The following is a 1153433-nucleotide window of genomic DNA, read 5'->3' as shown; positions in this document are numbered from 1 at the left end:
ATCCAAATTATAATACAAATGAGTCATCGGCCTCATGTCTCAATGTGTGTGTGTCATCAATAACGTTTTGTTATCCGGCTTTTTTTATGATTGAAAGATTACTGGTGGCCCGGAGATCTTTCCAGTTTCACCAGGACATGTGGGCGAGCAAATGCTCAGCTGCGTTATCCGGCTCCGGTAATCAATTAACGCCAACGACTGTAGGCGTTTTTTCCTATACCATAAAAAATGTGCTGTCTTTATTTATAATAGTGCAATAGTTTTTTGCTCTCTTAGTCTAGGGAAGACGATTTGTAGACTTCAGTAATTTTTTTTTATTAAAATAGATTTATGGTATTGTTAAACCGAATTTATTATAATACGTAATAAACACAAATACTTTGAAGCTCGAATTAAAGGAGTGAATTCAGCTCTGAGTACAGCCGTTTGTTTTATTCAGTGTAAAGTTAAATACGTGCTGGCAACGGAGCGCCTGTAGCAATAACGTTTACTGCTTGTATAGCAGAGCTACAATTGTAGAATATCACAGAACCATATTATTATTATCTTGTCTGTAGCTCACGTGTAACGAGTAAAAGTTGTAACATCTAAAGAATTCTACGTACCTACGTAGTACTTCATTTGTTTATGGAAACGTAACATAAGGTCTTTTGAAGTTTGTTCTGGAAATAAATAATAGTTAAATAAAAAAAATAAAAAAAATATGATTTTGTAGAAAGTCCAACTAAAAATAATTTTAATAAATTTTAATTAAAAATAGTGTAAGAAAAAATGATTTGATTGTAAAAAACGTGTGGGGTGCTTTTCAGGATATTATTAAAATAACTCTTTTACTCATATCTGTTCATAAAATATTTATAACTAGTGATACCATGCACCCCACGCTTTTTTTTACAATAAAATCATTTTTCCTTACATTATTTTTAAATCAAATTTATTAAAATTTATTTTATATTTTTTAGTTTCATTTTTTATAAAAGCATATTTTTTTTGTTTTTTAGACTATTATTTATTTTTCATTTTTTAGTAGAATTTAATTTTTTTCAATTTTTCTTTTTTTTAAGTATCGAATTGTCATCGGTCCTTATTAAGTATGCCAAATTTCGAGTTCAATGGGTTGGCTTTTGAAAAAATATGTATATTAAAGTCAGTCCAGTTATTTTAGAATGAAACTCAAACAGACGACAGGAAATCTGAGTACATTAAACGATATAACCTCAATTTTTTTTTTAAGAACAGTTTCTATTACAAATAAACTTAGTATTAATGAAGGAGGACTATTCTTGTTTAAAACTACTTTTAAGGTCTAATTTCGCGTTTACTATTTTCATTATATTTCCGATTTTTATATAGTTTTCGTGGTTCGACTAAGAAGCTGCTCCTCGACATTTGAATATTGCGTTAATAACCGTCTGCTATGCTCTAAAAAGTAAACACGACAAACCGTAAAATTTGTTTTAAATATAATAACTCACGAAAAGTGAGGAAAATGTTGTTCTTAAATTTACTTGTTTAATTTGATATTTTTGAAATTTGCTCGTCACTGTCTTGCTTGTCTGTTCTTGCAAAATAACTAGTATTTTTTAAAAGAATATACAAATTTCCAATACGCATGCAATGCATGTCGACGTTTCCTTTAAAGCATAAAGCAATGTTTGATTTAAAACACGCTTCTGTCAAACAAAGCAATCAATTGCTCTGCGCTCTGTGTTTGTGCCGTTGTCTTACTCGCAGGCAGCAAATTGTTTTTCGTATGTAAGCAGGACGATCTTCGAGTTGAGTCTCACTGATGCGACGTGATCGCAATTCAATATTCACTGCGGGATGAAACAAATAGGAATCTACAATCAAACGAGCCGGAAAAAATATGAAAGAATCAGCGGGAAATTTTATTTCAATATTGCATAATTTCTATGGAATTCATCTTCAAAATAAATCATATTAAAACACTAAATATGTAGTGTTATTTGTTCCCTAAGTCGTGGAAAAAAAATTTGAATTCTTCTAATATTTTCACGTGTGTCTGTGGACAGACATATTCTTTGACAAAGCACAACGTGATCAAATCGTAAAATTAGCGTTGAACGTCAAAGAGACTTGTGATATTGGTGAACGTAATGCGTTCGAACAATGTTAATTAAGTCCTGTCGTCCAGTATCGACGGGCCGGCCATCCGGTAATTGGGTTGAGCAACAGGCTCCCGGAGGAACAGTTTTGTTCGATTCGAACGTTTATTAAGACGGGAATTTTAAACCGAATCCTTCTGACTAGGTGTTATTCATATTGAGAGATCAGATAGCTGTCGTTCGCTATAATATTTAAAGAATAATTTCTATTAAAATATTAATCCACTTTAACGAAAAGAATTCAATTATCATATCCTCGAAGCCAAGACGGGGCTCTCATTATTTGTTGACTTATGTAAATTGTGGGTGAAATACTCAATAAGCCGTATTTAATACGTTGTAAGCCTTTATCAACATGAGGCAGGCAAAGGTATCGGCGTTCTCAACCGAAGGGCTAAGGAAAACCCCCGTCTTTCTGATGACACTCATTCACGAACTCGGGGTAAATCGCGAACGAGATGCCTTCAGGGAATATTATTTTGGGAACGATTTCTCTTAGTAATTTTCCTCCGACTATTTGGATAAATTTTCTGTACGTTACATAAAATGTTACCAAAATATGAATTTGGCTCAATTCGGCTCTTGGGTCAATTTGGCTCGTGTTTTTGATGTTAAACGTCAAAAAAATCGCCTAATTTTGTCAATCACTTTTAGGACATTTCATACATAATTGTTAATACCATCAAATTTGCATTTGATTAAGAAAATTAGAGGGAGCCAAGAATAACAGCACACTACTACCGAAATTAAATCTTGTTTAAATACAGTAAATTGTCGTGACAATTAACTGATAATTTTATACGGGCTTTAGAAGTATCGTCACTTTGAAAGTCATTTACGAAATAATCGAATTCAAGCATTCAGAACAATTTTCTGTTTTGATTAAAATTGACTTAAACACTCTCTAAATTATTAACGAACTTATTCGTCCATCGTAAAATTGAATTTCAAAGATTTTGTTGAACGAAAATTTAATTAAGAGAGGCGGTTTATGTTTTATGATAATTTTTTCGAACCTGATTGTAAAGTTTGCACCAATAACTTTTTGTATATGAAACTATTTCGAACGATTAATGAATTAAATGATTGTATCGCAAAACAAAAACAAAAAAACTACGAATTTATTTCAGTTGAGAATTACTTCATATAATGTCGCCACAGAGAAAAATATTTCACGAGTCGTCACCTGGATGTAGATCCACGCAACTTTAATTAAGTCTGTATGTAGTACGAACGAGTTGCCAAAACTAGTTATCAGGCTTAGTAACTATAATTAAAGTTATAACAAGTTATGAGGTATGAGATACGTAATACATCTATGAGGTTGAGACGAAGGTTAGGTACGTTAGATACTTTTATTTGGAGATTCATTTTATATCATTTTATTTCGAGGTAGTTGGCGACATTAGCGTTGTTGATATCTGTGGGCTCTAGTCTCTACTTATCACCAGATGGACTGTAAGCTCATTCATCTGTACAAGCAATAAAATAGAAACAATATCCTGATCAGCACCAACAGGATCTTTTTTTGTTAGTTGTTATTGTTATTGAAATTAAGTGTCGTTTTTTTTTTAAGTTCTTAAATTTGTTATTTAGATTTATTCTTTAAATGGAAGAATCAACGAATTTGCAAAAAACAGTTAGGATTCAGATGGCCAAGTACGTGCGGCTGCAGTTGCAAAGTAAAGGTTTAGAGTCTGTAGACGCGAATTTATGAAAGTTCGCGAAAATCGAACCGTTACGATATGTTACTAATTTGTAAAAGATATGCCCCTTTACAAGTATATCCTTGATCTATACATTACAACTGAGCGCATATTTATAAAACAAAAAAAATGGTTTATGTCTTTTAAAAACGAAACGTTACATTGTGTAAATTATAAAAAAATTATTTGCAAATTCAATGAAATTGAGATAAATGAATGATGTTTGAATAAATATAGCTTGTCACTCAGGAATATCCTATTCATTAAAATTTTCATAGCAATTGTACAGTAAAAAGTTCGAATGATTACGGTTATTTCAAACAGACAAACAAACAAACTTTAGCTTTACCGAACATTATAAGATAAAAAATAAATTCCTAATTAAATTATTCCCAATTGATAAAAACAAAGACCCTGACTTTGATAATGTTTACTGGCGTGGCGGCGCTAATCTCTTACAATTAAGCGTAGTGAGAGAGTGCTCTCTTCGTCTATCTTTGTTTGCAATAAAAATATAGACATTTTTCAAACACAATGCGACAGGAAACTACCAGCCACTCAGTAATATGACATAACTGTTTCTAATTCCTATCAAATCAACGTCACTTTTGTAATAATTAGTGAAAAGGATACGTCAAGTATGTTAAAAAGAAAAACAATTTTTTTTTATACGCTTAAAATGTGAATAGTGTTATTTTTTGCTATTCACTATAAACATTAATTTTGATTAAAGTCTAAAGTCAGTTTTAAAAAATTTGAACGATTAAAGATTTTTGTCCCTCTTTTCGCCTAATCTCACTAACCACCTTCTGTAAAATTTATTATAATCCCCCATGAGAGTAGGAGAATCTCAAATTATAAATTACTGAAGTGAATTAATGTACTCCGAAGCTTATTTCCCACTTAAGCTCCTCGACTTAAGAAAATGTCATAACGTAGTACGTGACTTGTGCGGATCAAAGCGAACTGTCGGTAATTCAAGCCGGTTGGACGATCGCATGATTTGAATAAAATTACAATTATCAAACTGAAGATGAAACCTTATGTACACGAACAAGCTTACTTCAAGAATGTTGTGCTAGGTGATACGGAAAATTGTGTTACAGTATAGAAATTTGTAATTTATCCGATAATAATACCGCGGTGAATCTTGTCATTGTTGGGTCAAGTGTCACTATTTCACCCTCCAAACGATCATTGTCGATTGATGAAAAATAATTTAGATTCTTGCAATTATGTAAACCAAATGCGAACCCGTCGCTTGCGACGAAGGGCTCGATCAGTAAATTAACCCATAGACAGTCTACTGAGTTTCTCGCCGGACCTTATCAGTGAGTCGCGTTTCCGATCCTGTGGTAGATTCTGCGAAGTACTGCTCTTGCTAGGGCCAGTGTTAGCAACACCCCTGGTTTGAGCCCTATGAGCTCACCTACTAGCTCGGTAAATCTAGAATAACCCCTCGACGTTACTAGAATAGGTAGGATTTTTTTTTTATTAAGTCTACATTGATCTTTATTTCAGGGAGCGCAAATAATAAATAGCCTTTTGAAAACGTTCTCGATTTTATATTACTTTCACGTCGTTAGCAGAACGAATATACAAAACGATATGTACACATGTCGTAAACATATATCCTCCGTAATAATATGTTAATTTAATTATAATTGTCGTCAAGCAAGTACGGAATACCTTGAATATTTTACGGCTCACATCAAATCACACTGAAAGGGCACTTGACATTTTAACTCGAGAGCTTACAAAACCTTTGATCTTAGCTCGTCACGAATTATAAACAGACATCCCAATGTGTGCGTTGAATGTAAGGTTATATAACAAATGCTTCGAGTAATTTTAAATAAAAACAATGAAATAATTTCCTCGCCGTAAACGGAGTTCCTTTGTGCAAGGAAGGAAATCGAGGCATAGGGCCCGCGAATGTTTGTTTGCGGCAAACAATGAGTCTGCAATTTGCGGGCAACGACATTCTCTTTGTTGACGTGAATCAAAACCTCAACAAAAACAACATTTAGCTTTGATTTGAACAAATTTAATTATAGTCGCGTACTAAGAGTTCATTGATAATTAACGTTTGCAAATATCTTTGTTCGACTATCGTACGTATTTGTAGATCGCATTTTCAGCTGAGAATGTTCTGGAGTTCAAACCAAAATATTGTTTTTGTAATACATATACACAAAAACAATATTTTGGTTTGTCTGAATGCTTGAATTTCTTACATATAAATTAACTCTCATTTCAATTTATTCTCGAAACGGCTTCTATAGCCATAACGTATCGGTCCCATGATAAGTTGATCTCGTGATGAGCAGCAGTCTCCTGATAGTATTAAGCTTAGGCGCACAGAAAATTCAAAGCTCACATTGAAATGCAATGGAATTTCACGGAAACTGCCTATCACAGAGATATTTTAGTAATTGATGGTCATAGAGACGGTGCCTTTGTTTTGCTAACACCCGCCACCGAAGCCGCTTTCAACATTTCTACCTGGTACTAACTACTTACCCGGTTCAGTAACATATCGTTCCACGTTCGTTGAATTACTGAAATACAGTACTACATAGGTCTAATGTAGTGAGCATTAACTTGTCTGTATGACCTGAAACAAATGGAGCACAGAAACAATTTATTTTCAGTACGACCTAGTCTTACACGTTTGGCCTATAAATAGCACTAGAAAGCCAAGCCAGTATACGAAATAATAAGTTTTATTGCAATATCATGTCTTCGAGTAAAAGCAAAGTTGACTTACCACTAAAATGTCTTACATGGTATTTTCATCCCTTTTGTCAGTCGTAAATACCTCTTTATAACTAATAAACTAAGAGAAATCTTTTGGTTTGACTTAAGGAGTCCATTTTAAATGTCGGAAATAACCGGTACAAATACTTTACGATTATAAGATTTGACATAAATAAAATATTCGTTAAAGACAATAAATTAATCCCATATAAAATGATATTTGCGATAAAAAATAACAGCTTAAAACAAAAAAGTTGTTAGCGGTTTTTTAACATTCTTTTATCGTAAAAATAAAACCCCAAGTCAAAGATCCTGCTACTTAAGATACTGTTAGTTCTTTCTATGTGCAAAGAAACATAAATTTCAATAAGTATTATTTGTGTACCACAAATAGAGACAAATTTTATACCACAAATAGAGAATACTAGCGGCATCCGACCGCTTTTGCTGGGCATTTAAAATTAACATTATTATTTCTCACCCCCACAAACATTCTCATCATTAACGCCCCCGCAACTGGTGTAGGGAGTCCAACACTCATATAAACATTAACCTATCCATTAAGTACATGTATTTTCTACATGGATACCAAGTTTCAAGTTAATCGGATGCATGGTTCAGTAGTTATAACGGAACATCCGTAAAAACCACTGTAGATTTATATTTTAGTATAGATTTAGCAACAAAGTTTGGAAATAGTTCGGTTTCCTGAACAGAAATGTTCTGAGATATAAAAACTTAAAGACCCTTGTCCAATTCTCTCGTAGGCAATACTCTCGAAAGTGCCATTAGTGCATGGTCTCCATTTTACTTACACTGTTGATTCTCAACATATTAAAAGCATTCAAGCGTTCACCAGGCATTTGATCTTGCCTATTTTGGATTTTAGGAGATAGGTAAACACTTACCCGACACTTCTAGGGATTACATTAGACATCTTGCAGTGTCTTATGGTACCTTATTCCCTTTAAATCTATCTTGCTTATGATCAACGTCAATCGGAGGCAAACATTATTTAATTCAGAAGAAATATCGCTCTTCTGTTATTTCTTACAATTTAATTAATAGTACATTACGTGCCTATTTGTATTCCTCACCCTTATCTCGGTTATAAATCACAATAACATTTCAATCTATCATCTCCAGAATCAATTTAGGAAATAAAATTTCGACCAAATCTAGGACCAACATTCTGACTTCTTCCTTTCCTTTGAAATTGATTTCAGTCAACATATTAATTATGAGTCAAAATGTTATACATCCGGACTCATTTATTTAATCCCAATAATACCTTTAACAATTAAACTATAATATAACTAAACAATATCGAAATGTGCGTTCGTAAGACATTTCTCAGTTGAATTTGCCTCTTGAGAAACAAGTATCGGCTGTGTTCAGGAGTACCAGATAACACAAGAGTATCACATCTCAGACAATAGTACTCAAGCTCAACGGAGATATTTAATTTAGGTGTGTATTGTTGGCGTTGGCAGTGTATGTTGCATTAGTTTAACTTTATACGATTTCCGGCAGCTAGGAAACCCAATTAGCAATATCATCCGGTCTGAGAGTATAACGAGAGCGGAGTGGCAATAAGCGCCGCTTGTACAGTTTGCAATTGCTGTTAAATTTACTTAAAGTCCTCTTGTTATGTCTCGAATGGAAGATAAGCGCTGATTCCGCAAATTGTCCAAGAGCGCGGTATTTTGTTAGACAAAACCTTATTTTGTTGTGAGCGTTCGTATATATGTATGAATCAAATTTCTGAGACCGCGAGCAACAAGCCTTTACCGCTTATTCTTGATTTAATTTAGACCGTTGTTCAGAATGATAGCGAAATAAAATTGGATATTTTCAGACTCGATTATCTCACATACCACTATTGTCTTTTACTCGGAAGATACCGTTATGCTATCGTCATGACATAGTGCAACCAGAATATGAATAGATTTTTTTTTTGGTCCTGAGGAAATCGCCGGGCTTCCGCCCTCCACTGGGGATGGAGGGCGGAGCATGCCGGAGTCGAACTGACTAAAACCTCCTGTCGCTCAACAACCAGCGTCCAAACCTCGCATGAGACAGAACTCATGAAGAGGCAAAGGGGGGAAAGTGAAGTTTTAGTGCGGAGCACATCTCTCCCATCACCCTCCCTCTCGGGACGCCGCCGGACTGGCGGTCGTTGGCGCCACGACCACCAGCCCTCTCGGTCGGCAAGCTATCCGAAGCCCGCCTAGATGGCGCCGGTTAGAATGGTCTATCCTACGGAATACCCCGCTGGGTCAGAAGCAGCGTGGGTCGAGGATAGCCGGCCTTTCATCACCAGTATGCTTTTGCGTAAAACGCATGCAGAGCAGCTTGCACGTCGTCTTCTTAGGCCCCCTCGTCGGTCCCCAGACTGACATGTGAGGGGGACCCGAAACACTTAGAGGGCCAGGGCTTGGGCGAGATCCGCCTCCCTGGCCCCCGCTCGACGGCGGCAGGATTGTGCGTCTCTCACGCGCCCCGCCGCCTCCTTCTGCGAGATGGTGCACTCACAGAAGTCGAGCATCGTCTTCCACAATATGAATAGATAACATTAAGTGAACTTCAAAATACCTAGTTCGTTTTCAACTTTTTTAATAGTTTTTTTAATACAATACAAATAAAATTTCATGATTCACCAAGCCAAACTGCTTAAAAGCTTAAATATTACACATTATTTCGATCTTAATAAACATAATTTTCAGAACATAATTAATGGTCGTTCAATGGTCTTATTGGTTTACACAAAAAAGGCACGCAGCAAATCCAATTGGATTCCGATAATTATCGGCTGTCGTAAATCAAACGCAAATGGTTCTATTTTCGTTTCGGTTTGTACCGCTTCCGTACAGCAAGTTTGAAAGGCCCCCGGTTGCCTCCCTAAATGAAGATTTGTGATCAGTAATAAAATATTGGCATTTTCAGCATTTACGTATTGTGATTACATACTCGTATAGTGTGGGAGAAATAAGATTGTTTTATTTCATGTTGTTCGAGTTATGTTTCATTTCATCATTTTACACCGCCCGGTATAAAAAAATTGTTGTAATCTATATAAATAATATAAATATGAATTTGTATACCGGCTTTTTGTGTGGTTCTTAAAGAAGGAACCATGGATGGTAAAACAAGTTATCTTTAAAATATATGTTTGTTTGTTCATTTGTATATTTATTTGAATACTCATCACGCAATAAGATGATGATGATGATCTAATTTAGCACCAGATTTTTATAATTGTAAAGTATTCATTACAGTAAAAATATTGTGTTGCTTTCATTAAAATCGGGACATGAACATATTCGTTAACAATCAATTCATATTATACTTAATATTCATACTCAACACTCATAGTTCTTTTGAAAAATAGAAACCTTGCCAAATTTGTATAGCCGCATTGTATTGAAAGTCAAGAATCTACAGCAAAAAAGTTTTTGAAGATTTCAATAGATTGTGACGTCTGAGATTGTGCTTGCTTTTAAACGCGATCAGTTTCCATTAAGCCTATTTACGCCGTGACTATCAACAAAACACAAGGTCAAATTTTTCGATAGCAGGCGTGAACTTAAATGACAGCGTGGAGCAAGTACTGAATACAGCACCTAGACTATACAATTACTTGTCCCGACTGACTGATTCAGTAACGCAGAGCTTCACTTACTACCAATACATACTTGAAATTTTGGCCTTCTGTGTTCTAGATTCTTTTGTGTTGTAAAGAAATATATTTCTTTGTATTTTTGTCCTCTATCCGTTTCTAAAGCATTCATCCGATTGTGATGAATCTTGGACCAGTTTTGGCTATGGCTAAAGAAAATATTTTTCGAATATCATTAACGTATGTGTATGTTTCATTCATATAGTGGAGCGTCCGACTAGTACTCAAAATATGTAATTTTTAACAGACAGCTAATACTATTTAAATTTTTTGTGCAGTTAAGCAATAAACCGATTTTTTATGTTTTCAGATGCATTAGGCGTACATTATTTAATGAATAATTATCCGGAAAGGACCATTCCAAATAATTGCGGCCCCAGAATGATTGTCATTGGGAAAGCAACAAAAGTGGCGTGGCTTAAGACCACAATACTGGCCTCGCTCTATTGTGGTGTAGCACTATTGTTGTATTCGCACAAAACAGGATATCGCGGATAAAATCATTCGGGCCTTTCGCAATATCGTATTCAGATAATTTCAATAGTATTTTCCGCTAAGCTGAATCACAGTGCAGGTATTTTAGTTTCACTGCCGATTTTCACATTACCGCAGATTTAAGATTACAAATTTTGTTGCTGATCAGTGGGCTTAGACGAATAATAATTGTCTTATCATGGAAGTTTCTACAATGCAGTTTTAAGAATGAAAGCAAATACAAAGAATAATCTGGAACTTCTAACAATGCAGATTCAACATTAGGTGCTCCGACCCACTTATTAAGTAAAAGCGACAACTTAACTTAGGCTCCTCACTTTAATACCGGCGTTTTGAATACTTGCAATGAAATTTATTCAAGACAAACCGTACATTGATTTACTAAATTAACGGAACGTTTGACGTTTCTTTCCCTAAAAGCAGTTTGTTTTGCCGTTTCATGAAAGTCTTTGTAGAATTTTTTTATTTATATATTTCATTATTAGCGATTTAAACGACTATTCAATAAAACCAATTAGATCATATTTTTTCCGATAATGCTATCTACATATTATATTCCTACAACAAATATTGAAAATAATAAATAATGATAAATTAACATAAACAGTTTGTTAAAAGGCCACAGCTTAAAATAAACAAAAACGATAAATTAAAACCAAATTCTGTCTAAAATAATAGTGTACATTTATTTTGTTGCTGGCGCGTGTTCATTAGTTGAATTGTCATAAGCACATATTGCGAACAGTGGCCACGATTGCTTTTTAAGTTGCAACATCAGAGAGCGGACAAACGAGCCGTCGACAATCAAAAAGCTGATGTCACCCTTGTTTCAGCTAGCAAGAAGCGGCAGGCGGGCTGCCAGAACGGTATTCATTTTGCATCTAGTAGGAAACGAACAGAATAGTCACATCATAATCCGGTTTAAAAGGCGTAGATGGATTTTTTTTTGGTCAGGAAGAAATCGCCGGCCTTCCGTCCTCCACTGGGGATGGTGAACGGAGTATGTCGGAGTCGAACCGATTAAAACCTCCTGTCGCTCAACAACCAACGTCCAAACCTCGCATGAAACAGAACTCATGAAAAGGCAAAGGGGGGAAAGTGAAATTTTAGTGCGGAGCACATCTCTCCCATCAGCCTCCCCCTCGGGACGCCTGACCGGCGGTCGTCGGCTCCACGACCACCAGCCCTCTCGGTCAGCAGGCTATCCGAAGCCCGCCTCGATGGCGCCGGTTAGAGTGAGTGAGTAGATGGGTAACTGAGTTCAGTTCCTAGCTACAATACATGAGGTTCTTAGCTCAATTGAATAAAGACTTTTAAATGGAAACGCATGATCGTCGCAACGAGGTACAAATGGGACGGAAGGTATTTCGATCGCGTAAAACTTAACTTTTTTTATTGCTTAGATGGGTGGACGAGCTCACGGCCCACCTGATGTTAAGTGGTTACCGGAGCCCATAGCCATCTACAACGTAAATGCCGCCACCTTGAGTTCTATAGGTCCCACTTTTAACTACGGCTGCCCCGCCCTTCATACCGAAACGTATTATTGCTTCACGGCAGAAATAGGCAGGGTAATGGTACCTCTACCCGTGCGGACTCGCGACGTCCTACCACCTGTAATTACGCAAGTTATAATTTTTGCGGGTTTCATTTTTATTACACGATGTTATTCTTTCACCGTGCGCGATCACAGTTTGATGTGATAGCTACCGACAAGAGTAACCTCCGAGTAGTAACAATAAATTTGTTCTGCATGGTACATAAACTAGTATCAAATGTTCAATTATGTCTGTCTCTTCTCTGGAAGTCTATATTATATTAACTATATAAGGGGATTTATTTCCAGACATCGCTTTGGTTGTAAGACTTCAATAAACAAATTAATCTCGATTATAAAGGACTGAGATATTTAAGTATCTGAAAGGTGACAAAGGTTACCGCGCCATGAAGTTTCTAGCTCTTGCTACAAAGTTACTTGGATCTTTATTAATCTTAAACTTTACACAATTTGAAAATTTAATAATAGCTACTTCTACGTAACTTCCGTTATGAAGTTTGGTATTAAATTATTGTGAAGGTTCTTTCCTCTGCGCTCTCTGGTTTCCGTTTGTTTTGTGTAAAACTCTCATAGATTTATTGAGGCAGGTGAACTGTATTGTACATCGTGGTGTTTGGAATGCAATCCAAACGCTGTTTACTGCATTGGAAATTGTGTATCGTGTTTCAAGTTTCATAAATGGAATATCTCAATTCCGTTTTCCGTTTTTTTGAAAATGTCAATTTTCATTTAGAGATAATTAAATTTTACCTTTTTAAATACGATATAGAACTTAGTGTCTGTGATCCGTACAAATTTTATTGTAGATATGATAAAGGAATAGATTTTTTATTGTTCATCTTTAGTCTGTTCATTATCTGAATCAGATTTATTGAAAACAAACTTATGTATGAGCGGTTCTCAAGCTGTAACATTAAAACCTGGAGAAGTATTTTGTCTCATTCTTCCACAAAATAAGTTTTATAGTTATGTAAGTTTCCTCTTGAGTATAACTTTTAGATTTTCATTTTATCGAGTTGTGTCCATTTGTTGTTAAAAATTTCCCTTCAAATATCCGTGACAATTTTCCAAAAAAAAATAATCATTGCCATTACTCGTTTATTATTTCGTTTATACTTTTACAATATCTATATATATAAAAGAAAGTCGTGTTAGTTACACTATTTATAACTCAAGAACGACTGAACTGATTTGGCTGAAAATTGGTGAGGAGGTAGCTTAGAACCAAGAGAAGGACATAGGATACTTTTTATCACATTCCCGTGGGACTTGACATAAAACGTGGTAACTATAACAAAACGCAACTGACAGCTATACGTAATATATTCTATGGTTAATTGTGTTAATTATAGTAGAATTTTGAAGTTGACTGGTTGATGTGTTTGAAACAAACCGTGTGGCGGAACAAAGTTCGCCGGGTCCGCTAGTTTAGTACAAATACAACGAATACTTAAAAAAAACATTTAAACTAAATTAGTACATGTCAGAAATTCATTAAGTTTGGAAAAATTCGATAAAAAAAAATCATAGCTCGACTAAGCAATGTATTATATTCATCGGTTTTCGCTAGTCAAAGACATGATCTGTGACCACGAAACCTATAATATTATAGAAAGTATTCGAAAAGACGGTAATAATAAAATGAAAATAATAAACACGAGATTACAGCCGCAAAGTAGTTTTAAAATAAATGCAGTTCTATTCGTGCCATCTTCGGGTCTCACAAAAGAGAGACTAATCCCAGTATCGGAAACAGCTAAATCCGCCTTTGCGCCGACACTCGTAAGCGCGTGGACGACAGAAAACCTCTCCAAACAAAGGCTTCAGTACAAACTTTTAATTGCTATTCCCATCGTTGATGCGAGCTAATACTCGTGAATAAAGGAAAGTCAAATTTACTGTTCATCAATCTTCGATGTTCCCATCATGTACGGTTGCGTGTGGTCGGGATGACTGCTAATAATTTCGGCATCGAACGGCGTGAACACGACAAAATTTTACGCTAAGCTTTCTCGAATTTTATAAATTTTATGTATAAAACTTTCGCCAATTTTGTTTTAGTCTCTGAGTGATAAAACAACGACCCGCTCCGGCCCCGCACGGGTGAATCACGGTGTTATGCTGGAAGTACGTCATTAGACTAATTACATAGGTATTACTTATTATAATATAACTTCTTTACTCATCTTTATGTAAGAGACTTTGATATCGAATTTCATGGTTCTTCATTCGAAACTGACGACGACTTCGCATAATATTTAAAGCCTTCATTCAAAGAGTAATTCGTACTAGTAAAATTTAGAAAAATGCCGATGTATATGTAATATGAAGTTTCGTATTTCTTGCTTGGCGGGCTTAACAAGCCTTTCATTCAACATCTCTAATTTTACCACCCTAGTGAAATTTCCAAGATTATTTCCTAAAAAAACGCTTGTATAATATGAATTATTTATTGCTTAAACAGGTGACTAGTAACCTAGTTCAAGGCCAAACTGGTATTAAATGAGGACCGGAGTTCATCGACATTGACGTCGCCTGGAATGGGAGAAATGTAGATCTTCACGACGACCTGAATTTAGTACCGATACGTAAGTATATTAAGGAAGCGTCAGAACGTTACTTCGACAAAGCGGCGCGACACGAAAACCCTGTTATCGTGGCCGCCGCTAGTTACTTATCCGACCGCGATGGTGCAACGCAAAGGTGCCGTCGCCCGAAACGTATCTTATCGGTTCCTATGGATTCACTCTCGGTGCTTTTAGGCCTCTCAAGCACCGGTCACTATCCTCGTCGAACTCGTCGATTACGACGAAGAGTTCGACGAGCGAACTAACCTACAGATATAACCCACTGAGTTTCTCGCCGGATCTTCACAGTGGGTCGCGATTTCGATCCAGTGGTAGATACTGAGAAGCACTGCTCTTGCTAGGGCTAATGTTAGCAAAAATTCTCTCAGGTTGTGCCTGTGAGCTCATCTACTCGTCCAGGCGTAGCTAGAATGGCCTCTTAGGCTACCAGCGAATAGGTAGGGAAAAAAATAGAAGTTTTTGTACACAAAAAATGTTGGAAAAGACATAATTACTGTATAATTACTGTTTTAATTTACGACTCGTAATGACACGAGGAAGTAGACTGCAGGGAACCAATCTGCAAAGCAATGTTTTACATTAATTTAGTTTGTTTTACTTGAGTTTTTTATATTTTATTGAAGAGAGCTCTCAGCCCACCTGGTGTTAAGTGGTTACTGGAGTCCATAAACATATATAACGTAAATGCGTCACCCACTTAGAGATATAAGTTCTAAGGTCTCAAGTATAGTTACAATGGCTACTCCACCCTTCAAACCGACACGCATTACTGCTTCACGGCAGAAATAGGCAAGGTGGTGTACCTATCCGTGCGGACTCACAAAAGGTCCTGCCACTTGTAATTACGCAAATTATAATTTTGCGGGTTTGATTTTTATTACACGATGTTATTCCTTCACCGTGGAAGTCCATCGTGGCATTTGTTCAGTGCGTATTTCATTAGAAAAATTGTGGACAAAGATTACTATTTTTATTGTTTAAGATTTCAACATTATAAGCCTTCGAGATATATTATGCCATAATAAAATCAGTATGGTATACGAATAGCATAAAATTAGTAACATTCAAATGTGAATTATGAGATATGCTACAAAACAATCTGTTGTACCATGTTATTAACTACACACAAGAGACCAATTTACGAATCGATCATTCAATATGTTAATTATTGTATGTCTCTGATGATTTAATGAATCTGTTTTGCCTACTACTGTTTGTGTTGTTTCTACTCAATAATTTTCATTTTATCAGAATTAATCATGTACTTGTAAAATAAATTGGTTCGAAACCTAATGAGTATTAGCGCTCACTCCGGGTTAATATGTAACGCGAAAGTATCTCTTATGAATTACTTGTTTTCGTAGAGGGTAGAAGGGAGTTTAAGGCGCGTTTACCGCAGTTAAAATATGCTTTGCAAGTCATCGTGGCCTAAGAGATAAGACACCCCGGGTACCCGTATCGAGTGATGCGTCTATGCCGGTATTCAAATCCCGTTCGCAAGTTCCAACGAACGACGAAATACGTAGGTACTTGACACCTGTTTACGAATAATTTTCATGATTAAGGAGTTACATCGTAACAATCAGGCCTGAAAAATATTATTTTGCATATTTACTGGTGGCAGGCATTTTGTGAGCCCTCATGGGTAGGTACCATCGCCTTGCCTATTTCTGCCGCAAAGCAATGCGTTGCGATGAAACAGCGCTGATACTACACTGTCGACATGTTTCAAAGTGGTTGGCGGCATTCACGTAGTGATGTGTATGATCTCCAGTAACCTCTTCAAGCCAAGTTTTTATTTTTATTTTTTATAGCCCTTGTATGCAGACGAGCATACGGCCCACCTGATGGTGAGTGGTTACCGTCGCCCATGGACTTCAGCAATGCCAGGGGCAGAGCCAAGCCGCTGCCTACCAAGTGCGCTAGGAGCTCGTGCACCACCATTGTAGGCAGCTGCCCACTTCCAGAGATATGTCTCATTTCTGTTGGACTAACGGCTATCATACTTTCATATTGGCGCGCATGATCGTCCCAGAAACTGGCACGATTATGGCCGCATAATGTCTTGCCACTGATAGTACCTTCAGAAGAACTTTACAAATTGTAAATTTCGGATACTGTTTTTCTTACTCTATGTTACTATTTAATCACGGAAGTCGTTTGTTAACGTGTTGAGCACTAAGAACATAAATATGTCAGTGAAAAAAGAAACTATTTTTCCGTGAATTAAATCAGAATGTAACCGTACGAATTTCAATTAAGGTCGAGATTCATTTTCTGACAATCAGTGGTCTCTAAGATGAAACGAAGATTCTCTTCACGGTGGTAATTTTTCTGGTAAATAGAAACTTTGGTAGGTTTGGTGGTAGCTTTACACAATACCATTTTAGAGGAGGTATCTTTTCAAGGCCACGTCGGGAATACCAACCGCTATTTCCACGGCCCGTGTTACTGGGTCCAGAAATAGTGCTCTTGGATCGAGACCTGCAGATTCTTCAAGGCAGCTTGGATTATAAAGTAGTCCGGATTTAGGTCGGGCAACTATTAGAATATCTTAAATATAAAGCTTCAAACGGTCAAAGAAACTTAAAAAAAAACATAACAAAAACATGCTTTAAATAGAACGAAAGGAAATTTTTATATCAAATAAGTAACACGCTGAAGTTAGGTGAAATAAATCTCATTTCTATTTGTTGAAAAATGTGGAACAATAACGATATGTCGCGACCATGGAAGTAATAGTATGTACTTGCAGAAGTCGTATTATTTATATTTAATGAATTATTATTGGTGAGTTAAAAAAAGGCGAACTAATGTTAATAAAAAAAAAACTGTCGATGTTTTAGTTTTATTTATTGCTTATATGGGTGGACGAGCTCACAGCCCACCTGGTGTTAAGTGGTTACTGGAGCCCATAGACATCTTCAAAGTAAATGCGCCACCCACCTTGAGATATAATTTCTAAGGTCTCAAGTATAGTTACAACGGCTGCCCCACCCTACAAACCGAAACGCATTACTGATTCACGGCAGAAATATGCAGTGTGGTTACCTACAGGGTTACCTACCCGCGCGGACTCACAAGAGATCCTACCACCAATAATTACGCAAATTATAATTATGTGGATTTGACTTTTATTACACGATGTTATTCCTTCACCGTGAAAGTCAATTGTGAACATTTGTTGAGTACGTATTTCATTAGAAAAATTGGGACCCGTCTGGGATACGAACACCGGTGCAACGCACTACACGAATGCACCGGACGTCTGATCCTTTAGGCTACGACGACTTAAATTTTTATTCTAGATCGATTTTTTTTAAGAAAAAATTCTTTCTTAAGAAATTTTTTTTGAAAATAATCCCTTAAAAATACAGTAGTAGTAGTACTACGAATACAAAATTTGTGATACACAAGTTATCTGCGGAAAGGCTGCGATTCCTTCTGTATTTTATACCGTATGTTCCATGGGGAGTGATCTGAGGAATGGTTCGAGATGATGGTATCATTCCTCAGACTCAAACGATGAGGGTATCGTTTTTACCATCGCATCGCCCGCCACCGGAGTAGAGTTCATCCATACTACCTGGAGCCACTGCGGTCATCCACAGTACGTTTCCAGAGGTCTTTTTTGCCACGTACCATCCGGCTATGGAATGAGCTCCCCTCCACGGTGTTTCCCGAGCGCTATGACATGTCCTTCTTCAAACGAGGCTTGTGGAGAGTATTAAGCGGTAGGCAGCGGCTTGGCTCTGCCCCTGGCATTGCTGAAGTCCATGGGCGACGGTTGCCACTCACCATCAGGTGGGCCGTATGATCTGCCTACACGGGTAATAAAAAAAAATCTAAAGAAGTTGAGAAATTTTACACCTGAACATTATATTGAATCCATGGCTGCGGCTGCGTGCCCTGCATGCTAACCGCAATATACAGACACAGATTATAATCTCGACATTGTTTCAAAACAATCTGAAATCTACGTGTTCAATTTGGTCGTATTTTGTTACTTTCATCTCGAAACGTGATTTGATAAAAACGAATGACGTAGATTGACAGTCGAGCTCACAGCTCTCGTGTTGTTCAGACACTTATTGACTTCTATGGATGTCGTATCATAAGATTTCAACGTCATTTCTCATCTTGAGACAAAAGGTTCTAATATCGATTGTTGTTAGATGAGCCATGCTTTTTTTTTTTTTTTTTTCCACAGGAGAAAATCGCCGGATCCCCACCCGCGCGGCAGGTGGGGTATGTGGGAGTTGAACCTCACTAAAAACTCCTGCCGCTCACAACCGGCGCCCTACCTCGGACCGGGCCGGAGCCCAGTCGGGGCTATTGAAACGGCGGGACAGGGTTGACGCAGAGCACATTACATCCATCCCACCGTCCCACGGACGCCGGACCGGTGGCCGCCAGCGACACGACCACCGGTTCCCTCGTTCAGCGGGCCGAGAGCCCGCTTTGATGGCGCCGCGTTACACCTTCCCCCAGATTCCTTCAGCGGTCGGGGGAACGCGGTCTACCATCACCCGGCTTCCTATTGCGGGTGAGCGTGCAGAGCACGCCACCCCACGTCTGGGTCCCTCCCCGCATAAAACGGGTGGGACCCCTAGCTCTTAGGGGGCCAGGTCACGGATACGACCCCGGTCCCGACCCCCTGCTCGGCGGCGAGATGAGCCATGCTAATACTTCTTCGTCGCTTCCTCATTACTGAGGGTCATGACCAACTCGATCTAGTTTCTGCACCAACCTTCTCCAACGTTGCCTGCATTCGGGCTGCTAATGGCACCCGGGACGCTAGTGCTTGTGGCCTCTCTTACAATGTCCGTCTACCTGGTTGGCGATCTTCCTCGACTTCTCTTTCTTTCCGCGTGACCTACGACTATTAGTTTTTCCAAGTTGTCAAGATTTCGTCGGGCCACGTGTCCGAAGTACTTCAGGAGACGCTGCATACAGATTGTAGATAGACGGATCTTGACGTTTAGCTCGGAGAGAATTGACACATTTGTTCTTACATTTACGCTCCGTCCAGGATATGCCCAACATTTTGCGCTAACACCACATTTCAAATGCGTCAATTCTCGATCGGGTACGGGCCTTGAGGGTCCACGTCACAGAAGCGTAGAACAATATGAAGAAGATAAGGGTTCGCCTGAGCTTTACCTTAGTTTTTTTGTTTATGCTACGATTTCCCCAAATCTTTACAATCGCTTCATGGCTGTTTTTTTTTCTTGCCATGCTAATTGTGAACATATAATTTTCTTATCATTTGAATGTATTCAGGAATGTTCAAGCAATACGGCTATTACTCAAATTATCACTTAAAAACTGTGCGACATAATCAAAAAGCAATATTAAAACATATTTTTATTGCTTTCGAAGATAGACGATTATTCGGCGCCAATAGTGAGTATTCACTGTCGTTTATGCATGCATATCAGCAATGTTGGGAATAAATCATAGCCGCTGCTTACCGCAATCTTTTCATTTATTCTCTTCATCGATTTTTTTTTTGGTCATGTGAAAATCGCCGGACTTCCGCCCTTCTCTGGGGATGGCGGGCGGGGTATGTCAGAGTCGAACTGACTAAAACCTCCTGTCGCTCAACAACCAACGTCCAAACCTCGCATGAGACAGAACTCATGAAAAGGCAAAGGGGGGAAAGTGAAGCGTTTAGTGCGGAGCACATCTCTCCCATCACCCTCCCCCTCGGGACGCCGGACTGGCGGTCGTCGGCGCCACGACCACCAGCCCTCTCAGTCGGCAGACTGTCCGAAGCCCGCCTAGATGGCGCCGGTTAGATAGCCACGTTTTTTTTTAGGTAAGGTACTAACATTCGGGTTTTTTTTTTGTATTTACTCTCTATTGTGTTGAAATATTTTGTTAGCAATGTATTAATTAACGCTACGTTAATTCAAGTGAATATCTACCATCAACGACTAAAAGTTTCATTTCGTTCTCAATTAAGCGGAGGTCCGACATAACTCAGTTGTTTGGGCCCGAAGCTAGTCGGGGTCTTTTAATTGAGTTACAGATTCGTTTAATCGGAATGGTTACAGAATAATTTTGCCGAGAGACAATAAACAACGTAACGATGGCCAATAAAACTTCTTTTGTTCATCTAATGCGAGTTAACCGAGATATAATTGAATAGGAGCCACTCAGAAGCCTTGGTGTTACCAAAGGTGAATCTTTAGAGTTTATTTGGTTAAAGGAATTTCATCCTTTTCACACATTCTGACTTACCATGTGCAAAAGCAGGGCATCGCTTGATGAATATTTCAAGTCCGAACTATAGATCTGGTTCTAAGCCAATTATTGCAGCATTTGGTAATGTTGTGACGTGCTTTGACAGTTCGCTGACGTCGGTACCTGCATAGAGCGCACGTTCCCCAACTAATTTAGTTGAAAGCATCGATATTAAAATTTCTCTTCGGTGAAGTTCATAAGGGTACAGCAGCTTCACGGACAACATTTGATCGGATTTTTTATTCTAATTTGCCAACAAATTGTGCATGTGCACTATACCATATATAATGTGCACCGCATATTTGAGGTTTTCGTTCAAAATATTTCGCTTACAATATTGTAAAACTTAATGGATTTTTTTTTTTAGGGATAAAGACTACGATTGTGATGAATAGCATTAACAATACAACTAAAACACAAATTATATCTTCATTCTGGATGATAAAAATACGATCGTATCGGTAAATATTGTAATTTCTTTGTTGCTAAACTGAAATGAGTCAGTAATATCTTAACAACTGAGTAATAAATCAATATTAACTAGCTTTGTTATTAATTAATGAATTAGTCGAATAAACTACTTCTAACCTCGCAGTAAAACTTATATACTGATATTACATAGTATTGGAATCGACTAAGCGCTGAGTAGAAGTTCTAACTTTCGCATTGAATTGTTTCTTTTGATTTCTTGTAACTATGGAGTAAATAAAAATTGTGCTAATCAAATTTATTGAACTTAAGGAATTTCCTTAAAAAAAAAAACCATTTGTAGGCGTACATAAATGGTTTAAATATCTATTTTCAGCTTTATAAACAAATATTAATCGAAATAATTTGTTTTCTTTTAAAAAAATACTTGACTGTTATAGTTGTTAAGAGCAACACTATAAACATAATACTTAAACATAATTTTACTGACACTATTTGATAACTTATAAATTAAAGAAAAGAAGTCAAATATAAATATCAGAAAATATACTGCCTTATATTGTGGGTTCAAGAGCTGAGTATCAAAGCGTAAGAACTGCTGTGTTATTCCAAATTTACTTTGCGCTTATTAAGCAGATTGCTAAAATGAAATTACTACTTCGAAAATCTGGGATTACGCACTTCTAACGTTGTCGCTAAGTAAGCGAGAAATATATTGTTTTCATTAATACGTCTGAGAGCGAGGTTAATCTGTTCAGTAGTAGTACCGACGCACGGTTTGACCGAAACTATATTAATGAAGACTCAGGGAGAGTGGTCGAATGAAATTGAGCGCGAAAAGAGCAAGCGCCCGAGGTCTGCGTCGGATACAAATTCGATATCGCACACACGTGTGGATATAACACGGGTGCCCCTAAATTTATACGCGAATGAAATTTGATTTCGATGCGTCGAACACACGATACTGGTGACGCGAAGGGGAGGGGGGGGGGGCAAAAATAACGATATTTACGAGAAAGACAAAGAAAAATGTATTATATCATGTCATCGCTCATCATTCATACGTTACTTAGTCCTGTCACTCCGAGGCACGTGTGGCCGTAATGTTAGATAATGGGAAAGTGCTTTTTAAATTAGGGATTGTAAAAATCTTCTTATTTCAATTCGTGTAGATTTCTCACGGTACAATCATTTAATAAAATTGTTAGTCCTAATTCATAGTTACCTTATTATTAGTGAAACTCTACGATTTGTTTGAAATTCTTTAAACTACTCGCGTTTCAATTGTGTGACTGTATAATTTTTACCTTAGAAGGTAGATGGAGGACACGGTACACCAAGTTATGATTGGTCTCTTGGACATTGTCAATGCAGAAGGCTTCATACCGCACTGTACTGTGCTAGAAACCTCCTCCGAAATGCGGTTAGCAACTACATCTTGTTTCAACTGAAGTAAACGTTCTAATGCGTAGAAATCGAACAAATAAATAAAATTATATTTTTGTAATTATTTTGTAATTGTTTTATTACTTAGATGTTTTATTGTTGCACAATACTCAATTTGTACATGAAATGCCATATCAATATTATAAAAATAAACGTTTACTTAATTAATATTTTTGAGTGATAGCAATTGTGTTTTAAATTAATAATTTACGCTTAATAAATTTGAGATTAATATGTTTATTGTAGAATAGTTTGTGAGTCAATTTTCAACCAATGATACGAGTATGAGCGGTTCGTTGATAAGTACCCAATATAACTTTAAAGTACTTCCATTCATAGCCTCCAAGTTCGATAGATATTATCAAATGATATTGCGAGTGTGTGTGAGTGTAAAGTTATAATATATGATATGATTTTGTTGAAAGCATTCGATAAGATATTTTATTGCGCATCTGTGTGTACGATAGTTATATGACAGACATAAGTCAAGACGTTACATCGAAATGAGTAATAAACTTGTGATGGGAATGCTTTGATGGCTTTTTCTTATAGAAGCCACCTGTTATGTTACTCAAATATCTCTGCAGTGATCCTTAATTACTCATCCTCGGTATTTTCTTAGTGTCTTAATGTTAAAGTGAGATATATTTTGTAACAATTGACGAAAAAGTTTGTATTTTTTTTATTGTGTAGATGAACGGGCACAAGGGCCATCTGATGTTAAGTGATTAGTGAAGTCATACTAATGTAGATATGACAATGTTAATGCCACTAAACACCTTGAGATATGGAACAAAGTTGGAACGGTTTGCTACTTAGCGACTGAAATAGATAGGACGGTGGTACCTATCCGTGGGAGTTTACAATAAGGCCTTCCATCACTGAATGCCTGACAGCGATTGCAGTGCTGTGGTATAATATTCGGATAATGATGCTGTTGCCCATTACCCGGGTGACACTCACGGAAGAGATTGGACGGGACTATCATTTAAAGAAGTTGTCGCTATCACAGAATCGAAAGTATCCGAGAAAAACCTGAAATACACTTACGACAATTTCAAGAGAATATTCTATATGAATATTATATTTGTTCTGAACAACAATTTTTTTCACACCTTTGACCTACAAAGCAAGCAAGCAAAAACTTACTTCCACCCATTTATTGGAAGACTTTATCAATATCCCCAAATAATGATTGGTAGATAGCGTTGACAGCGGCCCGTCTAACTTGGATAGTACGCAAGAAGCAGATATGTAACAAAATTTGAACGTCAAACCAAAAACGTTTCTTCACGTTATAGAGTCAAAGTTAAACTCAAATTATACATCGTGTTTTGTTTCTTAATCGTGTTTCAAAAGACATTACCTTTTTTTTTATAGCTTAGAGGGATGGACGAGCTCACAGCCCACCTGATGTTAAGTGGTTACTGGAACCCATAGACAACGTAAATGCGCCACCCACCTCGAGATATAAATTCTAAGGTCTCAGTATAGTTACAACGGCTACCCCACTCTTCGAACCGAAACGCATTACTGCTTCAGGGCGGAAATAGGCGGGGTGGTGGTACCTACCCCTGTGGACTCCCAAGAGGTCCTACCACCAGTAAATACCTGGTGTAATATTCTTCAGGGAGACACCGTATTTATTAACAGGACAATACAATTTTACCCTCAGTGCTCCGTGTTAAAAACGAATTAAAATGTTTTTATTGTTCTAGTCGGGCATACCAATTCATATTCCGCGTTAAATTTCTGGAGCCCGTACATATCTAAAACCTATCTTGAATTTTAGGGACAGTTTTGGTACGAAGTTCCTTATGGGACAATGCGGAAGGGTACTCTAACCGGAAAAAAACGTCCGTAACGTAAGATTTTTATTATTTATGTATAGTCTTAGTATGATGGCTATACAGTGTCTAATGTATAGTCTGCGTGATGACGGTTATTATTATTATTCATATAAATAGCTGTTTCTTTGTATAATATTATTATATATTTTATATAAATCATTGTGAATAAAATAAAGTTGATAACTTTGTAAAGTAGTTTTTTTATATTTTTATCAATAAAAAAATCATAATATAAAATGTATACACGAATAATTATTTTCTTTATACCAATAGAACTTAAAATTAATATTTTTATAATAAGGAACTTCGTTCCTATCCGGTGTCCCACGACACCACACATATTTTTTTTCAATTGCATCGAAGAACGGTTGTCTAACAGTAGAACCCATGACTGCTTCGCTGCAAAAATAGAGAAGATAGTATAGAAAACGAACTACTTACTAACTAACGCCACGATAGGTACACTTTTAAGTATTATATTAAGTTTATTTTCATTTCATTAATATTATAAAAATTAATAAAATACTATGTAATGTACAGATAGTCACACGAAGGTCTCTAACTACAGCGGAACGATGTATGTGAATGTAGCTGAAAGTTAGAAGCCTTCAAATTAACTTCTCCTCTAAAACACAATGTTGTGCTATAATTATGTTCATTTTACGAGTATGTGCGTTCCGAGTTGTTTTATTAGGGTAACAATGAAGGATTACGTGACGCTTGTACAAATGTTTTGAGGTCAAATAACTTTGAAAACAAACGGGTTTCCGTTCTGAAAAAGTTTAAATGCACGCTTAGGATATTGCTTTAGTTTTGAGATCTATATTAATACTGAGAAGAATGAATCTTGTCCGTTATCTAGATTGGCACTTGACTTGACTTATTATGATTGCTCTATACGAGCTTCTATACCTTAGGGTATTCCACTATCAGTACTTAAGGCGCTCTCTGTTGTGATTTGAGGCTCGCTGACTTTCTCGCCGGGCCCTCTCAGCGCAATACCTATCCCGTAGTAGATGCACTCGCGAAGAAGTTGCCCTCCAGACTGAGCCTCCTCCAGGAGCCATCGGGCGGCTGTTAGCGAACTTTGTCCTCCAGACTGAGCCTTTGAGTTCGCCTATGCGGGCCAATACGGAGAGGAAAAAAAACTGGTCATCGATCTAATAATTTTAGTAACATTACTGAATTAATAAAAAAAAATCAAAATAAAGTCTTAAAAATTTAGTCTGATTATTCGATATATAAAAAAAAAACTTGGACTTTAGTGCAGTAGTTCTTTTTAATACGTTCCTGTTTCATTAATTTATCGAGAACAGATCAGTTCTCAATTTATATTATCATTATCTCGTCTGTGTTCATAGTTGTTTTTGTAGTTAATTATGGAAGTTCATCACGTCGATCTAGCCGAAAACAAGTATTAAGTTACGTATACTACGTTCATTTCGTGAATTGATCGCTATAGTAAGTTATGTAACTAGTTGGAGAGAGAGCATTCGAAGAACTCAAGGTCGTGTATCCCTATCAATTTATAAATAGGCAAAGATAAAGCAGCTAAAAACGATTTTCTCCTGTGTTTGTCGTCCAATTATTTTTTTGTTTAGTACTAGTTATTAGTAAAAAAATTTAAAACAAGTCAGTTCTTTTTTTCTTTCTTTCAAAAATTGCAATAACAAAATCAGAGAGATAAATTAATAGTTAAATTGAACATTAAATTAACTAAACCTCGAGCTGTCCGTTGTCGATCATTGGACAAACACTACTTTTAATTAATAATTATCGCGCAGATATTAACATTAAGATACTCTGACTAAAAGTTTACTGGTAGGTAAGCCAAGTGGTTAAACGAGCTAAGGGTCCTACTATTACGTAGCAGTAGCGGTAGGTTGAAGTGGCCGAGGATATATAATTTGAAGTCGTTGTGGCCTAAAGGTTAAGGCGTCCGGTGCGTTCGTATGTCGCGATGCACTGGTGTTCGAATCCCGTCGGCAGGTACCAATTCTTCTAATAAAATACGTACTTAAATGTTGACGATTACTTCCAAGGTGAAGGAATAGCATCGTGTAATAAAAATCAAACCCGCAAAATTATAATTTGCGTAATTACTGGTGGTAGGACGTTTTGCGAGTCCGTTCGGGTAGGTACCACCACCCTGCCCATTTCTGCCGTGAAGCAGTAAGGCGCTTCGGTTCGAAGGTCGGGGCAGCCGTAGTTAAAAATGAGACCTTAGAACTCACATCTCAAGGTGGGTGGGGGCAATTACGTTGTAGTTGTCTATGGGATTCGGTAACCACTTTTCAGCATTGGGTGGGCCGCGAGCTCGCATGAAATCTGAGACACTTGCGATTGTGTTTATTTTATTTCCTAGTCTACAAACATGCTTTCCGTCATCCACCTACAATTTCATATAGTATAAACTTAATCAAGAAATCTCGTGTTGAATACGTTTGATGTCGAATACATAAACCGAGTAAGAAGAAATAATACTAGTAATTATCGTTAGTCCCTCAATAATTAACACATACGTAATTAATTCATGAGACTTTGGCTCGCTCGCTCGACGCCAAGCCAAGTAGGACAGATTTATGTAGGTTCTTCGTTAGCTACTGAGCACTCTCCTACACTAGTCAAGAGCCGAGCCCTTTGATGTTTGCCGTTGAGAGTCAACCAGCCGTTGCACCCTTGGCCTCATTATGAGGAGTTCACATCTTAACCCGAATCAATGTAAAGTGTCACAATAGGTTAATGTCGTTTATGATTAATCATTGATATGGTTTGTTTTTACCAAATTATTGTTGTTCTCGTACTTTTTCTCCTTTCGTTCTAATTGATGACTGGATCTAGCCCGTTTTGAAGCCTGGTCTAAAAATAGTATCTAGCTTGTAGGTAACGGCTTATTGATCTCTAGCGTGACATCCTTCGGCGACGATAATTGGCTATACATGATCGGCTGAGCTGTTCATTCGATGTCGATGGCAATAATTTTTTTTTGTATATGTGGACGAACTCATTGCGTAGATGGGTGGACGAGCTCATTGCATAGATGGCTGGACGAGCTCATTGCATAGATAGGTGGACGAGCTCATTGCACCACCTTACGTATTTATGCAGTAAAGCAGTAATGTCTTCCGGCTTGAAGGGTGTGGCAGCCGTTCTACATAGGCGGCACTGAAAATTTCGGGAATTAACGAAGTGACACAACATTACTGTTTAAAAATGTATTTATTGCTTTTCGAAGTATTCTCCGCGAAATTTTAAACATTTTTCCATACGATGGAACCAATCATTGAAGCAACCATTCCATTCGGAAGTTGGGATCTCCAAAATGGCCGTTTTGTAGGCGTCCACAGCTTCTTCAGGTGATGAAAATCTCTGTCCACGCAATTTATTCTTTATTTTAGGGAAAGTATAGAAATCATTAGGGCTTAGGTCGGGGCTGTACGGCGGATGGTCTAATAATTCTATGTTTTCTTGCTCTAAAAACTCTTTTGTTCTGTGCGCAGTGTGAGAACTCGCATTATCGTGATAGATGGATGATGCGGCGGTTGCGGTTCTCTTTACGGAGTTCAGAAACGACCTGTGGCAAACATATGCTAGCATACCATTCTGCATTAACCGTTCTTTGTCCCTCAAGAGGAATAGTCGTAACATGGCCGGTTTTGGAGACAAACGTGGCCACCATTTTTTTTTCAACACTCCGTGAACGAACAATTTTTGTTGGCTTTAAATCATTTTCGAACACCCAAACTCGTGACTGGTTTTTTGTTTCGGGTTCGTACGCGTATATCCAGGATTCGTCACCTGATACAATGTTGTATACAGCATTTGAGGATCCTGCGTGGAATCTTTCGAGAGTTCTGACGCACCATGTAACGGGAGCCGCTTTTTGCTCTTCACAGAGCGACTGCGGTATCCATCGGGAAAACAACTTTTTTACACCTAATTTTTCATGCAAGATTAATTGTATTTGACTCATGCCAATGTCTAAAGTTGCCTGAATTTCGCGGTATGTCACATGTCGATCTTCCTCAATCAGCTTACGCACAGCATCAACGTTTTCTTGGGTAACTGCAGTTTTTGGACGACCTTGACGGGGATCATCACTGAGCTTGACACGTCCACGTTGAAACTCAGTAAACCAGCGATAAATTGTGGTTTTGGATGGGGCTTCATCACCAAATGCAGAAATTCTCCGGTCAACACATTGTTTTTTTGTTAAATAATAATAATAATAATAATAATGTTTTTATTTCAAGTATCCATGACTCATATAAATTGTTAATAAAACTTAGACCTATGTTAGTAGTTATATTTACATCACAATGAATTACTGTGGTAACATCCCATGGGAGATGGCACCACAGCGACCCATGTATATACAGTCCAGCCTGCTTGCGATCATGCTCAGGATACTGTTGGAGCTGGCCCTCACTCTGTTTACCAGAGATGCACACCTCTTACGCATGGTAGCGTAAAAACAATCTATGTGCGCGTCTGCAAACATCCCTGATGCGCTACAAAAGCGGGGCAGCACCACTAGCACCCTAAACGCGTTATTGTATTGAACACGGAGAGCATTGTACGATCTTTGAGTATATCCAGCCCACAAGCTGCACGTGTAAAAGTTAGTACAGTAGGCCCTAAAGAGGGTGACCTTGACTTTAAGTGAACACTGTGCAAACCTGCGAGCTATCATGTTTGCTCTAACCGACAACGCTCTTGAATTTTCTCGAGTCAATTCCATTTTCTCAACGACTAAACAAGTTATAAAAAACCTCGTGACAAGACCGAGAATCTTTTTTAAAATAAATAAATGGTATCCGATTTTTAAAACCAAGGAGTTTTCAATTAAAAAGATTTTAATATGACAGGAACAGTGGAAATATTCCGTTCCCGATACTTTTAGTGCAGCCCTCGTATTATAGAATGGAGACTTAGAACTCATGTCTCAAGGTGGTCGGTATTTACCTTGTGGATAACATTGAGCCGGTTTTTTATATTTTAATGCTTTTTTTTATTGGAGTTTACTCCTTTAGAATCGATTTACATATATAGGCCCGGGGTATGAAAATTATGGGGACCAAAATCGTACTAGCGTGTCACACGAAATGCGTTATGCGCATTTCGTGTGACATGCTAGTACATGCGCCGGCAGTCCGCCACAAAGCCTCGTACTGATCGCGCGTTTCTCTCATTATTGTATTTTCATATATTTGTTAGTCGTTTGTTTTGTGTCTCGTTAATTTGTTAATAATCTGTAGTGTATCGTGTTGTCGTAATATAGAACTATTTCTCGTATTGTTTCGTTTAATTTTTTATATCCAGTAAACTCCAGTCGTGCGTCGGAGCGGACACACACACTTTTTTGCTCTTGTAGGCAGACGAGCACACGGCCCACCTGATGGTGAGTGGTTACCGTCGCCCATGGACTTCAGCAATGCCAGGGGCAGAGCCAAGCCGCTGCCTTTAGCCCAAGCCGCTGCCTACCGCGCTTTTATAGGTGAACGAGCTAATAGAGCGCTAAGTGATAAATTGTTACCAGTTTACTGACATCAAAAGGTGAATGCCGCCACCCACTTCGAGACATAACGTCGAAGACTAAATTTAAATGTACAATGCCTGCTCAGACTGGCAGGCATCTTTCGTGATAGAAAAAACTTTCTTCTTCCCTTTCGGAGTAGAGCGTTCCTCCATCTCCTCCATATCCTCAAATATCTCGCGCACCCCCTAGGCGCAGGCAACTCGTATGAGCTACGGCCCCCTGCCTGAAAAAAAAAGGATTGTGGTAGCTTTCTGTACGCGCTTAAGGTATCATCAGGTTACTAATTAAAACTACTTTTCGCGACGATCGAAGAATTATTTTTTTTATTGCTTAGTCCACCTGGTGTTAAGTGGTTACTCGAGCCCATAGACATCTACAACGTAAATGCGTCACCCACCTTGAGATATAAGTTCTAAGGTCTCAAGTATAGTTACAACAACTGCCCCACCCTTCAAACCGAAACGCATTACTGTTTCACAGCAGAAATAGGCAGGGTGGTACCTACCCGCGCGGACTCACAAGAGTACCACCAGTAAATACCATTAGGCTACTAATAAACTGAAGTCCAAGTGCATGGGCGATAGTAACCACTCACCATCAGGTGGACCGTATGCTCGTCTGCCAAGAAGGGCAATAAAAAAATAAAAAAAACTACAAAGTGCATACCAATACATCGATCTTTTTCGTCTGCATAAAAAGTAACGCCTCCAGTCTTGGTACAAACGAGCCGTCAGAATCGCCATGTTGTTTCCATAGCACCTATTCTAATCACAACTTCAGCAATCACAACAAAAGTTAAATTGGATTCGAAGTAAGCCAAGTTTTTTATTGTTATAAATAAACGGAGCAAGGAACAAGAGCCAGGGGACTACTGCCTGATCAATATTTGAACGTCTAAATTAACCAGAGATTTGAGCTCGCTGTGACAGTTCGGGAATAACTTTTGTAGACAAACAGTATAATTCACTTTCGCCGGATTTATTGGTTCAAGTGTTTCTAGAGTAACCGTAAGTGTGCGATTCATGGGTCTTTCTCGCCGTTTATCGTTTGAAATACTGTTTGTTAATTCCGCGTTTCTCGCATTAATAAATCAAGGCAATGATGCGAGGATCTGTTTGTTTTCCATCGAAGATTTATGCGGACGATATGAGATAAAGAATTTTAGTTCAATGTGTTTGTTTATAAAAGTGTTAAGGCTTACATTACCATACTAGGTGCAGCACAGACTTTTTATTATGTGCCTTCACATTATTTACAACTTAATTTTATGAATGTATTTGCAATCATTTCAACTACACTCTTACTATTTCATTTAATAATAAACTGACTATATAAGAAAACAAATTCGTCCTGATTGTTTTCTTATTTCATTCCAAAAAGTTAGAAAAAGCTAGACTAGAAAAGGAGAAACGATAAGAGTTTGTTAACAAAAGACGATTTTTCGAAAATTTATAGTTCGTTAAAATGAAGATCAAAACTTGCGGATTTGATAAGCTTAAGTCGCAAATGTGAAAAATTTATAATGTTTTTTTTTATTTGCGTCTGGTTATTGGCATTCAAAAAATAAAACATTTTCATTGAGTTCGAAACAGATTAAACCAGCGTAGAGCGTTAAAACTGAAGCTTAAAAGGAATTAAAAAATTCGTTTCATTTAATTATCTTTTCGTAAAATTATCAAACTGTAATTCGTTATTTTTACAGTACATTGAACTCAGATTAGAAGTAAACCAATATGTTAATCTCCCAGCATTCATTTTGTTCCAAAAGCTAACAATCGTATTTTTTTATTATATAGGTGAACGACCCAGGATATTGCAGACGCTTCTAATTTCCGCTGCTTTGCCTCTCTGATACTTCAGTGAAGTTATTACCTGGCTGTTTTACGGTATACATTTCCCAACACTCTCATATTATGTTTAACTGACTATGAACATTTTAAATGAAAATACCTATTATAAAAATGAAACAGTTGATATTCGAATTTACTTGAATATGGCACTGCAGACATATCACAACCCCCGATCACCCTCTTCGGTCAACCTATACCCTGGGCCAGGAAGGTCGAGTACCTGGGTGTCACCCTGGATGAATCCATGACATTCCGCCCGCTTATAAAAACAGTCCGCGACCGTGCTGCATTTATTCTCGGCAGACTCTATCCCGTGATCTGTAAGCGGAGTAAAATGTCCCTTCGGAACAAGGTGACACTTTACAAAACTTGCATAGGGCCCGTCATGACTTACGCGACTGTGGTGTTCGCTCACGTGGCCCGCACACACATAGACACCCTCCAATCCCTACAATCCCGCTTTTGCAGGTTAGCCGTTGGGGCTCCGTGGTTCGTGAGAAACGTTGACCTACACGACGACCTGGGCCTCGAATCAGTCCAGAAATACATGAAGTCAGCGTCGGAACGGTACTTCGATAAGGCTATATCATGATAATCGCCTTATCGTTGCCGCCGCTGACTACTCCCCGAATCCTGTTCATGCAGGAGCCAGTCACTGTCGACGCCCTAGACACGTCCTTACGGATCCATCAGATCCAATAACCTTTGCATTAAACGTCTTCAGCGCTAACACTAGTAGTAGGCTTAGGAACCCCGCTAACCGTACTCGTCGAGCTCGACAAAGAGGTCGATGTGCAACCTAGCCCATGCATCAGCCCGCTGAGTTTCTCGCCGGATCTTCTCAGTGGGTCGCGATTCCTATCCGGTAGTAGATTCATTCGCGAAGCAATTGCTCTTGAGTTGTTAGGTCTCCTTTGGAGGCGCTCGGGCAGTTGTTAGCAAATCCCACCCCTCCTGGCTGAGCCTTTGCTTGCCCACATGTCTTGGTGAAACTGGAAAGGCCTCCGGGCCACCAGTAACCTTTCAATCATAAAAAAAAACATATCACAAATTGTTTTTGTACTAAGAATTAAAACACACAAGGATAACGACCAAGCGATGGCTAATCCCAAACGATCGTAGAAGTCAGATAGATACTGCAATATATTATATTTAAATATTACGAGTCCAGTCAAATTTTGGACATTCTCTTGAGTATTTTCAAAAAGTCTTAAATAGGAACGAAACTGGAGAACCCATTTCAAGTATAATAAATCATCGTAGCTGCCGTGTTTGGCGCGACGAGCTCAGATTTTAGTTGCTGTTGAGTGGTCTCCGGAGTCCACAGAAAGACACACCGCGACTTTAAGATGAAAATGACAACGTAGTCACGTTTGTGTTAGATAACGGCGGCTTAATAGTACATTCTGGCACCAAAAATTTCCATTTTTTACTGGTTATAATTGTATTAACCCAATGCTATTACTACTCGTATATAGTGTAATAAATTCGATAAAAAAATTGCAACCAACACGCGAGTTTTGAATATTGGCATACTGGCAATTTTAGTGCGTAAATGTAGGACAATTTCATATGCCTTGAGCTTTTACTTATTTTATGGATCTGGATGGATGATCTGAAGTGGATAGACGTCTCGAGATGAACTCCATCGCCCACCTTGACATGAGACATGTATGACTACTTATTATATTATCGTAACGTGTAATATTTTATTAACGAACGTGATAAATATTAAACAAAAACAGCGCCAGTCTTTGTTATTGTGTTCATGTTTTAATAATGTAAGTGTATAATAGTTAACATAGAACTTCAGATTAATCCACCTTTAAAGTAGGTTTCGATAGTAATTTAACTGCGGAGGAGATTCAACTCCTCTTAGTCGACAAACTTTAGCCTCGAATCAAAGGATCTACGAAATTTTCAGTGAAGTCTAACACACTACAAGATGTTCTGTAAATTCTAGTTCGTTCGCAAATATTGAATTTCAGAATTCAATTTACCATTTCATGTAAGTTACGTATTATTATGTTATTGTATGTTGATGGAGTAAAATAGTTTACGTAACCTATGGGTAGTTGGTTCGAACTGAATAATTTTGTTAATTTCTATTCAATTATTCAACAACAACAAATATCTGAAATGACTGTCTAGCTAGTATAGAACATAAGATTTCTGACAAGTGCCGCGTGTTAATAATGTTTTCAAGATATATAGAAGTTTCGTACAATAATATTAATAGCATCGGTATACCGTTCAATGTCATCCGCTAATTAGAAGATTTTCCCTTTGAGGCTTATCTCCAGAATCGTTTGTTGGTTATCTCATCGTTATCGTAACAGTAGGTGAATCAATATCAACATGATGTCAATGTTTCTTAGGAACATCAAAATATAGGGTATAGATACTTAAAACCACTAATTATTTTTCAGCTTTCTTGTCTGTACATTAGACCAGGAAAGTCAAAAATACCTTTCCTTTCCTGGATAAATCCATGGCATCGCCAATATTTCACCTCCTCACTTCGACACCCCTGGGGACAGCCAGCTGACACACCGGACACATTCTGAAGGATCTACCTAAACTAAGCTCGACACTGAAGAAATTACTTGTTCCAAACCTCCTTTCCACAGACCCATCGAGCTTGCCCACGCGATCTGAAAATGGTGGAAAAGCTCAAAGAACACCTGAAATTATAAAAAAAAGGCTTCAATTGTCCAATCAAGATGTACGTTTTTTTAGCGTTTTTCATTAGCTCTAACATCAGTGATAAACGTGGACGTGCCGTGGCGCAGAATATAATTCAATCCTTTTATATCGGCGATCTTAATTACAAAGCGATTTAGAGCGGTAATTACCAGTTAACGGATTTCTTAGATTTTAATTTTAACTTGGAATTTTGATTAAAATTTAGCTATTTTTTCTTTATGACAAGAGACTTTCATATAGGTACTCGTCTATATCTATACTAATATTATAAAGAGGAAAGATTTGTTTGTTTGTTTGTTTCGAATAGGCTCCGAGACTACTGGACCGATTTGAAAAATTCTTTTTCCATTAGAAGCCGACATTGTCCCTGATGAACATAGGCTACTTTTTTTTTTTTTTTTTTATTTTTTTTTTTTGTTTCATGTGTGTTTTAATGTTTCCGAAGCGAAGCGAGGGCGGGTCGCTAGTACTTTAATATTTTCTAACTTTTAGAGCTAACTAGTAAATACTTGTTTCTCTGGTTTGCATCATAATCAAATATTACAACAATTACTTACTATAATCTTTTAATCACGGAACGGTTTTAAAAAAATCGGCACTGTGCTTTTTATGAGATGTTATTATAATACAACTAGCGACCCGCCCTCGTTTCGCTTCGGAAACTGTGATTTATTATTGATTTCTCCACTATAATGGATGTTATTATACATATAAACCTTCCTTTTTTCTTTTTTTTTTATTGCTTAGATGGATGGACGAGCTCACAGCCCACCTGGTGTTAAGTGGTTACTGGAGCCCATATACATCTACAACGTAAATGCGCCACCCATCTTGTAATCACCCATCTTTTCAAGCACTATCTATTAAAAAAAGCCCCATCAAAATCCGTTGCGTAGTTTTAAAGATTTAAGCATACATAGATAGGGACAGACAGATATAGGGACAGAGAAAGCGACTTTGTTTTATATTATGTAGTGATATAAAATTTATAATTTGAAAACCAACTCATTCTATGTATTTTTGTGAGTATTTTTGATGTCTAGAAAGATAGTTATAGGTAAATGGAAGGTTTTCCACCGAGAGGACTTATGCTCGGTAAAGCGACGCTCCAAATAATTTTTTTATGCAAGCTTATCTTGAATACGACGTTAGTAGGTACTTTTCAGGTTTAGGCTAGATTTCTCCTATTCTGTCTATTTATTTTATACAATGAATAGTAAAACTGTACCTATTTACAATATATATATAGAATATAAAATATATAAATTTGATTGTATAATTCAATATGATTAATAAAATGAATTAAAATTTATATATATCACTACGAGCGAGACTCGTTATGAAACACATTGATAATTTATTTTATTTACAATAATACTTTATTTGTTGTTTTAAAGACTAAACGATTTTGAAGATTTTGTCAGAAAAGGTACGCCGACGAGTAGTTTTAATATTGAATTTGTTTCTTCTATGTTACAAAGGCAATGCTATGTTTCGATCATAATATATTAGCCATTATTAGCCGTTATAACCCATTCTAAAAAGCAAATTACTACATAATATCCAAGAATACAATATAGATCTCATCGTTTCGTGATTTGAAACGGCGAACGTAATTGCTATAACGAAAATGCTTGATTTTCATTACATCCTATAATTGCTCTTTCGCTGAAATTAGGAACGAGTATATCCGACGCTCAACGCGGAAAAAGGGAAATGACAGATTTCATTATACTTAAAGTAATTTTGTAAAGAGACTTTATAACGAAAGCAGTTGAATTATGTCTAATTAGGGATGAAGGACTGCGGACGCCTGTGCGACATGCCTCACAATGTTAACTGTCTGCAGCCTATGTTGACACACTTGTAATTTAATTACAAATTTGCTAATTCGTTTTAGTTTTACAGGTTTAAAATTTACGAGTCAAGGAACATTTATTAACATGTTATTATTTTTAATGAACACGAGTGTGTTAATTAATGTCTTACTAGAGGTCCCGCAGTAGTCGAAATTCGACTATAATTAATTGGAATTGTAAGTTTGTACACTATTATGATTGTATTTTATACTTCTATAATCATAAATTTCGCCAACGCTACTCTATAAAAATATATTAATAAAGACAATATTTAACCTATTCTCAATTTGACCAGACGTCAAGAACAAAAGTTTGACAATAAATAGTAGGTATGCATGCGTGTGCGTCAAATACATGGTATGTAGTGTGTGTAGTGTTTTCTTTATTGATTTAAGGTATCTTTTATGCATTATTTAAAAAAAATATTAGCATTGTGCACTTCTTCTCTATATTCTCTATAAGTGTGGAAAATTTCATACTCCTCCGTCCGCGCAATTTTCGTAAAAAGGGATACAAAGTTTTTGCTTCACGTATTAATATATAGATTAGTGTGTTTAAACGACAAAAACTTGTCCTAATAATCAGTAGCTATTACCTATATGTCAACTGTCAGAAATACTCCAGTATCGATTTTGTTATAGTTACCATACGGGCCTTTTACGCGCCTTTTCAAAATGTGTGAGTTACATTTTAGTACAAAAATCGATACTTATCGCTATGAGGTACAACCAAAGGTTTTTTTAAACCAAAAAGATTAAATGAAAAAGTGATTTCTAACGTATTATCTGTTTTATCCGTTCCCGTTGGAAGGATGGGACATATTTTATTCGATACAATTAAAATTTCGACCTCATATCTCAAGGTGGGTATCAATATTCATTTTGAGATATCTATGGAGCTAACCACTGAGCATCAGGCGGACTATTCATCGTCATAACAGTGAAACAAAAATATAAAAGACACGCTCACCCAAAAGGAAGTCTTATAATCCTTTAAATTAACGTAATTAGTCGCTTCATTTTTTCAAGCCGTGGAAATAAAATAAAAAAAAAGTTAAACTCTACAAATATCTGGCCAGCAGTGGATTAGTGAATAATAAATATAAGCGAATGTACCGGGACTTAACTACTTTTAGAGGCTTAATGCGACTTGTTGGTTGGAATTTAAATTTGTACCCTTGTTTGCTGTACAAGTTAATTTGTTGAGACATTTCTGGAAATTCGTATGTAATTCTTGTGTTTCCATGTGTTGGATTGTGCTCGGATTGTTGAATAAATAATTTGTACTATAAGTATGTACATAAATATATGTACGTATCAGCTCTCTAATATGTAATATAATAGAGAGCTGGTTGTTATGAACATAGTTGGCCGGACGCGATGATATGCCATTCGAAGTTTATTAATTTTGGATACACATAGTTAAACATTCTGTGAGAAATGTTTGAATTTCTGGCCTGTGTATTTATTGAACATTACTTTAAATGAAGAGGAAATCAAAATCTTTGTCGAAACAAAAAGTTGCTAAACGATAAAAGGACAAAGCAACTATTATCAGTTTCAGTCTTCGTATTTACAGTGAAAAAATACTGTATTTATTCTCCAAAGTAATCATATGTTTGTTCTCATACTATTACGTGCTGGGGTTCGGGATAAATAAAAATTCGACCGAAGTATAAATTAACACTGTATTAACACGTATAACACTTAACGAACACTTTTAAATTCTCAATTCACTTCTTCCTCTTCGCTTCAGTGTGCTTAGTGCGAGTTTTGTAACGCTCTCGATAGCGAGCCAGTTTGCTCAAATTTGTATGCAATTGGAACAGCGCCCCTAGCGGCAAACGTACCCGGTGTTATTTTGTGAGTGCGAGTTCATATTAACGTTGTGATCTCGTAACCGAGTAATTTTATCGAAATGAGTACCACGAATGACATTTGTGCGAGTGCGTGTTACAAATTAGTGGGTTTTAACGTTTCGATCGAGTATTTCTTTAGTAGTTCTATTTTTCCAACTAGAGAGGCAAAAGTATCATGCCATAGAGCCTAATCTTTTTTTATGAAAAATGATAATATGGAGTGAAATGGATTTGATTAATTTGAAGCATTAATCAATTGGCATGGAATGAAATGAAATGAGATCAGATAATATGGGATAAAATATAATCTCTGCAAAATGCTGATTATATACTGAGATTTTTTTCAGTGGACCTTTTCGAAGACTTCGAGAAGCTACGTCCAGCGGTTTTGTTATTTTTTTTTAAATTTTTGCACTTTCACAGATACTATACAGTTAATAAACCCACGTTACTTTGTTATTGCATAGATGGGTGGACGAGCTCCCGGCCCACCTAATCTTAAGTGGTTACCGGAGCCCATAGACATCTACAACGCAAATGCCGACTCCCACCTTGAGATATTAGTTCTAAGGTCTCAGTATAGTTACAACGGTTGTCCCACCCTTCAAACCGAAACGCATTACTGCTTCACGGCAAAAATAGGCAGGGTGGTGATACCTACCCGTGCGGACTCACAAGACGTCCTACCACCAGTAATTACGCAAATTAATTTTGCGGGTTTGATTTTTATTACATGATGCTATTCCTTTACAGTGAAAGTCAATCGTAAACATTTGATAAGTACGTATTTCATTAGAAAAATTGATACCCGCCGGCGGGATTAGAACACCGGTGCATTGCAAGATACGAATACACCGGACGCCTTAACCTTTAGGCCAGGACGGTCTCAAAATTACACTTATACACGAAGAAATATTAAATACGCATAAACTAAGAAACATTAAATAGACAAAATAAAACAATTCACACAATTTAGCTCCTCGCGGTCCCTCCAAAATGTCTTTTCATCTTTTTTTCCTAGTTGTTCAATTGTAAATGAATAAATCAAAATCAAATCGAGTTTACGTTCTATACGGTGAAAAATGAAGAATTGTGAGTGTGAGTTGAGATATGCTACTCGCTTCGCAGGGCGTTTATTCACCGAGAGCAGCAATAATGTTATTTCTCGTATATTGGTAGCACGTGATGTTTTGGCATTAGACCGTCTAAATGAAATACAACGCATTTTAACAGCATTTTAATGGGAACCAACCACTTTCAAAATTATTCGGGTAATGTCACGTGTTCAAAACTATTTTGTACCTTTAGAATTAAAGTGGCTCAACCCAAAATTCTTAGTTTCTGGTAAACTTCAATATTGTAATACAATAATTGTATTTTTTTAGTTTTTCGGTTTAAACACTTTAAGGCATGCCATTTTATTTGAAAAAAGACAGAAAGAGTACTTTGTCCTTTTCTAGACTAAAAGAGACTGTTTAATTTTATAAGCTGATAGAATAATATAGAAAAGAATAATAGGATACCCTCTAATCGTCACATTGGAAAAAAGTATGGCTTTATCATTTTATCATTTAAATTATTTTTTATTGCACTTATAAAACTAATTTAATTTACAATATGTAACTACATATATCTATAACTAATCCGTACTTGTCAAATTCCTCATAAATTGTCAATATTCTTAATAAAATTCCTATTAATAATATACAAGTGCAAATGTTGAGCTGCTTGCTAGAAATGATATAATAGTGTTTTGTTTTTTTGTTGTTTCCTTGTAGGCTGCCTGTAATAATCTAAATCTGTGTGAAAGGCAATAAATGATTTTATTATTATCTACTAATGGTAGTCCAGTGGTCGAAATTTGACCATAATTTATTTAAATTTTAAGTTTGAACATTATTATAGTTCTATTGTCACCTTTCTATTATCATCATTTCTATAATAATCATTGCTCTATGTCGCCAAGGCTAATTTGACCACAGATTGATAAATCAATAAACAAAAAAAGTATAAATGCATGTGTGTGTGTGTGTGTCAAGTACATGGTAATGTGTGTAAGGTTTTTTTATTCATTTAGTTTATTTCTTTATTGTTTATGCACAATTAAAAAAAATATATTAGCAATCTGCACTACTTCTCTATATTTTCTATAAGTGTGGGAAATTTCATACTTCTCCGTCCGCGCAATTTTCGTAAAAAGGAGTCCAACATTTTTGCTTCACGTATTACCTACTTAAAATGTAGGTTCTTAATAATAATACATAAGTGTTTTGAAATATAAAACTAATCTTAAATTTTTTAGTTATACCACTTCCATTCTAAGGGTGCAATTTCGTAAACAAACTTTGCCGTAATGGCGTAACCTTTAAAATACACGAAAACTGCCCAGCATAAACATATTTTTTTAGTAACTTTAATAGAAGTATTAGAATTAGAAGTTTATTATAGAATTTATTTAATTGTAATTACATATTTAGACAACCTTAACATAATTAATCTTGGAATAGGTAATTATTTCAGCTTTTTTAATTAAGAAATTATGTTTTACATAGGTTTAATCATTTACCCGTTGAACGTTTATAAAATGATTGTATTTACGGTAATAGTGTTGATGATCTTCATTAGGTGGCCCAAATATACTAAAATTATTACGAGCATCCATCCTTATTTATAAATGTGTAAAGAAGCAAAATTATTATTACATTGTTCAAATTTCTATATAATTTATAAATATAAATCTGTACGTATGTACCTGTAAATATGTATATTGCGCGCGTGTGTGTGTGTGTGTGCGCGTGTGTATGTGCGTGTGTTTATATATTTCTATAATAGATAGGTACACAGTGTGCAATTCATTTCGAAATTATTCTTGCCCATCTAATGGTTGTCTGGAAGAGATCACTCTTAGCGATAAGACCAAGAAAGAATGTTTCACAATATTTATTCATTTTGTGTACAATAAAGAATACCTACTCTTTCACTGGTGGTAGGACCTCTTGGGAGTCCACACGGGTAGGTACCACCACCCCGCCTATTTCTGCCGTGAAGCAGTAATGCGTTTCGGTTCGAAGGGTGGGGTAGCCGTTGTAACTATACTGAGACCTTAGAACTTATATCTCGAGGTGGGTGGCGCATTTACGTTGTAGATGTCTATGGGCTCCAGTAACCACTTAACATCAGGTGGGCTGTGAGCTCGTCCATCCATCTAAGCAATAAAAAAAAAACAACTCTATCTCACACTCTCTCTCTCATCAAACAACTCTTTAAAAAAAAGCAATGATTTAATAAGAATTAAATGAAAAAGCAAAGAATTAATATGTACATATTTACAACTAGCTAGACGTCTATAAATTTTCTAACCGAAAAAAGATATGTGTATAAACCATTAGAATAGATAAAACCTTCAAAAACAACATTATTATTAAAAACGAAAGAAAAAATCTTGATATTGTATTGGTTTCACGGCAAAATTTTTAGTGACTACTTAACTTCCTTGAAAGTGAAGAAATACTCTCAAAATCCATTAATTTGCAACTCGCACTCGCACATACAATAATCGAGAGGCTCACTTCGGTAAAGCTATTCGATACATGAGACAGCAACATTAACAAACCTTCTCTCTCCCACAAAATGAGATTCATAAGCTTACCACTAGGTGGCACTGATACAACCTCACACAAATTAAACATATCATTAACATCGACTGAGTAATTAAAAAAACTCGCACTAAGCACAGGTACATTACCCATTACCCGAATAATTATAAATATCGTTAGAAAGCTTGGCATTTCAATTAAACGCCTTAAAAAACCCTTGCGTGCTACCAATATAAAAGAAAAAATTATCGCTTCTCAAGATGAATAAACGTCCTGCAAATCAAGTAACTCGCACTCAGAGCTCCGCACGTTTCACCGTGAAGAGCGTACACTCGATGCGAGTCATTCGATTCGATTTTTGAAACTCGCACTAAGCCTACAGGTAATCCGTTCGGTGTTTCGCTTCGAGTAGTTCCGATTACTTACTAAATGTGTGCCATACCGCAACGCTTTTATAGTCGATACGACATCCCTAGATTTATTGAGTACATTCTGGGCAAGTCGAGTAGCTTCGATGTGTATTTCTGCTATCTGATAATAGATGGCGCTGTACTACTCGATTTTACTAGTACTTTCGATATTCGTTCGGCTATTCGGCGATAGATGGCGTTGCTCTCACCGACGTAACAATACTATACATAAAGAGCTGTTCATATCTCCTTGAATTATAATTGAAAAATGTTTGTTTACGCTGTGTGTAATAACAGTAGCCTTAAAAATCTGCGAAGGGATCCTTGACGAAAGCTATTTACAGAAACTTGCTCTCGATAAACATAAGTAGAGGAAAATTAAAGGGATAATTGAAAAGCAATGAACGACATGTGCGTCCTTTCTCATCAGTCATGTTATTTCAACAAACAAGATTTATCTGATTCTCCACTAACTACGATTGTTGCATGGGAAACATCACATTGTGATGCTCTAATGAGAAAAAAGAACAATTCAATTTCCAGACATAATTAACATATTATTATTCCGGGTCGTCATTGTAATCTAAGGACCGATCTCCATCCATTTAAAATATATTAGAGGAACGAGAAAAAAAAATTCATTTCGGCCAGTATCATCGGAACGTTTAGTAAAAAACTTTCCCGTACGAATCCTCGTAAAATATTGCTTTCGTCATCCTATAAGATTATGGAACGGAAACTCGACTTACATAATGTATGCGGAATAATTCATTCGGTCCAATTCGTTCGGTTTCACTGAAGTGGTCCAGGATTTATGTCTCCGCAACTTTGCCTAAGTAACGTACGGTCATGGCGGCGTTCCGCGCGAATAAATCAAATAACTCAAGGCCGCCGCTGGTGTTGTCACGAGGAAAAAAAAAACTTTAAAGAAACTCCCCCTACTACAATGACTGAAGGACTGCGTAGTAAACTAGGTCATAAAGACACGCCCGCGTGACAAAGTCATTATCTAAACTAAATCAATAAACTTGTTTTTGTAAAACATTTTATTTATTGACGGCCTTCATTTGTGTTAAATAATAGGTACCGTTATACATCACACAGTGCTGTTAGTACCTCCCTTTGTAACAATCTAGACTAATGATCATGTTAAGCTTTGTTAATTCACTCGCATGTCTGAGTACAAATTAGAGGATGAGCTATTTATAAATTTCATTGCTATTAAAGTTTAAAGCTTGTCAACCCATCTGATATTCAGTGAGTTGCAACAAATTGATTGATAAGCCACTTCAATTATTCTTTTATACTTTGAATTCGGTAAATTTGAAAACGGTTCTAGTAATTTATTTGATTGAGTTATTGAACGATATGTATTCAATTAGGTCACAATTAACTGTTGAGGTAATTTTTGTAAGACTTTTCACTTTATGTTAGAAATTCATAGAATGAATTTAAATAATTGCTCCAATTGAATCCCACGCGTTTTCCTGTTTACACAGAGTGATTACTGAGTGGGTAGGTACTTTTCCTTGGATTCCATTTATAATAGCTTATTTTGACCTATTTTTTTGTTACAAACCTGCACTGATTGGAATTTTTTTTTTAATTAGCCAAGATGTACAGCTGACGGACAAATTACTCGTACAATAAAGCTACCCAAAAGTATCAAATACTTCGAGGTAACCAAATTAGAGGTTTCTTTGACATGAAAGATTAGATTAGCCGATAGGTTTCCTTGTGTCAAGCGATTACTAGACTTCAAAACAGTGCGTCGGACACGTGTCCGAGTACTTTTGTATTATATTTGCAATTATAATTCAATTTTACTGAAATGACGGCTACCATACAGAAATGTGACAAAAATCGGTTGTCTGTAAAGTCAGTTTACTGATGATAGTTGAACGTGACAACGTCATAAGAAAATACTGATGGAATGGTTTCATTTTTCAATTATCGCAATTATCGTTGCTATAAACAATTGACACCATATTCACTTTTCACTGAACTTCATACTTGACGAAAACATGTAAATGTATTATTGTATAGCAGCTGTCCACGCGGATGCATCGCTCACTCAAGTAGGAGAGATACAGATATCGAACGCTGCCGAACGCGGAGGCCGATTGTGCCTCTTTGTCGCTCGTTGCGCGCTCTCGCTTGCACTTCAAGCCTTAAATGGAACGCCTCAGAGCGAGGTAACGTCGCATAAGTCATGGTTTTTCGTTCGTGCAGCCGGCTCCATCGAATTATAAGACGTTGTCACGTCAAAACCCGTATCGGTCTGAAATGCGCATATTAGAAAAACCATTACGGGTTTGACTTTACGGCAAGATTTTGTGCCTACATAATGAAAATCCGAAACACAAAAAACGCACAGGTTGCACAAATAACGTTGTAAAAATTGTGTCATTTCCAGGAACGATACGTTCGGGGACAATTGCTTGATTACCTGTAAGATATTTCGCATATTATCACAATAAAAAAAAACAAAAGAGCAAAAAAAGTCTACAGAAATAAAAATAGTACATATTATATGTATGTATGTATTTAATATTACCTACAGGTAGGCTCTCACAAACCGGACACACGGCTTAAATTTAACATGAAAATAATGAACCTAATGAAGATTGGTAGCTAGGCGAAGGCCGTACTTTCCCAAGTCGTTATTTCTCGTGGAAAACTTAATTAAAATGAATCTTTCTTGGACAAAGCTTTTTTTGGTACAAAAAAAGTTAAAAGAAAACCTTTTAAGAGAGCGTTTCGTCTACGCACCTAATCAGTTCGTTTGTGTTGAAACATTAATGGGCAAGCTAAAATTGGAATTCACATTTATACCAATATACCTATTGTGTGTAATTTTATTGTGTTGAACTTTTGATAACTAAATGAATTAAAAAAACGAATCGTAAAGTGGCGAACACCAATTTCCTCAGTAAAGATAATTCCAAAATGTATTAAAAAATGTATTTAATTATAGCCTACAAAATTTAGACATTCTCGTAGCTTCCAATATTCGAATGTGAGGCGGGTAATGGGCAGCTACCTGAGTGATAGGGTGGTCAGGGTGAGATACGGAGGGGAGGAGTGCAGAAGAGCCACCAACAAGGGATGCGTCCAGGGATCGATAGGGGGTCCACTACTATGGAACTTGTTGCTGGACCCGCTCCTTAAAGAGCAGGAAAGTCGTGGTGAATACATCCAGGCGTTCGCCGACGATGTGGTGATGGTTTTCGATGGCGAAACAGTCTAGAAATCGAGGGACGGATCAATGCCGCACTCGGACATGTTCTGGCGTGGGGAGTCAGAAATCGCTTAAAATTTGCGCCGCACAAAACATGTGCGATGGTGCTGACGCGAAAATTAAAATATGATAATCCGCGCCTGAGCATGGGTGGGATCGAGATTGGACTGTCCCAAGAAATTAAAATCCTCGGGCTCACGGTGGATGCCAAACTCACCTTCAACACACACGTGATTGAGGTATGCAATAAGGCAATTGCGATATATAAACATCTAGCCAGGGCAGCGCGTGTGAGTTGGGGGTTGCACCCGGAGGTGATTAGAGTTATATACACCGCAGCCGTCGAACCCATCATAATGTACGCGGCGAGCGCATGGGCACCAGCCACGACTAAACTTGGAGTCTGGAAGCAGTTGAACGTGGTCCAGAGGGGCTTTGCCCAAAAATTGTGTAGGGCTTACCGCACAGTTTCCCTAAACTCTGCACTGGTGCTGGCTGGGATCTTACCGCTCGACCTCCGCATCCGGGAAGTGGCCACGCTCTATGAAGCCAAGCGAGGTGTGCCACAGCCAGTATTGGGAGACAGGGAAGTGGAACGCATGGCCCCGGTGATAAAAGCGCCACACCCCGCAGAGCAAGTAAACCTGGAATTCAAAAGCCTGATAGACGAGGAACAATATCAACACCACAACAACTTTGAGGTTCGTATTTTCACGGACGGAAGCAAGCTCGAGGGTAAGGTGGGGGCAGCGCTATCCTTATGGGATAGGGTATCCGAAACCAAAGCCCTTAAGCTCACGCTTCCGCCTTTCTGCACCGTCTATCAGGCAGAACTCCTTGCTCTACAAAGAGCAGTGAGGGAGGCTCTGAATCACTCTGGGACTGCGTTCGGCATCTTTAGTGACTCGATGTCGGCTCTTCAGACTATCACCAACGTCAGTTCCCCCCATCCCCTAGCAGTGGAAACAAGAGACACCATCAGACGCTGCATGCTCCAGAACAAGAGTGTCTCCTTGTTCTGGATAAAGGCCCACGTAGGATTGGAGGGGAACGAAAGAGCCGACCAACTGGCTAAGGAAGCTGCTCTGCGGTCAAAACGAAAACCGGACTACGACCTGTGTCCGATATCATTAGTCAGGCGACAAATTCGATTGGAGACGCTTGACGAGTGGGATCGGAGATACAGGTCGGGGGAGACCGCATCAGGAACAAAATTGTTTTTCCCAAGTGCGTTGGGGGCATATGCGGTCGTGAGGGGGATGGAGCACTCCAGCATTACTACCCAGATACTAACAGGGCACGGTGGGTTCTCTGCATACCTGAAAAGATTCGGGTGTAAGGAGAGTTCATCGTGCACCTGCGATCCAGACGCGGAGGAAACGGTTCCGCACGTACTGCTGGAGTGCCCCATTTTTGCCCGGGAGCGCTATGACCTGGAACAGGAGCTGGGCGTCGAACTCAACAGGGCAGTTTTACCCGAACTAATGACAGACAAAGAGTCAAAAAAGAAATTTATAGAATTCACTATTAAAGTAGCTCAAAAAGTAATAAATAAAAATAAGACCTAAGAAAACTGGGATGTCAATATTTAATCAGTATATATTTGTAACACCCCAGAACCCCCCTAAGGATAGTAAAATTTTTTTTTGGAAATAGAAACACTTATAACATTTCATAATTCATGATAATTCATATTAAATTCACAATAATTTGATCATTTGGAAACATTTAGTAAAATAAAACAAAAAATATAAGAAAAGCAAAAATAAATATAAATGAAAAGTAAGGGCTCTGACTACGTTAGAGGACAGGTATGTAAAAAAAAAAAAAAATTTCGAATGTATTGTGAAATGACATGGACAAATAACACAATCCTACCTACCTATTTCGTGCGTAGTCAGTTTAATTTGAATGCTTATTTTTAACAATTATAAATTATGTACTACATGTAACCATTGTTTCCCATTTTACGTATTTCAATTATTCGAAGCACTAATTCAAAGTAATGTGTATTTTTTTACGTATTTCACGTAAAGCTTGGAAAATAACATTATATACATAATTGCGCAAAGATTCTGATAAAAAGCTTTTTACACAATTTCACAAAAAGACCAATACAGACCTGTTGTTGAATTGACGAAGTTTCAATTTTGTCTAACTGTAGTACATTAAAGTTCATTTATTTTGCTTTTATGTTCTTGATTGGTGACATCACATTAATTTGATTCATAAAAGCATTCTTGTCCTAATAGGCAAGGGCGACTAGTCCGTGGTTCGATCATGGGACAAGTACCAATATTGCTACCTTCCAACATGTGTTTACGAAGGATTTTAATGTAATACAAACAGCATTGGATAACACTCAGTTAATAATTTTATTTATTCAATGGTAGGCAGCGGCTTGACTCTGCCCCTGGCATTGCTGACGTCCATAAGCGATGGTGACCACTTACCATCAGGTGGGCCGTATGCTCGTCTGCCTACTAAGGCAATAAAAAAAATTATTTTTTGTTTTGTTGGAGATTGCAACGAAAATTATAAAATCGTCAGAATACTCTTGAATATTAACACGGACATCGTGCGTGTAGTAATGACCACCTCTTTCTATGGATTTATTGGGCAGGAGAATCGTAAATCCGTCATACTTATTCATGTTCATGTTTATGTTCATTGATATGGGTTCGTATAAAATGAATATTGCTCGGGAGACATAAAAAACGCGTCTGTAGCTAACCGGACGACACATTTGCATTTCCTATGAATTTCTCGTTTCACCCTGAGCCAGATGAGATTACTATGATAACATTTTGTTAACACTTTTTAAAGCTTGCTAGAGATTACGTCATACTAAGTCTTTGAAGTACAAGTGTAAAGAGAAATTATAGAGTAAAATACTTTCATTAGTATACGCGAGTCGCAGACATAAATAAGACAACTAAAGAGAAAATGATTGTTGTTTATTTAACACCTGCGATTCTCATTGAAAATTTGATTGCGGGTAGCACAACATTTAAATGTCGATTAATAACATTCTGATCGTCTGTGTATCATGAAAACTGCAAGTTATTTGAAATATCGGACATAATATAATAAAATGGAAATAATAAGCGCAAAATTAAACCATAATTAATTATTGTTTTGGTTTTAATTGTTCCTCAATAATAAATAATATTTTTTTTTTTTTTTTTATGATTGAAGGATTACTGGTGGACCGGAGGCCTTTCCAGTTTCACCAGGACAGGTGGGCGAGCAAAGGCTCAGCCAGAAGGGGTGGGATTTGCTAACAACTGCCCGAGCGCCTCCAAAGGAGACCTAACAACTCAAGAGCAATTGCTTCGCGAATGAATCTACTACCGGATAGGAATCGCGACCCACTGAGAAGATCCGGCGAGAAACTCAGCGGGCTGATGCATGGGTTAGGTAGCACGGCGAACTCTTTGTCGAGTTCGACGAGTACGGTTACCGAGGTCCCTAAGCCTGCTCTTAGTGTTAGAGCTGAAGGCGTCTAATGCAAAGATCTGATGGATCCGTAAGGACGTGTCTAGGGCGTCGACGGTGACTGGCTCCTGCGTGATCAGGATTCGGGGAGTAGTCAGCGGCGGCTACGATAAGGCGATTATCATGACGCATAGCCTTATCGAAGTACCGTTCCGACGCTGACTTCATGTATTTCTGGATAGATTCGAGGCCCAGGTCGTCGTGTAGGTCAACGTTCCTCACGAACCACGGAGCTCCGACGGCTAACCTGCAAAAGCGGGATTGTAGAGATTGAAGGGTGTCTATGTGTGTGCGGGCCGCGTGAGCGAACACCACACTCGCGTAAGTCATGACGGGCCTTATGCAAGTTTTGTAAAGTGTCACCTTGTTCCGAAGGGACATTTTACTCCGCTTACAGATCATGGGGTAGAGTCTACCGAGAATAAACGCGGCACGGTCACGGACTGATTTTATATGCGGGCGGAATGTCATCGGGCGGAATGGCGGAAATAGCACCGCAGTACTTTTCGCTGGGTTGATGTCTATGCGCCATTTTCGGAACCACTGTCCTAGGGCTAGGGCTGCGCTCTGAAGCTTCTTCGCGATTAGGGACTTGTTTCTACTGGAATAGTAAACAGTCGTATCGTCGGCGAATAAAGCTAAATGGGTCGGCGGCGACCGGGGAATATCGTTAACGAATAAGCTAAATAGGGGTGAAAGGACAGAGCCTTGCGGGACTCCAGCTGTGAGAGGTCGTGGGGAGGAGCGGGTTCCCTCGACTCGATATCGAAAAGAGCGGTTCGACAAGAAGTCCCGTATGATGAGCACGAGACTATCCGGCACACCCATGTTGAATAGTTTGAAAATCAAACCGTTGTGCCAGACTTTGTCGAACGCTTTTGCGACGTCGAAGAAGAGAGCTCCCGTGTATAACGGTTTTGGTCGATTAAGCCCCACAAGAATGTGCTCCGTGAGGCGGTGCACCTGTTGAACGCATGAGTGATTTGTACGGAATCCGAATTGTTCATCGATGAGAATGCCCTTGGATGAGACGAAGTCTCTGAGGCGTTTGTAGAGCAGACGCTCATACAGTTTGCCTAGAGACATGAGGAGGCTAATCGGGCGGTAGCTCGTCGGATGATTTTTTGGTTTACCGGGTTTATGTATGCCGATAACGTCCGCTTCTTTCCACACCGCGGAAAAGATACAGTTCGCCATAGCGGCATTGAAAATAGATGCCAACATCACGATGAGTTGGACGGGTAGAAGTTTAATAACGCGGTTGGATATACCGTCGGAACCGGGAGCCTTGCGAGGACGTAGGTCTTTGATCAAGTCTTTAACTTCCATCGGGGTGATAATATTTTGTATTACGGCTGCCTCACTATTGAAACCGGAACGAATGAACGCTTCGTGACAGAAATATGGCCGTAAACGTTTACAATACTAGCCCTAGCAATTATGTTGTATATACAAAATAAATTGTATCTTATGAAAAGAAAAAAATACGTTCTGAGAAAATATTATATTAAAATTGCCTTTTAACCTGGAATGTTATTATTTACTTCTCTCGGATCGTTTGGAACCTCTGCGTCTGCGGAGGGACTTCGGTTCCCTCTGTATTTTGTACCGTATGTTCCATGGGGAGTGCTCTGAGGAATTGTTCGAGATGATACCGGCATGTCGTTTTTACCATCGCACCGCCCGCCACCGGAGCAGAGTTCATCCATACTACCTGGAGCCACTGCGGTCATCCACAGTGCGTTTCCAGAGATCTTTTTTGCCACGTACCCTCCGGCTATGGAATGAGCTGCCCTCCACGGTGTTTCCCGAGCGCTATGACATGTCCTTCGGCAAACGAGGCTTGTGGAGAGTATTAAGCGGTAGGCAGCGACTTGGCTCTGCCCCTGGCATTGCTGAAGTCCATGGGCGACGGTAACCACTCACCATCAGGTGGGCCGTATGCCCGTTTGCCTACAAAGGCAATAAAAAAAAATAAAAAAAAGATAACACTCGAAGATCTAGAAGACAAATATTACATTATATTTAAGCGTTTTTCATTAAATATTTAAAATTATTTTCCGTTCGTTCAACTGGTGGTAGGACCTCTTGTGAGTCCGCGCGGGTAGGTACCACCGCCCTGCCTATTTCTGCCGTGAAGTCTGAAGGGTAGGACAGCCCTTGTAACTATACTGAGATCTTAGAACTTATATCTCAAGACGGGTGGCGCATTTGCGTTGTAGATGTCTATGGGCTTCAGTAACCACTTAACACCAGGTGCGTTGTGAGCTCGTCTACCCATCTAAGTAATAAAAAAAAACATAATGGAACCAAATTACGGAATGACGAAAATATATATATATGTATATTAATGAAGTAAAGTTTAATTAAGAAAGCGTATGTACTTTTTTTTTATTGCTTAGGTGAGTGGACGAGCTCACAGCCCACCTGGTGTTAAGTGGTTACTGGAGCCCATAGACATTCACAACGTAAATGCGCCACTCACCTTGAGATACAAGTTCTAAGGTCTCAAGTATAGTTACAACGGCTGCTCCACCCTTCAAACCGAAATGCATTACTGCTTCACGGCAGAAATAGACAGGGTGGTGATACCCACCCGTGCGGACTCACAAAAGGTCCTACCACCAGTAATTACGCAAATTATAATTTTGCGGGTTTGATTTTTATTACACGATGTTATTCCTTCATCGTGGAAGTCAATCGTGAACATTTGTTGAGTATGTTTTACCATGCCATTAGAAAAATTGGTACCCGTCTGAGATTCGAACATCGGTGCATCGCTCAACACGAATGCATCGGACGTCTTATCCGTTAGGTCACGACGACTTATATCTCTAGGAAAGCAATCCTCGAAAACATTGGGAAGTGAACGAATGTTTCTATGTGTACATCGTCAGTGCAACCACGACCACTCTGACATGAGTGTCCAACTAAGAAGAAGTATACTCTCTTTTTTTAATTCATAAAATCAATGCACAAAGGAGATGAAAGGTTTTATAGCTCTAGCTTTAGAGTTAATGCCGGTCATCTTTGTCGTCGAACCCGTCGCTTGCGACGAAGGGCTCGGCGAGCAAATTAACCCACAGACACAGCACTGAGTTTCTCGCCGGATCTTCTCAGTGGGTCGCGTTTCCGATCCGGTGGTAGATTCTGCGAAGCACGGCTCTTGGTAGGTTTCGTGTTAGCAACATCATCAGGTTTGAGTCCCGCGAACTCACCTACTAATTAAGGTTACGCTGATATAGTCTCTCTAAACCATCAGCTTAGGTAGGAAAAAAAAGAGTTAATGCAGAAAGGAAGTGTAGTGTTGAAAGGTACGACGCATCTTTTGTGAGACTAATCCAGTAATCAAGGAATTGTGATTCTTATTAGTGCAAGCTTTATTTATTAAATTCAAAGTGTAATTGAATTTTAGTTAATTAGTTGTGTTCGTTTTGAATAACACTACGTTTTTGATATTAACGCAAGCATGCCGGTACCTTATAGCGCATCGATTATAAATCGCGCTCCCACCATTTAAATCTATTATAGTAAACTATTTTGTAAAAATACATCAGGGTCCAATTGTTAACACTAAAAAGATGTGGTGTCGTGGGACACTAGGTAGGAACGAAGTTCCTTCGGCTAATGTAGAATCGACACAATTTGCAAAAAAAAAGAAGGAGAAAGAGAAAGGTATTATACACTACTCGCTTGTGTATACGACTGTCGCGCCTGCGCACGTCTCATTTAACGGTTTTATTCCACGAACTTTTTCTTACGGTTTTACTATCACATTTTTTTCAGTTCGGTCGCGCAGCAAAATCCCTATCTCCTCCAAGCCTGCCGTAAGGAACTTCGTTTCAAAAATCAATTAAGTGTAATTTACAGCATAGAAGAACAGTGACTGAATAAATAATAATAATTTCCATCGAATTCGTTTAACAAAATTGCCGCGTGAAATTACCAAGAAAGACTATAACAAATTCTTCCAATAACGAAAATAAATAGAACACGAAGGAAACGTGTCCAAGAATTAAATAAATATTCAGAGAGCCGTTAGTGGTTGAGTAAACATCGCAGCACCCATGTGTATCACATAATAATATCGGGATGTGCACAATATTTATTTATCTATGATAACTTTGTTGCGGGGCATATACTGAGATCGAATAACATCGCAGTTTGCGGGATTCGAAACAACAAACATCGGATAACAACGTTTAGAGCCCTGTACAAGCATCCCCGGTATTTAGTTTATTTCGTTAGATCTTTCACTTAAGCGAAGAAGTTATGGCGTTCTTGGGCTGTAAACGAAAATAGTCGTGTTTATTACATCAGCGTGAAAACATTGATTAAGTTTCTGGAGAAAATATACGATAAGAGTGTTTCGCTCGTGCACCGCTAAGCTTATTCTGTGTGGTTAGTGCGAGTTTTTTAACGTTCTCGATAGCGTAAAAGTTAGCTCATATTTGTATGGAATGGGATCGTTTACCTACGTTTGCCGCTAGGGGCGCTGGTCTAACTGCATACAAAATTGGGTTAACTTTTACGCTATCGAGAACGTTAAAAAACTCGCACTAAGCACACTGATGGTTAATCGTTTACTTTTAATTCGATACAATTTGGGTATAGGAATGCCGTGAGATAGAAACTGGTCAAAAGCCGCGAAGCAGTCATGCGTTCGGTGCGCAATTCGAAGACTGGCAGACCGCATAAATTTACATTTCGACCTCATGTTTGGGGGACGATTTTCACGTGCATTGTCTATTATTAACACAAGGTGGGCCGTGAGCTCATGCTCATATTTGTGCATTAAAAATTGAAATGTGCGTATTAAGGCCATACGTTGCTGAGTGGATGTTTTTACTCGCTAGACATACTGATTGATTGATGGAATGCTGTTATTTGGCTCTTCAATATACATACGGATTCATTCGAGATTCAAATTTTCTTATATCCCCCAATTTATATTTATACAAATGTTCGCGTTAAAAAGTAATAACAGATACTGTTTACCGAAAAAATTAAATAACAGATATATACCGTGTATCGAAAATCTCGATATCGGGATATCGGGTTTAATAAAATAAAGTATTGTCGAAAGTGTTTATCGGTCTTCATCTAACAAATCTGATTAGATATACACGAAAAATCTAATGTAGAATACAAACTGCTTAACATTTTAAAGGCAGCATTATATTACTAACTACTGACTGATATGCAATGATGTTATGATGGTAGCTACATTTCTTTGTGTAAATTTGTAAACTCTGAGCAAATTGGTCGTGAAATTACAATGTTGATGTACAAACCTGACAGTCATGATCTTGTACTTTGCATAGGTACTTCCTAATAATTCTAGTTAAATAGTGCCATTAGGGTCAGGCAGTTGAAGCTCAAAGGCTCTTGAGTTGCGACCGGGCATTGGAACACGTAGCATGAAGAGATATTCGATGCGTTGAGCCAACGTCCTGTTTGAAGGTCGCGTGATTTCACTGTATGCAAGCAGCACAGGACTGCTTTTTGTGGTGAGCCTTGGGGGAGTCCTATGTGCAGTAGTCGATGTCTATGGGCAGATGATGAAGTATCCACAATCTTCAAATAATGCTTGATGAACATAATTAATTTTTGCCATTTAATCAAAGAAGCTTAAAAATAATACATTACTCTTTATCTCACCAGGTCTAAAATTTTAATAAAAATTTGATCGGTACATTCATTTCTCTCAGTCGGGAAAATGTCGCGAAACGTTACAGAAATATTCTTTGCGATGTAAGAGTTATTGCTTTACGCATGTTATTTTTTAGTGCAGAAAATAAAGTCCTCGATAAATATTTGTGTTTATTCTGTACAGACTTCAAATACAAAGACATGGCAGAAAAAATCGTAAGAATAAAAGCGCTGTAAATACGACAGTAAACTTTATGGTCTATAAGTCTGCCTTTATGATTTTGAATTGTTGCCTTCCGTCAAAATCGGAGGCGTTGATTGTTTATTCCGAGAGTGAATAATCAAAAGTCAGGGGTTGTCCGGAAATGATTACACAGTAACTTTCTCCAATTTCTATTTTTCATCACAAAATGAGCTAAATGTAAAAAACAAAAACTGTTATGAAAACAAAATCGAAATTTTCCATTACTTTGTTCTCTCATTCTATTAATTAATTAAGCTTTACTATTTGAGAAGGTATGGACCAAAACGATTTAATTTATATTACTTAACGTGCTCGTAGCGATTTAATTGTGATTTTGCGGTCGAGGCAAATGCACTGGCTAAAAATATCACGTACGTTAAATAGTGGCAAGTGTAAAATCCGAATCTGCAGAACGGAAGAATGCAGCTTAATCGCCACCAAAGAACATCGAAATGTATGCCTGGATGCTTCGGAAAATCCCCCGGGGACAATCGATCTACACGGCAAATAACACGGTTCGCGACGTCCGGGAAAACCGCTTTCAATCTTTGCACTCCTCACTGAAAATTCGGTGGTTTTCCGTTAAGAACATTCGTGTAAACATACATAGCTTCTGTTCAGGCAAACGGTAGTTTTTGAGAGTGCATTCTTTCGGTAAGTACTTGATACATTCTTTTTTTTTATAGCTTAGATAGGTTGACGAGTTCACAGCCCAGCTAGTGTTAAGTGGTTACTGGAACCCATAGACATCTACAATGTAAATGCTGCCGCCCACTTTGAGATATGAGTTCTAAGCTCTCAGTTTTGTTACAACGGCTACCTTGCCTTTCAAGCCGAAACGCATTACTGCTTCACGGCACAAGAGGTCCTACCACCAGTTCGTTGATTTATAGTATTACGGTGATGCAGTTATTTACTGGAGTCTCGTAGGGAGTCTCGTATCAATGGAATGATTTCCATATATGTAGAAGTAAACAGATCGTTGTGGCCTAAGAGACAAGAAGTCATTGTAACTGAAAAAGATGAGATTGTACAGACGGGTACAAATTTTTAAACGAAATACTTACCTGACGAATGTTCATGATTGACTTCCACGGTAAATGAATAACATTATGTGATAAAAATCAAGCCCGAAAAATTATAATTAGCGTAATTAATGGTCGCCCTAGCACCTTGTGAGCCCGCACGAGTATATTCCACCAATCTCCTTATTACTGCCGTAAAGCAGTAATGCGTTTCGGTTTGAAGGGCGGGGCAATGTAGTGTAGTTTTGTAGTGTAAAAACTAAGACTTAGAACTTATGCCTCAAGATGGGCAGTAACATTGACGTAGTTCATGTCTATAAAGCTCCGATAACTACTTAACATCAAGAACCGTCAGCTCCTCCACCCATATCTATATATATAAAAATGAATGGCTGTTCGTTAGTGTCGCTAAAACTCCAGAACGGCTGTACTGATTTGGCTAATTTTGGTCTTGAATTATTTGTGGAAGTCCAGAGAAGGTTTAAAAAGTAGATAAATATGAAAATGCTCGGAATTCAATTAAAATAACAATTTTGTTTTTCCTTTGATGTGTCCCCCGTCGGACAGATTCCTTTTGTTTGTTTTAAGTTTATTTTATACGAAAGTGTAGGTCTTTTATTTATCGATTGAGGCACTACGCAGTCTGCCGGGTCAGCTAGTAAGTAATAAAAAACTATTATAAGCATAGAATATTATTAAGACCCGTCATTATTTATATCCGAGTTTCGTGCTTTCAACTATGAACGGATGTTTGTGAGCAGTTATAGTCGTGTGAGTTCATTCAGTGACGTAAATGTGAATACCGCCACTGTTTCTCAGTCGTTTCCTGTTTTTGCGTAAGGAAACTTGCTTAGAAAGGACACGGTAAATAATAGAACCCGCTGTCGGTGGTAAATGATGGAATAAACGTTTTATTTCTTTTCGTTTCTCGCTTTGTGTGTATATGTGTTATAATAGCAAGTATATATATAATTCGTATAATTCAAACACGACTTTGTATAGAATTATGAGGTACTTGAATGAATCCCAGACGAATGAAAGCAGCAGACCGAATGCGCATCGATGCTTTCGAAATGTGGTGTTGGAGACGCATGCTAAGAATTCCGTGGACAGCCTTCCGGACTAACGTGTCGATATTGAAGCAACTGGGCATCAAAATAAGACTGTCTACTGTATGTCTGAAGCGGATCCTCAAATATTTTGGTCACATTGCGAGGAAAGACGGCGATAGCCTGGAAAAACTTATGATCACAGGGAAAGTTGAAGGCAACAGATCTAGAGGCCGCGGCCCGACTCGTTGGTCCGATCAGGTTCGCACCGCTTTGGACAGTACAGTGTACAGCGCGCTGCATGACGCCGTGGACAGGAGAAAGTGGAATAACATCTTAAGATTGAAGCTCATGGGTGATGGTGGTCACGACCCTCAGACATGAGGAACACGATTCGAGGAGGAGGAATGAATCCCAGACTGTTTAAATTAATGTATTATTGAAAAAGGCAAAATGATTTCAGACGATGATATTCTAGTGGGAGATCAAGTTGCTACTATTAGTTCTGCATCATGAATGTATCGTTGTGTCTATGTAAATTTTATCTGCCTAACTTTTTTTTTTATTGCTTAAATGGGTGGATGAGCTCACAGCCCACCTGGTGCTAAGTGGTTACTGGACCCCATAAACATTTACAACGTAAATGCGTCACCCACCTTGAGATATAAGTTCTAAGATCTCAGTATAGTTACAACGGCTGCCCTACCCTTCAGATCGAAACGCATTACTGCTTCACGGCAGAAATAGGCAGGGCGGTGGTACCTACCCGCGCGGACTCACAAGAGGTCCTACCACCACTACTTGTACAAGTTCGGCTATCGATCTTAAAAAAAATGTACAATTATCAAGTTGCTCATTGTCAATAATAAGCTTTTTTTCCATTCCCTGAAAAAGTTGGTCGAATGTCGCTTAAGTCGCTTAAGTCGCTTAATCGCAGGTAAGCATGCTGGTAATGCATGCTAAGTCGCGATGCGTGTTTCAACATCAACTGTTGAATTAGAAGTTGATTCGACAGAATTCCCCAGGAAAATTCCCAAACGAGATCAGAATATCAATTGGTTTCCTGCCCAATTTCCCTGTAAATTGCCACCGAATATTGTACTATGAAATATCAGATATTTGCATAACGTCACGTGCCTGTTGATAAAAAGTAAAGTGAAACTGAGCCCTGTAACAGGTGTTATTTATTTTTATTTGGTTAGTTTTGTAAATAACATAACGAAATACAAATATTGTTCGTTTTTACTTATTGGTTATTGGGCCCAAATATTGAACCGGAATCAGGCATATGTATTCAGACTTCGGGTTCAAGCGTTAGGGTAGCCGGTATCGTTTTTATCCAGGATAATTGTGGAATATTAAGTAGAGTTCCTTTAGATTGTTTACGTTCAATCTGAATTTATAGTTTCCATGAAGAGCCCTTCCTCTGAAAATATATATTTGTATTACAATCAAATTTCGAACTAGCATTCTAACATTAATATATAAAATAATATAGTCAGATAATAAATACTTTGCTGCTATTTTATAGGAAATTTGTTAGTTATTTAATTAATTCCTAATTTTCTTATGTTATAAAGAACAATCATAAAATTGATATAGCATGCTCGATTTCCAGTCCGTATTGTTTTGAACATATCATGTAATATAATGAAATTACATTGAAATTATTAATTAAAACCAATGTGAAATTCACTTCATTGGTCCTCAACAGATTGGAATGGAAATTTTATATTGAATTCAAAAAGTATTAAAGATCATAAACATAGATATTGAGATACTAATGATGTGGATTAGTGAGACATGAAGCCACTGAAATGAGGCGAAACATAAAAGTCACGGGAGTCGGTCGCTGAAAGTGCTCGAGTGTTAATTATGGCTCCGGCAGCGAGCCTAGTGACCTGGTATTCTTTTACCATTTGACTAAATGAAGTTTTTATTTAATTAAGCTGCTCAATTTAATCGGTGCTAAAATTTAAGATCTTTTCAGCACCATTTATATAATAACTGTAACACTTTTTAAAAGCAATCATAATGCATGATTTAGTTCATAAATCTGTATATAATCTATATCTATAAAAATGAATTGCTGTTTGTTAGTCTCGCTAAAACTCGAGAACGGCTGGACCGATTTGGCTAATTTTAGTTTTGAATTATTTGTGGAAGTCCAGAGAAGGTTTAAAAGGTAGACAAATATGAAAATGCTCGGAATTAAATAAAAATAACAATTTTGCTTTCCCTTTGATGTGTCCCCCGGCGGACCGATTCCTTTTGTTTGTTTTAAGTTTATTTTATACAAAAGTTTAGGTTTTTATTTATCGATTGAGGCACTACGAAGTCTGCCGGGTCAGCTAGTTGAAAATAAAAATCAGTTTATAACCGTTAAAAACCCAGTGTATATTAGTGGGATTGTTAATTTTTTCGTTCTGTGCTTGCCTATGTACAATAATATTACATACAACTATAAATTTATTTAATCTAATAACTGTAACACTTTTTAAAAGCAATCACAATGCATTATTTAGTTCATAAATTATATATAATAATATCATCATTCATCATTATCCTGCCCTTCTCCCAGTCACCTGGGGTCGGCGCAACATGTTTTCTCCTTCCATACTCTTCTATCATATACCATTTCTTCGCTAACTCCCCTCTTACCCATATCGTCTTTCACACAATCCATCCATTTCTTCTTAGGTCTACCTCTTCCTCTAAATCCTTCCACATTCATAGTTAACAGTCTCTTAACAACCTCATTTTCATTTCGTATAATAATATATTGTATATAATTTATCGGTAAGCAGCTACTTGGCTGTGCTTCTGGTATTGTTTATGCTATTTATTTTGGCCTCGAATATCACACGTAATGAAGTATAATTACTCTAATAAATACCATGTCATACGCAGCATGAAGCATCCTTCACGATTGAAACAGCATACTTTACGAAAAATAATTAGTCTTACTATCTAGTACGAGTAAAAACTTAAGCGCAGTTTTAACAAGTTTGTTATATTTCTTTATTTTACAGAAATATACGAAAAAAACAATTAAATGCGAGCACAAACAGGTGAGACAAGTTTTCTTCGAGCACACGCCAAATATTAACATCGAAATAAATAAAAGGGTCAAATGTTTAGACAAAAAAAAAACCTTAAATGCTGTTTAATAATTATACGATGGAAAATATGTCCAGAATGGAAAAAAATATTTGCATTTTAGAAATTTGATGAATAAGCTGAATCAACAACACAAAATACACCACTATAAATTTCTTTATTTCTATCATGTTCGTGTTTGTTTTACCAAAAATATTTGTTGTAATTGTATCACACATAAGATCGGCAGCTTACTTCAAATGTTTCGCATTACTCTTGTGAGGGCACCTTGTAGCGAGGTGTTTAGCCTCATTCCAAAACTCATTGCCATCAGCGTCGCTTTAATGAGTACATGCTATTTGTCGGTATTGTTTGGTTTGGTAAAGGAATTAGAGAAAGTGTTCAACACAACAACTTAAATTAAACTTTGTTAAGGTAAATAAATAGGGAAAGAAATTACGAATTTCTTTTGTGTATTAACTACATCTATTAATAATTAATTGGAATTGTAAGTTTGTACACTATTATGATTGTATTTTATACTTCTATAATCACAAATTTCGCCAAGGCTACACCATAAAAAATATTAATAAAGACAAACAATATTTAATTTATTCTCAATTTGACCACAGACGTCAAGAACAAAAGTTTGACAATAAATAGTATGCATGCGTGTGTGCGTAGGTACATGTGGACGAGCTCACAGTCCACCTGGTACTAAGTGGTTACTGGAGCCCACAGACATCTATAACGTAAATTCGCCACCCGCGTTGAGATATAAGTTCTAAGGTCTCAAGTATAGTTACAACGGCTCCCCCACCCTTTAAGCCGAAACGCTTTACAGCAGAAATAGGCAAGGTGGTGGTACCTACCCGTGCGGATTCACAAGAGGTTCTACCACCAGTAATTATGCAAATTATAATTTTACGGGTTTTGATTTTTATTACACGATGTTATTCCTTCACCGTGAAAGTCAATCGTGAACATTTCTTAAGTACGTATTTCATTAGAAAAAATGGTACCCGCCTGGGATTCGAACACCGGTGCATCGTTCAACAAAAATGCTCCGGACGTCTTATCCTTTAGGCCACGACGACTTTGAAGATTAATAATCTATTTAAACTGTAAGTTTTTAAAAATGACCGCGCAAGACTGCGTGTTTTGCGATGAACATGTATTGTGAAAGTACGTGTCTGACGCGATACAGATATTCGTTCCACACTAAAGGATGGAGCAGCACTTGTAGAGTACAATTTAGACTTGAAAATATTATTTAATGGATAGTATTTCTGAGTTACAACTTCACAAATATAAGACAGTTACAATTAATTCTCAGAATATCCTGATTGCAGTAAATTCTTTAGACACTGTAGTCATATAAACAATAAAGATTCCGAATTTTGCTTGATTTAAAACTGTGCGCCTTGCGCCTTTCCATGAAGCGGATGAAGAGGTGCAAGGCGCCGGGCGAGAACGGTATTCCATCCCTTGCATTTTACTACTTCCTTTTTTTTTTTTTTATGTTTGAAAGATTACTGGGAGGCCTTTCCAGTTTCACCAGGACACGTGGGCGAGCAAAGGCTCAGCCAGGAGAGGTGGGATTTGCTATTAGGTACCCGAGCGCCTCCGAAGGAGACCTAACAGCTCAAGAGTAGCTGCTTCGCGAATGAATCTACTACCGGATTGGAATCGCGACCCGCTGAGAAGATCCGGCGAGAAACTCAGCGAGCTGATTCATGGGTTAGGTTGCACGGCGAACTCTTTGTCGAGTTCGACGAGTACGGTTTTACTACTTCCCTGAAATGGTCGTGTCATACATGACAGTAAGTAAATATTTTCAAAACGAACTCAAAATAACCTAAGTAAAGGGTTCACTAAATCATTGTTATTATTTAAAAAAAATTTGATTTGATTTGATTTGATTTGCTTCTCATGAGGCAGCCTATAATTTTGTCCCCTAATCAACGAAATTTAAGAACCTTATCACCAAATTTTATTATTCTTCTTTTCATAAAAGTATACTTATACTATAGTATAGTATAGTTAATTGGCCGTAAAATTAAAATTAAAAACTAAACTCCTTTAAAAGTAGTGACATTTTAAAGATTCACGAAATACATTCAAAGCACGAATTTTAAAATACACAAACAAATGTTTAGACATTTCTGCGCGGTGCTACCACGACGCTGCGGTAAAATATCGAAAATTCACCAACTGATTTCTATTCCACTTTCGTTGATATTTCGCGTTCAAGAATATCTGAGAGCTCGGTGCAAATATTACAGTGTTGTGGAAGCGTCTCTCTCTGTGTGATTTAATACTGTTGGTTAAACAAGTAACTGTTGGGCGTGCTAGTCGAAAGTTCTACGTTATTTAACACTTCAGCTCGCTGCGGAATAAGGAAGTAATGATGCTTACAGAATTTATATAAGTCTAAACAATACGTTACCAAATGGTAATCGACATAAAATGTTTCAGCAATATAAGCCTTTGATGTTTCACTGGTAGAGAGTTAGTCGTTTTGCAAATTAGTTAGAGGTTTATGACAAAATAAAAAAAAAGAATGTTAGAGAACATTTTTGGCATGTTTCATCCGGTTTTAGAATGAATCGAATACCGACGGGAGCCTCGGTCACTCACCTTTTCTATAACGTAAAAATATCCTTTTTGGCGGGCAAATATGATTGAAAATATTAATTTGCAAAAGGTACTGTGTTGATTTTGCACATAGCCCTGCCAATGTCTATGAGTGATGATGGAGAACGTTTACGACGAAGTTTGCAAAAAAATTAAAAAAAAATTCAAAGTCAATAAAAAATCCATCTTTTCTTATTCTTTAGGAGCATATGTATGTTGCTATAATCTAGAGCTATCTATATCTATATCTAATAATAATCGGTATAGTAGTACTAAGAGAATAACACGTTATACTCAAGTCTTGCTATTTGGTTTCCGTAACAAGGCAAGCTTGTCATTCTAATGGAAACTTTTTATGCACATATTACAAGACACACATAATTAGATTCGTGCATTTAAATTTTCATCATTATAGTAAAATGAGAAATGCGCAACAAACAACAAACCTTAACCCACAGACACAGCCCACTGAGTTTCTCGCCGGATCTTCTCAGTGGGTCGCGTTTCCGAACCGGTGGTAGATTCTGCGAAACACTGTTCTTGCGTGTTAGCGAAATCGTCAGGTTTGAGCCCCGTGAGCTCAGCTACTAGCCCGGTGACGCTGATATGATGTCTCTAGACCATCAGCTTGGTAGAAAAAAAAAAGCAACAAACTCCCTTTCTCATCTACAAAGAAATTAAGGATATTATAATATATTTGCCTACGGTCCCTGAACCGTCAAAATTTGTTTTTAAGGATCATTATAAATAATAAGCGATATGCCCATCGTGATTCGACGGAAACTTCCAGTATTATGAAATGTGGTTGACGCAGCATTTTTTACGTCGCCGCGTGTCCAACCGCCAATAGTAATATATCACTTCGGGACCGCTCGCTGACATTTATTAAAAGTTCACGTTGAAACTCCTTGTAAGTTCCATTAGCGATTTCAATTGCATTTGTATTTAGCGTTTTATTTCGTCTACTTCTGAAGACCGATAAATTTTCAATGCCAAGGAAATAAATCGTCGTTTATATCAGAAAAATATTGGACATTACATTGATTTAAGAATATTTCGTGTAATAAAAATCAAACCTGAAAAATGGTTATAATACGCAATTACTGGTATTAGTGTATAATTTGAGCCCACACTGTCCGCATAGATTTCTACTTATCTTTACCATGCCTTACCATCTTGCGTTCCGATTTGAACGGGGCGAAAACTCAGATGGTTTTCGAAAGCAATAAAAGGATGTGCTCGCCCATCTGTCCTGGTGAAACTCGAAATAATCTATACTAATATTCTGTACTATAATATTATAAAGAAGAAAGATTTGTTTGTTTGTTTGTATTGAATAGGCTCCGAAACTATATATATAATATAAAAAAATATAAATATAAAAAGTGTCGCGACAGTATACGTCTAACTATTAGGTATAGTTATGCCGCAATAAGTGTTCTTTATTTAAAAAAATAAAACACGTCAAATATCGTTCAAATTTTTGTTATAGACCCGAGCGGAGCTGGAGCGGGCTGCTAGTCTCTAATATAAAGAAAAAATATATTTCTATACTTTGCCAATTCCATATAAACTTCTTTTCAACACAGTTATCAATACTCTGTAATACTTATATAATTATTGCCTATTAATTCTTCCACAGACAACTACCAAAAGTATTTAACAGTTATTATTAATTGCTGTCAATAAAGAATTGTAATACCGATGTCTTCAGTCATAACAAACTTGTACAATTGTTACTGTGCAATTATTTTCAAAGTTTTAAATAATTTAAGTGAATCATAACATTTCCTGCTTTTAAAACATCCTATAAAGCCCCTGAATAATGTAAATTCACATGCCCCTTCTATTAAACTGTTTTGTTTAGTGTACTTCATTTGTAATGTAAATAAGCAGACCCCACGGTGTCGAGGGAAGTAATAAAAACGCATGTGTGTGGATCATTAGGCAAGTATGCCGAGACGAGATGGAAAACTCTTCTCATGGGTTTACCACAAATCCAAAAGTATGCGGCTTGCTTGTGTTTGAAAATGTCAACGTTTAAATTTCCGTTTTCTTAAATAAAGTGATACGTTGGAGGATTCTGAAAGATTCTGTTGAAGGATTCTGAAAGAAAATATTGTAATTGAAAAAAAAAGACTTATGTTTGTTATTTGTTACAAATACTTATACCTACGTACACTTCACACATTTTTAATTATTAACATTTTTTTGGCTTTTTTGCTGTTTTCCTGCCGTATATAGATAGATATTTTCGCGGCTCATTCCCGAATCATAGCAAAGTAGCAACACTGAATACGAGTTTTGAAGTCGTCGTGGCCTAAAGGATAGGCCGCCCGGTGCATTCGTGTTGAGCGATGCACCGGTGTTCGAATCCCAGGCGGGTACCAATTTTTCTAATGAAATAGGTACTCAACAAATGTTCACGATTGACTTCCACGGTGAAGGAATGACATTGTGTAATAAAAATTAAACCCGTAAAATTATAATTTGCATAATTACTGGTGGTAGAACCTCTTGTGAGTCCGCACGGGTAGGTGCCACCACCTTGTCTATTTCTGCTGTGAAGCGTTTCGGCTTAAAGGGTGGGGCAGCCACTGTGACTATACTTGAGACCCTAAAACTTACATCTCAACGCGGGTGGCGAATTTACGTTATAGATGTCTATGGGCTCCAGTAACCACTTAATACCAGGTGGACTGTGAGCTCGTCCACACATCTAAGCAATAAAAAAAAGAGTACACCGGCAGTCTCAGCTATTTACAAAGCGGTTATAGTGTAACTAATAAATATGACATTTATTAAAAATGTCAATTTTTCAATATGTTACAAAAACTTTCACGAAATTATTTTATTTGCGCAAAAACAATGGAACTTAATTTTAATGAAAAAAAACACGTATTATAAAGGCGCGAACAAAGGTAGACTGTAACACAAAGTCGATTTCCTAAAATTAATTCAGAATCCGTTGGAGTTTGTAAATATTTAATAAGGCATGGAAATGCCTCGGGATTTAATCAACTACCCTCGTTGTGTTCAAATATAATTTCTTATCTGACGTAATTGTGCCTTTACAGAAGCTTCGAAATGTATGTTTAGGTGCATGCGTTTTAGTATATTTTATAAAAATCATGACCTGATAAATATCGAAGCTTTAGAAAAATTGTTAATGGTATTCAATTTTTTTTTTAAATATCAATATTTAGCTTCACAACCTTACAACAAGAATAACTATTACATAAATTTGATGAAAAATTTCTAAATCTTCGAAGTTTAATTTATAAGTCACAATCGTTGTGTAGAAATAGTAATAGATAGCCAAGAGGCACACAAACGAGCGTGAAGATACCCTATAGAAAGTGATATACAGCCGACCATCAATACCAACTGTACCTGCTTGAAATTTGCTTAAAGAAATGTCGGTTCAATTATTGAACTCAGGGAAAAAAAAATATTTTTATATATTTAAAACTCACTATAAGTAGCAAAACTGAGTGGTTAAATTGACGAAAGAAAATCGAAGAGAACTGACTAGAAAAATATTTCCACAAAAAATATCGATATCTCAGAGTGAGACGAATTCCTATTGGTTATCAACTTCGCTGATAAAATTATACAAAGCTTAATTTTATCTGATCCTTGACTCATTTTACAACTTACTTCCAAGATGTTTGTGTAAATGTAATCAATTTAATTACATAGGTGGTAAATTTTACGACAACCATAAAATGGAACGGTAGAAAATTATACGTTCAAAGGACAATTTATGGTGTTGCAATTAAACAGGGCTTGATCTTCTTAAATTGCTGGGACTGCTTAATTGTATTTGCTCCTTAATAAGAAGTGCCGTCTTACCTTGTGAATTTAAAGCCCTTATCCCAGTTTAATTTGCTGCTTATTTAATTTCTTCAATTGATTTTAGAACTCTCTTATTTAAATGAAGCCTTTCAAGAAGCCTTTTAGGCTAAGTGAAAGAATGTGTTTCTGGAATTCTGAATACTTCAAATAAACATCCTACTAAAGATGATAAACTGTTCAATTTATTAAACATTATCTATCGCATTACTGCTTCATGGCAGAAATAGGGCAATATATCTACCCGCGCGGACTCACAAGAGGTCCTACCACCAAAAGTTCACAAACAATAGCAATTATTAAATTACCATAAAAGACGATAATTATTTTCGAAAGCTAATAAAATCTCATTACAAAAGGAAATAATTTCCAATAATGAAATTAAAATATACTGGGATATCAGAATTAAAATAATGTAAAAGCCTTTCTTAATTTAAATTTGAAAAGAGGATTGAATTGAAACCTCTTTAGTTTTGCGTCCAAAAGTAAATTGAATTTAGCCAAATGCGGTCCAAATAATGAACGAAATTAGGAAACCATTGAGAGGGACTAATCTTTTGGTGTACGAATTGTAATTTGGGAACATTCATAGTATAAAATGTGAACGTTTGTTGATGATGTTTAAAGTATTTTTTAACAATTATTATTTTATTATTATTTAATAAATTTAGACAAAGATATATTATAGTTCTAACACGAATATATTGTATTAAAAGTTACAAAACGGTTTCTTTTATTCGAACTTGTTTTCTATATAATAATATATTATTTATTTACTTTGTTAGTTTTTCGAAAAATACATATACATATATTACGTATACACTTAAAGCCAAAACATATTATTATTTTAAGTCATAACACCCTTTTTTTTAGTATAATTCGTTACTCTTCAGTAATTCAGTTATCTGTATTTATTTGTTTTGTACGGTTTGCTTGTTATTTATATGATGGAGTTGAAACTTTATATAGTAGTTGTTAATTAAGGAAAAGTTTTAGAATGGATTAAGTAGAAGTTCGTAAGTTCTAATCAAGTAACGATCCACCAGACTGTATCTACCTCATGTTTGCTCTTAATAGGCCCAACAAAAAAGGCTGTGTTTATCTGATATACAGCTGGGCTGTATAAATTAAGATCAGAAGTAGCTCAACCAGCAAAACTAATGGTCCAGAATCCAACCATTCATATAACCAACCATACACTAAAAATTAAACAAACATTGTTGATTAGTTAACTGTTAAAAGCAAAATATGAACAACTCACTTAACTGCACAAAAGTGTGAACAGTCTATATGACAAAAACTGGATTAGTGACAAAAACATTGTGTCACGTGTCCATAAGTCATGGTAAATGGGAAGGTGTCAGTCGACCACTTTAGCTGGAGCTGCTAAGGCCTCCGGATTTATTGCTGATACGTGTAGATCTCGTTCATAAATCTGGCTCATGCTTCACTCGCTATTTGATTTTGAAAATGTTCTAAAAGTGACTACATGACTTAAATTACTGCTATACTTATACTTAAATTTCATCACGTATAAAAACGACTACCATTATAACTTGTTCTCTTTTTGTTAGTGCATATTTTTGTAGCTCATTTGAATTACTAAAGCGTTGTTATATACTTAAAAGTACATTTAAATTATTACATTAGGGTTGCGTGCTTCACTTATTAGTATATTTTTTGCACAAGCATGAGTGTAGGAGCTCACAGCTCACCTGATTTTAAGTACCTAACGGAGCCTATAAATATCACAATGCGAATACCGCCAGCTTTCTTGAGACATATTTTGTAAGTCTCAACTGTGCTGTTCTACCCTCTAAACTGAAAAGCATTAATGGTGATATCTACCCGCGCAGCCTCTCCAATTTTCTAAGAAATATATAATCCCAAACGGAAACCTTCACACGCAGGGATACCTATTACGCAGTTACAAATCCACAAACAAAATGGGAATGTTCTTAATTGCCCGTATTCCTTGGAGGCTTAATGCTTCGTTTTGTTCATATCCGACAGATGCGGCACGTTCCGCATTCTAGAGATCGTGTGATCGTTTTTTATTCATTCAAGATTCAACACAAAAGACTAGAAGGATCAGGTCTCTTTGTCGCTTAACGAGCTGATGAAACTAGAGCTCTTTGATAATTCATAGTCTTATTTCCTTCTTGCAAACGCGATTTGGATTAGGTCCTATCAAGTTTACTCAAGGCTTGATGGGTTTACTTATGTTTCTTAACTTTTTTTTTTTGTAAAAATAATGACAATTTTTTTGTGTTTTGGTAGTATATTAATTAGTGTTCTTCTTTACTATAAATATTATTTTAGTATGTATGTATTTATATTGTTATAAATATAACAAATTTTATAATAATAAAACGCATATCGCAGTATAGGTTTTATCATATTATTATAGTTAACGTCATTTCGTATCGAAGATTCGATAATGTTCTGTATTTATAGTGATTTACTACAGTCTCGACACTTAAAAGGCTACATGTATGTAAAAGCTGTAACTATGTAAAAGCTGAAATTTTCACTGTCTCGTTTGGAATTTTACTGTGTTCTGAAGACCTATCAATTTAAAGGCGATGAACATTCCCAATACGTCTTGTCTAATATCGAGAACATTTTCAGGGCCATTAGAGCTCTCGACACAACTGTGATACTGAGGAAATGTTCTAGAACATTCAAGGAATGTGCCCAGAATATTCGAGAGGGTTTCCATTTGTTAAGGCATTACATTATGTTAAGGTCTATACCATAGTATAATATGTACCTAGACGGCCTTCGTTCCGCATTTACCGCACATACTGTATTCGCCACGGTCACTGCACAAATCCAGTCTTTCGGAAACATTAAAACAAATAAAGACACGATTACGTCCCACGCTGGACCATTTGTGTCTCCAATTGTCAAACACATACTAATGCAAATAATTTTGCTATCTCCACAATCGTTTGGATTATAAGCTTGGATAATCGACCTTAAAATTCAATTATTGTGTTTGTTAATTCCAAATAATAAGTAGATAAATACGATTGTGACGAAAGTTTAGTTAAATCTTTATTATAAGTATGGACAGCTTTTCGGACCAACGTGTTAATACTAAAGGAACTTAATATTAAAACTAGACTTTCCACAATATGCATTCTTAGAGTATTGGAGTTCCTTAGACACATTGCTCGAAAAGAGGGTCACAATCTTGCGCAGCTGATAGTGATGGGTAAGATAGAGGACAAACGTCCCAGAGGATGCATTTCCACGAGATGGTTAGACCAAATTCGATCTTGGCTGGACATCAAGCTCCACGATGGCCTCCACGAGGCTAAGGATCGCAGCAGATGGAGAACAATTATAATATAGAGGAGGAGGATTATAAGTATAGATGATGAAGCGGACAATACTTTCTTAGATAAATCGTAAATAAATGTATCTTTTACCCAAGTCGTGCGACTTCTTATAAAATAATAATATAAGACAAGCTTGATGCGGCTTGAACTTTGAGTGTAATTACGGCTACATTTATTGAAACTATATTTGTAGTTAATGTCTTCTGTATTGATGTTGGGGTGGATTCGGCTGACAGAATGAGTTGATGCCCCTTTCCTGGCCTCGTTTTGGTCACACAGTGTCTTTTAATTAATTATCAATTTACCATCGTGTTTTTTACGTTGTGGTGACTGTTACTGAAAGGCCACACGAGTAGGTAAGTGGCCTTTCTCTACTTGAATTTACTGCCTATCTGTATTGCAAAATAGGCATTGGCTCTAGTATTTTTTTTTATTGCTTAGATGGTTGGACTCGTCCAACTTATTAATATATTAAGTGGTTACTGGATCTACAACGTAAATGCGCCACCCATCTCGAGATATAAGTTCGAAGTTATCAGTATAGTTACAACGACTGCCCCACCCTTCAAACCAAAACACATTACTGCTTCACGGCAGAAATAGGCGGGGTGATGGTACCTACCCATGCGGACTCACAAGAGGTCCTACCACCAGTAATTACGCAAATTATAATTTAGCGGGTTTGATTTTTATTACACGATGTTATTCCTTCACCATGGAAGTCAATCGTGAACATTAGTCAAGATCGTATTTCATTAGAAAAATTTGTACGTCTTATCCTTTAGGCCACGACGATCTTCAGCACGATACCCATAATACGAGCAATAACTGTTATACAAAACAATTGAAACTCGATATACACATGTTGGAACCTGGTCGAGTTTCAGTAGTATAAAAATAATAATAATTAGAATATATTATGTCTAGTAGCCATCATCAGGTCTTAGATCGGCTAAAATCTAGAAGGGATTTTAAACTCGGCTGATATCAATGCTATTACAGCATTCGTATTTAATGCAAATGCTCTAAGTAATATTTATTACCGGTAATTAAATCACTTTTCACAGTTCAATAGGGATTATATTAAAGTTTTTGACGCAACTAACGGTAATTCTTCTTTTTAAGGGTGGATGGATTGCATTTGGCCCGGAGGTCTTGCCGCTTGAGCGGATGAGCGAAATGTAGGGCTCAGTCGTAACAATAATTCTCTCGTATTATCAAGGTGTTTCAAGCAATGAAGAATTTGATAGATATTGAATAGTAAATTAAGTTTCAAGTCTAGTGTAGACTAAGCGGTGATATAGATTTTGACAGGCATGCCCCATAGCTTAAATACAAGACAAGCAAACCATTCAACTAATCGATTTGAATGAACAAAAAAGGCTTGGAAGTTTTAACCGGTCAGGATTATCGGCGGGCTTCGCTGGATCGCGGTTTAGGCCGCACTACTCTGCCATTAGATGGGCAATTTGTTTGGCTACAGTGCCGTAAGCCTTTAATCCCGGACACTTCGCTTCAAGTGACTGGTTCGCCAAAAACCGTTGTGTTTTAGTTTCCAGCAATTTTTGAGCATTTTAAATATTCGTTTCCCGATTGGAATTCGACGAAGCGTGTGATTGCTTGCAGTACCTAAAGCTAAAACGATTATTTGATCAAATATGTAACTACTCTTTGTTGATTTCAATTTTCAATAAGTGAGATTAATCTTAAATTCAAACAAACGGGACAGTTTGAATATGTTACTATATATACAACTTGTCATCAAATAATAAACATTTAATTAAGCATGAATAATGTCCATCACACCATGTATGTCGGTTATGTTCGAACACAAAACAACATGACAATGAATAAATTTACGATAGGACTTTTTTTCTTTACTTTCTTTACTTTACTTTAATGTAAATTAGAAGCTTGGTTTAAAAACTTATTTTCATTTTATTATTTCTCTGTCATCAACAGGCGTTTCACTAACACAATATTCCGAGAATTCTCATTAAACACACACAATATTCACTTTGTGAGTATTTACATTTAGTGATGTTACTAAAATTTCGAGCAGTTGTGGAGCTAATAGTGCCGTTTTAGGAATTTACACATATGTAGATCATTTCTCGTCATTTGTTACTAAATTGAAATGAAATGTAATGATTATGGCATTAGGTTAAACGTATTAAGTTTTATAAAATAGGAAGCCTTCATAATAATGCATGATAAAGAGATTCATTCCTTTTTTTTGTACCTAAGCTGAGCCTTGAGAAGCGATGTCAGCCTAACGTGTAGGTGAGCTCTCGGGGCTCAACCCAGGAGGCGTTGCCAACACCATCCCCAGCAAGAGCAATGGTTCTCAGAATCTACCACCAGATCGGAAACGCGACCCACTGAGAAGATCCGGCGTGAAAATCAGTAGGATTCATTCCGAAGCCACCATGGGGTTCAACCATTATTTTACTATGAACCAATACCCATTATTTACATAAAACTAATTTGCACCCATCTTTCACATTCCCTTAAAATATTGCACGCCAGCTAACTTTTAATATTAAAATGTAAAAAAATTACATTAAAAGGTTGTTTTAAATGTTATCCATCTAGGGATCATCAAATATTTATTTATCAATCTGTCTTTGATTGATTGCATATAATTTGTGTAAATTAGACAAATGTTAATCTAACCAATACTACAACTAACAACTAAGAAATCCTTTGAAAATGTTTTTCTGGTAACTTTATGTTAACGAAATGTAATGTTTACTAAGAATTTAGTAAGCAAGGTGTGTGAAAAATAAAATATGTAAAATCTTTTAACATTTATAAGACTCCGTATCGGAATGCAGCACAGGAAAAAGTTTGCGAAGATTTCAGACTAGACGCTAAAGCTGAGTTTCCCTTCGAGAAGCTTGTAAGGAAACCAGAAGAGGAAAAAAGTGATTAATGTTGCCAACAAATTCATAAAAAACTAGTTGCGGAAATCCAACATCGAAAAGAGTTTAGTTTGGAGATTTGGAACATTTACAAAACAGTGTTTTTTTCTTTTTAATATCATTTGAGACAATAACATTTCTACGAAATTTATCAATTCGTAAACAAATTCGTATTTGCTTCAAACAATTTTTACTGTCGACAACGCGCTACAATTTAGTTGAAACAATAGTAAAATTATAACTTTGGAAAGTTGGCTGGAACTATGTGAAAATTTCTCATGCATAAAAATATCATCCAACATCTATACTTCTATACTAATATTATAAAGAGGAAATAATATTATAAAGAGGAAATAATATTATAAAGAGGAAATAATATTATAAAGAGGAAATATTTGTTTGTTTGTTTGTATTGAGTAGGCTCAATTACCGAACCAATTTGAAAAATTCTTTCACTGTTTGGAAGCTACACTATTCCCGAGTGACATAGACTAAAAGCTTTTTTGAAAATAATTAGGTATCCTTACTAAAGCTCCAATAATGTAACCCAAGATGTAAAAAAATTACCTGAAATATTCTTTACATCGCGTGCCCTGCAAAAACTATTCATTATAGAATAAAATAATGTACTACGACTTTCTATAACACATTATTATTTACAAAAAGTGTCGCGACGGCATATATTATTATAGTTATGCCACAATAAGTGTTATTTAAAAAATAAAACAACGTCAAATATCATTGAAATTTTTGTTGACCCGAGCGGAGCCGGAGCGGGCCGCTAGTTTCAAAATAAGGAGAACATTAGTAACGAATTTTACGTTACGAGAGGGCGTATTTTTACTGTCAGTCACTGAACAACTTTACTAATTTTATACTTTAATTTTCTCCGTATTTTCTATAAGGAAAATCTACTACACGTGACTACGGCGCTTGACACGCCCCGAGATATTAGGAACTTCCCAAAACTAAAAATCTCGCGAAGAACCCATGAAATAGTAACTATTACAATGTTTCAAAGGATTGTTCTATATAATTCTTTACCATGATTATCGTACTAGGTTTATCATACATACTACACTACGCATCCGTAGAGCATACTTCATCCCTATTATTTGAAACCACTGCGTTCTGTGTAAGACAACTCCAAATATCGACCGATTATCTGCTTCTCATGTTTTAATAAAAACATACTAAATTAAATTAATTGTTAACGTATATATTTTTGTAAAAAAAACACGTTTGGCACTCGAGGACTGCCGCAATAAAGCTATTGCATAGCATTTTTTATCAACTTGTGCAATTATAATTAGACAATAATAATTTAATATTAAAACAATAATAAAATAAGACCACGCTATATTTATAAACATTAACAAAAGCAATAATTTACACCCTTCACACTCATTAGCTAGACCGCGCGAGAGAGAGATGCAGTGCGACGTCACGCCGCGCGCTTATTCACAAACACTACACAAGCGCAACGTGTGAATGTGTTGAACGCGAGCTACATGGTAGGCGGAGTGGAGGGTGTTAAGTTTTATTTTCGTTACGGAATTTCTTGAATCTGTTGCCGCGCTTAAAGCCCGGGATAAAAGCTATACCTAAGCTTAAAAATTGAAACTTTTCGTATACAATCTTTGATAAAGAAACCAACTCGGAATCGAACTCGAGACCTGTGAACCATCAATCGGTGTCACTAAACACTAAACCAATGAAGCGATCAATAGTAGTAATGTTAAAAGTTTATTTGTGGTTCGAAGTTGACAAATCAGGAATTGATGCACCACGTTATTAATTATATACGTGCTACCGTTACTACCATTAAATATTTTTAATACACCGCTAAAAGGCTGTCAACCATGATTACCTACACGCGAAAACCGTTTTAATAATGTTTTTTTTTGTCACGATTCGCGAACGCACTTCATTCGACCAAGGACGTGTAGTGCCTGTGTTCGAAACCAATCTGTGGGTATTTGAATTTTTACCACGGCAACACGGGTCGCGATTTGACGGTGCCTTGGTGACTTCACATCTGTCACTTTTGCTTGCTCTCGAACGAGACGGTACCCTCATGACGGTCTTGCTACGGTACGCTACGGTTTTCCATTATCACTCTTCCTTATCCATTCCCGCATTAAAGCCTTCTCCCTAAATGATACGGCGTGAGTCGACGAGGTCATCGGTTCCGGTGAGTGATTAGACAATATTTTGTTAAAAATGTACATACAGCGCTGCGGATCGCGGCAAGTGTTTGACGGGCACCTCGTGCTGGTTTCCGGAGCCCTAGGCTGCCACGAGAGCGCTGGGTTCGGATCGAACAGCCTGCCTACTTACGTATCTTTTAAAGCGAAGGATTTTTATGCTCCAGTTTAAGAGTAGAACAAGTGGATTGAGGTAGATATTGACGCTCATGTTGTCGATACAATGGGTGGTACCAGTGACAACTACATATATAAATTGGTAAACGACAATTTTAAAGTTTACTTCGAGCGAGAATACGATTTCTTTAAGCGTGTATTTTAATATGTTATTTAGTTAAAACCGAAAGTACGACGTCGTCGTGGGCTAAAAATTATGACGATCAGTATCCAGCGATGCGAATATGCCTATCTTCAAATCCCTAGGGCAGGTAGAATCTTCTCTAATGAGATACTATGAGGTACTTTACTCACGCTTACAAATATCTTTCACGATGAAGGAATAGCAATATGAATCAAATATGCAAAATGCAATATAATTTGTCACCATCCTCTTATTCCAGTGTATCAGCAGACACACCCTTATTTTATATGAGTAATGAAAAATTATTTTCAAAAGATTAATAATTCGTACTGAGGCAGAGCTTATAAATAACGAAAACTTTTCAAATTAAATATAGCCAGTCAGGTGCTTTAAATGCCAACTGCCTAAAGGCTGTCTCTCTCGATTCATTGCACCCCTAAATTGCTATAATACAAACACAAACTACTCGTATTTTGAAACGAAGGGCCGCTGTTCCCAACCTTTCAATCCAGATTTTTCGAATATCGTATATCCAAGCAATCTATACAAACAATACGCACGATGGTCGATATCCATTGCCATACAATACTGTTTACAAAACCAAATTGATGCGTAAGGGTTAGAGTGTATCGAAAATTAACTATGTTTATTTAGGCGAGTAACATAATAATATATCGAATTATACACATGTTAAATTCTCAGAAATTGTTTGAGGCTTTTTGATAGATTATTGTTGTTCTTCAAGTTTAAATTTACTAATGGAAAGAAATTAAAAAGTAAGTACCTTCCTGAATTCTTGACTTCATTAATGCGAGTCAAGCCGTGAAAGCAGACAAAGCGTAATTAGAAACTCCAATTAACAAATGTGAACTTTTAGCAGCGCAAGGTCAATTAAGAAATGTCTTACTTACAATGGAAAGTACTGTAATTTGACTTATTCACATTCTCTGGCGTTCAACAAATTTTCTCTGCGCAGCCATCACAGTGAAAAGATACACCGTGTAAAGCTTAAAATGTTTAGCCTCTGTCTAAGTCAATTCGAGGTTATATCGCTGGATAATTTAAACAGTAAAAATGAGTATACTGTACTGTACTTAAGTATTTGGATAATAATCTAATAGTGGATTGTATTCTTATTATTTACTAATGCTAATATAGTAAACATTAACAATCTGAATTTTTAAATGGCGATCGAAGGACTTTTAATGAAATAAAACATCATCTATATAATATTAATACGTGAAGCAAAAACTTTGTATCCCTTTTTACGAAAATTGCGCGGACGGTGGAGTATGAAATTTTCCACACTTATAGAGAATATAGAAAAGAAGTGCACAATGCTAATATCTTTTTAAAATAATGCGTAAAAGATACATTAAATCAATAAAGAAAACATTACACACACTACATACCATGTATTTGACGCACACACGCATGCATACTATTTATTGTCAAACTTTTGTTCTTGACGTCTGCTGTCAAATTGAGAATAGATTAAATATTGTTTGACTTTGTTAATATTGTTTATAGTGTAGTCTTGGCGAAATTTGTGATTATGGATGTATAAAATACAATCATAATAGTGTACAAACTTACAATTCCAATTAATTATAGTCGAATATCGACTACTGCGGGACCTCTAGTAAACCCAAATCTCTGATATTAACGCTGTTTTGTATTCTGATAGAGAAGAGATAAAACGCTTTTGTAAGATTTTCTTTGTAGTTGAGCGAGGTTTTTCATTATTTAAATACTATATCTCGGTTAATTTGTCTTAGTTAAAAACATAATTACGACAGCGATGAACAACTCGAAACGCGGCCGGAGCGAAAACACAATGGGCAACTTAATCGTTGCTTTCAAAATTGGGGTTTTATACTGTTGTGTTTTATTATTCGTCAGAATAAAACGTAAATTATTCAGATGATACATCCAAGAAAAGAGTTTAATGCTGAAGAAAATCGTCGGATGCTTGGCTATATCCATTTACTTACCACCAATTTTGTCACAGACAGTATACAGGCTTATTGCTATGAAATTATGAGGATTATATGTATTTTTGGATTCAAAACTGTACAGAGGTTTTTACGGTCAAACTAGCTCACCCGGCAGACTTCGTAGTGCCTCAATCGATAAATAAAAGACCTAAACTTTTGTACAAAATAAACTTAAATAAAACAAAAGGAATCCGTCCGACGGGGGACACAGCAAAGGAAAAACAAAATTGTTATTTTTATTTAATTTCGAACATTTTCATATTTATCTACCATTTAAACCTTCTCTGGACTTCCACGAATAATTCAAGACCAAAATTAGCCAAATCGGTACAGCCGTTCTCGAATTTTAGCGAGACTAACGAACAGCAATTCATTTTTATATATATTAATAGATAGATAACAAAATTATAACGAATAATACCGTAATACTCTATTTGATGCTTGGTGGAAAATTTCTTGAAGATGGTATTTATAAAATGCGCATAGAACTTGAATATTCTCACGAAATGTGAGCTATGGATAAAACTTGCAAAGAGTAGAAACTCGAAAGAGTTGGAATAAGGGAATGAATATTTGCTGTACCCGCATGTAGTTTAAATTGCGTTTCCTTTGAGTTGAGATACAAAGACGTTGGCGGCTGGATTCGGAGAACTTCATCTAAAGGCTTACTTCACCAACCGCCTTTCCAAGGCAACAACTTTTGGGAGCAGTACGAATCAAAAACTGCAAACTTAGTGAACAACTAGTGAGAACTTTTTGTATTAAAGCCTTGGTTGAGTCATGTTGTTTTTTTTTATGATTGAGGGTTTACTGGTGACCCGGAGGCATTTCCGGTTTCACAGGGACAGTTGGGCGAGCGAGTCATGTTGTGTTAATAAACTTTTAAAGATAGGTACGTTTATACTTTTTTCTGTACCTTAACCCGCAAAATTATAATTTGCGTAATTACTGGCGGTAGGACCTTTTTTGAGTCCGCGCGGGTACCGCCCTGCCTATTTCTGCCGTGAAGCAGTAATGCGTTTCGGTCTGAAGGGTGGGGCAGCCGTTGTAACTGTACTGAGATCTTAGAACTTATGTCTCAGGGTGGGTGGCGCTTTAAGTTGTGGATGTCTATGGGCTCCAGTAACCACTTAAGACCAGGTGGGCTGTGAGCTCGTCCACCCATGAAAGCAAAAAAAAAGCTCAGTAAACATCTAATTTGCACAATGCTTTTACTGTATTATGATGAGTGTGTGTTAATTAGCACAGTTGAATGCTTTTACTGTATGATGAGTGTAGGTTTTTTTTGTCTTTTTACTTACGATCTCGAATACGATTATGATTTTTACTTTAATAAAGCGTATCTCAAAATAGTAATTAATTAATGTAAAGTAATTATTATGCAGTTCCAAAAGTTTTGAATACGTTAACTCTCCTCTTAATACAAACCTTACTACAGGTAGTGCGACTGTGTCACTGCCATTGAGAAATCACTTTGTAAGGTATTTTAATAACTGAAAAGTAAAACTGAAATCTAATCTCTTATGGTGGACGACGAATTCAGGTATTAACAACATTTGCTCGGGTAACATATAAACTGCTCTGATATGCTAAAAGGTCCATTTTAATTTAAAACTCACCCTAGATTGTCTTCTGAAAATAAATGAAAAATTTACAGACAAAAGTTTCAAATAAATTTAAAATTAGGATTCTTTCACGTACAAAACACTTTTATTAGAAATGGCCGCGAGCCAGAGTGAAGAATAAAAATGCTACCACAGAACTTGCGTTAAAGAGAAGTTTCCGCCTTAGAAATCTCAAAGGCAAAAGTGGAAGTTTTAAGAAAGACGCAGGGGAACATTTCAAATGTAAAGTTTAAACGGAGCCCCCGATCGAACTGATAAAGCTTCGCCGCCGCTTGCTTCCATGATTTTGTTAACTCTGCTGACACGTTAAATCAAATGTTTGAACTTAAGACTGCTGGGTAATTGCTCTTTAGCATATTTTCGTAAATATTTGTAGCTTAATCAAATACGTGATTGGAATAATAAATACAATCCGATTTTCGTTGTGATTGTGACTTGAATTTTAAAATGTTTTAGCTACTTTATTTTCCCTTCTTTAGGAAAACCAACGACACAGGTAATAGCTCCACCGGGCAGTTCTTATTCCTTGGTACACCAAACACGAGTGTGCAAGCAAACTTATTTTGTAAATTTTATTAGCGCGATTAAGATTTTGTCAGATCTATTCTGTCTTAAGATACTTACCAATACATTTACAGGTTGCAATGTTTGTTACGACCGATGACTTTAGATGCTGAAGAGCTTTATCTTGCGACACAATCTATTTATTATAAACACTCCACATTCCACGACCGCAATACGAGTACCTATATGATTATCGCCTATGACACATACGAGAACAGGAAGTATAAGTAGTCTTCTCGAATCAAAATCCCGAATACCCAACAAATGCCTACAGTACAGTACCGTCCGATCCAATATGTTCGAGTTCGACTGTACTGATCATAATAATTATGTGCACTAATATAGAACAACGAAGCGATCGAGGAAATTATCTTTAGCTTCGATGTTTAGAAGTTTCAGCATCCATCTATAAAAACAAAATGATTCTTTGCTTGTTTGTCATGTGTGCGACAGTAAGCCATTCATCCGATGCTGACGATAGATTTAATACATAGTCGCTAACGGTGTGTTTTGTTTACACTGGTTTTAAGTCGTCGTGGCCTAACGGATAAGACGTCCGGTGCATTCGTATTGAGCGATGCACTGGTGTTCGAATCTCAGGCGGGTACCAATTTTTCTAATGAAATACGTACTCAAGAAATGTTCACGATTGATTTTCACGGTGAAGGAATAACATCGTGTAATAAAAATGAAACCCGCAAAATTATAATTTGCGTAATTACTGGTGGTAGGACCTCTTGTGAGTCCGCGCGGGTGGGTACCACCACGCTGCCTATTTCTGCCGTGAAGCAGTAATGCGTTTCGGTTTGAAAGGTGGGGCAGCCGTTGTAACCTACATACTTGAGACCTTAGAACTTATATCTCAAGGTGGGTGGCGCATTTACGTTGTGGATGTTTATGGGCTCCAGTAACTACTTAACACCAGGTGGGCTGTGAGCTCGTCCACCCATCTAAACAGCAAAAAAAAAGTTTAGATTTCCGGCCGCAAACATCAGGTTTCCTGTGATTAGGTTTTCGCATCAGAGATTCCGTCTTCAGACAAGAATGCACGCATTTAATACACTATGGCCTATATAAACGTATTTTTTTTCACGCGAAAACGTAAATAGAATGCTGTCATGACAATTTCTAAATTGCTAATAATAATATCACTCATTATAGGCTGTCGTTCATGAGTACGCACTCATGACACTTAACCATACATTTTTATTTTTTATTGCTTAGATAGTTGGACGAGCTCACAGGCCAGTTGGTGTTATGTGGTTACTGAAGCCCATAGACGTCTATAACGTAAATGCGCCACCCACCTTGAGATATAAGTTCTAAGGTCTCAAGTATAGTTACAACGGCTGCCCCACCTTTCAAACCGAAAGGCATTACTGCTTCACGGCAGAAATAGGTAGGGTGGTGGTACCTACCCGTGCGGACTCACAAGAGGTCCTGCGACCAGTAAAACATGTGACTAAAAAAGCTGAAAAAAACAATTTTCAACAAAAAGCAAAAACACAATTGTCCTACGTAGGTATTCCTATTCAGAATTTGAAATACATTTTGAAGAAATCTTGCGGATTACCATAATCGATATTGAATTGCAATTGATATATTCACTACATACATTATTTATTAATTTTTGCTCCACACTTTCGAATCAGCTTAAGGCCGGCCCAGTGTAACCGGGGCATAAACTCCGATATCTATAGGAATATCACATGTTGTATGTATAACGGTCGTCCCATTCTTGAAAACTGGAAAGCATCACTGCTTCACGGCAGCAATAGGCAAGACGGTTGCACTTACCCGCACCGCTTCCCTACCACCAACAATTACTTTGTATGTAAATTCAACGAGAATGTTTGATTCTAATATTTCACCGAAGAACCCGCATTTTATAAATTTTGATTTACAAGCTGATTAATTCACATTTTACGCGCCCACTTTAGGATATATCAGGATTGGATAAACAGAATTGAAAAACATTAAATTTGCCTTTGATTTATCTATTTCGGTGTAACAAACATTATTTTATAATATTCTACTTAAGTAAAGTTAATTAGCCATTCTTATGTAATAAATCTAAAATTACGAACTGACAGATTCCAAACAAAATGATTGAAAGAAAACAAAATTATTATAAAATCTGTCAATTCAGACTATTTACATCTAACTAATTTTACTGATATTAGTAAACGTTGTATGCATTTTTATGTCAAAGCACTATTTAGATTCACTATTGCAGGCAACTAAGTCAGCAATGTATAAAAAACACCGTAAAACCTATCTATCATATTCAAGCAGCGTAACTAATTCTTAATTACTTATCGCCTCATTCCTGAAACGTTGTTCAAATTCGACGACTTTTTATGTGTACCACGATCCTAATATTTTAAATCTTTGAGAATACTAGTACCTAGTATTACTATTACTCGGTCACTGATATAGTGTTAGTATTCTAGTAACCGAGATTCCGCGTCCAGTTTGAGGGCTCGGAGCTTGAACAAGCAATGTAACGAAGACTACGACTTCATGCATAAATGAATGGCGAATACTTTAATCTTTTAAATCCTGGGCGAATAACTTAATTTAATAGAAAATTGGACATAAAGTTTTCAACAAAGTTTCGATTTAAGAGATCACGATAAATGACTCTAACAATTAAAACCTAGCCAAGTATTCGTGCTGTTTGTTAATATTCAACATATCAATATTTTTAAAAACTTTACGTGAATAAAGTTATAATGAAAACGATCTGCGATTTTTGTTGTGTATACTTTTGAAAGTCCATCAAAAAATCATAATAAACTACCAGCATAAACCCAAACCAACTCAAACAGATTGTAACTTCGTAGTAAATTACCAAGAAAATCGACAACAAAAATAACATCTTAAATAAAAAGCCTTTGGCGAGAAAAAGCGTATACGACCGCCAAAATAGCTTTTTCTTATCCCTTCCCTATATAGTTGTTCCGCACATTATTACGTTTTAAAACAATAAATGTTAGTTACGTAATTGACAATACATAATCCATTTAATGCTAAATTCATTACTAACTACAATGCAAATCATTACACAACATAAATGACCTATTAGTTATCTAGATATAAAGAAAATAATTTCATTAAGCATTTTAACTTGTTTTCTTGCTTATAATAACAGCACGATTTATCGTAGAATCGTTTTAATGATTTTAAATAAGCCATAAAAAACATATCAGAAAGTTGAAATGAACGCAAGTGTTTCTCAATTATTTGCATACTTCTTAAAGAGATTTAATTGCAAAAAAATAAAGTGACATAAATCAAAGTGTTCAAATATTAAAAATGCTGTGGTCAATACAATATATCTCAATTAATTGCCTATGTATAAAATGTATTACAAAATGTTTGTTGACGTTTAAATCTAATCACGGAACACTCCATTACGTTTTTTAGTTCGTTTACAATTCCTAGTTCGATAATAACCAAAATTATAAAGCGTACTGTAGTATGCAATATAAGACGCAATACAAGATGTACGAGATAGTGAGCCCATTGCCCGCGGCCGAGGCTGCGGGAACGGGTGTCGGGGGTCCCAAGCGATTGTTCGCTCTTACGACTTGTGAACGCCACCTTATCGTGTACAATGGTTGTTGCCGCGACAGTGCTACCAACCTAAAACAGAAAAACTAAAATTTTATATATACCTACAATATTTTTTTTCAGTGTAGTAAGTTTATTTGTATAAAATGTATTAAATTCATAAAATACACGATTTGTGACAAAAATTTGTAGATATTTGCAAAATAAATAATTTATGCCGCATACTAGAGACCAACTAAAAGTGGAGTTAATAAACTTAAAATAAGCGTTGTCGACGACAAAATAATGTTTTCAATTATTTCGTTCAATTCGGTCGATACTAATGCGTCTTTGCACGTTTTTATTACTCGTAGCTAGCCATAACCTACTTCGATTGCTGCCAATATGCTCGAAAATGAAGCTAAATTGCAGAGCTGGTTGAATTAGATGCTTATTTGCCAATGTGAAGGCGTGGACGGAAACCTTTTACGAACACGAATCTGTCGTGAGACCTTTTTGATTCTTCGTGAAGATGTGTTTTCACACGTCGTTATTTGGGATTTACGAGTGAAAATGTCATTTAGGATCCACGCCACGTACCCTCTTAAGGCTTCTCTAATATGCACAAAGGAAAGAAATCTTTGTATCAAATAGTACATATAAAAGCATGCGCATATACTCGTTTGGCACGTTTCGTCGGTTGCCGTATTAAGAACGAGGGACATTTATAAATAATTTATCAAATGGAACATCTGAAAAGCGCTCCTTTTGAAAATTGTTTAGGCCGCGCTAAAAGCTCACGTATAAAACTTTCCTTCGACTTCCTTGTGTGTTCTTCTTTGTTTATTTAGCGCTCTGTTAAATCAAGCGGGGGCGCGAGTTAGTTGAAACGTTGATGTAACGATAAAACGCACTCTATCTACACTTCTCTGAATTATTTTTATCTTTTTCAAAAAGGTTCATTTATTACTTAGAACATTCTTTCTCGAAATTAATCATTTAGATTCCCCTAAATGAGTGGTGTCAACCTCTAGGGGTCCAACTGGACTCAAGGATCTTGTATAGAGGATATAGTGTCGAGAAAAATTGAATATGCAATTTCGAAAAGGGCACATGTCGCATATTTTGTCAAATACGTTTTTTCACATATATGTAGTTTTGAGGCTTACCTACACCCATTTTATAATAATTCCGGTAATTTTCAATTGCTAATTAACACTAAAATATATCTCAAAAGTTAATATTTTAAATTTTACACTGCTTTAGAAAATAATCAGTTTTTTTTATTTCCTGAACATTTTACATTTTCAGTGATGTGCCCTTTTCGAAATTGCATATTCAATTAAACTCACTACTACTATAGCACTATATAGACACTATAGCAGTTACTGGAGCCTATAGATGCCAGAATGTCCATTACCTACATTAATACATGACCTCGAAGCCTCAAACGTTATGTAACCTGTTCTCCCTTGAAACTAGAATATTTAACTGCTTCGCATCAAAATTAGGGTCGGGTGGTGGTTGGTAAATTTCATTTTCTAGTGCAGACTTACAATACATCGGATTGATCGTGACATCACGTACCTTATAACAAGGGTATTCAGTCTCCAAGGCAACGTATATGTGTGGTTCTTGTGTCTCGCACAGAACGTATAGAGGAGGTCTCCCGCCGCTCCCGAGAGACCTGCGTCGCTGTGCGCTCCTGCTCCAGACCACTCGTGAAGGGTGATGTTCCATGAACCACACGACTTATCCTGTTAAGTAATTTGAATAAACAAAACCGACAGCAGTGGCAGGAGGTCGGTTTTAGTTACCTATTTATTTGCCTGTGATTCTTTTTTGTTTCCCTACCTAAGCTGATAGCCTTGAGAGGCTATTTCAGCGTAACCTTAACTAGTAGGTGAGCTCACGGGGCTCAAGCCGGAGTGATGCTAACACTGACCCCAGCAAGAGCAGTGCTTCGCAGAATCTACCACCGGATCGGAAACGCGACCCACTGAGAAGATCCGGCGAGAAACTCAGTGCGCTGTGTCTATGGGTTAATTCGCTCGTCGAGCCCTTCGTCGCAAGCGACGGGTTCGACGAGGGCAGTGACCGGTGCCTGTGATTCTACCTAACAGCCAATACTATGAAATTCCCAAAAACTAAAACACAGTAAATACAGTGGTTAGTTTTAACATGAAAGCGATTTCTGCCAAATCATGAAAAAAAAACATTTAATACAATCCAAATCGGTACCGTACAAGGACTTCAAATTTTCAAATTAAATATTTCAATTAATGTGATAATTTTTTTATAATATTTTTCAAGGCATAATTGAATTAAAATATTAGCAAGTTCTTATTTGTGAGTACGCGAACACGGAGTTTTTTGATATCTCTATGAGCAATGAAACGTTACAGACAATGGTTATGGGTCGTAATGAAAGTGACCCTTAATAATAAATTTGGAACAAATTGTATAAAACAGCTTGCATAAATAAAGTGAAAAGTAAATGAATCAATCAGGCTATCCAACAACAAACAATTAGCATATGAACAATTCCTTAACACGTATATATTGTGTCTTTAAAAAAATAAACTCAGGTTATACTCTCGTATAAGAAGACCGCAAAATGTAGCATTGTCATGACCGAATTAAAATGTGTATATTTATCATATTTTTTAAAAGTAAAAGACGAAAACCACGTCCCAACCTCCTTTGAAAATCGACTTTATTTACATATACATTTCAAACAAATCTTCGAAAACTAAACACAGCTCACCTGTTCCGACGTTATATCTATGAAAAGCTGTCTCTCGACGTTCGAGTCAAGCACCCAAGTGCACTGCTGATAGAAAAACTCGTTTAAGCTTCCCGTGACGGACACGTTCTTCGATGAAATCTCACCTAGAAAGGAAGTTACCGGATAAAACGTCGGGGAAAATACGACTTCTAGGTGGCGACGAGGAGCCATCTCTTGGGTCAATAATGCGAGCAAAAGGCAGACGAGGCGGCTCACCGCGGGACAGCGACATTGTAATTGGAAGTTTACGATCTTGTTCGAGGCTTTTTCGATTCAGTGCTGCTACCGTAGGCGGTTCCGAACTAGGTCGTGGCAATTTTCTCGGACGCCCGCCGCGCCACCGGGAACAATATCCGACGGGTTTTTCCAAACGTCTGAGACGCGCTTCGAATGTCAAATAGGACTGTTTGTTTTCGCTTCGCGCGATTGAGGCCCTGTGGAGTTCATCCGAGATAAAACTCAAATTACCTGGTCCCCAGCGAGACAACTCCGTCGAATTAAAGGGAATTTCACAATTCACATCTTTGTCTTGTTACTGAAATATAAATCTGTAAATAAATTGCCCGAGCGCAAATGTAGGCTTTTGTTGGTAGTGTGATAAATCGTTGAGTTGACGAATCAATTCGTTTTACGTGGTTACTAAAACTAAAGCAAAAAACACTAAAACATACACAATCCATGTACATCTTTACAGCAGTCCACTTAAACACATACATTTATAATCCAAATCTCAAGCCAGAATTTAATATTGAGTTGTGGGAAAATATGTAAGAAATAAACATGTGAAAGAATAAAATGTTTCAACTACAACACGAGTTTGCTTCTGTAGCGCGGATAATCTCAGTGAACATTTTATAACTTTTTTTTGTTCAATGACTTGGACATAATGTCTCACTTGTATTTTAAAACCGCAGTGCCATCCTTAAACCCGCAACGCATGACTTCTTCGCGGCAAAAATAGATAAGTTCCAAATCTCAAGCCAGAATTTAATATTGAGTTGTGGGAAAATATGTAAGAAATAAACATGTGAAGGAATAAAAGGTTTCAACTACAACACGAGTTTGCTTCTGTAGCGCGGATAATCTCAGTGAACATTTTATAACTTTTTTTTGTTCAATGACTTGGACATAATGTCTCACTTGTATTTTAAAACCGTAGTCCCATCCTTAAGCCCGCAACGCATGACTTCTTCGCGGTCAAAAAAAGATAAGTTGGTAACACTTACCAGCGCGGGCTTAAAGTGCGCACAATAATACCAAATATTATTATTTAATATTAATATATTCTTGATTTGACTTTAATTTTTATTACAAACTATTTATTCCAACAACGCGGAAGTTATTCGAGAGCACGTGTCAGCTACTTGTTTCCTTACAACAAATTGGTACCTCCTAGCGAGATTTGAACACCGCTAAAGTCACATCGTAAAGGATAAGACACGTCCTATAAGCTACTACGACTTTAAATCGTGGATCAACTTAACGACTACACGTCTACATGAGTATACTATCCATGTTAGATGATATTATTGGAACGAAGTTCCTTATGGGACGATGCGGATTGGTACCCTAACCTGGAAAAAACGTCCGTAACGTAAGATTTTTATTAGTAATGCACACAGTGTACGACTTAAATTTGTAATAACGTACAAAAAATAACATATTTTTATTATATATGTTTTATAAATCATCTTCATCTATATATATAAAAATGAATTGCTGTTCTTGTTAGTCTTGTAGAATTGTTAGTCTCGCTAAAACTCGAGAACGGCTGGACCGATTTGGCTAATTTTGGTCTTGAATTATTTGTGGAAGTCCAGAGAAGGTTTAAAAGGTAAATAAATATGAAAATGCTTGGAATTAAATAAAAATAACAATCTGGTTTTTCCTTTGATGTCTTCCCCGTCGGACGGATTCCTTTTGTTTTATTTTTATGTTTATTTTATACAAAAATTGAGGTCTTTTATTTATTGATTGAGGCACTACGAAGTCTGCCGGGTCAGCTAGTTGTGAATAAAATAAAGTTGATAACTTTGTAAAGTAGTTTTTTTTTTATCAATTAAAACATCATAATAAAAAACGTATACCCTGAATAATTATTTTCTTTATACCTCGAATAGAACTTAAAATTAATACTTTTATAATAAGGAACTTCGTTCCAATCCGGTGTCTCACGCCACCACACATCTTTTTTTCTAAATTTGAAATTAGAATTACCTGAATGTGTTGTAAATGTTCTCTGCCCGCACATGGCATCATCGTTGAAACTATATGCAGCAGCATAATCGAATCCCCTACTCGCATACGTGTAGTGGGCCACGGAGTACTCCAGGCGGACGCTGGTCCAACTACGGACGACGACAGGCAACCAAGCAGCCTGATGAATACAAATTACTATTTGATTGTACAATTTCTAAACACTGATTGATTCGAGGATCTTTCTAGAGTTTGTTTTTGTGTTTGGAACGTTGATTTCGGTAATCATTGAATTTAGTCGTATAAGCTTGCAGTATACCTTGCCACCCTAGTACTTATAATAGGAATTAGGGCCTTTAGTATTCGACCGTTAAACAACAAAATAAAACATCTCTTAATCGTAATACACAAAAACAAATTTTTATTTTATTGTATAGATGGTTTGACGAGCGCACAGCCCACCTGGTGTTAAGTGGTTAACGGAACCCATAGACATCCACATCGTAAATGCCGCCACCCACCATGAGATATAAGTTCTAAGGTTTCAGTATAGTTACAACGGCTGCCTCACTCTTCAAACCGAAACGCATTGCTGCTTCACGGCAGAAATAGGCAGGGTGGTGGTACCTAAGCGTGCGGACTCAGAAGAGCTTCTACCCCTTTTTTTATGTCATTCAGTTGAAAAAAGAATAATGTTCCGTTCAGGAATTTCAACTAATTAAAACACTAGAAACAACAAACTTGATATACCTTCGCGTGTGTGACTAAACTCATGTGGTTCAAGGTATTTCGACAAATACGCTATTGGATCGTGTACCGGTAAAACGATGTACCTACTACATACGTTTACTACGCTGGAAACTATTTAATTGAATTTCCAGAGTCGCGAAAGTGGACGTCAGAGCAGCGTAGCTCGCTCACTAACAACAGGAGCGTACGGATTACCGGTTAACCCATCTCGTGTTTATAGGTATAGGATGGTTGACATCGCGACCGTCGCCTATATCGTCGAAGATACATGTATTTTGTGTCTACGTGCCCTCGTAATACGAGTAGGTAATTACGCACGGACGCCGTCACCTCTTCATAAATGTTAAAGTACTATCTATATATTAATACGTGAAGCAAAAACTTTGTATCCCTTTTTACGAAAATTGCGCGTACGGAGGAGTATGAAATTTCCCACACTTATAGAGACTATAGAGAAGAAGTGCACAATGCTAATATTTTTTTTAAATAATGCGTAAAAGATACATTAAATCAATAAAGAAAACATTTCACACACTACATGCCATGTATTTGACGCACACACGCAAAATTTGTTCTTGACGTCTGTTGTCAAATTGAGAATAGATTAAATTTAATATTGTTTGTCTTTGTTAATATTTTTTATAGTGTAGTCTTGGCGAAATTTGTGATTATAGAAGTATAAAATACAATGGTAATGGTGTACAAACTTACAATTCCAATTAATTATAGTCGAATTTCGACTACTGCGGGACCTCTAGTTAATAATTAAATTACGTATCCGTTCTACAAGCCAATATAATAGGGCCGAGTCAACGTACACTATAATGATATATATAGTACATACATAACTAAATTTATATTTTTGGTAAATTTAAATTACGAGACATCGGTGGGATGCGTTAATCGTTATTTGATTACGCGTCAAAACCTTTAAATTACGAGCGGGGGAATATCACTTCAATGAATCTAAAACGAAATTCAATTACAATATAAATTATTACGAAAATTATTCAATGATCTTACAAATATTTCATAACGTCGCGTCGTAATGAAAAAGCAATAAAGGTTTATATGAAAGCAACGTAATTCCTTTTATGTAGAAGTCCCTGTTCGCTGGGATGGACGTCCCACACTTTATTGCTGTTACATACTTAATAGTAACCCTCTTACTTAATTATGCGGATCGAGCCGCGAGCGAGGGCGCCGCCTCTGTCAGGGTAGGCTCATCCCGTAGCCGCGTTAGCATAAGGCCCAAGTAACACGATTAATTTATTTGCTGTCGTCTTTGAAAGAGCTCGCAATAATTACATAACACATTTTGGAAGCGCTTTCGTAAGGTCAACGGTTTGTTTCAGCGGAGCGAATTAAATATTTATATGAAGCGTCCGTGACCGTTAATAGGCAAGCAGCTTGGTTGGTGTATTTGTAGTCGTGCAATTAAGCCGTGTTTCGAGCAGGTAATATTTTTCATTCCAATGGCGTAGATAAAACGACAGATATCAGATTCCGTTGGCTCAGTGATGACTGGTGGGTGAAGATCTTAGCGTAAAAATAAATATTAGTTTAAAAAAACTAAAAAACACGCTTTATATAAAATTCAACTAAAAAATAGAAAATAAACTTTAATAAATTTAAATTAGTGTAAAATATATTTTACTGTAAAAAAAGCGTGGGGTGCATGGTGTTATTAATTATAAATATTTTTCTGACAGATATGAGTAGAAGAATTATTATTTCAATAATACCTTAAAATAATAATACCCCACGCCTTTTTTAAATAAAATATATTTTACACTATTTTCAATTTAAATTTATTAAAATTTATTTTCTATTTTTTAGTTGAATTTTATATATAAAGCGTGTTTTTTAGTTTTTTTTTTTAACTATTATTTATTACTTTTTTAGTTAAATTTTCTATAAAAGTGTATTTTTAAAATTATTAAGTACTATAACATCAATTCTTGCCTTATCGACTATAGATAAAAATTATATAAATTGGCAAAAATCTTATTTTGCAAATTGAGTAATGGAATAATCTTATCAAATTAGTGTATTGTCCTATTGTCATCGGTCCTCAATAAATCTACAAAGTGTGAATGAAATCTGGCCGTTTAAAGTGGGTTAAAATCGCGTCTAAAGGAGTCAGTTACAAACATACAAACATACATACAAGTGAAGCTAATATAAAGCGTGTAAAAACCTATCGCTGTCAAATGACAGCTTGATGTCCAATCCGCCGCCTCGGGCCCCACACAATGACGTGACATGGTTCTTGTGGCCCTGAGGTTACAGAGAGAAGTCTAATCTTTGCATAATATTGTTTAAATATCAAATTATGTATAATCTGAATTGACTTAGTTCTACATAATAATAGTTTCAGAAAAAAATATATCCATTATTTAGCGAACTTAAAATGAATCAAGCTTACGTGTTACTGTGAGTGTTGTTTATTCAATCTCTCAATCTCAATTTCAAAATTAAATCATTTATGTAGAACTGAGATTCCATAATGACCTGAAAATCGCCGCACAGACAGGAGAGGTGGGTTCCGTCTCCAGCTACTAGCGCCACGTGATCGTGATAATGTAGCGGAGTTTGTGCTCTGCATTCACACCCAGCGTCGCCACAAGCCGTCCTGCATCCAGACGCGCCAGTGGTCCCCGTCGGTTCTGCACTCCACATGCGGTCTAACCGCTGGATCTAAAGCCAATGAATTCGTTTTCAATCACATACCGAAAATGAGAAAAAGAAATTTCAAATTTCGATTGTGATTTTTTTTTATTGCTTATATGGGTGGACGAGCTCGCAGCCCACCTAGTGTTAAGTGGCCCATAGACATCTACAACGTAAATGCGCCATTCACCTTGAGATATAAGATCTAATGTCTCAACTATAGTTACAACGGCTGCCACAGCCTTCAAAACGAAACGCGTTACTGCTTCACGGCAGAAATGGGCAGGGTGGTGGTACCTACCCGTGCGAACTCACAAGAGGTCCTACCACCAGTGAAATCAATGAAAAATTATATTTCGAATGCGGGTAACGTGTTAATTCAATGTCTAAGTCCATTCTGCGTCATTTTTAGTCTAAGTACTTGCACGTGCGTCAGAGCGTAATTTGAGACGCCCCATTATCACAAAGAATATTATATATAATATATACTGTTTGAGATTTCTAACTCACGTTTCAAGGTGCCGGATTTATTTACCTTGTAGATTGTAGGCGGGTCTATACATAATAGAAATAATAAAAAATACAACCATAGTGAAATAATATCAGGAAATAAAAAAATGGGAACAAGGAACAATTCACTCGGCAGATAACTTTATTTAGATTGTGATTTGAATGTGTGTGTATATTATGTACATAAGTGTATAATATATTTGGTATATGTTACAATATGTAACAATGTAAAAATATTTGTTTTTAATTAAATACTGCTTAAATAAAATTTAATTAAATATTTTCTCTAATATGTTGTACGCTTTTCCACATTTATAAAGTTCTTCTGATTTGGATTTCTTGGAAGAAATCTCATGTCCAAGTTCATCTCGCCTTTTGTTTATACTATTCAAATTGTCCCTTTTCGTTTTCTATCCAATAAATAATATGATAAATGAGTCGAATAATTTATTCCAAGCGTAGCATATACATATATACAGTCACTTGATATTTTACAAAAAAAACCGTATGCTCTAAGTCTAGACTCTATTCATTAGGTTTGACTTTATTTACCTCCACAGTAACACTTTGATTTGAGGCCGGTATAAACCGATGTGTACACAGCAGTCTCTCTTCTATATTCCAGAATATATGATGATGGGAGGGTGCGGAGACTCCTCCGTGGGCCGGTGCAGCGAGACCGTAATGCGTGGACGCGCACGTTGCGTCCGGCGAGGCAGTCCCTTCGTGTTGTTCTGATACAAAATAAGTTCACTAAATACCTTTATTTTTATTTTTATTTTATTACTTAGATGGGTAGACGAGCTCACAGCTCACCTGGTGTTAAGTGGTTACTGGAGCCCATAGACATCTACAACGTAAATGGCCACTTACCTTGAGATATAAGTTTTAAAGTCTCAATATATTTACAACGGCTACCTCACCCTTCAAACCGAAACGCATTATTGCTTCACGACAGAAATAGGCGGGGTGGTGGTACCTATCCGTGCGGACTCACAAGAGGTCAGCCTGTCCACTGTCCACTGCTGAACATAGACATTTCCAACTGATCTTCAGTACGGCCGGTCCGTTGCCATCTGCATCCAACGTGACACAGCGACTCTCACTAAGTCTTAGGTCCATCTGGTAGGTGGTCGTCCCACACTGCGCTTGCCAGTACGTGGTCTCCAATACCCCTAACTATTGAAATGATTTATATGCCATTTACATAGCATGGATGATACCAAAATCCTTCTCCGAATATCCCACCCCAACAATGACAAATGAATCATACAAATAGCGTGCAAAAACATGTAACAAGAAAAAGCAAACATTCATTGATACAACAATGTTGATAACAGTCAGAGTCTGGAAAAACTTCTCATTCTTGGTCAAGTTACTGGTGGTAGGACCTCTTGTCAGTCCGCGCGGGTAGGTACCACCACCCTGCCTATTTCTGCCGTGAAGCAGTAATGCGTTTCAGTTTGAAGGGTGGGGCAGCCGTTGTAACTATACTGAGACCTTAGAACTTATATCTCAAGGTGGGTGGCGCATTTAAGTCGTAGATGTCTATGGACTCCAGTAACCACTTAACACCAGGTGGGCTGTGAGTTCGTCCACCCATCTAGATAATAGAAAATAAAAAAATTAAAGAAAGTGGAGGGGAAACGAGACAAAGGTAGGGCACCATCACGATGTTCGGACACTATAAGGAGGACAGTTGGGGGCAGCATCCAAGAGGCGATCCACCTCGCAACAGACCGATCTTCATAGAAATACATAGTGTGGTCGCGATCCTCAGTAACGAGGGTACGACTAAGAAGAAGAAGAATGTTGATAACAGCAGCTTACCGTCATGAAACGCGAATGCACCATCAACAAACTCCTCCTCCTCTGCGTTCTGTGACAATGCTCTTCGCACCATTATCGTCAAATTAGCACCTTTCGAAGTCACAGCTTGACGTATTAAGAACCTTCCAGACGGATCCCTGGCTTCTCGAGCGGCGGGCCCGCACACCTTGAGCAGAGCACGATCTCCTTTCTCAGACCTGTCTCTTTCTCTCGAACTAAATTCGTGGAGACCTTCTAAAATTTCTATATGAGACCTACAGCCTTGTAACCTGAATTGAGAAAATAAAATTTGAAAAGTGCGATGGAAATGAATTAAATATAATTAAACGAAATAACTATTTTCGTTACACAAATCTCAAATTTAAAAGTTAATAAGAATCTCTAGAGTCTCTGTTGGAAATAAATAAAATTGTAATTTTTGTTTTTTTATTGCTTAGACGTGTGGACGAGCTCACAGCCCACCCGGTGTTAAGTGGTTACTGAAGCCCATAGACATCTATAACGTAAATGCGCCACACACCTTGAGATATAAGTTCTAAGGTCTCAGTATAGTTACAACGGCTAATTAAATAATACGTAACTTTTTTGTATAAGCACAAGTCTTTATTGAGATATGAAGTCCCGCTTCGCTCTCTTTATTTATGTCCATATGTATTTATTTATACATTAAGATATTCTTAATATTTAACACTCTCTTTAATACTAGCTTTACTGTACTGTAGCTTTGCAACACTTTAATATTATTATTACCCATACCCATTAAACAAATATGATTTTACGCCTACCTTAAGTTATAATTAAACAACGAGACTTGTACAACATCGGTGGCAACTCCGATGAGATGTACTGTACACTGCGTACGCCAGGTTGTGGCTCGCGTGTCGAAATGACCCGAGCGAAGGCCGCCCGGGCCGTACCCTCGGACAATAGCGCCGCAACCTATACGACCTCCGCTGTTTGCGAACACTTCATTCGAACCCAATGCGTCCAAAGCTGCATCACCTAAGAAATTTAATAAAACCAACATGCAATGCAAAAATTGTTATGCGAAACAAATTTATAATAGGCCAATTAAAAAAACATTTTTAAACTGGTTAACAGTAACATTTTTACTAGTGGTAGGACCTCTTGTGAGTCCGCACGGGTAGGTACCACTACCCTGCCCATTTCTGCGGTGAAACAGTAATGAGTTTCGGTTTAAAGAATGGGTATTTTGATTTGATTTGGTTAGATATGGGCTCCGGTAAACACTTAACACCACGTGGGCTGTGAGCTCGTCCACCCAACTAAACAATAAAAAAAACCTAAACAAACGATTGCAACAGTCAGCAATCTTAAGTTATTAAGCGAGGAAGGCTTAAAAGCTTTCGATATTGATTTTACCACATATACTTAATCAAGTATCACCAATTTAAATATTACAATCGTAAAATACAGTCGGTTGGGAGAATTACCATTATCTAACAGATGTGTAAGGGCGGCTAGTGGGGGTGAAGCTGGTAACACAGTAGGCGGCGCACCGCTGCTGTCCAGTCGCTCAATAAACTCTAATTTAGCTATGAACCCGTTATAATCGTAAGGAGGCACCAAAGGACCAGACCTGCACAATAAACATATTATTTTCATTTTAATACACTTACTTTTAGATCAGCAATCATGTTGACAAGACAACACACTCAAATTTTAAGTTCTTGTACCTTGGAAAGTTTTTAGCTGTTGAGATGTTTAGTACATGTAGCACTCACTTCAAAACTACGTAATAAAGAGACAGTCAGTCGTAACACAGTAAAGTTCTGTATCTTTGCCAACTTACTTGAACTCTAATAGTAAATTGGGTCCGGGATGTTCCAATGTCGCCATTCTTTCTGAACAAAGCGAGGCAAGTAGCGGTGCTGACGGCGAGCTCCCAGCCCTTAACGTCAGATAATCCCATGTACAGTGACTGTAAAGGAGACATCGTTTTCAACAAAAATGTTTTCTAAGCTAATACGAGTCTGAACCCGCCCATTTCTGTCCCGCCTGGACCCATTTCGGAAAAGAAACATTGTAAATTTAGAAATAAACCTACACAAGTCAGAAAATTATTTAAGTCTCGGCCTAAGATTTCAAAATAAAGGATTGTTAAGAATTTTTTTGTTCCCGCTATATTTACTGCTTAAAAGGTAAATCTTGGAACATGTGAAAATTGTAATTAAGAGTGTAAATATAATTTTCATTGCCTCGGAAATGTGCACCTTTCTTTTAATATTTTTTAATCATTTGTTTTTTTTTGTTGTAACGGCGTTTTTACAACCGCGTGCGTTTTTACAGTAAAAATTTAATGTTGTAAAAAAATATTACAGTAATCCTTTATATTACGACGTAACTCTGGCCTTTATTTAGAATAGGTATCAACTTTGTGTTTACCGAAATACATTCCAATTACCTTATATTTTTTTCTATGCCAGTTGTTATCAATAGATCCTCTATTATAACGTCTGATGCGTGTCATTTGCATGAGCTATTTCAGTGATATCTGATAGAGAGGTAAAGGTAACTTGAATTTTTTCATGGTAAATGTAGTAACTAGAAATATAATATTTGAAAAAGAATGTATGCTATTAATTTAATATAAATTGCTGGAAAAAGATTGATTTGAAACTTCATACAGTCGTTGTGGGCATTTGAGAAGTTTTTCCAAATGGCCATCAACATAGGGGCGTACGAGTAGCTTTGAAAATTGATGTTTGTCTTACATTTTCCGAGTTTACTACTTAATGATCGATTTCATTTTAAAAGTTCGGTACAATAATTAGATAGGCACTAAGAGTTATGTTTTTTCAGTTAGTTTAATAAAATGTCTATTTAACATTTTTATTTTACTAAATATTTAATGTACTAAAATTTTACAAAGACAGCCGCGATTTAATACTTGAACAATTACTATAGTGTTTAAAATATTAATTCATAGCCATTTATCTTAACTAGGTTCTAAAATCTAACAGAATACTTCAAAAGTAAGTAACTTTTCATACCATAATAATATATGTACGTACACCTGACTACAAATATCAGCACACGTATATAATAATATGATATACTCGTATAAACTTGATTTTTGTTTAACATTTTATTAAATCGATAATTATGTAACAAATAAATATAAATTTGCATCAGTATTTTAAAACATTCGTTTTTAAGCCATTGCATAACTTTTATCGTGGCTTAGAGCGTGGCGACCGAATCAAGAAATTCCGTAACGAAAATAAAACCTAACACCCCCACTCAGCCTACCATGTAGCTGGCGTTCAACACATTCACACATTTTGCTTGTGTAGTGTTTATGAATAAGCGCGCGGCGTGACGTCTCACTGCATGCGCATCATGAAAAGTCTGCCCACCTCTCTCTCTCGAGCAGTCTAGCTTATGAGTGTGAAGGGGACACTTAATTGTTAGCTTTTGTTAATGTTGATAAATATAGCGTTGTCTTATTGTATTAATGTTTTAATATTAAATTATTATTATCTAATTCATCAACATATGAATTTATATGTTGATAAAAAATGCTATGCAATTGCTTTACCGCGGCAGTCCCCGAGTGCCAAACGTGATTTTTTCCCCCTTTTTGCCTATTACATGTCCAATGACAATCGCTCTCCAATCGTGCGCCGGAGCTGATCCACATTTTTTTTTCTTAGTCAAAGTGAAGCATGCTTAGTTTTTACTAGATAATAACATTTTACTGTTTTTAATGTAATGTTTTGAGAATACCATTAGGTATATGCATGTATGATATATTCATTGTTCTAACGGAGTTTTTCTGAGTACACCAAGCATATACCAAGCAATGGGTATAAATAATTCTTCAAAACTACACCGCAATGGGATTTTAGACAATTTTATGACTGTAATGTTACGCTTCGGCCAAGTGTGAACAACTTAAGTACTAGATGATATAAATTATTGCTTTAGGATAGCATTTTTATTTCTCCTCGCGCCATTTCTCCTAGCATTATCGGGCAACTGGTAAGTACGATTACAAAAACAAAGTTGAAATTTTAAACCGGAGAATGAAAATGCGTCGCGAACTATGAATAACAGTTCAATAACGTTCAAGCAGAAGCCTCTTAAAATACGTTTTTAATAAAGAAGCCCTCTATAATCTAATATCGGAAATATTACAATGTCGAGAATGTCTCATCTGCTGTGCTTTAAAGTTTGCATGAATAAAATACAGTACCGTACATTAAAACTGCACGAACTGGAGTTTTATTTTCTCATTTAGATCGCCTGAGAATAATTAAATGTGTTGTTTTACAGTTATAATGAATTAATATATGAGAAGGGACGCTCTCGAGTTTCAGTTCTGAGTGGTTAGTAGGTAAAAATATGTTGCATATATTACTATTAAAAATATATAAAATAAATATAATATAATATTTACAAAAATGATATCTAATTATGTTGATATTCAACAATCACTTAACAATAAAAATTAAATCTATGAAAAACTCAACACAGTACCTATCTGATGAGCATAAGAGCATTACACGGTACATAAAAAAGAAAGTTTATATTATGAATTTTCTGTAATTGAATAAATTTATTCCTCAATCTTTGAATTATTGTCTCAGAAGCAACTTTCTGAATGAATCGGCAGAAAATTCTCACACAAAACTGTGTTATAATGTAATTTTTGGTGAATCAGCACGAAAACGATAATGCTTCCTTATTATTTTGTCTCCCGTCACACTCAAGCATTTTTAAGATGGATGTATTCCAAAAACACAGCACTACGAGCGGTGATAATTTACAACATGAACGTGCAAGTTCGTAAAGTCGGTGATCTCGTAAAGTTTGAACCGAACACGACAGAGCGGGCCCACGCGCGTGGAAGAGAGATACGGATGTCGGCCCTTTATTTACTGAAGCGATTGTTCTCTCCGGCCTTTCAAAACTCGAACGAGAGAATTTCATACGGGTGCCTGATAAAAATACTTCCGAAAGAACGGGAACGTAATGCGACGACGATACGATGTGACCGGTTTATTATTTCATGGTTATGAAGTTCAGTTCGAGATAGTTCCTCCCAACGAATCGTGATCGATCTTACTTATTTAGTACCCAAAGTACTGTGTTTCGAAATGTTAACAGTTCACATTCAAATTATAAAGATGTATAATCTCTATTCGACTTTTTTAGGAATCGAGTATTGTATAACATAGAAATAGATTTGACTGCAAATATCTATTGTACAACTAATCAAAGGGGAATGCCCATTTCAGGCCCAAAGCGGACAATAGATTAGAGAAAAAATACTTAGTGCATTAATTTTGTCATAAATAAATATGCATTTACTTTCTTTCAAATAAGCGCCATTACAGTTTACAATAAGTAGTTTAAAAAAAGTAACTCTGTTGAAAAAAACAAGATTTTTATTTTTGCGGGAAAAATATTGCCAGCATCAAAACCTTTTACGTATTAAGTAAACTTTTTAAGTATATAAAAAAACATATAAATAAATCATTTTAAGTATTATCATTAATCAATAGATTTTAATCGATTATAAGCACATAAAATAACATCAAAGACATACCCATTGGACTTTAACTTGTTACTATACTTGAGACCTTAGAACTTATATCTCAAGGTGGGTGGCGCATTTACGTTGTAGATGTTTGTGGGCTCCAGTAACCACTTAATACCAGGGTGGCTGTGAGATCTTCCACCCATTTAAGCAATAAAAAAAAACAACTTGTATTGTTATTTAAATATGTAACTGAATATGTAAAAAAATAATGTGTACTCGTAAAAAAAAGATTAAGAAATAAATCAATTATCGGTTATTTAAAAAAATGATCGATATATGAATTTCATGTAATTATTTTTCTTTATACTGACAACACTGATTTTAATCTGACTGACTGACACTTCGCTTGCTGCTAGTGCTTGCGATCAAACTAAATGTCTTTTGATTTTTCTTCGATTTATTTTGCTTTTATCAATAACGTTTCACACTACGACTAAAAAACATTGTGTGAATTGTGGTTTTAACCTGACCGAGTTTTAAAACCGTGTATATGCTCTCCTGTGCTATTTTTAGATGATTTACTAATTGTGTATGAAGATGAAGAAAATATAGATATTTAAAGAAGTATGTGTGTTTTTTCTACCTTAATAACTACAATTGGATAAAAATACATTAGCAACATCTTAAACATTAAAAAAAAAGTTCTTGAAGTATTTATATAGAAAATTAACCTCAAAACGAGTTTTTATTTTTATTATATTTTTATAATAGTGGCGTCAATTTCAATATATTTTTTAGATATCTAATACATTTAAGAATTTGAATCAGTCCATTTTTATAGTAATATTTGATGTCCACCTTGGGCCTTTTTTTTTTTACCTTGGGCCTAGCACACTATGGAGAGTGGGCATTCCCCTTTGAGGTTACTTTTGTTTCGTCGCCAGGCTAACTAGATGCATTTGATATGCGTAAGGAAATCCTCAGTTAAGCCTTGTTCATGAATATGTTTAATATGTGCTTCCATTTCATGAACATATGCTTATTGCATAATTAGTATTTGAGAGGTATTAGAGAGGTATAGTATTAGACAGAGGCTAAGAAATTTAAATCTGCATTTAAAGGTTAGGGCAGCATTTTTGGTACAAATCCGTTGAAGATGAATAACATTTACTAGTGGACACGGCGAACTTTGTTCCGCCACACGGTTTGTTTCGAACACATCAACCGGTCGACTTCAAAATTCTACTATAATTAACCATAGAATATATTACGTTTAGCTGTCAGTTGCGTTTTGCTATTCCATATCAGTTTCGTTTTGTTATACCACGTTTTATATCACGTCCCATGGGAACGTGATAAAAATCCTTCGTACGTATCCTATGTATCATATGTCCTTCTCCTGGTTCTAAGCTACCTCCTCACCAATTTTCAGCCAAATCAGTTCAGCCGTTCCTGGGTTATAAATAGTGTAACTAACACGACTTTCTTTTATATATATAGATAATATAATATTAATAAGTACAGTCTGAAAATAAAATGTTACTATTTGTGATACAAACATACATAGTTCGTTTATTTAAATTAAATCGTTGAATACTAAAACTTTTTCAAAGTAAACTTAAGGTAACATTTAAAATGTATAACAATAAACTTACTTTCTAGGTAGTAATATGGAAGTGAAGATGATTTTGACCCTGGTGTGCACGGAGTTGGTTGCGAAGAGATAACGACATTTGCGATGTGGTGGATACAAGCCTGGGTAACCGGGGCTCGCGAGGATGCAGGCGTTCGGACCACGACACGAAACATCCTGGTATAACCAGTCGCAGTCTGTGGAAAGTCCTAATGCTTAGGAAGACGACAATTATGATAATAATATACATTCGAACATTTTATCGGTTTCAAACTCCTTATCCAAGTTATTTATAAATATTTCAGATAAAAATTATCATGCTATTTTCTAGTTTATAAGTCTAAGTATAGAGGGTAGAAGTAGTAGCACCATGTCGCATAGAGGACAAGTTGAAAAAGCGTCTAACTGTTAACAGCAAGTTATTGTTGGAAGTCTCACCGAAATAGCGCCAGCGTGGGAAATGGAAATGATGTGTATATAGCTATTTTAAACAAAGTGAGGTGTGCTAGGTTGATAAATTTAATATTTTTCGTAGTTAAAAAATATACGGTACTTAAAATCTCAATTAATTATTTTCATTACTATCGAAACAGGAAATGTGTCTTTCCTTCTTAAATTAGGGTCCAACTCTAGTCATTTATGGCGCTGTTTTCAAAATCTTTCCACTTGCCATTATGGCGCCACCTTAATTGCTTCCTTTTCAGCGGACGCTTTTTAATACACTAAGATGGTGCTCCTTGCTTCTACCCAATATATTTGATAGGTAAAAACCAATCCACATTCTGGAGAATTAATCGTTTTTCATTCATGGTAAAAAAAAATGTCTCACATGGAAACATCGAAGATAAACTTGTCTAATGTGTAAGTCGTTGAAGGCAGGGGACGAAACGTTTAGGTAATAATTATAAGCTAACTTGTGACGAGGGTCGCACTGTCCGCCGCACTTGTGTTACTGTACTTCTAAAGAGATCCTGTCGGGCTTTTCGAGACAGTTGTCGACCGAAATAAGGTTAGGTATACTTGTTTATTTGTAGTCCGATAAATAGTCAACTCGAGAATTGAAATGCGGACAAAAAATAAAGTTGGTGTCCCTCCGGTTGCTCCAGTTTTAAATTGAGATTTAGATTTTAACTAATATTCCTTTTGATATTTATCCGGTAATGATTCGTGTGTAATTTGTACGCCTCTAATATAAATGTACTTCTTGTGATCCAGCCCGGCATCCCTGAGACTGAGAAGAGAATCCTAGCTTGAGACCGTTAATTTTAGAACAATTTGTAGCTAATTGATTTTTTTTAAATATTATATCGTATGACATATATCTAAAGGCAATTTTAGTTTACACTGCAGCTTAAAACAATCTCCCAGAAAATCGATACAAACATTTCCATAGATATTTCATACTAAGTTTTAAACAAATTTTCAAGTAAGACTAACAGCGTGAACTAATTGTAGGCAAACTGAAAACCCTTTATAGGTATTCTTGCAAATTGTTACAAAATTACGGTAAAACTAATCGGAACTAGACTGTTGCTCCTTGTAATTCCAACTATTTCGATCATAGTTTTAGCAGTGCGACATACCTGTGTGCGGTATCCGGGAGCCTCCACTGGGGTGAAAACCCACCCCTTGAGTATTGCTCAGCGAGGTGAAGCTGAAGAATGCCAGGAATTGAGACCTCACAGTTTTTTCTATTATTCTACAGAGAAACATATTTCCTTGTCAATAATGGTCATTTATATAATAGTTTAGCAGCAGCTAAGCTTGTTGTGTTACATTCACAAAAGATCAACAAGATAAATCGTTAAATAAGTGTCTTTAGAGTACAATTTTTCAGTCAATGTACAATATAACTGTTTCAAAGGCTTAAAGCCTTTAAATCTAATACATCTCAAGAGAAGTCTACACCGGGAGTAAATTTGAGCATTAGCAGCACTTGTCGCTGTAGTATCCTGGCCACAACTCCGAACTGAGCATTACCGGTTCCGCTGTGACGATCTTTTGTTGCGATTCCGAGTGCTCGTATATACTAACAAGCAGAATTCAAGTTCTCGAAATGAAATTCAAATGGAGATAAACGCTGAAAAGTCTGTATTTTCGTCCGTAGCGCTTACCGAAAATTACGTGAATTTGCGTGCAGGTCTTCATTACGTACATTTTAATTTTAAAGAAAATAATATATTATTACTCAATTTCTATTCGATTCATAGCAACTATGTAGCAACTTTATCGAATTACTTTTCGTGTAATTGCAGCATTCATTAATATAGACATTACAAAAAAGTCGCAAAGTAGAATTTTAAAAATCAAACAAACATTTCATATCTTTTTTTAGTTTCTTTCTTTTTCTTATCAGCCCCCAGGTGTCCACTGCTGGACATAGGCCTCCCCCCTCGTCGGTCCATCTTGTGGGAGGCCTACCCACGCTACGTCTTCCGGTACGCGGTCGCCACTCAAGAACTTTCTGGCCCCTACGGCCATCCGTTCTACGAGCAATGTGTCCTGCCCACTGCCATTTCAACGTCCCTTAGTTTAGAAAACTAAAATTCTAAACTAAGGGAGTTCGGTAATTTTTTTACTAACTTGCCCGGTCATCGTTCTCGTCGAAGCCGTCGCTTGCGACGAAGGGCTCGACGAGTAAATTAACCCTCAGACACAGGCCCACTGAGTTTCTCGCCGGATCTTCTCAGTGGGTCGCGTTTCCGATCCGGTGGTAGATTCTGCGAAGCACGGCTCTTGCTAGGGTTCGTGTTAGCAACGTCGTCAGGTTTGAGCCCCGTGAGCTTACCTACTAGTTAAGGTTACGCTGAAATAGCCTCTCAAGGCTCTCGGTTAGATAGGAAAAAAAAACTCACTTGTGCAATTCTGATACCTGAACTCAAGCAGAGCTGCGCCATGGTCTGCGAAGAGTACAACAGGCGGAGTGTAACGCTCGTTCGCCCCACAAAGCCGAGTTTCAGCCACACTATCAGTCCGAACTGCACTTGCACTACTCAATTGGATCCATCCGCCTACACAACTGCGCAAATAAAAATAATAATCTTATTAAATGTATCTATTAGTTTTATTAAAGTAACTGTACTGAGACTTTAAAACTCATATCTCGGGTAGGTGGCGTCATTTACGTTAAAGATGTCTATGGGCTCCGGTAACCTCTTAACACCAGGTGGGCCGGGAGCTCGTCCACCGATCTATGCAATAAAAAAATGAAATAATTAAATTCATATGTATTAAACTTAATAATATGCTTCATGTTCTAATTTTTTTTTTATTGCTTAGATAGGGGGATGAGCTCACAGCCCACCTGGTGTTAAGTGGTTACAGGAGCCCATAGACATCTACAACGTAAATGCGCCATCCACCTTGAGATATAAGTTCTAAGGTCTCAAGTATGGTTAAAAACGGCTGCCCCACCTTTCAAATCGAAACGCATTACTGCTTCACGGCAGAAATAGGTAGTGGTACCTACCCGCGCGGACTCACAAGAGGTCCACCACCTGGTACCACCAGTAATTACGCAAATTGAATAATACGGTTTCTTTCAAATTATTGTAGTCTATACTAATATTATAAAGAGGAAAGATTTGTTTGTTTGTTTGTTTCGAATAGGCTCCGAAACTACTGGACCGATTTGAAAAATTCTTTTTCCATTAGAAGCCGACATTGTCCCTGATGAACATAGGCTACTTTTTTTTAATTTTTTTTAATTTTTATTTTTTGGTTTCATGTGTGTTTTAATGTTTCCGAAGCGAAGCGAGGGCGGGTCGCTAGTAATTAATAAATTGATTGATGGAATTCTCATTAGACACTTAGATAAAATGCTATATAATTTAAATTTAATTCCGTGGTAACCTCATCAAAGTTCATTCGTATTCAGTTTGAAATATGGCAGACTGAATGAGAGATATTTCTATATTTACAAAAAAGTATGTCTTCATACTCGGCTGGAATAAAGTTTTGGATCTTGATAGACATAAGTATTTAAAAAATGCTTGGAGAGCTTGTCTTCTCCACAGTGCGTATGCGAATGCATTTCCTTCAGTTTCTATTTCTACACCGGTAAGAGTAACGCTATCTATCGCCAAATAGCCGAACGAATGTCGAAGGTACTAGTAATATCGAGAATTACAACGCCATCTATTCTCAAATAGCAGAAACACACATCGAAGCTACTCGATTTGCCCAGAATGTACTCAATAAATCTAGGGATCGACTATAAAAGTGTTGCAGAAATGGCACGCAGTCAGTTAGTGATCAGAACTACTCGAAGCGAAACAGCGAACGGATCACCTGAAGCTGAAGGCTCGGAGGCTGAAGAAGTGAATTAAGAATTTTAAAGTGTTCTAAGCACTAATATAGTTTTAAGTTATACTTTGGTGGAACACTTATTTATCCCGAACCCCAGCGCGTAGCACTATTAAGTTGAAAATTGATGTGTTCGTTGTTGAAACTTACATGAAAATCGTTAACGTAACACAATCAACTTGCAATAGATTTTGAAGGCGAGATGTATAAGATGTGTAGCGTAACAGCTTTAACTAGTTATGAAGAAAACCTCTAAAGATACGCAGAGGTGTATGAAAACAAAAACAGAACAACAATTCATTTAAATCTTCCGAAATTTGTTGTCTGTGTTGATGTCCCACAATGCGAATTCTGGTTGTAGCTTATTATGGTCGCAACCAAGTAAATTAAACGAATAACGAATGCAAACAGTGGTTACGGCTAATGCCGTACCAAAGCCTGTAGTTCCTGTCACGGACCACAAAGTGATTACAGTCTAAACATTGTTACACCAAACTGTTCCGAGTATTGTGTATGTAATGTATGCTAGGTCACGTCATCTAAACGCAAACTTTTTGTTGGTTCACAAAGTTTGTTTGAGTCACGGGAAATGTTATTATCATGAATAATGTTACCGGTAGCTTCAATTTATCTGTAAATGTGATTATTTTACAAATGCATATCAGGAATATCCTGGAAAAGGAGACATTGGAAAAGAGAGGCAAGCTTTTCGTCTCTGCAGTTTTGCTCCTGACGAACTGCGATCAATCGGAGACTAGAAACGGCTTAATACCGGACGAGTTCAATACTTGACGCTGCACCATACTGTTGGAAAATTTTTGTTGTCTTTCCCACCAGCGCCATTGTCGAGCCTTCATACATATGGTATGAGTGTTTGATTCAATAAATAACTGGACTCTTTATCTTAAATTTGACAGATGCCAACAATTACTCCCTTTTCACAGCGCACGGCCCATCTGATGTTGATGGTTACCATTGCTAATGGACCATTTCCAATCCGCTGCCTACCATTGAGTAAACCTCGTTTGAAGAAAGATATGTATGTCATAGAGCTCAGAAAACATCGAGGAGAGAAGCTCTCCGGAAACGCACTGGACTTGACGCAATGATTCTTAGTAGCATGGATGAACTCTGCTCCAGTAATGGGCTGCGCGATGATAAAAAGGAGATCATGGGATCACTTCAAACAATGCTCAAAACATTCCCCATGGAACATACGGTCAAAAATATAGAGAGAACCAAAGGCTCTCCATCTATGGAGGTTCCAAGCGATCCGTAAAAAACGGGATTAACGACCACTCCAAATGGTCTTCTTTTGTATGGAATCAAATAGAAGTAGCCAGTATTTGGGAGTCCCATAGGTGGGAGCAATACCCCAAGCGACACCGAACTGGTGTATTCCGAAGCAAAAGCTTTTGTCCAGATGTGAAGTGTCGTTTTCCCCTATTGAGGACTTCCAGCCTTGTTGACGCCAAATGACTCGGGGTAGGTTGCACAGATACTCAATAATAAGGACAGGAAAGACGAAATGGTCCTTCTCTTTTCGCCCTTCTTTCTTCATTGAAAATATGGGACATGATGCTGAACGACTTTTTAGGGGTTAAGCATGGCTTTTTAAGCACTAAAGACCACAGAAGTAAAAGTGAATTATTTTAGTATTGAATTTAGTAATACACAATGATTCGATCGATAGTTAAAATATACCGCAAAAATGTTATAACAAAAGTGAAAATTTTGACAGAATGAACAATGAGCGTATCATTTGGAACACATGCTCGGCGGTATTACAAAGACGACTCGTTTCCCATATTAGATTTGACGGGACATTGATCATAGCTGACTGCGTATGACAACGTCGGACCCGTCACATCCAATAATTTTCAACCTTCCTTTCATGTCGATTTCGCTGTATTACCTTTATTCGTGTAACAGATGTATGCTCTACATGGTAACGGTTTGAGTGAAATTAAAATAATATTAATTACGATGCATATCTATTCAGTATATTTAGTGCTTATTACTGAAAATATTATTACCGAAAAGTAAAATACGATTTCAGACAGGCCATATTAATCAAAAGTAGCTGGTATACGACCCCAGCCTCCAGGACTTACTATTATCAGATTTTTCCAGACTATTGTCTATAGTAGTATCTAAACTATCATTCTCTCAAAAAATATTTTTAATTGTCTCGGGTATTTGAAGTCACGCATGTTTCAAGCGTATATGGATAGATGATCACATGACTGCCCTGCCGATTTGTTTTTGTTTATATCCTTTCTTGGCAGACGAGCCTTTGGCTGATTATAGGTATTCACCGTCAGCAATGCCAAAGCCACTTCTGCTGCCTACTGAAAACGGGAAGCTATTATTCGCGCACCCTTAAAAGTTATCCACTTATCATGTAGGCCGTAAGCTCACTGGCTCGTTTGAGATTATAATAAAACTTGCGGCCCACTCCGGCTCCGCTCGGGTCTTTAACAAAAATTTCAACGATATTTGACGTTGTTTTATTTTTTTTAATAAAAGAAGCTTTTTATTTTTTTAAATAAAAGAAGCTTATTGCGGCATAACTACAATATGGACATTTGCTGTCGCGACATTTTGTAAATAATAATGTGTTATAATAATCATCAATAGTTTTCGCAGGGTACGCGATGTAAAGAATATTTTAGGTAATTTTTTTACACCTTTGGTTACATTATTGGAGTTTTAGTAAGGATCCTTAATTTTATTCAAAAAAGATTATAGCCTATTTTACTAATATATAAGAATTTTTCAAATCGGTTCAGTAGTTTCGGAGACTATTCATTACAAACAAGCAAAAAATCTTTCCTCTTTATAATATTAGTTTAGATTAGTATAGATATATATGTATGTTTATTCGAATGGAATGATTTCATTGTCGCATGTATGAAAAATCTGCATCTTTTCTTACCTGGTACCATTAAATTTTCCAACAGAAACCAGTCGATAGAGCTGTAGCTCTACCCGCTGTCCAGCGTCGGGCTGTAGGAAGTAAGAGCAGGAACCTGGTCCTTCCATGGATGGCGATTTAATTTGTCCAAAGCTCTTCCCCGACTTTGCCTTCAGGATCCGAGAATCTATCGTTATGTTGCACACTACCAAAAAATTAATTATTTTAGAATTCGACTAAAGAAAACATATTTAAAACATTGCAACCTTTACACGATTTTAGGCAACAAAAGCTTGCAGGAATTCCTTCAAAATAAATAATTGTTGAGATAGTTGATATTGATTAATATATTCTGAGTCTGTAAGTTTAACTCATCATAAGAGTTAACAGAATCCTATAAAGCATAATATTGTTAAAACGTGCATTATTTTAAATGAACTTATTTATATTAAATATACTTATATAATAATGATATCAAATACTCCAGACAATGAAATTTTCTGTAATATAAATACAAAAACAACGCTTACTTATTATCTATATTTAAATGATATTTTAAACAATATTATTATAATTTTATTTGGATTGAATTATTTCACTTCATTGAATGACAAGTGAGTGAACTTCTCTAAGAAAAATATTTATAAAATTAAAGAGTTTTTTCTTTACACATATTTATTTTAGGCTAGCTGACCCGGTAGACTTCGTAGAGCCTCAATCGATAAATAAAAGATCTCAACTTTTGTATAAAATAAACTTAAAACAAACAAAACGAATCCGTCCAACGGGGGACACATCAAACGGAAAACAACATTATTATTTTTATTTAATTCCGAGCATTTTCATATTTATCTACCTTTTAAACCTTCTCTGTACTTCCATAAATATAATAATTCAAGACCAAAATTAGTCAAATCGGTCCAGCTGTTCTCGAGTTTTAGTGAGACTTACGAACAGCAATTCATTTTTATATACTTATATATAGATAGATAGAAAATTTTGTATTTTTTTAAATTTTATTGCTTAGATGGTTGGACGAGCTCACAGCCCCCCTGGTGTTAAGTGGTTACTGGAGCCCATAGACATCTACAACGTAAATGCGCCACCCACCTTGAGATATAAGTTCTAAGGTCTCAAGTATAGTTACAACGACTGTCCCACCCTTCAAACCGAAACGCATTACTGCTTCACGGCAGAAATAGATAGGGTGGTGGTACCTACCCGCGCGGACTCTCAAGAGGTCCCACCACCAGTAATTACGTAATTATTACCAATAATTATCTTACTATTAGCACAGTATTGTTCGAGTCCGCACTGCGAGCAGCGGGCGGGCGCGATGTCGCCGCACGGACACGCGCCGTCACGCACGCAACACGCGCACTCTTCGCCGCCCTCGCCTGGGCACGCGCATCCGCTTGACGACTGCGTCCAGAGATCCACTTGACCTACGAGCAAAGGACATTTTGCATCCACAACTATGACATTCGAAATGCTTTCTTTATTGCCTTTGTAGGCAGACAAAGGCAGGCCAAGGGCAGAGCCAAGCCGCTGTCTACCGTTAAGTAGTGCACACTGGATCAACGCAGTGGTTCTAGATAGTATGGATGCTCTGCTCCACATCAAGTTTTCGAAACGTCAGAAATAATATGTAGACACAAAACACGCGAGATTATACAGTAAAAAGTTTTAATTTTTGCAATTCGTTAATATTCTTTTTTTTATATTTAAATAATTGGGCTCCAACGCCTTTGGCATTGATTTTGCCAATGTCAAAGTATTTACAAAAATGACAGGTCGTTAATATTCTTGTTTCTCCACTACTTCTCCCTGTAGATCTTCGGCCTTATCGCGTAGCAAAAAAGAGACAGTTTACACATAAACTAAAGGAACACATGTAGACGCTTCACGTTTTCTCTCTACACACTTGAAATAAGAGTCTGTTATCATCAATTTAATTGTGTACGAAGCGCAACCTTTTCCCGTTGTTGAAAACAAACATCCGAAACGGTAGTCCACTGAAACTGTTTTGAAGTTTAAGCTGATCGGGCTCGCAATTCGCTCTGTCCGTTTGTATGGGTAGTGGACTGGTTAGCTTACAGCGGTATACTTTATAAATCGTCATTTTCACTCAATAATTTTCTTGATTGTTAACCTATTAAGTGATACCAAAATAGCTATTTCTGCTATAAAGCTTAGATTCTAGTTTAACGATAATCCATTATTACGATAAATTAAATACATCAAACTTAATATCCAAGATCGGTGGCCACCATTAACGCTGTAAAATCCATAAAAATTACAAGAAGTCACTATTATAAAACTCTCATTACAATAAAATGCGCATAAACGCAAAACCTCTTATAATTTTGCACGGTATGTTAATCTGTTTATTTTTGCCGCGAGTTATTACTTTCCAATTTGAAATACAATTGATATTTCGACCTAATAGTCTCAAGGAGTACAATGGTATGTCTATGGACTCCGGTAATCACTAAAGTGAGCCATAATCTATATATACAATATTTATAAATAAATAAAAGAATCGTAACCAGTTTTAGGATCGAATCGATTGGCGATCTTGATGCCTCCGATCTTTTAGATCCGCGTTCGACAAATGTCGCAACGGAAATCCGAAGGAGATATATTTCGCGAGTCATGCATCGCCTGTATCACCGTCTGATCGTCTCGTTGCTCTAGGTTTATTGACTACTGCGGTGGATCCGATTTCGAATCCCAGCAGAGTCAGTATATTAATTAAATATTTTCCAGGTCCCGATTATTTGTTGGTTTACGATTTCGATTAATCGTAATCAAGGATTATTGATATGTAATGATTAATTGGAATCGTCGGCTATCGAGATTATCTAGAAAATATTTATGACAAAAAAGCATATTGAGTTCTGAAAAATTAAAAATGCTATTAAAAAATCAAATTAAAACCTACAGGTTAAAAAAATTTAAAAAATTTAACTTATTAAGTTCTAAGCAATTGTTGCCCGCTTTATTTTATCGTAATAAATATTATGTTCTTATCGATAATAGCACTTTTTATTATTAAACAGACATAATCGAAATCGTAGCTGTCGATTATCAAACGATATAATCGTAATAGTAAATTATAATAATTTTATCACTAGTCTTTTCACATAATGTTTGAGTGCCGAGAAAAAAATTAATTCATTGATGTTTAATGTTAATATCATCGTTTAATTAAACACAATTTTCCAAAATGGATAAATAATAACATAACAAAAGGAGGTATGTATGTTCTCAGAGAGCTAGCTACATTTAATTAATTCGTTCGAAAGGATTAGCATGCTACTCTGCCTATTACTCGTCGAACTATCGATTAGAATTTGAAATGTAAAATAGTTTGAGTACACCAAAAAACGTTGTAATACTCCTTGGTATAGATAGATGCTTATTTCTATATGAAATATGTTCTGGTAATACCTGATAAAATAATGTACACGTGTTTTTCTTTTATTAGCCTTGTAGGCAGACGATCATACGATCCAACTGATCATGAGTGGTTACCGTCGCTCTTTTTTTCCCTACCTAAGCTGATAGCCTTGAGAGGCTATTCCAGCCTAACCTTAACTAGTAGATGAGCTCAGGGGGCTCATACCGGAGTGATGCTAACACTGACCCTAGCAAGAGCAGTGCTTCGCAGAATCTACCACCGGATCGGAAACGCGACCCATTGAGAAGATAAGGCGAGAAACTCAGTGGGCTACCGTCGCCCGTGGACTTCAGCAATGCCAGGGGCAGAGCCAAGCCGCTGCCTACCGTGTTTATGGAAATATGTCAAACTTACTGCTGCCGTCAAGAAAGATTGGCGTCCAGGCGATTTGCGCGGAAACAGCGACGCTCGCAGCGGCGACTAGCAGCAGCGCCAGCGGGCGGCGCATGGTGCGCGCGGACACTCACCGTGGGGCTCGCGCCGCCGCCCAGCCACGCCGTCTTCGCATTTGCCACTATACCTCACTAACACTCGCACGGAAACACAGAACTACACATCGGGAACAAACAGAACATGTTCACTAACTTTTATCACTGAGAAACTATACTGTCGAAATTTTTGATTCGCAAAATTTTTCTTTTTCCATTGGGTGACTGTGTTGCCTGTAACAAAAAAAAATCATGTGTGGATATTTTGTAATTTTACTGAACGAAACAATGAGAGTAGTTTCTGCAACCACATGATTGGAATTGGGGGATTGTAAGTCGTTAATTTAAAAAAGTATCCTCTAATGACTTTTATTTATGGAAGGAAGTTTCAGGACAAACGGTAATGCAAATCGAAACATCGAAATTTTAGATTTCCTATTTAATTTTATTGCTTAAATGGGTAGACGGGCCAAAACCACGGCTTACCTTGTGTTAAGTAGTTACCGGAGCCCATAGACATCTACAACGTAAATGCGACCATCCACCTCAAGACACGAGCCTCCAAGGTCTCCGTTTTTACACAGTAGAACAGCTGCCCCACCCATCAAACCAAAACGCATTACTGCTTCACGGTAGTAATAGGCAGGGTGGTAGTACCTAGTCGTGCGGACTTACAAGACGTCCTGCCACCAGCAATTAGGCAAATTATTATTTTTCGGGTTTGACTTATATTAGGTACACGATGTTCTTCCTTCACCGTGGAAGTCAATCATGAACATTTAATACGTATTTCATTAGAAAAGAATGGTACCCGCCTGAAGGATTTGGACATCGTTCTATCGTTTGATGCGAATGCACCGGGCATCCTTTAGGTCACGACGACTTCCAAGCTTTACTTTTAGTTTACATTTTCTTCGCCTAAATAACGTAGTTTTTTCATTATATAACTTATTATTCATACATTTATTGCTACACGAGGGCGGCCGAGTTTTGCTACTTACGAAGAGAGTTCGTTAGAAATTGTTTCGTTAGAATACGATTGTTTCGTTAGAAATATGATATACATACTAGCGAAAAATAATTATTCACCTCAGTTTGGCAATTTTTATTGCATCGCAGTTGATTTAAGGACTAACATCACCAGATTTCTTCTCGATTTTAAGGTGGAATTTATGTATAATTAAAGAGTAACACACACAATAGGTAACCGAGATTTTGACCTTTTGTCTTGAAGCGGACGGTGCCGTTTAGTTAAAAGCTTGTAAAATATTTTAAGAAACGGAATGCGAGCCCGTTCACGTACGTAAAAAAATAACTAAAACAACATTACTCACTAAATTCCTCTAAAAGAAAAAAGAAAAGCGGTACAATAAATAAAATTTTATTCAAAATTTAAAATAGTTCAAATCGATCATAGCTAGCAATACATTCAAAACCAATTAACAATAGTAACAACACGAAGACGACCGAGCGGACTGAGCACAAGAATGCAGTGGCTGTGCGTGAATATAGTTGACGTATTGACATTCTGGACTTGAGGCGCAGAGCTGGCACGAAGAGTGAGGAGGTGCGCAAGCATTGTGAGTCGACAGAGGTTTCTTTCTTTCGTAATGATAACAAAGGTTACCCTGTATAAAAGAAAAGAAAAAGCCTTAAGCTTAACGTTAAGATTTTCTTTGTTTTCGATGGGCAAACGAGTTCTTTGTCCATCCGATGCCGTCTCTCACCTTTTTATTTTTTTATTTTTATTGCTTAGATGGGTTGAGCTCACAGCCCACCTGGTGTTAAGTGGTTACTGGATCCCATGGAAATGTGCAACGTAAATGCGCCACCCACCTTGAGATATAAGTTCTAAGGTCTCAAGTATAGTCACCTTGCCATAGAAAAACGAAATCTCAATAACAAAAAAAAGATGGATGTCATTCTTCTTCGACTTTATAAGCAACTTCTTTGCGGCAAATTTAATATAGATATATATGTATGTCAGTGTACACATTACACGCCTTACGACCAATGTTTAAAAAACTCTGTAATAAATACTGCCTACCATGTTTTCGATAAGCGACAGCTGTGTAAGTTGCGTAGTTACTCAAAAACAAATAAAAGTACCTACGAAATTTGCTTAACCGTCAACTTAATATGCATGGAGCGTGCACTGGTATATCCGGCATTCCTGTCAATTCCTGAGCGAAAAAATATTGCGTATCGACTTGAAATTAATATTTATTTATCTCAACTTAAATGTTATCTCAACCACCGTTTTAAGAATTAGCCACAGCTCCAAAAATAACCGGCGATAGGTACGAACTCAAGAGAGCAAAAGTACTATTATGTATGTAACTAAATGTGTTTTCCCTTGCCTCACTTGCGAGAACTAACACTTTCCACATTGAGTGCTGAGCTTCAAATATAATGAAAGTCGTACGTACCGGGAAATGTGATCACGAGTGCTCACGATTGTTAACCTGTCCGGAAGAATCAAATGTGTTATCAAATAATGATACGATTTTTCAATAAGAGTAAGTAAACTATATCTATATTAATTTGAATGTTATTTTTTCAAGACCCCCCAAAGATACGGTCCACATTGCAGTATTTTAGTTCACAACCCATCAACTGAGCGCCATGCCGAACGACCGTATCTTAGCGGGTAGCTATCATAGAACAGAAGATACATATTTGACAGATGCCTAAATCTCACAAACGCTACTTTCAAGATAAGTTTGAATATATACAAGTTCAGGACAAGAGCATTTGGACCGTCGGTCTACTGAGTAATTTCTCACACTCGGTGGAAGATCTTCCCTTTGTCATTACTCCCAAAATACCGGAGTATGAGCAGGATGAAGATATTTGTCATAGTTACATAAGCCGAAAGATGCTAGTCGTGAAGACTGCACTCGAAAAACTAATTTGTAATTGCGGTTTTATTAGTGTATGGTATTAAAGTTTCTGGCATAGTACCATCAAAATACGACATATTTTGCCCATTGTTTTATCAAATGTTCTCTCGAGTTCTACTATTTCGCAATAGTGCCACTGGCATGACGGCTATGACTATTTGGTTAATAAAACACGCGATTTTGCTGATCAGTTCAATTTACACATTTCATAAAATTTGCAAATCGATGATTTAGTTTCATTTGAAATTATTTGTGTAATCAGTTTGCGCGTCCACGATAAATTTGGTATTTCACTGTCGACTGGGGCAGAACTAGTATAATATATAAGACAGTTCGAAGCCAATCTCATAATGCTACAAATACAAAAGGCGATTTCCTTATTTGCATAAGCAGGTAACTTTCGGCAACGAGATCCCATAAATTAATTAACTTTTCGGGTAAAATTTTGTGCCGAGATTATCCATCCAAAAGTTTTCATTTCACATAACAATAACTAGCTTTTTCGGTTAATCCGGCTTATAATATTAACATTGATTTGTACACAAATTATTTATAGACCACCTTTTTTTCTACTTTTTTTAAATAGACATTGTGCATTAAGTAGAGATTCTGTTGAATTTTTTAGAAGCTAAAATGTAAAATTCGGTTTGCTAAAAAATCATTCGGTAATTAAAGTTTTCTGTGAAAAAATAAACGTAAATAATCGTGCGAAGTTTTTTCTAAATTGTGCATGATTTATTTAAATTTTTCATTTTTACGTGACCAATATTGTAATAATATGTACTCTTCAAAAATTAATAATTCTTTTGGCATACTTTTTTATTATCGCTCAGTTGGTTGGACGAGCTCACGGTCTACCTAATATTAAAGGTAAAAGCCGTCAGCAACCTTGAGACACGTGCTTCTAAGGTCTCAGTTTTTACAGCACAACGGCTGTCCCCCTTTCAAACCGAAACGCATTACTGCTTCACGACAGAAATAGGCAGGGTGGTGTTACCTACCCGTGCGGACTAACAAGACGTCCTATCACCATTAATTACGCAATATATACGCAATATATTATATATAATATAATTACGCAATTATAATTTTTCAGGTTTGATTTATATGTATTACTCAATGTTATAGATTCAACGTGAAAGTGAATATTAGTCAAATCCGTATTTCATAAAAAAAATTGGTACCCGCCTACGGGACTAGGACAGCTGCAAAAATGATTCTACATAATTGATTCTACAACACCTTAAAAGTGAAGGAAGAGAAGAGAAGGAAATAGGTAATGCTAATTAATTGTGATTACGTGATCCTAAAGTAGTCATTTTAAGTAAAATGAGAATATAAAACGCGTAGTAGGTATATACCTATACATACGAGCCGATCGCAAACCATAGGATTACAGAGCCCAATCACGGGGATTCGTATCTTGAGCCCCGGTCGCAAATAAATCCCTATCTGAACCCTCGCCACGTTCAACGAATAAACATCGCGGTCCCTGGGCGACACCGATCTATCTCAAAAACATAGCAAACAACAACAACACCAAATCGAGATTTCGTCTAACTTCATTAATATAGACTATAAGACACTTTTCTGGACACCATTTTCAGTCTGTTTGATAGCTATGGTTAGCTCATGTCAGCACCACATAAAAGATTGTACAATGTCGAGCACATCGATTTTGATCATCAATTTTGTTTTTCAAAGTTGAGTCATGACCGGCTTATGTTTAGCTTCTTTAGTTTTCTTCATAAAAATATATAGTATAAAGTACCTACTCAAACCGAAATCGAGGAAATTCATATTTTCTTAAACATACTTCACATATATGTGGGATGGTATGGCGAAATCTAGTGGATATTTACTTTAACAACAAAATCTTTTATTCTTTCAAAAAAATACTACATACACCTTCGTAACATCGTTATGTCAATCTTATATCTGTCAGTTATATTTTCTTCTTTTAAAAATAAAACTCGTGTGCCAGTGTGAATCAACCAAAAAGTATCGATCTTCCCACTCGGCCATTCCTACCTATTCGTCTGCCTCAGACGAATCAATCCATAGTTTGATAAAATTAGCAAGACTAGTCGTATGTATCGGACCTCCTCCATTCCCAATCTTCAACTTTTAGTCGACCTCTCCTATAATTCTGTCTTCTAATTTCTTTATCCATCTTCTTTGGTACAGCGATAAAACTACTTCCATTCTTCTCTTTGTACAGTATTCTATTTTGTGTCAAATGATTCTGGTAAAGTACTTTAACCAACTTCTTGCAGTCTTCTTTCTCTAACTTCTTGTAATCTTCTTTCTCTAACTTCTTGTAATCTTCTTTTCTTAATTTCTTGTAGTCTTGTTTGACCTCGTCCTTCTCAACAACAATAGCACAAAGTGGTATCTTCTCCATTATAATTCCATTTCTTGTAAACTTAACTTCGAATTCACGCAGTATGGAGTTGCCAATGATCAGCTTTACAGGTATTATATCATCTTCCACAATGTAAAATTTGATATCCGTAACAGCATCATCAATCTGTAGCTGAGTAGTAAAAACACCTTTGATAAGTACTTCTTTGTTAGCAATACCCGTAAGACGAGCTTCTGAATTCTTGTCATAATGTTGGATATTATTTTCAATTTTTTCAAATTCTGATTGTGTAATAAGATTGGCGTCACTTCCTGTATCGATCAAAGCCACCATCTCTGTTCCATTCAATAACACTTTCTTGTAAGGGATTTTTTCTTCTTCGTTTTTCTTCTGAATAATTAAAGACTTATTAACTTCATTCTTACATTCGTTTCCCTTGTGACCGAATTAATTACACTTAAAGCATTTAATGCCCTTTGTACAACAGGAGAATTGATGGTCTAAATCACCACAGTTGTAGTATCTTTTAAAGTGCGGTTTTCTTGATGACGATGTGCCTGGCTCAACATTTACTTGCGGAACTGCCTGGTGATATGATAGTGTACTCTTTTTCTTCTGAAAATCGCTATAAACGTCCAGCTTCTTTCGAAAATCACTGTAGATGTCTAGCTTCTTTCGAAAATCTTTCAAATCTGTAGCTCCATATAAAATTGCTTTGTTAGATTCAGGATCATTGATACCATCTATGACGTATTCCATTAAAGCAGCATCATCTACTCTTCCATGCAGTGCTATTTCTTTCATAACTAAAAAATATTCTTGTAACGTTTCATCATTTTTTATCTTTCGTGAAATAAGGTTCTTGTGAATCTTAGCACTATTAAACTTAGGGCCAAATTCTTCAATAAGGGCTTCCTTCAAAGTAGGATAGTCTTTAACTCTACCAATAGATCTTAAAAATAGCTTTGCTGTTCCACCCAAAAGTTTCTTTGCATAGATCAATCTTTCCACTTTAGTCCACTTCATCAAATCAGCAACATCTTCAAATTCATCAAAAAACTCCGAAATCGGGTAAGTATCATCTCCGGTGAAAGGTGTCATGGACTGCTCCAAATCACGAAATGAGATATGCACCTCAACCTCTTCTCTTTCGTCATTATCATTATTCTTCTTAGGAGGCATTTTTTACTTTAGAAATAGATTTTTATAAAATAATAATAATAACAATCGTCTCGTTGAACTTGTAAATGGTCGTAGTAGTCGTTAATTATAATTTTCGGAATAAGTCTTCTTCTTCAGTAATCTTCTATAAATAATATTATGTAATCTTCATATAATAAGTCTGCATAAAATAACGTTACACAAAACTTCATCAATAATACTTCATCATAAAATCGTTATTTTTAAACATCTCGAAGTCTTCGATGCACAACGAAAATGCGCTGGTAGCAACTTATCTTTGTAGAAATTCCTCAATCCACTGTGGTTTATCACCGAACGACATCCTGAACGGTATCCATCCCGGACGGTATCTTGAACGGTATCCCGGACGAGCCCCCAAAAAAATGTGGGATGGTATGGCGAAATCTAGTGGATATTTACTTTAACAACAAAATATTTTATTCTTTCAAAAAAATACTACATACACCTTCGTAACATCGTTATGTCAATCTTATATCTGTCAGTTATATTTTCTTCTTTTAAAAATAAAACTCGTGTGCCAGTGTGAATCAACCAAAAAGTATCGATCTTCCCACTTATAATACATATCATGTAATGACTAAAACCAAATTAAAGAAAACCGATATAGCAGAATATATGTGGCAAGCGTAAGTACCAATGATTCGTTTATAATAACAATTCACGTAAATTTGTTATTGACTAATTCAATTTTAATTTTAAATTCAATAGAGCCCTTAGTGGGATTCATTTTTCTAGTACGAAGCCGGTTCGTAATGAAATTGAATTTCTCATTGCCGTCACCGTCGGCGTTTATTCGGCTTTTTGCTTTGGCTCGAAAAAGGATATTGCCTGGGAATCATTTCAGGTGACGGTTTCCGACTTTCGGCAGAATATTAATCTTTGAAAACATACTATTCATTTAATGAAAATTATCTATCTTCTATCTATATATATAAAAATGAATTGCTGTCTCGCTAAAACTCGAGAATGGCTGGACCGATTTGGCTAATTTTGGTCTTAAATTATTTGTGGAAGTTCAGTAAAAGGTAGATAAATATGAAAATGCTCGGAATTAAATAAAAATAACAATTTTGTTTTTCCTTTGATGTTTCCTCCGTCGGACGGATTCCTTTTGTTTGTTTTAAGTTTATTTAATACAAAAGTTTAGGTCTTTTATTTTTCGATTGAGGCACTACGAAGTCTGCCGGGTCAGCTAGTAAGTACTAGATAAATTTTGTTTTTTGTTTCCTGAATCAAACAAATTCTGTTTAATCTACCACAAGCTTGAACCTGTTCATCCTCAGAATGGTAACGATGAACCTCGTCGTAGGGATCAGCTCGATAAGAAGTTTCTACGAAGGGCTTACGACGCCCACGGACTCCCGCTGCCACCTCGCAGGCGCGCCTCATTAGAACCGTTGGCTGATCCTGTAACCAAACACAAGTACCTACAGAAATAACGCGTCAATATGTTTTAATAACAAAATTATTTTAACATTACGTTTTATTGGGCTAAATGAAATAAATTACATTGAAATATATAGTATAGAATTATATATTGTTCAAAACTTTCACTGGTATAGTATTCCGATGAATGAACAAAACGAAAGCCGCTTACGTGATTTCAAAACATTCAATCCATAACGGTCGTCATTTAAGATCCACAATTTTTCAAACAAGGCTCGACGTAAAACTTAATTCATTTTCTCGTGTCACACATTCAACGCTGGCGTAAAGAACGTTTCATTCGTCTAATATATCTCCGAGTGACACTTCAATAGGTTTCTTTCGGAGCAAACAACAGCCAAGGCCGGGCTTAGAAGTACAAGGTGGTACTTTCGCCGGGTCGCCCACTTTGACGGGCCTCGCGCACACGTCGCATTCAATGGAAACGTCCCGGGGACAACGTACAAGGAAATTAGTGGCTCCCAACAGCTTCGAATGCTCTTGATCTTGCATTCCGTTCCGCTTGAACGCTGTTACTGGAAACTTTTGCACCTGGAACGGACCAGAGGGCCCTCTATTAGCCACCGATTATGAATTTTAGCATATTTTTTTTTTGGCTTTCAGTAGTGGGCTTGTTAGATTATTATACCCACCCATTACCGAGTTCGTTTCTTTGCTGGAAGTTTCTTCATTGGTCTAACCGGTATAGCGAGTGGGCGGTCACTCCAAATCGCATTGTGCCAGCATTTGCGGATATACGCTATTCCGCCGCTTTCCAGAAAGTTCTGGTCTTGAATTCCATTCCGTTTTATTGCAGACGACGGTAGCGGATTTACCTGTCAGGCGTGTAAAACGTGCGGCACTGATTGATAATTTAATTCTTAGCATTTAGCCGAATAAATGGACGCAATTATTTCATTTAATAATTTTTTATCTTTTTTTCTTTTTAACAGGATTAATTTCCTGAGTGACTTTTGGATATAATCGCCGCATAGGTTCAATAGTAGTGTAGACACAGCAACCCTGTGAATTCCCTCCAGCACAGAGATACCGCACGGCTCCTCTGTAGCCGTGTATTTGATCCTGCATTCCATTTCGTCTGTACGCGGACCCAGGGAGCCTACCGTGACGAGTAGGAACGTATCGTTCCTGAAACCAACAATTAAGCAATGGAACAATCATAGTCTTACGAGCACGTAGACACGTCTACCCAATATGTAAAAGGGAATACGCCCTGAACCGAGAATATCTCTTTATTTGAAGTTATAAAATGTTAAAAACGTTACGGACATTAACTTTAAAACGAGTTGACTCAGTTGTTGGTTTCAGTGCACAAAATATTTAGAAAATATCTCAATAACACGTCACGTATGTTAATTTTTTACAGAATAAAATCAAAGAATAAAAATCAGTAAAAAATATATTTTAAACTTACAATACGGCCGTCTTCGTATCGATAACACGGTATGACATATTTTGTCTTGACTGGTTGGCAAGTAGGCTGACAACAAGTTGGACAGCAGTTTGAAGAGGGCTTGTGGGTTGAATCCGAACGACAAGGGGGCGGTGGGGAGTTTCTCTTTTGGCGAGGGGGGCTATTATTTCGGTTACGATTACGGCTATCAAATTCCTTGCTATCACAACAACTTGACCTCCTCAATGGTGTCTTCGGCCTAGTGTCACAACAGTAAACCATAGATTGTGGGCAGTGCGGCAAGCACGGGTAGCACGTGGGTGATTCCTCACATCTGGTTGGATACGAAGATGTAACAAGAACCGGGGCTACAGCGAACGGACCGCAATCTTCAGGATAGCAATATTGCATTTTTATTAATTTTTATCCCGTTTTAAAATTTGTAATTATATTTTACATAATTTGCTGTTCACGACGAATTTTGATCTAATCAGACTTTTGAATTACGAAATGTCGAAAGTAAAAGTTTTGTTTTATTTTTAAATTTTTCTGAATAGTTGCATATTTCGCAGAAAAAAGTATTTAATAAAACCTAATAAAAACTTATTTGAACAAAAATTTAACTAGATTAATGTTTTTGTAGATAGCTCAGTTGAATATAATTAGTCGAAGATTTTGAGTAAAAAAGACGGTGTTATTTTATGTAATACAATTGAAATTACAGTAATAGCTGTTAATAAATTATAAAACCCATTGAAACATACAATTACGTAGGTATGCCCCGCCCCTCAAACGATTTTTGTTACAATATTTATACTACAAGATAATTTTTTAAATTGATTTCCAGTACTTAAAATGTAATTTTTTCCAAGGTGAATTTTCATCAACAAATATGCAAACACTCAGAAGAGCGGCATCGCTTCCTTGCCGCTATCAACTCGAAAACGCAATTTTCCCAATGCAAATCGAACGTTCCAGACAGATTTAATGCCTTTCACTTGCCAATTTTGCCCATCATTTCTGGGAAAGAATCGAGAGAATCAAAGAATTGCGGCTTGTAGAATAGACAAAATAGAACAGATTAAAAGGACTAAAAAGGATTCAGCAAATATATTTTGTTTATTTTTAAAGACTTTTAATAACTAAGCAATTCACTTTTACATATCCATGTTTATTGTTTATTTTTAATTCAAACCACTTTGTGTACTCTGTTAAGTACTAAAATAGACTTTTCCCGGTTCTCGGAAAATGTATTTCGACAGGCACTTTTGATGTTTGGTTCCACGTTTTCTATCTAGTACACAAAAGTAAGCTTTTAAAATTGCTTCGCCGTCAGATGTTTACACGGTGCATCCATGGAAATGCACTCTCAATGAGTTTTGTTTGTATTGGTAGTCTCAGAAGCAAACAATTCACTCAGCGTTTTCCGAAATGGCAAACCCTGATTTTGTATTTTGCATGTTTTTTTCTCGTGAAATCTATATGGAGGGCTCATTTTTCTGTGCGTACATAACTGAATACTGTATAAAAATTGTTGGAAAACTGATCATATGAAATAAATGTTTATTTGAACTCCTATTTTTTGTCATAAATATCATGATACCTTTGTTATTTAAATTATTATATTATCTATTAATTGGGAAAATACTAACAATGCTGTTTGGTTAGATACCATAAAATTGAGACTGCGACTTAATGTCGAGTGTCATATTCAAAATGGGCGGCGATATTCACGGTCTATGGGTTCTGATAGCCACTTACCATCGCACCGCACCGCCCGCCATCGGAGTAGAGTTCATCCTGGAGCCACGGATGTGCGTTTCTAGAGATCTTTCTCCACGTACCATCCGGCTTTGGAATAAGCTCCCCTTCACAGTGTTTCCCGAGCGCTATGACATGTCCTTCTTCAAACGAGGCTTGTGGAGAGTATTAAACGGTAGGCAGCGGCTTGGCTCTGCCCCTGGCATTTCTGACGTCCATGAGCGACGGTAACCACTCACCACCAGGTGGGCCGTATGCTCGTCTGCCTATACGGCAATAAAAAGAATAAAAAAAACTTAGTACGAGGTGAGCTGTAAGGTAAGGTAACTAATCGAAATATAAAATAATTATCATAAAAATATACTGGATATAGATTTTTTCTAAATTCCAAAATTAAATGTTTTCATTTCAAAATTTATACAACAGTACAAATAGGTAAATGAGATCTAGTCTGAGTTTCGAACGATCATATCTCCGAAAATGCACATTATTTCCAATCGACTAAATCCCTTTGCTACATCCTTTGAAGTGAATACGACGTTGATATTGTCGATTACCTTCCTACTACATTTCCGTTATAGACATAGATAATAATACACGTAAAATTGCTCTTGAATAGTCAATTAGAAATTATGTATAATTATTGCAAAAATATGTGTAGTAGTGTTCGTTCGGTCAATGATCCAATACAATATCCAAAAATAATAACTAGAAGGAGTTAAGCTCTATCTATACTAAAAAAAATAATTTTATGATAGACAAAAGGACACTTACTTGTATATCATTTAAAAAGCTGACTATTTTGTAAAAAAAAAGTTTGTTGATAACACAATTCGTCAATTGTCGTCTACTAAAAAAAATGGTTATAAACAGACTTCTGTAGAGGTACTTAACGGTTTGTCTTTGTCTATTTAATAATACTTAGGTCATTTAAGGAACTTCAAAAATGCACTACGCATTTTTTTATTGCCTCTTGATTTTTATTTTACTGTGTGTATTTCATTGAACTATAATGTATTCAGGACGTTATTTTATTATAAAACAGATTTGTTACAATTCTTTAAGCAGATTGGCACATTTTGATGCCGTTTTTTTGGAAGGAATTTCCGCGCAAAATACACCGTCATGACAGAATCATGATAAAGTACACCTTTGACAAATAGGAAATAGGTTTACTAAAATGCTTATTTATCGTAATCCTACACAAAAGGAGCATCACTTGGAGGACTTCCGTTGAAGTGTAGGGAAGTATCTAAGAATGTATTTATTTACGTTGATACTTTTGTCAATGGGCGTTAGGGTTTATTTCGGTGAGTTATGACCCTTTGCACAAAGACGGTTTTTATATTCTATTTATCGGAACGTAATAAATTCTGCATTCTGTATAGAAAATAAGAACATTACATTCGTGATTTATGTTTTCACATTCAATAACATGATTATTTTTATGGGAAATCGTGTAATACTCAATAAAGTCTGAATTATAGTTCCCAATTATTTACTCAAAAGTAAATATGTCATCTAGATGAAGTATATAATATAAACATTTAAAGCTTAGTTTCTTAATAGTATTAGGTTGTATAAATACTACATTTGAACTATACTGTGTTCTATATATAAACTGATAATATATTATATTATTATATACGATTATGTTACTTAATAGTATTTAAGTGTTTCTAAAGATAAATTTATTTATTCAGCAAATTAGAAAAAAGTAGGTACTTCAAATAACAGTAGTTTTAAGTAAATTGTAAAACCGAAAAAAAATATTTTTACGGTTATCTAGTGAATATAGGTCACACACCACTATGACATTGCTGATTGTATGATAGACCTTGATTTCTTAAAATTACTCGCGTTGCTACCGTCTTTTAACATTACCATTGTAGAAAACATCCATGGAGTGCCAACAATAATTTTGGTAAGTTTCATCACGATTGGATGAAAAGTTTAGGAAGCTAATTAGGAAGTTAATTATTTATATCAAAAGAGGAAAATGAGAGAAAAACGATTTTTTATTTATTAATTGCATCGATGGTTGGACGAGCTCATGGCCCACCTGGTGTTAAGTGGTTACCGGAGTCCATAGACATCCACACCGTAAATGCCGCCACCCATCTTGAGATATGAGTCCTAAAGCTCAGTATAGTTACAACGGCTGCCCCACCCTTCAAACCGAAACGCATTACGGTTTCACCGCAGAAATAGGCAGGGTGACGGTACCTACCCGTGCGGCTCACAAGAGGTCCTACCACCAGTAATTAATAATAATAGTGTACTAAATAATAATAATAGTGGCTTCGCTCTACATGTAAAATGCCTTCAGTATCAAGGTATTTATACTTTTTACAATTGATTTTAATTGTTAATTTCTTAGGTTCAAAGATTTATTTAATTTTAGATTATGCTATTGCTATTCGTGAAAACTGTTTTATTGGCTATTACTTGACTATTAACCATTTTATATCCCGTTAGTTCTTATATTAAATAAGCAAATATAGTAAAACATACTATAAAGTAAACACTAGTATAACATATTATATGAACCAAACTTTATTCAAAACTATATATTATTTATGAACCAAAACAAAAAGTAAAAATAACAAGTAGCTACAAAACGCTGCTAAAAGGAAAATACTATTAAACGAATGCTATCGTAACGATCCTATTTTTTCGGAGGCGCTTTCAAAAGGGTATCTGAATCTTTCCTTACGGTTCGCAGGAAGGAAGCAATACAGTCCCACGATCGGAACACATCAAAAATGTTTAAGGAAATATAATATAAAATGCAACTAGCTACGCGGACGAAGCGATGGTGTATTATAACGAGCCACGTCATTTGTCAATAGGAGTGAGATTTAGTGTCCGCTTTATAACACGGTCGGTCCCCTGACACGGAAGGATCGCGGGAACTATTCGTAATAGCCTGAATAACCTGAGACTTTTATACGCGGCTTCGTCCCCGTCGCAGATATAACGAACTATTCAAAGGGAAATGACACCTCGGGTTTTATGAAAGCGTTCTACGTGTCTCCAGCGAATTGACGCCCACTAGTCTACGCTAACATTTGTTAACATTAGGAGTAACGGCAGAATGAGATTTGAAACATCATATAAGATTTGCAGTGAAATTACGCTTCGATAAATATCAATGAGAGTGATCATGGAACCAGCAATATAATCAGGAGATGGGATCAAATAAAAAACCAATATGAAAAGAAATAAAGGATATTTTCATTACGAGCCTGCGGTCCGAAACAGCGAAATGGACCGCATTTAAATTTTGATAGGGCTCTCCCTGTCTGTGCATCAATGAAAGGGGACTGTCAGAGAGAGGACCCTCGGTAACATTAAGAGCCTTTTCCCATTGTTTTACGACATTTAATCGAGTGGACCCTTTGTAGGGTACTCTGTTAATTCTATTATTATTAATTTATGGTATTCTATGACATTTTGTTCGTATAAATCATTATTATAAAAATTCGAAGTATAAAAAGCCTGATTAACTTATAATTTTATGGAGAAAGTGCATTATAATATTCTGCCACTTACTTAGTAATAAATATCTTGAAGTGAATAATAGTGTTAATCAGATATGAGACAACATAGACATCATCAAAAAATATCTATGCAGCATTAGGAAAATCAGATTGATACAAATTGATTTTATCAACGTAAAATTTATTAGGGCAAGCCCATTTGAGTTGTCGTGTAGATCACGAACTACCAATCACTACCAATTTCTGATGTGAAGCAATCACGGACTCCAGTGCAAAGGGCGGAGCAACCGTTATTCCAACGCGGCTGAAGCTTTGATCTCTTCTCACAAAGTAAGTGGGAGTATTTACCTAACGGTATTTATAGTTTCCAATAACCCAAATGGCAGTGAGCGCGTCCGTCTAGACCAATTATGAAAACCAAGTGTTTGTCATTTATCACAGCTCTTATCGATCTGATTTGAAACACCATTTCAGCAGTCACTTTTAAGATTGCAGTCGAGTCTTCTACTTCGTGTCTTAAGGTGAACAGTAAAATTCATCTATCTATACGATTCGGTGACTGGTCAATACCTAATTGGCCGTCTCTACCCAACTATAAATATACTGATCTGTAGCTCCATAATGACGAAAGCCATAAAGTATTCGATATATTTAATGAAAATTCTCTTTGAATGAAAAATATAATAAATTGCTCACTTAAGGGGTCACAGGAGGCATGGCAATGTAAATATCGCAGTCCACCTTGATGCGGAGGTTGAAATTGCATGACTGTCCCACCATATAAAGGGAAAAATATAATAGTTTGGCATCAAAAATAATCTGAATAGTTGTATCAGCCCGTACAGGCTTCCAAAATTATACGAATACTTAGGACAGTAATTGATAAATAAAATTAGAGATTTGGGTTAGAAAATAGGTAGAACATTTTTGTTAATGATTATAAATAAAGAGTAGCGGTAAAGAAAGAAGGTTGTACTGTAAAAACGGAGACCTTAGAACTCATGCTTCAAGGTGGGTATCGGCATTTACGTTATACATATATGTGTATGGGCTCCGGTAAACACTTAACACCAGGTGGGCTATGAGCTCGCTTACCCATCTAAATCAATAAAAAAATAAAATACCATTACCCTTTCATTTAGACTATAGTATCAGTATCTCAGCGAATTTCTAGTTCAACCTTGATAATAATTCCAACCGAATACAAAATTTTAACAATTGCACTTTCGTAGGCATCAGACAAGCAGCATGTTAAAAGCATGTAAAACTTCGATCAATACTATTATCGATCGAAGATGTAAAACGAACTATTTCAAATATGTCGCACTAGTGATTGGTGAACTTAATTATTGAGGTAAAGACAAAGAAAAGTTGTGCAGACATTTTAACATATGCAGACGTTGTATTTTGGGCCTTCAATTGCCATTCATTCATTACTAAGCACCGTGTCGTCCTTCTGTGGTATGTGCTACGTATGTTGTAAATAATCGTTTAATATAATAATTTCTTTATAAATATTAATAAAACTATGTCATTTCACAGGTCGATATGGAAAAAAAACTGAAAACAGTACATAGTAATGCTAATACTTTATTATATGATCGGTTTCCGCCTATTTATCGATTTGACTTCGAAGAAGAACAAGGTAATGAAGGCTAACGCTCTAGTAAAAGGTGTATCGTGATTTTTTCCGCCAAATTATAGTACACATGTGCAAAAACTTGCCCATTCTCGTCAACCCACGTTTGACTGATAATCGTGATGCGGTTATGCAACGTATGCTTATAAATTGAGTGCTTATAATTTGAGTTTACTTTGTTGCGATATATATATTATTACTGCAAGAAAATTTTACACTATAATGACAAAAACAAAGGGCAGACAATTTGATTTTTTCGAGGGCTGACCCTCTCATGTCGAAAAAGAGAACCGAAGGAACAAGATTTATCCTTTTACAAAAAGGGTTTTTTTTTTGTTGCTGGCTACATAATTGTTTTTCCTTTCTCTGTGGTTATTTATCTGCTAATTGTAATCTATTTATGTGGTACGACGTCAAGCTAGGGTAAGTATTTAAGAAATATAAAACAACAAACAGAATTTGTTAAACGCGTTTGTGTTTTTAAAAACGTACCCTAAATTAATTATTACAATTACAATGTGGCTGAAATAGTATACTACGTACATATTTAGATTACATATACATTTTCTTTTATTATACACATCGTTCATGATTTTTCATTATCTACGAGATGGGAGCTTGAGATAATTCATAATCCCAATTTCATTCCTTCAGCTTTTTTAAATCGAAACGCATGACTTTCATGTCATAGTAGACGTGGGGAGGGCGGTAATTGTTGAAACCTAGGTGCTCACTTCGAAAAGTTGGATCCTCGAATAGGAATAGGAGGAAGACGTTCGCACGCTACTATCACTCTAGCGCGCTGCCACCAAGAGGATGGGACGACGCGCTGCCGACTGCGGTTCGCAATGTGGTCCGCGTTGCCGTCATCACCAAACGTACTGTGGAAAAGCAACCTGGTCAGCAATGTATCGCGATCCGACCTAGCAGGCTGGTCCAGAACCAGCGAGGTATCCCATAATATCGACAGCACCGCCCGGGTGAACTGACGGGCTACCATACCGCATAGAATGGCATCGTTAGTCATCGACATTTGTCTCGACGATCCGTCGGTCGGGTGTACTCAGGGTGGCACCCCGAGTCTCTTATAGTGTTAACCGCGGGTAAACCCTACTCTGCCCGGGCAGAGATCGGACGTTAGGTAAGAGAGTTAAAAGGGGAGTAATTTGATGAATAAGGCCCTAAAAACATTCTTGAACTCGCGATCCGTTCCCGAAATCTGTGGACTGTCATACACCGCGCGCTCCTTAGGCGTGAAGGAAACCTTATGAGGTTCAGTTCCCGGTCCGAGAAAAATGGACCTTAATTGGTACCTACGTTAGGTACGTAGGTACTAAGGCCTTTTTTTTTAAATAACCTCTTACGTTGATTGATGCCGCTTACTTCAATACATAATATAATACACTGGTAAAATACAGTGTGTCAATACATTGAAATAAAGTAATAAAAATCGAAAGAGAGTACAAATAGAAGACTTATTAACATAGCCAATGGTTTTTAGAGTTATTTTTTGTGTGTGTTGTTTGCACGCACACATCCCCGGAAAATCTGAATGAATTTTCGCGTACCTTTTATAGGTAGAATAAAATTCATTTACTGGTGGTAGGACCACTTGTAAGTCCGCGCGGATAGGTACCACCGCCCTGCCTATTTCTGCCGTGAAGCAGTAATGCGTTTCGGTTTGAAGGGTGGGGCAGCCGTTGTAACTATACTGAGACCTTAGAACTTGTATCTCAAGGTGGGTGACGCGTCTCCGTTGTAGATGTCTATGGGCTCCAGTAACCACTTAACACCAGGTGGGCTGTGAGCTCGTCCAACCATCTAAGCAATAAAAAAAATATAAAAAAAGGCTTTATCTCACTAAAATCGGATATTTCAAAAATGGATCTTATGATTTTAACAGTTATGGAATTTGTTTTAATAAAGTTAGATGCTAAAAGTTACATAGTAAATAATATTATTATATGGGCCAGCAACTCTGTCAGATAGACAAGCCATGTTTTGACACTCAGACCACTGACCCGTATTGACCAAATCCTAGATGAAAATATTTAATACCCTTGATTCTAGCTTCGGGAAACAATATAGGCTACCTTTTATCTAACTTCTGAGCCGGGGTCACCGCCTTCGCAATATCAAGCCACGCTTCGAGATGGCGAGGTGAAAAAATATAGCAAAAGATTGAAAGGAATCGAGATTTCAGATGTATTGAATAAAACTTAAGAAGTCTTGACTTATGAAACTTTTGAAGTCTTCAAAACTCACATAATATTGTCAAATTGTGGGAAGAGCTGAATAAAATGTAAAAAAATTACAATTATGTGTTTGGAAAAATAAAATAAGATCCCATCAAAACACTATCGTACCACTAAAATACTTTGTACAATAAGTAAGCACCATAATATAATGTACATTAGGTATCTGAATCGATATTTGCAAAATTTTTAATTTTAAATGATAAGTACTCGGGGTCCTGAAATGCTCTCAACATTTCAGAATTAAGCCGAGTAACCATATTAACGGCTGCCCAGGTGTGGTAAAGCTGTTATTCGTTCACGGATATGATTGGATTTCAAATGAACTCTGCCCTGGTCGGTTCAACTTCGAAACATAATCCGCAGATCAATGAAAATCGCAAGCTAAATTGGATTTCGTTTTTAATTTAAAAAAAAAAAAAACACCTTTTATTATTTACGATTTTAATGTTATTTTCGTGTATGTACTCGTAATAGTATTAGTATAGTTTGAAATTACATCATCTATATATAGGTATATATAAAAATGAATTGTTGTTCGTTAGTCTCGCTAAAACTCGAGAACGGCTGGACAGATTTAGCTAATTTTGGTCTTGAATTATTTGTGGAAGTCCAGAGAAGGTTTAAATGGTAGATAAATATGAAAATGCTCGGAATTAAATAAAAATTACAATTATTTTTTTCCTTTGTTTCCGTCGGACGAATTCCTTTTGTTTGTGTTAAGTTTATTTTATACAAAATCTTATGTATTTTATTTATCGATTGAGGCGCTACGAAGTCTGCTGGGTCAGCTAGTTTAGAATAAATATACAACGGTAGAAGATAAATGCACCCAGAACCGGAATGATATTATTATTTATACGCATGCCCGTGCACTTGTCGAAATTCGACCGTATTAACTGACACTTTGAGTTTTAAATTCTCTAATATTTTTTTATTTCCTTTTTTTGTTAGTGATATTTTTCCATTAAAAAGCGCTAAAAATAGTGTTTCTAGAATGTTTTTTATTGAAAGACAAACCTCGTCAATAGCTACTAAAGAAAAAATAAAAGAATATCGGTTCGGTATCGGTTTCGTTGAAAAACAAAGCAGAAAATGATACTCAACTATTTTTCCATTACCTACCTATCGATTTTTCACTTTGATTTCAATTTATTTACTAGCACATTCATATAAAATACAGTTTCAATCATTGTTGGTTTGTTGGTGAGCAGTGTAACTCATATTTAATGCAGTTGGCTGGCGAATACTACCCGTATGCTTATTATACGTTGTGTTGGATAGTTTGCAGGTAAATTGTTTTTTTTTATTGCTTAGATGAGCTCACAGCCCACCTGCTGTGAAGTGGTTACTGGAGCCCATAGACATCTACGATGTAAATGCACCACCCACCTTGAGATATAAGTTCTAAGGTCTCAAGTAAAGTTACAACGGCTGCCCCACCCTTCAAACCGAAGCCCATTACTGCTTCGCGGCAGAAATAGGCAGGGTGGTGGTACCTACCCACGCGGACTCACAAGAGGTCCTACCACCAGTAATTACGCAAATTAAAATTTTGCGGGTTTGATTTTTATTACACGATGTCCTACACTGTGGAAGTCAATCGTGAACATTTAATTTTGTTGAGTGCGTATTTCATTAGAAAAATTTGTACCCGTCTGGGATTCCAACACCGTTGCATCGCTAGATACGAATGCACCGGACATCTTATCCTTTAGTCTACGACGACTTTGTTACATTTCAGTGGTATTTATAGTGTTATTTTTTGTATTCACCCCACCTTATTCCCTTCATTCCCACCTTATAGATAGCCTCTCCTGACTCTAATCATGGGATTATGCTATGGTTCGGATTCCAACGCCACAATAAAATTTTGTAAATTATTATTATTAATCAATAAAATATCTATAACATATAATATCTATAAAAAATACTTTTACGGATCAATCTGGTATTTTTTAAATTTAATTTATTATTTCCGACGCTTCGAATAGTGTAAAGTCTTCATAGTCACAAGTCGACTGACCAGGACTACGACTGACTACTGACCCGTGAATAATACAATGACAATAAAAAAAACGGGATTTTAAACCGTAAAAGCGGTTTTAACTATGAATACGACTCGCGGATAACGAAGAAAATCTATAATGTATTCACGAATGAATTCTGTGATCAAGAAAAATACAGCGTATAAAGAAATCTAAAGTTTATGAATTTGTAAAAATACTAGAGCACGTTAGCTAAAGATACTATCTATCGTCTTATCTATTACTAGCGACCCGCCCTCGCTTCGCTTCGGAAACATTAAAACACACATGAAACCAAAAAAATAAAAAAATAAAAAATAAAAAAAAAAGTAGCCTATGTTCATCAGGGACAATGTCGGCTTCTAATGGAAAAAGAATTTTTCAAATCGGTCCAGTAGTTTCGGAGCCTATTCGAAACAAACAAACAAACAAATCTTTCCTCTTTATAATATTAGTATAGATTAGTTCAGCTATTCTGATGTTAGTGAAACTTTAATTCCATTAATTATGAACGACGTTGAAAATGTTTTAATTTTTTTATTGCTATTGGTGACCTAGGTCATGGCTCATTTAAAATGCTTAATGGAGCACGTAGATGTCAACAACGTTAATGCCGCTTCAGACCTCGTGTGTCAAGACGAGTTGACACACGAGGTCTGAGTCCCAATTGTACAATATAACGGGTGTCCCGTACCCTTCAAACCGGAATATATAACTGCTTTGCGGTAAAGATAGACGAGACGGTAATACCTACCCGTGCGATCGCATAAAACGCCCTACCAACAGTAGTTGCGCAAATAACTTTTTTTGCGGGTTTGATTCATGTTACACAGTGTTATTCCTTCATCGTGGAATTCATTCTTGATCATGTGCTAAACACCAATTTCAGTAGAATATGTATAGGTGTATACCTGCGAGAAAGTAGAAAGAATCCCGCGGCCGATTACCTAACCGTTCGCGTAGGTGTGATCAAGCAACCGCTCTAACTGGGTTGCCAATCGCAACCGCTATTCGAGCAGCTGAGGACCGGACGAGATGGGAACAGCTCATGAGACAGGCAACGGTCAAGTTTCAGGGACACGACCTTCACCAATGAATAAAGCGACGAAGAAGATACCTGCGAGATTTGAGCACCGGCAAAGTTGTATCGCTTAATATATTCGCTTAAGCGGAAGTCAATCGTGAACGTTTATTAAGTACGTGTTTTATTAGAAAATTTTTGATGTAATTACTTTGTTAATCGCTTAAAACTAAGCGTAGAAGGTAAACTATCAATTGTATTATGTATTGTACGGTCAAAGTGAGTACTTGTGTTTTAAATGTAAACTTATTTTCAGATTTCAACCCCCAAAAGCATAACCGATACTTATTTAACCGTTAATTAAAATACAGTATATTGATGAGATTGTGGCAAACAAACGAAACAATTAACTTCGTTTGCAAATAACAAGCCAATTTGTTGGTTTAATCTATTTTAATATCCGTATGTCGTAATACAACTGGGAACCTGTTACCGCTATGCGAGTGAAATATCGACAGAATAATTTGATGTAAATTGATTCGCTGTCGATACCCACTTGAATTACTGACAGGCTTATATCTAAGCGTTTAGAACAAGAGACAGTTTAATTATCTGATGAATAAATAGTTCCATGATTGGCCAAATGGTTATTGAATGATATAAGCGTCGTCTTCTATATCTTGGACATAGTAGCGCTGGATTGGACCCATTCGGCTAAGCTGCTGGCGAAATTGACTACAGTGTCACGGAGATGTTTAGTGAATTAGCAAGTTTGATTCCTGTTTAGAGTCAGTATTTTTCTGATATTTATTTTTGTTTTTCAGGGTCTATCTTGTACTTTCTTCAGGCACGCAATACACAGATGAGCTTCCTATCTTTTTTATTTATTGTTTAGATAGGTGGACTAGCTCATTTTCCACCTTGTGTTAAGTAGTTACCGGAGCCCAGAGACATGTACAAGGCAAATGCCGCCACCCACCCTGAGACATGAGTTCTAAGGTCTCAGTATAGTTACAACGGCTGCCCCACCCTTCATGCCGAAACGAATTACTGCTTCACGACAGAAATCGGCGGGGTGGTGGTACCTACCCGTGCTGACTCACGCGAGGTCCTACCACCAGTAATTACGCAAATTATAATTTTGCGGGTTTGGTTTTTATTACACGATGTTATTCCTTCACCGTGGAAGTCAATCGTGACATTTCTTAAGTACGTATTTAAAATTTACATTACAAAAATTGGTACCCGCCTGTGGGATTCGAACACCGGTGCATCGCTAGATACGAGTGCACCGGACGTCTCATCCTTTAGGCTGTTAAGTGTGTAACATTTATTGATAATGGATTTCATCATTATTATAAAGTTATTGCCTAATAAATTAATGTCTTCAATCAATTTCAAAAGATTAATTACTTTGTTCCCGAAGAAAATTTTGTAATATAATTTCAAGGTTACATATTTAACACGGTTGTTTGTTTAATACATTTTTATTTTATTTTTTACTGCCCTCGTAGGCAGACGAGCATACGGCTCACCTGGTGGTCAGTGGTTACCGTCGCTCATGGTCGTCAGCAATGCCATGGGGCAGAACCAAGCTGCTGCCTAAAACGAGCTAAAAAAAGAGCTTAAATTAACATGTCAGTAAAAAAATTGTCTACTTATTCATATACATTTTCTATCTGCATTCATAAGGAATATCCCGAAAAGCTCAGGTGCACAATAAATATTGTCAAAGTACGGACAAGGAAAGATTTATTCCAATTGAAATTGCTATTTTCTGTACATTCAATTTCTTGAAATTATAATACAGATAATTCAAAGAGTGACATTCTGTTAGAAGAGCTCTCGCAAAATCGAAGGTTTCAACTTAGATATACGGTTTGTTAGATTTATTAGCTTAAATAAAAAATGCATAAAGGCATTTCAAAAGTTTGGGCCTATTTTAGTTATTTTGTTTATTTCCTTTGTTTTATTAGGCATTTAATTCTTGACAGAATCTTCATTCAGACAGGAATTCACTGCCGGTCGTGATGGTTTGTAAAATTTTGAAGGGAGCAGATTTGATGCGTCTCATATGGTCCAGCCATCGTCCTAACGTTATAGCCTTGATTTAGTCAACTGCGTGGGTTAGCTCCCGCGCAATCTTGTGCTATCTACCGTTCCTCGCACGACGAAGTGTTATATGTATTGGTAATCTCGTCGAGAAACATGTCAGAAAAACCCACCATCGGAGACTATACCCTATCAATGTGTTCGTATAAGACTCTGTCTATGAACCTTTTATATATATTTAGCTTATAAAGTGATTTTTAGAACGAAGTAATGTACGATGAACAAAATTAAAAAATTTCAAAACCACGTTTTCCAGTGCGTAAAAAAACCCATTTCTTAAACAGATTTAGAGAGATTACGGAGCGTCAAAATTTCAATAAGACCTGCAATGTGGCGAATAAAGCAACTGAATTTGAATTGGCAAGTTTGTCCCATACATATTCAGTGGAGGCGACGACGCAGTGCGCAATACTTTTGGCACTCTCGCTTGCATATAAAAATGAAAGTGGTTACTCCGCGATGGTGCATTACCGCCGCGTTTAGTGTCTGACTTTAGCTGACCTATTTGATGCTGGTAAGGTAGACTTATGTGTGTTAAGTGTTATATATATGTAGTTATGTATGGAACCATTACACGAGGTGTGCAATGGACGATCCTAAAAGTAAACTGTAAGCATTTCTGTAACAGAAAACGGAAATTAATTTCAAACACTGTTCGCCCAGAGATCGAAATTTGATGATAATTACCGACACCTTGAATTTCATTTACATTCTATGTATTAATCCCATCCCGTAACTAGACTTGTGACTATTATTTTGTGCTCAGATGGATAAACCAGTTCATAGCCTACCTTTTTTTTAAATGATTATCGGAGCCAATAGACATCACTACTTGAATGCCTAGTTTGAGTCTTGAGGTCTACGTCTGAATTGTACAAGGCCGACCTATTCTTCAAAACGCATGTCATTAAGTATCTTGCGTCAAAAAATAATATTTTATTATTCTGTTTTCATTTTTTATAATCAACAATGGCAATGTATCCTTGGATCGCGAGTACCTTAGGTTAACCCCACTGTACCCTTTAGGGATAGAGTTAAAGGAATCAGTAAATTTGCTCTTTTATTTTCTTATTGCAGAAAATGGTACCTATTTTTAAATACTTATTGTTAACAAAGCCAGAATTCGTAGATAGGAAAAAACGAAGAGGCTGCTGGTGGATGACCCCGCTTCTCCCCGAGACCGTAGATCTCACGCGTCAGTTGATGCTTTGTAATATAATACATTGCGTCTAATACAGATAGAAACATTAATGGGAACTTTCCAACTATTTTTTTATATTATCGCGTTCGAAACCAGCAGCATTTTTTTTATTATCCTTGTAGGCAGACGAGCCTATGGCCCACCTGATGGTGAGCGGTTACCGTCGCCCGTGGACTTCAGCAATGCCAGGGGCAGAGCCAAGCCGCTGCCTACCGAAAATTTCCAGTGCCGCTGCCTACCTAGCATTGCCATATCTTCGTTTTTTGTCAAGTTCCAGTACACCTACACGGGAACGTATCAAAGGAAGATCTTCCCCGACAGATCAACGATCCGAACGTTGTTGTTCTGCACTTGTTCATTTAAGATGACACTCTTTACTTGAATAAACAGGTGATTGAAAGAATTCAATACTATTCTATGTAAAATATCGACGCCAAGTTTCAGGTTTACTTTTTTGATATTCCTCTTAGGTTTTGTTATGGAATTTAATTCAATAGCTCAAGCAAGAGAGTGTTCAAGTTGCTTTTGATAGAAACAGACTTTAGCGGTCGTGGGAATACCGATTTTCTTCTGCGTATGTTTGTTTTAAATCCAAGCATAATGACTATCTCTTTCAAAACTCTTATTTTACCTTTACACATATTTTTTGCTTTATTTTTAAATATTCCTCTTCTTCGTCTTGGTACTTTAAAGATATAATGGACATTATACTCCCAGAAATTTGTAAGAAAATCCCTAAAAATTACGACTTCAAATTTTGAGTTAATTCTAAACGATAATTCGTTTACTGTACATTTTAAATTCTTATACGGGCTGCTAAAAATATGAAATCACTTATTGTTATTAATGTCCCTTGAATAAAGATGTTTGATATCTTTACGCTACAAACCAGAATTTCCATCAGACGTTTCAAATGACCCACATTTTTCACGGAGATTGTCTCATAAATATGTATCACACGCTCCAAAATGAATGTTGCAACGACTCGAAATAATTATATTCACATGTTTTATTTTTTTATGTATTCAAAACATCTTCAAGGAATATTTCATACTGAATGAAATCCCGCAGTATTTAAATATTACCCAAATTTATATACGAAAATAAAGGAAATTTATTCAGGAGGACATAAAAGATTACCATGTATTTCACGCGAAACCTTTTCTGAAGCCTCTCGTGTCAACTTATTAATAAATTCTGCTAAGATTTTCCAGGAATTAAGTGTATTCAATTTTAACTCATTCATTAATTCAAACTAAATTAAACAGTTTTATTTATATGAATGCCTTAATATTCCTGTAATTATAAAAATAAAACGAAATCAAACTAATTTCATAAATTCAGTTTCTTCTGTGTGTTTTCAAATTTCATACGGTATTTTGCGCGGTATTCAAATTTGAATTGGACAAATAACACCCTAGTAGTTATGACCATGAAAATAATATATTTATAACTTTAAAAAAAAAAATGTTAATTTTGAAATTTATTTTTGATCACTTTATCATTTTAAACAAAATTTCGTGGATAATGGAATAACTTAAAGGAAAACTTAGTTTTCTATTCTTAGACTATTCTCTCTTCCTTTTTTTATGTAATTGAGCTACACGTTCCTTACCTTGCAACCCTCCTCGTGGCTCCTAATTAGCAATAACAGTCTCGAAGATCACTAAAACGTCAAACTATCACAACAAACGTTTCACGCACTTGTAAAAGTTCACGGAGACGAGTCGAACTTACGGAACGTAACTGAACATAGCCACTCACATTTTTCAAGATCACGCAATACACGTATAAAGACGCTCGGCAAGTGTTTTCATAAGTTTATGATTATTTTATAGTCGCGTCACTTACGTAAGTAGAGGCGCAAGATAGCGAGGAACGCGGCCAGCGGCTGGCTCCGCGTGACGCCGGATGCCACTGAGCCGAGGCTGCCTATCGCCGCCCAGCGCGCATGCCTCTATCACAATAAAACCTAGCTCACACATACATTCAAGCTAAACTCGCACGCTTCGTCGAACAGATTTTTATTTATACAACAACTCTATCACCGGCGAAACCACCTGACTTGGAATATTAGTTTCGCAACATTCTCAATATAAGCTTTTCAACGTGCGAACCCTACTCGAATATTTCGTGTGTGCATGTATCCTTAAGATCCCACGTTTTAACTATTCATGAAAGGTTTATCCTATGTGCGTCGAACCGATTACCGACTGCCTGATAGTTTCCTTATCGTATTTTGTAGGGGCCACTAGCAACACTATAGCCTTTTATGGGAAATTGATTTTCCGAAACTTTTCTTATATAGAATACAACAAGACCTAACAACATTAGTGACTTTCCGATTGGCATAAAAGTAGTAACAGCGATTGTTATAACCAGATTTCATGATTTAGAAAAAAAACTATATCACTATTATATATACAGTGGTGGTCAATTAGAAACACTTCTTACGAATAAAAATGTTCGTAAAAAATATACACATTCAATAATTAATAATCATGCAATACTATAGCCCCACTCAAATAAAAAACTCATTAAATGCATTAAATATAAAACATATCTAACTTTTAATTACAGAATGAGTCTTGTACACGTGTATGTAGGAGTTTATTTTCTGTTACTGGCCGCTTGGACGCCTAATTAGAAACATTAAAAAAAGCATCCATAGCTCATTCTTTTTTTGAAATTGGAGAATAGCATTTCTTTCTTGGCTTTTTCTATTCTTTTGGCGGCAATTCAAAATTTAATCTGATATCTGAATACTATTAGATACTAGATACTAGATATAGATACAATTAGATACTAGATACTATTTAAAGGATTGTCAGGATGAAATGGCAGTGTGCAGAGCCATTGAAGAATAAATGGCTGCTGTGGCTAAAAAGTTCTCCAGTGGCGACCGCGCACCGGAAAACGCAGTATAGATAGGCCACTCACTAGGTGGACCAACTATCTGCAAGGTCGCGGGTATCCGCTAGATGCTGATTGTGACGCACCTCGGGGAAGACGTATTTTCAGCAGTAGACGTCTGTGTTTTGACGAGGATTATTCAAATACAAAATTTTCTATTTAATTTTATGCAGTTATTCACCATAATTATTCATTAAATTCACCGAGCAGCCATTAAATGAAACTAATTACAAGTGCGCTTCTATATTAACAGAATACTACAGTAAACCCAATATGCCGTAAGAAAATGCTTAGATACAGCATAATGAAATTCCCTTAGTCTCAATATCCTGCCGATGAACGCATACACGCAGTAATGTTTGAGGCTAATATGTTCAGAAATGCTCATAACGTCGTTATTGGCTAATATTCGGCACCAATAAAAATTCTTAACGCAGCAACCGCATTTACCTCACGAAAATCAGGCCTTAATACGTATAAACAGCTCGTAAAATGTATGAAATTTGCTATGCCGTATTGTGATACACTTTAGCGTGATGGGGATGTGTTTACAAGCTCATTGCGAGCGGCCGATACGTGATTGGAATTAAGTTGATGCCGGCATATCCAACGTTTTTGCGTCGAAACCATAGCGACCGAGCCAAATACCATGTAAACATAACAGCGACATACATCTTTAGAATTAGGGTTCCCGAGACATGAGAGAAACGGCGGCACAGAACAACAAGGTGCCCAAAAATACGCATTATTTTCTCGGTTCATTATCTAAACCATTATCGTATACAGTTGTTAGAACATGTGGCTTTGGAGTTTGATTAGTACAATTTTACGCGCACCAGTCTATGTGACGTCAACTGTTCTAAAGAATTATGGGTCTTGTCCTGGCAAATCAGAATAAAAATTAGTAGGTCTAGATTCAAATAATATAGATACTCCTAATTTTTTTGTATTTTTTTGGATATATTTTTGTGTTTTTTTTTTTTTGGAATCGTATAGTAATCTAGTTCGCAGCTTAGGTAGGAATTGAAGCATATAGATTAGATATCGGATGCTCAAATCAGTTCGAAGCCTCAACTACATAATATACTCGTGTCGTATGATATCTGATAGGAAGAAAAAAACAATTTCTATTAATTATAACAACAAAATTAATTTTAGTAGGTGCTTTATAATATGTTTATTATTAGAACTAAATTTTAAAATTAAAAAGATAAGTCCCCTGAAATTAAGAAAAATAATCACCTGAAACAAAACAAAAAAAACTATTATTAAAAATTACTAGATGTTAAGTGAAAATCATAACAAAACGAATACGGTTTTGAAGATAACGGAGAATTTAAACGCATGCATGCAATGATAATTTGATTTATAATAAGTACATAGTTAGGCCCCCGGTTCCGGTAATGAAAAAACTTTCACTCCGTAACGCCGAAATTACCAACTTACAAGAACACGTGCCATAACTTCAGAAACTAACAATGAAGCGGTCGCGAAACTATTCAAGGAGAAAACACTATATCTTCAAAGTTTCAACCCCACATAAAGCGCTCGAATGCTTATGATCATAGCGAATTGATTTACCATTTCCGCAACAGAATAGGTAAAATAATTTTCTGAGGAGAGCGACACGGCGGCGGCAGACGGCGCTCATACTCAAAATAGCCACAATCAATAGGAAGCGCCGCGCATTATTTAGTTCGCAACGCTACCTTAAAGCTTGTTCCGGCAATGTATTTTCATGCCGCGTTCACTCGTGGGTCCGTGTCGGTAAAACATTACCATCGAATTGTAATTTAAATAATATAATCTCTAGATAAATCTATGTATTCTAGATGAATATATATAAAAATGAATTGCTGTTCGTAAGTCGCTAAAACTCGAGAACGGCTGTACCGATTTGGCTAATTTTGGTCTTGAATTATTTGTGGAAGTCCAGAGAAGGTTTAAAAAGTATATATGAAAACGCTCGCTAACGCTGAAAATAACAATTTTGTTTTTCCTTTGATGACCCCCCCCCCCCCTCGTAGGACGGATTCCTTTTGTTTGTTTTAAGTTTATTTTATACAAAAGCTTAGGTATTTTATTTATGGATTGAGGCACTACGAAGTCTGCCGAGTCATCTAGTTTGTAATAAAAATGGTAATGTATGGTAATGGTCGTGAAAGTACACGATATAGTTTTAACAGATCGACGACTGAAGTTATGTGAAATAGCTGATACTACAGGTATCTTAAAAGAACGGGTACATCATATCCTAAGTGAGAAATTCAATATGAAAAGTCATCGGCCCGTTGGGTGCCGCGATTGCTTACGCGCGATCAAAAAAGGATTCGGGTGCAAAACTCAAAAGAATGTCTGAACCGTTTCAGAGTAATAAAGCCAATTTTTTACGTCGATGTGTAACAACAGATGAAACATGGATTCATTATTACACGCCAGAATCAAAAATTCAATCAAAACAGTGGACGCAATCGGGATGCCCGGCTCCAAAAAACCTATGGTTGTAAAGTCGGCTGGAAAAGTGATGGCTTCCGTCTTTTGGGATGCAGATGGGATCTTGATGATAGATTACTTTCCTAAAGGTCAAACAATTAATGGAGAATACTACGCTAATCTTCTAGATAATTTTCATCAATTTATTCAGCAAAAACAACCAGGTTTAGCGAAAAAAAAATCATCTTCCACCAAGACAACGCTAGGGTTCACACGTGTGTTAAAGCTATGGCAAAAATCAACGAATTGAAGTATGATTTGCTGCCCCACCCACCTTATTCACCTGATCTAGCGCCATCAGACTTCCACTTATTCCCTAAGCTCAAAACTTTTCGACGGACAGAAATTTACCACAAACGATGAAGTCATAGCCGCTGTAGAGGAGTATTTTGCAGGCCTCGAAAGAAATCATTTTATGGAAGGCATTGCTGATTTAGAACGAAGATGGAATAAGTGCGTAGAGGTTCACGAAAACTAACTATTGTAACTATACTTGAGACCTTAGAACTTGTATCTCAAGGTGGGTGGCGCATTTATGTTGTGGATGTCTATGGGCTCCAGTAACCACTTAACACCAGGTGGGCTGTGAGCTCGTCCACCCATATAAGCAATAAAAAAAAAGTCGAAAAATAAAATTAATTTTATCACGAAAAGTTAAGTGTTTGATTATTAGGCTAGTAACTTGTCATCCCGCCCTTGTATTATGGCTAATATACATTTTAATTTTAATAAAACTGTCATTTCTTATTATTATTATTATGTATCTTTATTTCAGTAAATAAACCATAACATTTTTTTAATAAGTATTACTTTTAATCTCAGTTACTAACTTAAAAACCTAACACATAAATATTTGACTATTTATTTTAAAAAAAAACCCAAGTCCCTGCTGCAAAGGCTATTAATTAGCAATCCCTCGATCTTGCTCGATATGATGTTCAGAAGACGAAAAAAATTAAGCAGACGCAAAGGCTTTTACGTAATGATCTATTTAGTGCCTTTAACCTCTGATAAATAATAAATGATCTAATAAATAGCTAAACTAAATAATTTATAATTTTGTTTATTGGACGGTTTTATGGACGGACGAGCTCACGGTCCATCAGGTGTAAAGTGGACACTGGAGCATATACTCGTAGACATCAACAACATGAATTACGCAATCCAACTTAAGACATGAGTTCTAAGTCGCAGTTTTTACAGTATAACGACCATCCATCAAACCGAAACCGGAACCTTTTTCGCGGCATAATTAGACAGAGTACAATAATTAGACAGTACCTACACGTGCGTGCTTACAACACGATTAGTAAACAATTTTTTTTTTATATTTTTTTTTCATAATTTTACAACCCTTACTTCGTTTAATTAGCACAGAAACCCAAGTACAAAAAAAAGCACATAAGACAGTTGATTGATTCAAGATGATTAAATCTTTTTGAGGGCCGCCACATTCTGACCGATGGAGAGGACGTGCTCTCATCGGTTAGCTAGATTTCTAAAGGAACACACGTCAATTGCTCTGGACAAAAACGTAGATAAGTATTGGCCGGTTGACCTAATTAGAATTAGTGGTATGTTCCTCCCCGGAGGGCAGATTAACCCACACAATAAACCTTTTCTCTAAACGTGACACACGCTCCAGTGCCGATCAATTGATCCTTTGCTTGGTTGTCGCTGTCGATTGAATGACACTTAGCTTATGAGCCGTTCGATTATAAGTAGAAACATGAAAAATTCATTCACATTGAAGGAAATCTTTAAAAATAATGCCAACTTACAATGTCAAAAAAATATTTTGAAACTAAAGTAGCTATGTAAAATTTAAATATATATATTATGCATCATGCGTTTCAATAATGTACATTAAAAACCTTTTTAACCAAATGTGTAGTCTGAATCTTAATAAAATGGCAATCCTTACATTCATAATATGATGCGAAGAAAATGTAGAACATTTCCATGACAAGGCAGCACTCATTGAAATGCATCAAGTCAGCTGAAAGTCACACAAAATCCGCATTACGTAACAATTCACGAGAATCTTTCACTCAACTCGACCAATAAATTCTAACAACGTCGTGGAATGCTTCGTACATTTCACGTTGAATTCAAAACTTGAGTACGTAATGATTGCATTGTGGCTGTGGTTCCTCAGCTACGTCAAAGGAAGACGGTAATGCAATAAAGTGATGCTCAAAATAATGTTTGTAAAAATGAATTTTAGCGTTTCAGCATTCAACTAAGCCAAATTCCGTGCTCGTGAGAAGATTTCTTGTGGACTATTATTATAGCTTCTTTATTTATTCGGTCAAGTACCAAACCGTGGTAGTCTGTTTTAGACTATTACTATTCATAACCGTGATGAAAAAAGCGGCTTTTCGATTTTTTTTCAATAACAATTTTGGGCTTTACGAATATGTGGTTTCGAAACCACAAATAGCTAAATGAAACCGCGCTTAAAACTTTAATTAATTAAATGCATTTTTTTTATATTTAATGTCTGTAATAACTTACAAATAAATTGTAAAGTCCAAGTTAAAATTTCAGAATAGGGGTAACTTTTTAAAGTAGTCACAAAACGCAAAACAGTCACAAACAGATAAACTTAAATATGGTAAAGATACGAAAAACAGATAAATTTAAATATAACAAGACAACGCTGGTGAGTAGTAATAAATAATTATTTCAAACAACGTTAAAAAAATTAAAAGAAAAAAAACTAGCTACAAGCCCTTAGGTCATGGATAGAGTACGGATGTACAATTACGGCTTAAAATGAACGTTGATTATAGACTTAATGAAATATACTATTTCGTAATCTAGAATATTAAACCAAAACTCAAAAACTAAAGAACATAATACCGTATTGAAAACGTTTGGTTACCATTTTCTAATATAAATATCCTTCTGTTTTTTGATAATTTCATTAAAAACTTGAAATGTCTTCATTATATTAATTTGGAATTTACGAATTCAGCAATAGCTATTAAGAAAATAATTACCTATAAATTCAAATTATTTGTTAGATATAATAGTATGAAAATTACTTTACTATAATGCCAGAGGAACAATTTACCCGTATAATAAATATTCCCAACAGGCCTACCAAGCGAGATGCCAGTGAAACTTTGCAATGCTCCACAAACTCCTTATTATTCATTGCAACTCAAGGTAATACATTGATAATTGAATTGGCAAACGTTTAATTTGAAAGCATTTTCTTAACTCTGAATTTCAAGAAATTTATAGTTTAAAATTTAATTAACGTAATAATGTTGATCAAAATGTTGTCACATGAATAATGGAGCGTATTTTAAAATATACTAGAGGTCCCGCAGTAGTCGAAATTCGACTATAATTAATTGGAATTGTAAGTTTGTACACTGTTATGATTGTATTTTATACTACATTATAAAAAATATTAACAAAGACAAACAATATTTAATCTATTCTCAATTTGACAACAGACGTCAAGAACAAAAGTTTGACAATAAATAGTATGCATGCCTGTGTGCGTCAAATACATGTTATGTAGTGTGTGTAATGTTTTCTTTATTGATTTAATGTACCTATTATGCATTATTTTAAAAAAATATTAGCATTGTGCGCTTCTTCTCTATATTCTCTATAAGTGTGGAAAATTTCATACTCCTCCGTCCGCGCAATTTTCGTAAAAAGAGATACAAAGTTTTTGCTTCACGTATTAATATTTTTATAGATTTAACAATTTAAATCAATACTACGAAATCTATCGACTATTTTACTAATCGAAATCTATCTAAAACTAGTTACTTTGTAGGAGTGTATTTATTATTCATGAAAGTAAATTCCACTGTAGCACTTGAGCTTAATCATGAGCTATTATGTAGATTTTGGAATGAAAGGACGGAAAAAATATGTTATTGCGTGAAGCATTACGTACATTACGTACACACGTTGACATAAATCATGTTCTCGAGTTAATCGTTAAATTATTTTGGGACTAAATCAAGCACCATATTCGCAAATAAAATCTAATGCTAAATAAAATTTAATATTTTTAAGCAGCAATTGTCGAACAATCGAAATAGTTTTGAACCCCATTACTTATTAATTAGAATAACTTTTCAAAGTAATTCGGTACTTGTCTTCATATTTAAATAATGGTTAGATAATGGTAAGACATTCAAAGAGCCGACCATTTCTCTAAAATGTAGTCATATCGGCACACAATCAAAGAAACTTTATCCGGACAAAGCGGTGATAACTCGCTGTTAATAAGACCCGTGGCAGCAGTTCCTACCACATGGCGCCGACCATTTTGTCTAGATAATATGATTTTAATTGAGACAGAGCTTCACCGAATAGAAAGGGTACTTGGGGGCCAATAAATTTTTATTCATAACCATTATCGCCAGGAGGACGTCAAAGGCAAATTTATGAAGAATATTTCCATTATCTTCCGGAATTTTGAACGATAAAACTCGCGCCCATTATCCTTCACTAAAAATGTAGGTAAATATTTTTTTCGTTTGCCTTAAAATGCCGGACGAACTCACGGTCCACCCGGTATAAAGTGATTTCTGGAGCTAATGACTGAAAAAACGCGATCTCAACTCAAAAAATATATTTGTATTTAAAAGCTAAGCCATTGTTACTAACGACTATCTGTTCTACTAAATAAATGCGTTGATAATATATTAAAACTGGATTTATTAGAACCCTGCTGGCAGGGCGTCCTGTGAATCCGCATGGGTTACTGCTACCTCTTAATTTTCTTTGCTGATGTTTATTGGTTCCAATAATAACTTAATCCCATATGGCCAGAGAGGTCATTCATCCGTTCAAGCAATAAAAAAAAGCTTTTGCTATCAAATTATAACAAGTCACCAAATGTAGACAAAGTCAAACAATACAAGTGCGTCATAAGTTTATGGCACCATTGAACGTAGATTAAATCGGAAAGCTATAAAATGAAACCGTGCGTATTTTAACGCGATGCAATTAACATGACACATTAACTGGTTCTATGACCGCCCCTGAAATTAACGGAGGCTGCATCAGACCGTGCCAACTGGCGAGTTAACGGCTATTTGCCTTTCATCCATTAAATATATTCGTGCGAAACCGTTTTGTACCTGTTTTATGCACTGTCGGATTGCGTTGTGCAGTACCAGATTCAAGATACGACGGGCGTATTCACAAGAGATATGTCATGAATTTTACAGCGATAGTTCACATGTCGTATCTGTTGCATTTGCCTTTTTCGTTTATTGAAAATTTCATTGTAGAACATTAATTGTATACCTTAAATTTTTGTATTATCACAAATCATTTTAAGTGGGTAGTCGAGTCAGAGCACGCCCGATGCCTATTTCGACCTTGAAACTTCAAATATCCCATCTTTGTGGTACGACGTGCTTCCTACCCTACAAGTTCGTTTGCATGACTGCTTCTCAACAGAAATTGGCTGGAAGGTAGTGCTTGTGCAAGTTGACACAGCCCAGGCGCCCCCTCCCACCAGTGTATTATTCTTAAAAATTAGAAAATTCATGATACCGAAAGCAGTTAGCTAGTAAATAATAAATAGTGGTAGAATTAGGAAGTTATGTAGGAAAAGGATGGAAGATATGTTACTACGAATGGATGACAGGAAACTACCAACAATAGCTCGATGAAGCATACCAGTCTTCCAGATATACTTGTTTTCATTACAATCATTATCATACGATACGATATTAAATTACCATTAAAGCTTCGATGTTTGAAAATATGTCATAAAAGCAGCATTGAAATAAAATAGCGTAAAAAATGACGTAGGTTACAGTCAATATTTTAGCAATGACGAGGAGTGGGTGCGTAGTGGGTGCATCTTATTATCTCGCACGCAGAATGGCGTTATATTGCTTTATGTGGATTTTTTTATATTTAAAAACGATAATTTAGGATTAGAAAGCAAATATAAGAAAATAATCATACCTACTACATATTCAAAGAATAACGCAGTGTGACGCTTATGAACACTAAACAAAACAAAAGACATTCGTTCATGTAACCTTTGGACGGTTGAAATTAAAGTGTTTTTCAATTTGAAATTTATTAACAGGTACTTCCTACGACACTCAAACCTCAAGTCTGAAGCTGTATGTATGGCTGTGTATTCGCACTATGATATCAATGGGCTCCGGTAACCACTTAGCACCATATTAGCCGTGAGCTCATTATCTACTCCTACACTATATACAAATTAAAAAAAATAAGGAATAATGTGCATGAATGATTTGTGTCAGAGTGTTTTAATATGTGAACTTGAAATCTTTCTAAGCAGTCAATCGATTCAGTCTCCTTATGTGTACGAAAAACTGTCGCTTTGTCTTTTTTTGCTTCTTCTAAATCTTGAGCACAAGCCAGCAAATGGATTTGTAATTTAAAACCGCAGCAGCCAAAACATTTTATATTTATTGGAGTTTCAGATTAAGCACTGAAAATGGATTCAGATTTGGTTTTCGCATTTCATTGTCTGATGCATTATTCATTTTGTTAGTCTCCGTTCGTTTTCCTGAGTCTCTGTAAATAAACAACGTTTCACCTCTAAAATTAATGAACGATTTGAATTAATTGATTCTGTATTTATTAAAATGAAATTAATAAATAATCAGGAACAAATGATTGTCCTAGAGACTGATTAATACACTTATTAGACAGACTTGTGTTCGTTGTGTTTAGCCGCTTAAATTAAGAATTGTCAATAATAATAAGTCTATGTACATAATATGGTCCTACCTCTTGTGAGTCCGTACGGGTAGGTACCACCACCCCGCCTATTTCTGCCGTGAAGCAGTAATGCGTTTCGGTTTGAAGGGTGGGGCAGCCGTTGTAACTATACTGAGACCTTAGAACTTATATCTCAAGGTGTGTGGCGCATTTACGTTGTAGATGTCTGTGGGCTCCAGTAACCACTTAACATCGCCACACTTGGGTTGTGAGCTCGTTCTCACTCCTAAGCAATAAATAAAAAAATGGCGTTCAAATTTTAATGGCTAAAAGTAGAAGTAGACTTGTCGCAGCGATACCACTCCAGCGCTATCGTTAAACTTTTTACCGCGCACGTCGGACCACTAAAAAGTGCCGTACTTATTCTGGCGGTGCCGCAGATAAATTCTAGGGCGATCGTATCTCGGGAGGCAATTAAGATAAGCGAACATTGTGCTGTCAGTGTAACTCACTGTGTGCGTTTAGCGGACATACGGTCGATTTATGCGCTCCGTCCGGGATTACCTAAAGCTACGCAGAGCTTCAGCGCCTACGCCCTACTCGCATTAGGCAGTTCACGTGTTACGACCGCGTAATGGTGACAAATGTGCACTCCGCTCGTGGACATTACACCAACAGGTAAATTCAGTTTAAGTAAATTATGAAAGCGTCTAAGGTTTATATACGCGCTACAAACCACAGAAGTTGCTTAGCACACGTTCACGAATGACTTTCACGATGATGGAATAATATCGTGTAATAAACATCGAACCTTTTTTTTTTTATTGCTTAGATGGATGGACGAGCTCACAGCCCACCTGGTGTTAAGTGGTTACTGGAGCCCATAGACATCTACAACGTAAATGCGCCACCCACCTCGAGATATAGTTCTAAGGTCTCAGTATAGTTACAACGGCTACCCCACCCTTCGAACCGAAACGCATTACTGCTTCACGGCGGAAATAGGCGGGGTGGTGGTACCTACCCGTGCGGACTCACAAGAGGTCCTACCACCAAAAATATCAATTTGTATAAAATACCACCGCCAGGGTAGAGCGTCCTGTGAGCCCGCAAGGGTAGGTACTACCACTACCACTCTGCCTATATCTGCCGCGAAGCACTAATGCACTCTAGTTTGAAAGATGACACAGCCGTTACATTACACCATCGAGATTAAGACCTCAAGGTGGATAGGGATTCACTTAGTGATAATGGTTACGGTCACCGGTAACGACTTAGCACCACGTGGGCCTTGAGCCCGTACTTTTCATTTCATATACTTTTTGCTTATAAATAAGTTCTACTAAAACCTAATCGTAAAGCAAGATGTTATTATTAAATACAATTCAATCTTCATGACCCCATTTTTTATATAATATGGTAGCCATTTGTTTTATTAGTATCGGTGTATGATACGCTCACGGAAAAAGTCGTTTACTCTGATATTAAAAGCATGATTTCGGCCAGAGAAATTGTCAGGAATATTTTTTTACAAAACATTACGTTTCGTATCGCGAGGGTAAGTGAGAAATGCGTTATCTTCAAAGTTATAAAAAGGGGCCTTTCACGAAGGTGGGTGTCCGGAAAGCAATAAATTAAAAAGTACGACTCCCAACCTTTTGTTAACAAATTGTGAGATATACTATGTCTTAGTGTTGAGCTCCTTTGTACCCTGACTGACCTCCTGGCTGCGCATGGAAGAAAAGTCGGAGCGATAATGATGGATGAGGCAGCTATTGCTTCGGGAAAATGTAAGTTTTGATGAATTATAATTTTTTACAAGGGCTTGTAATTTTAGATTTACTTGGAAGCAACATGCATTTATTTGTTAGATTTTACACATGTAAACAAACGGAGTATCTAAAAATAGACAATTCACATTTACCAAAGACAAGTCTTTAGGTAAGTTTCAATAAATTAAATTTAAAAAAAAACTGTCTAATAAAATTACGATGTTATGTAAATTTAATCATACTATGTATAATTACATTTTTACGACGATTTCAATAGTGAAAACCGGAAACATGTGATATGTTATAAAAGTAAGGAAAGTAACGTTAAATAATGGGAAAAGTATCCTATTTAGTTACTCACGAAAACCCGCCTTATCGCTGTAGAAATAAAGTTTATGTTTAATTATAGAATCCGGTGTTAATAATAACAATTATCGTTGAGTACGCAGCACGAGAGGGTGTGTTAATGCATAAGTCTCACGCGAGGCCACGGGCACTCACTCCCCAAGCGACCAGGAAAAATAAATCTAATTAAAAATGTAATCACGTTCGTTACGCAGATTCCAGATTTGAACAAAAAAAAGACTGCGGCTCGCTTCGTGACCGAACAAAATTGCAAATCGAGTATTTTGAATTCACGTCTTGACAAAGACGGTTCAATCTCATTTTAGCATGAAATGAACGAGTTATCTCTCAGGGGTATCGTTTCGATTTCACTCAGACCTAATCTCTAACTCGGAGAATAAGAAAACGAAAAAAAATATCGAAATTACTTATAATATTTATGTTTACTCATATTAAAATTCATCAAATTCTACAATTTTCTTACGAACAAGAAGATAAATAATGAACAAAAGCTCGACGGCTCTTTTAATTATTACTTTTAATTATAATAAAACGGATCTTTTGATTACTGGTGGTAGGACCTCTTGTGAGTCCGCACGGGTAGGTACCACCACCCCGGCTATTTCTGCCGTGAAGCAGTAATTCGTTTCGGTTTGAAGGGCGGGGCAGCCGTTGTAACTATACTTGAGACCTTAGAACTTACATCTCAAGATGGGTGGCGCATTTACGTTGTAGATGTCTATAGGCTCCAGTAACCACTTAACACCAGGTGGGCTGTGAGCTCGTGCACCAATCTAAGCAATAAAAATAATAATTATAATGTAAATACTAAAATCTCTAAATTTCGATTATTAGTGGCTGTGTTTGATTCTTTATTTGTTCGATGCATCCGGTTGCAATAAAGCTTTGTTTAGTTGTTTTTGAAACTTTAGGGTAGATCCCTGGTATACCATCAATGTTTCAATAGAAATCTCACAAGTACTTTCATCAAATGAGTTCATTTCAAGTTGAAATAAACTCATACTTTACTTTTCTCTTTCTATTTTTAGATTTATATTTAGTTTTCGTTGATTTAGATAGTCTAATGACCATTCTAATTGTTAATTATAAATGCGGACGGTCAGCGTTCTAATAAGACTACTCGAAACATCAATGTCGTTAGAATAACGATTATGTTTTACAAATCATAATTCAAAACAACTAACAGAGTAGGAAAAGCCGAGGAAACTGCAACTGATGCTGATAATAGTAAATCCAGAAGGACGAGTCGTCAGCTTGGATCTTCTGATTGATGTTCTCATAGGACAGATTAATTAAAAAAAAAATTGCAGCTCTGTGAACGAAATATTCCTCAAAATAGCTATAGGTTGTAGTTACGTAGCCCGTACGCCTTGGGTTTCAATCATCAAGTCCCAAGTCGATGGAAACAACAGCCGAGAACGAGCTCACTTCATTCGTGCCTTCAGAACTTGTGGAATAACTTAGAAATTCAATTTGCAAACGGTGAGCGCTGCAGTCCCGTTCAGGACCAGAGAACCGCTGCATATGCACAGACTTGGATACGCTGAAATTCGTTGAAATAAAACATAAATCTTTAGCGCACGACTACTGTGAGAAATTAGAAATAATAACAAACTTTCGATGCTGAGGTGGCCGTTGTTATCATTGCGTTTATTATAAAGAAAATAAATGCGTATATTTTATCTATACTATCTATACTCGTACTAATATTATTAAGAGGAAAGATTTGTTTGTTTGTTTGTATCGAATAGCTCCAAAACTACTGAACGGATTTGAAAAATTCTGTCACAGTTTGGAAGCTACACTATTACCGAGTGACATAGGCTATAATAATTTAAAAAAAAAATTTGAGATCCTTACTAAAACTCCAATAATGTAACCCAAATTGTAAAAAAATTCCCGAAAATATTCTGTACATCCCGTGCCCTACGAAAATGATTGATGATAGAATTAAATTAATGTATTACGACTTTGTAGAACACATTATTATTTACAAAAAATATCGTGACAGCATAATAATATGTCTAACTATTATAGTTATGCCGCAATAAGTGTTCTTTTATTTAAAAAAATAAAACAACGTCAAATATCGTTGAATTTTTTGTTGAAGACCCGAGCGGAGCCCGAACGGGCCGCTAGTAATAAATAAAGATGTTGAATTACATTGAAATTATATTTGGAAAAGAAAAATATCTTTTAACACCGTTTTCATTTGAAAATCGACGAAACATAAGAAACATCCAGAGGATTTATCCTGCGAGGGAATGAAATAGGATATTTCTGAAAATTTTACTTCTACCCCGTGTGAACTGAACATATGTTTTTGTTATTTTTGTAGTTCAACTGATGTTCTCGTGGCTCTATTGTTTTTAATGTATAGTTACTGGATCTCGTAGACATCACAAAAGATCGCTACCTTAGTAATGTGACGTGTTGTCAAAAAAACGATTCTGCGAACACTGGCTATCTTACTCATAAAATCAGAACGGAGTATGCTTCACCCCAAAACAGACAGGATGGTAGTTCCTATCCATGTTAATAGAATACGCTTTGACATCTTTTTTTTAACCACATGCCAAGGTACGCATTTAGTTATAAATGTCAGTATGTGCCACGGAATATGAAGCTAGGCATGATCGCATCATTAATTCCAAGTGTTCTGGGCGACTTAGGTAGGTACCAATAAATAATTTGAAGTATCATAAGTGTCATGCTCGATTTAAGCGCAAGGAATCTCGACATAATGCCCGCGTGCTCCAATAATCGCTTAAAAACATATCGGCCGCAAGCTGATTTGCCCGCCGTAGCTAATGTCTTTTTTTAAACGACGGAAACTATCTGCATCACTTATATTGAAGTAAGCAATCGCGTGTTCGGGTCTGTAGGACTGTATAGATGTTATTCCTATACAACAGAGACTTCGATCGCATTACTAGAGGTGAACTCCAGTAATCACTCAACATCGAGTAATCATTTTACTCGTGGTAGGACCTATCGTGAGTCCGCGCGGGTAGGTACCGCCACCCCGCCTATTTCTGTCGTGAAGCAGTAATGCGTTTCGGTTTGAAGGGTGGGACAGCCGTTGTAACTATACATGAGACCTTAGAACTTATGTCTCAAGGTGGGTGGCGCATTTACGTTATAGATGTCTATGGGCTCCAATAACCACTTAACACCAGGTGGGCTGTGAGCTCGTCCACACATCTAAGCATTAAAAAAAGAAAAGAAAAAAAAGAAAAAAATATATCAAACAGCACCAATTCGTTTGCCCATTTAGTTATTTCGAAATTTCTTAACATACAGTTCACCCGAAATTAGATTTATTTATATTACTCATTCAAAACGATTTAATTTTACTGGTTTTTATGTATACATATTTTTACGTTTAGGATTACTATTTATATCTTCGTGTGTGTTTTACCTCAAAATAAATACATCAATACAGTAAATGTTTTCATTTCATATTTATATTGTTACTATAACATCACTTTTTTTTTTTTTTTTTTTTTTTTCCTACCTATGCTGATAGCCTTGAGAGGCTATTTCAGCTTCGCCCTAACGTTAGTAGGTGAGCTCGCGGGGCTCAACCGGAGAGTTGCTAACACTGACCCTAGCAAGAGCAGTGCTTCGCAGAATCTACCACCGGATCGGAAACGCGACCCACTGAGAAGATCCGGCGAGAAACTCAGTGGGCTGTGTCTATGGGTTAGTTCACTCGTCGAACCCTTCGTCGCAAGCGACGGGTTCGACGAGGACGGTGACCGGTGCTTGTGGTGCCTAAAAGCACCGTTAATGGATCAGGAGGATCCGTAATGACGTGCTTTGGGCGACGTCGACGGTTTACCATTCGGTCTACTGGGTCGGGTATGTAATTTCCAGCGGCTACGATGAGAGGGTTCTCATGTCGTGCCGCCTTCTCAAAATGGCGCAGCGATGCCGACTGTAGATACTTACTAAGGGAGTCGAGCTCCAGGTCGTCGTGGAGATCCACATTCCTAAGGAACCAAGGCGCTCCGACGGCTATCCTGCAGAATCGTGATTGAATAACCTGAAGGGATTTCAAGTTGGTGCGGGCTGCGTGAGCGAACACTACGCTTGCATACGTCATGACGGGGCGTATACAAGTTTTGTAGAGAGTTACCTTATTACGGAGGGACAGTTTGCTTCGACTACAAAGCATTGGATAGAGTCGTCCTAGAATAAACGCGGCGCGGTCGCGTACCGTTTTTATATGGGGACGGAATGTCATCCCTCTGTCGAGGGTGACACCTAGATATTTGACCTTCGAGACCCACGGAATGGGCTGGCCAAAGAGAGTGATGGGACTAACGGCGGAGGTGTTTGCGCGCCTACTACGGAGTGGGATGCTCGAAGTGATGTTCGGAGGGCGACCCCTTTTGAAGAGCACCGCTGCGCTTTTCGTGGGGTTGATGTCTATTCGCCACTTCCGGAACCACTGTCCCAGGGTGGCTACTGCGATCTGGAGTCGCCGATGAAGCAGCGACATCTTCCTACACGAGTAGTAGATAGCCGTGTCATCGGCGAAGAGCGCTAGATGGGTCTCCGGAGACCGGGGTATATCATTGATATACAAACTAAATAATAACGGGGAGAGCGCGGAGCCTTGCGGGACTCCGGCGGTCAGTTGACGGGGACGAGAACGAGTTCCCTCTACTCGATATCGAAACGAACGGTTCGACAAGAAGTCTCGTATGATGAGCACGAGTCTGTCTGGCACTCCCATGTTGTACAGTTTATAAATTAAACCGTTGTGCCAGACTTTGTCGAACGCCTTCGCGATGTCGAAGAAGAGGGCGCCGGTCGGGATTTGTTTACGCCTATTTAGTCCTATCAGAATGTGCTCCGTGAGGCGGTGCACTTGTTGTACGCACGAGTGTTTTGAGCGGAATCCGAACTGTTCGTCAATGAGAATTTTGTTCGCGGTAACAAAATCCCAGAGGCGTTTCCTAAGGAGCCGTTCGTAAATTTTTCCTATCGTCGAGAGGAGACTAATCGGACGGTAACTAGAAGTTTCGTTTGTCGGTTTGCCCGGCTTATGTATACCGATAACGTCCGCTTCTTTCCACACCGCGGGAAAGATGCAGTGCGTCATAGCGGCATTTAAAATTGTAGCCAACATTGCTATCAGTTGGACTGGCAAAAATTTTAGCGCGCGGTTGTGGATGCCGTCGGAGCCGGGTGCCTTCCTAGGTTGTAGGTTGTGGATCGCGTCTCTAACTTCGTCAGTGGTAATGGGGGGTAACGCGTCCGAGGGCGGCAGGGAAGCTCTGCGCTCGACCTCCCTGTCGACTAACTCGGTGTGTTCGGGGTCCGCGTGTTGAGTGCTGGTGGTGCACTGCTCTTGCAGTGCATCGGCCAGCAGCTCAGCCTTGTCATCGTCATCGAATGCCGGTGGTTGGCCTGAAGGGCGTACGAGGGGAGGCATAGTAGCGGTAGTTTCGGATTTGAGAGTCCTAGCTAGTCGCCAGTATGCTTGGTGGGAGGGCGCGAGTTGTTCTAAATAACTATGCCAATTATCGTTACGCGCGTCGCTTAAGCGGGAGTGGACTTCGCGTTGTAGACGACGCATCCGAATCCGGTTTGAATGCGTGGGAAGACGATCGTAGGCCCGGATTGCCGCGTTCCTAACTCTTAAGAGATTCCTAAGATCGGGGGACAGTCTGATGCGGTGGAAGCTGTCCTCCACATCGACTTCTTTAGAAGATCTAATAATCGCGGAAGATATGTGATCGGTAATGATGTTTATGGATTCGACGGTGTCCTCGGGGGATAGATTCGAATCCGGGCCGTAAGGGAGGATTGGCGGAGCGGTGTCGGCTAGGCACGTGCCCAGCTTATTCCAATCCACCATGGTCCTCGTAACAGTGACTGGGTTGTGGGGGCGACCGAGCTGCATAACGACAGGTCGGTGGTCTGAGTCGAGCTCTGACATTGCTTCGATGGAACGCAAGCGCAGAGTTACGTTCCTAAGCAATGCCAGGTCTATAGTGCTCGGACGGAGCGCGATGTTATACGGATAACATGTTGGAGTTGGGGGACCGACTATTTCAAAGGTGAGGTCGTCTATAAACGCGTCGAGACGCCTACCGTTGACGTTTGTACGATGGCAGTTCCACCTAGTGTGGTGGCAATTTAGATCGCCTGCCAGGATGACAGAGTCTCCCATGCCGAACAGTGACTCGATGTCACTGCTCAGAAGGGGCTTGTCCGGGGGGAGATAAGCGGATGCGATGACGATCGGCTGGTGTCCCGTCAGCGAGATACGGCACACTGACGCCTCGATATGTAAGAGCGAGGGAGTATCGAGAGGGACAACGTGCAGGGCCCGTCTATAGTAAATGGCAGTCCCGCCTTTGGAGGCGGTGAGTCTGTCATTCCTAACCATGACGTAGTTCGCGACTTTCGGGTCGCGACGCGAGGGCTTCAGACAGGTTTCCTGCACTAGTAGAATATCTACAAGATTATCGCGGAGGAATTCGAAAATTTGATCGCGTTGCCGCGCGAGTCCGTTAGCATTGTAGAATGCTAACGTAAGGGAATACGGTTTTTCTCTACCTTTTTGCGCCATTGATTACCGGTAAAGATTTTTATAAAGTGCGGGACACGGACTCGTATACGTCCATGTGATCGAACGCGGCGGCGAGTCTCTGTTCGGGGGTTACCGACCTACGTATCGCGTCTGCGAACGATCGCAGACGGTCGAAGTTAACAGCGGTGACGAAGTCGCGCACGAGCGCGAAGTCGTTGACGGCAGAGGGTTGCGGGGGGCGGAACGCGGGCGCGGGGCGAGGTGCGAGCAGGGGCTGGGGCGCGGGGCGTGTCGCGAGCGGGGGCGGGGGTGCGGTTTGCGTTCCCGCCTTCGTATACGGCAGCGGCTTTTTCCACGCTGAAACCGTGGGAACTGCAGCCGGCACGAAGGCAGGTTTCGGCACTGAGGGTGCCGAAGTCTTTGGGCCGACGGTTCGCGGAGCTGGGAGGGTTGAACGCTTGCGCGGAGCCCTAGGACATCCACGGTAGTTCGCGGGGTGCCCTTGCTTAAGGCATAGGACACAGCTTGGAGGTTCGGTCGCGGTTTCCCTAACTCGCGAACAATCTAATGTGGCGTGATCGCCGAGGCACTTTACGCAGCGGGGGCGCGCGTGGCAATTACGAGCCGAGTGGCCGTAAAGCTGGCATCTGTAGCACTGCCCGGGAGTGCCACGTTTATGGGGGGCTTCGATGGAGACCCCGGATAGGCCGCAAACTGTCGAGAGGCATGAGATTTTCTTTTTTGCCTCCGGGGTTGGCTCCAACGCGACGAGAATCATATTATAGGGCTGCTTGCCCCGCCCACTGTGCATCCGATGCACACTAACTATAGGGAGTGACTGAGCGGTCAGATCCTCCTTTATGTAGTCAATGTCTAACTCCTTGGGGACTCCGCGTATCACTACGCGGAGCTCGCGGTCCTCCTGAAGAGCATAGGTGTGAAAACCTATGTTCTCCTTTCGGAGGTATGAAGAGAGGGCCCTATGGTCGCCCGGCGTTGCGACCTTTATCTGAATCCCATGCGCGACGTTACGCGCATGGGTGTAATTAATTTTGTTGGCCTGAAGGGCCTGGGACACGCGATTCCACGCTGTCTTCTCTTGGAGTATCAGCGGGGGCGGGGCAGCTACTTTAGGAGCGGGCGCGGGCTTGGGACGCGGCGGTGGAGTTACGCGGCGAGCGGAGTCCGACTCCGGTGTTACGACTACCTGCGGGCGGGAGGCGGTCGCGGATTTAGTCTGCTTCGTCGTGGAGCTCCGGGACTCCACGGCGCGAGAACGCTTTTTACCGCGCGTTACGGTTTGGAACCCATCCGAGGTTCCAGGCTGAGGGCTTGACGCGGATTCGAAATCCATCTCCGATTCGGTATCGGAGCCTGAACTCGAAACGATCGAGGTCGCGACGGACGAAGCGCGCGATGACGTAAACGACGCGGGCGCGGGGGTGGGGGTAGCGTTAGGCGCTATGTGAGCCGCATCGTCGGAACGTGCGCTCGAACTTAACGCGGCGGCGGGGGGCGCGCGGCGTGCCTCCGAGGCACGGTTGAGAAACGCGGCGACGGACGCGGGGGGGAGGGATTGCCACGAGAGGCCCTATACCTAAGATACTCGGCCCTAATTGTCGGGTACCTTTCCCGGAGGAACCCGACAAAATCACTGTCACTAACACTTTCACTATTGTCTTCCATGCTTCGGTCTTCTTGCCCGGGGGGGGCGGCCCCGGGACTTTTGTTGAACTCGCCGAAAGGCGAGGCCCCGGATAGGATTTGTAACCCCCCTGTGCTGCAGGACAGCAAGGAGCAGGGGGGGGGAATGCCTATGCCGTGAAAACGGCAATCGGCGGGGAAAAGGAAAGGAACCCGCTCGGGCTGTATAGTGCTACAGCAGGCAGAATCGCGAGCGGGGGTCTAGTCTTGAAAAAGACTGTTGTTTTTGGGAAGGGTTAGGAAATCGCTAGCCTGTGAGTGCCACAGGAAGCTGAACGTAGCGATTGGTTTTGCCTTGAAAAAGGCAGTTGGTAAGGGTGGGTTCGCGGTTACAAAACTTTAGCGCACAAAAATGGACCTCGATACGCAGATCGCAAGCGACCAACGGATCGGCACGTCCGCACTACTGAATTGTACGCACGATGTATTCACGGTCACTACACTGTCGAGCACAACTGTGAGTTCAGAGACGCAGCTCGCAAGCGGGCCACGGATCGGAAAGCACGTCCGCGCACGACCGAGTCGTGAGCGAGAATGATAACATCACGAGGTCGACGGCCATTAATATATCAAAGTACGAGCTAATTGAATGATGTTATTGTGAAAATCCAGAAATATTTTTTCTCGCTAATAAGGAAAATAAATACACAAACAACGTACTAATGAATGAAAACATCATTATGTAGTAAAAATAACAAAGAAACAGGTGCTTATTAATAAAATACCCAACGTAATAAAAAGATTTGTAATTTCATAATAAAACGATATCGAAGAGTTTAAATCGTTACTATTTTACTACTACTACTACTTTTTACTACTTTTTAATGTGAAATTTTGAATTTAGTTATCATTAAGGTCATGGCAATAAGCCATAGAATATTCTCACCCTAATGAATTGACTTAAAACCAGCCTGAGGCATATTATTCAAATTGATATTGGAGGGTGCTAGAAATAAAAAAAAGAGTGAAAAATGTCGCCTGGAGGAAATTCCGGAATCGTATCCGGTTCACCCATTTCGTTTGATGCACATCTGATGTCCTTACTATATTTTAGATAAATTTCGTGAAAGTTTTAATGTTAGCTTTTAATTAATTTAATGTGAGTTTACTCCAAAGCTGGACTGTACGTGCCAAAAATAATCACTGCAAACGCGGTAAACTAAAGCGGTAGGCAGCGGCTTGGCTCCGCCCCTGACATTGCTGACGTCCATGAGCGACGGTAACCACTTACCATTAGGTAGGCTGTGCGCTTGTCTGCCTGCTCGAGCAATAAAAAAATACGTACTATGAATTACGTGAACGTAAAAAACAAATCAAATATACATCGCTTTTATGTCAATTTCCATCATAGATTTCGACACACAATAATTTGTAGATGAACAGCAATAAACTTGAATCGCGATTCTCACCCTCGCGCTCATAGAATTTTACAACGCAATATTTTTGATCAGTTATAACGATAAAAGTATCACACCTGGATAGGCGTGATCAAAAACTCTTTAATATGCATTAAAACAGATTCACTCTTTATTTTATTACGTGAACATTTTCGATCGAAGTGTTTTGATTCAGTTACTTGCACAAGCCGTGTTATATGTTTTAGTTGAAGTATGTTTTTCAGTTGTTTCTTGTTCACTTTCCAAGCGAAAGCTAATACAAAAAACAATATTATAAAACTGCCTCGACGGCTTTTCTTTATATTTTCCGAAGTTTTTCTTCGCTGCTTGTTCTGCTCTTACTGCTCTTCTAATTATTACGGATTTCATTTTAAAACGCTTCTGTTTTACCGCCTTTTAAAGCATATAAAGTAGAAAAAACAGGCACATAACGTGAAATATTGAATTATTAAAGAATAATAGATTGCTATTATATTTATTTCGCGATACACACGTACCAATTCAGCCGACAGAGACGACATAAAGTACGCTGGTAAACAATAGGCAGGGAACGGGATGCAATCGAGCAATTACGTCACGATTGTGAATTGTTTATATAATTGATGGAGCAGGAAAACTCGTGGACGCAAATAAAGGAATGTAGATCACAAATACAATATTAATTTAATAATGTATTTTGAAGATAAAAAATTTAATTATACTAAAAACGAGTATTAATATTGTTACGCCGGTAAGAGTAACGCCATCTATCGCCGAATAGTCGAACGAGTATCGAAGGATCTATAGCACCTAGAACGCTCGAGAAGTACAACGGCATCTATTGTCAGACACCGGAAACACAATACTAGAAATGTGTGGAATATTCTCGATAAATCTAGGGATGTGATATCGGCTATAAAAGCGTTGCAGAGATGGCACGCAGTCAGTCAGTAATCAGAACTACTCGAAGCGAAACAGCGAACGGATCACCTGAAGCGAAGCGGAAGAAGCGGATTGAGAGTTTTAAAGTGTTTTAAGTGATCAAGTGTTGAACACAGTTTTAATTTATACTTCGGTAGATTTTTTTTTTATCCCGAACCCCAGCTCGTAACATTATTTAAAGATATATTACGATCAAATTATTCAGATGGAATCATGTGAAGGTATTATTAAAGGGTTATAGTCGTAAGAAACCTTACTGTAAGCCCGCACCATACTATCTATTTCGGAACACATAAAACAAACGCATTACATTCAAGTCTGAGGAGTTGGACATTCGTTATATTGTAGTCCATTGAGACGACGACCTCAAGTATCAATATGAGTGGTGGTTTCACAATGTATTTGATCTCGTTCACTTATCTACCCAATCTATATATAAATATATAAAAATGAATTGCTGTTCGTTAGTCTCGCTAAAACTCGAGAACGGCTGTACCGATTTGGCTAATTTTGGTCTTGAATTATTCGTGGAAGTCCAGAGAAGGTTTAAAAGGTGAATAAATACGAAAATGCTCGGAATTAAGTCTGCCGGGTCAGCTAGTAAATAAATAAAACCCTCTTGATTTGCGAATCTTAAACTTTGTCTATATAAGAACCCACATAATTCTAGGTCCGTAAATTCAAGCAGATCCAGTTCAACTCACGGTTATATAACGTAGGCACAAGAGTTCGATAACCTGTAAAAAAATAATACATTTCCCTTTATTCGCGACACGGTAATATTTTTTGCTGTTCTCTGTCTCCAAAACATGTTACTTTTGTTTCAGTTGAAAAAGTGAAACAAACTAGGGAATAATAGAAAAAGTTTGAGTTGCGAATGTCATAAATATTATTTTTCTTGTCGATGAAATCGATGGCGTACGGGAAATGTCGCGCGACAATCCGCGACGTGATGTTTGCTTGTTGATCGTTAGCCGCGTTCAAAACTATTTTGTTTTATCATAATTCTCTTTTACCATAGTCAAACTGAATTTTGTTTATTGGAAAACAATCGTTCCAATAGTTGAAAACAATAGTTCCGTTACTCCGAACAGAATAAGGAAACTTATATTGTAAAAGGTAATGTGAGTTGAATTGAATACGAAAGTAATAGGAAAACATGATATGTTAAAGTCGGAGTTATTTATTCATGAACAACTAAAAATGCGTTTTTATTTTACTCTCTGAATAGACGAACGGATTGCCTACATTGAGTTTGGTAATTGCTAAAGAATCGTGATTAAAGAACACACAAACCTGAATGACGCTAACGTATCTATCTTATCTGTGTTATGACACAGAATAATAGCCTATTATATAAGATATATTTCTTTAATGCATTTATTTTCAAGTTACAAAAAATAACTGGATGAAAATTATTTTTTACTAGCTGACCCGGCAGACTTCGTAGTGCCTCAATCGATAAATAAAAGACCTAAACTTTTGTATAAAATAAACTTAAAACAAACAAAAGGAATCCGTCCGACGGGGGACACATTAAAGGGAAAACAAAATTGTTATTTTTATTTAATTCCGAGCATTTTCATATTTATCTACCTTTTAAACCTTCCCCGGACTTCCACAAATAATTCAAGACCAAAATTAGTCAAATCGGTCCAGCCGTTCTCGAGTTTTAGCGAGACTTTTTTTACAGCAATTTATCTTTATATATAAAGATTACTTAACTTCAAAATTTAATAGAATATTCAGTAATCTAGCTACTATTGTCTGAAATCAAATAAATCCAGTGTATTTAAACTCTAAATTATTTAAATATACTTGCACCATCAATGCATCTAATTTACCCTTAGCATATGTCCTGTTGTCTCTAAATAAACTGCTTTAATTTCCCCGGAGCCAAGCGAGCTGGTTGCACTGAGTCCGCAATTTGCTGGCCTCGGTTTTGTTATAAACTCCTTGTCTTCAGGCAATACACCTAGATTTAGTCGTTCAGACGTTAGTGTTTACATTAAAATTAGTCATTTCTTTTTATTGAACGCTGAAACGGTTTTTAATCGATTTGTACCTATTGGTAGACGAATTCCACTTAATTTTAAGTTGTCAGAGGGTTCAACACAACTTCAATGCTGCAACTTTAAATATGATGTCGATGTGTTTGTTCATTGTATTATGGGTATAAGAGTGGTAAATTTTGACCCCGTGTAGTTGCTGCTTTCATATTGTGATAATGATACCTAGGCGGCACTGAAAATTTCGGGAATTAACGAAGTGACACAACATTACTATTTAAAAATGTATTTATTGCTTTTCGAAGTATTCTCCGTGAAATTTGACACATTTTTCCATACGATGAAACCAATCATTGAGTTGTACGGCGGATGGTCTAATAATTCTATGTTTTCTTGCTCTAAAAACTCTTTTGTTCCGTGCGCGGTGTGAGAACTCGCATTGTCGTGATGGAGGATGATGCGGCGGTTGCAGTTCTCTTTACGGAGTTCAGAAACAACCTGTGGCAAACAAATGCTAGCATACCATTCTGCATTAACCGTTCTTTGTCCCTCAAGAGGAATAGTCGTAACATGGCCGGTTTTGGAGACAAACGTGGCCACCATTTTTTTTGCAACACTCCGTGAACGAACAATTTTTGTTGGCTTTAACTCATTTTCGAACACCCAAACTCGTGACTGGTTTTTTGTTTCGGGTTCGTACGCGTATATCCAGGATTCGTCTCCTGATACAATGTTGTATACAGCATTTGAGGATCCTGCGTGGAATCTTTCGAGAGTTCTGACGCACCAAGTAACGCGAGCCGCTTTTTGCTCTTCACAGAGCGAATGCGGTATCCATCGGGAAAACAACTTTTTTACACCTAATTGTTCATGCAAGATTATTTGTATTTGACTTATGCCAATGTCTAAAGTTGCCTAAATTTCGCGGTATGTCACATGTCGATCTTCCTCAATCAGCTTACGCACAGCATCAACGTTTTCTTGGGTGACTGCAGTTTTTGGACGACCTTGACGGGGATCATCACTGAGCTTGACACGTCCACGTTGAAACTCAGCAAACCAGCGATAAATTGTGGTTTTGGATGGGGCTTCATCACCAAATGCAGAAATCATCCGGTCAACACACTGTTTTTGTGTTAAACCACTTCGAAAGTTATAATAAATCATCGCTCTTGAATTTTCTCGAGTCAATTCCATTTTCTCAACGACTAAACAAGTTTGACAAAACCTCGTGACAAGACCGAGAATCTTTTTTTAAATAAATAAATGGTATTCGATTTTTAAAACCAAGAAGTTGTCAATTAAAAAGATTTTAATATGACAGGAACAGTGGAAATATTCTATTCCCGATACTTTTAGTGCAGCCCTCGTAATTTGCGCTAGACACTGAATACTAAGTGGACCTTTTTTTTTCGGGTTGGGGGCCGTACCTCCTACGAGGTCCCCGCACCTAGGAGACGCGCGGGGTATGAGGGACTTGACGATCTGCAGATGTTGGGAGCAGACTGCGGGCCCAAGGATATTTTAGGGCCCTACCGCACTAAACGACTCACCTGCACTCTTACACCCGACGTCCGATCTCCGTCCAGGGTCAGAACCCGGTCAGAGTAGGGGGGTTTCCGCGGTCAACACTACAACCAAACTCGCGGCTCTACCCCGAGGACGCCCGACTGACGGGTCGTCGAGGCGATAATCGACGACCAACGACGCCGATCTTCGCGGTAATACTAAGTTAACCACGCCCAGCTACATACACATAATATATATAAAATAATAATACCAAATTTAACAAGTTTTTATTGTACTTTTTTTAATGTTTTGTAATAAAAATTCTAATGTTAGACATAATAATATGGTTAATGTGAAAAAAAATCTTACAGCTATTATATAAGCTTTTAGTTATATTTTTAACTAAAACCATTTTCTGTTTTATTATTTCACTACCCCGTCCACTCGACTTGTATATGCGGATAACTGACTTAATTCACACAAGAAATCTTCGCTTGAACTGTTCCCTTGAGTGCTCTCTAAAGACTTTTCACGAAAAACCTAGAAAACGCTTCGCCACTTCTACAATTTATGGCAGTAGTTAGGCTAACGCAGCCTCCGTTGTAACAAACAGGTAACAGCCACAGTCGAACCAGGTTCCTCCCCTCCCTCTCGACTTCAGTAACAGCACCATTAAGGGATTAGGTAAAGAAATCGAAAAAGGTCTTTGAAAGAGCACATTACAGATAGGTGCACGACGTATAAATCAGAGACGAGATGCGAATGATTCATGAAATTTAATTACCCTCATAGATTTGAGTTTACTAGCGGTCCCGCAGTAGTCGAAATTCGACTACAATTAATTCTAATTATAAGTTTGAACATTATTATGGTTCTATTGTCAAAAACTATTATACTTATATAATCACAGATTTCGTCAAGAGTACACTATAGACAAATAAACAATATTAACCTATTCTCAATTTGACCACAGACTATAAGCAACAAAAGTTTGACAATAATGTAGAATATACATATGTGTGTGTCAAATACATGGTAGTGTGTGTAAAGTTTTTTTGTTGATTTAATGTATTATTAATGCATAATAAAAATATATATTAGCATTCTGCACTCCTTCACTATATTCTCTACTAGCGACCCGCCCTCGCTTCGCTTCGGAAACATTAAAACACACATGAAACCAAAAAAAAAAAATTTTAAAAAAATTAAATAAAGTAGCCTATGTTCATCAGGGACAATGTCGGCTTCTAATGGAAAAAGAATTTTTCAAATCGGTCCAGTAGTTTCGGAGCCTATTCGAAACAAACAAACAAACAAATCTTTCCTCTTTATAATATTAGTATAGATATAGACAAGTGTGGGAAATTTCATACTCCTCCGTCCGTGCAATTTTCGTAAAAAACGGTACAAAGTTTTTGCTTCACGTATTAATATATAGATATTCGGCTATCAGCTAATCGCTCTGCCAGTCCGTAGATAAATGTGGTTATTATTGAAATGTATTTGCAATGCCAATCTAGGTTGATTTGAAATTAAAAAAGTGCGTCCGTCAAAGTACACAATGACATGTCAGAAGTGAATGTTCTTTGGCAAACTAATTTTTATATTTATAATCATAGTAAAGTCTTAGATGATGAATATTAAATTAAAATTCCTCGGGATTTTTTGTAAATAGAAAAAAAACAACCTTAATTTAAATTTATACAAAATAATTTTAGATTAATTATTATAAAAATCCAATTTTTTTTTAAATGTAAATTAAAACACCACGTGTTTTTTCAATGTTAGAAATAATTAATTATATTTATAAAATTCAAATTTAGAAAAGAGAATATAAGAAATATTTTTATTTTATATTTTATAAAAAAGAGTATATTAAATTCTCAAATGACGAGTGGAAAATTAAAATGCCGTATGCTATTTGTAAATGTTACAATTTCTTAATATTTATTTATAAATTTAACGCACTGTTTACACACTGTATACATGTACTAGCTAAGTCGTCGTGGCCTAAAGGATAAGACATCCGGTGCATTGGTATTTAGCGACGTCGCGACGTTAGCGATGAAAACTTCGACATCGACGACGCGTCGATGCCATGTTGAATACACCGTTCTGGTCCGATCCTCGAAGTCAAGCAGTCAGTTCCCACCTCTGGGCTGGGGCTCCCAAATACCAGCTACTTCTATTTGACTTCATACAGAAGAGGGCCGTTCGGATTGTCGATAATCCCGTTCTCACGGATCGTTTGGATCCTCTGGGTCTGCGGAGGGACTTCGCTTCTCCCTGCATTTTGTATCGCATGTTCCATGGGGAGTGCTCTGAGGAATTATTTGAGATGATTCCATCAATCTCGTTTTTACTATCGCACCCCCCCACCGGAGTAGAGTTCATCCATACTACCTGGAGCCACTGCGTTCATCCACAGTGCGTTTCCAGAGATCTTTTTTGCCACGTACCATCCGGCTTTGGAATGAGCTCCACGGTGTTGCCCGAGCGCTATGACTTGTTCTTTTTCAAACGAGGCTTGTGGTGAGTACTCAACGGTAGGCAGCGGCTTGGCTCTGCCCCTGGCATTGCTGAAGTCCATGGGCGACAGTAACCACTCACCATCAGGTGGGTATGTTCGTCTGCCTACAAGGGGAATAAAAAAAAAACAACATCGGGCGTGGTCGGTACTTGATCAGACCGCCTGGTTACGTATATCCAGACGAAAAAATAAAAAACTAACATACACATTTATCCTATATTGTTTATTTATTTATACAAATTACATTAAACGCTACACCAATTACTATAATTAAAACAGCTTTTATCAAAAAAAATGCGTACAAATTCAATGCTGACATTTAATACTTAAATAAAAAACCAGTACCGATAAAGTGAAGCATGTATTTTCGTGTCACTAATAGTATTATTATCGCTTTTCATCCGTAAAAAAATTACCCTCATGCGTGCAAAGGAGTTTCACTTCAAAAATCACCAATGCAGTCCCGGAATGAACGACCCACCAATTCTTCAAATTCTTCAACATTAGCTGGAGCAGAAATAGACAGGACGGTATTAACCTGTGCGAGCGCACAATACGCCCTACCATCAAGATTCATTCATGTATTAGTTTACTACATACAACTACCAAATTTTAAAATAATGTGGCGATCGAAATAATCTCGGAGAAAATACTGAGACGTATGATTTTTTTTTCTTTTTTTTTCCTACCTATGCTGATAGCCTTGAGAGGCTATTCTACCTTCTCCTTGACGTGTAGGTGAGCTCACCGGGCTCAAACCGGGAGTGCTACTAACACTGGCCCTAGCAAGAGACGTAGGGAAAGACGAACTGTACTCAATCGCAAGTCTAAAAGTCACGTCAGTGCATCAGTGACGATAAATTACAAAGATAATTTTTTTCCGCCCATAAATCTGTCTGTTGAAGATGCGAGAAAATTATGTTTGAAACCAAAAAGCTAAAGGAATAGATAAAAATGTTAAACGTAAGGTAGTTTTCCGCAGGAACCCTTGCCTTACCGAGATTTATGGCGGATTATTTCCACAGTATATCGCACTCTAAAAATCTGCTCAAATTTGTGACTGAAAATATTTCATATTTTTACTAAATTTAAGAAATTACTTTATAAATCAACAGTCCAATATTTTTGAAGATTGTTCACTTACGCGTATAATATTAAAATTATAATTAAAAGCCATATACAAAGTATAATATTCATAGGCCTCTTTACAAAGAAGACAGGTGCGAGAGTATAATAATTATAAAATAAAAGCGAATGATTCTGAGAGAGATTTTGATAGCTCAATGATGGATAGACTCAAACACAGGGGCGTCGCGGGAGAATGATGGGCATCTCATTGTTCGCAAAAAGTATTTTAAATTCAAATCAGACGATGAGGAGTTTTCGCTTTTATCTTCAAAATATTATTTCAAAAGTTGCTTAAATATTCACAACATTCACTTTTTAAAACTTCAAATCTACTCGTCGTCTAATGGTTTTAAAACTTCGGTTTTTTTTCTGAATAGAAGGGATTTCAATGCTTTATGCTATTGTATTATATCGTAATTTTCTTTTCAATACTGTTGGCTTTGGCATTCAAGAGTTACGTTGAGGCGGAAACTATAAGATGGAACACTTGATGATGATACACACAATATTATTTATGTTTAAAGCTCTCATACATATATTCTTATAGATCTACAAGCTCGTGTTTCATATCTGAAATAGTCTGTGTTCAACAAACTTGTATCACCTGACTCCACTACTCTCCGATATTAATCCAGAATTTATGGTTGTTTCAACTGTGGATATGTACCACTTCACATTATTATCGTCCGTGTGAATATCGTGTGCGTCATATTCGTTTTATAATAAGTAAACACCAAATACTCCGATAGGATTTTATCCGTATTTAAATGTTATTGTTTATTTATTTATTCTGTCATCCAAACGTGGAATATGTTTCGTACTGACTTTTTTATTTTATTAGACACAATTGAAAAACATAATAATTTATATTTCGAATTTATGTATCGAAATATTTTCTATCAAATAAACATTTTCATCAAATTGTAGATATTATTAGCATTCACACTAGAGGTACAATTTTAGTATAAGCTTTTAGCGAAAACATGCTTGAACAGTCTGGCTCGCTTCTACTAAAATAAGTTCGGATCAATACAAGCCCAGTTTAGCTATTAGCACGGTCTGTTCACATCGGGCTTCAAATAAATGCAATATCGACCTTTGTCGTCCTTTACCGTTGTCCATTTATTCGACAAAAGCGGGAAAAGACAGGCACAAAAAAATAGACGCATCAAAGGGGCAATAGCCCTGCGTTCATCGCAATAAGTAAAGCGAAACAACACTTATTTTCATAATTTCACGGTCGTATCTAGATCGTGTCAGATGTATGTAGAAAAGTTAGTTTTAATACTCATTTGTTGTTATTGAATTTGTATTATTATATTGAGTATAAGTTTTTTAAGTTTAAGTTTATTAAACTATGGTGGTGTATAGCTGTCATAACTAATGTTATCAATACTAGTCTCAAGATCACTTATTAGTAATGTTCAGATGAACACCAAATGCCCCTGGCGAATTTAAATATGAATTAAATAAAAAATTAACGGCAGATAAGGGTATTATCGAGAAAACATAGAAATTTCAACGAATCCCTTTGTTTATCTTCTAAAATACATTGTCAATCATTGACAGCAAAATTAAGATTTTCAAAAAAAAATTGATATTTTTCTGTATCTACTAAAACTCAGAGAATGAAAAAAGATGAGAGAAACGGTTTGACCCGCTTCAGAGGAAGCGTGACCCCGGCGTAATAACGACAAAAGGTACTTAATCGTCGCTGTGCGAACTGGAATTTCGGGTGTGCAGGTAAACTCTCCGTTTATATGGAATTGTCGACAGGCAGCCGGAATGAATTATAGTCAGTCGTCACGGTGAGACGTCACACGATGTTACCTCGTTAGATGCGAGGATCTATGTCCGAAGACAAATTATTGAAGATAAAATCCGAAACTTCCACATTTACTACATAATCTATGATGGATCCTTCAAAATTTATGCCCTGGTTATCTTTCAAGATCGCTCACGTAATTAACTGAAACTTATAGAAATTGATAATCTTAAACAAGTAACCATGAACAAAAATACCTGCTTTCCTAATTTAACATATTTACTGACATAATAAAATGTTTAACACTAATGAGTCTTTACAAATTAAACTTTTTTATTGAAAAAGTGTTGATATAGTGTTTGTCGCATTTTTAACCAATTGTAGATAACCAATAATACTTTGTATATTCTTTACTCGACTCTAACGATTTGTGTCAATGGGCGGAGTTCATCAATAAGGAACTTCGTTCCAACAGAAAACAAAGAAGTTGTAGCAACTCAAAAATATACAGTGGAAAGTATTTCTTGATTGTATGTATCTAATCAATTACGATGATGGTGAACATTGCAGACGCGAAATAAGCAAAAACCACGAAATACTGTAAAATTTTTGAAATTTGGTAGTTACAAATTGTAGGACACAGACTGCGGACAGAAACGAGATCAAGCGGCAGTTATGCGGTAAAGGAAGGATGCACAGTACCTTATGTAGTCCTTACTGTAAGCTCGTACCGATAGGCGATGAGAAACACCAACAATTTCACTTATTTAGTTCAGCCATTACATTTTCTTCTTGAGCCGATGTCGCCACGCGATCTCGCTCGCACGCGTCGCTAGGTAATGTGCGGGAGAGGAATGGGACAGGATTTACAAAACCAAATTAAATGTTGCTATCTTCAGAAACTTATTGAGGTTAGCGGGGATCCGCTGGATGCAGGCAGCGCAGGACCGGTCTTTGTGGCGAGGCTTGGGGGAGGCCTATGTCCAGCAGTGGACGTCCATGGGCTGATAGATAGATAGATAGATCTTCAGAAACCAAAAACTAACAGTTCTAAACCAGCGCAACCAAACATGAATATACAGAAACAAAAAAAAATTTTTTTTTTCTCCGAGCCAGTAGTCGAAGGCAAACTAAGCAATTTAAAGCTAAAAATCCGCATTCAACTCGTTTCTCGTCTATTATACATCCGATTTAAATAGAACAGGCAATTGTATGTTTAAGTCAGAGCGTCTAAGAGAACGTAGTATCGCTACGGAGCAGGCTATTTTCCGGTACGTTGGCCCGTCGACGTTGGGCGAACCATCATCTCGAGGCCTTTCATCTAAAATGACACCTCACGCCTTAAGTTTCGCCTCCCTCAGCTTTAAAACAAAAACGTGATCAGAATTTTATTATTTATTCTATTTACATGAAAAACGTCTTTAATGAATTTTAATAACACAACACGGAACGCAAATAATACAAGTATTCTAAAATTCTTAATTCCTTCTCACGTGTACGCGATATAATATTAAATTCATTTAACAAACATACACTTTTCATACAATAGAATGAATAGGTATTTAACAAAAATCAGTGGTACGTGTTCATTAATTTTTGTTGTAGAAAATATATCTATTGTGTGATTCGTATCTCATGTTTCTGAAGGTGACACCTGTACTGATGCTATTGACAGACCGGTCATGCCCTTTGTTAAGCTTTAAGAAGTTCCTTACAAAAAAATAAAACTTGCTAAAAACATGTTTATGAATAAGTATTCAGAATAGTCTAACAAGAATTCTTGAGAACATAACAAGAAATACTTAGTTTTTTGTTAATTTATGCTTTAAAAGTTACTTACTCGATATTGAAAGCGAAAATGGAAATTATTACCATGCGAAAAAGCTCTTTAAACAGAATCAGTGAGCATATATAATCCGACAAACAAAACACATTTTATTGTTTGTTTTCTTTTGTTATTGGCAAAACAAAATGTATTCCGTTTGTTTTGGTGACATATTTTTGTTCTGTTTGTAAGGTCGAATCAAAAGGTAATAATGAGTTGTGTGGTATTCGTGACCGAAGAGGGAGTTATTTAAGTAGAGCAATAAACCCGGGCTATGTCTCAACCGGCGCCAACCCCGACCACGCAATCAAATAAGTCGGAGTAGAACCAGTGAAATAACGACCGGCAAAGAAAATCATTCTTCAACATACATTGAAACAACTGAAGTTCTATAAAGTTCTACTAAGATATTTTCAATTATTACCAATACCTATGATTCGATAATCATATTTAAGTCTATCTCTGTCCGATGAGATCTCTGGCATCTGAGTATACGAGTATCGTGTCGTAATTAAGTGTAAATACACAATTCTCATTAATTTTAGGGTTCCGTTAAAAATCTCCGATATCCGAATGTTAAAACCATTTTACTTTGAGACTATTGATTGACACGAATAATCATCCTATTCTTAATTGACTTTGTTTCTTTTTTCCGTTCGCAATTTTAATTTAATTTTTATGTTTTTTATTCTTTAATTAATTTCTTATTAAATTTATTTACGGTAAAACATTACCCTGAAGCGTGATGTTAAATTGATTTTTTCATTTATAAATATGACTATGTTCTATTTATGCAAAATATGTAATTTAATCACGTCTAGAACACATGTAAATTTAATACAACAGCGTTTTTTAAAAGTCAGTACTAGTTCATTTTAATTCATAAATAAATTCACATAAATTATAGACATTCATTAAATCTTTTCAAATATAATTTTAATCTTTATTTCTTATTGAAAATTGACTATAACAATGTATTGTATCTTATGTTTAACTCATATTTGCTCCAAACTAAATTAGCATCTAAATAATGGATATAATTAATACAACAATGTCACTGATGTCGATAATTAATTTAGGATCAACATGAATTTGGCGCACTCCTGGATTTCATTGTGTTAATTTGATATGATTGTTCAATGTATTTTGTGTCGCGATTGAACTACGAGAATTTCAATCGTCTAACTCCTGACTCAAACAATTCGTACGGTATCGTGTATTATCTATAATATATTAATACGTGAAGCAAAAACTTTGTATCCCTTTTTACGAAAATTGCGCGGACGGAGGAGTATGAAATTTTCCACACTTATAGAGAATATAGAGAGGAAATGCACAATGCTATTTTTTTTTTTAATAATGCATAATAAATACATTAAATCAATAAAGAAAACATTACACACACTACATACCATGTATTTGACGCACACACGCATGCATACTATTTATTGTCAAACTTTTGTTCTTGACGTCTGTTGTCAAATTGAGAATAGATTAAATATTGTTTGTCTTTGTTAGCTGTGTAGTCTTGGCGAAATTTGTGATTTTAGAAGTATGAAATACAATTATAATAGTGTACAAACTTACAATGCCAATTAATTATTGTCGAATTTCGACTACTGCGGGACCTCTAGTTACTATTAATAAAGTTTGAAATGATCTTTTTTTATTACGTAGATGAATAGAGCAGCTTTCGGCTTAACTGGTAGTACACAGCTACATTCGCCATTACTTATTGGATTGGGCCATGACATATTTTACCTATCTATAAGTCGTGGCCCACCATTGTGTTTGATATAAGAATAATCGATTCGACTAATATTCTCAATTAAATAGTTTCGGAATAAAGGGTACATAATAAACACATTATTCTTCTGCCAACCCTTAAATTTTGTTTTAGGCAAGGTACTGACCGTAATATGATCCGTAGTAAAAATAAGATCCGGATCCCATACACATCAACAACTTAAATGCCACCACATACCTTGAAACATGAGTTCTATGTCTCAATTTTTACAGTATAATGTTTGCTCCGCTTTCAAACCGAAATGCATTACTGCTTAAGGGTAGGAATAGGCAGGTTGCCTACCACGAGTGCGGACTCACTAGACGCCCTATCATTAGTCAATACCAGTTAGTAAGCGTATTAATAGTATTCATACAAATTTCTATTAAGTGCGCAAACTATCTCCGCCAAATAATCACTGTCCCTATGATATCTCTTTAGCACATGAACAATCTGTATATTCTAGGTCGAGGTTACATTAAAAATAACTTGAATCACTTTAATATGATAAAATTTATTTTCGTAAATCACATTCAACGTTGTTGTTGTTGTTGTTGTAGTCCTAGGGTACCACGCTGGTACATAGGGCCCTCACAAGTTGTCTCCACTTTAACCTGTCTTGCGCTTGCTCCTTGACATTACTCCAGGTCACGTTGGCAGTTCTAATCTCACTCTCTACGGTGCGTCGCCAAGTGTGTACAGGGCGACCAGGTCTTCTCCTGCCAAGCGGTTGCCGCTCAAACGCGATTGATGCTGCGTTGACTCCGCTGCACCGTAGAGTGTGTCCTATCCAACGCCATTTCCGATGAGCAATGTCTTGCGCGATGGGATTTTGGTCAGTTCAAGTTCAACGTAAGAAAGAATAAAAAATATTGTATAAATCTAATTTATGTGAAAATCCCAACAATGCTCAATGGAAAAAGGGACTCTGAAAAGTAAAAGTATAGGATTAACAATGCACTCTTCTTACGCAAATCAATAATATTTTCTCCAGACATTTTTACCCCAAATGTAATGTTAAATAAATAAAATCCGAACTGGAAGTTTTCAGATTTCACAGCGACCGGATGCGTGCAAAGCGAAACGCTATTCTCAATATTAAATGTAAATGATGAACATTAGAGCTGAAGCTTTAAGAGTAAAAGAGATCTTGTGTTTTTCTAATTACATTTTCTTAGAACCTTTTATTTATTTATTAGTTTAACATTGATAGTATTCGAGATATTTAAAAAAAAAGAGACCTGTTTAATGATATTGTATATCCAAACCTTTTGCAATCGTTTTTGGGGGAAGAGGGGTCGGGGAGCAAATGAACCACAACGAAAAAACGAACTGATAACAAACAATCAAACGTACGAAGACTTTTATGAAATATAATATGCGGTAGGCAGCGGCTTGGCTCTGCCCCTGGCATTGCTGAAGTCCATAGGCGACGGTAACCACTCACCATCAGGTGGGCCGTATGCTCGTCTGCCTACAAAGGCAATAAAAAAAAATTAGAAAGTAAAGTAAAGTAAAAGAACAAATGGAAATTAATATTTGCTGCTGGAACATTTAAATTAAATCGAGCTTAAAAAAACACATTGAAATAAACTTACTACTCGAGAACCATCTCAGTACTACAGTCAGACATACAAAGAAACAGACAATTGCTTTAAACTTATAGCACCACCCTTTTTGCTTCGTTGCTAAAAACAAGACAATTTAATAAACTTTACTGAGCTCTCAACCCCGTACGAAGGCAATACAAAAGGATAATTCATTCTGAGCGAAGAGTTAATTCTTTTATTGCCTCCATACCGTCCGTACATGCTGTGAAAAAGTTAATTAATTAAAACAGGAACTGAAATCCGGTTTTGGAAAAAGAAAACAATTCATTAAATATAGAGCGTCTCAAAGAATATCAATCTTGCAGGGTAATTTTTTTTATAACCGCTTATTATATAATCTTTACCACTTCTAGAGTTTTAAACAGATTTCTTATGCTCAAAAGAAGTGCCCCGTAGTTTCAACCCGATTAAACTTGTATTTTTTTTTAAATATATATAGGGACCTCTAGTTCTTTTTGAACTAGAGGTCCCACAGTAGTCGAAATTCGGCTATAATTAATTGGAATTGTAAGTTTGTTCACTATTATGATTGTATTTTATACTTCTATAATCACAAATTTCGCCAAGACTACACTATAAAAAATATTAACAAAGACAAACAATATTTCATCTCAATTTGACAACAGACGTCAAGAACAAAAGTTTGACAATAAACAGTATGCATGCGTGTGTGCGTCAAATACATGGTATGTAGTGTGTGTAATGTTTTCTTTATTGATTTACTGTATCTTTTATGGATTATTTTAAAATAATATTAGCATTGTGCACTTCTTCTCTATATTCTCTATAAGTGTGGGAAATTTCATAATCCTCCGTCCGCGCAATTTTCGTAAAAAGGGATACAAAGTTTTTGCTTCACGTATTAATATATTTTAAAAAGAATAGTAACATGTTGCATTTTCCTAAGACAATGTTTTCTTGTGTTCATAGATTTGTAAATCCGTTGATACTTAAAATAACCAGTGACACTTTCGTATTTATCGCGACTGACTGACTTCGTCCGACATTTGATCTAATTCCGTTTATCTATTTTTGCATGATTGCTTAACAAACATACAAACTTTCACATTTATTACATTAATAACCAAGAACCGAGATTCTATATAACCAATAACACTATAGGTCACCGTTGATCACAAGCATTTTTCATTTTATTGTATTTTAACAGTAGTTCTAAGCGCTCTTTATACATTACTGGTTTTTTACTGGTACCATTTTTACTGGTGGTAGGACTTCTTGTGAGTCCGCGCGGGTGGGTACCACCACCCTGCCTATTTCTGCCGTGAAGCAGTAATACGTTTCGAAGGGTGGGGCAGCCGTTGTAACTATACGTTAGACCTTAGAACTTATATCTCAAGGAGGGTGGCGCATTTACGTTGTGGATGTCTATGGGCTCCAGTAACCACTTAACACCAGGTGGGCTGTGAGTTCGTCCACCCATCTAAGCAATAGGTTCATGGTAAACTAATAGTTCTTTTACGGGCGTATTAATTTCATAAACACATTAATTCAGATTTAAAATGTAAGGTTTTGATTGTTGAAGAAAACATTATCATTTCACACATACATCCATACAAAATGACTTTTCATAGTATGCTATTTTGTGTGACACATTTGTATTATTGGCAATGAATTTTGCCAAAGCAATTTACAGTAAAAACAAATAATAAGAACTTGAATATATAATGTAAATTATGAATTTAATTATATTATAAATAATAAAACTAATATATTTTCTACGGCCTCAACGTTATGTTCGTAGTGGTGGGAAATCGACTAAGACGCCCGAGACCGGTAATTTGTGTAATGAATATTCAGAGCTTCACATTGATGATCACCGACCGCAAACGCTGGTCTTGATTGGCACCAGCCCGGACTATCATACAACAGAATATTGTTATTCTATGTAGCATATTGTATAAGTAGCAGGATTGCTGAATAAATACCCAAGATCAATTAAGGAGGGCTCGTGCGTATTTACGTGGCGAAGCAGTCATGAATTCGACGTTGAAGGTTGGGACAGCTGTAAAACCTTTGCGGCTCGACCTCACGTTTCAAAATGGTTGGCGGTAAGAATATTCTGATGTGCATGTCCAATTAACACCAGATGGCATGAGCTTCCCTGCCTGTTCATAGCAATCAAAAGAACAAAATCTTTGACACTTTCTGAACTCTTAGTTTGAAACAAAATTTTAAAATAGTGAAAAACTGAACAAGCTACGCGTGCTACTACGCCGGATGCCTGAGAAATCATTTCTCGGAAACGAGATGAAAAATTATTAAGCCAAAAAAAGACGCAGGTAATAACAAATTAATTATTTAACAGAACGGAATGTTCCTCGCGCGGAACCCGCGAAAACAAAATTTGAAGGAGTAAACCATAATACGATCAGAGCGTTGTTTAATTATGTCAATACTCTACACCATTCACCAGAATTTGAAAGACTCACACGGCTGACCGCTTTAACTATAATTTCCGTATACATTTTCTCTTATTGCCTTATTGTAATTGTGGAAACATAATTGTCTTATTGGGTGCATATACGATTTACGTCCACTTAACTATTAATTAAAATTTGACAACAATACTTATATATTGTCAAATTTTAATTCTAATTCTATTTTGTAATTGATGAGATATCCAAATTTTTGGATAGTATTGTCTGTGGTTGTCGCGAATCGCGGACGTAACTAATTAAAACTAATTTAACGGAATAATCTTGGGTATATTGTATTTATTTTATTATTTCCGAATTTTTATTCCTTTATAGACTCTGGAGACATGGACGACTGAGGTGCTATTAGCCTATATAGGAATATTGTGCTCACATTCAAATATACATATTTACTGGTGGTAGGACCTTTTGTGAGTCCGCACCACCACCCCGCTTATTTCAACCGTGAAGCAGTAATGCGTTTCAGTTTGAAGGGTGGGGCCGTTGTAACTATACTGAGACCTTAGAACTTATATCTCAAGGTAGGTGACGCATTTACGTTGTAGATGTCTATGGGCTCCAGTAACCACTTAAACCAGGTGGGCTGTGAGCTCATCCACCCACCTAAGCAATAAACAAAAAATAAGTCATACGTTGACAAATATAAACGCGAGATTACACGGTAAAAGTAATTTTAATTGTATTCCATTCCAGACCGCATGTACATATTCGGATGATCACGCATTCACATTATCAGCAACGCTTCGATAAAGATGTACAAAGCTTTTGTGAGGCTTAATATACGTGAAAGGCGGCAGACCACGAGATTTCACCCAGAACATTCCGTAGTTTGTCTCTAAATAATAGATGATCCAACAACCCTTGCGCTCGCTAGTGCTGTTATTTTCGATCGTATCCGGCCTTCAACTGAAATAACAGGAACATATTGATCATTGATTATTGATTGACGAAATAATTCAATCATCTAATAATGGACATATGTATGTATATTTGTTATACAATCGATGATTATATATAAACAGGTAACGAAAAAACGCGCCATTTTCTTCTCTGTTTCTTCTCAACTAATATTTTTTGTAGCAGCTTAATAGATCAGCTTTACCGTTATCAATAAAATAGTCAGTGTTTTCTTTCCAATTGCGTATTTTATTTATTAGCTATTGACGAGCTAATGTTATATTTAAAAAAAAATAGTAACATATTTTTAGAATATTTCTAACATAAGGAAAGAGAAAGTTTCATACTTGCAATGAATCTATATCTTGAGGTACCAGTACTTACATTCCAATTTCAATCGTTGGGCGATTTATTTTAATTCTAATCTTTCAACTTTACTAACAAAGCGTGCTAGTGTAACGTTTTATTTAAAAATCTTAATCTTAATTTTGATTGATGACTATAAATACGTAATTATAGTGAAACGGAATTAATTGTATAAGAAAACTATTTGGAAGTTGTACTTGTCGGAGATCTACTGATTTGGTATAAAATCGCTAGTACCTGCTTAATTATTTACAGTGCTTGCTAAATAGAAATCTAGGTACCCAACTAACTATCAGGACGAAAGGTCAATCAAGTAACCGCCGTTGCTACGCAAAAGTTAACCAGTATATAAAGAAATAGAGAAAACATACAGGTAGTGAGAAAAGGTACAAAACCAAATTCAAGAGGAAACCACAGGTTATTATAATCGTCACGATTACCGTGAATGTCTATCTACTGATAGAAGAAGGTTTGTTCGATACACGTGGCAAACCCAATTTTAAATAAAATATAACAATTACTAAGTTAATTTTGTTTTTTTTTCGAATCTAATGTGAACATAAATACAAGGTATTATTCGGAAGAGTTTCGTGTCTGTATATACGTGGGTGGATAAACTGTTTACCAAAGAAAAACTAACCAGCTATAATGGGATAGAAAGCACACTTGGAGAGATAGAAGATATTAACAACAGAACCTACACCATTTAATTAATTACGTGCGCAGACTTTTGTTTGCTTCGTAAGAACTGCTTATGTTTTTCGTTTCGAAAACATACCATAATTAATAATTAATTGCGTTACATTTTCGTTCTATATATTTTAGTTTATTGAATAAACTTAGGTGAAATCCTTTTGTGACGGACTATTGATGCTGAATAATGTTTTTAATCAATAGGACCCTCAGACACAGCCCACTGAGTTTCTCGCCGGATCTTCTCAGTGGGTCGCGTTTCCGATCCGGTGGTAGATTTTGCGAAGCACGGCTCTTGCTAGGGTTCGTGTTAGCAACTCGTCAGGTTTGAGCCCCGTGAGCTCACCTACTAGTTAAGGTTCCGCTGATATAGCCTCTCAAGGCTATCAGCTTAGTTAGGAAAAAGAAAATCAATAGGGCATAAAATATAACTATTTATTTATTGCTTAGATGGGTGGACGAGCTCACAGCCCACCTAGTGTTAAGTAGTTACTGGAGCCCATAGACATCTACAACGTAAATGCGCCACCCACCTTGAGATAAGTTCTAAGGTCTCAGTATAGTTACAACGGCTGCCTCACCCTTCAAACCGAAACGCATTATTGCTTCACGGCAGATATAGGCAGGGTGGTGGTACCTACCCGCGCGGACTCACAAGAGGTCCTATCACCAGTAAAGTCATAAAGTATGTATAAAGTATATATAACAGCTTTATAATATGTATTTAACGTATGGATTCCAGTGTTATGAAGACCATACAATTATATTTTTTGGGAATTTTCTGTTTTTTGATAATTAAAGTTCTATTTCTTATCTAACACGATCACTTTTTAAACTGGAAATAACTTAGCAAACTGAAAACTGACGATTGCAAAAATTACTTCTCATATTTGTAACTGTTTATTGTAATACCTATTTGTAACTGCTTTATCAGTCGATTTTGAAATATTCGCATCATTTCGTAAATTGCTCATTTCTAAGTCACATAACAAATGTTTACTTTATATTAGTAACGTAATTGGTTGCTACCGCAGATCTTAAAGGAGCCCTCAAAGGGACGTCGAATGATACGTATATTGTATATATTAGCGAGAGTTGTGCGCATCCACGCAGGAATCTATGAAATCCCTCAACCCGCATGACCCCAAGCTTTATGGCTTGAATAATGAATGCCTCACGACCTCGCTATATTGCCCTGTTTTCGTTTTTAATTTTCCATTACTTACCTGAATAAATTATGACAGAGAAATGAACGAGACAGCGTATTACGTTGTATTGATTATTAACAATGAAATTTCGTTTTGTTATCTTCATATATTTTTTTCGTATGTAATCTCATCAGATGAAGTCTTGACTGAGCTGTAATTCTATATCACTCTCACATCATATTATTTCATTAACTATTAAAAATAATTATATACGAAAATTGAAATTACAATTAACAACATTTTCATGTCAAGAAATAATTCTTGGTAGCTTGCCACTAACGATTTAATATTTCTTATAAATTGCTTTGTTGTCTTAAACAAAGGTTTTCGTTGCGACATCCGAAATATTACTAAGGTGATTTACTGAATCGAAATGTGAGAGAATTAAGGAATAATGAAGACAGCCCCACCTCGACAGGAAGCCATTCCTCCGTCGCACGTCGTTCCGGTGCGACGATATCCGGTGCAGCTCAATTTCCTGAGTTGTGGAATTCTCGCCAAGTTTTTATTTGCTCCCTTGATTTAGCGTCCAGGTTGTTTCATCTCTATGCAAAACCGTTTACAGCATATTAGGTAGTTTTAAAACGATTTACTAAGTTCTACATGATTGTGAAGGATGACTGGAAATTTTAAGGATTATTAGGTATTAATGGCTCGTTAGATACAAGATTAGCTTTAGACGCCTCAAACTGAAATGTATATATTTTGCAAAGTTAATTTTGTTGTACTAAAAAGCTTAATTGAACCTTTATACATAAGTAAAATGAACTTAAATCACAAACATGTTGGTTAGAACGCAATGAATATCCTAGATTTAGTAATTATCTTAGTCGCCATAATCGGTATGTCACGGATCAAACCCATTTTTTTTTTTTTTTTTTTTTTCGGGTAGAGGGCCGAACCTCCTACGAGGTCCCCGCGCAAAAGGGGCGCGCGGGGCATGTGAGACTCAACGATCTGCATGGTGTTGTGAGCAGACCGCGGGCCCAAGGATTTTAGGACCCACCCACTAAACGACTCCCCTGCACTCTTACACCCGACGTCCGATACCCTCGGAGATCAGAACCCGGATGAGGTAGGGGGGCTACCGCGGTCAACACTACAACCAGACGGCGCGGCTCACCCCAAGGACGCCCGGCCGACGGAGCCTTCGAGTCGAATCGAAGGCTCTGAAACGTCGGCCGTCTCGGTACGGCAGCCCGTCGGGCCGCCCAGACGGTGCCGCTGGTGTCCCGGAATACCCCGCTGGACCAGAACCAGCCTGCCGGGTCGGGACGCGATACACCGTCGATCGGTCGCTCTATTCACTCCACGGCAGCGCGCTAGAGTGCTGGTAGCGCGCCGCGCGGCCTCACCCCCTCAGGTCGCCCCTTGACCTTCACCGGGGGGAGGCCGCTACCTACAGGGGCCGGGACGTACGGGCGTATTCCCGCCTCCGGCCCCCGGCTCGACGGCGACGGATCGGTGCGGAAAGGGAAGAGCTCTCCCTCTCTCGCTCCGCCGCCTCCTTCTGCGAGATGGTGGACTCGCAGAAGTCGAGCATCGCCTTCCAGGACGCGTCGCTGCCGAGCATCATAGCCACGACGCGCGGCAGCGAGAGGTCCTCTCCTATGACCGCGACGAGGGCGGCGCGTTGCTCGTCGAATCCAGAGCAACGCGCCAATGTATGTTCCGCTGTGTCTTCCTCGTCGCGGTCCGCGCAGTGGTGGCACTGCGCCGTCGGTTCCCTTCCGGCTATCTTATGCAAGTACCGGCCAAAACAACCGTGGCCGGTAAGCATTTGCGTCAGCCGGAAGGTGAGGCATCCGCGGTCGCGGCCCACCCAGTCCGCGAGGACCGGACGGACCGCCTCGACGGTACGGAGGCCGGCCGACGGGTCCGCCAAGCGGCGAGACCACGCCTCCAGCACGGACCGCCGAGAGTGGAGCCTCCGCGCTCGAACTACACCTTCGCTGGGGCGCCCTTCCCCCCTAGAGCGGAGGTCGCTACGCCACCTGTAATCGGCAGCGAGCGCCTCCGCCTCCAGGTCCCAGGGTGGCGCCCCGGCGAGCAAGCACGCCGCCTCGAAGGAGACGGTGCGGTATCCTCGGATCGCCCTGACCGCAATCGCGCACTGCGGACGTCGCAGCGCCGCGACGTTCTTGCGGGTCAGGGCGTGGCACCATATGGAAGCGCCGTATAGTGCCATCAATCGCACCACCCCCATGTAGAGGCGGCGCGCCACCTGATCGGGACCCCCGACGTTTGGAAGCAGCCGGCTCAGAGAGCCGGCCGTCGCCATCAGTCGAGGGCCCAACTTCTCAAAGTGAGCGCGGAAGTTCCACCGACTATCCAATTCGAGGCCGAGGTACCGAAGACCGGTCACCCCGACCCCGACGCGGACGCCTCCGATCACGAGGTGGGCACCCAGAGGCGGCGCTCGTCCCGGCCCGTGAAAAAGCAGGGCCTGTGTTTTGTCGAGCGCCACCTCGAGCCCCAACCGTCGGATCCTAGTGACGACGTGTGCCACGCCTGCGCACGCCAGACGGGCAGACTCCCGGTAGTCCCTCCCCGGAGCCACGACCAACGTGTCGTCGGCGTAACAAATTACGCTCAACCCGGGGAGGGGACCCCGTACGACGCCCCGCAGGACCCAGTCGTAGCTGATGTTCCACAGCAGGGGGCCCAGGACAGACCCCTGCGGAACACCGCGCTCGACCGGAAAGCGGTACATCGCCCCACCGTATCCGATGCACTGGATCGACCTGCCCTCGAGGTAGGAGCCGATCAGTCGGCGGAGGTATGCGGGGACACCGTGATACTCCAGCGCCCCCGCGATCACCGACCAGGGCAGGGTGTTGAAGGCGTTCCTTACATCTAAGGATAACGCCATCGCCACCCCGCCCCGGGATACGGCTTCATCAGAGAGGGCCCGCACGCGCAGAATTGCGTCGATAGTCGAGCGGCCCTCTCTGAAGCCGTATTGCTCCGCCGAAAGATCGGGACCCGTCTCGGTCAGGTGCCGGACGATGCGGGCCGCGACGATCCTCTCGAGCATCTTGCCCGCTTCGTCCAGCAACACGATGGGGCGATAGCCCGCGGGTGAGTCCGCGGGGCGCCCGTCCTTCCGCAGAAGGACCAGTCTGCCCGTCTTCCATTTCGACGGGAACCGTCCCGACTCGAGGCACGCTTCGAAAAGCCCCCCGAGCCGGTCCCCTAGGGCCTCGAAGGTCAAGCTCCAGACCCGGCCGTGAACGCCGTCAGGGCCGGGGGCCGCGTCCTTCGCTCTCATTCTGGACACGGCCGACGGATCAAACCCTAACTTACACTTTTTTCTGTTCAGCAGTGAGCCGGTTTGATATTTCAGCCAATTTCGGCGATTTAAGAAAATTTAGATACTCTTTCGTAATCTTTCAATTATTTTAATATTATTGTGACATTGAAATTTTTTTGTATGCCAATTGTCAAAGCAAAAATAAACAGTCAACGTTTTTTCGTAAAGTTATATTTTAATCGTAATTTAACTGAGTTCCAATTTTTCTCTCCAAGATAATTATTTACACAAATTAAAATGCCTTGGGGGTGGGAATGCCGAGCAAAACACATTAAACAACTACCATCGAAGCCTACAGAGCGTCGCCGAACAAGTCACTCAACTAAATCTCCCGCACCTAATCACTATGAATTACCTCAGATATTCTGTAAGCAATTTTATATATAAAGACTACGGATTTCCGAACGGTAACATATTAAGCATACTACAAATAATAGTTAACATATTAACTTATTAACCAAAGACGTAACATACTGAATTGCCATGAAATATTTGAAGACCAGGAATGACGCTCGCGGTTCTATTATCTGTGGTCCTTCCGATCACTACTGCTATGCTACGATGGAGTGATAGGTAGGCAATCAAATAGGAATCACCAAAGCCCTTACTTTGATTATTTGATCATATATCCTTTTAGTATCTATTTATAACAATAAATCACAGCATTCATAATCATGCAACTAAGCTAACACTTTGTGAAAAGTATAATTATATATTAACGAAAATTTATCCATTATATCTAATTAAAATTTAATAGTAATAAAAAATGAAAGAGCCAAATATCTGATAAAGAATTAAATTAAAGGACATCGGGCACCTTTGTATGGGACACTTACCTACAGCGAACAAAAATGAAATTAGGTCTGGTGGATAGGCAATTGAATCTAGTTTACAATGGTATAGGTCCCATATCTGTGAGCCGTGGGAATAAGGAGAAACTGGACATTAAAAAAATAAATTTTTTTTTACTTTTTTGTGCAATAATTCAAGAGGAAAAAAGGAATAAAAAAAACATGTTTTTCTCTTTACTTTTATTCTGCCGCATCCAAATCTACAAGAGTTTCGTCTAAAAACGCCGCAGGTGCGTGAAATTCTTCTTGATATATAGCCCAAGATAAAAAGTATACCACACTGGCGATGTGCGCGCAACTCCCTACAGTGCGGCGGCCGTGTATACAGGAACAGTAATACCCTTCGAGGCTTTGTCTTCCTTGCAATGCCGGATTTATTAGTATATATGTATAATAGCGTTTTGCTCTTATGTGACGAGACTGTATTCTGCCTCGTATTAATATTTTATTTTCTACCAACTCTCTGCGATGGTATAATTCCATTATATACACTCCGTTTGGCCGCATGTGTTCATGGCAATAAGATTTGGCCAATTTCAAATGGTATATTCCCAAGGTAAATAAAAATAGCTCCACTTATCGGATATCAGTCAGGTTGACTTTACGAAAATACCACGGAGTGATATTTTAACTTACTGAGCGGTCATATTTAGTAATTAGGACAAATAGTCAACTTAAAATATGAATTTCATTTTACTTTTATTTCCATTTTCCCATTGTTATGAATTAAAATAACCACATAATATTAAATATGATTGGAAGCACTATGATTTAAAAGTGTTTCGGTTTATGTTCGCGACTTTAAAAAAAGCGGGTAAAAAACGCCCAATGATCTTTAAGAAGTGTTTATGGTGGTGTTACTAGAATAAAAACATCATCTACATGCTATTAAATATGTTGTACATATATTATTATTCATAGTTGTGTCAATGCTTTGGACTTCATAAATTACCACTCGGGTGACAATCTAAACCTAAAGAGAATATTGGCTGAAAAGGTAGTGCCAAAATTGTCCATTCAACATTCAAATGTCTGACCATTAATTAGCTCAAATAAATAACACTTGCCACATTGTTATTTTAAAGTTTTGATGTATTTCAGGCCGTAAAGGTTTCTCGAAAGTAAAACGTGCACCAGCCTTTACATTTGGTCACTTAACAAAATCTAATCTCACCAAACCAGTCACCACACCGTACGCCCCGATGTTCGACATTCAAGGACTTGGGAGACAAGGTACTTTTAACTTTTATAATGGATTTAAACTGATCATTTGGTTGCTCAATTTTGGAGACAGTGACATCTTTAAGATGGTTTATTGTGTGGTAAGTTGAGTACACTGCATTCGTGCTTTCATTTTTCTGGCCATACCTTTTGGTACGTGTACGTCGTAAATATAAATTCATTTTGTATATCATATTCAATCAATTTCGTTCGCTTCTGACTTTCAAACTGCCCATCAACATTTGTCTTTCAACCTTGTTATATTATTAAAGAATGAAATTCTCGGGATCACGAACTCTTGATTAATAAATAACCCTCGCTATTGTACCACAGAATACGCATTGGATTTGCGGTCAAACTTAGTTTTTTCATTAAAGAAATTTGGGATTCTGGGTGTTAGCTGTACTGTGGTACTTTGACAAAAACCTATCATGGACCGCCAACAACAACTAGAGCAAGTTTTTTTACCATTGAATGAATTGCTTAAGATAACATAGAAGATTAAAATTCAAAATTTCACTTTTATTTCAGGAGAAAAAAATTGTTATACAAAAAAAATATACAAAAAATTTGTATATAATATAATAGATTAGTTTTAAAACAAGTAATATACTAATAAAGTCTTACAGCGAGAAACAATGACTTAAACCATCCAACTAATAACAAGATATTTTTTTGGATATTTCTTTGTGTATCATTATTTTTATTATTTGATTAGGTCCATACAAAATAACACATAGCGTTGTTTCGCCACAAGTCGCACCCGTAGAGGATCGAGTAAAAATACCAGGACCGGGCAGTTACGCCCCAAAATTTTCGATCCAATACAAACGACCACCTGCGTACAGCTTACGAGCACCGGCGAGACCCCAGTACGAACCCTGGGATCAGTGGACGCCGCCACCGAATATGTACTGTCCTCCTATACCTTACAAGTAAGTCTAAGTACAAGCTTACAGTTGCGTGGCCGTGTACATGGACAAACAGTTATCCACAGTCTGCAGACTTATCGTAAAATGTATGGACAATTTTTCGAACGGACGTATTGTATCCACAGCTTATAAGCCTATACACTACATACACGAGTAATAAATTTCACAAATTGAATATCATCCTTTGATATAATTTAGAGTGTATCCTTTACCTTCGTCAGATATACCTTGGGTCAATAGAGCCTGGCATTCTACATTATTTCAACTACCACCTTTCTACACAAAGGTTGTACGTATATTACGCACGTGCTTTAATTAACTTCGCACTCCGCCCAGGCCAAATCTAATAAATCTTTATAATGTATCTGTTGATACGCCAAAATTCAAGGTATTAATCCCAAGCGGAGTAATCAGATCAATTAAGCACCAGTAAGCTAGAATAGTGTTAAATTTATCAGACAAAATAATTGAATTAAGTTTCTATAACGGTTTATCTTCTCGTGTTTTTTAACAACTTATTGCTGAAAGGAAAAGAAGAAGATCTCGCGCCAATCGGAATTAAGGAGCTACTACTGGCTAAAGATATCACAAATATGTGTTACACGAATGTCTTTGGCCACCTTGTGATACAACTTGTGAATGTTTCAGTTGTATGGTAATAATTCAAATAGCTGTGCTATCTGTATATTGGAACACACGAGTGCTTGCAGAAATAAACAGGATACAAGTTTAGGCGATGTGCTGACTAGGCAAGTTTACGAATATAGTCTTGACAAGCTTATGTTTATTACATAATGATGCTCTGACTTCACCGTGAATGGGGTCCCTGAACGCGTGGTGACTGCATATTTGCCAAAGAACTACATAGTCTATTCCACGTGAATTGAACCCCAACATAGTTGCACAGCTGGATACAATAGCCACACCTTCTTTTTCTGGGCCGGGGGCCGAACCTCCTACGCACTCTCCCTGGGCGTGGGGTATGTGGGACTGGACGGACTGCAGATGCAGGGTGGTCAAAACCCGGATTGGGTAAAGGGGCTACCAGAGTCAACACTACAACCAAAGTCGCTTCTCACCCCAAGAACGTCCAGCCGACGTAGCGAATCGAAGGGTCTGGACGTCGGCCGTCTCGGTACAGCACTATGATAGGCCGCCCAACGATAGCCACGTCTGTCTACGCGGTTTTTTTATTGATAGGAGTGATAGCTAAAATGCCAACACTGGCTATTTCTACCAATAAGTAATAGTGAGGTTCAGTTGAAAGGTTCAATTAGGTAAGATAACTACTATCCCAGTGCACTTAATACTTCAAACTGGGCAATAGCATTCCTATACGATGTTCTGCAATCGCTTAACAGGAGGTGGGCCGTGAAATCCTTTAACAATGATCATTGATTAAAAAAAGTTTGAATTTTATTTATTTAGTTTCCATGACAATAGTTTTATTGTGATTAACCGTACTCGGAACGAATCGCAAACATTTATTTTGGTCGGTTGTACGAATAACAGATATAAATGCCGTATTTGCGTATTTATCAGTAACAGTTGCCATCTGTTCGACCAATTATTTACCATAACTATAATTTCGATAGTAATCTCTTCTCTAAAACTAACAAGCGGAACGGTTATGGAAATGATTTTATATTGAAAGACCAATAAAATTGATTTGTTCGCGGTCAAATGGCTGAATGATTTAATCGTACAAATTGTTTTCTTATCTAACATGAAATCTTTTTTCATTCGGACTAGGAGATATACTATTTACTGGTGGTAGAACTTCTTGTAAGTCCGCACGGGTAGGTACCACCAACCCGCCTATTCCTGCCGTGAAGCGGTAATGCGGTTCGGTTTTGAAGGGTAGGGCAGCCGTTGTAACTATACTGAGATCTTAGAACTTATATCTCAAGGTGGGTGGCGCATTTACGTTGTAGATGTCTATGTGCTCCAGTAACCACTTAACACAAGGTGGGTTGTGAGCTCGTCCATCAAAAAAAAACTAATTAATAGAAGCCTCAGAAAAAAATAGTCTTCAGATAAAGTCTAAATATGTGTATATCTTTCAGGAGAATGATCAGCAGCACTTTCTGTGTATTATACTAACGTACTACAACCGCCAACTGGCATTTACTGATGATGGGGCGTACTATAAGTCAGATGGTACCGTCTTTCTACAGGTTTCGGTCCTAAAGCAGTCATTCGTTTCGATTTGAAGGTTAAGACAGCCTTTATACAATATTGAACCTTCGGCCTCGTGCCTCTATGTTGGTGACGATATTCATGTTGTTATGTCTATGAACTTCAGGAAGCACGATAGCTTCAAGAACTAGGTACGCCGTGAAACGGTTTAGCTATATACGCAAAAAAAAACTATATAAAAAGCATTCTACTTTAATAGAAAATCTCCGGCGTACTCGCTTGGTTACACCCCGAGAGACTGTAAAACGCAAAATTTGCCCGGACCGGGAGAACACGATCCTAAGTTCGACTACGTAAAAAGGAACAAACCCGCATACTCATTTGGAGCGCCGTTCAAGTCTCTCGTACCACCGAAGACTCCAACACCGAACACCTACTGCGAGAAAAAGGTAATTAACTTACAGAATACGGGTAAGCTTTGAACGTAATTAAAGGCGCCGAGACGGTAAATAGAGTCGCGTTTAATATGCACGTGTATGCGTTTGCATAGGAAGTTACTTAATTTGCGTTAAACTGAGTGCATTTCGAAATTAACCTAGTAATGTTTTACGTAGTTTATCGTGCATATAGTTTACGTCCAATTACGTACGCGAAACAAAAGTGAAACTTTTTGTTAGTGCACAGACAGAAATAAAAGACAGATATACATTAATTTCTTTCGTAGAAAAATCTTGCACATAAAAATTGCATCGCACCCTACATCCATTGTAATGACGTTCTGCAATTTTTCATTACTATACAAAATTAATGTCACCTCCATTTAAAGAAAAGAGTCAAAACTATATTCCACATTGCGTATACGATAACATTGTTTTACTCTATTGCACAAAAGGGCCACATCAGTTGAGTTAATTCATTTCAAGTACTCAAAATCCATTAATCAATCACTTGACCGTTTGCATCTATCTATTATATATTCTCCCTAAAATGGAGTATATTTACATTTGTTTTATACTAATGTTTACCAAACAAAATGCGTAGACGACCGCTCCTGATCGGCATGATGCTAAGCGGAGCCTATAGACATTACAACGTGTATACTGCCTCTCGCCCCGTGACATGAAGTCTCAATTTCATTAGAATAACGGCTCCCTCACCCAAGGGCGGATCCAGCTTTAGCGCCAGGAGGGGGTCACATAGTCAAATTTAGATGCGTTCGTTCCCAGACGTTTGCCATTATACAAAGCTATTATATTAAATTAATTAAATATTGAAGGTATGTAGTTACATAAAATCTGTATGGTTACAAAATATATAAATAAAATCATTATATTCAATTAGTGGTCCACCTAAGTCCTGGAACCAGCTCAGGGGGTGGTCATGACCCCCATGACCCCCCCTGGATCCGCCATTGCCCTCACCCTTCATTAATCGTTTCGATAAGCACTTAACAACAAGTATCCTTTGACCTCGTATACATAATCAATGCGCTTATGTCACAAATGTGAGGAAGCGAATGACTATGTTATTTAATTTTATGATAGCTGTAGAAATAATTAAAGCAAATAATACGCTTATCTTACTTTTAAATTAATTATGAAGTCTATGTCCATAATTGGAGGTACGTGGGATAATGATTAAATTAATTAATAAACCTTTGAACCATCAAATTTCAACGTTCCTGGAATTGCTCTGTACCGAAATTTGTTTTGGGTTTTCTTGGAAGAAATTTAGTAATTAAAAATAATTTGAAACTATGCATTTAAACACTTGATCATTCATGTCTAATAGAGAACCTTTTTTGAGAACCTCTTACTAACAATTTGCTTTAATTGATAATAACGCTCATTTTACTTCATATTTTTTCAGTTTATGGTGAATAAGCCAAATATACCTGCCCCGTCATTTGGAATACGTCACAGTCCTTTTCTGGGTCAACAAGAAACTTACTTGAAATCGTCCAAACTAGATCTACAAACTGTAACATTTTAATGCATTAATTAGACATTAGTGAAGTTATTTGTAGACAATATTCCAATATACAATTTACCACCTTATTCAGTTGTTACTTTTTACTTTCTTTTCCTTGACTTTTCTATTCAACTTTTAAGACGGTTTTAATAGAAAAATGTATATAAGACCACACACACACACTAAAAGATCCTGAACGTTGTTAACAAGAAAAGCGTACTAACTTAGAGCAAAAAATATTTTAAACAGATATTGTAATCAATTAGCTATCGTTTTTCAAAAATCCAATACCATTTTTCCGCTAGGTTTTTTCGTTTGACGTAATTGAGATCAATTTCGGACCATCGAACCCTATAATGTTGGTTAGACGAACCTTATTGACATTCTATAGCCGAGACCCTAAATATAATCTTGGGTTTCTTAATACATATATTTGTGTACCAACATATTATTAGTTATACGAATAAAATCCACGGTCACACTAAGTTGAAGGACACACAAAACGGAAAAAGTCGGTCGCGAAACTGATTTGTATTCAGTGCTCTTGTGGCCATCCGACTACGGTGACTTAAACATTCGACCCTCCCATACTTTAGAGTCACTTAAAAGTTTCCCTTTTCCCGTGCACTTCTTTCGCATTGTTGTCAACTCGATCTGAGCTACAATAAAGAAATGCACAATTTAAAAACCCAACGGCCTTTTGTTTTACTTATTCAGTCCGATTCTTAACGAAATTCATAATGAGTCCATTATTTTTTCTTTAACTTGGCATTATTTAAGACAATAAGAGTCCAATTTGTAGATCTCATTTAAAATGAAGACGACAAGAACGGAAGTCCCATTGACAAACAACTGGGATCAGAGAGTACAAACGTTGCTAGTCAAACACATCTGGCTGGAAATGGCCATGGCTCCGAGCTCCGCATACTGTTGGTTTTCGATGATTAGGTTTACGTTGCCCAAGTGATAGCTCCTACCCGTTCCTTATTTGAATAGCAAAGTCAAACAAAGAGAGGACTAGACTTATCCTATTCGAAATCCACGGGTTGGCCATTAACGAAATCCGCTGTTCGAAGGCTCATGTTACTACTATGCAGATGCTTGCGCTCCCGCACTCAAATCGCCGTACCCAAATTTTAGTGTTTAGTTACAATTATGCTTAAGGCCATAAAATGTGAATTATTTTAACATCGTTTATGCATAAAACAAGCTAACTTTCTGAACTGTAATGACAATTTTATTTTGTCTACAAATTAATTATTATAATAGGACATGGGCGCGTTTACAGACATGAAATTTCATTAATGTGTTCTGCTCATTAGTAGTAATAGTAGCATGCATATCGTATAATTATTATTTAAGTAAAGTATTACTGGTAAAATACCATTAGTCTTTACTAAGGCCCTCTATAAGTATATACACACTATAAGTATACACGGAAAAAAAATTAGCTCGTTCAAAATGGTCATTGACTTTAATTTAAGCCTTTAAGCTCTAGATTGAAACAGGTATAATTTGACTAATTTCGACAGTGTGATTCTTTAAAAAAGTTAAGGAGTCCAAATTATCATGGCGTTTAGAGTGCGCCATACTCGTACCTCGTACCCTAGATCGGGATCAAACAAGGGGTAATCTTCTGATGAAGTCTCTAATGCAGTCAGAAACGTTTATTGGTTATACACCAAGGACCTAATGCTGAATCTTACTGAAATGAACCTTTTCGATACTAGAACATGATGCCGTTAGGGTCTTAACTATCTCTTCAAGAAAATCTTCAGTGACTTGATCGCTTCATGGCTTGCACATCGCACCAAACTATCACTAAAGCCGTATAACGCCCGCGTATCCTACTGATCAATTGAATTTATTAAAAAGATGCACTATAGAAAAAAGCCAATAAATAGTATATTACCAAGATCCTCCAATTAATACCTTATTTTGTTTTTATAAATTATTGGTTAAGTAGTGTCCAGCAGCATATCTTAAGTCGCCTTATAAATTACACATTTTTCCTAGAACCATTTTTTTCTCTCGTACAGGATTCCTTCTTTTACTGCTTACACCGTTTTTTCTCAAAAATTTCAAATTGGCTTCACGCCTTCTTTGTGTAATACTATGACTGCAACTGAGTTATCATGATCGCCCCACTCAATTTTAAAATCACAAGAATATTAGCAAAAGATTGGCGCGAATCTCAAAGAAAACACAGACCAAAAGTCTTCTACTTCAGTATAAGCCTCGAGACCAATGCGATATCTATTAAACTTCCATCAGATCTATAAGCATGACAAAACTAGTTACCATTAATTGAACATTAATACGAACGCCCTCGGGTTAGCGTAAATGGCGTGAAATTAAACCGGCGCCGGCGCTTCTGGAGTATATAATCACCACCGCTATCCCAAGCCCCATTCACACTTAGTATTTCCATTATATCTATTTGCTGAAACAATGAACATGCGACAAGAGTTCTTGAATTTCATTATCAAAAGAGCATCTCATTCTATTCAATTGAGATGCGCTGAACAGGTATGTACTAGATTAAAATTTAGGGACCCTGTGTTGTTGAATTAGTGTATGTTAATAACATTACATGTCTTACCTACTTCACTAAGACATCAATAGACTTCATTAAAGTTATTGTCAATGTGCATAGGCATGCCAAATTTTCACCTAATTCCTGTGATTGAATTGGTTATTGTCTCAATTTCAGATAGAAGAATAGAAACAATAAAAAAGCATAAATCAACAATTACTTTATCATTTACACAAATTAGATTTTTTTAGCAATTTTAATCGGAATAAAATTGCCAATTAAGCAGAGTAAATTTTGTAAATAACAATCCTCAGCAAATTATATTTCTTTTTACAAAACATATTTTGTTTTGACGTTTTATGTTTATAAATTGAACTGGAAGTCATTTATCTAAATGGCACATTCCCATTCAACTTCATCGTGTCTCAATAATAAACGTAAAATTATATCAATCATTGTATTATTTATAGGCAATATCCTATTCATTTGTATGGTAATTAATCTTCTTCGACATTTAGCGACAAGGGTTTTCTGATGACAAAGGAGTGGCCGTTCCGACAGTAAAGGGGTCATTTGAGCTTTGTTAGCTAAAAGAACAAGAGGATCCGATGTCTTTGTTTAGTTTTGAAATATTATCCGATTTATCAACAAGAAAGCGAACGGATTTTTTATTTTTAAATAATTTTGTATATAAAAGAAATTTGACAGAATTAATTCTGACGATAGCCCGGATAGATCTACTTCTTTTATGAACTACAGTGACCACATAACATCAGATGGGCCGTGAGCCGTCTAAGCAATAAAAATATCTGATTTTTAGAACAAGAAAACATTTTTAATGTCAGTTAATTCCGAAAGATTATCATCGTTTGCTTTTGAATTCACTGTCATTTCCGCCCGTTATTTTCACAATTTCGATAACGTACCCAAAACCTTTTCATAGGGCAGGAAATTGAATGTTTACAAAATATAGTTCGCAACGGTGAACGTGTCGTGCCATATTTCATTTTGTAAATTCTGTCGTCCACGTAATAAAATGTACGTTGCCGCTTTATTAATCTATTACAGTATTTTCTCGCGGAGAGCGCAATCGTAGCGTAATACTATTTGTCAAGCGTTCATAGGCTTATTCTGCACGAGGGAGAGCTCAACAACCTATTTGCATTTCTCATTTTCGCCCCTCTTCTTACACTCCCTCGAGTACAATTTTCACTCCACGCCACACGACAATGTTTTTAGGGTTCCATCTAAACTGATAGTCTTATTTGAGAACTAATTTTACCTAAGCTCTTTATATGCGAAGTTTGAACGATATGCATTAAATTAAATTGTGTGAACGTTTTTTCTAGAATCTACTCAAAGTATTTTATTTAATCGAACTCACTGTACAATCTTCATTATTTTCATAATGTTTGTCAATCTATTTATATACATATATAAAAATGAATTGCTGTTCGTTAGTCTCGCTAAAACTCGAGAACGGCTGGACCGATTTGGCTAATTTCGGTCTTAAATTATATGTGGAAGTCCAGAGATTTTTTTTTTTTTTTTTTCCTCCTACCTATGCTGATAGCCTTGAGAGGCTATTTCAGCTTCGCCCTAACGTTAGTAGGTGAGCTCGCGGGGCTCAACCGGAGAGTTGCTAACACTGACCCTAGCAAGAGCAGTGCTTCGCAGAATCTACCACCGGATCGGAAACGCGACCCACTGAGAAGATCCGGCGAGAAACTCAGTGGGCTGTGTCTATGGGTTAGTTCGCTCGTCGAACCCTTCGTCGCAAGCGACGGGTTCGACGAGGACGGTGACCGGTGCTTGTGGTGCCTAAAAACACCGTTAATGGATCAGGAGGATCCGTAATGACGTGCTTTGGGCGACGTCGACGGTTTACCATTCGGTCTACTGGGTCGGGTATGTAATTTCCAGCGGCTACGATGAGAGGGTTCTCATGTCGTGCCGCCTTCTCAAAATGGCGCAGCGATGCCGACTGTAGATACTTACTAAGGGAGTCGAGCTCCAGGTCGTCGTGGAGATCCACATTCCTAAGGAACCAAGGCGCTCCGACGGCTATCCTGCAGAATCGTGATTGAATAACCTGAAGGGATTTCAAGTTGGTGCGGGCTGCGTGAGCGAACACTACGCTTGCATACGTCATGACGGGGCGTATACAAGTTTTGTAGAGAGTTACCTTATTTCGGAGGGACAGTTTGCTTCGACTACAAAGCATTGGATAGAGTCGTCCTAGAATAAACGCGGCGCGGTCGCGTACCGTTTTTATATGGGGACGGAATGTCATCCCTCTGTCGAGGGTGACGCCTAGATATTTGACCTTCGAGACCCACGGAATGGGCTGGCCAAAGAGAGTGATGGGACTAACGGCGGAGGTGTTTGCGCGCCTACTACGGAGTGGGATGCTCGAAGTGATGTTCGGAGGGCGACCCCTTTTGAAGAGCACCGCTGCGCTTTTCGTGGGGTTGATGTCTATTCGCCATTTCCGGAACCACTGTCCCAGGGTGGCTACTGCGATCTGGAGTCGCCGATGAAGCAGCGACATCTTCCTACACGAGTAGTAGATAGCCGTGTCGTCGGCGAAGAGCGCTAGATGGGTCTCCGGAGACCGGGGTATATCATTGATATACAAACTAAATAATAACGGGGAGAGCGCGGAGCCTTGCGGGACTCCGGCGGTCAGTTGACGGGGACGAGAACGAGTTCCCTCTACTCGATATCGAAACGAACGGTTCGACAAGAAGTCTCGTATGATGAGCACGAGTCTGTCTGGCACTCCCATGTTGTACAGTTTATAAATTAAACCGTTGTGCCAGACTTTGTCGAACGCCTTCGCGATGTCGAAGAAGAGGGCGCCGGTCGGGATTTGTTTACGCCTATTTAGTCCTATCAGAATGTGCTCCGTGAGGCGGTGCACTTGTTGTACGCACGAGTGTTTAGAGCGGAATCCGAACTGTTCGTCAATGAGAATTTTGTTCGCGGTAACAAAATCCCAGAGGCGTTTCCTAAGGAGCCGTTCGTAAATTTTTCCTATCGTCGAGAGGAGACTAATCGGACGGTAACTAGAAGTTTCGTTTGTCGGTTTGCCCGGCTTATGTATACCGATAACGTCCGCTTCTTTCCACACCGCGGGAAAGATGCAGTGCGTCATAGCGGCATTTAAAATTGTAGCCAACATTGCTATCAGTTGGACTGGCAAAAATTTTAGCGCGCGGTTGTGGATGCCGTCGGAGCCGGGTGCCTTCCTAGGTTGGAGGTTATGGATCGCGTCTCTAACTTCGTCAGTGGTAATGGGGGGTAACGCGTCCGAGGGCGGCAGGGAAGCTCTGCGCTCGACCTCCCTGTCGACTAACTCGGTGTGTTCGGGGTCCGCGAGTTGAGTGCTGGTGGTGCACTGCTCTTGCAGTGCATCGGCCAGCAGCTCAGCCTTGTCATCGTCATCGAATGCCGGTGGTTGGCCTGAAGGGCGTATGAGGGGAGGCATAGTAGCGGTAGTTTCGGATTTGAGAGTCCTAGCTAGTCGCCAGTATGCTTGGTGGGAGGGCGCGAGTTGTTCTAGATAACTATGCCAATTATCGTTACGCGCGTCGCTTAAGCGGGAGTGGACTTCGCGTTGTAGACGACGCATCCGAATCCGGTTTGAATGCGTGGGAAGACGATCGTAGGCCCGGATTGCCGCGTTCCTAACTCTTAAGAGATTCCTAAGATCGGGGGACAGTCTGATGCGGTGGAAGCTGTCCTCCACATCGACTTCTTTAGAAGATCTAATGATCGCGGAAGATATGTGATCGGTAATGATGTTTATGGATTCGACGGTGTCCTCGGGGATAGATTCGAATCCGGGCCGTAAGGGAGGATTGGCGGAGCGGTGTCGGCTAGGCACGTGCCCAGCTTATTCCAATCCACCATGGTCCTCGTAACAGTGACTGGGTTGTGGGGGCGACCGAGCTGCATAACGACAGGTCGGTGGTCTGAGTCGAGCTCTGACATTGCTTCGATGGAACGCAAGCGCAGAGTTACGTTCCTAAGCAATGCCAGGTCTATAGTGCTCGGACGGAGCGCGATGTTATACGGATAACATGTTGGAGTTGGGGGACCGACTATTTCAAAGGTGAGGTCGTCTATAAACGCGTCGAGACGCCTACCGTTAACGTTAGTACGATGGCAGTTCCACCTAGTGTGGTGGCAATTTAAATCGCCTGCCAGGATGACGGAGTCTCCCATGCCGAACAGTGACTCGATGTCACTGCTCAGAAGGGGCTTGTCCGGGGGGAGATAAACGGATGCGATGACGATCGGCTGGTGTCCCGTCAGCGAGATACGGCACACTGACGCCTCGATATGTGAGAGCGAGGGAGTATCGAGAGGGACAACGTGCAGGGCCCGCCTATAGTAAATGGCAGTCCCACCTTTGGAGGCGGTGAGTCTGTCATTCCTAACCATGACGTAATTCGCGACTTTCGGGTCGCGACGCGAGGGCTTCAGACAGGTTTCCTGCACTAATAGAATATCTACAAGATTATCGCGGAGGAATTCGAAAATTTGATCGCGTTGCCGCGCGAGTCCGTTAGCATTATAGAATGCTAACGTAAGGGAATACGGTTTTTCTCTACCTTTTTGCGCCATTGGTTACCGGTAAAGATTTACAAAGTGCGGGACACGGACTCGTATACGTCCATGTGGTCGAACGCGGCCGCGAGCCGCTGTTCGGGGGTTACCGACCTACGGATAGCGTCTGCGAACGATCGCAGACGGTCGAAGTTGACCGCAGTGACGAAGTCGCGCACGAGCGCGAAGTCGTTGGCGGCAGAGGGTTGCGGGGGGCGGAACGCGGGCGCGGGGCGAGGTGCGAGCAGGGGCTGGGGCGCGGGGCGTGTCGCGAGCGGGGGCGGGGGTGCGGTTTGCGTTCCCGCCTTCGTATACGGCAGCGGTTTTTTCCACGCCGAGACCGTGGGAACTGCAGCCGGCACGAAGGCGGGTTTCGGCACTGAAGGCGCCGAAGTCTTTGGGCCGACGGTTCGGGGGGCTGGGTGGGTCGGACGTTTACGCGGAGCCCTAGGACATCCACGGTAGTTCGCGGGGTGCCCTTGCTTAAGGCATAGGACACAGCTTGGAGGTTCGGTCGCGGTTTCCCTAACTCGCGAGCAATCTAATGTGGCGTGATCGCCGAGGCATTTTACGCAGCGGGGGCGCGCGTGGCAATTACGAGCCGAGTGGCCGTAAAGCTGGCATCTGTAGCACTGCCCGGGAGTACCACGTTTATGGGGGGCTTCGATTGAGATCCCGGATAGGCCGCAAATTGTCGTGAGACATGCGATCTTCTTTTTGGCCTCCGGGGTGGGTTCTAGAGCTACCAGGATCATGTTGTAGGGCTGCTTGCCCGCCCACTGTGCATCCGGTGCACGCTAACTAACGGGAGGGACTGAGCGGTCAGATCCTCCTTTATGTAATCGATGTCTAACTCCTTGGGGACTCCGCGTATCACTACGCGGAGCTCGCGGTCCTCCTGAAGAGCATAGGTGTGAAAACCTATGTTCTCCTTTCGGAGGTATGAAGAGAGGGCCCTATGGTCGCCCGGCGTTGCGACCTTTATCTGAATCCCATGCGCGACGTTACGCGCATGGGTGTAATTAATTTTGTTGGCCTGAAGGGCCTGGGACACGCGATTCCACGCTGTCTTCTCTTGAAGTATCAGCGGGGGCGGGGCAGCTACTTTAGGAGCGGGCGCGGGCTTGGGACGCGGCGGCGGGGTTACGCGGCGAGCGGAGTCCGACTCCGGTGTCACGACTACCTGCGGGCGGGAGGCGGTCGCGGATTTAGTTTGCTTCGTCGTGGAGCTCCGGGACTCCACGGCGCGAGTACGCTTTTTGCCGCGCGTTACGGTTTGGAACCCATCCGAAGTTCCAGGCTGAGGGCTTGACGCGGATTCGAAATCCATCTCCGATTCGGTATCGGAGCCTGAACTCGAAACGATCGAGGTCGCGACGGACGAAGCGCGCGATGACGTAATCGACGCGGGCGCGGGGGTGGGGGTAGCGTTAGGCGCTATGTGAGTCGCATCGTTGGAACGTGCGCTCGAACTTGACGCGGCGGCGGGGGGCGCGCGGCGTGCCTCCGAGGCACGTTTGAGATACGCGGCGACGGACGCGGGGGGGGAGGGATTGCCACGAGAGGCCCTAAATTCGAGATACTCGGCCCTAATTGACGGGTACCTATCCCGGAGGAACCCGACAATATCACTAGCACTATCTTCATGCTCCATTCTTCGGTCTTCTTGCCCGGGGGGGGGCGGCCCCGGGACTTTTGTTGAACTCGCCGAAAGGCGAGGCCCCGGATAGGATTTGTAACCCCCCTGTGCTGCAGGACAGCAAGGAGCAGGGGGGGGGAATGCCTATGCCGTGAAAACGGCAATCGGCGGGGAAAAGGAAAGGAACCCGCTCGGGCTGTATAATGCTACAGCAGGCAGAATCGCGAGCGGGGGTCTAGTCTTGAAAAAAGACTGTTGTTTTTGGGAAGGGTTAGGAAATCGCTAGCCTGTGAGTGCCACAGGAAGCTGAACGTAGCGATTGGTTTTGCCTTGAAAAAGGCAGTTGGTAAGGGTGGGTTCGCGGTTACAAAACTTTAGCGCACAAAAATGGACCTCGATACGCAGATCGCAAGCGACCAACGGATCGGCACGTCCGCACTACTGAATTGTACGCACGATGTATTCACGGTCACTACACTGTCGAGCACAACTGTGAGTTCAGAGACGCAGCTCGCAAGCGGGCCACGGATCGGAAAGCACGTCCGCGCACGACCGAGTCGTGAGCGAGAATGAGTCCAGAGAAAGTTTAAAATGTATTTATATATAAAAATGCTCGGAATTAAATAAAAATTACAATTTTGTTTGTCCTTTGATGTGTCCTCCATCGGACGGATTCCTTTTGTCTTTTATTTATCGATTGAGGCACTACGAAGTCTGCCGGGTCAGCTAGTCTAACCTAAAAATACTGTTAAACCTATTTGTTCTATGTGTATCTATTTGTAATAATAACAGAATTCTTAAAGTCGTCTTCGAATTAAAACAAAAATGCAAGTTAATTGTGAATTAATGGTATTCAAAAGCCCCTGAAAACAATACATGTAGCTTAATAACAACCCGATACACAATATCGAACGGACGGCGAGAAAAGAAAAGCAATAAAACGCCTATTTATTTGAAAGCCAACAAGGCTCGCAATAATGAAATTCCTCGCGAAATATTAACGCATTTTTTTTTCAACAAAAAGGTGATGTATTATCGGGATGAAACCGAACCGGCGCGGGCACTCCACTGCATGCAGTGACGTAACACTTTTCACACATCGAAACCCGAGTTTTATGAAGAGAGCTTTGTCTTTATAAATACAAGCAAAATGAAACATTTCCCCCCGAAATTTTACGATTCATTCGAACACGATCTACCTATTGCCACACGTATTACGTTGACAGATTGAAAGACAACATATATGGAACATTTTATAAATGTAAATCCATTTATTCATCGAAATCCCTACAAATTACACAGGCTGTAACTGGCAACGAAACAATCAGAGTGGATGATCTGGCCCATGTTATGCAAATCTCAGCTTTGTTTCGAACATTAGACATCGTACTGGCTGGAGGTTCGGCAAAGGGTTATATTCCCTGTTACTACACATTTGTAACGTTATACTATAAGTCGCATTTATTGATTATAAATTATTTGCGTTAGTTCTTTTTGTGTTCTGAGCTCATTTACTTTAACGTTACAGTGTTTTATATACATATGTATCGAAGCGTCTTTTTTTAATCAAACGTTTATCGTATAAAATTTCCGCATCCGAATTTGACTAAGCTCCGTGTCAGTGACAATAAAATTGAAAATTAAACTATGTTTTTCATAGTAAACACTCATTCCACAAAAACACAGTTTACGGTTCGGTATATATGTAAATACTGCACCTAAAAGTCAACAATGGGGTATGTCGAGTGGCGTCGCGTCGGGGACTTGCAACGAGTGCTTGTCACTCTACGACAAATCACAAGTACGCACAAACACACACAGACATCTCCGACTACCTACTCCCAAGTTTCTTTGTTTGCTAGGGTATTTCAAGGAGGTACCCTTATCGTGCACAAACAGTGTGCTGTCTAATGCAGGAACACAAAACAAAGATTGAAAACGAACTTGCAAAAAAAAAACTGCACTTTTTTAGTTAGTGAAAATCAGTTAATTTTAAGACTTATAATTTATTTCGCTATTTTTAGAATCGTTGATAATTATCTGTTAATTTTATAACGATTCATCATTTTGTTTTATCCTAAATTTTATGGAAATCTAAATTAAGAGCGGGCAACATCGAATGGAGTTGCGTTTGCGAACTTTTTAATAAAAAAATTGAAAAGTCAACACTACAGTCTACATATTTCAATATTTTCTGCAGTTCAACCCCCACCGTGGATTCCTGTGCTGACGTGTTCACGAATGAAATAGTCATAGGCGCAACCCGACCTTCCGACACCCCGTTATATTAATAAATAGATTGATTGACCGGAGTGGTGTTCGGTCATAGCTTATAAGATTGACCAATTGACCCATTGACTTTTCAATTTCATCGCAAAATTGTCGCAAACTATTGGAGTAAAATTCAATTATTCTATTCTAAAGTAAAATTCTTTTCTAAGGTCTATTGGAGTTGAATTATTATTCAATTCAATGTCAATATTACGATTCCTTCTTATCCTCTAAACATTTACTGTAAAGCGTAAGAATTCTTTGTCTCAAATTTGTAAATGAAGTAATAAAATATTAGTCAACGGGACAAATAAAGAGAGAAGAAAAAGAATAAAGAAGCACGGAAAAATATTCAAAAGTGGCCGCCTAGGATCTTGTGAGCCGAAGGTATATTTGCTACACATGGCAGTATTCATAATAATAAAAATTTTATTATACAAACACGGAAAGATCAGTTTTCATAGCAACATTAACTAGTGGAACATAAATCTTTGCCGGATTCTATCAGATCTTGCTGGATTTTATAAGACGACAGAGTAAATTCCCATTGTACTTGAGTATATTCGTAATCCAAGATGATTGATGAGGTGTGACGGCACATCAATCCCTAGAAATGACAACACACTACGTTAATAGAGAAGTCAAGCAACCTTATGCATTTTCTTTCTCATCGGAACAAGCTTTTGATTAATAGAACCCACCAATTAACTGCACAGAAGTATTTTTTTAAAACTAACTTTTATTTTCCAAATATAACCTCATTAAACATCATTAACACATCATGTACAGTACAGCTGCCATAAGGGTTTGTTTCGAATGAAACGTACATACGAACACATCTCGGTTGAAACAGCAAGAGCCAAAGTTATGGCATCGTCAATTTATGGCTACCATAAAGGGTCATTAGGAGTGAACCCTCCTGCGCTTTCCGCGAGTAAACAGCCATTTTACTCGTAAGGACTAAACTAGTGTAAACACGTAAAAATCGTCTTCAGCGCTTAGCCAGCTTGTTTACGTAAACAGGTGTAAAATGGATCGTTATGCGGCCGAATTACCATAATGTTTGTTGTCGAAATATTCGCTCGACGAATCGGAATATGTAATGAGTGGGCCGAGTCAGCTCGCCAGATTTTACATGTTTATAATGCTAAGCGTTCGCTAAAGTATCATTTAGTTACTTTATTTACTTAATACTTACATTATTCGTACACGGTTTTTAGGACTAATTCGCAGAAAAATTAATTACGTTTGAAAAATGAAAATTCGGTCCGTAGTAATTTAGTAATAATTCAAACTGCAATACGACTCAGTATTGTAAAAGTTAATAATCCTAACAACAATAGTTTAAAACATCTGGTTGGCACCAACTTCGAAATATAATAGTGTCAAGTGTATAGATCCATCCAACATACTGGAACGAAAACCTTGTACGGAGCTTAATATATAGGATCGCAACGACTCATAATGAAGACAAAGTGAGCAGTATTCTTGCAACTGAGCATGTATTTTGTCGCTGCTGGCTCTGATCCAGTCGTGCTTCCGGGCCTCGTCCTCGATCGCTAAACATTTATTAAATTCTCCTACACGATATTAACGTAACAAACGACAATCCGCAGATTCACTTCAAATTTTACATTGTTTTCTTAAATCCTTTAACTTTGGCCACACGAATAGCTTTTTAATTGACTTTGATGATCGAATAATTCAATCCAAATAGGCTCAATAGTTTTTTTGTTATTCCTAAGATGTGTGGGACATCTTAAAAGTTCTACGTTTCAGTTTTTGGAACGAAGTTTCTTATGGGAGGATGCGGAGGGGTACCCTAACCGGGAAAAAACGTCCGTAACGTAAGATTTTGATTAGTTATGCACTCAGTGTACGACTTAACTTTGTAATAACGTACAAACTAGTAATGCACACTTAACTTTGTGATTTTAACTTTGTAAATTACCTTTTAACTTTGTAACTTTATTATAGTAAATTTAAACTTTATAACATAGAAGCAGTAATGCGTTTCGGTATGAAGGGTGGGGCAGCCGTTGTAACTATAGTTGAGAGTTGAGACCTTAGAACTTATCTCAACGTACCTCAACGTACAAAAAATAACATACTTGTTTTAACATTCCGGCGTCCCGCGACACCACACATCTTTTTTACAGTATAACGACTGCCCCACCTTAAAAACCGAAGCGCATTACTGCTTCACGGTAAAAATAGGCAGGGTAGTAGGACCTACACGTGCAAGCTCACAATACCCTACCAGTAATTAGGAAAATTATATTTTTTGCGGGTTTGATTTATTACACGATATTATTCCTTCGCCATCGAAGTCAATCGTGAACATTTATCAAGTACGTATTTCATCAGGAAAATTGGTACCTGCCTACGCGATTCAAACACTGGCACAGTCGCACCGCTCGATATGAATGGCCCGGCTGTTCTATAATATGGCGATAGAAGAAGGCCTATGCCGGTCAAAATCTCATTTGCATTGAATTTAGGTCAACGGTTCCGAAACTGAGAAGGGATTGTTATTCATCAAAGAATACTGCCAACTCCAACTACTGCTTTCTTAACTTATCCACGGTAGCAAAATCTTCTTTTCATTTACTTTTTCTACAAATGTTACCTTTGCCACCTTCTCCTGATGCTTTTTTTAATTGCTTTATTGTTAAATGGTTGCTGGAGCCCATAGACATCTACAACGTAAATACTCCACCCACCTTGAGGTATAAGTTCTAAAGTCTCAAATATAGTTGCAGGTAGTGCGTTTTACGGTGCATTTAACACAATAATAAATGTGGCTTTTTTTTTTTTTCGGGCCGGGGGCCGAACCTCCTACGAGGTCCCCGCGCCTAGGGGGCGCGAGGGGTATGTGAGACTCAACGATCTGCAGGTGTCGAGAGCAGATCGCGGGCCCAAGGATTTTAGGGCCCACCCACTAAACGACTGCCCTGCACTCTTACACCCGACGTCCGATCTCCGTCCGGGGTCAGAACCCGTTCAGAGTAGGGGGGTTCCCGCGGTCAACACCAGACACGCGGCGCCACCCCGAGGACGCCCGACTGACGGGTCGTCGAGGCGATAGTCGACGACCAACGACGTCAGTCTCCGCGGTACGGCGGCCCTACCAGGCCGCCCGGGCGGTGCCGCTGGTGTTCCGGGATACCCCGCAGGGCCAGAACCAGCCTGCTGGGTCGGAACGCGATACACCGCCGACCGGGTTGCTCTTCAAGAGTATGTTCGGCGACGACAGCGACGACGAAAATGCGGACCGCATCGCAGTCCGCACCCGCCGACGCGCCGTCCCGTCCTCCTGGTGCCAGCGCGCTAGAGTGACGGTAGCGTGAGGCGCAGCCTCAACCCCCTTAGGTCGCCCCGTGACCATCACCGGGAGGAGACTGCCTCCTCATAGGGGCTGGAGCTGGACAAACGCCCTCCTCCGGCCCCCGGCCCGACGGCGGCGGCACGGCGCCGAAAGGGAAGAAGAGCTCTCCCTCTCCCGTTCCGCCGCCTCCTTCTGCGAGATGGTGGACTCGCAGAAGTCGAGCATCGCCTGCCAGGACTCGTCGCTGCCGAGCATCGTAGCCACGACGGTCGGAAGCGACAAGTCCGGTCCTATTTTTGCAACGAGGACGCGGCGCTGCTCCGCGAAAGTGGGGCAGTACGCGAGCGTGTGCTCCGCCGTGTCCTCGTTGCAGCCACTGCAGTGGTGGCACTTCGGCGTCGGCTCCCTCCGGGCGATGAGGTGCAGGTAACGACCGAAACAGCCGTGTCCCGTGAGCACCTGCGTCGCTCGGAAGGTGAGACGTCCTCGGTCGCGATTCACCCAGTCCGAGAGGACCGGGCGGATCGCCTCGACGGTCCGTCGCCCGTAGGCGGGGTCCGCCAGGCGGCGAGACCACGCCTCGAGCACGGAACGCCGAGATTGAAGCTTCCGCGCTCGAACTTCCGCCGCGCCAGGACGCGGTTCCCCCCTGGAGCGGAGATCGCATCGCCACGCGTAATCCGCAGCGAGCGCCTCCGCTTCCAGGTCCCAGGGAGGCGTCCCAGCTAGCACGCACGCCGCCTCGAACGAGACGGTGCGGTATCCACGAACCGCCCTGACCGCAATCGCGCGCTGCGGACGTCGCAACGCCGCAACGTTGTCGCGGGTCAGGGCGTGGCACCACATGGGAGCCCCGTACAGTGCCATCGACCGCACCACCCCCGTGTAGAGGCGGCGCACCACCACGTCAAGCCCACCGACGTTCGGCAACAGAATAATAAATGTGGCCTAACCTAACCTTACCCGGGCAGATTGATTTTTTTTTTGTATTGCTTAGTCCCACCTGGGGCTAATTAATACCAGAGCATATAAAGATCAATAATTGCTAGCATGCTTACTTCGCACCAAAAATAAGATGGCAAACCTTTCATGGAGGCTCATAATGCGTGGGATCAGTAACCAGTAAAATAATTTTATATAAGTAATATATAGTAAGAATAGAAAAATTCTCTTTCTCGAAGAAATCTCTTCAAAAACAATGAAACCGTATGCACTATAAATAATAATAATTTTCTATACTATGATAGTATATCGAATCAGATTTAACAATTGGAAATATACACAGATAGACATTGTTCGGTAGGAATCAGTATCTGGCCTTAAGCCAGTCTCATTTCGTTCGCTTCTTCAAGCGGAACTAACGTAGTTATCAAGTTCAAACTCAATAAGACTTTGTTTACGTCTAAAATCATATTATTATCTTAGTACCGTCTCTTTAAAACATTTTATTTAATGATCAATTGTTTTTTACGTCAATTGTCACCTTGGATTGAATTGACAAAAATAAAAAATTAATTCAAGTATTCGTTTTATCTTGTTCAAACAAAAAATTAAATATCTAAAGCTAAATTCAATGAACACTGAAAGTTTCTGCAATCCAGTGCTTTGTTTCTGTGATTTTTTTTCAATGATGATGTTCGTACTAAGTCGTTGAAACCGATTCGGACATACATAAGATTAAATCTGCCGCCCGACAGGCCGTGATTTGTTTCGATGCGTAGCGTGACGTAGCAGACAGCACTCGCGCATGAACGATGATGGACGGTGCGATGATAAAAACAAGATGACCTAATCATCCCCAACAACTTCTCAGATCAATCTCCATGAAACGTTCAGTGCTAAACACGAAGAAGAACCGAACCGCAGAACCGAAGTCCCTCCGAAGGACCCGTCATGACTTACACGAGTATGGTGTTAGCTCACGTGGCCCGCACACACAGAGGCACCCTCCAATCCCTAAAATCCCGCTGTTCCAGGTTAGCACCGTGGTTCGTGGTTTGTGAGGAACGTTGACCCACACGACAACCTGAGCCTCGAATCAATCCGGGAATACACGAAGTCAGCGTCGGAACGGTACTTCGATAAGGCTATGCGTCATGATAATCGCCTTATCGTTGCCGCCGCTGACTACTCCCCGAATCCTGACCACCGTCGACGCCCTAGACACGTCCTTACGGATCCATCAGATCCAATAACCTTTGCATTAGACGCCTTCAAGTCTAATACTAGGAGCTGGCTTAGGGACCCCAGTAATCGTACTCGTAGAACTCGACAAAGAGCTCGACGTGCAACATAACCCATGCATCCGCCCGCTGAGTTTCTTGTCGGATTTTCTCAACGGGTCGCGATTCCGACCCGGTAGTAGATTCATTCGCGAAGCAGCTGCTCTGGAGTTGTTAGGGCTCCTTCGGAGGCGCTCGGGCAGCTGTTAGGAAATCCCACCCCTCCTGGCTGAACTTTTGCTCGCCCACCTGTCCGTACATCCGTCCGTCCATCCCCGGTGGAGGGCAGAAGTCCGGTGATTTCCTCCTGTCAAAATAAAAAAAAATGTAAAATGTCAAAATGAATAATTTCATTGTACTGAAGCTATTTATTTGAGAGAGCACGATAAATACGAACTTTTCCGAAAAATTACGAAGGAAAATCTTTTCTCACTATATCTATACACAAATTGTGCAAATAGTTCTGCATTCATAGAAAATGGAATGTCTGAGTCTATGGAAATAAATTTAGTTTCTTTGTGTTTTATATCACGCATCCCAGAACAATCGTTCTAAGGCATTGTTTTCGTTAGCCTGCCTACACGTCGTTATAACAAAGATCCTTCCTACTATCATCAGATAACATAAAAAAGTTAATATCATAGCAATAGGATATGAAAAAACTGACTTATTCTATGCACCTTTTCTAATTTGTGTCAAAAACCATACAAAAGTTACAAAATTACATTATCATATATTTAGAATACCCGATGTCTATACTGTGACAATATGAAATACAAACATATTTATTTCTTCTCCTCTTTGGCATTCGTAGCGCCTTCCTGACATAATATTATTCTGTGTAAGTCTTGCGATTGACAAATCTAATGACATATTATAATAATGTTAAAGTTCATTGATTCACTTAGGGTGCTGAGAGTGCTAAAGAAAAATGTAAATACCACTCATCTATAAACACATTTAAAAACTTAACTCTCTTGCTGGAGGAGCAGTCGAGAAAAAATAACTTATAAAGCAAAAACGTGTTGAGGTATTGGTCAGTTTTCCTCTCGACTGGAGCGGCAGAAATACCTGCGTCACGTTAACTGCCGCCATAAATCTCTACGACTTCCGAGGAGATTTCTCCTCGGGACGCCTTCTCGTGGAAACTTTTAGTACGCGTGCTCGAGACAGCCGTCCAACGTTTACAAGTGCTCCCGAGTATTTTTGCCAAATTATTGCAGTGTTGTATACTATTTTTCTGTAACCATCTCCTTTTTGCAAACGTTTTTATTAATAACCGGTGAATTTATTACCCCAGTAAATATTAAGCATAACACGTAATAGGTAAGTTTTTATGGTATTTAAATTTAATAACATATAGGTCTCCCAAAAATATAACAATGTCTGATTATTGTATGTCAACAAAAACAGTAATAAACCGAAGCGAATGAAAAGCGAACAATTCTTTTATTCTAATTTAATTCTAAAACTTGTAAGCTCTTATTTCGATACAAGTCTTATTCGAAAAAGTTCTTTGACAGAAGCCAAAGAAAAATCACAAACGAAAACAAGTCCGGATATTGTTTACCGGTTCATTTGGTGAACCGTATAAATCATGACCCGGTTTTCTTTATTTTACTCTGTTATTCTGCGTACCTAGGACTTAAAACCAATAAACACCAATTGGCGTTCAGCATTCTCTGAACAATTCAAAAGTTCTAAAGTATTCTGTTGAGATAGCAAATAACGTTTTTTAGCGACCGTAAATTAGCAAAAATAAGCAAGAGCAAACAAGTTGCTCCTTATTCAATGAACTATTCTTAAACTGTAATTAGTTTCGAACTTTTAATGGCTGGTTTATTTTTTTACTGTTTTAAGTGAGCAGACGAGTGGTTATGGCTAGTCTGGTTACCGCGAATCGTAGATTTTATAACAATAGAAATAAAAACATTTCACAACCAACGCATGATGTTTGATTTTCCACTGTTATAGGTAATGGAAATATGTAATACATTTAGGAAATGAGAACCAGTAGACCCAAACACCGAATGCCAAATATCTTCAACAAAGAATACTGACTCCAAAACTTTTTTCTGTTAAATCATATTAACAACTCCTTGAATTTGTTTCATGAACTATATATCTATTTATTTATCCCAAACAAAAAAAAACTCGGCATTGACCTTATTGAGGTATATTATCTTGTAAAAGGAAATCGGTTTATGATACACATCGTTCAATTATACATATTATGCATTACAAGTTTTTTTTTCTTGTCAAACTATATTTAAACTATTAGCTTTCAATAGCAGTTTAATTGTGTTATTTATTACTCTAGTCAATTTGTTGTTTTTTTTTTATAGATGCAGTTTATTCCTATTATTATATATAGTATTTATTAACAAAAAGTCAATTTGTTGTAATTTCAAAGTTTTTAAAACTAAAACGAAATAGTCAACTCTAAAGGAATACCTTCAGTCGACTGTTTCATTTTAAGTTTGTATAAATAATTTAATGTGTTAGCTGACAAGATATGTATGTGTACATGTGGATGTGATAAAAATACGGTAAAATTTTGGACGATGGCAGCCTTTTTCCAGTTCGTAGTGCTCTTTGAATATTTAGACGTCAGATGGACAGCTAAATTATGCATGTCCTTTGAATGTCCCTCTGGTACACCACGTTACATTTTCATATTTTTAAATTACGTTTCCTTGGAAAATAAAGTCTCGAAAAATGCTTTCCAATTGAAACACGGCTCTAAAGCTGTTTTGAAATAAAGTGCTAGACATTTTGATAAACAACGTAATATTTTTGAATTTTTTTCGTATTTGTTTACATATCATATGTTTTCATGTTGAACATATTTGAAATGTTTTCATATTTATCATGAACACAGTCCAAAATTAAAATGACTCCTAAGAATCAATCAATCATTGAATATCAAAATTGCAAAACTTTACTATACCAAAAAAATTGTCGAGAAAACTATCTAAACATTCTAAAAGGATAACGCAACATTTAACTCTATTCCTCTCATAGTTCAATAGCATTTTAGTATTCAGCGAAGAAAATTATTTCGGGATCATTACCCTGGCAGCTGCCACGCAAAACTTTTATGTTTGCATCACGAAACGTGGCCCCTTTTTTAAAAAAATCACACGATAATCGTTATTTTAAACTTTTTAAATAGCTTTACGGAACATTAAATGACTTACAACATTCGATTTATTTTTTGAAAGACCTTATGTTTAGTACTTAGTGGTAGTCAGATCGAGTTGATATGGACTGACGATAGACCCTTGTGTAGGCATATAGCAATCTGTGTTTGATTGTAATTAATGGTTCCAGTACAGGGGTAGCTCATAATTTGGCATATAGAAGAGGGTACCATAGAGTTACTGGTACTTATTAACTCCATGGAGGGTACAGAGTACCTAAGTGGTTACAATAACTGACGTTATCCATTTTGAACACGTGAATTTCCATGAACTCCGGTCACTGATTTACAACAGGTTGGCCGTGAGCTTCTTTGTCCACTGACAATAGCAAATTATTTGCTTTAGTACTTTAGTTAGTTAGTTTTATTTTTATATGCATACTAGTCTTAATATGATTAATATTTATCTAATAGTCGCAGTATTCCAAACGAAATTCTATTTAAAATTGACCTTTAACAGCTTCCTGCTTTTTTGTAGCAAAAAGGTTTTTAATTCTCTAACTAAACGTTTTACGTGTAAAATACAAAGGACAGAATTTTCATGAATCTCTTAAAGGGCTTAAAAACTTTCTTCATCCATTAATTTTTAATAAAAAATCTCAAAGCTTACAAATTTCGAGCAAAATGTTTAACGCGTATAAATAAAAGTTTTCGGAAGAAAAGTCGTCTACATAAATAGTTCACAGAAAAACTTATCCGTTAAGTTGTAACTTTGTGACATTAAAACTTTTGCAATCAAGTGCTTCTTAATTCTTCGTAATTATCAACAAAGTCCTGTTTTTCTTATTACTCACAGTTTAATTTGATTACTTCACGAAGAAAATTTTTGCTTCAGTAATTTATATTTTCGTTTTAGCGAAATGGAGCATTCCCAAAAAGACACAGTGTTATTTATTTAAAATTTTAGAGTCGTATTCATCTGTGATGTTTATGATGATTTGTTTATAATGTAAATCAGCACCGTAGTCTAAAATTAATGCCGCTACCATTCTTGAAACTATTGGGCAGGAACGCATGAATAGTTCGCACTAGAAATGAGTAGAGTAGCGGAGCCCGTTCGGCTCACAAAACTTATAAATATTTGTAAATACTTGTAATTACAATTACTATATAGCAGTTTTCCATTTTTTACACTATCTTTCCTTTCTTGGAGAAGTATTTTTTGTATACACGCAGAAATATATAATATTTATTATAGTAATACGGCACATTCTTACACCAGCTGACTTTATCTCAACTAGATACAAGATACTTTCCAGAAAATAAAAATTAAAATTGATCCCCTTAATTTTATATAAAATACAGTTATCTTTAAAATCAAATTGGAAGCTTGGATACATCAAGCGATCTGGTAGAACATTGGTGAAATTCTAATCTTCAAACCAATCAAATCAAAGGGATGCGATTGGCTTATTACCGATCGAGAGAAGAAAAAGCACCGTAACCCTAATCACGCCCTAATCCTATTGATGGGTCAGGCTAACGAGATGTCTGCAAGATAACGGTCGATGGATACGAGCCGACAATTCATCGTAAGCGTTTCATGTTTCAGTATCCTTCATCAACTTTATTTTATACGTGGCGGCATGTATAGCGTCTTTATTTTTTCAAAAGTCATCGCCTACATGTAATCGACTCTTATGTATTACTGGAAGTGCACAGCTTTGGAAGTAATAATATAACAAAAATGTAAACTTCATATTTATTAACAATACTGAGATAATGTCAGACGTAAGTACATTAGAAGCAGCATGGCTTCTAATCAAGAATCTAATCTAATATCCCTAAAAACGTTGATGTCGTTATTCTATAAGCTTTTGTCGTGCGGACTGTCTATTGATTAATTGAATGGTGACTCGTTAGTTGCAGCGGAGAGTACATAGCCATTCTCACAAATGTAATCTACCCGTGCACCTCGTTTAAGCCAGGTGGATGGAACTCAATTAGCAACAATTATTCCAACGACGAAGCGACGCCAACCCAAAAGTTTCCTCGACTATTTCGTAATTAATTTTGTTCCAAGCGACCCTGGACGAGCTCTTAGTGCCCTCACTCACCCTTATTATTTAATCGCTATAAATAATTTATAAACTTTCTCACGCGCAAGTTTTCGCAGAAGTACACGGACACTGAAATTCTAAAAGAATTGCATGAAATGAAGCGATAAGGGAAACTTTGCGATGGCTTTCACGCCCTCTACTAACATAGTGGTTCGTAACGACCATATAAGGCCGATTGCTTTCTTAAACTTATCCCATTTGTAGCCCGAGCCCCAAGATATTGGAACTTCTTTATTGTGCCAAAGTTACGAATAGAACTGGCTATTTCAATTCATAGTGAGTTAGTGAAGCCAAAAGTAATAAATTACTATAGCAGTTGAACTGGTATGAATGGGCAAAGCACAGGCGAATGGAAACTGACGGTTGAAAAATACTTCCAAAGAAACATCTAAATCAAATTATCGGACCAAACTCTTGCAACATAGTAATATAGCATACAACACAGTTATCCGATCCTACAGATAGCTGATTCGAAAATATTATATTATTTGAATTCGTTGTTCCCGTCATCATCCGTCTTCATTGTAATTAAATGTGCTTTCTCATGTTACTTACCTATGTTATAATGAGCACACATATTTCTGGGGTCTTACTTAAATTATAAATGGTCACGTCAGGGCTACACCCTTGCATATTGCCTAAAACAATGCGCGAACGGTTCGCTCGGTGTAAAGTCCCATATTAACATAGTAAGGAACCCATTTCCATTATCATCCCCAATTTCGTGCTCGGGAGGCACTTAAGCACTTAATGGATCTCGGCTCCCCGTAATTTACCGGGACGTTGGATTGAATAAAATCGTAAATCTTAACACCAACCGAGAGAAGGTGTTATTACCAGAAGGATTCGATATTATTCTTCGTCTAGGAGAGATCATCGCTCATCATCACTTCCCCTTATAATTAAGTAAGGCAGACGCGGACGTGCTAAATTATTAAAAACTCTTGACAAGATAATGTACCTTTACTGCATTAAAAACAGGAGGTTTTAAAACTTGCGACTGCCATTATTTTAAATTTAGCCTTCCGCAGTGTGAGAAAGTAAGGGACACAGTCTGTTTGAATGCAGCAGTCCACAAATAAATCAAATCAATACAACAGTCTGCGCAATCCGCGGCCTCTCTCAGATGACCCAAATCATTGGTATAGTTCGCTATTTTCACATTCGATCAGACATATATTAGTTAATAATTTAAAAGTTTAAAATTATTTCGGTAAGCTAGGCTGTGCTTGAATGTACACTAGAACATGTCGTTGCTTTCAAGTAAAGCTTACAAGGGACGGTCTTAAAAGCGGTTTTAGCACTCAGCCAAACGACAGACAAAAATAGAATAGTTATGAAAACAACAGGATGTAGTTAACGATGTACTTACTCTTTTGAATTTATAAACTATGATGGTTTTAGGTTTAGATTTTGAATTAATATTTAGACGCTACTTGGATAGTTGAAGATCCAAAATCACAATGAAGAGATGATTGATGTAACTTTGAATTTTCCAAAGAAAAATATACATACCGAATTAATGAAAATTAATTCAGACAAAATTAAAAAAGATGCTAACGTGTTTTTTTTAAAATACGTACTTTCTAATTTAAAATAATTAACAAAGAAATAAATGAAAAGTAAATAAATTACTAAAATATACCATGCAATAATGATACTACTTACTTCTGTTCACTTTTAGAAAAAATGTAATAAGATCACAACAATGCAGACAGACTATCGTCGGATTATTCGAAGTAGATTTGATGAAATATAGATTATGCCATATGTTATGAGATATATCACGACGAACATGCAATTTCGAATGTATTCCACGAATCCTTAGGGAAATACAAACTCTAATACAGACTGATACAGGCTCTCTATAAAACATTGTTCTGCGTGTTCTCATGTAAATCCCATAACTACATTTGAGGCGGGATCCCTGGTGACTTGTAGTTTCAGTTGTGAGCTTTAGTCTCTTGTGAGATATGACAAGCGGATCTCAACCATGATGAACGATGTTGGACATAAAATCTAATTTACAATCCTCCTGAATCTACTCAACTAACTAAATTTTGTAATACGTAGTGGATTTTTACATTTTTACATTTACAGCTTAAAATGGAGAACGCTCAACGCCTGTCTACCACCTGTCTGCGACGCATAATGCGCTATTTTGGTCACGTTGCCCGCAGAGGTGTAGATAACTTGGAACGTCTGATGTTCACTGGAAAAGTAGAAGGAAAACGTCCTAGAGGCCGGAGCCCCAAACGTTGGTCCGACCAGAGCAAACCAGCGGACCACTTAGCGCTGCACTACACCAGTCACCTGACCGGAATCGATGGAGGCTGGCAGTCAACAAGCTGAAACGGAGTCACGATCCTCAGTAATGAGGGAGCGATGGAGAAGAAGAAGAAGAAAAGTGGATTTTTGGAACACAAATGTTTCTTACCACATTGTTTTAAAATTCAACATAATACTTGACACACACTTAACATCAGGAACTGGATGCCGCCACTTATCTTGGAAGATAAGATCGAAGTTTTCTTGCATTATTTCTGCCCATTCTCCCGTGATACTATAAGTCGTCTTTACAACATGCACTAGAAGAAATGCAACTGATAGTAGTTTAGCATTACACAATTTTAATAATAAATGTAGTTAATTAAGCAATACAAAATCTACAGACTACTTTCCTCAGTGCAATGCATTTCATTGTTTGAGAATTACCAATTGAACGCGGGTGAGACAGAATGGTATTTAAGCCTAAAAGAAATCACGTATCGGCCATATTTCGTATCATATTGTCTAAAATATTTACACATTAGCTGACCCGGCAGACTTCGTAGTACCTCAATCGATAAATGAGTCGACTATTATCAAAGGCGGCAATCTGACTTTTGGACAATGATTGGTAAATCAGAAAAACGAATTATTGACTTTGTATTCCATTGGCAGTCACAAAACTCTTCGGAACGACATCTTAGATAAATAACAGGTTAACTATTAACCTTTATTTAATGCAGGTTTTGAACCGTATTCTTTGAAGGAGACGATTATATTCAAATAAATCTGTATTGACATATCAATAAAAATGTTTTGTCCAAATGCACAGATTGCCACCTTTGATAATAGACGACTCAAATAAAAGACACATCAAGGGGACAGACACATCAAAGGAAAAACAAAATTGTTTGTTTTTTTTTAATTCCGAGCTTTTTTATATTTTCTCACTGGACTTCCACGAATAATTCAAGACCAAAATTAGCCAAATCGGTCCAGCCGCTCTCGAGTTTTAGCGAGACTAACGAACAGCAATTCATTTTTATATATAGAGATTACAAATCCAAGCCTTTTTCATATAAAGACTGTAACTTATAGTACATGTTTGAATTACGTTTCTATGGATTCTTGTAAGTTATAAAACAAATTTTAAGTAGAACTCGCAAGACAAAGGTTAAAATATTAATTAAATTTTAGATTTCCATTCGGCTTGGTAAGATTTCAAGTGCGAAATGGAAATTTTCAAAATTTTACGTGACGAATATATATACATTTTAAGCACTATGTAGATTTAACAAAATTAACGAGAACAATGAATTCTCGATTTTATTAGAAAATTACAAAATTCAAAGTCGGTTAGACTAAAATCAACATTGATATTCAAATTGCTTTGGGCGGTATATGAATGTATTTCATAAGCATTTTCCAATTTGGTCGAATGTATTTTACTGTTGTCGCATTAGTACCTAGTTTTCTGGCCACTTTTTTATTTATTTATTGCTTAGGTGAGTGGACGAGCTCACAGCCCACCTGGTGTTAAGTGGTTACTGGAGCCCATGGACATCCACAACGTAAATGCGCCACCCACCTTGAGATATGAGTTCTAAAATCTCAGTATAGCTACAACGGCTGCTCCACCCTTCAAACCGAAACGCATTACTGCTTCACGACAGAAATAGGCAGGGCGGTGGTACCTACCCGCGCGGACTCACAAGAGGTCCTACCACCAGTACTTGACTAACTTGGCAGTAGGCCGGACGTCTTACACATTAAATCGAGGACGCCATATAAATATATGATGCCATTTAAGTCAATTCTAAGCGTCTTAGAGCATTTTCAAACTAAATAAACAGCATTTAAATTCTAAGACAGAGAGAGTGACTACGAGACATAATAAAGGCTGCAAATCCAATCGTCTATTGTTCGTGAGTATGTCACTAAACACAGACATGTTGCTTGCTATGTTAGTTTAACAGGCACCCAGCTAATTGGATTTCCTTTGGAGACGAACACCACGGTATCACTTTATGAAACATAGTTTTGGGTACATATTGCTTTGTAGTCGCTGCATTAATGCAATATAGCAACGGTGCTCACGGTGAGTTATTTAATTTACGTTTCGTCATTCCAATTACTATCATTTTATTTATGACGTGGCTCATTATAAAGCGTATCTATGGTAGGCAGCGGCTTGGCTCTGCCCCTGGCATTGCTGACGTCCATGAACGACGGTGACCACTTACCATCAGGTGGGCCGTATGCTCGTTTGTCTACAAAGGCAATAAAAAAAATAAAAGTGTGCTTGGTCTTACACGTATTGATAATTCCTAATAACAAAAGTCCGTCATAGATCTGTTTCCTAATCGTCTTCGATTTGTTTTAACCGTTTTTACACTGCCCGAAATATGTAAATTCAACTAACGATCTAACCATTTTCTCGATTGATTCGAATGACCCGATCGAAACATGTGATCGGATCAACTTTTTAACATAATAAAAACGCACAGTGTCCTATATTGTACTATACTTTCTTCATTGTAATTTAGAAAAGTTTAATTTTCTCAATTTAGAATCTACAGTTTTTTTTTATCAATTATTAAATAAAAATAATTCTAAAATGGTTGCATCGATATCAAAAATACATTCGAATTACAGTTAGATATGAATCCGCACGAGTAGGTACCACCACCCCGCCTATTATAAGCAATAAAAAAAAAAGTTTCAATAAAAGGAGACCAGTAGTGATATTGGACAATTATATTAACAGAAAAGGGAAAAGGAACCATGACAGACATTTTTAATCTAAGTGACCATAGATTAATATAAATCAAGGTTATAAAATTATAGATTACAACAGATATGTTGAATTTAAAATGCTTATTGGTTAACCGATCTTATGCCGTTCATATGTCAGTTATGTGATAAGTGAACTTTCATAATATCCCAGTGTCGAGAATCAATAGGCAACGACAAGCAAATTATAGTGTGAGTTTGAATCAAATGTGTAGTATCTTCTTTTAATTTGGTCAGGAGGAAATCGCCGGACTTCCGCCCTACACTGGGGATGGAGGGCGGGGCATGTCGGAGTCAAACCGACTAAAACCTCCTGTCGCTCAACAACCAGCATCCAAACCTCGCATGAGACAGAGCTCATGAAAAGGCAAAAGGGGGAAAGTGAAGCGTTTAGTGCGGAGCACATCTCTCCCTCGGGACGCCGGACTGGCGGTCGTCGGCGCCACGACCACCAGCCCTCTCGGTCGGCAGGCTGTCCGAAGCCCGCCTAGATGGCGCCGGTTAAAATGTGTAGTAGCTAGCGAATTCAAATTATTGAAGCAATTATTTAAGTTGCTGTAAACCTATATTTAACTTATATTATAAATAAATTCCAAAGAATTAAGGTGGCTGTGATGCACATTATTGGAATAGGATTGTGCGGTACTGACACACGATGGGTTCGAACATAGCTGACTACAGTCAACTAATCGGATTACTTGCAACTCCATACTGTACAGAGTCCCTTAGTGCACATCCATAACAGAGGCTACATTCCTGTTACGCAAATAAACTTACGACTAAATAATATACCTACTCGAGAATTAAGTTCTAAACAAAGAAATAAATAATTCTTAGGAACTATTCAGAGTTTTTGCCGCAAAACAAAAAAACAAAAAAAATCGAACCGTAAAAATCTTTTGTAACCTAGACCAATTTCGTAGCACGGTTACTTTATCGTGTTTCATCTAGTGTATATCTTTAATCGTCAATACAACGGCTGATACGGAAAAGTGGCAATAATTTGATATGAAGAGCATACCCATATTATATGATAAACAGCTAGACAAATTAGCATAATCTGACGAAGCATGTTGCGGATAATAACATGTACTTTTAGGTTAGGAATTGTGTTCTTTTTTTTTATAATAAATAATTTAATTTATATGTATAGATAACACAAAGAGAATATCATCAATATACTAGTCGAAGTTAATTCAATATGCGTGATTAAAAAATATATTAATAATTAGTACAATTAGCATAATCTTAATCATCATATCGTAATCAATATGTATATGTAGCCCTATTGAGCAAGACCGCAAGCATCGGTGACTGTTGAGACAATAAAAGAAAATAGAAAGAGAAGTATTCATTTTCAGTCTCCTCTAATTACAGTTTTTGCTGCGAAGCAACAACGCCTGGCGCCGTTTAAGCTAGGAAAAGTTTATGAAAAACTTCACTTGCATACAAACTAGTTCCGTTTGCGCGTGCCGGGAAACAAACGCCGGTTCAGCCGGAAGGTTTTCGATGTGGTTTCGGCAGGGCATTCCGAACAAATTACAGTTTGCAATCGAAATTTTAGTATCACGTGCGACTTTTAGTTGTGCGTTCGACATCCGTTCGGATCCGATATCTACTGCGCGAAACGATTTTGGTCTCGATTGAGTTTGAAGTCTCACGTCTACGGTACAATGTCAGTTTCGCTGAAACTCGAACGTATTACTGCTACGTAGTAGAATGTTCTAACCTATTGTCCAGACTCATAATACGTCCTAGTATATGATACAAATTTCAAATTCTAATTGCGATTTAAAAAAAAAGGTTCTGTCTGGAAGATTTTAATCCCTGTGGGGAATTACGGTCCGAATGATGTTCTTTAGAATTGGTGGCAAATGCGAGCTTATCTTGTTGTGGGCGCGAATTAGGTCTTTGCCGGATATCTTCATTTAGTACAATAACTAACACAACCTGGCATAGTGACAACGCTCGCTACGAGTTAACCCGGGCGTCTTGTATTTTATTAAGTCACGTACGCTTTAATTTAACGGATAATAATACATTACTAGAGGTCCCGCAGTAGTCGAAATTCAACTATAATTGATTGAATCGTAAGTTTGTACACTATTATGATTGTATTGTATACTTCTATAATCATAAATTTCGCCAAGGCTACACTATAAAAAAGATTAATAAAGACAAACTATATTTATTCTATTCTCAATTTGACAACAGACGTCAAGAACAAAAGTTTGACAATAAATAGTATTCATGCGTGTGTGCGTCAAATACATGGTATGTAGTGTGTGTAACGTTTTCTTTATTGATTTAATGTATCTTTTATGCATTATTTAAAAAAAAAATTTGCATTGTACACTTCTTCTCTATATTCTCTATAAGTGTGAAAAATTTCATACTCCTCCGTCCGCGCAATTTACGTAAAAAGGGATACAAAGTTTTTGCTTCACGTATTAATATATAGAAGATATTAACTAATTTTACGACTCAACGTCAAAATAGTTTTAATTATCCCTGTGACTGGTTGCTACAAAATGTTGTTAGGTACTTCTCAACTTTAAAACTACAACTACTCAGTATTCTCATTAATATTTAACGAAAGACGAATTTTAAAATTAATTCGAATTAATTCAAGTTATTATAAGTTTCTGTGATAAAACGCCAATTATTTGGAACATGAATTTGAATCAACAATACATAAGAATATGTTATAATATACAAAATAGAAATTCGCAATCAACAGTATTAATAATGGTGATAAAATCAAGTAAAATTGTTTGTATTGAATGACAGCTGTTTTTCTAAGAATCTAATAAATTCTAAAAGAATGTGAACACTATAGAGATATTTGATAAAACTCTTGTCATTTCACAGACAGGGCGAGACGGTGGTTACCGACTAACAAGAAGTAATTAGTCAGTAATTTACGCAAGGCTGTTATTACGTACTGTATTACGCAACAACACGACAAGGGATTATTTGCATTGAAAATTTGGCCATTAAAAATAATCCCAAGTTGGAAATTTACCTCGTCATTACATCTTTTATGTAAAACCAGATAGATATCTATGATTTAAGCATGTAATTAATTACTTCTTATATTTAATAGATATGTGTATGATCATTAATGGGGATACAATTTACTTAAAGATTTACTTATATTTATTTTATTAGAGGCCAATAACCCGTGAAAACGAAAAAAAATGCTTTAAAACTATTTTACCTTGACCTAATTTTTGACCGACGTTATGCTTCTTATCTCGATATATAACTTGCTTGCTTATTAATTTTCCGTTTTTAAAGGTCTAAGTTATAGGTATAGCATACGAACAAACAATAAATTGTACCCATATTAAAAGATCCTATTTAATGTCGCGAAATATCTCATTAACTTTGTTAGCAAAGTATGAGAGATTGAGTCAATGTATCGTAATGTCTAAATCGATAACAGGTATATTTTACAACGATAATAGTGATAACACGAGCTCTCCATTAAACGTATATCAATTATTGTATCGCGGATGTGTCGTTGGAATCCGAAACAACCAAAATATTCAATTGGCGTATCCTAGGTTGGCCGGGAGCCAGCCGCCCCTGCATATTGATGTGCCAACTTTTACCGCCGACTCGGCTCATCGACGCTAACTTTAATAGACGACCTGCCAGGCAGGCTATAAGCCTGTACGACGAACGCGTGAGGATAATGACCCTACACACATTGGCCCTGTACGCGACACGTTAGTTCGTAATATATTTCTTTCCAGTATTTTCTCCGGCTTTCGTAAGTCGTAGAAATAATTAAAACTACTTCTACGGTTTCATTTCGACTTTTTATTTACATTTCATTGTTATCGATATCTTGAATGCTTTACAGTTTTCGTGGTCACGAATAAAATTTATAATTCTATACATCTATAACATAATGACAGTATATAATAACGGAAATAATATAATTACAATAAAAAAAAATTTGTTGTTAAATATTCACCTATTTATTCTATCTTTGTATTTCGAGCATGATGTTTTCATAAGAAACGAAATGAAAATAAAGTGTCAGTTGTATAAAATCATGCTCTATCGTTGGACGTAAAAATTGTTACGCGCTCTGTCTCCTGTATTTTCCAGAATCCAACCACACAGTCCATATTCAAGAATTCTGCCACCTCATTCCGATCCTCTACAATAGTCCTCCAAAGAGTAATAATGAATAAAATAGTAGTTTGACACGAATAATTTTGGAAAAACTAACTGTAGCCATCTAGTTATACTGTTGAATTTCGCAAGACACAGAAGATACCAATTTAAGATAACACAATATGATTCCTATCTTTAATGGTTTTATTTTATGATAGATTTAACAATTGAAAGAAAATGACACGCTTAAATAATACAATCTCAAAGGAAGCACGGAACATATTTTAGCTTCTCGAGCTGGATTGACCCAAAAATTTCTGCGACAGAATAAAAATAAACAACAATGTTTGTAAAAGGAAGATTCGTCATAAAGTTCCTGAAGACAAAGGTTATTATAGCGAGGAACGAAAGCAAACTATCCGCTTTCATAAATCGAAGAAAGATCAACTTTGATTTGATGGATGAGCCGTGGATCTGAACGCCCGTTCTCGCTCCGCTGGGTCTAGATGCTGGAAATGAACCATGATCGAGTAATCTTAATAGCGATTCACAAAACATTTGTAATACGCAATATTTCCGTTTTATTAGTATCAAAACTTTCGCGTTTTTAGTGATACTTATCTTAATAAATTTAATTCACACGTTAATCATCAAATGCTACATTTTTAAATAAAACTTACTTTCCACAGAACCCAGTATTCTGAGACACTTTACATCCAACGTTTTGTGAAATAACTAAATATATGAATACTACTTAAGACAAAATAAACAGTAAAACGATAATGGACACTAAACACTTAGGTATTCGCAGTTGGTAAGCACAGCGTACACTCTCCGATAATGGATAAGGGGGATAAATCTCAGTTTATTACCCTGAGGAATTTACTTAGGAGATACTATGGTCTAACGGACCACCCCTCGCTCCATGAAGTTTGTTATATTTCTCGTTACGAGAGAGCGGATACTGCGAAGTTTAGCCGGTTGAACTCGTTTAAGCGGACCCCGCTATCACGCCCTTGGGGCCTAGCCTCATTCTTTCAACCTTTAAGTCCAAACGCCTCTACATACCTACACACTTACAACTCGTTATATCCATTAATAACACAAAGAATAGGCTTTTGTTAACACTCCTTCTTTGTACGGTAATTTGAGGACGTCTCAAACTATGTGTACGTATATGTATAGACTAAGTTACTGTCACCACTGAGACGAATCCAATGTTACCTTATAAGGCTGTTGAAAATGCCATAATATTTATAATACACTAGCTGACCGGGCAGACTTCGTAGTGCCTCAATCGATAAATAAAAGACCTAAACTTTTGTATAAAATAAACTTAAAACAAACAAAAGGAATCCGTCCGACGGGGGACACATCAAAGGAAAAACAAAATTGTTATTTTCATTTAATTCCGAGCATTTTCATATTTATCTACCTTTTAAACCTTTTCTGGACTTCCACAAATAATTGAAGACCAAAATTAGCCAAATCAGTCCAGCCGTTCTCGAGTTTTAGCGAGACTAACGAACAGCGATTAATTTTTACAGGTATATATATAGGTAGATAAACATATACGTTTGAAAAACCTCATTTGGGAGTCATATACATAGTTATAGTTGAGTTAACTTATCAACCGTAAATACTATTTTAATGCGCAATTGACAAAGTTTATATACATTGCTATACAAATAATAACAGTATATTAATTTTATGTGCTATTATCTCACTGGTTCTGGTAAGTACATTTAACGCTGATCAGTAATAAATCCAGAGCTCTCTGCTATAACTTTTTCGTTATTCATCTGTTATTATGATATGAACGAAGGTCTTACTACCGCTGAACGACGTTCTATTGTCTGAATAGTGTCGATCCATTGTTGCAGATGATAATATATCTTTTCACTAATGTATTATAATGATTGATCGTTATCGCGTAATGCTCTGTTTGTTATTTTTTATGCCTTTATGTTAGAGATTACGGAAGTCGATTGGAATTAAGTGCAAAAAACAGAATAGTCCGTGTCTTAAGAATGTCTATGCTGTGTATCAGACAAGATTGTTGAAAATATTTCTACCAGCCCTTTGGGTTTTAGGGCAGCGTTTACAATCAGGGCAATTGAATTTGAAAAAGAAATAATTTTTGACCGTGAACCCATCTGTAGACTAATAATAGGTAAGAGCCCCGACGTAGTCTTAGTATTACAATTATACCGTGATTCGATCTATAAGTGGCAGTGAGAAGAGTTCGTAGCGTTTATACACTAGCTTAATGCCCGTGTCTAAACTAAATTACTGCTTCACGGCAGAAATGGGCAGGATTGCAGGCAAATAGGTAGTACCTACTCATGCGGACTCACAAGAGGTCCTACCACCAGAGCCTTTAGCATTACTAATATCTATGAGCGACGGGGATCACTTATCATTAAAAAAGCTATATTCTTTTTTTTTATTGCCTTTGTAGGCAGACGAGCATACGGCCCACCTGATGGTAAGTGGTCACCGTCGCTCATGGACGTCAGCAATGCCAGGGGCAGAGCCAAGCCGCTACCTACCAAACCTAAGCTAATTTTTAATAAACCTTCGTAACCTAAGCTAATTTTTACGATTGTGCTACTTTTACGTTAACATTTGTTTAAGTTTTTCAGGATTTTCAGGAACGATAGAAGTTGCGAAAACTGCAATTTGAAAAAAACAAAGTCATCGGATATCTTGTTATGTACACATGTACATAGATACATTTATTTGATAAACAGCAATCCCTAAGTTATTAGCTGATTCTTTTCAGTGGTTAAATTATGGTTAACAGTGAGGATATTTCAAATTGGTGATATCATGTGATAGTGATGTATCATGACAATTTGAAAGCGACTGTAAAGGCCTACTTGAATAAAAATTACTTGATTTCGATTTTACCAGGCCGCTTTGGGTTCATACATGTCAATAAACTGAAAACACTTACTGTTGTACATTTTGCCTTTACTAATATGTTAGGAGTGATCTAATGACTTCACTAAAAGTGAATGAATATTCAATGGAGCTTAAGCTGTTAGATGGATCTTCAAAGGTTTATTTGGTCGATAAGTCCTTTCATATGCAAAACAGTTTTGTTATTGATTTAGCTTGTTAAAGCAGAAAATTCTGTTTTGATACGTTTAGAGATTTATAAAACAAAGCAATTGGTATTTTTTTTTATTTACCGTATAACAATCTTTAGAATTTTCCTCGGGATTAGTAAAAAATTTAAGGAAAGGTCACTTTAACGAATAAAAATACTCATTTAGAAATGTCAATGTCATTTTAAAATCTCTCTAAGTATACATCTACTCGTGTTCCATAATTTATTTTCAACCCTTAACGGGAAATGATGATCGACGGCAGGCACAGGTAATTAATTAAATTAATTAGATTGAAATAATTAGAATAAATCCAGTGTCTTTAATATAGCCTTAATAGGTCCACCTGATAATAGGTCCGCCTGAATAGGTCTACCTGATAGTGAGAGGTCAGGATTGGACATCAGCAGTGTCGGGAGCACAGCAAAGCCACTGCCTACAGATGTTACCGTCTGAAATCTAGTTTAGTAATCGGCACGAGTCGTGAGCTCTCGACAGAAGAGTGTGGGGCCGTTTTTACCGCTAATTTGCTTTTCCCGTGTAGTGACGGATATGGAAGAAATACACGAATTTATATTATTAAGCTTTAGATTTTAGATGACTTTTGAATAACATACCTAATCATAACATAACCTAACCTAACATACATAATGCTACATATATAATAATATGTATAATGTATAATACTTGTGGTACTAAATGTACATTTATCCAAAGTGCATTTTCATAAGAAGTCGATGCCTGGAAGAATTAAATGAAGTTGATAAAAAATGTATGGTTAATAAACATAGATACACTAAATATTTAAGTTAATAAAATTGAACTTAAGTGTAGTTTGTTGCAGTGATGCGCACGCATTACTAGTAGTAGGACTTCTTGTGAGTCCGCACGGGAGAGTACCACCACCCCGCCTATTTCTGCCGTGAAACAGTAATGCGTTTCGGTTTGAAGGGTGGGGCAGCCGTTATAACTATACTAAAGCCGGCTCCACATTCGCGGCGCGAATGTCCGCGAAGGGTGCGAACCGCGAGTGTGAATGGTTCGTGCTTCGCGGCGTTCCCCGTCCGGTAGCGGTTTTTTGGCTCGCGACAAAGAGCCTGCGAAGCGCGAACGCGAAGGCATCCACACTCGGGTATGTTCGCAGTTGTGTGCGAAACGCAGTGACAAGCGGATGTCATGAGTATCGAATGGAGTAACGATCGGCAACTAGCGTTCCTTGAATGTTATCATGCTGAGCCCGTGCTTTGGCAAGCTCAATATAGAGATCATAAAAACAAAAATAAAGTACATGATGCATGGCTGAGAATTAGTGCAATCATGGAAATTCCTGTGCCATATTTAAAGAATAAAAAGGATTTCTTAATGTCCAGCTACAGAACATATAGAAAAAAGTTAAGGATTGTTGCGATTGATTTGTGTCATCCACCACCTTCTTCTTCTCCATTTCTTTTTTATTTGTTTTTTTATTTTATAAACGCATAATTGTAACACGCTAAGGCGCACAGTGTCAGAGCAGCAGAAACTTCAACGTCCATTTCAGTCAAATTCACGAACGTAAATGCGAAAGGTTGCAAGTGTAGAGGGCTATGTTTTTCACGTCGTGTTCATGCGCGAACCGCGGCCATGATTCGCGGGCGAATGTAGAGCCCGTATTAGACCATAGAACTTATATCCCAAGGTGTGTGGCGCATTTATGTTGTAGATGTCTATGGGCTCCAGTAACCACTTAACACCAAGTTGTCTGTGAGCTTGTCCACCCATCTAAGCAATAAAAAATAAAAATAGGGAAAAATAACACAGGGAAGCAATCACAACTGATGCCTTGTGACGCGACGCGAGAAGATCAAATCCCGTAATCGATATAGCTGGTGCCAACCCGGTTCTTGCCTAGTTCCCCTGAACAGACCCAAAAATGCACTTTTGCACATGTCAAGGTCAGAGCTCACGACTCGTGCCGATTACTATATCTGTATTTTAAAAAATCACTGGTTTGAAAACATAACTTAAGTAATAGCTCGTCTGCCGAATAACAGTAAAAAACCCAGGAGATAGTCATCTATGAACAATTAAGAGATTTGTGAAATAAATCACGCGATATTTTGCTCATTTAAGTTATCTGATATCACCGGACCACGAAATACACTTTTAAGAAACCAATCACCATCACAAAGCTGAACTAGATTGAAATAAAAATTGCAATATTTTACACCGAATACTTACTTCGAATATTTTACAGTTTTCGTAGTCGCTGCGTGACGCTTTATAGGACAGTTGTTTTAGAAATAGTCAATACGCGTCTATTATTTGGGCTTATCGATTACGAAATCAACTAGTAATTTGTAACCACAGTGTAGCACAAGAGGATAGCACCCGAAAAAATTATACGTGTTTCAGTCTTCTTCAATCAGGATGTGAGCGATGAAAGTGAGTGAAACCGCAGAAGATGTTAAATAATATATTACAATTTTCAAAATCCTCTGATCACACGCTGAATGAAACACAAGCTTTTAAAATGAAAACCGACAAAGGAAAATTATTATTTGTAAAAGCTTCAGCTACTTAAAAAACTGGAAGGTACAAAACGGTTTCTCTTCAAATAGCTACAGAACATTTCAGCAGAATCAACATCGTTCGCGTTTGTTGAAACGCTTAGGTGAATAAAAAAGATACTCTTCTATATTTATTTCTGTGGTATTCTGTTAAAAAATTAAAACAGGTTCAATGCTGTATACTGATTGACCCGTGCAGAACTTACGTACGTTCCTTTGAAAATAGTAGTCTTAGAATTCGGTAAGTTCAAATTGATTTTTCTATTATTTGCAAACGAAACATCAATTTTAATTAACAGCCAATTCTAAATACTAGTAGTCCCCCGGTATTCGAAATTTGACTATAATTAATTGAAATTATAAGTTTGTAGGTACACTATTATGATTCTATTGTCAAAGACTATTATACTTCTATAATCAGATTTCGCTAAGACTATGTACACTTTAGATAAATATTAATAAAGACATACAATATTTAATCTATTCTTAATTTGAACACAAATTATAAGCAATAAGAAAAGTTAGACAATAAGCAAATAGTAGGTATGCATACATGTGTGTCAAATTCATGGTAGTGTGTGTAATGTTTTTTTTAATTGATTTAATGTATTTTTTATGCATAAATTAAAAAAATATTAACATTCTGCACTCCTACTCTATATTCTCTATAAGTCTGGGAAATTTCATACTCCTCCGTCCGCGCAATTTTCGTAAAAAGGGATACAAAGTTTTTGCTTCACGTATTAATATCTGGATACTTGAAATATTTAAAACAGCTAATTGCTAATTGATTGTGCTAAAAACTGATTGTGTTATCAAAAAAGTGATATTTGAACTTATTTTTTCCGCTAAATGAGTGGTTCCTGATTCTTCATGCTGTAGGTCGTTCATGAACATGTGTACATAAGTACACAGTACATGTTTACTTAAGAATATTGTTACCTTCAGAAAGATAATACAATATAGTAAAGAAAGAACATGAGTATTGCGACGAAGGCGAATTGGCTACCATGTGAATTTAGCACGGTATTCAGTGACATGATCACAATCAAGTAAATCAAACATAAATCTTATAGACAACGCCCTCCACACCGCCAGAAACAAGAATGGATGGAGAAAGATCGTGCGTGCGAAGGTGATACAAAAGGGTGGTCACGACCCTCAGCAATGAGGAATACGACGCAAGGAGGAGATACCAGCCTAAAATCTTATCTTATCTTAAAAATCTTATCTTATCTAATCTTATCTTAAAAATAACCTTAAAAAAAATTCTTAGTAATTTTTATTCAACTAACAGCGTCTATGTTAACAGCATGTGGCAATACCCGCACGATCGAATACCACCATCCAGCAATATTTTTTCCCAAGGTAGTCAGTAGAATTCAGACTGCGGTTTCTATAAACATTAGGCTGGATTTAAACTCATAAAATATCCACATAATATATTTACAATAAAAAACCATGTGATAAGTTATAAAGAAACTTTGACTTTCGTTAGCCTCTAAGAAAAGAATAGTTCGTCCGAATGACCGCAAATTACTTGTACGAACACTACGAAGTTTGATTTGAACAAAGAAAAGGCCGGTTGTAGCAACGAAGTGCCTACGTAAACAAGGGGTCCATTGGTTTTATTTGAAAAGTTTAGACAATCGCGGTTTACTATCCTACTTCCAGGAATAAGGTCTTCGTTAGATTAAATCAAAGTTCAAACTTTGCAGGAGCTCTAGCGTGAGCTCGGATTACTTTGTTTTGTAGATCGTGCCCGAATATTTCACAAACCAAGTACTAAACAACGAAATACAATTTTACAGACAAAGATTAATTCAGTAGCCTTCGTATTCCGATGACAGCGCGATGAGAACAAACGTCTCTCATAATCTATTCTATCAATAGCGTCAGATAAGATTGTTCTGTCATTATTGGGCCATAATTAATCTTTGTCGTTACTTCCCCGGCTTGCAGATCTGTTCCAGAGCGATACAGCCGGCTCTTTGTGAATACCCATTATCCAGCTTTATGACCATCGCATAGAAAACACGAAAGATCTTCATTGAATTTCTAAAACGCAATCTGTTTAAAATTACGAGACGCTATTCCGCTGAACCCTTGCGATACGATCAGTAACAAAATTAAACGGCAATGTTTTTCGACGTAAAAGTCCCTGTGGATTACGCGATTGATGGAATTCAACGCGTGATAGTTAATACGGAGTACGTATCGTCGTATATCTCTCTTGTAGACGAGATTAAAGAGGCAATGTCGGTAGCTGGTGTCATCCATCTCTGTTAGTGGCGTTTCGACGCTAGTGTCGTTCCATGCAGTACGCTTAGCAATTTTTAATTTTATTCAGTTAATATTCCTCTTTATTTATTGTTCTAACGTAAAATTCTTTTTTTTTTATTGCTTCGATGGGTAGACGAGGTCACAGCCCACCTGGTGTTAAGTGGTTACTGGAGCCCATAAACATCTACAACGTAAATGGGGTAGCGCATGACCTTGAGATATAAGTTCTTAGGTCTCAGTATAGTTACAACGGCTACCCCACCCTTCAAACTGAAACGCATTACTACTTCACGACAGAAATAGGCGGGGTGGTTGTACCTACCCGTGCGGACTCACAAGAGGTCCTACCACCAGTAAAAATTCGTGTATATTATTTTCTTTCTAAGATATCGAAACTCACTACCTACATTACTTATAGTTGACGTCATTTCTCAGCGGGTCGCGATTCCGATCCGGTAGTAGATTCATTCGCGAAGCAGCTGCTCTTGAGCTGTTAGGTCTCCTTCGGAGGCGCTCGGGTAGCTGTTAGCAAATCCCACCCTCCTGGCTGAGCCTTTGCTCGCCCACCTGTCCTGGTGAAACTGGAAAGGCCCCCGGGCCACCAGTAATACTTCAATCATAAAAAAAAAAAAAAAAGTTGACGTCACGAACAACTGTCGTCTTATACCGTACAAATGTTTCTCCTATAATAATACAAAGGTACAAAAACTATATTTAAGTGTACGCAGCAGCAAATATTAATTTCCATTTGTTCTTTTACTTTACAAGAACAGAATGGCGCATGCTTCAACGCGATATTTAACCACAAGAACCAGACGACACAATAACGCAAATTTCGCCGCATAACTTGACGTGAAAGTTAAAATTCTAATTTTTTTTTTATTGCCCTTGTCGGCAGATAAGCATATGGCCCACCTGATGGTGAGTGGTTACCGTCGCCTATGGACTTCAGCAATGCCAGGGGCAGAGCCAAGCCGCTGCCTACCGCTAAGCAGGCAGCGGGAGGTCTAACACAATAATTTTATTGTATTACAATAATTTTATTGTATTAGAACTGGCTCATTGTTGAAATGGAACCCCTTGCAGCAGAAATAGGATGGACGACTTAACGTCAATAAGCAGTCGCCATGAAATTATAAACAAATTAATGTTTGATGTTTTATTTCTCCTAGCTATCAGGTCTCAACAAAAGAATTTTCAACGGGCAACTGAATACTTAAAATAATTCGTTCTAAAAGAGCCGCGGTCATTGTTTTTGATTCAATTCACCACCATGAGTTGTAGTAGGATCCCGGATAGTACTCGGAGCTGGAACAAACAAAAACACATTAAACTGCAAAGTTAAAAAAATAGAGCTCCTACTTTTGTCAGCATTTAGAAATTCTCGTCGCAAAAGTTTTAGATACACGCATTCAAGGTCAATCAAATTAAATCTTATTAAATGAAAACAAGTGGTGTTCCTTATCCGGAAAAAAAAAGTTACGAAACATCTCAGATAAAAAACAATACAATTAATTAAATTAAAGGAAATGTTACCCGTGGTAAGAGCCATAGCTGCTGTAACCACCATAGTGACGGGGATAGTAACTGCTGTGTCCTCCATATCCACCATATCCACCGTATCCACCATATCCGCCGTACCCGCCATATCCGCCGTATCCTCCGTATCCACGGTATCCTCCATAGCCGCCATATCCATGACCACCCCAGCCGCCGTAGCTTCTGCCGTGGAACGCTTTTCCGGCGAGAGCACCACCAATAAAACCAGCCTTGGCACCAATGACTCCAGCGCCTAGAACGCCACCTCCTAGTACACCAACACCAAGAGCTCCCGCACCAAGAGCACCAGCACCTGATATTGCATAAAGATGTATTTTCCATAATAAATCTAATTCAATAAGCGCAATAAATTTAAATCAATCACCACGCTATTGTACCGAATTTCTCAACCACATACAATAATTTATAGGCGAATTTGTTAAACTGAACTCACAACTGATCCTCAAATAACATGGTTATTTTGTGCGCATTAGGCTGTATAAAGATTTATATCCAGAATAAACAAGGTAATTTTTCATAAAAATAAATTGCCTAACAGATTTGCATTTACGAGTACAGCGCCTCAACGCGCGCCGGTCTTCCGTACAGATTTTTATGGCTAGCTTTAATTTCTTTACTTACTCCGTTTTTCTTATTTATCGCTTTTAGAAATTTAACGATTTTTCATCTTTCTAATTATATTTTCTGCAGTTACGTATTAATAAAACTAATAAAATCTTTTTCTGATTCAGTTTATGATTAAAAATCTAATTAACAGTTTAAGGAATCGATTTTAAATGAAATTCTTTTTAATTGATATGTACGCTCATGCACACACTAACTTTAATAAACGTCGGCTTATAAAAACGAGTTAGTCACACGTGACTTATGTAATTCCAGATCATTAACGCAATGGATATTTTTTATTGCTTAGATGGGTGCACGAGCTCACCTGGTGTTAAGTGGTTACTGGAGCCCATAGACATCTACAACGTAAATGCGCCACACACCTTGAGATATAAGTTCTGAGGTCTTATTATAGTTACAACGGCTGCCCCACCCTTCAAACCGAAACGCATTACTGCTTCACCCCACAAATAGGCAGGGTGGTGGTACATACCCGTACAGACTCGAAAGACGCCTTACCACCATGTCCTAAAAGAATCTCATTATCAAAACGTTTATATCTCTCGTACACATTACTTACAAACCAACGGAAGTCTTACGATTTTCATTTTACTTGCTTGAGTATACAATACGTCAGTAATTAGCACTTAGAACATTCCAGAGCGTCTTCAATACTAATCAAGTACCTCAAATACCTTTGGTTTGTACTAATCCAACTCGATAGAGAATATTTGGCGGATGACAATTAATTACGTAAGATTAAACCTACCTATTCGTCTATTATAGCGATATTTAAAGCTAAAACGATATTGCTACTAATACATACTGCTTTTACTACTAATACTACGCGAAAGTTTGTATGAATGTATGGATGTAGGTTTGTTACTCTTTCAATTGCAAACTACCGAATGAATTTTGATGAAACTTTATATTATTAATAATACAGTTTATACATCAAAATAACACATAGACTATAATTTATAAAGGTATAGTGTGAATTACCCAAAATATAATGGTAATAATAATCTAAATAGTAATCTAGTCTAGTATAAAAATTTGCCATCTGCGAGCTATTCTGGCGTGCGCCGCAAAAACCATTGGAGTTAAACGTATGTATAAAATATATGATGAAAATGTTTATCCTAAATAGTCTACCTACAAAAAAAACCCGCGGCAGCATATATTTATATTTTATGTGTAAGTCATTATCGCCAAAATAGTGAACCATAAATGCAATAAAATTTGATAATTTATTTCTAACGCTCATTTGGTAGTCACAAATTGATCCTTATATCAAAATAAATATGTTTCTTTTATCGCATCTGGTATTTAAAGTAGATAAACTATTTCTTTTAAATTACATCATTTGGACAAATATTTCAACAGTTATGACTATAAGCAACCCTAAAACATATAGTGCGCGATATTATGGTGCGGTCCGGCGGCGGGCGAATGGGAAAAGTGCGCGGGCGATTACGTTGACGGTTATATCCTTAATACGAATTTTCAAGGCACTAGCTCAGGATCAGATTTATATAAAAGAAAATTCAATAAACGAGGGGGAATCGCTATTTAAAATAAAAATAAAATACGTTACTGAACATTCTCAAATATTTGGGTTCAGTAGAGAAATTACATAATACAGAAATATTTAATAATAGACGCAAATCGTAACCGGGCATGAATTGCTCACAACTAAAATAGTCAAGTGGATATACGAGTCATTTCATCCTCTTAAGTACGTACTTAATTTTTTTCTTGGACTTCTGGTCTGTTGCACAGTTCAAGGTTAATTCAAACTAGAAAGGATTGTGAAATTGTTACTTGTAGATTTGAACATACTCTCTCAGTATTATGGGACTCCACGATACGATGAGGACAAGGGCATCAAATCTTACAAATTTCTAAAGGCCAAATTGAATTAATTTTTTCTTTATATATTTAATCTGAGTTCTCGGAAAATAGTTTATGGATATTGGACATTGGTTCTATTGCATCGATGCAGTTGCGCAGTTGTATTTAAATGGTGATCAAGCAATTTTAAAGATTAGAAAAAAATATAAAATGATTGGTTAACGGTTATTGGGGTTGTAAAACAAAAACATTTGCAATCGTTGCTTTTTGGCGTAGGTACGTAAATGAGCTTATGGTCCACTCACACTTCGGGTCGTGTCGAAATCTCAATTATACTGGAAGAGTGACGATGACTCATTTGGCAAAGGAACAGGTAAGATAATCCGATCTCTACGGGTTCGGCTATTCCTGCATCGTAGAAAACGTTCGAGAACATTGCTGACGTATGGAGGTGCTTAGAGAAAATAATAATAATTACGTTAAATGTTAAAAGTGTACTGATGGTAGGATGTCTTGTGAATCTGCACGGGAAGGTACCACCACCCTGACTATTTCTGCCGTGAAGCAGTAATTCGTTTCGGTTTGAAGGGTGGGGCAGCCGTTGTACTGTAAAAACGGAGACCTAAGAACACATGTTTCGAGGCGAGTGGCGGCATTTACGTTGTAGATGTCTATAGTTTCCAGTGACCACTTAACACCAGGTGGGCCGTGAGCTCATCCAAACATCTAAGCAATAAAATAGATATAAAAGGTGTTCAAGTCATGACTAACGACATGCTTGCAGTTGAAAATAAAAAAGTGTTTTGAGGTTATCAATAAACTCATAACAAAATTTAAGTCGGACACAGAATATTTTAAAAATGTGGGCTAGAGGGTGTTGTTTAAATAAAACTGATCATGACACCATTTGAGAACAAAAAACGTAAAAGGAAACATATTTCATTAAATATATCGGTAATAAAATATTGTTTTTCATTGAAAAATCATTTTCGGTAGTCAGCTAGCCTATTATTTCCCGAAATAGTTTTTGTAATAAAGAAAAATTAAAAAATAATGGTCAATGACTATTGCTTATTCTTACCAAGGAGTAAACTACGTTTTTGTCTATCAGCGGGATTGACTTCAGCCAGTTCACTTGTCGACGGAGAGTCAGACCTTGACACAGGCTCCACTGCGAGCCCCATGGCATACGCCACCAGCACACACAGAATAAGCCCATACACCTTCATAGTGCCTAAAATTATGACAAAAACAATAGCAAATTGCAAAATCCTGAATTATATTTTTGTAATATATACGATTTGAGTTTAGTTGAATTTAACTGCAATTAAAGTAATGAGATTGAAACCTCTATTAAAGCTTTAATTTTATGATGCTCACTGCAATGCGAATTTGCAAATATAGGCTCGAGAAACCAAAAAGATTTTTAAATCGTAAATAGCTCGCAAAACTTCAATAAGAACTTAATTCTATAGTTTATTACTACCACAAAATTATATTAAATTTAATTATTTGTAATTAATATTATAATTTATAATTAATATTTCAATATTAATCATATTATATTTCAAGATTATTTTTATACAACATAAAAAAAATTGATGGACTCTTATTCAATTTCAGATTACAGCACATTATTTAAAAAATATTAATATATAAAAAATTCTTTAAGCCTACCTGTATAATTAATGATCCGAATCACACCGTATTACTGGCTCACTCCGTGACTACTATGATATCCGGTCTGCTCCTGCCTTTGACTTTTATAGGTCGTTTAAATCTCCGTGAATATTACAACTTGACTATATAATTTCGTGACTCCTCTCAACGTGTTTTCATTATTGTTAAAATGTTATTATTTTAGAGTAAATTAAAAATATCCAACACAAATGTTTAGGAATAATGAAAAAGATCGCTACCTTACATGTACAGACTCTTAGTAATTGAATTGTTTCCTGCTCGAAAGAACCAAAAATCCATCAAGTGGACAGCATCAATACGGAAGTCCCTAATTTTATCTAAACTGTTAGAAGCTACGCGATGAAATTGTAGAAATATAGATTTTATAGTATGTTCTGTTAGCAAACATTATACGCAATCTATTTAATTCCATTTAATTTCGTCCTAAGAAACTATACGAGTATAAATAAAACTCGTATAGTTTCTTAGGGCAATTAATCCCAAGTTAAAAAATCCTAGGCTAAAAAACTAAGTTTCGTTCAACCATATTCTGTCCAATCAATACTTGAGACCCAACATGGTTGGTTTATTGGTGACTTTTTTTTATTTTTCTTTTTTATTGGTACCCAAAAAAATGTATGTAGATACAAAAAATTTGTTACGTAGGTATACCAACTTCTTATGTCATTAATTTTGCATACCCTTTATTCCAATATACAGACATTCAAACTCATCTGTTAAAATGTAAATGTAGTTAAGAAGATGTCGTCCGTAAAGGGACACAAGGTATGTGATCGCCCCACCTACCTTAACTTATGTACATTATAACTCAGGGATAATACGCCAACTAGGTATAAATGATCAATATTCATTAGACGCTATAACAAACACGAATTTGATCATGAGAATAGTTCGCGGGCTCATAACTTTGAATATGGAATTTCCGTTGGCATTAACCAAAAGCCGTTGTTATTGTAAGTGTCTAACTGTTTTAAAGAATAATTTAAAAGATATTAGTTATTTGGGGTGTAGTTGTTCTTGTCTCATATGTGACATCTCTACAATTTTTTGTTCATAGCTGGCTGAACGAGCTCATGGCCCACCTGGTTAAGAAGCTACCAAAATTCACTATAATGTGAATGTCGGTATCCGCCTAAGTTGTGAGGTCGAAATTTCAATTGTATTAACGAATGTCTCACCTTTGAAACCGTGAAGAATGACTGCTTTGCTACAGTAATAAGCAGAATAAAGCTAGCTACTCATGCTGGCGTACATAGCACCTCAGGGCAATTCTATAATTAAAATTAAAGAGGTTTTCAACATTTGTGTTTTCTCTGACATCGTTGAAAAACTACTTCGCCGCTAAAGCTACACGAGCATGGGCTTAACCTCTGACACTGAAGAATGTAGCTGCCCGTGGTACAGTTTTTTCTCGCCAGTCGATAAATTGCAATTTTCACAGGTCTACCTCTACCGCATCAATCCAACAGTGTCCAAGATATTGTTCAAAGATTCCTAGCTAGAACTAGAACTGGTGTTGGGTTTTTGGAACGAAGTTCTTTTGGGACAATGCGGAGGGGTACCCTAACCGGGAAAAAACGTCCGTAACGTAAGATTTTTATTAGTAATGCACACAGTGTACGACTTAACTTTGTAATAACGTACAAAAAATAACATATTTTTATTATATTATATATTTTTTAAATCATTGTGAATAAACTAAAGTTGATAACTTTGTAAAGTAGTTTTTTATTATCAATAAAAATCATAATAAAAAATTTATACCCGAATCATTATTTTCTTTATACCTCGAATAGAACTTAAAATTAATATTTTTATAATAAGGAACTTCGTTCCTATCCAGTGGCCCACGACACCACACATCTTTTTTATTAACTGTACACTCAAACTGTTGCCATGCATATGTCACATGTTCACAGAACATTGATTAGATGTCTAACCAAAACTCTAGTGAGTAACTTATATGCACGAACTTTTAAAAATGATGTATAAACGACGCTACCTATTATTTATTGCATAGATTTTATTAGACAAATATTTTTAGAAGATACTTTGAAATACCGAAACTGATAAATGTTAAAATGAAATTTATCTTTTAATCAATGGCCATGAACTTTTACGATGTGTCATGTATCATGTTATCGTTGTAGATTCGACTAAATAGCAATTTTTTGTAATTTTCTATACCTTTTTTTATATTTAAAACTGCCTTGAAAAGGTAACGTTCTGTCTTCAATTCAAACTGGTGGTAATTAGTTACCGTCGCCTATGGACATCAACAATACCATAGGCACAATCAAGATGCTACTTACCGCTTGTACCACTTATAACTGTTTTAACTCTAACTGTCGTAATTGTACATAGTTCAGTATTGGGCTTTTAATTTAGAAATTAATTTTTTTTGAGTAGCTTGTGATTCATGAAACATTTTATTTTTTCGAGATTAAAAGCCTTAGTGACTGCGTAGCGCAAAAACTGCTTGCTAAAATGTCATTACAGTCCACTGCTCTTTTAATACAGGCAAGACGAACAAGCTTTTGCATTTAAAATATTATTGTATGAGGGTAATACATAACTGCAGTTGCTAGCCCAATGACTATAATTAAAATCAAATTATCCACAAAAATAACTTAGAACAAGAGAAATAAACGGATAAGTTTAATGAAATTTCCGCTATATTGATTATGGATGAGCGAAATTGAGCTGAAAAATAAACAACTACTTAAATCAGGACCACGCGACGCCTCATAACCTGACGAATCTCTAAAAAGAATATTTGTAAGCAAATCGAAGGACAGACCGACTTGAATGAGCTGCCAAACTAGATTTTTATTCGACCAGTTTTTAACAAAGTTTCCGATATGACATCATAACAAAAAGGCCAAATGTTTGACATTTTTTTATATTATCATCACTTTTTGGTTATACTATCATTAAGCAAGATATTGATTATATACGATACGCGAATTTTTAATTCATAAACAATTAGATGGCTTCAAAAACCTTATAGTTTTTTTTTCTACATAAAAACAGATAATGAAAATATCAAGACAGAATATTTTTTTAATTGACAAAGAATTATTAAAGATTTCAATTTATATGGTCAAAATTTTAATTAATAAGTAGAGGTGCTGTGAGACGGCTCTGGTCAGTACCACCGTAATCATGTGTTCTGATGTGAAAACTATGACACCAATTATTATAATGCAATTGAGAATTTTGAAAGCTGAAGGACTTAGTAGGTACTCATATGAGTTACGAATAAAGGAACAGGCAGAACAAGATGGGGTTCCCGTAAAAGCACGGATGGGTGTTTTTAAATATAAAACTGAAAAAGTAACAATAACATTTCGATCATCAGAGTTAAATAAAAAACAAATACATAGGTAAATACTATTTATTAAAAATAACACAAAGTATAAAGTTGACTGACAACAAAGTGTTATAAATGTTATAACAACTGTTATTTGGTTTATTTGAATGTTTGAAGTGACTCTAATTTCATCTTTGAAATCAATCTGCGACTTAAACGAGGTAATTCTACTTAAAACATGCACATTTGACCTTTCACACCGAGTACTATAACTAATTACTTTCGATAATTAGGAAATTATCACCAGGTACTTTTTTCACAAGAGTAAAAATCAAAATGTATTTGCTGCTGCTGCATTTAGTACTATTTAATTTATTTTTAAACTGGCTGACCCAGCAGACTTTGTAGTGCCTCAATCGATAAATAAAAGTCCTAAACTTTTGTATAAAATAAACTTAAAACAAAAAAAGGAAATTTTAATTTTTTATTTTTATTTAATTCCGAGCATTTTCATATTTATCTACCTTTTAAACCTTCTCTGGACTTCCACGAATAATTCAAGACCAAAATTAGTCAAATCGGTCTAGCCGTTCTCGAGTTTTAGCGAGGCTAACGAACAGCAATTCATTTTTATATACAGAGATTAGTACTCATTGTCTACTGGATCAAAATTCCTAGTCATACTGTTTTGAGGATACATTTCTATAAATGTGCATGTTTCCCATGTTCAAAACTTATTCAGAAGCTAGCATGTGTTGTTTTGGCTGTAATAATAGGATCAAAACTTAATAAAAATAGTCATCATACCATTTTGATCTATCTATTACACAACATTTCTGTCAAACACTAATTCACTTGCGTATAAAGTAAACATGGCTACTTAAAACAATAATAAAACTCATTTATTACAATAATTTGAATTTTCTATAACCAGAACAACAAAAATGATGACTAATTAACTCACCAACAAACTTTATTGAGTTAACTTCAGGGTGTCATCAAAGATACTTTGGTTTCTAATAACCCTACAATAACACAAATGTTGAAATAGTAAACAAAGTGTTTTAATAGAATAACAACCTTGGATGCAGCTTGAATGCTGACTACACTCAAATTGATAAAAACATGAAAGTAAAAATAATTTTTGATTTAAAAATTCAAACAACTAAAAAATGTATTAGTAAATGAGTTTTATATTGTTTTAAATAGTATATGTCAACAAAAGTGTGCTAGTTCAAACCGTTAAGTTGACTAATCACTACATGGCACCCTGGAATACACCTCCACCAGCACGCCCTCAGATTTATTACTCACTTATCAATCTATGTGTACGTATTATTCCTGTAACATATCGATATCATAAATTCCTTGAAACTACAAATCATTTATCAATTTAATTTTAATACTGGACCATAACTGTGAATACACTCAAAGCACATTTATTTGATGCTAAGTTAATATTGAAACAATGCAAACGGCTTCAATTGAGTATTTTGTAAAATTCGAAAGCAGTATGGAGCTTCCAACTAAGTTCAATAAATTTTAGTTATACAGGAATGACAATTTCAAAGCCTCATGAAACAATTATTACAAAAACATTAAATACACAAAGAGAGATGCTGCTTTATGAAAACATCACACTATCACGAGCAGGCATATCAATCTGTTGGGATCTGAGAAACTTAAATTCACCTTCTTCCTTAGTGGTTTAAAAATTACAAGATTTTCTTAACAGTCAATTCAGAACCTTATAAACCTAAAAACTGTAAGCTTAAAACTAAATCAGTGTTCTGCAGTACTCTTGACTTGCCTTCAGAAAACTCTCAATGCCAGCTAAAAGAAAAACAGAAAAGTGACATGAATTAAAAAGCAATGGATTTAAACAAAAATATTTCGAGCTTGTTCACGCAAAAGCAATGTTAAATGTACCTAAATAAATGCGTAACAACGCTTTATTAATGAACTGAGTAACGCTATGACAAATGTATTTAAACACGGTATTGTGGTATTGTGACATTAATTCTGGGATCCAGAAACATACAAGTAAATTAACATAATAATAATTCACATGCGGTTTATCACCGAAAATTGTAATATTTTTTAATAGATTACTGAAGCAGACAAGCCATACTTTATAGGTAGGTGGGTGGCGCATTTACGTTGTAGATGTCCATGGGCTCCAGTAACCACTTAACACCAGGTGGGCTGTGAGCTCGTCCACCCATTTAAGCAATAAAAAAAATTATCCAAGTCTCGATTATATCAAAATATACATAATAATATGTACTAGAACCAATCAAATATACCAATCAAATACCTCTAATATCGATAAATTATTTAGGTTACCTACTTTCGGAACGTTGTCTTAACTATTACAAAACACATATTACTTCGGAGTGTAGATAAAAAAATTAAAATTGCCGGTGTAGGTTTTGTTAATACCCTCTTTATCACTGTCACGTAACAAAAAAGATGAGACAAGTACGTAAATCATATTACTTAGGATAATGGTGATGAGAACGTTTACTCACCTATGTTCTTCTACGTATGATACAGGGTGATGGTAGTGAGGTGGGCTGGAAGTGGGTGAATATTAGTTAATGATACGTGAATATGTTTTTCGAGAATATAACCCAGATACGACGAGCCTATTGAAATCGTCTTCAAAAAATTATTTTAGTACGTTGAATTGTTTTATTTTATTTGAACACGTACTTTTACTATTTTTACTTTAATTTTCTTTTCAGATTTTATGTGAAGGTAAATAGTTCAAACAATATTAATTACTATCCTAATTAGTCTTAAATTCGAATAAGTATGATTATAACGCATTCGAATATGTTTATTGTATTTAAGTATTAAAAATAACATATTTTAATTTTATGCTAAAATTCAGATCATAACCGTCATAAAATGATACCACTGCGTCGTTACTACTACGTTATTTTCTTCGGTTTTCGCGAATCAAGAATTAAAACTACTTTTACGACTTAATCTCGCATTTTTGTTATTTAAAATATAGGCCAAATATATTTTTCATAGACAAATAAACGATTGTTAGCATAATATTTAAATGTGTTTTAATTTAAATATGTATTTATACCACGAAAACAATAAAGTATTTGGACACATCGAAAATAATGTAATGACAATGAAAAACGCGATATTAAATAAAAATAATAATATACCAGTGGCCCAAAATCTGTTGAAGACTATTTTTGTTGCTCTAAGTTTGAATTAAAGACACGAATCTGCTAATGTAGGCGAAAAAAATCTACCGTTATTCATGTATTTTTGAAAACAGATTTCCTGAATACGTTTGTTAATATATATAACTCACCTATGGATTTCTACGTATGTAGGTGGAGGATGGTGATGATGGCTGCAATTATGATGGTAATACATGTTAATAAGTAAATGACATATTTTATTAAAACTTGTGATGTATTTAATTATTATTAGAACCTATTAGCATACGGAAATACTATGCATGCGATTCAAAAAAGTTATTAATAAGTTTACAGTTTTTAAACATTTTGTACATTGCATCTATGACGACACATGTTGCATACGTAGCATTTTTTGTTATTAATGAATTGAAATGAAAGAAGGTTATAATAGTTTAAGTTATTCATTATGAAATATGGTAGCGGGTAGGGCTTAATGAGTTGCGCAAGTGACGTGAAAAGGACTAATTAGTACGAAGTACTGTCACCTTGGGTTAACTTATTTCAATGATATAAACCAATATTTGATAAATTAAGTTATTCACTTACAATATTTTATGCAAACAGAACTTTGCTGTTGGATTTTATAAGGTCGATTGTTAATTTGTTTATTAACTAATATTTAATCTTCGGACTAATTATAAAATTTTAATTGGTAATTAAAAATAGTTCGGATTCCTTTTTTTTGGTAATACTTATTGTATTACTTACCCTGCTTTACTCTTAAGAGCTATGGCGCCGACCACTCCGGCTCCCACCGCACCAACTTTAGCCGCCTTAAGTCCAAGAGCACCTATGCATACATTTATTAGCATAACTAAAGTAATAGGATATAAGGAATAGTCTCCAAAGCCGACATAAGTCTGTATGTGATATCAGACAGCAATCTCTTGCACAATCAAACCTTTGTCGAATCTATTCGGAAATCTCTAAGTCAACGGCGTATTGTTGCTAAAATAGAATACACGTGGTAAGAACATATTATTATGATCGCTTTAGAAGGCGTATGAGCATCGTTTGATCGAAGGTGACTTTCGTTAAAGAATTTCTTCTTCTTTTTTTCTTTCTTTCTTTACTATTACCTTCTGCTGGAGTGTAAGGCTCGAATCAAATTCTTCCATTTGCATTAAGGCTTTTGGGCCAAATTATATATTTACTATACGAATACGAATACTATAGAAAATTATGACGTTGTTATTAATGAACAATATAAATATATCGACGCTTGAAAGGCGAACGTGACTAAGCGACAATGCGTGAACTTTACAGTAGATTAATTTAAAGTTGAAATACCCGAAAAAAATCTATTTTAACGAATCTAGCTGTAGGATTAAAATTATTTTAATAGACCTAGAAATATGTTTTTTTTGCGCATCGAATATGGTTATTGCCTATCATTTATGTACAAAGCAGTTATTGTCGCTTAGTCACGTTTGCCTTACAAGCGTCGATATATATATATGTATGTAAAATGTTGAAGTGATTCCCGCGGCTTTTGCATCGTATTTAATATTCCACACGGACCTGACACTATTAAACTACTTCAACGTACTTTGATCGTGTCCACATACGGTGGACGCAGAATATCAATGATATTATACGATTTCCTCACACAAGTAGAATTTTAGTGCAAGTTTCTTCTACCCGTTTTCCAAATTGGGTACAATTACGATATCGCATTGCAAGACCAAACAAACTCCAAGTTCACCTACATATGTACGCTCATAATATAACGCTAAATAGCAATGACCCTGTACAACAATGTGTACACTGAACGTACATGCATACATTGAAAGCCTCTAATAGTTAACGCTTCGACGACACGCTTAAAGCAAATATTAATAGGTTCGAGTAAAATATTTGGAATTCTTAATTTGGAACTACTAATTATTTGAAGTGTCAACACTTTTGACCTTCTCATTAAATTGTTGGTTTTGTTAGAAGTTTTTTTTTGCGTGGTTGCGTTGAACGAATTTGCTATCGATCTTGTGCTAAGTGGGTACTAACCCACCTTAAACCACGGTCAAAGTTTCAATCGTGCCTACCTGCCTACCTACTGTCATTCAAACCGGAGTGCTAGACTGACTCAGCAGAAATAAGTCACAAAAACGTTAAAAACTCCGAACTATTATAAGAACAGCGTACACTGGCCTAAATGATTAAGCTGGGATCACATTCAAGTATAGGACGATGGAAGTAAAATAAAAATCTCTCGTAAGCTCCAAGATTGTAACGACTGAAGCACCTTTACGCAAGAGGATTTGAAGCGACTTCGGAAGCATTTCATTTAAGATATTTCAAACTGGAAGTAATAATGTTTTTTCCTTAAATTTAATTCTTATTACTATTTAGTTAAATAAACATGTACTTAGTTACAGTTGCAGAAACAGAAATATTCAAGCAAAAATATGTTTAGGTACTCTTTTTCAGTGTCATCTATGCAGATGTATATTATTTTTTTGTTAATAATAAATTCAAGAAAAATTATCATAAAATAATCAGAAAAAATTCTCCAATCTAATGTCTAATTGTGTCTAATGAATAATCAACTTCAGTTAGGCGACCGACCAATCCCAATGCAAAGATGATAAACTTGATGAGTTTCATAATTCAAAACAGTTTTTATCCTCATTGGGAAACCTTCGTCGCACGTTACACAATTACTCATAAGGCTTCGTGCATCCGATATAAACGCTACAGATCATTTTCTTCGAACCTAGTGTAGTAAATGATGAAACTAGACAAAAATCTCAGACGTTTCGTGCAATTAAAATTTAAGTAAACAAGAAAATTTTAAACATTCTTTTCATGTGACCAAACAATGTATCTTTTTTGTATTTTTAAAATTCTAATTGGGTTTCATTCACTTATCTTGCTTAAAATGAAAGGCAGGGAAAAATATGGATCTCATATCAAGAAAATTACGTCAGGAAATCTGGTCAAGAAAAGCCAATAACATGTTAGATTGGAGACATGTTAAAATGGAAGAGATCTACGTGTCACAAGACTACATCAAATGAAAATCTGGCGTCTTATAATGGAAACTAACGTATTTGGTGAAATTAATAGTTTCAGCAACAGCAAAAATTGTGCTTAATAATAATAATTAAAGTAGAAATGGAATCACAATAAATTTAATGCTATGGAGCCCTGATTCGAGATTCTGGAATTGCGCTTGTTTATTTTGATTAGCTTGATGCGAGCAGACGTGTTTCAATCAGACGATAAGCGTATACTAAAGCCACGGACAGACACGGCACTGTTGTCGCCTTCCACGAGACTTCATTTAAATTCTAATCTCAATTCTAAAATCTCAAGTCTGTTTAAATATCGACTATTTTTACTTACATAATAGAACTCATGATTGCTGAAATAGGCAGGATTGTATACCTATCAACTCGTCTATGTTTACAAGATGGTCTACTATTATTCAAGATATGAATTAATCAGAGAATTCAATAACAACATCCTAATCAAGACTAAGGCATCAACAGGTTATAGGAACTAAAAACGAAATATATACTGAATTAAAAGTGACAGTTTTGCTGTCAAAGTTCTTATGTTCAAATTATTAAATAAATTACCAAGTAGTAGCTTCTTCTTCAATAGAAGCAACCCTCTCTTCGTCCTAGGACTTCTGTCGTTCACGGGAGTGTCATATACAGATTCCTGGACGGTGTCCACTACTGGCGACTGGTATTGTTCAATATACAAGTCTGCTACAACTACAGCGATGAGGCATGTTAGCACAACGAATGTTGATGTCTGCATTGTGGCAGTTTTCTGAAAAAAATTCTCTAATTTAAAACATTTCAGCAAAAATTCTACTTTACGATAGACGTTGAAAAAAGGAAAATTCTTGTTCATTGTTCATTAAAATACTTCGAAAACATCTCGATACGAACACTCTAAAAGAAATACAGCAATTTTACTAAGAAACGTTTCAGCGGAAATTGAGATATTTCTATTTCCTTTCGTTTCGTTCAACGTTTCCTAGCCATCTCCGCGGTTGCGGTTCCCGACTGCTGAGAGACGAAAATATTAGCTCTGCTATATAAGAAGCTCTTAATATTTATATAAAGGTACAAGCCCTACCTTTCTGTAAATAGTCTTTGTCTTTTAGAACTACAAACTACTATTTTATAGCTTAATTATCCATTCTTCAACGATGAATTTCATACGAATGCTTCTAAGTAAAAAAAAACTTTGGGCTCAGTGAGTCTACGAAGGGCAGAATGACAATACAGCAGATGTCCTTCATACATAACAGGAAAGTATTTAGGCTAAGTTATTATTTATTTACTTGACTCATAAGGTTAAGGTTGATTACTAAAAATATATTTTCTTTTCATTTTGTTTCATTACTCTATATTATACTACTATTCTAGAATTCGTTGGCGAATTCAAATTCGAATGATGGCTCACGCATGAGGCTTTTCAATATGTAGATAGGAAGTAAGATAGGAATAATTTGGGAGACAGAAGATAACTGAGGAGATAATACTAAAAGTACTTTTATGTGTTATTCACACAATCACAATATTATATATATAAAAGACACATTCCTATCAATATCCTGTCCTCAGACCTTGCCTTTGTAATAGGAAAGGCTATGCTCTCATCTCGTATTTATAAATAAGGAGATACATAAATCAAAAAGTTTTATTCTTACGAGTTCCCTTACAGAGACCCTGTTCACAGAAAATTTCTGGTTAATTGTTAGATATACTACCTATAATCACGATTCGCCAGTTAGAAATTTTATTTATTTATTGATATACACCACTACCGATTTCGGATAATAAAAAAAACGACTCCTACCCTATGACCAAACCGGGACATAGCAAGACTTTTGACCACATCAAACATCTTACGAACAATAAGACCAATTTGAGCGGGTAATTGATTGATTTTAATTCAGAATAAAATCGGTCAAAATTAATTCGATGTTGAAAACGAATTCGATAGTCGACATACAAAAGATCAGCACTCACGTATGAACTCTACAAAAACCTCATCAAGCAAACATTTCCAAACCAAGTGCCAATACAAACATTGCAGATAGACACGTTATAATTGTCGTAATGCAGAGTTTACGCATATTTCGAAATCGAACGTAACCGCTAAATATTAAACGGCTCGTAAAGACAATGGTCGGCATCCGCAAAAACCGAACAAATTCCAATAGCACATAATAAATAGTGTGAATTAAAATATAATGTACCTTGGCAAGTTTGGTACGTGAACACAACACAACACTGCTGCAGTCACTGATACACAATTGAAGATGAGTTACAGTTCAATTCTTTTATAGATTGCAACGTGAAGTCCAGGGAAGGGCGGACCGACGGCGGTCGTTACGATGGCGCGTTTCAAGGGTTCAAGGAAAATCAGATATGCGTGGTCCTCGTGGCTGTAATAGTTTTGTGCCCATTAATTAAGATAATTCAATGGTAATTGGTCACCTTGGAACTATATTGATTGAATTATTTGTACTTGAGTTAAATAAGTAGTTGCACTTATAAATTTATCAATGTTTATCAATAACTTTTTTTTATATTTTAATGTGCGCATCACACTTTTGCAATTGAATCTTTATCAATTTATCAAAAAAACATACCACTGAATCGTACAGCTGTTTATCTAGCTTCTAGCTAATTGATATATTATTCTACATCTCCAAATTACGGTCTAACCTATCATCTACTATCAGCCCCCAAGGGTAGGTTTCACTAACCTGCCAATAGCTACCGCATAGCAAGCATATGTTCCGGTTTGAAGAATGTGTATACAATATATTAGAAACTATTACCGCACACTTCAAGGTATTCAGCATTACCCTTGTGGTCTTTGGTTACCACTTAACAACGAGAGGATCGTGAGCCCATCAAAAGCTCAAAATATTGCCGTAAGGCTGCCAAGTCTGAGCTCTTTTGGGCATGTTACATAAACTCAAAATAAATCTTTGAAGACAGTGTTACCTGTCTAGCTTGGTATTTGTGGCCTCGCACTACACGTCCGTCACGCGTATTAGCACTTGCTGGAAAATTTCAATTACACGCAACCAACTTTTTTATCTGTGTTCAAACTCGTTCAAATCTTTTATTGATAACTTCATAATTTAAGCACATGAGTGATTTTTCTGGAACCATGCTTGTTATTTTTTGTATGATAAATAGACAGAGGTGCGAAGAGTACCGAAGTCCACGGACATCACAACGTGAAGACGTAACCGCTTCAAGCTAAAAATCGACAGGACTGTGACCCCACTATCCGGGCACGATATTATGTTTCTTAACTGTGAAAGTTGAGGCAGATGTTGGATACATCTTAGGCCTGCGGTCTGCTCCCAAAATCTGCAGACCGTCTAGTCACTCATAGCCCACGTGCCCCCTAGGTGCGGGTACCTCATAGGAAGTTCGGCCTACTGACTGAACAAAAAAAACTCGATCACTTTATCACTTGACTATTTTTTCTTGTTCTTCTTGCCCTTATCCCACAATATGTGAGATCGATGCAGCGTGTGCTTTTATCATGCTGTATAGGGATTAGGCATGAGTCAACCCTCCTTCGGTTTGTACCGTATGTTCCATGGGGAGTGTTCTGAGGTATTGTTCAAGATGATACCGTCATCTCGTTTTTACCATCGTACCGCCCGCCACCGAAGTAAAGTTTATCCATACTACCTGGAGCCACTGTGGTCATCCACAGTGCGTTTCCAGAGGTCTTTTTTGCCAAGTATCATCCGGCTCCACGGTGTTTCCCGAGCGCTATGCCATGTCCTTCTTCAAACGAAGCTTGTAAAGAGTATTAAGCGGTAGGCAGCGCCTTGGCACTGCCCCTGGCATTGCTGAAGTCCATGGGCGACGGTAACCACTTACCATCAGGTGGGCCGTGTGCTCGTCTGCCTACAAGGGCAATAAAAAAAAATCTGCAGTAACCTATCCATTGCAACGTATCATTGGGAGGGACTTTTATGTTTCTTCATTTAAATGTTTAATTTTAATTTTTAACTGTTAAACATAAACATGTTTCTTTTACTTCATCAAAACAGTTAGACTAAAGTTTAGATTTTGAAATGCCAATAGATGAAAATAACAAATTTTCCTTTTTTCAGTGAAAAATCGTTTGACTATATCGAGACACTTCCGCATTCACTATAAGTGCATCTCAAAAAATATCATACTAAAATTCGATCATCATACAAATAACCCATTAACGATCTACAGCTTCGAAAATTCTTAAGATGCTCTTCACATCAGATAACACAAAAAATATATTAACATTTTGTGAATTAACTGTTACCCGCGGCTTTGCCAGCGTAGTTCGGGGAGAAGTTTCACGTAATTTTGTAAAGATAATAAACAATTTCCCATGGGAATGAGATGTAGCCTATGTCACGTGAAATAAAACTATCACTTTAAAAACTCTGTTTCTTCGTTTCAACTTGGAAAAAGGGCAACAAACCCAAAAACAAACAAACACACTTTCACATTTTTAATATACATATACGTATGGATAGTTAGTGCGGATAATTACACAGGACATCTGTTTTAACGATACGAAACCCTGTTATGGCTTCGGATGGAAAAAATGTATAGTCTTATTAGTTTCACCTTGCTGCATAAGCTTCTTGATATTGCATTTAAAAGTTCCGGGTAGACATATAGTAAATACTAAAGTGTAATGAACCTCAGACGATATGAAGTAGAAATTTGTGGAAGCGAACGGAGTAAAACTAATTTTTTTTCCTACCTATGCTGATAGCATTGAGAGGCTATATCAGCTTCGCCTTAACGTGTAGGTGAGTTCAAACCGGAGTGGTGCTAACACTGGCCCTAGCAAGAGCAGTGCTTCGCAGAATCTACCACCAGATCGGAAATGCGACCCACTGAGAAGATCCGGCGTGAAACTCAGTGGGCTGTGTCTGTGGGTTTAAAACTTTAAAAGATTGAGTTAGGGACCAAAACCTAATAAGTCAGGTTTTTAGGCCCTAGGCTCTTAAAATATATGTGACCCGGTATTAATAGAAAAATAGGAATCTGTTTTTTTTTTGAGCCAGTATTCCTACTTCTCCAACTTACGTCTATAATTATAATACCTTCAACGTATTTTCACAGCTAGCTCTGTATTTTTAATAAGGCGTGTTCTAACCGCATGAACCGTTCTAACGGCGTTACATTTTATTTTGTCTCAAAGCAAATCTGATTTATTTTGTAGCATAGCTATTATTTCAATTCAATCTTTGTATGTTATATAATTGTTATTGGGTTTGAAAAAGCTGCCGTATTAGCCGTATTATCTGAAGTTTTATTAGTTATGTATCTTAACAAGATTAATATTATTATTTTGTAGCATCCGTTGCATGAGAGAACAGCTTCCAGTCAATTTTTAGAGATAGAAACGAAACACTGCTGTATTTATATCTGTTTATAGCCTTTTATATCTCACCTGAATGAAATTATTACTAAAATAATTATGTTTTCATATATGCGTTAAATAATAACTGGGAGCAAATTACACACGATCATTCAGCCCCGAATTAGGATTCCCTGTGTTACGGGTACCATAGACTGACAGAGATACTTATGTATACACATTTAAATAAGCATAGATAAAAAAAAAAACCCAGACAAAGAGCAACCAAACCTGTTCAACCATCGAACCCACGGCCCTCGGTGCAACAGTCAAGGGCCCTATCTACTGCACCACCGAGTCAGTTAGAGATAAAAGATATTTTCTATTTTATCGATGGACAGACTTGCTCACCACTCTGGGGTAAAACGTTTGACAGATCCCGTTACGTGAAGAAGGCCGTTTACCTTGAAACATGAAATCGAAGTCTCAACTCGTGTCTTGACTGATAAGTTTTATGATCCCACAACAACTGACCGTAAATACAGTTGTTTAACGAAAACATTTAAGAACAAAATTAAAATTCTTTTAACGTTTGGAAAAAAGGATATTTTCATTTCGTACCTAGCAAAAAGCGAAGATATACTTATGTTTTATATATATTCACATACGACAATAAATTTTGCATTATACTGATTTTTAAAACTGAATTAATCTACATAATTTTTATAGTGAAATCAGATGGAAGCATATATCGTACGTAGCTTAATATTTTTAGAAGAATTTACGCAACCAATTTATTTAATCCATAAAACACTCAATAGAATGGCGGTAGGTATTTCCGATTATTGTTTCATAAAAAACATACTGAGTCACGTTCGTATTACAACAAATATTGGAACATTTGACCTTAAAATATTTGTCAAAGATCCACCGATACCGCATATTTAGCAATACCTTCGAGAATATCCAATAAATGGTTGTAGATGGTGGTTTTGAAATTTATAATAACAGTGATCAATACTCAATTACTTATTTTCTTCTGTTAAAATTAAATAAAGTCGACGTGAAGTCTGTTCTTTTTATTTATCTTCAACACACAATTATTTTGACTACATACACCTTAAAAATGTAATTAATTCGCCTAGAAGTCTATGAGTATGTTAACAATATGTTTTTGTAACAATTAAAGACACCGACAATGCTGGTAAATACGCCAGTAGTATTTATTCTGCGGTCGTTAGGAAAAGCTGATGATAAGCTCGTGCCAACCGAACTGTAGTGTGAAAGAGAGTACCACTAATAAACCTCTCATTACCTGCTAACCCTGACAACCCTTAGTTGCAGTAGTAGAATGGTTGGAATGCTGGGAATGGTTGTCACAGTCTTCCGTAATCGTATGAAAGATCAAGTTTTTATTAATATCAACATGAAGTGGCAATGATCGCGTTAATTATTCATCTGACTAACAATTTTAATGCAATTTTATTAAATCATAAGTAAGTCCAAGTAAGTAATTAATTAATAATAATTATGTATATTAAATTAATCAATTATTCAATTATTAATAATGAAACCGATCGAGTCTGAGTACATAAAAAGTTTTCGGCTTACACGAAAATCAAATCTGTGTTCGCTTTAAGCTAAAAGAAGTATGCAATTAAAGACGCAAATACAAAATCGTAGTAAACTTAAGTAGACGTTTTAAAATAAACATTTTGTTTTCGAATGACAAAGGTTGTCTCAAGTAATTAACTGTAGGTATTTAGTTTGTTAAATAATATTTTAAGTAACACTGCTTTTATAGATATTACTTTGGACTGATCGTCCGTGACCGTGAAAAGTATAAAGTAATCATTACTTCATTGGCGAAACTGCTGTCCTTGAGTTGCTAGGTCTCCTCTGGAGGTGCTCGGGCAGATGTTAGCAAATCCCATCCCTCCTGGCTGAGCCTGTGCTCGTCCAACTGTCCTCGTGAAACTAAAAGGCTCTCTGGACCACTAGTGATTTTTTTTTATTGCTTAGATGGTTCCAGTAACCCATAGACATCCACAACGTAAATACGCCACCCATCTTGAGATATTAGTTCTAAGGTCTCAAGTATAGTTACGACGGCTGCCCCACCCTTCAAGACGAAACGCATTACTGCTTCACAGCAGAAATAGGCAGGGTGGTGGTGCCCACACGCGCGGACTTACGAGAGGTCCTACCACCAGTAATTACGCAAATTATAATTTTGCGGGTTTAATTTTTATTACACGATGTTATTCCTTCACCGTGGAAGTCAATCGAGAACATTTGTTGAGTACGTATTTCATTAGAAAAATTGGTAAACGCCTGAGATTCGAACACCGGTGCATCGCTTAACACGAATGCACCGGACGTCTTATCCGTTAGACCAATCCGACGTCAAAGTGATCCTTCATAAACAAAAGAGGAAAACAGTGACAGTAAAAAAGGGGAAATTAAACCACAAAAATACTTTTAAATCTGTAAAACGTCTCGCATATATTATACTTTTTATCTTCTGTGCTAATATGTGCTAATATATCGTTATTCTAGTCATGGTGATCAATACATAAACGTATTCAATAAACGTGAAGTGTAAATTTCGCTATTACCTAATTTCATAGCTCCGAACTACGAACGAAACGCCACGCCGCTGCTACACTAAATAGGTCGCTGAATTAAATAAACAAAAAACACATTACACAATAGATTCGGCTCATTGATCAGCATGTAACGTTCGTTTAGAATGAAGAACCGCTTTCTTGTCGATCCGTGGCATCGTGCGATGCGCTGTCTGCTGCGATTGCTCATGTAACATGTAATTACATTCAATTGCGTGCCCGAAATAACATAATACTGTGCTATAACAGTCAACTTCATCACATGCATAACAAGTTAAAGCTGCAGGTACCTTCGGACTTTATTCCTTTTGAAGGAGCATTATTGAAGATATTAATTGTAATAGATGCTCTGCTATAATCTATAATAAGTGAAAATTTATCACCGAGCGGTAATCTTTGTTTGGTCGAAATGTCGATAAAGATTTATCAAAAATCTTAATTTTCGTTGATTATATAAAGACAAAATCTTTCTTTAGCGCTATTCAGGATTTAGTTGTTGCAGGCACACGCCACTACGCTGATTTGTTGACATTCCGGAAAATACAACAAAATCACGTTTTTACACACAAAAAAATACAATAAAATTGTGATTTTCGAAATACAGAATTACGGACGGATTATACGATTTTCTTAACAAAATATTGATTTCATTCGTTTTTTCTTTTGCTAAGGCAGGATTTTTTTATATCCTTAGACGTAAATAAGCAAACAATAGACCATACAAACGGGACTTAATTATTCAGCTTAATTAAATAAAACAAATGATGTAGTACCTATTTTCTTCAGTTCGTTCCGCTAACTTAATAAAAACTACTTTTAACTTAATCGTCCGTGACCACGAAAACTGTAAGTATTCGAAACGTCGCAAATTAATATAATGCTAATAAAAAAGCGACGCTAAGCCTTAAAAATAGTTTTAATTATAGATCATTTACTAAATGTAGCATTTCGTTCATATTACGTGAACAAAAACTGTGTTACATTGCGAGCTCGCCGCCGTCTCTTGTAGTCCCTCGATCCTATTAAACTTATTAATAGGTATTACAAGCAATTAAAAAATCAAAATTAAAAAAAAAACACGTAGGAAAATAATTCAACTGTCATTGTTCCGATAGTTGTACGTTTTGTTTCGAAGATCGACCAACACCTAAATACGCTTTTGCTATTCAACTGGGTTTAATAAAAAACTATTGTTCCTTTAAAATTCACGTATGCCGAGGAAGTCCCTCACTCTGAAGACCTAGCAGCAATTGTATAAAGTTTTTTATTAATAATTACAAAAACATAGATTTTCTTTGATTCTGTTTTTCTTGATTAGTCGTATTAGCAACAGGAGCAGAATTTCGCGATCCATGTTAAGACAGAAACTGTATTGGAAACTATGGTTACTGCGATGTGCCGGTGCGGTGCACCGTGCCCCAGCACGACGCTGCAGCGTCTCAACGGTAGCGGCGCCGCGCCGTTACACGGTAGCCGGCGCCGCACCGTAGACATGTGTCCATGCCCTGACACTGTGTAACTGGAAAAAAGTACTGCCAACATTAATATACTATGTTTTTGAAAACCATTATAAGTGACTGCACTCTATTATTCACGAACTACTCGAAGCATTCCTTTGAAATTTATGTACTTTATTGAAACAAAAAAGGAAGTTGTACTTGACCGAAGCATGCTGGTTTTTGTTGAAAACTTTGTTTTTTAGCAGGAATTTGTTATTATAAAAGTTTCCTTGAACAGCGAACAGATAGGAAAAACGCAAAAAAGCGAAAGCTGTTGAGAAAGAAGCCTTAATTTTGTTCACTAAAAAAAGAACTTCCATTTAATACCAGCTTCCCTGTTAAACTATATATTTTTATTTCATTGATTCTAAAATCAATCAGTACAAAAGTGTGATGGTTGCCGCAAAGTACTACATACGAAATTGGGTCCATCGAAGATGATAAGACTGCATTCGTTCAATTTTTAATATATATTTGTACACACAGCTGTTAGAAAAGACACGTCAATAAGGATACAGAGTACAAGGGCACTACATATTTCATGCTGAAATCTCTTCCAGTAGGCCCGCAAAAGGAAAGAAGAATTAGGAACACAAACTATTATTATTAACAAATTATTATTCTTTTGCATGCAAAAAAATGCCCTTGACTTGTTTAATTGCTTAGATGATGTTATGTAGTTACCGGAGCCCATAGACATCTACAACGTAAGTGCCACCCCTCAGCTTGAGACATGAGTTCTAAGGTCTCCGTTTATACAGTAGGTATAACGGCAGCCCCACCCTTCAAACCGTAACAAATTACTGCTTCTCCGCAGAAATAGGCGGGGTGGTGGTAGTACCTACCCAGGTGGTCTCACAAGACCTCCTACTACCAGTAAGGACTACTCTTAAGCTCTTGAAAATATGAGAAGGTCGCAGCAATACATTAATTACACTTATAAAATTGAAGTTGAAAATATATTATATACTTTTTTACTATTTGGCCAATATAAAGGAGTGAACCTGATTATATTTCATATTAAAGGATCATATAAAAAAATTCAATACCAATTAAAATACCAGGCTTAAATTATCAGACATCTATTAACATTAAATTATGAACATCCTAGGTTTTTTGTTTTGCAGCGTCATCTACATGATTCTTATGATAACTAAATGCCACACTTAGAGCACACAAAACTGTCATCTACGGAGGAAATTAAAACATCACTCTATTTTTGTTTTTCAGATTATTTCTCAACTACACCAATAGATGTCGCACAACGCAGCAATCAGCTGTTACACCAAGAAATGTTTGCATTTACTGTTGCCAACTTCATATTGGTAAAAGCCAATAGTACCAAAGTTATTTTGTCGTAAAATGTTGCCAAGGCTTAGATTCTCCTAATAATAATTGAAAATTATTTATGAACATAGTAGGTTTTTTGTTTTGCAGAGTCATCCAAGAGTAATTCAAGTAAACAAATCAAATCTATAGGTGATAACAAAGAAGCGGTATTTTGAAGACTCAAGTAAATACTTAAGATATATTATCCAAAAAGTTTTCGCTTTCGATAACATACTCAATAGTAACAAATTAATTTTCATTCCAGCCGTTTTACTCAAACCAAAACATACAGCTATGAGTTTTGGTAATTTTTCTTAGTTTGTCCTAAGGAATGTGTCGGGTGGCAAATAGCAACATTGCTTTCGTGTTCGATTTGGTGAGTGAGTGTATTGTGTTGTGTTGGTAACATAGATTATACACTTAATATATTTGAGATAGATGCGCAACTCTCATTTTTATTTTTGCTTTAGTTAGAGCCCAGGACAGCAGGCGTCGCTGCTGTCGATTATTAATCTCCCTACCCCCCACCAGGTGGCTTTTTTAGTAATTTTAATATTTTTTATAATTAACTCTCTTTATGAAAAAATCTTATCGTTTAGAATCGCTGAAATTCCCGGTAGTACTTATGAAATATTAAAGAACGTTTGATTGTGTTCAGCATTCTAATCGATAAGACCTTTTCATACAGAGAGAAAACAGTTTTTTTAAATAAAAAGCTGTAATTCTCTGTAAGCTATTTAATTTCCCTATATTACAAACAATTTACTGTTAAAAGATAGTATGAACGTACAATTGTATAAAATTTCGAATAACAATAACTCCTCTAGATTAATCCTACTAGAGTACTTATTAACATTAAATCGAAAGTTATCTAAAAGTTAATTAAGTCTAGATAATCAAATCATTCAATGTCACTTAAGTCATTTGTGCGAAATATAAACATGTCAGCTTTCCATTACAAACATAGTAGACAATTTGAATTAAATTTAATAAATTTGTTTCTTAACTATAGCAGTTCTTGCTTAAAGTTGATCGTGACAGATCATGACCTTGTATGAAAATATTACATCTATAAACACTACCTATGCTTCGTCATACAATAATTGTCATTTATACTAGCATTGTAGAGATAATACACACACTAAAGTGAATACTAAATTATTCTTAGCATTCTTATAAACATTTAGAAATTTAAGAAACGATTAACCCACAATCATGTTCATAACATGTGACATTTTGTTCTGCACAAACGTTTTATTACATGATTTGAAAAACAAAAAATGTTTAAAAAATGTAATGATGATTTAAAGTACTCTTAAATATTGATAGTTTGTACTTAATGACGCTTATAGTAATCTTAGACATGATTACATTAGTTATACTTTTATTCCCTATCTAAATTATTTCTATTCTGACGTTTCTGATGCTTTAGCTTTGGTAATACTAGATGAAACAAACAGCAGATTGAAAGAAAATCATCTTAAAGTTAATTACATTCATTACAAACCATTAGTTTACATTTTGTTAAAAAAGAAACTGGTGTTCGTTACATGCAAATGAATTATAAACATACACATGCAAACATAAAATGTAAATTTATCTTTTAATCCAAATTAAATGTACACTAATATTACATCTAAATAATAGAAAGGGTTTCGAAAATTTTTATTGCACTCAACAGCAGACGAGCACGCAACCTGGCCCGTGATAAGTGGTCACCAGTGCTTATAAACTTCAGCAGTGCCATAGGGGTTGCTGTCTATCACTTAAGTTTTAATAAATTATTAATATACTCAGTCACAAGCATATTGATTTCACATAATGAAAATGTAAGAAACATAATCATGTTTGGGCATTTTCATTTATATCTGCTCATACAGAAAACACAACTTAGCAAATATATTCCACAGTAAATCTAAATAATTGCAAATAATGCTTTTAAAGACCGTTGACTTTTGATCATTAATTAAAATCATCTTCTCGTAGAATTTACAAAAGGTTATTTACAAAAATTTATATCAGTATTTTCATATATTACTAACTTACTAATTACAACTATTCAAACGTAATACTATAACTATAAGAACTAAACAACCTATTTTAAAACAAAATTGGCATCAATTTAGTTCTTATGAACTATTTCAATTATTAATTTATCAATTATAAACATATTTAAAAAAAATTAAGATCCCTTGAGAGTTCACATTCCTTGCTGAATCAGTTTCTCTTCTGAAACGGAGAAACAAAGTATCTTAAGTATGTAACAAATATTGAAAAAATACGACCATGAAAAATTTAGTGTTAATGTAATCTTACTTACAAATTAATATATTACATAACACGTTCTGGTTCAAATATAGTGCATCAATATTTTCATGTTTCAGACATTTTAGTGCTCCTTATAATTTTTCCATAAAATTTTGTCATTATCAAACCTTTGTCTACAAAAATAAAAACATTATTTTATATTGGGTAGAAGGATGAACGTGGTCACAGGCCACTTGGTGTAACTTAGTTATCAAACACCAGGAAACAAAACGTGAATGCCATCATCTAACTTTGGATGTGAGATCAATTGTGCTGTATTTTATTTAAACAGGAAAGCATGACTGATTGATCATTCCAAAAAACTAGTTCGGGCCCACTTGACAATAAGCATATAATACGCTGAGTTGCAAAACATAAATACTTCCACCCACTCGAGACAATTTTATTATCTGAGGTGTGTGTGTGATAGTACGAGACTTAATACCGACTGTTTTGATCAAAACTTAACATATATGATAGCTAGGCAGCAGAAATAGGAAGGACCATTAGTTGGTGCTAATTCATTTAATTATATTATGAATAATAATTATGTTAGCAAATAATATACCGGGAAAATAGTGTCAACTCACCGTTATCAAGGCATCCGAAATAGCATTTCATTTTCGATCTTCGAGGCATGCTGATTTTTAATAATAAACATTCTGTAAGAAATGAAAATAGTTACACAGGCTTACGAAACGCTAACGAAGAAAAAAGTATTGGAGCCAAGTTATGTCTAAAGAGAATTCAAAACAGAGTTTCTCAATGTCTAATCGTCTAATATTCTCATAAAGCTAAAAGTTGCTCTAAATTAATACTACAACGTAAAATAACTCACACCAAGACCAAAAAAAAACGATTTAAAAAATTAAATCGTTACGACATTTTGAAAACTTTTTTTTTTTTTTTGAGATTGTTTTACGGCCCTGGAATTTTGAAAACTTCAAAGCAGTGTTTCCACTTACGTTTTTTTTAACACATTTTACCCTAGTTTCTTTTGAATTTACCCTAAAATTTCCTAGACAACTTTCATAAATCCTTTATATGAGTCGACTATTATCAAAGCCGGCAATCTGACTTTTGGACAATGATTGGTAAATCAGAAAAACGAATTATTGACTTTATATTCCATTGGCAGTCACAAAACTCTTCGGAACGACATCTTAGATAAATAACAGGTTAACTATTAACCTTTATTTAATGCAGGTTTTGAACCGTATTCTTTGAAGGAGACGATTATATTCAAATAAATCTGTATTGACATATCAATAAATTTTTTTTGTCCAAATGCACAGATTGCCACCTTTGATAATAGACGACTCATATAGAAAGCGTAAATAAAATACAGAAAATAAACCACAGCATATTATTTAATGTAGGTATATATAATATAAACGCCCCCAGAAGATCATAGATCTATAGGATTAGAATTTTCAAGGAAGTCGACGCATTGCTTTTATATTCTTTTGCTGCACAACCTAACACTGTTCGGTTCTAAAATTGAGCAATTGTTTGCTGGCAAAGTTGGGAACTTTCTATGAAGCAAGCCGTTCAGGGTTTCATTAGAAAGCCTGTTTCTTTTGTCAGTTTTTAAATTTGAGAACACTGAATAATCTTTCCACCTCAGTCTTTGAAGAAGGAACTGCTAGCAAAAGTGAAATGACAATTACAAGGTTTTCGTAAATGAAATTACCATGATAATCTTTCATGGTACATGAAGTACCTGTATATTACAATACAAGTAAGTTCTGGTGACATCAACGAAAATAGGTAAATAAAAATTTGGCGGATTATACTTATTGGGATTCTGGGGAATCCCTAAGAAAAAGCAGTGGCTTAATCTATGATTTACTTTACTAGAGGGTTACTGTTGAATCAAACCTTTATAGTTTTTATACACAACTCTGTTTTATTCTTTTACTTGTCAACTCGACTTAATGTCATTCTCTCTCCATAAAATAAAATGTTCATTGTTTTACTTTAATTATCGTTTATTTTAAAATTCACAACAGTTACTAGTATAGGCTTTGCTTTTTACCCCGAAATATCCTAAATCCTGGTATTTTTTAAATTGTCTTTATCATCCAAAATATCAGCTATTTTTCCCTAAAAAAGGGAGAATTCCCTAAAAGTGGAAGCACTGCTTCAAAGTACGCTACATTTTTTATTGAGTCAGAACTCATATCTGCCATCTAGTGAGTTTATTAGATCATTAATGCCTAAAAGTTACAAAAATGACGTCGCCACAGGAGTAAGATGACGCTAGTTGTATGTTATTTTCCTTTGTATGGGAGTTGCACCCCCCTGGTTGGTAATATTAGGCCATACAATCAAAATTTTAATGAACTGTGGTAATTTTTACGGGATCATTAATTGTCACACGTGTTAAAATATTTTGTTACTGTCAGAAATTACCCGTATTACATATATTTAGTCTGTGTGCAATGTGTGTATTCAGCTGACACCTTTCACAAAGGATAAACGGGGAATCTTGGTACACCGTAACATTTCAACATTTGCGAGCTAAGGTGAGTAACTTAAAAATTACCAATATAATCCTGTTAAATCTCATAATTTACAGAATCATTGTATTTCGTATAAATAAATACAATTGTGGTTTATTGAAAAAATTTTGAACTTCTTTCTGATCATGCAATTTTTGTATTTTCTCAGAATAATCAACGAATTTTTTTTTATTTAAACCGAACTCTTTACCATAGATATGATAAACCAATGATGTTCATGCATAATTATAATCAGCTGTTTAAATATAGGCGCAATTCAAATTACAAATAGATTTGGTGCAGAGAGATTGTTTCGGTATTGAAATTATGATTTTATGTTTCATTGCAATCGTGCAAGGTCACTTATTACTCAAATATGTAATTTCTTCTTGCGTAATTTCTCACTGGAATAAATAGAAATCAGAAAAGTGATTTACATTTTGTGGAATAGAAACAGAATTCAGAAGTGAATTAATTCTCCACCAAAATATTCCTAGTCATTTCAGTAGCTGCTACTATAATATAACTGATTAAATGATACTATTTATATTACAGAAGTGTAATATAAATAGTATCATTTAATCAAACCCTACCGTTAATTTCTATCTTGATTTGATTGACTCCCAGATCTATCATTTTAACCAGCTAACCAGTTTCAAAGAGAATCTAATCAAACTACAACATTGATTAATGTATTGTGCCAAAAATGTGGATTAGAAAAGTAGGTATATTTTTCACTGCCCTTCGTGGCAATCAATTAATAAATAGGTGATATATTCAGTTTAAGTGATTGACCCCCTCCCTAGATCACACATTTTGCAGTTTAAAATTACCTTAATTTTTTTCTTTTGAACAGAATTAAAGTGGTTGGTAGGTAATTCATATACAAAGACTAAGCCATCCACATAATAATATCTTTGTTTGAGAGATATAATTGTTTTAATTAGTGGACAATAACAGATAACATGTATTCTTTATCTGCATATTGGTGTTCAATTATTTTTAGGATAGAAAAAAATATTAGAAGGATATTATATCTTGGAATTTTAAATTAAACTTTGTGGTTTACATAAATAAATAAAGTAATAAATAGGAGATTAAACCGTAAACATCATAATAGACTTTCTTGAGTTTTGAATTTTTTATTTATTTATTGCTTAGATGATTGTCGAACTCATGGCCTACCTGGTGTTAAATGATTACCATAGCCCATAGACATCAACAACCCAAAAGCTACTACCAACTTTGAGATGTGAGTTCTAAGTCTTAGTTTTATAGTACAACGGCTGCCCCACCATTCAAATCGAAATGCATTACTGAGTTGCAGGAGAAGTAGGCAGGATGTTGGTACCTATCTGTGCGGGCTCACAAGACAACCTACCACTATTAAAAGGTAGATAGAAAACTTTGTGATTTATATAAAATTTTAAAATGTTATAAATTTGTTAATGTTATTCTCATGTATGTAAGCACATAATTATGTAAAAAAGGACAATGCCCATTTTCTTAGGGCGTTTGGGCCCCTAAAAAAAGTTGTCGGGTCATGATGGTTTTAACTTAATTTGATAGACAAAGAAATATCGTTTCATATTCAGAAAACGATTTTTATATTCTCACCCAGGTTTAACAGAAATCTGTTTTTTTCTGCAGCTAAAATTAAGTTGTTAATTGTTTTCTTCGAAATCAATAATCGCTCTCATCATTATTTACAGTATTAAATAAGTTAATTGTGGGTAATGTTGCTAGAAATAAGCCTTTACGTACATTTTATTATTATGATATCCTCATAATAATAATAAAATGAAATGAAAATCTGGAAGCCGGCAACGATATTGTTGTTGTTGTTTTTAAATTCGCCAATAAGCAGGCAAAGAGCGTAGCCTATACAGCCTAGTCTGTCGTAGTTAATTTTTTTTTCAATAAAAAGCTGGTGTATCTCTTTTTATTGCTTTTTGGGAGTTTTGGCGTCAACTCGATGAATAGCACATTGAGTGAGCGTGAATTTCCGCAGACCTTTTATCTTGAAAAAAAAAAAAATTTCACTCCTATGAATTTTTTTTTCTTTTTCTTAGCCACAGTTTTATTCCAATGCCTCAATAATCGTGAACAACGTTTATTGACGTTTAATACACAAAACAACATCCAATTTATATATTAAATTATACATCACAATAAACTATTAAAAAAACATTAAAATAAAACTTCAAGTGACACTTCACTCGGGTTGCTGCCAAAACTCTCTGATCATATATAATAAGAATATAGTAATGGTAGGCCATTGAGATTTTTACTAATGGAATCAATAATATCTAAAAATATTTATTATTACAATATATAAATATTGAATTGAACAAAAATAAACTAAAAAGTCTGTGAATTATAAGCATTAAGTAGCTTTTTTTTTTTTTTTTGTTGTTTAAGTCACAGATAACTCTTTCGTTTGGCAGCCTAAAGGTTTACTATAAGGCTTTATGGGCTAAGTTGCCTATTAGCGAATTTAAAAACTATGGCACTCAGTTTTGGGATGTTATCAATTAAGTAATTTTTTTGTAAAACAATGCCAGGTTGAAAGAAATGTTGATACATAAACTAAAAAACGTGAAAAATAAGGCATAGTTTGTCAAGTACAAATAGTTTTGACATAAAGTTGGCCCACTTTTGGGCATTGTCCTTTATTCATTCAAAATATATCATATTATTATAGTAACAGATAACAATTTATGCTATCTTATTCTTTTAATCAGTTAATAAACAATAAAATTTTGGCATTGACAAATCTTTAAATTATGTTGCTGATTTTCAATAGACATTTAAACATAATTAATAAAATATGCTATGTTAACTATCAGCTTTTTAACATAAAAAAAAAAAGTTAAACAAGTGCACTGTCGTAAACGATTTTTTTTATTATTTTCATACTTAATTGTTTTGTATAATGTAGATAACAGCAAAACGCTTGTATCATATTTTTTCGAAGCATACTAGGTCAGTTTGTGTTTCCGTATAGCCACGGCACAGAATGTCTTTTAACTGGCTGCCAATTATTTAGAACAGCATTATAATATTTTGTGTTGCGATTAATCAAATTATTTAAACGAATGAAATATTTAACGTGATGCCAATAGACGACGGTTCTTTAAGCTAGCACCAAACACCCCCGTCTACTATAACGTTTCATACAAAATTCGATTGAACTCTGGCTACGGGTTCTCATGTGGGCAGTGCCTGATAAATTAATGTGCGCGTCCATGATCCAGTTTCATATACTGGAAAAAATCACATTCCCTAATTTAATTATTATCTGTTTATGAATGGATCCTGCTTTGAGGAGTACTGACTGATATTTTACACGCACAAGGTACGTAATCTTGACCTAGATGATTGAATTTAATTCACCTCTTGTTAGTACTGCGTGTGGAACAACAGATTTGTCGTTGTTAGTTTTATACTCGTTATACTTAGTTGGTTTTACGATGACGTCTAGATGTAACTTAAGTTTTTTTTTTAAAGTCTTGTATCAAATTACATTTTCTAGGGATCGTATAAAAACACGAAAAGTCTTCCTTACTATAAATCAGATGGTCCGAGTATGCGACCTTACCTAGACGAATTCCCCTGTTTTAATGCTGATAGTGGAACGTCCTTGTTACCTCAAGAGTCCATTTTTGCCGCAAAACCATAGTGTCTTCCGTTGCTTTTTGCGGGCGTGGATGAAACGTCTCACCATCAGATTGGTGTTAGCGGTCACCACCGTCATCCATCTAGAGACAGAAAATAGAATAGAAGGAGAGGAGAATAGAAAGACAGAAGTTTCAGTAAAATTTAATTCGGCTACGACTACCCTTCAGACCGGAACGTATAAATGTTTTTGAGCGCTTTAAAACATAACATCAATATGCCGCAAACACATCTAAGCATTTACGGTAAAAAGAAAAGTGTGCACACTATAAGATAACATAATAACACAAAGAAGTAGGTTAGTATACCGTTATAATTAATTATCTATGTATCCAAGATATGAACCACTTAATTTCATATGAATTTAACAACATAAAAAATGCTGCTTCAAAATCTAGGTACTGATTTTCATTATTAAAATTATATTAAAAAAAATAGTTTACATTCCATGGTAGGGGCCCACAAACTGATGGAGTTATACCATGACGCAACAACTTTGCGCAAACAACGACCGTCCAGCTTCGCAGTTCGTTCGTTCTTTGCTTTTATACAATACTAGTCGTGCCATACGATTTTACTCGCGATTAGTTTGTCATTCAGAAATAATGAAACACTACATTTTCCCAGGATAAAAGTAGCTTCACTATCTGGTCCATAATTTTTTATTCCAACAGCAACGGTTATCATGCCAACTTTCTCTATGCATATGCGAAGATAAATAAAAAATCAATTCTGGATAAGATTTACTTCAATTCATTCTAAGTAAGCGTATACATCGCAAAAGAAGTATCAAAACCAAATTTAAAGTCATCGGACGGATAGTTTCAGTGTTCTGGATAAATAAATGCTATTTCGCTTTAAATATTAATATCAAACTTTCGCAAGACTTGATAAAACTCATTACAATAACTCAACTAGGTATATGAATTTGAACATGATTAGAATGTTTTATATGATGCAGCTAAATCATATTAAGTATGTCACTTTGTCAGACGAGAAAAGGTAATAAATCAGTTCAATTACATACTGGGATCGTTATGACATTTGAAACAAGGTCTTTTGATGAATACGTGCGTTCACCGTAAGTACATGAAAGTTAGATCTAGCAAGGCCGTTCTAGCCGTGAACTGCATAGCTACTCAACAAAGATAGCGTTTGTCAAACAGGACGTGATCAGAAAGCATAAACGCATGAAACTCGTTTTATTTCTTACTTAAAAGTTAAAACGACCTTACAATGCAAAGGATCACCAGAAGACTTTTTCTTTTAATGTTAATACAGAGATACAAATCTCTTTAACCGGATCGTATTAAAACCGCAATTACTTTTTCGATTCGTTGATAACAAATATTAAAAATACATATTTCTACGATTGCGATTATCATTGAATATACTTTTTTTTCCACATAATTACTAATTTCTAGAGTTCCAGTGCTTAAAAAATAAAAACAGAACCCTTGTGAAATCACTTTGTTGTCTTTCTGTCGATCTATTTCTACGATCTATTATATGACAGTTAATACCGTTTGCTCAGGAGCACCTGGAAGTATCAAGTTGAAACTACTGTCAAATAATCAAGTCGAAGGTGGAAAGTAGCGATAAAAATCTTATATTCTCAACCCAATCAAAAGATAAAACTATATTTTACCCCTCATATAAACCTCTATAGATTGCGCATTCACTTGATCATGAACTTTGCCACGAATTAAGATATTATAGCATAGGTAAAATGAAAATTCTGAAAATTATAAATCTGTATCTACGACACAAAAACGCATTTGTTGTAATTTACAATCTTACATTTCCAGGTAAAGCACCAACCGTTATAATAAATACATTGAAAATGTCTAAGAGATAAATTTATTTGACTGTAAAGTTAAGTTTGTATTTCAAACAATATTGAGAATTACGGATTTTGACTATAAAAACATATTTAAATAAAACATTTTAATTTCTCCGGTTCTATAAATATATTAGTGTTTGGTTCTTACGCCTACATTTCTCTGTAAATTGTTTTAGCTTCTGTTCATCAAATTGGACAGGTAAACAGAACTTAGTCAATACAGCTAAATCTTGGAATAATATACCTAGCCTTGCCATAAATACTGAGACAAAGGAAAAAAAAATCTATTGTAAAATAATATTTATTACTTTTACAGTGTGTTAGTTTAATACATAAATATTATAAAACAATTTAAAGTATAAAAAGCTTTTCGAAGTGGTCTCCATTGGCTGCAATACAGTCCTTCAAACGTTGAGGCCAGTTATCAATAGAAGCACGCACTCTTTCCATGGGAAAAATTTTCACTGCCAATCGTACGGATTGTTTTAGGGACTCCAAATTATCATGGCGTTTAGAGCAAGCCGTACTCTCTAAAACTGACCATAAATCATAATCCAGCGGATTAAGATCGGGACTAGACGACGGCCAGTCTTCAGCTCTGATGAAGTCCGAAACTTTCGTCTCCAACCAAGACTGCGTAGACCGAGCTTTATGACCTGGCACCGAGTCTTGCTGGAAGGACCATTCTTGATTATTGAACATGGTGTTGTTAAGAGGTTTCTCTACCTTCTCAAAAATGGTATCTTGATACACTTGTGCCGATGCTTTGATACCTTTTTCACAAAAGTATGGCTCAGTCACTCCTTCATAGCTAATACCCCACCAAACCATCACTGAAGTCGGATAGTGTCCACGTTGCACTTTGTCGACTTATTGGGAAACTTCCTTAGAGCTTTGAGCATAAATACGGTCATTTTGTTTGTTAAAATGTTGCTCAATTGTAAAAATGTTCTCATCCGTAAACAAAATTTTTCTAGGACCTGCCTTTGCGTACCGCTTCATTAGTAGTATCGATTTTACCACCCTATTCTCTTTTAAATTATCAGTTAAGAAATGACCAGTACGTCTCTTATAGGCTGCAAGTCCTGAGTCATCTTTTAAAATACGCGACATGGTTCTAGGTGCTCAAGGTATTATATAAAAATTACAGATTCCAAATTCAAATTGTAATATTTTGTTTATTTTTAATTGTAACAGTATTTATGGCCAGAATAAGTATGTATAACTTTCCTTTTTGTTTTATTTTGTGTTGTGTTTCTGTAAGACGGTTTTTTTTTTCCTATCTAAGCTGGTGGTCTTGAGAGACCATTTCAGCGTAACCTTAACTAGTAGGTGAGCTCACGGGGCTCAAACCTGATGACGTTGCTAACACTAACCCTAGCAAGAGCCGTGCTTCGCAGAATCTACAACCGGATCGGAAACGGGACCCACTGAGAAGATCCGGCGAGAAACTCAGTGGGCTGTGTCGGTTGGTTAAGTTACTCGTCGAGCCCTTCGTCGCAAGCGACGGGTTCAACGGGAACGATGACCGATGCTTGAGGTACCTAAAAGCACCGTTAATGGATCAAGAAGATTTGAAATGACGTGTTTTGGGCGACGTCGACTGCTTTCCATTCGGTCCGCAGGATCGGCAATGTAGTTACCGACGGCCACGATGAGAGAGTACTCGTGTCGTGCCCTTTTCTCGAAATGGCGCACTGATGCCGACTGTAGATACTTACTGATGAACTCTAGGTCCATATCGCCGTGGAAGTCCACGTCTCGGATGTACCATGGGGCTTTCCTGCATTTTTTATTTTTATTGCTTAGACTTGTCGACGAGCTCACAGCCCACCTGGTGTTAAGTGGTTACTGAAGCCCATAGACATCTACAACGTAAATGCGCCACACACCTTGAGATATAAGTTCTAAGGTCTCACTATAGTCACAACGGCTGCCCCACCCTTCAAACCGAAACGCATTACTGCTTCACGGCAGAAATAAGCGGGGTGGTGGTACCTACCCGTGCGGACTCACAAGAGGTCCTACCACCAGTAAACGCATATACGGGATTGTATTATTTGAAGGGGTTTCAAGTATGTGCGGACCGCGTGAGTGAACACTACACTTGCGTAGGTCATGACGGGGCGTATGAGTGGCGTTTTGTAGTGTCACCTTATTTCTAAGGGACAATTTACTTCGCTTGCTTCATCGGATAGATGTAGGACGGTAATTTTCTGTGAATGAACTAATAATTTAATAACTTGCGTAGTTATATGTACGAAGCTTGCATACAGAGCCCTTAAGGCGCGATTTTATTCGCTGTGTCTGTGTAACTAACTACATTAATTGATCATGTAACGCTCGAGAATAATCCATCGCTGATAAAAAATGTGTAGCAATTTTCAACGATATCGTTAATTGTAATTTTTTAATTACTTACATCGCTACTATTATACCAATTCCATTTTTATTCAATGCATTACAAATGCATGCATCGTCATGGTTTTTAAATTTATAACTTTCCTAGCATGGGTCTATTAAATCGTTACAATATTAAATGATGAACGAACACGCTCTACGTAACAAATAATTGAAATAATGCGTGTCTGAATTCTAAATTCTGAATTCTATCCATCATCATAACTTTTTAAAGATAAAGATATAAGATGATATATTTTTATTATTAAAATACTACCGAGTCTGACGGACGTAATCCTGTTCCGAAAATAAAAAAGATCTAGAATCTGATCGCAGCGCCACCTATGTACCGGGTCTAATTTTAAATCCAAACTCGAATACAAACAAAAAAATTACATCAAATTAATTAAACCATTTACCATTTGGCAGACAAATACACGTACAAAATCATAAGTTACAGATAAATAAAACAGTGGTAGGGAGGGGTGACTGTAGCCTCGCGATGCTAGCTACCAATATCCTGTTTATTCCTTTCGCATATCAGTAATTAAGTTTGAAAAGTGAGAAAAATCCGTTATATTATACACTAGCTTTTGTCCGCGACTTTGTACGCGTGGAATTGTTACTTTGCCATAACTCTAAATTTTACCCGTCTCTTCGTTTACGTAGAAAGTGAAAATAACTTAAAAACCCCGATTTTGAAACATTCTTAATTGGTGCTCCGCTTGTATAGGTCTTAGCGTGATGTGATATAACCTATAGCCTTCCTCGATCAATGCGCTATCTAACACTGAAAGAATATTTCAAATAGGACCAGTAGTTCCTGAGATTAACGCGTTCAAACAAACAAACTCTTCAGCTTTATAATATTAGTATAGATTGAGAAATGGAATTACCTATTTTAGTAACCTCGAGGGGTCATACTAGATTCACTGAAACAGTGGCACTTGTGTTGTCTATTGACTTCGATAGCTCCGTAACATCAGGGTTGCGAGCCCATCTGCCAATGGAATAAAAAATCCTGCACCTTCAAAATTGGTAATAACTGTTTCATCGGTGTTTTGTCAATTAATACAACAGTTGAACAGGGCCCAAGATAAAATCAAAATCACATTCATAATTCTCCTTTGATTGGCGACTACTGCACTATATATGTATATATCGATATCTACTTCGATATCTACTGCCTTTATAGATTTACAAGTTTCAGATTTAGAAAGTACACCCAACAATTATATTAATGTTTCATTGGTGGAAACGCAGCTTAACACTATAGTAATAATGGGCTTGAACTTTTGACCTTGCTAGGCTGACAGCGTAGCCCAGAAAATTTATTCATATTCATGCTTTTATTTACCGCAGTACCAAAATGCGCATTGGTTTTCTTCTGTCTGTTTTCACTAGTTTGTAACAAAATTAATAAAATAGGCATATGAATTGGTCGGAGTCTATTGTTGAGTCCACGGTACCAGGCTACCACCGTTCCACCTAGTTCCAGCGCGATGCAGCCCTGCATTACGATTTGTACGCTGGGGCTTTAACCTCGCGTCTTAACTTTAGTGAATTCACTATATGATCTATGGCCTCCAGTAACCCCTTAACACCAGATGAAACCCGAAAAAATTGGAAATCATAACAATCGAGGTAATTCCTTATAACTACAGAATATTTTATTGAAAAAGTTTTAAAGAATTACTATTTTTATTTTATATCTCAAATTCAACTGAGAAGTGGGCGGTAAATCACTTCGATATAATTAAAAACAGAGCAATCCCTCAACGTTTGTTTACAGTTTTGGGGTTTGGCCTCAATCATTTTAAGTAATAATTTACGACCACGGGCGTGGTCGAATAACTAACTGGAAATTGACCTTGGTGTCTACTGCCTTATCGATTTCCGTATAGAATAAAGACTTGGCGCATTGGACGATTTCGCGTCTATGTAAATCTTATACGACCTCTATACGTCTATTAAAATGCAAACGATAGTTTTGTACACTTGAATGAAATGTATTATACTTTATTCCGATCATGATGATTGAACTTTATTTAAATGTCTAAGTAAAAAATTTCGATGTATGACTGGGTTCACTTGTAATCTATATTAAAATCAAGTTTCATTTCCGTTAAAGAGCTGATAAAATAAATTACAGGTTTTCTATGACAAGCTACGAATTACGAACTCCCGTCATTGCTTAAGTCTAGGTACTGATAAACCACTGCCGGCTTCCTTTTCAAACTTGTGATACCACTTAGCACTATCGAGGGGAATACGCTTCAGAGCCTAATGTTTGATGGCATAAAACTATTTCTACAAACGAACTGGGGATCAATACAGTAATACCAAATACTACGGATGAACTGACAGCTGTTGGCGGAGTAGAAATAGATGAGGCATCATTTCAAACTAATTCTCACCATCTTTGAAGATGGAACGCATGTAATCAATATAAAAAAAACCGAATAATATTAAAAAACGCGAGGTCGTACGCTCTGAATAAGCTGATAAAAATTTAAGAACTTGATTTAATTTTAATTTGTTTTAATTTTTAGATTACTGTGATACTGTTATTGGTTAGTAAGATAAAATATTAACTGTAGAGTACATGTATGTATTTTGTAAGATAACGCGTCACAGACTTTACATTGGCTTGTCACTTTGTATATTTTACTCGTTTTTTGTTAGCTTTTGTTTGTTCAAAGTTGAATCGTACAGTTTTCGTATAAGGTTTATATTTGGAAACTTCAGTTTTCTTTTGTTCGTTGTAGAAAGTGCATGGCAGTATGTAATCATGACATGCATTCTAATGTTTTTGTTGTTGAACCGGAGGACACTACTTTACTAATCGTAAACAAAGGAATTTAAATATGTTTAAATTTTCTTTCAAAATGTAAAGCTTACTGGTAATCCGTGTCCGTATTGTTACGTCTAAATTTGTGGTAACGTCGCTGAACGCTTTATTTTGTAGCAGAAAAGAAAGTTGAAGTGGAAAATCAAAATCGTTTTAAAAAATACGGTCACATTAAATTTTTGTATGAAAATTTCTGCTTGTTACAATAGATACCTAAATATTGATACAAAAGGTTATCAGAGTCAGTACTGACTACTGACCAATATACGCCCAACCCCAGAAACTGTAAGAGGCCCAAATACGATAAAGGTTAAACATAAATATTACCTATTATTTTAAGTTGTTAATTTTAAACTAATTTTCGAATATAATTTTATTGTCCTGGATGAGCAGACGAGCTCATAAGCAAGTGAGTGATGCGGAGTAATAACCAAATTTCATAGAAACTAGCTACGAACTAAATGTCACAACACAATTTGTGACATGAGGTCAACTCTATTATATTATATAAATACTGTCCCGTCTATTAAATGAATGCCAGATCTTATTAAATCAGGCCTCGAACAATATAATATAGATATAGAGAACAAGATATAATACAGAACAGTACAGGCAGTGTTCGAAATGCATAAAATCTTTCAACTGCTTTTGAACTCCCCAATTGCGTAAATTTTTAAGTTTAGTAGTTTATAAGGCGTCAAATCAGGGTATGAAACGTAATAGAGTTAAGATCTAGGGGACAAAAAATCACGTAAACTAAAGTTTGCGCAACATCAACATTATCCACACAAGAATTATAAATAGGAATACAAATATATCTATCGATTACGTTTTCATGCCCGAACTACTGAACTCGATATTGATGAAATACGGTATGGAAATAGTTTGAACCCTGGGACTTAATATAGACTACCTTCATCCCACCTTCGAGTACGGGTATCCACCCACACGGTATAAAATGTATTCGACGCAGAGGAAACTGCGAGCGGAAAGGTGAACCTTGGTATTTTTCGTCATTTTTCTGACTTAATTCGAATCTATATAACTAGTCAGCTCATAAGTGTTGTCACACAGTAAAAACTTTTCTTTTAGAATGCTGGCCACAAAAAAGTTTATTGAATTCGAATTTCGAATTGTTCATGAAAATAAAAATATATATACTTTTAGAATTTTACTCATTTTTAAATATGGAGTGGACGCTTAAAGAAGACCGTGTTGCAGTTATTGCGTTGCATCGTTGCGGTTACGCGCCAATTCAAGTTTTTAACATACTGAAAAATTTGAATATAACCAAAAGATTCGTTTATCGTACCATCAAACGATACAATGAAGACTCTAGTGTAGATTACAGGTCAAGAAGTGGTCGCCCTCGGTCTGTTAGGACTCCAGCAGTGATAAAAGCTGTGAAGGCGCAAATTCAAAGAAATCCCAAACGTAAGCAGAAACTGTTGGCCCTTCAGATGGGGTTAAGCAGAACCACGGTGAAAAGGGTGTTAAATGAAGACTTAGGGCTTCGGGCATATCAAATAAAAACAGGACATCGTTTGAATGCTCGTCTAATGGACCTGAGACTGAAGAGATGCCGCGCTTTGTTGAAGCGGTACGCGGGAAAAAAATATCGGGAAATTCTTTTTTCGGATGAAAAATTTTTTACCGTAGAAGAGAGCTACAACAAACAAAATGATAAGGTGTACGCACACAGTAGTGAAGAAGCGAGCAATCGTATTCCGCGTGTCCAACGAGGTCATTTTCCATCCTCGCTCATGGTATGGTTGGGAGTTTCTTATTGGGGCTTAACAGAGGTACATTTTTGTGAGAAAGGTGTAAAAACGAATGCAGTTGTGTATCAAAATACAGTCCTGACGAACCTTGTGGAACCTGTTTCTCATACCATGTTCAATAACAGGCACTGGGTATTCCAACAAGATTCGGCGCCAGCTCATAGAGCGAAGAGCACACAAGACTGGCTGGCGGCGCGTGAAATCGACTTCATCCGGCACGAAGACTGGCCCTCCTCCAGTCCAGATTTGAATCCGTTAGATTACAAGATATGGCAACACTTGGAGGAAAAGGCGTGCTCAAAGCCTCATCCCAATTTGGAGTCACTCAAGACATCCTTGATTAAGGCAGCCGCCGATATTGACATGGACCTCGTTCGTGCTGCGATAGACAACTGACCGCGCAGATTGAAGGCCTGTATTCAAAATCACGGAGGTCATTTTGAATAAACTTTAGTATCATAAGAATCTATGTTTTGTTAAGTTCATTTTGGTATATGAATGGTTACATAATGAATAAACTTGTTTCAATTATTTTACATTAAACATGTGACAGAATTTATGACCTGACTAGGTATATAAAAATGAATTGCTGTTCGTTAGTCTCGCTAAAACTCGAAAACGGCTGGACAGATTTGGCTAATTTTGGTCTTGAACTATTTGTGGAAGTCTAGAGAAGGTTTAAAAGGTAGATACATATGAAAATGGTCGGAATTAAATAAAAATAACCATTTTGTTTTTCCTTTGATATGTCCCCCGTCGGACGGATTCCTTTTGTTTGATTTAAGTTTATTTTATACAAAAGCTTAGGTCTTTTGTTTATCGATTGGGGCACCACGAAGTCTGCAGTCAGCTAGTAATAAAAATAAATAATCATTTAGCAAATCGCGTAACAGAGATGATTTAGCATCTGATACGAGAGAACGTGTGTGGAACATGACCCACGCGGCTACCGGTCGATCACCTCTGTCAACACGCACATCAATTCTTTCTAAGATGCAGAAGTATTTTCAAATTATCCACATCAACACCAATACATTTAGTACTTCTAGAAACATCCTTATAATATCAAAACGCGCTTGTCTATTTAATACTCGAAGATAAATAAAAGTCAACATACCTATATATAACAGAGTACCGAGCCATAGTCGCAAGTTTTTAAATTCGACTGCTTTGCGTCCTAAAAGCTTCTTCGTTGTAATTATGTAAAACGTTTCGATGAATTAATTGCAAATTTTCACATGAAACTTTTGAAACAAACTCACGGACCGGACGAAACCAACTGGAAAGCTTATAATATACCAACTTAATACCACAGACCATCCTCGTATTATGGTATATTTTGTAGGTCTGGCGATTATTGTTAATAAATAATTGTTCCAAGAGCTTTGGTGATACTAATAAAATAAGGAAGCGAGATAAGCTGACTTCTATTATAATGATACAGGGTTACATTATGAAAATAATGAGAAAAAAATTACGAAGCGTGACGTCGCCGCAAATGTTTACATTAATACGGTTTTGTTTGTCGAGCAACGATAAATTTGAGGCACGCTACGGGTATGTGAGTATGTGACACATTGTATTTTAAATCGGGATTTTTATCTTGATAAAAAAAATAAAGTACTCTGTATTTTCAGTACAAGTAAATTATGTATACTATTATGCAAATCAACTAATTTAAATACTTGTTAAATATGTATAGAAGTACATTTCGAACATCGATTGAATAACGTATTAAAAAAAAAAAACTTCTACAAACTGATTTAAAGACCCTTTTTTATATTCAATCTCGGGCTTATTTCATTTTATTAATTTCATAATCCAACACTTCATAAATAACTTGAAGTTTTTTAGCCCTTGATAATCGTATAAAATAAATAAGGTAATGTTTAAAAAATTGGCAAAAAAAGAAATTTTGAAACACGTGTAGAACAAAAACATATATTACGACCTACGTCCTTTCTTTGCATACTCAAGAATGGAAGATACTCTCTTGAGGCATAGTTTATAGCCTTCATCTTAACAACAAGGAAATTGGAAATATCAGACAAGCTCCAAATCTATATAAATATTTATTTGATAGCTAGAGGTATTATGTGCTGAATAAATTTGTTTTTGTTTATATGTTATTAACCGACAGTAATTCTATAATTGTTCATGGGTGATCTTTCGCCGCATTTATAAAATTTATTTAATTTCAGGTATATTTACAGTACGCACAAAAATACCTATCATTTATAAAGAAAATACGTTTTATTAGATCAATCGTATCAAAGAGTAGGTCAATAAATTTATAGGCTATTTTGGATAACGGGCATTGACTAGACTAGAAAGTTGAATAGCTGACTGATGACGAGATGTGCTTGTGGGCCATTTATAACGTGGTGTGAGATACCGTAGATTCGAAACTGGATACGAACCATTAAATTTTTCTATTTTTTTAATAATCAATGTATCCGTCAACGCTCCAACCAACCAGGGACCCTAATTATCGTTAAGAAAATACAAATATAACGATATTAAGGAATATGTTTTGTAGTATTTGTGTAACATAATTTCGTTTTTTTGTTACAGGCTTGGAATGAGAATTGACGATTTACCGACTCATTGAAGACAAAGCTGTGATAAAGGTAAGCCTTTCGCTTTTGTAGATACACAAAAAGCACTTTATCCCTGTTCTATGTTTACCATCGTAAAGCATTGCATCAACGTCTGGAGTGGTGAGCAAACAAGATGAGCACTCGAAGGCTTGATGGCGGGAGCTCCTCACAGGTTGTTAGACTCTCTACTGTTCGATCTCAATACTCCAACTTGGGAAGGCCCCGCTTAATTTTTTAAGACTACTTTAAAATGATTCTTGTTTTTTTTTTTTTTTGCTTCGATGAGTGGACGAGCTCACAGCGCATCTGGTGTTAAGTGGTTACTGGAGCCCATAGATATCTACAACGTAAATGCGCCACCCACCTTGAGACATAAGTTCGAAGGTCTCAAGTATAGTTACAACGGCTGCCCCACCCTTCAAACCGAAAGAAACGCATTACTGCTTCACGACAGAAATAAGCAGGGTTCTGGTACCTACCCGCGCGGACTCTCAAGAGGTCCTACCACCAGTAAAAAATGTCCGGTGTAAATATGTTTTTTTTTTTGTTGTTGTGAAAATTATAGAAACTACGCTATCACTTGTCACATTGTATCTTTTGTATACATTTGTCGATAAAACATAGTCTAGAAAGTGAGTCATCGTTTAGTATATAGCTTGTCGAAACAAAACCGGTCCTCGGCTCGAACGTTCATTGCCACTGCGCTGCGGGCATTGCAGTTAGTTTCATCTCTCATTAAAGGACCAAGACGTGTCATTTCTGTACATAAAACGAATTTATATTTAGTACATCGTTTCCTTTGAATTATGAACTTTATCCTCGTAAATATTAAATGATGTACATGTAACTGTAATTGAAATTATAGTGTTACGATATTTAAATGTAATTAATTATTGGTTGTTGTACGCGTGAACACGTCATTTATCGGATTGAATTTGTAACTGGTGACTATCGTAGAACAAAAGATATGTGACAAATGCCTGAATCGCGCTGACGACATTTTCAAGATAACAATAACGTTCGGACCCGCGGTCTACTGAGCAAATTCAACCGCTCGGTGATTGATTTGATACTGTTGTCGTTTCCACCATAGTACCAGGCACGCGCGATAATATAATTTCATATAAGTCGTCGTGGCCTAAAGGATAAGACGTCCGGTGCATTCGTATTTAGCGATGCACCGGTGTTCGAATCCCGCAGGCAAGTACCAATTTTTCTAATGAAATACTTAACAAATGGTCACGATTGACTTCCACGATGAAGGAATAACATCGTGTAATAAAAATCAAACCCGCAAAATTAATTTGCGTAATTACTGATGGCAGGACCTCTTGTGAGTCCGCACTGGTAGGTACCACCACCCTGCCTATTTCTGCCGTGAAGCAGTAATGTGTTTCGGTTTGAAGGCTAGGGCAGCCGTTGTAACTATACTGAAACCTTAGAACTTATATCTCAAGGTAGGTGGCGGCATTTACGTTGCAGATGTCTATGAGCTCCGGTAACCGCTTAACACCAGGAGGGCCGAGAGCTCGTCCAACCAGCTAAGCAAAAAAAAATCGCTTCAATAAGCGTGTACACTTTATATATTTGACGACGGTTATAGACAATCCTTCCGTCCCGGATAGCTTCTGGGGAAACTGGTAATGCCAGTGAGCCAAGCGGGGTCCCTAGAAACAGAAAAAAATACCTCAACCAACCGAACACCATAATTAAGTTTGCTAACGAAGTCTGATCAGGAAACCAGTGACATTTAAATAAAATATCGCCCACCCGAATATCTGACCTCGAAGCCTTTCCCTCGGACGCTGTCGGAGGCCGACACGCATCGAATGCGGATCTAACACTAATGGTAGAGTATAATAATGGACAGCGCCTGTAGAATTACTAACAAACGTAGTGTGACTGATGCTTCGATGATATTGATAACATTCACATGATGTTCAATGTTGGAGAGAAACAGTTTTTTTTTTTATTGCTTAGATTGTTGGACGAGCTCACAGACCCCTGGTGTTAAGTGGTTACTGGAGCCCATGGACATCTACAATGTAAATGCGCCACCCACCTTGAGATAAGTTCTAAGGTCTCAGTATAGTTATGTTTGTCTGTGTTACAGTACAAACCCTGAATTCTACATTGTCGGCTAAATAAACAAACCATCAATCAGCTCTACGAAAATAGATATACTAGAAAACGAAATGAAATACTAATAAAAAACCTTACAAATCTAATGGAAGTAGGGTACTGTTGAAGTCAATGAACTACTGATCACGTAAATGGGAATTTTATATAAAATATATATTCTCGTTTTATCACTTTAGTTGGCCTGCCCGAGACATATTGACTTATTTGTCGGTGGTTTTTTTCTCTCATAAATAAAACAATGAAACAGTACTACAATAACAATAAAATTATTATTCAGTACATTGCAAATAACGACTCTACTCAACAAATGAATTGCGATTATAATACTCGTATAATAATATTATGAGTCTCGATACAAACTAGAAATCATTCAACTAATATAATTTTAATTATGTTATTATGAAAATCACAAAACAACTTTTATTGTAACCATACGAAATTATTAAGTATATAACAATATGTTAAATTAGACACAATACTTTTAGGAATAGTACGTTTATTTACATAATTTTGTTTGCTTATAATAATATGTCGGTACATAGATCTTAATGCCCTTAATATGCTATATATTAAAATAATTATGTACTACTATCCATTAATTGTAACTCGCTGCTTAAGAAAATAATAAAATGAAATAATACACGTGAATAAATAAACAGGGCTCTTTCAAATTTCAATCTAAGGCAAAGATAAATCACTAACTAGGTATGTAGATACCTAGATTACCTATATTTTAATAAACATTAGTGTTGGAAGGCGCGTCCAGGTCGAAATGTTATTTAGGAAATAGTTATTACTGTGCACTCAAGGCCTTAACATCGTTGAACTGTGGTGACCGCTTAACACTAAATAGGCTGTGGTATCATTTTCCGGTTTTTAACTAAATAAATAAATAATAAACATAATAAAATAAGATAATCTATAATAGATACATTATATATCGCTTCCGCTATGAAAAACAACCGTTTAAATGTAATTTAAAGTGAGAATTACTCTAGCGTTTATTTTTATTTTTTTCAATGTTTTCAGCGCTTTACTTGTTTGACTACTTGCAACCGCGTTCACCTCATTTTACATTCTTGTAACAATAAACACCAGCTTGGCTGTGCCCCTAGCATTGCTGACGTTCATAGGCGACGGTAACCACTCACCATCAGGTAGGCCGTATGCTCGTCTGCCCATAAAGGCAATAAAAAAACCTGTTCTGAACTGGCTACGATACTCGCGCTTCGTTTAGACTATCAGTAAACAGTTCGCCGAATAATTAGTAAACGTATACAACTTTTTTTGCCTACCTATTCTAGTAACTTCGAGGGGTTATTCTAGATTCGCCGAGCTTGTAGGTGAGCTCACGGGGCTCAAGCCTAGCAAGAGCCGTGCTTCGCAGAATCTACCACCGGATCGGAAAGGCGACTCACTGAGAAGATCCGACGAGAAACTCAGTGGGCTGTGTCGGTTGGTTAATTTACTCGCCGAGCCCTTCGTCGCAAGCGACGGGTTCGACGAGAACGATGACCGGTGCTTGAGGTACCTAAAAGCACCGTTAATGGATCAAGAAGATCTGAAATAACGTGTTTTGGGCGACGTCGACTGCTTTCCATTCGGTCCGCAGGATCGGCAATGTAGTTACCGGCGGCCACAATGAGAGGGTTCTCGTGTCGTGTCACTTTCTCGAAATGGCGCACTGATGCTGACTGGAAATACTTACTAATGGACTCTAGGTCCAGGTCGTCATGCAAATCGATGTTCCTGACGAACCACGGGGCTCCGACGGCTATCCTGCAAAAACAGGATTGAATTATTTGAAGGGGTTTTAAGTTAGTGCGGGCCGCGTGAGCGAACACTACACTTGCATAGGTCCGTATACAACCAAATAAAAACCCATTTATATATGAGGCTATCAACGCAAAAATGGCCTAACCCATAGTTTTTCATATTCGTGCTTTTATATTGCAATATATTTAAAACATAATAAATTTTGATGTAAAACCGGCCTGTTCCTAGTTTCACCCATAGATAACAAATGGCTTTGTAAAAACTTATTTTTGCGCGTATTGTTTTTGTCAACGAAGCAGTGTAAAAGTAAATTCAAACCTCATTATATCCATACTAACTATAATAAACTTAGACCACTTTTCCGCTGACGGCCTCATATATTCATGTATTATTCAGCCAAGTTATCTTACAACATATGAAAGACGTGCGACATGTTGGTACTCATTGTTCATACAATGTATCTCGTCGTACAATAGAAAAGAGAAAATAAGACTACTGTAACGTAATAAACAACTTACGACTAAGGTTCACGAGTGAACAGCGTAAACATGGAACACGAATGCAGACCAATTCGATACGTACCCAAAAAACCAACACAACTTACAAGTATTCGTGACGAGTTTTTACTGGTGGTAGGACCTCTTGTAAGTCCGCTCGGGTAGGTACCACCATCCTGCCGCCTATTTCTGCTGTGAAGCAGTAATGCATTTCGGTTTGGAGGGTGGGGCAGCCGTTGTAACTATACTGAGACCTTAGAACTTATATCTCAAGGTGGGTGGCGCATTTATTTTGTAGATGTCTGTGGGCTCCAGTAACCACTTAACACCAGGTGGTCTGTGACCTCGTCCACCCATCTAAGCAATAAAAATAAAAAAAATAAAAAAGTGTACCGAACACACTCCAAATAAGCCGCTTGCATACTCGTATCTATTTACTTGCCGAGTACAGACTCGACAAGTATCTAAGTGAGGCATTTGAGTTTAATCTGGAAATCTAATCCCACTGAAACGATCAAACATAGGCCAAGCGCTAACATTGATTCTCATAAAACAGCGCGATTTGTTGCGTGTCTGTCATTTTAAGCACGATTTCTTAAAACTGTGGCTGTTAGTACAACTGTTATCGTAAAATTATACAGGCTGTGTAATGTTTTTACGCTGGCTTAGTATCGGTCGCTCTTTCTGAAGCATTCACCGGAGAATATCTTATATGGTTTTCCAATTACTGGTGGCCCCGCAGTAGTCGAGATTCGACTTTAATTAATTGAAATTATAAGTTTAAACATTATTACGGTGCTATTGTCAAACACTATTATATTTCGATAATATTATCACAGTATTCGCCAAAACTGCATTATAGATCAATAATATTAATGACAAACAATATTAATCTATTTTCAATTCGACCACAGACTTTAAACAATAACAAAAGTTTCCCAATTGACAGTAAACAAAGAGTATATTTTTATGTATGTGTTGTGTGAAATACATGGTAGTGTGCGCAATGTTTTCTTTACTGATTTAATGTATCTTTTATGCATTATTTTAAAACCAAATTAGCATTGTGCACTTCTTCTCTATGTTCTCTATAAGTGTGGAAAATTTCATACTCCTCCGTCCGCGCGATTTTCGTAAAAAGGGATACAAAGTTTTTGCTTCACGTATTAATATATAGATCCAATTATTATACCAGCATCCTACGATCGCCAACCCCCTTTTACTAATAGTGATAGCCGCTAGTTTGGCCTAGTGAGTCCGCATCAAACGAAATCTGCAGTGAAGCAGTCAGTATCCTGGTTTGACAGGTGAAGCAATCGTACACAATAAAAACTTCGAATAGGCTCCACTAACCACTTAATGCTAAGTGTGCCATAAGCTAGTCTATATATCTAAATAAAATAAAAACCAAGTGTGCATTCATAACCTGTTAAATCATCTGTCTGTTCATCTAGTGGTGTATACTTAATACAAATATTGAATCGAGAAAATATGAATATTATACAAGCTAAACTTGACACAAGTGCCTTGTGGTTATTCAGAAAAAATTATACGACGACCCACGTCTGGGCGTTTTACCTATAAAGCCATGAACTCTTCGCGAGTATTTTAAATTATTCTGAGGAATACGTAACGTAATTAACAATACATAATAAGGCTTAACCAATTTCCAAAGAAGTAGATTGTTATGCATAGTGTGCATTCGATTCGTGATGCGTCATTTGCTTTCCTAGAGATCTTTTTTCTTCACGTACCATCCGACTTTGAATTGAATTCCACTCGACGGTGTTACACGAGGTGTATGGCATGTCATTCTTAAAACAAACACGGGGTCCATTGCAATACACAACAACTCTGCCGTATCCCTGCTATTCTTGATGTTCATGAGCAAGGGTGACTGCATACCATCAGATGGGCTGTATGCAAGTCTATCTACAAAGACCACGAAAAAGTTTTATTAAATAAAAATTTATATAAATAAATTAAAATGTATCGCCAAGCACTTTGTTTTCTATTTTAGTGCAATACTTGAGTCAATGAAAAGCTTTTAGCCATACATCGGAATAGAAAAAATATAATTATTAAAATTCTTTGAAAATGAAAAATAACATCTGAATACACAAAACAATGGAAAAAAGTGTTTATACATACAGTCGAACGTGCATAACATTATTGAGAATATTCATAGTCAGGGTCTGTCTTAGCAATACACGCTGCAAAAGAAAAAAAATATTTATGCATATTATTATATAGCGTGCAAAAGATCTTTACTGAAACCGAAACAGAAATAAACTATAACCTAAAGTGAAAAGAAAGTTATACTATATAGTATTCTAATTTAAGCTATGTATATAAATGATACTGCGGCTAAATAATGGCAAGTGGTCACTGTCGTTCGTAGACCTCAGCAATGCCAAGGACTAAGCTGCTGTCTACCGTTGAGGTCTCTCAAAGAAACTCCGTGGAGGAAAGCTATATATAAATAGAGCTATAGCTATATATAGAAGACACATGAAAGAAACTCAAAGTAGATAGTTTTTTTTATTGCTTAGATGGGTGGATGATCTCACAGACCACCTGGTGTTAAGTGGTTACTGGAGTCCATAGGCATCTACAACGTAAATACGCCATCCACCTTGTGATATAAGTTCTAAGGTCTCAGTATAGTTATAACGGCTATCCCACCCTTCAAACCGAAACGCATTACTGCTTCACGGCAGAAATAGGCAGGGTGGTGGTTGGTACCTACCCGTGCGGACTCACAAGAGGTCCTACCACCAGTAAAAATTTAAAATTCCAGGTAATGTGAATGAAATCTGCTTCGGCTGTGATTAATTCTTATCGCAAGACGAGATGCAATTCTTCTGAGCTTCCTAGAAATCGTGGACCCCGAGTGTAATCTTATTCAAAGATTTCATGCAAAAAAACTTCATACATATATGTATTTTTTCAGGTATGATTACTTATTGTGGTTGTGTCAGAAATAATCAGTTTTACAAACTCTCTTTGATTTCGGAAACAATTCAAGTACGCACCCTGATCTTGACACCTTGATTTTTTAAATTATTATAAAAGTACAATGAAATAAATAATACTTCGGTATAAGTCGCACATATCAGGTTTCCTAATTAGGTTTCCATATCATGAGTTCCGTCTTCGGACAACTGAGTATACGATTTTGATACAAAATATAGTTTGGTCACACGTTCGACCACGCGACTGATTAGCCGGTAAATGACCCTGACTACAGCTTAGCTCGGAGTCGGTTAAATTCCTGGACAGAGTGAAAGTGAATGATTGGATATACCGTATCTGGATGTGCTTGTACCACGCCACACTAGGAGAGCTTATTACGGCATTATTATTATTCTAGATGGACATCTCTTTCTTATCCGTGTTATACATGTTACAACATAACAGTTTAAAATAAAACTGTTAAATGAGTTTCTGTTTAGATATTCGAAAGCGGAAAATCGTGCTATTACGTAATATTTTAATGATAATGAATAAAGTCGTTGGATTTAATGTTCCATCGAACGATTCGTTATTGTTTTATGGAATTATGTAACCCTGAGACTTTTACCTAAATTGGAATATTGTAAGTCTACAACATATACAATCTAAAACTAAGAACTTCTAAAAGCATTAACGTTATCGCTTCCATACTAAAGTTTCCCTCCCCTCTGCGCCAATATTCGGTAGGAAGAAGTTTTGGCACCGATCCTATTCTGCAAAACGTTATATAACATTGCAGGTAGGTATTCGTCAACGCTAACACACAAAAAGATGTTAGACGAACGACTTAAAATTACGTTACAAAATCATTATGATCTAATAATTTAGGAATTTAATTATGAAAAGTCATAACCGAGAGAGAACTCCTCGATTAACATACCGCTTACACTGTTCCAGTTACATTAGTTTAATAGCTTCAACACGTAAGCAGTTTCGATAGTCTGAGTAATGTTTGCTTCGCTTTGTGTCAGCCATAAGGTGTGTGACGTCATAAAGCATCTGGTCAGCAGGTATATCGATCGGAAAGCTGTTGAGATAGATGCGCGTCACTGAATTTTATGATAAACAATAATTGTTTTCGTTGTTATTCAATCGTTTACCCAGTTTCCGTAAGAATATTATTATTTATAAAACAACTGCTTTTGTATTCATGAATAAGATGTTTTGATTCATAATTATACAATAAAATCTCGGTTATTCGGTATAAAACGTGCTTGCGAAAGTTTACAGTTACGGTTGTAACAGTGACCGTGGGAGATTCGGATTCATGTTAATCGGCTCATTGTCTTTTAGTTTATTGTACAGTTCATAGAACTAAAGTGTGATTAACTTACAAGTACTATGCGTATCGACAAAACATAAAACAAATCATTGATTAATTCTCATATATTTCAATAATTTATCATTAAGTGCGCAAAATAAATATATAGTTGTAGATAAATTACATTACCAATTAAAAACGCTGCCCTTGTTGTTTTTGTCCATTCAAAAATAAAAAAGACGTGTCGTGTCGTGGGAGTGGGACACCGGATAGGAACGAAGTTCCTTATTATATTTTTTATTTATTTTAAGTTCTATTCGAGGTGTAAAACAAATTATTATTCGGGTATACATTTTTTTATTATGATTTTTTTATTGATAAAAAAAAGAACTACTTTACAAAGTTATCAACTTTATTTTATTCACAATGATTTATAAAAAATATATAATAATAATATACAAAGAAACAGCTATTTATATGAATAATAATAACAACCGGCATCACGTAGACTATACATTACACAGTATAACATCATACTAAGACTATACATACATTAAATAATAAAAATCTTACGTTACGGACGTTTTTTCCCGGTTAGGGTACCCCTCCGCATCGTCCCATAAGGGACTTCGTTCCAACAATTGGGGCAGTGTGCATTTATTAAATTAAATTAATTAATAACGAATAAGAGATATTCCGATTTCATTTTTAATAAAATAGAAATTTCCCCGCTGGATCATGACAAAGGACTAAAAATAGTATCGTTTTTTTGTGATAGGTATCAAACCGTTCATGGACCTTCCGTAACTCATCCAATCAACCGGCTCCATTGACCTCGTTCTGTTCAATTCAAAAAAAAGTTTACCAAATAAAATTTTACGATTGCCACAAATAAACATAACATTTGCATAAATATTTACCAGTGCCTGTTTTCACCAGATTTTTCAATGACGTCATCATATCATTTATTTTGCGTTTCTACCAATAACTAGATAGAGTGGTTTTACTAGTGCTAGAAGTTGATACATTTACACAGGGCAGGGATTTTCCAATAGAAATATTATATTTTTAGATGCCTTAAAGTAGACGGGTTAGAAAATTTAATATTTTAAAACATTAAAATTCGATATTATTTCAGACACGTCAAACCAATAACAATTAGTTGATACGGGTAATAAAATAAGAGAGAATAGAAAACGAAGAAGGTATCCCCCTCGTTTACCATTAAACTGTAACGCCGAAGCCACAATAATGGCGGCGGCAGTCAACCTGACCTTGCCGTGTCACCTTCATAGCTTAATGTTTAATGTTTCTTTGCCAAAAATTACCGAACTTTGATGAAAACACGCATTTCTGAACGAAGTTCTCAATCCTTTCTTCGACGGTTTCAATGTCTTATGATGAGCGTCCCCAAAATTTCTGCTTATGGCAGATTAAATTACTTTCAAGATTAATGCAAACGCAAAAAGTATGATCACGTTTCGGAATTTAGTATTTAAGTGACTGATGTCAAGTCAGACAATTGTCTTATGCCGAGTGCTGCTAACCTCTCGTGGTTTTAGAGTAATTGTAGACTAAATCTCATTTAATTATTTTTTAATTCTTCCTCGATTTGTGTTTTGAGAATCTTAATGTTAAAGAATAATCTGTACCTTAGAGATACGGATATGCGAATCCTTAAGGTATAAAATGCTATACAGCGATAAAGTTCAAAAGCAACTAAATACTATAAAGGACCAAAGGATCACTGCCGTTATCTGTTGAACCTTCAAATTTTACGAATTACAGAGTTTTTTTTTTTCGTTAGGTGGACGAAGGCTGTGCAGATTGGTATGGGCGTGCGGTGAGATTCGGAGCACTCCGCCAGCATGTTGGAGGGAGAGAAACAGCAGAATGCAGGCGGCACCAATGCCGCCCCACAGCACAGAAAAGGACACAGGTTCGTTCAACTCTTTAAATACAAAAAGTTCAATAGAGATGTTCCTTTTAAATTTAGAATGTTTGATGTTTCTAATATTATTTGCTTAGCATAATAATCTAAATTTATTGTGAAAATTATAATACAATTTAATATTTAATGTAATCTAGTATTTAAAATAAAAGACAATTCTAAATTTATCATATCAAATACAATTTTAGGTGGATTTGGTTTGGTGGAGGAAAATTTGTAAATATGTATGTACATTATATTTCGAGGATATTTAACTCTTATTTTTGTTTTTATCGTTAAATTTTCAACAAAACTAAAATTGAGATACACCATGGATTCAATAAATAAGAAAAAAAAATTAGATAGTTGGAAAGTTAGTAAAATACGCACTTAGCTCGAATTGAAAAGAAGAATTTATTTTGAAAAATAAATAAATATTATTTCTGATCACTTAATTCATTCATAGCCTACCGAAAAGCTTTTAATCATATTTTTTATGAGGCAAAATATTCGTGAACATACGTATTGAAATTTAGAACAATAGCATTATGATTAGCGTCGCGGCCTCAAACTGCATTGAAATAATGTTATTGTTTTCCTTTGTTATGCATTTTTAAACTCGATTGAGGTGTCAGGAACTATTTTTACTGGTGGTAGAGCGTCTCGTCAGCGGGTAGGTTTCACCACTCGGCCTATTTCTGTCGTGAAGCAGTAATGTATTTCGGTTTAAAAACTGGGGAAGCCATTATACTCTAAAAACTGAGACTTAGAACTCATGTCTCGAGATAGGTGGCGACATTGATTGTTAATGTCTACGGGCTCTGGTGACAAATTAACACCAGAGCCGCGAGCTCATCCACCCAGCTCAGAAATAGAAATTAAAAAAAAATGAGAGATTTCAAGATTTATGAAATATCTAGTAAATATCATCAGACAAATGGATTGTTTAATTCTTATCAACGAAATTATAACGTGCAGTAGGACGCGTTGTGAAACAGACCGCATTGCGTTGATCACCTGACTCTGAAACCTTAGGAGTTTTAATTTTATTCACTCGCTCCATCATTATACATAGCAATAAACGGATTGCCATAAATATGTATGTAATTCACGCGTATGAACTTTGACAAGTCCTGTCCACACGCTATATAACGTGTATTTAAGGCAAATAAGTATAACGCGGCACATTCGATGATCCAGAGCTATAAACTTACTTATCAACAGATAAAATATACATTTTAGACTTATTTTTATTACCTATTATCTATGTTTTTATGATGCTAAACAAAGTCAACCATCGAGGATTTCAAAGATGCAATTAAATAGAAAGTTTTACAATGAATCAATCGATTCGCTATTGCTGCAACGAAACTGTAAAAGTAGTTCGGGACTAATCGAAATCTGAAAAAAGATTGTTTATTTATAGCGCGGCATCTCCTGCAAGAAAACACACATGCTCTCATCGTATACCTACCGTGCATAAAAATGTTTAATTTTATATTTAACAACGATCTTTGCTGGTGATCGCCTGAGCAGGACAAAATACACACGATTCGGAACATTGTTGATAAGCGTGCGTTCTATCGCAGATAACAACAGACACAGCTGTGGCCCATATTCATACCTAATCGTGCGTTACTCTGATATCATTCACCGTAGACAAAGCTTTAGTCATGTATGTGTGTAATATTTACTTACAACGGTGAATTCATTTTCTCTTAAAATCGAAATCGTTAAGCATTTTAGCGATTAAAATGTGGTGTTGATCGGTTGAGCAATTGACCGTGTTAAGTAAATGGTTGTGTAAACGTGTTGCCTCTAACTAAATTGTTGATCAGTCATACGCCATGCAGGAGAATTCAGCTGAACAACTGAAGCACTTGTTACAGAGGTGATAATTTATCGTCATATGAAACCGTGAATTAAACAATGAAAAATAATGCACCTATTTTAGTATATGCTATAAAAGGAGATAATTTAAATGACAGTAACGTGTATAAAAATATGTGGGATGTTATTACGTCAATAAAAATAAGGAAATAGTATAAATACACGTTCCATTGGACCAATTTCAGCTATACCCTGTACCTACTTACGGGTATACTTAATAAGGGAATTTCTTTAGTTAGTATAAATTATACCTGTCCTGGTGAAACTGGAAAGGCCTCCGGGCCACCAATAATCTTTCAATCATAAAAAAGAAACATCATTTTATAAAAAAATTAACAATTTTATCCAATGTTACGTTAACGGATTGCTAGACGACACACATTATATGAAATATTATTCACCTAAGCGAAGTAAGTATTGAAGGAGTAAACATTAAATAAACGTCAATATTATAATTTCTCACACAGGAGGCAAGAGTCAATGTACGCTATGACAGGACTATACGCCGAATCAGTTGGCATAGATGGCGAAAAGGTTGCTAGGCCGATTACGCCACCTCTACCCTCGCATCCACCACGGGAATCTATCAAATGTCACAGCCGGAACCCCTCCGCTGGTATATGCGACAGGTGATTAATAAATTGATACATTTTCTATTAAAATAACATGAGCGTTAATATGAGATAAAAAGTAATGGGTTTGTTACAGGGATCGCGAAAAAGAAAGAGAAAAACCCCGACAAATATTTCCAGAAATACTGGACATTCCTCATGACGCAAGAGATTGCGGTATCTTGTCTTGGAGGCCGCTACTCATTCAGAGATTTTCTAGTATAAAAGTAAGAAATGTACAATCAATGAACTCTTTGCAAATTTAGTGTTGGTTTTATCTTAACATAATTTCTTTTGCAGGTGTTTGTGTTCTTTCTTTCTTTTCTTGTAACGCTTCAACAGGCGTTGAGTTCCGGCTACATTAACTCTGTGATCACAACTATTGAAAAAAGATTCGAAATCCCTTCGAGTCTTTCTGGATTAATCGCGAGTAGCTACGAGATAGGAAACGTCATAACAGTGATTTTCGTTTCATATCTTGGTAGTAGACGACACATTCCAGTTTGGATAGCAGTTGGTAAGCCTTATACGTTATATCCAACAATGTAACGTTACTATAATACAATTATATTAATGGCCAATATCTTTCATTTTAGGTGCTGTAATAATGGGTATCGGGTCGTTGGTGTTTGTAGTTCCGCACTTTATTGCGGAAGTCAATAGCGAAACTTTGGCAAACAATCAATCGGAAGAAAACATCTGTCGGCTAACACATGCCCTCGACCAAGACATGGTCGGACGTTTATCAGTACAAGGCCTACCGCCAAACAATTTGAGACCAGATAACTGTATTAAGGTAATGTTGTATTTGTACCTCACGGTGATCTGTTTTTTTTTTTAACGATAATTAATGTAGCATGTAGCCCGCCGACAGTCAGATAACTTGGACAAAGTGATTGTGACGGGCAAAGTAGAAGGAAAGAGACCCCGCGGCCGATTACCTAGCCGTTGGTGTGATCAAATAACCGCCCTAACTGGGCTGCCAGTCGCAACCGCCATTCGAGAAGCTGAGGACCGGACGAGGTGGAAACAGCTCACGAGACAGGCCACGGTCAAGTTTCAGGGACACGACCTTCAGCAATGAAGAATTTTTTTATTTATTGCTTAGCTGGGTAGACGAGCTCACAGCTCACCTGGTGTTAAGTGGTTACTGGAACCCATAGACATCTACAACGTAAATGCGCCACACACCTTGAGATAAAAGTTATAAGGTCTCGGTATAGTTACAACGGCTACCCCACCCTTCAAACCGAAACGCATTACTACTTCACGGCAGAAGTAGGCGGGGTGGTGGTCCTACCCGTGCGGACTCACAAGAAGTCCTACCACCAGAAAGCGACGAAGAAGAAAGAATGTAGCATATTTGTTGTTGCAGAGCACTCCGAGCACATTCTTGCCAGTAATGGTGTTCATAGTTGCACAACTATTGCTCGGTTGCGGCGGATCGCCATTGCTCACGCTTGGCACAACTTACGTCGACGATCACGTTCGCCCCGAATCTTCAAGCATGTATATCGGTGAGTCATTTTATTTTCACAGTTCATTAAAACGATAACAACAAATTTTATAACGTAATCTAAAAGTGACCTTCGTGCCAGAGAAGTCTTAAGTTGACGCATTTCGACCTCCCTCGCGTCCGTCGCGTAAGAACGCAAATTTTTTATTGTTTGTCTTTATTGTCACTCCGCCAGAGTTTGACTCGTAATGCTCGCGTCCCTCTCGTTAACAACGCAGACATCACAGGAGTCACTGAACTTAATATAGCTAGACGTTTGCTACATAGACTCAACAGGATTCACTAAAAAAAATATATATATTAAAGCAACACGCAAAGGTTTATTATTGTTCGCTAGGAGCTATTTGCCTACAAATCGTAAAATAGGTCTCGCGATTTCAATATTAATATCAGAGTAACGTTGTTATCTATAATGAATTTCCCGTCTTTAAGATGATTTATCGGTATGATATTGAAGTTTGCTTGCTATCAAATATATTGATTGGCATTCGTTTACAATGTTCCATTTTCTTATTATGCTGGTTAGCTTTTATAGTCTATGTGTTAGTAGTGAACAAAATCTATTTTTTATTGGAACGTTCCTCTCTCAACGGGCTTTTTAGTAGAATATAATGCGATGCATGATATTGTAATAACCGCAGGAGTTCATTAAATGAATAGTTACGGCAGGTTGTTGAACTTGTAGAAATTGTTGAACGCACCGGAGTGTAGCGTCACATGCAATATTCGTTACTTATTCATGCAATGTCAAATATGTAATAAAAACATTTAACATGTAATCAGTCACACTTAAAGTATATAGGTGTACATAAAGATTATTTTTACTATCGAGCCAATGTTAACGAAATAAAAAAAATAGAAATGACATTTTCAATAATTTATTATTATACATTCTTGTGCGTTAAAATGTTTGAAATTTATCATACCATACATTATGGGTACCGTAATTATTTATATTGTTCGAAATTATGTTAAGTGTTCACCAGGTATCTGGACCGATAACTGTTTTTTTTTTTTTATATTCACCCGGTCATTGACTTGAATAAAGTTAAGGATAACATTGATCAAAGTCAATTGAAAACTATAGATATAAAAACAAATTCATTTCTTGTGGTATACTAAATTAAAGTACTAGGAACGTGTCCTGTGTTACTTGACTTGAATATGCAGGAATTTAATGAAAGTTGAACATAATTTTTGTACGAACATTTCAAAACATCAATAAATTTTATTGATAAAAAATGTTTACATTTATTTCACTTCGTGTTCCATATTAGTTGTATCGTTTGTTTGTGGAATAATACAGGGTGTGATTATTTTTATAAAACGCAATAGGATTTTCATAAAATTAAAGCTCCAAACAGAACTTCACTAGCGTTCAAAAATATTATACTATATATATAAAATATATAATAACTATATATATAAAATATATAATAACTATATATATAAAATATATAATAACTATATATATAAAATATATAATAACTATATATAGTTACATTGGCGATTTTTTTTTTTGCTTATAATGATGATATGACTCAGTCATGAATCAAATTCAATACGATTAGATTAGTCTTCAATTTTGAGTATCGTAATTTTAACGGTTCAGATACACTCTGTGAGTAACGTTGATCTGTGACCAATGCCGTTCGTCCAATATTCCTGTTATGACTTTGATCGTTGCTATTATTTTGATGTCCTCATAAAATATTTCTTGATTGTCTTTCTTTGATCAAATGTATTTAGCGGTTCATTTTTATTTGTAATTTCTTTTTTTTATTCAAATTTTTATTTTTATATCACCATTACCGCAATTTCTGGCCTTAACTGTAAACCAATGTTAACCGCTCTGTTCTAATCCTAAGGAAAATGGATGTTTATTACAATTCATTGTTTTGACGTACACAAAATTAAGCATACAATAATTGGCACTAATGATCGCAAGCAGTAAAAAGATTATTTGCCATACTTACTAACCACAAATAACCTATAATATGTTATTGGAAATTAAAAAAAGATACACAAAAGAATTTTGCTTAATTGAGTTTGAGACTTCGAAATATAAAACGAAACTGTAATATAAATATTTAAAATAAAAGAAATAAAGTAAGAAAGCAATAGTGACCGTCGAAGCGAGGTGGATTTAATAAGACTCTTATATGTCAAGACTCGTATAGCCGAGTCCCGAAGTCAAGTACCTCTTGTTCGCCGTCAGTCAGGTTCACTTTGAAAACGTTCTCAAGCGCGTTTTATACACACAAAAAGTATATTTATGTTCGTAAGAACTTAACAAAAATCCGTTCTTCGAGGCCCTTTAAAAAAAAACAATAATCATAATTGAATATGTTCAAATTTTTTAAAACAAAAACAAAAAAGCGAAACGTGCATTTATGAATTGAGATGAAAGAAAAATGTTTCATAATATTTTAAACGTCAAAACCGGAAATCCGAAATATTATGCACATTTCAAAATTTGGCAGACCATCACTCATTTGGCATTAAATGAACTGGGAAATTCACGTTACTCGTAACCGTGCAAAACACGACTGCCCCAGTTTTCGATTCGTAATGTTATTAACGTCGCTGAACACGTTTTTTTTTTCTTTCTATAAAACTATGAAATGCTAAAATAGACAAGCAGGCTATGTTTATTTCCAATTAGATTTATGTGAGTTTAAAATTTCAGGATGCATGTACAGCATGGCTGCTTTCGGCCCTGTCCTCGGCTTTTTGCTTGGTGCCTACTTATTATCTTTTCATATGGATTCGTTTTCCGGCGCTATTATATCGATTGGTAAGATTTTAAATGGTTCGATAAATATTATCCGTTTGCCAGCGAAACGTCCGTTACTGTGAATATATAATTATACATGTTTGATTTTCTTGATTTCAGGTCCCGGTGACCATCGTTGGGTCGGAATGTGGTGGGGCGGTTTCCTACTCTGTGGCTTACTTCTGATTCTCGTCGCGGTTCCGTTCTTCTCTTTCCCAAAAGTCTTGGTTCGAGAAAAAGAGAAAATCAGACTTGTAGAGAAAGCGGCCGCCGCTAGCGGTGCGTCGACTTCTAAACCACCGCCCAAACCACAAACCGATATTAAGGACTCCGGCTATGGGAAAGACATAAAAGGTGCGTTTATGTAACTAGACACTATAATATGAATATATATGCATATTTGAAATATTGTAATGCCTTATTCAGAGAGTGAGTACGGATTGTATATTACAGTCATACCTACCTACTAGCTTGTAAGGCTTCATCAGAATTTTGCAATTAGAATAGAATACATAGAAATTATTCGCAGGTATTGTTTTTGTTGACCTTATCAAATTCTTCAAGAGACCATGTGTTATTTAGGTAATTAGTATTATATGAATAACAGCGATTTAGAGAAAAATTAAACAACGAAAGTTTGAAGAGAATAATTAACCCTGAGGTCGTCTGATAACCTAAACTGACCTAAAGTAATATTTAACGCATTCTACCTACGATTTTAGTTTGATATTTTTGAGCTTTTGCAAACGTTATGTTCACGGGTAGACTGTGTAATTATATGTGAAGATAGATATAGATGTCTAATTATATCTAACTTCTTTCTGGTTCTATTTTGATGTTACCACTTTAACTCGATAGCTCGCGTCGACAATATACACTTACGAAATCGAATGTCTTTTTACGACACTTTGAAAACAATGTTTTTATTAAATCTTATTACTGGATTCCGCTCGCTTGACAACTCGCAGACAACAACCCGATAGAAGTATAAAGATGTTTTTATAAAGTATCTAGATGGTTTTTTTTTTACCAAACTCTGTACTTAGTGGCGTTCAGTTGATAACACCTATTGCCTGGTAAACGGATTCCAATGAAAACGGACTCCAATGTGTATTCAACGATGACAGCTATGAAACTCGATTCGCTTGAACTTGATTCGAGACGATTCGTAAAGCAAAACGATTTAATAATAATAATAAACATCGTACGTTGCCTCAAGTGTCACGTACATAAAGTGCAGAGTCTTCACGGAAATCATTACAAATCGCTGATCATTGTAATATTCAACAATAATGGAAAACCACGTAAAAAAAAAACATGTCTTCTACGTTTTGTCTAAGAATACACTGACATTATTATTATATTTTCAAACTAAAGATATTGTAGTTAGGTACGTGACTTTGAAACTTTGACGCGTGACGTCACGTCTTGCAACGCAATTACGCAAGTTTGTATTATAAAAATTGGATGATTTTATTTCACAACGCAATAATGCTTATCGTGAAACAACAATAACAAAGTTCGTGAACCCACGTTAAGTATATACCTACATACGTTGGAACCACAACACAGCATCACCACGAATGATATAACACACGGCGCCTTCTGAAGTATGGAATACGTTTGTCGGTGGTTTTAAATAACCGGTATTTATTATTCAAAACAACTAGACCACTTCGTAGTGCCGTATCCCTGACTACTGTGGCCTCGAGTCCAAGATCGATGATGGGAGTCAGGCTAAAAATATTGACGCCTTCCGCTCTAACAGTAGAAACAGAGACCCCGGTGACCGTGCTCAGCAAAGAGTTCGATATGCAACCTAACCTAAACATCAGCCCGTTAAGTCTCTCGCCGGATCTTCCGTCCGGTACCTCATCGTTCGTAGTTTTTTTTTTTATTGCTTAGATGTGTGGACGAGCTCACAGCCCACCTGATGTTAAGTGGTTACTGGAGCCCATAGACATCTACAACGTAAATGCGCCACACACCTTGAGATATAGTTCTAAGGTCTCAGTATAGTCACAACGGCTGCCCCACCCTTCAAACCGAAACGCATTACTGCTTCACGGCAGAAATAGGTGGTACCTACCCGTGCGGACTCACAAGAGGTCCTACCACCACCTACCGTCTTTTTGTGAGGTCACCGCAATGGATTCTACATTGATGCGAATAGCGGGCAAATTCTAGAAATATAATCATAGATAGATGTGCTCCAAATAACTAAACAGTGTTGAACATTTTCCAGATATACCGGTGTCGATGTGGAGGCTGTTAAAGAACCCCGTATACGTTGTCACGTGTCTCGGTGCTTGCATGGAACTCATGATCGTGTCTGGTTTCGTCGTCTTCTTGCCCAAATATTTAGAAACGCAGTTCAGCCTCGGCAAAAGTCAAGCCAGTGTTTTTACCGGTAAGTGATAAAAAAAAACTTCTTCAGTTATTTGATTTTGGTAAACTTAATTGACGTTTAATTAAAAACATCGAATTGTTGATACAAATACCAAAATAAAAAAGACCTTTAATTACAAAGATAAATGTTGCGTATTAACCGAAATATCGCTTAAACCAAATAACCTTTCACCTCTCGATATATTATTAAAATTTATTAGGTTATTCCGAAACTGAAGATTTTGTTTCATTCGTAGGCTCCGTCGCCATACCGGGTGCGTGCATAGGAATCTTTATGGGCGGATGTTTACTGAAACGTTTGGAGTTGCGACCCAAGGGCGCCGTACAGTTTGTGCTCATATCAAACATAATTTGTCTCTCTTGTTACGCGCTACTGTTCTTCTTGGGCTGCGATAACATTAAGATGGCGGGAACTACAATTCCTTACACCAACAACAGGTAGGATTGTACTTTTTTTTCCTACCTATGCTAATAGCCTTTAGAGGGGCTATATCAGCGTTACCCTAGCGTGTAGGTGAGCTCTTGGGGCTCAAACCGGAATGTTGCTAACACTGACCCCAGTAAGAGCAGTGTTTCGCAGAATCTACCACCGGATCGGAAACGCGACCCACTGAGAAGATCCAGCGAGAAACTGAGTAGGCTAGACTGTACCGAAAAATTTTTTTTTTTTAACAAAACCATCGATAACGCAAAACGGACTGTAAATTTTAATTTTTGCGAATACGTTTTCTTAATACAAATGTTTGCATATGAATTACTCTATACTATATAGAGTCTATAGTCTCTATAGTGGCTAGGAACATGAAAATTAGAGGCAGCACTTTTTTTTTTGTTTCTTACAGTAATCTGGAACCTTTCAAAGTGAATCTGACGGCCGCGTGCAATTTAAACTGCCTGTGCACGGAGACGGACATGGAACCGGTCTGCGGGAACAACGGCCTCACGTACTTCTCGCCCTGTCACGCCGGATGCGCCAAGTTCTCCTCGCATCGGTCCAATTTCACCAACTGCGCATGTACGAATAATTCTAGAACTTTACAATCACTCACGATTTGGGGCAGGTCGAGCAAAAACGACATCATGGTCTTAGTTCGTCAGTATAGTCTTAGAGCAGCGTTCGGGGAACTTTTTTATTTATTACCCCAAAATTTTTTGTGTAACTTGATATTACCCCATGGCGAAGAACAAGAAAAAAACGAAATCGCTTCTTTTTAGTATCTTTCATATTATAGACCCCATGAAAATTTTGAAAAGAAAATAATAACTAAAAATTTAACGATGCTAAAGAAGTTTCACTTTAATATATACTTTTTACTCACAAAAGCTTCATTTTTACCCCCCAAAATTTCATTTTACCCCATTTGGGGTAATTTACCCCGGTTCCCCGACCGCTCTCTTAGAGGGTTCGCGATAAAATTTATGTTACGACTTACAAGTTGTGCTGTCTCGAAACTATCAACATTGACATTGTTTGAATGGACAACGTAAATCAAAACTTTTTTTTTTAATATTAATAAGTAATGCGGTTAGCGTGGTATGGACGTCTGATGCGTAGAGATGAAATGCATGTGCTTATGAGATGTATGGAAATTGTAGCGCAAGGTAGTGAGCAGAAGTGTGTGAATGACGATATGAGAGTGAGAGAAGTGAGTCTTGAGATGACGGCTGATAGAAAAGGATGGTGTAGCAAAAGTCACTCTGCCGACCCCGCCTAGTGGAATAAGCTGGAGACAAAGAAGAAGAAGTTAATAAATATTGCAGCGTGCAATCATTCGACTGTAATAATTTTTTATACATTTTTCATTCTTCGACGAATGACCCGCGTCGACAGTTGGTAGGGAGGTGATACGCTTAATCGATATTATCTTCAACCTTTCATGTGTACAAGCACCGATTGTTGCTCGGGTCACCTACGACAGTATCCACGTATATTGGGTAATTTTTAAACTAGGTACTTCTCACTTCAACAGATAACTTCGTTATCGTATTTAAGCTTGTTAATAAATGAAATGAGAATTATTATACTTCAACGATTATATTCAAAAAAATATCGATAATATTACAATAGATGTGCATAGCGCGTTTTCAGATAACTTTTCTGTATTCTGGCACCTACCATCCGGTTTTGGAATGAATTTCCCTCCACGCTGTTTTCTGAGCGCTATGACATGTCCTTCTTCAAACGAGGCTTGCGGAGAGTAACGGTAGGCAGTGGCTTAACTCTTCATCTGGCATTGCGGACGTTAATGAGCGACGATAATCATCAACTGAGCTATGTAATGGCCTGTCTACAATTGTCCAATGTATGGTTCCTATAGCATGATAATGTCTTATCAAATCAGTTTCGTTAATGTTAAATAAAGTCGATAGATATGACGTGTGTCTTCTTCCTTAATTTTGGCTCCGGCACGGTTTGTGCATTAGCTAGCGTCAAGTAATAAGATGTTTATAATTCTCCATGTTAATATGTACTGTTTATGAATAATAAAAAACGAAGGAAACTTAATCAATTGGCATGAAATTAAATGAAATGAGATGATATGGGATGAAAGTTTGCAGTCGTTGTGGCCTTAAGGATAAGACGTCTGGTGCATTCGTATGTAGCGATGCACCGGTGTTCGAATCTCGCAGGCGGGTACCAATTTTTCTAATGAAATACGTACTCAACAAATGTTCACGATTGACTTCCACGGTGAAGGAATAACATCGTGTAATAAAAATCAAACCCGCAAAATTATAATTTGCGTAATCACTGGTGGTAGGACCTCTTGAGAGTCCGCACGGGTAGGTACCACCACCACGCCTATTTCCGCCGTGAAGCAGTAATGCGTTTCGGTTCGAAGGGTGGGGTAGCCGTTGTAACTATACTGAGATCTTAGAACTTATATCTCAAGGTGTGTGGCGCATTTACGTTGTAGATGTCTATGGGCTCCAGTAACCACTTAACACCAGGTGGGCTGTGAGCTCGTCCACCCATCTAAGCAATAAAAAAAAAAAAAAAATATAACCTCAGAAAAATGGTGGTTATTTACTGAGACTTTTTAGATGATCCCGACAAACAACGTCCAGCGGCTTTGTTTCATTTTCCCACACTTATGCACTTTTACAGATACTAATTTTATTATATTTTATATACTTATTTTATTACAGTTAATAAACCACCGTTATTACAAATTTAAACCTGAAGAAACACTAAATAGACAAAATAACAAAAATTCACACAACTTCGCTCGTTGCGTTCCCGCTAAATAGCCAGATATTTGTATCTTTTATAATAGAGACCGCTTTTGTTAGTTAACGCGTATTATGGGTGTCGGTTCCAGGCGTGCACGAGAACAGCATGGGCGGCGGCGGCGTGGTGGCGGCGGCGCTGCGCTCGGACTCGCGCGCGCAGTACAGTGACGTCACCATCGTGCCCGTGGCCACGGCCGGCCCCTGCAACCCCCCCTGCACCACCATCTTCCCCTTCCTCGTGCTGCTCTTCTTCATGACGTTCGTTGTGGCCGTTACGCAGATGCCGCTCCTCATGATCGTACTCAGGTAAATAGCAGCTTGATTTTTTTTAAGCTATTGCATAGCCTTTATCGCGGGCCTTGAGCGCGGCGACCAAATCATGAAATTCCGTAACGAAAAAAACCTTGCACCCCTCACTCCGCCTACCATGTATGTCGCGTTCAACACATTCACACGTTGCGCTTGTGTCGTCACACTGCATGCGCATCATGAAAAGTCTACCCATCTCTCTCTCGCGTGGTCTAGTTTATGCGTGTGAAGGGGACAGTTAAGGTTTTGCTTTTATTAATGTTTAATATAGCGTGGTCTTGTTTTATTATTGTTTTAATATTTAATTATCATTATCTAATTATAATTGCATAAGTTGATAAAAAATGCTATGCAATAGCTTTACTGCGGCAGTTCCCGAGTGACACGTTTTTTTTTTTCATACCTAGCTGAATTAATATATTTTTTTCATGCAGCCACTGTTGCATTTCACTTTTTAGCTTTGCCATTGTTGGCAATTTGTTTAGCTGTGTGCAATGGTATGGAACATTGCCCATAATCACAAGTGACTTTTCAGGCAAATTTGGGATTACCTTTTCAGTCATCTACTTTAGAAAAGTACCGGAGTTCATATCGTCATGATAATCTGATGACTTTGACTGGGACTTAAAAATGAATAGAGCATTCTCAACAAAACCATTTTCAGATCCAGCATGAGCAATTATCCTTCTTTCTTTTTCCTACCTATGCTGATAGCCTTGAAAGGCTGTTTCAGCGTCGCCTTAACCAGTAGGTGAGCTCACGGGGCTCAAACCTGACGACAGCAGCTCGACAAAATATGAGATCGCATCTATTCTTAATCGTCCATGGCCTGATGATTAGAAGAATCAGAACCAGACGACAATAAGATCATAATATTTCTGCTGTAAATAATTCTTTCATTCATTACACATAACATTATTATTTGTAATGTGTTACCATAGTCTGTTTAAAGACAATGACTGGCAATCAAATTTTATCGTTTTATATCGAAGGATATTTGGTTTATGCGACATTTTTACAATTTTATAAGAGAGCCATTTAAAGTTTAAATTTTTGTAAATAATATCATGACCTAAAAAAACTTCTTCAGCTATTAGAATGGGGTAAACGTAATTGAAGTTAAAAACATCGAATTGTTGATGTTAATACCAAATAAAACGGACCTTTAATTATAATGATAAATGTATCGTATTAAGCGTAATGTCACTTACGCCAAATAGACTTTCATCCCTCGATATATTTCGCGTTTATTATTTTCATTATTTTTTTACGCTTTCTTAAACTTCGCATTCTTCGTGATTACGTACTTTAGACAATTGTTTTGATTGTTCCAGATCTGTGAGCGAAGAAGAACGTTCGTTTGCTCTCGGTATGCAGTTTGTGATATTCCGTTTGTTTGGATACATACCGGCCCCAATACTTTTCGGTAATCTCATCGACTCCACGTGTATTCTGTGGAAACAATCATGCAGTGGCGAGAAAGGCGGACGTTGCCTGTTGTACGATATCGAGCAATTCCGATACAGGTAGTTTTTTTTTAATTTTTTATATACTTAATGCAAACCTGTACGACTAATTCACCATAAACATGCTAAGATCTAATGGAGTTTTCGAATTTTAAAATTATCTACATACATTCTGTGAATATTTTCTTTAAGACTGATCACCTTTTATAATTAACCTAATCTTAATATTGTAGGTATGTAGGCTTGTGTGGAGGAATAAAAATCGTAGCTCTAGGCATCTTCCTAGCAGACTGGTGGTTGGTTAGAAGAAGGAAAAATCTCGAGACCGCCGCACCGCTCGATCCTCACAAAGACATCGCCGGTTCAATCATCAGCCTCGACAAACGTGAGTCTAGAGAAATCACACTCTTCACAATATCTCAGCGGGGTGTCTCCGTGACCGCAGCATTCAACCTGATTTCGTTACAGTATTCGAGGAGTTGCCGTCGGCGGAGAACGCGAGCGGGTTCCGGTCAGGCGTGACGTCAGGACTGAGCTCGGCGAGCAGCACGCCGCTGGAGCCGGCCGCGGCCGAGAGCCTGCAGCGCGTCGACTCGCAGTACAAGAACTCGCGCGTCCTGGTCGCGTCGCGCCATCTCCGCAACGACTCCAAGACCATCCAGCTGGAGCCGCGCACCCGCCAGCGGTCGCTCGACGAGTCCGAGCGAGCGTTCCCGCGCTCAGCCTCGCGGGACTTCCCCGGACACTCGAGAAACGGATCGCGCGACTTCAAGGTGCACTCGCGATCGGACTCACGCGATCTCAGCCTCGACCAGCTGAGGCAGCTGGCGCTCCGCAGCGTCGAGAGCCTCGATCTGAACGTGCTGCCGCTCGCCAAGTGTGCCGACGAGGAGAGCAAGCGGCTGATAGAGAGCGGGGGCGTATTGCGCCACCGGCGAACGAGTTCGAGGGACATCAAGCCGCCAGAATCGAAACACAAACGGACTTCGTCACATCACATCACAATGGAGCCAAATGAACTCAGCCTTCAGATACAAAAAGGACGTAGCGTCGATCACCTGGCATCCGCGCCTCTAGAACCCCGCGTGTGAGTCAACCGCGAGTGACGATTGCGTCGCGGAAGGAATCTCAAACGGCGTCGAAGCTCCATGAGGAAGCTTTGCTGGTCGCTTTATGGCTTGACCTCGTAATGCAAAATAGTAAAATTCAGCTTCTGTAGACTAATTTTATTTTGACTACTTAGATAAATAAATGAGTGATTTCAAATCATATCCTAATGGGTCGTGTTATATTGTTTTCTTATATTTCAATGAAAAACGTTTTGAAGTTAAATATATATTTAGAAGAAAAAAACTGCACTGATGTGGTCAAACACACTAATTGTGTTTATTATTAGCCATGGCAGCAATTTTTAGCATCAAATTACTGTACTTAATACTTTTTAAAACAGATCTTCTCAATTAAACCCGTGGAAGTTATTAAAAAACTTTTAAAACATTTAGTGATTTTAGAAAATTAAAGTTGAATCGTTTTTATTTTAATATACCATTGTGACTACTTTGTATTTCAGTGCTCTGTAGTTAAACCAATTGAAATATATCTAGAATAATATTTCCTATTTTAATAAATGTTTGCATGATCATATTATTGAAAATAAATCACAACTATGTAGATGTTACTATAGAAAGAAAAATATCACTTAAAGTAGACTGATGTGAATATCACAGTAAAATTTTTAATTGTAAAGGTTGTCTGCAATATGCCACAAATTATTAGTAGACCGCAATATTGTGATATGAAATAATTTTTAATTCTAACAAAAATTTAAGAAATAGGTATGTCTTGAGAGCAGTGGGATCACTGAACCAATGCCATTTATGCCTTATTTTGCTATAAATTTCAAAGTTTAAATGGAATGCATAATATACTTGAACATTTTTTAATTGTATTGTATTTTGACTTACTCTGACATTCCTATTAAGGATCAAGGATATATGTTGCCATAATAATATGTCACATTCAAATTTTGTAACAAATGCTATCTCACAGCAGAATAGGCATTACTCCTACACAACTGAGACTTCAACCGAATGTATCAAACGGTCCATTGCTATTCACTGTATTGTCAAAGGGCTCCAGTAAACTATTTACATCAGACGCTCCACTAACTTGTCCGCCCATTCAAGAAAAAAATATGTGTATAATGGTTTATGGATCTTGAAACGACAAAATTTAAGTGACCGATACACTTACAAAATATGTAAAAGTTCTTAGCTTTTCATATTTTGGATTTCAGAATTTTGTCACTATGTCATGTGTTCATATTTACCATTTTTTATTATTACCTACCATCCACTACAATAAGTTGTCTTGAACAGCAGCATAAACAATATTTTGCATATCATGTCTGTTATACTGGTTGCATATAGAACATAAAAATATAAAATACAAGCATCTTTTTAGTTATTTCTTAAAATTGATGTATTAAAAAAGGTGTCAATTGTCAGGCTGCTCCTTTGGTACTATAAATCAATTAAAATTATATAAATTTATTTTAATAGCAATGTAAACACTAATATGAAGCAATATAGTATTAAGAAATATATATCAGAGATATATTTAATTAAAAAAGACAAGAGAATGTTGTCTGTGTAAATTTTGTCACATATATGTTAAGAGAGGTTATAGTTTCATATGGAAAAAGAGTGTTTTACCTAAAATGCCTTACTACAATAGGTCTTAAGACTTGATAGTGATACTGACTTAGGTGTATGTAAATGAATGTTGTTATGTCAATCACACAGAAAAGTACGATGTTAACAACTTCTAAAATAATTTGTTGCATTTAGTGAATAAATTAAAATTGCATTCTTATTTTATTGAAGTTTACTTTATTGTAGCATATTTTATTTATTCTTTAATAATATGTAAGTTTTTACTCTGTCAATCTGCACTCTTCAAAATTAGTTCTTCATGATAATCACCTATGGCATGTAAGATAAAATTTGAAAGTAATTCTGAATCCGAAAGGTAACAATTTACTAGTCCATACAACTTAACGAAATGTTTGTTTATGAACAATTTGTCTCAAACTTATTCAGCTATCTACAGTACAAGCACTATTATTTAACGGATTCTTATGATTTTCCAACAATTTTTTTACCCATGATCTAATTGAACCTCAGGTGAATTTCTGTATTGGTTTACCACTTGGGCTTGCAACATCGCCAATAAACTGGGAACTTCTTTATTGTCCTTGTAAGCAGACTAACATACAGCCAACCTGATAGTGAGTGGTTACCATCGTTCATAATGTCAGCAATGCCAGAGGCAGATCCAAACCGCTGCCTACTGTTGTATTAAATCATTAAATTCATTTACTCATGAACTTATTAAATCTAAAAATCATGATAAGAACCCATTAAACTTTATTAAGCTAATTACAAATACTTTCAAGATATACTATTCATCAGTTTAGTACATTATTATTATATAAGATCTGAGCTCTAACCCCACACAATTGAAATGCATTAATCAGATCATAGCTGTCACTATAGATAGTAACTATAATATAAGACATATTGTTCCTCAGCATTCAGTAAGAACTCAATCCTATTAGCACTATTGAATTTTCAATTGATAATGCCTGTAACATTTACAATATTGAAATCTTAGAGCTTAAAGGAATGTTTGTAATATAGTGATGCTAAATAAAATGCAAAACTTTCAAATCCACATTGCTTTTCATAATCCCTAGACCATTTATGATGATACCAAATTGACTGAACCTCTTTTTTATTTATTTATTGAATGGATATATGAAATGAAAAGGAAGAACAAATATCAGTTAAATTAAAAAATTTACAAAACATTCAATATTGCAGCATCCTCACTTTCTTTATCTATAGACACTATTAATTGGTGTAATTTTAAAGAAGATATAGTTCTCATCGAGAGAAGCTATAAATTTTGTAGACACACATTCTGAGGTTCACAAGCTATGGATCAAATAAAAATATAAATTTTATCAGTGATATAAATTTTTGTACAGATGTTAAATTAACCTGTGAAATCAACAAACTGAAACACATTTGAAAATATATTTTAGGTATATGGATGATCAATAAAATGGCTAAAAAATAATATGACACATTATTTAACTACATAACTTTATTTAACTACAAACATGATTTTTCTCTACATTTAATAGCAATAACAAACTTTAAGTCTAAATAATTCTTTCTTACATACTTTGATATACCAGAAATAACAACTAGACAACTTTAATCTAACTCACCTGAATCTGAGATGACAACTTTCTTTATTGGTTTACCATTTTTAGAACCAAGTTTTTCCATTTTCTGCACAACATCCATACCTTCAACCACAGACCCAAATACTACATGTTTTCTATCCAACCAAGGAGTCGGAACTGTGGTTATAAAAAATTGAGACCCATTTGTATTCGGTCCAGCATTCGCCATTGATAAAATTCCAGGCCCAGTATGCTTTAATTTGAAATTCTCATCTGAGAAGGTACGCCCGTAAATAGACTTTCCGCCGGTACCGTTGTGATTGGTAAAATCTCCACCTTGACACATGAAGTTTGGTATTATTCTATGAAATGATGAACCCTTGTACCCAAAACCTTTTTCACCAGTACACAGAGCTCTAAAGTTCTCAGCAGTTTTCGGTACTTCATCCGTGTTCAATTTTATGACTATACGTCCCAACGGCTCTCCGTCAGCAGTTACATCGAAATAAACTTGTTTATCAGGTTGAGTCGAAGCAAAACGAAGTGCTGCAGCAGAGTATATTGTCCCATTGACTAAAGTTCGCCGAAGCATTGATACCGGTATCATGATTGGGATTTTCATCACAGACTAGATATATGCTTCCAGTATATTTCACAATGTGTACTTTTAAAATGATTGCTTGAACAGTTATTTGAAGTTATTATACTCCCATTCCCTAAACATTACAAAATTATGTTATTAAAATAAAATAATAAAGAAATTGTTAGAAACTGTTGTGTAGATGATTTTCAAATTATATTACTGTTACGTACATATTCATTTTACATATTTATAAAAAAAACTTACTATGTAGTCATTTGGTAAACAAATGAGGCGTTCATCAGGTTTATAACCTCCCGTCTCGTCTCAGCGTGTTAATATTTTTTCAAAGGGATTTTATGACCTGGTAACTAAGAATTTTAGGTCCAGTCTTATTTTAATTTACATTCTTGTTGGAACGAAGTTCCTTTATGGGACGATGCGGAGGGGTACCCTAACCGGGAAAAAACGTCCGTAACGTAAGATTTTTATTAGTAATGCACACAGTGTACGTCTTAACTTTGTGATAACGTAGAAATTAGTACTGCACGCAGTGTACGACTTAACTTTGTAAAAACATACAAAAATAATATATTTTTGTTATATATTTTTTATAAATCATTGTCTGCCTATTTCTGCCGTGAAGCAGTAATGCGTTTCGGTTTGAAGGGTGGGGCAGCCGTTGTAACTATACTTGAGACCTTAGAACTTGTATCTCAAGGTGGGTGGCGCATTTACGTTGTGGATGTCTATGGGCTCCAATAACCACTTAACACCAGGTGGGCTGTGAGCTCGTCCACCCATCTAAGCAATAAAAAAAAGACACGTGGTAGAAGTGAAACCTTCAAAAATTAAAATACAATTATCCTAAATGTCTAAGTACATATTATATGTAAAATATTGTCATTAGTAAATAACGGAAAATCATCTTTTAATTTTATAGTATGAGGTAGCGCCCTCTGTGAATTGATATTTTAACTTCATGTATAATCCTATATATACTATAATACACAAACCAATATAGCGTGTATTATTTCTCGATATCCCTTATTCTCTCTCTCGTTCAATCTTTCTCACTATAGCTCTCTCCCACCCCTCGCTCCATAGCACTGTGCGTGATACGACGTTCGCTCTGTCTCACTTTTTCTCTCGATCTTTTCACTTGCTTGCTCCCTATTCTCACTCCATGGCTAGTTGCGTTATGCTACGTTTGCCCTGTCTTATTCTCTCTCAATCGGTCTCGATCGCTCTCTCTCTCTTTTTCGATACTTCCGTTGCATAATGCATACCTGCGTGACGTTACATCTGTTAAAATTTTACCCTCATGCGCCTAAAGAAGTTTCACTTCAAAAAAAAGAATAAAATAAAGTTGATAACTTTGTAAAGTAGTTTTATTTTATTTTTTATCAATAAAAATATCATAATAAAGAATGTATACCCGCATAATGATTTTCTTTATACCTCGAATAGAACTTAAAATTAATATTTTTATATTAAGGAACTTCGTTCCTATCCGGTGTCCTACGACACCACGCATCTTTTCTTATAAGAAAAATAATAATATGCAGTGAAATGAAATGAAGATGATTAATTTGAGACATTAATCAACTGAGATGAAATTAAACGAAATGAGATGATATGGGATAAAATATAATCTCAGTAAAATAATGGTCATTTACTGAGACTTTTACAGTGGATTTTTTGTTGGATCCCAAGAAGTTACGTCCAGCGGCTTTGTTTTATTTTCCCACCTTTGTGCACTTTCACAGTTACTAAATAATTAATAAACCACCGCTATTACACATTTAAACCTGTAGAAACACTAAATAGACAAAATAAAACAAATTATACAACTTAACTCCGGCTCTGTAAATTTGGCCCCCTTTTTTTATTTTCAGATTTTTTTTATTTTTAATTATTTGTTCGTCTTTTATTTACATATAATTAATTAAACAAATCATCACCGTTAAGTGGGCCTAGATACTGGGCATAGATACTACTAGATGTCTTTATTTTTATCGCTCAGATTAATTCACTTTGATCAGTTATCATTTGTTCGATGACTATTAGTGATTGTTCGATTATAAAAACAATTAAATTCCCAATTATTAATTATTTTATATTTAGTAAGCAAACCATCACCTCACGCCACCTTTTTTTGATTTTCAGATTTTTTTTATTTTTAACTATTTGTTCGTCGTTTGTTCGTTAATGTTCGAATGCATGCATGCAATGTATGGTAATGATTAGTATCACATTAACACGAAAGTTGTACTCCTAAAATATTCTTAAAAATAATTAAAAATCACTGAAATTTCAATGTGCTTGTTACATGGAGTTAATAAGTACCTACAACTTTATACTTATTAACTCCATGGCTTGTTAATATTCAATATCATTAAAAATAACTGAATTTATTAAAGCCGCGCTAATCGTACCATAGCGACTAATTGGCCGTTTCATTCAATTCACTGACATTTTTTTGTTGAAGTATTGTTGAAGTTTGTTGAAGTTTTCAATATTTTTTTTAACTACATATGAAATAATTAGACAGTATAAACGCACTTGTAAACAAAACGCTAGTAAACATGGCCATTGCCAGCTAACTGACAAAACCAGCGCATGCGCAATATAGGCGTGAGGTGTTTGGTTTGCTAGTTATAAAATAATTAATAATTGGGAATTTAATTGTTTTTATGATCGAACAATCACCAATAGTCGTCGAATAAAACGATAATTGATCAAAATGAATTGGTCTGAGTGATAAAAATAAAGATGTCTAGTAAGGGGGCCCACTTAACGGTGATCATTTGTTTAATTAATTATAAATAAATAAAAGACGGACAAACAATTTTTACATTCGAACATTAACGAACAAATAATTAAAAATAAATAAAAACCGAAAACCGAAAAGGGGGGGCCAAATTTACAGAGCCCTTAACTCCTCGCGTTTCCGCCATAAAATCCCATAGATGCTTAAACAGTATCATGTGTGCTATCTATGCACAGGTTTTAAATGCTTATAAAGATCAAGTTAACATGCCACAAAACCTTAAAAAAAGTCTAATTAAAAAAAATGCGCCTTTATTACAGTAGGATAGTGAATTAAAATATAAACAGAAGTCTTCCGCTTTGTCATAGTGTAATTTTCAAAAGAACATAGACATCGAAAATATGTAATATAATTACTTATTGTTTTATTTTTACGAGAAATAGTTATTTTGGTCACAAATGGTTTCCCCAAAAAAATAAAATAACTTGTTGTAATAGGAATATAAATAATAAAGATACACACTCAGTTGTGACTCAATGTACTACACTCCGTTTACAACTGCAACATTCATGTCATACCACTTGTTGTTTTCCTTTGTCTCGGTGGGTTTTTGTGTTGTAATTTGCTGCTTACGGCTGGACACTTTTCAACTTGCCCCATGTAAGACAATTCACCTTAACTGTACTTACTGTATTACTGAAGAAACTATTACCAACAAAAAATAATAAAAATCAATAGACCCAGCTACACCCCAGCTATGGTAAACATTATCGGTGCTTTTAAAAGCACTAGTCACCGTTCTTGTTGAACCCATCGTTTGCAACGAAGGGTTCGGCGAGTAAATTAGCCCACAGAAAGAGCCCACTGAGTTTCTCAGCGGAACTACTCAGTGGGTCGCGTTTACGATTCAGCGGTAGATTCTGTGAAGCACTGTTCTTGCTAAGGCTAGTGTTAGCAACGTCCTCAGGCTAGAGCCCTGTGAGCTCACCTACTCACCCGGCTACGGTTTTATAATCCTCTAGATTACCAGCTTAGGTAGGATATAAAACAACACCCAACTTCACTTCTCACATTCCAGCTAGCTTAGTTACGGCTTTGTAAAGCATGGTTTATTTTGGCTCAAAAGACTCGAATCCAGGCCGTTAAATTAAAATCACATACCATCATATACCATGGGCCTGAATGGGCCATGGATAATCATGGATTATACTTAATATTTACATAAACAAATACAAGAATTGACACTATTTAAGTTTATTAAAGTACTTTGCAATACCTTAAATAAGCCAAAGGTGTACATAATTTTTTCATGATAAATGTAACAACGACATTAATTTGGTTACACAGTTGTAGTAATAATACACATTAGTAAAATTACAAATAAATAACCTCATAATATTGAGCTATGTATTTCGCGTCGTTTTTAAAGAAAACCTTTACCCATTCAGTAGCAAAATTTTATTGTGCTAAAAGAATGACACAATCTTTTAACCCGCTAATGTTCAATAGCTACCGAAGATTTTACTCAGCAGGCGAAGAGGATGAATTAGGTGATAACCAATTAGTCATTTTATCTGATTCTACATCGAGATAGATAACATACACAAACCTAAGTAACTCAATAATTTTACAGAAACATCAATTAATACTATTTGTAAAGGCAATGCAGAACTCGAAAAAAAGTTGAGGATTTTGATGTTGGAAGTTGAAGTAATGCGGCAGGATGGTAGATGTGCCCCTAATTCAATGAATACTACTCAGTGGAAACATTTGCTAGATTTAAGTAGTAGAAACCAAAGAACAAATTATTTAACCTTTCTTTGGAAAAATGAAAAATCTAGGGAAAATCAAAAGGTAAAACAATATCTGTATGAAATCGTATCAAAAAATAAGACTACTGTGTAACTTGACATATTAATATTTTTTCTCTAAAAATAATACTTATCTCTAAAATGATTGCTAGATAAAAAAGAAACTAGGAGAAAACAATTTGCTGATGGCGTCCCAGACCAAGAAAAAGAGTATCCTGATGATCTCCTGTATGGTATTAGATATCAGTCACTATTTTTACGAATTCGAGATCAATCAATAAACAACTTTGATAATTATAGGTATGTTTCAAATATATGGCACTTATATATTCAGGTTTAAACAAAATATTGAATATTTGGAAAAGACATGTAAATATTTTTCTGTTTTAGGGCTCTTTTAGCAATGATGCACAGTCAGTCACTGGTCATTGACTGTTCTTATGAAGAACACATGGTTTGGAGAGAAACTTTAAATGCTGCAAAGCAAATGACATTAGTATTTGGAGACAACAGACTTCATAAAGAACCATTCAATATTCACCTGTGTAATGTAAACAATGATAGTGAATTCCTGAAACAACTTAAAAAAAATATTCCATGCATGGAAGAACCTTGGTTCCCAATGAATATTCATACTGAAAGCTATTTAGATATTTTTCCAAGAGAAAAGTTAGTTTACCTTACTCCTCATTGTCGCAATGAATTGACCAGATTTGATCCTGATGCTATTTATATTATTGGTTGCATGGTTGATAAGGTAAAATAGTAATTTTATTAACTAAATGATTGATAATTAAAACTAATTTAATGGTTTTAATCATGCATTTATGTCAAACGTCTTACTTAGAATGTTTTACAGTTTTTGTGGTCTCTGATGACCACCATCAGATCAGTCAGAGATTAAAACCATAAATTTGTTTTAATTAAGGTAAAATATATGAAACTTTACTTTAAACGGTACTTATATGAAAAAATGGTTTGTAATGTCTTATAATGGTTTCAGACAAATAATGAACCAATTTCACTAGCTAAAGCAAAGAAAGATAATATTACAATGGCAAAGCTACCTTTGGACAGGTATTTGGAATGGGCTCCTGGATCAAAGAAAAACCTGAACATTAATCACATGATTCCAATATTACTTGATCTGAAGTTGACAGGCAATTGGGAATATGCACTACGACACATTCCTAAAAGAAAATTAATGGAAACCAAAATTTTAGCAATGCAAAACAGGATAAAGAATAACCCTCAATTGAAAAATGATGTATTGAAAAATTTAAGAAAGAATAATTTTAAATTGAGCTCTGTAAATTCTTTACCAAACCTAAAGAAACCAAATCTAAGACGCTCGTTGTATGATGATTTGGAATAAAAAAATATGTATTTAAAAACACATTTTTATTTCATATTATCAAAATTCTTACTATTTAATTCAACAAGAAAATAGTAAATGTATGTACATTAAGGTATGGGATCTAATTTTGTACAACTAAGTAATTCATACATTTTATAGTCACTTAATTATATACAAAAAGTTTGAAAAATTGTTGCTAAAGTGCACGTTTTCTAGTTTAATTTTATTGCACACACAATAATGAAAATGTTTACAGCGCCTGTGAACCGCATTTCGCATTATAATTTTATTATATTTCTTAAACTAAATACCATGTTTTCAAAAATACATTTTAAGTCAAAAAAAATTGCATTCATGCAAAATTTTGATAATTTTTAAATGTCAACAAATACAAAAATTATTACGCAGTAATATGCTCATTTATAGTACCATTCTAGTAAAATGCTATTGTTTTATTGAAGTGTTATTATCGTGTTGTGCTGAATTTCATATGCTACTTCAGGGGTAATGTACGCATATCTACATCTCCAGTTGTAGTTTCTGAACGTTGTTTTATTGTTGCAAGTATTTCATGCAGGTTTGAAGGCAATGCTATGTCTGCTAGTGGAACGACAGATGCGGCAGGTGGAGTCATTGGTCGAGACGGCGAATAAGCTTCATCCTGAAAGAAAATCCATTCTAAGCCATAATTTATAACAATTTTTATGCACAAATAGTGCTTACTGGATTTTATGTTGAATTGTAAAAGTTCATTAATAAATAAATAAGTTTTTGTTATTATGCTAAAAAATTTCACCTCTCCTGGAGAAGAGCTGGCTTGTGCTATTTTACGAATTTGTTGTTTCTGTTCTTCTATCTGTCGATTGAGTTCTTCCATTTTCGAACGTAAAGTACTAGAAGCGATACTCGAAGATGCCGTTGCAGTAGCACTGCTTCCGCTACTTGACGAACCTGGGCTGTATGCTTCATCATCGTCGTCAACTGCTCCTATGAATTACTCAGTAACTAATAAAAATCGAAATTGTAAACGCACAGTGACGGTTTCAGTCTGTGGTAGAATTACTCAATATATTACAATCTTTTTATCGTTTTCAAATCTAACTTATATTACGAACATTGGCTTAAATGCTAGATCCACACCGCAAAGTAATTTTAAACCTATTTAAAACAATAATAACCCACACACTGATATCGAAATTTTTTTACAACCTATAGTTATAATTAGAAGACGGTGCGCCACTAATAAATAAAATACTTTCTATGAAAATCTCAGCATTCACATTTCTTCAGAGTACACCTGTTACTTGAGGAAATTATAAGGGTTTCGTGTTTTGAAATGTGACTGAATTGTTACGTTGATGGATTATATACTGAAAAGCAGACGCAAATACCTAAAGTAGCAGCAATTTTATCTTTAACCGAAGTAGAGAGCGTAGATGTGCTGTATGATGGTAGTGGAAGTGGATTACGACGCCGAGGCGAAGCCGGTGGCGTGTGAGTAATCTTGCTCTGCACTGGTGGCGTATATGAACGTTTGTGAGACTCCCTCGCAACCTAAAGCATATACAAAAAAAAACACGTTCTTCATTACTTAAATAAAGTAGTTTTTGCAATCTTTTAAATATAAATCTTATTTATAAAAGTGAAGTTTCGACGACCAGAATAAATGGGATACATTTGTAATAAACATAAATGTCGTGTTAATGTTACGGTCATACTTCGTAAAACCACTATATACCTAGCATAAACCACCCCTGCGTTCATTCGGTAACGTAGAATCAGTCCGTTACTCGAGCCTAAAGCACAAAGCTTTGTTTTTTAGTGCTATTGTCTTAAGAATCACCGACACTACCGCCTGTGTTCTTCGGGAACATATCCAATACGCCGTGTATTGCGAGGTCCCCTAAAAACGGTTTCGATACAAATTTACGACTGTAAATTAAACACTTTAAAATAACCTATTTTTGCGTATAGTAAATTATTTCATGAAATCAATACTGTATATTAACGTAAGCGACAAAAGTTAAGGGTAGGCTATTGCCTGCACTGATGCAAGTTATCTTCACTGCAAACTGCGTCCAAATTACTTTTCAAACGTAAGACCCTTATGCCAGTATACGCAAAACCCGAGACAGAGCGTATTCAACTTGAACGTCACATGTTATGTTTAGAGAAAACTGTGTAGTTTTCAGTTAAGCTATTTTTAAAGTATGAATAGTAAATGTGTCAATATTAAATTATAATTACTTTTTCAAAAGATATTGTTTTATTAAAAAGCAACAAACAAGCTTTGTATTTATTAAACAGCTCACCGGTATAGTTTTGTATTCGCACTTGCTTAAGATGAACTTGTCTACGCTACTTTGCAATCTCTACTAATCTCACGTACGGTTCGCAACAAGACTTTAAAATTTCAAAACAAAACAATATGACGTTTATTATACGAGCAAACGTTGGCAGAAACAAGGAATTGATATTTTGAGAAAGGTTTCTAAATTATTACTAATATTCTATTAACATATTCGGAATTGCCAAAAAATAAAACCACAAAATAATGAACTATTTATTGATGAAATAATGTTATTTAGACGAAATTATTATATTATTATTTTAAAGGCGTATTGTGAGGGTAGTGTATAATAAATTGAACAACCACATTATTTATTTTATTATATTTCTTTCGTATAACAAACTGACCTTTGCTGGAATTACTTCTTTAGGAATGTGAGATGCTAGACGTTTCTTTCTTTGCCTTATAACGATGGTGAGTAGCTGATGAGTTTTAACCTCTCCGATTCCGGGGCCGTCCAGAGGCATCAACACTGGTGGAAGTGTGGTATTCGCCGGCAGCGGAACCACGTAGAAATCTTTCACTGTTGTCGTATTTGATACTTTTACCACGCCTAACCTAAATTTCGATAGAAGGAAGTATTAAGATATAACAAATTAGTTTTTATTTATTTCTTTCGCAGTTATCTATGTGAAAAATACAAACCTATTTCGACTACTTAAGTAACTAAACAATGCGATGTATGGCATTTTTTCCTCATCATTAGCAGCTTGAAGTCTTAAAATAATTATATCTTTATTACTAGCTTTCTTCATCTTTCCAATATATTCCCAGACTGTATCTGGATTAATTCTTCCTACAATATCAAGTTCTGTGGGCAGATCTTCTTCCAGGTCGACTGCAGTGCCAGAGACCTAAATACAAAATAATAATATTTCAATAACGTCCAAAACAACAACAATCTGTTTTAATTTTATAAAGGTCGAACCTCATGTGCTGAAACATAGAATCTTGCAACATCTACCATGTTTATACATCCATTCCAAACTGTTGCGACGGGTATAGTATCAACAGTACTGCTTGGTTCTTGATCACTGTCACCTTCTGTTTATAAAAAAATAAATTTACAGTAATTTTGGTTTAATTTTTAGACAATAAACAGTATTGATATTTTACTGATATTATACATTATAAAAGTATTTAGCTACCTGACGTCTTTTCCAGACTTTGATATGTATTAGACTTAATTAATTCAACATTAGTTGATATGGGTTCACTGGAATCATATCCCACCCCATTATCAGTTTTGTTTTTGTAACTTTCTTCAAATACGTCTTCTCTGGATTTTATCAGATCTTCGTCAGAGAACGCCGATGTTATCATAGGCTCATGAGGATCATACTCAGGATGAACCTCTTTGAGCATGGCTGATTTTGGCCTTTCCAATGATTCAGAGTCTGTGGAACTAATATGTACCTCATTAGTATAAACGACATTAATCATCAATCATACTTAATATTACAAAGCCTTTTCACTTACTCATGCTTATTCTTCATCATAACGTTGTCTTGAGACCGGGAACGAGGCTGTTGTTTGTCTTCAGTACTAGGTAGTCGCTTAGATCGTGAGCTATGCCTTTTCGAAATACTTCTAGATCGCGACCGGCGCCCAGATCGATCGCGCTCGCGTGACTTATCTATAGATTTAGATCTGGACCGTACGCGTGACTTGGATTTTGATCGCCGTCTTGATTTCTCTTTAGACTTTGATCGATATAGAGATCTTTCTCTTATATCAGATTTCTCCTTACCTGATCTTGATCTATCGTTTGAAATGGATCTCGATTTTCTGTCCGATCTTCGCGAAGGCCTCCTCTGGCTTAATTTAGATTCTTTTTCATAGCATGCAGACTTTCTTCGCCTAGAAGATCTAGATTTCTTTTCAGAATCTCGTCTAACCTTTTTAGTCTGATAATAACTTTCTTCGCGCTCTCTTTTACGGCTATTAGATTTTTTATTTGAACCCTTACGTAACCTACGAAATAAACCAAGTCATTAAAAATATAAGGTGAACTTGTAATGGTAATAAAACTCGACAGAATATGATATTTTTTTATTATTATACTAACATATCTGGTGTTTTCTCTTTTTCTTGGGAGTCTTCATTGATAGCATCATTTAGTACACTGACCACATCTTCAACTGGCACATTAGGATCTAGTTCTGTTGATACAGATTCCTTAGTTTCCATTACCTGTTTTAGAAAAAATAATCATTAAAAGAATATTTAATTACTGTCCATTGTTAAATTAATTTTTAATATCAATATCCATATGCACTCATCACCTTTTTCAGACTTCATTTACTCACCTCTTCGCCTTTGTGTGTTTTGAGAACGTAAGTTTTATTGGCGGCCAAAAGATCTAACTCCGATTTCTTAATCAACTCCAATTGATGTTTCGCTTCTTGATCTCTCCATTCAGCTAATTCTTGACTTGCAAGTTCTTCTGGAGACAGTCGTACCTATAACGTTTTGAACGATTAAAACATTTATGTACTTACTTTAGTTATGCATTTTTAAATACAGAAAAATACAATACATACCAACTGCTTTGGTGTTAATGATTTATCGCAAATCTTTTCCCACAGAGTCAGGTTCTTGCGGTCTTTAATATTAAACATGAGCGATCTGTATTTAGCTTTATATTTCATACCAACGTCTCGGAATAGATCGTGCAATTCTTCTTCCGTTTCGAGCGCAAATTGTTCTATTTCATCTTCTGTAAAGTTAGATTCTTTGTTTTCTGCCATGCGTAGGCTCATCTGTTCTTGCAATGATTTTCTAACGTTTTCACGTATTGATTCCAGTGAATTCATTTTGCTTTTGTTTTCATGCGACTCTTTTTTACGAGACGTCGACGGAGTAACTGAAGCGGCCTGTAATTACCATAAATATGCCATTCTCAACTTATAATCACTATGCAAACACGTACAAGGTTAATGCTATTAATTTTAGGCGAACAAATTTCGACAATGTGTCGATTGTTTTGCCTATGAGTCATATACATTTTATTAAAAAATATACTTATAGACCTTTTTAAATAAGTTTCGTAATTTAAAACGATTTTCCACTTCGTTCCCACAAAAACACACAAATATTAAGAAATACAATGTGTGACCGCAAAATTGTTTATATTGATGATACTTTATTAGTATGTTACATCACCGACACACGCCGTCGTCTTCCGGAAGACTGAGCTCTGCTAGTTTACAGGAGCGTCTATTTGATGAAGTAATTTTCCGTTTGCTTTACGATCTTTATTTATGATCCGAATGTTAAATAGACCCATAGCACGTTTTGATTATATTATGGTATGATTTGATAAGTGATGACACTATTAAGCCATGTATAGACATATGACATAATTTATTATAAACCAAAATCTTACTTTTAAAGAATTTGTTATTTTTTAAATTCGTTCTACATATTTTAGTGTGACTTCCTGTCTAATAACCTGTACTAATTACCTTGACTAATATATTTTGTAAATAGTCCAATGCAATGTGGTACCACCATCTTCGTGGTTTCTAGTTGATATTTTATTAAATAATAAATAATAATTTTATTGTAAACATTATTAAAAAAAATTAGTTTACTTACCTTTTCGGGAATGGATTGAGATTTATTTACAGAGTTTCTAGAGCTCTTCCTTTTATCACTGGAGTTTCGTATGCCTGACCCGCTAGCTTTAGGAGAGTCAAAGTTTTGACTTTGAAGACTTTTTGGTGTCACTGGCGTTTTAGGTTGAGGAACCTGTTTTGGTTCTTCTTTTGGTGATAGTAAAGGCTTCAGTCTGTCCTTCACCTCACTTGTCTGTGATTTAATTTGAACTGTTGGCTCTGTACTTTTTCTTGGTAACCTTTCGAAGTTCAGTGTGGTTTGTATTTTATTTGATTCTATCGAAGTCTTTTTTTTGCTTATATTTGGTCTAATAGTATTTAGAGCACCAGGTCTGACAACTTCAAATGTAGGATTCTTTTGTATCCAAGCTTTTAAATTTTCGGCAGTTGGAGCATTTGGCCCAGCCAATAAGCGTCCCGATTTCCTTTCATATACAATAACCTAGAAGGAAACTAATGTGGTAAGAGTGTGGTGAAAAATAGATTTAAAAAAACCATAAAATCAAAATATGAAAATGAGAAAACTTAGCTATTTAACATGATTTACGCGGAAGCTTTAAATCTACTTGAACATCTTGAAAGTAATTGATAATGAATATTATTTATTTTTACATCAAAATACATCCACAAAAATTAAAAAAGTTCATGCATATTATGCAGCCAGTTAGTTGCTAGTGCCCGTTTTTCTCTCCTCTCCAATCACCATTGTCTACATTGCTACTTGTATATTTAAATAACTCTAAGTTCGTAATCTATTCACTAAGTCGCCAATACTCATATGGAATGATGCGACCATACCGAACACGGCCGTTAAAATTGTCCGTTCAATACGTACGTAACACACATATTCAGGAATAACTATCATGAACGAAAGACATTAAATAACAAAAGAAAAAAAAAAGTTTTGCATATATTATTATAATTTTTTATAATAATATTCTATAATTTATATATTAAATTTATACATATATTTATAAATGTATTGTGTGTGGCATTAGGCTAGTTAACCCTATATTATTGTTTCTCTGCTGCAAGGAGTTCTCTCATTACCATTTCAAGGGTATGACAGCTATGCTCTTATGAAAATACAACTAAAACTTCCACCTTACGGTGGACAAATGTTTTCTACAACTATGAAGCATTCTTTTTTTATTTTACCTTATTTAAAAATTTATAACTTACCCTTGATTCAGGATTCTGTTTCTCTTGTGATTTACCAGTTTCTTCTTCAGTTTTGCTCTGATTGGTCGGGTTAACAAGAGAGTCCTGTGCGTGTTTGAGAATACATGCATCACTACAGTAGATACTGCTGGCGCGCGCATGTTTCTTGCAAACTATACAGGTTGTTTTTCCAGCATTTTCCTTTTTTCTCTCGGGCGGAGGCGTCTCAGATGATAACGATTCCACTTCATGTTTCTTCTGAGCCAGTGATGGCTACAGACAACAAAATTTTAGATAAAATCAAATGCAATACCACTGTCAATTTCTTTGAATTTCATTTCTAATTCAATGACAAAGTGACAATTTCTTCATGAGTACATAATTAATTAAATTAAATGCAAAGGACAATGCCCATTTTCTATGGGCGTTTGGGCCCCTAAAAAAAGTTGTCGGGTGATGATTTTAACTTAATTTGATAGACAAATAAATATCGTTTCATATTCAGAAAACGATTTTTATATTCTCACCCAGGTTTAAGAGAAATCTGTTTTTTTCTGCAGCTAAAATTAAGTTGTTAATTGTTTTCTTCGAAATCAATAATCGCTCTCATCATTATTTACAGTATTAAATAAGTTAATTGTGGGTAATGTTGCTAGAAATAAGCCCTTACGTACATTTTATTATTATTATATCCTCATAATAATAATAAAATGAAATGAAATTCGGAAGCCGGCAACGATATTGTTGTAGTTGTTTTTAAATTCGCCAACAAGCAGGCAAAGAGCGTAGCCTATACAGCATAGTCTGTCATAGTTATATTTTTTATATATTTTTTATGTTAATAAAAATCCGGTGTATTTCTTTTTATTGCTTTTTGGGAGTTTTGACGTCAACTTGATGAATAGCACATTGAGTGAGCGTGAATTTCCGCAACCTTTTATCTTGAAAAAAAAAAAAACAGTCACTGCTATGTTAGCCACAGTTTTATTCCAATGCCTCAATAATCGTGAACAACGCTTATTGACATTTAATACACAAAACAACACCCAATTTGTATATTATACATCACAATAAACTATTAAAATAACATTAAAATAAAACTTCAAGTGACGCTTCACTCGGGTTGCTGCCAAAACTCTCTGATCATATATAATAAGAATAGAGTAATGGTAGGCCATTGAGATTTTTACTAATGGAATCATTAATTTCAAATTCATGGTTTTAAGTAATAATTATTATTGCAATACATAAATATTGAATTGAACAACAATAAACTAAAAAGTCTGTGAATTATAACCATTAGCAATTTTTTTAATTTGTTGTTCAAGTCACAGACAACTCTTTCGTTTGTCAGCATATAAGTTTACTATAAGGCTGTATGGGCTAATTTTCCCTTTGTCTATTGGCGAATTTAAAAACTATGGCACTCAGTTTTGGGATGTTATCAAATAAGTAATTTATTTTTTTGTAAAACAATGCCAGGGTGAAAGAAATGTTGATACATAAACTAAACAACATGAAAAAATAAGGCATAGTTTTTCAAGTACAAATAGTTTTGTCATGAAGTTGGCCCACTTTTGGGCATTGTCCTTTGCAATTCTATTTAAAGGTTTTTGTTTTTAAATATATTACTAAAAACTAACTTTAATTCTATTCAGTTTACTATTAACTCAGTTTGTTTTCCTACCTTGGATGTACTTTTTGGTGTAGTTTTAACTTTTTTGATACAGTTTGGACACCTCCATTCTATACCCTGTTCCTCCATTTGCTGACCCATAGTTTTGGTTATATTTACACACTTCCCATGAAACCAATCCTCACAACTATCACAACAAATCATGAAACGGTTATTGTGAGGCTGTTTGCAAATGCACCATAATCTAAAAAAAATATTTTTTTTTCATTTCTGTGTTTAATGACTATTAACTGCAATATGAATTATATAGGGTGTGGACCATTCTTATGGCTGAAACGATAATAAACTAAAATCTCAATGTGAACAGAAAATAACATTTATTTGCTGTTATAAAATATAAATACAGTAATCTCCCCTATAATACAGTATATTGATTCTGCATTACAGGAAACGTAGGATTATTCACGCATAACGCGCTTGTATGACCCTGTATAACGCGTTATATACTTATATAAAATAAGATAACCAATGTTTATTCACACATTCCGACAGGAGCCCTCTTCTTCGATGTAGCGAAGGCGTTCGACAAAGTCTGGCACAACGGTTTGATATACAAACTGTATAACATGGGAGTGCCAAACAGACTCGTGCTCATCATACGAGACTACTTGTCGAACCGTTCGTTCCGATATCGAGTCGAGGGAACGCGTTCCCGGCCCCGTCACGTCACAGCCGGAGTCCCGCAAGGCTCCGCTCTCTCCCAGTTACTATTTAGTTTGTATATCAATGATATACCCCGGTCTCCGGAGACCCATCTGGCGCTCTTCGCCGATGACACCGCCATCTACTACTCGTGTAGGAAGAAGGCGTTGCTTCATCGACGACTTCAGACCGCAGCTACCACCATGGGACAGTGGTTCCGGAAGTGGCGCATCGACATCAACCCCACGAAAAGCACAGCGGTGCTCTTCAAAAGGGGTCGCCCTTCGAACACCACACTGAGCATCCCCCTCCCGACTAGGCGCGTCAACACCTCCGCCCCCGCCATTCGCCCAATCACGATGTTCGACCAGCCCATACCGTCAAATATTTAGGACCGCCCCGAAGGTCAAATATTTAGGCGTCACCCTCGACAGTAGGATGACATTCCGCCCCCACATCAAGACGGTACGCGACCGTGCCGCCTTCATTCTAGGACGTCTCTACCCGATGATATGTAGGCGAAGTAAAATGTCCCTTAGAAATAAGGTGACACTCTACAAAACTTGCATACGCCCCGTCATGACCTATGCAAGTGTAGTGCTCGCTCACGCGGCCCGCATTCACTTAAAATCCTTCCAAATTATTCAATCCCGTTTTTGCAGGATAGCCGTCGGAGCCCCGTGGTTCGTCAGGAACGTCGACCTCCATGACGACCTGGACTTAGAGTACATCAGTAAGTATCTCCAGTCGGCGTCGATGCGCCACTTCGATAAAGCGGCACAACACGAGAACCCTCGCATCGTGGCCGCCGGTAACTACATTCCCGATCCTGCGGACAGAATGGAAAGCAGTCGACGTCGCCCAAAACATGTCATCTCGGATCCTCCCGATCCACTAACGGTGCTTCTAGGTACTTTAAGCACCGGTCACCGTTCTCGTCGAACCCGTCGCTTGCGGCGAAGGGCTCGACGAGTAAATTAACTCTCAGACACAGCCCACTGAGTTTCTCGCCGGATCTTCTCAGTGGGTCGCGTTTCCGATCCGGTGGTAGATTCTGCGAAGCACGGCTCTTGCTAGGGTTCGTGTTAGCAACGTCATCAGGTTTGAGCCCCGTGAGCTAACCTACAAAAGTTAGGGTTACGCTGATATAGCCTCTCAAGGCTATCAGCTTAGGTAGGAAAAAAAAAAAGAAAAAAAATATTCACATCAAAAACTAGGAACACAAATTTAAAATATTAATTTCGTAACAACAAAATTTAAAAGTACCCAAAATTAATTATGAATTCTACAAATCATAAATTTCACTGTACAGAAATAGTACCTACGTGTGAAATCTCCGCAGTATATGGGGGACTCTCTTCTTATACCAGGGACTGAAGTGGCGTAATATGAAAATGCGTTATAAGAGTATCATGTTCAAGGGGGATTACTGTACTGTACTTGTATTTTGTAAGGTTTAATTTTTGTGAACTAGAATGTAAATTAAGCAAACAAATTTTATTTTTACTGATGCATTGTATAATACTTTAGTATCAGCAGTATTCAAATGTGATTTCTCTATTTCATATTAGTTATCAACGGCACTGCTTTCTTAGTTGCTGTTGTTCCCGAAAGTTTCAAACACACCCAACATAATCCTCCAGCTACATAGTTAATTCTTTTGATTTACGTTGTAGGGTTTATTCCATGTCGTGCGAGTTACGATCTTTTAACCATCAGCTTTATCAATAGAAACATAAATATAATTCAACAATAATAAATAGATACTCTGGTATTAAAGGTAAAGCAATCCAGAATTGATAGTTTCTTCAAATTAAAGTTCAAATCTATTTTTTCAAAATCATAATCAATACATAAATCCATAAAAACATAAATGCATATTTAGATAAGAAACGGTATGAGCCTGGCAATGAAGCACCTGTATAATTGCATTACTCAATAGAAGTACATCAGGTGTCTTATAATTTAAGCCACAACTAGTACAAAATCAAATAAGTGGATAATTACCTATTGGGGTCATCTTCTGAATTCCAACTTTCTTGTGATTCAGCACAAATTTTATCAATTAAATTTGCTTGAGGCAAAGGTTCGATCTTTTTGGGGTTAGGTTTTTTATTTACATACTGTTTGGGCACAGGTAGTACCTGTGGTTCAGGAGTAGGTGATATCAATGGAGTTGTAACAGTTGGTGATTCAACATTTGTAACTTCCAGTTGACTTTTGCGCTTAGATGATCTGGTAGCAGGAGCTTCTATTGGAGGTAAAGTAATTACCCGACCATCACGTCGTACTATTTCTATTGGATCCTTACGTGGTGCAGTGATGTTCTTTTGGACTGTTTTAGAAAGTGTTTGTGTATACAAATTCGGCTCTGCTTGTGTCTGTTGGAATAATGAATGCACTGGAGGTTTTGCTGGGACGGAATCAACTTTACCCAAAACTTGCTTGTCAATAACTTCTTGTAAATTTTCTGAACTCTCAACAAGTTGCGCAACATGCATTAGTAAATCTTCAGTTAAACCTTCTTCTTCAGGCTGTATCGCACTGAGACTGCCAAGCAAATCTAAAGTTGGTGATAAAGGACCAACCAATCCTGGACTGCTCATGGTAGTTGAAGTGGTAATTGCTTGTTGACTTTTTGCTACACTAGGGGCAGTATTGTCTTGCAATATTTGTGCCAAACTAACTTCATCAAGTTGTGGGATAGATTCGTATGTTTTTGTTGTCTTATCTGTAGAGTTTAAAACCTTCTCTTTTTGCTTAATCAGAGGTTTATGAATAGTAAGAATTGTTTTCGATTTTTCATCTGTCTCTTCAACAGACTTTGGATTTTCAGCCACTTTATTGTCCACATCTAATTTACCAATTCCTGTGATTTTTTTATTCTCAGGGCCAACCAAATCTTTAGGTGGTCCTTTGTTGTCTGTAGACACCCTTCGTATGACATCAGGAGTAGAAAATAATGAAGACATATCTGTTAACAGAGCTGTAACATGAGCTGGTGTTTTCTTCTCTTTTTTAGAAGGTTTTGGTGTTTGTTTGACTACTACTCTACTTATATCTTTCATTGGAGGTATTTCGTTCACTTTACTTGTTGGCATTAAAGTCTCCATATTGAATTCGTCCTCTTTCTGTTCTGACATAATTTTTAATGAAATTGCCTTATCTTTAATCTCCTTTTTAAGGGCATTTTTACCATATTTTAATTTGGGTGTACCTTTTATTTCTGTTTTATTTGCCTTAGAAACAGGGCATTTTAAAATTCGAGGTTTTACTTTTCCCTTTTTTACTTTAAAAGACGTACAACTTTTGTCTTTGGTATCCTTATAATCAGAATCTGAGTCTCTATCAGGGATACTCTCACCTGATGAACTTACTGAAGATGTGTCAGGACTTTCGTCTTGTTTTTGAATGGTCTCTATTTTCTCAGACGGTTTTACATGTTTTGATTTAGGAATAACTGGCAGAGTTTTAGTTAGCACATCATTTCCTTTTAATATAATTGGTGATTCAGTTGGTTTAATTAATATTTTTTTACCCTTTGGAATTATCTGTTGTTCCAAAATAGTTATCTTTTTAGAACTAGGAACAGATTTAGGCGATGAGATGGGCACTGGTGATGACTGTGTAATTTCTATTACGCCATCTGTGTATGAGGTTAAAGTATCACTCTTATTTGATTTCTCATGTGTACCTATTTCTTGACTGGGTGAAGTCAATGAAGTATAGCAGTGATCATTTTGAAACCCAATCAAACTATTTTCCCTCGTTTCAATCCTTAACGACTGTAACATTTCAGCACCACTGTCTGAAAAAGAAACATATATTTTAATATTTTATCTATTTCAAAAAATATAAGATGGAACCAAAAACAGAAACAAATTTTTATTATTCAAATTACATTTATAGTTTTACCATATTTGATGATACTGTTAGGTTCACCATAATAACTATCCACAGAAAGTGTGACATGTTGCAGTTTCTCATCTTCATTTTCAGAATCCGTAGCATCATCTGGTTTACCCTCATGCCCAACTCGAACTACACTTATTGCACCCTGAGTGCCATCTGTACCTACAAATTTGAAAGACTTCAGGATAGATTTAATTAGTTCATTACTTAAATGTACAATATACTTTAAAACATCGTACATTTTACATATTTGCAGATTAGCTAGTTTAGTTACAAATAAACATGACAAACAGGACATGTAACCCTGAAATAGCCGAGTGAAAAATGCTATATGTAATGAAAGGATTCATAAAGATGAAGAACAATTTGTATTTAAAAATATAGAATACATTACAGTAATAGAAATATAGAATACACTTAACAAGAATCATACAAAGTGACAGCAGGCAGGACTACCGAGATACTTAGAAACATCAATATTGGGCACTGGGATATATACATGTTTATAAACCAATAATGGATAAGAATTCTAGATCCAGCATCAGCAACAATAAAACTAGGCATAGCCCCTAATAGCAAGACCAAGACAGTGCTATAAGCATTGAACAATATATGTAAACTAACATAAGAGCACTACTCTGGAAATCTACTCACAATTAAGCTTAGAAATTGAGGTAAATCACTGTGAGACTGGTCTTATTGTTAGATCCATATTATTAAGACTGCTAATAATGCTACACCATTCATACTGACTTAACCCAATAAAACGTTTTTATGCAGGAATTTTCTTTTGCCCCAACAGATATTATGGCGGCAAAATTAGGTATGCATTATTTAAGTAGCATTCTATATGACTGGGCTACATCTAAGACCTGCATTTGAGGTCATATTAATGTTTTATTTCACTGTATATGTAATTTATAGAAAAAAAACTGTTTTTGCTTGATATCAACTACAAATTAAATAGAAGCTTTGAATATTTTCCTGTGATCCTCCTGAACTATCCGAGCATCTAAAGTCCTACCTATGCAAATTATGTAATGCCTATTCAAAACGAAAGCGTATTTTCGTGTACTTTTACAATAAATTCAACATGTATACTTGCGAACTTAAAAGCTTTGGATTGATAGGTGAATTTTATTTAATGGCAACCTAAAGATTTTTTCTTTATATTACGATTAAAATTAAACTTCTATAATACCTACATACCGGGTGATATTTATATTTATAATAATTACCCATTAATGTTCCAAGTAGGTTTTGGTCGACCGACAAGGAGCCATCCTTGTTTACAATAACAACAACAGAACTTTCCGCCTTTGTGGACGGCCCATTAAGGTCAGTGTAGTTGGTGATTACTGTATTAGACATTTTTCATTGTAAAAATTAACACCATTCACATGCAATTCGTCTATTTATAGCCATTTGCTTCTGAATGCACAGCGTCCAAAAATGACGCATTCTATGTTACGCTTCTGGCGCCATTTTGAACAACTCCCACACTTCATAAACCAAGCACAAGGCGGGTAAACTAAAGACAGACGGGATCAATGTAATTTCCTGCAAAGCTGAATGCGATAGAAAGTACGTTTTTCCCCAATTTATTAAAAACGAGTGAACACCTTTAAATTAAATTTAAACTTTATATATGCATTGAATATAATTATTAAAATACAGAAAATTCGGAGTCACACAAAAATTAAACATGGAGGCTCGCGATTTGACACTCTCTGTCATTGTGAAATTCGCAATTGGACAGGCAAAGGGAGCCTATCTCATAATAAAAACTGCAGAGAAAATGGCTCGCAGCTTAAAAAGAGTTTTTACTTTTTAAGCGTATTTTATTTAGATAACATTACAATTATCTCAAATAATCGTTACGCTATCACCAAATAAAGTAAATAATTAAATAAATAAAATATATTCAATTTTCATCAAAACTTTACTACTTTTATTTTGTAGAAATTTTTAATTCTAATTTTAACAGTTATAAGAAAAACACTTTAATTTTGTAAAGTATATACAGACGTTCCGTCAAATAATATACTGGTGCTGATTTACCCGACACTTTTTATTACTTAGAAAATGAGTAACGTCCTGTGGATCTGGGATCTTGCTCTACAATATTTAGTAACGCGGTCTCTCTAGACCATCAGCTTAGGTAGGAAAAAAAAATGAAAAATGAAAAACATTGCGGCTCATACAGCTTTTGTTGTATCTAAAACTTGTACGTTGCCGTAAAGGATTTTAGAAAAAAAATCATTTCTCATCACATTAAACTTATAACTAGGAAGAGTAGGACATTTTTTCCTGCCTATGCTGATAGCCTTCAGTGGCTATATCAGTTTCGCCTTGACATGTAGATGAGCTCACGGGGCACAAACCGGAGTGTTGCTAACACTGGCCCTGGCAAGAGCAGTGCTTCGCAGAAACTACCACCGGATCGGAATCGCGACCCACCAAGAAAATCCGGCGAGAAAATCAATGGGCTGTGTCTATTTGTTAATTTATTTGTCGAGCCCTTGGTCGCAAGAGATGGCGAGGACGGTGACCGGTGTTTGAGGTAGGTACCTAAAACGCACCGTTAATGGATCGGGAGGATTCGTAATGACGTGCTTAGGGCGACGTCGCGTCGACTGTTTACAGGATCGGGTATGGTGGCACACTACGGAGCACACTGTGTATGGAAGTGTCCGTCAAAAAGCGATCAATTTGTGTGGCATCACCATAGCGAGTAGTGTAAATCAAATATAGTGCCAACAGTTACTAGAGTAGGAGAGTGAATTAAAAAAAAAAGGAAAACTGCTTTATTCTGGTGCATTTTTCAACACAAAATAAACATAACCATAGCATGGAATTTAATAACTTTTTTTTTCAAACGCCTGATCATTTTATAATAGTAAATCGGCAATTGGAACAATGGCAATATTCAAAACGAATTAATTTTCAAAAAATTAAGATAATCTTGTGTTAAAAAATACTACACACACACACACACACACACTTTTTTATTGCTTTGATGGGTGGACGAGATCACGGCCCACCTGGTGTTAAGTGGTTGGGTACGGAGCCCATAGACAACTACAAAGTAAATGCCATCGCCCACCTCGAGACATCAGTTCTTAGCCCTCAGTTTTTACCACGTTTTTACAGTGCAACGGTTGCCCCACCCTTCAAACCGAAACACATTACTGCTTCACGGCCGAAATAGGCAGGGTGGTGGTATCTACCCATGCGGACTAACAAGACGTCCTACCACCAGTAATTACGCAAATTATAATTTTGCGGGTTTGATTTTTATTAAACGAATTTATTCCTTTACCGTGGAGGTCAATCGTGAACAATTGTCAAGTACATATTTAATTACAAAAAATGTTATCTGCCTGCGGTATTGGTAGACCTGTGCATCGCTTGATACGATTGCACCAGACGTCTTATCCTTTAGGCCACGATGACTTCAAAACTAAATTTCATTTCTTTTGTGTCTATAGTAGACATAAGGCCAGACGGCCATATTAAAATAAGGAAGAAATGTCTTCGCATGTTACACCGGTCACTCACATTCGCACGAATACGCAAACCCGCAAGTGTAGGACGACATTTGCAAAGGATAATGCAAAGTTTTCGCTGCATTCGTGGTTTACCAAGCTGTGTCGGTTTTTTCACAGACATCAAAGCGCGCGAACCGCTATCCTTTGCGTAGTCTCCCACACATTCATGTGACCAGTTGCGCCCAGGATTGCGAAGGCAACGGACGTTTCGCTATTTTCATAGATCGTGACGTCTACTGTTTAGCGTATCTTCATCAAAAGAAATGCCATGAAAACAGCATGGCTATTAATGATGTCTAGGAAAGAATTCAAAACTCTTTTTCTCTTCAATGTTTTATTGACGAATTAAAAAGGAGGAGAAATTCGTGAGACATTCGTAAACAAGTGTAGGAGGAAGCGCAAACGGGTTCGCAAATTGAGTACCGAACCCATTTGCACAGCCGCTAAGTTTGCGAATGATTGTTTGACGGCCCTTCACATGCGCGCAAACATTCGTACAATGTACGAATATTTGCGCGCATGTGAGTGGCCGGCATTACAACCATGTTACAACACTACGTGCCCCGTAGCTTAAGTTATTTTTTTAAGGGATTGTATGACCTCGTAACTAAGACTTTTATGTAATTAAAGATGGGTTAATACCGATATTTGTCAATATTAGCGAATACTAATATATTCATTATGTAATACAGGGTGGCCCATAAGTCCTTTGAAAAGTAAAATTTGAATAAAACGAACAGGGCGCGCGTGAGCGGTGCAGGGGAAGCGGGGGGAGTAACTTCGGTTTCTGGGAATTTAGTCGCGATGGAGCGTTTTATCGGAGCGGACCGTGCGTTTTGTGTGCGCGAGTTTTATAAAAACGACAATTCGGCAACCGTTGCGCGGCGTAAATTTCGAGAACACAAAGGTTTACACAACTTTGACGACACTCCAACTCTTCAAACGATTAAGAACTGGGTTGCGAAGTTCGAGGAGACCGGTTCGACGTTAGATAAACCGCGGTTGGGTCGCCCAAGGACGTCACGTACGGAACAAAACATAGACACAGTGACACAGTCTATTCGCGAAAATCCGACACAGTCAACTCGTAAGCGCGCCAGAGCATTAAACGTATCCAGGACATCGTTACAACGGATTTTGAAGAAAGATTTACATATGCACCCTTACAAAATTCAGTTGGTTCAAGAATTAAAGGAAACTGACGGTATTCAAAGACAAAATTATGCGAATGAAATGTTGAATCGGTTTACTTCCTTCAATAACATAATGTTCTCTGACGAGGCTCATTTCCATCTTAACGGGCATGTTAGTAAACAAAATTGCCGCTATAGGAGCCCCATCAATCCAAAACTTAAGCATCAGAAGCCCTTACATAGTCCGAAAGTGACTGTTTGGGCCGCTATGTCAGCCCATGGTATCCTAGGGCCTTACTTCTTTGAGGATGGCAGAGGGCGCGCAGTTACTGTTACGTCGGAGCGATATGTGGCTATGATCGAAGAGTTTTTCATACCAGAATTGCAAAACTTTTCAGGCTTTAATGCCAGGACGTGGTTTCAACAGGATGGGGCCACTTCTCACACCCCTAACACTGCTATGCCCGTTATCCGTCAACTTTTTCCTGGCAAAGTTATCTCTAAGAGAGGAGACATTTCCTGGCCTCCACGTAGTCCAGATCTGACCCCGATGGATTTTTTTTTGTTGGGCTACCTTAAGGCTAAAGTATACGACACAAACCCGCGGTCAATTGAGGCCCTAAAAGAAAACATCCGCAGAGAAATGACAAGCATTTCAGCAGTGACGTGCCGCGCAGTCATCGACAATTTTAGACGTCGTTTGCAAGAGTGCCGTGATCGCAACGGATTACATTTAGGAGATGTTATTTTCAAAAAATAATTCCCGTTTTTTAAGCTTTTTATGTAAATAAAAATTTAATTCATAATGTAATTAGTTTTATTTTAATAAATTTTTTTTCATATCAAAGGACTTATGGGCCACCCTGTATTATAATACCTTAACTAATACGTGAATATCCTGATATCTTAACATACTTCGATAAAACGGGTAAACGAGTTAAACCTAATACGGAATTCGTGTAAAAGTTGATAATCATAGATAATACACATAAATTAGTTATTAATAATATATATAGTATATTGTATCTAGGTTGAATTTGACTTCATACTAAATATTTTATAAGTAATATTATGTACATTAAAATAAATATTATTGTTAAATCAGAATTTGGTCAACATTGTACATTAATATAAACAACAAGTTAGTAATATTATTTATTTCTTATTGGTGCATAAAAACATCAGCTTTTTTACTTTTTCTACCGAAAGACTGGTATGTCGGTCAGATATGAGTTTACGAGATTTTAAAAAAATCCTCTCATACGGTACTGAGGTGTCTAGTAGGTACACAACAGTTATAATATTATAATCCACGAACCGTTGGTTTAGAATGTTTAGAAAGTCATTTCGATTTAAAAATCAAACTTTTATTTATACTTTGAGAAGTTCTTAGAAGATAATTAAATACCACCGCAAAAATATATGGCAAAAAAATAAAAATATACATAATTTATTACGTAAAAACACTTAATTTAGTTCTGGCCGTATTACGTTTTGTGTAGAAATATTTTAATTTATGAAATTGGTAAACAATGTCAACTACCTACTTCCGTTTTTCAAATCATCGTTTTAAAACCAACTAATTCGAAGGGAACAGAAAATAAAATTAAAATAATGAAAATAAAGCTCCCCGATTTTATTCCAATAAATGTAAAAATGTTGTATTTTGCCTCGAGTAGAATCTTTAGTTGAATCGAGAAATGAAGGTTAAAACATTAAAAAGTAATGCATTTAAAAATTCCCACTAGCATCTTCGACATGTAAAAAGTGCAATACAAAATAGTCCTTAAACTCATAGTGTTATGTACTTATTTTCATTGCTCAGTATATAAACATAATATGTGGATAATATTAAAAGATAAAGTGAATTTTGTTGTTATTAATGTTATATAACATATTTTATAATTTTTTATAACGATTTTATATTTAAAATCGTTATAAAAAATTCATTATTATGAATAGTCCCACAAGGGCAACATGCCGTCATTGTCCGGGTTCCACACGCCTTTTTGTGGTGCCCCGGGGTCTAAATGTGCATATTTCTCATATGCATAAAGACAGCCAGATACAGCCGTCGATACTGCCTCGGGTGCCGTGTGCTGTAACTGCTGATGCTCATCCACAAGCCCAGAGTGTTATCCATACTCTGGATGATTTGGCATCTTACAAAAATAAAATTCCTGTGCTTAAGCACATCCCTAAGGGGGCCAGGAATTTAGTCGCAGGAAAGCTCAGAGTGATTGTGGACGGCTGCATAAACAATAACGGTGTGGAGGACTGGGTTTCCTTGTTGTCATTTTCTTACACGACTCTGAGAATTCCAGATCGAGGTGACCCCCGTTCGCTTACTGCAAAGGTTAAGGAGAATGCAAACAATAATAGCCCGTATTTTTTAGAGGACTTCAAACACAAGCCACGATCCGCAGTCAAAAGAATCGAAGCCAAGGTTCATGAGGGTGATTTGCGTGGAGCTGTCCGTCTTTTAGTGTCGGAGGATTCTTTAGCACCTTTTAACGATGAGACTTTAAGCGCATTACGTGATAAACATCCTACTCCTTTTCGTCCTTTATCATTGCCGCCAGCGCCTGATTCTAGTTGCCCTTTTTTGACTGTCAACTCGGAGGATGTTGCTGACGCAATTAGTTCCTTTTATAGCGGCTCTGCACCTGGCCTTGATGGTCTACGTCCAAACCATTTAAAGGAGCTCATTTCCCCTTCCGCCGGTGAAAATGGTGTTCGTCTATTGCACTCAATTACAGACTTATGCAATTTCATACTAAGAGGTACGGTTAATGTACAGGTGTGTCCTTATTTGTACGGAGGTAGCTTATGCGCTCTAACTAAGAAGGACGGCGGTGTGAGACCAATTGCGGTGGGGTCTGTGCTGCGTCGTCTCGCTGCCAAGCTTGGGTGTCGGTCTGTAAGGAATGAAATGGCCTCGTACTTGCAGCCCCACCAGCTGGGCTTCGGGACTGCTCTTGGGTGTGAGGCCGCCATTCATGCTACCCGTGCATTTGCTATGAGCAGGGAGAACTGTAACAGTGCAATTGTAAAGCTTGATATAAGGAATGCTTTTAATAGCTTAGAGAGAGATATAATTTTAAATGAAATCAAGGAGAAGATTCCGGCTTTATACCCATTCTTGTATCAGTGTTACAGCTCTTCCAGTAAGTTGTTCTTTATGGAATCTTCCATTGACTCGGAGGTAGGTGCACAGCAGGGCGATCCTCTTGGCCCATTAATTTTTAGTCTTGCTATCCACAGCATTATAAAGACCGTCAAGTCACCTTTAAACCTATGGTATTTGGATGACGGCACAATAGGTGGTCCCCCAGATTCCGTGCTAGACGACATCAGACTTTTGTTTCCGAAGTTGCGAGATGTCGGCTTGGAGGTTAATACTGGGAAATGTGAGGTATACTTTTCTACTGAAGTATCAGCAAGCGTAGTTAAAGATTTTCAGGAGTTGGTTCCAGGTATCAAAGTTTTGACTAAAAGTAATTTCATTTTGCTTGGTTCTCCAATATTTCAGGATGGAGTACCAAGTTCTCTGGAAATAAAAAGGCAGTTATTGTCGTCATTGCGCGGCAACCTATTGAGCTTATCATCTCACGTGGCTCTCGTCTTGCTTCGTTGTTGCTTTTCGATGCCTCGTTTGACGTATTTGGTGAGAACTTGTCCAACGTGGCTCTTCACTCAAGATGTAGCCCAGCTTGATGCTTTGTTGAGGGATACACTGGAGACTATTTTAAACGTAAGCTTGGATGACAGACAATGGTGCCAGGCTGTTTTGCCTATATGTCATGGCGGCCTGGGGGTGCGACAAATGGAGCGTACTGGGCTCGCTGCTTTCCTGGCTTCGTGTTATGGGGTTGTAGACTTTGTTGCTAAGTTACTGGGTACGAATGGTGATGGATCTACGATTCCGTTTGCGAGCGAGGCTTTGGCGGCTTGGGGCCTTTTATGTCCGAATGAGGCACTCCCGGTGAACAGGAGCTCGCAGAGGTGTTGGGATGATGTGCTGTGCAAGCTGACTTTGTCAACTTTGCTGGGAGACGCCACTGGAGTTGAATTAGCGCGCCTGAAAGCGGTCTCCTGTCCGGAATCTGGTGCTTGGTTGCAAGCATTGCCTTCACCACAGCTGGGGACACTTCTTGATAATAATTCATTGAGAGTGGCCATAGCTTTGAGACTCGGTTGCAGCATTTGCGAGCCCCATCGATGTGTCTGTGGTAGTATGGTGGATGCCGCCGGACTGCATGGACTGAGTTGTGTTAGATCGGCTGGCCGCTTCCCGAGACACCATGCACTTAATGATATTATTCGACGTGCTTTGGTCACCGCAAATATCCCGTGTGTGTTGGAACCACCAGGCCTCAGCAGGTCGGACGGTAAGAGGCCGGATGGTTTGACTCTGATTCCTTGGGAGAAGGGACGCTGCTTGTTATGGGACGCAACCTGTAGCTGTACATACGCGGCGTGTCATTTATCTGGGACCCGACAATGTGCGGGCTTTGCTGCTGAGGCGTCGGCTAAAACGAAGCATGCCAAGTACGATGCTCTGAAATCTACATACCTGTTTGTTCCAGTGGCAGTGGAAACGACGGGTGTGTGGAGTTCGGAGGCCAAAAAGTTTATTGCCGCAATTGGCCACCGCCTCAGAGGGCAAGGCCACGATCCTCGGTCTGGGTCGTACCTGGTTCAGAGATTATCCATTGCCATACAGCGTGGCAATGCTGCTAGCGTAATGGGTACTTTCGGGCCGGGTGCGATCCAGAGTGGCTTGTTTGACTAGCCGATGCCTACGCGCGCATTGCTGTTATCGTGGACCTTTATATTACTTATGACGACGTTTGCAGCTGAAAGTAAGTATTGTACTTTTTGACGAAGCATGTTGCTGATAACTTTATTTCTGTAATCTGACGAAGCATGTTGCGGATAATAACATGTACTTTTAGGTTAGGAATTGTGTTCTTTTTTTTTATAATAAATATATCAGAGTATTTTAAAAATTATTATATTGTATATAAACATTAAGTTTATCTCATTTACTCTTAGGGCATGCAGTATTGTTAAGAATGTGATAGACAGATATCCGCGAGACACGTACGGCGTATGCCAGTATATTTTCGTGTGATAGATACTTCGCTAGAAGTAACAGTGTTCTGTGGATAGATACAACCCGACCGATGTGAGTTGACTAATATTATGAATAAGTGAATACGGAATATTAGCATATCAGAATTCGACGGATTACCGATACACGAATACAAGCTGTATTACGAATATCATAATGAATACTAATATATCTGTCTCACCCTTATATGTAATGTCTTGTTTTAATTTATATTCATATTTTTATGAAAATTTATGAAATGAAATGATGATTAATTTGAGACATTAATCAACTGGGATGAAATTAAATGAATTGATATGATATGGGATGAAATTTAATCTCAGTAAAATGGTGGTGATTTACTGAGATTTTTTCAGTGGACTTTTTGGAGGATCCCGAGAAGTTACGTTCATTGGCTTTGTTTCATTTTCCCACATTTGTGCACTTTCACAGATACTAAACAGTTAATAAACCACCGATACTACACATTTAAACCTGAAGAAACACGTAGACAAAATAAAACAAATCACACAACTTCACTCCTCGCGTTCCCGCCAAAAAGTCCCTCAATAAACAATTTTTTTTTTTTTTAAGAAATTTTATGACCTGTTAACTGAGACCTTTAAGTCATGTCTTATTTTAATTTATATTATTCATATTTTTATGAAAAATGATATTATGGAGTGAAATGAAATGAAGATGATTAATTTGAGACACTAATCAACTGGGATGAAATTAAATGAAATGAATTGAGATGATATGGGATGAAATATAATCTCAGTAAAATGGTGGTCATTTACTAAGATTTTTTCAGTGTACTTTTTGGAGTCCTAACAAAATATCATACTACTCCATAGATAACATTTTAAATATTTGTCTACTATTGACTTTGGCTTACTCTGTACTCAGTATATTTACTGTGGACGTAGCCTAAAGTGCTTTCCTTTTACTACATACTATTTGTAGATTACAGGTTGTTGGTTTCTACCTACTACATGTGTTTCCATTTTCATAAGAATTCATGAAAATAAACTATCAACATGAGTTACTCAAAATTTGATTTAACGTTTAAAATAGGACAGTATCTTGATCGGCATCTCGTGTTTCCTTTACTAGAATTCTTAGCAGCAAAGGAGGTAGGTTATGAAGTCAAGTTTTACAAAGTGTTGTCCGTTTCCTTCTAAAAAGCAACTGAAAGGCTTAAAACCAAATACTTTCAGACATATGACCAGTCAGAGCTCCTGCAGGCAAAGTTGGAGATTTTGAGCAAAACTAACATGATAGATTATGTTATTGACATCAGAAGAATGCTCTATCCTGAAGAAGACACTCCTGAAGTAAGAATTAATCTTTAATAAATATATTATTTGTCCTAAATTAACTTTATTTACGGAATGATGTTTAACACAAATTATTAGAGATGCTGACATCTGACTGTGTATGTATATGTATATGTGTTTAAATACATAATTATGACAAGAATAATTGAATATGGAATGTCGAAAAGGGCACATTCTGAAAATGTAAAATGTTCAGGAGATGAAAAAAACTGATTATTTTCTAAAGCAGTGTAAAATTTAAAATATTAACTTTTGAGATATGTTTTAGTGTTAATTAGCATTTGAAAATTACTGGAATTATAAAATGGGTGTAGGTAAGCCTCAAAACTACATGTATATGAAAAAACGTATTTGACGAAATATGCGACATGTGCCCTTTCCGAAATTGCATATACAAATACTATAATGACTTAATTAAACCTAAAAGTGATTCTAGGAAATTATACAGCGGAGAGGTGTAGTTCTTTCGGAACTGCAGGAACTTCAAGATGCAGTAGAGCCAGTATTGAGACTCATGCAAAGAGATGATGTAATGAAAACAATTGAAACCATGAGGGATCCTAAAACTCTTATAAACCATCTTTCGACAAACAAGGAGTATGAGGTGAGTCTTTCATACAACAGAAACTAAATGAAAAGATAATTACTAAACTGCCATGCAGTACAGCAAAACAGTATTATTTATTCTATATGAAAAAAGAACAATAACTTAAAATGCTCATTAAATTAAATTTGTTAACAATTTTACATACTCTAATAGAGACAGTTCTGAGAAGGGTATTCCCAAATATAATTATCAAAACAAAAGAAAACATACAAAAACCGAATAATATAACCGAAAGGCATAGAACACCTCATTCAATTGTTGTACGATTGTAACTTAAAAGTAAAAAGCTTTTCTGTATAAACATTTATCAAGATAATAGCAAGTGTGGGGCATTTATTTTTCCAACCGCTCAATAAGATCAAATTCATTAATCAGTGGAATCTTATTTAAAAGTAAATACTAAGCACTATTTTGAGTACATAGCAATGTATGTCATAAAATAGTTGTAAATTAGAAGAGTAATATGACATGGATTTGAAAAAAATATTGTTATGCCAATACTGGATTTTTCTTGGAATAACTCAAGAATTATGTCATAGAATACTGCAATAATATTGAATTTTGCAGTAGGGCAGTGTATCAAAATTAGATATTTCATTCTTCAGAAGAAGACTATTTTGTGCTGATACAACAAGCAGCTGAAACAATTCAGCATAAATAGTTATAATTTTAATTATTAATATATATATTAGATATATGTACACTTTAAAGGAAACAGATATACATCCTCTACCTGCCTTAGCTTATGATGTCAGCTTACAGAATTTTATCTTCAGATCAGAAGTTTTAAGTGGTATATTACCTTGGTTAACTTAATAAAATTTAATGATAGATTTTTTAAATACAGCAGTAGAATGTATGTAAATATATTTTTTTTATTTTTTATTGCTTAGATGTGTGGACGAGCTGCTAGCCCACCTGGTGTTAAGTGGTTACTGGAGCCCATAGACATCTACAACGTAAATGCGCCACACACCTTGAGATATAGTTCTAAGGTCTCGGTATGGTCACAACGGCTGTCCCACCCTTCAAACCGAAACGCATTACTGCTTCACAGAAATAGGCGGGGCGGTGGTACCTACCCGTGCGGACTCACAAGAGGTCCTACCACCAGTAATTACGCAAATTATAATTTTGCGGGTTTCATTTTTATTGCACGATGTTATTCCTTCACCGTGGAAGCCAATCGTGAACATTTGCTGAGTACGTATTTCATTAGAAAAATTGGTACCCGCCAGCGGGATTCGAACACCGGTACATCGCTCGATACGAATACACCGGACGACCTTTAGGCCACGACGACTTATCACTTGTCTATACTTGAGACCTTAGAACTTATATCTCAAGGTGGGTGGTGCATTTACGTTGTGGATGTCTATGGGCTCCAGTAACCACTTAACACCAGGTGGGCTGTGAGCTCGTCCACCAATCTACGAAAAGAAAAAAAAACCTAAAATTGTTTGGTCTTAGTAAACATATTTAGTATATAGTAGATATATGAAATATGTCTATCAGCAAGATATTCAATTTATAAATATAAATCCTTAAATAAAACTAAAAATAAAAGAATGTGGTTTGACTAATATCAATTTCTATTCCAGTTTAAAATTGAAATGATCGATAGCATGTATCGTTTGGCCAAATATCGCTATGAATGTGGAAATTATGTGGAGTCAGCATCATATCTTTACTTTTGTCAACTGGTGATGTCGCCAACTGACAAGGTAAGGAACAATAAAAACGTAATATGTCATATTATATTTAATTATCAAATACCTATGTATTATGAAATGAAGCCATTGTTATGACATTTAAATAGACTTGTAAAATAAAATTGTCAAAATATGTATAGACAGCAATGCTGCCGTGCTTACGATAAATACAGTAAGTCACATTTTTGTCGATATTGAGTTAAGTATATATTTGGAATGTAGAGATTGAGATCTACATTTCTGTATATTTAAAATTTTAAAATGTGGTATAGAAACGTAAATAAGCTTAAGCACAACCACAGTAAGAAACATTTTGCGCCAAAACATACTTATTATAATTGCAGTATGGGCACATACGGTTGATTTTTTCATAAAGTTTAAACCATTTCCTATGTATTGATACAGTAAGTAATTTTGCTGTTATTATTTTTAAGATATGAGTATTTTTCATCAAGTATCACTGAAACATATTAGCGGTAAGTACCACATACTGTTATTATATTAATTGTTGAAAATAAAGCATTAGTTACTAAACCTTAACATATCTACAGTAAGTTGAACTTACTGTGTATATGATAAGTCAGCAAAGTAAAATATTTATTTTTATGCATAGTCGTAACAACAGCAAGATTCACTACTGTAATTATATTAAAGAATACTTCATATTATGCGTAGACTTGCCTGGAACGTGTTAGGTAAACACGTTACTTACTGCAAATATTATAAGGTGTTTAGTTAAAGTTGAGAGGGCTCAACTCATACTAATGTATAAAACAGATCATAATGAGATGTTTCAATCATTGGACTTTTTACAAGCCAAAATTATGAAGACCCAAAAGTTTCCTTAGGTGAAGTTTAAAAATAGTCCCAGAGGAATCACTGCAGATCGTAAAGTAAATATTATACAGAAGCTTGTACCTCTGATGCATGAGAATAGAAGATATTTTTGGTTAAACATTTCGAATTCTGCATCAAATCTATTAACCGAAGAGTTTTGAGTTCAGAATATTTTCTTTAAATAACAGGGATTATTTAAATTGCCGTTTTGTTGTAATAGGTACCTACTTCGAATTGACATAGAACCTTCATGGTTTGAGATTTTTTAGTGAACATGTGTAACATTCGATTATCGACTTTCAGTTTTTTTTTATTATTCAGCTTAGACAAGAAAGATGGATACTTGAAAATTCGATTGATTTTTTAATAAGAGTTCCGACGCGGAACTAACGCTGCAAAAGCAGCACGCAACATTAATGTTGCGTTTGGAGAAGGGACTACTAATGAACGCAGCGTGTGTTTTAGTTTAAACGCTTTCGTGATGGAAATTTTGATTTGAAGAACGAACCACGTGGAAGACTGCCCACACATGTGAATAACAATGAATTGAAAGAGATGGTGAGAGTTGATCCGAGCCAAACTACTCAGGAATTAGCGATATGGTTTAATGTTACCTTATCAACAATATTGTGTCATTTGCACCAAATCAATGAAATTTAAAAAAAATGGGAAAAATGGGTTCATTATGATTTGACTGATCTGCAGAAAGAAACGCGTGTTGAACCTTGTGTTGCCTTGTTGAATCGATACAGAAATGAAGTAATATCATGTGATGAAAAGCGATTCTTTACGATAACCGTAAGCGAAAAATGCAATGGCTGACCCCAGGTCAAACGCCGCAACAGTATCCTGAAGCAAAGCTTACCAATATATTTATAGTAATGGTAACTGTTTGGGGATCTCAACATGGTGTTATTCACTATAGGTTTCTCCGATCTGGTCAAGAAATAACGGTAAATGTCTACTATGCCGTACTCCGAACAATGATAGTAAAACTTGTAGTGAAACAGCCCTGAATCCTGAATCGGTCTTCATCATTACTGCTCTATGATGACGCGAGACCAACACAGCACGAGAAACCGTTTTAACTCTACAGGAACTGCAATTAGAAACCATTGGTCACCCCCCCGTATTTGCTAGACCTTGCTCCAACGGAATAAATACCATTTTTTTCGGATTTGGACAAGTTTCTAGGTGATAAAAACTTTTCGTCCCAGGAGGCAGTACAAAATGCTTTCACACAGTTTGTAGAATCTAGATCACCAGAGTTCTATCGCAAAGAGATAAATGACCTTTCTTTTAGATGGTAGCAATGTATAGATAATAACTGTAGATATTTTGATTCAATAAATATGTTAAATGAAAAAAAAAAACGAATTTCAATTTTTCAGGTCAAATCGGCAATTTCATACTTTAACCCCTAATATGCCTATATTATGTAAGCCGACATATTACTAGTCAATTAAAGGACATTTACTATTTAACCATAAACTGTTACACAGGTGCTAATATTATTGATTTGTAAGATTGACTGATTTGATAATTTCTTGTATCGAGGATTTGATAATCTACATGATAGTTTAGTAGTACATAATAACCGTCTTAAGAGGTTAAATTACTTATTAAAGATTATAAAGTACCTTATTAGATCAGGGTTGTGCAGCTGCGTTCTGTCAATCTACGTATTATTATTTTTATTATAAAGATTCCAAAAAGAACTGTATTAGTTTTTTTAGTAACAAAGTGTTTATTTTTGGTGGCTTTTTTATTCTCAATGCATAAAAAATTCAATAAATGGAACTGATTTTAAAATTTTATAGTCTTAACAAAGTTGTGTAATTATTCTATTAAGCTGTGATTTCATAAGATCTCTTTTGTTTCTTTTATCTACAAATAAAATCGAGGAAGAGTAATTAATTATGGTTCCAGTGCTTTATGGTAGATGCCATAAGTTTACATATTGCTCATAGCTATAATTACAGTAAGTGATTAAGTTTCATTAGGCAAATTGTGCAATTTTTGTTATTCTATTTAAACATTCACCTCATTCCGTAATCATAATTGCAGTATGTAGTTCAAACTAAATATTGTTACAGTAAGTCACACACTTACTGTACCAATGCTAAAAAAATAGTTTTTTTTTAATTATTAATTCCTTAATATAAATAATTTTTGAAGCTTTATAATTTAAATATTATTTCTGAATAAAAATAATAATAGGCAAATTGTTACAAAAGCCTATATTTATCTTAAAAAATTATAAAAACTTAGTTATGCTTTATACTTCGTGAGAAACGTCAAAAGTAAAATTGAAATCTTTAAACGCGTTTTTCTCAAAAGTGTCTCCAAGGCACTTACTGTATATATCACAAGCACGGCAGAATGTATAAAAGCGACTTACTCTCTGTGTGGTATAGCACCAGCTTTTCCCCTGGAGTCACGCGAGATTCGCCAGAGAATGGGCAGCAGTACTCAGCATGTTATTATAGTGTACTGATATAGCCTACGAGCATATACTGATAATAGGGGGTATTGGGTATCCTCATGCGTAGTTATCACCGTTTTGGCTACTTCTATCATGAACCTGTTATTAAGTTTTGAAGGTTGGGACAGCTATTCTACAATACAGTTGGGACTTCAACTTCATGTATTAGATAGGTTAGAAATATATTATTATGTAGACATTATAAAATGAACATTGTGATATCTATAGTATCCAATATCAATAGAGCAGGTGGGCAGTGAGATTGTGCACCCATCTATGAAAAAAAGATAAAATGTAACACTATTAATTTTAAGGCTTTATGAAGTTGTAAATTAATATATTTCAGTTCTTATTTCTTGTATTAATTAATAAGAATCTTAAATACTACATCTATTTGTAAGTAAAAAAAATACAATTTATTGCAAGTAACAACTAGCATTTAGGAAAATTGCATACTAATAAACTATAGCATCAAACTGTTGGTGAACTTGTGTTCTGTGGGCTTTTACTTCTGAAAGGGCGTTATACCAAAGACCACATAGCTCACATTGATGAGCTAAAATACTGATAGACGCTTTTATCATTGGCTCATCGGTTTTAATATCTTGAATGATTTTCAGCATGAAATGTTCAGCTTTATATCTGCAAATATTTTATTAATTTAATTACGGAGTTCCATCTTATTTCATGCACATAATCTTAGTGTGTGATGCTTACAAGCTTTAAGTAGTAAGTCTTCTGGTGATAGGACCTCTTGTGAATCCGCACGAGTAGGTACCACCGCGCTACCTATTTCTGCCGTGAAGCAGTAATGCGTTTCGGTTTGAAGGGTGGGGCAGCCGTTGTAACTATACTGAGACCTTAGAACTTATATCTCAAAGTGTATGTAAGGTAGATGTCTATGAGCTCCAGTAACCACTTAACACCAGGTGGGCTGTGAGCTCGTCCACCCATCTAAGCAATAAAAAAAAGAAAAAAAAGTAAATCTCCGTAAATCAAACCCAAACTAACGACAGAGTGTCCATTCTTGTTTATGATTCCTTACTAGAATAAAGCTGTAATTCATTCCTTAATAAAAACTTAAGCGCCTAAATAAAGCACAGGTTCGACCTCGCGTAGCCTACCACAACCCAACTTTGATCCGTATGTACTATTTTTCTTTGTCTTCATAAGAGAAGAGAGAAGCGTTCAGAGTGTTTGTTGACTTCTCTTCTTCGAATAGACGTTGGTTCCCCCTGTGATCTATACATACTTTATATGCAGGAGATGTCAGTCATCAGTGCCATTTCTGAAGTAGAGTACACTCCTACTACCACTACCACTATGTAACTGCCACTACCACTGCGTTTCAAGAGCTTGCCTTGTAAATCCATTTCTAGAAAGAATTCGCTTCCGTGGTGTTTTTTGAAATTTTATATGCATATATCCTCATCGTCAGATGAGTTTTGAAAAGAGCCCTTAGCAGTAGGCAAAGGTGTATGAGCGACAGTAAGCACTTACCATTGGACCATTACCATTGTATGATATCTGCCTTGAATGGAAATCGAATTGAAGGCACCTATAAGATAAGAAAAATGTGAAGAGAATTTCACCTGTGATTGTAGAGTTGATCGTAATTCTTGAATTTACGGTCGCAAATGTTGCACAACAAAAATTTTGGCAATTCAAAACTGTATATTTTCAACCACGGGCACACCAGCCAATGTTGCTCGTTAGTTTTATATGATTTAAATGTCAAACTACAAGTAGTGCATTCGTAATTGTTTACGACAGAGTGCAATTTGCTATGAGTCAAAAGTCTTGGAATACTTGTAAATACTTTTTCGCAAAACTCGCATTGTAATAGTGACGAGGTTTTAATTTCTCGAATGGCCTCAATATCTTTTGGATTACAACTATCACCAGGATGTTCAATTGCTTGATCTCGACGAGGCCATACTTGAAAACATTGAATGCAAGTCCAAACGATTTGCCAGCGCTGTTGTGTCTTGCATTCTGTTGTTAAATGTTGGCAGTTAAAATGTTTTTTTATTCCTGCTTCATGGATATAATTTGACCCACGGTAGTAAGGATGTCTCAAAGATCTCGTGTATATTGTATCTAAAATCTCTTGACTTTTAGTCAAATCCAATGTTCTATTTAATATTTTAATATTTTCCATAATTCGGGCATTATTCTCATTCACTCTATCAAGACTGTACTGTAAGGGGTTGATGTAATCTTTGGGAACGTTATTGATATGTTTTTCAGTAAATTCATTACTATCATTTTGATGTATGATTCGATTGTTATTATTCAAGCGGCAATCAGTGTTAGTGTCTAAATATTCGTTCACTTTATCGGGTTCTAGCAGTTTAGCACTAGATTCTAAATTAAGTAGATCTGATTCAAAGGTGGAAACTATCTTCACAATAAGACATGGTGATTTGGTACTCTTGTTAGTATCAATTGTCCCATCCGCCCATTTTCCAAAATGCACATTTGCTGAATGTTCGTCATCGTCTATTAAAATTTGCAAACTTTTACAGTTTTTCGATTCTTCGTGTTTTCGTATTATTAACTTTGTAGATGGCATTTCGATATAAACTTGCATTCAATTTCAAATGTCACCTTTAAGTACATTATGTCATTGAGAAAGAAAAAAACATTGTAGACACCAAAGAGAATCTATCATAAATAATAATTAGCAAGGTAAACAACGAATATATTGTTTTCAGAATTATTTGTCGGTTCTTTGGGGTAAATTGGCTAGCGAAATTTTGGTACAAAATTGGGATGGCGCGCTCGATGATCTAACCAAACTGCGAGAGTTCATCGATAACGGTGGAGCCGGTTCCACTGCCAGCAACATGCAAGCCCTACAGCAACGGACCTGGCTGGTTCACTGGTCGCTATTCGTGTTCTTCAATCATGTCAAAGGACGTGATTTGATCATCGAAATGTTCCTGTATAAGCCTTTGTAAGTTTTACATTTTTGAATGTTTATCTTCAGTATTTATGAAAATTTTCGAATCTCTATATGTACATAATAGGCAATGAAAAGAATAATTATCAATTAAAAATATTTTGTTACATTAACTTAGTTATAAAATATGTATATTCTACATTCCAAAGCCCGAGTGGTAATGAAAGCAAAGGCGATCCAATTGCATAAGAGACATTAACTCAGACGGAAAATCTAACCGGGACCCGAGGTACTGAAATGATGGTCACTAACCGCGACACCAACCGAATCAGTTATATTATTTTAAAAGTTATCACAATATGTATTATCGTGTAACAGGTACTTGAACGCCATCCAGACGATGTGTCCCCACATCCTCCGCTACTTGGCTACTGCAGTAATCATAAACAGGTCTCGCAGAAACGCCTTGAAGGACCTTGTGAAAGTTATTCAACAAGAAGCTTACACCTATAGGTGCTTTTTTCATTTTTTCAAGATATATGATGACGTTTGCTTACGTTTGTGTTTATCGCAAATACGAAATAAAAATATATATTATATTTCAGAGATCCTATCACAGAGTTCATTGAACATCTGTATGTTAATTTTGATTTCGAAGCGGCCCGTCGAAAATTGAATCAATGCCAAGCTGTACTTTTGACTGACTTTTTCTTAATCGCCTGTTTGGAAGAGTTTGTCGAAAATGCTCGACTGATGATCTTTGAAACTTTCTGCCGTATTCATCAAGTCATTAGTATTGGGTAAGTATGAACGCTTACTCTGTTGATTTTTTTATGTACACTAACTAGTGTTCGCACACTGGTTAAGATATGACCATAATCACTGACACATTCATATTTAAATGCAGTTGGTCTCATGTGCACGTGGAAATAAAAGTGGTTCTATTTTTATATTACAAGCACTGAAGCTCAATATTAATAAGTTAGGTGTATATTTGCAATTTCATTGAGGTATAATAGCCGGCAAACTTCTTGAGCATTTGTTGACGTAGTGGGGGTAAGTTCGCGCATGGTACACTCACGTGCACAAACATTATTTACTCTGCGTCATAATGCAATTAAATTATTAAAATCAACATATGTATTTATTTATATATTTATGAGAACATCAACAAAAAATATAGGTTAATAATTGTAATAATTTAATCTTGGGGTAAAATAGATATTCCTTCTATTAAGTCAAAACTAGAGCTGTTGCCAGGTCTTGGTTCAGTTGAAGCGAAGCTGGTATTTGTAATTATTTTTTTCGTTATCATAATCTTGACCATCATCATCACTGTTTTTATCACCCGAGTTGCTATCATCGTGATGAGTCGACATAGGGATCATCGGTGTAGTTTACAACTCGGTCGGTTCGGTCTACTTTTTTGTCTATAATTAATTATTTTTTTGAAGATATTGGATTCGTAGTAATCGAATGTAACTTTTTTCAATTATCAGCTTCCGATTATTTTCTGTTTTTTTCCATCTGAAGCCTAGCTCTTTCATAATTCGTCGTAAACTTCATACCGAGCCATTAAAGTTTATATCTTCTTTAAATTTTTCGAAGCCTTTCTACGGTACGGAGTTTCGCTGCTTGTTATGTAGTTATTATGATTACATCTTTTTATTACAGATTGAACGAAACTATCCATTCCGGTAACTTTCTTCTTCCCTGATCTTTTCTTACCCTAAGTCCGAAACACGGCGAGCAAGCCAGAGCCTTTAGCTTCGTTAATAATGCACCTAACAGTACTCACGGATGTTTTTGTTGCTTCCGAAGTCTGTTTTACTTTTTCCCATATAATTCTTACCCTGTTTTATAATGAAGCAATATACGTCGTACACAATTTTTCTACCCTTTCTTTTGAATACTACACCAGTTTGTCGCGGCATAGTGTATTTTTTATACAAAATCAACAAACACTCAACAAATAGCAATGGCAACAAAGTCAACAAGCAATTATAACAAATAACTTTAATAAAAATAAAAGTAGAATTTACGTATTAGGAGCCCATATGATCATCCAGGTACTAACTAACAATCCATCTATTTCCACCGCATTACGGTCATATAATATGTTCCGATTTTAAAGGTCGTATGGCCATTATGTGTACAAACGATTAATAACGATAGACTTTTCACTGTACGCAAGCGTACTTTTGGAAGCAAGCGGAACGAGGGCGCGGTGCGGGACGCAAGGTTCGACTGATCTACCAATAACGCGCTCGCTACGATTTCCCCTGCCGTCGCGCCTCACCCTCACCACCAAAGTGATCTAAAATTCGGTTCTGCGCAGTCAAGGTCATTTGCTCAAGAAGTTTGCCGGTTTCTATAAATAAATTAGAATTGTAATTACGTAAATTGGAAAAGGCCTACATTCAGTCAAAAAAGTATCGGGAATTGTATTTGGTTCCAAACTGAACGCTACTTCTACAAGCGGCGCGCCACGAAAACCCTTTTATCGTGGCCGCCCCTAATTCTTTATCGGACCGCCACAGAGCAACGCAAAACCGCCATCGCCCGAAACATGTCTTGTCGGATCCCCCGGATTCATTCTCGGTGCTTTATGAATCCTCAAGCACCGGTCACCGTCCTCGTCGGACTTGTCTATTACGACGAAGAGTTCGAGCGAACTAACCCATAGACACCATCCACTGAGTTTCTCGCCGGATCTTCTCACTGGGTAGCGATTTCCGATTCGGTGGTAGATTCTGCGAAGCACTGCTTTTGAGCGGGCTAGTGTTATCAAATTCTCTTAGGTTGATCCCGCGAGCTAACCTATCCGTCCGGGCATAGTTGGAATAGCCTCTTAGGCTGTCAGCGAAAAGGTAGGGGGAAAAAAACACCAAACTTTTTTTTCTGTTAGATTGACACAACTGTTTTCCATTTTGGCGCGGAGTTTGAGTAGCATATGTTACTTAGTTTAAATTACTATACTTAGTTTAAACTACTATACTTAGTTTAAACTACTATACTTAGTTTAAACTACTATACTTAGTTTGTATACTATACAGTGCCTTGTTAGTTATATCCAGTGTGTATTGCGAATTTCATAATAGACAAAAGCATCGAACAAAGGGTTTGTCTTAAATTTTGCTTTGCCAATCGAATTTCGTTTTCGGAGTCACTGAAAATGTTACCTCCCGAAAGCTTATGGTAAATCAACTTTGTCCAAAACGCGTGCATAAGAATGATAAAAATTGTTCAAAATCGGTGGAGATGTGATGGAAGATTTGACTCACTTGGGTAGACCAGCAACGTCTGCAATTGAAGTTAACATCGCAAAAGTGAAGGAAATAATGACCCGAGAATCCTCATTTAAGTATAAGAGAGATAGCCGCCAAACTTTCTGTCTCACAAGTCGATCCGTACCCAGATGTAAGATTTGGGGAAAGAAAATTCTTGGATTTTGCACCACAATACTGCGCCTTCGGATAAGGCCATCATTGTGAACGAAATTTTGACCAAAAACTCAACAAATGCTTGAAGCAACCACCTTATCCACCAGATATGGCCTAGCACTTTCTTTTTCCTAAACTCAAATATTTTTATGATTAGATTATTCGTTAGCGTAAGTGTATCGTTTCTAAAAGAGCATACTTTGAAGATGATACAATAAATTTGGACGAATAATTAACATTTTGTGTATTTTAGATCTTTTCCTGGTACTTTCTTGACAGGGTAGTATGTCCGGCGGTGGACGGCTGTGGGCTGAAAATTATTTTGATATAATGTATCAATGTGATGAGAGAAAGGTTAAATTTTTTTACAGAATGTTAGCCGAGAACTTAAACATGCAGCCTGATGAAGCGGAATGTTGGATCGTGAACTTAATCCGTAATGCCCGCCTGGACGCGAAGATCGATTCCAAGTTAGGTCACGTGGTGATGGGTGCACAACCTCTTTCGCCATATCAACAATTAGTTGAGAGAATCGATTCACTGGCAGTGAGATCCGAAGCTCTGACTTCATTAGTGGAAAGGAAACATAAAGCACGCAATCAAGATGTGAGTAAAAAAAAAATTTTATAATTAAAATATTCCTGATGTATTGGAACCTTATGCCCTAAGGTGGTATTTATCCGTGCAAGCATAAAATACGCCTCTCCAATGCGGTGTCTATTTTTACCGTGAAGCAGTCATGCTCTTCAGCTTAAATGGTGGGACAGCAGTAGTACTATACAATTCAGATTAAAATCTCTGTTTTATGATGGGTGGAGGTCTTCACATGTTGATACCTATGGGTCGCCAGTAACCACTCAACGCTAGGTGAGCCGTGACCTCATTCTCATATTTGAATATGTTAAAAGCACTAATTAAAATTTAAAAATGCCATTCGCAAAAAATAATGTCAATAGGTAGTACATAGTATATAAGGTTTCAATTAATCACGCAATAAATAAATATTGTATTAATTGATGTGGGATGAGAAAACATGTGGGCACTTACAATTTCGCCTTACATTGTGGCTTCACTATATTTGTACTTATTTATGAATATGATAAAATATATTATAATCTTACTAAGTGTGTGTATGCTTAGTAATTAATTTAAGGTTTATCATTTATTCCACGTTCAGCTTCGGGAACAGTTATAATACAACTACATATTGCTGTTCCTATTAAAGTGTTGAAAAATATAATTTTTGATCTTTATTTTTCAGATACGTTGGGGTACTCAAGAGTTTTAATTGAAAAAACGCTACTTGAAGCTTTTTTACTTCAAGATAATGACATAATTAAAACAAATTAAACAGATTTGTAAAGTTTTAGTGTATTATTTGAAATAAACCATTATGTTTCATTCACTTTATAAGTCTCTTGATCAGTTAAAGATTCTTCAACAATAGGCAGTATCTTGTCTGTGTCTTTGACATTGATGGTATCTCTATATCATAATGGATATCCATAAGTAGTGGTGACCATTCATCATATTTCATCAGTCATATATTCACCATATTGGTTCACCTTTCAGTGGGCCAAATTATTATCACCTTTAGCCTTCAAAGGCAATACAATACAAATAGGTAATACATACATTGATATAATATTAAAATTCCCTTTTCATTATATAGGGACAGGGTTAACAGAGTGAAAAATTTTAATAAATCATTATACTTTAATTTAAAGGTTACAATCTATTCTACAGGTTTTATGGTAATGAACCTGGACAAAACAAAGGCAACTAAAATTGTAGACAACACAAAAAACGTAACAAAAACATAAAATGTGTCTTCTGAGAATACATCAGTAAATGCTGGTATTTGACGATATATTTCTTCAATGACATCTAGGTTTCCTTTAGGTTTTGCCATCTCTGCTTTTATTTTGTTTTTGTCTTCTTTTTATCTGACTTAGTTTGTAGTGTAGTTGGTGGTAGTTCTACAGGTGCTAAAGAAGAAATGTGCTTATTCAATAATTGGAGAATTTCAAGGCAAGTAAGATTCTCACTTCTTAAAGTCACTTTCTGTATTTTTGCAGTTGCTGAAACAAAATAAATATAAAATAAATTAATATGACAATTTTAGTGTGCAGATACATTTATAGTGTTGATTGCTGGCTTGTGCTATGATATTTTGGAATGTTTCATTGTCATACACATTATTTAACAGATGCACTTAAATTAGAACGATTGTCTCTTGAGAATATCGGAAAATTAAAAGATGCAGTATGGTTCCGACACAATTCACTTTTGCAGTTATAATTTGCAATTGTATGTGACATGGGTAAATTCAATCAAATTATATACTTTGAAGTCTACTTCCCATTCTAGTTTCTTGAGAATATGTTTCTTCAATAATAATTTATATACTGTATGATTGTTAGACTGCAAATAGATGTAAATACCTAGATTTGAACCTGTACATTTATAGTAAAATGGATTGAATTTTGGTAAGCTGGAAGAGAAGAACTGATAAATAAAATAAGAAATACCTGCAATTGCAGGCAAAAGTGTTATTTCTACTGTTGGCTCACTCCTGTCACACAACACTTCGGTCTTCACAGAGCAATTTGGATTTGTGATTGCTATTTTAGGTGCACTGATGTAATGAGCAAAATTCCTGAAAATTACAGCTGGAATGAGACTTAAATAAATAGCACACATGCATAAGTTCCGCTCCAACAATTTCTCATTTATTATAGTAGTTTTTAATCAGTCCTAAAAACAAAACAAAGCAGGCGTGACTTCAGCAGTTGTTAATTCATCAGTTACCGCATAATCATAATATTTACTGTATTTTGGTAAAGTTATTTGCTATTTGCTTTGTTTTATGCACTTAAAACATTCAATTCAGTTCCAATTTTTTACTATAAATCCAATCTTTAGCTTGTAGGTTACCGATCTCCTTAGATTTGAGTAGACTAGGTTGTAGGCATATAAATTTATAATTAGAAAAGATAGGATTTCAATAGAAGTGCGGTAAACATAGATTTATCGGAATAAAGAAATTGCCTTGTGTGAGTTGCGTTTTCTCCAAATGGATCAAATTTTATGGTAATTTTTTTAGCAGCCTTTAAATTAACTGCTTTTAGTTGTTTTCCAATGGCTGAAACAACACCTTTGGATCTTCTAACTGTACCGCTATACGGAATAGACATTATTTATTTCCCACAGGAATCACGGAAATCGATACTACCTACCACAATATAGTATTTAGTCTATGACCAAATCCAATTGACCACTTTTTTGTTAAATTGTATCAGCAAAGAGGGCTTAGCCCATTCGGCCTTGTATATAAAGTGCAAAAAATATCTGTTACATAAAAGTGCAATAATACAATATGAAATTAATTTGAAATTGAAAACGAATCTCGAGCTCAACATTGACAATTTGGTAAAAAAGTGTTGGAGTTTGTATATTAAATGTAATGGCAGGCAACACTTGACACTTGATTAGATTTCGAATATTAGAAATATTTTAAATGTTTAAAAAAACAGATCATTGTATTCTCGTAAGAAAATGTCATTACTTCTCATCTAGACACGGCAAGACAAACATGTAATAGTTTTATTAAAAAATATAAAGATAATAATTGTATAATGGTGTAAAGGTGTTCAAGCAATCTGCAATATAATTATAATGAAGCATTTGTTTTTAAATAGCCCCTCATCACCTACAGAACCCAATCCCTCAAATTTAACCGTCCAACAAAAAGCCCTGATGGAATTCCATGTGTTAACCTTGTACTTACTGTGATCTGGAATGCCAATATCTCCATAGATTTTGATATTAAAATCTTTTGATTAGCCTGTTTCTAATTACAATTTTAATACAAAATAAGTTTTTAGTTCTAAATAAATAATAGTATTGGTTCAAGTGGCATGTTCATCGGACTTTTAAGTTATTAATGTCCAAATATTTTGTTCTGATAATTTAGAGAAGCTGCTGGTAACAGACATGTGGATGAAGGCTCAGAGGCAGAAGTCTAATGCACTGGTCGGATCAGATAGGTTCCGCTCTCAACACTTCAGTCCATGCTGCTATTCACAAAGACGAGGATAGGCAGGAGTAGCGCAAGATAATCCTTTTTTTTTCTTTTCCTACCTAAGCTGGTAGCCTTGAGAGGCTATTCCAGCGTAACCTTAACTAGTAGGTGAGCTCACGGGGCTCAAACCTGACGACATTGCTGACACGAACCCTAGCAAGAGCCGTGCTTCGCAGAATCTACCACCGGATCGGAAACGCGACCCACTGAGAAGATCCGGCGAGAAACTCAGTGGGCTGTGTCTGAGAGTTAATTTACTCGTCGAGCCCTTCGTCGCAAGCGCCGGGTTCGACGAGAACGGTGACCGGTGCTTGAAGTACCTAGAAGCACCGTCAATGGATCGGGAGGACCCGAGATGACGTGTTTTGGGCGACGTCGACTGCTTTCCATTCTTTCCGCAGGATCGGGAATGTAGTTACCGGCGGCCACGATGAGAGGGTTCTCATGTCGTGCCGTTTTATCGAAGTGGCGCATTGACGCCGACTGTAGATACTTACTGATGGACTCTAAGTCCAGGTCGTCATGGAGGTCGACGTTCCTGACGAACCACGGGGCTCCGACGGCTATCCTGCAAAAACGGGATTGAATGATTTTGAATGATTTTAAGTGAGTGCGGGCCGCGTGAGCGGACACTACACTTGCATAGGTCATGACGGGAGGATAATCCAGGAGGAAGTTATTAGAGAAGTTATTAGTTTGTTTGTATTGAATAGGCTCCGAAACTACTGCGCCGATTTGAAAAATTCTTTCACTGTTTGGAAGCTACACTATTCCCGAGTGACATAGGCTATATTAATCTATTTTTTTTAAATTAGGGATCCTTACTTAAACTCCAATAATGTAACCCAAGGTGTAAAAAAAATTCCTAAAATATTATTTACATAGCGTGCCCTGCGAAAACTATTGATGATAGAATAAAATAATAAACTACGACTTTGCAAAACACATTATTATTTACAAAAAGTGTCGCGACAGCCTATGTCTAACTATTATAGTTATGCCGCAATAAGTGTTGTATTATTTAAAAAAATAAAACAACGACAATTATCGTTGAACTTTTTGTTAAAGACCCGAGTGGAGCCGGAGTGGGCCGCTAGTTTACAATATTCGTTGAGTCAGGTCAGTCTCTTTTCGTCCTTGGGCTTTTGCCTTTTGTAGAACATCGAAAACAATGTATAGTTTACTTTTCCTGTGCCTGACGAAAAAAAATATCAAAATTGATCTATGTCTCTCACTGAAATGTCATGTAGTCTGTTCATGTCAAACGAAATCATCAAATTGTAAAAGATCCAATCTGAACTAAATTAAATCAAAACGTTTGCACTTAACAGCTTTTCAGCACGAGGAACCTTTTTATGACTTTGATTTTTAAGATCCTGTTCATCCGCGTAATATAACAGGATGTACCCCGTTGGTCAACGTAAGTATAAGAACACACGAGGATGCATCACTCTTTGTTTGAGTGCCCCAAATAATAATACTAGAAGATTAAATACAATATTAAAACGAAAATATCTTGAATCTTGGAAAATGTTAATGCAAGGGTTTATTTCGATGTAGCTCCAGCGGGGGAGACGAGTGGTGGGGCAGTAGGTGTTGCAGGAGCCGTGGGTGCACCTGCTGGCACGCCTGGAGCAGCGCCCGTAGCTCCGAGCGCTGCACCAGTTGGAGCACCGGCCCCAGGCGTAGCAGGTGGTGCAGCAGGTCTGCCACTAGTATCTCCATCAGCAGCGGCGCCTCCAGATCTGCCAGTGCTAACATGTCCTCGACGACCAAACCTTGGCCACGAGGGCAGACCAATAATGCTGAGAGCAAATCATTTTCAAATATCAATGCCAAGAGGGTTTGTTCATCACTATGATGTGAATATTCAACCTGATAAATGCCCTAGGAAGGTAAAAAAAGAATTACTTATATGACTAAACTTTGACTGTGAAAATTTGTGTTTCCTTGTAATTTACCTGATATATATCCTAAAGTAACCTGCAAATTGCATTTTAGGTGAATAGAGAAATAGTTGAGACAATGGTGCACTGTTATAATAAAATATTTGGAGCCCTCAAACCAGTGTTTGATGGAAGAAATAATTTGTACACAAGAGACCCTCTTCCCATAGGAAATGATAGAATGGAATTAGAAGTAATTTTACCTGGTGAAGGAAAAGACAGAGTGTTCCGTGTTACTATTAAATGGGTAGCTCAGGTAAATCATGATTTTTATGAAAGTTTATTAAAAGGTGTGATTGCTTAATCAAGTTTAACCAGAGAAAACTTACCCCTGGATGGTTGTTCATGGTACACATATGAAGATGAATTTAATATAATCTCTTGATGTTTCAATTAGATTGTAAAGTACAAAATTCTTAAAATTATTAATAAAAAAATTAGACTCTCAGAACTTTTAGGACCTAAGAAATACTATAAACAGACTTATTTATAAGGAATTTTGTGAAAAGTACATACATCCCAATGTCCTTGATGTTCAGATGTTTTAAGTAAGAAATGCTAAAGAAATTGTCACACTGACCTTTGATAAATACCATATGTGCTCTTTGTTAATGAAATTATCATGTCTGTCTGTAAAAACATAAAAAGTTGCCTTCTGTCTGTAAAGACATAAAAATATATTAATTTACTTGTTTGCATACCATGAAAAATGCCCAAAATATGATTTTAGGTTTCATTGTTTGCACTGGAAGAGGCATTGGAAGGTCGCACAAGACAAATCCCTTATGATGCAATCTTAGCTCTGGATGTAGTGATGAGACATTTACCATCAATGATGTATACTCCTGTTGGACGCTCATTTTTCTCTTCACCAGAGGGATATTATCATCCCCTTGGTGGTGGACGAGAAGTGTGGTTTGGTTTTCATCAATCGGTGAGACCAAGCCAATGGAAAATGATGCTTAATATTGATGGTATGTGTACATTCTATTATTGAAATAGACATTTCACCTAATGATTTTCACAAATAATATAACACTGTTTTTTTTCACTATTACAGTGTCAGCAACTGCTTTTTATAAAGCTCAGCCCGTTATAGAGTTCATGTGTGAAGTTCTTGATATACGAGATATTAATGACCAAAGAAAACCATTAACAGACTCACAGAGAGTTAAGTTTACTAAAGAAATTAAAGGTTTGAAAATAGAAATCACGCATTGTGGTACTATGAAACGTAAATACAGAGTGTGCAACGTGACACGTAGGCCTGCTCAAATGCAGTCGTAAGTGATAATATATACCATTACCATATACATATACCTTAAACAATATAATATATCATGCCATTATTTCAGAGGTTAAGGAAAAACAATTTTTATCTATTCCTGAATATATGAAATCTAAATCAAAATACTCAGTTTTAAGCATGTTAAATATTTAAATTTGAATACAATTTCCATTATTCATTTCAGTTTTCCTCTTCAACTAGAGAATGGACAAACAGTAGAATGCACAGTAGCTAAATATTTTTTGGACAAATATAAGATGAAACTTAGATACCCTCATCTGCCATGTTTACAAGTAGGCCAGGAACACAAACACACATACCTACCTCTTGAAGTTTGTAATATTGTTCCGGGACAGAGATGTATAAAAAAATTAACAGATATGCAAACATCAACCATGATCAAAGCAACAGCACGTTCCGCTCCAGACAGGTGTGTACCATAAATTATTATTATTATTATCATCATCATCAATAATATTATACTGTCTACTGATTAAAAACAAAGTCTAATGAATTAGAAAGTAATTACTAATATTTATTTGTTTTCCAATTCATCCAAGTAAGTTTTATAGTATATTTTTTTACTAGGATGATGAAAGAACTTACAGCCCACTTGTTGTTAAGTAGCCAATCAAGCCTTATAGGCATCATTCTGATACAGTAGGTCGAAGCCTCTACTTTAATGGTGGTAGAACCTCTGTATCTCAAGGTAGGTGGCGCATTCACGTTGTAGATGTCTATGGGCTCCTGTAATCACTTAACAACCATGTGGGCTGTGGGCTCGTCCACCCACATAAGCAATAAAAAAAAAGCATTATATCTTGGTCTTATGGTATGCAATCAGAATGACTAACTCAGTAGAGTTAGGTACTGAGACTTATATAATGCTATGTCTATCCAATGCTATAATGCTACCATACGTGAAAATTCATAAAACAAGCAGGTTTGATTTTTAATGAATCAACGTCATTTCTTTGTCGTAGAATTAATTTGAATTTGTTGTAGAAGATTCTTGTTTTTGTTTTTAATTTGCAAAATGATTTTAAAGGGAGAGGGAAATCAATAATTTGGTCCGTCGAGCAAACTTCAATACTGATTCATATGTGAAAGAATTCGGTTTGACCATATCCAATAACATGATGGAGGTTCGCGGCCGAGTGCTACCGCCGCCGAAGCTGCAATATGGTGGTCGTGTGTCCTCACTGGGTGGGCAGGTAACTAATCCTCATTATTAATAAGAGAATATCTATTGTAAATTAATTTATGTACTAGTGCTATAATACCTCTTTACAAAAGATTTCAACGTTTGCAGATTTGTTCCCATTCTATGTGTTTACCAATTGTTTATCTCATTAAGTCGTGATTTTGATTTGAGCTCCTTTAGAAAGATTTCCATTAGAAACTGTTAACATGCGATTGGAGTGTGTGGGAGTAGTTGTCATACAAGAGATGTATTTCACATGTTTAATGATAATGACAGCAAAGTTTGTCTGGATTCATTAGTTCATAGATGTACCCATTAAGTTAGTTAAAATTAAGCTAGTACGTTCATGATTTTTTGAACTCAAAAGAAGAACAATTGCAACTGTTTCATTGAATGTAATATTTAAAATGTAAACAGGGTAATATAAATTGGTTACATTATCATGTCATGACAAAAGCTTACTAGTGGTTCCAAACAGTTTGGAAAGAACAGAGAAAACTTTGCAGACTCTTATTTTTAACAAAAAAAAATATTTCCTGCGTCATATTTATAAAATAAAGTAATCTGCATCAAATATAAAATCCACTGGCTATTCTATCTCTAAATCAGGATCAAGGATATTGCTATGATAATTATTATCCTAATTCTAAGTTACCCACCTACCAGGTGAAATTTTAAATTATATTTTTTTTTTTTTAAAAGTGTTTAATAATTTGCTAGACCCATATCGTTTATTCCCAATTTTATTCAACAAAAATGTTAATAAACAAATCTGACCATAAATGAAAAATTCGGGAACCGGGAATTAAGAAATCATGACTCTGAAATTTCATTTAAAAATGTTTACTTATTAGTAACTACTGTCTTAATATTAAAAAAAAACGCAACCGCGTATGTAATTCTCGTGAACTATCTAATAAACTCTTTTTGTAAAAAAACTTATGGTTTATACATTATACTACTTTCCGACAGCAAGCATTACCAAATCAGGGAGTTTGGGACATGCGAGGAAAACAGTTTTTTATGGGAGTCGAGATAAGAGTATGGGCGATAGCATGTTTTGCGCCACAAAGAACAGTACGAGAGGATGCTCTCAAGTAAGACAATTTATAAGTTTTTTTCTTCTTTTTTTAATGCACTTGCCGTCGCTCATTGACTTCAGGAATGCCAGGGACAGAGCCAAGCCTTTGCCTACGAAATGACCTATTTACCAATAAACAGTTGAAGCCACCGGTTATGTTAAAATTTTAGTGGCATTGTAATTTATATATGTACTCTTATAAATCCATATTTAAAAGTAATGTTTATTTCACTAGGAATTTTACTCAACAACTTCAAAAGATATCCAACGACGCTGGCATGCCAATAATAGGGCAACCCTGTTTCTGCAAGTACGCTACAGGGCCAGACCAAGTGGAGCCTATGTTTAAATACTTAAAGTCTACATTTGTGCAGCTACAGCTCGTTGTCGTCGTGTTACCAGGAAAAACTCCTGTCTATGGTAAGAAAAATATAATTTCATATTGTAAAATATTCGAAATTTCAGTTTTTTAAATAATGTGAATATGAATATTGTTTTACAATTTAATAATTATTAATAATGTATCTACTAAGAAAATATGTGGCACACGTAGAGTGTTCCAGGTAACTATCAAAATTGTTAATGCCTTAAAAAAATGCTATTTTGTTAGAAAAAAAGTCATGTAATGACAGCAAAAACCGAATGATACAACAACTTACTGTTTAGCATTTTTTCCTAGGTGTTTTGAGTTAAATATCGCCTTACCGTCATGAAATTACTTTTGGGAGAAATTATTTATTTGAAGGAAAATTAAGCTAAAAAGCTAATAGTTTCGAAATTACTAGTACTTAAACGTAATAAACAAAATGTGCTTTTGCCAACCCTGACTATTGCTTTACCTGCGCCGTAATCAATAATAATTGAACGAAGTGCTGCTACACAAATGCGTATGGAAATTAAAAACTTATGACAATAAAATAAAATGTCTTTCATAAACACAGGGTTTCCGTCTCCACTATGCTATGTTTAACTCTTTAATAACAATTTGACTTGAACAGTTAAAAAAAAAACTGCAACGTGCAACTTGGTGCACGTGAATGAAGTGAAACTTCTTATTCGATGTGTAGTATTGTGGTTTTCTTTATTTTTCATCCTTAGATCAGATTGCTCTTGTTATAGGAAAAGCTGTGTATAAAAGATGCGACATCTTCAACATTTATATTATATATATTTCCAAATATCGATAGAAAAATAAATATAGTATATATTTTTAAATACTTCATTAAAATATTGGACGCTACTCGTTGCTAACGCTCGCGCTGGCCTGTATCAGGTATACATGCGATCAAGTGCCTCGCATTTACTCTCGCTCTGCCTCTTTCTATTCCATGGTAGCGTTAAAAGGTTAACGCAACCTTGTTGGAAGTCGCATTAGAAGTTTCACTTCAAAAACAAATTGCATATTGTAAAGCGCCGTCGTTGCCCGTACAATGGTTAACAGAACTAACTGAATACCATGATAGCGACTGTTACTGACAGACGTAAATGTTATCAAACCTTGTTATACCCTTTGGGCACACCTGATATAAGTACATTATCAAAAAATGAGAAAAACTAAAAAAGTATAATTTTGTTACAGCCGAAGTAAAAAGAGTTGGTGACACAGTATTGGGAATGGCAACTCAATGTGTACAAGCGAAGAACGTAAACAAAACTTCACCGCAGACCCTCAGTAATTTATGTTTAAAAATTAATGTTAAACTGGGAGGCATTAATTCTATTCTCGTTCCATCTCTTCGTCCGAAGGTAAGGTTACATCGCGCGTTGACTGACGTGCCGGAATCGGTATGCGATTCCATGGTACCAGACTCCAACGGCGATTAATCTCGATTTCTCTAGTACTTATTCTTTTTGTAAGTACTTTTAAAGCATAAGATTTACAATGTAGAACTGGGATTCTACAGATATTGTAGAAAGAGCATTGTTTATCAAATCATTGTTTTATTAATGTCTTGAATTTTATGAAATTATTCCATTACGCGTCAGTTACGGTGATGGGAACATTGTCATAAAACCAATTAGTACAAAGTGACGTCACACTTTTGCCCGTTCATGGCTTAGAGTGATAGGTAGGTTGAAGAGTGTATCAGTTACACATTTAAAGGTCTCATTGTTGGTCATCACTTTCATTAACTAAGGCTGAATTGTGGTAATGAGGGCCGATAATTTTCATGTCGAAGGTTTGTTAAAACAGTGTAATACAATTATCCATGAAAATTAAGAAACTTGTATAATTACTGGCTACAGAGTACGTTGTAACCAAATTGCTATGTGTTCCATTTTAATTGGCGGCTTTACGATACAGTTAAGACTTCGGCTGTAAATATATTAGTAGTGTAACAGTCGATAAAAATATTCGTTGGTGTAACATTCGATAAAAATCTGCGTTGGTGTAATATTCGATAAATATCTACGTTGGTGTAACAGTCGATAAATATCTACGTTGGTGTAACAGTCGATAAAAAACTACGTTGGTGTAACAGTTGAGAAAAACTGTTAGTGTAACAGTCGATAAATATCTACGTTGGTGTAACAGTCGATAAAAAACTACGTTGTTGTAACAGTCGATAAAAATCTGCGTTGGTGTAACATTCGATAAATATCTACGTTGGTGTAACAGTCGATAAATATCTACGTTGGTGTAACAGTCGATAAATATCTATGTTGATGTAACAGTCGATAAATATTTACGTTGATGTAACAGTCGATAAATATCTACGTTGGTGTAACAGTCGATAAAAATCTACGTTGGTGTAACAGTCGATAAATATCTATGTTGATGTAACAGTCGATAAATATTTACGTTGATGTAACAGTCGATAAATATCTACGTTGGTGTAACAGTCGATAAAAATCTACGTTGGTGTAACAGTCGATAAAAATCTACGTTGGTGTAACAGTCGATAAATATCTACGTTGGTGTAACAGTCGATAAAAATCTACGTTGGTGTAACAGTCGATAAAAATCGGCGTTGGTGTAACAGTCGATAAAAATCTACGTTGATGTAACAGTCGATAAAAATCTGCGTTGGTGTAACAGTCGATAAATATCTACGTTGGTGTAACAGTCGATAAAAATCTGCGTTGGTGTAACAGTCGATAAATATATACGTTGATGTAACAGTCGATAAAAACCTACGCTGGTGTAACAGTCGATAAATATCTACGTTGGTGTAACATTGGATAAAAACCTACGTTGGTGTAACAGTCGATAAATATCTACGTTGGTGTAACAGTCGATAAAAATCTACGTTGGTGTAACAGTCGATAAAAATCTGCGTTGGTGTAACAGTCGATAAATATCTACGTTGGTGTAACAGTCGATAAATATCTACGTTGGTGTAACATTGGATAAAAACCTACGTTGGTGTAACAGTCGATAAATATCTACGTTGGTGTAATATTCGATAAAAATCTACATTGGTGTAACAGTCGACCATCTAGGCTGGTCGAATGAAACATTGATCGTGCCGTTTAGATCGCGCCATCAATTTTTATTTTACATCGATTCAACTCCTAAGACTTATCTGTCTTAAAGATTATAATAAAAATAAAATATTAATGTTCTAGCCCTTTCAATGGGCGGTCGCATCATTCAATACATCAGTTCAGTTAGTTACTGCATACTATGTTGTTACCTGATGTACGGCAGCCGTCGTTCATGGACATCAGCTTCGACCTACCGCTACCTCTAAATCGTTTGAAGGACATTTCATAATGTCATTCATCACGTGCCGAAGAACATTATTAGAGCGAGATAGATAGAGGTGGTCTATAATAATTTATATTTATATATATATTAATACGTGAAGCAAAAACTTTAAATCCCTTTTTACGAAAATTGCGCGGACGGAGGAGTATGAAATTTCCCACACCTATAGAGAGTATAGATAAGGAGTGCACAATGTTATTTTTAATTATGCATAAAAAATCTATTAAATCGATAAAAAAACATTATACGCACTACCATGTATTTGACACACACACACGCATGCATACTATTTATTTATTGTCAAACTTATTGCTTATAGTCTGTGGTCGAATTGAGAATAGATTAAATATTGTTTGTCATTATTAAGATTTGTCTAACATGTAGTCTAGCGAAATCTGTGACTATAGAAGTTTAATATAGTCTTTGACAATAGAATCATAATAGTGTTCAAACTTATAATTTCTATTAATTATAGTCGAATTTCGACTATGGGGGGGGGGACTAGTTCTTTTTAACAGTCTAATTCTGTCGTATGTGTCGCGCAGGTGTTCAACGAGCCCGTGATCTTCCTGGGCGTGGACGTGACGCACCCGCCCGCCGGTGACAACAAGAAGCCTTCCATCGCGGCCGTCGTCGGCTCCATGGACGCGCATCCGTCGCGGTACGCCGCCACCGTCAGGGTACAGCAGCACCGGTAACCAGCCCTTCCATATTACGTAGTCGTATATTATTATTTCCCTACCTATTCGCCGGTAGACTGAGAGGTTATTCCAGCTACAGTAGATTGGGGGAATAGAGACTAGAGTTAGAATAGGGACAAATCTGGGATGTGACTTTTGTTTGAGATTTGAATTTGTTGAACTGAAAAAAACTTTTATTTAGTGTTTAAGAATGTTAAATAGCTTAATTAGTAAATTTTTGCTTAATTCGCAAGAGCAAGTTTCCTTAAAGATATATATGGTCTATTAACGACCGCCTGGTGTAGTGGTAAGTGACATGGTCACTACACAAGGAGGTCGCGGGTTCGAATCCCGCCAAGGAAAGATATTTGTATGATAAATATAAATGTATTTTCCAGGGTTATGAATGTATATTAAATATATGTATGTGTATAATAAAAATCTTACATTTATTTCCGTTATCTGGTACCTGTAACACAAGTTCTTTACGAACTTAGCACGGGACCAGTTAACGTGGCGTGATTGTTAGTAAATATTTATTTATTTATTCGGAAATTAATAAAACGTAAAATAAATTTAGTACTTTAGAAGTGGAGCGTGTTTTCCAGTTCGAATCGGGAGGTACCACCGTCCTACCAATTATTGGTGCAAAACAAGCCATACAGATTTTCTTCATTACTAGTTTTACACTACAATAAAACCTAAATGAAGGTTTGTAAATTGAGCCCTGGGAATCGCTTACGAACAAAGCGAGCTGTGAGGTCATACGTGAGGTCTTTGATCATCTACGCGAAAAATTATATTCAATAAAATCCTTTTACAGGCAAGAGATAGTTCACGAAATGAGCAGCATGGTCCAGGAGCTGCTCATCATGTTTTACAAGAGCACCGGCGGATTCAAACCCCACCGGATCATCATGTATCGCGACGGCATCTCCGAAGGCCAGTTCCTGCACGTCTTACAGCATGAGCTGACTGCTGTGAGGGAGGCTTGTATCAAGGTCATTATTATTTTATTAATCATTTTATTGACTTTACGTTTATTCATTATTTTAACCCAATCATTATCACTTATATGTTATTTTATTTATGTCGTGAAAAGTGCAGTATTACCAAACAAGTTTTGAAGGCTGGGTGCTACCTCAGAACAAGACATTAATTGATGTACTTTAATGCAGAGGTTACATAAAACAAACCGTTTAGTAAATATAATTTCATACGTAATACTCTGTTCGTTCTGCCATTTTTAAATAGTCATCTGGATAGTGCCTAAGTTACTTTTGTACCTTGTGTTTCAGACAAATTTTAATTATTGCTTAACTATAAAGATGTTTCTTTATTATGAATCGTTTATTTAAAGTAATCGCCTATAATTATATCTTCCAGACTAGGCTAAAGCTAAGGGTTTTATCTTGTTATTCTTGTCATACACGCGGGAAACTATATAAGATACGACCAATTCAATCAAAGTCGGATCTCGTGACTCTGTGGCTAATTAAGGTCAATGACCTAAATAATAACATTCGGGATAATTGTAACCTGTACAAAAGAATGTAACAACGTACTTTATGCTACTGAATAGTTTCAATAGTAGTCACGTATAGTATCGTATCGGTTACAGCTGGAAGCGGAGTACAAGCCGGGCATCACTTTCATCGTGGTACAGAAGCGGCATCACACGCGGCTGTTCTGCGCCGACAAGAAGGAGCAGTCCGGCAAGTCCGGGAACATCCCGGCCGGGACCACGGTCGACCTCGGCATCACGCATCCCACCGAATTCGATTTCTACCTGTGCAGTCACCAGGGCATCCAGGTACGTGCCAATACGATTCAATCGGCCGTTCTCTACTTATCTGGTATACTGGTGGTAAGACCTCTTCTGAGTCTGCGCGGGTGGTTACCACCACCCTGCCTATTTCTACCGTGACACAGTAATGCGTTTCGATTTGAAGGGTGGGACAGCCGTTGTAACTATACTTATAGTTACAATTACGCAATTGATTTAATATGTATTGAAGACACAAAATATTATTTTAATAACCTAAAAGTACATGTTATTATCCGCAACACGCTTCATCAGATTACAGAAATAGAGTTATCAGCAACATGCTTCGTCAAAAAGTACAATACTTACTTTTAGCTACAAGCGTCGTCATAAGTAACATATAGGTCCACGCTAACACAGCTTTTTTTCCCTACCTAAGCTGATAGCCTTGAGAGGCTATATCAGCGTCGCCTTAACTAGTAGGTGAGCTCACGGGGCTCAAACCTGATGACGTTGCTAACAAGAACCATAGCAAGAGCCGTGCTTCGCAGAATCTACCAACGGATCGGAAACGCGACCCACTGAGAAGATCCGGCGAGAAACTCAGTGGACTGTGTCTGAGGGTTAAACACAGCAATGCGCGCGTATTGAATTGACTGATACTAAGTAGCTAGATGGCATAGTGATGTTGTTGTGTCGCCGACAGGGTACGTCGCGGCCGTCGCACTACCACGTGCTGTGGGACGACAACCACTTCGGTTCTGACGAGCTGCAGTGCCTCACGTACCAGCTGTGCCACACGTACGTGCGCTGCACGCGCTCCGTGTCCATCCCGGCGCCGGCCTACTACGCGCACCTGGTCGCCTTCCGCGCGCGCTACCACCTCGTCGAGAAGGAGCACGACTCGGGCGAGGGCAGCCACCAGTCCGCCTGCAGCGAGGACCGCACGCCCGGCGCCATGGCGCGCGCCATCACCGTGCACGCCGTCACCAAGAAGGTCATGTACTTCGCCTAACGCAGACAAGTCATAGAGACATATCTAACGAAACACAAACGTTCACTTCCAACGTTCCGCCGTCGATTGTATCGCGGAGAAACAGTTCTTGAACTTTCTCGAACGTCAAGGAGGTCATGTACTTCGCCTAAAGCCGACGAGTCCGCGCGCGCCCCGCCAACTCAAACATAATACGACGCTTGAAAGGCAAACGTGACTAAGCGACAATAACTGCTTTGTACATAAACGATAGGCAATAACCACTATCGATGCGCAAAAAAACAATATATTTCTAGGTCTATTAAAATCATATCAAACCCACAGCTAGATTCGTTAAAATAGTATAATAGTAGTAATAATAAAAAAAAATTCAGGTATTTCAACTTTAAATTAGTCTACTGTAAAGTTCACGCATTGTCGCTTAGTCACGTTTGCCTTTCAAACGTCGAATTATCTAACTCATAGATACATATCTAACGAAACACAAACTTTCACTCCCAACGTTTCCGCCGTCGATTGTATCGCGGAGAAACAGTCCTCGAACATTCAGCGCTTATCTTTCACACACTCACCCTCTCGACTGTAATATTTAAATATTTAACAGTTGATCGTTCAACCTTTTTATTTTACTTATCACACATTACTTTACGTATTGCGTATTAGATTATAAGATTAATCTCAGGGTGTAACTATCGAGCTACATTATACAAAAAAAAAAAAACGAAAGTGAATATATCACCAAATACAAAACTCTCGTATAAATCAGTTCGCAGCGAAGGTTGACTTTATTGTTTTGTATTCTTTTTAATATAAACAAAACAAAAATGACATTTTCACTAAGCTATAGAGCAACGTAACAATAGTTGTACCAGATTCATGAAAACATAAGCGTTTTTTTTAATCCATGACTATTGAATCGAAGCTCAATAAATAGGAAATATTTTACAAAAGGAAAATTTAAATCAAATGAAATATAAATAAAATCATTAATTTCTATACTTACTTTAAGCGATATGCAAGTCCAAATAAAATAAAGCAACGTAATGCCTTTATCAAGTGAAAACATAATGTTAGTAAAATGAACTATAAGTAACATATTAGTGAAATGAATGCACATTAATCGTGTTTATCGTCGTATCTATATTGTTATGACAGATATTAAATATAACAGATAGTTGTTAGACACTACTTACCTAACATTTACTTAAGACAGACTCTACTAGTTTTTTATTACTAAAATATAAAATTAACAGGCACATCTAGAAGACGTGGAAACTTCTAAATGTAAAAATTCGAAGTTAATTCATTCAGTTTGCCGCGTGATTTGTAGGTGGACGACGGTATCATGTCAAAATGAATCATTTTTTGAATACAATCCGAGCATTCTATAACCAACTTTAAAATAAAAAAAAGAGACGTTCACAATTGTATTTTTTTGTGGTCTAGTTTTTTGTTTTCAAATTTATTTTGATTAAAGACCGTGTCCGGGACCGGCGGCAAATAAAAGCGTTTCTATGGTAACCGACAAATCGTGAGGTACTACCATAGATAATACACTTAATATTGGTAGGTTATAGGTATATTGGTACAGCTGTTGTTGAAGGACACATCTACAACGCGGACGTCTGAGTGCAGACTAGACACCATCGCGGACATCAACTTGAGTCAGTTTGTTTACGTTACATTATTTTTCGTTTTTACTGATATAACAAACCTTCGGGGTGCTGCGCACGTGCCCTGACCATAGATACGTTTCCTAAGTTAATTTGTTACACATCCATAAGAATTATTTTTTAACTTTCACCAAAATCTCAGACTTGTGTTCAATTATTGTTTATTGGTTATTTATAACGAGTAAAATGCAACTACCGTAGGTTCTTTAAATGAGTTAACTTAATTAGAACATACTAGATACTAATAATTTAAACAACAAATTAATGTAGAGTGTGTATTAATGATCTTGGGCCATATTTTATATTCCAGGGTAAAACATATAGCTTGCTGTAATGAAATAAAATATTAGGGTGATGCTGAGTGTTAAAAAAAATCGGACAAAAACATTACACAGTTTTCATATTAGGATAGAAAAATAGTGTATAAGTTATAAATAAAATTTTACGAACCATAGAGTAATTAGTCATAAAATGATCGCAATCAAAGTACTTCACGGTACTCGGGGGAAAAAAAGTAACAAAACAAACATAGTTATATATTTTGGTGTCAACTAGTTCTATAAACGGAGTAAACCTATTTGTATTTATTAAATATAAGTAATTGAATATGAACAATTAAAAACCCATTTACTTTTTAATCTTTAAATTTTAGATTAATTAATTAAATGATAGCTTAAACTTTTTCTATTTTATCTTTTTCTATGATAAAATGTCTGCAGCTTTTCCTGGCAGAGAGTAGTGTAGTAGTGTATAGTTCATTCATGCATACATCCACATGTAAATCGCTTCATTAGAATGCAATTACCATTCAATTATTTTTAGCGAATAATAAGTTCAAACTCTCACATCCGTTTGTATATTTATTCTTAAAAAAAGATTCCAGTCAGATTACAGATTATTTGCGTTAGTAAATGAAGACCAGCTATGTAATAAAATTGTGTGTAACTCCATAGATAATGGCGTCACTGAAAAAATTTAGGATTTTATTTTTGACTTTTACAAGACTATGTCTTTTTTTATTTAATTTTCTATCGTTGTTAATTTAACAGAAGTTCTATTCGTTCTTATCCATCATTGACAGATCAGTTATACTAAAATATAAATGGTTTTTGCTCTTATTCGTAATAAGTTATTGGAGCTTTATAAGACTGTAATTTTTTTTTATATATTTAAACTGAAATGAAATATGCTATTGAACTATTTGAGAACGTCTGGTTCGATTTTGTTATTTTTTTGGCCTTAAAATGTTGTTAATAATATTCCAAATGACGTTATTTCGACAAGATTAGTCAAGAGAAAAATTAGACAAGAAAATCCCAGTCGGGTCAGCAGGTACAATAAAAAAAGATCCATGACTAACACTATTACGCACTTTTCTTATAACGGTATTATAAAGCTCCGTTAACTAATTATTGAATATTATCAAAGTTGAAATATTTTTAAAAAAAATTGTTTTTTTTTTTCTGAGAAATTGATTCGTTTCTCTAGTCATAGGCTGACACTGACACTCGACTCTTCCGTCAGTTTTTCGATTTTATTTTCGTGCAGCTTTACAATTCAATTGGCAACCCGGATTCAGATTAAAAGACATCATGACGCGACGGTACGATTTAGCAGTTCGTCAATTATATATTCGGATTGTTTTTTTTTTTAATATTTCTGTATTTTTTTCTTTTTTCTTCATATAAAATAATAAAGATAAAGAAGCCTTTATTAACAATTATTTCATATTTAGGTACATACGATTCATTTAATTTTTCTTTGCATTTGACATCGGCTAAGATTGTTTTGCTTTCGCATAGGCCTCCCCCAAATCCTGCCTTAAGTCCCGGTCGTGGCATTTCCTCTTAAATAAAATTAAAAGATATCCGTATGAAAACAAAAATAACGGATGTATCATAAAATAATATATTAATTCATCTTTGCTTTACTATCTTATCGGTTTACCCGATGTTCGAGTTTCGTCTCGCTGCTCTGTATTAATACGATACCCGCAAGTAATATACACGGCATTGGCAGTTTCTATTTAAGCTATTGTATTTCCAGGGAACGGGAATGCCATCTTTATTGTTTTCATTTTTAACACCCTTGAAACCGTCGCTGGCAATACTCAGTGCATAGTAGAACGGGTACACACGAAGTCGACGTAAACAATCGCTTATACGTTCATTTAGAGTTGCACGCCACGCTTTGTGTTTAATGAAATTTAATTTTTTTTTATTGCTTAGATGTATGGACGAGCTCGCAGCCCACCTGGTCTTAAGTGGTTACTCGAGCCCATAGACATCTACAACGTAAATGCGCCACCCACCTTGAGATATAACTTCTAAGGTCTCAGTATAGTTACAACGGCTGCCCCACCTTTCAAACCGAAACGCATAACTGCTTCACGGCGGAAATTGGCAGGGTGGTGGTGTACCTACCCGCGCGGACTCACAAGAGGTCCCACCACCAGAAATTACGCAAATTATAATTTAGCGGGTTTTGATTTTTATTACACGATGTTTTATTCCTTGACCGTGGAAGTCAATCGTGAGCATTTGTCAAGTACGTATTTCTTTAGAAGATTGGTACCCCGCCTATTAATTCAACAATTGTATTGTCGAGACCTTAAAACGGACAGCTTTACTTCAAGAAGCAATATTGATATTTTTTGCCTTGATGCGTGCCGTACTTTATTTACCGCCGGTGCCTTTTGTCGCGCATCGTATAAAAAATATTAAACCAAAAATATTTTTCTTTTAACATAGTAGTAATATTATCGGTATAAATAATACTACGGGTATTTTCTGTCCTCGTTTCTCTCTTATTTGTGTCGATGGGTGTACAAAACAAATATAGATAATTCTAGATTACTCTTATGAAATACTTCACATCCCTGTCCCTCTAGTACAAAGTAAAACATTTTAAATGTCAACCACTTTTTTAGCTAGATAAAAATTTCTCGCCAGGAAGTTCGTGTTCAATTCACACTATGCCCTTATTATAAAATATCCGACTTAAAGTATAAACATTTTTGTGCAATAATTAAAAATTCTTTAGCGAAATAAATATGTATATATAATTTTACATACACAAACATCATTATGTTGAGACGTAAGATTTTTTTTTTTTTACCTTTTTTTTTTTTTTCACTTTAAAATATACTGCCAGGACTTACCCTCGTTAAATTCACTTAAGTATGTAAAGGATGTCCTCATTAGGTAAAGGTTAATTGAAATAATGTAACCGATTAGTTAGTACATTGTTGATTCGTAGCAAACGACGGCTGCTTAATTGACATTACGTTGCCTGCCTTAAGTTCTAGCAATAATAAATATTATCACTAGTTTAAATGCTGTTATAATAGTGAAAGCATTATAATGTATTTTTATCATTATATTGTTATTATTTTCATTGATGATTTCTAATATAAATATTTGTGATGATTGGAGCTCTCGAATTTTTTGGGGCGTCGTCAGTGGCTTAGTAACTGTACGCTTTGTACAGATTCTAAAGGTTTTTTAACGTTTAAGAAGCGAAGAACAACAAAGCGTATAATTAAATGTCGGACGCGAGCACGCCGGACGCGGACATGTCCGTTCGAACCGCCTCAGCTGTAGCAAAAAACGCCGGAAACGTACTGTGCTTTAAAACTAATTGATAACGTTTCGCATTAACAGTATGCGACTTAATTAATAATTACTTATGTAAGTAGACATTATTTTGTTGTAGAGTTAATGGCATCTTTAAATACATAAACAAATTTACAAATGTCTTTTTTTTTTTTTTTCGTGTCGATTATAATATCGTGAAATGTTCAACATCAAATCATTTGACAGAGAAACAAACGCGAACGGTATTGTTTATGTATTTGAAAATAATAATTATTATTATTAGCTTTTTTTTTAATTCGTTTGCTGTTATCGCTTTTGTCGTAATGTATTGCTAATTAATATTATTGAGCGATAAGTGTATTTTCATATTGTGTTGTGTTTGATTGCGAGAATCGGGAAGTGCACATTATGTACCTACTGTAGTTTTTTTTTTTTTTTAATAATTATTGTTTATCATTTGAATTTTTATAACAATTAAACAGCTGATGAAATTAAAAAAATACAGTGATCTATAGTTCGATGGGTCCTCCGTATGAACCGCCTTCACATTCAAACTAATCATTGAACCCGCTGTAAATCGATATCGGCTATATCACGTTTTTATTAAGCAAAAAGCTGTGTTATCAAATGTTACAATTCATGGAGGTCAGTATCCAAGGACCCCGATACGATCGTTTGAAAATATGAACTTAAGCACTCTAATAATAACTAATATATGGTATATTTATATGCATTACATAAATAAATAATATTGTTGTATCGGTAAGGACAAAGATGATAGGAAATATATTTTTTAGATAAGTGCAATTATTGTTGGTTCTTGGGTATCTCACAAAAGACAAGAATTTGTTAACACTTTTGTATGTTTGTAAATACATACATACATATTATATGTTTTAGTTTACAGTAGAGCGTACTTTAAAATGAAGGTCATATTGTAATTTTAGAATTGATTAATATAAGTAAATAATCTAGATGAGGACGATCCATCCAAATAATTTAAACGATAGTATTTTTTTGATGAAAACATCTCATTTAATAATAGTAAAATTTTCTTTGTTTTGAATGTGAAACTGAATATTATTTAAAATATATATGTGAATTCTAAATTTTGAAACCTCGAACAATATACACTGACATTGTCATAAAATTCTTAATAACGAATTATGATCACACAGTAACTTAGGGATTAGTGATTCCTGTGTAGTTCGTTTTTTTATCTCGAGATATCTAATTATCCAAAAATTGGTCGCATAGATCTTGTAATAAGTTCGTACTAATTACAAATTGAAATGTTTAATTTGAAAGGTTGAGAAAATTAATATAAGACCTTTTATGCCTGTGATTTCGAGAAATATTTGTTCTCTTGTAAATCAGAAAAAAAACCACTTTGAACAAACTAGAAGCCGCCATCGTGCACAGAACTGGAAATCCAATAGTAATACTAGGATGTGTAGTTTTACAATACGCTGATTTACGTCACTCCTACCTATGACATACGCCGCTGCACATAAAAAAACATGACGGCGTCACATCTCATGCGAAACTAACGCGCTAAAAAGTGGAACGGTAAATACTGAATTTATCTTAGTTTTGATCAAAAAATCGCGTTAAGATTACGTTTGCATATTATTGATTGTACACATACGAAGTAAATCAGACAAGGTAATTTGCGATTTCCAGTGGCTGCGGCTTCAAGTTTATTAAAGATTTTGAGTAATATACCCCGTCTCTAGAAAGGGATGCTTTTTCGAATCTATCGATGATGTTCATGTAACTGTTACTTTGAACTTTAGAGACTTTTAATTAACTAACAGTTATTCAGCAGCATTAGGTGAAATTGAGAAAGAAAAAAAATATTCGGGATAAAAATACATTTACGTTGAATACTCCATATTATAGAAATATTTATCCAAGAGGGATGTTGAATAAAATTTTGAATTTTTAAAAAAAATGCAACTAAAGACGTTACACGCTAAAAGTTCTACGTCGAAATGTCGTTAAAATCAAGTATGTAATTTGCGTACAAATTAACGAGTAAATTTTTGTGCATACGATGAAATCAATGAATAAATGGACCGTTTATTTTGAAAGTGGTGTAAGTCCATTTGCTTTTGTTTCGAGAAAATTATTTGTTGATTTAAAAATACAGGCAAATCATATGAGGTCTGGCTATGCCACCTACCTCTGTCAATTGGACTTACACCACTTTCATAATCGATGATTATGCAATTTCATTTACCGACCGATTTTATGCAATTTCATTTACCGACCGATTTTAAGTTGTACAAAACATGGGATTTTTTTGAGAAATTAAACACGGACTATTTATATATAAAAAATTTACATTAAGTTAAGTATGAATTACGTGATAGCTCATTTTTCTCAAAAATGGACTTACACCACTTTCAAAATAAACGGTTCAAATGTAAACGTAACGCGGCGGCAAATTGATTTTTATCGAAACGACGCCTTTTTTACTAACGAAATTTTAGTCTCTATTCTTTTTTCCTTCAACATCCCTATATGTCATAAAGCCATTCATTAGGTAGTTTTTTGTATTTAAATACAATGCAATCTTATTTTAAGATCAGTTTTATGATAAAAATGTGTATTCTGTCATTCGTCAATTTAAATCGTGCTTAGGTATATTCCCTATGGCCAAAAAAGTAAGGTTGTTTTGCCGCCTTTTAGTTTTAAGAATATTTTTATTTGTTTATTATTTTATCGCAAATCATTTTCTATTCTGATATTTAATATCAGCTTACTCTGGAAATTTGAATAAGTGCGAATTAAATATTTTATTTTATGACGATTATGTACTGTAATTTTAGAAAACGAAACTTTTCAAGTCATTTCTTTGTCTACCAAGTTTGATGTATTAACTAGCAAGGTTATAATATCATTGAACGTAGACCTTGTTATGTTTTAATGAGAAAGTTAAATTAATTTTGGTTTGATTCTGACAATAATAAGACAGTTTGATATCACTGTAAATATAAACAAACTATAAATTAACTAACACTAATTTGGTATACATGTCTACTTTGGTATACATGTCTACATGGTATATTATGTCTACCTAATAAGAACTTTAAATTATAACTTAGCCGGGTGGTATCATAAAACTCTTTCAAATAAATTTATTTAAATTTTTATCTATGCATTTTTTATTGTAATCAAAAATTTGTAACAGTTTCTTAATTTTAGTGTTGTATTCTTGCACGTCACATGAAATGCTTTAATTAAAGAAAGGAATGGCATTTTATGTCCACAAACAAACAAATGGCTAATGAAATGACAGATTCCAAATTCTTTCGTGCAGGGTAAACCACATAAATTACGCGTACTTTTTTTTAATAAAGCGAATGCCCGCGATGTCTGTTATTGTATAGAAGCGTATTGATATGTAATAAATCGTTCTGATCTTAAATTATTGTTATTTCAATACATATTCACCTGGAATGGTTTGAATATGTTGAATATACCTTTATGTTTTATTTGTATGAAACTCCATATTGACAAATAAGTTTTATATTCTAGTTAGTTTGTAGAAAAGCATACAAATTATGGGAAATACCACGTGATTGCGTTAACCTAGAATATAATCATGTCTAAGCCGCCTGGTCTTTAATGATAATCAAAGAATAGATCCTATTTCATCCGGATTAGTGATCTCAAATCTATACTGGGGTTTGAAGCAACCGCTTCCATTTTACTGCATACAGAAAGAGAGTGTCGATATGTCGATAATCTTAATGTTACGGATTGTTTGGAACCTTCGAGTCTTCAGAGACAGTATTCGGAGTTTGGTGCTGAGATCCTGTCCTGTCTTCCCTTTTATCATCGAGTAATTTCATCCTTACTGTTTAGAGCCACAGCGTTATCCATAGTGCTTTCAAACAATTTTAAAGCAACCTTTTTGTAACACGCCTTACATGGAATGGAACAGTGTTGCTAATCAAATGCTATGAACGTCATAGAAAGGAACGCAGGAGTTCTGGCTACTTCTTAATTTGTATAATAATATTATTAAGTATTAAGAAAACTACTATATCGTGTTTTAATAGGGTGTCGTCATATAAGACATTATTACTATCACTGTGAGATAACGACCTTATAAGGTATGTACTATAATTTCTTTTTGGAGGCTAACTGCGAAATAACTATCGATACTTAAATCGACTTATTACTCTTATAGTTGAATAATGTACTCTAGAAAAAATAGTTGATTAAACTTAAAAGTGGCGAAGGAAAAAATAATAGACCACTTTTAGTACATAAACTTTATTTACTTTGTAAATAGTGAAAATGTTCATAAGGAAAGCTAAGCATCTTATAAAAATATCATTTTATACTTCACACCGGCTTCACTTCGGCAAGTCATGATAGCGTCTTACAGGTAAACAACAAGCTTATGTTTTATATTTGTTATACATTCAATTTTAACATAATATTTTTAACAATCATATTCAAAGCGCATATACTTAATTGTGAATACATGTTTTATAAATAAATAAATAAATAAAACATTCGGAATGCATTTCGATAACAAATTTATCAGACATAAAATGACACACAAAGCATTTTTTTTTGCACTCTGGACATAATCACGCACGCTACTAAATTTCTTTAATATAAGCGAATATTGAGTAAGAAATCGTAACGCGAATTTAATCTGAAAAAATTTTATCTAAGATCTTGGCTGCCGAAACACACATTAATACAATGTCAAAATCTCTATGATACCGTTCCGAAGAAGGACGTAAAGTGGCAACCCTGTTCATATAAATTTTCAAACTATAGCCTAATTTGTAAGCCGTCTTACGATAAGCAAACATTTACTCCAAATCTGCTGTAAAACGTTACATAAGTACAAAATCGGATTAATAAACGTAATCACCTCATTTATCGCAAAATGGGGTTTTACAGTTTTCTTAAAACAACGGGTAAACAAGAACTTACGCCAAGATCACACATTCGAGGGATATAGTTTTACGATGGAACGTGGACTCAAGATTATGGATTTAAAGTTGCGATAGGACAACTTCATCGCGGTGCAATAGTAATGACTCCCATACTCGCGTCCATACCATACCATATACCGTTGCCACGCCTCGTATGCCGTCTCAGTACGTGTGGGAGAAATATAATGGTCACACATTAGACTGCGGGCTCCGTGACGACCGGCGCAACACGACCTCTGGACTTACTGTTTTTGACAGACATCAAAAGAATTTAGAAGAAACTTCGTCGCAGCAATAGGTCTTATTCGATCAAAATGACACTAAGAAAGCCAATGCTCTATACTTGCCAGATATTAGTCGCCCCTTTCCTACCGTTTGTAAGTAAAACACATTTTGCGAACCCGCTAATTAATTACAGCTCTCATTGTAGAATAATTTCATTGAATAATTTTTGTATATTTAATAACAAATATATGGTGATAGGTGTTTTGATTACACATAGACAATTAATATTGAATCAAAAAGGAATGGACACCCTCTTTTCCGGCCTATATATTCATATCGTCCACGACGGTAAGCTGTGGGTTTATAAAAGTTTAAAAAAACGTGTTTCGTTTCGTATGAGTTAGTTGCCAGCCTCGCGGGGCCGGGCGCGGTATGGGAGAGGCGGTATAGCGAATGACATGTGACGTGTGAGGTGTGACGTGTGGAGTGACAGTTCAGTGTCCCGCTCAGGGCAGCGGCTTGTGCTCGGGGATGGGGGGCGAGGTGGCGCCACTGGCGTCACGCAGCGCCTCGTCGAAGCTTTGAGTCGAGTTCGATCTAGAAGCCACTTTACCCTGAAAATTTAAATACATTCTCGGCATTAGATTTACGCAACATGATTTTTTTTGTTTATTGCTTAGACGGGTGGACGAGCTCACAGCCCACCTGGTTTTACTAGAACCAATAGACATCTACAAAGTAAATGCGCCACCCACCTTGAGATATAACTTCTAAGGTCTCAGTATAGTTACAACGGCTGCCCCACCTTTCAAACCGAAACGCATAACTGCTTCACGGCGGAAATTGGCAGGGTGGTGGTGTACCTACCCGTGCGGACTCAAGACATCGTACCTCCAGTAATTACACAAATTATAATTTTGCGGGTTTTGATTTTTATTACACGATGTTATTTCTTCACCGTGGAAGTCAATCGTGCATTGTTTAAGTACGTATTTGATTGGAAAAATTGGTATCCGCCTGCGGGATTCGAACACTGGTGCATCGCTCGATACGAATGCACCGGACGTCTTATCCTTTAGGCCACGACGACTTCATTATTTCGTATTGTTTGAGATCGTCTTCTCGTTGAAGCAAAGTATAGTAAAATGTTTCTTTATGGAAACTATCACTTTTCCAAATATTAACAAGGGAATATCCAGAATCTAGATAATCATAATACGCCCATACGAAGTACAAGTAAAATTTCCATTTCTATATAATTTAGATTTAAGAATACTACTGTTTTAGAATACTACTGTATAAGAATGGCATCTAAGTTAAAAAGGTCAGCGAATAAAGGCTTTTATAAATAAATAGATAGGCCATGAGATGTTGACCCATTTGTGCAATAAAAAAACAAACGCTGCACGGAACGAGATATGGGGAACTAATTAATATACATTAACTCAATCACTATAGATAAATGTGTTATATTTTTATGTTGTGTATAAATATGCGTGTGAATATATATGATATTATTTATATATAGATATATTAAATTTTATATTATTATTATTATTATCATGATAATAATATAATATTGTGTACGTTATTGTATTTTTTTATTGCATAGTTGGGTGGACGAGCTCACAGCCCACCTGGTGTTAAGTGATTACTGGAGCTCATAGACTATCTGTATCAACAACGTAAATGCGCCACCTACATGTAATGATATATATATGTGTGTGTGTGTGTATACCGTGTATGTGTTTGTATGTGTTTGTATATGTAAGTATGTAATATTATTATCAATTTTGTTATTTTCGCATTTTCGCAATAAGTAAAGCACCTACCACAGGACTCTACACCACCCTTGGTTGACTGGTTGACTGGTTGACTGGACAGGCATTCTCGCTTCAGGCATTAAGTCCGCCATTGTACCGTTGTGCACGAAGTTGAATATATAAATAAATAAATTACCTTGACGTTTTCATAAGCCGAACCGACGCGTTCCTCGATGGAGCGGAAAGACTCCGAGTTGCGCATCTGACCGAGCTTGCTGGAGACGCCGGCCGTGATGCCGCCGATGATCGAAGACGTCTTCTCGGCGGTCGTTTTTATCACAGATTCAGTTTTTTGGTATCTGAAAATAGTGATGTTATAAATACTAGTGGTCGCGCAGTAGTCGAAATTCAACTATAATTAAATGAAATTATAAGTTTAAACATTATTATAGCTCTATTGTCAAACACTATTATAAATCGATATTATAATCACAGTATTCGCCAAAACTGCACTATAGCTCAATAATATTAAAGACAAACAATATTAATCTATTTTCAATTCGACCACAGACTTTAAACAATAACTTCCCAATTGACAGTAAACAAAGAGTATACTTTTATATATTATTATGTGTTGTGTCAAATACATGGTAGTGTGTGTAATATTTTCTTTATTAATTTAAAGTATCTTTTATGCATTATTTTAAAAAAATATTAGCATTGTGCACTCCTTCTCTATATTCTCTATAAGTGTGAGAAATTTCATACTCCTCCGTCCGCGCAATTTTCGTAAAAAGGGGTACAAGGTTTTTGCTTCACGTATTAATATATAGATTTTGCTTAAGAGCTAACCGCTTACGTCGCATCACACGACACCCTCAATTCCGCGAGGCTACGGATTGTGTAATTACCTCACATCCCGTACACTACATTGATATACTGATAGATTGTTTTTTAATCGTGTTTTTTAACCTTAATCTTAACGATTTTCTTATCGTTTTTCCAAAATAAACAACACTATCAGCTATAAAATTATGAACACTTAATTGATCCCACATGTCATATAGCTCTAGTAGTATTTTATTCGTCATACAAACTTGCCTAGTTTTATCCTTTACTATATACATTTGGGTCGACTTGTGCACGACGTGTCTATGGGTTCTGTTGAATACCAAGACAAGACTTAAGTCTCCCACATTTAAAAACAAACACATTACTGTACAATGAAAATTCAAAATAAGTAAATAATCGCATGCGTTTCAGTGTTAGTAATGTATGTAAAAACAAAATGTGTAAAGTTAGAAAACAAATATTCAGAAACTGGCAATAGCATTGTATAATTAAGCACTACTATTTATCTAGTAAAAGAAAGATAAAGAAACACCCGCCGATAGAGGGAGATGCAAAAATTCACAGCAAGTTTCATGTTGAAAGAATTAATGTCTCTAAGGATTACATTAACCTTATTGGTCGCTTCTTTTAATACGCAGTTTTTAGGTCTCTATATTAAATCAAGAAGCCGGGCCGTCATTCATCTTGTAGCTACTACTCTGTTGATTATATACTAGATGAGAAGCATGATCGAGAAACTGAAAAAAAAAACCAGGGGAGCAAGGTATGCGGTGGAAATTTCGTTTAAAATAATTCATAAACATAAAAGTATATTTTAAAGATCGTTTTAAATAAGAGAAGGGAATTTATTGGTATAATCTCAGCGTCTCTCACAAATGCCTTCATCAGAACAGAGGTGACGTCAGAAATTATTATGTGCATTTCTTTTTGCCATTTGACTGTTAGGTACGCCCGTCACCAAATCTAAAAGAATACTTTCTAAATGTATTTACAAAAATCCTGCCTTTTAGACTTTTGATAACATAACACTAATACTTTCGTTTCAGGGTATTATAGAATAATGACATTTTTAAACAGAAATAGCTTTTTGATAAATACGTGTTAGATAAATTTAATAGATGACTGATCCTCCCGATCCATTAACGGTGCTTTTAGGTACCTCAAGCACCGTTAGTCACCGATCACCGTCCTTGTCGAACCCGTCGCTTGTGACGAAGGGCTCGGCGAGTAAATTAACCCATAGACACAGCCCACTGAGTTTCTCGCTGGATCTTCTCAGTGGGTCGCGGTTCCGATCCGGTGCTAGATTCTGCGAAGCACTACTCTTGCTAGGGCCAGTGTTAGCAACACCTCCGGTTTGAGCACAGAGAGCTCACCTACACGCTAGGGTAACGCTGACATAGCCTCTCAAGGCTATCAGCATGGGCAGGGGAAAAAAAAGATGACTCGGTAGTGCAGTATTAGCAGTATAGCGCCCCTGACTGTTGTGCCGAGACTCGTGGGTTCGTTTCCCACATCAAGCAAGCTTCGTATATATATTTAAACGTATGTACGTATGTCAGTCACTGGTAACCATAACACGGCGAATTCTAATTTGGGGCCCGATGACCGTGGGTGATTTGTTTCCAGTTATTTAAAATTTAATAAATCCAATTTCGATTACATTACTAGTATAGTAGTTATAGAAAAAATCCATTATGGACTATCCATATTTTCCATCGAACGATTTCAACGCTACTGTGTGTTATTTTTATTAGATATACACTTGTTATCGTTTACAACGAAGCAATACTCTAGAAATGGGTGAGCATTTAATTGGGAGACTTATAAATATATACATATTGCAAGTGTGAAGATATCACACAGGGAAATATTGTTATACACAAGTATTGTTACTCTAAGGTTTAAAGTCTATACGTTTAAAAAATTAAGTAACGACACTCAAACAACACAAATCTGTGGTTTGTTAGTTATGATGAACATCCATGGTTAAAAATTAAAATAAATAAATTGAGTATTTATTTTAGTGGTTCACTCCAAGCAGCATTTCCCTTGTCTCATACATACATATAAATATGACACTTGAAAAAAACTGTTCAAATATTTTTTGCTTATATCAACGTTTTCAAAATTTTCCAACTAATAGTTGAAAAGTTAGAGGGGGAACAGACCTATACGATATTGGGAAATGCATTTATATTACCAGTTGTGCTTTTTTTTTAAATGTCATCAACATTATGCAAGTCTTCTAGTAAAATGATTATGGCTTACAAATAGACAGCCAGACAGATGATGCAACTTTATGCCATTCTAATTTTTTTTATTAAATTTATAATCTACGAACTATTATGAGCTTGACGGATTTTCGCCTAAAAACTTTTCTAACATCTTAGTACTCTGGTTAATCACTCTTTAGTATGTATTATTAATTAATGTATACAAGAGATAAAGATAGAATCCTGAACTGTACTTACATGGGTGTTTCGGTCACGGCATTTGTAAGAGCAGCCACGCGATTCTCTATCGATTGATAGCTGTCGCATAACAAATCATAAGTGAAATAAAACTAGATGCAAAACGCAACCATACGCATGGAAAATGTATAAAAAACAAACGACATACTTTTAAACATACTTTTTCTTTGTAATTTGTGTCGAAGCTTGTATTAGAAGCGTAGTAACGAAAAATTGTTTTAACATATAGATTTTTATATATCCAAAGGTTTTCTTGCATAGTTTAACACAAATCTTACGACAAGATAAAAAAAAAAACATCCGTACCGAGCGTGCAACAAAAACATAATTTTATACATACACACTTATATATATTTACATAATTCGATAAACGTACTAATGAAAGCCATTCCCGTAAAGCAAGCGCCAATATCGACCAACAGTATTTGCTGTAATTTGTACAAGTGAATTTAGTTTAATACTCACACTTGGCTTTCTTTGACGTTTTTCAAACCCTGATTGACGTCCTCGGTGATCTCTTTCCACACCGTGATGCCAAGTTTACGTTTTAAGTCCGAGCTTTGACGGATCTGGAAAAGCATACAGTCTTATGAAGGGCAATTATTATTAGCATAACATATTTCTGGGAATCGTTTAATATATAAAATTATAATTTATAAAATTAAAATTATAATTAAAAATAAAATTTTGTAATCGTATGTAAAATTATAATTTGCGTAATTACTGGTGGTAGGACCTCTTCCGAGTCCGCGCGGGTAGGTACCACCACCCTGCCCATTTCTGCCCTGAAGCAGTAATGCGTTTCGGTTTGAAGGGTAGGGCAGCCGTTGTAACTATACTTGACACCTTTGAACTTATATCTCAAGGTGGGTGGCGCATTTACGTTGTGGATGTCTATGGGCTCCAGTAACCACTTAACACCAGGTGGGCTGTGAGCTCGTCCACCCACTTAAGCAATAAATAAATAATAATAATAATGCACGTTTAATTTGATTTTTGACTGACTTCAAAAAGGGTAGAGAAAATGTTATCAATTCGCCTGTATTTGTTTCTGTGTGATACTTTAGACTTTTCCTTTTCGTAGATGAAAACAGATTTTGATGATTCTTTTTTAATTTGAAAACTGGTGCTTCTGGTACGGTTCGATATAAATTTTATCAAGATCTGACCAGTAATTTTTGAGCTATCCTTATCAATGCGTGTTTCATTGATTTCGACTATATTAGATCATGTTTCTAAGCGTATTTTGTTAAAGTCAGTGTACGTTTTTGTAAAAAAAAAAAAAAAATGTTTTCTATTTATTACGTTAAAAAAACACACACACACAATAAACACGCGTTTGGGATAGTATGGACACGACGATGATACGAAATGAAAATGAGGTTGGTAAGAGAGTGTTAGCTATGAATGTGGAAGGATATAGAGGAAAAGGTAGACCTAAGAAAAAATGAATGAATTGCGTGAAAGACAATATGTGTAAGAAGGGAGTTAGCGAAGAAATGGTACATCATAGACGGGTATGGAAGGAGACAAACATGTTGCGCCGACCCCAAGTGACTGGGAGAAGGGTAAGAGAATGAGGATGATGAAGAAAAAAAAAAACAAAATTACGTTTTATTATTATAAGTTACAACACGCAAAGCTTTAGACATCTTTAGGAACGCACTAGACACCACATAAACGATTTGTCTTACCTTGCTTTGCAGTACAGTTCTCAAAGTCGCGATTTCATCTTCGACGCGGGCTAGCTCACGACTCCATTCAGCCCGTAACTGGTCTGCCTGCTCGGGTGTGAGGCCGGCCAACTCGTCAGGAGTATGTATGTCCCCTGCCACTCCGGTGCCTGACATTGCTTCTTCAGCTGAAACAAAGACCTTTATAATAGTTTAATATTCACAAGTTAATATCTATTGCCTCTGAAAGTAGACGAAACGCCGATCCATATCTGATGATGAATGGACAGCATCGCTTATGGACATTAGCGATGCCACGGGCTGTAAAACCGCTTAAGATTTTTCTAGACGTTGTTAGAATACACATGGACATTATTAAGGGTTGTTAAACACCACAAACCACTTTATTATTCCAATGTTATTGAAGGGCAGGACTAATAGTGTTATAGTGCCTTTAATCTCACGTCTTCGAAATTAGCGTATTACATTTCATGCATATTAACTTCGATAAGTCACGTTATTCATATATAAATTATTTCTCATTTGTGTATCCCAATAGCAAATTAAATATATAAAGAACTCTCGTTTTACTCTAGATAAATTAGGCAAAATATTTAAATGTTATTACCGAAAATTGTAACGGGTAAGATTTGAAGCGTGGGTAGTGAATGTAATAAATTTACAGTTTCATTTTTTATTTGTACATAGTAGCGTTTTAAAGTTTTTCGTTGTTTTTTTTTTTATTAAATTGAAATAAAATGCAAAGATATGTCAAGCAGACTATAATGTGGACACGACCTGGACACGGCGGAGCATACGCTCGCTGTCTGCCCCGCTTGGGAGGTGCAGCGCCGTGTCCTGGTCGCAAAGATAGGACCTGACTTGTCGCTGCCTGGCGTCGTGGCGTCGATGCTTGGCAGCGATGAGTCATGGAAGGCTATGCTCGACTTCTGCGAGTGCACCATCTCGCAGAAGGAGGCGGCGGGGCGAGTGAGGGAAAGCTCTCCTCACTACGCAGAAACCCGCCGCCGCCGAGCAGGGGGTCGGGACCGGGGTCGTATCCGTGACCTGGCCCCCTAAGAGCTAGGGGTCCCACCCGTTTTGTGCGGGGAGGGACCCAGACGAGGGGTGGCGTGCTCTGCACGCTCACCCGCAATAGGAAGCCGGGTGATGGTAGACCGCGTTCCCCCGACCGCTCTGGGGGAAGGTGTAACGCGGCGCCATCAAAGCGGGCTCTCGGCCCGCTGAACGAGGGAACCGGTGGTCGTGTCGCTGGCGGCCACCGGTCCGGCGTCCGTGGGACGGTGGGATGGATGTAATGTGCTCTGCGTCAACCCTGTCCCGCCGTTTCAATAGCCCCGACTGGGCTCCAGCCCGGTCCGAGGTAGGGCGCCGGTTGTGAGCGGCAGGAGTTTTTAGTGAGGTTCAACTCCCACATACCCCACCTGCCGCGCGGGTGGGGATCCGGCGATTTTCTCCTGTGGAAAAAAAAAAAAAAAAAAAGCAGACTATAATAAAAATTGTTTGATGCCATTGTATAATTTACAATGTCGATATTTATTCACGTTTATACTTTTCTTTTAATATAAATTATACCAATCTTCTATAAAGTTTAATGTTAATTATTTATTATATGATAAGAGGGATTATTATTCAATTATATTTAGCGTTTCGGCATGCTTCATGTCTCGCTATTAATTCTAAAACGAACGTCAACCGAAACCATCTCTCCTTGCTTGTAAATTAAAATATATTAAATAAAAGCTTATGAGATAATCGATAAATTATTCCGAATAGAAATTTCGGATTTCAATGTTGTAATTGATATTTTATCCATACGGCTGGTAATAATATATTAAATAGCGGTATTGTTCAGTTCAATTAATAAAACCTCCATTATAATGTGAACATAATATTTACATTGCACTACAAAAATGTTTTTTCATCGAGCTTTTATACATTTCATTTTCGTTTAGTTTCCGACAATGATGTCTTGAAGGTTATACTAACTTTTAAATTACAACATTGAAAACTAACCTCCAACTGTTATACCTAAGAATTTTTTGTAGTTAGTGTGGCTTGACATTTTGGCAAGATAAGGCTTTGATAAATCCTGAAACGTGACTCTTACTTCACGCATTTTCTTCCTGAATATACGTAGGCGACGCCGCCGATTGTCCATATAAAATTCTGTCTCGATGCACAAGGCGGATTCAGCTATATCAGGGAGCGCACGCCAATCCGCATCGAGATCATTATGGGCCCAAGTGTGCAACTCTTCTAATTCGTCTAACTCGTCTACGGCCACGTCAAAACTTGGCGTTGAATCGTCATCTGGAGGCACAAAATACGGATCCTCCATGTACTCCAAGCTAGCAGGGCCAGCGCTTCGTACCGAACTTCCATGATTCGCCATCACCATTAACTGTCTCCTTTAACTTTAGTCACAATCTAGGATTTCCTAGTTTCATATTGCTTCATTTGTTTTGGTTCCGTAATATAATTACAACTCCGCGAGTTCACATTGAAAACTTATAATCGCAATAATATGCTACATGATAAACGATCTGAATGTTATTGTCACTTTGTACATTGTTTTATTTTCGTAAAACACTGCCGTGCGAGAAACGTATTTGTTATACGTGCGCAGCCGACGCTCAATGGTGTCAGTCTTGCGCCACGTCAAGCCCCGCCAGCAAGCAAGCCAGCCCGCGCCCGTCTCGCACCGCTGATCGATCTAGTGTTCACCACTTTCACCAAATCAGTGCTATGAATGGCAATTTAGCTTGGAATTATTAAATGACCTCCAAAACCACGAATATCTAACTTTAGAATGTTTCCAGATTCGCTAACGTTCGACATGCAAATAATACTGGGAAACAAGTTTCGTCTGATAAATCCTAAATAAAAACGGATCTCACCTTGCCCCGCTAAAGTTTATTGACAGTGCCCGAGGCAACAAGACTGGTGGCGCGAGCACTGGATAATACATGTGTTGCGTCATTTAACTTCTTGCTGGCGATGGAACAAAAAATGTTCAAATTTCTCAACTTAAGATTGCCAGTGTGACTCATCGCGACTTTAATAGAATTCGTGTTTTAGGTTGTTTGTGATTATCTCAGAAATACAGATTTCAGATCTTATTTAAGTAATTTTATTATTTTTTTAATCAAACAGGGCTTTTGAATATGAAATGATAGTTTGCCAGTGGCCAAAAACATTTAAATTAAATTTGCATTTTTAATTGACATAACACTGTATGAAAGGATATTCAATTGCTTCAAAATTCAAATTGATCTATGTGAAATAGTGAAACATCAAACATTAAAAGTAAAGTTCGAAAACTATTATACAAGTTCCAACATGTATCTAACGCCATAGGCATTTCAAAATTTCAATGCTGCTTTTGAGAAGAATAATAAATAGGCTGTTAATAGGCGAATAATAAACATTTCAGATGCAACAGCTAAAGCCAGGTCACCTTTGTAATGGGTACTGGAACTCAGATCCGAGACAAGAAGAAGTGATACAGAATCCGAATACCAAATATCTATAACAAAGATTCTGACTGCTGCTGACCTGAAATCGAATCCCATTCCATTTTAATCCCAAAATTTTAAATAATCACACTTTGATTGATTTTGTAGACGACCCATCATACGTCCAATCCGATGGGGAGTGGTCATTATCGTTTTATGCAATTTAGATTACAACATCAACAACACACAGATCACAACATCATAGCCAGGCATTCAAACCAGATTGACACTATTGCGACAAATAGTCATTTTAAGTCTATTATAAGTTCATCAGCATCAAAAATCTCTCTATATTATAATTCAGTGACTACAAGTGACAAATTGGAATCGCAATATTCTTCGACCTCCTTCTTCAATATAACGGCCTTGTAATTAAACATATTTTTTTCGCTTCCGAGTCCGAGTCCATCTTAAAGATTTAAAGAATCTCACCCTATAGAACATAAGCTGAAATGAAATGGTAAAAATGTAAATCACGAACTTACGATTCCAACTACTGGCATCAATGAACTGGATCTCGAAGCAATTCGTTTTGTTAAAAAAATTGTATATTATGATTATAATAAAGACGGAAATTTTACAACGGCATATCTTTTTCTAAAATATTTATTTATGTATACCGGAAACTTTGTTCGTCAAGGGATGACTTTCTAAAGCCCAAAACAAGCCAAAATACAAGAATCGCTAATAAAAACATAAAACATTAACATGAGTATAATTCTGAATCCTTTGCATTTGTTTAATCGCGGCGATGTGTTATTTAAGGCATTTTAATCGACACTAATGAATCTTAATCATAAAAGGTACATAATAATAAATAATGTAAAATAATCTTTTGTAACATTAGATTAATATCTGTTAGTCGTTAGAGTGTGCAGAACATGCACCTAAATTTCAAAAAGTGTAATTGTATTAAATTTATAAGAAAGAAAATTCTGTTTTAAGCCATGTACTTCATTAATAACACCCCCTTTCAAGAAGTCATTACTGCTCGGGACTTGGGCATCATTAGACCTGATAAATGACCTCCCGGCTTTCCGGTTTCATGAGCAGATAAATAAAAATATATAAGCAACCTAGTTTAACCATTCTTATTTACAATATGATCGTACTAAACATTTTGGAATATTGTTGTACAGTCCCGGCTATCAAGTACGTGCGAACAGGATAGAAAGAATCCAAAAACGGTTCCTTTACCATCTCGCTTATAATAATAATATCTGTCAGCAACTATAAAGAACGATTTTTATTCTATGAGATGCAGTCATTAAGCACACTACGTAAAGTAGCTATTTATTTTTATTGCTTATGTGGGTGGACGAGCTCACAGCCCACCTGGTATTAAGTGGTTACTGGAGACCATAGATATCTACAACGTAAATGCGCCACCCACCTTGAGATATAAGTTCTAAGGTCTCAAGTATACTTACAACGGCTGCCCCACCCTTCAAACCGAAATGCACTACTGCTTATAAATGTTATTTGCAATAGAATATTTTTTTTCCTTTGTCTCAGTATTTATGGCAAGACTAGGTATATAAAAATGAATTGCTGTTCGTTAGTCTCGGTAAAACTCGAGAACGGCTGGACCGATTTGGCTAATTTTGGTCTCAAATTATTTGTGGAAGTCCAGAGAAGGTTTAAAAGGTAGATAAATATGAAAATGCTCGGAATTAAATAAAAATAACAATTTTCCGGACGGATTCCTTTTGTTTGTTTTAAGTTTATTTTATACAAAAGTTTAGGTCTTTTATTTATTGATTGAGGCACTACGAAGTCTGCCGGGTCAGCTAGTTATTTAATAAATAAAAGTCAGCCTCTTGACGACTTCACAACCGATCTTATGCAAGTTGTGTTCACACCCAAAAAGGTGAATTCAACAATGTTTTTATTTTATTTATTTACTTTAAATATTAATGTGGGTAAATTTTATCCAGTTGTGTGAAAATACTAAAAAAAATCACCATAATATTTCAAGAACACTACTCAATAATTAAATTCTATTCTAAATTACTTTTAAAATATAAATGCGGATGTTAGATTTTTTTTTGTAAATTGATTACATCATAATAGCTCACAGCCCACCTGGTGTTGAATTGTTACCAGAGCCCATAAACATCAACAACGTAAATGCCGTCACAGTACACAGTACTTTCACCAGGACATCGGTCCACCAAGTTGGCTGTCTGCCCACCTTACAACGTCCAGTGCGAGGTCTATAAAACTATGCCAGTGTTCAAATCTTACAGAGTAAATAACGATTTTTCTAATAAAAAAACCTACTTAATATTCAGATTAACACAAATGACTTCTGTGATGAAGGAATAACATCATATAATAGAATCAACCCACAAAAATTATAATTTCTGTTTTTTTTCTTAAAATTCATGTTAAAAGCAAAATATGTTTTTGTTGTTCTCTTAACATCCTAGAATAGTGCACACAATGCCTGTTTGTAGTTTAAATGAGAAAGTTCTTGAAACTCTGTTCCAATATGTATTAGGTAGAGCCATGGACTTTGTAACTCTTGATATGTTGGTGTGCTCCAAACAAATTTTCCTTTAATGTACACTTACTGAATGTTTTCAACATTATCAACTCTTACCATTTTCCTAAAATTTACATCAACTAGGTCACAGGTGCACCTAATATAAAGCTAATAATACACCTTATACAAAGTGAAAAATAACTGCCACACAACAGCATCAAAATCACAACTTAGAAACAAATATATATATTACATAATATATTACATTTATGGGAGCCGAGGGATCAGAGTTTAAAATATTAGATTCCACATAACATGCATGGGGATCCCAAAACTCTAGCTACTTTAACTAAAAAACTAACTTTTAAAACTAAATAGATAAAGGTTCTAAAATAAAAATGTATTAAATAGCAAAGTTATCTCGTAAGTGGAAAGTAATGCCTATACCTCAGGTATCATCCATAATTATCACCAGAAACTAATAAATGTATGAAATTTTAGCAACATAACTCTCAAGAACATAGTTAATCAAAACCTAGATTTTGGGAACAGTTCAGCTATAAAGGCCTAGAAGAACTTAGGACTTGGATAAAGTTCATAGGATTCCACCTATAATGCAATATTATGCAAATTGGATGATATTAATTATTGACCTTGTTTTGTTATAGACAAGCAAAAGTAATATTCAATGTTTTTATTGAATATGAAATATAGATTTACAAACAAACAGGAAATGATACTTAACTGTATTTTTTTCAAAACAGGAAAGTGCATAATTTCAATAAAACGAAGCCCATCAAGAGTTAATATGCAAAAAAAAATTGTTTCCAAACCTAGTAGCTAATTACATTTAACTTTACTGACCAAATAAAAACTATATAATAAAAAGATAAAATATTACACCATATGCAAAGTACCTATATAAAAGTTGGCGAATATTGATTAGAAACAACAGGTAGAGTGCTTAAACAAGAACTTATACACTCTACCTGTTGGGCGAGCAAATATTAGGCTAGATAAAAGACCTATGCACATTTTGGTCATCGCCTTCACTCAATGACGATTTCCGGTCATTTGTAAGCTTAAAATGATACAACATTGAAAAATATAATTACAGTTAACCATTTAATTGTTACTTATATATTGAAATTAAATAGTAAGTAATAAAATGTATGTACTACTTTTTATTTATTTTAAAACTGTTATCTTCAGTAGAGTCCGAAGTACGTGCGCAGGACAACAAAGTTAATTAGTCACCTACAATTCTAGGTTATTTATGTATTTTCTTTTACGTAGATATATATATTATATATATGAACTAACACACAGCAATTAAGGTATTTAATCATTGAACTGACCTGTTTGAACACCGCTCATATTTTACAATGAAAAACTCTTACGGTGTGAAATGAATGAAAAATAATAAGCTTATATTTCTTTAGAAAAGTAATAGAACACAAAACTTTTATGTATGTACCACACTAATAAGCCAAGCACTTTTAGTGAAAATTGTGACCAATATCGAGTTATGGTAGGTAGGTATGAAATTTTGATACAAAACGATTTTCAAACGTCAATGAACAATGATTGCACACGTAAATGACATCTGACAGGTTTTAGCTTAATTAAAGGCCTGGGATCTAGCTTTTTTAAGCCAAAACTGTCTTTGTTCATTTCATTTCGTTGTTTCACATTCGTTTCACATTCAGATTGACTTTTTTATATTCAGCTAGTTTTGTGTTACCTACTCTTTCTGTGCTACTTCTCTTACCTACTCTACTCGAATTCTCTGAATACTTACTGACGTATGCTATCTCAAATTACATTTAGGTAGGTATAAAATGAAAAATAATAAAACAATCGGTGACCTTATAATTATCTCAAAGGAGGCGAATAGTTAACAAGGGCGGATCCAGGGAGGGGGGCGTCATGGGGGTCATGATACCCCCCCCCCCCCCCGACTGAATTCAGGACTTAGGTGGTATTTCTATATTTTGTCACCATACAGATTTTATTTAACTACATACCTTCAATATTTAATTAATTTTATTTATTTATTTCGGGCCGGTTTCCGATTCGCATAAGGGGCGCGCGTGGTATGTGACACTCAACGATCTGCACGGTGTTGTGAGCAGACCGCGGGCCCAAGGATTTTAGGGCCCACCCACTAAACGACTCTCCTGCACTCTTACACCCGACGTCCGATCCCCTCCGAGGCCAGAACCCGGATGAGGTAGGGGGGTTACCGCGGTCAACACTACAACCAGACGGCGCGGCTCACCCCAAGGACGCCCAGCCGACGGAGCCTTCGAGGCGAATCGAAGGAGTTGTGCGTCATACCCCTTGGCATACCTCTAGCTGTTATGACAAATAATTCACCACGGTTATGGAATATATATAGGCTGCCTCATTCCGCGCGTGATAATGCTTCTCTGGATATCTTCAAGAGAAGATGGCAATATGTACGTGTATATGTACAAGTTATTATGTGTTAAGTTTTTCAAGTGTATAATAAAGAATAAATATTTTTAAGTACAGTACTTACGTACATTAATAAAATACCTACTTTTTACTTGTATCTATTATTATCAAAATTAAATTATATGTTCTTGACTTGATCACAACTATGTGACCCCCTCCAGCCAAAGCTGGATCCGCCCTTGATAGTTAGTCTGCAGTACCGTTGAAGATACAGTTTTTGTGTTTATTCTAACATAATAACAATAATGGTAGTACATTGCCTTAACAATATAACACCTATAATTATAATTTGAGATTTTGAGAGATGTTAGAGGTATGAAAGCCACGAGAAGTACTAAAATGACACGCCTAGAATGCAGTGTACATTTCTTAACTACGGAGTGATGCACACAAATAGGTGGAATTGACTAAAGCTAGACCACGTGACTTTTCGTTCGTGAAATCACCAATGTTGTAGTATGAAGCTTCAAAATTGTAAATCTTTTGTTTTTTATTACGCTTTAATTAAAAATAAAGGAGATTTTACACTTTCGCCCCATTATTTTGGATGTACTCTGTACGAGAAAGGCTTAAGGTTGCAACCCACTGAAGTATGAAACTTATGGAAATGCAACGTCAACAAAAAATGCGACGTCATCTGGCCACTAAATATGGCGGTTTTAATGCTGCCCAGAAGATTATAATGTTATTAGGTTTTATCAATAAACGTTCTTGGTTCATTTTATTTTAAATATTGTTGAGTATTAATTATTTGTAGAATTTATACTTCTTTAATAGGAAGTAAGTATATTGCTATTTGCAAAGATGATGTGTTTTAGATGTGTAAAATCTAAAACAAGTAAACGATATGACGATTTTGAAAAGTTGCTACCTACACTGATTTTATAAAGTTGTCGTTTGACAACTCAGTGACCGCAAAACATAAACATGTGGCGCAGTACAGTGCCATCTGCGCATTTCTAACATGCTAAATGTTATCGTCGTTTCGTATGTTGCCGTCTCGCTCGCACTTGCGTTTATGCTGGAAAGGGATTAAAGCTTTATGTCGGCGATAAAACGTTAGCATGCTAGCTATGCTGTTTTGGATATGAAAATAAGAGTACGTGTTTTTCTTAGACTACTTACCTCCCTATTACAATCTATTTTAATTGTATTGCTGACTCTAAAATCCGTAACACACTACCGCAGCGAACCTCAAGGTAGGTGCGCCGCAACATTTGAATCACTGTCGAGGGTGATTCAAATTTTAAACTTATCAAGGGACCGCGTGATAAATAGCACCTACAGAACATTTATTTAATTACAAACGTCATTCCTTGTGACTTCCCCTCTAAATACACTTAATTATTAAAAAAATAACGAATTTACAATAGTGTTTTACTCGCTACAGAATAAAACTATTTTATTTAAATAGTTCCGAAGAGAAATTTTGTCGGTAGCCTTTTGCCCGAAATATCTAAACAGAGTGTCTAAATATGTTTTGATGACACATTTTATTAAGAGGTATTTATGATTAGTGTCATGATCAATAGATTCCGACCTAAAAATGGTGTCCGATTTTTGGGATGAGTGCTCCATAATGAATTTAAATATATGTAGATAATAGTTTTGGGGCATCGACTTTCTTGAGATCCTATAAAATATGTTTTAATTATTATTTTTGTATGTTTTAAGCGGGGTAGCATGATAAAATAAGAAATTTTATATAAGCAATCATATTATATCGATATCAAAGTCAATAAATAATGTACAACTCAAAACAGATAGCTGAACTGACGTGACAATGACATTTTGTGCGCTAAACATGGCGGATTTTCGGCCTCATTAGACGGAGACGGAGACATTTACGTATATTCATGTTTCATTTTATGTACGCACTGAAATACTGTTATATTGTTTTCCTGCGAGTTACAGTACTGAGTAAGAACGAGATAGATATATGTTTATGTGTGTGCCTTCAAAATAGGTGCTATTTATATAAACAATTGTACGTATAGAACAATATGTCGTGTCCCGATATTGGTCTATGTAGCAACCCTACTTTACCAATATTAAGTGTATAACCTATGTTTATATACCTAAAGGTGCTTGAGAGGATTTTTTGGCGGGAACGCGAGGAGTGAAGTTGTGTGATTTGTTTTATTTTGTCTATTTAGTGTTTCTTCGGGTTTAAATGTATAAGAATGGTGGTTTATTAACTGTTTAATATCTGTGAAAGTGCACAAATGTGGGAAAATGAAACAAAGCCGCTGGACGTAACTTCTCGAGATCCTCCAAAAAGTCCCCTAAAAAAATCTTAGTAAATGACCACCATTTTACTGAGATTATATTTCATCCCATTTCATTTCATTTAATTTCATCCCAGTTGATTAATGTCTCAAATTAGTCGTCTTCATTTCATTTCACTCCATAATATCATTTTTCATAAAAATATGAATATAAATTAAAATAAGACATGACTTAAAGGTCTCAGTTACCAGGTCATAAAATCCCTTAAAAAAAAAGTAAAGGTGCTAGTCATCGGCGTCATTTTACATTTACTTCAATATATTTGTCGTCTACTCTATTCAAACTATTTCAAACAGTTTACTATAAAGGGTTAAAGTACTTTAAGGGTTCACAGTGACACTGCATATCTTAATGTAAGTTAACAATAATTTCTCTACAACACTGCTTTTTTTAATTGAGTACATAACCTACATCCATTATATACTAGTAAATTTTAAATCAGTACTTAGTACATACTTGTTATCATTTATCAACTTATAAAATTTCGATTTTGGGCATTTAAGTTCATCTTATGTTTTTTAATCTCTATTAATTTTAAAATGTAAGTTATTAAGATCTGGATTTAAATTCCTTTGATAAGTGATTAATTATTTAATTGCATTTTTGTCAAATGTATTTATTTTCGTTCCTGCCGTCTCCGCCATTTGTGGTTTGATCAAATTTGTTTTTTTTTTTAGAAAATGTCTACTGCACTGTTTGGCAATACGTCTGGTCTTGGGGGAAGTTCAGGAGGAAACAAACACATAGTAGAATTTCGTGCTGGTCGTATGACGTTGAAAGGTCGTATGGTACATCCAGACAAAAGGAAGGGGCTCTTGTATGTTTACCAAGGAGAAGATTCTCTCATGCACTTTTGTTGGAAAGACCGAACTACGGGGGAGGTTGAGGATGACTTGCTTATATTTCCTGATGATTGTGAATTTACGCGTGTGAATGAATGCACCACAGGCCGAGTTTATGTACTCAAGTTCAAGTTGTTTTCGAAGAAGTGCTTCTTCTGGATGCAGGTCTGAAAGTACACATATTATAACCTTAAAACTGTTTGTCATGAGATGACCGTAAATTTCTTAGTGAAAAATATAAATAAATTTGTTAAAAATTTTTGCTAATTTATTGTGTAAATTATTTAAAAACAGTAATCATGATGCAACATTTAAATTTGTTTACTAATTAATCATTGTAATCTACAATTATGCCAATGGTTTCTAAAAAAAAATATTGCCAGTTTGATTTCAGCTGTACTTTAGAATGGTAGATTTTTGGATTGCCAAGTCAAAATTGTATAGATTAAGAGACTAGATTTCTATATTGATTTCTCTTGATTAAAAGTCTGACATCTTGACTATTCAGTAGTATTGTAGCAATTTTACTATCATATAAAATATTCTCACTTAAAGAAGAATTGTTATTTTATAGAAAAAATATTTAATGATATGTATTTCTATTTTATTGAGATTTATAGCTTATTTAGTTTTCTAATCACACTTTTAAACTTTTTATCTTTACAAGAACCAAGAAATTTCTAGTTTTTTAACAAACATATTTTATATTTATATAAACGTTTTTTTATTACTTAAAAGAGGTTATTGCTTAGAGTGCACCACCCACTTGGTGCGCAGTAGTTACCAGAACATCTACAACATATATGCCTACACCCACCATGAGATATATTTTTACAGTAAAACAGTTGCCTCACCCTTCCAGACTGCTTAACTGCTTCATGGTAAAAATAGGCAAGATTGTGGCACCTAACAATGTAGACTGACAAGACGAACTATCAGGACCTCCAAATTACTTCCTACATGATAGTCTATTCGTAAAACTTATTGAACAATACTATGAAACTCTATGATAAAGAAATTAATGAAAGCCCTTTCAGGAGCCAAAGGCTGACAAGGATGAAGAATACTGTCGGCGCATTAATGAAGCATTAAACAATCCTCCTGCATCTGGTGGGCGTGGAGGAAGCAGTAGTGGTGGGCAAGATCGTGAAATACGTAATTTACTCAACAATATGTCTCAACAACAGCTAATGCAATTATTTGGAGGTGTTGGTCCAGTAGGAGGAATTACTTCTCTCTTAGGAACAATGGGGTAAATATTATGCTAATAATATTATAATAGTATAAGTAGCACAATAAGTATATCAATTTTAGCTCATACTCGCCACTAATGCAAATATAAAAAAAATTTTGCATATTTAACCTTACATTTGGCTGTGATGATCAATTTCAACCAGTTTTAAGAGTATGATCTCTAAAAGCATTTTCAACTGCTTCTTGAAAATTCAAAATGTATTAGAATTCATTTTTGTTCCTCAAATACATTCTATATTGATTTGCAAATGCATCATGAATCAGTTAAGTGTTTCTTGCACAAACTTTGTTTTCTCTTAAGTCTGCCTTAGTTAAGCTTTATGACAATAATTATGTCATAAAAATTTTAGATCAGCAGGTTAAGTATTGATGGAACCAATAACCTTAACCAATAAATCATCTTAAAAAAAACAAACAATGCATTTGTAATAAAACAGGCATACATTGATAATTTTTTATCAAAATGTAATCATAAAAATACATAAAAGTAAAACAATTACAAAAAAAAGATCTTTCTTTGACACTATTATCTTTCTCCTACTTTATAAATAAATGACAATAGTGAATAGGTAACATAAATAATTTGGGATATGGAATAATTTAATATAATATATGTGCAGTCTTGTTTTCTGAAGTGCTAGATATTAAATATCTCTTGCTTCGCTGTGTGGAGAAGATGATTTTCGGTAGGCAGCAGCTTGGCTTTGCTTCTGACATTGCTTGAGTCCGTGGGCGACGGTAACCACTTACTATCAGGTGGGCCGTATGCTTGTCTGCCTACAAGGGCAACAAAAAATAAATAAAAAACTGTATGTCATGAATGTTCAGTTTGGCTTATTAAAATTTGTTTGCTTACATATTTTTGTGTATTATAATAATTTACAATTAATTTTATCAGCAGTAGATAAACAGCTTATAATTGCCTAATTTTGATTAAAAAATTTATTATGAGTTTATAGAAGTATTGAATTGATTGCATTCAATTTAAAAAATCCTTTTACACCCCTGGTAATATCGAAATGAATATTAATTTAAGTCATCAGTAAATAATGCAACGGAGTTTAGTCTTTATGGAATTGTAATTAAAAGTCACATTTATGCATAAGCCAAAAATGAGGAATTACACTTACTTTTACTTAGCAGTTTCTATAAAGGGTGCTTTTTAATTGAATGGAAATTTTAATTGAGCTGTGGGAGGAGCCCATAGATGTCACAATGAGAATGCTACCAACTACCTTAAGACATGTGATTTAATTAGGAATTGACTAATTGACATGTGATTTAAGTTGGTATACTGACTGTCCCACTTTTGAAACTGGAGTCCAGAATATTTGCGAAAGAAAAAAAGAGAGTGGTGCGAGCTACCCATGTAGTCCCATAATAGCACCGATAATGAACCAAAGTAATTTTTTTGGTTTTGCTTCAGAAAATTTTATTCCTTGATTACGGAAGCCATTTATGAACTTTATTAAGTATAACTTTCATTACCAAAATTAGTATCTGCCTGCGAGATTAGAGCACCAACATAGGCTTATCATTCAATAGGGGTAAACAGGGCGTATTTTTTTTATTTTTTTTTATTGCCCTTGGTCATACGAGCATACGGCCCACCTGATGGTGAGTGGTTACCGTCGCCCATGGACTTCAGTAATGCTAGGGGCAGAGCCAAGCCGCTGCCTACAGAAGGTTGCTGCGTTGTTGCTGCGTTTTATAGTCTTAGGCCATGACGACGTTCATTACGATATTCAAGAACAATCTGGCCCAATGAAATTAAAGTACAGCTCAAAGATGGCTGCTGTCGTAGCTGTGTCCCGAAAGAAATGTGTCAGTCTGTGGACAGTTAAATAGAAAATGTAGAAATGTTATATGATTGGTAGTCTCAATAATAGTCAGATGTTAAGAAACATATTTCTGCCGTGAAGCAGTAATGCGTTTCGGTTTGAAGGGTGGGGCAGCCGTTGTGACTATACTGAGACCTTAGAACTATATCTCAAGGTGTGTGGCGCATTTACGTTGTAGATGTCTATGGGCTCCAGTAACCACTTAACACCAGGTGGGCTAGGAGCTCGTCCACACATCTAAGCAATAAAAAATAAAAAATAAAAAAAAAACATAGATCTTTAGTGTGGACCTGAATTAATGTGTTGAGAATGTGTGGGGTGAATCATATCATACAATGCAATATAATGTAAATGAAAAAATTTGCACATTGCATGCACACTTCAAACGAGACTTGCGGAGGAGGGTGGTACTCAGCGGTAGACAGCGACTTAACTCTATCTCTAGTATTGCTGACGTCCATGAGCGGCATTAAACGACACATCATCAGTGTATGCTCGTCTGCCTATAACAGCGAAGAAATTGGTACACATGTGAGACAATAAGTCCCCTATAAACAATCTCCTAATTACTAATCCATAAAAATACGATTTTTTATGGACGACAAAGCTGCTGGCCTCCCTCAACTTTTGCACAACGTCTGCCTACGTTTGCCGCTAGGGGCGCCAACTGCATACAAATTTGGGTTAACTTTACGCTATCGAGAACGTTAAAAAACTCGCACTAAGCACACTGGTGTCCTACATTTAAATCATAATCATTTTTTAAGATTTTATTATTTAATAATATGTTCTACTTATGTAAACAGGAATAACAGCAGTAGCAGAACATCTGGCAGCAGCGCGTCTCGCAGTGGCAGCACGCCACGCAGCAGCACAGAGACACGTACACCTGCTCGCGCTCGTGACCTGCCAGCTGCGACACCCGCTCCCACCGTTACCGCGCCCACACCTACTGCTGCAACCGCCACAACCACCGCCACAACGACTGCTACACCACCGAATACTGCCAACGCTCCTGCCCAGAATAGAAGTAAGAAAATTGACAAGTTCCAAAAACTGTACTTGTTAATTAATTTAGAATTTGAAAAACTTACAAGACTAATTATACTAATATTTTACTGGTGGTAGGACCTCTTGTGAGTCCGCACGAGTAGGTACCACCACCCCGCCTATTTCTGCCGTGAAGCAGCAATGCGTTTCGGTTTGAAGGGTGGGGTAGCCGTTGTAACTATACTGAGACTTTAGAACTTATATCTCAAGGTGTGTGGTGCATTTACGTTGTAGATGTCTATGGGCTCCAGTGACCACTTAACACCAGGTGGGCTGTGAGTTCGTCCACCCATCTAAGCTATAAATAAAAAATTGTTTCCAGGCGGACAAATATTCCTGTCGGATCTGCAGCGTTACTTTTCCGAGCTAGGCACAGCTCCGCCGGAAGGGAACGGTGCGTCAAGGACGGCCCCCGTAGCTGGTGCAGTCAATGTCGATCTGGGCAGCGTTCTGTCAGCTTCCGACGTAGTGTCTACTGCTTCGGCCCCGGAGAATGCCGTGCGACTGGCGCCACACCTGCCCGCCCAGGACGATGTAAGGACCACCCTGCTCTCCCCGCAGTTCGCTCAGGTGATCCCCTAATCTAGCGCGCTCCCTGCTGCTCTGAGTTCACGTGTGCGGCTTCAACTTTACTTTCTCCATTTTTTTTTCGCTTCGGCGTCCAACACGAGCATTACTTATGTTTCATTACATTTATGCATCCATATTGAATGTTACAATATTTAAAGCGCAAAGTATTGATTACGTCGCTAGACGTCATTAATTTTTTTTGACATTATGATCTTAATTACTTTTTAGGTGAATATATATTTTTGGCATATAAATATTATGACACAAATAACTAAATCGATCATTTAGATTTAAATATTTCTAATTACCCTAATAAAGTTGTCAGGGAAATAAAAACTGTAAAAGTTACTTGGAGCACTCCCAAGAGGAAACAAACAAATTAATTGAAAATGTGTTAGTTTGTATTTTCATTGTAATTGAAATTGAAAAACATAATCCTAAAAAAAACGCCAAATTTAAACTGAACAGATTATCTGAACATGTTGCTGAGGGCGGAACAAAATCGTAAAAAATTTACAAATATACTCCAAAATTTTCAACCTATGTGCAATGTGAAAGTGTACAAGTGAAATTAAGTTAAAACAAAAGTTTGTGTCAAATTGTCTAGTTTAAGCGCATATCAAGATGATTAAGATTTTTGTATATACATGAAAAGATAAAATTAATTTAGTGCATTAATAAACTTATAGGCCGCAAATCAGTTTTCTTCAGCGGTGGGTTCCGGACAGATGGGGCCAGTGATGTCACAATTCGGCTTACCGTCGGAAGTCTCATCTGCTGCAAATACGGGAAACATTGAAGCCGTCTTCAAGGCACTGGAAGACACGTCTTCTTCGTCAGGTACCACGACAAAAGAAGACGACAAAAAAAAGGATAAATCTAAAGACGATCAAAATAGTAAAAAAGATGATGATGCCGGAATGTCCCTTGATTAATTTAATGTATTAACCCTCTTCCCGATAACAATTTTTATATATTTTGTAAGCGTGAATGTTATGCTGGTTTTACACTATTGCTAAACAGCGGCAAGCACCTACAAGTATCAAAGTGAGAATTGGGCATTAAGTTTGTACGAAATTGTAAGACGAATTTTTTTATTAAATTGGTAGTCTCATTTCCGTTGTTTTGTTTTTTTTTTTTTCAATATAAAACGTTAAATCGATTTAATAATAGAAACGAGCGAAGAATGTTGCTAATTTAGTGCATTATGTTGTGATGAAAATTGTAAAATATAATGAGAATCTTAATTCTCTTGATCTGAGTTCCTTATGACACAAGTACTATAGTAGTCATCAATGTTCGGCTCAAATATTTTTTCTAAGCTTTGTACATACTTTTGGGACTTTCTGTGTATTATATGCGTGTAAATTCAGCACTAACAATTAGTCCCATCACGCGAATATCTTTTAACTTTGCTAAAATAAACGATATGTATGTACTTTCATAATAGTATTATTTGTTTGTTCCTGTTCACCAAGAATAACCGTTTTGGATAATATTAGTTTGGTATAAGTTTAGGGACCATTCATAAATTACTTATGACTCCTGGGTTGTTAAAACGATTCTTGCGTAAAGCTAGGGCAAACTTGCCCTACTACTACTTGTAACTACAATGAATTTTTTTTTCATATCTAATTAAAGTTATAATCATATTAATAATAATTACCTTTACAAAAACCATTTATGTCAAACTATAAATATTAGTGTACGTAATTATTTAATAATGCACATAGGTAACAATTTATTTAAAAAAATCTTGCGTAAGAACGTAGATTGGGAGTCTGAAATCGTATAGGTATGTGTTGTTACAGTGCACAGAAAATTAGTTCTTGTATTATTAATGAATGGCCCTTTAGTTATTATACAAAATAGTGTATTATGACAAACAAATTTCACTTTAATTATTTTAGAGATTTACTTTTATTGACAAAAATAATTAAATTTCGTTTAATATTCAAGCATTTTATTTCTTTTCAACTGTGAATAAATAATATATATTTTCTCACGTACAAAATTCGTTTTACTTTAATTGCAACAATGTTCTACTAACTTACGGAAATTTTCAATAACTCGTATTTATATCACAAGCGCCAAAAAGTAAAATACTTTTTGCAAATATTGATATTTTCAGTATAAAGAGAATATTGACGCCCTAAAAATCAAGTATTTTTAAGCCTAATCTATCTCAATCGTCTCACATTACTAAATAAATACCAACAAAATATTATTTCTGACAAATCAATATCAACCATAACAACAGCGCCCTCTAGCGGCAAACGTTTCAACTCCATACCAATTTTAGTTAACTTTTACGTTATCGAGAACATTAAAAAACACGCACTAAGCACACAGGTCTTCTGCCTTGCCACTCAAACGCGATTGATGCCCGCGTCATTACGGATCCTCCCGATCCATTAAGGGTGCTTTTAGGTACCTCAAGCACTGTCACCGTCCTCGCCGAACCCGTTGCTTGCAACGAAAGGCTCGACGAGTAAACAAACACTCAGTTTCTCGCCGGATCTTCTCAGTGGGTCGCGTTTCCGATCCGGTAGTAGATTCTGCGAAGCACTGCTCTTTGTCGAGTTCGACGTGTACGGTTACCGGGGTCCCTAAGCCTGCTCCTAGTGTTAGAGCTGAAGGCGTCTAATATAAGAGTTATTGGATCTGATGGATCCGTAAGGACGTGTATAGGGCGACGATGGTGACTGGCTCCTGCGTGATCAGGATTCGGGGAGTAGTCAGCGGCGGCAACGATAAGGCGATTATCATGACGCATAGTCTTATCGAAGTACCGTTCCAACCCTGACTTCATGTATTTCCGGATTGATTCAATACCCAGGTCGTCGTGTAGGTCGACGTTCCTCACGAACCACGAAGCCCCGACGGCTAACCTGCAAAAGCGGGATTGGAGGGTGTCTATATGTGTGCGGGCCGCATGAGCGAACACCACACTCGCGTAAGTCATGACGGGCCTTTTTTTTTTTCGACATGAGAAAATCGCCGGATCCCCATCCGCGCAGCGGGTGGGGTATGTGGGAGTTGAACCTCACTAAAAACTCCTGCCGCTCACAGCCGGCGCCCTACCCCGGACCGGGCCGGAGCCCTTATGCATGTTTTGTAAAGTGTCACCTTGTTCCGAAGGGACATTTTACTCCGCTTACAGATCATGAGCAATGTTTCGGGCGATGAGGGTTTCACCCCTACTAAATGTTTAATTAGAAAAAATTAAGTGGCCCTTTTCAAACATAAATAGTTACTTTGTCACTTTTGTCTACAAGCTACTTTTCTTATTTGTAGATCCCTTGGTAAGTAAAATCATGAAACAGCGAATGCAATGTCGCAATTACAAAAAGTATATTCGGCCTTGCCTGGATCATGTCATTTATCACGATAAAAAGTATTAACCCAAGTTATAAACTTATTTGGATGAAATTTCATCCAAATATGTTGTAACGTTTGTGTAGGTATGTATTTTAAGAACTATTCATATATTTTCGACCTGCCTACAATAACTTGAGTTTACAGATGATTTATCGTTCTACCCATTCTTACGTAGTGTGGATGGTTCCTGAACTGATTTTAGAACCGTCAGTATACAATATATACCAGATTAGATTATTTTCCTTAAGCTCTAAAAATCCTTGTCCGAGTCCCATTTTTGAAATATTTAATATTACAATTTTTCACAAACTATTCACATTGCGAAGACCCGCTTAAAGTCGCGGGAATCCGCTGAAGGTAAGTTGCGGCTATTATGACCGGCTATTAAGGCGAACTTTGGGGGCGGCTTATGTCAAGCAGATCAGTACGTGGGTTGAAACAAAAAAATACCCGTTTAAAAATTTTTTAGGATCCAATTTAACCCTAATTTTTTGTGACTAGTTTTAGCGTCTAGCTGTATTGATAAAAGTTGCAGTGTAGGGTTCAATAGTGCAATGGTTAACATTTTTCCCTAGGCTCTCGCTACAGCTATGAAACCCACTTTTAAATTTTTTTTGTACTGCTTTGCACGTATCTATGATATTGGTCATCATACAGTACTTGACTCTGAACAGGATCGCACGATTTTTTGAGGCCGAAACCAACGGTACAGCGCTAACCATCCGGGTGTATAGCTAACTTGTTGTGGAATTGACAATAGATTGATGTCTAATTAGTACGTGCAGTGGGATATATGGTTTAATATAGTAGTTATAAGAATAATGATGTAAATTAATGTTCTTTAAACGAGATTTGTTAATTAGGGGCTTGGCTAATGATCATCAGTGACAGTATTTCTTTTTTTTTTCAGTATGGCGATCGGCTTCCTGCTATGCTATGGTTGCCAGTGTCTAGTTCATATTAATTTTAATTTAATTAATTACTATGGAGGGTAGAGGTAGTTCTATCCTTCATGTCAATTACAGAAGTCTGATAGATATACGTATATACTTAGTCTGGCCATAAATACTGTTACAATTAAAAATAAACAAAATATTACATTTGAATTTGGAATCTGTCATTTTTATATGATTGCTCAGTGAATTGCTCATTGAGTTTTCTCATTTTGACGCCAATATTTTGCGATATTAAAATGGAGTGGGGTGATAAAGAGAACCGAATCGCTGTGATTGCATTACACAAAGTAGGTATGGAGCCAAATGCAATTTTTAAAACTCTCCATACGCTTGGTATTAATAAAAGATTTGTGTACCGGGCTATTAATAGGTGCAATGAGACCTCTTCTGTTTGTGACAGAAAAAGATCGGGCCGTCCACGTAGTGATCGTACGAAAAAGGTGGTCAAAGCAGTAAGGGAAAGAATTCGAAGAAATCCTGTCCGAAAGCAAAAGATTTTATCTCAGGAGATGAAGATAGCACCTAGAACCATGTCGCGTATTTTAAAAGATGACTTAGGACTTGCAGCCTTTAAGAGACGTACTGGTCATTTCTTAACTGATAATTTAAAAGAGCATAGGGTGGTAAAATCGAAACAACTACTGAAGCGGTACGCAAAGGGAGGTCATAGAAAAATTTTGTTTACGGATGAGAAAATTTTTACAATTGAGCAACATTTTAACGAACAAAATGACCGTATTTATGCTCAAAGCTCTAAGGAAGATTCCCAATTAGTCGACAGAGTGCAATGTGGGCACTATCCGACTTCAGTGATGGTTTGGTGGGGTATTAGCTATGAAGGAGTGACTGAGCCATGTTTTTGTGAAAGAGGTATCAAAACATCGGCACAAGTGTATCAAGATACCATTCTTGAGAAGGTAGTGAAGCCCCTTAACAACACCATGTTCAATAATCAAGAATGGTCCTTCCAGCAAGACTCGGCGCCAGATCATAAAGCTCGGTCTACGCAGTCTTGGTTGGAAACGAACGAACTTACCACTACACCAGACGGCCGTTAAATTTAGGTGTTAATGATCCCAAAAAGCGCGTTAATGCACTGTGCGCCCCGATCTACTGCAAAAGTAACTGGTGTACGACAGAAGGTACCTTATGGACCCTGTTCTGATCTCTGCCCAGCAGAATTAAAAGTGCCGAGGAGAAGAAGAATCACGACGGCTAATTGTTACCGTTAGCTGTTAAAAGCACGGAAATTGTTGTTGTTGAAATATTACAAAATGCTAGTTTCTGCATGTGCAAATACGAATGTATGTTTCCGTTTGATATTAGCGTGCCTGCTAGCTCTTTCATCCTGCTAGTAGTACGGCTCTATGTGCCTAATACCTTACTACAAAGATAGAGTTATCTTGTGAACTAGCATTTTAATTTATGACAATTCAATTTTTTTTTTTACTCCCCTGGAAGGCAGACGGCCCACCTGATGGGAAGTGGTTACCGTCTGCTATGGACTTCAGAAATGCCAGGGGCAGATACAAACTGCTGCCTACCGTTAAATACTCGAATTAGATGATCATATTCAAAGTCATTCATAAACATACATGTTAATAATATCTCCCGGCAGAGCCTTTAAGTTCGCCCATTCGTGTAGCTTAGGCGGGGAGGCATCCAGCAACACTTCCATCTTAAAAAATTAAAAAGTAGGTACTAACGTAGTCTCTATGGCTGTTTTGAGCAAATTTTAAAACTACGTTTTATCTTGGCTAAACTTGGCTATCTTAAATACTCGTGAATTCGTAACATTTCTAAAAACATTACGAGAAATAGATAAAAAAAAAATTGCAAGACTAAAGATGGTAACATCGATAATGACGATAATACCTACATCTTTCTTACAAGTGAAACGTTCTATTCAATGACTGTTTTTACGAAGTATGTGGCGTACTACAAATAGAAAAAGTGTTTAATTATATTCAAAACAACTTAAAATAGCTCTAACTACGTATAGTTTTAGGGTACACTTTAACGTAACAATTATTATTGTACACACAAACATCTGTCCAACTAGGTTGTTGTATATGTAATGCCCACTTTCAATTTGGTTCGTACGGGACGGAAGTCATATTCATTCTCGGTCCGCGTTCGGCACGGTGTACTCGTGTCTGTGTTCAATATTGTTTTTAAAAACATTTATGGGCAGATTTTTTGCTCGAAAGTCCACAAAAATCGCAAATGTAAAAAGTTGTAGAAGTGCTGTGTGCTGTTTAATCGTGCAAACAAACTATGAATTTGAGTTACGGAATGAGTACAGGTTTTGCAAGATGTATGAGTAACCAATGACCGCAGGGCATCCCTGCGCGGTGGCGGGGCGGGGAGAAGGGGGGTGATCGGATCGGTTCGCCGAATTCGCCGACAGCCGACAGCGTTGCACTGAGTTTTTGCCTCATCTTGCACCGTATTAAAAATGACTAGTGAGTAAATTCGTTAGTCCAGTGACTTATTTTCTTTACTTTCATTTAGGTCAAAATCTCTAACACATCGTTGTCGCAAAATTTGAGTTTACTCTGTATTTTCTCATTACACTATTAAATTTTCTTCCCGACCGCGAAAATTCAAGTCTGTTTTAACAGCTGTTTTAATTGGTATGCGAGTATAATGCGATTGCTTACTACAATATGTCAAATATTAAATCCTCTACTAGGTAATACGTATAATTTAAATATGTACCTAATGAAAGTATACAAAATATGACTTTATAATAACATTGATTGCACTTTGCTGCAAATTAAGTGGTATTTTTTTGGTGAGTTACGAGAAAATAATTAAGGTTTCTAGGTATAATGTTTTGCCCAGATTAATCTAAACAGTTTAATTCATCATTGATTGTTTACGTTTACACATTATGTTTTGATCGGGCGACTACCGGAAATTTCATGGATAGTTCATCCTTTTCTAACATTGGCTTTAGAGAGAGCTAAAAAAACTTGTCTGACAGGCACGGGTGGACATTAGATGCCCGGGCAAAATATTGTAACTTGTAAGTATGTAGTGCTATCAGAATGACCAAATGGGGGTATCTGATGTAGTAAAATTATTATGTAATATTATCGACATGTATTCAAATTTGTTGCGTTATGATTCACGTCAAAGACAGTATTCTGACGTTCTGGCTCCGCCAAAGACTGCTCAATACTTACACATTTTAATGTTAATTTACCATAAATATATAAATTACCATGGTACCATGCCATCCTTACCAAGTCCTCGAGTTCGACCACTCTTCTAAAATACCTAAACCTTTACTTACATTGAAAATAATTGAATTCAGAAATTATGTTAACAACATAAATCCATAAATGTATATTCTGCAAGGCTATTGAATTAGTCAGCTCTAAATTTAAAGTTGTCATGAATGATGATTTTAGTGAATAGTATTAGGTATTCACTGCCGCAACTCGCTAAGCAAAGATTGTATACGGGTGCGTGACGACCTCGAGTGTTGCGCCGTGCGCGGAGTCGATGTTGCGGTGTGCGGAGAGTGGGGCGCTGGGGAATCCTTCTGGCGCCAGACCGGCATCGTCGTCTGCCCACTCCCCGCCGCGCCGCGTCGCCCGGTACCTAAACCCGCACCGCCCGACTCGAAATAGAGGCACGCTGATTTACGTCTCAAACTTATGAGTAAATATGTTGCTTGCCTGCCTGCCTTGGCACGTCCGCCCGCCCCCGCTTCGTGCCTTCAATTATCTCCCATCAATATATCATTTTTGAAATTTTCGTTAATTCGTCATGATGAATATTGTTTTTGTAATCAAATCAAATCAAAAAAGTTTTATTCAACATAAATGAAAGTACATACTTGTTGAACGTCAAAAGAACTACCGCCAATTCACAAGAATTAGCCTCCGTCCTGAGAAGAATTGGCAAGAAACTCAGCGGGCATGAATAGAACGTTAGAAGTTAACTGCTTAGGCAGGTGATCCATGTAAACTCATGGTTCAGGTTGCTCGCTGTCTGACTTTGATATACCCAGGGGTACTAGTAAAAATAATTTCTTACAATTTAACCCGAAATGATTAATGCAACCTGGTAAAATGCTAGGTAGTGGCTAGGGTGGTAAACGAAGGCATATTTTCACGCCCCACGCCCACTAATTACATAAGTATTAATATCCTTATTTTGTTTTAGTTCAGTCGACAATGTTGAATGATCGTAAAAACATATTAGAATAACGATTGCCTACCCTAGCTTTAAAAGCGAAACCACGGCACTTCATGACGACGCTTAATCCGGCGATTCAATTCCTCAGTTCATGTTCTATTTATTAAGCAATAGGGATTTATTACGGTGGTGGCAGTGCGCTTTAAGCTATACACACAATACCTCGTGTAAATTAGGTAATCTGCGATGTACGCTGGTATTCTTGATATGAATATTTAACACAGACATAAAATTGAATTCGACCACCCGAAAAGCTAACGAATTTTAAAATTCGTCGAATATTATTAAAAAGTAATGTAATCAGTACCCACCGAGTTTCAGTGGGTCGCAATTTCGGACTAATGGTAGATTCTACGAAACACTGCTCTTCCTAGGGCTAGTGTTAACAAATTCTCTCAGGTTGAGCCCATGAGTTCACCTATCCGTACAGACGAAGCTGAAATAGCCCCTTAGTTAGGCTATCAGCGAATAGGTAGGGAAAAAATGTGTAATGAGCCCTTTGCTTAAATTGTGCTATGTAGACGACGGTAGAATAAGCCGTTGCTAAAAGCCACCGTATATGAAGGACACAAACCAGTCATTAGATGTCTACCTCACCTCTCCTCTGTAAGGATCTTATTGCACTCTGTTCATACATTTCTTGAGCATGCATCTTTGACGGATTTTCTCATTAATCATGATGCTTTTTTATATTATACATACATAATAAATAAGCATGTTCACGATTGACTTCCACGGTGAAGGAATAACACCGTGTAATAAAAATCAAACCCGCAAAATTATAATTTGCGTAATCACTGGTGGTAGGACCTCTTGGGAGTCCGCACGGGTAGGTACCACCACCCCGCCTATTTCCGCCGTGAAGCAGTAATGCGTTTCGGTTCGAAGGGTGGGGTAGCCGTTGTAACTATACTGAGATCTTAGAACTTATATCTCGAGGTGGGTGGCGCATTTACGTTGTAGATGTCTATGGGCTCCAGTAACCACTTAACACCAGGTGGCCTGTGAGCTCGTCCATCCATCAAAGCAATAAAAAAAAACGCAGGCTTATACAAAACCACGTTTCATACATTACTAATTTTTAATTAAAAAAGTTATTGTCTTGATTAATGAGACGCAACAATAGTTTTCCAGATTTTACGTAAAATAATGATAATATATTCTGTAGACTTGATTTTAATTACGCGACGATTTCAATAAATTTACTATGTACCTATGTACTTTTAATTATTTCAACAGTGAATCGTTTATTCCAAACCCATTTGCCCGATTTTTTATGATTAAATAATTCTTGTATGACCGAGTCTTGTAATCCGACCATGTAACAACACCATAGTTAAATTCTGCCTTCCTTACATCCTACGAATTCAACAAAATATTTTAAAATTGGATATTAATTATGTTACCGATTCTTTACCCATATCTGAAAGCCGCTCGTAATCAGATGACCTGTGTGTGTACTTGTCCGACTTGATGACAGTATAATTAAAAATTGAAAACTTCGGATGATGAATATTTCGTTGAAAACATTTTAATTATGCAACTGGGTTTCGTAAAGGTCAAAAGAAACACAATGCCGGGCTACTGAATTAGTATACCAATTTAATGTGAAGTGGCAAATACAAAAATATAATTTCCATTTAATGAACTTTTTGTTCAAAGAACGTTGTAAATTGATTATATATGATAAGTACCAACATTTCTTAGTAAATAATATGTAACTATTTATAAGTCTAAAGTTCAGGGCTTGATTAGTTCAGTAGAAACCGCTTAAAAACTGTACGTTGGGGATTACATTAGTGCTCATAGCCATGAAAATAACTCGAGTTTGAAATGGACGGAATCGACGGTGTTCTAGGAAGAATTGGAATCGTAAATGTGAAAATACACTGAATACTTATGTTGGACTTCCATTTGTCGATGCGGTCGACGGACGATGGCGCGTGCTGTTGGATATTCGCAGAATCGTACGCTTGCTAAACGCATAGCAAACTTGAAACAACTTCGGTTCAACGGTCAAACACGAAGGAAAATTCCAAGAAAATTTGTGCGTTTATTCTATTATTTTCTAATTACCTCTTTTTAGTACAGATAATGGGATCTCAACTAGAATAAATTGCCTGCTTGATTCCAGGATTGTGTTGCATCAGTGGTTTCTACTAGGAAAAACAATTATTCTTTTCTGTATTTCAATACGGTAAATATGTCCATAAGTAACATATCAAAGTATCAAGAAATATTATTAATTTTTTCTCTACTTTTGGATCAATCTGAAATTTTGCAGGCTAACTGGATGAATGATTAAGCAATGGTAATCAGTAAGTAATGTGTGATACACTCAGTCATCCTCCAAATCATCTCCAAATCCTAGCCAATCAGATTATTTATAAATACCCGCACTGTTCGATTAATTAAAAGTAATTTATTAATTAATCAATTAATTATTTATTAATAGCATACAAACAATATAATAATAATAATAATAATAATAAGCCCTTTATTTCTTGCTTTACAAAGTTTAAAAAAAAAAAAGATATAATAAATATAAATGTATGTAGTATTTAGAATGTAAAAGAGTTTTGTAATAAATCAGTAAAATTTAGTTAGCAAGAACCCCGGATCGGGTAAAGGCCTCCTCCAAAGATGCCCAAGCGTCTCTATCCTGTGCTACGTCTATCCAGTTTGGGCCAGCTGTTCGTCTAAGATCGTCTTCCCATCTGGTTAGTGGTCTCCCTCGACTTCTCTTGCCCGTTGGGCCGCTCCAAGATGTAACTTTCGCAGTCCATCTCTGGTCTGTATATCTCGCGACATGGCCAGCCCATTTCCATTTTAGTTTTAGCGCATAAGTCAGGGCGTCGGTCGCGTTAGTGGTTCTTCTTATCTTAGTATGCCTTACCTTATCCATCTTCCTTATTTTGAGCATACTCCTCTCCATCCCCCTTTGACAGGTCCTGATTTTATTTGTGGCTTTAGAGGAGAACTTCCACGTCTGGCACCCATACGTCAGGCATGGTAATAGACTTGAGTTCATAACTTTTGTTTTGATATCTGTGGGCATATTACTTTTGAAAATTTCCTTTAGGTTCCAAAATTTATTCCATGTCGATTGAACCCTTCTTTCCATTTCTAGTATGTCGCTGTTTTTGGCAAAACTTAGCAGTTTTCCCAAGTATATGTATTTCTCTACATATTCTAGTGGCTCTCCATTGATTTTTATAGGATTTTTCCATCTGTTGTTGGTCATTATCTTGGTTTTAGTAAGGTTCATCTCGAGCCCCACCTTGATACTGGCTTGGTGTAGAGTCTCTATCATGTATTGCATCTGGCCGGCCGTCTCTGACAGAAGTGCTAGGTCGTCTGCGAACCTAAGATGACTTAAATATTCTCCTTTTATACAAAGTCCTATTTTGTGAAAGTCCAGCTTGCCAATGATGTTTTCCAGGATTGATATAAATAGTATTGGGGAAAGGGGGTCCCCCTGTCTTACTCCTCTTTGAATGGGAAACCGTGGGCCAATGGACTCGAGTTTGATCCTTCCTTTATTGTTATTGTATATATTTTGGATAGTCTTTATATATACTTCTTCAACTCCTTGCTCTGCCAAACTTTCCCATATGCTGTTGTGCGAAACGGTGTCGAAAGCTTTTTGGTAGTCAATAAAAGTTATATATAGAGTTCTCTGGTGTTCTTGATATTTTTCTATTATTAACTCTATTGTATGGATGTGGTCAATTGTTGAAAAGCCTTTTCTAAAACCCGCTTGTTCTACTGGTTGTTTTGTTTCTAGTGTTTTACTTATTCGAGTTTTAATAACTGTAGAGAACAATTTGTATAGGCTAGGAAGTAGGCTGATTGGTCTATAGTTGCCAATATTTTTAGGGTCTCCTTTTTTATATAACAATATGATGTTTGCTTCCGACCACTGAGTGGGAGTTACAGAGTGTTGTAGTATCGAGTTAAAGAGTTTCGCTAACGGTGCAGCCAGAATTAATTGAGCAGCTTTCAGTGCTTCGTTTGTAATTTTGTCGGAGCCTGGGCTTTTTTCAAGTTTCAGTTTTTTTATTGTTTCTATGATTTCGTTTTCATTTATCTCTGTATATTTTTTAGATTGGTCTACTTTGCTGTTATTTGGCGTTGTTATATTGTTATTGTTGCTACTGTATAGATTTCTATAAAACTCTGTAGCAGTATTGACAATATCTTTTCGTTTGTATATTTCTTTGTCCACATTTTTCAATCCTTTTATCCAGCACTTATTTGTTCGAAGCTCCTTAAATGGTTTCTTCGTGCTACCGCAAAGCTGTAGGTGTCTCAGTATAGTGTCTTGTTTGTATTTTAAATAATCTTTTTTTATATATTTGTTGACTATTTTGTATAAGGCAGAGAGTTCGTTTCTCATGGAACGAGTTTTATTTTTGGTTGACTGTAGTACTTTTCTTCTTTGTAGCAATCTTTCAGTTCTTTCTTGTAGTATTTTATATTTATAATTTCTCTTGTTTATTTTTGAAATTTTTAGGCTTTCAGAAATAGCATTGCTAATTTTATCATAACAAGTATTTATCGTTTCGTTTGTTTGGTAGATAGCTGCCTCAGATAGTTTTAGTTTAAGGTTGTCCTTATATTTTTCTATTTCCTTTAGGCTTCTAAGTTGGTATTCTTGTTTATTTGTAAATCGGGCTCTGCTTAGTTTATGTTTAGAGAGCTTTACTGATCCTCTTATTGCACGATGATCAGATGGGTAGTTCAGGTTCAGAACTTCGAGGTTCTCAAATAATTTTGGTTGGTTTGTGAGAATGTAGTCAATCTCGTTTTTGTGAAGCCCATTCGGCGAAATCCAAGTCCATTTTCGGTTTGGGTGTTTCTTAAAACAGGTATTTATTATTGTCAACTTGTGTTCGAGCGCAAAGTTCACAAGTTTCTGGCCTCTGCTATTTCTTGTGCCGTGTCCATGTTTTTTCACGACTAAATCTTCGTTTTCTTTAGGGGCTCCTACCTTAGCGTTGAAATCGCCCATAAGTATGATATGTGTGTGTGTAGTTGTTAGTGCTTTCTCAATTGACTCATATAATTCTTCAATTTCAGTTTCTTTTGCTTCTATATACAACAATATATTATGTTTTTATTTTATTATTTTATTGCCAAGTAGGCAGACGAGCGTACGGCCCGGCGCAAAACACTCATGCATTCAGCAAGTGCACAGCCTCACGGAGCACATCTTAGTAGGGCTAAACAAACGCAGACCCATCCCCACCGGAGCCCTCTTCTTCGATATGGCGAAGGCATTCGACAAAGCTTGTCACAACGATTTAATTATAAACTGGGATACACCATGGGATTGCCAGATAGTCTCGTGCTCAACATACGACTTCAACTTCAATATACAACTTCTTGACAAACCGTTCGCTTCGTAATTAAATCTGTATAATACACAAAAAAACGAGTCATTCGAGCGATTACACGGTTCGGCTATAAATATAAAGCAGCAAAATAAGCTATATCGCCAGTAACGTTTTTATTATTTACTGACATTGATGTTAGACAACCCACCGGTAGTTGATCATAACGACCTCATGTCTTAAGGTGGGATACGGAATTCATGTTGTGGAGTCCATCTCAGGTCCATCCAGGCTCAGGTAATCGCTTTACATCAGATCAGCCGTGAATTCATCCACCCATTAACAGGAATCTATAATAAATATAACTGTAAAACGCGCATCTTTTGTTTATATCTTTGTTACTGTCAATAAATATCGGTGGTATCACTACGGCTTCAAGAGCGGCACGGACGTACTATATTGAAACTACTGAGACGTGTGGGTGGGGAATGCACCTCGGAAGTGGGAACACCTCTGAATATCTGGCTTAAATCCAAAAACGTTCCCAACATAATAATCTAACTACACTTCAGCCCACCGCTTTTGACGATTTCGCGATTATAGGGATTTGCCAAAGTTATTTTTGTCGTTAAATGAATACATATTTATATTTTAAGATTACAAAGTTACATTGGTAATGTTTTTAAAACAAAATCATGAATCTTAAATTTTCATACCAACCATTAAATTGTTTTTTTTTGAAATGAAGAAAAAAGACACTATTTATGTAAATGTTAAGCTAAACTTAATTTACAGGCGTCATGGAGGAAAGACTGGCAAACGTTGAATAGTTGTTTATTTGGTCAAGTGTTACTCCGGCCTCGTCTGTCTGACTCATGAATATTATTGTCACAATCATACTTACATATAGCGTATTTTGACCGTTGATACGTTAACGCCGGAATTCGCAGAGAATGACGCCATATTAACAGAGCCCGAGTTGATGTGGCAATCACATTAAATCTAAATTATTTATCACAGAATGTCATCCAGAACAAATAAAACGTATTATATTATAGAAATATCTTTATTAGAACTGGAACAAAAATAAACACATATGAATACTTTGAATAAAATGAATGAAATGATGGTATTTTCTACGCGTCATCGTTTTCGTTTCATCAATTCAATGTCAGATGAATATTTTTGGCATAAATCGTTGCACGTTCGCCGGTTAGCTGTTTCGCGTGCCATATGATATTATGTTTTTGGCAAATGTGAGTTTATTATACTTCTTACACTTCTGAAATATTCAAAGGTCATATTGTGTGCTAAAAAATACTAGTTGATTATTTGGTCCTCAGAGAAAATTATAATTCAGGCATCTAATATCTAATTTGATATCGTTTATTATTGAATAGTTTACATCAACAAATAAATCTAATCTTTTAATTAATGAGAATATTTTGATAATAGTACTTCAAAATTAACTTCACAACTTTCAAAGTCGTATTACAGTGAAGTTTCCCTTCGCAAAAAAGGCAATTATATCTCTCGCATTTCTGTCATCGATATATTTATTTGGAAATAGGATCATACCCAAAAAAAAGCACACTACTGCATCACGTGTTGCTTACGTAAGCTAAATTATTACATCTGATCCTTCTCAATATTACCAATAGAAGCATATACTTTTGATTTCACATTGGAACTGTCTGTATTGTAATAAAAAATATTGGGAACTTTATCGTGGTAAGAACCCATTAAATAATACTGTTCACAATGTAGGTCTTTGGTTGTTAAAACGGTTTGCGAAGTGTGTCTTGCGTTGTTTTCATAAATAATCTCGAATAATCCCTTAACAAGCTGGAATTTTTTCTCCAGTGTTTTGATATCTTTATTCGAAGTTGACAAGAGACATATTGTTATTGATTCACTGAATATCAAAAGCTTGTGGTAAACTATACCATGAAACGACCACTAAACAGTTATTATAACTTTTATGGTCATTTGGTATATGGATGGGCTTGCTTTTTCGATTTTGTTCCGGTATTTGAATTGGGTTTAATCGTTGCCTGCACTAGTGTAGAGAATCCACTCTTCACACATTACAATTTTCTTCGAAAAGCACTCATTACTAAATTGGGACCCATCTATAACAACACCAGGGGTATTTTCGTTTCTATTTTTTGCCTATTAGGTACCAAACATTGTCTTCGCACTATGTCAGGTGTAGCTGAAACCTTTGGTGAATACACTTAATATTACGAGCAAGTCTTCTAAAACAACTGAAGATATGTGATAGGTACTTGATTAGCTATTTACGGCTATGATTTAAGAATGCTTTTGCCGTTTTGGCTCATGCTCATTTCATTGCTTTTATAAATATTTTCCAGTATCAAGATTGAAATTGATTTTTAATTTTTAAAATTGAATTAATATGAACAGAACATTTACACAATCACAATTTATTGAATCATATCAACTGTGTTATGTATTGATTTCACGTTGAATTGTCCCTTGAATACAAAAATTGCTAGAACCATATTCGGGCCTAGTTGTTTGTTTGTTAGAAATTGAGCTTATGGAATCGCAGAACACCATCCCTTCGTGGGGATAGTGGGATACCGCAGAATTTAGTTTAATCTAAGCATTAAGTACATTTCGCTATTTCATAGTTCCCCACAATGCTAGACTGACGGTCGTCTGTGAAGCGAACAGAATATTACGCCGCCAGCGTAGGCCTAGTCCGACGGCGCGGCGGGATTTGCAAACTCCGCCCGAATGGCGCCGCATACATCTCCGAGTCAGAACTCGAATAACCCCGCTATGCAAAAACCAGCGTAAAACGGGTACTAAAGGTAATGGAAATGTGAAACCTATAAGAACGGATTAGTATTTAAATAAACGCAATAAAATTATAAATAGCAACTTTTAAAGTTATTTTCTGTCTGTCTCTTTCTACGCGTATGTGTCCAAGACTGTTGAACAAGGCTTTGTTCGGCTTATTAAAGTCTGATGTTGCAAGAAAAAGCTATCGTCGTTTAAATAATTTTGTAATTCACTTTTATACTTTACATACATAATAGAATTTACATAGCGAATAATAATATGAATATACGAAAGTATCAAGGTCTGTCAATTATATTTTAACGCTCTTAAGCACTGAACCGATTTTGACGAAATTCGGTATTGGAACATTAAGAAAGAAAATAAGGCATTTTCATCCCACTGCTGAGCACAGTTATCGGACCTCGCGATATAAAGTAGACCACGCAGACGAACTTGCAAGTGGAAAGTTATCTTTACCAGAAATATTTACATATTATGGAAGTTAAATACCACATCGAATGCATAGTCTTTCATAAAGCACAGCTAGTAAGTTCATAAGTTGTTGCCAGCAGGACAGGTTTCACGTTTTCCCGCCTACGCGACTTTGTGGCGCCGCGCCTGTTTGGTCTCAAAACACTGTTTAACAGCTTTAGGTACATTATGCCAAAAGAATCCCGAACGATGAGTAAATTAATTATTAATTCTATCTTGACTTGTTAAAATCACATAGATACCGAAAATAGTGACGAATTTATATTATTAATTTACTTGTTTCATTATAGTGTATTTTTTAGTTGGTTACAGGTTACGGTAGGCAGCGGCTTGGCTCTGCCCCTGGCATTGCTGAAGTCCATGGGCGACGGCACTCACCATCGGGTGGGCTGTATGCTCGTCTGCCTACAAGGGCAATAAAAAAAAAGAAAAGGGAAACTTGTAAAATATTTGTTCAGTGTCATTGTTATATTAACTTTATTATGTATGATTCATGCAGCATTATGTTATTTATGAGTTATATGTAATTTGGTTTTAATACGTCGAATTCCGATCGTGTTGTAGACCACAAAGAAACGGACAATCCCCATACCGCGTTACTCAAGGTCGCGAAGTGACGTCGACACTCACCAGCGGCAACAGGCGGCACCTTCTCAGAGTATAGAACGCAACAAGTGCCCCGCGCGTGCCACCCGCGCTCTTCGACGTTCACGAAACAGAAGTTCTGACAATATCGCACCTCTAGAATTGAAGTGACCTATCTAAAAATAAAATAAAAATGATTTTTATACTTTGACCGACTTATAAACGTGTATTCTATCAGTTTATGAAATGAAATACTGTCTTTTAGACTAGAAAAGGACAAAGCACTCTTCTTTCCGTCTCTTTTAAATAAAGCGCGTACCTTAAAGCATTAAAAACAAAATAATACAATTCATCAATTAAGTACATTTTTGGCGTTTACTAAAAAAACCAATTTTGGATTAAGCCACTTCAATCCTAAAGGTGCGTTATGGCTGAACATACTTATAATAATAAGCCTTTATTGCTGTTTTACTTACTAATTACTAACTTAATAAATTACTTAATAATAAATTAAATTTAAATTCAACTTGTAATCAAGTATTCCGTTCGGCGTTCGGTGTGATTTTCCAAACAGCCTGTCACTCGACAAAGGCCTCCTCTAAAGATTGCCAATATTCTCTATTTTTGGCCATTCGACTCCAACGCAGACCGGTTACACTCTTTATTTCATCTTCCCAACGTTTTGGCTGTCTTTTCCTTTTTTTCGACAGCCATTAATTATTTTAGTCCATTTATCGTATTTCTCTCTTAAGATATGTCATGTCCATCTCCTCTTCAACGTTCTACTTATTTTGATCGCATTTTTAAATTTAATTAATCTTTTTATCCGACAAACTTACTTTGTCTCTTCCCTTGACACCAGTGATACTTCTTTCTATGCTGTTCTGACATACCTGTATTTTATTTATTATTTTTTCGGTTAACGCCCATGTTTGGCAACCGTACGTCAAACAGGATAGGATGCACAAGTTAAAGACTTTTCTTTTATCTTTAACATACTCAATCATACCTAAATGGAAATACAAAGTTAAGGGCCTAGGTTTTTATCCAAAAAAAAAACCACTAAAATAAGACTTTGATACCAAAACATTTAAGATGTAATAATAAATGTAAAGATTTTGTATGCCATTTACATGGGTACAGAATATATCTGATCTAGATAACATTTTGACCTCAGCTTGACGTGTGAGTTGCTGAGAGAGAAGCTGAGTTATATTTTTTTTACAAAACAACATTCAGTTCTATTATACTTTTAAGATATATATTGCTATTCCGCGTTTTGTATAAATAATAACTATAGTTTACAAATTTTATAATATTAATTTCTGGATAAAAATTGCAATTAGGATTGGAAACCGTTTAAGGTATTTATTACAGTTTTACGAAATTACAGCAGTGTTATTATTTTCACAAACAATTTTCCTTCGCATCTTGACAACGCCTTGAAAACTATTATAAAATTAACGGGAAACAATACAACCAAAAAATTGTTTTGGTAAACTCAATTTTCAACTCAACTCATATTTCAAGAACCCGCAATTTAAAGTGAGGGTTGCTCACTTAAAACACGACTATAACGAACAGTCAGTCAAATTTAGTAGATTATTTAGAACTTTGGCATCGTGACAATGGAATTATAGTGATAATTATCATAATGATAAATTACATAAAAGAATAAATACACTTGGTCTTAGAAAAACCTTTACATTTTTTGTCAATACTCAGTGGCGGTGTACCAGTATATTGTAACTTAAAAATAAAAATTATATGATTAAAAACTTTACACGTTGACACATCTTCCTTAAAGATTGCAGTAGAAGGGCCGCCTGTCACCAATTTCACAATGGAATGAAACATGGCTATGATAAAATTGCGAACCAATATGCCTTACGGTGCTTAAATGAGGCCCTTCCCTCACAAGAATATACTGAAGACGAGCTATACTATTTATTTCTTTATTTAAATACGAATCAGTTAAAAAAATGTAAAATAAATCATAAAACAATCACCGCTCTGAAATCTTTTTGCGTTAATTTCGTTTTTGCTACTTATGACCAACTTAAAACTATTAGCATGCGATTTACTACATAAAGTCGCTTTAATCAATAATAAATTCTTATCTATTAAATGATAATAAAAATGTTTTTATTCAAGTAAGATTATGTTGTCTACATGTCTTATGTTTCATATTATCATAACTTTACTACCGATTCGGAATGCAGTTTCAACACTGAAAAGTATTGGCAAGAAACTCAGGGTTTCCCATTTTCTATTATTGGTATATACTACAAGTAACTATGTATATATTCACTGAGCTTAGGATCCTTGTTCCTTAGTGCACTAAGGACTAAGGATCCGTTGACTACTTGTACTGTAATTTGTCTCCTGGAGATCTTGTTAAAATTAATTATGCCCTGACCAAAAAACGAGTAATTAGTTTTCTGTTGGTGCTACCGATTAGTTTTCTATCTTAATTTTTAGTATTCATCTAATGATCATCGAAAGATCGTAACTATATAACTTTTTAATTTGTATACACGTAAATGATGGTAGTTAAAATGTATTGTGGCCCAAATCAGAGGATTCCAATATCTTAAAAAATATCTCGAATAATCTTATTTTCCAAGTTAAACGCTTTCAGCATTCGCACGTTTGCCCCAAAGCAAATTCCCGTAACACATCATGCTGTGGAAATAAGTGAAATGGGAAAATGAGGATGCTTCATATCCACAAGCCTGCTACCTAATACAGAAATAAGCCTTCCGACTAGTCCTTGTAAACGTAAAATTGAGGCCTATAAAATCAAAGGCAGCTAAACGCCCTAATGTAAAATGGATTAAAAATGGCGCCATCTTCTTTAGTTAGTAGGATACGCTTTAATGTTTTCATGTTATAACAAATGCAGCTAAATCTCTAACAAATTCAGTTCAAAAATGTTATTTTTACTCTGTACTAAGTACTAATAAACGAAGTTTTACCATTTAAAATTAGGATTATTAGTAATATTCTCATTATTTATAAATCTGCTTTAAAATAAAGAATACCGTACCTACCCGAACAAAGTTATTTCAGCTTCTCAAACCGGGAGTGTTGCTAACACTAGCCCTAGCAAGAGCAGTACTTCGATGGATCGGGAAGATCCGTAATGAAGTGTTTAGGGCCGATTTTTGTAGTTTACCTGAATATTTGACAGACATGGATTTAGCTGCCTTTGATTTTATAGGCCTCAATTAAAATATTCGAAATTAAAATATTTATGAGTTTATTTCTCATATACTTAGTGAAAGATGTAGTAGCTTCAAAAATAATAATTTGTAAAACTATAGTAGATATTGTCAAATCTGTAATGTATTTCAATAACCCGTTCTTATTGCAATACATAAGTATGTGCCGGACGGTAGCTAAATTTTTGTTACATTTCTGTGTAGATGATAAACGGCGTGAACATAACGCTTGTAAAAATATCGAATTGTATGAAATTGAAATTTGACAAGTTTGGACCACGTGATTTTGCGTTCGCTATGTCAATCGTTAACGCTATTACAACGTGCCATAGACATGATGCTATGGAAACAATAGAGAGTAACAATGCGAAACCCAAGGAATTTTTAGCCATTGATTGAATTTAATTAAAATTACAACTAAATTTTATATTAAATTATAAGTTTATTCCTCGTAAGGCCATGAAATATTTTAAAACGAATACAAAACAAATCTAATAATGATATCGTGTTTTGGTATATCACTTGTTTCCTGGCTAAGTTACTTACAAATTACAATCAAGAGATTGCGTGCTATGCTCGAACCGCGTGCGTCATCACCTCCGCGCTACTGATAAGCGCCTACTAATTATCATTGCAAATAATATGTTTATATTATACATTCGAGTATCTAGCATGAGTGTTGTAGTTTCACCAACAAAAATATCATGAATTTTAGCTTCAAAATAGATATGATTCTGAACGAGGCTCATTTATCGGCAAGTTGTGAATTATGAAAATATAAACTTGTGATAGTGAGGTCTTTGCGATAATAGGTTCAAGAGATAAGCTGAATGTAGGAAAATACCAGCCATTTAAGAATATTTGGATTTTAAAAATACTTTACTGTCATACGATAGATAAATGTTCTGACATCTTTAAACGTTTAGTGTTTTAGTATGAAATTAATAGTATTGGTTGATAGTGTTGAGAATGCTGTTGTACGGTGGCACATAGCTGACACTAGCTGATTACTCGTTCTAGTCGAGCGCAACCGTTACGAAATCGACGCCGCATGAAAATTACATTGCGTTGCCAGCGATACCGATAGTATACTGATAAATAAGATACAATATTCAAATTTGAATTAAATGACGTATAAGCTTATCATAACGTTTTATGCTCGGTTGTGCCTACCATTACGGTAATATTATGTTGCATTCGGTACGAATTAATATTTTAAATCCTAAAACCGACGACGATGTGCCTTATTTCTGCGACTAATTTAAGCTAATGACTTCAAAGCTAAGGCATATAAGCTCGGTACAGGTTAAAGTCCGCAGAAATAAATACATATATACCTACCTAGTAGATACGTAAATAGATTACCAAGAACAACCGATCCGGTTGCGGTGAAGGAGGGAGATAGATACACGCGACATGAATCACTACTCACAGCGGGCGCAGTCAGTGCGGCATGCGCGGGTGAGGGTCGGGCGGCGAGGGGAGACGAACGAAACGAAACGACTCAACGACATTACACAAACAGTTGAACTGTGAACAGTCATTCTTGATACGCGCCCTAACGGCTGCGTGTTTACCAATTTACATTTCTCGAAACATCAATATATTTAAAACCTAGTGTTCGTATAGACAATCCAATTTGTAATACGTGGAAAATGGGACTCGTGGTATTTAGATGATATAGATTGATTCATAAATTGATGGTTACACAGGTGTATCTCTGTGTATGTGTTATGTTAATGTTCGTGGGTGTGTGTGTGTTGAGTTGTGTGACGTGTGGCGTGTAACGTCGCGCAATTATTAACGATGATTCACTTGAGCGCGGGTGAAATGCAACCCATCGGACTTGTTGACACTTGGTTTGAAGGCGTCAACAAATAATACCTACGCAGTATCTATCTAGTATAATGGTGGACTGAAATATTCTACCGCGGTAAGAATCTACGTGATTGAAATTCAATATCGATACCTATTATAAAACACAAAATCCCACGTATGATTTACATAGTCAAGTAAATCAATTAAATGAACATGTCAATAAAATATCCGTCATAATCGTTTTCTTAAATTTTACTAATTCCGATAAGTCATATTAGTATAGTTTTTTTTAAACCTATCTAATGATGAGTAATACCTATCTGCGCACTTAAAATAGGTACTAATTAATCGTATAAAAATTTAAGCACATTAAGTCATATAAATGGATTTTGATAATGTTCTAATATCAACTTGATAACTAATAGGTAACTACACTTCATGAAAAAAATATATTTAGTACTTTGTAGATACTGTAATACCTATATCTAAAAAAGAAAAAATAAAACAAATAATTACGTATTACACATAAGTATTGAAATGTCGATATTAAAAAAAAAAATAGGTTACAGTAAAGATCTCCGTTAAGTATTTAGTAAGACTACTCATGACATTGGTAGTTGTTAAAATGCAAGCGTTTTAATTTATCGAGATTGGGTGAATCTTTATCTATCGCATAGAGGCGACGTGCTGGCGGCCGACACGAGCGTCAACAGGGCCGCCTGGCTTGGCGCCAGGCCGGCGGGCGGCAGCTGGACGCCGGGATTCCTTTGTCTCATTACTAAACCACCAATTTACGACACCCTTTCATACCGAAATCATTTCATCCACAAGTGGCAAAAACAGGAAAACACTTCGTTGATTAAAAAAAAGCACTTATTTTTACGGTAACAATTTTCTTCTTGTACAATTATTATTTTATTTTAGATCTGTTTTATATTTTTATTTCGAAAACAGAATCAATAAACGGGTTGTTATAATGGCGACAAAATCAAAAAAACCGCGAAAATTAATATGGTTATTTTTAAGGGAAACTCATAAAAGTGAACAACTTACTAACATATATTTATTCAGCTCATATTTATTAAGCGAAACGGGTTGCTTGTCTCCCCGCTTCTCAGAAATTGTAACGCCTTCTCAGAATGCCTAACGCTGCCGTCTACAAACGAAAACGATTCAAGTGAGCACAAAGCGAGGTCGCCTGCCTCGGCCGCCACCTTAATACCCGATCGTATTTGGTTTATAATCAAGTAATAATACAAGCGCTAGCTATAAGACAAAACAGCCGTAGCAAAGAGTCAAATGAAATAAACAGAGTTGAAGAAAATATACATCAGAATCCTTTAAGTTGATAATTTTGACTCGGTATTTAACTAAATATATGCTAATACAAATTTAGTTATCAATATACCTACTTTAAAACACAGTAGACCATTCAATTGGAATATATTATTATATTAGTATACCTATCAACTACTACTACGAGTATATTTTTTGCTGTCACGCCCTATCAAATTTTAATTTTTTACGAAGATTTTTAAATACTGAGACTGAACTTATGAACTGAAAATAAATTAATTTGATTCGTATTATGTATGTATATCTTTATGTTCCACGAAGATGTACAGTATAGTACAGTTCTTCGAAGATAATATATGGCATGGTGAGCTGAGGCAGTCGCCCGACAGGTGTAATCGGAATAATAGGTACAACTTTAGGTAACATAAGAAGAAATAGGTACCGCAAAATAACAGAGTAAGGGTATATCTCTGTCTCTTTCCTTCTCTCGCACTCATTCACATAATCACACGTTAGTTTGATCTTTAAGATGCAGTTTTATGCGGATTATGACTTGACTACTTTTACGTTAAATATATAAAAAATAAGATGCGTGGTTGTTAGTGTGGTAGACATGTGTTTACAAAGGTTATGAGTTTTCACTGATTTACCTAGAAACATACACTTATTTGGTTGTAACTACACTCGCGAGCAAAAGTTTGGAATCACTTATTTTTTTTTTTAATGATTAAGTGAAGGAATAACGAAAAAGACGTGTTTCAATTGCTTGATACGTCGCGAGTTGCGGCCTATTGACCCCTATAAAAGCACCTGTTATCGGATTTTCTTTATCAGTCGACTTTCACACGTTGACTGGTACATATCTCCGCTACTTTTTACCCTTTACCTTGTACGACAATTGAGAAAACCTACAGAAGTAGCACAAATCGTAGCCCTATTGCAAGAAGAGCTCAGCCACCGGGTTGTCGCTCGTCGGCTCCAAATAAGCCAGTCCTGTGTTTCAGACTGCTAGCTTTATCCCGAGACCAAGATCTGGACGGCGCCGGTCTACATCGGAGAGGAATGGCCGTTTTATCGTGTCAACCTCTCCGAAATCGGCATTAACCTGGTGTCGACGTCCAACAGGAGCTCCGAGATGTTCTTAGGGTAGCAGCTAGCAAGTGGACAGTTCGTCGACGACTCAAGCAAGCGAATCTGACTCCAAAATGGCCTGTGACAGGCTCGAAACTCACGGTAGCTCACCGACAAGCACGCCTTCAATTTGCTCGTACGCATCTTAATTGAGAGGTTGAGCAATGGAGGCAAATCCTGTTCTCCGACGAGAGCAGGATGTGTTTGCACGGTAGCGACCGAAGAGGTTGGGTCTACAGGCGGCCTGGGGAGCAATTTGCGCAGTGCTGTTTCGCTGAAACAGTGGCTTATGGGGGCGGCTCTTGTATGATGTGGGCCGGCATTTCCTTCGACGGTAAAACCAAGCTTGTTTTCGTGCCTGGCGGGGGACGAGGAGCCGATCTAACTTCGGACCGGTACATTTCCAATATTCTGCTGGAACATTTCGTTCCCTATGCGGGATACACCGGTGATGACTTCCTCCTTATCCACGATAACGCTCGTTGTCACACTGCCCGTGTAACAACTGAATACCTCGAAGAAGTCGATATCGCCACATTGGACTGGCCTGCGCTCAGCCCTGACTTGAATCCTATTGAGCACGTGTGGGATGAACTGAAGAGAAGGGTACGTTCCAGAACTTCTGCTCCTTCATGCCTGAATGAGCTGAAATCGGCGTTGATTGAGAAGTGGGAAGGTATCCTACAAGAATCAATTCAAAAGCTGATCAGGTCTATGAAGAATCGTTTTCGAGGAGTTATTAGGACAAGGGAAGGGAACACAAACTACTGACATTTAATTTTAAGGCTAAATAAAATTTTTATTTATTAATTTTTGTTGTTTTATTCATTCATTATTTTTCCATATTTCCTTGTTTTCCTACTTCCTTCACTTAATCCGGAATAGCTCCTTAACTACTGACTCGATTTGAATGAATTTGGTATCAATTTATAGTTGACAGTTGAACCTTTAAAATTATGTGATTTTTATAATAATTAAAAATTTATTCAGTAAGCATGATCGCGCGGAACCAATTTCAAGTAAGTGATTCCAAACTTTTGCTCGCGTGTATAGTTAATTTAACACAGTCACTTTAATTTTATGTTACGTTGGGATATCCTTGTTTACGCGACGTCATGATGATGTCACGTTCGCGCTAAGAAATGGCACGGCACATGCGCGTTGCGTCAATCCGCTCACCGCAACGACGCCGTCTCGTTATGAAGGACTAAACATTCATTCGGTTCATAACTCCACGCACATTGTTAATCTATTCAAGTTTCTGTTTTTTAATACCTTTAATATCAATGTAAACTGTTTATTTAAATCGATAAACAAAGCAACGCAGATAATATACAAGGTCGCCCGTGAAGAATGTTTAATTGTTTTAGAAGCATCCTGCCACATGCTCTCCGAAAGGCTATATTCAGCGATTATTTATACTTGTATCCTAGGAATATCCTATACATATTTATCCTGATCCTATATATATTTGAAATAGAGCAAGCCCTCATTTTCTTGCCCATTATACTCAATGTTGAAACTGCATTCCAAATCAGTGGTTTAGTCATGATGATTTAAGAGTCTATAAAAGACGTATTTGAATAAAACTTTTGAGCATCATTTTTAGGTTTAGAATATATTTAGTAAATTAATCAAGTTTGTATGTGTACCTAAATATGCTCAGGTAATAATCGGGTGGGTCGATTCGAGGCATCTTCGTTACAATTAATTCAGCATTAATAAGTACGCGTGAAAAATATATTTTTCATAATTTGACAACTTTGAACTGAATACTTATTTTATGTTTGTTTGAAAAGTCGAAGGTTAGTGTTAGTTTTAAACATCTTTGGAACGACTGCAGTCCATCTCCCTGTTGCAATTTAAAGCCCGTTACGAATTTTTGTATTTATATTTTTGGTATTTATACTTTATGTTTATTTCAAGACTGACAATATTTCTATATGAGCCTAAAATACAAAAAATATGATACAGACAGAAAAAGATATTTGGCAACTATTATAATATTGCAAACCATGTCATAGAGGAAGTTTAAACAATATACGATCTAGGAGTTTGATTTGACTCATAGATTATATTTAATATAAAATATTGATGATATGATATTGATCAAAAGCGTGAAGAAATCTTGGCATGATTCTTCGTATTGAGAAACCTTTGAAACTTTATTTTACTCATAAAATAATGCAGTGATATTGGGGTTTTAAAATTATCTAGATGCTAGTAAAATAAGAAATAGGTGCTTAAATTTTTGTATTTATTTAAACTGAACAAAAAAAAAACTGTTTAAAAATAGATTTATTACATTTGGTAGTATTATTATGTGTGGTGTTTCCCACAATGGCTATTAAGGCGAAACGTGGTTATATGTAGAATCAACAATGTAGATCACGTTAAAAAAAAGAAGTAATTAATTGTTTCATACAAAATACATATAACTTTTTAATGGTTTCAACTTTTTTGATAACAGCCATGAATTACCCTTAAGCCGTTAAACGCGTCAGAAAGAGATATATTGTAAGAAATTGGTTTAACTCATTTCAAACAAAGAATACGACAAAAATGCAATCAAGCCAGGTGTTAAGGTTTGAAAACTCAAAACAAATTTCAAACTTATTATGGTTTATTATTAAATTACATTAACTAGAAGTCCCGTAGTAGTCGAAATTCGACTATAATTAATTGGAATTGTAAGTTTGTACACTATTATTATTGTATTTTATACTTCTATAATCACAAATTTCACCAAGACTACACTATAAAAAATATTAAAAAAGACAAACAATATTTAATGTATTCTCAATTTGACAATAGACGTCAAGAACAAAAGTTTGACAATAAATAGTATGCATGCGTGTGTGCGTCAAATACATGGTATGTAGTGTGTGTAATGTTTTCTTTATTGATTTAATGTATCTTTTATGCATTATTTTAAAAAAATATTAGCATTGTGCACTTCTTCTCTATGTTCTCTATAAGTGTGGAAAATTTCATACTCCTCCGTCCGCGCAATTTTCGTAAAAAGGGATACAAAGTTTTTGCTTCACGTATTTAATATTACATTAATATTGCTTAATTTTACTTTATTGCAAAAACAAAAGAAGCTGTTTGATGTGCCCGCGTCGGCGGAGTGTTTATGTCGATCAGCTGACATCATTCAACCGTTTTTAGTTTTTTGAATTCGATTAAGCCGCACGACCGCGTTTGCACCGATTCTTCAAATTACCCAAAAAAAAAAAATCGTAGTTATTGGGATTTTTATAATTATTTTGACTCCTTAGTGCGTTAAAATTGGTCTACGCACACAAATCTTTGTGAGATAAAAGTAATTCAAGTTATCATTTACGTAATCTCCATCTAAATGATACAGAGACAGAAAAACGTATTCAGTGTGCGCACTCAATTCCTACGACCAATATTGATAGGTTTACTTCTCAGTGGTACTGAATTGGGCTAGAGCGTCTTGTGAGTCTTTACAGGGAGATATCGCCACCCTGCCTATTTCTGTCGTGAAGCAGTAATGCGTTTTAAAGGCGGTGTATCCGTTTTACTGTAAAAACTAAGACTTAAAACTCATGTCTCGAGGTGGTAAGTGGCGGCATTCGTGTTGTTAGCATCTATAGGCCTAACGTCTTAAGAAGTTACCAGAGGTGGTGCTAACACCAGATTGGCAATAAAAAATAAAGACAACCCCATTTTTTAATGTGGCCAGCCTTATTTTTTACTTATTCTTATATATATGTATTACGAAAAACACAATTCAAAGGCTGGTCGAAGAATAGTTCGTTCTTGATGTTCAAGTAAGAGTACTTCGAAACCATTTTCTTGGGAACATTATTTGTTCCTTCGAATCGATTTTCTTATAGAACATTAGTTTTTGGTTTAATACACCCTTTGTGAGACATGCTATGTATTAATATTATATCTTTGTGGTTTAATTTCGCGTTAATAATTTATAATTTAAAAACTGTAAAATATTCGAATCTTCGGAAGCAATAAATATAAAATAATAAACCGTAAAAGTATGTAGTTGTAATTGTCTACCACTCGCGAAAATCGAAGACGATACTATCTCTATGTATAAAAATGAATTGCTGTTCGTTAGTCTCGCTAAAACTCGAGAACGGCTGGACCGATTTGGCTAATTTTGGTCTTAAATTATTTGTGGAAGTCCAGAGAAGGTTTAAAAGGTAGATAAATATGAAAATGCTCGGAATTAAATAAAAATAACAATTTTCCGGACGGATTCCTTTTGTTTGTTTTAAGTTTATTTTATACAAAAGGTTAGGTCTTTTATTTATCGATTGAGGCACTACGAAGTCTGCCGGGTCAGCTAGTAATATAATTAATAATATTAGATATAATAGTAAATTTTAAAAAGTCGAACCTACATAGTTCCCCTTATGTAACATAAAAACATTATGTTTTGACTTTTAAATCATTATAAAATAATCAAATTACGGAACAAGCTGTGATTATTATTGAAACTTAAACTGAATCTATTTATTTTAGGTACAGACATCGCGGAGAAGATGCCGCTCAATCAAGAAAAACGTTCGAACATAACTGTTTCTAATAACAATGACCACAACTACCTTCACAAGAAATTTAAAAAAATGGCATCTACTATACCCGTTCTACCATCAAATCAGTCAAGAGGTCAGGAAATTAGACAAAAAGAAATAAACGTGATACAGAATGCCTCTAACGCTCCGATAACAAATGGAAGCATTTCTGCAGCACATCCTGAAATTGAAAAAATTAAAGAAAAACAACACAGGCAGCACGTAGATGCGGGTGAAAATAATGTACAAATTAATTATAATGATGAAAATAGTAAGTTAAATAATGTAAATACTGTTCAAGTATCTGGTCAAACCAGTTTGACAGATGAATTTTTAAACAAGACTGAGAACCTTGAAAATGATTTTATCAGGGATGCCTATAATGGCACAGTAGGCGGGCGATATATATGCCCATATTGTAAATTATCATGTGCCAAGCCTTCAGTTCTTCAAAAACATATCAGAGCGCATACTAACGAGAGACCCTATCCATGTATACCTTGTGGATTTGCCTTTAAGACAAAATCAAATTTATACAAACATTGCCGATCACGTATGCATGCGTTAAGGTTACAAGGAACAGATATACCTATGACGCTAAATGACGACGAAATGTCAGGGGGGTCCGAGAGTGACACTCCTACCTCTATCTCTGAAGCAGGGTCAGACGTTTCGAATTGTCGAATAGAAACGTTGGACTATAAGCCTGAACCCGAACGGCTTACGGATATAACACAACTCCGCTACACAAATACATCTCCAAGTGAGACCAGTAAATCGAAGACAATTTATAAACCTAAATTTAGAGCCGGAGTTGCGTTTTACCGTGAAAGCGATGAGAAAGAAAAATTAAAGAAATCAATATCACCAAATGCAGATTTTCTCAACGAACATATCTCGAAAATTATATCAGACAACGAAGCTATAATTGATGTTATAGAAACACCATTACAAAAAAAATATGGTAAAATCAAACAAATAGCAGAAAGTAAACAACTTATGAATGACATTAACGAAATAAAGTCGGATTCGTCTCCCTTGAATCTGACAAAAAACAATAATGAAACAGAAGTTTCGTTCAGGAAAAGATCCCATTCTGAAAGTTTTTCACAGGGTGATTTTCAAAAACACCCTTTGAATCCTGAGGGATCTATAATAAAAGATCTCCTCTTAAAAACGAAAATGAGCGGAATGGTGCCAATTACCGGAGAACTGCTCGAAGGTCCCCTATTTCTTTGCCCTGTTTGTCAAATAATGTACAGAAGTGCAGATAATTTAGAAATTCATAGGCTCTATTATTGCAAAGGTAACGTTAACAGTAATGTAGTCAGTGACAGTAAAGATCTAAAAGTTATAAGAACTGACAATATTTTTGTAAGAAGTAACTCTGTTAATGTGCGATTACCTGAAACTAGCTCAAGTGCTATTCAAAAATCAGGCATAAATTCAAAATCAGCACCAGCTCGATTAAAACCAGAGAACCTCGTTATCACGAAGGCAGAATGCAATGATGTGGTAGCTCCTTTGCCATCACCAGGTCCTTTACTCGGCAACACCCGACTTGTAGATTCAAGAATACCATCTGAATTTGCTAGAAAAAACGACGTTATAAAATCAAAACCTATAGCAAGTCCAAAAAGGAAAATTGATAGTCATTCTGATGCATACAGTCCAAGATTAGTAGAAAACGTATCACCAAGATCTACTGACTTGTATTCTCACCCAAAATTGAGATGCGTAGAAACAAATTCGAATAATTTACGTTCGATCGAAGAAATTTCACCTAATTTAAGAATTAATTCAACATCCCTTCAAATGTTTGGTGGTGAAGTGAAGATAGTAGACCATTCTGGGAGCACTACAACATTGCGTATTGAACCAAATAAAAACCAATTGTCACCTATAATGATTCAGACAAACTTGTCGCCATCGAAGCTTGTTAGTGACATTGAAGCAAGTAGTGTTGTAGTTAGATCTGGTTTGCATTCAGGCGGGACAATCGTTCATAATCCTCCAACACCGAAGGAAAACTTGAGTACTCCACAGCCACAGACGCCTAGAATGACAATATCAACGACTGGTGTTCCAAATTCAAACTTGCCGAATATTCATGATATAACTCATTTTCAATTTCCGCCACTCAGTGCAATTACGGCTTTTAATCCGTTAACACTGCCTCCATTGAGTCCTTCAGCATCTGTATCACCCAACGGAGCTACGAAAATTATGCATGGAGGGAAATTGATCCCACACGTTCCAGGTATACCAGGACCAAATACTCCAAGTAGGTTTATAGGAAATACAAATACAGTTCCAAAAAATCTAGGGAATAACGATAAAAAAAATTCTATACATGATGATAAACACTCAAACTTAGGAGCCATACACCCTATAAAAAGTCCTCACGTAATGGCAAAGTATGATACTCAGCAATTGCGCAATACACGAAGTCCTAATTTGAGGATACCTCACATGGAAACCGAAAAACATGTTCAGACACATGAACATAGTGAAGTACATTATATTTCTTCCATTCCTATTATCAATGTAAATAATGCTGAAGACTCAAAAATATACTCCTCCAACACCATAAAACAACTCCATAGACAAGATGTCGGGCTGAAAAGAAACGCTGAGGGAGTTTTAAGAACACCTGTCTTGAAAGAAAACGTTAACTTCCCAAACAATAAAAATAAAAATAAAGCACCTGGATTGTTGATCAAAACATTAGATATTAAAAATGAAAAAGAAATTCGTAATTTTAATTTTGAGAATTTGATAACGAAAACTGAAATTTTCAATAACCAAGTTCCAACTTCATGCGATATTCAGAAGAATAACACACAAGTTACAACATCGTGTGCAACTCCGCAAAATGAAAGGTCGGAGCCTTTATATTTTCAAAAGAACATAATGGTAAAGTCTGCTAACGGTGAAAGAAAACCAAAATTTTTGAGGCCGTCTACGTTGCCTTTAAAGCCTGGGACGTTTACACCAAAAAGACATCACGGTATTACACCAAATGCAAATACTATGCCCTTGGTATCACCCGAAACTCCCAGACCAGCCAAGGCCTATGGGCAGTTGTACCTTAACGGAAATGCGTATACGTACTTGGGCCTGAAATGTTCAACTAAGGTTTTTTATTGCACCATCAACAGACCTCAACCAACTTACGTTCCAAATCAACATTTTCTTTCCATGTACAGTAACTGGCAGGTAAATATAAGCTTTCTAAGAAAATGTCATTACATTTTGAGGAACGTGTGTTTAATAGCGTTTATTTATTTATTTACAGTTATTATCAGAATTGACACCAGATCCATTAGGGTTGTCGGCGTCTTCAGCTATGTCTTTATACGATTCTCGACATCGACCACAGAATATGTCAGTAGCAGTAATTAAGCACGATCTTATTTTAACACACTCATCACAATGGAATACATTTATAAAAGAAAAGAAACAGGTATGTATATTTTATAAAATAAGTATAAAATGAAATCGGGAACATCCCAGCTTAGTAAACTCCGTTATTAATCTCGTTTGGATTTTATGTATTTCTGTAAAGCAAGATTTTTTTTAGTCTTTAATTGCAATTCAATAATATTTTGTAATCTAATAAATATTTCGATTATAGGTGCTCCAGTCACTAGATGTAAAAAAGATAGAGGAAAATAAGTCTCAAATTATGTCAGAGTCTGAAAATTTGATGACTCCCAAAAAAGAGTTGACTGGTGGCTTTGAAAGTAATGAAGAGTACACATATGTTCGGGGGCGTGGGAGAGGACGTTACGTCTGCTCCGAATGCGGTATTAGATGCAAGAAACCATCCATGTTGAAGAAGCATATTCGCACTCACACCGACGTGAGGCCTTACACATGCGTGCATTGCGCTTTCAGGTATTACTATTGACTGTAATATGAAATGTTATGAGCTTTTAATCACTCTCGTCAAGCTACACTGATTAAGGATTACTAGTGTGCCGTTAATAAGTAAAAAATAGGTTAAGTCATATTATATTTACAACCCTACCGTTTCCTATTCATTGGTACCTACTGTAACTTCGAAATCCCGAAAATAAAAGTGTTTGTTTCATTTGTTTATTTTGCTATTATATTTTATAACAATGTGCATAACAATGTAAAAATCATATTTCTGAAACATTTTAGAAGTAGCGTAGGCAAGTTTTTACCCATTTTTTACCTAAATATTACGTTAATTTAGAGCGGGTAGGGCAGCTGTTATGAAAAATAACTTCGTTCGAGTTCGAGATGGTTATATTGATGTCTATGGGTTTCGGTAATTACTTAGTATCTACTTAATCAATATACGTAAATCAACTTCAATGAAGTTATGCCGCTCGATATGTTGACGCTAGATAGTAGTTCTGTGCCAGAATAAAGGAAAGGGATTTAGTAACCATTGAATCGTACGAATTATATCAAATGACGGTTACATCTTTTTAGAATGACACATATTTTTAATTGGTTTGTAATGAAAAAACTATATTTCGATTAAATGAATGATACATGTCTTCTGATTTTCTATCTTCAATATTCAGTAAAAAAATGAGAATCCTTCAAATATTTACATTCTTTTCAATTATCTTATTCTATTTTCATTAAATAGTGACTTCATGAATCAAATCAAAATAACTGCTACTGCTTTTCTGCGGAAATTTCAATGCCCTCTTAGGACCCTTAGTGATTCTGGATAGTCTAGAAGTCGGAATAGTTATAATAAATAAAAACTCTTAGCATATCAATTGATCAAATCAAACGAAATTAAAAAATGTGTAAATCTGCTCCACTATCAAAATGTTGAATGCCAATCATTTTATAGTTTACTTTGTCAAGAATTTTAAGCATGTTTTTTTGTTGACTATTGAATTTATTCTGTAATTGTAATTAATAAAATGTTATTTACAGCTTTAAAACTAAGGGCAATTTAACTAAACATATGAAAAGCAAAGCTCATTACAAAAAGTGTTGTGAGTTGGGTATAAATCCAAATGAAGGTGATTGTGACACTAATGAAATGGCCCAATGCTCTGGTGAAACAGATGACGACACTGATTCAGATGGAGATGAAGGAAATGAGGGTGAAACTGAATCCAGTGGTAAGGTTTATGAGAAAACAATCATATAACACATATCCTTTCCGTTAGAAGATAGTTTCATTAAGAATTTCAGTGAAATGATCTAACATAACAAGTAAACAGTAAAAAAAATTACATACAAATTTTTACAAACACAGTTGCAACTAAGCAGTTGATCTAGGTAGCTCTGATCAGGAAGTTTATGTCAATCACAGAAAATCTTCTCAACAAACACAAGAAAGCGAATCCATAAAAGATGATAAACAAACTCTGAATCTACTCTGCATTGTTATCGGGGTCTCGATATCGCGAAGACCTTCGGTAGGGTCTGGCATAGGGAAGTTCTGTTGAAGTTACCGCCTTACGAAATCGCCGAAGGAATCACTAAATGGATTGTTAGCTTTTTGGATATAGGCAGCGTATTGGTTTGTAGGCAGCGGCTTGGTTCTGCCCCTGGCATTGCTAAAGTCTATGGGCGACGGTAACTACTCACCATCAGGTCGGCTGTATGCTCGTCTGTCTACAAGGGCAATAAAAAAAAATACGGAGTAACAAAATCGTTCTTAACATTTACTGCTCCAATGCCATGAACGCTGGCGTTCCACTAAGTCTTCCTTTTTCATAGTTTATATCGATGACACGCTGATCCATTGATAACATGCATTGCTATATTTAGGCGACGACAACACGTTTCATGGAAAATAGCTCAGGAGAGAACGTCAAAACGTCTTTCTGAAATCGAGAACTCATCTATCTAAATTCACTTCGTTTCCGCATAGGGTATATTGAATTTAGTTCAATTTAATCCTACGAAGACCGGTTCACTACGAAGAAGGACCTCTGTCAAATTTCAAGAAGTATATCTGTAAGGTTTCCTCTGTAGGGCTTCCAAATACCAACTACTTCTATTTCACTCCATACAGAAGAGGACCCTTTAGTTTATCCATGTCTATGTCATGTCACGGATCTATGGGTGTTTATTCCATATTTTTTTATTTCTATATACATATCACATAACATAGACTTACATTTATATTTGTTTCAGATACGGAAGCATATAAATCTCGTTTACCGGAACATGAAGCTGCACATTGCTTGTTGTCTTTAGGTGGTAACAGACCTTCTACGTCAGCTACTCCGGGTTTATTAACAAGTGCTAGACCAACAACGTATCCTTACGCACCCGTGGGATTGGAATGTGTCGAAATATACACAGAACAGGTTAGGGCTTCATCTGTTGATGTGAGAGTTGATGCAGAAAATGAACCTATTGATCTCAGTAAAAATGATGTGAAAACACCTAACATTCCTGAAATTCCAACTGCAAGAGAATCCAGTGTTTTAGCTTCTTTGGCTTCAAATACCGCTAAGCTCCCTCAAGCTCCGAATCAATGGACAAATGGGGAACCTTTGCTACACACATATTTGACCGAAAGAGCTTTATTAGATACAAAAATAAAGCAAAGTCAAGTTACGAGTTGCCTAAGCAAACATAAAAATATCGATTTAGAAAAATCTGCGTTCACGGATGATGCAGTAGAAAATCAAAATAACACAGAAAAAGTAAAATCTTTACATTATATTAAAAATGATGATAGAGTAAGAAATACAAATGAATATGACGAAATTGAAAATAACATATCCTCCGTGGCACTTAACGATATGGTAATTGATACAAAAGATTCTACCATAATGAACAGCAATGTACCAATTGATATGAAAAAGTCGTTTGTGCAGAATAGTACAAATTCTAACGCAGAAAATGCAAAACACGTAGTGTCCGAATATTTAAAACAAGCAAAGATTAATCTCATCAAAGCGCAAGAGGATATGTCAATTAATCAATCAGAAAACTTCGGTGAAGAAAAAAATGGCGATGATATCTTAAAATCTGATGAATTTTCAGATTCAGAAACCATGAAGTCATCATCGATATTGGAACATGATTCTGTTGCGACAAAAGTCGTAATTGGTGTGGGTGGCGTGGCTTTTAAGGTTACTAAAGGCAAAGAACTTGAAAGTTCTTCATATCCCCCTGGCAGAATCATGGAAGACGGATGCAGAGATTGCAATTTTTGTAATAAGACATTTACGAAACCTTCACAGCTACGGTTGCATCTAAATATTCATTACATGGAAAGGCCCTTTAGATGTAGTATATGTGCCGTGAGCTTTCGCACACGGGGTCATTTACAAAAACACGAACGGTCTGCTTCACATCACAACAAAATATCAATGACTTCAACATTCGGGGCAGCAACGTCGTTTAATCCCAGACCGTTTAGATGCTCCGACTGTAATATAGCGTTCCGAATTCATGGACATCTTGCTAAACACTTAAGAAGTAAAATGCATGTTATGCGTTTAGAGTGTTTGTTTAAATTACCTTTTGGTACATTCACCGAGATTGAACGCGCCGGTGTTAGTTTGACAGATATAGACACAACAGATTGTGATAGTTCGCTGGCTAGCTTGCAATTGCTCGCAAGGAAGCTTCACGAAAAAGATCCAACAAAATTGGAATATCGAGATCCTAACGGTCTAACAATAGTAGAACTACCTGCAGGCAGGGAACTGTCGGAAGACGAAGATAACACACCCGCCGATAACGCATGTGTTAGTGAAAAAAACAGTAATGGAAAAACAAGTGAAGGTAATGAAGATCAAGAAATGGAAACACGTGTTAACTGTAGTGCCACAGATATTTAGTGCCAAAATTATATTACGTACATAGTGTATTTTAATGTGCAGTTTTATTTTGTTTTTAATTTAAGTGTAATTATTAAAGCTGGGGTTACTCAGATTCGTGTGAAAACAATTGTACGCTTTAAGATTGTAACATACTCTAACATTAAAAATTCGAAAAATATTAAATATGTATCTTGTAAATATCTCCACGTAATATTAAATTTGTTAAATTTGCTTTTAATGTAAGTCTTATTATGTATTAATAATGTTATTTGTAATTTCTACAGAGATAATATTTGTTGAATTGTATTTGAAAATGAAGACCTAGATGGGATATATTATTGCGACAGAAAAAAAAAGAGGTCCACATTTTTGAAACTACGCTTAAATATCAGTCAAACATATTAACATTGTCATAGGAGTAGTCGGATGATATATAGAATAGAACAGCACTTTTGTATGAATTTTTGTATGACATATTTACCACTTCATATTTATACTATTACTTCCATAAATTTAAAACAATTGGCATATCAACTTCCATACACTAAACGTAGATATGAATAGAAAACAAAAATGTCTTCCATAAAAATGTACGGAAATAAATTGAATTTAGTTTCTTTAAAGTTATAATCAATTTGTATACATGTATAAACTGGGCTCTCCGATTTAAAAAAATAATATTAATAGTAGTATAGTTTTGATTCCTACTATTATGCATTACTATTATTCATTTAATTTTTATAGTCCAATGTAAAAATAATATTAGTGTGAATGATCAATGATCTGCATGTTTTGTCTTTTTTGTAAGGTTACAGAGCCTAGTTTTTTATATATAATGTACTGTTATTTGAAAAGTATATATTCATTGTTAAACTATTTTTCTAGAAATTAAGCTTTATGGCGCTAATATGAAATTAAGCTTCATTGAAGCTGCAGACCACAAGCTGTTCGAAAATATCACTATTAATAATGATACCAATCAAACCAAATTCAAATTTTTAAAATACATGATATCATCATCATCATGTTTCTTTATTGTAGTATATGTCGTAATATATTGTATAAACTATTTTAATAATGATGTAGATTTACAATAACATTTTTACAATATTTTCGAACTGGGTTGCTGCACTGCGCCTTACTATTGTTATACTATACCATATTGGAATATCAATTTTCGAAAACAAACTCTACTTAGTTATTTTTGTAAATATCTTGTGTCTGATCATATCACGGGACTGTCATAATTTTTAAGGTACAAAATGTATTTAAGTACCACCATAATAAATAACTATCTATTAAAATATATATGTACATAATCGATAAAAACCTAAATCTACCATTATGATCAAGAAGCTTATAGCAACAGAAAGGCATCGACACTAATCAATAATTTATAATTATAGGCTCCTAATTCTAAAACTTATACAAAAAAATCTGCTATACGTTTTAATTGAAAAACTTTTGAAATAGACATTCAAGCGGAAACGATAAACCGTATCAGTCTCGAGAGGCGACATAAAGTGTGGTAAATAAAAAAGTAAATATTTTAAACAAAATAACAAGCATACTTAAATAATTCATATCTACAAATAATGTTTCTAATATTAATCGAATTCTAGATTGGCATGAAAGAAAAATGATAATATTAAATGTAATTTCAATTGAATGCCTATTTACTGGTATTGTCATTATTCACATTATTTTAAATCATACATGATCCATCCTTTCATCTCTCATTACAGACGGGACTCTATCAATTTTACTTGCCCTTGTTTACCATTACTTATAAGATCAAACCGTTTACAATTTAAATAACAAAATCAAAATTCGATATGTTACTCAAAAATTTGATCCGACGTTATAATTCTCGCACTATCCAAGAAAATTGTTTCCAATTCTTTGCTATTCCATTGTTGTGCGAGCGGCTCTTTTTCCATTTAAGCCAGTGTGCTTGTGCGAGTTTTTTTAACGTTCTCGATAGCGTAAAAGTTAGGTCGTATTTGTATGGAATGGGATCGCTTGCGTACGTTTGCCGCTAGGGGCGCTGTTCCAATTGCATACAAAATTGGCTTAACTTTTACGTTATCGAGAACGTTAAGAAGCTCGCACTAAGCACACAGGTGGCCTGTAAGCGGTCTTATCTACAATAATAAGTTGTTCTAACTGATTCAATCCATCTAATAAAATTTCAATGGTTCAGTACTAAACGTTTCACATTAAACGTCCCCAAGCTAGGGTTTTCCCCTTTGTTATAATGGGTGCTTGAAAGTTAAACATGACAAATGTATATACATTTAGTCCTCGAATGCCAAATGTTTTTAATGAAGAAGCTGACTTCGAATTTAAAAAGTACTCCGTGATACAATAGGTAGCTAAATTCAACTCTACTAATTCAGCAAAGCCATCAATATTATAAATATTATAAAAAAATAATATCTGCATATTATCCATTAAAAGATATTGGCTTTAAGTGTAAAATAATTGCGATGGTGAACTCATGCTTTTTATTCGAAAACAAACAGGTGGATTCCTGATTTTGAAAACAATTAGAGCTATTTCTCATTATTTCAGATTAAACCTTTTCCTTCCATTGCTGGTAGTGCTGTGTTTCTACTATTACCGTAATTTATTATATCGCGTTATTACATTATTAATCACTTTTAGGCAATTTGTTTCCAATCGTTTCTTACTTCAAAGGCAAGATCACAAAGCAGGTGTCTCTGCTGTGTAGATTGAGATACAGCTTGGTTTCATGACATTTGTTGTAGAGCGATCCAGAATTTTTGCTATCTTTCTTCATTATCAGAGGTCGATAAACGTCAAATTTTGTTATTAAAGCAGATGAAATGTCATATCGAATAATTAGAATTTTTTTGTTGTTTTTGTTTTGCTGTAGTTATGCATATATAGAACTTGTTTTTACGAAACTACTGTAAATATGGTTACGAAAAATCCATTAATAGCTGAATAACTATAATCTGATCATTATGTATTTTACTACGTAACAAATTGAGAAAGATAATTTCATTGACTATCAGACCGTTTGATTTGTAAGAAAACTACTGCAGTTAATAATTTTGTGAGTTAATAAAACATTACGCATGTTTGAACCATAAAGGGAAAAAAAATGATAAACTTTCAAATTAATGAAAAAGAAAAATTGACGCCGAAAGATACGATTGGTTATGATTGATCTTAATGACATCAAGCACAGCTACCGATAAATTGAAATTTATTACGTCATCTGTATAGTTCTCTAATTGGGAAATAATATAAATTCGAGACAGAACATGTAAAGTTACTTGATCATAAACTGTCATGATTTTGTATTTTATTTCCAAGAATGTTATTTGTATGTGCTATAAACTTTTTGATTATGATTAGTGAGTTGGTAACTATAGAATGGAATTAAATCTCTTTATTCAAATTTTCTTTATGCATGTGTATACCCATAGCATGTTTATATTCACTATTATATAACGTAAGCAAAAAGTTGACTTAGAGGAATGTGTGAAAAATTAAATTTGATATTAATGTCGTGAGTCCTAACAATTATTTATTGATAGTTTTTATGGATCAAAAAAAAATGTATATTTGTGGCTATTGTAAAATTTTAGACATACATTTTCTGGTGTTTTATTATGAGAGGTAATAATTTTAATAAATTGTTAAAACTTTATAATGATGAAGTTACATAATTAAAATACACTGAGATATTTCCCTTTTGTTTTGTTTATTAGTTGTTATTATTTAACGGAAGTTTTACGAAAGTACTCCATATTGACACTTTGCGTCTGGCGCCACTAGCGGTGTCGTGTGCAAAACCATGGCCAACGGTCACACGTAAATGCCGCCACCCATGTTTACGATTGAAGGAATAACATCGTGTAATGAAAATCAAACCCGCAAAATTATAATTTGCGTAATTACTGGTGGTAGGACCTCTTGTGAGTCCGCGCGGGTAGGTACCACCGCCCTGCTTATTTCTGCCGTGAAGCAGTAATGCGTTTCGGTTTGAAGGGTGGAGCAGCCGTTGTAACTATACTTGAGACCTTAGAACTTTATCTCAAGGTGGGTGGCGCATTTACGTTGTAGATGTCTATGGGCTCCAGTAACCACTTAACACCTGGTGGGCTGTGAGCTCGTCCACCCATCGAAGCAATAAAAAAAAAAAAGATAATGAACTCATTTGATATCTATCTATAAAGTTACATATTTTTCTTGCACTTAAGTCTTTTTTTTTAAGGCAGTAGTTCATTTAGAAACATCAAATAAGTTGATTGATACTTCAAATCATTCAGATTACTTAGATCTATTGGGTACAATTTAGAACACATATCTCATGGCGGTAGGTGGCATTCATGTTTTAATGTCTATGGGCTACCACCAGTATATAATGTAAAATGATGATGTAGATCTATTAATCTACTATAAAAAAACTAGCTTGTATATATTTTTTTTCATTGGTCAGTATTATTAGAGCATAGACAAAGTAACAAAAATACACATTAACCTTATTATAAATTTATTTCACTCTTCTGTGCATGATGTATCCACCGAACTTATCTTCTAGGGTTTTGTTTCCAGAATTTGTTTACCGAGCGTCAAACACAACCACTGAATTCTTACTTAAGGAACATTTTTCAGAATATTAGGAACAAAAATATAATGAATTTAAAATCAACACAATTTACAAAAAGGGTAATTTTTTGAAGATTTTAACAGATATACAAAGAGATTATGTTGATTTTCCAAGTATTAATCATATGGACATTTATTGCATTTATTTTCTTGCAGGCTCAATGTGATCCAAAGGATAAAACAGATGGTGTAGTTGTGTCAAGCTGTGCAACCATGCAAATGTGCAAATTGCATATACCAATATCCAAAGAAATATACTCTTGAAATGTGATCATGAATCACTTCCACAATGAAGGAATTAAATATGGGTGATACCTGTCAATACCTTTCTACTGATTAAAATCACTAGGCTGTATCCTAGTCCTATAATCTTTACTTTAAGAATATATTTATAGAATGAAAAGGATACATCTTTTTGTTCTTTTCTTGTACATTATTCTGTAACCACATTCTCTGCACCTAATAGGATCTCTTGGTTTGATTTCATTCTCCTTGTGACATTCTGAAAATGATAATGAAAGTATCATTTGTTTTGCAGACCCATATTATAGTTTCTGGATTGCATTTATTAAAGAAACCAACATTTAAACAGTTGAAGTAGATGATCAGCAAAAACAATAATGTAGAAAAGAGCAAACAATATTTACTCTCAATTGAATCAATTTCATCTTTCTAATACTTTTAAGTTTAGGTTTTTAAAATTTTAATATTAATATTAACATGTTTTATTAAAAGCACTTAAGCTAGAACTGCTTTTAGCTTTAATAAAGAACATTTATATTTATACAGATGCATTCCCCATTTGAAATAAATACAGTAAAACAATAACACATTAAATAAGACACCTTAATTTATACAATGTTATAAGACAGTATGAATAATTTTATAATCTACTATACCTATAAGACAAATTAACTAATTTATTCATTCATTAGACATTGACAAGCTTAGTGTTATCGGTAAGAACATTTTTAAAGTAGTTTCTTTCTTTCTTCTATAAAAAATGTTATAATCAAGAGAAAAAGAAATACAAAACATTCTTTTTTTTATTTTTCCTACCTAATCTGATAGCCTTGAGAGGCTATTTCAGCGTAACCGTGGCTAGTAGGTGAGCTCACGGGGCTCAAACCTGATGACGTTGCTAACACGAACCCTAGCAAGAGCCGTGCTTCGCAGAATCTACCACCGGATCGGAAACGCGACCCACTGAGAAGATCCGGCGAGAAACTCAGTGGGCTGTGTCTAAGAGTTAATATACTAGTCGAGCCCTTCGTCGCAAGCGACGGGTTCGACGGGAACGGTGACCGGTGCTTGAAGTACCTAGAAGCACCGTTAGTGGATCGGGAGGAATTCAATTAATGGGGTATCCTGATACCTAAGAATTATTAAGTTATTTTGTGTTAGTGTTTTACAAAGTGATAGAATTTTTATGTTATTATTTGGTTATACTGTACCTCCACAAACATATATCATTGGCACTTTAGTAACTGATTGCTCTTTCCCAGTTGTGTCAGCCATTATGTGCTAAAATAGAGAAAAATTAAATAATAAAAAATGTGATAAAATCACCAATTTGATTTATGCTTTGGATTGTTTTGTGTGTATAATCTATGGTTTTTGGATTTGTTTAATTAAGCCGCAAAGGGAACTAAAACCATAAAGGTTTTGTTCAAAAGAGGGCTTGTCTTGTTGAAGAAAAAAATACGTAAAAAAAGGAGTGGAAATTTAAAAGAAAAAATCACCGGGACATTGGAGGGGAACCGAGGATTATTTTTAATTATTTGTCCGTCGTTTGTTCGTCAATGTTCGAATGTAAAATTATTTGTTCGTCTTTTACTTATAATTAATTAAATAAATGATCACCCTTCAATTGGCCCCTCTTAATAGATATCTTTGTTTTTATCGCTCAGATTAATTAATTTTGATCAATTATTGTTTGTTCGACGACTATTGGTGATTGTTCGATCATAAACAATTAAATTCGAAATTATTATTTTATATCTAGTAAGCAAATCATCACCTCACGTCTACATTGCGCATGCGCCGCGGCGCTGGTTTTGTCAGTCAGCTGGCAATGGCTGACGGCCGTATTTACAACCTTTTTTTTACGCGCGAACATTAACGAACCAACGACGGACAAATAATTAAAAATTAAAAAAATTCGAAAATCAAAAAAAGGGGGCCAAATTCAGTAAGCCGTAAAGCAAATAAATGGCATATTTTTTACATTTTATTTATGGATTGACTTAGCTAATCTGTGCATTAAGCTCCCAAACATAGAAAAACGGACTTTTTGGCGGGAACGCGAGGAGTGAAGTTGTGTGATTTGTTTTATTTTGTCTATTTAGTGTTTCTTCGGGTTTAAATGCGTAATATGAAGTCGTCGTGGCCTAAGGATAAGACGTCCGGTGCATTCGTGTTGAACGATATGCAACGGTGTTCGAATCCCGCAGGCGAGTACCAATTTTTCTAATGAAATACGTACTTAACAAATGTTCATCACGATTGACTTTCACGATGAAGGAATAACATCGTGTAATAAAAATCAAACCCGCAAAATTATAATTTGCGTAAATACTGGTGGTAGGACCTCTGGTGAGTCCGCACGGGTAGGTACCACCTCCCTGCCTATTTCAGCCGTGAAGCAGTAATAAAAATAATAAGCGTTTCGGTTTGAAGGGTGGGGCAGCCGTTGTAACTATACTGAGACCTTAGAACTTATATCTCAAGGTGGGTGGCGCATTTACGTTGTAGATGTCTATGGGCTCCAGTAACCACTTAACACCAGGTGGGCTGTGAGCTCGTCCACTCATCTAAGCAATAAAAAAAAATAAAAAAAATAACGATGGTTTATTAACTGTTTAATATCTGTGAAAATGCACTAATGTGGGAAAATGAAACAAAGCTGCTGGACTTAACTTCTCGGGATCCTCCAAAAAGTCCACTGAAAAAATCTCAGCAAATGACCACTATTTTACTGAGATTATATTTCATCCCATATCATCTCATTTCATTTAATTTCATCCCAGTTGATTGTTGTCTCAAATTAATCATCTTCATATCTTTTCACTCCATAATATAATTTTTCATAAAAATATGAATCTAAATTAAAATAAGACATGACTTAAAGATCTCAGTTACCAGGTCATAAAACCCCTTAAAAAAACATAGAAAAACTTTTTGGCGGGAACGCGAGAAGTGAAGTTGTATGAATTGTTTTATTTTGTCTAAATAGTGTTTCTTCGGATTTAAATGTGTAATAACGGTGGTTTATTAACTATTTAGTATCTGTGAAAGTGCACAAATGTGGTAAAATGAAACAAAGTCGTTGAACGTAACTTCTCGGGATCTTCCAAAAAGTTCACTGAAAAAGTCTCAGTAAATGACCACCATTTACTGAGATTATATTTCATCCCATATTATCTCATTTCATTTCCTTTTCATTTCGTTTCATGCCATGTTTCTTAATAATCATTAATTTCATAATATCATTTTTCATATAAAAAAGTTAAGACCTAAAGGTCTTAGTTACCAGGTCATAAAATCCCTTATAAAAAACACACATATAAAACAAAGAAATAAATATTTTTTCACATAGATTAAACACTTATTATATTTGAGATTTTTTCATTTTTTCCCCTACCTACCTATTCGCTGGTAGCTGGTTATTTCAGCTTCTCACCGATGGGTAGGTGAGCTCACTGGCTCAACCTGAGAGAATTTGCTAACCCTAGGCCTAACAAAAATAGTCGCAGGATTCGCAGAATCTTGCACCGGATCGAAATCGCAACCCACTAAGATCGGGCAAGAAGCTCAGTGGGTTAATTATAGTTTAATATCGTTTGTATTCGGGTAATAACGCGCGGAAGAGAATATTTTTTAAATATTATTTTGTGTTTGTAGTATGTATGTATACTTTTTAAAAGATGCGTTTCTTAGATAATTTTGATCCTAAAAATTCAGCTCGTGAACGTAGAAAAGCAAATAGGAAAAAATATTTCACTTCGTAAGTTAAAACAATTTCTATTCTATTGAATCCGTTGAAGTCTGAATATGTATTAATATATTAAAATATATTTTCATCAATTTAATAGTCAAAATTTCTAATGTTGCAGTCGAAAAGTGAAGAGAATTTATGATGACCACGGTCATATTGCTGAAACTGGCAAAGACTTGTGTGATTGCCTCGATGAGAAGTGTCCTGGATGCCATTTTCCATGTGCAAACTGCAATTCCAATAAATGTGGCCATGAGTGCAGGTATCAACAATACATATATTAATTTTAAACAATAATTAATATTTCAAAATAATCATGGATATCAGTTAAAGATAAATGCCGTGGTACAACACTTATTACTGGTTGTAGGACGTCTTAGAAGTCCACACGGGTAGGTACCACCACCCTGCCTATTTCTGCCGTGAAGGGTAAGACAGCTTTTGTACTGTTAAAAGTGAGAACTCATGTCTCAAGGTGGGTGACGGCATTTACATTGTAGATGCAATCAAAACTTTTTTTTTAAAGACTACTCTCCTGTAAAATTTATTAAATTGCATAATTATAAGCAGTGACACATACAGTGGACTTGTTAGGTAAGATTGTTACCATTTTAGCAATTTGTCATGAAACAATTATGAGTATCCCTTTGAAGTATAAGACAACTGTTATTACAACACTTTGATCTTATGAGTTAAGGTGGTATGTAGATATCCCAAGTTTTTAATGACGGCAAATGCACAAATTTCGTGATCTCATCTCATTTACTCCTTTTAGCAATTAAAAAAATTAACTTACTGATCTTTTAATAAATCAAAGGTGTATTTCACTAAACATTTATCTTTATTTAAAATAGTAATTCATAATTATACACATAATTCTAAGATTAAATTCTTTTTCAGAATTAACAGAAAATGGATGTATGACAAAATTGAAATAGAGGGAAATGATTTTGTTGTAAAAAATGATTACAAAAACAAGTAACTGGAAATATAATATTATAATAAAACATATTTAATCATTAGCTACAAGTTTAAAAAAATATTCAACTTCTAGTTCACCATCTTCAGGAAGATCAGTACAATGAACAGCATTATGTACTATAGATTTTCCATAGAGAGCTCTGATGGATTCTGGGTACAGTTGACGACACAAATCCTAGTTTTTAAAAAATTAAAATTTCATGAATTTAAATAGTGTTAAAATTTTTGGTAAAAATAAAGCTCTTAAATAAATTAAATTATGTTTGTTAAATAATATGTAATAAATAATATCTTACAGGATCCCTAGGTCCACACATCTTTCTGAATTCACAAACGCTATTCAATTCAAGGTTGGTGCTTGTTACCTCTAATACAACACACTTCCCTTCAGCCAAATGAATACACATTGCCTGAAAATGGCAATAAAAATTAAGTTGTGAATCTAGTTTTTAACACTACCTGGTTCCAAGATTGGTTCAAAGGCTGTCATATTCATCAACTTATCAACAGTACAGTGTCTGCCTAGAATTCCACCATGAACTACCCATTCTTCAGTGAGTCTCTTAGTCACCTCATATGTGCCCATGCAAAGAAATGGACTGGTGTTTTCTAGTTTGACAAAATTCATGGAGTTTCTTAATTAATCCTTAAACTTCTAGTAGCTATCTCAAAATTACAGATTAAAAAGGATTCATTTGTGCTGTTATTGTCATGAGTACTTTCCATAAATAGTATCCTTTTAAAAAAATTAAAGTTTTGAAATGTTTATATTGTCCAAATTATTTATTTTTAATATTTAAATAGGTTTTTATTTCAATTTTTAATTTGCCTAGATGGCTAGCCTCTCTTATCGTGTGCATTGTTACTGCTAATAAACTTAAAATGCCAGTTCTAAACTTAACTCATGTAGATGCTACTTATATTAGAAGTTCAATTGGTTAGCAGGCCAAAAAAAAAACTAACTTCTAAGATAAAAACGAACCTTCAGGAAGTTCGAGATGATCGTTTATTTTAAGTAAACACAAAAACGGTGTGAGGAAGAATGACATCAGCGGCAATAAGTTCACACTGCGAACTTCACAGTTTTGAAGTCGTGGCTCCAAGGATAAGACGCCAAATGCATTTGTATTGAGCGATGCAACTCTGTCAATGTTCGAATCCCGCAAGCAGGTACCAATTTTTTTAATGAAAAACATACTTGACAAATGTTCACGATTGACTTCCACGGTGAAGAAATAACATCGTGTAGTAAAACCCCTAAAAATTCTTATTTGCGTAATTACTGGTAGCAGTGCGTCTTGTGAGCCCACACGTGTAGATGCCACCGTGCCTGTTTCTGCCGTGAGGCAGTAATGCGTTTCGGTTTGAACGGGGAGACTGCCGTTGCACTGTAAAAATTGAGATTGAGTGGCGGTAGTAACGTGGTTGATGTTTAAGCGATCATCATCGATGATCATCGGACTCAGGCGGGTCGTGAGCTCGTTCATCCATCTTATCGATAAAAACGCCATCCAGAGCCCCTGTCTTGCAACAAGCTATACACTATACAGCAGTTACAGTTAATTTTTCTGGCAATCACGAAAGTTGGAATAGCGACTTAGTCCTATAAGCAACTAGTTCCGATTATGCTTGAAGTGAGATGATGGAGGAGTAAAGTGTGGGCACGCCCGAGGGAGATGTACTCTCAGTACAACTGTGTATGTTGAAATATTTCTATGAGGGCACGTATGGAACTCTTCGTCGTTGAGAATGGGTTTTGGAACAAATTGTAGTCGCATTTTCGGGGAATAAAGCTTATGTCACATAGTATGAAAGTTTGGGAGAAAGTGATAGAAAAGCGATTGCGAGATGAAAGTGAGATCACTCAAAACCAGTTCGGGTTCATGCCTGGTCGCGGGACAACGGGCGCCATATTTGCACTCCGCCAAGTGTGCGAAAAACATCGCGACGTGCATAGGAATCTGCATATAGTATTCGTTGATCCAGAAAAAGCGTACGACCGAGTACCTAGAGCAGTTTTGTGGTGGGCATTGAATGAGAAAGGTATACCTGGTAAGTATGTGAGGTTAATCTGTGCCATGTACAGTCGAGCCAGGACGTATGTACGAACCGCCGCCGGGAATTCCGACGATTTCAATGTGGCAGTGGGCTTACACCAAGGGTCTGCGCTAAGTCCCTATCTCTTTCTGCTGGTGATGGATGCCTTGACATCAGAGATACAGGAAGAGCCCCCTTGGTGTATGCTGTTTGCCGATGACATAGTGCTCGTCGGAGAAAACGGGCTCGAGGTCCAAAACATACTGGAGAAATGGCGATGTAAGTCGGAGAGTGTTGGCCTAAACATCAGCAGATCGCAAACCGAACATCTGTTCTGTGATTTTGGCGATCTCTCCAATTTTCCACTCATTGCTCTCGACGGAGCACCTTTGCCAGTATGTCAAGACTTCCGATACCTAGGGTCTGTTATTCAAAGCGACGGTGAACTGGATCGTACTGTGAGGCACAGAATTGACGCAGGATGGATGAAATGGCGGCAGGTCACGGGCACCACATGTGACTCACACATTCCTCTTCCCCTAAAAGGGAAGATATATAAGACCTTAATAAGGCCTGCCGTCTTGTATGGATCAGCTTGTTAGACAACAAAAGTGGCGGATGAAAGGCGATTGCATGCAGCAGAGATGCGAATGTTGCGATGGATTTGTGGAGTAACGAGAATAGATAGAATACGGAATGAATATGTTAGAGGAAGTCTGAAAGTGACACCTGTAACAGAGAAGCTGAGAAGTGCGCGTATGGACATGTGATGAGACGAAATGAAAATGATGTTGGTAAGGGAGTGTTAACTATAAATGTGGAAGGATAATGAGGAAGAGGTAGACCTAAGAAGAAATGGATGGATTGCGTGAAAGACGATATGGGTAAGAGGGAAGTGAGCGAAGAAATGGTATATGATAGAAGAGTATGGAAGGAGAAAACATGTTGCGCGGACCCCAGGTGACTGGGTGAAGGGCAGGATAAAGATGATGATGTAGTCGCATTTTCTCCTGTCTTCTGCTTCTCAATCGTTTTACTCTGTACTGTTGTCAGCGTGGTCGTGATCGACATGTAATGTTGAGCGAGTAGACTTGACGCACCACACGATGTTCGTGCTCAAGGCTATCCTACTACACTCATTTAGGGGACGATAGGAGTTAAATTTTGTTTATGCGCATGAAAATGCACGGCCCCAAACTGCGGCCTTAGTTGTCGTATAATTTCGAGACGCTGAAATCAATACTATAGGATGGCTAGGTCGTCCGCACGATTTAAACCCGAACGAGCACGAATGGGATAAGCTTAGAAGCTAGAGGGCCAAAAATAATACCAAAGAAGCATTAATGAAAAATAAGTTAAGCAAACAAATATTCTCATCCTATAATTACCCCCGACTGCCGAAAGAGGAGGGTAATATTATGATCTTTTTTAGAATTTGGTTCGTTTGGTGTTTGCGAAGATTACAATTAAATTGGTGATTATTAAACAAAGTCTAAGTTAAAAACCTTCATTGTGAATCCCTTAAATATGTCCCTGAAGTTGTCTTGAAATCACTTTAATTAGGTACTTACCTCGTATTCAGGGAGGACTTCTTTATAAACTTCAAAAAATTCTGTTGCATTTGCAAGCTTAACTGAGAACATAGCCATAGCTGATATAAAGAATTTTCCAGAGGTTGAGATTTGTTCCAAAATAGAACCGATATTTCCTTCAATTACTGCGTGGGGCTTAATAACACAGCATGTGCAATTTTTGAATGTAGCTCTAAATGGAACCCTGGGTATTCCTTTTTCATAACCAAAAAATAATTCCAACATCTATGGAAAGACAGTAATATAGTATAACGGAAGAAAACTTTATTACTATTGTATATATTGAAGTGCCCGTATTTTATGACGTTCTCCGCTCGTTTCCGCTGTGAAGCTCATTCATTCCGGCTTTTTTTGTAAGTACTAATGAGCGATCTTACGTCCAACCTGGTGTTTGTTAAGTTATCGGCGTCATCGGAATTCACTTGTTAATTTAAATCTTGTTTCTACCTTTGCTGCATCCTCAGGTGTATTACAGCCGTGTGCTACGTTCTTCAGTTTGTTCTCGCCATAAAGGTTTCGCAGAGTTCCAGGGGCAGCTTCAGCAGGGTCTGTAGCTCCTAGGCACTGTCGCCATTTTGTAACTGCATTCGGTGCAACAAGCTCTAGTCCTATAACTTCACCAGTAGTAACATAATCTATGATTATCCTGCGAAATTTAAACGCACCGAAATTGAGACAGTAGTTTTTATTGTTTAAATTTTAAAATTAGTGTTTTATTTACATTACAAAAATCTAAAAAGCAAATAAATATACTATGTAAACATTTTTCCCTATCTACTCGCTGGTAGCCTATGGGGCTACATCAGGTTCTCGCGGACGGGTTAGATTGCTCACGGACTCATCCTGGGAGAAGTTGCTAACACTAGCCCTAGCAAGAGCAGTGCTTCGCAGAATCTCATCACCGGATCGAAATCACGGCCGACTAAGAAGACCCGGCGAAGAAAAGTGCTTGCCGAACTTTTCATCGTAATTGACAAATTCGACGAGGATGGTGACAGATGCTTGAAGAGTCTAAAAGCACCGAGAGTGGATTCGGGGATCCGACAAGACATGTTTGGGCTACACTGGCTTTGCGTTGCTCCGTTGCCTGCGCCGGATATGTAATTAACGGCGGCCACAACACGCTACCCGCTTTGAGATATTAGTTCTAAGTTTAAGATCTGTGTGCTTAGTGCGTGTTTTTTAACGTTCTCAATAGAGTAAAAGTTAGCCCAATTTTGTATGCAGTTGGAAAAGCGCCCCTAGCGGTCCCATTCCATACAAATATGAGCTAACTTTTACGCTATCGAGAACGTTAAAAAACTAGCACTAAGCACACTGGAAGCTATCACCTTTTTTTAATATCCCTTAGCTTCATGAACATTTTCTCTGTTTTCTACACAAACTAAAAGTAATAAAATTCGCCCATTTGAATTTTGTTATTATACGAGGATATTGAGTTCTATTTGGCTGTGTAGTCTTGCCTGTATGTAATTAATATACATAGGTACATATGTAGTGTTAACTGTAGGTAACATTAAAATTTGGATTATTGTGGCAAACTTTATTTTTTAAGAAAACGGATAAAAACTTACGGTAGCATATTATTACTGGCTATGCTTTGGTAAAGTTCCATTGCAAATTCTTTGCAAATTTTGCCGTTTTTCATTCGAACTATGCGAAAACCATTTTTCATGATGAATGTGATTATTTTACCATGTTCACTTGGAGCTATCGGCTTAATCATGGCAAATGTACTAATGAAAGGAATGTATTGATAATACATAATTCTAATTAATAATTACACATTTACTGTTTAAAAAAGTACACCTAGCAAGCAACAAGGGCATACTTGTAATAAAATAGGTAACTTTACATCGGTAATAATTACTCTCCAAGATCAGAGGAACGCCGACACGCATGCCGTCTAAAAAAATGTTGAGGGAACCTCTTGTGAGTCCGCGCGGGTAGGTACCACCCTGCCTATTTCTGCAGTGAAACAATAATGCGTTTCGGTTTGAAGGGTAGGCCAGCCGTTGTAACTATACTTGAGACCTTAGAACTTATATCTCAAGATGGGTGGCGCATTTACGTAGTAGTTGTCTATGGACTCCAGTAACCACCAGGTGGGCTGTGAGCTCGTCCACCCATCTAAGCAATAAAAAAAAACCTCGAAGACCCTTACCGTGATGACATCGTGCGGTCTCTGAAGCACTATCCCTATTTTTCCGGTCAGGGACTGGCCTCATATGAGCAAGCTGAAGTGGCAGTGGGCTGGCCATATATGCCGTAGGACTGACGATCGCTGGAGCAGACGGGTCTTCGAGTGGAGACCGCGCAGCGGAAGACGTAACGTGGGACGCCCCCTGGCTAGATGGTGCGATGACCTCCACACGGTGGCCGGCAAGAAGTGGATGAGGAGAGCCGCAGATCGGGCTCAGTGGTGTAGATTGGGAGAGGCCTATGTCCAGCAGTGGACGACTGTGGGCTGTTGATGATGATGATGATGATGATGAGACCTCCGTTCAGAGCCATAGACCGCACCACCCCCATGTAAAAGCAGCGCATCGCTTGATCAGGCTACTAGAATACCTACTACCTACAGTTGTAGAGAACGTTGCAGAATTTTTCCGTTAGTTATCTAAAGGAATTAACTAACCTTTGCACATTTTTGAAAAGCGTTTTCCGAGTAGCAGGAGCGCAATCCTTGATATATAATAATTTTGAAAATATATTAACTATATTACCGATTTGTAACATATCTAAATTTAATGGTGGTAGTTGTACTCGTTTCAAAACATTTTTGCCTTTCTTCGCGTCTATTATTTGAACCGAATTGTCAAATGGAAAATAATTGAGGGTTAAATCTTTTATTTCGTCAGCATCCTCATCATACATTTCACACAAGAAACTATATTTATCAAAGAAGTCGTATACCTGTGAAATATTAGTTATTAATTTGATATTCATATTACATTCGATAATTAGACCAGCCGGGATGTCAATCCGAACGTTTGAGAATGCAACTCCGGCCATAATAATGATTGTTATTATTTCTTTATAATTTGTTCTTGATGGCTGTATCCTCTATTTTCCGTCCTATTTTCAGACCCGTCTTATTGGGTACTACAATCAATGGTGCCCCCTGTTTACTTTTTTGTTTCATTAAATGGCCTCGAAGGAGGGAAAATAAACGGCGTACATTAAAAATAATTAAACTACATTAAGTACTCACCATTGCTATCGATATCAACCTGTTTTTGTTAGGTAACAAAAGTATGAAAAGTTGAAGTCAATACGATAGCAAGTATAATTATTATTAAAATACTTTTAAAATTCCGTAAAAAAATTGCGTTTATTTTTGTAGTCTGTTTTATTAACACAATCTTTTTATCAAAGAAACGAACTCTCTGTTCTGAATAATGTATATATGTCATTATTATGTGATACGTCTTAGTGTTGACCATAGACCTATGTGGTGTTACCGAATGTTGGATTTTTCGCATTGGCAAATACATACGAATGCAAATATAATCACCGAATATTATCCTTTTTATATTGTTTTCGCCACAGAGGTTGCTCAATTGATTTTATGACAGGTATTACGAGAGGAACAGAAAGTAAAAAGGACATTCTCTTGCATGCGTTTTGTTATTAATACACTATACTTAGTTTTATTTTCGAACTAAATTTTCTATTAAATTAGAATATCAGGAAATGCGTGCAGTATTGACCGACCAACGCGTAGACCATGGCAGGAAACCATACCGATTGAAATTAAGATCTTTTTACCAGATATTTAGGTGAAGGAACTCACAGTCCACCTGGTGTAAAGCGGATATAGGAACCTACAAACATCATAACGTGAATTCTGCCACGCTCTCCGCGACATGAGATGGAAATCTTAATTTTACTGTACAACGGCTCTCGCACTCTCTCAACTGTAACACACGACTGCTGTTCCAGTCCATCCAGCAATTATTTCATAAGCCATTGTTACGTTCACTACTAAAGAAACACTTAATTCACAAAAGACAAATCACCTAGCGCTCCCGCCAGAAAATAACTTTTCATTGCTTAGTCGATAATTAAAAAATGAACAGAGTGATTTTAAAAATGTAGCTTGTCAGGCTGTACGCAAACAAAAATTTGTTTACGGACAAGATTTTCTTTATTAATATTTAAAAAGGCAGTGACCCATTATTTTTTTAAAAACCATTTCTATAAGTTTCATGAGGAAGTTGAAATAAAAAAAAAACAGCTGTGCTTTGTTCAACAATAAAATTACTTTTGATCGAATAATCGAATCGATTGTGCGAATGTGGGAATTTGTATGTTCGTTACATTGCCAGTAGATCTTGTTCAATACTTAAATCATTAAACGTTTGACTGATTTGTGGCAGAATCAATTCTTTTTGTAGAATAGTAAAATTGTTGTGTCAATAACAATAAATTTTTATTGAGCTGGTTTTATTGGAAAGTGGCACGTAGTCTCACAGACACTGCAACACGTATGCCATAAATCGTCATTCACCTTGTGAAATGAAGTAATGTCGAAAATTCAGGTAAATTGGAACAATGCAGTCGCGTTTTCGGCTTGTTTTATGTTGCCAATATCCAGTAGATCGCGATTTTAATCTGTGTGCTTAGTGCGAGTTTTGTAACGTTCTCACTAGCGAGCCAGTTTGCTCAAATTTGTATGCAATTGGAACAGCGCCCCTAGCGGCAAACGTACTCGTTGTTATTTTGTGAGTGCGAGTTCATATTAACGTTGTGATCTCGTAACCGAGTAATTTTACCGAATTGAGTACTACGAATGACATTTGTGCGAGTGCGTGTTACAAATTAGTGGATTTTAACGTTTCGATCGAGTATTTCTTTAGTAGTTTTATTTTTCCAACTAGAGAGGCAAAAGTATCATGCCATAGAGCCTAATCTTTTTTTATGAAAAATGATAATATGGAGTGAAATGGATTTCATTAATTTGAAACATTAATCAATTGGCATGGAATGAAATGAAATGAGATTAGATAATATGGGATAAAATATAATATCAGTAAAATGCTGATTATTTACTGAGATTTTTTTCAGTGGAGTTTTTCGAAGACTTCGGGAAGCTACGTCCAGCGGTTTTGTTAAAATTTTTTACATTTTCGCACTTTCACAGATACTAAACAGTTAATAAACCAACTTTATTTTGTTATTGCATAGATGGGTGGACGAGCTCCCGGCCCACCCAATCTTAAGTGGTTACCGGAGCCCATAGACATCTACAACGCAAATGCCGCCTCCCGCCTTGAGATATTAGTTCTAAGGTCTCAGTATAGTTACAACGGTTGTCCCACCCTTCAAACCGAAACGCATTACTGCTTCACGGCAAAAATAGGCAGGGTGGTGATACCTACCCGTGCGGACTCACAAGACGTCCTACCACCAGTAATTACGCAAATTAATTTTGCGGGTTTGATTTTTATTACATGATGCTATTCCTTTACAGTGAAAGTCAATCGTAAACATTTGATAAGTACGTATTTCATTAGAAAAATTGATACCCGCCGGCGGGATTAGAACACCGGTGCATCGCAAGATACGAATACACCGGACGCCTTAACCTTTAGGCCAGGACGATCTCAAAATTACACTTATACACGAAGAAATATTAAATACGCATTAACTAAGAAACATTAAATAGACAAAATAAAACAATTCACACAATTTAGTTCCTCGCGGTCCCTCCAAGTTGTCTTTTCATCTTTTTTTCCTAGTTGTTCAATTGTAAATAAATAAATCAAAATCAAATCGAGTTTACGTTCTATACGGTGAAAAATGAAGAATTGTGAGTGCGAGTTGAGATATGCTACTCGATGCGCAGGGCGTTTATTCACCGAGAGCAGCAATAATATTATTTCTCGTATATTGGTAGCACGTGGTGTTTTGGCATTAGACCGTCTAAATGAAATACAACGCATTTTAACAGTATTTTAATGGGAACGACTACTTTCAAAATTATTCGGGCAATGTCACGTGTTCAATACTATTTTGTACCTTTAGAATTAAAGTGGCTCAACCCAAAATTCTTATTTTCTGGTAAACTTCAATATTGTAATACAATAATTGTATTTTTTAGTTTTTCGGTTTAAACACTTTAAGACATGCCATTTTATTTGAAAAAGGCAGCAAGAGTACTTTGTCCTTTTCTAGACTAAAAGAGACTGTTTAATTTTATAAGCTGATAGAATAATATAGAAAAGAATAATAGGATACAATCAAATCGTCACATTGGAAAAAGGTATGGCTTTATCATTTTATCATTTAAATTATTTTTTATTGCACTTATAAAACTAATTTAATTTACAATAATAATATTGTAACTATATCTATACTAATTTAATAATATACAAGTGCAAATGTTGAGCTGCTTGCCAGAAATGATATAATAGTGCTTTGTTTTTTTGTTGTTTCCTTGTAGGCTGCCTGTAATTATCTAAATCTGTGTGAAAGGCAATAAATGATTTTATTATTATCTACTAATGGTAGTCCAGTGGTCGAAATTAGACCATAATTTATTTAAATTTTAAGTTTGAACATTATTATAGTTCTATTGTCACCTTTCTATTATCATCATTTCTATAATAATAATTGCTATCTATGTCACTAAAGCTACATTATAGAAAAATAATATTAAAGACAAAAAATATTAATCTATTCTCAATTTGACCACAGATTGATAAATCAATAAACAAAAAAAGTATAAATGCATGTGTGTGTGTGTGTGTGTGTGTGTGTCAAATATATGGTATCGTGTGTAAGGTTTTTTTATTGATTTAGTTAATTTTTTTATTGTTTATGCACTATTAAAAAAAAGATATTAGCAATCTGCGCTACTTGTCTATATTCTCTATAAGTGTGGGAAATTTCATACTTCTCCGTCCGCGCAATTTTCGTAAAAAGGGGTACAACATTTTTGCTTCACGTATTATTTAAAATGTAGGTTCTTAATAATAATACATAAGTGTTTTGAAATATAAAACTAATCTTAAATTTTTTAGTTATACCACTTCCATTCTAAGGGTGCTATTTCGTAAACAAACTTTGCCGTAATGGCGTAACCTTTAAAATACACGAAAACTGCCCAGCATAAACATAATTTTTTAGTAACTTTAATAGAAGTATTAGAATTAGAAGTTTATTATAGAATTTATTTAATTGTAATTACATATTTAGACATACTTAACATAATTAATCCTGGAATAGGTAATTATTTCAGCTTTTTTTAATTAAAGAAATTATGTTTTATATAGGTTTAATCATTTACCCGTTGAACGTTTATAAAATGATTGTATTTACGGTAATAGTGTTAATGATCTTCATTAGGTGGCCCAAATATACTAAAATTATTACGAGCATCCATCCTTACTTATAAATGTGTAAAGAAACAAAATTATTATTACATTATTCAAATTTCTACATAATTTATAAATTTATATCTGTATATATGTATGTGTAAATATGTATATATATGTGTGCGCGCGCGCGCGCGCGCGCGTGTGTGTGTGTGTGTGTGTGTGTGTGTGTGTGTTTGTGTGTATATATATTTCAATAGATAGGTACACAGTGTGCAATTCATTTCGAAATTATTCTTGCCCATCTAATGGTTGTCTGGAAGAGATCACTCTTAGTGATAAGACCAAGAATTGTACTCTTTTTTTTGTTAATGTTGTTTCGCAATATTTATTCATTTTGTGTACAATAAAGAATACTCTATCTCACTCTCTCTTTCTCTCATCAAACAATTCTTTAAAAAAAAGCAATGATTTAATAAGAATTAAATGAAAATGCAAAGAATTCATATGTATTTACAACTAGCTAGACGTCTATAAAAATTTCTAAACGAAAAAATATATGTGTAAAAACCATTAGAATAGATAAAACCTTAAAAGACAATATTATTATTAAAAACGAAAGAAAAAATCTTGAAATTGTATTGGTTTCACGGCAAAATTTTTAGTGACTACGTAACTTGCTTGAAAGTGAAGAAATACTCTCAAAATCCATTAATTTGTAACTCGCACTCGCACATACAATAATCGAGAGGCTCACTTCGGTAAAGCTATTCGATACATGAGACAGCAACATAAACAAACCTTCTCTCTCCCACAAAATGGGATTCATAAGTTTACCACTAGGTGGCACTAATACAACCTCACACAAATTAAACATAACATTAACATCGACTGAGTAATTAAAAAACCTCGCACTAAACACAGGTACATTACCCATTACCCGACTAACTATAAATATCGTTAGAAAGCTTGGCATTTCAATTAAACGCCTTAAAAAACAACCTTGCGTGCTACCAATATAAGAGAAAAAATTATCGCTTCTCAAGATGAATAAACGTCCTGCAAATCGAGTAACTCACACTCAGAGCTCCGCACGTTTCACCGTGAAGAGCGTACACTCGATGCGAGTCATTCGATTCGATTTTTGAAACTCGCACTAAGCCTACTGATAGTATATGCATTCGTGAATTACCTGCCTTTGAGTAGATAGGTCACAGTAAGTCATAGTAGGAGGTTCTCCGGCAGCTAAGTAAATTCCAGCCCACCTGGTTGAGCTCCAGCACGCCTATTTGTCCTGGGGACATTGGAAATGCTTCCAGTAGGCTTAGTGCGAGTTTCAAAAATCGAATCGAATGACTCGCATCGAGTGTACGCTCTTCACGGTGAAACGTGCGGAGCTCTGAGTGCGAGTTACTCGATTTGCAGGACGTTTATTCATCTTGAGAAGCAATAATTTTTTCTTTTATATTGGTAACACGCAAGGTTTTTTTAAGGCGTTTAATTGAAATGCCAAGCTTTCTAACGATATTTATAATTAGTCGGGTAATGGGTAATGTACCTGTGCTTAGTGCGAGTTTTTTTAATTACTCAGTCGATGTTAATGTTATGTTTAATTTGTGTGAGTTTGTATCAGTGCCACCTAGTGGTAAGCTTATGAATCTCATTTTGTGGGAGAGAGAAGGTTTGTTTATGTTGCTGTCTCATGTATCGAATAGCTTTACCGAAGTGAGGCTCTCGATTATTGTATCTGCGAGTGCGAGTTGCAAATTAATGGATTTTGAGAGTATTTCTTCACTTTCAAGCAAGTTAAGTAGTCACTAAAAATTTTGCCGTGAAACCAATACAATATCAAGATTTTTTCTTTCGTTTTTAATAATAATGTTGTTTTTTAAGGTTTTATCTATTCTAATGGTTTATACACATATATTTTTTCGGTTAGAAAATTTTATAGACGTCTAGCTAGTTGTAAATACATATTAATTCTTTGCTTTTTCATTTAATTCTTATTAAATCATTGCTTTTTTTTAAAGAGTTGTTTGATGAGAGAGAGAGAGCGAGATAGAGTTGTTTTTTTTTTATTGCTTAGATGGATGGACGAGCTCACAGTCCATCTGATGTTAAGTGGTTACTGGAGCCCATAGACATCTACAACGTAAATGCGCCACCCACCTCGAGATATAAGTTCTAAGGTCTCAGTATAGTTACAACGGCTACCCCACCCTTCGAACCGAAACGCATTATTGCTTCACGGCGGAAATAGGCGGGGTGGTGGTACCTACCCGTGTGGACTCCCAAGAGGTCCTACCACCAGTGAAAGAGTATTCTTTATTGTACACAAAATGAATAAATATTGTGAAACATTTTTTCTTGGTCTTATCGCTAAGAGTGATCTCTTCCAGACAACCATTAGATGGGCAAGAATAATTTCGAAATGAATTGCACACTGTGTATCTATCTATTATAGAAATATATACACACACGCACATACACACGCGCACACACACACACACACACACACACACACACGCGCGCGCGCAATATACATATTTACAGGTACATACGTACAGATTTATATTTATAAATTATATAGAAATTTGAACAATGTAATAATAATTTTGCTTCTTTACACATTTATAAATAAGGATGGATGCTCGTAATAATTTTAGTATATTTGAGCCACCTAATGAAGATCATCAACACTATTACCGTAAATACAATCATTTTATAAACGTTCAACGGGTAATAGATTAAACCTATGTAAAACATAATTTCTTTAATTAAAAAAAGCTGCAATAATTACCTATTCCACGATTAATTATGTTAAGTATGTCTAAATATGTAATTACAATTAAATAAATTCTATAATAAACTTCTAATTCTAATACTTCTATTAAAATTACTAAAAAAATATGTTTATGCTGGGCAGTTTTCGTGTATTTTAAAGGTTACGCCATTACGGCAAAGTTTGTTTACGAAATTGCACCCTTAGAATGGAAGTGGTATAACTAAAAAATTTAAGATTCGTTTTATATTTCAAAACACTTATGTATTATTATTAAGAACCTACATTTTAAGTAGGTAATACGTGCAGCAAAAATGTTGGACTCCTTTTTACGAAAATTGCGCGGACGGAGAAGTACGAAATTTCCCACACTCATAGAGAATATAGAGAAGTAGTGCAGATTGCTAATTTTTTTTTTTTAATAGTGCATAAACAATAAAAAAATAAACTAAATGAATAAAAAAACCTTACACACATTACCATGTATTTGACACACACACACACACATGCATTTATACTTTTTTTGTTTATTGATTTATCAATCTGTGGTCAAATTGAGAATAGATTAATATTTTTTGTCTTTAATATTATTTTTCTATAATGTAGCCTTGGCGACATAGAGCAATGATTATTATAGAAATGATGATAATAGAAAGGTGACAATAGAACTATAATAATGTTCAAACTTCAAATTTAAATAAATTATGGTCAAATTTCGACCACTGGACTACCATTAGTAGATAATAATAAAATCATTTATTGCCTTTCACACAGATTTAGATTTTTACAGGCAGCCTACAAGGAAACAACAAAAAAACAAAGCACTATTATATCATTTCTGGCAAGCAGCTCAACATTTGCACTTGTATATTATTAATAGGAATTTTATTAAGAATATTGACAATTTATGAGGAATTTGACAAGTACGGATTAGTTATAGATATATGTAGTTACATATTGTAAATTAAATTAGTTTTATAAGTGCAATAAAAAATAATTTAAATGATAAAATGATAAAGCCATACCTTTTTCCAATGTGACGATTAGAGGGTATCCTATTATTCTTTTCTATATTATTCTATCAGCTTATAAAATTAAACAGTCTCTTTTAGTCTAGAAAAGGACAAAGTACTCTTTCTGTCTTTTTCAAATAAAATGGCATGCCTTAAAGTGTTTAAACCGAAAAACTAAAAAAATACAATTATTGTATTACAATATTGAAGTTTACCAGAAACTAAGAATTTTGGGTTGAGCCACTTTAATTCTAAAGGTACAAAATAGTATTGAACACGTGACATTACCCGAATAATTTTGAAAGTGGTTGGTTCTCATTAAAATGCTGTTAAAATGCGTTGTATTTCATTTAGACGGTCTAATGCCAAAACATCACGTGCTACCAATATACGAGAAATAATATTATTGCTGCTCTCGGTGAATAAACGCCCTGCGAAGCGAGTAGCATATCTCAACTCACACTCACAATTCTTCATTTTTCACCGTATAGAACGTAAACTCGATTTGATTTTGATTTATTCATTTACAATTGAACAACTAGGAAAAAAAGGTGAAAAGACATTTTGGAGGGACTGCGAGGAGCTAAATTGTGTGAATTGTTTTATTTTGTCTATTTAATGTTTCTTAGTTAATGCGTATTTAATATTTCTTCGTGTATAAGTGTAATTTTGAGACCGTCCTGGCTTAAAGGTTAAGGCGTCCGGTGTATTCGTATCTTGCAATGCACCGGTGTTCTAATCCCGCCGGCGGGTATAAATTTTTCTAATGAAATACGTACTTATCAAATGTTTACGATTGACTTTCACTGTAAAGGAATAGCATCATGTAATAAAAATCAAACCCGCAAAATTAATTTTTGTAATTACTGGTGGTAGGACGTCTTGTGAGTCCGCACGGGTAGGTATCACCACCCTGCCTATTTTTGCCGTGAAGCAGTAATGCGTTTCGGTTTGAAGGGTGGGACAACCGTTGTAACTATACTGAGACCTTAGAACTAATATCTCAAGGTGGGAGGCGGCATTTGCGTTGTAGATGTCTATGGGCTCCGGTAACCACTTAAGATTAGGTGGGCCGGGAGCTCGTCCACCCATCTGTGCAATAACAAAGTAACGTGGGTTTATTAACTGTTTAGTATCTGTGAAAGTGCGAAAATTTAAAAAAATTAAACAAAACCGCTGGACGTAGCTTCTCGAAGTCTTCGAAAAGGTCCACTGAAAAAAATCTCAGTATATAATCAGCATTTTGCAGAGATTATATTTTATCCCATATTATCTGATCTCATTTCATTTCATTCCATGCCAATTGATTAATGCTTCAAATTAATCAAATCCATTTCACTCCATATTATCATTTTTCATAAAAAAAAATTAGGCTCTATGGCATGATATTTTTGCCTCTCTAGTTGGAAAAATAAAACTACTAAAGAAATACTCGATCGAAACGTTAAAATCCACTAATTTGTAACACGCACTCGCACAAATGTCATTCGTAGTACTCATTTCGGTAAAATTACTCGGTTACGAGATCACAACGTTAATATGAACTCGCACTCACAAAATAACACCGAGTACGTTTGCCGCTAGGGGCGCTGTTCCAATTGCATACAAATTTGAGCAAACTGGCTCGCTAGTGAGAACGTTACAAAACTCGCACTAAGCACACAGGTCACTAGTAATAACTACTTAAAAAAATAAAAACTAGGACCAGCCATGACTATAAGACTGACTCGGTGGTGCAGTAGTTAGTGCCCCTCACTGTTGCGCCGAGGGTCGTGGGTTCGATTCCCATATCGGCCAAACATTCGTGTGATGAACAGGCTTGTTTTCTCTTTGTTTGGGTGTTTATTATCTATATTATCTATATATGTATATGATGGAGAGGATCCATGGTGTATTTGAAGATGATGACGTCAGCGTTGCTGCTGCCATTCTCTTATTCGTTATCATTGCCTTCCATAGTGACAGTAATTAAGACTCACTTTTCCAATGAATTCCTTTTAATGAATTTCAAGTGTACAACATTAACCACAGAGAGCTCCACATCATTCGGCTTCTAAAGTCGGACTGTGTTATGATATTTTTTTTCCTATTATTTTAGTAACTTCGAGGGGTTATTCTAGATTCACCTAACTAGTAGGTGAGCTCACAGGGCTGAAACCTGACGAGTATTGTGTGCCAAAAGTAACTCGTATTTATAGTAGAACAGTAAAGTGGTTTGTTCATGAATACCGTCTTAAACAATTGTTGCCTTGCGTTGGACTTATTACCGTCACCTTTTTATTTATTTATTGCATAGATCGGTGGACGAGCTCACAGCCCACCTGGTGTTAAGTGGTTACTGGAGCCCATAGACATCTAGAACGTAAATGCGCCACCCACATTGAGATATAAGTTCTAAGGTCTCAAGTATAGTTACAAAGGCTGCCCCACCCTTCAAACCGAAACACATTACTGCTTCACGGCAGAAATAAGCAAGGTGGTGGTACCCACCCGCGCGGACTTATCTAACAATTTTAACATTGAGGAAACAGTTATCTTTAGGCAACTAAGATAAACAGTTATCTTAGTTGCGCCGATTTCTATATTTAAACGTATTTATGTTTGTATGTTAGTCTATGGAATCCATAACACAAGGAATCCTAATTTAGAGCCGAATGACGATGTGTGATTTGTTCCCAGCTAGTTATAGTTATTTAATAGTCATTGGATGCGGCACAGTGGTGGGAGATTATACTTGCAGAAGTTACTTTACCAGCTGTCAATTTTTTTTTATCTATCTATTTTGTCGGCAGCGTGCTCCGACTTCTACTTGGCCATAGTCGTCTTGAAAACTTTAGGAACTGGTAGGATATTAAAGTCTCAGTCGATTTTTAAATGAGAGAATTTTGGAAGACATTTCAGAACAATTTTAGCATTTTGACAACATGGGCAAATTCCCTTTGTCTGTCCAATAGATGAATAAAGGGTGTTTGTTTGGAAAGTGCTGTCAAACATTCACGTCACAGTTGTTGATTTTATGACAAGTTACTGTTTACTGTATCTAGTGGAACTGTTTCAAACTTTGAATTACAACTGTAGCAACCTAACTTTGAAATTCTACAATGGTATAGAAATTTAATTTTATGTTACAACAGGACCAATCCATATAAATTAATAAATTTTTGGGTATACATTTGCAGGAAGAATCTTACGCTGATAAATATTCTTTCATTGGCGAATGGTATGACAATCAAGCAAATTTAAAACGCCGGTTTAACATTTTTTACTACCCTTCTGATGATACTATAGAAATGTATGACATAAAAAGTCGAAAAACGTTTGTGAAAAGAGTTAAAGTAAATGGTGTAACTTTAGATAGGTTTTATATTGGTTGTACTTTAAGTATATTAGGTCGTCTTATAAAAATAATTGACTTCGCTTGTGACCATACAAGAAAGAAGTTGCACAATGAAATGCAAGTGTAAGTTGGTTTACTAAATACAATTAATCACATTATTTATTATAAAAATATCAATATCAATCTAATATAACATATCTTCAATTTACAGAACTTTTGCTATGATTAAACCCCTTCCAACTGAAATCGTTGGTAAAATTTTAAGTCACTTTCATGAGCATGGTTTGCGGGTAACAAAAATGAAGAAATCACGACTGACTGCTGAAGATATTAATATTTTGTATAGATCTCAGGTCACAGATCCTACATTTCCGTAAGTAGTATAAATTTAAGTTATAAATGCAACTTTAAAAATCTCTTCACCATAATCTAACTACAATAACATTAAAAAGGATATAAGGAATTGTTTTAATATTTAATACCAGAACCGTGTTAAAGTTTTGTAATGCTCTTAATTATTAGGTCAAATATACAGTAGTAGAAACTGGATTTAGTTATTTCTTAGAAAATAATATTATATATTTTGCAATTTTCAGGTTTCTTTTAGATTACCTCACAGGGGAAATGGTTTATGGTTTAGAGTTAGTTGGAAGAGATGCAGTACTAGTATGTATTGAACTCCTTGGTGATAAAGATCCAAGAAAGGCTGAAATAGGGACAATAAGAGCACTGTATGGTAAGGATCCTGTTAAAAATTGTGTTCATGCATCAAGCTCATCAGAATCGGCAATAGAGGTACTTGAAAATATTTTTTGTGACTAGAAAATATCTAAAATAATATTGATGTTATGTTAATAGTCGTGATATTTTTAGGATATAGAATATTTTTTTCCACCTCCACCTCTAAATTCGACACGACTTTGTCTGACTGCAACTCTCTCTAACTGCACCCTTTGTATAGTAAAGCCTCATGCAATACTAGAGGGAAAACTAGGTGCTGCTTTGGAAGCCATTGATAAGGGTGGTTTTAATGTAACTGCCCTCTACATGCTGATTGTTGAAAATATTAATGCAGCTGAATTTTATGAAGTATATAAAGGCATTGTACCTGAATACAAGGTAAATTTTAGTTATTGTTGATTTTATTTAGTAAAATTATTTTATGTCTAATACATTCACATTACTATGATAATGTATGTATGTCTTATTACAATAGTATGTCTTATTACAATAGTATGTCTTAAGCTAGAGATATTTTAAAGATTGTTAAATTAAATTCACTTAATTATGAAAAGTTGTAAAATTTCACTAAATTATGCCTTAAATATAAATTTGTATCTCTTATATTATATTCAGTAAGTATATATTTAAAAAAAAACAAGTGCTGGTTCAGCATTAAGGTTTAAAATAGCACCACCCAATATCTCTTCCTGAGGTTGTTGTAAAAGTCGACTAACGGGAATGCCTTAGTTGATATTTACAACTGAAGACACTGCTGTTGCTTAAGAATTTCAGAGAATGTGTGGCAGCATCCTAAGAGTATTTCACCAGCGTACTGAGATCATCAACAAGTGCTTATTCCTGCTAAGGCATGTACTAAACCCACACAGATACGCACTAATATCTCCCCTATTTCTGTCACTAAAACGGTCATGTTATCTGGTGTAAAGTTTGGCACAGCCATTATACTATATAATTGTCATGTCTCAAGTTGGGTGGCAGCATCTAGGTTCGGTTGTCTATAGTCACTGATAACCATTGTACACAAGCTTCTTTACCAATTTAGGCAATTCAAAAAAATAAATTGTCTCTAGTTCCTTAAAATACTTGAATTTTCCAGGGTATGGTTGAAGAATTGTCGAGTGGCCCTTGCGTGGCTATGGAAATAGTAGCGAAAAATAAAAATGTTAACACTGCTGTTGAATTTAGAAAATTAGTAGGTCCTTCTGATCCTGTAAGTACTGTTAATAATTTATTATTGTATACATCCAATTGGGTTATAAGTTCTGCCACATCTATGGTTAATGAAATTTTTGAGAACTGGCCAGAAATGCTGAATTCGATTTTGAAAAGGTATTCATGCGCCATCCTAAAATAAAATCAGGTGTATGCACATGCTTGTGTACTCATCTATACAAATTCATAAATATATTTATTTATTGATATGTAATTTTACCAATAAATAATACCTACATTAATATAGTCCTAAATCTTACACTAAACAATCCTTATAAAGAACTAGATTGTTATACATCGGCGCACGCAGGTTCGTCACATTAAAAATACTCACTTTTTTTTTCAAACGTGCCAAAATTAATATCAGTAATTTCAGTCAATCACAATCACATACTAATTCTCACGAACGAGTTTAAAATACAATAGTACAGCTGCCATAATATTAGTAATAATACTACGAGACCTTTTTTACGTCCAAAAGGGAGTTTTAAAACCATTTTCTTTCTAACTTTAACAAAACCGTATTAGAAGTAATTTTTTCCTCATCTATTCGCTGGTAATCTAAGGGGCTTTTCCAGTTACACCCGAACAGGATTAGAACTATTTAAGAAGATGGTCGTAGAGTCGAAATCTCTTCCATTAATTACGAAATAAAGTTAATAGACATTTATACACGTCCGGGCCATACCTGAAACCCGAATTCATGGTCTTCGTAATGAAAAATAGATTTTGTCCCATAGGAAATAGTGATTAAAATAACTACTAGTGGTAGAGCGTATTGTAGGCCCGCACGTATCGAACCGCTATCTGCCTATTTCAATCGGGAAGCATTTAGGTGTTTCGGTTTAAAGGGTGGGAAAGCCGTCAGGCAATGCAATTGAAAATTAAATCTCATGATTTAAAATCACTATTGCTTATGGCCTCTGGAAACCACATAACACCGGGTGGGCTGTGAGCTGGTTCACCTATTAATGTAATAAAATTAAAGTAAGCAATATACGTTATTGAATCTATCCTAATACTACAAAGGTGAATGTGTTTTTGTTGGCTTTTTATGCGTTTTAACTACTCAACCGATTATCATGAAATTTTGTAAACACGTGCAGATAAGCCGTGTAATTAGTCGCTACTGAATACGCAGCTTGTACCCGTAAGCTGTTTCTGTATGTATAGATAGATAAATGAAGAAAAAGAAAGAAAAAAACAAACCATGTCTATGGACTACACGTCTTGCATTATATTATTTTTGTGGTTGTGTATTCGACAAATGAATATTGAAAACACTGAAATACAATATTTTTTTATAATCTCTGTAATCTTAAAAAGCGTACACGCCTATAGTTTTGAATAATTAATTCATGATGTTCATATTCCACTTTAGGAGATTGCAAGATTACTTCGACCGGATACCCTGAGAGCAAAGTTGGGAAAAACGAAAGTACAAAACGCAGTTCATTGTAGCGATTTAGCAGAAGATGGATTATTAGAAGTTGAATACTTTTTCAAGATCTTAGCATTATAATGAATTAATAAACTATCGACTTATTAAACAAACACGTTCATAAAATTTACTCATTCGATAGGTATGATCTTATCCACAAAATAAAGAATTGTAAATCAAATACATAATATTAATTATATCTCAGGAATATCCTGAGATTTGGATGGAAATTAGAAGAAGAGCGGTAGCTTTTCAAACGAATTCATACATATTCATTAAAAAGTAAAAAAAGTTCCAGATTAAATTAATAATAAAAACAAAAAAAAATCCATGTTTTTATGGTCGCCACTGATGTACAGCTCGACCAAGCTAAGTTTGCACTTCGCATCGATTACGTCACACTGACGCTTAGGTATGGTCTGAAAAAAGGATTCGCTATGACTTTAAAAATATAAACAAATGTTTGTTAGATTTTACTTTGCATTTATTGTTTTTAACAAATATATTATACATAGGTACATTAGAATATAGCGATATCGGGTTTTTGTATTAACACCCGGGCATTCTTGCACTTTTTAAATTTGTATCCCAATTGCTCAGTAATAATTTTTCTTTATGTTTCCTTTTCAGGAGTTTGTCCCTTCACTGTGTATGATCTTTCCTTTCATTTTTGTTGCTCACAAAAATCCTTTCGAAGTAAAAAAAAAATGAACGTTAACCGTTCAGCAACAACAATTCAACAAAACCTTGACAAAAATAGTCCGTTAATATAACTAAACTTCAACAAAAAACCTAACAAGAACAATTAAAATATTTAAAATTCAACGGATAGGGAGACGTAAACTCGTATGACGCGTGTCGGCGACAAAGATGCTAACCGTACTGACGCGGCAGGGCGATCTCGGGAAGGTGAGGGGGGAAGCGGTCGGAGCGAGGTACAAACTTAGCTTGGTCGAGTTGTAATAACCATGACAGATACATGCACAAAACTTTGTTTTGCGAATCTAACCTATAAAAAAATCAGATCTTATGAAGAAAACGAATTTAAAAATATAAAATCATTACTAGATTTTTATAAAACTAAATCTACTGGTATTAATTAATTAATTATTCATAGACCACTTGGCAGTTAATTTGACATTCAATCAAATGCCAACGTTTTGCTGATATTTAAGTTGAAAAATATTCACCTTTATAACCTTTTAAAATAGATTTATTTGAGTATTAAAGTTCCTACTAGTACATTCCTAAATAGAGGATTACCATTGATTTTGGTAAAACTATGTCATCTTTTAAAGGAAGCTTAAGATATAATGAGTTGGAACTTAATTTAGCATGAAGTAAAATGGACAAACACGTAATAGAAAATAATATAAAATTAGTAAAAAAACAATAAGTAGTGAACATTATTACTATGCTTTAATTCACTATTTAAAATTATTAATCCAATAGAAGATCTAGATTGTTTTGTTAGCCGTTATTCAAATTGATTTTATTGATTTTAAACTCATACCTTACGATGATCAACGGCATTTATGAAGGAGGGGTTGAAGTCTTTGAAGTTGAAGAATAAAAAAAGTGGTCTTTTTGGTCTTTGGTCTTTTTCTTGACAAAACCTTTAATTTGTGAGATTTTAAATTGAGATTGTAAATTGCGAAAAGAAAGAGAAGGGAAGTTTTCAATCTCAACTCGCAGGTAAAAGTATGTCGGACAGTGTGAGGGCGTGTTGCGTCATCTGCATGTAGACTATGCTATGCAAATAAATACAAATATATTTTTAGCTTAGGACCAGTTTTAACAGGTCCTCGGGGGTTTTGCTGTTCGCTTATGGTATTCACTTAAAATTATTTTCGATTTTATCACATTTACAATGAACGCTACTTACTGTTGAATCGAAAATGGTCCGAGATTGAGCAGTTTCCGAAATCGTTTACATTTCTTCAGATCTTTTTTTTTTATTGCCCTTATAGGCGGACGAGCATACGGCCCACCTGATGGTGAGTGGTTACCGTCGCCCATGGACTTCAGCAATCCGCCGCTTCCTACTACTTAATACTCTCCACAAGCCTCTTTTAAAGAAGGACATGTCATAGCGCTTAGGAAACACCGTGGAGGGGAGCTCATTCCATAGCCGGAGATCCGAGGTAAACCGAAGTTTCTAGAATGGAATGAAATGAAACAGTGAAATTTGAAACGAAATGTACTTGCTGTTAATAGATCGATGCCAAAGCACAAATGACTGGCAAAAGTAATTTTTAACACTGAATTTGAGAAACAAACATTAATTTAATTTAAAATAAAATTTATTAGGTACATATTTTAAAAGAAGTTCGAAGTTCGAAATCGGGTTCAAAGTTCAAATTGAAACTATCATTTCGTAGGTGACTACTATCTTTTTTTAACCGGATAGCCATATAATATCACTCACTGTTTATGTACCTATTGTTGATGCGTCGCCTTGAATAAATATATCGTATATATATATCTCGTATGTTCGAAGTTTTGAATACAAATCGGTCTGCGAAATACGATATCCTTTTGGTTTTTTTTATTGAACTCACAAATATTTATATTTTTTTATTGTATATGTAATAATAGTTCTTGATTTAGAAGCGTTTTCAAATTTAATTAATAAAATTTACTTTGTAATAATTATGTACTTAGTAAGAATTATGTGTGATCAATGTATGCATGTATTTATTCATGTGAGAAACAAATGATGAAATGATATTTTAAAAGTTTAATTGTAAAAACCAAAAATTTTGTGAATACGAATAAAAAAATACTTTTTAATTTTTATTGTTTTATTTTCGAATCAGCATCATTAGTGATATATATTTAATATTGACACAGGTTTCTAGCTTTTCGGAGGATATGAATATGTTATGGCTTGAAGTGTGTTCACAGCTGCCTTGTCGCAATAGTACCTACATAATTATTAGAATCGTATCATATTAGCATCGAAAGTAGTGCTTGAGTGAGGAACTGCTTGTTTTTGACAACGTTTTTAAGACCAACTATTAATATTTTTTGGGATTATAATTTAGATGAAGTATTGGAATATACTATAAAATTTAAAGAACAACCTGAGCTGATTTTCGGGGTTCTGAAGGACGCAATAGGTATTAAGTGCTAAAATTAGTAAAAAAATGAAAAAAAAATCGTCACAGAACCATGTTTTTTTTTAAAGAAATTTTATTAATGTCTACGAGTATATCTATCTATGTATAGAAATATGTTTTATTGCATTCCTGCCAAAATCTTGCCCAATTTCAAGATTCACGTCAATGGAAAGGGCTCTATAAGTTTGTTATGAATGCTTAAAAAAAAAGATTTGAAAAGTTTGAAATTTTGTATGATTTATTTCCGCCGAAGACCTTATTTGGTAACCTATTTTTAATTTATTTATTATGCAGATGAGCAATGTTAAGTGGTATGAACAATGTACTTATGAACACATGTTCATATTACCATGTCTATAGGTCCCGGTATCTGTACTAATCTTAATAAGAAGATGAAAGTCGTATAACTGCTGTCACATCCTTCAAACCATAACGCAGACAGGATGGTGCCAATTACCCATCTAGCCTAAAAATGGTCTTAAGTGTCGAAAAATCAGACGAATGGACAACAAAGTTACCCTATAAGGGTCCCGTTTTTTTCTTTTCAAGGACCGGTAGAAGGGTACCGGCTTTTTGGAAAAAAAATTACATTTTGAAATGCTTAAGTCAAAAAAATGAAAATCCTAACTTATGCTTTTATCGCAGGGAAGTGCAAGAGTGTTTTGAACTGAAAAATGTAAGATACGACAGCACTAAAAATCACATTCGGTAAATTATATTTTACTTAAATACACAATTTATATTATATCTACTGATTTAGTGATGTACATATAATGTATTTGATATCGTGAGGACAAAAGTCACGGATGAAGGTGACGTGACGTGACTCTCTTGGTGTCTTGGTGTGTTCGTCACGACTAATACAAGAGGCACGTACTTTTGAAAAAAAAAGCAAGCCCTAAGTTATTTTAAATTCCGAATCGGTGATAAAGTCAATTATATAAAAGCGCCTTTTATTTAAAATGGCCTACTAGAAAACTAAACTTTGATTTCGTTAACATCATCTCTCATCTTTTTCAAGGCTATTAGCAAAAAAAAAATATATATATATATGTCGTGGATAACGACTTTTAGTAATATTAAGACGGTGGTTTTGATTATTATTTTAAATGATGAGATGTTGTTTTGATAAATATCACAAAATGAAGGGTAGACTACGTAACGCCACAGTATAAAATGGCGGTACGTGGACAGAGTCGTGGCATTCCGTGTCAGAAAGTCATTCCGTCCGTCTCAGTCAGTGAGTCTCTGGCAGTCAGTCAGTCAGTCAGTCGGTCTGTCGGTATGTGCAACGAAACTGTCGGTTTATCCTGTCATTGTGAAAGTTGTGTGTGTTGAGTTTCAATAATTATTATTCAAAAGGTTTTATTGACTTTTTATAAACTGAGTTCAATCGAATACGAGTGATGGCGGAAACTACCGCTCAGCCATCCCTGACGTGAGCTGACATATATTTTTTTTATTGCCCTTGTAGAGAGACGAGCATACGGCACACCTGATGGTGAGTGGTTACCGTCGCCCATGGACTTCAGCAATGCCAGGGGCAGAGTCAAGCTGCTGCCTACCGCTTAATACTCTCCACAAGCCTCGTTTGAAGAAGGAAGCGCTCGGGAAACACCGTTTAGGGGAGCTCGTTCCATAGCCGGATGGTACGTGGCAAAAAAGATCTCTGGAAACGCACTGTGGATGACCGCAGTGGCTCCAGGTAATATGGATGAACTCTACTCCGGTGGCGGGCGGTGCGATGGTAAAAACGAGATGCCGGTATCATCTCGAACAATTCCTCAGAGCACTCCCCATGGAACATACGGTACAAAATACAGAGGGAACCGAAGTTCCTCCGCAGACCCAGAGGTTCCAAACGATCCGTGACAATGGGATTATCGACAATCCGAACGGCCCTCCTCTGTATGGAGTCAAATGGAACAAGCTGGTATTTGAGAGCCCCGGCCCAGAGATGGGAGCAGTACTCCACGCGAGGCCGGACTTGTGCTTTATAAAGCAAAAGCGTTTGTCCAGGCGTGAAGTACCGCTTCGCTCTGTTGAGGACTCCCAGCATTTTGGACGCCAACTTGGCTTTGCCTTCCAAATGACTCCGAAACTGGACATCGCTCGAAATGTCAACCCCAAGTATCCCAATACTCACGGAAGGTTGCAGGGATACTCCTTGGAATTGCGGCGCCATGACAAAGGGGTCCTTCTTCGCAGTGAACGCGCAAACTTGTGTCTTTAACGGGTTGTTGTAACGGTAAATTGTCCAAGTTCAATTCACCCCATTTGGAGACTCGCCCCAGAGAGTTCTCCACTCTCACACACAAGTTTTGATCGTCTCTCTTGTACCACGCTCCGAGAGAGACTCTGATGGCCGATATATCGCGCATCCCCTGTGCTGTCATCCGCATAGCAATGCATGCCATCAATAGACAGCATGTCATTGATATATTATCGAGAAAATCTTTTAAAAAGGTAAAGAAACGACTCGAATAAAGAATCTCTTTGAGTTGGTGTCGGTTAAATTGAATATGAATTGATGACGCAATTCACACAAAAAAAAAAACTAAATAGTGTGATTATTCAGTGTCGAACCACTATTTAATTTTATTATGTGCTTAGTGTTTAGGTTGAAATGTGTAAATCTTTGATGTCCCCTGATAGTATTAGGAAGAATTAAGAATAACACGCATATGCAGGTTTATATACTTTTCATTACCTTTAAAGACAATCTTTTTTGTGATTTTTAAATAAATGGACAATTCATTTAAATTAATAATAATTTTTTTGGAAAAATTTTTACACTTGTGGTAGCCTCTTGTGAGTCCGCGAGGGTAGGTACCACCACCCTGCCTATTTCTGCCGTGAAGCAGTAATTTGTTTCGGTTTGAAGGGTGGGGCAGCCGTTGTGACTATACTGAGACCTTACAGCTTATATCTCAAGGTGGGTGGCGCATTTACGTTGTAAACGTCTATGGGCTCCAGTAACCACTTAACACCGGGTGGGCTGTGAGATCGTCCACCCATATTAGCAATAAACAAAAAAGGATTATGCTATTGGATAATACTAAAAAATTACATAATCTAAATTCATGTTAGTATCATTTATGTTGTTAAATGTACGTGTAACTGATGGCACCGTGAATGTACCTATATTACATCTACATGACCCCACTTACATAGATATCTTCCTTTCACTACCCAGACGCTGGTTCATTGCTGTTTTATAACTGCAAATTGAGTCGCTGAATGAAGCGCGCATAGGAGGGACGAGTAGGGCTGTGCCAGTCTTCGTGAACGATTCAACTACGGTGCGCTTGCACACTATCGTTCACATACGCGCATAATAAAGTATCGATTTATTCCAAATTCATACACGTTTATTATTTAGAAGAAGTAAAAGTGCACACGATCTTTAAAAACAAAATCGAACGTGATCGATAAGGTGTATTTTAAAATTTAAGTTTTGTGATAAAAATTCAATTTCAAATTTACGGTGGGTAAGTTTTTATAGTTAAACAGTTTTGATTAAGCAGATTAACAAAAAAGTAATTTTCATTTAATTATTATTATTAATTTTAATTTCTACATGACAATGAGTAAAATGTTTGTTCTAAAATTCATTACAAATACATATGCACATAGTGTAATGAAGATGTGTCACTATGCTATTGAAAGTAATTAGTTAAACGTTATCTTTTAGTTTTAGTACATAAAATTTAGAAACTTACATTATACAACTTTATATTCAAGAACTCGACGAGAAAAAGCGACTAGTTTATTTAAGTTTTATTGCACATAACAAGGTCTCAAAATGATCCTAGTTTACATGGGTAACAAAACCACATTCATTTTATTTGAGTTGAGTTGGTATTTTTTTTGACGCGTCAATATTTTGCGCCGGAACAAAGGTCAAATGCTCTTCTGATTTGCTTATTTTACGTAAGTTGAAGGATTTCATTTTCCCCTGAGATCCAGATTTTCTTGAGAGATCAATCATTACGCATTTACATCGAACCTACAATTGGTGATTAATTTTGATCCGCAATTTGATATTTTATTTATTTCATTTATAAGTTGCGGTTTCTTTTAAACATAGTGCTTAGTCTCTATGGCACTGTCAAATTTCGTGATTAATAGTCAAGCGAGTTACGCGCGTCGCGCGTTGTGAAAACATTTGAGAAAATTATCACGTCAACGAATTTAACAATCATAGCATTCGAGAGGGACATGACCTTTGTGAATATTTTGAAGCGAATTTAATTTAAAATTGAATTTGATTTAAAATTGAATTTACCTCAATTAGGTGTCTTATTTTACAAATGAATTATATTGTGAAATAAAGCGATTTGTAGAATTTGAGAATCATTTCACTTACCTAACGATGTAACGTAATGTTTGAGATCGTTTAAGTATATACTATTTTTAATGAACAATGAACCCACGTACGCACCCCTGTATGGACATCCTACGTTGACCAGCTACAGAACGTCCCACATACACACTTATAATGTGCTGTGAATGAGCTATTGTATTATTCCATTGTTTTAATACGGCCATTCGCGAGTGCGTCTGTTACCTACCGGTAGCACTGTAATCGAGTTTAGCAGAAAAAATCAAGTAGACCAGCTGCGGTATAAGCATTGTGTTGTATTAGTTATTTTTAGAAATTAAGTACTTTGCATCTAGCAAATGCCTATTTCTGCGAACTTAGAAACTGTTGTATTTTCGGATACTATAAATGTGAGAAGGATTGATGGGTGGCTTTTACAGAATATAAAAGTTAGATTATGAGTTGTTTAGTTGGGCTGCAAATATTAGGTCTTTATTTATGAAGTTGCCGCTAAGTACCTATACAGAAAGTTAGTCATTAAAAAAAAAACTATCAATTAAAATATAGGTAGACCCATGGTTTTGTTACACCTCTGTCAGCGTACTGGTTATTTTTCAATGCTCTTCTTGAAGAAGTCAGCCAACAATTTATGCAACTGTACTGCCTCTCGAGTATTACATTTTGTCCCTACCAAGAATTTATCAAAACTTTGAAGTAAATGAAAAAATTAAAAGTGCGCTACTACAAAGTACACATGTCAGAAGTGAAACTTCCTTAGCAAACAAATTTTTTAATCTCGTTTACATTTATATTAATCTAAAGGCTTAGATTTCCGAGACTTAGAGTAAGGGAAAAAGGAAGATATGTTAGGAATTTAATGTATTTAATTGTAATTAAAATAATTTATTGAAATCTCAAATAGCGAGAGGCAAATTAAAATGCCACATATTAAAATTTCCTAATATTCAAACGATTTAACATAAAAAATGTAAATTAACATATAACAAATATATGAATCACTCTGAACAGCTGCTTAATATAGAACGATTTACAAATTTATCAAAAAATGTTTATTTATAAACTTAGCTCACTGTTTACGCACTGTATACATACTTATGATAGTGTAAATAAACAAAAGATCTGCGTTTACTGTAATTACAAGACGTTATGCGACAGAATTGCCATCTAAAGTTCTAATATTTTACTACTAAACGATACCTTTTCGTTAGGAGCATTACCTAGATGCTGAGCCAGGGTCTATTCAACACGATGACCGCTTACGATTTTAAAAAAGAATCCGCATTCTCAGTTGCAATGAAAAGCAACGCGGTTCAAAATCCCCTTGTTTCTGATAACGCAAGACAATATTGTTCACCTTCAGTTTTTCCTTGTTGACTTTAGTTCTCGGTCGACCACGGAGCTCATTTTTTAGATCAAAATTTCCATGCCGGAATCGTTCAAGCCAATAACAACTCGTGTGCTCGTTTGTAGTATTCACTGCGTACACGTCAAATTATTGTCGTGAGCCGTTTGTTTGTGTGGCATTTCTACCTCGACGGAACTTGTATTCCATAATTGTATTTTTATCAGGTCTATATTAAATATATATTTTTGGTAGTAATCAATAAACTAATGTCGAAAATAATAGGGGTTAAAGTATGAAATTGCCGTTTTATTGTAATAAGTACTTCGAATTGACATAGAACCTTCATGGTTTGAAATTTTTGATTGAAACTTTTTTCAAATGGTACCTACCTATGCGGAGCTTCTTTTAAAAAATGTGTAACATTCGATTATCGACTTTCAGTGGTTTTTTTTATTCAGCTTAGACAAGAAAGATGGTTACTTCGAAAATTCGAGTGATTTTTTAATACGAGTTCCGACGCGGAACTAACGCTGCAGAAACAGCTCGCATTATCAATGAAGGGTTTGGAGAGGGGACTGCTAATGAACGCACCGTGCGATTTTGGTTTAAACGCTTTCGTGATGGAAATTTTGATTTGAAGAATGAACCACGTGGAATACCGCCCACACATGTGAATAACAATGAATTGAAAGAGATGGTGGAAGCCGATCCGAGCCAAACTACCCAGGAATTAGCAGCATGGTTTAACGTTACCTTACCAACAATATTGAATCATTTGCGTCAAAACAATAAAAAAATAAAATAAAAAAATGGATGCCTCATGATTTGACTGATCTGCAAAGAAACCGCTTGTGTTGCCTTGTTGAATCGATACAGAAATGAAGGAATATTGGATCGAATTGTGACATGTGATGAAAAGTGGATTCTTTACGATAACCGAAACGAAAAATGCAATGGCTGACCCCACGTCAAACACCGCAACAGTGTCCTAAAGCAAAGCTTACCAATAAAAAGGTAAAGGTAACTGTTTAGTGGTCTCAGCATGGTGTTATTCACTATAGCTTTCTCCGATATGGTCAAGCAATAACGGCAGATGTCTACTGTGCCGAGCTCCAAACAATGATAGCAAAACATGCAGTGAAACAGCCCCGATTTATGAATCGATCCATTATTGCTCCAACGCGAGACCTCATACAGCACGAGAAACCGTTTTAACTCTATAGGAACTGCAATTAGAAACCACTGGTCACCATCCGTATTCGCCAGATCTTGCTCCAACGGACTACGATTTTTTTCATGATTTGGACAATTTTCTATGTGATAATAAGTTTTCTTCTTAGGAGGCAGTACAAAATGCTTTCACACAGTTTGTAGAATATAAAGCACCAAAGTTCTATCGCAAAGGTATAAATTACCTTCCTATTAGATGGCAGTAATGTATAGATAATAATGAAATTAAATGAAAAAAAAACGAATCTAAATTTTTCAGTATAAATCGGCCATTTCATACTTTAACCCCTACCTAACCCCTAACCCCTAACCCCTTTCTTTTTTTTTTTTTCGGGTAGAGGGCCGAACCTCCTACGAGGTCCCCGCGCAAAAGGGGCGCGCGGGGTATGTGAGACTCAACGATCTGCATGGTGTTGTGAGCAGACCGCGGGCCCAAGGATTTTAGGACCCACCCACTAAACGACTCCCCTGCACTCTTACACCCGACGTCTGATCCCCTCCGAGGTCAGAACCCGGATGAGGTAGGGGGGCTACCGCGGTCAACACTACAACCAGACGGCGCGGCTCACCCCAAGGACGCCCAGCCGACGGAGCCTTCGAGGCGAATCGAAGGCTCTGAAACGTCGGCCGTCTCGGTACGGCAGCCCGTCGGGCCGCCCAGACGGTGCCGCTGGTGTCCCGGAATACCCCGCTGGACCAGAACCAGCCTGCCGGGTCGGGACGCGATACACCGTCGACCGGTCGCTCTATTCACTCCACGGCAGCGCGCTAGAGTGCTGGTAGCGCGCCGCGCGGCCTCACCCCCTCAGGTCGCCCCTTGACCTTCACCGGGGGGAACCCCTAACCCCTAAACCCTTTTTTTTTTTTTTTTTTTCTCGGGCCGGGGGCCGAACCTCCTACGAGGTCCCCGCGCCTAGGGGGCGCGCGGGGTATGTGAGACTCGACGATCTGCAGGTGTTGAGAGCAGATCGCGGGCCCAAGGATTTTAGGGCCCACCCACTAAACGACTCCCCTGCACTCTTACACCCGACGTCCGATCTCCGTCCGGGGTCAGAACCCGTTCAGAGTAGGGAGGTTCCCGCGGTTAACACTACAACTAGACACGCGGCGCCACCCCGAGGACACCCGACCGACGGGTCGTCGAGGCGATAGTCGACGACCAACGACATCAGTCTCCGCGGTACGGCGGCCCTACCAGGCCGCCCGGGCAGTGCCGCTGGTGTTCCGGGATACCCCGCTGGGCCAGAACCAGCCTGCCGGGTCGGAACGCGATACACCGCCGACCGGGTTGCTCTTCAACAGTATGTTCGGCGACGACAGCGACGACGAAAATGCGGACCGCATCGCAGTCCGCAGCCGCCGACGCGCCGTCCCGTCCTCCTGGTGCCAGCGCGCTAGAGTGACGGTAGCGTGCGGCGCAGCCTCAACCCCCTTAGGTCGCCCCGTGACCATCACCGGGAGGAGACTGCCTCCTCATAGGGGCTGGAGCTGGACAAACGCCCTCCTCCGACCCCCGGCCCGACGGCGGCGGCACGGCGCCGAGAGGGAAGAAGAGCTCTCCCTCTCCCGTTCCGCCGCCTCCTTCTGCGAGATGGTGGACTCGCAGAAATCGAGCATCGCCTGCCAGGACTCGTCGCTGCCGAGCATCGTAGCCACGATGGTCGGAAGCGACAAGTCCGGTCCTATTTTTGCAACGAGGACGCGGCGCTGCTCCGCGAAAGCGGGGCAGTACGCGAGCGTGTGCTCCGCCGTGTCCTCGTTGCAGCCACTGCAGTGGTGGCACTTCGGCGTCGGCTCCCTCCGGGCGACGAGGTGCAGGTAGCGACCGAAACAGCCGTGTCCCGTGAGCACCTGCGTCGCTCGGAAGGTGAGACGTCCTCGGTCGCGATTCACCCAGTCCGAGAGGACCGGGCGGATCGCCTCGACGGTCCGTCGCCAGTAGAACCCCTAACCCCTAACCCCTAACCCAGTGATTCTCAACCACTGTTCCGCGGCACTTTTGTGTGCCGCCCAATTTCAAAAGTGTGCCGCCAAATTTTGCGAATATATAATAATGTTAAAATTATTAAATTATATCATTTGAAAATAAAAATATTTTAAACATGAACATATATTTAAATCCACAAAAAAAAAAAAAAATTATAGTATATTATATATTAAAATTATTTGATAAACTATTTATGCAGTGTGTTGTAGTAAGTAAATATATATTTTTTTTTTGTGTGCCGCCAAATTTTGAAATCGTTAAATATGTGCCGCAACAAAAAAAAGGTTGAGAATCACTGCCCTAACCCCTACCTAATATGATTCCATATTTTTTGAATAAATATCATTTGAATTTAAAATTTATTGCCAGCAATAAATAAATTACGATTCAAATGGCGATTATTGTAAAACGGCAGGCAACATCTTAGGTAAAGAGTATTATTTTGGACTTTTTGGCGGGAACGCGAGGAGTGAAGTTGTGTGATTTGTTTTATTTTGTCTATTTCGTGTTTCTTCGAGTTTAAATGTGTAATAATGGTGGTTTATTAACTGTTTAATATCTGTGAAAGTGCACAAATGTGGGAAAATGAAATAAAGCTGCTGGACGTAACTTCTCGGGATCCTCCAAAAAGTCCACTGAAAAAATCTTAGTAAATGACCACCATTTTACTGAGATTGTACTTCATCCCGTATCATCTCATTTAATTTCATCCCAGTTGATTAATGTCTCAAATTAATCATCTTCATTTCATTTCACTCCATAATATCATTTTTCATAAAAATATGAATATAAATTGAAGTAAGATATGACTTAAAGGTCTTAGATACCAGGTCATAAAATCCCTTAAAAAAAAAAAGAAAAAAAAGAGTATTATTTTGGACTTTTTGGCGGGAACGCGAGGAGTGAAGTTGTGTGATTTGTTTTATTTTGTCTATTTAGTGTTTCTTCTGGTTTAAATGTGTAATAATGGTGGTTTATTAACTGTTTAATATCTGTGAAAGTGCACAAATGTGGGAAAATGAAACAAAGCTGCTGGACGTAACTTCTCGGGTTCCTCCAAAAAGTCCACTGAAAAAATCTCAGTAAATGACCACCATTTTACTGCGATTATATTTCATCCCATATCATCTCATTTCATTAAATTTCATCCCAGTTGATTAATGTCTCAAATTAATCATCTTCATTTCATTTCACTCCATATTATCATTTTTCATAAAATTAAGAAAATAAAGTAAAATAAGACATGACTTAAAGGTCTTAGTTACCAGGTCATAAAATCTCTTAAAAAAAAAAAGAGTATTATTTTTTCATTTTATATTGTTAGGTTGTAATAACGGTACATGCGTTATTATTATTATTTATACGTTCATTGATAGGTTGAAAAACTACACAAAAATATTGATATGAATTATTAATATATACACATAAACTCAAAACTACTTTTACACTTTAATTTCGCGTTTATTAATAAAATTGTAAACTATTCGAGGCGTCGGAAATAATAAAAGCGAGGTTTACCCGAAAAAATAGCTTATGTTATGTTTTATTAATTTATTTTTTATTGCCTAGATGTGTGGACGAGCTCACAGCCCATCTGGTGTTAAGTGGTTACTAGAGCCTATAGGCATCTACAACGTAAATGCGCCACACACCTTGAGATACCTATAAGTTCTAAGGTCTCAGTATAGTTACAACGGCTGCCCCACCCTTCAAACAGAAATGCATTACTGCTTCACGGCAGAAATAGGCAGGGTGGTGGTACCTACCCGTGCGGACTCACAAGAGGTCCTACCACCAGTAAATATAGTAATTAGTTATATAAATAAAGTTATGTTGTCATAGGTTAAATTAATGTACGTTAAAACTAAAGAAAATAGTATAAACAGCTTTTTTTATTCCCAGAAATTAAATTGTTTCAGGTAAAACTGACAAATCACTTCCATGTATCAAGGACAAGTACTCACGTTTTTTCGCGAGGAAAGCTGGGTGACTAAAAAATTTCCTACTTAGTGTACAAGTAAAGATTTGATCCTCTTTTGTTATTTGGAATTCATAGCAACCGTGAAGATGCGACTAATTCGGTCATTTTTCAAAAGAATAACAGATGACTTGAAGCAGAAAAAATTGATTCCATTAAAAATACTGTTCTTCGTTCATGCTTCAAGTAAGTCAAATTTTTGTTAAAAGAGTGTGAAATTCATCCAAACTTTAATATTAATTGATTATTTTGGGAATACGAGTAGAAACTCACGAAAACAGGCACTACAATATATTGAATTCTCGGATGTTTTAAGTGTTTCATATTTAATGGTAAGATGCGCAGTGTATAGAATACAAATTTTGCGGATAGTTCAGAACTTGTTCAGTGTTTTACATTTCTTAAATTTCGTTATCCGTGCCACTTCTTACAATAAATACCCTACTGATATATTTTTCTCCCGAAAGGTTTTTTTTTTAAAGTAAAGAGAAGTACAGAAAGCTTCAATGATAAAATATAATGCGAAATATATTTGTTTTTAGCTTTGTACGTGTTGTATCCTTACTTGACGATACATATGCGAGAGCTTGGCATCAATGTTGAGGAAACGGCGATAATGTCTGCCGTAACTCCAGTGGTGTCCATAATAATGCCACCCTTGGCTGGTATGCTTGCAGATAAAATTGGAAATTTTAGAGTGAGTACGAATGATAGTGTCATTTTTAGATGTTATATATTTTCAGAGGTTTTTTTTTTTTTAAACAACCACGCCCCGGTAAATGGGTCCCGTGGTAAGTTCGTAAAGAACTTGTGTTACAGGTACCAGATAACGGATATAAATGTTATATTTTTATTATACACATACATATATTTAATATACATCCATAACCCTGGCAAAGACATTTATATTTATCATACAAATATCTTCCCTTGGCGGGATTCGAACCCGCGACCCCCTTGTGTAGTGACCATGTCGCTTACCACTAAACCAGACGGCCGTTATATATATATATAAATTTTTTTTTTATATATATATAAAGATTATACGTATTTTGATCGATAGAAACCAACGCTAAAGTCCGACTAACTAATTAACGACGTGCGATATAAAAAAAAAATTTCATAAACGCCTACAGCAATAAACTCGCGCGCAGAGAATAGGCACTAAAAAGATGTAATTTTAATAATCTTCGCTGATGAATTACTTAAATTAAAAACAATGTAAGTAATTGTACTTAGTTTACATGTAACTGAGTAATTAGATATGTGTTTGAATTCGACTTATTGTTTTCAAAACTGGAGACGACTCGTCGCCGATATTCTTTGATGGCTTATTCAGTTATTCCGAAATTCGGATATACCAATAAAAATGTTATGGAGCGCCGAGGTAAGAGAAACCATCAAAAAGGAGTATGCGTCAACTAGATCCTTAAGATCTACGCAACGTATTCCCGGCTACCACAAGAAATGCGTTTCGATTTCCGACACTACTTCCTTCTTCTCTAGAGTTCCTAGCATCATAGGGTAGGAGTGAGATCAGGTTCGACTTTGTGTAACCAAAGCAAATAGCGGGCGAAATTATAATTCGACTTTACACAGGACATTTTTTTTCAAACACTAGCTGGCCCGGCAGACTTCGTAATGCCTCAATCGATAAATAAAAGACAAACTTTTGTATAAAATAAACTTAAAAACAAACAAAATAATACGCCCGACGAAAAACAAAATTGTTATGTTTATTTAATTCCGAGCATTTTCATATTTATCTACCCTTTAAACCTCTGGACTTCCACAAATAATTCAAGACCAAAATTAGCTAAATCGGTCCAGCCGTTCTCGAGTTTTATATAGATAGAAGATAGATGATGGACGCAGGTGGGTTTGAAATCGTGCTTAACAAAGCGGCCGTACTGAATTGGTCAATGCCTAGCAATGTAGACCAGTTTCGTCTATATGTTATAGTCATTTTATGTAACGATTTAAATGGTTTGTTACAATTTTTCTTTTATTATTATTTGTGTACGTTATGACGTTATATGTTTACGTTAATATATGTTATATTTTATTTGGAAAAGAGTACGCCCTGAATTCTTGTTGATTCTTCAAAGTTATTCTCGAATCGGTTCAACTCATTTTCATATTTATTTCGATACATGTAAACATACATATAGTTACATACAATACATATATATACATATAATTGTACAAACTTGTTATTTTTAATTCTGGTATTTTTAAGCACACATGTTTAGGTATAACCAGCTTGTCTATTTCTACGGCGAAGCTGCAATGCGTACCTACCTGTTTGAACGGTGGGCCAGCCGTTATACAATACAATTAAGATTTAGACCTCAGGTCTTAAGATGGGTGGCGGAATTCACGTTGAGATCTCTATGGGGTCTGGTAAGCACTTAGTACCAGGTTGGTCGTAAGGTGGTTCTCCAATCTGTGCTCTAAAAAAATTATTTAAGTTCCACATTCCTGTAAAATACGTCAATAAAATAATCTTGAATAAAATTTAAACAAATTCCTTTGTCGCTTGGTGCAACGGACTTCATCACGAATGACTTGATAATTTTCGTACGCTATATGCATACTAACATAAAAAGACAAGAAAGGTTACGTTTTTTACGAAGTTAAAGAAGCCTTGATATTTAAAATAAATAACACATTTAATGCACAAGCTTTACCTGTCTACAATTTTGTTGTTTTGTTAGGGTACGTCAAATTGGTTTCTAATTTAAATATTTCGCATCGAAGTAGATGAATGATCAAATAAAGTCTATCTTATTGTTTCAAATGAAAGGCAGATCTAATTGACCAACCATTCTGACGTCAAGTTGGAAGATCAACAGTCTGACCATGAAATTTTTACCACAATAATAGGGCATTTATTCAAAAAATGTGTTTTTAATTATTATTTTTGCAATATTACTACTACATAGTATAAAACAAAGTTGCTTTCTCTGTCCCTATATCTGTCTGTCCCTATGTATGCTTAAATCTTTAAAACTACGCAACGGATTTTGATGCGGTTTTTTTTAATAGATAGAGTGATTGAAGAGGAAGGCTTATATATATATATATAATAACATTCATTAAATAGTGAAGAAAACAATAATAAATTACAGTTTCCGAAGCGAAGCGAGGGCGGGTCGCTAGTAGACTAATTTATGAAACTAATATAATTTTTTTTAACGTTACATAATTTTTATTTTTTCTACGTACTTAGTACAATATCTCTGAAAACACGTTTGGATTGTGATATAGCGCATTGATAAACAAGATTAAGTCTTAACTGTGTTCAAGTAATGGCTGGCTGACTTCACGCTTTGAGTTTAAATTAAAAAAGTGTTTTGAGTTTATCAATAAAATCAAAACAAAACTGATTTTTTTGAGGATTTTATGGCCTGGTAATGAGACCTTTAAGGAAAAACAAAATTGACATTTGAGTCGTATAAAAATGAATGCCATAGTATCTATTTTAATAAAGCTAATATAATTAGCTTTTTAAGCTATAAAGCTAATATAATTAGCTTAGATACTTGAGGACAAATAAAGTTCAAACATATCTGTTAAAAAAATTTGATTATATATTATTTATCATTAAGTATAGTTAGTTTCTTTTAATCAGCTAGCCTACTCCTCGAAATGATTTTCATCAAATGATGATCAGAGAAACTAAAAAGATCCATTGCTCTTTAATTGCTACCTACCCTAGTAATTAGAATCTAGTGGCTGTAACAGATGAAAATTTATCTTTATTATCTATTCAAAACTTAAAATATTGTCGTGTGGTCTGTTGTAAATCAATATAGGTATAGTTGGCCTACATAAATACACATTTAAATAGTTACTGATTACTTAATAGCAAGATTAAAGTAATGGCCGCACTTATTGCTTTTGTTTTAAGGAGGCACGTTAAGTCGAATGTGCTCAGATAAACAATTAGTACCACTGCCAGATAAGACGCGTGCCGGTCTGGTTACTTGCGCCGTTAAAACTAATCTCATTATAAAAGTTTGTGTGAACTCTGTTTGATGGAAATCTTCGGAAATTCAACGTTAGGCAGCGGCTTGGCTTTGCTCCTGGCATTGCTGAAGTCCATGGGCGACGGTAACCACTCACCATCAGGTGCGCCGTATGCTCGTCTGCCTACAAAAATTGAACTGGTTGAAGATTTATTTATGCTGACGCATGGTGTATTCCCATAAATCTCTATTTTGTATTAGAAGGTACATTCAATTCAATAAGTGTTAATCCAATATATATATAAACGTTCCAGTTCAATGTAATGAATTTAATCTGCGACGTCCGTAACGCAAATTACAGTCAATTCTAGTTACAATAACCTTTACCTTGTATTGTACCCGACATTGTGAATCTGCCGTGCGAGTACATGTCATATCCATGTACATATATGATCAGTTACATACATAGGTTCATAATAGGTAGCGATGTTAAGCTACACTATTTAGTTTGCCGTGCTATCAGCCACCTAAAAACCGTGCGGACTCATGGTACACTATACGATGGTAGGAATTTATTAACTTAGCCTGTATCTGTCTAAGTAAGTTACTAAGTAAATCTTTAAATTCGATTTTCACGAACTTCAAGATGTTCCATTGACTTCGAAAAATTTTACACCTATCAAGGTCCGATATATAGAATAAATTTAATAATTAGTTTCAATAAGATAAAAAAAAATATAATTATTAAAGGATCTTATTTTTTCGTTGAACAGGCGTTGTAACTATATTATACGACTTAGAATCGTTCATAGTGAAACAAATTGTTTTAAAAACCAATATCTATGAGGATTATTTTGTTGATCGTCATTGGATTAAATTGTGTAATTCATAAATATCTGTATATCGTTTGAAAAAGACTCGACAGATTTCACATAGTTCTTGTTTTTTGTATCTTTTTGTTGTGTAAAATATTTTCGTCGTGGGAATTGGCCGTCCAGCCAATTATTCTAATAATTTACATTACACAATCAGATGGAATCTAACCAAAAAAATGTACACGCAGCTCAGTACGTTTTCCGCTTGTGAACATGAGGTTCGCACCCTCTGTTAACAATTTTTCAATGACATTTGACTTGACTCGCAACAATTGTAAAACGATCATTTGCCCACGTTTTACTGATCATTCTTCGTAAATACTGCATCCTGTTTTTCTTTGCTCACGTTAATTGTCATTTTCTGTCCATCATCATTTCACGTTTCGTTGCATTCTCTAAATGTATATCTCAGGTCGGCACGAACACCCGTATACGACATTATATTGTTAGTTAGGTAGTTAGATGTTTTTACCTTCACAATTTGATATTAGCATTCAGCACAACGATTACGTGCCTAAATCTATCTATCTATCTATCTATATATATAAAAATGAATTGCTGTTCGTTAGTCTCGCTAAAACTCGAGAACGGCTGGACCGATTTGGCTAATTTTGGTCTTGAATTATTTGTGAAAGTCCAGAGAAGGCTTAAAAGGTAGATAAATATAAAAATGCTCGGAATTAAATAAAAATAACAATTTTGTTTTCCCTTTGTGCCCCCGTCGGACGGATTCCTATTGTTTGTTTTAAGTTTATTTTATACAAAAGTTTAGGTCTTTTATTTGTCAATTGAGGCACTACGAAGTCTGCTGGGTCAGCTAGTTATTTATAATTTTTCAATGTTTCCATACTTCTACTTCTTCTGATATATACATATTTTTTACTTTTAGCTATTGTTGGCGTTGTCGTCAGTATTGGGAGGTATCTCGGCCTTGTTGTTGTTGGCCGTACCCGTCGGAAGAATAACAATTACATATCCCACAGATGTAGAGCTTTTAACAACCTGTGATGACTCTGCTCTGAGGGTCCGACATATCCAAGAATATCCATGCCTACCCTTGCATCCATATTCATATGACATCAACCTTAGGTAAGTTCAATAAAAAAAAAGATTTTTGGTTTGATTTGGACATTAACTTACAGATATGGTTTTTTTTTTCACGCAGAATTTCATCATGTGGCTTCATTTGTGACGTCCCAGATATAGTTACTCCGAATGAAATTGACAGCATATTGCGGAACGACGCATACGATATACACTTGCATTCAAGTTTGGATGCCCAACAACTGGTGTACCGGCACACATTAACTTCATCGGTGACTCGATCGATGACTCCTATGAAAGACCAAAGCACGTCACGAATCCTGAACAATGATCCTTACTTTAATGTCACTGTGTCTAAAATCTCCGACAGAGAGATATTCTTTCCAGCACCAAGACTTTACAAAATGCATTGCTCTCGAGATTTGAATAATGGATCGTGTGTTTTTGGAAGAAATGATATTTTTAAACAAAACGACGAAGGTGGTGAGGAAATGGAAACATTCCGAATGAGAATTTCGCATGATGCACAGAAAACGCCTAAAACTGTTAGAAATTATTGGGTTAGAGCTTTATCTAGTGGAAACGATTCAATCGACAACGATTATGATGGAGTCGACAGTGTTATATGTAAAAACAGTTATGACGAGGTGAGATATTGACAATTGAGATCTTATTGAGAGAATCATTGAGATCTTAATTCGAGATCAAGTGTGAAAATTTGGTTTACTTTAGTATTTTTACTGGTGGACTTCTTGTGAGTCCGCACAGGTAGGTACCACCAACCCGCCTATTTCTGCCGTGAAGCAGTAATGCGTTTCGGTTTGAAGGGTCGGGCAGCCGTTGTAACTATACTGAAACCTTTAGAGCTCACATCTCAAGGTGGGTGGTGGCATTTAAGTTGTAGATGTCCATGGGCTCCAGTAACCACTTAGCACCAGGTGGGCTGTGAGCTCGTCCACACATCTAAGCAATAAAAAAAAATATTGAATTTTTATTTCTAATTTGACATTAAATTATGCCAATAAGATTGCTTTTCGATTTAACGTAATATCAAACTATAGGTACTTGACGAGAGTGGAGTCAGAGTTCAAGTCGGATCACGGCAGCTCCTTGGATGTTTAGCTGCTTGTACGGCGATCACATCACGTAATTCTCTATGTTCAAATACACAACAACCAATCGAGATTGATCCTGCTTTCACATTTTGGACCTACCTTGCTGTGAGTACAATATTTTTACGTTTTATTACCAGAAAAACTCATTTGCATGTGGTTTTTAAATAAAACGATGTAATGTTAAATCTTAAGTGAGTATGACTAACCTTTGTTGAAAGTATGAGGAAGTTTACACAAAGATCAGCAAATATCATTGAACAGAAAAAGTTATGAAGCGTAAAACGCAAATACCGGTTTTTTTAATTTGAAGTTGAGACTTTAAATGGCACTCAAAAATTAAAAACAAGAGGACGCTTAAATTGTCGTTTTCCGCTACGGAATTCGTCGTGAGCACGTGGACCATTGACGTAAACGCAACCATACGGTCCGACGGATCCTCTGATGAAAAGATTGTCCACTCATCGTGGCTAACTGAGTAATCGCGAACTTGATAAGCAACGGGAGCGGCTTGTACGTCCCAATTCCGTCTCGTTAAGGGATTGCTTAGTCTACAACTCACCGGGATTGTGTCGAGTTCTAATGGTTTATCTGTATATAACCGAAAGATTTATTTCAATTTTTTTTCCTACCTAACCTGATAGCCTTGAGAGGTTATTTCAGCATAACCTTAACTAGTAGGTGAGTTCACGGGGCTCAAACCGGAGTGATGCTAACACTGACCCTAGCGAAAGCAGTGCTTCTCAGAATCTACCACCGGATCGGAAACGCGACCCACTGAGAAGATCCGGCGAGAAACTCAAATCATGTTTTTTGGCGTTAATGTGACGCATTTTGTAGTTACGTATTGATGAAAATTCAACAATTGTTTTCGATCATTGCATAACATAATACTCTTTTGTATTCCCATTATAATCGTAACTCAGTGAGTCTTACATAATGTGTTGTTGTATTATTTCTTTGATAATTGTTTTGGTTTAGCTGTGAGATATTAAACATTTTGGACTCAATTCAAATTACACATTAGTTGTACAACACACACGTAACTAACGATGTTAAGTTTCTTGCTAACCTTCTTTTTGTCGCATTTCGTTTGTAAACATTGCAGTGTCCAAACTGGTTGACGTATTGGATGGAAATCCCAATGTTTTTTACGATATGATTACGCAATGATTTATCTTTTGCTTTTTTGTTACTTTGATTAGTCGAAGATAGTATACACCATTATAAGTAAAGATTTTGTACGTGGGATATACTAAAAATAACCTCATTATACAACAATTTATGTGGAAAGTAATTAATATGTTCTCCATTTTTTTTCAAGTACATATTACAAGTATTACAAACATTTCAAAGAAGAGCTCACAATCTCGCGGAAAGTATGATGACATATATTCAAATATCGTGTATGCATTACGACAAGATATGGAATATGAATATAGAATAATTGTTGATTGTATAATCCAGAGGTGGCACGATGTAAATTTTCCATATTCTCAAAAATCATAAAAAAAAGTCGTTAGCACTTTATTAACGGCCCATAGATCAAAAATATAAATATTCAAAAGATAATTTGAACTAATAAAATTCGATAAATACCGTTTGAAAAAAAAAAAACAGTAAATTTTAAATTACTTCACATATAAATTGTTTCATTTTTCAGCTATGAAAAAGTTTTACTGTAGTCCACAGATACTCGGTCGGAGTTGATTTCATACCATAGTGTATTTGGTGTTCAGATTTTGGATATAAATTTTCTTGTCTCTAACCAGGACAACTTATTTTCCATATGTATCTTAATAAGGCTCTGGAATTGGCAGAACATGCATCCAGTTCCAACTATTAGCTTTACTATTAGTTGTTCGACTTAACTGTTATAGGTACAAGTGTGAACGTACTTTTACTACACATGAAGTGGCCGGCGCTATGTTTAAATAGATATAAATAGGTTATTTTAAATAGACTAAGCTGAATAGGATAAATAATCATGTAAGGTCTTACACACGTATCCACAAATACAACTACCAATTGAAATTGGATCATAAATTAAGATCGCAGGAACTTAGGCTGTTTTGGAAAGTTACATATGGTTTTGATATGCGAGCTTAGTTACGAGTACTTCGGTCACGATAGGATTGGTTTCGTAATGACCTGCCGCCTCGGGTTAGAGCAACAACCTTGTCCTCGATCGTTAAGCTTGACAATTTAAAACTTCGGGTACCCTGTGTACAACTTGATAACTCTACATTTAATTACGACTAAGCGTTCCGCGTTTGTATAATTTATTTGTGTGTAAAAGACATGATTACGCAGAAATTAGGCTGTGCTAATTGCTAATTTTTCCACGAGTAGGTAACTTTCCGTGAAGCGGGCCACGTGCTCATCTCAAAGACCATAAAAAAAGAAAGGATAATTGTTCTAATCGAATAGACATTTTCTAATATTCTAATATAAGAAGATATAAGATCTAATATAAGAATATTCTAATATAAGAAATAATTCAGAAATTAATATTACGAAATTTATAATACGAGGGCTGCACTAAAAGTATCTGGAATGGAATATTTCCACTGTTCCTGTCATATTAAAATCTTTTTAATTGAAAACTCCTTGGTTTGAAAAATCGAATACCATTTATTTATTTAAAAAAAGATTCTCGGTCTTGTCACGAGGTTTTGTCAAACTTATTTAGTCGTTGAGAAAATGGAATTGACTCAAGAAATTCAAGAGCGATGATTTCGAAGTGATTTAACACAAAAACAGTGTGTTGACCGGATGATTTCTGCATTTGGTGATGAAGCCCCATCCAAAACCACAATTTATCGCTGGTTTACTGAGTTTCAACGTGGACGTGTCAAGCTCAGTGATGATCCCCGTCAAGGTCGTCCAAAAACTGCAGTCACCCAAGAAAACGTTGATGCTGTGCGTAAGCTGATTGAGGAAGATCGACATGTGACATACCGCGAAATTCAGGCAACTTTAGATATTGGCATGAGTCAAATACAAATAATCTTGCATGAACAATTAGGTGTAAAAAAGTTGTTTTCCCGATGGATACCGCATTCGCTCTGTGAAGAGCAAAAAGCGGCTCGCGTTACTTGGTGCGTCAGAACTCTCGAAAAATTCCACGCAGGATCCTCAAATGCTGTATACAACATTGTATCAGGTGACGAATCCTGGATATACGCGTACGAACCCGAAACAAGAAACCAGTCACGAGTTTGGGTGTTTGAAAATGAGTTAAAGCCAACAAAAATTGTTCGTTCACGGACTGTTGCAAAAAAAATGGTGGCTACGTTTGTTTCGTGAAACATTCGTAAACAAGTGTAGGAGGAAGCGCAAATGGGTTCGCAAATTGAGTATGCGAACCCATTTGCACAGCTGCTAAGTTTGCGAATGAATGTTTGACCGCATGTGAGTGGCCGGCATAAGCGATGCGACCATGATTCTCAAATCCCACAAGCAGGTGCCAGCTTTCCTAAGGAAATACGTACTGTAAAGGTTTCTACAATGACTTCCACGACTAGGAAATTACATTGTGTAGTAAATATCAAACCCGCAATATTTGTAAATTCGCATATTTTGTGTTGGTAGCGAATTGAAAGGCCCCTCGCGTATCACTATCCTTCCTACATATACCGCGGAGCAGTCATGTGTTACAGTTTGATACACAAGACAGCCGTTCTACAGTAAAATTGAGATATCGATCTCATATGACAAGGTTGGAGGCGATATACTTTGTCATGTCTATAGGCTTCGTTGTTCTAATCAATAGACCAACGCGATGATAAGTATTTTTGTGTTATGTCTTTATTTCGAAGGATTTCCCGTCTTATGATGAGCTGAGTTTCTCTACCTGTTCAACCTCTACAACTTGAAACATCCGTTCGAGGTCTACAAACTAAAATATGGTTTCTATAAGTGAATATGCAAACAAATGCTTCTCTTTCGGTTGTTTTGCTTTTGTCCCTCATACGCGATCCTGGTTAGGTCGATTTTAGTTAAAACTTTAGTATTGCAGTTTATCTTACTGAGTAAAAACATGAAAACCTAAATAGCATTATTTGAACTTTAAACGATGGAGGTTCGGAATTAAAACGACATTTCGTTTTATCAGTTCTTTAGTCTCGCTTTTATCTTTTTCATTGTAATATGTCCCAAGTTTTGATTACACTATTCATGGTTACAGACAACAAATGTGTTATTTGTTAAAATAAGAAATTTAAATAGAACATTAATTTCCGTCCTTTGATTATAAAAACTTAACCATAGATAATACACTTAATTGAACTTAACATGACACAGAATGAACAAACAGTATCTTTTGACATTTTGCCGTCTGTTTGATTTAAGGCGAATTTACATTACGAAATTAGTGGCGTGAAATTAATTTCGTGACATTAGTTTTACTAACAGTTTCACGTGTAATTTAATACTTTCGTAATGCATGCATTAATTTCATGCACGGAAATTAGTTACGTGCCCTGCGCGATTTTTTGGTGAAATTAATGTCATGCAACTAATTTCATAGTGTAAACGCGACGTGAAACTAATGTCGCGAAAGGGCCTGCGCTGTGCGGACGTGTGAATTGTTAGTTCGGACGCGCTTCAAACGTTGAAAATGGCAAACCAACGATGGAGTACAGATAAAAATATAGATCTTATTAATGAATATCAATGACAAGGGTCCCGAAACACCTACAGTAAAAAAATCAAAATTATCTTCACTCATTCGAAAAGTTTTTATAACTCTCAGGATCTTCATCTGCTAATTCACAGACTAAAGTCATTGCACCTATAGTCGGATTTTTAATTAGACGAAGCCAGCTGACAGTAGCTAATGTCACTTTGTGAAATAATGTTGCTATATTTAAAGTAATAGTGATGCGTTCAGTTCTCGTTCAATCACATAAATGAACAATGAGTGTGAAGAGTTACTCATTAATTTCAAACTATAAAAGAATATTATTTATATTTTACAATAAAATTGTATTAAAGTGATCCAATATAATAATATGTTACTAGTAGTATGTAACTACAATCAGTTTTTTTTATTTTCATTACCTATGTACCTATAATTGTTATATTTTATACATCTATAGTTTCAACTATATGATGCATTGGAAATAGGACAGTCTTACAAGCTTCCTCGCAATGTTTTTCTTAATGTTTAAAACACTCGGTATTCAGTACAGGTAGATACCATAGGAACATAATGTTTCGTCGAAAACTCGTTGGTATGTACAAAGCACGGCTAAAATTCGAACCCCGTGCCCGATATCGGCAGTTCGGCACACTAACTATTCACTAGACAATCGAGGCAATTTCATTAATTCAGGAGTTTTTTCAATCGTTCACTTTGTCACAACACTATTTTTATTTCATCAAAAACTGACAACACAGTAAACGTCAGTTTACTTCGTCTAATAAAAAATCCGACTATAAATGCCTTCTTGTTGACTATCCTCGAATCTACCAACGTCTTTTTTTTCTTGATAGTCTTTTTTAAGTTTATATATATAAGCATTTCTTTAGTTACATTGAATATAGCAAATTATAGCTTTGATGCTGAAGGCGCCATGGTTACTGCGATACTGTGGATTTCGCGACACTAATTTTTTAACGAATTACTTTCGCATATATCGAAACTACTTTCGTGAAACTGAGTTCAACATGCATGACACTAATTTCGTAATGTAAACTCCGCATTAGAGTTTTAACTTCCTAGGTGTTAAATAGATGTCATCATTTCTGTTAAAGTTGGTATTTTTCTTAAATTCAATGGCCTTGTATTGGTAGAACATGTTTAGAAAATTGCATACTTGTTTACCAGGTTATTCTTGACACCCGCATTGTGTTCCTTAATTCTAATCGCATATCAGTCATCTTCGTAAGAGTTGAGGATTGAGTGTATTTATTAACGATATTATATCTGAATTGTGACAGATGTATAATTTTACATTTGCTATTCAGATAGTTTAGTAAAGAACAGTTATAATTCATTAGTTCTCCGAAAAGAGACTGTTATCTAAATTTGGCATTTTGCTATGCAAATGACTTTAAAAACAGTTACAAATATCAAAGTTGACATCTCTGAATTTGATTATTTATATGTGAGCACACGTATATGAAATTTAACGTGTGTGTGAGTAATTTACTCGAATATTCATGACTGACTCGATCGATTGAGCTCAAACATATGGATTAAGTTCTATGTATTATTACTGGAAATGTTTAGAAAGTAGTTTGAGTAAGACTGTTCACTATTTGCAAACGATTTGATGTCGTCGTGGCCTAAAGGATAAGACGTCCGGTGCATTCGTATCGAGCGATGCACCGGTGTTCGAATCTCGCTGGCGGGTACCAATTTTTCTAATGAAATACGTACTCAAGAAATGTTCACGATTGACTTCCACGGTGAAGGAATAACATCGTGCAGTAAAAATCAAACCCGCTAAATTATAATTTGCGTAATTACTGGTGGTAGGACCTCTTGTGAGTCCGTACGGGTAGGTACCACCGCCCCGCCTATTTCTGCCGTGAAGCAGTAATGCGTTTCGGTTTGAAGGGTGGGGCAGCCGTTGTGACTATACTGAGACCTTAGAACTATATCTCAAGGTGTGTGGCGCATGTACGTTGTAGATGTCTATGGGCTCCAGTAACCACTTAACACCAGGTGGGCTGTGAGCTCGTCCACACATCTAAGCAACAACAAAAAAAAAAAAAAAAAAAAACGAACGGAAGGAGTGAGAAATTGTTTACCTATAGACAGATTAACTAATATAATATAACTAGTCAGGTCATAAGTATTGACACACAGTAAAAACTTTTCTTTTAGAATGCTGGCCACAAAAAAGTTTATTGAATTCGAATTTCGAATTGTTCATGAAAATAAAAATGTATACTTTTAGAATTTTACTCATTTTTAAATATGGAGTGAACGCTTAAAGAAGACCGTGTTGCAGTTATTGCGTTGCATCGTTGCGGTTACGCGCCAATTCAATTTTTAACATACTGAAAAATTTAAATATAACCAAAAGATTCGTTTTGATGAAAGATTCGTTTTCGTTAGATGACAGGTCAAGAAGTGGTCGCCCTCGGTCTGTTAGGACTCCAGCAGTGATAAAAGCTGTGAAGGCGCGAATTCAAAGAAATCCCAAACGTAAGCAGAAACTGTTGGCCCTTCAGATGGGGTTAAGAAGAACCACGGTGAAAAGGGTGTTAAATGAAGACTTAGAGCTTCGGGCATATCGAAGAAAAACAGGACATCGTTTGAATGCTCGTCTAATGGACCTGAGACTGAAGAGATGCCGCGCTTTGTTGAAGCGGTACGCGGGAAAAAAATATCGGGAAATTCTTTTTTCGGATGAAAAAATTTTTACCGTAGAAGAGAGCTACAACAAACAAAATGATAAGGTGTACGCACACAGTAGTGAAGAAGCGAGCAACCGTATTTCGCGTGTCCAACGAGGTCATTTTCCATCCTCGCTCATGGTATGGTTGGGAGTTTCTTATTGGGGCTTAACAGAGGTACATTTTTGTGAGAAAGGTGTAAAAACGAATGCAGTTGTGTATCAAAATACAGTCCTGATGAACCTTGTGGAACCTGTTTCTCATACCATGTTCAATAACAGGCACTGGGTATTCCAACAAGATTCGGCGCCAGCTCATAGAGCGAAGAGCACACAAGACTGGCTGGCGGCGCGTGAAATCGACTTCATCCGGCACGAAGACTGGCCCTCCTCCAGTCCAGATTTGAATCCGTTAGATTACAAGATATGGCAACACTTGGAGGAAAAGGCGTGCTCAAAGCCTCATCCCAATTTGGAGTCACTCAAGACATCCTTGATTAAGGCAGCCGCCGATATTGACATGGACCTCGTTCGTGCTGCGGTAGACGACTGGCCGCGCAGATTGTAGGCCTGTATTCAAAATCACGGAGGTCATTTCGAATAAACTTTAGTGTCATAAGAATCTATGTTTTGTTAAGTTCATTTTGGTATATGAATGGTTACATAATGAATAAACTTGTTTCAATTATTTTACATTAAACATGTGACAGAATTTAAGACCTGACTAGGTACATATTAAATACTCTGACTCGGTGATGTAATGGTTAATTCCCTTGAATGTTGTGCCGAGGGTCGTGGCTTCCATTCCCACATCGGGCCAACATTGTGTAATGAACAGGTTTGTCTAGCTCAGTGGTGGAGACACTTTTTTAATGGCGGGCCACAAAGTGTAAGAAATTCTGGAGGAGGACTAGAATACAATAGATATATCAATATGTATAAAAAGCTCAGAATTAATTTTTATTTCTATTATTCTACTCAGTAGAATCTACTTTTGTTCTTGACCGTCAAATCGTAATTATAACGGGCCATATTACTGGATGGGTCCTCGGCGGGCCGGATTAAATACTTTGCCAACTTCGGCCCGTGAGTCGTACTTTATTATCCATCACTGGTCTACGTGTTTATTATCTATATGTGTATATATTATTATTACTGGGTGGCAGGACCTTTTGCGAGTTCGCGCGGATAGGTACCATCACGTGCCTATTTCTGCCGTGAAGCAGTAATGCGTTTCAATTTGAAGGGTGGGGCAGCCGTTGTAATATACTGAGACCTTAGAACTTATACTTGTGTATATGGATGGTGCATTTACGTTGTATATGTTTATGGGCTCCAGTAAGCACTTAACACCAGGTGGGCTGTGAGCTCGTCCACCCAACGAAGCAATATAAAAATATATTTAAACGTACACATATAAGTATATGTATGTCAGGTACGTATAACACAGGAAATTCTAATTTAGGGCCAGATGACCGAGTGTGATATGTTGTTATCAATAAAAAACAAAAAGTGTTTGTCTTGAATGACTTAGGTATGACGCGTAGTTTGCTCTAGCCAAATAATTGCTATATCAACGTCTTAATTTGGCCAATGTTCTATTGCTCTCCACTTATTATTATTATTTTCCCGTTTGAAGTAGGGAAATTTGTTATATTTATTTTAAATGATACGCAAGTGGAATCGCATTAAAGTTTTAAATCACTTATAAAAATATTTATTGGAGATTAAACAACTGAAAATTGTATGGCATAGACCGGTGCTTAGACACTTCGACGCAGATTGAAGATGGATTAATAAGTCATTATGTGCAATATGTCAAGGTTTCTATCAGTTCAAATAAACTGGTTTTCGAAATATGAAAAAATACATATCACTTCATTTATCACGACATCCAATTTCAATACCTTTCATTCGTGTCTTCATTTATTGTAATGATTAGAGTGCAGCATATTATTATAACATTTCATTTCAGGTGAGAGTGTTTATAGGTATAATAGGCGGTACAGCATTTGCAATGTTTGAGGGTGCAGTGATTGCCATAGTGAGGGATCAAAAAGCGGACTATGGCTTACAGAGAGTCTATGGCAGTATAGGAGGAATGATTTCATCACCTCTTTCTGGACTATTAATAGACTATGCTAGCAGAGGGAAAGGATACACAGACTTTAGGTAATCAATTTAATTAATAATTTACATAATATGTATTTGGAAAATATTCCGTTTAACTGAAATTGGCCTAAAGTTTACTTTATTTTTAACAAATAATCAAAACTCCCCACGTACATATAACAAACATTAAAATTTAGGTGTGAATCTTGCGCTTTAAATAAAATAATGTAAGCATATTTAGCGCAAATTAACAACAAGCTTAAGCGAGCTTTTAATTCTATACATTAACTGACCGCATAACCGATGTAAGTGGTTTTTAAACTTTATTCTAATTTGAATTCAATGCTTTTTCTACAATTAAAAGTACAGATAAATGATGTTAAATATTTGTATTCATGAGGTTATATATTATTGTTAGCTTCTATTTCTATTGTATTTTTTAGAAAATAATATACATTTATTTTATTTTAAAGCAATTCAACCTATCGTATATCATATCGTATGTAAAGTAATACCACTGCGGTATTTCGTTTTGTGGAATGCGATGCTATTATCAGCTATTTCTTAACTCACATATGACATATATATTACTACATAATATATATTACTATACACAATATATATTACTAGCTGACCCGGCAAACGTTGTGTTGCCTTAAATAAGATTTCTAGGGAAATTCTACTGTAGAAATAAAAACTTCATTTAACCACATAATACCTCATTATAAACAAAAAAATATATCCAAAAAATTAAAATAAAAAATAAATGTTTGGGGTGGACAACCCTTTTCACTTAGGGGTATGAAAAATAGATAGTAGCCGATTCTCAGACCTACTGAACATACTATTGATACACAAATAAAACCAACAAAACATGGCTGAAAAATGTATAGTATTGTATAGCTCTCAAATATATTAAGTGTATAATCTATGATGTATAGTGAGTAAGTAAGACAGGAGAACGGCTTCGTCCCCATCCCTACTACGTGATGTTTGCTGGATCAGTGGTGACACCTGGTGGGGATAGCTGATCGATTGATAGTTGATCAGTAGTCGACAGGCGAGCGCGGGAGATCAAATTCAATTAAAAAAAAATCATAATTAAAGGAACTTGAAATTATAAACTCTGAATAAGAATTTATCGTACTACAATTATAATATTTGATTGCCATCTTGCAACCTTATTGCGGATGGAAAAATAGGGGTTGATCGTATAAGAGTGAAAATTGAGAGTCATATGATTTTTTTTATTTTAAGTCATGATAAAACTAAATAAAAAACTTGCCAAAAAAATTAAAGTTTATAATTAACAAAAAATAGGGGTTGATCCTAGAGGGATGAAAATTTGAGAGTAACATCAGATTTTTTATTTTAATTTATGACAAAATAAAAATGAAAATGAAAATCTTGCCAAAAAAATGAAAGTTTATAATTAACAAATAAAAAATAGGGGTTGATCGTAGAGGGGTGAAAATTTCAGAGTAATATGATTTTTTTTATTCTACGTCATGACAAAATAAAAACAAAATTCTCGCAAAAAAAATTAAAGTTTTTAATTAGCAAATAAAAAATAAGGGTTGATCGTAGAAGGGTGAAAATTGAGGATTGTATGTATTTTTGTATGTTGTATCATAAAAAAATAGAAATTAAAAATTTTGTCTAAAAAATAAATAAAAAATTTAGGGGTGGACTACCCCTAACATTTAGGGGGATGAAAAATAGATGTTGGCCGATTCTCATAGATACCGGATAAGCACAAAAAATTTCATCAAAATCGGTCAAGCCGTTTCGGAGGAGTATGGCAACGAAAACTGTGACACGAGAATTTTATATATTAGATAAATTCAAATTACATCTCAATTAACTTATTAACACTTAAAGTATTAAGAAAGAAAAAAACATACCGGAATTAATTATATTTTAACACGACATACTTGATACTTTGTAAGATTGCCTGAAGCCTTTTAAAATTTTTGAATGATCCTGTCATCTTCCTTTTACCACCACCTGCCGCTTCAGCAGTGTGTTCCTAGAGATCATATTTGCCGTGTAAATGAATGCCCGTAGTCTCCCCTCCACGATGCTTGCTCTTGTAATGACATGTCCTTCGTCAAACGACGTTTGATGAGATCCTTCAGCGGTTTCTGGCTGTTTTTGTGGCCTTGGAATTGCGTCCATAATAATTCCACGATTGACGATGGCCACTAATCATAAGACGGATCATATACTCGTTTGCCTTCAAGCAGATAAAAAAAAATCTGATTTCTAAAACTTTTTGATGTAATATTCATTATTCTTGGACGTAGGTTCTTTGAAAGTCGTTAAATATGAAATACCATGAATGTATATTTTATTGAATTTCCAGGCCAGCGTTTTATCTTTACGCAATACTAAAAGTCGCTTCCGGTGTATTGATGCTGAGCATCGATCTTGAGTTTAAACAGCCTGCGCAGAACCTCCTCGAAGATGTCATCACAGTATTCAAGAACGTAGAAATCGTTGCGCTGTTCATTGCGTGCTTTATAATGGGTAGGAATGGTTATTATATTAAATAGATGTTTTACTTGCCTGGGACGTAGCCCGGTACTTTTAGGTTTCAATCTAGGCGTTGAAAAATGTAGTATCAATAGCAGCTCCATTGAATTGTTCCCGAAGACAAACAGAGGTTGATGCTAAATACGATAATACAAAAAAAATCTGGCATTTTTTTTTTGTTTTTCATTTTATCCATTATGTAATATAAATAGAAGTCAGCTGGTGCAGGTGAGGTTTTAGGAAAACGAAAATAGCGTCTTCTGCCAGCCTTCACTAAATGTTAAGTTGAGCACAAATTCATTAAAATATATTCGTTACGGTGATAATATAAAATTACCGTTGCGGCTCCGAGAACGTTCCCCCATAAAAAATTGTTACTGTTTTATGCTTTGTCAATTTTATTTTTTGTGAATAAAATAAAATATTTCAACTATTTGAGAGAATATTGTATTTCACCAGGCACTGCATGGGGTTACATAGAGAGCTTCTTGTTTTGGCTGCTCCAAGACCTCGGAGCCTCCAGGTCGTTAATGGGGATCACCATAACTGTGGGTGGTGTCGCGGGTCTGCCTCTCCTGGTGCTATCAGGGCCCATCATCAGGAAGTTGGGTCATGCTAATGTATTGTTCATAGGATTTATATTCTACGCCATACGATTGCTTGGTGAGTTTGTATTTTATTCTACATGTTATGGTAATAAATAGTTGCAGGACTAATACATAAGGCAGGCAGGGCGCTTCTAGGAATACTGGTATCTCTAATAACGTACATTGGATGTCTACAATAACGGGTTTGAAATAATTTATTAATGTTTATGTTGTTAGTTATGGCGCAAATTAAATTAAACACAGCTTAATATCGAGAGTGTTACATAATATTATGTATACGATGAAAGTAATATCTATATAATTTTAGTTTTATAGAAATATCTATTATGTAGTAGCATATTATGTAGCTTACATTCATTGGATGTTACATAATAGTTAATCTGACTAAATACCGTTCGGATTGTCGATAATCCCATTCTCACGGATCGTTTGGAACCTCTGGGTCTGCGGAGGGACTTCGGTTCCCTCTGTATTTTGTGCCGTATGTTCGATGGCGAATGCTCTGAGGAATTGTTTGAGATGATCCTTTCATCTCCTTTTTATCATCGCACCTCCCGCCATCGGAGCCGAGTTCATCCATATCACCTGGAACCGCTGCGTTCATCGACAGTGCGTTTCCAGAAGTCTTTTTTGCCACGTACCATCCGGCTATGGAATGAGCTCCCCTCCAGAATGTTTCCCGAGCGCTATGACATGTCCTTCTTCAAAATAGACTTGTGGAGAGTAGGCAGCTTGCGGTAGTAGGCTTGGCTCTGCCCCTGGCATAGCTGAAGTACATGGGCGACGGTAACTACTCACTATCAGGTCGTCTCACTCACTATCACTATCACTATGGTCGTCTGCCTAGAAAGGCAATAAAAAAAAACTATTTTTACGTTTCAATCTCGCTTTTTAATTATCATTATATTACGAGTAGCTTAACATTATCATCAACATCAGAAGATACGCGAATATCCTCGAGTTCCTTTTGCTGCTCATTCAATGTTCATCAATAGCGTGTCATAATATTATTCTCCTACATAAGCCTCTTTAGGATGGTCGTTTTTCGAATCCACATTTGAGTTGCGACTTTGATACCATGCCTCAAGGTGTTCTTTCGTTTGTAAAATGTCAACAGGATACTCGCTGATATACAACCCGTGGTTGTGTTTGGTGTTCGAGGCACTGGAGTCGGTCACGTCATCGCTGTCGTTCACTGCAGCGGTGACGTATGCCGCGCGACTCTCCTCCACCACCACCGATACATCCGTACAGGGACTACTTGGTGGCCTGTACTATGGCGTTGGTGAGCACTTTGTTTATAATTATATATGTGTGTGTATAGGTAAAAACGTAGAGATTTTCACGGCATTACGGATCCTTCCGATCCATTAACGGTGCTTTTAGGTACCTCAAGCATCGATCACCGTCCTTGCCAAACCCGTCGTTTACGACGAAGGACTCGACGAGTGAATTAACCCACAGACACAGCCCACTGAGTTTCTCGCCGGATCTTCTCAGTGGGTCGCGTTTCCGATCTGGTGGTAGATTATGTGAAGCACTGCTCTTGCTAGAGTCAGTGTTAGCAACACTCCCGGTTTGAGCCCCGTGAGCTCACCTACACGTCAACAAGAAGCTGAAATAGCATCTCAAGGCTATCAGCACAGGTTGGAAAAAAAAAGAGATTTTCTTGATTTTTATTGTAAAATTGTAATGGTAACACCTAATTCCTAACTAAGTTAGTTAATTTTAAGATTTGCTCATGGCAACCCTCTCTTCCGTTCGTGCCCATTAGCCCCGTGCATAGCAAATTGTAATTAAATTATAATAAAATTAGAATAAGCGCGAATGTTTTTTTTTTTTTTTATTACTTAGATGGATGGACGTGCTCACAGCCCACCTGGTGTTAAGTGGTTACATATACATCTACAACGTAAATGCGCCACCCACCTCGAGATATAAGTTCTAAGGTCTCAGTATAGTTACAACGGCTACCCCACCCTTCGAACCGAAACGCATTACTGCTTTACGGCGGAAATAGGCGGGGTGGTGATACCTACCCGTGCGGACTCCCAAGAGGTCCTACCACCAGTGATTACGCAAATTATAATTTTGCGGGTTTGGTTTTTATTACACGATGTTATTCCTTCACCGTGGAAGTCAATCCTGAACATTTCATCATTTTACAAGCTTGTATTTTATATACACAATCGTTAATAATAATAATTCCAAACTTCAGGTAAAGGAGCTGGCAGTTTGATAGGCGGATATCTCATGAAGTTCTTCGGCACGAGGCCAACATATCAAATTTTTGCCGGTGCCACTTTAGTCACCGGTTGTATGTACTATCTGTTCAATAAATTCTATATTGGAAAGCGACCTGGCAGCGTGAACAACGACATCTGCAAACCACAGCCAACAGATGTCGAGGGGGTAAAAGGTTCCGACAAAACTTCAACTCCACTAGATGTCGCTACTGACAAATTTGAGAATGACAAAGTACTAGACTTAAATCAAAGAAAGTTAGTAGCAGAATGTACAGATGGCGGTAGTGACTCCGGCGTCGAAAATCCCGCTTACAACGAAACCGAGTGCGCGAACGGATCAAAGAAAGACGAAGCGAAATGACGAGCACCTGACAAAGTACGTATGTGATATAAATCTTCAATAGTACAGAAATTAAATTTAGTGTTAAATGTATATTATTTATTAAATAGTTATTTTGATTGTAAATTTTAGATTGCTTAGAATAAAAGTATATGACTGTTTGTGTTGTTTTTTTGCTCTCCTTAGTTTTTACAGGTTACTTTCCGAAGGTGAATGCACTGATGGTTACCGATATTCATAGACATCAGCAACGCCAGGGGCACAGTCAAGCCTTTGCGTACTTAACGTGGGTATTTTATTTTATCTAGGTCGTGATCAAATCCAACGTTCTTAAAGTGTGTTGTGTTGAGTATAGTTACAGCCTTTGTCAGCTCAATCATATGCTTGGGGCCTTTGGACATTATGGCACTGGAAAGCATTTATCTACGCACAATCACCACAGGTGACGAGTAAGAATGAAGAATACCCGAACAAAGAAATTAAAAACTTATTTCGGAAAAACGTTTTCATAGTCATGTTAGCTGTATTTTGGAGGTCCCACCTTTAAGACATGAGGTTGAAGTCTTAATTGCATTATAGAAGGGGTGTCCCGCCCTTTAAATGGGAACGCATGCCTGCTTCGCGGGAGGAAGGCTTAACGGCAAGTATTGCCTACCAACGTGGACATAAAATACGCCCAAGTATCAGTAACTGTGCACACTATAAACTTTGCGAGTTTGATTTTTATTACAAGATGTAATATATCAACCGCAAACGCCGTTCGTAAAAATTTAGTAAGTGCGTATTTCCTGAGAATAATTGATATTATACTTACTTGCGATATTTGAAAACCGACGGTCCCATCGTTACGAGTAAATCGGGCGTTTTATTCTTTAGTTCACGATGACAACGACAGCGGATGACAAGCGAGGATACCTACAATACTAGTTTACTCAAGCGAGGATACCTACAATACTAGTTTACTAATTTAAGTGATAAGACTACAAAAAACATAATAGGAGTTAAAGTATGAAATTGCCGTTCTATTGTAACAGGTAGTTCAAATTGACATAGAACCTTCATGGTTTGAGATTTTTGAGTGAAACTTTTTTCAAATGGTACCTATGAGGTTCTTCTTTTAAAAAAAGTGCAATATTCGATTATCGACTTTCAGTTGTTTTTCTTTATCCAGCTTAGACGAGAAAGATGGATACTTCGAAAATTCGAGTGATTTTTAAATACGAGTTCCGACCCAGAACAAACGCTGCAGAAGCAGCTCGCAATATCAATGTTGTGTTTGGAAAGGGGACTGCTAATGAACGCACCCTGCGATTTTGGTTTAAACGCTTTCGTGATGGAAATTTTAATTTGAGGAACGAACCACGTGGAAGACATTTGAATAACAATGAATTGAAAGAGATACTGGATTGGAGAGCTGATCCGAACAAAATACCCAAGAATTTGCGGCATTATTTAACCTTACCTTACCAGCAATATTGACTGCGTCAAATCAATAAAATAAAAAAAATATGAAAAATGGTTGCCTCATGATTTGACTGATCTGCCGAAAGAAACGCGTGTTGGAACTTGTGTTGCCTTGTTGAATAGATACAGAAAAAAAGGAACATTGGATCGAATTGTGACAAAGTGGTGTCTTTACGATAACCGTAAGCGAAAAATACAATGGCTGACCCCAGGTCAAACGCCACAACAATGTCCTAAAGCAAAGCTTACCATTAAAAAGGTAATGGTAACTGTTTGGTGGTCTCAGCATGGTTTTAATCACTATAGCTTTCTCCGATCTGGTCAAGCAATAACGGCAGATGTCTACTGTACCGAACTCTGAACAATTACTGCAAAACTTGCAGTGAAACATCCCCGATTTATGAATCGATCTTCACCATTATTGCTCCATGATATCGCGAGACCTCATACAGCACGAGAAACCGTTTTAACTCTACAGGAACTGCAATTAGAAACCATTCGTCACCATCCGTATTCGCCAGACCTTGCTCCAACGGACTACCATTTTTAACGTGATTTGGACAATTTTCTACGTGATAAAAAGTTTTCTTCCCAGGAGGCAGTACAAAATGCTTTCACACAGTTTGTAGAATCTAGATCACCAGAGCTATATCGCAAAGGCATAAATGACTTTCCTATTAGATGGCAGAAATATATAGATAATAATGGTAGATATTTTGATTAAATAAATATGTTAAATAAAAAATAACGAATTTCAATTTTTCAGTACAAATCGGCAATTTCATACTTTAACCCCTAATATGAAAGAAAATAAGTGGTGTCACCCTATTTGGATCTGTCTGGCTACCATTAAATTACTATCAATTTGGATACAAAAAAGTGAAAACGGTTTTCGCCGTTTTTATTTTGGTTTTACTGTCCGCCAAAATTATTGCATCTGACTAAAAAAGTTATATATTTTGAAGTTTTATTACAAATGCAACACAAACCAGGAAATTTATGACATTTATGGGAATAACGTAGTGCCAGTAAGAGCAGCACAAAAATGGTTCAAGCAAGGTTTCAGTTCCGGGAATGTTGATGTCCAAGGACTCGCTCTGGTCAACCCGATACGAATAAATTCGATAAAAACTCAAATAAGATATTAACAGTTGTGACATAGGTGAAGAGCTTGAGTTCGCCCACGAATCAGTTGTGAAAAATTTGAAAACGTTTGAATACCTATACAAAAACAGTTGATATTTTGTTGCCACAAGAGCTCACTGAAAGAAACCTAATGATTGGTATTTGAGATTCTTTACTGAAACGCAATGAAAATGAAACGTTTTTTGAAAAGATCGTTGACTTGTGATATTAAGTGGAGTAATGTGATGATGATGTGTTTATGGTGGGATTGGATGGACACCGTCCATGATTGAACTTTCTCCGCCGGGTCAAATCATCGATTCGGATGCTGACTGCCAACAGTGAATGAGACTCAAAAAGGAATTTAGAAAGAATGGCTGGAATTAATAGCCAGAAGGTTGTGGTTTTTCGTCACGATACCCTAGATCGCAAATATCCCAAAGCCTAATTTGTTTACAGCATTTGGATTGATTCACTTGCTAGAAAAAGGCACGTACCAACGTATTAAGTATAAATTTAAATAAATTGACTGGAATGCGTTATTAAAATATGAAAAACTTATTTTCGAACCGATTATACTGAAATAAGTATGACTTTTGTATAAATTGATTTAATATTGTCTATTAAATATATATTTTCAATTATGGGAATTTAGTGTAATATATAACTTAAACCTAAAAATATATATGTGTAAAATCAATTATTCCACGTGTAATAAACGACTTTCGACTGATGTCGTTCTAAATATTTTACACAAATATGTGACACTTTCTACAAAACCTTACTCGGGAGAGATATTGATGAGCATGATAATAGTGTAAATTGTAAGTCGGGTTCAGGTCATTCAAATCGTGTTACAGCCGTTCTACATATTTGAGTACCGCTAAAAATTATCGCAGTTTCACTTCGTGTACTGTGCGAGTATATGAAAATATCAACTTATAAGTTTCATTCTGTAGTCAGTGCTTGAAGGGAACACTCATTTACAACCCCGATGCAGTAACTTAAACGAAAATGAAAAGAATAACATTTTCTGTGTTGCTGGTTTGCATTTTACAACGCGATCTAAACGCTTTAAAGTTGCCGGGACCTTTAGTGTATGTTGTGACGCCCTCTCCGCGACCACCTAATAGCGATGAAGGTAGATCAGCACCGTTTTATTACCATAACTGGATAAGAAGAATGGATTCGCCTAAGAACGAAAGTTCATCGACCTCAACTACGACCGAAAAAACGAAGACTCCGGATTTAATTTTTGCTGAGTTTGAATCTGGCAGTAACGTGAAATCAATTCGTAAACTTTTAGAGAAGGAAAAAATCGACTCGACGTCTACAGTGAAATCGATATTAAGACCTATTTATGTGCCAGATGAAGAAACCGACGAGGTAACTCGTGTTGTAAACTATGGATTACCTGTTAAGGCAGACGAGAATAAGGACACACAACCAACGTCAAGTGATTCGACCGACTATTTTTCAATGTACAATAATTTGTATAATAATGAACCCGTTCCTGTATACGTTCCTTCTACATCTATTATGACTACTACGAGTACTGCTTCTCCAACAACCACAACAACTACATCAAACCCGATTAATGTAGAAAATATTTGGCACATAATTGATAACCAAAAATACGATGAATACGCTGGAAAGTGGGAGGAAGAAGTTGTTGCAGACGAAAATACTGAAGATGCAAGTCAGGATGGAAATATGGACAATCATACAGAACAATCTGAAAATAGCGGCCAACAAGGACAAGTACCTCTCGATGAAAATTTTGCTTTACCAGGGTAAAATATTTTACATAATCTATGTCACTTGTTATTACATTAATTACATCTACATTAATCAAGTAAACTCTTTGGTAACAGATATTAAAAATCAAACCTTAAATTGTTATTAAATATTGAATTATTTTTAGATAGAACAACATAAAAAGTAGCGAAATGAATAACGTATTTACATTAAAAACTTTTCTTGTAGATTAAGTTTATTTTCAAAGTATAACCACGATTTGTTTTCAGATTTACGTCAAATCCTGGAAACGGCGCAGAAAACGAGTCTCGTGCTATTCGTACAGAACCTAAATTTAGATTTCCTTATGTGAACCTGAAACCATTTCAAGTGAAAGACTTAAAGAAACCTTCCGGTCATAGCAAAACCGGGAACAACATGTTTAATTTAAACGATTTTCGAGATGTTAAGAATCCGGTGAGAGGAGAAGCACAAGACGTGGTCCCTATTCGTCAACCGATAGATCGTTATAATCCAGCACAACCTTACCTTCCACAACCGTATGGTGGAAATTCTAAACAATCTGGCGGATACTCAGCACCTGAGAAGGCAGTTGCAAACCTAGTTCCACCACCACCCCCTCCACCAAAACTGACAGATAACGATTTCCCAGCTCCTTCTAGTTATGAGTCGTTCCCTCCTTATGCTTCTGCCCCAGCTCCGAACCCCAGTCCTGCGCCTCCAGCAGCTTCACCGCTTCCATCTCTACCTGTCTCAAAACCAGTTATTACCATGTATCAACCTCCAATTATTGATTCCTCTGACAGCTCTGACGCGATTTTACCACCGTCTGATGATATGGGACCACCAACTGACCTTGGATATCACTACCAGCAACCCCCGACGCAATTTTTACCAACTGTTCCCCCAATGAAGACAAAACCTTTCAACGGCTATTCATACAATAAACCGTCACTTACTCTTGATGCACCCCCAGCATTGAGTTCGGATGAAAAGCCTGAATTTCAAGGATATGTTTACAGCAAACCTGAACCCCCTTCTATGTCGGATGATCACATGCCACACAATCACCCACTTCATAGTCACGTCCCTTCAAACAATGACCATCACGACTCAGACTATCCTGAACTCATTTATAATAAGCCACATGATGGTATGAGTGATGCAAAGGGTGGAAGCGACATGAAAGGGACCGATATGGCACCTCCTCCACTGCCTTACGGTCATGGTCCATCTATGGATGCTGGCGCTTCGATTGACCAAGGTTTTCCTCACGATTTTCCTGGAGATTTCAAATTTCATCATGATTTTGACGATCACGATTATCATCACCATCATCATCCCCATCCAACAACTACAACTACAACAGAACAACCTCGAGTAAACCGATACAGCTATTATTATCTAGGAAAGAAGTTATACTATCTGCCCTTGTATTTCAGTGTCTATTTTATTATATACGTGGGTGCTCTTATAATCAAGGCAGTCCTTCGTCACAAGATTGTATACCCAAATAGTTGGCGGCCTAATGGTACAACTGCATCTTTTTTCTCTAAGCGCTCTGTGGATTCGTGGGACCTTTCCAATGAAAACATACATGAAATTACTGGAAAGGTCACGCACGCGATCGCTTCAGCTGCAGAAAAATATATTGATAAAAAGAAAGAGTAAGAAGAGCAATTAATTAAAAATAAAAAATACTTTTTTTTATTGTAAATAATAGATGTTAGGCTATTTAGTTGCAAACTGGACACATTTAAAACAAGTGATTTCGTCTGATCTACATGCATTTTTGAATGGTGTTCATTATTACAACTATGATAAGTATTGTTTTCTTTAGAACATGTATTATTGCTCAAAGTGTATCATTAAGACAATCCTATTAGAATTTAATCTGGTTTTATATTATTAAGAAAGATTTTTTCCTTTTTACCTATTACACCATAATAGTAATAACACACTAAAGCGATAATATTTTAAAATCATACTTTATATTATTGTAAATTTCATAAGATAATATATGAATACTTTTTTATCTTCTGAACATAAAATGCTGTAAAAAATATTTGAGTGCTATTATTTCCTTTGTATGTTTATCTCTTTCTTCCTTTTTTTAAATATTTATCTAGAGCTTTATCGTTATCAAATATATTTTTTGGGAATACCTAGTCATTTATCTTTCAAAATGTCAGTAACAAAACAAATGCGATACATAAACTTATTATATAATTTTTGAGATGCTAGTGATTGCGACTTAATTTCGATCACTCAGTGAATAACTACTTAGTTATTCTAATATTTTTAATATACCAAAAAAATCAAGTTATTTTAGGATTTTTCCCGAATATTTTTTACTCACATGATACAGATATCTACATGACTGAATTTTTGCTTTTTTTGGTAAACCATGAAAGTAACTTCGTAGTTAATATCTTACATGATTCTTATTGATTTCTTACTCTGTTTGTTATATTTATATAATCTAATGTCAGATGAACTATTTATTACTTTATACAAAGAGAGGTTGGAGACATTTTACGATTATCAAGTAATCGTTAAGATTTTTGTAAATTACATCATTTTGACCTTCTACAAAATATGTATCGTAGTAGATGTGTAGATGAGGTCACTTACCTTCTGGTATTCACTAGTTACTAGAGCCCATAGACATCAGAACGCCAATATAGTCATTCACCTTGAGACATGGGGTCGAGCTCTCAATTTGATTGTGCAATGGCCGTCCAATGGACACACAATGGAAATTTTACAGCAGAAACCGGCAGTATGGTGGTGGTACCCATCTGTGCCGACTCAGAATCATCCCTATCACTTAACGCCGGTTGGCGAAAACGGTATACTAGTGTAGTACTTAGAGAACGTTGCTACTTGAAAGTTATGGACGAGCTCACAATCCACCTGGCGTTAAGTGGTTACTGGAGTCCATGGACATCTACAACGTAAATGCGCCACCCACCTTGAGATATGAGTTCTAAGGTCTCAGTATATTACAACGGCTGCTCACCCTTCAAACCGAAATGCATTACTACTTTATGGCAGAAATAGGCGGGGTGGCGGTACTTACCCGTGCGGACGTGCACGCGAGGTTCTACCACCAGTAATTACGCAAATAAAATTTTTTGCGGGTTTGTTTTTTTACTACGAATGCACCGGACCTCTTATCCTTTAGGCCACGACGACTATGAATCTCTTAGTCGCCTTTTATGACACTTACGGGAACAGATGGTATAATATTAAACAGGCAATTCTTCACAAGCAATTATTTACATAGTGAGGTAGACAAATGATAAGAAAACGATCTGTAAAAGGTGTAGAGAAGAACTATAACCAAAACAACTGGAGAGTATCAAAGGAGAGATTTTATGGAGAATAAATGAGAGAGATCGGTGCATAGTGCGAGTTTCCTAAAAACATGATTGAGTACAAGCACGTTTATCGAGTTAGCTTTTCTTCAGATAAAGTTTTTAGTTTCATAAAGTTTGATTCGTCCAATGTCTAAGTCCACGAACGACCTGTTTGAACTGTTTACTTACGGCTTTCTCTTTTAAGATAGAAATATAAAACAAACAAAAATCCTTATCTTTGCGTTGTAGTAAATGGTTAAAGAGGTATTGCGATTAAAAGATAAAGGCACTGTCGACCAAAAACTTGTACAGTTTTTCCAAAAAATTAGGTACCTGGATTGAAAACAATAAAAAACCTGTAAATTTTCGAACTAAGCCGTAAAACTGTCCTAAGTGAGCCGCCTTATGTACCTGTATTGTAGGCATACAAGTGTTTCATATTATCGCCAACATGCATAGAAATAGAAATCGCTTCACAAAAAAAATATCTATAATGACACCGTTAGCATCTTTGCGTTAATTTACTTAGACGACTGAAAATTTATATAAAATTACAACGCGAATTGCATACATATATCGAGTTCACTGTCGAAGATTGTGTTAAGAATATCGAAAACGAGGTCAGTGGGTACATAAGAGACATGGCACTGGGATGATTTATATTTAGAAAATTTAGAGTTTTCAACATGAATGAAAACTAGAGGATATCTGTAAAACGGTTTTATGAAACAGAGAAAAAAGATCTTTAGTGAAAGAATAACCATAATATTGTATTGATTTTAATACTCGTAGTGTATTAGAAACAACTATAATTTAGACCGAATTATTTCAAAATATGTTTGCGTGTTTATTGATAGCATTTCAAACCGATCATTAGATTTGATTGTATATAACAAGCTTTAGATTTAAAAGAAACTGGAAGCAATTTGATGCGTACTATTTTTTTCTATTTCTATTGATCATTGTTTCACAGGGTGCAGATTTTTTTCTGTTAGGGTCATTAGCATTTATATGCTGAATATAAAATTCTCAGCGCCTAATACCATTGCCATTTTAACTGGTCTTCCACTTTTACTGTTTGTCATTCCGGAGGCCTTTTTGGAACTCATAATTTAATTTGTAGAACATATCCCAAAAGGCGATTCTTTTATGGAAAGGCCTTCTCTGTAGGTCGAGGTCCGTATTTATATTTAAATAGGGTCTTGTTGTTTTAGTAACTGGTGTCCATTGAACTGGAAGTAAATCCGAAGTATCTGGAGTTGGATTTCTACAATAAAAATAAAATTTATTAAAAAACAATAAAGCTATGATTTTAAATGACACTAGTTTCTAGAATCGCTATCTTACCCGTATTTTACAAAATTCGCCCACAATGTAGTGATTCGATCTATCATAAGCTGATCTTCCGCTGAAGGTATTTGAGTGTCGTAAGATAAGTCAAATAAATATCCAATTTCGTCAGCGTGTACGGCACCACCAACGGTTATGTTAAGTCTATCTTTAACGAAGTTTTTCTCTCCGACATATGAAAATATGTAAAAGAATACCGTTTCGGCGCCGTTGTCAATATACTCTTTTATTGAAATTTCTGTAGGATAGTTGAACATTATGTCTGAGTCAAAATCAACAACATGCCACATGGATTCTTCGTCAATCGCTTCGTCACCAGTGTAAAATTGTCGTACAATTTTTTCCATTTCAGAAAGTTGCTCATTGTCGAAGTTAAAAAAAGACTGAAGGTATTCATGAAATTTATTATTTAATCCCTCGTAAAAAGAAGTATCTTTGTTCAGGTATTGTGCTAACCATTCGTGGTCATTGTAGCCTATAAGGACCGGAATATTTTTCATTTTAGGTGCCACGTTTATTGGATAATCACTAATCAATCTTTCGGAAGTGTCTTGTTCAACACAAGGTCGAAACGATAAGTTTAATTCAGATGCTGATGCAATGATCAATTTCGTATCGACTGTTGATAGGAATGATACGGCGTCGTTTATGTCGTCGGTTGTATAACCTAAATAATTGGCAATCTTCTTAGGAGCCGACAAGTCAGGTTCTTGTATCACCCAAGGGCCTCTGGAGGTCCCACTTTGCATAATAACTTTATCGAACAATCTTTCTTCGTCAAAATGGACATGTAAATCAACTGAAGCGCCACCAGCACTTTCTCCGAAAATAGTTATGCTATTGGCGTCCCCTCCAAAAGCATTTATATTATTTTTTATCCATTTAAGGGCTATGTACTGATCTTTGAGACCTTGATTACCCGAGATCTCGGGTGTGTTAAGACACATAAACCCATAAGGGCCGAGGCGGTAGTTTAAAGTTACTAAAATAATATCGTGTCGAACTAAGTACTTCGGTCCATAAAGGTACCTTCCCGAAAATCCTATAGAAAAACCACCACCGTGTATCCAAACAAGCACGGGTAGACGATTTCGTGATGTAGCTGAATTCGGAACATAGATATTCAGATGAAGGCAATCAAGGGTTCCAACTATCGTGTTATTGAATTCTTCGATTTGTGGACATATGGCGGAGTCGTCAAAAGCTTCGAAGACCTTGTCAAATCCCGGGTGAGGAGTTGCGGGCTGCGAAAAGAGAAAGTGGTTAATTTTACAAACAATTGTTATTTATTTAAAACTAGCTGACCCGGCAGACTTCGTAGTGCCTCAATCGATAAATAAAAGACCTAAGCTTTTGTATAAAATAAACATCAAAGGAAAAACAAAGTTGTTATTTTCATTTAATTCCGAGCATTTTCATATTCTCACCTTTCACCTTTTAAACCTTCCCTGGACTTCCACGAATAATTCAAGACAAAATTAGCCAAATCGGTCCAGCCGTTCTCGAGTTTTAGCGAGACTAACGAACAGCAATTCATTTTTATATATAGAGAAGAAAGAAGATTATTGATAAAAGCAGATATTGATGTGCCTTTGGAAAACATACAGCATTGTATTATGAAGAAGCAGTGTGTACTTAGCTTAGATTCCTTGTCTATGTCCAACCATAGACCGTCAATTTAGTTCCATCTTTAGCCGCTAGGTGCTGCCAGCAAGTATAAAGGGAGCGCAGCCATCTTTGATCTTCATAGCGTTGTGTACTTTCGTACTGTGAAGTCGCAAGTCCACAAATATTTATTCGACTTCTTATTAATTGCAAAAAATATTTATTTTGTGTTTCTATGAGTGTTATTTTGCAATCATTACGAGTATTATTTACCAATCCTATCATCGGACGCCATGAATCACGCGTCATCTGTTGGAGGTGATGTTGAGTCAAGCTCCATAATTTCCGAGAGGGAAGATGTCCAGGCGAGACGCGATGGAGACGCCTCGCGTTCGAACAGCTCGTCAAGCGAAAAAGAACAAAAGGAGTCTCTGCGTAAGAAACGACGAGATTCAAAGGTAACGGTCGATCTTCGAATCGGCTCGTTATCCCACCAGGTCAGTGACGTTGTAAATCTAATAATGCATCAACTGTGTGTAACAATTGAATGTAACGAAAAATGTTGTAAACAAATTGATCTCGTCAATACGGAAATTTTGACAAAAACACAACAGATTTAAACTAATAATCTTTGTAACATAATTACTGAAAACTTTGACAAATCGTCTCCGTCGTACAAGTTACCCGTAAAAAGCGTTTTAAATTGTATGCGGAAAAAAGGGCCGTATGTATAGAAATAACACGTCAAAGTTTAATTTCCGTGATCTCTAACAAAGTATCCTGTTGCCAACGCACCACTCATTGAGGAATTTTTGTTTGATAATAGTAAATTGAAATCTATTCAGTCCCTCGGAGGGCTACAATCCTATTTGTCACGATCTCGTACAAAAGGTAAGCCAAACATTATAAACAATCATAGTCTGTAACATCTGGCACAATCCAGAGGGGGGCAATTGAAGACACCGACAGGAGGCACTGAGTGCCACCAAAATTGTAATAATTTGTAAACCATGTATGGTTACCAAATACCGTAAAAAAAAAACTACCTTTTTTCTGCGGAAGAAAAGCGACGGATCAATGCGTCCAATTTTGGATCTTCGAGAGTTGAACAAGGTCGTAAAGATAAAACACCTAACTGTTTTCGGACACCTAGGTACCAAACTTTCTCCACCCAGGGGACTGGATGATAGAATTGAACATTTCTCAGGAATATTTTTCTAGTATCAGTCGCAAAATTTCGTCGATACTTCTTGAGGATCAGTACCAAGGTACCAGTATCAGTACCTCCAGGAAGGAATCGGTACCTTCTTATGAGTTAGTATGAAATGACATGCCTACCCTTCGGTCTGGCTTCAGAGCCACACCTTTTTGCTTCTATAATATGCGGGTCGCAGAGACCTTGCGTGCAAAGGGAACTCGAGTGCTAGTGTCTACTAGACGACTTCCTTTTTGGTCGACCAAGACAAATCCAAGTTGAAACTTCAGGCTGCAGAAGCTGTGAAGCTTTTGGATTAACCTTTTTTGCTTCCATAACATGCTGGGTCGCAGAGACCTTGCGTGCAAAAGGAACTCGAGTGCTAGTCTACCTAGACGACTTCCTTTTGGTCGACCAAAACAAATCCAAGTTGAAACTTCAGGCTGCAGAAGCTGTGAAGGTTTTGGATTATCTGGGCTGGCATGTCAATTTCCATTATATAGGGTGCTCGGTCGCTCGGTCGCGGAGATATTGCGTGCAAAGTCGAGTGCTAGCTTACCTACACGACTTAATCTCGTTTCACCAAGACAAATAAACGTTTTTGTTCCCATAGCATGCTCGGTCGCGGAGACCTTGCGTACATAGGGAAGTCAAATGTTAACGTACCTACGCGACTTTCTCTTGGTCCTTGAAGACAAATACACCTTTTTGCTTCCACAGCATGCTCGGTCGCGGAGGCATTGCGTGCAAAATCGAAGTGCTAGCTTACTTACACGACATGATCTTGTTTCACCAAGATAAATAAACGTTTTTGCTCCCATAGCATGCTCGGTCGCGAAGACCTTACGTACATAGGGAAGTCAAATGTTAACCTACCTACGCGACTTTTTCTTGGTCCATGAAGACAAATACACCTTTTTTGCTTGCATAGCATGCTCGGTCGCGGAAACATTGCGTGCAAAGGGATGTTGAGTGTTATCCCACCTACGCAAATCCCACCAGGTCCATCAAAAGAAGTCCAAGTTGAGTCTTCAGGCCACATAAGCTGTAAAGCTCTTGGATTATTTGGGCTGCCAAGTCAGCCTTACAAAAAATCAATTAGTACACTGGTTCAAGAGATGACATGTCTAGGGATTCGATGGAAAATTGCGAGAAACGAAGTGGCCACTCAACAACATCCTAGCTCAAACTCTGACGGAATTACATCAATCTATGCTAACTTGCAAATTTTCTTGCGAAGTTTCAAGAAAAGGGGTAAAAAACAGGCCATCCTGCATGTGTTAACAATTAAATGCAGTGCTGACGCGAAGCCACATGTTAGACATTGCCGATACACAAAACCAACCATTTCCTGGCAACGGAAGCTTCGGACATGTGTAGGGGTTACAAATGCAGTGCTGACGCGGAGCCACATGTCAAACATTGCCGAGACCCAAAACCAACCATTTCCTGGCAACGGAAGCTTCGGACATGGGTAGGGGTTACAATTAGACAAAATATTAACGTCCTGTCTATGGTCAGCTCAACAACAGAAACGGCTCACCCACAAAAGAGCTATTTGCAATGGTAGTGACAATCAAAATGAATCTGAAAGTATTTCACTAACGTTGACCTTTCGATTTTTAAACCTAAGCGATAAGTTCAAGATAACTGTCAGCTTATCTCTCGGGGAGATACAACATCATAGCCGACAGGCTATCACGAGGAAATCAACCTGCGAAATGGCACTTTTTACCACAAGTGACCACAAAAGTTTTTCGAAAGTGAAGTCATCCGGATATAAACCCATTCGCCGACCAAGATTGGATACCTTCAGCAGACCGTAGAGGATGCAACTAGCATGGAGAATTCCTCCTCTCAACCTTCTCCCCAAAGTACTGACTCACTTCAACAGTATCTAGGGAACCTACCTGGTAGTGTTCCCAGACTGAGCGAAAGCATTTGGGTTTCCAAGCCCTCAGATCCCGAACGCTAGATAACTCGCACGAAATCCAAAACCTGCCCCCTCCACAGGTTAAACATTAACCCTGAAAGCTTAGAAAGGGGGGGGGGGGAGGTTGTACAAATAATGACTGGTCTAAACAGGAGAAGATTTGTTGAAAATTAGCTGGTGTCAATCCACTTTGTCAGCATACTTACCAGCAACTAGAAGATGGTGCATATGGTGCTACAGTTTTAAAATTGATCCTAAGTCTGCAGATGTTGCCAAATTCTTTCTTCTTTTCCAAAAAGAAAATTTTGCCTATAAAACAATCCTTCTGCATCATAAAGCAGCGCTGTCGACTTTCTGTGGGCGAAATACATGTAGGACAGCAAACATTCTCAAGCTCTCTAATAAAAATTGCTATTTTAAAAAAGCCATCGGAATAGCTAAACAAAATTCAACTACTTATTACAATTTTACTAAGTGTAGTCCCATTCACATGAGATCCGAGAATAGTTCTAAACTGGTTTTCTTCAAACCCAGCCACCACATCACGCCTCAATGTAGCTTGAAGGACACCAACAACCATGTTGCTGGCTACGGGACGCAGAGTTAATGACCTTACTTTGCTCAACATTTCTAAAGACAGTTTCTTTGATAACAGAGAAAAACATCTTTCTGATACCAGTCTTTGGGTCTAAAATTGAAATCCATTTTCGTCAATAATCTGCATAAGTGCTTTCTAAACATGAAACTAAAGACATGCCCGGTAAGATTCGTAAGGACTTTTTTCTAACTATGTGTGTTGTCACAAAAGCGGCATCCCGTACTGTAATTGGAAACTGGTCTTCGTTCAACCTTACGAGGTAATGGCATCAACGCATCTCTAAGAAGTGGTAGATCAGCAGTAGCCTCTGAGATGGATTGATAATGAACCAATGGACGAAATACTTTCTAGAGGCAATTGCAAATCATCCAAACGTTTACAATAATTATTGCCGAATAATAGAGCTTCGTAAAGATCCTCACGATTCTTTTTTTCAACACATTTACTTCTACATGATGTATATACATCATTTATACAATTTATACATTTTCTTGTATATACAAGATAAAATGTTTATTACAAACTTATAAATATTTTTTAATTATTGAATTAACGTGGAAGTTAACAACTGTTTTTTCGATTTAATAATTATATAAATTATGAACATTATCATTGCGCTTCATAATTTTATTATGGCTTTACCTATTTCATCATAGCGTTGTGCTTAATAATTTCACCAGCAGATAACAAACACGTCTTCATAATACAATGCTGTATGTTTTCCAAAGGCACATCAATATTACGGTTTTACATAACAATAAAACCGATATTATGTGCCGAGAAGGAAAACATACAGCATTGCAGGAAGTTCTTCCTGGTGAAGACTATGAAGATCAAAGATGGCTGCGCTCCCTTTATACTTGCTGGCAGCACCTAGCGGCTAAAGATGGAACTAAATTGACGGTCTATGGTTGGACATAGACAAGGAATCTAAGCTAAGTACACACTGCTTCTTCATAATACAATGCTGTATGTTTTCCTTCTCGGCACATAATATCGGTTTTATTGTTATGTAAAACCGTAATATTGCGGAAACTCTTGAGCACTCATGCAAATTATATTAGATCAATAATATTAGATCTTCGCTAGATTAAAATATTTTAATATTTTTAACTTACCCCAAATGGATTATTCACATCGACAATTCCATATGGTATTCCCATGAACATGGAGTATTCGCCGTCGACAGCTCTGATTCCTCGTATTAAGCCGACATTTGTATCAACTAAAGGATCTATTCTTGATAATCCTTCACAATTATTTGCCCCTAAAAACAAAAATAAAAGGTAAAGCAGCATTGTTGTTTTATCGCGATGCCCACATGAAGTAAATTGGTATCATCTTTGGTGAGTTCAGAATTTCAAGTATCTTTTATCAGATAAAGGTGGTTGGTTACACGCATAGAATAATATAAATAATATGCGGTAGTAATTTTTGTACACATTTCTCAACAAATATTATAAATATGTAATGAAATAAATAAATGTGTTTGTATCTCAAACAAAAGGTATAGTCGATTATATGTAGATCGGAGCTTTAATAGTTAATTAGTGCGAATGTGTACAAATAAATTAAATTGACTGTTGCTCAAGCAATTTCGAAAACAATATATGAACATGGTTGGCAGTATAGTTAAACGCAAAGTACAAGGCGATGTCTAATCACAAGTTGAACAAAAGAAAGTATGTATTTTAGACTCAAATTAGTAGAAAAAAAAATGAAAAAAAAAATGAACCGAATAGAAAATCGAAAAGTGTGCAAGAGCAAAACGAGGAATGTTGGGGACAAAAAACCTAATGAAAAATTGCCGGTCAAAGTAATAATGTTTCAGTGATTAAGTTTATTTTAGGGATTAAATTAGATATTTATTTCATCAGTGATTTTTTCGGATTTAAATAATCGATGTCGATTCATTGATTTTTATATTTAGAATTTTTCTGTACGTTTGTCTGTTTTTCACTGTTTCTCTGTAAATTCTATTTGATTTTTGTGTGTTCGAGTGGGTCCCGTGTAGGTTTAAATGTTTCTTGCGCAGGTGTCAGCTCAGGGGCGCACGATTTCAAAACTACGGCCGGGATGCAATGTAGCCAACTCGATTTACCCAGAGCCAACACCAAAGAGCTATCACACCGGGGGATGTTCAGTGACGTGGCACCCTGTTATCCATAGTCCAGTTCGAGGCGAAGAGTTTGACAAGAAGGTCAGTCTTCTCTTTCGCACTATGGGCCAGGCTTGCATAGTGGTGCGAGACTAGACTAACTGACTAGACTGGTGGTCTTATAAGACTTAGAAGCGGCCTTTCCCCTGAGGTGCTAGGATCCCGACGTCGCCTGGCATCATTTCATGCCGCATATGCAGCGTCGCTACTGGCATTGTTATACTAGGGTCCGCTGTGATCCCCAACGGGCACTTCAGAAGAAGGAATGAACGCCCCGGTTTTACACAGGAAGTTGTGGCCCAATACGTAGCTGGGGTATTCAAGGTACGAGGTGTTATCCGGAGCAGATATCTGTGTCTCCGTTAGAAAAAGTAGAGCAGGCTCAAGGTAGTGGTGTACGGCGTCAAGGTTGCTATGTAGGCCCTTAACGTTGCTGAAATCCACGGTAAATGTGGAATAGAGAGTCACCGAAAAAACCCTATTTCTTTTTCGTACCTTCATTAGTTACAATTTGTTGGGAGTGTGGGATCGGGAGAGGTTGAACGTTCGAGGGAACATCAAGGCAATACCTGAATAAAACGCTTAGCACGATGTGTTCTCGACCACCGGTTTCGTGAGAGGATGACGCAGATCATGGAAGCGCCCACAGTCCACCCTGCATGTGATTGCCGGGATCCACTCCGATCTCCGACTCTGGCACGCCGACCGTACGACAGGATTTTACACCGGTTGGTAGAATAACTTCCCGGGGCGGAGTTTAGTAGTGACACCTGGGTTCGGGTCCCTTACTGACTGGTGGGCGGCGGCGAATACCGTTTCACTGGGTCTCACTATACCTCCGTCAAAGAATAACGTCCCGTGAGCTCGTACGCATGTCTGCTCCACATGTTTCAGCCATCATCAAGAATCACCCCCCAACAAGGAAGTGGAAAGGGAAGGAATAGAACTGGTTCTCCAGCCCACACGCCGGTACACAGCTAGACTATTTGGCGGCGGACTCTAGTTGGAGGGAGGTCGCCAGCCAGTCGGACCACCGGCTTTGTTTTCGGCTCCCGTTTAGCACCACCGGAGGGTCACTTGTAGGAAATCACGGGCTAAACCTACAGAAGCGGGAAGCAACAACCCACAAGAAAAAAACAAGTTCACTGTCCACCTGTCGTAAAGTGGTTATCGGAACCCATAGACATCATAGCATGAATATTATTAACTTCCTTGAGTCATGAAGTGGAAGTCTCAATTGTTCTCTATAACGGCTGTCCCACAATTTAAACCTGAACGCGTCACGGCAGAAGTAAGCAAAATACGGTATAGGCTTACAATATGCCCAGTACTATAACTAACAATAATCGAACTGTCGATATTTATAACTGTCGATTACTTTAATCAAATCCCCAAAATTCGAACCACTTCAGGTGCATTTCAATGGTGTTGTAAGCTAAAACTGATCTTTTAATTGAACAATCAAGCCAAGGACAAGTTTATTAATTTTTGTGTCTTTTTTATATTTTTACCAGAAGACTTGTTTTGTAGATTGCGGCAATCATGGTTTTTTGCCGAGATGATAAAATAATTTTATCTAATCTAATGGATTATCGCATGTAAAAAATGTATACACGCGAAACAGTGGTAAAAAATAATTTGTAGTGCAAGCAAACATTTTTGTCCAGAGGGCTCAGGATATACTATTTTTGCTATTCTACTATTTTACTATTCTCGAAATTAGGTATGGCCCCTTTTTAGGCATTACTTTCGTTGGTAGGCTTATCTTCAAAGACCCCTTCGACGAATAGGTTGATCACTTACGTACCTAATATTGGTTTTTGCAACAAATATGACGTCTAATAAAATAAGTAAATACAAATGGATGTTTCTTTTATACTATGTAAATAAATATAAGAACGTTTCATTTTGGATAGAAAAGATGTCAAAGTGAAGATATTAATGCGAGCGATGAGTAAAAGGAATATAGCAGAAGCTACAGGTAGCCGAGGATATTAGTCTACCTAGATGTGCCTTGAAAATGACTGATAATTCAAAATATATAGGTATGTAAATCGCAAATCAAGTTCAATAATAAAGACGTTGAATTGCTATTATCATTTTAATTTACTGCATAATAAAAGAAACAACAATTAGTACTATTAAAACATCTTGTACATTGTAATATCTAATAACTAATATATTTTTTATTTATTTATTTTTTATCGCCCTTGTAGGCAGACGAGCATACGGCCCACCTGATGGTGAGTGGTTATCGTCGCCCATAGACTTCAGCAATCCCAGGGGCAGAGCCAAGCCGCTGCCTACCGCTTCGTCTTCACATCTATAAAATACATCAGGAATAGAAATAATGCGCGCACAATGCGTCGTACGTTGATCTTATTAAGCCATAGAACATCTTATGAAATGCCAACAAATTGTCTAAAGTTTCAACTCAATCGGATAAAGGAAAGGCGAAAAGAGTAGAATCTATCAAACCAAGCCCCTTTTTTTTCTAAGAAGAATTTATAAATTCTTAGAATTTTCTCACAGTTGATTTTTAATGATCGAAGAAAATCTTCTTTGGAATTTTTATTAGTGCGCTCGAATTATGCTAGCTTTCACTATGACAACGCCCACATAACTACTCAAATTAAATTGACACCACTGCCGAGACCAACTTGCACACGACTTGTTTAATTTTCACATTTCAGATGATCTGGTGTACGTTGTTAACTGGGGCGTTAGTTTACAAATCAGTCAGTCGTCTCCCTGCTACTGGACAATGAACATTGATTTGTAAAATTTAAGTGAAATAAGAGAAACGAAAATAAAAATACTGTTGCCGAGAAGACTGAATAGTATATAATTTGAGATGGTATCGAAAGGGGTAATGTTGTTGTCTTGTCACGGTATTGTGTGGGTGGGGGCCCTTGCTTTCGCGCTATGGGCGGGCGCTGTCAAAGCAGCGCTCTACGACACCGCTACACCGTACACACCGCCTTACAATCGCAAATATATTCCTTTGCAGTGAGTATAACATACAATTTTTATGTCAATTGTCATGGCTTTATTTTCAAATACAGTCTACGGTCAGTTCCAGCCGTTTTTTAGAATATTTAACTTCTTTCTTTGAATTTTTTAACGAAAGCAAAGTTAATTTGCCTCTTGTGCTAGGATAGGACTGATTCCATGTTTCTGGTTTAAATAAATTATTTTAATTACTTTTGCAGTCCTAACGATGATCCATATGAGAATAACGAAGCAGTTGCTGCCTCCGACGATTCAGTTTCCGGTGGATCTAGTATAGCACCCTCTCAATATATTATGGCAGCACTGAAAACTATTTTAGAGGTCGTGAACAAAATGAATAGGCAACGTGCAATGACCAAGGCAATTTCACCCGCTGCAAACTCAACTGCTGTTGTTGTAAGTACCTAAACGTATTATAATTTAATTATTTTAAATGATTGATTATTGTATTTGACTGATTGTTGATTTATTGAAGTGAAAGTGAAGTGCTTCTTTTCATTTATTGCATAGGGTGGACGATTTCACGGCCCACCTGATGTTAAGTGGTTACCGGAACTCATAGACATCTACAATGTAAATGTCACCACCTACCCTGAGATAAGAGTTCTAATGTTTCAGTATATTACAACGTCTACCCACCCTTCAAACCGAAATAAATTAATGCCTCACGGCAAAAAACAAGCAGGATGGTGGTAACTACCGGTGCGGACTCACAAGACGTCCTACCGTCAGTAATTACGCAAATTGTAATTTTGCGGGTTTGATTTTTATTACACGATGTTATTCGTTCACCGTGGAAGTCAATCGTGAACATTTGTTAAGTACGTATTTCATTAGAAAAATTAGTACTTGTCAGGGCGATTCGAACACCGGTGCATCGCTAGATACAAATGCACCGGACGTCTTATCCTTTAAGCCACGACGACTTCAGGAATGCTATAGCTTCTCTTCTATTAATTTGCAAAGCAAAGCATCAATTCGATTTCAATTAAAAAAAAATCTCTTATTTAATATATTATAGATTTGTATTAAATTTAGGTGCGTGTGTATACAGAAATGTATGTGATCTAATTTATAAAACTAGAAGTCCCGCAGTAGTCGAAATTCGACTATAATTAATTGGAATTGTAAGTTTGTACACTATTATGATTGTATTTTATAATTCTATAATCACAAATTTCGCCAAGACTACACTATAACAAAATAATATTAAAGACAAACAATATTTAATCTATTCTCAATTTGACAACGGACGCCAAGCACAAAAGTTTGACAATAAATAGTATGCATGCGTGTGTGCGTCAAATACATGGTATGTAGTGTGTGTAATGTTTTCTTTATTGATTTAACGTATCTTTTATGCATTATTTTAAAAAAATATTAGCATTGTGCACTTCTTCTCTATATTCTCTATAAGTGTGGAAAATTGCATACTCCTCCGTCCGCGCAATTTTCGTAAAAAGGGGTAAAACTTTGAATCCCACAAAGTTTTGCTTCACGTATCAGTATATATAGATATTCAAATTAAAGTGTACTACATAAAGTAGGTCAAAATACAGTTTCTTTTTAACTAGGTGACCCAGTGTTATAGCTGATCGGTTAGACACCCTTGTTTGAACGGAATGCACGTTTCGTTGACATGTTCATGTAAATTGAGCCAACAACGACTAGCAAACACACTGTAAAAAAGAATTTCTTTGTATGCTTATTTAAATAGGGTTGTTCGAGTTTTTTTAAAAAAAGCAGTAAGCCTTAAACTGTACGTTGTGTCAGAAAGTCGTTGTGGCCTAAAGGATAAGACGTCCGATGCATTCGTATCGAGCGATGCACCGGGGTTCGAATCCCGCAGGCGGGTACTAATTTTTAATAAGCTTCAGACGTATGTATGTTTGTAACGGAATCTTTGAACATGATTTTGACCCCCCTTCAAAGCGTCGGATTAACTCGGAATTTGGTATACTTATTAAGGACCGATAACAACATAAAAAAAATATTGAAAAAATTGAAATAAAATAAAAAATGAAAAATAAATAATAAAAAAAACTAATAAAATACGCTTTTATAGAAAATCCAACTAAAAAATAGAGAATAAATTTTAATAAATTTGAATTATAAATAGTGTAAGAAAAAATGACTTTATTGTAAAAAAAGCGTGGGGTGCATGGTATCAGTAGTTATAAATATTTTATGAACAGATATGAGTAGAAGGGTTATTTTGATAATATCCTAAAAAGCACCCCACGCTTTTTTACAATAAAATCATATTTTCTTACACTATTTTTCATTCAAATTTATTAAAATTTATTCTCTATTTTTTGTTAGATTTTCTATAAAAGCGTAGTTTGTTAGTTTTTTTTAAACTATTATTTATTCTAATGAAATAAGTACTTAAGAAATATTCACGATTTACTTCCACGGTGAAGGAATAACACCGTGTAATAAAAATCAAATTAGCAAAATTATAATTTGCGTAATTACTGGTTTTGTGAGTCTGCACGGGTAGGTACCACCATACTGCCTATTTCTGTCGTGAAGCAATAATGCGTTTCGGTTAGAAGGGTGGAGAAGGGTGGGGTAGGCTTTGTACTCTATAAACTGAGACTTAGAACTCATGTTTCAAGGTGGGTGGCGGCATTTAAGTTGTAGATGTCTATGGGCTGCAGTAACCATTTCACACCAGGTGGGCCGTGAGCTCGTCCACCGATCGAAGTAATAAAAAAAAATCTAACAAAGAGTCTAAATGTATATTTCAGTTGAAAAGGAGAAAGCCTTCGAATAATACTTTAGTTGAAACTGGACGAGGACTCGAAGACTATTATGATGAGCATCACTATCACGACCACGACCCGACCACAACGACTGCGAAGCCGATGAAGCAAGGCAGGTATACCGACCCCTGGGCTGGCTACTACGATTGGATAATCAACGAAGGCTCCTTCAAGTTCTGGAGCGTGTTTCAAGTAAGTACTTAGTAACTTATGTAGTTGTTATATTGTGATATCAAGTTTTTGAAAGAAAAATAATAACTTTCAATATATATTAACATGCTACCAACCGACCTAGTTGCGTCGATTATTATCTATAATTAACATTGATTAAGTGCATCAAATTTGCTAACAAAAGTTGATTTTTATTGCCATCTAAGACACAAGGCAGGAATGGCGCAAGATAATGCACGAGAAAGTTATTAGAGGAGGCCACCACCCTCAGCACTGAGGATTATCGACGCAAGGAGGAGTCGTCAATGTTAATAATACAGACAAGCTTTTGTGTACCGATCTCTGTAGTTTATAATTAGCGGACACTGTCAGATAAGCAGAATACTCTCAAGCATTTTTAATCAATCATGAAGATCAACCCTTACCCGAGAAACTCTACTCTATTAACTGAATACTTTGCCAAAAAAACTCCCAGATGTGAGCACTCGTGAATTCTTCGATGTACACTCTAATTCTCTTGTAAAGTAACATTGTAACTTGAATTTGCGATCTCTTGAGTGATACAGTAGATTAACAGGCGGATGAGGCGGGATAGTTACGGTACTTACAATATGTGGTGGCATCGCAACATTTTGCTCTTTGCTAAACTTCAGGCGCGAGTTTAAATGCATCAAATAAGTAATTATCGATATAAATGAACTTCAAGAAAATTTGTATTTATGAATGTACGTCCTCTATGCGTTCCTAAGTCATTCACCCGATTATGATGAAGCCTGCAGGAATCAGGCCTGTTGTTGGAACTCTATAGAAGATTTCTGTCATAATGCTATATCAACGTAGGACAAGTGACTCCATAGTAGTTTTATTAAAATAAAATAAAATAAAAACTATCCAAGTACCGATAATCGCAGAGAAACGTGAACGGGTTGCACTAGTTCATTATAAAATATTTTTTTAAAAATTACAACAGTGTGTGTATATGCAAATTTATTAATTGAAAATTAATCAATTTATTATTAATTTATTATTATTAATTTTCAATTATTAATTGAAAATTAATCAATTTAGAGAAAATATTTTAGTTTTTATTGATTTCGAAAAGCCCACCTGAGTCTAAGAGCTACATAGGCCGTACATTGCTTACGCGACATATTTTATATAGTAATGGTAACGGTACTTCCAACTCGGTCTATTGGTAAAACTGCTATTATATTCTAATCTGAAAAGTTTAAAAAAAACAAAAATTATACGGAAAATGTACAAGGGAGGCAATTTCATTTTGAACTTTAAAATAAATTCACACGGTCCTTACTGCGATATCATGAGAATTATCGACTTATTCAAACCATGTACCATGACATTACATCTTTCCAGTGCTTTTATGTAAACAGATTTCATTCTCCGCCAAGTAAACAAATTATCTTGACCTCCTGTGCACCGTGGTGCATCGTAGCGCGAAAACTACTGTTGTCAATTATTTAACATAAAAAAATAAGATAATATAACGCTGTCATTACGAGAAGGAGACATAACATTGACACAATTTTAAATCTGAATTATTATTGTTATGAGTTATAATTTGTCAAGGCAAATTATTTTACTTGAAATTATCTCCGAGTTTTCCTGTTATTTATTTCAATGATTTTTATAAAAAAATTATTTTATCGTTATGGTGAACTAAAATTTGGTGACACAAAGTAGAATAGAAACGAATGGAGGTTAATTTCGTATCGCAGTATCGTATAGAAGGTATACATAAAAAAAAAAAAATTAGGCTGTTTATACGTTTTTAAGGCTTAATCGGACTCAACAAAAGTTTCAGTAATTACTTAATAGAAGTTTCCGCTCAGAATATTAAATTCCATTGAATAAAATTAATTAAAAAGTGATACGTCGCTATACAATTTTAGTGGAATTCGTAGATAATAATATAACAGGTGTCCCCATATAAATTCCCGGGTCCTGTCTAAAATACCATTGGTGAATTGGTAAGAAAATTGCAATAAAATATTAGTTAATAAAACATATTATTTTAATGATAGTTGAACTCAGGGCCCCTTGGTGTTACGTGGATTTCAGAACCCACAGCCAAACAATCTTCAAAGCAGTTAAAGTTTCATCTTATCAATTAATGTATTAAAAAATTAAGCATATACCAGACAAAATCAAGTATAGTATATTCAGATTCTGAATGGTAAACGATAATAAAGTAAAACACATTATTGAAGTATTATTTAAGTACAACTCCACTTAATGAAAAATGGCCGTCTAAATAATAATAATATTATGACAAGCTGTAATTAAAAAACTGCTTATCTAAAAGATACTTTTAATTTCATTTCTGTTTCTGATTAAGTCGATGTTTCTGATAATAATCAGGGGTGACTGAAATGTCATAAAGTTGAACTAGGAGTAATAATAATTCAAAAGCATCTTGATGTTATAATTGGCGAAGCGTGATAACTGTAATCTCCACGGTCATATCTAAGTGGTTTATTTTATGGTTCCGTATTTTTTGTAACCGTAATAGATACATTACGTCTCATAAATTAAACTCACTATATTCAATACATTATACCCAGTGACAAAGGGTTGATTTTTCAATGATCGATTAAAAGTTCTTCATAGTGTATACGTTTAACGTAAATAAATTAATATATTTATTTATCTTTTGTTTTTCAGTTATTTACAGCTGCTCTTCTGCTGTACGCCTGCCTCTCTGCAATCTATTACGCGAAATTCAATCCTATTCTCCCGGACTACAGTATGGAATATGACGACTACTTTTTAGAGCGAACGGTAGGGAGAAAAGCCAGGAGCTTAGAACCCGCCGAATTACCATCTGGTCTATCCTGGATTAACCCACAGACCTTCCAATTCATTATGGATGCTATCTCAAAGCACTACGAATCAGAATAGACTTACTTTAAAAGTTTAAAACTTTGTTTTTTAAGGGACAACGACGATATACGAACGGGTGAGATGGTTACTGCTCATTTACAATTATTGTGGATTTTTTTTACATATTTCCGATGTAATATTAGCGTTATGTTTTACATCGATGGGTCTATCGGTATTTTAAAGTTAAAGTAGATAATCCTTGTTGCCCCTTATTCAAAACTAGAGGTTCAATTATTTTCCAAATTAGTTTTATTCTTATTTTTAGTAACAATTATGAAATACCACCAATATCGTAAGCCGTGATTCGACAGTACTTGAAAACAAGTCCTTATTGAATCGGGTTTTCAATAGTGTATTTTTAAGGTATAAAATGTATCCAAGCTCAATATTAGTTCCTAGAAAAAATATTATACTTTAATTTTAATTAAATTTGCTTTTTATTGAAATGTAGGTGCCCGAATTTTGTTAAATGAAAATTAAACATCTATCGTCTATAAGATACGAACGCAGGCTGCGCATCAACACTTTAAGAAAATAATATAATAATAACAATAAATGTGGTCTAGGTCCACGTACATAAATGTTATACCAATGCAATACAATATCGGAAATATTTAGTATAAAAACTGTCCAAGAAAAATATAATTTAACAGCAGCACTGTGCAATTATATAGCAAAAACGAAATAATTCCTACGAACATGGCTTTTTTATATGAATTAGTTGAATTTCTATCAAGGGAAACATTTCAAATTCGTGAATAATTTCACGTAGAATTCGATAGGTTTTGAAAAAGGTACGTACTATATATAGTTCTGGACTTCGAAAATTTGTGTTCATTGGCATTCGTATTTGTTCCCTTCGTGATACTAAAAAAAACATAATTAAAAACTGTTTTTCATAAAAGTCGTAAGATTAACAATTGAACGAGGCCTTTGCGTTTATTTCCTAAGAATATTAATAAAAAAAAACGGTGATTTCATATTTTCCCGTACATTAAAGTGTACACGTCGCTCGCGTGCTGTTGTATAGTGGTCGGCGGCCGACTTCGGGTTCGATGGCCGGTCGGCTCGCTAGGATACGCACAGGATGTCCACATCACACTGCCTCACCGAGCCTCGATCATACCCTATTACTACTGATTTTGCCTTCTCTATTTATTCTTAAATAGCTTCGATCAGTGTTGTTCATTTTTTACTTGCCAACTAAATCAAAAAATTCTTTTGAATATATATTTTATTCTTTTAAACCGATTGGTAGATTCGACAGTGTTGTTTTCAGTTTTGACAAGCTTTAGTAAGAATTAAAGGACAATTAAAAGTCGTCTCAATCACTTTCAATATTACCAATTCAAATAGTTGTAGACTTATTAAAAATGCTAGTTTATAAAGTCGATACAATTGTTGTCTTAAGAAAAAAAATTGTCGAGTTTTTCTTTGTCACATAAAAAAATTTCGGATTTGTTTGTTTTTTCATTTAACATAATATTTGCTTAGTTTATTTTAAAACATTCTAGATCTTATGTACATTATAGATCTTAGTTTAGTTTCACCAAAATTGTATTTTCAGTCATACGTTTATGTATAATAATATGAAAATTACACAACTACCGAATTCACGAGTGTTATTAATGTGTTGAATAATTGAAGTTAAACATGTTTTTAAATGCTTACGGCTGCTTTATTATGCTTAAGACAATGTATTTTTATTACAGGTGAGTGTCTTATTTTTATGTGTATCTTCTCTAAATCTTTTAATTAATAAATTCAAACGAGGAATCTTAGCTTTAGTTTTTTACAAAATTACATTTCGTATTTTGCGTCTATTTAAATTGTTGCTTTCCTGTTTATAACCCGACGATGATGTTCTATCGATCAATCAAATAATTTCCCGACAATCGGTTGACCACAACATCGTTTCTGAACAGCTCCTGCGGCTTGCACATAAAAGCCCGCATTAACATTTCGCTACAATTGTGATCCGTGTGCTGGTATGAGCCGTTCGCGTTAGATTGTTCGTTGTTCGTGATGGTTCTGGTGCGTGCGGACGGCTTGTTCGTGCGGCCGGGTTGGCGCGCCAGTTCATCGTTTAGGTGCAGCGCGGGCGCACATCCGAAGAGGTCGCATCGGTGCGTGGTTGCGCGGTCACAGTGACCCCATGCCGCCTCGCTGGCACGAAATATAAATTAACTCTGCAGTGTTATTAAACGATTGTTTTAAATACAAATAAGGAACATCGTAGTGTGTGGTGTTTGCATAGACGTTCTGTTTCATAATACGTGTGAGTGCTTCTTTTAGGTCGAACAAGAAGGTAAATATATATATTATATATTTACAGTTATTTTTGATACCGCTAAGTTTTCTGCATGTGTTTAAAAATCAATCAGGATTTTAATTTGAAATTTGATTGATTTATGCAGTAGAGTCCGTGGTAGTTAAATCATGTCTGTCTGTAATTATAGTCCTACGAAAATTAATAGTTTATTTTTTATTTTTTAAATCAATCGAAGCAAGTGAATAAGTTAAGAGATATGTGTATTACAATGAGATTAGATTTAATACGTGATGTTTTATTAAATGCACAGGGGTCTAACAAACGCCTTGCGTATTCTGCCGCGCGGCAGTGTACATTATTATGTACATTCCGGATCGAAGAGACCTGTATTTCCAATGTAATTAGGATTTCAATTTTTTGTCTCAAGTTAGACATTCACGTATCTGTCGACTTCAATATCTCAGATATTTATTTGGTTCTTTCCACACTAATAAAATTAATAGAAACGTCAGGTGATGTATGTATGTGTAGAGCTGAAACTACATTAATGCGTTCATTAAAAAGACTTCAACGACTTCACATACAGTATTCTGCAGTAGAGTTTTTTTCCTCACCTATTCGCTGGTAGCTTAAAAGGCTGTTCCAGCTACGTCCAGACAGGTAGGTGAGCCCACGGGCTCAACCTAAGAGGATTTGCTAGCAATAGGCCTAGCACAAAGTGCTTCGCTGAATCTACTGGACCAGATCGGAAACGCGACCCATTGAGAAGACCCGGCGAGAAACTCAGTGGGCTGTGTCTACAGGTTGGTTCGCTCGTCGAACTCATCGTCGTAATTGACGAGTTCGACCAGGACGGTGACCGGTGCTTGAGGGTCCTAAAAGCACTGAGAGTGAATCCCGGAGATCCGATAAGACATATTTAGGGCGACGTCGGCTTTGCGTTGCCCCACCGCGGTCGGATAAGAAGTAGAGTATGCACATGCAAAACCATAAATTTTCTTAATTTTTCTTAATAAATTAATAATATTTTCTTAGATTTTCGCGGGTCGTTGCTCGCGGCCCAGTCTTGTAAAATTACTTTTGTTCTTTGATATTGCTGTTATTAATTAATTTATTTAATAATCATCCACACGTTTTTGTTGCAAAAATATGTATATGTAAGTACATTTATATTAGTGTATTAGTTAACTATTGTTAACGAAAAAAATTATCTCAAATGGTCAGGAATCTCTTAGTCGTCATTACTGTGACTCACCGTCCGTCCAATCGTATGTTCTTGTCAACTAAAAGAAAGCTTGCTCATTCTCATACAAAAAGTAGTCCTTTGTCATTTCGTCTTAATGTCATTTGAGTAACCGTTTCAGACTGTTGCCTGAGGGAGATAATTTGTCGGGTTTTAATTATGTTAAATACTCGTACATTACCATAGTTCGATAGATGAGTTCATGACCCATATAGTCTTATATGTTACACTCATTTTTTTATAAGAACCCTTTAGTCATTCATAACTATTTTATAATCATTAAAAAAGGCTTTCATCCCCCCCCTCCCACTCCAACCGATAACTACTCCAAAATATGTGGTGGTGCCCAAGTGGTGGTGCCCGATAGAAGCGAGTATTTGACCTGATGACCAAGTTGGATGGATGCCTTCGTTAACTACTTATTATTAGGGGAAGTTGTGAGATTCACAGCGGTTTTTAAAATATACGAATACAGAAAATTCGTCAGAAAAACATAGGAACTTTTAAAAGTCAAAATCACGATGTTTAACTTAAACACGAAATTATTAAACATTCGCGTCTTTGTTGAATACATGTCTGTAATATATCATAAATTGAGTGGAGTGCTCGGAGGAGTTGTTTGAGATGATCCAATCATCTCGTTTTTACCATCGCACCGCCCGCCACCAGAGTAGATTTCATCCATACTACCTGGAGCCACTGCGTTCATCCACAGTGTGTTTCCAGAGATCTTTTTTGCCACGTAACATCCGGCTTTGGAATGAGCTCCCCTCCACGGTGTTTCCCGAGCACTATGGCATGTCTTTCTTCAAACGAAGCTTGTGGAGAGTACTTAAAGGTAGTCAACTTATCTCTGTCCCTGGCATTGCTGAAGACGATGGGCGATGGTAACCATTCACCATCAGGTGTGTCGTACGCCCGGCTTCTAGGCCAATAAAAAATAGTAAATTTTTTTTATGGCGATGAACTGCCGAGAGCGCTTCGTACAAGTTCTTCAATTTATCATTATTCAGTGCTCATCGCATCGGCTTATAAACGTTATTCATAATAAATAAGTGACAGCAACAACACACAGATTGATTGAATGGTGTTTAATGCTGTGAATATTGTTAATGAAGGCTGCACAGTTCTTTGTTAGCTTTAAACGATTTTAATGTTGCTTTACTGTTTCGATTAAAGTTTGTATAATTTTCTTATTAACTGCATAGTATTTAGGTATTATGTTAGAAAAATATATTTCTACGGATGTCTAGGAAGTATTACCGATCCTTGCCAATGCTAAAAACTCATTTCTATACCCTGACTTCGAAGTATAAAATAAATATTTCTAATTAGTATGTATAAAGTGATTGGCATAATCTAGACGATGAATAACCTGAAAAATAACAAGGATTGGGAAAATTATCGGAGCGCCATTTATTAAGTTCAATTATAAACTATACACGAATCCACAGAAAGAAAATATTAAAATCAGTCTTGCGGAACCCGGCATAGGTACGTTCACTAATTGTTTTTATCAGACAAATTTTACTTTAACTTAACATTTAGTTACTTTTAGATAGACTAGAGGTCCCGCAGTAGTCGAAATTCGACTATAATTAATTGGAATTGTAAGTTTGTACACTATTATGATTGTATTTTATACTTCTATAATCACGAATTTCGCCAAGGCTACACTATAGAAAAATATTAATAAAGACAAACAATATTTAATCACTTTAATCTATTCTCAAGTTGACCACAGACGTCAAGAACAAAAGTTTGAAAATAAATAGTATGCATGCGTGTGTGCGTCAAATACATGGTATGTAGTGTGTGTAATGTTTTCTTTATTGATTTAATGTATCTTTTATGCATTATTAAAAAAAAATATTAGCATTGTGCACTTCTTCTCTATATTCTCTATAAGTGTGGAAATTTTCATACTCCTCCGTCCGCGCAATTTTCGTAAAAAGGGATACAAAATTTTTGCTTCACGTATTAATATATAGATAATAATAGATACTTTTTCCGTGTGTCAGTGGAATCATTGCTAGAGTAAAAACTTTAGAACTCAGTGCCTCGTTGGGAACCCCATCATATTTCATCAATCATATTTACATCATAATCGTATTTTAAGAGTAATATTTAAATCAATATAGCCGTGCTAAAGTTTTCGTAGTTTTGAATTTAGTAGAAGAATATTGTATAGTAGTGATGGAAATTTACTTATTGATCTACATAGGTAGTTTTGCTGATTTAAATATAGACAGTCTGTACAGTAATATAATTGATGTCATTTTTACTTTATTTAACATTGAATGAAGTAATAAATGCAAATAAAAAGTGTTTGGTTTGCAATGATTTCATAAAAAGTCTTCTAGTAGATAGCAACTGGCTAGTAAGCTCGAATGATCTATTCGAATTTGTAACTGTAGCGGTCTAAATTCCAAAAGGCACTCCTTGTGATTGTCCTAAAGTTACCCGTTGTAGCCATGTAAGCAAATCTATGCACATTACTTTATCTTCCTTTGTAAGCTACTTAGTTTTGTTACTTAGTCTTATTATTTTATAACTTACTTAGTATCATCTTTATATTAATACGTAAAGCAAAAACTTTGTATCCCTTTTTACGAAAATTGCGCGGACGGAGGAGTATGAAATTTTCCACACTTATAGAGAATATAGAGAATAAGTGCACAATGCTAATATTTTTTTTAAATAATGCATAAAAGATACCTTAAATCAATAAAGAAAACATTACACACACTACATACCATGTATTTGACGCACACATGCATGCATACTATGTATTGTCAAACTTTTTTTCTTGACTCTGTTGTCAAATTGAGAATAGATTAAATATTGTTTGTCTTTGTTAATATATTTTATAGTGTAGTCTTGGCGAAATTTGTTATTATAGAAGTATAAAATACAATCATAATGGTGTACAAACTTACAATTCCAATTAATTATAGTCGAATTTCGACTACTGCGGGACCTCTAGTCTACTTAATTGGACATAGTTTTATTTTCGAGTGTAATATTATCATTTATATTATTTCATGAAATGATGGCAGGGTAATTTTTCAACTCATGTTAACGGTTACTGCCGCTGTGGGATGTCAGGCGTGTGGTTTACGGTGTTTTAGAAAATAACATGACAGTTCTGCAAGTTCCTCGTATACTTTAATATATCATGCTTGCTTACTTCATAATCGTAAAAGTATTACGGTTTTTACAATGACACCGTTAATGCCACTTTTACTAACAGAAAAGTTGTTGTATTTTACAATTCGGATTCGTCAAATTTGTCTTTTATGTTATATTTAGTAATACAGTGATAATGAATTTAAGTTACTAGATGATGACCGAGCTTTGCTCGGTTTGATAACGCCATCTTGTTGTGTCTTTAAAGCGGTTAGTTGCCCTCAATTAAGAAAAATAGTATTATTATTCGCCAATAGATGTCGGGAAGAGTTGATTATTGAAAACACGAATAAAACAACATTTTCTGAAAATAAATCGTAGCTAGATCGATTTATCGCCCCCGAAATCCTCTGTATACAAAATTTTATGAAAATCGTTGGTGTCGTTTCCAAGATTCACATTATATACATATGTATTAATATACAATAATTGCTCGTTTAAAGGTATAAGATAAAGAATAGGAAAATTATAATACAAGAATTTTACAATAACAGACGATGAACATCAATTTTTCGTTATTGTTAGGTGTTTTCTATATAATTAGTCCACAGTCATATTTAGCTTGATAAGTAATTTGAGTTATTTATTTAGAAAAATAATAAGAAGCATTTAGACCGTTCATTCGTGTTTTGCTCGTTTTATTGTTTTCAGTCCAACTCTCCGGTACCGTTACGTCGTCAATCAATCTTGGATTATCCGTTAAATTAATCATTGAACCGGTCCATTAAGGACGACAGAAATTTATTTAAATATTTGATTATATATTAGGAGAACGTTACATATTCGCGAGCTTCGTATAAATTAACAGAAGTCATGTAAGACATATTCAGTTTACATATTTATGATGGATCGTTGTTTTGTTGACTGTCTATTTTTCCAATTTGTTTCTTTCTTGTTTTTTCTTTTTTTTTGAATCGTTTTTATGTTCTATTGTGTATTCGGAATGTAAGTTTCAAGATTTCATGATGTTACACAGTGGTGAGCAACTGACACGGTCGTGATTATAGTGATTAGATAACTGAGCGCATCTCGCGTGTACCTAATGGCGCTGACGTAACCGAGGTCGACAGGTCTCGCTGCTTCTCCCGACCCGACCATCAGAGGACGTCAGGTGTGTCGTGACGCTCATTATCAGCATCAGCAGGAAACATCATTCAAACTTATTATTCTTACGCATCATCACACCGACAATTAATCGCCGATTAAGCCTTCTTCACGCTGGTATAAACTCAATGCTTTGTTATGTTCTGTGCAACCCGTTCTTTGTCTCATTAAACTCCACGTGTTTACTTAAACATTAGTAACTAGCTGACCCGGCAGACTTCGTAGTGCCTCAATCGATAAATAAAAGACCTAAAAGGAATGCGTCTGACGGGGGACACATCAAAGGAAAAACAAAACTGTTATTTTTATTTAATTCCGAGCATTTTCATATTTATCTACCTTTTAAACCTTCTCTGGACTTTTACCAATAATTCATGATCAAAATTAGCCAAATCGGTCTAGCCGTTCTCGAGTTTTAGCGATACTAACGAACAGCAATTAATTTATATATATGTATATATAGATAGATTAAAGAACTGTTACATGTAGATATGAATAACTTTATTACAAACGATGTTATTTAACTTTATTCGGAACGTTCTAGATTCTGTATTTGTGTCAAACAGTTACGGGTCTTTCGAGGTATTCAATGAACTGTACATTGCGTGAGTCGCGATACATAATTTATAATCCCGTAGACGAGTTCGATTATTAGTTATGGTTCACGATATGTGTAAGCTGTTTCATTGACACGTACCTATATACGAGCTCGTAAGCCTCATGATTTTCAAACACTTTAAATAAATTAAATTTTTAGAAACAGTCTTGGCTCTATCCTTTTTAGCATGTCTAGAATAAGTAACAGATGTCATATTTTCTCAAATACACCGCCTTAAGATACCTAATACCTAAAAATTAACTTAATAAAAATGCTAAGTTAAGATTAAGATTAAATTAAGATCTATCCACGATCGTAAATTTAAATAATCATCAGCTATTCTAATTATTAATTTTATTAATTGAATTCTATTAATATTTGCGTGTCATTATCAACTCGCAAGACGGTTAATAATACACGTAATATACAAAATTTTTAATTAAATCTGACGATTAGTTACATCACTGACGAAGTTGACCCATTAGTGGAATCTATTGTCAGTTTTTTCAGCGTTTATACAGGTGTGTGTGAATGTATCCAATTAAATATTTACGTATTATCTTTTAATTACGAATGTACCAGTAGGTATGTAGTTGTGGAGCACATGTTTAGGTCGCGATTAATGTTGTATGCTGCGTATAGCGCTGACCGAATTCCGGAACGATTCGCGTTAGTCCACCTACATTTTATACTTACATGTAAATTTTTTGCGTTTATAAATTAAGAAAGTTGATTGTTTCACTCAGGTCTTGTCCACGAGTCACACCAAAAATGGTGTATTATAATAACGGACATTTCATTTGGACACAAATTATGAAGAACAAACATGCGTTAGACTATTTTTAGACCAATTTTCCTATTCTGCTTTAGGAATTCTATGATGAGGATGAGGGATTCTATGAATGCCTATTATGAACTCTCGGTTTTTTTACGTGGATAGACTACCGGAGCCTATAGACATCAAATCTTGAATGCCGCCACTCAGCTTGAGGAATAAGGTCCAAATCTCATTCGTAAGCTTGTTTGCATTTCGATGGAATGAACTTGAATCTTCTCCATCGAATATACGGTGGCTCTCAAAGAGACGTAACAAAGGTTCAAGGTTATATCTATTAAATAAAATCACGTCAATTTTATAGTATGAAAGGCGATTGCATGCAGCAGAGATGCGAATGTTGCGATGGATGTGTGGAGTAACGAGAATGGATAGAATACGGAATGAGTATGTTAGAGGAAGTCTGAAAGTGGCACTTGTGACAGAGAAGCTGAGGAGTGCGCGTTTGGGATGGTATGGACATGTGATGAGACGAAATGAAAATGAGGTTGTTAAGAGAGTGTTAACTATGAATGTGAAAGGATTTAGAGGAAGAGGTAGACCTAAGAAGAAATGGATGGATTGTGTGAAAGACGATATGGGTAGGAGGGGAGTGAGCTAAGAAATGGTATACGATAGAAGAGTATGGAAGGAGCAAACATGTTGCGCTGACCCCAGGCGACTGGGAGAAGGGCAGGATAATGATGATGAATTTTATAGCAAAAATCTGAATGTAATTTATCCTTAAAAAATCGAAGAATCTGTTTATGTGTGCAATAGTGTCGCTGACGTTGGAACTCAATGGAAAGGTGACATTGACATTCAGTTCACAGCGCGAAACCTCGCCGTATCGTCCGCAATCATTGAACTCTCACAGGTATTTTGTTTACTAACACGAAAATTTTGCATTTAATATGCACAATTATTGTAATTTGAATTTAGAAATAATATAGATGATGAATAATAAAGTTCCATATCTACATATTCATACGGCTTAACCGGAAGCAAGACTTATTGTATTTCTGAAGGTTTGTAATAATCGGGTCGTTTATCAATATACGAGGAAATAGGCAAATGTCGATATTAACACGATTTTGTTAACTTGACCTGTATCTATTCTATAATTATGACGAAATCTTTGTATTTAATTTTAATCAACTTCATTAAGTAGAAATTTTGCACACTCATTAAGGACAACACATTAAAGTAAATATATTATTTAAGTACACCTTAACATATTTACAATTATATACACAATTTAACATATTTTCAGTACTTTAGCTTATTAAGCTGACTAGAATTGCGAGGCTAAAAAAAGATTAATTTAATATTTAGTTAGTTTATGTATTGTTTTAGGTTTTTAAACTGTTTTTATTTACCTGTTTGTACGTTCAGGTTTTAGGAGAACAATTACTCTCTTAATCCGAAATATGTATATTCCATATTGCCATATCCAGTCGTATTTCTTCATAGTTGTTATGAAATAAAGAGATTTTTTAATAATAGAACGTTTAGTCATCGGTCTCCCGGCAAAGATATGAACTAAGGTACATTATATGCAGGCTTCACTATACCTACCGCTTACTCTACTACTACACATAAAATCAAAATCATCTTACTGCTTAACATAATACTTTTATGAATTTGAACATTTGTCAAGTTTGTGATTCTTAAGATTTTTTTTTTTTTTAATAAATAAATATTTATTAACAATCACGCCACGTTAACTGGTCCCGTGGTAAGTTCGTAAAGAACTTGTTTTACAGGTACCAGATAACGGAAACAAATGTAAGATTTTTATTATACATACATAGATTTAAGATACATCCATAACCCTGGAAAAGACATTTATATTTATCATACAAATATCCTCCCTTGGCGGGAATCGAACCCGCGACCCCCTTGTGTAGTGACCATGTCACTTACCACTACACCAGACGGCTGTTAAATGATGAAGCTTCACTAATTCTTAAAGATTCCGATTCAGTATTCGTTAATAATCGAATTTTCAATTTAATAATCGAATCATCTTAAAGAATTTAGAGTTTTAGCGATTTCTGTATATGCGTTTTCTTGTTTTCTATTACAACCGAGTTGTAACAAAAAAGGTTCGTAACAAATTATTCCCTGGCATTACTGATGTCCATAGGGAACGACGACCACTCTGTTAAAATGGACTACAAGCTCGTCTCTCTCCAAAGGCGTTATCCGGACTTGTATTTATTAAAGACTTCTTGAAATAATCGTTAGAGCTATTTAAGATTTTGCCAGATTTACTGAATTCGCTAATACGGTGATCCGGTACTATGATTAGATTTTTAATATTTTTACTTTCTATTTTTTATTTACCGAACATTATAAATTATATTTATTAACCATTTTACAAATGTTACATAAAAATTAGCTTCGTTAAAAGCTATAAATACCAAACGATTGTTTATTACAATGCAGCAACATAATTAATCAACCGATTAATATGTAGATGCCCTCGAGCAGATATTCAATGGTTTATACGGTATATAAGGAAAATACTAGCTATTATCTTAACGTCCGTGATCCACGTAAGTCAACAGGGCCATTGTATACCTTCATATCTAGCGTTATTTTAAGTAGGCGAGCAACATTGATCTAAAATATCAAATTATATCTCAAAGAACAGCAGCGCAATGTTTGAGGTGGTCTGTATTTTTTGTGAAATACGTAGTGTAATTTGGACATAGAGTTTTGCTGAGTAATCTTAAAATGTTATTAGTACAATGAAGTACAAAAAAACGTATTAAATAAGTCTTGAACGCTGACAAGATCATAAACAGCTTAATGAAGTCTTACGTGTGGCAACCCTATCTGATAAGCTATTTCCCACGGTGTCCACGGTCTGTACCGTGAGTCAGCTCTAGAGTACAAGACAAGGTCTACGCTATTCTATACTGCTCCAGTTAAGCAATTTATCTGTGTACTACGTCTACGTGTGAATGACGCGTTATGTGTATGTTACGTGCTAAAAAAAATTTAAGGGCATTGCTATTAGTAATATAATGGTAAGGTAGGATCGAGTAATTTATTTTTGTTGTTGATTTCTTTCTTAATATTTCTGTTGACAGAATTCAAAATCATAGACAAAAACTACTTTTGCGGTTTAATTTTTAATTTTTTATTTTTGTTTTATTACTTCGAACGTTTCGATTTTTTTAGTGAATCACTAAGGCGACTAATATATGTATAGATATACTAAGAACTAATTATTCTAAAAACTACATCTAGATTTTTTTTATTTCAAAGATCTATAAAACTGCTTTAAAAATAATGAGAGCATGAGTTTTCGATGCTTCATTACATGAGGATTAGGTGTTTATGTAAATATTAAATATTATATATAAATAAATAAATAAATAAAATATACTATATAAATATAACCGAACAAATAAAATAATTTTTGGTACATGAAAATCGTGTCGATAGAAGCTCGGTAAGTAATCAGATGCTTCCTGTTAGCAATCAATACGTTAATTTATTACTGTTCAGTTAGTTTTTTCATGATCTCAGTTGTAGCGTGTAATTGTTGTAACACGTAATACAACAAAATATTAACAACAATCATCCGTGTTGTTTATTACTGAGAACATTCGGAATTATATGTTAGATTGACCGTGAGACGGGAGCTATGTCCGATTAGTGGATACATAGAAAAGATGCTTCATTAATAATAATATTATCGTTTAATAACTAAAAAAGAAAAGAAGAAAAAAAACCCGATTACGTATTTCTATAGTAGAGTTTTTGTGACGATTACGAAAATTTGTGGGAACAGAAACGGCTAGAGTTATTATTGAGAATTTTGAGTTCGATACGCCGTATTAGATTTGGCCTAAAACTGGATTGACGCTACGATAAATCTTCATCTAAAATATTTTATGAAGCGTGAAGTAGACGAGAAAAATGTAATTGAACTTTGATTTTTTTAAATTCGTTCTTAGGATGTTGTTAAAGGTGCTTATAACAAATATACATTTGTTATAGTCGCAGTAATACCTACTAATAAGGAGATTAAGGTCTAAGGTATCTGAACTAGATTAATAGATGATAATATTTTAATATAATCGATAATGGGGAATATGTGATGCATAATAATACCTGACACACTCAAAGCTGTGACACAGACCTGTTTGGCCCAAAGTTCCAGCTGAAAATCGCATCAAGAGAAGGCGCATCGCGGCGTCTGCTTTGCCTAATGAAAATACAGCATCATTAACCACGACCGCTCTGCCAAGAGTGAACGACTAAGGGGAAGAATATTACATAGCTCCATACACACAAAGATATTTCCGATTCAAAGGCAATTGCAAGACCACAATTTGAGCATAAAGCACATTCAATTTTAAACGCGTACCGTTATTTGTCGTTTTAAACAAACAAAATTAGAAATATTTGACTTCGTGACAGATTTATACAAACTCTAAACCAAACCCGCTCTGGTTGGGAGCATTGAATACGAAATGTCATTAAGCTTTGTCTGGGTGTGTCTATTGTGCACATTATTTTTACTGTTACGCAGAAGAATGATGACGAAGTGAATAGCAGCGATCGCCTACGGGTTCTTGACCGAACGCGTCAAGTGGTCGCAGAGAATACTCGAGCACAAATTGATATTCATTCATTCAATAAGCCCATTTCCGTGACACTTCACCTGTGCTTGTATCCACATATTACACATAAATTAAATAAACTTAGGGGGATTGAATATCATCCGAACATTAGATGAATACAAAATGACTCGTATTTTGTTTCAATGGCAGGCTTAAACTACACCGACGGTAGATTTGTGGCCCTATTCATAAGGTACACTGCAGTCGGGTTAAATTTCGTACAGCACCTAACATATCGCACATACGGTGCGATAACGTTACTTATGCAATTTATGTAATTTTCAAGAAAAACGTTGGAAAATTCAACATCTTATTATATAATTCTTATATAGTTCTGCTTAGGCATAGAAATAAAATGATAATATTTAAACTACAACTTTAAACTTCATAAGTAAAAGCAAACATTTCTCTCGTCTCACTAATTGACTATTAAAAAATGTATTTTCTCATACTCAGTTCAGTGTTAACAAAAATTTAATAAGTGACTTTTTGGCACCGTATATGCGATATCGTGCCATTGAAATTTTACTGAGCTTCATCAGTACCATCACATTTGGTTGATGCTTAAGTATTAATAATAACCAGCTGACCCGACAGCCTTCGTAGTGCCTCAATCGATGAATAAAAGACCTAAGCTTTTGTATAAAAGAAACATAAAACAAACAAAACGAATCCGTCCGATGGGGCCACATCAAAGGGAAAACAAAATTGTTATTTTTATTTAATTCCGAGCATTTTCTTAATTATCTACCTTATAAACCTTCCCTGGACTTCCACAAATAATTCAAGACCAAAATTAGTCAAATCGGTCCAGCCGTTCTCGAGTTTTAGCGAGACTAACGAACAGCAATTCATTTTTATAAATATAAATTATTATTGTTGCAGGACACAAAAGATGTGACGATCCACGATCGACTTTGTAATAAAGCATTTCGATAGAGCTGTGTGTTGCGTGTGAGTGCGTGCGTGTGAGTTGCGGTGATCACCATGCACACCATGGACACAATGGGCTACGGCCACAAGAAGTATCGGCCCCCAATCTCTCCGAACACCTTCTATCAGCACGACTACTACTCCAGACATACCACGCTCCGTCCTCAGGTATGTGACAGACAAGTTATATCATATCTATTTTTAACTTATTTTCTGTCGGAAGTCACGTCCGGTGGAGGTTTTATGAGCCTGACAGAGATACATAATACAATACATAATTAAGATTCGAATAAAAACTAATTCCAAGAATAATTAAAACAGAATAATTATCTGGTGGTAGGACCTCTTGTGAGTCCACACGGTTAGGTACCACTACCCTGCCTATTTCTGGCGTGAAGTAGTAATACGTTTCGGTTTGAAGGGTGGGGCAGCCGTTGTAACTATACTGAGATCTTAGAACTTATATCTCAAGGTGGGTGGCGCATTTACTTCGTAGATGTCTATGGGCTCCAGTAACCACTTAACACCAGGTGGGCTGTGAGATCATCCACCCATCTAAGCAATAAAAAAAATATCATATAATACAATAAAAATTCATTCCTATGTTGATACACAATCTATCGAGAATCTTGTGTCGGCTTTATTCAAGGCACATCGTAGGGTCGGGTTAGTCCCGTTAACTACTGCGCCGGCGAACGGTACCCGACAATCTCTAAACCAGTGGAATGCCGAAATGTAAATCTGTAATGACATGTTAATTCAATTAAACATCTAATTATCAAAGTTTAAATGACGCGGAGTATGTACGCTATTGCGGAGTTCTGTGATTAGCGTTGGTTAATTATTTTACGATTACAATATTTTATGTTAACCTCACTAATGTACCGTAAGTTATTTAAATACATAAAATAAAATAAAACACGTTTCGAAAACGGCATCTCTACAGGATTCCAAATTATTTAGGGGTGGTGATACTTTTAAAAGTTCCTTAAATCTATTTGTTGTATAATTTATACATAGGGTATCTTACTAGAAGTTTGCAAAAGGTTTGAACACCGGCGTAGTGGCATCGTTCGATACGAGTACACCAGGGGTGTTCTTCAAACCACGACGACTTCATATGACGAGTCAAAATGAAAAAAAAAGAGATTAAAACTAGTCACGCATGCCTAACTAATTAGCGTCGCTCGGTAGCGCACACAGGTCGTGAACGTGTCATGTATGTTTCAACAAATAAACTTAGGGATAAACTTCCGGTGACATTGTCATAATACACGATTTGTCCTTTATATTTTATCAACAGTATCATCAGCATTCGTGGCTTCTAAATTTAAGTTACTTATACATTTTTATGTTTACATTGAGAGCTTCCTGGCAATGACCTTAACATCGTTTTAAATTACCAAACAAAAAATGTCTTTAAGATCATTATTTCGGACACAGTGGGGTTCGATGGCAAAATTATCCTATTAAACTTAAAGTAACGATTGCAGTGACCTTACAAAATATTTTAATATATTATATTATAGCTATATTTAATAGCTATATTTAATATTATATTTAATATATTTATCATAACCTATCTCGTCCGTGCGAAGTTGCAATAACCCTTTAGACTATTAGGGAATAGGAAGGGAAAAAATCAAAGCAAGAACATAAACTATCATATCTATCGAAAGTTGTTAAATGATCTAACTGCTATATAAAAACATGAGTAATCTGCATTTATGTACGCGGGTGTAAGTATTCATATTAAATAAAGTTGACAAATTTCAACATTCCTACTTTTATTGAATCAAAACAGTTTTATTGTCTTTGAAACTTTATAGGTTTTGGAATATGTACGGTGGGGGGACGAATTTTTTCAACAAATAGAATTTAAATCATTTAAATTGGAAGATTTTCATTTACAAAGAAAGCTTTAATACAAAGTCAGACATTTAAACCATGAGTTTTATAGTTAGTCTAAGCATCCTAGTATCTTACATGTAAAGTAGAATCAATCCTAAACTGAGCTAAAAGCCCTATATTTGGGACTCTGAATGCAGCTTTAAAGTGCTATATTTTAACATAAAATGTAAACATGTCCTAAAAATCTATACCTTTACGGGTAAATTGACTGGGTTTTCGATGTCGCTCACCGTTGACACTGGCAAGCGTTGCCTTCACCGTTATTTTAGTTCGATTTGAATCGAATTAGCTACGTTCGATTTTAAAAGATTGGAGATTAGTAACAGTGTGCTTCATTATTAGAACTGTTATAATTGGAATCGATTTGGTCGATATGGTTGTATTATGAAGCCGCTTTCAGACTACGCTATAATATAATAGCATATAGTATATAGTTCATAGCACAACAATGTCACACACTATACATTGTTATGTCCACGTTCACACTGTACTACTATGTATATTATATTAAGTATATTAAGTTATACTAAGTATATTGTCGTCATACTATGCAAATAAGCACAAAATGCTGACAAAAGGATTCCCAAGGGTCGCAGGGTCGGAAATTTGTTTATCTAGCCCTTATAGATTAAGATTAAGCACGCGTTTGAATGTCTTGTCGCCGATACAGTAATATCGGTTCGTTTACTTGTTATGCGCCGTTTGTATATTATCAATAATAAAGAGGTTTGAACATCTATCTGTCAAAAATATTAGCAGTAACAATTCGTAAATATTTCTTTAATGAATGAAAAAAAGGAGTACTTTATAATTATTTATTTCGATTAACTATCATTGCTTCAAAGAGAGAGCATCTAATTCCTTCATGATATTATGTTATATTTTTCTTGGCCTGGATGATTTGCAGGCTATCTGATCACTTTGGCAACTTATTAGTGTCTATCCCACCGCTTTTAGTACGTTTTCGATGTCTTGATTGACATATGACTCTGATCCTTGATTCTGGTTATGTCTTGGCTTTTCATGTACGATTTTCGGCCGGTCGAATGTTCACATAGAGTATAAACTTTCAATTACTTCGAATGGAGGATGTAACGGATAAAATTCCCGACCGTTATCGAAAAAAAGTTTTTTCGGCGTTCGAAAAGTCATCGTCAGAGTATCCACGAGTAAGACAATAAATACCTACCCAGAAGACGAACACTTCATAATATACCTTTTTCAACATACAAAGTATTGATTTGGTGGTACAAAGTCAATGGTGGTAAAAAGTCGAAAAACAAAACAATTATCAGACTTCCTAGAACTTTTACCATTAAGAGATGATAAATTTTATGTTATACTGGAAAACTTTACCGCAGTCGGTATTTTACACATATGAACATATCTTCTTTTTACAATACAAGTTACGAAAGAAAGCTTACCTGTTATCATTTAAGGTATTTCGATTTTGCTTTACGTACACGCATTTTAGCTTATCGCTGGGGATGACAGTATCGCCTTGAACGAAAATACAGGTTTTACCGGTTCTTATAAGTACTGAATATGTTTAAACTTTACAAAAAAAACAAAATATAAAAAAATGAAAATAATGTAAAATGTATCGTTCTAAACAAAATATAATAGTTTAGTTATATTTCCATTACATAAAATTCTGCATCGTCTTATTAAATTGATTTCAGACCGTAAACGTTGCTTTTCAAAACAAAACAATCGCAAAACCGTTAGGCACAATATCAAAGTCACGGTCCGATTCAAGTATTACTTAGAGAAGTATTTTAAAGATGTATTATGATGTAAAATTAATAATATATATACTGTGGTTTGTGGTGTGTGCGCACGAGCGGAGCCGGGCAGCACGCGTGCCCATAATATATCGTCGTTTCAGAGGCATACAAAAACCGAGGAAGCTTGCCCTCAACTTGACTGTTCCAGGTAATTTCCGTATAGACGATTAATTACCAACCACACGTGCCAAACGAACCAGTACGCATCTTGTGAATAACGCTGCTTATGCATCGTCTTAAGCAAAAACATGCGTGTCTAATTATTGAAATTGTTCAACCCGTTATGTGGCTTAATAAGCGCCGCAGAATTTTCCCTTATCATTAATTAATTCAAAAAAAAATCATCGATCAGGAAGCGGTCGTATTTTTAGATATTAACTTGTAGGTATGAACTCTGTTATCATATTCGCTTTCAGAAGTAACTGGCTGGTTACTTGTATTAAAGGAATGTTGTATATTTTAGTGAAAAACAAACAAAAGAGGAATGCTTAAAAAGTTATTTAACTAATAAAATACAGACATTATTTAAATTTAATGTAAAGCTTATAATGAACTACCGTTATCGTTTATAGAAAAAGCTACCAAAATACAGAGGCCTGAGAATGTATTTTTTAGTTATTGTCTGTTGGTTCGTAGCGATCAAGGTCAGGAGTCAGTGTCACACAACGGTAAACCCACAAATATCCACTGGAACCTTAATGTCAATGAACCATCTCTCCTGTTCAAATATGTTCTCGTAAGCACCAGTGGCAATTATGTCTATCCGGGCAGTTTGTGAGTAAGTATACAACCTGTTTCTGTTGTTCAAAGTGTTCGTATACAAAACGATCCTTACGAACGTTGTTCCTGATTGAAGAGCTTCTATTTTCCATTTGGCAAAGTTGAATTAATTAATTATCAATAATAGACTTTCGACAAATACATACAATATTCTTAATTTGACCACAGACCATAAGCAATATGAAAAGTTTGACAATAAATAAATAATATAGTATGCATGTGTGTGTGTGTGTCAAATACATGGTAGTGTGTGTCATGATTTTTTTATTGATTTAATGTATTTTTTATGCAAAATAATATTAACATTCTGCACTCGTTTTCTATATTTTCTATAAGTGTGGGAAATTTTATACTCCTCCGTCCGCGCAATTTTCGTAAAAAGGGTTATAAAGTTTTTGGTTCACGTATTAATAAATAGATAACACTAATACCTGATAGCACAATAAATGTGGTTAATTTAACAAAAGAAAAATCTAATTAAGAAATTGCAGATGACTTCGACAGTAAAAACCAACCGAATAACCAGGATTAGAACAATTTTATCGAAGTTTTTGCAAAGCGCGCGTGCGTGACGAAGCTTTCGCATTAAAACGCTCATCTTTAATCTGCACGTTAGGTACTTTTTATTTATTTCCAAGCAATTTTATTCACTAGTGGTATTGGAAGCCAGCTTAGTGGATTACCGCCATCTAGCCTACTTCTGCAACGAAGTAGATATGTCCTGACATGCAAGGTGGGACAGCCTAGATATATCGCAATTGAGACTTCGACCTCAAGCCTCAAGGTAGATAGCAGCTATCACGTTATGGTATGGGTTTCGATAACTACTGAATAACAAGTGGCAAGTGTAATTAGCTTACAATTTATTACTTTAATGTAATAAATTGTAAGCTAATTATCAGTTCAGTTATGTAGTTGAGACTAGTATTGTTCATATATTTTATGTAGGTATCTCCAATAGATTTTATAATTCTTTAATAACGGGATTTTAATATAGATCAATTTAAATTCAAATAAAATGTTACGTAAATAAAGTGTTGTTATGTAATATGACACATCTCTGTATTATTTGAGATTGCAATACATTACGTAATCAAATAAAAAGAAACTTACAATGGTTTAATTAATTAGTAAACAATTATTTAATTAATCACATAAACAAAACTTACAATTTTAATAGAAATTAAGAAATTCGAACATACCAACAAATTTCTTTGTACAGCACTTATTTGATAGAAAGCATTTTATAATAACGTAGAATTGCTATGATTATTGCATTATACTCGTATATAACTGAAATATTTTTAGAAATACATTTTCACATTGTTATTATACATTTTGACAGGTGTCCGATACAAAATTGATGACCGCGTAATGCAAAATATTTTCCGTTAAAAATAAGGAAAACAGATTGGTTTGCACGGTAGAGCCTAAAAAAATATGCGTACAAGCGAGATAAAAAAATGTTGTTGAAAACTGCCGAAACATTTAATAGACCCAATTTCAATTGCCTATAACCTAAACAGACTCAATAAACAAACAATTTTTTTTATTGTGCTTTGCTAATTACATCGACATGCAAAATGTTTCTGCTGCTATATTTGACGTTGCATTCACATATTTAACCTGATTAGTAGTTTATAGCTTAGGCTAAATAACGACTTCGAGTGATCACCTATCCAACACCGCTAAACTAAAAAAAAATATTGGCATGCTACAGTTAAATTCATTTTTTTACTTTTTAAAAGTATTTCATAATATTTTATTTAGCCTCGGGATTTTTCGCATTGAAAAGCAATTACCCATTGAGCTGTAAAAGCGTCGTGAAATAATTCGAATGGCACATAAAATTTATTTTATATTCAGCGTGCGTTGATCGTCCATGTATAATTAGGAGCGGGTCGAGGCTCCTGTGGGTTCTCGTCGTAGTCTTATTGCGATGCCTGAGGGATATTTGCCGTCTGCATCCTATCTATGCAGAATCCACATTCAGTCGGTAATATCATACACGCTTCAAATTTTTAATGTGGTTATGATCATATACCAAATAAATTAAATTATAAGCTTAAAGTTCAATTTCGTAAATTTATCTACAAAAAAGTATTCATATTATAATAATATTTTACAAATTTCAAATTTGTCATTATTTTTTTGTATCACCTCTTTCTTTTATCACAGCAGTACTGACTCTGTAAGTAATATCGAGAGGTGAAAAGCTCCTCCTTGCGTCGGTTTCCTCATTACTGAGGGTCGTGGTCATGGCCTTGAAACAGTTTAAATGTTTCTCTGTCCATGACTCTCTTGGGATATAATTGTGGTGGGTTCCCACGTCCTTCCACATCAGTATTTCGAAGGGATTTAGTCCTTCACGGCAAACTGGTCCCGCTCCGGGTCTCTGGTTGTATCCGGGGGCTGGGTTATTTCCCGCCGCCCAGTGCTCGGCGTTGACGTTTTACGGTAGGAATGTCTAGCTCTACTCAACCCTCCTCTTTTCTCATCCGGGCTTGGGACCGGCAATGGCAGAGAGTGGTGAAAAGCTATAAAAGGTATAAAGCTTAAGCGGCATTTCGTTTAATACGCGACATTTTATAAATTTATTTACTTTGTAATTAAGGTGCGTTTTATTTGGTGTTAGCATCAACAGTTCGATGTTTTTAATTGAACTTAAGTTAAGTTTACTGCATTCAAACAACTGAAGAAGTTTTTTTTTGATGTGATGTTTTTTTCAAATTTTAAACTTGAAATAACTCTCCTGTGAAGTTGCAAAAATGTCGCTTAAACCAAACAGCCTTTCACCCCTTGATAAGCAAAATTCTTTTGTACAAGCTAAGATGGACTGAAAATCTCACTTTGAGGTTAAGTGGTTACTGTCAGCATACCAAAGGGCTTGTCGGTGCGTACCTTCGGACTAAAACTTGGATTAAATTGTATAGAAAAAGTTAGAATTAAACTTGTTTAAACGGTCATAAGAGTAGTTAGTAAAAGCTATAAAATACTAGACTAATAATAAAAAATATCAGAGCAATTTAGATGAATGACTGTAAAATCTGTGGTAATAAATTACGCTGTAAGTAAAGTAACCTTTTTAGTAACAATAAAGACGCTGTTGCTCTCACATAATTGCTAAAAAACGATTCGCCAAGCTTTACGTCTTTTATCGCGATTGAATCGCGATTGAATCGCGAATAAATCGAGAGACTCCGTGCGAACGTTTCCAGTTTTATTTTTATACATTAAATTATTTACTCTTATCTTATACTAGGATTGCACTATTTGAGCTGTTTTCTTTTAATAATAGTAAATCGCCTTTTCGATGTACAAAGTATTTGACGCTCGCTGCCCTATGTAGTAAGTATCTCTTAATACATAATCATATCGATCAGTCGGTTCGTTGTTGAATGAAATAACGACAAAACCACAAACACATACACATATCTATACTAATATTATAAAGAGGAAAGATTTGTTTGTTTGTTTGTTTCGAATAGGCTCCGAAACTACTGGACCGATTTGAAAAAATCTTTTCCCATTAGAAGCCGACATTGTCCCTGATGAACATAGGCTACTTTTTTTTTTTTTTTTTTTTTTTTATATTTTTGGTTTCATGTGTGTTTTAATGTTTCCGAAGCGAAGCGAGGGCGGGTCGCTAGTATTATATATAATTTGCTCAATTTCTGTTGTTGTTGGTAAAATAAATTCGTATTGGCTTCACTTTGTGTTTTACAATCCAAGATCGACCTGGCTTAAATTCAGCGGTCAGTAACCTCTGCGGAAACTTTACGTTAGTAAACTGTTTAATATTTACCGTATTTTTGACTGCATGAGACGCAGGGTTTAGTTTTTTTTTTTTAATAAAAATAGAGTATGCAAGTCTTGCTCTTACCTATAAAGACCTATACCTATACTCTGTTAATCATTTAGTGCCAAAAGTAGGTTTAAAAACGTATAACGAACACAATCAGTTTTATGATTTAAATATATACTAAATATTATAAAGCTGAAGAGTTTGTTTGAACGCGCTAATCTCAGGAACTACTAGTCTGATTTGAAAAAATCAGTGTTAGATAACCCATTTACTGAGGAAGGCTATAGGCTTTATAACATCACAGTAAGGCCAATACAAGTGGAGCATCAATAAAGAATGTTTCAAAATAGGGGTTTAAATAGCTCCTTAACTTTCTATAATTCAAAAATATTTACACTTTCTACGTAATTGAAGTGGGGGTAAAAGTTAGTGTTATGCCAAAGTAACTATTGCACGCGGACGGGGTCGCGGGCAAAAGCTTTTTTTTTTGCTTTTTTATTTTGTTTATTTATACGTACTCGGTTTTATATATTCAACGTAAAAAGCATAAAACGCCTCACGATAATCTTGAAATTATAATTGACTAGCTTAGCTATATAAAACCGAGTAGGTACGTATTATAAATAAACAAAATAAAAATGCTAATGTTTATGCAACGGAAAGAAAAAAAAAAAAACAAAAACAGGTGTGCATACACGAGTCTGTTGGCATTCATAGTTATGCCGTGTTACGTGAAGAGGTTTGCCTTGCACTTGGTTGCGACTTGCGGGCCGCGTCTTCAGTGCAACAGCCGACCCTGGCGCGAGACCGCAACCGGGTCAACGTATAAAACACAGCGATCCGGTTTTCTGACCGGTTACGTTGTTGTCACTAATATTTTATAAAAAAAAAAAAACTGGATTTCGAAATAGACCTGTGAATTATCGGCAGCATACCGTTATTAATGTTGAATCCCGTTGAGGTTATGCATAACGTAACGGTGTTCACGCGCGGTGCACGATGTTCATAAATAGTTAAAAATTAAATGTTTATTTTTATTGGTTTTTAATTTTTTGTTTACTGTTTCCGCATATTTTAAAATTATACGGCTGCATGCGATAAATGTGATCCGGCTTTTATAAAACCCGAGTAATATTTTTTTTGCTTTTAATACGTAATTACATTATTTACTTACATTTACTTTACATTACATAATTACATTTTAATAAGTAAATAAATCGATAGAAGCAATATTATTAACGAGTACTGTCTGTAAAATATTAAACACCTATTCTATTAATTACAGATTGACATGTAACATTTCTTTCAACCGATTTCAATGATATTTCCTAGCTTCAGAGTTTATTTGAAAGTTTTTGTTTGTAAACCATTTACGGAACTGATTGTATGCATATTCATTGAACAAACCAAATTTAACCAACAGTAAATTGTATTGTGGATGCATGTAAGAATGAAATGATTGAATTGGTTGTATTCATTTAGCTGTTTTTTGTTATTGTGTATTATCTTATGAGTAATTATAATCTGTTAAAAGAAAAAAAACCGACAATCATCATCCCCATACTATGACCAATATTCAAATTGATTTAGCTTTTTAGGAGATTAACAAATGCACAAAAAAACAAACAATGCTTTAATTGGAATTTGAATAATAAACAGAGACAAAATTAATATTTATAATATAATGGTAGCATAAGCTTTAATTACCAAATGTAAATAAAATGTGCAATAATATGAGATTTTTTGTCGTTAAAAACTGAAGTCAGGAGTCAACAAATGGCTCATTCCACTTTTTTTAGCAAGAAATTATAATTTACTACTTACTACTCTTTACTACTTAGTACTTACTAGCTCTGTAAAAACGGTTGTAAAAAATGTTGATTCTTACTAGTTGTTGCCGTGTAACCAGTTATAATTCATCTATCTCAAAAACTTGTAGCAGTCAACCTCACTACGATTCGATGCTAAAATTATCCATTGATATTTGAATAGATCTACTTTATTATATCGAGCAAAGGCTGGCTTAAGCGATATTTTTGCAACTTTACAGGAGAGCCATTTAAAGTTTAACATTTGGAAAAAATATCATAACAAATAACTTCTTAAGCTATTCCCATGGAGTAAACTTAATTGAGGCTCAATTGAAAATATCGAACTGTTGATACTAATTCCAATTAAAACGCATCTTTAATTACGAAGATAAATTTCGCTTAAATCAAATAGACTTTCAACCCTCGATATATTTTACCATTCAATAATTGTTTGATGTACATAAAAAAAAATCTTTAAAAATTACTGTTTTGACTCTGACGATTTTTTTTTAGTGCTTAGTTGCGTGGACGAGCTCACAGCCCACCTGGTGTTAAGTGGTTACTGGAGCCCATAGACACTTACAACGCAAATACGCCACCCACCTTGAGATATAAGTTCTAAGGTCTCAGTATAGTTACAACGGCTGCCCCACCCGTCAAACCGAAACGCATTACTGCTTCATGGCAGACATAGGCGGGGTGGTGGTACCTATCCGTGCGGGCTCACATGAGGTCCTACCATCAGTAAATGTATATATGATGTATACAACCTACGTCTCACGTTTGTAAGGTATATGAGAAAGGTTGACGACAGTGCCTAAACTATGTACCTAATTGCCAAAAATATTTTTCAAAGAACAAATGACGCTAGGAAAGTATTCGTAAGTAGTAGGTCAGTGGGACCAGACTCGCCTTTCTCTTCAATTCTGCGTAACAAGAACATCATTATATTATTTCTAGCTGATGTCGTGATACTGTTTCATTACGAACGAAACATTTTCGAGATAGCTTTTTTGAATCGGGTAATTTAATGAAAACGAAACACTGAATTTAAAATTTAACTAGAAAACTTTCTAACAAATATCGAAGTGCGTTTCACTTTACTATCTGTGCCATTTAAATTTATAAATAAAGGCATGTTTTAGTTTTAAATCAACCTCAGAATGCTGCTAAACAATGAAGACGCTAAGCAACACGGCGGTGGTTGTCGATACACATATATTGAACGTGTCATCTTTAATCAGTGTACTCAAAACCGACGATTCGCATAGACACGCTAACCCGTTTATTTAGAACCTTGTTAGTTAACTATGAGGTACTAGAAAGTTTGATAAAGATTGGGCATCTTATCTATACTTATGCACAGCGAAAAAAAACGATTTAATTTATTAAATATCGCTTTTTTTTTATTGCTTCGATGGGTGGATGAGCTCACAGCCCACCTGGTGTTAAGTGGTTACTGGAGCCCATTGACATCTACAATGTAAATGCGCCACCCACCTTGAGACATAAGTTCTAAGGTTTCAGTACAGTTACAACGGCTGCCCTGCCCTTCAAACCGAAACGCATTACTGCTTCACGGCAGAAATAGGCAGGGTGGTGGCACCTACCCGCGCAGAATCACAAGAGGTCCTACCACCAGTAAAAAATATATATAGATCGATATTAAGTCCAAGAATAAGGCATACAGAGTATACTAAGATAAAACATTTTTAAAATAGCACGTAATTTTTTTGGTAACACATCATATACATATTTTTGTAAATTATCTGATTTTATATGAATGGTGGAATCTAAAATATATTTTTTATTACCGACGCCAAAACCACAATTACATGAAAACTTTGTAAAAGACACAAAAACATTTTATAACACAAACCCTCTGATCAAAAATACGATAATTGGTGTTAATTGTGTGAATTTAGAAAATAAATTACCGTTTTTTATTGTTTTTAATTTGCCAACGATAATTTAATTGCTTAAAATAGTTTTAATTCTGTATCTGCAACAACAATTGTTTCAAGAATCTCCATGTTTACAATTTTAAGGAGATTAGTTTTATTTCTTTTGTTTAAAAATGATTACCAATAAATATCGCGACTTGCTCACGATGCAGGGCTTTTGACCCGTCAGAGTTCGTTGATCTCAGCGAACTTGCTAGAGCCTGGATCTTGCTAATTATTTACTCATGCAAACGTAAAGAAATATTTACGCACCCTTATAATATTTTGTATGTGTGTGAACGTAATCATTTTTTATACAGTTGGCAATTCAATTGGACTTTGGCTCTTAGTGATATATTAATAAGCCTAATAATTTCTCCCCAAAAATTTCTTAATAAGTGTAGAATTATTCAAAGAACTTTAGCTACCGCGGGTACAACGCAGCACGTATTTTTTATTTTCTTTAAAATTAATTAATTTCGTAACTCTGTTTATATTTTTTACTTCAGTTTAGAAATATCCTATTAATTTTGAGAGAGAAAAATTTACTACCTCAATAGTAATTTGTATTGTTCTTCACGTCTTCTTGGTGTATGGGTATTACTTAGAATCTAAGCCTTACATTATGGACATGACAGTTTTATGATTACAAATTAACGTAATCGAATTAATTATTCAAATTATTTATGTAAAGCTACTTAATGATTGATTATTAATTTCTTTTCATAGTGCTGAATTGTTTTTAAGGTTCGACATCTAATTTTAGTAAATTTACGTTTTTTACGCAATCTATTAAAATAAAACTTTTTTTTTTTTATGATTGAAAGTTTACTGGTGGCCCTAAGGCCTTTCCAGTTTCACCAGGACAGGTGGGCGAGCAAAGGCTCAGCCAAGAGGAGCGGGATTTACTAACAACTGCCCGAGCGCCTCCGAAGGAGACCTAACAACTCAAGAGCAATTGTTTCGCGAATGAATCTACTACCGGATCGGAATCGCGACCCGCTGAGAAGATCCGGCGAGAAACTCAGCGGGCTGATGCATGGGTTAGGTTGCACGTCGACCTCTTTGTCGAGTTCGACGAGTACGGTTACCGGGGTCTCTAAGCCTGCCCCTAGTATTAGAGCTGAAGGCATCTAATGCAAAGGTTATTGGATCTGATGGATCCGTAAGGACGTGTCTAGGGCGTCGACGGTGACTGGCTCCTGCATGAAAAATAAAACTATGCGTTCATGCGGTATTTGTAGCATCATAGTTTCGAGTTATAGCACACTCAATAATTGAAGACGATGCTAATTAAAATGAGTTATTCGATTCTGATACTGACGCACCCACACAAAACCCTAGAAAGAATTTGAATTTGTTAAGGTACTTCTTTGGTAGTGAATTTTTTTTTATTACTCAACGATCACAGCGTACCTACTGTTAAGCACTCAGTTAACTGAATCTGAATTCCGCTGACCATTTTGAGGTATAAAATTGAAGTCTTCATTCGATATATCGGCTAGGAGGATGAATTATTTGAATTTTTTTGAATTATGAACTTTGAAATTTTTAAAATTTGATATTTTTTGAATCTAAGAAATAAAAAAATAAAAAAAATATTATTGACAAAGCATTTGAATTGTTTTCTATCAAAAATCGATTCTGCGTCACACAGTACTCATGTTTTAACAAGGTCTTTAAGTTGCATCTTTTTATCGTGGTGAAAGCTTAGGATGAGTCCTACGCTATCAGTATTATTAAATCGTATCTACTTTAATATCTGTAAGCCAATAATCGGTTTGGAGGTTGCTCACCGTGCCGTCTCAAAAGCTCGTACCCTACAATACTCATATAACTCACATAAACTGGTAACTTCCTCAAGTTACCTCCCCCTCCGGGTTGATTTTTTTTATTAGAACAGACAAATAAATTTAAATCCACTGAATATACTGCAATATCGAAATGAGACGACGTGAATCGCATTCATTTTGTATTTCATAAAACTTTTTACTCACTACAGTGTGTCGGGTAAGTACCTAAAAGCATAAAGTTAAAATACTTAAACCTAACGTATGTTGTTTGATATTTATTCTATATTGCATTTATTTTTACGAATGGTTTCGTTTAATCATAGCTATACTTAGAAAAGAGTTTGTTATATTAATAAAGTCGTTATGATACATAATTATTTCTTACATTGTTTGTTAGTGGTCCACACAAATTACCATAGATTATATTTATACGCAACACTTCCAGCAGCTGTTTTTTGTTTCATTACTTAATTTTTTTAATTCATCAAGGTTCTCTTCGAGGAAGTGGTACATCACGTTGCATGTTTGTTAAATCAGTTTCGTGATTTATTTTGAAAAAAATATTGATTTGCGTAATTTTATTCTTTTATCACGACTTTGTATCGTATCGTATGCATCTCATTTTGTATTGAAGTTTTTATTTAATTAATAATTCGACAGTAGTAATGGTAAGATTTTATACATTTTTAGGGAGTAGTACTATATCTAGAATATTTAGGCTTCCATGTTTGTTCCTAGCTAATTACCGATAGCCCTAAAAAGGATATTCCGGCATTACAGATGATCAGGACTCACGTGTCTCAGCTTGAGAGTCTCTGCTAACATCTGCCCTAGCAATGGCAGTGCTTCGCTGAATCTGAAACCGGATCGGAATCGCAACTAACTCAGAAGATCCGGCGAGAAAATCAGTGGGTTTTGTCTATGAGTTAGATTCTAGAATCGACCTAGGTCGAGCTTCATTCAGTATTCGACGAGTTCTATGAGAAGGATAATCGTAAAGGTTTATTAAGGGTTTTCAATGATTACACACATTTTACACACCTTTCCAGCGTCATCAATGTCATCAGACTTCTCAATCATACAGTTTATGAAGCCTCTGATAGCGGTATTTCCCATACTGATCTGTATTAGTAGAACCCTTGTGAACCCTTAAATTATTACAATCCTATTACGTCAATGCATGGCCTTACCTTAGAATGCTGGGAAGATTTCTGTCAAGGGTTATCTCTCAAGCTGCAAATCAAATTAAATCGTATACAGATTTTTTTTAAAACATCACAATGGTTTGTCGAGGCATTTACTGAACCACAATTTTTTTAGATGACTATCAAAACATATTCGTATATAGGTATTATTTTTTTAGGATGTTCTACATTGCATTGAAACATTGAACAATTTATACTGAAATCTTTCCCTAATACAAAAGAGGTGTATGACATATAAGATATTTATGGTTAAAATAATAACTTATGGAATTTAAAATAAAAACCTCGATATATGGTGTTACAACAGTAAGAATAAATAAAAATGTTTTGTGTACTTTTTTTTTTCAAGTTATCACAGCGGTCATGATATCAACGGTCGAGGTAGCTGCGGCCTTGTGGGTTCAATGTTTTTTCATTAGATATTTCTACCTAAAAATGTTCAAAAACTAGTTTTAAAGCTCATTAAGAACTGTTATTAAAATAGACAATTTATTACGAGTTTATCAGTACAAGATCAGATAATTCTAAAATCGATAGTTGTAAGAGGAATGTCGGGCACCAGCGTCCTTGACCCAGAGCAAGTTATAGGCCTGCTCTTCACGACGTGAAGCGTCTTGAAAGGTTTTAAAATAAAGTGAGAGGGCGATTGGGAGAAAGTGTACTGATGAATGGAGCATTATTACCCGGTGTGGTTGTGGTCGGCATACCTTAAAAATAGGCTAATGTGTTTGTGTTTATTTTTTTTAAACCATATTGAGGTCATAATTTTAATCTTCAACCAAGTGTCGTGAATGAGATCGTTGTAATTCATACAAAATCCTACGATATTCTTAGGCTTTTGCAAGTCGGAGTTTTTTTTTTGTAATCTCGAAATGAGCACTATATTAATTATTAAACTGTTTCGTAATTCGGAAATAATGATTTCAAACATCTCATCACCGAAATATCTTAAATATCAATTAATAAATAACTTCAACCGCCACAGTAATCTCAACCATTCATATAAGTATTATCTAATTTAATTAACTTGAAACCGCATCAACTAATTATCAAATTTCAGCATACCGTGACTAATCTGATTTGGTCCACGCATGTATAAATAAATAAATAAGCCGAGTAGTAAGTGCTGGTATCTAGTACAAAAAATTAATCAAAAGTGATGTCGATAATTGGATTTAGCAGTTATTTTTTGCCTGTACGCATTAGTTAAGGGTCCACCTCGTGTTAAGTTACCAGAGCCGATACGATACGATATTACAGCGTGATTGTCGCCACCCATCTTAAGACATGAAATTCGTGGTTAATTTCTTCCGTAATTATAATATTGTAGAGGTAAGCCTTCTAGATGAAGATACTATTTTAAAGCTACGTTTTATTCAGAAGGCACGAATATTTCGCGGCAGAAACAGGTTAGATGATACCACAAAACCTTGCGGACTGAGAAGACGCCTTATTCCCAGTTAAATCAAAAGGTATTGAGAAACGGTAGGAAGAATTTAAAAAGGAGAAAGTAATTGAGAAATATATACAGTTACTCTGGGTGTGTTAAAGGAATGTATTAGTAGCGTACGTACCGATCTCCTGGGGCATAGCCGGACAGAATATTACCAGTATTAGATCCTCTTATTTTAAAGGATAATGTTACACCAACGCAGTATTTTTTTTGAAATTTGTTTTAAAAAAATAATTGTTCTTTTTGAAAACACGTTCTAAGTATTTTTCTGGATTTGTTTAATAGTGAAATGGGAAGCTTAGTTTATTAAACTACATTTGTTTCGCCTATTTATATAATGGGCTATATTGTAGAGATGTTATTGGATTTGTTAAAGAACCAGTCAATAGCTTAGCAGCTCCGTGGTCGTGTCGCTTGTACCGTTATACGACACACTACGCTTGCGCTCACTCACCGGCGGCCCACCTTCGTCGACACTAGAATTATCCTGCTTTCTATTTAACTTTATTAGTCCTTGGTGTGTTGAACTTCAATTTGTTCACGTCATCAAAACTACTTTAATGAAGATATCACAAATTCATGGAACCTGACCCCGACAGAGTTCAAAGCCTTATTTTTAAACGAATATCTACATAATATACCTAACCCTGATTCGTTGTTGTCTTAAGTTAAATTAATAATGTTTTTACCGCGTGATTATGAAGCTATAAATGACTGTTGATGCAACGTTGTCTGATTCCGATTTTATTCATTCGTTCCGGAAATCAGAGAACTGTTATAATCTGGCCATACTATGGTATTAGTTACGTTTTATATCTTGCGGTGGCGTAAAATATGTTTTTGCTAATATATCTCCGTTCATATATGTCTGTTAATATATGTCTGTCTGTCTGTTATCTCCCTTCAAAGGGATGTCGACGGTAAGTGGAGTCTGAGTCACTATAACAATAATATACTATCTATTGCCCGCCCAAAGACAGTTAAACATTCTTCGTCATTACATTAGTATTTTCAGTATAACGCCACTTTGTACACCATCGTATACATTGAATACATTCTATAATTGACGTTAGAAAGTTAAAGTTAGTGACGTTAAAATGTTTGTATTCAAAATTCAATAAATAAGTCGATGGTAACACAGTTATATAAAGGTAAAACGATGTTCTAAAAATAGGTATTGACGAAGAGTGCCCTATAGGCACTATTATAAAATTAGCATTATTTGTTTGGTGTTGGTTTGACCTTCACGTACCTATTCCTTTAGTTTAGGCCTTTTGGATACACCGAAAAAACCTTTCTTCAAATGGTAAATACATTTATCAATTATTATGCAATTCATCTTTAAAATAAAGCAATTTGAACGGCAAGTTTTGTTTACAAATTGGGTTTAATATATCTATCGTTGCTGCCGGCTATAGCGAAGGTGAAGTAGAGTAACTAAGTGCACTTTCAATCCTAACTATAGCCATAAGTTGTATTGTTTAACAATTTCTATTTCATTTTTTTAAAGGCTTAGTTTGAAAAGAAAAAATTGGGCTATCAGCTCCTACTACGAAAACTAAATACATAAAAGTATTTTGGGAAACCGCTGTGGCCCGTGTTTATCGATGAGCATTAGATAGCCCGTCGCACAGGCGGTATTGTGGCACCCGGCGATAGCTATCATAGAACACATGATATTTGACAGATGGCTGAATTTCGCTAACGACATTATGACAAAAGTTTACATATATACAAGTTCCGAACAATAATAATTGGACCAGATAAAGGACTCCGGGCCACTAATAGTTCCTAAAAAAACATTCGGAACATCCATGTACCAAGCAATTTTACCTACTCGGTGAAGATCTTCCCTTTTTCGTATCCCCAAAGTATTGCCTTTCTTATTTCTTTTTAATTTTTTTTATTGCTTAAATGGGTGGACGAGCTCACAGCCCACCTGGTGCTAAGTGGTTACTGGAGCCCATAGACGTCCACAACGTAAATGCGCCACCAAAGGCCACGACGACTTCAAATTTCAGCTGCCAATTGAAATTTCCACATGACGTGTTAATATTGACAGCAGCATTCGAGTAATGGTGTCTTTGGACCTCTTGTGATCGCTTCGCTTACTTAACTATGGAATTTGTAAAAACTTCCTTTGTCTTCCCGAAGTATTGAAATTTTGCAAAAATGATTTTTGGATCTTACAGACCAGTTTGTTCTAATATACTTGACCTTGAATCGCTGAACTTGTTTAAAGCCTTCAGGGTATTGTACCCGCGATTTTTTCTAGTTCACGAGAGCCATGAGTATTCAATTCGCATGTCAAGGATTTTTTATCACATCAGTTAGCACGAAGGAATAGTAATTACCTCCTAGTCAAGAACAACAAACAGTTCTTGATGACTCATGTCATTTAAAATATGCCTTAGTTCCATAAGTTTAAAGTCGGCATGTTTTTGTTGAAAGAAAAAAATATAGATCAGAACACTTTTGTTATGTTCGGGGACCCTGAATACGTTCGATAAATGTTTTTCTAACCGTAATCGATGGCATGTCAAAGATACAACAAGTTCAAAATATTCAAATTGAAAATCTGCTCTAGATTCTTGTTAGTATGACCGTGGTTTTTTTTACAACGATTATCGTTTTTCCTGTTTCGAACAATAATTTAAAATTGCGAGTTTTGATAAAAATGTTTGCGCTGCTATTAGAAGTTATTGTTTGATAGACGATTTAATAAAGGACAGGGTGACCAGACTGCCTCAAGCTATAATAATACTACAATAGTTTCTAATCACTCTTCTGTAACATTCATTTGTTATCTATTGATCTAATCCTCGCTTTGCCAATTACGAGCCAATCTCACCGAGGGTGACTGACTGACATAAAACTGTGAATATACAGAATATACCTACATATTATGAGTAATATTACGTTGTAAACAACTATTTATTTAAACTAGTATTCATCCAATGACCGAAATTCGCCCATAACCACTAACAAACACCTCAAGATCTAGGCTATTATTATATAATCAAATTTTCATTGACAATTTTATGAAAAAAAAGTGACTACATATTTCCAAAAATGAAATTATTTTTAAAACCAAAAGTTTATTAACAGTTTAAAAAAGTCAAGTTGAAGAAACCGAACAGAAAATAGTACTTCAATGTATGTTGTCTTTGTCCGTTATTATAATATATTTTACAAGTTCACTCATTTTTACAGATTACAACTTCTGAGTGCTATAAAACTATAGATCCCACTACCCATCCCATCCCCGTATTTTTGTCGTGAAGTACTTAATAATGGATGGACCATCTATCCTAACGCTTGTTAATAACAATAATAAACATTTATTCCAACCATAAATTACAAAAATTCAGAAAAACATAAATAAAAGTAAGATAACGAGGCTTGGAAAAGGGTTATTGGCTCAGCAATTCTTAACAGTAGCTATCCAATCGGTACAGCGGAGCAGATTTTCCGCCGTCACCTGGGAAGTTACGTGGACACTAGCATCATTATTTGAGTATAGCAAAGTAAAAAAAAAAGAAAAAATATATTTAAAAAAATGATACTGAAAAGGGTTCCATATAATAATATATAGTGTTAAATTATATTGACACGGCATTATTTGATATAGGCTCAACCACGTATCAATCACTATACGCTTTACAAGGATAATATCTGGGCAGCGGTTTCTTAATATCTTGTACTGTGGCTAATCATTTTTAATTATAATGAGATGAACATGAGTTACACATTAGTAAATTAATATATTCATTACGCTGTAAATACATAGAGCCAAGGTTTTACCAAAAAAATCTTCCTGCATCCACTTCAATAGAAATAATAAGGCTCATTATTATATTTTATTCAATTGTAATTTTATTGAGAAGGTTGACAGCACTGTTTGTATGTATTTAGTTTAAAATATGTACCTAGGTATTTTGTGCTCAACGAAGCTTGAAAGAATAAAAGAAAAAAGTTTCAAAGATTCATTAATTCATTCATTCTGTAATTGAAATTATATTTTTATTATACTATTTACGTTCTAAATTAATTCATCTGATATAGTGCACAATGATAGACACTAAGTTTTGCTTTGTGATTTATAGAAGAGTGCTTAGCATGTGTTACCATAAATTGAAGAAATGATAGATGTCATTTTATTTTTTATTTATGTGTTAGGTTCATAAAGAAGCTCCGTAAATCATGAAAATTATTTTGTATTAACGCTACACAATGAAATTAAAGAATCATTGTTTTTTATTGTCAAATAAAATTACAAAGTAACATTAAGTGATATAATTTTAATAATATTATCAATCTTTAGTAAGGACACTGTAATAAAAATAACGAAAAATAATATTCCCTTTCTTAAAGCCTTTGTATGCACACGCTCGTTGGCCTACCTAATGATAAGCAGCCATTCATGGATATCAGCACAGCCAAGCCACCGCCTACTCTCTATTTTTACTTAAACAAGTATAAATATTTATTGTGACGCATTTAGATTTTCGTTACCGAACATCCGTTTGGACATCTTGAGCATCTTACCAGAGTTTTGTCGACAAATGAAAACTGTATTAAGGTTTTAGTACAATGTGTTTTTTATTTATTTAATCGTACATTCATGCCAAATCTCGAAGCCGCAGATGAGAACCTGCCGGGCTGATCCCACATTATGTGGGACAAGGGCCAAAGAAGAAGGTTTTTAATTGCAACTTAATAATAAAATAATATAACTTTTTATTTGACACCACATGTACAGAGTAAGCATATAAGACAAATAATAGACGGTGACATAAATTGGCAGCTTTATCGCTGAAAGCGATCTCTTCCAGACAACCAGGGAGGGAGAGGAAGGGAGGGAGAGGAATAAGCAAACTAGCATGGACGGTGTTATATCTTAATAAGCTTACGTAAAAATATATACTTATATACCTACACATGTGAAAAATAAATACAATATAAGATAGACTTATATACGATTAAATACAAATAAATACTAAGAATATGCAATTAAATACAAAATAAGTAGTAAGTTATACAGTTATATATATATACTTTGAGCATTATAGTTTATTATTTTACTTTTAAATTTACCATTTATTACCTAGAGTTTTGTATTGAGCCGGCTTTTTGTTACAAATTATAAATTGGAATGCCAATCGAGTGGATTAAGTTGAATCTAAGTATGGTTTTTCTCCGCTACATCGGTGGGAAAATTTAGTTTTTTTTTCTCGGCATCTTTAAGCCCATTTTTGCTAAGGATATCACGTTGGCTCACATGATGTTGAGCTTGATGCTTTAAAAATAGCTTTAGAAGAGTTGAATGCAATATTATCATCAAAGTACTTTACTAAGGAGAGTTTTCGTTTAAGCTCCAATGTTTGGTTACAGCATAATTACCGTACGTAATGAATTGTTATTAATCATAGTTTCGCGATTATGTCATTGCTGCATGATGATGCTGCAGCAAGAAACGAATTTGTTCAATGCTACCTACAAATTAGTTCCCGTGTTTATGCCATTATCGTGTTCACCCATGACCCACACATGGCAGCCTTGTTCGTAATGTAAATAAAATAAAAAAGATTTTATTCAATCATGTGTTATTGATCACTGTTAAGCTGAATATCCCAAGTCGCACAAATATAAGAGATAATCCTCTTTATTTCTTTTCTTTCTCTTTCAAGCTGGCACTTTCCCTATAACACTGCATATGTACTCGAATTACAAAGATAAAAGAAACCATATGAATTGTCCAGAAATAAGACTTTCTGTTATTGAAACCCAGGGTTTATAAATTTATTGTATTATAATTGCATAATTATGTTTGATTATATATAATTATCAATTAAACTTATGACAACAATAAGAATTTGGAACGATTGTATTTGTTTATCTTACAGCAATAAATTAATTAATAAATTTCAAAGCAACTTTCGAATAAATTTCAATTAATAAGTTTAATACTTAAATAGTAAGATTTTTGTTTGAATGACGTAGTGCCTCAAGTATATGAGTCGTAACTTTTTTAAAGATAATATATAACTAGTCAGGTCATAAGTATTGTCACACAGTAAAAACCTTTCTTTTAGAATGCTGGCCACAAAAAAAATTATTGAATTCGAATTTCGAATTGTTCATGAAAATAAAACTGTATACTTTTAGAATTTTACTCATTTTCAAATATGGAGTGGACGCTTAAAGAAGACCGTGTTGCAGTTATTGCGTTGCATCGTTGCGGTTACGCGCCAATTCAAATTTTTAACATACTGAAAAATTTGAATATAACCAAAAGATTCGTTTATCGTACCATCAAACGATACAATGAAGACTCTAGTGTAGATTACAGGTCAAGAAGTGGTCGCCCTCGGTCTGTTAGGACTCCAGCAGTGATAAAAGCTGTGAAGGCGCGAATTCAAAGAAATCCCAAACGTAAGCAGAAACTGTTGGCCCTTCAGATGGGGTTAAGCAGAACCACGGTGAAAAGGGTGTTAAATGAAGACTTAGGGCTTCGGGCATATCGAAGAAAAACAGGACATCGTTTGAATGCTCGTCTAAGGACCTGAGACTGAAGAGATGCCGCGCTTTGTTGAAGCGGTACGCGGGAAAAAAATATCGGGAAATTCTTTTTTCGGATGAAAAAATTTTTACCGTAGAAGAGAGCTACAACAAACAAAATGATAAGGTGTACGCACACAGTAGTGAAGAAGCGAGCAACCGTATTCCGCGTGTCCAACGAGGTCATTTTCCATCCTCGCTCATGGTATGGTTGGGAGTTTCTTATTGGGGCTTAACAGAGGTACATTTTTGTGCGAAAGGTGTAAAAACGAATGCAGTTGTGTATCAAAATACAGTCCTGACGAACCTTATGGAACCTGTTTCTCATACCATGTTCAATAACAGGCACTGGGTATTCCAACAAGATTCGGCGCCAGGTCATAGAGCGAAGAGCACACAAGATTGGCTGGCGGCGCGTGAAATCGACTTCATCCGGCACGAAGACTGGCCCTCCTCCAGTCCAGATTTGAATCCGTTAGATTACAAGATATGGCAACACTTGGAGGAAAAGGCGTGCTCAAAGCCTCATCCCAATTTGGAGTCACTCAAGACATCCTTGATTAAGGTAGCCGCCGATATTGACATGGACCTCGTTCGTGCTGCGATAGACGACTGGCCGCGCAGATTGAAGGCCTGTATTCAAAATCACGGAGGTCATTTTGAATAAACTTTAGTGTCATAAGAATCTATGTTTTGTTAAGTTCATTTTGGTATATGAATGGTTACATAATGAATAAACTTGTTTCAATTATTTTACATTAAACATGTGACAGAATTTATGACCTGACTAGGTATGTTACTTATTCTGGGTGTAACTGGATCTATATAGGGTCATGCACAATATACAAGGTATTACAAGGCCAACCAGTAAAATACCTGCAGTGAGGGTTAATAGTGGACATCTTGAAATAGAACCCCATGGTCACAGTCGCAACATTCAGAATAACTTGTGTGGCCGTGTTTAATGGGAATTGTTTTTTTTTTTTTTTGATTAAGAACAATATATTTTTAAAGCGTTTTTTCCGAATCAATGCTTTAAAAGAAAATAATGTAAGATTATACAAAAGCTTTCAAAGTAACTTTTTACTTCATAATTTTTTCATTTAATTTTTAAATTCCCTATCCGAATTTTATAATTTTTGACCATATTCATAAAATAAGAATACTTGACACGTTACATTTGAAGTTTAAAAAAAAAATGAAATTGTTATTACAATAAAACAAACATCGTACTAAACAATTTGGACAATTAACGATGTGGGAACGCTAAAAATAATAGACATGCTGTATTTAATATCCTGCATCAGAATCTGATAACTGAAATGGAGACAACATCAAAGTTTCTGGCTTGTTGTCCACAAGCAAAGTGTATACATACAAGTTCACTTGATTGATAATCATGTAAGCTAAACATAAAAAATACTAAATTTGTACATTTTTTTCTCTTAGCACTTACTTAAATAAATAAGTAAAAAACTTAATGTCGCTCTGTTTCTGTATTAGGTATGTTCGTTACCTAGTCTACGTTAAGGAATTATATTTCTAATGTCGTGTATTTGGGGAAATAAAGATGTTTAGTGCTTACAACAACTAACTGTCGCAATTATTATGCAAGTGGTATTTAACGTGAAATAACAATATATTATACATTTACAATTATGTACAATATGTATGTATTAGAAGTGTTATTTTACATGTTTTAGTTTTGGCGGGTTTTCTGTCTCTCTAACACAGACTATATCAGTGTAGAGAAACCTGCCAGTGTTGTAGGTACACTTACAATCCGCCACATATTCGCATGTAAATTTTAATTGTTTCAATATCGTTTAAATTAGAACTAGAATTTAATATTGAGGTAAAAGTTTTTAAATTCAGCCTATCTACAGACCAACGTTCTACAATTTTTTTTTTTTTTTATTGCTTAAATGGGTGGACGAGCTCACAGCCCACCTGATGTTAAGTGGTTACTGGAGCCCATAGACATCCACAACGTAAATTCGCCACCCACCTTGAGATACAAGTTTTAAGGTCTCAAGTATAGTAACGACGGCTGCCCCACCCTTCAAACCGAAACGCATTACTGCTTCACGGCAGAAATAGGCAGGGCGGTGGTACCTACCCGCGCGGACTCACAAGAGGTCCTACCACCAGTAATTACGCAAAGTATAATTTTGCGGGTTTCATTTTTATTACACGATGTTATTCCTTCACCGTGGAAGTCAATCGTGAACATTTGTTGAGTACGTATTCCATTAGAAAAATTGGTACCCGCCTGCGGGATTCGAACACCGGTGCAGCGCTCAACACGAATGCACCGGACGTCTTATCCGTTAGGCCACGACGACCCAAAATTTGTAAGTTTTACATTTTTCTAACTTATACAAAATTTAATTTGTAACTTATACAAAATAAAAACTATTCATGACTTCTCAAGTTGGCTTCTAACCACAGCTCTAGTTCATGAACAGTCAGTCTTCCATTAAATTTCTATAAAACGTAAATCGTAAAATGCGATAGCTGAAAAACATTGCCAAACGCTAAAATGGAAGTAATAAATAAAATGTAAATAATTGTAAAAGTTTATATCGAATACGGTTGTTTGTCATTGTTATCAAATATATGAAATTATGTATTAATTAATGAGTCCAAACATTTTCGGAATTTGTAACTGAATATGTGAAATAAACGTGAGATTAAACCGTATAAGTGCCACAAGCATAATATATTGGATAGGAATTTAAACAATGGTTGGTAGTTCAGCGAACGATTCGGATATACTACGCGCGCGAAATATTCTCAAATTCAGCTATAGTCACTGCGACGCTCATCCGCGATTCGCCTACACATTTAGAATGTTAAAAAATATTAATAATTTATTCATTGTAAGCCCTGCAAATGTATCAGTTTTTAAATGAAATTAGAAAAAAAGGACATCGCGAAATCAATTTTACATTTATATCTAAGTAGTTACACAGAATATAGCTACTAACTACCATTCTGTTTTAACATGAAGTCGTCGTGGCCTAAAGGATAAGACGTCCGATGCATTCGTGTTGAGCGATGCACCGGTGTTCGAATCCCGCAGGCGGGTACCAATTTTTCTAATGAAATACGTACTCAACAATGTTCACGATTGACTTCCACGGTGAAGGAATAACATCGTGTAATAAAAATCAAACCCGCAAAATTATAATTTGCGTAATTACTGGTACCGTAATTTTGCGTAATTACCTCTTGTGAGTCCGCACGGGTAGGTACCACCGCCCTGCCTATTTCTGCCGTGAAGCAGTAATGCGTTTCGGTTTGAAGGGTGGGGCAGCCGTTGTACACTGAGACCTTAAAACTTATATCTGAGTCGACTATTATCAAAGGCGGCAATCTGACTTTTGGACAATGATTGGTAAATCAGAAAAACGAATTATTGACTTTGTATTCCTTTGGCAGTCACAAAACTCTTCGGAACGACATCTTAGATAAATAACAGGTTAACTATTAACCTTTATTTAATGCAGGTTTTGAACCGTATTCTTTGAAGGAGACGATTATATTCAAATAAATCTGTATTGACATATCAATAAAAATTTTTTGTCCAAATGTACAGATTGCCGCCTTTGATAATAGACGACTCATCTCAAGGTGGGTGGCGCATTTACGTTGTGGATGTCTATGGGCTCTAGTGACCATTTAACACCAGGGGGGCTGTGAGCTCGTCCACCCAACTAAGCAATAAAAAAAATATCTAAATGTTAGCATGAATATAGTTAAATTCCCACATTTGCAAAATAAAATTAAATTTATAATTATAGTATAAAGTTTAAAAAAAAAACACAACTAGAAAAACGAACTAACAATAATAAATTAGATTCGCCTTCTTTATCTTAAATATACTGATTAGGATATTAGAGCGAAATTATTCTATTGTCATGAGTTTTTAATGCGTGTGCAAATTTTCATTTTAATAAGGTGTTTTGAAGTCGGTGAAAAGGGTAGGTATATCGTAGGTATATCATAGATTCGATGACATGCAAATAAACATATTATTAACAAATAAGTAGCCGTTTCCAATTCTGCCTTGACATGTCTGAGATAATAACTTGCCTTGTAATTATAATATAAATTATCATTTAAACAATAACTTATCATTTCTTATCTAATACCTTACCTATTAAAATCAACGTATCACCAGGATAAATTGTGAAGCTAAATGTTTTGGTATAATTCGTACATTATGTCAATGTGACGGTGTGAGTACTTAATAATATAATATTAGTAATCATATCATATTAGTTAGAAGAAATACCGAAATAAAAGATTGTTTTAGAGAAAAGTCTTTCTTTCTTTAACACTGAACTTGAAAACATTATTTAACATTAATTTTGTTGTAAGCTGCTTTAAATCACAGCTTTCAATGCTAAATGTAGTATAATTATCGTAGTCCAGTTGGATTGGGACCAGGGTCACCGTGTCGTCTTATTGTCTATTCTTAATGTATCCTTGTGTCCTTATTATTTATGGTATTGAACAAATCGCTTGCAGGACTTAGAGATTTAAAAAAAGTATAGATTCAATTTTAGAACATATTTTCAAGCATATCGTAATATACATAGAAAAAATAATAAGTAAATGATGGAACGAATATTTAATTTTTTTAACAAATAGCTAATTTTAGTTTGATTATCTTAAATTCAACATCTCGCAGAACGGTTCCATGGTGTAATGGTTAGCACTCTGGACTCTGAATCCAGCGATCCGAGTTCAAATCTCGGTGGAACCTGTATTTTGGCCTTTTACGTTCCAGTCGACCCTAGTTATTTGTCGTCTAAAAATACTATTATAATATTTTTTGGTTTTTGAATATATTTCAGCACCTAAGACTAAAATGGGAAAGACTTTGTTAACAACATTGTAATTTTAAGGTAACTCCGGTTTTATTTCAACTTTAGAGTCGGCTTTATAATACCCGAGCTTTAAGACATAATTTAACATGCGGTGTACTTCCATTCATATTTTTCCAATATCCAAGTACAAATGCAGTCGCACGGGTTCAAAATTCTCACTAAATATTCATTGCTATATTGCATTTAGCAGGAAATGTACGAAATAATACAACGTATCTCGCTCTTGTTGTCAAACATATAAGTAAGTAATTATTTTAATTAAAGACTAAGAAGAGAGAGAGCTTTTTCATTTAATGACGATGATGATGAGGATTTCTTCAAATAAATCTATGTATTCTTCAAACTGTTTCACTGAATTCTTTGAAAAATTAGAATATGCGAAATTCTAATTTCAAGTGAGCTCCAGAGGTCCGAGAATTTGTCCTAAACAAAAATACACAAATATTTACCCTGGAATGCAGTGTACCTTACCTTAGTTTTTTGAAAATTCTCAGAATTATCAACAAAGCGTATATAATACGTGTAAAGATGTATAAATAAATAACCACGGGAATATTTTCAAATGAACAAACATTTTCAAATTAGCCTGGTAGAAATTTAAAACGTTTTATAATGAGCGTCGCGTCGTCTGAATGCAATTATGTTGTCCAAGAAATCCACTGGAGACATTTTTCGTGATCACAATCACTGTTCGTCATCGTTTAAACATAAACTTAAACAGTCAATTTAATTACATATATCGTGTAATATTTTTCTTAAAAAAATTACTTATCAATTAATAGCTTTTGTAAAACAAAACATTCACTTCACAATGTTATCGATCGTTTCGTTCTTTGATATTTAGGGTGTACTGGCTTTTCACAATATAGTATTGGAGGTCCCATGGTGTAATGGTTAGCACTTTGGACTTTGAATCCAACGATCCGAGTTCAAATCTCGGTGGGACCTAAGGCGTGCTTGTTTTTTATTTTTTGTTTTTTAAATTACGATATTTTTATTGCACTGTGAACAATCAGAATACCGAAACGACATTCCCAGACGTTTTGCCGGGCTTGTTTTGTTGAAAGATTGTTGCGCGTTTGAACTGACAAACGCACTTAATCATCAGTAAATGGCGGGTGGTGCCTCGACGTAAGGGCCACCTCAGGCGATTCCCATACTCGGACGTACAGCGTGGTACGTGTTGAGAGGAGGGAAACAACTAAAACAAGATCCTACCACACGGACACGAGTCTCATAAAAGAACGTGTTTCTGCATTTATAATTTACGCTATCAAGTAGTTATAATTTTCTCTAAAATTATGACAAATAAATAATAGTTTAAAAAAACTAACAAAATACGCTTTTATAGAAAATCCAACTAAAAAATAGAAAATAAAGTTTAATAAATTGGAGTTAAAAATAGTGTAAGAAAAAATGATTTTATTGTAAAAAAAAACGTGGGGTGCTTTTCAGGATATTATCAAAATAACCAAATTTCGAGTTAATCCGACGTTTTGAAGGGGGTCAAAATCATGTTCAAAGATTCCGTTACATACTAACATACTATACGTCTGAAGCTAATAAAAGCGTATTAATATCATAATTTGTATTAAAAAATGTACTTATCATACAAATAATATTGATTACATATTAGATTAAATTGAAGTTATTTAATATTTTTAATTTGAACTTTTTACGAAAATTTATGCACAAGAATACTCAGTACGTTATTCTGATTTTGATGTAGTGTTTTATGTCTATAGAGAAAACAAAATGGTTAGAATTACTACCTATATAAATTAAAAAAATAGAGTATTATTAGATTCTGCTAAAATATTACAAACAAATAAATATTAAAATATTAGAAAGGTACCATAAATTTAATAATGTGATTTTTGGCTTTACTTTTTTGTCTATTTATTAGTTTGCCTAAGTATAAAACTATTTTCTTTACCTTTAACCAAAATATTTGAAATTGCACATATTCATTTCTTTTACACTCCTTTGGTCATAATAAGAAATAAATTAAAATTTACTTAAAACAAGACAAAGTGAGTGCAAACTGCGCCCTTATTACTAAAAACAATCTTTAGACATCTACTTACATACTATTTGAGATAAGTTGCTTGGTGAATTGTTTTAAGGAAGCTTTGTTAGTAGGCAATCAGTCTTTTTTTATTTATTGCTTAGATGGGTGGACGAGCTCACAGCCCACCTGGTGTTAAGTGGTTACTGGAGCCCATAGCCATCCACTACGTAAATGCGCCACCCACCTTGAGATACAAGTTCTAAGGTCTCAAGTATAGTTACAGTCTTGACGAATAAGAATTTTTAACTCTTGTCATTGCCTTTTTATGATTGGATTCTGAAAATGTGTGCTTACAGATCAGAGCTCTGTTGCTTTTAAAGCCTGATATAGCTCTTTTTTTTATTGCTTAGACGACCTCACACCTGGTGCTAAGTGGTTACTGGAGCCTATAGACATCTACAACATAAATGCGCCACCCACCTTGAGATATAAGTTCTATGGTCCCAGTACAGTTACAACGGCTGCCTCACCCTTCAAACCGAAACGCATTACTGCTTCACGGCAGAAATAGGCAGTATAGTGGTACCTACACGTGCGGACTCACAAGAGGTCCTACCACCAGTAAATTTTCTTTAATCATTTTTTTTTGCTTCCAGAGCGAGTACAGATTCGCAGGTAGTGGGTACCCGCGTGTCGCGCCTACTACCCGTAGTGGAGGTTTGTGTTCAGCGGCGCTAGTGGGAGGCGCTTTGCTAGCTGCTGTTGCTGTGTTGGCCGTCGCAGCTCTAGCTTTTTACATGGGAGCTCTAAAACCAGATAGCGGAGAGCGTGAGTTTTTAATTTTTATTCAATGTAGGTTTTGTTTAGTTAATAGATAGTCCATTTGTTAGTGGCTACCAGACCACACAACCACAGCTTAATTGCCATCATCTTCAAACTATCAGGTCGAAGTCTCAATTCAAATTAGAACGTAGGGTTTCTTTGAGGCCGAGATACACACGTCTGTGGAATTTACCTGTTTGAGCTTATGGTACTAATAACACGCAGGAGCCGCTTAAGATAAAAATTAATTAAATTATTTAATATTTCTAGCTTTGGGTAGAATAACATAAAAAAACAATTTAATGACAAATGTATGTATAAAGCAATACGGACGAATAGCACATTATTTAACTGTCTGAGCTCACAACAAGGCTAATAAACACGCAGCAGCCACTTAAGAAGGAATTTAATTAAATTAGTTAGTTGATAGTAGTAATATTTTTAGCTTTAGGTAGAATAATGTAACAAAGACAATTTAATGACAAATGTATGTATAAAGCAATACGAGCACATAGCCAATTTTTAAAAATAAAATAGTATAATAATATAACATTTTACACATTGTTTTTTATGTTTTACAGCAATCATAGCTTTTGAGGGCGCTTTACGAGTGACACGTGGAGACGTGTACGGCGGGGCGCCCGGTAGTCCGGCGTGGCGGGAGCGAGCCCGACGGTACAGTGCATCATTGCGACAAGTATTCTCGGGACCTTCACCCCTCCGTCAGGCCTTCACTGGGGCACTAGTGACAGGCTTCGGTGATCGACGACTTGATGTACATTTCAGACTGTATCTCGATAGAAGGAAAATACCAAGGTATTACGATATTCTATAACATGTCTGAAATGCTACCTGGAATTTTGCTAACTAACTGTAACATATGTTTCAGTTCTGTATCGAACGTGGAAGAAACCTTGAAAAATATGATACTCCAGGACATCAACACAAAGAACTCAGCTTTTGGACAAATCAGGGTAGATCCGACAAGTATAGTGATCAAGCGGGATTTAGAGCATACATATCAATCAGAGTCACATGTCAAAGAAGCTTTAAGTGAAAGCATGGAAACAAATCACCAGAAAACATTAACACCACAAAACAACCAAAGTAGCAAAGACAAAACTTTGCAATCTAGAGTGGGTGTCGTTCGTAAAACTACTGTAAAGCCTAATCAGACAACTAAGAAAAGTGATCCGGATGAACCGGACATAGACACAGAGAACATTCCAGTTGTACAAGGAACGTTTCAAATCACGAAAACAGAGGCTGATATAACGGAAAATAAACACAGTTCTAGTCCGAGACATGAAGATAAACATAAGCCGGCAACAACTACAAAAGTGACTACAACAACCAAATCACCAACTACAAAACCGACTACAAGAACTACTACTAAAAGGCCAATTACGAGTACAGCAAAAACTAGGCCGTTCACAATAAAATCGACACTTAACGTTAAACCAAGAACTGAGCCTACACTAAGAAAAGATACGACTACAACTAAAATTAAAACAACGTCAACATCAACAACTTCGACATCAACAATGGGAACACCAACAACAACCACTAATGTATCACAAATTTTACTTGATCTTTTAACAAATGAAAACCACTATAAAGACTTGCCTAAAATTGATACACTATTTACTGTTCCACATGTTATCGATAATGAACCATGGAGACCAATAACCCAGCCCTATTTCGATTCTACCCCTAAGGCATCGCCAAAATTCGAAATTCCAGATGAACTTAACGCTGAGGATAGAATGGGAGTCGCTGAAGTCGTGGATGACGTTTCTATTCTGGAAAGTATGCTTACTCCAATTCCACCAGTTCAAAAAAGACTAACAACTACACGCCGCCCTGGATTATACAACGTTAATCCGGGCTTAGAAGCCGAGGTGTACGCCCCTAGTCCGGTTTATACCAGTTTTACCCTTCCCACTTTTGCTCCACCTTTAAAGAACATGGAAACCTTAGGATCAAAATACCCAAAACCACATCCTATACCTGTTGATAAAATCGGTAGCGTAGTTGAAGCAACAGCTGAACAAGACCCTAGCAAGATGGATGACGGTAAACCAGTTGAAAGACCACCTAAAGATAAAACAGCTTCGGCTGTCTTAAGTGTTTTACAGTTTGCTCAACAAGAAAATACAGAGAGAGTTTCCGTCGATGGTGCGTCTATCATAAAAAGAAATAATACTACTACATATCCTGTAACAACAACAGCCACCTCGACGACCAGGTCCTCTACTGCAAGCACTCCTAAGTCTACTTCAGAATCAACCACGTTTGTTACAAAAGTCGTCAACACTACTGTTACAACGACTGCCACAACTTTTGTAGATAAAAGACATCATGAAACTAAAGAAAATACAACGAAACGTCCTAATGACAAAGTATCAATGATACCCAGTACAACTGTTCCGCATCACACATGGGAATTAGTCAACACTTCTACTAATGATAACGACACGTTTAGTAAAACTTCACCTGAAAAATATTATAATGATACTTTACAAGCTATAATAACGAAAAACGAAGCTGTATTTCCGAACACAACGCCAAAATTTTCCGGCAAGGTTTCACTATTAAAAAATTTAACAGATATTATTAAAAAGTATTCACAAATATCAACAACAGAAAATAGTACAAAATTGGAAGAAAGCGAAACTGAAGAGGAAGAGGAACTAGAATTTACTAAAATGACGGGCTCTGTAGAAGTAGTACCGGATTATGAAATGGAAATTACTACTACTAATGTAATAACATTACTTCCTGCGAAATCTAATCTAGGCGTAAACAGACCATTGAGGCCAAGGCCTAAAATCAAACCCGAATTGAAAACTAACAAGGACAATTCACGTGGTTTTTTTCGTGAAAACATAGAACCACAAAAACTTGTTAGTAGTTTGAATGAAGAATATTACAAAGAAAATGAAAATTTAAATGATGATGGATCTGAATTCATTGATACTAAAAAAACTGAAAATAGTTATCCCACGGAATTAAATCATTTGACAGATTCAAAGAACCTTACAGGAATTATAGAAGCAATAGAAGCAGCTGAAAGTTCAACAAACAGCAACAGACTTCCTAAATCCAACGATGACATACATTTACCAGATGGAAACATAAATACCGATTTACCTGAAGGCACTTATAGGGTCTCTTATCACGTAACAGGCAGTGTCAGTAGTAAACAAGCCAATAAAACACAAAATCTACCTGCGTATGAATTGAAGTTGGAGCCAGACATAGTTCTGGAAATACCCGTAAATCAAACAAATTCTTTATCGGTCGAAAAATTAAAACAACTTGCTAATTTAGCTACAATTTCTGATTCCAACAATAATACTTTATTTCGTTCACCCGGAGGTGTGATCTCGACGAAAGCGATTCCTTCTAGCTACACATTAAACCAAGCTGGATTTCAAATATTGACGAAAACTTTCAACAAAGCTCAATCCACAAAACAAGATGAAAACAAACTTGGAAAACCGGACAAGGCTTTCGGCAAGCCTTCTAAGGATAATAACGTTTACTTTGTCAAGGAAGTAATTGAAGAAGGTTAGCTTTAAAGACAAATTTTTGAAGTAAAGTAAACAGTAAAATAATACTAATAGCAAATTACGACTTTTAATGTGATTCTTATTTGCCTATATTAGTTTTTTTTTGTTTAATTAAAATTTATCCCATTTTTATCTTAACAGTTTGCTGTAGATTGTAGAGTGATTTTCTGATTTCAGAAGAATGTGATAATTTAACATCATTTCAATGCATAAACGGTCCTTGCCTGCCGTTAACTTCACGTTGCAATCGATTGCTAGATTGCCCTCAAGGGGAAGACGAGAAATCATGTTCTTGTGCAGACTATTTGAAAGCCGAGTACTCACAGTCTAAGATATGTGACGGCGTTGTTGATTGTTGGGATTATTCGGACGAAAATAAATGCGGTGAGCAAATAAGTTTATACATATTATAATCTTATCCATTAGTTATAAATCTTTGGACAGTAAATTAAAGATCGATTTGTTTTGTAGATTGGTGCAAAGAAGAACAATATGTTTGTGCTAATTCCCGTCAATGTATTGATATGATCAAAGTTTGTGATGGAACACCTGACTGTCCTCTAGGAGATGATGAGAAGAGTTGCGTTACGTTAGCTGACGAGCTAGAAAATAATGAAGTCATTCCGTACAACGAGGAAGGTTTGTTTCGACCCATAAGCAATTTAGATACAGACATTTACGCTCAATGAAAAATTAAAATATGTTTTATGTTACTGGTGGTAGGACCTTTTGCGAGTCGGTACAGGTAGTTACCATCTCCCCGCCTATTTCTGCCGTGAAATAGTAATGCGTTTTGGTTTTTAAGGTTGGGGCAGCCTTTGAAACTATACTAAGACCTTAGAACTTATATCTCAAGGTGTGTGGTGGCATTAATGTTGAAGATGGTTATGGGCTCCGGTAAATATTTTAACACCAGGTGGGCTGTGAGCTCGTCCCATGTATGCAATAAATAAATAAAAATACTGGTTTTCTACTTCCTCAGGTTATGTCATGGTGCGAAAACGTGGCGTATGGGGTAGACTCTGCGTAGAAAGTTTTACCGATGTGGTTGAGCAGGCGCACAGCTCACTAAAATTGCCAGACCTCGGTCGGGCGGTGTGTCGAGCTATGACGTACAAGTGAGTATACGTTGCTAAATTTATTAAGAAAACTGCGGGTATGTTTTTTTATTTAAATCTATAAGGTATGGAAGTTTATAATAGTTCGGTTGGAAATTTTTTAACACTCAAAAAATGTCAAATCGAACGGCGGTAATTATCATAATAGATCGTCACCACATTAGAGTACTAGCGTGAGATAGGTATTTTATATGGCAAGGCGTGTTTAGAAACCTTCGGTCAACAATAGTAACAGAAACCACACAAGTAGGTAATCCACCATACTTTCCAGTTTGAAGGGTAGGGCTACCGTCATTGCATTACGTGCGAAACTTCGATCTTATCTTAAAACACTTGCTTATTTCGAGGTGGCCGTGTTTCATTTTCATTATCTGTTCCGGTTATCGGTTAATACCAGATGGTCTCGCCAGTTCGCTTGCCCATCTACAGTAGTAGCAGAATTTTATTACAAGCTATGTCTCCTTCAACCCGGTTCGTTATTTTACAATAATTTCGATTATATTCGATTTTTGTTTAGTTTTACAATAGCATAGTAGTATACGAAATGGCATCTGAACAGAACAGCTGAAAACAGGAGCCTATGGAGACCTATGGAAGCAGTTGGAGGAGATCTATGTCTATAAGAGACAAACGGACAAAAATGACAATAAATAATGATAAATTTAAGTAATCCAAAAATTAATTTATGAAGGAAACTATTGTAATTAGATTAATATTAATAACACTACTTAAAACATATTAAATAATTAATAAAGTGAAAAAATAACTGGAATTAAAAAAAGCATTTTGTATGAATAAAGGCGGATAAGAATTATATTATTATGTATTTTATACGAAATGGCTTACGAAACATCCCCATCGGTTGTTCTGGTACATTGCCAATACAAGACCGCATCGTTGTTGTACCCATAGCCAGGCTGCATAGTTTTCGTAAACGACAAACGAACACATATTCTTTTATTTATTATCATGTACATATATAATTCGATGGTTATGTCTTTTTTTATAACTACGCTAATAGCCTTGAGAGGCTATTTCAGCTTCGCATTGACGTGTAGGTAAGTTCACGGGGCTTTTTTTATTGCCCTTGTAGGCATACGGCCCACCTGATGGTGAGTGGTTACCGTCGCCCATGGATTTCAGCAATGCCAGGGGCAGAGCCAAGCCGCTGCCTACTGCTAAAACCGGGAGTGTTACTAACACTGGCCCTAGCGAGAGCAGTGCTTCGCAGAATCTTCCACCGGATCGGAAACGCGACCCACTAGAAGATCCGGCGAGAAACTCAGTGAGCTATAATTCGATACTGTATCATCAGCGATGCGGGTTGGGCCCGCGAGGCTCGCGAGGGTCGCAAGGCGAGTCCGCACGGCTACTGGGAGGTGTGGCACAACGCGGGGGCCCGCGCAGCAGACACGCGGCTCACGTTCCGTCGGTCCACGTGCAAGCGACGGAAGGCATTGCGAGTACGCTGCACAGACTTAGACTGCGGAATACGACCACACGCTGATGCTCAGCAACCAAGGTTTGAATCTTATTTTAATGAACTCGGCTAATCACATGTTGGAAGAAATTTGTGTTTATTGATTTGAAAAGCGTTTTTTTTTTATTGCTTATGGGTGGACGAGCTCACACGAGTTACTGGAGCCCATAGACACCCACCTTGAGATATAAGAAGGTATCTAGTTAGAACGACTGCCCCACCTTTCAAACCGAAACGCATTACCGCTTCACGGCAGAAATAGGCAGAGTGGTGGTACCCACCCGCGCGGACTCACAAGAGGTCCTACCACTAGTAACACAGTGTATTCAGATTGCGTACAGTAATGTTAAATACCAATGGTAGGGCGTGTTTTAAGTCCGCACGCACCACCTGTCTACTGCAATTAAGGAAATATGAATTTAAGTTTCAAAAATTCAATGCAAACTGAGACTTCAACTGCTTCAAGATGAGCAGACTGTGGTATCCGAGGCCTCATAAATATCATTCTTGTTTCTTTGCCATTCAAGGAAAGCCGATGTTTAGCTTAGCAGCTGGGCATGTCCTGGGAATTTTATACTTATTTGTTTTCTGTTCTGTACCGCTGATTTGACATTATGGAAGGAATTTACGTGAGCTCCAAGTGACGGACTGGCAAGGTGTTGCGCAGCGCCGGGATGAAATGCAAAGTTTATTGTCGGAGGCCAAGACCCACTTCGGTGTCATAGCGCCAGCGCAGTAGTAGTAGTAGTAGTTTGTAGTAATTCGCGTTCAAACAACTTCTTTGTGCTGGTCTTACATGCGTACTCGTTCGTCTAAGTCTTTTTATACGAGGACGCAGACTTAATCTGTTCAGAGGACTAAGTAACTGTGACCGGGCACAAACAAGTTGTTTGCGCAGGGATGTAACGGAATGGGTGCGCCGGAGCAGGGTGGTGGGAGGCGACGCAGCAGCGGCCGGCGCCTGGCCGTGGCAGGCGGCTCTCTACAGGGACGGCGACTTCCAATGTGGAGCCACTCTCATACACCCGCAGTGGTTACTCTCAGCCAGCCACTGTTTCTACCAGTTAGTATATATTTGGGAGTTGAAAATCTATAAAGATCGTTTTGAGACACTATTAAATCCAATAAATGATCCATATCATTCATTTTTTTTACTTTCCGATAGTTTGAATTATAATAAACCAAGTCAATAATAATTTTACTTTACCAGTTAATTTGACTACTTAAATCTGTGTGCTTAATGCGAGTTTTTTAAAGTTCTCGATAGCGTGAAAGTTACCTCAAATTTGTATGGAGTTGGAACGTTTGCCGCTAGGGGCGCTGTTCCCACTCCATACAAAGCACACGGACTTGCTGTAGTTAATCACATGCGTGTATTAATTGCATCAAATAGGTACTAGGCAATAATACCAGTCACCATCGTCGCCCTAGACACGTCGTTACGGATCAATCAGATCCTTGCATTAGGCGCCTTCCGCTCTAACACTAGGAGTAGGGGGTCCCTACTCCTAGTGTTAGAGTGTAGTATTAGTATTAGTATTACTAGTGGTAACCGTGCTCGTCGAACTCGGCAAAGACTTCGACGTGCAACCTAACCTAAACATCAGTTCGTTGAGTTTCTCGCCGGAACTTCTCAGCGGGTCGCGATTCCGATCCGCTAGTAGATTCATTCCCGAAGCAGCTACTCTTGAGTTGTTAGGTCTCCCTTGGCAGCGCTTGGGTAGCTTTCTGGCTGAACCCTTGCTCGCCTATCTGTCCTTGTGACTCCGGAAAGGCATCCGGGCCACCTCATAAAAAATAAAACTAGGTAATAATGTTTTATTTAAATGTAACAGAGCCACAGAAGCGCATTGGGTGGCGCGGCTGGGCGCGTTGCGGCGGGGGGCGTGGCCTCGGGGGCCGTGGGAGCGGGTGTCGCGCGTGGTGCAGGTTGTGACGCACCCCAAGTACATGTCGCGCGGGTTCCGGAACGACATCGCGCTGCTGCGGCTGGAGCGCGGGGCCATGCACGCGCGGCTCCGACCCGCCTGCCTGCCGCCGGCGTACCACATGCCGCCCCCCGGACGACACTGCACGGTCGTCGGCTGGGGGCAATTGTACGAGCACGAACGAGTTTTCCGTTAGTATCGTTTTTTTTTATTGCTTAGATGGGTGGACGAGCTCACCACTGGAGCCCGTAGACATCTTCAACGTAAATGCGCCATCCTTTTTGAGATATGTTCTAAGGTCTCAAGTATTGTTACAACGGCTGCCCTACCCTTCAAACCGAAACGCATTACTGCTTCACGGCAGAAATCAGAAATAGGCAGTATAGTGGTACCTACCCGCGCTGACTCACAAGAGGCCCTACCACCAGTAATTACGCAAATTATAATTTTGCGGTTTTGATTTTTATTACACGGTGTTATGCCTTCACCGTGGAAATCGTGAACATTTGTAGAGTACTTACGTATATCATTAGAAAAATTGGTACCCGCCTCGGATTCGAACACCGGTGCATCGCTTCAACACGAATGCACCGGACTTCTTATCCTTCAGGCCACGACGACTTAAAACGGCGACGACTCGTTTAACTGATAACATTTTACGGAATCAAAATGAAAGTAAAGTACAGTAAATGCTCTTTATGCGCGAAGTATACGTTCCGTGAACATGCAAAAGCGCCTTACAGAGGATATTCAATTCGATACCTATATATTGGAATCCTTTTTTAACGGCCGTCTGGTGTAGTGGTAAGTGACATGGTCACTACACAAGGGGGTTGCGGGTTCGAATCCCACCAAGGGAAGATATTTGTATGATAAATATAAATGTCTTTTCCAGGGTTATGGATGTATATTAAATATATGTATGTGTATAATAAAAATCTTACATTTATTTCCGTTATCTGGTACCTGTAACACAAGTTCTTTACGAACTTATCACGGGACCAGTTAACGTGGCGTGATTGTTAGTAAATATTTATTATTTATTTATTATTTAATGTATATGTATCGATTAGGTCCGTAAATAAAGATATATTTAGCCGCGAACATTTTTCTATGAATGAGGTTGCTTTTTTTACAACGCTAATGAAGGAAGCGCATATAAAGAGCTTTTACTGTAATCAAAACTTCCGACGACAACCGACGATAGTAATTATTAGTAAAATTTATGTACATTTTATAATAGATACATTTTTCTTATTAAGCTGTTGCCCAATAGTCCTTTTTTTCGTTCTAAGAAGTCGTTTTTGGAAAACTCAATCGTAATACGATCGTACTCAAATGATTATAATACGCAACATCTGTTTTCAGCGGACACCCTGCAAGAGGTGGAGTTACCGGTGATATCGAGCGCGGAGTGCCGGCGTCGCACGCGCTTGCTCCCCTTGTACAGAGTCACCGACGACATGTTCTGCGCAGGATACGACCGCGGCGGCCGCGACGCTTGTCTCGGGGATTCGGGGGGACCACTCATGTGTCAGGTTAGCATGTCTCAGACACGAATTTAGCACGAGAGAATAATCGTAGCGAAAATGTTTAAGTAATTATGCAGTCTCAGACTAGAATAATTGATTTAGTAAGAAAGAATAATCGTAACGAAAATGTTTAAGTAATTATACAGTCTCATACAGGAATAATTGATTTAGTAAGAAAGAATAATCGTAACGAAAATGTTTAAGTAATTATACAGTCTCATACAGGAATAATTGATGTAGTAAGAAAGAATAATCGTAGCGAAAATGTTTAAGTAATTATGCAGTCTCAGACACGAATAATTGACTTAGCACGAGAGAATAATCATAGTGAAAATGTTTAAGTAATATGAATAGCTGTTAGTTAGATTTAAGTTTACTGAACAATTTGTAACTAGTCAAATATGACACGACGGTAGTTTTTTTGTGTAATGAATCGTACAACCAAAAACGACATTTCATTTAGTGAGATATACTTTGAAATCTGTTTTTATAAAAAAGTCCTCTAACGCTTGTATAAATCACCCGCTTTTACCTTGTCATCATATACATATTCGAATTAAGAACATAATTCTGTCCGTGAGTATTTATGAAAGTTATTGTTTTTTTTTAGGAATCCGGAAGATGGTATATTTACGGTGTGACCAGCAACGGGTATGGTTGCGCTCGGGCGAATCGCCCGGGCGTCTACACTAAAGTCTCGAACTACATCGACTGGATCGACTCCGTGATCGCTACCAACACTCCAGCGCACAACGACACCGAATTCGACGAGAAGGAATCGAACGAGGAGTTCTACGCGGACTTAGAAGTCGCAGAGAACCGGCGACATAGAGTAGACACTTGCAGAGGGCACAGGTGTCCCCTCGGCGAGTGCCTGCCGCCTTCGAGCGTGTGCAACGGGTTTCTAGAATGTTCTGACGGCAGCGACGAGCGGCAATGCAGCAAGCCACCCCTAAACAACGCTAACTTAGATCCCGATTAAAACGAACGACTTAGGATAAGCCAGTACTTACGTAGAGTATATTCTCATTCGACTGATATTTTGTAAGTTTGTGTTTTAGCGTTAATTGGCAAATCATCGCGACAATAGATGTATAACATATTTACACTTACCACTTTTTCTATGCCATATAAACTGTGCGTCTGTTGGGCCGTTTGTATATATAGTTTAGTTTGCGTCCAGTTTTATTGTACTATTCAATTATTATTTATATTAGAGTATCCTTGTCCGTGTGAGTCTCAATGTCGGCAGCACACTCGGTGAGATTCAAATGGACGACCACAATCACGATAATAAACTCGTTCAATTATTGAATATGCATTTTTAATTAAAACTTCCACAGTATTCGTATGGTTTAAAACGATCAAATTTCTTAAAAATAAATTTTAATCTCTCGACAAATAAATTAACAAAATGCAAAAATTTTCAATACAGCATTATAATTAGGTTGAGAATAGCATAAATAAATAGAATATTCATTCAAATTGTCACTAAACGAACACAATGTAAACTAATCGACATTTATGATGCATAATACTTTTACTTGAATACAAACAAATTAAAATACACAAATATAAATTAGGGCATGTCCTAATTTAAAAAAAAATGACTACTACAAAACTCTGTCGGGTCGATACAAAATATAATATAGTATAATTAGACCAAGATCGAAGCAAATCACGGGGTTATACAATAACGTGTATTCACTTTACATCGTTAGCAAAGAACGAGAGAAAGCCTTCAAAAACACGAGATAATCACACACCACGCACTAACTTACTAGTAAACAGACGCTTGTGGTCCGGGGACCGAAGCGGCGACTGTCTATGTCAGTCAGTCCAGACAATTACGAATCCGTGAACCGGTAACAGATTTAGAAAATGTGTGAAGCGACTCCAAGACCAGTACCTGACGGTACTCCAAGCCGACGAGACACGACATACAGCGTACGTAATATCATTACAAAAAAAAAAAAACATCCAAAACGTCAAGCACGAATGCAAGGAACATTATTGTATTATTATTACACAAGAAAAAATAAGACCAATAAATACTGAATACAGTTCACATCTAGATTATAGATTTACAATATTAATTTTAAAGAACTACACGAACGAGCGAAATTATATTATATAGAAACGAGGATGTTATTATTATATTATTGATAATAATAATAATAATGATACAATATGTTATTCGAGAACTCGACCAATCTCTTTATGATTTATCATAGGTAATATTTGTGTGCTAATACTATGACACGAGTCCGTCGTTCACGGTACATTTAAATCAAACAGTTTACCTCGTCTCGATACAAAATATGTTAATAATAGACGCGACCAGCTAATTCGTTTATTTCGAATGCAAATCGAAAATTGTCAATGATAATACTCTAATCACTACCGTTAGTCGAGAAATACACACAAACGGCGAGGAGTTCGGCGTGGCGCAATTTAAAAACTTTTGCATACAAAATGTACTAAGGAGACGACGTATTGTGAATTACACTCGGTCACAACTGAAGCGTCACGCAAGGAGTATATCACAAATCAAGGGCATCTACGTCATCTGAAGAGGAAGGTATGCTAACGTAACGAAATCAGCTTATAAAGTCACTTCTCCTCTTCTATATAATTTAAATCCGTGTCGTATCCGTTCCACGCCTGCGCCGCGCCTTAAGCTATGCGTCCATTGGTCAGTTTTATTTTGCTTTGTATTTTTTGCTCATAAATGCCGGCTTTCGGTGCGGGCGGCGCGGATAGTGGACGCAGCACTGAAATCGTACAAAGCAAAATAAAATCCGTCGCGTGCGGTGCGTCCGACGCGGCCCAATGGACGCGTTCCTTGAAACCTTACGCCGTTTGTGTGTATTTCGCGCCTTAGGTTACAGCAAGTTTACTAAAGACGAGACGAGGTAAAAATGTTAAAAGTATCGAGTTCTCGGAAGCGAGTCAGAGTTAGCCCTTGTTCTCGACGGGCGTCGTGGTGAGGCCGGCCGGCTTGTTCAGTACCGTCTTGAACTGCTCGGGGATCGCGTGTTCGGTCTGCAACAAAACAATGTGTTATTAAATACACAAGACGCGGCCGGAGGGAGTTGCTTGTGCAATAAGACAGTTTTGTACCCCAATACTTCCCCATTTTTTTTCCTACCTATTCTAGTAACCTCGAGGGATTATTCTACATTCACCGAACTAGTAGGTGAGCTAACGGGGTTCAAGCCAGGAGTGTCGCTAACACTGGCCTTAGCAAGAGCAGTGCTTCGCAGAATCTACCATCGGATCGGAAACGCGACCCACTGAGAAGATCCGGCGAGAAACTCAGTGGGCTATGTCTATGGGTTAATTTACTCGTCGTGCCCTTCGTCGCAAGCGACGGGTTTGGCAAGGACGGTGACCGGTGTTTGAGGTACCTAAAAGCACCGTTAATCGATCGGGAGGATCCGTAATGACGTGATTAGGGCGACGTCGACTGTTTACCATTCGGTCCACCGGATCAGGTATTCACTTTTCCAAACTCCATACCAAGAAACGAGTGTATTTTCGTATTTGTATATCGACGGGGGAAAGGCTATTTGGTTTAAGCAATATTTTTGCAAATTTCCAGGAGAGCTGTTTAAAGTTTAAAATTTGGAAAAAATATCATGACCAACTAACTTCTTTGGATATGTGAATTTGTTAAGCATAATTGAAGTTCAATTAAAAATATCGATTTTTTTTTAATACTAATATCAAATAAAACGGACCTTTAATTACAAAGATTAGTATTAACCGAAATATCGCCTAAACCAAATAGCCATTAACCTTTCGATACTTATGTTGCATATTATTATCTTTTTTATTTCTCAAAAGGAATGCACCCACCAAAGGGCTTTAGACCAGCTTTGGTTGACTGATAGAGAATGTCTTAGGCATTAAGTCCGCCACTGTACTTTTGTGCATAAAGTTGAATAAATAAAACATCGTTTCCTAATTCAGAGCAAATCAATAATGTTTAGTTTAGCACATTATAGTATAAAACAATACAAAACCATGATCATATTAACATAAACAGTACTCACGTAATCGCCATTAGCCTTGGGTATCAAAACGTTCATCTCCGATGACTTGGAGCTGACGATTTCGACGTCCAGCGATTCCGGCGACAGATATATCTGACATCCGTCGGTCTTGTCGATGGAAACGGTTGGAACTTTGCCCAATACCTTCGAACGGATTAATGCAAAGAATTAAAGCGGGCTAGGGTGGGTAGAAAAGCGATATTATGTCTTCAATGTCGGAGAAATAGTATTGTGTAATAAAACATAAAAACAAATTCAGTTTGATAACTAGTTAATGGTGGGGCGCTGTGGGCCCGCACGGGTAGCTACGATCATTGTGTTTGATTCTGTCGCAAAGCAATCCTGTGTATGGTGAGGCGATTAAAATACTAAAATTGAGGCTGTGGCCTTGTGCCTTAAAGTAGAATAGAAAAACTATTTTTACCGCAAAATATAACCTAATCTTTTTCTTTATTTATTAGTGAATATGTCAAAAATCACTGCAAGCCCGGTTGCGAGTCAGCATGCTAGTTGCGTGATGGGTGACGACTGTCACGTTGTGATGTCTAATGCCTCTTTGGGAATATACGACGAAAGGAAAGATCTTCCACCGAGCGGGTGATATTGCTCGGTAGACCGACGGTTCGAATGTTGTTGTTCGGAACTTGTATATATGCGCTTTATCTTGAAAATGTCGTAAGCGAGATTCAGGCATCTGTCAATTATCTTGCGTTGTCATAGGCTACCCGCCACACCTCCGGTAACCATTTAACAGGAGGTGGAGCGTGAGTTCATTAAAAATATAGTGGCGAAATGGCAATGAAAAACACAAAGAAATTGCGGAAAACCTACGTTAAGTTAATGCGAATAGAACACCGGCCTCGTGTCTTAAGATGGGATATTGACAGCATATTCACGTAAAAAAATATATATTAAAAAAATTCAGTCAAATAATTATAGATATACTTGTAACACGATCCCACCAAAGCCAACAATTTCTCCGACGAAATAAACAGATCCAATTTACAAACAATAATTTGTATTCGGCACGTTTTCAGAATTAAGCTTGTAATAATAAAAAAAAAGTCTTCTATAATCAAAAAACTTTATCCTTCAGAAACAACTTTGAATAATTTTGTTCAACAAAATTATAAAAAAAACTTTTTTATTAAATATTTCTGACAGACACATAAAGCAATTCCGCTGTCAGCTGTGATTTTTATCGTAACCGTTTATTTCTCATAATATTTTGTAATTCTTTTTTTTTATAAATGCCATGAAGAAAGTGAGATTGATGGTTAATTTAACTTTGTATACAAAGGTTTACAAATAATTAAATGTAAATTGCTTTGTTTCGCAATAATGAAAGACGAATGGGAAAGAAATGATGCTGTCGATGTTAGTAATGGTGTTTCATGGAGTTGGGAGCAATATTGGAGCACGGTTCTACACCAGTACGGTGTGCCGTTTATGCAGTTTTGGATCAGTTTTTTTTATGGACTTTATACGCATTTTACTTTCACAGCCTTAGTATGTTTTTCTTTTATATATTTTTAGTTTTTTATCCTGTACCTAATCGCTGGTAGCCTACGGGGTTATTCCAGCTAATCGCGGGCCGGTAGGTCAGCTCAATGACCCTAGCAAGAGCAGTGCTTCGCTGAATCTACCACCGGATCGGAATCGCGACCCGCTGGGATGATCCGGCGAGAAACTAAGTGGGTTGTGACTTAGGCCAAGATGCGTATCGAACTTTTCACCATATTCGACGAGTTCGAGAATGGTGACCGGTGCTTGGAGTCTTAAAAGCACCGAGAGTGATTCCGAAGGGTCCTACAAAATATTTTTGGGCGACGGCGGCTTTTCTTTGCCGGATGCTTGATCGAATATGTAGTTATTGGGGTGGGGACAAGATCGTGTCGCGTAGCTTTATCAAAGAAGCCTCCTGACGATTTCTATATTTTTTTTAGTATGGCATCTCGTCTAGTTTCTTAATCTACCCAGTGTTAAGTGATTACGTTCCAGAGTTAAATAAATACGACATCAATTCACAAATAATTTCATTTCCATTGTTGAAGGACTTAAAATCAAACAAATTTATTTATGTACAAAATGTATTACTATGCAGGCATTATATTTTGTTAAATATGTCCCGACGGCAATTTACATGTACACGCTGGTGAAGAATATATATTTGACATCGCGGGAAAGAATAAAACGAAAGCAAAACGAACTTGAAGATATTCAGCTACAGGTTATTACTATTTTATTATTCGTGTACATACGGACCGACTTTATAGAGTTTATCGATTATTCAGGCTTAACAAAATATTTGTTTGAAGGGTAGATTCAGATAGTGAATACAAAATTGTGTGTACGTGATGCCGAATTCACGGAACGAACGGAGCAATTGCGTAGAGACGCGGAACGCTTGAGGAGGGTGCGGGCGCGCGTGCGTGACGTCATAGCCACGGACGAGGCGCTCCGACGTACACTCGAAGGCGCCGCTTGGGACAACGACCACGACGCTCTATCTCATTCGACCCCGCAAGAAAGTAAGTTGATTTCAATTTATGAGACACACAAGCAGAAAACGATATCTAAATTTAATGAAAAAATTATTTAACTATACGAATAGTATGTCTCCTGTAGACGAAATTACATTACTAAATCCAATTTGTATTAAAAAAAATTACATATGTTTATTTATTTTGCTTCAATAACCTTGTTTTACTCAAGATACTTCTACTTTATTTAGATATTTTTCGAAATAATAGTTTCATTCACCCTTTCCTCTTAGACTAAAATAACTTGAACTTTGAAACTTTCGTAGTGCAGATGAGAAAATACAAAAAAAAGCACACTGAGTTTCTCGCCGGATCTTCTCAGTGGGTCGCGTTTCCGATCCGGTGGAAGATTCTGCAAAGCACTTCTTTAGGGCCAGTATTAGCAACACTTCGGTTTGAACCCCGTGAGCTCACCTACACATCAAGGCGAAGTTGAAATAGCCTCTCAAGACTATCGGCATGGTAGCAATAAAAAAAAAATACATTTCAATTCCAGATCGGGAGTTCCTTATACGATTATTAAAAGAAATGAAATGTGACCAGGTCAATGTATCTGAACGACAACCTGGTAAAATGGACTGCGGAGAGCAGCTGCCAAATGAGAGTCCATCGCCAGAAAACAGCATTTACTCATCGCTCAGCGACGGAGACCTCCGCCAAGACTGTCGCGTGAAGATTGTCAACGTTACAAATGTGTATAAAGTTGCCTATTTGAAACACTATATAAAACAAAAAAGACTGAGACGTGCAAACCGTCATGCCATGATCAAGAAAAAGGTAATGAGTCTAAAATCAATTTTATTTTATTTCTTAGATGGGTGGACGAACTCACAGCCCATCTGGTGTTAAGTGGTTGGTTACTGGAGCCCATAGAAATCTACAACGTAAATGCGCCAACCACTTTGAGATAAGTTCTGAGGTCTCAGTATAGTTACAACGCCTGCCCCACCCTTCAAACCGAAACGCATTACTGCTACACGGCAGAAATATGCAGGGTGGTGGTACCTATCCGCGCGGACTCACAAGAGGTCCTACCACCAGTAAAAAGTAAAAATTGATACGTTTTAGAATAATGTTTTTTTTATTTATTTCAATTCACACATCTGATCAATATTTTAGATGGAGAGCGTAAAAAAGCTTCTAGAAGACTGGCAAAACACTCTTAGTATGGTGATCAATAGTGAATTGACTATACTGAATATCGACACGCATTCGGCCGATGTGGCATCTCGTAAGGCCCGGGGAGATTACACGAAGCCAAACGATTCCTCAGATTCAGGAGACAGCGATTTGAGGAACAGCAGTAGTGATTTGAACAGTGAATACGCCGCGAACTGGACGCAAGACAATAAGGCCAGCCCGTGCATATACACTGGGGTTAGTATTATCTATTTTTTTTAACCGAAATTTAAAACTTATCCATATACAGGGTGTGGTGTGAAACTACAAGTCAATATTTATTTATTGCCTATATTAGCAGACAAGCCTGCGGCCCGCTTCATGATAAATAGTCGCCGTCACTTATGGACATTAGCAATAGTGCAATATTGCCACCTTATCCCATTAGGTGGGGTTGGCACAGCTAATTTTTCTCCCCATCCGTCATCTCAACACTCACTCATCTCTCTCTCTCTCATATCGTTATTCACACACTCCATCCATGTATTCTTTTGTCGACCTTTTCCACCTCTACCTTACACTACCAATTCCATATATCTCCAAAACTTAGGCCAACCAGACGAGATAATAAACGTAAACAAGCGGACCGTTACTGAGTTACATTGCGATAGCGAGGGATTATTATCTCTGTCCTTATCACTCGTACGCGCAGTTATGTCGTCAGTTGGTCGACAACAGCTGTCGTTGTGTGTTTCGTGGTACAGGAAAGCACTGAGTACCGCAGTTGTCAACATTTGGTCCGCCATTTTGTGAACAAGTTCATTCCTGTTTGGATTGCGTTCGAAGTGATACATATTTTTTCGTTTCCGTATTTACTTGGTTTGTTGTTGTTATTATTCAGTTTTTGTGAGTTTTATTTTTGATTTTTGCTGTTATTGTGAGTACTTAGTTGATTTTAATTATGAAATCACAGCCTGGCGGCTCTAAAATGAATTCCTTACCACTCAAGACGCCAAGAAAAAACACCCACCACAGCATGGAGAAAAGCAAGTATTCAAGAATGGCTGCGTAATAAAGATCTAAGCTATGATGAAAAAGACGTAAAGGCAGAACTTTTAAAGAAAGTGAATGACGTAAAGGCGAACTACCAAAGTTATGCTGTGGATGAGCTTGCAAAAAAATTTAAGGTGGAAGTCCTAAGACTGCCACCTTATCATTACGAGCTCAATCCCATTGAACTTGTATGGGCTGACATAAAGGGACACGTAGCTCGCAATAATACTACATTTAAATTTGAAGATATGAAAAAACTGCTACAAGAGGGGATCCAACGTGTATCTGCTGATAAATGGCGAAATTGTGTGGATCATGTTATAAAAGTTTTTTTTATTTTATTGCTTAGCTGTGTGGACGAGCTCACAGCCCACCTGATGTTAAGTGGTTACTGGAGCCCATAGACATCTACAACGTAAATGCGCCACACACCTTGAGATATAGTTCTAAGGTCTCAGTATAGTCACAACGGCTGCCCCACCCTTCAAACCGAAACGCATTACTGCTTCACGGCAGAAATAGGCGGGGCGGTGGTACCTACCCGTGCGGACTCATAAGAGGTCCTACCACCAGTAATTACGCAAATTATAATTTTGTGGGTTTCATTTTTATTACACGATGTTATTCCTTCACCGTGGAAGTCAATCGTGAACATTTGTTGAGTACGTATTTCATTAGAAAAATTGGTACCCGCCTGCGGGATTCGAATACCGGTGCATCGCTTCAACACGAAAGCACCGGACGTCTTATCCGTTAGGCCACGACGACTACAAAGTCGAGGACAATTTTTATAGCAATATTGACAACATGATTGATAATACAATAGATAGTTTTATCATAAACACAGCTGACTCGGACTCTTCCGACGAATCATCTTTGTCTAGTACAGATGACAGCGATTAAAATTCGAACTTTGTAATAATTTATTTAAATAAAAATGTTTTTTACTCCTGGAACTTTGTTTACATTTTTTATCTCGTCTGGTTGGCCTTACTTTAGTCACATGCATCTTCTCTGTACGCATCATATGTCCATACCACGCTAACGGTCCGCTCTTTAATTTGTTGATTACCGGGGCTACTTTCACACTTCCTCTGATATACTCATTCTTTATCTACACAACAACCTTGGCACAACCAAGCTGCTGCCAACTGCAAATCTCTACGAGTATATAAACGCAAAACAATAACAATATGAACAATATTAACCTACCCCTCAATTTATTTATAGTGTCTCGAAATGCACTTCTGTTTAGTGACCCCGTATCTAAAGCACGGATCCTCCTCACGTCAGTCTATTTTATTGTGTACATTTCTGCACTTAGAACCAATGTGTATTTTTTTTTTTATATTTTTTTTTATTCTGCCGTGAAGCAGTAATGCGTTTCGGTTTGAAGGGTGGGGCAGCCGCTGTGACTATACTGAGACCTTAGAACTATATCTCAAGGTGTGTGGCGCATTTACGTTGTAGATGTCTATGGGCTTCAGTAACCACTTAACATCAGGTGGGCTGTGAGCTCGTCCACACATCTAAGCAATAAAAAAAAAGTGTAATTTCTGATGAAATTGAAATGTTGTTTTAAGCAGGATCTTTTAGACACAGCTGAATGCGACTTCCAACAGTACGGTGACGTCTGCTCCCATTCTTCGCAATGCGAATACAGCAGTCACGTAACGAGACCTGCGTTGATGTCGATGATGCCGGCGGAGCCCGGCCGTCTATTGACCATCGAAGAAGTTATAAAAGAAAATGAATACGACGAAGAATGTTCTGACAATATTGCTATTTAAAGTTCTTCTAAATTAATATATTTTTATTTGCATTGCTTGTTTTTTTTTTCATTTACGTAATATTTTCATATTTCTTCATCTTCTTCATTTTCTTCTTCAAACATTTGTTTATGAAAACGTTGTCACAAATAATGTGGGAAAATGAAATAAAGCCATTGGACGTAACTTCTCGGGATCCCCCAAAAAGTCCCCTGAAAAATCTCAGTAAATGACCACCATTTTACTGAGGTTATATTTCATCCCATATCATGTCACTTAATTTAATTTCGTCCCAGTTGATTAATGTCTCATATTATCATTTTTCATAAAAATAAGAATATAATAAGAAAATAATAAATTAAAATAAGACATGACTTAAAGGTCATAGTTACCAGGTCATAAAATAAAATAAAAATGTATTCGCCACTGACCTGCATCTGTACGGACTGGCAGTTGACGAACTCGATGCTGGAGACGAGGTTGTCGAACACGACCGCGCACTTAGTGCACGAATCCAGCACGACCCCGTTGACTTTCCCGCGGACCGTCAGGGCGGAGTCGCGACAACGGAACATGTACACAACGTTGTTCATGTCCGCATTCTCGACCACCAAATTGGAGTTGCCCTTTTGGTACTCCTGCAAAGAGAATTTATACACACATATATCATATAAATCATAACATTTTTTTCAAGGCATTAACTGCTAAATTAATTTATTCTTGTATATTCATTTTTCTTTGGGTGAAAATGCCCGTGTCAATTGTAGACCGATGGTCAACTTTGGGAATATTCGTTATAAAAAAAGCCGTCGCCTTGATTTTTAGACCAATAGGTCTTCATAATTACAAAATAGGACTAAATGTATTTTATTACATTAGTTTTGCTGTGAGTTACTTAAGATTTAATGGTATTTGAATGAATTTCACTACAATTTCGTTTACTTCCAGTTTTTCATTAAAATCATTAAGATCCTTTAAATTACTAACGTGTCTTACCGATGAAAACATAATAATTTAAGGACTTCAGGATAATATTATGTTCAAAACATTTTAATAGTTTCCAAATGATTATATTACAAACTAGCTGTACCCGTCCGCTTCACTGGGCCTTTAAAATTAAAATTATTATTTCTCCCCCTCACAAAGATTCTCATCATTAACGCCCCCGCAACTGGTATATGTAGTCCAACACTCATATAAATATAGTACTTAATGGATAGTCTATCCATTAAGTACATGTATTTTCTACATGGATACCAAGTTTCAAGTCGATCGGATGCACGGTTCAGTAATTATAACGGAACATCCGTAAAAACTACTGTAGATTTTTATATTAGTATAGATAAAAATGTTATTAGAGCACTGACGATAAGCCACTTCTTGCCGTCCCGAGTGAAGACGGGCGGCTTGTCTAGTTGTCCAGCGCCGGGCTGCGGCAGCGGCTTGTGTCCGGCGGCCGACGTCGCTTTGAACGGCGCCGGGCCTTGACGGAGAGTCGGGTTCTTGTGGGTCTGCATGTCCGGCGTCACTTTGCGCAAGGCTAGTTATGACAAAATAAAAAAAAAGATATAGAGCATGTGGGAATAGTCTTTGTGGGCACTTCGAGCTATGCTAATTTCTTCAGTAGCATTATAAACGCTCTATTGTTCACTAGCGGAACCCGGTCACGTTGCTCTGTAACTATCACTAATTGCCTTTAAATGAAAAACACTTTTTTTTTATGTCACTCGCAAGCTACCTATCGTTCGTAGATGGTACTATTCACTGGTAGTAGAGCGTGTTGTGAGCCCACACGATGCCTATTTCTGCCGTGAAGCAATAATGTGTTTCGGTTTGAAGGGTGAAGCAGCCGTTTTACTATAAAACAGAGTTAGAATTCATGTTTTCAGGCTCTAGCAACCACTTAAAACCAAGTCGGCCGTGATCTCATCACGAATCTAAGCAACAAATAAAAACCCTAAAGTTTCCCTCATAATCCCATGAATGATATATGTACACAGAGGACAGTTTTTTTTATTTATACGTGTAGATTACACCTTAATCTTACCACAAAATTCTATATTAATTTGACAATTTAAGGCAATCTAAGGCATACCGTGCCGCGGGTTATGGTCGGATTGGCGACGGGTCGTAAAAATAATTTAATTACAACGTTGGGTAGGTATATTTTGGGCTGACTCTATTTTATGAGATAAACGACGAAAGAAAAGATTTGTCAACGAATATTCATTAAAGCCTTTGGGATGTAAAAGCTTAATTAAAATTAGCCCACCGCCTCTGATACAGCAGTCACCAAAATATTCGCAGTTGTTTAAAATGTAATTACAAGATTTATTTGTAATTAACCACCAAAAATAAATGTTACGAGATTGTTTGCTCTCAGCATATTACTTATTTTAACGACTAAATATTATTATACGCTGCTACTTTATACACGGAACACTCACTCGATAAACTCGCATGCTCAGATATTAACGCATGATTTTTATGTTATTGTACATATCAGTAAATATGTGATAGCTTTGTCCAAGTTAAAAGTGAAAAATAAAATTTGGTTACACCTTAAAAATCTGTTGCTATAAATTTTTTCCTCTACCTAATAATATTAAATAATAGCCTAAGGGGCTAATCCAGCTACTCACGGACCAGTAAGTGAGCTCACGGGCTCAACTTGAGTTAGTTCGCTAACATTAACTCTAGCAAGAACAGTGCTTCGCCGAATCTACTACCGGATCGGAATCGCATTACTATAATTAAAGCTATCTAATAAAAAAAATTATTGCTTAGATGGGTGGACGAGCTCACAGCCCACCTGGTGTTAAGTGGTTACTGGAGCCCATAGACATCTACAACGTAAATGCGCCACCCACCTTGAGATATAAGTTCTAAGGTCTCAAGTATACTTACAACGGCTGCCCTATCCTCCAAACCGAAACGCATTACTGCTTCACGGCAGAAATAGACAGAAATAGCGCAGAGCAATATCTAAATATTTAATCTTGAGTTAATTATTATCAGTCATCCGCAAAATTATGTGGTATCCAAAACGTCGGAATTAATATAATGATAATAAAAAAATGCGAAATTAAGCCGTAAAACTAGCTTTAAATATTAATACACTGCTACTACTATTAGATAGTATGCTATTCTCTATTAATACGTAATTAAAATTTAATAGTTTTTATAACAGCACTATGTATTAATCAACGTGTTTAAAATATAAAGACACGTCCACACAGAGAGTAAAAAAAAAGTTATATTTAGTTAGCAGAACACGTTTTAAGTACCTACAGAGCATGAATAATAATTAATTAAGATTATTTCATTCGTAGCTACGTCTGTACATTACAGAAAAGAATGTAAATGTATTGTGATTTATTCAAAATTATGAATCCGTTTATTGTTTTGTGTTTTTTTGGAAGACTCGTTACAGTAAAAAGATGTCTAGTTGCTGGTGCATTGTCTCTCGTCAAACATTTTTATTTTATACATTTAGGATACATTGCTCTCTAACTAAAATCAATTATCATATCAACCTAAACATGCACTGTAGCCTAAATTCAATTTTCTTATTTACTAATAATTTGTTGTACGTACTCGTATTAAGTATATAATTGGAGTTTCGTGTTTAATAGTAATAACAATTGCTTTTAGTATATAATTTGGCATAACAGACATCAAACAAATAATAGTTGAAAAGTAATTACATGGGTCATGGACATTAAAAGAGTCATCAAATTACTACACCTAACTTTGCATTTGAAATCGCTAAATATTATTATGACACTTTTTTAAACTAATATCAACGCATCATGTCGTAATCGTTGTTTTTTATTATATGTTCTATAGAATTACAACATAGTTAGATCGTCCGACATTTTATCCTCGAATGACGTTAAACGTAATGAAATTCCGTTTAGTGTGCTCAGTGCGAGTTTTTTTATTAAACTTTCTCGATAGCTTAAAGGTTAACTCAAATTAGAATGCAGTTGGAACAGCGCCCTTAGCGGCAAACGTAGGCAAACGTTCCAACTCCATACAAATTTTAGTTAACTTTTACGCTATTGAGAATGTTAAGAAATTCGCACTTAGCACGCAGGAGAGTTTTGTAAGCACTCGCATTCCCCATTTATGACATTTCTAGCACTTTACAGTTTTTGTGATCATGAGCTACAAAAATTAAAACGATAGAATCGTTTATTTCATTCACGAATGTTCCACAGTTAACTTTTCGACTTAGTATTTTCTCTAGTATTATGGTTACTGGAAATTACTGGCGGTAGGACCTCTTGTGATTTTACTGGTGGTAGGACCTCTTGTGAGTCCGCGCGGGTGGGTACCATCGCCCTGCCTATTTCTGCCGTGAAGCAGTAATGCGTTTCGGTTTGAAGGGTGGGGTAGCCGTTGTAACTAAAACATGAGACCTTAGAACTTATATCTCAAGGTGGGTGGCGCATTTACGTTGTAGATGTCTATGGGCTCCAGTAACCACTTAACACCAGGTGGGCTGTGAGCTCGTCCACTCATCTAAACAATAAAAAAATACACGTATGTATGAATCAAGAACCAGCTCACTCAGACCCTGAAAGTCAAAATTAATTTAACACAAAGACATTGATTCCAAATGTCTGAGGACTGAGGTCCACGGATGGTAAGACATAGTCGTCGTTACACGCTATACAGGATGAAGCTAGTAAAACGATTTCAAAGATAGATACTTCAATTGATTTTTGATGAATCACATAAATATGTAAATTTGACCTCTTTGTGACCAGTTACATTTGGTTACATATTTAGAATGTCAGGCTAAATAAACGTTATTATAATCAAATTAAATTCAGAGTACTGAAGAAACTCGTTAAGACAGAAACACTAAGATTTAAATAATTCAAATACCGACAGAAGGATAACTTTCTGAAGATATAAAGTTTACATTTGCGTTTCGCATTAATCTAGAGGACATAATGAATTTATGTATGTAATCTTTGTCAATGACCAAATATAGTTAATCATAATTCTTTTAAATATTCATATTTTTATTAAGGTAATATTATGTAATCTAATGTATTCTAATTCTAACAATGTAAATAAATGGTAAGCTCCGAGGAACATAGAAGTTTTCAGTGAAAGTTTTCTAGAATGTTCAGCTTTTATAATGTTACTCAGCAAGTTTTAAAACAAATACATTTTAGGAGCTTTACTCTTCGGTCGATGTAAGCACATCGTGTATATGTATATATTCATTAAACAACACAACTTTTGCGCTAAAGCCCTAAAGTTGAACACGAGAGAAAGTTATCAATTTTGAAGTTACCGCACCCATTTTCTTCGTCTAAACGTGCCTATTTTGTGTTTTTGTTGGGTATTTAATGAGCGCGTTTAATATTTAATTTTAAAACATAAAGTATACAATTTTTCCAATTTCGTAGAGATGAATGATTGGAATGGGATTCCCTTCCCGATTCAGCTGCTTAACGTAATCCTGCGATCCAGTTTGAAAAATAACATTGGTTAAGCCAAACAAATTGCTCATGTCAATCTTATTATTATTTTTTTCAGGCCCAATGTCATGTGCCAATGTTGAATTCATATTGTAGTGATATCCAAAAACACCAATATCTGTATAACATTAAGTTGACTAGTCTGCCCGACTATACGAATGGAAAATAGAGAGAGAGGGAGGGAAGGTAGGGGAGGGAGGGAAGAGAGAGAGGGAGGGAAGAGAGAGAGAGAGGAAGGGAGGGAGTGAGGGGAAGAGGGAGGGGAAGAGGGAGGGGAGAGGGGAAAGGGATAGAGGGGAGAGGGAGGGGAGAGGGAGAGAGGGGAAAGGGGAGAGGGATAGCGGGGAGAGGGAGAAAGACTATGCTTTATGGCACACAAAACAAATAAAAAATTCTAAAAATGATTTCTTCCAGACAACCATCAGGTGAACAGGAATTAATAGGAAACAAATTACACGCGGTGTATAAATTATTTGGATGTATCAATACTTACAGCTAGTTATGGCTTCGCCTTGATTGATTTCGGCGAAGAGAGCGCTGCGGTCATCGAGCGACAAGTTGGAGAAGTCCACGTCTGGCAGCACGGGCGGCGGAGGGGGAAGTCCTCCCGAGGGAGGCGGTGGGGGGGCACCAGCACTGCCCTTGCCTGTACAAACACTACTGCTTAATACCAGAGGTGGAATTATTCAAGTCGTGATCTTCGCTATAGTATCTAATAGTACAAATAAAATGTTGTCCAATTAAAAATTAGAAGTTGTTTAGGTGAAATCGCTCAGAACACTGGCAACAAGTGGTCGCCGTATATTTTATATGACGAGATTATATATACATATTGGTTTTGACTACAAATTTCTTTATTAAGTGACACAAATGATAGTAACTAAATGCTATTTAAAATCAGTTTGAATTTTTTTAATCGATTTTACTTTTTTTTTATGATTCAATACAAATGATCCACAATTCATCAAAATTGTCTTTAAATTACCAAATCAAAATAATAATAATTGTATTGTAATAAAAATAAAATAAAAAACTGTTGAGCGAACGGAGCAAGAGTTTTCAGCTAAACCGAAATTGACCCAATTTAATCCACACGTCAACCCTTCAGTTGATAATATTTGAAATTAACTTAACGAAACAATGTGCAGTTATGTAAGTAATTTGGGTGTTTGTAGAGAAATTTCAATTTAAACTTCTAATGCTATTAAAAGCGTTTTAGAATGGAAATATTTAACTTTTACTCATCTAATAATATAATAGTTTTATCTTAAATTTTTCTGTACGTCTGTTACTGAACTTCTCATAAAACGTTGGAACGATTTTGATAAATTTTTGTGTGCTTTTTGCGAGGTCTCTAGATTGTTTAGATTCATAATTGTACCAGGACAATATCTGACCATTTCTATCGTGAAGCAGAAAACCATGCGAGTTGAGGCTTTGGTCTTCTTGTCAAGGTGAACCGTGGGATTCGTGTCGTAAATGGGTTCTGGTATACCTTTAGCCCAAGCCATGACCTTGTCTACCCACGTTAGCAAACAGTCCACAGAACATTTATTTCTGGTTAGTGTGTACACAACGATTTTTTGACAAAAATAATTTAAGCAGTATATTCCTTTGATTTGAAGGACTGTAATGAAATCCCTTTGTTTCGTCTGGTTGAATGTCAGAGGTCGAGACCGAGCCTGACCGAGGCAACAACTATTTGTGTACAAGTTTGCGAATATTTAAAGTTTTAACCTTTGTTAACAAGTTAAACTCTCGTCCAATTAGTGAATTTATCTAGTGGAATGTTACGGCGAATATTTTACGTTCAACGTCAGCGAGTATATTGTTTTAAAATAATTTTACAGTAAAAAAAAACAATTTGGAATAAATATTTTTTTTTAAATTAAATTTAACTTGTATTACGATAACTCCTAATAACGCAATATCTATGTCGCAAATATCGAACGGAACGATACCGCCGTACTGCTTTCTTCTGTAGCAAAACAATGATTCCTAACCACTTCAGACGTCTTCACGTTAGCAATAGGTGTAATGGCATCAGTGTGCTTAGTGCGAGTTTTGTAACTTTTCGATCGCGTAAAATTTAACTCAAATTGGTATGGAGTTGAAACAGCTTTCCATCGTTTGCTCGGGTGCCGAACCTCCTACGAGGTCCCCGCGCCTGCGGGGTATGTGGGACTTGACGATCTGCAAGGTGTTGGGGGCAGACCGCGGGCCCAAGGAATTTTAGAGCCCTACCGCACTAAACGACTCCCCTGCACTCTTACACCCGAGGTCCGATCTCCGTCCGGAGTCAGAACCCGGTCAACACTACCAGACACTTGCTAGAGGCGCTGTTCCAACTCCATAGAAATTGTAGTTAACTTTTACGCGATCGCGAAGTTAGAAAACTAGCAATAAACCCACTGCTTACACGTTCATCAGTCATTCAAGTAATACGTTCCGTTTCGATAAACTCGACACCCGTTTTACAATACAACTCCCACCTGGTATTACAAGATATTTAACCACCTAATACCAGGTGGGTCGTCACCTCGCCCAGCCATTAAAAGCTATTAAATATTGAAGTCCAGCCCTGAGTTCCTCTTGTAGGTATATATGCTACATTGCGGGATTTAATAGATTTACTGGATCAATTTCAGTTGTGCGTTCGAAATTTGGCGTAAAGTATTTTAATAATAACGACTGGGAATAAATCACGCACGGTCAACCGACCACGAATGCCCTGTGTTATGGGTATCAGCGTCTCACATATATACTTATATACGTTTAAATATATACATAATATACATCCAGACAAAGAGCGAACAAACTTGTTTATCACACGATGTTTGCTCGATCTGGAAATTTAAGTCCCGACCCTCAGTGCAACAGTCAGGGGCGGTAATTGCTGCACCACCGAGTAATTATGCACATTATTTTTTTAAACTAACCACTTATGAGGCGACACCTCGTTTATGTGTGTTATTAATAGACTGAATGATTCGTACGATTAATATTAACTACACAAAGGCAATACAAGAAACGTTGAGAAATGAGAAAATTGCGACCGTATTGAGGTCGAAACGCTGCTCGTTCAATTATTCAGCCAGAGAGTCACTTTATTGTGGGAACGGGGCTATGACGACTATACACTCGTGCACAATAGTTGCTAAATACATTAAATATTAATATTATAATTCATTGTTAAATTATTGTTATTACGTTAATTCACTATTCAAATGGCTTTACATTTTGAAATTGTTTGTTTTGTTAGCAATAAGCTAAATAATATCCGAAAATTCATTATTCTATTTACCATGCCTTTCCCCAAGGGCCTTTAGACACTTCTATTGTATTCAGTCACAATTCACTCGCGTCCGAGTCCGCTGTTAAGCCTTGTTCGGACTAGACGAGTATTTTAGTCGAGTACCGAGTAATTTAGTGGCTAAACTACTAAAAGTCGCCCGAAAAAATAGAACAAAATGGATTGACTTGACTAAATTATTTACTAACCTACTCGACTAAATTTTTGGTGCTCAGACACATTTAACTACTAAATTACTCGGTACTCGACTAAAATACTCGCCTAGTCCGAACAAGGCTTTAGTTTTAACTCGTCATTTTACTTCGTTTGCAGGCTACAATACAAGCTTTTGCGTCGCCTAACGTTCCTTAGATACCAATCTAGATTTAACTTGCACAAATTTAAGACATGTATAAATGCATGACGGAGATTGCTGGTTCTATGGTGTTTTTAAAATGATGAACCAGCGACGCCATTCTCTTCATCATTATCATTGCCTTTGATAGTGACAGTAATTAAGACTCACTTTTCCTATGATCCTATGTGCAACGATAAAAACAGAGAGCTCCGCCTCAGTCGGTTGCTCGAGTCGGAATGTTTTGTGTGATACTACTCACTCGCATTCATAGTAGAAAGTGGGGGTAATTTAGTCATGAATTCTCTTGAATACCTTCTTAAACAGTTGTTGACATACGTAGCACTAAGGAAATAGTTAACTTTAACTATTTTTAGTTAACTAAATAGCGACGTTGCGCCGGCATATACTATAATTAAATATACTCACCAGACCACACAAGTCCTGTTGTGTGAAACTGTTTGACGTACGCTTGCAAATCGGACAGCAGTTGGACCCAAGCGCGGCACCACTCTACGTGGGTCTTGTCTTTCTCCTTCCAATCCTTGAGCACGCGGTTAGTGTAGAACTGGCCGGCGTCATTCATTTCCTTAACGTACGGAGCCGGGGCGGGAGCAACGGCTACCCATCCCAAAGCCGGGATACTCTCGGATATCGCCGAGAGATGATTAAAGAACTGCGAGGCGCGGTTCTTTTCACGATATTGCTGGATAGCAGATATCTGTTCGCTGGTCGGGGTCAGAAGCTGCATTTCCTCAGCTTGAGAAGGCTTGGCTTTTGTTGCCGCCAGTTGTATGTAGCGGGATTGCGCTCTAAGATAGAACAAATACATTTGTTCATTACATTATTTACATTTACAACTACAATACAAAAACAATTAATGTTTTATATTACATGTGAAATAATTTAGCTAACATAACAATAATTAGATGACTGTAGGACCATGTGAAAGTTTACATAGTAAATTTAATATTCCTATTCTACATTCCAAATAAGGTAGATACGAATTTATATGGCCATTGCAAGTACATAAACTGTCTTACTGTAAATTCATTCATGTTGCGATGAACAAAATAACCGAATAAGAACGGGAAAATGACAAGACTCAACACAGCGTTGCGAACATTTAATCTAATAACACGAAAATATACAGACAAAAATTTTCTATTTATATTCCGTGTGTAAACAGACTGAGCATAAAAATAAAATATTTTTGGTTTGATACAGTTTTTTTGCTGCCTATATATTATCTTACCTACATAATTTCCTACCTAATCGATGTGGTCTAAGGGGCTATTACAGCTGATGGACCGGTGAGCTCACGGGCTCAACCTGAGACAATTTGCTAACACCGGCCCTAGCAGGAGCAATGCTTCGCTGAATCTACCACCGAATCGGAATCGCGACCCACTGAGAAGATCCGGCGAGAAACTCAGTGGATACTACGTTTTAATGCTTATTCATTTTCAAGATCAGTAGATATAAAAGTGGGCACGGACAAAATTATTTTCTCGCAAACATAACGTACCCCGTACGCAACGTGAACGTAAATCTCTATTCTTCCCTCTTTTTGTCAAAGATTTTTTGGTCGCTAGTGACGAGCTTTGAGGATAAAATACAATAAAATGAATGCAAAAATAAATACAGGTTGAGATTATTTCAGGTTTCAATGATTATGTATAGTCTTTGTGTTTTATTTATAAGCGACTATAAGCATCACCTTCTTTTAAATCTCAACCTACAAAATTAAGAAGAGCCCTGATAATCGAGCACGAAAGGGGTTGCAGGTAATAATTATGAGGATTAATGAATCTGTTAAATCCTACGTAGCAGAAATAATCAGGTAAGCACATTTTTAAGTTAGACTACACACTCATAAATAGTCAGAACCGAAATGGAATGACGATTTGTTAGAAATGTGTTGTGTAATTGTAATGTATAAAATTCAAACATGATTTGTTTTTTTTAAACATTTTTAAACGTAATATTTATAAGTTCTTCGATTGTACGACTGAAAGCCTTAATGCATAGGCGTACGAAAGCAATACCATGAGAGGTACATAATAAATACTGTCAAGAAGAAAATTTAGAAAGTCGTATAAGCTATTTAAGATGTGTTCGGATTAGTTAAGATCATTAACAGACACGTTTATTGAGCGTTTCGGGGGAATATCTTAGAGAGAATAAGCAGAAAACAAGCAAAAATAAAAAAGATATGAAGGGCCTCTGTGATGGACCCTCGTCATTCTCGTTACTGAGTGACGTAATTGCTTTCACTATATTTGTTCGTATTATTTTTTGTTTACTGATCCGAAATAACCATCATATTGAAATATATATTTTTTTGTACAAAATTAATAGTTTTTTTTTTTTTATTGCTTAGGTGTGTGGACGAGCTCACAGCCCACCTGGTGTTAAGTGGTTACTGGAGCCCATAGACATCTACAACGTAAATGCGCCACACACCTTGAGATATAGTTCTAAGGTCTCAGTATAGTCACAACGGCTGCCCCACCCTTCAAACCGAAACGCATTACTGCTTCACGGCAGAAATAGGCGGGGCGGTGGTACCTACCCGTGCGGACTCACAAGAGGTCCTACCACCAAAAGCTTCTTATTGTATACCATACCAAAGCAAGCTTCTTATTGTATACCATATTTCATTCCAGAGAAGGGTGACCACGATTCGCTGTAGCTAACAAAAACGATTTATGTATTACATTTCGAATGCGATACTACTGAATCGAACACATGACACGAACACGAACAAACAAACCTAAGAATATTATTTTTTGTATCCCAATAAAATATTATAATTTTGAGGTTTAAAAGATACTAGAGGTCCCGCAGTAGTCGAAATTCGACTATAATTAATTAGAATTGTAAGTTTTTACACTATTATGATTGTATTTTATACTTCTATAATCACAAATTTCGCCAAAGCTACACTATAAAAAAATATTAATAAAGACAAACAATATTTAATCTATTCTCAATTTGCCCACAGACGTCAAGAACAAAATTTTAACAATAAATAGTATGCATGCGTGTGTGCGTTAAATACATGGTATGTAGTGTGTGTAATGTTTTCTTTATTGATTTAATGTATCTTTTATGCATTATTTTTAAAAAATATTAGCATTGTGCACTTCTCCTCTATGTTCTCTATAATTGTAGAAAATTTCATACTCCTCCGTCCGCGCAATTTTCGTATAAAGGGATACAAAGTTTTTGCTTCACGTATTAATATATAGATGACTGCATTGGAACGTGCGGGTGTGAAAACGTTTTGAAGGAACGACATCGAACAAAAATGGTTTGTTTTCATTGTCCATATCACTTTGTTTAATTTATATCTCACATATGTTTTTTTTAGATAAATATTATACTTACTGAAAAGCAGCATTCACGAGGTTAGCTTGAGTAGCGACGTCTCCGCCAATCTGCTGCGACAGTTGGAGATAGGCGCGGAGGGGACCCTGCATATAACATAACAAAATATCTAATATTAGACACAGTCGAATACAGAAGTGATCTTACTCAAACATGTTATATGTATGTGTATATATATATACAGGGTGTTCAGAAATCGTTCGCGAAAACTGGGACACGTATGTATAAGCAATAACATAGGTGCACGCAATGTACACGATTTAAAATTCAACTGACGCCCGGGATCTATGGGCCGAGGTACAGAACGGGCTGACTTTTCGTTAACATGGTAGATACGTTCCTACAAAGTCCTGTGTTATGCGAAGCCGTGTTATAAGAAACTAGAAACCAATACAAAAAGAAGAGTATTTTTTCTGAATGAAACTTCTCAAATATGTCTGTATGTATTTTTTTACCTATTATAAATACAAAATAATCAATAAAACTTCGGTATTCCCATATATTGTGAGTTCATGGTCTAATTTTGTAAATAATTTTAAACAAAAATCTCATTTTCGCGTTGTAGAAGTGCCGTGTTTTAAGAGGGTTTTAGGGAATTTTTCTTTTCGTGTTAAAGTGAAACCGTGTTGTAAAATACCGTGTTACAGGAGTGTTATCTGTATTACGGTTTCAGAAAAAAAAACGTTTTTACAAAAACGAAAGCATTTACGTATTTTTTAAATCATTTAATTTAGAGTTGTTGATAATTGCTTGATTGTTGTTTATTCAAAAACAATCTTTTTAGATTTAGAACAACTTAGAATGCCATTTATATCTTATGGCGGAAAGTGTCGAATTGAATTTAGAATTAAATTAAATTGAAAGAAAATCTTTGGTCCATCAACGACAAACTACTTTATAGAATGTAGTTATCAGATCCCCACAAGATAATGTGAATAACTTAGAAAAATCGTTAGACAGAAATTCAGTCGATCGAAAAGCACTTTATAAGTAAATCTGAACAGAAACTTTTTTCTATAATTATGTTTATTGGAGTTCGCCTTCCAGATAGAGAGTACGTTCCGGCTTTCATGTTAACTGAAAGAAAATATAACTTTATATAGCCTTTCAGAGTAAGAGAGGCCGAATAAAAAAAACTTTATAAATAAAAATGAATGTTTGTTTATAGGTTTTTCCTCTATGAATTCTTAAATCATTGATCTGATTGTGATGAAACTTGATACAGTTGTTGTTGCCATTCCAAGAAAGTTTTTTGTAGGCATAGTATCAACGTATGGCGGAGCGGATTTACATGCTTCAACGATTAGCGACAATCATAGCCAAGCGTGTTCCACTAGTAATAAAAATAGTAGTCTTTAAAACTGTAAAAAAATGAATAAGACCATAATATGAATAACTCGTTAATACTCATTTATTTTGCATAAGTACATGCATATTGATAATTGAAATTATTAATATTGTTGATATTGCAATGACACGTGTACGTGACACGAGCTCTTATTGTTTCGAAAATCAATCAAATTAAATCATTTATTCATATTCGCTCCTAACTTGATAGACATATTTTTGCATAAAAATAATGAAATTTACGAAATAGCCATAATCCAATGAGCAATAAATTATGAAGTAGGGACGGGCAATATCATAGTAAAATTATAGAAGATTGGGGAAACATTTTATTTTATGGGATTAGCTTGAATTGCGGTATGTATATTCCGTTAAAAAATAAAAAGGTACAAGTCAAATAGAACACCAAATTCACCTTGCGCAGCGGCGAAAAAGCCTTTTTTTAACAAAAATGAATAGTTAATATCCGTACTCAAAGGATGCGGAACGATTCTATGAATTGGGCTTTGGTTACGTCAGATTATTATTAAATTTTCAGTAGAATCGGCGACTAGGCACAACCCTAAAATACCCTTAATTAATAAGTTACCGCGAAATACCGCGCAATATTAATTAGAAGATTCATAAAGTTAATACTTCCACTGTTTGAGTACATTATTATCTATTTATTGGAAACCATAAACATATTAAGAAACTAGCGACCCGCCCTCGCTTCGCTTCGGAAACATTAAAACACACATGAAACCAAAAAAAAATAATATATAAAAATTAAAAAAGTAGCCTATGTTCATCAGGGACAATGTCGGCTTCTAATGGAAAAAGAATTTTTCAAATCGGTCCAGTAGTTTCGGAGCCTATTCGAAACAAACAAACAAACAAATCTTTCCTTTTTATAATATTAGTATAGAGTATAGATTAGTATAGATTCCTTTTTGGAATACGCCTCAAATTTAAAACTTGTCATTGCTGTACTATAGATTTGTGTCATTAGAAGAGTGTTTGTTTACATTATAGTAGAGTAATTATTACAACGACAGGGAACAATTAACTTGAGTTTCAAAGCTGAAAATAACAATGCCTTCCAAATTATGTACTTCATTCATCAAATTCTTTCGAAGATAAGAAAAATCCTTTCTTTGTAAGCTTCTTTGTTTTTTTTTGTAAGGGATTGGTTTTATAAGGAAAACATTTTATTGTGAGGTTGGATGAATAAACAAAATTTCGTATTTTTGACAAGGTTCGATTTATATTTTATTGTCACAAATGTCAAATTTCTTTCGTTTTATTTCCATAAGGCAATCATATTGAATTTAACAACTAAACGTTCATCTTTTATTGCTCTTGATAGGTGAACGAGCTCTCGGCCCTTCTAGCGTTAAGTAGTTATAGGAGCATACAGACATCACAGCGTGGATATCGTCTCTCATTTTGAGACATACGAAGTCTCAATTTTATTGGTAAACAGCTATCACACCCTTCATACTGGAGCACATTACCGTTTCACAATAGGTATTAGGCAATTACCTGCAAATGTAGGTTCACAACACGCCTTACCATTACTAATTATAAATATTATTATAATTACTTATTAAATAATAAATATTTCGAGCGACCACTTTTTAATTTAGTTATTTATTTAACCGTTGATAAGTTGTTACTACTATACTATTGATAGTTTAAAGTCACGAAGGGTTTTCATAAACGCATCAGCGAAATGTGGTGTGGGCACATGTTTTCTTTGTAGGAATATGTGATAAAAATCCAAATCAATAAAAAAAATACCTATCGAGGTATAAGTAATATATGTGTGGCTCTAACAAAAAGTATTCAGTCCAAATTAATAATGAGTGTGTGAAAGGGAATGAGTGAGGAATGTGAGTCCGCACGGGTAGGTACCACCTCCCTGTCTATTTCTGCCGTGAAGCAGCATGCGATTCGGTTTGAAGGGTGGGGCAGCCGTTGTAACTATTCTGAGACCTTATAACTCTGATCTGGATGGCGGCATTTACATTGTAGATGTCTATGTGCGCCAGTAACCACGTAACACCAGGTGGGCTGTGAATCTCGTCCGTCCATCCAAACAATAAACAATAAAGAAAAGATTATTACAATGTTCTAATCCTCACCTGGACAAGGTCTTGATATCCGTTGACACTCATGTTGTCCGATGGTATTGGTTCGAGCGATTCTTGAGGCGGTGGTGTGTTCAGCGAGACTGGAGAAGGCGCCGGCGAATGAGGAGCTGTAGGAGTATGAGCTCGCAGCAACGGAAGGCGTTCCAATCGCGAGGTAACGCGTTCCAAACGCTCGATCAGCGTCTCGAGATCCGATGCCGAGCCGTGAGCAGCTGCGGTGCCCTCGACTTCGTTACCTATTCCGACAATTTATTTTTAGTGTGTAATTACTTTTGCTGTGTTATTATTATACATTATGCGTGTGGTGGGCGCCTAAGAATACCCCCAACCCAAACTTAGCTCATGGGTGTCGTAGAAGGCGACTAAGAGCCAAAGAAAGACCAAAGCCAATAAAATCTCGGCCCAAGGTAACCAAAAGCATTCCCAATGAGGGTTGACGTCAGGCAGGTGGCCGTTCATAATTTTTTTTGCCAAAACTTAGAGCAACATGAGAAAGAATAATGATATATGATAGAAGAGTATGGAAGGAGAAAACATGTTGTGCCGACCCCAGGTAACTGGGAGAAGGGCAGGATAATGATGATGATGAATTACTTTTGTCCGTGAACTAAGTAATCAACAAAGAACTGAAAAGAAATTATATTTAAGTAATGACCGCAGTAAATAAATCGTTTTATTTTTATAACATTATTCTGAGTCTTAATTTTTTTAATTGTAAGACTACAATTCTTTAACGTAAATTATAAAATGTGTCATTGTTGCTTCGTAAATAATGAGATATGATTTTCGTGATAACATATCTGAATCACGTTACCAAGCTTAACTAAGCTAATATTATATATTTTTAATACTAATGTAAAGGTCCTGGATTACGGTTTAAATTAATAAGGAGAACATTGTAGGTTAATTGTCTTCGTCGCTTTTATAATGAGCAGAGTTTATGCGCGAACAAGGATAAAATTGATTATTCAGATCACATTTTCTGCGTACCGGTGAGATGATCGTCGTAATCGACGAGAAATCGATGTAACACAAACATATTTGGATCCCTTGTTACATAGATCTTAAGATTCAAGAAAGGTAGCGTCCCAGTCTTGTTCATATTGATTTTGCGCTCAGCCAGAATTTAAGCACACCTCTGCATATTTAAAAGGAATAACTTGCCAGCTATATCGTATCTCGATTAGGATAGCTCTGTTTCTTCTTCATTTCATCATCACATTACAAAATTGACTGCGCGGCGTTTATAAAAAAAAACTCGATAATTCATTTAATTCTTGATTAAACTTCAGAATTACAAAGTACATTATTCCGCTCTAACAAACTTAAAGACCTGGCATTTGTTCAACAATTTTATTATTTTGTTTCTCTTCTTTTCCTACCTATTGGCCGGAAGCCTAAGGGGCTATTCTACCTACACTATACCTGATAGGTAAGGTCATGGTGCTAACCTAAGAGTTTGATAAAATTAGCTCTAGCAAGAGCTATACTTCGCATAATCTATTACTGATCAGAATCACGACCCACTGAGAATATCCGGTCAGAAACTCAGTGGATTAAAATTCTCTAGCAAATAGTTAATAGTTGCATTAACAGATGAATCGGTCTGGGTGTCTAGACACGACCTTAAAGAACCGAAACAGAACTAGAAAATTAAGCCATTAAACACATAACGTAGACAACATGGCATAAAGAGAATAAGTACCATTAAGAAAATAAAGCGCACAATCAAATTAATAGTAGAGGAAAGTAATAAAAAAACAATTAAGCGCTTTCGCGTTCATTACTTCTCTTCCTCTGTCTTAAGATAAGTTTTTGTATTGTTAGAATAGCAGCTTAATAGTGCTAATATATATGCTACTTTTTTTATTGCTTAGATGGGTGGACGAGCTCACAGCCCACCTGGTGTTAAGTGGTTACTGGAGCCCATAGACATCTACAAAGTAAATGTGACACCCAACTCGAGATATAAGTTCTAAGGTCTCAAGTATAGTTACAACGGCTGCCCCACCTTTCAGACCGAAACGCATTATTACTTCACAGCAGAATTAGGCAGCGTGGTGGTACCTACCCGCGCGGACTCACAAGAGTTCCTACCACCAGTAATTACGCAAATTATCATTTTGCGGGTTTGATTTTTATTACACGATATTATTCCATCAATCGTGAACATTCGTTAAGTAGATTTTTCATTAGAAAAATTGATACCCGCCTGCGGGATTCGATCACCGTCGCATCGCTAGATCAGATTGCACCGGACGTCTTATCTTTAGGGTACGACGACTTATATATTAATATAATTCAATCAATCTATATTTTTTATAAACTTGATTGTTATTAGTCATATCTGATAAATTTATTCGTTTGTTGCACCTATTAATGGGTGCGGCGTTGAAGATTGTATTTTGTAAATACGTATTTGTAAATTGAGTACATACATATTTACATAATTTATTTTATCCCATTATTAGGTTGTTACGTAGTTGCCGTCAGACCCATGAAATGCGTCCGTACACTAACGGACGATGTAACTCTCAAGAGGCGATATATTTACGATAAAAACAGATTAATACTTTATCTGTCCTGCTAGCGAACGCTTGTCATTAAAAAATTATGATTATGCCAACTTAAATTGAATATTATAATTTGCTCTAAATTTAAGTTAAAACGATCGCATTCTCCAGGTGGTAGAAGAATACTCATTTGAACACGCTTTTATTAGCTTGGTATATTATTTTGTTTGTATGAAATCGAATCTATAAATGTCATTTTCACTGACTTCAAGAGGTTCGATTAAGTTGAAAATTTGCACACACACACACACATTAAGGATCGATGGGATTACAACAATTTTATAGCTTTGCCATATAATATCCTTACTAATAGGCCTGAAATTATTGTTTGTTCGGTTTTTCTGTTTTTAAACTATATTTACTGAAATGCGAAGACCGTTAACAGATCGTTACTGCTAACTGCTATTTTAAAACATGAACTTGAAGTTACATTTGTATTGTATCAAATAATAGTTCACGGAATGAAAGTCTGCTTTGTAGCAGAAATAGACAGAAATAACACCGGTACAGCGTCATTTAAACTATAAATTCACTTCATACCCATCACCGTGTTAACAGCTTCGTGTGTTGACTCAAAACTATCTCCTCCTTCGTTTTGAATATTTGATTGTCCTTCGAACATTTTAATTAAGTTCATTAGGTTTCTTTGTGCACTTTCTTCCATCATTGAGTGAATTCAAAAAAAAAACAAGACGTAAATACGTCTAATTGGTCATCCGCACAATACGTAACTGATACAAGGACTGTTATCGAATGAATAATAAGCAAATAGATATGATAAGAATTTAGATTCTAAAGAAAACTCAACTACCTAATGCGTTTCAAAAGATACCAAAATGCGCTTATCGAAGAAGCACAGAATTTCCGTGAATTATCGATGTGTTACTTTACTATTATTTATTTGTTGTTTCAAATCTGATAAAAAATTGCCAAGACACGAGCGAGACAATACAAAGAATGGTCATTTAATGAATCTTTTTTTATGATTGAAGGTTTTGCGGCCCAGTCCTTTGCAGCTTCACCGGGACAGGTGGGCGAGCACGGGCTCATCCAGGATGGGATTTGCTAACAGCTACCCGAGCGCCTCCAAGGGAAACCTAAGAACTCAAGAGCAGCTGCTTCACGAATGAATCTACTACCAGATCGGAATCGCGACCCGCTGAAAAGATCCGGCGAGAAACTCAGCGGGCTGATGTTTAGGTTAGGTTGCACGAGTATGATTACCAAGGCCCTAAGCCTGCTCCTAGTGTTAGAACTGAAGGTGTCTAATGCAAGAGTTATTGGATTTGATGGATCCGTAAGGACGTGTCTAGGGCAAGAATCTACGCTGACGACACGCTGGTGACGGCTCGCGGAGACGACTACCGGTCAGCAGCCGTCCTGGTTGTGGCTGCAGTGGCAACTGTGGTAAGACGAATAAAGAGACTCGGCCTCGAGGTGGCCCTCCAAAAATCCGAAGCAGTGTGCTTCCACTCAGCTCGGAAAGGGCCACCTCAAGGCGCGAATCTCGTAGTCGGGGGTGTCACCATTGCTGTCCAGCCGAAGCTCAAGTATTTGGGCCTCGTGCTGGACAGCAAATGGAGATTCGACCACCATTTTAAAGCGCTGGTTCCGAGGCTCATGGGGGCGGCAGGTGCGCTGACCCGTCTTCTTCCCAACGTCGGAGGATGCAGCGCCGGTACTCGGCGACTGTACCTTGGGGTGGTGCGCAGTATGGCCCTGTACGGTGCTCCCGTGTGGTCGCCCGCACTCTCCGCGAGAAACGCGGCTCTGCTGCATAGAGCTCAGCGGGCGCTTGCGGTGAGGGTCATCAGGGGGTACCGCACCATCTCTCAAGATGTGGCCTGCGCTCTCGCCGGATCCCTACCCTGGGACCTCGAGGCCGAAATCTTGGCTGCGGTATATCGGCGTAAGGCGCAGGCCTTGAGTCGGGGGCGGTCGCCCGGCCCGTCGGCTGTCGGTCGGTGGAAGCGTGCTGCGCGTCATGTAGCATACGCTAAGTGGAGAGAGCGATTGCTGAAAGAACTTGGCCAAACTTCGGCCACCCGCCGGCGCACCCTCGAGGCCCTGGTGCCCGTGCTGGAGGCATGGTCGGATCGGCGTCACGGCGTACTCTCCTTTCACCTTGCGCAGGTCCTCTCGGGACATGGCTGTTTCGGGAGGTACCTGTGGAAGGTCTGCAGGAGAGAGCCACACCCGGGCTGCCACCAGTGCGGGCACCCGGACGATGACGCGCAGCACGCGCTCGAAACGTGCCCGCGTTGGGAGCACTCGCGGCGAGATCTCGTCGCGGTGCTGGGGAGAAACCTCTCCCTGCGGGCTGTCGTCGCCCGCATGTTAGAGGATCAGGGCTCGTGGGAGGCCATGGCCAGGTTTTGTGACCTGGTAATGGCGTCCCGTGAGGCTGAGGAGCGTGAAAGGGAGTGGGATCCCTCTTCAGCACCTCAGCGCAGAAGGCGGGCGGTGCAAGGTGGCTCCTGTGCGCCGCCCACGGTGTATCTCCCGAAATGACGTCCTTCGGGATTTTCCCGGAGATGAAATCCCGTCTTATCATCAGGACGGGTACCGGCGAAGGCAGAGTTTCGGCGCGCACTGCGGTACCGTATGTCTAGTATAGCCGGTGTGGTGGAGCTCGATGGGGTTTAGTCGGTAGTCGTTCTGCGGAGCAAGTGCTTTGCGCGCCTTTTTCAAGGCGTAGTCTCTTGCGAGGAATTCGGGGAGGTGGAGGACCTTCTCGTCCCCCTCTTCCTCTCAGGAGGCGCCGGAGTCCAACATAACCCGGTTCGTTACCCCCCCGGACCGGGTATCCATAAATGGATTCCCCAGCGTTAAAAAAAAAAATAAAAAAAAAAATAAAAAAAAAAAAAAAAAGGGCAAGAATCTTATTATGAAAGTTTCGTTTAACAACTAAATCAAAAAGCTTTTTTAACCAGTGCTTATTAAAATATAATAATATAGTATTTATATTTAAAACATCTCCAATATACATCCGGTAAATCTCCAAGTAATTATGCAAGGATTCGTTATTTGTTTTATACGATTTTATTTAGACATAGACAGCTGCTCAGCTGTATCGTTGTCATTACTTCTGTTCAAGAGCATCGATGACAATTCAGCGCCAGAAGCAAGTCAAATCAAATCAATTCAAAAAAATTTTATTCAACATAAATGAAAGTACATACTTGTTGAACGTCAAAAGAACTACCGCCAATTCACAAGAACTAGCCTCCGTCCTGAGAAGAATTGGCAAGAAACTCAGCGGGCATGTCTTTTTTTTTACATATAAAATTATTATTTATTTATTTTTTAATATTATTATTTTACATACATTTGCCTATGAAGGCATTAAAAATGTCATCAGAATTTGATACTACATTTATTTTAAGTTTGATAGTTACATCAAATCAAGTTAACAGAACGCGGCTAAAAAGGAAGTTAACTTGTTTTTCATATGGGAACAGGGTTAACAAAATAAAATAATTTAGAATGTGTACAACATAATATGATTTATTGTTAGTACATAATATTTGCGTAAAAGTATCTATTATTATAAATAAATATTATAAAAGTGAATACATGTATGGTTTTTAGCCCGCAGATATTTACCGCCCAAGATATTTTCCCCAACACGGGAATTTACATCAATATTATTTTTCTCGAAAAGAGCGACCCTTCTTTGATATTGTTACAGTATTTTCTTCGGTTTTCGCGAAACGTACACACGATTATAACTAGTTTTACGAATCAATATTTTTTATACTCTGTTTTGAATACGTTTAGATTGTGTACTTTATTTTTTGAAATCATAGATGACTAAGGTATTATTCGTCGAATTTAAATATTAAGCTTTTTTTGTGATTGTTGATATTGATACATTTTGCAAATACGCGTTTACAGTACTTTCAAAATAATAACTCGTTTTTACTGTACAGTTATAGTATTTTCAAAATAATAATAACTGGTGGTAGGACGTCTTATGAGTCCGCACAGGTAGGTACCACCACCCTGCCTATTTCTGCCGTGAAGCAGTAATGCGTTTCAGTTTGAAGGTGGGGCAGCCGTTGTAACTATACTGAGACCTTAGAATTAATATCTCAAGGTGGGTGGCGCATTTACGTGGTAGATGTCTATGGGCTCCAGTAACCACTTAACAACAGGTGGGCATCTAAGCAATAAAAAATTTTTTTTATTTACTTTAGTGTGAGTCATTTTACTGTCTTATATGTCCACCTTATTCCTGGTTCGGTTCTGTGTGACAAACAGATTTTAACTGTCAACATCAGTGTAACACATAAAACGATATTATTTTATCATTTTATTAGAGTTACCTCGCCTAAATTCCTTTGTAATTTACAAATCAATTGTCAATTGTATTAGAATTATAATAAAGATAATATTTTGACTTTTATACGATCATTCTATCACAGCACTATTAGGTATGTCATTCTATCACAGCACTATTAGGTGCGCGTCACGGTCATACATAACGAAAAAACTCCGGTTTCAGCACTTCGATGGATTTAGTTAAGAGAGAAACAGGTTAAGGATCGTTGAAAGAGGTACATCTAGTAACAGTGCTTGTACGTATGTTTGACCTTTAATTCGATTCTGTTGTAAAATTCTAAATTCACTAAGATCTGGTGCCATTTGCGAACAGTATATCCATAATAATACTACCATTACTACTTTTTTTTAATATAAAGACAGTTAATTCCCACGTCCAACGTCCTAAAAAGTGTTTCAGTCAAAATCGATTTGAGATTTTCCAAAAACCGTTACGCGGGTAAAAATTCTAATAAACGAATAAATTATTTTTTTCTTTGAGTATTTTACTTTGACGAAAAGCACATACACGAAAAATATTATAATAAGTATATTTTTTGTCTTTGTTATTTTTCTCTGCTCGTACAAAGACAGCACTAATACTAATACATAGTTATATTAGAATAGAGATAAATGTTTTCACAGGTTTATTTTACAAGTTGAATTTTCTGCAATAATAATCTTTCTTTTTTTATATCTAGTTTTTTACAATTTTAACAATTTCCAATGCGTGTTTATTTCGAAATGTAGCACGCACAAGGTCAAAACAGATCTAAAACCCCTAACACGACCAACATTACGTAAAGCTTGTTTACGACAACAGTTTTTATTGGAGCCGCAACAAGGTGCCGCCGTCAGGGAGGCTGATGTTTTTATCAATATTAACGGGTGTCTTTTCGTACTCGGTCTACTGACTCGGGTCCCACCTTAATTTAATTTCCACGATTATGTGCAGATCAATCACAAGAAATTACTGCTCGAGTAGACTTTTTTCTTTTTTTTTTATTGCTTAGATGGGTGGACGAGCTCACAGCCCACCTGGTGTTAAGTGGTTATTGGAGCCCATAGACATCTACAACATAAATGAGCTACCCATCCTGAGATATAAGTTCTAAGGTCTGAAGTATAGTTACAATGGCTGCTCTACCCTTCAAACCGAAAAGCACTACTGCTTCACGGCAGAAATAGGTAGGGTGGTGGTACCTACCCGCACGGACTCACAAGAGGTCCTACCACCAGTAATTACGCAAATTATAATTTTGTGGGTTTGATTTATACTACACGATGTTATACCTTCACCGCGGAATTCAATCGTAAACATTTGTTAAGTAAGTATTTCATTAGACTCGTATCAACTAAAGTTTAAGTACTAGTGGTAGAATATACACGTTACCGCAACGGTAACTATCATCCTAACTACGCGGAGCAATCATGAAATTTGGTTTAAAAGATAGAGGATAACGGTTGTTCCAATTAAATTAAGTCTAATCTTGTCTCAATGTATTTCTAGTTGAGTTAGTAGATATACGAGCATAAAGGCTACCTCATAGAGAGTGGCCACTGAGGTTCTTGGACAACAACGCCAGGGACATAAGCTGCCTACTATGCTATTAAAAGTTACAAACAAATCCAATATTCATAACCACGAATATTTTTTAAAAATACGACAAATATACTTACATAGTCTAAACTGTTTGTCACCGCTTATGGCTTAGTGTACCATAAAATATAACCACGACTATTCGTCGAGCGTTTTACACGCGACATTCGTTTCAGAGAATCTTATATAATTTATATTGAAATATACTGTATGAATGAAAATCACACTGAGCGATTTAAAATTTCATTTAAATAATAAAAAAATCTATCTATACACTATTATTACACCATACTCACTACATTCACTAATTTTTTTTATACCATGAAAAAAGTTTGTAGTGATAGTATTTGAATCTAAAAATTAAATAGTAATTAAATTAAATAGTAATAAGTGCAACCATAATTTTCATGTTTAGCAATATATAAAAAGGAGAAAACGAAAGTAGCTTCAGAGGTACAAATTTAAACCAATTTCGTACAAGAAACACAAATCTAAGTAATTCTACAGTAAACAGATTAAGTTATCCGAAGACCTTATAATTAAATAAAATAACGACGAGATGAAATTTAATATCGGTAAGGAACTTTGTAACAATCTTGATGTTTTAATTTAATCATAAAAGATGTTCGTAGATGAATACCCTTAGACAGAACACTTATTTATCGTTCAGCTGACCCGGCAGACTTCGTAGTGCCTCAATCGATAAATAAAAGACACATAAAGGGGACACATCAAAGGAAAAACAAAATTGTTTGTTTTTATATAATTCCGAGCGTTTTTACATTTTTCACCTTTTAAACCTTCCCTGGACTTCCACGAATAATTCAAGACCAAAATTAGCCAAATCGGTCCAGCCGTTCTCGAGTTTTAGCGAGACTAACGAACAGCAATTCATTTTTATATATGATATTGTAAGCAAACGAAATAAGATCACTGAACGGGACCATCTGTAGTGCAGAATACATTAATTGATGTAACATGTGTTAATCGTCATATATAATATGTAGTATACTGCTTAGTTGGGATGGCAACTACAGAGTAGCAATACTAACTTGTGTCTGAAGTGGAGAACTCTCTGGGGCGAGTCTCCAAATGGGGTGAATTGAACTTGGTTCAATTCAACCCGTTAAAGACACAAGTTTGCGCGTTCACTGCGAAGAAGGACCCCTTTGTCATGGCGCCGCAATTCCAAGGAGTATCCCTGCAACCTTCCGAGAGTATTGGGATACTTGGGGTCGACATTTCGAGCGATGTCCAGTTTCGGAGTCATTTGGAAGGCAAAGCCAAGTTGGCGTCCAAAATGCTGGGAGTCCTCAACAGAGCGAAGCGGTACTTCACGCCTGGACAAAGGCTTTTGCTTTATAAAGCACAAGTCCGGCCTCGCGTGGAGTACTGCTCCCATCTCTGGGCCGGGGCTCCCAAATACCAGCTTCTTCCATTTGACTCCATACAGAGGAGGGCCGTTCGGATTGTCGATAATCCCGGTCTCACGGATCGTTTGGAACCTCTGGGTCTGCGGAGGGACTTCGGTTCCCTCTGTATTTTGTACCGTATGTTCCATGGGGAGTGCTCTGAGGAATTGTTCGAGATGATACCGGCATCTCGTTTTTACCATCGCACCTCCCGCCACCGGAGTAGAGTTCATCCATACTACCTGGAGCCACTGCGGTCATCTACAGTGCGTTTCCAGAGGTCTTTTTTGCCACGTACCATCCGGCTATGGAATGAGCTCCCCTCCACGGTGTTTCCCGAGCGCTATGACATGTCCTTCTTCAAACGAGGCTTGTGGAGAGTATTAAGCGGTAGGCAGCGGCTTGGCTCTGCCCCTGGCATTGCTGAATTCCATGGGCGACGGTAACCACTCACCATCAGGTGGGCCGTATGCTCGTCTGCCTACAAGGGCAATAAAAAAAAAAAAAAAAAAAAAAAAACTAAATAAGTGTTGTTACGCTTGACCTGCTTTGCTCTACCATGCCTATTAACATTTCAAAGCATTTTGTAACTCTCCAGCAATATTGTGTGTTTAAAATAATTTTTTTAATCAATTTAGAATATCCTGCATATATTATTACATCGAGAAGTGAAGGACTTTTTGTTTAGGCGACGATTCGGTTATAATACGCGACATTTATCTTTGTAATTAAAGTTGCTTTTTATTTGTTTTTTATTTATTGCTTATATGGTTGGACGAGCTCACAGTCCACCTGGTGTTAAGTGGTTACTGGAGCCCATAGACATCTACAACATAAATGCCACCAGCCACCTTGAGATATGAGTTCTAAGGTTTCAGTATAGTTACAACGGCTGCCCCACCCTTCAAACCGAAACGCATTACCGCTTCACGCCAGGAATAGGCAGGGTGGTGTTACCTACCCGCGCGGACTTACAAGAGGTCCTAACCACCAGTAGGTATCAGTATCAACAATTCGATGTTTTTAATTGAACTTCAATTGTTTTTACCGCATTCAAATAGCTGAAGAAGCTTTAATGGCTCTCCTGTAAAGTTGCAAAAATGTCGCTTAAATCAAATTGCCTTTCACCTGTTGACACAGAAAAAAAAGAACTGTTTCGTACGATATTTGTAACATAGAGCGCTTAAACATTTAGCTTTTCCACAAAATATGGAGAGATCTCTCGTTTCGCTCTATAATCTTCAAAACCGAACGAGTAGAGTAAGCAACACACCTGTAAATCCACTTTAATGGTTAATTTTATTTCGAATGAATGTACTTACTAAATTAAGAACAATTCGTTACGTGCAGCGCATTACAATTTTTGACGACGCCTGCCCTAGAAAATCAAGGGCAACACAGACAGTGTTTAGTCACAAAACCGATGTCAAAATTGCCTTCCAGTATTATTACGAATTCTATATTTACGCTAAGCTTGGGAGAACTGCCAGCCGGACTCTCCAATATGTTTCGAAGTGACAACAAAACTGCTAAGCCAACAACATTTTATGATTCAAATCATTGGAATCGATTTGATCATGCTTCAAATGAATCAGGTTGAAGATATTACCATATAATTATTTATTTTTTAGATACAACAAAATAATTTGTACCTTACAAACGAAATAATAATACCGCTCTAAAGGTTATTGTGATTTTGTTGATTTGTTCTAGGTAAATAATGAAGAGTATGAGGTCATCAAACTCAATTTACTTAATTTACCACAAGCGTAATGATTTCAAAATGTTTATTTATAAACGTTTCCTCATGACTGAGTCGTGATAACAACTCATGGGCGTTTCTGATAGTTTTGCAGTTTTAGATACATTTACCAGAAGTTCCATTTTCTACATGACCGACGACAATAAATACGTTTCTGCGGCGGATTTATATTCAATCTATTTTTAATCTCGTATTAGTTGGTTTGTTATTAATATTCCAGTAACAATTCCGCGTAGTAACCATTTCAATTATAAACACAAACAAAGTGTGTGATTTTCCAAAAAACCGTTACGTAAGTGAAAATGCCAATAAACGAATAAATTCATTTTTTCCAGTTTTTATGTTTTTCGTATACTTTTCGTCGTCTTTGTTGTTTTTCTCTACTTGTACAAAGACAGTACTAATACATAGTTATATTAGAATAGAGATAAATGTTTTCACAGGTTTATTTTACAAGTTGATACAATTTTTACAAGTTGAATTTTCGGCAATAACCTTACTTTTTTAATATCTAGTTTTTTCACAATACCAGAATATGAGAAATAGCTATGAACAATTATTAAGATTAGCGTTCTGTTCAATACATGTAATAGAAGGAATAAGAGCTCTTGTGAACAATCAAGATACTACATTAGCGGTATACCACTTACCGTTGGTAATCATGCACTACTGAACATATCAAATGAAGAGATACAGTTGAATGACACCGGTTAGTTACTTGATATCCGGTTGGAATCCCAGCGAGTTTACATGAACAGCAAATCAGTGCCTGTTATAATAAAATTATTGTGACTGTATGACTGCTCTAATAAAATAAATGTATAGAAAATCTAATTTAGATTCAGCAAATCGAAAAATGAGATCAAATTTAAATTCTCACCAGAAAAACGACAAAAATATCCTATAGTGTTTAATGAGATCACTCACAGTTATAAACACTTTTCAAGCACACTAAACCGTCTTTTTTCATGCACTGATAATAAAATCCACAATGCGTGTAAACATGCGCGCGCGCTTCTGTGTACTGGCTACTGGCTAGCGCAAAACATGTACGGCCAATGAGGACGGATGTGTGACGCTCCAACTGTGAATCAGACTCAAAGCACCGATATTCACCGAACGTTCCTCAGAAAACCTGCTGGTGCAAGCCAAAACATTCCTACCTTACAAACGATTCGCCCACCTATAACCATGATAATGAGTCATTGCGATGACGTCGATTATTAACCAAGACTGATATCATAGGTATTAGAACTACAGGCCAATAACGAGGTGAAATTGATTATGCGATTTGACGAAGAGCCAAAGTAAATGTGTGGTGACTTTGTAACATGTTAAATAAAATTGCATTAAGTATTCATTGCCTTCTTCGACGCGAGAGGTCGCAGTTTTTTTTATACTAAGCTATTCCATATATTTTGAGATTCGAACCGCTCACAGTTACCAGTTTATAAACAATGTAAATACCACGAAGCCACCATTCGTTCCGGTTTCAAGAGTTAGATAGCCGCTATACAATACAAATGAGACTTCAACCGCTAGGTCTCAGGTGGGTGACGATGTTCATGATGCCTATGATGTCCGAAACCACCTTACATTAAATGGATGAGGTTTTTCACGAAGCCAATAAGTAAATAAAACATAGGACTAAAAGGAAGGTTTTTTTTAAAATAAATCTGTTTCAATAACAATATATGAGAACACCACCTTCCCATAAAACCATCTTGTAAAAGAGGTGCTACTTTTAAGTGAAGTATATTTTTTTTCCTTTTACATTATTCTAACATGTTTATTTGTATAAAAGTCTTTAGAACGCAACAATATATTATTAATACATATTCAAATACCTAAAGTAATTTATGATGAACTTCAACTTATTTCTCAAGGGAACATTAAGACATGCCTATAAACGCTCTGTACTTATTCCGTAGCGTATCGTTAGTCATGTAAGTACAAAAAGGTCAGTGTAACAATAAAATCTTGTTACTTATTACCAAAATTAAAATTTCGATACGGCTAATATCCCTGTGCTGTTTATCTATGGCACTCAAATACAACTCAAATAGAATTCATAAACAAATTGTAATTCATGTTGAATTGCTTATTTGAGTACTATCATAAATCGATCAATATTTATTTGATGGCATTTCCGTTGATGTAATGAACTCTTTGTATTGATCAGACATCACTAAATTGATCCCATGGCTCCATAATTATATTGCAATAGAAAACAATATTGTAATAACACTGTCATTGGTAGATTTCTAACTAATGGAAATTTCTATTCATTATGTTTTCTTTTTTTTCTTCAGAAAAGTGAACAAACATGAAATTATATACGACAACAATGATGTGTACGTACTATCATTCGTGTTCATTGTTACGTGGTCGCATTTTAGTTGGAATTATGCCAATGCATCGATTTTTATCTTTTAATGACTAAATGCGTAGCTGCTCTATAAACAATGGAAAATTGTAAGCAAATAATAAACTAAATAAAAACCATGAAAGTGCATATCGTCCAGTGTTGAACTCTTCTTTTTGGATAAACGTGCATTGTTAAAATTCAATATAAATTAAATAGGTACTTCATATAGTTTTAAAATTTTTAACAACGCGAAATAGCAAAAAGCGAGTATCCTGTTTGTAAAAAAATTATAATAATCAACCTCTGTTGAATTATCTTATAAAGTTTTTATCTATTTTTTCTGTATTGTTTCTGCTTCCCAGTTCAATAAATATAAGGAGTTGTCACTGCAATGCAATTTATTAAATACACAGCCCATTACATTATCTATATATTAATACGTGAAGCAAAAAGAAGCAAAAAGCCCGTTGCGCGGACGGAGGAGTATGTAATTTCCCACAGTTATAGATAATATAGAGGAGGAGTGCAGAATGTTAATATATTTTTTAAATTATGCATAAAAAAAATATTAAATCAATAAAAAAAATTACACACACTACCGTGTATTTGACGCCTATACACATATCTTTGTTTATTGTCAACTTTTGTTATTGTTTTGGTCAAATTGAGAATAGGTTAATATTGTTTATCTTTAATATTATTTGTCTATAGTGCAGTTTTGGCGAAATCTGTGATTATAGAAGTATAATAATAGTCTTTGATAATAGTACCATAATAATGTTCAAACTTATAATTTCAATTAATTTTAGTCGAATTTCGACTACGGAAGCACCTTAGAAATATAAGCAAGCCATACATAAGCAAGCTAGCTTATGTATGTAGCTCGCTTATGTATACTCTAAGGGGAGCACTAGTATTTTATTAAATGCCGATTATAATAGTTTTCTCTATAACAGTAGATGGGCTGACCGACGAGTTAACGATTCACCCGGTTTAACTAGATAGTTATTTGAATGACGAATCACATCTTCAGATATGAGATATTTTTTGTGTCATTAAAAAATAGTTTGAAATTCCAAACGTTACCTGAGTCCGCTACCACAGGGCCTAGTGGATCGAAACGTACTCGATGTTCCACAGCTGCGCGTGCAGCACACACGAGATCGGAAAAGAACCGGTGTCTACGCAAAGCTAATTCATCGCGGCCAACAGGCGTAGCTGGTGGGTCTTTTGGACTTCCGGCTCCATCCCCTTTATTCGTACTCTCTTCAAAAACATCATCGTCATCAGAGCATGAATCTTGTTTGATGCTGGTTTTATATTCATTTATATCGCCACTGTTATGCACTGTTGATTTAAGAATGCCGGATGATTTACGGCGAGGCTCTGGGCGAACGTCGACGTTGGTTCGAGCAAGTTCTTCTTCGAGACGTGTCAGTTCCTCTAAAGTAGCAGAATTACGGCGGCAATCGACAGAAAAACGTTTGAAATCTAACCTACTCCTTTTGTAGTCTACCGAAAAACGCTTTTGACATAAATCTCTTTTCATAACTTCTTTGTTTGAGGGATATTCGACAGATATTTCGTTGGTCGGTTTTTCAAGTATTAGTTTATCCTGGCTGCTAGGAGATTTGTCATCTAGAATTTTGGATTCCTCATCTGTAATAAAACTGCACTCGTCTAATCCAGAATCTTTGGTTACTTTTAGCTGATTATCCTTTTCTATTATCTCGGAAGTATCATCTGTTACCTGTTCGGTTATTTCCAAGACACCTGATTCGTTCATTTTGTTAATTTGTTCAGATTTCGATTTGCTTTTACTAAGTTTCTTAGTAGGCCGCGCGCAGCAACTTTTGAACATAATTATAATATCCTATTTTGAAGAAACTTTGTTTCCTTTTAAACCAAATAGATTTACAAGTTTTCAACAAGCTCGTCAATCAATAATTTCTGAATGAAAACTTCCAGTTTAAGCCGAATAACAACGCTTAAGAGAAAGATTTCGTGTGAACATCTATGTCACTAAGACACGTTACAAAAATGAATTTTCATAAAGGGTAGCGCGTGATGAGTTCGTCCAGCCGGGCGCGCGGCGGCTGGCGACTGCCGGTAGTGACGCAGGGCGGATGCGCCGCCAGCTCGGCGCATTCAGCCACCCTCACCGAGTACTGCTCAATTTCGGGACCCACTGTTTTCTGTGCATGACATCTCCTAACGTATTTCGACATTGTCAAATTTAATTGAATATGCACATGGAACTTGTATTGTATTGTTGTAAGGTATAAGTAATTTCGTTTCAATTTTCGTATTATTCCCACGAAATCGTTCAACAGTATAAAAGGTCTAACTAAACATTAATATAGCACATAATACACGCCATTATTTCTTAAAATCTTCTAAAAACGCAATTATTGGGTTTTTACTACGAAATAGTATAAAATAATAAAATTAAGCCGTTTAAATAGAAAATTTAGGCGCGAAGATCTAACAGTCATTAGTAGTCCCCTTATGCGCCGCTTTCTGTACGTACAACAGGTCTAACTTGGGTTTTCTTCACTATTTAAAATTTTATTATACTAACAATTTTTCAGACAATGTGATTTATTAAAAAGATTTAGTAGAATTCCTTCAAAATGTCAACACGATTTAACCATTTCAATGTTCACTGTACAATGTTCCATGTGTAACCATAACACGACACTGGCAGAAATTGCTGAAAGCAGCAGCAGATTGCAATTATATAAAAAAAAAAAAAAAAAGAATGTTTACTGTCTTTCAATTTTTTTCATCAGAAAACACTTTCCAATTTTCACACTTTACCAAATTATAAATTATAATTTATCATCATGTGTGTCAGGTAACTGTTCTGAGATTCTAGAAAAGTTTTTAAATACACGATGTTTTTTTAGAATGTCAGGAATGCAGCTAGCTGACTAGCCGCCATTAACAGTAACAGGGAGGTAAATTAATAAAACACCCTTAGATAACACGGTGAAGGAATTATATCTATACTAATCTATACTTAATACTTAATAATAATATTATAAAGAGGAAAGATTTGTTTGTTTGTTTGTATTGAATAGGCTCCGAAACTACTGAACCGATTTGAAAAATTCTTTCACTGTTTGGAAGCTACACTATTCCCGAGTGACATAGGCTGTCATCTTTTTTGAAAAAAATTAGGGATCCTTACTAAAACTCAAATAATGTAACCCAAGCTGTAAAAAAATTACCTAAAACATTCTTTACACCGCGTGCCCTGTGAAAACTATTGATGATAGAATAAAATAATGTGCTACGACTTTGTAGAACACATTATTATTTACAAAAAGTATCGTGACAGCATATGTCTAACTATTATAGTTGTGCCGCCATAAGTGTTCTTATATTTTAAAAATAAAACAACCTCAAATATCATTGAAATTTTTGTTGACCCGAGCGGAGCCGGAGCGGGCCGCTAGTCATGTAATAAAAATCAAACTCGCAAAATTATAATTTAGGTAATTACTGGTGGTAGGACGTTTTGTGAGTTTGTGAGTCCGCAAGGGTAGGTACCACCACCCTGCCGATTTCTGCAGTGAAGGAGTAAGTAATGCATTATGGTTTGAAGGGTGGGGCAGCCGTTGTACTGTAAAAAATGAGACTTTAGAACTCATGTTTCGAGGTGGGTGGCGCATTTACGTTGTGGATGTCTATGGGCTCCAGTAACCACTTAACACCAGGTGGGCTGTGAGCTCGTCCACCCATAAACGCAATAAAAAAAAAGATAAATAATTACTGGTAGATAGACAACTGCCTAGATTTTCCGCCCAAAATGCCAAAATGTGTTCCAGTGTGATGAATAGTTTAGTTATTAATATTATTTTTTACTGCATTGATTGGATGATGAGCTACAGCCCACTTGATGTTTTTGTGTTGCTAGCCGCTACAATTTTAACCATTACACATCATAATGTAAACAACACCACCCAAATAAAGACCTCAGGGTGAAGTTCCAATTGTAATGCTTAATGGGTGTTCCACACCTCAAAAAGAAAAACTGGAATGCAAGACTGCTTCACAGCAATAATAGCCAGTATGTATATGAGCTCACAACAGGGTGTGACACTGTTATTATAACAAAATCACGAAATCCCCATCCTATACTGAGACAGCATGTTTACAACGCAACTATACTATGAAAATCTAAAAGAATTGAACTGTTGAAATTAATTTTATCAGTAGAACATTAAGAAATTTGAAAGAAGAAATCTTAATAGTGCTCTTAAAAAACTTTGTATGTATTTCCAATTTAAGAAAATAACTTCAAAAGTATTCAAAAAAACCTGTTTTTGTTTTAATTATGATTGTCTGTAGAAATTTAAACTAGTCAAATTAATCAATCAGTAAGTATAATGCATTTAATATCTTTTCCTTAAATTATTGTCTATCTGAAGGTGGTCTGGACCACTTGTACTTGTTGCATTTGTTTTATTTGTGTTAATATAAGTATTATAAGTACAAGAAAGCTTACTCATTTTGCTTGAGTATAAACTAAAGTATTTACAGTCAGCGGTCAGACCTGTTCCAGCCAATATGTCACAGGTTTCCCTCTTAATAGTTTTTTAATATATGTATTAGAACTAATTATTATATATTTAATTATTATTATAATTTTTGTAGAACTATTTTTTATTATCTATGGGTAAATAGACAACCAAATTTTACTTTTATCCAATTAATTGAAATAAATTGGAAAGAAATGTGTACATATGTATGTTGATTAAATCATAATATTTCCTAATATTTAATCAACAATATTGTAAATTTGAACTTTAATTTTTATAGCCCTGCTTAGCTAGATTCTTAAATTGCTTGTGAATTAGATCGGGGTGTGTGTAGTCTGAGTTAGATTAGTTACATGGAAAGGGATGTAAAATTCAAAATGTGACTTTTTTCGTTAACATAGGTATGTTGAGAGACAAATTAAATATGTTTCCGTTGTTATCATTCTTATGAATGTTTATAAATCATAATCTACATACATTTTTATCAATCACAATACAATCAACCGGTTGTATACTCAGATACCGAAAGTAAATAGCATTTGCTTGTGGCGTTGCTTAATCTAATCGAATTAGTATAATTACTTACCACTATTTAATTTCTCGCAGCTAAGCCGAAGTATTACTAGGAGTATTATGCATGTAGAGCTTTAATCCACGGTTTATTGTATTATAAAGTTGTATAAAATTTTCCCAAAATCAGTCTTAGCTAGGTTATTTCTATTTGTCACAAAACGACATCATTTGTGATACCAATAAAAAAATATTCACAATAAATATTTTTGGAAAAGCATTTTTTTTATTACCCTTGTAGGCAGACGAGCATACGGCCCACCTGATGGTGAGTGGTTACCGTCGCTCATGGACTTCAGCAATGCCAGGGGCAGAGCCAAGCTACTGCCTACCGCTAGATTATTGCTGGGATGCTATACATTATCGATTGGACAGCTATAAAATACTTAAAAATGTATAAATTATATAAAACAATTCCAAACGTGAAATGGATTAAGTTGTGAAACAGTTATTCATTTTCTTTTTTTAATTCTCCTATTTTTGCTTCAATTGTAATGCTGGTCACACTAAATCCATCTAACACCGGTCACTCACATGCGCACGAATACGCAAACCCGCAAGTGTAAGACGACATTTGCAAATTATTATGCAAAGTTTTCGCTGCATTCGTGGTTTTTCAAGCTGTGTCGGTTTTTTAACAGACATCAAAGCGCGCGAACCGCGAACCTTCGCGTAGTCTCCCACACATTCGTTTGCCTAGTTGCGCCGACGATTGCGAAGGTAACGGACGTATCGCCATTTTCATAGTTCGTGAAGTCTACTGTGTAGCGTATCTTCATCAAAAGAAATCCCATAAAAACAGCATGGCTGTTAATGATGTCTGGGAAAGAATTCAAAACTCTTTTTCTCTTCAATGTTCTATTGACGAATTAAAAAGGAGGAGTAATTCGTAAACAAGTGTAGGAGGAAGCGCAAACGGGTTCGCAAATTGAGTATGCGAACCCATTTGCACAGCTGCTAAGTTTGCGAATGAATGTTTGACGGCCCTTCACATGCGCGTAAACATTTGTACAATGTACGAATATTTGCCCGCATGTGAGTGGCCGGCATAATGTACAGACATCGATATATCGATGTGTACAGACTAGAATTCTGAATTCGTACCTAATACAATGTAATTTGTACCTATTATAGTTGCGATTGTCAGTTAAAGTGTACCATTTCTCCCCCAATTATGCAGATAAAGAATGAGCAAGAAATAAAATATTTGGCAATACGTCAAACTTTGATCGTCGTGGCCTAAAGGATAAGACGTCCGGTGCATTCGTATCTAGCGATGCGACGGAGTTCGAATCCCGCAGGCGGGTACCAATTTTTCTAATAAAGTGCGTACTTGACAAATGTTCACGATTGACTTCCACGGTGAAGGAATAACATCGTGTAATAAAAATTAAGCCCGCAAAATTATAATTTGCGTAATTACTGGTGGTAGGATCTCTTGTGAGTTTGCACGACGAGTAGGTACCACCACCTATTTCTGCCGTGAAGCAGCAATGCGTTTCGGTTTGAAAGGTGGGGCAGCCGTTTTAACTATACTGAGACCTTAGAACTTATATCTCAAGATGGGTGGCGCATTAAAGTTGTAGGTGTCCATGGACTCCAGTAACCACTTAATACCCGGTGGACTGTGAGCTTGTCCACCCATCAAAACAATAAAAATAAAATAAATAAAAATAATGTGCTTTCTTTGTATTGTACAAATGCGACATTTTATTTGCGACCCACTCTCGTTGCTTGTAGGCATTCGAAGTAGGTATAGGTCATCGTTCTCGTCCAACCCGCAGCTTGTGACGAGACTCGCGAGTAAATTAACCCAGACATAGCCCCCTGAGTTTCTCGCCGGATCTTCTCAGTAAGTCGCGTTTCCGATCCGGTGGTAGATTCTGCGAAGCACTGCTCTTGCTAGGGTCAGTGTTAGCAACATCGTCAGTTTTGGGCCCCGTGAGCTCATCTAATTCGTTTCGTTAGTTTTTTTTAATGCAGTACGTACATACAAGGAAGAGAATAAAAACAACTGAATGTAGTAAATTTTATTATTGATTGATAATAATTTCGCGGCACAAAAACGAACATGCAGTATACCAATAAATAAATAAATAGTTCTAATCGTTGAATCTTTGTCTAATTAATACCTATACGTCGTGAATTTACTAATCCTTTTTCATCAGTTGCGTCGCGCACGTGGAGCTCATAAGTGTAAATTGGTGTGCACGCCTACGGCAAAATAGTGTTGGAATAAAATTGTCTTTTGAAGGTATCAGCAAATGCGTTAACGAATCCCTTTGTATTAAGTGGTTAAACTCCTTTACATGAAAACTGACGTCTATTCTGAGACAAGAAAGATAGCGTAGTCTCAATTGATTTCAAATATTTTTGATTCCGAAATAAAACATAACTTTTTAGTCTTATCCTGTGAAAAACATACTAGGTTAATAATGTTGCAGTTTGATTTGAAAACGTTCCAGTTTAATAGATGTTTCGGAATGGCATATTTTGTTAGGGTTTATGATTTTTGTTATTTCAGAAGTTGGAAAGTCAACATTGTTCGCGGGAAAACTTCATCGAACCCTATAAATTGCTTAAGAAATGTGGAGCCAAACGCTAATGATATTCGCATATGATATATGGAGCTCACGACTTATCTGACAGAAAGTGCTTCCTAATGCCCATACATAAAATGCGCGCTATTCACATTGAGACATTAAATTGAAATCTTACATTAGGGCAACGGTTATCCGAATCACGAGGGCAGAAAGAGCGGTTGCTTGACGATAGAGTTAAAAAGATGATTAGGGGTAGTTTTTTGGTAGGGCGACTTGTGGAGCACTAATGCGTTTTGATTTGAAGGGTGGGGCAGCCGTTGTACTGCAAAGACTTAGAACTCATGTCCCAAAATGAATGGATGCATTTACCTTGTTGATGTCTATGGGCTCCAGTGACTACTTAACACAAGGTGCTTGTCTAATGTTAGATTTAAAAAAAAATATAGGAAAACAATGCGAAGATACTAACAGTTCGGATGGATGACGAGGAGTTATTAATAGTAGATGTCCATGTTCCAACAAACGACGACAGACTTAGTATTGATTGCTTAAATAATTATATACTTATTAATTAATATGGGCCAGCATGAGTTGTCTGTCAGTACAGGCTGATTTTTTGCGTTTATAGCACACGTATGCTCGACAGTGGTGATAGTGAGTTATTATGCAATATTATGCAATAATAAACAAGTATATTTATTGTCTATGTTAAGCACTACTACCGACCGACAAAAGTGTTTTAAAATAAAAAAATTCGTTAGGTACAATTGTTGCACGAGTAACGTGCATAACTGGACGGATATTTTTGCACTACGCTTTTCTGTAATTTGTGTATTTACAAAAAAGAATAAAATTTAAATATTATCTATACAACATAAATTTATTATACAATAAAAAACTAGTACCAACCAATTGATTGTGGGATCAACAAAAACTATAAAAAATACGATTTACACTATACTTTTTGGAACAAATACGTAATTTACTTAAATGCATTTTTTTAATTATTGTACCCAATATAATATATGGATCTATGTAAGTTTACCAACAAAATAAAAGCTCACATTAATCACAAAAACAAAACTTTTTGTGACTTTGTGACAGCCAATGTTCACTAAGCCGTGATTTTAGTGATACATAGATATTCTACAATTTTCTTTCGAATTGGATATACATAATTCTAATCAATAATTGTTATCTTTTGTGTCTTAAAGGTGATCACAAACTAAGGCACATCTGTACCTTTGGTTCGGAATTTCATAACATTCATTTCGCTCTTTCACTATTAATACTAAGAAACGGTACTACGATTTTCGATGTTCAATTAGTTTGATTCTTTCACTACTAATAACTGTAGCACTTAATTCCCATTTTAATTTAACTATAAACACCACTACAACTAACAATTCGGTCACACCAGTAAATAAATACAATACAGTAAAACCCATAAAACCATTTACAAATAAAACAACAAATGCGTCTACAACAATAAAGGCCATCGCACTATACAGGGTGTTGAAAGGCCGTTCCCGAAGCTGAAACTAATCTAAGGCAACGGAAACATATTTTTTTAATTACACCTACAGCTGTCATATTCAGTTCGTATTACATGACCCCCTTGAATGTTTTATGACTTGGTAACGAGACCTTTAAGCCAGTCTTACATTTTCTTTTTATATTCTGCATTAATATAAAAAAAATACATTAATCGAAATGAGATGGGATGAAATAAAGTCTCAATAAAATTGTGGTTTTTTACTGAAACTTTTTCAGATGACTTTTTGAAGAACCCAAAATTGTATGTCCAGCGGCTTTGGTTCACATTTGTGCAGTTTCACACACGATTTAAACTTGAAGAAATACTAAATTAACAAAATAAAACAATTCCACACAAGTTCGCCCCTCGCTTTCCCACCAAAAAGTCCTAACTCATTATTCAAAACAAAGTCAGCTGATTTACAATTGTGTTCCATTGCGCTTAGTGCAGTTGCAAATGCAAATAATTCCTTCGTCTTATCATGTCAACAAGAATCACTAGTTCTATCACCTGTCTTCATTTTTGTGAACGATTCAAATACATCCAGTATTCATTAGGTAGTCTCCTGTAACTACAATTTTCCGTTTCTGTAAAGAAGGCTACATCGAATCATTTATTAAGATTCAAGCAGTTTTCGCCTCTAAATGAAACGTAAAAATACTGAAACCAGAAGCGGCAAGATACTGATGTTTTTTTCTTTCTTTCTCAAAGCGATTGTGGTAAATGTTGTGTAATTTTTAAAATCGCAATCCATTTCAACAATATGCTTTTCACGATTTTTACTATTGCTTTTATCCACGCTGTGCTTTATTCATTTTTAATAATGGTGAAGAATAAAAATTTGTTCATAGTTGTTTGTGATTACTTTTGCATTACAAAAGTGATTTCTATTAAAATCTTAAATCCGTGCTTTTCAGTGATCTATTTTGTGCGAATTGTGGTCGAGTTGTGGCCACTCTCTTAAATCTTCAACCCTATTTTCATGAGAGTTCACCAATGGGTGCATTCTGAAGCCACAAGTCGTGGATAAAGTTGTATAGATCGTCGCTGACGGCTACCTGTAAATAATTTTATAATATTAAGTTGTTTACCATTATATATCACGTTCTGCTCGCGTCAGACAGGGTTTCAAGCATTCACACATACATACACATACACGCACACATACACACACACACACTAGTGGACATGTCCAAAGTGGTTGTCATTCCTACGGCGGCTTTGTGAAAATGGACTTAATTAGATTACTTTAATCTCGAAACAATTTGATTTGTCTTTGTACATTACAATTCATATTTTACAATAGTCTTTCTGCAATTCGTCGAGATTCAGTATAGTGATAGCGATCACACATAATATATATGACGGCGCCAGCGGTGGCTGAACGGCAGTTTCAGTCATCACTCGTATTCGGTTGAACTCAGTTTATTGCCATTATAGTCAATATCAATAAGTCAATAAAACCTTTTGAATAATTATTGAAACTCTCAACAAATAATTTTCACAGGTAAACCGACAGTTTCGTTCTAACAGACCGACTGACTGACTGCATGCCCGAGACTGACTGACAGACTGCATGCTCGAGACTGACTGCCCGAGACTGACTGACATACTAACAGACTGACTGACTGAGACGGACTGATACGACTCTCTTTTTTTTTTCTACCTATGCTGACAGCCTTGGGAGGCTATTTCAGCTTCGACCTAACGTTTGTAGGTGAGCTCACGGGGCTCAAACCTGATGACGATGCTAACACGAACCCTAGCAAGAGCCGTGCTTCGCAGAATCTACCACCGGATCGGAGACGCGACCCACTGAGAAGATCCGGCGAGAAACTCAGTGGGCTGTGTCTGATAGTTAATTTACTCGTCGAGCCCTTCGTCGCAAGCGACGGGTTCGACGAGAACGGTGACCGGTGCTTGAAGTACCTAGAAGCACCGTTAGTGGATCGGGAGGATCCGAGATGACGTGTTTTGGGCGACGTCGACTGCTTTCCATTCTGTCCGCAGGATCGGGAATGTAGTTACCGGCGGCCACGATGAGAGGGTTCTCGTGTCGTGCCGCTTTATCGAAGTGATAACGACTCTGTCCACGTACCGCCATTTTATACTCTGGCGTTACAGCGTCTACCCTACATTTTTGTAATATATATAAAAACAACATTTTATCATTTAAAATAATAATCATAACAACGTCTTAATATTACTTAAAGTCGTTATCCACGACATATACTTTAGTAATTAATTAGCAATAAAGACATTAAAGTCGTTTTTACCTTATAAGGCGTAGGATTCAAGTTACGTTTAATGTCTTGACGAAGTGTCCTTAGAGACGACTGTACCCTCTCTCTAACCTTTGACAAGGGTTTTGGTGCCGTACAAACGCGTCCATCTTTCCAGCATATCTATAAATAATAGGATATATATTATATAGTAGATACACTAATCAAGTTAATAAACAATCGAGCTCATCGCCCATCAGTTCCCGGGACCCCGAGACGACACCGCAACGCGATTGATGGCGCCCACATTCACAGATATTAATTAGACTTAACTCTCTGTTGTATAACAATATCCCGTCCTTAACACATGAAGGCATGGTTGCCTCGTGTCAGAAAGCTCATTTATTCAGAATACCCAACAATATTCAAAATAAGAATCTAGGGAGACGTAGAGAAACGTAGATAAGGATGTCACTAGTATAGTGAGCTATTTTAGATTCTTACTTCATAGACCCTATCTTAAGCACTGGTTGTGAGGTAATTTGAGGAGGCACGGTTAATCCGTAATGCTTTTTCTTGCGGCCATACTTATGAGTAGCAAAGATTATAAAGTGCATCAAATTAAGTTAAAGACTACGTTTTATTTTTATAGGTTGGCAGCCCCGCCCCAAACCTACACTAGACTTACCCTAGACAAACCGTTAAAAATAATTCACCCACCTTATAAAGATGTTCGACATAGCTGGGGATAACGTAGGCTCGTTTCGACTCTTGGAACGGATGTCGGCAGAGCACTTTCTGACCGACGACCGGCGCTGGTTCCGAAGATCTCTGCAGTAAATCTATGAGCGCGTGTCCATCCGCACCGAACAGCCGATATGCCTATAAACAATAGTAATACTCTTTTTGATTATTTTTTTTCCTTCCTAATCTGATGGTCTTGAGACACCATATCAGCGTCACCGGGCGAGTAGGTGAGCTCACGGAGCTCAAACCTGACGTTGTTTCTAGCACGAACCATAGCAAGAGACGTACTTCGCAGAATTTACCACCGGATCGGAAACGCGACCCACTGAGAAGATACGGCGAGAAACTCAGTGGGCTGATCTTTTTGAGGTGAAACATCTATAGACGCCCGTAAAACCGATTGCTGACGTAACTATCTGACGGTATTTAAGTAGTAGTGGGTATGGTGTGGCGACGCGTCGCCATGGGCAAGCGATTGTTTCTTAATATTAATAATATTTTATTTTTCATGAAACCACGTAAATTTCCTGTCGTAAACTATCATTTTATGCATCTCTATACCTGTACAGAATAATTGCAATGTTTCACATGTGCCAGCTTTCCCGCGATGGCTAATTTTTTTAATCCTTTAGATTGGCACACGAGCTCACCGTCCAACTGATATTAAGTAATCCGAATCCATGGCCTCCGCAAGTCAAATGTATGTATACCAATAATGTAGACCAGCAGTAGATCAACCCATCTTGAGATCGAATCCCTTCAAACCGGAACATATGACTGCGGCGATGCAGAAATAGACGGAATGCTGGTATCAGATCGGCGGGCTTCTCTCTCTTACCCACCCTCTCTTCTTTTCAGTACCCGTTGAGCGCATTTATACTCGAGAATTTCAAACTTTTATTATATAATATTAAGTTTTTTTTTTGGTAGTAAACCAAATTGTTTAGTTATCTCAGTCATTCTCGGATTCACTAGAACAACACAAAAAATGACAACAAACTCGGTTCGGCCGCTCACGTAGTTCACTAACGCCATAGTTTTATGAGGGCTTCTGCAATATGATTTCTATCTTTTGATGATTTTGCTCCTTTCAACTCTGTCCTATTGCGAGGCAGTCATACCATTTCCATCATATTATAGACATATATTACAGTCCAGACCTCAACGTTACGTCACAAGGTCGTGGCGAAGTCAAAAACATAAACTCGTTTACTAGTCTGACAAATTAATAAACTTTTATGAACATTTATCGCAGGATCTTATGAAGTATATATATGAAAAGGGGTCCACGAAGTTTCAAATTTATAGGCCAATTATTTATACCTTTCATGCCATTATTTATGCCAACGGAGATTAGAAAAAAAAATGTTGGTTAACAATTCAATAACTTTTTGAAAAATGGGGATAAAACTTTTTTTCCAACGGGGCTCGAATCTTTTAAGTGTTAAGAAGATAGGTACTAGAATTGGCGAGCGACTGAAGAGCTATCCCTCTGGGAGCCGTGCTTTTTGGTCGCTCGCCAAAGCTGCAGAAGGTAACTTTTGCAGGTCTAGTCTCCCACCACTACGCAAGTCCGATGACAGTCTGGCCCATAGTGCGAAAGAGAAGGCTGACCTTCTGGTCAAACTCTTCGCCTCGAACTCGACTGTGGACGACGGGGGTGCCACACCACCGAACATCCTCCGGTGTGATAGTTCCCTGCCGGAGATCTGCTTTACACAGTGTGCAGTCAGGCGGGAACTCCGACTCCTGGACGTCCATAAGTCGAGCGGGCCAGACGGCATCCCTGCAGTGGTTCTGAAAACGTGCGCCCCTGAGCTGACGCCTGCGCTAACGCGTTTGTATCGCCTCTCTTATTGCACTAACAGGGTTCCGTCTTCATGGAAGACTGCCCACGTCCACCCTATCCCCAAGAAGGGTGACCGGTCGGACCCATCGAGCTATAGGCCTATCGCGATAACTTCCTTGCTTTCCAAGGTGATGGAGCGAATAATTAATATACAACTCCTGAAGTATCTGGAGGATCGCCAGTTGATCAGTGACCGACAGTACGGTTTCCGTCACGGTCGCTCAGCTGGCGATCTTCTTGTATACCTTACTCACAGGTGGGCTGAAGCCTTGGAGAGCAAGGGCGAGGCTCTTGCTGTGGGCCTTGATATCGCGAAGGCCTTCGACAGGGTCTGGCATAGGGCACTTCTATCGAAGTTACCATCTTACGGAATCCCCGAGGGTCTCTGCAAGTGGATCGCTAGCTTTTTGGATGGGCGGAGCATCACGGTCGTTGTAGACGGTGACTGTTCTGATACCATGACCATTAACGCTGGCGTTCCACAAGGTTCGGTGCTCTCCCCCACGCTTTTCATCCTGTATATCAATGACATGCTGTCTATTGATGGCATGCATTGCTATGCGGATGACAGCACGGGGGATGCGCGATATATCGGCCATCAGAGTTTCTCTCGGAGCGTGGTGCAAGAGAGACGATCAAAACTTGTGTCTGAAGTGGAGAACTCTCTGGGGCGAGTCTCCGAATGGGGTGAATTGAACTTGGTTCAATTCAACCCGATAAAGACACAAGTTTGCGCGTTCACTGCGAAGAAGGACCCCTTTGTCATGGCGCCGCAATTCCAAGGAGTATCCCTGCAACCTTCCGAGAGTATCGGGATACTTGGGGTCGACATTTCGAGCGATGTCCAGTTTCGGAGTCATTTGGAAGGCAAAGCCAAGTTGGCGTCCAAAATGCTGGGAGTCCTCAACAGAGCGAAGCGGTACTTCACGCCTGGACAAAGACTTTTGCTTTATAAAGCACAAGTCCGGCCTCGCATGGAGTACTGCTCCCATCTCTGGGCTGGGGCTCCCAAATACCAGCTTCTTCCATTTGACTCCATACAGAGGAGGGCCGTTCGGATTGTCGATAATCCCATTCTCTCGGATCGTTTGGAGCCTCTCGGTCTGCGGAGGGACTTCGGTTCCCTCTGTATTTTGTACCGTATGTTCCATGGGGAGTGCTCTGAGGAATTGTTCGAGATGATACCAGCATCTCGTTTTTACCATCGCACCGCCCGCCACCGGAGTAGAGTTCATCCATACTACCTGGAGCCACTGCGATCATCCACAGTGCGTTTCCAGAGATCTTTTTTGCCACGTACCATCCGGCTATGGGATGAGCTCCCCTCCACGGTGTTTCCCGAGCGCTATGACATGTCCTTCTTCAAACGAGGCTTGTGGAGAGTATTAAGCGGTAGGCAGCGGCTTGGCTCTGCCCCTGGCATTGCTGAAGTCCATGGGCGACGGTAACCACTCACCATCAGGTGGGCCGTATGCCCGTCTGCCTACAAAGGCAACAAAAAAAAAAAAAAAATTTTTTCAAATTTTTAAAATGACAATTTATGTTATAAAAAAATATTTTATCTGACGAACTCTTTTTAGCGGTGGCGCGCGCATGCGTAAAAGCCGCGCGGAGCCCTATTTTCACGTCAAATTAAAATAATAAATAATAGAGATAGACTTCCGGGAGTACGGACTTTTTTATTGGAAATTTCCTCCTCTTTAACGAACTTGTTTCAAAGTTCCTTAGATATTAATATTTTTCGAGTTATTAACGAAAAATTTAATATCTTTTTTTTTCATCTTATTTTGTTAATAACAATTGCAATTTTTTACCTGCACCAAAATCCTTCAAAAACATTTTTCTAGAGGTGATTCCGAATCCAATGAGCTCATATTTTTAGGACCTTTATCTCTATTTTTCATGTTTTTGAACTTGTTGACTAGACTTTACTAATCTACTTAAATACAAAAAAGATAAACGCTGCGATATGAAATATAATTTAATCAGGAAATAAACATTCACTCTTGCGTAAGATTATAATTTAGCTGTAAATATATTATCTATCATACATTGTTATGATTACCTTGTTTTTAATCGTTAAATTTTCGTGATAACACCATTGAGAAGTTCAGGGTCGTGTTATTCGACATGTTTTAAGTCGTATATTAGAAATACAATATTAGAGGCATAACGTCCGATGTCTATGTTTTCAACGATTTGAATTTGTAGAGTTCGAATTTAATATCAATGGAAGCGTTGTAGCTCATTTGATCTAAACATCTTGATATAATCGTTTTGATATCGAGAGAGATAAAAGAGTTTTTATTTATTTTATTATGAATATATTATTCAAAGTGATCTAAAAAAATAGTGGATTAGACCTATGTTTGAAGTCAACAATTTGTCTACTTCACAGTGATCGATATTCGACAATAATTACTGACACCTCAGCATTTCAATTCATTTTATATATTACATTAATTTTCATATTTTTTTCGTATTTCATTAACATTTTAAAGAAAAAAAAACTCAGTCCAAAAAAAAATTGTTGATAACAATATACATAGTCCGTCAAATAGCCACTTATGAAACTTGTTTGTTAAGTTGAGGAAACAGTGATAATGACTTTTTTGTTTTTGCGTATTTATTTGCAGATCAAATACACTTGTATCAAATAAAGTAATATAAAGTAATACTATAATTATTTGTTTTGTTTTGATCAGTTTACATTCAATGCATTTTGGCCGCATCTGGTTTTATTTATAAACTCACCATTCAAAATTTATAACATGAGCATGTAAAAGTAAGTTTTTTTACGATTTTGCGTTTTCGCTTCTCAGCCGGTCATAAGATTTGGCATATACGTTATCAGAAATAGGGAAGAGGGTACAGGATACCTCATCTAATCATACAATGAAAAGTAGTATTTTCGAGCGATAGAAAGATACTCTTTAGGCTGTCGTCTGGTATATCAATACGGCTTATTGACATGCATATAACACATTACACCTGGAGTATATATAAATTAAATGGATTCCGGATGCTTCTATTTTTTATCGGTAAATTACTTTATAACCGTTTATCATGCGATCGCTAGAAGCGACTTTATTTCTTCAGTACAAAATAAAAAAAGTACTCTATTTTGGAGACGAGACCCGTTAATGTGATACGGGGTAAAGGTAAATGTTCAATTGAATTTTTATTATTGATTTCAGAGACAGACAATCATACAGTTTAGTTGACGGTGAATGGTTACCGTCAATCATGGACATCAAAGAAGCCGGTGGTATAATAAAGCCGCTGTTTTACTCTAATATGCCGGCGCCTGTGTAGAAGAATTTATCTAGTCTAAAGATTTTCCTTTCTTTTGTGCCTAAAATCTAATGTTTACTCGTGCCCGCTGTTTTATTACAATATCCTTTGATGAGCCTCAGGCACGATAAGATAAAACTGTTTTAGTGATACTAGTGCATAAATATTACAAATCCAGCAGTATTTATATCTTACGGCTAAAATACTTCAATGACTTGCATTTCTTTACAATGTAGAAACATTTTGCCTGTTAGTGACTGTTCAAATTTTTGCTGACTGCTTCGCGACTTAATGAAATAGGCTTTAAAAACATTAGTTGAGGTAGCAACTAGGGTTTCGAAATTAGCGTGTTTGGTAAGAAAAAATGATGTAGATACTTATACTGCGGACAGATGATTGAGAAGTAGCAAGAACTCGAGGAATTGCGATTAGTAAGCAGGAGAGATGATTTATAACTAGTCAGGTCATAAATTCTGTCACATGTTTAATGTAAAATAATTGAAACAAGTTTATTCATTATGTAACCATTCATATACCAAAATGAACTTAACAAAACATAGATTCTTATGACACTAAAGTTTATTCAAAATGACCTCCGTGATTTTGAATACAGGCCTTCAATCTGCGCGGCCAGTCGTCTATCGCGGCACGAACGAGGTCCATGTCAATATCGGCGGCTGCCTTAATCAAGGATGTCTTGAGTGACTCCAAATTGGGATGAGGCTTTGAGCACGCCTTTTCCTCCAAGTGTTGCCATATCTTGTAATTTAACGGATTCAAATCTGGACTGGAGGAGGGCCAGTCTTCGTGCCGGATGAAGTCGATTTCACGCGCCGCCAGCAAGTCTTGTGTGCTCTTCGCTCTATGAGCTGGCGCCGAATCTTGTTGGAATACCCAGTGCCTGTTATTGAACATGGTATGAGAAACAGGTTCCACAAGGTTCGTCAGGACTGTATTTTGATACACAACTGCATTCGTTTTTACACCTTTCTCACAAAAATGTACCTCTGTTAAGCCCTAATAAGAAACTCCCAACTATACCATGAGCGAGGATGGAAAATGACCTCATTGGACACGCGGAATACGGTTGCTCGCTTCTTCACTACTGTGTGCGTACACCTTATCATTTTGTTTGTTGTAGCTCTCTTCTACGGTAAAAATTTTTTCATCCGAAAAAAGAATTTCCCGATATTTTTTTCCTGCGTACCGCTTCAACAAAGCGCGGCATCTCTTCAGTCTCAGGTCCATTAGACGAGCATTCAAACGATGTCCTGTTTTTCTTCGATATGACCGAAGCCCTAAGTCTTCATTTAACACCCTTTTCACCGTGGTTCTGCTTAACCCCATCTGAAGGGCCAACAGTTTCTGCTTACGTTTGGGATTTCTTTGAATTCGCGCCTTCACAGCTTTTATCACTGCTGGAGTCCTAACAGACCGAGGGCGACCACTTCTTGACCTGTCATCTACACTAGAGTCTTCATTGTATCGTTTGATGGAATGATAAACGAATCTTTTGGTTATATTAAAATTTTTCAGTATGTTAAAAATTTGAATTGGCGCGTAACCGCAACGATGCAACGCAATAACTGCAACACGGTTTTCTTTAAGCGTCCACTCCATATTAAAAAATGAGTAAAATTCTAAAAGTATACATTTTAATTTTCATGAACAATTCGAAATTCGAATTCAATAAACTTTTTTGTGGCCAGCATTCTAACAGAAAAGTTTTTACTGTGTGACAATACTTATGACCTGATTAGGTATATAAATAGATAACTTGTTTTCATTGATTCACCAGGGTTTACCCGATTCTTTTTTGGAAGGTTTTTTTAAAAGCTGGCAATATAAAAACAAACACGGAAATTTAGTATGGACAAAAAATTCATCTAAATCTTGAGGTTTCAGTGGTTATGGTAGAATTTAGATCGTTGCGCGAAACACTCGTTTATCATTACGATCTACTGACAGCAAACACGTACAGTTAAATAATTACTAAATCCATATAACATACTACCTGGTCTCTTTATTGCTTTAAGTGGAGCAGGTGTGCCGTAAGGCCTTATGTGAAAAGTAATTTTTTTTATGATTGAAGCATTACTGGTGGCCCGGAGGCCTTTCCGGTTTCACCAGGACATGTGGGCGAGCAAAGGCTCAGCCAGGAAAAAAGTTATAATAACATACCCCACCTATACCCCATACATCACAACGTTAATATCGCCACCCACTTTGACATTAGAGGGGAAAAGTTTCTATAGCATTTTTAAGGGTTGTTTCAACTTTAAAACCGGTATAGATGACTTTATTCGAGGCATATAAGCGCAAGATGCCCTTAACTAACCATACGCTCGACCAAGAATAAAATAACAGATTGGTTTGGATTGGCCAATATAGTGACATAAATACTTAATTATTTTTTTATGGTTGAGGTATTACTGTGGGCTCGGAGGCCTTTCCAGTTTCACCAGGACAGGTGGGCGAGCAAAGGCTCAGTCAGAGGGGTGGGATTTGCTAACGGCTGCCTGAGCGCCTCCGAAGAAGACCTAACAACTCAAGGGCAGCTGCTTCACGAATGAAACATAAATACTACGACGCGCTTACCTCTTTGTGTCCGGGTATGGTTACTTTGCCAACGTCCTGGCTGAGTTTTATACGCGGCTGGCCGTTTATTTCGACCAACTTGTAGACGCAACCGAGAGCAGGTTGCCGCTGACATGTCACTGAAAATGAATTGGACTTCAATTGTACAAGTTTCGACCCAATTATTATTAATTTAAGAGTTTTGATAATTCCGACACGAAGGCATCAAATTCGTGTCACAAAATCTGTATTTCGATGTTATGTTTTTCAATGATGATTATTATTTTTGAATTGCACATTCACATTACGATGAATATGCAGTATATCGAAAAAACCCCGATAGTGAAAACAACTGAAATCACGATTGATACCTGAGACGATAATAATGTTATTAGTAATTTTATATGGAGTTTTTTTAATTGCGCTATGTAATTTCACCGGACGGACGAGGTCAATAGCCTTGTACGACATTGTCGGCGTCCGAAAACTATATATTATATAATAATATATAGTAATGTAAATAACTTGTCGTGTATTTTTCTAAAATGTTCTATATTATTAGGTATTATTAGCATACAAGTCAGTAAAGCATGGCGATGGAAATGTTAAGTGTGGGTATGTCAGGTATGTTTCGGATAAAGAGCTTGGACCCGTGTGCATGACTTAAGGAATATATAGGTCATACTTATTTAGTTCAAAAACTCTTTAGAGGAACATGTATATTTGTACATACAGCCATGTATATTTCAAGGCGATTAAAACCCAAAGCACAAAGATAGTAGGACTATTTCACTATAGCTCACAAATAGTCTAGATTATGACTTGAGAGAAAATTTGTAGTACACTTTTAAAAATATTAAATTGGATACATCTACAACACGAAAGGTGATGCATTTACAGACGCTTAGATATGTATTAATTTGGAAACATGTGTAAAATTAATAGAATATAATTTAAAGTTGTTGCAAAGCCGTAATCAATGACAGGCTACTACTGCGTCTAAATATTAATTACATTATGAAGCAATTCTGTACGGTATTATTAAATCAATTAAATTTAATATTATAAATGCATTATTGGAGTCAGCAAAATATTTTTTCCTGTTTGTATTCATCACAATCCATTGTCCTCGTGAAGTTTAATTATATCAAAAGTTTCAACTTATGCATTTACCGCTGCATAATATTTTCGTATGCTAAAAGTCTATAGTGTCGGATACATACATAAATACCCTCAAAGATACGTGAACATTCGTTATCAAGCTAATTTAATCTGAAAACTGAACTATATATTAATAAGTGAAGCAAAAACTTTGTACCCCTTTTTACGAAAATTGCGCGGATAGAGGAGTATAAAATTTCCCACACTTATAGAGAATATAGAGAAGAAGTGCAGAATGATAATATTTAAAAAAAAAATATGCATTAATAATACATTAAATCAATAAAAAAACATTACACAAACTACCATGTATTTGAAACACACACACACACACATATATAATGTCAAACTTTTGTTATTGCTTAAAGTCTGTGGTCAAATTGAGAATAGGTTAATATTGTTTATTTTTAATAATATTTGTCTATTGTGTAGTCTTGGCGAAATCTGTGATTATAGAAGTGTAATAGTCTTTGACAATAGAACCTTAATAATGTTCAAACTTATAATTTTAATTAATTAGCCGAATTTAGACTACTTTGGGACCACTAGTCATATTAAATGTATGAACTAACAAACATTATTACAACAATAGCAATCGGAAGACTATATTTGTGAAGAAATTTGTATATCTAGCTGATATTGTATTATTTATCATAAAACGAACTACATAATTTAGCATTGAGACACCGCGATTTGTTTTAAATAATGACACATCGTTTTTGAGTATTAATGTGGGTATGTGCGAATTTTTCTATACACCAATGACACGAGACTCACCTAAATGCGTTCCGATGCCGAAACAATCGATTTTATGGCCCTGCTCGTTTAAACTTAGAATGGTTTCTTCATTAATATCATTGGATGCGACGATTGTTAGTTTAGCGAACCAAGGGACGTTGAATGTTTTCCCGACCTTTTCGAACGTCTCCCTGGCCAGTACTGACAGATACGCCAAGTCACCACTATCGATCCTAATGCCCACGGCTCTGTAGCCACAATCGTTCAACGCTAGGGCCACAGCACAAAAGTTCAGTAGTCCACTCCTGTTGAAAAAAAAACCGGTTGTTAACTTATGCCTTTAAAAACATTTTTTACATTATATACTGTTTTAACATACAGGGTGTACGCCAACCAAAAATCTTATGTTTTGTTGCAACTAAATACTCCAAACGTCTATTGATAAATTATCTACGAACCAAAATACTTCATGATACTATAATCAATAATAATTTTAATCGTATCAAGATTTTCAAACTGTGTCTAAAAAATAATCGCTTATCGAACACGCTATAGTTACATAATAGACATACAAATAATAATAATTGAACAAAAAAAGAAAAAAAAACATTCTCACAATCAAAATTTATGATGCGGTGAGTGCATGCAAATATAACAGTTACAATCGATAACAGTGAATGAGTGCATATCCCTATACAATGCAACTGTGCCCAATGAATATCGTCCCTAATGTTGCTCATACGTCCGAAGACATTACGTCACACTGAAGCAAGTACAATGTCGATCTCGTACATGTTCTCATTTATTTACATTCGGCTGCTTACGTGAAGCGCCGTCCACATACGCTTCACTGAAAAAGCGAAATAATATAAAATATAGTATGTATGTGTCTCGGTGAGTAGTTGTCGCGCGTGTCGAGTTCAATGTCGCGAAGTGTACGTGTGATGTACTGATGCAGCGTTGCCAACTCGAAATTCGTCAAGGTGGGAGATAGGGTTCTACAAGTTGGTAGTTTTCAACAAACACTACTATGAAAAGTTGGTAGATCTAGTCTTTTAGAGACCCTCCAATAAGAATTTGGCATCCTTAATTCACTTTTCGATTGGATAAGACATATTTGAACTATTTTTATTAGAAATCCAATGATAAAACAGAATTACAGGCCGCTAATATTCTTCTTTTTCCCATAGTTGAGAATATTTTTGATTGTAATGCATCTTTTTTAATTATCGAAGAGGAGAATTTTCTTCGTTTTCACTTTCACTTTCACTCATTTTGATAGTGTTAAATTGAAACGTTTTAAAAATTACAATCAGTTATTTGTTAATTGAATCGCGTTATGATTCAAACTTTTTGAAACTTCAAAAGTTGGTAGATAAAGTGGTAGGTTTGATTACGACACTAAAAGTTGGTAGATCTAACGAAAAGTTGGTAGAGTTGGCAACGCTGTACTGATGTACCATGCTCCGCCCAAACGTTACTCTGTCAATGAGGCCTACCTTCCCAGAACGATATATTTGTTAATAATATTTATATAAATATATAATATATAGTTACATTCTAATAACTGTTAAATTCCACATAAAATTATAAAATGAACAATGCAAACAATAATATAATATTTATGTAAGACACCATACAAAATGTCAATGGTGAATTGTCTATTTGCATCTTTACCTCAGTGTGCGTTCGATCGTGCTAGATCCATATGTACTATGTATTGTCGGTGCTATTTGTACTATAGTACCATTGGTTCCACAGTTGCTATTGTAGCCAGAATGCCCATTCGTAATACGCTGCCTGTGACGTGACGTTAAGCCTTGAAAATTATACCTCTTGACATCGTACGTATCCACTAAAGCCAAGAAACCCGTCGGAAAGGCTATGGCGTATGATATAAGGGCGGCCAGTTCGCCATCGCTGGATTCCTCTGTCGATACATCGATAACGGTAGAGACGCGACTCCGCCATTCCATTGCCGACTCTAGAAGATTACACGGCTCTCGTGTCTGCGCGTGCGTCAGCGTCACTCTATGTATGTCGTCTAAAGTACTGAAGGATGTAACGAACGAATGCGCGTGGGTGCCCTTTACCGGTATATTGAACATCTTTCCCGCCAGAACGTTGCTGGTCCCGTCAAACCCACCTGAAAAGTTTTAGCATTCTATAACATCGAATACAGTAGCGAATGCCATCGAATGCAATGCGATGATTCATTAGGACGATACGAAAGAAGCGTTCCCATGAACTAATAAACCGCCCACGGAGTCTTGTCATGACTCACGGCCAGGCGCTGACATGCAACAAAAAACTTCGCAGCACAAACAAAGTAATTTGCTAACGAAAGCCGATTTCGTGTTCCGATGTTTCTTTTTACGGTAAAAGTTGTTACTTTCAAGGGCGAGATTCCATAGATTGCCTGATTAAAACTATTAGATCGAAGTACGTCGGCTTTAGGGGTGTCTTGCGAGTCAAAGGCGTGGCGGGGTGTTTTTATCGCACGAGTCTGAAGGGCGGGAAGCCTCGTGCATGGCACCGGATATTGCTAGTCACCCGAGCCCGAGAACTGTGCTGTTGTAATCGATAAGCTTCTATCTGAATTGTAACAGGCAATTGAAACCGAATAAATAATAGATGTAGAATGTTTCATCGCTAAAATTTCAATTTTTTTTCCTACTTATACTGATAGTCTTGAGAGGCTATTTCAGCTTCTCCTTGACGTGTCGGTGAGCTCACGGGGCTCAAACCGGAGTGTTGCTAACAGTGGCCCTAGCAAGGGCAGTGCTTCGCAGAAATTACCACCGGGTCGGAAACGCGACCCACTAAGAAGATCCGGCGAGAAGCTCAGTGGGCTGTGTCTGTGGGAAATTTCATACCGATGTACGCATATTTGGACGCCGATAGCCCTCCGTCGGGTCCTTGCGCTCTCCGTAGTCCGAATTCGAGAAGGGATACATTTTTACCGGCCACCATGCGATATCTCGCAGCGTTCGTGGCCATCAAACTAAAACAAAAAAATATATGAATTGTTGTGTTAATGTATGTGTATCTATATGTTCATATTTTATCTTAGTTTATTTTATAAGGGATTCGGCTCACATGAAATTAGCTACACCATTAAGAAAACTAGACCTATATAGAAAAGATAGCAATGATATGATTATTTACTTTACCAAGTCTTAGTACTCACAGCCTATGCGATTTTATAACGTGTTCTATTCATCATATTATTTATAATAAATATTGTAATGTTAAGTAAAATATAACATAATTTTTGTTCTGTTCCGGGTACGTTGTTTAATTCCACACATTTACATCATGTTACTACTATTCTCAAGTGATAAAATTCTAGTCGTATCAAAGGAGCAATTGACAGATAAATTTACAGTGAAGTGTGACGTTGTCTATATCTTGAGTACATCTCATACTAAAATGTATGTTTATATGACGTTTATTCGTATTCTACGTGTTCGCACATGGTTTACGATTGATCTGAAACTTTGTACAGTTCAGAGATTTTTGTCAACAACAAGACATTTAAATACATGAGTGTTTTCATATACTAGGGATAGTCAATAGCAAGGTAGAGGTTCCGTACTACATTATAAAAAGAAACATTACTCTTTAGAACCTTAGTACCCTATAGAAATCACCAAAGTTTACGTTGACGTATTACAAGCCAGTGGAAGTAAACAACGATCCTGCCTAGTTCTGTCGAAAAGCAGTCATGCGTTATGGTTTGAAAGGTGGGAGAGCCGATACGCAATCCAATCGAGATTTTGACCTCATGTCTCAAGGAATCACTTTGGCCTTAGAATATTCTCCCTCCCCTCGAAGTTTTGTCAACGCCGTTTTCCTTTAAACGATATTTGAACGAAGTGTTGGACTATATAGTTAGCTGCTCGATTCTTTACAATCAACGTAAATAATTAAGTATACAAATATAAAAACACATGTTAAAGTTTGAACGATACTAACGCACAGCAGTAGCAGATTATTCTTTAATAAAAACGATATGGATTTTCGGCGAATAATGAAAATAAAACAATATTTTTTGTTGGATGGGATGGTTGGATTGGATAACAAGTAATTAACCGAACCAGTCATGCCTGACATGATAACTGCAATGTATCCTATACCGAGACCATATAACACGTATAAAGCTACAATAAATTTATATTAAATAAAATACAGGTAGGAATATTTTTTTTATTGCTGTAAATGAGTATACGCGGCGCCTAGTAAATATATAAGAGAGTTGTAACGGGTAGTTATATATCTTTTTTTACAATTTACCTCAAACGTTTTTTTACAGTTTAGCAACACTTGAGAGCTCATGAATATTTATTTGACGTGGATGCTGTTATCCATTTTTAAACATGCGGTCGAAATCTCAAATGAATTGGAACATATGCATTAAATATCTTGCTTATCGAACCGAAACGCATGACTTCTACTAAAAGTAAACAAACAGGGCACTACTATCATAGTTCATCGTGGACTTACTTATTGAGTTGTATCACTAACTAAGAAACATTACGTCGTATATAATTATTAGATCACACTGAAATAAAATAAAACGCCTAATTTTCCATTTGCATTCGAGTGAAATCTTTGCTTTTCTTTGAGGACTGTGCTATTTGTAATTATATTCCATACCAAAACTTACCTGGCAAAGTTGACTAATGTTAGCAGAGTGGTCTCCAATAGCTGTGCCACAATGAGCGGACCTTCAACTCTCAACAATGGCACCCTAAAAGTAAAATAGCTTATAAACATTTAAAACTATATTTATTTGTTCACATTATTTATTTTGCGTTTTATTTAAAATTGTAAATATCTAATCACGAGTGGGGGTACCCAAAGATCGAACTTCGACTTTATTCACTAGCACCTAAGATTTAGTTAACATTTTCTCTTTTGTTATTTTAATATTTACGATAAAGCTCTAAATATCTAACAAAACAAAGAATTTGATTGATAAACAGCTGAGAAAAAAATGGTTAGCTGTTTTGTCGTTGCCTATTTATCTATAAATATTATGTAATAAACCCGGACACCAGATTCGACGCACCGATAAAAGATCCATTCGACAAATTAGTCTCCCTTTGTATTTTTAAACAACATGAAAGCTTGAGACAAAATTAATGAAACTACGAAATTTATACTACGCAGTTATAATGCTGCCATATTTAGTTATAATACATGTAAACATTGTTCCAGTTTTGAAAATTTTAATTAGGTACATTAAATTACAAAACACAACTGGACTAGGTCATGGGTATTGTAAAAAAAAAACCCAGAAAGTTGATACCGAAGCGGCTTAGTTCGATATTTATGTATAAAAGGTGCGTTTAGATATTTTTCTTGATGATATTTGAATTATTTAAAAATGGTAGGTAGATGTTGCACTTGAACTAGCGTCGCAATCTTCACTCTGGGCCAAGCACGGAATCGTGCTTAATCCGTTTTACTATTCAAAGAGATGTAGGTAGTGATTGGGGAGTTTACGCATCGCCCAAAACAACCTCGTTACCGAGTTCGTCAGTTATATTAAACGGATTTGTACGGTCTAAGGACCACTTGAACGGTCGGATAGTTCTTTTGCCGTCTATTTGAGTCGACTATTATCAAAGGCGGCAATCTGACTTTTGGACAATGATTGGTAAATCAGAAAAACGAATTATTGACTTTGTATTCCATCGGCAGTCACAAAACTCTTCGGAACGATATCTTAGATAAATAACAGGTTAACTATTAACCTTTATTTAATGCAGGTTTTGAACCGTATTCTTTGAAGGAGACGATTATATTCAAATCAATCTGTATTGACATATCAATAATTTTTTTTTGTCCAAATGCACAGATTGCCACCTTTGATAATAGACGACTCATTTTATGTACATATGGGAACGGTCAATTCGTTCCTTGTCGTCTGGTTCGCGTCCGTCTTTTAGGAAGTCAAAAAAGTACTGCCTGCCGCTAGTCACGTACGCCCTCGTTCCATTTCTCTCTTTATTTTTTAATTCTTGTCAACTGTCTGTCTCAGTCTGTGTCTAGTGGTTGTAGGTCTTATGTCCTGTCAAAGAGGTTGCACGACATATTTTATAACATAATGATAAAAATCGTAAAATCTTCACGACCAGCTCATGAAGTCTGTGCCCGACTCTGTTCAAAAAGAAAACTGCTGAGACTTTTATAAAATGACCGTTACATAGTTACACACATAAGTCAGCTAATGAATCCAATTTGATAAGTGCCCACCGAACGCAATTTGCACGTGAGCATTTATTTTCGACGTCGCTGGAGCCGGCTAGTTAATCTTCGTTAACTTCACAACTTCTTTAACTTGAAATTTTTTATCTGGTATTTAAATGGCGTTGGTTTTTATTTTATGATTGAAAGATTACTGGTGGCCCGGAGGCCTTTCCAGTTTCACCAGGAAAGGTGGGCGAGCAAAGGCTCAGTCAGGAGGGGTGAGATTTGCTAACAACTGCCCGAGCGCCTCCGAAGGAGACCTAACAATTTAAGAGCAACTGCTTCGCGAATTAATCTACTACCGGATCGGAATAGCGACCCGCTGAGAGGATCAAGACATTGGTAACACGGCCATGAGATAGCCAACACGAACATATAACATATCGGAACGAAAGAATTAAATAGAACATTTATGATATTTTTCATTACCTAAAGTTCTAGTGTAATACGTTCCTCAGAAAACCTTGCAGTAGAGAAACCTTGAGAATCAGTAACAACGTGTAGTGACATTGATGAATTCGATTTCAAATAAAATGATGGATGTATCTATAGTCTAGTATCTATACTATCCATAACCGTCACAATTTTACAGAATAATAAAACTCTTTGTCAAAGTATTTTTAACAAATGTCTAGTCCAATTTAGTTCAGTTTTTTTTTATAACACCGAATTTGATTGATAAGTACATGTGTATTGTTATTATGGTTCTTATGGCAGATTAAAAAAGTGGATTAAAACGTTTACCGGCATAGATAATGTTAGTAACGGTACACGTAATTTAAAAATACAAAGCGATTGAGCCATCGAAGTTCAGGTGTCCAGGAACGTACTAATACAAATCTGACCTCGGAAACACCACAGATCCTTCTTCAATAGCACTTACAATAATGTCCTTGCAAGTTAGTTCTTTGAGATATAAATAAAATTCAGGTTCAATGTTTTCAGGTAATGTTTGCTTCAAATATTTGATATCTGTAACAAATATAATCTAAATTCATTCTCATTTTACCAATCATGTTGTCACTTTTAAACAATAAGTACTTCAAATAATTTGGTACTTGATTTCTGTCTCATATAGTGATTAATAAGGGTGGCTATTTTAGAGCTTGAATTCTATAACATCGCAACAATAACGATAATAAAAAGAATTAACCATGAGCAAGGAAGGTCATTTTTACAGCTTTTGATAAATATTGCAATCAATAGTCGAATTATAGTAATCAGAAGTCATTTCTCTATTTATAAAAATTCAAGTATAGTCAGTAAAATCATCATCTACAAGAGACGTCACAGAATGTAAGTACATTTTTACTCGAAAATACTCGAAATGGATATTAACAGAATTGTTATAAAATTGTTATACTTACCGCTGTTAGAATAATGAAAGTTTTCTAAAAATTTCATACACTCCTCTAATCCAGCAAATATAGTGAATTCACCTTGGAATGGATTTGTTCGAAAAAATAAATCAAATACAGCGACATCATTTACTTTTCCTGATTTCCAATATGCATACGCCATAGTTATTTGATAAAGGTCTGAGAAGAAATGTAAAAAAAATAATGTTTTTTTTCTTTTAGTCAGAATAGGTTGAACTCTTTTATTTTGGACTAGCGACCCGCCCTCGCTTCGCTTCGGAAACATTAAATTTTATTTATTGACAGGCGAGTCCTGCCATGTTGCGCGCGGTACGTTACGACAATAACTGCGGGTGACGCTGCGAGGCGAAGCTAGTCTAAAAAATAGCCTAAGTTACTCCTTATATTATCAGCTACCTATTAGTGAAAGTCTCATCAAAATGGTCCAGCCGTTCCAGAGATTAGCCGGAACAAACAGACAGACAGACAAAAATTGTAAAAAATATTATTTTGGTCTATGTTCCGTATATATATTCATATGCATGTAGTAAATAGAGGCTATTTCAATATTACAAACAGACACCCCAATTTTATTTATATGTATAGATTCAATAGGAAACAACTGAAATTTCACCTGCTATTATTATGTAAAAATAGTTGTCTTAGACAAAATATTATGAATCTTCTTAAGCCCATCCTAAGTGGTGAGGTAGGTTGTACAGGAATAATGGCAGTCCTATCCTTCAAATTGTAAGCGATATATACTTCGCAACACAAAGAGACATGGCACTCAAGCCCTACTTATCAACGAGCAAGAAAATTCAAAGTTTAGTTTGATTTAATTCACAGTGCAAATCATTTATGAGCATTTTTTGCATATTACTTTACATATTCAATATTTAAATAATACCTACAGCAGAAATATGACACTAAACTTGTTACCGGTTTTATTATTGACCTAGAATATAATTAAAGCAATTAGTAGCTGACCTACAATACATTCACATCTTTTAGCTACTTACTTTTATGTAAGTATAAGTATCAATAATTTATTATATAAATATTAATTTGCATATCACAAATTCAGGAATGCGAAGTCAAATGAATTAGCACAAATTTAATTTAAGCTCCAGATTCGCGATTACGAAAAGGCGAACATTAATTGAAGGAATGAAATATATTTGCTGTATAATATTATCAGACAATTCAGTATTATGTGCCACCGTCAACCTATTATTATTTTTCAATAAGTTTCATGTTGGAGCACAACAGAGCTCAGTAATCAGTCACATTCTGTGTTCCTTTACTTTTCAGAATTCCCAGTCAAATAACAAAAGACTAAAGATGATGAATGATTAAACCTTCATTACAACTTCAAGAAGCAGTGGATGAAATCATCAGTAGGTTGAATAACCATTGCAGTATAGATAATGCTTTCAATTAAAATGTCAGACAGCATTTTTTACTAGTGGCTAAAGTGGCGAGCTAAGGTACTGTCAGTCACTGACTCAGTAAGTATTGGATATATTGTACTTGCAAGTTCCCTTATAAATCTACTTAAAAGCTAAAAGAAATAAAGTAATCTTAATATTTAGAGAATTGCCATAATTCCCATTTGGACTAAAAATCATCAAAATCAATTGGTAAGAAACCTTCTTCAAAAATATTGCCAACAATTACTAAAGTATTAAACGATACTTGAATAAACAATATGAATCATTTGGAATCTGAGTATAGCAGGTATTTCAGTTTTCTCTATTTTTATACCCTATGTAGGTTCCATGGACATGGATCTATTTTTGCAAGATACTATCTGATTCTGGAATTACCCCTATACAGTTTCCTGACAGCTGAGACATGTCCTTCTTTAAAAAAGGTTTGAGGAGAGTCCTCAGAAGTAGGCAGCAGCTTGGCTATGTCTAGCATTGCTAATTTCCATGAGCAACAGTGACTAGTTACCATCAGGTGGGTCAATTTGCATGTCTTCCTGTGAAAAAATGGTGGAAAAAAATATATTTTTTAAGCTTTTCACTCTAAATCACAGTGGAGACTGTCATTAGGCAAGCAGCTCTGATTGCCAAGCTTTTATGCTTAAAGTATGGGATAAAGTTTTTTTTTTTTAAATGAATAAGGCTCATTTTTAATTAAGGCAGTTTAGTGTTGCGCTAAAGTATTGTTGGTTTATATTAAATAATCATTTAATACTTCACTATGAATTAAACCAGATCACATTGTACCAAACTATCTGTTAGATGATTGTTTTAAATACTTAAACTTTTTTGGAAATGCTTACAATTGTTAGCATTGTCTTGAGGTACTAAAATAATTTTCCGCGTTAATAAGAAAAGTTTTTAAAAACACCTACCTACCTTAGGCCTTAAAAATAATAAATAAGCATTTTTTTTTAAATTTCGCTCCATTCAATTTAACTCACCAGTTAAAAGTGGTTGCACAATACCGTTTTGTCGAGCCATCTGTTTATCTGCAATAGATATTTCACTCGACATTTTTTCTTATACAAAGTAATTTAGTTTAACACTAACAAGCACGTCAGAACGGTTTAGTATCTCTACAACAACTAAATCAAGTAATTTCATCGTGTGGCGTTGAACAGTACCTCGTTATCAGCGCGCGAAACTGAGTTTATAGGAACTTTACTAGAGGAACCTGAAATGTTACGCATGCGTATTTGAATTTCTATTGACCAAAGTTAGAGGTCGGACTTGAAGGTCATTTCAGTTGATAATGTAGGTATATCAGCTATTAATTACTATTTTCTACTTGATTATTGATCAGTTAAGTGTATTACCTATCTATGTTATTTTGATGTTCATGACAAATTTAGCAGTATGTACTGTGTGTGTAACTTATGATCGATCGACTCAAAAGTCAAAAAACGCATTTCCCTCCCAATTCTCGCAATTTGTGATAGTCTGTGCTCTCAAAACTACACAAACATCCTTGGACTTTTTGGCGGGAACGCGAGGAGTGAAGTTGTGTGATTTGTTTTATTTTGTCTATTTAGTGTTTCTTCGGGTTTAAATGTGTAATAATGGTGGTTTATTAACTGTTTGATATCTGTCAAAGTGCACAAATGTGGCAAAATGAAACAAAGCCGCTCATCATCATCACATCTCATCTCAGTTCATTTTATGTCATGTTTCATATTAATTAACTTCATTTCTTTTTACTTCTTATCATTGTTCATATAAATATTAATATATAAAAGATTAGGTTGTTTGGTATGACACTTTTGCATTTTCAGTTGGAAAATAAAACTACTACTTGGTGATGACTTTGGCATCTGTAATGATGTTCAGCATCTATGAAGGTGCACAAATGTGTGAAAATAAAACAAAGCCGTTGGACGTCTTCTCAGGATTTTCCAAAAATTCCACTAAAAGAGTCTCACTTACTAAATGACCACCATTTCACTGAGATTATATTTCATCTCATATCATCTCATCTCATTTAATTTCACTTCATATTATCATTTTACATATTAAAAAAATATATAAAAGATTAAGCTGTATGATATGTCACACACTTGCCTTTCCAATTGGAAAAATAAAACTACTACTCCGACTCCGTACCACGAGTCACGAGAGGTAACTGAAGTTAGCTCCTCAAAAAAAATTTTCTTTCCTGTTTTCTACTTATTTTCTATTAATTCGTTTGCTCATCATTTGTTCTTGATTGTTCACTGTTAGTAATTGTTTGTTCTGCATTTATTTATTTAAAAATTTTTATAAAAAATATATGTACAAGTTAGCCCCCCGATTGCAATTTTTAATATTTTTTCGTCATTAATGACTCATAAATATTCATTTTCGATTGTTCTTATATAAAATACGTTTGTTCTCTTTCGAAATTACTCATTTTTTGTTTAATTAACTATTTGTATTAGTTGAATAAATGTATGCAAAATATGTGTACTGCGCATGCGTCAACTATAATGCCTCAACTTTCTACGCGTTTTAATCGTGAAAAAAAAAACAATTATAAATCCTGAAGGATCAATTGCTATTGGAAGCTGTGCAAGCTAGAATAAATTCTAATAAAGAATAAGAATAAACTTTGAAGAGAAGAAGAAAAGAGCTTTCTTCGAAGCTCAATTCTACAAGGTATTCAATCAGATAGCTAGTCTTTCCTGTATGAAATTTTGGTATGTCGAAATCTTGGATAAATCCAGCAAAGCTAAATAAAGTATTTACCTAAAAAATATGTTTATGCTTAAAGTCACGTGTTTGTTATTCGAAAATATTAACCAATTTTTCAATCGAAGATTAAAACAACATTAATACTGAGAATGAATATTTATTTATAAAATACACATATATGTTTTAACCACAAATTTTGCACGATAATTAATGAATATTAATTTAAATAAATATTAATTAATCTTCTTCTATAACTCATAGTCAACTGTTGATCCTTCTGTTGCTGGTGCATTTGACTCATCACTGTCAAATTTGTCCTCAGGAACAACAGTTTTCTTTTTGCTGGTTCTGATTGTTTACTTGTACTTGCTTCAGATATATTAAGGGGTGATGTGGCAATACACACTTGCCTTGCCTTTGTGTTCCTGTGCTGGAGCTACTTGGATAGCTTTGTCATTACTACACCTACTTTCAAGTGGCTGGACATCTGGAAATATGAAATAATGTTAGCAATTTCTAGGTACCCAACAAACTTATAGTTTGTAAATATATAGGATTATATGTGTACTGTAGTAGTAGTAGTATGTAACTTCCTAGTCATCATCATCAGCCCATATAATATATCCCCTTGCTGGACACTGGCCTCCACTATCGTTGAGAGGGTTTTTAGGCCTTAGTCCACCACGCTGACCTAGTGCTGGTTGGTGGATTACACACCTAAGAAAATCCTAAGAACATTTAGGTGTGCAGGTTTCATCACAATGTCTTCCTTCACTGTTAAAGTAAGTTAGTGATATTACACTGTGATACATTTTCATTTTCACAAACTTCCTAGTACCATATGTAATAGGAACTGAGGTCCACTTGCCCATTTTAGCTACTTCCACTAACTAACTAGCTATTATCCTTTTTTCTGATATTGTTATTTGATTATGAGATCTGTGAGTGTTACTAAATATTGACAGTTACACCTACCTTGACTACAAGATGGCAAAGGTATAATAATATAACACATCTCATTTTTAGTCGTCTCTTCAATCTCCTTGACAATAGTGAGTCTTTGCCGTTTCACAAATGCAGGCCGAGGTTCACTTTGAGTGAATTTTTGTTTTCTATTTGCTCGACAATCGAATTTGGATGGTAAACAGTTTGGTTTCATTCAAATTCATTTGATGGAGCCCATTATCTTGTATTGCATATAATTCTCCATGTCGTTTTCCAGCTAAAACATAAAATAATTTTCCAACACTTTCAATACATAACCTATAAAAAAAATTTAAAATGTTATTTTACTAATGTTAGGAATATAATTTCGACTGTGTAAAGAAGTTAATATAATGTATACCTACATTATCTCTTGAAAGATAAATAATGAACATATTATTTTTTATACCTTCATAACGATAAGTAGGAGGATGGAAAAAATGTATTTGGTCTAACTTTACGCCAATGCATATTATTTCATTTATGTATTTATTTTTTAATTAAACTGTACACCAATTAATTGCTCCTTCATTTTTTTTTTTTAATTTTATGACCTGGTGACAGAGACCTTTAGGTCATATCTTATTTGGAAAATGTTCATTACTTTGGGGTCACTACACTTCACTTCACTAAATTTTGTCATTTAAATTGTTTGAATTGTATTTTTTATGTAATTATAAATTGGTTTATAGGATGTTGGATCTTTTAGTAAAAAGTAAAGTGGCGGCGGGCGGGAGGAAGAGACACACTTTAATGCATTGGTATCACTAAGTTCACTAGATTGCTCCTTCAGGATTTATATTTGTTGTTTTTTTCACGATTAAAACCGCGTAGAAAGTTTAGGCATTATAGTTGACGCATGCGCAGTACACATATTTTGCATACATTTTTTCAACTAATAAAAATAGTAAATTAAACAAAAAACGAGTAATTTCGAAAGAGAACAAACGTGTTTTATATAAGAACAATCGAAAATGAATATTTACGAGTCATTAAGGATGAAAAAATATAAAAAATTGCATTAGGGGGGCTAACTTGTAGGTATATTTTTAAATATTTTTTTTTAATAAATAAATGCAGAACAAACAATTATTAACAGTGAACAATCAAGAACAAATTATGAACAAACGAATTAATAGAAAATAAGTATAAAATAGGAAAAAATAATTTTTTTGAGGGGCTAACTTCATTCACCTAGTCACGAGTCCTCTCCCGCGGCCAAAAATAGAACTCTGTTAATTATTTTGATCAGCCATGTTGTTTGTTGTTGTTACTGTCAAATGCTGTTACAGTGTTCGATTGTTGTCAAGATTTTTATTTATTTCCCTGATATGAAGTGTTCTATTTATTTAGAAAACTCGCGAGAAATGATACTGCAAGTAAGGGCGTTTTGTGAAGCAGAACAGCAAAATCAAGTACTTTTGATACCATTAGACAATGTACGCAAGAGAGTTGCTGCCATTACAGGTACCGTAAAATGGGGCGATTAGGGACAAATTCCAACTTTATGAGCAATTTTAAGGTAGTTGTTGATGTATATAATGCTATATCAGGATCAAAATGATTGAGTCTTGGGGGCATCTTTGTTGTCTAATTTAAAATTATGCAACTAGCATTCCAGTTTAAGCAAAAAATGCAAAAATAGGTGTAATCCCTATTTACCCGAAAATTGCGGTTAATTGGGACGAAATGAGAAATTTGCTAGGGTTGGCACTACTTTTATTTTTATATATAGTTTTAATTTATTTATTTATTTAGTTGCACCAACAAAGTGATCATCAATAAAAAAAAATGAAAAACTGACAAAAGTACATGGCAGACATCACCTCAATTATAGGTGCAACCGACAGTGCTGATATTTCTATCTGGGTTAAGAGATTAGGTGTGTCGGTTATTCCATGGATTAATCAGATGAATACCCCCACTCTGAACAAATATTAAATATTTTATTGTGTATTACTTAGACATTTTTGTCCACCTTGAGATTTCATTGATCTTGTTACATGTCTCTGCAAAATCGACTTACTTATATTAAATTGCTTATCTATTTCAACTAAAGACTTATTCCCAATTTCGCTTCGAATAAACCAGATTTTTACCAACAAATTTAAAAAATATTGTTATAACTACATAGACAACCCTACAAACCTGTACCTATTTATACTTAGGTCGTTTCCATTTCACGTATTCTCATCCCAATTGACCCCTTTTTCGTTGTTATTTGTACCTAAGACGTCCCCAATATCCCCAAAAACAACAGATTTTTACATGTATTTTTATTTAATCAAATACATTAAAACCAATAACAACTGAGACTTACCTTTAATATATATGCTGGTTCAAACACTAAATAACGTTTATAAATCATAGTCGTCTTCTATTATTATCAAATAAATAAAAGAGAGCAAAGTTTCTAGCACTAAAATAATTACCACCACAGGAAGTTAATTTGAAACGCGATTTTTTATAAGTTAGCAGCTATTATCATGCATATTCAGAGTTGTTTTGTGAACTTTCAACATTCTACTATTAAACTACAAAAAATGGAAGATTTTGCAACGAATATAAAACTTATATTGAGCGTCGAAAGATTTTCCCGGTTTTTTCCCGATTCGCCTCTCAATCCCTAATCGCCCCATTTTACCGGTACATATTTAGTGTTGCTAGCTTATTTTTTTTTTTTGGTCAGGAGGAAATCGCCGGACTCCCGCCCTCCCCTGGGGATGAAGGGCGGGGCATGTCGGAGTCGAACTGACTAAAACCTCCTGTCGCTCAACAACCCGCGTCCGAACCTCGCATGAGACAGAACCCATGAAAAGGCAAAGGGGGGAAAGTGAAGCGTTTAGTGCGGAGCACATCTCTCCCATCACCCTCCCCCTCGGGACGCCGGACTGGCGGTCGTCGGCGCCACGACCACCAGCCCTCTCGGTCGGCAGGCTATCCGGAGCCCGCCTAGATGGTGCCGGTTAGAATGGGTTATCCTACGGAATACCCCGCTGGGTCAGAACCAGCGTGGGTCGAGGATAGCCGGCCTTCCATCACCCGGATGCTCTTGCGTAAAACGCGTGCAGAGCAGCTTGCACGTCGTCTTCTTAGGCCCCCTTCGCCGGTCCCCAGACCGACATGTGAAGGGGACCCGAAACCCTTAGAGGGCCAGGGCTTGGGCGAGATCCGCCTCCCTGGCCCCCGTCCGACGGCGGCGGGCTTGCGCGTCTCTCACGCGCCCCGCCGCCTCCTTCTGCGAGATTGTGCACTCGCAGAAGTCGAGCATCGCCTTCCACGACTCGTCGTCGCCGAGCATCGATGCCACAACACTCGGCAACAACAAGTCGTTTCCTATTTTTGCGACGAGGACACGGCGCCACCCCTCCCATGCGGGGCAGGCGACGAGCGTATGCTCTGCCGTGTCCAAGTCGCAACCACAATGGTGGCACTCTGCCGTCGGCTCGGCTCCGATCCAGTGCAGGAACTCACCGAAACAACCATGCCCAGTGAGCACCTGCCTGAGCCGGAAGGTGAGGCGTCCTCTGTCACGATTCACCCAATCCACAAGGACCGGGCGAATCGCCTCGACGGTCCTACGACCAGCTGAAGGATCAGCCAGCCGTCTGGACCATGACTCCAGCAGTGTTGCTAGCTAATGTGTTTTGCCATTCGATTTTAGATTTTATTTTGTAAGAAAATTTAGAATTTTGATTTTTGAAATTTAGATATCTTGCTATTACAATCAGCACTTTGTATACTATTTTACTACAGAAATGATGACATTAGGGTTTTATTTATTTAAAATTTATCATTTGTTTCTTAAGTTTTATCAATACTCTAGGACACTAGACTTTTTATTGAGCAAAGGAACACAAACGAGCAGACGACATACACAACATACAAACTGCATATTCAGCTAACTACCACTGATAAAAACTAAGTTAGTTTACTAAATAAAGACTAATATGGTTTAAAAAAAATTCCAGGTCTGTCTGAGAAAACCGTATCAACAATAATACAAGCAGGAAAGACTGCTGCAAGTACTTCAAAAAAGATTGTCACGCCAGGGAAGAGTCGTCCACGTTCAAATAAGATAAAATAATTATAGATCATTTTGATATTTGTGCTATTCGCCATAAAATTCACCAATTTTATGCTGTAAAAAAGGAACTGCCGACATTAAACAAATTACTTGCAGTGTTGAAACAAGACATTCGAATCGAACCACTGAAAAAGGACCTGTCATATTCGTAAATGAGACTTATATTCACAGCACATACCATTCTAGAAGTTGTTGGCAAAGTGAGGAAGAGTCAGGACTTTTCACTTCAGATTCTGTTGGGAGTAGATGGATAATCGCACATGCTGGTACAGAAAATGGTTTTATTAGTAATGCTTTACTTATTTTTAAATCTCAAAGTCTTCTGATTACCATGATGACATGAATTCAACTAATTTCCTCAAGTGGATGAATGAAAAATTAATTCCAAATTTGCCAGCAAGGTCTCATGTGGTTATGGATAATGCTCCATACCACTGTACCCAAATAAATAAAGCTCCAACCATTTCAATTTTAAAAGACGAAATGAGTAATTGGTTGCGAGAAAGGGGTATTTATTTTGAAGAGAGCTGGACGAAACCCGTATTATATAAACATAAAACAAAATAAAGGACCACCGGCTACTTATACTGTAAATGAACTTTTAAAAAGTCACAATCACAGAGTTTTAAAACTTCCATCGTATCATTGCGATCTAAACCCAATTGAAAAGAAATGGAGCCTTGTTAAAAGACGTGTGGCAGAGAAAAATTTGGAACAAAACCCAAAAAACATTGTGTAAGATACAGAAGATGTGTTTGCAAGTGTAACACCAGATTGGGCTATTCAATATAAGCATGTGGAGCATCTAGAAGATGAATATTTAAAAAACGTGATAGATGAAGAAATGGACCGATTTATAATATTTGCAGCAAGTGATAGCGAAACAGAATCTGATAATGATAGTGATATGAATGTAGATGATCCGAATAGTCCTTGCAGTATGGAATAACTCCAATAGATGACTATAATTATACAATTATTTTTATTCTATATAAACTCTGTGTATGAGTCCAATGTCAGATTTGTTGTTACATAAATTTTATTGTTAATACTTTTCTAATTTCAATTAAAAGCTTAACGGTAGTCGTGACTGGAAGACTCATCTTTCGATGTGGTTTTTAAAAACTTTTAAAAACTCGATCATGTTTTCAGAGATATTATATTGAATTCGTAGAAATTTTTTAAATTATTAATATTAAATGTGCAATAACGGTGGTTTATTAACTGTTTAGAATCTGTGAAATTGCACAAATGCGAAATGAAGCCGCTGGACATAACTACTCAGTTTCTTCCAAAAAGCCCACTGAAAATGTTTCTTACTGAAACCACCATTTTACTAATATTTTGTTTCGCCATATCTCGCTTCATAAATTTCATCTCAATTGATTTATCTCTAATGAACTTCATCTCATTTCGCTTCACATCATTTTTCATATTTCATTTCATATAATAATTTAGATCTGAAGAAAATAAAAGACTTGGCTTAAAAGTCTTATCATTTCATAAAACATCACTAAGGTTTTTTTTTTTCATTTGGCATCGCGCTGTTTGCGCATATGCCACTGACAAAAATCAAAAACACTAACAAAAACAACGTATGACATTGATAGAACGATTATGTCAGAGGTTTAAGTTTTTTCAGGCAACGGCTCCACTTTTCTCAATGCCACTGAGTAAAATATTTAAAAAAAAACATAGCTATCGCAGATATTTAACAAATCTTAAAAATATGGAGGGTAGAGGTAAAAAGACCCATCTATGTGTCTGAAAGTGTTCGTTAAAATCTGCTAAATTAGGGTGGCGCTACAGCAGCAACCGGTTTTTTAAAAAAGGCGCTGAAAGTTATTAGAATAAGATAGAGAAATAAAAGAACTGTAAGCACTACAAAATCACAATTTAAAAAAAATTTTAAACTGATAAGCAATGCATCTGAGATGAAATGCAATCGATGTATAGGTGAATGAAGTTAGCCCCTCAAAAAAAATTTTTTTTCCTATTTTATACTTATTTTCTATTAATTCGTTTGTTCATCATTTGTTCATGATTGTTCACTGTTAATAATTGTTTGTTCTGCATTTATTTATTTAAAAAAAATATTTAAAAATATACCTACAAGTTAGCCCCTCTAATGCAATTTTTATTATTTTTTCATCCTTAATGACTCGTAAATATTAATTTTCGATTGTTCTTATATAAAACACGTTTGTTCTCTTTCAAAATTACTCGTTTTTTGTTTAATTTACTATTGTTATTAGTTGAATAAATGTATGCAAAATATGTGTACTGCGCATGCGTCAACTATAATGCCTAAACTTTCAACGCGGTTTTAATCGTGAAAAAAAAACCAAATATAAATCCTGAAGGAGCAATTAATTGGTATACAGTTTAATTAAAAAAATTAAAAAATAAATAAATGAAATAATGTGCATTGGCGTTAAAGTAGACCAAATACATTTTTTCCATCCTCCTACTTATCGTTATGAAGGTATAAAAAAGATAGGGAGTTCACATAGGTAATATAAACAAATAAGTAAATATGTTCATTATTTATCTTTCAAGAGATAATATAGGTATACATTATAATAACTTTTTTACACAGTCGAAATTATATTCCTAACATTAGTAAAATAACATTTTAATACGATAGGTAAGAGGATGGAAAAATGTATTTGGTCTAACTTAACGCCAATGCACATTATTTCATTTATTTATTTTTTAATTTTTTTAATTAAACTGTATACCAATTAATTGCTCCTTCAGGATTTATATTTGTTTTTTTTTCACGATTAAAACCGCGTAGAAAGTTTAGGCATTATAGTTGACGCATGCGTAGTACACATATTTTGCATACATTTATTCAACTAATAAAAATAGTAAATTAAACAAAAAACGAGTAATTTCGAAAGAGAACAAACGTGTTTTATATAAGAACAATCGAAAATGAATATTTACGAGTCATTAAGGATGAAAAAATATTAAAAATTGCATTAGAGGGGCTAACTTGTAGGTATATTTTTAAATATTTATTTTAAATAAATAAATGCAGAACAAACAATTATTAACAATGAACAATCATGAACAAATGATGAACAAACGAATCAATAGAAAATAAGTATAAAATAGGAAAAAAAAATTTTTTTGAGGGGCTAACTTCATTCACCTTCGATGTATCCACGTTTTACGGCAGCAACAATTTTAGGTTATATTGACAAAATTAGTTTGGACTACGTAAACATGTGAGGTCTTGTTTATTACACTGTCACTAATTACTCTTAAATATAGGTATTAAATTTCCTAACTCAGCATACTTCAATCAGTTATCAACTGCTCAATTCATATCATACCTTGTGCCTATATATGCTAGTGCCATTCTGGAGGATTTTTGAACTGTTATTTAGTGATGAAAGTGGGACGTTTTTCAAGCTTCTCCCTTATGAGACGGTTTTCCTTACCTCTACCGACCATAATAGAGAGTTATATAATATGCAAAGGATGTAGAGAGTCTACTCAAACATTTTATACCTACTTTAAATGTTGTTTGAGTTGCATTCTGCCATAATTCTGGTATAGTTGTCCAAAATCAATACCTAAGTAAACAATTGCATACCTATCATTTAAGAAGATTTGAAATACTTATTACTTCGTCGAATCATATATTTTTCTTTGACAGTTCGAAGTAACAATCAACCTGTACTTCCTCCTGATAGCGTTTGGTTTTTACTGCGCGATACACACTTTAAATACGGGGTTTTTGTTGTTGTGATAATATGGTAAATAAGATTTGCGTAACACGTACGCGTAAATAAAAGCCATCATTTTTACTGGTAATGAGTAAACAGAGAGAATACATATCGACGCTTGAAAGGCAAACGTGACTAAGCGACAAAGCATGAACTTTACCGTAGTCTAATTTACAAGTTGAAATACCTGAAAACAAAATTTATTTTAACGAATGTAGCTGTTGTAGAATCTAGCTAGTAGCTGTAGGATTGAAATTATTTTAATAGACCTAGAAATGTATATTTTTTGCGCATTGAATATGGTTATTGCCTATAATTAATGTACAAAGCAGTTATTGTCGCTTAGTCATGTTTGCCTTTCAAGCGTCGATATGTTTAATGCATCAAGAGAGTTTACCATGACATGGGGTAAATTGGGATCCTGGGGTAAATTGGGACAAACCTGCGGAAGATTCTCAAAGTACCTGTAGCACGGAATCTACCTAATTTTGTATATGTTAATATTTATCAATGTATAGAAGAAAAACCAAGTTAACTATGGAAGTACTAAATATGAGTTAAGTTGGTCCCAAAAATTCGTCAAATTAAATTGAAAATAGTGGTTGAAAAGTGCGTTTTAAAACAGATTAAAGAACTTTTAAAAAAAGTAATATTATCGTTGTTTTTTCAATAAGATCACAGTTTATTTAAGTTTTTAATACACCTGGAAATACCACAACAAACGGTAAGTTGCAATATTCTTATTTTAAATACAATATTTCGACAAAATAAAAAATGAATATTTTTTCCTTTCTTTTGGGGAAAATTGGGACGTATGTGGGGTAATTTGGAACGAGACTGGAAAAATTAGGGACGAGAAAACACAAAATTGGAACGCCAAAAGACAAAATAGGGATGGCTTGTTAGGGTTGTCACTGATATCTTATAATAGATTTTTTAGCTTATACTATCACTCAATTGCGTGATGTAAAGAAGGTTAATGTGTTTATCAGTTAGTTTATGTAAGTACTATAGGTAAAAGAAAAGTATATATATAATTACATTTTTTCGCGACATTTACCTTGTAATATCTGCCCGGTCGTGTGTCCTTTATAGCATAAAATAAAATTAAAAATTAAAAAGAACTCAAACGAATCAAAAATTTTGTTATTTCAGAATCTATTCACGCGTCGAATCATGATTTTTTTAACATTCACAACGCACAGACAAATAAAAACAGGCCTCAGATTTTAAATGTATGATTTTAAATGTTCCAATTATGAGTGAGTGAATTAATTGAGTTTAGTTATTTAGCTTAGAAAGAATTTCTTTTATTTTTGTTATTATAGGCAGTAATCAGATAAATCTGCTTTTTTATCTTATTCACCTGATATCTTACTCTTGCTCAAAGATTATTTTGAAAATGTTGATTAAATAAAATTGTATTATTGCATTTCCAGTCCTTTTGTTTTCTATTTTTTATTCTATTTTATGATTTTGTTTCAGAGTTGTGATTTTTAAGAAAATTAAATAATCATTTTCTAAAATATAACATGCACATACTTTTTTTGATCATTGTATTGTTGATTATCATTCACGTCACATCGCTTCGGAATAGAAACCAGCTTAATTTACACTATGTTGTGTATTGTGCTTAATTTATTGATTGTATTCATCATTTCGGTCCATATAAATAATTGAATGGCACCTACCTACCTACCTATATATCGCAGTACCGCGAACTGACAACCCTTACAAATATCCCAATTTAACCCTTACCCGTGTCAATTTACCCCGAATGCGGGGTAAATTGGGATGGCCATTATTTTTCCGATTATTTCTTTAAATTGAATAATTAAAATAATGTAACGGTTTTTATCACCTAGGTACGTTCAAGACTCAACTTATTTCTTTGGTTGAGCAGTGACTATTTGATTGGAACTATTTTAAAATTCAATCTGAAGTTCGATTTTGTCCCTATTTACCCCATTTTACGGTATTGAATTTTTTCTAAATTATTACAAACGTTTTATTTCTAGTATTCTTTCATAAACAAACACAAATATGAATTAATGCCAATTCTAATGAATAGTAGTAAAAAAATAAAAAATAAGCTTTTGCAAATAAAATTATTTTAGAATGAAAATAATTAAGTAGGTACTTAATTAGTGAACAATAAAAAAGAACAAAAATGTGTGTAAGTGGCGGTACCAATTCACAGATGGAGACACTGTCTCTCGTTAATGGCGCACAGTAGGTAGGTACATGGCTGATGTCAAGACTAACATCATGGGAATATCGTTTTCCCCCGTAGGTATATACAATTCGCACGTACGTAAACTATCTAAATACAGAAAGTCCAGTTATGACAAGATTTATTTGAGTGTTTACATTGAAGAAATGAACTTTTTCAGTTGTTTAAAATCAATACCATAAACGTTGCCTTGTAACTTCCTTGAATCTACTCAACCAAATTCAAGGAAATTAATAATTTTAGTTGAAAAATGCTCCACAAATCTTATTCTTAGGTCACTTCGATCATCAATAGTACTATTTACTAGTAGTTTTATAGTACTAGTTACTATTGTTGATCGAAGTTAGGTCACCATCAAATTCAAGTCAATCCAAGTCAATATAGTTATTAAAAAATTAGGTATGTAAGAATACTGATTTCGAGTATTCTTACTTTTCTTCTTGGAATAAAAAAATACCAAGGCATCTAGGTAAAATAAATAAATAAACGATTTTAGATTTAGGCCTAATTACCTACCGTGTATACTTTGATTGTATACACGTCCGAGTATATTATGTTGGTATTAAGCAGTAAACGATACTAGCTTTATGGTGTTGCATTTTCTGTATCAAATAGGTATTATTGCTCACAAAAAATATTCTTTTGTGAATGCAATACAGGTGTTTATAAATATATGTAGATAGGTTATTTTAAATTTATAACAAAATTTGAAACTGAAATGAAAGTAAAAACAAAAAAATTAAATTGTTTAATTTACAGGTTTACACGTTTCAGATATACCTAATTAAGTAATTATTATTTAAGTAGCAGTATTTCACAAAATGCATCATTTTTTAAAGTTTTCATTTCAAAAATTTGGAGTTGGACTTAATGTATAGGTACAGTAAGTTTGTATATGCATAAAAAACGATAAACTATTTACTAAATAATTTCCAAATACCTATACAAACAATAGCAGTGTGTCTAGTCATAAACCAATCATTGGGAGCCAATACCTGACGAAAAGCTTCATCAGAAGATTTTTTTTTATAAATTTAAGGAATAGATAAGGTTATGAGGAAGGTACTTACTTATAATCAATAGGTACATAAAATTTATGAATAAAGCGCGTTGTATTCAAATTTTAAACCCGAGCGCAGGTAAAGAGATAGTAAGTAGGTAACGGAGTGGAGGGGCGTAGTCCGCGTAGTTCTCGAAGACCGGTCCATGCCCGATGCTTCAAACGCTGTGCTGTTTGTGCGGGTGGTGTGGCGGGTGCGCGTGGGCAGGGAGATTCCGCGGTGCGGGCGGGGCGAGAATCAGTTGCGCGGCGAGCGCTATATTGTAAGAACGTTAGGTGGTACCGCGCCAGCTCGTCGCGTGCTAGTGTTGTGTCACAGCGGTGGGCCAGGTCGGTTTCGAGATTTCTTCGTTCCGACGTAAATAATGGCTCTCAACTCGGACGGTGAACAGAAATCGAACCTGGTCCTCCGCGTGGACCAGGATTCAGACTCTGTATTACAATCGTTGTTCGACACAGTGCTCAAGCCGGACTCAAAGCGACCGCTACAGGTGCCTCTTCGTATGCGACAGCTTCCCAAGTCATTCTTTAACCCGCCGTCGACCGGTTCCAAGTCGCCATCAGTGTCTCACTCGCGAGAAAACTCGGCTGATTCGGCATTCGGATCATCGTCTGCAACTGGCACCTCTACAGTTTCCCATTCACGGGCACATTCGTCACCAGCAAGCTTGCAACAAACTTACACCGCAGGCCAACAGAGTCAACAACCACCGTTGCATCATCAACACACGAAACAAAGATCTTATGATGTTGGTACACATATTCCAGACGATCTTGGACCCTTACCAGCAGGCTGGGAGCAAGCTCGTACTCCAGAAGGACAAATATATTATTTGAAGTAAGTACTGCATGAAATCGTAATAACCAATGTAATAAAATCTATTCATCGAAATATGCGGATTCCTAATTATGGTAAATTGTTAAATTAATGTTACTTTAATTATTATGAATGTGATTTTTTTAGCCATCGACAAGTTTCTGGTAAATTGTTAAATTAATGTTACTTTAATTATTATGAATGTGATTTTTTTAGCCATCGACAAGTTTCCTGTAAGTGGTAAAATATAATAATAGTTTGTACGGTGTACGAATATTTTGATAATATTAAATGTCTTATAAATTTTATAAGAATACGGGGAATTTAAGATTTATGTATTTATGTACCTCGCTATGATCCCAACATATTTTCCGCCAGCTTTCCCACTCCAAAAGTGAGTATAAAATTACAATATATAATAAGATTTGTAATTAAGTTACTTGGTACTTATTTATGTAGAACAAGTGAGATAGATTTTAACCTATACTTCTACTAGTCTTTAAAAATAAATTTTAAGTTAAAATTTAAAATAATTTAATAACTTTTTAAAAGTAACATTTTACATAACTTAAATACTAATATGTAAAGTAAAGCTTAAACTTATAAATAAGACATAATGGATGATTTAAAAAGATTCATGTGTAGATCTAAACATTGTCGTCATTCATTATCTTATCAGGATAAATGTACCTGCCGTCAGTTGGTACAGATAAGAATTATTGTGATAAGGTGAAAATGGTTCAAAAGAACAAGTGATCGTGCTTTGTACATGAGTGCGTTTATTATGATGTTCATACAATTATGAATCAATTTATTAGTGTCCAGAAATAATACAGTAAAAAACAGAGTATAATGATGTGGACATCGAATATACTTTGGTCATAATACATGCCTGGATACATACAACATTTACATAAAAATACCAATACATATAGAAAAACAATATTTCCACTTGAATTTGGAACATTTGGTCTAGTTTTATGTTGAAAATTACTTAAGGGTATTGTTATAATCTCATTTTAGCGTCAACAATAAAATTGAGGGTAATTATAACGAGAACTGTTATTGTGACAGCACTATACAAAGTAGGTTTGGAACTAAACGCATTTTTATCCTGTCCACTTGGTTGGTATTGATCAAATTTTCGTGTACTATCGATAGCCCGAATGGTAGGTACAATGAAGCGTCCTTTGTGACAGCAAAAGTCTAATCTTTCATATAGTCTTCGTGACTATTCGTTATCTGTAATATAGAATCTGAAGAACTTATATTCTGTGAATATAGCACTTAGAATCAGATGTAGCTACTAGTTACTTATAAACAGGAAATGACGAAAAATAAAAAAATCGCAATTATTATCTATTTTTATATTCGGCAAATTTTTAACAAGCAGAATGACCGAGCTTGTATGGTGTTAGATCTCCGATCCAATAAATTATTACATACCTTTAGTGAATTTGACAGGGAGTTAGCTTAATAGCCAACAGGACAACTATTTAAAATTTCGATTCTTAAGAAGAGAAAGTCGGTTCTATCTCTAAATATTAGCTAGCTCATGAAACTGACTAGCATGGCTAAAGTCCTAACTTCTTGTTAGAGCAATAAACTGGCCAGCATCTATCTGATTTATATCATAATTCGTTCGGTTACAGTCACTTTTAGAAGATCTCCCTCAATCATAAAAAAAAGAAGATCTAATATACTCCAAATGCTGCTTCAGTGTAAATATTATTAAACCTCTGAAAATCCACAAAGGGTAATGACGCATTTTCTGATGGAAAAAGTGCGTGTTTGAGTCGATAACTGGTTTTAAATATTAAACTAGTGTCTTAAAGCTAACATGGAATACAAGAAATACCTACTGTTAAATTAATTTTTAAAGTCAACAGACTTTTATCCTAAATGTTTTATGTAAAAAACAAAACAATTGCCAAAAATGCGTTAATTTTAATCAAAATAAAGAGTTAAAACGTCAAGTATCCACGTCCTGTACCTAAAATAATAGTGAAATACATTATACTATTTTTGACGCGAATGGTGAATAAAGTATATAGTTGAAATTGCTTCATTGAACAGACGTCGGTGTTAATGCACAAAGCCAGACAAGTGAATTTGAAATAATTGTTATCGATAATCGGTAATGGCTGAGCTGTAGTCTGGCGCCTTAGCCATTATATTCTTGTAATGTTTTTGCTGGTCTTGATGAATACCCAAATCGACGTCTTGGTAATTGAATTTTATCAGGGAGAAAATTGTCGTGCACAATCAAATAATTATCAAAAATATATTTTTTCCCTACCTAACTCTCCATGGGTTAGTTGAAACTCTTCGTTGTAATCGACAATTTTGACGAGGACGGTGACCGATGCTTGAAGAGCCTAAAATTACGGAGAGCAGGGTGATCTGATTTAGACTACAATAGCTAAGCGAAATATTACAAAAAAGGAATTTGTTCTGCCGACCACACCTAATAGAATAAAGGTATGAAGAAATTGAATTAACACATCATCATGAGTAGTGTATTGCGGTATCTTATCATGATTACTATAATTCAGTCTCATTTTCATCAAACTTATTCTTACGTGTAAAGGTTTTCCTATAAAATTTAAATTATGACTGAATGTAAAAATTTGTATCTTGGATGAGTAATCTCATCTCGTTTTTGAGGCGCGAGAGGTAAAGAGTAATATTCCTTAACATGCCTAAACATATTGCTACACTGCCATGCTTTACTGCCAAAATGACAGAAATTTTAACAAGTGAGTTTTGAAGTAAATTACTTACATGGAGCGTGCGTTAGAGCTTTCAAAATCTTGATTCAGCTGAATACGATCTAATAAAAACAAATCACCCGTGAAATATTCAATAATAGTTTATAGGATTTCTCTCATGTAATGTTAACTGATAAGCAGTGAAACGTCAAATTGTAAATCATCATAAAATCCAAGAGTGTATCTAATATATTAAATTTTAGCACCAGATCTAACTTTCGTTGATCAAATTCCTAACGATTATTTGTCTAGACTGCCAACGCGGAAGGCAATAGGCATGTCTGTTCATCTGCAAAAGATGCTCATCGTTCGCGTAAGCTCGTTTAAAATATTGGTATTTCGAATATCAAAGCTATTAATTTAGACGTGCGGTGAGTTAGTTGGCTTCATTCGGCACCGGCGACCAGTTCCAGCAGCATGCCGCGATGGACCATTGCGAGCAGAGCGTTTCTTCCGTGTCGGTAAATAGACTTGCACGTTGTTTCTTAATTGCGGTTTGGGACTGATGCTTTACAAGCTCCATAACGTCAGTCGGCGATCGTCTCGACTGTTTTGCTTTAATTATTATTGGAATGGTGGGTTATTCTCTGTGGTTTTGTTCGCCTAGACTTGGCGATGTTCCGAAATGGGTAGCGATGCAAATTGCCTTGGCGGGCGCCCAATGTGGCGCTATCAGCCCCATACGAATTGGTTAACATCGCATTAAGCGTTCAATTTTTCCTTACCAGGTAAACAGAAATTAGTGCAATCTAATTATTTACTTATATATTAATGCAAATGAAAATATTTTGCAAAACCACATAGCGATAAGTAAAATTAAACCTGTTTTGAAATATTTTCATTCTATTTTATTGAAAGTATCGACGAGAGAGCAAAAACGTAGGTACTTTTACCGAAAATAATTTCTAGGTTTTCCTGAAAACAAAAAACTGTAGGTGATTATGTCCAATAAGTTTTATTCAAAAGAAATAGGTAGTAAAATAATGAGTTAACGCTATAACGAACGCAATGGGACGGTTTTTAATTCCTTTTAACGATCCTCCTTTGCATTTAAAATATTCAAAACATATAACTTGAATACAAAACAGCCTCGTACGAAAAAGTCATATTTTAAGTTCGTTCACCGTTTGTTTCGTGTATCTAAGCCCTTCCCAGTACAGCACAGTAAATTAAAGAGTCTATAACACAATGTTTCTATTTAATGAATGATGATTAAATACGACATTACATAAAAAGACATAACTCGACCCTCAACTAGATTTTAAATGAAATATATTTTTCAAAGCAAGTGTTGTGTAATAGCGGTTAAATATTTCTAAGTTTAAACTAAACAAGGGAACGGTTAACATTAAAATTTCAATTAAAGTAGTTTAATATTTTTAATTTTAAAAAAATTTAGCGTCTGTTAATAAAAGTCAATTGTTACCGTTTAAGCGATAATTGAATAATTTAATTAAGAGCGTGTTCATGTTATATGCGTATGGAGAAAGGAGCTGAGCAACCTCTCAGACGACTTTGGCAAGGCCGTTGTCGATGTCGGTGTAACGTAATCACCAACCGACTGTGTCGCGATCACTGCCCGAGAACGATGACTTTATAACTTTAGAAACATAATTATTATAATACGGATTTTCAATCGATTTAATTGTGGAAAAAAATATCCAATTATCGGAGAAACTTTTCCAAGTCTTCTATGAGTACCTGAACACCTTTTTGCGGACTAAAATGGAATTAAAAAAAAAAAGTTAAATCTGCAGTCCCATAAACTTATATATTAACCAACAAAATATGTGTGTACTTATTTAAACTTATACGTTTTAAGTAATTATTTTCAAATTCAAGCAAAATAACAATTTCGACTACAAACATTAAATAAAAATATAAATAGACATTACTCAACGCACCAAGTTAAGGTTATTGCCTCAAGACAGGTAATTAGTTAAAGTCGCACAATCGTTTCTAAGAAGGACATGGTGGAGTAGTCACATGCACAACAAGTGGACTTATCAGAGTAGTGTATTGAATGCGATAACATTAAAACACAGCTCACTATCGCCTTCCGAGAACTCGTTCGTTGTTCGTCGCAGCCAACGCGACAGGTAGCTGAGACGTAACGGAACTCTCAGAATACATTTTACATTTAAAACGATAATATTCCGTTAATACTTTCTCCTTTTGCTATTGTGATATTATTTTTTTTGTCGTCGTTTTGATGACGTGTCCGTAAACAAATGACAACAAAAACATAAGTAATCGAACGTTTAGGATTTGTTTTCGATATTTGATAAGATATTTTTTTCATGGCTGCGTAATCTCGCTGTCGTTCAGATTGTATTATTAGTTCATGTTATTATTGTAACATTGTAATGTGTGGCGTAAACCATGTGGCGCTGCAGTAGCGACCAGGCACCTACTCAGCTTCCACGCTCTGATTACTGGATGTTGGCTCTAGACAACGTCTCTATCCGTACCGATCAGAAACTTCTCAGTCGCACTCTGGCAACATTTCATTTTCGATTTATGGAAACCTTTGAATTAAAATTATTCAATTAAATAACTAAAACTTTACTAATAATAATAATAATACCAGAAAGAATACTTAAAATTAACGTAATACAAAACATTTCTTATGAATCGGTTTAATTCGTAAAGAGTTCCAACAATTTCAAGAAACTATTACAAAAATGATTTTTTTTTGTACAGAATTTAAAAAAAAAAAAAATTATGTTAACATAAAAGTATTATCGCTATGGAAATTGTAAACGAAAATAACATAGTGAGGGAAAAAAGATGCATTCACATTCAAACTTATACCTTTTACTGGTGTATCTAATTAATGCCTACATAATTCTCGGCACTTAATAAAATACTCGAGGCACTCTTAGAAATTCTTTAGACTTAAAACAAATGCATTTAATTTTTGTGTTTAGTTTACAAGTGTGTACCGAATGTAAATGTAAGTATATTTGCGGCGGTTCCTTCAAGGGCATATCTTTGTTCGTTCGTTGCGCTGCATTATCAAGACTTGTGGACACAGTTGGCTCTCATCGGCTTGTGTCATCGGTATTAATGTGGTTCCAATAATACTCGCTATGGTCAATAAAGGTGCCTGCGATAAACAGGTACAAAATATTCACTCAGACCACACTGGTAGTCCACGGGCTCAATGTAGATAATTATGACTTTGACGTCTGTAATTTTATGTCATTTTGGTATATTATGTTTATCATGACGTGATGCGCAGGATATGGATGACCCTGACTGCCAGTAGAAATAATTGGAATCAAAGAATTTGGTCTTTAATTTATATGTATGTTTTAAAAACATGGTAACACAAAATTAAATGCTATAGAACGCAGAAAAAACTTACTAACATTAATTTACAATTGACAACAACCATTGTAATCAAGTAATGTGTCTAGTGTTGGAAGATCTATCAAATAATGAAAAGAGTATAGGTATCATAAATATTATGAAAAATATTCAACTGGTGCGTATATGAATGAATTACGTAGAGTTGCCTGGCGCCCATATTGTGTTGAGAAGATCGACGTACTTAATTGTAGGATCAAAAGGGGTCAAGTGTGTATATTGAGGAGCGCCTTAGGGCCAACGTCATCCTTAAAATGGAATTCGTGTAATATAAAATTTAAATCTACATTTTATATAGCCAAAAACAAAGCATTTAGACACCATACTCGGTTTGTTAACAGACTTTTTTTTACTGTTTAATACTTATTGAAGAGTATTAATGATAATAGAACTAACATATTATATTTTTTTCAAGAACGACTAAGCAGCTTAGTACCGTTTTCTTCAGTTTGTCAATCGATTTCCTTTCATTTAATATTTTGGTAACTATGAAGGTAGGTGTTCTAATTGAGGTGTTAATGGCTATGGGCGAATTTCAGTCATTGACCGAACACTTGTGTGAATAAAGCTACTATATTTTTTTGTCGTAGAAGGGCAGCAAAATTTGCAGCCCATCTGATGTTGAATGGCTTCCTTGACTGAACCTATAGGAATCATAGCGAATTTCGCCACCCATCTTGGGACATGAGGTTGAAGCCTAACTGTATGATATATTTAATGATTGTCCCACTCTTCCAAATGGATTACATGTTGGATGTTTTGCTGCCAGAATGGGCAGGATGGTGGATTTTAGGTGCTGCAGGTTCAGAGCTCGCCATGTCCCCTAGTAATATTATAACACAACAACTAGCGGACCCGACAAAAGTTGTCCTGTATACACGACATAAATCCTAAAATTTCAAGTTTTTTTTTGTAGTGGACCGAATTGCGCATCTAACCATTTTCGAGTCCATACGAACAAACACAAAAAAATTAAACAAAATCGGTGCAGCCGCTTAGGAGCCGTTTAGGAATTATATAGTTTACTAACATACACAGTACACACAACACGAATTGTTAATATGTATATATTGAGATATTAAATGGCCTCATAATTTCTATAAAGTTTTTTACGATATCCATAATTTGATAACTTTCCAGGGTGAAAAAAAATTTAACTTAAGTTTCTTTCACATTTTAACTTTTTTGTGTAGAAGATATTGCATAACCTTTTTGACTTGTCGGGTATTTTTTTCCAGCCGTAGATAGATAGATATTTAAAGTTACGTGGCAAAAAATTAATTGATTTCGAGGTGGCTAAGCGTAAGCAGTGGCCAAGAAACCTCAATGGCTCTATCGACTCCATCTCCAGCTTGAATCATAAACAAAGAAAACTAGAAGCAATCTATATATTAATACGTGAAGCAAAAACTTTGTATCCCTTTTTACGAAAATTGCGAGGACGGAGCAGTATGAAATTTTCCACACTTATAGAGAATATAAAGAAGAAGTACACAATGCTAATATTTTTTTTAAATAATGCATAAAAGATACATTAAATCAATAAAGAAAACATTATACACACTACATACCATACTATTTATTGTCAAGCTTTTGTTCTTGACGTCTGTGGTCAAATTCAGAATAGATTAAATATTGTTTGTTTTTATTAATATTTTTTTTATAGTGTAGCCTTGGCGAAATTTGTGATTATAGAAGTATAAAATACAATCATAATAGTGTACAAACTTACAATTCCAATTAATTATAGTCGAATTTCGACTACTGCGGGACTTCTAGTTATGTTTTAATTTGAAACCTCATATTTAGTATTTTCAATAAATTATCAAATAAATCGAACAGAGCCGCTTAGGCATCGTTGAGCCCTCGAGCAAGCCTACTGACCTGGTGAAGCTGGTTAGGTTTCTAGGTGTCCAGCAATCCGTCCATCCTAAGAAAAAGAGAAGATATTCCACCATTGTTCGGTAAACAACGGTCTGAACGTTATAGCAATTGTTGTTGTTATGTTTAAAATAAAAGATTTCTTGAAATTGTAGTACTTTGATCAAGCAAGTGTCATTACTCGATAGATCGATGCGAGGATCGGAACGTTGTTGTTCGGAACTTGTAAACTCAAGATTTTTTTTAAATTGTCATTGGCGAGATTCAGTTTTTATAGTTACTATTTCAAACCATCTGTTTGTGGTTAGTTTTATAAACTGAATCAAAGAATGTGTCGTTGGAACTTAATAAATTAATATCTCCTTTATTAATTTTTTGATAATATTTTCCGAAGATTCGAATAGGGTTTCAATTTACAGCTTTTTGTGGTCAAAACACTGAATAATTCATATTCTTAGTTACATTTGAATATGATTCCAACCTTAAAGTGAAAAGATATGCCAAAAAATGCCAACAAATAGATATGCCAACAAAATAAGATATGCCAACAAAATAGTACCTAATGCGCCGCCATCTTGTGAAGTTTTTATTTTTGACAATTTAATGAAAAGATAAGACAGAGTATATTTTTAATGGAACATGCCAGAATTAAAGAGCATGTAAAAAGTATTAAAACGACTCTACTACGAATGCCTCTCCAATTACAGTAAATATACGAAAAGAAATTGGAAAATAATATTATCGTACAGATACCTAATAAAGCAATATTTTTTAATGTTTGGATTGACCTAAACTTACTTTTTAGTAATAGGTTTTATTATTTAAAAGGCAAACCTGATGACGTACAAAGCGCATATCAATCTCACTTTTTTGTGATGTATGCAATTTACGCTACTCAAAATTGGATGTATCGCAAACTTAAAGGTTTTACCATCGCTTTATGTTCCGGTTACACGAAAAATTAGAAATGTAATCAATAAGTATCTTGTCAGTTCAGTAAAATTTTGCCCATGACCGTAAATTATGGAGATTCATAAAAGAGTCCTACACTAAGCATTATATCAAGAAATAGAGAAACCAGCATGTGTAGGCCCAACCACCCTGTCTATTTATGCCGCGAAGCAGTAACCCGTTTCAGTTTGGGGCAGCCGTTGAACTATAAAGCTGAGATTTAGAGCTCATGTCTCAAGGTGGCATTTACGTACGTTGATATCTATGGGCTGCGATAACCGCTAGAGCTCGTCCGCTAAACCTAATCAATAAAAAAAAAGATTCAAATCGTTATGGCTAGGGAATATTGTAAGCTCAACACTATATATTCATGTTACATTCGCCAGGCATCGCTTGTGCTCGAAATTCGACTAGATATGCAGTAAGGCATTTCATTTCAAAATTCCCCGCTTTGGCACAATATACGTGTGTGTATATTTATAAATGAATATTAACAGTATTATAATAATAATAATAATAATCCTCTGTTCAAAATGTCTGTTTAGTTTATTTGATTAAAGCCATTGCCTTCGTATTGTTAACAGATTCCCGTGCTCTTATTACTCATACGACGTCTCGGCGAGGTACGGCCAGTATTCTGCTTGTTTGTTAGTCGTTTGCTACCATGTGCCTTTATTGAATACTGATAAGTTTACTCATAACGTCGCGCAGGTTATTGTATTCTTACAAGTACCAACCGACTGCTTTGCATGTTGGAAATTTGTAAATTGTGACTTCAAAAAGCCGGCTTGGATTTTACTTGCTATTGTTTTATGTCAAGTTGGATTTAAGTTATACGTTTTTTTTTTCCGTCAATACAATTGGTAGCTATTGTTTTCGTTTTCATTTAAATATATCTAATCAGTTTTGACATAAAACTTATAGAGGCATTAATATTTCCATGATTCGGAAGAAATTATTGGACGTCTTTAGGTAGGTGTTGGTTCGTCGTAGTTAATGAAGTTGGAAAGTTTTGTTGTGAGCTAAGTGAGCGTCGTCAACGGCGGCGCCTCGTGCCCCGTCGTGTTTACGTCTAATTTTGGCGCGAGCGCCGCGACGGCCGCCCCCGCTCCTCCCGCGCGTTGCCCATTGAACACGACGGTACGCGTGTGGTTATTTCGGCATGCCGAAGGCGTCACGTCGACGCCACGGAATATCCTCAATTTTGACTAAACTGTAAGACACTAGCTTCATCAGACAAAGATATTTCCTCTGCCGAAGATAATAATATGCAATAGTCAAAAATTGGCAAACATATTTGTGTAATTTCTTTGTTTAAGATTTAGATTTTACTTGTTACTAGCGACCCGCCCTCGCTTCGCTTCGGAAACTGTAATTTATTATTGATTTCTCCACGATTTAATGAATGTTATCATACATATAAACCTTCCTCTTCAATCACTCTATCTATTAAAAAAAACCGCATCAAAATCCGTTGTGTAGTTTTAAAGATTTAAGCATACATAGGGATATAGGGACAGAGAAAGCGACTTTGTTTTATACTATGTAGTGATAAGACATGAGTCGGTGTCATCGCAATTTGTTATTTTTTTCCGCGAAGTGTGTACATATTATGTTGTGTTTTGAAAGGATAGCTATTATTCATATACCTACAATAGAAACTTCGACATTATGTGGCAATATGGGCAGTAGCATTTCCATTGTGCCCTTTGAGCATCGAGAACGGATTTTCATTAGACGGGCATGAACTCGTCATTCCATCCACGGGAGTTAAATTATATCTGTTAGTTTTGCAAAATGTTTAGAAGAACATTAAATTCATAGAATTTTTCGCAAGGCATCGTCTGTTAAGCTACTGTAAATGCGATTACATACTTACACACGTATTTGCTACTTTCGCACTCAATTAACAAATGAGCAAAATTTTACACCGAAATTTTACACGTATCGAACTGTTTAAATCCTAAATAAATAAAAATAAGAAAGTAGTTTCACTCCATACATTAATTAATGATATTTTAGGAACCTGTCAAACTCGTTGATCAAAATTTCACAAAATTTTATTACTGTTACATATGGCAGAAGACTTGCAGGCAATACCGTCTTTACCATAAGGGCACACGGGGCCCTTGCCCAGGGCCCCCATTCTCAAGGGGCCCCGAAAGGCCGACAATTTCTCTCACACCCTTATTCTCAAAACATTTTTGTCGGGCACATTACACTTTTTTCACAAATCGGTAATCAGAAGGTATTTACAAGGCATATACTATGCCTATAATAGAAGATTTTGCTCAACAGACATCCCGAAAGAAACCGTTATCGAAATCGTAACCAAAAAACCAGCAGCATTCTAATATCACTATCACCTATAATAAATGGTCATACTCAGTAAAAAAATGTTATTATAATTCGCTTTTTTACTTTCCAAAAGGGCCTCAAATTCTTGTGTGCCCAAGGGCCCCATCCTAGTCTAAGACGTCCCAGCTTGCAGGTAATTTATTTTTCGCTTGCATCGCAAAGATATTCCGACCTTGTTTTGTTGATATATCGAATAGTTTTATTGTCACAATGCTTTTCATGATTCATGATTTCAGAGAACACGATTAGTAGGCGATGATAGTATTAGATGTTGGATTAAAAATAATCGTTTAAACTATAAATATCTTAGTTGTCATTAACAACATTAACGGAACCATTTTGTGTATAATAATATACTCCTAATATTATTCAAAGTCGCCGCGGCCTAAAGGATAAGATGCCCTATGTGCTTGTATTGAGCGATGCGCATACGTTGATGTTCAAATGCCGTAGGCAGGTATCCATTTTTCTAATGAAATACATATTTAATGTACGCTTACGAATTATTTTCACGTAAACAAAATTCAACCAGAAAAATAAAAATAAAGTACATATTGTTAGGCCGGACCAGTGGGAGCCATTTCTCTCGCGAATTCCTGTCTATAAGGGCTAATACTGTCGTCGTGTTATATAATTAAAATCTCCCATAATAAGGCGGCGTTTACATTGTGATGTCTACGGCTTTCGGTTACAAATGAACACCAGTGTGCTTAGTGCCAGTTTTTAACGTTCTCGATAGCGTAAAAGTTAACTCAAATTTGTACGCAGTTGGAACGTTTGCTGCAAGAGGCACAGAGCACACAGATAAGCCAATAGGTTGTTCACTCGTTTTGTATCTTCTTATATTCAAAATAAAAATCATACATTTAAAATTTTAAACATATTAGGTATTACCAAACTATAAAAGCAGTGAAGAAGCATCTTCAAGAAAAAAACTTGGTATCTTTATATAAATAGACAATGACAGATCGGTTGAGTACTTTTCCTCCCTCTGTTTGTTAACCGATTCTCATTTCTTGTATTTTTGTTTATTTACTAGTATTTAGTGTTATATAACAAAACAAAAGAGAAAATATACTATAAAAATGAATCTAAGCCTTGAGGAAACAGGTATTACGGTCGAATTTCGATAATTCAGCGAACATTAGCTGTTTATTCAAATGTCTCGTGGAAAAACCAAAATATTGTGAATATTCAGTAATTTGTCGTTACTCTAATCAACGTAGATATAATAAACGTCCACTGTACTCTATATGCATGGTTACGTGAATCGATTTACACCTCGGTCGGAGTTGAGTTAACGAGCCCATGTCTGGCCATGTCGTCTGATGTTACCGCAGTTAGCCTTGGAGGCTGTGGTACGCTCCGACTTCTCGGAATCGTCTCAGAGCTCCGACCCGCCCCCCTTGCCTCTCCTCGTAATCGCCCACCCTGACGAGAACCGCTCGAAGAAAGCTTAAGGTTGTACTCATTTCGTTCGGTTTTGCATCGATGCATTTATCGATACAAATGATTTTCTATCTTACTTTTTTTATAGTTTTTCTCATAATTAATTTACCATAGAATCAAAACGGTTTTCTAGATGCCGTATGTGTATTTAATTTTAATCTCTTTAAAAAGGTTTAGATTTAGTTATAAAATCGATTCTTAATATTCGAATTTAATTCGGCGTTCAAATAGTTCTTGAAAGTTGTTCTAGAATAGAAATAATCGATTTTTTTTATCAATATTTAACCATAAATACTAACAGTCATTGAAATTATTCCATCGATACAAAACGCTTCGTCTCTGACCTAGTCTTATGGCGTTCGGTGATCTTTTAAGTTCTTTTATTTCTTTTCTGTACACCTGAGTTGTTAGTTACAAAGGGATTGATTTTTTCGTCTTGGATACGCCCCGGTCTTTGAGCTCATCGCCGCTTCTCTCGGTTTATAACTACTCCAATCATTCACTAATCTTTCAAGTTTCGAATCTACCTGTATCCAAAAATATAATCATGAATTTCCCTGTTTTTAATCGAAGTATATGTATAATTATATATAGTTTAATACGAAATACAAATGCCAAAATATGTTTTCATTAGTTAAACTTTTTTGTTGCCTAGATGGGTGAATGAGCTCACAGCCCACCTGGTCTTAAATGGTTACTGGAGCCCATAGACATCTACGACGTAAATGCGCCACCCACCTTGAGATATAAGTTCTAAGGTCTCAAGTATAGTTACAACGGCCACCCTTGAAACCGAAACGTATTACTGCTTCACGGCAGAAAATAGGCAAGATGGCGGTACCTACCCGCGCGGACTCACAAGAAGTCCTACCACCAGTAAGTAATTGAAAATTTGGAAGATATTCTTTGTGACGAATGCAAAAATTATTAAAGTTCGTGATTTGAAGGGTGGGTAAAGTATATGTACACATTCAACCTTGAATCATCTAACAATCGCAATGGGGACGAATGTTATGTAAATCGATTGTTAGTGACATTTTGCATCTCGGAGCCGTACCGCGTACGGATTGGTTCCCTTCTCGCCTTTAACATTTCGAAAGTTGTGCTTTGTTACGAGCGCGCAGCATAGCGATGTCCTAGATTTTAGCTTACTTGTTTTAGCTTAACAACAGCGAATTCGTTGCGATAAATTAACAGATACCTACTCGTAGACACAACGAATTTTACTTGAATTAAGCAATGCAATATTTTATTTTTAGTTACTCTGTTTTGTTTTTATGACATTACAAATATATTTATTTATTTTATTTATTAAACTTCATGTAAAATCTACATTGGCGGACCTAATGCCTAATGCATTCTCTACCAGTCGACCAAAAGGTAGTGCAGAGTAAATAGTGGTAGGTGCAATGAAATTTATATTATATAATAATTAAATTTTTTAATTTATTGAGGACTAGCTGTCCCGGCAGACATCTTAGTGCCTTAATCGATAAATAAACTTTTGTATAAAATAAACTTAAGATAAACAAAAGGAATCCGTCTGACGGGGAACAAATCAAAGGTAAAACAAAATTGTTATTTTTTTTTAATTCCGAGCATTTTCATATTTATTTACCTTTTAAACCTTCTCTGGACTTCCGAAAATAATTCAAGACCAAAATTAGCTAAATCGTTCTAGCCGTTCTCGAGTTTTAACGGGACTAGCGAACAGCAATTCATTTTTATATATATAGATAGATAGATTGTAATTAATATAATAATTACGATCCCCAATAAATTTAGCGACTTCTAAGATTTCCTTTTGTTGTGGTTTCGATTATGCATGACTAGAAACGAGGAAGATCTCTCTACCTGTTCGTTATTATCCTGTTGACGGTGTGTGCAGGGCGGCAGGTTCAAGGACCGCTAAGTCATTTAGTGGCCAGGTACGAGCCACTGGCCCGAGCTCGCTCGCCGATACACCCGCCCCGTTCGATTCTTTGGTTGCGTGTAAGAAAATTAAGTTTCGTTCTATTTTCGAACTATTCAATGACCTCGATAAAAAAAATTCATCCGACCGAAATTATTGTTTTTATCATGTACTAGCTGACCCAGCAGACTTCGTACTGCCTCAATCGATAAATAAAAGACTTGTATGAAATAAACTTAAAACAAACAAAAGGAATCCGTGCGACGGGAGACACATCAAAGGAAAAACAAAATTGTTTTTTTTATTTAATTCCGAGTATTTTCATATTTATTTACCTTTTAAACCTTCTCTGGACTTCCACAAATAATTCAAGACCAAAATTAGCCAAATCAGTCCAGCCGTTCTCGAGATTTAGCGAGACTAACGAACAAAAATTCATTTTTACATATAGAGATAAAGATTTTAATTATTAGGAAACAAAGTTTATCTATACTAATATATAAATCTACAGTGGTTTTTACGGGTGTTCCGTTATAACTACTGAACCATGCTTCCTATTGACTTGAAACTTGGTATCCATGTAGAAAATACATGTACTTAATGGATAGGCTAATATTTATATGATTGTTGGATTCCTAGACCAGTTGCAGGGGCGTTAATGATGAGAATCTTTGTGGGGATGAGAAATAATAATGTTAATTTTAAATGCCCAGCGAAGCGGATGGGCACAGCTAGTTATAGTTAAAAATGACAGGACGAACAGAAAAATTTATTATACTTTAATATAAAATATAATATAATCTGTAAATACGTATTATACTATCACCAAATATGGACAAAAGCCAACATAAGTGCAATTAGATCTCGGTTAAGGTAACGTACTACTAATTAGTATTAGCAATGTGTTGGTAATATTAAAGTAGCTTCATATTTTATTAGTTCTCTCGCGATCGAACGAGACCCATTATGATCATTAGAATTAAGTCCGCGACTACGCGAACATGAACTGTCGCTAACTTTAAATATAGCTCTTATTAAATACCACTAGATAATGAGCAAGCTTTGCTCGGATTTTTTTTATTTTTGATAAATTGTGTTTTTTTAGAAATTATATTTAAATACGAATTACATATTGATAAGATGATGAAATATGCATAATATTTTACTTTTCGATCTTACCGACAGAATAATAAAAAAATATGAACTGGTTATTTAAAGAAAAAATCAAAATTATCGATAAAGTTGATTATTGAAAACACGAATAAAACAACATTTTCTGAAAATAAATCGTAGCTAGATATTATTATAAATTTTATGAAAATCGTTGGAGCCGTTTCCGAGATTCAGGTTATATATATACAAGAATTGCTCGTTTAAAGATATAAGATTTACAAATTGCTCCACAAGGAAATAAAAATCCAGTGTAATATAAATTACGTATAGTTTGAGTGACACGAAAGGTAACCCAGTTTAGTGCGGTCAACTGTTCGGTGTCTGTCTACTTCCAGTTCCGGGCAGACAGTAGCGAGCTGTTTCATTTATTATAACTTCCTGTGCATCCAAATTGAATGAGCCCTGTTCGCGACCTGGCTGCCGTACGCCATATGAATGGGCTATGTTGCGCGCACTGCACAATGAATTAGGTATTTCGTGCCAATCGGCTTCCGCTGGCGCCGGACATGTGCTCCATGTCTTTTTAGCTGATTAACGTCTAATTATAGGGCAAAGCTCTCGAACACATGACTTCTGGTGACTCAGTTCGCCGTTTACCTCGTAGTGCCGTGCTAAGGTACAGTTCTAATCCAAGTGTTCGATTGTATCGATTTGAATATCGTCGTTGTCAAACCAAAATCTGCTATACATGCACTTTTGGAGATTTTTACTTTTTGACCTTTTCGTATAGTTCACAGCCCTATCTACCGTATAAAAAAACTGTTACCTGTCTATAGATTTAACATTTATGTATAGCTTTCATTTGATATAGTTCTTAAAAAATCACCTTCATACAAAATTTTATACGAAAATGTTTTTATTCGTTAATTCAAAATAGGGTTTTTGCACATAGGTAGCAGATTTTTGTTTGACAACGACGACATGTTTTTGTCAAAGCTTATTTGACATTATCGATAGCATAAATTCGATAGTAGACCTAAAACGTTAAACCTTAACGTTAAATCACGTTAAATCATGTGAATTATTTAAAGTTGTACCCGGATACAGCGAAATCAGTGACTTAAACGATTCAATCCGAACAGACAATGTCGTCCTTTATCTACACGACTCGAGTATGAGACGACTTCCTGTTAGAACAACTATTTATTACAATATCAGGTTTTTTTTTTTTAAATACACATTTATTTCAACGTGATACTTGACCAGTTTTTTTTTGTTTGGAGTGTCCTGCAATTATCATATTATTATATAATGGATTGTAAATTTTGATGTCCGTTCCAACCTGATACGTGGAAGTGTTTAATGTTTAAATAGCAGCTCGAACATGTGAAGTTTTTTAGAGAAAACGCACAAAAAGTAGTCAGTCGTATTGTTACTTTCTAAAGATAGAAGAAAAAACATATTGTGGTTAACCTCTGGCAGCGAGTTGCAGCCCACTCCGCGGCAAGGCCGACTGGTCGCGGTGGTCGCACCCGCGCTCAACTTTACTACGTAGATACGCTCTGGCCACAAATAAATGCTTATTTATTTGTCGTCTATGCACTTCTAGTAAAGCCACTATTGCCTTATTTATTTCAAATGTCAGAAGCCTTATTGTAAGGTAATCAAAATAATCAAGCCATTTTTATAATAATAATAATAATAATAAATATTATTAACTATTAATTATATAATTAACTATATCTTATATATATATAAAAATGAATTGCTGTTCGTTAGTCTCGCTAAAACTCGAGAACGACTGAACCGATTTGGCTAATTTTGGTCTTGAATTATTTGTGGAAGTCCAGAGAAGGCTTAAAAGGTAGATAAATATGAAAATATCGGAATTAAATAAAAATAACAATTTTGTTTTCCCATTGATGTGTCCCCCGTCGAACGGATTTCTTTTGTTTGTTTTAAGTTTATTTTATACAAATGTTTAGGTCTTTTATTTATTGATTGAGGCACTACGAAGTCTGCCGGGTCAGCTAGTCATTATTATTAGAATTATAAAGAGGAAAGATTTGTTTGTTTGTATTGAATAGGCTCCAAAACTACTGAACCGATTTGAAAAATTCTTTCACTGTTTGCAGGCTACACTATTCCCCAGTGACATAGGTTATAATCTTTTTTTTTTAAATTAGGGATCCTTACTAAAACTACTATAATGTAACCCAAGGTGTAAAAAAATTACCTAAAATATTCTTTACATCGCTTGCCCTGCGAAAACTATTGATGATAGAATAGAGATCATTTTGATCATTATAATCAATAATTTTTGTACGGTTTCGACTTGGCTTCTTATCATCACGTTAAACAAACTGCTAGATTTGAGTCGTCTATTATCAAAGGTGGCAATCTGTGCATTTGGACAAAAAAATGTTATTGATATGTCAATACAGATTGGTTTGAATATAATCGTCTCCTTCAAAGAATACGGTTCAAAACCTGCATTAAATAAAGGTTAATAGTTAACCTGTTATTTATCTAAGATGTCGTTCCGAAGAGTTTTGTGACTGCCAATGGAATACAAAGTCAATAATTCGTTTTTCTGATTTACCAATAATTGTCCAAAAGTCAGATTGCCGGCTTTGATAATAGTCGACTCATTTAAACATACTATTGGTTCGTTCTGTGTGAAATGAAATGTTCAGAAATATTTTTCAGACATATAATAATATGTAGTTCGCGCAACATTCAAATGTAGACTAATGAAAGACAAATGTAGTCGTTCGTGAAAATAAAAATTGTAAAGTATTCCAACCCGCGAACATAATATAATAATAATAATACCTAATAAAGCTTTCTTTATTCCATATAAAAATAATTAACACTGAATTACAAACGTTAATGGATTAAAAAGTTAGTTTACTGTATTTATTTATTAGTGATTATTATTTACATTATTTCTGTACGGGCCCCCCTCGGGTAAAAAGCCTCCTCTAAGGTATACCACTTCTTCTTATCCTTGGCGGTGTTCATTCAATCTTTACCAGCCACTTACAATTGCGAACATAATGACTATAAAAAACGCGAGATTAAATCGTACAAGTAGTTTTAATTGTTATATGTCTACGTCTTGTGAGAACTGAAGAAAACACTAAAAAGGCGAATGAATGTGGATTGGCGAATGAGGACAGGAATTAGTGGGAGGGTTAGGTTAGAAAATTAATTGAATGATATTACTCAGTAAGTAAGTGGTAGTCGAGGTAGTTGAAGTTACATTCTGATTCCGACTGTGATGTCTATGGGAGATAAACACTTACGACCAGCTGGATTGTGAAGTTCTCACGGCATGTCCAGGAATTTCCTGAAATATAAAAAAAATATTATTGATTATCAATCCATTCTTCTGAGTCAAATATACATATTAGTAAGCGACCCGTTCGATTTAACTAATATGGTAAGACAGCGGAATAAAATTAGATATATTATTCTATTCATTAAATGTTATGAAATGAACGATTGCACCTTAGTTATTTTGATCACTACCATTACAAAAATACCACATAGTAAACTAAAACTAAACTACTTATAACCCAGAGGTTACTTAATTAAATAATACTGTATAATAAATAACACTAGAATAAAAATAACGATTGCTCAAAATAATTCAAAAGTTCATTTCACACTAGATGCTTCATAGGTTTTCATAAAGACAATGTATGTTGTGTTATTATTAAGGTAGAAAAAACATTAATTAATATAGGTACTTCGGAAACATTGCAGTTTTAGTGAAAGTTTTAGTTAGAGTTTCAGTTAAAATAAATTTCATAACTTTCATGAGCTGGTTCATACAAAAGAGTTTTGTTATTGGATTTTTACGAAATTACGAGATAATAATGAATACAGTTCTGGACCCTTCACAATTCATGAACAATATTGACAGCGTGGCTTATGTGGGTAAGTACAAGCGCTGGCTGAAACAGTAGATCCCATAATAAAATCATCGGCCGGAAGTCGATGCGTCACGAGTACATTTTCGTTCACCTTTGTTTGTGTGAGTGCAGAGTGTAGAAGCATTTAAATAGTATTTAGATTAGTGAGTGACTGTCAAACACTTGAAAACATAAAATTCGGAGAGCAAAAGCTTTTTATCGACCACGATCCTTAAGTTTGCCTAATGAGATCTTAGATTTTTAATGATGTAGTAACATCACGTTTTTCTACAACTTGTATAGTGTTACTGATTATTATTGGTGTGTGCGTATATTTACGTATGCGAGCGCCGACTCGTCCGAGATTCAAATTTAGAATGCCGTCTCCGCCATGTTGTTGTCGGTGAAAAACCTACGGTTCGTCTGTGGAATCGAGAAACTGTCACAAAGATATTGACGCTAATCCTTTTACGATTGCTCATAACCTATAAATTATGCGGAAGCTTAAAATTAATAAAGAGAACTTAATCTCTAATTTACGTTTGCAACTCTAATGACAAAATTTGGAATTATAATTGGTATTATGTACAATAAAATTGTAGTTTACTTTCGATAATAGTAAAAGTCTTGGAAACATCACATAATTTTGGTAGTATTAGTTAAATCAGAACGTAAACGTATTTATATGAATGAATGAATGAGTCACGCGCAGAATTGGTTTTTAGTTCAAATAGCCGACAATTTGTTGTACATACTTACAGATTTATACACATTGAGTTCATGAGTTAACATACAAATTACATATTTTTTTTTGGAAATTATTAATATGAAATGGGCATCAAATGTTCAAATATTTTCATTTATTGGCCCAGAATAAAAGCGTCTATCATCAAAATACACTGAACATTCGAAAATTTTACGATAAAATAAGTACATAACTCTTCTCTGAAACTTCTCTTGAAAGGGTTGACTGCCTGCTTGGTATTATGTACCTAAGTATTTAAGTTCTGCTGCTATTTATGAACGTAAATGAACCTTGAAACCTGAGGTCACAGTATCATAATCTTACGTAGTCGCAGAAGTAGGCAGGATTGTCGTACGTTCCTGTCTGGACTCACTAAATGACAACTCTCCCAGTATTGGAGCCTAGTAATCCAGCAATTGCTTTAGTTGCTTGACCTACATTGTGTCTCTACTGCCTTCGAATATAGGTAATATAATAAATACTATGTTAGAATAACACTACTAGGGAATGTATATACGTCCATTTACAAATATTTTAGTTTATCGTTTCCGCGCAGAAGCGCCGATTTGCGTTAATTCTATAATTATTACATGTACAAAAAATATAGCAAAAATAAAATAGGGATAAGTACAGTTGATCTTGGGCAAATTTAAAATAAGCTGCTATAAGCATACCGTAAAATTATTTATAACATTTGTTTTAAAAATTCGAATAATTTGCTAGTTACATAAACATATTCAAAAGGGTATAATATACTGTAACCGCATAGCATCATATTATGTGTTTTTTTACGTGAGCATTTTAGTTACCTACTAATATTATTTAGTTTGCAATTTGTAGGTAGGTACCACCACCCTGCCTATTTCTGCGGTGAAGCAGTAATGCGTTTCGGCTTGAAGGGCGGGGCGGCCGTTGTAACTATACTGAGACTTTAGAACTTATATCTCAAGGTGGGGGCGCATTTACGTCGTAGATGTCTATGGGCTCCAGTAACCACTTAACACCAGGTGGGCTGTGAGCTCGTCCACCTATTTAAGCAATCAAAAATATAAAAGTTGTGTAAGTCTTCAATGAGTCGATTAATTGGCGTATTCCAATCCAATATAAGCAAACTAGTCAGCGGACAACAGTATAACCAACCGAGTTTTATAACTGTTTCAAGAGGAAATTGAGCGGATTTATTTTAAGCCATTTAAGGGTACTAGCCTTTTGTTTCATCTGCTCATAAATACTAACTCTCCGAGTGTAAGATCGAGAAAATCGGACAGCAGACGAGGATGTGCGTCCGACATGACGCGTATCCGGTCCCTGGCGGCGCCATCTTGACAGTCGTACAGTATTCGCTGAACTTGATTTAACCGGCTAATCTCGCGTTCACGATGCACTCATTGCAATTTAACTGTCTTTTTTCCTTCTTTTTTCCTGCTTAGCATAGCCTTGAGAGGCTACTTCAGCTTCGCCTTGACGTTGTAGGTGAGTTCACGGGGCTCAAGCCGGGGTGTTGCTAACACTGGCCCTAGCAAGAGCAGTACTTCGCAGAATTTACCACGGGATCGGAAATGCGTCCCACTGAGAAGATCCGGCGAGAAACTCAGTGGGCAAATTTGTGATAAATTGCCTTGTATCGCGTGGCTTCATGTCGCTTGTTACGAGTTTTCAGCTACAAAAATAATAGAAAAAACATTCTTGTCTCGCTCGATGGCCCAGCGAGCTCACTATCCATCTAGTATTTGTCAGTCACTGTTGTCCATAGATATCTTTGCGTGAATGTCGCCGCCCACTTAGAGAACAAAATCTCCCATGTATTTTATATTATTATTTACAACTATCGGTATTTACCTTCCAGAAGATTTTAATCTCAGCATAACTCATTAGTTTCATTATTCGACAGGAGTAATTTAAGCTTATCAGTCGTTTTACTTACTCGGTTTTAGAACATTATAAAAATCTTGAGAAATATATCCATATTTACTATATTTTAATTGATTGTAATAAAAAACTGTACAATTAAAATATCGATTATTTTTACGTAAACACTTGTGGTAGCGCGCATTATAAGCACGGGTAGGTATTATCGTCATTTAGCAGTAATGCGTTGCAATTCGAAGGGCGAGGAAACCGTTATACAATATTCTTCGGTAAGGACTTAACACCAAGTGGGCTGTGAGCTTATTCATCCAAATATGCAAAATCAAAAAAAACTGGGTGTCGGCAACTGAATGAGATCTTATGAGCGGTAAGTCAGCAATCATAATGATTCAAATGTTTTTGTTACGTACGCAGGGACGATGCCAACTTTACTTTCCGTTTAATTGAAACACGAGGCATTTCACTGAATTCGTCGTATTGATACTCGTGACTGTGTTTACGAACACTTCGTTTCATCAGGTTTTACGTTCTCGTTAATATTCGTTTTCTCTTGAACGCGAATGGTTCCTATTAATACGTACTTGTCCACTTATTAGGAAAATTACAAGTTTTTTCGTTTACCTATTTTAAATACATAATAATACTATTTTTAGTTGAGTGTAACTGGTGTTCGCTCATTCAACTACAGCATAGAATAGCAACTAAAACGCCAGGTATTGTGCAAGGGAGGTAGTAGGCCTTCGCATCGAGAAATGGCGTCTTATTTCTTAATGTTTCTTACCATCTGGCGATTGTGCATTGCGATTGGATATTTATATTCTAATTTCGCTAGGCTTACGCGCTTATGTCATGTCGTGTGCCAGCTCTCGTTACTCGTTACGTTATTAAAACAAATTGTCCGGCTTCGCTACGGTACACGTGGCTCGGGTATTGCTCCACATTGTAGATAATAATCGAAAAAGCATAACACGATAATTCTTCGTTTCGTAGGCAATAGATTTTTTATAAATACATCGATCTGAAACTTTGGACGTAACAAACAATATGTTGAAGTTAACATGACCAATATAATATAGAGAACAAGGATAATATATGTAATAATATTTAAGGCGTTGATGAACGTTGCCAATTTTGATGTTTGATTTCTAAGAATAAGCATTACATGTTACGCGCGTGCTGTGTGGAGAAATAATGTGATTGTGTACAAATAATCGTAATGCGTAAATCTGACTCGTATAAGGTATAGAGCGGTCGGTGTTATGCAACTTGAGCCATCAACGCGCTGAGCAGGCAATGCACTGTAATTACACACGTCCCCGGTCCCTCCGCACCCCGCCGTGCTCTTTCCGTTCCGTGAGGTACATCACGAATACAATTCACAGAATCTATCGTCATTTAGAATATTAATAAAATAAATAAAAAAAAACATGGTATGCCATTTATATGTTGATTCATTTGGAATTCATTAACGTAATATAATGGGACATCAAAATTTCCGGATTGAAAACGCTTAAACCAAGTTTGTGCTACCCTAACGGACACTGCACCAGGTCCATAAACATCGCAAATTTTTTTCGCGGCTTGTGTTGCAATTTTCCCTTTTTTGTAGTAAAATTTTAAAATGTATCGAATTTCTTCATTAGATTCACTCATCTTGACAGTACGAAAAATTATCTTCTTTAAAATTTAAACTTTTAATGATACTAAAACCAGCCAGATACATATAGTATAGCCAAAGAGATTTTATTTCAAGTTCATACTATAATGCGAAAAGACTTTATCCCCAACCTATTATTATTAATTGTTGTAAGTTATACATCTGTATTCGAACGACCATAATATTTTTTTAAACATAACACATATAAGCGAGTACGGTTCATTTTATCCACCTGCATTTGAAATTCTCTAAAGATTTCTCCGTACACAATAACAAATGGTTAATAAAATATCAATGCAGGTGTGCCGCGTTCAGGTGGCCGTGGGTCGATATCATCTGCAGCGTTTGATAACGACCACAGACAAGGCCAAGTTCATTAGCAAACCATGAAGATCGATTCGTTTTAGTAGTACTAACTGCTTTTACTATGCACCTTCTCTTATCGCAATACGTCTCGTCGAGTTCCAAAGTTCACCCTGTGATAAACAAGCGACACACGAGTAACTAATGTAAACTTAGTAAATATTACTGACCGTCGGAAATAGCTGCATCCCTCCGCGCCTACTTTCAATGTAAAGAAAGTAAAAGAGTCATTCATCACGGCACGGCGTGGCAAGTTGAGTGGGTCGTACAAGGCGCGTGTCCGGTTTGTCTACAAATTGGTCACATCGACCGCTAAGTGGGAAGATTTAGCTCGCACGCCGCTCATGTCGCTAACCGGCTTCGAAATTCAATGTGGCTTTAAATTCTGCTTATAAGTGATTAGAAGGAATATTCATGGTGGCTTATTAATAGACGTGCCATCAATACTTTAACAGCAATAATGTACGTGACCAAATTATATTTGTTAGTTAATTTATCAACACATAATTGTGCAGTCAAAATAGAAACGGTATTTAACATGACCATAATTAGTACGGAATAAATAAATATAAAAAAGACTATTGTCAACTGACAGTATTTGTCGTATGTTTAGTGCATTATCGTATGCGAACAGTACAGCTGGTGACTCCGAATACGATAATATCACTAAAAAACCTTTAAAAAATCATTCTTTATTGCACGCAATGTAATGTGCATTTACAATTAAAAATCGAACGATGTGTTGAGTTTACTAGCTTAAGTAAGGCGGTTGCATTCTACCTTCGCGCTGCATTGCGCGTTTATTGTGCCATTTGCTTATTCATCGCCCAGGTCATGTATTACATAATGATGCCGCATATCGTGAACTACACAACGATAGAAATCTTTTCAAGCAGTTTCTTTTACTCCATGTATAACCGGTCAAAACATTTAATAATGAAGCAATAAATTCCATTTCTAGGTGTAAATTTATTATAAACTTAATACCTAAAGACAAAGAAATATGTACAATACACAATGTTCTAATATTTATATCCAAGGGAGGAGGTGCTATTATGGTGGTATAAAGTTTTTAAGATAAAAAGTTTTTCTTTAAGATATTAACTGAAAAATGTATATCCATAGAAACAAGCAACTTGATAGGGGTCTCACAGAATTATCTTTATGCAATGGGGCATTGAAGTTAAAAATGTGTAGAGTTTACGTCAATGCTTAATGCAGTGTAACTTCCTTATTCACATTAAGGTTACTTTAGAACCTGGTGATCTCTGATGATCGTATTTTTTGCGTACATGCCGGACAAAGCCACTGCAAGCTGTTATTTGTTTAGGTAATATAAAAAGTCCTGAAATTAGACCTTCTTCTTTCTTTTCTTCTTTGTGATGACTGACGTCCATCTACTACAAGCTATTGAACCTTATGAATGTAATGGTATGATGTATTTTCGAATATTTTTCATACCCGATCCCCCGGACCGAATGGTAAACAGTCGACGTCGCCCAAAACACGTCATTTCGGATCCTCCCGATCGACTAACGGTGCTTTTAGGTACCTCAATCACCGGTCATCGTTCTAGTCGAACCCGTAGCTTGCGACGAAGGGTTCGGCGAGTAAATTAACCCACAGACACAGCCCACTGAGTTTCTCGCCGGATCTTCTCAGTGGGTCGCGTTTCCGATCCGGTGATAGAGATTCTGCGAAGCACGGCTCTTGTTAGGGTTCGTGTTAGCAACAACGTCAGGTTTGAGCCCCGCGAGCTCACCTACTCGCCCGATTACGCTGATATGGTCTCTCAAGACCATCAGATTAGGTAGGAAAAAAAAAAACCATTTTCGAATATTCGTTGAGACAAATTTTTTCTATGTAAATCATATGTAACCTAAATATGCCTGAAATTGAAAATGAATTTTTGAAGCCTACAGCTTTAGGAAATTAAAGCATTTATCTTGGCACATTATTATTTTATAAAAAGTTTTTATGGCAGAAACATTAAACTCGTTCAAGAATAGCCACGACGAGGGGTAAACAAACTTCGAACCATGCAAATCAGCAAAGGTTCGCAATTTGCTTAATATTCGAGCTGCTGACTGGATAGGGAATCTAAAGTGCTTTGTGACTTTTGTGTTGGCTTGTTTTGGGCCCTAAGAAGATGACGTTTCAGTTTTTCGACATAATTGTTGCAAAAAAGCAAACGCTCACTCCGAACTCCTGGGGTTACGAGTTGGTATTGCTGCTCAAACGAACTTCAGATAACCGACGACCAACGATGCGTTCCTTGGGGCTAGATTAGTGGAGGGTTCCGCTTTGTGCTAATCACATCACCTTTCCAGCTCCTGTACCTATATGTTGATTTCTTTCTTATATCAGGGTTGAACGTGAATTGTTGAGAGATGTCAATTCAACTGCGACACAATCGTTTACCGCCCTTTAACCGGTAGGCGGAAGCCCAACGAATGCCCCCTGACTCAAACAAAGTGCATTTAATAAAATAATAATAATAAACAATCCCGGTAGGAACAATCCCTCGCAATATATTGAGACAGGGAGATTATTTATCACATAAAAAAAACTATTCACATCAATATTAAGCTACAGACAACAATGATTCGCGTTTTCATCTATTCCGATCCGACTAACCTCTGGGTATACAGAAGCATTACTTACCGCTGTTGCTTAGAGGAATTCATCTTCCCCTCTTAGAAAATTGAATTTTAATATCAACGCGCTCCCTCGGCCTGTTTTCAGCGGAACACATTTGATCCCAAAAACATACAATTGTAGACTCGATGAAAGCCATACCTAATGTTAATATTATAAGATTCGTTCTCTAGCTTAGATCTCTAGCTTAGCTTAGCTTAACCGAGGCTAACGAAGAAGTTGAATAAATGCAATTACTCATCTTTGCAGTCACATAACAAAAACGACGACATGGGACGATCCGCGGAAAACTCTCGCAGCGCAGAACGTGGCCAACACTGTCCAGCATCAAGCCGCCGAAGCCCTGCTCAATCAGAACGCACAACAAACCATTACCAACACAGCCACACCTGGTAAGAATATAGCGATCCTTGTAAACAAAATTTACCTTTTATTAACCTGAAACTGTTCTTATACTACTCAATTCTTTAAGCGACTTTTACTGGTGGTAGGACCTCTTATGAGTCTGCACGGGTAGGTACCACCACCCTGCCTATTTCTGCCGTGAAGCAGTAAAGCGTTTCGGTTTGAAGGGTGGGGCAGCCGTTGTAACTGTACTTGAGACCTTAGAACTTATATCTCAAGGTGGGTGGCGCATTTACATTGCAGATGTCTATGGGCTCTAGTAACCACTTAACAACAAGTGGGCTGTAAGCTCGTCCACCCATCTAAGCAATAAAAAAAGCAATTCTTTGTGACGTCATAGTAGGTTCCATTATAAACTTTTGACAGTGCCTTTTAGATAACGAAGATTTAAATAGAATAGAAATAGATATTTTGTTAAAAACCAATTCATTACGTACCTTGAACTTTTATTACGCTTCAGTCACAAATGGTTATTTTATGTACCCTATTGATAATGTGATATACATAATTAAGATCGAATTAACGAAATTAGGGCCACCGTGACGATTGCAATTCTTAATATTTTATAAACACGATTTTTTTATTTACAATAATCAGCATTAAAAATACATAATATATAAAATATCTTAATAAAAATTATAAAAATAGATCATCTGTGTTTACGTCAATTAAATGTTTTGGTTTTCGCTCTTCGTTCTATGACTTATGAAGTTTTAGGGTTTTCCAATGTATAATTTAATTACCAACTTTCCTTATTGTAGTTAATTCATTGAGGATACTGAATTAAAATAATATTGATCCGTTAATAAAGTGAGAAGTATGAAGAGTTATTTAAAGTCTGTGTGGGTGGGCCTTAGACCATTGGAATTGATTGACTAGAATTATTTCTTTGCGTTAAAAGTAATTAATTAAGAAACAGTAATTTGAACACTGTACAGTAACTACTTGTACGTGTTCATTTAATTTTTTGTTCTACGTATTTCATATTCATAATTTGATTGTTTGTTGTGTTGAAGTTATGACACATTTCTAAACTTCTGTTCCCGATTCATTTTTCACGTGATCTATTTGGCCACCGAGGCGAGTTTAAAATAATCGACGAACTAAAAAAGAAAACAAGTAAATAACCCGAATTCTAAAACTGATTTTATGACTGGAATTAACGCGTTGTTTCCGTCGGTCGATGCGAGACGAGCGATGAAAGGTGTTCGAAAAATACATCGTTATGACGGCGCCAGCAGCAGAGACTGGGCGGTTGGTGACGATTGCAGCGTTTCCCTGAGACATCTATCTACCTTCGGTTCTTTAAAATATAAAACTAGTTTCATTACTGGTTTTATAATACTTATTTTTGAAGTTATACTTCTTTAGGCGCGTTATGAAAAATTGATTAGAGTGAAATTTTACGATGCGCGCGCACCGTGACACAAAATTAACAGAATGAAGTTGCCCACTAAATCGCTCATTACAATACGACCGACGTAAGTGGCGAGTCTGAATATAGCCGAAGGTGAACTTTCAGAACCGTACCGAGAATTACCGAATTTATACGATGTCAAGAAAAGGGATGTCCAATATGCGTGTTTGAGGATGTTGTTTAATCGATTTTTTTTCAAATTAATTAAAATTTAAATAAAAAAAAAGAAATAAATTTAATAAAAATAAAGTATAACTTCTTACGCGCGTACAAAAGTACACGCACCCTTTTTTTATATTGGTTAGATAGGTGGACGAGCTCACAGCCCACCCGGTGTTAAGTGGTTACTGGAGCCCATAGACATTTACAACGTAAATGCGACACCCACCTTGAGATATAAATTCAAAGGTCTCAAGTATAGTTACAAGGGCTGCCCTACCCTTCAAACCGAAACGCATTACTGCTTCACGGCAGAAATAGGCAGGGCGGTGGTACCTACCTGTACGGACTCACAAGAGATCCTACCACCAGTAAGGTGCTGACCGAGTACGGTTGTTTCGGGAAGTACTTCCACCTGATCGGAGCTGAGTCCTCCTACCACCAGTAATTATGCAAATTATAATTTTGCGGGTTTGATTTTTATTACACGATGTTATTCCTTCACCGTGGAAGGCAATCGCGAACATTTGTTGAGTACGTATTTCTTTGAAAAAATTGGTACCCGCCTGGGATTCGAACACCGTTGCATCGCTCAACGCGGATGCACCGGACGTGTTATCCTTTAGGCCACGACGACTTCAAATGTGTGACAATAATGTTTTTAAGAACGCAAAAAAAAACTTTATTATTCTGGATTACAAAATTAATTAAATATGAAGGCAATAGCGCAAGAGGGTCACGTGCATGCGCACACATGATTTATTTTTCTCGTGATAGTGTAGCCAGTACGTGACCTAGTCACGTAATCACGACGTAGTGTAAATGTGCGACCACAGCGACACTACAGCCGCCACGGTGGCACCAACCGACGCGGACGATCTCGAACGTTTGTAGGTTTACAACGCAGGCCAAACAATAACAGTTGAAATCACTCCTAGAATACAAAGTCTGACAAACTAATTTGAATATGCAATTTCGAAAAGGGCACATGTCGCATATTTTGTCAAATACGTTTTTTTCATATTCATGTAGTTTTGAGGCTTACCTACACCCGTTTTATAATAATTCCAGTAATTTTAAATTGCTAATTAACACTAAAATATATCTCAAAAGTAAATATTTAAAGTTTTAGACTGCTTTAGAAAATAATCAATTTTTTTCATTTCCTGAACATTTTACATTTACAGAGATGTGCCCTTTTCGAAATTGGATATTCAATTACGTTATGCTCTCTACTTTAATGCTTTCCGTATTTTCTAACCAATTTTTTATATTTATTGCTCATCTGGGTGGGCGAGCTCACAGCCCACCTGGTGTTAAGTGGTTACTGGAGCCCATGGACATCTACAACGTAAATGCGCCACTCACCTTGAGATATAAGTTCTAAGATCTCGGTATAGTTACAACGGCTGCCCCACCCTTCAAACCGAAACGCATTACTGCTTCACGGCAGAAATAGGCAGGGCGGTGGTACCTACCCGCGCGGACTTACAAGAGGTCCTACCACCAGTAAATTCTACCACCTATAATCCTACCACCTACCACCAAAATTTATCAATTCAAAGCAACTTTAAGCACATTAACTTAACTTCAGCTAAAATATCGGGTCTATGAAATAGTATTAAGTCATTAGTTATTGTCAACAAAACTAGACTAGATACGTGAACAGAAATCCAGTACAATTTATCATCAGTGCACTACAAACAAAGCCCGATGTAGATCAGGTTACAATACAAATAATCATGTTTTCATAACGCGTTCCTCTTTAATCTGATGTGATGAGATAAGGTGCATCGTAGTCCAAACATAAAATGTTTTTTGTATTACGCATCTCGGTATTAAATAATTGTGTTACAAAAAACACGATGCAAACTTATATACTTCCAAATTGTAATAAAGTATCTAGATAATAAGCCTTCAATACAATTAGGTTTGTTAATCTTCTTCCCAAAAACGGAAAAAAGAGAACTGCTTTTCTTAGAAATTCATCTCAATATTCCAGTTATAATGTACATCAAAACGGTACTCTATGTGATATGATGAAAAAATTACACGCCACTAAAAATACCCAAGCTCACTTAAGCTTGTTCGTCTGTGAAAAGTTTACAAAAAATAAATTAAATCTAACATTTATTTTAAATTATTAGTTTAACAGTAAATTTAAATGGAAATAAAATACTAAAAGACACTCATAAAGTGTTTTTTATTTTTTTTTGTGTGAAATATTTCTGTGGAATCTCTAAGCTTGTTCGTTTATGGTCGGTTCAATGACATTAAGTTTGAGCCTGTTGTACTCACAAGATAAGTCTACCAAACTAGCATAAAGGAAGCTTAGTAACAAAGTTATTTTTTGCAAACGCTGTGATTTCATTAGGTAATGGTACGTCGTTTGCAACAGACCTAACTACTTATCAAAATTAGTTCTGGCATTGTTCGCTAATGGAAACGTAATGGTTATGATATTGAGGTACAATTAGCCAACTGGCTCTGTGTGTTTATGAATGATCGGTTGTTTTGGTACGCGTAATGATACAAAAGCGTGAACGAGCACGAGGGTGAGGTGTTCGCGGTATCCGAACAGAGCGCTTAGGCGTTATCTATGATTCACATGGGTGCGTGTGCCAACACAACGCGGAGAGCTGAGCGTCGCGAGCGTCTGGCGCCAGTATTTCTTGGAACGAGCTCTCGATGACCTTCCCGATGTCCACCAGATTACTGATCACGTGCGCATACGGTTCAGTCGTAATCTCGCTTGCAACTAGTCGCTGTTGAGAGGATCACTTGTTGTACTCATTTTATAAATATACAATAAATAATTTGTTGAATTTCGTATGCCTGATTGATTTCAGCAGCGAAGAGTACAAGTAATACGACAACAGATCCTTTAGGGCCACTGCCGGAAGGCTGGGAGCAGGCCACGACAGCGGAAGGCGAAATCTACTTCATTAATCACGCAGCTCGTACCACGTCCTGGTTCGATCCTAGAATACGTAAGTCCATTAAAAATTGTTCTCTGATTAAAGGGGATTGTATCTATATCATTATGAATGTTTTTTTTGTTTTTGTTTTCAGCGCAACATTTGCAACGTACGCCAGTGGGTGCAACCGGCGTGGCGGGGGGAGGCTGGGCCAACGCGTCCATTCAAGCTTGTCAACAGAAACTTCGACTCCAGTCGTTGCAGCTCGAAAGAGACCGCCTCAAGCAGCGCCAACAGGAGATCAGACTCCAAGTAATAAAATAATGAATAAACTTATTCAACAGCTTACTATATTAACGAGGCATTTTATTATTACGAATCAACACGTAAATGTCACTTGATAAACAAGTTTGTGACTTGACATTTATTCGATGTAATTTTGCATACCTAATCAAAGAAAAATAAATTAGAATATCATTAAATATATATTTTTAGTTCTTTTTTATTGAATTTTATTCGTGTGTTCATTTCAAATTTGTTTTGATTGAACAATATTGTGATTCTGTTTCAGCAAGAACTGATGGCCCGGCAAGCTTCTTCTATCGTATCGTCTTTGGCGAGCAGTACAGGTGCGGTGGCGAGTACTGAATTGCCCTTGGACCCTTTTCTGCCTGGGCTGACGGATCATCAACGCCAAGAATCAGCCGACAGCGGGCTTGGAATGGCAGTCCCACAGTCCTATTCCATGCCGCACACGCCTGAGGACTTCCTCTCCGGCATGGACGATCGCATGGACTGCACCAGCGAGGCCGGAGCCAACATGGACTCCACGGACATCACGCTCGGCGACAACATAGGCTCCACTGATGACTTGGTACCGTCTTTACAGGTATCACTAACACGCTTAGCCTTACTAATAAAAACCCGCTCTTAGCTTTCCAAACGGTTTTCAAGCCAAAAAATTTCATGACATTTCATAAATATAGACAATTTACTTGATAACAGAAGCGTAAGGTCGAATTTACTTTTAACTATCACTACTACTAATGGGCTATGAGTATTCGTTTTAATATTTAAAAAATAAATGTTATAGTTATGTGGTATAAGTGATCATATCAAGTACATATATGTTTTATGCCTGTATTTATTTATTGAAATAGGTGTATTTATTTACCAAATGCACATACCTATCGTGTCTTTCTCAGCATCACCTTTGTTTCAATGAAGTGACGCAAAAATACAAAATAATATAGCTTTTAAACGCATTCGTGTTTTTGTCCTATTCTTACTGCTTCAACTTTTAAACCATAATTTTCATTGCATGCTAAAATACGCCCCTATATTTCTACTTTGAGTAGAAATGGTAGATATCTTGCGAATTCTCAAATAAGATCAATAATAAAGTGAATGGTTCAAAAAAGCCTAAAGGTAGTTTAAATACGTGTGTTGACGTTAAGGAGCGCCTTCCGTAGGTAGTAGTAGCGTTAGGTAGCGACCTACCAGCGCAGATCTTAGGTACTATTCATGAACACCAAGAAAAAAATGTAAACACGTCATTTTGGGTACACGGCTCCAAAAAATGTAAAGGGTAGATTTGAACTTTTCCCGAAAACAAAAAGTAGATAACATAATCCCTACTTTTGAAGCTTTAAAATGACAATTATTATAAACTCGAGATAAAACTGTAAAGGTAGGTTAATGTAAATACATGTACGACTTGCGAAAAATTAAGCATTTATTGTATAAAAATAACGGTCAAGTTGGACAACGATAATTTTAAATTGATAATATTTTCAATGAGTCAATCTAGCCGTGGATAAAATTATGTCCTCCCAGGTTGAGTCAAACCTGGTTGAACAGGGAAATGTGTTATATTTAACTTCGTAGTCTAAAATTACAACAGTTGGACGTATTTCAAGCTTTGAGCTTCGTGTAAATACATACATAGTTATTTTGAATTTCTTAGTTAGTACAACTTTTTTTTTATAAGTCACAGAGTCAGCCCTAGAAACTACCATCTAATAAAAACATCGCTAAATTCATTTACGAAAGGGTTTTTATTTGCTCAAACGATATTGTTTTCTAAAATAGATAAAAGATCCCCAGGATTTATCAGTGCAGTGATCCAAGTATCGATGTTAGGAGCGTAATGAGTCCAATATTACTATCGCCAGCTCACTGAAACGCTTTGCTAAAGTTTCGAAGTGTTTCTTTAAACTGAAGCAGTACAAGTTTCTTTTTCTATTTACAGCTGAACGAGTTCACCAACGATATACTCCTGGATGACGTGCAATCGCTCATAAATTCAACACCGAGCAAACCTGACAACGTACTCACGTGGCTGTAAAGCGTAGGCGTATCATGTCAAGTATTTTCTACATATTTTTATTTTTATTAATTTGCGTAAATGAAACTTCAATCAGGACTGCCCTTAATTTACGGATAAAAATTTATCCCACGCGAAAGAAATGATTGAAACGAAAAACAATGATTTTCAGATTCCCGCCAAGTTTAATCGTTTTATTTGACATTTTTTTAATTAATGAACTGTAATTCGTGATATATTTAAAAGTCCGATGATAGGTTGAAACTTTTTGATTTACAACTAAAATACACCGAACGAAAATAAAACATGTTAAATTGAGTGCGTAAATTAAGGCAATCCTAAAATTGTATCAAAAATCCGATACATGTGAAGACGTGATTCGATCTGAGAGAGATCCGAATTGCTAATTTCGTCATTTTACTAGTTTAGTTCATAATGTCTAGAAGTTTCCTTTACCAGATTTAGGTATCAGTGCTATTATAGTTATTTTTAATTAGTGTACTTACCGCTGTTGAAAAAGTCCGCCATTACATTGTCGTTAATGAGGTAATATGGATGTGAATTACACTGAAAATGACCTGGTGTGTGCGCGGAATATTGTGAACATATTTGGTTCATTATAATAATAATGTTTGACGGCAGTTTCTAACAACACTCCATCGAAGTCTTTCGCAGCGGCCAATGTAGGCAACTATAGTTGACCTACTTTTAACAAACTTTAAATAATATTTATAGTTTTCTGGTAATCTAAGAGCACTGTACTCAGGATCACGCGTTGCCTACGTCGGTTTCTGAAAAACTCCACTGACGTCTTCAGATTCAAAAGGGACAGCAACCTAAATTCACAATCTTAGATCGGCAATACATAAAGCTGTGTTTCTCTTCATGGCCAGTAATTAGGTATAATTTACTCTATCGTAAAATTGCTTCCTTTTGTACTGATAAACGTAACGGTTTGCTTTCTGACATGACTGTACGAAATGAATTTCATCTCTGCATTTATTAAAATGAGATTGAAATTACAGACGTCTAAAAGAACTGAACCGTTGAATATTTGAATGTCTGATTTGTAGCAACAAAACTGCTGCTTCTGGGAATTTGTTGTCACAGTATCAACTTCTGTTTTAATAGAATGTATGTAGACGATTAGTGGCATAGCATTCTCTTTACATTGTTATTTTTTATCTTTAACCAAACATAAAATGTTCTCGAAAATAATTCACCATGACTATTAAATGACGGTTAGCCGGTTGAATAGAGGTCGATACTAGGTTTGGTCCCGACCAGAAGCTCTTTGTCGCAAGCCTATTTTCCGAACGGAAAATAACCGCCTTGCGACGCAATCATTCGTTAATCAGTTTCCCATATTCTTTTGATCGAGATTATCGGTAAACGAACTCGTGCCTGCCCTTATAAGCGAAGTATTCGTTGTAGTGTATTATCTAAAATTAAGATTGTGATAACATCTTGACGTAACAGTGCCTTAACGTGCCTTAAATAAATATATTTATTATGTAATTTAGGTGATATTGATATTTCTACACTATTTCTACATTTTTACATTTTCATTATTATATTCGATTAATATGGTTGACAGCAAACGAGCTACGCCATCGTGTAGATTTGCGTTTTGTCGACTCACACCGTCCTTGTGTATTTTTCGAGATTATAATTAGTTGTTAAGTTTGATACATAGTTAATTCTTTAATTAAGTCATCATGTTGGCAACTATTACATTTAGTCTATTTTAAATGAAGCGTTAAGTACGCGTCGCGCATGTCATTATCGCGACACAGTTATACAAATATGTATGAGATACTCTGTGTGTTGTATTCGAGTATGCCACTTTTGCCTTATTCATTATATGCATATACTTATAATAATTATATTGTAATGACAAGTAGTATATATGTCTATATGCTAGCTATGAATGAAATTATGTCAATGTCAACTTTGATTTTATATTCTTACCTATCTTAAAAATCGATGAAATTTATTTGCTATTATACTATTTTTAAATCAAATTATCTTCTCAAAATTGTGTTTTAGCCCACCTAGTCTTTAGATTTCTTTCGCATGAGTGTTATGAATTCAAATAGCTCGATTGGTTTGTATTTTAGGCCTTTTTAATAATGAAATACTACATTGAAAACTTTGCCATATTAGTAAATGTACTACTATTCTAATAAGACTTAATGTAACTTTCATTTATGTTAACTAGCATTAACATCGTCTGTGTAACTATTGTAATTAGACGTAACGGTGCTGGGTTCATGATACATATAATTTTGTATTTTGTAGATCCATTCGTTGTATACCTATTTAGTATTTGTCTCGTGTTAATAATGCTATGAGTTAATTAGCGACGCTTCTCGTATTGTTCGGTTCATTATTCTGTTTTATTGCTTTCATTTAGTTCGGTCGCTTCCCGGTAGGGGGCGCCCGCTTCGCCATCGCCACATTCTCGACCTTGGTCTCAACCAACCGACACAACACTAACATGTATTACCAAATGATAATGAAAACATTACCTAGGGTTAAAGTATATTTTCTAAAAACGTCATTCTATCGTTCTAAATTGACTATAATTAGCACTAAAATCTGACTCTTTTCACTGTTACTAAAAATCATACCGCGTTCCTCAATCGATTTCGAAGTCTCTTCATCTAACGGTAGCAGTAGTTACTTTTTTATAACTGTAAAATTGAAGGTTCTATAACTGTCATTATTTATTTAAATTGCTTTAACTGTCACTATCATAGATACACCAATTTTACAATAGATTAAAAATGATAAACATCGGTTTTTTTGTTCGACAAAATTCGACTTTGTCACCAATTTACTATGTTAAATGTGTTATAATAAATTTGTGACAATACGTCTCAGTAGTGCATTTTATAAATAGGAGGGATAATGTAAGGTAACGTAATGACAATATGTCATCAATTTCTGTCGCGAATCGATTTGAAGGTTTATTTATTGCAAGTGAAATTTCGATTTTGTCCTAAACCACCAATAACTATGTCTTACTCACGTAAATTGGTGTTAAACTATTTTAGTTGGCGTGTCGGTTGGAGCCTCATCCTTGTATCGACTAGTGTTCCTGTTCTAATTGTTGTTTTAATGTCACATCGAGAAACATTCCATGATGCTAACAGTTCGCTCGGCGCCGGTCCTCTTACGACGAGGCTGGCACTGCTTGCTAAAGAATAATTTTCGGAACAATATCTAGAATTTAAAACTATATTCGTTTAATTCTATAAGTAAGTAAACTTTATATTTTACACACATATCTCTCCAGTTTGATAGCAGATGCAAGTTTTCTCTGTAGTGTATGTACGTGTATCAATGTTATAACAATGAAATTAAAAGTGTCGATTCATTAATTTACTATAATTTCATTGTAAATAATTTTCGATATTCTTATATGGAGTAAATATTTGTTTAATACCGAATGCAATTTGTTTTATTTATCACAAGGACATATGTCATAATAATAATATATTTATTCATACAAATATTATTCTCGAATCAAATACTTGAAGAAATTTCGTCGTTGATTAAGCAATATCTTTTTATAATTACAGTTTATGTTGAATTGCTCTTCGCTGTACATATTTAATGTATATTTAAATAAGTAGACGCGTTTCTCGTCAGTATTTCAAAATATGTAGAATTATGATATCTACAATTCTTCTTTGTATTTATTCTGTAGAATAAAAAAAAAACAATTTTTATTAAAGCTTAATATTTATTTAAAGCGACATGCATTATGTAAACTACGTACAATAGTGATTAGTGATGCGTGCTTTTTTTTAGTTGTTAATGTTTCATCAGCCGGATACTCTTAGGATTTATTTCCTCACCTGGAAAATATCATGCAAATATAGCTAAGCTAAGGTTAGTTTTACGTATCGGATATAAGAGAACCGTTCGAATACTATAGAGAGATGACAGGACGCCCACGAGGACGACGACAAAATCAAACAACTAATAATAAAACAAGAACTTATATCCGATACAGAAATTAAAATGTGAAACGCGTTAATATTAAAAGCATACAATTAGTCATAAACTGCATTGCTACATATTGGATGAAACCAACACCGTGTACTTAATAAATAGCATTTTTAAAATTCAATAGATTATATTTCAACTTGAGCAAAAAAAACAATAAAACAATTTATAGAATTATACTTATTATGAATACAATGATAGGATGTTTACACGTCCTGTTCTTGAGAGAGAAACAGAGAGAGAAACTATAATAAGTCGATGTTATTTCGATAGAAACATTAGATTCTTCACATCGTTGTACTAGAATTGGATTTTGAAAGCTTACCATGACATGTCTAGACAAGTATATAACATTTTAACAAAATCATACACTGACACCACAAAAATCCCATCCTTGTTTTTTATTAATAACCAAAACAAGTATGTTTACCAATCTACAAGTGCAGGCATCAAGTGCGGTATGAAAGATTTTGTCCATGAGGATACTTAATGTAGTCTTAAAATATCGTATAAATCATAAACTATACCAATTTTTTTAGTAAACTACAAGCTAAGTTAAGTTGTAGCGTTATTCAACATTTCGTTCTTACAGCTGGGTCCTTAAAACGCTCGTCCTGGGGCAGTTCGCGGTTGGCGACGAGCTGGCGATAATAATCTGCTGAGAGTTTAGGAGTTCTCGGTAGGTCCGGATCGGTGATATCCACATGGTAGAAGCCAAAAGGTTCCCTTCGAAAGTGAAAAATTGAAATTTTAAACATTATTCTAGAAGGTATTTATCGAAATGATTCAATTATTTATAAGTCGTCGTGGCCTAAAGGATAAGACGTCCGGTGCATTCGTATCTAGCGATGCACCGGTGTTCGAATCCCGCTGGCGGGTACCAATTTTTGTAATGAAATACGTACTCAACAAATGTTCACGATTGACTTCCACGGTGAAGGAATAACATCGTGTAATAAAAATGAAACCCGCAAAATTATAATTTGCGTAATTACTGGTGGTAGGATCTCTTGTGAGTCCGCGCGGGTAGGTACCACCGCCCTGCCTATTTCTGCCGTGAAGCACGAATGCGTTTCGGTTTGAAGGGTGGGGCAGCCTTTGTATTATACTGAGACCTTAAAACTTATATCTCAAGGTGGGTGGCGCATTTACGTTGTAGATGTCTACGGGCTCCAGTAACCACTCAACACCAGGTGGGCTGTGAGCTCTTTGACCCATCTAAGCAATAAAAAAGGTAAGATAGTCAACAGCTCACACATTACACAACTTGGGTCCCGTTCTCCCCCGTGAGACATAACAATGAAGTCTCAAATCTCTTGAATAGCAGCTGATCCATTCTTTAGTTTGAAATGAAAGAGTACATATAAAGCAATATAGCAGAAATATCGGTTTGAGTAGTAATAGAGAAATTAGAGAGAGTCTTATGCCCGTATCTTTAGACGTTTCGTAAAATAGTCCTCCACTCTTAACTCATCCGATGATGCTCGAGAATTCCCTCCAAACTTACTCGAATTTGGTATTTTTAGTCGACCATTACAATATTCCTCAACTGTCCTCGAGTGAGATAATAATGATGAAAATTTGATCAAGCTAGCATCAAACCCATAGAGTTCTGTAGTCTATGGTCATTGTTTAATGTCAAAGTCAAGCTGCCGCTGTCTGTTTGACACTAGATGAACTTGTTTGATGTTTTGGTTGCTGAGTTATTCGTAAATATGTGTGCGTGCGGTAAATCTGAAAGTGTATTATTTATTTTCTAACCTATCATTATTTTAGATTTCGGATCCGGCTTTGTATTTTTATTCGCCGCTTTTATGTGATTTTGGTTGCATCGTGTTGTTGAAGTGCTTTTCCACAACCACCAGTTTATTATTATATAAATAAAACTTATAATCGCATTGACTTTATTTATCAGGTAGTAAGCAAAATATGACTCTTATGTAGGTAAATATAATAAAGAGTTTCAAATGTCTAAACTCGAACTATTTACTTTATTAATAAATATTATCAAAATTAAATTATCAAAATATGCGGGAATCATGCACAGATCCAGGCCATTGCACAACAATATCATATATTTCCATTTGCGGTCCACATACTATTTGGACATCGATAGAAAACCAGCCTTGAGGAACGTTCAAGGTACGTCGCGACGTACCTTAACTTGACAGTTCGGTCACTTCACTCCGGTTAGGAAATTTTTCCAAGGACGTTTGAGTGGAGTTTATTTTTACGACTAATCATACCAAAACGCGCGTTGGAGGTTGAGTCGAGTCGAGTTACGCTCGTGTGAACGACTAAAGATACGGGTGTTAGACTATATATATCAGTAAAGGTTTCGGAAACCTACTACTACTGTGAATGATGGGGAAGTATACGAGGAGAACGGGGTTGTAAATCCGTTTCTTTTATTTAATTCCCGTTTTATTTAATCTTGTTTGATTCTCGGGCCATGTCGCCTTAACGATAGCACGGCTTATTGTTAAAACACATGACTTTAGATATACTTAGTCTGGCCATAAATACTGTTACAATTAAAAATAAACAAAATATTACATTTGAATTTGGAATCTGTCATTTTTATATGATTGCTCATTGAGTTTTCTCATTTTCGCGCCAATACATTGTACTATATTTTGCGATATTAAAATGGAGTGGGGTGATAAAGAGAACCGAATCGCTGTGATTGCATTACACAAAGTAGGTATGGAGCCAAATGCAATTTTTAAAACTCTCGATACGCTTGGTATTAGTAAAATGTTTATGTACCGGGCTATTAATAGGTGCAATGAGACCTCCTCTGTTTGTGATAGAAAAAGATCTGGCCGTCCACGTAGTGTTCGTACGAAAAAGGTGGTCAAAGCAGTAAGGGAAAGACTTCGAAGAAATCCTGTCCGTAAGCAAAACATTTTATCTCGGGAGATGAAGATAGCACCTAGAACCATGTCGCGTATTTTAAAAGATGACTTAGGACTTGCAGCCTATAAGAGACGTACTGGTCATTTCTTAACTGATAATTTAAAAGAGAATAGGGTGGTAAAATCGAAACAACTACTGAAGCGGTACGCAAAGGGAGGTCATAGAAAAATTTTGTTTACGGATGAGAAAATTTTTACAATTGAGCAACATTTTAACAAACAAAATGACCGTATTTATGCTCAAAGCTCTAAGGAAGCTTCCCAATTAGTCGACAGAGTGCAACGTGGGTACTATCCGACTTCAGTGATGGTTTGGTGGGGTATTAGCTATGAAGGAGTGACTGAGCCATACTTTTGTGAAAAAGGTATCAAAACATCGGCACAAGTGTATCAAGATACCATTCTTGAGAAAGTAGTGAAGCCCCTTAACAACACCATGTTCAATAATCAAGAATGGTCCTTCCAGCAAGACTCGGCGCCAGGTCATAAAGCTCGGTCTACGCAGTCTTGGTTGGAAACGAACGTTTCGGACTTCATCAGAGCTGAAGACTGGCCGTCGTCTAGTCCCGATCTTAATCCGCTGGATTATGATTTATGGTCAGTTTTATAGAGTACGGCTTGCTCTAAACGCCATGATAATTTGGAGTCCCGAAAACAATCCGTACGATTGGCAGTGAAAATTTTTCCCATGGAAAGAGTGCGTGCTTCTGAAAACTGGCCTCAACGTTTAAAGGACTGTATTGCAGCCAATGGAGACCACTTCGAATAAGCTTTTTATACTTTAATTTTTTTTATATTTATGTATTAAACTAACACACTTTAAAAGTAATAAATGTTATTTGCAATAGAATTCTTTTTTCCTTTGTCTCAGTATTTATGGCAAGACTAGGTATATTACAAGTGTAGTTTGCGCACAGCTGAAACTAGTTTAAAATGAAATGCCTCTTTATCTTACGTGAATCCAGCACGCCATTCGAAATTGTCCATAAGAGTCCACGCGGTGTAACCCAGGACTCTCACGCCATCATCGTAGATAACATCCAATATCGCAGACAGATAGTCCTGTTTCATAAAATTTCATTAGATAAGAGTATAAAATAACTAAAATAGATTAACAAACAACAAAAAATGTTTGGAATTGTTAATTTTATTATTGAACAACATAAAATGTTATATCAGGTGAAACGAACCGACACTAAAACCAAACAGTAACAGTGGTGGTGGTTCTTGGGTTAGAAAAGAAAATATTGCAATTTGCACCCAATGTTCAACCGATACAATTCAAAATCAGTTACCGTATTTAATTAATGAGTTAGTGTGAAATTTTAATAAGAACGTACAAAAACAATCTCTATTTTTTGGTTTAATACGAGCTGTGTAGTTTATCAATTTACATATGTGAAAGTTTATTATAATAAATACCCTTTTAGATATGCACAGATACTATTTGTTGATAAAATTATGTAAGTCATCAAAGTTTCGTTTATCAGCCTCCGGATATATTTAGAACTTACGTTGAAATACTGGATGCGTCCGTAGTCTTGCAAGGTACCGCGATCGGAAAATCCATTTTCAGTTATGTAAATCGGTGGGTCATTGTACGAGCTCTTGCACCAACGTAGCAGATTAGCGAAGCCAGTCGGCACCACCTGAACGATTTTAATAGTTTAATTAATAATTATAATCATTGGATATATTTTTATATATATAAGTGATTTAAGTCGTCGTGGCCTAAAGGATAAGACGTCCGGTGCATTCGTATCTAGCGATGCAACGGTTTTCGAATCCCGCAGGCGGGTACCAATTTTTCCAATAAAATACGTACTTGATAAATGTTCACGATTGACTTCCACGGTGAAGGAATAACATCGTGTAACAAAAATCAAACCCGCAAAATTATAATTTTCGTAATTACTGGTTGTAGGATCTCTTGTGAGTCCGCACGGGTAGGTACCACCACACCGCCTATTTCTGCCGTGAAGCAGTAGTACGTTTCGGTTTGAAGAGTGGGGCAGCCGTTGTAACTATACTGAGACCTTAGAACTTAAATCTCAAGATGGATGGCGCATTTACGTTACAGATGTCTATGGGCTTTAGTAACCCATAGACATCTGTGAGCTCGTCCACCCATCTAAGCAATTAAAAAAAAGTTATTGTTACCCTAAGCCACTCCGAAGCTGAATCTCCGCCGACTTCTAGACTAGTAATGGAGCCAGTATCCTTCAACCAGGACGGGGATTTAGCTATTGGGTCGATTCCGGGGCCAGTAATCAAGTGTGTGGCATAGTGGTTAATACCCAGAAAATCGGAAGTTCCCTTAATCCTTTGAATCCAATAATCATCAAACTGTTCTAATCGGGGCTTGCTGAAACCTTCAGCTGCGCTTTGCTTTGCGACATTTTCAATCATAACTTCAGGATAACCACCTTCGTTGGTAAATATTGGATGTGCGAACCAACCGAACTGTAAGAATATGCATATTTTAAATGGAATAATAATTCCGTATAATAATTGTTCAATATGGACGAAGAGTTACTCACTTTAAACTGATTGGCAGTTTCAGCCAACGCAACCTGCTCTGCATTTTCCGGATCGCTAGGTTCATACCAGATCGAATTAATAGAAATCATAACTGTACCGTTTTGAGTGGGGCGGTATTTTTCGTTGTAGAGATGATAAGATTCAGCGTGCGCCTTCAGTAAATTATCACTGCATAGATAGTTGCCGATGCCATGGCTGTCCAAGGCGGGAGCCTTCTTAATATCGCCATAGGCATCTTCGCATACCTCGTAGGGTTCGTTAATAGTAATCCACGATTTAATCTTGTCACCGAATTCCCTGTAGCACACGTCGGAGTAATCACGGAAATAATCAACCATTTTGGAATTAGTCCAGCCTCCGAGGTCTTGTAATGACTGAGGTAAGTCCCAGTGAAAGAGTGTGACCTGCAAATGTACACGCCAGTTTCACTTACATTCGTCTTCGTTCTATTAAAATATTTGACACAATAACTTATTAAAACACTAAGTTCTTACAAGAGGCTCGATATTTTTCTCGGCAAGAGCATCGAGAAGAGCGTTATAGTACCGAATTCCGTCAGGATTCACGTGATCCGAGAAACCAGTTGGCAATATCCGTGACCAGGAAAGCGAGAACCGGTAAAAATCAACGCCAAGGTAAGCGAGCTCCTCCACATCCTCGAGGTAACGATTGTACGAATCACATGCAACATCTCCGTTGGTCCCGTCAGCTATCATCTCAGGTCGGGTGTGGGTTAAACGATCCCACACATTTTCGGATTTCCCTAAAACGATTTCAACGACATTGATTACATAACAGATGAATAGTAATATCTTGATGTTAAGATAAAAATAACATATGACAAGTATAATACTACCTCCTGTGAGGACGATAAGAAATGTACGATGCTTATCTCGGTGACAAGAATAAGATTAAGACCACTCACCGCTGACATTCCAAGCACCCTCGATTTGATGGGAAGCTGTTGCCACACCGAATGTAAAGCCTTCAGGAAACTTAGTGTATGCGGCTAATCCTCTATATAAAGATTAACATTATAATACAAAAACAACTCTCAAAAAAATAACATTGTGATTAAAATAATCTCTGTCATGGCAGATATCCATCGACAACGACTACTGGGAGATTTGTAGCTACTGAGTACTGGCGGGGACCCTGTCTAAGCGGTTAACACTTATGGTTAATTTAGCCTTAGCGTAACCTTTTTTCGATGGCAGTATCCAAAAGAACTTAGAAACAAATATGTACCAATAAATTTAAGGTTCATTCTTATTCATGTTTTAATTGTATTATTCGAGGTCGCTTGCCATATCTGGCGTCAGACTCGATATTCACTTTCATTCATGGAGTACAAAACAAATTAATCAGAAGGAATAAATAGCTGTGTATCATTGAAGTAGCGTTCTAATCAGGTGTTATGATTGCGAAGTTGATTTGATTTGTAAATAAACATTACTCACGTATGGCACACCGCCAGTATTGAGAGAGCTGTTAACCAAGCCATTGTGTCGTAGCGCACCGCCGACCTCCTATGCCAAACTGCAATACGACAGCTCACGATCCTTCTTTATGAACACCTCCAACCTAATCTTTCAAGAGGTTATTTTTGAGAATATTTCGTGATAAATCTCTCGACGTGACAGCTAACACCCGTATCTGATATAGAGACAAAACTTGAAAGATATTTGTTAAATACATAGATAGTTTGAAAAGTGACAAAAAATAAGCCCACAAAATGTTACAATAAGGTAGGTATATATTTATTTTTTAAATATAAAAGGATTAAGGCGCAGTGTTCAATTAAATGGCACCTATTTAATGTTTATTTGATACAGTGAGCACTACGAATTGACGTTATAGTTATAATAAAGTACGAATTTGATCTCATTGATTGATATGTATTGGGCGTTCTGCGGTTTCACCTGCTTTGAATTTGGAATAAAAATTATCACTACTAATCGAATGACACCCCACTGATTCAATTGCATTTGATTTGCGAACTGAGACACGAGGTCCAACGTGCAGTTGTATTGTATAGCGGCTGTCCCACTCTTCAAATCACATTGCATTGGCAGCTCGCGAATCAATCAAAGGCTGTGCAGTATCTACCTAGGCGATACCAGTAAAATTAGAAAAGAAAATGTACTTCTCATAAGAATTTCTAACTCCCTACCTGAATGAGTAAGAGATTTACGTAGTACAAAAAACAGTGAGTAGTTCACGTACTACAGAAATCTATTTCACTCTCTCAAAAGCTAATCATAGTAATGTACACGGTTGTCTTTCTTATTTCCAGATAGACGTGAAAAGTTCAAGTCTTCCATCTCATTCTGTCGCAGGCTAAATTTGACAGCTGCACATATTTGGCATGTCTTTAGTGTCCCCTTTCGAATGTCATTTCCGTTTTGTTAAATTTAAAAATATAACAGTGCTATGGAAATTTCGCCTTCGAATATTACACTGCTGTTATGAACAGACGATGAGGAAGTAGTAATATGCACTCGAGGAGTTCTTGGTCGTAATACGAAAAGCCTTTGCCAAAATATAACCTTATTAAATTATTGTTACCCGTCGTCATAACGCGACGAGATGTACAGAAAAGAGTACCTAATAGTATTCATAGAATATTAATGGATAATATTTCAAAACCACCATTCCCTCATAATATCAGATCTACCAGTGAACATACATATAAATCTCTGTGCAGAGATCAGCGCTCTATTTTAGATATAATTTGTCCCTAAACTTTTACAATGCGACACATCTAACAACGTTCTGGAAAATTCGGTAGATTTAGGCTTATGATTACTAATTGAGTAGTTCGAAACGCATTTGAATCGGTCTAGTATTTCTTAGATGATTCTCGATCGAATAATATAAATTAACAAACAGTCAAATGGAAGTGTTTCCAACAAATATAATATCTTCAATTTACAGACATGTACCTATATCTACGGTTACCAATGTAATAAAACAACTAATTACATGGAAATTTATTTATTTTACTGATTATAATTCGTTAATTCGGCATTTAGAGTTAAAACAAAAGCGTTCGTGTATGGCTATAGGTAAATAAATATTCAAGGCAAATAATGTAGAAAAAGTTTATCAAATATGTTATTGGTAGTATATTAATAACCTTCATTAATAATCTAGTCTGCATGCTATTGACCTAGTTATAGATCTATAAACTTCGCATTCATTTTTATTAACTAAAAGTATTCGAGGAGAGCGTGACAAAACCGTTTACTATTTAAAAATAATTTTTAACATGATCTACATAGAAAATGAGAATTAAACCGATAATTTTCTGACCAAACTATCATTTAAGCTATGACATGCCCTTCTTCAAATGAAGTCAGAGGTAGGAAGGACCGTTGTGGTAGTAGGTAGGACCTTTGTGGTAGTAGGTAGGACCTTTTGTGAGTCCGCGCGGGTAGGTACTACCGCCCTGCCTATTTCTGCCGTGAAGCAGTAATGCGTTTCGGTCTGAAGGGTAGGGCAGCCGTTGTAACTATACTGAGATCTTAGAACTGATATCTCAAGGTGGGTGGCGCATTTATGTCGTAGTTGTCTATGGCTCCAATAACCACTTAACACCAGGTGAGCTGTGAGCTCATCCACCCATCTAAGCAATAAAAAAAAAGAGTCCTTAGTAATATAGGCAGCGGCTTGGCTGTGCTCCTGGCATCGCTGATGGCCATAAGTGACGGTAACCATATACAATTAGGTAGATGTTTGTTCGGCTATACAAGAAATAAAAAATCTTCAAAGGGTTCACTTTAAAAAAGTGCTGTTGAGCGTTTTTAATACAAAGCGCATTTTTTTGATAGCTATTATTAAATGTTATTGTTTAAGAAACTACCAGTATTATCACCTCCTTTTTCTCTGAGTGCTTCCTTTGCGTAACACGTATACATATAAAGTGCTTGGGTGTTTCTGGTAACAATTTTCCTTCAGTTTCCCGTGAAAAATATAAACAAATTCAGTTACAAAGTATTTAATTTAATTCCATAAGATTTTAAAATTTGGCTACGTTTCATCGAGTAGCCCTTGCATGACGCAAAGATAATCTACAGATGTAGCTAATGAGTGAGCAAGGAGGATTCCACGTGTTAGAACCTCACGTACTTTCCACACCTCGGTTCCCGGTATAGGTTTAAAGGCGACAGAGAGAGCGCGTCTCATTACCGATGAAGGAATGAAGTGCCGTGGTTGATCTAATCGCCAACTAAAACAAAAAAAAAGTAGGTACATATTTTAAAAGTTTCGACTTTAGTCGTGTTATACAATTCGCAGACATTTCGTTTTTTTTAATAGGATTTTAAGATTACTGGTGGCCCGGAGGCCTTTCCAGTTTCACCAGGATAGGTGGGCGAGCAAAGGCTCGGCCAGGAGGGGTGGTATTTGCTGAGAGTTGCCCGAGCCCCTCCGAAGGAAACCTAACAACTCAAGAGCAGCTGCTTCGCGAATAAATCTACTTCCGGATCGGAATCGCGGCCCACTGAGAAGATCCGGCGAGAAACTCAGCGAGCTGAAGCATGGGTTAGGTTGCACGTTGAACTCTTTGTCGCGTTCGACGAGTACGGTTACCGGGGTCCCTAAGCCTGCTCGTAGTGTTAGATCTGAAGGCGTCGAATGCAAAGGTTATTGGATCTGATGGATCCGTAAGGACGTGCTTAGGGCGTCGAAGCTGACTGGCTCCTGCGTGATCAGGATTCGGGGAGTAGTCAGCGGCGGCAACGATAAGGTGACTATCATAACGCATAGCCTTATCGAAGTACCGTTCCGACGCTGACTTCATGTATTTCCGGATTGATTCGAGGCCCAGGTCGTCGTATATGTTAACTTTCCTCACGAACCACGGAGAACCGACGGCTAGCCTGCAAAGACATTTCGTAAAAGACAACAATACCTTTTATATAAATATTTCAACTTTCAAATATCACTCTTGAATAATAAATAGACTACTTTTAAGGGTTACGTTTTTTCATTACTACTCTATATCTTAATATTGTTATAGAACCACTATTTGTTACAGCATCTAATTCGTATCGTAAATTATTTCTACGAGTTGAATTAGTGAAGCTGATGTTTTTTTTATTTATTGCTTAGATAGGTAGCTCGAGCTCATGGACCAACCATCGCTATCCACCTTGAGACATGAGTTCTAAGTCTCAGTTTTTTTGATACAACTGCTGCCCCACCATTTACGCAATGCAAATGCATTTCTTCTTCACGGCAGATATGGGCAAGGTGGTGGTACCTACCCGTGCCCCTCACAAGACACCTTACAACCAGATATTTAGATATTGCTACTTACTGACCTAAGGTACAGTCCTTCAAAGGTAAAATAAGTTATTACAACAATAAAAACAGGATAGATCAGGGGCAGAACAACAATGAGACATAAAACCAGTGTTCCAATTAGCTTAAGAAATGTAGGGAAAGGTGCTCCGTGCCGCCATAGTGCCCGGATGTCGCTACCGAACTCTCGGAGCAACAAACGCATACGTCCTAGCGTGGAAGCCGACCGTAACTGCTGAAAAACCAGGAAAAATTTAGTTAAATGCAAACCGTCCCAAAAATTCATTTAAGAATTGAGATTTCTTTCCTCTTCTATAGATTTCTTTAATGGCGGAACCCATGAGTTCAGCACATCTAAATCAACGAAAAAAAGTACTTTTTTCGCAAATATGTTTTTTTTAAATAGTTACTTATTAATATAAAACTCTTTGTTTTAAAACCAAGCTGTAACTAGATTCCAAGGTATATTTAAAATTTAAGTAATGAGGAAGTTATAAATGTGCTGACGAAGACAAAGTATGTTAAGATCACTTTGCAACCAAAAACAACTATAATATGAAATAGCCGAATAAGTACTTCGAATTAATATAGAACCTTCATAGTTTGCGATTTTTGAGTAAAACTTATTTCACTTGGTACGAGATTCTTCTTTTAAAAAATGTACAGCATTTCGATCAATTATCGACCTTCATTTGTTTTTTTTATTCAGCTTAGACAAGAAAGATGGATACTTCGAAATTTCGAGTGATTTTTGAATATGAATTCCGATGCGGAACTAACGCTACGGAAACAGCTCGCAATTTCAATATTGCGTTTGGAGAGGGGACTGCTAATGAAAGCACCGTGCGATTTTGGTTTAAACGCTTTCGTGATGGAAATTTTGATTTGAAGAACGAACCACGTGGAAGACCGCCCGCGCATGTGAAAAACAATGAAATAAAAGAGATGGTGGAAACCGATCCGAGTCTAAGCACCCAGGCATTACCGCCATGGTTTAATGTTATCTTACCAACAATATTGACAAATTTGCGTCAAATCAATAAAATAAAAAATATGAAAAATGGGTGCTTCATGATTTGGCTGATCTGCAAAAAGAAACGCGTGTTGAAACTTGTATTGCCTTGTTGAATCGATATAGAAATGAAGGAAAATGGGATCGAATTGTGACATGTGATGAAATGTGGATTCTTTACTATAACCGTTAGCGAAAAATGCAATGACTGACCCCAGGTCAAACGCCGCAACAGTGTCCTAATTTAAAGCTTACAAATAATAAGGCAATGGTAACTGTTTGGTAGTCTCAGCATGGTGTTATTCATTATAGCTTTCTCCGATCTAGTTAAGCAATAACGGTAGTTGTCTACTGTGCCGAACTCCGAACAATGATAGCAAAACTTGTAATGAAACAGCCCCGACTCATGAATCGATCTTCACCATTATTGCTCCATAATAATGCGAGACCTCATACAGCACGAGAAACCATTTTAACTCTACAGGAACTGCAATTAGAAACCATTCGTCACCATCCGTATTCGCCAGATCTTGGTCCAACGGACGAGCATTTTTTTTTGGAATTTGGAAAATTTTCTACGTGATAAAAAGTTTTCTTCCCAGGAGGCAGTACAAAATGCTTTCACACAGTTTGTAGAATCTAGATCACCAGAGTTCTATCGCAAAGGCATAAATGACCTTCTTATTAGATGGCAACAATGTATAGATAATAATGGTAGATATTTTCATTAAATAAATATGTTAAATGAATAAAACGAATTTCAATTTTTCGGCCTTAAAACCGGCTTAAATAATGTAACAATAACATAAATTGTGTTATTATATATATCTTCATCGCTAACAATACACCTTTTGTTTGTAAATTAGCTGTGTGCTTATTGCGAGCCTTTTAATCTTCTCAATGGCGTAGAAGTTAACTCGCTGGAACAGCGTCCTCAGCGGCGAACGTAGGCAAACGTTCCAAGTCCATACAGATTTGAGTTAACTTTTACGCTATCGAGAACGTTAAATTAAAAAACTCGCACTAATTTTTATTTTCTTATTTTTTTATTGCTTAGGTGGGTGGGCGAGCTCACAGCCCACCTGGTGTTAAGTGGTTACAGCAGCCCATGGACATTTACAACGTAAATGCGCCACCCACCTTGAGATATAAGTTCTAAGATCTCAGTATAGTTACCACGGCTGCTTCACCCTTCAAGCCGAAACGCATTACTGCTTGACGGCAGAAATAGGCAGGGCGGTGGTATCTACCCGCGTGGACCCACAAGAGGTCCTACCACCAGTAAGCACACTTATTATGAGATGTCTCAGCCAAATTAGACAAGCTTTTCAGTGTTGCCTACATCAATTTATGCATGCGTGGTTTAATATTTTAATGTTTGTGTGCATTGAAAACAACACAGTACAATTTAAATTAGAAATCGATTTTGTTACTTTTTAAGGCATACACCATAGACATAATGGTCACCAATGCTCATGAACCAGTATTACCAGGGCACCGCTGGTTCGACGCCTACTGCTTAGGATTAATTAATCTATATATATAAAAATGAATTGCTGTTCGTTAGTCTCGCTAAAACTCGAGAACGGCTGGACCGATTTGGCTAATTTTGGTCTTGAATTATTTGTGGAAGTCCAGAGAAGGTTTAAAATGTAGATAAATATGAAAATGCACGGAATTAAAAAAATAATAATTTTGTTTTCCTTTTGATGTGTCCCCCGTCGGACATATTCCTTTTGTTTGTTTTAAGTTTATACAAAAGTTTGGGTCTTTTATTTATCGATTGAGGCACTACGAAGTCTGCCGGGTCAGCTAATTATTAAATGAATATCGAATTCGAAGCTCATGCATGCAAAAATAGACAGAGTCTACACAGATATATCGGCATCCGTTATTTATTAATCCATTACAAATTAAATTAAGACAAATGTAAGTCACATATGTAATGAATTGGCTATTTACCTCGATCATAAACACTTTGTTTGTCCGCTGGTACGGTTTCATACCATAAATTTAACTGAACCCACACAATTTTGATGTAAATTAACTTCTTAATTTTATTTTGGTTGAATTTTTTGTTTGTTCATTTTGTACTGTTTTTTTATAATTTAATTTTGTAAAATATTACTTCATCATATGTATTTTTAATGACTAATGGATCTTTTGTGAATTTTTGACAATGTTCGAACCTGACATTCCGTATGTTACCTACGTACTAAAAAGGCGTATAATACGTATGAAGAAATATATTCTAATCAATTTTAATTCAAACTGAGCGTCTCATAGGGAGAACGTGTATGATTGGTTGAGTCTTTGCTCGCCCACCTATTCTGTATCGGTGAAAATGGAAAGGCATACGGGTCACCAGTAATCCTTCTTTCGTAAAAAAGTATATATCTGTGGCGTTTTATGAGGCATAAGCCGGAACGCACGAGAAGTGGGAAAATAGAAGATAGTCTATGACACGGGACCTTTTTACCGCCGAAAATTTAAACGTAAAATAAAATATAATGTTTATAATGACTAATTTAGGTAATATAATAACTTAGAATTATTTATGCCGCTACAACAATAAAACTCCGATTGTTTCAACTGTGGTGTTAATTACATAAAACACGATTTTACGGCAAAATAATGAAGGGACTCTATATGGACTCCCTCATATCTATTACTAAGTATAGGTCGAAATCATATTGTATTGTTACGACGGCTATCTCGCCCTTCGAATAGAAATTGATGTGTAACGAGGAATAGTAATCGCTAAATTGTACTGGAAGAGACTGGAAGTCTTTAATTTTGTTTCATACTCTAGTTTATGCCATGTAAATGTGAGCATGGCATACAAAATACGAAATCGCATGTGCCAGTAATGTAGTGCGCATGCGCACCCCTACAAACTAACCTACTTCTTTATATACCTAAGAAAAGTATGTTTTGTTTGACATTTACATTTTTAATTAAAATGATTTTCGTTATTAAAGCCTTTTGTATTATGTTTATTTAAATAAATATTTTTTACTGCAACAACATTATTAATTTATTCGTATTCCAACTTTTCTTAAAACATGAAAGTAAGAGTATATATACATTTACCAAAACGCGAAGGCAAGAGTACAAATTTGCCGGGAAACGTACATATAAACGTACATTACAGTATATACAGGTTGTGAGTTCCTTCTGCAGAGATTCACTCGTTCACTCGCCTCGTGGCCACCTAAGAATACGCACGCTTGTATCGCTTCGTCTCTTAATCAGTTTCTCAAACTTTTATAAATATTTTAACTTTTTGTTATTATCACTATCACTTCTTAAAATGCATACCTGTGCGAATTGTGGTACTCAACACACCGACGGAACAATATGCAGCATTTGCAAGAATCATTATGATTTTCCATGTTCTGGAGTGACGGAATCCGGCTATCGCAGATTAGGTGAACGGAAAAATACCTGGCGGTGCCTGAAGTGTAAAGGGCCCCAGGACTCAATACAGGAACAACTTAGTCAAATCCTATCTCGACTGGCTCCGTTAGCAACGGTGGTGGAAGACATCAGGAGCATCAAGGCTGAAATAGGCGATCTCAAGAATTCCCTCGAGCTGGCATATCAACTCACTGGTGATCTCTCGAACACGGTGCAGGACTTGGGCTCTAGGATATGTACAGTTGAAAAGATCGGCAGTGAGGTTCCTGCTCTTCGTGACGAAATTACCAGGTTGAACAATGAGCTACAGGACCGGGACCAGTGGGCCCGTGCGAATAACGTGGAGATCCGTGGTATACCGGAAAAGAAGGGTGAAAATCTATATGATGTCGTCAGCTGTATCGGCCAACTTTATAATACTTCCATTAAGAAAGAAGAAATTAATTACATTGCACGTATCCCAACTCGTGTGCTGAAGGCTGAAAAATCTATTATTGTTGCGTTCAACAATAGGTATCGGAAGGAGGAACTTATCGCTTTAGCTCGTAAAATTAAGAAGAACAGTCTCTCGGACTTGGGCATACGAGGAGAGGGAAAATTTTATCTGAACGACCATTTGACGCAGCGTAATAAAACATTATTAAACAAAGCAAAGTCGCTCGCGAAGGATAATAATTTCCAATATATTTGGGTAAAACATTGTAAAATAATGGCCCGCAAATCAGATACATCCCCGATATTTTTTATAAAAGAGGAAAGGGATCTGAAGAAGATAACCTGAATAATAATCAAGATTTCTTTTTATTAAGTATTTTTTATCACACAAAATTTATTTTCTTTTCATTATTCTTTAAAGTTTGCTCTAATAAGAAGTCAACTGTTAAAAGTTTGAGAGCCGCATGCAACCTCGCGCATTATTATTACCTATATTTTTATTACTACGAAGTGTGCATCCAGTTCAGGTACGTAAGTTCAGCTATATTCATACGTTTATCGTTATGCATTACGTCGCTTAGCCATGTCATAGTGCACATTATCGCTTGCGTTTTGCTACTTCGGTTCCGCCGATTATCGCTTGATAAGTGTGAACCGATCGTGCTCGAGCGATCGTGTGCGATGCCATGTAAGTTTTTTTTACTACCCTATTCTTACAATATTAAAATTAAATTTTATTTGTTAAATATATTACTTTTAGGATTTGAGTATTTACTATTTCTACAATATCGTTTTGTGTTGCTGAATTACTTTGTTCGTGAAAATGATTGTCTTGGTACGTTTATTAAAATCAATTTATATTATTCTTTATTATTGTTTATAATATTACATTTAAAATTGCTTATTTCGATTTATTTCAGCTATTGTATCAAAATTCTTATCAAATGGCTAATGTAAAGCTTAGTATTTATTATCAAAACACTAGAGGGTTACGTACCAAAACAATTGATTTTAAAAGAAATGTCCTACTTAATAACTATGATGTTATCTTAATCACGGAAACTTGGTTAATGGATAGTATTGGTGACTGTGAGCTGTTCGATGATAGGTACATTGTGTTTAGACGGGATAGAAATTATATAGCTACAAATGAATTGTATGGTGGAGGCGTACTGATAGCGATACGACGCGATCTTACGGCGTCGCGCCGCCCGGAATGGTCGTCTTCTGCCGAGGATATATGGGTTACGGTGACATTCAATACTAAAAGTCGTGGTGTTGTAAATATACATTTTTGTTCCCTCTATTTATGTGATGAAAAACTTGGCTACAACTTCAATTCTCAGCTAACCAACTTTACAGGCAAACTCTCTCTAGCAATGGACTCATGCCCTAATGATACATTTATAGTTACCGGTGATTTTAATATGAGAGATATCAAATGGTCTTTTGACACTGACGAAGATTTTACACAGCCACAGGGCATTAGTGGGAATGCGCAAATCTACTTTTTTGATGTATTGGCAGAATGTAATTTCTATCAATTTAATTACTTTTATAATACTAATAATAGGGTACTTGATTGGGTTTTATCGAACTCAAAGCTTGAAATCAGTGCTTGTGACGACCCTTTAGTGAAGGAGGATGTTCATCATAAATCGTTGAATATATTTCTGTCTTTAACTGATATAAAACAGTTAATAGTTCAATCTAGGTCAAAGTATTGCTTCCACTCTGGAAATTTTGAGTCTATTAACTTGTCACTAGCGGATATAGACTGGGACAGCTTTTTACTAAATTTTTCCATTGACGAGGCCCTCGATAATTTTTATAAGATCTTATATGAGGTAATCGATAAGCACGTTCCTCGAAAGTATTATGCTCCTAGTTTGTTCCCACCCTGGTACACATCCCCGCTAAAAAAAGTTTTGAAGGAAAAATACAAGTTTTTGAAAAAATACCAGAAATACAGCAATACTGACGATTATGAAACCTTTTCTCTCCTCCGTAAGAGAGCTAAAATATTGGAAGATGATTGTTATAGAGCTTATATCGCGTCGGTCGAAAGTTCTATCTTAAAGGATCCTAAGTTCTTCTGGAGATTTGTTAAAACTAACAAAGGTAGCGCAAATAACCTTCCTTCTACTCTCACATACGAAGGACAAACAACTGACTCTGGGGACGTTATCTGTAATCTTTTTTGTGAATACTTCCAATCAAATTTCCTTAATACTGCTACGGCTGATCACAGTACTGCTGACCAGCTCCTGGGTGTTAATACAAACATTGCACACTCTGACTGCATATCCAGTATTGAAATTTGTCCGGCTGAGATTTTGGAACTGCTAAAGGCTTTAGATCTGTCAAAAGCAGCAGGGCCTGATAGGATTCCACCCCTATTCATAGTTAGGTGTTCTGAGAACTTGGTTGCACCATTGGTCATACTTTACCGTAGGTCAATTCATGAAGGAATCGTACCTGTGATCTGGAAATCTGCGTTCATAACACCTGTTCACAAAAAAGGCAATAAAGAAAATATAAAAAATTATAGGCCTATATCCAAATTGTGCTTATTTGCTAAACTGTTTGAACGAGTTGTGTATTCACAGTTGTACGCTTTTTTAAAACCTACCTTCATAGCGCAACAACATGGTTTCTTGAAGAATAGATCGACTACCACTAACTTAGTTACCTTCACGGAATATCTCACACGTAATATGGATTCTGGTGGTCAAGTTGATGCTGTCTTTACTGATTTTAGTAAGGCATTCGACCGCATCGATCACACGATTCTGCTACAAAAGCTCTTTAATGCTGGAATTCATGGTAGTCTCTTCAGGTGGTTTTCTTCTTATGTTGAAAATAGATCACAAAAGGTTGTGGTCAGCGGACATGCTTCTTCCTGGGGAGGGATCCCTTCTGGTGTTCCTCAAGGGTCTCTGCTCGGCCCGTTGATGTTTAATATTTTTATAAATGATATAGGTACATGCTTTCGGTCTTCGGACTTCCTCTTGTATGCGGATGACATGAAAGTTTATAGAAAAGTTAACTCTTCCAATGATTGTCAGATGATACAGGAGGATCTTTTAAGGCTCGAGGAATATTGTCATCTTAATAAATTAGACCTCAACGTTTCGAAGTGTTTTGCCATGACCTTCACACATAAGACTACACCTGTTAAGTTCACATATCAGCTTATAGGAACCAATCTGGCAAATGTAGATGAATTTTGCGATTTGGGGGTAACACATGATAGGAAACTGTCTTATGAGAAGCATATAGACAATATAGTGAAAAGAGCCTATATATCATTAGGTTTTATCAAGCGGCTTGGTGCGCAATTTACTAGTGCTAAAATTTTTAAGGTGCTGTACTGTGCATATGTGCGCAGTATCCTAGAGTATTGTTCGCAGGTGTGGAATCCGCGATATAAAATTTATATAAATAGATTGGAGACCATACAGACCAAATTCATGAGGTTTCTTCAATTTAAAACTAAAGTGTATGATCCCGACTACGAGACGAGATGTAGAAGGCATCACATACTTCCACTGGAGGAAAGACGTAGGATAGCTGATATTGTTCTTTATAGCAAAATAGCTCAGTCTGAGGTGGACTCGTCTTATCTTCTATCGTTGTTATGTTTAAGGGTGCCCCCGAGACCCATAATGCGCGAGAGCCGTCAATCATCTCGTCTCGGAGTACCTCGTGGTGGTACAAATTACAGACGTAATGCATTCTTTATAAGAGCTGCTAGCAGTTTCAATGCTCTAGCTGACTTCCCTGAACTGGACATTTTCAACACTTCTACTAAGAGTATTAGGAGAACATTAGTCAGTCGATGGTTGAATGCAAATATTTAATTAATTATTTTCTATTTACTACGTTTTTCTGTTTTTTGTTTTTTCTTCTTTTCTCAAACTGTTTTATTTTTGTTTTTGTTTTACGTTTTACGTTAATTATTTAATTCTAGGCGATGCGACGCCACAATCGTTTATACTTAGTTATTTAAATGCGGAGACATTTAAATGGTGTTTAGTTGTAAGTTTAGAGTTTATATAGTTTAAGTTCACTGTTTGTCTTCCTAATAAAATAAAATAAAATAAAATAAAATAATGCTATACGAGGTGGCTCATTGATCATTGTTAATAAAGATTATAAATGTAAGGAACGTAGAGACATTGTGAGACTCTCTGTGGAACGGATTATTGAAATGGCCTGTGTAGAGCTTGAGCGATTCATTGTTGTAAGTGTGTACAGACCTCCTGATGCGTTATATGATTCTTTTGAAAATATTTTGGAAAATGTATTGCTAAAGCTTTCTGTCTCTAATAAACAAATTTTTGTATGTGGTGATATTAATATTAATCTTTTAGAATCATCTTTTTAGAAAACACAAATACCACTATTAGATTCAGAACTTTGTTAAAGTCATATAACCTCCCAAACTTATTTTTAGAGCCTACTAGGACAACGACCACATCGGGAACATGTTTAGATAACATTTTTACAAATGTAACACGGTTTAACAAAAAAATTATTAATCATTTAACATCAGACCATAGTGGACAATTTGTGTCTTTTGAATCTAATATGAATTCTAAAGATAAAAATACTCTTGTGATTGTTCCTATTAATAAAAAACGAATTGAGAAGCTTAGAAATAATATTATGCAAGAACATTCAGAAATTATTTATAACAAAAACTCATATTTGTCATACCAGAATATGTTTGAGAGAATTAATTTGGTCTTTACTGATGTATTTAGTCCTAAAACTGTAACATTAAAAAAAAAAACAGTGTTCAGCGAGTGGGCCACCACCGGAGTGTACAAAAGTAGAAAGAAGTTGTATGATCTGTACTCTGAAAAAGTTTATAATAATGATGATCCGTCACCCCGATGGAAGTTAAAGACTTGATCAAAGACCTACGTCCTCGCAAGGCTCCCAGTTCCGACGGTATATCCAACCGCGTTATTAAACTTCTACCCGTCCAACTCATCGTGATGTTGGCATCTATTTTCAATGCCGCTATGGCGAACTGTATCTTTCCCGCGGTGTGGAAAGAAGCGGACGTTATCGGCATACATAAACCCGGTAAACCAAAAAATCATCCGACGAGCTACCGCCCGATTAGCCTCCTCATGTCTCTAGGCAAACTGTATGAGCGTCTGCTCTACAAACGCCTCAGAGACTTCGTCTCATCCAAGGGCATTCTCATCGATGAACAATTCGGATTCCGTACAAATCACTCATGCGTTCAACAGGTGCACCGCCTCACGGAGCACATTCTTGTGGGGCTTAATCGACCAAAACTGTTATACACGGGAGCTCTCTTCTTCGACGTCGCAAAAGCGTTCGACAAAGTCTGGCACAACGGTTTGATTTTCAAACTATTCAACATGGGTGTGCCGGATAGTCTCGTGCTCATCATACGGGACTTCTTGTCGAACCGCTCTTTTCGATATCGAGTCGAGGGAACCCGCTCCTCCCCACGACCTCTCACAGCTGGAGTCCCGCAAGGCTCTGTCCTTTCACCCCTCCTATTTAGCTTATTCGTTAACGATATTCCCCGGTCACCGCCGACCCATTTAGCTTTATTCGCCGACGACACGACTGTTTACTATTCCAGTAGAAACAAGTCCCTAATCGCGAAGAAGCTTCAGAGCGCAGCCCTAGCCCTAGGACAGTGGTTCCTAAAATGGCGCATAGACATCAACCCAGCGAAAAGTACTGCGGTGCTATTTCAGAGGGGAAGCTCCACACGGATTTCCTCCCGTATTAGGAGGAGGAATCTCACACCCCCGATTACTCTCTTTAGTCAATCCATACCCTGGGCCAGGAAAGTCAAGTACCTGGGCGTTACCCTGGATGCATCGATGACATTCCGCCCGCATATAAAATCAGTCCGTGACCGTGCCGCGTTTATTCTCGGTAGACTCTACCCCATGATCTGTAAGCGGAGTAAAATGTCCCTTCGGAACAAGGTGACACTTTACAAAACTTGCATAAGGCCCGTCATGACTTACGCGAGTGTGGTGTTCGCTCACGCGGCCCGCACACACATAGACACCCTTCAATCTCTACAATCCCGCTTTTGCAGGTTAGCCGTCGGAGCTCCGTGGTTCGTGAGGAACGTTGACCTACACGACGACCTGGGCCTCGAATCTATACAGAAATACATGAAGTCAGCGTCGGAACGGTACTTCGATAAGGCTATGCGTCATGATAATCGCCTTATCGTAGCCGCCGCTGACTACTTCCCGAATCCTGATCATGCAGGAGCCAGTCACCGTCGACGCCCTAGACACGTCCTTACGGATCCATCAGATCCAATAACCTTTGCACTAGACGCCTTCAGCTCTAGGAGCAGGCTTAGGGACCTCGGTAACCGTACTCGTCGAACTCGACAAAGAGTTCGCCGTGCAACCTAACCCATGAATCAGCTCGCTGAGTTTCTCGCCGGATCTTCTCAGCGGATCGCGATTCCGATCCGGTAGTAGATTCATTCGCGAAGCAGCTACTCTTGAGTTGTTAGGTCTCCTTCGGAGGCGCTCGGGCAGCTGTTAGCAAATCCCACCCCTCCTGGCTGAGCCTTTGCTCGCCCACCTGTCCTGGTGAAACTGGAAAGGCCTCCGGGCCAACAGTAATCCTTCAATCATAAAAAAAAAAAAAAAAAAAATGATGAAACATTTCATCAATATGTCAAGAACTATTCAAAACTATTTAGAAAAGTTTGTTTAGCGGCAAAATCTTTACACTTAAGTGATTTAATAAAAAATGCCCCTGACAAGATAAAGATGACTTGGAACATCATAGGTAGAGAAAGTGGAAAAGTCAGAAATAGCCACCATGAATTCTCATTAAAGGTAGATGATAAATTGGTAACTAGTCATAAAGATGTGGCTAATGCGTTTGAAAAGTTTTTCTCTGACATTCCAGTTTCAACTACTACTTCTCAAAATTCATCCCCCATTGCAGCTAAAATATTATTGCATAACAATGTTAACAAATGTAATGAAATTTTTAAATTTAAGAAAATTAATTCAAGCAATATTATAAAAAGTTTTAATAGCCTTAATGTAAAAAATACAGCTGACTTGTGGGGAATATCAGTAAAGGTATTGAAGTCTGTAATAGACATTATTGCTCCTCATCTTGTTAGTATTTTTAATGACTGTATTAGGTGTGGTGTATTTTTTGACTTAATGAAATATAGTAAAGTGATTTCTCTTTTTAAATCTGGTAGTACTGATGACCCCTCTAACTATAGACCTATTTCAGTACTCCCTACGTTGAGTAAAATATTTAAAAAAATTATTTTGACACAACTTTTAGAACATTTTAATTCAAATAACCTGCTTCATAATAAACAATTCGGGTTTACCAGGGGTCGCTCTACAACTGATGCAGGTGCTTATCTAATCAAAAATATCTTTCAAGCTTGGGAGGAATCACATGATTGTCTTGGAATTTTCTGTGACTTATCCAAAGCATTTGACTGTGTTGAACATGAAACATTGGTGAGAAAACTACATCACTATGGTATGAGGATGGTGCATTGGAACTTATTACTTCCTATTTATCTGGAAGGATACAAACAGTAGATGTGAAAGGTAATAGATCTTCAGGCACCCTGTTGAAAATGGGTGTAGGTACCTCAGGGTTCCATTTTGGGTCCTTTTTTATTTCTAATATATATAAACGATTTGCCTAGTTTTATTGAGTCCCGACACGAGGTCGTATTATTCGCAGATGATACATCTTTATTATTTAAAATTAAACGACAATTACAAGTCTATGACGAAGTGAATGATGCGATTTCGTGTGTGGTTCATTGGTTCCGTATCAATAACCTATTATTGAATAGTAAGAAAACTAAATGTATTAAATTTACTTTAAAATGTATTAAATCATCTTTAAATGTGAGACAAGTAGATAGTAATGTAATTGTTTCTGAGGAATCATTAGAGCTTGTTCAGTCACCCGTATTTCTTGGTATAACAGTGGACTCCAAACTGCAGTGGGGACCTCATATTCATAAATTGGCGGGTAAGCTCAGCTCTGCAGCATACGCAGTAAAAAAAATTAGAATGTTAACAAATGCGGACACGGCTCGTTTAGTTTACTTTAGTTACTTCCACAGTGTCATGTCCTATGGCAATTTGCTATGGGGCAATGCGGCCGATATAGAAATGATATTTATTCTGCAGAAAAGAGCTATACAGCTCTTAGCAGAGTGCTATTTATAATATGCACTCAAGGGAATCCTTGAGGGAAAAATTTAATGAAATTAAAGTTCCCACTATGCCATCCCAGTACATCTTTGAAAATTTGATGTATGTTCGTAAACATATTGAGGAGTTTCTTAAAATGTCGGACATACATAATAGAAATACTAGAAACAAACACAAGCTTGTTGTGCCGAGGAGTAGGTTACATAAGATACGAAATTCATTCGGGTGTTTGTCTGTGCGCCTGTACAACAAAATCCCACAAGATGTTCAGAACCTACATATACATAGGTTTAAGAAAACTATTAAAGAACATCTGTGCAATAAAGCTTACTATAAAGTCAATGATTATCTAGAAGATTGCACAAAGTGGGAATGAGCTGCTCGCTCCGGGCATTTCAATATTGTAATCATTATTATGTTATTATACTCATGTAAAAATGAATATTTAAAAAAAAATCTAATATTTAAAAATAATCTAATATTAAAAAAAAAAAAAAAACATGCCCGCTGAGCTTCTTGACAATTCTTCTCAGGACGGAGGCTAGTTCTTGTGAATTGGCGGTAGTTCTTTTGACGTTCAACAAGTATGTACTTTCATTTATGTTGAATAAAAATTTTTTGATTTGATTTGATTTTGATATACATTATATTCAGTTCACATATACCTAACTTTTTGGCAAATGTGGACATTTACGGTAAAAGTGTACATTTCTCAAGAGTGTACATACATTTACCGTAACATATGTATTATCGCTTGTGTTATCGAGCGGGTCAATTAACTACTTACAATCAGAAGTTGCGACGACGCATTAAATAGAAAATCAAACGTGCTTTAAAAGTTTATTATTTATTTTATTTTATTTTTTTATTGCTTTTATAGGTGGACGAGCTCACAGCCCACTTGATGTTAAGTGGTTACTGGAGCCCATAGACATCTACAACGTAAATGCGCTATCCACCTTGAGATATAAGTTCTAAGGTTTCAGTATAGTTACAACGGCTGCCCCACCCTTCAATCCGAAACGCTGCTTGCTGCTCACTGCTTCACGGCAGAAATTCACATTATTCACAATATAGCATTAATAATTTTTTAAGTTAATCATAGGGTATTTTAGCTGGCAGACATGTTTTATGCATTTTTTTTCTCTCCTTTAGATTGAAACTTTATTCATAGTAAATTTATATTATGAGAAAATTTCATGTCATTGACAAAGTATGAATATATACTTATATACATAGAGTATTATCTTGATTATTTAAATTGATTAATTAAATTTAAAAATAACGAAATATTCCCCAGAAAAATCTTAATCTCCGACTTCCTCCTTTTTTATTTATTTAAAGCCGATAATAATATACAATTTTAACAAAAACGAAAACCAGCTTAAAACAAAGAAATTAAGAATATCATCAATGTAGTTTAAATCAGTTAAATATGGATTGTTAAGAATTACTTGGGAAGTACTAGTCAGATTTTGATAAAATTTAAATGGGACCACATAAAAACTCCGAATTGACCAACCGAAACGAATTCAAATTCAAATTCAAAATCATTTATTTCAACTTGGATGTCATCAAAAACACACTTGTTGAATGTCAAAATGTAAAAGAAAATGTTAACTCTACCACCGCGGCACCGGTTCCAAAAAAAGCCACAGTCCTGAGAAGAACCGGCGAAACAAACTCAGCGGGCTTTTTTTTTTTTGTATTTTCTCAACTATTTTCTTTTTTTTTTAAACAAGAAAACATATTTACAGTATACAAAAAAACAAGTCAAAAAAATACAATTCAAATAAATAATAATAATAATGAAAAATGAAAAGGCCAGGAGCGAACGCCTCATTCCCACGTAGTGCCATCTAGTAAAAAATCCTTAACTTTATAATATGCCTTGTTGCACAAACGTTCCTTGACAGTTTTCTTAAATCTATGAACAGGTAGTAGTTGAACGTTTTGTGGGATCTTGTTGAAAAGCTGTACACCCAGCCCCCTGAAAGAGTTGCTTATTTTCTTAATTCGAGCCGCCGGCAACGCAAGCCTATGTTTGTTCCTAGTGTTCACATTATGCAAATCGCAGACTCTGGGGAATTCTACAATGTTTTTACGCACGTACAATAAATTTTCAAAAATGTATTTTGAATTGACCAACCGAAACGACTTCTGCACTGAAGTCGTCGTGGCTAAAGGATAAGACGTCCGGTGCATTCGTATCTAGCGATACAGCGGTGTTCGAATCCCGCAGGCTGGTACCAATTTTTCACTGTGAAGGAATAAAATTGTGTAATAAAAATCAAAGCCGCAAAATTATAATTTGCGTAATTACTGGTGGTAGGACCTCTTGTGAGTCCGCACGGGTAGGTACGACCGCCCTGCCTATTTCTGCCGTGAAGCAGTAATGCGTTTGAACTTATATCTCAAGGTGGGTGGCGCATTTACGTTGTAGATGTCTAAGGGCTCCAGTAACCACTTAACACCAGGTGGGCTGTGAGCTCGTCTACCTATATAAGCAATTAAAAGTGGTGTTCTCAATCCGACTGTTTTGAATGTGTATTTAATATTCATCATGATTAATACACATGCCATATATTTTTTGGATATTTTTTTTTCCCATTTGAAATTCTGATCGGTACATAGTCTTTGAGTTATCCTTATTACTGCATATTTAATAGTCTTCGATTACATTGATTAATGACATCGATTACATGTCTTTTTTTTTAATATTTTTAATATTATTTAATTCTGTTAAGTCTCTAATTCCTGTAGTACAGGGAATCCTAGTTTGGAACCAGATGAACATGTGTGATTTGTCCTCGGTTATTTTTCAATTTTTTATTAAATCTAACTTTTCCCTGAAGTCACCCGTCTGTTTATTTCACTTTAATTCTATGGGAATTATATTTCTTTGTATGTTTGTCTTGTATACGTTTTATATACGTTTAAAATATTCATCTGGATGTGATGAAACTCAGTACTCTTGTTGTTGGCACTCCAGGGTACTTTTGTGTCATAATATCACACGTATGATAAGTGGCGCGTAAGTACTGGCAAGAAATGATTGTTTTTCACACAATTAGCGATAGTCGAAGAGCGAAGCAATACCGTGTTCCACTGGTCGTAATTATAGCACGCCATTTCGGATCGTTCCAACCCACTATTGGTGCTTTTAGGTACCACAAGCACCGGTCATCGTTTTCGTCGAACCCGTCGCTTGTGATGAAGGGCTCGGCGAGTAAATTTACCCACAGACACAGCCCACTGAGTTTCTCGCCGGATCTTCTCAGTGGGTTTCGTCTCCGCTCAGGTGGTAGATTCTGCGAGGCACTGCTCTTGCTAGGGCTAGTGTTAGTAACGTGCCCAGGGTAGAGCCCCGTGAGCTCACCTACTCGTCCGGTTACGCTGGCATAACCCGCTAAGGATACCGGCTTAGATAGGAAAAAAAATAATTATAAAAAAGCTGTATATGTTTGCGTGTATGTAGAATAATTAATTTAATTTTGTGTGATGTTATCGTCATTTATTCATTTTAATACACATTTATGTTTACCAGTAAGCTGCAAACAGCGATCCAGAGAAGACGCCTATAAATAACAAAATGTTCGTTTACTTGATATTTATCGCTTCGTTTTTCTTATTAATTCATTTAGCTTTCAATTATAATTCGAAAGCCGTGATGATGAATAAAGTTCCTGGTCCAAAGTTGTCGTTCATTCTCGGGAATGCACCAGAGATAATGATATCCTCACCAGGTAAATTATTTTCAATTTTATTAACTGTGAAGAGATAACGATTTAAAACTTAAAATACAAAATGCATCTATATTTAAACAGAGAGTAGTGAACCTTCATTTTCATCAGTAGCAGACCTTGAAATAATAATATTAATAGTAATGGTACATATGGTGGTTAATGGTACAAAAGTGTTAAGAAAAATAAGCGACAGTATACTTATGCTCCTTCTGTGTTTCGGTTCGTACTGGGGTACTGTACTGGGGTTATCACTGGGCACTCCGAAGTGATGATCCTTTGACCGACATGTGAACCGTTGCGGCGGTTCGCCCGGTCCTCGGTGACTGGATGATTCGCGACAGCGGATGTCTCATCTTCCGGCTGGCGTAGGTGCTTTTTTTTTATTGCTTAGATGGATGGACGAGCTCACAGCCCACCTGATGTTAAGTGGTTACTGGAGCCCATAGACATCTACAACGTAAACGCGCCACTCACCTTGAGATATAAGTTCTGAGGTCTCAGTATAGTTACAACGGCTACCCCACCCTTCGAACCGAAACGCATTACTGCTTCACGGCGGAAATAGGCGGAGTGGTGGTACCTACCCGTGCGGACTCCCAAGAGGTCCTACCACCAGTGAATGCTGACCGAGTACGGTTGTTTCGGGAAGTACTTCCACCTGATCGGAGCTGAGTCGACGGCAGAGTGCCATCACTGTGAATGTAACTTGGACACGGCGAAGCCTACGCTCGCAGATTAAACCACACGAGATGCTCCTATTCTGCGAATGCAATATCCTGCAAAGCAGTCGGCGCGGCGCGAGAGAGAGCATTCTTTTTTCTTCGCACTAAATCCATAGCCACCGAGCAAGGGGTCAGGATAACGACCTGGCCTGAATTCTGGACTCCTAAGCGTTTCTGTTCTAGCGGGGTATCCCGGGTGTATGAGTTAGTTGAGCCGTCTTGACGGTCTTCGGATAGCCCATCGAGCGACAGGCCCAGCGGTCGTGGCGCCGACGACCACGGGTTCAACGTCCAGTAGGAGCTAGATGACGGGGAGATATTCGCTTCCCGCGGAATCCATTCCTTTATCCCTAGCATGCCTATTCTCATCTTCGAAGCGGATGGTTGAGTAATAGGGAGTTTTAGTCGGTTCAACTGCGACAAAACCCACCTACCACTTCCAATGTGTTGGCGGTAGAGCGCTGACTTTTTCCCAACTTAAAAAAAACTTGTTTCACTTAATATAATATCACAGAGTAGCATTAGGTAATTGCATAAAATGTTATGGTGCATCAGAATTATACTATCTAGTGAAGAAAATTCTCATTCTCAGCATAATTAAATTTTTCGAACCATTCAAATTTTTCAGTAGATTTCCATTATTCATGGGTAGTTTCTTAGTTTTGCCGTAAATATTTAAACAAAGAAATCATCATTATTTGTTATTATCGCAGTACGCTAGTTCACACATTAATATAATTAATTATCCTCTTTTTTATAATATCAAGTTCACTCAAATTATTTCTTGTTTTGAATACAATCATTTAGGCGCTGTGCCTAGTTTTCGACTTGATCAAACGTTTAATCGATATTTCACAAATCTAGTGATTGGATTATTGTTTTAATTTAATTATAACTAATTCTTAAATTCTTTTGCTAGTGCACTTTATGTTTTCCGAACAGCTGATTATTGCTTTTCTGGCCAAAACTCAGCAGAACACACTATGAAATTTAAGGGTGACACTATGCGTGCTTACAATTCTAGTACTTAGAAGTCTTAGAATTCGAACTCAATTTGAGCAGTAATACAAAAAATGTTGATAGCAGCAATACTAAATAAAGCTGTAATTGTATTTTTTTTATTATGTGGATTTTTCAAATTAAACCAAGGCCGTAACATTCCAACTTGTTTCTCTTTGCAGGAGGCCTAAATCAAGTCTGGGAAAAATTATAAATTTATCAGTAATTGTGTAAATTTTGCATATTTTTTGTGTTATTTTTAATGAATAATGCTGTTTCATCGTCAATTTAAAAGAAACAATTTGTACCTGCGAGTGGGATTTGAACTTAGGCATAGTTGCATCATTTCATACGAGTTCACAGAACGAATGACGGAATCTTGTAACGAACAGCCGCCGTTGCCCTAGACATGCTAGTTCAGATAGTAGTGCTACGTCGGAACTTTTCAGTGGATGGCAACTGCGAATTCGACTGTAAATTCAGCGAAGCACTGCTCTTGCTAGGACAGATGTTCGCAAAACCTCTCAGGCTGGGCTCTCGTGATATCTCCTACCAACCAAGAGGCTACTATTCATGCCATTGATCATACTACTCATGCCATGCCATAGGTAGTACTTGAATCTATATCTATCTTCTTCTTCTATCTATATATATAATAATGAATTGCTGTTCGTTAGTCTCGCTAAAACTCGAGAACGGCTGGACCGATTTGGCTAATTTTGGTCTTGAATTATTTGTGTAAGCCCAGAGAAGGTTTAAAAGGTTAGATAAATATGAAAATGCTCGGAATTAAATAAAAATAACAATTTTATTTTTCCTTTGATATGTCCCCCGTCGGACGCATTCCTATTGTTTATTTTATACAAAAGTTTAGGTCTTTTATTTATCGATTGAGGCACTACGAAGTCTGCCGGGTCAGCTAGTAATAAATAAATACACTTAAATTTTTACGACTCGCGTTATCAAATTGCACCAATTTTTGTAGTCATGTCAATGTCCGATTGTTGTTCCATAAATCGTGAAGAATAGATAAAAACGACGGTAGATATTGTGTACATTCATTTTCGATCATTTCGAAAACTTTTTATGAACTCAACATAATAATTGTGTTGATAGTGTATTTTGGAATAATTTATCGAAGACCGTGATCTTGATGCCCTCAAAGACGCTTCCGCAGATTTATTTAGTTTTAGTGAAGTAAAGCATATTGACGGCGCGCGGTTTACGAATAAGTCTGTTTTAAATTATTGAAGCTGCGAAGTCTTTCGTGTTCATCTTAAGCGTAGAACCTCATGTATCGGGAAGGTCAGATGCACTTGATGGGTGAAAAAAAATGAGACATGAAGTCAAACTCTTTAATTTATTGTATACAAATATTCAAAGCCAAAAGTATGACTACTTTGTGGTTACAATAAACAAAAAGAAGGTATATATCCGTACGGAATCACATTAAGCCACATAAATATTATCTAATTCTACAAAAAAAACTGTGCTTGCAAATTGAAGCACGTAAAAGAAGTGAAACTTCTTGTGCGGTGTGTAGTAATTTGATTTTCGTGATGAACGTGAACGTATCACCATAGTAAATAAAATAAAAAAGACAGACGTCTTAACTTTCATATGCCATTCATATGAACTTCAATTCATAATTACTTATTTATTTATTAGGTTGTATTTAATAGAAAAACTAACTTATGAATTAATTACCAACCTTCGAATAGTCTACAGACTGCAAAAGCTTGTATATATATTTATATTGTACTAGCTGTACCCGTCAGCTTCGCTGGGCATTTAAAATTAACATTATTATTTATTGTCATTATTATTAGGGAGTCCAAAACTCATATATAAATTTTAGCCTATCCATTAAGTACATGTATTTTCTACGTGGATACCAAGTTTCATGTCAATCGGATGCATGGTTCAGTAGTTATAATGGAACATCCGTAAAAACCACTGCAGATTTATATATTAGTATAGATTATATTTTTTTATATTGAAGGTACATTTTATCTGCTGGTACGCAGAGAAATTGTAATAAGTAGTTTTAATTCTGAATTAATTTACGTTCTTTTTCAAAATGAGATAGGCATGCAAGAAGCAAGCACTCAGTTGGATACTTTAATATATTTTTTTCCATATTTAACTCTTTACAACACAAGCATATAGTATATAATTAATTTGTAATATATCTTTACATTTTATTCGCAGTTGAGTTAATGAAACTGGGCAGGAAATTCGCAAGTCGCTGGGATGGAATATATAGGATTTGGGCGTTTCCTTTGTCCGTTATAAATATATTCAATCCGGATGACGTAGAGGTAGGTATACACAATCAGTTGTTATGTTTAAGAATTTATTTTTAAAACGTATAAGACATATCTATCGCAAAATGTGAGACGTGACAAGGTTACTTTAAAAGTTCAGTGTTAACTTTGTTTGTTCTAAATGGGTAGATGTGCTATTTGTTGGCTCACGGAGTCTTCGTTTTTTTTTCTTACCTTTTTTTTTATTGTTTAGATGGATGGACGAGCTCACAGAGCACCTGGTGTTAAGTGGTTACTGGAGCCCATAGACATCTACAACGTAAATGCGCCACCCACCTTGAGATATAAGTTCTAAGATCACAGTATAGTTACAACAATCTACTATATAGTTACAACAATCTACTAGTAACCTCAAGGGGTTATACTAGATTCGCAGAACGAGTAGGTAAGTTCACGGGGCTCTTAACTGATGTTGCTAACGCTAGCCCTAGCTAGGGCAGTGCTTCGCAGAATTTGCCACCGACTCGGATAGGCGACCCACTGAGAAGATCCGGCGAGAAAGTCAGTGGGCAAATTTGTGATAAATTGCCGTGTATCGCGTCACGTCGCGTGGCTTCATGTCGCTTGTTACGAGTTTTCACCACCATGTAAGGTTGATCCACCATTTAAGGCGGAGCCAATGGCCGTATTGTACATCCCACTAGTTATTTCCCAACGATACAACGATAGTTACAACTATTGCAGGTTTGATGTTTTTGACACGATGTTATTCTTTAATCGTGAAAGTAATTCGTGTAAATGTTATCAGTGTTTCGCGCCAGGCGCTTAGTTTTTTAGTCTATGAATTATTTAGAGTGAACCAACGCACGTGTCAATTTGAATGTTTCTCGGTTTCTTTTTTATAGGTGATAGTTTCGACCACAAAACACAACGAAAAGAGTTCTGTATATAAATTTTTGAAGCCGTGGCTTGGGGATGGATTGCTAATAAGTAAAGGTAAATTGTTACATACATACATTGTTAACTCATTCGTCTGATTAAGACAACGATTGGTGAGTATCGAATACATAAAGAATATATATAATTCGGTTACTGGTTTCCAATTAGAGGTGACGTAATCGACGATCTTATATTAAATTTTTTTTTTAATAACATACCCTAATGTTCATAGTGCTTATCGAAACACTGTTATCAACTATGATTAAAAAAAAAAATGTCTCAATTTCCAGGAGAAAAATGGCAGCAAAGAAGAAAAATCCTTACGCCCGCTTTCCACTTCAATATCTTGCGACAGTTCAGTGTCATAATTGAAGAAAACTCTCAACGTTTGGTGGAATCATTGGAGAAATGCATCGGAAAACCTATAGACATAGTACCTGTAGTATCAGAGTATACACTGAATTCCATTTGTGGTTAGTTTATTATTGATCGCATTCAAAAAAATTTACTCGTCAATATAAAATTAGGCATTTTAATAATGCTTCATTAGGTATCGTTTATCGAAAATGTACTCATCGTTCAGTACAATCAGTATTAGTTATTATGACCCAAGGCCGTCCATAATCGTTACGCAATTGCTATTTTAGAGAAATAACGACCTGGGAGCGTGTATTTTAGTTCGTATAAAAACAGTTTGTCTATTGCATAACATTCCCTATTTTACGTATTAGGAATAAATGATTTCAGCAAGTCAATCTATCCAGTAGTAGTTGTTTTCTGTTGATTCACATATTATTTTCGATGGCATTTATTCAACTCAAAGACATTTATTGAAGTTGTACATTGAAGCATGTACAATATGTGCTTAGGGACAATAACTGCTGCACCACGGAGACCAAGTTAGAATTCCGGTTGGTATTTTTGTTAAGGAAATTAGGTATTCGAGGTTTGGGTGTACAGGTTTTTCTGCCCGCTGAGTTTGTTTCGCCGGTTCTTATCAGGACTGTGGCCTTTTTTGGAACCGGTGGTAGACTTAACATTGTTATTTATATTTTGACATTCAACAAGTGTGTTATGCTGACATCTAAGTTGAAATAAATTATTTTGGATTTGAATTTGAATTCTCAATTATATGTTTCCGGCATACATAAAATGAGAAAACTGTAGCTTCTAGTCGCTAAATGTGAAACACATAATATGTATTTGTTTGTTTTTAACTGGAATGCTTTACTCATTGACATGCTCTTGAAATGCAGTCTACGCAGTGACCGTATATTTTGTACATTCAGTTCTCTTCTAACGCTTGCAATAGAAACAAATAAACAAAATAAACCTGTAAAATTTATGGGTTATCATGAAAATCAATGGAACCTATCTTGTCTATGAGTGTCAGATGGAAACGTAAATATAAAATGTTATGTATTTTCTATTACATTCTTTTCCCAGAGACCTCAATGGGCACTCAACTAAGCGACAAAACAGAAGATGCGTGGAAGGCATACAAGGACGCCATATATGAGCTCGGACCGTACTTCTTTCAAAGATTTACTAGGGTTTATTTATATTTTGACATTATCTTCTATTTAACATCTTTATGGAGAAAAATGAAAAAACCTTTAAAGTCACTCCACGGATTTACTTCTACCGTTATAAAAGAAAGGAAAATTTACGTTGAACAAAATGGTGTTAAATTCGGCGAGGACGTCAACGATGATGACCTTTACATATACAAAAAGAGGAGAAAAACTGCCATGCTGGATTTACTGATAGCTGCGCAAAAAGACGGAGAGATCGACGATCACGGAATACAGGAAGAAGTGGACACTTTTATGTTCGAAGTTAGAATCGTTATGTCATTACGCAAATATTCGCATAAATATTTTCATTTATTGGCCTAATTGCAACCATCTGGTGCAAAGCAATTACCAGAGATCATAGGTACAATCGTTGCAAAGCTTTTAAATCGGAAGCCGTGATAGCTTCGCAATTGTAATAGAAATTTATAGTTACTCCTTACGAGACTGTAAACATGCCAATCACCTTGTTTTTATCGGGTTTAATTCTTATTACAAGATGTTGTTGATGCATCGAGGAATTCATTCGTAAACACATGATTACATGACTAAGAATACATCGAATAATCTGAACTAGTGGTCACTTGGTAGTCGAAATTCGACTATAATTAATTGGAATTATAAGTTTGTACATTATTATGATTCTATTGTCAAATACTATTATACTTCGAGATTTCACCAAGACTACACTTTAGACAAATATCAATAAAGACAAACAATATTAATCTATTGTCAATTTGACCACAGACTTTAAGGAATAACGAAAGTTTGACAATAAACAAATATTAAGCATGCGTGTGTGTCTGTGTCAAATACATGGTAGTGTGTGTAACGTTTTTTTTAAATTGATTTAATGTATTTTTTATGCATAATTTAAGAAAATATTAAAATTCTGCACTCATCCTGTATATTCTCTATAAGTGTGGGAAATTTCATACTCCTCCGTCCCCGCAATTTTCGTAAAAAGGGATACAAAGTTTTTGCTTCACGTATTAATATATAGATGACAACAGAGAACAAACTTCAAAGGACATTACAAAAAATTATAATTACTTTGATTATTTCAGGGCCACGATACCACTGCGTCTGGATTGACATTTTGTTTTATGCTACTCGCCAATCACAGAGCAGTTCAGGTACGTATTTTGTAACATTTCTAATTTTAATAATAAGATTATAGTGTTTTAATCTGCAAGTTATTTATTCGATGTTTTAGTTATTATGAAATTGATACTAAATTTGATATAGCGAAAAACAGTTCTGTATGCTGTGATCTAAACATCAGATGCAACTCGACAAAAAAAAGTTAAGTTTGGAACTATAAACAAATAATTTCCTATATTTTTTTGACTGAATGTAATTAATAATTTTAGTATTATTATTACAATAATTAATAATTCATAACCGTTGTAAGTGAGTAGTAATGTTTTTATTTTTTATTGCTTAGATGGGTGGACGAGCTCACAGCCCACCTGGTTAAGTGGTTACTAGAGCCCATAGAAATCTACGATGTAAATGCGCCACCCACCTTGAGATATAAGTTCTAAGGTCTCAGTATAGTTACAACGGCTGCCCCACCCTTCAAACCGAAACGCATTACTGCTTCACTGCAGAAATAGGCAGGGCGGTGGTACCTACCTGCGCGGACTCATAAGAGGTCCTACGACCAGTAAGTAAATCTTATAAGTAAATTATATAATAATTATGTAAGTAAATTATATAATAATTATGTCAGACATATCAAAGTAATCTAAATCACTACATTTGTGATTACACTTCACCGTTTCTAATTAAAGACTCGATGTCAATTAATCATTAAATTTATTATTGTAAATTCGCATTTCTGTGAATATAAATAAAATCAAATTACCTACTATTGACAAATTTTATTATTACAGGATAAGATTGTGGAAGAAATAAATGATATTATGGGAGATTCAACTCGACGCGCGAACTTGGAGGACTTGTCCAAGATGAAGTACTTAGAATGTTGCATTAAGGAGTCTTTAAGACTATATCCACCTGTACATTTTATTAGCCGTAGCTTAAACGAGCCTGTTGTTTTAAGTATGTATACATGTTAATAAATATTCATAAACACGATCCACTAACGGTGCTTTTAGGTACCTCAAGCACCGGTCACCGTTCTCGTCGAACCCGTCGCTTGCGACGAAGGGCTCGACGAGTAAATTAACTCTCAGACACAGCCCACTGAGTTTCTCGTCGGATCTTCTCAGTGGGTCGCGTTTCCGATCCGGTGGTAGATTCTGCGAAGCACGGCTCTTGCTAGGGTTCGTGTTGGCAACGTCGTCAGGTTTGAGCCCCGTGAGCTCACCTACTAGTTAAGGTTCCGCTGATATAGCCTCTCAATGCTATCAGCTTAGGTAGGAAAAAAAATCATAAACATATTAATAAAGTCGCCGTGGTCTAAGGAATAAGACGCTCAATGTAATCGTATCCAGATTTTATAACGGGGTTCGAATCGCGACGGCAGTTTTTTTTTTTTTCAAATTCGTACTTACCGAAGAGGTTTTCACGGTCGATTACCAGAATGAAATAATACAAAGCAATAAAAATCAAACTTGAAAATTAGTTTTGCGTATGTACGTGCCTGTCTTCTTGTTTGTGCTTACAGTCACCTTTTCCCTCGAAACAGTGATGCATTCTGGTTCGAAGGGTAAGGATAGCTGTTCAATTCAAATGAAAATTCAAACTCATGTCTAAAAGGTACCTACATTTATATAATTGGCGGCATTCTCTTTGTGATGTTATTGGAGTTCGAGAACCATTCAACTCCAGACAGCACGTGGGCTCTTTAATTACCAATACAAAAAAAAAAACTTGTTATTTTATAATAATAATAAAACATAATGCAGGTAACTATGAAATACCCGCCGGTTCGTTCTGCCACATTCACATCTTCGACCTGCATCGACGCGCCGACATATACGAAGATCCACTAGTCTACGATCCAGATCGGTTCTCTCAAGAAAACAGCAAAGGACGACATCCGTACGCATACATACCATTCAGTGCTGGACCGAGAAATTGCATTGGTAATATGTAATAACCATTGTATTTAATGTTTTTGGCTTTCAAAATAAGCCTATTTTTTTTTTATAGCCGTTCCCACGCCACTTGTCTGTGTTTTCCTTGTTAATGCTATATTTAGGTTGGAAGATACAAAACAATACGTATAATAATAATGATAAAATGTTTATTTTGTAATACCTAATACGCATTGAATTGATACTTTTTAATATACCGTACGAGTATCTATTCGTTCAAAACGAGCTGGATTTGAAAATTTCTAAATTTGAAAACGGTTTGTTTTGTAATATTGAAGAATTACCTGAGTGCATAGTAATTTTGCGGTAGGCGGCAGTTTGGTTCTGTCATTTGCTGTGCCGATATCCGCAAACGGTACGAGGGCGACACTGAAAATTTCGGGAATTAACGAAGTGACACAACATTACTATTTAAAAATGTATTTATTGCTTTTCGAAGTATTCTCCGCGAAATTTTACACATTTTTCCATACGATGAAACCAATCATTGAAGCAACCATTCCATTCGGAAGTTGGGGTCTCCAAAATGGCCGTTTTGTAGGCGTCCACAGCTTCTTCAGGTGATGAAAATCTCTGTCCACGCAATTTATTCTTTATTTTAGGGAAAGTATAGAAATCATTAGGGCTTAGGTCGGGGCTGTACGGCGGATGGTCTAATAATTCTATGTTTTCTTGCTCTAAAAACTCTTTTGTTCTGTGCGCGGTGTGAGAACTCGCATTGTCGTGATGGAGGATGATGCGGCGGTTGCAGTTCTCTTTACGGAGTTCAGAAACGACCTGTGGCAAACAAATGCTAGCATACCATTCTGTATTAACCGTTCTTTGTCCCTAAAGAGGAATAGTCGTAACATGGCCGGTTTTGGAGACAAACGTGGCCACCATTTTTTTTGCAACACTCCGTGAACGAACAATTTTTGTTGGCTTTAACTCATTTTCGAACACCCAAACTCGTGACTGGTTTTTTGTTTCGGGTTCGTACGCGTATATCCAGGATTCGTCACCTGATACAATGTTGTATACAGCATTTGAGGATCCTGCGTGGAATCTTTCGAGAGTTCTGACGCACCAAGTAACGCGAGCCGCTTTTTGCTCTTCACAGAGCGAATGCGGTATCCATCGGGAAAACAACTTTTTTACACCTAATTGTTCATGCAAGATTATTTGTATTTGACTCATGCCAATGTCTAAAGTTGCCTGAATTTCGCGGTATGTCACATGTCGATCTTCCTCAATCAGCTTACGCACAGCATCAACGTTTTCTTGGGTGACTGCAGTTTTTGGACGACCTTGACGGGGATCATCACTGAGCTTGACACGTCCACGTTGAAACTCAGCAAACCAGCGATAAATTGTGGTTTTGGATGGGGCTTCATCACCAAATGCAGAAATCATCCGGTCAACGCACTGTTTTTGTGTTAAACCACTTCGAAAGTCATAATAAATCATCGCTCTTGAATTTTCTCGAGTCAATTCCATTTTCTCAACGACTAAACAAGTTTGACAAAACCTCGTGACAAGACCGAGAATCTTTTTTTAAATAAATAAATGGTATTCGATTTTTAAAACCAAGGAGTTTTCAATTAAAAAGATTTTAATATGACAGGAACAGTGGAAATATTCCATTCCCGATACCTTTAGTGCAGCCTAGTATCATAAGATGGCGCGACTTGGACACGGCGGAGCATACGCTCGTCGTCTGCCTCGCATGGGAGGGGTGGCGCCGTGACCTCCTCGCAAAAATAGGAAAAACTTGTCGTTGCCGAGTGTTGTGATATCGATGCTCGGCGGCGACGAGTCGTGGAAGGCGATGCTCGACTTCTGCGAGTGCACCATCTCGCAGAAGGAGGCGGCGGTGCGCGTGAGAGCCGCACAAGCCCGCCGACGTCGAGCGGGGCCAGGGAGGTGGATTTCAACCAAGCCCTGGCCCTCTAAGTGCTTCGGGTCCACCTCACATGTCGGTCTGGGGACCAGCGACCTAAGAAGACGACGTGCAAGCTGCTCTGCACGTGTTTTACGCAAGAGCATCCGGGTGGTGGAAGGCTGGCTATCTTCGACCCACGCTGGTTCTGGCCCAGCGGGGTATTCCGTAGGATAACTCACTCTAACCTCCGCCATCTAGGCGGGCTTCGGATAGCCTGCCGACCGAGAGGGCTGGTGGTCGTGGCGCCGAAGACCACTGGTCCGGCGTCCCGAGGGGGAGGGCGATGGGAGAGATGTGCTTCGCACTAAACATTTCACTTTCCCCTCTTTGCCTTTTCATTAGTTCTGCCTCATGCGAGGTTCGCACGTGGGTTGTTGAGCGACAGGAGGTTTTAGTCAGTTCGACTCTGACATGCCTCGCCCTCCATCCCCAGTGGAGGGCGGAAGTCCGGCGATTTCCTACTGACTAAAAAAAATATATATCATAAGATGGCCCGTAAGCTTCGTCTGCCTGTAGAGTAAAAAAACACAACAAAACTAATGTTGAGACTTACCCTGTTGAAAACCTATTTAAAATAGACTCTTGAAAGCGATCTATCTATTTTTGTTATCTTCAGGTCAGAAATTCGCCATGATAGAAATGAAATCTGCCGTTGCTGAAGTACTGCGAAAATATGAACTTGTGCCGGTAACGCGTCCTTCAGAAATTGAACTTATTGCCGACATCATACTGAGGAACTCTGGCCCGGTTGAGATTACATTTAATAAAAGGACCAAATAAATTTAACTTAAGCTCAAGAGAATATATTTACGACTCGATTAAATTGTGTCCAAGAAAACTGTTAACGCCGGAAATAATAAAATAAAAAAAAAACAGGACCAAGCATCAGTAAATATGTGTATTGTTACATATTTAGACGTAACAAATTTAAATTTTAAAGAAAATATATTCACTTAATTTACGCAGCATCCACAATTGAGTTTCTAAGACTAGTAAAAATGTAATATTATATATTAAATGAATATTTATGCATTATGTACATAATATGTGCTAGTGCAATATTGTGTTGTGTGTTTTTTGTGTTTATTAATTACACATACACATTTATTATGTATTTCAAAACGGCCTGAATGTTTTCATCTTTTTTATGTGAACTAAACATCTAATTTTCTTTATATTATGTACTTTTATCGTTATAAAATCAGTTTTATCTATAATATTTAATTGTATAAACGCTGAATAAATACATTATACTTTTTGTTTCAGTAATACCGAACATTATTTCTAAAAATCCCCTTATTTTATTTATTTAAACATCTGCATAAGTATCTTACAAACACAAGGGCATTTTCATCCAATAAAATTTCTACTAACAATACTGTTTTGGTCGAAGGATTGAAACTTTATTTCTTAGATTTGTTGGCGGTACTCCAGGGATAGCTTCTGGCTCACTTGCGACTGCTATGAAGCTTTTCAGCTGTTATTTGCACATCAGGGAAGCTTTAGCGTTGAGTATCTATACCATCAATTTCCGAATGTCAATGCTTAAATGATCTAAATATATTTAAAGGGACAAAGACAAAAGAGTTCAGTACCTTTTTTTCGTTTGTTAAATGACATTTTTTATTTTGTATTTGCGAGATTTGGTGTTATCAATAAACAAAATTGTAGGCGTTAATTTTGTTTTTAACACAATAAAACCTAAATAACAAATAAACGATCGAATGATCATAGAATTTCGACCACTAGGGGAAAAGTAATTTACGTACAAAAATAATAATAATAGTATAATAATCTCGTATCTCGTATGTCGTATCACTCTTGTCAGAGCGGTCGTGGTCGTCATCCGGCATCATTGTTGTGGGCAGATGTTATGCTCCTCACGAGCAATCGCCACTCCTCCCGGTTTTTGGTGAGCCTGGTGCACTCATGCAAACAGCCGCCAACTGCCGACTTGATCTGGTCGGTCCATCGCATGGGCACCCTTCCACGCGGTCTGGTGCCTTCTACTTTGCCCTGAACGACAAGGCGCTCCATGGAGTCATTTCCTCGACGGGAGACATGTCCAAAAAATGATAGTATGCGTCCATACACGAGCTCCGAAAGACGCTGCTTAATGCCGAGTTCTCGAAGAATGGAGATATTGGTGCGAAGTTCCGTCCATGAAATACCAAGCATTCGTCTCCAGCACCACCTCTCCAGAGCATCAATCTTCTTTCTCTCGACCTGCCGCAAAGTCCACGTCGTATAATAATAGTATAATAATAATAAGTAAAACGTAGAAAAGCGTCGACAATCAGTAAACACATACGAAATTAATATCGCAATTTGTATTGGTTGTCTTTGATTACTATTTATTGTTGTTCAAGTCTGAGCGAAGTCCACCTTCATTTTAAATGATAACGACTGGTATTGGCGGGTTCAAGCGACCAATAATGAACTATAAATAGTATGATTGTAATGGAATTAAATGATAAATAGTATCGGCTTATTGAAAATCAGTCTAGTTACAAACCTTACTTACGAATGACTTTTAAATTATATTATTTAGATTCGTGCTTTTTTTCGTTCTGTTGTATTCCAATTAACTCAAAATGTGGATGTACTTTATTCTTATTTTACTTCTGTTGCTTACAATTCATTTCTTGTTAAATTATAACTACAGAGCTAGATTACTTAGAAGAATTCCGGGACCAAGAGGTTATTTCATCGTTGGAAATGCCTTGGATGTTATTTTGTCACCAGGTAAGATTGAACTGTACTGCATTTCGTACGTAAATATTAGAGGTTAAAATATGAAATTGCCGATTTATACTGAAAATTTTTATTTTTTTTATTTTTATTTAACATATTTATTTAATCAAAATGTTTACCATTATTATCTATACATTGCTGCCATCTAGTAGGAAGGTCATATTTTATGCCTTTACGATAGAACTCTGATGATCTAGACTCTACAAACTGCGTGAAAGCATTTTGTACTGCCTCCTGGGAAGTAAACTTTTTATCACGTAGAAAATTGTCCAAATCACGAAAAAAGTGGTAATCCGTTGGAGCAAGATCTGGTGAATACGGAGGGGGACGAAGGGTTTCTAATTGCAGTTCCTGTAGATTTAAAACGGTTTCTCGTGCTGTATGTCGTCGAAGTCGTCGCGGTCTAAAGGATAAGACGTCCGGTACATTCGTATCTAGCGATGCAACGGTGTTCGAATCCCAGGCGGTTACCAATTTTTCTAATGAAATACGTACTCCTCAAATGTTCACGATTGACTTCTACGGTGAAGGAATAACATCGTGTTATAAAAATCAAACCCGCAAAATTATAATTTGCGTATACTCCGCGCGCGAGCTCCGAGGATTCGGGGGCTGAGGAAGCGGGCGGGCGTGCACCGCGCCCGACCGTCGCTTCACACCCCGCACTCTCCCAGTACTAGTGTTGACCTTAACGTGAGAGTACGCTTACCGACTCGTTGTTTTTAATTTTGCGATAGCAGTGCTAATTACGTGTGATTTCTAATATAAATAGTCTTACACTTATAAGTCTTTTTGTTTGCACAAATAGCTATTTAATTTGATGAAAAAGGAATGGCGAGCACTGGATGACTTAATGGAGGACCATTAAGTCATCCTTTTGCCAGTAATATCCCTCTAATGCTAGGACATGTTTATTATGCTAGTGCTCGCCATTCCTTTTTCATCAAATTAAATAGCTATTTGTGCAAACAGATGTTGTCGAATCATTTATTATTGAAGTATGTGAGGAGAGTGACATCAAGAGGAGAGTACATCAAATTCTTCAACTACTGATTAATCTGATTGCGAGAGTAATTAATAAGATTTCACGTTCATTTTGTTCAATAAAAATCAGTTCATTAAATGAAATTCATACGTGATCAATTGTTTTTATTTATTTATTTGAAGTACATAATACTCTCATAAAACTATTTTATAATTTACACTCGCACGAAGGCTTAAGATGTGTTAGTATCGATAGCGCAATATCGACTAATTACAACACTAGCTAATTACGTCAAAATTCCTTAAAAATCCTCGGAGCTCGTGCGTGGACAGTAAATACTGGTGATTGGACCTCTTGTGAGTCCCCACGGGTAGGTACCACCACCCCGCCTATTTCTGCCGTGAAGCAGAAATGCGTTTCCGTTTCAAGGGAGGGCAGCCGTTGTAACTATACTTGAGACCTTAGAACTAATATCTCAAGGTGGGTGGCGCATTTATGTCGTAGATGTCTATGGGCTCCAGTAACCACTTAACAACCAGGTGGGCTGTGAGCTCGTCCAAGCATATAAGCAATAAAAAAAAGATACTTGTAAACAACCTCCAGAGGCTCATCGTGACCGGTAAGGTGTATGGGAAAAGGCCTCGTGGTCGCAACCCAGTACGTTGGTCTGATCAGATTCGCACCGCTCTTGATTCCAGAGCTCACACCACCCTCCATACCGCTAGAGATAGGAACAGATGAAGAAATATCGTGCGAGAAACTGATACAGAAGGGTAGTCACGACCCTCAGCATTGAGGAATACGAACAAGGAGGAGGATAAAAAATTATATTTGTACAGTAGCGAGCTTTACTTATTAGTGGGATTCCTTACTGTTATACGAATAATATATGAACTTCAAAAACTGAAACAGGAAACCGATATAATAATTTTTAATTTTTCATATTTTGTTATTACTAGTTGGGAGGTTAAAGGGTAGTTAGTCATTGACAGAATTTTTAAGCCGGTTTAAAAAAAGAGATTTTTAATTCACAGCGTATACTAATACATTTTAGATTGAAATTTAATATTGTGACGTAGTTCACAGATAATCCTATAGCACATTATAATTGTCCGTTATTTGAACATAGAAAAAGCTGTTTAAAAATATTCATTACATTACGATACTTATATCTTTTTCAGCTGAATTATTCGCATTGACAAGAAAATATGCAACCCAATGGCCGAATTTAAATAGATTTTGGTCTTTTGGTATAGGAGCCTTAAATATTTACGGACCCGATGAAATTGAGGTATTTATATTACAAAACGTACTTGTATTCACCTACATATTTACAAATTACTATGTATGTAACTTATGAATGTAGATAGCTTAAGAATTCATCAATTATTATCGTTTATCAAGAAATAATCAATTGATATGGCTATTGTAATTGAACGCTCGCGAAGTACAACGCCATCTGTTGTCAGATAGTGGAAACACAATACTCAAAATGTGTGGAATATTCTCGTTAACTCTAGGCATGTGGTATCGGCTACAAAAGCGTTGCAGTGATGGCACGCAGTCAGTCAGTAATCGGAACTACTCTGAGCGAAACAGCGAACGAATCACTTGAAGCGAAGCGGAAGAAGCGAATTGAGAGTTTTAAAGTGTTTGTTGAGTGTTTTAAGTGTTCTAAGTGCTAATACGGTGTTAACCTGTAATTCGGTAGAATCTTTTTATTTATCCCGAGCCCTAGCGCGTAACAATACATTACTTAAGCCAAACTTTAATCAGTTTGGCTTTAGTAATTATTTAATGCTTTGCAGGCAGACGAGTGTACGGTTCTGATGGTAAATAATCACCGTCGCTTATGGTCATTTGCAGTGACAGCTTTTTTTTTTCCTACTTAAGCTGAGAGCCTTGAGAGGCTATTTCAGCGTAACCTTAAATAGTAGGTGAGCTCACGGGGCTCAAATCTGACGACGTTGCTAACACGAACCCTAGTAGGAGCCGTGCTTCGCAGAACTACCACCGGATCAGAAACGCGAGTCACTGAGAAGATCCGGCGAGAAACCGGGCTGTGTCTATGGGCTAATTTACTCGTCGAGCCCTTCGTCGCAAGCGACGGGTTCGACGAGAACGATGTGCTTGAGGTACCTAAAAGCACCATTAGTGGATCGGGAGGATCCGAAATAACGTGTTCGGGGCGACGTCGACTGCTTTTCATTCTGTCCGCAGGATCGGAAATGTAGTTACCGGCGGCCACGATGAGAGGGTTTTCGTGTCGTGCTGCTTTATCGAAGTGGCGCATCGATGCCGACTCTAAATACTTACTGATGGACTCTAAGTCCAGGTCGTTATGAGGTCGACGTCACTGACGAACCACGGAGCTCTGACGGCTATCCTGCAAAAACAGAATTGAATGACTTGAAGTGATTTGAAGGTAGTGCGGGCCGCGTGAGCGAACACTACACTTGCATATGTCATGACGGGGCGTATGCAAGATTTGTAGAGTGTCACCTTACGTCTAAGGGAAAATTTACTTCGCCTGCAAATCATCGGGTAGAGACGTCCTAAAATGAAGGCAGTACGGTCGCGTACCGTCTTTAAGTGGGAGCGGAATGTCATCCTTCTGTCGAGGGTGACGCCTAAGTATTTGAACTTCGGGGCCCACGGTATGGGTTGGTCGTACATCGTGATGGGGCGAATGGCGGAGGCGGAGCTGTTGGCGCGCCTAGTCGGGAGTGGGATGCTCAAAGTGGTGTTCGGAGGGCGACCCCTTTTGAAGAGTACCGCTGTGCTTTTCGTGGGGTTGGTGTCGATGCACCACTTCCGAAACCACTGTCCCATGGTGGCAGATGCGGTCTGGAGTTAGTGACAGTATTAGCAATGACCAGCATAGACATTAGCAATAGCAAGGGGCATAATCAAGCCGCTATCTAGGGGTGAGGAGTCTCCGCAAGCGTACGTACGCTTGGAGAGACTTTTTGTATGCAATTATTATATATGTTAACGGAAATGTATGTAATCCGTCATTGTATACAATTCCTAGGAAATGTATGTAATTCCTAAAATCGCACGGAAATGTGTGAAATAAATTATATTATACTTACACATTACACATTTCCTAAATAGCAATCGGAAATGTAAAACATTTAAGATATTGGTGGGTACGCGGGGACAGCGGGACGAGTCTTGCACTACGGTCAGTTCCAACTTGCAATCCACTGGAACCGGCCAGGGATTTAAGAAGTGCCTTTGCAAGAAAAACTGTGCTACATCAAGATGTCTGTGTTTTAAAAAACAAAGTATTATCTACTTCCAAATGCCATTCGAGCTTACCCTGCAAAAATAAATAGCTATATGGGCTGACAAAGTAATATAATATAAAGATTTACTTTTATACTTTGACATTTATAATTATTTAATTATCAGACTGATTACTTGCCAAATGAAAATTTGATTTTATAACAATAAATATAAGTTGATTTTGTGATACGTTAAAAGTTTATAGATAGTTGATTTTAGAAGTTTTAATTAGTAAGATAATATGAATATATTATTATTATTTTACGGTATGACTGTTACCCGATTGTCTCAATAAGTGTTATATTAAAAAAATATTATTAACAACGTGTTTTATTACAGAAAGCATTTACTTTATACATTTCCTAATACGATACTGGAATTATATACAATTCCGAGGAAATTTATACATTTCCTAGGATATCTATGCATTAAATAGTTTTTCAAACAATATTTTATACATTTCCTAGGATTTGTATACAATTCCTTAATTTCATACATTTCCGGTAACATATACACTAGTAACGTTTCTAGCGTATATAATAATTACATACAAAAAATGTCAAACTGCACTAACAAGTTCATTGCCAACTTGATACTCTGATTCCCAACAAACTTAAACAATTCCCTATACCTATGTTGAACCTATGTTGAAAATATTACTATACAGTCGATGATGGTTTCTAAAATCTTTATATAGTTATATGAATATATTTGATGAAGAAAAGAAGAGTACATAGATATTTGTAGACTTGATCCACCTTAAAAAGGGTACATTACGGTTTTGTTTATAGGCTATTATTTCAAGCACACAACATATTACAAAGAGTCCCGTGTACAACTTTTTGAGTGATTGGCTACGAGACGGATTACTTTTGAGTACAGGTGATTTTTTAAGCATGTAATTCGATTTAAACGATATATATCGATATATATTTTTACTGGTGGTAGGACCTCTTGTGAGTTCGCGCGGGTAGGTACCACCACCCTGCCTATTTCTGCCATGAAGCAGTAATGCGTTTCGGTTTGAAGGGTGGGGCAGCCGTTGTAACTATACTTGAGACCTTAGAAATTATATCTCAAGGTGGGTCACGCATTTACGTTATAGGTGTCTATGGGCTCCAGTAACCACTTAACACCAAGTGGGCTGTGAGCTCGTCCACCTATGTAAGCAATAAAAAAAAAAAGGTAATTCGATAATGCAGAGCAGTAGATACTAAGTATCAGTACTAAGTCAGTAATTTTGCAGAGATCAGGGGATATTAATTATAATAGTTCATTTAATAATAAAGATACGGTTCCGCACCATCGGCCTTACCACTTCTCTTTCTTGTCATCCTTCAATAGTTGTTTCATCTTCCTTTGTTTTCCTTCCCAACTCTATATATAACCTTTGTGTTCTTGCCGTAAGTAATTGTGGTAGAACAAGATGCTGAATGAAACACAAAAGTCAAAGAAGATTTATGAGTCTAAATCCAAACAGAATTGAACGCTTTCATAAAATGTGTGAGACCTACATGGTCTGACAAAAACACTAAGCAGCACCAATGAGCTACTTACAATATATATATTTATAGATGGATGGACGAGCTCACAGCCCACCTAGTGTTAAATGGTTACCGGAGCCCATAGACATCTATAACGTAAATGCAGCCACCCACCTTGAGATATGAGTTCTAAGGTCTCAGCATAGTCATATTCGGGTTATTTAATACCAAAGACTAAAGATTTTTACTTTTAAATCATCTGAAAAAGGTATCAATGACTCGGTAATTCACAATATATCTACAGTAGGACTTCGGTTCTCTCTGTATTTTGAACCGCATGTTCCGTCGGGAATGCTCCGAGGAATTATTCGAGATGATCCCTCATCTCCTTTTTACCATCACACCTCCCGCCACCGGACTAGAGTTCATCCGTATTATCTGGAACCGCTGCATTCATCGACATTGCGTTTCCAAAGATCTTTTCTTCCACGTACCATCCGGCTTTGGAATGAACTCTTCTCCACAGTGTTTCCCGAGCGCTATGACATGTCCTTCTTCAAAGGCTTCAAGGCTTATGGAGAATACTCAATGGCAGGCAGCGGCTTGGCTCTGCCCTTGGCTTTGCTGACGTCCATGAGCGACGGTAGCCGCTTACCATCAGGTGGGCCGTAAGCTCGTCTGCCTGTAAAGGCAATAAAAAAATGTATTTTATATTTTAATTTTTTTTTATGTGTTTGCTATATAATATTATCCAGACGAGACCAGATGCATTGATAACACAACGGATATTATATGCACATATATTATATTTAGGTACGAAATGGCAAAAACGAAGAAAAATACTGACACCAGCTTTTCATTTCAACATTTTGAAGCAGTTCTGTGTCATTCTGGAAGAAAATAGTCAGCGTTTTACTGAGAATCTAAAGGACACTGAGGGCAAAAGTATTAATGTTGTTCCTGCTATCTCAGAGTACACACTTCATTCAATTTGCGGTATAATTTAATTTTTGTAAATTTAAATTCAATACAAAGTAATAAAAATCAGTTTTACGTTTTAAATAAACATCTAAGAAAAAACAAGTAATGAAATTGTAATTAAATTCCAGAAACTGCAATGAGAACACAACTTGGTAGCGAAACGTCTGAAGCAGGAAGATCATATAAGAATGCTATATGTGAGCTCGGAAATCAATTCGTGCACAGACTAGCTAGAATACCTCTCCACAACAACTTCATTTACAACTTGTTCACACTGGGAAAGCAAAATAAACACCTAAACATAGTTCATAGCTTCACTAAAAAAGTAATAAAAGATCGCCGTCAATACATAAGACGGAACGGAGGTAATAATTTTGACGATGAAAAAGACACACAAGCTGACGAACATTCCATTTATTTTAATAAGAAAAAAACAGCTATGTTGGATCTCCTGCTAAAGGCAGAACGAGATGGATTGATCGACGAAATTGGCGTTCAAGAAGAAATCGACACATTCATGTTTGAAGTAAGTAATATTTTAAAACGAATCGTTTTATTATTAAACAACAACTTGATTGCTGTGTTACTTGTTATTATTGCAGGGTCACGACACTACTGCTACCGGATTAACTTATTGCATTATATTGATAGCAAACCACAGATCAGTTCAAGTAGGTGCTCTTCGAAAATACATATATAGATTACTAATTTAATACATTTGTAATGAGCAAACCATTTATTTTTTTAGGATAAAATAATTGAGGAATTGGATGAAATTTTCGGTGAATCAACGAGAGCCGCTGACATAGAAGATCTATCTAAAATGCGCTATTTAGAAAGGTGCATCAAAGAATCTTTACGATTATATCCACCGGTACCATCAATGGGCCGTATTTTAAGCGAAGAAATCAACCTCAGTACGTATTACTGATGTATACCTTTCTTTTCATTCGCGTAAGCCTTGTTACTACTTTTAGGTTTAAAATGTATTAATACAAAAGGAATTGATTACTTGTTTTCATATAGATATAGATTTGATATTTTTCTAGATGGTTACACCGTACCAGCCGGGACCTACTGTCATATTCAAATATTTGACTTACACCGCCGCGAGGATTTGTTCAAAGATCCTCTTGTGTTTGACCCGGACCGTTTCTTACCACATAACACCGAAGGTCGACACCCTTACGCTTACATACCTTTTAGCGCTGGACCCAGAAATTGCATAGGTATGTATATCGGTAGCCACATCTGCCGACACATTAAAGAACTTACCATAAAATTAATTTCGATTATGTTGTTTCTAGGTCAGAAATTTGCCATACTCGAGATGAAGTCTCTTCTGTCTGCTGTATTGCGTCGTTACAATCTGTATCCAATAACCAAACCTGAAGATCTTAAATTTGTTATAGATCTAGTTCTAAGGACAACGGAACCGGTTCACGTTAGATTTGTGAAGAGAAATAAAGTATAGCTCGAACCGCGCTTTGTAAGTTTTCGTTTTCATATTCTGTGTTCTATCTAAAATTAGCTAGACACTAAGCATTCCCGGCAAATATATTTTGGCACTCCCATATAGTGTATTTATAAACGGCAGGCCAAAGAGAAATGGCTCAGTACTGCGTACGCAGAGGAGGCGTCAGTTACGTGCAAATCTGTTGCAGAAAGTTTTCGCGGTTAGTGGTACACGTGCTACCAACACTTTCGGTTAAAGTGTGTGTTATGAGAAATTTGTCATCTGGTAGATACGAGGATTTCGTGATGGAGTGCGACAATGCTTTTGAGGTGATTAAGATGTTGTTTGAAATTATCTTGCGAAAATAACTTCCTCATTCATGGTACTTTTATAATTTAATATGCGTACGACGTTGAAATAATTCCATTTAGTTGATGTTTTTAAAATTTTAATCATGCATGTTGTCATTAAATATAGATTATTGTTATTTTTTTTGTAATTTATTATAGGCTTATTAACTCTTACATTAAATATTAATAAAATTAATAGTCTTGGTTTTCACGTTTTATTAAGTTTGCCTAATCCTTTTCTATTTTTCCTAAAATAATAGATTCTATATTTTAGTTTTAAACGCTTAGTTTTGTCTCAATGTAATCACGGTATTAATGTTGGGGTGCTAATTAAATCCGGTCCTTAACATCAGCTGAACCATGAACTTATTGCCTATATAAAACAACAATAAAAACAAAAAGTGTACAGCTTTGTGAATGAAGCAATGAAATAAATTTTCATCTGTCTTTTAATGTTTTATTCTCTCAAATTTTGGTGACATGACTGACCCTTAAAATACACAAGGTTTCAATGATATGGCTTAGGAAATAAAAATCTCATTTCTTTTTTGAATTAACGTGAGACTGTTAAAATATATCTAAAATAAAAACTACAACAAAATATGTATTTAAGTACGTAAAGGATCTTAAAAAAATTAAAAGAAAGGGGTTAATTTGATAAAAACACTGCATTAGACATTTCCTTTTATCTGACTACGATATACATATTTTTAAATAAAGTCGTATTTTGACCAATTAACACGCTGAATGAATCAAGTTGAACTCCAATTTACGTATACGAACAAAACCGACGGCTACAGGAAATCAATTCGTAACGTTTTTTATTTTATTTTTAGACTAATCTTATCTGTGATGACTTCAAAAGACTCAAAATAAAATAATAAGTAACATGGTCATGCATAAAACCTATTTTAGTTAAAGAGACGTTTTTTTTTTAAATCAATAATCTTGGAGTTATCTAATGTGTCATAAAACGTTGGATACGTTCTGGAAAAGTATTTACATTTAAGTTACAATAAATACTGAAATTCATGAGAACTTCATGCAAACGAGCACCATGAATCAAGAATTTCTCCTGCCCTTCTCCCAGTCGCCTGGGGTCGGCGCAACATGTTTTCTCTTTCCTTAATTCTCTATCATATACCATCTCTCTGCTCACTCCCTTCTTACACATATCGTCTTTCACGCAATCCATCAATTTTTTGGTCACGGTCAAACTAGAATAGAAAGAAGCTACTCGCAGGTAGGTAGTTAAAATGTTTTGACTAATTTGACTAAGAGCTTTTACTGGCATACTGACATAGGAATATTTAAAAAAATAAAACTAACTTCTTCAATTTAAAAGAAGAATAAGTAGTTCAAATTCAATTAAATATGTATTAATAAGGATAACTCGAAAACTACTGCTCAAATAAATAATTAATAATAATAATTTTAATGGGACCACATGAAAAGTACCAGATTTCAAATAAAAAAATTATCATAAGCATCGGTTCACATACAAAAGTTCTGAAATGACACAGATAAAAAGTCAAATTGATAACCTCTTTTTTCCAAAACTTTTAGAAGGTTAACAAAATAAAGCTGCTAATATTGCAGTATAATTTATCGAACATTAACTATTTAAAATAGCAAATTTTAATTTTACAACCTCTTCGAACTTCAAACTATTTGCTGTAATTGAGACGGAATGCTAGCCAGAAAAAAATATGTTTTGAATTTCATTTAACGCTTTGGTTTTCTGAATAGTATTAAGTTTTTTTTTATCAAATTATTTCAAAATATTTTATATTAATATGCCCCTTTTTTTTCCCTATCTAGCTGAGAGCCTGGAGAGGCTATTTCAGCTTAACCTTAACTAGTAGGGAGCTCACGGGGCTCAAACCTGACGACGTTGCTAACACGAACCCTAGCAAGAGCCATGCTTCGCAGAATCTACCACCGGATCGGAAACGCGACCCACTGAGAAGATCCGGCGAAAAACTCAGTGGGCTGTATCTGAGGTTTAATTTACTCGTCGAGCCCTTCGTCGCTTGCGACGGGTTCGACGAGAACGATGACCGGTGCTTGAGATACCCAAAAATCACCGTTAGTGGAAATAACGTGTTTGGGGCGACGTCGACTGCTTTCCATTCTGTCCGCAGGATCGGGAATGTAGTTACCGGCGGCCACGATGAGAGGGTTCTCGTGTCGTGCCGCTTTATTGAAGTGGCGCATCGACGCCGACAGTAGATACTTACTGATGGACTCTAAGTCCAGGTCGTCATGGAGGTCGAAGTTCGCACGTAATATGCCCCAAGTAGCGATATTCCTATAGGCATCGTATGAGGCGACTTGGGAATTCAGAGGACAGCAGCATTCCCCCAGTACTGCAATCGTAGACCAGCAATAACCGATAGTAGTGTGTATTGTAAGTCCGCACCGATATTTCCCACCAATGTCTCTATTTCTACCTTTCACGTCATGTCTCTTGGGCTTTCACGTAGTGATGATGTCTATGGCTTCCGCAAATTAATTAATAATTAATTAGTTGTACTCGTCTGTCCATCTAAAACAATAACGAATAATTTGTTTATTTACCATAATTGGCATTTATTAATGAGAATTCAAACTAAATATGTACAAAAAAAATTTATTTGTGCCTTTTGTGGGTAACGATAACGAGAAGATGTTCTAGCGTGCGGATGTAATTTCTCGGTAGGCTGATGGTCCAAAATTTTGTTGCTTGGAACTTGAAAATGTCATTAACCAAATTCAGAGATCTGTCAAATATCTTGTGTTCTATGATGGTTAAAGCCACGTGTCTAATACAAAAAAAGATGTGTGGTGTCATGGGACACCGGACAGGAACGAATTTCCTTATTATAAAAATATTAATTTTAAGTTATATTCGAGGTATAAAGAAAATAATTATTCGGGTATACATTTTTTATTGATAACAATAAAAAAACTACATCATCAACTTCATTTTATTCACAATGATTTATCAAAAATAAATATAAATAATATACAAAGAAACAGCTATTTATGTGAATAATAATAATGACCGTCAGCATGTAGACTATCCATTAGACACTATAGCCATTAATTATACTAAGACTATACATAAATAATAAAAATCTTCTGCTGTTCGTTCCAACAAGGATTACTGCCTGATTTTTTTAATTGCAATCAAAATATTTGTACGCCGACCAAATGATTTCAATGGTGTTTTTTTGTGGCTCACCAAATTTTATAATTGCTAAACATTTCATTACTTCTCTATTATTATTGTGTGACATTCATATTATAATATAATACAGATGTTAGATGCGTTAGTAACTGTTGCACTCATTCCATAATTTCAACAGTCTAAGTTGTTCCCATAAAAATTGATAGATGGCAGTAGTATCTCTAAAAATAAAAAGTGTCGTGACAACTTTTCGTAAGAATTTTTTCCGTCTAGCCCCCTTTCACAACGCGCGATAAGGAACTTCGTTCCAAAATATTAAAAGCGAAAAACAAAATGGAATAACAATGAAAAGAGGAAACGAGATTTTGGGATTTCATTAGTCGCTTATTTTATTTAAATTAAAACCGAATTTTTCCACTACCACTGCTATTAGTAGATGTCTACGAACATATTATGTAAGTTCCACCAAACTGAATTCCGGATTCGAGTACCGTGAGAAAAACATATATGATATAATGCTACATTGTTTAATTTTAAAATTAATTGTTTAAGTAAATCTTTAACTGTAAATTAATTATTATTATTTTCTATAATGAACAACATTATTTGTTTTTTTTATTGCCCTTGTAGGCAGACGAGCATACGGCCCACCTGATGGTGAGTGGTTACCGTCGCCCAAGCTGCTTTTTTCTTTAAAATAATTTTAATATAGCTAAATAATATTAGTGTGCACATTTCAAACAATAGATGTTCATACAACGTTTTTTTTTGTCGTTTGGCAATACCTTTGAATGAATACTATCCGCGTGTGCACAGTAAAACCTTTTTGATAAAAACGTGACTAACAAAATTTACATTGAACTAGTGGTAATCGTCACCATGTAAACGCTGAAAGTCAACAGTAAGATAAGCCAGAGAGGCGTGACGATGTGGTTCAGTTAGCGCCTGCGCGTCGCGAGTATATTCTACAGCGCTTGCGTAGTTTCACCATTCCCAACCGGCATCGACGGAGCGGGTATCGCTCACAGGTGTTCTGTCCTCGACCATCATGAACGCTAGCCAGCTCCGTCGACTCGCCTCACCGATTCTTAAGCCCTCGATATGCGCCTGTTTTCGACACTACAGTCAAGTGAGACCCGTCTATATAATTGAAAACTCTGATGTGAGTGTCTTTCTATGTGTTCCAATGATATCTAATTTCGAATCCTGTGATGTTTATGTTCCTTTTTTTACTCCTCTCCTTTCTTAATTATGTACAATACAATAATGCGGTTCCATAATGTGAATTAAATGAAACGTCAATTTCAGAAATGGCGCAACTCAGCACCCAACTTCTATTCGATTCAATCCGTCGATATAAGGTATGTACACAAAATCAATAGACGCAGTATTCGAAACCTATGTACATTTAACATAAATTGATTTTAATGAACCGGTGACACATACTTATTGATCTACAATTAAAGCAACGGCGCCGTCTGCAGACTTCGATCACCGAGATTTGTAATTTACAAACACTATGATATTAAATCTCAGTCAATGTATATTTTATTTTGTTTCATACATTGTTGCAAACTATGTACCCATCTTGATGAGACACTCTTAGCTAGGAAAACTGTTTTGATTATTCATGATTAATAAAATTTGTACAAAAATTTAGCAGCTCTTTATCTAGACTTCTAGACGCTATTTCAAGACAAAAAATCAAAGTTAATCTCGTGGTGATTTCACTTTAAAAAATCGCTGATAAGATTGCAAATCCTATATTAAAATTTGTTCACATTCCATGGTGCAGGCAGTATTCGTTCGTGCATAACATCGACCCTAAATCGTGAGTACAGGGCTAGTGAGCCTTGTGTTGGTTCTGCATGTAGATATTTGGACCTAATTTTGATTTTTTAATATTTTCGCAAATTTCGTTTCGAACGAATTAATTTTTTGCTAATTACGCACTAGCTTTTTCCTATTTTATACCAGAGTTTGGTTGAAAACATATTTGTTTCATAATTGGCTTTTTGTTCGTATATGTATTTTAAAATTTAGACATTACAAATAACTTGTTTTTTTTAAATTAATTAAAAGCATGCATTATTGATACTATTGGCTTCAGTTTGGTTTTAGAACAGAGTATTTTACGAGAAACTCGTAAGAAACATTAGGTTATTCTTCGATTATTAATAGCTAATAATTGTTATGATATTGAGGTAATTATGTTGTATTAATATTAGTATTATTTAACGGCCGTCTGGTGTAGTGGTAAGAGACATGATCACTACACAAGGGGGTCGCGGGTTCGAATCCCGCCAAGGGAAGATATTTGTATGATAAATATAAATGTCTTTTCCAGGGTTATGGATGTATATTAAATATATGTATGTGTATAGTTTAGGTCATCGCTGTGGGATCTGAGGGACTTATTATATGCAGGAGTGTTGTGTGTTGAATAAGCTGAAAACAAATTTGGTAGCCGTCCAATCGTATGTTACACGCACGTGAATCAATAACGCCAATCGTGTTTTCGAATTGTGTAAATTGAACTACCGCACGCCATAAAAACGAAAATGCAAAGCTTTCCTTAATGTTCACTCGTTTGGCTAAATATAAAACGTCATGTGATGGTATTAGATGTGTACATAATGTATTGTACCGAGTAAATGTTTGTTCGGGCCTTCGGGCACCTGTTTACGTCGCAGACACACCCGCGTATTACGTCAAAGAAATAGAGTTATTATTAGAACACAGTCGTGACACCAATAATTACCCTGAACAGGTTTTTCCAATTTCACGTAACATTGTTCAATATTTGCTAACGAAGTACAATAATTCCATTAGCAAACGTTTTAAATATTAATCTAACTTTATTAATTAATATCTATGTGTCCGATCGGATGTCCGTAATTTTGAATTTCAATATAATAATATGTAGGTACATAGCTAATTGTTCATTTTTATCAGAGTCCGAGATGGTCCACATAAGAATGCTGATGATGTCCTATTTGATATGTTTAAGAATGAAGAAACAGGATTACTTCCAGTTGGAAAATTTTTGGCCGTAAGTTTTTAAATACTAATTGTTATGGGTTCTGTTTTCCAAAGGTACATACGTACTCTAAAAATATCATCAGATAATAGAATCATAGGTACCTAAAGTAGCGATAGTGCTATTGAGGATAATATACAGCCATAATATTGAGCATTGATCTATTTCTATACATTTATTTATCCCTATAAAACGTCACGCAGCTAACTATTTCTTTTGGAGGATTTGTAGTAGGTTGCAGGTTAGTTTAAAATAACACTTTTTTATATTAACTTCAGTAACCTGAAATACTATGGGCATCTTTTTGCCTTTTGATTACTGTTACTCAACAATTAGACTACTTATCAAGCGAAAGTCGTTAATACTTACCTGCTACCACGAATAGGTATATTTTTAAGCTACGTTTGATAGAAAAGCTGTCATAGCAACCCAAAAATACCATAGGCGGCAATTTATCAAAAATTCGCATCGTTTATGTTACATTTCATTATTTATGTTCATCATAATGAACAATTTATATATTTTATTTGTTTATTTATTGTATTGTCGTATACATTGGCTTGATTTTTAATGCAGGCCCTAAGAACCACCGGGATAAGAAAAAACGACGCACGTGTTAAAGAGGTAATGCATAGCCTGTACAAAGTTCACAAGGAATCTAATTTCGAAGGAGGATCTCCAGAAACACTGAAACTTGATCGAAAGACCTTCAAAGAAGTCATTGCACCAAATATAGTGTTGATAACTCGAGCTTTCCGAAGTCAGTTCGTAATTCCAGACTTCCAAGATTTTATCAAGGACATAGAGGAAATGTACTGGGCTGCAAAGAGCAATACTGATGGTAAAAACGCGAGCTATATCCCGCAATTAACGAGAGCCAGTCCCGAGAGTTGGGGCGTAAGTGTTTGCACAATTGATGGTCAACGTTTTTCTATTGGTAAGAATTAAAAATAGTAGGTATATGTATTTATTATAAGGTTGGCGAAAAAGCTTCTTGGCATTTTTAAGAAAATTCACAATATTTTTTAATATAGTTTATTTACATTTAACTGCCTAACTGCCTAAAGAATTCTGAAGAGACCGAAACGGGTGGAAATCTGAAGGTGCAAGGTCAGGACTATATGGTGGATGCATTAACACCTCCCAGCCAAGCTCTCTTAATTTTTTCTGAGTGGTTAAAGATGTGTGAGGTCTAGCGTTATCCACCATAACCACACCCCTTCTGTTGATTAATTCCGGCCGCTTTCTCTCAACTTCTTGTTTTAATCTCATTAGTTGTTCGCAGTATATTTCAGAATCGATGGTCCTGCCTGGCGTTAGCAGCTCATAATGAATAATGCCCTTCCAATCCCACAACACACACAGCATCACCTCACCCCAGTTAACCCGGGTTTTGCCACAGTCTGTGAAGCCTGACCGGCCTTTGACCACGACCTTTTTCGCACGTTCTTGTCGTACGTGATCCACTTTTCATCACCAGTTATCAGCTTCTTCAAAAATGGTTCAGTTTTATTACGTCGTAATAAAGAATCACAAATAAGTACACGGTTCATTAGGTTTCTTTCAGTGAGCTCGCGAGGTACCCAAATATCGAGCTTTTTTGTGTACGCAGTTTTTTTTCAAATGCGCCAAAACTGTTTTGTGGTCAATTCCCAGTTCTTCAGCTACGTCGTAACTACAGATATGCCGATCTTGCTCCACTTTTTCAAAAATGGCATCCATTTTATCCGTAATAGTGCGACCAGAGCGACGTGCATCTTTGACATCAAAATTTCCGGAATAAAAACGCTTAAACCAAATTTGTGCTACTCTCACAGACACTGCACTAGGTCCATAAACATCGCAAATTTTTTTCGCGGCTTGCGTTTCATTTTTGTAGTAAAATTATAAAATGTATCGAATTTCTTCATTAGATTCATCTTGACCGTACGAAAAATAAATAAAAATCACACATATTCCAAATTTGAATTTGGAATATCTTCTTTAAAATTTAAACTTTTAATGATACCAAAACCAGCCAGATACAAATGGTATAGCCAAAGAGATTTTATTACAAGTTCATACATACTATAATGCGAAAAGAGTTTTTCTCCAACCTATTAAATAAATTGAAAAATTGGTACTGTTCCATTAGCCGGGCGCAAATTGGGTTAGGTTAGTAAATGATTTTTCGCTTGCGCCCGGCTATCGGAAAAGTACCCAAAAATTTTTAGGATTGAATCTTATCTTTCATAATTATATTTTCCACAAATTTTGTTAAACATTACTTAAATAAAAGAAAAAAACTTAAATTGCTCTGTCTCATTTCCGCTCAACTAAATAAGGGGCCACACCCTTTTCAGCTCACACGCAATCATGTTACGTATTTCAGAAAAAAAGGGTTGGTACGTATAGAATTTTGAAACCTTGCTCGACAAGCAGGCATGTTACATTTTGGCCACGGGTACAATAATATACCGATGATCTGTAAAACTAAATCAATTATTTAATTAAAAATAGAGTGCACATTAACAGTATGACGTTTTGTATCCGTACGGATTTGTACCTCAAATTTAAATACTTCTGATTCTATTAAATTTAGTCATTTAGATTAGTCAATAGATTATAATTAGTGATTGCTTTTGCTTTAGACATTAATCTTTCTGTTTCTATTTCATTATAGGTGACGTGACCGTGCCATTTACTCTTCAATCTTGCAGCAAGCCTTTGACTTATGCAATGGCCCTTGAAACTCTTGGTCCTGACGTAGTGCACAACTATGTTGGCACAGAACCTAGCGGACGGAACTTTAATGAATTGATCCTCGATTATAATAGTACGTATTATTTTAATCAAAAGTAATCATGTCATAGCATCAAGCTAACAAGTTTTTTATTAATTTTGCAGTGAAACCACACAACCCTATGATCAACGCTGGTGCTATTCTTGTTTGTTCATTACTAAAAACGCTGGACAAACCAGAAATGACATTGGCTGAAAAATTCGACTACGTCATGTCGTTCTTTAGTCGCCTTGCTGGGAATGAGGTGTTGGGCTTTAATAATGCAGTATTTTTATCGGAACGTGAAGCCGCCGACCGAAACTATGCTCTGGGTTTTTACATGAGGGAACACAAATGCTACCCCGAGAAAACAAATCTGAGGGAATGTATGGACTTTTATTTCCAGGTAAACAATAAAGAAGCATTTCGTATTAGAATTAATAAGCCAAAATACTAATTTATTTTTGAATATTTTCAGTGCTGTTCCATGGAAGCAAACTGCGATATAATGTCAATTATGGCGGCAACTTTGGCTAACGGAGGAATTTGTCCGATAACTGATGAAAAAGTATTGCGGCCAGACTCAGTGCGTAATGTGCTGTCGTTAATGCACAGTTGCGGCATGTACGACTACTCTGGACAGTTCGCTTTCAAAGTGGGACTCCCTGCCAAATCTGGAGTATCGGGCGCCATGCTTATTGTGGTCCCAAATGTTATGGGCATATGTACATGGTCACCGCCTCTAGATCCATTGGGAAATAGCTGCAGAGGCTTACAGTTCTGCGATGTAATCCTTGAATTATTTACGTGAAATGTAGTGAAGATTGATTAAATACACTAATTTATTTTCATGTATTTCAGGACTTAATTAAACGATTCAATTTCCACAAATACGATAACATTCGTTACGCGAGCCACAAAAAGGATCCCCGCCGATACAAGTTCGAATCCACAGGACTTAATATCGTCAACTTATTGTTCTCTGCTGCAAGTGGAGATCTCAGTGCACTGAGAAGGTAATTTTTAATCATTTCCTATTTAAAAATACGTGTAACTTAAGCGCACACTAGAGTAACGTATGTTTTGTTTATTCGTCAGCACTATTAGTAATAGCACATCGGAAGCTGTTTCCGTACAAGAAAACACTACACAAACATCTCAATAGCAACTTACTAAAACAAGTATAACAATGTTTTTAAGCTTCTTGTAATTGATGAAGGTATCGTAGTATGCTTGGTTTAAACTGGTAATTTATAATTATTTGCCTAATTACTTGGATTATGGCTATCCGCGAATAGGCCATGTTATAAAAAGCCTAGGACCATACTGCTTTATTGCAAGAGGTAGATACATATTAAATCCCCCACAAATAAAGGACAGTAGGAAAAATATTGCTAATTTATATTAAAAAATGTGATGCATTAAAAGATAATCAGATTAATTAAAATCAACTGCGTTTTTCATTACAGGCACCACCTGTCTGGTATGGACATGACTTTGTCGGACTACGATGGACGGACGGCTTTGCATTTATCCGCTGCTGAGGGTCATTTGGCGTGCGTCGAATTTTTGCTCGCTCAATGTGGAGTACCTCATGACCCGCGAGATCGTTGGGGCAGTCGACCTCTAAATGAAGCCGAAACATTTGGACACACTGCCGTTGTTCAATATCTGAAGGAATGGGAACGCGCTCACCCCGAAAACCCCCCAGTAGAATCACCATCCTCAGTGGACGAAATACTCGTGACTAAGCCAGATGCTACCGATGCTGTAAAGGATCCCAGCATCCAGGAGATAGTGACCAGAAATGGAGATAAAGTACAATAATACAGTAGAATCTCATACATTTAGTTGTAGATCTCACTATGTAACCTAAAATAAAAATAACCACGGCATTTCACGCCATTGTATCTCCAGAAGAGGTGATTTATACAAATCATTTCGTTTTCATAATAATGATTTGTTTAATAATGTTTAATATCGAAAATGCCTTGAATGAGTTTTAAATTGAAAATTAATTATTTGTTTGTGTAAGTACACATCCACGTGTCATCTTCGGTGTAAAATAGTAATTACCTATATGACCTAGGTATTTTTATCCGATTTCATAAAAAGGTTTCAAATTAAGTTTTTTAATAAAGCTTGCTATCTCAGAACTCCGTCATTTATTTTGGAATTCGAAATAATATACAGTTTGTGTAAGTACACATCCAAGGGTCATCTTCAGTGTAAAATAGTAATTACATATATGACCTAGGTATTTTTATCCGATTTCATAAAAAGGTTTCAAATTAAGTTTTTTAATAAAGCTTGCTATCTCAGAACTCTGTCATTTATTTTGGAATTCGAAATAATATACAATCAGTTTCGTCTCATGAAATTTCATCAAAATCCGCTCAGTAGTTTGGTTTTTAAATCTAAATATGTAGTTGGAAAAAGTAAATAATCGATGCAAGCTTTATTATGTATTTTGATTTTTAATGAGCGACTATTTAAATTGTTTTTTTTAATTAACAGAAGATTTTGAAAACCGTGCTCATAAATTACTGTTTTATTTACGTTGAGGACAATATAGATGGAATTTCATCACTGGAATTATTATGTAGGTACAATTTATCTTATTTCTGCGTGACTTTAAATTTATATGTACGATTGTATTTAATTTGCTCGTAAACTATAAACGCCACATTTCCAGAGTTAAAATCTGTGTTATATTTTTTTAACATTCCATTTTTGATGACAAACGCAATGTAGGTATGTCTTTTAAATACTTCTGCTTGTCGTTTAGCTAATGGTTTATAACGTCATCCTTTTATATAAATACTAAAGTTGGTAAGTGGGAATGTTAAAAATGTTGCATTACACACGTTTTAATAAATACGCAAAGACAATAATTATAATGTTAACAAAACAATATTTAGTAATTATAGTTCATGTGTATTAATGTTGTCCATATGTATATGTATAAGTCAATTAAACTTGTTGAATTTATAATCGGTTTCTTTATTTTTAAAAGTTTTTTACAGAGTATATATTATTGTTTACTATTCCATGTTAGAAATTAGTAAGAGATTTAATATTTGAAAATTGTGAGCGTTCGACAAATGGTTCAAAAATGTTTTCAGTGTTTGCGAGCCTATTAGGGAGTGGGATGCTCGAAGTGATATTCGGAGGGCGACCCCTTTTGAAGAGTACCGCTGTGCTTTTCGTGGGGTTGATGTAAATGCGCCACTTCCGGAACCACTGTCCCATGGTGGTTACTGCGATCTGGAGTCGCCGATGCAACAACGACTTCTTCCTACACGAGTAGTCAAAAACTTCAATTAAATTGATTTTACATTGATTTGAACATATACCGCGCGTATAAAAAGCTTTTACTGTATCTTAAATTTAATTAACTATTATTATGACCTATATAACAGGCAATAACACTATGGAACTCTAATCTCAGATGATTTCATTCACATAAATAAAATAGTGTTTGCCCAATGATTAAAATTCAACAATACTCAAAGTAAAAGGATTAGATAAATTTTGCTTCTCTTTTGTTTTGTTATTGACATAGTTTGAAAAGAGCACTACTTCCAAATTGTTTATTGATAAAGCTCATCAAAACCTAAACAAATAAGAACCTACTAACAGATGGATATCAGAAATACCAGATGACTGTGAATTAGATGCCTTGATGATGCTCCATTATTCACAAGATCAAAAAGTATCCCTTCATAGAATTTTAGTCAGGGTATTAAAATTTTTAAACATCAATAAAATTACTCCTTATTGTACTACCAATTTTATTTATTATTACATTAAAAATCTGTTTACTATTTTAACGAAAACTAAACAAAAACAAATTACTATATTTAACAACATGTTCATTTAATTAACACTTACAGCTGGTTTAGTGGGAGTAGATATAATACCAAGTAATTTACAGTCTGCCTCTAGAAGTGTAAGATCTGTGCTCGATCCTAAGAAACGAGATGATAATTCTAAATCATTAATTTGTATCCGAACTCTAGTGCCCCTGACGTATTCTTCACCTCTCAAATTTGGTCTTGTACAAACACAATGAAATTTCCATCCAAAATCTATATATAAGTCATCTTCTACAACATGAAATATTTTTCCTATTACAGTTTTTCCCACTGGATCCCCCAACTGAAAAGAGCAAATGTTCAACAAAAAAAAGGAGCCTTTTAGAAATATTGTTAGTCAATAATATTTAACGTGCTATTATAGCTATACAGTGGACTCCCGGTAACTCGACAAATGTTTTTCAGGGCAATGGCGAACTATCAAATTTGTAGGATTATAGACTATCGCCTAAGATTAATGTAATTATTACCATAGAACTTACAAAAAATACTTATGTATGTCGTGATGATTTTTGAAAGGTTCTAGCCATCACTTCCTAGCCACAAAATCATCTTTTTCTATTATTTTCTTTAAAGAAACATAAGCTTTTATGGCCAACCTCAGTTCCAAAATGGACATATGCCTATTCGCTATCATATGCAGTCAAATTCAAACTAAGCAATCAGAATCCAAACATATCTATGCATTGAGTAAAATACGCCATGCCATATGCTGGTGGCGTATATAAGTTGTAGCCTGTTCAATCATGCATAATCTGCAATAACGACGATTGTCAAAAAATATTCAATATTAATAAACATGTTGGGTTACAGGGGTCAGATTACTGCGGATCCACTCTATTATCTATATCTATATCTATCTTGGTATAGCTTGTTCTGTAATAGAAATATTAACATAATTGTTGATAATAAATTGCAGCTAAAACTTTTAACTTCAAATGTTTTAACTATGTATATATATGACAAGTATCAATAACAATACAATAATTTTAATATGTAACTTACTCCAATTTTCAAATTCATCAAAATTATTTGTTAAACTAAATGTCACTGAGATATATTTCTTGAATGACAAAACATATTATCTCTAGAACCAGTTCAAAAACAAAGGCACTGTCTATTCAGAATCTTTGAATTAATATTGTTTTACCACACAAACAATCCTATAATTAATCTTTTGTGTAATAATAGAACATTTTATAAGGTCTTGTTGACATAAATCTCCCAGTGGCTTATTTATAGTATTCAAGCTATTGGCAATGCAACATTGTTGATTCTTATTATTTATACTTTGCAAATCAGAAACCCTGGGTTAATTATTTCCACAAGGATTTTCACACTTTCATCGAACCTATTACTTATCTATTGTTATCGCTAGAATATCAAAGCTATGTAAGTCTTAAATTTTAACTTACATCCATTAATTTTGAATTCCGAAGTAATGAAGCGAAAGTATAACTTTTTTCTTGTTCCGGATTCTCCAGAATTTGAGATTGTTTTTCAAAGGCTTTTGCGAAACCACTTAATTTTTCCTGTGAAATATCCTTATCGATTTCGTTACCAGAATCAGAATTCGGAGGGGTGTCAGAATAACTACACAAATTTAAAACTCTACTTAAATGATTTGACTTTTCAATTGCATTCAATAAACTTCGCGTGAAATATCTCGGTTTGATATTCCTGAATGGTATCATGTTTTGTGTTATTTATGGTAATATTTAATATTTCTCAGCGTATTTATGTTCCTTCAGTTTCAAATCGTCTTAATGGTAGTAAATTATTTAATTAAAATAGTTAATTTAGCATGAGAGACTATTTACGTTCAAGATAACCTCTAAAGTTTTTTTTCCATTTCTTATTAAGTGTCAAGTGTATAATCTATGATTTCTTAGCCTACAAATGTCAAAATTCTGAAATAATAACGTGAATGAAGTTAGCCCCTCAAAAAAATTTTTTTTTCCTATTTTATACTTATTTTCTATTAATTCGTTTGTTCATCATTTGTTCATGACTGTTCACTGTTAATAATTGTTTGTTCTGCATTTATTTATTTAAAAAATATATTTAAAAATATACCTACAAGTTAGCCCCTCTAATGCAATTTTTAATATTTTTTCATCCTTAATGACTCGTAAATATTCATTTTCGATTGTTCTTATATAAAACACGTTTGTTCTCTTTCGAAATTACTCGTTTTTTGTTTAATTTACTATTTTTATTAGTTGAATAAATGTATGCAAAATATGTGTACTGCGCATGCGTCAACTATAATGCCTAAACTTTCTACGCGGTTTTAATCGTGAAAAAAAAACAAATATAAATCCTGCAGGAGTAATTAATTGGTATACAGTTTAATTAAAAAAATTAAAAAATAAATAAATGAAATAATATGCATTGGCGTTAAGTTAGACCAAATACATTTTTTCCATCCTCCTACTTATCGTTATGAAGGTAAGTAAATATGTTCATTATTTATCTTTATAGGTATACATTTTAATAACTTTTTTACACAGTCGAAATTATATTCCTAACATTAGTAAAATAACATTTTAATACGATAGGTAAGAGGATGGAAAAAATGTATTTGGTCTAACTTAACGCCAATGCACATTACTTCATTTTTTTTTTTTTTTTTTTTTTATTAAACTGTATACCAATTAATTGCTCCTTCAGGATTTATATTTGTTTTTTTTTCACGATTAAAACCGCGTAGAAAGTTTAGGCATTATAGTTGACGCATGCGCAGTACACATATTTTGCATACATTTATTCAACTAATAAAAATAGTAAATTAAACAAAAAACGAGTGATTTCGAAAGAGAACAAACATGTTTTATATAAGAACAATCGAAAATGAATATTTACGAGTCATTAAGGATGAAAAAATATTAAAAATTGCATTAGAGGGGCTAACTTGTAGGTATATTTTTAAATATTTTTTTTAAATAAATGAATGCAGAACAAACAATTATTAACAGTGAACAATCATGAACAAATGATGAACAAACGAATTAATAGAGAATAAGTATAAAATAGGAAAAAAATTTTTTTTTGAGGGGCTATCTTCATTCACCTGAAATAATAAGGCTTGCAGGCATAGATTAAACATTAAGTGTTTAATTTATGCTATCTGCAAGCCTCTAAACTAAAGCTTGCGGATTTTTTGGCGGTAACGCGAGGATTGAAGTTTTGTGATTTGTTTTATTTTGTCTATTTAGTGTTCTGTGAAAGTGCACAAATGTGGTAAAATGAAACAAAGCCGCTGGACGTAACGTCTCGGGATCCTCCAAAAAGTCCACTGAAAAATCTTAGTAAATGACCACCATTTTACTGAGATTATATTTCATCTCATATCATCTCATTTAATTTCATCCCAGTTGATTAATGTCTAAAATTAATCATCTTCATTTCATTTCACTCCATAATATCATTTTTCATAAAAATATGAATATACATTAAAATAAGACATGACTTAAAAGTCTCAGTTACCAGGTCATAAAATCCCTAAAAAAAATCTAAAGCTTGCGAAGACTTTTGGCGGGAACACGAGGAGTGAAGTTGTGTGATTTGTTTTATTTTGTCGATTTAATGTTTCTTCAGGTTTAAATGTGTAATAACGGTGATTTATAACTGTTTAATATCTGTAAATGTGCACAAATGTGGGAAAATGAAACAAAGCCGCTGGACGTAACTTCTCGGGATCCTCGAAAAAGTGCACTAAATAAATCACAGTAAATGACCACCGTTTTACTGAGATTATATTTCATCCCATACCATCCCATATCATCTCATTTCATTTAATTTCATCCCAGGTGATTTATGTCTCAAATTAATCATCTTCACTTCCATTCATTTCATTTCACTTCAAATTATCATTTTTCATAAAAATAAAAATATAAATTAAAACAAGACATGACTTAAAGATCTAGTTACCAGGTCATAATATAGATAAGCATAAAAATACTCAAAGTGGGTTATTGCCACTGATTGTATGAGCCTATTAAAAAGTCTAGAAAATAATGTAAATAAAACAAATGTAAATTATTTAGTGTATAGTATAAAACAACTTTTGTATTATTTGAATGTAGTTTGTCATGTAAATATTGTACTAGTTTGGGTTCCATCCCACATTGGCATATAGGGCAATGAAAAAGCTGACCATTTAGCAACCATGATAACAAATTATAGTGCGGGTTCTGTCCCATATTTTGAAGTTGGAATTCCTTTCACAGATATTCATAGTTGTCTTAAAAAAGAATGTGTGATAATTGGAAGAAACATTGGGATCATTCTACTCAAGTGTTATCTAAGGGTACTTGGTACAGTCTTTTGAATTCCGATGTAAATAAAAGACCTTGGTTTTGTAAAGGAGGTTTGGTCATTGTCGTCAATTACCATCTATATCGTATGAGAATGATTCTCAGTGACTTGTGTGATCGTTGTGGAAATGTTGAACAACAATCTATAAACCATATTCTATTTTCTTGCCCATCCGTTAACATTCGTTCGTTCATTGAAGTCATCGTGGCCTAAGCGATAAGACGTCCGGTGCATTCGTATCTAGCGATGCACCGGTGTTCGAGTCCCGCAGGCATATATTTTTACTGGTCCTCTTGTGAACCTCTACGTTGTAGATGTCTATGGGCTCCAGTAGTCACTTAACACCAGGTGGGCTGTGAGCTCGTCCTTATTCCTTCACCGTGGAAGTCAATCGTGAACATTTGTTGAGTACGTATTTCATTAGAAAAATTGGTACCCGCCTGAGATTCGAACACCGTTGTATCGCTATATGTATACGAATGCACCGGCCGACTTATCCTTTAAGCCACGACGACTTACCCATGTAAGCAATAAAAAAAACTTCACTTAAGTTTATTCAAAATTATTTTATTAATTTTCGCCTAAATACTAAATATTTTGGCGAAATATTTCTTATAGCAGGCAACATAAATCGTTCTGCTTCAAGTAATATTACTATCTTTATTCAACTAACGATACGCCGCGTAACTAGTGAACTAGAGTAAGAGAGATGGATATATGTTTAATTTAAAATATTTATTAGTTTCAAAGCTACATGGTCGTCGCATAAAGCGGCTAGTGCGGCTACACTTTTGTGTACGCGAGATACCAACGGAGGTTTGCTCCTTTAACTGCTTTTCACACAGTCAACACGGTCACACGGCTATGTAGCTCTGTCACATGTTAGCAATCCTAGCAACCTGTATGCTTTGATCCCCGATGGCTATACGTCTATGTCGTGTATAGAGAAGCATTACTTTAAATTAGATTTTTCTAAATACTTAAATGACGGTGCTTATAAACCAAAAGATATGTCCTAAAACTGCTGCCCAAAGTCGCTATTCCACGCGGACGGAGTCGCGGGCACAGCTAGTATTACCATAAAAACGAAATAGCAATTGTTACCTGACAATAGTCAAGCAAATCCAAATATGTGTTTTACTTTAGGCTGGTATTTATAGTAAATTTTATGAAACTCATGAGTATATTTTACGCAAATTAACTACTCTCAATTTAGAATTTCAAAATGACTATTTAGCTTCCTTTATATATTTCGTATTCACAGTACTTGGCATGTTCTGCCTCTAGTCTATAGGGTCATAGCCATCACCTTGCTATCATCCTACTTATAATAACCGGCAAACTTCTTGAGCATTTGTTGACGTAGTGGGGGTAAGTTTGCGCATGGTACACTCACGTGCAAAAACATTACTTACTCTGCGTCATAATGCTATTAAATTATTAAAATTAACATATGTATTTATTTATATATTTATTAGAACATCAACAAAACATATAGGTTAATAATTGTAATAATTTAATCTTGGGGTAAAATAGATATTCCTTCTATTAAGTCAAAACTAGAGCTGTTGCCAGGTCTTGGTTCAGTTGAAGCGAAGCTGGTATTTGTAATTTTTTTTTCGTTATCATAATCTTGACAATCATCATCATCACTGTTTTCATCACCCGAGTCGCTATCATCGTGATGAGTCGACATAGGGCTCATCGGCGTAGTTTACAACTCGGTCGATTCGGTCTTCTTTTTTGTCTATAATTAATTATTTTTTGAAGATATTCGATTCGTAGTAATCGAATGTTACTTTTTTCATTTACCAGCTTCCGATTATTTTCTGTTCTTTTTTTCCATCTGAAGCCTAGCTCTTTCATAATCCGTCGTAAGCTTCATTCCGAGCCATTAAAATTTATATCTTCTTTAAATTTTTCGAAGCCTTTCTACGGTACGGAATTTCGCTGCTTGTTATGTAGTTATTACGATTACATCTTTTTATTACAGATTGAACGAAACTATCCATTCCGGTAACTTTCTTCTTCCCTGATCTTTTCTTACCCGGAGTCCGAAACACGGCGAGCAAGCCAGAGCCTTTAGCTTCGTTAATAATGCACCTAACAGTACTCACTGATGTTTTTGTTGCTTCCGAAGTCTGTTTTAATTTTTCCATATCATTCTTCCCCTGTTTTATAAAGAAGCAATATACGTCGTACACAAATTTTCTACCCTTTCTTTTAAGTACTACACCAGTTTGTCACGGCATAGTGTATGTTTTATAAAAAATCAACAAACACTCAACAAATAGCAATGGCGACAAAGTCCACAAGCAATTATAACAAATAACTGAACGATTAATAACGATAGACTTTCCACTGTGCGCAAGCGTACTTTTGGGAGCAAGCGGAATGAAGGCGCGGTGCGGGACGCAAGGTTCGACTGATCTACCAATAACGCGCTCGATACGATTTCCCCTGCCGTCGCGCCTCACCCTCCTCACCACCAAAGTGATCTAAAATTCGGTTCTGCGCAGTCAAGGTCATTTGCTCAAGAAGTTTGCCGATTACTATACCTCGGCCACAAATTCAGTTATGTTTCTTTGAAGATACAGGCAGTCGATATTACATTTCAATTATGGCTTCGATTTCATGCGGCAAGAAGTTGGACGTGTATTACAAACAAACTACGATTTCATAATTTAAGAATTATTATTCAAATAAAATTAAATTAGGTACAGAAAAAAGAAAAATGTAAACAAACTTATCCCAAAGAACAAAAATCAGTGGTGGACGATCCACATTTTGTCTAAATTATTAATTATGTTTTTAATTTTGTAAGTAATTTTCAAAAAAATATTTAAAACAGCAGTATATGCAATAATATAACAACACAACATAGAAACCGGGTTAACATACAAATAAAATGATATATAATAATGATACAAAACATTGAGCATGACAGATTAAAATATTGTTTTATTAAAACAACCTCAAAGTTTTTCTTTCAAATAGTTATGAATCCATAATATACTATAAACAGAAAAATTTTAAGAAAAAATGTATATTTTCACTAAGCAGAATTTTAAAATTATAAGCAGAAATAATTAGGCTATTCTTGCCTTCTCAGTTTACATAATTAAGAACAGCAGTTTTAAAAATATCTACATAAAATTACTAGAATACAGAAGTTGGATTAAGATTTAATGTCTGTTCTTCCACAATCTTTGGATCACCATTGAATGTTGACGTGGTGCTAAGTGCTGTTTCCTCTTCTCTCCCAAAAAATACAATGTTACAAATTTGATGAGAAACATCAATTTCAGCATCTTCGTCAGAGTTGGAGCACTGGAAACCCATGTGTGTTTGCCATGTTATGCAATACAAGCAAACAATTATGGTCTTGGCCATCACACGATGATCATAACGCAGTACTCTATGTGCCAACAAGCAGCTCCAACTGGCTTTCAATACTCAAAGTGGTCAACAGTGTTCTGGTATGACAATAAACATTACTATAGTACTCTTTCATTGACCCAGGATAGCATTACAATTGGGGTCAGAAGTCAGAATCTTAGCTTAATTAAGATTCTATTGTTCCATGAGCAATACTTATAGGAATTGTTAGAGATGATTTAGTTATTTCCTTTTAACCATCACATTAACCACCACTGAGTTGCCTCCCCATTCTACTGGAATCTGTTGTATTGATATACAATTTATTTCCAGAGCATGTTCCGTGTACTTGATACGGCTTTGATATTAACTGCCTTTTCAGTTTTAAATATACTTTTAAATTGAGTATTATAAATACAATTTTGTAGTCAGGTTACTGAGACAGAGCTCATGATATTTTACTTGCCTAAAAACCAAACATTTTCACCATTATGGTGCAGATTTTGGCATAGACATATTCCAGTTCAGAGTAACACCAGACAAATGTATCATGAAATGTTACATCAATACTTAAAATGTTAAGATCACTATCACAGATCTGAAAATTTAATCCTTTCAGATAAATATTAAATTAAATCAAACTAAAAAAAAATTCAACATAAATGAAAGTACATACTTGTTGAACGTCAAAAAGAACTACCGCCAATTCACAAAAACTAGCCTCCGTCCTGAGAAGAACTGGCAAGAAACTCAGCGGGCATGTCTTTTTTTTAAATATTAGTTTTTTTTTCTTTCTAATATTAGTTTTTTTAATATATTCATTTTTACAATGAGTATTATAAAGTAACAATTTTGCAATATTGAAATGCCCGGAGCGAGCAACTCATTCCCACTTTGTGCAATCTTCTAGATAATCATTCACTTTATATAGTAAGTTTTATTGCACAGAGATTCTTTAATAGGTTTCTTAAACCTATGTATATGTAGGTTCTGAATATCTTGTGGGATTTTTTTGTACAGGCGCACAGACAAACACCCGAATGAATTTCGTATCTTATGTAACCTACTCATCGGCACATCAAGCTTGTGTTTGTTCCTAGCATTTTTATTATGTATGTGAGACTTTTTTGGAAACTCCTGAATATGTTTACGAACATACATCAAATTTTCAAAAATGTACTGGGATGGCATAGTGAGAACTTTAATTTCATTAAATTTTTCTCTCAGAGATTCCCTTGAGTGCATGTTATAAATAGCACGTATAGCTCTTTTCTGCAGAATAAATATCAGTTCTACAGCGGCCATGTTGCCCCATAGCAGAATGCCATAGGACATGACGCCGTGGAAGTAACTAAAACTAAACGAGCCGTGAATGCTGCAGAGCTGAGCTTACTCGCTAATTTATGAATATGAGGCCCCCACTGTAGTTTGGAGTCCACTGTTGTACCAAGAAATACAGTTGACTCAACAAGCTCCAATGATTCCTCAGAAATAATTACATTACTATCTACTTGTCTCGCATTAAAAGATGATTTAATAAAGTTTAAAGTAAATTTAATACATTTAGTTTTCTTACTATTCAATAATAGATTATTGATACGGAACCAATGAACCACTTACGAAACCGCATCATTCACTTCTCATAGACTTGCAATTGTCGTTTAATTTTAAATAATAAAGATGTATCATCTGCGAATAATACGGCCTCGTGTCGGGACTCCATTAAACTAGTTAAATCGTTTATATATATTAGAAATAAAAAAGGACCCAAAATGGAACCCTGAGGTACACCCATTTTCAACACGGTGCCTGAAGATCTATTACCTTTTACATCTGCAGTTTGTATCAATTTAATTTCACAAATTTTACACTTGCAGATAGTTTGCCTATCAGATAAGAAAGGTGTCGCAAATTTGACAAACGAAATTGCAAAATATCTGCTGTTGTGTTGCAGACAAAAGTATCCGTAATACCGACTGCACATATCGTCTTCTCTCATTAAAACTACTAGACGATGACCGAGCTTTGTTCGGTTTTTTTTTTTAATAACGCCATCTTGTTGTTTCTTTAAAGCGGTTAGTTGCCCTCAATTAAGAAAAATTGTATTATTATTCGCCAATAGATGTCGGGAATGCCGGATGATTATTGAAAACCAGAATAAAACAACATTTTCTGAAAATAAATTGTAGCCAGATCGATATATCGCCCCCGAAACCCCCTGTATACTAAATTTTATGAAAATCGTTGGAGCCGTTTCAGAGATTCAGATTATATATATATATAATTACAATATATTATAATAAAATAAAAATTGAGTTTTAGTTTAAAAAAGTTATTACGGCTCAGAAACCGAAGGCCTGTCCGGGACACGACGAATTTGGCCGCCACGTGTCCTTGCACCGCCACGGGCTGCCACACCGCCACGGGTTGCCACCACCGCCACGGGTTGCCACACCGCCATGGGTTGCCACACCGCCACGGGTTGCCACACCGCCACGGGCTGCCACACCGCCACGGGCTGCCACACCGCCACGGGCTGCCACACCGCCACGTGAACGGGCTCTACCACCACCTCTTACAAGCCCACGCCCACTTGCTTCACAGTTCTTACTAGTACTATTTTGTGCAAAATAAAGCCAACATAAACCAACTGAGCACGCAAAATAAACACACGCATGGTTAAAAAATGTTGAACATTAGAAGTGCTAAAATCAACCAAAATCAATCAATCTAATCAAAATTACCATAAGTTACAAAGAAACATTTAAAAAATCTAATCGCTAAGAAAAAAATTAAAAAAACAAGATGATTGGCCTATGTGAAGAATCTGGTATCCTAATATCAAATTTAAAAAAAAAAAATCAAATATCTAAAATAAAATAAAAAATCATTAAATAATTACATATGAAATTCAAAAGTCATGTCCACAATATTTTTTCCGCCGGCCATTTTGTCATTTGACCCGCCTGTGGTAAGTCCGCTTAGCGGACCTAACGGTTTTTTCGTATCTTAACGGTTGAATTTTTTACATTTGCTACTAAAATACACGTATTTTGTACTTATTAGATTGAAGTTCACTATATAATGATCTGATTGCACAATAATTTTAATAAATTTCATAATTTTTCAAACAGATATCACAAAACAAAATCCACTTACGACTTCGAAAAATGACTTGGTCGTAGCTTCGACAGTGGTTTTTAACTTAAAATGTAAAGGACATACCCCTATTAGTAAATAAATTTAATTAATACTTACTGTTGCATATTTCTCAGCCGAAGAACAAAATTTTTCAAAACAAATAATAGCTGTACGACCGACTAATTCGCGGGAAGCACTTAAGTGTATAATCTATGGGAAGCACTGTTTGAAACTGCCAACAGTGCCAACGGCTAAATCAACCAATGAAGTAGGAAACCTATGGAAATGAAACGTCAACCAAAATTTCGTGCCGCTGTGACGTCATCTGGCCACAAAACATGGCGGCTTTAGTGCTGTACAAAAGATTTCAATGTTATCAGGTTTTATCGATAAACGTTTTTGGCTCATTTTATTTTAAATATTGTTGAGTATTATTTATTTGTAGAATTTATACTTTAATGGGAAGTAAGTAGGTATATTGTTATGTGCAAATATGATATGATTTAGATGGGTGAAATCTAAGACAAGTTCGTCCTTCGAATTTGCCAAGTAAACGATATGATGATTTTTAAAAGTTGCTACACTGATTTTATAAAGTTGTCGTTTGTCGCAAAACATAAAGATATGGCGTAGTTCAAAGCCATCAGCCCATTTCTAGCATGCTAAATGTTATCGTATTTTGAGTACGTGTTTTTCTTAGACTATTACAATCTATTTTAATTGTTTTGCTGACTCTAAAGTCCGTAACATACTACCGCAGCGCACCCCAAGGAAGGTGCGCCGCACCATTTGAATCAAATCAGAAAAACGAATTATTGACTTTGTATTCCATTGGCAGTCACAAAACTCTTCGGAACGACATCTTAGATAAATAACAGGTTAACTATTAACCTTTATTTAATGCAGGTTTTGAACCGTATTCTTTGAAGGAGACGATTATATTCAAATAAATCTGTATTGACATATCAATAAAAAAAATTTGTCCAAATGTACAGATTGCCGCCTTTGATAATAGACGACTCAAATGCTCTTTTTCAAATCGCATGGTACTTCAGAAATCCATGGTGCTAAGTGAATTAAATTTAATTTGGCCGTGGAAGATACAGATTTGCGCATTCTCTGCAGAGAAGAGTCTTTATGTCATGGTCTTGCAATTTTAAGGAGTATCCATTCCCTGCAACCTTTTGAAAGTATTGAGATTTTTACTTGACTTTATAATTCCATAGAAAAGGTATAATTTTAACTAGTCTGTGTCTTCGAACCGTTTATTTCTTGTACTAGCCTGTGCTTCGACCAAAATGTCAAAAAAGCTATACACGACGTATGATTATAAAATTATGTTGAGTAATATATTGTTGAGCTAACGAAAATTCAATAAGAAATATGACTGAGGATCAAGATGGTAAAGACTCACAGTCAGATTCGGGTTCCAAGACATTCATCAACAAGAGCAAGGACAAGAAATCTAAGATACATCGTCCGTTGACAAAAGTGATTATTTACCCTGTAACTTGTAGCCCGTGTTTGTAATAGAAACATTTCGTAACGGTTTGTGTACTTTTTTCAGATAATTCTTCGACGTTTACCGCCCACGATGACTGAGGAAACGTTTTTGGAGCAAGTATCGCCTATTCCAGAGCATGACTATTTTTATTTTGCCAAACCGGACCCGACTTTGGGCAATAACCTATTTTCTAGAGCGTATATCAATTTCGTTAACGTGGAAGATATTTTTCTGTTCCGAGATAAATTTGACGGTTATGTTTTCTTAGATGAAAAAGGTGTGTATTGAGTTAATTATGTAAAAATATACCATAATAGTTATTTTCATGGTAAAAGTCACATATTATTTGACATATTATACGGAAATACAAAAAAATGCGTTCTAAGTTTGAAAATTATAGCATACCATAAGCGTTGGAATTGATTGTAAAAAAAGCATAACAGAAAAAAATTAAGAGCGTATAGAAAATGGGTAATTCCAAATGTAATAAAATGATGTACTCAATTTATCTCAAAATTTTCTTTATTATAATGAATATTATGTAATAATTTTTGTATAGAAATATAATTAATGAAAATATTATCATACCACCTCTATTTGTATAGCAATTTATTTTAATGTTATATTTGTTATCCTCCATCTTTATTAAATTTTGTATGAAAGCTTTATCTTTTCTGATTTTACTCCAAATAGGAAACAGCACAGCAAGAAATATATATATTTATTTGACAGTACTTATTACTGATTTACCTCTCAATGAATTAAAGAAAATTTTGATTACAGGTGGAGAATATGTAGGCATAGTTGAATATGCACCCTTCCAAAGAATTTCAAAGAAAAAAAAGAAGAAAGATCCTAAATGTGGAACACTTGAGAGTGACCCAATTTATCAAGAGTTTATCGAGAGTCTGAACAAAGATCCTGAGGTTGAGAGCCAACCTAAACTAGAATATTCTTACCCAATAAATGATGGTAATTTGATCAGTTATTTCTCATAATAAAAAAATATGCAAATCTATTTTTATCTTTGCGTAACGTTCACAAATAGAAACTTAATCTTTGATCTTTTTTAGTTAGTGAAAAAAAAACACAATCAACACCTTTGCTGGAATATCTAGCCGCACGTAAACTAGACAAGAGAGGTAGAGATGAACGTCGTAGGCGCGATAATGACAAGAGAAAAATGAGAATTGAACGAAAAACAAAGGAAGGTCCTATCAAGGTAAACCTTACATTGCCTGAATTCTATTAACTGTCAAACTAGTGGGACAATTTTCATACATATAGAGGAATTTGAAGAAATGTAATAACATTAAAAAAAAACAATAATCAGATTTAATCACTGTATATTCCAGTCCTGTGTACCAGCTAGCTTTAGAAAAAACTAATTAAGTGTTCCCTATTAAGTGTGTAATGCTATTAAATTTCCTTAGAATGAGGTTTCAAAATATAAGTCGTAAGCTTGTCTGCTTGAATGTCCATGAATGATAAACATTTGTGTCTCAAGTGTCTTGGTACAGTAGTCTCTTATAGCATGACTTATTAACATTATTTAACTTGGATAGTGAAATAGGTAAGAACACTGTTTGTGCGGATGGACCATAGAGATGTGATCATAGAGACAGTGTCTAAAGAAGGCCAGAGTGTATATCTTAATAACTACTGGGACTTATGTTTTCTTGAAGGTGCTCAAATTAGGAACCTCAAGTGATATTACTGTTATAACTCTAAATATATTCCTGCATTATTGTGCAAATTATCAATAGTTCAATTCATGAATAGTTCCAGTAAATACATTTCATCATTAATGTACTGTTTGATATAGAAACATGGCGAAGAAGATGCGACATACAAAAGTGACTGCAATAACTTTGAAAAAAAAAGAAACATACAGTGGTGTGGACAACACAAAAATTATCCCAAAACTAAATCAGAATTTGAAGTTGAATCAAAAAGTTCCCACAGCTCAGACGAATTTATTAATATCAATTCAGATTGGGATGTTCATTTCCCAGCACTATGCTCTAAAACTCACAATACGTTCACTTTAGTGTCCAATTCCTTAAACGAGAATTACTTAGAAGATGGTGCATGTAAAAGTAGCGGTGATCCGTTTTTAAAGGTTCAAATAGAATCTTTTTTAAATAGCTGTAGATTATTGATTTCCATGTGAAGTAGGAGAAGTATGTAGTCTTTGAAGCATAATTTATTTAGCTTGAGTAAAAGTATATGGAATTCAACCTCACACATTAAAAAAAATTAAAAACCTTATTATTAATGTGGTTGTAAAATTGTTATTCGTTATTATTAAATTAAAATTATTAAATAATAATTAATAAAATAATATAAAAGATTGTCCAGAAGTGTGTTTGTCAATATTTAAGCAAACTGTAAAGTAGACTGGTACTGTTTCTGTATACAGTGTTCATTTAGGTGTTTTTTTTATTGCTTAAGTGGGTGAACGAGCTCACGGCTCACCTGACACTAAGTGGTTACTGGAGACCATAGACATCTACAACGTAAATGTCGCCAGCTATCTTGAGATATGAGTTCTAAAGTCTCAGTATTTAACGGTTCAAGGGCTGCCTCACCCTTCAAATTGAAACACATTACTGCGGCAGAAATAGACAGGGTGGTGGTATCTACCCGTGCGGACTCACGGCATCCAGTGCTTACCCATCCACCACTATTGTGTGAAAAAAACCTTTATGGTGTAAGAATATATAGTTTTTGAAATATTCAAAACTGGGTGCATCTAAGAAGTGCAATTTCGGCACTCAGCTTTGACAAAGATTTTATATATTTTTTAATTATGTCGTGCGAACTTCTTAGTGTTCCGTCTATTGACATAGAACAATGCTATGGTGTTTATGAGTGATTAGCCAGAGTTAGGCAGACCTGAAGAACAATAGTCTTTCAAATCGAGACTTTGTCACTAAGTCTTAAATGACAAGTTATATATTATTTATATGAGGAGATATTTTGTTGAGTTTTGCAGAATATATTTAAAATAAAATATGAACATATAAAAAAAAAAAAATTGTGTATACTGTTGAAATGTAATTTTCACATAGACTTTTTTGACGTTAGACGTTTTAATTAGCACTTCAATTCTGTAATATAAAGTAATCTATGGTATTACTTCATTTTAGGAAGAAGATAATGAGGATACAGAAGTAAGAAAAATTAAAACCAGAGAATCTGAGAAAGAGAAGAAAGATTCTAAAGAAGATCAAACAAAACTGGACGACGGGATGGTATTCGAATCTAAATCATACAAAGAACGTAAACCTAATTTGAAAATTGATAAAAAGAAGAAATCTGAAAACGATAGGACTGAAAAAGAGGACGAAGTAGGAGATGATCTTGACGGGCAGAAAAAGGATAAACGCGAAAAAAATAAGATACAAGAATCTCCACGTGAGCAAAAGAGTAAAAAATACAGCGACACAAGGAAAGAGAGAATCAAACAAAATGTTTTAATTACAAAATCTGAGAAAGAATATGCTCTTTCGAAGCTTATATCTCTATGTCCCAAAAGTACTGCACTCAGTAATGATATTAAACCATTCACTCAACTGCCTCAAGTGAAAACTGATGACTTATCCAAGATTATTGATGGAATGGATAAAAAAACAAAGCTTGAAGCAAAAGAAGAAACGACACGAAACTCAAAAGATTCAGACAAAGTTGAGACTAAGAGTAATGTACGCAGAAATAGCCTTGACTCAAATAAAGCCACAAGCAATGATGAATCTGATTCAAAGAAAACAACCTTCGAAGAAAGACCAAAATCTTCGGAACGTGAAGGATCGGAAGAGAAAGAAAAATGTGACGGCGAACGTCGCGCTGAACGCAGAATAAGAAATAAGGTTAGTCACTATAGCGGTAAAGGTAAGTATGTATCAGGTTTGTTTTCAATAATAACTTCATTGATATCGTTTTGAAACAGGATCGTCCCAGTCTCGTGATTTACCAGCCCGGCATGGGGAAGTTTAGTAAACAGCGTCTCGCGAAAGAAAAGGAAACGCTCCCGACGAAAGTGAGCGACAGTGAAAAGAAAGACACTTGAAGATACGGTACTTTTCCCAGTTATTGGACGACTTTAAACGGATATGACCTGAAACTGGCACTTGATGCATGTCCACGCGGAGTCACTAAGGGAGGACATGAATATGCCAAACGAAGGAACAGCTGCTGTCGTGTTCATTGAAGCCTGCCCTAATTGATTTGTTTAGTTTATATGCATTATAAATGAGTCGGAAATCTTCAACATAAAAATCGAAATATACCTTTCCTTGTTTTTGCCCTCTTGTTTATAGATTATGACCGATTTAGTTCAGTTTGTTTATTTCAATAAAATATAATATTTTAATTGGGAGTGCACTGTTTTTTCATTGTAGAACTTATTCCACTATAAAAAAAAAAGTAATAGAAATTTAAAACCAATTTATTAACTATCACAGTTAAATATAACTTTTTTTTTAAATATAATAATTTACTTATATTATTACATGGTAGAAAAATATTAATCACTACAATAGTTTTAATACTCTCTCTTTCATGGCAACCTTACAAAGAAACAGGATTAATTTTCATAAGAAAATATTATAAAATTCCTAAATAACTTTTCATCAGTAAAATAAAATTCTGCGTTACAAAAGCAGTTGTGCATATAAAAAAAAACTTAACTAGATAACAGAACTGTTAATAATGTAGTATGTCATAAAATTACAAAGTTAAATGAATATATAATTTTTTGTAGCACCGTCGTAGCTTTGCGAATTTGCTGTCGTAATAAATAAAAAAGTAATGTAAATTACTCTGATTACACGACATGAGAGGCATGCAGCGGTAAATAATATATACGCGTATAAATCCGACCTAAAAACAGGAAACCCAAATAAGAGGATGTAAAATCTACTAGATGTGGGTAGTTATCAACCCAATACACCAATACGACTGAAAAAGGTGGAATGAAACTTAAACATGAAAACCTTTACTAAGCCGCGCTACCCTGCTCGGCTGTTTTATTCTAGGTAGCAGTTCGAAATGTGTTTTGCTCAGGGTCACTTTAGATAATTTCGCAATTGACACGACTGTCAGCGACGGTGATCACTTACGAATAGGTATCGTTTGCCTATAATGTGGCAATAAAAAAAACAAATGGTAGAAATTAAATTTCCCCAAAAACGATCGTACTACAGCATGTTGGATTCTGGTACAACGGAAATGGAAAACATCGAAGAAAAATCTAATCGAAACAGAATAGTCATCCAAATTAAAAGTGTACTGGTAGTAAACAGTAAGTATGGCGTCCGGCTCATTATTTTATACAATTAAACATATTTTGTTCTCTCCATTTCGTAAGAGATGCGAATTCTCTAAAAAACGCACAACGCAACATTTATTATTATTGATTTCGAAGTTTAAGATTGGTAAGATAAAAAGATTATGCTGATTAAGATAATGCGATAATATGTGGAGATCACAAACCGAATAATTAGCGCAAAAATACAATACCCTATATCTTTGGTAATTTCTACTTCAACTATTTTAATATCAAATTAAAAGCTTAACTAATAGATCCTTGTTACGTACTATGCTTAATGTCAATTAAAATAAATTAATTTTTTTGCAAAGCCTTTGGGAGAAATAATATATAAAATGTACCTACCCAATTAGTTTTTGTTGATTAACAAGACTCACAATATGTTAGGGATATAGTACTTATTAATATGTATTAAATTTTAGTCAGCCTTTAGCAGCCTCTATCTATTTATATAAAAAAAAACATTACAATAATAATCTAGTACAATATATGCATATCAATTTTGATACTCAAATCATATTATGTTAGTTTTACTCTGCAACCTAAATTATATTGCAAGATTTTAGACATAAATACTTAATGTTTTTAAATTCACAGAAAAATAAATTATATTAAAACACAATAATGACGACAACCCTATTTCAATTTGTAGGGCAGTTAACCGTTTAAATAAACCCCGTTTTTCATCAAACTTGTGTGATTTTTCCAAAGCTGAAGCTGTTTTATTCCACTGCTTTCACTTTAGAAACCGTATAAAATAATGTAAGTCTTATGATAAAATGTTAAAAAAAATTGGATCGAGATAGTTTAAATTTGCGTAAAGCAGTATTTATCAAGTATTATTTGACACTATGACATGTTATCTAACAGCACAACTGTGGCACGTTTGTCCGCATCGCCCGAGGGTTTTTTTGTCTCTTTAAGCTTTTCCGGTGACGGCTTCTTGGTTTGCGCCACATTGTGTCGATGCATTATGTAGAGTAACAATATGAAGCCGACTAGGAATCCGAAAAGACTGCCACTGATAGTAAGCCATGTTTTCCGTGCCGCTTTAATGTTTTGTACCTGGAACACAAATCTTATTTTTTTTAAATATCATAACAAATCAAAGTATTCCCATTTTCAATTTATAGTAATATTACCTGTAGTAGTTCCGCTTTACATCGATTGAATGTTGCGTTGTTGATATTCATATCAGTGCCGTTTAAGACAGGACACGATTCGTATTCTAAAAACAAGAAAAAACAATTAGGTATTTATTATCTGCTCTACAACACTTAGATAATTTTTAGATAAATCATAAAATTAATTTTTGAACAACCACTTTTTTCATTAATATACATTTGTAGACCAGCTCATCTGCTCAGTTGGCTTTAAGCTGTTATCGCAGTCCATAGAAACCCCAATTACAATGGCGCTAGCCATATTGAGACATTTTGAAGCTCCCACCACTTCCCATTCGACTGTTTGTGTAAACAAGCTCGTCGGGTGTCAAGTGGTTACCGGAATGTATACTCATTACAATACGAATGCCAGCCAGCTTGAGGCATGAGATAAAAGGGTTATTAATGTACTGTCTCAACTCTTCAAACCGAAAAACATGACTACTTCGCGATATAATTTACCATAAGATATCCGTCATCACGGAAGTTATTTCAGAACATGTGCTAAGTACGTATTTCATTCGAAATATTTGAGCCTTTCTACGGGATTTGAACATCAGTATAGTCCGCATCGCTTGATACGTGTACACCGGTTGTCTTAAACTTTAGGCCGTAGCGACTTGCAGTCCGTAATGGTGGCATTTGATCGACAGCATTTACGGGTTTCGGTAACCGCTTAGAAATATGTGAGCCTTTGCTTTCGTGGGAATTCAAGCTAATCAAAAAGACATGAGGTCAAATTTATTAAATTGGACTAGAATAAAATCGATCCCTTCAGAATTGTTTCGCTATGGAAATAAAACCAAAGACACCGTTAAGATGGATAAAATAATATTGTTTTTCATCCACAAGTGATATTAATAGCAATTTAAATACGTGAAATATGTGTCTTACCTCCAGAATTTAACCTAGAATAATCTGCGAGCTCAAAGTAAACAGATTTATTTTGAAACCACATTATCGTGGGCTTAAGATCACAAATTTTAATATTGTCTATAGAATCTGTTATATCGACTTTTCCTAGATTACACATGCTAGAAAAGTGATGGGGATCTATAGAAATCAAAGGATTGTGTGAAATGTTGTAGAATATTAGCTGAGAAAGAATTCCCCATTTCGGAAGTACTTTAATCCTACAATTTGACAGATCTAGCAATTCTAAAGGCGCTTTCACTGGCTGGAATGAAACCAGATCATTCAAACTCATATGAATCAATGGATTTCCTTTTAGATACAGTTTTCTTAGAGAAGGCAACTGAAAAATCTTTTTTGGTAATTCCAAAATTACGTTATTTGAGAGATCCAACGTCTGTAAGTCGGTTAGACTACTGAGCGCATCATCTTCTATGAGATAGATTTGATTATCTGCTAAATACAAGAATTTTATACTAGTATAGCTTGACAACGTATCTCCTGTTAATTCTTGCAGCTTGTTGTCGCTGAAGTCCAAGATCTGGAATTATAATAGTTAAGGATTAGGTGTTGGTTTTGTTATGGAGACCAATATTTTTTTCCCTACCCAACCGCTGTTAGCCTCGAAGGGCTATCTCTGGCTTCCTATTAGAGCTTTATCGGTTTGGTAGGCGAGCTCATGGGACTCAAAATGAGAGAACTTCCCAACACTTCGGTACGCAGCACTTCGGTAACAACTTTTCGGTAGGCAGCGGCTTGGCTTTGCCCCTGGCATTGTTGAAGTCCATGGGCGACGGTAACCACTCACCATCAGGTGGGCCGTATGCTCGTCTGCATACAAGGGCAACAAAAAAAGTGCTACTCCGAGCAATGGCAATACTTTGCTGAATTTACTACCGGATTGGAATCGCGATGCACTGAAATTTTTTGGGGAAAAATTCAGTAGGTTGTATAGTAACTGTAGGTGGCCTAAGTTGCACGTCGAACCCTTCGTCGTATTCGATGACTTCGACCAGAAGAAAACGACCTAATTATGTTTATTTGTGGGCATGAAAATTTTACTTTATTAGTCACAAAGTTTTCCATATAAGTTGGCTTAAATGCATTAGCCATAATTTTATGATACGGCCTAAACAATAAAAGTAAAATGTTCACCTCAATGCCACTTCTAAGGCTCGGTATCTTTGAGAGTCTGAGATCGGCGCAGTGAGCTCCGTACATGTCGTAGGCATATTCATAGGTGCAGTGATTTGGTTTTGCTCCCAGAGCTTCGATTTCAGTCATTCCTTTGCTACATGTTGTTGCACAATACAGTGCCAACATAAATAATATCTCGTTTATTCTGAAATGAAAAGTAAACACATTTAGATTAGACTGACAGAACAAACTGTTTATGATAAACTAACGATAAATCACCAAAGACGGGCTTAGCTATTGTAGTTCGTTATCTGATTAACGAATTTAAATTGAACTTTAATATTTTTACATCGTTTTACTTTTTGCATTCAAAGCCAGATGAGGTAACGGCACTTCTAACTATGAAGGTCACTGTCACTAGTGGACATTAGTAATGCTAGGGGTTCAGTCAATAACAACAACACAACAACAACAATTACAATAACAAAAACAAAAACACTTAAATGCTGTTTCGAAGCTGGACAAGCCAACTCATCGCCCATCTATGTGGAGTCCGTAGACGCCTCCTGGTCGTGAGTGTCTGCCTATCTACAGCAACTTGAGCAACTTAAAAACTTCATTTATTGCATTTAAGTTTTTTTTTATTGCTTAGATGGGTGGACGAGCGCATAGCTACCTGGTGTTAAGTGGTTACTGGAGCCCATAGACATCTACAACGTAAATGCGCCACCCACTTTGAGATATAAGTTCTAAGGTCTCAGGATAGCTACAACGGCTGCTCCACCCTTAAAACCGAAACGCATTACTGCTTCACGGCAGAAATAGGCAGGGTGGTGGGGTACCACCACGGACTCACAAGAGGTCCTACCACCAGTAAATTCATTCTGCTATTCAGCTATCATATCCTGCCATCCCTTAATACCATATCGTACGATTGTTTCGACAGAATGTCGGTATAATAGAGCAGACTGAAAATAATTTACCGCTAGTATTTTGTACTTTCGTACTGTCATTAGTAAAAATCGTGTATGGTTTTTTTATCTAACCAAAAGGGACGGTCCTAAGAAGAATCTACCGATGGCCAGGGGTTTTACATATCCAGGGACAGCCACTGCTTACTGCTGATTCCTGGCCAAGCTCAATGCAGTGTCTTTCGTCGCTTATAAATTGGGCATTGATAAGGCAAGCTAAGTCACTAACTTGCATTAGTTCAAACTTTAATTTTGAATTTCAAGGAAATTTAGTCATTTCACGATTTATTTATCATTATTATTTTTTGAGTTTTATTCATCAACCATTACTAATTAATTACTCGAAAGTGTCTAATTATTATTTATTTCTCTTTTTGACTCACTGTTTGTTGTAAGTAGATAATGTATGTACAAGTTTAAAGAATATAGTCATTGCGTTTGTTCCCTTCAGGTCAAGAGGTTATTCTTAGTCATACAAACATTTACATTTTCTCCTTATTCGAGGTTATCGCATCCTAACCTTTGGTATAAATATTTTGTACATGCATCTAGAACTTCTTCGTAAACTTACAAAGCTTACGAAATATCTTTTTCGTTCATGCCTGGTCTGGTTATCCTGGGGCCGGAAGTATTACTTTGAGAAAACCTGGGTTTATAAAAAATTGGAAAACCGATGAGCCTTTCGATTCCCTTTTACATCGGCAAATGACATAGTGGATGCAAAAGAAGTCGTCGCGGCCTAAAGGATAAGAAGCCCGGTCCATTCTTATCTAGCGATGCACCGGTGTTCGAATCTCGTATGCCGGTACCATTTTTTATAATGAAATATGTACTTAACAAATGTTCGCGATTGATTTCCACAGTCAAGGAATAACATCGTGTAATAAAAATCAAAGCTGTAAAATTAAAATTGAATATTATTATAAATCGCAGAATTTTAATTTTACCGAAGATTAAATTTGTATGTTTCGAAAATGCGTGATCTTGCACTCTGCGTTGGGCATTGTTGGTCGTGACAACGTGAGACTGGTGTAATGGCTGTCTCGTCCCTTTAAACCGAAACGCATATCTCGGCAGAAATAAGCAGAATCTTGGTACTGACCATAACTACCGTGTCGGTATTAATTATCCTCGCTGCGATTTCTGGTGCGCGGTTGCCACTCAAGAACTTTTCAGCCTCAGCGGCCATTTGTTCTACGAGCAATGTGTTCTGTCCACTGGCACTTCAATCTTGGAATCCTTCGGATTACGTCAGTAACCTTGGTTCTTCTTCGAATCTCCTCATTCCTGATTCGATTTCGGTAGAAAAACTCCGAGCAACCAAATGAACTGTGGTACGTAAGTTCAAATCCCGCATGCAAGTACTATTTTTTGTAATAAATACTTACTAAATACGTGATCATAAACTACTATGCAAGTTTTAGAACATCGTTTAGTCAAAAAAACCCAGCTTTGTCAGAATCAAACCCGAAAACCCGGAAGCGGTGTCCGTAGGTACTACGATCCTCCCTACATCTGCCTTGAAGTAATTATGAGTTCCTGTTTGAAGACTGGAGCAGCCAATATCAATACCATTAAGACTTTGACCTAAAGTCTCAAGATGGGAGGTAGTATTCTGTATGCTCCGGTAACTAAACACAAGGTGGGCCGTGAGATCATTGACCCATTTATCTATTCAATAAAAACATACCAATGATGCAACAAAATTACACTCATACAACGTCCTAGTCTCTATTATTCGACGTCTCCAAATATTTATCTATTCTACATAAAATCTGGAGCTCGATATCAATTTACAAATTGCGTCGTGTGTACATAGCCGTCGTGTATGACAGTTTTCACGTTACGAAAACGATACGTAGCGACGCGACGGAGGTAGACGGAAAACGCTGATAGCGAACAAAATTAATGAATATTTAGTTTTTCTTTATTTATCTCGAAGTTTTATATTTCATCCCATATCGTCTCATCTCATTTCATATAATTTCTTTCCAAGTGATTAATGTCTCAAATCAATCAACTTCATTTCATTTCATTTCACTCCATATCACTTTTCATAAAAATGAGAATATAAATTAAAATAAGACATGACGTAAATGGCTTAGTTACAGGTCCTAAAATCTTTTTTAAAAAAATAAACAGAAATATCGGATGTGATGAGAATTAGGTAGGTATGTTATGTTTTTGATGATTGATGTTGAATTTATGAGTTGCATGTATGCATGGCCCATAAGTCCTTTGATATGAAAAAAAATTTATTAAAATAAAACTAATTACATTATGAATTAAATTTTTATTTACATAAAAAGCTTAAAAAACGGGAATTATTTTTTGAAAATAACATCTCCTAAATGTAATCCGTTGCGATCACGGCACTCTTGCAAACGACGTCTAAAATTGTCGATGACTGCGCGGCACGTCACTGCTGAAATGCTTGTCATTTCTCTGCGGATGTTTTCTTTTAGGGCCTCAATTGACCGCGGGTTTGTGTCGTATACTTTAGCCTTAAGGTAGCCCCACAAAAAAAAATCCATCGGGGTCAGATCTGGACTACGTGGAGGCCAGGAAATGTCTCCTCTCTTAGAGATAACTTTGCCAGGAAAAAGTTGACGGATAACGGGCATAGCAGTGTTAGAGGTGTGAGAAGTGGCCCCATCCTGTTGAAACCACGTCCTGGCATTAAAGCCTGAAAAGTTTTGCAATTCTGGTATGAAAAACTCTTCGATCATAGCCACATATCGCTCCGACGTAACAGTAACTGCGCGCCCTCTGCCATCCTCAAAGAAGTAAGGCCCTAGGATACCATGGGCTGACATAGCGGCCCAAACAGTCACTTTCGGACTATGTAAGGGCTTCTGATGCTTAAGTTTTGGATTGATGGGGCTCCAATAGCGGCAATTTTGTTTACTAACATGCCCGTTAAGATGGAAATGAGCCTCGTCAGAGAACATTATGTTATTGAAGGAAGTAAACCGATTCAACATTTCATTCGCATAATTTTGTCTTTGAATACCGTCAGTTTCCTTTAATTCTTGAACCAACTGAATTTTGTAAGGGTGCATATGTAAATCTTTCTTCAAAATCCGTTGTAACGATGTCCTGGATACGTTTAATGCTCTGGCGCGCTTACGAGTTGACTGTGTCGGATTTTCGCGAATAGACTGTGTCACTGTGTCTATGTTTTGTTCCGTACGTGACGTCCTTGGGCGACCCAACCGCGGTTTATCTAACGTCGAACCGGTCTCCTCGAACTTAGCAACCCAGTTCTTAATCGTTTGAAGAGTTGGAGTGTCGTCAAAGTTGTGTAAACCTTTGTGTTCTCGAAATTTACGCCGCGCAACGGTTGCCGAATTGTCGTTTTTATAAAACTCGCGCACACAAAACGCACGGTCCGCTCCGGTAAAACGCTCCATCGCGACTAAATTCCCAGAAACCGAAGTTACTCCCCCCGCTTCCCCTGCACCGCTCACGCGCGCCCTGTTCGTTTTATTCAAATTTTACTTTTCAAAGGACTTATGGGCCACCCTGTATATTGCGACAAAATTTTTTCGAAGGATTTTTAAGGGTGCCAATGTTAAGAGCCCGTTGGTTGGTAATCAGTCCATAACCACCATCACCTGAACCACCAAAGCGGCAGGTTGATAGGTATATGAGTACGAAGTCACAGGCGATCCTGTGGACTGAATGGTAAACAGTCGACGTCGCCCTAAACACGTCATTAGGGATCCTCCCGATCAATTAACGGTGCTTTTAGGTTCAGCACCAGTCACCGTCCTCGCCGAACCCGCCGCTTGCAATGAAGGGATCGACGAGTAAATTAAACCATAGACACATCCCACTGAGTTTCTCGTCGGATCTTCTCAGTGGGTCGCATTTCCGATCCGGTGGTAGATTCTGCGAAGCACTGCTTTTGCTAGGGCCAGTGTTAGCAACACTCCGGTTTGAGCCCCGTGAGCTCACCTACACGTCAAGGAGAAGCTGAAATAGCCTCTCATGGCTATCAACATAGGAAGGAAAAAAAAGATTCATAAGTACCGTAACATTAAAATAATTTAAAGTATACACCTATCTTGGTCCCCTTGGTACACTTATCTTTCGCTTATTCGAGATTGAACACGTTTTCTACGTAGTAGGTATTCATGTTCACTACGTGTAACATGTAATGCGTCTATCAGCATATTTTTTTATCGATGCTCTCATGAAAATGTTCATAGAAGACAGTTTTCTAATGGCTGCTTTGACAATACTTCATTGTCGTAAGCAAAAAATGCATTAAGTACATTTTGTTGTTACAATCGCACATAAGTTACTCGGGTTCGTGTCCGCATAATGCTTTTGAAATGATGAGGTGTTGACTTTCTATTAACATATAATGTTACCTATATCTATCTACCTTAATAACTTGTGCATGTCTAAACATAAAATTCTACTGTATCAATAACAAACTTTACAATGTAATTTAAAAACTTCAAAAACCCTGAATACTAAAATAAAATTAATATAATATAATTAAAAAAAATTGCATTATTAATTTACAAAAACAAAATATATTTAACGGTAGGCAGCGGCTTGGCTCTGCCCCTGGCGACGGTAACCACTCACCATCAGGTAATAAAAAAATAATCTTAATCCAATTAATTACGCGAATATCTTGCACCTACGAGTAAAACGAATTGGAAAAGTCGTCAACTGAATAGGATATTTTTATTTGTAGTTTAGTGACTTTTATATAAATGTTAAGGGCATCCTCCCACTGAAGTATGTATGCATCCTCCTTGTTACCAGTGTGGTCAGAGCGTGGAAGGCCCAATCTCGGCGGTCCGTGCTGGAGTCATGGTCCAGACGGCTGGCCGATCCTTCGGCTGGTCGTAGGACCGTCGAGGCGATTCGCCCGGTTCTTGTGAATTGGGTGAATCGTGACAGAGGATGCCTCACTTTCCGGCTCACGCAGGTGCTCACTGGGCATGGTTGCTTCGGTGAGTTCCTGCACCGGATCGGAGCCGAGCCGACGGCAGAGTGCCACCATTGTGGTTGCGACTTGGACACGGTGGAGCACACGCTCTTCGCCTGCCCCGCATGGGAGGGGTGGCGCCGTGTCCTCGTCGCAAAAATAGGAAACGACTTGTCGTTGCCGAGTGTTGTGGCATCGATGCTCGGTGACGACGAGTCGTGGAAGGCGATGCTCGACTTCTGCGAGTGCACCATCTCGCAGAAGGAGGCGGCGGGGCGCGTGAGAGACGCACAGGCCCGCCGCCGTCGAGCGGGGGCCAGGGAGGCGGATCTCGCCCAAGCCCTGGCCCTCTAAGTGTTTCGGGTCCCCCTCATATGTCGGTCTGGGGACCGGCGAGGGGGACCTAAGAAGACGTCGTGCAAGCTGCTCTGCACGCGTTTTACGCATGAGCATCCGGGTGATGGAAGGCCGGCTATCCTCAACCCACGCTGGTTCTGACCCAGCGGGGTATTCCGTAGGATAGACCATTCTAACCGGCGCCATCTAGGCGGGCTTCGGATAGCCTGCCGACCGAGAGGGCTGGTGGTCGTGGCGCCGACGACCACCAGTCCGGCGTCCCGAGGGGGAGGGTGATGGGAGAGATGTGCTCCGCACTAAACGCTTCACTTTCCCCCCTTTGCCTTTTCATGAGTTTTGTCTCATGCGAGGTTTGGACGTTGGTTGTTGAGAGACAGGAGGTTTTAGTCGGTTCGACTCCGACATACCCCACCCTCCATCCCCAGGGAAGGGCGGAAGTCCGGCGATTTCCTCCTGAAAAAAAAAAAAAAAAATCCTCCTTGTTAATAGTAGATTAAGTAGTGTAATTGTTTATTGTTTATTGCATTATTTATAAAATTGTGTACAAACAGCACATTTTTTTTGATTAGTCGTGGGCACATGGCTTATGTTGCAAGCCAGATTTTTCTATTTTTACTTGTTATTTTTTGTGTATCTTTTTAGCATATTATGTGTATTGTGTGCCTAATAAATAAATTAAAAAAAAACAACAATTTTTTTTTATCTTGTTGGTACTGGTCCCTCCAGTATTAGAGTGAAGATATAAATCATCGATGTCAATCCTTGATGCGAGTGCAAATTTTCATGTTTATCGGACGTACCTATTTAGGTTGGGGAAAATGATGTTCAAAGATTCCATTGCACACAAACATACCAAGTTAATAAAAGAGTTTTTAAATGTAGCTAGTGCTTGTTTACTAACTAAGTAACCACAAACGGATAATGAGAATAAAATATTATTGGCTTGTCGTAAAGTACGTTCTTACAAATCTTTGTGAAGCTTATCATAGATATATACTAAACAAAACGAAAGCAACAGTGCTTACTGGCTTAGTTTCAGAAAATAAAAGTGGATCCTCGGTATGATAATGATGACGGTATGCGGATGACAAACGCTCTGCGGAAATAGTTCTCTGAAAATACTATTTGCATTGTATAGCCGAACGGAGAACCTATAATTTTGCGCCGGTCTCGCGGTGAAAATCTAAAATAGCTTGGTTATTCTTAACGTTACGTCAGCGTAAATAATGAAAATAATAGATGCGGAATAACAACAAATTAGAGGGCGCGGAGTAAAGGTATAATGGTGTCGCAAGATAATAGGTGTTCTCGTGGTATGACAAGCGATATAGGCTAACAAACGAATCTGTTCTACCCAGATCACGTGTAGTGTAACACTGGGCGTAAATTGCAATCATGCTATCACGATGTCACTGCAAAACATAATAATTGTGTTTCCGTTTTGTTGCACTTCGTGTAACAGTATTTTTTTTTTATGGCTTAGATGAGTGGACGAGCTCACAGCCCACCTGATGTTAAGTGGTTACTGGAGACCATGGACATCTACGACGTAAATGCGCCACCCACCTTGAGATATAAGTTCTAAGATCTCAGTATAGTTACAACGGCTGCCCCACCCTTCAAACCGAAACGCATTACTGCTTCACGGCAGAAATAGGCAGGGCGGTGGTACCTACCCGCGCGGGCTCACAAGAGGTCCTACCACCAGTAAAAATATATTTACCTTTTCACAATCATAATCATAAATTGACACAGTATACCAAGTAAAAGAAATCATAAAGTCTTCAAAGGAATCATTCTCGATGTCGAAAATAATTTGACTCGAAAATAATATGCTAATTCAAACCGCCCTCGCTCTAGAGGCTTCAAATATCGTGAGACAGTAGTAAAATCGCTTAAAACATCGTACTTCTACTTCTTCATCGCTTCTTAAGCCAACTGAGTGGGTCGCGTTTCCGATCCGGTGTTAGATTCTGCGAAGCCCGGCTCCTGCTAGGGTTCGTGTTAGCAACGCCGTCAGGTCTGAGCCCCGTGTGCTCACCTACATGTTAGGGTGAAGCTGAAATAGCCTCTCAAGGCTATCACCATAGGTAGGAAAAAAAAATAGTGACCTTTTTCACTGACAGGACCATTCACAATTAGAGTCCGAAAAGTGAAACTACTAATAAATAACAACCTCATTACTGATAACTATGAGTCTTTGCACATCGTATGTTGGGCAGTATGAACGCCTTAAAATACAAAAAAATCATATATATGTTTGAGTTTGTTTGACTCAATCAATTCTTACTATTACTGAAAAAATTATATACTAAAACATATCTCGATAAACAACATTATATGACTATATATACATACTCGTATAATTAAAACATATTATTATGTGATATATTTTCTGTCAATTATAATAATGTTCACAATAAATAAAAGACTTGTACGTTATGTATAGACAACTCAATATAATTTTGATTTTGAGCCCCGTGAAACTTTTGTATGAGATGAATCCTAATAGGTACTAATAGAAAATATAACTGTTGGTATGAATCAGACCTCAATTAGGAGATCATTTTGTATATTAGCTAGTCTTTTCATTCGAAGAAGGAAAACTACTGATAAATTTTAAGAGAAGCAACTCTAGATGACGCACTAATGTTGTATTGTTAATTCCTGTTTTAATTACCAATAACAAAACTGATAGGTAAACGATGCAAACCTGACCTTATTTTTGTCAAATGAATCGTGCCCTAGATAATCTAGATACTATTTGTTTGGTCTTTCATCAATGTACGTGTAATCTTGATAAGTAGTTAATGTTTTCACAATACTGATAACCGCAACCGCTTTGAGTATTCTACATGAATTGTGAAGAATGGTCTATTAATGTTTTCGTGTGTTTGATGCTAGCTGTCTTTTTCCTAGTAGGTACGTTTACGGCCTGTCTGCGTCAGATTTATATATGATCTGGATTATATATTAAACAATCAGAATTTATAAGAATTATAGGAATATATATAATATTATATTATTTTATTGATAATGTGTTTTTAACATTTTAATTCAATCATATTGGTTTAGACATACGAATATTAGTGCCTTATTTTTCTTCTCAGTAATTGCAACTTCAATTGGTCGAAGGTCAAATTAATCACTTCTAATTGAAGATTCAATTTGAGCTTCTGGGAACTAAAGACAGAGAATAAGGCTTGGTGGCAAGACAATAAAAACTAAGAACTATAGTCGGATTTTTTATTAGACGAAGTAAACTGACGTTTACTGTGTTGTCAGTTTTTGATGAAATAAAAATAGTGTTGTGACAAAGTGAACGATTGAAAAAACTCCTGAATTAATGAAATTGCCTCGATTGTCTAGTGAATAGTTAGTGTGCCGAACTGCCGATATCGGGCACGGGGTTCGAATTTTAGCCGTGCTTTGTACATACCAACGAGTTTTCGACGAAACATTATGTTCCTATGGTATCTACCTGTACTGAATACCGAGTGTTTTAAACATTAAGAAAAACATTGCGAGGAAGCTTGTAAGACTGTCCTATTTCCAATGCATCATATAGTTGAAACTATAGATGTATAAAATATAACAATTATAGGTACATAGGTAATGAAAATAAAAAAAACTGATTGTAGTTACATACTACTAGTAACATATTATTATATTGGATCACTTTAATACAATTTTATTGTAAAATATAAATAATATTCTTTTATAGTTTGAAATTAATGAGTAACTCTTCACACTCATTGTTCATTTATGTGATTGAACGAGAACTGAACGCATCACTATTACTTTAAATATAGCAACATTATTTCACAAAGTGACATTAGCTACTGTCAGCTGGCTTCGTCTAATTAAAAATCCGACTATAATCCTTATTCTAAACTAAAAATACGCTGAACTGATAGAATTATTTCGTGTACGTATTGTCAGAAATTATTAAATGAAAATAATAAGCTCGGGATGACACCGTAAAAGTAGCTAGTTCTAAATAAATTATAGCTACGACCCGCTAAAACTGAAACAAATACAATTTGTTGTGTTACGGTAAACAGAGGCTTAGCTCTGTCCCTGGCGTTGCTGACGTCCATGGGCGAATGTAATCACTCACCATCAGGTGGGCCGTATGCTCGTCTGCCTACAAAGGCAAAAAAATAACTTTTAAGAAACACGATTTTTATTTAAATCTGTTACATATAAAATTTGATACTAATAATATTTCTAGGATGCACGTTTTGTATGATTGATTCCACGACATCCTATCCATCCACTATTAGTATTTGTAAGTAGGTATGAACAGTGGCTAGGGACACTCCTGCGCATAGTGCGTGGCGACCCCAATTGTCTGATTGATCTTTATGATGTGCCTGCCCAGTGCCCACGCCCCAGTCAATGTTAATCGAGAGAAGAATTGATTCACTGCAACATCACAGTGTAATATTCGATTTGCGACAATCATCTACAATTCTCTTGTTATCTGAGTTCAATGTCTTTGCAAATGTATTCATGGATATGCACAATTTATATTTAGATAAAAAAAATCCTGTTACTAGTTGATTCTACGAAAATTAATGAATTCCGCAGTTTTAACTGATAAAGACATTTCAAAAAACTCGATATCTATGATTCACGCGCCTCCGTAGGAAAATTGAATGAAGTTCCAGGCGAATATTGTCAGGAAATTCTTCGTGCTAACTAACTACATTAACGTTAATTTGATAATTGACTAATAATATATCATCGTTTATTTCCCATTTCGCTGGCTACATGATTACGATAATGGTTTTGTAGATAGACTGAGACTGTTTAATGATATCAAATTGGTAATTACTGCTGTATGTACAATTCAAACAGTTGTCGCATTTTTGTAAATGTTAAAATTATTGATTCTTCTGTGTTACGTATCAGCGTATTAGGTATGTGTGATAGTTTTAAATTACAACTTTATGCTAAATTTTGAATTTTTGAACATTTTTATCAGGCCTTAAGTGGAGTGGATATGTTATCTTGATAAAGATTTCCATTATTTCATTGTCTTAAGTGTTAGTAATTAAATACAAATCGAAAAGTAAATTCCGATAGTCAGGCGGTAGACTTGTTTACAAATGATTGCAATAAAAGCTATAAATTAGAATTTTGAAGGATAAAAAACTAGAGTACAATTAATTTAAGCTTACTGCGTAGGGCTATAATAAAAGCTTAAAATGTCATTACCTGTACATCTTGTACATGATCCTCATTCTAATCACTGCAAAATTATCCGTTTTAGAATCTTTACATCACTTGATAATACACAAATAAATCGTTGAATATCTTGTTTTCCATTGTATGAAATATAGACACTGGTTGAATTTATTAACGGCGGAAGACGGCGAGTTGATTAAATTAAAAACGTACTATCGCGAGAGATCCTCCTACGACAAAGGATCAAATGATACTGGACGTTTTAATCTATTATCAGCGGCTGCCCTGCGTTAGCGCACCCCGTATCAACGCACCGTAGCACCATTGAGACAATACCGTCGTCAGTCAATCATTTAGACCAGATACGAACCTAATACATACATCGCATTATCTAAATGCTGCGATTGGTCGTTTGATTATGTTTATTCAGTAATAGTTCCTGTGTTTGTCGTTTAAAGACTGTCTTTGTGTAAACGTCAAGTACCCATCGAAATGATAATAGTTACTCAGTCATTGTAAAGAAAACGAACTCGGCGGATAAGAAATGTACATAGTTTTAACTACCGAAGACAATTATTAATGTAGAAATGATAATGATACAATAATAATCGAACAATAGAAGAACGTAGCTGCACATTCTGCACGGACATCGTCAGACACTGTTCTTAAGTGGTTTCAATTGGGTATAAGGCGTATGTTCTGAGAACCACGTTTAATATTGTGTGCGATTTTATTAACATAACTGACCGACTTAAGATCCAGCTTGACTCTAAATGAGAATAATATATTCTAACACTCAGTAGTATTTAGTAATAGAAGTGGTTTATCAGGTAGTGTAGGTTCTCTAAGAATAGTTTGATATGATCCCCTTACTGAGGAGGTTCATCCATAATATCTAAAAGCATTGTGCCTGTCCATAGTCCGTTTCTTATGATCTTTTATTGACATACTATCAGTGCCTGAACAAAAGTTAAAGTCGTTTTTTTTTTTGGAACGGATCGTTTGTGTCTGGCTCTGAGACCTTGCTGCTTGGCTACAGCTAGTGGTTGAACTTAATGGCTCAGTCAGAAGGGGACGGTATGCCGGTTGACGGTATGACGGTTTGCCCTTAGTCAAACACTATTGCATGTTCATCAATAAACGAGTCTTAAAAGTGTACAGTTGTTTAGGTCTCTTTATTTTCATTTTAGACAGACGATTGTAGGTCCCACCTGATGTTAAGTGGTCACCGTCACTCATTGACCTCAATGATTCTAGGAGCAGAGCCAAGCCTCTGTATACTGCAATATAATTACATCGACGTCTCATTGTATAGTAAGAAATTTTTCACAAACACGACTTCTTCATAAAAAAAAATTGACGTTTTTGTCGCCGAACTTGGTATAAATATAGTTAGTTTAGAGCCTGGATGAATACAATACTAATAATAAAAGATAACAAGCAACATCGAATATATTTAGTGTAATAAATAGATGCGACTCTGTGTTTTGTGGTTCTTGATTTTACGTAACAACGGATTACCAGTCCACTGGTAATTTAATGTTATTTAAGCTAGTACTTATTGTTATAGGTTTGGTTTGTAGTAATATCATGAAGTAGTGTTGAATACAAAATAAAAATGAAATATAAAAAAGTAACTTACAAACTAACTAAGTATCTACTTATAAAAAGTAGTATAAAAAAGTAAAAGTCTGATATTCAACGACGCCCGGTTTGATTGTACTGGATTTGAAATCCCGCAGAATGGCAACCTTTTTTTCTAATGAAATGCATATTTAATACATTTTTAATAATTACTTATACCTACCACACCGAATAACGTAGCTAAACTGAAACTCACTGCTTATAGCAAGGATTGTCAATTCCAGTGATTTTCATATCATGCTATTCCAAGTAGTCTAAAAAACACAGTCTTTGATAATAATACACATGCCTAGCTTCATACGTTATGTTTATTGCTATAATTGTTATGCATATATCACCCCCAATTACCCTTTTCGGCCAACACGTATCCTGGGCCAGGAAAGTCAAGTACCTGGGTGACACCTGGATGCATCCATGGCATTCCTCCCACATATAAAATCAGTCCACGACCTTGCCGCATTTAATCTCGGTCAACTTTACTCCATGATCTGTAAGCGAAGTAAAATGTCCCATCGGAACAAGGTGACACTTTACAAAACTTGCATACTGCCCGTCATAACTTACTCGAGGGTGGTGTTCGCGTTCGCGTGTTGGTGTTTACGCGGTCCGCACAGACGGACATCATCTAATTCTTACAATCCCGTTTTTGCTGGTTAGCCGTCAATACAGCGTGGTTTGTGAGGAATATTGACTTACGACCTGGGCCTCGAATCAATCCGCAAACACATGAAGTCAGCGTCGGATCGCTACTTCGATAAGGCTATGCGTCATGATAATCGCCTTATCGTTGCCGCAACTGACTACTCCCCGAATCCTGATTACTCAGAAGCCAGTCACCGTCGACGCTCTTGACACGTCCTTACGGATCATTCGGATCCAATACATAGCTCTTGCATTAGACGCCTTCAGCTCTAAGGCTAGAAACATGCATAGGAACCCCGACAACCGTACACGTCGAGCTCGACAAAAAGTTCGACGGACAACCAAACCATGTATCAGTCCGTTTAGTTTTTCATCTTCGGATCTTCTCAGCGGGTTGTGATTCCAATCTGGTAGTAGATTTATTCGTGAAGCAGCTGCTCTTGAGTTGTTAGGTCTCCTTCGACACTCGGGCAGCTGTTAGATAATCCCACCTGTCCTAGCTGAGCCTTTGCTTGCGCACCTGTCCTGGTGAAACTGGAAAGGCCTCTGGGGCACCAGTAATCCTTCAATAATAAATAAAAGCCCATGCTTATTTACACAAATATAAGAACATGAAATAAGATCGCTGAACGTGGCCTCTGAGTTTTTTCCAAAAAGTTCACTGCGCTCTCCGATAATAACCATCATTTTCTGAGACTTTCCCAGATTACATCTTATTTCGTTTCATTTAATATCCTTTCAATTGATTAAAGTCTCAAATTAATCAACTGCACCTCACAGGGCCGGATTTAAACCTAATGCCGCTCCTGGGCATTGGAAAAAATCCGCCCCAATACTGGAATTTTACATAAACTTATAGTTTATATATTTTATGTTTCAAAATTAAAGTAACTAATTTATTGCAGAAACGTATAACGTAGTGATTACTTGCTCAGTGGCAGAAACGTTACCTATCATATGTTATATATTCGAAAAACATAAATAAATATTTGTTTTTTTTTCTAACAATTATAAATTTTGTACTAAGGGAGACTCATAATTATATTACATCATAAAAAAAACGAATTAAATTTCTTTAATTCCAGAAAATAGAAAACTCGATTATTATTTTAAATGTCCTAGGTAATAAATTGATTACCTAAATCATTTTGATTATTAATTTATAACAAAAGTGCCAAAATTATAATTCACAAATAATGGATGAATTGAATTTGTTGAATTATCAATTAAAAAGAAAATTATTTTATTGAGAAATCTTGATAAGACTAAAAAAAAAATTTAATTTCAAAAATTTGCCGCCCTGGGCACTTGCCCCGACTGCCCCTAGTGTAAATCCACCACTGGCACCTCGTTTCATCCAACATTTTTTGATCCGTTTAATTTTGTATTTAACACAACATAAAAATATTAGGCATGTTTGATTCTGTCGCCTTTCCTCTCAGTAAATGAAACTACTAGTAATATTGAGGTTCGACTTTTTGACGGGAAAACGAGGAGCGAAGTTGTGTGAATTATTTTATATTGTTAAAGTGGTGTTTCTTCAGGTTTCAATATTTAATACTGGTTGTTTATTAACTGTTTAGTATTTGTGAAAGTGCACAAATGCGGGAAAATAAAGCATAAGAAAATAAGATCCTCCAAAAAGTCCACTGAAAAAGTCTCAGTAAATGACCACCATTTTACTGAGATTATTTTTCATCCCATATCATCTCATCTCATCTCATTTCATTTCATATTATCATTTTTCATGTAAACTATATATATTTAAAAAAGCTTAGGCGGTATGGTATGACACCTCTGCCTTTCCAGTTGGAAAATAAAACTACTACTAACATTGAAGTTGAAAGCTATACCTACTGTCAGTTAAGTGTTGAATTGTTGACGTTTCGATTCGATGGGAAATGTTTGCGGCTTTCGTTTGTATATTTTCTTTTAAAATAAACAAAGATAACATACATGACTTAATTCATTGCAAATTTTCAAAATGAATGCAACAAGCCTTTACGTTTCTACGTGTCGACTCATAATATTAGCTGATCCCGCTGACAAATCTACGTGGACTGATTTATTTCGTTTGGTTCCGTATTTAAGACAATCTTTATCCTGTACGGTTTGCGGTAATTTACTAAAAGAACCATATACGCCAACAAGTTCTGGGTGCCAACATCATGTGTGTAAAAAGTGTAAAGGTGGTCGAAAAAAATTAAAACCTTCATGCAGTTGGTGTAAAGATTATGAAAATTATACTGAAAACTTACAGCTACGTATACTCCTTCAGTGTTACAAAAAGTTGTGCGAATATTTCATGGGAACAGAAGTGTACAAAACATTATTAGATGAAGATGAAGTTGCTGCCAGTGTGAATGGGGGTACAGTGGCCAGCTCAGGCTTAATAGATTTAATTCAGGAAGGTGCGGGATTTTCAGACGACTATAAAAGTACAGGAGGCCTTTCGAAGTCAGCATATAGCATATTACCATGTGTATACACAAATTCAGCATCAACACAAACCCAACATGGATCTAGTTCAAGTAGCTCGGGAGCAAGAAGTTCCAGAGATTCTCCCAATTCAAGATCAACAGCAAACGGATCTCCCATGTATTCTGTAATGTATGCTGGCTCTGGGAATAAAATCACAATCAAAAGAAAAGCAATGGATGAATTGGATTCACCCCAAAGTGAATCATCATCTAGGGAGAGTAAGGTAGTATGTACAATCCATATTATAAGAAACTATTTTGCTAATTAAGAAACCGAGAGAAATTCTTGCTAATTTATAAACATTTTGATAACACGATTAAAATAGAAGTGGAAAAGAATAATTGAAATTTAAAATAAACAAAACAATGACAAGGCATGTAAAGAAACATGCATTTGTACAGATTAACATTCATTAACTTTTTAAAGTGAATCACTCATGAATTTTAGTCACTCGGTTTCAAGAAACCATCAAATAGATCCCGTAATTCTACGGGCGGTAAGCGCAAAGGCTGCAGATGTGGAAATGCAACGGCAACACCGGGGAAACTTACTTGTTGCGGCCAAAGATGCCCCTGTTACGTTGACAGTAAACCTTGTACCGAGTGTAAGTGTAAAGGATGCAGAAATCCTCACAGGCCAGACGGGATGAAGGTATGTAATATCTGTGCTCATGTTAGTAACGGATGTTTGAAAAATATTTATTTAGAAAAAAAAAATTAAAACAGAATACAATAAAACTGGTTTTAAATTTGGCTATGACTTTAAAATAGTAAAGTCTGTTTCCATATAATTTTAAAAAGCATTGAAAGTGCCTACAAATCACATTAGTTAAAATTATATTTCACTAAATATAATGAGTTTTATTGGTTACTTACAAAGTGAAGTATTTTGGTAATATGTACCAGTAAAAAATAATAATTTGGTATACCATTATTATAATCTTTTCATCCTAATAGTATTTTCATAGAAATATTATCTTTATCCTGTTGTCTTTTATTAATTGGTTATGATCAAAGTGTAGCTTTAATTTGTTTTGGTTTTTTATTTCAGGTCCGACCTCACATACCACAATTAGTGGACACACTGCAATTGACTCTGAACAACCCTGACAGCTCACCATCATGTTCAGGCTCAATGGACAGTTTGGATACTGATACCCTTACCATGGAGGCTATGGAGGAATCGCTTAGTTACACTGCAGAACTTAAATCGTCAAACATTAAAGGTAAATATTGTGTTCTAAGTAATTTAATGTAGAAACAGATGTTATTGTAATATCATTATCAAAATCTCCAGAGTGTCATTTCGACAAATCTTGAGCGGCTTCAGTAAATCATTTTAGATCTCTGGTAAGCTTTCCCTCTCCGGATGTAAATCATCTTAAGGTCAGGTTGAGCACCATTTGAGCACCATCAACACTAAATCTTGGATTTCTACATAGACACGGCCACTACTACCATCCTCTTCCATATGTGTTTCGTAATTCTGATTTCTTTTTGATTTGAAGAAATAATTTTAACACTGATATGTCATTCCAAATATTACAAGTATTAATGTAATTATATTTTAAAATAAAGGAGAAAACATCATCATTTGATAATTAATCAGTGCATAACAACTTGTTATTTAGTTTGTGTCTTATGAACAAACTGATCCGTGTATTGTTTTGTGGGCTTTGTGCTGGTAAACATTAAGTGAACTAAAACTTTCGGTCATCATGTTATATGAAATGTTCACATCAAAGATCATAAACACTGTCTTTCTTTTTAATTGCTTAGATTGATGATGAGCTAACGACCCACTTAGTGTTCAGTGGTTACCGAAGTAAATCCCGTCACCGATATTGAAATATAAGTTTCAAATCTCAATTTAATAGTACAACATATGATCCACCCTTCAAACCAAACGCATTACTGCTTATCGCAAAAATAGGATGGTGCTATCTATCTCTACAAGCTCACAAGACACCCTAACAATTCTAAATTCTTAAATTTTGGATGTAATTTCCTTACGTCCAGCCTTAATAGCAATTTCATTCATTACAGTTTACACAAGTCAATTACAAGAGGTATCACCGTCGTTGCCAGCGACGATAATGATGGACGAGGACCTAGCTGAATCGCCGGACGATGATATGAGCTCCCCACATGACTACACCTTGGCATCTCCTCAGGGTTACGACGTGGACGTCATCTCACCGCAGTCAGCAGAGACTCAAGATGTCACCAGTGACATTGAGGTGGATGTATGACATCCACTTTCAATGGCGAGCGACTAGGGTCTCGTCATCGTCACTAAGTTGACGCGCGTCCAAAGGAACGTTCAGTGCACGACCACAGATGTCACTTATAAAATGTTTGAAATAGTATTCACCAACTGTTTGTAATTCGACGCTTGAAAGGCAAACGTGACTAAGCGACAATGCGTAAACTTTACAGTAGACTAATTTAAAGTTGAAATTAATGTAAAATATACCTGAGAAATACCTGAAAAAAATTCTATTTTAAGGTATCTAGCTGCAGGATTGAAATGATTTTGATAGATCTAGAAATATTTTTTTTTTTGCGCATTGAATATGGTTATTGCCTATCATCTATGTATAAAGCAGTTATTGTTACGATTGCCTTTCAAGCGTCGAATTATAATCATAAGATCATTAAAATTTGTGTTGATCAAAATCGAGTTAGATCATAGATGTATATGTCAGAGTCAATGATTCCAAAGTGTTAAATTATTTTAGATCGTATTTGTGTGAAGATCATATCAATTTTCCTATTCCATAAAATAATTATAGTATTCGTATGAGAAGGCTGGTTCAATTATGTAATTGTTCTATTATTATTATTATGTTGTATGTTTGCATTGAATGATGAATTAAAATAATGAATAATATATCACTTACCCTTAATCAGTTCATAATATTTTTTTAAATAAAATACTTAATTTTAAATGGTGTAAATTTTTATAAATAGTAATTATTTGTACTTAGAAAGACTTATCCAAAGTATGTATATTTTTTATAGATAAAAAAAAAGTTTGAATATGTATTTTTGATTGAATAATAAATAAGCCTACCTATAGTTTCGATTTTGTTACATGTTAACCTAAACGTTGTTAGTAGTTTTTACATTGTAAATATTAAAACCTATTTTCAATAGTTTTGTATGGATTAGAAATTTTTTTGTTGATTCCTTAACATTAGAAAGGAGGTGGAGGTTACATCATAAAAAAAAAGTTTCACGAAAACGCTATAATATTCTTGCCTTTTCGCTGGCCGTAAATTTTACGTGGAATTAGAGCAATAAAAGGTCCATGTTCGTATCAGCATAAATAAATACCAATTTTATTTTCAATACGTATAAGAGTAATTTTTTCTTATCACATCAATCTAAACATAAGACCTTCTAATTATGATTTGTCCTATGATGATTCGTGTTTATAACTAGTTCATTTATACAAAATATTGAGCTATGAATCTGTGATGAATGATGATTTAGTATTTTCTTCGGTTTTCGCGAGTTTTAGAGATAATTAAAGCTACTTACTTTAACGGTTTAATTTTGCTTAATTTTTTTGCCATTAGATTATTTCCGACGTTACGAATACTTACTTTATGTTTTCGTAGTCACTGACCACTAAGGTGTTATTCAGTGAAATTTAAATATGCTAACTACCGTCTATTTTTTTTCAAACATTATTTCTGGCCGTTACGTTTCACAAAAGTACCTAAGCGAAATGACGAAAACTGTATCTGAAACGTCGAAAATAATATAATGACAATAAAAAAAACGCTAAATCATACCGTAAAAATAGTTTTACTTAATATCCATGGTGACTGAAAACTATTCATATTTTTGAGAAAATAAAACAATATTGCATCGATTATTTAAAGATCTTTCTGTGATATTGTTTCCTAACTTCTTAATTTTGTCGAAGTCAAAGGAAGTTGTAGTTCAAGATTCTAGATATTTGGCCACGACTAACACAACACCGCAAACTTTGACGGCGACTTATTGTTTCATCGTGTATCCATTGTTATTTATCCTAAGCTCAATAGACTAATCGCATTTCGCATTTATTTCAAGTCGTCAAAATGACACCTTTATATAATATGCGAGACATTTTTGTATGGATAGCTAGGTAGTCCAATTTTTTATGAATATTCAATACTAGAGATAGTAAACACAAGATTTTAATTATTTCTGAGATGCGTAAAAACCGAAGAAATATTAGTGTATTTATCGCCTATAAATTTCTACGTAATGCTCCGTGTTGGAAGTTCGTAAATTTATTTCAAATTTCAAATCCCGAGAATAGTTTTGATTGATAATAATATATTGTACCTATAGGTATTTAAATTCAATCAATATGAACCTGTTTACTTAACTATGTGGTCGCTAAGATTTGACCAATGAGATTTAATTGAAGCGGCCCATTATAAACCAAGTAATGAATCAAAGTTCCCATTAGGAACTTGCTTCATAGCCTCAAGAAAAAATTAAACATATAAACAATTTCCTGAAATACGTATTTTTTATATTTACTTGTAACACTGGCGTCTCATAAAGGCGCTCTCGTAATTGGCACGTACCAGATTTTCTTTTTAATAGTAATAATAGTTAACTAATCTAAACCTTATCTTTGTCGCTGATATTCTATATAAAGCTATCCTTACTATAGACTAAACTAAAGCTGAAAACCCCTAGAAGCTTATACATATAATTGTTTGAATATCTTATCAGAGTTACAAGCTGATGTCGTTTGCGGTTTTTATACTTTAAGCAAATTTAGTAAAAGTTTGTCTAGCACACCCACATTCGTAACTATTTAAGGATTCAATTTGTGCTTTTGGGAAAAAAGCATGACACACAGCTACAGAACTTCAGTTTTTGTATTTACTGAAAATAACATTGTGCAGCTTTTGCGATTACCAGTCTTCAATTCAGTTTAAGATCATGTTCATTTAAATTTATATTTAATAAATTTATTTTATTACCGATGTTTTATACATAAGAAAATACAATAAAATTACCCGATAAATTCGACCTTCATAAAAATCATGTTAGTAATGGTAAATTAATTTCATTTGTACGTATCTAGTTATTAGTATTTAAAAATAAACCGCAGCGTGCCGTTAAATATGTAATTACAAGTAAGGAATGTTTCCATTGTTTCGGTTTCTGAATGCCAAGAAAATTTAAATATTATGAAATGAAAAATATTTGGTATTTAGTCAAAATGTTCAACCCTAAAACAAGGTCATCCCAAATTTTTTATATCAAGAATATTGTCAATAATGTGAATGATATTTTTATATAACACCGGATTTGAGGAAATTGTTTCGGAGAGCATGTGATGATTCGTGATTCCTAACGCGAATGTGATCACCAGTTCATAAAATATTTAAAAAAGAAATCGACTGATGCGGTCGTTTGTTTTAGACTGCGGCGTTTGACTATTAAAACTAACGGCGAGACTCCGTAACTCAAATTGTGTTCCACCATGTCAAAGTTTATTATTCGCTTATAGCATTCAGGAGCCTTAAACCCTATGTATTACTCATTTTTAAATGGTAATGGATTATTATAGTATATTTTATTCATTATTAAATTGTATAATGATATTTGGCGATGATCTGTATTTCTGATGGTCATTCTTATCTATTAAATGGTACAGTGAAGTTGCTCTGTTGATAAATCTGGAAGGTGGGTAATGGAACTAGTATATGTAATATAAATATATGTATATCAATTAGACAAATTGGGGGATATTAAACTGGATCACTGTATTGATCGCAAAGCCTTTTTTGTGATAGAACTTAATCACTTCGCCTCCAATTTATTTCATCTATGTGCGTATCGATTCTGTAAATTAATGTGATTACACATCCCTTATTAATGTTGAAACTTTTGATTTTTTAATTTCGTATCTGGTTCGATCGCTAGGTAGATTTTCATAAAAAGTCCACACAGATACGACTTAAATCATTTCCTATTGTACAAAATCATTGTGCACCCTATTTCGGAAGCTTAAAGCCGAAGTTTCAATGTTTTTGTTACAATGAAACGCCAGTCACTAGCTAGTAGGCACTCGAGTACAAACGTTTTATAAATAACCCTAGTTATTGAAATCAATATCTATAAATGTATAATATTGATAATCTCATTATTCGAGTGATCAAAGCAAAATAAAACTATGTTTTGTTAATTTACGTGTTTTATTTCCAAATTATTAATCTACAAACAAAAATAATATTACATATTACAAACTTAAACAAAACTTATAATTAAAAAATGTCATTATTAGTATGATTCTGAATTCCATATTCTGTCAAATTCTTGTTTCATAACACCTACTAAAGATTTTTCCGAAGACAATATTGTGGGGGCTTTATTGAAACACTCCATTTTATCCCAGCATCCCCCACAACAAACGTTTCCCAGCAAAATCATGGCGTTCGGTTCTGAGGAATCGATTACTATAAACTCATGCTCCAGGCGAACTTCTGATTTTATAAGTTTCACTTCTATTTTGTTTAGAGTAAACAATTGTAAATTTCGTAGGTCGTTGCTCTTGTGGATTATGATTCTTGTTTTCGATCCATTTTGCTGTTGTACTTTAACAAGGCACTTAGCTAACGCATCACTGGACAGTCTCGGAACGCATACATCAATGGTTCGCTTTGATTTAAAAAGAACATAATAAATGCAGAAAATATTACCCAGTCCAATCATTCTCATATGATCGGGATCATCATCACTATAAAACAAAACTTCGTTCATGGTTTTCTTAATATAATTCTTATTGTTTTTATGTTTAAGCGGGTTGGAAATTATTGTTGAGATCTTTCGTACAAGTAAGTTTGTCGTGGCTAATATTATTTGTATTATTGGACATATCATTGTCTCAGCTATTGTAAATTAAAATTACCTTAAAATTTTAAATTATGACTTAAGAAAACAAGAAATTTTAATGATGGATGCGGTGTGAAATATTCTAATGGCTTCTTGTATAGCGGGTAGTAAAAGAAAATTCACGTTTCATTTTACGAAATCGAATAAATTGATGCAAAGTGACATTGGTGCAACCAACCTCTACAGCAATAACACGATAAAAGATATTTTCTTGTTTACTATGACTTGAATTTTGACATTTAATTTTTTACGCGTATTTTTATTTTTTTAAGAAAAAACATTTCGAACTTGAACATTTTTGTTTCAAGCTATGTCTCAATTTAGAGTTCGTAAAGTTCCTTCAGTTGCAAATGGTGATTGTGGACGAAACAGGCCTTTCACTGTTAAAGCATCAGGGGATGCAGTCGCATGCGACCTCAGACGGAAAGAAACTTACGATGATAATTTTAAACACCATGATAAAAGGAGCAGGAGCAAGAATAAAATTCCCAAAAACGTTCGAAACGATTTGGAGAGTGCTTTAGTTGGCGTAAATAATTCATAATTTTTAACACTAAACAGAAAGTTATTTTTGAATTTGTGATCATTTATAGTTTCGTCTTATTATTTTAGCTATGTGACGTTTGGTTCGAAGATATAAAACCTCATTTGATCCGAAATAATATCAAGGTTCACTTCCACGGCGCGCCACCGGAAAGCGGAGACCACGATGCTCTGGCGGCTCACTTGACTGACTGCTCACATGTCGATCCAGGTGCTGCATCAGATGTACGAGACCCACCCCCTAGCTCATGCATCTGATTTCCGAATTGCTCATTTTCTAATCACACAATCTTAAGGTAACTCTTATATTGTCCAACATTTTAATGATGTAAAAAATACATATGTTTCTAATATTTGCCAATAGAAACAGAGGTTAATGTCGAGAGACAAATACTTATGACAAAATTGCTAGTTTTGAAGGTATAGAAAGGCTGCTAAGGGAATATGTGTTGAATACAGCGTCATCGGCGGCGCAATGTGAATTGTGCCGCTTGCTGTTCGAGGCAGCCAACAGTATCGAAAGCGCGGTGTCGCAGGCTGTCAATGCCATCAGCTCAGCCAGTACCTCCGCCACAGATGCTGCCGTCCCTACAGCTGACAACGCCGGTATTGACGTTGAATCTATACTAATATATAAATGTACAGTGGATTTAACGGATGTTCCGTTATAAGTACTGTGTGCTTAGTGCAAGTTTCTTAACGTTCTCGATAGCGTAAAAGTTAAGCCAAATTTGTATGCAGTTGGAACAGCGCCCCTAGCGGCAAACGTACGCAAACGATCCCATTCCATACAAATATGAGCTAACTTTGACGCTATCGAAAACGTTAAAAAACTCATACTAAGCACACTGAACCATGCATCCTTTGAAACTTGGTATCCATATAGAAAATACATGTAGGTACTTAATGGACAGGCTAATATTTATATGAGTGTTGGACTTCCTAATAATAATGACATTACTAATAATGTTAATTTTAAATGCGCAGCGAAGCGGGCGATTACGGCTAGTATTCTTATAAACCTAATCAATAACACGGCAAAATGCAAGGTACATTGTATTTCATCATACAACGTACCGATTTCTTCTGGGTCTCAAACGGCGCGTTATTTATGACGATTGAATGAAAGGAAATATAGAGAAATTATTTTGGTCTATGTCTTTTGTTTGGATATTATTTAGCGTTATTGAAATACTTTAAAAACTTACAGTGAAATCAGTTGAATAATGTTAATTTATTTTTCTTGTAACATCGGATCTAACTACCTATATCCTATAGCAAAGTGTACACAATATTTTTAACTTTAATAACTATTTTTGGATACAAAGAAATCTTTATTTTTATTCAGAGACATCGTAAATGTAAAGGAGAATCGCAAAAAACACATATTTCATCGAAATCAAAGTACGACTGGAGGGTGCCTCGCCTGTGTCACACATATAGCAATTTATCTCCCGCTGCCTCTCCTCGTCACGACGACCGAAGGATTCGCACAGCTTCGCCGAAAAAACCACGACAACGGAATCAAGTAGGCTTTGAAATACAATACCGTATATATATAAATTTGTATGCTACAAACAATTTACATGATAGATAGGAACGGTTTCCAAAGCCTCTAATAATTTACTATCTGAACTTAAATGAAAAACTAGATGATGACCGAGCTTTGATTGGTATTTTTTTGTGTTGATAATTTGTGTTCTTTAGAAATTATATTTAAATACGAATTACATATTGATAAAATGATGAAATATTCCAAGATCGTTTAGGCATTTTTAAGTGGACACGTGAGTTAAAAAGACACAAATAATAAAAATAAACAATTCATTTTCTGGTCTAACCTTAAACCAGGTTGCTTAACAACGCCATCTGCTAAAGTAGCTTTAGTGTTATTGTGTCTTTAAAGCAGTTAGTTGCTCTCAATTAAGAAAAATAGTTTTATTATTCGCCAATAGATCGATGCCTCCCATGAACACTACTCTAACTCCAAATTCGTAGGTTTACAGGAGGAGCGTTTAAATGAAAAAAGTTGAAAAAATCTTTATTATTGCAGATATATTTATGGTTTTTTCTTGTGTAACTAACTGATTTACTCTTGCTTCGAACCCCATCAATAATGAATTTGTAATACTTTTAAAATAGTGAAGCGATTTGTGTGAAACAAGAAAATTTCAAAATTTTGAGTTAGAATAGTTTTCATTGGAGGCATCGAGATGTCAGGAAGAGGCATAAAGTTGATTATCGATAAAGCTAATTATTGAAAACACGAATAAAACAACATTTTCTGAAAATAAATCGTAGCTAAATCGGTTTATCGCCCCCGAAATCCCCTATATACTAAATTTTATAAAAATCGTTTGAGCCATTTCCGAGATTCAGATATATATATATATATATATATATAAGAATTGCTCGTTTAAAGGTATAAGATAAGATAAGATAAGATAAGATAAGATAAGATTGAAGGTATAAGATAAGATAAAGTTCATTTGAATAGCATGTATTGCTTATTAGAAAAAGTTATTAGTAGGTTCATGCGTGAATCTATAGACGTCACATGTCACTGTTATTGCCGCCCTTCAATTGTTTTGATTGATTTTAAAACTGCAAATAAAAAACAAATCTTCAGTAATGAACAGCACTATTTATCTTCGTGGTAGACGAAATTAAGATCGTCGTTGCCATTATTCGTCTTCGCTCTGCTCTTTTCCATTTCACTGATTATTCGTTTTTTGTATTTCTTTTATTGGACTGATGGAAAAACGAGCTCATGGCCCACCTTGTGTTAAATAGTTACCGAAGCCTTTATAGTTCATAACGTGTATGCTGTCACCAACTTTGGAACATGAGGCCGAAGTCTCGATTGTATTGTATAACGACCGTTTCATCGATCAAACTGTATACACTGCATAATGTACTGTATATACTGCATGACTGCTTCACTGTAGACAACTACCTGCAAAGGTTCTTAATACAAAAACAAAATAAAAAATTTGTAGATTTATTTTTTATCACAAACTAGCTGACCGGACAAACTTCATAGTGCCTCAATCGATAAATAAAAGACGTAAATTTTTGTATAAAATAAACTTAAAATAAACAAAAGGAATCCGTCCGACGGGGGACACATCAAAGGAAAAACAAAATTATTTTTATTTAATTCCGAGCATTTTCATATTTATCTACCTTTTAAACCTTCTCTGGACTTCCACAAATAATTCAAGACCAAAATTAGCTAAATCGGTCCAGCCGTGATCGAGTTTTAGCGATGTTAACCAATAGCAATTCATTTTTATATAAATAGATAGATTAATATTCGTTCACTGTGGAAATAATTCGTGAACACGTAGATAATTACGATTTCTTGATAAACTTTGGTATCTGCTTACTGGATTTGAATACTAGCACAGTCCTCTCGCTCGGCATGAGTACACCGGGTTTAGGTCACTTCAGGTCGTGGAAGTGGAAGCGTTGAATGACTAAAATTTATCATCCCACATTGTTTGATGCTAACCATTTGTCATCAGACAGTCGCATATCAGTCAGGCTTCGACCTGGCTTCGGCTGGCTGACCATTGAAGACTCATAGACATCAACAATCAGATGCTGCCAAACGTTAACTTAACTTTCTATGACAACTTAGGTAGGGCAGGCACGTAAGAGAAACATTGAAAAGGAAAATATGGTTATTACAACTAACATCTTTGCCGACTCTTCAATAAAAGTTTTTGATAAATCTATTCTGTTGCAGTCACCTTGCAGCCGCGTCTTGTATTTGCACCTGTTGTAGAAATGCCAAAAACTTATTTCAAGTTGGTCCCTAACGTATATAAGTATAATCAATTACAGTTGTATCACGAAAAAAAGGCTCAAAAGGCGCAAAAGAAAGACAAATCAACGCAAACGGAGCCTGTCATTATTCGCTCTCCTATAACCATGAAAAAACTGCAATCTCCAAATCTTCAAGAGGCCAACAACAGGACACAGATACCTATTAAACTATTTCCAGACGTAAGAATTGATAACAGGTTACCAGGGAACCGTTTCTGAAAATTAAGACAGACTTTTTCACACTGATGATTGAATGAACCACAATTATTATTATCACAATAATAATAATAATTAGCACAATAATAATTATTTTTTACTGGTGGTAGGACCTCTAGTGAGTCCGTGCGGGTAGATACCGCCACCCTGCCTATTTCTGCCGTGAAGCAGTAATGCGTTTCGGTTTGAAGGGTGGGGTAGCCGTTGTAACTATACTTGAGAACTTAGAACTTATATCTCAAGGTGGGTGGCGCATTTACGTCGTAGATGTCTATGGGCTCCAGTCACTACTTAACACCAGGTGGGCTGTAAGCTCGTCCAGCCACCTAAGCAATAAAAAAAAATCTTTGCAGTGCATGCATCATTTAAAAAAATAATTTTATATGTGGGGTCTAAGGTCGCATGTGATGTGGGAACCTTGTTTTAAATTGCGGGTAGAAGAAATATGCATCAAGATGCCAAGGCGCATTTGCTATTTCTCTTTAAATAGTTTTTCATGACTGTTCAATTATGGTATTTCTTTATACGGCTTCGGAAGCGATATCCTTGATCCTGTAGGTATTTTTTATGAAAGTTCTGAATGTGTTTTTAAATGCTCACCGGCGGTTGCTGCCGATTTATTTGAGACGGTTGTTCTTATTAGCGCACATTACTCCAGCTTAAGCGAAAGATATAAAATTCTTACTACGAATAAATATGTCCTTAATATATTTCATACACAAATTATTAAGTTACCTTAAATCAACTTAAGAATAAGATTGTTTACTTTCGAAGGCAATAAAGTCAATATTATGCAGATTTCTTTTCTAACTTTAAACTATAGATGCATAACACAGTTAAAACGAAAAATGACAAAAAGATTGAAGTTAGGGGACATAAGTCAACTGTCTTGTGGTGATTAATCACTGCTATAGTTGCGTAATTACTGGTAGTGGGGTGTATTGTGAGACAGAACTGGTAGATAGCGCTGACCTACCTATTTCTGCCGCGAAGGAGTCACAGCAGGACAGCTGTCCTACATTACGATTGTGGCTTTGACGTCATGTGCTACTGCTCATTTTAGAGTATAAACGTAAAACCAAAGAAATGCCAAGAAGATAAAATATGATATACCTATCGTACTTACCAGAAAAGTTTAGAATTTAATTGTAACATTTCTTCGCAGGATCTAATAGATAAAATAGTTGAAAGTCATGACAAAAAACTAAAATTACTCTACTTGAGTCCACATAGAGATGAATATCCTTCGATACTAAGTTTGGCCCGCAACACACATAATGCCGATGGCGTGCACGAGCTCCGCAGTACCAGAAAACAACCTTGGAGATGAAACTTTGGTTTTAAACAAACGTGGTGTTTTTATTTGCATTATTTTCTTTTAAGTTGTAGAATATTTTATCTAATAAATATTGGAATAAAAATGTCTGTCAGTTTTAACATTAATTGCATCTCGATAGAAAAGAAAGCAGATTTTAAAAATAAAACAAGTTACTCTTCACACGACACTTTAATTGCTATATACGTAACACTCCTACTTTCTTACTTACGACTCTTTACAAAATTACAACCGACATAAGTTGAGACTATTTGAAGGATAAAGAGGGTTTCTCACGCTGATAAAATAATTTACAAAAAAACATCGAACATACTATACATCACGCTCACTACGTTACTAAATAAATAAGTCACACGTCATCTGCACTGCACCGGACTTCGATCGCGACCGTGATAGCGCAGCCGCCAAGCCATCCGACCGGGGCCGAAGAACGCACGCTCTTTGGATCCAAGAAATATTTATAAAATGTCCACGCGTCACACTTCCGTACCGAGTTCCTCCACTAGTTTGTGTGCTTAACGTAATCCGTTTCGTAATAGGCGGTAGCTCCGTGAGCGCCTTTCCTATCGAGCGCTCGCACTCTCACGAACAGAAAAGCAGCGACGAGAGATGCGACAACAAGCACCAATAGTAACATCACCAGGCCCGCAATAAATGACGGTACTGACATGCAAATCGTCTCCGGGTCAGTTGCGGGCGATTGAATAACGACAGTTTCGTTGGCCGCGGCGTTGTTCAATGCGAAATTAACGTCACCTGGTGCTACGACTTGAATAGTGCGACTCGTGTTCACGTCAGTCATCTCCTGAGTATCTCGTTTGTAAATACGAGTTGGGGTCGATGTTTCTCGCCGGCGTCGGATCCCGGCTAAGCTCTCGGGTAGGTCTTCTACGGAACGTGGTCGACCGCCCAGAGTGGCTAGATTGCCGTGAGCTTCGTCTTTCCTCTTGACGGTGTTATAAACTCCGCGTCGGCCTGGAGGTGGTGGTGGAGGTAGATTAACATCATCTTCATCTCGCGACGGCGCCGGTGAAGAAGGACTAGGAGCGTTTGGAGTCGATGAAACCTGCGCTTGTGGCGGTGGAACAGCGTCATCACGTTTTTCTGAGAACGATCCTATAGCGTCTGCAGGGTGTCTAGGATCGGGATACGCCGGTGGTACCCCGTATTCGCTATGTGGTCCGGGTGGTGGCGGTGCATACTCAGCATGTGGTGAATTGGAAAGGCCATAGTCTCCACCTCCGAGCGTATTACCAGCTAACAAAGGTACTCCGTAATCAGCGCCAAGACCGCATTTGGGCTCGGGACAGTTGTATCTACAGACTTGAATTACACATTGAAAATGTACGTTCATCGAATCAGGGAATTTGAATGCTTGGAAATATGCAAACGAGACCACAGATGCTGAGGGTCCGAAATTCTTTATCTTCTGGAATTTGCTCATAATTTTCGGTCTAACAACACATCCATACTGGTCGACTAGCTGTATGGGCGCCCGTTTACCGTCATGAGCTACACAATTTCGTACTAACATGTCGAATTTATTTTCGTCGTCTTTAATAGCGAGTACCATGGTCATCGTTTGTCCTATTTTGACTATTCCTGAAACTTCTGACGCCCACGGCCCTTTACCGACTTGTATTTGCATCCAGCACTGCAGGTTGTCGCCAAGGAAGTTCGCGGTCACAGCATGTAACATATCGACTTGGAAAGGTCTGAAGGTAACTGCTTTTTCATAGAAATCGTACCATGTGCATCTTAATTTTCTGGCTTGATCCCATACTTCTTGAACATATGGATCGTATTGTACAATAATTGTATTTTCAACATAAGAACCGCTTGGAGTGGGACTTCCATAACTTGCTACGTTATGGTTTGCCGAGCTAGACATACCACAACTATTTAGGAAGATTTCAAAAGTCGCACTAAGATGTCCCGTCCCCGGCTTAAGGTGCATACAATGAGGATCGCTGTAAAAGCCTTTTGAGAAGATCATGCCGTAGAAGGGTCGATCGAATTCAATATTAACTCTCATATGAGTTTTTTCACACTGGACTTGTAAATGTTTGATCTTTGGGCTGTCAGGTGTCGCTAATGGCCAAGGATCGTCGGCATGTGCTGGAGCCAAGGGCGGACCGTAGCCTCCACCTGCGCGGTGCTCCAATGGTAGCGAAGCTGAATCCACAGGAGGCTCGCATGTTGCTTCCTGAAAGATAAATTACAATTTAATTAAAACACGTAGTAGTGGTATATTTTAATCAGTAAAATATTGTATTCTATTCCTTTTAATTAGTATCTAAAAAGTTTCGCGTTCTTCGTTACTGGATGAAAATCAGCACTGGTTGTTACCATGTGACTGCCATAATGCTGGATTGAAATTGAATTTGTGGTGAAAGACGAGCGTACTTATTTGTTTTTGATAAGATTAGCGATTTAACATAAATTAAGTATATTTTATTATCTTTCTGCACTCGAAGTAATGAACGATCTTAAAACACTATAAAGCGGATGTGTAGCGACACATAGTTTAGCGCGAGTTTCATACAATAATCGTTGAGGAAGTAAGTGCATTCCTCGACGCGTCTCACTCTACATACTTCGTGCCGCGCGCTCCGCTGTTTGGTCCCGCGAGTTGAGAGCTTGTCGATCTTACCGACTTTCTACGTTGATAGGCAGATCATCTACATATTTTACTCATTATTTCATTAACATGGTACATGTAAAAAAGAATGTATTGATTTCTTTATATACTTTAACACGCTAATTAAGAAAATTTAGCGGATAGCTATCACAGAGCACAAGGTATTTGACAGAATCCTGAATCTCTGAATCGGTCTACCAAGCAATTTACTCGCTCGATGATCTTCCTATTGGCGTTGTTACACCCTAAAAACAAATGTTCTCAAAACAACTCTCTGTCTTCAATTCCGATTATACTCTATAAAAGCTAAATTTTATGTTGAAATGTAGCCTTGAAATGCTTTTTATTTAGTCAATCAAGACATTATCTAAACTAGAACATCAGATTGAGTGAGAGCTCGCATGCAAGGTGCCGGCTTCATACGAGAATAGCTGCAAGTGCGGCAGTCTGGCCCAACGCAGTCAACACTGACGCTCGCGTTTTCTAAACCGGTTAGAAATTGTACCCACTGATCGAGATTGTCAGTTGCGGAAGAAAACACCGGATCTATAAACATGCGTAACTCTTCATCTACTAGAACTTTCCTTGACGCTATAGGTACGCGATATTAATTTATGTATGATATTAATATTTATTTCAGAGATTTTAAATCTTATAAATATTATAAAACTATATTTACCGAGAGCGTCATTATTTGTTTTATTGTTGGTAAATTATGTTTCAATTAGGTTAACAGTAATTTTGAAACACTTAGAAACTCAACGCGTGCTTTATATATGCTGCATTATCGCGGTCTCTGACAAAGTCTAGTCCCAAATGAATTCTCGAAAGCAATGAAAATATTCACAGAAATCATACCTATATCCAAAGTAATTGTTTTGAAGAGTGAGCCACTCTATTTGTAGCAAATCTTGACGTGACTTCGTTAACTTAGTTATCGTTGTCGTGAAGAATAATTGCGAGAAATTGACAAACGCGATTACTAGCGCATGTAGCATACACGAAACAGGTGACCGGTGGGTGAAAGTATCTCTGGCCCGACTTGAGATCGCTATTCGCATTAGATACGTAATTGATATGAAATATAAACATTGTCTATCAGAATAATGAACGTGTTAGTCAATGGACATATTAATTTACTTAGGTATCTTTGCTAAAATATGAATGATGCATAGATTTATTTTGTTACGCCCAAGTACGCCGCCAATATAAGGAGACTGTTTCCGATGGCGACAGAAAGTATTAGCCTATCGTAAATAAAAAAAAGTAAATTATTATAATGTACTAAGCTTATTTTTAACTTCACGGGCTCTCGACCTATAAAAATAAATTAAATAAAAAAAATATTTAAAGAAATTTAATGTCATAAAGTGTTTGTGTACTTTCGAACTAATTCAAATAGAAATGTTGAATCTCTCGCATATCCTTCCGAGCTTACGTCGTCAATGAATAAGTTAATTTCTCCGTTCTTAAAAAAAATGTTAAGTAATAAATAACAGTTTAAAAAAACGAACAAAATACGCTTTTATAGATAATCCAACTAAAAAATAGAAAATAAATTTTAATAAATTTCAATTAAAAATAGTGTAAGAAAAAAATGATTTTATTGTAATAAGTATACCAAATTTCGAGTTAATCCGACGTTTTAAAGGGGGTCAAAATCATGTTCAAATATTCCGTTACAAACATACATACGTCTGAAACTAATAAAAGCGTAGTAAAAACAATTTACTTTTTAGTATCACTAAATTTTGTTTATAATATTTTCGTCAAGAAGGCTTATTAAAATTAGTAAGGCATCGAAGAAAGTTGTTTAAATGAACGAGAATGGAGTTGAACCGGATTTTTGTTTGTGTTCCGCAAAGTATTGTGAATCCTAAGAAGGTCGAGGCTATTTACGTATTTATCATCATTCGTAAACATAAAATAACTGTTTAACACATGCATTTACATTTCGTAATGTGAATAGTAGTAGTTTAGCTACCAAGTAATTTTCATGAATGTTTCCTACGAGGACGACGTTCACCATAATGTTTAAATAAAATATGTAAATTGAATGAAGACCTTTATCCATTCAGTACATTATCCATTCAGTACCTTAGATTATTAAGATAAATGGTCTGGTCTAAGATTACGAAGAAACGCTCCACCCACAACGCAACCCTGAAAAAATTGAAAATTACGTCCTTTGAATTGATCATACTTATATTTCTTGTCCAGATCATTGTATTCTTTAGATTCATTCTAGCCTCTAGTTTTGAATCATGTTCCGTATGTACCGTGGAACGACTTCAAAGTACTTTTTTGAAACAACACAATGATTTCCTTTTTACTACTACGGCACGTGCTACTGGTGTCTATCTCTCTCTTTCTCTCTCCAGTATAGCGTTTAGAAGACTAAGTATAATACAAGAGAAATACATATTTCAATATCACACTATTTTACTATTTGCACTAGATTTAATTGACAAGGTCGTGACAATAATAAATACATTTATGAAATAAGCAGGAGTGTAACTTAAATTTATAAAGTGACAACAAATGCTATTTTATTTATTATAAATAAAAATTTTTAATATATAATTTACTTTATGAAAAAAGTAATCGCTTTTTAAGGAAACGTTCTAAAGTGGGTTGCAATTGACAAATAGCTTGTAGAAAAAATATAATTCATATTTTACCATGATTAATTTTTAAATCTCATCTGGTACGTTATCTATCCATGGTGATAAATCATTTAATGAGCACGATTTAATCTGCCTCGTGTGGATGAAGCTGTGTTTCTTGTCTCCCACAACTCTCCCGTCATATTGTCGGCAAGTGATTTAGTTCCAAGCACGTGGGAAGTGTGTAAGGCGTGCATTATCTGATGAACCGTGCACAACTGACATCCTTCGCTTTAAGAAACGAGTTCATTACACATTTTAATACCATTAAGACTTCGATCAAGATAGTGGGTTTAAATAGTGACTATTCTGATTAAGTAGTAGATTAGCAGGGCTAATTAAGTAGGAATATTTTTAAAATTGAGTACTTATTGAAATTAAAATCATGGGAATTATCGTTAATTTTTACAGACCTATAAATAAAGATTTTTCAAAAGTTCGACGGCGCAATGTTCTCTTTTGTATTCATAAATTCTGGCAACCACTTAACACAAGAGGAGCTTCATGGTATTCTGCATCATCTTAATAATTTCGTTAAATTTTTTCAGCTTAAATGTGCCCATATAACATATACTAGCGACCCGCCCTCGCGTCGCTTCGGAAACTGTAATTTATTACTGATTTCTCCACTATTTAATGGATGTTATTATACATACAAACCTTCCTCTTCAATTACTCTATCTATTAAAAAAAACCGCATCAAAATTCATTGCGTAGTTTTAAAGATTTAAGCATACAGGGATATAGGGACAGAGAAAGCGACTTTTGTAGTGATGAGTAATAGTCAAATGTCATTGCTCTATTACCGATTCAAAACAGAGTCTCAATCCTGAGAAGAGCCAGTGGAACACTCACAGCAATCGTTTATTTATTAATTAATATTATAGCACATGAACAATTTATCATTACAATCTACAGAAATAAAATATAACAGCTCTATGTAATTGATCTGTGGAGCGAACACATGCATATTTCGTAATCAAAACTAAAAGCTGATTTGGGATTTGAGGTTGAAGTTATAACTACATTCAAATCACCTTTAAGCCGATAGAATCACAGACTAGATATTCGATAGAAAATAGACAGGACAGTAATACCTACTCGCCTAGCCAATCACCTTACCACAAGTAAATACGCAAATAAAACAAGGCAGGTTTTATTTGTCTTATTCCTTCGTCGTAGAAATCGTTCATGGATACGATAATTTTTTTGATAATAATAATACCAGAATTTAAATTAAAACCGCATCAGTCGATACAAATAGAGGTGCTTTTATTCTCATATCTATGCTAATAGCCTTGAGAGGCTATTTCAGTTTCTCCTTGACGTGTAGATGAGCTCACGGGGCTCTATCAAGAGCAGTGCTACGCAGAATCTACTAACGGATTGGAAACCCACTGAGAAGATCCGGCGAGAAACTTAGTGGGCTGTGTCTATGGGTTAATTTATTCGTCGAGTCCTTCGTCGCAAGCAACGGGTTCGGCTAGGACGGTGATCGGCACGTATCTTACCAATCGAACCACGGTTACTTCTAAACCCGAGTTAGCACTGTCTGTTAAAACAAATTGACGGCCCACTAGCCTTGGGCGCTATTACCTTGACGGATCAATCTACCCGTGTAATGGACATCGATAGGCCATCGCAGGCACATAATCTTTCCGACAAAGGAAAGTGATCGGTCGTTTACACTTTCTTTAACTAAAATATGCTTTCTAACATGATTTCGCGCGATTGCGTTATAGGCAGCAATGTTATGACACTCTCTTGTTTGTACGAAAGCTGTAGATGGTACCTACTTGTTTTTTTTTTAAAGCTATGACTTCTTTATAATTTATCAGTGAATTTTGTAATTATTTTCAATTATCTTTAGTTTCTGTTATTTACAAATATTTACATAGCCCAGTATAATCCTTCGAAAAATATCTAATACACAAAAGCCGGACCAAAATTCAACTCAATAAACTACATAAAATCCTGTATCTTATTTATATAGACAGCATTCTTAAAACAAACAAAAAAATTACAATAACCAAGTTATCATGCGACTTCTAATCGAACATAACAATTATATATTTTCAATTACAACACGACCGGTAATTGTCGAAATTGAAATTAAATGCAAGCGATTGCATCACCACCTCTGACAAACTGCGAAATTTCATCCAGAGTGAAAGTGTTTCTACGTTGCAAAGGTATTTTAGCGGTCAATGACATCACTCAGATGCCTCCATGACCGTTTAAGTGATCATGTTGTTATGTAACAGTTTTTATTTTCTAAAACGCGGGCCGGAGACATTTCGTTTTAATGATGTGAATATAGAGAGCATTCGAATTTTGCTAATTTCTATTCGAAAATATTTTATTCATATTCTAATTTCTATTCATATCCAAAATAGTTTACATTCAACTATGTTAAACAGAGTTTACCTACAATCTTTTAATTTAATTTATTGTTCAAAGAGTTAAAGGAGTATGCGGTTTATTTCATAGTAAATTGATAACGCTGAATATTTATTTATATGGGCAATCAGTACCCAGGGCAGCGCCGCTACTTCTTTGAATAACTGAAAGATTAGCTTTATAAGACACAGTAGTTTATTCTTGAGAAAATTTTAATCTGCGTAGTGAGGAAGGCTGAATCGCACTGACTAGAGATGCGTGGTTCCCGATCAAACCAGTGAATACAAAAATAGCAAATGGTAAAATAGAATAATTGTCATCTTTTATCAATTACAATTCTTTCCGTCAAAGACTTGCATCACTTTAAATGATTTTAATTTGATTTCCCTATTACCGATGTGTATCTCTTTTCCGAGAATGCGATCTATTAAAGTGATTAAAATATTCCATTTACTTTATACCACATAAATCCAATATTAATACAACATTTACATTATGATGATACAACCTGACGAATGAAAATTAAAATATTCGTCAAATGGCGAATCTAAACAATGATTTCTCGTTTGAGTGTACTTAAGTATAGTAAAGAAAAACCTCTTTAGTTTTAAAATGATTTTTCTTAGACAAGCTCACTCCCCTGTCATTCAATGAAGAGAATAATTCAATCATACATATCAATACTGTTGAAAATATTATTTTAAATAGAGACATCAAGGGCTTTAAATATTGTTTTCGTATTTATATTATAGAAAACGCAGTTAAGTCTTTCGTTGTCAAGAGTATTTGATGTCACACATAGGTATATAGATAATAAAAACCCGGACAGAGAGCAAACAAACCTTTTCATCAATACGAATGTTTGTCTGTGTCAAAGTGTAGTAAGCAAACACCGTAACTTATCAATCCTTTTATTTTAGCACCACACAAATACATAACTAAATGGAACATTTTGATGTGTTCCCGAAAACGCGGTAAAAACCAATGAAGTAGGAAACCTATGGAAATGAAACGTCAACTAAAATTTCGTGCCGCTGTGACGTCATCTGGCCACAAAACATGGCGGCTTTAGTGCTGTACAAAAGATTTCAATGTTATCAGGTTTTATCGATAAACGTTCTTGGCTCATTTTATTTTAAATATTGTTGAGTATTATTTATTTGTAGAATTTATACTTTAATGGGAAGTAAGTAGGTAAATTGTTATGTGCAAATATGATATGATTTAGATGGGTGAAATCTAAGACAAGTTCGTCCTTCGAATTTGCCAAGTAAACGATATGATGATTTTTAAAAGTTGCTACACTGATTTTATAAAGTTGTCGTTTGTCGCAAAACATAAAGATATGGCGTAGTTCAAAGCCATCAGCCCATTTCTAGCATGCTAAATGTTATCGTATTTTGAGTACATGTTTTTCTTAGACTATTACAATCTATTTTAATTGTTTTGCTGACTCTAAAGTCCGTAACATAGTACCGCAGCGCACCCCAAGGAAGGTGCGCCGCACCATTTGAATCACTTTCGCTTGAGAGTGTTTCAAATTTTAAACTTATCAAGGGACCGCGTGAAAAAAAAAACACCTACAGAACATTTATTCATTAATTACAAACGTCATTCCTTGTGACTTCCTCTCTAAAATCACTTAATTATTAAATATTTAACAAATTTACAATAGTGTTTTACTCACTGCGGAATAAAACTATTTTATTTAAATAGTTCCGAAGAGATTTTGTCGGTAGCCTTTTTCCCGAAATATCTAAACAGAATGTCTAAATATGTTTTGATGACATATTTTAAAGTGGTATTTATGATTAGTGTCATGATCAATAGATTCCGACCGAAAAATGGATTTTTCGGATGAGGGCTCCATAATGAATTTAAATACATATAGATAATAGTTTTAGGACATCGACTTTCTTGAGATCCTATAAAATACGTTTTAATTATTATTTTTGTATGTTTTAAGCATGATAAATTATGAAATTTTATATAATCAATTATATTAAATCGATATCATAGTCAATAAATAATGTACAACCCAAAACAGACGGCCGAACTGACGTGACAATGACATTTGGCCATAGACCTATATAATAGGGACACGACATATTGTTCTATACGTACAATTGCTTATATAAATAGCACTCATTTTGAAGGCACATACATAAACATATATCTATCTCGTTCTTACTCAGCACTTTAACTCGCAGGAAAACAATATAACAGTATTTCAGTGCGTACATAAAATGAAACATGAATATACGTAAATATCTCCGTCTCCGTATAATGAGGCCGAAAATCCGCCATGTTTAGCGCGCCAAATGTCATTGTCATGTCAGTTCGGCCGTCTGTTTTGGGTTGTACATTATTTATTGACTTTGATATCGATTTAATATGATTGATTATATAAAATTTCATAATTTATCATGCTTAAAACATACAAAAATAATAATTAAAACGTATTTTATAGGATCTCAAGAAAGTCGATGCCCTAAAACTATTATCTATATGTATTTAAATTCATTATGGAGCCCTCATCCGAAAAATCCATTTTTCGGTCGGAATCTATTGATCATGACACTAATCATAAATACCACTTTAAAATATGTCATCAAAACATATTTAGACATTCTGTTTAGATATTTCGGGAAAAAGGCTACCGACAAAATCTCTTCGGAACTATTTAAATAAAATAGTTTTATTCCGCAGTGAGTAAAACACTATTGTAAATTTGTTAAATATTTAATAATTAAGTGATTTTAGAGAGGAAGTCACAAGGAATGACGTTTGTAATTAATGAATAAATGTTCTGTAGGTGTTTTTTTTTTTCACGCGGTCCCTTGATAAGTTTAAAATTTGAATCACTCTCAGGCGAAAGTGATTCAAATGGTGCGGCGCACCTTCCTTGGGGTGCGCTGCGGTAGTATGTTACGGACTTTAGAGTCAGCAAAACAATTAAAATAGATTGTAATAGTCTAAGAAAAACACGTACTCAAAATACGATAACATTTAGCATGCTAGAAATGGGCTCATGGCTTTGAACTACGCCATATCTTTGTGTTTTGCGACAAACGACAACTTTATAAAATCAGTGTAGCAACTTTTAAAAATCATCATATCGTTTACTTGGCAAATTCGAAGGACGAACTTGTCTTAGATTTCACCCATCTAAATCATATCATATTTGCACATAACAATATACCAACTTACTTCCCATTAAAGTATAAATTCTACAAATAAATAATACTCAGCAATATTTAAAATAAAATGAGCCAAGAACGTTTATCGATAAAACCTGATAACATTGAAATCTTTTGTACAGCACTAAAGCCGCCATGTTTTGTGGCCAGATGACGTCACAGTGGCACGAAATTTTGGTTGACGTTTCATTTCCATAGGTTTCCTACTTCATTGCATTTGGCGCGCTAAACATGGCGGATTTTCGGCCTCATTAGACGGAGACGGAGATATTTACGTTTATTCATGTTTCATTTTATGTACGCACTGAAATACTGCTATATTGTTTTCCTGCGAGTTAAAGTGCTGAGTAAGAACGAGATAGATATATGTTTATGTATGTGCCTTCAAAATGGGTGCTATTTATATAAGCAATTGTACGTATAGAACAATATGTCGTGTCCCTACTATATAGGTCTATGGTAAAAACCAGAAGGACGCTTCATGACAGGTGATTGTTTGACAGTTGACATTAAGCTCCGTTCCGGCGCGTTCATTATAACCGTCTTATATGAGAATCGAACTCGATCGACACGATCCTCGACGCAATAGTTAGAGGCACTAACTACTACACCAGCGAGTCAGTCAACAATAAAAACATATTCATTACTAATATAAGTCATAATTTTTTACACTGTTTGTATCGTGAGCAGTTATTTCCAGTGGACCGCTGTTTTGTGGATATGGTAACGGAATCATTAGCCTAGTTGTTGAGAAAACGTGCGGAAAAAAACAGTATACATAGATCGTGAAGTATAACACTGCGTAGAGTATACTAAACTAAACTAAATTTTCATTCAATAAACTTGATATTAAAATGATTTTCTTGATGCATTGTATGCATTTATGTTCATTTTATATCGATTTCAGAGAATCGTGCATGTATTGCTACCTTTCAAATTGTTACGATTGTATACTTTTGATTAATTAAAAAATATTGCGTTTTTTTGGGCGAATGTATATTTTGAGTAAAACCCGGGTAAATTATACTCGTACTATTTATAAATTCTTTTTTGCTTTATTTCTTTTCTTATTTATTCGAAGTACGAAATAGAATTTCATTAAGAGTAAAAAGTCTTCAGCAATCAGAGCATAAACGGAACTGATAAAGTATCTCATGCGTTCACCAAACTGATTGCAGTTTTACATCGGATTATTCGTTTAGCTAGTAAAGCGATCGACATTATCAAATTATCTTATTGGAAGTGCCAAATGCCATTCCCATATTTCTTTATTTTATAGCCCTTGTAGGCAGACGAGGAGCACACGGCCCACCTGATGGTGAGTGGTTCGATTTTTTACCAGCTTAGGGTTATGCAAGTTCAGGGTCCCGGCGGCCATAACCCTTGAGACACTAGGTCAAATTCTCAATTGTAGAATAGCGGCTACTGTTGGAAGGAATGTTTGCTATGCGGCAGAAATGGACAATACCGATCATTTGGCTTAGCACACTAACATTAGTGAATTTAAAAGTATTACTATTGGAAGGGCACGCACGATATCTGATTCATAGTCGGGCTAATTCTATTCATACAAGATAATTTAGAACAGCAATGGTGTTGAGAGGACTGTTATATGGAACGGGATAATATTTTAAAGTAACGGATAGGTGCACTAGTGCAATAGACTGTGATGGCTTTTACCGCTTGCTATCGCTAACATGTTGGAAAATTAAGAGGAAATGCGTATAGAATTATATCTATCTAAACGTATTCCGTTTTTTTTTACCCGCACAATGATAATAAAATAAATATTTTATACCATACGATTTATACTGTACTGCCACGGTAACTATAAATTTCATTTCATAAATTAATTATGTAAGAGATATCAATTTATAATTGACGATTTTTTTTGGTCCAATTAAAAACGAAATGTCATTCTTTTCGGCAGTTTTAGGTATTATAGTAATTTTCAATCGGAATGATATACATTTGAAATTTATTATCCAAATTCCTTGGCACCTGCGCTTCCTCATGAACTTAAAATATGTATACTATATTCTTTACTTATTGTTTTTTAAATCAGAACCGTGGATATAAAAATGAAGATGCACTCAAGCGCTGTGGTTACATGTGGCTTTGTAGACCGGCTTGTTATTTAAAAAAGTTACGATACATTAAATAACGGCCGTATGCCTATATTAATTAATAATATTATACGACTATATTTATGATAATATAACGCCCGTCTATATTTAAATAACATAAAATTACTTTCAAAAAACATGATTATGTGGTCCGAAATCAACGGTTTCTTTTAAGTTTTTGTCATCTTTTGTATGTATATTTCTTTTCTACTATCACGCACAAATTCAATTGTGAAAGCGTTACATTCTTTTGCGTAATTTAAATTAGGTGAATGACTTCTGGGTTATTAAAATTTTAAGGATGATCGAACAGCGATACCCGATTATAATAATAGCAAAGAATTTAAGACACTAACCTTTAATAGGAGCGTAGCTAATACCAATGTCAACCTGATCCTCTTCATCGTCACAGTCCAGTCAGTCAACGCCCTGTAACCAACGAAACACGTTCAAGTGAGCACTTTCGTAAAAGCCCAACGCGGGCGACACTTGGCATCAGCGCTGAAGCGCAGCCTCTACGGCCATCACGGCGACGACTCTGCAATACGGCGGTGTGGAGTGGTGGCGGTGCGTGGTAATGCCCCCACTGCGCTGCACCCCGAGGCAAGTGGGGCTGACCCACTGACCGAGTGCGACCACGCCGGAACTGCACTAGCTGCATCTTTCACTCCCGCGCCGCTCCCGTTGCATCGAGAGGAAACTGCGCGCGGCCTTGACCCTATTACGGACCAAGGCCGGCTCTGCTCGTGTTTAATACCAGTTTCGTATTTTTATACTTTAAATTTATCTTTCCTTTATAATAATGTCATAAAAATTTCTTTATAATAATGTATTATCTATAGTACACCGCAACATACCTGCTATATTTTTATATTTTCCAGAATTTCTGTTAGTTAAACGGTTGTCTACGCTTTTAGCGATAAGACCACCTATTGTACAAATGTATTTGCTTTTTTGATTGTTTTTTGAATGTAAATTGTGTTTTGGTGTGCAATAAAGTGTATTCTCTCTCTCTCTCTCTCTCTCTCTCTCCTTTACTTTTTTAATCAATAATTTATTTTGATTTATCAAAAGAATTACAAATAAAAGCCATGACAAAATTGCATAGATTGAATATCTACATTTTCTTTATTTTAAATATATGTTTCGAAGTAAAATTGAATTAACTTATGTTGTTAAATGGACAGTTTCCGAGAGTTATGCCGGTGGAGGTGCAGCATTGACGTCGCCGATTTCACCCGAAACATTCTATTGCTCTCCAGTAGAAAGCACATTTATTATCAAGCAACTCTCGTTACTCAATACTAGAATGCTATACGAGCTCGGGTTTCGTACATTTTTCTTTTATTAGCTATTAGTAAATGTACTTAATAGTAGAATATTAATAGCAATTAATTTAACCGTTCCATGGCTACTGTTGAATGATAAGAAAGGTATAAATACAATTTAAACAAAAATAATATAAAATTCTACTTTGATAAAAAATGTGTTATTAGTGCCCCTAACAGTAATTCAAATCAGCTCACAAATGTTTTCACATTTTTTTTATGAGATGATTAACTAACTGTCCCTGGATTTGGTTGGGATTATTATAATTAATAAATATATTGATTGTTAGTATTTTCTTCGAGTTTTGCGACTCAAAAATAAAACTAAAACTGCTTTTACAGTTTTTATCCCTCGCTTATCATGTCCACTAATGCGACAAAATTTCGTGTTTGAAGGACGACTGACCGCGTCGTAATAAGCGCGAGATAAAATCGGAACAGTAGTACTAGACATAGTAATATTAGACGTAGTAGTACTAGACGTAGTAGTACTAGACGTAGTAGTACTAGGCATAGTAGTACTAGACGTAGTAGTACTAGACGTAGTAATACTAGACGTAGCCCGGCCTGATCTCCCATACGGATTTTTTTTTCCAATTTACGGATACTGTATCCGTAAATTAGATTCCACAACGTAAAAGAGGTGGTGCGTGTTGTCCTAAGAGGGAGAGATGAAGTGTCGTTAAAGAGATAAATTTTCGCTTCGAAAGCTAAAGAGAATATAGATGCTCTATATATTAGGTACTAATGCTACTGTACTATGTATATTAAAGAAAATTTCCAGTTTTTAATTTATTTAAAGAAAAAATACGTAGAGGCCCAAGATCACAATTCAAATTATATTAACTATTTTAAATTGTTAAAATAGGCAACATTAACTGTTGTATTCATCAAAAACAAACCTATTTTGATCAATGGCTATTAAGATGAGACTGTGTAATTTGATATTCCTTTGTAGCCTAATCGCATGATTCCGCCTGAGGGCTCATTTTGTGTTCTTTTGTCCTCAATTGCCCTGTCAAAATCATCATCAATCCTGGAGACGACTTATTATCCAATTTAATAGACATTGATAAACGTTCACAATTGGGAGAAAGTTATTTCGTTACCTACCGCAGAGTAATGTTTTAACGAAGCGTTAAAAGTGATACATACTGACACATTAATCAAAACAGAATTTGCGTAGAAAAAAACATTTGGGCTGCTCAACAATTTTTATAATTACTTAATTGGGAAAGTGCGCAATAGAGAAAGATGGATCTTAATACATTGACTGTAAGCTGAGTTTTGATGTATAACTTCAACTTAATGTAACGTAGAACGCGCGTAGAAGAAACAGTAAAGTCGTAGGCGATATGTAAATTTAGAATCGACTTTAACAAAGGATGATCTACAAAAACTACAGTGATCTGCGAATTCGTTTGCCTGAACTTTCGTTTTCTATCTTTCACTAATTAATTGTGCAAGTCAACGACCGAAGAAACTACGTGAATCTGATAAATTCATTTTAAATTACTGGATAGCCTTTAGTCGTTATCTGTGTGTTTTCTCTTTAGATTTCTGCAGTTAAGTTTTCTAATGAAATACGTACTTAACAAATGTTCACGATTGACTTCCACGGTGAAGGAATAAAATCGTCTAATAAAAATCAAACCCGCAAAATTATAATTTGCGTAATTAATGGTGGTAGGACCTCTTGTGAGTCCGCACGGGTAGGTACCACCGCCCCGCCGCATATTTCTGCCGTGAAGCAGTAATGCGTTTCGGTTTGAAGGGTGGGGCAGCCGTTGTGACTATACTGAGATCTTAGAACTATATCTCAAGTTGTGTGGCGCATTTATGTTGTAGATGTCTATGGGCTCCAGTAACCACTTAACACCAGGTGGGCTGTGAGCTCGTCCACACATCTAAGCAATAAAAAATAAAAAATAAATTAAATAAATATTTATAACCGAGTCAAAAGATTACAGGTCCATCTTTACATCGATTTGTTTGTACGAAATACATGTGTTTGCACTTATGTACATTTCGATTACATAATCAAATTGAACACTTTCTATTAGAATACCGGGTTTCGAATACTCAATCCATGACATCGCTGAGATTGAAAATTTAAGTAATTGCTTTCAGTTAACACTAAAGAGTAGCTAAATATTCGATATTAGAAAAAAAAAACGATAAATAAATTCGACCTCATAGTTCTGAATTATCGTCCAAAAGAAAAAGAAATGAACGAAACGCACGTTTGATCCAATTTTATCGTTTTCAGTTCAAAACCACTTGTTGTTCAAGCGAGTGAAGTCACGTCCAACAATCAACTGTCGGTTGCATTCTCGATAGATTTTATATTAGTTTCTGTGTAATAATTTATCAATGATTTTATGTAGGTTCCACTATTATTTGAGAATTATACGTCAAAGATAATAATTTATCTAAGCACACCCTCTTTGTGAAATCCTGTCTGCAGATATATCATGCCACTTGCTATCGTTTTAAGCTGGCTGTCTTGATGTTATGGTATTTATGGACTTCAGAACGACGTCATATCAGGTGGGCCATGAGTTAGTCTGTCCATCAATTACAATAAATAATATTTATCATTCATGTTTGCAATCGACGGCTTTAGACTGACACGCTAAAAAACAATTACTAGTTTGTTCTTTTTAAGGACGAAATTTAAATAAAACATTCTGGAATATTCGATTTTTTTTTAAACACGCACATAACGTTGTTAGTATATATAGTTCTTAAAATCAAGAAAAGTCGATTAAACAAAAGAATTTTTTTATTAATTTCATATTATTAAACAAAGGTAAAAAATTAGCTTAACAAAAATATGAATGCTATTTTATTACAGACGACTAATTAATATAGTTTTATTCATAAAGAAATGTACTCAGTGAGATTTCAAATGACTCGCTGTTGAGATTAACGAGGTGTTACAGACAGTGATAGCACGGCGACTTTTAATTACATCGTAACGAGCTGAAAGTGTGCCTTGATGTATGGGATTTGCCGGAGGAGATTAGCTCTTTTCCATTATTCTTTCGGCGTACGTGAACTTAGAAAGCGAGTCTGAATAAACATGCGTTAGGGCAACAACCTACAGGCAACGCCTTTCAATTGTTCTTTAAAATAAATCTAACAGACTACACGTCCGCTAATTAAAACACGCATTGTTTATTAGAAACTTCTCTCCCGTCAAAATGGAAAATAATCAAAGCCTATTCATGCGTTTCCATGAACAAACTTAATGTTCGTAATGAAAAACCTTTTAATAATAATCGTGGATTCATCTAAGAATAAATTCGATTGAATTTGTTTTACAAACTTTCGATTCTTATGAAAAACTACACGTACGATCGGTTTTATTGTTTTGATTGAGTAATTCTCATTACTATTTTTACTGGCAGGGTCAATGATCGCTTACAACAAGAACAATGAGAAATTGATTCATTTCAGTTCTCAATCGTCACATAATCATCTTGCATTGTATTACACTTAAACATTTTGAAATAGTTTAGGTTCACGGGCTCTGGTTGTAAATTGAAAATGACCTTTCGATGCAGAGAAATAACAAATTTTTGTGGATAAACAAAATTCATTTTTTTTAAATAAATCTTATTTTAAACTTGATTAAATAATCAAGTTGGACTACCGGCAAAAAACGACCGTAAGGTGGACTTTAGAACGGTCCTGATATTTCAGCGCTGTTGTAAGTGCTGAAATATCAAAATAACGAGTTATTCTAACTGTAAAAATTTAAAATAATAGATTAACATTTGTTGTAAATATAAGGATGTTATTAAAATGTGAATAATCATCGCCTTATTATCTAATAGGAAATGACATTAAATATCTAGTAAAATATTAGCAATAAGAATATGCATTTAACAGATACGCGCTCTGAATTATTATGGGTTTAAAAATCACGGCCATGAAATCATGTGTAATAAAAAACTACGCTTACTTACATATTCTGAATAATTTGGAGTCTATTGAAAGAAACATTGTGATTTTTCCAATAAAATTTACGCTCCGTGTGCTTTTTCTATAAAAGTCGGTTAATAGTCTACGAACATCAATCCGCTTTAGGAGTTCACCTCAATACCTCGTTTTAATCCAAATATTCCGATACGCTTTAATACGTCGGGATCTAAATTAATTAAAAACTCTTTCTGTTCGTTCATTTTGGGTGCAAAATTGAAACGATTTAAAGATTGTAATTGTCTGTATTATCGTTGTCCTTGTTTGTTGACTAAAATAATTATATTTTCTTTTTTTAAATCTTTTAAAATTAATTTAGAATATGTGTTAGTTAGTATCTAGATCGATCTGGGAGCAGTTAACAATGTTTCATGAACTCAAAAATAAATAGAAACCCATCAAACTATCTAAAAAAAATCTTAAAAACAGCTTGTAGGTTACGACATTGTGATGTCGTTAATATGATTTTTACACATTTTTTTTATAACGACTAGTACTCGAATGATACAATAGTATAATAGTAGTGGTGATGATAATACAAGTATTAGCAGTCTTTTCAACTGGCGGTGTTTATTTTGTAAAAATTATTGGCTTCTCTTTTTTCCATCCAGTTCAAGTCACACATACTTATAAAGAGTCGTACATAGGTACTGATTTCTGACAAAAATCTGTTGAAATCTACGATTCCTGTCCAAAAGGCGATTAAAATAGCACGTGCATTTACAGGTTGAGCAAATCGTGAATGACGAATATTATAGGCGGTTGATGAGAAGAGGCGCGGGCTCAAGGTTACGCCACATCACTTTCTCTGGCTGTTGCAGTTCGTTGCTCTCCGAATTCTGCGTCTCTGTATCAATGACCCAACGCTCCAGTACACAATTTAAGCCTTCGTCGAAACAATCAGACTAATATGACCTTTACGATTTAAGCATTAGCAGTAAATTTCGAACGAAACCAGTGTGTTCATTGCCAACGTTTACATCCAATGCCCGTGGTAATGGTACCGAGAAACGTAAGGCGGCCCACTTTCTCTTTTTAAGCTCTCTTCGTCTCTATCACGCGTGAGAAAAGTCAGGTATGAAGAGCGAGACCAAACTAAGTAAGATGCTACATCGTACATGTAGAGGATGCTGGGCTCGCTTTCTTCGCCGCACTTGGCAATGGAGTTGTACAAAATCCGGTAACTTTCGTTAACGATTGTGTCGATTCCGAGAGCCGACTCGGACTCGACCCGTCTCGTTACAATTAGCCGGTCTTCATTGTTACGCAACTCTTACTTAAATGAATTTGGTAATAGATCGATTACATTGATGAATAACAGACACAATGATCTCGTCCTGTGAGTTGAGGTAAAAAGAAGTATCTTAATAGCTATGTTAAATTGTTACACTAATGGTTTGGTGAAAACTTCCTTGGCTACGTTCTGTTTTGTAATTTGATGGAATGAAAAAGGGACCATAAAACCTATAAGGTTAAAGAGTATATGTCTAAAGAGTTTTCCTACGAGAGAATAAGATAGAATACTGTCAAAATGTTTATTCTACCGCTCATTAATTGCACATAATAATAAAATATGTTCTTTTATTTTATTTCTTTTATTTCATCATTCTGCCTATTTCAGACACGTAGTAGTTCGTGCATTAATGTAGACAATGCCGAGAAGGGCGCAACAGTCTCTTTTTCTCACTTTCGGTTTGAGCCCCGTGAGCTCACCAACATGTTAGGGTGAAGCTGAAATAGCCTCTCAAGGCTATCAGTATAGGTAGGAAAAAAAAGTATTTTTTTATGTTCACTGAGATTTCTACCGAGTGTCCCAGGGTGGACGATGGTGTCCACTACTTGGCCTAACGTTTCGCAACAGGTAGACCGTAAACACGTCTACAGCTCTAAGTAAAAAAAATGTTCAGTTCAAATACGATTTTTCTTAGACATTGTTGTATGTTTTTACTTTTATTGCTTAGAAGGGTGGACGAGCTCACAGCCCACCTGATGTTAAGTGGCTTCTGGAGCCCATAGACATCTACAACGTAAATGTGCCACCCACCTTGAGATGTAAGTTCTAAGGTCTCAAGTATAGTTACAACGGCTACCCCACTCTTCAAACCGAAACGCATTACTGCTTCAGGGCAGAAATAGGCGGGTTGGTAGTAGCTACCCGCGCGGACTTGCAAGAAGTCCTACCACCAGTAAATATAGTTACAACGGCTACCCCACCCTTCAAACTGAAACGCATAACTTCTTCACGGCAGAAATAGGCGGGGTGGTGGTACCTATCCGCGCGGACTCACAAGAGGTCCTACCACCAGTAAAAATGTGTGTCAGTTTATTGTGCTCATCAAAATTAATCTTAATTTACATTACGTACACATACATTTCAGTATTTTCAAAACTATTAATTACTTAATTAAAAGGGTAAAAAGATGCTAAAAAATCAGTAAGATAAAACGATAGGCCAGTTTCCAATTGACAATATTCCGACCGGATTCCTAAGATCTTATTTACGGAGGCCGTCGTAGACATCGTAGAGTAAATGTTAATGCACGAAGCTCCCAGTAAAAGGCGCTATATCGCTTTAAGAAATCTTCACGCCTCCGAATCATCAGCCGGCGTCAAAAAATATTTTTAATGGCTATGGAGAAAGTTACGGGCCAAGGACGAGGGCATCGCTCCCGGTTATTGCGCAACGCCCTGAATAATTATTGAGAGTTTTTGATCGGATAATATCGTGTAAATCAGCTTAACTAACCCAGACAAGAGACTGAGTTCATCTGAGTTCATAGATTCACAACTTGAATGCTTACACTCATTTAAAAACATAAAATGGAAGTTTCAATTGCGTTGGTATCAAGTGCATCCATCGGGTATTCAAACTTTAAAATCAATTCGCACGATTATTTAACAACAATAAATCGATTTTTACTTGTCGCATTTTCAACCTAGGTAGGACCTCTTGTGAGTCCGCGCGTGTAGGTACCTACCACCACCCTGCCTATTTCTGCCGTGAAGCAGTAATGCGTTTCGGTTTGAAGGGTGGGGCAGCAGTTGTAACTGTACTTGAGAACTTAGAACTTATATCTCAAGGTAGGTGGCGCATTTGAGTTGTAGATTTGTAGATGTCTATGGGCTCCAGTAACCACTTAACACCAGGTGGGCTGACTGTGAGTTCGTCCACCCATCTAAATACGTCCATCTAATTAAAAAAACGGCCGATACTGTATTGAACCGGTGTTGAGTAAGATGTTTTTTACTTAATTATGTATACGTTTAGTGAGGGCCAAAGTAATTTATGGGAGCAATGAAATAACAACGCGGACGTCGGTTCAAGGACGATGACTCTGGTGTCTGGAAGATTACCAAATTTCTTTACGGAACTTGCTTTCACTTTGAATTCTTTGGAAATTGATGACTGCCGGCCAAATCAGTCACAAGTCAAAGACTAGAATACGGTTTTGAATGTTGCTTTATTCATCATTTTTAAAAAAAAGTTTCCTTTCCTTTACTGGTGGTAGGACCTCTTGTGAGTCCGTGCGGGTAGGTATCACCACCCCGCCGCCTATTTCTGCCGTGAAGCAGTAATGCGTTTCGGTTTGAAGGGTGAGGCAGCCGTTGTAACTATACTTGAGACTTGAGAACTTATGTCTCAAGGTGGGTGGCGCATTTACGTTGTAGCTGTCTATGGGCTCTGTAGCTGTCTATGGGATCTAATAACTACTTAACACCAGGAGGGCTGCGAGCTCATCCACACATCTAAGCAATAAAAAAAATCCTAGAAAATTGACAAGGGCTTGCATTTATTTTTTAATTACCTATGTGAGATAAGACCACATGCAATTAAGAGAGATTGAAGCTAAAATCACGGAGCTGAACAAATTGTTTGTAATGAAGAAATGTTTAAAATGCGATCGTGCAATTACCGCAGGAGAAAGTCGATTTATTTTGGAAAGAAGATTGGATGTTCTTAAGCTACGTTTTGTATTTTAACGACCGGCTTACGCAATCTCACAACCGAAATCGTTATCTTTAAATGATCATTGTATATTGTATCGTTTAGGATGGTCTGTTCTATAGAACAAAACCGAATTTAAAAGTTCAATTTTTTTTTTCAGGGATTTTATGACCCGGTAACGGAGACCTTTAAGTCATGTCTTATTTTAATGTATATTCACATTTTTATGAAAAATGATATTATAGAGTGAAATGAAATGAAGATGATTAATTTGAGACATTAATCAACTGGGATGAAATTAAATGAGATGATATGAGATGAAATATTATCTCAGTAAAATGGTGGTCATTTACTAAGATCTTTTCAGTGGACTTTTTGGAGGATCCCGAGAAGTTACGTCCAGCGGCTTTGTTTCATTTTCCCACATTTGTGCACTTTCACAGATATTAAACAGTTAATAAACCACCGTTATTACACATTTAAACCCGAAGAAACACTAAATAGACAAAATAGAACAAATCACACAACTCCACTCCTCGCGTTCCCGCCAAAAAGTCAAACTTCAACATTAGTTTCTACGTAACATAGATAATACATACAATAGGCATTTTTATTAGTGTGACATAAAATCGTTTTTAAATTGTATGTATCTTTGGTATCGTTTACGACATTATTAGGTTGTTTTATAGCAAAGAATATAGAACTTATTTGAACATTATAGCTGAATTATAGTTGTAGTAAGGTTGTACTTACAGAATTATTTCGGTGACATAAATCCCCAATCGACTGTTCAGGTTGAAAACCTGCAATAAAAAAAATCATAAATTAGTAAAGCAGTTTGCGAGTTTTACTCCAAAAAAAATCAACAACTTCAACTGTTCTTCAAATAATAATCGATACCTATTAATTTAGTTGTTATTGTCATACACAAAAACTAATTACGAATACTATGCCGATAAAAGGAAAAGTGTGCCGTTGTCTGGCCTGATTCGACAGGCGACACGGTTCATCATTGTGCTTTGAAAACAATACTGTTTATTGGCACTAACAACACACGTACAACAATGAGCTGCACGTACGAAGAATATTAAACGGTACCCTAAATTATGCCGACTATAACCAATAAATACTTCATGTCGCATATCCTATTGAATTTTCGCCATCCTTTCTTTGGTTTTATTTCAATTGATTTGGTCATTATTTTTATAGAACACTTTTTTCACGTAACTTTTATTACTTTGAACTACCTACTTTATTTAAATTTACAGGAAAATCTTATATACTCATAGTAGTCGTATATGTATGTATATTCTGCATATATATTAAGTAAATCGATAAATAAATTAATGATTTTCATACTGCTTCGAAATGGAATTAAGCATCATAATATTTGAGATCACTAACTAAGTAATAAGAATATAATTGATTTTAATGTGTTACGATGAGGATGTGAGAACTTTTATTTTCTTTTTGAGACTTTGATTCTACTAAGTGGTAAGAAAACTTGATGTTTCGTAATAAAATTAATTCCGCCCGTTCTATTCCTCATTATCCGAAATGCTTTCCTTAATAGGCATCACCCTAAAGTAATAGGTCAATATGATAAAAATATGCGTTCGGATAGTCCTTTGACATTATCACGTTTGCCTATTGTTATTATTCGTTAAATAACAACTCCGCTTTCCGGTTACGTAACGACAAACTAATATCACACATAACTAACGACCATTGTTCTATTATGATGTCACAATAAATATATTAGGCGAGTGTGTTATCTGTAACGCATAATGCACGAAGTGTTCCGGTAGTGAAATCGTCCTTGTCACAATGCGAGGTAAACAATGAGGTATTTTACGATAAGCGAACTTCCTGAGTGCAGAAACTAGAGTGAAAGCGAAAACAGGTGTAATTATGCTGACAAACCTACAGGAATGTTTAGTTGTTTGCTGTGACTTCTAGACTTAAAATTGCATAATCACACGAAATTTATAAAAAAGGAAATTTAAAAAAAACACGCTTCGTATTTAAACTTTGGTTTGCCGTTTTTTTTTTTCGTAAATTTTAAAATCCAATATACAATTTAGTTTGCAACGCAGTTTTATAGCTTATACTTGGCTGTATGTAATATACCTACTCAAACGACATTTAATTTTCTCGGTTCAACATAATTGTGCTTGAATTGCATATTCTATTTTTAAATTCCATTAAGGAAAACCACTTTTATGAAGTTGTTGTTGTTGTTGAAGAATGTTGTTTTTTTATGATATTTTTTCCAAAATTTTAAAGTTTAAATGGCTCTTCGGCGACGTTGCAAAAACGTCGCTTAAACCAAATAGCCTTTCGTCCTTCGATATTATATCTTTAGGCCTCCCCATTCAATGGTAAGAGATCTCGTGGACGAATCCCCGCGCGTTGGACTGATTAGGTGAAATACCTTACTAAAACCTTACTTAACGAGTGCGTGCGCCGGGCCTCGGTTCGCAAGCTATGGAAAACATCTGTCAAGGCTTTAATAAGCAAGAATTCCACATGACCACGACTGCTTTGCCAAGAGCAACCGATTATGATGATGATGATGAGGTCTCCCCGCGAGACAATAGGCTGACGGACGTTTGCAACGCGACCTTGACATACGAAGAAGAGAGAAGAAAGAAAGGAAAAAGGAAGAGAGAAGAGAAGAGTAAGACAAACAACATGCCAAATTCTCGATTCGACCCACACAACAAAACTCGACCCGCTCAAGAATCGTACCAGCAACCTCATCATCCCTGCCTCGTCAGGCAGGGAGTCCAAGCCCGGGCAGAGGGGATTTCCCTGAGGCCCGATCCGTGCTTCCGCAAGGGGACACGAAGACCCAACGACGCAACGCGACCGGCGTTTTCTCGAATGGCAGGTTTTACAGTCAACACAGACTCAACGTATTAGGGGCTCCAAGCTTTTTGTCACTCAATCAGTCGTTCGTTGTTCATAGAATTTTATACTGCACGTACTCGTGTTACAGGATAGACGAAGCTCGACCACTCGTAAATCCGCGATGAAAGTGGTGAAATCTCAACAGAACCGTCGTCGTCGAGAAATCACCGCTGCAATAAATAATGCACTAGTTCTCTCAAGCAAGCCCTTTAACGTCTAACTGGTTTTGTTACAGTTGTGGTCCGACTAGAAAAATATTGTTACCGACACTCGTTCACATAATACAACCTTTCTATTTAGTTAATTGGTCGTGAATCGATCAAATCAAAGATTAGGTGAAATTCTTTAAATAGTCTATCTTCGTTTTCTGTAAAGTATCCAATTAATTTATATGTTGAGAACATTACAGGTTTTATTGACCTAGATGGGTAAACGAAATCACTACTCATTCGGTTAGCTCTGCTCGTGTCGTGCTAGTCACAGCGTGATTGCCCACATCCACCTCGAGACATGAGGTTATTATTTAAATATGTATCCATTATCAATATAATAAAACCATAGAATCCGGTGTTAAAGAAACTAACACTGAACAAATCTAATAAAATAGTATTCTTAGTGGTGGTAGGACCTCTTGTGAGTCCGCGCGGGTAGGTACCACTACCTTGCTTATTTCTGCCGTGAAGCAGTGATGCGTTTCGGTTTGAAGGGTGGGGCAGCCGTTGTAACTATATTTGAAACCTTAGAACTTATATCTCAATGTGGATGGCGCATTTACGTTGTAGATGTCTATGGGCTCCAGCAACCTCTTGACACCAGGTGGGCTGTGAGCTCGTCCACCCATCTAAGCAATAAAAAAAAGAGTAATAGAACATGAAACAGTGATTTTTATTCTTCTATTCTGTCGATCTGTTTGTTAGTTCGAGCCTTTTCCATAGTTTCATTTTCCTAGACATAATCTAGTATGAAAATATTATGAATTCTGGAATAGAACTTAGGATCAGTGATGAATGAGCACGGGCTCCGCTCACGCAATATATAATACATATAAGCTGTAGTCTAAGTATGCATAGCTACGGGCTAAAAGTTTGTTCTATTATATTATTTAGTTATAATAGCTTTCCCACTCTTTCAACAAAAGTACACAACAGTTTGGTGTCAGCAGTAGACAAAACGTTAGAATCCCCCCCCCACCAGTATATTTGTATCAGCAGAATTCTATAACCGCTGCACAACCTTAATTTTACTCATGTGATTAGTATCATTTTGTCAGTCTTCTTATCCGATTCTTATCGTGTAATGAAAGTTTGACTTCATATAATTACTTTAGATAACGCCATTGACTACCAAGAGACGGCGACTTCCCGGCGGCTTTTTTTTTTAAATTCACGTGTTGTACAAATTTAAATTGATCTTTATTCTTGTTATGATAAAGTTGTCTTTTGTGCATATAATTAACTGAAGAAAGAGTTGAATCCAAGCGCCATCAGCATTGTCTCTAGTTCGTTTCCAACATCCGTCGTCTCACGGGCGAAACTCATTTGCCGTAACACAAACTTCACATCATAATTGGAGCACGATAATTTGATATACTTTCTCCAATTCAACTTTAAATAATTCATAAAAATTCAAACATACATGCATGCACTAGTCTAATTAATACTTTCAGTTTCTCGAGAGTTTAAAACAATAGTTTTCTAAAATGAAATAATTTCTCCGATACAATCAAGAAACAAAGATGGTTGCATCATGCTGTCTTAGAATACTGAATTCCATGGTCCTCAAAATTTCACTTTTAAAAAAGGACATAACCGCCATTGTTGAACGAAATTTAATAAAAGTGAAAACTAGTAAATTTTCTCGTGTAACTACAATAATTGTAAAATATATGGGGGTTTTATCGTACGTTATGGTCGACATACGGGTGTACCTTGTTTGTAATTCTCATTCGTTTTGCATTAAGTAGCCTATAAATGATTTATAAGTCATAGTAGACGTAAAAAAAAAGAACTATGTTGCCAGAACTAAACGTATTACATACAAATGTTCTCGTCTGAGGACGAAAACACGATGTGCAGAAAAAATAATATGCAAACTAAAAAAAAAAAACTAGAGTGTAATTGGTTCAAAATAATCAAATTAATGATGTTAGTATATGAAAAACACTCGGCAATTTAGCTGTCTGAGTGACGAGTGCGAACATCCGTTGATAATACAATTTGCAGTGCGAATAATTGCTAGTAACGAGTGTTTAATCTACAGCTCGCGGCGATCGAATCGAAATAAACAATCAGTGGAAAGCTGTTAGCTGGCCCGTGTTCGCATAACCGCATTCCTTAGAACTCTAAACGACAACAAAAGAAAGATTACGTCAGCTTTTGACGGATGTTGGAGAAGGCTCTCTTTTGTATCGTGACAATTCAGTTTGAAGTACACAAATTAGGCAACAGCAAGATAGCTTCTGCATTTTCATGCATGAACCGATGATTCGAACTCAGTGAAATTTGTCTCAATGATACATCGAAATATCGATTACATTAGTTATCTTTAACTAAAGTCAATAGGTATCCCTATCGATCTACCTTCAATGAATTTTCAATAAAACCTTGTACTGTTAGTGGGGCATTGTATCAGTAGGATCCCCCGCTAAGATACGTAGGCTTATTTTTATTATACGAAACCAATAAAGATCACGGAACAATTTCCTTCAATTTGGAACATAATAGAATTACTACTACTACCACCATAATCAAGCGAATTTGATTTTATTACCCGACGTAATTCCTTCAATGTGGAAATCGTCAGAGAATTTTCGCGAAGTTTTTAAGAAAAATCAGTGTCTGTCTTTTTTTTTTTGTTGCCCTTGTAGGCAGACGAGCATACGGCCTACCTGATGGTGAGTGGTTATCGTCGCCCATGGACTTCAGCAATGCTAGGGGCAGAGCCAAGTCGCTGCATACTGTCTGCGGGATCTGAACACCAGCATAATCGCACCGCTTGATACGAGTACACAGTGCGTCTTACCGTTTAGGTCACATTTACTTCGAAATATTTGATCGATTGATTGATTGAAAATTCTTTATTGCACAAAAATATTGTACGAAGGCGAACATAACGCCATGCAGGCATTCTCTTCCAGTTAACCCTGATGAAGTGCGTAGCTGTGATAAAGTTAATACATGGCGATAATTTAAAGAATATTTCCTCTCAGTTTCTCGAGATTGACAACAGCTTTCACATTATGATCTCTAAATATTTCTGAACTTATTTGCATATCTACGGAAATAATTAAGAGGTTTGAATTTTTAAAACGGTTAAAGTTATTGAGTGATGATTCATTATAGTTAATATTGTTCAATTAATAACCGGTACACAAAAACTTCTTATTTATTATTTATTTTTCTTATAAATGACTATATTAATAATAATTTAATTAATATTAATGGCCTTGTTATTATTATTTTTGTCTTAGATTCATTCGCATTTTATTTCTCAAGCTGGGTTAAACCCTTGTGTGTTGGTTAGTACTTCAAGTCACACAATGTTTTCAACAAATAGTTGTATATCATATCCTACTTAAAAAGGCGATGAAATACTTTTATCCATTAATTAAAAATCCATATAGCTAAAATTAAAAATAAAAGAAATTAACATTTTTTTAAATTAGAATTGCAAATTTTTTTGCTAAATCTTCAAATCCTATTAATAAACAAGGTTTAAATAGGCAACAAGTTCTGGGGCACTTTGATCGATATTTTTCATCGTTCCCAATGCATACTTAAGTAGCGTAAATAGCAGTTTATGTCAGCGGCGACATCATAACCGGCCTTTAATTAACCTGATTGCCAATCTATAATATAATCCGACCCTTCATTCCGATTTACATTTTAGCACGAAAAGCTTCCGTTAATAGACAACTGAGCACTGCAACTCTATACATCTATCAAGATCACTATATCTAACTCTATAAAGTTGCAAGTGTATCATTCCAGTAAACTCTCTCATTACATCCTACAGACCGTAATACATTCGTCAGCACTTACGGTCAATCAGCTTTACAATGTACTTGCGACAGTCAGAAACGGCATTAAAAGCTTAGTGTTAGCAACGCCAATACTAGGAGCTGAGCACACGCACACTTCTATTCCTACCGGAAAACGATATAGCAGCACCTATGGATATGGAGGTAGGACTATTAAATATTACGTAGTGGTAGGATGTCTTGTCAGTCCGCACGGGTAAGTACCACTCTGCCTATTACTGACTGGAAGCAATAATGAGTTTCGATTTGAAGGGTGGGGTAAACGTTGTACTGTAAAAACGGAGTCCTGACAACTCATATTTCAAGACAGATTGTAGAAGTCTATGGGTAACCACTTAACACCAGTGGGCTGTGAGCTCGTTCACCTTTTTAAGCAATTAAAAAAAAATGGAGTGGAAACGTCAATCGTGTATTTTACTAGGTGTAGAATGGACTCAAAAATACACATACAAGACTCAAAAACCGCTCCCTACTTGTCAATTTAATAATTAAACTTCAACATTTATTTTGTACGATTTTAAATCTATTTCATTAATCATAATTAAAAAATTGTTAGAATGTGTTTAAATTAAAAATTCTTGTATTGTGAACGGGGATTTTATATAGAATTGATCAGGTGTTATTGATCGATGGTCAGTTAGGAGCGCCTCATCTGACACACTGACTCGCTTTCCTCTCTCGCCTCACTGACGTTCGATCGTCTGCGCCTTCGTATCACACAATACTTGTAAACCACTAAACAATGGCTAATCGGCGTTCAGAAAATGTTACGGGTTATATACGCCTGTCAAATGTTTTGTGATGTTGTGTGTTAAACAAGCAAAAATGAGTCGTCAATTATTTTGTGACCCAATTTATAATAAATTTCATTTTTGTTTATTTATTGCTAAGATGGGTGAACGAGCTCACAGCTCACCTGGTGTTAAATGGGTACTGGAGCCTATAGACATCTACAACGTAAATGCGCCACCCACCTTGAGATATAAATTCTAAGGTCTCGGTATGGTTACAACGGCTGCCCCACCCTTCAAACCGAAACGCATTACTGCTTCATGGCAGAAATAGACGGGGTGGTAGGTAGTACCTACCCGTGCGTTTTTCTTTAATTAAGACGAAAAATGAAGGCTGGTGGACTGTTTCAATATTGGCACGTGGTTCTGAATCTGCTGTCGCTGTTTTTTTGTAAATAAGTTGCTATGACTGACAATTTATTACAAATTTGACTCGACTTATAATTGTATCTCGAGTTGTCACACTCCGTAGAATTGAGAAAACGATTGATAAAATTATGATTTTTTTATTTAACTTCTTCATAACCATCTAAGAATAAATCTTTTGCAGAATACGCATTTTCTAAAATTTTCTAAATCTTCTAATAGTATTTTTAGTATTATTCGATAAACTTGGCATTTTCATATATTTAAAATGTATTTACATATACCTACATATTTCGCATACTTGACGTATGTACCTACATATTTACCAGCTTTAGTAGCAATTCGATTACTGGCAATATCGACGTTATACAATACCAAATGCAATTCAATTAATACGAGTATGTAGAAATATGGGTTCTATACTAGACTTGAAACATTATTGGGCTCGAATACATAAAATAGGTAAATCTTTAAGAGGGGTTTGAGTACGTTTTACAGTAAGACCTCGCGGAATGTTCAATTACTATAAAACTTGATCATAAGCTTCAGTGGAGATTAAAATTTTCGCTTTAGACCATTTTCCATTTTTTTTGTTCCTTTGCTTTTCAATAAATAATATAATCAGAATGTAAAAACAAAAAAAAAAAAATATAAACATATGAGCATACAAATAAACTATAAGCCTCAATTTATTTTTTCTGATTCAGGTCAGAATTTTGGGTTCGCTAAGGATTTTGGGTTCTCTGTGAAATATTTGACTTTTATTACTTTTCGACAAGCTAATATTCAAAAGCTACTCACTAGGAAACATTTCAACAAAATTTTTCGAGAAACATAATAATATGTTATAATGGATAGGCATGAAACAGTTAAAATATGAAAGACGTTTTACCATTTGCATATTTTATTGTATGTTACATTAGACATTATTATTTATTGATCGTAAGGTATAATGCCCGTTTCGATTGTTTGAGTAAGATTTTATTGTCAATTCATTAAAAAGGTCAGTGATTAAGTTTGTACGTAGACTCACAAATGAAGGTTTTACTTGCCACTCGATATCTTGGAGCGTTTAGTTGCATGTTGCCGATCATTTCATTGTGTCTATTACAGTTGAATGGTAATAATGTTTTCTGTGTGCTCAGGGAGATGATTCTAAGCTATTATTCATTAAATTCTATATTTTTGTACATCTTTTACTTTTACGACATGCTTATATTACCGCATGGTATATAATATATATAAAAAGTATGAATAGTATTTAATAATAAATAAATAACTAAGAACAAATCACGCACGGTCATCCGGCCCTAAATTAGAATTCCCTGTGTTATGGGACCAGAGACTGACATAAACACTTTTATACGTTTAAATATATACACATATAGATAATAAACTTTCAGACAAATAAAAAAATAAACCTGTTCATTACACGAATGTTGGTCCGATGTTGGAATCGAACCGACGACCCACTGCGCAACAGTTTCTATTAGTGTCTATTCTATATAGTGGACATTACAACGTAAATGCCTTTACATACTTTAGATATAAAGCCTTATATCTTATACACCTACTTTTAGAAAGGAGATTACAGTCTGTAATTAATAACACCGCTCCCACCCTTAAAATTGGAACTGAATTATGAATTGGATTGCTGGCTCGCGGTCAGTATCTATGCGATATCACAATACCCTAAATACACAAAACCCTACCCACTACCTATCATTATCATCTCTACATACCAAAAAGATATACTCAGTTTTTCATATCGTATAATAAAAAGTTACAAAAGTGGACGAATATAATATAATGTTTAATTAATATTTATAGCTTAAAATATCTCAATGTAGGTTTTGGTAAACACAGAAACACGCAACGTTAACAAGAAACGTAAAATACATACTTTTGTTAGGCAATTTTCATCAAGAGAACTCGAAATCAATAATGTGATTTAATGAATAAAAAATGCATTGAATATATAAACAGGAAAGTTGAAATAGCTTAGCTTTTCTACTCTCTCTCTCTGTCAACAGATTTTCTTTTTCTTTATTCACGAATTTTAGTGATAACAATAAAATACTTTTTTTTTAAAGTAAGTAACGGTATAATATAGAAAATTATTAGATTAAATGAATATAAATCTTAAGTTGCCCGTACTTATGGTCGAATTTCGATCGTTGCACGAACATTAGTTTTCATAATACTCAATACTTGATGCCTCAGTCTTAAAAACTTGGATACAAATTTATAAACTAATTAAAAATGTAAACTAACAATTAATTAAATAAAAATAGCTTTGTATTGTCCCATGATAATACTTACTAAAAACGAATAATTATTTAGAGTTAACAATTAAGATTACTAGATAATTACCGAGCGTAAGTTGTAACAATGTACATGATTTTCACGGAAATTAATTGGTTATGCTCATTAACGCTTTCACTGAGACTTATCTTGTTTAATATAATACAACTTAAATTCTATAAGCTCGAAAAGTGAAAGCATTTGTATTAAAATGCTATAAATTATTCGTTAATACGTTCATTTAAAATTATGCGATTTTCTAATGCGTTGTTATGCACGACATTTGAATTCGGAGATATTAGTTATGTAACCTGTAAGAATTAAGTAGGTGTTGAGACGATAGGCCCTTGGGGCCCTGAAGCAAAGAAATTTTTAACAGAAATCTCCAAACGCTTGAAGGAGGCTACACGTGATGCTAAGGCTGGCTGGTACTTTGCACAGAGAGTGAGTCTGGCTGTCCAACGAGGCAACGTAGCCAGTATCTTGGGAACTGTGTCTCCTTCAAGCGCATTGGAAGATCTGTTCTACTGTGTGGGTTGATGTATGTTAAATTATTTTGATGTGACTTTTTGTTAGTAATAAACGATAAATTATATTAGTAGGTGCTATATTTGTTCATCTATATTTTCTAACGATCGACGCTTAGTGAATAAATATCCAAATTTACAACCTTTTGTAAATTCGATGAGCAGCTATCTAATATTCTAATCTCATTTATCTAATGTTTATGGACGTCACATTGTGAATGATGCCACCATGAGGCAAAAGTTCCCTTCTGTCTAAGAAATAACGTAGCGAGATCGCAGCTCATATCGTTATCAATAAAACGCCACTAGGACTCGTTACAGTCTTGAATGAGAGTCTACAATGAAAGCAGCTTATGTGTAAATATTGTGTATATAATAGGCCTATCCATTAGGAGTATGTAAGGTGTAATTGCATAACATACATATAAGTGTGCAGCCTTTTAAAAACACGCTGCCGTGACGAAAAATACTTTGTTACAAAACCTTAATGCGCTTAAACAATAGAATGAGTGGTGCCACCGTGTAAAGTTTTGCAATGTCATTTTGGAACAGCGTGATTTAGTAGCGCCACATCCGGTGCAGTACGCACATATAAACTTCTTTGTTTTTTTAGGCAGAAAGAAGGATTACTGATGAGCCGGAGTCATTTGACATTTCCAGCTTCACCAGGATAGGTGGGCGAGCACGGGCTCAGCTAGGAGGGATCGGATTTGATAACAACTGCCCGAACGCCTCCGGAGAAAACCTAACAGCTCAAGGGCAGCTGCTTCGCGAATTTCACATAAACTTCAAAAGTACACATCGTGTACATGCATACATAGTAAAATCATAATCATAACTTTTCGTTTGTTTTTCTACTAACAAATTTAAGTTTAGTTCTAAATGATGTTTTAAAAAAAACAAACCCATTTGTTCGTTACTACATCGCATTTAACACCTAAACATTTGACGAAACACACAAATTATAGCATTGTGACCGCAATGGTAATCCAAAACATTGAAACTTATGTGCGAATTTAGGGTGTATTCTTTTTTCTCAAGATAGCTAGGAAATTACATGTACATATTTAATTACCAGATTTGTCAAGTTTTTTTTCTTCTGTGCTTATTTCAGACCAAAACTTATTTCAAAAAACAACAAAACACACTTTCTTAATTACAAAGACAGGGATTGCTTAAATCTCTCGGTCGCTAGAAAGGTATAGGTATAGTATAGAAGGTATGACAACATTTGGCTTAATAGAATCCATGTGTGCATTTTCGAGAAGCTAATTTTTATTTTTATTTGCTGTCTATAGAGCAAAAGAGTTTTCCTTATGATATCGGGCTGTTGAGGCCATGATAAGGCTATCCCGCGCTTCAGACCGGAAGACATTTTTGTTTCGTGACAAAATTAGCATGTACTCGCAAGGTTGTTGCTCAAACTGGGGCAAGTAAGTCTAGAACGAACAAGTTATTGCTCAGTATTAGCGTTATACATGACGCCTTAGCAAATGCGTTACAACAAAGTTTTGCCTAACGATAACTACGAGGAAACAGTAAAAAAGAGGTTGGTTGATTTTAAAAACATGTACGTATAGAACTAGTCTGAAACACTATGATGCAGCGTGTTTTACCTAGTCTTTCTATAAATACTGAGACAAGGGAAAAAAAAATCTATTGCAAATAACATTTATGACTTTTACAGTTTGTTAGTTCAATACATAAATATAAAACACTTTAAAGTATAAAAAGCTTATATATTAATTGTAACAGTATTTATGACCAGACTAAGAATAGTTACGTTTTGTTTTAATGGGGGTGTAATTTAGTATATTGATTAAAATATGGATTTAAGATCGTAGCTAAGTTTTAATATACCGTGTATATTGTAAGTGAGAGCATAAATAAGTAATTTATTTATGTTGATCTAGAGGGAATAAAATTATAATTTGAATGTAATAATGACAAATGGTAGGAAGTATTCCGAGGAAGTAGGACGGAGGAGGTAGGAAGTGTCCGTATAGGTAGTTATTAGTTATCCTGCTTATTTCAACGCACACCAATTATGCAGTAAAGGTCCGGTTTCCAAGGGATGGACGAATCTACGCTGTAATCCCTTGGTCTCTGAAAATCACTTAGCGGCAGATGTGCTATGAGCTTATTTACATCACGAAAACAATAAAAAATTATCATCCAAAACATTCAATGTTAATGTTAAAATAATTCAACGAACAGCAATACTCATTCAGAAACAACAGTTTAATTACGTTCGTTAGTTGAATAAAGAAGCACACTGTGAAACCTATTTGCTTCATTTTCCATAAATATTCAATTTGATACGAGAAACCCCACATATACGAGTTAAGCGCGAACGGTGTGACGTGTGACCCACTTTCCACGCACCGGCTACACCGAATGCCTTCCCCAACCTTCCGTAACTCTTATAGCTATTGATATAAAGATCAAGGTCCAATTACTGCGAAATGATTAAAAAAAAAATTGTCAGCTGTGTAGCAGAAACGGTTGGACACATGTAAATCGTGCGCCTCACTCGCTATACAGAGATAATTTCGGGCGTCAAGTGAAAGTAACATTATGCAACTTTCTACAATTGAACTTGAACGATTGATACGGAAATTATAAATAAATACAAACTTAAAAACAAGTCTTTAGCTTTGGTTGTAAGTTAAAATTTTCTCTTGCGCCGGCAACATACGCATAGAAAGTAGACACAATGAAACTGATTGCAATTAAGAATCGTATCCAGTTTTTTTATTGCCCTCGTAGGCAGACGAGCGTACAGCCCGTCTGATGGTGAGCGGTTACCGTCGCCCATGGACGTCAGCAATGCAAAAGGCATTGCTAACCTGCTGCCTACCGTAAAAACCAACCGTCAGATGTCATAGTTAACTACATATTTTTCTAATTGCTTTAAAGACTGAATTTGTAAACTTGTTACAGAATACAGATGCCCATGATAATTATGCCACCTTCCAATCTGAGACACGAGGTCCAAGACATAGTTTGTATTGTACAAGGGCTATCCCGCCCTTGAAACACGAACGTACGAATGCTTCAGGGCAGAAATGGACCGGATGGTGGTACCTATCCGGATTGAAATACGCTCATTAAGTCCTAGTAATGTTATACATTTTAGGCTTCTTATGCTTACTGTTATTATTTAAAACGTATTTAATGAAAATTTCAAATTTTAAAATAAATATTAGAAAACGTCACTTAATTCCGTTTAAGTTGTATGAAAATAGAAAAAAAATCACAAGATAAGTCAATCAAGAGTTAATCTCTAAAACTAATTATGAATAAACGGAAACGTTCAGAGCACGTTCACAGAAAACAGCTAATTTCGATCAACAGATTTTCATCACTGAAATTTTCCCGCATCCCATCCACTAATATCACAGATCCAATGTACCTTCAGAGGTGAGGTGTCGGCGGAAGAAGCAGATTCAGCTATCGATCACTGTTCAAGAGTTCACAAAGCACAGATCCTTGTCACACGTTTCACTTTCGTCGTGTCGGGGTCGCGTGCGGACGCCGGTGCGTCGTTGGTCGGCGTCGAGGGACTCACTGCTCGCGCCGGCCGCCCACTTCCACGTTATATACGCGGGAAAGTTCCGCGCCGACATCGCTCATACACCTCCTATCCCGGAACGTGTAGATTTGTCCATTCCGATTTTGAAATCCTTTGATGACACCGTTGACGTCATACTGTCGCACTATATCGCGTTCCGATTTTGAAATCCTGTTATGATGTCACAAGCAGCGTTCCATTTGAATTTGAATCTTTTTCTTTTTTCAAATTAATATTGACTCCTGTGTATTTTTGGGATATTTGCGTGAGCATTTCATTATAACATTTAGTTAAATAATAGAAACTAAATTTAAATTCGAAACTTCGAACAAAAATAACAAATATCATCCAAGAGTATTAGGATATATTTCGAGCGATGTCTAATTTCAGAGTCATTTGGAAGGCAAAGCCCAGTTGGCATCCAAAATACTGGTAGTCCTCAATAAGGCGAGGAGGTACTTTACGACTGGACAAAGATTTTTGATTTATAAAGCAGAAATCCGGACTCGCGTGGAGTGCTGCCCACCTCTGGGCCGGGGCTCCCAAACACCAACTACTTTCATTTCACTCTATAGAGATAAAGGCCATTCGAATTGTCGATAATCCCATTCTCACGGATCGTTTGGAACCTCTGGGTCTGCGGAGGGACTTCGCATCTCTTTGTATTTTGTATCATCATCATATGTTCCATGGGGAGTGCTCTAAGGAATTGTTTGAGATGATTCCATCATCTCGTTTTTCCATCGCACCGCCCGCCACCGGAGTAGAGTTCACTCATACTACCTGGAGCTACTGCGTTCATCCCCAGTGCGTTTCCAGTGATTTTTTTTGCACGTACCATCCGGCATTGGAATGAGCTCCCCTACACGGTGTTTCCCGAGCGCTATGACATGTCTTTCTGCAAACGAGGCTTTTGGAGAGTACTTAACAGTAGGTAGCTGCATTGCTGAAGTCCATGGGCGACGGTAACCATTCACCATCAGGTGGGCCGTATGCTCGTCTGCCTACAAGGGCAATAAAAAATAATATATCACCTGTGTGTTATTGTTTTTGCAAAAACGATTTTAAAACCTTTTTATGGTTCTATTGTCTTGATATTTCATTTGGCAAACGATGTTTTCGTGTGACACAACGTTGAGTCACTGTCGCGCTGGTTTTCTTCAAAATTATTTGGTGAAATATGTTTTGTGTTTTTGTTTTTAATATATTATGATGAAATGACACAGTTGAATACAAGAATATAAGCGCCTTCGTGACTTTCTTTTACTTTTTAGTAAACATCACGTTTTAAATTTCTTTCAGGCAAACGAAATGATTGATCAGTGGAACTTAACTACCAATATTAATCATAATATACGTACACGCATATGTACTTAGCCTGGCCTTAATACTGATACAATTAAAAATAAACAAAATATTACATTTGAATTTGGAATCTGTCATTTTTATATGATTTCTCATTGAGTTTTCTCATTTTGGCGCCAATACATTGTACAGTGATATAGAAAACCGAATCGCTGTGATTGCATTACACAAAGTAGGTATGGGGCCAAATGCAATTTTTAAAACTCTCCATACGCTTGGTATTAGTAAAATGTTTGTGTACCGGGCTATTAATCGGTGCAATGAGACCTCCTCTGTTTGTGACAGAAAAAAATCTGGCCGTTCACGTAGTATTCGTACAAAAAAGGTGGTCAAAGCAGTAAGGGAAAGAATTCGAAGAAATCCTGTCCGAAAGCAAAAGATTTTATCTCAGGAGATGAAGATAGCACCTAGAACCATGTCGCGTATTTTAAAAGATGACTTAGGAGTTGCAGCCTATAAGAGACGTACTGGTCATTTCTTAACTGATAATTTAAAAGAGAATAGGGTGGTAAAATCGAAACAACTACTGAAGCGGTACGCAAAGGGAGGTCATAGAAAATTTTTGTTTACGGATGAGAAAATTTTTACAATTGAGCAACATTTTAACAAACAAAATGACCGTATTTATGCTCAAAACTCTAAAGAAGCTTCCCAATTAGTCGACAGAGTGCAACGTGGGCACTATCCGACTTCAGTGATGGTTTGGTGGGGTATTAGCTATGAAGGAATGACTGAGCCATACTTTTGTGAAAAAGGTATCAAAACATCGGCACAAGTGTATCAAGATACCATTCTTGAGAAGGTAGTAAAGCACCTTAATAACACCATGTTCAATAATCAAGAATGGTCCTTCCAGCAAGACTCGGCGCCAGGTCATAAAGCTCGGTTTACGCAGTCTTGGTTGGAAACGAACGTTTCGGACTTCATCAGAGCTGAAGACTGGCCGTCGTCTAGTCCTGATCTTAATCCGCTGGATTATGATTTATGGTCAGTTTTAGAGAGTACGGCTTGCTTTAAACGCCATGATAATTTGGAGTCCCTAAAACAATCCGTATGATTGGCAGTGAACATTTTTCCCATGGAAAGAGTGCGTGCTTCTATTGATAGCTGGCCTTAACGTTTAAAGGACTGTATTGCAGCCAATGGAGACCGCTTCAAATAAGCTTTTTATACTTTAAATTGTTTTATATTTATGTATTAAACTAACACACTGTAAAAGTAATAAATGTTATTTGCAATAGAATTTTTTTTTTCCTTTGTCTCAGTATTTATGGTAAAACTAGGTATATACGCCCCAGACTTTTCTAGTTTTATTTATTTATTTCGTACATTTATTACATGGGTAAACCATTTCACAGCTCACCCAGTGTTAAGTGGTTGCCGCAGTCCATAGAAATCTCTACTTGAATCGCTTTGACGCATGAGGTCTATATCTCAATTGTAGAATATAATTGCTGTCCTACCCTTTAAACTGGAAGCTTCTCCGCTGTAGAAATAGGCATGGTGGCAGTACCTATAAAGTATCTCATAATACACTTCTAAAAAGTATGCGGGATGAACATAATTATCTTCTATAATAGTATATTTAACGGCCGTCTGGTGTAGTGGTAAGTGACATGGTCACTACACAGGGGGGTCGCGGGTTCGAATCCCGCCAAGGGAAGATATTTGTATGATAAATATGAATGTCTTTTCCAGGGTTATGGATGTCTATTAAGTATATGTATGTGTATAATAAAAATCTTACATTTATATCCGTTATCTGGTACCTGTAACACAAGTTCTTTACGAACTTATCACGGGACCAGTTAACGTGGCGTGATTGTTAGTAAATATTTATTTATTATTTATTATTTATTTATTATTTATATAACACATGGTTCTTCGGTAATTTGTAATCTACACTAATATATAAATCTACAGTGGTTTTTACGGATGTTCCGTTATAACTACTGAACCATGCATCCGATTGACTTGAAACTTGGTACCCATGTAGAAAATACAAGTACTTAATGGATAGGATAATATTTATATGAGTGTTGGACTCCCTAATAATAATGACGATAAATAATAATGTTAATTTTAAATGCGCAGCGGAGCGGGCGACTACGGCTAGTTATTTAATAATTCTGTAAAATCAGTTGTATTTAATAAGGATAAATAAATAATCAGAGTGTCTTGAAAATTGGTAAAAACAACTTTCGACGTCTCATGCAGTTTCTGGTTATTATTTACCAAGCTTTAGACGTGAGCGTAGAGGCTGGCGATACAACGACTTCGAAATGAGCCTACATTACGTCGAAAAGACATCAACGCGCGCTCTTAGGCGTTCTGTCAACTAACAAGTTTGTGAAAGCAAGCGTAGATCGTCTAATATCGTGCATGCCCTTTATCGATTATTTCAATGTAATCTCAAAAAATATTATCTAAATCATGATGTCTAAATTTTATATGTATAGAAAAAATTACACCAAATTTTTGTTATCAAAATCATCATCATCATTTGTTACATATTATTTTTTATTTTATTTTATTGCCTAGATGTGTGGACGAGCTCACAGCCCACCTGGTGTTAAGTTGTTACTGGAACCCATAGACATCTACAACGTAAATGCGCTACACACCTTGAGATATAAGTTCTAAGGTCTCAGCATAGTTAGAACGGCTGCCCCACCCTTCAACCCGAAACGCATTACTGTTTCACGGCAGAAATAGACGGGGTGGAGGTAGCTACCCGTGCGGACTCACAAGAGGTCCTACCACCAGTAAAAAACGTGAAACTCTATCTGGATTTTATCATTATTAATGTATTATTTCTCAATCATTCTTACTTTGACTATGTAGTATTGATAATATCGTTTGCATTTCACATATTAATATGTCTGAAAATAGTATACATAACTTATATAATAAATCAAGAAACAAATTACACAGAACATAGATATGGTTTTCAATTATAAAAAAAAAAACTAAATTCAAGATTCGTACATGCTGACTTCCAGCTCTAATCGAAGCTCAGTAAATAGGCGGGTAAAATGAAGAAGGATTTTCAATAGCTTAAATAGTCTTCCGTTCAGTCCTCTTCGTGTTCGGATAGAGACTTTTTATTGTTTACTGTTGTCAAGTGGTTACTGGATCCCATTGACATAAACAACGTAAAATACGATCGTATCGAGCTGCGGCATGGTCGGTGTTCAAAAATCACGCAAACCAGTACCAATTATTCTAATCAATAAATAAATAAATAAATAATAAATAAATATTTACTAACAATCACGCCACGTTAACTAGTCCCGTGATAAGTTCGTAAAGAACTTGTGTTACCTGTAACCTGTGTACCTGTTACCTGTACCAGATAACGGAAACAAATGTAAGATTTTTATTATACACATACATATATTTAATATACATCCATAACCCTGGAAAAGACATTTATATTTATCATACAAATATCTTCCCTTGGCGGGATTCGAACCCGCGACCCCCTTATGTAGTGACCATGTCACTTACCACTACACCAGACGGCCGTTTATTAATAATTTAATATTAATAATTTAATAATAATAAAACTAATAAGTACTTAACTCATGCTCACGAATGATATACACCATGGGTCGCCAAATGGTGGACAGTGGTCCGCATGCAGACCGCCGATCCATTTTGTGTGGACCACGAGAACACAGCAACTTGCATTACAGAGTATGGAAGTATGTAATGAAGAGCTCTGAATAAAATTTGTTTGTGGTAATAAATACCCAGAACTACAAAAATTAGCTTTCGATATCGACTTACTGATGAACATCTTTAGATTTTAATGTCAATAGCTAGCACAAATTTTACTCCAAACTTGCGACAGACAGTCATTCTCATTTATATGTTTTTTTTTATTGCATAGATGGTTGGACGAGCTCATGGCCCATATGCTGTTAAGTGATTACCGGAGCCTATAGACTTCTACAACGTAAATGCCGCCACCTACCTTGAAACATGAGTTTTAACAGTACAAGCGGCCCTGTCCTTCAAGCCGAAATGCATTACTGATTCACGGCAGTAATGCGTTACTCCTTCTCCTTGGAAGTCAATCGTGAACATTTGGTAAGTACGTATTAAATTGGAAATATTGGTACCCGCCTGCCGGATTCGAACACCGACGATCGCTACATATGTCTTACGCTTTAGGCCACGACTACTGCATATGTAAAACATTTGTTTAATAAATCCAATTTCCAGTCCAGTTTAATAAATATTTTTTTCTAGAAAATTATGTGCAGACCGCGATGGTCATTTCATTTCTTAAAACAGACCCTGAGCGAAACTAATTGGTGACCCCTGACATACCCGATCAAGTTGTAACATCGTGTAAAAAAAATCAAACATGCAAAAAATATAATTTGCGTAATTACTGCTGCTAAGACGTATAGTAAGCTCACACAGGTAAGGTACCACCATTTCTCCCATGAAACAGTTATGCATTTTGGTTTAAAGGTTTTGGACCGTCGCGTCGTTATATTAATATCTTGTACCTCATGTTTCAAGGTATTCGTGCAATAAAAAGTGTTAATTGTTATTAAAAATGTAGAAATCAACTTATATAATTGACGAAATCAATTTGATCGCCCTCCCTACTAGCGATGCAAACGTCGCTTTAATGTCTCGTCTCTCCTCAGACGCGCATATCACGAAAATCCGAAACCGACGGAAACAGTGAAATCGAATAAATTGCCCATTGTCTAACCGAGGTGCACGGATTTAGTAAGTAACACTTTCTGTTTTCATCTAGAGACACGGACGGGTGAATGAACTCGTGCCACCCACGCCCATGTGATTACTGCAGGTGACTCTGTAACTATTTGAAATTGAGCCGTTTCAATTATAGTAATCAAGACTTGTACGGTTGAGCGAATTTTTCAGAAGCTACGTCACCAGATCTGTCCTACAGAGGAAGTACTGTTTTATCTTTTTTTGGGACTTAGTGGGTAGACGAGTTAAGACGTAAGGTAAGGTTTAACGTGTTATTAAGCGAAATCTTTCTAGAAACATGAGTACCAATTCTCAAATGTGTTCTATAATTGCGAGGGTACCTATATGAGTAATACAAGTATTTCAGTTCAGTGAGAAAATTTCTGTTTTTTTTAATAATTAATTGACGGTAGTTAGCGCAATATTCAAAAGTCGACTTATAGCACTTTAGTTTTCCGTGAGAACGATAACTGTACGAAAATAAAATAATGACAATAAAAAACGGAAGATTAAAAGGAATTTTACGATTCGCGAATACCGAAGAAAATACCAATTGGTATATCAAATATTATTTACAAACCAATATATGTGTATTTCCGCAATCATACCCTCGCGCACCGTTTATTCACATGAAGTTTTACAATTCATTACAATACAGTTTAAAATCGAACAATTCACTTGTTAAAAAGCAAGCGCAAGACAGGGTGAGGTGGAGACAACTTGTGAGGTGACAGCCCTGTGTACCAGCGGGATACTCTAGAACTACAACAACAACAACAACTCGAAGCTTTTTATTGTTTGAAGTATCGAAGGGAAGATTATAATCACAGTATCGTCAAAATACGTAATATGTCCGGTGCGGGTAGTTTTCAAATCAGTGGTTTTCAGCTATCACACTGGAATAAGCTTATCCGTTACTAGCTGATTATTAGAAATCATAGATATCCGAACTTTGATGATTCCGTTGTTTTTGGGCTTCTTATGACCATACATGGGTCTGGTACACATATTTTACATGAATGTTTTTTTTGTAACCTATTTTTTTTTTCATTCTACATAAGCTGTTTCAATATACAATAAAAAATACTTTTTCTTCATGATTCACCATTAGGTACTCATGTTAAATATAAAAAATGGCCCAATGAACAATCATAAATATGTTTTAGCACGACAATAGCATGTTGCAACTTTCTCAAATCGAATCCAATCTATGTTATATCAGTCACAGTTCTTTTACTCGTGTTTTCGTTGTTGCAATTTACATAAGAGGCTTACTTACATCGCATTATCATTACCACAAATGTGTCAATATACCATTGTAACTGTTTATCAGTTTGCAAAACGAAATTTGAATAAAGGTGAAAGTGGAATTTTGTGAATACACATTACAATACGTCATTACATCGCATGTGTATTTAAAAAAAAAAGTGTTTTTATACCACATTGTTCAGTAGATAGTTGTTTATCTATACATTTGGCGTGGTATTCGTTGTTCAATTACCAGCATAACTGTTTTGGTAAATACAATCGATTATGATGTGTAATTAAATTATTCGTCGAAGTTAACATTAAGAAAATTTTAAAATCTTAAATCTTGTCCATTATTTAATTAAATTGGTAAAAAAGCTGGTGAAGGTAATTTAGTAACATTGGGTTCTTCAATAAAATAGTGATGATATATTAGGCATTTATGGCACACCTTGCTTAGCTGGCGGTAGGCGAACGACTGCCCTCGCAGGAGCGTCGCCCGACATCGCACATTGTATACATACACGTCATATTGCAATGTGCAACATTGCATATTATCTACACTACAGTAGTAAAAATTTAACGACAGAAATGTAAAGAGGCCAATTCGTTAGAATAAATACAGATTTATCTAAATAAATACGTGTCTAACGCTCGACCACTAAGAACTACCTAAAATTCATCTCTCGGAATCAATTAGCGTGATTGCACCTAGAGCACCACAATTGTAATGCCCCACTGCTAAGTACCATCATGCTGCCTATTTCTGCTACAAAGCAATCATTCGTTCCGGCTTGAAACAGTCGTTATACGATATGATAGCTCGACCTCATGTTTCAAGGTGGCTGACTGCATCCACCCCGTGACGTATCCACCCGGTCACCACCAGAGATGCCGCAGTTTATTGTCAACCATCTGCTGTTCCGGTCGCTTTATAGTGTAGTATCGAACGACTTTGACCCTTATGGACAACAGTCAGTTTTGTAATGCGCGTGCGTCAATTCAGTCATTAGAATGGGCATGTCGTCTGTCATAATTTTACTTCTGAGTCAACAAGCGTACCTCAACGGAACTGAGGCGGATCTTAAAGATTTCATAACTCTCACGCTGGGTAAGTATTGTGGTGCAATGAAAGTTTACAACACAGCGGCTGGGATTTCCTTTTTAAATATAATTAAATCAAAAGACAAAAGATCGCTTTCGGTGATTTTCATACACTGAACTCTACAATTGTTTTTTTATTTATATATTTTTAATCAATCGTATAATTTTCGTACTAAAATTTTTTGATCTATTACATTTTTTTTTTTATTTTATGAAAATAATTGGTATTATTTTAACACTCATTACAATTAAGAAAACACCCACTTAACAAATTCTTTCAGCAATATTTTGTTATACATATCCATATTATTCTAAGACAATTATAATTCAAGTCATCTTCGTGTGATGCTATCAATGTATCTCATAATTGTGTTACAAAAAGCCGGAATAAAGGACTAAAAGCATCGTTTGTGAATACTTCGAAGTGTACAATTGTATTGTATTTATTTAATCATTGCTTGATTTGCACTGTAATTTACGGGATCAAATTTCTTTATTAAATTACTCATTCTAAGCTCGTAGTGGCGAAATCAAAAACTTACTACAAAATAAAGTAAGAAAGCAAGTACAATGAGATTCAATTTTCTATTTTATGTTGCTTGAAAAACAGTACGTAATTAAATGCGAAGAGGTACTAAAAGACAGAATGAAATTTCGCTTTTTAGAAATCTGTTTATCTCGCTTTATTTTAATGTTTAGTATGTTCGAGTCATGCGTTCTATGTAACTTGTTTTGTGTGAGTGAATAAGTATGTAGTTGGCCTCTGCGTAACCATCTTAATTTTGTTCAATTTTCTGTCTGAAAACATTGAAAATATCGCTTTAGATATTGTGAAATGTAAATTATATTTTAATAATAGCTAACCCGGCAGACTTCTTAGTGCCTCAATCGATAAATAAAAGACCTAAACTTTTGTATAAAATAAACTTAAAACAAACAAAAGGAATCCGTCCGACGGGGGACACATCAAAGGAAAAACAAAATTGTTATTTTTATTTAATTCCGAGCATTTTCATATTTATCTACCTTTTAAACCTTCTCTGGACTTCCACGAATAATTCAAGACCAAAATTAGCCAAATCGGTCCAGCCGTTCTCGAGTTTTAGCGAGACTAACGAACAGCAATTCATTTTTATATATAGAGATTATAATTCGATTTAGAAAATGATCAAGGCTTATTTCATAAAGCGGATTCAGAATAATAACTTAACCAAACAATTCTGATGCTTTATATTGAAGTAATCAGAAAATGATCAAGGCTTATTTCATAAAGCGGATTCAGAATAATAACTTAACCAAACAACTCTGATGCTTTATATTGAAATAATCAGAACGTGGTTGATCCACAACAAAAATAATAGACCGTAATTGTTGCGAAATATTTGTTATATTTTATTCTGATAAAGAACGTTTCCTTCCGATTTATATGTCGTTACAAATAAAAGCTAGGCTTCAGTTTATTTGGCTCAGTATGAGTCATTGTTTTTGTTAATATAATATTCTGCAGGCGGACAATCTGTTACACAATATGCCACCGACGTCATCGACGTTCATGTAAGAAATGCAAGGCGTCCTGTTCTTGTATCTGCAGACTTATGAATCACCCGGAAAGTGAAAGTGGCACATTTACTCGCAAGCCTACTGTCCTGTGTTATGCAATACAAGAGCGGAACTAGATTACAGTTTTAAACATTGTAATAATAACAGTTGCTCGTAAAAGTGCTTTCAGTGGTGTTTTTTGATCTGCGGAAACTTTAGATTATTCCGCAAACATTTGTTGACCCAATTTTATGTGACATAATTTTTTTCAATTTGACTTTTCTACTTTAGTAATGATATTCAATTATTGCTTCAGGACATTTTTTATCGTTTTGAGTAAATCCTAGATCAGAACGCTGCTGCTTACCCATAGTATGCGTGTCTCGCATTCAAGACAAAATAAATATGATTGCGTTCATATTTTTTGTTGAAAAAAGTAAATTATCCTTATGGTCCTATGATGCATTGTTTTAATGCAGATTTTATATCCACTCTCATATATTTCTCTCACATATATCTCTCTTATATATTTTTCTCACATATTTCAATTCGATATGAAAGTGTGAGATTGCCTTTATATATTAAAACTGAGACGTCGACCTATATATATAATGTCTCACGGTTGTTTATGAGCTCCGGCAACCACATAATTTTTTTTTCCCTACCTATGCTGATAGCTTTGAGAGGCTATTTCAGCGTAACCTTAACTAGTAAATGAGCTCACGGGGTTCAAACCTGACGACGTTGCTAACATAAACCCTAGCAAGAGTCGTGCTTCGCAGAATCTACCACCGGATCGGAAACGCGACCCACTGAGAAGATCCGGCGAGAAATTCAGTGGGCTGTGTCTTTGTGTTCAGATAGATATACACATAACACAAAAAGAGCCGGAAACTGGTTCACCCATCTAATAAAAAAAAAACAATATTTATATCATGGCCAGCGATGTAGCACGTACAAAACTCGGTGGTTGACTACCGCGCTCCCGACGGCATTGAACAGTCATGTTACTGCATCAACGCTACACTACGTTCGAAATTTCCATTGGTGTAAGGTTTCAGTCCCCGACCACATCCGTCCGTTGCAGCGTTGCTTGCTCACACTTTCACTAAGTGGAGCGGACTCGCGGGGTGAGCATTTTGTGATGTTTCACAGTGTATCCATTTTTAATTAAATTACGAAATTTGATGCAGGGTTTGAAAATATTTTATTAATTATATGCAAAATTTGCCTTTGCCTACTCTAGGTAGAGCAGAACGTAAGTCCGAGCGGGCAGATGCCCAAAGGCAGACAATTGTTTTCAATACAGGCGGAACTTCAACTTCTTATATCAAAGTGCGTGGCGTCATTGACACTGTCATGTTTTTAGGTCACCGGTAACCATTTAGCACACAATGATGTCGTGATCTCACTACCAATAAAACCAGTCAAACTGAATGGTTTTATTGCAAAATGCGAAAGGAATCAGTTTCCACTTCAGAGAAAAGATAAGAAACAGGACGCAGATCTGTCCATTAAAATCAATCCCTAGTAGAAAGAACATGTTGTTGATAGAACATGAACATTTAAAACTAAAAGAATCAGCACAATTATCTGGTACTGATGTGAAGTATTTTTTTTAAAATTGAATACGAGTTAATTACTTATAACTTAGATTAAAACAAACTGAAATCAGAGTAATTATTTAATTTAAAGTCCAGCATTAATTTATTTTACATAAATTAAATCTTTAAGCACCTTCCACTTTCTACACTTCTGATAGTCAGTTAAATATTTAATTATAAGACAAATTAAAATGTTTTTGTTTTTTTCTACGGCCAATCGGAAAACGTGCTTAAAAAATCTCAAGTTTTAATAGAATAACAATATTTCCGCAATAGACATATTAAATCCTTGATATTTTCGTTAAATGTTTAACCTTGCTTTACGGCATCGCTATAACTGTACGGTCTGATCACACTTCCTTTGCCCTGGCTATTGTAGAAAGTGACGAGCTGCTGCACGCTTCCAGGTCCTGGGGTGGTGACGGGCCGCGTCGCTGGAGTAGGGTACACAGGGACAGGCTTAATCTGGTTGGGTGGTAGAGTTGGATGAACCGGCTTCGGAGGTACAGGCGTTAGAGTTGTCACGACAGGTTTGATCTGAGCTGGAGGCGCGGGTGTAGGAGCAGGCTGGACAACAGGCGGCTTTGCGAGTGGTTTATCAGTTGGCTTCCCTACTGGCTTCGCTCCCCCAGCTTCCATATTAATGAAATCGATGTTGGCATTTTTGTCAATCGGCTTGTAAATCTTGCGACCTGCAATTGTTTTATTCGTGACTCAACATACGGCTTAGCATGACGTCATACGCCTAGCAAATATAAAAATACATATGCATATTTTCGGACATTAATGTGATTTTAAGGATGTACTTCAAAGAAGCTGTATGTTAAGCATAATTATATTTCTTGATTAATAATTTGTAATTCGACGAGGAAATTAAAATACTTTTCATAACATAAACCTAATCTAATCAACTGAAACAAAGCGTGGACCATTAGAAAGCGCTAAGGTTATATAGAGTTAATTTATCACAAATAAATTACTAAATCAGTTATTCCATGAAACATACTCACATTCACTGCCGTAAAAGACTAATAACAGAACAATTCCAATTATCTTCATATTGACAAGGCACTCGCACAGGTGTTGTCTAAAGACTAAAGCAGTCACAGCCTTTTTTTCGAGATCTCCGATACTTTTCGTGTGCGTTAGTCAGGGTTAAGCGATCCAAGTCGATCGAATACGCATACTGCGCTGCGGATCTGTAGATACGGGGAGCGCGAACCAAGCGACCTCTGTCAGGTCTGACCTCATCGTGATAACAAGTTCTCAGTAGTGGTTGCTTGTTATTTATTTACAAATCATCTTATGATGGTCTCTTATTTAAATTTTCTAGAAGATATGTGTATACTACTGATGGTAGGACCTCTTGTGAGTCCGCACGGGTAGGTACCACCACCCTGCCTATTTCTGCCGTGAAGCAGTAATGCGTTTTGGTTTGGAGGGTAGAGCAGTCGTTGTAACTATACTTGAGACCTTAGAACTTATATCTCAAGGCGGGTGGCGCATTTACAATGTAGATGCATACGCGCTCCAGTAACCACTTAACACCACCCACCTAAGCAATAAAAAAATTACTAATTTTGTGAATTTATATGGATGCGCCGTTGGTGTTTCTAGTAATTGAGAGCACATCAAATCATTGTGTTGGTCCGGTCATTATTGAACGTGTTATATACTTATACGGTCTTATACATAATACATAAGGTAAAATAAGAAAATTCCCGTAACACCGTCGCGCAATAATGCACGCTATCACTGCATTTCTCGCGCGCACTCGCCTGCGACGATCTGTACTTGCGATAATGTCTCCACTCATAACTTTCTTTTAGTGATCATATATGAAGAGAAGAGTGAATAAATATTATATCTTTAAATGATGGATTAAACGAAACCCACAGATGAGAACTACTCAAAGAAACTTCCGATATTACAAACGATGCGTAAGGGGTATGGAAGCGACATGCGAGTCACAATGAAGGTTGAATTTGTTTATTTACCAATGTACTAAGATATTCATGACATATGTCGAGGCAAAAACTAGAAGCACGTTGTTTGAATCTCAATATTATACGGACTTATACATATTCACATGGAGCTGACGTCACCCAAAGGTCGAACATCGCCCACTCCGCGCGGGCTCTAAACTAAAATCACTAGTGCGCCGGGACTGCGCTAGATCATACGCATTAATCAAATATGAAAATTACATTGATTTTCTTTGTTTTTCTGGGGGTATGTCACGCTGATGACTTAGCCCAGGCTGCGGGCCAGATCTTCAACAACATCCTTCCCAACTTGATCAGCAATCATGTGACCGGTCAGCAAGGGAACACAGCTCAAAACACTTTCCAGCAAATAGGCACAGTTGTCGGTGGCGTCGTTGACTATGCGAAGAAGAAGAGCTACGAAGATTTGTTGCGCCAAGCACAAGATTCGACGACCGACGATGACCTCCTCAGAGTTAGCGAGGAAATGTTTAATGCAGATATAAATAATGCCTTCAACTACATTCAAGTGAATTTACAAGGCAAGACCACTCCTATGTCTAGGAATGATGAAGCACAATCGAAGTAAGTTACAGCTTGTATATCTAGTATTTATTCGGTCCTACGTATTTAAATTAGATTCCAAATTACAATATAACTGATTGGCAATGTTGCACTTGAATATTTTGTTCATACATTATACATTCCCGTTTTATGGAAACATCAGAAAATAAATATTTAATGTATTATATTATTATATAAAAAATGCCCATAAATAATGATATTAAATTAATATCCTGTACGATACGTGCAACAGTCTAAGCCCGTGTTTTTGACCAATCCACCGTGAATATCGATACCTGTTCTACATACTATCTAACATTATCTAAACATTTTGAAGTCGTCGTGGCCTAAAGGATAAGACGTCCGGTGCATTCGTGTTGAAGCGATGCACCGGTGTTCGAATCGAGCAGGCGGGTACCAATTTTTCTAATGAAATATGTACTCAACAAATGTTCACGATTGACTTCCACGGTGAAGGAATAACATCGTGTAATAAAAATCAAACCCGCAAAATTATAATTTGCGTAATTACTGGTGGTAGGACCTCTTGTGAGTCCGCGCGGATAGGTACCACCGCCCTGCTTATTTCGGCCGTGAAGTAATGCGTTTCGGTTTGAAGGGTGGGGTAGCCGTTGTAACTATACTGAGACTTTAGAACTTGTATCTCAAGGTGGGTGGCGCGTCTACGTTGTAGATGTCTATGGGCTCCAGTAACCACTTAACATCAGGTGGGCTGTGAGCTCGTCCACCCATCTACGCAATAAAAAATAAATAAATAAAAAACAAACCACATTAAAAATTAAGGTTATTGATATATTATTTTAAATTATATCACAGAAATACTAATCGTAGTTTTGTAGGCACAATTTCGATATCGAACACTCAAAATAAAGCGTTTACAAAAATAAAAATTAAGTAGGTACCTATCTCAACGTTATAGTCACGAATATATTCTCAAATTTTCAGTTTATTAAACGTTCCTGAGAATGTATGGAGCGGACCAACAATAAGACCTTTTGTTGCACTATTCGACAACTATCACAAGAATGTGATCAGACCAGAGTTTGTTACGCCGAATGTAAGTTAACGTTACAATTGAATCACTCGACGTGCATACGTTCAACAAGTCATTAAATAAGGTAAACTGATATGAATGATGTCATGTTGCAGGAAGAAACGGAACAAACCACTTACATCAACACTATTCTTGCTACGGGACCCATCAGGAGCCTCATTACTTTCTTAGTCAACAAAGGTGGGTTCAGTCGTAATAGTAAAATTAAATATGATCTTTTATTTTTTAATGAAGCATGTACGTATGATTGGCATTACGTACGCGCAAAAGATATTATTAATCCTCTCCGTACGTAACCCAGAACATAGGCTTCGTTGTCATTTGTTTATTTATTTATTTATACATATATTCTTTTATGAATGGATCGGAGCGATTACAGTTTTTTATAGTTTTATGTATGTAAGAACATAGGCATATTAGAAAAACTGCTCTAATTGATTTTTGCTATTTATTTACAAATTGATTCTAATTTTAGAATGAAATTCAGTAAGTAAATTATGGTCAAAAACGTTCTTGGATTTTTCTTATTCGTATTTTCACGTACTTATTATTCCGTTTTATTATTACTTATACACTTACAATTTATTTATTGTATAGATAGATGAGTGGACGAATTCACAGCTCATCTGATATTAAATGGTTACCGTAACCCTTAGTCATCATGATTGCCCAGCCTACAAACGGGAACGTATCTCCCCTTCGCGGCAGGAATAGTCAGTACGGTTGTTACGGCGGTATCCGTGCGAGTTTACGCCCTACTTCCAGGAAATGGCAGTTGGCTATGCGACGACGTCCGTGTCAACCACGCAACCCTTTACTGTAGGTGCTACAAAATGCTCTTTCATTTATTTTACGTCTTACCACAGGCATTACTCAGCTGAATGAGTACCCCGAACAAGTTGAGCTGCTGAGAAAGATTTGGTTCACGAAGTACGCACGCCACTGGACCGGCCTTTGCAAATGCAGTTGCGCCTTCGAGAACGTGTTTATGGCTGAACTGAAATCTAACGAGGTTCTAGGTAAGTCCATATCAAACAGATTGACGGTACAGATAATGAAAATGGTTAATTATTAGTTGATTCTTTATTGGTAACCTTAAATTTTAAACGCACCTACCTCAAAGCTTTAAAGTTAGTTATTGTTTTTAATATTAATATATTTTTACTTGTGCTACATTGCATATTATATCTACACAACATACACCACCTTCTAAAAAAAAAATCACATCGCACATACATACACGTCATATTGCAATGTGCAACATTGCATATTATATCTACACAACACTTGTAAAGAAAGCGGTAAAAATTCAAAAGATAAATAAAACGTTTTTAAGTCCATGAAAATAGTAAGAAAAATTCCGGGTCTCAAACAAACGCAAGAATAATGACTAACAATGTTGGACAAATTACACTGCTTTACAAAAAAAAAGTTTTTCTTTTACCCAAAGATAATTCGTATTGGGTGTCTTTTCTACCGACCCCCTTACTACAAAAATATATGTCTCATAATTTTATCACGTCAAGTTTTTGATATAACCACATTCACCAGAATTCACCTAAGTAAGCTACCTTGTTAGCCGTGTCTGAGTTTATAGATTGTTTTTATTGCGTTTAAGTGCTATTCAAACATTTTTATTTGTTTTAAAATATCATCAAGGCAGTGTAAATTAAACCCAAATAACTTTTGCTATATTTGTGGTCAAATTATTTTGTCAAAAAAGAAGAGACCACTCACTGAATCACGTAAAACGAGCCTAGCTCCATTATTTTCAAATCGGTAACAAACCTTGATAAAAAATGGGTTCCTGGTGTAGTGTGCGAAAATTGCAGAAGTATATTATTGAACTGGGCTACAGGAAAAAGAAAACATTTACGATTCGGCATCCCAATGAAATGGAGAGAACCAACAAATCATACTACTGACTGTTACTTCTGCCTAACTTAAACTACAGGTTTTAACAACAAAAACCGAAAGCACATACAATATCCTGATGTTGCACCAGTCACAAAACCTGTGCTACATTCTGAAAAAGTTCCTAATCCATCATTACCCAGCTTACAGCTGTTACATCAAACTGGAATTAATGAAAAACTTTGTCAAAGCACTTGACAAAGATGGACAAGCTTTAAAGTATTTAAAAACCATTTTACCTAGTTTATTTGATGCAAAACTCAAAGAAGGAATCTTTGTGGATCCCCAAATAAGAAAAATATTAAAGGATTAAAATTTTGATGGTAACTTATCCAATGTCGAAAAAGATGCTCATTTAGAGCATTAGTGAAAAATTTCTTAGGAAACAATTAAGCAGATATTATTTCCAATTTACTGAGAAATTACCAAAGAACGAGAGTGAATATTTCGTTAAAAATTCATTTTTTACATTATCATCTGGACTTTTTTCCTGAAAACCTGGGAAGCGTGAGTGATGAGCATGGCGAACGTTTTCACCAGGATTTGAAGTTTTTCGAGGAAAGATACCAAAGAATTTGGGATAAAAATATGTTAGCGAATTACTTTTAGTCTATAATAATGGAAACTGATATGAATCTTTATAAAAGAAGAAGTAACACGATCCATTTTTTATTTGTTTTTGAGATAAATGTATAAAAATGATAAAAAATAAATATAATCAATATTTACAAAATTGGACGTCCTAATTTTTTTCCAGCTTCAGTTTTTAAGTAAGAGTTTATAACTCTACCGATATAAATCAGTTTCATCTCTGGGTAAAAAACCTTGTAAAGTAGTGTTATCAATTCAAGGTAAGAACAAAATTACTATAAAAAAAATACTCAGTTTTATTTTTTCAATTCAGGTCTTCACAGCTGGTTATTCTTCGCTAAACGTGAATTAGATCACAAAGCCAACTACTTGGGTTACATCGACAAGCTGGATCTTAGTGGCGTGAGTACTATTCGTATGATTATTATTTAACTATCTACTCTTAGTTTACATTGGATGACACCGGTTTTCATTATTTGTTAGCTACCAATTTAAATTTTATTAATTTCCCTCATACATATAGATTTTATTCAAACAAAGAAAATAATATGCAGGTTATATTTTTAGTAAATTGACAATATTATGTACTCAAGTTTCATATCTTACCGTAGATTTTAAAGATCTGATGTAGTAAACGCTGCTAGAGGCTTACTGGCTGCTATTGTTTGTAATTTTTAATAATCTATCACTTTAGTATGTTTTAACAATACGAAGTCAAGATAAATCTTATTGTGGTGACCGCTTATTACTTATCCGACCCAGGAGACGTCGCGTACTTATTCCCCCAGAATCACTCTCAGTGCTTTTAGGTCTTTCGAGCACCAGTCACCGTCCTCCTCGTACTCGTCAATGACGACGAAGAGTTCGACGAGTGAACTAACCCATAGACACAGCCCACTGAGTTTCTCGCCGGATATAGTAGAAAGTAGTTTTGAGACTTCTATTTTGTGTTTCAACGTGGGCTTTATGACATCTAAGGGTGTACCGGTAATCACTTAACACTATATGGACCATGAAAACAGATTTTTTATATTACTCTGAAGGGTGAACGAGTACAAGATTCACTTTGGTTGAAGCGATTATTGGTGCCCATAGACATCAGCAAAGAAAATGCCGCCATCCACCTTGAGACATTTTAAGTCTCAGTTTTACAGTGCAATGGATGTCCTACCCTTCAAACCGGAAAGCATTATAGCTCGCGGGAGAAATAGAGGGAGACGGTATTTAGACGCCATCAAAACACTCACCAGAAAACCGAATTGGAAATATAGATTGGTTATGTATGTTAAGTTTATAACGGACATTCATTACTCTTATTACTTCACTTACTATATTAGTGATGCTATTATTGTGTCCATTCACGTAGCAATGCGGCTATCTATCAATAGCTCCTCATTCTCTACCGCCATTACATATTAACCAAAACAATTCCTTTATCGTCATTTAATACGCAGCAAAATTAATCTGAATTCCAATTTCACAGAAAGGGCTGATCCTCAAGCAGCACTCGGTGTTGAGCGAAACGAAAGACGCGCCCGAAGTGAACATGTTTGTTGGCACCTCCCCCGAACTGGAGACCGCTCTGTACACGCTCTGTTTCATGACCCGCCCGGACAGACCTTGCAGACTGCGCTTCAACAACATACCCTTCACTATCCAAACGAAATCGATCAAAGTCGAAAACTTACCGGTCATCGACACCGCTTACCCAACTTGGTAAAAAAATGTATATTTAAAAAAACAAACAGGTCTTCTCTTGAAGGAAGAACTATAGTTTTATTATTATATTTTCTACAACATATATTTGTGTAGCTAACAAATAGTCAATTTTATTAGTGCAACATATATTTCGAAACCTCAAGATTATCATAACGATGTTCTAAATATGTAAATAAATCAAACAATTTATACATATTTTTTAAATAATAAAACGCCCAATCGAAATCTCTAAAAATTTGTTTTATTGTAACATATAATTATGAAATACAAAGATATCCCTTATTATATACTAGGACGTGTTTATCAATAGTTCTATGGCACAATATTAAGGTTATCTACTACGAACTCTATATAATCTAAATCTACGACTCACTCGTGTCAGAACATTAAACAACAATAATAATTACTCGTGTACATAATTCGATGATTCTAACTAATAAAACCTCAACAAAACATAAGGAATAACGTTAGAGTATTACGAAATGCACATTTCATAACATTTCCTAAGAAAATTGAATTAAATCTACTTAAAATAAATGAGCAGTTTGTACTAAGAATTTATCGAAACAAATCGACGCTACAAATCTAAAACATTTTCATTTCTTTGTTCTTTTTTTACAAATATTTATCTGAATTCCGAATTAATTATCTTAATACGAGCCGATTCGTACAAAATAATTGTCGCTAAGACGTTTCGTAACGATATCTCTGTAATAATAAAATGTAACTTTGACCTACCGATTACAATTCACGCGAAACTTGAATGTACAAAAAGTCACTAACGGTAATATTATAATTTGTTTTATTCATTACAATCGCAATAGAGTTGAGTAAACCCATCATAAGCGTTAGGTCACGAAATATTAAACTGAGAATTAACGCGAGTCATCGTAGTTAGTCGCGTTCCTCAAATATCTTTTGTTTTTTGGTTGATGGTCATCGTTGCTTTTGGACGTCAACTGACTTGAATGAGACAAATATTGTTTCTTTAAGTTTCTCTCAATACACTACTGAAAACTAGTCAAATCGGTTCTGCCATTAGCGTGGACGAAGAGAAAAAACCTATTTTTTAATTGCAAGAGTTTCAATAATGTCATGATTTTAATGTTTTTTGATTTTTTGTAATTTAAAAAAAAAACAATATTTGAATCTTTCTAAAATATTCTATATACTGTAAAACATATTTTCTAGATATAAAATTTTATGATTTTAATGTAACTTTATTGAATGGGATGAAATATAAAAGACAAAAAAGGTCAATATAAAAGTAATACTGATAAATTAAATTAGAAACAAAAACATAGCTTGCCTATGCCCATATAAAATAAAAAGGATTTGATTGAGTTTATCGCAATTATTTGTGTTACAAACAGTTACAACTACAAAAAAAAAACCTTATAAATTAGCGCCGATTAATGTTAAAAATGACACTAAAATACAATGTTGAATGCATCAAAAATGCATTTCTATTTAAATCAGAGTTGAAAACTGCTAAATTTATTTATTACCTTACCAATAATTTTTTCCAATTATAAAACCCGTATGTTTTTAGCATTTTTCTTGAAGAATACTTGTTGTCTTATCTAGTATATTATACTTATTACTACCGCGTTTATATTCCTCACTAATTGTTTTTCGACTTGAGATTTCTTAGTTACATATTTACTGTTTGTTACTTTTAAAAAAAAAAACAGATATAAGGGTGTTATAAAAAAAATATGAATTGGATAAATTAAACATAATCCTTTTTTAAATACTTTACATTCATAATTTGAATACTGAGCTCATGTTCGTCAATTTTTTTATTTAATTTGAAATAGTAGCTACGTCATCCTTACAAAATTATCTGTTGATATATTTTTGGCAGCAAAAAAACGATGGGTTGTATAAATGTATATAAGAATGTTCTTAAAAATCATAGATTTGAGAATTGATTTAACGAATTATGAAATTATTATTATAGACAGAAAACAATCAGCAAAAACTATAAAGGTGACTAGAATAAGAACGAATAAATTTCACTAAATATGATATGTTTCAAAGCCGATACGAAGAACAAAAAAAAATGTAATACAGATTCTAATTGATTGAGCAAAAATGTAATCAAAACTAGACCTTATTTCTATATAGGTTATATTTCATAATAAAGCACTTGTATGATCCGACAAGGCTGCATTTTGCATTATGGCAAAATCACTATAATCTGATTGTACATAAAAAAAATACAAAACACAAAAATCATGATACTGAAATTTGGTATTGAGATTTCACATTTATAACCAAACTATCAAGTCAAAAGATTTTGGACAAGAATGTCTGTCTGAGTTTGACTGGTAACGTTCTGACCTGCAAGATTTTTAACGTAACAAAGTAACTATTAAAATTATTTTTTTCATTACTTGTAACACTGTCATCTCAGTGACACTCTTGCACAAAAGTCATTCACACGCAAACAACCTTGCCGGACTATACAAGCAATAAACAAAACACAAAAAAAATTAAATACACAAAATAACACTTCACTTAAACGAAATAAGAACCGTATTCGTGTGGCATAACGCCGCGTCGCGGATAAAACGTGTGCGTCAAAGAATAATTTAACAGATTGATTATATTCGAAGTGTAGATGTCGGCGAATCTGAAAAGTCTCCTGCTGAAATACGTGGGGTTGTGATACGTACGGAACACGCTACCGAACTGTGGGTTAAACACCGCCTTGATCTCATTCCTGGAACCGATATAATAACTCCTACATTGGGAGCATGAAAGCAAACACAAACAATACACAAGTCATTTATTGAAACGATATCTTTAAAACTACACACACAAACCATACCCTACACTGTTCTATCAAATTAAAACTTGTTAATTATGTATTATTATAAATGTTATTATTTTAAATTGTGCTATGAAATTGTGCTCTTAGAAATCTTAAAGACAACAAACGTTATAAAACAGACAACTTATTTAACAATATTTACTGTTGGATAGAGAGTTTGAAGTGGAAGCATTGCACTAGTTAGTTACAGAAAACATTGTTTTTAATATATTTTGGTAATTTGATGTGCGTTCACGAATACTCAATGATAATAGGCTAATAGTAATGTACTAATTTGTTGTTGATGAAATAAGCGACGGTTATCATTAAACCACCATTTTTACTGGTGGCCTACTAGGACCTTCTGGGAGTCCGCACGGGTAGGTACCACCACCCCGTCTATTTCTGACGTGAAGCAGTAATGCGTTTTGGTTTGAAGGGTGGGGCAGTCGTTGTAACTATACTGAGACATTAGAACTCATATCTTAAGATGGGTGGCGGCATTTACGTTGTAGATGAATATGGGCACCGGTAACCAACAACACCAGGTTCGTCAGCTCGTCTACACATCTAAGCAATAAATATAAATAAATAAACCATTTACACGTCCATACAGTTTATTTCATTCGATTTAATCGAGAGCGTTTATTTTTTTATAAATTGTGAAAAGTTTGCATAAATAGATTTGAATGAATTAGTTACCTGAGGTAGTCCCTCTCGACCATCCACTGTGTGAGCACCTCCATTGCCTCCGGGTCCTTGTAGTCTTGATGGTCCTCAATCAGTTGCGTCAGCATTTGAAGCCAATTCGCGTTTTCCTTAAACGACCTCGTATTCAGTGTGTTGATCTCGTGCTACGAATTAAAAAAAAGTTTTTGATCAATTAAACGCTAACACAAAATACTAACCTAAAATTTAATGAGATTATAATAACAGAGACTAAGCTAGGTTTTTCTCAAATTGAATTATGTATTCTTAAATTGATCTTAAAGGGTAACAGGGAGGAACGAGATGCCAATTCGCACTTAAGTATAATCTTAGGTAGCGCGGCGAAATAGCACTACCGACATTGGGGTGGATACCATCGTATCGTCTATATATGCTTTTATAACGATTTCACCATGTCCTGGTTGAAGGATACGAAAGGTTCTCTCTCCTTCTCATCTCGAGTAGGGCAGTAGGTGCGTGAAGCAGCGATGATGACTCAATATCATAATAATAATGCCGTAGTCTCATCGGCTATCGAAAAAAATATAAAATTTACCTACAACACTTGTCAACTATTGTGAATATCAAAATGTTTTATTTATTTAAGTACGTCTTCTCAGGCGCTTTTAAATCAAACTTTACTACCGTTTCGGTTGCGCCACTTTTAGAAGGCGGCACGACATGAGAATCCTCTTGTCGTGGCCGGTGGAAACTACATACCCGATCCTGTAGACCGGATGGTAAATAGTTGACGTCGCCCAAAACACGTCATTACGGATTCTCCCGATCCATTAACGGCGTTTTTATGTACCACAAGCACCGGTCACTGTCCTCGTCGAACCCGTCGCTTGCGACGAAGGGCTCGACGAGCGAATTAACTCATAGACACAGCCCACTGAGTTTCTCGCCGGATCTTCTCAGCGGGTCGCGTTTCCGATCCGGTGGTAGATTCTGCGAAGCACGGCTCTTGCTAGGGTTCGTGTTAGCAACGTCGTCAGGTTTGAGCCCCGCGAGCTCACCTACTAGTTTATGTTACGGTGAAATAGCCTCTCAAGGCTATCAGCTTAGGTAGGAAAAAAAACCCGTTTCGGAATGCACTTTCACTACACATTATTAGTTCAAATTAACACAATCCTAAAGCGAATTTGTTCTTCGTGGTTTGTATTTTTTTTATTGCGACAAAGACGAATTCACAGCCCTTCTGACGTTAAGTGGTTACCATAAATGTCACAACGTGAATGTCCGCCAATCATATTACGACTTGAAGTATATATGTGTGTCTCAATTGTATAGCAATTAGGTAAATGATAATTTTGGAGTTATTTTATTTCTTCATTGTGAAAGTCATTCGTCAGCACGTGTTAAGTACGTATTTCGTTAGACCCAAAATTGGTACCTGCATGCGGGATTTGAACACCGGCTCAGTGGCACGGTTCAATACACCGGGCGTATTGTCTTTTAGGCCACGAAGACTTCAAATATTTCTGATTATTTCCACAATATAGAAATGTTATTCTGTAAGATTCGATCACTTTCCCCGGCGCTAAATAAGAGTATATCTTGTGTGTTCGTAATGTCCAACAACTGTGAGTTTCTCTCGTGTCGTGATAAAACGTTGTAAATATACACGCATTCGTATAAATTATGAATGTTTTGTTTTTACTTTATTTATGATAGCTTCGTGGCTGTGCTATCCATTTTGCTGATTTCTATATTAAATGCAACCCGATATAAAACGGTACATTGGTATGAATTTATTTTATCATCACTTAAAGAACAAATTAAAATCCGATTATAAGAGTTAAACACATAGATTGAATATAGCAATGGAACAATCGCGCAAGTATCTAATTTTAAACAAAAAAAAAACAATCAAAATCGGTCAACAATAACAAGAGAAACAGAACCTTTACCTTCTTTGAAGTTGGCTAATATATAAGTGCAAAATTATTTCAACAAGAAAGTTTGTTTGATTATTGAAATTTATTGACGAACAATGAGTATTTTTTTCTTTTTTACGTAATCGACATTCACTAAATCTGGGGTCTTTAATATATCTTAACTTACAATATACATTTCTGTATTTTTAATATTTAAAAATAGGTGTTTTTGGCTCACCATCTATACGTTTGTACGTGGTTTATCCGATTTACTAGAGACTTAGTGGAGTATAAATAATTTGATGTTTTAAGATAAATCATAACCACAATAGAGCATGGTGGGGTGATCACTAATGGGTGAGGGGTCTTTAGATTTTGGTAATGTTTTCAAAGTGACTAACTGTGAGTTCATTGATGATGGCTCCGGTCCTCCAGCCGTGTTCGAGCGTGACGTCAGCGAGGTCACTGTACGGATGGTCCCCGAAGTACAACACTTGATGTCCACACCACCCAGTCAAGTCTTGAAGCTGTTTTACGGTACCCTGAAAGGATCACATACACGCATTCCATTATTGGGGTTCAATTCATATTAGCAAATTGATTTAGTTTGAAAGGTGGGGCAGCCGTTGTACTATACTGAGACCTTAGAACACACATCTCGAGGTAGGTGGCGGCATTTATTTTGTAGATGTCTATGGGTCCGGAATCCACTTAACATCAGGTGGGTCGTGAGCTCGACAACCCAAGTATGCAATCTATAAAAATATTATAAAGAGGAAAGATTTTTTTGTTTGTTTGTATCTAATAGGCTCCGAAACTACTGGACCGATTAGAAAAAATCTTTCACTGTTATGAAGCTACAGTATTCCCGAGTTCCCGAGTGACATATGCTAAAAAATTAAAATTTTGAAAAAATTAGGGATCCTTACTAAAACTCCAATAATGTAACCCAAGGAGTAAAAAAAAACCTAAAATATTCTTTACATCGCGTGCCCTGCGAAAACTATTGATGATAGAATAAAATAACGTACTATGACATTGTAGAACACATTATTATTTACAAAAAGTGTCGATGACAGCATATGTCTAACTATTATAATTATGCCGCAATAGGTATTCTTTTATTTTAAAAAATAAAACAACGTCAAATTTCGTTGAAATTTTTGTTAAAGATCCGAGCGGAGCCGGAGCGGTCCGCTTGCACAAAATAAATAAATCAAAGATACGACTACTACTCACGAGCGAATACTAGGTAACAATACTAATAACAATTTAATCGCATTATATGCATATTATTTTGTGGTTAGATAATTGTTGCTCTGAATAAAACAACAATACATACTTGAATACACGCAAACTGGGTTGCAGTAAAAGTTCTAACCTCATAATAGATGATTCCTTTTTCTAATGAAGTAACCTTCTCCCATATGTGACTGTTGGCGTTCTTATCGAATACTCTGATCGGCCTCGACACCTCCGTGAAGAACTTCGGTTTGTTAGCGTTGACTATCACGACATCGAAGAAGTCCCGCCAGTCGTGACCGACTAGCATCTCCATTCCAGCGTTACTGAAAATATACCAATATGATATGTAGATAGAATATAGAAATAATCGCTTTTATTTCTATTCGATAGAAGTTTTTGGTCTTGACTATAATTTTTAGCTCAGCTATTTTAAAAAATGTAGCTTTTGAAATGATGGGGGAAATTCATTCAAATCATGATTATGCATCTGTTGTCGAGAATTATTTTCTGATAATAAAAATCAACCCTAGGACTACATTTAGTGAGCTGACTATTGAACTACTTACTACCAATTGACAAATACTGTCTTGTAATATTTTAAATTTAAATTTCTTTAAAAAAAAACTCACACAAAATGGTAGGGACTGTTTGTTACAAGGAAAAGTTTTTTGTCACTTTCCTGTAACATTTGGAAATAATTGCGTAATTTTTTATTAGGTCTTATGTATTCCTCCACATTCTGAGCAACGATCTTGTGCATTATTGGATGGCAGCTCTGCACTGAATTCTGAAAATCGAAGATAATTTGGGAATTAAACTCTGTGAGTCGCAGTTATGACTTATATATTTTATAGCCAAGAAATGCTCCAACGTATTTAACTTTTGGAAAATAATTTATTCAGCATTTCAACAATCCATAGTGCATGATCACAAATAGCGGCCCGTATTTAGTGCTGGGAAATCTAGACATTTGCTTTCTGCGTTTTTAAAAATTTCCATTTGTATTATTAAAGTAACAGTAAGAAGTTATAAGTTAAACTTTGTATTAATGTCCCTGATTATTCTCGGTACATGCTATTTTAGGTGGTAGGGACGTCTTGTGACCCAGTACCAGTACATACCTCCACCCTGCCTATATCTGTCGGGAAGCGGTAATGGTTAACGGATTAAAGGGTAGAGCGGCCGCTATACTGTAATACTGAGACATAGAACTAATATGTCAAGTTGGGTGGCGGCATTTATATTGTTGATTACTATTGGCTCTGGCAACCACTAAGCACCAGGTGGGCCATGAGCTTGTCCATCCACATAAGCAATTAAAAAAATTAGTACCTGTAGGTTATATTGCTTAAATATTGAAACATTAATTGAAAAGATATTTCGAATAGCCATGGGGATATGTGGGCTTTAAGTGCATTTAAACTAGACTTTTGTCGTCCTCGTGGCCTAAAAGAAAAGACGTCCGGTGCATTCGTACGAGGGCTGCACTAAAAGTATCGGGAATGAAATATTTCCACTGTTCCCGTCATATTAAAATCTTTTTAATTGAAAAGTCCTTGGTTTTAATAAATCGAATACCATTTATTTATTTAAAAAAAGATTCTCGGTCTTGTCACGAGGTTTTGTCAAACTTGTTTAGTCGTTGAGAAAATGGAATTGACTCGAAAAAATTCAAGAGCGATGATTTATTATGACTTTCGAAGTGGTTTAACACAAAAACAGTGTGTTGACCGGATGATTTCTGCATTTGGTGATGAAGCCCCATCCAAAACCACAATTTATCGCTGGTTTGCTGAGTTTCAACGTGGACGTGTCAAGCTCAGTGATGATCCCCGTCAAGGTCGTCCAAAAACTGCAGTCACCCAAGAAAACGTTGATGCTGTGCGTAAGCTGATTAAGGAAGATCGACATGTGACATATCGCGAAATTCAGGCAACTTTAGACATTGGCATGAGTCAAATACAAATAATCTTGCATGAAAATGTAGGTGTAAAAAAGTTGTTTTCCCGATGGATACCGCATTCGCTCTGTGAAGAGCAAAAAGCGGCTCGCGTTACTTGGTGGGTCAGAACTCTCGAAAGATTCCACGCAGGATCCTTAAATGCTGTATACAACATTGTATCAGGTGACGAATCCTGGATATACGCGTACGAACCCGAAACAAAAAACCAGTCACTTGTTTGGGTGTTCGAAAATGAGTTAAAGCCAACAAAAATTGTTCGTTCACGGAGTGTTGCAAAAAAAATGGTGGCCACGTTTGTCTCCAAAACCGACCATGTTACGACTATTCCTCTTGAGGGACAAAGAACGATTAATGCAGAATGGTATGCTAGCATTTGTTTGCCACAGGTCGTTTCTGAACTCCGTAAAGAGAACTGCAACCGCCGCATCATCCTCCATCACGACAATGCGAGTTCTCACACCGCGCACAGAACAAAAGAGTTTTTAGAGCAAGAAAACATAGAATTATTAGACCATCCGTCGTACAGCCCCGACCTAAGCCCTAATGATTTCTATACTTTCCCTAAAATAAAGAATAAATTGCGTGGACAGAGATTTTCATCACCTGAAGAAGCTGTGGACGCCTACAAAACGGCCATTTTGGAGACCCCAACTTCCGAATGGAATGGTTGCTTCAATGATTGGTACCATCGTATGGAAAAATGTGTCAAATTTCGCGGAGAATACTTCGAAAAGCAATAAATACATTTTTAAATAGTAATGTTGTGTCACTTCGTTAATTCCCGAAATTTTCAGTGCCGCCTAGGTATGTAGCGATGCACCGGTGTTCGAATCCCGCAGACCGGGACCAATTTTTCTAATAAAATACGTACTTAACAAATGTTCCGGATTGACTTCCACGATGAAGGAATAACATTGTGTAATAAAAATCAAACCCGCAAAAATTATAATTTGCGTAATTAGTGGTGGTAGGACCTCTAGTGAGTCCGCGGGGGTAGGTACCACCTCCCTGCCTATTTCAGCCGTGAAGCAGTAATGCGTTTCGGTTTGAAGGGTGGGGCAGCCGTTGTAACTATACTCAGACTTTAGAACTTATATCTCAAGGTGCGTGGCGCATTTACGTTGTAGATGTCTATGGGCTCCAGTAACCACTTAACACCAGGTGGGCTGTGAGCTCGTCCACTCATCTAAGCAATAATAAAAAAAAATAAAAAATGACTGTCAAAACTGCTAGAAACTCCAGATTTTTCATCTTTTAGAGTAGTATCCAATTAGTATCCAAGGGTAAATAAAATGCCTATTATTTATGAACAATTAAAACTCATGCAATATTTTAAGCTCACAGAAATCATGAAAAATTATGCAAAAATTGTTAAAGCAAACCTTGACATCTAAGAACAATATTTCAGGGTGGTAGTCAATGTGATTTTTTATAAAATACTCTGCAACATTACATAACAGGCCCATCTCCGGTACTGAGAATAAATCAGCCAAGTGCACCATCTTTGCCCGATTTGGCTGAAAAAAAATCATGTATTTTGTGAAATCATTATTTAGAATGAGGGTCAGGAAATTACTTAAAGGAAATAATTTATATTTGCCATGAAATAAATTCAACACTAAGACATTCTAGTTAGTTTTATCAATGCTAAGATCCGTCTTTTAGCTTGTTATAAATTGTTATCTACGATATAGTCGTTGCATAATAATTACTGATTTCGTTAATGTTTAGAGATAAGGAATGCCTTACTTGATTAATTAATGATTGTATATCACCAATGTTTGACTAATAAATATATCATTTTTATTAGTATTCTTCGAAGTTTTTAGATGTGGTCATGATTCATATTTTTTAATTCCTTTTTATATTCATTTTATATACAGTATACAAAGCAGTTTACATTTCTCAATGTCACACATGAAGACAATGTAATCAAAATTTATATATTGGACTTATAACATTAAAATAGTGAATGTTCAAAAACTATTTCAATTTTAATAGTATACCTTATGAGCCCTTGTGTCCCCTTCCACATAGGCAATCGGTATAATCCTATTTTTGTACAATTTGAGAACCTCATCTGTTGATACAGGTGTGAGACCTCTGTACACAGCTCCAAATTGTATTTGCAGGAAAGAGTCAAGTTTTAAAAGAAGTCCCTTTTCAATGTCATAATGTAAACCTCGAACAGCAAAATTGGGTTTGTATTCCAGTTTCAATATTTCTGGAGGGTACTGAAAATGTGCATGATAATTTTAATATTGTGAATGTACATAGGTATATTGAATTTCTAAATTTACTGTTCTGAATATAAATTATAAAAAAAGAAGTGTTGGATAACTGTTTAAAATATAGTAATAAGATGATATTTAGTTGTTTGTAAAAGGAGTGGCTTACATTGTACTTCTCTAACAGATATTCTCTACCAAGATTATAAAGCAGGTGTTCCATTGTGGGTTTATAGTGCGCCAAGGTATAGTCATAGTCAAATCCATATACTTGTACTTCCGAAAGGTCCAATTCATTGCACGCAAAAACACCTTTAGGATTAACATCTTGTGGAAGCTTTTTGGCTATAACAAAAAATATTATGTCATTAACTGATACATCCATCCCAGTTATTAAAGAAAATAGTTTTTTATGTTTGGGACATTCAATTTTGTTCATAGAATGTTGTAAAGTAAAGAGCCATTTAAAATATTACGTATCTAAGTGTAAAATTTAAGGCAAGTGCCAATGTCAATAATTATCTTTGTCTCAAATTTTTTGAAATTTCTGTACTGAATCTACATACATGCTAGTAACAAATGTGATACTTACATCTACATTTGAGTTTAGTACGGCAATAGGCTTCATTTAACAGTTCCCTTGTAGAATATTTCTTCAAAAATAAAGCACTCTTTACTTCGGAATATTTTAATGTTTTCTGAATTAAACCCGTGCGAGAGGTTTTGACTCCAAGAAATAAATTACCAACCGAACTGATTAACAAAGACATTTTTACCGAAAGTTTTGAATTATTGTAAAATTATAATAAATGCGCTGATAGCTTCCAGTTCTTACAGCATTTGTGTACAAACAAAAAGATTAGTCTTATTTAAAACTTCCATATAAGATGGGCTTATTAATTATTTCAAGCATTAACGCAACTTAAAACAAACTGTTGCATAATTGTAAAGAATTATGTAGTATTCACATAATATTACAAAAATTCTGCTATCTTTATTTCTGACTGCCTGCTGATTTCAATGTCGTTGACGTCAATCATGTCATCTGTCAAGCAGTCCAATTTTTTTTTAGTCTATTAATAAGCAAGAGAAACAATGCTTCTATGATTTCTTATATTTTTAATAATAATAATTTGTTTTCAATTTTTGTCAGCATGTATAAATTTAATATTAAAAGAAGGTGTCACAAAAAATCCCACGTCGCATCGATATTGCCAAAACTTATTTTCATACCTTATTACTTTTACTCCTGAACGAACTAATGGGGTTGGCAACTGTCAAAGTGGCGCTGGTGTGCATTGTTCCCATAACATTCAATATTTGTATTGGAATTTTTGATTAAAAATTATTTTAAGCACAATGACGCGTTGTTTTGTACCAATATGCTCAGAAATTGGATTACATTAATTCCCGAAGGACAAGAAAATTGGAAGACTGTGGTTAAAGGCCATTTGACGCGAAAAAAGTGCTCACACAAAAAGTTCGAGGTTATGTCGTAAACACTTTGTGGAATCTGACTATGAAAACATTAGTAAATACACAGGTATGCTTCTTTCTGTCAAATATATATAATGCATGACTAGGTGTAGCACACATCTTTGTTCTCTTATTAAAAAAATCCAATAATAATTAGTTAGGCACACTATTAGTTGCTAACATATTTTGAAAGTAGATTTATGCTGTAAGGAACCTTTTAACAAACACAAAATCAGACTGGAGGAAACACATTCCTCATGAGCTGTTGTTCATTATCAGCTGTTACTATTGAAAGTTCTGTCTAAATCGCTGCATCCATTGCAATAACAAATATTTTGAAACTATGGTCAGGTTTCCTTGTGATAGTATATTTAAATGTTATTCTTTGTGTTGCAGGTGTCAAATATTAACATAAATATCTGAAGAAAGGTGCTGTACCATCTATATTTTCATGGAATATGAAACCAGTTTCTGAAGAAACAAAAAGTAGAGAAGTTACTTATGTAATTTTAGAGAAGGAATTGTCAATAAAAATAATTAAAAATATTCCTGATTTTTTTATTTCGACAAGTGTATAGTTATAATACAGATATTTTTCATACAATGCTTCTTTGAAAATATTTTCATAAAAGATATCTAATTTATTTAACATATTATTTATAAAATTATTGTCTTTTTCAACATAAATCACTTTGATGTCCTTGTAGGTGTAAATGACCAAGTTGCAGTATGTTTTGCCTGAGCAGTATAACTGTCCTTGGATTTGATAATAATATGGGCAGGTTTTTTTAGAGACAATATCCCGTTACATTGTTCTAAGTAAGGCACCGTTGATATATTTATTTCATGTTTTCTGCTAGCGTATGGACATTTCACTTCAATTATAGCTTCTTCGCCCAACACACCATCAGGAGATGCAGCAAGATATGGGCGCTCTTGGCTATTGAAAATGCCACATGGCTCCACTAGCAAATCATATATATTAGCATATTTTGCTAGAGCATTTTTTTCATTTTGTTTCAAAATTAAAATTTTGGTCATGTAGCTCTAATCTGAAAAAAGTAAAATAATACATTAGTTGGTAGGTAATGTGTGTAATATGAGCAATTATTTTTGCACATGCTACAAGGAATAAAGTTCCTAAGGTACACAATTTAATATTATTATTATAATAGCTACCGGAAACAGTTTGAGAGAAGTTTTCTAAGTTAAAATAAAACATCAACATTGTACCTTTCGACAAAATCCACTTTTTTTCTTCGTAAAGATGCAACACGTTTTCTCAACTCCTCCTTTAATTCTTTAACTATCCAGTTGGAATACATGTTGTAAAACTGTTTAGCACTACTTAGAAAGTAATAAGAACCATATCAAAGTCACAAAATGCCGAAATATCACGAACGCAAAACACACAAAATGGCGGCTCTCTGTGACAAGGGAACAAGCTACGCTGGCGACATCTGAGAAAAGCTTTAACCGGCCAACCCCATTCTTTGAATCAGGTTTGAACCCCTTGAGCTCACCTACTTGGGTTACGCTGAAATGGTCTCTCAAGACCAGACCAGAAGATCAGCTTAGGTAGGACAAAAAAAACCATTGAGCATTCTATAGCTTTTGTCTATACAATGGAATAGATGTTATTTCAAAATTACTAAGACTTTGACCTTTGACCTCTTACCTAAGTGTAAAGAGTGACTACATGCCTTTCCTATTCGACCCATATACTCAAGGTCAGCAATGCACCGAAACAGCTGCACGCCTGCTTGTACTTCGAATGAGCCTAATAATGTAGACGTGTTACTGCTTGGCGGCAGAAATATCAACCCTCTTATCGTGCCACCGTTAATTACTTATCCGACCCAGGCGACGGGTCAACGCAAAGCCGCTGTCGCCTGAAACATGTCTTGTCGGATCCAACGGGTCACCGTCCTCGTTAAATCGTTAATTACGAAGAATTCGACGACCGAACTAACCTATAGACAGGGCCCACTGAGTTTCTTGCCGGATCTTCTCAGTGGCTTGTGAATCCGATCCAGTAGTAAAATCTGTGAAGCACTGCTATTGCTAGGATTAATGTTAGCAAATCCTCTCAGGTTGAGTCCGTAAGCTCATCTACTCGTCCGGGCGTATCTGGAATAGCCTGTTAGGCTAATAGACCAGGGTAGCAGCCTTTAAAAATAATAAAAAGTGAAAAAAATAATAGTAGGATGAAACCCATTAGAAAAGGAGGACAATATTATAAAAATGGAAGGAAAAATAATTTACGGGCGATCTGAGGTCGGGAAGGGGATGAGGTTTAAAGGTAAAAAACGGTTTTTCTCGATTTCCGGCAAAACTAAAAGTCCTATGGAAAAAAGTCAAATAAAAAGATCTAAAACTTTTGTATTTACACTTTTTTCACATAACCTCAAAATTTAAGTAAAAAATTCAAAAAACCAAGTTTTTGGTTTTTTATTTTTATCTTTTTTCACGAAATTTTCTGAAAACTTACCTTTTTATGTCCCAAATACGCTGTGATTTATTTGATTAGAAATAATTATTTTTTCACCTTATTTTTAATTAATATCGAAAAAGCACCCTAATTTTCAATCGAAAATGCACCCGTCAAAATATCAGCTTTTTTCAAAAAGTTGGTATGTTTTCTGTTCGTTGAAATCTCTACTTTCTGATGGCGAAAAAAAATATATATGTTACCATAGTAAATCTTCTCAGAAAATGCAAAAAATCGAAAAAAACTCGAATTCGAATATTTTTTAAAAATTATTATATACAATTTTTCATTTTAAAATTTACACTTTAATTACTCGAAAAACATAAGATTACATGTTATATTGATAAAAAAAAAATTAAAATCAAAATATACTACTATAATTAACAAACAAATAAGTTAATAAAATTCATATTTAATAAGACATCTACAATATTTCGAGAAAGTTGTCGAATCTTCTTTAAATTATATGCGTAGATGCCTATTTATAACTACTTTTAGATAACTTATATACCTGAGTGACCTACGGAAAATTTTAGCCCGTAAAAAGGTATTTGAAATATATGAAACATACATGAAAATCGGCCAAAAGTTAGTTATTCGTATATCAGAATATTTTCCAGATATTAAATACACTTGATAGTCGCATTCTTCAAAATAAATGCACAGGCAACAATGACTTCCTATCTTAGCAATAAAAAAATCAATAAGAATAAGAATGACTACATAAAATCAAGTTTGAAGCGTAAGTCACACTGGGTGAATAAAATTATGCACTTTAATAATGTTGTATAACTTTATTAAACAAAAATAACAAAACCTAAAAACATTTTAATGGCTCTAACGCGATACAGGTTAATATCTATTAACTTATAAATATTACCTTCATTATAATATAATGACATGGGCTTTATCTAGTTGCCTAAATAAGCAATAATTTTGCAAGCGGCAGTGACAAGTTAGATCTGTGGATAGCCACTACCGATTAGATTTTTACTCCTGTAACGGAAAGTGTGAGTCATGATACTGACATCGTTGTTGGCCAGTTTCAGGTTACACTCGCTGTCAGCACGAGTTACGAAGCACAAAGTATACAATGCCATTTCCAACTCAGGTGATGTACCAATGAACATAGAGTTAACCGGCTTGTCCACTCCTTGTTGGGTGAAGTGGAATTTAATCACTGCTCCACGCTGGAATAATATGCATTATATTATTTTCGTTAAAGCTCAAAATCGCTTAAATTTACGTATATAGGAGTTGTTCGTATTGTTTCAGCATTAAAACTCTTATGAAATGGAACGTAAGAAATGTTTGTTTTAACTAGTGGTCCTCCAGTAGTCGAAATTCGACTATAATTTAGAGAAATTATAAGTTATCTTATCGCTATTATGATTCTATTTTCAAAAACTAATAAGTATACTTCTTTAATCACAGATTCCGCCAAGTGCATAATGTTAATATTTTTCTTAAGTACACTTAAGAAAAATATTAACATTATTCAAATAACATTATATAAATTTCATACTCCTCCGTTCGCGCAATTTTCGCAAAAAGGGATACAAAGTTTTTGCTTCACGTATTAATATTTATAGATATATCTACAGAGATTTTCTTCGACATTCGAAACTGAGTTCACTTGTCATACTGTACTTAGCACAATATTAAACATATAACACTTAATATTTAAGTTATTAAAATATCGACGACCGTGACCGTGAATACATTTATCATATTCGAAACGACCAAAATAATATGGTGACAGTTAAAAGCCGTAAAATAACTTTTAATTATACCTAGAAGTAATTTTAGTCTGAAGTTGAATATTTAAGTTTAAAGGGAAAGTTTCAGAAAGGACAATAGAATACACATTTATACTTACCTCGCCAAATTGTCTGTATTTCAAGTAACCTAAGTAATTCAGTCGGTTCGCTGCCTCTTCCTTTGAAAAATAAATCCAATTATGTAGACCTGAAACAATGATAAGTATTTACTTTACTTTCTGTTATCACATGCTAGCACATGCTATTGCAGGAATGATATAAGTACATAATCGACTGTTTACTAACCCCTTTTACTTAAAATCATCTATGTATTAGCATTTAAGCCAGTAACAACCATTTCAGTTTGCATAATAAATCAAATACTAAACTCAAACTTATGAATCCGTTGCAATTTGATACAAGCGCTACACAACTTAGATTTGCACAAAGTTTTGTAAGCTTTGAATGTTATCTTTGTAATGCTCTAGGTGGATAAAGGAGCTCATTGCCCAATTGGTTACATTTAAAATGTATAAGAACAGAATATGAAGGTTAACGGTAATTAGCAAAAGCATTTGCTAATTACCGTCTAATAACGGCCGTCTGGTGTAGTGGTAAGTGACATGGTCACTACACAAGGGGGTCGCGGGTTCGAATCCCGCCAAGGGAAGATATTTGTATGATAAATATAAATGTCTTTTCCAGGGTTATGGATGTCTATTAAATATATGTATGTGTATAATAAAAATCTTACATTTATATCCGCTATCTGGTACCTGTAACACAAGTTCTTTACGAACTTATCACGGGACCAGTTAACGTGGCGTGATTGTTAGTAAATATTTATTTATTTATTTATTTATTTGTTTTCTTTGCTATGTTATGTTATATTACAAATTTTAATGTTCATTTGAGGCGTAATTTAGTTACCCACCAGATACTTCGCCATTTTTTAATTCAGATACGAATATGTGTTCAAATCCTGAACTACTGATTTTTCCTTTTCCCCTCGAGTACAAGCTAAACCAGAGCTGCTTTACAAAATCTCTTTGTTGTCTAGGATCCGGTGTGACATAACCTGTAACATAAATATTTCTCTAAAGCCACCATATTGCTCTTATTTTATCTTGCAAGCGATCTTACGGGTTAAAGGCAGTGGCGTAGTTAGGTAATCAAGGGCCCTGGGGCAAATAAAAAAATGGGGCCACACTGCTATGTAAACTGATTAGGTTTTATCAAATAAAAATATGAAATATACCAATACTTTAAAAATGCTAAGCTACTTAAGCTCTTTTTTTGTGCACTGCAGGGCAGGTAATAAAAATATTAAACAGTAACAACATAAATTACAATTAATACTTGGTGTAGGTTTGGCTAACAAAACGAAATAGAGAAGATTCAAGGGTTTATTATATAATGGTCGGGTCTTTTTTTTTGGGCTGGGGCCGAACCTCCTACGAGGTCCCCGTGCCTAGGGGGCGCGCGCGGTATGTGGGACTGGTTCGCGACTGCGAGACCGCCGGCCCAAGGACGTGTTCAGGGCCTTACACGCTAAACGACTCCCCTGCACTCTTCGCCCAAGCGTCCGATCCCCTCCGAGGTCAGAACCCGGATGAGGTAACGGGGTTACCGCGGTCAACACTACAATCAGTCGGCGCAGCTCAGCCCAAGGGCACCCGGCCGACGGAGCCTTCGAGGCGAATCGAAGGCTCTGAAACGTCGGACGTCTCGGTACGGCAGCCCGTCAGGCCACCCAGACGGTGCCGCTATTGACCCGGAATACCCCACTGGACCAGAACCAGCCTGCCGGGTCGGGACGCGATGCACCGCGTCGGTGTATCCTATCTCCTTGGCGGCGCGCTAGAGTGCTGGTAACGCGTCGCGCGGCCTCTACGAGCTTACTTACTCCTGATACAGTATTAATTTTTTAACCGCTCTCGAAAAAAAATCTTAAGTCGAATTCACAATAAAACGTACCTCGATGAATAATAAAACGTACCTCGATGAATAATAAAACGCACATATCACTATCCGTCAAATTGACAACACTGCCAACCTACAGAAAGAATTTAGGGGAATTCCCTAAGCATAACATTCGAATTTCTCTCATCTGAGTTGTTATGATTAAAGTGGGGTTGCAGCCATTCATTTTGAAAATAGGAGAAATTTCCAAAAGTTCAGTTCGATCGAGATTTCAGGTAAGGATTCGAGGGTCCCCTGAGCTTAAGGGCCCCGGGGCACTGCCCCGCCTAGCCCCTGGGTAGCTACGCTACTGGTTAAAGGGTCACCAAAGTTCACAGACAGAACTAACTCGGAACAAATCATGCACGATCATCTGGCGTCAATTTAGGATTCCCTATGTTATGGTTACTAGAGACTGACAAACATAATTATATACGTTTAAATATATACATAATACATACTCAAACAAAGAGCAAATAAACATGTTCATCACACAATATTTGCCTCATGTGGGAATCGAGCCCATGATCCTCGGCGCAACAGTCAGGGGCGCTAATTACTGCACCACTGAGTCAGCCATCGGATAAAAAAAAAACGTGGACGATCTCATAGCCCACCTGGTGTTAAGTGGTTACTAGAGCCCATAGACATCTACAACGTAAATGCGCCACCCACCTTGAGATATAAGTTCTAAGGATCTCAGTATAGTTACAACGGCTGCCCCACCCTTCAAACCGTAACGCATTACTGCTTCACGGCAGAAATAGGCAGGGTGGTGGTACCTACCCGCGCGGACTCACAAGAGGTCCTACCACCAGTAATTACGCAAATTATAATTTTGCGGGTTTGATTTTTATTACACGACCACACGATTATGTTATCACAACGGTGTTTCCACCGGACCTTTGGACGAGACAAAAATAAAATTTCAAACTAATACTTCGCAGCTGCCTAATCCACTACCACTAGCACCACTTTACGAAGCATTTTTAAACCACGTGTACATCTATCTGTATTCGATGGCTTATTTAACGTTTTAACTTAATTTCTTTAAAGAAGAAGAGAAAGAAATCATTTATTCGCCAAGCATATGCAGTGAAAATGAATTATTCATCTATGTAAGTTATTATTATGTAATATCGAATCGAATATCGAAGTAACCTACAATAGAATCAATTGTACGGAAAACAAGACCGATAGATTAGATCACAAGACGATTACTAGCTTAAATTAATAAGAGTCATCTATTTACCTTTTTCTTTCAAAAAATTCATTAAATGCCTCATAACACTAGTGGCCATGATGGCGTCCATAAATGCATTTTCCTCGTTTCGTTCCTATAAATTTAAGAATTAAGTTTTATTAATTTTCCTTTTTAATATTAGTTTTGGTAAAACTCTTTACGAACCTGTGGCGTTACATGTTCATTTACTAACGTGCTTCTTTCGTAATTGTCCAAGAGTGGGACAATTTTTTCTATTGTTGGAATATTCCATGCCGCTGATGATATATTTAGCAGCCTGCGACGAAAAACACGCTATGTTAGTTAAAAAATAATTAATCACCTTATTCAATCAATTACTCATCATGACGTTGATCTGTTCTTTAGTTTAGCACATCAGATTGATTAATGATTATTAATTATTTCGAGAAGTGCATGGACCAAGTGCAATATACAAGTTTCATATTGAATTCATATGCTTAAGTACATATGAGTTTAAAGCCAATTGGCTTATTTACTAGATACATATATTTTTTTAGTTTGTTGTACACCAAACTTACGGCAACGGGGCTTTGTCTTCTTTCGATTGTGATGTCGTTTTTTCTTGAAAGTTCATCATGATATATTTGGCAGCATTGTTTGTATCTTTCCGAAGAAGTTCTTCACTCAGTGTCTGCAGTTCAGTATCAGAAGTTGACCGTGAATCGCTACCAGTGTTTGTGTTCCTATTATTATTTAGGATTACACTTGGCAGAACTGGTCCTCTTGTAGAAGGTTTAGGGGTTGTATAAACTGATAGAGTGCTCGGTTTGTTTGAACCGCTCACCATCGCGCTATAACTAAACGGCTTCGTAGTGGGTGGTTTCGGTGTTGTTTGCGTATAAGACTGAGTAATTTTCGTCGAACCGACAGACCCCGAAGTTGGAAAATTATTGTTTCCAGTTCCTTGCAAAATTGAACTGTAGCTTGGTATAGGTTGGGGAGCGTTTTGATCTTTCGATTTACCATCGTAAAAGTGTATGAGGTCTTTCACTTTTCCTGTTGTTTGATGATTTGATTGGACTTTAGTAGTAGGAGACAGAGGGGTTATACCTTGTGAGCTGCTACTGGGATTATGATTAGGATTTCGAGTGGATTGAGGGATCAGAGTTTGACCGGAACTGGGCTTCGGTGTTGTAAATTGTGGAGATACATAATCTCTTTTACCGTTCGACTGTAAAGATTGCTGGTTTGTATTTGTATGTTGGCTCTTGTGCGTCGAACCTAACTGTGGAAATTGAGAGTTATAATTATTTTTACCATTCGTTTCGATGTTTGTATTAGTCGGTAAATTATCTCTTTTCGGTGTATTGGGGATTCCGCCGCTTTCGTGAAGCAGGAAATCGGTGTTTAAAATAGGGTTGTAATTTTTATTGTGTTCACGACCTGAAACAAACAAACAAAAGTAGTCAAAAATATACTCGTCAGCATTTTTGTGAATGAGTCACCAAAGAAATGGATTGATCGGTTTAACTTTGCTTTTCGAAACGTGTTCATGAGCGTGGCAGATTAATTCCAAGAAGAAGAAGAGGGCAAGGTAAAGTGAGGCGTGCAAAATACTCTGAATGAAAATCGTAATTCACGACGGTTACGACCGCTCTGAAAGAAGCGAAGTGACTTTACGTCCTTCTCGCATGAGCATCGATTACTTTTTAGTATTCTCCGAAGATTCTTCTAGTGAAAATTTCATTGTGATGTATTGGATATTATTTAATTTACTGCGACTGCTCCTGAGGAGAATATCGTCACATATTCTCCTCCGGCCTGAGCAATAACAACACTTCAGGAGTTTCCACTCAACGCCTTAGCTACTGATCAGCGTCGGTCTATTTGGTGGATCGGTGAAACTCGCGCCAATATACGGTCGCAATCCTTCTGACAACCAAAGGAACTGCAATCGTATGTTGCACGACAGGCTGGCCCGCAAGGAATGGGCGACAATCCAAGAACTGCTACAGTTAAATAACCTTAAAAGGTGAGCGGTTCTCACGCGCGTGCGACAACAGCTAGCGTCCCGTGCAGGCCGAACTTCCCTTGTCAGGGTCGATCAACAATATCCGTTTGTATTCCATATACTATCACGTTCATTCTGCGGCCATCAGGAGAATGTAATGGCTTTTAGATATTCTGCCCCCGTGGCTAAACCAATGTAGAGTCGGGGTAAATGTGGGTAAGACCATGGCACTATTTTTTTTTTATTGCTTTGTTGGGTGGACGAGCTCACAGCCCACCTGGTGTTAAGTGGTTACTGGAGCCCATAGACATCTACAATGTAAATGCGCCACCCACCTTGAGATATAAGTTCTAAGGTCTCAGTATAGTTACAACGGCAACCCCGCCCTTCAAACCGAAACGCAGTACTGCTTCACGGCAGAAATAGGCGGGGTGGTGGTACCCACCCGTGCGGACTCACAAGAGGTCCTACCACCAGTGATTACGCAAATTATAATTTTGCGGGTTTGATTTTTATTACACTATGTTATTCCTTCACCGTGGAAGTCAATCGTGAACATTTGTTAAGTACAGACTGTCTTCACGTCTACGTTCGCAAACACGACTAAAACACAGTAAAATCCCTTATGTCCTGCGTGTGAAATCGCCCGGGGAGTTCGTGTATACGAGCAGTGCAGGCTCGATATGTATGAGTAAGCCGAAAGAGACCTCCACGAGCACCTACACAATGACACTCTGCTGCCAGACTAACAGGTGGTAAGGCGTTGCCACGGGTTTATCTAAATACCCCGGATTCTCATGCGGAGATGAACGATCCTCGATGGCTATGAGGCCGTAAAGATTATATAGGTGCTCCTAATGGGATTGGATACCCCTTCGTCTACGTCTACCCCCACGTCTTCCCAATAGCAGCGGTTCCCTTTTAGAGGACCGGGGTCACACGGTAAGCATTCGACCCTCTTAATCAGAGACTAGATCCCCCATCCCCCTCAGGGATGGGCTTCATGCCCCGCTGCAGCTCTTCCTCCTATTTAAATGTTGTAACAGGAGAAGAGGGTCTAAGGCAGAAATTCGTCCTTCGCCGTCCTCTAAAATTATGTAGTAGTAGGAGTAGATAGCTGTGGATTTTAGTGTAGTCCTGGTTCATGAAGTTCGGGGTTGTATCGCCAGTTGCCAGCGGTATGATGCCACTTACTAGATTATGTAGATTAGGTATCCAGTTTAGGCCCACTGAGTTTCTTGCCGGATCTTCTCAATGGGTCCGATCTGGTCGTAGATTCTGCGAAGCACGGCTCTTGCCAGTGTTAGCAACACCTCCGGTTTGAGTCCCGGGAGCTCACTTACACGCTGGGGTAACGCTGAGATAGTCTCTCAAGGCTATCATATCAGCATAGGTAGGGAAAAAAGTCTTGCTTAATTATAGCTTGTAGTTTTTTTACGGAAAAAAATCGAAAGTGGTAACGAGAGCGACCAAGAGGAATCCTAAAGGAAGAAGACACACCTATTATGACTGGTTCGCCGCGTTATTGGTGCAGGCGCCCTGATTTGGTAAGACTCCGTTATGCCGAAATCAAAAGAAAAATCATGAAAAAATACAACACCCTTGCGTAGTGAGGCAGGGATTCCGTAGCTCAAGCAGAGGGGGCTACCCAAAGCACGATCCGTAACCTCGTAACAGTATACCCGACGAGGTATATGTCATCAAAAGTCATCGAAAATACCCCCCTTCTAAGAAATACAAATAAAAAATAAACTTAATCTTTATATTTTACAATTATATTTCGATAATTTATATTATACAACAAATTTCGATGCTGTTTTGTTCGTCACAAATGCGTAAGGTATACTTTATGAGTATACCTAAATCAAACAAGGAAACTGCTGTTTTGCAGAAAGAAGATGAACGACATTGAAGTATTATTGATAATTAGAAACATAACAAATGAGAAAACAGAGTTGTTCTATTTTTCCTTGTACCGTATGTTGGTGGTATGGTCTGACGTCACAAAACTAAATAAAAACAAAGCGCTCTACAACATTTCATCAATAGATTTTTTAATAAATTAAAGTTTTAAATCACTGTACTCCAAAATTCATATAAGACATAATATCTTTCCTTATCGTTGGCCTTCTAATATAAAATATGAACCGAGCTGACCTTTTCATTACTCAGATTCTGTGTTGGCAATTTAGGTAAGTTATTTGCAATTTGATTGATTGCTCACCCGTATTTGGCTTCACGTAAAAAAATAAAACACATAACATTGTAAGAAACCTCATTTTCATTGTTTACAAGTGTACAGCACTACGGGAAAGTTCACTCACACGTTCAAACTAGTTCACAGTTACGGTAATTCGGTATTCACATTTAAAGAAAGCAGTGTGTCCCGCACTGATCGCGGAGAACGAATGGCGAATGATTCGCGAGTTTTATCACTACGTGGGTGTTTAGTAAGATGTGTAAACAGTGGATAGTAAGTGAGATGACATTGAGAGTGAATGATTCTCTACGATTAGCGAGATTAAAAGCAACTTTTTTTATAGAGCTCGACTGGATTTTGCAGGACTTGTGTTCAAAAAGATTCTCTATCACTCTATAACATTCATCCATTAGAAGCCTTAGCCATTAGCAGGCCTTAGAAGAGGATGGACAATCGATCAAGTTTCAGGCAGTTTCTAGGTTCATAGGTGTTGTATGGCACTACCGACTTTAAAATGAATGAAATACATTGTACTAGGTAATACTGGTCAGTAATTCAAAGGCATTTTGGTAGAAAAGCGAGGAGCGAAGTATTATTAATTGTTCAAATTTCTTAATTTAGTTTTTCTTCGTGTTTAAACATGTTGTAATGGTACTTTATTAATTATTAACTACTACTAATTATACTAATTAATTAGCATTTGTGAAAGTACACCAATGTGGGAAAACGAAACAAGGTGTCTTAACGTATCCTTCTAAAAAGCTCACTGAATACTCTCTTAATAAATAATCATAAATTTACTGAGATTTTAGTTATCGTTTCATCACATCGTTTCATTTAATTTCGTCCCAAATACAGTCTCGAACAAATCAACAACCTCATTTCATCCATAAACAAAATATGTACCTATATAAAAGTTTAGGGTGTATGGAGTAATACTTTCGTTTTTCCTGTTGGAAAAATGGAACTGTGTTTTGCTACTGTCAAAGAATTAGACTTTTTGGCGGGAACGCGGGGTGTGAAGTTGTGTGATTTGTTTTGTCTATTTAGTGTTGCTTCAGGTTTAAATGCATAATAACGGTGGTTTATTAGCTGTTTAATATCTGTGAAAATGCACAAATATGGGAAAATAAAACAATGCCGCTGGACGTAACTTCTCGATAACGTCCAAAAAGTCCACTGAGATTAAATTTCTCATCTCATCTCACCTCATTTCGTTTCATTTAATTTCATCTCATTTACGTTTTATTTCATTTAATGTCATCTTTCATATTAATCAACTTCATTTCATTTCACTTCATAGTATTATTTTTCATATAAAAAAATTATAAAAGATTAGACTGTATGGTATATGTATCTTGCCTTTACAGTTGGAAAAATAAAACTACTACTACTACTGTCAAAATATTCAAAAGGTCCATTTACCATTTCAAAACAAATTTGAATTGGTACAAGATTAGTGCAGGAAAATAAATTAAAAGTTCTGAATATAGTTTGAGATTCTAAATCTCAGTTCATTTTCTATTTATTTAAATAATGAATATTATATTACATTTCGAGCAATATATATATTTGAGTATTTGGATATTAGCAAATTTTTATTCGTTATTATCGTTGGTTCAAACTCAAAACGGTAATGTTTTTTATTGAAACAAAACTTTATATCAAGACATTAACAAATTCTAGTAAAAGGATATTTTGAAAAATAAAATACATACTAAATAGTATCTTCAATTACATTAATTAGCATAATGTTAAGTTTTAACTTAAAAAAATGAATTATTTTTGCACAGTATACCTGTACCAAATAAAATACATTGTTACTTTTTCAGAAATTCTTGAAAATAGACCTCAATTAGCATATTCTTTGAGAGATTTGACACACGGTTGGGCATTTGTGGATAGATTAAGAGACATTTCAGATGTAGAATGGAGTACTTGGAAGCATTTCATACAGACATCATGGGTTTATTTAATCTTGCAATTTGCTATATCAGAAATAATTAGGAAGACTAAATTAACATGTCTGAAACACTGGTACATAATATCAAGCATATTGTTTGTTTTGATATACTGGGGCTGGAAGCCTTTAATAATAATTTTAATGCAGCCAGTTATATTTTCAACTATTATATTTTTGGGAGGTAAAAAAACCAGTATATGGCTTACCAGTATTGTGTTGCTGATGAGTTATAATTCATTAAAATATAAGTATTATTTTTGGAATTTTTTGGATTACAAACACATGCAAGATGAAGAAGTTTATTTGGTTTTATTTGCAGTTGCATGGATAGAACTGCGATGTATTAGTTTTTGTGTAGATTATATAGATAAGAAGGAGAAATTTACCAAAGAAAAAGCATATAAAGTTTCTATTTACCAAGCAATACTTGATATGTTTAGTTATGTTTTATATGCACCATTGTTATATGTTGGACCCATAATGTTATATCAAGATTTTGAAAAAAGCTTCACTGTAAAAAATGAGAAATATACTACAAAATTAAAGAGATTTGTCTGGGATATGTTACTATATTTATGTTACACATTCTTATTAGATTTATCATTTCATTATGTATATTTTTATGCGCTGCAAAGTAACATTGAGGTATGTTCAAGATCAATAAAATTTGTAATGTATTTTTTTCTTTTAAAATTAAATATTTTCTTTTTTTTCAGGCTATAAAACGTTTGCCGACATTAGCTCTTTGTGGAGGTGGTTTATGGATGGGTTTAGTATTCCATTTAAAGTATGTCATATCATATGGCACAACAGGAGCTTTTGCCAGATTAGACAATATGGAACCACCACCAATTCCAAGATGTGTTGCAAGAATTCATGTCTATTCTCTCATGTGGAGATATTTTGATGTTGGATTATACCAGTTTTTATCCAAGTAATACTATCTTTGCACTTTTTATTAATTTATCAAGGCAAATTTGTTTGTATTTGGTAATATTCCTCTGAATATGTTTTGTCAGCAGGTTATTGTGCAAGATTTATTTCTAAAATTTAAAACATCTTCCTTAAACATTACTGTTTCCTTATGTGTTATCCTGTTTTTGTTTTGATTTATTTTAGTTATAAAATAAGTTTTGTGGGATCTCGTAAAGATATATAAACTCAGAAAGAGTTACACATTTTGCATAATCAAGCAAATAAAGCCTGCTGTTTCTAACATTGTGAAACAAAAACCCTTGCTTAAACCACTTAATTTTTTTTTCAGATATATCTACAAACCTGGTTACAGTGTTCTATCTAATTCACTAAAGCTTTCAAAGTTTTTAAATAAATTAATAGCATCATTAGCTACATTCATTTTCATATTTATGTGGCATGGAACTGTGTGGAACATATTTGTTTGGTCAAGCCTAAACTACATTGGCATTCTGCTAGAATATACTGGTAAAGCAGTATCAAGTACTGAGGGATACAAATGGTTCAGAACTAAAATTTTAAGAAGTAATTCTATGGAAAATAGATGGATTGCATTTCTATGCTCTCCATTACTAGCACTCTCAGCTATATCAAATTTTTATTTATTGGCTGGTAGTGAAATTGGAGATTTATTTTTTGGTCTTTTGAAAGGCCCTACTTGGAGTAATTGTTTTATTATTAGTTTATCTCTTTATTGTTGCTGTCAAATTTCTATTGCTTTGAAAGATATCCCATCAAGGACAGATATTAGAAAGATTAGTGAGAAAAAAAATGTAAATGTGTTTGTTCCTAATTAAAACTGCTGTGATTATGTAATCATTAAAATCGTAGCGTAATGTAAAATTGAAATACTTAAGACTGAATAGCTTCTGATAAGCATTAATTAAATTGGTTAGTTCACTAACTAAAATGAGGCATAAATATATCGGGAAAAAAAGGCAATGATGAAACAAAATTGTGTTATAATTTTTTTATTGCAATCATTATATAGGTATAAGTTGATATGTATTAGATGCTTTAAGAAGCAAGTAGGAATGTATGTGCATTGCTTCAATTAGGTCATTTGCGTCACCCTGGACTCCAGCTGCTTTGTGTATTTGTATCAACTCTTGTCGTGTAAAAATATCTTTTCCTAACTGATGTGATTGTCTTGTTAATGCCTCCAAATATTTCTTCAACTGGAAAAAAATAACCAAGCACAAATTACCTAAGGAGATTTGAATTGAACAGTTACTAATCTAATGTATTTAGGACTTTAAATTTATGTTTCAAGACAACGGTCATTTGTATGATGGATAAAATGAATGTTTTGTCAAATGATAAATACCGATAGGAGAGCACCATTTTCTAAAGCACAATTAGTACTAATGTTGGGAAGTCTTTTCACATTAACGTTAAAATAGTCACAACAAAATAGTTGCGCTCCTAGTAGGCTTTGTGATGAGCCATTATATCCCCCGTATTTTACCTTTGGCCCTGCTTTTATTAGGTGAAACATAGTTTATTTACTAAAATTTTTACATCAAGGAAAACTGCTCCATTTCATTGCTTTACTATTTTATGACTAACTAAGACTTGTGGTAGGACCTCTTGTGAGTCTGCACCGGTAGGCAGGTATCACCGCCCTGCCTATTTCTGCCGTGAAGCAGTAATGCGTTTCGATTTGAAGGGCGGGGCAGCCGTTGTAACTATACTGAGAATTTAGAACTTGTATCTCAAGGTGGGTGCTGCATCTACGTTGATGTCTATGGGCTCCAGTAACCACTCAACACCAGGTGGGCTGTGAGCTCGTCCAACCATCTAAGCAATAAATAAAAAGATAATAGGTAATAAAATATCTTAGATATAAACCGTAAGTTTGGTAATAAACTCAATACCTTGCTTTTTGAACTGACACCAGAACCGTTGATAGACCGAGATAGTTGAATGTTTCCAAATTCATCGCTAAAGGTGTCGATCAAGCTGTGTTTCATTAAGCTAATAACATCATTAGCATCATCCACTGTTGCCTCTTCCCGTAGTTCTACTCTCGCACGAGCCTATTCGATAATCGTAATAATTACAGAGTCATCGTGGTTTAAGGGATAAAACGCCCGGTGCATTCGTATCCAGCGACGCTATGATGTTCGCATCCCGCAGGCAGGTACCAATATTTCTAATGAAATACATACTTAGCAAATGTTCACGATTGACTTCCATTCTTAAGCAATAACATCGTGTAATAAAAACCAATTCCACAAATTTGTAATTTATGCAATTAATGGACGTCTTGTGAGTCCCCACGGGTAGATACCACCACCCTGCTTATTTCTGCCGTGAAGCAGTAATGCGTTTCGACTTGAAGAGTGGGGGCAGCCGTTGTAACTGAGACCTTAGAACGTATATCTCAAGGTGGGTGGCGCATTTGCGTTGTAAATCTCTATGGGCTCCAGTAATCACTTAGCACCAGGTGGGCTGTGAGCTCGTCCCATCTAAGCAATAAAAAAAGTCGAAACTTGCCTGTGTCAATCGAATACACGCCTCTAGTTGCCGCGTAGTTATAGGTGTGCCACCACTAGGATCCGCGTCGTGGTTGTGACGCAGCTCCAGATAAAATTCCTGTAGCGCAGTTGCCGCTTCTTTACTCAATTTCGGATGTACATATCTCTGTGCGTAAGCTATGTACTTTCGTAACAATACAAGAGGTAAATTGTCTATCTCCTCTCCCGGCTTCAGTCTGAGTCTTTGACTGGAAAGAACGATGTGTTTAATCTTTTTTGCTTGATGAGTTCAGTACCCAGGGGTATCAGATCTGGAGTGGTAATAATTTCGAAAGTTTAGTATTTCGATCGTGTCTTTAACCGTATTAGTAAAATTCTTAAGTATCGTATCGCAGGGCTCTGTATGCTTAGTGTGAATTTTGAAGTCGTCGTGGCCTAAAGGATAAGACGTCCGGTGCATTCGTATCGAGCGATGCACTGGTGTTCGAATCCCGCTGGCGGGTACCAATTTTTCTAATGACATACGTACTTCACAAATGTTCACGATTGACTTCCACGGTGAAGGAATAACATGTGTAATAAAAATGAAACCAGCAAAATTATAATTTGCGTAATTACTGGTGGTAGGTAGGACCTCTTATAAGTCCGCGCGGGTACTACCACCCTGCCTATTTCTGCCGTGAAGCAGTAATGCGTTTTGGTTTGAAGGGTGGGGCAGCCGTTGTGACTATACTGAGACCTTAGAACTATATCTCAAGGTGTGTGGCGCATTTACGTTGTAGATGTCTGTGGGCTCCAGTAACCACTTAACACCAGGTGGGCTGTGAGCTCGTCCACCCATCTAACCAATACAAAAAAAAAGTGAATCAATTTGAACACATTAAAACTAGGCAATGCGGAAAATGCGCTTATAATACAAAGACGAAAGAGATGATGCATTTTTTTAATTTATTTTTTAACGAAATCTATGTTCATTAAAGGTTGCTTTAGATATTAATTTGTTGCTTACCTAAGAGAACGTTTGCTATTATTACTCTGACTAGTATGCATGCTGCTATTAAAACTGCTACCCTGTGCCGATTTCTTTGTTTTATGACCAGCGTGAAGCGCTAACACATGTTCAGAGAGCATTGCGTCCATTTTCTAAAAAAATAATATGCCAATTGTATTTTTTTATTCTGATTTACATTGATAAATTTATCTGGGTACAAAATAATTAAGAAAAATGAGAATGGTGATTACTTACCTCATCCGGTTGATCCAAAAGTATAAAAACTAGATCAAACCTCGAAAGTAGCGCCGAATTTAGTTTCAAATTTTCGACCACCGTTTTTGCTCTAGAAACACATATATTTTAACTATTTACGACAAGCTTTCATTTTTACTTTCTATAATTAATTAATCTATTTTGGTTATAGTGGTAGGAAAGTAAACAAAAATATATTTTAAAGTTCGAAATAAGAACCCCTACCTTCATTTTTTTGTTGGACGAAAATGAGGTTTTATTATATATTTTTTTTACATTTAACAATTTTTAAGTTAACATTTATGAGATGAGATTTGTAAATCTCATTGTTGGTTATTCGAGTGTTACCTATTAGCCCACTGAGTTTCTTGCCGGATCTTCTCAGTGGGTCGCGACTCCGATCCGGTGGTAGATTCTACGAAGCACTGCTCTTGCTAGGGCCTTTAGCAACACCTCGGGTTTGAGCCACGATAGCTCACCTACACGCTAGGGTAACGCTGATATAGCCTCTCAAGCCTATCAGCATAGGTAGGAAAAAAAGTTACCTATTATAGCTTCCAGCGGCAGGATTGGCGGCGGCTAGCACCGTCGCCCGAGCGGCCAGGCTGCACACCACACCTCCCTTGGCAACACTCACGCGCCGCTGTTCCATGGCCTCCAGCAGACTGCTGTGATGCGCTTTCATCTGAACATTTATTTATTTATTTACTAACTAGCTGACTCGGCAGACTTCGTAGTGCCTCAATCGATAAATAAAAGAGCTAAACTTTTGTATAAAATAAACTTAAAACAAACAAAAGGAATCCGTCCGACGGGGAACACATCAAAGGAAAAACAAAATTGTTATTTTTATTTAATTCCGAACATTTTCATATTTATCTTACCTTTTAAACCTTCTCTGGACTTCCACGAATAATTCAAGACCAAAATTAGCCAAATCGGTCCAGCCGTTCTCGAGTTTTAGCGAGACTAACGAACAGCAATTCATTTTTATATATATATAGATAGAAGATAGATAGATAAAACCCAGCCGTGGTCTAATTTAATCATCGGTGAAAGTACGAAAGTTTTTTACTATGCGCGCGCGCTACCTTCAATACAGTAGATTGGGGGGAATCGGGACTAGGGGTAGAATATGGACAAATCTTGGTTGTCACAGTGCTTTTGTGAGATTTAAATTTATTGAATAGAAAAGGACTTTTACTTAGTGTTTAAAAAAAATAGTCATCAGAATTTTGTTATTGATTAAAGATATTGAAAAGTTAATTACCTAAAGGTAAGTAAGTACCTACTTAACAACTAACCAGTGCCACCCCTATCGAAAAATTCTATTGTCCCCATACGTGACCCGATTCACTCCAAAAGCCAAGGTAGATCAGGTCAGCTAGTTTTTAAAGTTTTTGTGTATATTTTTCAATGAACTATGTATAATAATGCATCGTATATGAAAATTTAAACCTCCGAAACCGTTTTAATCTTAATTTTATTGCCCTAAGAAAAACCCTGGAAAGCGTCCCAATTACCCCCCATCTACTGTACGCTAATGAATTTAAACCTTCTCCAAAATACCAAGAATAGTAAGTTACTTACTTTATCTAGTTCATCAATACAGCAAACGCCTTTGTCAGCCAAAACTAATGCGCCAGCTTCGAGCGCGAAATCACCTCCGGCCTCCCTGCCTAATGCCACTGTCAGTCCTCCTGCTGATGCCGAAGCTCCACACACATACACACCTTTAAAATAACATTATGTTGTTTCAATCATACAATTATCTACATATATAAAAATGAGTTGCTGTTCGTTAGTCTCGCTAAAACTCGAGAACGGTTGGACCGATTTGGCTAATTTTGGTCTTGATTTATTTGTGGAAGTCCAGAGAAGGCTTAAAAGGTATATAAATATGAAGATGCTCGGAATTAAAAAAAAATTAGTGTGCAGGACGAAATAGGGTTTTAATAGTTTTATCAAACAAATAGATTTAATTAATATAGTTGATAAGTAATTACGTAACAAAAATGTATAATCTTATATTATTTTATAGTCAATATGTTAGTGTATCAGATCAGAGAATGTAAATAGACCAATAGAATCGATTTGTGGAACGCTTTCACTACGGTAACATACAGATCAAGGGACCCTCCAAAAGTGGCGCGTCGATAGCGCGTCGCGAGATGGGGTACTGAAATAAATATAAAAGGATGGCCATTTATAGGCAAAAACTCTACCCGATGATATGTAGGCGAAGTAAAATGTCCCTTGGAAATAAGGTGACACTCTACAAAACTTGCATACGCCCCGTCATGACCTATGCAAGTGTAGTGTTCGCTCACGCGGCCCGCATACACCTAAAATCATTTCAAATTATTCAATCCCGTTTTTGCAGGATAGCCGTCGGAGCCCCGTGGTTCGTCAGGAACGTCGACCTCCATGACGACCTGGACTTAGAGTCCATCAGTAAGTATATACAGTCGGCGTCCATGCGCCACTTCGATAAAGCGGCACGACACGAGAACCCTCTCATCGTGGCCGCCGGTAACTACATTCCCGATCCTGCGGACAGAATGGAAAGCAGTCGACGTCGCCCAAAACACGTCATCTCGGATCCTCCCGATCCACTAACGGTGCTTTTAGGTACTTTAAGCACCGGTCACCGTTCTCGTCGAACCCGTCGCTTGCGACGAAGGGCTCGACGAATAAATTAACTCTCAGACACAGCCCACTGAGTTTCTCGCCGGATCTTCTCAGTGGGTCGCGTTTCCGATCCGGTGGTAGATTCTGCGAAGCACGGCTCTTGCTAGGGTTCGTGTTAGCAACATCGTCAGGTTTGAGCCCCGTGAGCTCACCTACTAAAGTTAGGGTTACGCTGACATAGCCGCTAGGGCTATCAGATTAGGTAGGAAAAAAAAAAAAAAAAAAAGGCAAAAACAGTTCTCAGCAGATCATCGAGACAGAAACAGTTCTCAGCGAATCTCCGACATAGAAACAGTCAGTTCTCAGCAGATCAGCAAGACAGAAACAGTTACCAGTGAATCTCCGACACAGAACATAGTCCAGTCATCAAAAAACCACCAGTGAATCGGCTACCTGTGAAACCTCGCTACAGAAGCCGAAACCCATCGAAAGGAACAGCCGTCTTCTACCAGCGCACAAACAGACAGCAGAAAATATTATTACACGACTCGGAAACAGCCATACAGGCCGGGTCGTGTACAATTACAATTTTGTTTTTCCTTTGATGTGTCCCCCGTCGACTATATAAATATTATTTCCGACGTTTCGAATACATAACAATTTTCGTGGTCATGGACAATGCAATCGTCAGTTCAGTAAAAAACCGTAAAAGTAGTTTTAGTAAAATTAAGTTTTTTTTTTATTGCTTAGATGGGTGGACGAGCTCATTGCCCACCTGTTCTTTAGTGGTTACTAGAGCACATAGACATCTACGACGTAAATGCGCCACCCACCTTGAGATATACGTCCTAAGGTCTCAAGTATAGTTACAACGGCTGCCCCGCCCTTCAAACCGAAACGCATTACTGCTTCACGGTAGAAATACGCAGGATGGTGGTACCTACCCGTGCGGACTCACAAGAGGTCCTACCACCAGTAATTACGCAAATTATAATTTTGCGGGTTTGATTTTTTATTGCATGATGTTATTCCTTCACCGTGGAAGTCAATCGTGAACATTTGTTGAGTACGTATTTCATTAGAAAAATTGGTACCCGCCAGCGGGATTCGAACACCAGTGCATCGCTCGATACGAATGCACCGGACGTCTTATCCTTTAGGCCACGACGACTTCCAAACGAGGTCTTAATTCGGACTTAATTCGGGCCGTTCGGATTGTCGATAATCCCATTCTCACGGATCGTTTGGAGCCTCTGGGTCTGCGGAGGGACTTCGGTTCCCTCTGTATTTTGTACCGTATGTTCCATGGGGAGTGCTCTGAGGAATTGTTCGAGATGATACCGGCATCTCGTTTTTACCATCGCACCGCCCGCCACCGGAGTAGAGTTCATCCATACTACCTGGAGCCACTGCGGTCATCCACAGTGCGTTTCCAGAGGTCTTTTTTGCCACGTACCATCCGGCTATGGAATGAGCTCCCCTCCACGGTGTTTCCCGAGCGCTATGACATGTCCTTCTTCAAACGAGGCTTGTGGAGAGTATTAAACGGTAGGCAGCGGCTTGGCTCTGCCCTTGGTATTGCTGAAGTCCATGGGCGACGGTAACCACTCACCATCAGGTGGGCCGTATGCTCGTCTGCCTACAAGGGCAATAAAAAAAAAATAAAAAAAAAAACTTTTAGGCCATAACGACTTCAAAATGTGGAATGTTGTGTGTGCTGCCGATATAAAACTCACCCCTGGGCGCAGCATGCGCTGCAGCTTGTAACAACTGCGACTTGCCCAGTCCTGGATCTCCGACAACGAGTATGTGAGGATTAGATCTCGGACCGTTCTCGTGCTCAGTTCCGCCCAGCAACCCCAGGATAAGGCCGGCCTTCACGGCTTCATGACCAAAGATGGTCGGACACAGCGAGTGAACTAGTAAGCGGAATACGTCGTCGGATCCATGAATTTCCTGAAAAAAAATTGTGTCATTTTTCAAAGGCTTGTTGTATATAATTTTTATTGTTAGCCATGTTCGTGCAGAAAAGAGATGTTAATTGTTATACACTCAATTCGCTTTAAAAACATTTCTACGTAAATTTGACATCACATTGTGAACTAGCTAAATCCGCTTTGCTCTTAAGGAAGCGCAATTTTTTTTTTAAAAAGAGCTAATCTCTATTAAGGACTCATCAAAATCAATTCAGCCGATTGATCAGACTAACAGCAAAATAAACCAAAAAGTAGTTTTCTGGTTATATTTGTGTAAATTTATTGTTATTTTGGTATTACAGACACACAATAATTTTTTTTTATATATACATCGATATAGAAACAAAAAATACCTGCCTGTATTGCATAATAATCCTTTAAAGTAAAGGACAGTGTCGGATTGGATAAATTCCTCTGACTGTGAATGGAAATAGCTTCAATGTATAACTGCAACAATCTCGCAGCTCTCTTTCCGTCTTCTCCGCCTTTACTCTCGCCACGGACCTGAAGATAAAAAGCTTATGCAATCACTTTCTTGAAAGTAATACAATCGAACATTAATTGTACAAGGGAAACGGTCAGTGTATTTTTAATTTGTTTTATATATTAGGCGTCGTGATTTTTTTGTATATTTTGGATTTTCGGACGTATGTACCTTGTAGCGCGAAGTAATTGAACCTATTTATAGTTGAGTTGAGTTACAGCAAGCCTCATTCGATGAAGTCATTAACTTCATACATTATATTATTATTATTTTATTGCTAAAATGGGTGGACGAGCTTACGGCCCACCTAGTGTTAAGTAGTCACTGGGGTAAAGAAAACATTTTAAATCAGATATTAACACTGACTGAAGTAGATAATCGTTTTTTTTTTTATATTATATAGGTAGTTAAAACTTACCTGTACTATACCAGTGACTGAAAGCACGTCTCCTGGACATGCAGTCCCAACTAAATCTCCTTGGAGCTCAATCTCAACACTTCTGGGTATAGTACCGGAAATGCTCTGCAAAAATGATTCTTAATACAATTATTGAAATACAAACTACCGGTATATGCCTTTTGTGCTTTTCACCTCTTAGTACTGGATCATAGACCTTTTTTTTTCTTCCTACCTAAGCTGAGAGCCTTGAGAGGCTATTTCAGCGGAACCTTAACCAGTAGGTGAGCTCACGGGGCTCAAACCTGACGACGTTGCTAACACGAACCCTAGCAAGAGCCGTGCTTCGCAGAATCTACCGCCGGATCGGAAACGCGACCCACTGAGAAGATCCGGCGAGAAACTCAGTGGGCTGTGTCTGAGGGTTAGATAGACCAAAAACCTTTTACACAAAGGTTTATTCTATATGTGGCATTATAAGTTTAATAACGGCCACAAGGTCAGTGTTATGATTAGATATTAATATTTAAGTTTTTAGTGTTGGTGATATTAGGGGCAGTTTAGTAAATTATATTCGACTTACATGAGACTGGATCTCTTGTATTTTTGCAACCTGCCAATCTGTGGTGTTCGTGTACGTCGAGGACTGTAGAGGCTCGAACTTAACGCCACTATTACAACTCTGACAAAAGTTCGGAGCTAGACCACGTATTAAAGACATTTCAATGTTATTAACACTTATTAATTATTACAATTGATTACATAATTATTAATACATATTATATATGCATGATGTAATTATTATAAATACGATCTAAAAGTGTGCCACTGTTACAGAGAAGTTGAGAAGTGCGCGTTTGGACATGTAACGAGACGAAATGACCATTAGGTTAGTAAGATAGTCTTAACTATGAATGTGGAAGGCTTTAGAGGAAGAGGTAGACATAAGAAGAAATGGATGAATTGCGTGAAAGACGATGTGTGTAAGAGGGAAGTGAGAAAAGAAACAGTATAATAATATGATAGATGAGTATAGAAGGAGAAAAAATGTTGCGTCGATCCCAGGTGATTAATGATTGATAAGATAAGATAATTAATTATTACAATTACTTGTACTAATTATAAATTGTATAATAAAAAAAAACTAGGACATTTTACGTGATATTGATTACTTGGAACGTGTGAACTTGTGTGCATTTCTCACGTTTCTACCGTGAAAATCATGCAATACAATTTAATAGTTGGATCAGCAAATAAGAAATACCATTAAAACTCGTATTTCGTGTCCTATAGTGGATGAGTCGTGAGCTACTCTGCGCATTGAAAGTATCTAACGAAAAAATTACCAGTAAATACTCCTTGTGGCTGAATAACAGCTTGAACACTGTGACAACTGGAACATTCGAACGCCATGGATGTGCAAATAAGTCCAATACTGCCCACTCTTATTACTGTTCCTTTTATTGTTACTAATTTACCTAAAACGAACAAGTAATGTTATTTTGAATAGCTTGATAATTGTGACATGGAATTTGTTTAGAAGCACCCAAATAAAGTAAAATAAATTTGCCAATTGTTTTGCGAGTTAAAACAGATGATGTAGTATTGATAAATAAGGCCAGCTAAGGGTCAGAAAGAGATAAAAAATTTGAAACAGAATTCGTACTCAGTGCCGGTTGTGAAGCAAACTCAGATTTCTTTATTGCCCTTGTAGGCAGACGAGCATACGGCCCACCTGATAGTGAGTGGTTACCGTCGCCCATAGACTTCAGCAATGCCAGGGGCAGAGTTAAGCTGCTGCCTACTGTTAAAATATTACGTGATCCTTATGATTCACCCTGTCTGCTGGTCTGTATTCGATAACCAGTGCACTAGATTAGATTAAAAAAAATTTATGTTTTGCAATTTCTTTCATACGGAATGCGTTTAGTCAGCGCCATGCAGATGCATTCGTTTAACTTATAATATTGTTGTTAACTTTATGCCTTCACTGACTATTCACCCACGATCATCCTCTTCGGCCAACCAATAACCCGGAGCCAGGAAGGTCAAATACTTGGATGGATCCCTGGATGCATTCATTACATTCAGCCCACATTTAAAATTAGTCCGCGACCATGTCGCGTTTAATCTCGGCAGACTCTACGCCATGATCTGTAAGCGGAATAAAATGTCCCTTCGAAACAAGGTGACACTTTAGAAAACTTGCATAAGGCCCGTCATGACTTACGCGAGTGTGGTGTTTGCTCACGCGGCCCACACTCACATAGTTGCCCTTTCAATCCCTCCAATCTCGTTTTTGCAGGTTAGCCGTCGGAGCTCCGTCGTTCGTGAGGAACATCGACTTACACGCCGATCTGGGCCTCAAATCTATCCGAAAACACACGAAGTCCATGATCCAATAACCCTTGCATTAGACGCCTCTTTAACACTAGGAGTAGGGATCCCGGTAACTATACTCGTCGAACTCGGCAAAGACTTCGACGTGCAACTTAATCCAGCCCGCAAATCAGCCCTCTGAGTTTCTCGCCGGATCTCCTCAGCGGGTCGCAATCCCGATCCGGTAGTAGATAAATTCGCGAAGCAGCTACTCTCGAGTTGTTAGGTCTCCTTCGGAGGCGCTTGCTGTTAGCTAATCCCTCCCCTCCTGGCTGAGACAATGTCCTGGTGAAACTAGAAAGGCCTCCGGGACACTAGTAATCCTTTAAACATAAAAGAACGGTGCTGTCGTGTGGTACCACGCCCCGACCCACGACATCGATGTGACGCCGTATCGGCCGAGATTACGCCTGTCGATGCGATATTCGCTCCAGTGGAGGAGTTGCGTCCCAGCCCGGCGAAGTTCGAGGGCGAAGACTATAATCTCGGCGGATTGTGCTCGAGGCGCGGGCTCACCGCCTGGTGGACCCTGCCTATAGGCGACGGACTGAATATGGTCTTCACGGACTGGGTGAATCGTGACCGAAAAGTTTCACCTGGGTCACAGGGTCGCGGTCGTTTCGTTTGCTACCAATATCTCGTTTCCTTAAGTGAGTCGACGCCGGAGTGCCACTACTGCGGTGGATCTTTTTCCTTCTCGGCACCAGGCTGCCGCCACTGTGCCAGGTACCACAGAAGGCATTCGTCCAGCTACAGTCCTATGAAGAGGTAGTCTCCTCCCGGTGATAGTCACGGAGAGACCTGAGGGCGCCAAACGCCAACGACACGCTAGCGTACTGACACCAGGAAAGATCGGATGACGCGACGGCTGCTGCAGTCCACGTTGTCATCGTCGCCATTGCAGCTGGGCGTACTGTGGAGGTGGCGTATTGCGTTCCGACTTTGCAGGCTGGTTCTGAACTAGTGGATTATCCCGAACAACAGCAGCACGGCCCGGTCGGCATCACGGTCCGCCAAAACGCGGAACACACTAGTCTTTGGCAATCGCCTCGACAACTCTTTTTCAAGACCAACATACCCCGTAGGTGTGGAACTTCATGCAAGTTAAATAATAACACAGATTGTCTAATCATTATACACAACAAAACAAAATTTAACTTACCAAAATAATTAACTTTCAAACTCGCTATGGGTATAACTGGTTGATGATTTAGTATTCTCACTTTAAGTTTTACTGCACAGTTTAAAGTCTGAAAAGTAAGCATGGTATTTTATAGGGTTGATGACAAAAGCACAAAAGTTGAGGACAAAGAAGATCATCCATAGTTGAAAATTAAGACCGACTCCTATTTATAATAAACACAGAAAAGTATAATAGATTTAAATAGATCTTTAAAATAATAGATGATAATAAAGCTTGAATTTTTTAAATAAACTATTCAGATACAAGTAAACACAAAACACAAGTTAAGTAATAACAAGAAAAAAAGCATTTGAGAAATAAATTACATGTAACACAATGAAAGCTATGAAACTAAAAATAATTCTGGGAAAAATCTCCCATTTAACATTTATAATACTAAATTGACACTACCATCTCTACAATTATTCTACCAAAAGAGAGTGTGAGTATTAAATACATTAATATAATCTTTAGGCTAGGGACACCAAGCTACCAAGCATACATTTCTACTTTTTTTTCTACTTATTATTTCATTAATTTAATTATTGTTAGTTTGTAAAACTTTTACACATCAGTGAGATAAGATACTTTAAAACAAAATATTTATCATCCCTATTATGATAGTTAAATATTAAAACTAATAATCTAATCTTTCATTTTACCCTTCGATCAACAGTTACTATTGTTGATCGAAGATTTTACCTCATGCAAGCAATATTCTAGTGTGGACAATGTTGTGACTGGATTCTCAAAAAGGTCAGTAGTAAAGGAACTCCACTCTTGAATAAATTTATCATCATTTTGCAAGTTCTGCACATCCAATGGTACGCTGTGAGTTTGATCTATTTTTTCCAAATCGAACAAGTTCCTATTCTTGTTTATATATAGCTTGAAACTATTAATATGCTTAGCCACTGTTTCATTGGATCCTTTTTCTAAAAAAAAACATTGGAGCAGTCAAGAAACAGCAATGCAAAGTAATGTGGGTAAATAAGATTTGCCGCTGCATTTTTGTAAAAAAAAGAGTTCTAAAGTTTGTTTTGTAGGTTTTTTGTTAATTTATACAAAAAAAAACCTTAAATTTACTAACCCTCGGACGGAAAGTACAATTTCCATATGTTGTTAAGATCCGTTCCAACAGATATTACTATGGGAAGCTGATTAGCTGGTGCTCTTGAAGACCCAGCAGTACTAGTGACCCTTGCGGATGTTGAAGTGTTGTTGAGGCTCGAATCATCGGAATTAATGTTTCCTTTATTTTTAGAACGATACCAGTTGTTGCGATATCGCCCTCTTCCGGTGCGTCTCATTGCTTATTTAAACGAACTTTAAAATCATGTGGGTACCGTGCAGGTAGGTAGTTTTTAAAATTTAGATGAATATTTTGTTCCCGCGAATATTATGTCTTTAAGGGGTTTTATGACCTGGTAACTGAGACTTTTAGCTCAAGTCTTATTTTAAAACTTTTTTAAATGAAAAATGATATTATGAAATGAAATGAAATTAATTAATATTAAACATGGTATGAAATGAAATGAGATGATAAAGGATGAAAATAATCCTAGTAAAATGGTGGTCATTTACCTATATAACCTTTCTCGTGATTCGAGCTCGGTTTGGTCGCACGTATTTGCGAATGGACACACACGACCGGCAGCGCGCGGTAAATGTCATTTCGACACCTCAGCTGCAGAAAGGATAAAGACTTTTTCAGTGGACTCTTTAGAGGATCCCGAGAAGTTACGTTCAGCGCCTTTGTTTCATTTTCTCACATTTGTGCACTTTTACAGATATTAAACAGTTAATATACATAATATATAAATAAACAACACATTTAAACACATTTAAACCTGAAGAAACAGTAAACAGACAAAATAAAACCACACAACTTCACTCCTCGCGTTCCCGCCAAAAAGTAGGCCTATTAGATTAAATTTGTATTTAGAACATAGACAATACACTTAATTTTTAAGGTTTAAAATGGATTCATAAGTACATAAGTTTACAAGGGCGGATCCAGCTTTGGTGTCAGGAGGGGGTCACATAGTCATGGTCAAGTCAAGAACTTATAATTTAATTTTGATAACAATAGATACAAGTAAAAAGTAGGTATTTTATTATAAACACATTAAAGGTATAAGCGCATTAAAGGTATAAAGAAATTTAAGTTTTTTAACTTAGTACTATGTTATGATATTTTGAACTTTAGTCGTTCCGATTCCGATTGAGGTTAGGATTCAATTTGAGGTTAGGCCTAGCTAGACGTTACGTAGTTGACAAGCGCGCGCGAGTGTGGCGCGGTAAAATTCAAATTTTCGATGCGTTCGTTCCCAAACATTTGCCATCATACAAAGTTATTATATTAAATTAAATTAATTAAGGAGCAATATAAGGAACAATAATATACCTAGTCTTGCCATAAATACTGAGACAAATGAAAAAAAAATTCTATTGCAAATAACATTTATTACTTTTACAGTGTGTTAGTTTAATACATAAATATAAAACAATTTAAAGTATAAAAAGCTTATTCGAAGTGATCTCCATTGGCTGCAATACATTCCTTTAAACGTTAAGGCCAGTTATCAATAGAAACACGCACTCTTTCCATGGGAAAATTTTTCACTGCTAATCGTGCGGATTGTTTTAGGGACTCCAAATTATCATGGCGTTTAGAGCAAGCCGTACTCTCTAAAACTGACCATAAATCATAATCCAGCGGATTAAGATCGGGACTAGACGACGGTCAGTCTTCAGCTCTGATGAAGTCCGAAACATTCGTTTCCAACCAACACTGCGTAGACCGAGCTTTATAACCTGGCGCCGAGTCTTGCTGGAAGGACCATTCTTGATTATTGAACATGGTGTTGTTAAGGGGCTTCACTACCTTCTCAAGAATCGTATCTTGATACACTTGTGCCGAAGTTTTGATACCTTTTTCACAAAAGTATGGCTCAGTTACTCCTTCATGGCTAATACCCCACCAAACCATCACTGAAGTCGGATAGTGCCCACGTTGCACTCTGTCGACTAATTGGGAAGCTTCTCTAGAGCTTTGCGCATAAATACGGTCATTTTGTTTGTTAAAATGTTGCTCAATTGTAAAAAATTTCTCATCCGTAAACAAAATTTTTCTATGACCTCCCTTTACGTACCACTTCAGTAGTTGTTTCGATTTTACCCCCCATTCTCTTTTAAATTATCAGTTAAGAAATGACCACTAGGTCTCTTATAGGCTGCAAGTCTTAAGTCATCTTTTAAAATACGCGACATGGTTCTAGGTGCTATCTTCATCTCCCGAGATAAAATCTTTTGCTTTCGGACAGGATTTCTTCGAATTCTTTCCCTTACTGCTTTGACCACCTTTTTCGTACGAACACTACGTGGACGGCCAGATATTTTTCTGTCACAAACAGAGGAGGTCTCATTCCACCTATTAATAGCCCGGTACACACACATTTTACTAATACCAAGCGTATGGAGAGTTTTAAAAATTGCATTTGGCTCCATACCTACTTTGCGTAATGCAATCACAGCGATTCGGTTTTCTTTATCATCCTGCTCCATTTTAATATCGCAAAATATTGTACAATGTATTGGCGCCAAAATGAGAAAACTCAATGAGCAATCATATAAAAATGACAGATTCCAAATTCAATGGTATAACAAATGTATTTTGTTTATTTTTAATTGTAACAGTATTTATGGCCAGTCTAAATATTGTGTCCTTAAATCATTATGTTCAATATGTGGTCCATCTAGGTCCTGGACCAGCTCAGGGGGGGGTCATGACCCCCATGACCCCCCCCCTGGATCCGCCCTTGTAAGTTTATTGTATAGTGCATAAATAATTTAAGGCGGTACTTAAATGGTGACATTTAAAAGTGGCAAATAACACTTGGTGTTGGGTTAAAAAAAAAACGGTGACATGAGAGTGATTGATTTTATTTTATATGTTTGACTCTATTTTCATGTTGTCTTAGTAACGTGTGTGAGGAAGACAAATATATCAAAATTTTACTTTTTCGTCTGCTTTTAAATCGATAGCAAAAATGCAAAAAGTATATTTGTAGAACTGTCAAACAAAATCAGATGTTTTTTGTTTTGATATTTTTTGAAGTTAATATTTGAATTTGGAGAATTATGTTGAACTTGGATTGACAAATTTAAATAGAAGAACTGCTAAAACGTAGTAAATAAAATACGTTATTTCTGGGAGACTTTTTGTTTAATAAATGTGTTTCTTCTCCGATTGCTTAATACATGCAATTGGTGGATTTTAAGTAACAATGTCGGATGATGCTGAAAATGTACCCGAAAACACAGAAAAGACAGAGGCTGGTGGCCAGGATATTTCTGACGAACACGCAGAAGATGTAGCTCAAACTGCTGTAATAATTAATGAAATAGAAACAAGACCTTCTAAAAGAGATTCTCTATTCCCATTTTCTTTTGGCGATGATGAAGAACGTGTAGATGTTGATAGAACAGCTTTAGAAGCAATTTTAGATGTCGGCGCTCGATTACAAGATATTCAAAAGAAAAGTAGGGTGTCTATGAGTACATTGGCTTTGGCACATGAGTCTTATAAAGACAAACAAGTAAATAAATAGCAGTACATGATATTTCTTTTCATATATTTAAATAACATTCTCAAAAAACGAAACTTTTTTTAGGCCAAAGCTAAAGAAGCCAGGAATAACCGCATGAGTGGTCTTAAAACCCAACATAGATTTTTGCTGGAAAATGCAGCAGCCATTTTAAACCGACCAGTTGAATATGTTTTGGTAAGCAGTGTTTATTATGAAATTCTTAGTAGTGTATTGCAAGCAATGTGATAGCTTGAATATATGGAAATGTGTAAATTTAATACTGGTTTTTAAATACAGGATGGTGTGTTTGATGCAGACATTAATATTGAACTACTGGATAGTGCTGTAGTTGAAGGTGGAAGAAATTGTGTTGTGGTCTGTGATGCGGTGCTGCCACAACTAAAAATGGGTAACTATGAGAAGTTTATTTTGTAATTACTGAAATAAATTTCATTGGTATGTATATATTGTGAATAGTTCAGTAGACTACTTTGAAGTTGTGATAGCCTTCAGGACTTTAGGAGAAGTGTGCCTGTACTTAGTGCACTCATATTTAAAGGCAGGCCCTTATACTATTAAAATGAGATTTAGACCTAATGTTTCAAGTTGCATGGCAGCAGTCACATTCTGATGTCTTTGTGCTCCAGAAATCAGTTAACAACAGTTGGGCAGTAGAAAAAAAAAACATTATTTCTTATTTCTTTTTTTTAACTTAATGCATTTCAAATTGAATCTAATTAAAAAGCTGCAGAGTATTATCATTATTGTGTATGGTGAATGCATAAACACACATGTTATTATTTAAATAGTTAACCAACATAAATTTTACTTTAAAACCAGAGTCTGGGAGATATATTCCAAACCAGAAAGGAAGAATGGAGAGGGTTTATTTATCAGATGGAGCAACAATTGCAACTGAGGGTGTTTGTGTTGCAATGTACAGAATAAAAAATAAAGCCATTGATACAAAAAATATGGCTGATGTTAGTTATATTTAGATTATTTAGTATTTTCTCACATTTAAATCAACACAAAATTTTGCCCAATTTTGTTATGATGAGTTACTTATGATCCATTGAGATCGCTTGTGCTTAGTGACCCATGTTACAAGTACCATCCTGACTATTTTTGGAGTGAAGTAGGTATGTGATTTAGTTTGTAGAGTGGAATAACATATACACAATACAACTGAGATTGTGACCCAAGTGTTTGATAGCGTTATAGTGCTTAAGGATCGATTCTACTTTGTAAGCCGCAAGCTTGGTTGCTTTCCTAGAGCAGATAAACAATGAGATTTTTTTTAGGATTATTATTTAGTCTATCTTGACATGAATCAAGAAACCGAAAATGTGGTTTCTGGTATTTTTAAAACCATGGATCGTGTTTATATACCCGCCATAAAATGTTGTAAAGCTTGGGGCGATCTTAATCCACCAAAACCGAATAGTGAGGATATCATCAAAACTTACATTTCGAAGGTGATGCTGTTCATTGACTATCTAGCAAGTAAGTGTGCTGTTTATGTATTTAATATACCTGTGTGATAAGACAGATATATCTGTGTAATATTATATATGTGTCTAATATTATGTATCTGTCTGATGTGTGTATCTTTCTTATAGACTATGAAAGACCGATTTCGATAAAATTTTCAGTAAACCTTTTGATTGACCCATCTGGCATTAAGTAATGTAAAATTGGTACCTATCATATCAAAGTCCGATCCAAGATCGGCCAGAGCAAAGCGGACCGGGTTTGACTAATTGAATATAAGATGCTATTTAAACTATAAAACAAAATATTTTTGTGACTTACTAATGGCACTTTTTTGTGTTAGAAACAAAAACTGACTTGGACTGTTGTACGAAGTTTAAAATAAATTTGACTCTCTATGAAGATGAGTTGTCCGATCAAGAGAAAATGAAACACGCAGTAACAAAGATGCATGTTTTGGAAGAGATATGCGCATTTGTTAAACAGTGGATGAAACAAATTACTATGGTAAATGATTTGTAAATGTATCTAATGTAAGCTCGATGTTTGTTTTATTTCAATTTCGCTATTCTTGACGTGAATGGGCAATTGATTCCACAAATGCTGCCATCCATCTCAACACGCACCTAAGACTTGGGAGAAATTGTAAAACCATTATTTCCCAAAGATTATATACACACAATTAATTATATGGTAAACTATTATTTTTGATGGCGAACTCTAACAAAACAAATAGAGTCCGGGGAATTTACTCGCAACTTGAGAATTCTTGTAAAGTTGTGGCGAGAAAAAGAGTTAACTAGGTAAAGTTCTTGAGTTAAGGGAAAAGGGCTCTGAAACAGCAATGACAGGATTTGAACCGTGTATAGGAATTACAATGGGGATTCATGATGATGCCGTATAGGACTCCTCCAAAACCAAATCCACCCTGAAATAGAGCATTACATCAGGACGTCAAGAGGAATTAATGTAGCTTTCTAGAAGTCAGCATAGACATATTTTGCTGGTAGCCCTTACAGGGAGTTTCGCTACTGGAGAGCACCCTAAGTAAAATGAATCTGATTGATGAATAGCATAAACTATGCATCACATAATCTGAGGGTGTGACAGTCTAGGAGGGATACGAATGTGTGTCGTCGGCGAATAAGGTTAACTGGGTCGGCGACGACCGGGGAATATCGTTAATAAATAAACTAAATAGGATCGGCGAGAGGACGGAGCCCTGCGGCACTCCAGCCATTAGCGATCGCTGTGAGGAGCGGGTCCCTCGATTCGATATCGAAAAGAGCGGTTCGACAAGAAGTCCCGCTTGATGAGCACGAGACTGAAGGCGACACGACACGAGAAATTCAAATATTGTTGTATTCCTTTTTGAAGGTATTAGTGCAAAGTCAGCAGTTAAGACGTGAACCGTCCAACATAGGTCCTTTGGCTGAGCTGGATCATTGGCGGCGACAACTCACCACTTTTACATCGATTATTGAACACATAAAAAGCGATCCTTGTCAGATGTACATTCACACGCTTATAAGAGCCAAGTCGAAATTGATTAAGGTACATTTCATAACAGTGTAGCTAAAAGTAGGTTAGGTTACGTATGTGTGGCATGTCAACAAATATATTCATTGGAAACAGTGCTAACTGTGAGCATGCGACCACACTTCACTTTAGATGACCTAGGAACATGATGTTGAGGGCCTAGTTTCCAACCTTCTTGACTGACAAACTAGTATTATCGTCTGCCTTACAAGATAGCCGCAGAACCAACTCTAAAAAAATAAGCCTGAATAAAGGCACGCTGAGTTAGTTTAGTAATCTCGTCATTTTCATGTCTTACAGAAATGGAGGCTCTTAGATAATCAAGTAACGGACTATTATAATGAAGCTTCAGACAATGTTAAATATTTATATGCTTTGGAAAAGTACTGTGAACCACTTTACAGGTATTTAATGACGCCTTTCGTTTTAGACACTATATTTTGATGATATGTTTTCCTTTGACTAAAATTCTGATCTGGCCTGAACCTAAATCGCATACAAACATCTGAGGAATTGTTTGAGATGATTCCATCATCTGGTTTTTACTATCGCATCGCCTGTCACCGGAGCAGAGTTCATCCATACTACCTGGAGCCACTGCGTTCGTCCACAGTGCGTTTCCAGAGATCTTTTTTGCCATGTACCATCCGGCTTGGGAATGAGCTCCCCACCACGGTATTTCCCGAGCGCTATGACTTGTCCTTCTTCAAACGAGGCTTGTGGAGAGTACTCAACGGTAGGCAGCGGCTTGGCTCTGCCCCTGGCATTGCTGAAGTCCATGGGCGACAATAACCACTCACCTCAGGTGGGCCGTATACCCGTCTGCCTACAAGGGCAATAAAAAAATACAATCAAACTGCTGCTTCTACCCAGCCTGCTTCTGCTATGAAAAAATTACGACGAGCTAGTTATTTGTTCACGTGTTCATCGTTTAGCTGATTTTAGAATTATTAGATCAATTTTGTGATTTAAATGATTGATCATTAATTTTCACTATTAAATTATCCATGTAATTTAATTTAAACCAGTTGTAACTTCATATTAGATTAATTTGTAATTAATCATCGATTGCTGATTGTGATTTTCATCTCGTGTTTACAACAGTGTTTTTAAACCAGGGGAAAAAAAAGCTATCAAAAAAAGGATCCGCTAATGATTTCTTGCTTATAGATGTGATCCAAAGTCAATGCAGCAGTACATACCGGGCTTGCTGTACACGGTCCGAATGGTTTTTGCGACGTCTAGATATTACAATACGACTAAACAAATCTCTACCCTGCTTGTTAAAGTTACGAATCAGATACTTAACATGTGCATGGAATATCTAACCACTGGCGGAAAGAAAACTATATGGAACCAGGATAAATTGAATTTCATTGAAAAAGCCAAGGTTTTTATATACATAAATATATAAAACTGAATTAGAATAGCATTAAAATAGCATTCAATGATCATACAGTATTAAACACTAATTTATTGTCAAAAATAATAATACAACAGCAATAATATTTAACACAAGTGGCCCGCTTCGGCTTCGCTCGGGTCTTTAACAAAAATTTCAAGAATATTTGACGTCGTTTTATTTTTTAAAATAAAAGAACACTAATTGCGGCATAACTATAATAGTTAAACATATTATGCTGTACCGACACTTTTTGTAAATAATTATGTGTTCCACAAAGTCGTAGTACTTTTTTTATTCTATCATCAATAGCTTTTGCAGGGCACGCGATGTAAAGAATATTTTAGGTAATTTTTTTACACCTTAGGTTACATTATTGGAGTTTTCGTAAGGATACCTAATTTTTTTCAAAAAATATTATAACCTATGTCACTCGGGAATAGTGTAGCTTTGAAATAGTGAAATAATTTTTCAAATCGATTCCGTAGTTTCGGAGCCTATTCAATACATACAAACAAACAAATCTTTGCTCTTTATAATATTAGTGTAGATTTAAATTGCTGATTTCATAGCCTAAGAACTGACTCGTTATTCGCCATTTGAAATTTAAGTTTAAGTTATAATAATAGGGAAGATGTTTATACTCGGTGTTTACCTTATGTTCTAGGTCTATTGTGTTTTCACCAAAAGCCATTGTTCATTTAATTCATTTGATCCTACCGCATTCAATTATAATAATATGCGCATTGGCACTTAGAATAATATATATATATATATTTTTTATTGCCCTTGTAGGCAGACGAGCATACGGCCCACCTGAAGGTGAGTGGTTACCGTCGCCCATGGACTTCAGCAATGCCAGGGGCAGAGCCAAGCCGCTGCCTACCAAAGAGATTTGTAGAGCTAGGTTATGTTTTGTTACTGATATCTAGATCGTCACTGTAATTAGTAAGGTGTTAATGATTTTTTTCTCCTACCTACGCTAAAAGTTCGGTTTTCCTCCCGCTGCACAGGGAAGAAAGTGTAACTTTTCCTCCTCCTACCTACGCTAAAAGTTCGGTTTTCCTCCCGCTGCACAGGGAAGAAAGTGTAACTTTTCCTCCCGCTGTACAGGGAAGAAAGTGTAAATTTACCTCCCTGGGTACTGACAAGTGCGCATGCGCGTTAGTGTCTACGTCTGCTCTCACGCACCTAAAATTCTCTGCCATTGTTGTGCTCGGGTAATTTGCAATATTGTGTTTAGTGTAAAAGTTAAATAAACAAAAGTCAATAAAATTTAATAGTGAAGTATTAAACAAAGATGAGTTCATCAAACAGTTCTTATTCAATTAGTAGTAGTTTATTTAAAAATTAAAAAAAAGGTTAAATTGTTTTTTTTATGAGTATTTGTTCCGTCCCCCCTACCCCTGCCAGGGCTTCGCCCCTGAACCCCGGCTCGGTACTCCACGAACTTTCGGCCTGGTAGGAGAAAATAGTACATTGTGCACCGCGGGAAAAAAGTAGGACATATCATCCCGCATGTTTGCCACGTTTACAAGCGGGAGGAAATGTCCTACTTTTCTCCCTTAGTGCACAATGTACTATAACATTCTCATCAAACAAAATCACCAAACGATTTAATGTAAACGACTACATAAACATTTTTCGGTTTTAAGTTATGCCTTGATTTATATGGGTTTTATCGAGAATGTTATATGGAAACGCAAAAAGAAATGATAGCAGCGGCAGACGAACGTCCATTCGATTGCTCTGAAATGTATATATTTGGAAAATTCGAAACATTTCGAAAACGATTATTAAAGGTGAGAGACATGCAACATGATTTTTTTTTCTTATAATCGGCATCAGCCCACAAACACCCACTGCCGGATCTAGGCCTTTCGCTAAGTTCGTAACAATGATCGGCTATACCCTGACTGCATCCAGTTAATTCCCGCGACTTCAACAGGATGTCCGTCCGCTGTATGAGACGCCCGCCCATTGTGAGGTCATTGTCATTGTGCTTTTAGAGCGCGGTCATTCGTAAACTTTTCGGTCCTAGCGGCCACTTATACCTATTACTATACAAGTACTATCTTTTTTAAGGGATTATGACCCGGTAACTAAAATCTTTAGGTCATGTTCTTATTTAAATTTATTTGATGAAATGAAGATGATTAATTAGACATTAATCAACTGGGATGAATGATGATCAATTAAATTGATGATGATCAATTAAAGCCTAGGTACAATAATTTGCATTTCAGATAATGGACCTTTTCCAAAACTACATCACTTATTATGTTTTGAATAAGACCACACTGGAAGGTATTGAAGAATACGCTACAAATTTCAACAAACTATTCAAAGCTATTTCCACAAAAACATATGATGCCTTGGACCATAGGTAGTAAATTAGCTAGAGTCTGAGTTAGAGTCTTATTAGAATCTCACCAATTTATATCATACTTAAAATTGTAAACGTAAATTTTAGACGTCCTGATTTCGATAAAGATTACAAAGTGTATAAAGATGGAGTTGCGAATCAAGAGTTATTACTGGAAAATTTCATGATCGCGGTAATGTAGCATCTAAAACTTTTCGGCATTATAAATAGCAATAAATTAAGCCAAAGTTCATTATTTCAGAGCGTCAATAAATGCCCAACCACAGAAATAGCGTTACATCTATTGAAACGTTTTGAAAAGCTTCAATTAGATTGTTTGTACTTGGAAGATCAATATTATGATTTGATTAGTAATTACACAGCTGAAATTGAAGCAATCAGGGACAGGTGCTTATAAATATCTTTTCTAAATAAATTCCTGTTTATATTACCTAATTTGGTTGTAGGTACGTTGTTACGTTGGATGTAGCATCATACGAATGAACATGACTTAGTAAAATTGGTCTTTATATTTGAGGCTTTAAAAGCTGATATTTGCGGACAAAATTGGTAACTAAAACAAAATCGAATGGTTTTTCCTCTAGGTATAATGAAATCAGGGAAAACCCGGAATTGCCCCGAAATATGCCACCGGTTGCCGGCAGGGTTATGTGGATAAGGTTCTATAACAAAAATATCAAAGGACCGATGGAAGAATTCAAAAAACATTATGAAGTTATTACACATATGGTATATATAATCTTTATTTTACGATTATGTTAATAGTAAACAAAGTACTGGGTGGGAGATTTGTTATTTACAAATATTAATCAATATTATGACAGCTCATAAACCACACAGCATGTAGTACTAAATCGGGAAAATTAACCCTCAGACACAGTGGTGGATACGCGCCACTTCGATAAAGCGGCACGACACGAGAACCCTCTCATCGTGGCCGCCGGTAACTACATTCCCGATCCTGCGGAAAGAATGGAAAGTAGTCGTCGTCGCCCCAAACACGTCATTTCGGATCCTCCCGATCCACTAACGGTGCTTTTAGGTACCTCAAGCACCGGTCACCGTTCTCGTCGAAACCGTCACTTGCGACGAAGGGCTCGACGAGTAAATTAACCCTCAGATACAGCCCACTGAGTTTCTCGCCGGATCTTCTCAGTGGGTCGCAGAGCACGGCTCTTGCTAGGGTTCGTGTTAGCAACGTCGTCAGGTTTGAGCCCCGCGAGCTCACCTACTAGTTAAGGTTCCGCTGAAATAGCCTCTCAAGGCTATCAGCTTAGGTAGGAAAAAAAAAGGTGGATACGGTATTAGATTCCGCGAAGCACTGTTATCGCTAGGGCTAGTGTTAACAAATTCGTCAGGTTAGATCTCCGTGAACGCACGTACTCGCTCGGTGAATCTAGTATAACACCATGAAGTTACTAGAATAGGTAAGAAAGAAAATACTTAGTACGGGGATGTGCCACTAGGCAAACTGGGTGATCTCTATCCGTTACAACACCCCCGCAGAACTTCTGACCGACCGACGTTATTTAGTACTATGATGACCAACGGGTCAACACGGAAATAATAAAATCTCTAATTATCATTATTTATCAAGTTATTATTTTTCAGAATACACAAAGATGCATAAAACTGTATAATGTTATGACTATTGTATTCACCGAATTCGAATTAATTTACCATAGCGCGTGGGCGGAAAATGTTGGTCAGGTAAAAGATAAATACATATACCTAAATACAAATATGCGATCAATACAATGGATTACTTTACTGTTTTATTGTTTATTTTCTTTAGGTCAGACTCGGCTTAGTCGCACCCTTACTGATACGTCATCCATCTACGAATATGTACATTGTGAATTTCAGTATTTATATACCGGAGTGTATAAGGGAAGTTGAATACATGTGGCAATTGGGATTGCGTAAGAATATAAGAATATTTTTATGTTTTCGTTTGCATTTGCACGTCAAACGTACCTGAAATATCTGTATTACCACTGTTATTGTTAATTTAAATGAAATTTGATACTATCTGTTTAATTGGGTGGGTACACATGGGTGAACAGGCTTTTTTTTATTTTATTTTTATTGCTTAGATGGGTGGACGAGCTAACAGCCCTCCTGGTATTAAGTGGTTACTGGAGCCCATAGACATCTACAACGTAAATGCGCCACCCACCTTGAGATATAAGTTCTAAGGTGTCAAGTATAGTTACAATGGCTGCCCCACCCTTCAAACCGAAACGCATTACTGCTTTACGGCAGAAATAGGCGGGGTGGTGGTACCCATCCGCGCGAACTCACAAGAGGTCCTACTACCACTTACGGCACATATAACGTTAAATGCTTACCGAAGTCCGTAGACATAGTGAACGTGAACGTCGTCGCTCACCTTGAGACATGAGCTAGAAGTTTTATTGACTGACTCTGTGGTGCAGCAGTTAGCGGCCCTGTGGGCTTAGTGCGAGTTTTTTCACGTTCTCGATAGCGTAAAAGTTAACTAAAATTTGTATGGATTTGGAACGTTTGCCTACGTTTGCCGTTAGGGGCGCTGTTCCAACTGCATATTAATTTAAGTTAACTTTTAAGCTAACGAGCCCGTTAAAAAACACGCACCAAGCACACTGATTGTTGCGCCGAGGTTCGTAGTTTCGATTCCCACATTTGGCAAACATTGTGTGATGGACAAGTTCATTTGCTCTTTGTCTAGATGTTTATTATCTATATATTTAGACATATACAAGTATGTTTATCAGTCTTTGGCGCCCATAACTAGTTATTATTATTGTACAAGTATTGTAAAAACAGTTTTTTTTTAATGCTATATAAATAAACACACACACGCCTGTCCGTTGTTTTGTTTTTGCCTGTTTATATAATTATGAAATTATGAAATAATAGGTGTTCCCGAAGGAGCTCAAATTGTTGCTTTCTGCAAGGAAAAAATATTGGGGAATTACGAGCGCATAAAATTCTTGGTGGAAAGAAATAATCAAATTAGAAAGTGAGTACTTTTGTTCATGCAACCTTATTTTCATTTTACTGCTATTAAGAAAAATACAGCATAAACAATTCGCCATTATAGGAGTATGCCAAAATTATATTTACCGCTCCTTCGAGCACAGTTGATAAAAATAGAAAAAGCCTTCCAACCTGGCCTGTCAACAATAACGTGGACTTCTTTAGAAATACCCTCGTATTGTGATAACATCGAAGCAATTCTCGATGAAGTCGATTTGTTTGTCAAAGAGGTAAGTAGATGATATTTCGTATATTCTTTAATATTTACTGGTGTAATTACTGGTGGTAGGATGTCTTGTGAGTCCGCACGGGTAGGTACCACCTCCCTGTCTATTTCTGCCGTAAAGCAGTAATGCGTTTCGGTTTGAAGGGTAGGACAGTCGTTTGACTGTAAAAACTGAGATCTTAGAACTCATGTCTCGAAGTAGGTGGCAGCATTTACGTTGTAGGTGTCTATGGGCTCTCCGATGACTACTTAACATCAGGTGGGCTGTGAGCTCGTCCACCCGCCTAAGCAATAAGAAATTTTTTAAAAATTATCCTCAAGATAATCATGCATTGGTTGAAATTATAAAAAAAGGAAGAATGATTATTTTATTCAATTATTTAGGTGGTAGACATGAAGGAAGCTCGAATTGATGCAATCTTGCAGTCAATATCTAAAATGTTGCTTGTGTATTTGCCTGAGCAAGCTGTAGAGCCTGCGGTGTTTTATGAAGAGAATCTTTTACGACGAGATGAAATTGGTAATTTATTTCGTTTTAAGACATCTACAATCTGAAAAGCAAATAAGTAATTAGGTCTATCGTTATCGAATATGTTACTTGATACTGTGTTACTTGATCTATGTACTCGTCCCTGTTTATACATGGTCGAGTTAAAGTTTTGTGAAATAGTTGTCGTAGTACCAACAACGTGTGATAGATGGCGCGTGAGTAGATTTAACAAATCTATTTATTCATTAATTTATCGAAAGTCACAGCAATATAATAATATGGATGTATGTATGTAAATAGTAGTAAATAAAATATTCTTGATAATACAGTAATGTGTAATAATTTTGAATAAAAATATAATTTTTTTCTCTACAGCAATTGAATTGCAACAGAAATCTTGGAATGCCGAGATTGCCGTGATTGAATTGATACACAAGTTTCTCGACAGTGTGCCATCGAAACAGATTCAAGATTTAAAGGACAATTGGTAAGATAAAACCTAAATAAATAAAAATAAAACCTTTTACTTTTTTGGTCGTTATAAATTTTATAACTTTATAGGTTAGATATAGAAAAAGCGCTGAAACAAGTGACCTCTGCAACAAGAGTATTTCCTGAAGATGCTGGTATGTTTTTTCACCCGTTTAAAACAAAATTTTCAATGTGACGTGTCTGTAAATTAATTTACCGAAGAATAAATAAATAAATATCGTCTTTTCTGTTCCTTTATTCTTTATTGTACACACAGTTAATACGATACAATAATTGCGAAAAGTTATAAAATGGCGCGCCTAACTCAAGGATGGGTTATCTACCAGCTAACCGTTCTTAAAAAGGTTTAAATAAGTGGGTAGAAGAGTACAATCTAATCAATTTACTTATTGATACTTTTATAAACTTTAACTTACTAAAAACTTTTAATTTGTTTAACTTGTACCACGATGGTCGAATTTAAAGTTTGATTTTAGTTAAAAAGGCTTTTTTTACAAGACATATTTACAGACTATCAGAAAAAATCCGAATTTTTCAGCATTTTTAGAAATTGAAAATCCTGACCGATTCGACGTATTGCCCACTATAAACGAATGCAATGAATTATTCGCGTATTTCGCAACGAAATGCTTGGAGTCGCTCATCAAGTGTACCAGGCAGAGTCTTGATATATTAAGGAAGCGAGCTTCAGTGTCCAGGTATAAAAACAATATCTAACCCGAAATAAAAAAGTAAGACTTTTTTATGTATTTGTTTGAGATGATTCTGCTATTGAGTTAGGCAGTTTGTGGTTGAAGTTTGTGTTTGACAGTAATCATTTACAATCAAATCGATCGTGAGGTCACTTAACTTAGAAGACAATAAAATTGTTACCTTCCTATCTCCAGGGGAGAGTAATGTCCGCCACAAAATATTAAACTTTGAAGTAGAATCCTCTGCCCGATGTTTCCTAGAGTTATGTACACCTTCAAACGTGCTTCGAGCGCTTAATTGCTTATAGTCTGACTATGCCCATGAAAACACCAAAATTTACCACTAACGATGACTTGAATATAATATAGCAAAATCCGTAGTAAAGTTTGTCCAAATGGACTTCTAATTTAGTGAGAGTGTGGAAATATTATGTATTTGTTTTCAGCTTTTTAACAATGACAACCGATCCTGAAGAACAAAAGAAACTAAAACCACTCATGCTAACGAAGATGTTCCTTCAAATTCCCAGAATACTCATTAAACCAGCGCTTGAAGAAATTCAGGCGGCTTTCTCTCAGGTGCTTACAATTAAATTTGCATTTTACTGCGTTATATTTTAAATGCTATTTTGCAAATTGTGTATTATCGTTTCGTTGGTAAAGTAGTGACCCTAGCTACAGTACCGCGTAGGTCGACTTTCCCTTCGACGATCTTTGAAGTTATTTGATAATCAGGGCCTGGGAGTCCTTGTTTGTTTCCAATACTCGTAACATCACAGATTAGGCTTGTTGGTTTAATATCTTTCATTTTACTAAGTAATTTGTTTTAAAGTTATCATATCCATGTTTAGGTAGTTTTGAATTGCGTGATGGATACGCATCGTAGCGTGTTCATGTGGGGTCAGCAGGAACAAATCAAGAAGGAACAAATGAGGGGAGTGTCGTTGACTACGAGTAGAAGTGTGAGCGGTAAGATACTTTCGCATGTGTTTACAACTTTGTTCATCATCTTGTACTTTTACTACCATCTAAGGTTGTCTCTTCATTGAAATCTGTCTGTTTATTCGATATATGCATATCTACTTTTTCCTACTCAACTCTCTCTCCAGTTACTATCTGGCCTTGGCATCAGTCATATATATACTCGTATATATTTTATTGCATACATTGGTGGACGAGCTCACAGCCCACCTGGTGTTAAATGGTAACCGGAGCCCATAGACATCTATAAGGTAAATGCCGCCACCCACCTTGAGATATGAGTTCTAAGGTCTCAATATAGTCAGGCTGCCCCACCCTTCAAACCGAAATGCATTACTGCTTCACAGCAGAAATAGGCAGGGCGGTGGTACCTACCCGTGCGGAATCACAAGAGGTCCTACCACCAGTAATTACGCAAATTATAATTTTGCGAGTTTGATTTTTATTACACGATGTTATTCCTTCACTGTGAAAGTCAATCCTGAACGTTTATATATTTCGGTCGCAAAAAAGGATGCATTTTGTCTAACCCATTGACACAACTATTGAGTTTCTCAACGCATCTGCTCACTGAGTCGCAATTCCGGTGGTAGATTCAGCGAAGCAGTGCTTTTGCTAGGGATAGTGTAAGCAAATTCTCTGAGGTTGAGCCCCGTGCTCGTATACCTACCCATACCCATCTAGCCGTGGTCGGAATAGCCTGTTAGACTACCAACGATTAGGTAGGAAAAAAGGTGAGTTTTGCAATCAGGTAACGGCTTTCTATAAGTTGGATAACATTTTGTTTCAGAGTAGCTATTGTTCCCTAATACTACTCGTCTAATAGTATAGCTGACAAATTGCTGCGTTCTAAATTTTATACATATCATTTGATAATTTTAGGCTCGAAAACAGGGTCGAGTCTCGCCGGTATTAGAAATTATTTTCGAATGGTATCCGAACATAAAGATATCGTACGTTCTGTAATGGCCTTACAAGGCATGATGTTTATGTACAAGCCCGATATTGAGAAGCTGTTGAAGGTATGTTATTTAATAATGAAAACATAATAACATCTAGAAATAACGGTCATCTGACCAATAATAAGGATACCCTGTACTATGGGAACCAGAGAATGATATACATATTTATATAAAGAGGCCTCCACTATTGCACTACCGAAGCAATTATTAGAAATATATATTTTTTTTTCTATCATCATTGGTCATTATTATAGCATGTGTACTGTTGAATAATAGTATATAATTAGGTTTAACTCTTGTTAAGTATCTGTAATCAGCGTTGCTTGCTTATGCATTCTGTAGACAATCTTCTGCCTTCTTACGTAAAAGAGGCTTACTTGCGATTACATAAAATATGTACGAACAACACTCAAGAAAACGCTGAATTAACTTCATGTTATTTAAATCTTATAGACCTACTCCCGATTTTCGTATCTTTGGGCTGAAGATAGGGTACAACAGGTCCAAGACTTCGTAGATTCCAATCCATTGAATGTGATTATCAGAGATATGCTCAAAAAATATGAAGGACAAACTGAAGAAGTGCTGAATTTACCGGAACGACACATTATTGGGTCAATAGAAATTAATATGGGTACGGAATTGTTTTAAGTTAAAAAGTTTGGTATTACATTCTTATAAGTTTTCATAATAACGCCATGAAATCTAATCATGATGAACCACGTGGTTTCGACCGCGTTTAATTTGTATTAATTTCCAATAACGAGACATAGGTATGCCACAACGCTAGAGATAAAAAACAAGATTGATACGCGAAATAAGTTAACCAACTAATAAAATTTAATAATTATCAAGAGAAGCTTTTCCACGTTTTGCAGAAAAAAAACTATATGTTCATACAAAAAAAAATATACTGCTGCTGTTGCAAATTGGTTTCTAAATAACTGCTTTATTCATTTAATTGCAATTGTTATCGAATAATCTTACTGTTTCCAAGCCGTGGTTAAAAGCAATTTCTCTTTGAAAAATAATTAAAATTTCTTAACTTGTACTCTATAAGTTAGGAATGGTTTGCTATTTGACACAAATTTTGTCATTTTTATGCACGGAAATTTGTAATTTATTATCATTCATATAGACAACATTAAGCTGGCCCTACATGTCGAATCGGTGGAGTGGAAACGGATTCTGGGTAAATTACTCAGTCAGGCATACAAAGAACGAGTAATTAAATTGATGCAGTTTATAAACGACCGCATGAAGACTATGGGAAAGAAAATCAAAGATTTGGACGATGTCAGATTAGCTATGATGTGCCTCGAACTAATCAGAGAAGAATTTATTGGGTATAGGATATTTCCTTCAAATTGCAATACATTGCAATTGGAATAGAAATAATAAAAAAATGGTTGTTTTAGTATGGACATGGAATTGGATCTAATTGAAGAAAGTTACGCCACGTTTGCACAGTTCAGTATTGATATTCCCAAAGAAGACATAGATTTGGTGTATGGATTGCGTTACGCTTTTCAGAACATGTTAATAACGGTATGCTGAAATACATATTTTAGTACAAATAGCTAGTATTTGATTCATATTTAATTTTTAGTGGTATACTCATACTAACATTTAAAATTTAATATTGTTATTTTAGTCTCAACAAGTTCAACAAAAAATAGTGGACATGCAAGGCCCGCTTCAAAAAGAGTTGACCGAAGGTGTAGCGTCATTCTTGGCCGATGTCTTGAAGTTTGATGCTGATTATGATGCATACGGTCCTATGACGCCTGGACTAAGCGCTAGAGAAGCTAGTGACAGGTAAAGATCGCAACTAAAAAGACAACAATTCACATTCAGTAAACAAATATACATTCTTATTAAAGACACTTCACCACATCATACCATATTACAGACAATATATTCCTGTAACTGAAGCTTGATTCGAGTTATTTGAATGGTATAGTACCATAGATCTCATTATCATTCTCCTGCCCTTCTCTCAGTTACTTGGGGTCGTTTCAACATGTTTTCGCCAGCCATACTCCTCTATCATATACCATTTCTTCGTTCACTCCCCTCTTAAACATATCATCTTTCACGCAATGCATCCATGTTTTCTTAGGTCTCCCTCTTCCTCTAGAACCTCCCTAGTACCCTATATATATAGGATAAAAATTACATGCGTACAAATTACTTGTATACTTGTGACAAAACCGACACCAATTCAGTTTGTGCATAGATAAATATTTGTAGTTGGATAAACACTGATTTGTAGATGAAGTTTCAGTTCATTAAAATATATAGGAATATGAATATATATTATATTATATAAATATATACATACATATGTGTATAGGAGACACGTATCAACAGCAAATTGTCGAAACTATTCTGAACATACCTTTTGCTCGAGGCAATCAATATAAAATGCTGATTGCGCGAAATTACCCTTCGCGTATATATAAATATTAGATGAATAGTTTGGTAATGATTTGTTCTCATTTCAGGGTAATATTGTTCCAGTCGAGGTTCGATGAACTATGGAGAAGGTTCGAAATGTATTCAAATGGTGAAAAATTGTTCGGCATGGAGGTTAAGGATTATCCGATTCTTCACCAGAAGAAGAAGGAATTTAATTTATTGAGCAAACTGTTCGTTTTTTTTTTTTTCGTATTTAAGTTTTGAGCAATTCAGCACAAATTCTGATAATTTTATGGGTCACATATCGTTTTTGCCTACAGGTACAGTTTATATTTGGCCGTTATGAATTCAATAGACGGGTACTTTGAAACTCCGTGGAGTGAGATTGATATTGAGCAAATTGTTGCGCAGCTAGCGGACTTCGACTTAAGGTACCTACTGTATCTTTAAAAACCATTATTTTTAAATCCTATGAATAAAGTGAATCACGGTGAAGGAGGAATATCTTGAGGTGACTAGGTCCCCATTACGGGTTGATGTGTTAAAGCCAGGGTTTTTGTTCATAGTTTGGCCATTAATAAGAAATACACGAGTATGCGATTGTTACTTTCTCCAGCAGTTACTGATACTTTCACTAGCATTATTAGAATACATTAGTCGAATATAATACTTCTCTTACGTAATCATCACACTTACTTCCCTATTGGTATATAAGTGACGTCATAGTTCGGATTTCGAAAATAATGTTAATAAACATTACTTTAGATGCCGAAAATTACCGCGAGGTATGAAAGATTGGCCTGCGTTCATAGAGTTGAAGAACAAAATAGATGATTTCAACCAAACCTGTCCATTACTAGAATTGATGGCAGATAAATCAATGAAAGATCGACACTGGAAGAGATTAGAAAAACTGATGAGTTTGTATTTGTTTTTCGCTACACTTTAACAATGAAATTTACTGATGTATGATGAGCGGTGATGATATATTTTATTGAATTTTAGATTGTATTCTGGATGTCGAATCTGAATCATTTACATTGGCCAATGTCATGGAAGCTCCGCTACTGAAATATAAAGAAGATGTTGAGGTATCAGAATATTAGACAATAAATAATTTTATTGTTTTTCAAAAGGCAATATATTTATTGATAATCGTAAAACAATAAATCGTTTTTATAGGACATCTGTATAAGTGCAGTGAAAGAAAAAGACATAGAAGCAAAGTTAAAGCAAGTTATAGCTGATTGGGCTGTCATTGATCTCACATTTGCTCCATTCAAGAACAGGGGAGAGCTGCTCGTCAAACCTCAAGAAACCCTTGACATAATCACGTTATTGGAGGACTCGTTAATGATTCTCAACTCATTAGCTTCGAATAGGTAATAAAAGCAGTGCTTATAGGCAAACATTGAATTAAAATTCTACCTATTACCTATCTCTGCTTATTGTTTTAATATACATATAGATTATTTTTATGATTAACTTAACTCTTTCCGCTAAAATAAAAATCTTATCTTAGCAGTATTGGTAAGGCGTGTTGTATGACGAACGAATCGCTGAAATAGTTGGAATGGTGCGATATTTGATATTTCCTTGCAACTTTGGGTTGGACTTTTAGTCATCTTTAACTAGAATTATTGGGTCCATGGGCTCGTTTGGGTATCTACATCTATATATATAAAAATGAATTGCTGTTCGTTAGTCTCGCTAAAACTCGAGAACCGCTGGACCGATTTGGCTAATTTCGGTCTTGAATTATTCGTGGAAGTCCAGAGAAGGTTTAAAAGGTAGATAAATATGAAAATTCTCGGAATTAAATAAAAATAACAATTCTGTTTTTCCTTTGATGTGTTACCCGTCGGACGGATTCCTTTTGTTTGTTTAAGTTAATTTTATACAAAAGTTTAGGTCTTTTATTTGTCGATTGAGGCACTACAAAGGCTAATTCTTGTGAATTGGCGGTAGTTCTTTTGGCGTTCAACAAGTATGTACTTTCATTTATGTTGAATAAAACTTTTTTGATTTGATTTGATTTGATTTGATTTGCCGGGTCAGCTAGTAATAAATAAATTTTCGCTACAGAAATAGCTTTTATTTTTTTAAGAATCATGCAATCAATGGACTAATGAATACCCCAGTTAGTATACCACGATGTATAAATTTTATAGATACAATGCACCGTTCAAAAAAGATATTCTTCTTTGGATTAATAAGCTAGTCGGTACAGCCGAGATCCTAGAGAAATGGCTTCAAGTACAAAACTTGTGGATGTATTTGGAGGCTGTCTTTGTTGGCGGCGATATCGCCAAACAGCTGCCCGCAGAAGCTAAGAGATTCGCTGTAAGTTTTTAAATATAGTCCATTTTACAGTATAGGTAAAATGTGCTAATAGCTTCTTTATCACAGTCGATCGACAAGTCATACGTGAAAATCATGTATCGAGCCCGTGACATAGTAAACTGCGTTGAAACTTGCACGTGCGATGATACGTTGAAGCAACTCCTGCCGCACCTGTACGAACAACTGGAAGCGTGTCAGAAATCGCTCACCGGGTACCTCGAAACAAAACGTTTGATATTTCCGAGATTTTTCTTCGTGTCCGATCCAGTTTTGCTCGAGATCCTTGGACAAGCCTCGGATCCGCACTCTATACAGGTATTGAAATTAAATTATGCAGGATTTATGAGTTTGTTCATGACGTGAATTTGAAGTCTCAGTTGTATTTGAATAACGACTAGAATAGGCAAGACTTTGATATTTGGCAGGACGCTTGGCTACAGATCTGAAGGTAGGTGCTGAAATAAAAACTGTCTTGTCTTCTACGAGTGATAAGTTCCAGTAACCGTTTAACAAGACGACCGTGAGCTCGTTCAGTCGTCTATTCTCAGGACTTCTCAGGGCTCTAATGCCCTAGTAGTACCCTAGTAAGTAATCAGAACAGGCAAGATTGCATGTTGTTGTTGAAATTTAAGGCCAAAGAATCTGTACCAACATGTGCATGTGTTGTGAATGCTTCAATGGGCGATCCTGAATAAACGACTTATCATTACAGCCTCATTTGCCCAGTATTTTCGACGCGATGTACACAGTCGATTTTGACGACAAGGAGAGGATAATCAATATGAATTCGGACAACGGCGAGACTATTCCACTGGAAAGACCTGTAGTGTGCACTGGTGGTGTAGAAGTAATATTGAAATCTGATTTATTTGGAAATTAATTATTAAAACTTATTTGTTGTCCTTGTTTATAAGATAGCTATTTGATGATTTTAGATTTGGTTGAACACTTTGTTAGACACAATGAAAGATACCGTCAGGAATATAATCGCTAATATCTCACAAACGATGTCTGGTGATCCGGAATTTGAGTTCTTAGTCGGATTCTGGTTTTTCCCTGGCCAGGTACTTTAAGGTTTATGCAGATACTTCGTTTATTTTAAATTTATATGTTACTTCATTCATATGCTTGCTTATTTTAGGCTGGTTTGTTGGGTATGCAAATTCTGTGGACCAGTGACGCGGAATATGCATTAAAAAAAGCTAAAGCCGATCGATTTATAATGAGGTTGACGAATCAGAAGTTCTTGGATTTGTTGAATGGTCTCATCGACTTGACGGTGACTGACCTTGTATCTTTGGATAGAACCAGGGTCGAAACTATGATCACTATACACGTGCATCAAAGGTAAGTTCAGATATCATTAAAATTGCGTATTTGATCAACAAATAATATCTTCATTTTGTATACCTGCAGGGATATCTTTGATGATCTAGTAAGGATGAGAATAAAGTCTCCTATTGATTTCGAATGGCAAAAGCAAGCACGTTTCTATTACAACGAAGATTCAGATGACTGTATTGTTTCCATAACTGATGTTGATTTCTTGTATCAGGTTGATGCATTTTCTTGATCTTATAATATTTAAACATATACCCTCGTACATAATTATTGCTCTGTTAGGTATAATGTATAATGCATTTCCTATTCAACTATTATTTTCATAGATTTGTTTTTCCATATACCATGCAGCTCTGGGTTGAACTCCCCTCCACAATGCTTCCGAAGCGTTTTAACACGTTTTTCTTCAAATGAGGTTTCCGAAGAGCCCTCGGCAATAGGCAGTAGCGATGGCATTTTTGACATTAATGTTCAGATGGTCCGTTTGGTCGTCAGCAATGGCAATAAAAAAATAATTATAAACGAAAAACTTTCATAATTCACCTTTCATCATTTTATTGACGCGTAATTTGCACTATTTTCAAGTATAAAGTGTTTTCAAGTACCTACAGTTTATTACTAGAGTTTGTACTATATGTGGTATTGTTTCTGAACTAATCTATTTTAGAATGAATATCTGGGTATAACTGAGCGTCTTGTGATCACGCCGTTGACCGACCGATGCTACATCACGCTCTCCCAAGCTATCGGCATGAGCATGGGCGGGGCGCCGGCGGGCCCGGCCGGTACGGGTAAGACTGAAACCACCAAGGACATGGCTCGAACACTCGGGAAACTGGTCATCGTGTTCAATTGCTCCGATCAAATGGACTTCAGAGGTATGAAACAAATTGTAAAAACTTCTATGGGCGTAATTATCTGAAAGAAAAACCTCAGTATCGATTGATTCTTTACTTTTAGCCGTCCTCCCCGAATCCTGATCACGCAGGAGCCAGTCACCGTCGACGCCCTAGACACGTCCTTACGGATCCAACAGAACCAATAACCTTTGCATTAAATGCCTTCAGCTCTAACACTAGGAGCAGGCTGAGGAACCCCGGTAACTGTACTCGTCGAACTCGACAAAGAGTTCGTCGTGCAGCCTTACCCATGCTTCAGATCGCTGAGTTTCTCGCCGGATCTACTCAGCGGGTCGCGATTCGGATCCGGTAGTAGATTCATTCGCGAACCAGCTGCTCTTGAGTTGTTAGGTCTCCTTCGGAGGAACTTGGACGGCTATTAGAAAATCCCACCCCTTCTGGCTGCTCGCCCACCTGTCCTGATGAAACTGCAAAGGCCTCCGGGCCAACAGTAATCCTACAATCCTAAAAAAAATACTGTTAGGCATTGCGGACAGGGTCTTTTTTTGTTACTTTACATATTTGTAAATTATGTTTGAAATAAGTGTTTAATACTGTTATTAAAAATCTAAACTACTAGGATATTATTGTATTCAAGGCTTGGGTCGCATATACAAGGGTTTAGCACAGTCGGGCACTTGGGGTTGCTTCGACGAATTCAATCGCATAGAATTGCCAGTGCTGTCTGTGGCTGCTCAGCAGATCTACATCTGTCTCACGGCGAGACGAGAGAAGCGTGACTTCTTTATATTCAGGTACTGTGGGTTTTAGGTGAGTTTTTTGTTAACTATCTTCCGATGTGCTTCGTAATGTAAAATTGTCTTTTAGCGACGGTGACGTTGTCACTTTAAATCCGGAGTTCGCGTTCATTATCACGATGAATCCGGGATACGCTGGAAGGCAAGAGCTGCCCGAAAATCTAAAGATTCAGTTCCGTTCGGTGGCTATGATGGTGCCCGACAGACAGATCATCATACGAGTGAAACTTGCTAGTTGCGGTTTTAAGGATAATATTTTGCTTGGTAAGTTTTTGTCACGTACGTAAGGAATTGGTAAATATCGACGGAAGAAAGCGGAATCATCGTAACTTGAGAGACTCTGAGACATTAGAACTTATATCTCAAGGTGGGTGGCGCTTTTACGTTGTAGATGTCTATGGGCTCCGGTAACCACTTAACACCAGGTGGGCTGTGAGCTCGTCCACCCATCTGAGCAATAAAATTAAAATTAAATTCCTAACTTTACACCAGAGCCATAAAACTATTTCAAAAACTCAAATTGGTATGTATGTATATTTAAATGATCTAAAGCCTATCTGATTATATTATTATAAATACATGCCAATAATCAACTTTTTATCTCTATAAATATAATACGAGTTATGAATTTTTTAAATACTTTTATGGATCTAGTATAAAGAAGGGTTTTTCAGATTATAAAGATTCGGTATTCTTCCGTCGATATTTTGTAATTACCGAAGCCGAGTGATTGTCACAAAATAATAATAATGTTTTTAATGGTTTTTATTAGCCCGAAAATTCTTTACCTTGTACAAGCTATGCGAAGAGCAGTTATCTAAGCAAGTGCACTATGATTTTGGACTACGTAACATTCTGTCTGTGTTGCGCACTATGGGCTCGCAGAAACGAGCCAATCCCGAGAGCACTGAGGAGAATATTATGATGAGAGTATTGAAGTAAGTGGAAAAAGTAAAACATTTAATTACTTGAATGTTTTATTTTAATCACGAGACTTTGTAAGCCCCCTTTGATGATTTAGGGAAATGAATGTATCAAAGCTGGTGGACGAAGACGAACCGCTGTTTGTGTCTTTGATTGAAGATTTGTTCCCTGGAATTAAGTTGAGTCAAACCGTTCACAGGTGAGTGCTTTTTTTTTGAGATGAAAACTTCTTTAGCTTCATTGTGATTCGAAAGTCGATGAACCCAAAAAGCGACAGTAAAAAAAGACAGATACATAAATTCATAGGATTTAACGATTTAGGATCTTTATGCTCTGCCTCGTACCTAATATTCGTAATTAGTATGCAATTAAATCTATGTAATATATAGGAATAAAATGTAAAATTATAATTATCAAACTTTGTATCACTATGATCATTGCTAAAACCTACAAAGCCAAATTTTTTTAGTTTTCACTTCTATCACGTGTGAATTGCACACATGCTTTTCTAAATTTCAATAGTGTATCTTTTCTTTTATAAGTAAAAATTCTCTTTTACTAACTCAGGGAAATGCAACGGGCCATCGCACTAGTGACAGATCGTACAGGTTTAGTCAATCATCCTGAGTGGAATTTGAAGATCATTCAGTTGTATGAAACTTCGTTAGTCCGACACGGCCTAATGACTATGGGACCCACTGGTTCTGGGAAAACGACATGCATTCACACACTCATGGCGGCTTTGACGGAAGTAGGGAGACCGCACAGGGAGATGAGGATGAATCCAAAAGTACATAATCTAGATGTTTTTATCGTACCCATGTAGAGTACGAGCTCGCGGTCACTTTGTCCAAGATACATCGCAATGTAAATCGCCACTCGGCTTGAGACATGGGGTCGTATTCTCATTTATATTGTGTAATATTTGTCCCGTCCATTAAACTGTAGCCAGGATGGCAGTATTCTGAGAAGATAGTAGTATAGTGAGCCCTACCGCATTATGTATATTTATACCTTGGAACATTTGTCTTTGCATCTTGTGCATGCCACTAACTCTCTAACTAAATATCTGAACCAATTTGAGGTGTAACTTAAGCTGCTCTTTATATCTTGTTATATAACAAACCGTTTGAAAATGTATGCAAATTTCGAAGCACATGCCTTCTTTGTCTAGTTTTATTGTTTTCATGATGAATTCTTTAACATTTAAGGCCATCACTGCTCCGCAAATGTTTGGACGCTTGGATGTTGCAACCAACGATTGGACGGATGGTATTTTTTCCACTTTGTGGAGAAGAGCTTTGAAGGTCAAGAAGTCTGATACCACCTGGATAGTTTTAGGTAGCGACGAATGTGTAAATATATTATTATTTTACTGTTCCTTGGAATTATTTTAACGTAACGTTTATAAAAATAGATGGTCCCGTGGACGCTGTTTGGATTGAAAACTTAAATTCAGTGTTGGATGATAACAAGACATTGACTTTGGCCAATGGAGATCGTATTACAATGGCTCAGAACAGCAAGCTGGTGTTCGAACCAGACAACGTGGATAACGCTTCGCCTGCCACAGTCAGCCGTATGGGGATGGTCTTCCTATCTTCTTCAGTCTTAAAGTGGCAGCCCATCTTAGAGGTAAGGCCATCGATTAAGTCTTAATACGGCTTGTTAAATTTGTGAGTTTTTTGCCCTTAATGAAATGAAAATTATATTTTAATTCTCCTGTTTCAGGGTTGGTTGAAAAAGAGATCGCAAAAAGAATCGGATGCTTTGAGGAACGCATTCAATAAAGTATACGATGATATACATTCGTTCGTGCAACAAAAGTTGCCAGCTAAAATGAAATTGCTCGAGGCTATATATGTCAGGTATTTTTTATTGGATAATATAAGTAGATGATGTACGGTGTACTTTGCTTCACCTAAAAAAATCTACGTTGGCGACGATATGCATATATGCAAACTTTCATATCGATTCGTGCTTTGGTTCAAATGATAAAAATCACTCACTAGCGCCACCTATCTGCCACTAACGTAACTATGATTGTCGGAGTGGTGATGTCGTACTTTATATGTATGAAGTTTCATATCAGCTATGCAAGTTATTATACCTTACTGGTGGGATAGGACGCCTTGTAAGTCCGCATGGGTAGGTGTCACCACCCTGCCTATTTCTGCCGTGAAGCAGTAATGCGTTTCGTTTTGACGTGTGAAGCAGCCGTTGTAACTGCTGAGATATGCTGCTGTATACTGAGACCTTAGAACTCGTATCTCAAGGTGGGTGGTGACATATACGTTATAGATGTCTATGGACCCCGGTAACTACCAGTTCCGGTAACCAGTTCTTCTCGACTAAAGAAATAAAATGATAATAATTAAATTACAACTTTAAATTTCATCAATAAAAGCAAACATCTCACTGAAAATTATTAAAAAATCTATTTTCTCATACTCAGTTCAGTTTTAACAAAAATTGCTTAAGTGACATTAAAGCATCGTATGTTCGATACGCACATACACATATACGTTTTCTTTTAAATATGTAGATTAATAGTAAATAGATAATGATTAATAATAATTACAGGCAATGTATCGATGTTTTGATTGGTCTCCTTCAAATAGAAGTACCCGGTGGAAGTAAGTACTTTATTTTGACATTGAAGGTTTATGTTATGTAGTTTTGGAGGCAAACAATAATTCAATAATAACTTTTTTACTGGTGGTAGGACCTCTTTTGAGTCCGCACGGGTAGGTATCACCACCCTTCCTGTTTCTGCCGTGAAGCAGTAATGCGTTTCGGTTTGAAGGGTGGGGCAGCCGCTGTAACTGAGACCTTAGAACTTATATCTCAAGGTGGGTGGCGCGTTTACGTTGTAGATGTCTATGAGCTCCAGTAACCACTTAACATCAGGTGAGCTGTGATCTCGTCCACCTATCTCTAAGCAATAAATAAATAAATAAAACGCGGTGTTTTTTGTAGAGATACACACAGACCGACATCTAGAACGTCTGTTTATATTTGCGATGATGTGGTCGCTCGGCGCCGTCCTGGAGCTGGACTCTCGGACTCGTTTGGCCGAATTCGCGACAAAGTTGCCCGTGAGAATGGATTGGCCCGGAGCCAAGTCTAAAGAGTGGGTGATGCCATTCGAGTATATGGTTAACGAGGCCGGAGTGTGGCAACATTGGTTTGTATCGTCTGTTCTACCATGTCACTACTGTTCCGGGCTCTTTGTTAATTTGAAATATAACTAGTGGTCCCCCGGTAGTCGAAATTCGACTATAATTAATTGTAATTATAAGTTTGTACACAATTATGATTCTATTCTCAAAGATTATTATACTCGTACTTTTATAATCACATATTTCGATTTCGCAAAGACAAACAATATTGAATCTATTCTCAATTTGACCATAAACTGCAATAAGAAAAGTGACAATAAACCAATAGTATGCATGCGTGTGTGTGTCAAATACATGGTAGTGTGTGTAATGTTTTTTTTATTGATTTAATGTATGTTTTATGCATCATTTAAAAAAATATTAATATTCTGGACTTCTTCTCTATGTTTTCTATAAGTGTGGGAAATTTCATACTCCTCCGTCCACGCAATTTTCGTAAAAAGGGGTACAAAGTTTTTGCTTCACGTATTAATATATTTGCATATTAATATATAGATAAATGTGATTTTTATTCGGTCCTTCGTTTTTATTTCTTAATTGATTAAATTTGATAATGCAAAATTGATAATTGTTTGTTCCTCTCTGTACAGGTCAGAGAGTGTAGAAAACTATATTTATCCTTCTGACAGCATTCCGGAATACGCATCGATTTTAGTACCGAATATCGATAACGTATGCATATCATTTCTAATTGAAACTATTGCGAAGCAGAATAAAGCTGTACTGTTGATAGGCGAGCAAGGCACCGCCAAAACTGTGATGCTGAAGAGCTATATGCAGAAATATAACAATGAAGTTAAATTGTACAAGATGATCAATTTCTCTTCTGCGACCACACCTAATATGTTTCAGGCAAGTGTCTTCTACGATTGTCTGTACCACCGAAACTTTCACCATAATCTCGAAAACGACTTGTCGAAACATCTATACTCTATATCTAATATATAAAATTCTCGTGTCACAGTTTTCGTTGCCATACTCCTCCGAAACGGCTTGACCGATTTTGATGAAATTTTTTGTGCTTATCCGGTATCTATGAGAATCGGCCAACATCTATTTTTCATCCCCCTAAATATTAGGGGTAGTCCACCCCTAAATTTAATTTTTAATTTTTTAGATAAAAATTTTTATTTCTATTTTTTCATGATACAACATACAAAAATACATACAATCCTCAATTTTCACCCTTCTACGATCAACCCTTAATTTTATTTGCTAATTAAAAACTAAATTTTTTTGCAAGATTTTATTTTTTATTTTGTCATGACTTAAAATAAAAAAAATATATATTACTCTCAATTTTCACTCTTATACGATCAACCCCTATTTTTCCATCCCGATTTTTTTTTTTTTTATTCTATGCACAGATCCGCAATAAGGTTGCAAGATGGCAATCAAATATTATAATTGTAGTACAATAAATTCTTATTCAGAGTTTATAATTTCAAGTTCCTTTAATTATGATTTTTTTTTAAATTCAATCGTTCAGTTATCCCCGCCAGGTGTCGCCTCTCATCCAGCAAACATCACGTAGTAGGGATGAGGACGAAGCCGGTCTCCTGTCTTACTCACTATACATTTATCAGCCATGTTTCTTTGGTTTTATTTGTGTATCAATCGTAGCTTGCCAGCCATGTTTTTTTGGTTTTATTTGTGTATCAATAGTATGTTCAGTAGGTCTGAGAATCGGCTACTATCTATATTTCATACCCCTAAGTGATAAGGGCTGTCCACCCCAAACATTTTTTATTTTTTTTTCTTGGTTATAATGAGGTATAGTCCCCGGCACGTAACTTGGCAAGAGTCGCTAGATGCGCAGAAGTCGTTTTTTAGGTCTCTTTGGTTGTCAAGCGGGACGCGGGGAAAGACGTAGCACCGTTCCGAGCGCGCGATTGGTAAGTCAGTCGACCCTCCCCTCCCGCACCGCGTCCACGTTCCGTTCGCTCCCGGTTACACATGCGCTTACTAAAGTTGTAGGAACCCTTTGTTTATATTGAGTTTTTGTTACGAGTTGTTATTACTGTTTTAAATTTAGTTTTTGTTACGAGTGTTATTGTTTTAAATTTGCTTGCAATGGCAGGATCAAATACCAATGACCATAATTATAGTCGATTCAGTCACTGAGCGTTTTATTATTTACCAGTGACGACAGCGACTCTTCGTTATGTCGACGATGAGGAGCCAACTACTTCCACCAGCTCAGGTGCTACCATAAATTTAATCCAAGGGGTAGCACTATTAGAAAATGATAGTGACGACGGCGACACATAATTTTTAATATTAAGTAAATTTTTTTAAATAAAATTTTTAACTTTTAATTGTATTTTATTTCTAACACCTAATACACTTCACGAATTCCTCTCTTTTCTTTAACTTTCTTCTAAACACACAGGCTTAAAAATAAATTACGGCAAATAAAAAATTTAATAAAATAAAATTAACATATATGCGGGCAATAAAAGTGACCATTTTTTTGTTGTAATGTACACTATGCGCGACATTTCCCCACTACACCAAAACCTTGCCAACTTACGTGCCGCTTACTATATTATGTGGTTGAATGAGGTTTGTGAGAATTTTATATATTAGACTAGAATTTCCCTAGAAATCTTATTTAAGGCAACACAACGTTTGCCGGGTCAGCTAGTTAATATATAAATCTACAGTGGTTTTTACGGATGTTCCGTTATAACTACTGAACCATGCATCCGATTGACTTGAAACTTGGTATCCATGTAGAAAATACATGTACTTAATAAAACTTAGGCTAATATTTATATGAGTGCTGGACTCCCTAATAATAGTGACAATAAATAATAATGTTAATTTTATGTGCCCAGCGAAGCGAGCGAGTACGGCTAGTAGTTAATATAATTATACATTTGACTATATACATTTGATGAAATATGCATATGTTGCAAGTTACAAAAAAAAATTACAAAATTTCAACATAATGGGATAAAGAACGCGCTGTGGTATATGACCACGAACAAACAAGTCCCCCTGAGTTTCTCGCCGGAACTTCTCAATGGGTCGCGATTCCGACCCGGCGGTAGATTCTGCCAAGCACTGCTCTAGCTAGGGCTAGTGTTAGCAAATTCTCTTAGGTTGAGCTCGTGGGTTCACCTATCCGTCCAGGCGTAGCTGGAATAACCTCTTAGGCCCTTAGGCTACTAGTCAATAGGTAGGGGAAAAAAACATAACACGATATCGACAGAATGTGTGTTGATTTGTTTATAATATCATGTATGAAAAGTGGTTTAATTTGTTTTGTCCACAGAGAATTGTCGAATCGTACGTTGAGAAGCGCGTCGGTATGACATACGGTCCCCCCGGTAATCGATCCATGACCGTGTTTGTTGACGACATTAATATGCCGGTTGTCAACGAGTGGGGAGATCAGGTGGGGATAGTAGTTATTTATACCGTTATTTGATATTATTATTATTATTAGTGGTTAGGACTCCACAGTGAGAAACCTCACAATACGCGCCGTATTAAGGAAAACTGCCTTTTGCATCAGGCCCCTAACCCGACTGAATAATGAAAGTTTCTTAAGGTGTTGGTTGAAACTATTCGCTATCAAACCACGTACCTACCGACATAACTATTAATAATATTATATACGTAATTCTACTTGTAATGCGGGCTAATGATCTTACGGGCCATCTAGTGTTGAGTGGTTAACATAGCCCATAAACATCACAACTTGATATAAATATAACGACGATAATTGATATAAATACACGACAAAATTCTATAATGATTTTTTTGCGGTTGTGCCTTTTATTGCCCTACGTCATTCCGTCATCGTGGAAGTCGATCGTGAACATGAGTTTACGTATTTCATTACAAAAATCGTTACACCCCCCCTAGGATTGGAACGTCGGCACACTGGTATCGCTCGATACACCAGACGTCTTATCCTCTAGGCCACTACGACTTTTTATATATAAACTACTTAAATGTCTTGTATATTATAGGTTACAAATGAGATTGTACGTCAAATGATGGAGTGTGGTGGTTTTTATTCGTTGGAAAAACCTGGAGATTTCATTACTATCGCTGAAATACAAATGTTTGGAGCGATGATCCATCCAGGTTGAGATTTAACTAATGTTTAAATGTGCAATAAACAACAAGTATTATTATTATCTTTTAAAATCTATCAATATTAAATGAGATGCATTAATCGCTGCATCAGTTTGCTGAATATTGATTATAAAAGTATATTATAGTACTTTAGATTCTGCCTCTAGATGCGAATAGAAACGTCAACCACTCTATGGTTATGTGTTATCACTTCATTCATAACTCGGGTGTCCATAATTTAAGCAGGATTTCTAATATTTTTTCCTTAAAGCTGCTATACGCTATACTATAGTGCCATATAAGTATAACAACCTATACTTAGCCAATAATATATAGTACAGTACAGTATGAACGTGTCCATAACAATGTATGGTGTACGATATTGTTGTGATTTGAGCTATTTACTATATGCTATTATATTATAGCGTAGTCTGAAAGCTGCTTAAATAATGACCCCAATTACACTGTTCTTTGTATTGCTGTTACAATTTTTTTTGGAAAATGAAAACTATTAGTGTTGTGATAAAAGTTAACGTATTTTAGGTGGTGGAAGAAACGACATTCCGCCTCGTTTAAAAAGGCAGTTCAACATTTTTAACTGCACCTTACCGAGTAATATTTCAATGGATCGTATTTTTGGTAAGATAGTTGACGATATTTCATAACGATTGGGGAGTTAATTTGGATTTAAAAAGGTATAATGAATGATACATTTTCAGAAACTATAAGTGCCGGATACTTCTGTAAGACAAGGTTCGAGAAAAAAATTGTGGATTTCATGCCGAGGCTTGTGCCTGTCACGCGAATAATTTGGCAGCAAACAAAAGTAAAAACAACTCTTTCTAATGAATAGTAACTCAATAAATAAAACCTTTTTGTATTTATATAATAATGTACTATAAACGTTTTAGGCGAAAATGTTGCCGACTCCTGCAAAGTTTCATTACGTGTTTAATCTTCGAGATCTATCTAGAATATGGGAAGGGATTTTGTTTATTAAGAAAGACGAACTGCCGACAATTACAACGGCTCTAAAGCTATGGTTCCACGAATGCTTAAGAGTAATATGTGATAGGTATGTATGCCCGGTATTTATGAATATCAAATATTTAACAAATCGGCCACATTTTAATGTCTAATCGAAAACTTGGGTTTGAATTATGTAGTTGCATGCAAATAAATTAGTTTTTATTGTCCACTAGCTGACCCGGCAGACTTCGTTAGTGCCTCATTCTATAAATAAAAGATCTAAACTTTTGTATAAAATAAAATTAAAACAAACAAAAGGAATCCGTCCTTCGGACACATTAAAGGAAAAACAAAATTGTTATTTTTATTTAATTCCGGGTATTTTCATATTTATCTGCCTTTTAAACCCTTTCTGGACTTCCACAAATAATTCAAGGCCAAATTTAGCCAAATTGGTCCAGCCGATTTTTAGCGAGACTAATGAACAGCAATTAATATATAAAATTATATATCAATTAATATATCAAATTCAGCAATTAATATATCAAAAACAAAATTATTATTAAATTATTCAACCGAAATTATCAAATTCGCAAAAAGAGAGAAAATTCAATTACGATCAAAAATTACAGGTTTACAACATTCGATGACAAAGATTGGTTCGTGGCAAACTTCTGGAAGACTGCAGCCCAAGAGTTGCCTGAACTCGTCAGCGAATTTCCTGAAGAGGAAACATTTTTCGTGAACTTTCTCCGTGAGCCCGCAGACCCCACCGGCGACGAGGAAGAAGATTTTAGCACTGACGCGCCAAAGATATACGAAGAGCTACCAACGTACGCTTTTATTGTTTTTGTTGACCGACTAGTATACGACGTACCTGATGGAGAGTAGTCGCCGTAGCGTCATCTTGTATTTCTTTAAACGATCTTTTTTTTATTGCTTAGGTGGGTGGACGAGCTCATAGCCCACCTGATGTTAAGTGGTTACCAGAGCCCATAAACATCTACAACGTAACTGTCGCCACCCACTTTGAGATACGAGTTCTAAGGTCTCAGTATAGTTACAACGGCTACCCTACCCTTCAAACCGAAAAGCATTACTGCTTCACGGCAGAAATAGGCAGGGTGGTAATACTTACCCGTGCGGACTCACAAGAGGTCCTACCACCAGTAAGTTATAATAACTTGCATAACTGATATGAAACTTCATACATATAAAGTACGACATCACCACTCCGACGAACATAGTTACTTTAGTGCCGGATAGGTGGCGCTAGTGAGTGAGATTTTTATCATTTGAACCAAAGCACGAATCGATATGAAATTTTGCATATATGCATATCGTCGCCAATGTAGATTTTTTAGGTGAAGCAAAGTACACCGCACACCATCTAGTTCTATTGTACAATAAAAAATACCTGACATATATAGCCTCGAGCAGTTTCATTTTAGCTGGCAACTTTTGTTGCACGAACGAATGTATATCATCGTATACTTTATTGAATGCGTTCCGAACGGTTTAATGAAGTCCATAGACATCGACAACGTAAATGCGCCACCCACCTTGATATATAAGTTCTAAGGTCTCAGTATAGTTACAGCGGCTGCCCCGCCCTTCAAACCGAAACGCATTACTGCTTCACGGCAGAAATAGGCAGGGTGACGGTACTTGGCGGTACCTGTGCGGGCTTACAAGAGGTCCTACCACCAGTAAAGGACAAAGACCTTCACCTATGACTGTCCGTTGATAGGGTTATGTGAGAAACTTTGACGCAAATTGAACTTCAGCTTGAGCACAGTCAATGTGCAAACCAACGACTCTTATCTACTACTTTTATTTTAAATACATATCGAATACATTATATTTGACGTGATTTAATTGAAAAAAAAACATAGTAATTTTGTGTGACGGCAGTGTTTTTAATAGTCATAGTAATTGACTTATTACTAACTGCCTTTTTTGTTTCAATCGATTATTAAAATTAGAGCTACAAGAAAATAGATCAGTCTATGATACTTGATTTGAAATGTGTATGTGATTTCAGATTTGTGTAAAAGTTATTTTAATTTACTTTTTAATGTAAACATGTATTATTTATATTAGAATGTAACTTTTGAAAGTATGGTAAACGATTATCCAAGCCGAACAAACCCGAAGACAATGTTTTCAGATGGGATTTCGTTTTGATGAAACTTGGTCAATTCCAAGAACAATTTAACGATCAAGTCAGAGGCGCTCATTTAGACTTGGTGTTTTTCCACGACGCCATGGTACATTTGTTCATTATATCGCGGATCATAAATACGCCGAGGTCAGAGTTTTGATTTTTTGTATCTAGTTTTGTTTATGAGTGTCACGATGGCTTGGCCTGAGTTTTATTTCGGTAACTGTGCAGTATAGTTTATTATAGAGACGTCAACTCCTTAACGTTGGCACAACGGTTGTGTATACCATCAAAATGGAACTCTTGATTGCTTTTATATTAAAGGACAAGGGAATATAGGAGCTTGGGCTTGGAAATAAGAAAACTAATAGCAATAGCTCTAGGATACTAGACTCGAACACCTATGTTTTCATTAACAGTAGGGATTATTGTTATTATAAAGATCTTCCCGCCTAAATGTTCGTGATTGATTGGTAGCTCGTTTGTGTTTTGTACAGAGTGATTGCATTCAAACTTTGAGGTATTTCATTGAACAAGGTCTGACACGTTTTGCTGTAACTTGTTCATACTGTATGAGTACTTCATCTATACTAATATTATAAAGAGGTTTGTTTGTTTGTTTGTTTCGAATAGGCTCCGAAACTACTGGACCGATTTGAAAAATTCTTTTTCCATTAGAAGCCAACATTGTCCCTGATGAACATAGGCTATTTTTTTTTTTTTTTTTTTTTTTTTTTTTTTTTTTTTTTTTTTTTTTTTTTTTTTTTTTTTTTTTTTTTTTTTCATTTGTGTTAATGTTTCCGAAGCGAAGCGAGGGCGGGTCGCTAGTTTATAATATACTACTTATTCTATATTACTTGTTTAACGAAACGACACAGTATATGCATTATACGTTGAGAGTTTTATGGAATCTCGATTGAATCAGGATTTTTGTATGTTTTGTATTAATAATGTGTTTTTAAATTGTTAGTCTAGAATATATTTTTATTAATAAAATTTCGTTACAGAGGCAACGCTTTGCTTGTCGGTGTCGGTGGATCGGGGAAGCAAAGTTTGACCAAGCTTGCGTCTTATATTGCGAATTTTTCGTTTTATCAAATCACGTTAACGAGGTGAATTCTATTCTCTTTTAGTATGTGATGTTATAAATGTATTATAAACTTGACGATGTTGTATTAAGTAAGATTCATCGTTTGATTCATTAAAATATGTCTGTCCACCCTTGCATTGACAAAATAACTTTTTCACCTCAGCAGCTCAAACATGCCGCTTTTGCTGCGAGACAACAGTGAACAAAATGCGATTTTGATTCGAGCGTGGGTCAAAGTAGTAGTTTTAATTTTTCAAACTTCAGTGCCACAAATTGACATTGTTCAGCCATAAATTTGAAACATTCGAATTTTACTGTGCTCTGTCTCTTTCACATGCATATAAAAAGCGAGTGAAAAAAACAAACCCCTTCGAAATTCGAACTCAAAGAAAACATGTTCGGAAACGCGCAATACCCTAAAATTTTAAGATATTAAAGTAATAAAGAAATTACGTTTTTTTAATAGTTATTTCAATCTATCCCCGTTCATTTCTATGTCTCCTAAGTAATATGTGTTCTCTCACTGCTGAGGTGAAAAGTTATGTGGGCTATACGAGAGCAAAGTTTTTTGCATCTCGTGCTGTTGAGTCCCTCACAACGCTCAGGATTCTTTGGAAATTCTTTTCTTGAGGAAACTTTGAATCGCGAGTGAAACAAAAAATAACTTTGCTCTCTTGTTGCACAAATAATTTCCATCAGATCCAATAACTTTAGCATTAGATACCTTCAGCTTTATAAAAAAAAAACATTGTCACTTATGATTTTGCATTTCTGTACTATAATAATATCTACCATTGTTTCAGATCATATAACGTAGGAAATTTCATGGATGACATTAAAATATTGTACCGAATCGCCGGCTTGCAAGGTCAAGGTATAACGTTTATATTCACCGACAACGACATAAAAGACGAACAGTTTTTGGAATTTTTAAATAACATTCTCAGTTCGGGAGAGATTGCCAATTTATTTGCTAAAGACGAAATGGGTAAGCGTTCTGTTTTACGTTTGAGAATTTATTTAAAAAAAAAATGTTAATTTAATTAATACCATGTAGTCGAAATTCGACTATAATTAACTGTTTGAACATTATTTTGGTTCTATTGTCAAAGACTATTTATAATTCTTTAATCACAAATTTCGCCAAGACTACACCATAGACAAATAATATTAATCTATTTTCAATTTGACCACAGACTTAAACAATAAACTAAACAATATATTTATGTGTGTGTGTCAAATGCATGGTAGTGTGTGTAATTTCTTTTTATTCTTTGTGTATTTAATATGCATAATTAAAAAAAATAGCATTCTGCACTCCTACTCTATATTCTCTATAGGTGTGGAAAAGGAGAAACCCCATTCTGGGCCTAAGCGTTACACGAATGGGATATGTACCAAAAAATCGTCTATTTTGCTTGATTAACATATTGAAATCTTAGCTTCATTGACAATGGCCAAGTGTAGAAAATAAGTTGAATTATATTTTTTGTTTTAAACAGTCTTTGTAAACATCTGCAACACTTATTTCAATATACGTAACTAGCTCCACAAACGTGTGGATTAGAATTAGAGCATCCCTAAAACAGGATCGATTTAGTGGAAATCGAGTGTTAAAAATAATTAATACTCCTTTGTTTTAGGATAAGTGACTCTTTTTATATTTAATCAATGTAAATAGAGTATGGCCATCGAATCGTGACACAACTATTTACAATGGCGGCAATTCAAAATATCTACAACTGACAACATTAAAGAAAGGCATGAAAGGGTAGTTTTGCATTTTTATATTAATGTGACTATTCCATAGAAAAACACAAATGTATCAAGTCGTGTTATGTTATATTTAATGTTGCCAACTGAAGATATTTTGGATTGCCGCTATTTAGTTGTGCCCATGATTCGCTGGCCAGACTATAAACTTAATCTCATTGAATAACGTAACGTAAAGCACCAAAATCTACTAACAAAAATCATTAAAAGAAATAAATAACTGTGCCATTTAGTATGACACGAAATCATGTCGGCAACTGCGGCAATTCAAAATATTTTCAACTGGAAATCTTAAATATACCATGAAAAACCCGATTTGGTACTTTTGAGTTTTTCTATGGTGTAGTTACATTAATAATTTTACTGGTGGTAGGACCTCTTGTGAGTCCGCGCCGCCCGCCTATTTCTGTCGTGAAGCAGTACTGCGTTTCGGTTTGAAGGGCGGGGCAGCCGTTGTAACTATACTGAGACCTTAGAACTTATATCTCAAGGTGGGTGGCGCATTTACGTCGTAGATGTCTATGGGCTCCAGTAACCACTTAACACCAGGTGGGCTGTGAGCTCGTCCACCCATTTAAGCAATAAAAAAAAAAAAACGTCATGAAATAAAATTAAATGAAATGAGATGAGATGATATGGGAGCACGTAATGATTTATATTTTATATAAAAAAGTTATCATATAAATATCGATTTTCATATAAAAAAGTTTTCATTAAAATTAAAATAAGACTGACCTAAAGGTCCTAGTTACCAGATCATAAAACCCCGTAAAAATCATTTCGTGCGCAGCGCGTTTCGCATTACGTTGTTTTTAATTTTTGGCTTTCGTTCGTTTTCGTAAACAACCTAAAGCACGATTTTATCGTAACAGGTTCCATTTTTATTTTCAAAGCAACCTGTTGCTGCAACAGGTTTCGTAAAAAAATACTCATCTTTAGTAGGAAACAGCCTCAAAAATATCGTTATTTTATTAAAATATCTCGAACAATAAACATAACCTAAAATGTAAACATTGTCTGATTTTACCAATTTGGCCATTGCTGGGAGACCTGAAAATAGGGCTCATGAAACCTTCTTAGGTATTGTAATTTATGTCCAAATTCTAGCACTGTAACGCCAGGCCCAAATTTGTATGAATTTCGGGTTTCTCCTTTCATACTACAGCGTCCGCACAGTTTTCGTAAAAAGGGGAACAAGGTTTTTGCTTCGCGTATTAATATATAGATTTGATGCCTCCAGATGAAATTCTGAATGAATTGACCCCAATAATGAAGAAATATGCACCGAAAAGAATTCCGGTGCCTGATGTGCTGTACGAATACTTTATAATGCGTTCGAGGGCCAATCTACACGTTGTATTATGTTTTTCGCCCGTAAGTTAGCTAAAAGAAATTCAAATTGCGATAGAAAACAGACAACGCGGATATTGTTTATGAGTAATAAAAAAAATTGTTTTTGAGGTCGGAGAAAAGTTTAGAAGCAGAGCCCTAAAATTCCCGGGACTAATTTCTGGGTCAACCATGGATTGGTTCCAGAAGTGGCCGAGAGTTGCACTTATCGAAGTTGCTCATCATTTCCTCGCGGACTTTCATGTTAGTAATGGTTCTATAACAACTTCGTTAATAGAATTCGTTTTTATTTCTAACTAGCTAACCCGGCAGACTTCGTAGTGCCTAAACCATATCTATCGTATAAAATAAACTTAAAACAAACAAAAGGAATCCGTCCGACGGGGGAAACATAAAATTAAATTCCGAGCATTTTCATATTTATCTACCTTTTAAACCTTCTCTGGACTTCCACAAATAATTCAAGACCAAAATTAGCCAAATCGGTCCAGCCGTTCTCGAGTTTTAGCGAGACTAACGAACAGCAATTCATTTATATATATTATACTAACTGTACCCGTCCGCTATGCTGGGCATTTAAAATTAACATTATTATTTCTCATCCCCACAAAGAGTCTCATCATTAACGCCCCCGCAATTGGTGTAGGGAGTCCAACACTTACATAAATATTAGACTATCCATTATTTACATGTATTTTCTACATGGACACCAAGTTTCAAGCCAATCGGATGCATGGTTCAGTAGTTATAACGGAACATCCGTAAAAAACACTGTAGATTTTATATATTAGTATAGATTATTGAATTGAATTTCAGGTTGTGTGCTCTCCAGAAACGAAACAACAGCTAATCGAGATTATGGGAATGGTGCAAGACAACGTGGCCGATACTTGCACAACTTATTACGACAGGTTCAGAAGACAGACGCACGTAACGCCGAAGTCGTATCTTTCGTTCTTGGAAGGCTACAAAGTATTGTACAAGGAAAAACATGTCAACATCGCCGAAATGGCTCGCAGGTATTGCGGGGTTTTATCGAAGCGAAATTTGTAGTTTCAAAATACTAGTGGTCCCGCAGAAGTCGAAATTTGACTATAATTAATTGAACTTATAAGTTTGTACATTATTATGATTCTATTCTTTATTATTATCAAAGACTACACCTTAGACAAATATTATTAAAGACAAACAATATTTAATCTATTCTCAATAAGAAAAGTTTGACAATAAACCAATATTATGCGTGCATGTGTGTGTCAAATACATGGTAGTGTGTGTGATGTTTTTTTATTGATTTAATGTATTTTTTATGCGTAATTTAAAAAAAAATTAACATTCGGCACTCCTCTATATTTATTCTCTACTAGCTGACCCGGCAGACTTCGTAATGCCTCAATCGATAAATAAAAGACCTAAGCTTTTGTATAAAATAAACTTAAAACAAACAAAAGGAATCCGTCCGATGGGGGGGGGGGACATAAAAGGAAAAACAAATTTGTTATTTTTATTTAATTCCGAGCATTTTCATATTTATTTTAAACCTTTTAAACCTTCTCTGGACTTCCACAAATCATTCAAGATCAAAATTAGCCAAATCGGTCCAGCCGTTCTCGAGTTTTAGCGAGACTAAAGAACAGCAATTCATTTTAATATTTAGAGATAAGTATGGGAAATTTCATAGTCCTCCGTCCGCGCAATTTTCGTAAAAAGGGGTACAAAGTTTTTGCTTCACGTATTAATATATTAATATATCGCACATACGGTGCAATAACGTCACTTATGCAAACTATGTAATTTTTAAGGAGAAACATTGGAAAATTCAACATCTTATTGTATAATTCTTATATAGTTCTGCTAGGCTATAAGAATAAAATGATAATATTTAAACTACAACTTTAAACTTCATTAGTAAAAGCAAACATCTCTCTCGTCTCATTAATAACTATTAAAAAATGTAATTTCTCATACTCAGTTTAGTGATAACAAAAATTGCATAAGTGAGGTTATAGCATTATATGTGCGATATGTAGGTATATAGAAAACAAATGGTTTTTTTTAAAGAATGACGACAGGCTTAGATAAACTTGTGGAGGCGGCCGCAAGCGTCGACGTACTAAAGAAGGAACTGGAATTAAAAGATTACGAGATCAAAGTTGCTACAGCGAAAGCTGAAGAGGTACTGTAATGTAGATTGATTGCATAGAACGTACTGTTCAATTTTTATTTTTAATATATATATATTTTTTTTTTATTGCTTAGATGAGTGGACGAGCTCACAGCCCACCTGGTGTTAAGTGGTTACTGGAGCTCATAGACATCTACGACGTAAATGCGCCACCCACCTTGAGATATAAGTTCTAAGGTCTCAGTATAGTTACAACGGCTGCCCCACCCTCCAAACCGAAACGCATTACTGCTTCACGGCAGAAATAGGCAGGGTGGGGGTACCTACCCGTGCGGACTCACAAGACTTCCTACCACCATTTTTAAATTTTCAAAATTTCAATAGGTCTTGGCTGCGGTAGCCGAGTCGGCGGCTGCAGCAGAAGTGGTTAAAACGGAAGTGTTAGATGTTAAGGATCGTGCCGTGAAGTTGGTGGGCGTGATCGCCGCGGAAACGGCAGTGGCCGAGGAGAAGTTGGCTGCAGCCAAACCGGCCCTAGACGCCGCCGAAGCTGCCTTACAAGTAAATGACGTTGCTCAATTTGTTCTATTAACGTGCACAGAAACGAACTCACGACTTTAGATCTAACGTAAATAGTGCTAAACTTTTTTATGCACGTGGCTATAGTCTTATTAAGAGCGACTCTTCCAATAGAGTAGGTAGCCAGCGGCTTGGCTCTGCCCCTGGCATTGCTGAGGTCCATGGGCGATGGTAACCAATCACTATCAGGTGGGCCGTATGCTCGTCTTCCTAGAAGGGCAATAAAAAAAAAAAAATAGACCCATGTCACTTTGTATCAGAAAAATAAACGATGATGTTACAATTCAAACGTCGTATAAAGCTAAGATAAACAGACGTACGTAGAGGATTTTCCATTTATAAAATTTTCATATAATTGTAATCATCATAATAACTGGAAACAAACGTATATTTGAGTATATAAAACATCCAAACAAAGAGCAAATAAACCCGTTTATTACATAATGTTTCTCCGATTTGGGAATCGAACTCACGACCCTCGGCGCACCAGTCAGGGGCGCGCTAGCTACTGCTCTACCGAGTCAGTAGTAAATTAATAGTGTTTTTCTCATTAAAGCTCCGTTTAATGATGTCTACATGATTTTAATGCGAGGATTTCTTGCAGACGATTAACGCAGCGGATATAGCAACAGTGAGAAAGTTGGGGAAACCGCCCTACCTTATCACGCTTATTATGGACGCCGTAATACTCTTGTTCAGGAAGAGGATTGATCCAATCAGACCGGACCCCGAAAGGTTGTTCCTGATGGCGTCATGGGCTGAATCTCTTAAAGTAATTTTTGTACTTATTACATTATTTAGGATACTAATATTGATGTTTTAGATTATTTTTTTGCTTAGATGGGTGGACGAGCTGACGGCCCACCTGGTGTTAAGTGGTTACCGGAGTTCATAGACATCTACAACGTAAATTCCGCCACCCATCTCGAGACATGACTATTGTAAGGTCTCAGTTTTAACAGTACAACGGCTGCCCCATCCTTCAAACTGCAAAGCATTACTGCTTTACGGCAGTGTACCACCAGTAATCTCAATAACCAGATCATTTAATATTTAATATATAACTATTAAAATAGGTGATGGCGGACTCGCGATTTTTGAATAATCTAAAATTTTATCCGAAAGACGTAATCAATGCCGAGATGATTGATTTGTTACAACCCTACTTTAATTTCAGGTATTAGAAATTAGGCAATTCTATGGAAATTTTGTAGAATTTATCAATAGTGTTTGTTGGGTAATATAGTATAGTTAGGTAGTTTGTTAGGTAGTATAAATGCGGAGACATTTAAATGGTGTTTAGTTGTAAGGTTTGAGTTTATATACTTTAAGTTCACTGTTTGTCTTCCTAATAAATTAAAATAAAATAGTAGTGTAGTTTTGTAGTGTATTTTTTAGTAGTATTTTGTAGTATATCTTCGGTTTTAGAGAGTCTCACACGTAGTTAAATCTACGTTAAAGGCTTAATCGCTCGTTACTTATTTTCAAATTATTAGGTAGTTGGCAAAATATCCGAATGTCTACTAATAATTATAAAACTATAAAATTAAGTTTAAAACAGGTTTTTTTTTTATTGAAATGAAAATGGGGAGTTGTGATCCAAACCCGCTTGGTCTTAATCTGCTATCGGTACTGATAGATGAAAACCCAAAAATAGCGCTGGAATTTGGCTTTACTTTGCTTTAAAAAACTGGTTATAATTTTTTTTAAATTTAAAAGTACATTAATTTAAACCAAAAATTAACGGGATTTTGATGCTAAGGTTTTTTTTTTATTGCCTAGATGTGTGGACGAGCTCACAGCCCACCTGTTGTTAAGTGGTTACTGGAACCCATAGACGTCTACAACGTAAATGCGCCACACACCTTGAGATATAAGTTCTAAGGTCTCAGTATAGGTACAACGGCGGCCCCACCCTTCAAACCGAAACGCATAACTGCTTCACGGCAGAAATAGGCGAGGCGGTGGTACCTACCCGTGCGGACTCACAAGAGGTCCTACCACCAGTAAAAACACAAACAAAGGTATACATACATGCTTTGCCACCTTAGGAAAATCTAAATATTGACTTCGGAAATTTTCAGTCAATACACGTTCGAGGCCGCTAAGATTGCTTGCGGCAATGTGGCCGGATTAATTTCGTGGACCATTGCGATGGCCCAGTTTTATTCGGTAAACAAAGACGTTTTGCCGTTGAAGGCTAATCTGGCTATAATGCAAGGAAAGTACCAGGCAGCCAAAAAGGAATTGGAAGCTGCAGAAGCATTGCTAGAAGCTAAAGAGGTAAGGTGATTTTAGTGTAACAAAATAGTGTTTTAGGTTATTATTGGACGCATGAAGATAATCTGTACACTAAATTTTTTGACTACAACAGGCAATCTGTCAAAAAACAAAATTGATTTCACACCGCTTTGACTTGTATTTTTGTAACATACATAACTTTCATGCACACTGAAAACAAATGCGCAGCGAATACGATTTTATGAAGGGGCATCGTCATTATAATAAATCCAATTAAACACGGTCCCCTTTGCTGGCCGATTTATAATTTGACTTTGATTCGATTGTTACCAATCTCGATCTAGCTAAACTAGCTAAGCCAACCTAAAGAAAAAAATGCCATTGCTAACGTCCACGAGCGACGGTAACCACTCACCATCAGATGGGCCGTATGCTCGTCTACCTACAAAGGCAATAAATAAAAAGTTTTATCAAAAACAGTCCAGTGGCTTTGGAGTCTATAGGAAACATACACACAGACGCATCGATAGATTAGATACGTGGTGTTTTGTACAGCGCTGGTGCGATGCTTAAACATAAGTTGGTCACTTTACAAATTCGTGACGTATTTTAAACATTAAAGTGAAGCATCTCATCGAAACAGTACATATAAGTATTTCCACGGTACTGATCGTCACAAGAGGAGGGGATTTGAGGACATTTCAAATTAATTTTTAGCAAGAGCTAGCGGAAGTACAGAAGCAATTCGACGAGGCGATGGCTCTGAAGCAGGCCGTATTGGACGACGCGGCCAAGTGCCAACAGAAGATGGACGCCGCTACTGCTCTGATTAACGGACTCAGCGGAGAGAGGATCCGATGGACAGAACAATCGGCGTTGTTCAAATCCGAGATAGAAAGACTCGTCGGCGATATACTATTGCTTACCGGGTTCGCATGCTATAATCTTTTATTACAATAGTTATATTTTTGTGTTTTTAAACATGTGGCTCAAAGACAATCGATGCCTTTGTAATAACTATGTAATTTTTCATAATTTCGTTTCTAATATTTTAGATTCCTGTCTTATTCTGGACCATTCAATCAAGAATTCCGAGCATTTTTGATAAACAGCTGGCTCGGTGAACTGCTGAAAAGAAAAATACCCGTTTCTATGAATTTGAATATCACGGAACAGCTGACGGACACAGCCACGGTCAGCAAATATACATGTTTTTTTATTAACAATATATTGTTTTTTTTTTGACTCGTTGACTGCCATGTAGGTCATCGGTGCCCTACGCGGCGCACTGAAGTGATTATATCGATTTCTATCACTAAGTACTTTTTTTTCGGGCCGGGGGCCAATCCTCCTACGAGGTCCACGCGCCTAGGGGGCGCGCTGGGTATGTGGGATTGGTCCGCGACCGCGAGACACCGCGGGCCCAAGGATGTTTTCAGAACCCTACCCTACCCTACCCTACGACTCTTAAGGACCTCCTAAAGACGATGCCGCTGGTGTCCCGGAATAGCCTGCCGTGTCGGGACGCGATATACCGCCAGCCGGTTGTTCTTTTTATTCAGAAGATATTACTCTACGGCAGCGCGCTAGAGTGCTGGTAGCGCTCCGCGCGGCCTTAATCCCCTCGGGTCGCCCCTTAACATTCACCGGGGGGAAGCAGCCACCTACAGGGGCAGGTGATGTTCGCTCGTACTGTCTCCTCCGGCCGCCGGCTCGACGGCGACGGATCGGTGCGGAAAGGGAAAAGCTCTCCCTCTCTCGTTCCGCCGCCTCCTTCTGTGATATGGTGGACTCGTAGAAGTCGAGCATCACCTAGGACGCTTCGCTACCGAGCATCGTAGCCACGACGGGCGGCAGCGGCAGGTTCTCCCGAAGGCGGCGCGTTGCTCGGCGAATCCAGCCAATGTATGTTCCGATGTGTCATCCTCGTCGCGGTGCCTGGATTGCCTAACTTTGCCTTTTGTTTGTTAACGTATGTTTTAGTCTTTTAGGTCTTTTAGAAATAGATTCATTCTCAGTATCTTAGAATTTTTCTTTCCCAGAGTCTACTAGATATTCGTCTTAATAATTTCAACGAAGAGAGAAATCGACATAATTACTTCAGTGCACCGCGTAGGGCACCTACATGACGCTCAACGTGCTAATTTCCAATTAATACACTAAATTTGTAGATTGGTGATTGGAACCTTTGCGGCTTACCAACTGACGAACTTTCCATACAAAACGGTATTATTGTTACGAAAGCTGCGCGTTTTCCATTGCTGATTGATCCCCAGACGCAAGGCAAGAACTGGATAAAGAACATGGAAAGATATAATGAGTTGATTGTCACGACCCTCAATCATAAATACTTTAGGTAAATAATTAATGGAAACCTATCACCTCTGCCAGGACATTTCTAGATCATTGCTATTGCTATTAGAAGAGCGATTCTAGATTATTGCTATTTTTTTTCCTACCTAAGCTGGTAGCCTAGAGAGGCTATTCCAGCGTAACCTTAACTAGTAGGTGAGCTCACGGGGCTCAAACCTGACGACGTTGCTAACACGAACCCTAGCAAGAGCCGTGCTTCGCTTATTGCTATTGCTATTACATAAGACGTAGGAAATATGTAGGACATACTTATGAGTTTTACTTCACGGTTTTTGACGTCATTGTTGCTTGGGTCCTTTCTGCTTAACTACGACCATTTTCAACATGTTCAATTTCAACTTTACAATAAAGCGAAAATCTTTCCAACAACTAACGTTTTCAAAATCATCTATTTTTTTCCTCGATGGTTAATAAAATACGTTTTTGATTTTGAATAGGTTCGTGCAATGAGTTAAAAAGAACACGTATAATTTCATTCCGTGGAGCAGTTATATAAGAAACTGATAAGAAAAGGTTCTAAGTAGTGAGTTGGTGAATGTAGTTAAAACTAAATTTAATTTCAAACATTTTGACTATGATTATTGTTATATGGCATCACTAAATAAATAAGATAATTTTAATAATAATTAAATAATAATTTTGTCACTAGAGTTCAAGAAAAAAATGTATTATTTTTTTACAGAAATCATATCGAAGATTGCGTATCTTTAGGCAGACCGTTACTCATCGAGGACGTTGCAGAAGAATTAGATCCGGCACTTGATAATGTGCTTGAGAGAAATTACATTAAGATCGGATCCTCTTATAAGGTAGCTATATTTTTACATTAGATAAAAATGAAATCAAAATAGAATTAATATATAAATAGGTAAAGGAAGGTCTAATTGCGAGATGGTTTTAGTTCATTTTTCGTAACATCAATTAATTGCAGATTATTTTTTCGCTACTTAATGGTTGGTAGGCTAAGAAATTACTCACGAACCGGTAGGTGAGGTCACTGGCTCAACCTAAGAGATTTGCTAATACTGACCCTAGCAAGAGCAGTGATTCGCTGAATCTACCGCCGGATCGGAATCGCCACGTTGCGTTTATGGGATCAGAGAGAGAGAGATAATTGTCAATATCTATTCGCCAAATCTAGATATGTAGGTAATTAAATTCGCTGAATGTTACCAGAGAGATTAAAGATCCATTTTTAATATACTCTTCAAAGTGAGATCTTAGAACTCAAGTATCAATATGGCGGCATTTATGTTGAGATGTGTATGGGGCTCCGGTAACCACTTAACACCGGATGGGTCGTGAGCTCGTCCAGTCGTCCACCAAACTGAGCATTAAAAAAAAATCGTTTACATCTAAAAGATATTTCACACCAGTCTCGGTTTCATAGGTGAGGTTGGGTGATAAAGAAATAGACGTGACAGCGGGACACAAGATATACATAACAACAAAACTGCCTAATCCGGCGTACACGCCCGAGATATCCGCGCGAACCTCGATCATCGATTTCACGGTCACCATGCAAGGTACTAATAGCATAGTCACTGGCCACTAACATTGTTAAGTCTATTTCCCTGACAACGAGTTTAAGACATCAACATGTTACTACAAGGTCCGGATTCGATTATCTTTTTTTTTTCATACCTAAGCTGATACCCTTGAGAGGTTATTTCAGCGTAACCTTGACTAGTAGGTGAGCTCGCGGGGCTCAAACCTGACGACGTTGCTAACACGAACCCTAGCAAGAGTCGTGCTTCGCACAATCTACCACGGATCGGAAACGCGACCCGCTGAGAAGATTCGGAGAAACTCAGTGGGCTGTGTCTGAGGGTTAATTTACTCGCTGAGCCCTTCGTCGCAAGCGACGGGTTCGACGAGAACGATGATCGGTGCTTGAGATACGGTACCTAAAAGCGTCGTTAGTGGATCCGGAGGATTGGAAATGACGTGTTTTGGGCGACGTCGACTGCTTTCCATTCGGTCCGCAGGATCGGGAATGTTCGATTATCGATTTTGTATGATACAATACGGGCCATTCTATAATTTAAGTTGAAATATCAAAAATCAATAAAAGCTTGTATTAGATTGTTTATCACTACGGCCGCTTAAAAATATCAATCGACTATTGAATTATTTGACTATTGACTATATTGTGAATCGACTAGGTTTGGAAGATCAGCTATTGGGGCGCGTAATTTTAACGGAGAAAGCTGAGATGGAGGCCGAACGTACGCAATTGATAATGGACGTAACCGCCAACAGAAGAAAAATGCAGGAACTGGAAGCTAATCTACTTCATAAGCTGACAACGATCCAGGGTTCGCTCGTCGAAGACGTTTCTTTGATACAAGTGTTGAATATTACTAAGAGTACCGCTACCGAGGCAAGTTTTATTTACAAAAGAAAGTCCTTACACCCCAAATTATTAAAACAAATTAAAATATAGTATAGACATTAGAAAGTTATAATTTTTATACAACTAGATTGATGATCCCATTTTGCACTATGACGTCAGTATTCACGCTATATCAACAATAGTATATTAAATCAGGTAAAAAGGGGGGAACTGAACTTTTTTAATGTTTGTTTTTTAATAAACACCAGGCAACTAACCAACTCTAATAAAGTTTCATAAAAATAAATGCTTTTTTGAACTTATTGATCAGGTCAGAGAAAAGCTTGATATTGCTAAGGAGACTGAAATGAAGATAAATGCGGCCCGCGAAGAGTACCGTCCGGTCGCGACCCGTGGGTCGGTTCTCTATTTCCTGGTCTGCAATATGTCGCTCGTGTGCAACATGTACCAAACGTCTTTGGCTCAGTTTCTCGAGCGATTCGATATATCAATGGAGAAATCGCCTCCGAGTGCAATAACATCTCGGAGAATCGGTTTTATCATTGAATATTTGGTTAGTGTATTGCATTTATACTGAAACCCAGTGGTTCTCAAACACCCTTACCGCGACACTATTGTGAACCGCTAAATTTAAATGAAAGAAAAGTCACTACATATACATATTATGTGTACATATATGAATTTGAAAAAGTAAAAAAAAATTTTTTAAATATAATGTAGAAATAACTAACAGGAACAGAAATTTCAATATATAATTTTGAAATCGTTAAGTCTGTCGCGAAAAGAAACCTTGAGAGCCGCTTCAGTGTAATAATTTTATTACAGCTTAGATTTAAAATTAATATCAAAACTAATTTGCAGACTTTTGACGTGTTTAAGTTTATATGCCGTGGTTTTTACGAAAAGCACAAATATTTGTTTACATTGCTGTTAACATTGAAAATCGATATGCAGAAAGAATATATGACTTATGAAGAATTTCAGACTTTTATCAAAGGTTTTGTTTTACATGTTAATTCGGTAGTTGAGAAATCAGTCCTCTAATGATTATCGATACAATTAGTTTTAAAATACTATCCATCAATAGTAATGTTATTGCTGATTGTAGGCGGTGCTGCTTTAGATCTAAACGCTTGTCCTCCAAAGCCCTTCAAATGGGTGACCGACATGTCATGGCTCAATTTAGTACAGCTTTCCGGCTTGAGACAATTCACTAATATCCTAAACCAAGTAGTGAACAATGAGAAGGGATGGAAGAATTGGTAAGATTGTACTCAATATTTCAAAATGGCTCCCCTCGCCATTTCTATTTATTCTTTGGTTGAGATTCATCATCTACCAAGTAAGCGAGTGCGAAAACTATTATTTAATCTGACACGTCTGGGTTCCTATAGACCGGCGTTTCCCAACGTGGGGCCCAAGCCCCTCTAGGAGGAAATTTGATAACTAAGGGGGGCAATCGCGCTAAATTAATATAGAAAATCTGTATTAAAAATATTTTGAATTTGAATATCAAGTTTTTTGTTATATGTTTTGAAATATGTATTACTTACTGTGTTCTAATAACAATTTCATAGTTATTACTTCCTAAACCCTATTATTTAGGTTTCGTAAGTGAACAAATCGATTTTGTTATGTTAAAATTATGTATGGGGGGGATAAAAATTTTAGAAATGTCACATTAGAGCATGGGCACAGAAAAAGTTGGGAAACACTGCTATAGACCATTAATATATGTAGTGCATTTGATGTACCCCCGTCTTCTCTTTATTTCACCCTTTTGTTCTAAAGACACACTGGATACCGGACTGTCGGTCCTCTTTGTTCGCGGGAGCTAGTATAACATGTTGCTTCTTTATTTTAATTTATGGGTAATTTTTAAATCTTAAGCTTTTGCAAAAGAGATGGTTGTAAAACAGGTTCGATAAAGAGGCTCCAGAAGACGAGCCCTTGCCTGATGGATATCACACGTTGGACGTTTTTAGGAAATTGCTCGTTGTACGCGCGTGGTGTCCAGACCGAACTTTAGCTCAGAGTCTGTAAGTGTCGCAGCGAACGTTTTGCTCATAATATAATTTTATAGCTCCTTCAATTAATCTTCTGCATTTAAAAAGGGCGTCGATTATACCAGTTGGCAAAATGTACTCTTTCACATAAATGAACACAATTTTAACGAAGTCGTCGTGGCCTAAAGGATAAGACGTCCGGTGCATTCGTATCTAGCGATGCACCGGTGTTCGAATCCCGCAGACGGGTACCAATTTTTCTAATGAAATACGTACTTCACAAATGTTCACGATTGACTTCCACGGTGAAGGAATAACATGTGTAATAAAAATGAAACCAGCAAAATTATAATTTGCGTAATTACTGGTGGTAGGTAGGACCTCTTATAAGTCCGCACGGGTACCACCACCCTGCCTATTTCTGCTGTGAAGCAGTAATGCGTTTCAGTTTGAAGGGTAGGGGAGTCGTTGTAACTATACTTGAGACCTTAGAACTTATATCTCAAGGTGGGTGGCGCATTTACATTGTAGATGTCTATGGGCTCCAGTAACCACTTAACACCAGGTAGGCTGTGAGCTCGTCCACCCATCAAAGCAATAAAAAAAAAATTTTTTTACTCAATTAGTGTTAGAATTACTTTAATTACTACATTTTCAACTTTAGGAAATACGTTATTTCATCAATGGGCGCAAGATTTTCCGAAGCTGTCATTGTCAATTATGAGGTAAAAACTTATTTTTTATTTATTTTTTATTGTAATATTTATGAAGAAGTATTTTTAAATGAATATTGTTTTACAGCAAATGGTACTAGAATCCCGTCCTCTTGTGCCTTTGATCGGATTTTTAGCCATGGGCTCTGACCCGACACCGTCTATTGAAGGTACAGCAAAGAGATTAGAGTGTCTTTGTTCGTCTATTTCTATGGGGCAAGGACAAGAAGTTCATGCCAGGAAACTCATCGACCGTGGACTTAAGGAGGTTAGGTTTTACGCTTATTTAACTAGTTGCTTATAAACGTAGGACCTGCTTTTAGTTTTACTTGGTTTGTCTCGTCGAAAAGTTTTTCTCCTCCGGAACTATTTGTCGATTGAGTAATGTTCATTTATTTTAAATTAGGGGTTATGGGTGCTTCTACAAAATTGTCACTTGGGTCTCGAATATATGGTTGAAATCATAGAACAGTTTGCGGAACTAGAGAAGTACCCGGAAAAGGTGCATGAAACTTTTAGGTGAGTTTTAACGTTAAAATTGCTAGTGATATTGCTTTTTTTACTACCGGCCTTTGCCTGTCAGTAATTTCGAGGGGCTATCCTCATCTTGGTTGATAGGAAGCTCACGGGGCTAAAAGGACTTGCTAAAATCTGCTCTAGGAAGAGCAGTGCTTAGCAGAATCTATCATTGGATCGGAATCTTAATCCACTCCGGCAAACCGACATTTCCTGGTGGTAGGGTTTATTGTAAGCTCGCACAGATAGGTACCATTAAACTATTTCTGCTGCGAAGTACTAACCCATTTTGGTTTGACGGGTAGATCAGTTTTTACACGATGCAATTGAAGCTTCGACCTATACTTTGGAGGGATTGGCCACATATTGTGATATGAGTTCCGGTAACAATGCACCATTAGATGGCCCATGACATTGGTCAATCATCTATGCAATAAAAATATTCAGTATAAGCTAGAAAGGTTGGGAATTCATTTAAATAATGAGGAAGGTTCCGTGCCATACATGTGCGCAATAGCAAATCATAGTAGAATCGTTTTTGACCTACGTGGAGCGATATATATACTGGGCCATCAAGGGTAGCTAAAATGATCTATACACACGTTTTTTTTTCTGAGGAAATTGATTGGATTTTGGCCACTTTGGATTGATACTTCGTTTCAATGAATACGTCAATGGTTTCAGGCTCTGGATCACAACTGAGCCGCACGATAAGTTCCCGATAACGTTACTGCAGATGTCGATTAAGTACACTTGCGAGCCGCCGTCAGGTAAGTTCAAATTATATTTGTAATGCAATTGATTTTGTGGTTTACTAATCACAAAATACGTCCCATATTTCAGGAATAAAGGCAGGCCTAATGAGAACTTACGATTCAATGAGCCAAGATTTCCTGGACTACAGCGATAGTCCTTTTTATCTACCCCTCATATATACTATCTCGTTCTTACACACGGTTGTGCAAGAGAGACGTAAATTCGGACCTCTTGGTTGGAACATCCCCTACGAATTCAATTCTGCGGACTGGCTTGCTTCTTGTATGTTTGTTCAAAATCATTTGGATGGCTTGGAGCAGGGGCAGTCCATAAGCTGGACAACTGTACGGTTAGTTTATTATTATCAAATTTAACAATCTCAATTTTGTTCTACCAAACGTTCACAAATTGATTTGTAAATTAGTAAGTTTGCATGATTCTTAAATTGAAGAGCTAGGAGCTATGCAAACGGTCATCCTATACTGTAATGTAGTTGTACTTGTACAAGTATTCAAGTAATTACATACGACCAAACGCAGCTACACAATAGCCAGTATTATGGTCAATTAGTTTTGTTTCCAGCCCATTGTCAATCATTTTTGTATATAAGCGCGTATTATGTTCAGTTCAGTGTGCTTCGTGAAATCGACCGAACACAAGAAATAGAAAACCTCGCCAATGTTCTTCTTCCATCCAAACGGCAAGTGGCTGAAGACAAATCTCAGCCACTTCACTACTTTTTTTCCTCTACCAATGCTGATAGCCTTGAAAGGCTATTTCAGCTTCGCCTTAATGTGTAGGCGAGCTCACGGGGCTCAAACCGGGAGTGTTGCTAACATTGGCCCTAGAGCAAGAGCAGTGTTTCGCAGAATCTACCACCGGATCGGAAACGCGGCCCACTGAAAAGATCCGGCGAGAAACACAGTGGGCAGTGTCTATGGGTTAATCTAGTCGTCGAACCCTTCGTCGCAAGCGACGGGTTCGGCAAGGACGGTGACTCCGGAGAATCCGTAATGACGTGTATAGGGTGACGTCGACTGTTTACCATTCGGTCCACACGATCGGGTATGCAATTTCCGGCGGCCACGACAAGAGCGTTTTCGTGTCGTACCGCCTTCTCAAAGTGGCGCAATGATGCCGACTGTAAATACTTACTGTGTCAAGCTCCAGGTCATCATGGAGATCTACATTCCTTAGGAATCATGGTGCTCTGCAAAAACGGGATTGAATGATCTGAAGGGGTTTTAAGTTAGTGCGGGCCGCGTGAGCGTACACTGCCCTTGCATAGCTCATGACGGGGCGTATGCAAGTTTTGTAGAGTGTCACCTTATTATCAAGGGATAATATGCTTCGCTTGAAAATCATCATCACTACATACTAATACACGTGTGTATGTATTAACCTAAACTCATTGGGACTGTTTCAGATATATGGTTTCGGCGGTCCAGTATGGCGGACGGGTGACGGACGATTACGACAATCGCTTATTGGGCACTTTCTGCAGGGTCTGGTTAACGGATCAACTGTTCCAAGAGGATTTTCAGTTTTACAAGAATTACGGCATCATGAAGTTCCGTAACATTCCGGAATATCTTGAAGAGATCGATAAAATGAAGATGGTCGATCCCCCGCAGGCGTATGGGCTGCACACAAACGCTGATATAACGTAAAGGAACCCTCAACTTTATACTGCTTTTTTATCTAAATCTGTTTATATAAAATATTATGTACTTTTTTTATTTTTTTATTGCTTAGATGGGTGGACGAGCTTACATCCCACCTGGTGTTAAGTGGTTACTGGACCCCATAGACATCTACGACGTAAATGCGCCACTCACCCTGAGATATCAGTTCTAAGGTCTTAAGTATAGTTACAACGGCTGCCCCGCCCTTCAAACCGAAACGCATTATTGCTTCACGGCAGAAATAGGCAGGGTGTTGGTACCTACCCGCCCGGACTCACAAGAGGTCCTACCACCAGTAATTACTTATACAAAACATAATCATACAGATATCAAAGAAGCAAAACCCAAGAGCTGTTGGACACAATACTTTCTATCCAACCAAAAGAGTCCAGTTCTGGTGGTGGTGAAACTAGAGAAGCTTCAGTGTATCGACAAGCTAAAGAAATGCTCGATAAAGTTCCTCCTAATTTTGATCCACACGAAGTAAAGGAAAGGTACACATATTAAACGCAGTGAAATTTATAAGCACGTCATTGAAATACTGCGATTTATTTTTATTTTCATTTCAGATTGAAATTTTACGGTATACTAAATTCCATGGTGATTTTCTTGCGGCAAGAAATAGATCGAATGCAAAAAGTAATTTCCTTAGTTCGTATAACATTAAAGGATTTGTTGCTCGCTATCGATGGTACTATTATTATGAATGAGGTGAGTCTTATTTGATTCTTATTTAATAAATATATAAAAATAATCGTATCACCTTTTTTGTCCTCAACACAATAATACGTGAAGCAAAAACTTTGTATCCCTTTTTACGAAAATTGCGCGGACGGAGGAGTATGAAATGTTGCACACTTATAGAGAATATAGAGAAGAAGTGCACTATGCTAATATTTTTTTTAAATAATGCATAAAATATACATTAAATCAATAAAGAAAACATTACACACACTACATACCATGTATTTGATGCACACACGCATGCATACTATTTATTGTCAAACTTTTGTTCTTGGCGTCTGTTGTTAAATTGAGAATAGATTAAATATTGTTTGTCTTTGTTAATATTTTTTATAGTGTAGTCTTGACGAAATTTGTGATTATAGAAGTATAAAATACAATCATAATAGTGTACAAACTTACAATTCCAATTATTTATAGTCGTATTTCGACTACTGCGGGACCTCTAGTTTAATTAAATGTTCTATCTTCAGGCTCTTCGTGATTCCCTAGATAATATATATGACGCGAAGGTTCCGAATATCTGGTTGAAGAGTTCGTGGTCGTCATCCACGCTTGGATTCTGGTTCACAGAGTTCTTGGAGAGGAACACGCAGTTCTCGACTTGGTGTTTCCAGGCGAGACCAAACTCGTTTTGGATGACTGGATTCTTCAATCCTCAAGGTATTTTCTATTGCTCTAGAGCATTTATTTTATTGTATCAATATGGCCGAATAACAGCACGGACCATTAGTTGTTAAGTGGTTACCGGAGCTAATAGATATCGCAACTGTTTTTGCTACCATGCCTTAACTGACCGTACTTGGGAACAGATTTTAAAATTACTTAGAAACTAGGAGTTTTTTCAATGTTACGACGATCGGAAATATAAACAAGAAAATACAAGTAAACGAACGTAACTTCGAGGCCAAATATATTTAACCTACACTAATCGAACTCAAACTCTCGACCAATTATGCATTACTTGCTTAATAGTACTTTTTTCGTAAAACTGTAAAGGTTTCCTAACTGCGATGCGTCAGGAAGTGACACGGGCTCACAAAGGATGGGCCCTGGATATGGTGGCGTTGCACAATGACGTCACTAAGTATACTTATGACGAAATTAAGGCCCCGCCGCCGGTAAGCAATCGAAATGACTGTTTTTTTGTTTGAAATTCGATTAATAATATTCATGTGCATTGGGATAGGAAATAAAAATGGTTAATGGTGATTGGTTAATGATCTCCCGGTGACGGTCACAGAGCGAGCTGATAGGGTCGTCATATCTGAGATACCAGCGTCTCTGACGTCCAGGCTATCCTCAACCGTCGACCGTCGGTTGGGCGTCCTATGGGTGACGCCCCAAATCTGGTTGTAGTGTTGACCGCGGAAACCCGCCTACTCTGATGAGGGAATACAAGGGGAGTCGTTTGGCGAGTAGGACCTTAAACACATTAATAGGCCCATAGCACGCTCCCAACATCCGCGGACCATCAAGACCCAAATACCCTAAACGCTCCCTAAACATGCGAAAACCATGCGCGAGATTCGGTCTTGTGCCCGAAAAAAATTGGTTAAAGATGTAGCCTTATATACTGCGGAGTTAGTAGTACCTGCCTTGGTAGAGTATATTATTTCGCTTAGCAGTACGTAGGAGTACACGCTAAAAGCAGCGTAATATTATATCTACTCGAGAACTTCTATCCTTCATACTCGAACTCTTAGGTTATATGTAAAATCTCTTCAAAACAAACGTGCTACTTTCGCAATCAAAAATGACAGAGCTTATCTGATATTACCGAATTGTTTTGTAAGTATATTCGAATGTTTTACGAACGTCTTTAGGAAGGCGTATTTATTCACGGCGTGTTCTTGGACGGTGCCGGCTGGGACAGACGTAATATGCGTCTCACTGAATCGATACTAAAGGTTTTGTACACGCCAGTACCCGTGATACACGTGTACGCAATCAATTCAACGGCCCCTAAGGATCCAAAACTGTATCAGGTATAAAGTTTAAATTCGCTTCCTACTTCAAAGTTTCATTCTGATTTTCATTTGTGCAATTACTGGTGGTAGGACGTTTTGTGAGTCCATTCATGCGGGTAAGTACCACCAAACTGCCTATTTCTGCCGTGAAGCAGTAATGCGTTTCGGTTTGAAGGGTGGGGCAGTCGATGTACTGTAAAAATTGAGACCTTAGAACTCATATCTCAAGGTAGGTGGCGGCATTTACGTTGTAGATGTCTGTGGGCTCCAGTGACCACTTAACATCAGGTGGGCCGTGAGCTCGTCCAGCCAGCTAAGCAATAAAAAAACATTGTAATTAAACCTTGTCTATGCTTTGACGAACGTCAAATGTTTGAAATAGAACTATTTGCTGAAACAACTTTTGTCTGTTACTCTTTCTTAACTATGTAATCTATCATAGTAACATTTTGCGAACACCTTCTCGAGGGAACAGAAAAATAGATAGGGCAGCTATTGTGTAAAAACAATATTAATATTCCCGAGGGATTTACTACATTAACGCGACTAAAGGCGCGCGTATAATTGCGGTAACGTAGACGTAACGTAAGCCCATCTTGAACTTTGAGGTTAGAAGTCTCAAATATATTATAAGCAAATGTTCCACCCCTCGAACTGAAACGCATTAGTAGAATGCCTTACCCTTTATATAGATCGTCGACCTTTGATATTAGAAGTATACGAATAACATTATAATATTTATCTAATACAGTTGATAAATGTACGCAAAATGATACCTTATTCTTTTCAGTGTCCCGTTTATAAAAAGCCTCGTCGTACCGATCTAACCTTCATCACACCTCTGTGGTTGCCAACTATAAAAAATCCTGATCATTGGATTTTGAGAGGTGTTGCCATTTTGTGTGATACTAAATAGTGTCACGATTTAGTTTTATATTATTTTACGTTTTGTGCTTATATCTCTTAAACGATTCGGCGAATCGATGTTAATGTTAATACCTTGAATGCAGCCTATTTTAATATATATATTTATTTTCTTAATTTCGTGTGTTTTTAATTATATACGCAATCGAAGTGTATAAAAAAACATGCGGAAAAAAAGACAAGGTAAAATTGCAGTATATTTATTATTTACAAAACTTCAAAACTGTTACCACTACAATACTGTGGACATATACCTAATTAATTCAACTATCGTTAAAACTAGGTCGGTCAGTGGATGGTTTCGGATTTCGTTGTTTTATAACAATGACAATTGCAAAATGTTTTAAATTTTCATATACATATATATATAAAAGTAAAAAAAATAATAATAAAAGAATTACCAATAAGTGCTAAGAAACAATCGTATTGCTTAACATATTTCAATGGACGGAACAGATTCGCTGAAATGTTATGATTAAAGACTATCATAAACTTTATGGAAGCGTGTTTTATTAAAGATGTTTTTCTTTTGTTAAACTTACTTTTAGTTCATCTAGTAATAAAGTGCTTTGGCAGTCATGAAGGTACTCAATCGTGAGAAATATTAATCAGTCGGTTCACTTCAACGTCATGAGTTCATGCTTCGTTTGTTTTTAGCTTCAACTAAGTTACTTACAATACACGATATAACGAGATCTAGCATTCCTAACGAGACGATAACAGCAAATATGTTACAGATTACACTAAGCGCTAGATATTACAATGCCTCTAAATCTATTTTCATTTACGATACATACAGTCTTATTTATTTTACGTAAGCCAAAAGAATTTTATCTTTGAAACAATAATACAGGTTAACCCATGTTATTGTGTTCGTTGCGACTGACTTTGCACACGTACATATAAATACAGCAATCTAATTAATTAATTATTATAGCATCTTTGAAAGATTTAAATTAAGTAAATATTATAAACACTATGGAGTTATTAGGACGACTGTAAAGCAATGGAAAAACGTATCTGGTTATTATTGTTGTAGGATTTAAAAAATATACCTACACGAAACTTATAGGGTTTGCCTTTGGCTGGAAAAAATATTATTATTATTATGTATTGCACGTATTTCTATAAAATAAGCTTCTTTGGGGACGTTGCTCTGGAACTATTCCCTTTTGACTTCGCCACGGAAATTTCCAAGGGGCTCTACGGATCTTGACCTGGGTGCTCTAAAATTTATATATTTTTTAAATTGAATTATCATTAGGTAGGTGCATAACTTTTTGATATATAATTTACGACAAACGTTTCCTTCACATCGTATTTACCTTCTTCGTGAAAGCGTCAGTTCTATTTTTCCCTCTTTTACTTGTTTGAAAAGCGATATGGCACCCGCATGGCTTAGACCACGCGTTGCCACATTGTTAACTGATAAGATCTCGTCACCTAAAACATATTAATTACAATTTAAACGTTTTTATACTTCTATTTAATTATTATTATTAACGAGAATATGAAGTATCACCTTCAACTATTGTTCCTTTATCTGCTGCTTGTCCATTAGGAAATACCGTCTTAACGAATATACCCATTTGCCCTTTTGGCGAATCAGTTCCGCCTACAATGCTGAAACCGAGGCTTTTATGTCCAGGTCCTTTCCAAAATTCAGCTTTATGCAACGAATGAGAGTAATGACCACCGTGTGGTCCATCGTGTTGGGGATGTGGATATTCTTGACGAGGAATATGACCACCGTGACTCTGAGGATTACGCTGCGATCCGACCCTGTTGAAGAATCTACTTCGACTGCTGTGCCTTAATTGCTCTGGAATGCTTTCAAACGATCTGTTTTGGTACAATCTAGGCACGTGTTTTACGAAATGTGATGTATTTTCTTTTGTGTCCTTGGTTAAATTACTTTCGCATATAGAATATTGGTCGCTACTTGGCTGGTTTCTGATGCCATGGACTGATATTGGTCTATAATTGTTATGTGATGGTTTAGGAGAAGACCTTAAAGATATTTCTATATTTGTAATATTTTGTAAAGAAGCTGAACTTTGGGCATAGCAATGTCTCTCCAACAACTTTTCATCGTCACTTTTTTGGTTCGAATGTGGAGGAGGTCTGTTATTAACTTGGGTTCCAGTTTCTGATTTTCTATTGACTTCAATTCTGTTAATATTATTATCGTAATTTAACAAATGATTGAAAGGTCTATTATTTGAGTTGTGGTAATATTGTCCATCAGCAGGAAAATGTGTCTCGATAGTGATTTGACTTGGTGAAACAGGCTTGTAGACAGTTTGTGATATAATGTCTGGTGGATTACTAGGTTTTTGCATTATTTGTTCACGAGATTGACTGCTTATAATCCTGCTGAGAGTAATCGGAGTTACTTCATCATGAGCCATTACAAGATCAACCTGATATCTTTGAAATAATGTTCCATCTTCAAACGCAGCTTCAGTCGAACACGAGTTGACAATGTGCTGAACTTCATTTAAGGAAGATAAGCCACGCAAAACTCTGCCATTCACATTTACTATTTCATCACCTATCCTGAGTCGCCCATCTTTATGAGCTATTCCGTCTAAGTCTAATTTTACTACAATGTATCGAATTTCATAGTTTGAACCACTACTATCAAAATCTACTCTATGTTGTGCTAGATATACTCCTAGACTTTCATCTAATCTTGATTTCAGTAGTCGAATTTTCCTAAATCTTTTCATACATGAACCTCTCCCAAAAATAGTGGGTTCTGCTTGGGGTAGATGATTAACATGTGCATTTGAGTCTGTGATCGTGAATTTGTTTTCAGATGCAGTGTGTCCATTTTCAACCGGTACAATCTGCGAGTGTAGTAATTTTATTTGTCTTGTCTGGACTCTTTCATCCAAAGTAATAGTTTTATAAACGTAAGGAGGTTTTTTATGTACTGTTTTCTTTGGAAGTGGCGGTGGTTTAGAATTATTATGATCCATCACGTTATAAATGTTATTGAGATTCGAAAACTTTTTGTCATCATTTTGGTCACTGTCACATTTATGCGAAACTCCTTTTTCAATAGGAAAAAGAGCGCACGGAGTGGAACTGCGCCTTACTGGAAGTTGTACTCGACTTACATTTATTTTCTGATTCAAACTGAGTTGTCTTGAAAAAGTTGTTTTTTCAAACCCGGAATCTCTTTGATCTTTTAATATCGACCTGTTGCCCAGATGACTTAAATAATTAGGTGGGGAATGATTGCTATGCTCATCAGTTGGTCGTCCATCACTGTCATATCCAGACTCATTTGAACTTACATAGTTACTCAAACGATGAGCTTGTATTTCACCGTTTTCTGGCCCATGTTGTATACTTTGTGTTGATGAGCCTAATTCATTTCGAAGATCCTTCATAGAACCTACTATTGAATTGTATTCATATACTGGTAAGCTGTTTCTGTTTCTTGGTATCAGCATTGGATCGTAGTCAAGTGGACCTCTTTGAGAAATCATTGATGATCTTCTGGGCACGTCGTCGACTTGATCTGCTGAATATAAGCTACAATCGATTTCGTTAATACTTCTAATGGAGCTACGAGTAAAGTCGTAATTATTTCTTAAGCCATTGTTAAGTAGTAAATTATCTTCGTAAATCGATATACTATCGTTACTCTGATATCGTTCTTCTGATCGCGAGTTCGTTAAATATAGTCTTTCTTTGCGGAATTTGGGCGACTTCCGAACCATTCTTTCAGAAAAACTTTGTCTGATGCCACTTGTTCTCTGCTGAGATGTCATACTGTTTTCTTCTGGGAGAACTGACAGTTTCGATCTTAAAAATGCGTAAGGGAAATTAGGTTTTTTACTTGCGCCATTGTGATGTTGCCCATCATTTAAATTCGGTATATTATCGCAACTAACGGCCTTAGTTGATGATGTTACTAAATTATCGTCACCAAGAATAGTCTTCTGTTTAGTGGGAGACTTTTTGCTTTCGTTGCTTGCGTTTTGTAAATCTATATCATCTGAAGGATCATCAGCTTTGACATATGTCGATAAATGTGATGTGGAACAACTTCGATATAATGACGGTCCACTGGCAACAGGATAATTTTCTTCTGGAGGTGGTTTATGCATATTCATTGATTGTGATTTAGGCGAATTTAACATACCCGTAGATCCCATTCTGTGAAAAAATGATTTAAAGGGACTCGGCGATCTATCTCTGGAACCACTTTTTATGGAATCTGTATCATTATCCTTCTTAAGGGAGGCTGAATCCGATGTACTTCGCCCCATTTTCCATTGTTGTTTCTTTTTGTAATGGCCAGTAATAGCTACCGTTGTTTCGACCTTTAAATTCTCGCTGAGCTGTGGCTCATCATCAGTTTCTTTGACTTCAGACTTTTTTAGCATTTCTAGTTTCTTACCCATTCGCCGACCCCATGTAGCGAATACTGAAAGTGAATTAAAAACGATTAAAAAAAAAGATTTTTGAATTATAGTTAATTGTAATGCAAAGAATGTACATAAATACCCTTCTTCATTTCTTTGACATCGTCCTCCATGACCATGGCTGGTAGGGCCGTAACTAGAGCGAAGTCGTGCTGTGGGGTGCCGGGAGCGTCTGCGGCGGCGGCGTCTCGGCGCGGAGACGGCGTCGTGACGGCACGCGGCCCGGTCACTTCCCTTCGCTTCGACCCGCGGAACAGGCGCATGGTGACCGATCACGCAAACATAGCGCCACACCGAACGCGATTTCTGCTCTAAAAATAAATACTGAATTAAACACTGAAAGCGTATTTTAATTTCATCCATTTCTCTCATCTCTTAGCTCATGATCCATTTCAAAATCGAAACAATAACGATGTAAGTAATTAAACGTTTTCCATATATAAACACGATATACAATGTTGGAATTAATGCTCGGTTTAAGACGTTGTACTTTTTGCCCACACGCGTGGGTACCAAAGCCTGCCAGATTCTGCCGAGAAGCAGGGAAGGGCGGGGCAGCCGTTGTACTATAGAAATGGGACTGTCTCACCCAAGGCGTGTGAAGAGGCATTAACGTTGATGATGTGCATGGGCTCCCGTAAACGTTTAACATCGGGTAGCCGTAGGCACGTTCACCCGTCTAGGCTATAAAAAAATGCTATAAAATAAATCGTTCTCGTCAACATAATTAATAAATTTCTCAACATCGATAAGGAATTAATTCGACACCAACAAAATTAAAATTTGATCTCACATGAAAAATCTACTTAACTTTTTGTATATCTAATTTGCTGATTCATTAATAAGTGAATAAGATTTTAAGGGAAACAACAGAAAACTATGCGAAGTAATAGTAAAATTCCGGTTGCAAATAATAACCAGCTATTATTCTATCTTAGGAGCACAAACTGCATTTATGTTTCACTCGAAGGATGCTGGTTAACATTTAAGAAGTTACTAAACGTTTAATTTTATTTTAACTGTAGTTTAGCAGGAAGTTCAAAATGGAACGAATGGATGAAACACACCCACACAGATGCTTAAATTACTCATTGTTTTGGATTTTATTTTAAAATATAGCAACAGAAACACCTGAAATCAAATATATCGTATGTAGACAATATTCTGTTTTTATCAAAATATAAAAGCAAATTCAAAAAACGAAATAACATCATCTAAATAAGTACGAAGAAATGAAAGGGTCATGTCAGAGCAAATCGACAATCCAATATAAGTACAAAGAATCTATATATTAATACGTGAAGCAAAAACTTTGTATCCCTTTTTAAGAAAATTGCGTGGTCGGAGGAGGATGAAATTTTCCACACTTATAGAGAATATAGAGAAGAAGTGCACAATGCTAATATTTTTTTAAAATAATGGATAAAAGATACATTAAATCAATAAAGAAAACGTTACACACACTACATACCATGTATTTGACGCACACACGCATGCATGCTATTTATTGTCAAACTTTTATTCTTGACGTCTGTTGTCAAATTGAGAATAGAATATGGTTTGTCTTTGTTAATATTTTTTATAGTGTAGTCTTGGCGAAATTTGTGATTATCTAATAAAATTCTCGTGTCACAGTTTTCGTTGCCATACTCCTCCGAAACGGCTCGACCGATTTTCGTGAATCTTAGCGTGCATATCGGTCAGGGTTGAGAATCGAACAACATCTATTTTTCATCCCCCTAAATGTTAAGGGTGGTCCACCCCTAAATTTTATTTGTTATTTTTTAGACGAAAATTTTTGTTTTTATTTTTTTATGATACAACATACAAAAATACATACAACCCTAAATTTTCACCCTTCTACGATCAACCCTTATTTTTTATTTGCTAATTAATAACTTTAAATTTTTTTGCGAGAATTTTGTTTTCATTTTGTCATGACGTAGAATAAAAAAATTCATATTACTCTGAAATTTTCACCCCTCTACGATCAACCCCTATTTTTATTTGTTATTTATTTATTAATAAACTTTAATTTTTTTGGCAAGATTTTCATTTTTATTTTGTCATGAATTAAAATAAAAAATCTGATGTTACTCACAATTTTTCATCCCTCTATGATCAACCCCTATTTTTTATTTGTTAATTATGAACTTTAATTTTTTTGGCAAGTTTTTTATTTTGTTTTGTCATGACTTAAAATAAAAAAAATCATATTACTCTCAATTTTCACTCTTATACGATCAACCCCTATTTTTCCATCCCGATTAATATTTTTTTTATTCTATGCACAGATCCGCAATAAGGTTGCAAGATGGCAGTCAAATATTATAATTGTAGTACGATAAATTCTTATTCAGAGTTTATAATTTCAAGTTCCTTTAATTATGATTTTTTTAAAATTGAATTTGGTCTCCCGCCCTCGCCGGTCGACTACTGATCAACTATCAATCGATCAGCTATTCCCGCCAGGTTCACCACTCATCCAGCAAACATCACGTAGTAGGGATGAGAACGAAGCCGGTCTCCTGTCTTACTTACTCACTATACATCATAGATTATACACTTAATATATTTGAGAGCTATACAATACTATACATTTTTCAGCCATGTTTTATTGGTTTTATTTGTGTATCAATAGTATGTTTAGTAGGTCTGAGAATCGGCTACTATCTATTTTTCATACCCCTAAGTGAAAAGGGTGGTCTACCCCAAACATTTACTTTTTATTTTAATTTTTTGGATATTTTTTTTGTTTATAATGAGGTATTATGTGGTTAAGTGAGGTTTTTTTTCTCAGTAGAATTTCGCTAGAAATCTTATTTAAGGCAACACAACGTTTGCCGGGTCAGCTAGTAGAAGTATAAAATACAATCATAATAGTGTACAAACTTACAATTCCAATTAATTATAGTCGAATTTCGACTACTGCAGGACTTCTAGTAAAATGAATAATGTAATATTTCATTTCGAAAAGTTTAGAGCTTGATGTAAAAAAAGTGTCTTGTGAGATACACAAAAATTAAGAAACATAATTTATATTGACCAACTAACTACACAGACTTGATTGATAATAAATTAATTAAATAATATTCAATGAGTATAAATGATTTCGATTTTTAAAAAACACGAAGTTAATAATTCCTCCGACTCCCTTCGCCGTTAAAACGTGATTTTCACTTAATGTTAAAATAGCCTTGTTAATCAGACAACGTCTTAAAGCTTTGAACAAAAGAGAAAAATTATCAAAGTCAGTTATTTCAGATTCATTGAAACTTCGAAAATGCGGGTTCTAAGACGCAAAACTTTCTCCGGTCGTTTCACGGGTGCAAAATTCATTCCGTATGGCGATTAGATAGCCGCGCGCCTCAACTGAATAATAATGTAAACTATTTATGGAATAATGTGTTATTTTGTTGATGACGTAACCCTCCATCTACTGAGGAAGCGTCGTCTTCCGGCCGGATATGAACTCAGTCCGCTTTATGACCACCGTCGCTGGTGACAGCTATTTTTAGTGTTTTAATAAAACAAAACTATATGTTATTATTTTAATGCATAAATAAATTATTGTAATAATTATTGATGATGGTTCGGTAAACGACAGCGAGAAGATCTTCCACCGAGCGCGAAATTGTTCAGTAGACCGACACTCCGAATGTTATTGTATTTGTGCAAGCTTATCTTGAGATTTTCATTAGCAAGATTCAGACATATGTCAATTACCGTTCTATGAAAGCTTGCCGCTACAATGAGTAGTTTGTTAAAGCACATTGCCATTAATGTTGCTATTTAAAGTGACAAACAAAAAAAAACTACAGACACGTCGGAATGTCTGGTTTGTGTACATTGAACTTATTTTAAGTAGTATTTGAAATCGCCGTGAAATGCTATTAAAAACGTTTTATTGGTTGGCGCGTACGTGATGTAACGATTATTAAAATTATGTAAATACAACAAAGCTACTAATATGTTTGGATATAAAATGTCATTGTTTGAAAGGCAGCTGTCGCCTATGGGTCTCATTCTAAGTACCTGCGATGTAATAAAACCATGCTACGCAGAAGTTTTTAGAAAAATGTTTACAACAATGAGACGCCGGCCGGCTGTTACTAGGTTACAAAAAACAAGATTGTGTAGCGAAAAAATATGGTAATTTCAAATTGAAGTCTTTCTGGCTAGAGTAATGTTTAAATATTGTGACACATTCAGATTACTTTGGGAGCATTTTCCCGTTTTTTGTAAGTAGGTATTTCAAACGTTACCGCAATACAGCAGAATTTTTTATTAAACATTAAATAGGGAATCTTGTGTTCACACATTGGTTGATAGCGCTGTTTTGTTATTTTTTTGCTGCGGAGCAATCATTCGTTCCGGTTCGAAAGGTATGATAGCAGTTACGTCGATTCATTTGAAATTTGGACATGGTATCTCAAGCAGTGTGTTAGCATTTATGTTGTCGTGTACATTTTCTTTGGTTACCGCTTTACACTAGGTGAAATCTATCTGGCCTAATGCAGACAACCATTATTTTAAATAGCTTAAGACATTATAATACTAATTATACTAAATTAAATAAAAAAAAAAAAAAAATGAAATGAGTATTAATATTTGTATGTACCATGTCTATAACATGCATGTACTATGAGTAAAATACAGTTATTGTCGTTGCAAGCACTGTAGAAGTTGAGCAGATACTTTATTTAGCTTCCGGAATATCTTAGCTACCCAATCATTACCTATGATCAGTGCTCTTCATTTATTTTTATTGACATGCGTATCATCGTCCCAATTCGAAGTATGATTAATGTTTCATCGCTGAAGTCTGTATCGCTATAAAGTCAGTTTATGTAATTTACTCGATTTTCGTTTTAAATATGCTTAGAACACATGAGGGTCGCATTTGACGGACGTTGACATCGCTGAGCCGCTAGGCAGGTGTACGTACGGCAACAAATAGCGTAGTCACGATAATATAAAGCGTCTTGCACGGTTTAATGTAGATGCGATAATTCGTTGTACTTTTACTAAATTTGTTGAGTTATTCGCTGTCGTAACGAATCCACGAAAATCAAATTGGAATAAAAAGGTTTTTTTTTCTCTTTCTATTTGAACAAACGTATTCTTAGTTCGGCTGGTACAGATACAGTAAGCTGGTATCTTGCTGTATCTTTATCAGAATTTATTTAGATAAAAACGGTTGAGCGTACCGTCTATTGTACACTTATATCATAACTATTTAATATATAATGTTACTTGTGTTTTTGTGTGAAACAAGATATACTCTCTCTCTCTCTCTCTCTCTAATAGATTGACTCTGAGTCTTTTTATTTATTTATAGCTAAACGGCTTTCCCCACCATTAAATCGGGGTCGTCAAATCAGAAGATGGGAAGATGACTTGAAGCAGACAAGGGGACCATTCTGGCTGAGAGTAGCAAGGGATAGGACCCATTGGAAGGAATTGGAGGAGGCCTATGCCAAAAGGCACACCAAACTTAGGGACCTCTTGTAACCCTCGTCGTCGAAGTCGTCGTGGCCTAAAGGATAAGACGTCCGGTGCATTCGTATGTAGCGATGCACCGGTGTTCGAATCCCGCAGGCGGGTACCAATTTTTCTAATGAAATACGTACTCAACAAATGTTCACGATTAACTTCCACGATGAAGGAATAACACCGTGCAATAAAAATCAAACCCGCAAAATTATAATTTGCGTAATTACTGGTGGTAGGACCCTTGTGAGTCCGCACGGGTAGGTACCACCGCCCCGCCTATTTCTGCCGTGAAGCAGTAATGCGTTTCGGTTTGAAGGGTGGGGCAGCCGTTGTGACTATACTGAGACCATAGAACTATATCTCAAGGTGTGTGGCGCATTTACGTTGTAGATGTCTATGGGCTCCAGTAACCACTTAACACCAGGTGGGCTGTGAGCTCGTCCACACATCTAAGCAATAAAAAAAAAATAAAAAAAACCCTATGTTTAGAAATAAAAAGGCTATTATTAAAAAAAAAAATATTATTAAAAAATCGGAACACAAAACCACTTGGCGGCAGAAGTAGGCAGAATGCTGTATTAATCCGCACGAGCTTACAATACCTACGTGCTAGTATTAGTTAGTGATCACGAAAAACAGTTTTGATTATATATATTTTTTGTTTGATTTTATAATTAGAAGTTAACCTTTCATCGTGCTTATATGTTTTTTGTCTTCGGGATAAGCCTGATGAGCCTTGGCATAGTCTCATCGTCAAATACCAATACACCGGACATCTTATCGGTTAGGCCACGGACGCTTTAATTAAAACGGCGATTCAATCATAACTTACAGCATTTGTATGAAAAGGAGTTTAATTCGAGCGTGATGACTCACCTTATACAAGTACACATGGGGATTAACACTGCGCTAGCGGCGGCCGAGGCACAGTCGTTCAGAAGTTGAACTGAAAAGAGCATAAAGCCGTATTTAGATTTACATCCATAAATAGGTTCTCAATTGATGAAAACTACGAAAATTCTTAATCTATACTAATATTATAAAGCTGAAGAGTTTGTTTGTTTGAACGCGCAAATCTCAGGAACTACTGGTCCGATTTAAAAAAATCTTTCAGTGTTAGATAGCCCATTTATTGAGGAAGGCTATAGGCTATATGGCATATAGCTAAGACCAATACAAGCGGAGCACCAATAAGAATGTTTCAAAATCGAGGCTATTTTTAGCTTTTGAGAGCTTCCGCTGCGTGCCGCTAAAATAATGTATGAAGAATTGTTCCCTTTTAAAAGACCTAAAATAAAGTCTGCGACAGCATATGTCTATTCGTTAAGGTTGGCTCACTATAACGCTTTTTATGCTAACCAAATTTGTTCTAAAATAAAGCATTATTTGTGAAGTCGCGGGCAAAAGCTAGCTAGTAATACATATTATTATAAAACTCGTTACCCTGCACCATTGAATAGCTGTTTGATATTTACAAACGTAATACAATCAAACAGGATAAACTTTTCGAAATGTGATTCTAATATTATATTTAAATAAACATAAGTTAACTACGCCTTCGCTATCATAATTCCAGGCCCGTCTAAGGATCGGAAATATAAAAATTCCAACACACAGAGAGTTTTATCGCCATTTATTGAAGGACAATAGAGCGGCGTTGAAAAAGCGGTTAATGGCTATGTATAAAGGATTTGAACCGGCCACGTAAAATGACATGCAAACACAGAGTACGAACCTTTGGAACTCGATTTATTTGTAAAAAATGTCCTTGAAGTCAGCTAGCGATCGTTTCTTGAACACGTCTCTCTTCTACTCACTAAAATAAGTCGTAATGATATTCTTCCGCCTTTTGATTGTTTTGGTTCTTACACGTTTTTATAAATCGTTTCCCACGTCGTAATATATTTAGGCGCTTAATAGTTTTAATTTGCTTATTGTACCTTTTTACTTATCAAAGGAAGTTAACGATCAAATTATGTTCTCTTATTAGTCAATCGTTTTGTATCGCTAATTATACTTGAAGTGTTTCTTGGCTACTTATGACGAGTACGCAAGCAAGCGGTCAGTCGACGTGATTAAACACCAAAGAACCGTTTACGGTAAAACAGCTATTCAAGAAAACGTCCGACAATCCACGGTACGGCGCGTGCTCACAATTATTCCGTTGATTAATTATTATACTTGTCACATGAATACTCGTTTGTTTACTAATCTATATATTAATACGTGAAGCAAAAACTTTGTATCCCTTTTTACGAAAATTGCGCGGACGGAGGAGTATGAAATTTTCCACACTTATAGAGAATCTATAAAAGAAGTGCACAATATTAATATTTTTTTAAAATAATGCATAAAAGATACATTAAATCAATAAAGAAAACATTACGCACACTACATACCATGTATTTGACGCAAACACGCATGCATACTATTTATTGTCAAACTTTTGTTCTTGACGTCTGTTGTCAAATTGAGATTAAATATTGTTCGTCTTTTTAATATTTTTTAGTCTTGGCGAAATTTGTGATTATAGAAGTATAAAATACAATCGTAATAGTGTAAAAACTTACAATTCCAATTAATTATAGTCGAATTTCGACTACTGCGGGACCTCTAGTAAAATTAATTATTATAACGTGCCAGTATGTAATGTGTGTTGAAGTAATGTTGAATGTCTCGGACTGGTCAAAGCATAATAGGCGAAAGTTTGCATTTACGGATCAGTCTATTCATAAATTGAAATGTACGGTGTTCTAATAATGAAATGGTTTATAAGTGTCTTGAGATATTAGGTATATATCGAAGAAAATAATATCTGTAAATCTTTCACAATGAAGTTAGGGAGGATCTTTTTGTCTTAGATTAAGCTTTCTCTCCAAGCTTAGTTTCTGGTGTAGGCAAGATAATTATTAAGACACGTTTCTCTCACAGCGGCTACCACACACTAAGTATTAGCATACAGGTTTTGCTGCTACCTGGCTTTGAAACAAAAAAGAAAAGTATTGTTTTTATTTGAGAGTGCACGTAAAACACCTCGGGATTTTACAAGATAATTTACGTATACACTTGACTTTTCGTCGAAAACTACTGCGAATAGTTTTGAATCGTTATTAGCATAGGCTTTCGGAGTAACTAGGTATTTATTATACCATACCATACACAGCGCCGAGAACAGAGGAAGATGGCGAAACATCATCAACAAAGAAAGATAATGGGAGGAGATGGTCACGACCCTCAGACATGAGGAATGCGACTCAGGGAGGGAGGAGAATTACTAAAGTTATTGTCTTGTTATTAAGTTGTAAATGTTTACATTAATAAAATGCTAATCATAGAACACAAAAAGAAGAAACTGAAAAGTCCTTCACGGTGGCACGTTGAAATGGCTGCTCCTGAATGAACTACTGCAGATATACTACTCGAGGAAAGTTGACGTAGGCAGGTGGCCGGAGTGAAAGGGTGCAGGGGAGTCCTTTAGTGGGTAGGGTCCTAAATTCCATCCCTTGGGCCCACGGCCCGCTCGCAAAATCTGTTGACCGTCCAGACCGACTGCCATACCCATACCCTGCGTGCCACGTAGGTGCGGGGACCTCGTAGGAGATTCGGCTCCAGGCTCGAAAAAAAAGGCAAGAGGTCGGGCCTAAAACTCATGCCAAATTCCTATGATAAGAGGAGATACTCCCGTCATGACCTATGCAAGCGTAGTGTTTGCTCACGCGGCCCGCACCGACCTGTAATCTCTTCAAGTCATTCAATCCCGTTTTTGCAGGATAGCCGTCGGAGTACCATAGTTCCTAAGGAGCGTGGATCTCCATGATGACCTAGCGCTTGGCTCAGTCAGTAAGTATCTACAGTCGCCATCATTGCCCCACTTTGAAAAGGCGGCACGACATGAAAACCCTCTTGTAGTGGCCGCCGGGAATGACATATCCGATCCTGTAGACCGAATGGTAAACAGTCGATGTCGCCATAAACACGTCATTACGGATCCTTCCGATCCATTAACGGTGCTTTTAGGTCCTTTTAGGTACCTCAAGCACCGGTCACCGTCCTCGCCAAACCCGTCGCTTGCGACGTAGGTCTCGACGATGAATTAACTCATAGACACAGCCCACTGAGTTTCTCGCCGGATCTTCTCAGTGGGTCGCGTTTCCGATCCGGTGGTAGATTCTGCGAAGTACTGCTCTTGCTAGGGTCAGTGTTAGCAACACACCCGGTTTGAGCCCCGTGAGCTCACCTACACGGCAAGGAGAAGCTGATATAGCCTCTCAAGGCTATCAGCATAGGTAGGAAAAGAAAAGGACATACTGCTTTTACCTCACATAATATGCGATAAAGGCAAGAAGAAGAGGAGTTATTGTTGTTTTTGAAGAAGAAATCTGGGCTATCCCACCCATCAAACTGAAACTGCCGACTGCTTCGCGCTAGAAACAATCATGACGTAAGTAAGTACTAAGGGTCTTATACGCTTTACGCCTCAGTAATGAAATCAATTTGTATATCTTTAAAGGTTTCATTATTAACCCGTGTTCTTGTTCCATAATCGTGGAAGTATCTCGTCTTAAGTACGCGTTTTCTTATGAAAAGGTCTTGTTCATAATAAAGGAGATAAATATAAGAAAAAAATATTTTACAAGATGAGTTTACCATGTAATTCGAGATGAATTCGCAACCGCAAACCAATATCATACTCTGCTTATAAATATTGAATTTAATTTTATGTCCTTGCAAGATTGTAGAATTATACTCAAGTATAAAGAAAATCACATGTTTCATTTTTTTTAAATAAACTAACGATATATTATTTTGGTATCTTATTAGCATCAGTTCACAACGCATCGGTAATATTATGTGGTATCTGCGAAAGGAGCTCTCAAGACATGCGGTGACCCGCGAATCAGTATTTGAGCCGAGGTATCCTAACATTGCAGTGCTGTGGTTATCTCGGCCAAGATCATTAGTGTAAAGTTTCACTCTGAGGGACATTTGTAATGTACCGACGGTAATGCCGCGTTGCGAATCAAGATTTAGTATTGTTAATCAACAATCGTTAATGGCTTAATAAGGTGATCTTTGAATAAGTTTAAGATTTTTTTAACCTTTAAATAATGGAGTACAATATTATAGGCTTCATACTTAGCAACGTTATTTAATGTATATCCATAATAATATACTGTTACATCTTATTTTATTATTAACAGGAAGATGGTAAAACCTTCATTACGCATCCCGCGTAATATGCGTTTTAGAAGCTCGCTAAAGCGTATAACTTTAACTTAGTCTTTAAACATAAAATCACTTTAGCTGTATTCTCGAAATAGTGTTTAGTATACATATTTGCGTTGAACAGTAAATTTAAATAGGTAAGGTAACGTAGGTAATTGGTATGTTATTTGTTTTGAAAGTACACGTTTTTTTTTTAGAATAAAATTAAGGATAAAACATTTTTAAATTTTTGAAATAAGATTGTCCATTTAAATAACAGTATATTAACTAAAAGTGTATTAAGAATGTTAGGAGTAGATATAATAAATAAGAATAATAGAAGATTGTGGCCTATGAGTAATTTGCCGTGGATACAGTTATGGGACCAATTTACAATCACGTGGGCGGTGGAGGGACGAAACTCACACGTGCCGTGGGTGGACGCAGCCATTTAATAGAAATGCCCTACGTAAGCGCTTATCCTCCTACACCAAAATGCTCTTTTTACGAGCTACAACAATATAACCCTTAATAAAATTTTAACACTCTCATAACCACCATTCATTGTATACAAAACAAAATCAAGTACAACAAGATTTTAATGCAGTCTTTTGTAGATTGCGCTGGAACCTGTTTGCAATGAAAAATGCACCATCGTTTTTAATTACGGTCCGTCATTTGTTACCATTCCTGAAGGATGTTGTGGACTCGACATTGACTTAACAGATAATATTTACGAGGGTCAATGCTCTTTAACAGGTAGTTGATTAGATAAAAAACGATACACCAAAGGCGGTGTTGGAAGTTAAGTGGTCTCGCATTACGTAAATCCAGCATAGGTAAATCAAGCACGTCCAGCTATGAGACATTAATAGCTGGTAATAAAACAAACTCGACTGTTTCCCCGAACCGAATTAGATCTAAAGCACTTTGTATTGAAGATATTTACGATATAAAATAATTAGCATAAGAGATAATAATGTTGCAACACTGATTAACTCGGGGTCGTTTGATTAATTTTGTTTATTTATTGAGGTTGAAGTGTTATTATCTTTATCTACGCATCTGCGGCTGTGTTTTAATGTTAATGCGGAGGATGTTTTCGGTTGTACAATAAATATCTGAGAGCTCACTGCCCACACTCCGGTTACTTTCATTTAAACAATATACATAGAAATATTGTCATACGTCTACGGTCGCTTACGTATGTTCATTAATTCTGTGTCCCAGAGCTAAAAGGGCTAAAGCACTGCTTTATTGAACAGATACGATATTTTTTGTGTTCAAGAGTGTTAGTTTATGAAAATTAAATAAGAAGTTTTTTTTTGTGGTACTACAATAATTGCCATGTAATTAATAAATGTTATTTGTGGCTCTTTTTTTCCTACCTATTTTAGTGATCTCGAGAAGTCATACTAGATTCACCGAGCAAGTAGGTGAGCACACGGGGCTCTAACCAGAGGACGTTGCTAACACTAGCCCTAGCAAGGGCAGTGCTTCGTGAATCTACCACCGGATCGGAATCGCGACCCACTCAGAAGATCCGGCGAGAAACTCAGTGGGCCTTTGTGGCTCATTGTTCTAACGCTTAATACTAAAAATAGTGATTATTGATATTCGCGCTATTAGCACCAGACCGCAGAATTATAATCACTGTACTGTTTATTTGGTTTCATGGCGTTCTAGTCTGTCATCACGCGAACATGCTATTCACAAAACAACTAGATCGGATCACGATACCAGATTTTATGATCCGGAACTGGCGGTTATGATTTGTTCCACCTTTAATCCGTACGATTCGTTAGTGAAATGATTCACTGTTTCACGTTTAGCAACCAGTATGACTATTCTTCACGGATACGAAATTTATCAGCACATTCCATACGTTTTTTTATTTTTTTATTTATTGCCTTTGTAGGCAGACGAGCATACGGCCCACCTGACGGTGAGTGGTTACCGTCGCCCATGGACTTCAGCAATGCCAGGGGCAGAGCCAAGCCGCTGGCTACCGCTTAATACTCTCCACAAGCCTCGTTTGAAGAAGGACATGTCATAGCGCTCGGGAAACACCGTGGAGGGGAGCTCATTCCATAGCCGGATGGTACGTGGCAAGAAAGATCTCTGGAAACGCACTGTGGATGACCGCAGTTGCTCCAGGTAGTATGGATGAACTCTACTCCGGTGGCGGGCAGTGCGATGGTAAAAAAAATACGTGCTTACAATAATGAAATTGATTATACTTCTCTATAGCTATTGTTGTATTTTTTCGTTTATTGTGTTGTAGAGCTCACAGCCTTTTTGAAGCGTTTACCGGACACCAGTTGCATCATAGTGTAATTAAAAATAAAATTGTTAAGGGCAGAAATACGCAGAATGACGTATGATACCTATCAGTGAGGGCTTACAATATAATCTGCCAACATTAACCTACATAGTGCGTAGTAAAATTAAAAGCAGTATAAAAATTACAAGTAATATTGTTTTGCGTTTTTAAATTTACTTGAAAATCTAGTGTCCTATCTAATAATTAACTTCAAATATGTTTTTTTAATTAAGGTTCTTAAAATAATAAGCTTGAACATAGTATCCTGTGTATGTATGTACATTAGTAGTGTATTATTTCAACACAGTCATATACAATATAAGAGAATGTTGATGCATGCTATATATGCGTTCTATACAGGAAGAAGATACTAAATTATGTGATTGTTTATGGTCGATTGAAATCAATACGTCGTTGTAGCGTGGTCAAGTGATCTACAATTTGCAGTTATTGAGTTACCTAAATGGTGTTGCGTGCTGCTCTGATTTTAATAGCTTGTTAGTTTCAGTGAAAGCCGCTGAGTTACTTAATACGCGTAATAGACTCAGTAAAACGATTCTCGACCAGTCTGGGGCGGCCGCTTACGAACGTATTTCATTAGTAAAAATTAAAATTCCAATCAATACTTATCTCTGTTCATTGAAACCAGTTCGCTTCCGGAGTTACGCCAAACAAGTTGGCGGCCAATTTGTTCTTTTTTTAAAACACTTAGATGATGTTTCAACCATTCGTTCGCTGGTTGTGATTGTGCAAGGCGAGAGATTTAGGAGAGTGGAGCTCAGCTCGTAAATCTTCTTAAAGATTGCTATATAATTAAATTAAAATTATGACGTTTCTAATCGCCATTGAGAATCTTTAACGATATTCCTATTAGCGCATCTAATAAATTACGTGTCGTAAATCGTAGAGAAGCTGTATAGAAATAATGAGATTATGTTCGCAACAAAGTTGTAAGTTATGAAGTCTCAAACTAATGAACGGGTCCTGCCCGATCGTCCTACGTATCTAAATGCATTCGAATAAAAAGCTTTATTTTGTATAGATAACGTAATTGCAGTAAAGTTCGATCTATTAGATATGGTATTACGTTCAATTGACATCTCTGAAACAGTTATTCCATAATGACTTCTTTTATCTTGAAGATTATCACGCCCGAGCCCTGTGACTCAAATGGTTCTTCTTAAAAACATTTCATTTCGTATCTGTCTGATGAAGTTGTATCGATCTATTGATAGTTGCTGTAATTTACTGTAATATAAAATATGTACTTAGTGTAATACACTTAGTGCAAAAATAATAATATTCTCCGATTTGTTTATTGCATCGTATTCGACTTTTGTATTCACGTTTAGAAATTAGTGAAATTTAATCTCATGCAATGAAATTTCTAATGAATGTATATTATTTTAATCGAATCACTGCGGTAATGAAATGCATTTTAAATAAAACTCGAGCTCTGTACTTGAAATTCACTGGACGTTAACGATCACAATATGCGCCTTCAGTGGACGTATCAATGATTGTTACTGCTGATCTAGATTAACTAGCGGTCCCGCAGTAGTCGAAATTCGACTATAATTAATTGGAATTGTAAGTTTGTACACTATTATGATTGTATTTTATACTTCTATAACCACAACTTTGCCAAGGTTACACTATAAAAATATAATAATAAAGACAAACAATATTTAATCTATTCTCAATTTGACCACAGACGTCAAGAACCAAAGCTTGACAATAAATAGTATGCATGCGTGTGTGCGTCAAATACATGATATGTAGTGTGTGTAATGTTTTCTTTATTGATTGAATGTATCTTTTATGTATTATTTTAAAAAAAAATATTAGCATTGTGCACTTCTTCTATATATTCTCTATAAGTGTGGAAAATTTCATACTCCTCCGTCCGCGCAATTTTCGTAAAAAGGGATACAAAGTTTTTGCTTCACGTATAAATATATAGATAATTGTGAAGCTCGATTGGCATTGAGGCCGCATGTGCGCGCGCACTTCACGAAACATTGCAGCTGTGAAGAAACTAGTGGCGATGCGGTGGCTGTTCGACCGTCAAGAGATAGAGATGCGGATTACTGAATGTATGCCAGCACACTTCCGGCGGTCGATTCAGCGGAGCACTTTTTTCGACGATTTCAAGTGCTAGCAAATTCTCTCAGGCTGAGCCCCGTGATTTCGCCTATTGGCCGGGAGAAACTGAATCACCCCTCAAAGCTACACGTGCTTAGGATGGAAATAAAATCTTTTTCTTCTTTTTCTCCACCTTATCCCACTAGGCGGGGTCGGCACAGCTAATTTTTCTCTTCCATTCTCTTCTTTCTTCTTCTTCTTCTATCTCAACACTCACTCCTCTCTCTCTCATATCGTCATTCATACACTCCAACCATGTCTTCTTTGGTCGACCTCTTCCCCCTCTACCTTGCACTACCATTTCCATACATCGCCTAGTAACATGCATCTTCTCTCTACGCATCACATGTCCATACCACGCTAACCGTCCGCTCTTTACTTTGTTGATGACCGGGGCTACTTTCACACTTCCTCAGGTTGGTAATAAAATCGTACTTCAAAAATATAAACCAGAATACTTGTTACGTAACTAAGTTGATTTTGTACCAGGGGCGTTATTGAGATCTGTGACATTGAAATCAAACTAACATGACCTATGAGATTTCGGAGCGGATTTTTTGAGAAAATTGTTTAACTTTTTCCCATTAGGTACATTATTACATAATAAGTTTCTAGTGATAGTTATACCGCGTTATCGCTTTTGAATTGAAAGTCCATTTCACACGTGAACGTAAGAGTAAGACAATGTAAGATCGATGCAAACATGCGCTAACCACTTAATATCAAGTGAGGCGCTTGATCACTCTTCTATATTATAAAAAAACAAAAAGGGGCAAAACATGGCGTGACATAGAGTTACACTTCATTTATATTAATAGGTCATCCAACTTGATCTGAAGTTATTAACGGACAACATAAATTTGTTTGTAAGTTTCAGTTAATAAGGATTTTATTGAAATTGTAATAAATTTATAATTATATTTTGCATGAAACAGCTGTGAATTAACTAATTAAAGCAATTATTATTAATTGATGCTCACTCCAGAATGTCAAAGCAAATTGATCTTATTAAATTATTTATGTTAGAAAGTAGGCACCGTTTTACTGTATTGTTTATTCGAATGTTATACATATTTATTTATAAACGAGTGAAATAACCGTAGTGAATGTTATTCAGCGGGATATGAAATAATTTCGGACGTGAATTAAGATAATAAATCTTTCGCGGTCGCGGTCCAGTGAGTTCACTCGAGTGATTTTAACGGGCGCATCGTCTTAGTGTTTTTTTTTAAATAGCAATATAACAGTAATTAAGACCAATTTGTGCTGGTTCTTGATCATTGAATTATCTCGGATATGTTGATTGCAATATGCGTTTCGATTTAACTATCTCGGGTCTGGTTAAGGAAGAACGGTAAGCGAATGAATCGGGAATTAAAAGTCTTGTCGGACATTGCACGGAGAAACTACAGTATTTTTGAACTTTTAAATATTATCGCGCGGGTAGGTACCACCCCACCACCCTGCCTATTTCTGCCGTGAAGCAGTAATGCGTTTCGGTTTGAAGGGTAGGGCAGCCGTTGTAACTATACTGAGATCTTAGAACTTACATCTCAAGGTGGGTGGCGCATTTACGTTGTAGATGTCCATGGGCTCCAGTAACCACTTAACACCAGCTGGGCTGTGAGCTCGTCCACCCATCTAAGCAATAAAAAAAATCTAAATAGTTATATAATATAATGTAAGTGTAATTAAAAAACATTAACAGATCGATTTAAGATACAAGATGAAAATCTGAGATCGGAATGACAACGGAGGCAAAACACAAGTATGTATGTAAAAAGCATGCGTGACCTTAATGGTTAAAACGTTGTCTTCATCGTATCGAGCTACGAAAACTAATACGACATGATTCGAAAAATGTACAGACCATTATGAAAAAAATATTATTATGTCATTACAATATATTTTTAATGCCTTTGTAGGAAGACGAGCAAACGGCCCACTTGTTGGTAAGTAGTTACCATCGCTTATGGACGTCGACAATGTCAGAGGCACAACCAAGTAGCTATCTACCGCTGCGTACTGTCCGCAAGCCTCGCTTGAAGAAGGACATGTCATAGCAATCAGGAAACACCGTGGAGGGGAGTTCGTTCCAAAGCCGCATGGTACGTGGCAGAAAAGATCTCTGAAAACGCACTGTCGATGAACACAGCGGCTCCAGATAGTTTTCCACAACAGAAAATCGCCGGATCCCCGTATGTGGGAGGTGAACCTCACTAAAACTCCTGCCGCTCACAGCCGGCCCCCTACCCCGGACCGAGCGGGAACAAAGTCGGAACTATTGAGACGGCGGGACAGGGCTTACGCAGAGCATATTACATCCATCCCGCCGTGGCTCCACATAGTTTGGATGAACTCTCTTCCGATAGCGAGAGGTGTGGTGGTGAAAAGGAGATGGAGGGACAGCCATATCGAACAGCCTATTGGTTGGGGCGGTTATAATTACCAAGCTAGGCTCCGTGGGTCATTGTGGCGAATCTTGGCGGAGGCCTGTGTCTGGGCTGAAGTCTGTGGGCTGTGGATGATGTTAAAGCCCTAAATTTATTCTTTATAGTTTCGTTACATAACGATTCGTAATTAATTGAAAAAAATGTCTATTTTTGATGTGTTTTTTTTCTAACGCTATAAATACAAAATGTTCTGAACAACACACCAATTTAACAAATTTCAAAACTGACTTCTTAATCCAGGAGAACCCAGATGATAATTCATCAAACGTTTCTGCAGCAACGTGATGTTACGAAGTACTTTTTACGATCCACTGTAATTATATTCGAATTGAAACAACTAATTACTATCATATGTTATCTTAAAGCACGGATTAAAGTATACGAGGGCTGCACTAAAAGTATCGGGAATGGAATATTTCCACTGTTCCTGTCATATTAAAATCTTTTTAATTGAAAACTCCTTGGTTTTAAAAATCGAATACCATTTATTTATTTAAAAAAAGATTCTCGGTCTTGTCACTAGGTTTTGTCAAACTTGTTTAGTCGTTGAGAAAATGGAATTGACTCGAGAAAATTTAAGAGCGATGATTTATTATGACTTTCGAAGTGGTTTAACACAAAAACAGTGTGTTGACCGGATGATTTCTGCATTCGGTGATGAAGCCCCATCTAAAACCACAATTTATCGCTGGTTTGCTGAGTTTCAACGTGGACGTGTCAAGCTCAGTGATGATCCCCGTCAAGGTCGTCCAAAAACTGCAGTCACCCAAGAAAACGTTGATGCTGTGCGTAAGCTGATTGAGGAAGATCGACATGTGACATACCGCGAAATTCAGGCAACTTTAGACATTGGCATGAGTCAAATACAAATAATCTTGCATGAAAAATTAGGTGTAAAAATATTGTTTTCCCGATGGATACCGCATTCGCTCTGTGAAGAGCAAAAAGCGGCTCGCGTTACTTGGTGCGTCAGAACTCTCGAAAGATTCCACGCAGGATCCTCAAATGCTGTATACAACATTGTATATGGTGACGAATCCTGGATGTACGCGGACGAACCCGAAACAAAAAACCAGTCACGAGTTTGGGTGTTCGAAAATGAGTTAAAGCCAACAAAAATTCTTCGTTCACGGAGTGTTGCAAAAAAAATGGTGGCCACGTTTGTCTCCAAAACCGGCCATGTTTCGACTATTCCTCTTGAGGGACAAAGAACGGTTAATGCAGAATGGTATGCTAGCATTTGTTTGCCACAGGTCGTTTCTGAACTCCGTAAAGAGAACTGCAACCGCCGCATCATCCTCCATCACGACAATGCGAGTTCTCACACCGCGCACAGAACAAAAGAGCTTTTAGAGCAAGAAAACATAGAATTATTAGACCATCCGCCGTACAGCCCCGACCTAAGCCCTAATGATTTCTATACTTTCCCTAAAATAAAGAATAAATTGCGTGGACAGAGATTTTCATCACCTGAAGAAGCTGTAGACGCCTACAAAACGGCCATTTTGGAGACCCCAACTTCCGAATGGAATGGTTGCTTCAATGATTGGTTCCATCGTATGGAAAAATGTGTCAAATTCCGCGGTGAATACTTCGAAAAGCAATAAATACATTTTTAAATAGTAATGTTGTGTCACTTCGTTAATTCCCGAAATTTTCAGTGCCGCCTAGTACCTACATTAATTACCTATAATTAAAATTTTATTTAAATTTCCATTCTGATCTTTATATGATTAAAATTGTTTATTCCGAATGCTTAATTGGCACTCTAATTCCATATATCTGAAATTCTCGAATAAGTACTTATTCGAACGATTCAAACAAAATAAGAATTAGCCGGAATAATTAGAACAACTTCCCAATAAGGTGGTTTGATCTATTATCCTCTGCTGTTAATATAGTTAGTGACCCGGCTTCTTCAAACAACAGCTATTGTCAGATCGTCGAGAAAATGCTAGATATCACCGCTACATTATTTAGTGCAAAATGACAAAATTTGCTTTAATGAATTTTATTTATCCCAAGTTAACACAATAATTGCGTAATTTATTAGTGGCGGAAATTAAGAGCATAACGTTTTCCCTCGTAATCGCATAAAAGGAAGCTCATTGCAGATCTGGGGTTAAGTGGTCACTGGAGCCCATGGACATTAACAACGTTAATGCTGCCGCCAGTCTTGAGACATGAGTTCTAAGTCTCCGTTTTTACAGCACAACAGCTGCCCCACCCTTCAAACCGAAACGTATTACGGCAGAAATACATAGGTAGGGTGTTGGAGCCTAACCGTGTGAACTCACTAGACTTCCTACCTCCAGTATCTTTTTAGTCATCCTCACCTCGTTTGCCTGACTTTTCCGGCTATTCGGCTATTATTCCAACTCCTGGCATTGCTGAAGTCCATGGGCGACGGTAACCACTTACCATCAGGTGGGCCGTACGCTCGTCTGCCTACAAAGACAATAAAAAAATCTTATCTTCAGTACCGGTGAAGGTTCACTCATCACGGATGCCTAAGTAGGTACTACCACCCTTTTTAATTGCTGCAGGGAAACCCCTCTTCGCACACCATGCAACTGCTATGGTTTAGGCAGCAAAAGATTTGCATTTCATATTAGGCCCTAGACAAAGATTTAATTAGATCGATATGAGTCGTAGTGACGAATTTTACATTTTGACTATATTTTCTACCTTTACCCGTTCTCAAATCAATACCTACGAAAAGAAACGAGATAAGGCTACACTTGGCCGAAACCACGTAGCCATTAATTGTACATGATAATTTCAATCACAAATAAAACTAATTTGACGATTTAATCTGGCGTTCATTATTTTCATTGTATTTTAAAGTGTTAACGAATCAACGTCACGTGATACATTGATAGCTGTGATTGGCCCACGATGACGTCATATCGCGCAAACCAATCACAAAACAGGAAACGCAACAGTGGCACCAATTGTCAAAATTTAAATTTATTATAACACGAAGAAAAAAGATGGACGCGCATTTCAATTCTATATTTGTAAAATAATTAAAAATAATATAATGAGTATTTGAAGAAGTAAACGCATTTATTAATTTTCTTGGCCACCTCAAGATACATCTAAGAAATAGACGCAACATAAAGCTTTCGTGGTCACGGACGACTAAAGTGCTATTCGTCGACGTTTGAATATTTTGCTAACTACCCAATAAAATGAAAATAAACAGCGCGAGATTAAGTAAATCGTTAAAGTGGTTTTAATTATAGCTAAGAATCCCGAAAATAAATTATGCTCTGGTAGGGTAACCATCATGCCATCATTCTCATAAAATAATAATTCAATATTTGATGTTTTTTTTTATGAAGGAAGGATTAGGTCGCCCGAAGGCCTTCTCATTATCACCAGGACAGGTGGGCGAGCAAAGGCTCAGCCAGGAGGAATAGGATTTGTTAACAACTGCCCGACTACCTCCAAAGGAGACCTAACAACTCAAGAGCAGTTCGGCATCGGATCGGCATCGCGAACCGCTGAGAAGATCTGGCGAGAAACTCAGCGGGCTTGGGTCAGTTGGAGTACGGTTACCGGGGTCCCTAATCCTGCTTACAGTGTTAGAGCTGAAAACCTCTAGTGCTGAGGATAATGTAATGTAAAATTTGATGTATTCGCTTTTAATTGACATAGATGCTAAGACGTGCCAATGACTATTACAGAGGATATTTGAAATCACAACTTTTTATCGGTATAGTTGGGTCGACCCGCTGTAAAGCAGTTACCGGAGACTGAAGATATCACAATATGAATGCTGTTACCATCCTGAGACATGAATTCAAGTCTCAGTTGTTTAGTACTATGGATGTCTAACCATTCAAACTGTTAACCCACAGACACAGCCCACTGAGTTTCTCGACGGATCTTCTTAATCGGTCGCGTTTCCGATCCAGTGGTAGATTATGCAAAGCACTGCTCTTGCTAGAGCTAGTATTAGCAACGTCCTCAGGTTAGAGCCCCGTGAGGTCATCTACTACCTCGGAAAATCCAGTACGAGTATAACCCGTTGAGGTTACTAGAATGGGTAGGAAAAAAATCAAACTGAAACACACTACACGAAACAAACACATAGTCGTGTGGACTTACAATTTGTCCTTCCAACAGTAAGTAAATACAACACGAGACTTATTATTCATTCGATAAGTAAGTGATATATTTAATTGCTAGTGTAGCAAGTATGCTGTAAACGATATTTCTAACGCAGTAATTTTTAAATTAATCTTATGTCCAAAAGTGGGCTGTGGTATTCATGATGCGAGAATCGTGTCCTATAGCCGCTTAACACTGAGCGAGCCGTGAACGAGTTTCTCCATTTAAGGCCATAAAATGCAGATATAATTTAAGCTAAATCTGACTTAATTTTTTAATTACAACGATGTTTCTTTATTGTCTATAAAATTTTCGTTCTTATTACTTAATGACGTTACGATATCAAACAATTACCCATGTATCTATATATTAATACGTGAAGCAAAAACTTTGTATCCCTTTTTACGATTATTGCGCGGACGGGGGAGTATGAAATTTTCGACACTTATAGAGAATATAGAAAAGAAGTGCACAATGTTAATATTTTTTTTAAAAGAATGCATAAAAGATACATTAAATCAATAAAGAAAACATTACACACACCACATACCATGTATTTGACACACACACGCATGCATACTATTTATTGTCAAACTTTTGTTCTTGACGTCTGTTGTCAAATTGAGAATAGATTAAATATTGTTTGTCTTTATTAATATTTTTCTATAGTGTAGTCTTGGCGTTGAAAATATAATCATAATAGTGTACAAACTTACAAATTTCAATTAATTATAGTCGAATTTCGACTACTGCGGGACCACTAGTAATTATAATTTCTACTAAGGGATAACACAAACCTAAAGCGGTAATAAAGTTGGGTTTGTTTCATTACGGACAGCTGCTCTTCCTATTCGTATCGGCTTTCTTTAATGTCTGCGTTCCAGTGTAAAAATATCCATGTGTTTTAAGAACGACACAAACCCTATTTGTGGATTTCAAATCAAGATTTTCAAGTAGGCACTCATACGCTTCTTTATGCTCGCGTGAAAGCTGAATTAAAATATGTTTTTAAAATCATAGCAGTTTATTTTTTCTTTTAAAAGCGGGTTACAACAATCTGATTAAATATAAATTTAAAAATGCAAGTAAACCGTATCATCTGACCCAGTTACTTACTGAGGAGTGTGCAGTTTTGTTTTATTTACCAATTCGTATTAACCGTGACTGTCTGAAATTAGACGGCACCCAGAATGGAGAAAAGGTGAAAGTAAAACTTTTATTAAATAAAAAAAGAAGCGATTCATAATGCGTACTAGACAAATTGAACTAAAACTTAGCATTTGTAAATATATTTTTGGTAATTTAGCGCTATTATTATAGTTATAGTTAGTTTTAATTTTTTTTGAATGCGACGCAATTAAATTATTAAAAGGTAAACATAACTTACTGTCGAAACTAAAATTTTCCAATAAAAGCTCAAACAATTCACCCGATAAATTTAACTTAAGATCACACAATATGTCAAACACAACACTACTGCTTATGTTAAACGTTAACCGAGTCACAGTCACGTAGTAGTCGAGAGTACGTTATCACTGGGAGGTGCGTAAAGACATGCGGATCGATGCGAATGCGGGTATGTTTTGATAAGGGCGGGCGCGGACTGGGTACGGGTTCTGACGCCCGCTGAGCTCTGAAGCTAATAGATGAACGTCCCGTGCGGTGTGCGCGACGTAACTGACGCAGGAGCCTGGTCGACGGCGGTACCACGGCGGCTCACAGTACCTCGCTACAAATACAACACGCTCGCTCTACAATGATAAGCTCCTCGAAAAACGATGCACGCGACAAGTGCATCCATTCATCCTCACTGCGGAGGTGCGCTTCGATTTAACGATGCGAACAATGGGATTCGTGAATCGAACCGTCACCGATGATGGGCTGCTATTGTTTTCTGTTATGTGTTATGTTTTTTTTTTTTTGTATACAGCACAAAAATCGTATCGTGACTTGAGAAGTGTCATGAATGAACGCCCATTAGTCAGTTGTTGTTCCACATGAATCAAATGAGTAATTTATATATAATTCCTCCTTAATACTCGTAATATCTAATTTATTTTAAATAAGTCAACTAAACAAAAATGTATTCGATCGAATTGAGTCATAGTTCATTGTTTACAACGTTTCTTTGAAATAATATTCTAATATAAATTGTATAATATTTTTTTTTTTTCATTTTGGTAATTATATCATTATATTCAGGTAATCCACCGAATTCCGTTTAAAAATTTAATATAACAATGATAAATTAAAACAGATCTTAACAGATTATCAATAATAATATTTTAATGATTTGGAACAAATCACGCACGGTCATCCGGCCCTGATTTAAGATTCCCTGTGTTGTGGTTACCAGATTGTTTTTATTTTTTATTTCCTACCTATGCTGATAGCCTTGAGTGGCTATATCAGCGTTACACTGGCGTGTAAATGAGTTTTCGGGGCTCAAACCGGAGGTGTTGCTAACACTGACCCTAGCAAGAGCAGTGCTTCGCAGAATCTACCACCGGATCGGAAACGCGACCCGCTGAGAAGATCCGGCGAAAAACTCAGTGGGCTGTGTCTGGGTTAATTTACTCGGCGAGCCCTTCGTCGCAAGCGACGGGTTCGCCGAGGACGGTGACCGGGGTACTAGACACTGACAAACATATGTTTAAATATATACATATATAGATAATAAACACCCAGACCGAAGTAACCAAATTTGTTCATCACATAATGTTTGCCAGATGTGGGAATCGAACCCACGACCCACGGCGCAATAGGCAGGAGCGCTAACTAATGCATCGCCGAGTGAGTCCAGATTGACAATACCTAGTACATTACCTGTTATCTTACATAATAACATTATGAAATTCATTACGAAAGTAATCGTCTTCATTGTAACTATCCGAAGCATTGTAATTACGTTTATATTATCGAATATGTTGAAACTCGTTTGGACTTCTTTTCAGCACAAATAGTCTTTTCGCATTAAAAGTGTACAATTTCCAAAAATATTCGAAATTGAGTTAATATGCGGAATCATTTGGTATCACCAGTATTTTTCTCAAAATAATGTCAAAAGAGCGTAGTTTAGTTTTTTTTTTTTAGTTTACCTATGTTTTGACTACTAAATTAATAAATAATTTTATCTTACTTTAAAAGACAGATAATGTAACTGGTAAAAAATAAAAAATAAAATTTGCAAATATGATTAATATTAGAAATATCACATGTTAAACCTTTAAAACACTCTCTAGTAAAATTAGTAAATTTTGAGACTATACAGTTTTAATGCGAGAAGACGAAATGCTTACTATCTTATCTATTTTAAATTATTAATGCACGAGTGAAAACTTTATTGATATTTATACTAATTAAGTCTGTCAAACAAGATAACAAAAAAAAAACGGTATAGATTTAATTTTGAATCGACAGTTTAATTTGAAACAATCGTAAAAACTTTTTAGCGTTACAATTTTTCAAACTTTTATCTATTAATGTCGACGTAAGCTAGAATTGTTTATAACTTTTTTTAATGGCTCCGATGCGAGTTTGGAAAGCTAAGACATAAAATATATTATATCTAGTAGCGTCGGACGATATAAAATATGTGTAACTGTGAGTCGTGAGTCGCTCGCTTCCGGTTTTGTTACAAAATTATCTTGAAATGTACCTAATTTTAATTGGTATTTAGATTAAACTAATTAATTATAACTAAATATAATAAATGTTTATGGACAAGATACGTAGAGAAGCTTTATAGTTTGATTTATATAAAATTTCAATCGATTTATGGTTTTACTGGTTTTAGGATCTCTTGTGAGTCCGCGCGGGTAGGTACCACCGCTCCGCCTATTTCTGCCGTGAAGCAGCAATGCGTTTCGGTTCGAAGGGCGGGGCAGCCGTTGTAACTATACTTGAGACCTTAGAACTTATATCTCAAGGGGGGTGGCGCATTTACGTCGTAGATGTCTATGGGCTCCGGTAACCACTTAATACAAGCTGGGCTGTGAGCTCGTCCACACATCTATGCAATAAAAAAAATTTACTAAATATTTTTTATTTTTAGCAATTAACATATGCACCCTTGACATCTCTGTTAGCACTGTCCTATTTTTTCAATGCCGTTCAGGAAAGCTGACCCCACCACCATGTGGGATAAATAGCTGGGAAGAGAGAGAGAGAGAGAGAGTTCTTGGAGAAGTCACGTGCACGGCAGTCAACAAACTCTTCAAAGGCATTCTGTAGATTCTGTAGATGGGTATCTAAGCAATAAAAAAAAAAACACAGCAATATTTATATTAGGTAGAGCGATGTTGTTGTTGTTAGTTTGAGAGCAAAGCAAATCGAAATACCAGCTCAGTAACAGTCATTCCTACATTTCGAAAGACGTGGAGATAATAAACAGATCTATCATTAAAATTTGAAACGACAAAACTCCGTATAATGTTTTTATTCGTTATTGCTCTCTGATCACGGTCACACATGATATACTGCGTATTTATTCTGATTAATAGATAATTAAGTACGTGGCTAATTTGCGTAGTTCACTTATCGTTTGCGTGTTAAACTACTATTGTATATATATCGATAACCTTTAAACATAAATAGCACATCTAAATTATTATTATTTTTATCATTTCTTTATTCTTTATTGTACACACAGTTAATATTACAGTAATTGCGATAAGATATAAAAATGGCGAGCTTAACTCAACAATTGAGTTTTCTACCAGCTAACCGTTCTTAACGAAGGAAAGCTTTAAATGAGTGGGTAGAAGAATACAATCTAATCAATTTACAATTTAAACAATAACAATAATAAAAATCTATGTATTAATACGTGAAGCAAAAACTTTGTATCCCTTTTTACGAAAATTGCGCGGACGGAGGAGTATGAAATTTTCTACACTTATAGAGAACATAGAGAAGAAGTGCACAACAATGCTAATATTTTTTTAAAATAATGCATAAAAGATACATTAAATCAAGAAAGAAAATATTACACACACTACATACCATGTATTTGACGCACACACGCATACATACTATTTATTGTCAAACTTTTGTTCTTGACGTCTGTTGTCAAATTGAGAATAGATTAAATATTGTTTGTCTTTGTTAATATTTTTTATAGTGTAGTCTTGGCGAAATTTGTGATTATAGAAGTATAAAATACAATCATAATAGTGTACAAACTTACAATTCCAATTAATTATAGTCGAATTTCGACTACTGCGGGACCTCTAGTAAAAATAAAAACACTAATACTAATGCATACTTCGTTTGGTATATTATTTTATGCGTTTCATTCTCGACTTTAAATATAAGATTTCTTTAATTTATGACGAAATAAAAACCGCGAAGGAATTTTCGAACATCGCTTGTGGAATTTCGATTGTGTTTCAAAACATTACTTTACTTATTTAGATTTAAAAAAAAAATATACCGTTAAATGTTAATTACCCGCTCGCGTTGTGGTATATGATCTTAATTCTGAAATTCGCTTCGTATTTAAAATAATAACGGTGTTCGCGCAAATGACGGCATTCTTTTCTAAGCATTTTTACGCGGATAGCTGTAACTCTGTAAATAATTTTAACTAGTGGTCCCGCAGTAGTCGGAATTCGACTATAATTAATTGGAATTGTAAGTTTGTACACTTAAATGATTGTCTATACTAATAATCTATACTAATATTATAAAGAGGAAAGATTTGTTTGTTTGTTTGTTTCGAATAGGCTCCGAAACTACTGGACCGATTTGAAAAATTCTTTTTCCATTAGAAGCCGACATTGTCCCTGATGGACATAGGCTACTTTTTTTTTATTTTTATTTTTTGGTTTCATGTGTGTTTTAATGTTTCCGAAGCGAAGCGAGGGCGGGTCGCTATAATATTATAAAGAGGAAAGATTTGTTTGTTTGTTTGTATTGAATAGGCTCCGAAACTACTGAACCGATTTGAAAAATTCTTTCATTGTTTGAAAGCTACACTATATCCGAGTGACATAGGCAAAATATTTTTTTAAGAAAAATTAGGGACCCTTACTATAACTTTTGTTAAAGACCCGAGCGAAGCCGGAGCGGGCCGCTAGTATTTTATACTTCTATAATCACAAATTTCGCCAAGACTACACTATAAAAATATTAACAAAGACAATATTTAACCTATTCTCAATTTGACAACAGACGTCAAGAACAAAAATTTGGCAATAAATAGTATGCATGCGTGTGTGCGTCAAATACATGGTATGTAGTGTGTGTAATGTTTTCTTTATTGATTGAATGTATCTTTTATGCATTATTTTTAAAAAAAATATTAGCATTGTGCACTTCTTCTATATATTCTGTATAAGTGTGGAAAATTTCATACTCCTCCGTCCGCGCAATTTTCGTAAAAAGGGATACAAAGTTTTTGCTTCACGTATTAATATATAGATAAGTTTGAACACTATAGACACTATAAACAATATTAACCTATTCTCAATTTGACCACAGACTTTAAGCAATAACAAAAGTTTGACAATAAACAAAGAGTTTATATGTGTGTGTGTGCGTGTGTGTGTCAAATAGATGTTAGTGTGTGTGATTTTTTTTATTGATTTAATGTACTATTAAATGCATAATTTAAAAAAAGATTAGCATTCTGCACTCCTTCTCTATATTCTCTATAAGCGTGAGAAATTTCATACTCCTCCGTGCGCGTAATTTTCTTAAAAAGGGGTACAAAGTTTTTGCTTCACGTATTAATATATAGATATAGACTTTGTCTTTTTTAATGTTATGCAAGGAAACTGGAACGATGGACTACTAAAAGCGCCTGTAATCAGACCATGTACCGTAAAGTGCTCGTTCGATAATTATAAAAAGAATTTTTTTAAAGAGACATGCATTTAAAACAAAACAAAGCGAAAGGTTTTCTTATATTTTACTGATAAAATAAATACATAATTTTTAATACATATACATATGTTAATTTAAACGTCATTGCTTCATTTCAGTGGAACGTAAACGAGAGAACAGAGAGATAGAGAGAGTGAGAGAGAGAGAGAGAGAGAGAGAGAGAGAGAGAAAGAGAGAGGGAGAGAGTTTTCTCAATAAAACACATACATACCTATATTGTTAGGAGGATTGCATATGGCGAGCACTCTTGACATTCAGAAGACCTCTCCTGGCTGAGCCTTTGCTCGCCCACCTGCCCTGGTGAAACTGGAAAGGCACCCCGGCCACTAGTAATCCTTCAATACTAAAAAAAAAACATTCAGAAGAACTCAGTACGAATTGGTCAGTCTCCAGCGACGGGTTTCTATTAAGAAATTTACGTGACATCGCTAAGTCAGGAAAAGTTAGTGGCTTAGTAATTTACCCAACGAATAAAACCTTATATTGTTAAGTAAGTTCTAAAGTACAACATAGTTTGTTTAAAAAACCGGCGTACCCACACGATCGTGTTTCCGGCAGACTGTGCAATGGCATTCGATAACCTTACTTAAAATAATAATTACTGTCGTGGAGTCGCCTTGGAATTTAATTTTTGTATAGACGTTTTTGTGAATGTTTTTAATTTGATTCTATTCCACCGGAATAAAAGGTTGATAAAATAATATTAAAACTAAATAGAACAGATAATATTTTTTAGGACCATGCGTAATCAACAATTATTACATTAAATTAATTTTATATTCTTGAACAACCGTAATACGCATAGAAGCGAAAATTTAAATAGTTTGTACTTGCGTATTATAATAATGATTCTAGATAAGCACATTGTTTATATAAGAGAAATGTTAACTGGGTTCAAATTAAATATGTCGGATAATTTGTAGAACAGAGTTGTATTACTTAAAAGTCACGTACGAGTCGGAACGAGTATAGCAACGAGAACCATGTTCCGCTAATTGCTAACAACAGCGCAACTTTACCAATTTGTCTGGCGTTTACTCGCTCCGGTATTCCACGTGCGTGCATTGCCAATCGTACAAATGGATTGTGTGTTTTGGGTGCTTTTCTCTGACCTGCAACATGTTTGCGCAGTTGGCATCTACGACACGGAGTATATGTATGTACCTCTGCGTCGGGCACTCTGAAATGTTGCTTCATCCGACGGCCTAAAAATGAGCCAGTTTCATTAGCGGATATTTGTTCTATTCATTGTTAACAAATTCCATTCGTATTGTTTTGTTTGGCGTTAATGAAACGTCAAAAAATTAAATGTAAAAAGAAATGAAATTCAATAACCAAATCCTCACGAAAAGCATTTGATTGTTTTACACAGTGCAAATAAATTAAAAAGTGTTTAGCGGATGACAAGGATATTTCGTTTCGTGAATACAATATTCAGAATTTGATTAAAACGTAATTCAAGGTGGCGGTTTCGTTTTTAAGGATCGTGTTCACGACTTTTTTTAATTAATTATTCTAAGCGATACGTCTGAGTTTTTTTATTAGTAGTAATGTTATTTTTTACTTAGTAATCTTTAAGAGCTACTAATGTGAATATAACTAATACTTGTACATAATATCACTAATAATTTAGTGAAAAAGAAAACAATTTACCATCATTCAAGTATTATCAATAGCAGTATGTCAATTTGTAAAAATGATGAAAAAAGTTATCTGTAGGCTTATGCTTTACCAAACATTAACAATATTATTGGTACTAAGCCTTATTTTTTACGCTCTTCTCCTTTTCTTGCGTTATTTGAAGATCAGGTTTTTCTTTGCTTGTTATTTTTTTGGCAATTGAGTCAGTTTGAAATCTTTATTTGTGCTCGACTACCAGAACCGTGACGGGTATGTTCTTTCTTTTGTTTCGCAACATTCGGAATTATACGTCACCTAATGTTCGTCTTTTTATATTTTATTATTATTGCTTATTTGGGTGGACGAACTCACCTGATGTTAAGTGGTTACTGGAGCCCATAGACATTTACAACGTAAATGCGTCACCCACCTTGAGATACAAGTTCTAAGGTCTCAGTAAAGCTACAACGGCTACCCCACCCTTCAAGCCGAAACGCATTACTGCTTCTGGTACTACTGGTGGTACCTACCCCTGCGAACTCACAAAAGGTCCTACCACCAGTAAAGGGGTAGTGTTAGTCAAATCCTCTCAGATTTAGCCCCGTGAGTCCACCGTCCGCGCGTAGTTGGAATGGCCCCCTAGGCTACTCACGATTAAGTGGGATTTAAAAAAAAATGTGCTGGTAATGAATTGTTTTTAGTTAGTTCTTCCGGCGCATACTACAAAAAATATCGGATTGAGAAGAGAACGTCAAACAACAATTAATATTATACATAGTTATATGTGGATGTGTTTTTCCGCTTAAACGGTTAAGGAGACGTTTTAAGCGATAACACCGTCTATATTGTCTACTTTGTGTTTCTTTATTTTACATTTGTTACTATAGTAATTCCAGCTACAATGAAAAGAAAAAACTAAACATCAATATTTATCACGTAAAACACTTTCGTATCTTGAAGGTCGTATCTTGCATAGTTTAAAAGAAACGTATGAATTATTTGTTCATAATAATTATTAGTGCGTTGTGCTTCGGAAATGCAGTTGCCTAGTTACGAAAACGTGTGAGGAATGTATGTAGTTGATACACGCTAATAACAGTATTATCAACGTAAAATACTAAAACTAAGTGTTGCCAAATGTACATGTAATTTCCTATTAGTATGAAGCAATTGTGAACGTTTTCGCAATTTACAATGTGAAATATCCTGTGATCTACAGTTTTTTAAATCTATGTGACACAATGTGCTGTTTGTCAATTTGTGATATTGTTACAGAAACATGAAATTAAATCAGTCATCGTGCTTATACCGGTGATCGTTCTCGTCGAACCCGTCGCTTGCGACGAAGGGCTCGGCGAGTAAATTAAGCCACAGACAGCCCACTGAGTTTCGATCCGGTGGTAGGATCTGCGAAGCACAGCTCTTGCTAGGGTTCGTGTTAGCAACATCGTCAGGTTTGAGCCCCGTGAGCACACCTACTAGTTAAGGCTACGCTGACGTGGTCTCTCTAGACCATCAGCTTAGGTAGGAAAAAAATAATGAGATTAAGATTTTTTTAAATAATAACAACGTCATTCGTTAATGTCACAACCAAACTCCGGACGTCATTATTCGCGGCTGCGATATCAAAACGATAGTGATAAGCGGCAATCACAAAATATGCGGTTTCATAAAATAAAATAATTAATTGTGTCTCGACCTATATCACAAAATATATATTACATAAATATAATATTCACAGTATCTACACATTATGCAGTCAAATGACAAATTACAAATAAAATCAAATGACAAGTTAAATCTATAAAAAATTTGCTGTATGGTCGAATCTTTTTAAAACAGACAGTAACTGTAGACAGGCAGACGAGCTCTCTACCCACCTGTAATTAAATGGCTAACAGTCCCATAGACATGAGAACCCGAATGCCGCTACCCATCTTGGGACCCGGGGTCAAAGTCCCTTTTGTATTGTATAGTCCAAAGCCCGAATCGGAACGCACGAATGCTTAGCGGCAGAAATAGACACGATATTAGTACCCAGTCCTATTGGCTAACAATACGTCCTACCACTAGTCAATGCCATTGGCGATGCGCTGGTTCCTTAGCAGCATTTGACGACACCCACGGGAACAGACTTAGGCTATAGTTTTAGGCTAGCTTCTCCAGCAGTTGTCAAGCTTATATTAATGTTTGCGCGTAAAAAAAAACATATAAATTGCATGAGTGAACATACAATTATGTGGTGAATGTAGGTCACAACTGTCCAGGCTCAGTGAAGCGTTAAATCCTGGTTTACCGGCGAAGAACGCACCGATAATAACATAATTTGATTGCCCGTATGTGAACGAATACGTGATTTTTAATGTAATCTCGCTGGAAAGCATCGAAAGATTATTATTCTCTTTGGGTATAGGTGCTTTAAATTCACGCAAACGAAATTTAAAAACAACAAAAAAAAACATGTTTTGGGCTACAACAGTAAATTGCATTGCGATGTTAATTTAAAATATCTGTCATAATTGAAAAAAAATCAAAATTAATGTTTGTGGTTGATTCTTTGACTGAGCCCGTGCTCGCCCACCTGTTCTGGTGAAGCTGACAAGGTCTCCGCCCCGCATCCTTACCTCCTAAATAAGGTCGTGACTCTTCTTACATTTTGTATCTCGGTCGTGGAAGTTTCTTTTAACTCTGTACGATTTTTAAGTCCGCCTTAGTTCACTGCAGTTATTAATTCCTCGAGTTTAATTGTCTTTTACTATTAGAAATTGAATCTGAGTGTAAATAAATCTTATATTGTTAAATATTGTTTATCGAGATGCCTTTTAGGGTGTCATTGTTTTTTTTAACAATATTCAATTCATGTGACGAAAATATAAATTATAATTGTATCAATATAACAATAGTATGATAAATTTGTCGTCGTAATAGATGGTAACAAGATGTTCAATGTCACCTCGTAGACTTTAGACGCAATTTTCTCAATCATGTCCAATCGAAGAGCAATTGAAACACCACTGTATTTATAAAAAAAAAACTGAAATATTTTATTAGTGCCTCAGTTTTGTCCACTATTCGTGACTTCAAGTATTTTTTTAGAATACGATTAGAGTACTAGTGGACTATAATTATGAAGATGCAATTTCACGGTCTAGCTAATGTAATGGTATTAGCTAATAACTAGGGAAATATCTCGTTATTGTTAATGTTCAACTTTAGTTAAGGCAATTAAGGTACTACTGTAAAACATGTAATGTAAACGAAATACCTATAGATAAAATCTCACGACTTGATTTTAAGATTTTTAGAAGTTATTTCAACGATGAGATTCAAGATTTAGATAGCGTTGTGTCCTAAAGTGCTTTTACTTGGGATTCGCAGTAACATTCATTTACAATAAGTGTAACAAAAGTCCAAAGTTGTGAGGTGTATACGATGGCATAAATAGATATTTATTAAACACAAAGCAATTAAACGCCTTGTGCATGAATAAAGCTATTACATATTACGAGATTGTTAATGATTCTTTTGTAACAAATATAATTGAAAATACATTACGATTCATTGCTAATACATATTGTGTTCGGTAATATCTCGTAATACTGATGTGTAAAACCGCAAATTCTATTTCACGTTTCTATTTAATAAATATTCAATCTTATCTACAGGGCTAGACAGTTGTATTACATAAATTAAGAGAAATACGCAAGGCAACATTCTCATACAGATTTATTTTAATTTGTAAGCGTGCCTATTTCGAAGGCATCGTTTACTGAGAGCATACATAATAATACAATATTTAAAAATGAGTTACACAGCCGTCCCTATGAAGTGTGTATCTATATATTAATACGTAAAGCAAAAACTTTGTATCCCTTTTTACGAAAATTGCGAGGACGGAGGAGTACGAAATTTTCCACATTTATAGAGAATATAGAGCAGAAGTGCACAATGCTAATATTTTTTTAAATAAAGCATAAAAAATACATAAAATCAGTAAAGAAAACATTACACACACTACATATCATGTATTTGACGCACACACGCATGCATACTATTTATTGTCAAACTTTTGTTCTTGACGTCTGTTGTCAAATTGAGAATAGATTAAATATTGTTTGTCTTTGTTAATATTTTTTATAATGTAGTCTTGGCGAAATTTGTGATTATCGAAGTATAAAATACAATCATAATAGTGTACAAACTTACAATTCCAATTAATTTTAGTCGAATTTCGACTACTGCGGGACCTCTAGTTTATCTAAATCTCTTTCGTTTGAAGCGTAGTTTTATTTTATAACGCGTTAATACGGTTACTTAATTTATTAACAATACGCATATACATTAAAGTACTACTTTAAAAATTCAAAGTAGTCAATATTCACACCAGATTATGTAAAATATTTTTTAGAATGATGGCTTATTTTTTTTCGATTGCTGTTTATTTTTGTAATGAAAGTAATATAGTTTAAATTAAGTAAATTTACAAAAATAATTGCGTAATGTAACCTCGCATGGGTAGGTATCACAGTCCTACCTTTTGCCGACGCGCAACAAAAATGTGTAATAGAAGGTTAGGATAGGCGTTACACATTACTAATTGAGATTTAGATCTCATAGATTTCAGACCGAAATTTAGACTGAGCTGGATAATTGCATTCATTATAATATAACCAACTGTTAATCGTGGGTTCGCCTACGTGGTCAAGGAAAAATTTCAGTTTTTTTTCCTACCTATGCTGATAGCCTTGAGAGGTTATTTCAGCTTCGCCCTAACAAGTAGGTGAGCTCACGGGGCTCAAACCGGAGTGTTGCTAACACTACCCCTAGCAAGGGCAGTGCTTCGCAGAATCTGCTACCGGCTCGGAAACGCGACCCACTGAGAAGATCCGGAGAGAAACTCAGTGGGCTGAGTCTATGGGTTAATTCGCTCGTCGAGCCCTTCGTCGCAAGCGACGAGTTCGACGAGGACGGTGACCGGTGCTTGTGGTACCTAAAAGCACAGTTAATGGATCGGGAGGATCCATAATGACGTGTTTTGGGCGACGTCGACAAAATATGTCAGTGTAGTTTCCCGTAGGTATGAGATGTTTTTTTTTTGTGATAAAATGTGGATTCATCATATCACTCTGATGACTTAATACTATCATTTTTTTAAATCACGTCGTACCGTTGCTTCGACGCAGAAGAAGGACAGACAAACAAACACACTTTAATATTTATAATATAAATATCTATAATAAGAAAGTTTTAATCAATCGAAGTCAAAAAAAAGTAATCTAAAATGAAAGCTAAAGAAAGAATAAATGTTAATAATAGTACTTTAATATATTGTCGGAATTATATACATATTTGTTTTAAGGAGTTATGTTTAAATGATTTCAAAAATTGATTGTGCTATCCCTCTTAGAGTATAATAATTCAAAGGAAAGTTAACACGGATAACTTAGAATAATGCTCGACAACTTATTTACATATTCTTACCAAGGTATAACAAAATATGGTTCCACGCACATGCGGCGTATGTCACAAAGGTTAAAATATTCCAAAACATATTTCTACCGAGGCGCGTTTCAACTCCACAAATAAGTATCTATTCTCGGAAGAATTTTGCATTAATTTACAATTTAATCTACAAATGCAATATTGATATAAATTAGGTGATGTATGAGGAGCGTGTAGCAGGTGTCTGAATGTGAACTGGATTCCGAATGGCGAAAAACTGGGGGTCCATAATAAAGGAACGCTGCAATTAACCGGCTGGAATATGTCAGTCGACATCCTCAGAAAATAAAGCATTACATCTGGGTACTTGTTCTGCCTATGGATAAGTTACCAATGACGACTCTTCTACCATAAAAATAGATACCATAATATATTACACGTCTGTTTAAATATGTTTACTAAGTTTTTGCTTCAATAATATAGCGGTTCAGATTTTCTGCATTAATATTTACACATTCGTAATGTCTAGTATTCCTAGGTAATGTTATTGAGCATAATGGAATTAAATCATGTTTATCCTTCGTTGCGTTTCTGCTACTGAATTTTGTATTGATTGAATAATTCATATACGAATGATAAACGTTGACCTGTAGTATAATGTGAGCACGTCGTCTATTTGCCTTTTGCGCCTGTTTCTCACGTTTTCTGCAGCTTCTACGGTTGACAGCCGACGTGATGACTCGTGACGTTGACAAATCGAGACGCGGATACATTGCGACATTCTCGTTTCTTTGACTTGTTTAAATCAGACCGATATGAAGAAAAAAAAAACTCCTACCTCCGACGTCCACAGCGTGTACAGTGTAAACGTTGACTTGTTCGATTCATTTCAGATATTTAATTTTATTTTATTCTTGTTTCGTTCGTAAATAGAATAAAAAACGAAGTGGAAATACTTTGTATCGCTAATTTAATAATCCGGAAACTATTTGTCTATGATAAGAAGTACGAAATATACGTATCAGATTGTGAGACACAATAACAGGATTCTACTACTGATATATTTACGGATAAAGACCTAACTATAAACACTATCACATAGTATTCTAAGCAGAAGAATACATGGGAAATCTTCTTTAGGGCCACAACTAGTTCATAACCACATATCTGATGATATTCGTGATAATACCTTGAGGTATCCACGAGTATCATAACATACTGATCGAGGTACGTAATTTAAGTGACATTACCCTTGAATACATTAAGGGACAAGAGGTAATGACCCGGCTGACTCTGGTCCTTAAGGGGTAAGACATATAAACAATAGGTCTTGAACCTATTGTTCCCTTCCCTTTTAAACAAATAAGAACATTACCGAAACTATCGACCCGCAAAAACAGCAGACAGTGTTAGGTCTTTACTCAATATTTTTACTGAATATTTTTTTATTTTTAGCTATAAAAATATGCACCCTTAACATATCTGTTAGCACTGTCGTATTTTTTCAATGCCATTCTTGAAGAAGTTACGTGTACGGGAGTCAACAAACTCTTCAAAGGCATTCTGTACTGCCTCTCGGGTATTGAATTTGCCAAAAAGTTACCGAAATTTTGAAAAAAAAGAAGTGGACAGCTGTTCGAAATCCCTTCATTTCTGAATCTGTTGAGCAACGCAAGACGCTTTTCGACTGGCGAGGGTTCAGTTTATACGGCACCCACTTATCAAGTATTTTTGAAATTGACCCCTATTTTTTTTTATGATCTAGCCTTGAAATCTGCTGCTAACTCAGCAGTAGATTGAGTATCGCTTCCACTATCACCTTCATTCGTCGTTGTTGACTTAAATTTTCGGGCGATCACAGGGTTCATCTTTTAGATCAAAGTTTCCATACCCGAAGCGTTCAAACCAATGAGTCGTGTGTTCGTTTGCAGTGTTCACTTCGTTCACATCATTAATTTTGTCAGTCGTTTGTTCAGCATTGCTGCCGCGGCGGAATCCGCGTTCCATAATAGCTCGTATTTTTATTATGTCCATATCGATAAAAAATATGTAAAGACAACAGTCGTGAAAATAAAACACTAATCAATAAACAAATAACTTAATTTGAAAATAGAACTCCATATTTTTTAAACGAAATTCATTTAAATGTATAATTTATTGCCAGCCACACATTACACAAATTAATTTTCAAATGACCAGTATTGTAAAACGGCAACTTCATTGGTGAATATCAATATTAGTCTCATGCTACAGGATAAGTAAGAGCAGTCCTACCGAAAATAAAACCGAACTTAACTCGTCAGCTCTTCCTTTTCATTAGACGCCAGCTAAGAAGTTTATTTGAGCTGCGGACTATTTAATAAACATATTTTTTATTATTATTGCCAATGTAACCAAATGAGTATACGGCCCAACTTATGGTGAGGAGAAGTCACAGTTGTCTATGGACGTCAATAATGCACGTAGCCAAGCTAAACTGGTGCCTACCGTCTAGTCGCAGCCGGATGATACATGGCAAAAAAGATCTCTGGAACACACTCGATAAACGCAAGCTTACACTTACAGCTTATAAAGAATGTATGTTTAATTAATATTTTACCGTAATTTGTACAGATCCATCTATACTTCAAACAACCTACGAATATAATGCAATTAACTGTCTTAATGCGTTATTTCACGATTTGTAAACAAAGTCGACGTCAATGCGATCGATCGGGTCAACATAATGTTGAAGTATGCGGCCACGATACTAATTAATAATACAGCGTGGTTCGTGTCGAAGCACGTCTCGCATGCATAAGCATTTATGCGTAATCTCAAATACATCGTTCTGTAATAGACTGACGCGAGAACAATCAGAGATTCATAAAGTAACCTTCCAGTTCCTTTAAAGGTCTCATTTACAAGGCTTGATAGACAATGCGTTTCTGGCATTGGAGTTCTGAGCGCGTCCCACAGCTCACATAACATTTCCCCAAAAGGCATGAACGCAGGAAGGGACACTGACTCAGCGACCTCTAGCTTCGCTTCGTATAGCCGTACCCACACGCCTTTCACGATAATCAATAGACCTTTACTTGTCGATGTGACGTAATGATTATTGATATCTATCTTCGAGGCCTTGTTGGAAGCCTATAGACAGGTGTTTAAGATGTGAACGGGCGGCTATTGAGCCTTAACAGTTTCGTAATATTTCAAAGCTGTTCATTTGTAATTGAAACGTAGCCTTGTTAATGAAATCGAAATTTGATGCAAAAGTTATGAATTACTGGTGGTAGGACCTCTTGTGAGTATTACTGGTGGTAGGACCTCTTGTGAGTATTACTGGTGGTAGGACCTCTTGTGAGTTATTACTGGTGGTAGGACCTCTTGTGCCGTGAAGCAATAATGCGTTTCGGTTTTAAGGGTGGGGCAGCCGTTGTGACTACTGAGATCTTAGAACTTATATCTCAAGGTGTGTGGCGCATTTACTTTGTAGATGTCTATGGGCTCTAGTAACCACTTAACACCAGGTGGGCTGTGAGCTAGTCCACACATCTAAGCAATAAATAAAAAAAATACTTTTTTGTTTGCTATAAATTCGCACCTACATAAATGCACTACCATGCAATAAAATACGTTTCGACTAAAATGTGCTAAAGACGAACGTGATGTATGTAAAATTCCTGTGTAGAAGACGAACAAGCACGTGAATGACCGGTGGGCGCGTACGTGTATCTGTGTTCTTTTTTTAACGTTCTCGATAGCGTAAAAGTTAACCCGCTAGAGGCGCTGTTTGCATGTATACCCGGTGTTGGTTCATAGTTGGGTCATGTCGCTTACCAAGTTCAAAAGTATCTTGTGCGTTGATACAGATTATAAATACTGTCAATAAATCGACTAATAGTTACATAACGAGCCGTTTAGCTCCTCCGACATTTCTGTGTGCTTGGTATTAGTTTTTTCCAAAAACAACAACTGTTTCTCTTCGTTTGCCGCTAGGGGCACTGTTCTAACTACATACAAATTTGAGTTAACTTTTACGTTATCGAGAACGTTAAAAAACTCGCATTAAGTACATGGGTGCTCATAGTCATGGCCGTTTGCCCGTTGACACTGCATCCTCGTCACATCGACATGCCCCCACGTTGCGTTGGTAGACATTGGACTTTCTACGGCGATGATTCTCTCCGATTAGCGGAATGATTGGCGGGCTGAGAGCATCTCGGCTCTACACGCGATACACATAGTACTCGTGCGATTTTTCTGGTTGACGTTAATCATCGAACAATTTCCGTTTATGCTTCAACGGAAACATTGTGATTCATTTTCGGACTATCAATCAAAGTCTTATATATATAACGACAAAAATAATCCTGCTTTGTAGACAGGGATGTTGTAGTTAATGGTAGAAATATGCAGTAGTTCAGTGATTACAAAGTCTTACATCTCACAATACGCCTTGTACATTTAATACTGACACTGCTCTTAAACTGCATAAACTGCTCTTTCAAATCTGGTGATATTAACTGAATGTAGCATGCTAATAAGTAACATAACCCGTGTGTCCGTATAGATTGTTGCATTTATACTGGCTCCAAATTCTTCATGCATATGCTGAATTTATTTTTATTTTTGTTATTATATTATAATCGCTGGTAGCCTACCAGCTATTCCAGATACCTTCGGAAGGGTAGGTGAACTCACAGACTCAACCTGAGAGAATAGCTAAGACTAGTTCTAGCAACAGTAGTACTTCGCCTGTGCATTTGCTTAATAATAAAAGCGGCTTTACGTCCTGGTTAGAGATTGAGACTTTTATAATACTTCGTGTCTCTAGATGAGAAGCAGCATTAATTTGGTGATATCTTAGGACTCCGGCAGCTACCAAACAAAATATGGGCCGATAGCTTCACCGGCCACTAGAGCAATAAAAATTAAAATTACATATCGCGGGGTGAAAGGCTTTTTGGTTTAAGCAACATTAAGCTTAATACGCGACATTTATTTTTTTAATTAATTGTGCTTTTTATTTGGTATTAGCATTCGCAATTTGATGTTTTTAATTGAGCTTCAATTAAGTTAATCCATTCAAATAGTTGAAGAAGTTTTTTTGTTATGATATTTTTTTCCAAATTTAAACTTAAAATGGCTCTCGTTGTAAAGTTGCGCTTAAACAAAATGACCTTTCACCCCTCGATAAACTCCTGAATTGAATTTATTAGTGGCTAGTCAATGGTGCTTAGCTACAACAAGTTAGTGCTTTCACTAGGAGCCTAATTTAATTTGTATTCATGTAACATTGCGATTAAATCGAATACCGCATATTTGTTATTTGATCCAATACGTATGATAATAAATGCTAAATAGTAGACAAAAATAAATTGTATACAAGCGTGATCTTATACACAGATAATACTAGTGCTGTGACTCACGGTGAATATCCAAGAATAATTAACTAACTAATTTAAATATCAAGAAATACTTTAATTTGCATGAATTCTGCTAATCGTTTACTAATAATACTTAATACCTATTCACTAATAATATATTATTTAATAATACGTGTATATTGCGTGCTGCTTTGAAAAAAAAGTAACGCTCTGGTAACAAAAAATTTTGTTCGTTTGAAAATATTGTGATTGCAAGAATTTACTGGTTCCTTTTTTTTTCTCTTTTAGTGCATAACGGGCATTCGATTTTATTTTAATTAGATGCGTGTTCTCGTGTTACAATCTGTTTCTTTTTTTTGGGACTATGTAACAATTTAATTTTGATCGCCTCGTTTGTTAGTAGTTCTGATTATTGTATCTTTTTTTTAATCCTACTTATGCTGATAGCCTTGAAAAGCTATTTCAGCTTCTCCTTGACGTATAGGTGAGCTCACGGGGCTCAAACCGGAGTGTTGCTTACATTGGCCCTAGCAAGAGCCGTGCCTCGCAGAATCTACCACCGGATCGGAAACGCGACCCACTGAGAAGATCCGGCGAGAAACTAAGTAGGCTGTGTCTATTGGTTAAGAAAAATTCCGTGCAGATCTTTCATGGAGTGCGTTGAGAAAAGTAGTAATTTGTATTTGTTGGATGCAACTAGTGTACTCCCTTTCTCCTGAAATGATATGTGCATATATACATATTATGTATATCTAAATATGCCTGTAGGTGATAGATCTTGCAATCGAACAGTAGTAATTATCATAGTCGTAATTATCTCGGACGTCTGAAGTATTTGAATTATTACAAATACAGTTATTACAGTTTTCGTGGTAACATGGAAAACTTGTCCATCGGAAATAATATACTGATAATATAAAAACGCGAGATGAAATCATTAAACTATTTTTAATTATATATGCGACTAGCGAAAACCGATGAAAATAATATTGGTAATTTCAAACAAGAGTGTCTTGTGGTTAGTTTGACCACATAGCGCGCTTTCAGCCACTGCTATAATTAATAATAATAATGGCGTAGGGAAGTGGTGACCCCATCGCCCGCGGGTGAAACAATCAAAATGAGATGGTTGTTCCATCCGCGCAAGCAACCAGCGCTAGCCGAAGGTGTAAGGCACCGTGCCGAGCGGCTGCATGGCCTAGGGCGCTAAGTCTAGGTCGTGAACGGTCCCCTTGGAGTAACTGGCGACCCTCCACTGTATTCTAGCCTTCTGCAGATATGGGGCTCTGTCTGCAGCGACTGTTAGACCCCACATAAAAGCCCAACGATGAGTAAAACCTATAACAGAAACAAAAGATCTGACTCGTTAAGACCACTTCAGCGGGTCGAACCCCCATCATCATCACCACCGGGAGGCTTGGTGCCTGCAGAGTCCACAAGGACTCCGCAACAGGCACCCGCACTCGGTGGAGGGCGGCGCATGCGATGGACTCGTGAACAAAATTCCAATGTCATGCGCGCCCACTTTGGGGCTGTGGGGGGAGAAACAGGCCGCACAGGGCGTCGAGCAAGACTGCTTCGTAATTTTCAAGCGCTTGAGCCATCGCTGACACACATTACAGACCAGAACCTAGCCGACCGAGTTCGTTTCATAATGCGCTCTAACATCTTCAGCGCAAACGAACTCGAACAACTACGACTCGAGGCTGTTCCGGCCTCCTCTCTTGCACCAGCTGAAGGACGTGTATCTATCGCATCTATGCAGGACTTAAATGTCGGCGGTGCGGTAGACACTGGTTATCAACCATTGGCTGCTGACGGAGGGGCGGACGGAATAGCTTCCCAGGACAACGAGCAGATCAAGAGGATTCTTGAAGAGGCGATTTTGGAAGTGCGTGAGATGCCTCTCGACGCGAGACCCCGGATCCCCAGAATAGCTCAGAGTCACCACAATCGGAATGTCGTTGAGGCCGTTAACGAGATGCTGCTTCCATATTTGGAGAGCAGCAGCAGCCTCACTGATACGAATTCAATCCTGTTTGGCGCCGCAATGGCAGTATGTCGGTGTATTGGCGCCAAGCTCCAGCCAAATCGGCAGGTGACAGCTGCCGACGCTCAGCGTGTGAGAGATGCCGAGCCTGCTTGGAAGCGCAGAATTGAACGTCGTATCAGTGACGCTAGAGTCCTTATCGGCAAACTGATTAGCTTCAGGACGGGCAACACGAGGCCGAGAGTCTTGCGGTTTGTCAGAATTGCGTTTGCGGGGTGTGGCTTAGGCCCTGCAGTGCCAAATGCACAACAGCTGGCAGATCGCATAGACCTCCTGAAGCAGAAGGTGGCTGCTTGGAGCAAGCGCATCCGGCGGTACTCGGAACGAGTTCAAAGGTATCGCCAGAATCGCCTCTTCGTGAGTGATCAGAGGAAGTTCTACAGGTCCCTAGAACAGGCCAATGTTAGCGCCGTCACTGAACGTCCAGCTGGACAGGAGATGGTCACATTCTGGCGCAACTTGTGGTCAAGACCTGTGGAGCATGTGGAGGGCTCCTGGATGCAGGTCATTGAGGACTCGTGTGCGGGCATACCACCGATGAGCCCGGTAACTATCAGCAAAGGTGATATTAAGGCTGCAGTCTGTAGTTCTTCACACTGGAAGTCTCCAGGCTGCGACGGACTGCAGCTTTACTGGCTAAAAAGTTTCCGGGCTTGTCACGAAACCCTCGCCAGACAGTTCCAGGAAGCCATAGATACAAAAGTGCTCCCCGACTTCCTCACTACTGGGATCACTCACCTCATTCCAAAATCGGAAAGTACCGCGGATCCGGAACAGTACCGGCCAATAACGTGTCTTCCTACCACCTATAAGACACTGACATCCGTTCTGGAAACTAAGATCTCACACCACATAGACAGCTGTCGAGTACTGTCTGGTGCCCAGAACGGGTGTAGGCGTGGTAGCCGCGGTACTAAGGAACTCCTCTTGATCGACGCGGTATCTGGCCAGCAGGTCAAACGCAACCGACGAAATTTCTCTGCCGCGTGGATAGATTATAAAAAGGCATTTGACTCGGTCCCCCATACATGGCTGAAGAGGGTCCTCGAGCTGTATAAGATAGACGATACAGTTCGAGACTTCCTCGGTGCCTGTATGGGGCAATGGAGCACAATGCTTAGTCTATCCGGTGTGCGGCTGTCGGCTGTAGAAGACCGAATAAAGGTGAATCGGGGTATATTTCAGGGTGATTGTCTGAGTCCATTGTGGTTTTGCCTGGCCCTGAATCCTCTCAGTTCATTACTGGAGGCTTCGAGGACAGGCTTTCAGTTTCGAAGGGGGGGCTTGAAGGTGTCCCACTTGTTCTACATGGATGACCTCAAGTTGTACGCTCCTCATGCTGCAGGCCTCAGGCGACTGCTTGACATCACTTGTGATTTCAGTAGTCGCATTAGGATGAGGCTGGGAGTCGACAAGTGTGCGGTTCTCCATGTAGAGAGAGGGAGTATAGTCTCATCGGATCGTTTACCTGTATCCGATGGGATAAACCTTCGGGCACTCTCCGAGGGAGAAACATACCGGTACCTGGGCATGTCGCAAAATTTAGGTATTGACGTGGCGGTCGTCAAACAGGCTGCATGCGACTTGTTTTATGAACGTTTGACAAAAGTGTGTAAGAGCCTTTTGTCGGGCGTGAATAAGACAAAGGCGTTTACCGGCTGGGCGATGCCCGTCCTGTTGTATACCTTCGGCGTGCTCAGGTGGACTCAGACCGAACTGGATGCCCTGGATAGAAAAGTCCGCTCAATTATGACCCTCCATAGGATGCTTCACCCGAAGTCCTCGGTAATGAGATTGTACATTCCGCGGAAGTGTGGTGGCCGGGGCCTACTTAGCGCCAAGGTCATGCACAACAGTGGGGTGTGCAGTCTCAGGAAATATTTCCTATCGAGGGCTGACAGTGTGATGCACAGAGAGGTCATGGAATGCGACAAAGGACTGACCCCGCTAGCCCTGGCCAGAGACGGGTGGCAATCACCGGCGGTACTCAGTACCTCTGACCGTGAGGCCATATGGAAAGGGAAAGAGCTGCACGGACGCTTCTTTCAGGCACTGCATGAGCCCCACGTGGACAAAGAAGCCTCCGTGCACTGGCTGCGATTCGGTGACCTCTTTGGGGAAACCGAGGGTTTTGTCTGTGCAATACAGGATCAGGTTATCAGGACGAACAACTATAGGAAGCACATTCTGAGGGATGGGACAGCTGACATCTGTCGATTATGCCGCCGACCGGGTGAATCCCTCATGTCACCTCTGGTTGTTCTATGCTTGCTAACACTGAGTACTTGCACAGACATAACCAAGCAGCCAGAATCCTCCACCAAGAGCTCGCCCTTAAGTATGGCCTCATCGAACAGAGGCTACCGTATTATAAGTACCAGCCGGACGCTGTACTCGAAAACGACCGTGCCAAGCTCTACTGGGACCGGCCCATCATTACGGACAGGACTATTCTTGCGAATAAGCCTGATATCGTGCTGATGGACCAGACGGAGTCTCGGGTATTTCTGGTGGATATCACCATCCCCTACGACGAGAACCTCGTGCGGGCCGAGGCAGATAAAAAGACCAAATATTTGGACCTGGCGCACGAGGTGACCGATATGTGGAGGGTGGTATCTACAGAAATAATCCCGGTAGTTGTGTCGGTGAATGGTTTGGTCCCTAAAAGCCTCTCAAAACATCTCGAGAGGCTTGGTCTCAATAAAAAGTCGGTGGTGGCCCAAATGCAAAAAGCAGTCTTGCTCGACAATGCCCGTATAGTTCGCCGGTTTCTCTCCCAATAGTCCCTAACGCTCCGGCCGATTGTTGCCCACCTCGCCGGAGTGTGTCCTGCCGTCTTCCCAGGCGTGGCAGTGTTTAATACACAATAATAATAATAAATATTTACTAACAATCACGCCACGTTAACTGGTCCCGTGATAAGTTCGTAAAGAACTTGTGTTACAGGTACCAGATAACGGAAATAAATGTAAGATTTTTTATTATACACATACATATATTTAATATACATCCATAACCCTGGAAAAGACATTTATATTTATCATACAAATATCTTTCCTTGGCGGGATTCGAACCCGCGACCCCCTTGTGTAGTGACCATGTCACTTACCACTACACCAGACGGTCGTTCACTTCAATTATGATTGGAGCGTGTGCGTTAATCGAAACAAATCTTTAAAAATATCCAAGAATATCTAACGCGTTATCTATAAAAACGCGAGGACTATCAATTTCGAGGGTTGCGCGGAAAAATGGAAGTACGATTTTATCAAACCGAAGCAAGGGACCGACAATTTAGCAAAACGTCCGGCCTGTAGAATATGTATTATGTGATATTGCGCGGCGTATCTTGATGACCTACGTGACTCTCTCGACCCTCATAATAACACTACGACGCTGGAAAACCTTTTTTCATGTTTGTTTTTATTATTGTATTTGTATAGAATTATAGATCCGGAACGCTAAGCAATTGCTTTCTAGAACATTCTTATGCAACGTTCTTTTTATTGTTGTAGTTTTGTTATCTAACTAATAATGTTTTTCAAGGTTTAGTGTCTCCGTAAAACGCTATAATTTTAGTTTTATTATGGATACAATTTATTTATCACACAAGTGAAAGTCGATTTTGAGAAAAAAATCTGTATTCGTCATAATGAGAAATACGAAGTTGCAACATTAATGTCAGCTCGGCCATTCGATACATTTAATGAAGATTTTAAACATTCTTCCTGGTATTAAGCTGTGATTATTTCCACTCAGTTGAGTATGGATGTCCGGAGAGGTCCGGTCCGAAGTGAGTCAGCAAGCAACAGGAATGTCTTGGTTTCCTGACTCGGTCAGTGCTCGGTTGTATAGCAGCTGCTCTACTATTATTAGAGAGATAAAATTACCTTGTAAGATTCGGTATATAATATCGCGTTTCTAATTTGCCATGGTGTCGTTCCGAGGTCATTTTGATTGGCAAAAAACGTATTGAAAAATAATTTTTAGAAGCTCGTGTGTGATGTTTGTGTAGGTATAGTACACCTTTTGTATGTACAGGTGAGGCCTTAGCCTTTTTTTTCAATTTTCAATAGTTTGTCGCAGTATTTTTTTCTCTGACTTTTTATTCTCTTTCTATCGAGCTTAATCCTCATTATATCCTTCCGAGAGTATTGGGATACTTGGGGTCGACATTTCGAGTGATATCCAGTTTCGGAGTCATTTGGAAGGCAAAGCCAAGTTGGCGTCCAAAATGCTGGGATTCCTCAACAGAGCGAAGCGGTACTTCACGCCTGGACAAAGGCTTTTGCTTTATAAAGCACAAGTCCGGCCTCGCGTGGAGTACTGCTCCCATCTCTGGGCCGGGGCTCCCAAATACCAGCTTCTTCCATTTGACTCCATACAGAGGAGGGCCCTTCGGATTGTCGATAATCCCATTCTCGCGGATCGTTTGGAACCTCTAGGACTGCGGAGGGACTTCGGTTCCCTCTGTATTTTGTACCGTATGTTCGATGGGGAGTGCTCTGAGGAATTGTTCAAGATGATACCGGCATCTCGTTTTTACCATCGCACCGCCCGCCACCGGCGTAGAGTTTATCCATACTACCTGGAGCCACTGCCGTCATCCACAGTGCGTTTCCAGAGGTATTTATTTGTCACGTACCATCCGGCTATGGAATGAGCTCCCCTCCACGGTGTTGCCCGAGCACTATGACATGTCCTTCTTCAAACGAGGCTTGTGGAGAGTATTAAGAGGTAGGCAGCAGCTTGGCTCTGCCTCTGGCATTGTTGAAGTCCATGGGCGACGGTAACCACTCACCATCAGGTGGGCCGTATGCTCGTCTGCCTACAAGGGGTATATAAAAAAAAAAAAAATTTAGCGGGAAACAGGGAAACAGACCGGGTCCCTGCCAGTACCGACCGGCGCAGTAGCTACGGACCTCCCATTACAAAATGAAAAACCAGGTTTTTTTTATTGCTTAGATGGGTGGAGGAGCTCACAGCCCGCCTGGTGTTAAGTGGTTACTGAAGCTCATAGACATCTATAACATAAATGCGCCACCCACCTAGAGATATAAGTTCTAAGGGCTCAAGTGTAGTTACAACAGCTATCCCACCCTTCAAACCGAAACGCATTACTGCTTCACGGCAGAAATGGGCGGGGCGGTGGTATCTACCAGTGCGGACTCACAAGAGGTCCTACCACCAGTAATTACGCAAATTAATATAATTTTGCGGGTTTGATTTTTATTACACGATGTTATTCCGTGGAAGTCCATCGTGAACATTAACATTGTTTAACTATTGTCCTAGATGGGTGAGCAAGCTAACGGTTCATTTGGTGTCATATGGCCACTGAAATCATTACAATTAATCAATAGCTGCCACAAGCTTTGAGAAATGAGCCAGTTCCAAATGCTACCAGTATTTACTTCTATTGGTATTTGTTCAATAATTCTTGAACATCTAGGCGGTTTTCGTGTTTGGTTCTTTAAAGCCGGGTCCTCGACTTCATTGTTTAATTGTGGTACTAAAGCAAGCTATGCGGATGTAACGCAAGAGCTGTACAATGCTCGCACCGTCCTTCGAGGTCGTTCGAACTCTGCAGTAGAGTCTGCAGGGCATCGAGCCGCATACGACGTTTGCTATGAAAGCGTAAACATGTTAATGCCAATGAAATTACACATAAACAATACGCATATGCGGAACAAAGTCGTTTTTAACTGCCATCACTCTCGTCTCGTTTTAGAGGTTTCAAGATTAGAAAGCCTAAGAAATATTATGATGGTTAAACGTAATATAAAGAAGATTTAATACAATATTTGAACTTCTTAGTCATTCTAAACGATTTACTAATTAATAACCGGATTCCGTTTTTGATAAATTAATTTTCTTTTTTTTTTTAACATGGATATATTTGCATTTCTCGTTAATGTTTCCCTTACTCTAGGTAGGGTTGGTACAATATGTTATTATTACGCCTTTTATGATATGATAGCCTCGATCAAGTCAGAATAAAATGATTGGGAGGGTTAATGCTGTTGTCAAAAATAAGAGCCATATTTTCATCTACTTCAGAAGGTAATTAAACATCAAGTAGAAATAGAAGACGGTATGTAGCCGCTGTAGATCAAATAGACCGGAGTAAGGAGACCGAGTTTTTAACTCAATAGTCGAATATACAGAATTTTTCCTGGTGGTAGGACATCTTGTGAGTACCACGGGTAGGTACCATCACCCCGCCTATTTCTGCCATGAAGCAGTAATGCGTTTCGGTTTGAAGGGCGGGGCAACCGTTGTAACTATACCGAGACCTTAGAACTCATTTACACATGGACAAATATAACAAAACGTAGTCCTAATAAATCTAAATATTTTTTAATTTGTTTAAGTGTTTACTTCCCTTGCGCTTTGCAATACTCACAATCTTATCACTGATTCAGAATGCAGTTTCACTGAAAAGAGTCGGCAAGGAACTCGAGACGTGCCTTTTTTAAATATAAGACTATAACTAGAAGAAAAAAAAATGAAGGATGATGACGTGATGAAAATGAAAGCTGACCATTTTATTATTTCTTAAGGAAAATTTAAATTTATAGTTTGACTGTGTAAAATAAGTTACCATACCCATTAATAACAAACTCCATGTGACCAAAGAGTGTTCTTCGATCGTATTTGAGGCGGATTGAACACAAAAAGTTAGCGTAATGTTAAATCTCTCACGTTACGTCATATTTATACATTGAATTTAAACATTACACTACAGTATGAGGTAACAAGTTGCGTTTACTTGTCTCTTAACAAAAACGCTCGCTTGGTTTATTTATGAAGGCAATTTGTTAGCATAAAAGGTCTTCGCACGACAGATTTCCTTTATTACGAAAATACGCAGAACTGATGAGATGTCCGACTACTTGACGTAGGTAATTGAGATTACATTTGTACTCGGCTGGCACATCCGCTCCTTATCGTAATTGGTATAATGTGTATCCCACGGAGAGTGAGAATTCTTATGTACTTAGTGAGTTCGAAGTTTTTTTTTTTTATAGATTATAAATTTTGTTTTGATTTCACCAGACGTCGATCTCGAAGTTTAGAGAAATTACATAAAGCTGAAAAATATGTATATATTGTGTTAAAAAAAGCGATGTTTAGTTCATAGCTTTCGTTTTTATATTAGATACTTTATGTGCGAATTATTTTAATGAAGAAACGATAACTGGGTGACCCGAAGACTATTTCAATTTCACCGGGACAGGCGGACGAGCCCGGGTGCACCCAGAGGCGGTTGTATTTTCTAACAGCTGCTCGAAGGCCTTAGAAGAAGACCTAAACACTTAAAGGCTGCTGTACGTGCTACTATCGGATATAATGCGGAAACTGTAATCGAACGATATTAACCAGAAAAGAACAGATTCTATTAAAGTTCAGTGTCAGGGGATCTAATGAGAAATCTATTAATAGAACATATTAATCAACGTCTGTTGGTAGCGACCCACAGATACACCTCCAGCTGTGAGTTACACTTAACAACATATTATGATGTTGCTATAAGTAAAAATCTTATATTGGTAATTATCATAACTACCGTAATATTTATAGTTATAAAATTAGAGGTGTGTCTGAATGATTATATGAATAATTTCTAACCTATGTTTTGAATAAAAAATATAAAAAGTAGAATTAGTGAAATGGACAAAACATACCTTTTTGTTGTTTTATTTTTTACCTCTCTTCGTTTGGATAACATGCGACATGTCCTAGTCTTACTTGAACGAAAAATATCTATTAAAAATTGTATCTCATTCTTAGTACATTCCGAAGCGTGCAGTTCTATGTAAGTTAAACAGGTAGAAAACAATGCTATAGGGTAGGTATCTACCGTAAAGAAATCTGTCCATAGGAATGTGCTATTTCACTGCCTAATGGAAGCTCTATCTCTCACAATCAGCCCATTGAATACGGTAATAACACGTTCATGTTTTATTAGGTATTTATTAAAGATAATTAAATCCGTTGAATTGACTAGGGTGACTTTCTTTTTGTTCGAAATGTTACAACGGAACGTCTATTCATTCATTAAGGCCTCCGTCATTAAATTTTAATATCGTTCGTATTGGAAACATCAGCTATAAATGTTGAAATTCGTATTGGAACAACCCAGCGAGGGGTTCCGTAGGCGGGGCTTAGAATTTAAAGCCGAAATGATTAATTCATTTCGTATTATATAGCGTGAACTTTCTCACAGACAAAATTTCGTTGAAAGTGTTTTAAGAATATTATATATTTTTTTCAACCCTAAATAAGAAAAGAAACCGAGACAGTAAAAAGGTAATTTTAAAATATTTAGGGCAACGCCTTAAATAAAACAGTTTCAAAGACACATCTACCATGTAACTACCATAGTTATAAATTTGAACAGCCGTACATTTTCGTTATTTCGACTCAAGGTTTATGTTTGAATATTTAAGGAACCCTAAACTATAGCTGATAGCACGCTGTTCCGCTCGATTTGTTAAAACGAGGTAAAACAACTTTATTTAGACATATTGTGTTTTTAAATATTCAAAACGATTAAGTGTTAACACCACTACAAAAAATGGAATTTAAATTATAAATTGTAATGTTTAAAACAGGATTTGTCCGATCGAGCAACTTTAGTGTTTTATTCCTCGTTTATTTACTTCTCGGGGTATCCAGAAAATTGAGTCGCTTAACATTTTCTGTGCGTAATGACCGTTTAAAATAAAAGTCGCTCGGAGCGGGGATAAACGCTTTCATCCTTACAACACATGCCCTCCATGCGTCTATCCAGAGTGCATTCCGGATTCGTTCCCTCTTGTTTTTGTGTTCAGCCACTTACTAATGGCTACAGGTTTGAATCTTTAGTCCTTAGGACACGGTCTAAGGTAATATACACAGTGTTTGAAAATTACGGTGCTGTACAACTGGATTTAAGGATTTATTAACTAATGCTCTATACTTGTCTAGAATAAATCAGTGTTAATATACACTTAATATACATCGGTTAATATACACTTCCGTGCATCAGTCAGTTTCTATTTTGAATATTTTTGCTAATTTCATCGTTGAATAGCGTATTGCGTTGTAGTTTCTTGAATGCTCTGAATTTTAGATTAGAAAACAGCTTTAGATTAGAATTCATTATATTGTGGAGTTTTATTTTGATATTAAGATGACTGAGGAAAATGCTTTGGTGGATGTTTATGGTGATTATTGGTGAACAAGGGAAGTACGATTAAGCATAAATAGCGAACTCGGTGTACCGTGATTGATCAAAAGTGTAATAATGATTATATTTTTTGCGGTCTATATCTATTAATTTGTGAATTGTTGTGAATGTGATTACGAAATAATTTAGTATTCAATTAAATTGCTTTAAAATAACCGCTGCCTTAACCTTCATTCTAGAAGTGTTTAGCGGTAGCGGTTTACCACCAAGGTCAGTCACTGAAAATAATTTTAGTAAAAAAATGTTTAAATTGAGTAATAAAAATCAAATAGGTCACCACGAGTTGTAGCCACCTTCTCTTTTGAAGCCTTTTAACGAAAACAACAACACAACAATTGTTTTCCATTTTCCGTGTAAAAGTGATCACGAAGAAGCTATTAAGGGCGTAGATCAACGAACCCCGGGCCGTGACATCCTTTTTAACAGAGAACTGGGAAAGTGTAGGGAATCAAAGGAGCGTGGCGTGAACCTTTGTTCTGCGTCTGTGGCGAAAGAGCCAGCCAACGTCAAACGACCAGCCATTACTCCGTCCATTATACGCGTAGAATATATTTGTTTTGTATTATTCTGTGAGTAATATCCTCTCACACAAATAAAGGGAATTCGTTACTTTATTTTTTATTGGGTAGTTAGATGAATGAGACCGTATGGCTACCTCACAGTAAATGTCTATGGTCATTGACACGGCATGAGGTCTATATCTATATAAATGCATATATAAATGTACATTAATCCTCGTTAATAATATTATTTTTATCAACCTAAAGCTAATTGGGATATTTTGCGTTAATAGACAGTTTTTTTTTTTATTTTTATTTTTTATTGCGTGGATGGGTGGACGAGCTCACAGCCCACCTGATGTTAAGTGGTTACTGGAGCCCATAGACATCTACAACGTAGACGCGCCACCCACCTTGAGATACAAGTTCTAAAATCTCAGTATAGTTACAACGGCTACCCCACCCTTCAAACCGAAACGCATTACTGCTTCACGGCAGAAATAAGCAGGGCGGTGGTACCTATCCGCGCGGACTCACAAGAGGTCCTACCACCAGTAATTACGCAAATTATAATTTTGCGGGTTTGATTTTTATTACACGATGTTATTCCTTCACCGTGGAAGTCAATCGTGAACATTTGTTGAGTACATATTTCATTAGAAAAATTGGTACCCGCCTGCGGGATTCGAACACCGGTGCATCGCTTCAACACGAATGCACCGGACGTCTTATCCTTTAGGCCACGACGACGACAAATGTTTTCTTTTTGAGTAAATTAAGGGGATTAAATCGCGCTTTCTGTGAGGCCGTTGCTTGTGCATACATTATGCACAGTACGTGGATATTAAGCCAACAGATTGTCAAGTCATCTGCGATAATGAGTGCACGGGAGTCTCCTCTTACAACATATTTACATCATTTTACAGCGCTGCTGATAGGGAGTTTTATTGCTTTAGGCTGGCCAGCTACCTAACTGATGGTATGTTACTGTCGAAGGCCAAGACATGAAAACACGACGGCCGCCGCCCATCTTGAGAAATGAGGTGAAAGTTCCATCAGTATTGGAATACAGAATACAGCTAAGCCTAAGTAGCTAGGAAGCAGAAACAGAAAATAATTTTCCGAGCTAAATATTATTGCATATCGTCATCCATGCACACGCCCGTGTGTATTATAATTTAAATATAATGTGTTTTATTTGTTTACTCTTATGTAAAAACGATAAATTTATGATCTTATATAAAAATTTGTGGTAATATTATGATGTTTAGTAGTTAGATAGAGGAAAAGGTGACACATTTAGAATGTAGTTATTATGTATGTAGTTAATATCTGTGTGTAATGGTATGTAACTACTTAATAAACTTAAACACTATTTGAATTTCATATGCAATGCTATATTAAAATAAAATAAAAATAAATACAGAAATGCTTTAAATTATATAGACGCTATTTTGTAGAACAATTAATGAATGAAGTGTGTGGATAGACGTGTGAGATCATTAAAACAAATGAATGCGTTTGAATATTAATTATTGTTAGCAGGATTTTTTTTCAATGTTCGTTTTAAATATTTTCTATCTTGGGCGGTTAGAGTCTCGGCCGAAGATAGAACGGTTGTGGAATTTGAGATAGGTGTGGAATTTTAGTGGCTAATTTTAAGATTTTGTAACGAAAAAAAAAACTTCATTAGCTAGTGGTTCCGATCACTATTCGGCAGTGGTAAGTAAGTAAGTACCTAATTGCAGATAAAAGTGAGCGAGCCATAAAGTAAATTTATTATTTTTTTCAAGAGTACCACGTGAAAAATTTGAATAAAAAAAATAGTATCACGGCAATTACAGGTTTTTCAAATTCAAATTCAAATTCAAAATCATTTATTTCAACTTAAATGTCAGTATAACACACTTGTTGAATGTCAAAATATAAATAACAATGTTAACTCTACCACCTCTTTTCTTTGATAACTTTATTAGGGCACTAATGTTTAATAACTATTCCTAATAACAATTCCTTGCATGTATCGATTTTTCGTCAACTGCCATATTTCTGTGACACTGCTATCGAACCGAAGCTGATAATCTGAATAAAATGGCAGTTACGCATGAGAAAGAGGAAATATAAGGTTTATAAAAAAGAGAAAAAATCTTTTTTTTTGTTTATTTTTACTTTTTTTCTTAAGCTTTACTTTAATAAGCTCACGGCCCATCTGCTGCTAAGTAGTTACCGGAGCCCATAGAAATCAACACCATAAACTCCATCACCCACCTTGAGGCATGAGAGAAGTCTCACTTTTATAGTATAACGGTAGCCCCATTCCACAAACCGAAACGAATTACTGCTTCGTGGTAGAAATAGGCGGTGTGGTGGTAACTACCCGTGCGGGCTCACAAGACGCCCTACCATCAGTCATTTCTTTGTTGTCGGCCCTAATAATCGATGCGCGTAGACTTTTTTAGGTTAGCTTTTATTTCCTTACTACTTGCATCCTCTATTATAACAATTTACTTCACGTTCCAGCCAAGTCGACCTTTGTATGTTGGTACTGCAGACGGATTATTTGGCGCACAGTACGGGATTTAAGTGCGAATTGTTCAAATAGTAGTAGAAGCGGGAGCCGAGTTGGCCAAGTGCCAGCGTGCCGTGCGACGACCTCGTTACGTCACAGCGGCCTTTCATCCTAACACTTCCTAATTGCTACTGAATCTACAATACTTATCGTAAATCAGGAAAGAGCTGTAGCTATCTTGAAGTTTTTTTTTATTGCTCTACATGAGTTGACGTGCTGACGGCACGGGATGCTAAGTAACACTCAGTTGTATTGCAGTCTGTGTGTTTAGTGCGAGTTTTTTTAACGTTCTCCATAGCGTAAAAGTTAACCCAATTTTGTATGCAGTTGAAACAGAGACCCTAATAGAGTAAGATCCCAGGGCCGACAGACGTCACGTATTTTCTGACGATTGAAATGTGGCCGATTACGTAGTGTTAGTATGTACTAAGAACGCATGCCTACCTGCTACCTTGCTTAGACGGCCAATTTTCAGGTATCAGGTACTCAAGGTACATAAAATCATTACCTACTTCACGTAAATTTTGCAAGCTGATTTTTATATATATCCACCAGACTACTTTACCACCAACTATTTTAAAACCTCTTACAAAAAGACAGACCGACCCAAGGGACCAATCATCCCCTAAGCTCAATTTAATAGCTCTGTGGGTAAGAGCGCAGGGCATTATCCACGCGCATGAGACTGAGTGAGACTATAACGGCAAACGTAGGCAAACGATCCCATTCCCTCCAAATATAAGCTAACTTTTACGCTATCGAAAACGTTAAAAAACTCGCACTAAGCACACCGATATTTGTATTATTCGCTCGTGGAAAATTTACAGGGCACTCAAGACTCTACGGTGTCATTAGTGAATTTCATACTCTTATTTGCTCTATGATTCCTAATGACTTAGATTTTAAAGCCAATTTGGTTTTCTGTAAAATTCAAGATTACTCGTTTATCTATTTTACCTTCATTTAATAATAAAGGATTTATTAAGTTGCATATTGCACAAATCTTTTGGCGATTGAGAAAAAAATCTTGCATGTTTTGCAAGAATAATTCATGCCGTTTGAAACATCCTTCAGCCTTCAGACATCTAATAGACACGTTCTCGTGTCTTCGTTTTATGCCGTAACTCTGCTTAATCTTCATAATAATATCTTTATAATTAACGTAACGAATAAGATAATTGAAGAAATAATACAACGTTCACGTTCATGTAACTGTAGAATGATATCTTTGTCTCCGTTACACCACTCGAGTCTGAGGTTGGCGCCAGATGTCCTCTCGACATCATAATAATAATATTATTTTATCAGGCAGCGAGATAAAATGCACTGGTTTAGCCAACGTTAATACATGCATTTCGATAACCGGTTCCGTATTAGTAGAGAAATCTCGTTTTAAACAAAACGAAGAAGCTTGTTTTATAATTGTTTCATGACATAATATTTGTTCGCGTTAGATTTTTATCAGGCTCGTGGACAAGCTAATGCTGCAACGTTCGCCGCTAGATTTATGGACTGTGCACAGTTTTAAAGCGTCGTGTAAACACGTATGCGCGTTTAAAGTTGGTGCGACACAAACGCACAGTTTATTTCGGTCACAATTTCCTTTTATAACCACGTTTTGTGTCTCGTCTGCGGAACTATTCGTGGAGACGCGACCGGCTCGATACTTTTTGTTTGGAGTTGTATTACTCAGTGTCACGTTTTCGATTTTAGGTCATTGTGGTTTCTGTTAGTGCATAACGGGCATTCGATTGTATTTTAATTAGATGCGTGTTCTCGTGTTACAATCTGTTTCTTTTTTTTGGGACTATGTAACAATTTAATTTTGATCGTCTCGTTTGTTAGTAGTTCTGATTATTGTATCTTTTGTTTAATCCTACTTATGCTGATAGCCTTGAAATGCTATTTCAGCTTCTCCTTGACGTATAGGTGAGCTCACGGGGCTCAAACCGGAGTGTTGCTAACATTGGCCCTAGCAAGAGCAGTGCTTCGCAGCTTCTACCACCGGATCGGAAACGCGACTCACTGAGAAGATCCGGCGAGAAACTCAGTGGGCTGTGTCTATGGGTTAATTTACTCGTCGAGACCTTCGTCGCAAGCGACGGGTTCGGTGAGGACGGTGACCGGTGCTTGTGGTACCTAAAAGCACCGTTAATGTATCGGGAGGATCCGTAATGACGTGTTTTGGGCGACGTCGACTTATTGTATCACAAATGATATAACGTAAGGGGACATTTTTGACAACCACAATACAAAATAATCCTAGCTTGGCAGTGCGCAATCTTCGATCAATAAAGTGCGCAATATTAATAATCTCACGGAGCATTATTTTTTTTAGAACGATTTCGAGTCTTCGATGCGAAGAAATTTTTAATTTTTTATTGTTTAGTTAAGTATAAAGATGATGTTCGTACTCAGTGATATTCAATCGGAAGAGTACCGAAAGGTTTTATAAATTTTAGTGACAGTAAAACAATGTTTAATAGTATTAATAATATGTGCCCAATAATTTTAATTTAAAAATAAAATCATAAATGATACGGTACACGGATCATTCCAGAACATGCATTCCACGTGTAACTTTTCAATTAGGTTAAGGAACTGCTTGTTTGAACAACAGTCGCAGTAAGTCCAATAGCTAATGTTGACACGGTGGCGACGTTGTACATAAAACGCGTTGTTTAAACTTGTTTTAATTACAGAGCTTTGACTTCGAAGCAAGACCATGATATATGATATTTTTCTGAACTTGTTTCGCTCGTATGCATATAATAAAGCTGTTCGCGAGGTCAGCCTAATATGTTGAGAGTTGAGTTTGTAAATATATAAAAGATACTTCAGTGCAAGCTTTCATCGTTCCATTCATTTAGTGTGGATATATTATTGTTATTATTTGTAACTAAATTTAAAAAAAAACGATCATCGATTATCAATTCGACTGTATTTTTTTATGTGTTTCGATCCTTTTTCACCACTAACCAGAGCTTTTTTCTAGATGAACCGTATTTGATGAATTTGTTGTTTGAAAGCTGGTGCTTATCATGTGATCCCATTTTATCAAGATCTTCATTTTTGAGTTATGTTTAATAATGATGATATTTTAAATACTTTGCGGTTTTCGCATCAATAATACAGAATACTACTCTAATCAGATAAATGAGAAAATAGAGATACTTATAGTCTAGTATAGAAGATGTAGCAAAAATATTTTGCCGTCCGTTGTAAAAAAATCCAGGATAAAAACGTCGTCGCTATAAATTTTCTCTCGCCATTTATTTCGCCGAATGAATGGGAGGGTTCTTGGAATTAGGGCAGAGGGTGGCTAACTTTGTTTGAATCTTCAAGTCCTTTAAGACGATACGAGGCTTAAATGTCGAAATTAATTTTCTTTACAAAAATAATACTGTTTTTCTGAAACGTCTGACTAAATGACGGGTTTGAATTGTGTTAAAATTCAAAATCAGCTTACATCCTACTTTTTCTTGTTGATGTTTTTCTGTTTATTTTTATTACGACCACAATAACGTATTATCGTTTTTTGACGGTAAAGCTTACACGAAAATCTAACTTTTGATAACGATTTCGATGCAGACACACCGACACAATATATACACGGATTAGATTTAGAATTTTGTTCACATACAGCTTCAACGAAACGTGAGGTCGTACACTGCGTAATTAATCCGACGTGCGTATTTCAATTTGTAATTTCTCATTAAAGTTAGTTCCGTTATTTACCAGAATTTAATGCATTGCGGCATTTCCAGAAACGTTTATTTAAACTTTCTTTTTGGTTTGTTCTTTGTTTATTACGTCATCATCTATATATTAATACGTGAAGCAAAAACTTTGTATCCCTTTTTACGAAAATTGCGCGGACGGAGGAGTATGAAATTTTCCACACTTATAGAGAATACAGAGAAGAAGTGCACAATGCTAATATTTTTTAAAGATAATGCATAAAAGATACATTAAATCAATAAAGGAAACATTACACACACTACATACCATGTATTTGAGGCATACACGCATGCATACCTACTATTTATTGTCAAACTTTTGTTCTTGGCGTCTGTTGTCAAATTGAGAATAGATTAAATATTGTTTGCCTTTGTTAATATTTTTATAGTGTAGTCTTGGCGAAATTTGTGATTATAGAAGTGTAAAATACAATCATAATAGTGTACAAACTTACAATTCCAATTAATTATAGTCGAATTTCGACTACTGCGGGACCTCTAGTACTGATTAACACTAAGAGGTTTTCGAATTTAACAGATTTTCAATTATTCACACAATCTTATTAATTCGCATCAATCTAGATGATAGTTCGTGGCAATACTCGTTATTCGAGAGATGAAACTCGTAATGCTTGTTTTAAGAATTTTCGCTGCTAAAATTGTTTTCGAGAAAAATATTTTTACACGGAATAATCTTTAATCTTCTTTTTAATGTATAATTATTTATAAACGTTTTAAAATGATAGAAATAGAAATTCGAAGCATCGCTTTTTCGATGAGCGATGATAGCGTGTTGTATAGACTCGTTTTAAAATATGGAATAATTTGTATGGTGTAAGGTACGTGTGCCCATTGTATGATGTTACGTACGTACATACTGACGGAAGGACGCCCAACGTTATGTGTTTGTTATTCAGTAGTACATGTTGAGACACACAAGTTCCCGGAACCTTTTCCATACTTGGCACTCGACGAACTGGCCAAGTCGTACAATGCGTTTCTTTTTCATCGGCTTATGATCTATACGTTCAATAAAACGTGAACGGTTAGGAATTCTGTACGCAACGACATAAAATATTCGCAGGTTAATTTGGTACAAAAAATATGTGATCACGATTCAGAATTGCTTTTTAAAATATTCTTCGAAGATTCGTCGAGAGTCCGTGAAAACGTTTGCGTGTTTTAAAATAATCAAGTAAACTATTTAAGGAAATTCCATAAACAGGTTGATGAACTCACTCACGGCTCTCCCGGTCAAGTGCTGATCGGAGCCTAATGTGAACTCTACCATGTGTCTCAGACAAGTAGGTACCACTATGAATACTTGGTGGCCGAATGGTATCAACTACCACTGGCTAACAAATTAGTTTGGTTTGCTGTTTGAGTGCATTTTTTAGTTTCTAAACTATATTTGTATAAGATCTATAATCTTCTAATTGTAGGTACTTTTTGGTATAATTTCATATAAAACCACAATATGTTTCTCAGTAAAAAAAACATAGTAATTAATTTTTATTTGTTTCGTGTTCATGACTTAATAAATTCATTAGTACTAAATATTTTTGACCACCGCTGTTTTATTGACATTCCACATTAATTCGAAGTGCTTTAAAAAAGGCGCAATCGCGGAAAAAATCAAGTTAAAGGAAGTCCACTTTCTTGGCATTTATTTAATTGTTTATTGTTTTGCGCTTCATAGTAATTAGTGACTTATATTAGTGCACCCCGGGGATATATTATATGGTCGGTGAATACCTTTGTTAAAGATTCCGAAGAATTACGGGCACGACGTATTATTTCTTGTTTTGGATGAGTGTTTCCTGTGTTGATAACACAGGAGATAACTGCAAATAACTAATTCTGTATGATAAATTTGTTGTTTTGTCGAATTCAAAAGTGAAAGTCATAAATAATTGCGAACGAAGTCGTGAGCGATGACTACTCGCAAATATCGTCACTTGATTTAGTTTTATGATTGTCCATGATTGACATTTTTATGCATCGAATATTTAGCGGCTGAGACGTGATTTCTTGTTGCATCGACGTAAAAGGCCAAGAGAATTCATTAATATAAGATATGATTGCAAAACATATTGATTAAATCGGAGAATGTCTTATTCGATAGTTGCAATTTAATGAATTTGTTCAAAGAAGATCAAGAATCTATTTCTGTAATAAAATCGATATATGTATATTTTTTAAATGTAATTTCATCTACTCAAAATAAAAATAAATGGATTATGTGGATTGCTTTTATATTAGTCGACTTCTGGTTTGTAGACTTTTCACTAAATATCTGATTTCTTTGTAATAGTCAAGACAAACAGACTAGCGAGTGTAGCTTAGATTTTTAATACGCTTTTATTAGTTTCAGACGTGTATGTTTTGTATTTTAGTATGTAACGGAATCTTTGAACATGATTTTGACCCCCTTCAAAACGTCGGATTAACTTAAAATTTAGTATACTTATTAAGGACCGATGACAATTCAATATTTAAAAAAAATTGAAAAAATTTAAATTCAACTAAAAAATATATTATACACTAAAATAGGTATATCTCAAAAGTTAATATTTTAAATTTTACACTGCTTTAGAAACTAAAAAATGAAAAATAAATAATTGTTTAAAAAAAGTAACAAAATACGCTTTTATAGATTTCAGATTAATTAAAATTTATTTTCTATTTTTTAGTTGGATTTTCTATAAAAGCGTATTTTGTTAGTTTTTTTAAACTATTATTTATTTTTTCCCCTCAAAATAGCTGCAGACAGCCACTCTCGAAGATGCTTTGTAAAACTATCTCTGTCCTCTATCTTATCTTGTTTTGTCAGTAAACAAATACGTTAAAGTCTAACATAAAATGTGTTATTGTTTACACCCTGGATGCTGTCAGTATGGTGTCAAGATCAAGTGATCTAGACAAGCAGCGTGTTTTGTTACATACTTTGGAGAAACACTACGCACACATACACGTCATTAATTTGAACAAAAATGGAGCTTATGTACTTGTTCGAAAGGTATTCGCTTATAAAAATTCAAATAGCAAATGACAATTTTAAAATCTAAATTTATATAAAAGGCCTACTTCAATAGAATTATAATAGCTCGGCTTTCTTTGCCTCGTATCTATATCTAATCTATTTAGTTTGGAATTTAGGAAATAAGATTAAACTAAATTGATTTTAACTGGAATTTACTGCAAGCGGCCTTAATGTAAATCTTTTAATCTTATTATAAATTTAAAGTAAAAAAACATGTTTAGTAGGTTTTTTTGAAAGGTTTATTTGTGACATCTTCGATTACTTCATTCAAATATGTATATAATAATATGTATATATGTATCATTATCTACATTTGTAGGTATCTATACGTCTAAGAGATTTTAATATATTTGAAAAATTTCATTGATATAATCTTTTTTGTGGAGATGTAATTTTTTTACCTTTTGAATACATTTGCCCCATCAAATAATAAAAATAAAATACCATTTGTATTTGTTTCTTTTTTGTTAAGTTAAACAAAATGTTTCAAATAATTCCTTTTTAAAAAAAACTTCCCAATATTCTTAGTATTACAAAGAAGATTTTGTTAATAATTTTGCAACATTGTTGAACAGTACTTTCAAACGTAAAAATTATGTTATATGCGCTCAAATACTGGCCCAAACGTTTTTGGTTGATACTTTAAAAGCGGGAAAATATCCACCGAATGGGGCAATTTTGTTGATTATTACTTGCGTTTGACCTGGGCAAACTCAGGTTGTTTTGTTCATATTGATGTAATTTGACAACTTCAAGTTTAACGTTTCCCCGGATAGATCAACAACGTATTAAAATATGTATGTAGTCTAAACGCAATCGTGGTTAAATTATAACCTTTTTTTGTTCGTTGGTGTTAGTGTGAGATGCGAATATAACATGTGCAAGCAAATGCAAATAATATGTATATAGTTTATAAATGCTCACAAAAACAAATTTTCACGATTGACTTCCACAGTGAAGGAAATAACATCGTGTAATAAAAATCAAACCCGCAAAATTATAATTTGCGTAATTACTGGTGGTAAGACCTCTTGTGAGTCCGGCGCGGGTAGATACCACCACCCTGCCTATTTCTGCCGTGAAGCAGTAATGCATTTCGGTTTGAAAGGTGGGGCCGCCGTTGTAACTATACTGAGACCTTAGAACTTATATTTCAAAAAGGGTCTATGGGCTCCAGTAACCCCTTAACACCAGGTAGGCTGTGAGCTCGTTCACTCATTTCAGCAATAAAAAAAATCCTGGAAAATTTCATAGGAATCGATAAAATCAATAGTAGTACCACTATCGGTACTTTGTGTATTTTCTACACCCAAGTAGCCATGAGCTTCAGTAACAATTTAATATCAAGTGAACTGATCGGTCAGTAACCGAATCATTAAAACAAAAACAAAAAACGCATTGCAGTACATCCCTAGTTTCAAATCTGAAAGCTTCTGTTGAGCCAAAAGCGACCTTAATCCACCTATTCATAAGAATGAAGCCAGCTAAATTATAATCTAGAATCGAACGATGTCAACGTGAGTGACGGTGGAAGTTTGCCAACAATGGCATGTTGATAATCGCATGATACTAATAACGCAGGCGCCAGGCAGTCTGTTTTGCGAATTCAGCATAGAGTTTGTTGGACCGTTTTTGTTAATTGGCAAACTAAGCACGAATAGATAATAATTAACATGGTAATTAATTGTGAATTACTCATGGATTGGAGTATGGAATCGATCTTTGTAGGTAAACTTAGTGAGAACCTTTCACATAACTAAATTTCACATACCTATAATAATTATTTCTTAATCTTAATATTCTGAGCAATCAATATTGATTGAGAAAAAACATTTGATTGATTTTAAAGCAATATGAGTATTGGTATGACAAAGTTTACTTAGGAATTAAAAATAACATAATGCATTTTTTCACCTCACGTCTGCAACAAAGACAAACAAAGCTTATTTAGCAAAGTTAAAGTTAGCAAACAAAAAGGTTTATTTACGGCCGAAAGAGAGGCAAACTCGCAACGGTCCGATCGCTGTCGCAGACTCGATAATCGATGAGCCAAACGTTTTCTTAAGGGAGCTCCAATCTGAATAAGCGAAGGGACGACCTTTCAGCGTCTCGGGTCACTAAACTGAAAATATTTCACTTGTTGAAATGTAAAGTCGATGCCATACGAAAACATGCTTTGTTTCTACTGTATACCAAAATATCTGTTCCACGAACGAAACAGTGACATTGCAATTTCATATATATATTTTTTTGCCTTTTACATGGACATGTAGTAAAAGTTATTTAGTACAAAAACTTGTACTGTCAATACTTGTGATAATAAACGAAATAGTAGGAGTGTATTTTTGCGATGAATTTTTCTATGACACTACTATACAATTGTTGAGTAAGTTGTAAGTTTTGTATTTTTTTACACTTTTAGAAGAAAGGTACATTCGAAAAGTAAAATAATTGTTCATTAGCATAAATGGTGGGTCGCGTTCATCTATAAACTATAGTAGCATAACAGAGCATGAATGGTTAAGCCCACATCACACGACATCGACTGGTCTCCTCGTAACTTCGCGTCTGTCTCAACCAATTAGTCAGATGTCCTCAATACAACTTCACTTCGGATTTATAAACTCAATGTTATGTTAGTTTTATTCCTCTGTAGAGAACGATACTAATATATGGTATATCACAAATCCGTTGAAGTAACAGCGCTTCCCTTCCTAGGTATTATAACAAGAAACTAAGCATTAGCACATGTCCTTCTTCAAACGAAGCTTGTGGTGAGTACTTAACGGTAGGCTGCGGCTTGGCTCTGCCCCTGGCATTGCTGAAATCCATAGGCGACGGTAACCACTCACCATCAGGTGAGCCGTATGCTCGTCTGCCTACAAGGGCAATAAAAATAATATATGTATATAATGAAATCACATCATACTTTAGTGGTAGTATCTAAGCCAGAAGCTTAAATCTCAGCCCAGCTTAGGCTGTTATGCCTAAAATGATGATTATAATATATTTTTTTTATATTTTAGACTATCTAATAAATAATAAATGAATTTCGAAAATCAAAAAAACAATTTCTTCTATTCCTTCCTGTACCTTGGTGTGTCTATCTACCTAACCTATGGACTGTGCTATCCTGTTACTTTCTCTGTCGAGTTCTTATCTTTCAAAGAATCTACAAGATATTTTGTATTCATACAGTGCTCAAATTCGATATTAAGTATTTTGCAATAACAAATTTACAAAGTGATATGAAGTTAATGTGTTTATCCCGTTGATCGTGCACAGTTATGTTTCTCAATAAAATTATCGTAAATATAAAAGTGCAAGCAAACCAAAAGCTTATAAACGAAAGCTTCAAATATAAATAGCGCGTTCGTGGATAATTTGTGCGAAATTGAATTTAAAAGATATCTTTGCCTTCGTAATCGTAATGAAAAGTGATTTTTATTATACTCTCCAATCTCAGTGAATTCTAAGATTGCCTCAGCAGTCTTGATTGCTTTTTGAAACTATTTTTTTTCTTTTTTCTTGTACATATATTGTCGTTGTCAGAAAAATTGTTTCACAAGTATTTAGGAGATCATTGAGATTCGATCGACACATGAACAAATCTTAACATTTAGACACATAAAAAAATAACGCATAAAACTCTGGAAATTACATTCATAAATCTTTAGGACACATTATATTGAGGTATTATATTGGATCGTATTTTAAGATGTCTTTAGATCTTGTTGGTTTTAATATCTGTTCCATTAATGAGTTCTCGGAAGAAACATTTTTAAAATTTTTTGTGCTTTCGATGTAATGAAAAATAAATGTTTATTATTTTTCATTATCATTGTTATAAAATATTTATTTATTTATTTTTCATTATCATGGTTATGAAATAAATGTTTATTTATTTTTCATTATTTAATGGAACGACAATTGTTTTTAATTTGAAATTTTATTAGTTGGACTGAGTCAACATCGCTCGAAGAAGGACTTAGAATACATTATGAAATGAAACCCATTGAATTTGATTCTGACTTTGTCGATATTCGATTGCTAAACATAAGCAACATACAGTTTGTTTGCAGCGACTTTTTTAACGTTCTCGATCGCGTAAAAGTTAACTCAAGTACGAAGTTAGAACAGCGCCCCTAGCGGCAATCGAAGGGAATCAGTTGTTGTTGTTGTAAAAAACTCGCACTAAGCACAGAGAAGTGTCAGAAGAGCTAAAGGGCTCGTTATGTTTATAAGCTATTAGTCGATTTGTTGACAGTATTTATAATCTGTATCAACGCACAAGATACTTCTGAACTTGGTAAGCGACATGACCCAACTATGAACCAACACCGGGTGGGTATACATGTTATAAGAAACACGACATTTGATTTGCTGGTTTTAATTTTACGTGCCAATGGATTTTCAATTGTATCAATGGATTATAATCAACTGGCAGATATGAGAGAGACACAATGTTTTTTTTTGTTTGTTACTAATTTAACATCGGTCAAGTCGGTCTACTCGGTTTAAAAAATGCTTAATAGTCTACGGTAAACTTTCGAAGGCACTTTTTATATTTATCAAATGAACAAGCATCAAAGCCAGAAACTGGTCTCTTTATGACAACGTTTTCGACCCCCACTTTTCCAATATCTTACTTAAATACTGCATTTAAATAAGTTTCCCTCTTTAGCTATACCTTTGAAATAGATATAATTTCACAGAAAAATCCACTTCGATAAAGCGGCACGACACGAGAACCCTCTCATCGTGGCCGCCGGTAAGAACGTTCCCGATCCTGCGGACAGAATGGAAAGCAGTCGACGTCGCCCAAAACACGTCATCTCGGATCCTCCCGATCAACTAACGGTGCTTTTAGGTACTTCAAGCACCGGTCACCGTTCTCGTCGAACCCGTCGCTTGCGACGAAGGGCTCGACGAGCAAATTAACTCTCAGACACAGCCCACTGAGTTTCTCGCCGGATCTTCTCAGTGGGTCGCGTTTCCGATCCGGTGGTAGATTCTGCGAAGCACGGCTCTTGCTAGGGTTCGTGTTAGCATCGTAGTCAGGTTTGAGCCCCGTGAGCTCACCTACAAACGTTAGGGCGAAGCTGAAATAGCCTCTCAAGGCTATCAGCAAAGGTAGGAAAAAAAAAAGGACAGGAATTATTACAGGCTTGTTCTTTCGAAATGCTGTTTTTATACTGTCGTCTAAAGTTTATTGAAGCCTTTAGTGTAACTTCCGATTCATTTTGCGACAAAACTATTGTGGGGCTTACTCCGGATATCACGTTTATGTCACTTCCTGTTTGGAATTATGCATCGATTTTTTTAGCGAATTATTACTACAGTGCTTTTTTGATATCCCAACAGAACGGTCGAATACAAGATCTCGTGACCAAAGGGCTTTATACTCATTTATAGAAAGGAGAGTGCGACTCTGGACTTCGAAATTTATTAAGTACTACTACGCTTTCAATTCATACGTCTGATTCTGAGTGAGGTAATATGATGTTTTAAAATTTTTAATTTCAGAATTTTGCAGTTATGGATTCTTGTTACTAGATAATCTTACCTTAGCATAGTATACGTTCTAGATATTTTCTGACTTTTTCGTTGAGTTGGATGTCTCGATTTTATGATAAAACGGGAGCGGCGAAAAGCATGATAGGTTTGCAAAAAAATAGACAAGATGGTAGTTAGTACCTATCTTATGCAGGCAAAATACGCCCTAGCACCACTAGATACGGATTGGAGACTGCAGTACAGTGGTTTGTTTCTCGGATAATACTTTCCGTTATTCCTTAATACGTTCTCCAAGGAATCGCTTAGTCGGCATTTCAACACCCACGAGAATTGGTGCAATTCTTGGTCGAAACTATATATCGACGCCCCCGGAGAATAAAATGGTAATATGCTATTACCACCTTTTTAATGGTTTTGTATTTTCGACATCTGTAGGTCGATATACACCTACTGATTTTTTTATATATTTTTTTTCGAAAAACTCGTCCAGTTATAACAGTTTTTATTTTTATTCTCCGGAAGTCATGTAACAACTTTAACCCATAAAAACATCGTGGTCGTTCACTACGGAACGAACATATGTCTCGATAAATCGGTAAGGCGTTATACCCTTTTATTCACGTAAATAAATTGATAACTCTTTTCAATAACACGCTTTACCTAAATTAGTTCGGTAAGTTTTGAACGGTAAACGTATATTACTGCTTTATTATTGACATAATTTTCGATACTATTTCACGTAAACACATATTACAATATTCTTTATGAATTTAAACTCAAGTATTAACGTGATACTTTTTTTTTCTCTTTCAATTAATAGAGAATCGGTTATTATTGTCTTTTTCGCTCGAATTTCGACAGGTTATTACAAGTTGCAATGAGCGGGCGATCAGACCATGCACATTATTGAATCATTGCGTTATTTGACGTCGTGTGACGCGACGGTATTCTATTGCTTACTAACATTATTTTGGTGATAATTATAAATTAACTATGGAATATCGCTACAAAGGATTACGAGCCAAAAGAATTCTTAAAATGGTAGAATGGGAAAGTGGTAAGTGGTTTTTTTCAACTAGTATATAATATTTAATTAAAAATTTAAAAAGGAGCTAAATTCATATAGGTATCGCCCTTTTTATAGTTAAGTACTTAAATATTTGCGTTCCGTGTAAAGCTTAGCTTTAATATTACATAAATATTGTTCATATTTGTTTGAACGCAGATATGAAAGCACTTATAAATATGAATATTATGCACCTTATTATTATGATCGTGTCCCATCAAGAAAGTTGAGAGGGTTTTAGCTCATACCTACCTAATAATGTTAAAAGCCAGAGGTCGTGTGTTCGATTCCCACCCATAACAAATCTTTGTGTGATGAGCACTATTATTTGTTTTGTGTCTGGGTGTAATTTATTTATATTTTTTTATATATTTAGAATGAAATAAGTATATGCCATAGTAGGTTGCCATAGTAGGGGCTCTACCTAGTTTAGAATCCGATGGCCGTATGTAAATTGTCTCAAGATTATTACTTTCCTTTCTTCTACTATACTTCTTAATAATTTATTTCAGAGCCTGAAGATAATAACGATGTTGAAATGCCTGATATTCTTCCATGTGCCCGCAAAGCAACAAAAGTTTTAAATGGTATGTACCTGCTCAAACTAAAAAACGTGAGTTTGCTGTATTTTGTTTTTAATTTATATCTGTTAATATTTTAGATGTACCAACGACACCTTATGCTAAAAAAGGTGACAATGAACAAGAACCATCTTTAGATATATGTGAACTACAAACAATAAACCTAAATCGTGAAAATTCTACCGAAAATGAAGTGCTATCAAGTTCCGGTGCAGATTATATTGGCATTATTAATCAGCAGCTTATGAGAACACCAACATCTGTATCGAATCTTTCTTTTATATTAGACAATGTTGATTTTGTCGCTTCGCCAGACGGTTATATTCATGCTATTAAAAGTAAATCGAGTACGCCAATTCTATTTGATTGCAAAATACAGGAAGATAACACTATTTTAAACTCAGATGATAGAAACCACGACGAAACACTAAAACCTATTGAAAATAATATAGATCTTGTACATGATGTAATCAATGCAGATAATGGCAATATTAATATGAATAAAACTTTAACGCCCCAAGATATGTCCCAAGATATATGCCCCAACGAGATGGTTATAATTATAAATAGAGATGAAAGCCCAAATCAACAAGGTTTAGTGGAGAATGAAGATTCTGCGACATTTCAAATATTAGGTACATCCAAATCAGAATCACTCACTACAGTTTCAGTATCAGGATCACTGCCAAGCAGTTCAACGGAACCTATGGATGATGATGATAGCTCTCTCTCTATCACTACAAACAACTTAACTCGTAAGCGACGTCGAAATGAAAAAGAATGGATAGCCAATAAATCCAAAACTTTAAAAAACTCTGGCCAAGCTTATGTTGGATGTCATTCTAAAAAGCAGTTTTTTGCAAAATCGTTAGGACCTTCTTGTAAATGCAAATTGAAATGTGGTGAAACGTTTTCATATAATAGTAGGAATGCCATTTTGGAAACATTTTATAAATTTGGTAACCATGAGCTGCAATGGCAATTTATAACTAAATACGTTATGTCAGAATCTGTGAAAAAACTTCAAGTTACTCGAAATAAAAACCGTACTCAAACTATAAGTTATTATTTGCCATTAGATGGTAATAAAGTTCGTGTATGTAAGGTGTTTTTCTTAAATACTTTACGAATATCCGAACAAATGGTTTACACTGCCATAGAAAAGTACAATAGTGATTCTGACAAAACTGACTGTAGAGGTAAACATAACAATCGACCACGCAAAATGTCAGTGCCAACAGAAGAGAGCATCATAACACACATACAACTATTTCCAGCAAAAGAAGCACACTATGTCAGAAAATCTTCCAAAAGAAAGTATTTATGCGAAACTTTAAATATTTCAAAAATGTACCGATTATACACAGACTGGTTCAAAGAACAGACAGACGCACGCTATTGTGATGTGAAGATGGCTACCAAAAGACAGTATGAGAGTATCTTTAATACAAAGTTTAATTATTCTTTTTTTCATCCTAAGAAAGATTTATGTGGCACTTGTACGCTTTATGAACAAGCTGAAGGCGAGCACAAGGAATCATTAAAAGATAAATACACAAAGCATATATATTATTATAATAAAGAACGAATTCGTGAAATCAAAAATTCAGAAAAGAGTAATCTTGATTCAAACTCCACTCTAGCTATTTTTGATTTAGAAAAGGTTTTAGGCGTACCTCAATCAGAGGTAGGGATATTTCACTATAAACGGAAGTATCCCGTTTATAACTTCACTGTTTTTGATGCTTCAAGAAAGAAAGGATACTGTTACATGTGGCATTTGCAAATTGCTAAAAGAGGATCAATAGAGATAGGTAGCTGTCTTTATAATTTCATTGAAGAACAATATCATAAGCAAATAAATAAAATTTCATTTTATTCTGATGGTTGCACAGGACAGAATAAAAATAGATTCGTGTTTGCCCTTTATCTGTTTGCTGCTAATAAGTTCAAGCTAGAGATTATTCATCGTTTCTTTGAATCTGGCCATAGCCAAAATGAAGGTGATTCTATGCACGCATGCATAGAACGAGCGATGAAAAATAAACAAATTTATACACCTGATCAATTATACGGAATAGTTATGAATGCTAAACAAACCGGTGAAAAATACCAAGTCAAGGAAATGAGACAAACTGATTTTTATGACATAAAATCATTGATTACTGGACAGAATTGGTTGAATGATACAGAAGGTAACAAAATATATTGGTCAAAGATCAAGGAAATTAAAGTGGCCTCCACAAACCCACAATCTGTTTACTTTAAGTACGATTATGATGACGACTTTACTGAAATGAATATAGGGTTAACATCAACTAAAAACATTAGAAAACGAAAATCTGCCTCTACCGCAGCAGCTTCATCTATCGCCGATGCGGTCTTACAGCCAGCCTATGACGGTCCAGTTTCAATTTCAAAAGCTCTGCACGAAGATCTATCAAGTCTTTGTAGGATAAACGCCATACCTCTCCATTACCACAGTTTTTACAATTCGTTGAAAAGTACAAATAGTACTGAAGCCGTTTTAGGTGAGGATGACTTTGAAAGTGAGAGCAATGAAGCAGACTGATTGATTTTTTATAACTAAGACTGATTGATGCTAATCTAAATTTTAGTGATTACTGCCTATTGTAACAATTGTGATTTACCTAAATAAAGATTATGTTTATTATAATCTCTTGTTTATTTAAAACTTATATTTGCAATGTGTACTGAGTCATTTTCTATAAAATAAATAATGTGAAAAGCGTAGAAAGGCACCCACCAATTACCCAACAGTGGTTTAACAGTTACAGTAATTTATAATAAAAATTCATAAACATTACATAACATTACGATGTTAACGTTGAATGCATTTATACAAAAACAAAGTTGTTATATAGCTATATGAAAAAAGACAGTTGTAACTTTTACAAGAACAAAATCGTATTGGATTATTACAATTACATTTCATTCATGAAAGTACTGTAGGAAAATATCGTAATATACGGTTATGGTTTTCATTATATTACAACTTTACGCGAATAAAACGGTTATATGCCGTTACTTAGCATACACCTAAATATAAAATCAGTATTATATATTTTTCATAATAACTTCAAAAGTATACATTATATTTTATTTTTTTCTATAGCCACTTATTAAGAAAAAAATTATGAATATAATGGTATATCATATGACAATTTAGGTCGGTTACTTTATGAGCTAAAACAGAATAACAGTTTTTTGCTCGTCCTGTAAAATTTACTTTTGTCTATTACGATTTTATTCCCCGGGGGCGTCGATATGTGAAGATTCTGTTTATTAGCATTTATTAACGCTGTATGCAAATTTATTTTATCTACGTCCACAAATCAACGATAGAGCTGTGAGTACTTTTACACAAAAGATTATATATATTTGACCTAAAGCTTATCCGGCGGAGTCTAGACAGGAGTTTCTAAGCGGGGGCCAATGAATAAAGATCAATGACCGGCTTTATGTCAGAAGCGTTTGCACCTGATACCTCGTTAGCGAACGCCGAACCTCCCTTCAGATCCTCCAGTCTAGTGAATACTGAAAACTGGTTAATTCAATGCTTAAAATTTTGATATATTTTTTAAGAGACAACCTTTTTTATGTTGGGCATTCGTTTACCAATACCCGGTTGAGGGGGGTAGCAGATCGGGTTATGCCGGACTCCGGCGCCTCCAGAGAAGAAGACGGAGAAGAAAAATATCGAGATCCTCTTACTTTTCCATTTCCCCTAGGAGACGCCATGAGAAAGGCGCGCGAGGCAATTCTGCGAGCTGCCCAAGGGCCCCTCGTAGAACCGACTATTGACTAAATCCCATCGAGCTCTAGCACTCCAGCTAAAGGAAACGTACTATACCACATAGAGTGTGCCGAAAGTCTGCCTTTGCCTGTACTAGTACTGATGTTAGGATGGCATTTCATCCCTGGGATGATCCCGAAGGAAGTCGTTTTGGAAGACACCGTGGGTGGCGTATAGGAGCCAGCTTGTACCGCCTCAAGTATTACGCTCCCCCTTCTGTTCTCAGGTAAAAAAAGCAAACAAATATTACAATTTCATAAACAATAATCTAAAATCTATTTCAAAAAATGGTTTTCTTCTAGTTGGAACTGATCTTTAAGAATACTAACCGCAACGGTGTTAAGTTCTTGGAAAATATTACAAATGGACCCGCATGCTATTTTATGCCTATGACCATAAACACAAATGATAATAGTGAAATCACACTTTAATGTTCACATAAAAAAATATTGCTGCTGAACTCAGACCAACGGGCCTACGGGTCATGGGCATAGGGAATGAAAGGGGCACAGCTAAACCGCTGCGTACAGAAAATAGCTTTTTATAATTTAGTTTCACCAAGCAATATCATACATACACACCTATGTATGTATTAGCAGTATACAATACAATAAGCAATAACATACATACATACATACATACATATGTAGCACACCCATGTATGTTATTGCTTAAATTATGAACGTTTTCGTTATTGTCGTTATAACTTAAACCACACATATGTGTTATTTTGTATTTGTTATTCACGTAAAAATAAAGATTTATACAAATTTATCAGAGATAATGTTAATTGGTAATTATATTATTGTAAATATAATTACTACCGTGCTTAAGACCTCTCCGTGTTCCCGAGATAATCACGTGGATTCACGAATATTTTGTGTCGGTTACAAAAAAATGGGGAACGATTCGGCAACGCAGGGAAAAAATACACAAATTTCCTCGAGGCTAATCGAGTTTGGAAGCAAGCTCTACAACGCGATGTAAATTCTCGCATTGCTGAAAACGACATATCCAATCACTGCATCAACCCATTCTATCCCCCGAACTCATCGTGATATTGGCATCCATATTCAATGAATGCTATGACGAACTGCATTTTTCCCGTAGCGTAGAAAGGAAAGGACGCTGGTAGCATCAATTAGCCTGCAAATTTAAAGATCAACCTTCCAGCCATCGGATGATTAGCATCCCCATATCTCTAGGCAATTTGTACGAATGTCTGCTTTACAAACGCTTCAGAGACTGTCTGGCACATCGTCGTTGTCAAACCAAAATCTGCTATGTGCACTTTTTGAGATTTTTACTTTTTGGCCTTTTCGTATAGTTCACAGTCTTATCTACCGTATAAAAAAAAAACTATTATGTGTCTATAGCTTTAGTATTTATCTATAGCTTTCGTTTGATATAGTTCTTAAAAATTCAGTTTCATATAAAATTTTATATGAAAATGTTTTTACTCGTTAATTCAAAATAGAGTTATTGCACATAGCAGATTTTGGTTTGACAGCGACGACATTCTCGTAAGGCTTCGCCGACCCGTACCGTTCTACACGGAACTTCGCACAGGATTTCGATTAATTTATTTAAACTGGAGTGATTTGATTTACAAACTTTACAACTTGCACGTGCCGGATAGTCAGAGACAGAAAGGACAGACAGCTCATAAGACTTCTTGTCGAATCGTTCGTTCCGATATACTTATAGTTAATGGAGTAAGCTCCTCACCCGCCCTATTACGCCAGAGAAATACAAATCTCTGTCATATCTCCACTACTATTTATAAATGACAGTTTATTTATTATTAACTAATAAGTTCAATTATCCAGCCGCCGCCTATCCAGCTAGCCGTTTTTGCCGATCACACGGATCTTTACTATTAAAATACATATAAACAAGTTCCTAACTGCGAATAAGCTCCAGACCGCAGCCGTAACCCTCAGGCAGTAGTCCCGGGAATGGCGCTTTGTAGAAATCGCATACATTCGATCATCATCTTCAGTCTATATTTACCCTGGGCCAGGCAGGTCAAGTATGTGGTCATTTTGGATCACACACATATTCAAAGTTCGTCTGCAACTGCACTACCATTACTCGTTGATCTTTACAACGATCTAGCCCTCAAATCAACCAGAATGCTCCTGAAGACAGCTTCGTAACGATACTCCAGCTTACGCAGGAGCCTGTCACCATCGACGCCCTAGTCCTTACGGATACTCCTTTTCAGAAACGGAACCTTAAAAAGATGTCGTATGTTATGTTTTTGTTGATATAGATAGTGAGAGCCTACACTGCTGTGAAGCAGGTAGTGTGGGGCTCAAATAAGCTGAATGGCGACGCCTATCTTAAAAATGAACATAGAACTCTCAATCCAATTTGAATAACGTCCATCCTACCCTACAAACCGAATCGTTTGAATTTATATATTCAAAGCAAATTTAATTAAGATTTTTAATTCTGCACGTATGAAGACTCACTTTTAATTACCTAAAGATTTAATCTTTTGAATACGGATCAATGGTTTTTTTGTTAAGACAAGATATGGATTGCACTCGATTTAAAATCGGCAAAGTAGCAGCATTCGTCTTTTGCCGTTTAAATATTCTTTCAGATATAACGTTTAATTGCTTCCGAGATGTTTGTGTTCACACCTCAACACGTTCTGCGAGAGCTATAACCGTGGTCATAACACTTTAACTGCCACGCCTCTACTATATTGCAGGCTTAACGAAGCAATTTAAGATTCATGAAGACATTTAGTTAAACGTTAAAACTGATTAGCGATTCACTTGTAATGGGAAATATTAAATATGTACAAGGCATGTATTAGAATTCTTGTCGTTGCGTACGACGACAGTGTTTAGTCTGCATAAACCTATTCCTTTGCTTCCTGTCTGTTCGCTTCATACTCTGTGCTCATTACTTTAGAACATCTGAAAAAAGTGTTACGTCTGTTTATACTCTATGCTCATTACTTTGGAACATCTGAAAAAAGTGTTACGTCTATGAATGTTTTGAACTAAGGTCGTATTTTGACCTCCGAATGGATCGATCTGTCGTTAGATTAATTAAAAATAATACTAGAATTCACGATAGATATACACATATGTAAAAAAACGTTTAATCCGGTTTTATATCTAAGCTTTAATCGATTAATTAGTGTAAATAACAGAATTTTTTGTAATAAAAAAATAATACTGAAATGCCGCTTTTTATAATGTCAATTAATGTTATTTTATTACCATATTAATCAGGTTCTATAAATTTACGGAGCAGAGAAGGACAAATTATAATTTTGTTGACCTTTTTACGAAATGTGAACTATTTTTAAAATATTTATTCTGCGAGGATAAACAAGTTATTATGTAACACATTAAGTGTAAAAGGTCATCTCAAATGCAAATTATTTAAATTGAGAATGAAATTTAAAGGTGTTCGTAGTAAATATTTTCGTATTTTACTTAATTTCAAGCAGTTCGTTTTAATAATTCGGTGCTTTCATTCCATTAAGCTCAGCGATGTTTCACATCGTCCGACGCAGTACAAAGAGGAGACGAATATTGTAGCTTAGGGTTGTCAATTTATTTACATTTTATTAATCCTATTATTACTTTTTTTATTGCTTAGATGCGTGGACGAGCTCAAATCCCACCTAGTGTTAAGTGGTTACTGGAGCCCATATACATCTACCACGTAAATGCGCCACCCGCCTTGAGATATAAGTTCTAAGATCTCAGTATAGTTACAACGGCTGCCCCACCCTTCAGACCGAAACGCATTACTGCTTCACGGCAGAAATAAGTAGGGCGGTGGTGCCTACCCGCGCGGACTCACAAGAGGTCCTTCCACCAGTAATTACGCAAATTATAATGTTTGCGGGTTTGATTTTTATTACACGATGCCTTCACCGTGGAAGTCAATCGTGAACATTTGTTAAGTACGTATTTCATTAGAAAAATTGATACCCACCTGGGATTCGAACATCGGTGCATCGTTCAACACGAATGCACCGGACGTCTTATCCTTTAGGCCATGACGACTTCAAATGTAAACGAATTAAATGTAGGTAACTGTAAAAAACTGTAAAATTGTCCAAGTGCGTTAAGATTGAATGCAATCCCCGTTTTATTATTTTACTCGTAGGGTACGAGTAAAATAATTTAATGCAACAATCGGTCCCGTCAACAACCTAACTTTATTATAAAGGTTATTCGTAAGCACTAACCAACAACATCTCACGATTCATCATTCATGAAAAATTAAGTGACATAGCGAATACATATTTCGGCAAAAAGAGGCTACGAGCTCTTAACGCACTTGGACAATTTTACAGTTTTTTACAGTTACCTACATTTAATTCGTTTACATTTGAAGTCGTCGTGGCAAAGGATAAGACGTATGGTTCATATCTAGCAATGCAACAGTGTTCAAATCCCGCAGGCGGTTATCAATTTTTCTAATGAAATACGTACTTAACAAATGTTCACGATTGACTTCCACGGTGAAGGAATAACATTGTGTAATAAAAATGAAACCCGAAAAATTATAATTTGCGTAATTACTGGTGGTAGGACCTCTTGTGAGGCCGCACGGGTAGGTACCACCACCCTGCCTATTTCTGCCGTGAAGCAGTAATGCGTTTCGGTTTGAAGGGTGGAGCAGCCGTTGTAACTATACTGCGACATTAGAATTTATATCTTAAGGTGGGTGGCGCATTTACGTTGTAGATGTCTAGGGCTCCAGGAACCACTTAACAGCAGGTGGGCTATGAGCTCAACTACCAACCTAAGCAATAAAAAAAAATGCTTAAAGTATGTCAGATAGAGGTAACCCTGTTGGTTAAATGTACGTGCGTCGGGCGGGCGGCTGCATGGTATCGATCGGGCGCGCTGCCGTCGGCTCTGTGGAGACAGACGCCCGCGCCGACCTTTAAAAACATTTAGTTTTCATAACCTTTGTTTAGTCTCCAATGAAGTATCAATCATTAAATCATTGAATACAACCTAAAAGCCTAAAAAGAATTCTAATCCTAAAAGCCTAAGTTAAATTACATTTTTGTTAAAAACTTTAAAAAAAATGACCTTTGCGTCTTAAATTTCGACTATTGATTGAAAGCATATTTAAAATTAATATCTTGTATAAATTTTTGCGTAAAAAATGTTAATTATTCAGAATTTATAATTAACAGTTCTAGTTTCTGAAAGTCTGTTAAAATACGTCTCGTTATTTATCATTTATCAAAATTACGTATAATTTACCATACTGTAATGAGAACTATTTTAATGCAAAGCAAAGTGCGTGTGTCGGCATAATTGAAATTACAAAAATAGGTATTGTGAGTAAACGATTTTACAAGCACTTCAATGATGTCGGCTATTATAATGTAATAAAACTTTACTTAATCGTAAATTAAACGGCAATTAAAATGGTCGCAATTATCTTGCGTTTATCATTTTGCAGTTACGTATCGTACGTACAAGTATTATCGTTTTTAATGGTCACCTCTTACATTTCTTCTTTGAATAAATGCTATAATTAAAATGACATAACATAATAATTTGTAGTTGAATAAAAACGTACTTTATTCTGCTTCTGTGTGTGCATGTATACAATATAAATGTCGTGAAAATAAGATTGACATAATCTGACACATAAAACGTGATATAAAAAACATGTATCTGAATTAACTATTACGATATAGATACGTCCGTGTTCGAGACCCTGTTTTGTACTTATTATCTGAGTGTGACACAAATCGTGTCGTCTCAGGGCAATTTTCCGATTGAATCAATCATGAGTTCCAGTATCCTGTCATCGCTTAGCGTACGGATTATTTATTTGTTTGCCCGCGGATGTAATTACACCCTCTCACGAAGCCGCGAACCGGACGGATCCCGTCGAACTGGTCTCGTTAATATTAATCTGATTAACTATATTGCCGATGCGTAGTCTATGAAGGCCAATATTTTATTTACATCGCGAATAGTATGCATATCTTAGTACATTTATTTGATCGATGTTCTGTTATTTAAGCGATGAGCGGCAAAAATAAACAGTCCGAGGAGGAACGTTCTTCAACTTTTTGTATAAAAGTCTCGGAAAACAAGTCATTATCCTGTGCAGAGAGGAAATGGAAGGGAGCCAAGTGTATGAAATTACTTTTAGGGTCTCGCGATAGCAGGCGACAGGCTGCGTACACCAGAAGTCGTAAAGTTGTCGGAATGGGGAGGCGGCTGCGACGTTACTCTGTACTCTTATTACGCACATATTGCCGGTATCTTATTCACTAGGATTAAACGCGGCGTGGGACATAAAATTGCGGCAGGTGACGCATCGATCTTTGCCGGGGACATTCTGGACTATATAGTGGGGCTATAACAGCGGGCTTAATATATAAAGCTTCACAAGTCCCTTCGAGTTATTTGAATTAGTATTTTGAATTGTTTTTTTTACTTCACCATTCCTTTTTGGAGTTCATTCATTTTGGAGTAAGAAGGTCGTGTACCGTTTACAACAACAACAAAAATGTTTTCTTTGTACAAATACAGATATTACAAGTAAGATCAACCCGACTGTTTTTTTTTTCTGTCTACAACAGCCCACTAGCCCAGTTCGATACAGTATAGTAATTGCCTAACATGGTGCGTTATAAACTTGGCTTGACGGGTAACTGCGCATGCGGCCGCCGGTACTGAAATAGACTCAGAATGCAAAACGCAACTCAAAGGTTCATCATCCGCGTCGCTATTTCAAATATGCTTCATATAAAACACCTTAGCATAATGAGTGGGGCGACATTACTTAGCGTATGGGCTCTTTAAAATGACCACATCGGTTTTCATTCTGACGTGTTATTTGGAAAATAACTAAATTATTGTTTTGGCTATTCAAGCTGTGTTTTCTTTGTCTGGATGGGTATCTGTCTATTTATGCTGTAGAGCAGTAATGCGTATCGGTTCGAAGCTTGTGGAAGCTGTTGTATTATAAAAATGGAGACTCAGAACTCATGTCTCAAGGTTGTTGATGTCAACATTGTTGATGTCGATGGGCATTGGTAACACCACTAAACAAACTGGTAACCACTGAAGCACCGGGTGACTGTGAGCTCGTCACTCATCTAAGTAATAAAATAATAATACTAGCTTATTTCTTACATTTCAGATTTTTTTGAACATGATTTTCACAGTAACCCAATAGCTTCTTTGGTTAAGGATTTTCAATACAGATTTATCGATTCATATTTTTCACAGCAATGCGACCAGCTTAGTTCAGGATTGATTTTATTGACGTGGATAATTAAAATTATATTAACACAAATAAAAACAGATTACGAAAAAGAAGCATTGAGGTATTATCACAATGTTTAAAAGTAGTTAGTAATTTAGAAACTCAACACAGAATAGTTTAAATCTGATACTTTTCTTTATAGTCGTTACTTTTCTTTTCGTATACTACGTCTCAGATAGCAGCCAATATGGAAGAGACTTGGAGACAAAGGAGTGATAAAAAACAAGTAACCAATTAGCTATCTCTAAGATTCCTTGACTTCAGTTATATTGTTATTTGTTTAGGAGATAAGTCCTAAGAACATTCGTTGCAATTAGAGTGATATTCATTACGAGCAATTAAGTAAAAACAGCAACTGAATTTTCATTGAGTATTGAAGAAACAAATCTTAATATGGTTATTCAGGAACACTAACGCCATTAAAAAATTCGTAAAGACAATTTTAAGCTATTGCATAGCTTTTATTGCGGGCCTTGAGCGCGGCTACCGAATCATGAAATTCCGTAACGAAAAAACCTAACACCCCTCACTCCGCCTACCACGTAGCTCGCGTTCAACACATTCACACGTTGCGCTTGTGTAGTGTTTGTGAATAAGCGCGTGAAATGACGTCACACTGCATGCGCATCATGAAAAGTCTGCCCATCTCTCTCTCGCGCGGTCTAGCTTATGAGTGTGAAGGGGACAGTTAAGGTTTTGCTTTTATTAATGTTTAATATGCGTGGTCTTGTTTTAATATTAAATTATCATTGTCTAATTATAATTGCATAAGTTGATAAAAAATGCTATGCAATAGCTTTACCGCGGCAGTTCCCGAGTGCCGCACGTTTGTTTTTTTTTTGTTTAAAGGAAACAAACGTAGGTGCATTTTCGTTAGTTCCTCGTTGTTGTAGTGGGCGAAGGTCCAAGTTCCAATTTCAAATCGCTTTATGCTCAAACTTCAGACCCTTTGCTTCTGGCAAAAAAGGAATTATAATGAGGTGGAAGATGCCTGAGGCTAAGTAGGACGCCGCTTTCGTCATTTATCATCCTTGTCGCGCTTTACTAGTCGGTGCGAGATAAAAATAAAATTTTTGACAAATAAATTCTTATGTATTTCTAATCTAATGTATCTTTTGTGCTGTACACTATGGCGAGCGAAAACGATTGCTAATCTAATTTTTAACAGACTTTATGACATAATATATTATACGCGGTAATAATACCAGCATTACCTTTCAAAAACACTAGTAGTTCCTAGCCTTAGTGGTCCGAGGTCTGGGAAAGTGTAAATTTTTTAGACGTCGAATAGAGAATATTCGAAATTTAAATAAAACGATTCGTGAGAATAGGCCGTGTTAGTCATGGCTTGATAATTAAAAGTGGGCTTTTTAAATCTCACGGTAGTTTTAGTTAACGCGTGTCATTGCCGTGCAGAGATCTCAATACAAAAACAGAGGAAGACTGACAAAGAAAGTAAGTAAAGAGCTGTAGCTGGTAATGTTTGGTTTTAAGGCGGAATGAATTCTAAATTTGAATTAAATTTTTAGTAAAATACAGTGTGATCCAAGAAAAAAGTTCAAGCAACGTTTGAAATGTATTAAAATTTGATAATAAATATTCGAATATGAAAGTACGAAGAAATTAAATTTGCATTGACTACGTATAGAATTGTTTTGCATTTTTATAAAATTTAAATGCAAGGGAACAAGGGAGAGACGTGCCCGGTATGCTAACGTGATCAAAAACACGCCGCACCGCCTACAGCGGTTTTCGAGGGAATATTATTGTGTTTTATGTTGTATTGACAATGGCAGAAGATTCCTCAAGAGTCGTTAATGCTAAGTTGTCGGGTAATATGCGATTCATATTTTTTCAGTTGTTATTCATTTTTTTGGCTTCAATAGCATTCATTAATGTGTTTATAATATTAAAGTGTAAATCGTAATACGAAAAACGGATGAAATAAAAGAAACAGCTAAAGAAGAAACAGCACAAATGCCTTTCTTTGGTGAGTTGCAATGGATATACTGCTAAAGATATAATACAAGGAGGGTTGAGGTCAGGTAGAGGGGGTCACTCGTGAAACTCATGCCAAATCCGTATGTAGCATGACAAGGGAATATGCTGCACCGATTCCAGATAATCTGGAATAGAGACATGAAGAAGAAGAATAGCGTGCATGAGTGAATTACTAATTTAATATTACGTTATAAGATTTTCTTAAATGTATATTGTTACGACCAATCTAGATTGGCCTTAATAAATATATTTTGCTTTAATACTATTACTACTAACTTAGCTTTCTTTATAGTTTCATAAATACATTTTGTAGAAATTCAAGTCTCTAAACTACAGTGTGTGTATACAAAACAGTAACTCGCAATGCCGCAGTGTTTCCGTTGAAGATAAACTGCTACAAGATGTTTATTCTAATGGGATATTTCAGAATGTGTTACAAAATACAAATCAAAACGTAAATATTATTTCTAATTTCATGTTTCCGTTTAAATGTATATTATAAACGGTCAGCTAATGTTGTTCTATTACTTATGTCTTCCTGTGGACTTGGATGTCGTAAAATAAGCGTAGGTATAACGTAGGGACATCCTAAAATAAACTACATCTTTTTATGGTATCAGCACATCTCGGCACTGGTCGCGTTGCATTCCTGTCCTATGCTATCACGTAATGTAATTTTATTGTAAGCCTGCAATTTGTAGGGCTCTTACGCTTATTGTACTGACATTATAATAAACGTTACGATGTGTGTACCGTCTTTAACGTGTGAAGATCGATAATCTTTATAGCAAAATTATAATTTGCGTAATTACTGGTGGTAGGACCTCTTGTGAGTCTGCGCGGGTAGGTACCACCACCTTGCCTATTTCTGCCGTGAAGCAGTAATGCGTTTCGGTTTGAAGGGTGGGTCAGCTGTTGTAACTATATTTAAGACCTTAGAACTTATATCTCAAGGTGGGTGGCGCATACGTTGTAGATGTCTATGGGCTCCAGTAACCCCTTAATACCGGGTGGGTGGTGAGCTAGTCCACCTATATAAGCAATAAAAAAAACAAAAAAACAGTTTATTTGCACGTCATTATGTATCAAATTGTCGACCGCGTATAATGATATACATTAAATAATTGGAATGTAAGCACAGACCAGATAGCGTTCTTGATGCGTTATGCCTTTTGTGTAAGTTATTGTGATGTCACACATGAAACAATGAAAGTGCTTAGCGACGGTTACGAAATCGTCAACAATACAGTCTTGACCTAAAAAAAGTAAAGTAAATAACAAAATAAACGAATCGAAATCCATTGTCCCGGAGACAAACCGAGGAAGTGAGGCAGCTGATATGCACCATTGATTCAGTGTCGCCAACTGTTTGAAAACTTTCCCCCTAAAGAAATTTCAAAAACCACTAAATTCAAAACAAAACTCCCCAACGACGGACCAAGTATTTATTCATTACAATATAAGTAAAGAAATAAATAAAAATAATAAATAATTAGTTAATAACAATAGTTATTAGTATTTTTCTATGTAAAATTTTATCCCTAAAAATATCCCCAAAAAATTTCACCCCCTAAAAAAATCCCTGTATAGATTTTTTCCCCCTAAATTTGGGGGGAAAACCCCGGAGTTGGCATCACTGCATTGATTCATCAAATCTGTCTCCTTGTTCCAGTTACCGATGTTTCCAGTTTGGTGACTTTTGTGTGAACAACGAAATATATTTCGTTTTATTATTTTTATTATACGTTTTAAAGCGATATGTAAATGAATTTCCGTTCGATTGAATAAGTTTGGTTTATCAAATAGAACAATAATTTTATAGGTATAAATTCATTATGTTTCCATTTTTTTATTTTATTTTTTACTTAGATGGGTGGACGAGCTTACAGCCCACCTGGTGTTAAGTGGTTACCGGAGCCCATAGACATCTACAATGTAAATGCCGCCACTCATCTTGAGACATGAGTTGTAAGGTCTCACTTTTAATAGTACAACGGCTGCCCTGCCCTTCAAACCGAAACGCATTACTGCTTCGCGGCAGAAATAGGCAGGGTGGTGGTACCTACCCGTGCAGACTCACACGTTGTCCTACCACTAGTAATTACGCAAATTATGATTTTGCGGGTTTGATTTTTATACACGATGTTATTCCTTCACCGTGGAAGTCAATCGTGAACATTTGTTAAGTACGTATTTCATTGGCAAAATTGGTACCTGCCGGCGGGATTCGAACACCGATGCATCACTACATACGAATGCACCGGACGTCTTATCCTTTAGACCACAACGACTTGATATAATAACATAGCATACATATGTTTGTGTATGTATGTTTTCTTAATATGATAGTGGAATGCACCTTTTATTGGTCTTCCGTCATATCTGGTGACGTCTCTGCTACAATTGAAATGGAAACAAGGATGTAATCCCACAAGACACGCTCGTGTCAATGCCGAAATCATTGTTTTTAAAACGAGTTGTTGATTTTTGTTAACCAATATAGCGCTCATTAAGACTCGATTCTTTCAAAAATACTAAATTAGCCGGGGAAGTCGTTAGACTATGTTAGTTTTGGTAAGTTTTTCAATATTTTCTCACGACTAAGCCATACAAATCTAAAAATGTTTTGAAAATACCACACCATAGAACAAAGTAAATGTTGAGGTTTGTAAGATAGGTAATAGATAATGTAGGTCTCATTTAACCTAAACTCTTGTGTAAGCACCAAATAGCGCAGAGGTTAGGATATCGGAACATTGTGCAGTTATTTAGTCCATGTTGACATTTAGCCACTCGAGGTGCAGTGAGAGGCGATCGACGGTAAACACTACCCTTTCCAATGAACTTCTATCTTGATGCCTTTTCGCATTATGTAACTCAAAGGTTCTAGAATATACCAATAGCATAATTGTGGACTTGCGTCTTTGATCGTTTTCTATATAAAAGTGTGGCGTTTAAAAACTCACCTTGTTTATGATGCGTAAGCCGGAACGGACAGGTTGAAAAAATATAGTCTGTGACATCATGATATTTTACCGCCAAATGAGACGAAAAAATAAAAAGTGTGATAACTGTGTAAACTCTGTAAGCCACTGCAAAAGTTTTTTTTTTTTTTGAGTTTCGTTTTTTTTGTTTTTTCAGATTCATATCTATGTCTTGGGATTATGGTATTCTAATATAAGCTGTATAATAATTCTTAAAATCTTTGTAAGTGTAATTTTAAATTAAGGAATAACAATATACGTAAGTATAGTTTAAACGAATTTGGAGCAAGAGAAACAGAAAATCAAAATATTTTGAGGTACAAACTTCAAATAAATTATATAATTATTAAACCTTAAACCATAAAAAAAGATAATTAAAGAAAATAGTCGTCGTGGCCTAACCGTAACGGATAAGACGTCCGGTGCATTCGTGTTGAAGCGATGCCCCGGTGTTCGAATCCCGCAGGCGGGTACCAATTTTTCTAATGAAATACGTATTCAACAAATGTTCACGATTGACTTCCACGGTGAAGGAATAACATCGTGTAATAAAAATGAAACCCGCAAAATTATAATTTGCGTAATTACTGGTGGTAGAACCTCTTGTGAGTCCGCGCGGGTGGGTACCACCACCCTGCCTATTTCTGCCGTGAAGCAGTAATGCGTTTTGGTTTGAAGGGTGGGGCAGCCGTTGTAATTATACTTGAGACCTTAGAATTTGTATCTCGGGGTGGGTGGCGCATTTGCGTTGTGGATGTCTATGGGCTCCAGTAGCCACTTGACACCGGGTGGGCTGAGAGGCTCGTCCACCAATCTAAGCAATAAAAAAAAAAAAATATTTCATATTATTTTATGAATTATGTACTGCACTTTTTTCTTAATAAAACCTAGATTTAACTACGTTGTAATACGAAAATAATAATATATTATACATAGTATCAATATATGGAGTAGGAATTCACGGGTGTGGTTTTAACATTTGAAAATGGCTTATAATGTATTTACTTCACTTGACATTTCGAATGAACGTTCGCTCATATTTTAGGAGTTGAGTATAGAGTAATTGATTAGGACTTAGATGATTGATGACTGCTTCTATGAACTGTGTATTGATTGATTGGCTGTTCTCTTAATGAATATGTAGGTAATACATTGAAATACTATACCTAGTAAAAGATTCCTTTGAAAATCTAAAATATGTGTAACTTGGTATTGAATCATTTTCGTTTCAGATTTTTTTTAACTTTTAAAAAGAACATAATCATGAAACTATCATAATTGAGTCGACTATTATCAAAGCCGGCAATGTGACCTTTGGACAATTATTGGTAAATCAGAAAAACGAATTATTGACTTTGTGTTCCATTGGCAGTCACAAAACTCTTCTGAACATCTTAGATAAATAACAGGTTAAGTATTAACCTTTATTTAATGCAGGTTTTGAACCGTATTCTTTGAAGGAGACGATTATATTCAAATCAATCTGTATTGACATATCAATAACATTTTTTTGTCCAAATGCACAGATTGCCACCTTTGATAATAGACGACTCATATACACCCTGAATTATTTTTCGATAGAATCACTTACGCCTCGTGTATTCAGATTTCATTTTTAATAATTCAAAACGCCACTTTTTTTTGTTTTGTAATTGACCCTCTCAGAATCAATTTGAGCTAATACTTACCACTAACCAAATATAATTATTAAAACAACAACACCAATCAGATTTAAACCCTTATCCGAGTTAATTTTGTGAAACGTCTCGGGGTTGGGACGGAGTCATTAATTTCAACATTACGCCACGAAGGGAGGAAATATCAATAGATTTTCAATAGGGTGATGAGGTCATGTGTCCGGAGCCCTCAGAAGAAGGAACGTGAAAAATCTAAAAATGAATTGCTCTTCGTTAGTCTCGCTAAAACTCGAGAACGGCTGGACCGCTTTGGCTAATTTTGGTCTTGAATTATTTGTGGAAATCCAGAGAAGGCTTAAAAGGTAAATAAATATGAAAATGCTCGGAATTAAATAAAAATAACAATTTTGTTTTTCCTTTGATGTGTCTCCCGTCTGACGGATTCCTTTTGTTTGTTTTAAGTTTATTTTATACAAAAGTTTAAGTTTTTATTTATCGATTGAGGCACTACGAAGTCTGCCGGGGTCAGCTAGTCTATACTAATATTATAAAGAGGAAAGATTTGTTTGCTTGTTTGTTTCGAATAGGCTCCGAAACTACTGGACCGATTTGAAAAATTCTTTTTCCATTAGAAGCCGACATTGTCCCTGATGAACATAGGCTACTTTTTAAAAAAAAAAAAATATTTTATTTTTTTGGTTTCATGTGTGTTTTAATGTTTCCGAAGCGAAGCGAGGGCGGGTCGCTAGTTTGTTATAAAGATAATATTTGCAACCAAACGAACGGGATTGGAAAGGAAGCAGCCTGGCCGTGACCCTCGCATTGCTGAAGTCCATGAGCGATTGTAAACATTTACGATCAGATAAATCGTAGACTTCGCCTACTTACGTTCATTCATTCATTCCTTCGTTCATTGTGATCTAAAGGATAAGACGATAGACTCGTATCAAGCTATGCGACTATGCTGGTATTTGAGTACTAAGTTTGATACTATTTTTTCTAAAAGAAATACGTATTTAACATTTTTGTTATATTTTATTGCTTAGATGGGTGAACGAGCTCACAGCCCACCTGGTGTTAAGTGGTTATTGGAGTACATAGACATCTACAACCTTGAGACACCTTGAGATATAAGTTCTAAGTTCTTAGTATAGTTACAACGGCTGCCCCGTCCTTCAAACTGAAACGCATTACTGCTTCACGACAGAAATAGGCGGGTTGGTGGTACATACCCGTGCGGAGTCACAAGAGGTCCCACCACCAGAAAGTAACATGTTCATGAACGACTTTCATGATAAAGAAATTTGATAAATTCACCTTCAAATCCCCCCGAACCACACCCCAAAAACAATCGTTATTACTAATAAATCCCACAAGGGGTAGGCACCCTCTAATTTCTGCTCTGAAAACCACTATGCTCGTCGAGTCCTCTTTCGGCCATCTATTCTGCTTAAGCGTTGTAATTATTTAACTACTTGAAGCTTATTGACGATGGTTTGAGAAAAACATCTTAATATAGAAATAAATTAGAATTCGAATGAAAAGTTTGATTACCTAAGCTTACGTTTGCCGTCATAGATGACATAAAGGTAATTTAGAATTACGTTGATAATAATCATTAGCTATAACGCACATTATTAATAATAGTTGAAACACTAGTGACTTCAATTGTTTTAAGGGTCATTAAATTTTGCCGGGTTCTTCATGTTAATGTTAATGCTAATGAATGTGAATGTGAAAGAGCTTTATTAAATTTAACTGTTTACGAGTGATTTCAAAGTTACATGAGCTTTATAAGGCATATTTTACTTGAAACGGTCGGTAGAAAAACCTAAAATATAAATATACAAAAGCAGGTTTAACGGTAACTGTTTTAACGGAAGGCAGCGGCTTGGCTCTGTCCCTGGCATTGTTGAAGTCCATGGGCGACGGTAAACACTCACAATCAGGTGGGTTGCATGCTCGTCTGCCTACACGGGCAATAAAATAAAGCAAGTATTATCAATAATTAAAAACAGTAACACATAACAACAGCTCAAAGACTATTTAAAAAATGTAATTACATCGCCGTGATTACTTGTATGGCACTGCCTACTTGTAGTAATCAGGACGGAGACTCTAGTAATTTGAAAAAAATCGCACGCACGAATCATACGATACGTGACCGACACTAAAAATAGCTCATAATAATAATATGTTATATCAGATTTATATCCAGCTTCCAGCTAATATGTTATAACTTATATCAGTTATATAACATAAGCGGTCAAAAGTAAGTAAGGTTTCTGGATTTATTTGACACGATTTGATATCTTCAATAATGACAGTTTTTTTTATTGCCCTTGTAGGCAGACGAGCATACGGCCCACCTGATGGAGAGTTGTTACCGTCGCCCTTGGACTACAGCAATGCTAGGGACAGAGCCAAGCCGCTGCATACCGTTGAGTACTCTCCACAAGCCTCGTTTGAAGAAGGACAAGTCATAGCGCTCGGGAAACACCGTGGAGGGGAGCTCATTCCAAAGCCGGATGGTACGTGGCAAAATAGATCTCTGGAAACGCACTGTGGATGAACGCAGTCGCTCCAGGTAGTATGGATGAACTCTACTCCGGTGGCGGGCGGTGCGATAGTAAAAACGAGATGATGGAATCATCTCAAATTATTCCTCAGCTGTGATAATTATTTTATGTCAATTTTGTTTTCTAATTTTCTGTCATTTAGAAAACATAATAACAAATATGACGAAGCTATTTTACCTGTATAGAAATACATATTTCATAAGTATCCTATTTTTGGCTATATCACTAAATTTAATTATGAATAAAAATTAAAAACACACACTCGCTATTTGACATTTAATCGGTTAAGTTTTGACTACATTAACAACACGCTCAGACTAAGTTCCCTTCCCTCCCTGTTTTTTTTTTCATTTCAAAGAAATTCACTAAAGTTATACTGTAATGAAATAATTCAGTTCACACTTACATAAATCATGAATATTAACACGGACGATTTGTAATTGCCGTACGAATTAATTCGGGTAATCGATTAGTCTAATGTTGCGTGAAACGAATACATTATTGCTGTCCGAATGCAACTTCTAGTTGTTGCATTCGATGATCATAAATCGTTATATTATTATGTTAGTTTTTAAAAAGATATTAGATCACAGTCACTGTTCTATATTATCGTTATTGAGTACTAATTTTATGTCTCAGCACTCAATGTTGTTACATTAAAATTTACAAGTGAACTTACATTTACAATTGTAATTATTACTTACTTTTACTTATACTTATACTTATACTTATACTTATACTTATACTTATACTTATACTTATACTTATACTTATACTTATACTTATACTTATACTTATACTTATACTTATACTTATACTTATACTTATACTTATACTTATACTTATACTTATACTTTCGGTGACTGACTGTTCTGTAAATTACTTATCTAATAAACATCTGTGGTTCTTCTTCATCAATCTTATCTATTATTTCGAAACTCCTTCCGCATATACGCTAGAAGAGATTTCTCATAGAAATTTATGGCAGTTACGACCATTCTTTTCCATTAGATGATTTGTGCACACAAATAAATACGCTTCGATGTAGTCGAAATGTGTTTTGCATCGGCAGGTATGCGCGTCGGGAAATTATGTACAAAGAATATGATGACACCGAAGGGTCACGCTTTGTGGCTTTGGAATGAAGTGAATTGTACATTTCAAAGTACCTCATGCATGAGTGTAGGTGTGTTGTTTTTTAAATATTAAATGAATCATTGTCAGAACGGATTCTTAGTGGGGCCACTGCTGATCGGAAATCTATCGGAAATAAGATACCTTCGGAAGATAAGAACTGATATTCCAAAGCGATTGAGACCTTAGCCACTGCTTGGACAATGATACACACATATGGTCAACGTAAATAATGTGTCCAATTGCTGAAATTAAAATAATGGCAGATGATTGCTAAGAAAAATCTAATCAGAAAAAATCGGTAAAACCTCACCAACGTCCTTTTTTGCGGACGGTTCCAGAATTAAATACTCCATAATAATGATTCCCAAAGATCAAAAGATTGGCGGAAAATGTGTGACTTTAATTTATGTCCGTCTGTCTCTAACACTCCAACACAGTTATTATGATATAGATGTTTCGAGCTCATATGAAAAATGAGTAGTTTGTGCTGAATTTAGTGACCTATAATGATAATATATCTCGAGACGCCGACTTAGTTCGAAGTGCGAATGATAATCTAGCCTGTTCAAAATCGGATATACTACGATGGAAATTAATCCTGAATAAGCCCTATAATAAGTTTAAGTTGTTTGACAAATGCCCAGATCTTCAAGACCTTAAGGTTTGCTTTAAGCCACATTCGTCTTTCTGTGTCATTTTGCATAAAAGTCATTAGACACAAGTGCATGATTCAGCCGATTCCAAAGGACTCCGACTATGACGTCATATCGGAAGGAAGATGGCGAGGTTGGTGTCAATGCTTCTCCTCCTGAATTTATTAAACGTTTATCAATATGGAATACAAACGGAAAATAGAATAAGAGCGGTCATAAAAAGTGCGGGAAATTACCATTAATTAGTACGTCTGCTATTTAACCATTAAGTAATGAAACGAGACGGTTAATAGGCAACCTCATTCTTGTTATTCAAGTATTTTTTAATTGGTACAATTTCGCTGCTAAATCCATTTTGAAATGTCTTCGTATGTCCGCGTGTTTGTCCTCTTTAACTGTGAATAGCGTTACTAATTTAACTGTGTAACAGATAAACTGGATTCCTGTGAACAGTATTTTATATTATGGAGTTGTTATAACTTTTTGATGCTATTTTTTTCACATTGAAATAATTGAAATAATGAAGTCGACCTGACTAAAGGATCGGAGGTTCGTCTAAGCCCGGTATTTTTTATTTATTAATGAAGGATTTCTAGTGGACCGGAGGCCTTTCCGGTTTCACCAAGATATGAAGGAGTATTCGTATCGAACGATACGACTATGTCATTGTTCCAATTCCGCACGCAGATACCAATTATTCTAATAAAATACACACTTAACTAGTTCACGAATGACTTCCATGATGAAGGAATAACATCATATAATAAAACCAATAACCAATCAAACTAATGATACAATTATAATTTGCATAATTACGGATGGTAGAACGTCTTGTGAGTCCGCACCCAAGGATACCACCACCCTGTCTATTTCTGCCGTCAAGCAGTAACGCGTTTCGGTTTGAAGAGTGGGGCAGTCGTTACAACGTAAAACTAAGCCTTAGAACTATTCTCAAGGTGAATGGCAGCATTTATGTTGTTGAGGTCTATGGGCTTAAGTAATCACTTAACATTAGGTGGTCTGTGGAGCTCGTATACGTCTGTCTACTCGTTTTTTTTTGTCTATACATACATAAATTTTAATGCTTTAGGACCTTTTGCGTGATTCGTGAAAACGTGTTTCAGCGAACCATCTTATTTTTGAAGTCTCAGCTGTAGTGTAGTTTCCAACCGCTCAAAGCTCAACGTATGCCTTGATTTCGAAATAGAATGTTTATAGTTACATATATGCGGGTTCTCAGTATGCAGTATGGTAGATTTCAAACAAAACCCTTATAGATACGAAATTCATTTTCTATCAGTATTCGCGAAAACGATCCAATCCACTTTTCTTTTATAGCCAATACTTGACTCGTTTCATGCGATTAACCTCTTTTTAGTTACTAGATTAAGATACTTTTTACCGCGAAACGTTTCACAAAAATAGGTCAATTCACTGGGGACTGATTGATAAGATCACTCAGTAAAATTAGCTTGAGCTTTCTAGAAATTTTGTTTTTAAGCTATTGCATAGCTTTTATCGCTGGCCTTGAGCGCGGCGACCGAATCATGAAATTCCGTAACGAAAAAAACATTACATTTCTTACTCCGCCTACCATATAGCTCGCGTTCAACACATTCACACGTTGCGCTTGTATAGTGTTAGTGGCGTGGCGTGACGTGACACTGCATGCGCATCATGAAAAGTCTACCCATCTCTCTCTCGCGCGGTTTAGCTTATGAGTGTGAAGGGGACAGTTAAGGTTTTGTTTTTATTAATGCTTAATATAGCGTGGTCTTGTTTTATTATTGTTTTAATATTAAATTATCATTGTCTAATTATAATTGCATAAATTGATAAAAAATGCTATGCAATAGCTTTAGTGCGGCAGTTCCCGAGTGCCACACGTTTTTTTTTTAGTCCAGTAGCGCACTACTTTTAAATTTATATTAGTAGAAGTAATTTTATTAAAATACAGATCGGCTTGCTTTGACTCACCGATAACGGGTATTCAATAACAGGAATAGGTGATCAGTGTCTTAATTAATGTGACTTTAATTCAGTTTATCATCTATAATATTTAAAAAGAAAAAGTGGAATATTAAAACACATTATGTGCTTAAGTTAAAATTAAGTACCTAATTTCAAATTCATATAAAAATGCGAAGATTTATTATTTTAAAGTTACTATTAAATCTGGAATAGACTTGTTCGTTTGGTAACAATTTGCCTGTCTATTAATGTGGTTATAAAAACTCAAAGTCATTGTATTCAAGTCGTTAGGAGTGTGTTTTTCGTCATTTTTTATCTACAATATTTTCACAAGGTTATCGCTATGTCATGTAATAAATGAACAGAATCTGCGGAAAAAAGACCTATAAAAAGTCTATCGTATATGTAACAATTGAATTATGACGCTTTTAATCAAGAATTCAATTATTACTCGTCAAAGTAAAAAAACATTGATTTAAATTGATTGCTCTTCATGTTACGAATATGTAAATAACGACATTATATTTCAACTAGGCAAACTCATGATATCGAAGGAATCCTCGTAGTTAGTACTGTTGATGAGTACGTTGATGTAATTATTGACAGATTGACGGATGCGCGTGCCTTGGAATGTAGTCGTGGACGGTCCGCGATTTTAACAGAGTTAACCAACAGTTTTCTACTGTAGTCCCACATATATTCATTTATTTATTGTTTAGAAGCGTGAACGAGCCCACGGCCCACCTGGTGTTAAGTGGTTAGTGGAACCCATCTACGACGTAGTGGTCGCCACCCACCTCGAGACCTGAGTTCCAAGGTCTTAATTTTTATAGCATACGAGGGCGGCACTGAAAATTTCGGGAATTAACGAAGTGACACAACATTACTATTTAAAAATGTATTTATTGCTTTTCGAAGTATTCTCCGCGAAATTTGACACATTTTTCCATACGATGGAACCAATCATTGAAGCAACCAATCCATTTGGAAGTTGGGGTCTCCAAAATGGCCGTTTTGTAGGCGTCCACAGCTTCTTCAGGTGATGAAAATCTCTGTCCACGCATTTTATTCTTTATTTTAGGGAAAGTATAGAAATCATTAGGGCTTCGGTCGGGGCTGTACGGCGGATGGTCTAATAATTCTATGTTTTCTTGCTCTAAAAACTCTTTTGTTCTGTGCGCGGTGTGAGAACTCGCATTGTCGTGATGGAGGATGATGCGGCGCGGCGGTTGCAGTTCTCTTTACGGAGTTCGGAAACGACCTGTGGCAAACAAATGCTAGCATACCATTCTGCATTAACCGTTCTTTGTCCCTCAAAAGGAATAGGCGTAACATGGCCGGTTTTGGAGACAAACGTGGCCACCATTTTTTTTGCAACACTCCGTGAACGAACAATTTTTGTTGGCTTTAACTCATTTTCGAACACCCAAACTCGTGACTGGTTTTTTGTTTCGGGTTCGTACGCGTATATCCAGGATTCATCACCTGATACAATGTTGTATACAGTATTTGAGGATCCTGCGTGGAATCTTTCGAGAGTTCTGACGCACCAAGTAACGCGTGCCGTTTTTTGCTCTTCAAACGCATTATGGATACTCTCTGTGAAGAGCGAATGCGGTATCCATCGGGATAACAACTTTTTTACACCTAATTGTTCATGCAAGATTAATTGTATTTGACTCATGCCAATGTCTAAAGTTGCCTGAATTTCGCGGTATGTCACATGTCGATCTTCCTCAATCAGCTTACGCACAGCAACGTTTTCTTGGGTGACTGCAGTTTTTGGACGACCTTGACGGGGATCACCACTGAGCTTGACACGTCCACGTTGAAACTCAGCAAACCAGCGATAAATTGTGGTTTTGGATGGGGCTTCATCACCAAATGCAGAAATCATCCGGTCAACACACTGTTTTTGTGTTAAAACACTTTGAAAGTCATAATAAATCATCGCTCTTGAATTTTCTCGAGTCAATTCCATTTTCTCAACGACTAAACAAGTTTGACAAAACCTCGCGACAAGACCGAGAATCTTTTTTTAAATAAATAAATGGTATTCGATTTTTAAAACCAAGGAGTTTTCAATTAAAAAGATTTTAATATGACAGGAACAGTGGAAATATTCCATTCCCGATACTTTTAGTGCAGCCTAGTAACAGCTGCCCCACCTTTGAAACCGAAACGCATTACTGCTTCACGGCAAAAATAGGCAGGGTGGTGGTACCTACCCGTGCGGACTCATAAGACGTTTTACCACCAGTAAGCTCAGTTTAGAATAACATTTTGCCAATGATCAACGCCTTTAATGATTTATTGGACTAAGTATAATCACATTTGTTTGACTTTGAGTAAAAAGCGATTCAAGAAGTAAATCAGGAATAATTTCTTCAAAAAGCTGCATAAGATTGTGCCTATGAATTTCAATATGTTGAAAAAGAAAAAGGAAATCGATTGTAAATTCTTTACAATACTGCGTACCTGAGCGCTTTTCCGTAACCGCGGAATATAATTCTTTATAGGAACTCGTAAAAGGCAATAGTTCTAATTCGACCACAACATTAAATCGGCCGCAACCTTCACAAGAAATAAGGGCGGCTGTCCCTTTTATTATAACGGCTAATGTTCTAACGTGTTGCTTACACCGAGAGCAGGCAATTTTTGTGGACAAGATTATCGTTGTTGCTTTTAGAAAATCAAATAATTTCGTCCAACACGATAGATAAATAAATTTTGAAAATAGATTTGTTAAACCTTTATTGAAGACAAAAAAAAACCTAACAAAACAGAAAATGTGATACCTAAAATAATTGTTTTTAATTTTTATTGCTTCGCTGTATGGACGAGCTCACAGCCCACCTTGTGTTAAGTGGTTACTGGAGCGGTAAATGCGCCACCCACCTCGAGATATAAATTCTAAGACCTCAGTATAGTTACAACGGCGACCCCACTCTTCGAACCGAAACGCATTACTGCTTCACGGCGTAAATAGGCGGGGTGGTGGTACTTACCCGTGCGGACTCCCAAGAGGTCCTACCACCAGTGAAAAACCAGTGAATCTTGAAATATCAGTGATTAAGGTCGAGTTTCGTGCTCTTTAGATAGATAACTTGAAGGGAATCTCCTCTTGCATCTAGCGTTTCGAACCTATCTATCAACTCATAGACAAAGAAAATGACGTATGCTGGTCGTCTTACATTTAGAAAAGGAATATATCACTTGACAAATATTGCTTTGTTCTCGATGTGTCTCTAAGCCATGGTACACAATTTCCGTAGTTGGCAACTTGGCGACCATTTGTGGCCCTGACGACTTCCTCTAATATCAAATGCATTAGCGTTCGCAAAAAATATTACTCAGAATCTGCTACACTGTGAAATTATACGTAGAATTAAGTATAACTATGGTGTTATAAGTGATAACACCATAGTTAGCTTTTTGCCGGCAGCTTCGCCTATGTGAACATATCTAGAGTGAATCCTGGGGTTGTGGTAATGACTTCTAAAGTGAAGGAATAAGGTCGTGGAATAAAATTGTCACAATTGGCATTGGTCGGATACCCACTTAATGTAGGAAATAATTCACATTGGCTATGGTTTCTGGTAATTATTTAACACTATATAGGTGGATCGTGTCTGACAACTTGTTCACCCGTCATACTAATCGAGGTATGTACTTTTATACTTTGCTATTAAAAGAAGGCATTGTAAGCTGTCTAGAATTTTATCCTTTGTTTGCCTAGAAACGTATTCTATCTCTTTCTTTCTTAAAGCTCCTTCGTCCCGAATCTTTTACAATAATTATCTTAAGCACCGGTCACCGTCCTCGCCGCACCCGTCGCTTGCGACGAAGGGTTCGGCGAGTAAATTAATCCATAGACACAGCCAACTAAATTTCTCGCCGGATCTTCTCAGTGGGTCGCGTTTCCGATCCGGTGGTAGATTCTGCGAAGCTGCGCTGATATGGCCTTTTAAGGCTGTCAGCATAGGTAGGACAAAAAAAAAACAATGCAATTTACATAATTATTATATTAGTAATGTGATGGTAGAAATAATTAATCGAGTAGTTAGTAAAGATAGTTTATTACTGGGGTGGGTTATTCCTCTTTAGGACCTAAATGTCTTCCGAACACCCATGTATCTAATTCATTACACTTCCAGACAATTTAAGTAAAATGATGGATTGATCTGATATTTAAGGTGTTATAGAATGAGACACGTAGGCAATGAACCTTAAGACAGCCACAAGGAAAAAACACATGTTTATTAGGCATTTTATTTTTCATATCACTCTCCAAACATAACATTATCTTTTGCATAACAATACGGCAAAAAATGTGCTACGTATCAAATAGACATAAAACATCTTTCGTTTGTAAATTACTTTGGAAGCGCGAGCAGAGGGCTGCTGAGGCTGTGAGAAATTCTGAACATGAAACTCGCATAAATCTAAAATCAGGGGGAGACTTTTTTTTTGCATAAGACACTGAATGTATTATGAAATATATTTGAGGTCGTGGTGCGAAAAAGTAATTTTCGCTGGGAAGTACCTACAAAAAAAATACATTGTTTATTTGTATGAGTGTATTTGAAATTTTAATTAGATGTTGTTCATCAAGTTGGGAATCAAGTATAAAAATCCGGTGTTGAAGTCGTCGTGGCCTAACGGATAAGACGTCTAGTGCATTCGTGTTGAGCGATGCACCGGTGTTCGAATCTCAGGCGGGTACCAATTTTTTTTATGAAATACGTAGGTACTCAACAAATGTTCACGATTGATTTCCACGGTGAAGGAATAAAATCGTGTAATAAAAAAGAAACCCGCAAAATTATAATTTGCGTAATTACTGGTGGTAGGACCTCCTAAGAGTCCGCGCGGGTGGGTACCACCACCCTGCCTATTTCTGCCGTGAAGCAGTAATGCGTTTTGGTTTGAAGGGTGGGGCAGCCGTTGTAACTATACTTGAGATCTTAGAACTTATATCTCAAGGTGGGTGGCGCATTTACGTTGTGGATGTCTATGGGCTCCAGTAACCACTTAACACCAGGTGATGAGGCTGTGAGCTCGTCCACCCATCTAAGCAATAAATAAAAATACAATTTGAAAGAATATAATATGATCATATTCCTACATTACTTCAATATAAAAATCCAATGTCTATGTCCAAATTCTTTGTATGTTATGTGCTGTACTTGATATTATAATCCTGCCATAATTTAAAAATTTACGGTCAAAGCATACTGGATAATAGGGAGTAGGGTAAAAGGGTTTCGGTGTTGCAGACAACGAAGCAAAGGGATGTTTTGACTTTAGATTGGTCTCGAAGGATTTCGTTGCTATGGTTATGGAAATTTGAATTCGGAACCACGCCGAAATGTATGGTTTATGAAGGGAAAGTTTTCTCTCGATTGAGGCAGACGGAACTTCGCGTATCTCGTACGCCGAATCAAAACGAAGAATTATCATAATTGGTTCCGTCTTCGTGCATTGCGATCAAATATAACGCCATATTGTATTCTAAAATTAAATTTCTAGACTTATTCGTACGTCGATGATTGTTTTTCAAAATATAAAAACGGTATTTATTAGTAATCGCAGCATTTCATAATGGCTCGACCGATTTGGAAATTTTTGGTATTAAATCAGGGAAAAAAAGCCACTGCACAGGACACTATTTCTCGTGTCAACTGAATGATAAATAGACTGGTGGTAGGACCTCTTGTGAGTCCGCACGAGTAGGTACCACCACCCTGCCTATTTATGCCGTGAAGCAGTAATGCGTTTCGGTTTGCAGGGTGGGGCAGCTGTTGTAACTATACTTGAGACCTTAGAACTTATATCTCAAGGTGGGTGGCGCATTTACGTTGTAGATGTCTATGGGCTCCAGTAACCACTTAACACCAGGTGGGCTGTGAGCTCGTTCACCTATCTAAGCAATAAATAAAAAAATGAAATAGTATCGGTAATAATTAATATTAAAGTTAAGTAAGTAACTTAATAGTAGAGTTAACATTGAATTTCGTTGGTCGATAATGAGTTCAACATTAAAAGTCTTTACATTATTTCGAATTTTATTCCCACATTTACGGTCCTGCAAACCAATGACAGAATATGCGCTTGTGTTTGATATAAGCTGAAATTTCGTTAACACAACCTTGTCAAGAACTACAATTTAATAACTTATATACTATAATTTTGAATGCAACGTACTTACTAAATAATTGCGGCTCTCCGTGCTCTGTTCTACTAAACATTCCTTCTGCAGTGTCGTTGACTTGAACGCATTCATAAAGCTTATCCTGTCAACATGTTGCAATGTGATGACAGAGCAGCGCCCGTATCTGTGATAAAAGCCGGCTCGTGATGATAGTACAGGTAAGAACAAAATTAAATTTTCATATTATGCTGTATTTTTTTTTATGTTTCATCGATATTAATTACTGTATTGGTGTGGGTCTTACTGAATGCAATGCGTTGGGGTTTGAAAATTGGGACGGACGTTTAGCAATCCAATTATTGTGACTTTCATCCATTGTCTCGAAATAAAAATTGGCAATACTTTAGTAATTACTGGTAGTGGGGTATATTATTATGCCTATTTTAACCGCGAATCATTTTGTTTCTCAGTACACGTCTTCAATACGTCTAATACTCTGAATGTGTAAACTCCAACTGAGTGAACTCCATGGACATTTAAAACTAGATAGGCCGTGAGCTTTTTCACCTATCTAGACAGTATGACATTTTATATTCATATCTTCTCAATAATGTGTTTCTATGACCGTTTGTTTAGAAGATTTAAACGTCTTTAGATCGTGTCGTGATCGCCTAGACAATTATAATTCCTGATAATTACTTATATGCTGCATAGGAATTACGCATGAGTTTTACGAACGACCGCTTGCTTGACGTCAACCTAATTTGGGTTATATCTCCATATATCCATTGCAACGTGTCGTAGAGAAGGAGTTTTCTGTTTCTTCTTTTACTTGGGTTTGTTTTTAATTTGCATTTATAATGAACAATGTTCACTAAAATTTAGAATATGATTACAAAAAAGATAAAAATGTATAATCCATATAAATAAATAAAATTGGAGTGTCTGTTTGTAATAATAAAATAACCACTTTTTACTAAATGCGTAAGTATGTATACACACTACGTATACCAATTTTTTTTTTAAATTTTGTATGTCTGTGTCTGTCTGTTAGTGCCGGCTAATCTCTGGAATGGGTGGATTTTGACGGTACTTTCACTGATAATTAGCTGATGATATAAGGAGTAACTTAGGCTAATTATTTTAGACTGGCTTTGCCCCGTCACCCACGATACGACAATAACCGCGGGTAGCATCGCTGGACTCAACTAGTATTTTATAAATTTTTCGATTTACCTACAAAATAGATCATTCAATCAAAATGAAAATTCAGTGAATAAATACTTCATTTCGAAAATAAAAAGCAACGCTCGAATGTTTCTACTTACGTCATACTACGTACTACATAAATAATTAATTGCATTACTGCAAAACCAAAAAAATAAATAATAATTGCTCTCCGTTGCTCTCCTAATATAAAACTCGTACTCAATAATATAAATATGAACAACTTCTAATTACCGTACCTATCAAACAGTTTCTGAGTCTTATTTCATTCCGCGCGTTTGCAAAGTTAGTTCTACCAAAGGAGATGCCGGTTTTTATCGGTGTTCAACTTTAATACCGCATCATTAAAATCAGTATAATAATTTTACAAAGTGGATGTACTCGGAAGAAGATGTGACACTCGTATATTACGTAACTGTAGTTGAAGACTTGTTTGCCCTTGCTAGTAAAACAGTGTTTAGATAAGACGGTATACGGACGAGCAACTTTTTTTTTTATGTATCTACCATGCTAAACTTGTACTACGCACGCGACATATGTTAGACCGCGACATAATGAATTTAATTAGCTGCGTAAATACCAAAGTAAGGGCGTGCCATTTATGTTTGTAATATATATTTTCGTTTCATGGAAATTCTAGAAATTTTCTGCACATTAATTTAGCGACAGAGAATACCATCAAAATATTTTTGTGAACATAGAAGCTAAAATGTACGACGTGCACAATAAATAACATTTTAAAGGATAAACTAATCTTCAGATCTAATAAACTAACAGACTTCAAGATTTTGGATCGTTTTTTTTTGTTATTTGAAACTACACCGAATTTTGAAATGCATCTAAATGTCTAAATTCTCAACAAATTTAAGAATTTACTTATATTTTAAACTAGCGATCCGCCCTCGCTTCGCTTCGGAAATATTAAATTTTAATATTGATAGGCGAAGCCCGCCATATTGCGCGCGGTACGACAATAACTGCGGGTGACGCCGCGGGGCGAATCTAGTCTAATAAAGTACTAAGTTACTCCTTATATCATCAGCTATCTATTAGTGAAAGTTTCATCAAAATCGGTCCAGCCGTTCCAGAGATTAGCCGGAACAAACAGACAGACAGACAGACAAAAATTGTAAAAAAATATATTTTGGTGTATGTACCGTATATATAGTCATATGCATGTAGTAAAAAGTGATTATTTCAATTCTACAAACAGACACATTAATTTTATTTATATGTATAGATGTCTTAATAATACTCGAAATCTTAATATGAAAACAAAATTCAACGTACAACACCGTTTTTACCAAAACGGAAAAACCTTTCTGATGCGGAAACTCGAAAGATACATGTACAAAATTAGTTTGCTGATGCGATAATTGACGACGTTGTTTGTCACGGTGTCGTCTTGCTTCCGTCTCTTTATGACAAAAGACGCCCGGGGCCTGTCACGCTAGTTTTCCATTGTTATTCGAACGGGAGTACAAGCACGGGAAAGTTTCACATTACAATCGGTGATCAGTTGTTAGGAAAACGAGCTAGTGAAGCTAATGAGATCCTCGGAGGTTTGAGATTTCATTTTAAGAGAGAGAGAGAGAGACGGATTTATCGAATGTCTGAAATATGCTTCTATTACTCAATATTATTTGTCATTTAAATATGTTTCAGTTAATGTTAATCTCTATATATATAAAAATGAATTGCTGTTCGTTAGTCTCGCTTAAACCCGAGGACGGCTGGACCGATTTGGCTAATTTTGGTCTTGAATTATTCGTGGAAGTCCAGGGAAGGTTTAAAAGATGAGAAAATATAAAAAAGCTCGGAATTATATAAAAACAAACAATTTTGTTTTTTTTTCCTTTGATGTGTCCCCTTGATGTGTCTTTTATTTATCGAGTGAGGCACTACAAAGTCTGCCGGGTCAGCTAGTTAAATATATAATTTTACGTCGAATTGAATTTACTTACAAAGCAATTATTTGACAATAATGATTAAACTCTTTACTCAGAATGATTAGTTATTCTGAATCAGCATAGTCAGGCTCAAAATGCAAACCAAAGTTGACCTTAAGGTCTGAGGAAATTAAGGGAAAGAAACATCATTAACCTTACTATTCACGCAAGAATCTGTATGCATTTTGTTATAAAATTTTCATTAATAAACTGCTTCATAAATACACACTGGCTAAAGCACTTCGCTAAAAATACTAGTTAAAAGTTACATATTAATTCTCGTTGTGATGCTAATGGATTTCGGTAATAGCTTCACACATGACGTGGCGCGAGCTCACTTACCTATCTAGATAATAAAAAAAATAAGATTTTATTTTAGCTTTCTATCTAGATTCTTTCTTTTCTTTTATTTTCTATCTACATTCTGAATGCTATTAGTCTCTTTTTTTAAGGAATCTGGATCTAGCCATAATTTGTAAATTAATGCGTAACCGGCGCTATTGCAAGCGCCGTTATCGCCGGTAGATATAGGGAATTTATTAAAAACCATCGTGGTAAAAACGTACTAATAATTAAGAACAAAAGCTCCTTGAAAAATAACACAGTGTATATAACAATGTTGACAAATAGACACATAGTGACATCTTTTGATAGAAACAAAAACTTAATTTAATTTCTAGAAATCCGGCGGTCTTGAAAAGCCTAGATTGAATATCGATTAGTTTTGATATGAATTTAAGCTATCATCACTTAGCATGTCGTAAATAGATTTGTCGAAATTATTCGCACGCCATCTATCAAATGTGAAAGGACCAGAAATCTTTCCGACAGAAGCGCCAGTAGTATTACTTTTTATAGTTTTAGGTTTAGGTCGTTGGTCGATAGATGGTTATATTCATATAATTTACAGCTCGCTGCCAACATTAAAATAATCGCACTAAATCTGTTGTGAAGGCAGATGTGGCCTAGAAGTAATAGTGTTCTGTGGGCAAAGTCTTTAGGATATGTAGTTGAACATAAACGAACTTCGGTTGTTCATAGTTCTAGCTATAATAAAATAAAAGTTACCTAAAGTAATAGTACAATAACTGTCTATAGCAGTGCCATCAACACCCACCTTATATGTTCGAAGACACGCTCTTTCACCCTTCAAACCAGAATACATTTGCTTTCGGTGTATTTTTATATTTGTTATGCAAGCGTATACACTACGAAATAATAATTATAATTTGGGTGTATTTTAGACGGGTGAACAAGCTCACGGCACACTTGGTGGTTACAATGTGGATAACGCCATCCATCGTGAAACATGACACTCGTAGAATTGAACCTGTGTCCCGAGCTTCAAACCGGAACATATGTGGCTGTTTCGTAGTAGGAATGGAGATTTTATAGTAGGAATGGAATGCCTAAGGTAAGGGCAGTAAAAATTGTGAACATGTTGTAATGAGATATGTTATAATGACTTTATGAAGATTTTGCCTTGTCTTATTGATCCCGGTCTCCTAGAGTTGCTGATTTTATTGTTCTACTATCGGTCCATAGTATATATGTTTTTTCTTTTTGTTGTTTTTAATGTATTTTAGGCAATGATAGGTAAGCACTATGCAGCAATACGTCACCTACCTGTAAGGCATGTACTAAGCACTGGCGTACCAATATTTTATTGTGAGTGAGAAATTATCTGTGAGTAATTATGCAATACCATCTGAGGCCCGTAATACTAAATATTTTGTATGCATTTTTGTCAAATGGTGGCCTTCTAAAATGTAGTCTTTTTTTCATGTAAAATGTTAAATTGATTTAGATACAAGTTAGATATATCAAATGTCGTATACAAATACATTTAATTAATTTACTTTGTTACTCTGACCTCGTGGTCCCTCAGACGGAGGGGGGGGGGGGGGGTCAGTCTCATTTTGCCAACCCTGCCACCGTGTTTACCATTAAGGTTTCCTATTTTATGCCCTTACGCCCTATGCCCTGTGCCTCCGTTTAATCGTCAAGCCTTGGTGAGCAGTACAAAAATAGGTACAAAAATTAAATCATCAAATTGGGAACAAGGGAACAATCCCAGAATGTTTGAGGTAATATGGGCGTCAAATATAATGTATGTAACAATTTAAATATTCACAAATTTCAGGGAACATGTACTGTCAAGTGTATGGGACTAGTCAATTAATAGATAGAAGTAGCACAGCCTATTAATACAACTCAAACGAATAAAAATACAGGTCTGTCTGTCTGTACAAAACAATTTAATGAATACTTTTTAATAACCGTTGTTTATTTCATGAATTTTCTTTCGAAGTATTAGCTAGTCTAATATTATGATGGAATAAAACAAAACTCCGTAATTTATTCATAATTATGTATATTGATTATTAATACGTTACATTTTGATTCTGATAGCATTGACAATAAGTGATATGATTCAAAATTTTATGTTTTTTTTTTTATGAAACAATTAAGATATTTATTATTATAGTATATTATACGCCACATATATTCTTTTCGTTTAAAATAATAATTCTTAATAGTCATAAAATCTATGTAAAAGTTTTAAATACCAAAGTCGCAATTCTCGTATATTCGTGTCAATGTTGGTATTTTACCCCAATTTCATTTGTATCTTATAAATAATCAGGTATAATTTGATTTTAAACCCGATTAAGAGAATCACGCTAATAAATGTAACATAAAATCATATTTCACATTTTGTACAAAAAAGCTTCATTTTTGTGTTTTTTCTTTGTTTTAAAATGCAGGAGTAAATACCTATTCAAATAATAATATATATATGGTACACATTTTATTGATAATTTTATGTGAATTAATTTCCTCAAATATTTATTAAACTATCACAGTACACAGATCCCTAAACTTTTTTCTTTTTTTCTAATCGAAGCTTATTATTGCACAAGAAAAAAAAACCGTAATATAATTCAAGTCTAAGACCTCTCGTGCTAGCTACAATAATTACGAATTACATAGGTACTTAATAAATCTATCATAAAAACTGCACATTGTATGAAAATCTCAGAACGGTTTATAAATAATTGACGGCTGTTTTGTCGATATCTTCTGAATTATGGTACTGAGAGCTGCTATATTATTTTCAAGAAAAACGCTTTTAAATGATTTAACATTTAGTACACAAAAAAAAGAATCATTATGTAAAAGCATCAGAATACGCTTCAGAACAAGAGCGACCGCTTTCACATCTGAATTTTATGTTTTTAATCTGAAACATATTGTTATTTATGTCATATGGTATATTTTTCTATTTTTTAATGTATACATGGTTGTTTACAAAAAAGCTTACTCGCTAATACAATTTTTTTTCCATTCAGATTCACTAAAGAACAGAAATAAATAAAATCAAATTCATTAGCTCAATCAGTATGACGAATTGATAGGTTTGAGGCAATGTAATTGGGATAGTTATGCGTTCTAAATATAGATGGCGCTACATTTGTCAAATCTTATTTATAAACGGGAATCAAAATTTAAAAAACCCGATCAAAGATTTTCACGTGTGCAGACGTCTGACACTCGTCATATACTTAATAAGCTCTTAAAATAATTACAACAAAGAATAAGGAAAGTAACTAACCGTACATACCTAAAGAAATACCTAATTCATTACTCTTTGGATTTCTCGGTTTAGGTATTCACTAGGTTTGGAGCGTTGCTAATAGGAAAAAAGTGAAAGTCAGGTACAGTTCGTCAAAGAATTAAAGGATATAAAAAGGATTCGTGTAAATTTCTTAATTCGATGAGGACTACGTGCAAGCTATCTTAAATGGCACTTTCTAGATTTTTATATCGTCAATGATAATTCAAGTTAAGTGTCTCATTTGTAGGTCATACTTAAAAATTATTACTTAATAATAAACAATATTATTTAATACATTGTTACGACGATTATTAGTCTGAACGAGTTCCTTATATTTCGGCGCTGTTGCCAATGCTATGATTGCTGGTAGACCGAAGACTGCGAGTAGGTAGTTTTTACAAAGAGGCTAAAGCTATCGACAGCGAAAGTGTATAATTGTATTGTGTATGAATGTATTGTGTGTGTATTGTGTTATGAATGCCGAAGATAACACATAAAAATTGATTGAAAAGAGTGTAAACAGATTTGTGTGTTTAAAATATTAGACCGCAGTCTTGAAATTTACCCTTAATCATGCTCCTTTCAACAGCCCTGCAATATTGCGAACTCAAGAAACGAAAATAGGTGGTAAGAGTTCTCTATATAACAGTTTTTATGAATGTAAGCATCTGCTATGTATAAATGTAAGCATCCGCAATTTTTTTTAGTTATTCTTTAATACATATATACACACATATACATATTAGTAAAGAGATCAATAGAGTGAAATAGTTAAATTGAGGGTAAAGCCCCATTTACGCGGCGATAGTTCATTGTACGCATTCAGTTGAGTTATCGAACATTTTTTATCATATGAAATTATGATTACAAGATTCACGTATATTAATTTAACGTGTATATAAAAAGAAATGCTTCCGCTTCTTCGATATTCATACGAGACGAGTAACTATCTCCGTGTAAATGTCCCTTGAGTTCATGGTAGTTTTATAGTTTTCAAAATAAAATTACGGTGAATCTTAAATTAAGCATCACAGTAAGTAAATTTACGATATGTTTATAGATTATACCTCGATTAGATTATACCTCGAAACAAAAATATTTAAGTACCATAACAATATAATTTAAATACAATGAGTTTTATTTCGATGTAAGAGCTGTTTTCATTAGCGCTGGTTTTCATTTGCAAAACGAGACACTTAACATGAAATCCACTGATTTCATTTAAGAATGCTATTTTTATTAAATATCAGTCTACGAGATAATAGATTTCTATGTAATAACAAAATAAAAATGTAATTTTACAAGAGACGTTTGTCGTTTAATACCGAACTATATAATTATTTTAATTCTAAACTATTTACTATACAGTTTTTCTTAGAACATTTTTACATTCAGTTTTTCCTGAGACACATGGCTTCAACGAAGGATAAACAAAAAAAAACAATGTAATTTTTATTAGATACGACATTTAAAAACCCAAAGGCCTCCTAAACTAGAAGATCAATGAAAACAAATTTATTTTTGATCTAACTAAAACCATGCTTGTGATTTCGTTTGGTGGTTTTAGCTTACATTTTAAAGTTTCCGAGCTTTTACTATTCGTTTCGTACTTTAATTGGTCACGGATGACCGATAAAAGTTTGTCATTGATAGCAAAAACCACTTAATAAGTAATCATATTTTCTGAAGCCATGTTGAATTAAATTAACTCAGTAGGTACTTATTTTTATTCATCGTCGTTCAGAAGATCTGTGCATGATTTAGCTTTGGTAGATCTGAAAGAAACACAAATGTAAATCAATTATTTCGGTGCAGTGTTCATAATTGGTAAATGTTAAAATAAAATTACTACCTTTTACAGTGTTGTAATATGAGTAATTACTAAACAGTTGAGACATGTCTCAAGGTGGGTGGCGGCATGTGAATTGTTGTTGCCTATTGGCTTCGGCAACCTTTTAACACCAGGACGTATTGTGAGCCTGCACGATATCATTCTGCGTACTTCTGGCGCGAAGTAGTCGTGCATTACTGTTTGAAAATACGAGTGAGACAGTCGCTTATTATAATAATTATTATATTGAAAACTCGATCTAGTCTCAGAGCCAACAGGGGAATTTTAATTCAGACTAAAAATAATTTATGATTGTGAACAAACCTAACAAGTAACAATTTTATTATTGTTATATTTACTCAAAATATTTTGATGTTTAAAAGCAGGGCTACCGCCATCTATCGGTCGCGGCATAAGCTGTACATTCTTGTAGATTGTGCCTATGGGTTAAGAGTTCACAATATGCTCTGTTTAGTATTTATTTCAGTTTGTGTATTACAAAAACAAAGCGCTTTACCGCTTGAACGAGTTTGTTAAGTGTTTTAGAAGTTACTGCCTACACTTTTTTTTATGTTTTAGAAATTACTGGTGGCCGGGGGAGGCCTTTGCAGTTTTACCAGGGCAGTTGGGCGAGCAAGGTCTCAGCCAGTAGGGGTGGGATTGCTAACCGCTAGACGAGCGCCTTCAAAAGAGACCTAACAACTCAAGAGTAGCTGCATCGCGGATGAATCTACTACCGGATCAGAATCGCGAAACTGCCTACTCTCAACTACTGCATACTTACTGCGCTGTTTTGACTCGTCGACATATCCTGAGCTCTATAGATCCGGACCTGACTGCTTTGAATAGTGCCAACGCTTCTACATGAGCCAGTTCATGACACGCCTGACCGTTGACCGCCAACACCTCATCTCCTGAAACATGTTTTACGAAAATTTTCATTCAATATCACAAACAGAGTATTGTGAGCTACCGACATTTTAGTGTTGATTGATTCTAAGAATATAATCGCCATTCTAAGAATATATTTTATAATACTTTAACTAATTTTTAATTCGATTTTAGAGTAGCAAATGTAATGGGGATTTTAACAGTTTTATTATTGAAACCCGATCACGCCCCAAACTAATTTGGTGTTTCAATTATTTATATGCAGCGTTATGTTATATTTGATTTTATTAAAAATAAATCGACAATTAATGTTCTAAGCAAAAGTATTCCGCTGCTTAGTATAGTAATCGGCAAACTTCTTGAGCAAATGACCTTGACTGCGCAGAACCGAATTTTAGATCACTTTGGTGGTGAGGGTGAGGCGCGACGGCAGGGGAAATCGTATCGAGCGCGTTATTGGTAGATCAGTCGAACCTTGCGTCCCGCACCGCGCCCTCATTCCGCTTGCTCCCAAAAGTACGCTTGCGTACAGTGGAAAGTCTATCGTTATTAATCGTTAAGTTATTTGTTATAATTGCTTGTGGACTTTGTTGCCATTGCTATTTGTTGAGTGTTTGTTGATTTTTTATAAAACATACACTATGCCGTGACAAACTGGTGTAGTACTTAAAAGAAAGGGTAGAAAATTTGTGTACGACGTATATTGCTTCATTATAAAACAGGGGAAGAATGATATGGAAAAATTAAAACAAACTTCGGAAGCAACAAAAACATCAGTGAGTACTGTTAGGTGCATTATTAACGAAGCTAAAGGCTCTGGCTTGCTCGCCGTGTTGCGGACTCCGGGTAAGAAAAGATCAGGGAAGAAGAAAGTTACCGGAATGGATAGTTTCGTTCAATCTGTAATAAAAAGATGTAATCATAATAACTACATAACAAGCAGCGAAACTCCGTACCGTAGAAAGGCTTCGAAAAATTTAAAGAAGATATAAATTTTAATGGCTCGGAATGAAGCTTACGACGAATTATGAAAGAGCTAGGCTTCAGATGGAAAAAAAGAACAGAAAATAATCGGAAGCTGGTAAATGAAAAAAGTAACATTCGATTACTACGAATCGAATATCTTCAAAAAATAATTAATTATAGACAAAAAAGAAGACCGAATCGACCGAGTTGTAAACTACGCCAATGAGCCCTATGTCGACTCATCACGACTCGGGTGATGAAAACAGTGATGATGATGATGGTCAAGATTATGATAACGAAAAAAAAAATACAAATACCAACTTCGCTTCAACTGAACCAAGACCTGGCAACAGCTCTAGTTTTGACTTAATAGAAGGAATATCTATTTTACCCCAAGATTAAATTATTACAATTATTAACCTATATGTTTTTTTGATGTTCTAATAAATATATAAATAAATACATATGTTGATTTTAATAATTTTAATAGCATTATGACGCAGAGTAAGTAATGTTTTTGCATGTGAGTGTACCATGCGCAAACTTACCCCCACTACGTCAACAAATGCTCAAGAAGTTTGCCGGTTATTATACCTTAGCTTTCTGATACGTGAATAAAGCATATACTGGAGTCACAATTTGAAGCTTCGTGAAATTGGCACTAAAGGTACTGACTAGTACCACTACACACTGCATAGGTAATAGCACCATCAACGTATGATCCAGGTGGCACTCGAGTAGTTTTAATAAATTGACGTTTTTCATAGTAATTTTTTCTTTTGTAGGCATACAAGCCTACGGCCCACCTGATGGTGAGTGGTTACCGTCGCCCGTGGACTTCAGCAATGTCAGGGGCAGAGCCAAGCCGCTGCCAACCGTTTTAATTTTATCGACAGCCACAGACGAACGGGACTATGTTTCACTAACAAGTTTAAAATTTTTAAAATAAGTAAATTTTTCAATTTGCGCTCAAATTATTTTCTAGTACATTAAAATTAAATATCCGTTTGCTAAACGTCATATTATACTTATATTTATGTACCTATATAATATGTACACATAGTTGCGTTACTCCAGTTTTCTAGTAAGCCAACAGACAGATTTTCGTTATTATAAAATTACTTTAACTATCTCATTAACGTAAACATTTGGATAAAGAACAAGCTACTGACTGTAGAAGACTTGATCTACAAATAGCATAATAATTTACATTATTATAATGGTTATTTTATTATTGTGTGTCGTCATCAAGCAGCTAAACGACAATATCGTCCTTATCAATTGCATTCCACGATGTTTATTAACTCGAATAAAACTATGTTTTATCAATAAGTGGAAATCGATGTTCTGATATTGATATACAATCAAGTGACGTACCTGCTTTTAGTCGTCCATCGTCGACTGCTTGGCCCTGTGGAAGGATGCTCTTAATGAAGATGCCGAGTGGACCTCGCGGCGAGTCGCGTCCTCCCACGATCGTAAACCCTAGCGGTTTCTTCCCGTGACCTTTCTCAAATGTTATCGTGTGATACGTGTGCGTGGGCGCTCTCGGTCTCCGGGGTAGCGTGCAGAAATTCGTTGCGTTTTGTGTATTTTCAATTTCACTGTCATTTTTTTCTTTAACACGCTCCGAAGCACTGTCCGTTGTGTCCACGTTCGCAATGTCGACGGCGCAACTGAGGGCGAGCCCGTCCTTGTTGGCCCCGGCATAGCTGACCACTTGTCGACGCAGCAGTTTGTTGTTCATACTACTGTAAGTCGCGTTCTGTCCCTTTAGGAAGTGGGAGTGTGCGTTGGCCGCACTGTCGGCCACCTCGTCCGCCACTGATAGCGCGCTGCGATTACACGCGGACTCATCCTGCGAACGTCGACCAGTTATTTTGACGTCATATTTATCAATACGTTTTTCCTTTCCTAATATTATTGCGTTTTCGTAATCAACGGAGCTTTCGCGCATCAGGATTGCGCTTCTGTGTGACGAATCGCGCTGTCTTTGTTCTGTCGATGATTTATCGCGTTGTCTGCATATCACGATATCAATTTCGGAAGTTCCTGATTTCAAGGCTTCTTTAGCTTCTGACATAGTAAGATCTCGAAGTCTTCTGCCGTTCACGTTCAATAGTTCGTCCCCAATGCGCAGAGTGCCTTCTCTGAAAAAGAATAATGCTTACTCGAAAAATTGTAATGGAAAAAATAAACACAAATATACATTGTATTTTTACTAACTTTTCAGCTAATCCTCCAGGAACTACATGTGCAACTAAATATCCGATATGACCCTCATCCGTGAGCTTGGTTTTGGCTATAAAAATACCTAATTCATCTGTTGGATTCCTTCGGACTATTTTGACAACTTTAAATTCATTTTTATCTGGTTTACTACCTCTAGTTGGTTTTCTACACGGTGGTATTGGAGGGATACCAGCGTCTCCTAACGTCACATCCCTTTGTCGCATTTTTTGTTTTTCAGTCAGTTGGAGGTATTGAGGTTCATCGTATTCATTTTGTTTGGTTTTTGGCATTCGCCTCAGAATTTCCTTGCGATCAAGTGAAAGTGCTCTTTGGGAATGTCGCGGCCGTGGTCTTGGACCGTCCCTCCGCTCTCGGCTCATTCTACCCGATATTCTAGGCTTTGGATAGTTTTGATCACCGGACACACTTCTCCCGTGACACGGTAATAGTGCATTAGCTTGTGAAGCTGAGCTCTCACACCGAGACGATATCCGATCACTATCAAATATCGATGACGTAGCTGATTCGTTGACTAGAATACCCGAGTCGGCGTCTTCGCAGTCTTGTATTAAAACGTTCTCATCGTCACACGATATTTGATACGCGTCGTCGTGAAAGACGGAATGACTTTTTTGGAAATCGTCCAATCCCGGTAAAGCCCCATATGAAAAGCTACGTAATTTTGCCTTGACTCCTCCTCTTTTTTTCCGACTTTTACTGACAGCATTAGTTGATTTGGTTGCATTTTCGATATTTCCAGTGTCTTCTTCAGCTTCGCCTCCCGGTTTGTATAGCTTGGAGAAAAATTTGTTCGTAGAAGATTTTAAGTATCTATCAGACATTGCTCGTATTTTTGCCGATAGACATGAACTGGGACCAATAGAATCTTTACCATCTTTAGTTTTTAATTTATCAGTCTTTTTGTATTGAGATTTCATTGATATCGGAGCTTCATCAAATGGTTCATATTCGTCATTAAAGATTTGGTCACTAGATTTTGATAATTTTGCGCCGGCTTTAGGTATAGCGTGGTATCGGTCACATTCTGAACCGGAGCTGTAGCATCTTGTACCTCTATTGATAAATGACTTTCCCTCCCTCCACTGACTTTCTACAGGACTAGTTACACTTTTGGCAAAAAATACTTCATCGTCGTAATTTGGCATTTTCACCCAAGGGTTTTGGTTCTCGAATTCAAGGTGGGCGTCAGAAAAATTGTTACTGTACCGACAACTAGTTACATCATCAATGTGACCGAAGCCGCTACAGTCACTTTCTGAAGTAGATGCTGCATCGTCGCCATGCCTTAAAGGGCCGTTGGATTTGAAACAAGATAGTTTCGTGTTCTTTACTTTGTCGAGTAGTGGGTTGCGTCTTTCTCGAAATACCATGTATTCCTTCTCGAGAGAACCGCCGCGATTTTTACGCGATGTATTATAGTTCTCCTGCGGTGAAGTGGGGCCGTTTTGTAAAGATATGCGGCGGGAGACCGGCGTTTCACTGCCGTGATTGCAACGGTGAGGAGATTTCTCAACTATTATTATTTGATCGTTGAGGTTGTAGAAGTTGGTTTCAACCGAACTGCCGCTACTTTTTCTGTTCGGGTAGCGTACCGGCGATATATCTGAAATAAGAGATAAACAAAAATCATTATTTTGACACATTTTGAAGTCAGTTTAGGATTCAGATTTTCTAATAGCTTGTTTCGAATTCGAATGTTCGCGGATGTTTTTCTACAATGCTCTTAAATCTTAATAAACTTTAAGAACGAATGAAAGAATATTTTACATCCAAATTTGTTTGTTGAGTTTGTTTTAGTCTCACACTAATGTTCCAGTATTATAGTTTAATTACATGCGAGGCTTTTTTTATCTAATTAAGGTGAGAAATGCATACACTTTACAATAGTCAAACGGTCAAGCATGAAAACTATTTGTGTCTCGCCCTCCTCTATGCTTGTTACGTAACGGTAGCAGCTAATTTCCATGTTTGTTCACCTGAATCCACTGTTATACAACCATCAAGACGTCTTATGTAAAGCGTAGGTAAATACTAAAAAGCCGCGACAAATCCTATATGTAACGCATGATTTCATAATGCAGTGATGCGAATACGAACGAAGGTAGGAACTCTTGTGAGTCCGCGCGAGTAGGTACCACCACCCCGTCTAATTCTGCCGTGAAGCAGTGACGCGTTTCGGTTCGAAGGGTGGGGCAGCCGTTGTAACTATATTTGAGACCTTAGAACTTATATCTCAAGGTGGGTGGCGCATTTACGTCGTAGATGTCTATGGGTTCCAGTAACCACTTAACACCAGGTGAGCTGTGAGCTCGTCTAACCATCTAAGCAATAAAAATAAGTAAAAAAGGCTTGTTAAAATGATAACGTCCAGAATGTGTCTACCGAATTGTTGGTAAGGTGTTATCGGCTGCTTATTTCTGTCGCGAAGCAGTCATGGGTTTGACGCAAAGCATAGAGATCATGCGGTCAATCACCAGCCCGATGGATGACCTAATAAAGAAAGCGACTGAGTCCACCACGGTCCAATGTTCTCGAAGCAGTTCAAACCACAAGATCTGTGTGCTTAGTGCGAGTTTTTTAATTTCTCGATCATCACTTCTCATCTTCACAAAAAAGTCGAATTGAGAAACTCCTCCTTTTTTTAAGTCGGTTAATAAATTATAAATTGCGTTTCAAGATATGCTTGTTTATCAAGGAAACTAATTACACAATCAATCGATACAATGCGCAGTCGTATTAGTGACTGATTTGTAATTGATTAGTGTAATTAACTAAACAGGTTTTCTAACTAGTAAACTACATTTATTTTATTTTTTATAACACACATATACGAATAATTTAGTAATTTATTTGCGCTTTAAAATTTTATATATTTTATTAATTATTACCTCTGAATATTTTGTCAGAGATACCATCTTACGTATTTTATCTCAGGCTAGAAGAAAACTCACTTTCTTGAAAATAATGTGTTAATATTTTTAAATGTAGGGTATATTTGTGCGATTTAGAGCTATTTCTGAAAGTGTTTGGGTTCTATTAACCACTGATTGTCCTACTTTAGAAGTAAGCTACTCAAAAACCTTCTAAATAAAATAGATGTACTACAAGCTCGTAAATAACGTAAAGTTGATGTCATCGAAACATAAAACTGAAATCATATTCACAATCTAGCCTAAGTTAAAATCAAACACCTAGCAACACTGTTACTTCTTTTTCTCCACCTTATCCCACTAGGTGGGGTCAGCACAGCCAATTTTTCTCTTCCATTCTCTTCTATCAGCCGTCATCTCTACACTCACTCCTCTCTCTCTCGTATCGTCATTCACACACTCCATCTATGACTTCTTCGGTCGACCTCTTTCCCCTCTATCTTGCACTACCATTTCCATACATCGCCTAGTCACATGCATCTTCTCTCTACGTATCACATGTCCATACCACGCTAACCGTCCGCTCTTTAATTTGTTACTTACCGGGGCTACTTTCACACTTCCTCTGATATACTCATTCTTTTTCTTGTCCATTCTTGTCACTCCACACATCCATCTCAACATTCTCTCTCTCATTCATCTCTACCGCATGCACTCCTCTTTCATGCTTCACTTTCGTCGCCCAACATTCAGATCCATACAGCAACACTGCATTTAGATACAATTCAAAAACAAGTAAATGTTTGTTCCCGTTAAACACCAAATATTTGAATTAGGTAAGCTGTAGGAGGTATCGGTAAAAGCTCAACACTGTTGCACGCCAACGCATTCATTTAGGTTAATATACGCAGCATATAATTATTTATACATAATAAAATAGATATGTCGAGCATTATGGAGATTGCAGTTCTTGATCTTAATTAAACTGAAGGACTTGAATACTAAATTAACAGTCGTTCTAACCCATTACTTTTATAAAAACAGTTTTCTATATGATTTATCTGTGATACGATCAGAGAACAAATAATTTGATCAGTGTCATTTTAAACAAAGTGACATGATCACAAAATCGAAGGCTTAGGAAAGGAGCCTCGAAGATTGGGGATTCAATATCATTCATTATTATTCATTCGCATAAATATATCTAATAGAAAAAAAAAAACATGCCAAACTTGTAATACCTGGTTAACCAGTTGTGTTAAACTTACAATCAAAAACGGCTAGATTGCAGTTGATTGTGCTGTTAAAAATTATTTAAATTCCGTGTTTCAAATTTGAAAATGTGTTTTATAAAAAACAGAGGAAGCCCGATCACGCTTCACTTTACCGCTAAATGTTTGAAATTTTCTATTCTTGTTCTGACCATTGTTTTAGGAACACAACTTAAATTAATGGGCATTGGCGATTTCTTTTTTTTATTGATAGCCCATTTCGAGGAATAGGCTGGTTGATTACAGAAAACTAGTTTATCATGAAAAATAATCTTAAATTACAAATATTTTTAATCAAATATGTTTGACCTTTGTTTGAAAAATTCCGCTTGCTCATATAGCTAGCTATACGTTACAACCCATAGAGTATACATAAAGTTACGCCAAAGTTTTTAAATTTTACAATAATATTTATCTTTATTATAGGTATTACAACATCTTTTATTCATTATTTATAATGAATGAGTTTTCCACCCATGTGAAACTAAGTTATGATTGTCTCACTGCATACAGGTATATTCGAAGCCTGTTTATATAAATTTATTTATGTACCAATTCAATTATGTTTAGGAATTCTTATGTTATCTTTACTACAACATTAGCCTTTATTACTTCTAGTAACTTACTTTTGACTGAAAATTACACATTATACAAAATTTGGCTTTAAGTCCCTTTAAGTGTTTTGACTACCACTGCTTACTCGAATTTTACTATGATAGTGTAAAAAATAGAGAAATTTTGTCATAAATTTTAATAAAAAGTACAAAGCTACGAGTATTCGGCATTGACCTTTTTTTTCTGGGCGGGGGCCGTACCTCCTACGAGGTCCCCGCGCATAGAGGGCGTACGAGGGATGTTCCTAGGACTGGACGATCTGCAGATGTTTATGAGCGGACTGGGGCCTAAGGATAGTACTCAGGGCCCTACCCACTTAACGACTCCTTTGCGCTCTTGCCCAAGTATCTAATACTATCCGAGGTCAGAACCCAAACATGGTAAGGGGGGTTACTGCTGTCAACAGTTAGACTTAGACCTAGAACTCTCTTTTTATTGCGAAAGTAGAAATTATGACGTCACTCCTACTATCGCAATAAGAGAGCCCAACCTCGATCGTTGCGATTTACGTCATACGAAGCAATTCAATTTAAAACTTACGGGTGGATCTGTTTTCGGCGTCCGGAGACACGGCGAGCAGCCGCGGCGGCTCGCCTTTCTTAAACCACCGCATTTTATCAGCCCAGTTCAATCCATTCTGAGGTTACTGTAACAAACAAAACAAATATTGTAATTTCCAAATCGTCTTTTCGCATTAAAAGTGTATAATTTCTAAAAATATTCGAAATTGAGTTAATATGCGGAATCATTTGTTATCATCAATATTTTTCTCATAAATACTCTCAAAAGAGCATAGTTTAGTTTTAGTTTACCTATGTTTTGACTGCTATTAACAAAATTAATACATAATTTTATCTTACTTTAAAAGACAGATAATGTAACTGGTAAAAAATAAAAAAAAATATTACATGTTAAACTTTTAAAACACTTTCCTGTAGAATTAGTAAGTTTTGAGATTATACAGTTTTAATGCGAGAAGACGAAATAACCACGGCTAAGACTTGTAATTTTGTGAGCCCGCACGCATAGGCTCAAGCTCGTCTATTTCTTCCGGAAAGCAGTAATGTGTTTTGGTTTGAACGTTGGAGCAAACGTTGTACTATGGAACCGAGTTTTAAAGCTTATATTTCAAGGTGGGTGGTGGCGGCATTTACATTGTTGGGCTAAGTAAGGGCTTCGGTAACCACTTGACACCCGGTAGGCTTCGTAAGTATAATTATCTCTCTAAAGCAAAAGTATTTGTTCAATAGTTTTTTTTAGTTCGGGTGTAAGTTTTTACCGGAGCCCATTGATATTACAACGTATATAGCGCTACCCATCTTAAGAAATGTACCTACTTTCTTACGGCTGTCCCACCTTTCGAACTGGAGCGAATGTTCCACCAATGGCTCACAATATTTATTTGCTAGGGCTAGTATTAACAAATTTTCTCAGGTTGAGCCCGTGAGGCTACCAGCGAATAGGTAGGAAAAAAAACAGTATTTATGCTTTTAATTGTAAAACTTAACACTTTTTCTCTTGTTACAACGTTTTTTCTATATATTAATTAATATAATGGATGTTGTCTTGTCTAAAACTGTACTCACATGTTTTAGCCATTTAACGCATGTATTGAATTTAGTATAAATTTATCACGTGATTCCAGACTCCGCAATTACCTACAACTAGGTCGTAAAAATCGAAAGTCGTCCGTCATTGACAACCAGATCGGTCTGAAGTAACAGCGTGTAAGAAGATGTCGCCATAACTCACTTGAAATACATTACCGGCTATTTAGTTGTACACCTAAATTCATTAATGGGCAACAGGTTTCTAAAGTTGGTCGGCTCCTTACAAGTCTCAGGCTTAGCAAGACTGGCCGCGCCAAATCATAAAGTAAAATTTTAAATAAACCAAATCTGGGCGGAATTTGTGTAGGTTTTTACGGAATGACCAGGGCTAGTTGCTTTATTTAGGATAATCATTTTAATTTTCGTTAGTTTCTATGATCATTTCCTGTAAGTTTTCATGTGGTGCGGTTCAAAAGATTTAAAAGTTAATAAATTAGAATGTTTCAATTAAAATTAATTCTACGGCTTATTTTTGGCGCGTTGACTATTTTTTACTATTTTATTACGCGTTTCGATTATTATAATTTTTTATTGCCACAGACGATAATCGTAAGTCGTAAAAGTAGTTTTGAATTACGTCTACGACTCAAGTCGAAAAAAAATTTTCGTAGTAATTTTTCGTAAATGTAATTAAACTAAATATTATCAAATTATTATGAGCTCATTACAGCAATGAGGTCAATTATCAATTAGCCAACGATCCATGTAGTAACATGTGATTTCGTAATTAATGTCATCGAATTCAGATTACAATAAACGATAACATAACGGCTGATTAGCTAAGCTGTGGTTACAACAAATCGATCAATCAAACCATGGTATCGTAAGAATGGAAAAAGAAACTTGAATTCACGTAACATTTAACCTTGTGCGCGATTGAACTTTTTTTGGGTTTGTTCACAAAAAAACATCTAAACTCGTTCAAATTACATCGATTTTTTTTTATCATTTCTTTTTTAACATGCGGTTTTGTCTCGCAATAATGAAATTAATTTTTGACGCTTAGAAACGCAGTTTATCTGTCACCGACATTAAGCCTTTCGAAAGTTTTGTAAAAGTAATGAAACTCTCGTTTAGTTTACTTTAGTTACATCCACAGTGTCATGTCCTATGGCATTTTGCTATGGGGCAATGCGGCCGATGTAGAAATGATATTTATTCTGCAGAAAAGAGCTATACGTGCTATTTATAACATGCACTCAAGGGAATCCCTGAGGGAAAAATTTAAAGAAATTAAAGTTCTCACTATGCCATCAGTACATCTTTGAAAATTTGATGTATGTTCGTAAACATATTGAGGAGTTTCCTAAGATGTCGGACATACATAATAGAAATACTAGGAACAAACACAAGCTTGTTGTGCCGATGAGTAGGTTACATAAGATACGAAATTCATTCGGGTGTTTGTCTGTGCGCCTGTACAACAAAATCCCACAAGATGTTCAGAACCTACATATACATAGGTTTAAGAAAACTATTAAAGAACATCTGTGCAATAAAGCTTACTATAAAGTCAATGATTATCTAGAAGATTGCACGAAGTGGGAATGAGTTGCTCGCTCCGGGAATTTCAATATTGTAAAATTGTTATGTTATAATTACTTATTGTAATATGAATATTAAAAAAAAAAAAAAAAATATTTAAAATAAAAATCTAATATTTAAAAAAAAAAAAAAAAAACATGCCCGCTGAGTTTCTTGCCAATTCTTCTCAGGACGGAGGCTAATTCTTGTGAATTGGCGGTAATTCTTTTGACGTTCAACAAGTATGTACTTTCATTTATGTTGAATAAAACTTTTTTGATTTGATTTGATTTGATTTGAAACGTTGCAATCATTATGTTCTCTTCTAAAAGTAAAAATAGTGATATTAAATCGTGAAACGAGAAAATACATCAATTCATATTATTCAAAAATGGGTTTTTAATTTGATGCAGCATGCAAAGAACTAGTTTCTTACAAATTGACCGTTGCTGACTTGTTAGATGGAGCGATGACCTGTCTTCGCACTAGAAGAATGTAGACCAAATTAGCGCGTAGATCGACGGATTAAAACATACAGCGGCGAACTAAAATGGAGTTTTTTAGTACGATAGCGATCATCGCGACAGAATCGCCGTAACAAAAACATTATTATGTTTATTTTTCAAGTTAATAAAGTTATTCAGTCCTTCGGAATGATACTGAGTTGTCGAACGCACATTGACCTTTTGATCTAGATAACTAGTACCAGTAATGAATTATTAAATTATTCATTATGCCTATATAATGCACCACAAATTGGGGTTATCAGGTGTAAAGTCTCCGGTTCATAAATAAAGAAGATAGCAAAACATGTTTGATTTTAATTAATTAGGTCATTTGCGGATTCGCTCGCGTTAAATCTATATCAGAGGAAGAAAAATATAACATAATTCTTTATTGAAGCAATAAAAAAAAAAAGTTGTAAGAAATATGTTGCATTTTCCGCGCGTAAAATTTATCACATTGTAGTATTTGTTATAGCAAATATATCCGACGTTGCCGGGTCAAGTCATTTAGCATTTACAAAAAGTATCCGTTATAAGCTGTCTTTGTGCGTAATTTCATCTAAATCTCGTATACAATTTTTGCGTGAATGTGTATCAAGCATCTAAGCATGCATTGATATAAAATATAATGATACATACAGAAAGAATCCTTGGTTAGTGACGTTGGCTAGTGAATCACAGGATCTCGGTTTGATTTCCAGTCTAGTCATGTGTAATAATACATAATGAGCACTCAGAAGCCATAGCTCAAGAAGAAATCTTATTCCTTAAGACAGTTCAACTTATAACATTTCAATAATTATTATAATCTATCTATATATTAATACGTGAAGCAAGAACGTTGTATCCCTTTTTACGAAAATTGCGCGGACGGAGGAATATGAAATTTTCCACACTTATAGAGAATATAGAGAAGAAGTGCACAATGCTAATATTTTTAAAAAATAAAGCATAAAAGATACATTAAATCAATAAAGAAAACATTACACACACTACATATCATGTATTTGACGCACACACGCATGTATACTATTTATTGTCAAACTTTTGTTCTTGACGTCTGTTGTCAAATTGAGAATAGATTAAATATTGTTTGTCTTTGTTAATATTTTTTATAGTGTAGTCTTGGCGAAATTTGTGATTATAGAAGTATAAAATACAATCATAATAGTGTACAAACTTACAATTCCAATTAATTATAGTCGAATTTCGACTACTGCGGGACCTCTAGTATTATTTAAAATCTTATTAATTATACACTATCAAAAAAAAATTGTTACAAATTCAATTTAAAAAAAAATACTATATAAAAAGAAATTAAATTATTGTGGTATTATAAATTATTCGAATGCAGCAACTATGTACATATAACTTGTTATCACATATTTTAAACTAAAAGTAATCCTCCTATAACACGGTATTTTACAACACGATAACGAGATTTTTGTTTAAAATTATTATAAAATTACATTATAGACTATGAACACACAATATATGGGAATAACTGAAATTTTACTGCTTATTTTTTATGTATAATAGGTAAAAAAATACATACAGGCCTAATTGAGATGTTTCATTCAGAAACATCACTCTCCTTTTTGTACTGGCTTCTAGTCTTATATAACACGATTTCGCACAACATGGGTCTTTGTAAGAACGTATCTACCGTGTTATAACGAGGGTTACCTGAACATTTGGATTTTCTACCGGGAAACAGTGGGTTTATCTTATGTAGAGATTCCAGTCAGTTTACTTTACGCAGAGTTTCCATTCAAAAATTTACTTAGTATTCCAAGGAGGAAAGGAACGCAATGTCTACTAATGACGTCAAACAGGAAGTCACATTTGTTACCAGAGAAATAAAGAAATGTACCGATTCTACCTGCGTTGTCACACGGTAATCAGTAATGGTAACAAAGCTTGTTTCCGCATACAAATTATGCAGGAAATAAAGGAACTGACGAGACATTTGTGTTTTACGAGCTCGTTTAACCAAATAATAATGCATTTAAATTTATTACTAGAGGATGACCGAGCTTTGTTCGGCATTTTCTTTTTTGATAAATTCTGTTTTTTAGAAATTATATTTAAATACGAATTATATATTGATAAAATGAAATAATGTGTCTTTAAAGCAGTTAGTTGCTCTCAATTAAGAAAAATAGTATTATTATTCGCCAATAGATGTCGGGAAGAGTCATAAAGTTGATTATCGATAAAGTTCATTGTTGAAAACAAGAATAAAATAAAATTTTCTGAAAATAAATCGTAGCTAGATCGATTTACCGCCCCCGAAATCCCCTGTATACTAAATTTTATGAAAATCGTTGGAGCCGTTTTCGAGATTCAGATTATATATATATGTATATGTTACCGGAAATGTATGAAATCAAGGAATTGTATACAAATCCTAGGAAATGTGTACAATTCCGATACTATTTAGGAAATGTATAAAATATTGTTTGAAAAACTATTTAATGCATAGATATCCTAGGAAATGTATAAATTTCCTCGGAATTGTATATAATTCCAATATCGTATTAGGAAATGTATAAAGTAAATGCTTTCTGTAATAAAACACGTTGTTAATAATATTTTTTTAATATAACACTTATTGAGACAACCGGGTAACAGTCATACCGTAAAATAATAATAATATATTCATATTATCTTACTAATTAAAACTTCTAAAATCAACTATCTATTAACTTTTAACGTATCACAAAATCATCTTATATTTATTCTTATAAAATCAAATTTTCATTTGGCAAGTAATCATTCTGATAATTAAATAATTATAAATGTCAAAGTATAAAAGTAAATCTTTATATTATAATACTTTGTCAGTCCATATAGCTATTTATTTTTGCAGGGTAAGCTCGAATGGCATTTGGAAGTACATAATACTTAATTTTTAAAACACAGACATCTTGATGTAGCACAGTATTTCTTGCAAAGGCACTTCTTAAATCCCTGGCCGGTTCCAGTGGGAGTTGGCAACTGACCGTAGTGCAAGACTCGTCCCGCTGTCCCCACGTACCCACCAATATCTTAAATGTTTTACATTTCCGATTGCTATTTAGGAAATGTGTAATGTGTAAGTATAATATAATTTATTTCACACATTTCCGTGCGATTTTAGGAATTACATACATTTCCTAGGAATTGTATACAATGACGGATTACATACATTTCCGTTAACATATATACAAGAATTGCTCGTTTAAAGGTATAAGATATGAGTCATTAACGAACTTTTTTTTTTTTTTGAAAACGCAAATCATATTTACTAATCATGATCATATTATATGTATTACATGATCACTTCGCTAGCATGTGATTTGTTGTTTTCGTCTTTAAATTCAGCACAGAGGACTCACTCATATTCGTACTGATTGCAGAGATGTCCTGGAATTACAAGAAATGTAAGTTATAATTCGGACTTTATAGTCATGAAGTCGGATACCCGTGATTTTAACTTTTTTGGTAATATAGATAAGTTTGTATGACAATTTGTTAAGATTTTACAAATAAATAGTGAAACTCCTATGATTATTACCAGTGGCGCGCACCCTCTATTGTACTTAATGTTACCATGAATAAAACCTTTGCAGTTCCAACAATTGCTGTACAAAAATTCATCACAATGAATGGCGTACTCAGACCAGCACAGAACGAAAACCCACTGAGTTTCTCGCCGGATCTTCTCAGTGGGTCGCGTTGCCGATCTGGTGGTAAATTCTGATAAGCACTGCTGTTGCTAGGGCCAGTGTTAGCAACACTCCCGATTTGCTCACCTACACGTGAAGGCGAAGCTGAAATAGCCTCCCAAGGCTATCAGAATAGGTAGGAAAAAAACAGAAGGAATAGGAATTTAAATGAAAGTGATTTTCAGAAATTATGGATAGGGCTTTATGCTTCTCATACTTCTCACGAGTCATCCATCCTGAATTTAGTTAAACGTGTCAATTCTATTGGGGCAGTGAAGTAAAAAGGAGTGTAAATTGTAGTTTATGACGTCACTGCCATGGAGTGGAAACATTCTCGGACGATATGCTCATACACAATCTCTCTTGACCAAACCCAACATTAAATATGAAATTCAACGTCAATCCTACTACCAACTTCAAAATCGTTATCACAATAAAATCTAGTTTATTGGTAGGTATTTGCTGTTCGTTTTTAATGTACCAAATAATACAGGAAATATTGCTATTAAAAAAAAAACACAATGCAAGAAACATTCATTCGGTAAACCAGAGACGTAACGACCGTAAAGATTGTTAAACAATAGTCCGCGCGCGAAGCCGACCACCGTCGAGTATCGACATAACACAAGAAAACCACATAGCTCCGTGCAACTTTCCCATCCAACTTCACAAGAAAGTTACGTAAGAATAACATTTCTATGCAAACTCGATACCGATTTACTTATCACGAAATTGACTTGCACAAGTTTCGCGATTCTGGTCACCGGACACTTTTGATTTCCTCTTTTTATTTATTATTTATCGATAACTGATGATTCATAAGTTGATGCAAGTGTTTAGTTTTGTACGTCTTTTGAATTGCAAGTGATTTGTTTACGTCATCGTTTTCATTGAATAGAACGAGTGCTAAATGTCGCGTACCTAAACCTAATTTTAAACAATCGCCTTCTACTAAGTAAACTTTTCTGTGCCGTGTGTGTCAAATTATTTCGTGGCTAAGCGTTACTTTAAAATTCAATAGGCGTGAATGATAACAATGTTAAATGCTCGATGCCCTATTGCAGTAAGTCAAAGTCCTCTCGAGGGCAAATTTAGACATTAGTCGTGCGTGACTATTTTTATTTGTAAATTCAAAACCTTGTTTTTGTTTAGTATTGGAACACGACAGTACGGTGAGACTTAGTAGAATAATATTTACGTAACGCTTGCCATTGAAAAAGGAAACACGTGACCAAAGTTGAGTTTTCTAGAAGAAGAAAAAAACATACCCGGTAAAAAAAAACATTCCCACATAGATACACGGACGAGTTCGGTCTATCTAGTATTTATTTACGGAGCACTAACGTGTTATATAATACATAAAAAAACACAGAGAATAAACTCAGACTATATGCTTACACAATTACAGCTATCGAATGTATGTAGGGTGAAACAAGTGGTTCTATGCCTTATATTATATCAAAAAACATTATTAAATGTTATCGGAGTATTTAGATATGACGAGAATCAATTCTGAAGTGGCCCTGTCGTCATCGTGGCCTAAAGGATAAAGCGTCCGGTGCATTCGTACCTATCTAACGATGCACCGGTGTTCGAATTCCGCTGGCAAGTACCAATTTTTCTAATGAAATACGTACTTAACAAATGTTCAAGATTGACTTCCACGGTGAAGGAATAAAAGCGTGTAGTAAAAATCAAACCCGCAAACTTATAATTTGCGTAATTACTGGTTATAGGACCTCTTGTGAGTCCGAACGGTTAGGTACCACCACCCTGTCTATTTCTGCCGTGAAGCATTAATGCGTTGCAGTTTGAAGGGTGGGCCAGCCGTTGTAACTATACTGAGACCATAGAACTTATATCTCAAGGTAGGTGGCAGCATTTACGTTGTAGATGTCGATGGGCTTCAGGAACTACTTAATACCAGGTGAACGTGAGCTCATCCGGTTGAAGCTTCGGTACAGGGACGAATGATTTTTCGCAACAAAAATAATCTAGAGAAACAAGTTCAGTTAAAGCCGTCACGTATTTAATGAAGGCGAACTTGTCAATACACTTCTTTACTTTTCATCAAATAGGTTTCCTATCTCGGACCGGTCCACCTTGGATTTAAAAGGCACACTTGTACCGCAGGGCCCATATTTGTTAATTACATACTAATGAGACACGAAAACAGATTTCGCAATATAAAAAAGAAAAAAACTATATCGATTGACCTAGAATTACCATCGCTTTATACGTTCGTAATTAGTTTAGAGAACTACGTATTATGAGTGCAACTTACAATTTTACAAATAGATAAGCTCAGTCTTGAGTTAACCGGAATTAATTTCAAAGGTTTTTTTGCATGTTCATTTGACATGATATTTATTACTTACTGGTGGTAGGACCTCTTGTGAGTCCGCGCGGGTAGGTACCACTACTCTGCCTATTTCTGCCGTGAAGCAGTAATGCGATTCGGTTTGAAGGGTGGGGCAGCCGTTGTAACTATACTTGAAACCTTAGAACTTGTATCTCAAGGTGGGTGGCGCATTTACGTTGTGGATGTCTATGGGCTCCAGTAACCACTTAACACCAGGTGGGCTGTGAGCTCGTCCACCCACATAAGCAATAAAAAAAATAAAAAAATATTATCACAATTTCATAACGTTCTGTTTTGATAACACCTCATTTCTATACAGGTGGAGTTTTACAGATGCATTCAAATTTACGGGCGGCGAGGTGTTGCGGCTCTTAAAATAGAATGTTCGGGAATAGTTTTCGTAGTCGAAACAGACCTATTTATAAACTTATGACCGATTGTAACATAAAATACTATGGACCAAGTGTGAAATACGTATTAAAAGTGCTTAAAATTATGTATAAATTGACGTAATCAATTTCAACTCGTCCTTTTATTGGGCAAATGGCGTTATGTGTAGCAATCATTTAAATCTTCGTTTTTATGTTATTACATAACGCTTAGATGTATTGTTGTAAAAACGTTTGTATTCGAGAAGATTATTCAAATATTCTCAATCAGTCAAACAACTCGATGCAGTGCTGAGTAATCAATCGGTAGATTTGAGGCACAATATTTTAAATGTACCAACAGCAAAATGATGAACCGGCGAGAAAGAATGCTGTCAGCAGTGCATCCATTTCGAAACAATCAATATTTGAAGAATATTATTTATGTCGATGCCGAGATATGTTTTAGTATAAGTTAATTTTATAGTTTTCTTACCTCTATTGTTATCATTTTATGTTTAGTTAAATAAGTTAAGCTCTAACAGCAATAAAGGCTAATTTAATTTAATTTAATTTATGTCGATGTAAGTTAAAATCAGCTCATATTTCGGCTCTTAAGCCTTTATAAGCCTCCACTATTTAAAGCAGTATTGTCATTACATATAGTTAAAATTATTTCTCTTAATCTGAAGCGGCCTAAAGGATAAGATGCCCGGTGAATTCGTATCAAGCGATGCAACCTTATTTGAATCCCGCAAGCAGTTACCAATTTTTCTAATGAAATTCGTACTTGACAAATCTTCACGATCGATTTCCACGATGAAGGAATAACATTGTGTTATAAAAATCAAACCCGAATAATTATAATTTGCGTAATTACTGGTAGTAGGGCGTGTTGTGAGCCCGCAGAGGTAGGTACTATCACCCTGCCTATTTCTGCCATGAAGCAGTAATACGTTTTGGTTTGAAGACTGGGGCAGCCACTGTACTGTAAAAACGGAGGCCTTACTTATTTCTCAAGGTGGGTGGCGGTAATTACGTTGTATATACATATCTGTGGGCTCTGATAACTAATTCACTCGCGTTGTGTCTGTCTCTACGTCACTCTACAATCATGGGATGCCGATGCAGCGGTCGTCGACGCTACAACCGTCGTGGTTGGCGGGTATTCCGAAGCTCACCTAGACGTTGACGCCAGCTCATCGTATAACAGATTCAGATGGTATCATCATATACTGCAGTCTTCTGAAAATGTTTGGAACGAAGTTCCTTATGGGACGATGCGGAGGGGTACCCTAACCGGGAAAAAACGTCCGTAACGTAAGATTTTTATTAGTAATGCACGCAGTGTACGGCTTAACTTTGTAATAGCGCACAAATTAGTAATGCACACAGTGTACGACTTAATTTTGTAATAACGTACAAAAAATAAATTTTTTTTATCATTCATTGACCACGATCTCAGATTATTCGTTTGCGCAATACACTAACTCTTATGCAAACAGCCGTGAATGAAGTGTACCACAATAAGTTCGCACGTTACCGAATGACCGTGGGTTGTTGCGAAACCTCCAGTTTTATTTTCTTTATACCTCAAATAGAACTTAAAATTAATATTTTTATAATACGGAACTTCGTTCCTATCCGGTGTCCCACGACATCACACATCTTTTTTTTTTTCTATTGCCCTTGTATGCAGAAAATTTCATACTATTTATTTTACGCCTGTCTCACCTTCTAGGAAGGTCTGAGTACATATTAATTGTTGTAGATGTCGCAAAAAGTGCGTCCTCTATTATTTTTTAAACGGGTGAATGAACTGATGGCCTAACACATGTTAATTAGATGCTATCACGACAATTGATGACTGACTTTGACGATTTACGGTTGCTGTGGTCTTTACTCTCATTCAGGTATAGCAGATTCCCTGAGCCACGATACGGTAAGATGTCGTAAAGGGAAATCGATGACGTAACTTAGCAAATGTATTTGTCGAAAAGGCATTAGTATCTTATTGCGCAAAGAAACCAGTATCGACCTTCTATATTTAGATATGACTCTGTATTTTTTTTCTCCTTATTTGCTTAAAACTCCGAGCGTCGCGTTTATAAAATTATTTAAATTTTATGGTGCTAAAACTAAATAATTCATTTAAAAAAAAAGGATTTTTAATACAAGAGTTTTATTAAAATGCGTTTGATAGAATTTGGTGAATTATGATATTGACTACAAAATATTTAATTTAAGAATATTTAATTTTTTGGTGATTCTAGCAAAATTAATTTATATTTAAATAGTTAGTGTATACGTTCTAGTAAGCAGATCAGAGTTTACCTGCATGTAAGATTATGAGCGATATGTCACATTACAATTTCAAAATGGCTCAAGAGTCTCATGAATTTTTTTTTTAAATATTTTATTTCTCCGTGACTGTTATGATAAATTCATAAATAAAGATTAAATACTAAAATACCATTAAACAGGGCTTTTATTAGCCAAAATATGTATAGCAAAATAGTATTCAAAAGTCTAAAAAACTAGATATAAAATTCATCGTAACATGCAGATATTCAAGGGAAAAAATAGGAAATTCATATAATTTTACTAGTGCAGAATGTGTACAGGCGCGATTATTATCACGCACGCTTAATATACTTAAAATAAAAACTGAATCTATTTTGTTCACGATAAGAATACAAATTTTGACCGTAAAATGTCATACTATCTTACTACGCCGAGATAACATTCAATGCGTTCTTCCTAGAAGAGACTATGGGCGGTCGATCCTGCTAACGGTAGGTAAGTAAGTAAGTGTGATGTATTTCGTAGAATGTTATATTGCTGTCAGTAAACTCCAGCTTAAATACCCGGTGTTAATTTACACAGATAAGATGATGGATGGTTTCGCAGTATTAAAAGTTGTTGTCGAGCTTTACTGACGATGTCAATAAATGTTTATCAATAGCGGGTGAATTATTAAAAACAAATGAGTTCAAAGAGATTAAAAACAATTAAATATATATGTAAGTTTTTCAACGAATGTATTAATAATTTTACCGATGTTTAACTACATACCATACTACAACCACATACAATAATTTCAATTAGTTGTCCCTAAAGTGAAATATTTAATTATTTTAATTGTTTATTGAAACATACTTCGTTACTGAACTTTATTTTATGTCACTAATGATGAATTGCGTTATGGAAAAACAATGTCGGGTCCTGGAATGGACTCCCTTCTTATGTACATTTTTAGTGCACATAGACGCATTGGCTATGCATTGCTGATGATTAGGGTTATCGCAAACGCTTACCACCCGTGTGGATCGTATGCTCGTTTGCTATCCAATGCAATAAATTAATGTAAAATTTTCATCATAGTCTCGGTATTATGAAAAATAAAATAAGATAAATGTAAATAATCATAAGAATATGTGATCGAAATAACGAAAATTCTTGTCAAGAATATAAAAAGGAATCAGCACAGGCAGCAATTTCAGATTCAATCTGCGATTAACAAAGAAATGAACTGGAGTCAGTGTTAGCGAAACTATTTTATCCACCTCTTAAATTCACCGGAGCGGAATAAATACACATATGGCGACAGTAAATGTTACTTGCTAGCTGCTATATTGTTACAGACGCTCAACATTTTCTTGTATGACAACAGCTGTAAACAACGAGACTTGAAACTTGATATTTTAAATAATAGGTATTTAAAAAAAACGCTTTTTTTATAATAAAACTTTCTTCACTATTTTTTTTAACTTATTGATAACTAATTTATACTTTTAGGGCAACTAGCAACAAAAGCGTTTTTTTGTTTTGTTTTTTTTTTTTGTTTTTAACGATGATAATTTCATAGTAAGGAAAATTCGGTTTTTTAGTGCATCATATGTGAAAGGAGGTTATTAGGTCGTTCTATGATTTATTTCGTAATCTAATCATATCATCCAATGCGTCACCATTAAATATACGGAACTCTCCGTGTCAATTTGAGGAATCAAAGTTTTTCTCAAGTTCTTCTCTCCGATGATAGGATCTGCGACTAGTGATAGGGTTTCTTTCAATGGAGAGTTAGGGTTAGGTTCCAGAGATGGAACTTGGAAAACGGCTATCGTATCCAAGGAAGGCAGTAGGCGCGTAAACGCTTTAGTACGTGGCGCAAGATAATAACGTGTTTTCAGTGCTATACCTGAAGATCCTGATCAGAATAATCGGATAATTTTATTAATTCATTGTACTGTCATTATCATCCTTGATGCGATTAAGTGCACCAAGCTTCAAATTAATCCGATACTTTGAAGATAGTGAAAATCGGGTTCATCAAATCATAGATTCCGTTACATACCTAATACATACTAAGCTAATGAAAGTGTGTTAAAAAAGTAGTTCTTTTGCAATGTCTAGATAAAATAGAAGTTTTTTTATTGCTTAGATGGGTGGACGAGCTCACAGCCCACCTGGTGTTAAGTGGTTACTGGAGCCCATATACATCTACAACGTAAATATGCCACCCACCTTGAGATATAAGTTCTAAGGTCTCAAGTATAGTTAGAACGGCTGCCCCATCCTTCAACGCGAAACGTATTTGCTTCACGGCAGAAATAAGCAGGGTGGTATCTACCCGCGCGGACTCACAAGAGGTCCTACCACCGGTAAGTCCTTTTTCTGATTTTTTTTTAATTGGTAGGATATTATTTCAACCTGAAATAAATTTAATCAACCCTTCTATTTTCTGTATTAAAATATAATACAAAATGGACGGTTCATTAAGGAAAATATACGTTACTTTGTTACAAAACTGGTTGTAAATGGAAATGGAAAGGAGCTGTACTAATTTATGTTTTCTTTCCATTTTTCCTCAAGTTATTTCAAGGAGAATACGGTTAAGATGTTCGACCTTACAATTTATACCTCTAATTTGGCATGTTACCAAGATAACAAAATACACAGCCGTTATAATATTCTTCATGATGTATTTATTATTCCTATTACATATCTTTGTTATTATTTTAGGTAGTAGCATTTATTATGTTTAGCAATTTAGCAAGACTAGCCTGAAGTCAATGAGAATCTATTGTATTGTTTTTCTTTCGTATTTCTCATCTTTTTTGCAATTATTCAGAAATATATTTTCATTTCAAATAATTTCATGTTAAGTGCGAATTACCCCGAATTCGCCCTCAAGAACCTTAAGTTAAAATTGTCTATTTTGTTTTATTTATATGCAGTCTTGCTCACAGGTGGAAATTCCACTACATTAACTGACACTTCTCAAGATATAGATTCGTTCTCCCTTTTGCTTTGACAACAAATGTTTATGTCGCCAATAGCCACTAAAAATCAATCTTGTCGGTCGGCGTGTCAGTCTATTTTATTTATAAAACATTTGTCTTTATCAAAAATAAATAGATTTACGAAAACGTAAACATTCTAGAATACGAAAGAAGCTTTCGCCCGATTCCGCTTTTGTTTTACATAGACGATGTTTAATGCATATTGATCGCTTGTTTGTGGGTTTTGCAGTTTAATCCTCGTGATCGAGTGAAATTCCTTATTTCGGGAGGTGGATCACGTCTGCCTGATCAGAATTGAGGTCGCTATCCGAACTCAGTGCTCGGAATACTTAATGAATGGATGATGTCTGTGACGGATTCGCTGGATACGTGGAAAATACTTTTACAAGTTTCATTATTTTGGGAGTGTTTTAAGTAACATTGATCTATATTGTTAGTTAAGATCGTCTATCTTAATTACCATACATACAGCACGAATGACATCTGTGTCAAAAAAACAACACAAAAACATTAGACACTAAGCTGTAATGTTTTTTAAAGTTTAACTTTAAGCCTAATCTCTCATTAAACAAACCAAACATTGCTTATCTGTTTTCATAGTTTTTTGCTTTCTCAGTTATTGAAACAACGATAAGCCAAAATATTATACAATAGATTTGGTTGAATGGTTTTATCATTTTTAAATATATTAAACAGCATTCTCCATTTCAAATAAATGGGACGGTCGGATCAAGCGATAAATGTTGATAAACCACGTTATCTTCTGACCTATATATTGAAGGACATTGTGTACAAGAGACAAGAGTATAAAAGCGTTCAGTACTGTTTAGTGAAGGCATGTTTTTGTTTAAAAGACGTTATAGGTATACCTTAAATAATTTCACATATCATCATCATTATCCTGCCCTTCTCCCAGTCACCTGGGGTCGGCGCAACATGTTTTCTCCTTCCATACTCTTCTATCATATACCATTTCTTCGCTCACTCACCTCTTACCCATATCGTCTTTCACGCAATCCATCCATTTCTTCTTAGGTCTACCTCTACCTCTATATCCTTCCACATTCATACTTAACATTCTCTTACCAACCTCATTTTCATTTCGTCTCATCACACGTCCATACGTATTCCATTTGTATTCTATCCATTCTCGTTACTCTACACATCCATCGCAACATACGCATCTCTGCTGCATGCAATGACCTTTCATCCGCCACTTTAGTTGTCCAACAAGCTGATCCATACAAGACGGCAGGCCTTATTAAGGTCTTATATATTTTCCCTTTTAGGGGAAGAGGAGGAAATAATTTCACATAGTCGTGAGTATTTGAGTAGTTAAAGACCAACAACTCTCTCTCTCTCTCTTCAATCGGTTCTTTGCTGAAGATCGTGACTCTGTCCGATTCCGTCAACTAGCTGTCTTCATCGATCCCGTTCTGTAGCTTGGTGTAGTGCGTCGCTGACAGGTAATTTCAGTTCCTCCGCTATTTGGTCCGATCGTCGTTTGGAACCTCTACCCCACTTTTTTTTAACGCTGGGGAATCCGTTTAAATCCCAGTCGAGAGAGGTAACATACCAGGTTATGTCGGGTTCCGGCGCCTCCAGAGAAGAAGAGGGAGAAGAGGAAGACCAAAGTCCTCTTCTTGAGAAAAGCGCGCGAGGCGCTGCGCGGCGTCAACCGCGCAGGACCCGCCCCACAAAACCGACTACCAACTAAACCCCATCGAGCTCCACCACTCCGACTCCACGAAACCTACGGTACCGCACAGTGCGCGCCGAAGGTTCGCCGTCGCCGGTACCCATCCTGACAATAGAACGGGATTCCATCTACCCCTAGCCGAGGGAAACCTCTACCTAAAATCGAGGGGAAAAGACCAAGAACTACATACGACAAAATTCGACACAGTAGAATTTACAAACACGATTTCTCAGCACATGTCGCATGTTAAATTATTTACAACAATAAATGTCAAGTGATTCTAAACGAAGTAACATACGCGCGTTTTCACTTCAATTAGCATAAATGGTTTATGTGCGATGGTCGTATGTAGACAATACTGAGTACAATTTATACCGTTTGTCCTTAGGTTTTCTTTAAGAGGTATGACTCTATGAGTATATAAATAGACAAAAACTGACGCTAAATGGTAACTCACGTACAGATATTCTCAACTAATGGCTCTAACTAAACTTAGGAAAAACATAAAATAAATAAATAATAATAAATATTTACTTAAATCACGCCACATTAACTGGTCCCGTGCTAAGCTCGTAAAGAACTTGTGTTACAGGTGGGTACCTGTAACACAAGATAACGGAAATAAATGTAAGATTTTTTATTATTATACACATACTTACATATACAGTCAAACCTGGGTAAGTGAGAACTGGATAAGTAAGAAAACTCTATAAGTGAGAGTAATAGCAAGGACCCGTCATTTTAGCTCCCAAAACCTCTATTAGCGAGAAACAGAAACCTCTGTAAGAGAGAGTCGTTTTTTCCTCATGGACCTCCGTAAGTGAGACTGCTACCTATTTATACCTCTATAAGCGACAGCCGAGCTTTATTTATTTATTTATATTATTTAGGAGGAACAAATGACAAAACAAATTGCAAATTTAACATCTGCTATTTTATGACTGATTTTTAACTTTCGTGGAACTTCCTATCATTGTTTTTGTATTGTTTTCTCGTGAATATTGAACCTATTCTATTTCGTGGAACTAAATAACGTTGTTATTATACTGTATTATACAATCGATAACCCTGGAAAATACATTTTATATTTATCATACAAATATCTTCCCTGAGCGGGATTCGAACTCACGACCCCCTTGAGCTGTTAAATATAATATAGAGATTTTATATGTAGATTCAAATTTTTTTTTAACATTTGAAATCGTTTTTCCTAGTTATAAGAGTTGAGAGTAACTGAAGAACATAGGCAACAATGTAGATGTGCCACTCCTTTTCAAACATCCGGACGTCTTTTTGGGTGAGTACTCCAAGGTTCATACGCGGGTTGTAAAGCGACAGAGCCTTTAGCCGGCTCAGCGCGTAAGCGGAAGTCCGGCGATTTCCTCTTGACGCAAAACATTAAGAAGGCTTCACTAAAACCTCACTCAGATTTCGTACGTTAGATTTCGCTACCCGTTTTTACATTGTAAAAGTCGGGGGTTGTTATGCGGGCTAGTATTATTATTAAAGCAATGACAATTCTCGGAACGAACCGACGAAAAAATTATTTACCTATGAAACCTCGAACGCGTAGTACCTACTAATTTCCTACTTACATATGTAAAATCGTTATGATCATACGCGTAATTAACTCGGTCAACTCATAATGATTACGCGGCTAATTGTGATCGGATTAGACGCGTGACTCAAGAGAGGTCAAGGCACGTCACTCCGACTTGTGGATGGCTAAGATTAGCGATGACGCATTTAGGCAAGGCTCGGTCACTACCCCATACTAAAAAACAACTCGCTCACGTGCGAATCTATACGATATACGAATTACTGAAGCTAAAATAAAAGGCGGGAACCATCAAAAGATCTTCGCCTTCAACTTTTTAAGCGTATATTTTTCAATAGCTCCCGCCAAGCTGTTTCGTGTACACGTCTGCTGTGTATAGAAGCTAAACCGGCTAAGGCTTTCACACGGCGGAACAGAGATTTTTTTCTTTGACCGGGCAATTCTATTGAGAGCTCGGATTCACAATACCGCAGCCAACGAACAGCCGACGAGTCAATAAAGCCGGAACCCGGAAACACGTCGTTTCTTAAGCGCTAAGAGTTTTATAGCTGCATTTGCGATTTTGTTTAAGTTTAACTATTGAAACAATTCAAAAATTAGCATATAAAAACAACTGATAATTACTATAAAAATAGTAAATACAACATAATGATAGTATAAAAAATAGTAAATACAACTAATAAGTACTATTATTCTACGGGATCTTACGATTATTTCCTCGATAAGAGAACGACTCAGCATTGGGGCGTATAGACATCGCAACGTGAATATCGCTGATAGACACGATGTTGAAGTCTCGACTGTATTGTATTTTTATTTTCAGTAAGCCCCAATATACTATACAACGACTGATAAAGCTTGAATCCCAAATACAAGTACAATTTTCTGGTTTCATATTCCCGGTCTGATAAAATAAAGCTTCTCGTTCACTATATATTTAACTGGTCTTCATCGTTCTGCCAATAAAATGTTATATTAGGGTTCCCATACGCAAGTAGTCAAAAACAGAATCCGTATATATGTACACACAATTCGCATTGTAGGCAAAATTTTGGATTTTACCGATTAACCTATAGAAGTTTAAAAAAAAACTAGGTAATAACTAACCCTGCAATATATTTATTCCAAAATTTCCGAATAACAGTTTGATTGAAAAGCTTTGATGGGTGAATTAGCTCCTGCATGTTTGGTATTAAATGGTTATCATAACCCATAGATCAGAACTTAAAGATGCTATTCACTTTGAAAAGTGAGGTCTATTATAACGACTGTCCCATTCTTCATGGCAGAACGTTGCATCACGTCGGAAATAGACTGGATGGCGGTGTCTAGCCATCGGAACTTATAGACACGCACTACTAACAGTTAATGTGGTAATTGATTAATTTTGCGGAATTACTACATAGCGATAATTCCTTTATCATGGAATTTCAGTACATATTAAAATAAAATAAAATAAAATTGGTAGCGGTCTGCGGAATTAGAACATCGGTATAGTCGATCGATACGAGTACTACTACGTCTTATGCGTTAGACGATTTCAACTGAGATTTAGAGGGAATACCATCGATAGAGATATATGTCCAAGCAAAAAATCTAATACGTCATAATTACTAGTTTCTTTTGTTACTCAATAGTGGTTTAAATTTAATGCCCCTGAGATTTCTTTGTTTGAATAGCTTACGTAACACGTTGTGTGTCGATGCCAGAAAAGTTTCGTTTGAAGACTTTGAGTACGTCGGGTTTAATTGCAGCTTTATTAGGACCGTAACTAGATTTTTAAGTGATCAATTGAAACATGACGTTACGACATTTTTTAAATTTGATAACGGTGTATTGTGGTTATAGCCACCAGACAACCTTGAAAGATTGGTTGTGGTGGGCAAGGTAGAAGGGAAAAGACCCACCGGCCGGCCACCGAACCGTTGGTCGGATCAGATAACTGCGCTCACTGGACTCTCTGTTAGGAACGCCCTGAGAGAAGCCGAAAACCGAAGCAAATGGAAGCTGAGGGTACAAAGAGCCACGAAGGGCTTTCAAGGACACGACCTTCAGCAATGAAGTATTCGACTAAGAAGAAGAAGAAGTGATTATAGCATAGTCTTTTGTTTTCCATATTATATTTGACTTACTAGCGCTAATATCAGTAGCGTAAAAGTGATTCTCGTTTAGGTTACTGTTGTCTTCTTTCGTTCTCGCTTAAAATTTGATCAGTGGCCAACACGCGTTAAGTAAGTATTTTCCTACGGTATTGTTATTATAATTCAATGTTTTTACACCACAAAGAGTACTGATAAATATTGGAGTTTACTCCTTTAGAATCGATTTACATATATAGGCCCGGGGTATGAAAATTATGGGGACCAAAATCGTACTAGCATGTCACACGAAATGCGTTATGCGCATGTCACACGAAATGCGCGCCGGGCTGCTGCGCCGGCAGTCCGCCACAAAGCCTCGTACTGATCGCGCGTTTCTCTCATTTTGTATTTTCATATATTTGTTAGTCGTTTGTTTTGTGTCTCGTTAATTTGTTAATAATCTGTAGTGTATCGTGTTGTCGTAATATAGAACTATTTCTCGTATTGTTTCGTTTAATTTTTTATATCCAGTAAACTCCAGTCGTGCGTCGGAGCGGACACACACACTTTTTTTTTTTATTCAGTAGCGTATCATGTACACTTTTTGTTTAGGTTTCTTTGATGTTCAAGAGATGTAGTTTTAAGAAACCATGAAATCTTCACAAGGTTCATTGTGTTGTAGGTTGTGAAACCGGCAAAGATATTTAGGCGTAGAAAATATGTTAGCAAAAGAGGGAAAAACGCAGAAGTTAATTTCTTGCAGTATTTTAAAGGAATTATGAAGGAACATCATCGGTTATCATCGCCTACGATGGGCGGGACATGTGGTTCGAATGGAGAGTACCAGAATGCCGAGACAATTGCTCTATGGCAAACCAGAGGGCCGCAGAAGTCGTGGCAGAGCCAAACTCCGATGGTTGGATAGCGTGGAGCGCGACCTCAAAAATATCGGCGTCAAGAACTGGAAGGAGAAAGCCCTGAACAGAGCAGTCTGGAGAGACATACTGGACCAGGCTAAGGCCCACCCTGGGCTGTAAGGCCTAAGATGATGATGATGATGATCATCGGTTGATATGGCTATTTTTTTTGTATTCGTCACATAACAGTCTAATATGTTCTTCGGTTTTTAGAAGTCTTAGACAACATTAAAACTATTTTAACGATTTAATCTCGCCTTTATTATTTTCAACTGAAATCTGAAATCGTCACGACTGAATCCTGACCACGAAACCTATAAAATAATCGAATTGTGGGAAATAATAAACACTAGATTCAACCGTAAAAGTAATATGCAAACATTTATAGTAATAACAATAATACTATAAACATGAGACCTTAGAACTCATGTCTCGAGGTGCTTTTTTTTCCACTGGAGAAAATGGCCGGATCTCGCGCGCGATGTCTCTAGGTGGGTGGCGGCATTTACGTTGTAGATGTCTATGGGCTCTTAACCACTTAATACCAGATGGGCTGTGACCTCGTCCACCTAACTAAGCAATAAAAAAATTCCCCTTTACATTTTGTACGAACCTACTATTTTATTTCATAATATTTCTTTTCTTACTCAGTGGATGTCTGCAAGAAATCGCTTTGAGCGATAAGACTGTCTATCATATTATTATTATAATGTAGGTAATTTATTGCTTTCGGTACGCAATAAAGTAATAAATACTCTACTCAACTAAATATTAAAAAACTTGATCGTGTTTTATTTAAGCTTCTAATACAAAATCACGTCTATAAATTGGTAATCGTATTTAAATGCATAAAAACATAACTGGAATTCAGTCACAGGCAAAATATCGTGTTCAATCTACCCGATTGCTTCAAACAGGCGGTATAATAGACATCATGTTAGATTGGAAGCTGTGTCATTATGTAAGTGAACGTCCTCAAATCGCTAAAGATTCACTATATAACGTGATAAGCACTGTATTCCCACAATGTATTATGTATGAAGAGATAATGTAAGCTCGTTGTAATCCCAGACTCACGGCTCTGAACAAATGAAGAATGAACGAGCATTTAACAAAGTTCACTGAACCCGATATCGAATGTTTTTACAGGTGTAATATTACTATCAGAAACATTTAATTTTGCTAATACCGTTTATTGATTATGTTAATTCACAACATATTCAGATATAAAACACAAATCTGGATGAGTCATTATGTAAACAGTGATAATATGTATTTTGTTTTTTTTTTATGCACTAGCTTGATGAAGACCTGTTAATGATTTATTTTTAATGATCAGTATTCTTTGCTAGGATTATTAGACATTTTTTTGCCATCGATATTTCAACGCAACTTCAAAGTTACATCATGCCAGGAGCGCAATCTTTCAGTGTCCGGAGTATAGTTGCATATTCCAACTATTCTGTGACTGGTAAGTGAGTTCAAAGGTATCAACCTCGAAAGGATGTGCTAAAACTAGCCCTAGCCAGAAAAGTTATTCTCAGAAACTACCACCGGATCGGAATCGCGACCCACTGAAAAGATCCGGCGAGAAACTCAATGGGTTAATTCTGTTTGGACTTCGTTAACTGCTCAGTATAAGCCGGGCCGTGAGCTGTGTACCTACTATGAACTTCATGGACACTTTAAGTTCTACAGTAGTAAATTAGATGGCGCTGGTTTTATTCATTACGTGCGTAGTAAGCAGCTGCCCGGCATACATATATCTAATTGTACTTATTACCTAACTGTCGTTGAAATTCAAATAGTGATATTGTATCAACCTGCGCGACGTTAACTATAGGTTAACATTATTTTTCATTCGAAGACTAATGTACATTTAATACGGTTGAAGTCAATTAATGGATGTTTAACGTCTTAAAAGCATGCGTGGTGGGTTTAATTTAAATTCCATTTGCAATCTTGATCGAAATCGTAGAGCAGAAGCCTCGGGCAAATTGTTTACAACGCCGGAATGCGTCAAGCGTGGAAAGCTTTGTTACCACTGCTAAACCTTATAGGGAACAATATTTATGTAACAATGTAACAGGGAAGTGAATTTGCATTAATCGCGTCGTATCGTTTACTCAATACATTAATTATACAACTCGCTGTAAACTATGCAGGCGCGCCTATCTGTAAATGAAAATTATTGCGAAATGTGACACAAGGTTTGGTTGGTCAAAAACTGGTCTTTTTGATTTCAAGTACGTTCGTGTTATTAAAAAAAAATTATCACCTAACTAGCTGACCCGGCACACTTCGTATGCCTCAATCGATAAATAAAATACCTAAACTTTTGTATAAAATAATCTTAAAACAAACAAAAGAAATCCGTCCGACGGGGGACACATCAAAGGAAAAACAAAATTGTTAGTTTTATTTAATTCCGAGCATTTTCATATTTATTTACCTTTTAAACCTTCTCTGGACTTCCACAAATAATTCAAGACCAAAATTAGTCAAATCGGTCCAGCCGTTCTCGAGTTTTAGCGAGACCAACGAACAGCAATTCATTTTTATATATATATAGAAGATAGAAGATTACTTAACATAAGTACAAAAAAGCTTGGCATAACTTTAGTATACAAACAATATCAGACTAATATTAATAAAAATTCTACAAAAAAATTGTAAATCGAGCAGTTATTAATTGTTCATATCGAAACACTGACGGACGCGATTCAATGTTCTTTTGGATAATATTTTTGTTGTGAAATAAAAAAAACATATGTTCTTGGCCTAGATTAGAAAACGTTTGTCAATTATTTTTACAGACGTATTGCATTTAAAACATGTTGACATTAAAATCGTTTTATTTTTGTAATTACAATTTGCCGCGCACGCTAGCTGTGCGAAGGATTATGGATCTATTATTTTCAAAATAGCGGTGCTTATTTATTTTTAATGATTATGCAGAGATGATTCACTAACAATTTTCTCCATTTTTAGTTATTATATTATAAATAAATTACAAAATAGAATCCAATGAATATTTTTTTTACATAAATCCAAGCATATACTTACCCGAAAACGTTAACCTCCTACCGTAGTAGGAAAAATGAGTTACTAGTCGCATTATGAGTGAATTGTTGATAAGTTTATAAAACGTGAGTACAAATTCATAATACAACGATAAAATATATTCTTTTTCTCGCTACCCCGATTAGATACGCTATCAGCGACAGTGAAAGGAACGTAAATGACACATCTAATTCGGTTCAAGTAGTCTTCATACATATACAGGAATGTGGGTAATCCAATTTCCATTACTATTTTCCTATCGCATGCTTTATCTAGATTGCATTGTGTATTTTCGTTTGTTGATTCGATTGAAGCAACGTGAATTCCACTTGCAATCTTTTTGTTTATTATGATTATTAACTTTCATTGTTGCATTTGTGGAACGTTCAGTTCTCAATTCAAACTATTGTTCGCTTATTACTATTGCTGTGTTATGAATATTAAAACTGATCACTTTTTTCATTTTCGAAAAAATAAAACATTTGTTTTCTACACGAAATATATGCGTGTATAATGGGTTAGAAGTCACGTTTACAAAGCTTGCAAAGGTGCAAGTAATTAAAACAATGTTTATTTTGTAATTACGTTAGGGATACTGTTATGTAATCCGTAGTAGCCATAACGTAAATTCTACCGGAGAAAATTCAAATTATTTGGAATGCAAAGTTTACAAGGCCAACAATAAATCCAGCACCGATACTCAAAATGGAATTAGGGAAACAAGGAGAGAGCTATGTAGGAAGGCTGGTAGAAGAGAATAACTATTAAGGACGTGTGAATAATGAATCTCTTTTCAAGCATAATAGTTCAAGGAAAGTGTCGATATCGATTTTATTTAAGAAAAAATTTCAACATCGTAATATTTTGTCATTTGCAAGTCAATACGACGGTGCTGACACAAAACTCTCCACGACAAATTACGACGCTTCGCTCATACAATAAATCGTAAAATCTAAATCAAAAACGACGTGAGACGGTCACGCTTATAAACATACAACATTAGAATTCATAGAGAGGATATTTGAATCGTTTATCGGTTATATAGTAAGAAAACGAGTGTTCTCTAAGTTTTCAAATGTAAACAAACTAGGGAAATATGTATGTGTCCTCGATAAGAGGTACGCACGTATCTTGAAACCGTTTCGCGAGTAGGGTAATTTGTTGCTACTACCTAACTGTGCGCAAGCACTGTATTATTTAAACATAAACGTTCTAAATTCCGTTACAAATTAAAAGTGAGATTTTTATCTTTTTCAGAACATCTAAATTTTAGTACGTATATAAATAAATGTTTATAACAATATTGTTCAATTTACAGAAACAAAAATCGATGAAGTAAAAGAAACACCAAAAGAAGAAACATATTTTTTTCTCCCTGTGGCACATTGCAATGGATATACTATTGGAAACGAACCGAGGAGGGTTGACGTCCGACAGGTGGCTGCTCTTGAAACTCTTGCCAAATCCCTATGCGGCATAATAAGAGGACATGCTGCGCTATCCTCACATAGTGTGGGATAAGCTCAAGAAGAAAAAGATTCCCACTCCATATTTAGACATAATGACCTTATTCTTAATTATAATATTGTTCATTGCTTTAATTGCAATTATCTACTGCGTATATCTTAGGGGCGGTATCAAGTGTTTGTCAGATTTGAAACAAGTTACTGTCGGCTTTATGAATGAAGATTTGAATTCCAGAGTTCCTTACCGAAGTTTCATAATAGTGGATGAAATGAAGGCCAAATACAAATGAGACTCTAATTTTTTTTTTATTATTATAATTTCAAAGGGCAAAGTATTTTATTTGGCATGATAACGTAAGATTTACAGTTTGAATGATTTTTTACCGGAAAATGTTGACATTGTTAAGTTAGGAAACCAATGTATGTGGATTCCTATAAAATGACACATCCATCAAGTACCTACAAAATTTGTCATCGAATTCTTAAATGTCGTAATCAATGACTGCTTAAAGTGGTCCAAACAAAATGGTGATTTAATGCGAGAATGATGATAATTGAACGAACATGTTACATTAAGATTATTTGAAAGGTTAATTAATATTTAATATAACATGTCGAGGTTGAAGGAAAAAAAATAAAAGGTCGTCATACGTACGTCCTTTTAGGAATTATATCGACATAATTTGACACTATTTTCAATGTTGCTATTTATGAAAGTTCCGATTATAATTTAAGAATTAAATATAGTGTTACAATTTATTTCAAATTCAATAAAAAATTAAAATACGTATTCTTTTTTAATTGGCATAAAACATTATCTTATATTGAAAAAAAAAAGTATTTTAGAGATGAACTGTTCAAGTATAATTTGGTAATAACTTTAATCCAGAAAAAGGTTTATTAAATGAGGTCGTGCGCATAGATGGATGCATCTCAATATTTTGAGTTACGGTTGTCTATGTAATGAGTCATCGGAATGTGTGACGATGCATCGTAACCTTGTTCCGAGGCAGTAAAATAGTTTGTATTCGGAGGCATCTTGCTTATAATCTTAATGACGTTAGTAGCAAACAGGTTGCCATACTCGAATCGGTTAGATGTAACGTGAAAAGGGCTTACTGCATAGTTAATGAAATTCATAGATAATACACATAAATTAGTTATAGATAAGCAACTCAAGCACTCAACAAAAATGTTTACGGGCGTCGGCCACTAGATGGCTTCGCTTCAATTAGTTTCTCATTGCTCATGTAGATAGCAGTAATATATTACCTATCCTGTATTTTATTTTTAATTAAGGATTTTTAATGTATATTTTCAGAAACCGCAAACTAAGACTTGTATGATTTTTTATTTTTTTCATTTTCTGTGTTCAGTTATACAATAATTAAATGCCATAACTTTAACAATATATAAGTTAAGGGGCATCCGCTACAAGATGTCGCTAGTTTCCATGCAAAAAAATATTTGTCTTAAAGTGTCGCAGTTTTAAGGCCCTGATGCTATATAACAATTCCTTATTACTAGTGGTCCCGCAGTAGTCGAAATTCGTATATAATTGATTGAAATACTTATAGTTTAAACATTATTATGGTTCTATTGTCAAAGACATAAGTGTTAACAGCATCACTATTATTTCTTCTTCTTTCCTTTTTTTTTCTTCTTCGTACTTGACACGTGTATGTAACCTATTATTTGCATGAAATAAATGGCTTATTATTATTATTATTGTCAAAGACTATTAAACTTTTATAATCACAGATTTCGCCCAGACTACATTATAGGCAAATATGTAATATTATAGATATACAATATTAACCTACCTATTCTCAATTTGACCACAGACTAAGCAATAACAAAAGTTTGATAGTAAACAAAGAGTGATATGTGTGTATATAAAAAATATTAGCATTCTGCACTCCTTCCCTGTATTTTCTACATGTAAGTGTGTGAAATTTCATACTCCTCCGTCTGCACAATTTTCGTAAAAAGGGGTACAAAGTTTTTGCTTCACGTATTTACAGCTTACAGCATAGCTTTTCCTTAATGCATAGAAATGTCATAACGCATCATACTAAATATAACCTACTATTAGGATAAACAGTGATATGCAGAGCTACACATAGGCAGTGCCCACCGGGAGTTAAATAGCTATCAGAACATAAAGCAATGTAAATTACATAATCGTATTGTACATATAATAGATTCCGGTAGATATAGGCTGGTTCGTGATACCGACCCATGCGGGCTCCTCATAACCCCACCACCTAATATTGGCTTTAGTTTATTCAGTAATATCAGAGTTTGCCTTTTTCTCAATGACGCCTTTCTTCAAAGAAAACATCACCGAGTGGTTTTATTACAATCTACTCCATTAATTATCACACTTTGTAATGAAATGCTTCGAATTTACTTACGGTTGACTTCCTCTATCTGTGCACTGATTTTATTATGAAATAGTCTGGTTAAGTTATGGGTTCATACATATTTATGAAATTCTATCTTACAAGGTCTCGTTTATCAACCTGATAGTTAATAGCACAAGAAAATTAATTTTTAATTAAAGAGGAAACTTGATTTCCTTAACTTCAGCTAATTTTTAGTTTCATTATGCTAAAAAGAGCTTAGTAGTAAAGGAACAATTTAGTGTTTTGGATTTTTTTTTGTTTCTATACAAGAAAACAAATTTTAATAGTACCTACCCGCTCGTCAGATTTTACTTGAAGTGTAATTTAATAATATTAAACAACAATTTTTCGGCACTTTACTTTTTATACACAAAACATGAATATTTGGTAGTTCACTAGAAAATCACTTTAATAAGTAAACGAGAGAGATGAAGCGTTCACATCGACGGGAATACTCCACGGAACTAAAGTTATTTTGTCGACACCGCCGACTCGGCGCGGCCCGAGCTGACATCGCGTCTAAGTATCTTCGCGATTGCATCGTTTACCATGCTATAGATCATCGCTTTTCCTGGCACGTTTTACATCAATACCGAACTAAAAACGCAATGGATTTCGGAGAAGGGTAATGCTCGAGGGAATCAATACGATGTTGTGTTGTTGTATGTCGACGAGTGACGAGGTTTAAGGAGGTGCTCTGTCAGACGGGATTTCTCGCACGTGAACGAATTTGATTCGAAAATAAAATTGTAATATCAGGTGAATTTTTGTCGAAGAATGTATTAAAGTGTCATCTTAATGTGAGAAATCATCAAATAAAAACGATTTTCTAGTAAAAATTAACACTGTATTGGTCGCAACGTTCACTGTACTCTCTGCGATAGTATTCTGTGAGCTTCACCACGGGAAATTGTTCTAGCGAAAATTTTGTCTTGCGGTCGTGTATACTCGTAATCTAAGACAGGACTAGGAAGAGAAAATCATCTACAATATATAAATACTATAATAGAAGACTAGAACCTGAGCATTTGCAAGACGGGACCCGACAAGCCAGAGACGGGTTCCGCTAGTTTTTCATCTTCAACCGTCCTTCAGGAATCCTCATATACCTCACACACATATACCTCGATCAATTTAAAGACGTGCATTGACAGATCGAATTTTTTACTCCCTCCTTGAGAGAACCCGACCCGCTTATTGTTGTTAATGAGAATGTTCATCTCCCAATCAAGTGCTTAGCTTTCAACGTGACGAAAACGACGGCGGAGCTATGTCTCTTGACCATTTCTACTTGATTGGCATCTACGGTATGTTCTCAGAAATGAGTTTTCAGTCAGCATTAGAAATGGACTGAATGAACAATGAGACCGAAGATCGCAGCAAGTGGAGGTGTTGCTGCAGCGTTTCCGTCGAAGCCACGATCTTGATTGTTGAGGGAACGACTCGAGAAGGATGATTAGAGTAATAAAAAAATATTAGGTTAATATCAAAATCGGTTTGTGGTGATATGATTAATTTATAACCATTTCCGACAACCACCATAACTTGATTAATAATTTTATCGGGTTTAGTCTCACATAATATTATGATAAATTATAAGTTTTTCATAACACATATTAATGCAATGCATTTAAAATATGTCCGTTAAAACATTAAAGTATTTGCGGACTAGTGCAAACACTGGTCTCCGGGTAAGGCGACACTGTTTGCTGTTTCACGAACTCATCAGAATATGGGCTTTGTTAGCACTACGTGCCCAGTTTCGTGGGAGCACAATGTGGGAAGTCAACTATTTCATCACTGTAAAATTGTTCTAACTGACCATAAAACAAATTTTGTTGTTTTAGAAATATAAGTGAACCGTTTTAGGACCGGTTTTTTATGGAATACTGCGTTAGTTAGTATTTTTACGGGCTTTTACTGTTGTAGTTATTTTCGGGGCCAACATATTGTGTTTTTTTAGTAGAAACGTCTTTGGCACGGCTTTTAATATAACGAACTATTTTTGAAATATAGAACGCAAGTGAAGTGTAAAAATAAAGGTGTATTGAGTTCGCTCTTCCGTTCAGTGGGGTCACTTCCTGGTTTGTCAGGGGTACGGTCAGTAAATCCGATTACCTCCATATCGATCGTGCTTATTCTAGCGTTTAAACTTTATAAGCGCAGCTTAATATCGCTGAAACAAAATGAGGATAATAATATACCGCATCGGTAATGAACAAACTATGCGTCGAAGACACAGATCGAAGAAGACACGTTTGCATACCTGTTCGAAATGCGGATGTGATGACGAGAACGATGTAAAAAATCCACACTTAGGTGTAACCAAGGTGAAAAACTCCATAAACATGTCAAATGTTCGACATCATGAATCTTTAGAACTAAACACTAATGTCATTTATTTAATGCGGTACTTCAATTGAAAATGCGGATTAGCCGCGCTTTATTGGTCGAAATTGTTTGTTCGCAAGATCCGAATAATATTTATTGTTCAAACATTTCAGTATACCGGATTAATTTTTTGTCTGGATTAGATGGACATACGCGGTCACGCATCACAAGTCCGTAAATATCCCATAAATGTCCAGTCTACGCAGTCTAGCGCACGGGGTTGAACACTACCATTGAATTAGCAAATTCATACATAGCGTTAATTTGAATTTAATACATGAGTAAGTAGTTTTGTGGACTACATTTTTTACTTTTTTTTTAATCGTAGATCCGCAGTCAGCCGTTGAATTAAATGTAACAGACAAAGAAACACTTTCGTATTAATAATATTATTTGCTATGTAGCTTTTGACATCCAACAAAAAGACAATTTCCAAAGATCTTTAAAAGACGATAACTTTGTTGCAAAATCAGATTTTAATGAAATAAATCCTGTATTTCACTTGAAATCTCATCAATCTCTGTCTACTATGAAAATCAGTTAACGGCCGTTTTCAATAACGTATCTGAGTTTTCGGATAGATAGCTATCTCCGAATATCAGCAAGAGCGTATCTATCCTTAGTTTGCGTTTCACAATCACGGATAAGTGCTATCTCTCTTTAACCAACAGTAGATAGCTTCTTCCCTCCGATTTATCCGAGCCTCTTGATACGTTTCGTTCTACTACAAATACGAAACAACATCAGGATCAAGACTTATTTTATTTTATTCTAAATTATAACTATAATTTAACCAGCATATTGTAGACTATCATAAACACATTTGTTTATAACAAAAAGTAATAAAAACATATGTAGATTTTTTTAAATTGGACGTATTGCTATTTTTATCCTAGTCGAAATTATGAAACGAAACGTTTTGACAGTCCGTTTGCCAATAAGCAGTGATCAGTTTCTTTTGTTTGTTTTTCTATTGTTTACCTACTATATTAGATGATGACTTACCTCCAAAACGCTTTAAAACTTTCGTTTATAATTCTAAGTGTGTAATTAAAGAGCTACAGTGAAATAAAATGAATTCTGTAAGTATCTATGAACTACATTGATAATAATAATTTTACTTTGAAAACTTTGAGTTCAAGTTTAGAAAATATATCTTTTTCAGTCAAGAAAGGCAGCACCCATGACAAAAGATGAGACGATGACTCTAGCAGAACTTGTGGCGGCGAAAAAACATTTCAATAATAAGGCAACAAATGCCACAAACAATAAATTGAAGGAGCAGGCTTGGCAAACCCTTGTAAATGATTTTAATTCGTCGATTCGTCGTTTCCCACGAACTCCATCGCAGCTTCGACTAAAATGGGAAAACTTAAAGAACGCTACGGCAACATAAGAAACAACCTTAGTAAGGTTAGTATAATTAGTTGATTGTTTGTCTCTAATAACACATTGATAAACATGATTTTTTCTTCAGGTTGCCGTAGTATTTGAAATAATTATGCTCTTTGTTACAGGCTGGAGGTGGTAAGGATTGCAGATGAAATTTTGGATAAAGCATGCACATTGTTGTAGGTCACATATAATATTTTTAACACTTTTACAGCCAAGCGGAAACAAGGTGGAAGAAAAGAAATGCAAGGCTAGCATAGGGACAATGCATTAGCAGAATATCTAATAGCAAAAAAGAGACTTGACTTGGAAAATAAAGAAAAGGGTAGCAAAAGTTAAGTTAGATTTAGATAATATAAAAAATTAGAAATTACTTAAAAGGAATATTAAATTTCATAAATTAAGTAGGCAATAATAATTTTATGTTAGATAGTTTTTTAAGTATATGTACAAATTCTAAATTAAATATCTTGCATGTACTAACTACCATGTAATTATCATTTTGGAAAATAAAAAATAGTCAAATTATCTTTGGAGTTTATTTTATAAATTATCTTTGGAAGCAATTATTTATAAGTACATAGTTGTATTTCAGATGTAAGTTTTGAAAAATTGTTATGAACAATTATATTATTTTCCTGTAATGTATCTGCGACTGAAATTTCTGATTCTAATTCTTCTAAATTCATACTTCTGACGATATTATGCAGCATGGCAGCTATAATAACAGCTTGCATATTTTCTAGTTTTAATCTACTTTTCAATGATATACAGGGAGTCTTCTTTTACAAACACCAATGCATCTGAAAATTATACATTATTCGCTTAAATTATTTTACAATACAGTATAACAAGCTCTTAACTAAAAAAAAAGATTACCTCTCTATAGTATTTCTTGTTTTAATATGTGATTCATTTTAAATCATTCCGATTGAGTATGTGGGTTAATTAATCACGTTAAAAGATAGGGTTGTGGGGATAGCCTCTATCGGCAAGCAAATAGCAATTTCCAAGTCCACCTTGTTATCAATGTTCTCTTGATATGTAGATAATTTATTATAATAGTGTCATATTAAATTCATATAAACACCTAAATATATAATATAAATAAATAAAAATATAATAATAATATATAATAATAATAATATAAATAAGGTAATATAAATAAGAAATACCTTTTCAATCGGAATGGTTAATTATAGTTGTATCATGAGTAGACCCAGGCCATCAAGCAACAACATTTTGAAACATCAATGATGCATTGCACACAAATTACACATTCAAAATACTCTTTTTCTATTTCTAAATTCCTCTCCTATATTTGAATCTGTAACACAAATATAAAATGTAGAGGTATTAGTGTGTAATAAGAATGAAGGTAAATAGCCTACCAGGTTATTGTATTAGTATATGAATGTCATTTAGGGCACCATGGGAATCCAGCAGTATTATAGAATTCCTGTTGAGTGTGATTTTGTAACACAACAAAAATTAGGTATAATTTTGCTATTGCTATAAACAAATATAAGTTGTAATAACGAGTACTTTTATGGTTAAAATTTATCTTACCTTTTTGACGTTACACTCAAATATGGTCTCATTAAATTAATCAATTCATTCACAACACCTTTGCTCAGAAATCTATAGTCAAATTCGTAATTATTGATCTTCGCCATGTAATTCAGACGATCTTTATTTTCCTAACCATATGATATCGGCCTCACTATCACTATCTGCATCACAATCCATTATCATTTGAAATAATTCCATATCACTATCATCACTGCTACAATATGCCAATATGAAGAGAAACAATTATTAAATTATAGCGATTTACTTTCGAAAGATAAACATGTAACCGGCCGATTTTGACAGATAAGCGAATGCCCATACTAGAGATAGCGCCGCCTACCGGAGAGTTACTTAAAACTCATATTGAAACGGAAGTAAGCACGATTTGTATGAGCGTTCTATCTTTAGCAGGTTATCCGTCCTCCCGACGATGGATAGATAAATCCGATAGGAACTGCTGCCCGTCGATAGGTTATTGGAACGTAAGTAAGGACAAAAATATAGATTTGTCTATCTTTAGTAACCGAAACTAGGGATAGATAGGTTATTGAAAACGGCCGTTAGTAGTTCCGGAGAAATCCGCGACTAAACAAAGAGACATACATATAGAAAATAATTACAAAAATTTATAGTTTATGTTCTAATCTTTAGTTAATCCTTTTCTATTTTTATTACTTTTCTTCTATGTATGGGCACACCGTATTCTGCTATTTTTATACGTCTATTGTTGTCCTTCATCGTAATAGTAGTACATAAACCTATGTGTTTGGTACATGTTTCCTTTATGAAACATTCGACCTCAAAGGTTAACCTTTTTCGTTTTTTTGGGTATGAAGTTCAGCTAATAATCAATAAGAAGAGTTAAATTTTAATGTTTTTAAGTTGTTTTCTATTATTCATTTATGTTTGTGAAACTGGATATTTTGCGTAGTTTAAATGGGTTCGTTTGCCTTGAACCATTGAGATTTTCGTAAATTGAACAGATATTACGTGATTAAAAGACATAAAACGTTACCATGACTCGAAGCGACCCTGACCGTAGTTAAATCGCTTGGTATGAAATATTGCCCAAATATATTCCCCAAATATTTAGTTATTTAATCTGATTTCTTTTAAAGAAACATTTTAAAGTCTAATAAAACAAATCAATAGATTTAAAATAAAACAATAATGTTAAACAAAATAATTAAAGAATGTGGATGCTGTAATCGAAAACGTAAACGGAAAAATGCGACCTTATTCGGTACTAAAATTATACGAAATAACATCAGCAAAAAGTTGGAATATTACCGATAATGAGCAAGAACTCGTTTCGATCGGGGATCGCTATGGTTAAGAGACATACTCGACCAGTCCTTGACACCTCAAGGTTGTTAACATGTCATTATAATCAGTAATGCAAGCAGCAAGGTTTTATATATGGTCTAAAGAATGTTATTGTCTTCGTATTATTATTGTCTTCGTATATATTAATTGAATATTAATATTCGTTGTCCCGTTCTGTTATGCATTACTAAATCTATTGTATAACAAACACTTCGCTTTAGTTAGCGTTGGTAAACTTGAAGCCGGCTGTCCCTAAGTGGTAATTAGCGGAGAAAACCCTTAACATACGTGCAAGTGGTAGGACAAAACCCTTGAAAAGGCGTCGTTTTAGCTAGCACCTGTATAATAGTGCTCGGGTCTCGGGATTTAATGACGACTATTTGTTGTGAGAAGCCAAGCAATTATACGGAACACAGGGCGGTTAATCATTTTCAGCCAGCGGACTTCTCGTCTCTTCAGCTTTATTTATTTTTTTGCTCTGTATGGGTTTTACGTGTTTGCTACGTTCGGTTTTTTGTTGTCATTTTTGCTCAAATATTTTCATTTTGAATGAAATACTCGAATACAGACTTGGATAAGTATCCAGCTATATGTTTTGCCTTATTAATTAAATACGATATTTAATTTAATTATTTTTGAAGTTCTTTAGGCGCGTTATGAAAAATTTATGATATGATGTAAAATTTTACGATGCGTGCGCACCGTGACACAAAATTAACAGAATGAAGTTGCCCACTAAACCGCTCATTACAATACGACCGACGTAACTTGGCGAGTCTGAATATAGCCGCAGGTGAACTTTCCGAACCGTACCGAGAATTATCGAATTTATACGATGTCAAGAAAAGGGATGTCCAATATGCGTGTTTGAGGATGTTGTTTAATCGATTTTTTTTCAAATTGATTAAAATTTAAATAAAAAAATAAAAATTTAATAAAAATAAAATATAACTTCTTACGCGCGTACATAAATACACACACCCTTTTTTTCAATGACTATGTGTTTGCAGATTAGACTTAAAGATAGACAGATTAGTTAAACTGAGAATGATTTATCTTATGAAGTTATTTATTAGATTTACGTGAGTTATCAATTTTTACAGTTTAATCACTTGTTCATTAACCTTCGTACCCTTCGACCGTGTAATCGAAATCTGTGAAGAATTCGAAAGGTCGGAAACAATTTTATTCGTTTTAACAAAAATTATACACTTCAAACATTTGTGAAACACTACCAAATTTTTTTATTGTGATTCATCTAGTAGGTAATAGTTATTTTTATTTGTATAATTATTTGTAAATCGTAAAATCCATAATGGCCTATAACGTTTTTCTACTGCTTCTAATAGATGTTTTATAGATGCCTGTTAAGGTGCGTAATTGCCGAAGAAAACGTGCATAATTAAGGCACTGTGGAACTAATTTGTTAATTATTTTGAATATGCTTTTAGTGAAGCGACGTTCCGACTTGGGGTAGGCGACAGCCATCTCGGGAATACTCAAAATAGTCGCCTTTTCTCCGTAAAAGTCTATTGGATTGGGACTCTATAAATAAACTTATACGTCAGCAAAGATATGGTGCCTACATCTCATCGTTTTTATTGTGCTTTTGTTAACGTTGCGGATTGAATTTTGATGAAGGCAAATATAATTTACATTTACAGCTATTGTTTCATTGCGCCTCGCCAATCTAGTGTTGAATATATTTACATGCTGGTTTTGTATCTTTGCTCTAAGAGAGTGAAGACCTAACGATTTTATCGGACCGAAAATTCAATCACGAAACAATTTTTCGCGTTATTGCTCCGATGACTTGCTGTAACTTTTGAAACGATTTGTATTATACACAATTTTTTGAAATCAAGACTTATGATCGGAGCTATTTTTTACAACAACGTGGAGATAGTTTTTTTTTATATTATGTATCGCAATTAAATTTTTTAGATCGAATGTTTAATTATATCTTATCTTGATCATAGTTGCGACACCTATAAGTATACACCTATAAGTAAAACCAGTCACTTTATATAAAATGCTCAATTTGAAAAGTTGATATCATGTACATATATCCGAGTTTAAGCTTGTACTACATCGGGATATATTCTGCAACAATTTTTTTGTTGCAGTATATATCAGAATGCAGAAATATGTAGAATATTTAATATAGCTATATATGGGTGCATCATAAATAGACCAACTTATCATTGATATTTACATTTTAAAACGTTATTTCGTTCATTTCATTGTAATAACACGGACAAAGCTTAGGTACAGTAGGTACAGTAATGCCATCAGTTTTTCTAACGCAACTTAAAAAAAAGGTAATCAAGAAGGTTCTCATGATTTATGGAATTAAGTAGTTTCGAGAATAATATGTAGTAAGCACGTGATATCTACCTTGACGCCTCAAATTGTCGGAACTAATGGCTATGTGAGTGAACTTCAGGTGTTGTTAAGAAACTCAGTACCTTGCTCGACAAAGTTCAGTGCTCCTCGAGACGACGCGTTCACATTGACAACGTGACGATGGAAAAGCAACTTTACTATCAACATTTTTTGAATCAATTAATCTTGCCATTGTTTTATAGTAGTATCCTGACAAATAATTACAACATACTTTGTTGACGTTTTGACGTAAGACCACCTCGGAGGATAGAAATATTATACCCGTTCGTATGTGTAACACAGGATACGTCGTTTATATTACAAGGGCATAATTTGTATTTATACTTCGAATGCAGAGACGTATGGGCGTCCTAAAGTGGGCGAAGACATTTTGCCACGCTTTACATTCAGTGTTCTTGAGTGTTGCAACCCGTAACACAGTAGAATTCCGGTCCTCTATTACTGGACCAGAATAATAAACATGTCATTCGATCCATCTGATTTGAAATCGATTATCCTGAACTAACGAGGATGCGTGCGTGTAAATTGTTTTCCTTAAAAACAATTTGGTTTGCGATTGCAATTTGAATAGAATGACTTGGTTGAAAATGGATATTAAGAATTTGTTGTTGACAAATTATATCCTAATAAATTTCCAATTGTGACTTCAATATCATTGATGTAGGATTTGGTCTGCAATGCGCGAGACATGCTGAAGACACTCACTAATTCTGGTACTATCTATATTTACGGCGCTGTGTTTACTATATGAGTGTATTTATTAACATTTTCACTGGTTTTTATTACTTAATGCTGTCTAAGTCATCGCGAAACGTGGAAATATAGATATTACTAATAATTAATATACAGTACATGTTGAAAATGTTGAATCAGAAAATATATATTATGTTTTTGTTTCAAATACAGACAATACATATTCATTGTAAAGTTATGTTTATTATTTTGAACTTTTAAAACAGACTTTTTGTACAAAGAAGGAAATGTTTCCAAATATAAGTAACTTTTATTTACGCATCACTAAGTTTCTCACGGATTTGATTAAAGTGAAACGTTCTGGTCCGTTGACTGGATAAATTAAATCAATCTTAATATAGACTAGACATTTTTCAGTTTCTAAATAATCACGAATGAATGCTCTTGTTTTCAATTGCATCGAGATCGATTTGAAAGGTTTATTTAATCAGAATAAATCAGAAAATTTATTTTCATTCAGCGGTTGTCGATTTGGATTTTTAATATACTCATAGATGTTATTCAGTGTAGGTGTTTTTATAAGACTTCTACTATATTTTGAATTCGCTTTATTGAAAAGGTAGGTACAGAGCAAGCCTCCCTCAATCACAAAGCATTTAATAGGCCGATATTTCAGAACTTTGTTAAATGATTCCAATTGTTTCTTCGAAAAGTGTGGTATACTCGTATTTTACTATCCAACAACATTGGGTATTCATACACAACTAAAATTCAATGTTTTCATTCCTAACGTATTTTTATTAATAACAATAAAGCACAAATTCGCGAAGCAGCTTTCCAATGAATTCCCTTTTGAGCTAGCGGAGCCCTCCAGTCTTGGGGAGGCCCCAAAGTGATCTAGGCCAACAGGAAACCCTCCATCCCAAAAAATAAGCGGCCAGCATAGGGGTATAAGGGCAGTCGAGTCGGGCTTAGTGCCAGAGACGTATGTCGACTTATCAAGGTGTTATGAGTATGAGGAAAGATCATCTGATCATTATTCTGATACACAATCTCATCACACTCAATCAGTCTATTCAAAATAATATTTTGGTTACATGATACTGCAAATAAATTTGGGTGGTTCTATTTCTTGTCAGTAGCCATGGCTACTGGCACATCACAACTTCAAATCAATCAAGCCTGATCAGTCTAGAGCAGTTTGACCGGGTTCGATTCCCAGCCGAAGTGTGGTAATCCACTAGCTCTGTTAAGTTTATTTAGTATTCGAGGTTTGGGTGTGATATTTTCGGATATTATGTAAGCTTCTGGTACACAAAGCACAGGAAAAAGTCCTATATTAGGGCCGTTGAGAGTAAAGCATTTCGATTAATTTATTTAAAAACTTTAGGAACTCGGATCCATTGTTTTTGCTGTATTCTGACCATTTTAATTTTTTTTCATTGTCGAAAACATCACAATTATATGTATTTTATTGTACATGTGATCTAATAGTCCGTTTGAAGTTAAATGCTTAATTCTGTTTGTGATTTGATGTTAATGCTTAGCACTATTTGTTAATTCATGAATGTCATAAAAAAAACTCAATAACATCCCTATCTACATCCCAATCATTCCAAATCAATCCGTTTATTGACTGGTCAAAAATCAATATTTCCAACGTTCCCTACGTTGAAAATATCCGGGAACCGTTTAAAACGGAAACGAAGCAATTGGCACATCCATAGCTCACCTGAGGGCAAGGGGCTGGACGTTATAAATAATGCGCTAATTTCGCCGGCCCCAGGTCGTTTGCTGACCGGATTGCAGTACGTTGCCTCGGGGAAGGCAGCACAGCACAACTAGTACAGAAATAATAACCAACTATTCATCGAGCGATTGCGAGTTATGAGGAGACCTAAATTATTATATTGTATTTATTACGTTCGAATAGCTAATTTATGATTAATATAAAATTTATTGTAAACAAGCTGACGAGTTCTCGGCTCTCCTGGGTTTTAGTTAGTGCCACCATTTAGTCTGAGACTTTCGAATTCATAATTTAAAAGTATGATCACTGTCCCACCTTTTAAATCGGCACGTATGATGGTTCGCGGGAAATCAATTTTTTTTGAACAGTGCTCTATAACGTGGCTTGCGTTTGACGTTGACCGATAGAAATCATGACGTAACAGAAAAACGTTCTACCCCGTCCATGCGACTTTGTTCCTCTCTCTCTCTCCCACTCTCTCACTCTGTTTCTTTCTATTATATGCTATATAGTTTGTGTTAAATTACAATTTTCTCTTAAATATTATAATAAACTATGTTTATTAAATATATTTTTAATCAAAAACTTCGTTCCTAGCAGTTTGCCGCGAATGCACATGTCTGTACATCGCATATGTGTTTGTATCTATTATATTTATTTAAAAAAAAACATAATTATGGAAGACATTGGTATTTACGTTTCAAAATCAGTACCTGCTAGAGTACTGAAGTTAAATAATGAAATTCATCAGTTCTTGATGTTGACATTGCACTATTCATATGCAAAAAATATCTTGCGTTAACGATTAATGTGTTTCGATTTGAAACGTTAGACAGCCGCCATTACAATAGATACTACGAATTTATGTTTCCAGGATTGGCCCATTGACGTGGATTCCAGTAACCACAAACGCAATTTGGGCCTTAAAGTCTGTCATTATTTTAATAAAGGCTGAGGATATTCGTATTCTTAAACATTCGAAACGTCGTAAAATTATTTCAAAAATACACGTTCTAAATCGAGAACCTTCTCTTGAAGTCGGTTACAAAATTCGTGCACATTAATACAAATAGTCTTTACGGTTGGCCATTGTATGACATGTTAGCCATTCAAATTTGATGATAAAAATCACCCTTATTTAAATAACGGAACCTGCAGATGTTATAACGGACTTGAAAAGCGATCTAGTTTTGACACGAAAAAATTGTTGAAACGTGGAAAAAGTAATAAAAAAGAATCTTTACTTAGGAAATGGAATGAAAAACTATTCTAGGAGTTTATAAAGTTCTTTCTTTAATTTGGCATATTTAAGAATCGTGCAGCCTGTTCCATTGCCGCGTCGTCCATAAACTCTAATAGCATGAATTCAACTGTTGGAGGTTAAAAAAAAACCGCTTAGTTGCTTTTTTATTATGGCCAAAGAAAGTAGCTGTTAACTTGTACTATGTTAAAAAATCAACATACATCAACATGAAAAACTAGCCCTCTTTCTTTGGCTTCACTCACATTTCATATCGCTTCGAAGAAATTAGAGCTAAAATTCATATAGGTTTATTATTGTTAATAATCAAACAGGCCAAACGAGTGAAAGCTCTTTGTACAATGTTATCTGTTCTAAAGAAGCATCTGGATACACAAGGAATGTTCCATTTGCGGCGTTTGTTTCATGGTTCGTTATTGATTACATTTGAGAAAACAAACTCAAAATTTCTTTTCTTTGATGCCTGAAAACCTGTTGTTTTTTTTTGTCGTACGAATGTTTAATAAGATAATCAAACTTATCTTGTTATAAGTATTCAAACTACAATTCCGATTTAAAGAAAAAAAAACATTTCACATATCGTATAAGCTCATTTATCGCGTTATTACATCCTCCATGACCACTCTTAATTTAATCACTAAATCCGAAACAACAATTATCTACAAAATGAATCATGTCGAATACAAAGTTTATAATTCAAACAATCTTTACAAACTGAAGTCAGTCTCGCAACGTTTATTGACATTTAATTGTTCAAATCATTATCTTTAAAATAATAAATCAGATGTTTTATTAGTGTTTCTATATTTCTAAATGGGAACTCTTGGCCGGGACCATACAGTACATTTCTTTTGTTATCTTCCTGCTCCTGAAGATAGGTTAAATAATTATGTTATAAATATTACATCTCGTCTCCTTGTCACAGGATATTGATAACACTTCTAAGACGTAAACATGTTTGAAGTCGATGATAATAAGTTAATTTATTTTGTAGTGATAAATGCAACATCGTCCGGGGGCGCTCATGACAACCTTATTAGCTTGTGGTAAGGACTTTTTTATTGTTTGCAGTTATGACCTTTTTACTTTTTATTATTTATTTTTTATGAAGGAAGTGTTACTGGTGTCCCGAAGATATTTCCAGTTTCACAAGGACACGTGTGGAGAGTACGGGCTCAGCCAGGAGGGGTGGGATTTGCTAATAGCTACCCGAGCGCCTCCAAAGGAAACCTAACAACTAAAAAGCAATTCCTTCGCGAATGAATCTACTACCGGATCGTAATCTCGACCTGCTGAGAAGATCCAGCGAGAAACTCAGTGGACTGACGCGTGAGTTAGGATGCACGTTTTTTTTCCTACCTATGCTGATAACCTTGAGAGGCTACTTCAGTTTCACCCTAACATGTAGGTGAGTTCACAGGGCTCAAACCTCAAGTCCTAGCAAGAGCGGTGCTTCGCAGAATCTACCACCGGATCGGAAACGCGACCCATTGAGAAGATCCGGTGAGTACGATGAGTACGGTTACCAGAGTTCCTAGAATTGCTACTATATAGTGTTAGAGTTGAAGGCGTCTAGTGCTAAGGTTAATCGATCTAATGGAGTCGAAGGTAATTGGCTCCTGCGTCAGCAGGTGTCTGGGAGTAGTCAACGGCGGCAACGATAAGGCGATTTTCACGACGCATAGCCTTATCGAAGTGGTTTTCCTGATACTGTCGTTCATTGTCGTTGGTTCTCAATGCAAGTCAATTGTGTTACATTATCATTCTACAAAAATGAAATGGTTTAAACGTGAGTAAATCCTGCGCCTTATCTCTTAGAACACGAGTCCACTAATGGTTTTCTTTCTCGCGACTGGAAACAGTCATATCTTTGTATGGTCTTTCACGTGAACTCCTTCGCAATGGTTCCAAAGGAACTAGTCTAAACTAAATCAAAAACATTAAATCATATTTCATCTCTTCCAGTCCCAAATTGCTCTCCATTTGTTTTTAATCACCTAACGGCTTGTGATGTTAAGCGGAGCATATTATCTATAACTTCCAATGCAGTTGGAAGTGACTGTGTCGCCCGTAATATGATCCTTCCTATCCTGGACCAAATCCTTCCCGTTATCTGTCATATCCTCAATCACTCATTATCTAGCGGCATCTTTCCAAAGGCTTGGAAAGAAGCACAAATTACACCACTGCCAAAAAAGTCGAATCCTATATCCTTTTCAGAATACCGTCCAATTTCCATTTTACCGTTCCTTTCAAAGGTTTTAGAACGCTTGATTCACAACCAGCTCAATGAGTTTCTTACAAGGAATCAGCTTTTAAACCCTTACCAATCCGGCTTTCGTCCTGGTCATAGCACAGTCACAGCCCTGGTGAATATTACGGATGCCATCAGACTTGGCATGGAGAGTGGGAAACTGACGGTGTTGGCATTGCTGGATTTCAGTAATGCATTTGGCACCGTTGATTTCGACATACTTCTAGCCATCCTTAGCTCCATTAACATATCTCCGACCGTGGTTGATTGGTTTCGAAGTTACCTGTCTGGTCGCCGACAGCGTATTCACTGTGAGAATGCCTATTCTTCATGGTGTGAAACGCACGTAGGTGTACCGCAGGGTGGCGTTTTATCCCCTTTACTTTTTTCAATTTTTATAAATTCTATTTCTATACAACTTACTTCTTCCTACCACCTGTATGCAGATGATCTACAGATCTATACACAAACTTCTTTGTCAGAACTGACCAACGCGATGAAGACGCTGAATAATGACTTATCAATATTATCCCGTTGGAGTAATTCGCATGGATTGAGGGTGAACCCGTCGAAGACACAGGTCATTGTTGTCGGCAGTTCAAGATTGTGCTCGAAAGTGAAATGGTCGCAGCTTCCGGCTATTTTATTTGATGGCGTACCAATTCCTATCAGCGATACTGTGAAAAATTTAGGAATCTTAATTGATAAAAACCTTTCATGGAACGCTCAGATAAAAGAGGTTAGCCGGAAGGTGTTTGCAACAGCTGGATCTTTGAGACGGTTACGAAATTTTCTTCCAACTGCCACTAAAACTGCGCTTGCACAATCTCTCCTTCTTCCAATTCTTGACTACGCCGATGCCAGCTATACTGATTTAACTGAAACACAACTTGATAAACTTGAGCGGCTACAAAATTTCTGCATAAGATTGGTATTGTATGTAAGTATGTATATTGGTATATAATAATAAATATAAATTTGGTTTACGGAAATATGATCATGTATCTGAATTTCGCACTAAACTCAAGTGGTTACCAATTCGCCTTCGCCGCAATACTCATGTCCTTTCATTACTATACTGTACTCTCTTTAACCCCCATGCCCCCATATATCTCAAAGAACGTTTCGAGTTCCTACGTGATACGCATAATTTTTCCCTGAGATCATCGGATAGCCTGAGACTGAAAATGCCGGCGCATTCATCATCATTCTTTGATCATTCATTCACCGTCCAGGCGGTTCGATTGTGGAATGCTCTGCCGGATGCAGTGAGAAGTGCTCAAACTTTAAACTGTTTTAAAAGAATGGTGAAGGAACACTACTTATCTTCTTAGTGCTGTTTGTTTGCATCATCATTTATTATTTCCATACTGTTGATGTATTATGTGTATGTAAGTATATTAGTATGTATTGTATGTAAGTATGTATTGTATGTAAGTATGTATATTGGTATATAATAATTAGTATATATTTCATATTATATGTAAACGGTATATATTTTGTTTATTGTATGTATATATTTTCTATAACGTATTATCTATAGTACACCGCAACATACCTGCTATATTTTTTTATATTTTCCAGAATTTCTATAAATTATACGGTTGTCTGGAAGAGATCGCTTTTAGCGATAAGACCGCCTATTGTACAAATTTATCTGTTTTTTGATTGTTTTTTTGAATGTAAATTGTGTTTTGGTGTGCAATAAAGTGTATTCTCTCTCTCTCTCTCTCTCTAGGCGATGGCCTGCTTTGGAGGTTTTCACGGCGTCTGGCACCAAGACGGGTCGCTGGGATCACAGACGACTTACGGAATAATTTAATGACAACTATAAACGCCAGATTAAGCCGTAAAGTGCTTCTAATTATGTCTACGACTCGCCAAAAACAGAAGAAAATACTTTAAACACCTATTTACATATATATTTAAATTTGTTTTAAATTAAATCACTGTTCTTTATTGTAAGTATCTAACAGCGACGGCTTGTTTACGTGTGGACACCAATTGTTTACAATGTGAACAACTAATGATCATTATTGATTTTTAGTATCGTTCTTATGTAAGCATTATAACGGGTAGCGATATCGCTCACGAACTCCTTAAATACAGTACCTTTTTTATTGAATCGTGCTATATGGGTGTACTAGCACATGGTTTTTTCAACCTTTCAAAGCAGTTTTTAACATTATTAGTCAGGCGCTTTGTTTTCCCTGCCTATTCCCTAGTAGCCTAAAAGGCTATTCCAGCTACACCCGAATGGATAATTTAGTCCAAGGGCTCAACCTGAGAGAATTTGCTACCACTATCCCTAGCAAGAGCGGCATATTCTTCTAGCGCATGCTTTAAGGTGTATATCTGGTTAGCAAAAGTAATATTTACAAGCAACTACTGCGTTTCTTTTTAAATAAATAATCTACTTTTGTGCCAACAATGAAATCATTTTTTGTATACATAGATTATTATTAGCCTTTTCGGATTCCGTTTCTACAAAAAAGTGATAAACCCGAAAATGTCGATTACTGCCATTACACGTACGTTAGCAATGCCAGGGGTACAGCCAGATCATTGCACACTGTAAAGATGTATGTATGTATGTATGTATTCATAAACACAAAGATACTGATAAATATGGCAATATCGTTGCAACGTACACATATTTGAAACGGATAACTAAATAATAAGTACCTAAATCTAAAGTGGTGTTTGTTTCACTAATCCTGGTAGTAGAGTGTACTGTAAGTCCGCAGGTGTAGTGACCACCATCAGGCGTGCTCCAACGAAGCAGTGATGGTTTTAATTTTGAAGAGTGATACTGCGGTTTCAGCCTCTTTTTTTCCTAAGCTGATTGTCTTGAGAGACCGTAACAGCCTCACCGGGCGAGTAGGTGAGCTCACGGGGCTAAAAGCCTGACGTTGCTGCTAACACAAACCCTAGCAAGAGCTGTGCTTCGCAGAATGTACCACCGGGTCGGAAACGCGACTCACTGAGAAGATCCGGCGAGAAACTCCGTGGTTTCAGCATACGACAGGGACTTCGACCCCTTATTTCATGGTAATTTTTAAGTTCACGTTCTGATAAATAAAAATTCGCTGCAACATAAATCATCCAGTTGTATGATATATGATGTGGAAATCTATATATATAAAAATGAATTGCTGTTCATTAGTCTCGTTAAAACTCGAGAACGGCTGAACCGATTTGGCTAATTTTGGTCTTGAATTATTTGTGGAAGTCCAGAGAAGGTTTAAAAGGTTGATAAATATGAAAATACTCGGAATTAAATAAAAATAACAATTTTGATTTTTCCTTTAATGTGTCCCCTGTCGGGCGGATTCCTTTTGTTTGTTTATTTTATACAAAAGTTTAGGTATTTTATTTATCGATTGAGGCACTACGAAGTCTGCCGGGTCAGCTAGTAACAAATATATTAGAAGTCGATATTGGCTGAAGGGTGGTACTTATGTCAGCAACGTGGGACATAGTGTGCCGTACTAATTAATACTTACACCTTTTAACGCGCAATTATTAATTTAACCTAATATGTCTATAGAGCGGAATTTTTCAACATAATTCACAAACGTTGGACGTATGTTTAAATTGATTATTTGCACTCGCATCAAGACTGATGAGCGTTTTCAATAATTTTATTCTTTTTCTCTAACAATCTAGCCTAATTAGCTAAATGTATGAAAAGTACCCTTTTGTTGGAACTATACGATCGCTACAATACTTCTTCTTTTTCTCCACCTTACCCCACCAGGTGGGGTCGGCACAGCAAATTTTTCTCTTCCATTCTCTTCTATCAGCTGTCATCTCAACACTAACTGCTCTCTCTCTCATATCGTCATCCACACACTCCATCCATGTCTTCTTCGGTTGACCTCTTCCCTCTCTACCTTGCACTACCATTTCCATACATCTCCTAGTCACATGCATCTTCTCTCTATGCATCACATGAACATACCACGTTCGCTACAATACTACGTTGATTAATTATTATACTTGGCATACAACCTTCATGGAAGCGCAAGGAATACATTGACAAAGTTTCATCACAATCGAATTAATGCTGTGGCAGCGCATAAAATACGATGGAACAAAAAAACATCGGTTAAATAATGCTCCAGATTTATGTTTTTGATAAACTATCTAGACTACTTTAATATTTATATTTCATTCTTTTTATTATCCATATTTTACAGTTATTCTCATTCTGTATGATACCATTGTTGATTTAAGTGTTATTAGTTCATGTTAAATTACTTAAATGAATACTTTCCACCCGTTTGTTCATTTATATATTATTATATTGAATGATGTAAGTAATTGAATATTTAATGAATGTGCAATCAAATATACCAAATTCACACAATGATTTGGGAAGTGTTTAACATAATAGTTGCTGATTGTCCCAATTATTACAATATTACTTAATAAAATTCTGTTTCGATCTTTTTATGTACTATATAAAATCTGAGTAGATTTTTTTACCCGTTAAAAATTTGTTCTATTCGTACCAAAAAAAGGAAAGAGTGTAAACATAAGAAGAAAACAATGTTCCAACTGTTTAAATATAGATTTTAATTAAACTCGTTGACTGTCATTACGTAAGCCCCTTTTAGTAATGTTGCGGTAAATTCCAGGGAATAAGGGCCGGGATTTTGTCTTCATGACTCCAATCACGGGCGCTGAGACAGAGTTTTAATTCGTTTTGCGAGGGCCAATCGTTTTGACAGCGGTAATTAATCGTCGTTGATCCAACAACCCAGGAGTGGCTTTGGTCTCTGCAGATTCCGTCTTAAAGGTATTTCGACTCTATTCTCTTACCCTAGGTTTGAAATTTAATTAGCGTACAAATCACTCATTGTCTAAAGTAAAGCTTTTTTCATCTTCAGATTTATTGCTATTTAAGGTCTATTTTGTTTCCATTTTCTTTGAAGTCACAAATAGTTTATTATGTTCCCATAACCGAAATCTTCATTGATTATGTTATATGAAATCTATCGAAATGGGGTTAACGAATCGGTATTTAAGCCCCTTTAACTAAATCCATGCATAAACATTTCATCGTGGAATAATGATTATAGCTATTTTGTTTTCGGGCTATACACGTCTAAGAGTCAATATTAATAATGGGAAAGCGTTCGGTAGGAAATATTGAAGAATACCGACACCCGAACACAGAGATACCTCAAGGAATAAAACAATGACACACTATCATCTGGTCAAAAACTGGTTTTAGTCAGCGAACGGCCCGACCCAATAGACTTGAGCGTGGCAAAGGAAATTTTTATTGCTTAGAAAATAATCAAAGGGTGTGTTTGTTGTCTGACGGTGTTCTTTATCGCGACGAAGTTCTTTTCATGATCATCGAAGAATGAATTGTTTTACGGTGGCAGATTTCCAAGTAAACAGCCTTAGATTCATGAGCTTGAAGCCTTAAAGATTAAAGTCTCAAAGCCCATGACATTAAAAAAAAGCAAACATTGCTAAGAGACAACGGTGAATGCATCTTACAACACTTCACGTAACTGACGGTTTTTAAGCATTCTGTAAATTGCTACATTGTCTTATCGCGAATGTAGGTACTGCCTCTTTTTTTTTCCTCCACTTAATCGTCAGTTGCCAAAGAGGCTATTCCAACCACGCGAGGACTTGCTAACATTAGCCTCGGCAGTCGACAAGAACAACCTCTTTCATGAAAGACACGCTTAGTACTGGTAGGGTTAAACAAAAGATTTTCAATTTTATTTATTACTTAGATGGGTGGGCGAGCTCACAGTCCACCTGGTCTTAAGTTGTTACTGGCGCCCATAGACATCTTCAACGTAAATGCGCCACCCACCTTGAGATATAAGTTCTAAGGTCTCAGTATAGTTACAACAGTTACAGTATAGTTATAGAAGGAATACAGATTACAATTACAATAAAATAAATATGACAATTAAATGGACGTAAGTATATTGACTTATTGACGAAAATGCTTACCTCCGACAAACAATTAGTACACCGGCACAACGTAAACTATGGTAACAAAAACAGAATTGATGGTCTGCGAAACGTCTAGGGGTATTCTGCTGAGAAATTCACGGAATACTATTATTGTGAAGCACCACGTGATGTAAATGTGTATTTTTTATTAAACTATATTAAGTTTCACTCCACTTACAGTCACAAGTGTGTGACGAAGAGAATAACTTAGTTTCGCGAGAGCACATGAAACAGAGACGTGACACCGCAACGATCGTTCGTTTACAACTAGTTAGTTGCATTCATTCGGCACTATTCGGCAGCCGGCGTCCGGCGTTCGGCAATGTTCGGCAACGGGATTCAATACCGAACGCGTTCGAGTTATCATGCATAAAATTCGACCATAGTTCGCATTACTATCATCATCTTATATAGTACAATCATCAGTTCGATGATAGCTGTTCCGGCGCATGTGCATAGGTACTGCTAAAAAAAAAAATTGTTTTTTTTTTTCTGGTCCGAAATCTATGTAATATGCAAAAATTTTCATTCATATTTTTAAAATTGCATTGTTTGCTGCTGAGACAGAAAAGCGAAGTTTTATGAAATTTAGAATATTTTATTTTTATGGCGTAAATCGTTGCACAGCCTCATGGTCTACCTGGTTTAAAGTGGTTTCCGGAACCCATAGACATTAACGTGATCGCCTCTTGCCATGAGACATGAAATTAGACTCTTAATCTTATTGTAAAGCGACTGTCTTAATTTTAAGACCGGGAAGTATTACTGTTTCTTGGCAAAAACAATGAGGTTAGTAATTACCTATCGGTGGAACTGCAGCAATACCACCACCGGAAAGCGTTCGTAATCGCCGATCATCTGGAGTAACTAGGCCCGCATATAAATTTTAAGCCTGGTATAAATAAAGTAGAATGGATACATTTTTCTTCGATTGTACGATGGTAGAGTGGAATCATCACTTCGATAAGTTCCTAGAAGAACTTCAAAGGAAAACCGGTAGGAAACAGTGAGCTACACAAAGTTGTATCAAAAAGTAGTGAGGAAGATACACTGCTTGGTAAGAAAAAAAATACTGGCAGGCATAGCTCAGATACATATTTGTAATATTAATAAAGAAAGCAAATCTTCGATTCTCTTTTGTTTTTTTCTGAATGTAGTCAGACATTTCGAAGATATTGTTGGACAAGTTTCAAGAAGATTCGGAAAACTTTTTGTCTCGTTTCATAACAATGGACGAAGCATGGGTCCATTTTGATCCCGAGACAAAACAGTAGCCTTCGCAATGGAAACGGCCATCATCACCGACCCCGAAGAAGTTTCTTGTCTTGGCATCGGCTGACAAGGTTATGGCCTCAATATTTTGGGGCTCAGAAGGGATATTGTTGATTGATTGGAACGTGGAACAAATATTACAGGCCAATATTATGCAGCTTTCATTTCCAAGTTGAGGAATGCCATCAAAGAGAAAAGGAGAGGGAAACTTCGAAGGGACGTGCTGTTTCATTACGACAATGCACCCACGCACAGGTCGGCAGTTGTGTAATGGCTGCCATTCAGCAAGCTGGCTTCGAATTGGTTGACCACCCCCCTTATTCACCAGATCTGGCGCCTAGCGATTTTTATCTGTTCCCAACTATTTATGACTATGTATGAGACTATGTATAAATTATTAAGTTATCAATTGTCAACGCCCTGAGAGAAGCCGAAAACCGAAGCAAATGGAAGCTGAGGGTACAAAGAGCCACGAAGGGCTTTCAAGGACACGACCTTCAGCAATGAAGTATTCGACTAAGAAGAAAATCAATTGTCATTATATTCTATCTCCTTCTCACTACTTTTTGATCCTCCTAGTATGTTTAAGA

At 36.2% G+C, this 1153433-nt stretch overlaps 55 protein-coding genes, 6 long non-coding RNA genes, 2 other non-coding genes and 1 pseudogene across 132 annotated transcripts; 34 read left to right on the top strand and 30 right to left on the bottom strand.

The window, feature by feature from the left end:
- Positions 1-81950: 81950 nt before the first annotated feature.
- LOC114251372 (uncharacterized) lies at positions 81951-139080 on the bottom strand. 3 transcript variants are annotated; one of them, XM_089727765.1, is made up of 17 exons: positions 138971-139080; positions 112453-112760; positions 109922-110080; positions 108657-108840; positions 104286-104432; positions 102997-103112; positions 101436-101610; positions 96085-96213; positions 95726-95871; positions 95057-95273; positions 94272-94540; positions 92994-93175; positions 91773-91958; positions 88530-88689; positions 86292-86416; positions 85112-85281; positions 81951-83617 (listed from the first exon to the last, which is right to left on the bottom strand). In XM_089727765.1, exons 2-17 carry the CDS (start codon positions 112544-112546, stop codon positions 83434-83436), a joined length of 2643 nt encoding a protein of 880 aa, XP_089583891.1. In that variant the 5' UTR covers positions 112547-112760; positions 138971-139080; the 3' UTR covers positions 81951-83433. The 3 variants fall into 3 exon arrangements, with proteins under 3 accessions (XP_089583891.1, XP_089583890.1, XP_089583892.1); XM_089727764.1 differs by lacking the exon at positions 138971-139080 and adding an exon at positions 120267-120406; XM_089727766.1 differs by lacking the exon at positions 138971-139080 and adding an exon at positions 120254-120390.
- LOC149502986 (uncharacterized) lies at positions 120595-122298 on the bottom strand. Its single transcript, XM_089727767.1, has 2 exons — positions 121858-122298; positions 120595-121571 (listed from the first exon to the last, which is right to left on the bottom strand). The coding sequence occupies exons 1-2, from the start codon at positions 122245-122247 to the stop codon at positions 121353-121355; spliced, it is 609 nt and encodes a 202-aa protein (XP_089583893.1). The 5' UTR covers positions 122248-122298; the 3' UTR covers positions 120595-121352.
- A 46419-nt stretch (positions 139081-185499) lies between the features above and the next one.
- LOC114252184 (uncharacterized) lies at positions 185500-192428 on the top strand. The gene is made up of 5 exons (XM_089727465.1): positions 185500-185629; positions 187215-187346; positions 188053-188269; positions 190665-190854; positions 192275-192428. The coding sequence occupies exons 1-5, from the start codon at positions 185500-185502 to the stop codon at positions 192395-192397; spliced, it is 792 nt and encodes a 263-aa protein (XP_089583591.1). The 3' UTR covers positions 192398-192428.
- Positions 192429-232540: 40112 nt separating this feature from the next.
- Positions 232541-237147, bottom strand: LOC114249050 (uncharacterized). Its single transcript, XM_028182518.2, has 4 exons — positions 237083-237147; positions 236487-236639; positions 232922-233237; positions 232541-232693 (listed from the first exon to the last, which is right to left on the bottom strand). Exons 2-4 carry the CDS (start codon positions 236632-236634, stop codon positions 232651-232653), a joined length of 507 nt encoding a protein of 168 aa, XP_028038319.2. The 5' UTR covers positions 236635-236639; positions 237083-237147; the 3' UTR covers positions 232541-232650.
- A 3340-nt stretch (positions 237148-240487) lies between these two features.
- On the bottom strand, positions 240488-249026 carry LOC114249402 (uncharacterized). 2 transcript variants are annotated; one of them, XM_089727755.1, is made up of 6 exons: positions 248871-249026; positions 247231-247429; positions 244358-244439; positions 243760-243801; positions 242951-242995; positions 240488-242252 (listed from the first exon to the last, which is right to left on the bottom strand). In XM_089727755.1, the coding sequence occupies exons 2-6, from the start codon at positions 247415-247417 to the stop codon at positions 242243-242245; spliced, it is 366 nt and encodes a 121-aa protein (XP_089583881.1). In that variant the 5' UTR covers positions 247418-247429; positions 248871-249026; the 3' UTR covers positions 240488-242242. The 2 variants fall into 2 exon arrangements, with proteins under 2 accessions (XP_089583881.1, XP_089583882.1); XM_089727756.1 differs by lacking the exon at positions 243760-243801.
- A 9155-nt stretch (positions 249027-258181) lies between these two features.
- Positions 258182-260707, bottom strand: LOC149502985 (uncharacterized). The gene is made up of 4 exons (XR_016323159.1): positions 260605-260707; positions 260357-260428; positions 259780-259900; positions 258182-259688 (listed from the first exon to the last, which is right to left on the bottom strand). It is a non-coding gene; the product is annotated as an uncharacterized LOC149502985 (long non-coding RNA).
- A 1325-nt stretch (positions 260708-262032) lies between these two features.
- On the top strand, positions 262033-305129 carry Oatp30B (Organic anion transporting polypeptide 30B). Of its 2 annotated transcripts, XM_089727761.1 has the most exons (18): positions 262061-262294; positions 277398-277453; positions 284639-284791; positions 287922-288053; positions 290402-290563; positions 290643-290772; positions 290846-291062; positions 291142-291341; positions 291921-292062; positions 294751-294858; positions 294958-295191; positions 297083-297247; positions 297483-297684; positions 298089-298261; positions 300570-300786; positions 302124-302315; positions 302489-302640; positions 302724-305129. In XM_089727761.1, the coding sequence occupies exons 4-18, from the start codon at positions 287983-287985 to the stop codon at positions 303344-303346; spliced, it is 2988 nt and encodes a 995-aa protein (XP_089583887.1). In that variant the 5' UTR covers positions 262061-262294; positions 277398-277453; positions 284639-284791; positions 287922-287982; the 3' UTR covers positions 303347-305129. The 2 variants fall into 2 exon arrangements, with proteins under 2 accessions (XP_028039365.1, XP_089583887.1); XM_028183564.2 differs by lacking the exon at positions 284639-284791 and having other exon boundaries at positions 262033-262294.
- A 1278-nt stretch (positions 305130-306407) lies between these two features.
- Positions 306408-307488, bottom strand: LOC114249862 (peptidyl-prolyl cis-trans isomerase). Its single transcript, XM_089727762.1, has 2 exons — positions 307358-307488; positions 306408-307226 (listed from the first exon to the last, which is right to left on the bottom strand). The coding sequence occupies exon 2, from the start codon at positions 307130-307132 to the stop codon at positions 306539-306541; it is 594 nt and encodes a 197-aa protein (XP_089583888.1). The 5' UTR covers positions 307133-307226; positions 307358-307488; the 3' UTR covers positions 306408-306538.
- Positions 307489-311017: 3529 nt separating this feature from the next.
- Positions 311018-313068, top strand: rswl (tRNA methyltransferase roswell). Its single transcript, XM_089727763.1, has 5 exons — positions 311018-311413; positions 311497-311719; positions 311828-311974; positions 312065-312431; positions 312678-313068. The coding sequence occupies exons 1-5, from the start codon at positions 311269-311271 to the stop codon at positions 313047-313049; spliced, it is 1254 nt and encodes a 417-aa protein (XP_089583889.1). The 5' UTR covers positions 311018-311268; the 3' UTR covers positions 313050-313068.
- pps (protein partner of snf) lies at positions 313059-328152 on the bottom strand. 3 transcript variants are annotated; one of them, XM_028172423.2, is made up of 17 exons: positions 327651-328152; positions 326416-326574; positions 324508-326308; positions 321850-322042; positions 320184-320435; positions 318982-319443; positions 317925-318257; positions 317691-317843; positions 317450-317574; positions 316861-317355; positions 316530-316786; positions 316310-316425; positions 316027-316235; positions 315729-315939; positions 314423-314585; positions 313828-314018; positions 313059-313692 (listed from the first exon to the last, which is right to left on the bottom strand). In XM_028172423.2, the coding sequence occupies exons 1-17, from the start codon at positions 327781-327783 to the stop codon at positions 313525-313527; spliced, it is 5421 nt and encodes a 1806-aa protein (XP_028028224.2). In that variant the 5' UTR covers positions 327784-328152; the 3' UTR covers positions 313059-313524. The 3 variants fall into 3 exon arrangements, with proteins under 3 accessions (XP_028028224.2, XP_028028225.2, XP_028028226.2); XM_028172424.2 differs by having other exon boundaries at positions 313828-314012; XM_028172425.2 differs by having other exon boundaries at positions 326402-326574; positions 327651-328144.
- A 4898-nt stretch (positions 328153-333050) lies between these two features.
- Positions 333051-335937, top strand: LOC149502984 (uncharacterized). The gene has a single exon (XM_089727754.1). It carries the CDS (start codon positions 333051-333053, stop codon positions 335889-335891), a length of 2841 nt encoding a protein of 946 aa, XP_089583880.1. The 3' UTR covers positions 335892-335937.
- Positions 335938-337071: 1134 nt separating this feature from the next.
- Positions 337072-350904, top strand: eIF3e (eukaryotic translation initiation factor 3 subunit e). Its single transcript, XM_028172360.2, has 9 exons — positions 337072-337348; positions 337433-337549; positions 337989-338156; positions 339761-339883; positions 345911-346152; positions 346477-346611; positions 346704-346898; positions 349913-350147; positions 350803-350904. Exons 1-9 carry the CDS (start codon positions 337253-337255, stop codon positions 350827-350829), a joined length of 1338 nt encoding a protein of 445 aa, XP_028028161.1. The 5' UTR covers positions 337072-337252; the 3' UTR covers positions 350830-350904.
- On the bottom strand, positions 343649-345897 carry LOC114241513 (uncharacterized). Its single transcript, XM_089727760.1, has 2 exons — positions 344786-345897; positions 343649-343835 (listed from the first exon to the last, which is right to left on the bottom strand). The coding sequence occupies exons 1-2, from the start codon at positions 345784-345786 to the stop codon at positions 343649-343651; spliced, it is 1188 nt and encodes a 395-aa protein (XP_089583886.1). The 5' UTR covers positions 345787-345897.
- A 333-nt stretch (positions 350905-351237) lies between the features above and the next one.
- Positions 351238-351453, bottom strand: LOC114250922 (uncharacterized). Its single transcript, XM_028185020.2, has one exon. It carries the CDS (start codon positions 351451-351453, stop codon positions 351277-351279), a length of 177 nt encoding a protein of 58 aa, XP_028040821.1. The 3' UTR covers positions 351238-351276.
- Positions 351238-352798, bottom strand: mRpL53 (mitochondrial ribosomal protein L53). Its single transcript, XM_028185019.2, has 3 exons — positions 352593-352798; positions 352073-352200; positions 351238-351622 (listed from the first exon to the last, which is right to left on the bottom strand). Exons 1-3 carry the CDS (start codon positions 352736-352738, stop codon positions 351462-351464), a joined length of 435 nt encoding a protein of 144 aa, XP_028040820.2. The 5' UTR covers positions 352739-352798; the 3' UTR covers positions 351238-351461.
- Positions 352799-354870: 2072 nt separating this feature from the next.
- AGO1 (protein argonaute-1) lies at positions 354871-367023 on the top strand. The gene is made up of 14 exons (XM_028185018.2): positions 354871-355045; positions 355186-355520; positions 355627-355827; positions 356302-356545; positions 356632-356854; positions 357044-357289; positions 357908-358073; positions 359036-359160; positions 359380-359564; positions 360724-360890; positions 363402-363550; positions 364360-364537; positions 365158-365349; positions 366008-367023. Exons 1-14 carry the CDS (start codon positions 355027-355029, stop codon positions 366314-366316), a joined length of 2739 nt encoding a protein of 912 aa, XP_028040819.2. The 5' UTR covers positions 354871-355026; the 3' UTR covers positions 366317-367023.
- An 8812-nt stretch (positions 367024-375835) lies between these two features.
- LOC114250904 (tumor protein D54) lies at positions 375836-386190 on the bottom strand. 4 transcript variants are annotated; one of them, XM_028184991.2, is made up of 6 exons: positions 385556-386190; positions 383540-383706; positions 382311-382414; positions 381846-381905; positions 378716-378878; positions 375836-377370 (listed from the first exon to the last, which is right to left on the bottom strand). In XM_028184991.2, the coding sequence occupies exons 1-6, from the start codon at positions 385938-385940 to the stop codon at positions 377263-377265; spliced, it is 987 nt and encodes a 328-aa protein (XP_028040792.2). In that variant the 5' UTR covers positions 385941-386190; the 3' UTR covers positions 375836-377262. The 4 variants fall into 4 exon arrangements, with proteins under 4 accessions (XP_028040792.2, XP_089583883.1, XP_089583884.1 ...); XM_089727757.1 differs by having other exon boundaries at positions 385571-386180; XM_089727758.1 differs by lacking the exon at positions 381846-381905 and having other exon boundaries at positions 385556-386186.
- Positions 386191-394120: 7930 nt separating this feature from the next.
- Positions 394121-401886, top strand: Rpn13 (regulatory particle non-ATPase 13). 4 transcript variants are annotated; one of them, XM_028184994.2, is made up of 6 exons: positions 394121-394668; positions 394993-395322; positions 396195-396409; positions 399059-399282; positions 399625-399836; positions 400562-401886. In XM_028184994.2, the coding sequence occupies exons 2-6, from the start codon at positions 394996-394998 to the stop codon at positions 400805-400807; spliced, it is 1224 nt and encodes a 407-aa protein (XP_028040795.2). In that variant the 5' UTR covers positions 394121-394668; positions 394993-394995; the 3' UTR covers positions 400808-401886. The 4 variants fall into 4 exon arrangements, with proteins under 4 accessions (XP_028040795.2, XP_028040794.2, XP_089583879.1 ...); XM_028184993.2 differs by having other exon boundaries at positions 399625-399872; XM_089727753.1 differs by lacking the exon at positions 394121-394668 and adding an exon at positions 394671-394856.
- A 4422-nt stretch (positions 401887-406308) lies between these two features.
- Positions 406309-441191, top strand: shn (zinc finger protein schnurri). 2 transcript variants are annotated; one of them, XM_089727750.1, is made up of 6 exons: positions 406309-406674; positions 429627-432898; positions 432978-433145; positions 433317-433579; positions 434609-434799; positions 435824-441191. In XM_089727750.1, the coding sequence occupies exons 1-6, from the start codon at positions 406668-406670 to the stop codon at positions 437485-437487; spliced, it is 5565 nt and encodes a 1854-aa protein (XP_089583876.1). In that variant the 5' UTR covers positions 406309-406667; the 3' UTR covers positions 437488-441191. The 2 variants fall into 2 exon arrangements, with proteins under 2 accessions (XP_089583876.1, XP_089583877.1); XM_089727751.1 differs by lacking the exon at positions 406309-406674 and adding an exon at positions 421349-422802.
- On the top strand, positions 415768-418155 carry LOC149502983 (uncharacterized). The gene is made up of 2 exons (XR_016323157.1): positions 415768-416597; positions 417625-418155. It is a non-coding gene; the product is annotated as an uncharacterized LOC149502983 (long non-coding RNA).
- A 725-nt stretch (positions 441192-441916) lies between the features above and the next one.
- On the bottom strand, positions 441917-443724 carry Rpb12 (DNA-directed RNA polymerases I, II, and III subunit Rpb12). Its single transcript, XM_028185024.2, has 3 exons — positions 443568-443724; positions 442523-442615; positions 441917-442089 (listed from the first exon to the last, which is right to left on the bottom strand). The coding sequence occupies exons 1-3, from the start codon at positions 443629-443631 to the stop codon at positions 442067-442069; spliced, it is 180 nt and encodes a 59-aa protein (XP_028040825.1). The 5' UTR covers positions 443632-443724; the 3' UTR covers positions 441917-442066.
- A 1951-nt stretch (positions 443725-445675) lies between these two features.
- Positions 445676-447348, top strand: LOC114250911 (ARL14 effector protein-like). The gene is made up of 3 exons (XM_028185001.2): positions 445676-446119; positions 446229-446372; positions 447011-447348. Exons 1-3 carry the CDS (start codon positions 446040-446042, stop codon positions 447090-447092), a joined length of 306 nt encoding a protein of 101 aa, XP_028040802.1. The 5' UTR covers positions 445676-446039; the 3' UTR covers positions 447093-447348.
- LOC114250909 (nucleoside diphosphate kinase 7) lies at positions 446933-454766 on the bottom strand. 2 transcript variants are annotated; one of them, XM_028185000.2, is made up of 6 exons: positions 453359-453776; positions 452295-452456; positions 451168-451366; positions 450700-450945; positions 447388-447501; positions 446933-447266 (listed from the first exon to the last, which is right to left on the bottom strand). In XM_028185000.2, exons 1-6 carry the CDS (start codon positions 453733-453735, stop codon positions 447123-447125), a joined length of 1242 nt encoding a protein of 413 aa, XP_028040801.2. In that variant the 5' UTR covers positions 453736-453776; the 3' UTR covers positions 446933-447122. The 2 variants fall into 2 exon arrangements, with proteins under 2 accessions (XP_028040801.2, XP_089583875.1); XM_089727749.1 differs by lacking the exon at positions 446933-447266 and adding an exon at positions 453935-454766 and having other exon boundaries at positions 447358-447501; positions 453359-453636.
- Positions 447496-471361, top strand: nmdyn-D7 (nucleoside diphosphate kinase homolog 7). 4 transcript variants are annotated; one of them, XM_089727747.1, is made up of 8 exons: positions 447496-447822; positions 448002-448261; positions 465017-465297; positions 465386-465547; positions 465771-465969; positions 466048-466293; positions 467015-467128; positions 468512-471361. In XM_089727747.1, exons 2-8 carry the CDS (start codon positions 448241-448243, stop codon positions 468650-468652), a joined length of 1164 nt encoding a protein of 387 aa, XP_089583873.1. In that variant the 5' UTR covers positions 447496-447822; positions 448002-448240; the 3' UTR covers positions 468653-471361. The 4 variants fall into 4 exon arrangements, with proteins under 4 accessions (XP_089583873.1, XP_089583872.1, XP_028040798.2 ...); XM_089727746.1 differs by lacking the exon at positions 468512-471361 and having other exon boundaries at positions 467015-468338; XM_028184997.2 differs by lacking the exons at positions 447496-447822; positions 448002-448261 and adding an exon at positions 464410-464941.
- A 3549-nt stretch (positions 471362-474910) lies between these two features.
- On the top strand, positions 474911-504934 carry LOC114250907 (uncharacterized). Of its 2 annotated transcripts, none has more exons than XM_028184995.2 (11): positions 474911-475180; positions 482520-482764; positions 483121-483275; positions 488314-488513; positions 488590-489115; positions 489530-489688; positions 498908-499104; positions 501410-501573; positions 502039-502242; positions 503305-503472; positions 504406-504934. In XM_028184995.2, the coding sequence occupies exons 2-11, from the start codon at positions 482668-482670 to the stop codon at positions 504792-504794; spliced, it is 2259 nt and encodes a 752-aa protein (XP_028040796.2). In that variant the 5' UTR covers positions 474911-475180; positions 482520-482667; the 3' UTR covers positions 504795-504934. The 2 variants fall into 2 exon arrangements, with proteins under 2 accessions (XP_028040796.2, XP_028040797.2); XM_028184996.2 differs by having other exon boundaries at positions 474957-475184.
- A 3263-nt stretch (positions 504935-508197) lies between these two features.
- Positions 508198-510795, top strand: LOC114250941 (uncharacterized). Its single transcript, XM_028185047.2, has 2 exons — positions 508198-509155; positions 509390-510795. Exons 1-2 carry the CDS (start codon positions 508377-508379, stop codon positions 510789-510791), a joined length of 2181 nt encoding a protein of 726 aa, XP_028040848.2. The 5' UTR covers positions 508198-508376; the 3' UTR covers positions 510792-510795.
- Positions 510796-513306: 2511 nt separating this feature from the next.
- Positions 513307-520506, bottom strand: LOC114250939 (esterase FE4). Its single transcript, XM_028185044.2, has 3 exons — positions 520282-520506; positions 513830-515076; positions 513307-513749 (listed from the first exon to the last, which is right to left on the bottom strand). Exons 1-3 carry the CDS (start codon positions 520459-520461, stop codon positions 513554-513556), a joined length of 1623 nt encoding a protein of 540 aa, XP_028040845.2. The 5' UTR covers positions 520462-520506; the 3' UTR covers positions 513307-513553.
- On the bottom strand, positions 517000-520184 carry LOC149502982 (uncharacterized). The gene is made up of 2 exons (XR_016323155.1): positions 519806-520184; positions 517000-518919 (listed from the first exon to the last, which is right to left on the bottom strand). It is a non-coding gene; the product is annotated as an uncharacterized LOC149502982 (long non-coding RNA).
- Positions 520507-524014: 3508 nt separating the features above from the next.
- Positions 524015-531787, top strand: LOC114250903 (uncharacterized). The gene is made up of 4 exons (XM_028184989.2): positions 524015-524330; positions 524534-524729; positions 527087-527293; positions 529955-531787. Exons 1-4 carry the CDS (start codon positions 524176-524178, stop codon positions 530189-530191), a joined length of 795 nt encoding a protein of 264 aa, XP_028040790.2. The 5' UTR covers positions 524015-524175; the 3' UTR covers positions 530192-531787.
- Positions 531788-532239: 452 nt separating this feature from the next.
- On the top strand, positions 532240-586697 carry LOC114250928 (uncharacterized). Of its 3 annotated transcripts, none has more exons than XM_089727740.1 (13): positions 532240-532481; positions 544922-545137; positions 575584-575755; positions 576331-576565; positions 576639-579322; positions 579505-579708; positions 579796-579963; positions 580307-580442; positions 581758-581964; positions 582821-582985; positions 583758-584041; positions 585219-585388; positions 585993-586697. In XM_089727740.1, the coding sequence occupies exons 2-13, from the start codon at positions 545024-545026 to the stop codon at positions 586362-586364; spliced, it is 4911 nt and encodes a 1636-aa protein (XP_089583866.1). In that variant the 5' UTR covers positions 532240-532481; positions 544922-545023; the 3' UTR covers positions 586365-586697. The 3 variants fall into 3 exon arrangements, with proteins under 3 accessions (XP_089583866.1, XP_089583867.1, XP_089583865.1); XM_089727741.1 differs by having other exon boundaries at positions 579502-579708; positions 582851-582985; XM_089727739.1 differs by having other exon boundaries at positions 579502-579708.
- On the top strand, positions 572721-572792 carry TRNAQ-CUG (transfer RNA glutamine (anticodon CUG)). Its single transcript has one exon. It is a non-coding gene; the product is annotated as a tRNA-Gln (tRNA).
- TRNAQ-UUG (transfer RNA glutamine (anticodon UUG)) lies at positions 573793-573864 on the top strand. The gene has a single exon. It is a non-coding gene; the product is annotated as a tRNA-Gln (tRNA).
- capt (adenylyl cyclase-associated protein 1) lies at positions 586690-628062 on the bottom strand. Of its 4 annotated transcripts, XM_089727745.1 has the most exons (10): positions 624498-624656; positions 624268-624386; positions 611939-612183; positions 608466-608551; positions 605502-605884; positions 601919-602071; positions 597292-597464; positions 596356-596562; positions 589441-589584; positions 586690-588427 (listed from the first exon to the last, which is right to left on the bottom strand). In XM_089727745.1, exons 2-10 carry the CDS (start codon positions 624278-624280, stop codon positions 588341-588343), a joined length of 1491 nt encoding a protein of 496 aa, XP_089583871.1. In that variant the 5' UTR covers positions 624281-624386; positions 624498-624656; the 3' UTR covers positions 586690-588340. The 4 variants fall into 4 exon arrangements, with proteins under 4 accessions (XP_089583871.1, XP_028040829.2, XP_028040830.2 ...); XM_028185028.2 differs by lacking the exons at positions 624268-624386; positions 624498-624656 and adding an exon at positions 627072-628062; XM_028185029.2 differs by lacking the exon at positions 624268-624386 and having other exon boundaries at positions 624545-624690.
- On the top strand, positions 590782-595977 carry LOC114250930 (uncharacterized). The gene is made up of 6 exons (XM_028185033.2): positions 590782-590949; positions 591545-591670; positions 591764-591971; positions 592480-592760; positions 593103-593360; positions 595742-595977. Exons 1-6 carry the CDS (start codon positions 590782-590784, stop codon positions 595943-595945), a joined length of 1245 nt encoding a protein of 414 aa, XP_028040834.2. The 3' UTR covers positions 595946-595977.
- A 5059-nt stretch (positions 628063-633121) lies between the features above and the next one.
- On the bottom strand, positions 633122-658277 carry Naprt (nicotinate phosphoribosyltransferase). Of its 6 annotated transcripts, XM_089727738.1 has the most exons (13): positions 658196-658265; positions 658004-658053; positions 657821-657868; positions 655396-655566; positions 654874-655000; positions 652440-652523; positions 650647-650774; positions 649604-649916; positions 647810-648075; positions 645893-646011; positions 638125-638286; positions 637459-637587; positions 633122-636240 (listed from the first exon to the last, which is right to left on the bottom strand). In XM_089727738.1, exons 3-13 carry the CDS (start codon positions 657858-657860, stop codon positions 636163-636165), a joined length of 1617 nt encoding a protein of 538 aa, XP_089583864.1. In that variant the 5' UTR covers positions 657861-657868; positions 658004-658053; positions 658196-658265; the 3' UTR covers positions 633122-636162. The 6 variants fall into 6 exon arrangements, with proteins under 6 accessions (XP_089583864.1, XP_089583859.1, XP_089583863.1 ...); XM_089727733.1 differs by lacking the exon at positions 658004-658053 and having other exon boundaries at positions 649448-649916; positions 658196-658277; XM_089727737.1 differs by lacking the exon at positions 658004-658053 and having other exon boundaries at positions 658196-658273.
- Positions 658278-661897: 3620 nt separating this feature from the next.
- Positions 661898-666106, top strand: LOC114250905 (uncharacterized; annotated as a pseudogene). Its single transcript, XR_016323095.1, has 3 exons — positions 661898-661997; positions 664502-664555; positions 664656-666106. The product of XR_016323095.1 is annotated as an uncharacterized LOC114250905 (transcript).
- Positions 666107-671771: 5665 nt separating this feature from the next.
- yki (Transcriptional coactivator yki) lies at positions 671772-710166 on the top strand. Of its 6 annotated transcripts, none has more exons than XM_028185050.2 (6): positions 671772-672488; positions 699736-699878; positions 704317-704457; positions 704540-704697; positions 704957-705259; positions 706637-710166. In XM_028185050.2, the coding sequence occupies exons 1-6, from the start codon at positions 672016-672018 to the stop codon at positions 706730-706732; spliced, it is 1314 nt and encodes a 437-aa protein (XP_028040851.1). In that variant the 5' UTR covers positions 671772-672015; the 3' UTR covers positions 706733-710166. The 6 variants fall into 6 exon arrangements, with proteins under 6 accessions (XP_028040851.1, XP_089583856.1, XP_028040850.1 ...); XM_089727730.1 differs by having other exon boundaries at positions 671808-672488; positions 704320-704457; XM_028185049.2 differs by having other exon boundaries at positions 671808-672488; positions 704320-704457; positions 704957-705274.
- Positions 706636-718230, bottom strand: LOC114250912 (myrosinase 1). 5 transcript variants are annotated; one of them, XR_016323156.1, is made up of 10 exons: positions 717648-717896; positions 717113-717204; positions 716682-716950; positions 716187-716591; positions 715807-716109; positions 715161-715295; positions 714602-714708; positions 711319-711454; positions 710499-710577; positions 706636-710420 (listed from the first exon to the last, which is right to left on the bottom strand). XR_016323156.1 is itself a non-coding variant. In XM_028185006.2 (10 exons), exons 2-10 carry the CDS (start codon positions 717689-717691, stop codon positions 710397-710399), a joined length of 1515 nt encoding a protein of 504 aa, XP_028040807.2. In that variant the 5' UTR covers positions 717692-717843; positions 718110-718230; the 3' UTR covers positions 706636-710396. The 5 variants fall into 5 exon arrangements, 4 of the variants coding, with proteins under 4 accessions (XP_028040807.2, XP_028040808.2, XP_089583854.1 ...); XM_028185006.2 differs by lacking the exon at positions 710499-710577 and adding an exon at positions 718110-718230 and having other exon boundaries at positions 717648-717843; XM_028185007.2 differs by lacking the exon at positions 710499-710577 and adding an exon at positions 718110-718128 and having other exon boundaries at positions 717648-717771.
- A 150-nt stretch (positions 718231-718380) lies between these two features.
- Positions 718381-751103, top strand: Cyp4m5 (cytochrome P450 monooxygenase Cyp4M5). Of its 2 annotated transcripts, XM_089727211.1 has the most exons (10): positions 718381-718396; positions 718484-718553; positions 742277-742386; positions 743238-743328; positions 743562-743744; positions 744718-745109; positions 745913-745981; positions 746744-746912; positions 747722-747901; positions 750451-751103. In XM_089727211.1, the coding sequence occupies exons 3-10, from the start codon at positions 742285-742287 to the stop codon at positions 750612-750614; spliced, it is 1350 nt and encodes a 449-aa protein (XP_089583337.1). In that variant the 5' UTR covers positions 718381-718396; positions 718484-718553; positions 742277-742284; the 3' UTR covers positions 750615-751103.
- Positions 719582-724790, bottom strand: LOC114250934 (uncharacterized). The gene is made up of 3 exons (XM_089727731.1): positions 724469-724790; positions 721515-721729; positions 719582-720418 (listed from the first exon to the last, which is right to left on the bottom strand). Exons 1-3 carry the CDS (start codon positions 724508-724510, stop codon positions 720220-720222), a joined length of 456 nt encoding a protein of 151 aa, XP_089583857.1. The 5' UTR covers positions 724511-724790; the 3' UTR covers positions 719582-720219.
- Positions 725820-726707, top strand: LOC149502981 (uncharacterized). Its single transcript, XM_089727504.1, has one exon. The coding sequence runs from the start codon at positions 725820-725822 to the stop codon at positions 726705-726707; it is 888 nt and encodes a 295-aa protein (XP_089583630.1).
- Positions 751104-752428: 1325 nt separating the features above from the next.
- Cyp4m9 (cytochrome P450 CYP4M9) lies at positions 752429-760803 on the top strand. Its single transcript, NM_001437152.1, is given in 9 exon segments — positions 752429-752579; positions 754755-754864; positions 757656-757746; positions 759162-759344; positions 759458-759855; positions 759932-760000; positions 760078-760246; positions 760379-760558; positions 760637-760803. Coding segments are annotated over 9 exon segments (1518 nt in total).
- Positions 760804-760922: 119 nt separating this feature from the next.
- GLS (glutaminase) lies at positions 760923-773102 on the top strand. Of its 7 annotated transcripts, none has more exons than XM_028185034.2 (10): positions 760923-761114; positions 765616-765668; positions 766103-766138; positions 767263-767359; positions 767924-768284; positions 770010-770162; positions 770234-770514; positions 770587-770895; positions 770970-771124; positions 771578-773102. In XM_028185034.2, exons 1-10 carry the CDS (start codon positions 760938-760940, stop codon positions 771933-771935), a joined length of 1980 nt encoding a protein of 659 aa, XP_028040835.2. In that variant the 5' UTR covers positions 760923-760937; the 3' UTR covers positions 771936-773102. The 7 variants fall into 7 exon arrangements, with proteins under 7 accessions (XP_028040835.2, XP_028040840.2, XP_089583853.1 ...); XM_028185035.2 differs by lacking the exon at positions 760923-761114 and adding an exon at positions 765096-765469; XM_028185036.2 differs by lacking the exon at positions 760923-761114 and adding an exon at positions 765097-765436.
- Positions 773103-773885: 783 nt separating this feature from the next.
- Positions 773886-775855, bottom strand: mRpS28 (mitochondrial ribosomal protein S28). Its single transcript, XM_028185017.2, has 2 exons — positions 775402-775855; positions 773886-774269 (listed from the first exon to the last, which is right to left on the bottom strand). The coding sequence occupies exons 1-2, from the start codon at positions 775678-775680 to the stop codon at positions 773988-773990; spliced, it is 561 nt and encodes a 186-aa protein (XP_028040818.2). The 5' UTR covers positions 775681-775855; the 3' UTR covers positions 773886-773987.
- A 10224-nt stretch (positions 775856-786079) lies between these two features.
- Positions 786080-790710, top strand: Upf3 (UPF3 regulator of nonsense mediated mRNA decay). 2 transcript variants are annotated; one of them, XM_089727724.1, is made up of 7 exons: positions 786081-786316; positions 786393-786606; positions 787113-787301; positions 787403-787551; positions 788155-788451; positions 789482-790201; positions 790282-790704. In XM_089727724.1, the coding sequence occupies exons 1-7, from the start codon at positions 786209-786211 to the stop codon at positions 790399-790401; spliced, it is 1797 nt and encodes a 598-aa protein (XP_089583850.1). In that variant the 5' UTR covers positions 786081-786208; the 3' UTR covers positions 790402-790704. The 2 variants fall into 2 exon arrangements, with proteins under 2 accessions (XP_028040780.2, XP_089583850.1); XM_028184979.2 differs by lacking the exon at positions 788155-788451 and having other exon boundaries at positions 786080-786316; positions 790282-790710.
- Positions 790711-790763: 53 nt separating this feature from the next.
- On the bottom strand, positions 790764-806685 carry LOC114250900 (Leucine-rich repeat activity-regulated protein at synapses). 2 transcript variants are annotated; one of them, XM_028184980.2, is made up of 5 exons: positions 806376-806685; positions 794892-795078; positions 793719-794277; positions 792804-792889; positions 790764-792726 (listed from the first exon to the last, which is right to left on the bottom strand). In XM_028184980.2, the coding sequence occupies exons 1-5, from the start codon at positions 806399-806401 to the stop codon at positions 792511-792513; spliced, it is 1074 nt and encodes a 357-aa protein (XP_028040781.2). In that variant the 5' UTR covers positions 806402-806685; the 3' UTR covers positions 790764-792510. The 2 variants fall into 2 exon arrangements, with proteins under 2 accessions (XP_028040781.2, XP_089583851.1); XM_089727725.1 differs by having other exon boundaries at positions 792467-792739.
- Positions 806686-810416: 3731 nt separating this feature from the next.
- msl-2 (male-specific lethal 2) lies at positions 810417-817319 on the top strand. Of its 4 annotated transcripts, none has more exons than XM_089727721.1 (4): positions 810417-811338; positions 811575-811763; positions 812163-812337; positions 813158-817319. In XM_089727721.1, exons 1-4 carry the CDS (start codon positions 810616-810618, stop codon positions 813361-813363), a joined length of 1293 nt encoding a protein of 430 aa, XP_089583847.1. In that variant the 5' UTR covers positions 810417-810615; the 3' UTR covers positions 813364-817319. The 4 variants fall into 4 exon arrangements, with proteins under 4 accessions (XP_089583847.1, XP_089583845.1, XP_089583848.1 ...); XM_089727719.1 differs by having other exon boundaries at positions 811560-811763; XM_089727722.1 differs by having other exon boundaries at positions 810418-811335.
- On the bottom strand, positions 817319-818116 carry LOC114250916 (uncharacterized). Its single transcript, XM_028185013.2, has one exon. It carries the CDS (start codon positions 818012-818014, stop codon positions 817415-817417), a length of 600 nt encoding a protein of 199 aa, XP_028040814.2. The 5' UTR covers positions 818015-818116; the 3' UTR covers positions 817319-817414.
- Positions 818117-818336: 220 nt separating this feature from the next.
- LOC114250901 (uncharacterized) lies at positions 818337-823964 on the top strand. Its single transcript, XM_028184981.2, has 6 exons — positions 818337-818555; positions 818639-818794; positions 819029-819175; positions 819918-820097; positions 822419-822580; positions 823782-823964. Exons 1-6 carry the CDS (start codon positions 818337-818339, stop codon positions 823944-823946), a joined length of 1029 nt encoding a protein of 342 aa, XP_028040782.2. The 3' UTR covers positions 823947-823964.
- Positions 823965-824315: 351 nt separating this feature from the next.
- dyl (transmembrane protein dusky-like) lies at positions 824316-860739 on the bottom strand. Of its 2 annotated transcripts, XM_089727718.1 has the most exons (4): positions 860602-860739; positions 847000-847049; positions 837342-837414; positions 824316-826158 (listed from the first exon to the last, which is right to left on the bottom strand). In XM_089727718.1, exons 3-4 carry the CDS (start codon positions 837387-837389, stop codon positions 824455-824457), a joined length of 1752 nt encoding a protein of 583 aa, XP_089583844.1. In that variant the 5' UTR covers positions 837390-837414; positions 847000-847049; positions 860602-860739; the 3' UTR covers positions 824316-824454. The 2 variants fall into 2 exon arrangements, with proteins under 2 accessions (XP_089583844.1, XP_028040824.1); XM_028185023.2 differs by lacking the exons at positions 847000-847049; positions 860602-860739 and having other exon boundaries at positions 837342-837522.
- An 11688-nt stretch (positions 860740-872427) lies between these two features.
- LOC114250918 (uncharacterized) lies at positions 872428-873556 on the bottom strand. Its single transcript, XM_028185015.2, has 2 exons — positions 873371-873556; positions 872428-873052 (listed from the first exon to the last, which is right to left on the bottom strand). Exons 1-2 carry the CDS (start codon positions 873417-873419, stop codon positions 872670-872672), a joined length of 432 nt encoding a protein of 143 aa, XP_028040816.2. The 5' UTR covers positions 873420-873556; the 3' UTR covers positions 872428-872669.
- A 927-nt stretch (positions 873557-874483) lies between these two features.
- Positions 874484-880443, top strand: LOC114250917 (endoribonuclease Arlr). The gene is made up of 6 exons (XM_028185014.2): positions 874484-874930; positions 875876-875987; positions 876080-876164; positions 876851-877003; positions 878803-878891; positions 879973-880443. Exons 1-6 carry the CDS (start codon positions 874557-874559, stop codon positions 880207-880209), a joined length of 1050 nt encoding a protein of 349 aa, XP_028040815.2. The 5' UTR covers positions 874484-874556; the 3' UTR covers positions 880210-880443.
- Nt5c (5' nucleotidase C) lies at positions 880430-892072 on the bottom strand. 2 transcript variants are annotated; one of them, XM_028178947.2, is made up of 9 exons: positions 891643-892072; positions 891220-891395; positions 890829-891056; positions 890205-890339; positions 887489-887646; positions 886996-887182; positions 886016-886156; positions 883729-883880; positions 880430-882957 (listed from the first exon to the last, which is right to left on the bottom strand). In XM_028178947.2, the coding sequence occupies exons 1-9, from the start codon at positions 891818-891820 to the stop codon at positions 882732-882734; spliced, it is 1581 nt and encodes a 526-aa protein (XP_028034748.2). In that variant the 5' UTR covers positions 891821-892072; the 3' UTR covers positions 880430-882731. The 2 variants fall into 2 exon arrangements, with proteins under 2 accessions (XP_028034748.2, XP_028034749.2); XM_028178948.2 differs by having other exon boundaries at positions 880430-882936.
- Positions 892073-892314: 242 nt separating this feature from the next.
- LOC149502980 (uncharacterized) lies at positions 892315-893072 on the top strand. The gene is made up of 2 exons (XR_016323153.1): positions 892315-892593; positions 892923-893072. It is a non-coding gene; the product is annotated as an uncharacterized LOC149502980 (long non-coding RNA).
- Positions 893068-895024, bottom strand: LOC149502979 (uncharacterized). Its single transcript, XR_016323154.1, has 2 exons — positions 893760-895024; positions 893068-893578 (listed from the first exon to the last, which is right to left on the bottom strand). It is a non-coding gene; the product is annotated as an uncharacterized LOC149502979 (long non-coding RNA).
- Positions 895025-895791: 767 nt separating this feature from the next.
- LOC114246452 (uridylate-specific endoribonuclease D) lies at positions 895792-904356 on the bottom strand. Its single transcript, XM_028178973.2, has 7 exons — positions 904179-904356; positions 900522-901386; positions 900148-900259; positions 899992-900076; positions 897712-897855; positions 896897-896985; positions 895792-896207 (listed from the first exon to the last, which is right to left on the bottom strand). Exons 1-7 carry the CDS (start codon positions 904237-904239, stop codon positions 895974-895976), a joined length of 1590 nt encoding a protein of 529 aa, XP_028034774.2. The 5' UTR covers positions 904240-904356; the 3' UTR covers positions 895792-895973.
- Positions 904357-905552: 1196 nt separating this feature from the next.
- Positions 905553-908047, top strand: rasp (protein-cysteine N-palmitoyltransferase Rasp). 2 transcript variants are annotated; one of them, XM_089727708.1, is made up of 5 exons: positions 905553-905787; positions 905987-906298; positions 906437-906762; positions 906834-907051; positions 907382-908047. In XM_089727708.1, the coding sequence occupies exons 1-5, from the start codon at positions 905691-905693 to the stop codon at positions 907887-907889; spliced, it is 1461 nt and encodes a 486-aa protein (XP_089583834.1). In that variant the 5' UTR covers positions 905553-905690; the 3' UTR covers positions 907890-908047. The 2 variants fall into 2 exon arrangements, with proteins under 2 accessions (XP_089583834.1, XP_089583833.1); XM_089727707.1 differs by having other exon boundaries at positions 905987-906762.
- On the bottom strand, positions 908048-922123 carry LOC114246449 (minichromosome maintenance 8 factor recombination-defective). 4 transcript variants are annotated; one of them, XM_028178968.2, is made up of 15 exons: positions 920959-922123; positions 920571-920803; positions 919848-919935; positions 917653-917784; positions 916890-917005; positions 916328-916432; positions 915783-915929; positions 915186-915405; positions 912409-912551; positions 911364-911503; positions 910819-910909; positions 910582-910715; positions 909592-909820; positions 908970-909131; positions 908048-908270 (listed from the first exon to the last, which is right to left on the bottom strand). In XM_028178968.2, exons 1-15 carry the CDS (start codon positions 921176-921178, stop codon positions 908076-908078), a joined length of 2355 nt encoding a protein of 784 aa, XP_028034769.2. In that variant the 5' UTR covers positions 921179-922123; the 3' UTR covers positions 908048-908075. The 4 variants fall into 4 exon arrangements, with proteins under 4 accessions (XP_028034769.2, XP_089583830.1, XP_089583831.1 ...); XM_089727704.1 differs by lacking the exon at positions 908970-909131; XM_089727706.1 differs by lacking the exons at positions 908048-908270; positions 908970-909131 and adding an exon at positions 909151-909292.
- Positions 922124-923785: 1662 nt separating this feature from the next.
- On the top strand, positions 923786-980556 carry kl-3 (dynein heavy chain 8, axonemal kl-3). Of its 8 annotated transcripts, XM_089727709.1 has the most exons (91): positions 923786-924469; positions 924545-924655; positions 924758-924869; positions 925301-925443; positions 925765-925966; positions 926298-926461; positions 927332-927508; positions 927794-927897; positions 928664-928883; positions 930551-930697; positions 931142-931281; positions 931369-931453; positions 931523-931668; positions 931866-932010; positions 932893-932991; positions 933077-933203; positions 934183-934285; positions 934367-934532; positions 934913-935048; positions 935394-935505; positions 935580-935644; positions 936049-936208; positions 936649-936781; positions 937054-937171; positions 938066-938205; positions 938599-938779; positions 939284-939491; positions 939564-939693; positions 939800-939963; positions 940653-940796; positions 940887-940997; positions 941332-941486; positions 941572-941657; positions 941749-941948; positions 942738-942909; positions 942976-943224; positions 943622-943756; positions 943845-943973; positions 944051-944256; positions 944326-944464; positions 944918-945128; positions 945748-945904; positions 945978-946171; positions 946680-946845; positions 946929-947030; positions 947399-947621; positions 948043-948172; positions 948249-948466; positions 948563-948699; positions 949415-949467; positions 949811-950018; positions 950604-950865; positions 953294-953416; positions 953997-954114; positions 954649-954744; positions 954825-954931; positions 955017-955180; positions 955707-955907; positions 957245-957385; positions 958246-958350; positions 959132-959316; positions 961342-961475; positions 961563-961694; positions 962268-962470; positions 963513-963627; positions 963961-964137; positions 964760-964927; positions 965232-965332; positions 966240-966438; positions 967114-967325; positions 967452-967590; positions 968568-968752; positions 969452-969578; positions 970160-970295; positions 970935-971152; positions 971436-971678; positions 971987-972122; positions 972234-972387; positions 973045-973164; positions 973796-973856; positions 973933-974112; positions 974251-974363; positions 975045-975130; positions 975204-975465; positions 976543-976782; positions 977128-977295; positions 977371-977512; positions 978019-978208; positions 978545-978666; positions 979372-979533; positions 980306-980556. In XM_089727709.1, the coding sequence occupies exons 1-91, from the start codon at positions 924158-924160 to the stop codon at positions 980429-980431; spliced, it is 14028 nt and encodes a 4675-aa protein (XP_089583835.1). In that variant the 5' UTR covers positions 923786-924157; the 3' UTR covers positions 980432-980556. The 8 variants fall into 8 exon arrangements, 7 of the variants coding, with proteins under 7 accessions (XP_089583835.1, XP_089583836.1, XP_089583839.1 ...); XM_028179002.2 differs by lacking the exon at positions 925301-925443 and having other exon boundaries at positions 924209-924469; XM_089727711.1 differs by lacking the exons at positions 923786-924469; positions 924545-924655; positions 924758-924869; ... (7 more) ...; positions 931142-931281; positions 931523-931668 and having other exon boundaries at positions 931390-931453.
- Positions 980557-980623: 67 nt separating this feature from the next.
- Positions 980624-1008364, bottom strand: LOC114246419 (uncharacterized). Of its 4 annotated transcripts, none has more exons than XM_028178924.2 (6): positions 1008010-1008364; positions 991254-991323; positions 984964-985192; positions 981962-984883; positions 981765-981882; positions 980624-981665 (listed from the first exon to the last, which is right to left on the bottom strand). In XM_028178924.2, the coding sequence occupies exons 3-6, from the start codon at positions 985142-985144 to the stop codon at positions 981602-981604; spliced, it is 3285 nt and encodes a 1094-aa protein (XP_028034725.2). In that variant the 5' UTR covers positions 985145-985192; positions 991254-991323; positions 1008010-1008364; the 3' UTR covers positions 980624-981601. The 4 variants fall into 4 exon arrangements, with proteins under 4 accessions (XP_028034725.2, XP_028034726.2, XP_089583842.1 ...); XM_028178925.2 differs by having other exon boundaries at positions 984964-985187; XM_089727716.1 differs by lacking the exon at positions 1008010-1008364 and adding an exon at positions 992113-992623.
- Positions 1008365-1027598: 19234 nt separating this feature from the next.
- On the top strand, positions 1027599-1052640 carry LOC149502978 (uncharacterized). Its single transcript, XM_089727502.1, has 3 exons — positions 1027599-1030227; positions 1030302-1030588; positions 1052611-1052640. The coding sequence occupies exons 1-3, from the start codon at positions 1027599-1027601 to the stop codon at positions 1052638-1052640; spliced, it is 2946 nt and encodes a 981-aa protein (XP_089583628.1).
- Positions 1052641-1053465: 825 nt separating this feature from the next.
- Positions 1053466-1056925, top strand: LOC149502977 (uncharacterized). The gene is made up of 3 exons (XM_089727703.1): positions 1053466-1053658; positions 1054180-1054254; positions 1054329-1056925. Exons 1-3 carry the CDS (start codon positions 1053595-1053597, stop codon positions 1056818-1056820), a joined length of 2631 nt encoding a protein of 876 aa, XP_089583829.1. The 5' UTR covers positions 1053466-1053594; the 3' UTR covers positions 1056821-1056925.
- A 33073-nt stretch (positions 1056926-1089998) lies between these two features.
- Positions 1089999-1151840, bottom strand: LOC114251602 (uncharacterized). Of its 4 annotated transcripts, none has more exons than XM_089727701.1 (7): positions 1151569-1151840; positions 1119577-1119642; positions 1102501-1102606; positions 1097178-1098807; positions 1096329-1097101; positions 1093879-1094008; positions 1089999-1093038 (listed from the first exon to the last, which is right to left on the bottom strand). In XM_089727701.1, the coding sequence occupies exons 3-7, from the start codon at positions 1102571-1102573 to the stop codon at positions 1092990-1092992; spliced, it is 2655 nt and encodes an 884-aa protein (XP_089583827.1). In that variant the 5' UTR covers positions 1102574-1102606; positions 1119577-1119642; positions 1151569-1151840; the 3' UTR covers positions 1089999-1092989. The 4 variants fall into 4 exon arrangements, with proteins under 4 accessions (XP_089583827.1, XP_089583828.1, XP_028041728.2 ...); XM_089727702.1 differs by lacking the exon at positions 1119577-1119642 and adding an exon at positions 1142048-1142156 and having other exon boundaries at positions 1151569-1151826; XM_028185927.2 differs by lacking the exon at positions 1119577-1119642.
- On the top strand, positions 1133504-1134846 carry LOC149502976 (uncharacterized). The gene is made up of 3 exons (XR_016323151.1): positions 1133504-1134008; positions 1134092-1134339; positions 1134444-1134846. It is a non-coding gene; the product is annotated as an uncharacterized LOC149502976 (long non-coding RNA).
- Positions 1151841-1153433: the final 1593 nt, after the last annotated feature.

This window comes from Bombyx mandarina, chromosome 05, assembly GCF_030267445.1.
Source record: "Bombyx mandarina strain Sakado chromosome 05, ASM3026744v2".
NCBI lineage: Eukaryota > Metazoa > Arthropoda > Insecta > Lepidoptera > Bombycidae > Bombyx > Bombyx mandarina.
Note: the sequence above shows the minus strand (reverse complement) of the source record. Positions and strands in the feature narration are given on the sequence as shown.

Excerpts from the sequence above, each read along its gene's own strand:
- LOC114252184 (XM_089727465.1), top strand. The coding sequence starts at position 185,500 with ATGCCTTGGGGGTGGGAATGCCGAGCAAAACACATTAAACAACTACCA. Across the intron at positions 185,630-187,214 it reads TGAATTACCTCAGATATTCT|GCCGTAAAGGTTTCTCGAAA; the intron begins GTAAGCAATTTT and ends GATGTATTTCAG. Across the intron at positions 190,855-192,274 it reads ACACCTACTGCGAGAAAAAG|TTTATGGTGAATAAGCCAAA; the intron begins GTAATTAACTTA and ends ATATTTTTTCAG.
- LOC149502978 (XM_089727502.1), top strand. The coding sequence starts at position 1,027,599 with ATGCGCTCTAACATCTTCAGCGCAAACGAACTCGAACAACTACGACTC. Across the intron at positions 1,030,228-1,030,301 it reads TCGATTATGCCGCCGACCGG|CCAGAATCCTCCACCAAGAG; the intron begins GTGAATCCCTCA and ends ATAACCAAGCAG. Across the intron at positions 1,030,589-1,052,610 it reads ATTTGGACCTGGCGCACGAG|AATTTTGCAGTTATGGATTC; the intron begins GTGACCGATATG and ends TTTTAATTTCAG.
- LOC114250904 (XM_028184991.2), bottom strand. The coding sequence starts at position 385,940 with ATGGTGATGGCGAATCATGGAAGTTCGGTACGAAGCGCTGGCCCTGCT. Across the intron at positions 383,707-385,555 it reads CTTAGGTATAACAGTTGGAG|CTGAAGAAGCAATGTCAGGC; the intron begins GTTAGTTTTCAA and ends TCTTTGTTTCAG. Across the intron at positions 378,879-381,845 it reads GCCGTGACCGAAACACCCAT|ATACCAAAAAACTGAATCTG; the intron begins GTAAGTACAGTT and ends CACTATTTTCAG.
- LOC114250941 (XM_028185047.2), top strand. The coding sequence starts at position 508,377 with ATGAAAAGAATAACATTTTCTGTGTTGCTGGTTTGCATTTTACAACGC. Across the intron at positions 509,156-509,389 it reads GAAAATTTTGCTTTACCAGG|ATTTACGTCAAATCCTGGAA; the intron begins GTAAAATATTTT and ends ATTTGTTTTCAG.
- LOC114246449 (XM_028178968.2), bottom strand. The coding sequence starts at position 921,178 with ATGAGACGCACCGGAAGAGGGCGATATCGCAACAACTGGTATCGTTCT. Across the intron at positions 915,406-915,782 it reads AGGATTATTATGCAATACAG|GAAATTCATGGATCCGACGA; the intron begins GCAGGTATTTTT and ends ATTTTTTTTCAG. Across the intron at positions 908,271-908,969 it reads GTGTCAGTTCAAAAAGCAAG|TTGAAGAAATATTTGGAGGC; the intron begins GTATTGAGTTTA and ends ATTTTTTTCCAG.
- Rpb12 (XM_028185024.2), bottom strand. The coding sequence starts at position 443,631 with ATGGCTGACACAACTGGGAAAGAGCAATCAGTTACTAAAGTGCCAATG. Across the intron at positions 442,616-443,567 it reads AATGATATATGTTTGTGGAG|AATGTCACAAGGAGAATGAA; the intron begins GTACAGTATAAC and ends TATCATTTTCAG. Across the intron at positions 442,090-442,522 it reads CAAGAAAAGAACAAAAAGAT|TGGTTGTGTTTGACGCTCGG; the intron begins GTATCCTTTTCA and ends GTAAGAATTCAG.
- LOC114250909 (XM_028185000.2), bottom strand. The coding sequence starts at position 453,735 with ATGGCCGGAGTTGCATTCTCAAACGTTCGGATTGACATCCCGGCTGGT. Across the intron at positions 452,457-453,358 it reads CTTTTCAAAAATGTGCAAAG|TACATTTGCCATGATTAAGC; the intron begins GTTAGTTAATTC and ends TCCTTTCATTAG. Across the intron at positions 450,946-451,167 it reads CACCTGAGGATGCAGCAAAG|ATGTTGGAATTATTTTTTGG; the intron begins GTAGAAACAAGA and ends GTCTTTCCATAG.
- LOC114250917 (XM_028185014.2), top strand. The coding sequence starts at position 874,557 with ATGAAAATTACATTGATTTTCTTTGTTTTTCTGGGGGTATGTCACGCT. Across the intron at positions 877,004-878,802 it reads GAAATCTAACGAGGTTCTAG|GTCTTCACAGCTGGTTATTC; the intron begins GTAAGTCCATAT and ends TTTTCAATTCAG. Across the intron at positions 878,892-879,972 it reads ACAAGCTGGATCTTAGTGGC|AAAGGGCTGATCCTCAAGCA; the intron begins GTGAGTACTATT and ends CCAATTTCACAG.
- LOC114249862 (XM_089727762.1), bottom strand. The coding sequence starts at position 307,132 with ATGAAAATCCCAATCATGATACCGGTATCAATGCTTCGGCGAACTTTA.
- LOC114251372 (XM_089727765.1), bottom strand. The coding sequence starts at position 112,546 with ATGCGCCGCCCGCTGGCGCTGCTGCTAGTCGCCGCTGCGAGCGTCGCT. Across the intron at positions 103,113-104,285 it reads GCAGCTCTGCTTGAGTTCAG|AATAATAGAAAAAACTGTGA; the intron begins GTATCAGAATTG and ends GTTTCTCTGTAG. Across the intron at positions 95,872-96,084 it reads AATTTACTATTAGAGTTCAA|GTCTGGTCCTTTGGTGCCTC; the intron begins GTAAGTTGGCAA and ends TTTATTGTGCAG.
- msl-2 (XM_089727719.1), top strand. The coding sequence starts at position 810,616 with ATGAATGCAACAAGCCTTTACGTTTCTACGTGTCGACTCATAATATTA. Across the intron at positions 811,339-811,559 it reads CATCTAGGGAGAGTAAGGTA|TCACTCGGTTTCAAGAAACC; the intron begins GTATGTACAATC and ends CATGAATTTTAG. Across the intron at positions 811,764-812,162 it reads ACAGGCCAGACGGGATGAAG|GTCCGACCTCACATACCACA; the intron begins GTATGTAATATC and ends TTTTTATTTCAG.
- dyl (XM_089727718.1), bottom strand. The coding sequence starts at position 837,389 with ATGAAGAGGATCAGGTTGACATTGGTATTAGCTACGCTCCTATTAAAG. Across the intron at positions 826,159-837,341 it reads TAGCTACGCTCCTATTAAAG|GAAGCAACATGCGAGCCTCC; the intron begins GTTAGTGTCTTA and ends TTTATCTTTCAG.
- LOC149502986 (XM_089727767.1), bottom strand. The coding sequence starts at position 122,247 with ATGCAATATTGCTATCCTGAAGATTGCGGTCCGTTCGCTGTAGCCCCG. Across the intron at positions 121,572-121,857 it reads GATACGAAGACGGCCGTATT|GAACGATACGTTCCTACTCG; the intron begins GTAAGTTTAAAA and ends TGTTGGTTTCAG.
- LOC114249050 (XM_028182518.2), bottom strand. The coding sequence starts at position 236,634 with ATGAAGGTGTATGGGCTTATTCTGTGTGTGCTGGTGGCGTATGCCATG. Across the intron at positions 233,238-236,486 it reads AAAACGTAGTTTACTCCTTG|GTGCTGGTGCTCTTGGTGCG; the intron begins GTAAGAATAAGC and ends ATGCAATATCAG. Across the intron at positions 232,694-232,921 it reads AGCTATGGCTCTTACCACGG|CTCCGAGTACTATCCGGGAT; the intron begins GTAACATTTCCT and ends TGTTTGTTCCAG.
- LOC149502977 (XM_089727703.1), top strand. The coding sequence starts at position 1,053,595 with ATGGAATATCGCTACAAAGGATTACGAGCCAAAAGAATTCTTAAAATG. Across the intron at positions 1,053,659-1,054,179 it reads AATGGTAGAATGGGAAAGTG|AGCCTGAAGATAATAACGAT; the intron begins GTAAGTGGTTTT and ends AATTTATTTCAG. Across the intron at positions 1,054,255-1,054,328 it reads AGCAACAAAAGTTTTAAATG|ATGTACCAACGACACCTTAT; the intron begins GTATGTACCTGC and ends TTAATATTTTAG.
- Naprt (XM_089727732.1), bottom strand. The coding sequence starts at position 657,893 with ATGTCGAGTGAAATATCTATTGCAGATAAACAGATGGCTCGACAAAAC. Across the intron at positions 655,567-657,820 it reads TGTGCAACCACTTTTAACTG|ACCTTTATCAAATAACTATG; the intron begins GTGAGTTAAATT and ends ATTTCTTCTCAG. Across the intron at positions 650,775-652,439 it reads ACATTAGTCAACTTTGCCAG|TTTGATGGCCACGAACGCTG; the intron begins GTAAGTTTTGGT and ends TTTTTGTTTTAG.
- LOC114250901 (XM_028184981.2), top strand. The coding sequence starts at position 818,337 with ATGTCTCAATTTAGAGTTCGTAAAGTTCCTTCAGTTGCAAATGGTGAT. Across the intron at positions 818,795-819,028 it reads ATCCAGGTGCTGCATCAGAT|CGTCATCGGCGGCGCAATGT; the intron begins GTACGAGACCCA and ends TGTTGAATACAG. Across the intron at positions 822,581-823,781 it reads CTATTAAACTATTTCCAGAC|GATCTAATAGATAAAATAGT; the intron begins GTAAGAATTGAT and ends ATTTCTTCGCAG.
- LOC114250930 (XM_028185033.2), top strand. The coding sequence starts at position 590,782 with ATGAAAGACGAATGGGAAAGAAATGATGCTGTCGATGTTAGTAATGGT. Across the intron at positions 592,761-593,102 it reads ATGCCATGATCAAGAAAAAG|ATGGAGAGCGTAAAAAAGCT; the intron begins GTAATGAGTCTA and ends TCAATATTTTAG. Across the intron at positions 593,361-595,741 it reads GCCCGTGCATATACACTGGG|GATCTTTTAGACACAGCTGA; the intron begins GTTAGTATTATC and ends TGTTTTAAGCAG.
- LOC114250907 (XM_028184995.2), top strand. The coding sequence starts at position 482,668 with ATGCGACTAATTCGGTCATTTTTCAAAAGAATAACAGATGACTTGAAG. Across the intron at positions 489,116-489,529 it reads GTAAAAACAGTTATGACGAG|GTACTTGACGAGAGTGGAGT; the intron begins GTGAGATATTGA and ends ATCAAACTATAG. Across the intron at positions 499,105-501,409 it reads AAAGGATACACAGACTTTAG|GCCAGCGTTTTATCTTTACG; the intron begins GTAATCAATTTA and ends TTGAATTTCCAG.
- rswl (XM_089727763.1), top strand. The coding sequence starts at position 311,269 with ATGTATTTCGCGTCGTTTTTAAAGAAAACCTTTACCCATTCAGTAGCA. Across the intron at positions 311,414-311,496 it reads AGGCGAAGAGGATGAATTAG|AAACATCAATTAATACTATT; the intron begins GTGATAACCAAT and ends ATAATTTTACAG. Across the intron at positions 311,720-311,827 it reads TCTAGGGAAAATCAAAAGGT|TAAAAAAGAAACTAGGAGAA; the intron begins AAAACAATATCT and ends ATGATTGCTAGA.
- LOC114250912 (XM_028185006.2), bottom strand. The coding sequence starts at position 717,691 with ATGGCTTGGTTAACAGCTCTCTCAATACTGGCGGTGTGCCATAC. Across the intron at positions 716,110-716,186 it reads AAACTGCCAATCAGTTTAAA|TTCGGTTGGTTCGCACATCC; the intron begins GTGAGTAACTCT and ends ATATTCTTACAG. Across the intron at positions 710,421-711,318 it reads AGCGTTTTAAGGACCCAGCT|AATAAATACAAAGAAGAATT; the intron begins GTAAGAACGAAA and ends TTTATTCTACAG.
- LOC114250939 (XM_028185044.2), bottom strand. The coding sequence starts at position 520,461 with ATGCTGCTTTACCTTTTATTTTTGTTTTTAGGGGCAAATAATTGTGAA. Across the intron at positions 515,077-520,281 it reads ATGTGAATAATCCATTTGGG|CCCGCAACTCCTCACCCGGG; the intron begins GTAAGTTAAAAA and ends CTCTTTTCGCAG. Across the intron at positions 513,750-513,829 it reads GCGAATTTTGTAAAATACGG|AAATCCAACTCCAGATACTT; the intron begins GTAAGATAGCGA and ends TTTTTATTGTAG.
- shn (XM_089727750.1), top strand. Across the intron at positions 433,580-434,608 it reads TGCGTGCATTGCGCTTTCAG|CTTTAAAACTAAGGGCAATT; the intron begins GTATTACTATTG and ends TGTTATTTACAG. Across the intron at positions 434,800-435,823 it reads GGGTGAAACTGAATCCAGTG|ATACGGAAGCATATAAATCT; the intron begins GTAAGGTTTATG and ends TATTTGTTTCAG.
- LOC114250918 (XM_028185015.2), bottom strand. The coding sequence starts at position 873,419 with ATGAAGATAATTGGAATTGTTCTGTTATTAGTCTTTTACGGCAGTGAA. Across the intron at positions 873,053-873,370 it reads AGTCTTTTACGGCAGTGAAT|GTCGCAAGATTTACAAGCCG; the intron begins GTGAGTATGTTT and ends AAACAATTGCAG.
- capt (XM_028185028.2), bottom strand. The coding sequence starts at position 627,846 with ATGTTCAAAAGTTGCTGCGCGCGGCCTACTAAGAAACTTAGTAAAAGC. Across the intron at positions 589,585-596,355 it reads GCCAGTCCGTACAGATGCAG|GTATTGGGCAAAGTTCCAAC; the intron begins GTCAGTGGCGAA and ends ATCCGTTCGAAG. Across the intron at positions 588,428-589,440 it reads CCAAGGCTAATGGCGATTAC|ACCGAACACGCGATCCCCGA; the intron begins GTGAGTACTGTT and ends GTTTTGTTGCAG.
- GLS (XM_028185034.2), top strand. The coding sequence starts at position 760,938 with ATGGCTCAGTACTGCGTACGCAGAGGAGGCGTCAGTTACGTGCAAATC. Across the intron at positions 761,115-765,615 it reads AGTGCGACAATGCTTTTGAG|AAATGGCGCAACTCAGCACC; the intron begins GTGATTAAGATG and ends CGTCAATTTCAG. Across the intron at positions 768,285-770,009 it reads TGGTCAACGTTTTTCTATTG|GTGACGTGACCGTGCCATTT; the intron begins GTAAGAATTAAA and ends ATTTCATTATAG.
- LOC114241513 (XM_089727760.1), bottom strand. The coding sequence starts at position 345,786 with ATGCAAGTTTATATCGAAATGCCATCTACAAAGTTAATAATACGAAAA. Across the intron at positions 343,836-344,785 it reads GATCAACTCTACAATCACAG|ATATAAAGCTGAACATTTCA; the intron begins GTGAAATTCTCT and ends AAATATTTGCAG.
- Rpn13 (XM_028184993.2), top strand. The coding sequence starts at position 394,996 with ATGTCTACTGCACTGTTTGGCAATACGTCTGGTCTTGGGGGAAGTTCA. Across the intron at positions 399,283-399,624 it reads CGCTCCTGCCCAGAATAGAA|GCGGACAAATATTCCTGTCG; the intron begins GTAAGAAAATTG and ends AATTGTTTCCAG. Across the intron at positions 399,873-400,561 it reads TCTCCCCGCAGTTCGCTCAG|GCCGCAAATCAGTTTTCTTC; the intron begins GTGATCCCCTAA and ends ATAAACTTATAG.
- LOC114250903 (XM_028184989.2), top strand. The coding sequence starts at position 524,176 with ATGGTATCGAAAGGGGTAATGTTGTTGTCTTGTCACGGTATTGTGTGG. Across the intron at positions 524,331-524,533 it reads CGCAAATATATTCCTTTGCA|TCCTAACGATGATCCATATG; the intron begins GTGAGTATAACA and ends TTACTTTTGCAG. Across the intron at positions 527,294-529,954 it reads AGTTCTGGAGCGTGTTTCAA|TTATTTACAGCTGCTCTTCT; the intron begins GTAAGTACTTAG and ends TTTGTTTTTCAG.
- eIF3e (XM_028172360.2), top strand. The coding sequence starts at position 337,253 with ATGAGTTACTCAAAATTTGATTTAACGTTTAAAATAGGACAGTATCTT. Across the intron at positions 346,153-346,476 it reads ATGTTCCTGTATAAGCCTTT|GTACTTGAACGCCATCCAGA; the intron begins GTAAGTTTTACA and ends ATCGTGTAACAG. Across the intron at positions 350,148-350,802 it reads ATAAAGCACGCAATCAAGAT|ATACGTTGGGGTACTCAAGA; the intron begins GTGAGTAAAAAA and ends TTTATTTTTCAG.
- LOC114250934 (XM_089727731.1), bottom strand. The coding sequence starts at position 724,510 with ATGAAACCGTACCAGCGGACAAACAAAGTGTTTATGATCGAG. Across the intron at positions 721,730-724,468 it reads ACAAAGTGTTTATGATCGAG|CAGTTACGGTCGGCTTCCAC; the intron begins GTAAATAGCCAA and ends CTGGTTTTTCAG. Across the intron at positions 720,419-721,514 it reads TTTGAAGGACTGTACCTTAG|TTGGCGATTAGATCAACCAC; the intron begins GTCAGTAAGTAG and ends TTTTTGTTTTAG.
- LOC114246419 (XM_028178924.2), bottom strand. The coding sequence starts at position 985,144 with ATGCGCCTGTTCCGCGGGTCGAAGCGAAGGGAAGTGACCGGGCCGCGT. Across the intron at positions 984,884-984,963 it reads TGTCAAAGAAATGAAGAAGG|TATTCGCTACATGGGGTCGG; the intron begins GTATTTATGTAC and ends ATTCACTTTCAG. Across the intron at positions 981,666-981,764 it reads CTGACGCTTTCACGAAGAAG|AGCACCCAGGTCAAGATCCG; the intron begins GTAAATACGATG and ends TATAAATTTTAG.
- kl-3 (XM_089727709.1), top strand. The coding sequence starts at position 924,158 with ATGTCGGATGATGCTGAAAATGTACCCGAAAACACAGAAAAGACAGAG. Across the intron at positions 967,326-967,451 it reads GATATACTATTGCTTACCGG|ATTCCTGTCTTATTCTGGAC; the intron begins GTTCGCATGCTA and ends CTAATATTTTAG. Across the intron at positions 976,783-977,127 it reads CACACAAACGCTGATATAAC|ATATCAAAGAAGCAAAACCC; the intron begins GTAAAGGAACCC and ends ATAATCATACAG.
- mRpS28 (XM_028185017.2), bottom strand. The coding sequence starts at position 775,680 with ATGATACCATTCAGGAATATCAAACCGAGATATTTCACGCGAAGTTTA. Across the intron at positions 774,270-775,401 it reads GGAATTCAAAATTAATGGAT|TTGGGGGATCCAGTGGGAAA; the intron begins GTAAGTTAAAAT and ends TGCTCTTTTCAG.
- pps (XM_028172423.2), bottom strand. The coding sequence starts at position 327,783 with ATGTCTAATACAGTAATCACCAACTACACTGACCTTAATGGGCCGTCC. Across the intron at positions 326,575-327,650 it reads CCTACTTGGAACATTAATGG|GTACAGATGGCACTCAGGGT; the intron begins GTAATTATTATA and ends TCAAATTTGTAG. Across the intron at positions 320,436-321,849 it reads CACCAAAAAGTACATCCAAG|CCATCACTGGCTCAGAAGAA; the intron begins GTAGGAAAACAA and ends TGTTGTCTGTAG.
- mRpL53 (XM_028185019.2), bottom strand. The coding sequence starts at position 352,738 with ATGTCTATTCCGTATAGCGGTACAGTTAGAAGATCCAAAGGTGTTGTT. Across the intron at positions 352,201-352,592 it reads GAAAACGCAACTCACACAAG|GAATTTTGCTCATTACATCA; the intron begins GCAATTTCTTTA and ends TGTAATTTTCAG. Across the intron at positions 351,623-352,072 it reads ACTTTTGCCTGCAATTGCAG|CAACTGCAAAAATACAGAAA; the intron begins GTATTTCTTATT and ends ATTTTGTTTCAG.
- LOC114249402 (XM_089727755.1), bottom strand. The coding sequence starts at position 247,417 with ATGCAGACATCAACATTCGTTGTGCTAACATGCCTCATCGCTGTAGTT. Across the intron at positions 244,440-247,230 it reads GAAGAAGAAGCTACTACTTG|GTGCTCTTGGACTTAAGGCG; the intron begins GTAATTTATTTA and ends ATGTATGCATAG. Across the intron at positions 242,996-243,759 it reads ACATACGTAGAAATCCATAG|CCCACCTCACTACCATCACC; the intron begins GTGAGTTATATA and ends ACCCACTTCCAG.
- LOC149502981 (XM_089727504.1), top strand. The coding sequence starts at position 725,820 with ATGCATACCTGTGCGAATTGTGGTACTCAACACACCGACGGAACAATA.
- AGO1 (XM_028185018.2), top strand. Across the intron at positions 356,546-356,631 it reads AATGATGCTTAATATTGATG|TGTCAGCAACTGCTTTTTAT; the intron begins GTATGTGTACAT and ends TCACTATTACAG. Across the intron at positions 360,891-363,401 it reads TTCCATCTCTTCGTCCGAAG|GTGTTCAACGAGCCCGTGAT; the intron begins GTAAGGTTACAT and ends TGTGTCGCGCAG.
- Oatp30B (XM_028183564.2), top strand. The coding sequence starts at position 287,983 with ATGTTGGAGGGAGAGAAACAGCAGAATGCAGGCGGCACCAATGCCGCC. Across the intron at positions 291,063-291,141 it reads TCCAGTTTGGATAGCAGTTG|GTGCTGTAATAATGGGTATC; the intron begins GTAAGCCTTATA and ends CTTTCATTTTAG. Across the intron at positions 297,248-297,482 it reads TCAAGCCAGTGTTTTTACCG|GCTCCGTCGCCATACCGGGT; the intron begins GTAAGTGATAAA and ends TTTCATTCGTAG.
- LOC114250922 (XM_028185020.2), bottom strand. The coding sequence starts at position 351,453 with ATGGCAAAACCTAAAGGAAACCTAGATGTCATTGAAGAAATATATCGT.
- LOC114250928 (XM_089727739.1), top strand. The coding sequence starts at position 545,024 with ATGCACACCATGGACACAATGGGCTACGGCCACAAGAAGTATCGGCCC. Across the intron at positions 545,138-575,583 it reads ATACCACGCTCCGTCCTCAG|AGCGAGTACAGATTCGCAGG; the intron begins GTATGTGACAGA and ends TTTTGCTTCCAG. Across the intron at positions 575,756-576,330 it reads AAAACCAGATAGCGGAGAGC|CAATCATAGCTTTTGAGGGC; the intron begins GTGAGTTTTTAA and ends TATGTTTTACAG.
- rasp (XM_089727707.1), top strand. The coding sequence starts at position 905,691 with ATGAATATTATATTACATTTCGAGCAATATATATATTTGAGTATTTGG. Across the intron at positions 905,788-905,986 it reads GTTGGTTCAAACTCAAAACG|AAATTCTTGAAAATAGACCT; the intron begins GTAATGTTTTTT and ends TTACTTTTTCAG. Across the intron at positions 907,052-907,381 it reads TTATACCAGTTTTTATCCAA|ATATATCTACAAACCTGGTT; the intron begins GTAATACTATCT and ends TTTTTTTTTCAG.
- Cyp4m5 (XM_089727211.1), top strand. The coding sequence starts at position 742,285 with ATGAAACTGGGCAGGAAATTCGCAAGTCGCTGGGATGGAATATATAGG. Across the intron at positions 745,982-746,743 it reads CCAATCACAGAGCAGTTCAG|GATAAGATTGTGGAAGAAAT; the intron begins GTACGTATTTTG and ends TTATTATTACAG. Across the intron at positions 747,902-750,450 it reads TGGACCGAGAAATTGCATTG|GTCAGAAATTCGCCATGATA; the intron begins GTAATATGTAAT and ends TGTTATCTTCAG.
- LOC114246452 (XM_028178973.2), bottom strand. The coding sequence starts at position 904,239 with ATGAAAATGAGGTTTCTTACAATGTTATGTGTTTTATTTTTTTACGTG. Across the intron at positions 900,077-900,147 it reads ATGAACATGTAACGCCACAG|GAACGAAACGAGGAAAATGC; the intron begins GTTCGTAAAGAG and ends TTAAATTTATAG. Across the intron at positions 896,208-896,896 it reads AATACAGACAATTTGGCGAG|CGTGGAGCAGTGATTAAATT; the intron begins GTAAGTATAAAT and ends ATATTATTCCAG.
- yki (XM_028185048.2), top strand. The coding sequence starts at position 672,016 with ATGGCTCTCAACTCGGACGGTGAACAGAAATCGAACCTGGTCCTCCGC. Across the intron at positions 672,489-699,735 it reads GGACAAATATATTATTTGAA|TCACATAACAAAAACGACGA; the intron begins GTAAGTACTGCA and ends TCATCTTTGCAG. Across the intron at positions 704,458-704,539 it reads CTGGTTCGATCCTAGAATAC|CGCAACATTTGCAACGTACG; the intron begins GTAAGTCCATTA and ends TTTTGTTTTCAG.
- LOC149502984 (XM_089727754.1), top strand. The coding sequence starts at position 333,051 with ATGAATAGTCCCACAAGGGCAACATGCCGTCATTGTCCGGGTTCCACA.
- LOC114250900 (XM_028184980.2), bottom strand. The coding sequence starts at position 806,401 with ATGAGGATCATGTACAAGATGTACAG. Across the intron at positions 794,278-794,891 it reads GCCTTAGAAGTGGCATTGAG|ATCTTGGACTTCAGCGACAA; the intron begins GTGAACATTTTA and ends TTATAATTCCAG. Across the intron at positions 792,890-793,718 it reads TTCTAGGTTAAATTCTGGAG|AATACGAATCGTGTCCTGTC; the intron begins GTAAGACACATA and ends TCTTGTTTTTAG.
- nmdyn-D7 (XM_089727746.1), top strand. The coding sequence starts at position 448,241 with ATGTTCGAATCCCGCAAGCAG. Across the intron at positions 448,262-465,016 it reads TGTTCGAATCCCGCAAGCAG|GAAGAATCTTACGCTGATAA; the intron begins GTACCAATTTTT and ends ATACATTTGCAG. Across the intron at positions 465,548-465,770 it reads GTCACAGATCCTACATTTCC|GTTTCTTTTAGATTACCTCA; the intron begins GTAAGTAGTATA and ends TGCAATTTTCAG.
- Upf3 (XM_089727724.1), top strand. The coding sequence starts at position 786,209 with ATGACTGAGGATCAAGATGGTAAAGACTCACAGTCAGATTCGGGTTCC. Across the intron at positions 786,607-787,112 it reads TGTTTTCTTAGATGAAAAAG|GTGGAGAATATGTAGGCATA; the intron begins GTGTGTATTGAG and ends TTTTGATTACAG. Across the intron at positions 788,452-789,481 it reads GCGGTGATCCGTTTTTAAAG|GAAGAAGATAATGAGGATAC; the intron begins GTTCAAATAGAA and ends ACTTCATTTTAG.
- Nt5c (XM_028178947.2), bottom strand. The coding sequence starts at position 891,820 with ATGTCTTTGTTAATCAGTTCGGTTGGTAATTTATTTCTTGGAGTCAAA. Across the intron at positions 887,647-890,204 it reads TATTGTTCTTAGATGTCAAG|AATTCAGTGCAGAGCTGCCA; the intron begins GTTTGCTTTAAC and ends TTCGATTTTCAG. Across the intron at positions 887,183-887,488 it reads AACAGTCCCTACCATTTTGT|TAACGCTGGAATGGAGATGC; the intron begins GTGAGTTTTTTT and ends GTATATTTTCAG.
- LOC114250916 (XM_028185013.2), bottom strand. The coding sequence starts at position 818,014 with ATGATATGTCCAATAATACAAATAATATTAGCCACGACAAACTTACTT.
- LOC114251602 (XM_089727701.1), bottom strand. The coding sequence starts at position 1,102,573 with ATGCGGTGGTTTAAGAAAGGCGAGCCGCCGCGGCTGCTCGCCGTGTCT. Across the intron at positions 1,094,009-1,096,328 it reads CGATGGACGACTAAAAGCAG|GAGATGAGGTGTTGGCGGTC; the intron begins GTACGTCACTTG and ends AACATGTTTCAG. Across the intron at positions 1,093,039-1,093,878 it reads CGACGAGTCAAAACAGCGCA|ATCTACCAAAGCTAAATCAT; the intron begins GTAAGTATGCAG and ends TGTTTCTTTCAG.
- LOC114250911 (XM_028185001.2), top strand. The coding sequence starts at position 446,040 with ATGCGTTTCTTAGATAATTTTGATCCTAAAAATTCAGCTCGTGAACGT. Across the intron at positions 446,120-446,228 it reads AGGAAAAAATATTTCACTTC|TCGAAAAGTGAAGAGAATTT; the intron begins GTAAGTTAAAAC and ends CTAATGTTGCAG. Across the intron at positions 446,373-447,010 it reads AAATGTGGCCATGAGTGCAG|AATTAACAGAAAATGGATGT; the intron begins GTATCAACAATA and ends ATTCTTTTTCAG.